Genomic DNA, 1,153,433 nt, shown 5'->3' on the forward strand with positions numbered 1-1,153,433 from the left:
TTAGGTCCCAATGATCCTGCGAGCTTTCTGGTGTGGATCTGATGCTTGTGCTGCTTATTGTTATATGGACACTTACTTGCATTAATCCACGCTGTAGTCTTAATTCATACTCCAGTGAAACCATGGCATTTGCGTCTATACAGGGTTTTGGTATACCCCAACGAGGGTAATGGCAACTTAGTCCAATTTTTAAGACCACCTGTCACTCACTGCTAGGTTTAACATGCTTTTCTGTAGTTTGGTATAGAGGAACACTAGTAGTTTCCACCCATGCATGGCTGGCTAGGGGTGGTAGCAGTTATTCCATCTAAAATGTGCCAACGCTGCTTGTCCCACCCTGCATAGATATAGTGTGCAACCAACTGGACATTCTATAGTATTATCTTAAAACTACAAGGGAATCTTTGACTGCAAAGTCGCCCATGGGAGTGTTGTCTGGGACAGTGACAACTGAATTGAACGGTGTCCAAAGCTACCCTTTCCACCCCACCACATGTCTCGCTTGGATTAATGGTACGTCGGGTAGCTTTTGCACGCAAGGTGCACTAGCCTCAAGTCCTAGCAACAATTTGCCATTGGACAGTATGGTTTTATATTTTGGCATCCTGCACTTAACCTGTCCCTCCACATTAGGTTGGCTAGGTCATCAATGGAACGTTGCGTTTACACGTGAATGAGCCTTGTCCAGACATGACTTGTACTAGGTCTCGATCTGGAATGATCACATGGGCCACACACCTGCAACTTGACACATTGACCAAAATCTGCAGGATATCCCCCCCCTTACTCCCAAAACCTGCCTGGTTAACACCATCTTAAAATCTACACTGCACCTGTTCGTGCACTCGTCATCCTCCACTCATCCTGCCCTGCTAAAACTGCAGATTCCAATTGTCTTAAAAAAAAATCCCAAGGGCCCGCCTGATCTACTGCATGGTGCTAACCCTCCACCCATACCTGGGGTGGGGGTTATGGATCATAACTGGTGCAAAACACTGCAGCAAGATCATTCTTTCCCCAGATAGCCCTGTCCTTCCCATGCTGGCGGGGGGGGGGGGGGTGGCAAAGGCATGTAAACACCCAGAACACTCATGGTAGGACATGGTTGTCTTCCCATCAACCAGTTTAGGGGGTGGGAGTATTCTCTGTCCACAACTATCAAGAATGTTTTCCACCGTTTAGCATCTGCTCGATCATCTAGTATCAAGACCTGGCTATTCCCTTCTGCATACGGACTGACCTACTTGAGCAGAGTTGATCGAACAAGAAGGGTGTCTAGCCTCCAGATTCCAGCTAATCATTCTGCATAACCTGATGTTCACTCCACGGTGCTTAGCTGTCATACTGATTGCGTTAGGCACGATACAACAGCAGTGTATAACGCAACATCTGTTGCATCCTTTTGTAAAATAAAATGTACGACTAACATGCTCCTGGGAATTTTCCTTCTGTTATTGCACACTTGTTTGGATATGGTAAGCAACGTGAGGGAGGTGGGTGTCTGCAACAACGTACATTAATTGCACAGTATTCAAACGTTTAAGGCCCTTCCTACTCCAGCGCATTGTACCCCTGCCATCCCTTTATTGTCCCCACTTGAATGCCTGTATAGCTGCGGTTCCCTTCCTACTCGCGCCATTTTGTGAGGCCAAACGCCTTTGTGTACTCTCTGCTCCTTCACCCCTCACTTCTTGGTCCTTGCCAAGAAGGCCCACTTCCAGTGTCATGCAGAGGGCACCCTCCCTTTCCTTGCTTTTTCCCATAAGCTCAGGGCCTCAAGAGCTCTGGTCCTTTCTACTGTACTACTGCAACTGCTTCCCCATCGCCCCTTCAGCGAAAAGAATAGGGCTGCAAGATTTATCCTTTGCCAAGCCCAGGGACTGTATCTCTCAGCCCTAATATCCCCAGTAGCTCCTGATGGCGGCAAGGATCAAGTTCAAGAACTTCTGCATCCACAAGGCTTTCTGGGGTTGGTGACATGCTATTTCCAACCATACCCCACTCTAACTCCGATCTGCCGAATAGCAGTCGGGGGCAGCAGGTCTTGTACCTCAGCTGGTGCCTCCCCCTGGAACAGCCTCCTTGCCCCACCTCACGCTTGAGCTGTACTACCTTTCTGGGAATGTAAAACTGCTTTTCTCTTTCCCTTGTTCCCTTCCCTGCAAATCGCACCACTAAAGTCACCAAGTAAAAGTGAATTAATCTTAGTTTTCGCTCGATGGTGGTCGTTCCAAGGGACGTAAGGTGATTGTTTGGCTGGGAGAGATGGTTAGTTTGACCGATGGCAGCCTAGCCGAAGGGATCTGATTGGGTATGACTGGGGCCTAATGTGTTTTTGTGAATAAAGGCGATCCCACACGAGTTGTGTTTGCATCTAATGTTGGCGTTTCCTGTGGGAGTGGCAGGGGAGTAGAGGACCAGATGCTGCGTGTAGCCAGGTCTGAGTCTAGGCCATGTGTACAGATCAGTGATGTCTAGCGCCTGAGCTGGGAGGAACCTGGCAATGACTAAGGCGCCCTTCACTATATTTTCTTTGAGTGTATGTAGTACTCTACTTGGGGTTGGAGTTCTTGGTGACGGGCGACGGGGTGGGGATGACATTAGCTGGGTGCAAGTCTTTCATGGTACTGATGTTGAGAGGGCGACGGGTAACACAAGGGAGTCTAGAGCCCAGTCTGAGTTCCTAGCGTGTAACCTGCATGGTTGGTTAGGGGGTGGGGTTGATGGCAGTGTCCGAGCCCCCGAGGGCTGGGGAATTCTGGTGGTGGGTGTGGAAGAAATGAGGACAAGGCTTGATGTTCAGCAGTCTCACTGCAACGCTTGGCTTGGGGGGGGGGGGAGGGGGGTATTGTGCCACTTTGTCTCCTGCTGTTTCAACGCACCTTATGGTAAGGCATGCTCAATGAAGCCGAATTGGATACCCGTAGCTCTGCAATGTCCCCCCAGAGTCAAGACCAGAACTCGGATATACTCCAGACCCGACCATCAATGTGGACCACACAAGTATGCTGCTCTCTCCCATCGCTTAACTCACTTGTGTGGGGGAGGGCCTTTGCTTCGGAGCATGCTGCTGGACCTGCTTTATCACCAGTCTGGGTAAGTTCCCTCGACCTGGGAGTTCAGCTCCTGCGTGCTGCTCCAGGTCTCATTCCATGCACATTGTCCTTCTGCCCCTCTACATCAGGCATGGGTATGCACCTTGCAGTGGGTAATGGCCAGATAGCTCTTCTGCCTTCAACTCGGGTTGACGACTTTGGAAAGTAATTTTTCGCAAAGACAGTTCAGTGAGTTCTCAGATGCAGTTCCAGGGTGAATCTAAGATGTCGGAGACTTCTTATAAAATTAAAAACCGCCTGCAGGTGTTTGGACTAAAGCTAAGCCTCCCTGCCCTAGTTGTCCAATCACTGTTCTTGAAAAGTGTCGACTTTGCTCTTCTCACATCGCACCCACATTGCTTTGCTCTGTGGGTGTACTCTTTTGATGCCTGGACCAAGGGCAGCTGCTTGCTGTGCGGAGGGGGTTACCTTCGGGTATTGCTTATATTTAAAGATTATTCTGCCACCAGCATGTATACCAATAATTTTGAATCGTAAAATAACACTGCATTATACATACTTACTAGCAATGCATACATCATGTTTCATAACCAGACCTAGTCTGCATATTTTTCCATCTTGGTAGGTTTGGTAGAAGAGACTTAAGCCATGGATAGTGTAGGGGAGGACTGGCCGCGAGGCCCTCCTCACCTACAGCTTCCTCCCCAGGTGAGGACCATGACTCGGTGGACGCCCCCTCATGCCACCCGGGCCCAGGTGGAGGAGGATTCGCCCGCCGACGACATTGCCCACACGCACCTCGTCTTTGCATTTACCAAAAATCGAGTCAGGCCTAGATGCCATCTTGTCTAGCAAACACGGCGTGAGTTTAGCACACTGTAACGAGGCCCCCACCTTTGGAGGGCCTTTCATGCATCTCTGTCGCCTCAGCAGCACTGGCAGATCCGCTGCGAGCGCGTTCCCATGAGAAAGTCGGAGATGAGCTAAACCCGAGATGCCAACACGGCAACATTATATTAGTAACAATGTGATATTGCACCCCGTATGACCCGGACCACAAGGCCGGGGTAGCGAGGAAAAAAGCTGAAGCATCACTATCTGAAGAAGGTAGAAAACAATTCAAGTATTGGTACTAATGAACTACCTCTGTTTTAAAATGTGAATAAGCCATAAAAATGTAACGTTATATGATATCCCTCCAGGTCTGGACTAATGCTGCTATAACCACGGAGAAAGATGTTGACCAAACGTATAACCTCTATCTGTAAAAGTGTTTTTTCCATAGTATGTAGAAACTGGAACTCATATATGTTTACTGAACCACCCAAAGTGGCAAGCATCAATCTCTGTAGGCCATAACCTAGATATCCCTCGTATAACGTCTAAATGTACATACAATACGCACACAATGTAATGAATGTAATGTTAGGCAATGAAAAGGTACTGGAATCGACTGTCTTAAAGAAATGTGTAATGAAATTGAAATATATATGTGTGTCTAAATAACGTCAAAATAAGGCAGAACAGTATAAAACTTCTGCATTTACTGATCAGCAACGCACGAGGAAAATACCTTTGTGGATATGCAAGGCCATTCCCTCTCCCACCCTACCAAGCCTGCAAGATAAAAAAAGCTAAGACTTGTGCCGCGCTCCCTCACCTCCCCCAACCAAGCTGGCGTTACTTCAGAGGCCCCGGCGCCGCAACCAAGGCCATAGCCTGCCACCTGTGTTATTTACAGCACGGTAATAAACCCACAGATGAACCCACTGATCTACCAGCACCCTTTCATAAATCCCACGAACCCCCCAAGAATCCTGACCCCGTGTAAGGACGACCCCCATCATTGAGACAAGACACAGAGACCCATCTATATAATAACTTCTAACGCAGCAGACAGACATGTATCATTCGGCCCAGGCCCCAGAGCCCCGTCCTACGACCTAAAGTACCGGTCAATAGGACACAGGTAAATCTCACCCCAACCGATAACCACCAGACCTCTCACGAGGTGCATTCCTCATGTGTTGCGTTTATTTTATAAGATAAGCTACGGAACAATTTATTAGTGAACGTAAATGTCATTTTCTGAATAACTGCAGTGTGCATGGCCTAGGGCAACTAAGACAGGAAAGGTATTCATCATTGTCACAGGCTGCCCCAGCGCACCAACACCGCACGGATGACCTCAAGCCGGCCTGCCAGGCCCAACCCAACCCACGAGGCTGACCAGTGACGTCGTCTTGCCAAGACCAACCATGCTGCAGCAACACCTATAGTTAGTCGACGATACCCAATCCCAATTAACTTGTGCCCCCTATAGTGTTTAGGTGTTGATGACGTTTTCTGTATTAGAAATACGCCTGTCTTTGCTATTGTCAGACAGAGCGCTCTCGTAGGTTGCAGAGTTCTTTGCATGCCTTATCCTTGGATAAACTCCCACTTACGCTCACCCGCACTCTGTCTTGGTCTTATTCCCACTACGGGAGAGTCCCTTATTGTCTCTCATTGCGGGGAGGATCGTGCTGAATTGGGGGCGTTTCCCTTCAGTGGTGACCCCGATAGCGTGATATCTCCAAATTATTTTTCCTAACTCCTTCTTTAACGACCCCCTTGTGGCACGAGAATCTCCGGTTGAGAAGGGATACGCACGGTGAACCGCCTCCGGGAGGCCGCCCGCCAACGGCGACCGGCACAATAAGAAGTGCGCACTCAATGAGAAAGGGTACGGGATCCCGATTGGAAAAAAATCCCCTTTGAGTGCCGCTCGCCGGAGCCAGGGGCTGACCGTTGAGTTACCGGTAACGCCGCCTGGACGGACCCAGTTTCGGAGAGTATCGGTTCAAGACGGGCACGTGAGTACCGAGTGCGAGTGATCGACAAGGGGAGAAGAAGGGGAAGTGGGAATAGAGGAACGGGGAAAGGTAGAGAAGGAGAATTGCGGGGGTCTACTAAAGACGGGTCTTGAAACTTTCTTTATTCTTTCTTTCGCATATGGCCATTAGGAGTAAGAAATAAGTGACGTGGTAGAAGTGACGGAAACCTAGCTCCGAAAGGGGGTGGAAGGCGGCGCCGCATAGTACTATCTAAATTAGTACTGGGAATATATGAAGAAGTGAGAAATAAGTTATTGGTGTCTAGCAAAAGGAGACACCGGGAATATTTTTTAGTGATTGTGCTCTCTCTCTCTCTATTTCTTTTTTTCCATTTCCACGGGGTAGGGGGTGAAAATGAGAAGGGTATGAAGTAGTTAGAACATCTTAAAAAGTGGGGACTCAGTAGTGGCACGTACAGACGTGAACACAGTAACCTTAGTAGGGAAACAGGGACAGCTGGCTAGGGAGGAAAGGGAGGAAAAAGACAAAAGTGTGAGTGGGAAGTATTGTGAAGGGTGCGCGCACCGTACGAGTGTTAGAGACGAACAGGTGGCCGTGAGGTGGTGCCAAAGAGTGTGGACATAACCAGTACTAGATCGATTGCCAGTGAGATCACATAAGTGTGCCTGAGAATGAGAAAGAGATGAGATATGGTGAGTGAGAAGAGATTTGTGCACTGAATTACAGTGGGTGACAATTTTGAGAGGTCCGCTCTTGTCTGTGCCATAAAGGTACACGTACGCATATTTACACCTATTTAAAAGTTACGAAGGCGAACGCGGTAGCGCTGACGATTTAGAGGATGGGGGCTGAAACTCCCTTGTCACACATTTGTAAGAGCTTGCCGGGATATGCTGAACGCATAAATAAATATCATGATCAATGGTTAACAGAATTGAAAGGGGAGGGGTTGCCCCAGATTTGGCCAGAAGGAGGGTCTTTTGACAAAAGCGTTCTCGATATGGTATGTACCTGTATTCGCCTCAAGTATAAGGGGAAAAAATGGCAGACTAGGAAGGAGATATTAGATCTCTGGAGATTGTTTGAGGAAGTACCCCCACCCAAAGCCCCAGCACCAAATATTGATTTACCCTCCACCACAGACAATCCACTAATGATTCCACGAGAGGAAAAGGAACAGGTAAGCATAGAACAACCTGCGGAGGTGGTTATGTTGTACCCAATGCTACCCAAACCAGCCCCTGCAACAGGATATAGCGACCCTATTTATGTGCCTCCCCCGTCGACCAGCACACCACAGAGGCCAACTGCACCCCCACCATACGAAAACACCAGAGAGCGCGCCCAGGGAGGCCCACAGAGAGTGGATATAGAGAAGTTAACGAGTGACTTAGAGTCGAGGCTTACAGTGGCAAGAGATGAACTCTCAAGAATAAAAGACATATGTGAACGCACAGCATGCGCCCCTACACAATCTGGACGCACGTCTAGAGCGTCAAGCGAAACTAGACAAATTGAGGAGGGATGGAAAAAGGGGGAAATACTGTTCAGAATTGAGGAAGAACCGACAAGAATAATAGAAGTGGGGACAGCAGAAGGAAGCATTGGAGATGTATCACGAGAAAGAGGGATCAGAGAGGAGTTGTTATGTGATGTCAGAGGAGGGGTGGATGAGAGCGATAGATTGAGCATGGCAATAGGAGGAGAAGGCGAGGAGCTAGATGGTGCCTGTTCACTGGAAACTATAGAAGATGAATGGATGGGACGACTAAGAAATAGAGTGGGGAAGATGGCGTCATTAGAGTCAGCAGTGACTAAGGAAAAGGAAGCTGCAACGGCAAAAGGGAAATTACAACTCCCATTACTGCACAGAGGAGGTGGGAGGCCAAACTATATACCGTGGGCTCAGATGGACAAGGCTAATTTAATGAAATTACTACCACAGCTGTCGGGAGGGGCAAGCAAGTGGATATATGCATTTGAGAAACATACCGCTGGTATACCGCTGGCAGTAGGTGATGTGAAAAGCCTACTAGTGTCCGCAGTAGGGGATCAGGCAGACAGAGTATGGGCTAAGGCGGGTTTTCCAGCTGTAACTTTAGAGTGTGATCGCCATGATGGGGCTTCTTTTAACACTGTGCGAGCAAGGGTGTGGGACGCACTACGGGAAACCTTCCCGGATACCCCTGATTTGCAGTCAGTAATGCAATGTACCATGAATGACGGGGAGGACGCTATGGATTACATTCTCCGGGTGCAGGAGATGTGGAGAGCGGAAACGGGTACGCCCTGGCACCAATCCACATCTCTATTCTATTTCATCATTAAGAGAGGGCTCCCAAAGGAAGTGCAAAAGGCACTAGATAAAATAGCAGGCGTAGAGGCAAAAGGCTGGCCAGAGATCCAAAGCATAATAGTACACCATTGTAAACGGATCAAAGAAAGAGAGAGGGAAGTAGCACAGAAAAGGTTGGCGGACGAGGCGAAGTTGGTGCAATCAAAATTGGTGAAGGTCGCAGCCGCGGTAGCGGGACTCCCACTCACACGGGAGGGAGAGGAAGGAGAGGAGGGGCAAATAGCAATACAAGGAAGAATAGCAGCGAATTGGGCAGGACAAGGGCAACGACAGTGGACAGAGCAGGAGCAGAACGGAGGTCCAACGTGGCAAGAGTGGGCCCCAAGAGGAGGAAGAGGTGGGTACAGGGGTCGAAGAGGAGGACAAGGGTATGGAGGTATGGGAGGAAATGGGTGGCAGGGTCCCAGAGGTCCACAGGGGAGCTGTTGGAATTGTGGGAGATGGGGGCATTACTCAAGAGAATGTAGGAGTAGACAAAACAACGGGTTCCAAGAGATAGAACAATACGGACACCCCCACCCGGGAAGCCCCTACGGCCTCCCCATGGGACAATACCAGCAACCAGAAAATGTAGCACAAAGGAGTAACGCACAACTGCATGGACATCAGTACCGAACACAAACCAGCCCACAGAATAATGACAATGTGCACTACACGCCTGGTAACACTTTCGCAACAGTAGCTAATGGAGCACCCGCCCCCGCACCTTACAGTGGAGTGTCAGTGGTTTCGGGGAACATTTTCGATCAAGGGGGGGCAATGAGACACCCCGCATAGGACAGCCCACAGAGAGCACTTGCGTGTCCAGTACTGTCTACGACCCACAATGCATCAGAGGAACCATTGATAGGAGCGCAGATAGGAGACAAGCAATTCATTTTCATGGTGGATTCGGGAGCGGAGAAATCATGCATTAGAGAGGGCCGGTTCCCGTTATCTAATAGAACGTTAGAGACGCAGGGGTTCTCTGGGGCTGTAATTGAAGTTCCTTACACAGAGGTATTGGATGTGACAGTGGGGGGTAAAACAGTGAAAGCACCCTTACTGTACTATGAAAACTCTCCCATCAACTTACTGGGGAGAGATCTCTTGAGCAAACTAAACATGACAATATCATTCACAGGGAGCGGTATCGTATGCTCAACGCCAGGCATATGCCCCCTCCGCATATTAGCAGTAATACACGGCCACACAATCATGAAAGAGATCAGAGGGGTACCAAGAAATGAGGAGATGTTTGTCGAAGGCATGAGAACATTGGCTCTCATAGTACCAGAACTAAAAAGGGTGGAGTGGAGGATCCCAGCAGAATTCCTTTTTCGCCCCATAGCAAGCCCCGACACTGCTCTCGGGTCAATGATATCGTTGGATTTGCATGCAATACATGTATCAACAAACAGAATATGTGTGATTGGTATGGACATGGAAGGGTGTGAGTGGCGGACAGTATTGTGTACAAATGCAAATATCCCGCTGAGAGAGCTCTCTGACGAGGAGCTATTTTCTGACACTGAGGGAGATGGTGAAATAGTGATGGAACTGGCAATGCCCTGCGACATTGTAGTTACAGCCAGACAAACTAAGGTTGAACTAATGGCGGTAATAGGAGCACCGCACACATTTTTTGATGAGGACATGAGTTCAGTACCCACTGACTTATGGACTAATGGCCCCCACGATGTAGGGTTGCTGCATGAAGTTCAGCCTGTGGTGATAAAAGTAAAACAGGGAGCAATACTACCCCGGGTGAAACAATATCCACTGTCGCGAGAAGCAGAAGAAGGGATCAGAGAGACAATAGAAGCACTGCTAGCACAGGGTATAATCGTGCCCTCAAACTCCCCATGCAACACATGCATTTACCCAATCAAAAAAGCAAAGGGGGGTTCATGGAGGATGATACAAGATTTACGCCCACTGAACGATGTGGTAATGAAGGAGTTCCCTCTAGTCCCGAACCCGGCGACAATACTGTGCAACATTCCAAAAGTAGCATCACACTTCACAGTAATTGACTTAAAAAATGCATTTTTCTCGATTCCCTTAGCAGAAGAGAGCAGGTACTTGACAGCATTCACATTGGGAGGAAGGAGGTTCGAACATTGCAGATTACCACAAGGATATTGCGAGAGCCCAAGCATATTTAACAGGGTACTACATGAAGATCTGGGGAATTTGTCTGTAGAAAGCACAGTGATTCAGTACGTTGATGATTTATTGGTTTGTGCACAGGCTGAGGAAGAGTGCAGAAAGGACTCAATAACACTCCTGACATTATTGGCCAACAAGGGGTACAAGGTGGACAAAGGGAAGTTACAGTACTGTCTGACAGAGGTCCTATACTTGGGTCAGTTGATATCAAAGGATGGCAAGCGAATTATACCAGACAGGGCACAGGCGATTAGAACAATTGGAGAGCCCAAAACAGTAAAAGAGATGCAGAAATTTCTGGGTATGTGTAACTATTGCCGAGCATGGATCTTGGACTATGCGGCGTACACAAGGCCCTTGTTACAGGCACTAAAAGAAGCACAACAAGAACACAAACACATAGAATGGACAGAGGAGATGAACACAGCATTTAACTCACTAAAAGAGCTGATATCAAGCGCTCCAGTACTAGCAAATCCAGATTATGGGCGCGAATTTTTCTTATTTTCACATTGCAAAGGAACACTGATGACAGCAGTATTGACGCAGAAAACATCTTTAGGGCACAAACCACTCGCTTACTATAGCGGCACCCTAGATGCAGTAATGCAAGGTCACTTCGCGTGCGAGCAATCCCTAGCTGCAGCCGCGTTCGCAATTGAAAAAAGTGCCACGATAGTGATGGGCTGCCCGGTGACACTGTTTGTGGAACACTCACTTTTTGCAATATTAGAGCGAACAAAGAGCACATTGACAACACAACGCGCCACAGCATATGAGATAATACTGTCCAGCGCTAACATCCATATAGTGAGATGTAAAACAGTGAACCCAGCCACATTCATCACAGAGGCATGCACTGTAGAGGACATGCAAAACCATAACTGCGCCACGTACACAGGTGACGAAGGTAAGGATGCAGTGATTTTTGAAAATGCCCTGACCGAGGGTGAGGTGTATTTTGTGGACGGGTCAGCATCAATAGACATGGAGACAGGAGAAAAGCATGTGGGTATGGCAGTGGTACGATTAGAGGAAGATGAATATGAGATACTAGTACAACACCGCCTCCCATCACACTATTCAGCGCAAGCAGCAGAACTAATAGCGCTAATAGAAGCATTGCATGCCGCCAAGGGATGCGCAGTGACCATATACACAGACTCAGCATACATGACAACAACAGTTCACGGTGGGTTGGCCCGGTGGGGGCGGAGAGGGTTCCGACGAGCAGACGGAACACCAGTCCAGCATGCAGAACTATTGAAAGAACTGATTGAGGCCCTGCAAGACCCCACGGCAGTGGCCATCGTAAAATGTCAAGCTCATACCACCAATACAGATCTTGTATCTTTGGGGAACGCGGCAGCAGACGCCGCTGCCAAAGCAGCTTCATATCTACAAAAAGGTGAAATAGGAGAGTACATGTTGCACCACACAGCAAGCCAAGAGGTCCCCACAGGATACAACATGATGTCCACACAGGAGATAATAGAGCTGCAAGAGGGAGCTAGTGCAGAGGAAAAATTGCGGTGGACTAAGAGAGGTTGCAGCAAATCATCGACTGATTTATTGTGGCGACAAGAGAGTTCAGGAAAAGTGGTAATGCCAATTACGCTGTTAGAAATAGCATTTCAACAACTACACTTTCCCGCACACAACACGAAGAAACACATAATGGCAGAGATACAAGAAGATTGGTTTGCACCTTGCCTCCAGGAACACGTCACAAGGTTAGCCCTAGAATGCACGACCTGTCAAATTTACAACTCAGGTATGACCTTGCGTACACTAAGGGGTACGATACCAAAACCAAATGGCCCATTCAGAGAGCTCCACATTGATTATGTAGACATGGGGGAAAGGTGTAATGGGGCTCGGTACATGATTGTGGTTGTATGTCCATTTTCGAGGTGGGTGGAGGCAGGCCCATGTGCCCGCCCTGACGCGAAGGGCGCCGCGAAGTTCCTAGTGCGGGAAGTGTTTCCGCGCTGGGGAATTTGCGACATTATTCGCTCAGATAACGGGACGCATTTTGTTAATGAATTATTTAAAGAAGTGATTACATTATTGGGAATAAAGCACAAATTATGTTCGATTTATCATCCTCAAAGTAATGGCGTAGTGGAAAAGATAAATGGCCTGTTAAAAAGCAGATTATCAAAACTTTGTTTTTCCCTCAAAAAGACTTGGATGTACTGCCTGCCTTTGGCCTTGTTTGAACTGCGAAACCAGCCAAGTAAGGATCACCATTTGTCCCCGCACGAGATCGTCACGGGAAGAAGAATGCATACAGCGCATTCGCCTCTCCGTGAGCGTTCTGATGCACACAGAAGCGCAGCTATATTGGGGGAGGAGTTCACAGAATATCTGCGAAAATTGACACGGGCAGCGCGCGTAATTGCAAAACAACTAGCCCCCCCCTCGACAAGAGAGGAGGGGAACGCAACTGAACCAGACAAATTGCCTGAAAAACCGCTACAACTCATGCCTGGTGACCTTATATATGTCAGAAGCTTTGTGCGGAGGTGGAATGCACCACGTTTCCATGGCCCTTATGAGGTAGTGTTTTGCACACCTACAGCAGTAAAGGTGAAGGGCCTGCGATATTGGGTGCATTTGACAGACGTACGTAAAGCTTACAGCGCTGCGGAAAGTGAGGTGCAAGACGAGGCACAGGCAACAGCGGACGATGAAGTTGTGCGGAACGAATGATTGGAATTTTTGTGCTTTATGAGATGAACGGTGAGCACAATTAGCGCGCGACAAATGTCCTGGACTAAAACATGTACATATGTATGTGTAAAATTTCTTTTTATTACAGTTTTTGAAAATTTTGCGTGGGGTTCTTTTTTTTTTCCCCCACGGTGCTCTCTAAGATGTTTTTATTATTTTTGTTCTTATAATGACATGTTTCTTATTATTTATATATATATATATAAAGGTACGAATAATGATGATTAAAAAGCTACCTTGTCTGTCAACACACCCCCTCCCTCACCCAACCCTATATTTTATCATCGAAACGTTACAACGTGGAAATGCTTACATGTTTGTATTTAATGAACCTTTGTGTCTCAAACAGGATTTATCATGGCATCGAATGGGCAGCCTGCAACTAATAGATATGTTAGATTTAGAGAAATGTTAGTGGCTAAATTAACGTATTCATTTGAATGTGGTTTGTCAATGTGTGCTATCGTGTTCTTCATCTCAATGTTTTGTCTGGTATTACACTGGATTATAGCGTTCATCTCTACCGAGATGAACGAGGGGGGAGGGGGGAGCAACACCACCCTTGCCCCTGGAACGAAAACAAGTCCGACTGTAGGTATCAAAGAAGGTGATTTCTTGATCTGGGATGGATCACACTTTGTGTGGGGATACTATACTACACCACCCACTGCTGTCCTCTCACAATTGAGAACCAAAAATGTAAATAATGACACAATGTCCCAACCTGGAACATACAACAACCACACAATCCCTCCCGCCCCAATTTCAAACAACGATCTCTTGTTTATCAAGGAGGATGGAAAAGTGATTATGATGACAGAACACAAGTCCCTATATGAAGAATTAGAAAAGGGGGGTGGGGGGGAGGAAGAGGGGCCTGGTTCTTCACCTACTATAACGAGAAGGTACAGAAGAAGGGAGAAAAGTAGGCGGAAAAGAGAGACTGGTGGAAAAAGGTATGATGAGTATTATGGACTAGGGCTAGACAAAATGGAAGACCCACGACACCCACACCAAGCAAATAAATGCTATGCAGATATGAGCACAACAGCCAAACAAACAACCAATGAGAGCTGTTATGTCTGCTCACTTATCCCCCATGCATCAGGCACACCTAAAGTATTGTTGCCACGAGAATTGCCCATTGTGGATGCCCAATGTCTCCTTCATCTCACGCTGTGTAGAATAAAGAACACTTTCCAAGCACACGATGTCTCTTTCAGAATGCTACAGAACAACAAAACGTGCTATTCGCAGGCGTCTGGAGTGATCTGTCTTAAAGAACCTTTCTTTGCAATACAAGGGACACTGTTTTCCGAAAACAAATGGAAAGACGAAGAAGTGCTGTGCAAGGCAGAAGCGCTGAAAGGTGTCCAACCGGACAAGTTGCGGTGGATGGAAAGAACGTGCTTGCCAATATGGAAAGAACACATCCCTAAACTAACATGGGTAACAGCGATGGAGAAACCCTTCAAGCTACAAAGTGAAATACAAAACGAACTATGTTTCAAGGGAGAAGGAAAAATGGCAATGGGAACGAACACGAACTGTAACAAAACTCTCACCATCCCAGATATGAAAAAAGGGACAGCAGCATTAATGGACACCTACTGGGTATGCGGAAACCAGGCGTACCTGCACCTTCCCCAATCATGGAGTGGTAGCTGCTCAATGGCCACCTTGCACTCGACACTAATGGTGATTCCAGAAAGCCATATTGACAGAAGTAACATGATTAAAGGAGGCTTGAACCAGAATGCAGCTTCTCCAACTACACAAGCGCACCTTTATGTCCTGTCCTCCGGGGGGAAGGAAGAAGAGCTCTCAAGAAACAAGCGAGTCTCGAACTACATATCACAAGCATCATCTGACTTATTGGCACAGATTCCAGACAAGTATCGCCTGTTCAGCTCCGTGGAAACATTCTTTGCTTCGCTAGTGTCCAGTGTCCAAGCAAGAGCAAATGCAAAATGGCTCCAGATCACACGGTGGGAACTGATCCAGTTGGCCAATGACACTGAAGAAGGGTTCAACATAATAAAGGTGGAACTACGAGCTCTGCGACTAATGACCATGCAGAACAGGTATGTTCTAGACCTGTTAACAGCTATCGATGGAGGTGTTTGCCGAAAAATAGGAAGTGCGTGCTGCACGTTCGTACCTTCTGAAGACGCAGAAAATGGGTCCCTGTCCCACGTTATTGAAGCAGTACATAACCTGGGCGAGAAGATGAAAATGGAAGGTGGAGCTGAAGATAGCTCGTGGTTCGACAATATCTTCTCGTGGGTTCCCTCATGGCTTGGAGTGACAATAAAGTTCCTGATACCAATAGTGGTGATCATCCTTGTGATATTTTGCCTGTGCCAGGTGGGCCTCCGATGTTGTGCTAATGCAGTTCCTAACGGTGCAATGATGATGGTGACAATGGGCAACTCTGGTGGTACAATTAAAACAACACAAGAAGTACATGTGCAGACAGGAGCAGACAACACCCCCAAGTACCAGTTAGTGCCTATGTGCCGTGATAAGTACATAGTAGATAAACTATGGCACACCACTATCAAAGAACCACGAGACGTAGAACTGGAATGGTATGAGGAGGTCTGGGTAGATCTGGAAGAAACTGGCGACTGTATATATTTAACATGTACACCAGATGAGTATGCTAGGAGAGGTGAGAGTTTAAGGGGGGTGTGCAGAGCATGGATGCCTATAAAAGGAACCCCTGCATGGGATGGTGCAGTGTTAGAGGAACAAGAATGTAGGAGATTGGAAGAGCTAAAGAAATTCGTTACTTTAAGTAACGAAAGGGGGGAAATGTAGGGGAGGACTGGCCGCGAGGCCCTCCTCACCTACAGCTTCCTCCCCAGGTGAGGACCATGACTCGGTGGACGCCCCCTCATGCCACCCGGGCCCAGGTGGAGGAGGATTCGCCCGCCGACGACATTGCCCACACGCACCTCGTCTTTGCATTTACCAAAAATCGAGTCAGGCCTAGATGCCATCTTGTCTAGCAAACACGGCGTGAGTTTAGCACACTGTAACGAGGCCCCCACCTTTGGAGGGCCTTTCATGCATCTCTGTCGCCTCAGCAGCACTGGCAGATCCGCTGCGAGCGCGTTCCCATGAGAAAGTCGGAGATGAGCTAAACCCGAGATGCCAACACGGCAACATTATATTAGTAACAATGTGATATTGCACCCCGTATGACCCGGACCACAAGGCCGGGGTAGCGAGGAAAAAAGCTGAAGCATCACTATCTGAAGAAGGTAGAAAACAATTCAAGTATTGGTACTAATGAACTACCTCTGTTTTAAAATGTGAATAAGCCATAAAAATGTAACGTTATATGATATCCCTCCAGGTCTGGACTAATGCTGCTATAACCACGGAGAAAGATGTTGACCAAACGTATAACCTCTATCTGTAAAAGTGTTTTTTCCATAGTATGTAGAAACTGGAACTCATATATGTTTACTGAACCACCCAAAGTGGCAAGCATCAATCTCTGTAGGCCATAACCTAGATATCCCTCGTATAACGTCTAAATGTACATACAATACGCACACAATGTAATGAATGTAATGTTAGGCAATGAAAAGGTACTGGAATCGACTGTCTTAAAGAAATGTGTAATGAAATTGAAATATATATGTGTGTCTAAATAACGTCAAAATAAGGCAGAACAGTATAAAACTTCTGCATTTACTGATCAGCAACGCACGAGGAAAATACCTTTGTGGATATGCAAGGCCATTCCCTCTCCCACCCTACCAAGCCTGCAAGATAAAAAAAGCTAAGACTTGTGCCGCGCTCCCTCACCTCCCCCAACCAAGCTGGCGTTACTTCAGAGGCCCCGGCGCCGCAACCAAGGCCATAGCCTGCCACCTGTGTTATTTACAGCACGGTAATAAACCCACAGATGAACCCACTGATCTACCAGCACCCTTTCATAAATCCCACGAACCCCCCAAGAATCCTGACCCCGTGTAAGGACGACCCCCATCATTGAGACAAGACACAGAGACCCATCTATATAATAACTTCTAACGCAGCAGACAGACATGTATCATTCGGCCCAGGCCCCAGAGCCCCGTCCTACGACCTAAAGTACCGGTCAATAGGACACAGGTAAATCTCACCCCAACCGATAACCACCAGACCTCTCACGAGGTGCATTCCTCATGTGTTGCGTTTATTTTATAAGATAAGCTACGGAACAATTTATTAGTGAACGTAAATGTCATTTTCTGAATAACTGCAGTGTGCATGGCCTAGGGCAACTAAGACAGGAAAGGTATTCATCATTGTCACAGGCTGCCCCAGCGCACCAACACCGCACGGATGACCTCAAGCCGGCCTGCCAGGCCCAACCCAACCCACGAGGCTGACCAGTGACGTCGTCTTGCCAAGACCAACCATGCTGCAGCAACACCTATAGTTAGTCGACGATACCCAATCCCAATTAACTTGTGCCCCCTATAGTGTTTAGGTGTTGATGACGTTTTCTGTATTAGAAATACGCCTGTCTTTGCTATTGTCAGACAGAGCGCTCTCGTAGGTTGCAGAGTTCTTTGCATGCCTTATCCTTGGATAAACTCCCACTTACGCTCACCCGCACTCTGTCTTGGTCTTATTCCCACTACGGGAGAGTCCCTTATTGTCTCTCATTGCGGGGAGGATCGTGCTGAATTGGGGGCGTTTCCCTTCAATAGTAGTGATTAGAAGTTCTTTGCCTTTCAACCATTTTGCTTGCTTGGGAACGTCATTCTCTTCACGCACTCCTGCTCCTGTTAAATCTACAAACTGTCTGACCTCTCCTTTGGGGGGGGGCGGGGTCTCTTTGATGGGCAAGATTAAACCAATTTAACATGAATCCTGAAGTCACAACTGGGAAACATTAAACGGTGTGGTGGGCACCCAATTGTTCTATAGAGGTGTATGCATGGAGTCGATTGTGCTAACCCAGTCGCGATCAAACTCCTTTCTTAACCTAGTCTGGAGTTAAACGCAAGTTCTTTAGTTCCAGGTTCACTTAACATATTTTCACAGCAAGATCTCAATTTGTAACCCGTGGTTGCCTTTAGGGCGGCATACTCCTGGTTCAATTTTTATTACGCTGTAGAGATTCTCCCTGGGCACCCAAAATATAATACCCCTAAACAAGGATAACATTATCCAGCTACTTGCAGAGGATGGAACTGATTTAGGGGAGGGCAAGAGTGCGTCGCCAAATTGAAGCCTGCCCAAGGTTTGAAGTTTTATTTGTAAAGCGCAGCCAGGCCATTGGGCAACCGGGTGCATATTCTTAGAAACAAGTTACAATATGTGCAAATTACAATACAAGTACATACACAAATGAAATATATTGATGTTATTACTGTCAATAATGAAAGACTTGTAGGCTTGGTTTAATTTATTAAGACGTTGAGTTGATCCTAGTAATAGGAGCTCTGTCTTGTCAAGGCATAGTTAGCGTTGAGCCATCCAGGCCTGGATGACCAGATGGACATCATTCAAGGATTTGGTTGGGAATGAGTATCTGGGTGTCATCCGCATAGTTCTAGGAGGCACCCAGATAATCGAGCACATCGAAAATGGGTTTGGTGAACATGTAAAGTGTGGGCGATAAACGGGAGCCTTGATGGATGCCACATTGAATAGGAGAGGTGTCTGCCGATGCAGTGGGTGAGAAGACCCGCATGGACCTGTTGCTTAGGAAGGAGTGGATCCAGGCATTGGCAGTCTGAGACGTGAGCTGCAGATTTGAGATGTTGGCAAAGTATTTGGTGTTAATCCAAATTGGATGCTGCAGAGAGGTCGAGTAGCGCTAACTTCGCATTGTCCTTTAGTGTCTCCATCTGAGTTTTCAGATCAATCAGGGCGGTTTTAGTGCCATGTTTGGGGTGGAAGCCTGATTGTCCTAGCCCGAGGAGATTGTTGGATTCAAGGTAGTCTTGGATCTGCAGGTATGCTGCACGGTCTAGGATCTTGAGCAGGAACGGGACCGTAGTGGTCGGTCTAAAGTTGGTCAGTATGTTGGGGGTCAAGGGATGGTTTTTTAAGTAGTGGGATCACCCAGGCGTCCTTGAGGTTGTCGGGACTATACCTGTTTTGAAGGAGGCGTTTATGAAGGCTGTGATAAAGTGGGCTAGGTCATGAGCGGCTTCTTCGATGATGGGTGCCAGGCAAGGGTCACCTTGGCAGTTAGAAGGCTTGAGGTTGTTTATAATTCCTTCTACTTCAAGAGTAGTGAGAGGGGGGAAGGCAATGGTTTATAGGTTGGGTTGGCTTGGCGGGTACTAGATGTGGGAGCGGTCAGAGGTTGGTGTGACTGTATGGACTTTTGTTTCTCTAATTTTGATTTGGTCAAGAGTTTGGTACATTCCCTCATTCCACATTTCAAGGCTGTAAATTAACGTAGGAACTATCCTTTGTAAAACGAAATTGCCGGACTGACCAGGAATTTACTGAACTTCCTGTTGAACCTTACATTTTGATAGCTCAAACAATTTGACTTTTGAACCAAATTGGCAGTTTTACTTTAGCGGGTTGGGTGTTCACCCAAAAACCCTGATAGTTATGATCCACACGATTTAAGGCTGCCAAGAGGTCAATCACAGCCCCATAGGTACAGACGGCTTCTTTCCTCCACCCATGCAGATTCCTCAAGACACGTCCATTAATGTTTGTAGAATGCCCCTTTCTGAAAGCCGGTCTGGAATTTACTGATGACCCACAAACTGCCTTGCTGTTAATTTCCAGCAAGGAACTAGATCTGTAATTTCTTGCATCACATAAATAGGTGCTACTAGTGCTGTGTGCCAGGATTCAGGAATAATACAGGAGTGCGACACATTAATATTGTAAGAACATTGGCCCAGGTAGCCGGGTCTTGCTTTAGGGCAGTGGTATTCAAACTGTGGGTCGCGACCCCCTAGGGGTCCGCGGGTGCATCCCAGGGGGGCCCTGAGCTCAGCATGAAAAGATTTTTTTTTTTAGATTGGAAGAAATGGGCAGGGGTGGCCCACATGGGCGGGCTGAAGCATGAAACTGTCTCAGGCAACAATGAAAAAGTGGCCCACAGTTGTAAATGGATATTCATTCCTTTAGTCACAGACTGGGCCTCATTACTACTATGGCGGACCAGTAACAACGGTGCTGGTAAGCTACCGGCACCGTTGCTACCGTTCCGCCATAGTAAGAGTTGTGCTCGTGGGTGCTTGACAGCCCCCGCCAGGTCTGACCTCAGCTCGTCGGATGCACCGACCACCGTTATTAACGGTGCCGGTGCATCCGAGCTCCCCCTTCCCATTTGAGCCATATGGGGCTCGAATGGGGATCTACCGGCACCTTCGAAAGGGTAATTATCATGTCCGCCTAACTCGGCCCCTCCACTTAAAAAAGATTCACCAGCCGCCACTGGCCCTCAGACTGTGTTGGGAACGGGATGGGGGAACCGAGGGACTATGGTGGGAGCACAATGGGCGGGAACCATGGGATAGTGATGGGAGCAGAGTGGGGAGAGCCCTGGGTGTGTGATGGGGTGGGGAGAGACCAGCGACTGGGTAGGAGTGGGATGAGGGAGCCCAGCGACTTTGATGGGAGCAGGTGACGGCGCGCAATATATACTGTCCATTTGGAATTTCTGGGGGGTCCCGACCTGCCCAAATTTTGCTCAGGGGGGCCCTGGCCAAAAAAGTTTGAAGACCACTGCTTTAGGGTATTGGGGCCCAGGAACTGTGACTGTTTGCTATGGTGAATTCCCCCCCCCCCCGATGTCCTCTACATCAAAAGTTATATTGTAACTTGACGTACCATGCGGTTGATCCGTAGGTTGGACAAACCGGTCTGAAGAATACAGATCCTCAAAGTACTCTTCAACTGATTTTGGCAACGAGATTTCATTCCAAAGTAGTAGACTTGGTTTCCAGCCCATTAGCCAGGGCCCAGATAGATGCCACACCGTTCTTCATGACAGTATACAACATAACTTTACCATCCCCCTGGAGACATTTGTCCCCTTTAGATTTACAGTATAGTGCTGTTTAACTAGTCTGGCTGCCCTCAAACTACTTTCACCTGACCCCCCACCTCCCCAAATGTGTGTCTGCCCAAGAGTATTTATTTCCTTTTTTTCTTAGCCAGATCATCAAAAGTGTACATGGTGGCTCCCAGATTTCTTCCAGTTAACTTTGGTAGAGGGAACTTCAGCGATAATTACAGCCAAAGAGAGACATTATTAAAGACCTAGTTTCCGTTCAAAGTGAATTGACTCCACACATCTGAAAGGATCAAATTAAGTTTACAAATATTTGAGTGTGCAGTGCACCTTGTTTTCTGCAGAGTTAAATTTTGCATGAGTAAGTGAAAGCAAGGTTTAATGTTTGCACCCAGCTTCAAAACATTACATAGGTGTAGCTTCTGAAGATAAGGTTACCGAGACTCAGTAACTGCTGACAATGCTCAATCACATGCTGCGCACAACATGAAATCAAACGCTGAGTATTTTTGAGACGACACACCTTTTTAAAACATTGATTTATTTACATATCCTTATGGAGATTGACAGTTCTGCTGCATGCAATGACCGTCTAATGTTCCCACATACTGTAAACAGTTTGTTTCTTCTTAAAGTTCAGAAGGAGCTTAGTTCTGATGTTCTCTTTAAACATTTACCTTGAAATGCGCCCACCTGTGCTCTTCTAGAAAAATGACTTCGGGAAGATCAGAGTAACCGGTGAAGGCAAGAGGCCATGGGGGCCATTTTGTCTCCCTCAGGAATCTACCGATTCCAATGACAGGGCCTGGACATCCCCAAATGGAGGATCCTCAGGGCACCAGTCATTTCAGCACAGAGCTGCCACCAGCCCGTACCCTGCTCTGTGGGTCACACACAGGTGCCCAAAAACATACTTTAGGGGCACAGTGTTGTACCCCTACCTATGGGTGCCATAAGGGTATCCCACGGGTCTGTTCACCAAACCAAAGAGCTGCACCGCCAGGAGTCCCACATGAACTCTTGTGCGGAAAACACGACAGAACACACGATAAAAAACAGTAAAGTACATGGAGGCCCTGTCCCTCCGATGCATTTCCAGCATCACAGTGACCAGTTAGGTGGTGTGTCAGAAGCGAGAAAATGATAAGTCTTGTCACTTCAGTTTAGGTTTTTGAATGCTGCTTTATTAATTGCCCTAATCTGTTAGCACATACAGTGCCCGATCGCATACAGAATGCTGACATGTGTTTTGACCATACTGTAATTCCATAAATGGAATAAAGGCACAAATACCATATACTAATGACACGCCAGTCATGAGGTTCGTTTCCCAAACAAGTCTGGTTTATTTTCTGAGTATTTCAGTCAGCCGACCGGGTCTCAACACCTCACGACGTGTGCTCACAAACACTGTGAGAGGAGAGATCGAGCCGTCGATAAAGCAGTAATATATATACATAACACATCATCATTGTACAGCATTATTCGGTCTGCCTATATACATGACATACAAGCTAGGGTTCAGTAATTGACAGTTAGGCACGTGACTTCATTTAGTCTAAACATTCGATATTTTTAGCTGGGGTTGCAGAGGCAGCTTACTGTTTTGGGAAACGCGGGGTACTGGCACGGGGAAAGATCATTTTCTAAGGGAGATATTCCAGTAATGTTATCTATTGGTGCCCTCATGGGCTAAGGGTCAGACAGTTCTGAAGCAGAGAAAAATACCATCTTTCATGGAGCATCGTTAGTCGCATATAATTCTTATTTAACTGCTCTTTAAAATAGCGTTTGCAAGACAGGTTGGCACCTGGGTTGCTGATTAGTCGCTGTATATGTACAGCTTCAAGGTTTTGCAGACTAAGAAAAACAATGTATTTCTGCAGGGCTTCACATTCCTGCCTACATTCGCATTCAAAGTTCAGGCCGTGGCCTCGCACCGTGTGTAGACCTGAAGCAAAGAATATATTTGCAAAGCGTTAAAAATGGCAGGCAATTACAAAATGGACTCCCAATGGTCACATTCAGTTATCATGGTTGCAATGTTTGTCACATGATGCGATTTGCTTATGGACCACATACAAAGCATACCATTCGGTTTGTGCGATTGCATTATAGTTTCAAAATACAGGTCTTTGTCAAGGCTGAGTTTAAACAAAATTGGTGTAGTATACATAGTTGTGGTGTGAGTAGCGACAGTCCGTGTTCGCCAATAAGCATGAGATGGTGCTCATTGCCGGGTGACATGAATGCAATAGTGTATAAAGTAACAATTGTGTGTGAGGTGAAGTAGGGGGTGGTGGTGAGTACAATCATAGAACACATGATTCACAAAGATACATTTCAATTAACATAGTGGTAATGCCCGCAGTAGGGGAATGGAGGTTGGTTGCAACAGGTTACAAAGAGGGTGCACCAACGGGCGAAAAAAGGAGGATAGAAAGAGATAGGGTTAGATTAGGATTAATCAGCAAGGGATGAAAGCCTGTTCAGGTCCATGGGTTCCGTGGACCTGAGTTGGATCTTACCAGGTACGCAAAGTGCTGTCTTTATCTTGATGGATTAGATGCTGGATAGCAAACTGAAAAAATAAAGGAATGGATGGGTCATGTAGTAAGAGGGGGGGAATGCACGCCTTATGTTGCGCAAGTGAGTGGGGGTTGGAAGGTCACTGGTGTGCAATGGGCTACCTTTGGTGTGCAAACCCAGGGCTGTTGCCTCTGCTAATAAAGGGTGCATTTGTCCATTGTCCCAGGGCTACAGATGACACACCGGGCAACCCGCCAACACCATACTCGGAGCCACACAGGTCCTGCCAAAACCATGCACCAACCCGCACACGATCCAGAACAGCCTATATGCCCATGCGCCAACCCGCACACAATCCAGAACAGCCTATATGCCTAACAGCCCATCCAGTGCCCACCACACACGAATGCCATCCTACCAACACCCATCAAATGATACCCCCACCCAGCACCATGCCATGCTCCACTACTGACCAGGGACACACCAGTCCCCGCTGTCCACTGATGCATTCATGCCCTTACAACTCTTGAATTCACAAAGCAGAGCCCCTGTGCACCAGATTTGTTCATGCCCCCGCCAGGTCTCCATATCAAATGCCATGGCCAAGACCCCACGGTGTCACCTTGCCTATGCCAGACCTCCTACCACAACCAGCCCTGACAGTAAACCCCTCCACAAAGCCCTGTCCCAGGCCCTGGCTTAGTAGGGAACCTTCTATGGAATTGCCTTACTAAACTAGGTGCATGCACGTCTGACTCGTCTTCCCAAGATCTTTCTTCTGGGCCATATCCCTCCCAATCTATTAAATACCAAAGATTTCCTCTCGCCACTCTAGAATCTAGAATTACTTTAACTTCAAATTCTTCCTCATTCTCCTCAGTAATGACAGCTGGTGGTGGCTTTCCCAAACAAGATCCCTCCACATAAGGTTTCAACAAACTTACATGAAAAGTATGATGACTTTTAATATTGGATGGTAATCTCAACCTGACTGCTACTGGGTTAATGCCTCTTTCAATTACAAATGGACCAACAAACCGCGGGCTGAATTTTGTCCTCAATTTCAGATGTACATTTTTTGGAGACAACCCAACTTTCTGCCCTACTTGATAACGTGGATCACTTTGACGTTTTCAATTTGCAAAAGCCATAAACTTTAATTTATTCTTTTTAAGGGCTAAAGTGGCTTTCGCCAAACCATCCCTAATACAGGCCAATCTGTGCTCAACATCTGGATTGGAATATTCTGGTGGCACTATCTCTTTCAAAAATCTGGGATGAAAACCGTAATTACTGAAAAAAGGAGAATAACTCTAACCATAATAAATCAACCCAGCTCCCCTTTTCCTGCCATAAAGATCTTACATTTTTCTCCAATTCCTGGTTCACCCGTTCTGTTTCCCCATTAGTTTGCGGATGATGACCAGAGGAAAGCTGTATTTCTACTGCCAACTTCTTACAGAAAGCCTGCCAAAATCTAGAGATAAACTGTGGTCCTCGATCAGACACAATTTGTGTTAGCAAGCCATGTAAACGCACAACCTCCTGCAGGAAACTCTTCGTTAAATTCTTTGCTGAGATCTCCCCCCTCATAGGAATGAAATGTACCGCCTTGGTAAACAAATCTCTTACCACCAATACTGTAGTACAACCATGATCTTTTAGAAGATCCACTATGAAATCCATAGAAACAGTAAACCAAGGACTGGGATGGACTGTCAAAGGATTAAGTAAACCTGATGGATTTCCTCCACTTGACTTAGTCCGAGCACAAACTTTGCAGATTTTCACAGTCTTCAATATTCTACCTTCCTACCAAAATCTTATTTCCACTAATGCCACTGTTTTATGAATTCCATGGTGCCCAACTAAACCAGACTCATGACATTCTTGTAAATTCTCCTTTCGTAGACACTTACCGGGAAAATATATTTTAGAGTTAAAATATGGAACACCATTAATCCTATGCCTTTCTGGTTTCTCTTCTTCCTGAGTATCTCTTTCTCAGACATCTCCTTTTGAATCTTAAGAAATAAATCCTCATCCAATGTGGCACTCAGAATAAATTGATTCTCTGGAATCACTGGTTCCGGTTTAACCTTGCACTCGGCCTCTTCTATTGAATTTTGTCGAGATAAAGCGTCAGCTTTACCATTCAAACACCCTGGTTTGAAGGGGATGACAAAATCATAGTCTAAGAAGAACAAAGATCATCCAAGCTGGAGATAATGTTCTTGCTGATTTCAGGAACAGTAGGTTCATTCTTGGAAGGCCTTCTTAATAGCTAGGAGCTCACGATCAGTAATTGTGTAATTCATCTCCGCTGGGAATGACATTTTGGACAAATAGGCCACGGGATGTAATTGCCCGGTCTCAGGATGTCTTTGAGAGAGCACTGCTCCAATTGCCAAATTGGAAGCATCTGCCTCCACGAAAAATGGTTGAAGAGGATCAGGGTGTAACAATATAGGCCCTGAAATAAAACTTGCCTTTAGTTTCTGAAAAGCTTGTTCTGCCTCTTCTGTCCAATCAAATTTCACCCCTTTCTTTAGAAGTTTTGTAATAGGAGAAAAAGTCTGCGAGAACCTGATAAATCTCCTATAAAAATTTGCAAAGCCAAGAAAACTTTGAATATCCTTCACACAAACTGGTGACGGCCACTCATCAACAGTCTTAACTTTCTTCATGTCCATTTCCAAACCTGTGGGAGAAATTATAAACCCCAGAAACTCCACACTTCTTTTGTATGGAATTGGCTCTTCTCCGACTGTGCAAATAATTTGTTTTTCCCTCAGCTGCTGTGTAAAACCTTTCTAACATGTTCTTCATGCTGATGTAGCTCCTTGGAAAAAATGAGGATATCATCAATGTACACCTACGAATACATCTAAGAAAATCTCGTAACAGTTCACTAATAAAACATGAAATGTTGCTGGGGTGTTACACAACCCATAGGGCATATCTTGATACTCAAATAAGCCAAATTTGATCCGGAATGCTGTCTTCCATTCATTGCCCTGACACACACTCACCAAATGATAGGCTCCACAGAGATTTAATTGAGTAAAGACTGACTCTCCCTGAATTTGATCCAACATTACGGAAATTAAAGGCAATGGATATCTATTCTTGATTGGGAACTTATTTAATGCCCTGTCTGTACATGTTGTAGTGGAAAGCATCTAGACGCTGGCAATAACCTACTGAGCTAACTGCTTTTTTGGCCTAAGGCTTGTTGCGCATATATTCAGCTTATCCAAAGGGTGTAGAAAAATGCTGTTCAGCACATGGTCGGGGTGAGCCTGTCTGTGCGTGTGAGGGGTTAACTGCAAAAACACCTCAGCGCGTAAACATATATTTCTTGCAAGAGGCTCTGAGCAGATATTTGCAACCCGGCACTGCCTTTCACCGATTTCGCTAGGTGCACTGATAAGACTGGAATGCAGAGAAGCGAAGCTTCCCTAAACAAATTGCCTATCAAAAACATGTTTTGTGCACCGAGGGCTCTGTTGAGAAGATTCTCGAAAATCTAATACCTCACATTGATAGACAAGCAGGCCCTAATAAGAAGCCTTCACCTGAGCAAGAGGGGAGGGACTCTTCCTGGGCTGTTTGGACCGTGCACACACACAGCAGCGCCTGGAATACCAGCCAGCACTGAAAGGCAGAGGATCTTGCTGTCACATCCCCTTCTGTGTAGGCTGCCGGGGCTGTGCCAGTCCCAGAGCGGTGCCGGGCACGAGGGCTGCGTGGGTCCTAGGTGTGACCAGATCGCATTAAGAGCAGAGATTTCTAGGAGCGTAAGTTATTTGTATTCTAATTCCTATTTTATAGAAAATTGCTGCTTGGATTTAGTTGATTTATTAGTAAATAAATGCAATCGTAAAATCTTCTTGTGAGTGGGCTTCTTCCAGACTGTGTACATTGTGGTTTGCATAGTTTCGAACTTGTGAGGGGTAGTAAAGGGCCATAGGGTCATCAGGGCTGGTCCCGGGGTGAGCAAATACCCTTTTCACTAAACATGTTCTTAAAGTGCCTTCCTTTTTTTTAATGAAAAATAATGGAGACGCCTCCAGACACTGAGGGTGCCTAATAAAGCCTTTTGCCAAATTCTCTGGAATGTAATCCTTCAAATGTTTGTTCTCCTTTTTTGCATAAATGTGACTACACTGAATGTGGGCCCCTGGTTCCAAATCTCTTACAATTGTAGTCCTGATGAGGAGGTGAGGTAGTGCACTGACTTCTCTTTCACTGAAAACGTAATTAAAATCCTGATAACATCCTGGTATTTCCCCAACTGCTGCCCCGATCGTATGTACGATAGCGTCTAAATCATCTAGCCCATCCACAACCTCTGAACCCTTTCCTGGAAACAATTTTCTGTACAGAATGTTGAATCTAACTCCACTATCCTCCTTCCCCAATGTATCTGAGTGTTATGATACGTCAGTTGGGGCATACCCAGAATCACTTTCAACTGAGAAGTGTCTATTAATTGAAAAACTATTTCCTCCCAATGTCCATCTCCAGTGAAACTGTTTCATGAGTATCAGACCTGAAGTGAGCTCTCCCCTGTTCAGAAATGTCCTTCAAGATATAAAGTACATTCATAGCCTTTACTACATTCCGGTCCATGAAATTCCCAGTAGCACCAGATTCTATTATCACCGGACTACTCCCCTTCAATACCCCCTTAACAAATAAGGGTACGTTTAGAGTGATATGTGGCACAGCTGCTTGGATGGTATTGGCTACTTGCTGATTTCTGGAACTGTTGGTTGATGATGTCTTAGGGCACCAAGAGCAATTACCTACAAAATGTCCTGACCTACCGCAATACATGCATAACTTATTCGACCTTCGCCCCTGCCCATCCTTGGTTAAAGGACTCCTAGGTTTACTGACTCTACCTAAATTTCCAGTTCTCAACTCCCTACTCACTGATTCTCCTCTTCCTCTGTGGCACTCAAGAAAAAACTCTGGTCTCTACACCTCCCGTTCTACGCTTTACGTTGCGCTCCCCTAAATGATAATCAATTTGCATCACCAAATCCATCAAAGCTTCACAGGTGGGTCTGTGTACTATGGTAGCTAGAGCGCCCTTTAACTCCTCTCTCAAACCTCGATAAAACAGTGATGCCTATTTCTCTTCAGGCCAACTGCTTTCCAATGATAGAGATTTTAACTGGTTAATGTAAGTAACTAACGCCTTAGTTCCCTGTTTGAGCTCCAATAATTCCCCATCTACGTCTTGAGACAACTGTTGCCTATCAAACATTTTCTTAAATTCGAACTTGAAAGCTGCCAAATCCTTTAACGTTGAACTTCCTTGACCTACCAACAGCACAGACCAGGCTGCTGCCTCGTCTGTAAAATAAGACAGCATAAAAGCTATCTTAGTTGCATCTGTACCGATAATCTCAGGCCTGCAGATATAAATTCACAGAACCTAGAAATATTTGACGCTTCTTTGCATCCCCTCCAAACCGTTCAGGTGGTGCCAAAGGAACTGGATCCAGCTGTGATTTCATACTCCTCTTGTAACCTTGCTGAGACCCAGCGCCTTCTACCACCACATCTTTTCTAACTAACACTGCAAGCTCCCTACTAGAACTCTCCTCTTCCCTAGCCCTCCGAGAAGTACCCTTACCTCTAAGATTGGTCACTTTAATATTTAACTCTTCAAAACAAGCCTGAAAATCTTGGTTCTCTCTCCTAGCTGCCTTCATTTCCTCTCTTAACTCTGAAAACATGTCCCTTTGAGAACTTGCTAAGGCTTCTGTGGCAGATTTTTTAACATTGGTCTTTCATCCTGTCAAGAAAGGCTTGCTGGAATCCGTAGGAGCTGATGCTGATCCCACAGACCCTCACCAGGAGTTCTCTGCTCAACCCTATATACACAGCTGAGAGCTGAGTCAAGAACCCCAAGGAAGGGAAAGGGGCGAGATACTGCAGACTCTCAATCTTCTGGCCCGTCTCTGGTATCTGTAGCAGAACAAATAAACTTGATTACATAAGCTCAGAGTTGAACATTAGAACTTTAAATAATATCTGTAGCTGATAACAATGTGTTACCTGTTATGCCTCAGCTGTTAGCTTACAGGCGTAGTACTAAGTAGCTGAAAACCTTTTAGGTTGTCTGACACCAAATACTGCGTATGTCATAATTGCAGAAAAAGCAAGAGTTCTATTAATAGTCTCTTTCTGGAGCTACAACTGAATATTGCCTTCTGCTTTAAATATTTCTTTACTGATCCAAAGTATTTACTTCAGGTGCAATTGTAAACTGGAATGAAAGCTTTAATAGTTTTACTTTTTCAAACTGGAAATGCTGTCTTTTCCTTTAATTGCAATGTCTTTTTCTTGAACTGGCATAAATTAACTTGGAACAATGTATTTTCCCTAGTTGCTACAGTTCTTCGGCTATGTGTCTTCTCCTGATGCTGTGCTTGCTCTTTAAATGTACACTGTAATACTACCAGCAAAGGAATCCTCTTTCTATCAATGAATTTACTGAGTTGGAAATGTACGTGCAAGCGTTTCTGCAGAAACAAATTCGCACAATGTGCTTCGCCGCTGCTGACCTATATGGTAGTTTATTCGAATATTTCACCCGAGCCTCATAACACACGCACTGCTGCTTTCTGAAGCCCGAAGCCTCGCTGCGTTACCGAAACTGGCACATACTTTCTCTTTGCATTGGTTTTCACTTTCGTGCTTCAGCAACACCCCACTACTTTTTCTGCACCCCTCTGTTCACTTGTACTGGAGATCACCTTGTCCCTCTAAATCCGACAGTGCATCTCAAGCACAGGATCTACCTCAGGATTGTGGTTGCGAAAACCTGTTTACAGTTCATGGCCCTGCTCTTCAGTCTGTCCCATGCTTCAGCAAGCTGTTAGCTGCAGTGGTCAGAGTTCTCGGGAGGGATCAGGTCAATGTCTTCCCCTAGCTGAATGATTGGCTCATTTGAGTCTGCACTCCAGACCTGATGTTGACCCCCCCCCCCCCCCTGCACCTTGGCCACTATCTGCTATGAAACGTGTGCTTTTCCTTGAACTTGGAGAAGTGTCATATGACTCTATCCCATTCGCTCCAGTTCATTGGGGTTGTTTGGTACACCCTCTTGGGCAGGGCTTTCCTTCCTGTGAACAGGGTGTACAGATGGTTTGTCTCTTCCAATTCCAATGTTTGATCCCAGCCTCGGCTTTTCTGTGCCTTCTGTTACTCTCCTTGAAGTGTTCCAACCGATTGCCGTCATTTTGCTGGTTCCCCCAGGTACACGTCCACCATGCTCTTAATCGCTGCAGACTAGGCCCAGAGAATATGGAACTCCGGAATTCTGGACATGTCGATCTAGCCTCTTTGGCGCCTGCCCATGAGGATCGACCTGCTCTCCAGTCCAGGGGGTTGGGTACCCTCCACCCCCACTGAAGCTCAACAGCCTCATCCTTCTTGCTTGACATCATGAATGCACTCCTTTCCTCCAGGAGGTCTGCCACTAAGTCTTTTAATGCCTGCAGATGACTGAAATAATTGTATTTATTCTGTATTTATATGTGCTTTAAACCAAAGCGCTTAACATAGCAAAAATATAAAAATGGTGCAAAAGCGAACAAATGAAAATTGACATTAGGTGCACAGAATCAGCCTAGCAGGATCAGATGTCGTTTCAGTGTTTGCGAAATGAAGAATAAGAAGTGATAGAACGTAGAGAGAGGGGAAGAAGATTCCAGTGCAGGGGGGGAAGGTGTGCTAGTGTGCAAAAACATGATTGTGCACAGGGAGGGGGTGGCACTACAAGTTGAAACTGAGAGTTGGTGAGAAGAAAGCTAGAGGGAGGGTAGAATGAGACCAGTGAGGAAAGGTAGCCAGGAGTAAGACCATATACTGATTTAAATACACAACAAAGAATGTAGGCACACATTTGAGCTGTGCATGAAAGGGGAGCCAGCCCAGAGTAACAAGAGCACCCAAATAGCAGCATTGAAAACAGATTTTAGAGGAACAAGTCGAGAAATAGGAAGATCAGAGTGCAGTGGCGCAATAGAAAAGACTTGAGAAGATTAGAGAAGATATGAGTAGTTTGGTTGCATCAAAGGCTAGGAAAGAGCGAACTCTTTTGACATTAAATAGATGATAAATAGTTGTCTTGATGCATGGACAGAGGTCTGGAACCCTTGACTTCTCCTATCAAAGCTCTTCTAGAGGTTCTGGTCTCTTTAGCCATGCTAGGCCTGCAGATATGCACTGTGAATGTTCTATTTACATCTTTACGAGGTCCCCTGAATTTGACTTATTTATCTCCATTGGTGTATAATTCCTGGGGGGACAGTGGAGGGGGGAGGGGCGTTTGGTTAGCTGTTTCCCCACACCAGTTTGCTGTTCCAGTGTGGCACTTAAATCTTCTTGAGGCTGATTCTGTTTGTGCTCCTTCACTCTTGTTTGTTTTTTAAAACACTTTTTATTAGCCTTTTCGTAACATCAACAACATCAAAACAAAATCCAACGATACCCTTGCTCCCTCCAACCACCCCTAATGCCATTTATTGGCTATTCCATCAGGGCATCTTCCACCCCCCCCCCCCCCCCCCCCCACCCCTCGGGCTACAGTGAGCGGCCATTGGTGTCCAATAGGTCCTGTGGGGACAGGCCAGAACTGCGACAACTCACACTACATTCCACCCCCCACAGCCAGCCCCCCCCGTCCTTCATGGTGATTTCAAATCATTGGCTTTTGACAAGTCATTCAACAGTTGATTCCAATGTATTGTCACTCCCTCCCATCTCAGTTCCTGTTTTCTGCAGTTTTGCCCCCCGACGAGCATCCATCTGCCACATGGTAATTGTCAGACACTGTGGACGTTTCGACGCTATAGTAGGAACCAAATCATCCGATTTCGCACCCTATGTTTCCTCTCTGCTGGGACGACGCCCCAAATACAGGTTCGCAGGGTGCACACCAGCCTAGTCCCCAGCAATTTGTTTACCCTTTAACCACCTTATCCCAATAGTCGGCTATCATTCCACAGTTCCATACCATGTTCCAGAACCCCGACGGGCCTTTGCTGCACCTAGAGCACTCATCCGAAAGGTCGCTATTAATTGCCCTCAGCCTGACTGGGGTTACATATGTTTTATGGATGATGTTGAATTGGATCAGTTGAAATCTGGCATTACGCACCAACTTCCAGATCTTTGCCCACTCCTTTTCTGATATCTGGTATCCCATATCCGCCTCCCATTTTCCTTTCACCTTCCATTCCCCTTGGGGTTGCTCCTCCGGCAGCACTTTATAGATACGTTAGATCTTTGCCCTGCCCCCGGTCTGGTCCAGCAGTACCCGCATCAGCGGACTCGTTCCCGGTTCCTCTGGAATTCCCTCCAATAGTTCCGCCAACCTCTGTACCACTGCCTGTATGCCAGAAACAGACCACGTGACAGCCAAAACCTGAGCCCTACCCCGCAGTCCTCAAAGGTAAGCTGCTTCCCTCCCTCAAACAAATCCCTCACCGTCACACATCCCCGTTCATGCAGGCTCTGTTCCCCCCGCCGTCTGTCCAATCGCTTGCCTTATTTTCTGATCCATCCCCCAAGGCAGACTACCATCAGGTAACCCTCCAGGTCCCTTCACGCAAATGTATTTCTTCCACGTCTCCCTCACAGCTGCAAGCACTATGGACCTCCCCTTGCTCCCCATTGGATACCATAACAATTCCGCACCTCTCTGTTGCGGTGGAAAGCCGCCTGTCAGCCCTTTCAATATTTCCCCCCCCCCCTCGTTGATTCCATAACAACACTGACTGCAATTGCACCGCCACAAAGTACTTTTCATAGTCCAGTAAACCAAATCCACCCTCCTCTCTGGGTCTTCGTAGCATCTGTAGAGACACCCTCCTCCTCCCCGAGTTCCATATTAGCTCCCCCACTTTACTGTCATGCATTCTAAAGAAGACCTATCACTGCCGAGGTGGTCGCCCGGGCTCTCCTGGGCATTTTCACCCATGTTGGATTCCAGAAGGAGGTTGTCTCTGACTGAGGATCCAACTTCATGTCAAGTTACTTGAGAACCATATGGAAAGAGTGCGGGGTAACCTATAAGTTCTCCGCCTCTTACCATCCTCAGACCAATGGTCTGGTTGAGAGATTTAACAAAACTCTCAAGGGCATCCTAGGCTCTTTGGAAGTGGAATCTTCTCCTGCCATGCCTGCTGTTTGCTTACAGAGAGGTACCTCAAGCGGGTGTTGGTTTCAGCCCCTTTGAGTTACTCTTTGGACATCCAGCTAGGGGGCCCCTTGCCTTAATCCGAGAAGGTTTGGAGGCCACCCCTCCAGGTCCCGCCAAGCAAGTGGGGGGACTATGTGTTAGGCCTCAGACGGAGGATGACACATATGATGGGTCAGGCAACAGCGAATCTCAAGGCCAGCCACGAATTGAATAAGTACTCACATGACCTTAAAGCATCACAAGTGGATTGGATTCCGGGGCAGGAGGTCCTCGTGATGGAGCCTACCAAGCCTCGGGCTTTGGCAGATAAATGGACTGGACCCTTCAGGACAATCTCCAAGATGGGTGAGGTCAATTATCTGGTTGACATGGGAGCCTCTGGGGTGGCCCCTCAGGTATTCCACGTTTACAGGCTCAAGCCTTTCCCCGGCGAGCCGAAGTCTCATGTCTCTTGTTAGTTTCAGAGCAAGAAGAGGATGAGAATGAGCCCCATCCTGATTTGCTGCATAGCAACCCTCAGGATGGCTCTGTGGAGGGAGTCCAGCTCTCTCCTGATCTGACGACGGAGCAGCAGAAGGCCTGCAAGCCTTTGCTCCAGCAGTATGCCTCTCTGTTCTCACTGACACCAGGCCTTACACCGTGGTGTAGGCACGAGATTGACACTGGTGACAGTGTGCCTGTCAAAAGCAGGTGCTACCGTATGTCAGATACAGTTAAGAACCACATCCAGGCTGAGGTCGCCAAGATGTTGGATCTGGATGTTATTGAACCCTCAACCAGTCCCTGGTCCAGTCCCATGGTCCTTGTCCCCAAGGCAAGTTCCCAGGCAGGTACCAAGGATTGGAGGTTCTGTGTGGACTACCGAGAAGTCAATGCCGTCACCAAAACTGACGCGCACCCATTGCCCCGGGCTGATGAGCTCGTGGACACCATAGGTGCTGCCAAATTTGTGAGCACCTTTGACCTTACCTCAGGCTATTGGCAAATAGCTCTGACGGACCATGCCAAGGAAAAGACGGCGTTCTCAACACCAGACGGACTCTACCAGTTTAGGGTCCTGCCTTTTGGGTTGAAGAATGCCCCTGCCACCTTCCAGAGATTGGTCAACCATGCACTCGGTGTGCTGGAAGCCTTCTGTGTGGCTTACTTAGACGACATTGCCGTCTACAGTTCCACCTGGGAAGAGCATTTGACACATCTGGATAAGGTGTTGCAGGCCTTGAAAAGGGCTAACCTCACTATCAAGGCCACCAAGTGCCAGATAGCTCAGGGGAAAGTATCTTGGTCATGAGGTAGGAGGGGGTCGAATCCAACCTCTCCCCAGTAAGGTACAGGATGTACGTGACTGGGAGACTCCCACTTCTCAAACCCAGGTGAGCCTTTTTTGTGCCTCACTGGGTACTCTCGCAATTTCATGGCAGACTATGGAACCATAGCTGCACCCCTGACAGCTCTGACTTCACCCAAACAACCTAGGAAGGTTAAATGGACTGAAGACTGTCAGAGGGCCTTTGATGGCTTGAAAGAAAGTCTGTGTAGGGCACCTGTGTTGTGTGCACCTGACTACAGCTGACCCTTTATCGTCCAGAAAGATGCCTGCGACACCGGAATTGGAGCGGTCTTGTTCCAGTTAAATGACAAAGGGAGGCAACATCCTATCATATTCATCAGTAGACAACTCAAGGGTAGGGAACTTAGGTGGGCTACTGTTGAAAAGGAGTGCTTTAGTATAGTTTGGAGCCTTAGGCGTTTTAGACCCTACCTTACCGGGTCTACCTTCAAGGTCCAAACTGATCAAAAGCCCCTGAAGTGGTTTATGCAGATGAAGGGTGAAAACCCGAAACTGCTCAGGTGGTCCATTAGCCTGCAAGGGCTAGACTTCACCATTGAGCATAGACCAGGGAAGAGTCACGATAATGCAGATGGCCTTTCCAGAAGGTATGTTGACCATCTGGATGAGGGTGTCTATTTCGTGGGAGATTAGGCACCCTAACCTCAGTCTGCGGGGACGACTGTGATGCTGGAAATGCATCGGAGGGACAGGACCTCCGTATCCTTGTCCTTTACTGCTTTTTATTGTGTGTTCTGTGGTGTTTTCCGCGCAGGAGTTCATGTGGGACTCCTGACAGTGCAGCTCTCTCCTTTGGTTTTGGTGAACAGACCCATGGGATACCCTTATGGCACCCATGGGTAGGGGTACAGCCCTGTTCCCCTAGTGTATGTTTTTGGGCACCTGTGTGTGACCCACAGAGCAGAGTACGGGCTAATGGCAGCTCTGTGCTGAATTGACTGGTGCCCTGAGCGTCTTCCATTTTGGGATGCCCAGGCCCTGTCATTGGAATCGGTAGATTCCTGATGGAGACAAAATGGCCCCCATGGCCTCTTGCCTTCCATCGCCTGTTACCTTGATCTTCCCGAAGTCCCGGGAAGCCCTGACTCTGTCCCTTCCCCCTGACTGGCTGTTGGGTGGAAGTTCCATATATGGTAGTGTGGGGAAGTGCTGACCAGACTGGCTGGAGCTTTCTCAACAACCGTATGTTGTGGGTATGCCTGTGGGTGGGACCTGGGTGAATGGAGTGTGTGACGAATACGCATTCTATGTCTATTATCTGGTGGTAGACACAATGACTGAGGCAGCCCTGCCCGAAACCGGTATGAATGCAGTGTGGAGTGTTGAATGGCTGGTTACTTGTCCTAATACACATAACTTGTTGTGGGTGTCTGGAGAGAAGTGAATGGTCTGAATGCACCGTGTGCCTGATTGGCTGTCTGCCTGCTTAATGCCCTTAGTCGTGATTGGATGCTTGAGTATGACCCAGCGGAATGAATGGGAGATCAACAGTATATCTGGGTACTTCTCACTGCTAGGAATCGTGCTCAGAAGATGAAGTCCACTACGACGAGTAACTGAAGCTTGACCTTGAAGCCCTGTTGTACGAGAAGAATTGCTGTTGCTCTCCTTCACAATCTGAAAGCTGCTGTGTCTCCAAGGACTGACCCAGAGAGGACCTGGTAAGGCGCCCTCTTCCCGAGCTACGAGGGACCATCGTGCACCAGCTGATCTTTGCCAAAGCTCCCTGGTAGACAGACCTTCGACAGGCTGGCGACCCTAGATGGGGACTGCTGCGGAATCCCAAGGAGAAGCACCCAGACTGTTGTCCGCCACTGTCGCTGACCGGAGCCGCCGTGCTCCTGTTTTGCCTAAGAACTTTTGAATCCAAGAACACTCTCGTCCGCATCGTCACCGCTGTATCCTGCTCGAGAAGGCCTGACCATCGACACGCCAAGGAGCATCCACCGGTGGGTTTCACGCCACCCCAGGACCACAGAGACGCAGATGACTCAATGCCCTTGCGGGGCCACAGTTCAAACTCTTTGCGGACCAGAACTAGAGGTGTCCCGCACGCCTTTTCCTGGCAGGACGTTTACGCTTCCCCCGTCAACAAGCACCGCTAGGCACGAAGCTGCCACTTCACCGTCGTAGCTCACCCTGTTCTCCGTCAGACGTTCGACGACCCGTGACGCCTGCCTTAAAGGGAGGTCACTCAAGAATGGCCGTGGATTCCCCGCCGAGGAATGCTACAACGCCAGGTACTTTGGGGTTGCAGAACTATTGGGAAGCCTATTGTGAACAATATATGAACTGGTCTTGTATATTTATTCTAAAGGTTGCCCAGGTGGGGGGATCTCCACACAGAGCTGTGTTTAACGGTAGCAACCAGTATTCTGCCAATTGTTCAACCATCTTGCTTTCCTTCCTCTCTCTCTACTGCTGGTTTCCTCTTTATTGGTCTGTGTGACATTTTGACAGTATAGTTGATGCACTTTAATGAGATCTGATAATATTTGTGGTACCACTGTAGAACTTTATATATTTAGCATTGTTGATTTTCTGAGCACAAAGTGAGTTATTGTGATAGTGTACATAACCGTGAATATTAATTATATAAAGACTGTGTTTTAACCGATACAGTGTGCGGACATTCCTTTGTGGGTGCTTGGGGACTACACTGTACTTAAGAACCAGCCTGCATCACCTCCAATAATAGAGAATCTTGGTTGGGGTCCTCTGTGCCTCTCCTCTACCATATAGAGAGCAGAAGTACAGATACCCCCCTCCAGTCTTTACAGAAGGCAAGTGATATTACCAGAATTGTTCCTCCCCACCCCCCAACAAACCCACCTTGGTTTGGGCGGACCAATTGCGGAGCCACTTTTGCCAACCTAGTTGCCAGGATTTTCCCCAAAATCTTTCCGTCCACATTGAACAGGGACATAGGCCAACACGCCTCACAATACAGCGGGTCCTTCCTTTCCTTCAGGATTACTGTAATGAGCGCCTCCCTCCTCGATTCCGGGAGGCACCCCTTCCGGTTCACTTTCTGGAGCTGCGGGGTCAGGAGATCCACAAACGTGGAATAAAACTCTATGGGAAACACATCACTACCGGGAGCCGTGCCTTTCCTCATATTACTTATTGCCCAACGAATATCCCCCTCCTCTATCGTGGCATCCAGTTCCTCCCTCGCATCTGCCCCTATTTTTGGCAAGCGTATTCGTTCCATAAGGTCTTCCACATCAACATCTACATACCCGTTTTCGCTCGTATACAATCTCCTGTAAAAGGCTACACATGTTTTGTTAATCCTCTCTTGTGTGCCCACTCTCTCTCCCGAATCGATCCCGATTTGGGTGATGGCTCGACTTGGGCTTTCCCTGCTGATCGACCAGGCCAATAACTTCCCGGCCTTATCCCCTTCCCCATGAAGTTGGACCTCCCGCTTACTATTATCGAAGTGCGCCTTCAGGTAATCGTCCTAGTCGCCATCACTTCTGCTTGGTGGGGTGGGGGGTGAGCTATAGGCTCTTTCAGTGAAGCCTCCGTACCTGGTGTTCTCTCAGGAGAAAATAACAGTGTGAGATTCCTTTTTTTTATTGTGGTTGGTTTACAAATGAAATCTTACACACAAAAAACATTATCAACAATACACACAATGAATAAAACAAATGGAAAAATACAACCTGAATATTCCACTCAGACACTAATAGCATACCACTAGTGCAATAAAAACAATTTACAGTACTCTCTCTTTAAAATTTATAAAACAATATTAAGACCATAAAATTAATTAAACAATAGATTAAAGTGCATTAGCACATGGTTTCACATTAATCTGGGAATTAGACATATCAAAAAGTGAGATTAAAAATCTATATAGGGCCAACAATAGAGAGATACAATTGGCCTCCATGAGCGGCTTCCAAAGGGATTCACTTGCATCTTCAAATTTGGAGTGAATTAAACGATACAAATGCAATATTCTCAGTTCTCCAGTTGACTCACAGTACAGTGTTCAATGTTTCTGTAGCATCTATGTTCCTATATAACTACAAATTCTTGCAGTTTTCTCTTTTCGCAATCTTGGCCCAATACATTCCAGAGTCAGTAACTGGTTTATCTTAAATTTAAGATATATTAGCAATGCACACTCACAAGGAAACAGAAGAGCATTCCTAGGCAGCATACAAAACGTACGTAAATTGCCTGCAAATCATTACAGTATGCAAGAAGTTAGGCCCATCTCATGTTGTATAACCACATTCTGTATTGAGGGTGACAAGCCTAACGTCTGCTTCCAAATAATACCCTGGATTGTAGTCAGGAAAGGACCGATTTCCACCAGCAAAATGTCAGATCATAGATATTGGACGGTACAACTTTGTTGAGTAAAAACGCAAAAGAGGTATCAATGAAAATGTACACAATTTAAAACAATCCTTATGAACTGGGGAAGCAGAGTCTGCCCCCCCCCTTGCTCTTACCCTTTCTTTCAAGACTTTGATCAAAATATTGTTATAGAGAGAAGAGTACCCCAAATATCTTAAAGAGGGGACCTTCTCCAGGCACGAATCTTGCACATGCCAATGCATGGTTTTTGGATTATGTTTATTCATGCATTCGGTGCAATTCATTATTTATGGCATAGTTGGAAAAAAGGGACGATTCTCTTTGTAGACCGATAGGGGTCATGATCGAAAAACAGTAACGCACCCGTGCAAACAAGCCAATTTAACCTGATTGTTCCAAGCTTCATAGGTTATGACACGACAGAGGACCAGTGCTCCTCAGTGTCTGAAATATATCAATTAAAAAGGATAGGCACAAGGACGCAGTATAGGTATTGACCGATCTTGATGAAAACCCTTCTTTTGACAGCCTGGTCGTAACTGCAGTATCTTGATGTAAAAGAGATAGTATCCTTACAATCGTAGATGGGACCTTACATTTCAATAGTTTTGCCCATAACTTGTTGTGAACAATTTGATCGAAAGCATTGGACCGGTCCATTTATGCAATATAGACGGGTCCAATGGACCCCTTCTTTACCTAATATATACCACATCACCGTACCATTCAAAGATGTACTTAGATACTGTCTAAACCCCACCTGAAAACGTGACAAAAGCCCCCATTTGGAGACCCAAATCTTCATATTCTTCAATACCAGTAAGGCAAATATTTTACTCATCGCGTCTAAAATTACCCCTGTCTGTAATTGGTAAGAATGGATCATTCCCCTTTTTAAAAAATCAGGATAATATACAAAGGTTCGCATGATGGGGGACTTGATGACATTCTAGAATTTCCAAAAATAACCCACATAGAATTTGAGACCCCAAAATAAGTGTTGCATGCGGCAAGGCCATCAGGCCCAGGAGCCCGAGCAGGCTTTGCCTTACAGATTGCTGCCAGTATCTCCTCCAATGAGCATGCAAAGGGAAAATCACCCATCTCATGCAAGTTCAAGAAGGATAACGGCCTCTGTGTTTAACTTGGCAAACACTCGTTTATGAAATTGCGCCCACTTATCTTCATCTATGCATCCTAAATCATTGCAGGCCTCATTATCAGTAACCTGATTAACTCCCAAAATGTAGACGAGTGCAAATTATTTATATAATGCAGATAGTCTGGCTATCTTTTGATTCCAAGAGATCTTTCAGTCTCTTAATAATATTTCCGTAACGTTAGTAAATCTTTTTGTTTATTACATCTATAGCGGTGTCTCTGTCTAAATTCCTACTACCTTGTAAAAGCCCTTCATTCCAAAGGTCTTGTCTGATTTCCTTTTTCCTTCTGAAATAAGCCATGCTGCAAGCTGTAGAAGAGAAGCAGCAGATGGAGTCCATCCGGGACCAGCTTATTGGGATCCATTGCGGAACTCCAAACCTGGCATCTCTGAGAACAGAGGCAAGGTGTATTCTATTCCCTGATCAAGTTTCAGAAATAAAATGTGTTGGTGGCTTCTGCCAGTGAATCTGGTTTCTGGCTGAAATACTACTGGAGTTGAGAGTCTAGTTGCCATCGGGACAGAAACACCTGGTAAGGACTACACTTCTCCCCGAGATGATGAAAGAGATCGATGGAAATACCTGTGGTCTGACCAATAACGAGAGCACCAGTAGACCAATATATGGTAAACTCCAGGCAGGGGCCCGGTGTGAACCTTCATTGGGTGGAAGATACTCTGGCTGGGCCTGACAGAGCCTTGTACTTGCTCCACCCATGTTGGAATTCATAGCAAACTGCTGATACATTGTCCACCCGCTGGCAAATCAGACAGCAAATGAAACTGCAGCAATCTTTAAAGGATGGATAGGTCTTAGAGGCTTCTGAGTAGAGCCTACTCCTGCAGCCAGGAGGGAGGGACTACACCTGGCGCCGCAAAGTAGAAGACCGCCATCCGATCCCAAGAGGATCAAAACCCCAGCTGCCCAGCCACTCAAGGTATCCGTATCACAGAGCCACCAGGTCAACGCCTTGTTAGCCTTTTCTGAAAGAGGCACCTAGTCTGCATGGCATAGGCCTTTCTGAAGGTATCCACTATGTATGCACTGAAGGGGCCCTGGAAATATCACCTGAATAGATGATGATTCTGATCTTTTCCCCCCAAGGGACAATCCTGGGACCCCCGAGGGAACACCTAGAAATAAAGACGCAGGCGCCAGGGTAATCAACGTTTTCATTTAAAGCGTTGTCTGTGTTTTATGTATGTATATGGGTATTAGCCTATTTGACCTAAAACAATTGACCTCATGACCAATTTGATTGAATCTTGCATGGGTGATTAGGCCTTGAGGGCAGTTTGGTTGCATATATTGCAAAATACCAACCCTGTAGAGTGGGGGTTGCAGGGGTGTCCCCTGCTCCCATGTTTGATATTTTGCAATATTGTGGGTGTTGCGGTGGTGTTCCACCGTTTCCTTACATTTGGAGGCGGGGGCAAAAAAAATGCATGTGCGTTTAAATTGTGCCCCGGGCATATAAATTGCGGTCAGTTTGCTGCGATCAAAAAATATTCGGTCAAACACACCCAGATGACAAATTGTAAACTCGAAAAAACATGGAGGAAAAACGACAAGCACTGGGCCAAAATCAAATACCAGCGACAAATATGCCTTTACAAAGCAGCAGTTTTAAAAGCCAAGAAAGTGCATTACGCCCAAAGAATACAATCAGCACCTACCCCACGAAAATAAATCTGTGGAATTATCAACAAAATAAAAAAAAAAAAACACCTGATGCAGCAACACTGCCATAGCCTTGCAAATATTCTGAGACAACATTGCAGAGAATCTCAGAACAAAAATACATAAAATCCAACAGGCCATAGACACATCCACCCAGACCATAAACCCTCTTCAGGAAACAACAGCGCGACCCTCAACCAATTCAATGCAATAACTGAGGAAACCTTCAACAAACTACTAAAAGAAACCAACGAGGCCGGATCTCCCAGCGACTCGTGCCCACCAGATGGATACAAACAGCTACTCGCCTGTAAAACGCCAGCCCGCTACACCCAATTATTAATGAACCAATCACTGTCAGCACGGTAGGATATCTGTGTGGCCAAAACTGCCAGTGCCAAACCAAAAGAGGGCCCGGAATGAAAGGGGATACACTGCGTATTAACATGAACATCTATACAAAAAATCCCCTCACTGCATCTCATTGGTCGAAATAGGATGACAAAATATATATCTTTATTATTTCATAGATTATTTATTTTTTATTAATAAACGTGCCTGTTTTTAGAAACTAATGACCATACATTCCCCACTCCATGTAGCATATTTTGTAAACTCGCCACAAGCAGATCTAAACAAAAGTAATCAATCAATGGAAAGAATTTCAAAAACGCAACGCCACTAAACAAACACATGAACATGTTGAACAAATGTATATTAATACCCAACACCCCATCCTGTGACACTGTGATTGGATGAGATCTAATAGTACATTTATCAAAATGCAAGATCTTAGATTGTTCCGCAGTGTTGGAGAACATATCCTACTGCTTTATATGACCCCAACATGTTTCTGTTCTTATAAATATGAACATTCCTCAGGGGGACCTCTTTCATTACAAAACCATCTCTTGGATGGTAGAGCAGAATAAACCTTGATAAGCTGGGTTGTGGCATGTTTTCAGCTTCATCTGAAAGTGCTCTTAAATCCAAAAGCACCCATGTTGTGCTTTTCAAATGGATCAGTTCTTAGTATCCAGGTGCCTTTAAGTGAAGCCAGGGATCCCTCGGGAAAGTGTAGTCTGTTTCTGTTTCCCCCCTCACAGGGGAGCACCGGAGATCCAAAGTGAAAGCCAAGGCAGGCAGAAACACAACGCGGTTGTGTTTACATGCCGCAGTGTTTTTGCCCACAGCGGTTGTTTTCTGCAATGCTAAATACTGCAGATTTAGGCAGGAGCCTGAGAAACTTAGAAAGAAAAACCGTAGTGTTTTCAAACACAATAACGTTGTATTTATGTTTGCGGTAGCTTCAAAAGCTACCGCAAACATAAATACAACGTTTTTAAAGCTGCAGTTTTATTTCTAGGTTTTCCGGGCTCCTCCGAGTCCCGGCACCAATGAAGAGAAAGCCACTCTGTGGTAGCTTTTGTTTACTACAGCTGGCTGGCTTTTCCTTCATTAGTGCCGCAAAAGCCAGCAAAGGCGGGCATCCATTTCACAAAATGGATGCGCCCATGTGCTTGCTTTTCCAATTTTTGAGCTTGAATTGCTCAAAACTTTACATAGGAACTTAACAAAAAAAAGTGCAAATATATTTGTTTTATTATTGCCCATCTTTTTGGGCAATAAAACATTTTGGGCGAACCATTCCTTTAAGAGTAGGAATATGAAGGATACTGTAGCAGAAAATACCTTATATGATTCAAGGAAATGCAATAATGGAAAAGAATGCAACACAGAAATAACTTGATATGATTTCAATCAAAAGATAATATGATCACTTTTTCCCCTGTGACTACTCACTTCCCTTACTATTATGCAATATGAGAGATGGAAATGAGGGCACATAGGTTTCAACAATGCAATCAGTAATGCAGCTCAATTCCAGTTCCCCCCAGCAAGCTTAGAGAAAACATGTATGATTTTAAAACACAGGTCAAAACGCTTTTGAATGTGATTGCAAGGGATGGAAAAATATGCTAAAATGATTTTAATTCACTAAAGGATATTCCGAATAAGTGATAGTTACTTTGGATTGGTTCAGGTGAACACTAGCAATGATTCATGAATGATGATCAAATTGGAAACAAATTCAGCAGTTTCAAACAAGAAACAGCTATTTTTTTACAAGTGGTGAAATGGAGCTAAATTGCAATACGCGGCAATTTTTCTGCGTGCCTAATTCACGATTACGGAAAAACTATAATGAATTGGAATGTCATTTTGGGTTTGTTGGAAAGCTTAGGATCTTAGCTTTAAAATGACAGTTATTTCACTTCTAGGATGTGCGGTTCAAAAGTTACGGATGTTTTTGTGAAGGTAGACTTTGCAAAAATAAAGTCAAGATTTCAAATGACAGATTGCGCATTACAGATTTGGAATCAACAGGATGGACACAAGATTCTATAATGCAGTTCTGGACAGGTTGAAATGGATGGAAGAGGATTACTTTAAACTAAGAGCTTGGTTATGGACAGTTCTAGACTAGATACTCACTCCTAGCTTTGGAATGGAATGGGCCTCGTCAAAGATCTGGTCAAGGGGTTTGGCTTCACTCTCCGCCACCGGACGGTCTCAGGCCCTCTGGGTTCTGCGTTCAGCACTGCACGGCAGTCTGCGGCTTCTTGAACTGGATCTGACGGGTCTTGGATCTGGGTTCTAGCACATGGTTCTTAGCTAGAAGCAAACAGCACTGCTCGGCTGTTGAATGGTTTGGTTAGGCCCCGTGGAAGTTTAGGGGTTAGAATCGGGTTGCAAAAGATTCTGAAGGCCTGCTGAGAAGGATTCAGCTTGTGGTTTAGGCCTCCCTGCTTCAAGGTTCTAGAGTTTGGGTTCTAGAGTTCTGGTCTCTGGATCGAGATCTGGATTCTGGAGTCTTCCGTCAGAGTGCTTCGCAAGAAATCGGTTAAAGAGTTGAAACGAGTTTTTTATCTGGGTCTCAGCAGTTCCTATTTATGTGTTTCCAAAGGGGGTGGGTAGGCTGATTCTTTATGCCCAACCCCCTAAGGATTTGATAGGTTAGAGGATTCTCTGTCTTTTGACTGGAGAAAGGATCAGCGTGTCATGAGGTGTCATCATGATGCTACCATTTACCCTCTAGGGAAGAAACTCCCCTTTGCTTTTACTTAGAAAATCAATTTTTCATAACAAACATATTTCTAAGGTGCACAATGTGTTCATAATACATATACACATCACAGATTAATTAAGACATGTCTCTGGTCAAGTCCATGTTCCTATGAGCTTTAGTTCCGAAATGACAACTTATTTGCACTTTTGGTGAGTTTCCCAATATTGGTTCTGCACCAAATTTGATACATGCATGCAGCTCCTCTCTGGGCATATTACTGTAATTTCTTAGATTCATAGCAACAACACTGCAGCTGTGATATTAATAATTCTGGGGTTTGGTCTCAGAACATCACACAGCGTCCAGCTTAGTCTTATATTGTGGGTGAATTTTTCACTGTCACAATCTCAAAGTTGCACATTTTTGTCAGCGTGTTACAATATTTTAGAACCATTTTCCTTAAGCATATATTTGGTGCAATTTTAAATCCACATCCCAGTCTGGTCCGCCCGCAGAGCTGGCTTGACTCAGAGGTCACATGTCCTGTCTCTCCCAGAGCAGTTGTTGACCAGTCACACCCAAATTAGCATTTTCTATTCAGTTGAAAGACTCTATTGTCTCTTTCCTCCTGCCAGCAGAGGAATCTCCTCCCTTTTGATTAACATGACCATGCCACAACCTCTCCTGTTGGTGGGAAGGCCCAAGTGTGAAGGGTTCTCATGGACAGAAGGCCTCTTGAAGTTTTAACTGCATCAAGTTACTTTCTGATCAATTGTACATACTTCCTTGTGAAAAAATATAACATTTATAAACTTAAAATAAGCAACATATCTTAAATCAAGTCTTTTTCCACATTAAATCAATGTGTGGCACTCTGTATGGCATTTTGATGGAATTCTCTTCTTTGGCATATTTCACTTCTGAAACACCAGTTCTCCTGTTAGAATTATAAATCGCCAGCACCTGACAGTGGCGAGTAACGGTACTACACCCATTTTGACAGCTGTTTTTCCTTTCCATCAGTATCTTTAAAATAGGATTTTGTTCTGAGAACATATGATTTTTATTTGCTGACATTGTATTGATGTGGATTTTTGCATTAGAGTAATGTGGAACACCCAACAAAGAGGTTGGATCTTTTAGGTGATTTGTGAGCCAGGATTTTAGCACATTTTTGACAATCAAGAAAATGGATTCCCAACAGCTCTGTGTTTCTTTTGGCAATCAGCATTGCTATTTCCAAGTGGTTTCAGGCTACTTGGTGGATAGCTCACTGGTGGTTTTGGCCAGTGATCTCCTGTGCTCACTAAGATGAGCAAAAGTGGATGGCAGCCTATCTTTCAGATTTTTGCTGTGCATTTTTGGATGATTTTGAGTGAGCAGCATGCTTTCCAGTGGCCATTCTGATGTTTCTGCTGCCAGAAATGCCTAGTGATGTTGCAGGGCTTGGATGAGTGGGTTAAGACATCCCACAAGCCCCCCTCTTGCGATGGCCGTTGATCTTTCATCAATGGAACTTCGCAAGACTGGGATGTCCGCATCATCTCTCTGGATTCCACAAACGGCATAGTTCAGCATCTTTTCCTCCATCAGGGGTGGCTCGATCGGTTCTCCTCGCCAGTCCTGATGGGAGTATTGAGCGATACCCCGGGCCCCTCAGTTCTTTGCTCCCGGTCCCCGGGTCATCCTCCTTGGTCAATCTCCATGGTTTCTCTCTCCTAGGTTGACAAAGCAAAAAGGCAACAACATATTCGTAGACATTTCCCCACCACTATAAATGTAGTGGGGCGGGCATATACATTTAGTAAATCAGGAGACATTTGCATTCTTATTATTGTATTTTATAGACTATATATGGAATATTTTAGGGTTGGAATTTTCTTGATCTGGAGTGGCCCCCTGGGGTTCCAGAGGACTCCTTCAGTTGCTGCAGAGTGTGCCTGGGATGGCAACACTTGAGCTGATTAATATGGACCCACTTATCTTCCCCCTCTGCCAAGCTGCCTTTGGGGATGCAGATCTTGTAGGTGACTGGTGAGATCTTGTCTACAATTTCAAAAGGTCCCTTCCAGGTAGGCAGACATTTTCGCTGTTTGGCATGGTTCCTTTGGAAATTGGATAGATAGACCCGGTCTCCTACATTGTATTCTTTCCTGGTAGTCTTCAAGTCATAGTGGGTCTTCATGCTATCGGCTGATCTTTCTAGATTTCGCTGAGCATAGGCAAAAGCATGTTGAAGGGGTTTTCTTAAATTTTTAACATACTCATGAGTTGTGGAGGCATTGATCAATGTCTGCTCTTGGGTCGTGTAAAGCAGATGCTGGGGCAGCACCATCCTGCGTCCAGTCATCAACTCAAACAGTGACATTTTAGTTGCAGATGAAGGGGTAGATCTGATGGTCATTAGGACAAGAGGTAAATGGATATCTCAACTTGGCCCAGAATCTGCCACAAACTTTTTCAAGATGCTCACAATGATTTTGTTGTAACGTTCTACTGCACCACTAGAGGCTGACCGGCAAGCAATGTGTAGCTTCCTTTTAACACCAAGTATCTCCCACATCTTTGTCATTACTTCGCTGGTGAAATGGCTACCTCTGTCTGACTCAATCCTTTGGGGTAGTCCAAAACGAGAAAATATGTGATTGATCATCAGGGCAGCTGCTGTTTCTGCCTTGCAGTTTGGGGCCGGGAGACATTCCACCCATTTAGTAAACAAGCATGTGACTATCAACATGTACTTGTTCCCCCTAGAGGAGCGAATCACGGGCCTGATATAGTCGACTTGCAAATCTGACCATGGCAGTGTCATCCCCCTCTTTTGGAGAGGCGCACGGTGTGTGAGGGATGTTGGCTGAAATTGTGCACACACAAGACACCCCTTCAAGTATTGGTCGAGGTCCTGCCCCATGTGTGGCCAGTATGCAACCTCTCTTAAGATCTCAAGTGTTGTATGAAACCCGCTATGACCGGCAGTGGCCGCATCATGGGCGTGACTTAACATCAGGCTTCGGAATGAGGTAGGAACCACCTACTGATCATGGCCAGCTAGGGATTTCCTTACCAACAGACCGTCTTGGACTTGGAACATTTTTGGACCTTTCATCAACACTCTGAGGTCCTCTTTCCCAATGTAATTGCTATCCGTCAGGGGAAAGTTCTCAAGGTCCTTAATGTGTTGGTAAAACTTACCAATTATTGGATCCCCTTTCTGAGCCGTAATGAAATCAGCATCTGGGGTCTCCTTACTCCATTGTGCAGTTGAAAGATCATTGTGAGCATTTGTCTGGGATCTAGTGATAGCAGTGACCTGGATTTCCCCCAACAGGGACTCGATCTCTATTAGATCCTCTTGGATGGCCCCGGTTTTGGCCAGCTGATCAGCTAAGTCATTTCCAGTTTTGTCTGGTCCCTCTACTTTGGAATGACCCTTGATCTTTTTCCAGTAGATGGTCATCCCATTCGAGGTGACTAGATCATCAATATTTTGAATTAACTTCCCATGTTTCAAGGGTTTGTTGTTAGCACATAGCATGCCTCTGGTTTTCCAGTTAACCAGGTGCTCCACGAACCTGTTCCGTACATAATCCGAATCTGTGATTATGACCAGTTTGTGGAGTTGATGTTGGACAGCAGTGAGGATGGCTTGATGCACAGCCATCAACTCGGCCACCTGACTACTTCCGGGACCAATCATGTACCCAGCGGAGGGTTCTGGGGACTCATTCACCCATGCATTCCCTACGCCAGCCACAAGTTCTTTTTCCCCATGTTGTCCTTGATTTTTAGACTTTCGTCCTCGAGACAGTTTTCTCTGGCACAATCATGCAAGTCAGCCAGACCTTGCGCGAGGGGACTCTTCTTGTTTTGGCCATATCTGACCTCCACAGGAAAACCTTGCATTGACAGAATCCAGGAAGTAATTCGGGAATTACTCACATTTCCGGCCCGGATTCTGTCACTTTGGAGATATTGCAGAGGCTGGTGTGGAGTCTCCACTATGATGTGTTCCCCCTGGATAAACGGGCGGTAATTCTTCAATGCCCACACCGTTGCCAGGAGTGCCTTCTCACAATCATTGAATTTTTCCTCCACAGAGGATAAAGTTTTGCTTGCATAGGAGATTACTTTATTGACCTTGTCATGCTTTTGGTATAATACTGCAGTCAAGCATGTATTAGAGAACCCTGTCTCCAAGAAGAACTCCTTATTTCTGACAGGGTAAGCTAGGCAAGGTGCTTGTGAGAGGCTTCCTTTGAGCTGTCTTACTGTCTTGGATTGTTCTGGACCCCATTCCCACTTGACCCCCTCCAAGAGATGAATCAGGGGTCTGGTGATCTCTACGTAGCCCTCAATGAACTTTCTGCTGTAATTAGTCAGTCTAAGGAGGCTCCTTAGTTCCCGCAGAGTTGTAGGGTCCTTCAGTTTCTGGAGTGCTTCCACTTTCTTTTCCTGGGGACAGAAACCCTGAGGAGTAATCTCATGCCCCAAGAAATTAACACAGGTTTTACACCACTGTGCTTTCTGAAAGGAAAGTTTTGCTCCGGCTGCCCTGAACTGTGTCAGGACATAACGGATCTCCGCTATGTGTTCCTCAAAAGTTGAGCTCTTGATGAGGACATCATCTACATAAGTCAAGTTACCCCTTTCACCCAGGTCGGGCATGGCCTTATGTAGGAAAATGTTGAACTCATTGCCAGGGGTTGAGGTATCCAAAGGGAGTCCGGGTCCACGTGTACTGCTGGCCCCCAAAGGTAAAGGCCAGCTTGTATTGGTCCTCCGTACTGACAGGTACAGTCCAGTATCCATTGGTCAGGTCTATTGCAGTGAATACCTGTGACCCCTGGATCTGGGCCAGCCCTTGGTCAATGTAGGGAAGAGGCCATTGGGAAGTATGGACCCGTTTGTTGAGCTCCCTAAGGTCGGCACAGAGTCTCCACTGGCCGTTTGGCTTCAATATCCCCAGCACCGGATTATTGAAGGTGCTGTGGACTGGACGGATTATCCCACGGGACTCAAGGTTCTTAATTATTTCAGTAAGGGACTCCATTGATGCGAGAGGCAAGCGATATTGCTTCACAAACACCGGAGTCATGCCCGGGTCCATGGGAATTGTTGTTGTGTGGATGTCGGTGCGACCACAGTCATATGAGTCCACTGCAAAGAGATCTTGAAAATCCAAGAAAACATGTTTCAACTTTTGCTTCTGCTCCAGAGTCACACAGGCATCAGCTAGGTTGACTCTCTCTTCAACCATCTGCCTGAAGCCTGGAAAGACTTCTGGTTTCGCTATCTCAGCAGCCTCCTCCAGCTGGGTGGAGAAGTCCCTGGTCTGAGTGCTGATTTGGACTGGTGGCTTCAGGTGGGAAAGGCAGCCCTCATTGACCTGGAAAATCACCTCATCCCTCCTGAAGTCACAAGTCACATCTTCCTTACCATAAGGGCAGGAAGTGTACACCAGGAAGTTCCCCCCATGCCGGGTAAAGATCCTGTCTGGTGTTGTGTTGTCATCACTGTCACTGTCAAAACAGTCCTTGGGGATTGGTCCTAACAGTTCATTACCTAGAGTAATGGAAAAATGTCGGTCATCAACCGCCATTGCAATAATGGTGCCTGCAGCTAGAGTGATACTCTTTAAGTCGCTGTTATCCACCTCTATTGGAATGGTGCCATGTTTTATATTGACTAATGGTGTTGGGTTTACCCCCAACCCTTGCTGTTGGAGAGAAGCATTTAGATGATTATAAGCATCAGGGTTTTTCAATTTCTGTCCTCTTTTAACTTTCACTTCCAGGGAGAATTGTCGGGTCCTTTCTGGGATGGGGACTTCCTCTCCAATCTGAATTTCAACTGCATAAGGTAGCCATTGAGCAGACCTAAATGCTTTCTCTTCGTCATCAAAACCCATGGGATTATCCGCTAATCGGGACCAAGCTTTGAAGTTTATTAGGTCCAAACTAATGGCAAAGCGATTGAGAATGTCACTGCCTAAGTAAAAGGCGGCAGTGACGTCTCGCACGACCCAATAATTATGGACTATGCTCTTGTTGCCAATGGAGATTTTGAGCATACACCTGCTTGGCAGGAGATGTTTGGAATTGGGTGCTTCCAGATCCATTTCCCATTTGTCTATCAGTTTGAATGTGGGAATGACTGGATCTTTTGGGAGTTGGCGGAACATGGCTTCGCTGATGAAGCTCTTACCGTTGTTCACACACACTCGGGCGAGAACAAAGTCCTTCCCTTCATTTAACTGAATTGGGATGAACAACTGCTCTCCAATTTGCTGAACATCAGCCAGGCTCTGAGCTGATTTCACATCTTTCTGGGCTATTGGAGAGGGAATGTCTGATTGTGGATTGGTAAAGAATTTCAGAGTATTTCCTTCCAGTGTGGAATACCACCTTAAACTGGAAGGAAGGTTGATTTTCAGAAATAGAGAGGAACCCCCATCACCAGTCTGTTGTCCTACTGCTATTACTGTCACGTCTGGAATTTGGTTGTTCTGGAAGTGAAATTCTACTTGGTCAGATTTGTGTTCAACCATGTGGCATGTGCCGTTTAAACTAACATGGTTGACACTCTGTTTTAACTTTATTGGTCGGCTAGTCTGGGTCCAGAGGACCTTGTTTACACAGTCTATTAGGGGTGACAACCTTCTCAGGAGGTCATTCCCTAGTAAACAAGGGATGCCCTCTGGAGTCACTACTATGACCGGGTGTTTCACCTTGTGTCGCCCAATTTTAATGTCCAAATCCGCAGTCCCCTCGACGGGAATTTCCTTCCCATCAAAGTTCTGAAGTTGTCCAGGAAGAGAGGTGAGAGGAATTTGGTAATTCTCCCCCCTTCCTGATTTTAGTTCGTCAAAGGCCTTTTTCGACAGAAGGGTAGCATGGGATCCAGTGTCCACCAGTGCCAAAATTGTACCCTGCCACTGTACTTGTACTGGGGCGTAGTATCTTCCCTCCTTCTGCGCAAGGGGGCACAGATATTGCACATTTTTGGACAACTGGTGGGCTAATTTTCTGGTTTTGGACATGGAGAGAGACGAGATTTGGGCAGAATTCTGTGGAGAGTCTTAGGAATCTGAAAGATAAAGTTGGCAACTGGAGATAGAAGTTTTGGGTTCCCCTGGTTCTGGGCCGCCCCCCCCCTTTTTGAACCAGGGGATTTTTATGTTGTTGGTTCTGGGATGGGATGATGGGCGGCGCTAGCTCAGTCCCCACATCTACCCAGTCTGGATTTTAATCCCTTGGGACCCATTTCTCTTTGGGAGGAGTTCCCTCCATCTCTGAAGGAGAAGATCCTTTTCCCAGGATCCTCTGAGGATCCCTCTCCCTCAAATTGGAAGATCTGTATCTCCTCCACAAAGTGGGTCTGTTTGGGTCCTTTGTTTCTCCTAACCCCCCCCTCTGCTCCTTGGATGGCGGACTTTCAGGGGTAGGAGATTTATTTTCCAGTTCCTGGGTTTCCAGGGGCTGTTTACAAGTGGGGAAGAAACTTCCTCCAAGGCTTTACACCCCCCTTCCCCTTGTGCCTCCTCCCTGGGAACCGGTGGGTTATCGGGGTGCTGCCCCGTCATTGTTCTGGAGCACCAGGTCCAGAGTTTGGGGCATTCTGCATCGGCATGCCCATCTGAGGGTTCTGCTGAGCCCTCAGCATGCGACCCAGATCCTGTGCCATATTTTGGACCTGGCGCTCTAAATGTGAAACCCGCTCAGGCTGATATGGGGTTCTGTTTCCTCCCCTGGGCTGATCCCGGGACGGCTAGCTATCCCTTCTCTGGTAGTACCCCGGGTTGGGAAGATTTGGGTACCCCTCCACCCTTGGCCTCCCCTCTTCCGGATTAGGTTGTCCGGGCTCAGGGAAGTGGGGGAAGAAGGATGGATGATTTGGGGGTTGGACATTTTGTGGATACCTGGGGAAAAAGTTCTGCCAAGGATTTGGTGAATTTCTGCCCTCCTGAGGGAAGTTAGGAGGGAAGTTCCCTGGGTTAGGTGCTTGGTTGGATCCCCCCCCCCCCTTGGGCTGGAGGAGTCCACACATAACCCAGGATGGGTCAGTTCCCCTTGTAGCAGGGACTTACATAGTCAGGGGAGTGAGGGACCCCATTTGTGGCACTACCTCCTTAACTCCCTGTCTGTGACTGGCCCGAGGGCCTTCTGGGTTTGGAATTATTCTGTGCAGGCAGGTCTTTAGCCCCCCCATCTCCAAATCTAAAATGGGGGCAACTTTTACCTCTGCCACCTTGGCAGCAGCAGGGGTGCTGGTCGGTTTGGGGCTTTTCTGGGCATTATTTTTATTTTCTATGGGCTTCTGCACCTCATAGATTTGGGTGGCCTGTTCAATGACCCAGTCTAGTGATCTTTTCTCATGAAAATCTCTCACTAGCTGGGTCATGATGTATTTGGGCAAGGCATGGAAAAATGTATTAACAAATTCTTTGCTATCCGTGCGCACCCTTTTGGTAGTCTGCGCAAAGGCACGCTTCAACTCCTGCACAAATTCTTGTGGGGTCTGATCCTCCCCACATTGTAAATTGTACAATGCCTTGCAAGCCTCTTTGGGATTTCTATGAACAGAGAAGTGCTTTAAGATGGCCGCCCTGTAGGTGGACCATCTTGAATGATTTTGATCCTCCAGCCCCGCAAAGAAACTGGAGTATTCTGGGGAGAATGTCCATTTTACATACTGAATGCAGCTACTGCTGTCTTTCAAATGGAAAGTCTCCATCATTTGCTCAAAGAGCTCCAAGTGTTCCCAAACAGAATACTTGGAGTTCTTATGATAAGGAGTGATGACGCTCCTTATTGCTTTGATCTGTTTTAAGGGGTCCTTAAGCAAGGCCCTTTTTGCTTTATTGGCCTTATTGGTTCGGGTAACCCTGGTCCATTCATCCTCTGACTCAGAGGCACTGCTCCCAGAGGTGCCCGCCTGATCTTCCAGGTTTTCCTGGATTCTGCGAGCCTGGGAATGGCTGGCAGAATGTGGGGACCTAGTCTCTTGTGTCCTGGGACGCTCAGAGGAGTCTTCAATTCTTCCTTGCTGCCTGGATTTGATGGGTACCCCCCCACTGACCTAACTGGGCAGAGGTTTTCAGGGTGCCCTTAGTGGGCCTACTCTCCTGGGGTTCCCCACTAAATTGCACTGTACTTGGGTGCCCATACCCGGATGCCCGCCCATCCATTCCTGGGAGATACTGGCCTATGATCCCCAAACTTCTGACTGGATAGTAATCTGCCATCCCTGTGGCCCTGGGCTCATGTGCGCCAGGGGACATGGGGGTGGCAGAGTCCAGGGACTGGGAGAGATGGATGCCTCTGGTACTAGGGCTCCTGAGGTTATGCTCGGAGATGAGGTTCGCTGGGAAAGGGAAAGCCCCTGCTCCCTGTTGCCATGCAAGAGCCTGTGCTTTCAGTTCCTCCATCAAGGCCTTACTAGACTCTATCAGTCTCTCCTGCATGGCTACCTGTTGCTGGAGCCTATCATTGTGCTGGCAGAGAGCCCTGTTCTCTCTCTGTGCTTCCTGGTTGGTCCTGGAGTACTGGGCCAGTCTTTGCTGCAGGAGGGTTACCTCCTGAGTCCCACCCCTACTGGCCTGCTCCTTTCTTGCCAGAGCATCTTCCACCCTCCTGGTGTGCTCTAACAAGTTTTGATGCTCTTTTTGGAGGTCACCCAGTCCCTGGAGGGCCAGGTGATTTTCTTCCAGCTTGCCTTTTAAGTGGCAGACTTCCTGACCTAAGGTGTCCCTTTCCTGAGCAAGAGCCTGCCTCTGTGCCACCAGGTCATCCCTCTGCCTTTGAATGGCCCCAGCTTTCTGGCGCTCTTCATCAAACTCTGCCTGGGTATCAAGGTCTTTCAAAATCAATTTATTGCTCTCCTCTTTTTCTTTATCCAATTGGCTTTGCAGGGTGGCTACCTGCTTTGTGCATGCCCTATTGAAATCTATCTGTTGCTCCAGCTTTTTCTGGCTCTGCAGTAGGGAGTCCAAACCTTCTTCATATTCCTTCTGCAAGGCCAGAATTCTGGTATCCTGGTCTGCCCTTTCCTGTTGCAGGATACCCATGTCCTCTTTTATTTTAATTAGATACTGCTTGCTATCATTTTCTGACTCCTGCTTCCTCTGCAGCCTCTGCTCAGAAGAGTCAAGATCAGATTGGGCCTTCTCTAATGCCAACAGTTGCCTACTTGCCAGATCTTGGCCTTCAGTACATTTGTCCTGTATGGCTTCCATATATAAATATAAATATGCTGCTACCCAGGCAATCTTGCTGTGCTCATCCTTGGCCTTCGGGGCCATATATAGTTCACTCAGGGCCACATGTAAGGGACCCTGATCTCTCCAGATATCTAGCCCAGTTGCAGTGACCTGTTGTGTGATCGCCTGCAACCATGCATTCTGGTCCTGCTCAGTCCACTCACCTCTCACAAATAGCTTATGTAAGAGGTGCTCTCTAGCTATCTTGATATCTACCAATGTCGCCATTCTGGAAATTGATTTCCTTCCTGACTTACAGAAGTTTATTATTTTATTTTGCAAAACAGACCGTTTCCTGAGAGCGTTCCTTTTTGAGGGGTGCTTTTACAGCATAACACAGCATGGTAGCCCGACAGGACTTATGTATCCTATTAGCACACTGTATTAAGCTGCACAAGTGGTAGATCTAATCCAGAATCCCCGGCTACCGAGCCCCCAATCTGTAAGTGACTTCAATCCAGCAATCCAACAAAGTCAATGTTTAGGATGGGATGCCCAATGGAAGCCCTTATTTATATATTTTTATGTCAAGGTTCTTTGAATCTGGATGATGAACCCTTATATAACGCCCCTCTCTTTGGATCCCCATGACCTCACTGAGCCAAGAAGTAGGTTTGTTTTGCAAATTAAAAGATTTATTTGAAGTATTAAACAATATATATATCACACTTTTATGAATAAAATAATATGTGAATAGCACACTTATGAATATGGACAGTAATCAACAAGGGGTAATATTACAAAATTGACAATCTCTTTAATCACTTAGGAGTAGGAATATGAAGAATACTGTAGCAGAAAATACCTTATATGATTCAAGGAAATGCAATAATGGAAAATAATGCAACACAGAAATAACTTGATATAATTTCAATCAAAAGATAATATGATACTTTTTCCCCTGTGACTACTCACTTCCCCCACTATTATGCAATATGAGAGATGGAAATGAGGGCACACAGGTTTCAACAATACAATCAGTAATGCAGTTCAATTCCAGTTCCCCCCAGCAAGCTTAGAGAAAACAGGTATGATTTTAAAACACAGGTCAAAACGCTTTTGAATGTGATTGCAAGGGATGGAAAAATATGCTAAAATGATTTTAATTCACTAAAGGATATTCAGAATAAGTGATAGTTACTTTGGATTGGTTCAGGTCAACACTAGCAATGATTCATGAATGATTATCAAATTGGAAACAAATTCAGCAGTTGCAAACAAGAAACAGCTATTTTTACAAGTGGTCAAATGGAGCTAAATTCCAATTCGCCGCAATATTTCCGCGTGCATAATTCGGGGGTTTGCTGGAAAGCGTAGGGTCTTAGCTTTAAAATGACAGTGACATTTCGCTTCTAGGATGTGTGGTTCAAATGTTACGTAGATTTTGTAGAAATAAAGTCAAGATTTCAAATGACAGATTGTGCGTTACACATTTGGAATCAACAGGATGGACACAAGATTCTATAATGCAGTTCTGGACAGGTTGAAATGGATGGAAGAGGATTACTTTAAACTAAGAGCTTGGTTATGGACAGTTCTAGACTAGATACTCACTCCTAGCTTTGGAATGGAATGGGCCTCATCAAAGATCTGGTCAAGGGGTTTGGCTTCACTTTCGCCACTGGACGGTCTCAGGCCCTCTGGGTTCTGCGTTCAGCACTGCACAGTGGTCTGCGGCCTCTTGAACTGGATCTGACGGGTCTTGGATCTGGGTTCTAGCACATGGTTCTTAGCTAGAAGCAAACAGCACAGCCCGGCTGTTGAATGGTTTGGTTAGGCCCTGTTGAAGTTTAGGGGTTAGAATCAGGTTGCAAAAGATTCTGAAGGCCTGCTGAGAAGGATTCAGCTTGTGGTTTAGGCCTCTCTGCTTCAAGGTTCTAGAGTTTGGGTTCTAGAGTTCTGGTCTCTGGATCTAGATCTGGATTCTGGAGTCTTCCGGCAGAGTGCTTCGCAAGAAATCGGTTGAAGAGTGGAAAAGAGTGTTTTATCTGGGTCTCAGCAGTTCCTATTTATGTGTTTCCAAAGGGGGTGTGTAGGCTGATTCTCTATGCCCAACCCCCTAAGGATTTGATAGGTTAGAGGATTCTCTGTCTTTTGACTGGAGAAAGGATCAGCGTGTCATGAGGTGTCATCATGATGCTACCATTTACCGTGTAGGGAAGAAACTCCCCTTTGCTTTTACTTAGAAAATCAATTTTTCATAACAAACATATTTCCAAGGTGCACAACTTGTTCATAATACATATACACATCACAGATTAATTAAGGCATGTCTCTGTTCAAATCCCATGTTCCTACGAGCTTTAGTTCTGAAATGACAACTTAATTGCGCTTTTGGTGAGTTTCCCAATATTGGTTCTGCACCAAATTTGATACATGCATGCAGCTCCTCTCTGGGCATATTACTGTAAGTTCTTAGGTTCATAGCAACAACACTGCAGCTCTGATATTAATAATTCCGGGGTTTGGTCTCAGAACATCACACAGCGTCCAGCTTAGTCTTAAATTGTGGGTGAATTTTTCATTGTCACAATCTCAAAGTTGTACATTTTTGTCAGCTTGTTACAATATTTTAGAACCATTTTCCTTAAACATATATTTGGTGCAATATTAAATCCACATCCCAGTCTGGTCCGCCCGCAGAGCTGGCTTGACTCAGAGGTCACATGTCCTGTCTCTCCCAGAGCAGTTGTTGACCAGTCACACCCAAATTAGCATTTTCTATTCAGTTGAAAGACTCTATTGTCTCTTTCCTCCTGCCAGAAGAGGAATCTCCTCCCTTTTGATTAACATGTCCATGCCACAACCTCTCCTGTTGGTGGGAAGGCCCAAGTGTGAAGGGTTCTCATGGACAGAAGGCCTCTTGAAGTTTTAACTACATCAAGTTACTTTCTGATCAATTGTACATACTTCCTTGTGAAAAAATGTAACATTTATAAACTTAAAATAAGCAACATATCGTAAATCAAGTCTTTTTCCACATTAAATCAATGTGTGGCACTCTATATGGCATTTTGATGGAATTCTCTTCTTTGGCATATTTCACTTCTGAAACACCAGTTCTCCTGTTAGAATTATAAATCGCCATCACCTGACAGTGGCGAGTAACGGTACTACACCCATTTTGACAGCTGTTTTTCCTTTCCATCAGTATCTTTAAAATAGGATTTTGTTCTGAGAACATATGATTTTTATTTGCTGACATTGTATTGATGTGGATTTTTGCAGTAGAGTAATGTGGAACACCCAACAAAGAGGTTGGATCTTTTAGGTGATTTGTGAGCCAGGATTTTAGCACATTTTTGACAATCAAGAAAACGGATTCCCAACAGCTCTGTGTTTCTTTTGGCAATCAGCATTGCTATTTCCAAGTGGTTTCAGGCTACTTGGGGGATAGCTCACTGGTGGTTTTGGCCAGTGATCTCCTGTGCTCAATAAGATGAGCAAAAGTGGATGGCAGCCTATCTTTCAGATTTTACTGTGCATTTTTGGATGATTTTGAGTGAGCAGCATGCTTTCCAGTGGCCATTCTGATGTTTCTGCTGCCAGAAATGCCTAGTGATGTTGCAGGGCTTGGATGAGTGGGTTAGGACATCCCACAAGCCCCCCTCTTGCGATGGCCGTTGATCTTTCATCAATGGAACTTCGCAAGACTGGGATGTCCGCATCATCTCTCTGGATTCCACGAATGGCACAGTTCAGCATCTTTTCCTCCATCAGGGGTGGCTCGATCGGTTCTCCTCGCCAGTCCTGATGGGAGTATTGAGCGATACCCTGGGACCCTCAGTTCTTTGCTCCCGGTCCCCGGGTCATCCTCCTTGGTCAATCTCCATGGTTTCTCTCTCCTAGGATGACAAAGCAAAAAGGCAACAACATATTCGTAGACATTTCCCCAACACTATAAATGTAGTGGGGCGGGCATATACATTTAGTAAATCAGGAGACATTTGCATTCTTATTATTGTATTTTATAGACTATATATGGAATATTTTAGGGTTGGAATTTTCTTGATCTGGAGTGGCCCCCTGGGGTTCCAGAGGACTCCTTCAGTTGCTGCAGAGTGTGCCTGGGATGGCAACACTTGAGCTGATTAATATGGACCCACTTATCTTCCCCCTCCGCCAAACTGCCTTTGGGGATGCAGATCTTGTAGGTGACTGGTGAGATCTTGTCTACAATTTCAAAAGGTCCCTTCCAGGTAGGCAGACATTTTCGCTGTTTGGCATGGTTCCTTTGGAAATTGGATAGATAGACCCGGTCTCCTACATTGTATTCTTTCCTGGTAGTCTTCAAGTCATAGTGGGTCTTCATGCTATCGGCTGATCTTTCTAGATTTCGCTGAGCATAGGCAAAAGCATGTTGAAGGGGTTTTCTTAAATTTTCAACATACTCATGAGTTGTGGAGGCATTGATCAATGTCTGCTCTTGGTTCGTGTAAAGCAGATGCTGGGGCAGCACCATCCTGCGTCCAGTCATCAACTCAAACAGTGACATTTTAGTTGAAGGGGTAGATCTGATGACCATTAGGACAAGAGGTAATTGGATATCTCAACTTGGCCCAGAATCTGCCACAAACTTTTTCAAGATGCTCACAATGATTTTGTTGTAACGTTCTACTGCACCACTAGAGGTTGGCCGGTAAGCAACGTGTAGCTTCCTTTTAACCCCAAGTATCTCCCACATCTTTGTCATTACTTTGCTGGTGAAATGGCTACCTCTGTCTGACTCAATCCTTTGGGGTAGTCCAAAATGCGAAAAGATGTGATTGATCATCAGGGCAGCTGCTGTTTCTGCCTTGCAGTTTGGGGCTGGGAGACATTCCACCCACTTGGTAAACAAGCATGTCACCATCAACATGTACTTGTTCCCCCTAGAGGAGCGAATCACGGGCCCGATATAGTCGACTTGCAAATCTGACCATGGCAGTGTCATCCCCCTCTTTTGGAGAGGCGCACGGTGTGTGAGGGATGTTGGCTGAAATTGTGCACACACAAGACACCCCTTCAAGTATTGGTCGAGGTCCTGCCCCATGTGTGGCCAGTATGCAACCTCTCTTAAGATCTCAAGTGTTGTATGAAACCCGCTATGACCGGCAGTGGCCGCATCATGGGCGTGACTTAACATCAGGCTTCGGAATGAGGTAGGAACCACCTACTGATCATGGCCAGCTAGGGATTTCCTTACCAACAGACCGTCTTGGACTTGGAACATTTTTGGACCTTTCATCAACACTCTGAGGTCCTCTTTCCCAATGTAATCGCTATCCGTCAGGGGAAAGTTCTCAAGGTCCTTAATGTGTTGGTAAAACTTACCAATTATTGGATCCCCTTTCTGAGCCGTAATCAAATCAGCATCTGGGGTCTCCTTACTCCATTGTGCAGTTGAAAGATCATTGTGAGCATTTGTCTGGGATCTAGTGATAGCAGTGACCTGGATTTCCCCCAACAGGGACTCGATCTCTATTAGATCCCCTTGGATGGCCCCGGTTTTGGCCAGCTGATCAGCTAAGTCATTTCCAGTTTTGTCTGGTCCCACTACTTTGGAATGACCCTTGATCTTTTTCCAGTAGATGGTCATCCCATTCGAGGTGACTAGATCATCAATATTTTGAATTAACTTCCCATGTTTCAAGGGTTTGTTGTCAGCATATAGCATGCCTCTGGTTTTCCAGTTAACCAGGTGCTCCACGAACCCGTTCCGTACATAATCCGAATCTGTGATTATGACCAGTTTGTGGAGTTGATGTTGGACAGCAGTGAGGATGGCTTGATGCACAGCCATCAACTCTGCCACCTGACTACTTCTGGGACCAATCATGTACCCAGCGGAGGGTTCTGGGGACTCATTCACCCATGCATTCCCTACGCCAGCCACAAGTTCTTTTTCCCCATGTTGTCCTTGATTTTTAGACTTTCGTCCTCGAGACAGTTTTCTCTGGCACAATCATGCAAGTCAGCCAGACCTTGCGCAAGGAAACTCTTCTTGTTTTGGCCATATCTGACCTCCACAGGAAAACCTTGCATTGAAAGAATCCAGGAAGTAATTCGGGAATTACTCACATTTCCGGCCCGGATTCTGTCACTTTTGAGATATTGCAGAGGCTGGTGTGGAGTCTCCACTATGATGTGTTCCCCCTGGATAAACGGGCGGTAATTCTTCAATGCCCACACCGCTGCCAGGAGTGCCTTCTCACAATCATTGAATTTTTCCTCCACAGAGGATAAAGTTTTGCTTGCATAGGAGATTACTTTATTGACCTTGTCATGCTTTTGGTATAATACTGCAGTCAAGCATGTATTAGAGAACCCTGTCTCCAAGAAAAACTCCTTATTTCTGACAGGGTAAGCTAGGCAAGGTGCTTGTGAGAGGCTTCCTTTGAGCTGTCTTACTGTCTCGGATTGTTCTGGTCCCCATTCCCACTTGACCCACCCCCCCCCCGCCCCCTTCAAGAGATGAATCAGGGGTCTGGTGATCTCTACGTAGCCCTCAATGAACTTTCTGCTGTAATTAGTCAGTCTAAGGAGGCTCCTTAGTTCCCGCAGAGTTGTGGGGTCCTTCAGTTTCTGGAGTGCTTCCACTTTCTTTTCCTGGGGACAGAAACCCTGAGGAGTAATCTCATGCCCCAAGAAATTAACACAGGTTTTACACCATTATGCTTTCTGAAAGGAAAGTTTTGCTCCGGCTGCCCTGAACTGTGTCAGGACATAACGGATCTCCGCTATGTGTTCCTCAAAAGTTGAGCTCTTGATGAGGACATCATCTACATAAGTCAAGTTACCCCTTTCACCCAGGTCGGGCATGGCCTTATGTAGGAAAATGTTGAACTCATTGCCAGGGGTTAAGGTATCCAAAGGGAGTCCGGGTCCACGTGTACTGCTGGCCCCCAAAGGTAAAGGCCAGCTTGTATTGGTCCTCCGTACTGACAGGTACAGTCCAGTATCCATTGGTCAGGTCTATTGCAGTGAATACCTGTGACCCCTGGATCTGGGCCAGCCCTTGGTCAATGTAGGGAAGAGGCCATTGGGAAGTATGGACCCGTTTGTTGAGCTCCCTAAGGTCGGCACAGAGTCTCCACTGGCCGTTTGGCTTCAATATCCCCAGCACCGGATTATTGAAGGTGCTGTGGACTGGACGGATTATCCCACGGGACTCAAGGTTCTTAATTATTTCAGTAAGGGACTCCATTGATGCGAGAGGCAAGCGATATTGCTTCACAAACACCGGAGTCATGCCCTGGTCCGTGGGAATTGTTGTTGTGTGGATGTCGGTGCGACCACAGTCATATGAGTCCACTGCAAAGAGATCTTGAAAATCCAAGAAAACATGTTTCAACTTTTGCTTCTGCTCCAGAGTCACACAGGCATCAGCTAGGTTGACTCTCTCTTCAACCATCTGCCTGAAGCCTGGAAAGACGTCTGGTTTCGCTATCTCAGCAGCCTTCTCCAGCTGGGTGGAGAAGTCCCTGGTCTGAGTGCTGATTTGGACTGGTGGATTCAGGTGGGAAAGGCAGCCCTCATGGACCTGGAAAATCACCTCATCCCTCCTGAAGTCACAAGTCACATCTTCCTTACCATAAGGGCAGGAAGTGTACACCAGGAAGTTCCCCCCATGCCGGGTAAAGATCCTGTCTGGTGTTGTGTTGTCATCACTGTCACTGTCAAAACAGTCCTTGGGGATTGGTCCTAACAGTTCATTACCTAGATCAATGGAAAAATGTCGGTCATCAACCGCCATTCCAATAATGGTGCCTGCAGCTAGAGTGATACTCTTTAAGTCGCTGTTATCCACCTCTATTGGAATGGTGCCATGTTTTATATTGACTAATGGTGTTGGGTTTACCCCCAACCCTTGCTGTTGGAGAGAAGCATTTAGATGAATATAAGCATCAGGGTTTTTCAATTTCTGTCCTCTTTTAACTTTCACTTCCAGGGAGAATTGTCGGGTCCTTTCTGGGATGGGGACTTCCTCTCCAATCTGAATTTCAACTGCATAAGGTAGCCATTGAGCTGACCTAAATGCTTTCTCTTCGTCATCAAAACCCATGGGATTATCTGCTAATCGGGACCAAGCTTTGAAGTTTATTAGGTCCAAACTAATGGCAAAGCGATTGAGAATGTCACTGCCTAAGTAAAAGGCGGCAGTGACGTCTCGCACGACCCAATAATTATGGACTATGCTCTTATTGCCAATGGAGATTTTGAGCATATACCTGCTTGGCAGGAGATGTTTGGAATTGGGTGCTTCCAGATCCATTTCCCATTTGTCTATCAGTTTGAATGTGGGAATGGCTGGATCTTTTGGGAGTTGGCGGAACATGGCTTCGCTGATGAAGCTCTTACCGTTGTTCACACACACTCGGGCGAGAACAAAGTCCTTCCCTTCATTTAACTGAATTGGGATGAACAACTGCTCTCCAATTTGCTGAACATCAGCCAGGCTCTGAGCTGATTTCACATCTTTCTGGGCTATTGGAGAGGGAATGTCTGATTGTGGATTGGTAAAGAATTTCAGAGTATTTCCTTCCAGTGTGGAATACCACCTTAAACTGGAAGGAAGGTTGATTTTCAGAAATAGAGAGGAACCCCCATCACCAGTCTGTTGTCCTACTGCTATTACTGTCACGTCTGGAATTTGGTTGTTCTGGAAGTGAAATTCTACTTGGTCAGATTTTTGTTCAACCATGTGGCATGTGCCATTTAAACTAACATGGTTGACACTCTTTTAACTTTATTGGTCGGCTAATCTGGGTCCAGAGGACCTTGTTTACACAGTCTATTAGGGGTGACAACCTTCTCAGGAGGTCATTCCCTAGTAAACAAGGGATGCCCTCTGGAGTCACTACTATGACCGGGTGTTTCACCTTGTGTCGCCCAATTTTAATGTCCCAATCCGCAGTCCCCTCGACGGGATTTCCTTCCCATCAAAGTTCTGAAGTTGTCCAGGAAGAGAGGTGAGAGGAATTTGGTAATTCTCCCCCCTTCCTGATTTTAGTTCGTCGAAGGCCTTTTTCGACAGAAGGGTAGCATGGGATCCAGTGTCCACCAGTGCCAAAATTGTACCCTGCCACTGTACTTGTACTGGGGCGTAGTATCTTCCCTCCTTCTGCGCAAGGGGGCACAGATAATGCACATTTTTGGACAACTGGTGGGCTAATTTTCTGGTTTTGGACATGGAGAGAGACGAGATTTGGGCAGAATTCTGTGGAGAGTCTTAGGAATCTGAAAGATAAAGTTGGCAACTGGAGATAGAAGTTTTGGGTTCCCCTGGTTCCGGGCTGCCCCCCCTTTTTGAACCAGGGGATTTTTATGTTGTTGGTTCTGGGATGGGATGATGGGCGGCGCTAGCTCAGTCCCCACATCTACCCAGTCTGCATTTTAATCCCTTGGGACCCATTTCTCTTTGGGAGGAGTTCCCCCCATCTCTGAAGGAGAAGATCCTTTTCCCAGGATCCTCTGAGGATCCCTCTCCCTCAAATTGGAAGATCTGTATCTCCTCCACAAAGTGGGTCTGTTTGGGTCCTTTGTTTCTCCTAACCCCCCCTCTGCTCCTTGGATGGCGGACTTTCAGGGGTAGGAGATTTATTTTCCAGTTCCTGGGTTTCCAGGGGCTGTTTACAAGTGGGGAAGAAGCTTCCTCCAAAGCTTTACACCCCCCTTCCCCTTGTCCCTCCTCCCTGGGAACCGGTGGGTTATCGGGGTGCTGCCCCGTCATTGTTCTGGAGCACCAGGTCCAGAGTTTGGGGCATTCTGCACCGGCATGCCCATCTGAGGGTTCTGCTGAGCCCTCAGCATGCGACCCAGATCCTGTGCCATATTTTGGACCTGGCGCTCTAAATGTGAAACCCGCTCAGGCTGATATGGGGTTCTGTTTCCTCCCCTGGGCTGATCCCGGGACGGGTAGCTATCCCATCACTGGTAGTACCCAGGGTTGGGAAGATTTGGGTACCCCTCCACCCTTGGCCTCCCCTCTTCCGGATTAGGTTGTCCGGGCTCAGGGAAGTGGGGGAAGAAGGATGGATGATTTTGGGGTTGGACATTTTGTGGATACCTGGGGAAAAAGTTCTGCCAAGGATTTGGTGAATTTCTGCCCTCCTGAGGGAAGTTAGGAGGGAAGTTCCCTGGGTTAGGTGCTTGGTTGTACCCCCCCCCCCCCTTGGGCTGGAGGAGTCCACACATAACCCACGATGGGTCAGTTCCCCTTGTAGCAGGGACATACATAGTCAGGGGAGTGAGGGACCCCATTTGTGGGACTACCTCCTTGGCTCCCTGTCTGTGACTGGCCCGAGGGCCTTCTGGGTTTGGAATTATTCTGTGCAGGCAGGTTTTTAGCCCCCCCCATCTCCAAATCTAAAATGGGGGCAACCTTTACCTCTGCCACCTTGGCAGCAGCAGGGGTGCTGGTCGGTTTGGGGCTTTTCTGGGCATTATTTTTATTTTCTATGGGCTTCTGCACCTCATAGATTTGGGTGGCCTGTTCAATGACCCAGTCTAGTGATCTTTTCTCATGAAAATCTCTCACTAGCTGGGTCATGATGTATTTGGGCAAGGCATGGAAAAATGTATTAACAAATTCTTTGCTATCCGTGCGCACCCTTTTGGTAGTCTGCGCAAAGGCACGCTTCAACTCCTGCACAAATTCTTGTGGGGTCTGATCCTCCCCACATTGTAAATTGTACACTACCTTGCAAGCCTCTTTGGGATTTCTATGAACAGAGAAGTGCTTTAAGATGGCTGCCCTGTAGGTGGACCATCTTGAATGATTTTGATCCTCCAGCCCCGCAAAGAAACTGGAGTATTCTGGGGAGAATGTCCATTTTACATACTGAATGCAGCTACTGCTGTCTTTCAAATGGAAAGTCTCCATCATTTGCTCAAAGAGCTCCAAGTGTTCCCAAACAGAATACTTGGAGTTCTTATGATAAGGAGTGATGACGCTCCTTATTGCTTTGATCTGTTTTAAGGGGTCCTTAAGCAAGGCCCTTTTTGCTTTATTGGCCTTATTGGTTCGGGTAACCCTGGTCCATTCATCCTCTGACTCAGAGGCACTGCTCCCAGAGGTGCCCGCCTGATCTTCCAGGTTTTCCTGGATTCTGCAAGCCTGGGAATGGCTGGCAGAATGTGGGGACCTAGTCTCTTGTGTCCTGGGACGCTCAGAGGAGTCTTCAATTCTTCCTTGCTGCCTGGATTTGATGGGTACCCCCCCCCCCCACTGACCTAACTGGGCAGAGGTTTTCAGGATGCCCTTAGTGGGCCTACTCTCCTGGGGTTCCCCACTAAATTGCACTGTAATTGGGTGCCCATACCCGGATGCCTATGAGCCCCATACCTCTGACTGGATAGTAATCTGCCATCCCTGTGGCCCTGGGCTCATGTGCGCCAGGGGACATGGGGGTGGCAGAGTCCAGGGACTGGGAGAGATGGAGACCTCTGGTACTAGGGCTCCTGAGGTTATGCTCGGAGATGAGGTTCGCTGGGAAAGGGAAAGCCCCTGCTCCCTGTTGCCATGCAAGAGCCTGTGCTTTCAGTTCCTCAATAAAGGCCTTACTAGACTCTATCAGTCTCTCCTGCATGGCTACCTGTTGCTGGAGCCTATCATTGTGCTGGCAGAGAGCCCCGTTCTCTCTCTGTGCTTCCTGGTTGGTCCTGGAGTACTGGGCCAGTCTTTGCTGCAGGAGGGTTACCTCCTGAGTCCCACCCCTACTGGCCTGCTCCTTTCTTCCCAGAGCATCTTCCACCCTCCTGGTGTGCTCTAACAAGTTTTGATGCTCTTTTTGGAGGTCACCCAGTCCCTGGAGGGCCAGGTGATTTTCTTCCAGCTTGCCTTTTAAGTGGCAGACTTCCTGGCCTAAGGTGTCCCTTTCCTGAGCAAGAGCCTGCCTCTGTGCCACCAGGTCGTCCCTCTGCCTTTGAAGGGCCCCAGCTTTCTGGCGCTCTTCATCAAACTCTGCCTGGGTATCCAGTTCTTTCAAAATCAATTTATTGCTCTCCTCTTTTTCTTTATCCAATTGGCTTTGCAGGGTGGCTACCTGCTTTGTGCATGCCCTATTGAAATCTATCTGTTGCTCCAGCTTTTTCTGGCTCTGCAGTAGGGAGTCCAAACCTTCTTCATATTCCTTCTGCAAGGCCAGAATTCTGGTATCCTGGTCTGCCTTTTCCTGTTGCAGGATACCCATGTCCTCTTTTATTTTAATTAGATACTGCTTGCTATCATTTTCTGACTCCTGCTTCCTCTGCAGCCTCTGCTCAGAAGAGTCAAGATCAGATTGGGCCTTCTCTAATGCCAACAGTTGCCTACTTGCCAGATCTTGGCCTTCAGTACATTTGTCCTGTATGGCTTCCATATATAAATATAAATATGCTGCTACCCTGGCAATCTTGCTGTGCTCATCCTTGGCCTTCGGGGCCATATATAGTTCACTCAGGGCCACATGTAAGGGACCCTGATCTCTCCAGATATCTAGCTAAGTTGCAGTGACCTGTTGTGTGATCGCCTGCAACCATGCATTCTGGTCCTGCTCAGTCCACTCACCTCTCACAAATAGCTTATGTAAGAGGTGCTGTCTAGCTATCTTGATATCTACCAATGTCGCCATTCTGGAAATTGATTTCCTTCCTGACTTACAGAAGTTTATTATTTTATTTTGCAAAACAGACCGTTTCCTGAGAGCGTTCCTTTTTGAGGGGTGCTTTTACAGCATAACACAGCATGGTAGCCCGACAGGACTTATGTATCCTATTAGCACACTGTATTAAGCTGCACAAGTGGTAGATCTAATCCAGAATCCCCGGCTACAGAGCCCCCAATCTGTAAGTGACTTCAATCCAGCAATCTAACAAAGTCAATGCTTAGGATGGGATGCCCAATGGAAGCCCTTATTTATATATTTTTATGTCAAGGTTCTTTGAATCTGGATGATGAACCCTTATATAACGCCCCTCTCTTTGGATCCCCATGACCTCACTGAGCCAAGAAGTAGGTTTGTTTTGCAAATTAAAAGATTTATTTGAAGTATTAAACAATATATATATCACACTTTTATGAATAAAATAATATTTGAATAGCACACTTATGAATATGGACAGTAATCAACAAGGGGTAATATTACAAAATTGACAATCTCTTTAATCACTTAGGAGTAGGAATATGAAGGATACTGTAGCAGAAAATACCTTATATGATTCAAGGAAATGCAATAATGGAAAAGAATGCAACACAGAAATAACTTGATATAATTTCAATCAAAAGATAATATGATATTTTTTCCCCTGTGACTACTCACTTCCCCCACTATTATGCAATATGAGAGATGGAAATGAGGGCACACAGGTTTCAACAATACAATCAGTAATGCAGTTCAATTCCAGTTCCCCCCAGCAAGCTTAGAGAAAACAGGTATGATTTTAAAACACAGGTCAAAACGCTTTTGAATGTGATTGCAAGGGATGGAAAAATATGCTAAAATGATTTTAATTCACTAAAGGATATTCAGAATAAGTGATAGTTACTTTGGATTGGTTCAGGTCAACACTAGCAATGATTCATGAATGATTATCAAATTGGAAACAAATTCAGCAGTTGCAAACAAGAAACAGCTATTTTTACAAGTGGTCAAATGGAGCTAAATTCCAATTCGCCGCAATATTTCCGCGTGCATAATTCGGGGGTTTGCTGGAAAGCTTAGGGTCTTAGCTTTAAAATGACAGTGACATTTCGCTTTTAGGACGTGTGGTTCAAATGTTACGTAGATTTTGCAGAAATGAAGTCAAGATTTCAAATGACAGATTGTGCGTTACACATTTGGAATCAACAGGATGGACACAAGATTCTATAATGCAGTTCTGGACAGGTTGAAATGGATGGAAGAGGATTACTTTAAACTAAGAGCTTGGTTATGGACAGTTCTAGACTAGATACTCACTCCTAGCTTTGGAATGGAATGGGCCTCATCAAAGATCTGGTCAAGGGGTTTGGCTTCACTTTTGCCACTGGACGGTCTCAGGCCCTCTGGGTTCTGCGGTCAGCACTGCACAGCGGTCTGCGGCCTCTTGAACTGGATCTGACGGGTCTTGGATCTGGGTTCTAGCACATGGTTCTTAGCTAGAAGCAAACAGCACAGCCCGGCTGTTGAATGGTTTGGTTAGGCCCTGTTGAAGTTTAGGGGTTAGAATCAGGTTGCAAAAGATTCTGAAGGCCTGCTGAGAAGGATTCAGCTTGTGGTTTAGGCCTCTCTGCTTCAAGGTTCTAGAGTTTGGGTTCTAGAGTTCTGGTCTCTGGATCTAGATCTGGATTCTGGAGTCTTCCGGCAGAGTGCTTCGCAAGAAATCGGTTGAAGAGTGGAAAAGAGTGTTTTATCTGGGTCTCAGCAGGTCCTATTTATGTGTTTCCAAAGGGGGTGGGTAGGCTGATTCTCTATGCCCAACCCCCTAAGGATTTGATAGGTTAGAGGATTCTCTGTCTTTTGACTGGAGAAAGGATCAGCGTGTCATGAGGTGTCATCATGATGCTACCATTTACCCTCTAGGGAAAAAACTCCCCTTTGCTTTTACTTAGAAAATCAATTTTTCATAACAAACATATTTCCAAGGTGCACAACTTGTTCATAATACATATACACATCACAGATTAATTAAGGCATGTCTCTGTTCAAGTCCCATGTTCCTACGAGCTTTAGTTCTGAAATGACAACTTATTTGCGCTTTTGGTGAGTTTCCCAATATTGGTTCTGCACCAAATTTGATACATGCATGCAGCTCCTCTCTGGGCATATTACTGTAAGTTCTTAGGTTCATAGCAACAACAATGCAGCTCTGATATTAATAATTCCGGGGTTTGGTCTCAGAACATCACACAGCGTCCAGCTTAGTCTTAAATTGTGGGTGAATTTTCCATTGTCACAATCTCAAAGTTGTACATTTTTGTCAGCTTATTGCCATATTTTAGAACCATTTTCCTCAAAAATATATTTGGTGCAATGTTAAATCCACATCCCAGTCTGGTCCGCCCGCAGAGCTGGCTTGACTCAGAGGTCACCTGTCCTGTCTCTCCCAGAGCAGTTGTTGACCAGTCACACCCAAATTAGCATTTTCTGTTCAGTTGAAAGACTATTGTCTCTTTCCTCATGCCAGAAGAGGAATCTCCTCCCTTTAGATTAACATGTCCATGCCACAACCTCTCCTGTTGGTGGGAAGGCCCAAGTGTGAAGGGTTCTCATGGACAGAAGGCCTCTTGAAGTTTTAACTGCATCAAGTTACTTTCTGATCAATTGTACATACTTCCTTGTGAACAAATATAACATTTATAAACTTAAAATAAGCAACATATCTTAAATCAAGTCTTTTTCCACATTAAATCAATGTGTGGCACTCTATATGGCATTTTGATGGAATTCCCTTCTTTGGCATATTTCACTTCTGAAACACCAGTTCTCCTGTTAGAATTATAAATCGCCATCACCTGACAGTGGCGAGTAACGGTACTACACCCATTTTGACAGCTGTTTTTCCTTTCCATCAGTATCTTTAAAATAGGATTTTGTTCTGAGAACATATGATTTTTATTTGCTGACATTGTATTGATGTGGATTTTTGCAGTAGAGTAATGTGGAACACCCAACAAAGAGGTTGGATCTTTTAGGTGATTTGTGAGCCAGGATTTTAGCACATTTTTGACAATCAAGAAAACGGATTCCCAACAGCTCTGTTTCTTTTGGCAATCAGCATTGCTATTTCCAAGTGGTTTCAGGCTACTTGGTGGATAGCTCAATGGTGGTTTTGGCCAGTGACCTCCTGTGCTCACTAAGATAAGCAAAAGTGGATGGCAGCCTATCTTTCAGATTTTTACTGCACATTTATGGATGATTTTGAGCGAGCAGCATGCTTTCCAGTGGCCATTCTGATGTTTCTGCTGCCAGAAATGCCTAGTGATGTTGCAGGGCTTGGATGAGTGGGTTAAGACATCCCACAAACCCTACTGCAGGTTAATATTCCTCTAAAAGGTTTTCCTTTAATGCATTCGCCTGTCATGATGCCTACCTCCAAGGAGCCAGGTCCGACCCAGCAACCCCAGAGGCAGGCATCATTTCCCCCAGGGAAGTGCCAGCGGGCCCAAGCTGGGGCCCTTTGGACACAGTCCTGGCGCCTTAGGTGCCAGGCTCATGTTAGACCCCTGTCCTGGCGCCTTAGGCGCCAGGCTCATAAAGCTAGACATGTGTTCAAGTGTTTTAATGTGCACTTACCTGATGCAGACCGTGCTGCTACATCCAGGCCCTCTTGAGGCCTGAATGGAACTACTTTACCTGTGGGACTACTTTCCACCTGGGTGTGGTCGGGGAAGGATACATACCTGGAACTTCTTCCAAAGCTATTTAAACCCCGCCCGATCAGCAACTCACGCTTCGCGTTGTTCTGCTCCTCGCAGCTGGACGCTCACCGTGTCAGCTCCTGCATCTGGACTTCAGCCACGCCTGTCAGCATCCTGGGTCACCTGCTAAGAGAGAATTGTAGAGAAAGAAGACCTTACCTGCTAAAGCTGCATCACGGAGACTTCACACCGACGATCCTGAAAGGGAAGACATCATTTTAAAAGCATTTCGCTTCGATCGCTGCAGCGCTGCATTTCACTCACCTTTCCTGGGCACCTCCATCTTCAGCAGCGATCATCCGGATCCGCAGCCACTTCCCAGAGCCTGGAGAGAAAAAGACAAGAACACAAGGTGAGAGAAGGAAGGGAATAGGAAAAGCTCAGTTTCCTTCTAAGACTTACCTGTTGGGTCATTCCCATTTCATTTCGGGTCCTGCCGCTTCCTGGCATTCCGGACCCCGGCCTCTATGGGGAAAAAGACAAAGACATTGAATGAGCGAATGCAAAGACATTACCCGAGCGCTCATCCAGAACTTACCTGTCATTTACTGGAACTGTACGTTTCACTTCGGGTCGGCGCCATATCTCCGGCATTCCGAACCCCGGCCCCTAAGGGGAAAAAGACATAAGCGTTAGCACTTGCTGCAATAAGACAATGAACATTATTATTAAGCTTGAACTTTTGAACTTGCTACAGAACTCTTACAGCGCCTTACCTGAATAGTCAAGCTTATTTGAACTCCCATCAAACCTAAATCCAGTGAAGTAACTGGGTTTCAACGCGCCCCTTGCATCAGAAGCAGGATGGAGAACTCATCCTTCCAGACCCTAAGGTGAGACTTCACGGGGAATCGAGGAAGGGTATCGTGGAGGGTTGGAAGGGAGTGGGAGGCTTGAGCATTATTCCGTCAGTAGCTAATACTCCCTTTTCACGCACAGGGGAAAATTCCTGCGAGCCAGTGAGTCCATCTTCAGAGTCCTGCGCTTTACCATAGAAGAAGCATCAGCACTCGAAGCCAGACCTGCGCCTCCGTGGGAATCAGGTGAGCGTGACAGAACGCGAAGCCAACCCACAATTTCCCACCCGGACGCTATGGAGACTTCCGAGACAGATCAGCTGGCCCAGCTTTTGGGGGAATTACGGGCAGAAGTGCACTCAGCCCGCCAGGAGACTAACGCTCTCAAAAGAGAACTGATCCTATCCAAGGAAAGAACAGATGACCTGGCCAAAAGGTTATTGCAAGCCCAGGCAGGGCACACTCCTTTACCTAATTCCGGAGATACTTCCACATCAATGGGTTTGAATAACCCGGTACAAATCAATCTACCTGGACACATGCCTTTGGCCCCGCCTGAACGTTTTGCGGGGGATGCCAAGAAATATGCCGTCTTTATGAACCAATGTCGTTTACACTTTCTATGCAGACCCGGGGCCTTCCCTAAAGACCAGACCAAGGTAGCCTTTATACTATCTTACCTCAGTGGCAGTGCTGCCGATTGGTCTATTCCATTGGTAAATATGGATGATCCCATTCTCCAGAATTTTCAGGGTTTCCAGGCCAGCATGGAAAGATTGTTTGCTCGACACTCTCAAGGACAGGCCCTTGATAACGAACTGCTATCCTTACGACAAGGTAATCAGGATCTTCTGTCCTACGTTGCCACCTTTAATAGACTAGTTGTGGAAACTGGATGGCCAGAAAACAAAAGGATCACATTGTTTCATCGAGGCCTGCGCGGAGAGCTTAAGGATGTTCTAGCTCAGATAGTAGATCCACCCCAGGTCTGCGCAGACTACATAGACTTGGTGGTTCAACTTGATCACAGACTTCAAAATAGAAAAGCAGATCGGTTCAAGTACGAAACCCGAGTACCGAACAACACCCACGCTAACTCCAAGAGTATCGACGTATCCGAACCTATGCAAATCGTCGGTGTTAAAGCACCATTAACACAGAAGGAACGAGAGAGAAGGCGGCAAATGCAACTTTGCCTGTATTGCGGGACTTCCGGTCACTTTCTTCGAAATTGTCCGGTTAAACCACCTAAGAAGGTGGTTGGAGCCACTGATAATGATTTATTGACACCTGATTCGGGAAACGACCTAGCCCGACAAGCGTAGGGGTCCGCTTGCCGAGCTTGAAAACAAACTCTTTGACCTCGCATTTTGTCATGCCAATGGTGCTCTTGGATCCAAAACAGCCTCAGCTGTTGCATGCTATAAAAGCATACATCGACAGTGGAGCTATTGGAAATTACATAGACCGTGAATTGGCTTCCAGGATTAAGCTCCCTCTCCGCCCGAAAGTAACCCAAGATGTCATTACTACAGTAGATGGAACCGAAATAGCCTCAGGGCCTGTAACGCATTCCACTGTTGAAATGACACTGGTGGGTCAGGATGGACATCGGGAAGCAATCGTGTTTGATGTGATCAAGGCCCCACAATTTCAAGTAATTCTTGGAATTCCTTGGTTAGAAACACATAATCCCAGAATTGACTGGCAAGCAAAGAAGATAAGTTTTCCTGATTGTGAACCAACTTGTTACCCAAGAAATCCAGTTATGGGTCTAGCCTCAGCAACTTCCACCCCTGTACAGCTACCGTCAGAATACCAAGAATTCCAAGACGTTTTTCAGAAGGAACAGGGTAACACGTTACCTCCCCATCGGTCTTATGATTGCCAAATCGATCTGGTACCCAATGCTCAACTACCTTGTAGTAGGATTTATGCTCTTACGGAACCTGAGAACCTACATTTGCGTCAGTATTTAGATCAGTACCTAGCCAATGGTTTTATTCGCCCGTCCAAGTCTCCTGTCTCCTCGGCTCTGTCCTTCGTGCCGAAAAAAGAGGGTGACCTTAGAACATGTATAGACTATCGCGCCCTAAATCAAATAACGATTAAGAATCGTTATCCTCTGCCCCTGATCCCTGAGCTTATCGACCAGGTGAAAGACGCTTGTGTGTACACCAAGTTAGATCTCCGAGGAGCTTATCACCTGGTGCGTATAAAAGAAGGCGACGAATGGAAGACTGCATTCCGCACCAAATTTGGGCTCTTCGAATATCAGGTGATGCCCTTCGGATTGTGCAATGCACCTGCCGCCTTTCAGTACTTTATGAATGATGTTCTTTGGGAACTTATCGACGTCTGTGTCATTGTTTATATTGACGACATCCTGGTGTACTCCTCTTCAGAATCCGATCACAGAAAACATGTTAAGGCAGTTCTTGAGAAATTACGCCAGCACAGACTATTTGCAAAGCTCGAAAAATGCGTTTTTCATACCACAGAAGTGGAGTTTCTCGGATTCATCCTGACACCTCAAGGAGTCCGAATGGACTCGCGAAAGGTGGACGCCATCCTCAAATGGCCATCTCCTAGCTCGGTGAAGGGAGTTCAGAGCATGCTCGGCTTCGCCAATTTCTATCGAAGATTCATCCCGGAATTTTCCCAAACAGTCCAACCCATCACAGCTCTCCTAAAGAAAAACAAACGCTTTGAATGGACTCTTGAGGCCGAACAAGCCTTTCAGGACCTGAAAACCAAATTCACCTCTGCACCTATATTGAAGCACCCGCACCCAGATCTCCCTTACATTGTGGAAACCAACGCATCCAGTTCGGCCATGGGAGCTGTCCTGTCGCAAAGAGACCCAGAAACTAACCAACTACGCCTTTTGGTCCAGGAAATTTTCTCCTCCTGAAATCAACTACGCAATTACCGACAAAGAGTTACTGGCTATTAAATCTGCTTTCAAGGCTTGGCGTCACTACCTTCTCGGGGTAAGACATACCATCACCGTAATTACGGACCACAGAAATTTACAGTATTTAAAGACGGCCAAGGCTCAATCTTCACGTCAACTCCGATGGGCTCTATTCTTTGCGGAATTTGATTTTGTAATTACCTATCGCCCTGGCTGCAAGAATGGTAAAGCGGACGCCTTATCCCGAATTGGCATGGAAGAACCCAATTCGAGTTTAGAACCTGTGCCAATCATACCAGAACAAAGAATCTTAGGCCTAACTTCATTGCAAACTATTGAGGACATCCAAACGCAAGTAAAACAACTTCTAGGCTCTTCAGCCTTACTGGAATGGAGTCAAAAGGGTCCTCATTACACCGTTAAGGATGACTTACCCTACTTCCAGGAGCGGTTGTTTCTGCCTAGTAAAAAATTGCAAGACCTTGTTATTGCCCATCATCATGAATCATTAATGGAAGGACACCCTGGTATCGCTAAAACGGAGGAAAAAATCAAATGCCACTTCTGGTGGCCTTCTTGGAGAAAAGACATAAAGTCTTTTGTATTGTCTTGCGGAATTTGCGCCCAAAACAAGGGTCAAAAGAAAAGGCCAGCCGGCCTACTTCAACCCTTGGATATTCCACCGGCACCATGGCACACCTTGTCAATGGACTTTATAACTGACCTGCCTCCTTGTGCTGGTTACAACACTATCCTTGTAATTGTGGATCTATTCTCCAAAATGGCCCACTTTATCCCTTTAAAAGGTTTGCCTTCAGCTTCCACCTTGGCCAAGGAATTTCTGGAGAATATAGTTCGCATACATGGTTTCCCTTCCATATTAGTCTCGGATCGTGGAAGTCAATTTATCTCCCATTTTTGGAAGAAGTGTTGCCAACTACCACAAATAGATGTGCGGCTATCCACCAGCCACCACCCCCAGACCGACGGACAAACCGAGAGAACCAATCAGACTCTCGAGCAATATCTTCGGTGCATGTTACACCAATCCGAGTTAAATTGGAAAGACATCCTTTGGATCTCAGAATATGCCTACAACAATTCAGTGCATTCTGGAACCGGACAAACTCCTTTTTATACTTTGTATGGTCACCATCCTCGGACCTCTGATCTAGATCCACCTCTGACCCTGGAAATGCCCGCAGTAAATCATCTGCATTCCACAATAACCCAAGCCTTCAAAGAAGCTGCAACTCATTTACAGCAAGCCAAGAAAAAGTATAAAGAAAACGATGATTTGCACCGAAGTAAAACTCCTCCTTACCAAGTAGGAGACCAGGTATGGCTAGCAACGAAACATTTACCCCTCAAGGGCCCGCGAACCTTCAATCCCAGATTCATAGGACCTTATCCCATCAAGTCTATAATCAATCCCGTGGCCTTTAAACTGGATTTACCGTCTAACATGCGTATTCATCCAGTTTTTCATGCATCACTTTTGAAGCCAGTACAACCAGGGACCCGACTGTCCAAGCCTCCAGACCCAGTTCAAATTGAAGGGGAATTAGAATTCGAAGTTAAAGACATTTTAGACTCCAAGGTGTTAAAGTTCAAACTCTTCTATCTGGTTGACTGGAAGGGATATGGACCTCAAGAGAGATCGTGGGAGCCTAGTAACCATGTTCACGCACCTCGATTAATACAAAGGTTCCACCGAAGATTTCCGAACAAGCCAAAACCCCCGGAGGGAACAACCTTGGGAGGGGCCTTGAGGGGGGGGGTACTGTCATGATGCCTACCTCCAAGGAGCCAGGTCCGACCCAGCAACCCCAGAGGCAGGCATCATTCCCCCCAGGGAAGTGCCAGCGGGCCCAAGCTGGGGCCCTTTGGACGCAGTCCTGGCGCCTTAGGCGCCAGGCTCATAAAGCTAGACATGTGTTCAAGTGTTTTAATGTGCACTTACCTGATGCAGACCGTGCTGCTACATCCAGGCCCTCTTGAGGCCTGAATGGAACTACTTTACCTGTGGGACTACTTTCCACCTGGGTGTGGTCGGGGAAGGATACATACCTGGAACTTCTTCCAAAGCTATTTAAACCCCGCCCGATCAGCAACTCACGCTTCGCGTTGTTCTGCTCCTCGCAGCTGGACGCTCACCGTGTCAGCTCCTGCATCTGGACTTCAGCCACGCCTGTCAGCATCCTGGGTCACCTGCTAAGAGAAAATTGGAGAGAAAGAAGACCTTACCTGCTAAAGCTGCATCACGGAGACTTCACACCGACGATCCTGAAAGGGAAGACATCATTTTAAAAGCATTTCGCTTAGTTCGCTGCAGCGCTGCATTTCACTCACCTTTCCTGGGCGCCTCCATCTTCAGCAGCGATCATCCGGATCCGCAGCCACTTCCCAGAGCCTAGAGAGAAAAGACAAGAACACAAGGTGAGAGAAGGAAGGGAATAGGAAAGGCTCAGTTTCCTTCTAAGACTTACCTGTTGGGTCATTCCCATTTCATTTCGGGTCCTGCCGCTTCCTGGCATTCCGTACCCCGACCCCTATGGGGAAAAAAGACAAAGACATTGAATGAGCGAATGCAAAGACATTACCCGAACGCTCATCCAGAACTTACCTGTCATTTATTGGAACTGCATGTTTCACTTCGGGTCGGCGCCATATCTCCGGCATTCCGAACCCCGGCCTCTAAGGGGAAAAAGACATAAGCATTAGCGCTTGCTGCAATAAGACAATGAACATTATTATCAAGCTTGAACTTTTGAACTTGCTACAGAACTCTTACAGCGCCTTACCTGAATAGTCAAGCTTATTTGAACTCCCATCAAACCTCAATCCAGTGAAGTAACTGGGTTTCAACGCGCCCCTGCATCAGAAGCAGGATGGAGAACTCATCCTTCCAGACCCTAAGGTGAGACTTCACGGGGAATCGAGGAAGGGTATCGTGGAGGGTTGGAAGGGAGTGGGAGGCTTGAGCATTATTCCGTCAGTAGGTAATACTCCCTTTTCACGCACAGGGGAATATTCCTGCGAGCCATTGAGTCCATCTTCAGAGTCCTGCGCTTCACCATAGAAGAAGCATCAGCACTCGAAGCCAGACCTGCGCCTCCGTGGGAATCAGGTGAGCGTGACAGAGCCAACAAGTCTACACGGTAATAGTGTATTTTAGGATTTCTCATAAAGGTCTTCTCAAACATTAATACAATGTAGTTAAACAAGTGTTCTCAGTTCAGTATTTGGATACATTGTTCTTAACATATGCTCGTTGATTAGTTTCATTGGCACGAGTAATCCTTTACACACAGGTCAGCGAAGGACAAGGTCTCAGTTCACGACCCCAACAAGTGGCCTGCAGGCAAGTTACATATTAGTTGTACGCAGAGGTCAAGGCGGCCATGTTATATTCGCAATGACACTGTCCACCATTTTAGCTCACAGGGTGACTTTGCAGTGAGAACCTAAAATGGCGGATTTACCTAAAATGGTGGCTTACATTGATTCTAAGGTCAGGACCTTGCAACACGGATTTCTTCGCAAGTGGCTTTACAAGCAGCTTGGCGTAGGCCAATATACATATATTCATTGCAATAGGAGGCACGATATAATTTCTCGTTTGACATTACATGGAGTATTGGAAAGGGTTAATCCTTAGCCCTTTTTAGCTGTACCTCCTAGAGCATTGTTTTGCTCTTTTAACATTTATACTTGGCTGGTGGCAGTGGTATCTACCCTAACCTTTCTACCGCAATTATACTATATAAACGTGGTAATGTTTTAGGCTATTATATTAGCCTCGAACATAAACCCGCTTGACCAAATACTCTTTCTTTTGGCTCCGGTCGGGTTTATTCACCATTTCTTTTTTGTTAAAGTCCTTCTTGTGTTTTACTTTATGCGGCAAACCAGGTAAACCTTCTTTGTTCACTGTCTTTTGGTGGGCTTCTGCCAAGAAGCCCTCCTCTAGGTGCCTGGGTGTCTGGGTGGGCTGAATGTGAGGGAGGGGTGTAGTCAGGGTATCCTAGGAAATTCAAGTCACACTTTGCCATGATTGGCTGAAGTGGTTGTCCGGGCTGGACAACCCCCCTGCTGCGTGATTGACAGCCAGGCTGTGTGAATGGGGGATTTTCGCATAAAAGGCAGGACTCTTGAGCTGGAAGTCAGAGTCGCCACTGGAACTACAAGGAACCGAAGTGAAGCGGAGAAGAAGACGACTGCTGCAACTACCCCGTCCCGGTGAAGCCCTGCTGCAGTCCTGAGCTATCTACCCTTCGACGACCAGAGAAGATCCAGTCCGGAGTCTTCTTCCCTTGAGCTTGGTGGGGTCAACCAGCTCATCTTCCACAGCCAGAGGATCCTCTTCTTGGTCGAAATCACTGCACACTGCTGTAGTGGTCCGGATAGCCACCTGAAGAGCCTCTCCTGTTTTTAAAGGAGCGCACCTTTTATTCAACGTCGCTGCTGCTGGCTTCATCCCTGAGTAGTGTAGACCCCTCCAGACGTCCTCCTTCTTGTCTCCACGACCGAAGCACCAGGAACCGTGGGTCTGCAGTAAAACTACCAGGAACAACTGCCCTGGCACCAGCTTCTTCCTTGAATAAGTTACTGTGTTCTGCTTCGAGGAACTAGGGTGAATGCCTTTTCTCCTCATCCAAGGCTTGCCCTTGTCTTCCCTCCTTCTTATAACTTTTGCTTCCTCTGTTGACAATATCCAAGTACTCCTGGCAACTTTGAATCTTGAACTGTCTGACTATGTGATCCTCAACAACAGGAATCCGGTTCCACTTGACACTGGCTCCGGCCTATTGACTTTTTTATTTCTGTCAGCGAGGGTTCTCTGATTCTGTCTGCCTTGACAAAAGTATTAACTATGATTTTTGCCCCCAACTCGCTCTGGTTAACTCAGGTGCTAAGTGTGTTTTTGCCCCAGTAACATTTCTTCCCGCGGATACGCGTATCTTTCATAAAACCGAACTGTCATTACTGTCAAAAAGTGATCGCATATGTATTCCCGGTAACGTCTTTTGTTTCACAACACCGGTCCGTTAAAACATAGGGTACTTACCTTGAGTTATACTGTACCAAGCAAATTGGTTGCTTGTAGTGTATTTTACGTGTGGTTTTGAATTTATCGAAGTGTTGTGTTTTATAACAGATGGTTTAAAATAAATGTACTTATATTTTTTACCTGAAACCTTGAGTCAGTGTTTGCTTGAGTCACAGTAATTGTGGTCCTTTGTGTAATCTCTGCGACTGCTCATATACTCTTGAGATAAGCCTGGCTGCTCCGCTACTGCTACCACTTTAACACAGTAGTACAGGCTTGTACCAAAGGTGAACTTGAATTACCACCTGTAGTCTTAATTGTGTGTAGTGGTCCCTAAGGGCACTGCACAGGATTTTGCCTAACAGTTAAACGCCAAAACAGTTGCAGTGGATTACTTTTGGCAGGCATGGTTAGCTAACCTGTTGGGAAAATATATCAAAACATGCTGGGAGGAAATTTCACAAAAAGCAGAATATCACAATGGTAAAAACGTCAGTGTTTAACCGGGTAATCAACTATCAGTGTGGTAAGACTGTTGGCGTGAGCAGCTCGCCGGTTAAAGTGTCACAAAATCACAAGGTTGCATTTGTAGTGGGTTAAATAGGTAGAGAAGTCAGACTTGGCAACGTAGCACAATGCGTTTGTGCAGTACTGAAAAGAGGTCCCTTACCTAGATGTTGCTGTCACTCTAAGGCAGCGTGCCTTACAGGGCTTGGGCGCCAGGAAAACAGGAAGGCCTCTTTAGCCTCTGCCCTCTGTCGGCTGCCCGGGCAAGGCTTCCCTGGGGGACCGGATTATAACTTGGTTTTTGGTTCCTGTGACCCTGTTACAGCCAATCACAGTAGGGGAGGGCCGGTAGAGTGAGGCAGGGAGCTAGCGAGTGAGGGGAGTGGGGAAGATGTGGCGTGGATAGCGCTATGAGTTTAAAGGCAAGGGGGAGACAAAAAGCTGGTCAAAGAGGGGCACATATTTATAATACAGGAGGTTTCAGCTATATGAAGCCCAAGCCATGCACAATTCCTATTTTAAAAGAGTAACTCATGCAGTAGTTTCTAGGTACACCATATATTAAATACCCCATGGAGTCCCAAAAAATAATTAGGTGCTATTTCAAACATAAGAGAAACTATGATTTGCTATTTATTTATTTGTAACGTGCGCTAAACCCGCAGGCATCAAGGTGGCGTTTGCACAGGATGCGAAAGCCTAAGAATACGGTAGGGTAGTACATTAAAAAGTAGTTGTTTCATTATGCTAAGTAATGCAATTAGATAGTGCAATCAGGTAAACACACAATACAGTAGCATAAGAATACGGCAGGGTGGTACATTAGCTAAGAAATACCCTTAGATAGTACATGGTTTCATTGAAAGCAGAGTGTTGCCAGGGCCAGTTCAGAATAGCAGAGTTTTAAGGTGCTTGCGAAATGCCGAGTACGACGGTTCCGCTCTGAGCGCCGGCGGGAGGGCATTCCAGTTACTAGTGGCTATGACTGGGAAGCTCAACCCCCTAGCTCTTTTAGTCTGAATCTGGGGGTGATAAGTCTGTGAGTGTTCATGGAATGGGTAGGTCTCGTTGAATTAGCTTTAGTGAAGTTAAGCGAGAGGTATCTTGGGGCAATGTTTGCAAGACATTTGTGTGTAATGGCTAATGTTTTGAAAAGAATACGCTCACAGACTGGTAACCAATGCACACTTCTCGCGATAGTGATGTGTTCTTGCGATTTGCTGATGTTTTGCTATGACATTCCGACAAATAAGACGTTTCAGTGGTGAAGTCTCGATCCAATTAGTGCTCGGGCAATGGTAAGGCAGCTGTCTGTGGAGAGAAAGGGTCTGCAAGCATCGATAAGCTTGGTGTAGTATGCTGCAGAGGAGGCAATGGCATTGATCTGTCTAGCTAGCGACAGGGTGGAGTCTAGATAGACCCCTAGCATCTTGACTTCACATGAAACTGGGATGGTTAGGCCATCGATGACAATGGATTTGTAGGACCTGTCCTGTTTACTAGTAGGGTTTGTGCGCCTACCAGTAGGATTTATGTTTTGTCATAGTTTAGGCATAGCATGTTGGAGGCCATCCAAGCCTGGATGGTTTGGTACACTGAGTTCACAGTACCTGAGCCCCTGGCTTAGTCCGTCGGGAAAGCTTTATAAAAGATGGATTGAATTGTGCACTTTTCAAGCCATCTGTTATAAACATAGAAATGTTTAGCAAAGACGTGTTGCAAGTGGTAGAGCGTACCACCATTACACAGCATCTGCCTGTCAGACCGAGGAGGGTATCAGTCTCCATCAGTGCTTTAAGTGGGTCGAGGTTGCTGGGGTCGGGCCCCGGCAGTCTCCCAAAAGTGGGGTTGAGCCGGGGCCCTGCTAGGGCCACACGGTCCCACCCTTAACATTGGCGGGATGCATTAGCCCGTCACGGCTGCAGCCGCGACGGGAGATGCGCCAGCCATTAGGTCAGGCAAGCTGACAGAAATGCCAGCCAGCCACAGTATGGCTCAGTTTGGTTTTTGTTTGCTTGTTTAGATTCCATTTCATCCAGTTTTGTGGTGGTGTTATTTCCGGGTGTTGGATTCGGCACATGATGTTCATCGGTCGCAGTAGTGACAGTTGGTTGTTGAAGTAGATTGTCAGCACGGGTGGTTGGTATTCCTTCTTGGGTAGGTATATTGGGTTGCGGGACTGATTGCTGTTGATGGTGTGCTTTAAGCAACTGTAAGAGTTCTGTTGTTAACTGTGATTTCTCTTGGCGATCCCCTCTCGCTATTTCGGCTAATCTTTGTTGCCAGCGATGTGATTCTTCTGCTTCAACAGTCAGGCGGGATTCAAGTGACGAGACAAAGTTCTCCATGTATATTTGTTTCGAGTGTATCATAGCCAGGAGAGTTGCTTGGTCTTTGATACTGTCTTTCATGCTTTCATGTAGTTTGAGGAAGGGGATCATGGCTTGAGAGAGTATTGCTATGAGCATGTTTTGTAGGTCTATCATCGTTGTCGGAATTCTCGGGTAGTTGCTTTCTTCAGGATAGTCGTCTTTTGGTGTGGTATTGGTGTTTTTGTCTTGTGGAGTGGTCGTTTTTAATTTCTTAGTTGTGGGATCTGGCGTATAATAGGAGTCATCTGAATCGTAATTGAAGCGTGTTGGGAGAGTTTGTTTATCAGTATAGTCAAATTGAGGTTCTGTTTTCACAGGTAATTTTTGAGTATCGTGTATGATACACAGAGTCGATGTTAGTTGGGGTTGATGTATTTCCGGTCGGTTGCCAAAGAATCCTTTCTTTTTTCAATGCTTGTCATTATTGACTCAATTTCAGTAATGTCCATTGATAATTGTGCTGCTTTGGTTTTTATTTTGTTACCAGCAGCGTCTGAAAGTTGTGCAAGTTTGATGGAGTTGTGAGTTTGTAGCCATGCGAGTTTCGCTAGTCTTGCTTTTTCTTTCTTTGTTTATTGAGATGACGTCGATGGTGGTTTTTGAGGATGTAGGTCGTCTCTGGATTCACTTGATTGGTGTATTGGGGTGTCTTTGCCAAGAATTTGGTTAGGTTGGTCTTTTGTTGTCAAATTATTGGTGTTTTCTTGTGTTCTGGGGTTTTGTATGGAGAATAGAGTGTTTCTTTGATCAGTTGTTGTTTGGATTTCTTTTTTTGCTGTCTTGGTGTTGTCGCTAGAGCGGCTAAGGTTGTTGTTAGGAGGTTCGATGTGGTCAGATGTCGTTGTTCTGTGTTTTTGATTGCTGGCTGTAGGTATTAATGCTGTGTCTTGTGTGTTGTTACACTGAGGGCTGATGTTTGCAGGTCGATCTTTTTCAATAGATTGGGCGAGGATATCAATTCCCTGGTTGCTGTGAGCTGACGGAGGAGTGCAAGTGATTGGAGATAAATCTTCATGTTGATTTACTTCACAAGGATTGTGAACTTGTGCTTTGATTTGGGTGGGTATTTGTTCTTCGGCCGATTGTTTCTCAAATTCAGATTGAATGTTTTCATGGGGGGTAGTGTCGGTGTTGTGAGGGTCTTCTGTTGCGAGATAGGCTTCTCGTTTGGCTTCGGAGTTCTTTGGTAAGGCTTTCTGATTTCCTTTGTGGATCGATGCTCTTTGAAAATATTGTTCCATGGTTAGTTGTGACGAGTCTTGATCAGAGGAGCCAGCAGTGACAAGTTTAGTTATTTGTCTGGTTTTTGGTCGTTGGATGCTTTGTTGTTTGATTATTCGGTTTGTCGACATTCTTCGTAAATTAGTGTATTTCCTGTTAGGATCCGAGAGACAAGCCCTTTCGGTCACCTTGCAGAAACTGAGGGTAAGTTGTGCTTGATATTATGTTCAGGATCCAAGGGTCGTGCCCTTTCGGTCTTTTGAACGGAGATAAATCCAAGTCTCTAGTACAGGTACAAGTCTCAAGTCTTTCCTGTTAGGATCCAAGGGACAAGCCCTTTCGGTCTCCTAGCACAAACTGGGGGTAAATTGTGTTTGGTGTTCTGTTCATGATCCAGGGGTTGTGCCCTTTTGGTCTCCTGAACGGTGATACATCCAAGTCTCTAGTATAGTTGAAGCGTTGGTTGATGGGTCTTCCTTGTTAAGATCTGAGATTGAGAGCTGAGATCTGAGGGACAAGTCTTTCCAATCTCCCTTTGCTACTGAGTTTTCTGATGAGGCGGATATGTGGCGTAGGATCCAAGGGACATGCCCTTTCGGTCTCCTGTAGGTAGCCGGCACAGATCTCCTGTATATTGCTGGCACTAGTGTCAGTCCGAGGAGTCAGATATGCTGTTAGAGTTTTTGTTGGGATCCAAGGATCAAGTCCTTTCGGTCTCCCAAGCCGAAGATATTTCGGTGATTTGTGCCTGTTTGCAGAATTAGATATAGTGAGTCAATGGTGGAGGGGCACAAAAAATGTGCTTCTTAATTCCGTTGTGGGTTTGTATCTTTTGGACGTGTTTCTGACTTTGTTTTGTGCTATGTTTAGGGACTATAGGTCCTTCTATACGTTGTTTCCTTCACAGGTTGTATTGATTCCTGTAGGGATGATGGTGAGGAAAGGTCGTTTTTTCCAGGATTAAGAAAAGAGTTCCTGTGATATCGTGATGGGAAGTCTGATGATTTTCTTCGCAGGTTGTATATGATAGTAGGGGAAATGCAGGGATTGAGAGAACAGTTCCTTTGGTGACGTGATGAAAATCTGATGACGGTATGTCAATGAGCAGGATTGCAGTACGGCTCCTGTGTCGTTTTTTAGGTGTTGGTGTGGTGTGGCTACTGATTGCTCGTGCCACGGCTGAGATGTGTGCTTGTGCAGCGTCTTTCAAGCTGTTCAGAGCTCCACGGGGGACTGCGGGCTGCTCATGCAGTTTCCTCGTGGTTCGCAGATGGTTGACAGGGTGAGGGGGAGTGCTGTGTTAGTCGCGATGTCCTGAGTCTCATTGGTGGCCTGGCAGTGGTGGCGTCGGGAACTGCAGGTTCCTCAAGGAAGCAGTCAAGCCGTTCGGCAAGGAAGCGGCTCTCCACTGGTGCGTATGCCTCTAAGCGGGGGCGCTAGCGTGGGGAGTCGCTGGTCCCCTCCAGGGGTGAGAACGTTTCCGTGGAATCCGGAGGTGGGCCACGCCGCTTCGCCCTCGCTGGAGTCCCAGGGCCGTCGATGCTTCAAACTGCAGGCTACTTCAGAGAGCGCGGGAGGCGCTGTCGGAGGCTCGCACCTCGCTGGTGGAAGTGTGCGGTCCGGTCCGCAGGCGTCACCGAAGGGAAACACGGCCTCCCTTGGAGGTGGGGAAACCAGCACGGAGACCCACGCTGGGCTGCTAGGCTCCGTCTGCTGTGGCGCTCCGGTGGACGGCGCCTGATGGTGCTGGAGCAGCGCAGCGCGAGCGAGGGCAGTCGCGGGAGATTCCGCGACGGGGGGTCGCCGGATCGCGGTCTGGACAATATTCAATATTCAAAGGTAGGGATCAGTTCTCTCTTTGTTTCCCGCTGAGCAGGGGTGAATGGACGGGAGGGTAACAGGGGTAATGTGCAGGAATATGTGTGATCAGGAGTTGTTTATTGTGGTCAGGGGAAGTGAGGGAGATGTGAGGCAGTTGTGCCGTGGGGGGCCGGTGCTCCTTAGTATTTTGTATAGGAGAGTGAGTGAAAAGGGTAGAGTACCGGCAGATTCTTTTGGTGGACTTGTGGTGGGTGTGATGGGGGAGCAGGGAGGGGGGAAGGGGTGGGACTGGTCACGACTTCTTGGAGATACAGGGAGGAGAGGGTGCTGTTGGGGGGGTTGTTGGTAAGGCTGGTAGCTGTGGGAATATGGTTGAAGTCTGCAAGTCACGCAGATCAGGGGCTGAATAGAGTGGATAGGCGTGACTCCGGGTGTCGTGGGAGAGCGGGCGGGCGGGCAGCCCGCAGAGCCCGAAGACCCAAAGACTCTGCGACCGACTCTGCAGCCGCTCTGCGGTGTTCTGGGGGTTTTAAGTTATTGGTTGCAGTAGAAAGAGGAATGTAGGCAGTCCAATGAGTGCAGTCAACAGCAGCAGCCAAAAAAAGATAAACCTTCTCTAGTGCAGACTCAAAGACTCTGCGACGGAGTCCGGGAAAGCTTTATAAAAGATGGATTGAATTGTGCACTTTTCAAGCCATCTTTTATAAACATAGAAATGTTTAGCAAAGATGGCTTGGAAAGTATACAACCCATAAGGTACGCACACAAATATATAAATGCTATGTATTTATGTGTGTACCTTACTATGGTTTATGTACTTTTCAAGCCATCTTGAAGTACGCAAACAAATATCTAAATGTAAGCATTTATATATTTATGTGTGTACCTTACTATGGTTTGTTACATATGTTACATATTTCTATGTTTATAAAAGATGGCTTGCATACTACACACACCATAGTAAGGTACGCAAACAAATAAATAACATGTTTGCGTACCTTACTATGGTTTGTGTACGTTTCTAAGGCCACGCCCCCAAATGGGGGACCCCCCTCGATTTCTTACCCCACTTAAAGTCCGGGTCTCCATGTTGTTCAGTGTTCAACTTGCACTGCAGGAATAAATATGTACTGGCCGGGCTGCTGCTACAGAGGTGGGAAACGTTGTCTACCAGCTCTGTGCGATTATTTTCTGTGAAGTTAGGTAATAGAATTTGGTGTTAACTTACCATTCAGAATGATACATGTTGTGCTGTTTGATGGGTTGTGTATTTTTGAATGCTCCAATGGTTCCAACAATGTATGTTTTGTAATTTCTTATGATGTCATTGTTCTGCTAAGTATTATTTTTGAAACTTGAAAAATCCTACATCTTTTTGGTCACAGATTGCTACCCGGTCTACGCCTCTGCTTCACATTCTTCTGGGGCCCTAGTCGTTAAATGGTGCTTGTAATTCCCTGGTGGCTTTAAAGGCTGGGTGCAGACCACGTGTTCCAAAGATGGCCACAGGAGGGCGCTGTTTGCACACGCTCGACCCTTCCTCTGCACCAGAGGCAGAACTCACTCATGTAACCCTCATTTCCTGGACCTCCAGAGGGGGGAGAAGAGATGCTGAGATCCGCCTTCTCCTTCTGAGGCCGAGGGTCACTCTGAGATCACACACTCGGCGGCCTGACACCTTTTAACATGCACTGCCCCGTGTCCTGGGGGCCCTCCTCCCTGCACTAAAACATGGGCTTTTTGAAGAGAAGTGTCAGTAAGGCACCCTCCCAGATTCCGCCCCAAGACGCTGTGCCGGATGCACACAAAATGAGCGCCCACAGCCGCCATTTGCATGAAAAAGATGGACATTCATAAAGGTGAGCAAGCAATGGACTGGGGGAGATTCGCTGGCCTGCCCCCCTGAATACATACACGTGTGCCTGAAGGTACCCCCGAGACTACAGGATGACAGGCTGGCTGCTGGGAGTGCATTTCACCGAGACAGGCCTTCAAAGGTTCCTGCCATACTGTGACACACAGCAACAAGAAATACACTGCATTGATATCTCTGCTTGAGGGGGGAAAGTGCAAAGGGACAGCAGAGGTTCAAAAAATGCAAGATCTTGTTATGCAAAGTGCAACCCCTGCACCCGATCCACAGAGGGGCGGGAGGGTGTCAGTGTTCCATACGCTCCCATAAGGACGTGGGGGGAGTTGGGGGTAGGGTAAGAGATATAGGACGTGCAGGAGGTGTTCATAAGGGAGTGGGGGCGGGGGGGTAAGAGATATATGTAAGGACGAGGGGGAGATATTCATAGAGGAGTCAGGGGTAGGTAATAGATATACCGGAGGACATGGGGGAGGTATTCATAAGGACGTGGGGGTAGGTAATAGATATACCAGAGGACATGGGGGAGGTATTCATAAGGACGTGGGGGTAGGTAATAGATATACCAGAGGACATGGGGGAGGTATTCATAAGGACGTGGGGGTAGGTAATAGATATACAAGAGGACATGGGGGAGGTATTCATAAGGACGTGGGGGTAGGTAATAGATATACCAGAGGACATGGGAGAGGCATTCATAAGGACGTGCCGTGGGGGTAGGGTAAGAGATATACCGGAGGACATGGGGGAGGCATTCATAAGGACGTGGGGGTAGGAAATAGATATACCAGAGGACATGGGGGAGGTATTCATAAGGAAGTGGGGGTAGGTAATAGATATACCAGAGGACATGGGGAGGCATTCATAAGGAAGTGGGGGTAGGTAATAGATATATCAGAGGACATGGGGAGGCATTCATAAGGAAGTGGGGGTAGGTAGTAGATATACATAAGGACGTGGGGGAGGTATTCATAGAGGAGTGGGGGGTAGGGTAAGAGATATACCGGAGGACATGGGGGAGGCATTCATAAGGACGTGGGGGTAGGTAATAGATATACCGGAGGACATGGGGGAGGCATTCATAAGGACGTGGGGGTAGGTAATAGATATACCAGAGGACATGGGGGAGGCATTCATAAGGACGTGGGGGTAGGTAATAGATATACCAGAGGACATGGGGGAGGTATTCATAAGGACGTGGGGGTAGGTAATAGATATACCAGAGGACATGGGGGAGGCATTCATAAGGAAGTGGGGGTAGGTAATAGATATACCAGAGGACATGGGGGAGGCATTCATAAGGAAGTGGGGGTAGGTAATAGATATACCAGAGAACATGGGGGAGGCATTCATAAGGAAGTGGGGGTAGGTAATAGATATACCAGAGGACATGGGGGAGGCATTCATAAGGACGTGCCGTGGGGGTAGGTAATAGATATACCAGAGGACATGGGGGAGGTATTCATAGAGGAGTGGGGGGGTAGGGTAAGAGATATACCGGAGGACATGGGGGAGGCATTCATAGGGGATGGGGGTAGGGTAAGAGATATACATAAGGACGTGGGGGGTATTCATAAGGGACTGAGGGGTAGGTTAATAGATATACATAAGGAAGTGGGGAGGTATTCATAAGGGAGTTAGGATATGATATGATATGGCATTTATAACGTGCCTATACACAAGTGTTTCGAGGCGCAACGAGGCAAGGGAGGGGGAACAGAGGGAAGACGGACAACGATCCTACTAGGCCAGGTGTCATACAGATCGTGCAAGTGCATGGCCAAGGGAAGGAGGAGAAGTGCGGGGGGAGGGGGAGGGGACAGTGCAGTACATGGGATAAGACAATAAATAACAATAAGTAAAAGTAGAGCCAGCAGGTGGCAAGTGCAAGGGTAAGTGCAGACGTCTGGTGTCAAGTGCTGGAAGTGGGACCGTAGGGATACAGAAAAGTCACCAAGTGCTGGGGTTGCCAGGAAGGCAGTGCAGGAGGGCGACTGGTGGGGGAGTGGACCTGGCCCGAGATCAGAGGATGGCCAGATAACCAGTGCAGTTTCAGTGTCGGCCAAGAAATCAGCAAGGGAGAGGAGGAGAAAAAGTGGACGCAAAGAGAAAGGTTTTGAGGTGCTTCCGGAACCGAAGATGATTCTCCTCAAGTTACAGGGAGGCAGGGAGGCTGTTCCAGAGGGAGGCCCCAGCCGAAGAAAGAGATCTACCACCAACGCGTTGCTTAGAGAAGCAACTGACCCTGAGGGAATTGGAGGCAGATGAGTGAAGAGCTTGAGAAGGAAGGTATTTAGAAAGAGAGAGTTGAAGGTATTGAGGCCCCAGGCCCCAGAAGGCCTTGTGGACGATGCAGAGGGTTTTCAACTTATCCCTCGCAGCCACTGAGAGCCAGTGCAGAGATTTCAGTCCTGGAGAGATACAATCCCTGGGCTTGAGGCCAAGGACAAGTCTTGCAGTCCTGTTCTGGATACGTTTCAGAGGGCAGAGAGTAGAGGCAGGCAGATTTAGAAAGAGGCTGTTGCAATAGTCCAGCCTAGAGAGAACCAGAGCTCTGGAGACTGTGAACTTCTGGAGGAAGGAGAGGAAGAATACCTCTGAGAAGGTGCAGCTGGTAGTGTGACTTCTTAGAGACGTCAGAGATGTGACGAGAGAAGGAGACTGTAGAGTCGAAGATGACCCCGAGATGTTTTGCCTTGCAGCCGGGAGCAGGAAGGGGGCCAAGAGAGGTAGGGTAAGAGATATACATAAGGACGTGGGGGAGGCAATCATAGGGGATTAGGAGTAGGGTCAGAGATATACCTGAGGACTTGGGGGAGGTATTCATAGGGATGTTGGGGGATAGGGTAAGAGATATACATAAGGACGTGGCTGAGGTATTTATAGGGAAGTGGGGGTAAGGTAAGACATATACCCGAGGACATGGGGGAGGTATTCATAAGGGAGTGGGGGTAGGGAAGGAATTATACATAAGGACATGTGTTACACCTTTCCAACGATGGCAGTCTAGACAGCATTGGTCGTTATACAGATCCGCACTTCGCGGGAATTTCAAGATGGCGGGGAATCGCTGGCACGGGAGGATTGACAGTCTAGTTGCTGCACGTCTTTCACTCACGCGATCGAATGATCATGTGACTGTTTTAAAAGACCGGAAACCTTCCCTTCAGTGCGTCACTTCTGCTCTGTACGACGCTTCGTAAGTTCGCTATTCTCTTTTCTGAAAGATTCCAATTTATATCCATCGATATTACCTTAATTTCTTTCTACCTTTCTTCTCAGTCAGTATTTCAGCGCCTCCCGTCCTTCCCGCAAGAACCCCTTTCCCGAACCTCCGGGTTCATCATTCTCTTCCCGTTCAGGTTTCGCCTTCCTGTGCAGAATCCCTCTTGGGGCAGCCTTCTTTCATAAGACAGTGAGTTACCTTCTCTCCAGAACCAGGACTCTTCTCTCTTCTCCTCCATTTCTATAACTTACCTTGTGCTTCGTCCGGAATCTCCAGGTCTTTACGGAGCCCACTCTCCCAACACCATCTCCCACCTAAGGAATAGATTAGTGAAAGGCTACATCAGTAAGTGGGGGCTACTTCCAATAGAATTACTATCCCACTCTACCCACTCTCATAACTCACCGTCTCTTCATTCTTCTGTAGAGAACTCCGCTTCAGCTGCTACAAACCTTGCACCAAAGAAGAGATTACTACCCAGAACCACTCGTCAAGACCACCCAGGGTTTTCTTCCCCAGAGGGTTTCCCTGGGGCTCCTGTCTCTCCCTTTCTGGCATTCATATCCCCCGAGATTTGGGGGAGGCAGGGGCCTCCGGGAGATTCTCCCTTGCTGCTCCAGGAGATTGCCATCAGAACAGGTTAGTGACCATAATTGATTGACCGCCTTTAATTGTAACAACATGGGGGTAGGAGTAGGAATTATACATAAGGACGTGGGGGAGGTGTTCCTAGTGGAGTGGGGGGTAGGGTAATATATATACATAAGGACATGGGGAGGTATTCACAGGAGAGTTGGGGGGGTAGGGTAGGATATATACATACGGACGTGGGGGGCTATTCATAGAGGAGTGGGGATAGGGTAAGAGATATACATAAGGACGTGGGTGTGGCATTCATAGGAGAGTGGGAGTTAGGGTAAGCGATATACATAAGGGCGTGGGGGCGGTATTTATAGTAGAGTGGGGGTAGGAGAAGAGGTATACTTAAGGACGTGGGGGAAGTATTCAGAGGGGTTTGGGGATAGGGTGGGAGATATACATAAGGACGTGGGGCAGTGAAAAAGAGGTGTAACCCTCCTCCCATGGGTGCTGACTCCTCCATGTGTCCACTAGACCTAGCATCTTCACAGTCCTACCCATGTGCCCAAGCTTGCCCTCCCCCTGTTTGGTCAGTCACCCCTTGCCTTTCTGGCCCAGGCTTCATTTGCCCAGGAGTTTAAATCCCCTCCTAAGGTATACAGGTCCGCTTCAACGCTTGGTTGGGGGTATATATTGCTGCCAGCAGTACCTTTGCTCCCTCCAAACTGCCCTGTAGTGTTAGCAATCTGCCTCCCAATAGGTTCGTGGCTACGCACTCTTGCAATCTGCACTGTTTGTGTAGGGCTACGCCAACTCCTCCTTTCTTAACATTCACAGATGCCCAGTAAGTCTGTCCTATTCCCCCGCCTCTCTGTGGCCTTTCCTCCCCACTTATCAAACGCTTTTCCTCTAAAAAGGGTATGTCTAGCGAGGCCTTGTGGAATTCCCTTGCCACCAGTGATCTTTTCATAGGGGAGTAGAGACCTTTCACGTTTTGCTTGCCCACAGTTAGGCCCTTCCTAACCTCACCTCTTCCCATGAAGGATGAACCCCCCCTTTCAACCTCTTCCATCTTCTCCTGGCTAAGGGCTCATTTCTGTTCTCCTCCCCTTTCGCACGTAGACCTCTTGTCTTCCCGCCAATGAGTGAAGTCCTTGAGCTAATCCTGTTGACTAATTTACACTTATTTTGTGAAGTAAAAGTTTCAGAGACAACCTCTCTCTCACAGAGGGACACTTTGGAGCGAGTTCTGCTAACTCCCTCCAGTAAATCCTTCGCATTTTTGTGTCAGTCTACTCCTCGTAGTGGTTCTCCTTCCGCCTTCGCCCAGACCGTTCCTGGAGCCGCATTCTGGCTGCTGTTCCTTCGTCGTACTTAGTTTGCCAGGCGACAGTCCATCTATTCTCATGTATTTCATTCTTGCTGGCCCTCGTCTTCTTTGTGGGCCTGGCGCCTGCCTCGCAACGTCCCTGCTCATGGATGGTACTTGTGGGTTCCTAGGTATGGCTTCGACATTCGCCGTGAGATGACTCAAGGCCTGTTCTGCTTCTTCCGCCGATATTATTCCATAGTCCACCCCCTCCACTTCAAATTGCAGCGAGAAGGGGTAGCCCCATCTGTACCTGACTTCCTTTTTGTTCAACCATTTTGTAAGAGGCCTGCACGCTCTACGCCTGGCGAGGGTGAAGTTCGAGAGATCTGGGTATACCATGATTTTGGAGCCTTCAAAGTCTATTTTACGTTGTTGTTTAGCCTTGTTTACTACCTCTGTTCCGTCCTTATAGTTCAGGAACTCGACCTCTATGGAATAAGGGCCACTCCCGTGAGGCTTGTCACCTCTGTGGGCTCTCTCAAGTTGCACTGCTTTTCCCCCTTCTGCTTCGAAGAGCTGGTTCACCAGGGACTGGATGTTCTCCTCTACTGGTCTCTGGGTTTCTCTGGCTGATTCCTTCAGTCCCAATATCCTCAGGTTGTTGCGTCTTTCTCTATTTTCCAAGTCATCCATTTTGAGTATCACTTCTTCCTCTCAGAGTTCCAGCTTTGTCATCCTAGCATACAGTCTCATTTCGACCACATCCGCATTAACCTGGTTGCGCTCTATACCTTCAACTTTGCTTTCCACTGCCATTCTGACGGATAGGTCCGCTAGAGAGGCCTGTATATCCCCTCTGAGTGCTTTAATTTCGGCCAGGATGTGTCTCGAGTCCTCTTTTGTTGAGAACATAGATATGTCCATTTCAGGCTTCATGTTCTCCCCTGGGGAATTCTTTGCCACCTCTCCTTGTCCCCCTGTATGTGGTGCCTTGCCAGGCATCTCTGTCTTGCAGGGGCCTTTGTTGCCCTTCTCGTGATCTTCAGTCTCCTTTCCCTGTCTTGTGGGGTCCTCAACCTCCGCACCTTCCTGCTCTGTTGACCTTTTTCTTGGATCCGCGTCGTTGGCGCAACCCCTCTTCTCTGCGTGTTTTGTTCCACACCGCTCGTCTCCAGTCTTGCTGATTTTCTACTCTTTCCCCCCTGTTTCACCATACCGGCGCTGCCCACCTTTATTGCCACCAGTAGTACCGGCACCTTTCACTCCTAGTTTTTGAAGTTTGGTATCTTCTGTGAGTGTCCTGCGACCCCAACTATGGCTGAGCTTCCGCTGTTACCCCTATGCCCTTTCTGCTTCCCCTGCAGTCGGCGATGGTTCGTTATATGTGGGGTTGCTGCAGTACCTCCCTGGATCACTGCCCCAGGGTCCTCTTTCCTTGCTTATTTGGTCTCAGTGTCTGCCACAATCCTCTCTGCGTGTGTCTGTCGACCTGAAGCCATCAGCCTGCTTTCAGTGCGTCTCTGTTTCGCCACCTTCCTCTGCTTTTATACATCCCCGCTTCTATTATGAGTCACTCAGGCGTGTGGGGTCTCGATTGGGAGTATCCCTTGGCCCCGTTGCGCTTTTCTGCTCTCCCCTGCCTTCCTCGTGAGGAGAGCTTCTTTAATGGTGGGTTCCTTTTGTGCAGCTACTTCAATTGCATTGCACTCTTCCTGCGGGACCTCTCTCCTGCTTCTGGCTGCAGCTGGCCCCAATCACGGGTGCGGCATACGTTTGCTATGCCCTGGGCATCGGGCGGGCGTATCGGGAGCGTGTGGCCCTCGGTTATGTTTTGTTATCCCCAACGGGGATGAGGGATGCCCCCAACTATATTTTGTTCTCCCCAACGGGGATAAGAGGGGTGACAATGGGCTCAGCAGTGACCAGTGCAGTCTCCATATCGCTCTGCTGCCTTCACAGTGCACCTGGGTGTGGCCGTGGACCTCGCTGTGGGAAGCACCCGCTCTTCAAGCGGGAGGCTTCTCCTCCCAATCTGTTCTGGATTTCCCCCGGTGGCCCTATTTCCCAGGGCACTGCGCAGTGTTGCCAACCCGTGCCTCTGGGCTTGTAGGGGGCTCTGAGCCTACCGGCTTCATCCGTTGGAGCCTTTGCACTGGTTCTGGATCTCGACTCCTGCTCTGGTCTCTGCTGCAAGGGGTGGCTCCTCCGCGCTGAGGGCTGCTGTCACCTTGTCCCCTGTGCAGCCGCTCCTCCTGCTCAACCACCGGCTCTTTTGGTGTTCTGCAGGTCCGCCCACCGTGCCTCTTCGTGACCTCTTCATGTTCCGCCCGGGTCAACTTGGTGGGTGCTTCTCCGAAGTCCATCACGGGGGCCTGCTCACGACTTCGGCTTTTGCTGTGTGTACCCCTCTGGACAGTCCCGATCTTCCAGGGGTCACTGGGGGGCGAGGGGGGTTATCTTCACCGTCCGTGGGTCTGCTTCGCACCGGAGTCAGGGCTTGGCCTCGGCAGCGACTGGTGATTTCGGCCCGCCCCTCAGCTGTAAATTGAGGCAGGCCTCTTGGGTGGCAAGGCACCCGTTTCTCCTGCGCCGCCCGCCTTAGCCCCTTCCTACACGGCTCTGGTTACTCTTCAGGATTCCATTTGCCGGGTAGATCTTTACGATATCATCGCGTTTTTGCTGGAGGGAGTGGAAGTTGCGTGGCTATGCTGCCATCTTCTCCCGCGCCCCCTAGTGGTCTCCCCCAAAAAGACAAAATTTTAAACAACAGACCCCTCGCCTTTAAAGATCACTCTGCGAAATAATAATTGCTGGCACTGAGGTCAGGGACATCTCTGAATTGAGGGGCCTGATCCCTGTTTGCGCGTGTTTTAGGACGTGCCTGTCAGGTCAATTAGTCAGCAGGGGGCACAGCATTCAGATTTTGCAGGCTTCCACTTGGGTAGACTATGGGCGTGGCTTCAGACTCCTCTTCCCAGCTGGTCTCATCTAGGCCCCCTATTGCAGCCCCAGAACCCCAAGGCCACAGAGACCTGACCAGACAGGGCCACACTTGTCACCCACGCAGGAACACTGGGTTTCACACAGTGTCAATGGTCGGAAAGCCTCCCTCCCCCAAAGGTAAAGCAGTGCTGGATAGACCCAGTGCTGGAAATGAGAGAAAAAAATTCTGGGTTCGGACAGGGGCAGGGCTGAGAAAAGGGGGCAGGGCAGGGGATCAAGTCCAAGGCTAGGAGCATGTGTAAAAACACAGGACTAAAATAAAAGAACACTCTGCATTATAGCGATGATTTGAAACATTTAGATTGGAACTAGATTGGAGAAAACAAAACGACACTGCGAATAAGCTGAAATTCCTACAACACAACCGCGCATACAAAAAGGAGATACAAAAAGCAAAGAGGAAATACTACGACAACCAAATCTTTGAAGAACCAAACACCCAAAAAGAACTCTTCAAAATCATAAATGAGATTAAAAATCCACTAGGATCCAACAACACACCAACTCTGTCCACAAAACTTAGCAATGACCTTGCAGACCACTTCAAAAACAAAATCACCAGCATCCAACAAACCATACAAGGGCACACTATCCCCACCTACACTCAGGAGGAACACCCGAACAAACTACAAAGCTTTCCAGAAATATCAGTGGAGACCTTCGTCAAACTGGTGAATCAAAGCAATAACTCAGGGTCTCCCTAGGACCCCTGTCCCCGGACATGTACAAATCGATTCTTAAACAAGGAACGCCCATGGAATATCACAAGAACGTCCTCAACATTTCAATCGCAACAGAAAAAGTGCCACAAGCCTTCAAATCGGCATTCATCAGGCCACTACTCAAAAATACAGCGGGAACCGTAGAGGACCTTTCCAACTACAGACCCATCTCCAACATCCCATACACAGCCAAGTTTTCTCGAAACGTACATATACAAAACGACCCAAGAATTCATAGAAGAGCACTGCCTACTAGACCAGGCACAAGTTGGCTTCGGACCAATGAGAGGAACATAATGAGCTCTCCTCTCAATATGGGACGACCTAAAAGCAAACGCAGACTCGGACAACAGAACTGCCTTGATACTTCTAAACCTATCTGCAGCATTTCACACAGTTAATCACAACACCCTCATAAAGAGATCAGAGGGACTCAGAATAACAGACACTGCCCTACTATGGATCAAATCCTTCCTAACAAACAGATTGGAAACCGTATAGATGAAACCCTTCAAATCCAGCCACCTGTGGAGTACCACAAGGATCATCCTTCTCCCCGCTACTATTCAATATCTACCTATATCTACTAATCAGAATCATCAAAAGTCACGACCTCACCTGCTACAACTACGCTGACGATACACAAATCATCTTCAAAATACAAGACAACCTAGAAATAAATTCAACGCTACAAAACTGCCTCTGCGATGTATTCAACTCAATGAACTCCAACTGCCTCAAAATTAACCCAGGCAAAACAGAATTAATGATCGTCATAAAAAATGGAGGAGAAAACCACTTCATCTCTTGGCCAAGGGAACTCGGGACAACCCCAACACCCTCCCCGATTGTAAAAAACCTGGGCGTCCTGATGGACAATAATCTGACGCTAGAGCCACAAGTAAACGCCCTACTCAAGAAATGCTTCTTTCTCCTGCGAGCGGCAAAGAGGATCCTACCGTTCCTATCATTTGCCAACAAAACAACCACCATCATCGCTCTCGTCATGTCTACAGTAGACTGCGGCAACAGCTTATACTTGGGTATGCCTGAGCGACTTAAAAAAAACTACAACGCATACAAAATGCGTCAGCCAGTCTCCTGAAACTACCTCGAAGAGAACACAAAACACCAGTGCAAAAAACACTACATTGGCTACCAATAAAATAACAAATAAAGTTCAAAACAATGTGCATCACGCACAGAGCAGTACCCAATCAAGGCGATGAGTTCCTGAGAGGCAAACTGCATCTACATCAACCAATAAGAACGCTCATATCAAGCAATGACATGGGTCTGGAACCGAAACCCTACAACAAAAGATAACTCAGAGGATCTTCTTTCTCTGACCAAGCGCCAAAAACCTGGAACGACCTACCAACGAACATACGCAACACAAGAAACCACCTACTATTCAGGAAACTACTCAAAACCTGGCTCTTCACGTCATAACTAGAAAGCCCGGCCACAGGGGCACACACACAACTAAAACATTGATGAACTAAGAGACAGACCCTGAACCACACCAAGCAATCTACGGGGAAAAGTTCCTAAGGAAAATATTCCATGACATACCAAATGACTAACCGAGAGACAGCCGTAATAGGACCCAAAAGACCAAATACATAGCAAGATGAAAACTGAAACACCAGGACAGATCATAAATATCACCCTGGCCCTAAACCATAGCCATTCCCAACAGACCTAGTCACGGCAGATAGCAAGGGAATAGGGAACTCCCATCCATTAGCTCCAAACCAGAGGGTGAGAAACAGAATAAGCAATCACATTACACTATGCTCATCTAGACACAGCGGGAAGCACAATGCGCCATCACACACAAACAACAACCAAACAACAGCTCTTAAAGAAGTCACTCCACGGAAAACCGAAGGACTAACTGAAAGATAGTCATGATAGGAGGAAAGTAACGACTGAATACACAGACTGACCAAGACGGAAGCACTAGGATGCCTCATCAACAACGCACTGACCCTGAACCTTTCCAAGCTCCAACAGACTACTGTCACAATAGATAACTAGAGAATAGGTAGTAGCAACTTCAGTTCTACACCCGTAGGAAAGGTTAAAACATATCTATCACTCCATACAAATACTCACTAGCATACAGCTGGATCCGCGCTGCACCATCACACACCATAGTAAGACGGCCTATAAGGAACCAGCAACAACCCCACCCACAGGGAAACAGCTCAAACGGAACCGGAAGTATCAGAATCAGGATACAGACCCCACTAACCCAACCTTCAAATCTCTGCACACTCAAAGCTCACACAACCATTTCTCTCCCAGCAATCTGCATGCACTTTACCACACCGCATCAACAACACATAAACAGCACACGAGGTCTCGCCCGATCCGAGACTCGCACCAAAGCTCAGCATTCGGTGTATACCGAGCTGAAGCCGCCAACAGCACACCACTTCTCCCACTCTCCTACTCCCCTCCACCCGACTAACCCTACCCGCCCTCCTTGTTTACAGATCCGCCAAAGTGCCTCGGGATCAATTCCGTTGGTGGCGGTGCGCTATATAAGTACCTCTAACATAACATTTACAAATCGCATAATAAAGCAACCCGACAGTTTATACATAGTTATAGAGACAGCAAAGATAGTATCATTGTAGCCTGTAATTACCAGCATGCAAAGCTCTCTGAGCCTGTAGAAATCCAATCTGGGGTTTAACCTGCACTGCTGCTTTTCATTATTATTTTCCCCAGCATGCGGTTCTCTGCAGCTATTCCATACCTAACCACCCATCATTCTCACCTCATAAGGCACTCGAGCTGCTCCCAATCGCCCACTCGCTTCTGTATCTGCAGGCGTCTCACATTCATCAAACTTGAATATCCTGAAATGCAAACAATTCAAAGCCTGGCAACGCTTTTCTGAGCTCAGGTGTTCCCCTGCTAGCACCAGGCTAGAGGCGCAATGTGCAGCGTCTCGCCCCGGGGCTCTTCACCCGGGATTAGGGACCCACCCAATCCCAGCTCTGGCTGTACCCCATAACATGAGGGAAAAGCTGCCACCACAGAATCAATGCATGAGTAACATGGGGTAATAAGACCCAGAGGGACATAGGCTTTCTCAGGGGCCACGTGTGGTATTCATGGCGTGGATGGGTCCTTAGGGCACAGAGTCACGGTGGTTGCTCACGACCTTCCATCTCACGGGGAAAGCTAGAATAAAGCTGGAGACATCACCCATAATCAAGAGCAATGCTGGGGATCACATGGTGTGAGCAAGTAAAGCTGTAGACAAGGAAGGCAAGCAAGAGCAATGCTGGGGATCACATGGTGTGAGCAAGTAAAGCTGTAGACAAGGAAGGCAAGCAAGAGCAATGCTGGGGATCACAGGGTGTGAGCAAGTAAAGCTGGAGACAAGGAAGGCAAGCTGGAGACATCACCCATAATCAAGAGCAATGCTGGGGATCACATGGTGTGAGCAAGTAAAGCTGTAGACAAGGAAGGCAAGCAAGAGCAATGCTGGAGATCACATGGTGTGAGCAAGTAAAGCTGTAGACAAGGAAGGCAAGCAAGAGCAATGCTGGGGATCACAGGGTGTGAGCAAGTTAAGCTGTAGACAAGGAAGGCAAGCAAGATCAATGCTGGGGATCACAGGGTGTGAGCAAGTTAAGCTGGAGACAAGGAAGGCAAGCAAGAGCAATGCTCGGGAACACAGAGTGTGAGCAAGTAAAGCTGGAGACAAGGAAGGCAAGCTGGAGACATCACCCATAATCAAACGTAATGCTGGGGAACACAGGGTGTGAGCAAGTGTAGCTGGAGACAAGGAAGGCAAGCTGGAGACATCACCCATAATCAAGAGCAATGCTGGGGATCTCAGGGTGTGAGCAAGTAAAGCTGGAGACAAGGAAGGCAAGCAAGAGCAATGCTGGGGATCACATGGTGTGAGCAAGTAAAGCTGTAGACAAGGAAGGCAAGCAAGAGCAATGCTGGGGATCACAGGGTGTGAGCAAGTTAAGCTGGAGACAAGGAAGGCAAGCAAGAGCAATGCTGGGGAACACAGGGTGTGAGCAAGTAAAGCTGGAGACAAGGAAGGCAAGCTGGAGACATCACCCATAATCAAGAGCAATGCTGGGGATCACATGGTGTGAGCAAGTAAAGCTGGAGACAAGGAAGGCAAGCAAGTGCTAAGCTGGGGATCACAGGGTGTGAGCAAGTAAAGCTGGAGACAAGGAAGGCAAGCAAGTGCTAAGCTGGGGATCACGGGGTGAGAACAAGTACAGCTGGAGACAAGAAAGTCAAGCAAGAGCAACGCTGGGTATCACAGGGTATGAGCAAGTAAAGCTGGAGACAAGGAAGGCAAGCAAGTGCAACGCTGGGGATCACAGGGTGTGAGCAAGTAAAGCTGGAGACAAGGAAGGCAAGCAAGTGCAACGCTGGGGATCACAGGGTGTGAGCAAGTAAAGCTGGAGACAAGGAAGGCAAGCAAGTGCTAAGCTGGGGATCACGGGGTGAGAACAAGTACAGCTGGAGACAAGGAAGGCAAGCAAGTGCAAGGCTGGGGATCACAGGGTGAGAGCAAGTAAAGCTGGAGACAATGAAGGCAAGCAAGTGCAACGCTGGGGATCACAGGGTGTGAGTAAGTAAAGCTGGAGACAAGGAAGGCAAGCAAGTGCAACACTGGGGATCACAGGGTGAGAGCAAGTAAAGCTGGAGACAAGGAAGGCAAGCTGGAGACATCACCCATAATCAAACGTAATGCTGGGGATCACAAGGTGAGAGCAAGTAAAGATGGAGACAAGGAAGGCAAGCAAGAGCAACGCTGGGTATCACAGGGTGTGAGCAAGTAAAGCTGGAGACAAGGAAGACAAGCAAGTGCAACGCTGGGGATCACAGGGTGTGAGCAAGTAAAGCTGGAGACAAGGAAGGCAAGCAAGTGCTAAGCTGGGGATCATGGGGTGAGTACAAGTAAAGCTGGAGACAAGGAAGGCAAGCAAGAGCAATGCTGGGGATCACAGGGTGTGGGCAAGTAAAGCTGGATACAAGGAAGGCAAGCAAGAGCAATACTGGGGATCACAGGGTGAGAACAAGTAAAGCTGGAGACAAGGAAGGCGAGCTAGTGCTAAGCTGGGGATCTCAGGGTGAGAACAAGTAAAGCTGGAGACATGGAAGGCAAGCAAGTGCTAAGCTGGGGATCTCAGGGTGAGAACAAATAAAGCTGGAGACAAGGAAGGCAAGCAAGTGCTAAGCTGGGGATCTCATGGTGAGAACAAGTAAAGCTGGAGACAAGGAAGGCAAGCAAGTGCTAAGCTGGGGATCACAGGGTGTGAGCAAGTAAAGCTGTAGATAAGGAAGGCAAGCAAGAGCAATGCTGGGGATCACAGGGTGAGAACAAGTAAAGATGGAGACAAGGAAGGCAAGCAAGTGCTAAGCTGGGGATCTCAGGGTGAGAACAAGTAAAGCTGGAGACAAGGAAGGCAAGCAAGAGCAATGCTGGGGATCACAGGGTGAGAACAAGTAAAGCTCGAGACAAGGAAGGCGAGCTGGTGCAAAGCTGGGGATCTCAGGGTGAGAACAAGTAAAGCTGGAGACAAGGAAGGCAAGCAAGTGCTAAGCTGGGGATCACAGGGTGTGAGCAAGTAAAGCTGGAGACGAGGAAGGCAAGCAAGAGCAATGCTGCGGATCACAGGGTGAGAACAAGTAAAGATGGAGACAAGCTAAGGCAAGCAAGTGCTAAGCTGGGGATCTCAGGTTGAGAACAAGTAAAGCTGGAGACAAGGAAGGCAAGCAGGAGCAATGCTGGGGATCACAGGATGAGAACAAGTAAAGATGGAGACACGGAAGGCAAGCACTAAGCTGGGGATCTCAGGGTGAGAACAAGTAAAGCTGGAGACAAGGAAGGCAAGCAAGTGCTAAGCTGGGGATCACAGGGTGTGAGCAAGTAAAGCTGGAGACAAGGAAGGCAAGCAAGAGCAATGCTGGGGATCACAGGGTGAGAACAAGTAAAGATGGAGACAAGCTAAGGCAAGCAAGTGCTAAGCTGGGGATCTCAGGTTGAGAACAAGTAAAGCTGGAGACAAGGAAGGCAAGCAGGAGCAATGCTGGGGATCACAGGGTGAGAACAAGTAAAGCTGGAGACAAGGAAGGCAAGCAAGTGCTAAGCTGGGGATCTCAGCGTGAGAGCAAGTAAAGCTGGAGACAAGGAAGGCAAGCAAGTGCTAAGCTGGGGATTGCAGGTGGTAACCAGGGGTAAAGTTAGACAGTATGTAGAGTAAGCAAGATACCAGTAGGATACCACGGAGAGTAAGCCTGGGTAAAGCTTGAGACCACAGAACAAAGCAATGTCCATTAGATGCTAATGAGAATGATAAACGTCAAAGCTGGAGACCATGTAGAGAACTCCAGAGTAAACTGGATACTGTGGAGAACAGAGAAAAGTAAAGCTGGAGACCATAAAGCCAAATAAAGTGTAACCTGGAGTCTCTGAAGCACGGGCGAGGGGTGAAGCTGGAGTCCATGTGAAGAATTGCCTGGACTGCAGGTGCCTGTTCCTTCAGTTGTTCCTGCTGCTGCCGCCACCATCCTTTTCTGGGCCCCTTTAGTGAGGAAGGCCACCTGGGGTGGAACCAGGTAACGGGCACTCCTGCTCCCTGGCTGGTGGGGGCCCCCAGCTCCCCCAGCAGAGGAGGCCTTGCAGAGAGGCCGGAGGTTGCATTCTGCTGCGAGGTGCAGGACCGGGCTCCCCGCGTCACCTCTCCGACTTCCTCTACAAGAAAAGCCACACCGGAAGCCCTGAAGCAAGAGCACAGAGCGTATTTGGTGACTTTATTTGGCGAAGGTCGACGCCTGCTGCCCCTGGCGACTGTCTGCGCCGCATTCCGTGGCTGGCAGGTGGGGAGGGTGGCCGAGGCGGGCGCTGCAGGATGAGACCCTGAGGAGAACCATGGGCTGCCGAATCAAGTAAGTGAAGCGGGCCCCGGGGCCCCCAGCGCGGGCCCCGGGCTGCTGGGAGCCAGACACACTTCCCCCTTCTGAGAGGCGGCGAGAGGGCAAGGCAGGCCCTCACCCCAAGCACCCATGGGGGTACCTTAAGGGAGGGCACGCTGGGGAGGGGGCTCTTCCCCTAGGAGGCGACTAGTGTGCGAGAAAAGCGGCCTAAAACCCCGACTCCAGTCCCTGGCTCAGGGCTGTGCCCCCAACTAGAATGAGTGAAGTGCTGTGCTGTGGCAGTCATGGCCCCTGTGCCTAACCTCGGGACCCCCCAGGGGTGCCACTGAAATGCCAAGCCACCAGCTTCCATGGTGCCCCCTCGCCCCCTTGCATGCCAGCGTAGCACGTCCTAATATGAAAGGCTCTTCTACTGCCTTTACTGTACAGATTCCGACCCACACCCCTCACCCCCTGCGCCCCAATCCGTCCCAGCTGCTTCTGCCAATTCCTGAACCACCCCTGCATCCACAGGCCAGGCCCTGCCCCATTGGCCTTCGGGCCCGCCTGTCATGCGTGGCAACAGGCTCTGCCCACCCCAGTCTCAGAGAAGCGACCGGGGGCTTTGGGGCCATGCCCGAGAGGTGCCCCTATTCACCAGGGCAGGCTGCATACCACAGACTCCCAGCAAGGGCTCCCACCCAGCAGAGCAGCAGGGACATCCTATCATGGAAGGGCCACAGATGGCTCCTGGCTCCCCACGTTCTGTAGGTCCAGGCATTTCTCCCGCCACTCCTTCAAGAGCCTGGTTTTCTCTGACCCACACTCCCTTTTGGACGTCCGAAAGGGTGAGACTCGAGCAGTGCACAGCTCCAAATTCCGCTTCAAGCCGGTATCCTTGGTCCCGGCTGCCCCTTGGGTGCCCAAAGATCCTGCTGGTTAAATGGTAACTCCTGCACATGCCCCCCCTGCCCTCCAGCGAGGTGGGGTCAAGGGGAGGCCGCACTCCCACCGTGCCCCCCTCCCCCTGACGGGGTTCAGGGCCCGTTCCTCACGGTTTGCATTGAATAACAGGCCTCCCACTGCAGCCAACGCGGCCCTGGGATTTGCAAAGAGTCTTGTAATTTCTGCAGGTCAGAAGACATAGCGGTGTCAGCTCCCATTGGCCCCCAACCCTCTTCTGTGGGGGCGGGGGATGGTAACAGACCCTAGACCATACCCTTAATAACCCAATAATAGACAGACAATGGTTCTACATTTTGGAAACAACAGGTCAGGGGGCAGTCCCAGCTCTAAACACATCATGGTTCACGACCATACTTCTCAAAAGTGGCCCAAAAGCAGGGCAGAGTTATAGTTCTGAATGTTCCGGTGTCCCCTTGCCGCCCACGACTTTCGCAAGGCACCGGACATACGCTCCAGAATGTACTGCACGCAATACTTCCTCCTCGGGCCACTGAATCTTGCAGGTGAGGAATCTTAAGTGCCCCAAAGAGACTCAGTGTCCACCGTCCGAGTTTGGCTCGAGTGCGGCCATCGGGAAACCTGCCCACGGTTCAAGCCGCAGCGTTACTCTCCTCCCTGGCTAGGACTCCCCCAACTCCGCCACGCTTCGGGAGTGGCTCCCTCGCTATGCCCAATGCCCCCATGCTCCAAAGCAACTTACCCTGGTTCTAGCTGCAACCGGCCTTTAAGAGGGCCCCCAGGATGGCTCTGAGAAACCCTTTATCCGACGGGTGGACCCCGTCTGTCATATAGTGGGAAGGGAGCAAATTTAGGCAGGTCTGTCTCACAATCAGAGATAATCAGAGATTCCATCAGTAATGTCATAGATGATGTTTGTTTGTTTGTTTATTTATTTGTAATGCTCACCAGACCCGAGGGTATTAAGGCGCAGAAAAAGCAGAGGAGGATTGTTCAGCTTAAGTTACATTGCTGTGCGTTAACGTACAATACAGTAGAATACAATACAGAACATTAATAAACAATGCTGGCAAGTATCATACAAATAGGCAAGGAGATAGCAGACAACAATTCTATACAGTAGTGGTAGGATGTCAAATGTCGTGTTCCTTAATCCATAGGATAAGGTTAGATCTAAAACGTGTATAAGACATGTCTTCTCTTAAAGGGGGTGGGAGTGAATTCCAATTTTGGGCAGCTTTGACCGGGAAACTGCTACCAGCTGTCTTCGTGCGTTTGAATCTAGGCACTCGAAGTAGGTTGGCAGTGGCTGTTCTAGAAGGGCGATTGGTGGATTGTCGCAGGAATCTAGTGGTAAGGTACTGTGGGGCGGCCATGTGTAGGCATTTATGAGTCAGGGAGGCTGATTTAAGGAAGATTTTATCTTTAGTGGAAAGCCAGTTGTTAGATCTTCTGAGGTCAGAAATGTGGGCTTTCTTGGGAATGTTGAGAGCTGCTCTCAGAGCATTATTTTGTAAGATCTGAATCTTGTTGGTAAGATCTTTGTTGCACCCTACATATAGGGCATTACAGTGGTCCAATTTGGATAGTACCAATGCTCTTGCTAAGGTGATGCAGTTATTGGGCGTAAGGAACAGTCTAGCTGCTCTGATTAGCTTACAGGTGTAAGCGGTGGCCGAGGCCATGGAATTTACTTGTTTTTTTAATGTGAGAGTAGAATCTGAGTAGAAACCAAGAGTTTTAACTTCCTTGGCTACTGTGATGTTGTTGTTGTCTATAATGAAGTTGGAGTAGAGTTGGCCCAATTTATTGAGGTTTGCTGTGGTGCCGACGATGAGGAGTTCCGTTTTGTCATCATTCAGGCATAGACCGTTGGAGACCATCCATGCCTGGATGATGAGATACACTCTGTTCACGAAGGCCAAATCCTTGTCGTAGTCTCCCGTCAACGGGATGAGGATCTGTGTATCATCCGTATAATTAGTGTAGGTGATACCCAGACCATCTAGATCATCGAAAAGGGGCTTTGTAAAGATGTTATACAGAGTGGGCAAAACGCATGAGCCCTGAGGTACACCACAGGTAACAGGTATGGGGTCCACAGCTGCTGAGGGTGCAAAGACCCGCATGGTTCTATTAGCCAAGAAGGATTGGATCCATCATATGGCTCCTTGTGAAAAATGGGTGGCAGAGTCCAGGTGGTGGAAGAGAGTCTTGTGGTCCACTAAGTCAAACGCCGCTGAGAGGCCGAGCAGCAGAAGTAGTCCTGTATTACCGTTGTCTCTCAGGGTGTCTATTTGTGCCTTAAGGTCAACCAGTGCAGTTTTTCCGTTCCGTGTTGCGGTCTGAAACCTGACTGACGTACTCCTAGGAGGTGGTTACATTCCAAGTATTGTTGGATTTGGAGGTACGCTACTTTGTCAAGGATTTTGAGCAGGAACGGTACTGTCGTGATGGGCCGATAGTTGGTGGGAATGGATGGGTCAAGTGTTGGGTTTTTTGGGGAAAGGTCTTGTGCGGCATCCTTTATGATTTGTGCTGGGCAGGGGTCGCTGTGGCAGTTGGACGGTTTGAGAGCTAAGATGATTTTTTCAACTTCTAAAATGGATACTTTCTTGAAGTTGAAGAGGGGTTTAGGCAGTTCAGAGGAGGCGAATGATGCAGAGTTTGGAGGCGACGGGGCAGTGATGTTGTTGGATTTAGTGGCGAGTAGGAGGGATTCTTTTTTGTTGTTAATTTTAACCTGAAGGGTCGTTATTTTATTGGCTAGGGCACTCTGAATGCTAGTGCACCATGTTTTGTCTTTAAGGCAGGTGTCAGGGGCTTGGGCAGGTGTTTCCATTTCTTGGAGGATTGTGAACAATTCTTTAGTACTGGAGTTGGCATTGGTAATTCGCAGATTATAACATTCTTGTTTGGCAAGGATTATTTATTTTTTATACAAGGAAGCTAATTTTGTGAGGTTATTTTTGTTGGTGTCTGAAGGGTTTAGTCTCCATATTTTTCACATTTCCGTTTTTCTAATCTAATAGCTTTTAGGTGGGGTGAGAACCAAGAGTTAATATGTTTTTTTGTTTGCACTTTCTAATTTTCAGGGGTGCTATAGTGTCTAGGGCAGAAAGCATTACTTCAACCATAGTACATGGGTCAGTGGAGGCAGGAAGAGAGTTCAAGGTATGGAGGATCAGCGGAATAAGTTTGTTGGCTGTAATGTTCTTTTTATTCCTGGTGGGAATAGCAGGGGCAAGGCTGACGACATGATGGGGGAATGTGGCTTCAAGGGAGAAGGAGATCAAATGATGGTCAGACCAGGGCAAAGGTGTTATGGCAGTGATGGAAGTTTGGCAGTGGTGTTCCGCTATCGAGTCAAGGGTTCTACCTTTAGTATGAGTAGCACCTGTTACCTTTTGTGTAAATCCTGGTTCCTCGATGGAATTGTTAATCTGTGTGGCATTAGGATCTAGGTGGTCTTTATAGCCAAGATTAAGGTCTCCTAGGAGAAGGCTTGGTGAAGCGTTTTTAAGGTTATCCGATAGGATATTGGTACGGTCTTCTTCGAAGGAACCTTGAGGGCCTGGAGGTCTGTAGATAAGGTGGATGGCTATGGTTTGAGTATTTGAAATGGTTAGCTTGGCGGTCAGGATTTCGCAGGAGTCTACATTTAGTGGAGAGGCTAGTCTCACTGCTAAGCCAGTTTTGGCAATTATAGCTAGGCCACCACCTCGAGAGGTGGTGTGGTCTATTCTTAAGAGGGTATAGTCTTCCAGAGTAGCTAACATAATCGATGGGCCGGCTGCTGAATGGAGCCAGGATTCCGTGATAGAAAGGAAGTCAATTTTTTCGGTAGAAATTAGGTCAGCTATTTCTGTGGCACGTGCCACCAAAGACCGGCATTTAATAAGGCTCCTCTTACACCGGGCAGTGTAGTCTCAGTAGGTGCTGGCACGGTATTGTGGAGGGGTCTAGGATGACTGGTGGGGTCTCGACAGAGTCGGCTGTTAAGCTGGAGTGGGTGCTGAGTATTAGCGGATTTATGCGAAGAGGTTTTGGTATTAGGCTGGAAGTTATTTGGGTTTCTAGAATGGTTGTTAGAGAAGAGGTGTAAGGATTTGGCTGGGGGTTCATACATTTTAGGAAGTCTGGCGCAAAGTTTAAGATTTCTTTTGGGCGAGATTGCCAGGTCTGGTGATCAGGTCCTTCAGGTTGTTAGAATCATTGGGAAGTGTCACAGATGCCGACAAAGGCAGGGTATGAGGCATGTTGGCATCTATATGGCGAGAAGGTGTAGGATAGTCCTCAGTAGGACTGTATAAATAGCTGGCAGATACATGCTTGATCTGGGGGGGCGCTAGGTGATGGTCGGTGTACCATATGGAATATTTAAAAGGTGCCCACAGGAGTAGGCTGGGCGGGGGTAGCTTTGATCAGGTCCGCGTAGATCAGTAATGCTGGTACAACTATAGCAAGCGTCACAGACTCAGTGTGGGGCTGGCAAAGCTAGCACAGTAGGCATATGAGTAGCAGGCTAGGCAAGGAATAGGCAAGACTGGCAGTGTACTCACAGCAGTCACAGGTAGTGCATAATGTGGGCGTTGCTAGCAGGAACAGTCACGGTATTCGTGAGCTGGTCACAGAGCTGTGATGCTATGCATGGATAGGTAATACTAGCAAGAACGGTCACGGTATTCATAGGCTAAACAAGAGTGAGCTGGTCACAGAGCTGTGATGCTATGCATAGATAGGTAATACTAGCAAGAACGGTCACGGTATTCATAGGCTAAACAAGAGTGAGCTGGTCACAGAGCTATGATGCTATGCATGGATAGGTAATACTAGCAAAAACGGTCACGGTATTCATAGGCTAAACAAGAGTGAGCTGGTCACAGAGCTATGATGCTATGCATGGATAGGTAATACTAGCAAGAACGGTCACGGTATTCATAGGCTAAACAAGAGTAAGCTGGTCACAGAGCTCTGATGCTATGCATGGATAGGTAATACTAGCAAGAACGGTCACGGTATTCATAGGCTAAACAAGAGTAGGCTGGTCACAGAGCTGTGATGCTATGTAGAGATAGGTAATACTAGCTGGAACGGTCACGGTATTCATAGGCTAAACAAGAGTGAGCTGGTCACAGAGCTGTGATGCTATGCATGGATAGGTAATACTAGCAAGAATGGTCACAGTATTCATAGGCTAAACAAGAGTGAGCTGGTCACAGAGCTGTGATGCTACGCATAGATAGGTAATACTAGCAAGAACGGTCACGGTATTCATAGGCTAAACAAGAGTGAGTTGGTCACAGAGCTATGATGCTATGCAAAGATAGGTAATACTAGCAAGAACGGTCACGGTATCCATAGGCTAAACAAGAGTGAGCTGGTCACAGAGCTCTGATGCTACGCATGGATAGGTAATACTAGCAAGAACGGTCACGGTATCCATAGGCTAAACAAGAGTGAGCTGGTCACAGAGCTGTGATGCTATGCATAGATAGGTAATACTAGCAAGAACGGTCACGGTATTCATAGGCTAAACAAGAGTGAGCTGGTCACAGAGCTGTGATGCTATGCAAAGATAGGTAATACTAGCAAGAAAGGTCACGGTATACATAGGCTAAACAAGAGTGAGCTGGTCACAGAGCTATGATGCTATGCAGAGATAGGTAATACTAGCAGGAACGGTCACGGTATTCATAGGCTAAACAAGAGTGAGCTGGTCACAGAGCTCTGATGCTACGCATGGATAGGTAATACTAGCAAGAACGGTCACGGTATTCATAGGCTAAACAAGAGTAAGCTGGTCACAGAGCTGTGATGCTATGCAGAGATAGGTAATACTAGCAAGAACGGTCACGGTATCCATAGGCTAAACAAGAGTGAGCTGGTCACAGAGCTGTGATGCTATGCATGGATAGGTAATACTAGCAAGAACGGTCATGGTATTCACAGGCTAAACAAGAGTAAGCTGGTCACAGAGCTGTGATGCTATGCATGGATAGGTAATACTAGCAAGAACGGTCACGGTATCCATAGGCTAAACAAGAGTGAGCTGGTCACAGAGCTGTGATGCTATGCAAAGATAGGTAATACTAGCAAGAACGGTCACGGTATCCATAGGCTAAACAAGAGTGAGCTGGTCACAGAGCTATGATGCTATGCAAAGATAGGTAATACTAGCAAGAACGGTCACGGTATTCATAGGCTAAACAAGAGTAAGCTGGTCACAGAGCTATGATGCTATGCAAAGATAGGTAATACTAGCAAGAACGGTCACGGTATTCATAGGCTAAACAAGAGTAAGCTGGTCACAGAGCTATGATGCTATGCAAAGATAGGTAATACTAGCAAGAACGGTCACAGTATTCATAGGCTAAACAAGAGTGAGCCGGTCACAGAGCTATGATGCTATGCAGAGATGGGTAATACTAGCAGGAACGGTCAAGGTATTCATAGGCTAAACAAGAGTGAGCTGGTCACAGAGCTATGATGCTATGCATGGATAGGTAATACTAGCAAGAACGGTCACGGTATCCATAGGCTAAACAAGAGTGAGCTGGTCACAGAGCTGTGATGCTATGCATGGATAGGTAATACTAGCAAGAACGGTCACGGTATTCATAGGCTAAACAAGAGTGAGCTGGTCACAGAGCTGTGATGCTATGCATGGATAGGTAATACTAGCAAGAACGGTCACGGTATTCATAGGCTAAACAAGAGTGAGCTGGTCACAGAGCTGTGATGCTATGCATGGATAGGTAATACTAGCAAGAACGGTCACGGTATCCATAGGCTAAACAAGAGTGAGCTGGTCACAGAGCTATGATGCTATGCATGGATAGGTAATACTAGCAAGAACGGTCACGGTATCCATAGGCTAAACAAGAGTGAGCTGGTCACAGAGCTGTGATGCTACGTATGGATAGGTAATACTAGCAAGAACGGTCACGGTATCCATAGGCTAAACAAGAGTGAGCTGGTCACAGAGCTGTGATGTTATGCATGGATAGGTAATACTAGCAAGAACGGTCACGGTATTCATAGGCTAAACAAGAGTGAGCTGGTCACAGAGCTCTGATGCTATGCATGCATAGGTAATACTAGCAAGAACGGTCACGGTATTCATAGGCTAAACAAGAGTGAGCTGGTCACAGAGCTGTGATGCTACGCAAAGATAGGTAATACTAGCAAGAACGGTCACGGTATCCATAGGCTAAACAAGAGTGAGCTGGTCACAGAGCTGTGATGCTACGCATGGATAGGTAATACTAGCAAGAACGGTCACGGTATTCATAGGCTAAACAAGAGTGAGTTGGTCACAGAGCTGTGATGCTATGCAAAGATAGGTAATACTAGCAAGAACGGTCACGGTATTCATAGGCTAAACAAGAGTGAGCTGGTCACAGAGCTATGATGCTATGCAGAGATAGGTAATACTAGCAAGAACGGTCACAGTATTCATAGGCTAAACAAGAGTGAGCCGGTCACAGAGCTATGATGCTATGTAGAGATAGGTAATACTAGCAGGAACGGTCAAGGTATTCATAGGCTAAACAAGAGTGAGCCGGTCACAGAGCTATGATGCTATGCATGGATAGGTAATACTAGCAAGAACGGTCACAGTATCCATAGGCTAAACAAGAGTGAGCTGGTCACAGAGCTCTGATGCTACGCAAAGATAGGTAATACTAGCAAGAACGGTCACGGTATCCATAGGCTAAACAAGAGTGAGCTGGTCACAGAGCTCTGATGCTATGCAAAGATAGGTAATACTAGCAAGAACGGCCACAGTATTCATAGGCTAAACAAGAGTAAGCTGGTCACAGAGCTGTGATGCTATTCATGGATAGGTAATACTAGCAAGAACGGTCACGGTATTCATAGGCTAAACAAGAGTAAGCTGGTCACAGAGCTGTGATGCTATGCAAAGATAGGTAATACTAGCAAGAACGGTCACGGTATTCATAGGCTAAACAAGAGTGAGCTGGTCACAGAGCTCTGATGCTATGCATGCATAGGTAATACTAGCAAGAACGGTCACGGTATTCATAGGCTAAACAAGAGTGAGCTGGTCACAGAGCTGTGATGCTATGCATGGATATGTAATACTAGCAAGAACGGTCACGGTATTCATAGGCTAAATAAGAGTGAGCTGGTCACAGAGCTGTGATGCTACGCATGGATAGGTAATACTAGCAAGAACGGTCACGGTATCCATAGGCTAAACAAGAGTGAGCTGGTCACAGAGCTGTGATGCTACGCATGGATAGGTAATACTAGCAAGAACGGTCACGGTATTCATAGGCTAAACAAGAGTAAGCTGGTCACAGAGCTGTGATGCTACGCATGGATAGGTAATACTAGCAAGAACGGTCACGGTATCCATAGGCTAAACAAGAGTGAGCTGGTCACAGAGCTGTGATGCTATGCAAAGATAGGTAATACTAGCAAGAACGGTCACGGTATTCATAGGCTAAACAAGAGTGAGCTGGTCACAGAGCTGTGATGCTATGCAAAGATAGGTAATACTAGCAAGAACGGTCACGGTACTCATAGGCTAAACAAGAGTGAGCTGGTCACAGAGCTGTGATGCTATGCATGGATAGGTAATACTAGCAAGAACGGTCACGGTATTCATAGGCTAAACAAGAGTGAGCTGGTCACAGAGCTGTGATGCTATGCATGGATAGGTAATACTAGCAAGAACGGTCACGGTATTCATAGGCTAAACAAGAGTGAGCTGGTCACAGAGCTGTGATGCTATGCATGGATAGGTAATACTAGCAAGAACGGTCACGGTATTCATAGGCTAAACAAGAGTAAGCTGGTCACAGAGCTGTGATGCTATGCATGGATAGGTAATACTAGCAAGAATGGTCACGGTATTCATAGGCTAAACAAGAGTAAGCTGGTCACAGAGCTGTGATGCTATGCATGGATAGGTAATACTAGCAAGAACGGTCACGGTATTGATAGGCTAAACAAGAGTAAGCTGGTCACAGAGCTGTGATGCTATGCAAAGATAGGTAATACTAGCAAGAAAGGTCACGGTATCCATAGGCTAAACAAGAGTGAGCTGGTCACAGAGCTATGATGCTATGCAGAGATAGGTAATACTAGCAGGAACGGTCACGGTATTCATAGGCTAAACAAGAGTGAGCTGGTCACAGAGCTCTGATGCTACGCATGGATAGGTAATACTAGCAAGAACGGTCACGGTATTCATAGGCTAAACAAGAGTAAGCTGGTCACAGAGCTGTGATGCTATGCAGAGATAGGTAATACTAGCAAGAACGGTCACGGTATCCATAGGCTAAACAAGAGTGAGCTGGTCACAGAGCTGTGATGCTATGCATGGATAGGTAATACTAGCAAGAACGGTCATGGTATTCACAGGCTAAACAAGAGTAAGCTGGTCACAGAGCTGTGATGCTATGCATGGATAGGTAATACTAGCAAGAACGGTCACGGTATCCATAGGCTAAACAAGAGTGAGCTGGTCACAGAGCTGTGATGCTATGCAAAGATAGGTAATACTAGCAAGAACGGTCACGGTATCCATATGCTAAACAAGAGTGAGCTGGTCACAGAGCTATGATGCTATGCAAAGATAGGTAATACTAGCAAGAACGGTCACGGTATTCATAGGCTAAACAAGAGTAAGCTGGTCACAGAGCTATGATGCTATGCAAAGATAGGTAATACTAGCAAGAACGGTCACGGTATTCATAGGCTAAACAAGAGTAAGCTGGTCACAGAGCTATGATGCTATGCAAAGATAGGTAATACTAGCAAGAACGGTCACAGTATTCATAGGCTAAACAAGAGTGAGCCGGTCACAGAGCTATGATGCTATGCAGAGATGGGTAATACTAGCAGGAACGGTCAAGGTATTCATAGGCTAAACAAGAGTGAGCTGGTCACAGAGCTATGATGCTATGCATGGATAGGTAATACTAGCAAGAACTGTCACGGTATCCATAGGCTAAACAAGAGTGAGCTGGTCACAGAGCTGTGATGCTATGCATGGATAGGTAATACTAGCAAGAACGGTCACGGTATTCATAGGCTAAACAAGAGTGAGCTGGTCACAGAGCTGTGATGCTATGCATGGATAGGTAATACTAGCAAGAACGGTCACGGTATTCATAGGCTAAACAAGAGTGAGCTGGTCACAGAGCTGTGATGCTATGCATGGATAGGTAATACTAGCAAGAACGGTCACGGTATCCATAGGCTAAACAAGAGTGAGCTGGTCACAGAGCTATGATGCTATGCATGGATAGGTAATACTAGCAAGAACGGTCACGGTATCCATAGGCTAAACAAGAGTGAGCTGGTCACAGAGCTGTGATGCTACGTATGGATAGGTAATACTAGCAAGAACGGTCACGGTATCCATAGGCTAAACAAGAGTGAGCTGGTCACAGAGCTGTGATGTTATGCATGGATAGGTAATACTAGCAAGAACGGTCACGGTATTCATAGGCTAAACAAGAGTGAGCTGGTCACAGAGCTCTGATGCTATGCATGCATAGGTAATACTAGCAAGAACGATCACGGTATTCATAGGCTAAACAAGAGTGAGCTGGTCACAGAGCTGTGATGCTACGCAAAGATAGGTAATACTAGCAAGAACGGTCACGGTATCCATAGGCTAAACAAGAGTGAGCCGGTCACAGAGCTATGATGCTATGCATGGATAGGTAATACTAGCAAGAACGGTCACGGTATTCATAGGCTAAACAAGAGTGAGCTGGTCACAGAGCTGTGATGCTATGCATAGATAGGTAATACTAGCAAGAACGGTCACGGTATTCATAGGCTAAACAAGAGTGAGCTGGTCACAGAGCTATGATGCTATGCATGGATAGGTAATACTAGCAAGAACGGTCACGGTATTCATAGGCTAAACAAGAGTGAGCTGGTCACAGAGCTATGATGCTATGCATGGATAGGTAATACTAGCAAGAACGGTCACGGTATTCATAGGCTAAACAAGAGTAAGCTGGTCACAGAGCTCTGATGCTATGCATGGATAGGTAATACTAGCAAGAACGGTCACGGTATTCATAGGCTAAACAAGAGTAGGCTGGTCACAGAGCTGTGATGCTATGTAGAGATAGGTAATACTAGCTGGAACGGTCACGGTATTCATAGGCTAAACAAGAGTGAGCTGGTCACAGAGCTGTGATGCTATGCATGGATAGGTAATACTAGCAAGAATGGTCACAGTATTCATAGGCTAAACAAGAGTGAGCTGGTCACAGAGCTGTGATGCTATGCATGGATAGGTAATACTAGCAAGAATGGTCACAGTATTCATAGGCTAAACAAGAGTGAGCTGGTCACAGAGCTGTGATGCTACGCATAGATAGGTAATACTAGCAAGAACGGTCACGGTATTCATAGGCTAAACAAGAGTGAGTTGGTCACAGAGCTATGATGCTATGCAAAGATAGGTAATACTAGCAAGAACGGTCACGGTATCCATAGGCTAAACAAGAGTGAGCTGGTCACAGAGCTCTGATGCTACGCATGGATAGGTAATACTAGCAAGAACGGTCACGGTATCCATAGGCTAAACAAGAGTGAGCTGGTCACAGAGCTGTGATGCTATGCATAGATAGGTAATACTAGCAAGAACGGTCACGGTATTCATAGGCTAAACAAGAGTGAGCTGGTCACAGAGCTATGATGCTATGCATGGATAGGTAATACTAGCAAGAACGGTCACGGTATTCATAGGCTAAACAAGAGTGAGCTGGTCACAGAGCTATGATGCTATGCATGGATAGGTAATACTAGCAAGAACGGTCACGGTATTCATAGGCTAAACAAGAGTAAGCTGGTCACAGAGCTCTGATGCTATGCATGGATAGGTAATACTAGCAAGAACGGTCACGGTATTCATAGGCTAAACAAGAGTAGGCTGGTCACAGAGCTGTGATGCTATGTAGAGATAGGTAATACTAGCTGGAACGGTCACGGTATTCATAGGCTAAACAAGAGTGAGTTGGTCACAGAGCTATGATGCTATGCAAAGATAGGTAATACTAGCAAGAACGGTCACAGTATTCATAGGCTAAACAAGAGTGAGCCGGTCACAGAGCTATGATGCTATGTAGAGATAGGTAATACTAGCAAGAACGGTCACGGTATCCATAGGCTAAACAAGAGTGAGCTGGTCACAGAGCTCTGATGCTACGCATGGATAGGTAATACTAGCAAGAACGGTCACGGTATTCATAGGCTAAACAAGAGTAGGCTGGTCACAGAGCTATGATGCTATGTAGAGATAGGTAATACTAGCAAGAATGGTCACGGTATCGATAGGCTAAACAAGAGTGAGCTGGTCACAGAGCTATGATGCTATGCAAAGATAGGTAATACTAGCAAGAACGGTCACGGTATTCATAGGCTAAACAAGAGTAAGCTGGTCACAGAGCTGTGATGCTACGCATGGATAGGTAATACTAGCAAGAACGGTCACGGTATCCATAGGCTAAACAAGAGTGAGCTGGTCACAGAGCTGTGATGCTATGCAAAGATAGGTAATACTAGCAAGAACGGTCACGGTATTCATAGGCTAAACAAGAGTGAGCTGGTCACAGAGCTGTGATGCTATGCAAAGATAGGTAATACTAGCAAGAACGGTCACGGTACTCATAGGCTAAACAAGAGTGAGCTGGTCACAGAGCTGTGATGCTATGCATGGATAGGTAATACTAGCAAGAACGGTCACGGTATTCATAGGCTAAACAAGAGTGAGCTGGTCACAGAGCTGTGATGCTATGCATGGATAGGTAATACTAGCAAGAACGGTCACGGTATTCATAGGCTAAACAAGAGTGAGCTGGTCACAGAGCTGTGATGCTATGCATGGATAGGTAATACTAGCAAGAACGGTCACGGTATTCATAGGCTAAACAAGTGTGAGCTGGTCACAGAGCTATGATGCTATGCAAAGATAGGTAATACTAGCAAGAACGGCCACAGTATTCATAGGCTAAACAAGAGTGAGCTGGTCACAGAGCTATGATGCTATGCAAAGATAGGTAATACTAGCAAGAACGGTCACGGTATTCATAGGCTAAACAAGAGTGAGCTGGTCACAGAGCTATGATGCTATGCAAAGATAGGTAATACTAGCAAGAACGGTCACGGTATCCATAGGCTAAATAAGAGTGAGCTGGTCACAGAGCTATGATGCTATGCAGAGATAGGTAATACTAGCAGGAACGGTCACGGTATTCATAGGCTAAACAAGAGTGAGCTGGTCACAGAGCTATGATGCTATGCATGGATAGGTAATACTAGCAAGAACGGTCACGGTATTCATAGGCTAAATAAGAGTGAGCTGGTCACAGAGCTATGATGCTATGCAGAGATAGGTAATACTAGCTGGAACGGTCACAGTATTCATAGGCTAAACAAGAGTGAGCTGGTCACAGAGCTCTGATGCTATGCATGGATAGGTAATACTAGCAAGAACGGTCACGGTATTCATAGGCTAAACAAGAGTGAGCTGGTCACAGAGCTGTGATGCTATTCATGGATAGGTAATACTAGCAAGAACGGCCACAGTATTCATAGGCTAAACAAGAGTGAGCTGGTCACAGAGCTGTGATGCTATGCATGGATAGGTAATAATAGCAAGAACGGTCACGGTATTCATAGGCTAAACAAGAGTGAGCTGGTCACAGAGCTATGATGCTATGCATGGATAGGTAATACTAGCAAGAACGGTCACGGTATTCATAGGCTAAATAAGAGTGAGCTGGTCACAGAGCTATGATGCTATGCAGAGATAGGTAATACTAGCAAGAACGGTCACAGTATTCATAGGCTAAATAAGAGTGAGCTGGTCACAGAGCTATGATGCTATGCAGAGATAGGTAATACTAGCTGGAACGGTCACAGTATTCATAGGCTAAACAAGAGTGAGCTGGTCACAGAGCTCTGATGCTATGCATGGATAGGTAATACTAGCAAGAACGGTCACGGTATTCATAGGCTAAACAAGAGTGAGCTGGTCACAGAGCTGTGATGCTATTCATGGATAGGTAATACTAGCAAGAACGGCCACGGTATTCATAGGCTAAACAAGAGTGAGCTGGTCACAGAGCTGTGATGCTATGCATGGATAGGTAATAATAGCAAGAACGGTCACGGTATTCATAGGCTAAACAAGAGTGAGCTGGTCACAGAGCTATGATGCTATGCATGGATAGGTAATACTAGCAAGAACGGTCACGGTATTCATAGGCTAAACAAGAGTGAGCTGGTCACAGAGCTGTGATGCTACGTATGGATAGGTAATACTAGCAAGAACGGTCACGGTATCCATAGGCTAAACAAGAGTGAGCTGGTCACAGAGCTGTGATGTTATGCATGGATAGGTAATACTAGCAAGAACGGTCACGGTATTCATAGGCTAAACAAGAGTGAGCTGGTCACAGAGCTCTGATGCTATGCATGCATAGGTAATACTAGCAAGAACGGTCACGGTATTCATAGGCTAAACAAGAGTGAGCTGGTCACAGAGCTGTGATGCTACGCAAAGATAGGTAATACTAGCAAGAACGGTCACGGTATCCATAGGCTAAACAAGAGTGAGCTGGTCACAGAGCTGTGATGCTACGCATGGATAGGTAATACTAGCAAGAACGGTCACGGTATTCATAGGCTAAACAAGAGTGAGTTGGTCACAGAGCTGTGATGCTATGCAAAGATAGGTAATACTAGCAAGAACGGTCACGGTATTCATAGGCTAAACAAGAGTGAGCTGGTCACAGAGCTATGATGCTATGCAGAGATAGGTAATACTAGCAAGAACGGTCACAGTATTCATAGGCTAAACAAGAGTGAGCCGGTCACAGAGCTATGATGCTATGTAGAGATAGGTAATACTAGCAGGAACGGTCAAGGTATTCATAGGCTAAACAAGAGTGAGCCGGTCACAGAGCTATGATGCTATGCATGGATAGGTAATACTAGCAAGAACGGTCACAGTATCCATAGGCTAAACAAGAGTGAGCTGGTCACAGAGCTCTGATGCTACGCAAAGATAGGTAATACTAGCAAGAACGGTCACGGTATCCATAGGCTAAACAAGAGTGAGCTGGTCACAGAGCTCTGATGCTATGCAAAGATAGGTAATACTAGCAAGAACGGCCACAGTATTCATAGGCTAAACAAGAGTAAGCTGGTCACAGAGCTGTGATGCTATTCATGGATAGGTAATACTAGCAAGAACGGTCACGGTATTCATAGGCTAAACAAGAGTAAGCTGGTCACAGAGCTGTGATGCTATGCAAAGATAGGTAATACTAGCAAGAACGGTCACGGTATTCATAGGCTAAACAAGAGTGAGCTGGTCACAGAGCTCTGATGCTATGCATGCATAGGTAATACTAGCAAGAACGGTCACGGTATTCATAGGCTAAACAAGAGTGAGCTGGTCACAGAGCTGTGATGCTATGCATGGATATGTAATACTAGCAAGAACGGTCACGGTATTCATAGGCTAAATAAGAGTGAGCTGGTCACAGAGCTGTGATGCTACGCATGGATAGGTAATACTAGCAAGAACGGTCACGGTATCCATAGGCTAAACAAGAGTGAGCTGGTCACAGAGCTGTGATGCTACGCATGGATAGGTAATACTAGCAAGAACGGTCACGGTATTCATAGGCTAAACAAGAGTAAGCTGGTCACAGAGCTGTGATGCTACGCATGGATAGGTAATACTAGCAAGAACGGTCACGGTATCCATAGGCTAAACAAGAGTGAGCTGGTCACAGAGCTGTGATGCTATGCAAAGATAGGTAATACTAGCAAGAACGGTCACGGTATTCATAGGCTAAACAAGAGTGAGCTGGTCACAGAGCTGTGATGCTATGCAAAGATAGGTAATACTAGCAAGAACGGTCACGGTACTCATAGGCTAAACAAGAGTGAGCTGGTCACAGAGCTGTGATGCTATGCATGGATAGGTAATACTAGCAAGAACGGTCACGGTATTCATAGGCTAAACAAGAGTGAGCTGGTCACAGAGCTGTGATGCTATGCATGGATAGGTAATACTAGCAAGAACGGTCACGGTATTCATAGGCTAAACAAGAGTGAGCTGGTCACAGAGCTGTGATGCTATGCATGGATAGGTAATACTAGCAAGAACGGTCACGGTATTCATAGGCTAAACAAGAGTAAGCTGGTCACAGAGCTGTGATGCTATGCATGGATAGGTAATACTAGCAAGAACGGTCACGGTATTCATAGGCTAAACAAGAGTAAGCTGGTCACAGAGCTGTGATGCTATGCATGGATAGGTAATACTAGCAAGAATGGTCACGGTATTCATAGGCTAAACAAGAGTAAGCTGGTCACAGAGCTGTGATGCTATGCATGGATAGGTAATACTAGCAAGAACGGTCACGGTATTGATAGGCTAAACAAGAGTAAGCTGGTCACAGAGCTGTGATGCTATGCAAAGATAGGTAATACTAGCAAGAAAGGTCACAGTATCCATAGGCTAAACAAGAGTGAGCTGGTCACAGAGCTATGATGCTATGCAGAGATAGGTAATACTAGCAGGAACGGTCACGGTATTCATAGGCTAAACAAGAGTGAGCTGGTCACAGAGCTCTGATGCTACGCATGGATAGGTAATACTAGCAAGAACGGTCACGGTATTCATAGGCTAAACAAGAGTAAGCTGGTCACAGAGCTGTGATGCTATGCAGAGATAGGTAATACTAGCAAGAACGGTCACGGTATCCATAGGCTAAACAAGAGTGAGCTGGTCACAGAGCTGTGATGCTATGCATGGATAGGTAATACTAGCAAGAACGGTCATGGTATTCACAGGCTAAACAAGAGTAAGCTGGTCACAGAGCTGTGATGCTATGCATGGATAGGTAATACTAGCAAGAACGGTCACGGTATCCACAGGCTAAACAAGAGTGAGCTGGTCACAGAGCTGTGATGCTATGCATGGATAGGTAATACTAGCAAGAACGGTCACGGTATCCATAGGCTAAACAAGAGTGAGCTGGTCACAGAGCTGTGATGCTATGCAAAGATAGGTAATACTAGCAAGAACGGTCACGGTATCCATAGGCTAAACAAGAGTGAGCTGGTCACAGAGCTATGATGCTATGCAAAGATAGGTAATACTAGCAAGAACGGTCACGGTATTCATAGGCTAAACAAGAGTAAGCTGGTCACAGAGCTATGATGCTATGCAAAGATAGGTAATACTAGCAAGAACGGTCACGGTATTCATAGGCTAAACAAGAGTAAGCTGGTCACAGAGCTATGATGCTATGCAAAGATAGGTAATACTAGCAAGAACGGTCACAGTATTCATAGGCTAAACAAGAGTGAGCCGGTCACAGAGCTATGATGCTATGCAGAGATGGGTAATACTAGCAGGAACGGTCAAGGTATTCATAGGCTAAACAAGAGTGAGCTGGTCACAGAGCTATGATGCTATGCATGGATAGGTAATACTAGCAAGAACTGTCACGGTATCCATAGGCTAAACAAGAGTGAGCTGGTCACAGAGCTGTGATGCTATGCATGGATAGGTAATACTAGCAAGAACGGTCACGGTATTCATAGGCTAAACAAGAGTGAGCTGGTCACAGAGCTGTGATGCTATGCATGGATAGGTAATACTAGCAAGAACGGTCACGGTATTCATAGGCTAAACAAGAGTGAGCTGGTCACAGAGCTGTGATGCTATGCATGGATAGGTAATACTAGCAAGAACGGTCACGGTATCCATAGGCTAAACAAGAGTGAGCTGGTCACAGAGCTATGATGCTATGCATGGATAGGTAATACTAGCAAGAACGGTCACGGTATCCATAGGCTAAACAAGAGTGAGCTGGTCACAGAGCTGTGATGCTACGTATGGATAGGTAATACTAGCAAGAACGGTCACGGTATCCATAGGCTAAACAAGAGTGAGCTGGTCACAGAGCTGTGATGTTATGCATGGATAGGTAATACTAGCAAGAACGGTCACGGTATTCATAGGCTAAACAAGAGTGAGCTGGTCACAGAGCTCTGATGCTATGCATGCATAGGTAATACTAGCAAGAACGGTCACGGTATTCATAGGCTAAACAAGAGTGAGCTGGTCACAGAGCTGTGATGCTACGCAAAGATAGGTAATACTAGCAAGAACGGTCACGGTATCCATAGGCTAAACAAGAGTGAGCCGGTCACAGAGCTATGATGCTATGCATGGATAGGTAATACTAGCAAGAACGGTCACGGTATTCATAGGCTAAACAAGAGTGAGCTGGTCACAGAGCTGTGATGCTATGCATAGATAGGTAATACTAGCAAGAACGGTCACGGTATTCATAGGCTAAACAAGAGTGAGCTGGTCACAGAGCTATGATGCTATGCATGGATAGGTAATACTAGCAAGAACGGTCACGGTATTCATAGGCTAAACAAGAGTGAGCTGGTCACAGAGCTATGATGCTATGCATGGATAGGTAATACTAGCAAGAACGGTCACGGTATTCATAGGCTAAACAAGAGTAAGCTGGTCACAGAGCTCTGATGCTATGCATGGATAGGTAATACTAGCAAGAACGGTCACGGTATTCATAGGCTAAACAAGAGTAGGCTGGTCACAGAGCTGTGATGCTATGTAGAGATAGGTAATACTAGCTGGAACGGTCACGGTATTCATAGGCTAAACAAGAGTGAGCTGGTCACAGAGCTGTGATGCTATGCATGGATAGGTAATACTAGCAAGAATGGTCACAGTATTCATAGGCTAAACAAGAGTGAGCTGGTCACAGAGCTGTGATGCTACGCATAGATAGGTAATACTAGCAAGAACGGTCACAGTATTCATAGGCTAAACAAGAGTGAGTTGGTCACAGAGCTATGATGCTATGCAAAGATAGGTAATACTAGCAAGAACGGTCACGGTATCCATAGGCTAAACAAGAGTGAGCTGGTCACAGAGCTCTGATGCTACGCATGGATAGGTAATACTAGCAAGAACGGTCACGGTATCCATAGGCTAAACAAGAGTGAGCTGGTCACAGAGCTGTGATGCTATGCATAGATAGGTAATACTAGCAAGAACGGTCACGGTATTCATAGGCTAAACAAGAGTGAGCTGGTCACAGAGCTATGATGCTATGCATGGATAGGTAATACTAGCAAGAACGGTCACGGTATTCATAGGCTAAACAAGAGTGAGCTGGTCACAGAGCTATGATGCTATGCATGGATAGGTAATACTAGCAAGAACGGTCACGGTATTCATAGGCTAAACAAGAGTAAGCTGGTCACAGAGCTCTGATGCTATGCATGGATAGGTAATACTAGCAAGAACGGTCACGGTATTCATAGGCTAAACAAGAGTAGGCTGGTCACAGAGCTGTGATGCTATGTAGAGATAGGTAATACTAGCTGGAACGGTCACGGTATTCATAGGCTAAACAAGAGTGAGTTGGTCACAGAGCTATGATGCTATGCAAAGATAGGTAATACTAGCAAGAACGGTCACAGTATTCATAGGCTAAACAAGAGTGAGCCGGTCACAGAGCTATGATGCTATGTAGAGATAGGTAATACTAGCAAGAACGGTCACGGTATCCATAGGCTAAACAAGAGTGAGCTGGTCACAGAGCTCTGATGCTACGCATGGATAGGTAATACTAGCAAGAACGGTCACGGTATTCATAGGCTAAACAAGAGTAGGCTGGTCACAGAGCTATGATGCTATGTAGAGATAGGTAATACTAGCAAGAATGGTCACGGTATCGATAGGCTAAACAAGAGTGAGCTGGTCACAGAGCTATGATGCTATGCAAAGATAGGTAATACTAGCAAGAACGGTCACGGTATTCATAGGCTAAACAAGAGTAAGCTGGTCACAGAGCTGTGATGCTACGCATGGATAGGTAATACTAGCAAGAACGGTCACGGTATCCATAGGCTAAACAAGAGTGAGCTGGTCACAGAGCTGTGATGCTATGCAAAGATAGGTAATACTAGCAAGAACGGTCACGGTATTCATAGGCTAAACAAGAGTGAGCTGGTCACAGAGCTGTGATGCTATGCAAAGATAGGTAATACTAGCAAGAACGGTCACGGTACTCATAGGCTAAACAAGAGTGAGCTGGTCACAGAGCTGTGATGCTATGCATGGATAGGTAATACTAGCAAGAACGGTCACGGTATTCATAGGCTAAACAAGAGTGAGCTGGTCACAGAGCTGTGATGCTATGCATGGATAGGTAATACTAGCAAGAACGGTCACGGTATTCATAGGCTAAACAAGAGTGAGCTGGTCACAGAGCTGTGATGCTATGCATGGATAGGTAATACTAGCAAGAACGGTCACGGTATTCATAGGCTAAACAAGTGTGAGCTGGTCACAGAGCTATGATGCTATGCAAAGATAGGTAATACTAGCAAGAACGGCCACAGTATTCATAGGCTAAACAAGAGTGAGCTGGTCACAGAGCTATGATGCTATGCAAAGATAGGTAATACTAGCAAGAACGGTCACGGTATTCATAGGCTAAACAAGAGTGAGCTGGTCACAGAGCTATGATGCTATGCAAAGATAGGTAATACTAGCAAGAACGGTCACGGTATCCATAGGCTAAATAAGAGTGAGCTGGTCACAGAGCTATGATGCTATGCAGAGATAGGTAATACTAGCAGGAACGGTCACGGTATTCATAGGCTAAACAAGAGTGAGCTGATCACAGAGCTCTGATGCTATGCATGGATAGGTAATACTAGCAAGAACGGTCACGGTATTCATAGGCTAAACAAGAGTGAGCTGGTCACAGAGCTGTGATGCTATTCATGGATAGGTAATACTAGCAAGAACGGCCACAGTATTCATAGGCTAAACAAGAGTGAGCTGGTCACAGAGCTGTGATGCTATGCATGGATAGGTAATAATAGCAAGAACGGTCACGGTATTCATAGGCTAAACAAGAGTGAGCTGGTCACAGAGCTATGATGCTATGCATGGATAGGTAATACTAGCAAGAACTGTCACGGTATTCATAGGCTAAATAAGAGTGAGCTGGTCACAGAGCTATGATGCTATGCAGAGATAGGTAATACTAGCAAGAACGGTCACAGTATTCATAGGCTAAATAAGAGTGAGCTGGTCACAGAGCTATGATGCTATGCAGAGATAGGTAATACTAGCTGGAACGGTCACAGTATTCATAGGCTAAACAAGAGTGAGCTGGTCACAGAGCTCTGATGCTATGCATGGATAGGTAATACTAGCAAGAACGGTCACGGTATTCATAGGCTAAACAAGAGTGAGCTGGTCACAGAGCTGTGATGCTATTCATGGATAGGTAATACTAGCAAGAACGGCCACGGTATTCATAGGCTAAACAAGAGTGAGCTGGTCACAGAGCTGTGATGCTATGCATGGATAGGTAATAATAGCAAGAACGGTCACGGTATTCATAGGCTAAACAAGAGTGAGCTGGTCACAGAGCTATGATGCTATGCATGGATAGGTAATACTAGCAAGAACGGTCACGGTATTCATAGGCTAAACAAGAGTAAGCTGGTCACAGAGCTGTGATGCTATGCATGGATAGGTAATACTAGCAAGAACGGTCACGGTATTCATAGGCTAAACAAGAGTGAGCTGGTCACAGAGCTATGATGCTATGCAAAGATAGGTAATACTAGCAAGAACGGCCACAGTATTCATAGGCTAAACAAGAGTAAGCTGGTCACAGAGCTGTGATGCTATGCATGGATAGGTAATACTAGCAAGAACGGTCACATTATCCATAGGCTAAACAAGAGTAAGCTGGTCACAGAGCTGTGATGTTATGCATAGATAGGTAATACTAGCAAGAACGGTCACGATATTCATAGGCTAAACAAGAGTGAGCTGGTCACAGAGCTATGATGCTATGTAGAGATAGGTAATACTAGCAAGAACGGTCACAGTATTCATAGGCTAAACAAGAGTAAGCTGGTCACAGAGCTATGATGCTATGTAGAGATAGGTAATACTAGCAAGAACGGTCACAGTATTCATAGGCTAAACAAGAGTAAGCTGGTCACAGAGCTGTGATGCTATTCATGGATAGGTAATACTAGCAAGAACGGCCACAGTATTCATAGGCTAAACAAGAGTAAGCTGGTCACAGAGCTGTGATGCTATGCATGGATAGGTAATACTAGCAAGAACGGCCACAGTATTCATAGGCTAAACAAGAGTAAGCTGGTCACAGAGCTGTGATGCTATTCATGGATAGGTAATACTAGCAAGAACGGCCACGGTATTCATAGGCTAAACAAGAGTAAGCTGGTCACAGAGCTGTGATGCTATGCATGGATAGGTAATACTAGCAAGAACGGTCACGGTATCGATAGGCTAAACAAGAGTGAGCTGGTCACAGAGCTATGATGCTATGCAAAGATAGGTAATACTAGCAAGAACGGTCACGGTATTCATAGGCTAAACAAGAGTAAGCTGGTCACAGAGCTGTGATGCTACGCATGGATAGGTAATACTAGCAAGAACGGTCACGGTATCCATAGGCTAAACAAGAGTGAGCTGGTCACAGAGCTGTGATGCTATGCAAAGATAGGTAATACTAGCAAGAACGGTCACGGTATTCATAGGCTAAACAAGAGTGAGCTGGTCACAGAGCTGTGATGCTATGCAAAGATAGGTAATACTAGCAAGAACGGTCACGGTACTCATAGGCTAAACAAGAGTGAGCTGGTCACAGAGCTGTGATGCTATGCATGGATAGGTAATACTAGCAAGAACGGTCACGGTATTCATAGGCTAAACAAGAGTGAGCTGGTCACAGAGCTGTGATGCTATGCATGGATAGGTAATACTAGCAAGAACGGTCACGGTATTCATAGGCTAAACAAGAGTGAGCTGGTCACAGAGCTGTGATGCTATGCATGGATAGGTAATACTAGCAAGAACGGTCACGGTATTCATAGGCTAAACAAGAGTAAGCTGGTCACAGAGCTGTGATGCTATGCATGGATAGGTAATACTAGCAAGAACGGTCACGGTATTCATAGGCTAAACAAGAGTAAGCTGGTCACAGAGCTGTGATGCTATGCATGGATAGGTAATACTAGCAAGAACGGTCACGGTATTCATAGGCTAAACAAGAGTAAGCTGGTCACAGAGCTGTGATGCTATGCATGGATAGGTAATACTAGCAAGAACGGTCACGGTATTGATAGGCTAAACAAGAGTAAGCTGGTCACAGAGCTGTGATGCTATGCAAAGATAGGTAATACTAGCAAGAAAGGTCACGGTATCCATAGGCTAAACAAGAGTGAGCTGGTCACAGAGCTATGATGCTATGCAGAGATAGGTAATACTAGCAGGAACGGTCACGGTATTCATAGGCTAAACAAGAGTGAGCTGGTCACAGAGCTCTGATGCTACGCATGGATAGGTAATACTAGCAAGAACGGTCACAGTATTCATAGGCTAAACAAGAGTAAGCTGGTCACAGAGCTGTGATGCTATGCAGAGATAGGTAATACTAGCAAGAACGGTCACGGTATCCATAGGCTAAACAAGAGTGAGCTGGTCACAGAGCTGTGATGCTATGCATGGATAGGTAATACTAGCAAGAACGGTCACGGTATTCACAGGCTAAACAAGAGTAAGCTGGTCACAGAGCTGTGATGCTATGCATGGATAGGTAATACTAGCAAGAACGGTCACGGTATCCATAGGCTAAACAAGAGTGAGCTGGTCACAGAGCTATGATGCTATGCAAAGATAGGTAATACTAGCAAGAACGGTCACGGTATTCATAGGCTAAACAAGAGTAAGCTGGTCACAGAGCTATGATGCTATGCAAAGATAGGTAATACTAGCAAGAACGGTCACGGTATTCATAGGCTAAACAAGAGTAAGCTGGTCACAGAGCTATGATGCTATGCAAAGATAGGTAATACTAGCAAGAACGGTCACAGTATTCATAGGCTAAACAAGAGTGAGCCGGTCACAGAGCTATGATGCTATGCAGAGATGGGTAATACTAGCAGGAACGGTCAAGGTATTCATAGGCTAAACAAGAGTGAGCTGGTCACAGAGCTATGATGCTATGCATGGATAGGTAATACTAGCAAGAACGGTCACGGTATCCATAGGCTAAACAAGAGTGAGCTGGTCACAGAGCTGTGATGCTATGCATGGATAGGTAATACTAGCAAGAACGGTCACGGTATTCATAGGCTAAACAAGAGTGAGCTGGTCACAGAGCTGTGATGCTATGCATGGATAGGTAATACTAGCAAGAACGGTCACGGTATTCATAGGCTAAACAAGAGTGAGCTGGTCACAGAGCTGTGATGCTATGCATAGATAGGTAATACTAGCAAGAACGGTCACGGTATCCATAGGCTAAACAAGAGTGAGCTGGTCACAGAGCTATGATGCTATGCATGGATAGGTAATACTAGCAAGAACGGTCACAGTATCCATAGGCTAAACAAGAGTGAGCTGGTCACAGAGCTGTGATGCTACGTATGGATAGGTAATACTAGCAAGAACGGTCACGGTATCCATAGGCTAAACAAGAGTGAGCTGGTCACAGAGCTGTGATGTTATGCATGGATAGGTAATACTAGCAAGAACGGTCACGGTATTCATAGGCTAAACAAGAGTGAGCTGGTCACAGAGCTCTGATGCTATGCATGCATAGGTAATACTAGCAAGAACGGTCACGGTATTCATAGGCTAAACAAGAGTGAGCTGGTCACAGAGCTGTGATGCTACGCAAAGATAGGTAATACTAGCAAGAACGGTCACGGTATCCATAGGCTAAACAAGAGTGAGATGGTCACAGAGCTGTGATGCTACGCATGGATAGGTAATACTAGCAAGAACGGTCACGGTATTCATAGGCTAAACAAGAGTGAGTTGGTCACAGAGCTGTGATGCTATGCAAAGATAGGTAATACTAGCAAGAACGGTCACGGTATTCATAGGCTAAACAAGAGTGAGCTGGTCACAGAGCTATGATGCTATGCAGAGATAGGTAATACTAGCAAGAACGGTCACAGTATTCATAGGCTAAACAAGAGTGAGCCGGTCACAGAGCTATGATGCTATGTAGAGATAGGTAATACTAGCAGGAACGGTCAAGGTATTCATAGGCTAAACAAGAGTGAGCCGGTCACAGAGCTATGATGCTATGCATGGATAGGTAATACTAGCAAGAACGGTCACAGTATCCATAGGCTAAACAAGAGTGAGCTGGTCACAGAGCTCTGATGCTACGCAAAGATAGGTAATACTAGCAAGAACGGTCACGGTATCCATAGGCTAAACAAGAGTGAGCTGGTCACAGAGCTCTGATGCTATGCAAAGATAGGTAATACTAGCAAGAACGGCCACAGTATTCATAGGCTAAACAAGAGTAAGCTGGTCACAGAGCTGTGATGCTATTCATGGATAGGTAATACTAGCAAGAACGGTCACGGTATTCATAGGCTAAACAAGAGTAAGCTGGTCACAGAGCTGTGATGCTATGCAAAGATAGGTAATACTAGCAAGAACGGTCACGGTATTCATAGGCTAAACAAGAGTGAGCTGGTCACAGAGCTGTGATGCTATGCATGGATATGTAATACTAGCAAGAACGGTCACGGTATTCATAGGCTAAATAAGAGTGAGCTGGTCACAGAGCTGTGATGCTACGCATGGATAGGTAATACTAGCAAGAACGGTCACGGTATCCCTAGGCTAAACAAGAGTGAGCTGGTCACAGAGCTGTGATGCTACGCATGGATAGGTAATACTAGCAAGAACGGTCACGGTATCCATAGGCTAAACAAGAGTGAGCTGGTCACAGAGCTGTGATGCTACGCATGGATAGGTAATACTAGCAAGAACGGTCACGGTATTCATAGGCTAAACAAGAGTAAGCTGGTCACAGAGCTGTGATGCTACGCATGGATAGGTAATACTAGCAAGAACGGTCACGGTATTCATAGGCTAAACAAGAGTAAGCTGGTCACAGAGCTGTGATGCTATGCATGGATAGGTAATACTAGCAAGAACGGTCACGGTATTGATAGGCTAAACAAGAGTAAGCTGGTCACAGAGCTGTGATGCTATGCAAAGATAGGTAATACTAGCAAGAAAGGTCACGGTATCCATAGGCTAAACAAGAGTGAGCTGGTCACAGAGCTATGATGCTATGCAGAGATAGGTAATACTAGCAGGAACGGTCACGGTATTCATAGGCTAAACAAGAGTGAGCTGGTCACAGAGCTCTGATGCTACGCATGGATAGGTAATACTAGCAAGAACGGTCACAGTATTCATAGGCTAAACAAGAGTAAGCTGGTCACAGAGCTGTGATGCTATGCAGAGATAGGTAATACTAGCAAGAACGGTCACGGTATCCATAGGCTAAACAAGAGTGAGCTGGTCACAGAGCTGTGATGCTATGCATGGATAGGTAATACTAGCAAGAACGGTCATGGTATTCACAGGCTAAACAAGAGTAAGCTGGTCACAGAGCTGTGATGCTATGCATGGATAGGTAATACTAGCAAGAACGGTCACGGTATCCATAGGCTAAACAAGAGTGAGCTGGTCACAGAGCTGTGATGCTATGCAAAGATAGGTAATACTAGCAAGAACGGTCACGGTATCCATAGGCTAAACAAGAGTGAGCTGGTCACAGAGCTATGATGCTATGCAAAGATAGGTAATACTAGCAAGAACGGTCACGGTATTCATAGGCTAAACAAGAGTAAGCTGGTCACAGAGCTATGATGCTATGCAAAGATAGGTAATACTAGCAAGAACGGTCACGGTATTCATAGGCTAAACAAGAGTAAGCTGGTCACAGAGCTATGATGCTATGCAAAGATAGGTAATACTAGCAAGAACGGTCACAGTATTCATAGGCTAAACAAGAGTGAGCCGGTCACAGAGCTATGATGCTATGCAGAGATGGGTAATACTAGCAGGAACGGTCAAGGTATTCATAGGCTAAACAAGAGTGAGCCGGTCACAGAGCTATGATGCTATGCATGGATAGGTAATACTAGCAAGAACGGTCACGGTATCCATAGGCTAAACAAGAGTGAGCTGGTCACAGAGCTGTGATGCTATGCATGGATAGGTAATACTAGCAAGAACGGTCACGGTATTCATAGGCTAAACAAGAGTGAGCTGGTCACAGAGCTGTGATGCTATGCATGGATAGGTAATACTAGCAAGAACGGTCACGGTATTCATAGGCTAAACAAGAGTGAGCTGGTCACAGAGCTGTGATGCTATGCATGGATAGGTAATACTAGCAAGAACGGTCACGGTATCCATAGGCTAAACAAGAGTGAGCTGGTCACAGAGCTATGATGCTATGCATGGATAGGTAATACTAGCAAGAACGGTCACAGTATCCATAGGCTAAACAAGAGTGAGCTGGTCACAGAGCTGTGATGCTACGTATGGATAGGTAATACTAGCAAGAACGGTCACGGTATCCATAGGCTAAACAAGAGTGAGCTGGTCACAGAGCTGTGATGTTATGCATGGATAGGTAATACTAGCAAGAACGGTCACGGTATTCATAGGCTAAACAAGAGTGAGCTGGTCACAGAGCTCTGATGCTATGCATGCATAGGTAATACTAGCAAGAACGGTCACGGTATTCATAGGCTAAACAAGAGTGAGCTGGTCACAGAGCTGTGATGCTACGCAAAGATAGGTAATACTAGCAAGAACGGTCACAGTATCCATAGGCTAAACAAGAGTGAGCTGGTCACAGAGCTGTGATGCTACGCATGGATAGGTAATACTAGCAAGAACGGTCACGGTATTCATAGGCTAAACAAGAGTGAGTTGGTCACAGAGCTGTGATGCTATGCAAAGATAGGTAATACTAGCAAGAACGGTCACGGTATTCATAGGCTAAACAAGAGTGAGCTGGTCACAGAGCTATGATGCTATGCAGAGATAGGTAATACTAGCAAGAACGGTCACAGTATTCATAGGCTAAACAAGAGTGAGCCGGTCACAGAGCTATGATGCTATGCATGGATAGGTAATACTAGCAAGAACGGTCACAGTATCCATAGGCTAAACAAGAGTGAGCTGGTCACAGAGCTGTGATGCTACGTATGGATAGGTAATACTAGCAAGAACGGTCACGGTATCCATAGGCTAAACAAGAGTGAGCTGGTCACAGAGCTGTGATGTTATGCATGGATAGGTAATACTAGCAAGAACGGTCACGGTATTCATAGGCTAAACAAGAGTGAGCTGGTCACAGAGCTCTGATGCTATGCATGCATAGGTAATACTAGCAAGAACGGTCACGGTATTCATAGGCTAAACAAGAGTGAGCTGGTCACAGAGCTGTGATGCTACGCAAAGATAGGTAATACTAGCAAGAACGGTCACGGTATCCATAGGCTAAACAAGAGTGAGCTGGTCACAGAGCTGTGATGCTACGCATGGATAGGTAATACTAGCAAGAACGGTCACGGTATTCATAGGCTAAACAAGAGTGAGTTGGTCACAGAGCTGTGATGCTATGCAAAGATAGGTAATACTAGCAAGAACGGTCACGGTATTCATAGGCTAAACAAGAGTGAGCTGGTCACAGAGCTATGATGCTATGCAGAGATAGGTAATACTAGCAAGAACGGTCACAGTATTCATAGGCTAAACAAGAGTGAGCCGGTCACAGAGCTATGATGCTATGTAGAGATAGGTAATACTAGCAGGAACGGTCAAGGTATTCATAGGCTAAACAAGAGTGAGCCGGTCACAGAGCTATGATGCTATGCATGGATAGGTAATACTAGCAAGAACGGTCACAGTATCCATAGGCTAAACAAGAGTGAGCTGGTCACAGAGCTCTGATGCTACGCAAAGATAGGTAATACTAGCAAGAACGGTCACGGTATCCATAGGCTAAACAAGAGTGAGCTGGTCACAGAGCTCTGATGCTATGCAAAGATAGGTAATACTAGCAAGAACGGCCACAGTATTCATAGGCTAAACAAGAGTGAGCTGGTCACAGAGCTGTGATGCTATGCATGGATAGGTAATACTAGCAAGAACGGTCACGGTATCCATAGGCTAAACAAGAGTGAGCTGGTCACAGAGCTATGATGCTATGCATGGATAGGTAATACTAGCAAGAACGGTCACAGTATCCATAGGCTAAACAAGAGTGAGCTGGTCACAGAGCTGTGATGCTACGTATGGATAGGTAATACTAGCAAGAACGGTCACGGTATCCATAGGCTAAACAAGAGTGAGCTGGTCACAGAGCTGTGATGTTATGCATGGATAGGTAATACTAGCAAGAACGGTCACGGTATTCATAGGCTAAACAAGAGTGAGCTGGTCACAGAGCTCTGATGCTATGCATGCATAGGTAATACTAGCAAGAACGGTCACGGTATTCATAGGCTAAACAAGAGTGAGCTGGTCACAGAGCTGTGATGCTACGCAAAGATAGGTAATACTAGCAAGAACGGTCACGGTATCCATAGGCTAAACAAGAGTGAGCTGGTCACAGAGCTGTGATGCTACGCATGGATAGGTAATACTAGCAAGAACGGTCACGGTATTCATAGGCTAAACAAGAGTGAGTTGGTCACAGAGCTGTGATGCTATGCAAAGATAGGTAATACTAGCAAGAACGGTCACGGTATTCATAGGCTAAACAAGAGTGAGCTGGTCACAGAGCTATGATGCTATGCAGAGATAGGTAATACTAGCAAGAACGGTCACAGTATTCATAGGCTAAACAAGAGTGAGCCGGTCACAGAGCTATGATGCTATGTAGAGATAGGTAATACTAGCAGGAACGGTCAAGGTATTCATAGGCTAAACAAGAGTGAGCCGGTCACAGAGCTATGATGCTATGCATGGATAGGTAATACTAGCAAGAACGGTCACAGTATCCATAGGCTAAACAAGAGTGAGCTGGTCACAGAGCTCTGATGCTACGCAAAGATAGGTAATACTAGCAAGAACGGTCACGGTATCCATAGGCTAAACAAGAGTGAGCTGGTCACAGAGCTCTGATGCTATGCAAAGATAGGTAATACTAGCAAGAACGGCCACAGTATTCATAGGCTAAACAAGAGTAAGCTGGTCACAGAGCTGTGATGCTATTCATGGATAGGTAATACTAGCAAGAACGGTCACGGTATTCATAGGCTAAACAAGAGTAAGCTGGTCACAGAGCTGTGATGCTATGCAAAGATAGGTAATACTAGCAAGAACGGTCACGGTATTCATAGGCTAAACAAGAGTGAGCTGGTCACAGAGCTCTGATGCTATGCATGCATAGGTAATACTAGCAAGAACGGTCACGGTATTCATAGGCTAAACAAGAGTGAGCTGGTCACAGAGCTGTGATGCTATGCATGGATATGTAATACTAGCAAGAACGGTCACGGTATTCATAGGCTAAACAAGAGTGAGCTGGTCACAGAGCTGTGATGCTACGCATGGATAGGTAATACTAGCAAGAACGGTCACGGTATCCATAGGCTAAACAAGAGTGAGCTGGTCACAGAGCTGTGATGCTACGCATGGATAGGTAATACTAGCAAGAACGGTCACGGTATTCATAGGCTAAACAAGAGTGAGCTGGTCACAGAGCTGTGATGCTACGCATGGATAGGTAATACTAGCAAGAACGGTCACGGTATTCATAGGCTAAACAAGAGTGAGCTGGTCACAGAGCTGTGATGCTACGCATGGATAGGTAATACTAGCAAGAACGGTCACGGTATTCATAGGCTAAACAAGAGTGAGTTGGTCACAGAGCTGTGATGCTATGCAAAGATAGGTAATACTAGCAAGAACGGTCACGGTATTCATAGGCTAAACAAGAGTGAGCTGGTCACAGAGCTATGATGCTATGCAAAGATAGGTAATACTAGCAAGAACGGTCACGGTATTCATAGGCTAAACAAGAGTGAGCCGGTCACAGAGCTATGATGCTATGCATGGATAGGTAATACTAGCAAGAACGGTCACGGTATCCATAGGCTAAACAAGAGTGAGCTGGTCACAGAGCTCTGATGCTATGCAAAGATAGGTAATACTAGCAAGAACGGCCACGGTATTCATAGGCTAAACAAGAGTAAGCTGGTCACAGAGCTGTGATGCTATTCATGGATAGGTAATACTAGCAAGAATGGTCACGGTATTCATAGGCTAAACAAGAGTAAGCTGGTCACAGAGCTGTGATGCTATGCATGGATAGGTAATACTAGCAAGAACGGTCACGGTATCCATAGGCTAAACAAGAGTAAGCTGGTCACAGAGCTGTGATGCTATTCATGGATAGGTAATACTAGCAAGAACGGTCACGGTATCCATCGGCTAAACAAGAGTGAGCTGGTCACAGAGCTCTGATGCTATGCATGGATAGGTAATACAGGCCCATTATAGATACAGTCACTAGATACGCAGGTAGCAAAGAGCGGGCAGTGCTGTCCCAGTAATCAAGGAGTAACAGACTCAAGGTTAGGCATGATAGTAGTAAGGCTGGCAATGTAGCCACAGTGGTCTTAAGTTACTACTATATATATATATATATACACATTAGTATAATATGGGTAGTGCTAGTGGAATTAGGCACTAAGTTCGCAAGCTAAGTATGGTATGTGTAAGTCACAGAGCTATAAGGCTAGGCATAGAGAAGCAGTGCAGGCGCAGTAATGTTACGCACATTTATGAAGCCAGGCATAGATAGGAGATACAAAGCACAGTGATGACACAGTCAGTGGAGGCGCAGGCTAACATAGAGTAGGCAGTACTAACCCAGTAGTCAAGGAGTAGCAGGCTAGGCATAAAGAGTACAGGCAAGCAGTATGGTCACAATGTTTATAGGTTAGGTAAAATTAGACACATTAGACGCTACTTGCAAGGGGCCGCAGAGATCTGTTCAATGTTAGCTGCAGGGTGGGCAAAGGGGACTAGGTTGAGCGCGTGCAGGAGTAGCTAGGAGAAAAAAAAGAATATTCGCACGTGTCTCTGGCCCAAGTGGGGGCTGACCGGGACAGAGCAACATGGGCACTGTGCGAGCCGGCTGCGAGCTACTCGAAACAGGATCTATTTTGTAATGAGCAAGGAATGCGGGCAGCTCATCGACACCAGCACATGAGGGTCCGTTCATTAGCAGGAAGTGGAGTCCTAGGGGGCTATTGGTAAGGCTTTGAGCCAGAGGCAGGTACACAAGGACAGGTTGCACATGTGGTTAAGGCGCATGTAACAATCGTAATCAACGTAATACGTATTGGGAGCAGTAAAGTGTCAGTCATGCCAAGCAGTTTGTGGGCTTCTTACCAGATTATGCTAATAGTGCCAGCAATCAGAGAGCCGCAGCAGGCGAGCGGAGATTTTGGCTCTGGTAATTAGTGACGTCACCTGTGATGTCATCAGGGTTGTCATCTGTGATGTCAACATTCTGGTCATAGGCTTCACAACAGGGGGCGCAAAGTTATGGTGGCTTTAGCTGAATTTCAGGGGTTTGTTGTGTTTAATGTCCCTGCAAAGTTGTTTCCTTGAAAAAAAAAACATATTTATATATATATATATATATATATATATATATATATATATATATATATATATATATATATATATATATATATATATCATGGTGACACTCCACTCAACCTAGGTGAAGCCTAAGGTGCTTTGCCTTTAAGAAAATTCTATTGATAGATAATAACTTTTGTCTTGTTTGCATTTGGAAAGTTTGGTGCAAATTCCTGCAATGGTTTAAAAATGACCAAGTGTTGGGGGAAAAAGGTGTGTTTTTTTTTCATTGTGCGCTGTTTTTCCCACAGACAAAAATGTATTTTTGTTGAACTGGCACACAGCCCAAACCTCTAGATGGATTTGTTTCACTTTCGAAATCTGTTGGGCTCAAAGTTGTGCAGATGTGTCTTTGGGTGTTTTAGTGCAAATCCGTCAAGTCGTTTTTTAAAGATTTGTTGGAGGACAGGATGCCTGCGGCACCGATATCTCCATACATCTCCCAAACAGCATTGCAGCAACTGAGTCTTTTCATAAAGGAAAAGCCACATTGTTTCCATTGATGCAAGTCGTTGTTGATGGAATTTCACTGTAATTTTGCAGGTGCGGGGGGGGGGGGGGGGGATTCACAAAAAAGTGTGGAAAAATGTATGCTTAGCTCCAAATATCGCACCCATGGCATCGCAGGTTACTCATTATCGTAAAGTTGCCACTAGCCATGGACGGATGGCTTGTGGGCCACAGATTTGTGATGGAGGGAATATCACATGGGCGTAGCTTAGAAACACACTGATAACATTGAACGTGACACCTGTCATGATATGAAAAGATAAAGCGATAGTACTACATGTGGCGTGAGATATAGCATTGCAAAACCCTTGAAATTAAGTGAATATGCTTAAGTTAAGCGAGTTCATTTGAAACAAGTTCAATGAAAAAAACTTGAGAGTTAAGTTCAACCAGCATGGCAAAACCCTTGAAGTTCAGTGAAAATAATGACAAGTTTGAGCTGAAACAGTTTTAAGTAATACACGTTTGAAGTTCAGTGGAAAAAACTTGAGAGAGTTAAAGTGAAACAGTTCTACACAGTAAAACCCTTCAAGTCCAGTGAAAAAAATGAAGAGAGTTCTACACATCAAAACTCTTGAAGTTGAGTGAAAAAACATGAGACAGTTAAGTTGAAACAGGGCAGCAAAACCATTGAAGTTCTGTGAAAAGCTTGAGAGAGTTCAAGTGAAACAGTTCTACGTAATAAACCCTTAAAATTCAGTGAAAAAGCCTAAATTAAGAGAGTTCATTTGAAACAGTTCAACACAGAAAAACCCTTGAAGTTCAGTGAAAAAAAATTAAGAGTGAGTTCTACACATCAAAATACTTGGAAGTTCAGTAAAACAACTTGAGACAGTTAAGCTGAAACAGTTTTACGCACCACCTCTTGAAGTTCAGTGAAAAAACTTGAGACAGTTAAGCTGAAACAGTTCTATGTAAAAAAAAAACCTTGAAATTCAGTGACAAAAACATGGGAGAGCTAAGCTGAAACAGTTCAACGCAACAAATCCCTTGAAGTTTAGTGACATTTTTGTATTTGAAGTGGCGTTAAGAAGATGTTTCAATGCACCAAAACCATAGAAATGTGGCAATTGTTAGAAGCTGGGCCACCTTAACCCTGAGCCTCCCGTTGTACAACACATGAGCACATTGATGACATCACTGATTGCATTCCTTATGACATCACTGATTACAAGCAGTTTTCACAGACTTATGTGTCCTGTATGCAAATGGAAATGTAATATACCCGTGGACCCGTTATGGGGTAAAGTGGCTACTGAGCCTGGCCATGGCCGGGAGAGTGTGGCTATTGGTCATGGCCGCAGTCTATGCCAGTGTCTCATGGAGCCTCTGTGTGGGCAAGGTGGCCAATTGGCTCCTTTGGAAGGCCTGGCAGGGGCTGTGGCGTGACCAGTGGCTCACAAGCACGCAATAGATGTGCATTGACCTGGCTCATGGCTGAGGGCCACGCCATAGTGTATGTGGCAGAAGACAGGTGTTCCATTTCCCCCTGACTAGTAAATTACCCGCTCCCACAGAACTGTTACACCAATGCAAGCAAAAGAGCCTTGGCCCCGGCCTCAACCTCTTCCCCCTCCTCATTTAATGTCCCCAGTAGTTCTCCCTGAAAAGATTTCCACTGAAACATACTGCAGTCACCTTGATGCCACCCTCTGTTACGGCAGTAACGATCCCTGCGGTAAAGCTGAGTTTGCCCATTACTGCGGTACAGGCAAAAATGCTAGAAAATGTACAGATCTTCGCCATTCAAACTGCCTCTCTTCATCTGCCCTCCTTCTCCTTACTAGACCCCCCTGACAGCCTGCAAAGAAATGACTACCACTCTGCATGAGAATAGGGAGGAGTAGTGGCTAAACCGCCTACTCAACCTCACACTACTACTAAACCGGCAGTGACCGCAATCACGAAGGTTGCCTCCTTTGCCCTTTCTAGTAGTACAGGCTTAAGAGGGCAAAATGCCACCTGTGATTGTTTCAAAGCAAGCCTACTATAAGGGGCCCAATCCAGGCTCTTGGGTCAAGTGCCCTTTGCCTTCTGACATCATACCCAGAGTGCCTTGTCCTACAGGAAATGGGAGGACAGGAAGTTGTAGACAGTCTTAAAAGAAACCAAGAATTCCCTTCTGGCTGCTCTACCGCCACCCCCTTCCAGTGCCTGCTAACTTCAAAGAGACTCTGGTGGTCATCCACCTGGTGTGAGTGTGGTTGTGTTATGTCATTGCTGCCTTTGAAACACCGGGTCCTAGGATATGCCTTGGGATGGGGGGGGGGGGGATGTCGGTGCCCTGGAGGAAGGAATTACCCTTCCTCTGGGGAATGAAGAAGGCAGCATCCTGGCCTTATTTCATACAGCTGTAGTGAGGACATCCAGGCCAGCTCACAATGCCGACACTGGTATGATGCCAAATTGCTGTGGCTGTATAACTGTGTGCCCATAGAGGTCACCATGCCACAAACCTCATGGCTTATGTTTAAAGGTGTACGTGCTATCAGACTGACTAAGGCATTCAATTTGAATCTTCAGTGATTGGCACTCCTCAGGTAGGTGGGCAATTCCTTCTTGCACAGAACCAGTACATGCCACTCATCAGGGGTGGGGTGTCTTGCCTTCTGCTGGGGGTTGTCTCAGTCATGGGAGGGGGGGGGCTCTCATACAGGCTGATTCTGATTCCATGGGCAATTTGCAGAGAGCGAGTTAATGTAGCGCTTTGTAGCACAATTGACTAGATGTTTAAGCGCCTTACAAAGGCACAATAAATGAATAACAGGGTCTCAAGCACAAGCGATCCATTTCTAATCTACTTAGAAGCACCAAGAATGTGGAAGGAACAAGAGTCAGGACTTGTGACCCAAAAATCACGGTATAAAATGTTTCTCTTACCATATCTTTATGAACCCAGGCACCTGGCCACAAACTCACAATTTTCGGTTAAGTGCGGCAGGAGGAGTTACGCCCCAGATCTCAAGGATGCACGGTCAATACCTTAATGATAACGATGTGTTATTTATATAGCGCCTAAATCCAAAGTGCTTTACAGAGCACATGTTTACAAACAATATCACCCAACCGAAATTGGTACTCATTTATCGACCTCGAAAGGACGAAAGACTGAGTTGGCCTTGCTGGGATTTGAACCTGCGACTTGCAGATCACGCTCCGATCGCAGCAGCGAACGCCCAACCCCCTGAGCTATCTTAGCAGCTGGTGTTAGCCACCGGATCACAATATACGCAACAGTGTTGGGCATTGCGCTAGCTCGCACTAGAGTCTTGCATGTCCAAGGAGCCACGTTGCGGCGGGTGCATGTGTGTTGGAAATCTCCCCCTGAGATGGAAATGGCTGCAGTTACCTCAGCAAGGGGGGCTCGTGGGAGCCCGGTCTTGCGGCCAGACACCTTCTGCATTGTTACGTTTTTGCCAAAGTTTCTGTCGGATTTGTATCTGTTTTCCATCTTCCCCCCTCCCTCTGTGATACAGGAAGGACTCTTCAAGCCCTTCCTTGAGAGAAGAGGACGCCCCCCCCCCCAGAAGAAGCCAGCAGCGCCTTCTAGCGGTTAGCGACCTCTTCAGCGTGTCCAGAGTAAACCCCATCTACAGGGCTGCTGCTCCCTCCCATCAGGGGCCAGGGCTAGGGTTACTTGTGTTGCGGCAAATGTAGATGGTGGAACTTGGAAGGTGGGGAGGGGGGGGGGCTCGAAAAGGGGGGAACATGAAGGGCGGTTAGTCAGTTGGAGTTAGACAATAAAGAAGGAAAGAGCCGGTCCCACTTACGAGGAAGCAAAGGAGTCGGGTTTAGTAACACAGCAGCACAGCCTGTGGAGGGGGCTGATCGGGAAAGATGCCGGGGAATAGTGCAAGTGGTTGAAATCACAGGAGGAACGACAAGATGAGGCAAGGGACTAAACAAGATAAAATGAGGCAAGGGACTAAACGAGATAAGAAGAGGCAAGGGACTAAACGAGATAAAATGAGGCAAGGGACTAAACGAGATAAGATGAGGCAAGGGACTAAACAAGATAAGATGGGGCAAGGGACTAAACAAGATAAGATGGGGCAAGGGACTAAACGAGATAAGATGAGGCAAGGGACTAAACGAGATAAGATGAGGCAAGGGACTAAACAAGATAAGATGGGGCAAGGGACTAAACAAGATAAGATGAGGCAAGGGACTAAACAAGATAAAATGAGGCAAGGGACTAAACAAGATAAAATGGGACTAAACAAGATAAGATGAGGCAAGGGACTAAACAAGATAAAATGGGACTAAACAAGATAAGATGAGGCAAGGGACTAAATAAGATGAGGCAAGGGACTAAACAAGATAAGATGAGGCAAGGGACTAAACAAGATAAGATGAGGCAAGGGACTAAACAGGATAAGATGAGGCAAGGGACTAAACAAGATAAAATGAGGCAAGGGACTAAACAAGATAAAATGAGGCAAGGGACTAAACAAGATAAAATGGGACTAAACAAGATAAGATGAGGCAAGGGACTAAACAAGATAAAATGGGACTAAACAAGATAAGATGAGGCAAGGGACTAAATAAGATGAGGCAAGGGACTAAACAAGATAAGATGAGGCAAGGGACTAAACAAGATAAAATGAGGCAAGGGACTAAACAAGATAAAATGGGACTAAACAAGATAAGATGAGGCAAGGGACTAAACAAGATAAAATGGGACTAAACAAGATAAGATGAGGCAAGGGACTAAATAAGATGAGGCAAGGGACTAAACAAGATAAGATGAGGCAAGGGACTAAACAAGATAAGATGAGGCAAGGGACTAAACAGGATAAGATGAGGCAAGGGACTAAACAAGATAAGATGAGGCAAGGGACTAAACAAGATAAAATGAGGCAAGGGACTAAACAAGATAAAATGGGACTAAACAAGATAAGATGAGGCAAGGGACTAAACAAGATAAAATGGGACTAAACAAGATAAGATGAGGCAAGGGACTAAATAAGATGAGGCAAGGGACTAAACAAGATAAGATGAGGCAAGGGACTAAACAAGATAAGATGAGGCAAGGGACTAAACAGGATAAGATGAGGCAAGGGACTAAACAAGATAAGATGAGGCAAGGGACTAAACAGGATAAGATGAGGCAAGGGACTAAACAAGATAAGATGAGGCAAGGGACTAAACAAGATAAGATGAGGCAAGGGACTAAACAAGATAAGATGAGGCAAGGGACTAAACAAGATAAGATGAGGCAAGGGACTAAACAAGATAAGATGAGGCAAGGGACTAAACAAGATAAAATGAGGCAAGGGACAAAACAAGATAAGATGAGGCAAGGGACTAAACAAGATAAGATGAGGCAAGGGACTAAACAAGATAAAATGGGACTAAACAAGATAAGATGAGGCAAGGGACTAAATAGGATGAGGCAAGGGACTAAACAAGATAAGATGAGGCAAGGGACTAAACAAGATAAGATGAGGCAAGGGACTAAACAAGATAAAATGGGACTAAACAAGATAAGATGAGGCAAGGGACTAAATAAGATGAGGCAAGGGACTAAACAAGATAAAATGAGGCAAGGGACTAAACAAGATAAGATGAGGCAAGGGACTAAACAGGATAAGATGAGGCAAGGGACTAAACAAGATAAGATGAGGCAAGGGACTAAACAGGATAAGATGAGGCAAGGGACTAAACAAGATAAGATGAGGCAAGGGACTAAACAAGATAAGATGAGGCAAGGGACTAAACAAGATAAAATGAGGCAAGGGACAAAACAAGATAAGATGAGGCAAGGGACTAAACAAGATAAGATGAGGCAAGGGACTAAACAAGATAAAATGAGGCAAGGGACTAAACAAGATAAGATGAGGCAAGGGACTGAACAAGATAAGATGAGGCAAGGGACTGAACAAGATAAGATGAGGCAAGGGACTGAACAAGATAAGATGAGGCAAGGGACTAAACAAGATAAGATGAGGCAAGGGACTGAACAAGATAAGATGAGGCAAGGGACTAAACAAGATAAAATGAGGCAAGGGACTAAACAAGATAAGATGAGGCAAGGGACGCCGGGAGAAACCAGGACCAGCGCATAGGAAGTAAGTTGATGACAGATGAATTAAGCGGAGAAAGCAGACTAGGGTAAAGAAAAGAAAACGAAGGTGCACGGTAAGACGCGCTGCACAAGCAAGCTGAAAAAGAACAAAACATCATCCAGCGTGTTTGAAGTCATGGCTTTATACTGCAACATGCGTAAGCATAGAAACTAATGTCAGGCTACAGCGCGAACATTGAGTATCCAGCATTCTATGATATAATGAAAGGCAGGGCTTTAAGTGGGGTAAGAAATCGAGGGGGGGCCCTCATTTGGGGGCGTGGCTTGTGGGAGGGGCGTGGCCTAAAAAGTACGCAAATCGTAGGATATGCACACAAATATATATAAATGTTATATATTTGTGTGTGTACCTTACTATGGTTTGTGTACTATGCAAGCCATCTTTTCTAAATATAGAAATATGTGACATATTTCTACGTTTATAAAAGATGGCTTGCAAAGTACACAAACCATAGTAAGGCATGCACACAAATATATAACGTTTATATATATTTGTGTGCATACCCTACGGTTTGCCTAGTTTTCAGGACATCTTTTTTAAACATTTCAGCTTCATAAAAGATGGCTTTGAAAGTACACAATTCAAGTCATCTTTTATAAAGCTTTGACTACGGACAAAATTGTCCGTCGGCAAAGCTTTATAAAACATGGCTTGAAATGTGTACTTTCAAAGCCATCTTTTATAAACCTCGAAATATGTCGAGGAATCCCCAGGTTCGCCGAGGGTTAAAGACGCCTCGGCGACCTGGGGAAACAAAGGGACAGTAGCTGCCTCTGGTGACCTCTCGCGCCAGGCGTTACCAGATGCAGTTACTATGACTGACGGAAGTGGCAGCCAGTCACAGCGTCGCTGTGGCTGGCTGCCACTTCTGTCAGCTTGCCTGACTTGATTGCAGGCGCATCATCCCGTCGCGGCTGTGGCCGCGACGGGATAATGCATCCCGCCAATGTTGCGGTAGGACGGGGCCCCGGCAGGGCCCCGGCTCAGTCCCACTTTTTGGAGACTGCCGGGGCCCGGCCCCGGCAGGCCCCGGCCCACTTTAAGCACTGATGAAAGGACATACTGCTCACTGGAGCGTGAGAGTCAGAGTTCCAAACAGTAATGACTGCATGATGCAGCCTGCAATGACCCAAGTACGTGCAAAAACATGCAGCCATATCGGTTTGACCGACAATATTATATGTATGTTACTATAGCAACGTAACCTGGTAGAAACGTTGCGGTTATGGCTATAGCAACACTGTTCAGCTCACTATCACTAATGCAGAGTGAGCAAGAAAGGTTCAGACAAATAAAGACGGCACAAACTGAACGTGCAAGCAAAGAAAGAAACAAAATGCATCTGGACAATCAAATCAATCAGACATTACAACAAAGCAGCCAATTCTGAAACAATATTTGAACAAGCAGTGAAACATTGACATCTAAGGAATAGGCAAACATGTCCTTAGACAATGCAAGTGGAGATATAAACCCATCTGAAAACATCAAAACATGTCTGGACTGCCTACATCCACGAGTCCAGTCAGTTAGCTACGCCGTCCAAATCCATTCAGCCTTGAGCCACAAGATGATCCGGGACCGCGTTGGCAAGAATGGGAGGGCACATTTGAGGAGTTGCTAAGGGCAGTGGGAAATCAAGATGTCCCAAACAAATTGGATATTTTTTATAAATCTGGTGGGAAAGGAGATAAAAGTGTCATCAAGACCATACCAACTGAGAAGAAAGCAACATGCCAGTGACTTCTAGTCACTGCCATCAGTGGAGGATTAATAATTCCTCCCAATAGAGAATATGAACACTATACATTTAATCATTGCATGCAACCTCCACTTGAAACAATTGCGCAGTTTATACTACGACTACAAAGAAAAGCAATATATTGTGAATTTGCAAATTTTAGCGACAATGAAGCAATAAGGTTGAGAGTTATTGAAGGGTGCATATCGTCATCATTTCGGAAACATCTTCTAAAGAAGCCTCTCCCTCTAAAGGATGTACTAGAACTAGCAAGAGTATACAAGAGAGTTGATACTCAGGTAGCAAACATTGAGAATCCAAAAAAATTAGATACCATCGCTGCCCTGGGACCAAACATGCAAGGACAAACACGATATTCAGGCATATCGCCTCGCCAGGAGTGGTGGAATAACAGCCATAGAAACCCACCAGAGAGACAATGCTATCGATGTGGATTCGAGTTCCCACATAAAGGCCAGTGCTCAGTCCTTGGCCAGATTTGTATGCGGTGTGGCCAAGAGATTCACTTTCAGGTAATGTGCAGGGAGAGAGTGCCTCTATTGCCTGCATACAGGTCTGACATACAATCTTTGCAGAGTAGAAGATATGACATACAAAAGGCTTCCAGCACAAAATTGTACCAAGAGAAAGACATTATACGGCCTAACGCACTATAGCAACATCATGTCAAGCACAGCCGGGATTCGTCAGGGCAATGGAGCACATGCAAATGGAAACAACTGAGCATGCTAATCAACAACATGATCAGGGCCATCAGTCATACCAAAGTCAAGATCAAGAGAGAAAAACACAGTTTAGGGATCCTTATGAAAATCCGCCAATCGGGGAAGAACATTTGAAAGCAGATCAATATCAAGAGTATGACAGATATAGCAGGGAACATGTTAGACTGATTTATGACACATCCGATGACAGGGTTGCCATAAAAGTAACAGTGCTTATGGGTGAACAACACATAACATTTCTGATTGACACAGGATCCATAGTGAACGTGGTGAGTGATAAAACATATGAAGGCATAGTGAGCAAGCACCCTTTACAACCTTCAAGAGCTCGATTTTTCAATGGGGTGCAGCGCAACCTTTAACATGATCTAATTCACAAAGGACATTGGGCCTCATTACGAGTTTGGGGGTAGCCATGACACTTTTAGTGGCATGGCTACCCCCAAACCGGGTACCGGGTCCGGGTTCCGGAAAGAGGGAAGTACCGGGCCATGCTGACTTTGGCGGGCCCAGTAATTCCCATTCTCGGGACCCGGACCCGGTACATGCCCATTCCCATTTGAGCCCCCATAAGGCTCAATGGGAATGGGGAGGATGCTAACAACGGGCCCGTTAATGATTGGTCGGACCAGACGTCCTCAGCGGGACCCGCTGCAGACCTCGTAATGTGGTGGCCCGGAATGAACCATGCCGGTCCCTTACCGACACCGTTCATTCCGTGGCCGCACACGTTGTAATGAGGCCCATTGTGTTTCTGTCAACATACATGTCATAAGCCACCCGGCAGTGGGAAGGTGCCTACTCAGCTGCAAGACTGCCACCAAACTATAACTTATTGATGTCAAATATGATCAAGAGGAAATAATACAAGGATTCCCTTTGCATAACCACGACTTGCAAACCTTGTCGAAGAAAGACCTGGACATCGAGGGGATGAAGAACAAAAGCTATTCCAAGGTGTCGGTAAGCTGAGAGACAATGTCATACATCTACACATTCATCCTTCCATTCATCCTGTACCACAACATCCCAGACATATAGGATTTCACCTTCAGGCAAGAGTATCCCAGGAATTGCAGCAGTTACTTGATAATGATATCATTGAGAGAGTAGACGGTCCCACACCATGGGTGTCTCCTTTGGTGGTGGTGCCCAAGGGGGATGGGCGTCTTTGTCTTTGTGTGGACATGCGAATTCCTAACACTGCGATACAAAGAGAAAGATATCCTGGGCCTAATACCGAAGATATGATAAATCGGCTTAACCAAGCTACCAGATTTTTAAAACTAGACCTAAATCAAGGTTATCATCAATCAGTAATCGATCCTGTGTCCAGGTCCATCACTACTTTTACCACTCATGAAGGTCTTTTTCGGTACAAGCTCCTTCATTTTGGCATTTCTTCAGCGGTGGAAATATTGCAGGAAACGATAAGGTGGCTCATTGCACCTGCAGGAACGCCTTCAATTATAGCGATGACATTCTAATATTTGGTGTTACTCAAGATCAACATGATGAGGCACTGAGACAAGTTTGTAACATTCTGCAGGACAATGGTCTAACTCTAAAGGAGCCAAAGTGTGACATCAATAGACACAGCCTACGTTTTTTTTGGTCACATATTTTCTGAAAAAGTGATCGAAGAGGACCCAGACAAAGTTAATACCATCCTGAGTCCACAGGCCCCGCAAAATGTCACAGAACTATGGTCTTTCTTGGGAATGACAGGCTACTGTGCCTGCTATTTCCCTAATTATGCAATGTTAACTGATCCACTCAGGCAATTGCTTAGAAAAGATGTTGCATACATCTGGGATGGGAACTGTCAGGCTGCCTTTGAAACGATTAGGAGTGAACTGACCAGTGATAGCGAACTTGCATACCTTAACCCCATGTGGGATTCTGAGGTTACAGTGGATGCCAGATGCGGTTGGCCTGGGTGCCATTTTAGCTCAGACAAACCCAAGAGGGGGGGCCTGGAAAACACATTGTAGCATATGCTACTAGGGCCTTGAACACCATTGAACAGGCGTATTGGCAAGCTGGGCGAGAGAGCCTTGCCGCAGTCTGGGCATGTGAGAAGTTCAACCACTTTGTCATCGGCAGGCCGTTTCTTCTCACCACGGATCATTAAGCTCTTCTATCACTCTTTGGAAATCCTAAAGTCAAAATGCCTCCACGCATAGAGAGGTGGGGTATACGTTGGCATGAATACGATTATACTATTCTCCATAAGCCCGGGAAGGAGGCCAATCCTGCGGACTATTTATCTCGGCACCCTGAGGGGACACCTGAGAATGAGATGCAGAAGGAGGTGGGAGCATATAGCATACCTGTCCCCCGGCCATCACAAAAGAGATGTTTGCAGAAAAAAGCTGAGCTGATCCCACACTCCAAGCAGCCATTCAGCTCACCAAGGCCAAAAGGTGGAGGTGTCTGGACACAGAACGATTTGGAGAGGAAGAGGTGGATAGAAGAGACTTGCAGAGGTTAGCACGAATACACAGTGAGCTGACCGCAACCGATCAAGGGATGTTGCTCAGGGCAAATCAATTGGTGGCTCCAAAAATTTTAAGAAAAGCTCTTGTGATTATAGCACATGAAGGGCATCGGGGAATTGCAAACACGAAGACGATATTAAGGAATCGGGTGTGGTTTCCGTACATGGATACAATCGTGGAAGGTGCTTTGCAACATTGTTTAGCGTGTCAAGTGACTTCATCCAGCACGACCCCGTGCCCACTTCAAATAGTGCCAATGCCTGATGGACCCTGGCAGCAAGTTGCAATTGACTTTTATGGACCATTGGAGGAAGCGGACCACTTGTTGGTAGCAATAGATAAATACTCACAGTTCCCACTAGTAAAACATGTAGTATCCACAGCCGCTCATCATTTGCTGATAGCATTGGATGAGTTGTTCTGTGAGTGGGGTGTTCCCAACATAATCAGGATTGATACGGCCCGTCTTTCTAGGGGCAAGATTTCGGGAGGTTTGTGTTAGGCAAAATCCTGGGCAGTGCCCTTAGGGACCACTACACACAATTAAGACTACAAGTGGTAGTACAATTTCTCCTTTGGTACAAGCCTGTACTACACAGTTATAGTGGAAGTGATGGCTGAGCATCCAGACTTATCTCAAGAGCAAATGAGCAGTAGTGGAGATTACACAAAGGACTACAATTACTGTGACTCAAGCAAACACCGACTCAAGGTTTCTGGTTAAAAAGTAATAGTACATTTATTTTTAAACCATCTGTTCACAAAACACTTCACTTCTATTAAATTAAAACCACACTCCAAATATACTACACACAACCAATTCCCCTTGTGCAGATCAATTCAAGGTAAGTACATTGGGATTTGACAGACCAGTGTTGTGGGACAAAGACGTTAACGTGGGTTAATACGTTTTTTGACAGATAATGACAGTTCGGTCTTACGAAAGAAAGGCGTACCCGCGAGAAGAAATGTTACCGAAGTCAAACACACTTAGCACATGAATTAACACAAGAGAATTGGGGATAAAAATCATAGGCAATACTTTTGTCAAGGCAGGCAGAATCAGAGAACACTTTCTAAAACGTAGATAAAAGTCAATAGGCCTGCGCCAGTGTCAAATGGAACAGGGGTCTTGTTGTCGAGGATCAGAAGGTTAGAAGAGTTTACGATTTGAGATTGCCAGGAGTACTTAGATATTGTCGAAAGGGAAGCAAAAGTTATAAAATGGAAGGAAGACAAGGACAAGCCCTTGGTGAGGAAAAAGGGTTCACCCCAATTCCTTGAAGTTGGACACAGTACCTTATTCGTTTGAAGAAAAGCTGGTGTTACAGCAGTTGTTCCTGGTAGTTCCTGCAGACTCACGGTTTCTGGAGCTTCAGTCGTGGGGACAAGAAGGAGGACGTCTGGAGCGATCTGCAGGGATGAGGCCAGCAGCAGCGAAGCAACAGTGAATAAAAGGTGCGCTCCTTTAAAACAGGAGAGGCTCTTCAGATGGCTATCCGGACCACTACAGCTGTGTGCACGATTTCGACCAAGAAGAGGATCCTCTGGCTATGGAAGGTGAGCTGGTTGATCCCACCAGGCTCAAGGGAAGAAGGCTCCGGACTGGATCTTCTCCGTCGTTGAAGGGTAGATAGTTTAGGACTGCAGCAGGGCTTCACCGGGACTCGGGAGTTGCAGCAGCTGTCTTCTTCTCCGCTTCTCTTTGGTTCTTTGCAGTTGCAGTGGTGACTCTGACTTCTAGCCCAAGAGTCCTGCCTTTTATGCCAAAATCCCCCATTCACACAGCCTGGTTGTCAATCACTCAGTAGGGGGGTTGTCCGGCCCGGACAACCATCTCAGCCAATCGACACAAAATGCGACTTGGGTCTCCAAGGAGACCCTGTGCAGGGGGTGACTAAACCCCTCCCTCACATCCAGCCCACCTAGACACCCAGACGCCAAAGGAGGGCTTCTGGACAGAAGCCCGCCAAAGGTCGGCGAACAAAGAAGGCAAACCTGGTTTGGCGCGAAAAGTTAAACACAAGAAGGACTTTAACAAAAAGAAATGGCAATAAAACCCGACCAGAGCCAAAAGAAAAAGTATTTGGTCAAGCCGGTTTAAGTTCGAGGCTAATATAATAGCCTAAAACAATACCACGTTTATATAGTATAATTGCGGTAGACAAGTTAGGGTAGATACCACTGCCACCAGCCACGTCTAAATGATAAAAAAGCGAAACAATGCTCTAGGAGGTACAGATAAAAAGGACTAATGATTAACCCTTTCCAGTACTCCATGTAGGATGGGGTGTACTGATCTGTGGTTAAATGACTAAGCAAAGTTAATGGCAACATTACTCTTTTTCTGGGGGACTGTAGTCAGCCTCAGAAATGGAGTTGGTGGGAAGTCTAAAAGACAACCCTGTGTCACTGCACGGAAGGTGCTATGTAACACACAAAAGAGTGGGGCTACTGAAGTGGTGTACTCCAGAGTCCACAATCACAAAAACAGGTAGAAGACACATGGCAAAACATGGGTAAGAGTGGGGGAAAAGCTCACACTCTTACCAAGTGAAAAAAAAATAAACTCCAGAAATCCAGCAAAGCTGCTGGGGGACTCACTAGGTGAGGGAAATTAGCCATAAAAGGAGAATTCTCCCTAACAGTTGCTTCATTGCAATTTTCTCCACAATCTTTGCCATGAAAGACTATTTGCGGCCGGGTGGAGATTGCCGCGGTTAGTGTGATCACAGCATGTTTTCTTCATGATTGGTGTAATGGCATCTTCGATAGCGATCGATCGTTGTGGGGGATGTTCCAGTATTAAGCAATGTCCTGAAGAGTTCCTTCAGGCTGGGTCCTGGGGTCAATATGTTCCCTTTGATGGCGGATCAAGGGGGTGCAAGTTCAGCTGCAGCCTTCCTCTTCTTCATCAGGCCACTTCATCAGGCCACCTTCAGAGCGCGACGATTTATTGGTCCAAGACATGAAACATCAACGTTTTGCCAATCATAAGCACATCGATAAGAACCCGTAAGAGTCCTTCGATATAATCTCAATCTACATTAATGGCACCTTGATGGTTTAGGCTGGTCATATCTGCCTACTCAGCCCTCTTCACCCAAATACTCCAAGCGGCGAAGCACCATATCAAGAGTAACAGCAACACTATAGCTTTACAGACCGAAGGAGTGGTCATTATCGCAGGATAATGACCTGCTAGTGGATTGCACCATATGTCAGGAAAGGGTCATTATCCCAAGAGATAATGGCCCTGCCGAAGTCCATAATGCTAATTGCAATACATCTTTTGGGGGGTTTTGCAGTGGATTATTAGTGAGTAAAGGAAACAGACAGACCTAATAAACTAAATGTGTTTTATTTTGTAGTTTTTAAATAAGGTTGTCTTTACAAGTTAAGCATTTAATTTGCAACCTTGCTTATAATGGAGCAGCTATACCACGAGCCTGGATTAAGTGTGAAGTAAAAGTGAACAATTTCTCTATAAGGAAGTGAAAGCAATTCCAAGGTTTTAAGCTTGGACTTCGTTTCTTAAATAGGGTTCTGCAGCAAACACACGCTCCTTCCAGAAAGCAAGTGCCCTGTAGAATGAAATCTTGCCTGGAAATTGCGTTGCTTTTTGACTGTTTACTTTTGAAGACAGAATGTTTAGAATACTAGTAGTTATTGACTGCACTCTGAACATTCTCATTGGCTGAGAGGAGGTCAATAACAATTTGTTTTGTTATTGTTGCTCTGTAAACTACGCATGCAGTCCCTTTCTAGAGCTCTTAGCATGCAGTTAGACGTGTCCTCTCAAAATATCATGCATGGCCATGAGTCATCACACGACGCATGGGATTGAACCGCCAGCAAGCGGTGTCACCCAAATACCCAGGCAACGGCGCAGACACGCCTCATAATCCAGCCAATCCTCACCTCTGCAGACTGGATGCCCCCATTCACCTTTCACAAACCCCACTAAGAGACCCCTATAGAGGCAAAGTAACTGGAAGAATCACAGAAACGAAAGAGGTCCAAGGCAATGCAACTCCAATGGAAAATACCCAAAAGCTGACCCCCACCCCGGGAAGAGCCCCATCCCAGAAATAGGGCGGGGATCCAAAGTGCTGGGGGTTACTTGCTATTGCTTGTAGCTTGACACCGGCAAGCACCAGCACACACTTCCCACTCCCTGGCAAACTGGTGCCACTCGAGCACATGGATGTGTGTTTGGGAACAGGCATACAGGAGAGGTGCAATGGAACTCGTGCAGAAGCTGGATTTGGGCAGACTATGCCCAGTGGAGGATCCCTGATGCCCAGGGGCTTCTTGTAGCTCCTGACCCTCAAACCCCTATTTTGAGGGCCACATAGTTAGTGAGTGCTCGATCGTCAAATAATAAGGCCACCCACACTCCTAGCTCACTAGTAGAACTTGACGAGGATTTGTTGGAAATGACTACAATGTGCCTCTCAGAGAATTGAGAATTTTCCCTCAACAGGGGGATCTGGGGGGGGGGGGGGTCACCATCCAGAGTAGTCCTAGCTGAAGACAGAATGGAAATACGCATGAGAGTAGCAGCAGTCATTGGCCCAGAATACACCAATTCTATTAACTGCTTTGAAAGCCTACTGTGGAAATGCACCAAAGACCACAACTGAAGTATGTATGACCCTTCTAGCTGTATACCAACCCCACACATATATCCCAAGCTACCAGGACCGCCGACCATTCACAGGAAAGATGCATGTTACGAGGGGGGGGGGGGCCTTGAATGTATGGCTAGACAGCAAGACCTTCACCCAAGCAGAAGACGCCCAAAGAAAATGGACACCTTAGGATTCCAAAAAGGCGTCAATATTGATGCTCAGTTATCAGAAGCTAATTTCTCTGGAGATATCTACCTGTAAATAGGCCCTGGTCAGTCCATGGATCGGTCCATTAGAGCATCCCTTGAATGATGGCTACAGCCAGACACCCACAGCAGAAAGGCAATACCAGCAGTAAAACCACTTGACAAAGAGTGTGTCCCGGGAGCATCTTACTAGAGCTTTTAATCCACCTCAAGTCACCTCCTTTATTTTTACTTTGATTTATTTAGCGTTTGCACAAGCATGCAGAGCCCTAGACATCCTTGCACTGTTACTCACTGTGGGTTTGGGTTGCAAATAGTTACAGACAAGTTTGTTGAGGAGCAGATGACAGACGATTCGGTGAACAAGTGAGTTTTACAGGTTTTTTTCAGAACAGGGGGAAGGAAGGCTCCTTGCGTAGTTGGAGCGGGAAGTTGTTCCCGAAGGTGGCCGCGCGGACCGAGAAACTGGATCCGCCCGCTCTTTTGCACTTGAATCTTGGTATACTGAGGCAGCAGTTATGAGCCGATCAGAGGGATCTGGTAGGCACATCTCTTAAACCTCGGAGTAAGGTATGAAGGCGCATTGTTGGACAAGCATCGATGTGTGATGGAGAGAGTTTTGAAGGAAATTATTTCTCGGCCTGTGAACCTGTGGGCGGATCTTCTTGCCTCTGAGATGTGGTCGTGCTTTGTCAAGTATAGAGTGGTGCGGACAGTGTTATTTTATAGAACGTGTAGCTCAGATAAGTTTCTCTCTGACGTTCCGCAGAGTAGTGCATTGCAGTAGTCCAACTTTGACAGGATGAGGACCTGTGCAATTGTGAGGCGATTATAGCTGGACAGGACCAAGTAGGCGGTGGTGACCTTTGTGGCGTAGGCTGACATGTAGGCAATATGGATAACTTTGCATGTCATGGTAAGGCATGTTGTCTAGGTAGACCCCCAGTGTTTTTACCTATGTGGTGACAGGGATTGTGTGGCCATCGATGCAGAAATGGCTGAAGGCTGTGTCAAGTTTGGCAAGCCGGGCAGGAGAGCCAATGAGCAATAGTTCTGTTTTCTCATCGTTCAGGCAGAGGCTGTGCAAAGCCTCCAGATTTGAATGGTTTCATAGATGGAGTTTATTTTGAGGATGTCTTGTACATGGTTTCTGGAAAAGAGGATGAGGATTCGGGTATCACTGGCGTAGTTTGTATAGGTGATACCCAGGGAGTCGAGGTGACCAAATAAGGGCTTAGTATAAATGTTGTAATGGGTAGACTAGACGCACAAACCTTGTGGGACACTGCAGGAGATTGGAGTGGGGGGGATGGGCAGAGATGTCACCGATGAATATTCTGGAGGTTCTGTTGGCCAGGAAGGCTGAGATATAGTTAGCCACTTCCGGTAAGAAGTCGGCAGCAGATGTGAGGTGGTAGCATTGGGTCTGGTGATAGATAAGATCAAAGGCGGCAGAGAGGTTGAGGTATAGTAGAAGGGAAATGATGCCGGCGTCCATGGCAGAGACAGGCTGATTCTTAAGATCAACAAGGGCTGTTTCCTTTCTGTGTGTGGGGCGGAAACTACATTGCTGGGGGGGTGGCTCAGGATGTGGTGATATTAGAGGCAGTCATGACGCTTATTTATAAAGTGCCCAAATCTGCTTCAAGTAGAGGAGATGATCAACTTCAAAGTCCTCTACCTGATCTATCAAGGGCCGCACAACTTGGCACCATCGTATCTGGCAGATAAACTGATGAAGTACCAGCCACTCTGCACAGTGCGCTCTGTGCATGCACTCTTATTGGCGGACCCATCGTCCTGCTGTATGTCAAGGGGAGACAGGCGGTTCTCAGTCTAGGGCCCCAAGCTTTGGAATAACATGCCCAAAAACAAGGACTCCCTCGTGCACCTCTAGAAGTCCTTTTTAGATAAATCTCTTTAAGGGGGGTGGCATTTTGTGGCTCATTCGGCAGTAGATCCAAGTTTTCTATTGGTGTTAATTTAAATTTCACAAGCACCTAGAGGCAGTTAACTCTGCCCAGTTTACCCATTATATATCAAAACAAGTAAAATCGAATATGTGCACCCTCAACAGTTAGATACCGAGGCTTTAGAGTCAATTAATTCCCTAATAGAAGTCCCTGAAATTAATGCAATGATTGAGCTCCCAACCGCAGCGGCTTCTGGGAGTCGTGGTGTGAGTGCCACATTCTATAACAAGTCTGCACCTAAACTAGCCCCTCATTTGCTGAAAGTGTGGGAGGAAACACTACTCACTGGGTACTGAACTCCAACCATGACTGGCGCCCTCTTCACAGTCATACTGAAGCGACACAGAGCTCCAGGGGTGAGCGCCTCATACAGGCCAATATCGCTATTACATTTGGACACTACAATATTTGCAGACATTCCTAGCGGATCGTTTGCAACATGCAAAACCCCATGTCCATCTTGACCGGTCTGGGGGTTCCTTTCAGGAAGATCAACAGCCTCTCGCCTGCATAGGTCATTTGCCGCGATCACCCAGATTGGTCCGGAAATACAGATTGTGGCGCCGGCACTGTTAGACGCAGGGAAAGCATTCTCTGTTGTGGAATGTTTTATTTTCAGTGCTGCAGAAAAGGGGGCTATCGGGGTACTTCCTACATTGTGTTCATCACATATTCACAGCCATCTGAAAACATCTGTGCTATGGGCAGATGTTCTGTACTGTTCAAACTGGGTAGAGGTGTGTTGGGTCGGGGGCAGCCCCCCCTCTAGGAGCTTTAAAGTAAGACGATGTACATTCAAGGCACTGTGATGAGCCAGGGAGGGGGCAGTTTCCCATCCAGCAGGACCCCACCCTAACATAACCAATTATAGTGTAACTACATGGTGTGGCCCAAGGCTCGGGCGGCATCGCTATTTTGCATAGATATTAGTAATCATAGGTAGAAGGGAAGGCATATACAGTAAATGCGGCATCACTTGCACCAGACCCAAATCCACAAGGTCACAGAAATCTCCAGTCATGCCCGAGCTCCCATGAGGACATGTCGCATCCCCACCCGCCACACTGGTTATTCATTGTACTTGAACGTGTTGCAAAGATGTGTTTTTCATCCAAGAGGAATGTGCCCTACAAGGCTGCGATCAGAGACCGGCACCCGGTGGTCATGCTATCTCACACTGGCCAAAGCATGACCGGCTCGTTCCCGGGTGACCACGAGTTTTAGCCCATATAACTGACTAAACCCTAAGATCTCTGAATTCCATGGCACCAGGTGCCCTTTGACCACCAACCTCAAAGTAACAAGTCCTGAAATGTTCAAAGAGGATGGATCGGACATATCGTTGAAGCAACAATAGTGTGATTTGTATTATGGTTTGCATAATACAGGTGCAAGGTGCTGGGAGGAACAAACAAGGGTGGAAACCTTGGAGCCGGATGCCGCAGATGGAGTGAGTGAAATGTGTGTGTGATGGTTAGAGTGCCCCCAAGCCTCCTGTGTGTCCGTCTTAAGGCCTGCCAGGTGCACAATATGAGTGGTAAAACAAGCTGTTGTAGAGGAGCAGCTGCCGGCTCTGCAGGAAACCCTGCCCCCCCTCCCATATGTTGGAGACCTGAGATTGTGCCGTGTTTGACACTTGAAGTTGTGCCAATTCTGCAGCGTGTTTTCGAGAGAAGATACTCATTGAGACAATCCTACCAAATGTATCCCCGAAGTGAAGACAACCTAAGAGAGGAACTCCCTGAAGGAATATGAGAAGGAGCAGAGAAAAGAAGCTAGTGATGTCACAAAAAGTATGCACGACGTCTCCGGATACTGATTAAAGAGGATGTATGAACCCTAAAGAAACAAATGACGTATTAAGGAATCAAGTGAACTTTTAAATGACAAAAAAGGAGATTACACATGCACGAAGTGCTGCAGAAAATCAACCGTTCAATAATTGTACAGATGCTGAAACACAAGTAGACTAAGTCATCATAGAAGCTGGCTATAGGTAGTGAATAGACTGCAGGTGAAGCCGCCACTGTACAGGAGCTGGACATCGGTATCATGAATTTAGTAAGCCAGGACCCATGAAGAAAAAGGGGAGAATTGTGTTGCAGCAACAATAAGCTGAATCGTGGAGCTGCATGGCAAGGTTGTCTGGCCTGGAGTCAAGATTGTAGCAGCCAAGGTCAGCTATCTATTCTGGAAAGGAGCGAACGTGCAAAGAATTAATCATCCCTTGTTAATGTGCAAAGAAAGATCAAGAGTGCCAAGTTTGATTAATTTAAGACATTTGAAAGCTGCAAAATGGACCAAATTGTGGTCTTCTGTCACGTGAGGCAAGGATGAAAATAGAGTTCAAACTTGGAGTCCCAGAACACGATAGCGAGTGCCCGCACTCCTGTGTATTCTCAGAGACAAGGATACTTTACAAGGCCAAGTACAAAGACAATCTTCATGGTAGAAGGCATGGGTGATGAGAGATGCTGGCTTAATTGGGTGGGGAGGTAGTGCCATGCCCCATTGTAACGCTCACCTGATTCCCACAGAGGCGCTGACCCGTTCTGGACTGCTACCAATTCTTCTACAGTAAAGCGCAGGGCCCGGAAGATGGACTGGACTGGCCCTCCCCCGAATCTCGTCTGTCTGGCTCGTAGGATAATTTTTCTGTAGGTGGGAAAGAGGGAGTTAATATCTGCTGGAAAGAGTATCTGCTCCCCCCTATCTCCCCCTTCTAAACCCCCTTGTCGCTAGTTCGGTTTTTGTGGGCTCTCACCTTATTTTCTGTAAGGATGAGCCCTCCTTCCCGCTTCTGGTGCAGGGGCGCGTTGATTCCAGTTACTTCACTGGGGTATTTAGTGGGCGCGATTCCTCTGGCTGTTTGATCCCACTTCGGGATTGCCGTAAGTATGTAGTCTTTAGATTATATTAAATGTCTTTTCCCCTTCGGGGCCGGGGTCTAGAAAAGGCAGAAAGGCCCTTCTGACCCGAATGGAGGATTGAGTTCAACCAAAATCTGGTAAGTCCTTAAGTGAGTATTCCCTCCTGTATCAAGTTCGATGCTCACCTGCTCTCCTTTTGCAGGAGCCGATTCGCTGCTGGCGTCGAAACCGCTGTTGTTCGTGGTAAGGCCTCGTAAAGGTAAGTGGAATAGGTGTGGCACCGGGTGAAGCGGACGCTTCTAATCGTGTCTTTCCCCTTTTTGCAGGTGCCGAGGTGCGGCAAACTTTGTAGCCGTTTCTGCACGTGGCGCGGCCACGATAAGGTAAGAGAAAGCGGCGCTGCGGCGAGCGTTGTGGTGTGCTGCTAACCTTGTGCTTTTCTTTTGCAGGATTGTCGGAAGAAGGTTTCCCGAGTGCAGGATCCCGGTGAGTAAAGCTTTGGATGCTTGTCTTTTCTCTCCTTTTGTCTTTCAGGTGTTCCAGGAGCTGCGGGCGTGTCAGGAGCCAGGATGCAGGAGCCGACTCGATAAGCGTCCTGCTGCTGATGCAGAATAACGCGAAGCACGTGAATTCCTTCGGGCGTGGTTTAAATAGCAGAGGAGTGCTTCAGGTGAGTATCCTTCCTCCGGCCCCACCTAGGTAAGAAAAAGAGTTCCTGAAGAGGAAAAATAGTTCTTCCCAGCCTAAATGGCTGGAGACCTCAGCCAGACTGGATTGCTCTGGGTGAGTAAGCAGCATGGTCTGCCTCAGGTAAGTCCACCCAAGCATTATGACATGTTTTGACCAAATGAGCCTGGCGCCTATGGCGCCAGGACGTGGTCCAAAGGGCCCCAGTAGCGGTCTACTGGATCCGGTGATGTGGGTGATAGGTCTGCTTCCGGGGACGCTGGGCCTGGCCTGGCTCCCTGGGAGCAGCCATCATGACAGCACCCCCTCCCCTCCCCTCCCCTCCCCTCCCCTCCCTCGTGGTCATAGGGTTCCCATGATCTCTCCTGAGGACCATAACCTTTCCAGTCAATTAGGTAGAACAGCTTTGACCTAATGACCTTAGAGTCCAAAATGTTCTTTACTTCGAATTCAGGTTCTCCATCCACTTGAATGGGTCCCGGAGGTTTAGTTAGTCTGGTTCCAGGTTGCATAGGTTTTAAAAGTGATACATGAAACACTGGATGTATTCGCATATGAGTTGGTAATTCTAGTTTAACAGCCACTGGATTAATTATAGCAGTAATAGGATATGGCCCCAGATACTTCGGATTAAAAGTGCGAGGTCCTTAGTGATAAGTGTTTGGTGGACAACCAGACTTGGTCCCCAACCTGGTATTGAGGTGTCTCGCTCCGGTGTTGATCTGCACCTCTCTTGTATCTTTCCTTGGCTTGCTGTAAGTGTGCCGTTGCTTCCTTGAAGGCTTGGGTAATAGTAGTGTGCAGCTGATCCACGGCGGGTGTTCCGAGATCCTGAGGAGGATAGAGGTTGGAGGTTCGAGGGTGGATTCCATATACTGTGTAGAAGGGACTCTGCCCCGTTCCTGAGTGAACTGACTTGTTGTATGCATATTCAGCTATCCAAAGAATGTCTTTCCAGTTGCTTTCTGACTGTTGTAGCATGCATCGTAAATATTGTTCGAGAGTCTGGTTCGTTCTCTCAGTTTGACCATCGGTTTGGGGGTGGTGGCTGGTTGAGAGTCTTACATCAATTTGGGCCAACTGACAGCAACTACGCCAGAAATGGGAAATAAATTGACTCCCTCTGTCGGAAATGAGCACCGACGGGAATCCGTGTAACCGGACAATATTTTCAAGGAATTCTCTGGCTAGTACTGAAGCTGAAGGTAAACCTTTTAACGGAATGAAATGTGCCATTTTGGAAAATAGATCTACAATAACGAGGATGGTGTTGTACCCGGAGCAGGGGGGTAAGTCAGTGATAAAATCCATAGAAAGGGTGTGCCAGGGAGATGGTGGAATGCCTAACGGTTGAAGAAGACCAGCCGGTCTTTTCTTTTGACCCTTGTTTTGTGCGCACATACCACAGGACATCACAAATTCTTTTATATCTTTTCTCCACGAAGGCCACCAGAATTGTCTTTTCACTTTTTCTTCTGTTTTGGCTATGCCAGGATGTCCTTCTATCAATGAGTCGTGATAGCAGGTAATAACTTGCTTTTGGAGTTCAGAGTGTGGAAGAAACAGTCGACCTCGGAAATAAGGTAGGCCATTGGTTAAGGTAAAATCAGTTCCTTTTTGTATCCAGTTCTGCAAATCAGTTGAATTTAAGAGTTGTTTAACTCTGTCTTGGATGTCTTCAAGTGATTGCGAAGAAGTCATGCCTAAGATTCTTTGCTCAGGAATTATTGGTACCGGTTCAGTGTTACTGATAACGTCCCCCATTCCAATTCGAGAAAGGGCATCTGCTTTACCATTCTTACAGCCAGGGTGGTAAGTGATTACAAAGTCGAATTCGGCAAAGAACAGGGCCCAATGGAGCTGTCGAGATGATTGTGCCCTGGCGGTTTTCAGATACTGTAAATTCCTATGATCAGTAATCACCGTGATGGTGTGTCTTGCTCCAAGGAGATAATGGCGCCAGGCCTTAAAGGCGGATTTAATTGCCAACAGTTCCTTGCCAGTGATGGCGTAGTTTATCTCGGGAGCCGAGAATTTCCGAGACCAGAACGCTACGGGATGTAATTGGTTGGTTTCTGGGTCTCTTTGAGAGAGAACAGCTCCCATAGCTAAGCTGGACGCGTCAGTTTCGACGATGTAAGGGAGGTCCGGACGTGGGTGTTTCAATATAGGTGCAGAAGTAAACTTTTCTTTTAGTTCTTGAAAGGCTTGCTCAGCTTCTTTGGACCATTCAAAACGTTTATTCTTTCTTAAGAGTGCCGTGATGGGTTGCACCACTCGTGAAAACTCCGGAATGAATCGGCGATAAAAATTGGCGAAACCTAACATGCTCTGAACACCTTTTACGGAACTGGGTGATGGCCATTTGAGGATAGCGTCCACTTTTCGTGAGTCCATTTGGACTCCTTTAGGTGTCAGGATAAAACCCAGAAATTCGACTTCGGTGGCATGGAAAACACATTTTTCAACTTTTGCAAATAATTTGTGTTGACGTAATTTTTCAAGTACTGCTCTGATATGATTTCGATGATCAGCTTCCGAAGAGGAGTCTATGAGAATGTCATCTATGTACACGACAACACAAACGTCAATGAGCTCCCTGAGGACATCATTCATAAAATATTGGAAGGCAGCCGGTGCATTGCACAGTCCGAAAGGCATCACTTGGTACTCAAACAACCCATATTTGGTGCGGAACGCCGTCTTCCATTCGTCGCCTTCCTTGACCCGCACCAAATGGTAAGCCCCTCGGAGATCTAACTTGGTGTATATGCAGGCGTCCTTCACCTGGTCAAGAAGCTCTGGGATCAGAGGTAGTGGATATCTGTTTTTGACTGTTATCCGATTCAAAGCACGGTAATCTATGCAGGTTCTGAGGTCACCTTCTTTTTTTGGTACGAAGAATAATGCCAAGGATGCAGGGGACTTTGACGGGCGAATAAAACCATAGGCCAGGTACTGGTCCAGATACTGACGTAAATGAAGATTCTCGGGCTCGGTGAGGGCATAAATCCTGCTGCAGGGAGGAGTTGCTCCGGGTATTAAATCTATCTGACAATCATATGACCTGTGGGGCGGTAGGGTATTGGCTTGCTCCTTTTGAAAAACGTCCTGAAATTCTCGGTATTCCGGCGCTAATTGCAAGCAGTCAGCCGTTACTGTAGCTAGGCCAGTGCCCGAAGCTCGTAGGTAGCAGGTTTGTGCACACTCTGGAAAAGTTATCGTCTTTGCTCGCCAATCAATTTGAGGATTGTGTGTTTCCAGCCAAGGAATTCCCAGAATTACTTGAAATTGCGGGGCCTTGATCACGTCAAACACTATTGCCTCCCGATGCCCATCTTGACCTAACAATGTCACTTCGGTAGTTGAGTGGGTTACCGGCCCAGAGGCGATCTCGGTTCCATCCACTGTGTTGATGACATCCTTGATGGTTTTTGGGCAAAGAGGCAGATTCATCCTGGAAGCCAACTCGTGATCCACGTAGTTTCCTATAGCCCCACTGTCGATGTACACCTGAATTGCATGCAGTCGTTCTGGCTGCTTCGGATTTACGAGAACCATTGGCATAATGAAGTGCGAGGTCAAAGAATTGGTTTTAAAGCTCGGCAAGCGGACCTCTACACTTGTCGGGCGAGGTTGTTTCCCGGCTCAGACTCTACAGGATTTTTATCAGAGGCGCCTACTGTCTTCTTGGGAGGTTTCACCGGACAATCTCGAAGAAAATGCCCCGACGACCCACAGTAGAGACACAGTTGCATTTGCCGTCTTCTGTCACGCTCCTTTTGGGTCAAGGGGCCTTTTACCACCCCAATTTGCATAGGTTCAGTGGCATCGAGGCCCTTGGAGTTACTCTGGATTTTCGCGGAAACCCGAGTTTCAAACCTGGATCGATCTGCTTTCCTATTTTGAAGCCTGTGATCCAATTGGACCACCAAGTCAATATATTCCGAACAGTCCTGGGGTGGAATTACAACCTGGGCAAGGACGTCTTTAAGTTCACCACGAAGACCTCGATGGAATAGCGTGATTCTTTTGTCCTCGGGCCATCTTGTTTCTACAACTAGCCTATTGAAGGTTGCAATGTAGGCCAAAAGGTCCAGATTACCTTGTCGTAGGGATAGGAGTTCATTGTCCAGGGCCTGCCCCTGGGAGTGTCTTGCAAACAGTCTTTCCATACTAGTCTGGAAGGCTTGAAAATTCCGAAGGATTGGATCATCTTGGGTAACCAATGGAATTGACCAGTCAGCTGCACTGCCACTGAGTTACGAAAGTACAAAAGCTACCTTGGTCTGGTCATTCGGGAAGGCCTCAGGCCTGCAGAGAAAGTGCAATCGACATTGATTCATAAATACTGCGAATCGTTTGGGATCTCCTGCAAAACGTTCAGGTGGTGCCAATGGCACATTTCCGGGTAGGTTGATTTGAACTGGATTAGTTGCAGGCACAGGGGTGAAATTCCCCCCTGAATTGGGTAAAGGTGTCTGCCCCGCTTGACTCTGTAACAGCTGTCTGGCAAGATCATCAGTTCGTTCCTTGGACACTATCAATTCCCTCCTGATGGCGTTTGTCTCCTGGCGGGCAGCATGAACTTCGGCCCGTAGCTCCCCTAATAGCTGAGCCAGTTGGTCTGTCTCAGAAGTTTCCATAGCGCCTGGGTAGGAGGTTATTGGTAGGCTTCGCATTCTGTAACGCTCACCTGATTCCCACAGAGGCGCTGACCCGTTCTGGACTGCTACCAATTCTTCTACAGTAAAGCGCAGGGCCCGGAAGATGGACTGGACTGGCCCTCCCCCGAATCTCGTCTGTCTGGCTCGTAGGATAATTTTTCTGTAGGTGGGAAAGAGGGAGTTAATATCTGCTGGAAAGAGTATCTGCTCCCCCCTATCTTCCCCTTCTAAACCCCCTTGTCGCTAGTTCGGTTTTTGTGGGCTCTCACCTTATTTTCTGTAAGGATGAGCCCTCCTTCCTGCTTCTGGTGCAGGGGCGCGTTGATTCCAGTTACTTCACTGGGGTATTTAGTGGGCGCGATTCCTCTGGCTGTTCGATCCCACTTCGGGATTGCCATAAGTATGTAGTCTTTAGATTATATTAAATGTCTTTTCCCCTTTGGGGCCGGGGTCTAGAAAAGGCAGAAAGGCCCTTCTGACCCGAATGGAGGATTGAGTTCAACCAAAATCTGGTAAGTCCTTAGGTGAGTATTCCCTCCTGTATCAAGTCCGATGCTCACCTTCTCCCCTTTTGCAGGAGCCGATTCGCTGCCGGCGTCGAAACCGCTGTTGTTCGTGGTAAGGCCTCGTAAAGGTAAGTGGAATAGGTGTGGCACCGGGTGAAGCGGGGCGCTTCTAATCGTGTCTTTCCCCTTTTTGCAGGTGCCGAGGTGCGGCAAGCTTTGTAGCCATTTCTGCATGTGGCGCGGCCACGATAAGGTAAGAGAAAGCGGCGCTGCGGCGAGCGTTGTGGTGCGCTGCTAACCTTGTGCTTTTCTTTTACAGGATTGTCGGAAGAAGGTTTCCCAAATGCAGGATTCCAGTGAGTAAAGCTTTGGATGCTTGTCTTTTCTCTCCTTTTGTCTTTCAGGTGTTCCAGGAGCATCGGGCGTGTCAGGAGCCAGCATGCAGGAGCCGACTCGGTGAGCGTCCTGCTGCTGATGCAGAATAACGCGAAGCACGTGAATTCCTTCGGGCGTGGTTTAAATAGCAGAGGAGTGCTTCAGTGAGTATCCTTCCTCCGGCCCCACCTAGGTAAGAAAAAGAGTTCCTGAAGAGGAAAAATAGTTCCTCCCAGCCTAAATGGCTGGAGACCTCAGCCAGACTGGATTGCTCAGGGTGAGTAAGCAGCATGGTCTGCCTCAGGTAAGTCCACCCAATCATTATGACATGTTTTGACCAAATGAGCCTGGCGCCTATGGCGCCAGGACTGAAGCCTTTTATGAGCCTGGCGCCAAAGGCGCCAGGACGTGGTCCAAAGGGCACCAGTAGCGGTCTGCTGGATCCGGTGATGTGGGTGATAGGTCTGCTTCCGGGGACGCTGGGCCTGGCCTGGCTCCCCGGGAGCAGCCATCATGACACCATCTCCTTGCACCTGGGTCTGGGCTTACGTGCTGCTAAGTGAACCGATGTTCCAGACCTGGCACAAGCGTGCCAACCAATTGAAGTGGTCCATATAACAAAGGACCTCATAGTTTGAAAACCAATGAGAAACTGTGTAGCTAATGTTTTCTGAAGATGCCAAGTTTTAGAGGTAGGCATATGCTGTCCACCTAATAGTGGGCAGCCAATCACAATCCCAGTTCCTATGTAATGTGTACTTAGATGTTCCCCATAAGCCAATACCGACCTGCAGCAAGTTTTCGATTATTGCCACATAGTATGACGTCATCTCTGACATATCTTTGATATATAAACTTTGTTTTGTGAAAAGATCACTGAGAGAAATCGAGCATATGTCCGTGGATGTTCGCTGTAACCTCCCTGTTTTAGATCATTGTTAATAAAACAGTTCTTTGCTATCTTCCTGAGTTGGTTCAGTTATTTGGATTCCGAGTTACTCGGGTGTGAACCCATCCATTACATATGCACGTTCCTAAAGGGCTCTAAGATCACTGTATAATAGGAGTATAATTAATTTGTTTTCTAATCTTCAACGTGAGAAGAAGACGAGTCCCGCAGCACCCACATGATGGAGGACGGACTGCGCTGGGACCAATAAACTACCATCCCTTATGGATAAAGGCGGTATCTGTATAGGGTCCATCCAATCAGCAGTGCAGGTCTTTCACTGTATGTATGACATGTCATGACAATGTTTTCCTTTATAAGATTCTGCTTGTACTATTTTTTGGCTGAACATTCTTGGCAGCCGAGTTCTTTGCTGTTTCTCTCATCTGCGTTTGTGATTAAAACTTGTTATGTTTACAAGTTCGACAAGACAGGGCTGCCCTCTTGTCATGGAACCACTGGCTATTACCATGCAGCAGCTTCATGCACACAAGGGTCTGGAGACCGAGGGGCAGGGGAGGCTGTGACACTCAAGATGTTTAGGACAATGATCACATGATCCCCCAACATGACTTTGCAGTCTAAGGCTGATGGGAGTTGAAGGCCAAAACATCTGGGTAGCCAAAGGTTGCCAAACCCTGTTATAGACTCCTCCAGCGATAGGGGAGATATTGGTGAAGCCATTTGATGAGCGAGCCTTAGCGGCTCTGAATGTCTCCGATCGTTTCACTATTTCCGCACAATGGCACCGGTGGACATTGCAGGGTACTGGGAAAGAGTGTGCATTTAAAAAGGTTTTATGGTGTTATAACAGGGTCCGGTGATCTTGAAGCAGTTTTTGTAGCGAGGGTCTAGTTTAGTCACTTATGATAAAAGAGAGTGGATTGAGGCACAAGTTATACTCCAGAAATGTCTTTAAAAACCAGGGTTTTGAGGTATATGTTTTGGACGGTTTTACCCAGTTGTGTGTAAAATGCACGCCATATCTCTATTTTTGCAAACATTCCCTCGACCCATATATGGCCGAGGTCTGTAACCGGTGTCTATACACGTGTATATGTTTAGAACTATGACTCCAATGTTCCCTCACCGTTGACCTTCCAGGCTAAGACTGATGAGAGTTGCAGTCCAAAACATCTGGAGAGCGAAAGGTTGCTGACACTGCTCCTCACGCCCCTTGCCCCTGACCCAGTTAATCTGCCCTCTCTCCCCCTCTGTCTGCATCTTTTCCACCTCTTAATAAGATACGCCTGATGCCGGTTTGAACCCATCATGTCTTCCCGCCTCTCCTCTTTTTGTGAGATCTCTAAGCCTGAGGTCCTTCACTCTTTTGTGGTCAATCCCCGCTGGCCTCCATCCTCTGTCTCTCCATCTGTCTGTCATTTTCTATGATGGCAGATTTCATTTCTCCATTCTGCCAATTCGGGAAAACCTGCCCTTGGCCAGCGTCCTACTAATTGCTCCCTATTTCTCTTCTACCATATCTTCCCAAGCTTTGCTAGTCTCTGGCCTACAACCCCCTGTGCCACCTCCTGGGGCCTAAGTTCCATCCTCGTCCTCCTTGGCTTGTGTTCCCACTTCTCGCCTGGGTCCCGCTCATGAATATCTCCACGCATTATGCTTCCTTGTGTATATGGGTTTGCAAAGGGCACATTCCCAGAGATGGCCCTTTTGGTGCTGATGCCATGAAAGATGTGGCATATGTGGGTTGTCAGGCAGACAATAGGAGTGGCAGTCCTTGCCAAGGCAATGTAATAGGTGGAGAAATGCATTCAATCTATTCTCGAACGCCCCGAAAATCCGATGTTTCCTGGATGTCACATAGGGAGGGGATGGGGACGTGGAAACTAGAACAGCGCCCACCTCTACATGCACGACCATCCGCTCAGCATCCTGGCAAAGGAGGGTCTTAGAGAGCGAGATGGGCAGCAAAGACGACATGTGTCTGAATTGACAATACTGAGTGCCTTAGAATGTAGTCCTGGGTGTCCTGGGAGATGTCCAGTGGAAGGCAGGCAGGAATGGACAACTGCGCTCGATTCGTTTGATCCCCGTTAGTGCTCGGGCTGCCGCATTTTGCAGTTAGTGAAAACGCAAAAAGAAGTCAAGGCTATTGGCATGATCGGTCCAGTGCTAGATGATGATCGGTCCAGTGCTAGATGATGATCGATCCAGTGCTAGATGATGATAGATCCAGTGCTAGATGATGCATGGTCCAGAAAGTGAAAAGGGCTTCAGCACCTGAAGTTTCCCAAAGCCTGTCTAGACAATTGAAGTTATGTGTGGTGATGGGCAGAGCAAAGGGTGGGAGTGGACAGTTGCCCATCTCTGGGGGACCGAAGGAGGATGGCCTGACATTGGGCTTAGGAGAAATTGCCAACATTTCTGATTTTGTAAAGAGTAGCTTTAAGAGGTTATCTTAACCTAGAGAAAGTGGATTCTAGAAGTTTAAAGTGTCATCAGCTTAAATGTAGAATGCAGGCTGTGATCTCTGATAAGATTAATTAGCAGGGAAATGCAAATATTAGAAAGCAGCAGAGAGCGAGCTCACCGCTGGGGTACGTCACAATTCACCTGAAGCCATTCTGACCTAAATAGCGGAAAGGCGGCAGCAGAGGGGTGGCCAGAGAGAAGCGGCTCGATCCACTTCAGTGCTATTCCCATGATGCCTAAAGTGTCACGCCTTGGTAAGTGGATTGCATGGTTAATGGCATAGAAATCTGCAGCCAAATCCAAGTGGATAAGAGTCGTCTTGATATCCCTCTCCGCTTATCAGTGGGGATTATCTAGCACTCACGAGAGTACAGACTCGGAGCTTCCCACCGGTTAATGCTTGCAAGGAGCTGGTCCAATAAGCTCTGCTTCTCCATGTAGTTCTGGAGCCGCAAGGTCAAAGCTCTTTCCAGAGGTTTGTCCAGATAAGGCAGATTAGAAGTTGGATGATAATTAGCTTTTTTCCAAATCAAAGTAGTCGGGCCTTTTTAGATTGATAGGAATTGCAGCCTGTACTGATGACTTATTGATTAGCATTTGAAGATTATTCTTTGTATCGTGTAGGTGCTCAGCGGTGGTCCTGAGCACTTGCTAGTTTCTACAAGTAGCTGAAATTGCACAAGTTAGAGCGGGGAATCCCTTCTACTCTCTGGAAGGAGTGAAGAGCACGCAGTGGACTAGGTGAGCTAGCTATAGTGTCTACCGCTAGAGGTTAGAGGCACAGCTGGTCTGGATTCCCATGTACAATTTCTTTATCTGCTAGCTGATCACACAGTTCATGTGAGGGCGTATAAACTAAGGCAGAGGCCGGATGGGAGAATAGTTTGTTAACAATTAGGAACAGCTCCTTCTGTACAATTTTGCCAGTATTGATATGGTTGGAATAGCAGCGTCGTCACTCGAATCAAGCTGTTCTTCTCTTTATGAATAACTCAAAGTGTATCTCAACTGAACTAGCGTTTGTCTTTGTGAACAACTTTGTGTGTCTTGTGATGGATATCCCCATCTTGAATAACTCTGCCTATCCTGTAACCCATCCTGATATTCTCTAAATCAATAACTCTGCATTATAAATGCCATATCATATCATATCATATCAGCGACTGATTCTGATTTTTACTTCTTCAATAACTCTGCATGCTTGGTGACTGATCCTGCTCTTCTCTTCTTCAATAGCTCTGGGTATCCAGCGACTGATCCTGCTCTTCTCTTCTTCAATAACTCTGCGTATCGAATGACTGATCCTGCTCTTCTCTTCTTCAATAACTCTATATATCTCACGATTGATCCTGATCTTCTCTTCTTGAATGTGTCTCTCAGATGTACCTGATTTTCTCTAATTGAATAACTCTCTGTGTCTCACAGCTGTTCTTGATTTTCTCTTCTTGAATAACTCTGCCTATCCTGTAACTGATCCTGATGTTCTCTACATCAATACCTCTGCATACCCTGCAACTGATTCTGAGCTTCTCTTCTTCAATAACCCTGTGTGTCTCGCAGCTGATCCTGATCTTATCTTCTTGAATAACTGTGCATATCTCTCGACTGATCCTGATATTCTCTTCTTTAATTACTCTGCATATCTCTTGAATTATCTTGATCTTCAGTTCTTCAACGACTCTGCATGTCCCGAGACTGATCCTGATCTTCTCTTTCTGAATAACTCTGCATATCTCTCGACTGATCCTGGTCTTCTCTTCTTCAATGACTCAGCGCATCTCTCAACTGATCCTGACCTTCTCTTCTTGAATAACTCTGCGCGTCTCGCAGCTAATTCTGATATTCTCTTCTTGAATAACTCTCTGTGTTTCGCAGCTGATCCTGAACTTCTCTTCTTGAATAACGCCCTGTATCCCATGACTGATCCTGATCTTCTCTTCTTGAATAACTCTGCTTATCCTGAGTCTAATCCTGATTTTCTCTTCTTGACTGACTCTGTGTGTCTCGCAGATGATCCTGATCTTCTCTTCTTGAATAACTCAGTGTCTCACAGCTGATCCTGATCTTCTCTTTTTGAATAACGTCTTGTATCCCAAGACTGATCCTGATCTTCTCTTCTTGAATAAAGCCCTGTATCCCGTGACAGATCCTGATCTTCTCTTCTTTAATATCTCTGCTTATGCCAAGACTGTTCCTGATCTTCTCTTCTTGAATAACTCTGTATACCTCGCAGCTGATCCTGATCTTCTCTTCTTGGATACTGCACTGTATCCTGTGACAGATCCTGATCTTCTCTTCTTGAATAACTCTGTATGTCTCTCAACTGATCTGTCATGGAGGGATCATGCAGAGACAATAGCAAATGACACTACCCTGGATCAGATGTCAGCAACTGTGGAGTGGAAAATCCCTCCCTGAGGCTCTGCTTCCCTCCGTCCGTGAAGCTAGGACAGGAGAGGAACAGGGTCCCCAGGGAAACTCTCTGGGGTAGAAAACCCTGATGTCAGGAACCAGGAAGGATCCGGGTATTGGTAGTCTTCTAGGCGTGGAGGATGTGGGCGTTGATAAATCCTGGGACGTTGTGAACCAGAGGGTCTGGTAAAGAGAAAGAAAAGTGTAAGAGGTAATAAGATCTTTGAGAGAAAGCCAAAGGAAGTGGTGTGCACCTTGCAACTGAACGGGTGAAGAGATACAATGGAGTGTTCCTGGAATCTTGCATAGACTGCGCTGTCGAGAAAGAGATAGCTAAGAACCAAACTAGAAGTCCAGAGACATGAAAGGTGTGAAATAACAACGGGTTGCCTACCTGCTTGGACAGCGTGTACCCCGCTGATAATATGATCAATAGTTTTTTTTATTCTAAGTGAGAAGGCACGAGAACTGGCCAGAAGTGCAGAGCAGACAAAGGATTCCTACCATGGCATAGACAGGAGGGGAGGCGGAGTAATGCCTCAGTACGTCTGAAGTCGGATGGGAGGTCCTGCATCGAATAACTGCAGAAATAGCAGAGGTCAAACAAGGATGAAAGCAGAAGGACAGTTACAGGCAAACAAGAAGGAGGCAAACTTACGAAGCATCTGTAGCTGTAGTAGCGAAGCAAGGAAGCTTGGCAGTGTTCTGTTGATATGCTGTTCCCGGCATAAGGCGGGGCAGAGTCTGGCGGACAGGATGAACATTGTGCAGATCTACAGGAGAGCGGAGATCCCCGGGGGCCATCTTTTTATGGACCAAGGATACCGTATAGCATAGTCTCTGATGGCACCACCAAGACCAACACCGGTAGGGAGACATGACATGATCCTGATCTTCTCTTCTTGATAACTCTGTATGTCTCACAGCTGATCCTGATCTTCTCTTCTTGAATAATGCCCTGTATCCCGTGAGATATCCTGATCTTCTCTTCTTGAATAACGCCCTGTATCCCGTGAGATATCCTGATCTTCTCTTCTTGAATAACTCTGTATGTCTCACAGCTGATCCTGATCTTCTCTTCTTGAGTAACGCCCTGTATCCCGTGAGATATCCTGATCTTCTCTTCTTGAATAACGCCCTGTATCCCGTGAGATATCCTGATCTTCTCTTCTTGAATAACGCCCTGTATCCCGTGAGATATCCTGATCTTCTCTTCTTGAATAACTCTGTGTGTCGCTCAACTCTCCTCTTTTTTTTATTCTTCTCCACCTGCCAGCAGAATTTCATGTGATGACCACTCCTTGCCTCCTTCGCTCTTTACTGTCTCTGTATTTTTGGTGCACGTTTCTTTGGACTGTTGTCTCTCCTTGGACATCTTAATTTTTAAAGTCTTGTTGTTCTGTACGGCTCCTAAAAGCTGTATATTGGTATCTTGACGACCACTATTGTATGTTTAATAAGGAAACTGCAGAGAGACGGTTACAGACACAATACCCACCCACTGTACAGTGCTGTGCCAGAGCAGCACTGCCCAGAAGTGCCGATTTCCGCAGCAACCCCAGGGCTTGAAGAACAAGCAAATAGATGGAAAACAGTTTTAAAGATTGGCGTTGTCTCCAATACACATACACTGTGTTGTGTGACTGGTTTTGCAAGAATGGATTGAATGTCTTTGAGCTGCATGAATGCACTAGTGTGTGATTGGCTTGCTGAACCTAGCTCAGACTAAATGAATGGGGGGATATGTATATAACAGAAGACCCCTCACCTTAGCTTTGTGTCAGAAGCTTGGACCCCTCCTGTGTCAGAAGCTTTGAGTATTCCTGGAGGTGTACCTTGAATCCAGCTGGCGGGAGAAGTCTGCAACTGCAACGTTTCATCAAATTCGAAGGCTGCTGTGCTGATTCTAGGACTGATCAATAGAGGACCTGGAATGGCAAGCTCTTCCCGTAGCTACTAGAGGCCATTGTTCCACACAGACCTGTAGCAGCAAGAACAGACAATTAATGCACACATAAGGACGGGCCATTAATATAAAAACAAAGTATAACTTAGCTTTTATTGCAGGTTGCCCAGGTGGGGGGATCTCCACACATACCTGTAGAAGCAAGAACAGACAATTAATGAACACCTAAGGACTGCAGGCTGCCCCGGTGGGGTGATCTCCACACAGATGTCTGCTTCTACTGGTCTTGCCTGTTGACTCTAAAACACATTCCGCCAATATTCTGAAGTAACAGTTTCATTTCTACAGGTGTGAGGGTCAAACCGTGCTTAGTAATTTTAGTGCATTTTTGTGACATATACCAGTTGGTGCATTATTGCGAAATCTAAGAATAACTGTGGTATTACATACTACTATAAATATTGTGATAATTGTTAGAGTAGAGTTTTCTGAGTTCAAAGTGAGCCTTATTTATATGTATATATTCAGTTCTATGTGAAAAGACCTCATTTTAGAGCTCTCAAGAGAAAAAGACTGATTTACAATGACCGATTTTCTATTGATCGTAAAAACAGCATTGTACAGGTATTTTTCACTTGCGACCTTTAAAATGAGGTCTTTTCACATAAAACTGAATATATACATGTAAATACGGCTCACTTTGAATATTCGGGGTGTTTCACCCCCCTCCCCCCAAACCCTCCATTGCTGGCCGTGAGTTTGTTATACAGAGCCTAGAGGTTCTTCGAGTTATTGGAGTTCATAATGTTGTCGGGAGAGCACCTTTCGGCGCCATGATGTCATTTTTCATAATTTCTCTCTAGGGACGTAGTCAGGTGCCTCATGTTTGGCCGCCCCATAGGGTGCGTGTTCCTTTCGTGTTGATTTCATATGTGCTTGACGACTGGCTTCTTCCATTACAGTGGCCAAGCTTTAATGACACCACTTTGATGTTACTCTTCCCAGGAATATTTCCTAAGTAGAGACCTAATCTACAATGCTTGCCTTACTTGCAGATCATCAGCTAAAGGCCAGGAAGTGGGGCACAAGCCTAGATTAGATTAAAAGGAGCTAGAAATTCAGCCCATGTGCTTCCCCTACGGATGGGTGCTGATACAATGACCACTCACCTGCTCTACGTTTAGAGCCCGCTATCGTAGATGCATTGTCTTGATAATTTGACTTTAGGTCACCTCCCAAAAGGATGGGTACCCTCTTATTCAACCATAATCAATTTGTGATCCCCTCCGTAACATAGCACATAATGTATGTGACCCCCCCCCCCCCCCCGCATGGGGAATCGTAGATATTTACAATCAATATTCCAGGTTCCTTGGCCCCCTGTTGACAAGTCAATTTGCTACATAGGACATAGTCTACTACACAAACAAAATGTCTCCAGCTTATGAATGCTCTTTGCCCCATCAGCCTTCCGCCACGGGGTCTGTGCTTAGCTCCTTTCGTCCAAACTAAAACGGGAAACCCGTCTAATGAAACACCAGTTGTAATCCATGTTTCTTGTGATAATAAGAGGTCATGTCTTTCTAGGATTTTAAAATGCTCCGAACTCCTTGTATAGTGACTATGTCCTTTGGTGTTCCAAGACAGGATGGAAAAGTCATGAGTGGAGGGACCGGGAATGTCTCTCGCAGTGGCCCCTAGAACCTCTAGTAACCAATCCCATGAGTGTTGTTCTTTTTCTTGCTCCTTATATTCAATTGCACCTATTATTTCAGCCACCACTTGGCGGCCCTTGCAATGGCAGGTCATTATTACTTATGCGTTGAGGGCTTTAGGGGAAACACTGGCTTCCTTCCCATTATTAGTCTAGACTCTTTCCTCTGAGTATCCCATTCTTATAAAAAATGGACCGAATACTCCATGCTCAGAGTTTGACCCAAAAAGCAATGTTTGTATGTGCTGCTGTCTTGCGACTCGATATAGTCAAGGTCTTTTGTTGATATGACTCTCAGTTGGGGGGGGGTCCATCTCCAAATGCGTTAGCATTACCGGTCTGTTCATAGGTGCTTTTCTTTCCATGCCAAATACTTCATGTATAAGCAGAGTGCAGCTTGGCCATAAAATAGTAGGCAAGATGCTTATTGGGTAAGGTATATGCTGTCCTGGGTTCCTCATAAACAATTTCCAGTGAGGCAAAGCGTGCAGAATCAATCAGCAAAATCAAATTTCTTGGCTCGTTGTCTTCAAGTATAGGGTCCGCCTCTATGGCAATGGATGTCTTCTCTCTAAGTTCAAGTATAGTGTCTACCTCTACAGCAATGTATGTCTTCTCTCTAAGTTCAAGTATAGCGTCCGCCTCTACGGCAATGGATGTCTTCTCTCTAAGTTCAATTATAGCGTCCGCCTCTACGGCAATGTATGTCTTCTCTCTAAGTTCAAGTATAACATCCGCCTCTACTGTAATGGATGTCTTCTCTCTAAGTTCAAGTATAGCGTCCGCCTCTACGGCAATGTATGTCTTCTCTCTAAGTTCAAGTATAGCGTCCGCCTCTATGGCAATGGATGTCTTCTCTCTAAGTTCAAGTATAGCGTCCGCCTCTACGGCAATGTATGTCTTCTCTCTAAGTTCAAGTATAGCGTCCGCCTCTATGGCAATGGATGTCTTCTCTCTAAGTTCAAGTATAGTGTCTACCTCTACGGCAATGGATGTCTTCTCTCTAAGTTCAAGTATAGCGTCCGCCTCTACGGCAATGGATGTCTTCTCTCTAAGTTCAATTATAGCGTCCGCCTCTACGGCAATGTATGTCTTCTCTCTAAGTTCAAGTATAGCATCCGCCTCTACTGTAATGGATGTCTTCTCTCTAAGTTCAATTATAGCGCCTCCATCTACGGCAATGGATGTTTTCTCTCTAAGTTGAAGTGTAGCGTCCACCACTACAGCAAGGGATGTCTTCTTTCTAAGTTCAAGTATAGGACCTGCCTCTACGGCAATGGATGTCTTCTCTCTAAGTTCAAGTATAGCGTCCGCCTCTACGGCAATGGATGTCTTCTCTCTAAGTTCAATTATAGCGCCTGCATCTACGGCAATGGATGTTTTCTCTCTAAGTTGAAGTGTAGCATCCACCACTACAGCAAGGGATGTCTTCTTTCTAAGTTCAAGTATAGCGTCCGCCTCTACGGCAATGGATGTCTTCTCTCTAAGTTCAAGTATAGTGTCCGCATCTATGGCAATGGATGTCTTCTCTCTAAGTTCAAGTATTGCGTCCGCATCTACGACAATGGATGTCTTCTCTCTAAGTTCAAGTATAGCGTCCGCCTCTACAGCAATGGATGTCTTCTCTCTAAGTTCAAGTATAGCGTCCACTACTACGGCAATGGATGTCTTCTCTCTAAGTTCAAGTATAGCGTCCGCCTCTACGGCAATGGATGTCTTCTCTCTAAGCTCAATTATAGCGTCCACCACTACGGCAAGGGATGTCTTCTCTCTAAGCTCAAGTATAGCGTCCGCCTCTACGGCAATGGATGTCTTCTCTCTAAATTCAAGTATAGCGTCCACCACTACGGCAAGGGATGTCTTCTCTCTAAGCTCAAGATTAGCGTCCACCACTACGGCAAGGGATGTCTTCTCTCTAAGCTCAAGTATAGCGTCCACCACTACGTCAAGGGATGTCTTCTCTCTAAGCTCAAGTATAGCGTCCACCACTACGGCAAGGGATGTCTTCTCTCTAAGCTCAAGTATAGCGTCCACCACTACGTCAAGGGATGTCTTCTCTCTAAGCTCAAGTATAGCGTCCACCACTACGGCAAGGGATGTCTTCTCTCTAAGCTCAAGTATAGCGTCCGCCTCTACGGCAATGGATGTCTTCTCTCTAAGCTCAAGTATAGCGTCCACCACTACGGCAAGGGATGTCTTCTCTCTAAGCTCAAGTATAGCATCCTCATCTACGCCAATGGATGTCTTCTCTCTAAGTTCAAGTATAGCGTCCACTACTACGGCAATGGATGTGCTCTCTCTAAGTTAAAGTATAGCAACCACCTCTACGCCGATGGATGTATTCTCTCTAAATTCAAATATAGCGTCCACCACTACGGCAAGGGATGTCTTCTTTCTAAGTTCATTTTTGTTTAATACCAAATTGTCAGGAGTTGCTGTGGTTTGTCTATTATTTATTTTCTTCTTCGTAATTGAAGTTTTGGGCAACAATTCCAGATCGAATTTGGTTTGCCTGCTTTGATTTTTGGCAAATGTGGTTGAGTTAGACATTATGGCCTATTTCTTTTTCGGCTTCCTGTTTTTCTGAATTTTGGGAATTATGTTGGTTTTGCGAGTCCCTCCTTTGAATGCCTGAGTGGAAGCCAGTGGCACAGAGGCATGGGCTGGTACTAAGGAAGATCTTGGCTCACCATCAATATCATGCCATGGACCATGATAGAGCCTTCCCCAGGTCTCTCTCCACCAGAGTGTGGCTTCAAGGATAGCTTTGTCAATCGATGTGGCTTGTTTTTCAGACTCAATCGATGTGGCTTGTTTCTCAGATTCAATCGATGTGGCTTGTTTCTCGGACTAGGCACAGCTGTTGTTTCTTCCAGTAAGTAGTAATGACTCAACGCCTTCTATCAAACTGGTGTTACCCTGGATTTATTTACATAGAGAACAAATGTCTGTTGTGAAAAGTGTCAATGGTTGAAGGAAGTTCTTGAGCGTGTTTATATTGTGCTGAGATGGGGGGGGGGCGGTGTGCAACTTGTGTGCACGAGTCACCATATATTGAAGTGGGGTGAGGCAGACCTATTAATCGAGCCAGGGACCACTGATATATTTAGTGGTGTGGGGACAAGAGGGGGACGGGTTGCAGACCAACAATAAACCTCCCTTTGGAGACTACAGCAGAGATTCAATAATGAATTATTAGCAACTGTAATCCCTTGCAGTGCCGCTCCCTCTACGTGAACAGATTGGTTGTGGTACCGGGTCGGGCGGAGCCATAGCATCTACCATTTGCTAGTATTTTGAATTGAATTGATATTTTATTTCTATCGCGCTCGTACACGTGTTTCAGAGCGTGACAAGGCAAGGGAGGGGAACAGGGGAGAACATAACAGCAATCTTACTAGGCCCAGTGACGTTGAGAATGTGCAAGTGCATGGGCGAGCGGGAGGGGAAAAGTTAATGGAAGGGGGGAGAAGTGGAAAGTGCGGCGCAGAGGAGAAGCAAATAAATCATAATAAATAAATAAAATACATAGATAATAAAGGCAATAAACAGTGGGAGTGCAGCCAGCAAGTGGCAAGTGCTGGGTTTAGCAGACAGGGTAGGTCTGATAAGTGCAGGAAGAAAAGGAAAGGGGTGGGGGACTGTATGGGTACAGATACAGACCCCAGTGCAAGGGGTGGCCCGGAGGCAGTGCAAGAGGGTGGCAGCGTGAGCAGGTACCTGGGCCCGGACGACAGAGGGTGGCCAGGTGTACAGTGCAGAGAGAGAAATGGATCAGCAGGGGGAAAGGGGGCTAAGGCAAAAGCAAGCAGGAAGGTCTTGAGGTGCTTCCGGAACCGGAGATGGTTCTCCTCAAGTTTCAGAGTGGCAGGGAGGCTGTTCCAAAGGGAGGCCCCAGCAGAATTCAGAGATCTACCCCCAGCTAATTTCGTTTAGAAACAACTGACCCTGAGGGAGTTGGAGGTAGAGGAGCGAAGAGCTCGAGAGGGGAGGTATTTGCGGCGGGATAGCTGAAGGTATTTTGGACCCAGGCCCCAGAAAGTCTTGTGGTCAATGCAGAGGGTTTTGAATTTAATCCTTGCATCCAATGGGAGCCAATGAAGGAATTTCAGAGCTGGAGAGATACGATCATAGGGCTTGAGGCCAAGGACAAGTCTCGCAGTCCTGTTCTGGATTAGTTGTAAAGGGCGGAGAGTAGAGCTAGGTAGGTTTAGAAAGAGGCTGTTACAATAGTCCAACCTAGAGAGAACCAGAGCTTGGTAGACGGTGATCTTCTGGGGGAAGCAGAGGAAAGGCAGAGTACCTCTGAGGAGGTGCAGTAGTAAGTTTGACTTTTGAGAGACATCAGAGATGTGGGCGGAGAAGAAAAGTGTGGAGTCAAAGATGGCCCAGAGGTTCTTAGCCTCTCAGGTAGGGGTAGGAGGAGGGCCAATGGAGGCCGGCCAGAGAGAGAGGGGAAAGGATGGTGAAGGTGTACCGATGAGGAGGATCTCAGTCTTGTTGGCATTTAGACAAAGATCATTAGCGGCACACCAATCTTGAATGGCAGTTAGGCAATCAGAGATGAGAGAAGTAGAGGAGGTTGCCGAGGGCAGCCTGAAAATGAGTTGAGGTTCGTCAGCAGAGCACTGGAAATTTGAGCAGAAAATGGCAATGCAGTTGGCGAGAGTTGAAAAGCGAAGGTGAGAGGTTAGACCCCTGGGGAATTCTATTTGGAAGAATCCACAATTTTCCTGCGTGAACCAGCAGTCTCCATGCGATTCTGGGAGACATTAAGAGTAGTCGCAACTATTAGAGTGCTGGTGTTCTTTGTCCCCTTGGTGATTCTAATTTCCTTAGCGTTACTGCTTAGGTTGGATCGTGTTGCCATAATGGTTGAAGAGGAAGGATGGGTATCCACGTACTGGACCATAAGGGTGGTCAAATACCCAAATCTTCCCTTGGATATTGTGTCTTCACGTTAGGATTTGGGCAATTTTATTCATAATAGTTCCTTAAAAAACAAAAAGGTTTTGGAAACACTTCTGTTGTTTTGTCATAAAAGGCTGTCCTCAAGATGAAGCAACATTGACTTTATTAGGTTTTCCCTTGAGGGCAGGTTCTTTCTTTAAAAGATCCCCACTTATCCCTGATTAATGTATTTTCTGGGAGGTGGGTATATTTCGTATATCTGGGACCTACAGTCCTCGCGTCAGCTTCTTTTTTTATTTCTGTTTTGTTTTTTTGTTTTTTTTGTCTTGCTGTTGTTAATATAGAAAGTTTTTCCTATATTTCTGTGTGTTTTATACACAGAAATGATCCTTGATCAGTCCTTATCTTCATTAGGGTTGATCGTACTGTATTCTGACATATAGCGTTCAAGTATGCAGGTACAGTGTTGTGATGAGCCGACCGGTTTCAGTGGTAGGAGACCACTTTCATCAGGGCTGAAAACAGCTTAACCATTTATGTTGCTGTTGGTGTTTTTAGGGCTAGAAATAGCTTCCTTACATGTATGCGGACGAGACCTCCAATTAATAGCTGTCTTCTCTTCTTGGGAGGGTCCTAGATGTATGGATGTAGGCTTCAGTCCTACTGCAGATGCCACTGTGAATTAGACTTCTGCACAGGGTACTTCAGATATTTGGCATATTCTGGTTCCTTCCAGTACAGCAAGTACTTGAGATAGTTAACAAACGATTTGTCTTTGAAATAGGCTCTCTGGGCCAAAAAGTTGAGATAATTTGAGTTTGCCAGGCACTGCACAAATTCCAGTTCCAGCTGAAGCCGGATCCGAGTTTGGTCATCTGATGCTGCCTGGAAAAGGGGACTGAAGCCTACATCCATACATCTAGGACCCTCCCAAGAAGAGAAGACACCAAATAATTGGGGGACTTGCAAGCTAAGTAGAAGAATAGTGTGGCAAGCGCCATTATATATAATCTACCTCAAAATGAAGCACAGTTTTATAAGTGCAATTCCACTTTGTCAACAAAGCAGAATCAACCCAGGTTACTAAAGGCCGCATGAGCAGAGATTCACATTCTAGCAAAACGAGAAGAGACGGCTGAATCGAAACTCGGCAGATGCAACTCGTGCCAGGGAAGCCAAGGTCATACCAATAGAAGGAACGAACAGTAGCTACATATAATTGAAACTTCAGAACAGAATATCCTGTCCTTGAAAGGTTGAGACAAGGAGGCGTAGGCAGGTGGCAAGCTGAATAAGAATGAAGAATCAAATACACAAATTGAGAGAAACGAGACAAATTCACGGTGTGGGAAGCACGTGACCAGCCGAGCGAGGAGAAGCACAGATTCACACCTACGCTTGGCATCCGCCCAGGCAGAGATATCAGAACTTTTCCAGACAGAAGATGCAGTTTCGAGGCCAACCACAGTTTAAATACACATGGTTGCTGAAGCGATGATTGATTGTAACAATAACTGGAGGAAGGCCGGGTAGCTGAGGGGCACCCTGCACCTGGCTGACCATTCTGCATGCTGCTAAGCAAAGTGGAAATGTATGCATGGGGCTGGTGCCAACCCAATCAAAATGGACCAAATAATCTAGGGTCCTATAGTTAGCAGAACCAATGGGACATCGTACCTTTAGTGACGTCTACAGTAGTCATTTTTGAAGGAAGGGCTTAGACGCCCACCTGACAGTGTTTACCCAATCCCTGCACTCTGTTACCATATACAGATACCATATACATATATAGTACCTATATTACCTTTTCCTAACCAATAGAATTGCATGTTACCTTTTTAATGTTATATGTCAATTATGACGAGTTTTCAGTATAAATGCTATGATTTTTATGAATTTCATTGGAGTTGAAGCGAGAAGGACGATTGCATCACTGCTGATTTCCATGACTCCCCATTTTTTGTACTTGCCATTAAACGGACCCCCTTTGCCAAACCGTTGAGTTTTCATTGTTGATTTGGCATTGGAGTAATAAATCTGCACCCCCATCCACCTCAAGGGTGCAGCTATCTCGTCTTAAAGTACTTCGGAGCAAACCTCGGCTCTATAGGCCGGCCAGGGGTCTCCAGAGTACAGTCCTGTTCTGGATTAGTTGCAGAGGGTGGAGAGTAGAGGAAGGCAGATTTAGAAAGAGGCTGTTGCAGTAGTCCATTCTAGAGAGAACCAGAGCTCTAGAGACAGTGAGCTTCTGGGGGAAGGAGAGGAAAGGAAGAATACCTCTGAGGAGGTGCAGCTGGTAGTGGGCCATCTAGCAAGGTCAGTGATGTGAGGAGAGAAGGAGAGAGTGGAGTCATAGATGACACCAAGGTTTTTTGCCTCACAGGAAATAGCAGGGAGAGGGTCCAAGATGGGTGGCCAGAGTGAGAGAGGGAAAACGGGTGCAAGGGTCCCAATGAGAATGATCCCCTTTTTACTGGCATTAAGGCAGAAATCATTGGAGGAACGCCATTCCTAAATTACGGATAGACAGTCAGGTATGAGCAAGAGAGGCGAGGAGGCTGAGCGGAGCCTGAAGGAGAGCTGAGTGTCATCTGCGTAACACTGAATGTTCGAACAGAAGGTAGAGATGTGGTAGGCTAAAGGGGCCAGGTAGACATTGAAAAGCCAGGGTAAGAGGTTAGGAACCTGGGCGATCACCATATATGGAGAGAGAGGTGGTGGAGAGAAAGGACCCAAGTTAGACTCGGAAGGGTTAGTCCAGGAGGAAAGTCAATCAAGCCAGGGTCTGATCCGTGATGCCCAGGTTCTCGCAGAGATGATTGATCAGGAGGGCGTGGTTGACCATGTCGAAAGCAGAGGAAAGAACAAGGAGGATGAGGACAGAAGGAAGGCTAGAGTCGAGATTAGAGAGCAGATCTTCATGGGTGTTCAGGAGAGCAGTTTCCATGCGTCTGGCTACTCTGAAGCCAGACTGAGGGTCATGGAGAGAACCAACAGGAGTCCCAAGGAGAGTCCCAGTCTACCCCAGTCTCTGTGTGAGAGAGGAGCTGCAGCGACGTACGGACTGTTTGGTTGTTTCTTTTCCTTGGCCTGCTGTTGCTTTAACGGAGATTCCTCCCTCTGGGTGACTCCACCTTAAAAGGTGTGCGTGTGCGCGGAGCACCGCGCGGTTTCCCAAGGAGAGGCCCAGTCTACCCCAGTCCACCCTAGCCCCACGGCCCCTAGGCGAACCTAGCAAGTGGAAAAACCAACCAAGTCACATGATGAGTCCGCAAACGCGGCTAAAGCAGAAAATCAGACTGGAGTCTGAACGGTTGGATTCCCCTTCTCAAGCGTCGTTGTTCAACTCTAACTCAAACACAGCGGTATCGAGTGAAGTAGATGAGGTAAGATCTGGTAAGATCTGGTTCCTTAATCGTATCACCTCATTCTCAAACGACACAATCTGAACTTGTGCTTCCCGTAATGTCAGCACTCAATACGATATCTTTACTCACTATGACTAAAATTGTCATTGATGATGAACAACTCCTCACTCGCTGTGGATTAAACCCGATTTCTGGTGTGGGTTTAAGATTAACTCTTTCATTTCCATGTGCGTCGTGCCTGATAACATCATCAGAAGCCGCCTTAAATTGTGCCGCTTATAGCAAATATGCACATGCTCACGAAGGCTCTGATGCCGCAGATGAAATATCACCATCTACACACTGTTTAAAATGTGAACCTGCACAAGTTTGGGCCTTACCCTTATCAATTGCACCACTGATAAGGAACCTAGAAACGACCTTTGAGACAAACGTGATTGAAGTAAACACCTCCGTGTTTCAGTCTCCCTTTGATGTATCTGACTCAGAGCTTTTGCAAATCCAAGTGCCCACCACTAATTTGAAGGAAGCTAATTTCATATTTCTACCTCCAATAAAACAACACAGTCTGCAGGTTGACAACAACTTGCAATCCAGTGTGCCACAAAACAGACAACAAATAAATGAAATATCGTTGCCAAACTTGGCACTCGCATCAGTTCAGCAGCCAGGCACTTGCCGTCAAACAACGACAAAATTACAAGGCTCACCTGTGATAAGTACTAGTGGTATAGATGTTCATAGAGAGAGTCTTACAAAGCCCAACTTATCACGCCACTGCGCAAATACAAATAGGAGCAGTTGTGGGCGAACACCCGAGCGCGAACGCCGCATCAATCTTCCACTCCTACGTTATCTCAGTTTCATCAAATAAAAACTGGAAATAAATCTTCTCAAAGAGTCCTTGATCTAGCAGGACGCGAAGCTCGTTTAACCGAGCGACTAACTGCGGACTATAACTCCACCAAAGAAAAGCTCATACAAAGCTTTGGAGAGTCTCCTGTTAATAAACTCACTAATGCAGCGTCGAGTCATTGCATCACTAACGAATCAGCCTGTCAGCCTAAATGCGGTTTTCCCGTGTCAAATATCAGTCAGCAAAGCCCAGAAAACCATTACATCACCTCTGATGATGATATTGCGTTATACGCATCGGAAACTGTGAGCACAAAAGACACGCAAAAAGAACTTGTGGAAAACGAGCCGCGGCCGCAACGAGATACGAGGCGAGAGGCAGTGAAAGACCAAATACATGAATCAAGGCCATCACATCAATATGCAACTTCTGAACATGAACAAATAAATAAATCAAACCTTTCAGTTGCAGCAGACATTCAAATTCATAACAATGTTTTGGCCGCCACCTCGTTGGCTCTCATACCTTTTGTAAAACTTTACGAAAGCTTAAATGAGTCCATAAAAGATCAGGGCGCCCAAATTAGTCATCTCATTTCAAAAGTGGATACAGTAGAACATCTCAATAGTGTACTGACGCAAAGATTGGAAAAAGAGGCAGAGACGTCTTCACAATGGCAATATCGCCTGGGTGATCTCCTGACAAGCACCCACGCTGACAATTCTACTCTAATGGCAGCGACGTTAGAATGTATGAAATGGGTAAGGCATATTACCCAGGCCAATAGAGAACAACATGTTAAGCAGCTAAGCGGCACAGCTGCCGGAAGTAAAATTCACATTCCTCTGAAAATTGCTGTGCCTGTACCAGAATTGAGCCAACCTTCCTGGCAGGCTGTCCAGTCTAAATTTTCGATCGATGGTGTGGAAAGTGTCGGAATTCTACAAACTGTACCACAGTCAAAAGATGCTAAGAGAGCGTCTACAGCCTCTTCATCCTGTACACACAAATGCACTGGTGGGAGCTGTGTAAAGATCTCAATTCCCCCAACAGAACCAACGCAAACACTTCAGGCACTTGGCAATGTCCAAACGGCTTCAGCTTCTACCCAAGCCAATCAAGTGGCCAGCGAACCAATACTTGTGCCTGAGGCTCTTAGTACGGCATCAGCTATAGCTTCAATTTCTGTAGTTAGGTCAAAAAACTCCTTTGATATATTTAACCCTTTAAGTGCCATGGGTATTTCTCCCCAGTGCCAGAGCCTTTTTTGGTGATTTTGGTATGTGGCCATTCAATGGCTTGTAACTTTTTCGTTACATGAGATATCTCAGCCAAATTTGGCTCCTTTTTTTCCCACATGTAGGCGGTCGTAACGCCATCCAGGAATCCCAGGTTGCTGTAGGGGGGTGAGAGAAAATAAGGAAAATGTGCGAAAATGTTGGGTTTTTTCAAAAAATGCCAATAAAATGATGTACAAAGAAGCCTGTGGTTTTTTCCTTGTAAGAGCTAGGAACAAATGGTTTGCTGTGCTGAGTTCCCCAATGTGTTGGCTTTCAGGAACAGGTTGAGTGGGAATGGAAAGAAAATATTTTGATGGGGTTATCAACCGTTTTGTGAGAGGTAGGCGATTTTTGCCATTTTTGCCAATTGGACATGCATGGACGGAATGGAAGAAAAGGGCAAGAAAGCCAAATTGGAGGACAGAAAGGCATATATTTCTGAAAAGTAGACAAAATTCCAAGTTTAGGAAGGGGTAATTTGCATAGGTCAGGCAACAACTAGGTAGGGGAAACTGCCATCGAATGGGGGAAAAGCGGGAAAATGACTGAAAAAAAAGGTATGTGTTGGACATGGTTGGCTTGGTACGGCAATGCCTTCTTTGAATTTTGAGAAAACCAATGCTCCGCTACATTCCCCCGACTCTTGCAGTTAGGAGAGCATACCATTTTTGTAGTGTTTGTACAAAACAAGCAATACCACAAGCCAAACACTGAGCCATGGTACACAGGAGTTTTACGCTCACGGCCTGACCAGACGCACTTAGCATGTGTAAATTGGGAAAACCAATGTGGTGAGGAACGGCAGCCATACATTTTTTGAAAGAGCACAGGCAGACCTTTTCAAGGGTAGGTGACTTGTGCAGGTTACAAAAGTGTATGGTGGCTAAAGCAGCGACTAAATGTAGGTCACATTTGGGAAAAGAAAGGGTTGTGAGACAAAGGGCTCCAGCAAATGGGTCAAAACGTTATGAAAACCACACAAACACAACACATGGCCTACTGTCCCGCGTTCCCACAGGTGTCCCGATGAAAACGGTACCCCACATGTGTGGGTGCACCTACCTGGCTGGCAAGGGGAAAGCCTAAAACACAAGTAACCCCACGTCTGTTTTCAGAGGGAAATCTCAGACATTCTGCCGACCGGCACAACGTACAGATATGGGCCTCGGGTGTCCAAGCCACCAAGGAAAACAGGGAACCCCATGCATTTCCAAAAAGAGGGCACCCGTGGGAATCCGTAGAGGTATGATATGCCCAAATTGCCCCAGGATTTATTACCCAGACACCCCTGCAAAGTCCGAAATGTGGGGGAAAAAACTCTTTTTCCGCACATTTCGCTCGAGGCACCCATCGAAACACGCCCCCAACAACACATGGCCTACCGTCACGCGTTCCCACAGGTGTCCCGATGAAAACGGTACCTCACATGTGTGGGTGCACCTACCTGGCCGCCAAGGGGAAAGCCTAAAACACAAGTAACCCCAAGTCTGTTTTCACACCGGAAATGTCACACTCTCACATCATACAGATATGGGCCTCGGGTGTCCAAGCCACCGAGGAAAACAGGGAATCTCATGCATTTCCAAAAAGAGGACACCCGTGGGAATCCGCAAAGGTATGATATGCCCAAATTACCCCAGAATTTATTACCCAGACACCCCTGCAAAGTCCAAAATGTGGGAAAAAATATGCAATTTCCGCACATTTCGCTCGGCTCACCCATCGAAACACGCCCCCAACAACACATGGCCTACCGTCACGCGTTCCCACAGGTGTCCCGATGAAAATGGTACCTCACATGTGTGGGTGCACCTACCTGGCCGCCAAGGGGAAAGCCTAAAACACAAGTAACCCCAAGTCTGTTTTCAGAGGGAAATCTCAGACATTCTGCCGACCGGCACAGCGTACAGATATGGGCCTCGGGTGTCCAAGCCACCGAGGAAAACAGGGAACCCCATGCATTTCCGAAAAGAGGACACCCGTGGGAATCCGAGGAGGTATGATATGCCCAAATTGCCCCAGAAGTTATTACCCAGACACCCCTGCAAAGTCCAAAATGTGGGGAAAAAAACGCTTTTTCCGCACATTTCGCTCGACGCACCCATCGAAACACGCCCCCAACAACACATGGCCTACCGTCACGCGTTTCCAGAGGCGTCCCGATGAAAACGGTACCTCACATGTGTGGGTGCACCTACCTGGCCGCCAAGGGGAAAGCCTAAAACACAAGTAACCCCAAGTCTGTTTTCACACCGGAAATGTCACACTCTCACATCATACAGATATGGGCCTCGGGTGTCCAAGCCACCAAGGAAAACAGGGAACCCCATGCATTTCCGAAAAGAGGACACCCGTGGGAATCCGCAGAGGTATGATATGCCCAAATCGCCCCAGAATTTATTACCCAGACACCCCCGCAAAGTCCGAAATGTGGGAAAAAATACGCATTTTCCTCACATTTCGCTCGACTCACCCATCGAAACACGCCCCCAACAACACATGGCCTACTGTCCCGCGTTCCCACAGGTGTCCCGATGAAAACGGTACCTCACATGTGTGGGTGCACCTACCTGGCCGCCAAGGGGAAAGCCTAAAACACAAGTAACCCCAAGTCTGTTTTCACACCGGAAATGGCACACTCTCACATCATACAGATATGGGCCTCGGGTGTCCAAGCCACCGAGGAAAACAGGGAACCCCATGCATTTCCAAAAAGAGGACACCCGTGGGAATCCGTAGAGGTATGATATGCCCAAATTGCCCCAGGATTTATTACCCAGACACCCCTGCAAAGTCCGAAATGTGGGGAAAAAAACGCTTTTTCCGCACATTTCGCTCGAGGCACCCATCGAAACACGCCCCCAACAACACATGGCCTACCGTCACGCGTTCCCACAGGTGTCCGGATGAAAACGGTACCTCACATGTGTGGGTGCACCTACCTGGCCGCCAAGGGGAAAGCCTAAAACACAAGTAACCCCAAGTCTGTTTTCACACCAGAAATGTCACACTCTCACATCATACAGATATGGGCCTCGGGTGTCCAAGCCACCGAGGAAAACAGGGAACCTCATGCATTTCCAAAAAGAGGACACCCGTGGGAATCCGCAAAGGTATGATATGCCCAAATTACCCCAGAATTTATTACCCAGACACCCCCGCAAAGTCCAAAATGTGGGAAAAAATATGCAATTTCCGCACATTTCGCTCGGCTCACCCATCGAAACACGCCCCCAACAACACATGGCCTACCGTCACGCGTTCCCACAGGTGTCCCGATGAAAACGGTACCTCACATGTGTGGGTGCACCTACCTGGCCGCCAAGGGGAAAGCCTAAAACACAAGTAACCCCAAGTCTGTTTTCAGAGGGAAATCTCAGACATTCTGCCGACCGGCACAACGTACAGATATGGGCCTCGGGTGTCCAAGCCACCGAGGAAAACAGGGAACCCCATGCATTTCCGAAAAGAGGACACCCGTGGGAATCCGCAGAGGTATGATATGCCCAAATTGCCCCAGAATGTATTACCCAGACAACCCTGCAAAGTCCGAAATGTGGGGAAAAAAACGCTTTTTCCGCACATTTCGCTCGACGCACCCATCGAAACACGCCCCCAACAACACATGGCCTACCGTCCCGCGTTCCCACAGGTATCCCGATGAAAACGGTACCTCACATGTGTGGGTGCACCTACCTGGCCGCCAAGGGGAAAGCCTAAAACACAAGTAACCCCAAGTCTGTTTTCACACCGGAAATGTCACACTCTCACATCATACAGATATGGGCCTCGGGTGTCCAAGCCACCAAGGAAAACAGGGAACCCCATGCATTTCCGAAAAGAGGACACCCGTGGGAATCCGCAGAGGTATGATATGCCCAAATCGCTCCAGAATTTATTACCCAGACACCCCCGCAAAGTCCGAAATGTGGGAAAAAATACGCATTTTCCTCACATTTCGCTCGACTCACCCATCGAAACACGCCCCCAACAACACATGGCCTACTGTCCCGCGTTCCCACAGGTGTCCCGATGAAAATGGTACCTCACATGTGTGGGTGCACCTACCTGGCCGCCAAGGGGAAAGCCTAAAACACAAGTAACCCCAAGTCTGTTTTCACACCGGAAATGGCACACTCTCACATCATACAGATATGGGCCTCGGGTGTCCAAGCCACCGAGGAAAACAGGGAACCCCATGCATTTCCGAAAAGAGGACACCCGTGGGAATCCGCAGAGTTATGATATGCCCTAATTGCCCCAGATTTTATTACCCAGACACCCCCGCAAAGTCCGAAATGTGGGAAAAAATACGCAATTTCCGCACATTTCGCTCGGCTCACCCATCGAAACACGCCCCCAACAACACATGGCCTACCGCCACGCGTTCCCACAGGTGTCCCGATGAAAATGGTACCTCACATGTGTGGGTGCACCTACCTGGCCGCCAAGCGGAAAGCCTAAAACACAAGTAACCCCAAGTCTGTTTTCAGAGGGAAATCTCAGACATTCTGCCAACCGGCACAATGTACAGATATGGGCCACGGGTGTCCAAGCCACCGAGGAAAACAGGGAACCCCATGCATTTCCAAAAAGAGGACACCCGTGGGAATCCGCAGAGGTATGATATGCCCAAATTGCCCCAGAATTTATTACCCAGACACCCCTGCAAAGTCCGAAATGTGGGAAAAAATATGCAATTTCCGCACATTTCGCTCGGCTCACCCATCGAAACACGCCCCCAACAACACATGGCCTACCGTCACGCGTTCCCACAGGTGTCCCGATGAAAACGGTACCTCACATGTGTGGGTGCACCTACCTGGCCGCCAAGGGGAAAGCCTAAAACACAAGTAACCCCAAGTCTGTTTTCACACCGGAAATGTCACACTCTCACATCATACAGATATGGGCCTCGGGTGTCCAAGCCACCAAGGAAAACAGGGAACCCCATGCATTTCTGAAAAGAGGACACCTGTGGGAATCCGCAGAGGTTTGATATGCCAAAATTGCCCCAGATTTTATTACCCAGACACCCCCGCAAAGTCCGAAATGTGGGAAAAAATACGCATTTTCCTCACATTTCGCTCGACTCACCCATCGAAACACGCCCCAACAACACATGGCCTACCGTCACGCATTCCCACAGGTGTCCCGATAAAATCGGTACCTCACATGTGTGGGTGCACCTACCTGGCCGCCAAGGGGAAAGCCTAAAACACAAGTAACCCCAAGTCTGTTTTCAGAGAGAAATCTCAGACATTCTGCCAACCGGCACAACGTACAGATATGGGCCTCGGGTGTCCAAGCCACCGAGGAAAACAGGGAACCCCATGCATTTCCAAAAAGAGGACACCCGTGGGAATCCGCAGAGGTATGATATGCCCAAATTGCCCCAGAATTTATTACCCAGACACCTCTGCAAAGTCCAAAATGTGGGAAAAAATACGCAATTTCCGCACATTTCGCTCGGCTCACCCATCGAAACACGCCCTCAACAACACATGGACTACCGTCACGCGTTCCCACAGGTGTCCCGATGAAAACGGTACCTCACATGTGTGGGTGCAACTACCTGGCCGCCAAGGGGAAAGCCTAAAACACAAGTAACCCCAAGTCTGTTTTCAGAGGGAAATCTCAGACATTCTGCCGACCGGCACAACGTACAGATATGGGCCTCGGGTGTCCAAGCCACTGAGGAAAACAGGGAACCCCATGCATTTCCGAAAAGAGGATACCCGTGGGAATCCGCAGAGGTATGATATGCCCAAATTTCCCCAGAATTTATTACCCAGACACCCCTGCAAAGTCCGAAATGTGGGGAAAAAAACGCAATTTCCGCACATTTCGCTCGGCTCACCCATCAAAACACGCCCCCAACAACACATGGCCTACCGTCCCGCGTTCCCACAGGTGTCCCGATGAAAACGGTACCTCACATGCGTGGGTGCACCTACCTGGCCGGCAAGGGGCAAGCCGAAAACGCAAGCAACCCCCAGTCTGTTTGCAGAGGGGAATCTCAGCCATTCTGCCGACCGGCACAACATACAGATATGGGCCTCGGGTCTCCAAGCCACCAAGGAAAACAGGGAGCCCCATGCATTTCCGAAAAGAGGACACCCGTGGGAATCCGCAGAGGTGGAATTTGCGTACATCGCCCCAGATTTTTTTACCCAGACACCCCTGCAAAGTCCGAAATGTGGGGAAAAAAACGCTTTTTCCGCACATTTCGCTCGACGCACCCATCGAAACACGCCCCCAACAACACATGGCCTACCGTCCCGCGTTCCCACAGGTGTCCCGATGAAAACGGTACCTCACATGCGTGGGTGCACCTACCTGGACGACAAGGGGCAAGCCGAAAACGCAAGCAACCCCCAGTCTGTTTGCAGAGGGGAATCTCAGCCATTCCGCCGACCGGCACAACATACAGATATGGGCCTCGGGTGTCCAAGCCACCAAGGAAAACAGGGAGCCCCATGCATTTCCGAAAAGAGGACACCCATGGGAATCCACAGAGGTGTGATTTGCGCACATCGCCCCAGATTTTTTTACCCAGACACCCCTGCAAAGTCCGAAATGTGGGGAAAAAAATGCTTTTTCAGCACATTTCGCTCAACGCACCCATCGAAACACGCCCCCAACAACACATGGCCTACCGTCCCGCGTTCCCACAGGTGTCCCGATGAAAACTGTACCTCACATGCGTGGGTGCACCTACCTGGCCGGCAAGGGGCAAGCCGAAAACGCAAGCAACCCCCAGTCTGTTTGCAGAGGGGAATCTCAGCCATTCTGCCGACCGGCACAACATACAGATATGGGCCTCGGGTGTCCAAGCCACCAAGGAAAACAGGGAGCCCCATGCATTTCCGAAAAGAGGACACCCATGGGAATCCGCAGAGGTGTGATTTGCGCACATCTCCCCAGATTTTTTTACCCAGACACCCCTGCAAAGTCCGAAATGTGGGGAAAAAAACGCTTTTTCCGCACATTTCGCTCGACGCACCCATCGAAACACGCCCCCAACAACACATGGTCTACCGTCCCGCGTTCCCACAGGTGTCCCGATGAAAACGGTACCTCACATGCATGGGTGTACCTACCTGGCCGGCAAGGGGCAAGCCGAAAACGCAAGCAACCCCCAGTCTGTTTGCAGAGGGGAATCTCAGCCATTCTGCCGACCGGCACAACATACAGATATGGGCCTCGGGTGTCCAAGCCACCAAGGAAAACAGGGAGCCCCATGCATTTCCAAAAAGAGGACACCCGTGGGAATCCGCAGAGGTGTGATTTGCGCACATCGCCCCAGATTTTTTTACCCAGACACCCCTGCAAAGTCCGGAATGTGGGGAAAAAAACGCTTTTTCCGCACATTTCGCTCGACGCACCCATCGAAACACGCCCCCAACAACACATGGCCTACCGTCCCGCGTTCCCACAGGTATCCCGATGAAAACGGTACCTCACATGCGTGGGTGCACCTACCTGGCCGGCAAGGGGCAAGCCGAAAACGCAAGCAACCCCCAGTCTGTTTGCAGAGGGGAATCTCAGCCATTCTGCCGACCGGCACAACATACAGATATGGGCCTCGGGTGTCCAAGCCACCAAGGAAAACAGGGAGCCCCATGCATTTCCGAAAAGAGGACACCCGTGGGAATCCGCAGAGGTGTGATTTGTGCACATCGCCCCAGATTTATTTACCCAGACACCCCTGCAAAGTCCGAAATAGGCCCAAATCTGTAGGTTGCCCACATGAACAAATTGTGCTGTGGCGAAAGGCTTGGGGTTACCAGCGGGTTACCCTTTTCCTTTTGCGACCCCGGTAGGTGCACCCACACATGCGAGATACCTTTTTCGTCGGGACACCTGTGGGAACACGAGAAGGTATGACATCTGCTTTTGACGACGTGTTTCGTGAGTGGACACAGGGAAATGTCTCTGAAATTGGCCGGAAATGAAGACAATTCTCAGACATTTCCCTCTGGCCACTCACCGAAACACACCGCCAACAACACGTGGCCTACCTTCCCGCATCGCCACACGTGTCCCAATGAGAGGCTGACCTCTTGTGTGCAGGTGTGGTACCTGAGTGACAATGGGTACATCTTTAGTATAGTAACTTCGCTGTAGTGCGCTTAGGAAACAGTAAAGTACCGGCAGTAAGCCATTTCACATGCACCTTTCCTCACACTTCCCATACATACCAGACGCAATGCAGTTAGACACGCAAGGTGGGATTTAGCACAAGGACAAACCTCCTTGTGTTGCACAAGAAGGTTTGTCCTTGTGAGCAGTGATGCCACGACAAGGCACCCACCGGATCACTGGCCATTCGTATCCCTTTCGTGTCTGCAGTCAGTTGGCATCCATTTCAGCAGTTGCACTTCTACCAAATCACTAGCACCAGAGCAAGCGTATCTACACATGAGCATATCTACACACTTATACCACGTGGACATGTGTGTACAATGCAACTGTGTCTCTAGCAATATCTTAACTATCATTTGGCATCAATTTCATAATAACTGTGTCTGCATGCAAACTTTATGTGCCGGCAATCACATGTGGACAGTGATAGCAAGTGCATACTGGCTGACTTCGCTACCCTGCCCTACAGGCGCTATCTTCCACACCAGCTTTGAGTATGCCCATAGCCACTACGGGCAAACATTCTTATGTTCCACCGTACCCACACAAAACAGCCATCCTGCAACATGACAATCATTTCGGCAGTGCTGGAAAAGTCAATTCACAGAAATTGCATCTGCATGTTCTTTGTATCTTTACCTAATTCACACACCAATCATATCCAATTAATTCCTACAGAAGACGTGTCACTTACACCACACATAACATTACTCGCAGTAAAACAATAAACAAGGCAGGATCTTACGAGGTACGCAAGACACCGCTGCCATATAGTTGGTGTCCAAGTACCACTTTCAATGCACTTAGACCTCAAGGGAGGGAGCCAAAGTGGCGTGTATTATTTTGAAAAGACACCCCTTGAGTGGAGGGACCCTGAATGGTGTTCTGGTCTTCCACAACGCACGGCTTGAGTAGAGGGAGCGGGTCTGGCCTTTCTTTGCTTGCCAAACCTTAGGTGGAAGGAGCCAGATTTGGGTTCCTGTCCAAAGTACGCCGGAAGCGGATGGGGTTTTCCAGATGTTTTTTTTTGTAAGGCAATCCCGAACAGGAGCAAGCTGCACTCCCATAGGGGAGTGACCCAGAGTGCTCCACCCTTCTTCTCCATGGCCCGCCTTAACTAGAGGCGGTGGAGTGGCATTCCTTTCCAAGATGTGCCTGCTTTGGAAGAAACAAGCATTGCGTTACTTTGCAAGGCACACCACGCGCAGAGGGAGATAGACTGCCTTTTCCTTATGAGGCAGACCTGAAGTGAAAGGTACCGGGGGTGAGGTCTCTTTCCCAGGCAGGCCTCAAGTGGAGGGGGCAGGACTAGCATTGCTTGCCAAAGCACGCCAAAGGGGAGTAAAGCAGAGTGCTGTCCCCACCTACTCCAAGGCACACCTCAAGTGGAGGGAGCTAGAGTGGCATTTCTTTCCAAGATGTGCCTGCTTTGGAAGAAACAAGCATTGCGTTACTTTGCAAGGCACACCACGCGCAGAGGGAGCTAGACTGCCTTTTCCTTATGAGGCAGACCTGAAGTGAAAGGTACCGGGGGTGATGTCTCTTTCCCAGGCAGGCCTCAAGTGGAGGGGGCAAAACTAGCATTGCTTGCCAAAGCACGCCAAAGGGGAGTAAAGCAGAGTGCTGTCCCCACCTACTCCAAGGCACACCTCAAGTGGAGGGAGCTAGAGTGGCATTTCATTCCAAGATGTGCCTGCTTTGGAAGAAACAAGCATCGCGTTACTTTGCAAGGCACACCACGCGCAGAGGGAGCTAGACTGCCTTTTCCTTATGAGGCAGACCTGAAGTGAAAGGTACCGGGGGTGATGTCTCTTTCCCAGGCAGGCCTCAAGTGGAGGGGGCAGGACTAGCATTGCTTGCCAAAGCACGCCAAAGGGGAGTAAAGCAGAGTGCTGTCCCCACCTACTCCAAGGCACACCTCAAGTGGAGGGAGCTAGAGTGGCATTTCTTTCCAAGATGCGCCTGCTTTGGAAGAAACAAGCATTGCGTTACTTTGCAAGGCACACCACACGCAGAGGGAGCTAGACTGCCTTTTCCTTATGAGGCAGACCTGAAGTGAAAGGTACCGGGGGTGATGTCTCTTTCCCAGGCAGGCCTCAAGTGGAGGGGGCAGGACTAGCATTGCTTGCCAAAGCACGCCAAAGGGGAAAGACCCGCATGGCACAACTCAAGTACAGGGACTCATAATGATTACTATTTCGTAGGCACGCCTCCAATGGAAGGAGCCTGATTAGCGTTCCTTTGCAAGTCACGCTTTGAGCTGAGGGATCTAGACTGATGTACATTTTCTTGACAGGCCTCAAGGGAAAGCTACGGCTGTGGTTGCCTTTCCAAGGCAGGCCTCAAGTGGAGGAAGCAGGACTAGCGATGCTCGTGAATGCACGCTAAATCAAGTGAAGTGAGTTGACATCCTGTTGCATTTTCATTGAAGGTACACCTCCAGGGCAGGGTGCAAGAGTGCCATTCCTTTACAAGACATGCACGATTTCGGTGGCTAAGGGTCCCTTTCAAGGAATGATGGGCATTTTCGGAAATCAGTCGATCTCCCAATAATTTTCCTTTGTATGATACAAAAGGAAACAAGGCTGAAAGCAGAGGGCAGGCTGGGAAGGGCATTGGGGACAGTACATCCGAGTATCCTTCCTCTTTCCTTGTTTTGTACACACCTTACATTTTCGGTACGGTTGTGCCTTCGTGGCAGTGGGAGGAACATAATCACCAAAGTGTCGCTCTTGCAATCTGGCCACATCTTCGACCTCTGGAAAGGAGGGAATTTGTACATGAACATTAGCCAGAGATTGAACAATTTCTAATTCAAAATCCAAAAAGGAGAGCTTGTTTTCTGGAGTAGCTGCACGGTACACCACATAAGCATTGTACGTTGCCATATGCACAATGTGTGTGGCTAACTTTTTGTACCAGAAACGCGACTTGCGTTCAGCGTGGTATGACTCAAGCACTTGGTCATTTTTGTCTACTCCACCCATGTACTTGTTGTAATCCAGAATGCAATTGGGCTTCAACACTTGCTGAGTCTGCCTGCGCAAAGGGACAGCTGAAGTACTTTCATCATGAATAGTACTTAGCATGTACACATCCCTTTTGTCGCAGAATTTCACTGCTAACAATTCATCCTGCCGCAATGCCATACATTGTCCCTTGGCCAACTTCTTACACACAAGTTGTCTGGGGAAGCCTTTGCGATTACTGCGGATTGTATCGCATGCCAGTGTGCCCACATTGAACAATTCCTTGAACAGTGGAATTCCGGTGTAGAAATTGTCTACATACAAATGATGTCCCTTGTGGAGCCATGGTGTGAGAAGATCCCAAACAATCTTCTCACTTGTCCCTAAATGGGCTGGGCAGCCCGGAGGGTTTAGGGTAGAGTCTTTACCGGTGTAGACTCTCATGCTGCTGACATACCCAGTGGTACTTTCACACAACATGTACATTTTAATTCCATATCGTGATCTCTTGCTAGGAATGTATTGCCTGAATAGAAGGCGACCTTTGAACAACACCAACGATTCATCAATGGATATGTTCTGGCTAGGAACATACACCTCTGCAAATCGGTGAGTGAAGTGGTCCAGAAATGGCTTCAGTTTGAACAGCCTATCAAAGTTTGGGTCCGTTTTGGGTAATGCAGCCGAGTTGTCATTGAAGTGCAACATACGGTGCAGTGCTTGTAAGCGATTTCTGCTCATTGTAGCTGAAAAAAACGGGCAATAAAGTGGTGCTACAGTAGACCAGTATATTGCGACAGACGGCTTGTGTCCAATTCCCATGAGCAAAATGAGACCCCAAAACTGTCTCATTTCAACATCGTTTGTGGGTACCCATGCTTGTGCTCTGGAGTGGGGTTTCAGAGTGGGACCCCTAGACCTCATGAACTGTGCAGCGTATAAATTGGTTTGCTGAACCACATCTGCAATGAACCCATCATCAACAAAAAGGTTGAAAAAATCAATAGGCTGAAACCCTTCTGTATTCACTGTGCACCCTGATATACCAGTGAAGGGGGGCACAACAGGCTGAGCCATTGGTGGAGGCACCCAGAGCGACTCTTGAGTCATGTCAGGAACTGCCACATTGCGTGGCCGTCTTGCACGTCCCCTCCCCCTTACAGGTCCCCTGCGTGTGGGAAGTGTGCAAAAAGGTGGTCGCACTCTTCCTTCCTCTTCATCATCAGATGATGACGATGATGAGTGGGAGGAGGGACTTTCGTCAATGGCCATCTCACTTCCCCAATCACTTCCCTCGTGCCCCTCAGAAGCACTATCTGTTTCAGAATGCATGTACACATCTGTGCCTTGCTCTGAGCCAGACTCCATCACTGCAGCTAATCCCTCCGCACCAGACATTGATCGCCGAGAAGCCATGAGTACCTTCGCTATGGAACCCTTCACTGCCCAAAGACCAGATGAAGACTGAAACAATAAGTATGTGTGCTTCTGAAAGTATGGAACGTAGCACAGTAAGTGGTATTCAGTGCCACAAACCTACTCCACACAAGTACACCAAAAGGTCCAGACTTTGCTCACAAACTGGAGCAGCCCTCTGCAATATGACGTACTCCCTGCACTCTACAATAAACAGAGTACTACTTTGCAAACACTCACGTGAAATGCTAAGGACCAGCTGACTCCTTTCCTACAAGTGGGTAGACAGCTACAACACACCTGCACCTAAAAGAAAGAGAACAAAAAATCTATGGACAATGTACTATTCCGCTAAACTGTACAGAAATACAAGCGTGGGGACGAGGATTTCAGCCACACTACCTATTCAGAAACAGCCAACATGCTTTGCACCATGCCCTCCTCCATGGGATGCTCGTGGATGGGAAATCGAGGTGAGAAGCAACCATGCAACGTATTAGTGATTGGGTGAGTTGAAAAGCCATAGGCAATGAAGAAGCAGAAAGGGAAGATAAATAAATAAAGTACACGGCTGGCCCTTCCGGGCAACTGCTGGCACACTTTTGACAAAAACACCTGCTCATTCATATAGGGGTGTCTATTGTAAGGGGAAAGCTCACAAGGACAAAATTATTGCAAGGCCAAGCAAATTGATGTAGGCTGAAGCAAGTAGTGATGGGTACCTAAGAAATAAGCAGCAGAAACATACTGAATGCTTTGACATGCCATGAATGCAAACAATTGCTAGAAAGTGGAAGTCTCACTGCCAACATACTTACTACCATTTTTATTCACTTTTCACATCTTCCAGTGCGTCCATCAGTCACTGGGCAAACCCCCCCTAAAATAGCGTCTGGGCAAAATCCATTATGTTTCCAATGAACAGCTCCATGCCTGTTTTGGAAAGGTGCACCCCATCTCTGTGAAACATCACAGCACCTTTGATATTGCCATGATGAATGGTCCGTATTCTGGTGTTGCCCTCTGTCAGTCTAGTGACCTCGCCATTCAGTTTCCACACCGAGCGGTTGATAGCCCTTCTATTCTCTTGAGTTCTCCAATCCATCCTGGGAATCATCTGGGACCAGGCCACCACAGTGTTTGGAAACCTCTGTGCAATCCATTCAAGGTCTGCCATGAGCTGCTCCCGTACCCCCTTCCGTCCCACAGACGCAAAATCATTTCCTCCCAGGTGAACCACTATAAGGTCAGGGGGGGGGGCTTTCCTTTTGCTTGGGCAGCGATGATGGCTCCTCGGAGCTGGTGAAGGCGCATCCCCCCCACCCCAAACCAATGCACTGCAAGGCCATCCCTTCCAGACCCAGATGTAGGTGGCCCTCGGAAAAGTCGTGCAGCCCTTTGGATATAAGAGTGGCCGAAAATCCACACAACCCTCATCCTCACTAGGAAATGGAAACAGGAAAACCCCCATGATTATGGCTACACATACATTTTACCACATTACACAACAATTGCACCAATACATGACTCTTGTAACAATCCCAGACACACACTTCACCCATTCGGAAACCACCTCTCATTTGAGATAACAGTAGGTCGACACATAATTGCCACATTATTTTCAGGGGAAGGAGGTGAAGAAGATAGTATGTCACCTTGTGCCAATAACACAGTTGTGCTGGCGCAATTGTAATCAGTAAAAGTTGTCTGCTCCTGTGGCCCACCGCCTGCCCAGCACGGTGGTAAGGTGACTTGCACATGCTACATCGTTACACTTTGGCAGGGTGACTAGTCTCACAGAGGATATGAAGTCCACCGGAAGTGTGCTTTGTACGCTCTCTGAATATAGGTACCCTGACAGAATGTGCCACATTTACCACAAATGGGTGCACCTTCAGACACTTTCAATGTGAGTGTTTCGGCCATAGCTCCAGGACCACTGGTGAACTTGGGGGCACTTCACTACCAAGGAAGGGAGGTGGCCAAGGTCACACCCATCACCCACCACTACCCTACATAGCTTCCTGGTCAGCACTACAGCTTTCCTCTCCTGGAAGGGATTGGACCCTGCCAGGGCACCCTGCACCCACTGCTGAATTTGGAGGACAAAATATCCACCTGGGGGACGGACGCCCAAGGCCAATGACACCCCCCTCTCTAGCTACCCAGCGTTACAGTTTTTCCCCCTGCAAAAGGATGGGGACCCTGACAGGGCACACTGGGACCACTGCTGAAATTGGACCACAGAAATGGTGAACTTTGCAGTGAAAGGAATGAGCTCTGTAACAAGTGTGCATAGCATGCTCAGAAAAAATGACCATCTATATAACTACTGGAAAAACTTTTTAAAAATTTGCTGCTACTTATGTCCGCCAAACCTTTCCTTCTGCAAAGCAGCTGCCTTACTCAATGCAAGGCACACCCATCACTGGCCCCGACCCTCCCCACTACCCTTTCCCACCCTTATCACTGACAATGCAGCCACAATTCCTTCCACCGCAGTAACCCTCCACCCCCACATTACCAAGTAATAAATGTTGTACTTACATAAGTCAGCAATAGCTTTTCAGTAGCCGCAACTGCAAAGGAAACATAAAAGAATTACATTCAATGCTTTGCCTACCAATAACACATCCAAACTGTCTGGCAACTATCTGTACATTTTTCACTTCCTTCCACCAGTTCCATGACACTTCTTAGTCATCTACCACTACGGAAGGCTAGACTGCACACGGATTGGAAATGGAAATAAGACAAGTGGGCATATGGCATCCTGCAGAAAAAACATAAAAATAAATAAATCCCGGAAATCTGGCACCAAACCATCACTGTTTGGAAACATCTGTGCTATCCATTCCAGTTCCTCCATTAGCAGCTCATGTATCCCTTCCCCTCCCACAGACGCTAAATCTTTTCCTCCCAGGTGCACCACTGTAGGGTGGGGGGGTTGCATCTCCTTTTGCATGGACATCGCTGATGGCTCCTCTGAGCTAGTGAAAGCACTTCCCCCTAACCCCAAACCAATGCACCAGGAGGGCATCCCTTTGAGAGCCAGATGTGGTTGGCCCTCGGAAAATCGTGCAGCCCTTTGGGTGAAAGAATAGGCAATTATCTACACAACCCTCATCGTCACTATGATATGGAAACAAGTGAACCCCCATGAATATGCCTATACATACAGTTTACCAACTAGCTGAATGATTGCGTGAACACATGGCTCTTGTAACAATCCCAGACACATACTTCACCCATTCGGACATGCACCTCTCATGTGAATTTACAGTAGGTCATTACGTAATTGGCACTTGTGTTTTAGGGGAAGGAGGTGGCAAAGAGGTGAGGAAGACAGTATGTCACCTTGTGCCAATAACACAGTTCTGCTGGGGCAATTGTAATCAGTAAAAGTTGTCTGCTCCTGTGGCCCACCGCCTGCACTGCACGGTGGTAAGGTGACTTCCACATGCTATACCATTACACTTTGGCAGGGTGACTAGTCTGACAGAGGATATGACCTGTGCAGCAAGGGTGCTTTGTAACCTCTCCGAATATAGTTCCTATGACAGAATGTGCGCCATTCATTACACATGCATGCAAATTTGGACACTTTGATTGTGAGAAATTGGGGCGCAGCTCCTAAAGTTCTGGTGAACTTGGGGCCATTCGACTACCAAGGCAGAGAGGCAGCCAAGGTCACACACATCAACCACCACCACCCTACATCTCTGCCTGGCCAGCACTGCAGCTTTCCCCTCTAGGAGGGGATGGGGACCGTGCCGGGGCACCCTGCACCCACTGCTGCTTTTGAGGGACAAAATATCCATCTGGGAGATGGACGCCCAAGGCCAATGACTTCACCCCCCACCCCTCCTGCCCCTCTAGTTACCCTGTGTTACAGCTTTTCCCCATGCAAAAGGATGGGGAGCCTGGCGGGGCTCACTGGGACGACTGCTGGAAAAGGACCACAGAAATGGTGATCGTTGCAGCAAAAGTAGTGTTCTCTGTATCAAGTACGCGTACCATGCTCAGAACAAAATGACCATCTGCATTACTACCGGCAACATTTTTGAAAAGGAGCTGCTACTTATGTCGGCCAATTTTTCCTTCTGCAAAGCAGCCACCTTCCTCAATGCAAGGCACTCCCATCACTGGCCCCCGAACCGCCCTACTACCCTTTCTCACCCATACCACTGACACTGCAGCCACAGTTTCTCCCACCACAGTAACCCTCCACCCGCACATTACCAAGTAATATATGTGGTACTTACATAAGTCAGCATAAGCTTTTCAGTAGCCGCAACTGCAACAGAAACATAAAAGATTTACATTCAGTGCTTTGCCTACCAATAACACATCCAAACTGTCTGGCATATATCTGTACATCTTTCAGCTCCTTCCACCACATACATGAAACTTCTCAGTCATCTACCTCCACAGAAGGCTGGACTGCACAGTGATAGCAAACTGGCATAAGACCAATGGGTGTATGGCAACCCCCAGCACACAAAAAAAACATTGCACAGATGGCTAAGTGGCAAACTTCCCTCCCAGGGAAACAGCACTGTTCAGCTGCACTGGGGGGCGTTTTGTCCGCAACCCGGGCAAGTGTGTTCCTGGCCACCCCAATACCTCCCCAGAGCACCCACTTCCTTCACAACAGAACACTACAGGCCCTGTTCACCCCCATCCCAATAGCAATGTGCCCTCCACCCACTATAAAATGTTGGAATAAGCAAAATTTCATACGTACATAACAAGGGAGAAGCTTGAACTGCTCAAGACCTGTAAAGGGAAGTACAAAACATATATTATCTGTGTCAGCCCACCCACATACCAGACCACCCATATTGGCCCCCCCCGTTGCATTGGCCTGTACGTTTTGGGAACCCCGGTGCCAGACTGGCACACCAATGTGCCCCTGTACGCCAAGGCAGGTATAATAAACGAAGAACCCAATTCAAAATGGCAGGCTGCCCTTTTGTGGGGGCGGAGGGGCCCCCTACACCGCTGTGGAATTTTCTAACGTGAGGGGGGTTGCACCTCTCCACCACCACCCCAATTTGAGGGGCGGCCCATCTCATGTAGCCCTCCCAAGGGGCAGATAAGGGGGGAGGCTGTCCTGCACTCCTCCCTGGGCTCAGGCGTCCATTCTTAGGAGCAGATATCTGGTCCCAGGGAGGGCTGCATGACATGGCACCCACTCCATTGTGGGCAGGGGGGGGTTAACGCCCCATTCCTTTAGAAACTTTCCCAACCCTTTGGGGTGCCCCACTGCCCCCCCTAAAAAACCTTCCAACAATTTCACTTTTTTCCTTTGGTAACCCAACTCCCCTTTGTGCACAGGGGCACATTGGTGTGCCAATCTGGTGCCGGAGTGCCCAATCCTTACTGCCCCATCTATTGGGGGTCCTGCCCCACCTTTTGGGGTGCCCCCCCACCCCACCCCCAATGGCTGGGGGGGCACCTCATGCAGGCCTCCCTGGGCCTCCTCCAAACGGCTGCGTGAGGTACACCCAACCTCCATTTGGGGCGCGGGGGGAGAGGGGCACCCCAAAAGGTGGGGAAGGACCCCCAATAGATGGGGCAGTAGGGTTTGGGTACCCTGGGGGCAGATAGCCACACTAATGGGCCCATCTGCACCAAGCAATGTTGGGTAAACAAAAAGAAATATACAAAATCACAGGCTGCTTTTTAGGGGGGGCTGAGGGCCACCCTAAATTGGCAGCGCATGATGTACCGCAACGGGGGGTGGCCCTCAACCCCCCCCCACCCCAAATGGAGGGCCCCACCTCATGCAAACCTCCCTGGGGGCAGATAAATAATGCCTATGGCTGGGAGATACTCCAAACATTTATGCCAAATCTGTTAGTATTAGGTATACTACTCCAGTTAAGATCAACCAAAAATAATTAAATCCGCAATTATTGATCATTAATTTATACTGGAACCCGGCTATGATCTCATCAGCAAGTTTCATTAAATCTGTGACGGCAATCATTGACACATGTCTAACATCCTGCCTGGATACAACAATTTTAATATGTGGAGACTTTAATTTCTCATGGTTTGAGCCGTCTCTTAAAAACAAGACGCAATCTAGTGTGGTCCTTACCAGAGGAGAAAAATTGATGGAAGCCATGAATTCAAGGAATTGTGAGATGATCAATGGCTCCATCCGAGGGGATATTCCCCCAAGACCCACTTGGCAAAGAGACAAAAGTCTAAAAACACTTGATTACATCTGGATCTCCTCCTCATTTTGGCCGAAAGTAGAAAAAATGGCCATAATCAAAACATCTGTAAGCGACCACAGCCTAATAGAACGAATTTGCACACTGGAACGATGTCCTACATCGTATCTTCAAAGCTATCCATTGGCGGTGAGTGATGGATTGAACCGTCTGCGCATCAAAGATCATCATATCTGGCAGTTGAGTGATGGTCTGAAGGACGAAACAACAACTAGCTCTGAAAAAGTAAACTATGCACCTCTGTTGATCAAATACGGAACTAAAAGGAAAACAACAAATAAGTATCCGCAACAACAAAAAGAATATGTGTATAGTGCCCAGGTAAATCAGCAAAAGAAACAAATGCATAAAAACATCAGACAAATCAAAAGGAAATACAGCACAAATTTCGATAAAAAAGAAGAAATTAAGATTTGCAAAATGCAGTATCGAAACTGGCTAAAATCCTTCAAAATAATAAGAGACCAAGAACGGGCAGAAACAATGCTCGGTCTTATCATTCAGCGTAAATCAAGAGATTTTTGGAAGATTTTAAACAATAATCACACCCAAGATTCAAGGCTGGAAAATGGAATATCCATGTTATCCTGGGAACAACATTTCAGGAAAGTTTTTGAAGATCCTTCAGCACAAGGCACCATAGAGCCCGAGCAGTCAAACGGCCCTTGGAATGTATGTGAAACCAGAGACAACATCATTGTACTTATAAAACATCTAAAGAACTCACGTGCTGCTGGTCCTGACGGGCTAACGAACATTGGCCCTCATTACAACTCAGGCGTTAAGGGTTAACGCCACCGTTAACCCTTAACGCCTGATTCCCACCTTAACGCCTGCTTTTTGCAGGCGTTAAGTTCCATGGTGCTAAGGCACCTTGGTGCTAATTACGGCACCGTAATTTACGGTGCCGTAATTAGCGCCTTCCCCACTCCCATTATGCCCTATGGGGCAAAAATGGGAATGGGGAAGGGAAAATGGGAAATGGGGATTTACCGCCCCACTCACCTTGTAATGGGGCGGTAAATCCGCCATCCACCATGGTGTAAACGTAGTTTACACCATGGTGGTAAAGTTGGTGCACTTAGCACCTCAGTTGTAATGAGGGCCATTATGTTAAAAGAAAAAATTGAACTTTGGGCTGATTTCATTGTGGATTTGTTCCAAGTAATTGCGGTAGCCAAGATGATACCGACATCTTGGAGGGAGGCGGTCATTTTCCCGATTTTCAAGAAGGGCAATAGAGACAATCCTGCTAACTATCGCCCTATTGCCCTCCTGGACATAATTGGCAAAATCTTTGCCACATGTTTACAACAGAAGCTTTCTAAATGGGCACTCTCCAACAACCTACTTGATAAGAGGCAAACAGGTTTCACGAAAAATGTTGGAACCTAAGTCAATCTTCTCATAGTGAACAGACTAAAGCTTGAAACAATGAAAAACAAGGGAAACATCTTTGTTGCATTCATAGATATGAGCCAAGCGTTTGATCGCATCAATCGCACAACTCTCTGGAAAAAATTAACAGCTTGGTCATGCCCTCTGCAGATTCTCCATCCTCTTATGGCCCTGCATACTGGAACCTCAATAAAAGTTCGTATTGACAACAGAGGCACATTGACGAGAGAGATTCCAACCTCTCAAGGAGTCAAACAAAGCTGTCCTCATTGTTTAAGCTATACATTGCTGACTTACCCGAGGCGTTTATGAATGTTCGATGTTTTCCACCAAAACTGAACAAACAACCAATAAGTTATGCAATATATGCTGATGACATTGTCTTATTTGACCAGACTGAAATCGGCCTACAACGGCTTCTACAGGCTTTGGTTCTTTATCTACAAGCCAATGATCTTGAGATCAATGCCGGAAAATCAAAGATGTCATTTGGTACAGCTCAAAAATCTTCTTCAAAGAACTTTAAATGGTTAGTAGCAGGAGAAAAGATCGACACTGTTCAAATCATACGATATTTGGGGATCCAAATAAATAAGTCAATCAGAGAACAAGCCTGGATCATAGACCTGAAGCATCGTATGACAACATTCACCCTACAAGGTAAACGTCTACATAATGAATATGGCAAATTTACTCTGATTCCAATCTTGACCTTTTATCGTCAGAAAGTCATCCCTGCTCTGACATACGGGGCGGAAGCAGGACTGAATATCGATAACCGCATCTGGGCAGTCCTAGAAGGTCAATTCTGGAGAGGAGTATTGGCTCTCCCGACGTATGTTTCCATTGTGGCAATAAGGCATGAACTAGGACCGGCCCCATTAACCGGTTTGATCCTGTGGAAATCCATCACATTGTTGCGAAAAATGAACTTATTAACTGTTCCACCGGCCTATGAAATTCTGAAAGAATCAGTCGCAGTACGATATTCGGGCATTTTAGAACTCTGGGCCACGAAAATCAGAAAGACGTTAGAAGTCACAGACATTTCCTGGGCAATGGTTTGCGACACTCCACAGATTGCTAAAATGAAACTTAGACGTTGGCATTGTATAAAAAACAGCGAACTTCGTGAGGCTATGCCTTCGTCACTCAATCTAGGCATGACCTGCAATAACCTAGATAAGCTACCAAAATATCTAACACGATTTCCATCAAGAGCTTACCGCAACAAATTCCTAAGGCTCCGGTTAAACCTATACCAAACCAAAGAGATGATGTATTTAAGACACTTCAAAGAAATAACAGACAATAGATCCAGGTTCTGTAAAAACGAATCAGAATCTCTTAAGCATCTAGTTTCTGAATGTAGCTGTGTGGCTAACCAGCGATCATTCTTTCTTCAAGACTTAATATCGACCTCTCAACAAACTGAATACTTATGGGATTCTCTAATAGCTGTCAATAATGTGAGATTAACCTGTGCCTTGGTTGACTTTCTTGAAAACATCTTAGAAGAAGAATCTTGATAAAAGAACCTTTAAGTTGGAGAGGGCACCAAATCTAACTCAATGATGAATTGGATAGCTAATTAAGAAGGAAACAAAATTCTTTGAAGAAGATGTGAACAGTTTTGTAATTAAAGTTGTGTAAATAACTAATTGTTACAATAAAAATAAAAAAAAATAAAAAAATAAAAGAACCAACAGATTCAGTGTGGAGAGTAAGCTGGGAGATGGCCAGCTTTTTCAGGAGTTTGCCCAGGAAAGGAGTGATAGGGATTGGACAGTAGTTTGCCAGACAGGAAGGATCGGCAGAAGGCTTCTTACGGAAGGGGTGCACAAGGGGGTGCTTTAGGGGGAGTGGGAAGTTCCAATGGGAAAAGACTGATTGCAGGAATCAGCCAAGGCTGGAGCGAGGGTGTCGATGTGGTCCTTGAAGAGCCAAGGAGTTGCAGGAATGAGTAGCAGGAGAAGGAAGGAAGTTGATAAGATGCTGGAGTCGACTATTGTAAAAGAAAGAGATTAGGCTTAGGGCCCTGGACCAAGATGGTGCCATTCAGATAGACATTAATGATGGTCTTGGAGGAGTAAGAGGCCAGAAGGACCTCCCACTGAGTGCCACCATTAATGAGAGAGTAAGCAAAAAGAGAGAGAACAGAGACCATATAAGGGGTTCATAGGTCTGGAGAGGGAACGACAAAGAGGATGTCATGTCGGTGAGCGTCTGGAGGAAGCACAGGTGTAGGTATCAGCGATAGGGAGGCCTAGATTGGAGCCCAGGATGTCCCTTTTGAACTTCTTCCTTCCAGACTTAGTGCCAAGCATAGGATAGGAGATAGGGTATTAGTTATAGAAGATAGGGAGATGGAAAGAACCATAGAGGGTGCGAGAAGGAAGTGGGAGGAGAAGGGAGCGCAAGTGAGAGGATACTGGCTGGGGGGGTCACACAATAGGGGCACACAAATGGGGGATGGTGCACTCACAGTATCGGCTACCCCCAGACAGGGAGAGTGGGGGGTCCTAGAGAGTGGGATAGAGCCAATTATATATGATATGATATGAAATGATATGGCATTTGTAACGCACCTATACACAAGTGTTTCAAGGACACAGAACGAAGTATCAGCAGTAAACTCAATTTGGTGAGGGGCCTAAAGAGTGGGAAAGAGCCCAAGGACACAGAGGCAGCAGCAACAGTAACCACAATTGGTGGGGGGGACCTGGAGAGTAGGAGGGGGCCTAAGGGGCACAGTTCAACAGTACAAGTAACGCTATGCAGGGACCTAGAGAAAAGATATTGCACACAAAGTACGGCTAACCACTGGTAAGGGAGAGCCTATGATTGCGCAGGGAACAGCGTACATTGTGCCAGATGGTTTGGTGGGAGTACGGGCAAAGGGTGGGAAGTTCAGTAGAGCCAGTAATGGCTGGTCTCCCTTCCTGCACCTTCTTACCTTTGGGACGCAGATGGTCGATGATAGCGTTGCACAATCGCACACTGCGCTGCCACTCCTTTGTCGCCTAACACCTGCGTCGCACAACACTGCGTCCTTGTCGTGGGGGAGTCACACAGTAGGGGCACACAGAGGGGAGAACAGGAACACTCACAGTAACAGGCGTGGGGGGTCCTAGAGAGAGGGAGATAGTAAAGGAAATCGAAATAGTAGCAACAGTATCCACAAATTGGTGTAGGTGCCGAAAGTGTGGGAGAGAGCCTAAGGTCACAGAATACTGTAGCAATTAAAACTACAATCGGTGTGAGGGGGGCTTACCTAGAGAGTGGGAGAGGGCCTAAGCGATACAGTTCAACAGTACAAGTAAGCGCAATGAGGGGACCTGCAAAAAGATAGAAAACACAAAATATGGCAAGGGGAGAGCCTAAGATTGCACAGGGAACCGCGTACATTATGTCAGACAGTGAGGCTGAAGTACAGGCAAAGGCCGAGAAGTTTAGTAGAGCGCAGTAGTGACTGCTCTCCCACCTCGCACCTTCTTACCTTTCCGACGCAGATCACTGACGAATGCGTAGCGCGATTGCAGTCTGCGCCGCTAACCCTTTGTTGCCTAACACCTGCGTCGCACAACACTGCAGCCTTGTCCTGCAAGGGCTTTGTTGCAGAGGGTACGATACTCAGTTCTTAATGATTTGGATGCGTGTACGTAGGCGCAATGTATTTGATGTGTTCATTGGCAGTGTCTCATGCGCACCTGCATCACATAACACAGTGGCCTTGTCCTGCGAGGGATTTGCACAGAGGGTCCGATCCTCGGTTCTTACAGATTTGGATGCGTGTACGTAGGTGCAACGTATTACGTGTCGATGGGCAGCGTCTCCTACGCACCTGCGTCGTACAACACTGCAGTCTTGTCCTGCGAGGGCTTTTTCTTACTAAAGTGAAGTAAGGGTCTTTCTTCCTTATTGCACCTTTATTTCACCTCTATGGAAGAGTACTTTATGGCAGAATGCTCCCAATACAATTGCATGTGAAATCCTTCTCCTTCTGCAGTCCAAGATGATTCAACGGAGGGGGTGATCTTGTCCGCTCAAGTATTTTTTTTAATTTTTATTTTATATACAGGAGGACCATACTCATTTGATCACAAAAGAACAGGCACTGGATAAGATATCATATTTGCCGGGAAGCAGTGAGCCTCCTACAATGGGGTGAGTTTAAGGGACATTCTGACCAGGTTATGAAGGGAAGTACATGTAACAGTCACCAGGGACAATACATGGGTAGATGTACATAGATCAAGGACAACCAACATTGGAAGTTTGTAAGTGCAGGTAGGTGGGTTGGCCAGCTGTGTTAGGGGTGTGACCATGATGGATGTCATGCTAGAGTGGAGGCAGAGTAAGTGAGGGACAGCGGCACGTTAGAGGCAAGGGAACAATTTAGCTAGAAGGCAGATGAGAGGTAGGTTAAGAGGGTAACTTGGAGGCAAGGAGGTAGGCTTTTAGTTTGATTTTGAACAAATCCATGTGGACTGTTTCTAGCATGTCTGGGGAGGAGAATTACAGGCAAGTGGAGCAGAAAGGGGGGGAATCACAGAGAACGCGAGGTGCCACAAGGGTAGTCGAGAAGGCAGAGTGCAGATTACGAGAAGGCTTGTAGAGTTGGATAGAGGAGCATAGATACAGTGGTGCCTTACCGTGGATAGATACAGTGGTTCCTTACCGTGGGAAGATTTGTGAACGAGGAGAAGACATTTAAATCTGGCCCTGTTTTGCATCATCAGCCATCCAGCCTGGTGACGGTACGAGGAAGTAGGTGTGAAGTGAGCAAGTTCAAAGAGAGTCCTGGTACCGAAGTTAATGATCTTGTCGAGAGGACAGAGAGCATAGTTGGGAAGACCAGAGAGTATGGTTGCACAGTAGTCCAGTTTAGAGGAGACAAGAGTGGCTACAAGATACTTGGAGTGTTGCAATCTTGACCTCATTTTCCTACTATTTAGGAGGTTGAGGCGAGCTGCTGTTCCAGTTTTAGAGATGAAAGCAGAGAAGGCGTGAGAAAGGTTATAGATGACACAGAGGTTTCTAGCTAAAGAAGAGTAGGGGAGAGTGTCAGGTTGGAATTGGATAGGCAGAGGAAGAGATGAGAGAGAGCTTTTGGGAAGAAGATCACCTTTGTGTTGGTAGAGTTTAACACCAGAGAGTGCAAAGTCATGCAACATTTGATGGCAGAGAGACAGTTGGAAATGTTCATAGAAAGATCAGAGGAGAGTTCAGGAAAAGAGAAGAAGATTTGGGTGTCATCCAAGAAGAGTTGGTACGAGAACCCGAGGCTAGGGGACTAATGGGCTGTCTGCACATTGGATTACTGCCTGTCTCGCCTTGCAAGGCGTCCAATACTAACTGATGCATCAAAGTCTCTGACCTGGTGCTGTCATCCCCAGAGTGCTTAGTCTGCAGGAAGCAGCAAAGGGGTATCCCTGGAAGAAGGCGGTTCACAGGTGTATGCACTACTATACTCTTCGTCGGCTGAAAGCTCTACACTTTGTACACCCAGCGGGGTGTCTAGGACGCAGTGGTGCCTCATGCTTTCGGGGGGACAGCGGCCCGTAGCAAAAGACCCTCAGCTGAGTGAAGCAACTCAAGGACTTCTATGTAGATGCCAGTCACTGCAGACCCACTAAATAAAGCCCCCCCCCTAAGTGGATACAAAGTGAGCTTACTATTGATCAAGGAACCTCAGCCTTGACCAGGGGTGGACTGGCCTAGAGGGAGCTCTGTAGATGTCCTGGTAGGCCTCTGCACCCGCGGCAGGGGTGGACTGGCCTAGAGGGAGCTCTGTAGATGTCCTGGTAGGCCTCTGCACCCGGGGCAGGGTTGGACTGGCCTACAGGGAACTTAGGAGATTTCCCGGTAGGCCTCTCGACCCTGGGCCTCTTTTGTGTGGTTACCTATTTTATTTTCAAATGTTCTCATATCAAAAGAGTTGGGCTTTCTCAAAATACTTAATATAGGGCTATTCTGGAAATTATTTCCAGGGCCTCATTTGGTTCCCTGTCCACCCCTGGTCATGACTTCACAGAGTAGCGGCAGGCCTTTACCGATGATCCTCTTCTTAGAGTAAGGGATCTTGTGGGCATCACATGTGCTTTGATCTTGTGGCAAATGAAACATGTTACTCAAGGCGTAAAGTTCAAGCTTAGCTTATTTAAACATACATAGTTTGGGACATATGCCATCAGGACCCTGGGAGCTTATCTACAACTGAACAAGGATAGCTTCCTTGGGACTGGCCTAATTGAACAGTGCCAAGATGGGTGCCATCACAAAGTGTCTGGGGTATTATGCTGTGACCAGACGCTGGAGAAAGATAGTGCCCAGCTGCTGTTTTGCCACAGGCCTTCTTGAGGGAGCTATAACACCAAGTTCTCTATTTATAATCTACAGCAGGAGGATTATGCCTGTCCCACATCTTCATGATCCAGAGTTAGAAGGGCCCCAGTTCACTTCAAGGGCTGCAGTCCCCTTCCCACAATCAGGGATCTCCCCCTCCTCTATATGGGATCCAGTGCCCTTCTCACTACCAACCAAACCTAGCATGTTGCTGGTACTAACATCATGTGCCCAGGTACTCACCTTCTGGCAGGTAATTTTAATTTGATCTTTTATCTATTTGCATTTTTAAAGCGGGCATCGAGGCGCTGTTACAGGAATGTTTTTTTTTAAAACTTAGTTGCGTGCTTATAACGCGCTTAATAACCAGGGGTTTCTAAGCACGGACCCGGGGATCGAACCTATGTTGCTTCCAGTCGTTTTGCTTCCAAGGCGAGCACAAACACGTTGCCGCTGAGCTATCCTCCTGGGACAATGCTATCATGTTTCCAGGTACTCACCTTCTGGCAGGTAATGCCATCATATGCCCAGGTACTCACCTTCTGGCAGGTAATGCCATCATGTTTCCAGGTACTCACCTTCTGGCAGGTAATGCCATCATGTTTCCAGGTACTCACCTTCTGGCAGGTAATGCCACCATGTTTCCAGGTACTCACCTTCTGGCAGGTAATGGCATCATGTGTCCAAGTACTCACCTTCTGGCATTCTGGCAGGTAATGCCATCATTTGCCCAGGTACTCGCCTTCTGGCAGGTAATGCCATCATGTTTCCAGGTACTCACCTTCTGGCAGGTAATGGCATCATGTTTCCAGGTACTCACCTTCTGGCAGGTAATGCCATCATATGCCCAGGGACTCACCTTCTGGCAGGTAATGCCATCATATGCCCAGGTACTCACCTTCTGGCAGGTAATGCCATCACATGCCCAGATACTCACCTTCTGGCAGGTAATGCCATCATATGCCCAGGTACTCACCTTCTGGCAGGTAAGGCCATCATATGCCCTGGTACTCACCTTCTGGCAGGTAATGCCATCATATGCCTAGCGACTCACCTTCTGGCAGGTAATGCCATCATATTCCCAGGTACTCACCTTCTGGCAGGTAATGGCATCATGTTTCCAGATACTCACCTTCTGGCAGGTAATGCCATCATATGCCCAGGTACTCACCTTCTGGCAGGTTATGCCATCATATGCCTAGGGACTCACCTTCTGGCAGGTAATGCCATCATATGCCCAGGTACTCACCTTCTGGCAGGTAATGCCATCATATGCCTAGGGACTCACCTTCTGGCAGGTAATGCCATCATATGCCCAGGTACTCACCTTCTGGCAGGTAATGCCATCATATGCCCTGGTACTCACCTTCTGGCAGGTAATGCCATCATATGCCCAGCTACTCACCTTCTGGCAGGTAAAGCCATCAAATGCCCAGGTACTCACCTTCTGGCAGGTAATGGCATCATGTTTCCAGGTACTCTCCTTCTGGCAGGTAATGGCATTATGTGTCCGGGTACTCACCTTCTGGCAGGTAAAGCCATCATATGCCCACGTATTCACCTTCTGGCAGGTAATGCCATCATATGCCCACGTATTCACCTTCTGGCAGGTAATGCCATCATATGCCCAAGTACTCACCTTCTGGCAGGTAATGGCATCATGTGTCCAGGTACTCACCTTCTGGCAGGTAATGGCATTATGTGTCCGGGTACTCACCTTCTGGCAGGTAAAGCCATCATATGCCCACGTATTCACCTTCTGGCAGGTAATGCCATCATATGTCCAAGTACTCACCTTCTGGCAGGTAATGGCATCATGTGTCCAGGTACTCACCTTCTGGCAGGTAATGCCATCATATGCCTAGCGACTCACCTTCTGGCAGGTAATGCCATCATATTCCCAGGTACTCACCTTCTGGCAGGTAATGGCATCATGTTTCCAGATACTCACCTTCTGGCAGGTAATGCCATCATATGCCCAGGTACTCACCTTCTGGCAGGTTATGCCATCATATGCCTAGGGACTCACCTTCTGGCAGGTAATGCCATCATATGCCCAGGTACTCACCTTCTGGCAGGTAATGCCATCATATGCCTAGGGACTCACCTTCTGGCAGGTAATGCCATCATATGCCCAGGTACTCACCTTCTGGCAGGTAATGCCATCATATGCCCTGGTACTCACCTTCTGGCAGGTAATGCCATCATATGCCCAGCTACTCACCTTCTGGCAGGTAAAGCCATCATATGCCCAGGTACTCACCTTCTGGCAGGTAATGGCATCATGTTTCCAGGTACTCTCCTTCTGGCAGGTAATGGCATTATGTGTCCGGGTACTCACCTTCTGGCAGGTAAAGCCATCATATGCCCACGTATTCACCTTCTGGCAGGTAATGCCATCATATGCCCACGTATTCACCTTCTGGCAGGTAATGCCATCATATGCCCAAGTACTCACCTTCTGGCAGGTAATGGCATCATGTGTCCAGGTACTCACCTTCTGGCAGGTAATGGCATTATGTGTCCGGGTACTCACCTTCTGGCAGGTAAAGCCATCATATGCCCACGTATTCACCTTCTGGCAGGTAATGCCATCATATGTCCAAGTACTCACCTTCTGGCAGGTAATGGCATCATGTGTCCAGGTACTCACCTTCTGGCAGGTAATGCCACCATGTTTCCAGGTATTCACCTTCTGGCAGGTAATGCCATCATATGCCCAGGTACTCACCTTCTGGAAGGTAATGGCATCATGTGTCCAGGTACTCACCTTCTGGCAGGTAATGCCACCATGTTTCCAGGTACTCACCTTCTGGCAGGTAATGCCATCATATGCCCAGGTACTCACCATATGGCAGGTAATGCCATCATGTGTCCAGGTACTCACCTTCTGGCAGGTAATGCCATCATATGCCCAGGTACTCACCTTCTAGCAGGTAATGCCATCATCTTTCCAGGTACTCACCTTCTGGCAGGTAATGCCATCATATGCCCAGGTACTCACCTTCTGGCAGGTAATGCCATCATGTTTCCAGGTACTCACCTTCTGGCAGGTAATGCCATCATATGCCCAGGTACTCACCTTCTGGCAGGTAATGCCATCATATGCCCAGGTACTCACCTTCTGGCAGGTAATGCTATCATATGCCCAGGTACTCACCTTCTGGCAGGTAATGCCATCATATGCCCAGGTACTCACCTTCTGGCAGGTAATGCCATCATATGCCCAGGTACTCACCTTCTGGCAGGTAAGGCCATCATATGCCCTGGTACTCACCTTCTGGCAGGTAATGCCATCATATGCCTACCGACTCACCTTCTGGCAGGTAATGCCATCATATTCCCAGGTACTCACCTTCTGGCAGGTAATGGCATCATGTTTCCAGATACTCACCTTCTGGCAGGTAATGCCATCATATGCCCAGGTACTCACCTTCTGGCAGGTTATGCCATCATATGCCTAGGGACTCACCTTCTGGCAGGTAATGCCGTCATATGCCCAGGTACTCACCTTCTGGCAGGTAATGCCATCATATGCCTAGGGACTCACCTTCTGGCAGGTAATGCCATCATATGCCCAGGTACTCACCTTCTGGCAGGTAATGCCATCATATGCCCAGGTACTCACCTTCTGGCAGGTAATGCCATCATATGCCCTGGTACTCACCTTCTGGCAGGTAATGCCATCATATGCCCAGCTACTCACCTTCTGGCAGGTAAAGCCATCATATGCCCAGGTACTCACCTTCTGGCAGGTAATGGCATCATGTTTCCAGGTACTCTCCTTCTGGCAGGTAATGGCATTATGTGTCCGGGTACTCACCTTCTGGCAGGTAAAGCCATCATATGCCCACGTATTCACCTTCTGGCAGGTAATGCCATCATATGCCCACGTATTCACCTTCTGGCAGGTAATGCCATCATATGCCCAAGTACTCACCTTCTGGCAGGTAATGGCATCATGTGTCCAGGTACTCACCTTCTGGCAGGTAATGGCATTATGTGTCCGGGTACTCACCTTCTGGCAGGTAAAGCCATCATATGCCCACGTATTCACCTTCTGGCAGGTAATGCCATCATATGCCCAAGTACTCACCTTCTGGCAGGTAATGGCATCATGTGTCCAGGTACTCACCTTCTGGCAGGTAATGCCACCATGTTTCCAGGTACTCACCTTCTGGCAGGTAATGCCATCATATGCCCAGGTACTCACCTTCTGGAAGGTAATGGCATCATGTGTCCAGGTACTCACCTTCTGGCAGGTAATGCCACCATGTTTCCAGGTACTCACCTTCTGGCAGGTAATGCCATCATATGCCCAGGTACTCACCATATGGCAGGTAATGCCATCATGTGTCCAGGTACTCACCTTCTGGCAGGTAATGCCATCATATGCCCAGGTACTCACCTTCTAGCAGGTAATGCCATCATCTTTCCAGGTACTCACCTTCCTGCAGGTAATGCCATCATATGCCCAGGTACTCACCTTCTGGCAGGTTATGCCATCATGTTTCCAGGTACTCACCTTCTGGCAGGTAATGCCATCATATGCCCAGGTACTCACCTTCTGGCAGGTAATGCCATCATATGCCCAGGTACTCACCTTCTGGCAGGTAATGCTATCATATGCCCAGGTACTCACCTTCTGGCAGGTAATGCCATCATATGCCCAGGTACTCACCTTCTAGCAGGTAATGCCATCATGTTTCCAGGTACTCACCTTCTGGCAGGTAATGCCATCATATGCCCAGGTACTCACCTTCTGGCAGGTAATGCCATCATGTTTCCAGGTACTCACCTTCTGGCAGGTAATGCCACCATATGCCCAGGTACTCACCTTCTGGCAGGTAATGCCATCATATGCCCAGGTACTCACCTTCTAGCAGGTAATGCCATCATGTTTCCAAGTTGTTACATGGGGAGACAGTGTGTGGGGAGTAATAGACCTTTGCCTCGGATTCCTATGGAGAGCTTTCTTTAGACACTGAAGGCAGGTGCACAGTCGCCCTGCACTGTCACGAGACCGGGAAAGGCCATTCTTGCTCATTGAGAACATAGAACATGAAAGAAACTGCATTAAGATAGATAGTGTCCACATATCTGCATGGTGTGGGTATATACTCAGTGCATCAGTATATGGACAGGATTTGGGCATATGCACAGTGTGTGGGCTAGTGTGTGTGTGGACAAAGGGTCTATTTGTTGGGGCTGTTTATACATGTATGGAAGCGAGTGTCTGTGGGAGTGTGTGCTGTTGAGTATGGGGCGATGTGCATGTTTTTGAGTGTATATGGGGGCACTGAGTGTGTGTGCATGGGGACCAGTGTTCCTGGGGGCCATGTTTGTGTGGGTAGTATGTGTTTATGGAAGCCAAGCGTGTATGGGGGCAGTGAGTCTGTGTGCATGGGTACCAGTGTTCCTGGGGGCCGTGTTTGTGTGGGTAGTGTGTGTATGGAAGCAGAGCGTGCATGGGTGTCGTATTTGTGTGGGTAGTGTATGTGTGTGTATGGAAGCCAAGCGTGTATGGGGGCAGTAAGTGTGTGTGTGTGCATGGGGACCAGTGTTCCTGGGGTCCGTGTTTGTGTGGTTAGTGTGTGTGTATGGAAGCCAAACATGTATAGGGGCAGTGAGTGTGTGTGCATGGGGACCAGTGTTCCTGGGGGCCGTGTTTGTGTGGGTAGTGTGTGTGTATGGAAGCCGAGCGTACATGGGGGCCGTGTTTGTGTGGGTAGTGTGTGTGTGTGTGTGTATGGAAGCCAAGCGTGTAAGGGGGCAGTGAGTATCTGTCAATGGGGACCAGTGTTCCTGGGTGGGCGTGTTTGTGTGGGAAGTGGGTGTGTATGGAAGCCGAGCGTGCATGGGGGCCGTGTTTGTGTGGGTAGTGTGTGTGTTTGGAAGCTGAGCGTGTATGGGGGCAGTGAGTGCGCGTGCATGGGGACCTGTGTTCCTGGGGGCCGTGTTTGTGTGGGTAGTGTGTGTGTATGGAAGCTGAGCGTGCATGGGGGTCGTGTTTGTGTGGGTAGTGTGTGTGTATGTAAGCCGAGCGTGCATGGGTAGTGGGTGTGTATGGAAGCCGAGCGTGCATGGGGGCCGTGTTTGTGTGGGTAGTGTGTGTGTATGGAAGCTGAGCGTGTATGGGGGCAGTGAGTGCACGTGCATGGGGACCTGTGTTCCTGGGGGCCGTGTTTGTGTGGGTAGTGTGTGTGTATGTAAGCTGAGCGTGCATGGGGTCGTGTTTGTGTGGGTAGTGTGTGTATGTAAGCCGAGCGTGCCTGGGTAGTGTGTGTGTATGGAAGCCAAGCGTGTATGGGGGCAGTGAGTGTGTGCATGGGGACCAGTGTTCCTGGGGGCCATGTTTGTGTGGGTAGTGTGTGTGTGTGGAACCCAAGCGTGTATGGGGGCCGTGTTTGTGTGGGAAGTTTGTGTGTATGGAAGCCGAGCGTGTATGGGGCCATGTTTGTGTGGGTAGTGTGTGTGTATGGAAGCATGTATGGGGGCAGTGAGTGTGTGTGCATGGGGACCAGTGTTCCTGGGGGCCGTGTTTGTGTGGGTAGTGTGTGTGTATGGAAGCCAAGCGTGTATGGGGGCCATGTTTGTGTGCGAAGTGTGTGTGTATGGAAGCCAAGCGTGCATGGGGGCCATGTTTGTGTGGGTAGTGTGTGTGTATGGAAGCTGAGCATGTATGGGGGGCAGTGAGTGTGTGTGAATGGGGACCAGTGTTCCTGGGGGTCGTGTTTGCGTGGATGGTGTGTGTGTATGGAAGCCGAGCATGCATGGGGGTCGTGTTTGTGTGGGTAGTGTGTGTATGGAAGCCGAGAGTGTATGGGGACCAGTGTTCCTGGGGGCCGTGTTTGTGTGGGTAGTGTGTATGTGTGTATGGAAGCCAAGCGTGTATGCATGGGGACCAGTGTTCCTGGGGGCCGTGTTTGTGTGGGTAGTGTGTGTGTATGTAAGCCGAGCGTGCATGAGGGCTGTGTTTGTGTGGGTAGTGTGTGTGTATGGAAGCCGAGCGTGTATGGGGGCCGTGTTTGTGTGGGTAGTGTGTGTGTATGGAAGCCGAGTGTGCATGAGGGCAGTGTGTGTGCATGGGGACCAGTGTTCCTGGGGTCCGTGTTTGTGTGGGTAGTGTGTGTGTATGGAAGCCAAGCGTGTATGGGGGCCGTGTTTGTGTGGGAAGTTTGTGTGTATGGAAGCCGAGCGTGTATGGGGCCGTGTTTGTGTGGGTAGTGTGTGTGTATGGAAGCGTGTATGGGGGCAATGAGTGTGTGTGCATGGGGAGCAGTGTTCGTGGGGGCCGTGTTTGTGTGGGTAGTGTGTGTGTATGGAAGCCAAGCATGTGTGGGGGCCGTGTTTGTGTGGGAAGTGTGTGTGTATGGAAGCCGAGCGTGCATGGGGGCCGTGTTTGTGTGGGTAGTGTGTGTGTATGGAAGTCGAGCGTGTATGGAGGCAGTGAGTGTGTGTGAATGGGGACCAGTGTTCCTGTGGGCTGTGTTTGTGTGGGAAGTGTGTGTATGGAAGCTGAGCATGCATGGGGGTTGTGTTTGTGTGGGTAGTGTGTGTGTGTGTGTATGGAAGCCGAGCGTATATAGGGGCAGTGAGTGTGTGTGCATGGGGACCAGTGTTCCTGGGGGCCGTGTTTGTGTGGATAGTGTGTGTGCATGGAAGCCAAGCGTGTAAGGGGGCAGTGAGTATCTGTGCATGGGGACCAGTGTTCCTGGGGGCCGTGTTTTGTGGGAAGTGTGTGTGTATGGAAGCCAAGCATGCATGGGGGCCGTGTTTGTGTGGGTAGTGTGTGTTTGTGGAAGCCGAGCATGTATGGGGGCAGTGAGTGTGTGTGCATGGGCACCAGTGTTCCTGGGTGCCGTGTTTGTGTGGGAAGTGTGTGTGTATGGAAGCTGAGTATGCATGGGGTTCGTGTTTGTGTGGGTAGTGTGTGTGTACGGAAGCCGAGTGTGTATGGGGGCAGTGAGTGTGTGTGCATGGGGAACAGTGTTCCTGGGGGGCGTGTTTGTGTGGGTAGTGTGTGTTTATGGAAGCCGAGCATGCATGGGGTTTGTGTTTGTGTGGGTAGTGTGTGTGTATTGAAGCCGAGCGTGTATGGGGGCAGTGAGTGTGTGTGCATGGGGAACAGTGTTCCTGGGGGCCGTGTTTGTGTTGGTAGTGTGTGTGTATGGAAGCCAAGAGTGTATGGGGACCGTGTTTGTGTGGGAAGTGTGTGTGCATGTAAACCGAGCATGCATGGGGGTTGTGTTTGTGTGGGTAGTGTGTGTGTGTGCATGGCAGCCAAGCGTGTATGGGGGCAGTGAGTGTGTGTGCATGGGTACCAGTGTTCCTGGGGGCTGTGTTTGTGTGGGTAATGAGTGTATGGAAACAGAGCGTGCATGGGTGTCATGTTTGTGTGGGTAGTGTATGTGTGTGTATGGAAGCCAAGCGTGTATGGGGGCAGTGAGTGTGTGTGCATGGGGACCAGTGTTCCTGGGGGCCGTGTTTGTGTGGCTAGTGTGTGTGTATGAAAGCCGAGCGTGCATGGGGGGCGTGTTTGTGTGGGAAGTGGGTGTGTATGGAAGCCGAGCGTGCATGGGGGCCGTGTTTGTGTGGGTAGTGTGTGTGTATGGAAACTGAGCGTGTATGGGGGCAGTGAGTGCGCGTGCATGGGGACCAGTGTTTCTGGGGGCTGTGTTTCGTTGGGTAGTGTGTGTGTATGGAAGCCGAGCGTGCATGAGGGCAGTGTGTGTGCATGGGGACCAGTGTTTCTGGGGGCTGTGTTTCATTGGGTAGTGTGTGTGTATGGAAGCCAAGCGTGTATGGGGGACGTGTTTGTGTGGGAAGTTTGTGTGTATGGAAGCCGAGCGTGTATGGGGCCGTGTTTGTGTGGGTAGTGTGTGTGTATGGAAGCATGTATGGGGGCAGTGAGTGTGTGTGCATGGGGACCAGTGTTCCTGGAGGCCGTGTTTGTGTGGGTAGTGTGTGTGTATCGAAGCCAAGCGTGTATGGGGGCCATGTTTGTGTGCGAAGTGTGTGTGTATGGAAGCCAAGCGTGCTTGGGGGCCGTGTTTGTGTGGGTAGTGTGTGTGTATGGAAGCCGAGCATGTATGGGGACCAGTGTTCCTGGGGGCCGTGTTTGTGTGGGTAGTGTGTATGGAAGCCAAGCGTGTATGCATGGGGACCAGTGTTCCTGGGGGCTGTGTTTGTGTGGGTAGTGTGTGTGTATGTAAGCCGAGCGTGCATGGGGGCTGTGTTTGTGTGGGTAGTGTGTGTGTATGGAAGCCAAGCGTGTATGGGGGCCGTGTGTGTGTGGGAAGTGTGTGTGTGTGTATGGAAGCCGAGCGTGTATGGGGGCCGTGTTTGTGTGGGTAGTGTGTGTGTATGGAAGCCAAGCGTGCATGAGGGCAGTGTGTGTGCATGGGGACCAGTGTTCCTGGGGGCCGTGTTTGTGTGGGTAGTGTGTGTGAATGGAAGCCAAGCGTGTATGGGGGCCGTGTTTGTGTGGGAAGTTTGTGTGTATGGATGCCGAGCGTGTATGGGGCCGTGTTTGTGTGGGTACTGTGTGTGTATGGAAGCGTGTATGGGGGCAATGAGTGTGTGTGCATGGGGAGCAGTGATCCTGGGGGCCGTGTTTGTGTGGGTAGTGTGTGTGTATGGAAGCCAAGCGTGTATGGGGGCCGTGTTTGTGTGGGAAGTGTGTGTGTATGGAAGCCGAGCGTGCATGGGGGCCGTGTTTGTGTGGGTAGTGTGTGTGTATGGAAGCCGAGCGTGTATGGAGGCAGTGAGTGTGTGTGAATGGGGACCAGTGTTCCTGTGGGCTGTGTTTGTGTGGGAAGTGTGTGTGTATGGAAGCCGAGCATGCATGGGGGTCGTGTTTGTGTGGGTAGTGTGTGTGTGTATGCAAGCCGAGCGTGTATAGGGGCAGTGAGTGCGTGTGCATGGGGACCAGTGTTCCTGGGGTCTGTGTTTGTGTGGGTAGTGTGTGTGTGTTGGGAAGCCGAGCATGTATGGGGGGCAGTGAGTGTGTGTGCATGGGGACCAGTGTTCCTGGGGGCCGTGTTTGTGTGGGTAGTGTGTGTGCATGGAAGCCAAGCATGTAAGGGGGCAGTGAGTATCTGTGCATGGGGACCAGTGTTCCTGGGGGCCATGTTTGTGTGGGAAGTGTGTGTGTATGGAAGCCAAGCATGCATGGGGGCCGTGTTTGTGTGGGTAGTGTGTGTTTGTGGAAGCCGAGCATGTATGGGGGCAGTGAGTGTGTGTGCATGGGGACCAGTGTTCCTGGGGGGCTTGTTTGTGTGGGTAGTGTCTGTTTATGGAAGCCGAGCATGCATGGGGTTCGTGTTTGTGTGGGTAGTGTGTGTGTATTCAAGCCGAGCGTGTATGGGGGCAGTGAGTGTGTGTGCATGGGGAACAGTGTTTCTGGGGGCCGTGTTTGTGTGGGTAGTGTGTGTGTATGGAAGCCAAGCGTGCATGGGGCCGTGTGTGTGGGAAGTGTGTGTGTATGGAAGCCGAGCATGTATGGGTGCCACTTTTGTGTGTGTAGTTTGTGTGTATGGAAGCCAAGCGTGTATGGGGGCAGTGAGTGTGTGTGTGCATGGGGACCAGTGTTCCTGGGGGCCGTGTTTGTGTGGGAAGTGTGTGTATGTAAGCCGAGCATGCATGGGGGTTGTGCTTGTGTGGGTAGTGTGTGTGTTTATGGCAGCCAAGCGTGTATGGGGGCAGTGAGTGTTTGTGCATGGGTACCAGTGTTCCTGGGGGCCGTGTTTGTGTGGGTAGTGTATGTGTGTGTATGGAAGCAGAGCGTGTATGGGTGTCGTGTTTGTGTGGGTAGTGTATGTGTGTGTATGGAAGCCAAGCGTGTATGGGGGCAGTAAGTGTGTGTGTGTGCATGAGGACCAGTGTTCCTTGGGTCCGTGTTTGTGTGGGTAGTGTGTGTGTATGGAAGCCGAACATGTATAGGGGCAGTGAGTGTGTGTACATGGGGACCAGTGTTCCTGGGGGCCGTGTTTGTGTGGGTAGTGTGTGTATGAAAGCCAAGGGTGCATGGGGGGCGTGTTTGTGTGGGAAGTGGGTGTGTATGGAAGCCGAGCGTGCATGGGGGCCGTGTTTGTGTGGGTAGTGTGTGTGTATGGAAGCTGAGCGTGTATGGGGTCAGTGACTGCGCATGCATGGGGACCTGTGTTCCTGGGGGCCGTGTTTGTGTGGGTAGTGTGTGTATGAAAGCCGAGCGTGCATGGGGGGCGTGTTTGTGTGGGAAGTGGGTGTGTATGGAAGCCGAGCGTGCATGGGGGCCGTGTTTGTGTGGGTAGTGTGTGTGTATGGAAGCCAAGCGTGTATGGGGGCAGTGAGTGTGTGTGCATGGGGACCAGTGTTTCTGGGGGCCGTGTTTGGTTGGGTATTGTGTGTGTATGGAAGCCGAGCGTGTATGAGGGCAGTGTGTGTGCATGGGGACTAGTGTTCCTGGGGGCCGTGTTTGTGTGGGTAGTGTGTGTGTATGGAAGCCAAGCGTGTATGGGGGCCGTGTTTGTGTGGGAAGTTTATGTGTATGGAAGCCGAGCGTGTATGGGGCCGTCTTTGTGTGGGTAGTGTGTGTGTATGGAAGCATGTATGGGGGCAGTGAGTGTGTGTGCATGGGGACCAGTGTTCCTGGGGGCCGTGTTTATGTGGGTAGTGTGTGTGTATGGAAGCCAAGCGTGTATGGGGCCATGTTTGTGTGCGAAGTGTGTGTGTGTGTGAATGGAAGCCAAGCTTGCATGGGGGCCGTGTTTGTGTGGGTAATGTGTGTGTATGGAAGCCAAGCGTGTATGGGGCCATGTTTGTGTGCGAAGTGTGTGTGTGAATGGAAGCCAAGCTTGCATGGGGGCCGTGTTTGTGTGGGTAATGTGTGTGTATGGAAGCTGAGCATGTATGGGGGCAGTGAGTGTGTGTGAATGGGGACCAGTGTTCCTGGGGGCCGTGTTTGCGTGGGTAGTGTGTGTGTATGGAAGCCGAGCATGCATGGGGGTCGTGTTTGTGTGGGTAGTGTGTGTATGGGAGCCGAGAGTGTATGGGGACCAGTGTTCCTGGGGGCCTTGTTTGTGTGGGTAGTGTGTATGTGTGTATGGAAGCCAAGCGTGTATGCATGGGGACCAGTGTTCCTGGGGGCTGTGTTTGTGTGGGTAGTGTGTGTGTATGTAAGCCGAGCGTGCATGGGGGCTGTGTTTGTGTGGGTAGTGTGTGTGTATGGGGGCCGTGTGTGTGTGGGAAGTGTGTGTGTATGGAAGCCGAGCGTGCATGAGGGCAGTGTGTGTGCATGGGGACCAGTGTTCCTGGGGGCCGTGATTGTGTGGGTAGTGTGTGTGTATGTAAGCCAAGCATGTATGGGGGCTGTGTTTGTGTGGGAAGTTTGTGTGTATGGAAGCCGAGCGTGTATGGGGCCGTGTTTGTGTGGGTAGTGTGTGTGTATGGAAGCATGTATGGGGGCAGTGAGTGTGTGTACATGGGGAGCAGTGTTCCTGGGGGCTGTGTTTGTGTGGGTAGTGTGTGTGTATTTGGAGACAAGTGTGTATGGGGGCTGTGTTTGTGTGGGAAGTGTGTGTGTATGGAAGCTGAGCGTTCATGGGGCCGTGTTTGTGTGGGTAGTGTGTGTGTATGGAAGCTGAGCGTGTATGGGGGCAGTGAGTGTGTGTGAATGGGGACCAGTGTTCCTGTGGGCTGTGTTTGTGTGGAAAGTGTGTGTGTATGGAAGCCGAGCATGCATGGGGGTCGTGTTTGTGTGGGTAGTGTGTGTGTGTGTATGGAAGCCGAGCGTGTATAGGGTCAGTGAGTGTGTATGCATGGGGACCAGTGTTCCTGGGGTCTGTGTTTGTGTGGGTAGTGTGTGTGTGTATGGAAGCCGAGCATGTATGGGGGGCAGTGAGTGTGTGTGCATGGGGACCAGTGTTCCTGGGGGCCGTGTTTGTGTGGGTAGTGTGTGTGTGCATGGAAGCCAAGCGTGTAAGGGGGCAGTGAGTATCTGTGCATGGGGACCAGTGTTCCTGGGGGTCGTGTTTGTGTGGGTAGTGTGTGTGTGTGTATGGAAGCCGAGCGTGTATAGGGTCAGTGAGTGTGTATGCATGGGGACCAGTGTTCCTGGGGTCTGTGTTTGTGTGGGTAGTGTGTGTGTGTATGGAAGCCGAGCATGTATGGGGGGCAGTGAGTGTGTGTGCATGGGGACCAGTGTTCCTGGGGGCCGTGTTTGTGTGGGTAGTGTGTGTGTGCATGGAAGCCAAGTGTGTAAGGGGGCAGTGAGTATCTGTGCATGGGGACCAGTGTTCCTGGGGGTCGTGTTTGTGTGGGAAGTGTGTGTGTATGGAAGCCAAGCATGCATGGGGGGCGTGTTTGTGTGGGTAGTGTGTGTTTGTGGAAGCTGAGCATGTATGGGGCAGTGAGTGTGTGTGCATGGGGACCTGTGTTCCTGGGTGCCGTATTTGTGTGGGAAGTGTGTGTGTATGGAAGCCGAGTATGCATGGGGTTCGTGTTTGTGTGGGTAGTGTGTGTGTATGGAAGCCGAGTGTGTATGGGGGCAGTGAGTGTGTGTGCATGGGGAACAGTGTTCCTGGGGGCGTGTTTGTGTGGGTAGTGTGTGTTTATGGAAGCCGAGCATGCATGGGGTTTGTGTTTGTGCAGGTAGTGTGTGTGTGTATTGAAGCCGAGCATGTATGGGGGCAGTGAGTGTGTGTGCATGGGGAACAGTGTTCCTGGGGGCCGTGTTTGTGTGGGTAGTGTGTGTGTATGGAAGCCAAGCGTGTATGGGGGCCGTGTGTGTGTGGGAAGTGTGTGTGTATGGAAGCCGAGCATGCATGGGGGTCGTGTTTGTGTGGGTAGTGTGTGTGTGTGTATGGAAGCCGAGCGTGTATAGGGTCAGTGAGTGTGTATGCATGGGGACCAGTGTTCCTGGGGTCTGTGTTTGTGTTGGTAGTGTGTGTGTGTATGGAAGCCGAGCATGTATGGGGGGCAGTGAGTGTGTGTGCATGGGGACCAGTGTTCCTGGGGGCCATGTTTGTGTGGGTAGTGTGTGTGTGCATGGAAGCCAAGCGTGTAAGGGGGCAGTGAGTATCTGTGCATGGGGACCAGTGTTCCTGGGGCCCGTGTTTGTGTGGGTAGTGTGTGTTTGTGGAAGCTGAGCATGTATGGGGCAGTGAGTGTGTGTGCATGGGGACCTGTGTTCCTGGGTGCCGTGTTTGTGTGGGAAGTGTGTGTGTATGGAAGCCGAGTATGCATGGGGTTCGTGTTTGTGTGGGTAGTGTGTGTGTATGGAAGCCGAGTGTGTATGGGGGCAGTGAGTGTGTGTGCATGGGGAACAGTGTTCCTGGGGGGCGTGTTTGTCTGGGTAGTGTGTGTTTATTGAAGCCGAGCATGCATGGGGTTCGTGTTTATGCAGGTAGTGTGTGTGTGTATTGAAGCCGAGCATGTATGGGGGCAGTGAGTGTGTGTGCATGGGGAACACTGTTCCTGGGGGCCGTGTTTGTGTGGGTAGTGTGTGTGTATGGAAGCCAAGCCTGTATGGGGGCCGTGTGTGTGTGGGAAGTGTTTGTGTGTGTATGGAAGCCAAGCATGTATGGGTGCCACTTTTGTGTGGGTAGTTTGTGTGTATGGAAGCCAAGCGTGTATGGGGGAAGTGAGTGTTTGTGCATGGGGACCCGTGTTCCTGGGGGCCGTGTTTGTGTGGGTAGTGTGTGCGTATGGAAGCTGAGCGTGTATGGGGGCCGTGTTTGTGTGGGAAATTTGTGTGTATGGAAGCTGAGCGTGTATGGGGGCCATGTTTGTGTGGGTAGTGTGTGTGTATGGAAGCCGAGCATGTATGGGGCCGTGTTTGTGTTGGAAGTGTGTGTGCATGGAAGCTGAGCGTGCATGGGGGCTGTGTTTGTGTGGGTAGTGTGTGTGTATGGAAGCCGAGCATGTATGGGGGCAGTGAGTGTGTGTGCATGGGGACCAGTGTTCCTGGGGGCCGTGTTTGTGTGGGAAGTGTGTGTGTATGGAAGCCAAGCGTGCATGGGGGTTGTGTTTGTGTGGGTAGTGTTTGTGTATGGAAGCCGAGCGTGTATGGGGGCAGTGAGTGTGTGTGCATGGGGACCAGTGTTCCTGGAGGCCGTGTTTGTGTGGATAGTGTGTGTTTATGGAAGCCAAGCATGTATGGGGGCCCTGTGTGTGGGAAGTGTGCGTGTATGGAAGCCAAGCCTGTATGGGGGCTGTGTTTGTGTGGGTAGTGTGTTGTATTGAAGCCAAGCGTGTATGGGGGGCAGTGAGTGTGTGTGCATGGGGACCAGTGTTCCTGGGGGCCGTGTTTGTGTGGGTAGTGTGTGTGTGCATGGAAGCCAAGCGTGTAAGGGGGCAGTGAGTATCTGTGCATGGGGACCAGTGTTCCTGGGGGCCGTGTTTGTGTGGGAAGTGTGTGTGTATGGAAGCCAAGCATGCATGGGGGCCGTGTTTGTGTGGGTAGTGTGTGTTTGTGGAAGCTGAGCATGTATGGGGCAGTGAGTGTGTGTGCATGGGGACGTGTCACTAGCTGGTCAAGTGGCACAGCGAGTAGAGCGCTCGCTTTGACATCGTGCAGAGCCTGCTAACGCAGGTTCGAATCCCGGCAGGGCCAAACTCAGCCTTTCATCCTTCCGAGGTCGATAAATGAGCACCACACACCGTGGGTAATAATAATGAGCAGCGCTCAGATACCTGAGGGTTCGTAGCGCTATATAAATGTGAAATTATTATTATTATTATTATTATTATTATTATTATTTGGGGGCCGTGTTTGTGTGGGTAGTGTGTGCTTATGGAAGCGTGCATGGGGGCAGTGAGTGTGTGTGCATGGGGACCAGTGTTCCTGGAGGCCGTGTTTGTGTGGGTAGTGTGTGTATGGAAGCTGAGCTTTATGGAACCTGGGTGTGTGTGCATGAGGATCAGTCTTCCTGGGGGCCGTGTTTGTGTGGGTAGTGTGTGTGTATGTAAGCCGAGCGTGCATGGGGGCTGTTTTTGTGTGGGTAGTGTGTGTGTATGGAAGCCAAGCGTGTATGGGGGCCGTGTGTGTGTGGGAAGTGTGTGTGTGTATGGAAGCCGAGCGTGTATGGGGGCCGTGTTTGTGTGGGTAGTGTGTGTGTATGGAAGCCGAGTGTGCATGAGGGCAGTATGTGTGCATGGGGACCAGTGTTCCTGGGGGCCGTGTTTGTGTGGGTAGTGTGTGTGAATGGAAGCCAAGCGTGTATGGGGGCCGTGTTTGTGTGGGAAGTTTGTGTGTTTGGAAGCCGAGCGTGTATGGGGCCGTGTTTGTGTGGGTAGTTTGTGTGTATGGAAGCGTGTATGGGGGCAATGAGTGTGTGCATGGGGAGCAGTGTTCCTTGGGGCAGTGTTTGTGTGGGTAGTGTGTTTGTATGGAAGCCAAGCGTGTATGGGGGCCGTGTTTGTGTGAGAAGTGTGTGTGTATGGAAGCCGAGCGTGCATGGGGGCCGTGTTTGTGTGGGTAGTGTGTGTGTATGGAAGCCGAGCGTGTATGGAGGCAGTGAGTGTGTGTGAATGGGGACCAGTGTTCTTGTGGGCTGTGTTTGTGTGGGAAGTGTGTGTGTGTATGGAAGCCGAGCGTGTATAGGGGCCGTGTTTGTGTGGGAAATTTGTGTGTATGGAAGCTGAGCGTGTATGGGGGCCATGTTTGTGTGGGTAGTGTGTGTGTATGGAAGCCGAGCATGTATGGGGCCGTGTTTGTGTGGGAAGTGTGTGTGCATGGAAGCCGAGCGTGCATGGGGGCTGTGTTTGTGTGAGTAGTGTTTGTGTATGGAAGCCGAGCATGTATGGGGGCAGTGAGTGTGTGTGCATGGGGACCAGTGTTCCTGGGGTCCGTGTTTGTGTGGGAAGTGTGTGTGTATGGAAGCCAAGCGTGCATGGGGGTTGTGTTTGTGTGGGTAGTGTGTGTGTATGGAAGCCGAGCGTGTATGGGGGCAGTGAGTGTGTGTGCATGGGGACCAGTGTTCCTGGAGGCCGTGTTTGTGTGGATAGTGTGTGTGTATGGAAGCCAAGCGTGTATGGGGGCCGTGTGTGTGGGAAGTGTGTGTGTATGGAAGCCAAGCCTGTATGGGGGCTGTGTTTGTGTGGGTAGTGTGTGTGTATTGAAGCCGAGCGTGTATGGGGGCAGTGAGTGTGTGTGCATGGGGACCAGTGTTCCTGAGGGCCGTGTTTGTGTGGGAAGTGTGTGCTTATGGAAGCGTGTATGGGGGCAGTGAGTGTGTGTGCATGGGGACCAGTGTTCCTGGAGGCCGTGTTTGTGTGGGTAGTGTGTGTATGGAAGCTGAGCGTGTATGGAACCTGGGTGTGTGTGCATGAGGATCAGTCTTCCTGGGGGCCGTGTTTGTGTGGGTAGTGTTTGTGTATGTAAGCCGAGCGTGCATGGGGGCTGTGTTTGTGTGGGTAGTGTGTGTGTATGGAAGCCAAGCGTGTATGGGGGCCGTGTGTGTGTGGGAAATGTGTGTGTGTATGGAAGCCAAGCGTGTATGGGGGCCATGTTTGTGTGGGTAGTGTGTGTGTATGGAAGCCGAGTGTGCATGAGGGCAGTGTGTGTGCATGGGGACCAGTGTTCCTGGGGGCCGTGTTTGTGTGGGTAGTGTGTGTGAATGGAAGCCAAGTGTGTATGGGGGCCGTGTTTGTGTGGTAAGTTTGTGTGTATGGAAGCCGAGCGTGTATGGGGCCGTGTTTGTGTGGGTAGTGTGTGTGTATGGAAGCGTGTATGGGGGCAATGAGTGTGTGTGCATGGGGAGCAGTGTTCCTGGGGGCCGTGTTTGTTTGGGTAGTGTGTGTGTATGGAAGCCAAGCGTGTATGGGGGCCGTGTTTGTCTGAGAAGTGTGTGTGTATGGAAGCCGAGCGTGCATGGGGGCTGTGTTTGTGTGGGTAGTGTGTGTGTATGGAAGCCGAGCATGTATGGAGGCAGTGAGTGTGTGTGAATGGGGACCAGTGTTCCTGTGGGCTGTGTTTGTGTGGGAAGTGTGTGTGTATGGAAGCCGAGCATGCATGGGGGTCGTGTTTGTGTGCGTAGTGTGTGTGTGTGTGTATGGAAGCCGAGCGTGTATAGGGGCAGTGAGTGCGTGTGCATGGGGACCAGTGTTCCTGGGGTCTGTGTTTGTGTGGGTAGTGTGTGTGTGTTGGGAAGCCAAGCATGTATGGGGGGCAGTGAGTGTGTGTGCATGGGGACCAGTGTTCCTGGGGGCCGTGTTTGTGTGGGTAGTGTGTGTGCATGGAAGCCAAGCGTGTAAGGGGGCAGTGAGTATCTGTGCATGGGGACCAGTGTTCCTGGGGGCCGTGTTTGTGTGGGAAGTGTATGTGTATGGAAGCCAAGCGTGTATGGGGGCCGTGTCTGTGGGAAGTGTGTGTGTATGGAAGCCAAGCCTGTATGGGGGCTGTGTTTGTGTGGGTAGTGTGTGTGTATTGAAGCCGAGCGTGTATGGGGGGCAGTGAGTGTGTGTGCATGGGGACCAGTGTTCCTGGGGGCTGTGTTTGTGTGGGTAGTGTGTGCTTATGGAAGCGTGTATGGGGGCACTGAGTGTGTGTGCATGGGGACCAGTGTTCCTGGGGGCCGTATTTGTGTGGGTAGTGTGTGTATGGAAGCTGAGCGTGTATGGAACCTGGGTGTGTGTGCATGAGGATCAGTCTTCCTGGGGGCCGTGTTTGTGTGGCTAGTGTGTGTATGTAAGCCGAGCGTGCATGTGGGCTGTGTTTGTGTGGGTAGTGTGTGTGTATGGAAGCCAAGCGTATATGGGGGCCGTGTGTGTGTGGGAAGTGTGTGTGTGTATGGAAGCCGAGCGTGTATGGGGGCCGTGTTTGTGTGGGTAATGTGTGTGTATGGAAGCCGAGTGTGCATGAGGGCAGTGTGTGTGCATGGGGACCAGAGTTCCTGGGGGCCATGTTTGTGTGGGTAGTGTGTGTGAATGGAAGCCAAGCGTGTATGGGGGCCGTGTTTATGTGGGAAGTTTGTGTGTATGGAAGCCGAGCGTGTATGGGGCCGTGTTTGTGTGGGTAGTGTGTGTGTATGGAAGCGTGTATGGGGGCAATGAGTGTGTGTGCATGGGGAGCAGTGTTCCTGGGGGCCGTGTTTGTGTGGGTAGTGTGTGTGTATGGAAGCCAAGCGTGTATGGGGGCCGTGTTTGTGTGAGAAGTGTGTGTGTATGGAAGCCGAGCGTGCATGGGGGCCATGTTTGTGTGGATAGTGTGTGTGTATGGAAGCCGAGCGTGTATGGAGGCAGTGAGTGTGTGTGAATGGGAACCAGTGTTCCTGTGGGCTGTGTTTGTGTGGGAAGTGTGTGTGTATGGAAGCCAAGCATGCATGGGGGTCGTGTTTATGTGGGTAGTGTGTGTGTGTGTGTATGGACGCCGAGCGTGTATAGGGGCAGTGAGTGCGTGTGCATGGGGACCAGTGTTCCTGGGGTCTGTGTTTGTGTGGGTAGTGTGTGTGTGTTGGGAAGCCGAGCATGTATGGGGGGCAGTGAGTGTGGGACCAGTGTTCCTGGGGGCCGTGTTTGTGTGGGTAGTGTGTGTGCATGGAAGCCAAGCGTGTAAGGGGGCAGTGAGTATCTGTGCATGGGGACCAGTGTTCCTGGGGGCCGTGTTTGTGTGTGTGTATGGAAGCCAAGCAAGCATGGGGGCCGTGTTTGTGTTTGTAGTGTGTGTTTGTGGAAGCCGAGCATGTATGGGGGCAGTGAGTGTGTGTGCATGGGGACCAGTGTTCCTGGGTGCCATGTTTGTGTGGGAAGTGTGTGTGTATGGAAGCCGAGTATGCATGGGGTTCGTGTTTGTGTGGGTAGTGTGTGTGTATGGAAGCCGAGTGCCTATGGGGGCATTGAGTGTGTGTGCATGGGGAACAGTGTTCCTGGGGGGCTTGTTTGTGTGGGTAGTGTGTGTTTATGGAAGCCGAGCATGCATGGGGTTCGTGTTTGTGTGGGTAGTGTATGTGTATTGAAGCCGAGCGTGTATGGGGGCAGTGAGTGTGTGTGCATGGGGAACAGTGTTCCTGGGGGCCGTGTTTGTGTGGGTAGTGTGTGTGTATGGAAGCCAAGCGTGTATGGGGCCGTGTGTGTGTGGGAAGTGTGTGTGTATGGAAGCTGAGCATGTATGGGTGCCACTTTTGTGTGGGTAGTTTGTGTGTATGGAAGCCAAGCGTGTAGGGGGGCAGTGAGTGTGTGTGTGCATGGGGACCAGTGTTGCTGGCGGCCGAGTTTGTGTGGGAAGTGTGTGTGCATGTAAGCCGAGCATGCATGGGGGCCGTGTTTGTGTGGGTAGTGTATGTGTGTGTATGGAAGCAGAGCGTGCATGGGTGTCGTGTTTGTGTGGGTAGTGTATGTGTGTGTATGGAAGCCAAGCGTGTATGGGGGCAGTAAGTGTGTGTGTGTGCATGGGGACCAGTGTTCCTTGGTTCCGTGTTTGTGTGGGTAGTGTGTGTGTATGGAAGCCGAACATGTATAGGGACAGTGAGTGTGTGTGCATGGGGACCAGTGTTCCTGGGGGCCGTGTTTGTGTGGGTAGTTTGTGTGTATGAAAGCCGAGCATGCATGGGGGGCGTGTTTGTGTGGGAAGTGGGTGTGTATGGAAGCCGAGCATGCATGGGGGCCGTGTTTGTGTGGGTAGTGTGTGTGTATGGAAGCTGAACGTGTATGGGGGCAGTGAGTGCGCCTGCATTGGGACCTGTGTTCCTGGGGGCCGTGTTTGTGTGGGTAGTGTGTGTGTATGTAAGCCGAGTGTGCATGGGTAGTGTGTGTGTGTATGGAAGCCAAGCATTTATGGGGGCAGTGTGTGTGTGTGCGCATGGGGACCAGTGTTTCTGGGGGCCGTGTTTGGTTGGGTAGTGTGTGTGTATGGAAGCCGAGCGTGCATGGGGGCCGTGTTTTTGTGGGTAGTGTGTGTGTATGGAAGCCGAGCGTGTATGGAGGCAGTGAGTGTGTGTGAATGGGAACCAGTGTTCCTGTGGGCTGTGTTTGTGTGGGAAGTGTGTGTATATGGAAGCCAAGCATGCATGGGGGTCGTGTTTGTGTGGGTAGTGTGTGTGTGTGTGTGTATGGAAGCCGAGCGTGTATAGGGGCAGTGAGTGCGTGTGCATGGGGACCAGTGTTCCTGGGGTCTGTGTTTGTGTGGGTAGTGTGTGTGTGTTGGGAAGCCGAGCATGTATGGGGGGCAGTGAGTGTGTGTGCATGGGGACCAGTGTTCCTGGGGGCCGTGTTTGTGTGGGTAGTGTGTGTGCATGGAAGCCAAGCGTGTAAGGGCGCAGTGAGTATCTGTGCATGGGGACAAGTGTTCCTGGGGGCCGTGTTTGTGTGGGAAGTGTGTGTGTATGGAAGCCAAGCAAGCATGGGGGCCGTGTTTGTGTTTGTAGTGTGTGTTTGTGGAAGCCGAGCATGTATGGGGGCAGTGAGTGTGTGTGCATGGGGACCAGTGTTCCTGGGTGCCGTGTTTGTGTGGGAAGTGTGTGTGTATGGAAGCCGAGTATGCATGGGGTTCGTGTTTGTGTGGGTAGTGTGTGTGTATGGAAGCTGAGTGTCTATGGGGGCATTGAGTGTGTGTGCATGGGGAACAGTGTTCCTGGGGGGCTTGTTTGTGTGGGTAGTGTGTGTTTATGGAAGCCGAGCATGCATGGGGTTCGTGTTTGTGTGGGTAGTGTGTGTGTATTGAAGCCAAGCGTGTATGGGGGCATTGAGTGTGTGTGCCTGGGGAACAGTGTTCCTGGGGGCCGTGTTTGTGTGGGTAGTGTGTGTGTATGGAAGCCAAGCGTGTATGGGGCCGTGTGTGTGGGAAGTGTGTGTGTATGGAAGCTGAGCATGTATGGGTGCCACTTTTGTGCGGGTAGTTTGTGTGTATGGAAGCCAAGCGTGTAGGGGGGCAGTGAGTGTGTGTGTGCATGGGGACCAGTGTTCCTGGCGGCCGAGTTTGTGTGGGAAGTGTGTGTGCATGTAAGCCGAGCATGCATGGGGGCCATGTGTGTGTATGGAAGCAGAGCGTGCATGGGTGTCGTGTTTGTGTGGGTAGTGTATGTGTGTGTATGGAAGCCAAGCGTGTATGGGGCAGTAAGTGTGTGTGTGTGCATGGGGACCAGTGTTCCTTGGGTCCGTGTTTGTGTGGGTAGTGTGTGTGTATGGAAGCCGAACATGTATAGGGGCAGTGAGTGTGTGTGCATGGGGACCAGTGTTCCTGGGGGCCGTGTTTGTGTGGGTAGTGTGTGTGTATGAAAGCCGAGCGTGCATGGGGGGGCGTGTTTGTGTGGGAAATGGGTGTGTATGGAAGCCGAGCATGCATGGGGGCCGTGTTTGTGTGGGTAGTGTGTGTGTATGGAAGCTGAACGTGTATGGGGGCAGTGAGTGCGCCTGCATTGGGACCTGTGTTCCTGGGGGCCGTGTTTGTGTGGGTAGTGTGTGTGTATGTAAGCCGAGCGTGCATGGGTAGTGTGTGTGTGTATGGAAGCCAAGCATGTATGGGGGCAGTGAGTGTGTGCGCATGGGGACCAGTGTTTCTGGGGGCCGTGTTTGGTTGGGTAGTGTGTGTGTATGGAAGCCAAGCGTGCATGAGGGCAGTGTGTGTGCATGGGGACCAGTGTTCCTGGGGGCCGTGTTTGTGTGGGTAGTGTGTGTGTATGGAAGCCAAGCGTGTATGGGGGCAGTATTTGTGTGGGAAGTTTGTGTGTATGGAAGCCAAGCGTGTATGGGGCCGTCTTTGTGTGGGTAGTGTGTGTGTATGGAAGCATGTATGGGGGCAGTGAGTGTGTGTGCATGGGGACCAGTGTTCCTGGGGGCCGTGTTTGTGTGGGTAGTGTGTGTGTATGGAAGCCAAGCGTGTATGGGGGCCATGTTTGTGTGCGAAGTGTGTGTGTATGGAAGCCAAGCATGCATGGGGGCCGTGTTTGTGTGGGTAATGTGTGTGTATGGAAGCCGAGCATGTATGGGGGCAGTGAGTGTGTGTGAATGGGGACCAGTGTTCCTGGGGGCCGTGTTTGCGTGGGTAGTGTGTGTGTATGGAAGCCGAGCATGCATGGGGGTCGTGTTTGTGTGCGTAGTGTGTGTATGGAAGCCGAGAGTGTATCGTGGGTAGTGTGTGTGTATGGAAGCCGAGCATGCATGGGGGTCGTGTTTGTGTGCGTAGTGTGTGTATGGAAGCCGAGAGTGTATGGGGACCAGTGTTCCTGGGGGCCGTGTTTGTGTGGGTAGTGTGTGTGTATGTAAGCCGAGCGTGCATGGGGGCTGTGTTTGTGTGGGTAGTGTGTGTGTATGGGGGCCGTGTGTGTGGGAAGAGTGTGTGTATGGAAGCCGAGCGTGTATGGGGGCCGTGTTTGTGTGGGTAGTGTGTGTGTATGGAAGCTGAGCGTGCATGAGGGCAGTGTGTGTGCATGGGGACCAGTGTTCCTGGGGGCCGTTTTTGTGTGGGTAGTGTGTGTATGGAAGCCAAGCGTGTATGGGGGCCGTGTTTGTGTGGGACGTTTGTGTGTATGGAAGCTGAGCGTGTATGGGGCCGTGTTTGTGTGGGTAGTGTGTGTGTGTATGGAAGCCAAGTGTGTATGGGGCCGTGTTTGTGTGGGAAGTGTGTGTGTATGGAAGCTGAGCGTGCATGGGGGCCGTGTTTGTGTGAGTAGTGTGTGTGTATGGAAGCCGAGCGTGTATGGGGGCAGTGAGTGTGTGTGAATGGGGACCAGCGTTCCTGTGGGCTGTGTTTGTGTGGGAAGTGTGTGTGTATGGAAGCCGAGCATGCATGGGGGTCGTGTTTGTGTGGGTAGTGTGTGTGTGTGTATGGAAGCCGAGCGTGTATAGGGGCAGTGAGTGTGTGTGCATGGGGACCAGTGTTCCTGGGGTCTGTGTTTGTGTGGGTAGTGTGTGTGTGTATTGAAGCCGAGCATGTATGGGGGGCAGTGAGTGTGTGTGCATGGGGACCAGTGTTCCTGGGGGCCGTGTTTGTGTGGGTAGTGTGTGTGCATGGAAGCCAAGCGTGTAAGGGGGCAGTGAGTATCTGTGCATGGGGACCAGTGTTCCTGGGGGCCGTGTTTGTGTGGGAAGTGTGTGTGTATGGAAGCCAAGCATGCATGGGGGCCGTGTTTGTGTGGGTAGTGTGTTTTTGTGGAAGCTGAGCATGTATGGGGGCAGTGAGTGTGTGTGCATGGGGACCTGTGTTCCTGGGTGCTGTGTTTGTGTGGGAAGTGTGTGTGTATGGAAGCCGAGTATGCATGGGGTTCGTGTTTGTGTGGGTAGTGTGTGTATATGGAAGCTGAGTGTGTATGGGGGCAGTGAGTGTGTGTGCATGGGGAACAGTGTTCCTGAGGGGCGTGTTTGTGTGGGTAGTGTGTGTTTGTGGAAGCCGAGCATGCATGGGGCTCGTGTTTGTGCAGGTAGTGTGTGTGTGTATTGAAGCCGAGCATGTATGGGGGCAGTGAGTGTGTGTGCATGGGGAACAGTGTTCCTGGGGGCCGTGTTTGTGTGGGTAGTGTGTGTGTATGGAAGCCAAGCGTGTATGGGGCCCGTGTGTGTGTGGGAAGTGTGTGTGTATGGAAGCCAAGCATGTATGGGTGCCACTTTTGTGCGGGTAGTGTGTGTGTGTATTGAAGCCGAGCATGTATGGGGGCAGTGAGTGTGTGTGCATGGGGAACAGTGTTCCTGGGGGCCGTGTTTGTGTGGGTAGTGTGTGCGTATGGAAGCTGAGCGTGTATGGGGGCCGTGTTTGTGTGGGAAATTTGTGTGTATGGAAGCTGAGCATGTATGGGGGCCATGTTTGTGTGGGTAGTGTGTGTGTGTGTATGGAAGCCGAGCATGTATGGGGCTGTGTTTGTGTGGGAAGTGTGTGTGCATGGAATCCGAGCGTGCATTTGGGCTGTGTTTGCGTGGGTAGTGTGTGTGTATGGAAGCCGAGCATGTATGGGGGCAGTGAGTGTGTGTGCATGGGGACCAGTGTTCCTGGGGGCCGTGTTTGTGTGGGAAGTGTGTGTGTATGGAAGCTAAGCATGCATGCGGGTTTTGTTTGTGTGGGTAGTGTGTGTGTATGGAAGCCGAACATGTATAGGGACAGTGAGTGTGTGTGCATGGGGACCAGTGTTCCTGGGGGCCGTGTTTGTGTGGGTAGTTTGTGTGTATGAAAGCCGAGCATGCATGGGGGGCGTGTTTGTGTGGGAAGTGGGTGTGTATGGAAGCCGAGCATGCATGGGGGCCGTGTTTGTGTGGGTAGTGTGTGTGTATGGAAGCTGAACGTGTATGGGGGCAGTGAGTGCGCCTGCATTGGGACCTGTGTTCCTGGGGGCCGTGTTTGTGTGGGTAGTGTGTGTGTATGTAAGCCGAGTGTGCATGGGTAGTGTGTGTGTGTATGGAAGCCAAGCATTTATGGGGGCAGTGTGTGTGTGTGCGCATGGGGACCAGTGTTTCTGGGGGCCGTGTTTGGTTGGGTAGTGTGTGTGTATGGAAGCCGAGCGTGCATGGGGGCCGTGTTTTTGTGGGTAGTGTGTGTGTATGGAAGCCGAGCGTGTATGGAGGCAGTGAGTGTGTGTGAATGGGAACCAGTGTTCCTGTGGGCTGTGTTTGTGTGGGAAGTGTGTGTGTATGGAAGCCAAGCATGCATGGGGGTCGTGTTTGTGTGGGTAGTGTGTGTGTGTGTGTGTATGGAAGCCGAGCGTGTATAGGGGCAGTGAGTGCGTGTGCATGGGGACCAGTGTTCCTGGGGTCTGTGTTTGTGTGGGTAGTGTGTGTGTGTTGGGAAGCCGAGCATGTATGGGGGGCAGTGAGTGTGTGTGCATGGGGACCAGTGTTCCTGGGGGCCGTGTTTGTGTGGGTAGTGTGTGTGCATGGAAGCCAAGCGTGTAAGGGCGCAGTGAGTATCTGTGCATGGGGACAAGTGTTCCTGGGGGCCGTGTTTGTGTGGGAAGTGTGTGTGTATGGAAGCCAAGCAAGCATGGGGGCCGTGTTTGTGTTTGTAGTGTGTGTTTGTGGAAGCCGAGCATGTATGGGGGCAGTGAGTGTGTGTGCATGGGGACCAGTGTTCCTGGGTGCCGTGTTTGTGTGGGAAGTGTGTGTGTATGGAAGCCGAGTATGCATGGGGTTCGTGTTTGTGTGGGTAGTGTGTGTGTATGGAAGCTGAGTGTCTATGGGGGCATTGAGTGTGTGTGCATGGGGAACAGTGTTCCTGGGGGGCTTGTTTGTGTGGGTAGTGTGTGTTTATGGAAGCCGAGCATGCATGGGGTTCGTGTTTGTGTGGGTAGTGTGTGTGTATTGAAGCCAAGCGTGTATGGGGGCATTGAGTGTGTGTGCCTGGGGAACAGTGTTCCTGGGGGCCGTGTTTGTGTGGGTAGTGTGTGTGTATGGAAGCCAAGCGTGTATGGGGCCGTGTGTGTGGGAAGTGTGTGTGTATGGAAGCTGAGCATGTATGGGTGCCACTTTTGTGCGGGTAGTTTGTGTGTATGGAAGCCAAGCGTGTAGGGGGGCAGTGAGTGTGTGTGTGCATGGGGACCAGTGTTCCTGGCGGCCGAGTTTGTGTGGGAAGTGTGTGTGCATGTAAGCCGAGCATGCATGGGGGCCATGTGTGTGTATGGAAGCAGAGCGTGCATGGGTGTCGTGTTTGTGTGGGTAGTGTATGTGTGTGTATGGAAGCCAAGCGTGTATGGGGCAGTAAGTGTGTGTGTGTGCATGGGGACCAGTGTTCCTTGGGTCCGTGTTTGTGTGGGTAGTGTGTGTGTATGGAAGCCGAACATGTATAGGGGCAGTGAGTGTGTGTGCATGGGGACCAGTGTTCCTGGGGCCGTGTTTGTGTGGGTAGTGTGTGTGTATGAAAGCCGAGCGTGCATGGGGGGGCGTGTTTGTGTGGGAAATGGGTGTGTATGGAAGCGGAGCATGCATGGGGGCCGTGTTTGTGTGGGTAGTGTGTGTGTATGGAAGCTGAACGTGTATGGGGGCAGTGAGTGCGCCTGCATTGGGACCTGTGTTCCTGGGGGCCGTGTTTGTGTGGGTAGTGTGTGTGTATGTAAGCCGAGCGTGCATGGGTAGTGTGTGTGTGTATGGAAGCCAAGCATGTATGGGGGCAGTGAGTGTGTGCGCATGGGGACCAGTGTTTCTGGGGGCCGTGTTTGGTTGGGTAGTGTGTGTGTATGGAAGCCAAGCGTGCATGAGGGCAGTGTGTGTGCATGGGGACCAGTGTTCCTGGGGGCCGTGTTTGTGTGGGTAGTGTGTGTGTATGGAAGCCAAGCGTGTATGGGGGCAGTATTTTGTGGGAAGTTTGTGTGTATGGAAGCCAAGCGTGTATGGGGCCGTCTTTGTGTGGGTAGTGTGTGTGTATGGAAGCATGTATGGGGGCAGTGAGTGTGTGTGCATGGGGACCAGTGTTCCTGGGGGCCGTGTTTGTGTGGGTAGTGTGTGTGTATGGAAGCCAAGCGTGTATGGGGGCCATGTTTGTGTGCGAAGTGTGTGTGTATGGAAGCCAAGCATGCATGGGGGCCGTGTTTGTGTGGGTAATGTGTGTGTATGGAAGCCGAGCATGTATGGGGGCAGTGAGTGTGTGTGAATGGGGACCAGTGTTCCTGGGGGCCGTGTTTGCGTGGGTAGTGTGTGTGTATGGAAGCCGAGCATGCATGGGGGTCGTGTTTGTGTGCGTAGTGTGTGTATGGAAGCCGAGAGTGTATCGTGGGTAGTGTGTGTGTATGGAAGCCGAGCATGCATGGGGGTCGTGTTTGTGTGCGTAGTGTGTGTATGGAAGCCGAGAGTGTATGGGGACCAGTGTTCCTGGGGGCCGTGTTTGTGTGGGTAGTGTGTGTGTATGTAAGCCGAGCGTGCATGGGGGCTGTGTTTGTGTGGGTAGTGTGTGTGTATGGGGGCCGTCTGTGTGGGAAGAGTGTGTGTATGGAAGCCGAGCGTGTATGGGGGCCGTGTTTGTGTGGGTAGTGTGTGTGTATGGAAGCTGAGCGTGCATGAGGGCAGTGTGTGTGCATGGGGACCAGTGTTCCTGGGGGCCGTGTTTGTGTGGGTAGTGTGTGTATGGAAGCCAAGCGTGTATGGGGGCCGTGTTTGTGTGGGACGTTTGTGTGTATGGAAGCTGAGCGTGTATGGGGCCGTGTTTGTGTGGGTAGTGTGTGTGTGTATGGAAGCCAAGTGTGTATGGGGCCGTGTTTGTGTGGGAAGTGTGTGTGTATGGAAGCTGAGCGTGCATGGGGGCCGTGTTTGTGTGAGTAGTGTGTGTGTATGGAAGCCGAGCGTGTATGGGGGCAGTGAGTGTGTGTGAATGGGGACCAGCGTTCCTGTGGGCTGTGTTTGTGTGGGAAGTGTGTGTGTATGGAAGCCGAGCATGCATGGGGGTCGTGTTTGTGTGGGTAGTGTGTGTGTGTGTATGGAAGCCGAGCGTGTATAGGGGCAGTGAGTGTGTGTGCATGGGGACCAGTGTTCCTGGGGTCTGTGTTTGTGTGGGTAGTGTGTGTGTGTATGGAAGCCGAGCATGTATGGGGGGCAGTGAGTGTGTGTGCATGGGGACCAGTGTTCCTGGGGGCCGTGTTTGTGTGGGTAGTGTGTGTGCATGGAAGCCAAGCGTGTAAGGGGGCAGTGAGTATCTGTGCATGGGGACCAGTGTTCCTGGGGGCCGTGTTTGTGTGGGAAGTGTGTGTGTATGGAAGCCAAGCATGCATGGGGGCCGTGTTTGTGTGGGTAGTGTGTTTTTGTGGAAGCTGAGCATGTATGGGGGCAGTGAGTGTGTGTGCATGGGGACCTGTGTTCCTGGGTGCTGTGTTTGTGTGGGAAGTGTGTGTGTATGGAAGCCGAGTATGCATGGGGTTCGTGTTTGTGTGGGTAGTGTGTGTGTATGGAAGCCGAGTGTGTATGGGGGCAGTGAGTGTGTGTGCATGGGGAACAGTGTTCCTGAGGGGCGTGTTTGTGTGGGTAGTGTGTGTTTATGGAAGCCGAGCATGCATGGGGCTCGTGTTTGTGCAGGTAGTGTGTGTGTGTATTGAAGCCGAGCATGTATGGGGGCAGTGAGTGTGTGTGCATGGGGAACAGTGTTCCTGGGGGCCGTGTTTGTGTGGGTAGTGTGTGTGTATGGAAGCCAAGCGTGTATGGGGCCCGTGTGTGTGTGGGAAGTGTGTGTGTATGGAAGCCAAGCATGTATGGGTGCCACTTTTGTGCGGGTAGTGTGTGTGTGTATTGAAGCCGAGCATGTATGGGGGCAGTGAGTGTGTGTGCATGGGGAACAGTGTTCCTGGGGGCCGTGTTTGTGTGGGTAGTGTGTGCGTATGGAAGCTGAGCGTGTATGGGGGCCGTGTTTGTGTGGGAAATTTGTGTGTATGGAAGCTGAGCATGTATGGGGGCCATGTTTGTGTGGGTAGTGTGTGTGTGTGTATGGAAGCCGAGCATGTATGGGGCTGTGTTTGTGTGGGAAGTGTGTGTGCATGGAATCCGAGCGTGCATTTGGGCTGTGTTTGCGTGGGTAGTGTGTGTGTATGGAAGCCGAGCATGTATGGGGGCAGTGAGTGTGTGTGCATGGGGACCAGTGTTCCTGGGGGCCGTGTTTGTGTGGGAAGTGTGTGTGTATGGAAGCTAAGCGTGCATGCGGGTTTTGTTTGTGTGGGTAGTGTGTGTGTATGGAAGCCAAGTGTGTATGGGGGCAGTGAGTGTGTGTGCATGGGGACCAGTGTTCCTGGAGGCCGTGTTTGTGTGGGTAGTGTGTGTGTGTATGGAAGCCAAGCGTGTATGGGAGCCGTGTGTGTGGGAAGTGTGTGTGTATGGAAGCCAAGCCTGTATGGGGGCTGTGTTTGTGTGGCTAGTGTGTGTGTATCAAAGCCGAGCGTGTATGGGGGGCAGTGAGTGTGTGTGCATGGGGACCAGTGTTCCTGGGGGCCGTGTTTGTGTGGGTAGTGTGTGCTTATGAAAGTGTGTATGGTGGCACTGAGTGTGTGTGCATGGGGACCAGTGTTCCTGGAGGCCGTGTTTGTGTGGGTAGTGTGTGTATGGAAGCTGAGCGTGTATGGAACCTGGGTGTGTGTGCATGAGGATCAGTCTTCCTGGGGGCCGTGTTTGTGTGGGTAGTGTGTGTGTATGGAAGCCAAGCGTGTATGGGGGCCGTTTTGTGTGGAAAGTGTGTGTGTATGGAAGCCAAGCGTGCATGTGGGCCGTGTTTGTGTTGGTAGTGTGTGTGTATGGAAACCGAGCGTGTATGGGGGCAGTAAGTGGGTGTGCATGGGGACCAGTGTTCCTAGGGGCAGTGTTTGTGTGGGTAGTGTGTGTGTATGGAAGCCGAGCACGTATGGGGGCAGTGAGTGTGTGTGTGCATGGGGACCAGTGTTCCTGGGGGCTGTGTTTGTGTGGGTAGTGTGTGTGTATGGAAGTCAAGCATGTAAGGGGGCAGTGAGTATCTGTGCATGGGGACCAGTGTTCTTGGGGGCCGTGTTTGTGTGGGAAGTGTGTGTGTATGGAAGCCGAGCATGCATGGGGGCCATGTTTGTGTGGTTAGTGTGTGTGTGGGGGCAGTGAGTGTGTGTGCATGGGGACCAGTGTTCCTAGGGGCAGTGTTTGTGTGGGTAGTGTGTGTGTATGGAAGCCGAGCACGTATGGGGGCAGTGAGTGTGTGTGTGCATGGGGACCAGTGTTCCTGGGGGCCGTGTTTGTGTGGGTAGTGTGTGTGTATGGAAGCCAAGCGTGCATGTGGGCCGTGTTTGTGTTGGTAGTGTGTGTGTATGGAAACCGAGCGTGTATGGGGGCAGTAAGTGGGTGTGCATGGGGACCAGTGTTCCTAGGGGCAGTGTTTGTGTGGGTAGTGTGTGTGTATGGAAGCCGAGCACGTATGGGGGCAGTGAGTGTGTGTGTGCATGGGGACCAGTGTTCCTGGGGGCCGTGTTTGTGTGGGTAGTGTGTGTGTATGGAAGTCAAGCATGTAAGGGGGCAGTGAGTATCTGTGCATGGGGACCAGTGTTCTTGGGGGCCGTGTTTGTGTGGGAAGTGTGTGTGTATGGAAGCCGAGCATGCATGGGGGCCATGTTTGTGTGGTTAGTGTGTGTGTGGGGGCAGTGAGTGTGTGTGCATGGGGACCAGTGTTCCTGGGGGCCGTGTTTATGTGGGTAGTGTGTGTGTATGGAAGCCGAGCGTGTATGGGGGCCATGTGTGTGTGGGAAGTGTGTGTGCATGGGAACCAGTGTTCCTGGGGGCCGTGTTTGTGTGGGTAGTGTGTGTGTATGGAAGCCTAGCCTGTATGGGGGCCGTGTTTGTGTGGGAAGTTTGTGTGTATGGAAGCCGAGCGTGTATGGGGGCCGTGTTTGTGTGGGTAGTGTGTGTATATGGAAGCGTGTATGGGGGCAGTGAATGTGTGTGCATGGGGACCAGTGTTCTTGGGGGCCGTGTTTGTGTGGGTAGTGTGTGTGCATGGGGACCAGTGTTCCTGGGGGCCGTGTTTGTGTGTGTAGTGTGTTGTGTATGGAAGCCGCGCATGTATGGAGGCCGTGTTTGTGTGGGAAGTGTGTGTGTATGGAAGCTGAGCTTGCATGGGGCCGTGTTTGTGTGGGTAGTGTGTGTGTGTGTAAGCCAAGCGTTTATGGAAGCCAAGCGTGTATGGGGGCAGTTAGTGTGTGTGCATGGGGACCAGTGTTCCTGGGGGCCGTGTTTGTGTGGGAAGTGTGTTTGTATGATAGCCGAGCATGCATGGGGGTTGTGTTTGTGTGGGTAGTGTGTGTGTATGGAAGCCGAGCGTGTATGGGGGCAGTGAGTGTGTGTGCATGGGGAGCAGTGTTCCTGGGGGCTGTGTTTGTGTGGGTAGTGTGTGTGTATGGAAGCCAAGCGTGTATGGGGGCGTGTGTGCGTGGGAAGTGTGTGTGGATGGAAGCCGAGCCTGAATGGGGACTGTGTTTGTGTGGATAGTGTGTGTGTATGGAAGCCGAGTGTGTATGGGGGCAGTGAGTGTGTGTGCATGGAGACCAGTGTTCCTTGGGGCCGTGTTTATGTGGGTAGTGTGTGTGTGTGTATGGAAGCCGAGCGTGTATGGGGTCCATGTTTGTGTGGAAAGTTTGTGTGTGTTAGGGAGAATTCTCATTCCATGACTAATTTCCCTTACCTAGTGAGTCCCCCAGCAGCTTTAGTGGATCTCTGGAGTTTATTTTTCCACTTGGTAAGAGTGTACCCCTTTCTTTCCACTCTTACCTTTGTTTTGCCATTTGTGTTTCTTCTGTTTTTGTGATTATGGACTCTGGAGTACACCACTTCAGTAGCCCCCTTCTTTTGTGTGTTGCACAGCACCTTCAGTTCAGTGACACAGGGTTGTCTTTTAGACTTCCCACCGACTCCTTTTCTGAGGCTGACTACTGTCCCCCAGAAAAGGGTAAAGTTGCCATTAACTTTACTTAGTCATTTAAATCACAGATCCAGTACACCCCATTTTACATGGAGTACTGGAAAGGGTTAATTGTTAGCCCTTGTTATCTGTACCTCCTGGAGCATTGTTTCGCTCTTTTAAAATTTAGACTTGGCTGCTTGCAGTGGTATCTACCCTAACTTTTCTACCGCGATTATACTAGATAAACGTGGTATTGTTTTAGGCTATTATATCAGCCTCGAACTTAAACCCGCTTGACCAAATGCTTTTTCTTTTGGCTCCGGTTGGGTTTATTCGCCATTTCTTTTTGTTAAAGTCCTTCTTGTGTTTTACTTTGCGAGGCAAACCAGGTTTCCTCCTTTGTTCACTACCTTTTGGTGGGCTTCTGCCCAGAAGCCCTTCTCTAGGCGCCTGGGTGTCTAGGTGGGCTGAATGTGAAGGAGGGGTGTAGTCACCCCCTGCACAGGGTATCCTAGGAAACCCAAGTTGCACTTTGCCATGATTGGCGGATGTGGTTGTCCGGGCCTGACATCCCCCCTGCTGCGTGATTGACAGCCAGGCTGTGTGAATGGGGGATTTTCGCATAAAAGGCAGGTCTCTTGGTCTAGAAGACAGAGTCGCCACTGGAACTACAAGGAACCCAAGAGAAACGGAGAAGAAGCCGACTGCTGCATCTATCCCGTCCCGGTGAAGCCCTGCTGCAGTCCTGAGCTATCTACCTTTCGACGACCAGCAAAGATCCAGTCCGGAGTCTTCTTCCCTTGAGCTTGGTGGGGATAACCAGCTCATCTTCTACAGCCAGAGGATCCTCTTCGTGGTTGAAATTGCTGCACACTGCTGTAGTGGTCCGGATAGCCATCTGAAGAGCCTCTCCTGTTTTTAAGGAGCGCACCTTTTATTCACCGTCGCTGCTGCCGGCTTCAGCCCTGTGTCATACAGACCGCTCCAGACGTCCTCCTTCGGATCGAAGTTCCAGGAACCCTGGGTCTGCAGGAAACTACCAGGAACACCTGCCGTGGCACCAGCTTCTTCCTTGAATAAGGTACTGTGTTCTGCTCGAGGAATTTGGGTGAATCCCTTTTTCTTCGTCTCCAAGGCTTGCCCTTGTCTTCCCTCCTTCTTATAACTTTTGCTTCCTCTGTTGACAATATCTAGGTACTCTTGGCTCTGCCGAATCGAGAACTATCTGACTGTGTGATCATTGACAACAGGAACCTGGTTCCACTTGGCACTGGCTCCGTCCTATTGACTTGAATTTCTGTCTAAGAGTGTTCTCTGATTCTGTCTGCCTTGACAAAAGTATTGCCTATGATTTTTGCCCCCTATTCTCTCTGGGTATCTCAGATGCTAAATGTGTTTTTGCCCCGGTAACATTTCTTCCCGCGGATACGCGTATCTTTAGTAAGACCGAACTGTCATTACCGTCAAAAAGTGATTGCAAGTGTATTCCCGGTAATGGGCCTCATTCTGAGGCTGGAGGTAAGGGTTAACGGTCACCGTTAATGGCAACGGTGACCGTTAACACTTACCACCATATTCCAAGTTCCCTTTTGCGGGTTGGCATTTAACGCCTGCTTTTAGCAGGCGTTAAAAATCCAACCCGCAAAGGGACCTTGGAGTAAATTACGGCACCGTAATTTACGGTGCCGTAATTTACTCCTTCCCCATTCCCATTGAGCCCTATGGGAGCAGGAATGGGGATGGGGAACCGGTATGGTGAATGGGGAATTACCGGTCCCTCCAACCTTGGAATGGACCGGTAATTACTCCATTCACCATGCCGGATTTCCATGGAGTAAATAGCTCCATGGTTGCTTACCATGGTGCTAGTTACTCCATGGATAGCGCCAGCCTCGGAATGAGGCCCAGGGTACTTACCTTGAAGTATACCGTACAAAGTGAATTGGTTAGTTGTAGTATATTTTATGTGTGGTTTTCGAATTAATAGAAGTGTTGTGTTTATAACAAATGGTTTAAAAATAAATGTACTTATATTTTTTTCCTGAAACCTTGTGTCAGTGTTTGCTTGAGTCACAGTAATTGTGGTCTCTTTGTGTAATCTCTGCTACTGCTCATATACTCTTGAGATAAGCCTGGCTGCTCCGCTACTGCTAACACTTTAACATAGCAGTACAGGCTTGTACCAAAGGTAAAACTTGTATTGCCACCTGTATTCTTAATTGTGTGTAGTGGTCCCTATGGGCACTACACAGGATTCTGCCTAACAGTGTGAATGGAAGCCGAGCGTCTATGGGGGCCGTGTTCGTGTGGGTAGTGTGTGTGTGTGTGTGTATATATATATATATATATATATACATATATATATAGAAGCTGAGCATGCATGGGGGCCGTGTTTGTGTGGGTAGTGTGTGTGTATGGAAGCCAAGCATGTATGGGGGCAGTGAGTGTGTGTGCATGGGGACCAGTGTTCCTGGGGGCCATGTTTGTGTGGGAAGTGTGTGTGTATGGAAGCTGAGTGTGCATGGGGGCTGTATTTGTGTGGGTAGTGTGTGTGTATGGAAGCCGAGCGTGTATGGGGGCAGTGAGTGTGTGTGTATGGAAGCCGAGCATGCATGGGGGGGTGATTGTGTGGGTAGTGTGTGTAAGCCGAGCGTGCATGGGGGTCGTGTTTGTGTGGGTAGTGTGTGTGTATGGAAGTAGAGTGTGTATGGGGGCAGTGAGTGTGGGTGCATGGGGACCAGTGTTCCTGGGGGGCGTGTTTGTGTGAGTAGTTTGTGTGTGGAAGCCAAGCGTGTATGGGGGCAGTGAGTGTGTGTGCATGGGGACCAATGTTCCTGGGGGCCGTGTTTGTGTGGGTAGTGTGTGTGTGTGGAAGCCGAGTGTGTATGGGGGGCCGTGTTTGTGCGGGAAGTGTGTGTGTATGGAAGCCAAGTGTGTATGGGGGCATGGGGACCTGTGTTCTTGGGGGCCGTGTTTGTGTGGGTAATGTGTGTAAGCCGAGCGTGAATGGGCGTTGTGTTTGTGTGGGTAGTGTGTGTGTATGGAAGCCGAGTGTGTATGGGGGCAGTAAGTGTGTGTGCATGGGGACCAGTGTTCCTGGGGGCCGTGTGTGTGTGTGGAAGCCGAGCGTGCATGGCGGCTGTGTTTGTGTGGGTAGTGTGTGTGTATGGAAGCCAAGCGTGTATGGGGGCAGTGAGTGTGTGTGCATGGTGACCAGTGTTCCTGGGGGCCGTGTTTGTGTGGTAGTGTGTGTGTATGGAAGCCGAGCATGTATGGGGCCGTTTTTGTGTGGGAAGTTTGTGTGTATGGAAGCCGAGCGTGTATGGGGCCGTGTCTGTGTGGGTAGTGTGTGTGTATGTAAGCCGAGCGTGTATGGGGGCAATGGGTGTGTGTGCATGTGTACCTGTGTTCCTGGGGGCCTATTTGTGTGTGGGGGCAGTGTCTGCGTGGGTAGTGTTTGTGTATGGAAGGCTCACGTGTATGAGGGCAGTATGTCTTTGTGGGGACCGGGGCACTGTATGTAGAGGCTCACTTTCAAATAGGGGGTAAAATATTCTCAAATGGTTACGTGCACCCCTCTTCAGACACGAGATGACGATACACACTGACTATGCAGTGCCAGCAGTCGACACTGGAACACTTGCGTGCACAGTCTGCAAACATGTGTGAGTACTCACATATAGCACGCGCACTCACACACACACTGCTATAGCTGCAGCCTGCGCGCTCTGCCTGACCGAAAGAACTGAAAGGATAACCTGGGCATATGTCCATCTTTGTACCATCATACATCACACTTGCTCATGCATCTTTTTTTTGGCATAAAAGGCTGCAGATTTATTTTCACACATAATAAACACAGCAAACAATTGTGAAAATGGCTCTGAAGGTGCGGCGACTGCTCAGTATCCAAAACCTTCTTCCCCCCTTTTTCCAATGTCCATAATAGGAACAACTCCCCCAACCCTTCGTGCCTGAGACCCGCCTGCCCCTGAAAGTGTTCCTGTGCTGAGGGAGCACCGTTTGTTGGGGGGAAGCTGAGTCCTCATTGCTACCACCAGACCCCCTGCTGTTTAGGCTCCCAGGAGGCGCTGGTCCGAAAGAGCGAAGACCCTTCCGGCTTTGCAATGGCTCATTCGGAGTCTGTCTCTTATCACTGGTCACCAAAACACAGCCACGCCGAAGGTCACAGTTCCAAGAGCTTTGTGCACACATTCCAGAAAAAACAGCTCCATCCCTAGTGCCGACAAATACACTCTATCCTTCAAGTAGTATTCCAGGGATTTAAGGTTGATCAAACCGTGCCTGATGTGGGGAAAGCCTCTGCCCCTGTAGAATTTTGCCATTGCGCAATTCAACTTCCTTCTTGAATTTTCCACAGCTGAGTGACTCCCCGGACCCCTCCATTCCTGCCTAGGAATGATTTCCGACCATACAATCTCGGTCTCTCCCAGCTGTGCTGCTAACTCCTGCAAGGAAGACATCATTTCCCTCATCAGGCTCCTCTCCCCAAAATCGTTAATTCGTTGCCACTGAGATGCACAATCAGCACCTCAGGTTTTTGCTGCTTACCCAGCAATTTCTGCATGTGTCCCTGCAGCTGTGCCCACCTCATGCCGGGCACCCCATGCCACCATATCCGGTACTCGCCAGCGGTCAACTGTTCCTGCTCGGCCGACCAGCTCACCCCAGCTCTTGACACAAATGAATGTCCCACAACCCATACAGACCGCCTCCTTCTTTGTGCTGCAGCTACTAGGGAGGAGATGAGGGGGAAGCTGTTAGCACTATATTTTATCCGGCCTGATGTACCTCTTAAAACATCCCGATTTCCATCCCCCTATCTGCTTGATCGCCTCGGCGTTTATGCCCATCCCTGCTGCTGAGGTGGCGGCCTCTATCCTAAAGGAATGAGTCCCAAAAACCCCTTCTGTAATCCCCATTTTTTACCAGTGCCATGTCCATGACCTCCTGAATTGGAAACGCTCAACGCCGCCCCATCACTGTGAACGAGAAACGGGGATCCTTCACCTGTAGGGACTCTCAGTTGTAGATACGCCGCCACGCACCCTACCGGGCACACTGTGCTGCCATGTATGCTGCAGAGTGTAATCACCCTCCCTTTCCCTTTGTGATCTGTCTTGAATTTTCTAAGGAGGATGCTCAGCTGTCCTCCTTCTAAGTGCACGTCGCCCATCCTAAGGAACCCAGAGCCCTGGCCTTCCTTATTCTCCAATACCAACTCGCTCACCATGAACGCCCCAAAAAACGCCAATGTGAAGGCAGCTGCAAACAAGACCTTCTCGTACTCATTCCGGCACACTCCTGCCAAGCACCTGACCATACTGTGCAATTTCCGCACATCTATGGGTCGCCTGTCATCAGGCTTCCTCACGGCTTGTTTGGCCCAACCTTTCAAAGCCATGACAATGTAGTGCTCTTTTGTAGGATCAGTCCTACCCTCCAACTTGTAGTGATGCGCTATCGCCGCCAAGTGATGCGCCATCCAAGATCTGGACCTCCCCGTTTGCCAACACCATCTAACAAAAGCCTGCACTGGCAAATCCCTCTGTGATTCTGACAGCATTTCACTCTGAAAGGCCAAGACCGCTCCCATCACCCTTGGTACCTCTTCGCCGTGCCGGGTCCCTTAGATCCCCCCAAGCATGCCCCACCACTGCGCCTTGAAAGGTGTCATTGTGACGCTTGCTTCCGGACAGCTCCCCCAAAACCTCTCCCACTGTAAACAAGAGAGAGAGTCAGTGGCCACGTTTTTAACCCCTGGGATATTTCGTGCCCTCACCTCCGTGTTCAGCATCAGCGGGCTCCTTGTGAGCTTTCTGAGCAGTTTAAGCACCCTGGGATTACTGGATGTCCCTTGATTGATGATTTGCACCACAGCCAGGTTGTCTGACCAGATCATCACCTTCTTATCTTTCAATTGTCGGGCCCACAGTTTAAACGCCACTACAATAGGAAACAATTCTAGTAGCTTGATATCCCTAGTAATCCCCTCGCTCTGCCATGCTGCTGGCCAGGCCTCACCGCACCACTTGCTCCCCAAGATGGCACCGAAACCATGTGCACCTGAGGAATCAGTGAACAGCTTGAGACCCTTGTTGCTGTCCAACTCCTCTCACCATAGCAACACCCCATTAAAGTTGTCCAAAAAAGCATCCCGCATTTCGAGGTCCTCCTTGACTTCCGCCCCCAGGTGAACATGCTGACCCACGTGCTGTAACCCTATTGTTTTAAGCTCAACACTCCTTGTGAACACCATCCCCGCCGGGATGACCCACCCCCGCAAAATGAAGGTTGCCCGCCAGTGATTGAAGCTCCCTCAGGGTAGCTTTGCCATTACCCCTTAACACCTTGATTGTTTCTTTCAATTTCAGCACTTTCTTCCTAGGCAGTCTGCTCTCCCCTGTGACTGAACCAATCTCAATCCCCCGAAATGTCAGTGTTGTGGCCGGGCCGACCGTCTTCCCACTGGCCAGCAGTACCCACATTTCCTCCATCAAATACTGAAATGATCTCATGAGTGACCCACACTCACCCCTCCCCTTCTTACCAATAAACAAGAAATCATTGAGGTAATGCAGTGCCCCCCACCCCACAGAAGACCTTTGCCGTAATGCAAACTCCAAAAAGCTGCTGAATTTTTCAAAGTATGCACATGAAATCGCACAACCCATTGGCAAACATGTATCATAGAAGAATTCCTCTTGCACCTTGAAACCCAGCAAATAATAGCTCTCCTTGTATATGGCAACAACCGGAATGCGGACTCTATGTCCGCCTTACCCATTAGCGGCCCTCGCCCCGTGGCTTTCACCATCTCCACCGCCTCATCAAACGATGCGTAATGCACCCTGCACTGCTCATCCGCTACGCCATCATTCACGGATTCACCCTCGGGGACGGAAAGGTGCTGTATCAGTCTGTACTGCCCTTCCTCCTTCTTGGGCACAAACCCAAAGGTGGCACCACAACATTCTCAAGAGGAGGGGAACAGAAAGGTCCAGCCACCCTCCCCAATTGCATTTCCTTTCCCACTTTCTGAGTCAATACCTCCGGCATTACCAAAGCTGACTTGGCAACCATCGGCCCGGTGAAAGGAATCCTGAACCCCAACCTAAAACCTTCCCATAGAATTTTAGCATCGCTATTGTTGTGATACACATTTAGAAAAGGAGTCATGGCCTGCAATCGTACTGGTGTGGGTAGATGATTTTTAATCATGCTTCGACTTCTCCTTGGACTTGACACTGCTCTGCTGTTTCCCTTCCCCACCTGTGAAGCTGTGTCACCCTGAGCTTTTGCCCTTCGTGTGCTTGAATCTACAAGCGCTGCCGAAGGTATATTTCCCCTCTGCAAACTCCCAGCATTCAGGCTGCTCCCCCTGGAAGCTGGAACAGTTGTTCCAGGAGGAATTCCCTCGAAAAGACCCCCTGCCTCTGTGTGAGTAGGATCCTCTGTTTTTGCCGTATTGTGGCTTCTCCCCTTGAACCTTTTCTCCCGATGCCCTGGCCGGTACCATCTTGTCTATGTACCCACCCACATCCACCTCATCCCAGGTCATAGCTGGCCACACCTGCATCTTAAGTCTAAACCGTCTATCATAGTTGAGCCAGGCACCCCCCCATGCTTTAGCTACTGCTCATGAATGCATTGCTCGTATGCGATCATTGCCACCCCATCCTGCGGGAATCTCTCTAACATGATGGTAGCATACATCCTGAAAACACTTGGCCAATTGTGAATAGAGGCCTGGCCTCCACCTTAGGTCTCTCTCTCTCTCTCTCTCTTTCTTCTCCCTCTCTCTCTCGGTTAATTCCCTTAACCCTTCACTCTGCGGTTCCATCCCCACCAGATCCAGGATTTCCAAGAACTCCTTCCGCCATACCCTCTCCTTGTATGCCAAGGGTATGTGCCATACCAAGGCATTCACTGCAACTCTTGCTGGGGCAAACCCCGGCATAGACCACCCGTACACCGTAACATTGCTCACCATTCCACCCTGGACCTGACTGGCTGCTGGAGTCGCTATTGGCTGCATACCCTGACCGTCCACACCCCACGGGGGGGTCCCAGGAGCGATCTCAGCTACTGTTGCCCCGTGCCCCCACCAAGACGGTCCTACCGCCTGAGCGCCTGTTGGCGGTGGCCCCACATGCGCCAACTGCCCCGCTCCTACCATGTGATCTTCCCCAGGCGCAAGCACTGCCTGCCCCATCCCGGAGCCCACCTCTCTTGATGCCATGGTCTCCCCTTGTAGGTACACAGCCTTAGCATTCCTGCCCAACTGGTTGAATGCATTAATATTATTACATAACATTTGCCCATTAGTGCCATTTCCCCACGCTTGCATACACTGCATGGCCATACCTGTTACCACCTCCACGGTGGTGGGACCCTCAGCTGCTACCGCCGTGTTGGCTGCAGGAGCGTTGGGAGCGCTGTCACGATTCCTTCGAGCCTCAGCAGGTGCAGGCGCCGTTACGGCTACAACCTCCTGCACCCTCCCCTTTCCCTTAGGGGCCGTTGTTGTATGTCTTCTAGCAGCATCCGCCTGTTGCTTGCTGGCCTTGGCTTTCCCTGTCATGACTCTCTTCCTCTTGGAGACTGGCTCCTCTTCCTCAATGTGCTCCTCTTCCTCGCCTTCTTCCAGGGAATGTATTTCCACCCAAGCCTCTTAATTGGCTGTGGCCGGGAAGAACAGCAGTGATTCAGCCCTTTGATTGTGCCCAGCAACCTCTGCCCCCATTTGGGATGTCACCAGCTCCATCCAGCCTGTGCCATGTTTGTCGGCAGCCATCTGAGCCATGGCGAGGAAGGCTTTCAGGTCCCTATGTGAGCAAGTAAGCCCCTTGGTGCCCTGGCCCTGTCCTTACATCCTCTTAGTTCAAAAAGGTAGTCAAATGTTAGTAGGTGTCCCTTTGGAGCGCTTCTTCCTGTTGAGCCCGCTTTGCGCAGCTCACACTAGCAGCAGGGTCCCTTGTGAGACTCTAGCCATAAACTTTCAAACAGTGATTACAAGTTTGGAGTCCCCATTACAGTTTATGTTGAGCCGTTTCACTCAGGCAGCTCGATGCGCAATATTTATAACAGTTCCAAGTTTACCCCGGCGACCCAGTGCAAGGAATGTTCGCCCTGGTGGCTCGATGCACAAAATGAGCTCCGATGCAGGCACGCGTTCACAATTGTACGTCTCTTTTCGCCCTTTGGCGGACTCGTCATACATGTGTCTGGCAGAAAAACACAGATCGGATGTGTGGTGAGGGTGACCACAACACGCAGCTAGCGATGCCTACTAAGTCGTCATGTGAACACATGTCTCTAGTTGGCCGGAACCCCTGACCCGCTGAGGTGGAGTGCTTTTAGCACTGCTGTTGGCGCCAAACATGAGCTACTGTTCATTTAATGTCAGTGTGGTGTGCGGGGGGGGGGGGGGGGGTTGGTGGTGGGTGTGGGTGTGTTTGCTGCTCTTTCTGTTGTCTAATATTTTCGGCCTAAGGTGTCGTGTGAAAAATGCCAAATGCCTCAGGATGATTCTGGCGCCCAAGACGCCCCTCCCGGAGTCCCCAAGAGAGGGCAGCAGTGGCGAAGCAGCTCAAGTTGCGATCATCCCTTCTGTTGTTACCAAAAGTGTGAAAGCAGCAGAACATCAGCGCTTAGGGGTAGCAGGAGCCTGGCTCTGCTTCATTTGGCCTGAAGGGAAGCAGGGCAGAAGCCAGGCTCTGCCTCATTTGGCCTGAGGGGAAGCAGGAGCCTGGCTCTGCCTCATTTGGCCTGAGGGGAAGCAGGAGCCTGGCTCTGCCTCAGTTGGCCTGAGGGGAAGCAGGAGCCTGGCTCTGCCTCAGTTGGCCTGAGGGATAGCAGGAGCCTGGCTCTGCCTCTGCTGGCCCGAGGGGTAGTAGGAGCCTGGTTCTGCCTCAGCTGGCCTGAGAGGTAGCAGGAGCCTGGCTCTGCCTCAGCTGCCCTGAGGCGAAGCAGGGCAGAAGCCGGGCTCTGCCTCTGTTGGCTCGAGGGGTAGCAGGAGCATGGCTCTGCCTCAGCTGGCCCGAGGGTTAGCAGGAGCGTGGCTCTGCCTCAGCTGGCCCGAGGGTTAGCAGGAGCCTGGCTCTGCCTCAGCTGACCCGAGGGGTAGGAGGATCCTGGCTCTGCCTCAGCTGACCTGAGGGGTACTAGGATGCTGGCTCTGCCTCTGTTGGCCTGAGGGGTAGCAGGAGTCTGGCTCTGCCTCAGTTGGCTTGAGGGGTAGCAGGAGCCTGGTTGTGCCTCCGCTGGACTGAGGGGTAGCAGTAGCCTATCCTTGCCTTAGTTGGCCCTAGGAGTAGTAGGAGCCTGGCTCTGCCTCAGTTGGCTCGGGGGTAGTAGGAGCCTGGCTCTGCCTCAGCTGGCCTGAGGGGTACTAGGAGCCTGGCTCTGCCTCAGCTGGCCTGAGGGGTAGCAGGAGCATGGCTCTGCCTCAGCTGGCCTCAGGGGTAGCAGGATCCTGGTTCTGCCTCAGCTGGCCTGAGGGTTAGCAGAAGCCTGGCTCTGCCTCAGCTGGCCCGAGGGTTAGCAGGAGCCTGGCTCTGCCTCAGCTGACCCGAGGGGTAGGAGGATCCTGGCTCTGCCTCAGCTGACCTGAGGGGTACTAGGATGCTGGCTCTGCCTCTGTTGGCCTGAGGGGTAGCAGGAGTCTGGCTCTGCCTCAGTTGGCTTGAGGGGTAGCAGGAGCCTGGTTGTGCCTCCGCTGGACTGAGGGGTAGCAGTAGCCTATCCTTGCCTTAGTTGGCCCTAGGAGTAGTAGGAGCCTGGCTCTGCCTCAGTTGGCTCGGGGGTAGTAGGAGCCTGGCTCTGCCTCAGCTGGCCTGAGGGGTACTAGGAGCCTGGCTCTGCCTCAGCTGGTCTGAGGGGTAGCAGGATCCTGGTTCTGCCTCAGCTGGCCTGACGGGTAGCAGAAGCCTGGCTCTGCCTCAGCTGGCCTGGGGGTTAGCAGAAGCCTGGCTCTGACACAGCTGTCCTGAGGGGTAGCAGCAGCCTGGCTCAGCCTCAGCTGGCCTGAGGGTTAGCAGCCGCCTAGCTCTGCCTCAGTTGGCCTGAGGGGTAGCAGGAACCTGGCTCTGTCTCAGCTGGCCTGAGGGCTAGCAGCAGCCTGGTTCTGACTCAGCTGGCCTGGTTCTGCCTCAGCTGGCCTGAATGGTAGCAGGAGCCTGGCTGTGTCTCAGCTGGTCTGAGGGGTAGAAAGAGCCTGGCCCTGCCTCAGCTGGCCTGGGGGTAGCAGGAGCCTGGATCTGCCTCAGTTGGGCTGAGGGGTAGCAGGAGCTTGACTCAGTCCCAGCTGGCCTGAGGGGTACTAGGAACCTGGCTCTGCCTCTGTTGGCTTGAGGGGTAGCAGAAGCCTGGCTCTGCCTCAGTTGGCTTGAGGGGTAGCAGGAGTCTGGCTCTGCCTCAGCTGGCATTAGGGGTAGCAGAAGCCTGGCTCTGCCTCAGCTGGCCTGAGTGGTAGCAGAAGCCTGGATCTGCCTCAGCTGGCCTGAGGGGTAGCAGGAGCCTGGCCCTGCCTCAGCTGGCCTGGGGGTAGTAGGAGCCTGGCTCTGCCTCAGTTGGGCTGAGGGGTAGCAGGAGCTTGACCCGGCCCCAGCTGGCCTGAGGGGTACTAGGAACCTGGCTCTGCCTCTGCTGGCCTGAGGGGTAGTAGGAGCCTGGCTCTGACTCAGTTGGACTGAGGGGTAGCAGGAGCTTGTTTCAGACTCAGCTGGCCTGAGCGGTACTAGGAGCCTGGCTCTGCCTCAGTTGGCCTGAGGGGTAGCAGGAGCCTGGCTCTGCCTCAGCTGGCCTTAGGGGTAGCAGAATCCTGGCTCTGCCTCAGTTGGCCTGAGGGGTAGCAGGAGCCTGGCTCTGCCCCAGGTGGCCTTAGGGGTAGCAGAAGCCTGGCTCTGCCTCAGCTGGCCTGAGGGGTAGCAGAAGCCTGGCTCTGACTCAGCTGTCCTGAGGGGTAGCAGCAGCCTGGCTCTGCCTCAGCTGACCCGAGGGGTAGGAGGATCCTGGCTCTGCCTCAGCTGACCTGAGGGGTACTAGGATGCTGGCTCTGCCTCTGTTGGCCTGAGGGGTAGCAGGAGTCTGGCTCTGCCTCAGTTGGCTTGAGGGGTAGCAGGAGCCTGGTTGTGCCTCCGCTGGACTGAGGGGTAGCAGTAGCCTATCCTTGCCTTAGTTGGCCCTAGGAGTAGTAGGAGCCTGGCTCTGCCTCAGTTGGCTCGGGGGTAGTAGGAGCCTGGCTCTGCCTCAGCTGGCCTGAGGGGTACTAGGAGCCTGGCTCTGCCTCAGCTGGCCTGAGGGGTAGCAGGAGCATGGCTCTGCCTCAGCTGGCCTCAGGGGTAGCAGGATCCTGGTTCTGCCTCAGCTGGTCTGAGGGGTAGCAGGAGCCTGGCTCTGCCTCAGCTGGCCTGAGGGTTAGCAGAAGCCTGGCTCTGCCTCAGCTGGCCCGAGGGTTAGCAGGAGCCTGGCTCTGCCTCAGCTGACCCGAGGGGTAGGAGGATCCTGGCTCTGCCTCAGCTGACCTGAGGGGTACTAGGATGCTGGCTCTGCCTCTGTTGGCCTGAGGGGTAGCAGGAGTCTGGCTCTGCCTCAGTTGGCTTGAGGGGTAGCAGGAGCCTGGTTGTGCCTCCGCTGGACTGAGGGGTAGCAGTAGCCTATCCTTGCCTTAGTTGGCCCTAGGAGTAGTAGGAGCCTGGCTCTGCCTCAGTTGGCTCGGGGGTAGTAGGAGCCTGGCTCTGCCTCAGCTGGCCTGAGGGGTACTAGGAGCCTGGCTCTGCCTCAGCTGGTCTGAGGGGTAGCAGGATCCTGGTTCTGCCTCAGCTGGCCTGACGGGTAGCAGAAGCCTGGCTCTGCCTCAGCTGGCCTGGGGGTTAGCAGAAGCCTGGCTCTGACACAGCTGTCCTGAGGGGTAGCAGCAGCCTGGCTCAGCCTCAGCTGGCCTGAGGGTTAGCAGCCGCCTAGCTCTGCCTCAGTTGGCCTGAGGGGTAGCAGGAACCTGGCTCTGTCTCAGCTGGCCTGAGGGCTAGCAGCAGCCTGGTTCTGCCTCAGCTGGCCTGGTTCTGCCTCAGCTGGCCTGAATGGTAGCAGGAGCCTGGCTGTGTCTCAGCTGGTCTGAGGGGTAGAAAGAGCCTGGCCCTGCCTCAGCTGGCCTGGGGGTAGCAGGAGCCTGGATCTGCCTCAGTTGGGCTGAGGGGTAGCAGGAGCTTGACTCAGTCCCAGCTGGCCTGAGGGGTACTAGGAACCTGGCTCTGCCTCTGTTGGCTTGAGGGGTAGCAGAAGCCTGGCTCTGCCTCAGTTGGCTTGAGGGGTAGCAGGAGTCTGGCTCTGCCTCAGCTGGCATTAGGGGTAGCAGCAGCCTGGTTCTGCCTCCGCTGGCCTGGTTCTGCCTCAGCTGGCCTGAGTGGTAGCAGGAGCCTGGCTGTGTCTCAGCTGGACTGAGGGGTAGCAGGAGCCTGGCCCTGCCTCAGCTGGCCTGGGGGTAGCAGGAGCCTGGCTCTGCCTCAGCTGGGCTGAGGGGTAGCAGGAGCTTGACTCGGCCCCAGCTAGCCTGAGGGGTACTAGGAACCTGGCTCTGCCTCAGCTGGCCTGAGGGGTAGCAGAAGCCTGGCTCTGACTCAGCTGTCCTGAGGGGTAGCAGCAGCCTGGCTCTGCCTCAGCTGTCCTGAGGGGTAGCAGCAGCCTGGCTCTGCCTCAGCTGGCCTGAGGGTTAGCAGCCGCCTGGCTCTGCCTCAGTTGGCCTGAGGGGTAGCAGGAACCTGGCTCTGTCTCAGCTGGCCTGAGGGCTAGCAGCAGCCTGGTTCTGCCTCAGCTGGCCTGAGGGGTTGCAGGAGTCTGGCTCTGACTCAGTTGGACTGAGGGGTAGCAGGAGCTTGTCTCAGACTCAGCTGGCCTGAGCGGTACTAGGAGGCAGTGCAATGGTTCTATTGTGGAAACTCAAGACGCAGACATGCCTGCTGCTTCCTGTGTATCTACTCCCGAGCCTGTTCCCCCTAGGAGGCTTTCAGCTATGCTGAGAAATTTGGAAAACTCAGTGCCTCAGGGGTCTCATGCCTTTCTGCAAGAGATTGTGTTATCTTATCTGTTTCGTACCGAGGTACAGCGCAACTGAAACCAAAAGGCAACCTGGCGCTAATGACTGAGACAAACCCTAAGTAGGTGTAAATTAAAAGAGCAGGGTCTTTAAGGCCTTTCTGAATTGCAGATGGACAGCCATGGTGCGAACAGCAATAGGCAGGGCATTCCACAGTTTGGCAGCTCGCACAGAAAAGGAGCGGCCACCAATTCTTGCACGACGCAATCTGGGCACAGACCGCAACAAGCGGGTGTGAACATAAGCCTAAAATGTCCACTGCAAATACTCAGGGCCCACTGCGTGAAACACCCTGTGCACAAGACACAGAGTTTTAAAATGTACACGTTTGACCACTGGTAGCCAATGCAGAGCACATAGAACTGGGGAAGCATGATCCCTGAAGGCAGCACCGTTAGCGAGCCGGGCAGCAGAATTCTGAAGTATCAGGAGACAATGAAACAGGTAGTCAGGTTGCGCCAGATAAAGAGAATTACAATAATCAATCCGGCCAAGAACCAAGGCAGCAACCACCGGAGCACGAAGATGGAGTGGAATGAGCTTCAGTACTTTTCTAAGAATCACCAGCTGAAAATGATCAGCTTGACAAACTGAGCTGATCTGGATCGACATGGATAGAGAAGCCAACAGTTTAACTCGTAGATTCTTAACCACCGGGACAGCAGCAGGAAAGGAACCAAACGAGCAGGGCCAAAGAGATGGATTCAGGGGGACGTGATGGGACAGCACCAACAACCAAGACCTCAGACTTATCCCCATTCGGTTTGAGCCAATTGTCGCTCATCCAGTTTCCCACAGCCTGCAGGCAGTCTCTCAGCTGAGTAGCATGGACGAGATGGAGGACGTCCAACCGAATCAAAATCTGCGTATCGTCAGCATAAGAGTAACATCTGAAGCCATGGGAGCGGATAAGAGCGACAAGAAGCTGAATGTAAATATTGAACAGGGTGGGGGAGAGAGCAGAATCAATGTTTCAATAAAATGTTGGTAGGTTTAATTGCATGAAAATATTGAGACTGAAACCAAGTTGCACTCGACTTTGTTGGATTCTATTTTACCCCAGGGGTGTACGCTAAATTGAAAGAATATCTTCAGTCCAAGCAATCCTCAGGAGGGATAGGGGCGTCTGCGGCGTTGCAGAATGTTCGCTCTCCTGGGGTCACAACTGAGGTCCCTTGGGCGGGGCCGGGGGACTTCCAGGGTCTCTGTCGCAGATGTTTCCATACTGGGGTCCCGGCATCTTGTCCCTGACAATTGTGCTTCACATTGGTTGACTCTAATTCATTGGTGGATTTGAGGGGTAGTTTGTCTATGGCGGGTAGTGTGATCCTGGCCCCGGACTGGATTAAAACCGAGGAGGTTGGGCCCCTAAGGCCGATAACCTGGTAACCTGTAAGAAAGTTAAAAACTGACAGGATGCACAAGTCAGGAACTCTAAAAACAAGAACTCAAAGAAGATACTGAGACAATCCTTGAGGAAGTTTCTCGGATCTTTGGATTTGCGTAATTGCTCCGCGTCGGAAACGAGATGACTAGCAGAAGCTAATGATAAAGCTGCCCGAGTGGGGGGTGACGAGGAAGGCGATATTCATATCCGTGGCCAGGAGGTCCCATTGGCTCCACACTCCCCTAAAATTGTGCCCCTGAGCAAATTGTATGTTTCCTTGTATATCTAGACAGATCCTGTATATGATATATGGGATTCTGCATCTTCCATTGGTAATTCGGTCACAGCCAACTCTGTGGCTACTCCGGAGAATGTTGGTCATTTCATTAAGGAGGTTTTGAACACTGGTCCATGGCACAATGGACCGCCTAATGATCAATGCCCTCTGCAAGAAGGAGGCTTTAATATCTTCATTGGTAGCGGGTCATGAAGCAGAAAGCCCCAGATCACAGGGGTTTGAAAGGCATTCACTGTAATGATGGTATGGTGGTACAACCAACCTTTCCAGGTGACCAGTGCCCGAAAGGTCCTCTAAGGGTTGCAGAAGGTGGTTGTGGATACAGCACCAAAGTGCATAAATTGTGCACAATCAATAAGGTCCTGACGGAGAGTCTTCTTCCAGAAACTACAAATGTGGTACTTAATAGATCTAATGTCCCCACGCTATTGGCCGAGGCGCTTAACTTAAGAGCTATCTCCACTACAGACATAGATCGGGTGGACTTCATTGGCCCATACAGGACAGATAAAGTTGTCATGGACATTGGGTCTAAAATTGTTTTTGATACCCTGCCCAGCCTTTGAGTCAACTCGTCTATGACATCACGCCTTGTGTTGCCGTGAACAGCACTGGGGACAATAGTGGGGGGGGGGGGGGGGGAGTGTCAGATCTCAATGTCTTAAAGGATACCATGATATCGATGGAGGCTGGGCTCATGTTCAATTGATATGTAGCAGCCCAGACCAGTGCTTTTTCCGACTGCCCATGGGTGGCGGGGGATCTAGCTCGAACAGGCGTTGGGCGACCCGGGCCGTCTTCCATTACTCTTTAGAGATAGGAATTGTGTAACTATCATTTCATAGAATACCTGTCGGAACTCCAATTTATTTACTAGCCCAACTGTGGGGGGAATTCTGAAATCATTTAAAGGGGTCCCACTGCCAGAAACCTGGCTGACCCAATGCCCCTCTTTAGACGGTCATGTTACCACCTTGCTGCCGCCACTGAGGGTTTATGTGGCCGGCTGTCCGGAGGTCTATTGACTCTTGTTAAATCTTGCAGGGGGCTGGAGTTATTGAATGTTACCAATGACCTTAGAGGGGCTCTTGCCACCCTAGTCAAAGTGGATACGGCCTCTGGTGTTAAGAAATTGGTGATCACCAGCGTGTTGGCATTCGAGAATCTTCCATCTTGATCACATGTTGGCGGTTCTTACTACTTTGGTGAACGCATGGTTTGATAGTGAGGAAGGGGGGCTTGTGCGTGTTGCAGGTGATTTAAACTCTACATGTGCCGATTTGCCACCAGATTTTTACAGCTCGGACCTTAAATGCCGACATGGTCTGGGCGGGCTTTATTGTCTCTCAGGTCTGGGTCTCAGGATGTTGAATGGAGCCATTTCTGAGGCCATTCCCTGTATGAACATTTGTCCCGACCGGGGGGATCTTGGGGGCTTCTCGCCTAGTCTTGATGATTTATTTGTGACTGGTCTCCTATGTTGTAGATGTACGTTTTTAAAGATCAGGGACACTAGTTGAAATGGCCATCGTATGCTCATGACAGAGTTTCAATTGGATATCAACACGGGGAATGCAGACGGTCCTACCGACTTAACTGTTAATCCTGCGGCAAATAGGATTGCCTGGAATAATAGATCCATTGAAGGTTTTAACACTAAGCTCCCCACTTGTCTGAATGAAACCTCTTTGGAATGGAAATATGAAACATTTAAACATTTAGTGTTGAGAATTACGAAGAGTGTGAAGTACGGGGGAGCAGGCTGAAGACTGGCACCCGCACACTTGCGTGCTTCTGATCCCTTGGTAGTTGAGAAAATGAGGATCATGGGATCTCAGATGAGAACGTTATAGGATTCCTCCTCTCTCATAGTTGGGATCAGGAAGATCAAAAAAGATCTAGAAATTGGCTGAGGTCGGTCGGGCATTAAAAATGCGAAGGGAGGCTGGTCGGATGGTACTGATTCTGCAGAGTAAGAACGTGTCTGCTTTTTGCAGAGTGATAGCGTGGCAGCCTGCCACACAGTTACAGTTACGCTATCGGAGCATATCTGGGTTCGTCACTCAGACGAAGATAATACTGGCTCGTTCCGTAATTTAACAATGACTAAACCGGAGGCCAACTGGAAGCTAGCTTTTGATCAGGAATGCATTCAGGATATTGTACGCAAAATTAGAAATTCTAGGGCCCCGGGGCCAAATAAATTGCCCAATATTTTATTCGAGGGTGTAGTGGCCGCATGGTCTACCATATTGACAATTTTGTTGAAACAGGTTGTTGACCCATAAACATTTCCATCATCCTGGAGAACCGCTTATAAATTCCCTATTTATAAGAGGGGGTCGAGGGCTGATCCTAACTATCGACTCATCTTGAGCCTCGACATGGATAGTCAGATAGTCAGATATAAAGACTCAAGGAATGGCAGACTGGTTTTAGAAGATGTTATGGCACCAATCTAAATGGGTTTATCCTCAAATGCATTGAAGACGTGGCATAGAGCAAAAAATACGATTCATTAGCACCCTGTGATGCACCCGTAGTCAATTAAAATGCTCGGAATGCGGGCTGTATTCACAAAGGAAAACCCGCGTGTCGAGCACTTACATTAGCATCGGGCGCCTCCCTTTCCTGCTCCCCACCCCCCCTTCACATTAGCATCCGTGTAGATCACTACACGGATGCTAATGGTGTGATTTCTATTATTTTGTTAACTAAAGAAAAACATACCTTTATCTGGCTGCACGGCACTGCTCAGTGCCTTCAACCAGTCAGTCCCCTCTTCAATGTTGATGACAGACTTCCTGGCTGAAGGTACTGTGCTGCGTCGGGCGCAAGATGAAGGTACGTTTTTCTTTCATTGTTACAAAATAAAAAGTAAACATTAGCACCTGTGCAGTGATCTACACGGGTGCTAAAGGCGATATGCCCCTTGGGCCCTTAACTTGGGCAGCGGGCCATTACCTACAGAGGGCCCGCCACCTCGGGGCATATCGCCTCAGTATTTGTTGGACTTCACAGGCATTCGAACATCCAAGCGAGGTTGGATCAGGGAGGTTTATTATCGCGGAAACATTCCGCACAGTGAGGGAGGGATCCGCAAAGCGAGGCAGGGATTCGCAAAGCGAGGCAGGGGTTCACACAGCGAGGCAGGGGTCCAAACAGCAAGACAGGGGTCCGCCCAGCGAGGCAGGGGTCCGCCCAGCGAGGCAGGGATCCGCACAGCGAGGCAGGGATCCGCGCAGCGAGGCAGGGATATGCACAGCGAGGCAGGGACCCGCACAGCGAGGCAGGGATCCGCACAGCGAGGCAGGGGTCCGCACAGCGAGGCAGGGGTCCGCACAGCGAGGCAGGGATATGCACAGCGAGGCAGGGATATGCACAGCGAGGCAGGGATATGCACAGCGAGGCAGGGATATGCACAGCGAGGCAGGGACCCGCACAGCGAGGCAGGGACCCGCACAGCGAGGCAGGGATATGCACAGCGAGGCAGGGATATGCACAGTGAGGCAGGGATATGCACAGCGAGGCAGGGATATGCACAGCGAGGCAGGGATATGCACAGCGAGGCAGGGATATGCACAGCGGGGCAGGGATATGCACAGTGAGGCGGGGATCTGCACAGTGAGGCAGGGATGCATGCCAGATCCCTGCCTCTTTAATCTTTATGTCTCCCATGTTGAGGATTTTCTTGCAAAGGCAGCCTCCACATCTCCAGAATTAGACTTTCGCAAGATCATGTGCTTTGCGCTTTGACTGGACCCAGAAGGAATGATAGCGCTTTATTAGTGCATGTGGAGATTTTGCAAAAATGTATTCCTTGAAGATCAATCCAGTGAAAACCTAAATTATGCTGTGCACTATTAAGAAAAACATGACTAAACATCAGTGAACTAGAGAGGGCAGAGAATTCTGTTTATTTAGGGTTTCCTATAACATGTAAACCTCCCCTCCCCATCTGTGCTTGCTGACCCTCCTTCAGCCAACCCACCATCCCCCTTCTCGTCCTTTCCTCTTTTCTCCCCTGATGAGGTCACTAGACAAGTCCGATCTATGAAAGCCTTGTCAAAACAGGTTCATACCTGTTCCTCTTAAACAATCAAGGACCACATTGACACCCTCGCTCCGGCCCTTGCTGATTTTTGAAACCACTCCTTTGCCTCAGGATCCTTCTCCTCCCCTCTGAAGCACTCCTTTGTGCATCCTCTTCTCAAGAAACCCACAGTTGATCCTTCCTGTCCTGCTAACTATCACCCAATTTCCATTCCTCCCTTTCTGGGCAAACTCCTGGAAAAGCTGGCCATCTCTCAGCTTAAACTTAATTCCGATTCTGTTGGTTGTCTCCATGACCACCAGTCTGGCTTCACAGCTGCCAGAAGCACGGAAACTGCTCTCCTGAACAACCGTGAAGATCTGCTCTCCAACCTTGACTCTAACATTCCCTCTGTCCTCATCCTCCTCGATCTCTCTTCTGCCTTCGACATGGTCAACCTTACCATCCTGCTCAACCGTCTCTGTGATAACGTGGGTATCACTCATCAGGGTCTGTCCTGGCTGACCTCTTTCCTCTCAGATCGACCCTCCCAGGGGTCATCTATCTTCCTCTCTACCTGTGGTGTTCCCCAGGGGTCTAACCTCTCGCCCTAGTTTTTCAACCAATACCTGGCAACTCTCGCTCACTGCATTGCCTTTTTCTTCTCAAATTGCCAGTGCTACGCTGATGATACTAAACTAATTTTCAGGCTGCCATCGGCCACCTCCTCTCCCTCTCTCATCTCTGATTGCCTAACTGCCATTCAAGATTGGTGTGCTGCCACTGATCTTTGTTTGAATGCCAGCAAGACGGAGATCCTCCTCATCGGCACACCTTCACCATCCTTTCCCCTCACTCTCTGGCTGGCTTCCCTTGGCCCTCCTCCTACCCCCACCTGCGAGGCTAAGAACCTTGGGGTCATCATTGACTCCACACTTTCCTTCTCCGCACACATCTCTGATGTCTCTAAAAAGTCAAACTTCTTACTGCACCTCCTCAGTGGTACTCTGCCTTTCCTCTCCTTCCCCCAGAAGCTCATGGTTTCCCAAGCTCCGGTCCTCTCTAGGTTGGACTATTGTAACAGCCGCTTTCTAAAACTACCTGCCTCGACTCCCTGCCCTCTGCAACTTATCCAGAACAGGACTGCGAGACTTGTCCTTGGCCTCAAGCCCTGGGATCATATCTCTCCAGCTCTGAAATCCCTCCAATGGCTCCAAGTGGATGCAAGGATTAAATTGAAAACCCTCTGTATTGTCCACAAGGCTTTCTTAGCCTGGTTCCAAAATACCTTCAGCTATCCAACCGCAAATACCTCCCCTCTCGAGCTCTTTGCTCCTCTACCTCTAACTCCCTCAGGGTCAGTTGTTTTTCCCAAAAACGAGCCGGTGGTAGATCTCTGTGTTCGGCTGGGGCCTCCCTCTGGAACAGCCTCCCTGCCACTCTGAAACTTGAAGAAACCCTTCTCCGGTTCCGTGAGCACCTCAAAACCTTCCTCTTTTCTTCTGCCTTCGCTCCCCCTCTCCCCTGCTGATCTGTTCTTTCTTGGCACTGTGCACCTGGCCACCCTCTGCCCTCCGGGCCCAGGTACCTACTCACCCTGCCACCCTCCTGTACTGCCTCCGGGCCACCTCTTGCACTGGGGTCTGTATCTGTACCCATACCGCCCCCGACATGGCTCTGAAATGGCCCTCCTAGACCTTAAAAACCAAATGGATGATCTCAGAGGCGCAGGCAAACCTGCCCTCCTACTGCTCCTTGACCTTTCCGCAGCGTTCGTCTTGGTTGACCACAATACCCTGTGTCACCACCTAGCCACCCAAGCCAACTGCTCCCCTAAAGCCTGCCAGTGGATCACTTCCTTTCTCCAAGAAAGGGCCATGAAAGTATTTTCTGAAGTTGCCGCTGCCACCCCTAGCCTCCTCACCTGTGGTGTCCCTCAGGGATCCTGTATCGCATCCACACTCTACAACCTCTTCATTAGGCCCTTGTTTAGCATCCTGGACTCCCTTGGTATATCATATACCAACTATGCGGACGATATGCAGGTACTCATCCCACTTACGGGCGACTACCTAGCAGACTCCAACACCCTCTCCTCTATCTACTCCACCATCCAATCCTGGATGGCGGAGAATTGGCTTTGCCTCAATAGCGAAAAAACCGGACTCCTCCTTATTGGCTCACCGTTCACCCTCGGTAACCTTGGTGAACAGTACGCCTCCTTCACTATTGACAAAATTCCAATGAAGGTCTCAAACCATGTTAAGACACTCAGCGTCTACCTCGACTCCGACCTGTCGATGGATAGACAAGTCAATGCCATCGCCGCCTCCTCAGCTTACTACTCCAAAGTCCTCAACGCAGCCAAGCCCTTCTTGGCCCATCAAAGTTGCCTCACGATTGCCAGGGCAATCATCGGGTCAAGACTTGACTACTGTAATGCCCTTCTCATGGGGACATCCAACAAAAACCTGGCCAAACTTCAGCTAGCCCAAGACAATGCACTAAGGGCAGCCACCGGCACCGCAAGGTGAAACCATATCTCTGAAATCACAAGGCAAGCCCACTGGCTCCCTGTCAAAGAGAGAATTGTCTTCAAAACTCTTGCCCTCACCCACAAATGCCTCCACGAGCTTGCCCCCCCCCTACCTGACTAACAGAATTACCAGGCACTCCGCCACAAGACCGCTCAGATCCATCTATGCCAACACTATTGTTACGCCTACCTCACGGAAAGTGCGCACTGGTGGCTCCAGCTTCCCCACCTTAGCAGCCACGCACTGGAACGCCCTGCCTCCTCACCTAAGGCTCATTGAGTCCCACCTAGCCTTTCGCAAGGCTATCAAAACCAGACTCTTTGTGTAAATCTAAATCTGTATCCCCAACTGCTTATATGCCTGCCAACACTGTAACTAAGAGCCTCTGGCACCCGTATGTAATCTTAAATCTGTGTATCCTCTGTAACTTCTGGCACCCGTATGTAATCTTAAATCTGTGTATCCTCTGTAACTAAGAGCCTCTGGCACCCGTATGTAATCTTAAATCCGTGTTTCCTCTGTAACTAAGAGCCTCTGTCACCCGTATCTAATCTTAAATCTGTGTATCCTCTGTAACTAAGATCCTCTGGCACCCGTATCTAATCTTAAATCTGTGTATCCTCTGTAACTAAGATCCTCTGGCACCCGTATCTAATCTTAAATCTGTGTATCCTCTGTAACTAAGATCCTCTGGCACCCGTATCTAATCTTAAATCTGTGTATCCTCTGTAACTAAGAGCCTCTGGCACCCGTATGTAATCTTAAATCCGTGTATCCTCTGTAACTAAGAGCCTCTGGCACCCGTATGTAATCTTAAATCCATGTATCCTCTGTAACTAAGAGCCTCTGGCACCCGTATCTAATCTTAAATCCGTGTATCCTCTGTAACTAAGAGCCTCTGGCACCCGTATGTAATCCTAAATATGTGTATCCTCTGTAACTAAGAGCCTCTGGCACCCGTATGTAATCCTAAATATGTGTATCCTCTGTAACTAAGAGCCTCTGGCACCCGTATGTAATCTTAAATCTGTGTATCCTCTGTAACTAAGAGCCTCTGGCACCCGTATGTAATCCTAAATATGTGTATCCTCTGCAACTAAGAGCCTCTGGCACCCGTATGTAATCTTAAATCTGTGTATCCTCTGTAACTAAGAGCCTCTGGCACCCGTATGTAATCTTAAATCCGTGTATCCTCTGTAACTAAGAGCCTCTGGCACCCGTATGTAATCTTAAATCTGTGTATCCTCTGTAACTAAGAGCCTCTGGCACCCGTATCTAATCTTAAATCTGTGTATCCTCTGTAACTAAGAGCCTCTGGCACCCGTATGTAATCTTAAATCTGTGTATCCTCTGTAACTAAGAGCCTCTGGCACCCGTTTCTAATCTTAAATCTGTGTATCCTCTGTAACTAAGAGCCTCTGGCACCCGTATCTAATCTTAAATCTGTGTATCCTCTGTAACTAAGAGCCTCTGGCACCCGTATGTAATCTGTATCCTCTGTAACTAAGAGCCTTCTGGCACCCGTATGTAATCTTAAATATGTGTATCCTCTGTAACTAAGATCCTCTGGCACCCGTATGTAATCTTAAATATGTGTATCCTCTGTAACTAAGATCCTATGGCACCCGTATCTATTCTTAAATCTGTGTATCCTCTGTAACTAAGATCCTCTGGCACCCGTATCTAATCTTAAATCTGTGTATCCTCTGTAACTAAGAGCCTCTGGCACCCGTATCTAATCTTAAATATATGTATCCTCTGTAACTAAGAGCCTCTGGCACCCGTATGTAATCTTAAATATGTGTATCCTCTGTAACTAAGATCCTCTGGCACCCGTATCTATTCTTAAATCTGTGTATCCTCTGTAACTAAGATCCTCTGGCACCCGTATCTAATCTTAAATCTGTGTATCCTCTGGCACCCGTATCTAATCTTAAATATGTGTATCCTCTGTAACTAAGAGCCTCTGGCACCCGTATCTAATCTTAAATCTGTGTATCCTCTGTAACTAAGAGCCTCTGGCACCCGTGTGTAATCTTAAATCTGTGTATCCTCTGTAACTAAGAGCCTCTGGCACCCGTGTGTAATCTTAAATATGTGTATCCTCTGTAACTAAGATCCTCTGGCACCCGTGTGTAATCTTAAATCTGTGTATCCTCTGTAACTAAGAGCCTCTGGCACCCGTATCTAATCTTAAATCTGTGTATCCTCTGGCACCCGTATCTAATCTTAAATCTGTGTATCCTCTGTAACTAAGAGCCTCTGGCACCCGTATCTAATCTTAAATCTGTGTATCCTCTGTAACTAAGAGCCTCTGGCACCCGTGTGTAATCTTAAATCTGTGTATCCTCTGTAACTAAGATCCTCTGGCACCCGTATCTATTCTTAAATCTGTGTATCCTCTGTAACTAAGATCCTCTGGCACCCGTATCTAATCTTAAATCTGTGTATCCTCTGTAACTAAGAGCCTCTGGCACCCGTATCTAATCTTAAATATGTGTATCCTCTGTAACTAAGAGCCTCTGGCACCCGTATCTAATCTTAAATCCGTGTATCCTCTGTAACTAAGAGCCTCTGGCACCCGTATGTAATCTTAAATCCGTGTATCCTCTGTAACTAAGAGCCTCTGGCACCCGTATCTAATCTTAAATCCGTGTATCCTCTGTAACTAAGAGCCTCTGGCACCCGTGTGTAATCTTAAATCTGTGTATCCTCTGTAACTAAGAGCCTCTGGCACCCGTATCTAATCTTAAATCTGTGTATCCTCTGGCACCCGTATCTAATCTTAAATCTGTGTATCCTCTGTAACTAAGAGCCTCTGGCACCCGTGTGTAATCTTAAATCTGTGTATCCTCTGTAACTAAGAGCCTCTGGCACCCGTGTGTAATCTTAAATATGTGTATCCTCTGTAACTAAGATCCTCTGGCACCCGTATCTATTCTTAAATCTGTGTATCCTCTGTAACTAAGATCCTCTGGCACCCGTATCTAATCTTAAATCTGTGTATCCTCTGTAACTAAGAGCCTCTGGCACCCGTATCTAATCTTAAATATGTGTATCCTCTGTAACTAAGAGCCTCTGGCACCCGTATCTAATCTTAAATCCGTGTATCCTCTGTAACTAAGAGCCTCTGGCACCCGTATGTAATCTTAAATCCGTGTATCCTCTGTAACTAAGAGCCTCTGGCACCCGTATGTAATCTTAAATCCGTGTATCCTCTGTAACTAAGAGCCTCTGGCACCCGTATGTAATCTTAAATCTGTGTATCCTCTGTAACTAAGAGCCTCTGGCACCCGTATCTAATCTTAAATATGTGTATCCTCTGTAACTAAGAGCCTCTGGCACCCGTATGTAATCTTAAACATGTGTATTCTCTGTAACTAAGAGCCTCTGGCACCCGTATGTAATCTTAAATCTGTGTATCCTCTGTAACTAAGAGCCTCTGGCACCCGTATGTAATCTTAAATCTGTGTATCCTCTGTAACCAAGAGCCTCTGGCACCCGTATGTAATCTTAAATCTGTGTATCCTCTGTAACCAAGAGCCTCTGGCACCCGTATGTAATCTTAAATCTGTGTATCCTCTGTAACCAAGAGCCTCTGGCACCCGTATGTAATCTTAAATCTGTGTATCCTCTGTAACTAAGAGCCTATGGCACCCGTATGTAATCTTAAATGTGTGTATCCTCTGTAACTAAGAGCCTCTGGCACCCGTATGTAATCTCAAATCTGTGTATCCTCTGTAACTAAGAGCCTCTGGCACCCGTATGTAATCTTAAACATGTCTATTCTCTGTAACTAAGAGCCTCTGGCACCCGTATGTAATCTTAAATCTGTGTATCCTCTGTAACTAAGAGCCTCTGGCACCCGTATTAACCTTAAATCTGTGTATCCTAAGAGCCTCTGGCACCCGTATGTAATCTTAAATCTGTGTATCCTCTGTAACCAAGAGCCTCTGGCACCCGTATCTAATCTTAAATCTGTGTATCCTCTGTAACTAAGAGCCTCTGGCACCCGTATGTAATCCTAAATATGTGTATCCTCTGTAACTAAGAGCCTCTGGCACCCGTATGTAATCTTAAATGTGTGTATCCTCTGTAACTAAGAGCCTCTGGCACCCGTATGTAATCTTAAATCTGTGTATCCACTGTAACAGCACCTCGATGCCTTATGGGCTGCAAGTGCGCTTAACAAATGCAAATAAATAAATAAATAAATACAGCCCCCGCCCCCTTTTTCTTCCTGCACTTATCAGACCTACCCTGTCTGCTGCCTTAAACCCAGCACTTGCCAATTGCTGGCTGCACTACCATTGTTTGTTGCCTTTATTATTTATTTATTGTTATTTATCTGTTTCTCCTCTGCTTCGCACTGTCCACCTCTCCCCCCTTCCATGCACTTTTCCCCTCCCCCTCTCCCATGCACTCGCGCGTTCTCAATGTCACGGGGCCTAGTAAGATCGCTGTTTTGTTCCCCCCTGTTCCCCTCCCTTGCCTTGTCGCGCTCTGAAACACTTGTGTACGAGCGCGCTAGAAATAAAATATCAATATCATAAGACACAATTGAAGGAGTGGATGAGGGTGAGGGCAGTGGGCCCAACAAACCAATGTGTAAAGTCGGTGTGAAGTATGGGAAGTTTCTACTATTATGTATGCTTTTAACATTTTACGAGGTTAAAATAGTTCCAAAGGTTTTATATGGTGCGGATGTTTTACAGTTGTGGATTTCAGGTTTTATTCCAAGAATAGATGGACTGATTTGGCGAAGATCCTCGAGTGCTCCTAATTCTACACCACTAGCAGTAATGAGATATGCCCTGGGCATTAATTAGATATGAGCTGGGTGGTAATTAGAAATGCGCTGGGCAGTAATGAGATATGCGCTTGGCAGTATTTAGATATGAGCTGGTTAGTAATTAGATATGAGCTGGGCAGTATTTAGATATGAGCTGGTTAGTAATTAGATATGAGCTGGGCAGTATTTAGATATGAGCTGGTTAGTAATTAGATATGAGCTGGGCAGTATTTAGATATGAGCTGGTTAGTAATTAGATATGAGCTGGGAAGTAATGAGATATGGGCTGGGCAGTAATTAGATATGCGCTGGTCAGTAATTAGATATGAGCTGGGCAGTAATGAGATATGGGCTGGGCAGTAATTAGAAAAGGGCTGGGTAGTAATTAGATATGCGCTGGTCAGTAATTAGATATGAGCTGGGCAGTAATGAGATATGGGCTGGGCAGTAATTAGAAAAGGGCTGGGTAGTAATGTGATATGGGCTGGGCAGTAATGAGATATGCGCTGGGCAGTAATGAGATATGAGCTGGGCAGTAATGAGATATGGGCTGGGCAGTAATGAGCTATGAGCTGGGCAGTAATGAGATATAACCTGGGTAGTAATTATTAAATATGCACTGGGTAGTAATTAGATATGTGCTGGGTAGTAGTTAGATATGTGCTGGGTAGTAATTAGATATGGGCTGGGGAGTAATTAGATATGAGCTGGGTAGTAATTAGATATAAGCTGGGTAGTAATTAGATATGAGCTGGGCAGTAAAGATTTATGAGCTGGGTAGTAATGAGATATGGGCTGGGTAGTAATTAGATATGGGCTCACGAGTCTTCCAGAACAGAGACTGCAAGGCAGAGAGTTTTGGCAGATAGTTTTAGCTCGTTGGGGGGTGGAAACTCACAGGTCTTCTAGAGCGGAGAGTGCAAGGATGGGAGTATTGGCAGATAGTAATAATAATTTGCATTTTATATAGCGCTACAAACCCTCAGGTATCTGAGCACTGCTTATTATGTGTGCGGTGCTCATTTATCGACCTCAGAAGGATGAAATGCTGAGTTTGACCCTGCCGGGATTCAAAACTTCGTCAACAGGCTCTGCACAGATGTCAAAACGAGCGCTCTACTCGCTGTGCTATCTAACAGGCTAAACCATTGGGGGTGTTAATAGTGTTAATCTATTGGGGGTGCGAGCTCACAAGTCTTCTAGACCGCCGGAGAGTGCACTGAGGCGAGCATTGGCAGAGAGTGTTAGCTTGCTGGGAGTACAAGCTCACGAGTCTTCCAGAGCAGAGAGTGCAATGCGGAGAGTATAGCAGATAGTGTTAGCTTGTTGGGTGTGCAAGCTCACAAGTGTTCTACAGCAGAGAGTTCACTGAGGCGAGCATTGGCAGATAGTGTTAGCTTGCTGGGAGTGCAAGCTCACGAGTCTTCCAGAGCAGAGAGTGCAATGCGGAGAGTATAGCAGATAGTGTTAGCTTGTTGGGGGTGCAAGCTCACAAGTGTTCTACAGCAGAGAGTTCACTGAGGCGAGCATTGGCAGATAGTGTTAGCTTGCTGGGAGTGCAAGCTCACGAGTCTTCCAGAGCAGAGAGTGCAATGCGAAGAGTATAGCAGATAGTGTTAGCTTGTTGGGGGTGCAAGCTCACAAGTGTTCTACAGCAGAAAGTTCACTGAGGCAAGCATTGGCAGATAGTGCTAGCTCGTTGGTGGGTGCAAGCTCACAGGTCTTCTAGGCTGGAGAGTGCAAGGAGAGTATTGGCAGATTTTGTCAGCTCGTTGGTGGGTGCAAGCTCACGGGTCATCTAGGCTGGAGAGTGCAAGGAGAGTAGTGGCAGATAGTGTTAGCTCGTTGGGGAGAGTAAGCTCATGAGGTTTCTAGAGCAGAGTTCACTGAGGCGAGCATTGGCAGATAGTGTTAGCTTGCTGAGAATGCAAGCTCACAACTCTTCCAGAGCAGAGAGTGCAATGCGGAGAGTATAGCAGATAGTGTTAGCTTGTTGGGGGTGCAAGCTAACGAGTCTTCCAGAGCAGAGAGTGCAATGCAGAGAGCATAGCAGATAGTGTTAGCTTGCTGGGGGTGCAAGCTCACAAGTGTTCTAAAGCAGAGAGTTCACCGAGGCGAGCATTGGCAGATAGTGTTAGCTTGCTGGGAGTGCATGCTCACAAGTCTTCCAGAGCAGAGAGTGCAATGCGGAGAGTACAGCAGATAGTGTTAGCTTGTTGGGGCTGCAAGCTCACAAGTGTTCTACAGCAGAGAGTTCACTGAGGCGAGCATTGGCAGATAGTGTTAGCTTGCTGGGAGTGCAAGCTCACGAGTCTTCCAGAGCAGAGAGTGCAATGCGGAGAGTATAGCAGATAGTGTTAGCTTGTTGGGGGTGCAAGCTCACAAGTGTTCTACAGCAGAGAGTTCACTGAGGTGAGCATTGGCAGATAGTGTTAGCTTGCTGGGAGTGCAAGCTCACGAGTCTTCCAGAGCAGAGAGTGCAATGCGGAGAGTATAGCAGATAGTGTTAGCTTGTTGGGGGTTCAAGCTCACATGTGTTCTACAGCAGAGAGGTCACTGAGGCGAGCATTGGCAGATAGTGTTAGCTTGCTGGGAGTGCAAGCTCACGAGTCTTCCAGAGCAGAGAGTGCAATGCGGAGAGTATTGGCAGATTGTGTTAGCTCGTTGGGGGTGCAAGCTCATGAGTATTCTATAGCGGAGGATGCAAGGAGTAGAGCATTGGCAGTTAGTTTTAGCTTGTTGGTGGGTGCAAGCTCACAGGTCTTCTGGGCTGGAGAGTGCAAGGAGAGTATTGGCAGATTTTGTCAGCTCGTTGGTGGGTGCAAGCTCACAGGTCATCTAGGCTGGAGAGTGCAGGGAGAGTAGTGGCAGATAGTGTTAGCTCGTTGGGAAGAGTAAGCTCATGAGGTTTCTAGAGCAGAGGGTGCAAGGAGGAGGTTATTGGCAGATAGTGTTAGCGTGTTGTGGGGTGCAAGCTCACAAGTCTTGTAGAGCAGAGAGTGCACTGAGGTGAGCATTGGCAGATCGGTTTTGCTAGTTGGGGGGGTGCAAACTCATGTAGGGATTTTAAAATATTTATTAGGTATTGAAAGAGAGACTGGTGTTTCATCTTAAGCTGGCGGCATGGAGGCGATATTTTGTGACGTGAGAATAACGGGTATAGAGGGTACAGATGGTGAAGTAGAAGACTTTGCCAAGGGGAGCTAAACAGCAGGGAGGGACACTAAGCAGAAATGTGCTCCAGCACCTTGAAGCGTCCTCTATGCGCTAGATGGAATTACCAATCAAGATCTCAGACCAAATAACCGGACAGACTCAGAAAATATGGAAAAATACTCACACTCACACACACACTTTATTATACAGAGGTTATATACCTCAATATGTGTCATCCTACACGGCATACTACAAAACCTATTGCCGGAAAGGATTGGTTAGGGGAACATATGTACCTATGGTATACAGAGGGGTTAGTACTTCATTGGCTGCCCTTATCTGTGAGGCACGCCTCGGACTATCTCCAAATACATATAATACTGATGGTAGCACAGAAAAAAGCGGGGGATTGGTCTATGCAACATCCTATGACACGTGCCCCACAGACCCTCTGATTGGTTGGAATGCTCACCCAACCTGGGACTTTTGGCTCGAGTCACGTCCGACTAGTCCCCACTTTCCCAATGAATCCATCATCTGGACATCAGTCGGCATGAGCAAAGCTTCGTGGCTGTGGTGGACCTTGCAGCCACCTCCCTGCTCCGGGACATTCCAGGGAGTGTAAGCACTTCACTATCTTCATCCCGAGCTTAATGAACAGCCCTCGTTTTCGACTTCTGAATCACGTGTGAGGAGACTGCAAATGTGTCCATTAAATCTGACACATAGGTGCGTGGGACCTTACCCTTACTGTATGAAAAAGAACATATGTGTAATGTGCATAGCATGGGGTGACGTGTATGTGTAACTGTTAAGCAAGTTGGAACCCCCTCCGACTCCCTCCCGAGTCACGCCCTCTCCCTCCAACCCCGAAACCCAGGCCTTGTACATTATTTTGGGGGGAAATAAAACATGCATCTTTTTGTAACCGTTACTAGAAGTGCCAAAGAACTGCACAAGCTCTTCCAGAGAGTCCCGCAGACCTGCTTGCGGGACGTCGCCTGCCCCCCAAAAGGCAATATTCGCTCGAAGTGTACTTCCGTTTGCCTAACACGGGTGGGGGAGGGGACAGCTTGCATAGGCCCTCTTTTGAAGTTTGACCCTTGTGCAGTGTTATTTCTAATGTGTTCGTCATCTTTGGGGTGACACGGCTGCCTCTGAATATTGACCCTCCCCTCTCTCTTTGCAGGGAACATCCTGACAAGATATTTGATTGGTTTTTTGAAGTGGCCTCCCCGAGCTCGCCAGAAGATGGTAAGTAACGATTTCTGTGAAAGGGAGAACGTTGAAAATAATCACGAAGCACACGCAGCCCTCAGTTACAAAACCACGGGCCTGTGGCTAGAGCTGCGGCCGCTGGGTGCCACCGCACAGGCCTGTGGTTTTGGGAGGAGCTGCACAGGCCGCAGACCTCGGAGGAGCCACCCACAGGCGTCCCTAAAAGCTACAGGCCTGTGAGGAGCCACGTACAGACCACTGCAGGCCTGTAAGCAGCCAATAAGGCCAGTTACATTCTCAGGCCTGTTAGGAGCTGCAGAGATCCCTTATAAACACTGGACTTAGAGGAGCAGCTGACATGCATCAGTTAAAGCCACAGCCATATGAGGACCTGCATAGGCCAGTTATAAAGGAGCCGCACAGACCACTTATGAACACAGGCCTGTGAGGAGCCACCTTAGGCCTCAGTGATAGCCTCAGGCCTGTGAGGAGCCACCTTAGGCCTCAGTGATAGCCTCAGGCCTGTGAGGAGCCACCTTAGGCCTCAGTGATAGCCTCAGGCCTGTGAGGAGCCACCTTAGGCCTCAGTGATAGACTCAGGCCTGTGAGGAGCAGACACGAGCGTTCAGGAATGATGTACACGTTAGAGGGCGCTTTCCGTAGGTCTTCAATGGTGTACGGTGGCCTGAGAGGATCAGTGCAGCACTCTTAGCAATGTGCCGCAGCAGTAATGCCAGGAGCAGGACAGGGAGCGCTTCTGGGACTGGGCGTGGCTGGGGACTGCGCGCGCATCACTCTCTAGGTATGGGGGGGGGGCGACAAGGCACAAGTGAAGGCACAGACCACAGGGAGTGGGTGAGAGGGAGGAAGCAGTGGCCTGTGCAGCAAGATCCTTTAACGCACACACCAGGAATGGCGTTTACCTGCCCGCAGGGGGGCAGTCTGTGGGCGGGTAGTCCATGTGCCTTACCCGGGTACCCGGTTCTGCGGGAGTGGGCGGGGCCTGCAAGGATTGCTTGTGGGAATTCGGGAGGAGCATGCTCGCCCTCAGCACTTCCATTGAGTGGCTGGCAGTCCCTGCCCCATCCATGTGAACACTGGCCTCAAAGTAACAGACTTGCTACCCTCCTATCCCTGTCCAGGTGCTTCTATGCGCTATATATATATGGCCGCTGCAATACATTTTTTGCCACTGGATTTTTCGCTGGATACCGTCCATGGAACATCTTCTTACTCTTGCCACCCCCCCCTCCGACCCCCAATCCCTCAATGCTCACGCATAGTTCCCCTCTCCCCCCTCCCATGCACTTCTCCCCTCCCCCTCTCCCATGCACTTGCTCGTTCTCAGTGTCACTAGGCCTAGTAAGACCGTTGTCTTTGTCCTCCCTTGCTCCCCTCCCTTGCCTTGTCGCGCTCTGAAACACTTGTGTAGGAGCGCGATAGAAATAAAATATCAATCAATCAATGTGTAAAAGATAAAAGGTACATCCTGGACTGGATCCTCCCCACCTCCCGGCGCCCTGGACTGGAGCCTCCCCACCTCCTGGCGCCCTGGACTGGATCCTCGACACCTCCCGGCGCCCTGGACTGGATCCTCCCCACCTCCCGGCGCCCTGGACTGGAGCCTCCCCACCTCCTGGCACCCTGGACTGGATCCTCCCCACCTCCCGGCGCCCTGGACTGGATCCTCCCCACCTCCCGGCGCCCTGGACTGGATCCTCCCCACCTCCTGGTGCCCTGGACTGGATCCTCCCCACCTCCCGGCGCCCTGGACTTGATCCTCCCCACCTCCCGGCGCCCTGGACTGGATCCTCCCCACCTCCCGGCGCCCTGGACTGGATCCTCCCCACCTCCCGGCGCCCTGGACTGGATCCTCGACACCTCCCGGCGCCCTGGACTGGATCCTCCCCACCTCCCGGCGCCCTGGACTGGATCCTCCCCACCTCCCGGCGCACTGGACTGGATCCTCCCCACCTCCCGGCGCCCTGGACTGGATCCTCCCCACCTCCTGGCGCCCTGGACTGGATCCTCGACACCTCCCGGCACCCTGGACTGGATCCTCCCCACCTCCCGGCGCCCTGGACTGGATCCTCCCCACCTCCCGGCGCCCTGGACTGGATCCTCCCCACCTCCCGGCGCCCTGGACTGGATCCTCCCCACCTCCCGGCGCCCTGGACTGGATCCTCCCCACCTCCCGGCGCCCTGGTCTGGATCCTCCCCACCTCCCGGTGCCCTGGACTGGATCCTCCCCACCTCCCGGCGCCCTGGACTGGATCATCGACACCTCCCGGCACCCTGGACTGGATCCTCCCCACCTCCCGGCGCCCTGGACTGGATCCTCCCCACCTCCCGGCGCCCTGGACTGGATCCTCGACACCTCCCGGCGCCCTGGACTGGATCCTCCCCACCTCCCGGCGCCCTGGACTGGATCCTCCCCACCTCCTGGCGCCCTGGACTGGATCCTCCCCACTTCCCGGCGCCCTGGACTGGATCCTCCCCACCTCCCGGCGCCCTGGACTGGATCCTCCCCACCTCCCGGCGCCCTGGACTGGATCCTCCCCACTTCCCGGCGCCCTGGACTGGATCCTCCCCACCTCCCGGCGCCCTGGACTGGATCCTCCCCACCTCCCGGCGCCCTGGACTGGATCCTCGACACCTCCCGGCACCCTGGACTGGATCCTCCCCACCTCCCGGCGCCCTGGACTGGATCCTCCCCACCTCCTGGCGCCCTGGACTGGATCCTCCCCACTTCCTGGCGCCCTGGACTGGATCCTCCCCACCTCCTGGTGCCCTGGACTGGATCCTCCCCACCTCCTGGCGCCCTGGACTGGATCCTCCCCACCTCCTGGCGCCCTGGACTGGATCCTCCCCACCTCCTGGCGCCCCGGACTGGATCCTCCCCACCTCCTGGTGCCCCGGACTGGGTCCCCCCCACCTCCTGGCGCCCTGGACTGGATCCTCGACACCTCCCGGCGCCCCGGACTGGATCCTCGACACCTCCTGGCGCCCTGGACTGGATCCTCCCCACCTCCCGGCGCCCTGGACTGGATCCTCCCCACCTCCCGGCGCCCTGGACTGGAGCCTCCCCACCTCCCGGCGCCCTGGACTGGATCCTCCCCACCTCCCGGTGCCCTGGACTGGATCCTCCCCACCTCCCGGCGCCCTGGACTGGATCCTCCCCACCTCCTGGCGCCCTGGACTGGATCCTCCCCACCTCCCGGCGCCCTGGACTGGAGCCTCCCCACCTCCTGGCGCCCTGGACTGGATCCTCCCCACCTCCCGGCGCCCTGGACATGATCCTCCCCACCTCCTGGCGCCCTGGACTGGAGCCTCCCCACCTCCTGGCGCCCTGGACTGGATCCTCCCCACCTCCTGGCGCCCTGGACTGGATCCTCCCCACCTCCTGGCGCCCTGGACTGGATCCTCCCCACCTCCTGGCGCCCTGGACTGGAGCCTCCCCACCTCCTGGCGCCCTGGACTGGATCCTCCCCACCTCCTGGCGCCCTGGACTGGATCCTCCCCACCTCCTGGCGCCCTGGACTGGATCCTCCCCACCTCCTGGTGCCCTGGACTGGATCCTCCCCACCTCCTGGCGCCCTGGACTGGATCCTCCCCACCTCCTGGTGCCCTGGACTGGATCCTCCCCACCTCCTGGCGCCCTGGACTGGATCCTCCCCACCTCCTGGCGCCCTGGACTGGATCCTCCCCACCTCTTGGCGCCCTGGACTGGATCCTCCCCACCTCCCGGCGCCCTGGACTGGATCCTCCCCACCTCCCGGCGCCCTGGACTGGATCCTCCCCACCTCCTGGTGCCCTGGACTGGATCCTCCCCACCTCCCGGTGCCCTGGACTGGATCCCCCCCCCTCCCGGCGCCCTGGACTGGATCCTCCCCACCTCCCGGCGCTCTGGACTGGGTCCCCCCCACCTCCCGGCGCCCTGGACTGGATCCTCCCCACCTCCTGGCGCCCTTGTCTGGACCCTCCCCACCTCCCGGTGCCCTGGACTGGAGCCTCCCCACCTCCTGGCGCCCTGGACCCTGGACTGGAGCCTCCCCACCTCCTGGCGCCCTGGACTGGATCCTCCCCACCTCCTGGCGCCCTGGACTGGATCCTCCCCACCTCCTGGCGCCCTGGACTGGAGCCTCCCCACCTCCTGGCGCCCTGGACTGGATCTTCCCCACCTCCTGGCGCCCTGGACTGGATCCTCCCCACCTCCTGGCGCCCTGGACTGGAGCCTCCCCACCTCCTGGTGCCCTGGACTGGATCCTCCCCACCTCCTTGATCCTTCCCACCTCCCGGCGCCCTGGACTGGATCCTCCCCACCTCCCGGCGCCCTGGACTGGATCCCCCCACCTCCTGGCTCCCTGGACTGGATCCTCCCCACCTCCTGGCGCCCTGGACTGGATCCTCCCCACCTCCTGGGGCCCTGGACTGGATCCTCCCCACCTCCTGGCGCCCTGGACTGGATCCTCCCCACCTCCTGGCGCCCTGGACTGGAGCCTCCCCACCTCCTGGTGCCCTGGACTGGATCCTCCCCACCTCCTTGATCCTTCCCACCTCCCGGCGCCCTGGACTGGATCCTCCCCACCTCCTGGCTCCCTGGACTGGATCCTCCCCACCTCCTGGCGCCCTGGACTGGATCCTCCCCACCTCCTGGCGCCCTGGATTGGATCCTCCCCACCTCCCGGTGCCCTGGACTGGATCCTCCCCACCTTCCGGCACCCTGGACTGGATCCTCCCCACCTCCCGGCGCCCTGGACTGGATCCTCCCCACCTCCCGGCGCCCTGGACTGGATCCTCCCCACCTCCTGGCGTCCTGGACTGGATCCTCCCCACCTCCTGGTGCCCTGGACTGGATCCTCCCCACCTCCTGGCGCCCTGGACTGGATCCTCCCCACCTCCTGGTGCCCTGGACTGGATCCTCCCCACCTCCTGGCGCCCTGGACTGGATCCTCCCCACCTCCCGGTGCCCTGGACTGGATCCTTCCCACCTCCCGGCGCCCTGGACTGGATCCTCCCCACCTCCCGGCGCCCTGGACTGGATCCTCCCCATCTCCCGGCGCCCTGGACTGGATCCTCCCCACCTCCTGGTGCCCTGGACTGGATCCTCCCCACCTCCCGGCGCCCTGGGCTGGATCCTCCCCACCTCCCGGTGCCCTGGACTGGATCCTCCCCACCTCCCGGTGCCCTGGACTGGATCCTCCCCACCTCCCGGCGCCCTGGACTGGATCCTCCCCACCTCCTGGCGCCCTGAACTGGATCCTCCCCACCTCCTGGCACCCTGGACTGGTTCCTTCCCACCTCCTGGCGCCCTGGACTGGATCCTCCCCATCTCCTGATGCCCTGGACTGCATCCTCCCCACCTCCTGGCGCCCTGGACTGGATCCTCCCTTCCTCCTGGCGCCCTGGACTGGATCCTCCACACCTCCCGGCACCCTGCACTGTATCCTCCCCGCCAACAAACACATTGACATTTCAGCCATCTGCCCGGTGCCCTGGACTGGATCCTCCCCGCCAACACACGTATTGACATTTCAGCCATCTACCTGGCGCCCTGGACTGGATCCTCCCCTCCAACACATGCATTGACATTTCAGCCATCTACCCGGCACCCTGGACTGCGATCCTTCCGCCAACACATGCATTGATATTTCAGCCATCTACCCAGCGGCCTGGACTGGATCCTCCTCACCAACACACGTATTGACATTTCAGCCATCTACCCGGCGCCCTGGACTGGATCCTCCTCGCCAACACACGTATTGACATTTCAGCCATCTACCTGGCGCCCTGGACTGGATCCTCCCCTCCAACACATGCATTGACATTTCAGCCATCTACCCGGCACCCTGGACTGCGATCCTTCCGCCAACACATGCATTGATATTTCAGCCATCTACCCAGCGGCCTGGACTGGATCCTCCTCACCAACACACGTATTGACATTTCAGCCATCTACCCGGCGCCCTGGACTGGATCCTCCTCGCCAACACACGTATTGACATTTCAGCCATCTACCTGGCGCCCTGGACTGGATCCTCCCCGCCAACACCCGTATTGATATTTCAGCCATCTAACAGGTGCCCTGGACTGGCTCCTCTCCGCCAACACCCGTATTGACATTTCAGCCATCTAACAGGTGCCCTGGACTGGATCCTCCCTGCCAACACCCATATTGACATTTCAGCCATCTACCCGGCGCCCTGGACTGGATCCTCCCCGCCAACACCCGTATTGACATTTCAGCCATCTACCTGGCGCCCTGGACTGGATCCTCCCTGCCAACAACCGTATTGACATTTCAGCCATCTAACAGGTGCCCTGGACTGGATCCTCCCCGCCAACACCCGTATTGACATTTCAGCAATCTACCCGGCGCCCTGGACTGGATCCTCCCCGCCAACACCCGTATTGACATTTCAGCCATCTACCCGGCGCCCTGGACTGGATCCTCCCTGCCAACAACCGTATTGACATTTCAGCCATCTACCTGGCGCCCTGGACTGGATCCTCCCTGCCAACAACCGTATTGACATTTCAGCCATCTAACAGGTGCCCTGGACTGGATCCTCCCCGCCAACACCCGTATTGACATTTCAGCTATCTAACAGGTGCCCTGGACTGGATCCTCCCCGCCAACACCCGTATTGACATTTCAGCCATCTACCCGGCGCCCTGGACTGGATCCTCCCCGCCAACACCCGTATTGACATTTCAGCCATCTACCCGGCGCCCTGGACTGGATCCTCCCCGCCAACACCCGTATTGACATTTCAGCCATCTACCTGGCGCCCTGGACTGGATCCTCCCTGCCAACAACCGTATTGACATTTCAGCCATCTAACAGGTGCCCTGGACTGGATCCTCCCCGCCAACACCCGTATTGACATTTCAGCAATCTACCCGGCGCCCTGGACTGGATCCTCCCCGCCAACACCCGTATTGACATTTCAGCCATCTACCCGGCACCCTGGACTGCGATCCTTCCCGCCAACACATGCATTGATATTTCAGCCATCTACCCAGCGGCCTGGACTGGATCCTCCCCGCCAACACCCGTATTGACATTTCAGCCATCTACCCGGCGCCCTGGACTGGATCCTCCCCGCCAACAACCGTATTGACATTTCAGCCATCTAACAGGTGCCCTGGACTGGATCCTCCCTGCCAACAACCGTATTGACATTTCAGCCATCTAACAGGTGCCCTGGACTGGATCCTCCCTGCCAACAACCGTATTGACATTTCAGCCATCTAACAGGTGCCCTGGACTGGATCCTCCTCGCCAACACCCGTATTGACATTTCAGCCATCTAACAGGTGCTCTGGTCGGATCACTCCCTGATATAGTGCAGCATCTCTCTCCCCCACAACGTGACCAAACAAATCCCTCATCCATTGCCAACTCTGATGCGCAACACCCGAAAGCTGATTGAATCAACTCTTGGGCCCATGCTACAGACAATACTTGCTTCGGCAGTCCCTACCTGTAACTACGTCTAACCCTTTGCGGATCTCTACCTGCAGTGCCTCTAAACTACCCTGGATCAGCAAGCCCCCCCTCAAGCCCAAAACACTTAAACCACATAAGCCAACTAACACCTGGTTCACGGTCGAGCTCATTTCCCTCCACAGACAGAAACGAGCACTTGACCGCCTCTGGAGGAAATGTCCCACCCCGGCCACCTGTGATAACCTATCTAACCTCGTGAAAACATACAGACGTACCCTCATCATGTCCAAAGCCAGCTCCTGCAACTCACGTGTCTCTAATGCCAGTTCCAACACCAAAGAATGTTTCGCCATCTCAAAGAGCTACAAAACCCAGTCACTATCGGCCTCCATCTACGCGCAGACAAAGACTGGTGTTCCACCATATAATCAACTCGCTGCCAAACCGCTTCACGCAGCAGAGACCCCAGTAGGCCCGGAGCCACCCTCCATATCCCCCGCCCCACCCTTTTTCCTTCTCACGAGTATCCCAAGTGCAAGTACGCAAAACCGTCCTGGCACTCAAACCATCCAACTGCAAGGGCGACTCCTGCCCCGCTCATATCATGAAGCTCTGTGCTGCTACCCGCGCCTCTGTCATCACTACATTAATGAACGCCTCCTTCGATACTAGCTCAGTCCTCTCCAGTCTGAAGGCCGCCTGGGTAACTCCCATACCCAAGAAACCATTGCTCCAACATCCCCTCCCCACCAACTACCACCCCATCACAACTGTGGGCTTCCTCCTTAAGATTCTGGACCACATTGCCTAAGCACCAAGTACAGCACTCCCTTGAACAGCGTCCGTCCTAAACAGCACCAAATCAGCCTACGGGATCTTAAAATTCAATTAGACGCCATCAGGGATTACGGCAACTTGGCTATGCTCCTTCTACTAGACCTCTCTGCAGCATTTGACCTGGTGGATCGTGATCTGCTCCACAAACATCTTGGCTCGAACTTCCAATTCTCGACTTCAGCTACAGTTTGGGTCAAATCTTTCCTCATTGAATGAACAAATAGGGTCTTGATTGGAGATTCAGCTGCCAACCCTATTGCTGTCCCCGTAGGAGTTCCCCAGGTCTCCTGTCTCTCCCCAACCCTTTACAAATCTTACACTAAAACAATATTCAACCTGATCGACACGCCCAGCATCAGTTACACTAACTTTGCCGACGATACCCAAATCCTTATCCCCATTTCAGGAAATCACACTGACGATGCATCACTGGAGGACCTGTGTCTCAATGATGACAAAACTGAGCTGCTAATCGCTTTTTCATCCTCCCTTATTGATGGTACCTCTATACTGGTCTCAAAACATGTCAAAACCCTAGGTATTCACCTTGATGCAGAACTCTCTATGAATTGCCACACCAATGCCCTCGCCTCTTCTGCAGCCAACTCCACCGATCTCATTTCTCTGAGCAGACAATTCCTCTCGCCTGAAAACTGCCTCACACTTGCCCGAGCCATTATCATCATCATCATGCAACTGGATTACTGCAATGCTCACTGCATGGATACCTCCCCAAAACATCACCAAACTCCAACTTCTACAAATAAAGCTCTCTGTGCAGCCCTGGGCTTCAGGTGATCAGATCAGATCTCAGCCATTGGCGCAATGTCCATTGGCTTCCCATCAAAGCCTGCATTGAATTCAAGATCCTGACCTCCGCACACAGATCCATCTACAAAGAGGCCCCTCTCTACCTCAACAGCTGTATCGTCCAGAAACTCCACGTGGCTCCACTACGTTCCGCCTCCAGCCTCTCTCTCCCCACTCCCAGATTCAACAGCAAAACAGACGGAGGTGCAGGTTTCCCTGTCACAACGTCATCACTCAGGAATTCCCTTTCTCCCAACATCAGAAACGAAGGCTGTTCAACAAATATGACTAATTGGGCACAGTGAGGCTGCCTTGTTCCTTCCTGCCCTCCCTACCCCAATTATTACCCGTACAAACATTGCAATAGCCCTGGGTATGGGCGTTACACACATGCAATAAATAAATGCACTTATGTAAATGCACCTTACCCTAGGGCTGCCTCAGCTCTCTGTGATTATCTAACTTGTATATGTTTCTTAATCCAACAATGCTCGTGCATAAATGCACCTTACCCTACGACCGGCTTAGTTCCCTGTCACTGAATATGAAGTATCGGTCGCTCAGTCTCCGTTATTGCTTATCTTGTGTCAGTCAATCCAACAATGCTCTTGTGTAAATGCACCTAAATGCACCTTGCCCTGGGGCTGCCTCTGTGCTCCGTTATTGCTTATCTTGTGTCAGTCAATCCAACAATGCTCTTGTGTAAATGCACCTAAATGCACCTTCCCTGGGGCTGCCTCTGCGCTCCGTTATTGCTTATCTTGTGTCAGTCAATCCAACAATGCTCTTGTGTAAATGCGCCTAAATGCACCTTGCCTGGGGCTGCCTCTGCGCTCCGTTATTGCTTATCTTGTGTCAGTCAATCCAACAATGCTCTTGTGTAAATGCGCCTAAATGCACCTTGCCCTGGGGCTGCCTCTGCGCTCCGTTATTGCTTATCTTGTGTCAGTCAATCCAACAATGCTCTTGTGTAAATGCACCTAAATGCACCTTGCCCTGGGGCTGCCTCTGTGCTCCGTTATTGCTTATCTTGTGTCAGTCAATCCAACAATGCTCTTGTGTAAATGCACCTAAATGCACCTTGCCCTGGGGCTGCCTCTGTGCTCCGTTATTGCTTATCTTGTGTCAGTCAATCCAACAATGCTCTTGTGTAAATGCACCTAAATGCACCTTCCCTGGGGCTGCCTCTGCGCTCCGTTATTGCTTATCTTGTGTCAGTCAATCCAACAATGCTCTTGTGTAAATGCGCCTAAATGCACCTTGCCTGGGGCTGCCTCTGCGCTCCGTTATTGCTTATCTTGTGTCAGTCAATCCAACAATGCTCTTGTGTAAATGCGCCTAAATGCACCTTGCCCTGGGGCTGCCTCTGCGCTCCGTTATTGCTTATCTTGTGTCAGTCAATCCAACAATGCTCTTGTGTAAATGTACCTAAATGCACCTTGCCCTGGGGCTGCCTCTGTGCTCCGTTATTGCTTATCTTGTGTCAGTCAATCCAACAATGCTCTTGTGTAAATGCACCTAAATGCACCTTGCCTAAATGCGCCTTACCAGAGGGCTGGCTCTGCTCTCTATTGCCTATATATTGCATGTAGCTCAGTCCAGCAATGCCCCTTTAGGTAAATGCACCTTGCCCTGGGGCTGCCTCTGTGCTCTTGTATTGCTTATCTTGTGTCAGTCAATCCAACAATGCTCTTGTGTAAATGCACCTTACCAGAGGGCTGGCTCTGCTCTCTATTGCCTATATATTGCATGTAGCTCAGTCCAGCAATGCTGTTTTAGGTAAATGCACCTTGCCCCAGAGCTACGTCATCTCTCTGCCATTGCCTATGTTATATATGTCACTCAGTCCAGCAATGCTCTTTTAGGTAAATGCACCTTGCCCTGGGGCTGCCTCTGTGCTCCTTTATTGTTTATCTTGTGTCAGTCAATCCAACAATGCTCTTGTGTGAATGCGCCTAAATGCACCTTACCCTACGGCTGCCTCTGCGCTCCTTTATTGTTTATCTTGTGTCAGTCAATCCAACAATGCTCTTGTGTAAATGCACCTAAATGCACGTTGCCCTGGGGCTTCCTCTGCACTCCGTTATTGCTTATCTTCTGTCAGTCAATCCAACAATGCTCTTGTGTAAATGCGCCTAAATGCACCTTACCCTACGGCTGCCTCTGCGCTCCTTTATTGCTTATCTTGTGTCATTCAATCCAACAATGCTCTTGTGTAAGTGCACCTAAATGCACCTTGCCCTGGGGTTGCCTCTGCGCTCCTTTATTGCTTATCTTGTGTCAGTCAATCCAACAATGCTCTTGTGTAAATGCACCTTACCAGAGGGCTGGCTCTGCTCTCTATTGCCTATATATTGCATGTAGCTCAGTCCAGCAATGCTCTTTTAGGTAAATGCACCTTGCCCCAGAGCTACGTCACCTCTCTGCCATTGCCTATGTTATACATGTCACTCAGTGCAGCAATGCTCTTTTAGGTAAATGCACCTTGCCCTGGGGCTGCCTCTGCGCTCCGTTATTGCTTATCTTGTGTCAGTCAATCCAACAATGCTCTTGTGTAAATGCACCTTGCCCCGGGGATGCCTCTGTGCTCTTGTATTGCCTATATATTGCATGTCGCTCAGTCCAGCAATGCTCTTTTAGGTAAATGCACCTTGCCTCAGAGCTACGTCATCTCTCTGCCATTGCCTATGTTATACATGTCACTCAGTGCAGCAATGCTCTTTTAGGTAAATGCACCTTGCCCTGGGGCTGCCTCTGCGCTCCGTTATTGCTTATCTTGTGTCAGTCAATCCAACAATGCTCTTGTGTAAATGCACCTTGCCCCGGGGCTGCCTCTGTGCTCTTGTATTGCCTATATATTGCATGTCGCTCAGTCCAGCAATGCTCTTTTAGGTAAATGCACCTTGCCCCAGAGCTACGTCATCTCTCTGCCATTGCCTATGTTATACATGTCACTCAGTCCAACAATGCTCTTTTAGGTAAATGCACCTTGCCCCGGAGCTACGTCATCTCTCTGCCATTGCCTAACATGTATACGTCACTCAGTCCTACAATGCTCTTATGTACACTCTGCTTTTTCACATCACTTAGTACTACTATTCTTCGTTCTCTCACATACTTCTGCTCTCTTACCGTTGACAAGGCCTTGTCTACCCTCTCTTCATCTCTTTCTTTAGGCCTCGACCAACTCTATCCGCTCTCTGCTTTCCAGCCTACCCACAAACCTGCCCAACCTTGGCTCTCCTCTCTTCTCCGATATATGCGGCGCCTTCTCCGTCGCTTGGAAAGACACTGGCTCAAAACTCGATCTTCCTCTAATCACTCTGCTTACTTCTCCTGCCACACCCTCTCTGGTAATTGCCTAAACTCTGCTGAAGGCACCTCTATCTCAGATCTTCTCCACACCCTATCTGCCCATCCTAGGGACCCCTTTCAAACTTTAACTCAGCTCCTTTCCCCTCCTTCTTCTGATCCCTCTATTAACTCTACTCTATCTGCGTCTGATTTTGCTCTCTTTTTCTCTTCTAAAGTCCATTCTTTACGTCAGGACATTGTAAACTCGTCCTCCCTTAACACTGTACCCCCCCCCTATTCCCTCGACTCTCATTTCTAACTTTGCTCCTGTCTCAGATTCCAATGTGCTACTCCTGTTGGACAAAGTTCATCCCACAGCAGTTCCTACGGAGCCAATGCCATCTGCTCTTATTCCTGAAGTCTACCCTCTTCTTGTACCATTTCTTGTCTCCTTTTTAACACCTGCCTTTCTACTTCTATTTTTCCCACAGCTTTCAAACATGCAACTATTATTCCTATCTGCTAATCCACTTATCATCTCTCATTTTCATCCCATCTCACTCTTACCCTATGTGTCTAAGCTTCTGGAGCGCCTTGTTCTCTCTCAGACTTCCTCTTTTGTCAATGATCTATCTCTTCTTCCAGATTTTCAATCTGGGTTTCGTCCCCATCACTCTCCCGGGACCGCGTTGATCTTCGTGCTTAACTCTCTTCTTTCTGCTCGCTATTCTAAACCCTCCTCCTTCCTCATTCTTCTCGATCTATCTGCAGCTTTTGACACTGTGGATCATTCTTTGCTCGTCAAATCTCTCTCTTCCTTTGGTCTTAGGGGTTCTGTTCTTTCCTGGTTCTCTTATCTATCTAACAGAACTTTCTCCATCTCCTGGGTCGGTAAGACCTCCTCACCTTTCCCCCTCGACCACAGTGCCCCCAAGGGTCAGTCCTGGGTCCTTTTCTAATTTCACTATATACTTCCCTACTCGCTCCTATTATCTCCTCTTTTGGACTTTCACATCACTTTTACACTGATGACACAACATTTTCTATATTTTCCGTCTTTCACTCCTGAAATTCAGCACACTCTTACAAACTGCCTTTCTGCCATTACATCTTGGATGGCTTCCCACTTCCTCACTCTAAATGCAAGGAAGACAGAGGTCTTATTCTTCCCTGCTAACACTCTCTCCCATCACCTCCCACCACTGTATATTTCCTTTCCTCCTTCTACTCTCTCTATTTCTCCTACTGCTCGCAATCTTGTTCTTTACTTGGACTCCAATCTTTCTTTTGCTCATCACATTTCTCTCACGTCCCGCTCCTGTCGCTTCCATCTAGATCTCTCACGTCCCGCTCCTGTCGCTTCCATCTAGATAATATTCGCAAAGTTTGTTCCTCTCTTACTTTCCACGCTACTAAACGTCTTATTTCTTCTCTAATTTTATCTCGACTTTTCTACTGATCTGTCACGCTCTTTGGCCTCCCATGCTCTCGCCATGCCCCTCTGAAATCAATGTGTCACTCCTCTGTTCGTTTTCTTTGACTTCTCTCCTTTCGTGATTCTTTTACTGCATCACTTGTCTCTCTTGACTGGCTACCTTTTCACTCCCAACTTACATTTTGTTTGCTTAGTCTTTAAGTCTCTCTATGGGCCCGCTCCTGACTATCTCGCTGCACTCTTGCCTTTCTACACTCCCTCCCGTCCTCTCAGCTCGTCCTGTCTTTTTAGGCTAAACGTTCCCTGCCCCCGTGCGCAGTCCCATTTCCGATCCTTTCAGCTTCTTGCCCCTTTTCATTGGAACGCTCTCCCCCACTCTCCTCGGTCAATCACTGTTAACTCTTCCTTTCAAGTCTCTCTGAAAACTCATCTCCTTCACTGCCCCTGATTGCTCGCTGCCAGAATTAATGTTTGACATGTACCATTGGTACCTATTTCTGGACTGTTGGATTTTTACTTTGTGCAGCGATTTCGATTAAGTCGCTATATGTAATAAAATAAAAATACAAAGTACAAATACATGCACCTTACCAAAGGGCTGCCTCTGCTCTCTAGTGGCTATATAGTGTGTGTTGCTCCGTCCAGCAATGCTCTTGTGTGAATGCACCTCACTCTAGGGCTGCCTCTGCGCTCTGTTATTCCCATTCTTGTATGCGTCACTCAATCCAGCAATGCTCTTGTGTGAATGCACCTCACTCTAGGGCTGCCTCTGCGCTCTGTTATTCCCATTCTTGTATGCGTCACTCAATCCAGCAATGCACTTGTGTGAATGGACCTCACTCTAGGGCTGCTTCTGCGCTCTGTTATTGCCATTCTTGCATGCGTCACTCAGTCCAACAATGCACTTGTGTGAATGCACCTCACTCTAGGGTTGCCTCTGTGCTCTGTTATTGCCATTTTTGTATGCGTCACTCAATCCAGCAATGCACATGTAAATGCACCTCACTCTAGGGCTGCCTCTGCGCTCTGTTATTGCCATTCTTGTATGAGTCACTCAATCCAACAATGCTCTTGTGTGAATGCACCTCACTCTAGGGCTGCCTCTGTGCTCTGTTATTGCCATTCTTGCATGCGTCACTCAATCCAGCAATGCTCTTGTGTGAATGCATCCAACTCTAGGGCTGCCTCTGCGCTCTGTTATTGCCATTCTTGTATGCGTCACTCAATCCAGCAATGCTCTTGTGTGAATGCACCTCACTCTAGGGCTGCCCCTGTGCTCTGTTATTGCCATTCTTGCATGCGTCACTCAATCCAACAATGCTCTTGTGTGAATGCACCTCACTCCAGGGCTGCCTCTGCGCTCTGTTATTGCCATTCTTGTATGCGTCACTCAATCCAACAATGCACGTGTAATTAGACCTCACTCTAGGGCTGCCTCTGCGCTCTGTTATTGCCATTCTTGCATGCGTCACTCAATCCAGCAATGCTCTTGTGTGAATGCACCTCACTCTAGGGCTGCCTCTGCGCTCTGTTATTGCCATTCTTGCATGCGTCACTCAATCCAGCAATGCTCTTGTGTGAATGCACCTCACTCTAGGGCTGCCTCTGCGCTCTGTTATTGCCATTCTTGCATGCGTCACTCAATCCAGCAATGCTCTTGTGTGACTGCACCTCAATCTAGGGCTGCCTCTGCGCTCTATTATTGCCATTCTTGCATGCGTCACTCAATCCAACAATGCTCTTGTGTGAATGCACCTCACTCTAGGGCTGCCTCTGCACTCTGTTATTGCCATTCTTGCATGCGTCACTCAATCCAGCAATGCTCTTGTGTGAATGCACCCCACTCTAGGGCTGCCTCTGCGCTCTGTTATTGCCATTCTTGTATGCGTCACTCAATCCAGCAATGCTCTTGTGTGAATGCACCTCACTCTAGGGCTGCCTCTGCGCTCTGTTATTGCTTTCTTGTATGCGTCACTCAATCCAGCAATGCTCTTGTGTGAATGCACCCCACTCTAGGGCTGCCTCTGCGCTCTGTTATTGCCATTCTTGCATGCGTCACTCAATCCAGCAATGCTCTTGTGTGAATGCACCTCACTCCAGGGCTGCCCCTGTGCTCTGTTATTGCCATTCTTGCATGCGTCACTCAATCCAGCAATGCTCTTGTGTGAATGCACCTCACTCCAGGGCTGCCTCTGCGCTCTGTTATTGCCATTCTTGCGTGCGTCACTCAATCCAGCAATGCTCTTGTGTGAATGCACCTCACTCTAGGGCTGCTTCTGCGCTCTGTTATTGCCATTCTTGTATGCGTCACTCAATCCAGCAATGCTCTTGTGTGAATGCACCTCACTCTAGGGCTGCCTCTGCGCTCTGTTATTGCCATTCTTGTATGCATCACTCAATCCAAGAATGCACATGTAAATGCACCTCACTCTAGGGCTGCCTCTGCGCTCTGTTATTGCCATTCTTGCATGCGTCACTCAATCCAGCAATGCTCTTGTGTGAATGCACCTCACTCTAGGGCTGCTTCTGCGCTCTGTTATTCCCATTCTTGCATGCGTCACTCAGTCCAACAATGCACTTGTGTGAATGCACCTCACTCTAGGGCTGCCTCTGCGCTCTGTTATTGCCATTCTTGCATGCTTCACTCAATCCAGCAACGCTCTTGTGTGAATGCACCTCACTCTAGGGCTGCTTCTGCGCTCTGTTATTGCCATTCTTGCATGCGTCACTCAGTCCAACAATGCACTTGTGTGAATGCACCTCACTCTAGGGCTGCCTCTGCGCTCTATAATTGCCATTCTTGTATGCGTCACTCAATCCAGCAATGCTCTTGTGTGAATGCACCTCACTCTAGGGCTGCCCCTGTGCTCTGTTATTGCCATTCTTGTATGCGTCACTCAATCCAGCAACGCTCTTGTGTGAATGCACCTCACTCCAGGGCTGCCTCTGCGCTCTGTTATTGCCATTCTTGTATGCGTCACTCAATCCAACAATGCACGTGTAAATGCACCTCACTCAAGGGCTGCCTCTGCGCTCTGTTATTGCCATTCTTGTATGCGTCACTCAATCCAACAATGCTCTTGTGTGAATGCACCTCACTCTAGGGCTGCCTCTGTGCTCTGTTATTGCCATTCTTGCATGCGTCACTCAATCCAGCAATGCTCTTGTGTGAATGCACCTCACTCTAGGGCTGCCTCTGCGCTCTGTTATTGCCATTCTTGCATGCGTCACTCAATCCAGCAATGCTCTTGTGTGAATGCACCCCACTCTAGGGCTGCCTGTGCGCTCTGTTATTGCCATTCTTGCATGCGTCACTCAATCCAGCAATGCTCTTGTGTGAATGCACCTCACTCTAGGGCTGCCTCTGCGCTCTATTATTGCCATTCTTGCATGCGTCACTCAATCCAACAATGCTCTTGTGTGAATGCACCTCACTCTAGGGCTGCCTCTGCGCTCTGTTATTGCCATTCTTGCATGCGTCACTCAATCCAGCAATGCTCTTGTGTGAATGCACCCCACTCTAGGGCTGCCTCTGCGCTCTGTTATTGCCATTCTTGCATGCGTCACTCAATCCAGCAATGCTCTTGTGTGAATGCACCCCACTCTAGGGCTGCCTCTGCGCTCTGTTATTGCCATTCTTGCATGCGTCACTCAATCCAGCAATGCTCTTGTGTGAATGCACCTCACTCCAGGGCTGCCCTTGTGCTCTGTTATTGCCATTCTTGCGTGCGTCACTCAATCCAGCAATGCTCTTGTGTGAATGCACCTCACTCCAGGACTGCCTCTGTGCTCTGTTATTGCCATTCTTGCGTGCGTCAATCAATCCAGCAATGCTCTTGTGTGAATGCACCTCACTCTAGGGCTGCTTCTGCGCTCTGTTATTGCCATTCTTGTATGCGTCACTCAATCCAGCAATGCTCTTGTGTGAATGCACCTCACTCTAGGGCTGCCTCTGCGCTCTGTTATTGCCATTCTTGTATGCGTCACTCAATCCAAGAATGCACATGTAAATGCACCTCACTCTAGGGCTGCCTCTGCGCTCTGTTATTGCCATTCTTGCAGGCGTCACTCAATCCAGCAATGCTCTTGTGTGAATGCACCTCACTCTAGGGCTGCTTCTGCGCTCTGTTATTGCCATTCTTGCATGCGTCACTCAGTCCAACAATGCACTTGTGTGAATGCACCTCACTCTAGGGCTGCCCCTGTGCTCTGTTATTGCCATTCTTGTATGCGTCACTCAATCCAGCAACGCTCTTGTGTGAATGCACCTCACTCCAGGGCTGCCTCTGCGCTCTGTTATTGCCATTCTTGTATGAGTCACTCAATCCAACAATGCACGTGTAAATGCACCTCACTCTAGGGCTGCCTCTGCGCTCTGTTATTGCCATTCTTGTATGTGTCACTCAATCCAGCAATGCTCTTGTGTTAATGCACCTCACTCTAGGGCTGCCTCTGCGCTCTGTTATTGCCATTCTTGCATGCGTCACTCAATCCAGCAATGCTCTTGTGTGAATGCACCTCACTCTAGGGCTGCCTCTGCGCTCTGTTATTGCCATTCTTGCATGCGTCACTCAATCCAGCAATGCTCTTGTGTGAATGCACCCCACTCTAGGGCTGCCTGTGCGCTCTGTTATTGCCATTCTTGCATGCGTCACTCAATCCAGCAATGCTCTTGTGTGAATGCACCTCAATCTAGGGCTGTCTCTGCGCTCTATTATTGCCATTCTTGCATGCGTCACTCAATCCAGCAATGCTCTTGTGTGACTGCACCTCAATCTAGGGCTGCCTCTGCGCTCTATTATTGCCATTCTTGCATGCGTCACTCAATCCAACAATGCTCTTGTGTGAATGCACCTCACTCTAGGGCTGCCTCTGCACTCTGTTATTGCCATTCTTGCATGCGTCACTCAATCCAGCAATGCTCTTGTGTGAATGCACCTCACTCCAGGACTGCCTCTGTGCTCTGTTATTGCCATTCTTGCGTGCGTCAATCAATCCAGCAATGCTCTTGTGTGAATGCACCTCACTCTAGGGCTGCTTCTGCGCTCTGTTATTGCCATTCTTGTATGCGTCACTCAATCCAGCAATGCTCTTGTGTGAATGCACCTCACTCTAGGGCTGCCTCTGCGCTCTGTTATTGCCATTCTTGTATGCGTCACTCAATCCAAGAATGCACATGTAAATGCACCTCACTCTAGGGCTGCCTCTGCGCTCTGTTATTGCCATTCTTGCAGGCGTCACTCAATCCAGCAATGCTCTTGTGTGAATGCACCTCACTCTAGGGCTGCTTCTGCGCTCTGTTATTGCCATTCTTGCATGCGTCACTCAGTCCAACAATGCACTTGTGTGAATGCACCTCACTCTAGGGCTGCCCCTGTGCTCTGTTATTGCCATTCTTGTATGCGTCACTCAATCCAGCAACGCTCTTGTGTGAATGCACCTCACTCCAGGGCTGCCTCTGCGCTCTGTTATTGCCATTCTTGTATGAGTCACTCAATCCAACAATGCACGTGTAAATGCACCTCACTCTAGGGCTGCCTCTGCGCTCTGTTATTGCCATTCTTGTATGTGTCACTCAATCCAGCAATGCTCTTGTGTTAATGCACCTCACTCTAGGGCTGCCTCTGCGCTCTGTTATTGCCATTCTTGCATGCGTCACTCAATCCAGCAATGCTCTTGTGTGAATGCACCTCACTCTAGGGCTGCCTCTGCGCTCTGTTATTGCCATTCTTGCATGCGTCACTCAATCCAGCAATGCTCTTGTGTGAATGCACCCCACTCTAGGGCTGCCTGTGCGCTCTGTTATTGCCATTCTTGCATGCGTCACTCAATCCAGCAATGCTCTTGTGTGAATGCACCTCAATCTAGGGCTGTCTCTGCGCTCTATTATTGCCATTCTTGCATGCGTCACTCAATCCAGCAATGCTCTTGTGTGACTGCACCTCAATCTAGGGCTGCCTCTGCGCTCTATTATTGCCATTCTTGCATGCGTCACTCAATCCAACAATGCTCTTGTGTGAATGCACCTCACTCTAGGGCTGCCTCTGCACTCTGTTATTGCCATTCTTGCATGCGTCACTCAATCCAGCAATGCTCTTGTGTGAATGCACCCCACTCTAGGGCTGCCTCTGCGCTCTGTTATTGCCATTCTTGTATGCGTCACTCAATCCAGCAATGCTCTTGTGTGAATGCACCTCACTCTAGGGCTGCCTCTGCGCTCTGTTATTGCTTTCTTGTATGCGTCACTCAATCCAGCAATGCTCTTGTGTGAATGCACCCCACTCTAGGGCTGCCTCTGCGCTCTGTTATTGCCATTCTTGCATGCGTCACTCAATCCAGCAATGCTCTTGTGTGAATGCACCTCACTCCAGGGCTGCCCCTGTGCTCTGTTATTGCCATTCTTGCATGCGTCACTCAATCCAGCAATGCTCTTGTGTGAATGCACCTCACTCCAGGGCTGCCTCTGCGCTCTGTTATTGCCATTCTTGCGTGCGTCACTCAATCCAGCAATGCTCTTGTGTGAATGCACCTCACTCTAGGGCTGCTTCTGCGCTCTGTTATTGCCATTCTTGTATGCGTCACTCAATCCAGCAATGCTCTTGTGTGAATGCACCTCACTCTAGGGCTGCCTCTGCGCTCTGTTATTGCCATTCTTGTATGCATCACTCAATCCAAGAATGCACATGTAAATGCACCTCACTCTAGGGCTGCCTCTGCGCTCTGTTATTGCCATTCTTGCATGCGTCACTCAATCCAGCAATGCTCTTGTGTGAATGCACCTCACTCTAGGGCTGCTTCTGCGCTCTGTTATTCCCATTCTTGCATGCGTCACTCAGTCCAACAATGCACTTGTGTGAATGCACCTCACTCTAGGGCTGCCTCTGCGCTCTGTTATTGCCATTCTTGCATGCTTCACTCAATCCAGCAACGCTCTTGTGTGAATGCACCTCACTCTAGGGCTGCTTCTGCGCTCTGTTATTGCCATTCTTGCATGCGTCACTCAGTCCAACAATGCACTTGTGTGAATGCACCTCACTCTAGGGCTGCCTCTGCGCTCTATAATTGCCATTCTTGTATGCGTCACTCAATCCAGCAATGCTCTTGTGTGAATGCACCTCACTCTAGGGCTGCCCCTGTGCTCTGTTATTGCCATTCTTGTATGCGTCACTCAATCCAGCAACGCTCTTGTGTGAATGCACCTCACTCCAGGGCTGCCTCTGCGCTCTGTTATTGCCATTCTTGTATGCGTCACTCAATCCAACAATGCACGTGTAAATGCACCTCACTCAAGGGCTGCCTCTGCGCTCTGTTATTGCCATTCTTGTATGCGTCACTCAATCCAACAATGCTCTTGTGTGAATGCACCTCACTCTAGGGCTGCCTCTGTGCTCTGTTATTGCCATTCTTGCATGCGTCACTCAATCCAGCAATGCTCTTGTGTGAATGCACCTCACTCTAGGGCTGCCTCTGCGCTCTGTTATTGCCATTCTTGCATGCGTCACTCAATCCAGCAATGCTCTTGTGTGAATGCACCCCACTCTAGGGCTGCCTGTGCGCTCTGTTATTGCCATTCTTGCATGCGTCACTCAATCCAGCAATGCTCTTGTGTGAATGCACCTCACTCTAGGGCTGCCTCTGCGCTCTATTATTGCCATTCTTGCATGCGTCACTCAATCCAACAATGCTCTTGTGTGAATGCACCTCACTCTAGGGCTGCCTCTGCGCTCTGTTATTGCCATTCTTGCATGCGTCACTCAATCCAGCAATGCTCTTGTGTGAATGCACCCCACTCTAGGGCTGCCTCTGCGCTCTGTTATTGCCATTCTTGCATGCGTCACTCAATCCAGCAATGCTCTTGTGTGAATGCACCCCACTCTAGGGCTGCCTCTGCGCTCTGTTATTGCCATTCTTGCATGCGTCACTCAATCCAGCAATGCTCTTGTGTGAATGCACCTCACTCCAGGGCTGCCCTTGTGCTCTGTTATTGCCATTCTTGCGTGCGTCACTCAATCCAGCAATGCTCTTGTGTGAATGCACCTCACTCCAGGACTGCCTCTGTGCTCTGTTATTGCCATTCTTGCGTGCGTCAATCAATCCAGCAATGCTCTTGTGTGAATGCACCTCACTCTAGGGCTGCTTCTGCGCTCTGTTATTGCCATTCTTGTATGCGTCACTCAATCCAGCAATGCTCTTGTGTGAATGCACCTCACTCTAGGGCTGCCTCTGCGCTCTGTTATTGCCATTCTTGTATGCGTCACTCAATCCAAGAATGCACATGTAAATGCACCTCACTCTAGGGCTGCCTCTGCGCTCTGTTATTGCCATTCTTGCAGGCGTCACTCAATCCAGCAATGCTCTTGTGTGAATGCACCTCACTCTAGGGCTGCTTCTGCGCTCTGTTATTGCCATTCTTGCATGCGTCACTCAGTCCAACAATGCACTTGTGTGAATGCACCTCACTCTAGGGCTGCCCCTGTGCTCTGTTATTGCCATTCTTGTATGCGTCACTCAATCCAGCAACGCTCTTGTGTGAATGCACCTCACTCCAGGGCTGCCTCTGCGCTCTGTTATTGCCATTCTTGTATGAGTCACTCAATCCAACAATGCACGTGTAAATGCACCTCACTCTAGGGCTGCCTCTGCGCTCTGTTATTGCCATTCTTGTATGTGTCACTCAATCCAGCAATGCTCTTGTGTTAATGCACCTCACTCTAGGGCTGCCTCTGCGCTCTGTTATTGCCATTCTTGCATGCGTCACTCAATCCAGCAATGCTCTTGTGTGAATGCACCTCACTCTAGGGCTGCCTCTGCGCTCTGTTATTGCCATTCTTGCATGCGTCACTCAATCCAGCAATGCTCTTGTGTGAATGCACCCCACTCTAGGGCTGCCTGTGCGCTCTGTTATTGCCATTCTTGCATGCGTCACTCAATCCAGCAATGCTCTTGTGTGAATGCACCCCACTCTAGGGCTGCCTCTGCGCTCTGTTATTGCCATTCTTGCATGCGTCACTCAATCCAGCAATGCTCTTGTGTGAATGCACCCCACTCTAGGGCTGCCTCTGCGCTCTGTTATTGCCATTCTTGCGTGCGTCACTCAATCCAGCAATGCTCTTGTGTGAATGCACCTCACTCTAGGGCTGCTTCTGCGCTCTGTTATTGCCATTCTTGTATGCGTCACTCAATCCAGCAATGCTCTTGTGTGAATGCACCTCACTCTAGGGCTGCCTCTGCGCTCTGTTATTGCCATTCTTGTATGCATCACTCAATCCAAGAATGCACATGTAAATGCACCTCACTCTAGGGCTGCCTCTGCGCTCTGTTATTGCCATTCTTGCATGCGTCACTCAATCCAGCAATGCTCTTGTGTGACTGCACCTCACTCTAGGGCTGCTTCCGCGCTCTGTTATTGCCATTCTTGCATGCGTCACTCAGTCCAACAATGCACTTGTGTGAATGCACCTCACTCTAGGGCTGCCTCTGCGCTCTGTTATTGCCATTCTTGCATGCGTCACTCAATCCAGCAACGCTCTTGTGTGAATGCACCTCACTCTAGGGCTGCTTCTGCGCTCTGTTATTGCCATTCTTGCATGCGTCACTCAGTCCAACAATGCACTTGTGTGAATGCACCTCACTCTAGGGCTGCCTCTGCGCTCTAATATTGCCATTCTTGTATGCGTCACTCAATCCAGCAATGCTCTTGTGTGAATGCACCTCACTCTAGGGCTGCCCCTGTGCTCTGTTATTGCCATTCTTGTATGCGTCACTCAATCCAGCAACGCTCTTGTGTGAATGCACCTCACTCCAGGGCTGCCTCTGCGCTCTGTTATTGCCATTCTTGTATGCGTCACTCAATCCAACAATGCACGTGTAAATGCACCTCACTCAAGGGCTGCCTCTGCGCTCTGTTATTGCCATTCTTGTATGCGTCACTCAATCCAACAATGCTCTTGTGTGAATGCACCTCACTCTAGGGCTGCCTCTGCGCTCTGTTATTGCCATTCTTGCATGCGTCACTCAATCCAGCAATGCTCTTGTGTGAATGCACCTCACTCTAGGGCTGCCTCTGCGCTCTGTTATTGCCATTCTTGCATGCGTCACTCAATCCAGCAATGCTCTTGTGTGAATGCACCTCACTCTAGGGCTGCTTCTGCGCTCTGTTATTGCCATTCTTGCATGCATCACTCAATCCAGCAATGCTCTTGTGTGAATGCACCTCACTCTAGGGCTGCCTCTGCGCTCTGTTATTGCCATTCTTGTATGCGTCACTCAATCCAAGAATGCACATGTAAATGCACCTCACTCTAGGGCTGCCTCTGCGCTCTGTTATTGCCATTCTTGCATGCGTCACTCAATCCAACAATGCTCTTGTGTGAATTCACCTCACTCTAGGGGTGCTTCTGCGCTCTGTTATTGCCATTCTTGCATGCGTCACTCAGTCCAACAATGCACTTGTGTGAATGCACCTCACTCTAGGGTTGCCTCTGCGCTCTGTTATTGCCATTCTTGCATGCGTCACTCAATCCAGCAACGCTCTTGTGTGAATGCACCTCACTCTAGGGCTGCGTCTGCGCTCTGTTATTACCATTCCTGTATGCGTCACTCAATCCAACAATGCACGTGTAAATGCACCTCATTCTAGGGCTGCCTCTGCGCTCTGTTATTGCCATTCTTGCATGCGTCACTCAATCCAGCAATGCTCTTGGGTGAATGCACCCCACTCTAGGGCTGCTTCTGCGCTCTGTTATTGCCATTCTTGTATGCGTCACTCAATCCAACAATGCTCTTGTGTGAATGCACCTCACTCTAGGGCTGCCTCTGTGCTCTGTTATTGCCATTCTTGCATGCGTCACTCAATCCAGCAATGCTCTTGTGTGAATGCACCTCACTCCAGGGCTGCCTCTGCGCTCTGTTATTGCCATTCTTGCATGCGTCACTCAGTCGAGCAATGCTCTTGTGTGAATGCACCTCACTCTAGGGCTGCGCCTGCGCTCTGTTATTACCATTCCTGTATGCGTCACTCAATCCAACAATGCACATGTAAATGCACCTCACTCTAGGGCTGCCTCTGCGCTCTGTTATTGCCATTCTTGTATGCGTCACTCAATCCAACAATGCACGTGTAAATGCACCTCACTCAAGGGCTGCCTCTGCGCTCTGTTATTGCCATTCTTGTATGCGTCACTCAATCCAACAATGCTCTTGTGTGAATGCACCTCACTCTAGGGCTGCCTCTGTGCTCTGTTATTGCCATTCTTGCATGCGTCACTCAATCCAGCAATGCTCTTGTGTGAATGCACCTCACTCTAGGGCTGCCTCTGCGCTCTATTATTGCCATTCTTGCATGCGTCACTCAATCCAACAATGCTCTTGTGTGAATGCACCTCACTCTAAGGCTGCCTCTGCGCTCTGTTATTGCAATTCTTGCATGCGTCCATCAATCCAGCAATGCTCTTGTGTGAATGCACCCCACTCTAGGGCTGCCTCTGCGCTCTGTTATTGCCATTCTTGCATGCGTCACTCAATCCAGCAATGCTCTTGTGTGAATGCACCCCACTCTAGGGCTGCCTCTGCGCTCTGTTATTGCCATTCTTGCATGCGTCACTCAATCCAGCAATGCTCTTGTGTGAATGCACCTCACTCCAGGGCTGCCCTTGTGCTCTGTTATTGCCATTCTTGCGTGCGTCACTCAATCCAGCAATGCTCTTGTGTGAATGCACCTCACTCCAGGACTGCCTCTGTGCTCTGTTATTGCCATTCTTGCGTGCGTCAATCAATCCAGCAATGCTCTTGTGTGAATGCACCTCACTCTAGGGCTGCTTCTGCGCTCTGTTATTGCCATTCTTGTATGCGTCACTCAATCCAGCAATGCTCTTGTGTGAATGCACCTCACTCTAGGGCTGCCTCTGCGCTCTGTTATTGCCATTCTTGTATGCGTCACTCAATCCAAGAATGCACATGTAAATGCACCTTACTCTAGGGCTGCCTCTGCGCTCTGTTATTGCCATTCTTGCAGGCGTCACTCAATCCAGCAATGCTCTTGTGTGAATGCACCTCACTCTAGGGCTGCTTCTGCGCTCTGTTATTGCCATTCTTGCATGCGTCACTCAGTCCAACAATGCACTTGTGTGAATGCACCTCACTCTAGGGCTGCCCCTGTGCTCTGTTATTGCCATTCTTGTATGCGTCACTCAATCCAGCAACGCTCTTGTGTGAATGCACCTCACTCCAGGGCTGCCTCTGCGCTCTGTTATTGCCATTCTTGTATGAGTCACTCAATCCAACAATGCACGTGTAAATGCACCTCACTCTAGGGCTGCCTCTGCGCTCTGTTATTGCCATTCTTGTATGTGTCACTCAATCCAGCAATGCTCTTGTGTTAATGCACCTCACTCTAGGGCTGCCTCTGCGCTCTGTTATTGCCATTCTTGCATGCGTCACTCAATCCAGCAATGCTCTTGTGTGAATGCACCTCACTCTAGGGCTGCCTCTGCGCTCTGTTATTGCCATTCTTGCATGCGTCACTCAATCCAGCAATGCTCTTGTGTGAATGCACCCCACTCTAGGGCTGCCTGTGCGCTCTGTTATTGCCATTCTTGCATGCGTCACTCAATCCAGCAATGCTCTTGTGTGAATGCACCTCAATCTAGGGCTGTCTCTGCGCTCTATTATTGCCATTCTTGCATGCGTCACTCAATCCAGCAATGCTCTTGTGTGACTGCACCTCAATCTAGGGCTGCCTCTGCGCTCTATTATTGCCATTCTTGCATGCGTCACTCAATCCAACAATGCTCTTGTGTGAATGCACCTCACTCTAGGGCTGCCTCTGCACTCTGTTATTGCCATTCTTGCATGCGTCACTCAATCCAGCAATGCTCTTGTGTGAATGCACCTCACTCCAGGACTGCCTCTGTGCTCTGTTATTGCCATTCTTGCGTGCGTCAATCAATCCAGCAATGCTCTTGTGTGAATGCACCTCACTCTAGGGCTGCTTCTGCGCTCTGTTATTGCCATTCTTGTATGCGTCACTCAATCCAGCAATGCTCTTGTGTGAATGCACCTCACTCTAGGGCTGCCTCTGCGCTCTGTTATTGCCATTCTTGTATGCGTCACTCAATCCAAGAATGCACATGTAAATGCACCTCACTCTAGGGCTGCCTCTGCGCTCTGTTATTGCCATTCTTGCAGGCGTCACTCAATCCAGCAATGCTCTTGTGTGAATGCACCTCACTCTAGGGCTGCTTCTGCGCTCTGTTATTGCCATTCTTGCATGCGTCACTCAGTCCAACAATGCACTTGTGTGAATGCACCTCACTCTAGGGCTGCCCCTGTGCTCTGTTATTGCCATTCTTGTATGCGTCACTCAATCCAGCAACGCTCTTGTGTGAATGCACCTCACTCCAGGGCTGCCTCTGCGCTCTGTTATTGCCATTCTTGTATGAGTCACTCAATCCAACAATGCACGTGTAAATGCACCTCACTCTAGGGCTGCCTCTGCGCTCTGTTATTGCCATTCTTGTATGTGTCACTCAATCCAACAATGCTCTTGTGTTAATGCACCTCACTCTAGGGCTGCCTCTGCGCTCTGTTATTGCCATTCTTGCATGCGTCACTCAATCCAGCAATGCTCTTGTGTGAATGCACCTCACTCTAGGGCTGCCTCTGCGCTCTGTTATTGCCATTCTTGCATGCGTCACTCAATCCAGCAATGCTCTTGTGTGAATGCACCCCACTCTAGGGCTGCCTGTGCGCTCTGTTATTGCCATTCTTGCATGCGTCACTCAATCCAGCAATGCTCTTGTGTGAATGCACCTCAATCTAGGGCTGTCTCTGCGCTCTATTATTGCCATTCTTGCATGCGTCACTCAATCCAGCAATGCTCTTGTGTGACTGCACCTCAATCTAGGGCTGCCTCTGCGCTCTATTATTGCCATTCTTGCATGCGTCACTCAATCCAACAATGCTCTTGTGTGAATGCACCTCACTCTAGGGCTGCCTCTGCACTCTGTTATTGCCATTCTTGCATGCGTCACTCAATCCAGCAATGCTCTTGTGTGAATGCACCCCACTCTAGGGCTGCCTCTGCGCTCTGTTATTGCCATTCTTGTATGCGTCACTCAATCCAGCAATGCTCTTGTGTGAATGCACCTCACTCTAGGGCTGCCTCTGCGCTCTGTTATTGCTTTCTTGTATGCGTCACTCAATCCAGCAATGCTCTTGTGTGAATGCACCCCACTCTAGGGCTGCCTCTGCGCTCTGTTATTGCCATTCTTGCATGCGTCACTCAATCCAGCAATGCTCTTGTGTGAATGCACCTCACTCCAGGGCTGCCCCTGTGCTCTGTTATTGCCATTCTTGCATGCGTCACTCAATCCAGCAATGCTCTTGTGTGAATGCACCTCACTCCAGGGCTGCCTCTGCGCTCTGTTATTGCCATTCTTGCGTGCGTCACTCAATCCAGCAATGCTCTTGTGTGAATGCACCTCACTCTAGGGCTGCTTCTGCGCTCTGTTATTGCCATTCTTGTATGCGTCACTCAATCCAGCAATGCTCTTGTGTGAATGCACCTCACTCTAGGGCTGCCTCTGCGCTCTGTTATTGCCATTCTTGTATGCATCACTCAATCCAAGAATGCACATGTAAATGCACCTCACTCTAGGGCTGCCTCTGCGCTCTGTTATTGCCATTCTTGCATGCGTCACTCAATCCAGCAATGCTCTTGTGTGAATGCACCTCACTCTAGGGCTGCTTCTGCGCTCTGTTATTCCCATTCTTGCATGCGTCACTCAGTCCAACAATGCACTTGTGTGAATGCACCTCACTCTAGGGCTGCCTCTGCGCTCTGTTATTGCCATTCTTGCATGCTTCACTCAATCCAGCAACGCTCTTGTGTGAATGCACCTCACTCTAGGGCTGCTTCTGCGCTCTGTTATTGCCATTCTTGCATGCGTCACTCAGTCCAACAATGCACTTGTGTGAATGCACCTCACTCTAGGGCTGCCTCTGCGCTCTATAATTGCCATTCTTGTATGCGTCACTCAATCCAGCAATGCTCTTGTGTGAATGCACCTCACTCTAGGGCTGCCCCTGTGCTCTGTTATTGCCATTCTTGTATGCGTCACTCAATCCAGCAACGCTCTTGTGTGAATGCACCTCACTCCAGGGCTGCCTCTGCGCTCTGTTATTGCCATTCTTGTATGCGTCACTCAATCCAACAATGCACGTGTAAATGCACCTCACTCAAGGGCTGCCTCTGCGCTCTGTTATTGCCATTCTTGTATGCGTCACTCAATCCAACAATGCTCTTGTGTGAATGCACCTCACTCTAGGGCTGCCTCTGTGCTCTGTTATTGCCATTCTTGCATGCGTCACTCAATCCAGCAATGCTCTTGTGTGAATGCACCTCACTCTAGGGCTGCCTCTGCGCTCTGTTATTGCCATTCTTGCATGCGTCACTCAATCCAGCAATGCTCTTGTGTGAATGCACCCCACTCTAGGGCTGCCTGTGCGCTCTGTTATTGCCATTCTTGCATGCGTCACTCAATCCAGCAATGCTCTTGTGTGAATGCACCTCACTCTAGGGCTGCCTCTGCGCTCTATTATTGCCATTCTTGCATGCGTCACTCAATCCAACAATGCTCTTGTGTGAATGCACCTCACTCTAGGGCTGCCTCTGCGCTCTGTTATTGCCATTCTTGCATGCGTCACTCAATCCAGCAATGCTCTTGTGTGAATGCACCCCACTCTAGGGCTGCCTCTGCGCTCTGTTATTGCCATTCTTGCATGCGTCACTCAATCCAGCAATGCTCTTGTGTGAATGCACCCCACTCTAGGGCTGCCTCTGCGCTCTGTTATTGCCATTCTTGCATGCGTCACTCAATCCAGCAATGCTCTTGTGTGAATGCACCTCACTCCAGGGCTGCCCTTGTGCTCTGTTATTGCCATTCTTGCGTGCGTCACTCAATCCAGCAATGCTCTTGTGTGAATGCACCTCACTCCAGGACTGCCTCTGTGCTCTGTTATTGCCATTCTTGCGTGCGTCAATCAATCCAGCAATGCTCTTGTGTGAATGCACCTCACTCTAGGGCTGCTTCTGCGCTCTGTTATTGCCATTCTTGTATGCGTCACTCAATCCAGCAATGCTCTTGTGTGAATGCACCTCACTCTAGGGCTGCCTCTGCGCTCTGTTATTGCCATTCTTGTATGCGTCACTCAATCCAAGAATGCACATGTAAATGCACCTCACTCTAGGGCTGCCTCTGCGCTCTGTTATTGCCATTCTTGCAGGCGTCACTCAATCCAGCAATGCTCTTGTGTGAATGCACCTCACTCTAGGGCTGCTTCTGCGCTCTGTTATTGCCATTCTTGCATGCGTCACTCAGTCCAACAATGCACTTGTGTGAATGCACCTCACTCTAGGGCTGCCCCTGTGCTCTGTTATTGCCATTCTTGTATGCGTCACTCAATCCAGCAACGCTCTTGTGTGAATGCACCTCACTCCAGGGCTGCCTCTGCGCTCTGTTATTGCCATTCTTGTATGAGTCACTCAATCCAACAATGCACGTGTAAATGCACCTCACTCTAGGGCTGCCTCTGCGCTCTGTTATTGCCATTCTTGTATGTGTCACTCAATCCAGCAATGCTCTTGTGTTAATGCACCTCACTCTAGGGCTGCCTCTGCGCTCTGTTATTGCCATTCTTGCATGCGTCACTCAATCCAGCAATGCTCTTGTGTGAATGCACCTCACTCTAGGGCTGCCTCTGCGCTCTGTTATTGCCATTCTTGCATGCGTCACTCAATCCAGCAATGCTCTTGTGTGAATGCACCCCACTCTAGGGCTGCCTGTGCGCTCTGTTTTGCCATTCTTGCATGCGTCACTCAATCCAGCAATGCTCTTGTGTGAATGCACCCCACTCTAGGGCTGCCTCTGCGCTCTGTTATTGCCATTCTTGCATGCGTCATTCAATCCAGCAATGCTCTTGTGTGAATGCACCCCACTCTAGGGCTGCCTCTGCGCTCTGTTATTGCCATTCTTGCGTGCGTCACTCAATCCAGCAATGCTCTTGTGTGAATGCACCTCACTCTAGGGCTGCTTCTGCGCTCTGTTATTGCCATTCTTGTATGCGTCACTCAATCCAGCAATGCTCTTGTGTGAATGCACCTCACTCTAGGGCTGCCTCTGCGCTCTGTTATTGCCATTCTTGTATGCATCACTCAATCCAAGAATGCACATGTAAATGCACCTCACTCTAGGGCTGCCTCTGCGCTCTGTTATTGCCATTCTTGCATGCGTCACTCAATCCAGCAATGCTCTTGTGTGAATGCACCTCACTCTAGGGCTGCTTCCGCGCTCTGTTATTGCCATTCTTGCATGCGTCACTCAGTCCAACAATGCACTTGTGTGAATGCACCTCACTCTAGGGCTGCCTCTGCGCTCTGTTATTGCCATTCTTGCATGCGTCACTCAATCCAGCAACGCTCTTGTGTGAATGCACCTCACTCTAGGGCTGCTTCTGCGCTCTGTTATTGCCATTCTTGCATGCGTCACTCAGTCCAACAATGCACTTGTGTGAATGCATCTCACTCTAGGGCTGCCTCTGCGCTCTAATATTGCCATTCTTGTATGCGTCACTCAATCCAGCAATGCTCTTGTGTGAATGCACCTCACTCTAGGGCTGCCCCTGTGCTCTGTTATTGCCATTCTTGTATGCGTCACTCAATCCAGCAACGCTCTTGTGTGAATGCACCTCACTCCAGGGCTGCCTCTGCGCTCTGTTATTGCCATTCTTGTATGCGTCACTCAATCCAACAATGCACGTGTAAATGCACCTCACTCAAGGGCTGCCTCTGCGCTCTGTTATTGCCATTCTTGTATGCGTCACTCAATCCAACAATGCTCTTGTGTGAATGCACCTCACTCTAGGGCTGCCTCTGCGCTCTGTTATTGCCATTCTTGCATGCGTCACTCAATCCAGCAATGCTCTTGTGTGAATGCACCTCACTCTAGGGCTGCCTCTGCGCTCTGTTATTGCCATTCTTGCATGCGTCACTCAATCCAGCAATGCTCTTGTGTGAATGCACCTCACTCTAGGGCTGCTTCTGCGCTCTGTTATTGCCATTCTTGCATGCATCACTCAATCCAGCAATGCTCTTGTGTGAATGCACCTCACTCTAGGGCTGCCTCTGCGCTCTGTTATTGCCATTCTTGTATGCGTCACTCAATCCAAGAATGCACATGTAAATGCACCTCACTCTAGGGCTGCCTCTGCGCTCTGTTATTGCCATTCTTGCATGCGTCACTCAATCCAACAATGCTCTTGTGTGAATTCACCTCACTCTAGGGGTGCTTCTGCGCTCTGTTATTGCCATTCTTGCATGCGTCACTCAGTCCAACAATGCACTTGTGTGAATGCACCTCACTCTAGGGTTGCCTCTGCGCTCTGTTATTGCCATTCTTGCATGCGTCACTCAATCCAGCAACGCTCTTGTGTGAATGCACCTCACTCTAGGGCTGCGTCTGCGCTCTGTTATTACCATTCCTGTATGCGTCACTCAATCCAACAATGCACGTGTAAATGCACCTCATTCTAGGGCTGCCTCTGCGCTCTGTTATTGCCATTCTTGCATGCGTCACTCAATCCAGCAATGCTCTTGGGTGAATGCACCCCACTCTAGGGCTGCTTCTGCGCTCTGTTATTGCCATTCTTGTATGCGTCACTCAATCCAACAATGCTCTTGTGTGAATGCACCTCACTCTAGGGCTGCCTCTGTGCTCTGTTATTGCCATTCTTGCATGCGTCACTCAATCCAGCAATGCTCTTGTGTGAATGCACCTCACTCCAGGGCTGCCTCTGCGCTCTGTTATTGCCATTCTTGCATGCGTCACTCAGTCGAGCAATGCTCTTGTGTGAATGCACCTCACTCTAGGGCTGCGCCTGCGCTCTGTTATTACCATTCCTGTATGCGTCACTCAATCCAACAATGCACATGTAAATGCACCTCACTCTAGGGCTGCCTCTGCGCTCTGTTATTGCCATTCTTGTATGCGTCACTCAATCCAACAATGCACGTGTAAATGCACCTCACTCAAGGGCTGCCTCTGCGCTCTGTTATTGCCATTCTTGTATGCGTCACTCAATCCAACAATGCTCTTGTGTGAATGCACCTCACTCTAGGGCTGCCTCTGTGCTCTGTTATTGCCATTCTTGCATGCGTCACTCAATCCAGCAATGCTCTTGTGTGAATGCACCTCACTCTAGGGCTGCCTCTGCGCTCTGTTATTGCCATTCTTGCATGCGTCACTCAATCCAGCAATGCTCTTGTGTGAATGCACCCCACTCTAGGGCTGCCTGTGCGCTCTGTTATTGCCATTCTTGTATGCGTCACTCAATCCAGCAATGCTCTTGTGTGAATGCACCTCACTCTAGGGCTGCCTCCGTGCTCTGTTATTGCCATTCTTGTATGCGTCACTCAATCCAGCAATGCTCTTGTGTGAATGCACCCCACTCTAGGGCTGCCTCTGCGCTCTGTTATTGCCATTCTTGCGTGCGTCACTCAATCCAGCAATGCTCTTGTGTGAATGCACCTCACTCCAGGGCTGCCCTTGTGCTCTGTTATTGCCATTCTTGCGTGCGTCACTCAATCCAGCAATGCTCTTGTGTGAATGCACCTCACTCCAGGGCTGCCTCTGCGCTCTGTTATTGCCATTCTTGCGTGCGTCACTCAATCCAGCAATGCTCTTGTGTGAATGCACCTCACTCTAGGGCTGCTTCTGCGCTCTGTTATTGCCATTCTTGTATGCGTCACTCAATCCAGCAATGCTCTTGTGTGAATGCACCTCACTCTAGGGCTGCCTCTGCGCTCTGTTATTGCCATTCTTGTATGCGTCACTCAATCATAGAATGCACATGTAAATGCACCTCACTCTAGGGCTGCCTCTGCGCTCTGTTATTGCCATTCTTGCATGCGTCACTCAATCCAGCAATGCTCTTGTGTGAATTCACCTCACTCTAGGGCTGCTTCTGCGCTCTGTTATTGCCATTCTTCCATGCGTCACTCAGTCCAACAATGCACTTGTGTGAATGCACCTCACTCTAGGGCTGCCTCTGCGCTCTGTTATTGCCATTCTTGCATGCGTCACTCAATCCAGCAAGGCTCTTGTGTGAATGCACCTCACTCTAGGGCTGCGTCTGCGCTCTGTTATTACCATTCCTGTATGCGTCACTCAATCCAACAATGCACGTGTAAATGCACCTCACTCTAGGGCTGCCTCTGCGCTCTGTTATTGCCATTCTTGCATGCGTCACTCAGTCCAGCAATGCTCTTGTGTGAATGCACCTCACTCTAGGACTGCCTCTGTACTCTGTTATTGCCATTCTTGTGTGCGTCACTCAATCCAACAATGCACGTGTAAATGCACCTCACTCAAGGGCTGCCTCTGCGCTCTGTTATTGCCATTCTTGTATGCGTCACTCAATCCAACAATGCTCTTGTGTGAATGCACCTCACTCTAGGGCTGCCTCTGTGCTCTGTTATTGCCATTCTTGCATGCGTCACTCAATCCAGCAATGCTCTTGTGTGAATGCACCTCACTCTAGGGCTGCCTCTGCGCTCTGTTATTGCCATTCTTGCATGCGTCACTCAATCCAGCAATGCTCTTGTGTGAATGCACCCCACTCTAGGGCTGCCTCTGCGCTCTGTTATTGCCATTCTTGCATGCGTCACTCAATCCAGCAATGCTCTTGTGTGAATGCACCCCACTCTAGGGCTGCCTGTGCGCTCTATTATTGCCATTCTTGCATGCGTCACTCAATCCAACAATGCTCTTGTGTGAATGCACCTCACTCTAGGGCTGCCTCTGCGCTCTGTTATTGCCATTCTTGCATGCGTCACTCAATCCAACAATGCTCTTGTGTGAATGCACCTCACTCTAGGGCTGCCTCTGCGCTCTGTTATTGCCATTCTTGCATGCGTCACTCAATCCAGCAATGCTCTTGTGTGAAAGCACCCCACTCTAGGGCTGCCTCTGCACTCTGTTATTGCCATTCTTGTATGCGTCACTCAATCCAGCAATGCTCTTGTGTGAATGCACCTCACTCTAGGGCTGCCTCTGCGCTCTGTTATTGCCATTCTTGTATGCGTCACTCAATCCAGCAATGATCTTGTGTGAATGCACCCCACTCTAGGGCTGCCTCTGCGCTCTGTTATTGCCATTCTTGCGTGCGTCACTCAATCCAGCAATGCTCTTGTGTGAATGCACCTCACTCCAGGGCTGCCCTTGTGCTCTGTTATTGCCATTCTTGCGTGCGTCACTCAATCCAGCAATGCTCTTGTGTGAATGCACCTCACTCCAGGGCTGCCTCTGCGCTCTGTTATTGCCATTCTTGCGTGCGTCACTCAATCCAGCAATGCTCTTGTGTGAATGCACCTCACTCTAGGGCTGCTTCTGCGCTCTGTTATTGCCATTCTTGTATGCGTCACTAAATCCAGCAATGCTCTTGTGTGAATGCACCTCACTCTAGGGCTGCCTCTGCGCTCTGTTATTGCCATTCTTGTATGCGTCACTCAATCCAAGAATGCACATGTAAATGCACCTCACTCTAGGGCTGCCTCTGCGCTCTGTTATTGCCATTCTTGCATGCATCACTCAATTCAACAATGCTCTTGTGTGAATTCACCTCACTCTAGGGCTGCTTCTGCGCTCTGTTATTGCCATTCTTGCATGCGTCACTCAGTCCAGCAATGCACTTGTGTGAATGCACCTCACTCTAGGGCTGCCTCTGCGCTCTGTTATTGCCATTCTTGCATGCGTCACTCAATCCAGCAACGCTCTTGTGTGAATGCACCTCACTCTAGGGCTGCGTCTGCGCTCTGTTATTACCATTCCTGTATGCGTCACTCAATCCAACAATGCACGTGTAAATGCACCTCATTCTAGGGCTGCCTCTGCGCTCTGTTATTGCCATTCTTGCATGCGTCACTTAATCCAGCAATGCTCTTGTGTGAATGCACCCCACCCTAGGGCTGCCTCTGCGCTCTGTTATTGCCATTCTTGTATGCGTCACTCAATCCAACAATGCTCTTGTGTGAATGCACCTCACTCTAGGGCTGCCTCTGTGCTCTGTTATTGCCATTCTTGCATGCGTCACTCAATCCAGCAATGCTCTTGTGTGAATGCACCTCACTCCAGGGCTGCCTCTGCGCTATGTTATTGCCATTCTTGCATGCGTCACTCAGTCGAGCAATGCTCTTGTGTGAATGCACCTCACTCTAGGGCTGCGTCTGCGCTCTGTTATTACCATTCCTGTATGCGTCACTCAATCCAACAATGCACATGTAAATGCACCTCACTCTAGGGCTGCCTCTGCGCTCTGTTATTGCCATTCTTGTATGCGTCACTCAATCCAACAATGCACGTGTAAATGCACCTCACTCAAGGGCTGCCTCTGCGCTCTGTTATTGCCATTCTTGTATGCGTCACTCAATCCAACAATGCTCTTGTGTGAATGCACCTCACTCTAGGGCTGCCTCTGTGCTCTGTTATTGCCATTCTTGCATGCGTCACTCAATCCAGCAATGCTCTTGTGTGAATGCACCTCACTCTAGGGCTGCCTCTGCGCTCTGTTATTGCCATTCTTGCATGCGTCACTCAATCCAGCAATGCTCTTGTGTGAATGCACCCCACTCTAGGGCTGCCTGTGCGCTCTGTTATTGCCATTCTTGCATGCGTCACTCAATCCAGCAATGCTCTTGTGTGAATGCACCTCACTCTAGGGCTGCGTCTGCGCTCTGTTATTGCCATTCTTGCATGCGTCACTCAATCCAACAATGCTCTTGTGTGAATGCTCCTCACTCTAGGGCTGCCTGTGCGCTCTGTTATTGCCATTCTTGCATGCGTCACTCAATCCAGCAATGCTCTTGTGTGAATGCACCTCACTCCAGGGCTGCCCTTGTGCTCTGTTATTGCCATTCTTGCGTGCGTCACTCAATCCAGCAATGCTCTTGTGTGAATGCACCTCACTCCAGGGCTGCCTCTGCGCTCTGTTATTGCCATTCTTGTATGCGTCACTCAATCCAACAATGCACGTGTAATTAGACCTCACTCTAGGGCTGCCTCTGCGCTCTGTTATTGCCATTCTTGCATGCGTCACTCAATCCAGCAATGCTCTTGTGTGAATGCACCTCACTCTAGGGCTGCCTCTGCGCTCTGTTATTGCCATTCTTGCATGCGTCACTCAATCCAGCAATGCTCTTGTGTGAATGCACCTCACTCTAGGGCTGCCTCTGCGCTCTGTTATTGCCATTCTTGCATGCGTCACTCAATCCAGCAATGCTCTTGTGTGACTGCACCTCAATCTAGGGCTGCCTCTGCGCTCTATTATTGCCATTCTTGCATGCGTCACTCAATCCAACAATGCTCTTGTGTGAATGCACCTCACTCTAGGGATGCCTCTGCACTCTGTTATTGCCATTCTTGCATGCGTCACTCAATCCAGCAATGCTCTTGTGTGAATGCACCCCACTCTAGGGCTGCCTCTGCGCTCTGTTATTGCCATTCTTGTATGCGTCACTCAATCCAGCAATGCTCTTGTGTGAATGCACCTCACTCTAGGGCTGCCTCTGCGCTCTGTTATTGCTTTCTTGTATGCGTCACTCAATCCAGCAATGCTCTTGTGTGAATGCACCCCACTCTATGGCTGCCTCTGCGCTCTGTTATTGCCATTCTTACATGCGTCACTCAATCCAGCAATGCTCTTGTGTGAATGCACCTCACTCCAGGGCTGCCCCTGTGCTCTGTTATTGCCATTCTTGCATGCGTCACTCAATCCAGCAATGCTCTTGTGTGAATGCACCTCACTCCAGGGCTGCCTCTGCGCTCTGTTATTGCCATTCTTGCGTGCGTCACTCAATCCAGCAATGCTCTTGTGTGAATGCACCTCACTCTAGGGCTGCTTCTGCGCTCTGTTATTGCCATTCTTGTATGCGTCACTCAATCCAGCAATGCTCTTGTGTGAATGCACCTCACTCTAGGGCTGCCTCTGCGCTCTGTTATTGCCATTCTTGTATGCATCACTCAATCCAAGAATGCACATGTAAATGCACCTCACTCTAGGGCTGCCTCTGCGCTCTGTTATTGCCATTCTTGCATGCGTCACTCAATCCAGCAATGCTCTTGTGTGAATGCACCTCACTCTAGGGCTGCTTCTGCGCTCTGTTATTCCCATTCTTGCATGCGTCACTCAGTCCAACAATGCACTTGTGTGAATGCACCTCACTCTAGGGCTGCCTCTGCGCTCTGTTATTGCCATTCTTGCATGCTTCACTCAATCCAGCAACGCTCTTGTGTGAATGCACCTCACTCTAGGGCTGCTTCTGCGCTCTGTTATTGCCATTCTTGCATGCGTCACTCAGTCCAACAATGCACTTGTGTGAATGCACCTCACTCTAGGGCTGCCTCTGCGCTCTATAATTGCCATTCTTGTATGCGTCACTCAATCCAGCAATGCTCTTGTGTGAATGCACCTCACTCTAGGGCTGCCCCTGTGCTCTGTTATTGCCATTCTTGTATGCGTCACTCAATCCAGCAACGCTCTTGTGTGAATGCACCTCACTCCAGGGCTGCCTCTGCGCTCTGTTATTGCCATTCTTGTATGCGTCACTCAATCCAACAATGCACGTGTAAATGCACCTCACTCAAGGGCTGCCTCTGCGCTCTGTTATTGCCATTCTTGTATGCGTCACTCAATCCAACAATGCTCTTGTGTGAATGCACCTCACTCTAGGGCTGCCTCTGTGCTCTGTTATTGCCATTCTTGCATGCGTCACTCAATCCAGCAATGCTCTTGTGTGAATGCACCTCACTCTAGGGCTGCCTCTGCGCTCTGTTATTGCCATTCTTGCATGCGTCACTCAATCCAGCAATGCTCTTGTGTGAATGCACCCCACTCTAGGGCTGCCTGTGCGCTCTGTTATTGCCATTCTTGCATGCGTCACTCAATCCAGCAATGCTCTTGTGTGAATGCACCTCACTCTAGGGCTGCCTCTGCGCTCTATTATTGCCATTCTTGCATGCGTCACTCAATCCAACAATGCTCTTGTGTGAATGCACCTCACTCTAGGGCTGCCTCTGCGCTCTGTTATTGCCATTCTTGCATGCGTCACTCAATCCAGCAATGCTCTTGTGTGAATGCACCCCACTCTAGGGCTGCCTCTGCGCTCTGTTATTGCCATTCTTGCATGCCTCACTCAATCCAGCAATGCTCTTCTGTGAATGCACCCCACTCTAGGGCTGCCTCTGCGCTCTGTTATTGCCATTCTTGCATGCGTCACTCAATCCAGCAATGCTCTTGTGTGAATGCACCTCACTCCAGGGCTGCCCTTGTGCTCTGTTATTGCCATTCTTGCGTGCGTCACTCAATCCAGCAATGCTCTTGTGTGAATGCACCTCACTCCAGGACTGCCTCTGTGCTCTGTTATTGCCATTCTTTCGTGCGTCAATCAATCCAGCAATGCTCTTGTGTGAATGCACCTCACTCTAGGGCTGCTTCTGCGCTCTGTTATTGCCATTCTTGTATGCGTCACTCAATCCAGCAATGCTCTTGTGTGAATGCACCTCACTCTAGGGCTGCCTCTGCGCTCTGTTATTGCCATTCTTGTATGCGTCACTCAATCCAAGAATGCACATGTAAATGCACCTCACTCTAGGGCTGCCTCTGCGCTCTGTTATTGCCATTCTTGCAGGCGTCACTCAATCCAGCAATGCTCTTGTGTGAATGCACCTCACTCTAGGGCTGCTTCTGCGCTCTGTTATTGCCATTCTTGCATGCGTCACTCAGTCCAACAATGCACTTGTGTGAATGCACCTCACTCTAGGGCTGCCCCTGTGCTCTGTTATTGCCATTCTTGTATGCGTCACTCAATCCAGCAACGCTCTTGTGTGAATGCACCTCACTCCAGGGCTGCCTCTGCGCTCTGTTATTGCCATTCTTGTATGAGTCACTCAATCCAACAATGCACGTGTAAATGCACCTCACTCTAGGGCTGCCTCTGCGCTCTGTTATTGCCATTCTTGTATGTGTCACTCAATCCAGCAATGCTCTTGTGTTAATGCACCTCACTCTAGGGCTGCCTCTGCGCTCTGTTATTGCCATTCTTGCATGCGTCACTCAATCCAGCAATGCTCTTGTGTGAATGCACCTCACTCTAGGGCTGCCTCTGCGCTCTGTTATTGCCATTCTTGCATGCGTCACTCAATCCAGCAATGCTCTTGTGTGAATGCACCCCACTCTAGGGCTGCCTGTGCGCTCTGTTATTGCCATTCTTGCATGCGTCACTCAATCCAGCAATGCTCTTGTGTGAATGCACCTCAATCTAGGGCTGTCTCTGCGCTCTATTATTGCCATTCTTGCATGCGTCACTCAATCCAACAATGCTCTTGTGTGAATGCACGTCACTCTAGGGCTGCCTCAGCGCTCTGTTATTGCCATTCTTGCATGCGTCACTCAATCCAGCAATGCTCTTGTGTGAATGCACCCCACTCTAGGGCTGCCTCTGCGCTCTGTTATTGCCATTCTTGCATGCGTCACTCAATCCAGCAATGCTCTTGTGTGAATGCACCTCACTCTAGGGCTGCCTCTGCGCTTTGTTATTGCCATTCTTGTATGCGTCACTCAATCCAGCAATGCTCTTGTGTGAATGCACCCCACTCTAGGGCTGCCTCTGCGCTCTGTTATTGCCATTCTTACATGCGTCACTCAATCCAGCAATGCTCTTGTGTGAATGCACCTCACTCCTGGGCTGCCTCTGCGCTCTGTTATTGCCATTCTTGCGTGCGTCACTCAATCCAGCAATGCTCTTGTGTGAATGCACCTCACTCTAGGGCTGCTTCTGCGCTCTGTTATTGCCATTCTTGCATGCGTCACTCAATCCAGCAATGCTCTTGTGTGAATGCACCTCACTCTAGGGCTGCCTCTGCGCTCTGTTATTGCCATTCTTGTATGCATCACTCAAACCAAGAATGCACATGTAAATGCACCTCACTCTAGGGCTGCCTCTGCGCTCTGTTATTGCCATTCTTGCATGCGTCACTCAATCCAGCAATGCTCTTGTGTGAATGCACCTCACTCTAGGGCTGCTTCCGCGCTCTGTTATTGCCATTCTTGCATGCGTCACTCAGTCCAACAATGCACTTGTGTGAATGCACCTCACTCTAGGGCTGCCTCTGCGCTCTGTTATTGCCATTCTTGCATGCGTCACTCAATCCAGCAACGCTCTTGTGTGAATGCACCTCACTCTAGGGCTGCTTCTGCGCTCTGTTATTGCCATTCTTGCATGCGTCACTCAGTCCAACAATGCACTTGTGTGAATGCACCTCACTCTAGGGCTGCCTCTGCGCTCTATTATTGCCATTCTTGTATGCGTCACTCAATCCAGCAATGCTCTTGTGTGAATGCACCTCACTCTAGGGCTGCCCCTGTGCTCTGTTATTGCCATTCTTGTATGCGTCACTCAATCCAGCAACGCTCTTGTGTGAATGCACCTCACTCCAGGGCTGCCTCTGCGCTCTGTTATTGCCATTCTTGTATGCGTCACTCAATCCAACAATGCACGTGTAAATGCACCTCACTCAAGGGCTGCCTCTGCGCTCTGTTATTGCCATTCTTGTATGCGTCACTCAATCCAACAATGCTCTTGTGTGAATGCACCTCACTCTAGGGCTGCCTCTGTGCTCTGTTATTGCCATTCTTGCATGCGTCACTCAATCCAGCAATGCTCTTGTGTGAATGCACCTCACTCTAGGGCTGCCTCTGCGCTCTGTTATTGCCATTCTTGCATGCGTCACTCAATCCAGCAATGCTCTTGTGTGAATGCACCCCACTCTAGGGCTGCCTCTGCGCTCTGTTATTGCCATTCTTGCATGCATCACTCAATCCAGCAATGCTCTTGTGTGAATGCACTCCACTCTAGGGCTGCCTGTGCGCTCTATTATTGCCATTCTTGCATGCGTCACTCAATCCAACAATGCTCTTGTGTGAATGCACCTCACTCTAGGGCTGCCTCTGCGCTCTGTTATTGCCATTCTTGCTTGCGTCACTCAATCCAACAATGCTCTTGTGTGAATGCACCTCACTCTAGGGCTGCCTCTGCGCTCTGTTATTGCCATTCTTGCATGCGTCACTCAATCCAGCAATGCTCTTGTGTGAATGCACCCCACTCTAGGGCTGCCTCTGCACTCTGTTATTGCCATTCTTGTATGCGTCACTCAATCCAGCAATGCTCTTGTGTGAATGCACCTCACTCTAGGGCTGCCTCTGCGCTCTGTTATTGCCATTCTTGTATGCGTCACTCAATCCAGCAATGCTCTTGTGTGAATGCACCCCACTCTAGGGCTGCCTCTGCGCTCTGTTATTGCCATTCTTGCGTGCGTCACTCAATCCAGCAATGCTCTTGTGTGAATGCACCTCACTCCAGGGCTGCCCTTGTGCTCTGTTATTGCCATTCTTGCGTGCGTCACTCAATCCAGCAATGCTCTTGTGTGAATGCACCTCACTCCAGGGCTGCCTCTGCGCTCTGTTATTGCCATTCTTGCGTGCGTCACTCAATCCAGCAATGCTCTTGTGTGAATGCACCTCACTCTAGGGCTGCTTCTGCGCTCTGTTATTGCCATTCTTGTATGCGTCACTCAATCCAGCAATGCTCTTGTGTGAATGCACCTCACTCTAGGGCTGCCTCTGCGCTCTGTTATTGCCATTCTTGTATGCGTCACTCAATCCAAGAATGCACATGTAAATGCACCTCACTCTAGGGCTGCCTCTGCGCTCTGTTATTGCCATTCTTGCATGCGTCACTCAATCCAACAATGCTCTTGTGTGAATTCACCTCACTCTAGGGCTGCTTCTGCGCTCTGTTATTGCCATTCTTGCATGCGTCACTCAGTCCAACAATGCACTTGTGTGAATGCACCTCACTCTAGGGCTGCCTCTGCGCTCTGTTATTGCCATTCTTGCATGCGTCACTCAATCCAGCAACGCTCTTGTGTGAATGCACCTCACTCTAGGGCTGCGTCTGCGCTCTGTTATTACCATTCCTGTATGCGTCACTCAATCCAACAATGCACGTGTAAATGCACCTCATTCTAGGGCTGCCTCTGCGCTCTGTTATTGCCATTCTTGCATGCGTCACTCAATCCAGCAATGCTCTTGGGTGAATGCACCCCACTCTAGGGCTGCCTCTGCGCTCTGTTATTGCCATTCTTGTATGCGTCACTCAATCCAACAATGCTCTTGTGTGAATGCACCTCACTCTAGGGCTGCCTCTGTGCTCTGTTATTGCCATTCTTGCATGCGTCACTCAATCCAGCAATGCTCTTGTGTGAATGCACCTCACTCCAGGGCTGCCTCTGCGCTCTGTTATTGCCATTCTTGCATGCGTCACTCAGTCGAGCAATGTTCTTGTGTAAATGCACCTCACTCTAGGGCTGCGTCTGCACTCTGTTATTACCATTCCTGTATGCGTCACTCAATCCAACAATGCACATGTAAATGCACCTCACTCTAGGGCTGCCTCTGCGCTCTGTTATTGCCATTCTTGTATGCGTCACTCAATCCAACAATGCACGTGTAAATGCACCTCACTCAAGGGCTGCCTCTGCGCTCTGTTATTGCCATTCTTGTATGCGTCACTCAATCCAACAATGCTCTTGTGTGAATGCACCTCACTCTAGGGCTGCCTCTGTGCTATGTTATTGCCATTCTTGCATGCGTCACTCAATCCAGCAATGCTCTTGTGTGAATGCACCTCACTCTAGGGCTGCCTCTGCGCTCTGTTATTGCCATTCTTGCATGCGTCACTCAATCCAGCAATGCTCTTGTGTGAATGCACCCCACTCTAGGGCTGCCTGTGCGCTCTGTTATTGCCATTCTTGTATGCGTCACTCAATCCAGCAATGCTCTTGTGTGAATGCACCTCACTCTAGGGCTGCCTCCGTGCTCTGTTATTGCCATTCTTGTATGCGTCACTCAATCCAGCAATGCTCTTGTGTGAATGCACCCCACTCTACGGCTGCCTCTGCGCTCTGTTATTGCCATTCTTGCGTGCGTCACTCAATCCAGCAATGCTCTTGTGTGAATGCACCTCACTCCAGGGCTGCCCTTGTGCTCTGTTATTGCCATTCTTGCGTGCGTCACTCAATCCAGCAATGCTCTTGTGTGAATGCACCTCACTCCAGGGCTGCCTCTGCGCTCTGTTATTGCCATTCTTGCGTGCGTCACTCAATCCAGCAATGCTCTTGTGTGAATGCACCTCACTCTAGGGCTGCTTCTGCGCTCTGTTATTGCCATTCTTGTATGCGTCACTCAATCCAGCAATGCTCTTGTGTGAATGCACCTCACTCTAGGGCTGCCTCTGCGCTCTGTTATTGCCATTCTTGTATGCGTCACTCAATCCAAGAATGCACATGTAAATGCACCTCACTCTAGGGCTGCCTCTGCGCTCTGTTATTGCCATTCTTGCATGCGTCACTCAATCCAGCAATGCTCTTGTGTGAATTCACCTCACTCTAGGGCTGCTTCTGCGCTCTGTTATTGCCATTCTTCCATGCGTCACTCAGTCCAACAATGCACTTGTGTGAATGCACCTCACTCTAGGGCTGCCTCTGCGCTCTGTTATTGCCATTCTTGCATGCGTCACTCAATCCAGCAACGCTCTTGTGTGAATGCACCTCACTCTAGGGCTGCGTCTGCGCTCTGTTATTACCATTCCTGTATGCGTCACTCAATCCAACAATGCACGTGCAAATGCACCTCACTCTAGGGCTGCCTCTGCGCTCTGTTATTGCCATTCTTGCATGCGTCACTCAGTCCAGCAATGCTCTTGTGTGAATGCACCTCACTCTAGGACTGCCTCTGTACTCTGTTATTGCCATTCTTGTGTGCGTCACTCAATCCAACAATGCACGTGTAAATGCACCTCACTCAAGGGCTGCCTCTGCGCTCTGTTATTGCCATTCTTGTATGCCTCACTCAATCCAACAATGCTCTTGTGTGAATGCACCTCACTCTAGGGCTGCCTCTGTGCTCTGTTATTGCCATTCTTGCATGCGTCACTCAATCGTGCAATGCTCTTGTGTGAATGCACCTCACTCTAGGGCTGCCTCTGCGCTCTGTTATTGCCATTCTTGCATGCGTCACTCAATCCAGCAATGCTCTTGTGTGAATGCACCCCACTCTAGGGCTGCCTGTGCGCTCTATTATTGCCATTCTTGCATGCGTCACTCAATCCAACAATGCTCTTGTGTGAATGCACCTCACTCTAGGGCTGCCTCTGCGCTCTGTTATTGCCATTCTTGCATGCGTCACTCAATCCAACAATGCTCTTGTGTGAATGCACCTCACTCTAGGGCTGCCTCTGCGCTCTGTTATTGCCATTCTTGCATGCGTCACTCAATCCAGCAATGCTCTTGTGTGAATGCACCCCACTCTAGGGCTGCCTCTGCACTCTGTTATTGCCATTCTTGTATGCGTCACTCAATCCAGCAATGCTCTTGTGTGAATGCACCTCACTCTAGGGCTGCCTCTGCGCTCTGTTATTGCCATTCTTGTGTGCGTCACTCAATCCAGCAATGCTCTTGTGTGAATGCACCCCACTCTAGGGCTGCCTCTGCGCTCTGTTATTGCCATTCTTGCGTGCGTCACTCAATCCAGCAATGCTCTTGTGTGAATGCACCTCACTCCAGGGCTGCCCTTGTGCTCTGTTATTGCCATTCTTGCGTGCGTCACTCAATCCAGCAATGCTCTTGTGTGAATGCACCTCACTCCAGGGCTGCCTCTGCGCTCTGTTATTGCCATTCTTGCGTGCGTCACTCAATCCAGCAATGCTCTTGTGTGAATGCACCTCACTCTAGGGCTGCTTCTGCGCTCTGTTATTGCCATTCTTGTATGCGTCACTAAATCCAGCAATGCTCTTGTGTGAATGCACTTCACTCTAGGGCTGCCTCTGCGCTCTGTTATTGCCATTCTTGTATGCGTCACTCAATCCAAGAATGCACATGTAAATGCACCTCACTCTAGGGTTGCCTCTGCGCTCTGTTATTGCCATTCTTGCATGCGTCACTCAATTCAACAATGCTCTTGTGTGAATTCACCTCACTCTAGGGCTGCTTCTGCGCTCTGTTATTGCCATTCTTGCATGCGTCACTCAGTCCAACAATGCACTTGTGTGAATGCACCTCACTCTAGGGCTGCCTCTGCGCTCTGTTATTGCCATTCTTGCATGCGTCACTCAATCCAGCAACGCTCTTGTGTGAATGCACCTCACTCTAGGGCTGCGTCTGCGCTCTGTTATTACCATTCCTGTATGCGTCACTCAATCGAACAATGCACGTGTAAATGCACCTCATTCTAGGGCTGCCTCTGCGCTCTGTTATTGCCATTCTTGCATGCGTCACTCAATCCAGCAATGCTCTTGTGTGAATGCACCCCACTCTAGGGCTGCCTCTGCGCTCTGTTATTGCCATTCTTGTATGCGTCACTCAATCCAACAATGCTCTTGTGTGAATGCACCTCACTCTAGGGCTGCCTCTGTGCTCTGTTATTGCCATTCTTGCATGCGTCACTCAATCCAGCAATGCTCTTGTGTGAATGCACCTCACTCTAGGGCTGCCTCTGCGCTCTGTTATTGCCATTCTTGCATGCGTCACTCAGTCGAGCAATGCTCTTGTGTGAATGCACCTCACTCTAGGGCTGCGTCTGCGCTCTGTTATTACCATTCCTGTATGCGTCACTCAATCCAACAATGCACATGTAAATGCACCTCACTCTAGGGCTGCCTCTGCGCTCTGTTATTGCCATTCTTGTATGCGTCACTCAATCCAACAATGCACGTGTAAATGCACCTCACTCAAGGGCTGCCTCTGCGCTCTGTTATTGCCATTCTTGTATGCGTCACTCAATCCAACAATGCTCTTGTGTGAATGCACCTCACTCTAGGGCTGCCTCTGTGCTCTGTTATTGCCATTCTTGCATGCGTCACTCAATCCAGCAATGCTCTTGTGTGAATGCACCTCACTCTAGGGCTGCCTCTGCGCTCTGTTATTGCCATTCTTGCATGCGTCACTCAATCCAGCAATGCTCTTGTGTGAATGCACCCCACTCTAGGGCTGCCTGTGCGCTCTGTTATTGCCATTCTTGCATGCGTCACTCAATCCAGCAATGCTCTTGTGTGAATGCTCCTCACTCTAGGGCTGCCTCTGCGCTCTATTATTGCCATTCTTGCATGCGTCACTCAATCCAACAATGCTCTTGTGTGAATGCTCCTCACTCTAGGGCTGCCTGTGCGCTCTGTTATTGCCATTCTTGCATGCGTCACTCAATCCAGCAATGCTCTTGTGTGAATGCACCTCACTCCAGGGCTGCCCTTGTGCTCTGTTATTGCCATTCTTGCGTGCGTCACTCAATCCAGCAATGCTCTTGTGTGAATGCACCTCACTCCAGGGCTGCCTCTGCGCTCTGTTATTGCCATTCTTGCGTGCGTCACTCAATCCAGCAATGCTCTTGTGTGAATGCACCTCACTCTAGGGCTGCTTCTGCGCTCTGTTATTGCCATTCTTGTATGCGTCACTCAATCCAGCAATGCTCTTGTGTGAATGCACCTCACTCTAGGGCTGCCTCTGCGCTCTGTTATTGCCATTCTTGTATGCGTCACTCAATCCAAGAATGCACATGTAAATGCACCTCACTCTAGGGCTGCCTCTGCGCTCTGTTATTGCCATTCTTGCATGCGTCACTCAATCCAGCAATGCTCTTGTGTGAGTTCACCTCACTCTAGGGCTGCTTCTGCGCTCTGTTATCGCCATTCTTCCATGCGTCACTCAGTCCAACAATGCACTTGTGTGAATGCACCTCACTCTAGGGCTGCCTCTGCGCTCTGTTATTGCAATTCTTGCATGCGTCACTCAATCCAGCAACGCTCTTGTGTGAATGCACCTCACTCTAGGGCTGCGTCTGCGCTCTGTTATTACCATTCCTGTATGCGTCACTCAATCCAACAATGCACGTGTAAATGCACCTCACTCTAGGGCTGCCTCTGCGCTCTGTTATTGCCATTCTTGCATGCGTCACTCAGTCCAGCAATGCTCTTGTGTGAATGCACCTCACTCTAGGACTGCCTCTGTACTCTGTTATTGCCATTCTTGTGTGCGTCACTCAATCCAGCAATGCTCTTGTGTGAATGCATCTCACTCTAGGGCTGCCTCTGCGCTCTGTTATTGCCATTCTTGTATCTGTCACTCAATCCAGCAATGCTCTTGTGTGAATGCACCTCACTCCAGGGCTGCCTCTGCGCTCTGTTATTGCCATTCTTGCATGCGTCACTCAGTCGAGCAATGCTCTTGTGTGAATGCACCTCACTCTAGGACTGTCTCTGCGCTCTGTTATTGCCATTCTTGTGTGCGTCACTCAATCCAGCAATGCTCTTGTGTGAATGCACCTCACTCTAGGGCTGCCTCTGCGCTCTGTTATTGCCATTCTTGTATGTGTCACTCAATCCAGCAATGCTCTTGTGTGAATGCATCCAACTCTAGGGCTGCCTCTGCACTCTGTTATTGCCATTCTTGCATGCATCACTCAATCCAGCAATGCTCTTGTGTGAATGCACCTCACTCTAGGGCTGCCTCTGCACTCTGTTATTGCCATTCTTGCATGCATCACTCAATCCAGCAATGCTCTTGTGTGAATGAACCTCACTCTAGGGCTGCCTCTGCACTCTGTTATTGCCATTCTTGCATGCATCACTCAATCCAGCAATGCTCTTGTGTGAATGTACTTCACTCTAGGGCTGCCTCTGCGCTCTGTTATTGCCATTCTTGTATGTGTCACTCAATCCAGCATGCTCTTGTGTAAATGCACCCCACTCTAGGGCTGCCTCTGCACTCTGTTATTGCCATTCTTGCATGTATCACTCAATCCAGCAATGCTCTTGTGTGAATGCACCTCACTCTAGGGCTGTAAATGCACCTCACTCTAGGGCTGCTTCTGCGCTCTGTTATTGCCATTCTTGTATGCGTCACTCAATCCAAGAATGCACATGTAAATGCACCTCACTCTAGGGCTGCTTCTGCGCTCTGTTATTGCCATTCTTGCATGCGTCACTCAATCCAGCAATGCTCTTGTGTGAATGCACCTCACTCTAGGGCTGCCTCTGCGCTCTGTTATTGCCATTCTTGCATGCGTCACTCAATCCAGCAATGCTCTTGTGTGAATGCACCCCACTCTAGGGCTGCCTGTGCGCTCTGTTATTGCCATTCTTGCATGCGTCACTCAATCCAGCAATGCTCTTGTGTGAATGCACCTCACTCTAGGGCTGCCTCTGCGCTCTATTATTGCCATTCTTGCATGCGTCACTCAATCCAACAATGCTCTTGTGTGAATGCTCCTCACTCTAGGGCTGCCTGTGCGCTCTGTTATTGCCATTCTTGCATGCGTCACTCAATCCAGCAATGCTCTTGTGTGAATGCACCTCACTCCAGGGCTGCCCTTGTGCTCTGTTATTGCCATTCTTGCGTGCGTCACTCAATCCAGCAATGCTCTTGTGTGAATGCACCTCACTCCAGGGCTGCCTCTGCGCTCTGTTATTGCCATTCTTGCGTGCGTCACTCAATCCAGCAATGCTCTTGTGTGAATGCACCTCACTCTAGGGCTGCCTCTGCGCTCTGTTATTGCCATTCTTGTATGCGTCACTCAATCCAAGAATGCACATGTAAATGCACCTCACTCTAGGGCTGCCTCTGCGCTCTGTTATTGCCATTCTTGCATGCGTCACTCAATCCAGCAATGCTCTTGTGTGAGTTCACCTCACTCTAGGGCTGCTTCTGCGCTCTGTTATCGCCATTCTTCCATGCGTCACTCAGTCCAACAATGCACTTGTGTGAATGCACCTCACTCTAGGGCTGCCTCTGCGCTCTGTTATTGCCATTCTTGCATGCGTCACTCAATCCAGCAACGCTCTTGTGTGAATGCACCTCACTCTAGGGCTGCGTCTGCGCTCTGTTATTACCATTCCTGTATGCGTCACTCAATCCAACAATGCACGTGTAAATGCACCTCACTCTAGGGCTGCCTCTGCGCTCTGTTATTGCCATTCTTGCATGCGTCACTCAGTCCAGCAATGCTCTTGTGTGAATGCACCTCACTCTAGGACTGCCTCTGTACTCTGTTATTGCCATTCTTGTGTGCGTCACTCAATCCAGCAATGCTCTTGTGTGAATGCATCTCACTCTAGGGCTGCCTCTGCGCTCTGTTATTGCCATTCTTGTATCTATCACTCAATCCAGCAATGCTCTTGTGTGAATGCACCTCACTCCAGGGCTGCCTCTGCGCTCTGTTATTGCCATTCTTGCATGCGTCACTCAGTCGAGCAATGCTCTTGTGTGAATGCACCTCACTCTAGGACTGCCTCTGCGCTCTGTTATTGCCATTCTTGTGTGCGTCACTCAATCCAGCAATGCTCTTGTGTGAATGCACCTCACTCTAGGGCTGCCTCTGCGCTCTGTTATTGCCATTCTTGTATGTGTCACTCAATCCAGCAATGCTCTTGTGTGAATGCATCCAACTCTAGGGCTGCCTCTGCACTCTGTTATTGCCATTCTTGCATGCATCACTCAATCCAGCAATGCTCTTGTGTGAATGCACCTCACTCTAGGGCTGCCTCTGCACTCTGTTATTGCCATTCTTGCATGCATCACTCAATCCAGCAATGCTCTTGTGTGAATGAACCTCACTCTAGGGCTGCCTCTGCACTCTGTTATTGCCATTCTTGCATGCATCACTCAATCCAGCAATGCACTTGTGTGAATGTACTTCACTCTAGGGCTGCCTCTGCGCTCTGTTATTGCCATTCTTGTATGTGTCACTCAATCCAGCAATGCTCTTGTGTAAATGCACCCCACTCTAGGGCTGCCTCTGCACTCTGTTATTGCCATTCTTGCATGCATCACTCAATCCAGCAATGCTCTTGTGTGAATGCACCTCACTCTAGGGCTGTAAATGCACCTCACTCTAGGGCTGCTTCTGCGCTCTGTTATTGCCATTCTTGTATGCGTCACTCAATCCAAGAATGCACATGTAAATGCACCTCACTCTAGGGCTGCTTCTGCGCTCTGTTATTGCCATTCTTGCATGCGTCACTCAATCCAGCAATGCTCTTGTGTGAATGCATCACTCTAGGGCTGCCTCTGCGCTCTGTCATTGCCATTCTTGCATGCATCACTCAATCCAGCAATGCTCTTGTGTGAATGCACCTCACTCTAGGGCTGCCTCTGCACTCTGTTATTGCCATTCTTGCGTGCGTCACTCAATCCAGCAATGCACTTGTGTGAATGCACCTCACTCTAGGGCTGCCTCTGCGCTCTGTTATTGCCCTTCTTGCATGCATCACTCAATCCAGCAACGCTTTTGTGCGAATGCACCTCACTCTAGGGCTGCCTCTGCGCTCTGTTATTGCCATTCTTGTGTGCGTCACTCAATCCAGCAATGCTCTTGTGTGAATGCACCTCACTCTAGGGCTGCCTCTGCGCTCTGTTATTGCCATTCTTGCATGGGTCACTCATTCCAGCAATGCACGTGTAAATGCACCTCACTCTAGGGCTGCCTCTGCGCTCTGTTATTGCCATTCTTGTGTGCGTCACTCAATCCAGCAATGCTCTTGTGTGAATGCACCTCACTCTAGGGCTGCCTCTGCGCTCTGTTATTGCCATTGTTGTGTGCGTCCCTCAATCCAGCAATGCTTTTGTGTGAATGCACCTCACTCCAGGGCTGCCTCTGCGCTCTGTTATTGTCATTCTTGTATGTGTCACTCAATCCAGCAATGCTCTTGTGTGAATGCACCCCACTCTAGGGCTGCCTCTGCGCTCTGTTATTGCCATTCTTGTATGTGTCACTCAATCCAGCAATGCTCTTGTGTGAATGCACCTCACTCTAGGGCTGCCTCTGCGCTCTGTTATTGCCATTCTTGTATGCGTCACTCAATCCAGCAATGCTCTTGTGTGAATGCACCTCACTCTAGGGCTGCCTATGTGCTCTGTTATTGCCATTCTTGTATGCGTCACTCAATCCAAAAGTGCAGTTCTGTGAAAGCACCTCACTCCAGGGCTGCCTCTGCGCTCTGTTATTGCCAATTTTGTATGCGTCACTCAATCCAGCAATGTTCTTGTGTGAATGCACCTCACTCTAGGGCTGCCTCTGCGCTCTGTTATTGCCATTCTTGTATGTGTCACTCAATCCAGCAATGCTCTTGTGTGAATGCACCTCACTCTAGGGCTGCCTCTGCGCTCTGTTATTGCCATTCTTGCATGCGTCACTCAATCCAACAATGCAAGTGTAAATGCACCTCACTCTAGGGCTGCCTCTGCGCTCTGTTATTGCCCTTCTTGCATGGGTCACTCAATCCAGCAATGCTCTTGTGTGAATGCACCTCACTCTAGGGCTGCCTCTGCGCTCTGTTATTGCCATTCTTGCATGGGTCACTCAATCCAGCAATGCTCTTCTGTGAATGCACCTCACTCTAGGGCTGCCTCTGTGCTCTGTATTGCCATTCTTGCATGGGTCACTCAATCCAGCAATGCTCTTGTGTGAATGCACCTCACTCCAGGGCTGCCTCTGCGCTCTGTTATTGCCATTCTTGCGTGCGTCACTCAATCCAGCAATGCTCTTGTGTGAATGCACCTCACTCTAGGGCTGCTTCTGCGCTCTGTTATTGCCATTCTTGTATGCGTCACTCAATCCAGCAATGCTCTTGTGTGAATGCACCTCACTCTAGGGCTGCCTCTGCGCTCTGTTATTGCCATTCTTGTATGTGTCACTCAATCCAAGAATGCACATGTAAATGCACCTCACTCTAGGGCTGCCTCTGCGCTCTGTTATTGCCATTCTTGCATGCGTCACTCAATCCAGCAATGCTCTTGTGTGAGTTCACCTCACTCTAGGGCTGCTACTGCGCTCTGTTATCGCCATTCTTCCATGCGTCACTCAGTCCAACAATGCACTTGTGTGAATGCACCTCACTCTAGGGCTGCCTCTGCGCTCTGTTATTGCCATTCTTGCATGCGTCACTCAATCCAGCAACGCTCTTGTGTGAATGCACCTCACTCTAGGGCTGCGTCTGAGCTCTGTTATTACCATTCCTGTATGCGTCACTCAATCCAACAATGCACGTGTAAATGCACCTCACTCTAGGGCTGCCTCTGCGCTCTGTTATTGCCATTCTTGCATGCGTCACTCAGTCCAGCAATGCTCTTGTGTGAATGCACCTCACTCTAGGACTGCCTCTGTACTCTGTTATTGCCATTCTTGTGTGCGTCACTCAATCCAGCAATGCTCTTGTGTGAATGCATCTCACTCTAGGGCTGCCTCTGCGCTCTGTTATTGCCATTCTTGTATCTGTCACTCAATCCAGCAATGCTCTTGTGTGAATGCACCTCACTCCAGGGCTGCCTCTGCGCTCTGTTATTGCCATTCTTGCATGCGTCACTCAGTCGAGCAATGCTCTTGTGTGAATGCACCTCACTCTAGGACTGCCTCTGCGCTCTGTTATTGCCATTCTTGTGTGCGTCACTCAATCCAGCAATGCTCTTGTGTGAATGCACCTCACTCTAGGGCTGCCTCTGCGCTCTGTTATTGCCATTCTTGTATGTGTCACTCAATCCAGCAATGCTCTTGTGTGAATGCATCCAACTCTAGGGCTGCCTCTGCACTCTGTTATTGCCATTCTTGCATGCATCACTCAATCCAGCAATGCTCTTGTGTGAATGCACCTCACTCTAGGGCTGCCTCTGCACTCTGTTATTGCCATTCTTGCAAGCATCACTCAATCCAGCAATGCTCTTGTGTGAATGAACCTCACTCTAGGGCTGCCTCTGCACTCTGTTATTGCCATTCTTGCATGCATCACTCAATCCAGCAATGCTCTTGTGTGAATGTACTTCACTCTAGGGCTGCCTCTGCGCTCTGTTATTGCCATTCTTGTATGTGTCACTCAATCCAGCAATGCTCTTGTGTGAATGCACCTCACTCTAGGGCTGTAAATGCACCTCACTCTAGGGCTGCTTCTGCGCTCTGTTATTGCCATTCTTGTATGCGTCACTCAATCCAAGAATGCACATGTAAATGCACCTCACTCTAGGGCTGCTTCTGCGCTCTGTTATTGCCATTCTTGCATGCGTCACTCAATCCAGCAATGCTCTTGTGTGAATGCATCACTCTAGGGCTGCCTCTGCGCTCTGTCATTGCCATTCTTGCATGCGTCACTCAATCCAGCAATGCTCTTGTGTGAATGCACCTCACTCTAGGGCTGCCTCTGCACTCTGTTATTGCCATTCTTGCGTGCGTCACTCAATCCAGCAATGCACTTGTGTGAATGCACCTCACTCTAGGGCTGCCTCTGCGCTCTGTTATTGCCCTTCTTGCATGCATCACTCAATCCAGCAACGCTTTTGTGCGAATGCACCTCACTCTAGGGCTGCCTCTGCGCTCTGTTATTGCCATTCTTGTGTGCGTCACTCAATCCAGCAATGCTCTTGTGTGAATGCACCTCACTCTAGGGCTGCCTGTGCGCTCTGTTATTGCCATTCTTGCATGGGTCACTCAATCCAGCAATGCACGTGTAAATGCACCTCACTCTAGGGCTGCCTCTGCGCTCTGTTATTGCCATTCTTGTGTGCGTCACTCAATCCAGCAATGCTCTTGTGTGAATGCACCTCACTCTAGGGCTGCCTCTGCGCTCTGTTATTGCCATTGTTGTGTGCGTCCCTCAATCCAGCAATGCTTTTGTGTGAATGCACCTCACTCCAGGGCTGCCTCTGCGCTCTGTTATTGTCATTCTTGTATGTGTCACTCAATCCAGCAATGCTCTTGTGTGAATGCACCCCACTCTAGGGCTGCCTCTGCGCTCTGTTATTGCCATTCTTGTATGTGTCACTCAATCCAGCAATGCTCTTGTGTGAATGCACCTCACTCTAGGGCTGCCTCTGCGCTCTGTTATTGCCATTCTTGTATGCGTCACTCAATCCAGCAATGCTCTTGTGTGAATGCACCTCACTCTAGGGCTGCCTATGTGCTCTGTTATTGCCATTCTTGTATGCGTCACTCAATCCAAAAGTGCAGTTGTGTGAAAGCACCTCACTCCAGGGCTGCCTCTGCGCTCTGTTATTGCCAATTTTGTATGCGTCACTCAATCCAGCAATGTTCTTGTGTGAATGCACCTCACTCTAGGGCTGCCTCTGCGCTCTGTTATTGCCATTCTTGTATGTGTCACTCAATCCAGCAATGCTCTTGTGTGAATGCACCTCACTCTAGGGCTGCCTCTGCGCTCTGTTATTGCCATTCTTGCATGCGTCACTCAATCCAACAATGCAAGTGTAAATGCATTGTGTGCACAAGAATGGCAATAACAGAGCGCAGAGGCAGCCCTAGAGTGAGGTGCATTCACACAAGAACATTGCTGGATTGAGTGATGCATGCAAGAAGGGCAATAACAGAGCGCAGAGGCAGCCCTAGAGTGAGGTGCATTCACACAAGAGCATCTTGTGTGAATGCACCTCACTCTAGGGCTGCCTCTGCGCTCTGTTATTGCCATTCTTGCATGGGTCACTCAATCCAGCAATGCACGTGTAAATGCACCTCACTCTAGGGCTGCCTCTGCGCTCTGTTATAGCCATTCTTGTGTGCGTCACTCAAGCCAGCAATGCTCTTGTGTGAATGCACCTCACTCTAGGGCTGCCTCTGCGCTCTGTTATTGCCATTGTTGTGTGCGTCCCTCAATCCAGCAATGCTTTTGTGTGAATGCTTTTGAGTGATGCATGCAAGAAGGGCAATAACAGAGCGCAGAGGCAGCCCTAGAGTGAGGTGCATTCACACAAGATGCTCTTGTGTGAATGCACCTCACTCTAGGGCTGCCTCTGCGCTCTGTTATTGCCCTTCTTGCATGCGCCGCTCATTCCAGCAATGCTCTTGTGTGAATGCACCTCCCTCTAGGGCTGCATATGCGCTCTGTTATTGCCATTCTTGCATGCGTCACTCAATCCAACAATGCACATGTAAATGCACCACACTCTAGGGCTGCCTCTGCGCTCTGTTATTGCCATTCTTGTATGCGTCACTAAATCCAGCAATGCTCTTGTGTGAATGCATCTCACTCTAGGGCTGCCTCTGCACTCTGTTATTGCCATTCTTGCATGGGTCACTCAATCCAGCAATGCTCTTGTGTGAATGCACCGCACTCTAGGGCTGCCTCTGCGCTCTTTTATTGCCATTCTTGTATGTGTCACTCAATCCAGCAATGCTCTTGTGTGAATGCACCTCACTCTAGGGCTGCCTCTGCGCTCTATTATTGCCATTCTTGTATGCGTCACTCAATCCAACAATTGTCATGATCTCTGCTTCCAAAAGGTCAGGGTTTTCCCAACTCCCTTGGAAGCAGATCCATAACCCAGGTTCCGAGTGCCAACCAGTCCCAATTGGGACCTTTTGGACCCAGTCCTGGCGCCAGTGGCACCAGGCTCATAAATATGCCCAGTCCCAGCGCTGGAAGCGCCGGGCTCATAATGCTTGGGTGGACTTACCTGCAGCAGACCATGCTGCTTACTTGCCTGCCAGTTGAGTCTCTGATCCTCTTCTGTTTGGAACTACTTTTCCTGTTGGGTGGGGCAGGAGCCACTCCCTAGGTTCAGAACACTGGAACTCTTCTGGAAAGCAGGAACTCTTTTCTTACCTAGGCGTGGCTGTGGAAGGAGACACCTAAGCACTACAGGAGGCTATTTAAACCACACCCGATGGATGAATCTTGCTTTGTGTTATTCTGCATCCTCTGCAGCAGAACGCTCATCGTGTCTTCTGCATCTGATCCTGGGCCTAAGGAAAAAGGCTTACCATCCTGAATCCAGTCTTCAGCAACACCTATAAAGACAAGAAAGAACAGGTTAGCATTACGGTCTTCAGTGACAGCTCTTCACTTACCTGGTCCATCGGCTGTCACCAACGCCTCGCGCTGCATTCCGACAAAGGCTTACCTACTCTTCGTGCGCTCCAGAGGTCTTCACACTGCATTCCGGCATCTGAAAGACAAAAGCTTACCAACTCTTCGCACGCTCCGGAGGCCTTCGGCGCTGCATCCCGCATCTGAAAGACAAAACAAGGTGCGTTTAAAGACATTGGGGAACTTTAATACTCACGTGCCATTACTCCTTTCCACATCTAACCCAGTGGGTATTCCGGCACCCTGCAGCCGCTCCGAACTTGTACCTGCAAAATAAAAAGACAGTTAGAGCGCATCGTGAAGCAGGCAACAAGCGCTTACTTACGTGCTTTCAGGCGCTTCTATTCATCACACGGGCTCCATCTTCAACTCACTTCAGCCCGTCATCCACCATCGCCGGAACCCTGCAAAACAAGAGACATCATTACTAAAGACTTTAAAGACATTAGAATTACTCGAAACTTACCGTTCGTGCAGTAAACGACGGACAGCAGTCCTCTGAAGTCAAGAGGCCTGCTCCCCTTATCCAGTGAAGAAACTGGTTACAGCACCCTGCCCCGAGGCAGATGGAGAGCACGGCGTTCACTTACCTAAGACATCTTACCCTTCAAGTCAGACATACAGTGCCCAGAGGTCCAGCCCAAAGAGCCAGCCGTGTGTTACACATCACCTTTGAAGATACGGTATACGCCCAGTCAAGACCGGCGCCTCTACGGGAATCAGGTGAGCGTTACAGAACACAAAGCCTACCACAAAACTCCCATCCAGGCGCTATGGAAACCTCGGATACCGACCAACTAGCCCAGTTACTTGGGGAACTAAGGGCAGAAGTGCATGCAGCCCGTCAGGAAACGAACGCTCTAAGAAGGGAACTGATTATTTCCAAGGAGCGAACAGATGATCTCGCTAGACAATTGCTACAGTCACAAGCCGGACAGACCCCGTTACCCACATCTGGGGGAAATCTTCCTTCTACATCCTCTATGAATCCAGTGCAGATCAACCTACCTGGGAATGTACCTCTGGCTCCGCCCGAACGATTTTCTGGTGACCCAAAGAGGTTTGCAGTTTTTATCAATTAGTGCTGGTTGCATTTCTTATGCCGGCCAGCAGCCTTTCCAACTGATCAAGCTAAAGTAGCTTTCGTGCTTTCGTACCTTAGTGGCAATGCGGCAGACTGGTCGATCCCTCTAGTAAATCAAGATGATCCGGTCCTCCATGATTTTCAAGCTTTTCAGCTCAGTATGGAAAAACTGTTCGCAAGACATTCACAGGGGCAAGCCTTGGACAATGAGCTTCTTTCGTTGCGACAAGGTAATCAAGACCTTTTGGCTTATATTGCGTCTTTCAACAGACTGATAGTGGAAACTCAATGGCCTGAGGACAAAAGGATTACGCTGTTTTATAGAGGTCTACGTGGAGAGCTCAAAGATGTGTTAGCCCAAGTAGTGAATCCCCCACAAGATTGTTCGGACTATATAGACTTAGTCATTCAAATAGATCACAGACTGCAGAACAGGAAGGCCGATCGTTCCAAGTTTGATGCTCGAGTATTTTCCAAACCGCCAACTCCTTCCAAAGGAGTAGACTCCGGGGAACCCATGCAAATAGGGGGTCTGAAAGGTCCTCTAACACAAAAGGAGCGGGAAAGGAGAAAACAGTTGCAATTATGCCTCTATTGCGGAAACTCAGGGCACTTTCTTCGAGACTGTCCGGTGAAACCTGCCAAGAAGGCAGTAGGAGCTGCAGTTACCAAAGTTACAAACTCTGAGCAGGGAAACGACCTCGCCCGACAAGAATAGAGGTCCTCTTGCCGAGCGTGAAAACCAGTTCCGTGACCTCGCATTTCGTGATACCTATGGTCCTCATTAGCCCTGATAATCCGGATCGATTACATGCAATTGAAGCTTACGTCGACAGCGGTGCCATCGGCAATTATGTGGATCATGAAATGGTTTTGAGGATGAATCTAACTCTTTGTCCCAAGGCTGTAAAGGACGTCATTACTACGGTGGATGGTACGGAGATAGCCTCCGGGCCAGTAACGCATACCACTCAAGAAGTGACGCTAGTAAGTCAAGATGGACACCATGAGAAGATCGTGTTCGATGTGATCAAGGCCCCTCAGTTTCAGATTATTCTAGGAATACCTTGGTTAGAGAAACACAATCCTCTGATCGATTGGCGAGCAAGAACGGTCCAGTTTCCAGAATGTGTCTCTACTTGTCACCCTCCATCTGGTGTTGCACTGGCAGCAATTTCTTCAGAGACTCCCCAGTTACCTCCCGAATACCTAGAATACCAAGATGTTTTCCGGAAGGATCAGGCTAACTCTCTACCTCCTCATAGGTCTTATGACTGCCAGATAGACCTGATACCTGGATCTACTCCTCCTTGTAGTAGAATTTATGCCCTCACCGAGCCTGAGAACCTTCACCTTCGACAATACCTGGATCAATACCTGGCAAATGGGTTTATTCGTCCTTCCAAGTCCCCTGCTTCTTCAGCTTTGTTCTTCGTTCCAAAAAAGGAAGGAGACCTTAGAACTTGTATAGATTATCGCTCCCTGAACCAGATCACCGTTAAGAATAGATATCCGTTACCTTTGATCCCTGAACTCCTGGACCAAGTCAGAAAAGCATGCATATATACAAAGCTGGATCTTAGAGGAGCTTACCACTTGGTACGAGTAAAAGAGGGCGATGAATGGAAGACGGCCTTCCGCACCAAGTATGGGCTATTTGAATATCAGGTCATGCCCTTCGGACTTTGCAATGCCCCGGCCGCCTTTCAATATTTTATGAACGATGTCCTCAGAGAGCTCATAGATGTGTGTGTTGTTGTTTACATTGACGACATCCTCGTTTATTCTTCATCGGAATCTGAACATCGGAAACACATGAAAATGGTCCTCGAAAGATTGCGTCAACACAAACTTTTCGCTAAGTTGGAAAAATGTGTTTTCAACGTGACTGAAGTTGAATTCTTGGGATTCATATTATCACCTGGCGGAGTGTGTATGGATTCAAAGAAGGTCGATGCAGTTCTCAAATGGCCATCACCATCCTCCGTAAAAGGTGTGCGAAGCATGTTAGGCTTCGCTAACTTTTACCGCAGGTTTATCCCCGAATTCTCTCGAATAGTCCAGCCCATCACTGCCTTGTTAAAGAAAAACAAACGTTTTGAATGGTCTACCGAGGCGGAACAAGCTTTCCAGGATTTGAAGACTAAATTTATCTCTGCACCAATCTTAAAACACCCTCGCCCCGAACTCCCCTACATCGTGGAAACTGATGCTTCAAGCCTTGCCATGGGGGCAGTTCTATCACAAAAGGACCCGGTAACCAATCAATTGCATCCCGTGGCATTTTGGTCCCGCAAATTCTCACCTCCTGAAATCAATTACACGATTACTGACAAGGAACTTCTGGCTATCAAGTCTGCCTTTAAAGCTTGGCGGCATTATCTGCTGGGGGCCCGACACACCGTTACTGTGATTACGGATCACCGAAACCTGCAATATTTGAAAACCGCAAAAGCCCAATCCTCTAGACAACTCCGTTGGGCATTATTCTTTGCCGAGTTTGACTTCATAATTACCTATCGACCTGGTACAAAAAACGGTAAAGCTGATGCCCTTTCTCGGATGGGAGTGGAAGAACACTTGATCAACCCTAAACCTGTACCAATCATTCCCGAACAAAGAATTCTGGGTGTAATCGTCACACAATCCATAGAGGAAGTTAAGGATAAAGCCAGGCAACTTGTAACTCCAGCAGACATACAGAATTGGCATCTGCAGGGAAAGGACTTTGCAGTAAAAGACAACTTATTGTATTTCCAAGAACGATTATACCTACCCAGCACAGATTTACAGAAAAAAGTAATCTCTTGTTATCACGATTCATTAATAGAAGGACATCCCGGTATAGCCAAGACCTCAGAAAAGATCAAGCGCTACTTCTGGTGGCCGTCTTGGAAAAAAGATATCAGAGACTTTATAATGTCCTGTGGAGTATGCGCCCAAAACAAGAGTCAAAAGGAAAGACCAGCAGGCCTCTTACGCCCTATTGACATCCCACCTCGCCCTTGGCATACGCTTTCTATGGACTTCATCACCGATCTACCTCCATGCTCCGGATACAATACGATTCTAGTAATCGTGGACTTATTCTCCAAGATGGCGCATTTCATTCCGCTCAAAGGCTTGCCAACAGCAGCAACTCTGGCCCGAGAATTTCTCGAAAACATCGTCCGACTGCACGGTTTTCCTTCGGTTCTAATTTCGGATCGAGGTAGTCAATTTATTTCTCATTTTTGGCGAAGTTGCTGTCGGTCGGCACAAATTGATGTGAGACTATCGACCAGTCACCACCCTTAGACCGACGGACAAACCGAGAGGACCAATCAAACTCTGGAACAGTATTTACGCTGCATGCTGCAACAAACTGATAAAACTTGGAAAGACATCCTTTGGATAGCCGAATATGCCTACAATAACTCTGTCCATTCGGGAACTGGGAAAACCCTGTTTTTTCTTTTGTACGGCAGTCACCCTCGAACCTCGGAGTTGGATCCCCTCCAAGATCTTGAAACACCAGCAGTAGACTACCTGCATTCTACAATCACCCAAGCCTTTAAGGAAGCTGTTTCTCACCTTCAAAGGGCTAAAGAACAATACAAGAAAGGAGCAGATCAACATCGGAAGGAAGCCCCTCAATATCAAGTAGGGGATCAAGTCTGGTTATCCACCAAATATCTACCTCTAAAAGGGCCACGCACATTCAACCCAAGATACCTTGGTCCCTATTCCATCACTACCATAGTAAACCCAGTAGCGGTCAAGTTGGACTTGCCCCCGCACATGAAGATACATCCGGTCTTCCACGTCTCTCTATTAAAACCCGTGCAACCTCAAACCCGACTAACTAAATCTCCAAAACCTATCCTAGTTGATGGAGAACTCGAGTTTGAAGTCAAAAGCATTCTGGACTCCAAGATCTCCAAATCTAAACTATTTTACCTAATTGACTGGCAAGGCTACGGCCCCCAAGAGAGATCCTGGGAACCTGCTGAATATGTCCACGCTCCTCGCCTAATCAAAAGATTTCACCGAACATTTCCTGACAAGCCAAAACCCCCGGAGAAGCCCGGTTTGGGAGGGGCCTTGAGGGGGGGTACTGTCATGATCTCTGCTTCCAAAAGGTCAGGGTTTTCCCAACTCCCTTGGAAACAGATCCATAACCCAGGTTCCGAGTGCCAACCAGTCCCAATTGGGACCTTTTGGACCCAGTCCTGGCGCCAGTGGCACCAGGCTCATAAATATGCCCAGTCCCAGCGCTGGAAGCGCCGGGCTCATAATGCTTGGGTGGACTTACCTGCAACAGACCATGCTGCTTACTTGCCTGCCAGTTGAGCCTCTGATCCTCTTCTGTTTGGAACTACTTTTCCTGTTGGGTGGGGCAGGAGCCACTCCCTAGGTTCAGAACACTGGAACTCTTCTGGAAAGCAGGAACTCTTTTCTTACCTAGGCGTGGCTGTGGAAGGAGACACCTAAGCACTACAGGAGGCTATTTAAACCACACCCGATGGATGAAACTTGCTTTGTGTTATTCTGCATCCTCTGCAGCAGAACGCTCATCGTGTCTTCTGCATCTGATCCTGGGCCTAAGGAAAAAGGCTTACCATCCTGAATCCAGTCTTCAGCAACACCTATAAAGACAAGAAAGAACAGGTTAGCATTACGGTCTTCAGTGACAGCTCTTCACTTACCTGGTCCATCGGCTGTCACCAACGCCTCGCGCTGCATGCCGACATCTGAAAGACAAAGGCTTACCTACTCTTCGTGCGCTCCGGAGGTCTTCACACTGCATTCCGGCATCTGAAAGACAAAAGCTTACCAACTCTTCGCACGCTCCGGAGGCCTTCGGCGCTGCATCCCGCATCTGAAAGACAAAACAAGGTGCGTTTAAAGACATTGGGGAACTTTAATACTCACGTGCCATTACTCCTTTCCACATCTAACCCAGTGGGTATTCCGGCACCCTGCAGCCGCTCCGAACTTGTACCTGCAAAATAAAAAGACAGTTAGAGCGCATCGTGAAGCAGGCAACAAGCGCTTACTTACGTGCTTCCAGGCGCTTCTATTCATCACACGGGCTCCATCTTCAACTCACTTCAGCCCGTCATCCACCATCGCCGGAACCCTGCAAAACAAGAGACATCATTACTAAAGACTTTAAAGACATTAGAATTACTCGAAACTTACCGTTCGTGCAGTAAATGACGGACAGCAGTCCTCTGAAGTCAAGAGGCCTGCTCCCCTTATCCAGTGAAGAAACTGGTTACAGCACCCTGCCCCGAGGCAGATGGAGAGCACGGCGTTCACTTACCTAAGACATCTTACCCTTCAAGTCAGACATACAGTGCCCAGAGGTCCAGCCCAAAGAGCCAGCCGTGTGTTACACATCACCTTTGAAGATACGGTATACGCCCAGTCAAGACCGGCGCCTCTACGGGAATCAGGTGAGCGTTACAACAATCCTCTTGTGTGAATGCACCTCACTCTAGGGCTGCCTCTGCACTCTGTAATTGCCATTCTTGTATGCGTCACTCAATCCAGCAATGCTCTTGTGTGAATGCACCCCACTCTAGGGCTGCCTCTGTGCTCTGTTATTGCCATTCTTGTATGCGTCACTCAATCCAGCAATGCTCTTGTGTGAATGCACCCCACTCTAGGGCTGCCTCTGCGCTCTGTTATTGCCATTCTTGTATGCGTCACTCAATTCAACAATGCACGTGTAAATGCACCTCACTCTAGGGCTGCCTCTGCGCTCTGCTATTGCCATTCTTGTATGTGTCACTCAATCCAGCAATGCTCTTATGTGAATGCACCTCACTCTAGGGCTGCCTCTGCGCTCTGCTATTGCCATTCTTGTATGTGTCACTCAATCCAGCAATGCTCTTGTGTGAATGCACCTCACTCTAGGGCTGCCTCTGCGCTCTGTTATTGCCATTCTTGTATGCGTCACTTAATCCAGCAATGCTCTTGTGTGAATGCACCTCCCTCTAAGGCTGCCTCTTCGCTCTGTTATTGCCATTCTTGTATGCGTCACTCAATCCAAGAATGCACATGTAAATGCACCTCACTCTAGGGCTGCCTCTGCGCTCTGTTATTGCCATTCTTGTATGCGTCACTCAATCCAGCAATGCTCTTGTGTGAATGCACCTCACTCTAGGGCTGCCTCTGCGCTCTGTTATTGCCATTTTTGTATGCTTCACTCAATCCAGCAATGCTCTTGTGTGAATGCACCTCACTCTAGGGCTGCCTCTGCGCTCTGTTATTGCCATTCTTGTATGCGTCACTCAATCCAGCAATGCTCTTGTGTGAATGCACCTCACTCTAGGGCTGCCTCTGCGCTCTGTCATCGCCAATCTTGTATGCGTCACTCAATCCAGCAATGCTCTTGTGTGAATGCACCTCACTCTAGGGCTGCCTCTGCGCTCTGTTATTGCCATTCTTGCATGCACCACTCAATCCAGCAATGCTCTTGTGTGAATGCACCTCCCTCTAGGGCTGCCTCTGCGCTCTGTCATTGCCATCCTTGCATGCGTCACTCAATCCAACAACGCTCTTTTGTGAATGCACCTCACTCTAGGGCTGCCTCTGCGCTCTGTTATTGCCCTTCTTGTATGCGTCACTCAATCCAACAACGCTCTTGTGTGAATGCACCTCACCCCAGGGCTGCCTCTATGCTCTCTTATTGCCCTTCTTGTATGCGTCACTCAATCCAACAACGCTCTTGTGTGAATGCACCTCACTCTAGGGCTGCCTCTGTGCTCTGTTATTGCCATTCTTGTATGCGTCGCTCAATCCAGCAATGCTCTTGTGTGAATGCACCTCACTCTAGGGCTGCCTCTGTGCTCTGTTATTGCCATTCTTGTATGCGTCACTCAATCCAGCAATGCTCTTGTGTGAATGCACCTCACTCTAGGGCTGCCTCTGCGCTCTGTTATTGCCATTCTTGTATGCGTCACTCAATCCAGCAATGCTCTTTTGTGAACGCACCTCACTCTAGGGCTGCCTCTATGCTCTCTTATTGCCCTTCTTGTATGCGTCACTCAATCCAACAACGCTCTTGTGTGAATGCACCTCACTCTAGGGCTGCCTCTGCACTCTATTATTGCCATTCTTCCATGCGTCACTCAATCCAAGAACGCTCTTGTGTGAATGCACCTCACTCTAGGGCTGCCTCTGCGCTCTGTTATTGCCATTCTTGTATGCGTCACTCAATCCAGCAATGCTCTTGTGTGAATGCACCTCACTCTAGGGCTGCCTCTGTGCTCTGTTATTGCCATTCTTGTATGCGTCACTCAATCCAGCAATGCTCTTGTGTGAATGCACCTCACTCTAGGGCTGCCTCTGCGCTCTGTTATTGCCATTCTTGTATGCGTCACTCAATCCAGCAATGCTCTTTTGTGAACGCACCTCACTCTAGGGCTGCCTCTGCGCTCTGTTATTGCCATTCTTGTATGCGTCACTCAATCCAGCAATGCTCTTTTGTGAATGCACCTCACTCTAGGGCTGCCTCTGCGCTCTGTTATTGCCATTTCTGTATGCGTCACTCAATCCAACAATGCACGTGTAAATGCACCTCACTCTAGGGCTGCCTCTGCGCTCTGTTATTGCCATTCTTGTATGCGTCATTCAATCCAGCAATGCTCTTTTGTGAATGCACCTCACTCTAGGGCTGCCTCTGCGCTCTGTTATTGCCATTCCTGTATGCGTCACTCAATCCAACAATGCACGTGTAAATGCACCTCACTCTAGGGCTGCCTCTGCGCTCTGTTATTGCCATTCTTGTGTGCGTCACTCAATCCAGCAATGCTCTTGTGTGAATGCACCTCACTCTAGGGCTGCCTCTGCGCTCTGTTATTGCCATTCTTGTATGCGTCACTCAATCCAGCAATGCTCTTGTGTAAATGCACCTCACTCTAATGCTGCCTCTGCGCTCTGTTATTGCCATTCTTGTATGCGTCACTTAATCCAGCAATGCTCTTGTGTGAATGCACCTCCCTCTAAGGCTGCCTCTTCGCTCTGTTATTGCCATTCTTGTATGCGTCACTCAATCCAAGAATGCACATGTAAATGCACCTCACTCTAGGGCTGCCTCTGCGCTCTGCTATTGCCATTCTTGTATGTGTCACTCAATCCAGCAATGCTCTTGTGTGAATGCACCTCACTCTAGGGCTGCCTCTGCGCTCTGTTATTGCCATTTTTGTATGCTTCACTCAATCCAGCAATGCTCTTGTGTGAATGCACCTCACTCTAGGGCTGCCTCTGCGCTCTGTTATTGCCATTCTTGTATGCGTCACTCAATCCAGCAATGCTCTTGTGTGAATGCACCTCACTCTAGGGCTGCCTCTGCGCTCTGTCATCGCCAATCTTGTATGCGTCACTCAATCCAGCAATGCTCTTGTGTGAATGCACCTCACTCTAGGGCTGCCTCTGTGCTCTGTTATTGCCATTCTTGCATGCACCACTCAATCCAGCAATGCTCTTGTGTGAATGCACCTCCCTCTAGGGCTGCCTCTGCGCTCTGTTATTGCCATTCTTGTATGCGTCACTCAATCCAGCAATGCTCTTTTGTGAACGCACCTCACTCTAGGGCTGCCTCTATGCTCTCTTATTGCCCTTCTTGTATGCGTCACTCAATCCAACAACGCTCTTGTGTGAATGCACCTCACTCTAGGGCTGCCTCTGCACTCTATTATTGCCATTCTTCCATGCGTCACTCAATCCAAGAACGCTCTTGTGTGAATGCACCTCACTCTAGGGCTGCCTCTGCGCTCTGTTATTGCCATTCTTGTATGCGTCACTCAATCCAGCAATGCTCTTGTGTGAATGCACCTCACTCTAGGGCTGCCTCTGTGCTCTGTTATTGCCATTCTTCTATGCGTCACTCAATCCAGCAATGCTCTTGTGTGAATGCACCTCACTCTAGGGCTGCCTCTGCGCTCTGTTATTGCCATTCTTGTATGCGTCACTCAATCCAGCAATGCTCTTTTGTGAACGCACCTCACTCTAGGGCTGCCTCTGCGCTCTGTTATTGCCATTCTTGTATGCGTCACTCAATCCAGCAATGCTCTTTTGTGAATGCACCTCACTCTAGGGCTGCCTCTGCGCTCTGTTATTGCCATTTCTGTATGCGTCACTCAATCCAACAATGCACGTGTAAATGCACCTCACTCTAGGGCTGCCTCTGCGCTCGGTTATTGCCATTCTTGTATGCGTCACTCAATCCAGCAATGCTCTTTTGTGAATGCACCCCACTCTAGGGCTGCCTCTGCGCTCTGTTATTGCCATTCTTGTATGCGTCACTCAATTCAACAATGCACGTGTAAATGCACCTCACTCTAGGGCTGCCTCTGCGCTCTGCTATTGCCATTCTTGTATGTGTCACTCAATCCAGCAATGCTCTTATGTGAATGCACCTCACTCTAGGGCTGCCTCTGCGCTCTGTTATTGCCATTCTTGCATGCGTCACTCAATCCAGCAACGCTCTTGTGTGAATGCACCCCACGCTAGGGCTGCCTCTGCGCTCTGTTATTGCCATTCTTGCGTGCGTCACTCAATCCAGCAAGGCTCTTGTGTGAATGCACCCCACTCTAGGGCTGCCTGTGCGCTCTGTTATTGCCATTCTTGTGTGCGTCACTCAATCCAGCAATGCTCTTCTGTAAATGCACCTCACTTTAGGGCTGCCTCTGCGCTCTGTTATTGCCATTCTTGCGTGCGTCACTCAATCCAGCAATGCTCTTGTGTAAATGCACCTCACTCTAGGGCTGCCTCTGCGCTCTGTTATTGCCATTCCTGTATGCGTTACACAATCCAACAATGCACGTGTATGCACCTCACTCTAGGGCTGCCTCTGCGCTCTGTTATTGCCATTCTTGTATGTGTCACTCAATCCAGCAATGCTCTTGTGTGAATGCACCTCACTCTAATGCTGCCTCTGCGCTCTGTTATTGCCATTCTTGCATGTGTCACTCAATCCAGCAACGCTCTTGTGTGAATGCACCCCACTCTAGGGCTGCCTCTGCGCTCTGTTATTGCCATTCTTGCGTGCGTCACTCAATCCAGCAACGCTCTTGTGGGAATGCACCCCACTCTAGGGCTGCCTCTGCCCTCTGTTATTGCCATTCTTGCGTGCGTCACTCAATCCAGCAATGCTCTCGTGTAAATGCACCTCACTCTAGGGCTGCCTCTGCGATCTGTTATTGCCATTCTTGCATGCGTCACTCAATCCAGCAATGCTCTCGTGTGAATGCACCCCACTCTAGGGCTGCCTCTGCGCTCTGTTATTTCCATTCTTGCGTGCGTCACTCAATCCAGCAATGCTCTTGTGTGAATGCACCCCACTCTAGGCTGCCTCTGCGCTCGGTTATTGCCATTCTTGTATGCGTCACTCAATCCAGCAATGCTCTTTTGTGAATGCACCCCACTCTAGGGCTGCCTCTGCGCTCTGTTATTGCCATTCTTGTATGCGTCACTCAATTCAACAATGCACGTGTAAATGCACCTCACTCTAGGGCTGCCTCTGCGCTCTGCTATTGCCATTCTTGTATGTGTCACTCAATCCAGCAATGCTCTTATGTGAATGCACCTCACTCTAGGGCTGCCTCTGCGCTCTGTTATTGCCATTCTTGCATGCGTCACTCAATCCAGCAACGCTCTTGTGTGAATGCACCCCACGCTAGGGCTGCCTCTGCGCTCTGTTATTGCCATTCTTGCGTGCGTCACTCAATCCAGCAAGGCTCTTGTGTGAATGCACCCCACTCTAGGGCTGCCTGTGCGCTCTGTTATTGCCATTCTTGTGTGCGTCACTCAATCCAGCAATGCTCTTCTGTAAATGCACCTCACTTTAGGGCTGCCTCTGCGCTCTGTTATTGCCATTCTTGCATGCGTCACTCAATCCAGCAATGCTCTTGTGTAAATGCACCTCACTCTAGGGCTGCCTCTGCGCTCTGTTATTGCCATTCCTGTATGCGTTACACAATCCAACAATGCACGTGTATGCACCTCACTCTAGGGCTGCCTCTGCGCTCTGTTATTGCCATTCTTGTATGTGTCACTCAATCCAGCAATGCTCTTGTGTGAATGCACCTCACTCTAATGCTGCCTCTGCGCTCTGTTATTGCCATTCTTGCATGTGTCACTCAATCCAGCAACGCTCTTGTGTGAATGCACCCCACTCTAGGGCTGCCTCTGCGCTCTGTTATTGCCATTCTTGCGTGCGTCACTCAATCCAGCAACGCTCTTGTGGGAATGCACCCCACTCTATGGCTGCCTCTGCCCTCTGTTATTGCCATTCTTGCGTGCGTCACTCAATCCAGCAATGCTCTCGTGTAAATGCACCTCACTCTAGGGCTGCCTCTGCGATCTGTTATTGCCATTCTTGCATGCGTCACTCAATCCAGCAATGCTCTCGTGTGAATGCACCCCACTCTAGGGCTGCCTCTGCGCTCTGTTATTTCCATTCTTGCGTGCGTCACTCAATCCAGCAATGCTCTTGTGTGAATGCACCCCACTCTAGGCTGCCTCTGCGCTCTGTTATTGCCATTCTTGCGTGCGTCACTCAATCCAGCAATGCTCTTGTGTGAATGCACCCCACTCTAGGCTGCCTCTGCGCTCTGTTATTGCCATTCTTGCGTGCGTCACTCAATCCAGCAACGCTCTCTGCCTCTGCGCTCTGTTATTGCCATTCTTGTGTGCGTCACTCCATCCAGCAATGCTCTTGTGTAAATGCACCTCACTCTAGGGCTGCCTCTGCGCTCTGTTATTGCCATTCTTGCATGCGTCAGTCAATCCAGCAATGCTCTTGTGTAAATGCACCTCACTCTAGGGCTGCCTCTGCGCTCTGTTATTGCCATTCTTGTGTGCGTCACTCAATCCAGCAATGCTCTTGTGTAAATGCACCTCACTCTAGGGCTGCCTCTGTGCTCTGTTTTTGCCATTCTTGTGTGCGTCACTCAATCCAGCAATGCTCTTGTGTAAATGCACCTCACTCTAGGGCTGCCTCTGCGCTCTGTTATTGCCATTCTTGCGTGCGTCACTCAATCCAGCAACGCTCTTGTGTGAATGCACCCCACTCTAGGGCTGCCTCTGCGCTCTGTTATTGCCATTCTTGTGTGCGTCACTCAATCCAGCAATGCTCTTGTGTAAATGCACCTCACTCTAGGGCTGCCTCTGCGCTCTGTTATTGCCATTCTTGTATGCGTCACTCAATCCAGCAATGCTCTTTTGTGAATGCACCTCACTCTAGGGCTGCCTCTGCGCTCTGTTATTGCCATTCCTGTATGCGTTACTCAATCCAACAATGCACGTGTATGCACCTCACTCTAGGGCTGCCTCTGCGCTCTGTTATTGCCATTCTTGTATGTGTCACTCAATCCAGCAATGCTCTTGTGTGAATGCACCTCACTCTAATGCTGCCTCTGCGCTCTGTTATTGCCATTCTTGCATGTGTCACTCAATCCAGCAACGCTCTTGTGTGAATGCACCCCACTCTAGGGCTGCCTCTGCGCTCTGTTATTGCCATTCCTGCGTGCGTCACTCAATCCAGCAACGCTCTTGTGGGAATGCACCCCACTCTAGGGCTGCCTCTGCCCTCTGTTATTGCCATTCTTGCGTGCGTCACTCAATCCAGCAATGCTCTCGTGTAAATGCACCTCACTCTAGGGCTGCCTCTGCGCTCTGTTATTGCCATTCTTGCATGCGTCACTCAATCCAGCAACGCTCTCGTGTGAATGCACCCCACTCTAGGGCTGCCCCTGTGCTCTGTTATTGCCATTCTTGCGTGCGTCACTCAATCCAGCAATGCTCTCGTGTAAATGCACCTCACTCTAGGGCTGCCTCTGCGCTCTGTTATTGCCATTCTTGCGTGCGTCACTCAATCCAGCAATGCTCTCGTGTGAATGCACCTCACTCTAATGCTGCCTCTGCGCTCTGTTATTGCCATTCTTGCGTGCGTCACTCAATCCAGCAACGCTCTTGTGGGAATGCACCCCACTCTAGGGCTGCCTCTGCCCTCTGTTATTGCCATTCTTGCGTGCGTCACTCAATCCAGCAACGCTCTTGTGGGAATGCACCCCACTCTAGGGCTGCCTCTGCCCTCTGTTATTGCCATTCTTGCTTGCGTCACTCAATCCAGCAATGCTCTCGTGTAAATGCACCTCACTCTAGGGCTGCCTCTGCGCTCTGTTATTGCCATTCTTGCATGCGTCACTCAATCCAGCAATGCTCTTGTGTGAATGCACCTCACTCTAGGGCTGCCTCTGCGCTCTGTTATTGCCATTCTTGTATGCGTCACTCAATCCAGCAATGCTCTTGTGTGAATGCACCCCACTCTAGGGCTGCCCCTGTGCTCTGTTATTGCCATTCTTGCATGGGTCACTCAATCCAGCAATGCTCTTGTGTGAATGCACCCCACTCTAGGGCTGCCTCTGTGCTCTGTTATTGCCATTCTTGCATGGGTCACTCAATCCAGCAATGCTCTTGTGTGAATGCACCCCACTCTAGGGCTGCCTCTGTGCTCTGTTATTGCCATTCTTGTATGCGTCACTCAATCCAGCAATGCTCTTGTGTGAATGCACCTCACTCTAGGGCTGCCTCTGCGCTCTGTTATTGCCATTCTTGCGTGCGTCACTCAATCCAGCAATGCTCTTGTGTGAATGCACCTCACTCTAGGGCTGCTTCTGCGCTCTGTTATTGCCATTCTTGTATGCGTCACTCAATCCAGCAATGCTCTTGTGTGAATGCACCCCACTCTAGGGCTGCCCCTGTGCTCTGTTATTGCCATTCTTGCATGCGTCACTCAATCCAGCAATGCTCTTGTGTGAATGCACGCCACTCTAGGGCTGCCCCTGTGCTCTGTTATTGCCCACACTTTGTCATTTCTCTTTGAAATGACGCCCTGTTCGCCTCCAGTAAATACATTACACTAAATCAGGAAGTTAATCTCGCTTCCTCCCGCCCCTACCCCCCCCCCCCCCCCCGCCCCCTCTGCCCCCAGTATTCTTGCGACATCTCTTTCTCGCCTCTGCAATGTTTGAACTCTGCTTTAGGCTTCCTGCCAGGCACCTGCTTAGGCTCCTCTCTGCAAAGGAGCCCAGCCACTTTCCGTAGTCCTAAAGGCTTCCCACTATAAACACACATCTAATCCCCTCGCCTCTCAGTGGCTGTAGTGCGGTGGGGTTTATCCGGGAAGGAGCTCACACGTGGGGCATGGAATTAGCGGGTACGTGCCCATTCCTTTCACACACTCTCATGCCCTTAGTCGGAGGCGTTGAGATTTTCCGCCCAAACAATGTCGTCTCTGTTTCCTCATCTGTAGAACTATGATTTCAGCGCCCTTTCCTCGCCGGTGACCCCCACTCTACAGACAGGGCCGTCACGAGCGGGGTGCAGGAAGGGGGCAAACTGCCCCCTTCTCGCGCTTGCGGGGGGGCCTCGCGGGCCCCTCTCCTAAGGAGAGGGCAGCACAGTCTCCCGTGTCCTTTATTCACACGGGGGACTGTGCTGTCTGCACTCTGCCCTGCAATGATTTTTCTGTTTATTGCGAAGCCGTTTGGCTCTGCAACAAACAGCAAAATAATGGGAGGCAGCAGGGCCCAGAAGTGAGCTTTGCTGCCTCCCGTTATTCAGCTGACAACGTGGACATGTTGCCTGACAAGAGAGGACTCCTGTCAGTCAGTGTGTTCACGTTGCTCAGTGTGTTCACGCTGACTGATGGGAGATGAGTTCTCTGATGGGAGAGGAGTTCTCTCCTGTCAGTCAGTGTGTTCACGTATGGCAGAGGAGTTCTCTGATGGGAGAGGAGTTCTCTCCTGTCACTCAGTGTGTTCACGTTGCTCAGCGTGATCACGCTGACTGATGGGGGAGGAGTTCTCTGATGGGAGAGGAGTTCTCTCCTGGAAGTCAGTGTGTTCACGTTGTCAGCGTGATCACGCTGACTGATGGGAGAGGAGTTCCCTCCTGTCAGTCAGTGTGTTCACGTTGCTCAGCGTGATCTCTCTGACTGATGGGGAGGAGTTCTCTGATGGGAGAGGAGTTCTCTCCTGTCAGTCAGTGTGTTCACGTTGCTCAGCGTGATCACGCTGACTGATGGGGGAGGAGTTCTCTGATGGGAGAGGAGTTCTCTCCTGTCAGTCAGTGTCTTCACGTTGTCAGCGTGATCACGCTGACTGATGGCAGAGGAGTTCTCTGATGGGAGAGGAGTTCTCTCCTGTCAGTCAGTGTGTTCACGTATGGCAGAGGAGTTCTCTGATGGGAGAGGAGTTCTCTCCTGTCAGTCAGTGTGTTCACGTTGCTCAGCGTGATCACGCTGACTGATGGGGGAGGAGTTCTCTGATGGGAGAGGAGTTCTCTCCTGTCAGTCAGTTTGTTCACGTTGCTCAGCGTGATCACGCTGACTGATGGGGGAGGAGTTCTCCGATGGGAGAGGAGTTCTCTCCTGTCAGTCAGTGTGTTCACGTTGTCAGCATGATCACGCTGACTGATGGGAGAGAAGTTCTCTCCTGTCAGTCAGTGTGTTCACGTTGCTCAGCGTGATCTCTCTGACTGATGGGGAAGAGTTCTCTGATGGGAGAGGAGTTCTCTCCTGTCAGTCAGTGTGGTCACGTTGCTCAGCGTGATCACGTTGACTGATGGGAGAGGAGTTCTCTGATAGGAGAGGAGTTCTCTCCTGTCAGTCAGTGTGTTCACGTTGCTCAGCGTGATCAAGCTGACTGATGGGAGAGGAGTTCCCTGATGAGAGAGGAGTTCTCTCCTATCAGTCAGTGTGTTCACGTTGTCAGCGTGATCACACTTACTGATGCGAGAGGAGTTCTCTGATGGGAGAGGAGTTCTCTCCTGTCAGTGTGTTCATGTTGGGAGAGGAGTTCTCTCTTGTCAGTCAGTGTGTTGTGGGAGAGGAGTTCTCTCCTGTCAGTCAGTGTGTTCACGTTGTCAGCGTGACCACGCCGACTGGTGGGAGAGGAGTTCTCTCCTGTCAGCCAGTGTGTTCACGTTGCTCAGCGTGACCACGCCGACTGGTAGGTGAGGAGTTCTCTCCTGTCAGCCAGTGTGTTCACGTTGCTCAGCGTGACCACGCTGACTGGTGGGAGAGGAGTTCTCTCCTGTCAGCCAGTGTGTTCACGTTGCTCAGCGTGACCACACTGACTGATGGGAGAGGAATGCTCTCCTGTCAGTGTGGGACAACGCTGACTGATGGGAGAACGCTGACTGATGGGAGAGGAGTTCTCTCCTGTCAGGCAGCATGTCTACGTGTCGGCTGCGTGGATGCTTGTGAAGGGTGCATGTAGGTAAGGTAAGTGTTTTTTTTTAAATTATATGTGTATTTAAATTAAATTAGTATGTGTATGTATGAGTGCATGTTGGTGTTTGTGTCAATGCTGTGTTTGGTTTTATGTATGCATGCATGTATGTATGGAGCTGTGTAACTGGTGGATGAATGCATGGGTGAAAGTGTTTTATGTGTATGTGTGTTCAGCCCCACCCCTAAATTTAGCCGCCCTGGGAGCACTTCATGAAGGGGTGGGTTCATGGCATCAGTGGTGCACCTAGGCTAAAATGTGGGAGGGGGGGAGGCAGAGTGGGGGTTGGGTACTGACAGTTCAAATGTTGGGAGAGGCGCTAACATCAGAGGCTGTGAGGGAGGGGCAAACTTCCTTGTGTGGGGGCATCTAACATATTTTTACATTCAAAGGAGACTATTCTGGTGACGCTTCAATGTTACAAGCAGCTATCTTGCGCCTTCATTTCTGAAACGTCACACTTAAGGACTGCTGTGAGAATGAGATGTCTCATGTCACCACTTCCTTTCTAATCACTCCCCAAGCATGCAAGTGCTAAAACCACATCTCAATTTCAATTACCTAAAAAATGTATGCATATGACTGCAGGTGCTAACAGTAAAATGTTTTATGTTAGTAATTGCAGCGCTTTTGTTAACAGCAAAGCAAAGGCAGCATTTAACGTATGTGTCCTGTTCGGTCTGACCACAGCTCTGTCGGTCAACCCGGCAGGGGCTGGATGACAGTTTTCAAAGCGGATAGTCAGTGGGGGTAATAAACCCATTGCACTTTCGGTCTCCCTCCTGAGTGATGGCATCTGGGCCTTTCACCTTTTACAGTTGAAATGGGCCCCCAAGTAGCTGCCCCCATGTTGGCAATCTTATGACACAGAAAGCTACTGGTAATCTGCAGATTTGAACCTCCTTGCTGCATTATTTTGACTTCCTTATTGATTTAAGCACTCTACAGATGCCTTGGACCATTGTTCCAATCAGTAAGGGGTGCCCAAGCATCAAAATGAAATGGAACACCACCAGCCCTGACACATCTTTAGCCAGCCCTGCTCCCATTTCCCTCTGAATTCCCTGAGCCCAGCTAGGAAGCTGAATAGCTATTTCGCCTTCCCTTTGGCCACTAGTTGTACCTTTCACCCCAATTCAGAGGCTGTTTACTTTCATAGTGCTATGCTAATCTCGGGAGAGGTGGGCCATCTAAAAGCTGAGACCAGAAGCTAAGACTTTGGCTTTATCAAAGAGCGTCTGTTGATATTGCATGGACAGGTTTTTGTGCTCTGCATGTTTGATGCTGATGCTGGTCCTTAATGAGTGCTACGGGCTGGCAACACATCGAAAGACGCCTTCTGCCTCAAAGGGGCCAGGGGCTGACTCCGCCCATAGAGCCAGGTCCAGTCAACAAAGCCCAACATTTCAGGAAGGGGCTAGAGCCCGATCTGCTCAATGGTGTTGCGCCACTGCATGGCATTCTTTTTGTTTGGGTTATTAGGTGTGCCACCAATAAGCCAAAACTATTGTGTTAGCGAACAGACAGTGGTGGAAATAGACTTTATTTCTGGGGCATCCCTCCTACCGCAGTGAAAGAGGCCGGGCCCAGCGACAGGAGGATTAGGAGGGTGCAGGGCAGGCATTTTAGTCACCCCAAGAAATTTGCCTCTTCCACTCAGAGGATTTATCGTCAGCACAGTTCAAAATCTGCACCCCTTTAAACCTACAAAATGCACATCAATATTTCCAGTACAGTGAACATTGACAAGGGATTTCACAGGGCTCCCGCTCAGACCCTCAAGTGGTCTTGTGGGGAAGTGTCTCACTTCGGAACCTAGCGGCCAGGGTTTAAATCCCTGTTGTTGTTTAGTTATTTGCCCATCCATTGACTTCTCATGGCCATGCTAATCCCTATGTCAGCTCTCACCCAGTTCCTGCCCTCCCCACCCAAAACACCTCCTCACTGGAACTCTTTGAGCTAGCTTTAATCAAGGCCTTGCCATCAAACTTTTCCCTCAAAGTGTCAGTGAGGTTTTTCTCAAAGGAGTCTTCTGAGAGTTCATTGTTTGATTTATTTATTTATTGAGCGCCTTACACCAAGGCGCCGTACAATGGAACAACACATACAGAGAAACAATAACAATTAACATTGTGAGCAAGATTACAACTTGAATCATTCTACAAAACAGTGCAAAGAGCAATTAACTGAGAGGGGGAAAAGGAGTGGGAATAGGAGTGTTGAGGGGGGCAGGTGAAGGATAGAATAAGTGTAGAAGGAAGGGAGAAAGAATGTAATGGGAGAGGGGAGCGAGGAATTAAAAGAGGGGAGAAACAGGGGGGATTAGAGAGGGTGGGGGGCTTCAAGGTGGGGAATGGAGAAGGAGGGATTTAAGGGAAGTGCGAAAGGAAGTGAGGGTAGAGGAAGAGCGGATTGGGAGGGGGAGAGAGTTCCAGTGCAGAGGAGCAAGAAGGTGGAAGGAGCAAACCGGGAGGAAGCGCAGGGGAAAGGAGGTACAGTGAGAAGGAAGTGGTCCGCGGAACGAAGGGAGCGAGAGGGGGAGTAGAAGGAGAGAAGGGAGGAGAGAGAAGGAGGAGCAAGACCATGGAGGGATTTGAAAACAGGGCAGAGAAAGTGGAATTTTAGTTGTAGGTGGAAAGGTAGCCAGCCAAGGTGAGAGAGCGAAGAGGAGATGGAGTCACGGGAGGTAAGGAGACAAAGGGTACGCACGGCAGAGTGGTATATGGATTTAAGAGGGGCAAGCTGAGAAGAGGGAAGTCCGAAGATTAGAGAGGCGCAGTAGAAGAGGCGGGAAAAAATGAGCGAGGAGATTAGTAGTTTGGTAGTGTGGAATGTGAGAGAGGGGCGGATTTTGCGAATATTGTAGAGGTGGTATCGGCAGGTGCGGGAGGTGAGTGAAATGTGTTGCGAGAAGGAGAGAGAGGAGTCAAATAGAACACCTAGATTACGAGCATGGGTGGAGATAGGGAGATTGGAGGGAGGAAAGTGGATGAAAGGGGGAGGTGAAGGAGGGGGAAGAGTATTAGAGGGCAAGAAAAGGACTTCGGTTTTATCGGTGTTAAGAGAGTGAAAGCAGTAGGACATCCAGTTGGCTGTGAGACAAGAGGAGAGTTTAAGATGGAGGTCAGGTGTGAAGGAGGAGAAAGAGAGAAAGAGTTGAGTATCATTGGCATAGAAATGATGGGAGATGCCAAAGGAGGAGATAACGGGCGATGAGGGAGGTGTAAAGAGAGAAGAGGAATGGACCAAGTAGAGAGCCTTGAGGAACACCGTAATTTAGAGGGAAGGAAGGAGAGGTCTGGCCTCCCCATGAAACAGCAAAGGAACGGGCAGAAAGGTAAGAGGATAGCCATTTTAGAACAGGGACATTGAACCCAAAGGAGGAGAGAGTGAGGAGCAGGAGTGGGCGATCGACAGCGTCAAAAGCGGCAGAGAGATCAAGGGGAATAAGAATAGAGGATTGCTTAGCGTGACGAGCAGAGAGGAGTGAGTTGAGAATATAGGTGAGAGCAGTTTCAGTGGAATGTTTGGGACGGAAGCCAGATTGGAAAGGAGGAAGGAGAGAGGAAGTAGAGACAAAGGAAGAGAGTTGAGAGTAGGCAAGGCGTTCAAGGAGTTTAGAAAGGAAAGGCAGAAGAGAGATAGGTCTGTAGTTAGCAGTGAGCAGTGGATCAGCAAAGGATTTCTTAAGAATAGGAATAATTGTTGCATGTTTGAAGGCAGAGGGAAAGGTAGATGAGGAGAGGCAGGAGTTGAAGAAAGTGGTAAGGTAAGGGATAATGAGAGGATAGATCTTAGGGATGAGAGCGGAGGGGAGAGGGTCAGAGGAGGCGGACGTGGGGTGGGCTTTGGAAAGAAGAGAGGAGACATCAGAAGGGGAAACAGCTGAGAAGACAGACATGATGGAAGAGGGAGGAGAGGGGGGAGGAGGAGGGAGGGAGTCAGAGAGGGGGTTAATATTTTGCCTGAGTGTGATGATTTTGGAGGAAACGTAGTTGGCAAAATCAGAGGGAGAAAGTGTGGAATTGGATGAGGGATCAGGAGTGGGAGGAGATAGAAGGCGGGAAAGAGTTTGAAAAATCTGACGAGGATGGGAGGCTTGAGACTGAAGAAGGTTAGAGTAGTAAGAGGATTTGGCCGTTGCAAGGCAAGAGTTGTAAAGTGCGTGGTAGGAGAAGTAAGAGGATTGATTTGAAAGCGAGGGAGATTTGAGCCAGAGTCTCTCTAATCATCTGAGAATGCGCCGCATAGAGCGGAGATGGGAAGTAAGCCAGGGTAGAGAAAGTTTCTGAGTAGGGCGGAAGAGAGAAAGGGGATAGAGATGGTCAAGGGTAGCAGTGATAGAGAATGAGGGGGAAGAGAGGGCGTCATCAGGAGAGAGTAGTGCAAAGTCCTGGAGAGATGGAAGAGAAGAAGAGAAAGTGTCAGAGAAGAGGGTAGTGTCAAAATCACGCAGGTCACGACGTGAGTAGATCGGAGGGAAGGGATTAGACTTAGAGGGGGGTGAGAGAGGAGAAAGGGAGAACGAGAGTAAGGGATGGTCAGAGAGATAAACAGGAAGAGAAGAGACAGGGGAGGATGGATAGGAGGAGTTAAAGATGAGATCAAGAGTGGAACCAGAGGAGTGCGTCGAAGGAAGGGGGGAGAGGAGGTAGGAATCAAGGATGGAGAGGAGGGGAGAAGATTGGGGGGGAGAGGGAAGATGAATATTAAAGTCACCAAGTACAGTTAGAGGAGAGGGGGAGGGAGAAATAAGTGAGAGGAGGTGATCTAGGTCATCAAAGAAGGAGGAGAGAGGACCAGGGGGACGATAGATGATCAGGAAGGAAATAGGGTGGGGAGAGGAGAATGACTTGTATAGGAATTCGAAGGAAGGGAAAGAGGGGAGAGTTGGGGAAGAAGAGGAAGAGATGTATTTGGAATGGTACAGAAGACCAACGCCACTACCACGGCCAGAGGGGCGGGGGGTATGGAGGAAAGAGAAAGAGGAGGTTATTAAGGAAGCGGGAACAGAGGTGTTATGAGGAAGAATCCAGGTTTCAGTAAGGCAGAGGAAATGAAGGTTGAGACGGAAGAATAGATCAAGGGTAGCCGCGGTTTTGTTACAGATGGATCTGGCGTTCCAGAGAGCAATGTTCATGAGGGCAGCATGGTTGGCAGTGGGGGGGTTGAGAAGGTAAGGACGGTGAGAAGGGGAAGGGGAGTGGCTAGGGGAGTGGGGGAGAGGATAGTGAAGGGGAATAGGCATAAGGAGGACAGAGGAGAGTAGAAGGGAGAGGAGTAGGGGGAATGGAGGGGGGAGGGGGGAAGGAGAGGTGGAAGGGAGATATGGCAGATCGCATAGGGTCAGTGGGAGCAGGTGTAGGGGATTTAAGTTGGGAAGTCCAAATTGGGGATGGCATCCAAGGTGGACTAAAGACAGTGGTGAGAGACAGCTTGAAGGAGTCAAAAGAGTCCGAGGGTGTAGGTTCTCGAGATTGTGGTTGGAGGAGTCCAGGTGCTTGAGGCCGGAAATGAGGTGGTAGTTCTGAATTGTAGCAAGGAGGTCACGGGCTCAGAGCTGAGGGATGATCGGCGGCAAACAATAGGGTCAGAGGGAGTAGGCACTCAGGTCATGGCTGGAGGAGAAGAGGCGCCTGAGGTAAGAAAAAGATTACTTGATACGGCCGGATGCGCCGTACAAACAGGTTACAAGGTGGTTACAGATCTAGTGCAGAGAGACGATCAGCAGGAGCTCAGAAAGTCAAAGGAGTAGGTACTCCAGGTGATGGCTTGGGGAGACCAGTGGACCGCTGTAGGTAGTAGAATCAGAGTAGAGTAAAGGGAGCTTACCAAAACGCAGGGGCCAAAGATCAGTCAGTAAGGTGGTTACTCAGGAGGTCCTAAAGCTGGTACCAGGTGTGGGTGGAGGCTCACCAAGGCTCTGCGTAGTGGGGAAGGGGGCCGTTGAGGACGCTCACAGTGCAGGCCCGACACAGCCCGGACACGGAAGGAAGGAGGACCCAGGAGATCTGCTGATTGATCTGGGCACTGCCACAGGCTTGTTAGGATTGGAGAAGTGAAAAGGGGGGAGGGGTCAGCAAGAAGCGGATCACATTAAGTCTGCAAAAGGGACGCTCAATGCCGCCCCGGCTCCACCCGGGCACAGTGAGGGCGGGAGATAAATGGAGGCTCCAGGAGGGTCCGACTCTGGGTCTGTAAGTGACAGAAGGCTCTCCAGGACCCCGTAGAGTGGAGAAGGGTTGGGTTCATAACTTCATTGAAGTTGTAAACACGGAACTGGTGTAATAAAAATGTCTTATTCGGGTCTGCCTTTGGCCACTCAATTTAAAAACACCCTGCGTGTCTTTCGCTGAATCCTGTTAAAAACAAGCATTGGCAAAGTCAACAGTTTTGGCTTGTGTATATGTATTAGGCATTTGCCAGGCACTGCTATTAGCTGCTCAGGTACTCAAACCATTTTGCACCGGCACTATAAATGGCCAGCTAATACCAATACAGAAGTGCCTTTCCTATGCCTACATGAATGCCCAAACTGTTAGCATTACCAATGCTCTTTTTGCTTTACCCTTGATGCACAGGACTATGCATCAAGGTTAAAGGAAACATACTACTTGGCTAAATTGGCCCACATTGAATGTAGGCCAATCTAGCCAGTAATAACACTTATGGTACACAGTCAGCCTAGATATACTTTCTGTGGCATGGCATTTTTACTGGCTGGGAGTCCGTACATGGTAACAATGGCATATATTGAGGCAGCTTGCATGGACCTACATGAGAACAGCTAGCATGAATATATTTTTATACTAGGATATCTTGCGTGGAAAGGTGGCATTATGAAAACAAAGTTAAAATATCGAGGCTGAGTACCCCAAAAGGAAATACACCGAACACGGGTTACAAAGGAACATGCAAAGATCTTTTATTTATACTGAACAGTTTCAAAGGACAAAGTAACAGATAGCTATCGGCCCTCTGTACAACACAGCGAACTCCAGCGTGGTTCGTTGTGCTCAGCGAGTGGGCTGCACATTAGAATTCGTCGCTCTTTTATACCATTTGCGAACATGATGTCCAACCCTACTGCGGGTTAATATTCCTCTAATACATTACTGATCTAGGGTTCATGCCGAGTTCACACATCTATATGCATAGGGTTTGCCTTTAATACATTCGCCAACAAGTCTACACAGTAGCAGTGTATTTTAGGACTCCTCATAGAGTCTTCTCAAACATTAATACAATGTAGTTAAACAAGTGTTCTCAGTTGAGTATTTGGATACATTGTTCTTAACATATGCTCGCGGATTAGTTTCATTGGCACGAGTAATCCTTTACACACAGGTCAGCGAAGGACAAGGTCTCAGTTCACGACCCCAACAAGTGGCCTGCAGGCAAGTTACATATTAATTGCATGCAGAGGTCAAGACGGCCATGTTGTATTTCGGAATGGCATCGTCCACCATTTTAACTCACAGGGTGACTTTATAGCGAGAACCTAAAATGGCGGATTGACCTAAAATGACGGTTTACATTAATTTTAAGGTCAGGACCTTGCAACACGGTATTCTTTGCAAGTGGCTTATAAGCAGCTTGGCGTAGGCCAATATACATATTTTCATTGCAATAGGAGGCACGATATAATTTCCCGTTTGACAAACCCTCCTTTTGGCCTATGCCAAGTGCTAAACTACTTCTGATCTTCTTGCAAACAACTCCATGCATCCTTGTCTGTGCACCCTGAATCGCTGTCAGAAATATCTATTGCCATCAGATCATTCACTAAAATGTCTTTTAACACATTGCAAAAAGCAAGCCGTCGATGATTCTTTTCCTTCTCCGAATACACAGCCGAACCGTGCCGTAAGTCTATCTCCTTGGACGCAGATTGTACCTTACTTTTCCCGGTACTGATTGATCCGGAAACAATGTTTCGTCACTTCCCATTGGAAGCAACGTATCAAGAGCAAGTGAAGATGCTGAATTTGAAATGACAGTTTCTGGAAGCAAAACTTTTGGAGAGTGTGGAGACAGAATGATGGGTTTCCCAAGCCTCACGGGCTCAGAAAGATTCTCCGATGCACTCTTGGCGCTATTTACTGCTTTGGGATCGTTGGTTGCAGCATTAGCGAGGGGTTCTGTCTCTTCTGTATCGTGTGGCACTGGGTGAGGAAGTTTCTTGAGGTGAGACGCATGGATCCAATGTTTCCTGCCTGCGACACGCACCGCTGTCTGTGTGACCAGCAGGACCTGGAATGGGCCCCGCCAACGAGGTGCAAGGCAGGAAGAATGCTCAAATGCCTTCATGAGCACCCAGTCCCCAGGCCGTCTGCTGTGGCCCGGGCCCTTGTATCGCACATGTAAAGCCTCTCGCACCTGGTGATAAATCAAATACAGGTTTTTAGTCAACTGGCTGCAATAATCTGAAAGAAGTACATTTTCAACATTTTTCAAGGATCTACATTTAGGAAGATTCCAGATATTGGCAGGTCTCCCCATTACCACCTCAAATGGAGGGAGCCCAGTCTTAGTTTGAGGGGTTGTACGCATGGCTAATAACATGATCGGTAAGGCGTCCGGCCATTTTAATTTAGTGCCGGCACGCGTTTTAGCGAGCTTGTTCTTGATGATACCATTGTGTCTTTCTACTAGTCCGGCGCTCTGAGCGTGTCTGGCCGAACTGAACCGTTTGTCGATCTGTAATGCTACACATATCTGCAGAATTACAGTAGCGACAAAATGTGGACCATTGCCCGACCAGATGACTCTTGGTAGCCCGAACTGAGGAAAATATTCTTTTAACATGGTTTTCGCAGTAGTCATGACTGTAGCATCTTTGACAGGGAAAGCCTCGACCCATTTACTAAAAGCACAGATGACAACTAATGCATACTTCATATTGTTGCACCGTTCCATTTCAATAAAATCGAAGTGAATGACTTCGAAGGGGACTGAAGGTGGCCCAAAACATCCCCTTGGAGTTGATGTCCCCTTTCCCACATTGTGTTGTAGGCAAATCATGCAGTCCTGAACATAATACTGGGCAATTTTCGAAATTTTGTCATTTGCCCAAACTTTCTCTAACATTTTCATAACGTTCTGGGCACATATATATGCGTAGGACCATGGGCCATAACGACCATCATCATCACATAAGCATCAGGGAGTAGCCATTTCCCTTCAACTATGTCCACCCAACACCCATCATCATTGAGTTTCCCCAAGCCTTCAGCCTACCTCTTGGATTCTTCTAATGTGTCATCGGCTTGGATATCCCGTACAGACTCAACACCCTCAACCATTGCATAGGCATTTACAGTCTCCCTTGAAACATACATCTCCATAAAGAGATCGGTAGCAGTTTGTCTAGCTATCTGATCAGCGAAAGCATTCCCTTTTCCTATATCATCTACAATCTTTCGATGTGCTGCACATTTCACGACAGCTATCTGAGTAGGGAATGCAAGCGCTGAGAGCAGTTGTACTATTAGGGAGCCATGTTGGATCTTTGTGCCATGCGAAGTTAAGAACCCTCTCTCCCAAAGTTGTGAACCACCCCAAAGGCATACTGACTATCAGTATATATGTTTACTGTAAGCCCTTCGGAAAGTTCACAAGCTCGGGTCAATGCTATAATCTCTGCGGCCTGCGCAGAGTTATGCGTGATTCTCTTGGTTTCCACAACCGTTCTCAATGTGGTGATTGCATAAGCAGCTGTGGATGTACCATCTGGAAGTTTGAAGCAGGAGCCATCACAAAACAGCTCTCCTTGCGAATTGTTCAAAGGAGTGTCTTTTAGATCAATTCTACCCTTTGTCTCTTGTTCGTGAGTATACAGTCATGTGACTCTTCATTGCCGCAAGCAGTACCTTGCAGGAAAGGTAAGAGTTCAGCCGGATTAAGAATACAACACCTCTTAATTTGGATGTGAGGAGCAAACAAGATCAATTCATATCTCGTCAACCGTGCGGAAGTGAGGTGTTGCGTTTGGGTTCTGTTCAGTAGAACATCTACAGAGTGAGGCACCATCAGGGTTAGATCATGGCCTATGACCATTCCCTCACTCTGTTTTACAGACGCAGCAGCAGCAGCTACAGCTCGCAAACATCTTGGCAAAGTGCATGCTATAGGATCAAGGGCGGAAGAAAAGTAACTGCACAGGCTATTCTTCCCTCCATGTTCCTGCGTTAATACAGCCAAAGCACATCCATCACATTCATGCACAAACAACACAAAAGCCTTTTCATAGTTTGGTGTGCCCAAAACCGGTGCCGAGGATAATGCTTTCTTGAGCAAATCAAATGATTGGTGGTGTTCCGTGTTCCACGGCAATGGCGAAGAAATGCCTTTTTTTGTCAAAGCCACCATCGGTTTAATCACTAGTGGGAAGTTTGGGATCCACAACCTACAGTAAGAAGCCATACCTATCAAGGCTCTAACTTCCTTCTGTGTATTTGGGACAGACATACCAGAAATGTGTTTTATTCTTTCAGGTGTCAATCTTCTTCCCTCCTTTGACAGGAGATAGCCTAAATAGGCGACCTCCTGGCAACAATATTTAAACTTTTTAAGCAAAGCTTTGTGACCATGTTTGGCTAGATGAATAAGCAACAATACAGTGCCCTCCTTACAGGCGCTCTCGGAGTCTGCAGCTAAAAGCAGGTCATCAACATACTGAAGCAGTGTACAAGTAGAGGGCAATTCAAGGGTATCAAGCTGTTCTTTCAAAGCCCTACTGTAAATGCTAGGACTCTGTGTAACCTTGAGGTGCACGGGTAAATGTGAACGAGCATCCCCCTAAGGTGAACGCGAACAAGTATCTACTATCCTTGTGTATAGGAATACTAAAGAAAGCATTCTTCAGATCCACAACATTAAAGTAAGTAGCTGTAGCTGGAATCATGGTTAATATTGTCGTCACATCAGGCACAATTGGAAATTACAGAGCGACGACTTTATTGATGGCACATAAATCAATTATGAAACAATGGAATTGCATTATCGCCTTTTTTGTACACTGGTAAAATCAGACTATTGCACAAACTACCTGAAATTTCCTCAATCACCCCGCGATGCACAAAATCGGAAACAATGCACTTAAAAGCTCGCTTGCCCTCAACTGAAATCTTATACTGTGGAATGCGTGGCAACTCAATTCCATGGTTCAAGGCTATTTTAACAGGCTCAATCTGTAGAACACTGACATCATTGTCATCAATTGCCCATAAGCACTCTGGTACATCAATGAATTCTGGCAGTCTGGTTAGGAATTGAGAGACAGAAAGTTGCTGTGGTGTAATCGTTAAACGCACTCCGTCAGAAGAACAATGAATTAACGCATTTAATTCTTTCAACAGATTCAACCCCAGCAAATTCTCTCCACAATTCGAAGTCAACAGAAAAGCACATTGGTCCGTAAAGGGACCCAAAGAAATGGGTACCGGCAAAGAAACTGGACAAACAACTGGTGTGCCAGAAAACCCTACAGAAACATTGGTTTGCCCTGACAGTGGAATGTCTGGAACCCGAGAAGGATCAATGGAACACTTCAGTGCTCCAGTGTCTATCAAAAAGTGATGTTTCCTATTTCCCACTATCATTGCAACGTAGGGACCTTTCTGATTAACAGGAATAGGTGTAGGTTCCAAACCCTGCTTCAGGCAATCCTAACGAAACAGAATATCATCAAAAGGAAGCTCTTCAGATAGATATGCAGCAGAAGGATGATCAAATATGTTTCTAGTATCCACACTCAGAGTCTGATTATCCTGTGAGAAAGGTTGCTGAGGATCCTGTGCAAACTGACCTCTACCAGGGCCCCCTATGCCCGGGCGACCTCTGGATCGTCTACCCATATTTCCAAATGTGTTATTCGACCTCTGTCGAAGGACGGGGCATTGTGCATGCCAATGACCCTTTTGTCGACAATAGGCACACTGGTTAATGTTCACAGGACCCAAGGGCACATTCCATTGTGGAACATACTGCCCTCTAATCTGCGAACTACCCCCTCTGGGGCCTCTAACAATTTGCTGTAATAATACTTTAGTCTTTAAATCACCTTTTCGCTTCTCAACTCTATCTTTTTCATTGTTGATACGATTCTCATAGTACTGAGCCATGTGCAGTACTTCTGATTGGGACTTCGCCTGCCAAGCACTCTCAGAAGACATAATTTGTGATTGGATGTCAGGTAGTAATCCACGCACAAATTTGTCCACAAATAATCTTTTCCCAGATTCTGTGCCTAAATCTTGTCCGCTGAAATCCGAGAATACCTGTTTCGAACCGATTAAAGAACTCGGTAGCACCCTCAGACTTCCCTTGGACACAGGCCGTAAGCTTGTCCCAGATAATCCTCTTTTCGGGAATTATAGTCTTCAATTTTGCAATGATTCTATCAGGCAAAGTTAGTATCACCTGGGGCGGTCTCTCACCAGCTGGCCTTTCTCCATCGAGTCTAGTCATGTTGGCCCATGTATCTCCTAACTATGGTACGTCGTCTATAGTCCTAACTTGTTTCCACAAATCTATGGGCAGGAGTACAGGAAATAACAAATCAATGTCACCTAAGGTGAATACTGAGGACTGCAAGACAGACTCTATTTCTTTATAGAATCCTGTCAGATGTTTCCTAATGTCAGGAATAGATTGTCTAATAGTATTCACTTCCTGTCTTGAAAATGGGACGTGAACGAACTGTGATACATAATGTGCAGGAATGTCCACAGCAACTATACCCACCGCAGCATCGGCCGCAATCTCAACCTTCGGGACAAATGTCAGAGAAAGCTCTCTCATAGGCAACTGAGAAGTAGGCAACTCCGAACGCTTACTAAGCAACAGAGCTAAGTCGAGCGATAAAGCAGTCGAAGAAGTGTCAAGGGAAAAAGCTCTCTTATAAATACTGAATAACTCTATTGGACAACTAATCTTTCTCTTTACACGATCATCCTGTAGGTACTCTACCATTACCTGTATCACTTTCTTCTGCATTTCTGGCATATACTGACTATATGTGTCATATACCTCAACTGGAGTTATCCACATATCTGAGATCCATCTAAGCGCGTCTTTGGTCACATTCATACTTCCTCAGATATCGATTTTCGACAAGGAAGGAACCGTTTCTGTACATACATACGTTCCCCCTTGTCATCCTCATTCTAAAACCTTTCCAACTCCTTTCTATGCTCAAGTATTCTCTCAACATGCTCATTTACTTTCCCCACAGTGTCCCTTGAAAACGCTAAAGTGTTTAGATCCTTTAACCCTTGCAGGAGATCTGTATTATTCAATTTGCCCCACATTACACATAAATGAACCCCTAAACCTTCAATGAAAACATTTTTCTCAGGAAAATTATCCATATTAGAAAGTGTGGCAAGAATATTAGCTCGTCCTTCTCTATACAGTGCTTAGCCCATGCAATCAATTCATGTTTCTTTTCTGGAGGTACAGTATTGCGAGTAACAACCCTTGACCCCGCATCCTGATCGACTACAAGCGGTACGAGACCACTTGGAAGAGGGGGAGCAGCAAATTCAATGGATGTACTGTTACTAGTGCAATAGGAAGAGGTGAAGGAACAGGTGGAAGAATAACAACTGGAGGAAGAGGTACAACAGGAGGAGCAGGAACAACAGGCAGAGCAGGAATAACAGCAGGAAGAGGAACAACAGCAGGAAGAGGAACATACGGAGGTGGCGCAGTGGCACCAGGCCTTCGCTCATTTGAAAATGTGTCAATGAATTCATCAGAAACATGGAAATCTTTAGAAGGATAGATTTTCTGAATGCCAAGTGAGAAAGCCCTATCCATATTTCTAGCTGACTCAGACTGTTTATCTTGGTCATACAACAATGTCTTTTTGGCGTTCGTCTTATGACGGCGCGCATGTTTTTCCCTACTCTTAAGTTGCTGTAACGCTTCTTTTTTACAATTCTGCAAAACATGGAATGCTGCAGGTCTAGCCTTTTTCTTTAATAGAATCGACTCTAAATACTCAATAGGAGGGATTTCAAAACTACCATTGATTGGCCACTGAAGTTCGGAGGCATGCCTGGTTTGTCTGTGCCAAATATCATTAAACACTATACTTCCAATGCCATGCTTACAGTACATAGTACACGCCGGCGACCCCTCCTGTGGTGCTGGACAGCTAAATTCCAAAGATTGTCTATCGCTGCGGAATAGTGCCCTGAAGCAGGTAGACAATTTCCCAGGCATATCAAAATATTGGTGTTAACTGGTCAATAATTGTTTCTGCAGATACAATACGCCAAAATCAAATTATCAGGATATTTAAGAATCGGTTCACGACTCACCTGATCAATCCTAAGGAGGTCCGATCAGATTACAAAGAATCTTACCTAACTAATCTTACCTCGTGTTTGGTGATCTCGGCAAATCTGCCCGCCTCGATAAGTGGACCCTTGTCAAGATGCCGTCTCGGACAACACGCTCATCGTCCAGGGATCGGGTCGTGCAGCGCTGCCGAGGGGTCGCGTCTCGTTCAGAAGGGGCCCCCTTCACCGTCCGATCCCGGTCCGATAGCGTGTGTCAACCTTCGACAATCCGGCATCAATCTTGAGGGTCCCTATTCGGGAGCCAACTGTGAAAACAAAGTTAAAATATCGAGGCACTGCTATTAACATTAATTCTAAGGTCAGGACCTTGCAACACAGATTTCTTCGCAAGTGACTTATAAGCAGCTTAACGTAGGCCAATATATATATTTTCATTGCAATAGGAGGCACAATATAATTTCCCGTTTGACAGCATGAAATGTATTGAAAAATGTTCCTGTGCACGGTTTGTGATTTGCAACTATTGGGATTTTCCATGTGCTTCCATACAAAACCAATTGCAAATTGTATGGATTTCTACCAAATCTTGCAAAGAAAGTGATGTAAAATGCATAATTTTAACCCAATGTTTCAAACATTTTCTTGGGAGTGAGCAACCCTTGTTCTGTTTGGGCTCCATCACTGTGCTCCGTTGATCCTGCCTAATTGGCACAAACTTTTAAGCCTCTTAAGTTCAGAAATGTACCAGGCTCGACTGTACATCATTTGTCACTGAGTATGATGTGTGTTTTAATGCGCACACAGGGGCAGTGTGCTCCTTAATGATATGATATGGCATTTATAATGTGCCGGTACACAAGTGTTTCTAGGCGTGACAAGGCAAGGATGGGGAAACAAAAGAGTAGGACAAAACACAGATCTTACTAGATCTTGTGTCATTCATATCGTGCAAGAGCAGGGAAGGGGGAGGGGAGAAGTGCCGAGGGTGGGGTAGGATGCAGAAGTGCAGGAACAAAGGAGAAACAAGAGTGCAGCCAACGGGTGGCTAGTGTGGGTACTCATAAGTGCAGCTAACAGGTGGAGAATAAGAGCAAGAGAGGGACTGTAGGGTTACAGGTACAGACCGCAAGTGCAGAGGGAGCCAAGAGGTAGTGCAGGATTGCAAAAGGACAGGCAGGGACCTGGGCCCGAATTCAGAGCTTGACCAGGTGACCAGTGCATGGATCAGGTAGGTGATCAGCAAGGGCAAGGAGGAGAGAAGGCAGAAGCAAAGAGACAGGTCTTGGGTTGCTTCCAGAACCGGAGACGGTTCTGCTCAAGTTTCAGAGAGGCAGGGAGGCTGTTTTCAAAGGGAGGCCCCAGCCGAAGAAAGAGATCTGCCCTCAACTCTATAGAGAGTTGGAGGTGGCGGAGTGGAGAGCTCAAGCCATCCTATATATATTTATGCATACAACACAAAAGTTAGTCCGGCATAAACATTTCTTCAGTAGAGAAATCTAACTTTGCTGTAGTTGATTTGGAGTTGTAGTAATAAGCCATATTTGGGATCCTGCACACAAACTCAAAGGGAGATTTCGGATGTGCCTCCGCTGCTGAGTGCAAAAAATTCTAAGGGGGCCTCATCAAATGTTTTGCCCCGGGCCTCACCACATCTTCTGACAGCCCTGTATACAGAAATCCAACAAGGACCTTCACAGTGACCAGCAGAGGGTCACCCGGCACATTGAAATTGCCTTCATTTAAGGCTGGAGCGGGCCCTGTTCAATGATATATTGTGAAATGTCCTGACAGGCCAGTGCCTTTAAATCAGAAGAGAGTCCTGCCCAATGATACATCATGAAATGTCCTGACAGGCCAGTGCCTTTAAATCAGAAGAGAGTCCTGCCCAATGATACATCATGAAATGTCCTGACAGGCCAGTGCCTTTAAATCAGAAGAGAGTCCTGCCCAATGATACATCATGAAATGTCCTGACAGGCCAGTGCCTTTAAATCAGAAGAGAGTCCTGCCCAATGATACTTCATGAAATGTCCTGACAGGCCAGTGCCTTTAAATCAGAAGAGAGTCCTGCCCAATGATACTTCATGAAATGTCCTGACAGGCCAGTGCCTTTAAATCAGAAGAGAGTCCTGCCCAATGATACATCATGAAATGTCCTGACAGGCCAGTGCCTTTAAATCAGAAGAGAGTCCTGCCCAATGATACATCATGAAATCTGCTGGCAGGCCAGTGCCTTTAAATCAGAAGAGGGTCCTGCCCAATGATACATCATGAAATGTCCTGGCAGGCCAGTGCCTTTAAATCAGAAGGGAGTCCTGCCCAATGATACATCATGAAATGTCCTGACAGGCCAGTGCCTTTAAATCAGAAGAGAGTCCTGCCCAATGATACATCATGAAATGTCCTGACAGGCCAGTGCCTTTAAATCAGAAGAGAGTCCTGCCCAATGATACATCATGAAATCTGCTGGCAGGCCAGTGCATTTAAATCAGAAGAGGGTCCTGCCCAATGATACATCATGAAATGTCCTGACAGGCCAGTGCCTTTAAATCAGAAGAGAGTCCTGCCCAATGATACATCATGAAATGTCCTGTCCTGTCGGTAAACAAGATAAAGAACAGATGATAGTGAATTTGGGTGAAAAAGTAAACAGCGGTCCCTTCCTTAAACAATTGATGTGCAGGGAATGTTTACCCACCTATCAGTATGCATTCCCAGAGAGTAACACGATTAGATGGTATCTAAAATTCAAATTTAACATTTGTAATACACTAGTCATACTAGGTGCAAAAAACGGTATCCACAAGAACCTTCGATACTGTAGACTAGGTGGGATCAACACCCTGGAAACCGCCTACCACATTATATGTGAATGTGAAAGTCTCGAGGAAATGCGTAGAAAATGTTTAATGACATATACTAACAATACTTTGCTGTGCAAGATGTCTGAAATGTGGCTGAGTCTTATGGCTGGAAACAATATGAATTTAATATTTTATTTGATGAAGTTTTTTGTGAAAATCTTAGAGATTTTAACTGAATTATCAAATGGTGTTTTCAAAGTTTTATAGAGATAGTTTTAATTAGAGAAGTCAAAGTGTAAGAAGTATAATATGCCTTGAGATAATGATGTGATTTTATGTACTGTATATGTAAAACTGTAATTGTTATATGCATATTAAATAAATAAATAAATAAATACATAAATTATGAAATGTACTGGCAGGCCAGTTCCTTTAAGGCCGGAGAGGACACTGCCCTTCTAATAAATCATGAAATGTATTGGCAGGCCAGTGCCTTTGAGGTTGGAGAGGGTCCTGGCCTCTAATAAATCATGAAATGTACTCACAGGCCAGTGCCTTTAAGACTGGAGAGGACCCTAGCCTCTTATAAACCATGAAATGTCACGGCAGGCCAGTGCCTTTAATGCTGGAGGGGACACTGGCCTCTAATAAATCACAAAAATGTACTCACAGGCCAGTGTCTTTAAAACTGGAGAGGACCCTGGCCTCTAATAAATCATGAACTGTCCTGACCAGCCAGTGCCTTTAAGGCCGGAGAGGACACTGGTTTCTAATAAATCATGAAATGTCCCCCCAGGCCAGTGTCTTTAAACCTGGAGAGGACCCTGGCCTCTAAAAAATCATGAACTGTCCTGACCAGCCAGTGCCTTTAAGGCCGGAGAGGACACTGGTTTCTAATAAATCATGAAATGTCCCCCCAGGCCAGTGTCTTTAAAACTGGAGAGGGCCCTGGCCTCTAATAAATCATGGTGTGTACTCACAGGCCAGTGGCTTTAAGGCCGGAAAGGACACTGGCCTCTAATAAATCACGAAAATGTACTAACAGGCCAGCGTCTTAAAAGATGAAGATGGCCCTGACCTCTAATAAGTCATGAAATGTACTCACAGGCCAGTGCCTTTGAGGTTGGAGAGGGTCCCGGCCTCTAATAAATCAGGAAATGTACTGGCAGGCCCGTGCCTTTAAGGCCGGAGAGGACACTGGTCTCTAATAATTCATGAAATGTCCCTCAAATGTACTCACAGGCCAATGCCTTTAAGACTGGAGAGGATCCTGGCCTCTAACACATAATTAAATGTACTCATAGGGCAGTGCCTTTAAGGCTGGAGAGGACACTGGCCTCTAATAAATCATGAACTGTCATGACAGGCCAGTGTCTTTAAAAGTGGAGAGGATCCCGGCCTCTAATAAATCATGAATATGTACTCACAGGCCAGTGCCTTTGAGGTTGGAGAGGTTCCTGGCCTCTAATAACTCATGAAATGTGCTCACAGGCCAGTGCCTTTGAGGTTGGAGATCTAATAAATCATGAAATGTCCCAGCAGGCCAGTGTCTTTAAGACTGGAGTGGACTTTGGCCTCTAATAAATCATGAACTGTCCTAACAGGCCAGTGCCTTTGGGGTTGGAGAGGGTCCTGGCCTCTAATAAGTCATGAAATGTACTCACAGGCCAGTGCCTTTAAGACTGGAGAGGACCCTGACCTCTTATAAACCATGACATGTACTTACAGGCCAGTGCCTTTAAGGCTCGAGAGGACACTGGCCTCTAATAAGTCATGAAATGTACTCACAGGCCAGTGCCTTTAAGACTGGAGAGTACCCTGACCTCTTATAAACCATTACATGTACTCACAGGCCAGTGCCTTTAAGGCTCGAGAGGACACTGGCCTCTAATAAATCATGAAATATACTGGCAGGCCAGTGCCTTTAAGGCCAGAGAGGACACTTTCCTTCAAATAAATCATGAAATATATTGGCAGGCCAGTGCCTTTGAAGTTGGAGAGGGCCCTGGCCTCTAATAAATCATGAAATGTACTCACAGGCCAGTGCCTTTGAGGTTGGAGAGGGCCCTGACCTCTAATAAATCATGAAATGTACTCACAGGCCAGTGCCTTTAAGACTGGACAGGACCCTGGCCTCTTATAAACCATGACATGTACTCACAGGCCAGTGCCTTTAAGACAGGAGAGGGCCCTGGCCTCTAATAAATCATGAAATGTACTCACAGGCCAGTGCCTTTAAGACTGGACAGGACCCTGGCCTCTTATAAACCATGACATGTACTCACAGGCCAGTGCCTTTAAGACAGGAGAGGACCCTGGCCTCTAATAAATCGTGAAGTGTACTCACAGGGCAGTGCCTTTAAGGCCGGAGAGGACACTGCCCTCTAATAAATCATGACATGTCACGGCAGGCCAGTGCCTTTAAGGCTGGAGGGGACACAGGCCTCTAATAAATCATGAAAATGTACTCACAGGCCAGTGTCTTAAAAGACGAAGATGGCCCTGACCTCTAATAAGTAATGAAATGTACTCACAGGCCAATGCCTTTCAGGTTGTAGAGGGTCCTGGCCTGTAATAAGCCATGCCATTTACTCACAGGCCGGTCCCTTTGAGGTTGGAGAGGTTCCTGGCCTCTAATAAATCTTGAAATGTACTCACAGGCCAGTGCCTTTGAGGTTGGAGATCTAATAAATCATGAAATGTCCTGGCATGCGAATGTCTTTGAAGCTGGAGAGGAACTTGGCCTCTAATAAATCATGAAATGTCCTGACAGGCCAGTGCCTTTAAGGCCGGAGAGGACACTAGTCTCTAATAAATCATGAAATCTACTGGCAGGCCAGTGCCTTTGAAGATGGAGATGGCCCTGACCTCTAATAAATCATGAAGTGCCCTTGTGGCTGAAGAGGACGCTGGTGTTTAATAAATAATGAAATGTACTGGCAGGAGAATGTCTTTATATCTGGACAGGACACTGGCCTCTAATAAATCATGAAATGTCTTGACAGGCCAGTGTCTTTTAAGTAATAATCACATTGATTTTAGTTCAACGGCAGTATGGCTGGCTTGGGCAGACACATATCGGGGACGGCACAAGAAGTCCCCATTCAAGGACATAGAAATGTATCAATAGAAATGGCTCACTCTCTAAAATATGACTGTCCTCAGCTGGGTCTCACCTATCAGAACCAGATAAAGGAACCAGCACGTCCCGAGACCAGCACACACCACCAGCAAGCAGCCATGAAGCTCACAGGGATGGGACATACCTAAAGGCGGTGGTAAGGGGTGACTGAGAACACTGATGATGTGAAAACAGAAAAAAGAATATCGAGGCTGAGTACCCCAAAAGGAAATACACCAGACATGGGTTACAAAGGAACATACAAAGTACTTTATTCTATACTGAATCCAATTACAAAAACAGAGCAAAATCAGATAGCTATCGGCCCTCAGTACAACACAACGAACTCCAGCGTGGTTCATTGTGTTCAGTGAGAGACGCTGTACATTAGAATGCATTTGCTTTTTATACATTTAGTGGATGCGATGTCCAGCCCCACTTCGGGTTAATATTCCTTTTAATATATCGCCAATCTAGGGTTCGTGCCAAGTCTCAAATAACCGCATGTAACTGGTTTGCCTTTAATACATGTATCAACAAGCGTATGCAATAGCTGTGTATTCTAAAGTTTTCCATGCAGGCCTTCTTAAACATTAATACAATGTAGTTAAACAGATGTCCTTCGTTCAGTATTTGAATACATTGGCCCTCATTACGACCCTGGCGGATTTTTTCCGCCATCGGCGGACTTTTCCGCCATGGCGCAAAGTCCCTTTACGCCATGGCGGATGGCGGACTTACCGCCCCATTCCGAGGTCGGCGGGGCGGTAAGTCCCCATTGACCCATTTACCCTTCCCCATTCCCATTTCGGCCCCATAGGGTATAATGGGAGTGGGGAAGGAGTTAATTACGCCACCGTAAATTACGGTGGCGTAATTAACACCAAGGTCCCAGAGCGCCATGGATTTTTCCGCCCGCAAAAAGCGGGCGGAAAAATGACCATGGCGCTCCGGGAACTCGTAGTTGGCGGTAAGGGGTCGGCGCAGCTAACGCTGGCGCAGACCCCTTAGCGCCAGGGTCGTAATGAGGGCCATTGTCTCAACATATGCTTGTGGATTAGTTTTCATTGCACGAGTAATCCTCCTACACATAGGTCAGTGAAGGACAAGGTCTCAGTTCATGACATCAACAAGTGGCCTGCAGGCAAATTACACATTAGCTATGTACAGAGGTCAAGACGGCCATGTTGTATTCTGCAATGACATCGTCCACCATTTACCTCACAGGGTGACTTTTAAACAACAAATCCTAAAATGCCGGTTTGACCTAAAATGGCGGCTTACATGGATTTAAGGTCAGGACCTTGCAACACAGATTTCCTTCGCAAGCGACTTTCGAGGAGCTTGGCGTAGGCCAATATTAAATATATTTATTACAATAGGAGGCACAATATACTTTCTATTCCGACAAACACTCCTTTTGGCCTATGCCAAGTGCTAAAAACTACTTTGGATCTTCTTGCAAATAACTCCATGCATCATGGTCCATGCACCCCGAATCACTATCAGAAATATCTATTGCCATTAGGTCTTTTGCTAAAATATCCTTCAATACGTATTCTTTGGAAGTCTTATCTGGGGCATATACCTTATGTCCTATCGAACCTATCGCTTGTGCGCAACAGCCCCCTAGTATCGAACACATACCAGGCAGACACTGAATACAACAACAAAGAAACAACAGTATTCCCAAAATAATCAATAAGACAGAAAGCACCTTCCAACCCCAAGATCGCAAGAAGTCCCAGAACCAAGCGCTTAGATCCCAGTTTCCCTCGGGAACATGCACTACGGAACTAAGGACGGGCAGATTCTGCATTGCCTTGAAGATAGTTGGGGAGGAATCTGGTACGAAAACACAACAAGCGGACCCCACTAATTTGCATACTCCACCACGCTCAGCTAGAATGACATCTAATGCCATTCGATTTTGAAGTGCTACTAATCGTATTGCCTTTTGTTCTAACGTCATATTATAGAGTTTGTCCGTGGTCCGTTTGATGGTTCTCTCCAGTACTCCCGCTAGTTTTCTGATATCTTCTGAATTCGCTATCTGCACCCAAAATGGCACAACTGATTTTGCTATATCTCCCAATACTTGTGCCGGGGTGTCACCATTCTCATCCCGCCGTGGACGAGCCTTCGAAACTTCTTTTGTACTAGCTATAAACACCCCAGGTAACAGGATCCCTAAATAACAGGTTCCCTGCCAATCCCTGGGCAACCATGGGAATGCTACATTATTGCAGACAAAGTAGATAGGTTTGCCTGCATACAAAGGTCTGTTCTCTCCAGTCAAATTTGCAACGTTGGCACAACCTAAAAATGTTCCCATTGACTGAGTTCCATTCCTCTGTATGCAAAAAGAACCTGAATCGGGGCTATGGTTAACAGTGTAAGAAGGAGGCATGGCATCCTTATTGCTTATCGGAGCCATTTTAAAAGAAATCAAAGATTGGAAAGGACGAGACAGTTTGTCAGAAGGCCTAATAGAAGCAACATTCGGTTTACTCCTATTTGCAAAAAGCGAGCATCCCAGGGGAGTCAAAACATGTTTCTCAAAACTATTCAAATTGATGCCATCAACGTTCCCTGAGATGCTATCATTCCATCGGCTAAAGAATAGTGCTCTAAGAGAAGCATAGCAGGCAGTTTTCAACGGTAAAGGATGAATATACCAACCTAGCCCCTTATCCCCATGTTGTGGTAAATGTGAGCAGAACCAGCAATTGGATTTATTAAAAATGGCATGTGTAGCATTCATGATAAGTAGCAGAGTGTTATTGTGGTACCTTTGTCTGTGCTGGGAATCCCGAGGGGATAAAGTGTGCAAATGTACAAAGGGAGTAGGAACAATGGGTGCACTTTCAGTAGGCAACAAAAGTTCTAAAGAGTGAGTTTCCTCAAGGTACCATAATCCTAAGGCAGCGACTATTGAAAAACCAAATATCATTACAAGAATACAGCAATACGTTTTCGGGGCCCAGGCATTTCGTCCATTGTCCCGGTTGGTCACCCCCTTATTTACAAGTCCAATACGAGCGGCGGCGGTAGCAGGCATTGTAGTCTTCGGATGAAAACCTTAATGTTGGTTGCTGGCGACACCCCGGTCGCGCGATTTCTTAGTCCTTCCACAACCGTAGCCAACAGAATCCCCTTTTTCTCAAATTTTGGGCAAAAGCAAGCCCTCGATGACTCTTTTCCTTCTTCGAATGAACAGCCAAACCGTGCAGTAAGTCTATCTTTATGGTCGCAAGTTGTATCATACTTTTCCTGGTACTGATTTATCCGGAAACAATATGTCGTCACTTCCTGCTGGAAGCAACGCGTCAGAGGCAAGTGAAGAGGCTGAATTTGAAACAGCCGTTTCCGGGTGCAAAATTTGTGGAGAGTGTTGAGACAAAATGGCAGCTTCCCCAAGCCTCCCGGGCTCAGACATATTCTCCGACACACTCCAAGTGCTGCTTACTGCTTTGGGATCATTGGTTGCAGTATCAGCGAGGGGTTCGGTTTCTTCTGTAGCGTGTGGCACAGGGCGAGGAAGTTTCTTGATGTGTGACGCGTGGATCCAGTTCTTTCGTCCAGCTACCCGCACCGCTGTCCGGGTGACCAACAGGACCTGGAATGGCCCACACCAGCGAGGCGCGAGGCAGGAGGTGCGCTCAAATGATTTGACGAGCACCAAACTCCCAGGTCGTATGCCGTGGCCCGGGCCCTCGTATCGTACAGGTAAAGCTTCTCGTATTTGTAAATCAAATACAGGGTTTTAGTCAATTGGCTACAATAATCTGAAAGTAGTACATTTTCAACATTCTTTAATGTTCGGCATTTTGGAAGATTCTAGATATTGGCAGGTCCTCCCCATCACCACCTCAAATGGTGAGAGCCCAGTCTTAGTTTGAGCGGTTGTACGCATGGCTAGTAACACGATCGATAAGGCGTCCGGCCATTTTAGTTTGGTGCTGGCACACGTCTTAGCGAGCTTGTACTTGATGATACCGCTGTGTCTTTCTACTAGTCCGGCGCTCTGAGGATGTCTGGCCGAATGGAACCGTTTGTCAATTCGTAACGCTGTACATATCTGTAGGATTACAGCGGCGACACAATGTGGACCATTGTCCGACCACATAACTCTCGACAAACCGAACCGGGGGAAGTACTCCTTTAACATGGTTTTCGCAGTGGTCATGGCTGTAGCATCTTTAACAGGGAAAGCTTCAACCCATTTACTAAAGGCACAAATTACCACAAGGACATAATTTAAATTGTTGCATCGTTCCATTTCAATAGAATCAAAGTGAATAACTTCGAAGGGGACAGAAGGTGGGCCAAAACTTCCCCTTGGAGTTGATGTCCCCTTTCCCACATTGTGTTGTAAGCAAATCATGCAGTTCGGGACGTAGTGCTGGGCAATTTTCGAAATCTTGTCATTTGCCCAAACTTTTCCCAAACTTTTTCTAACATTTTCGTAACCTGCTGGGCACAAACATGTGTAGGGCCGTGTGCCATGACAACCATCATCATGACATAGGCGTCAGGTAACAGCCATTTTCCTTCGACCATGTACACCCAACACCCATCATCATCAAGTTTCCCCAAGCCTTCAGCCCACCTCTTAGAGTCTTCCATTGTGGCATCAGCTTGGATATCCCATACAGACCCAACACCCTCATCCATTGCATAAGCATCTACAATCTCCCTTGAAACATACATCTAAGTGAAGAGATCTGTGGCAGTTTGTCTAGCTATCTGATCAGCGAAAGCATTCCCTTTTTCAATATCATCCACAATCTTTCGAAGTGCTGCACATTTCATAACTGCTAACTGAGTAGGGAGCGTAAGCGCTGAGAAGAGTTGCACTATTAGGGAGCCATGTTGTATATTGGTACCATGCGAAGTTAGGAACCCTCTTTCTGACCAAAGTCTCCCAAAGTTGTGAACCACCCCAAAGGCATACTGACTATCAGTATATATATTTACTGCAACCCCTTCGGAAAGTTCACAAGCTTGGGTCAATGCTATAATCTCTGCGGCCTGCGCAGGATTATGCGTAATTCTCTTAGTTTCCACAACCATGCTCAATTTAGTGATTGCATAAGCGGCTGTGGATGTACCATCCAGAAGTTTAAAGCAGGAGCCGTCACAAAACAGCTCTCCTTGCGGATTATCCAAAGGAGTATCTTTCAAATCAATTCTGCCCTTTGTTTCTTGTTCGGTCGTATACAAACAATCATGTGACTCTTCATTGCCACAAGTAGTATCTTGCGGAAAAGGTAGGAGTTCAGCCGGGTTAAGGACACAACACCTCTTAATTTGAATGTGAGGAGCGAACAAGATCAATTCATATCTTGTCAACCGTGCAGAAGTGAGGTGTTGCATTTGAGTTCGGTTCAATAGAACATCTACAGAGTGAGGCACCATCAGGGTTATATCATGGCCTAGGATCATTCCCTCACTCTGTTTTATAGATGCGGCAGCAGCAGCAACAGCGCGCAAACATCTTGGCAAAGCGCATGCTACAGGATCAAGGGCGGAAGAAAAGTAACCGCACGGCCTATTCTTCCCTCCATGTTCCTGCGTTAATACAGCCAAAGCACATCCATCACATTCATGCACAAACAATACAAAGGCCTTTTCATAGTTTGGTGTGCCCAAAACTGGTACAGAGCATAATGCAGTCTTAAGCAAGTCAAACGACTGCTGGTGTACCGCGTTCCATGGCAATGGCGAAGAAATGCCCTTCTTTGTCAAAGCCACCATCGGTTTTATCACTAGTGAGATATTCGGGATCCACAACCTACAGTAAGAAGCCATACCTATCAAGGCCCTAACTTCCTTCTGTGTATTTGGGACAGACATGCCAGAAATGTGTTTTATTCTTTCAGATGTCAATCTTCTTCCGTCCTTTGACAGGAGATAGCCTAAATAGGCGACCTCCTGACAACAATATTGACATTTTTTAAGCGAAGCTTTGTGACCATGCTTAGCTAGATGAATAAGTAATAACACAGTGCCCTCCTTACAGGCACTCTGAGTCAGCAGCTAGAAGCAAATCGTCAACGCACTGAAGCAAAGTACAGGTAGAGGGCAATTCAAGGGTATCAAGTTGTTCTTTCAAAGCCCTACTATAAATACTAGGACTCTCTGTGTACCCTTGAGGTGCACGAGTAAATGTAAACGAGCGTCCCCTAAGGTGAACGCGAACAAATATCTACTATCCTCGTGTATAGGAATACTAAAGTACGCATTCTTTAAGTCCACAACACTAAAGTAAGTAGCTGTAGCTGGAATCAAGGTTAGGATCGTCGTTACATCAGGCACAATTGGAAATTGTGGTGCCACAACTTTATAAATGGCACGTTAATCAATTATAAAACGGAATGGAATTACATTATCGCTTTTCTTGTACACGGGTAAAATCGGACTAGTACACAAACTTCCTGAAATTTCTTCAATCACACACGGTGCACAAAATCGGAAACAATACATTTCAAAGCTTGCTCGCCTTCAACCGAAATCTTATACTGGGGAATGCGTGGCAGCTCAATTCCATGTTTCAAAACTATTTTACCAGGCTCGATCTGTAAAACACCGACATCATTGTCGTCGACAGCCCACAAGCTCTCTGGTACATCAATGAATTCTGGAGGCAAAGGTCTAGTCAAAAATTGCGAGGCAGAAAATTGCTGTGGTGAAATCGTCAAGCGCACTCCATCAGAAGAACAATAAATCACTGCATTTAATTCTTTTAACAAATTCAACCCCAGCAAGTTCTCTCCGCAATCCGAAGTCAACAGAAAGGGACACTGGTCCATAAAGGGACCCAAAGAAATAGGTACCTGCATAGAAACTGGACAAACAACTGGTGTACCGGAAATCCCTACAGAAACATTGGTTTGCCCTGACAGTGGAATGTTTGGAACCCGCAAATGATCAATGGAACACTTCTGTGCTCCAGTGTCTATCAAAAACTGATGTTTCCTATTTACCACCACCATTTCAACGTAGGGATTTTTCTGATTGACGAGAATAGGTGTAGGTTACAAACCCTGCTTCGGGCAATCCTAACGAAACAGAATATCATCAAAAGGAAGCTCTTCAGATAAATATGCAGCGGAAGGATGATCAAATATATTCCTAGTGTCCGCACTCGGAGTCTGATTGTCCTGCGAAAAAGGTTGTTGAGGGTCCTGTGTAAACTGACCTCTTCCAGGGCCCCCTACGCCCGGGCGACCTCTGGATCACCTACCCATATTACCAAATGTATTATTCGACCTTTGTTGAAGGACGGGGTATTGTGCTCGCCAATGACCCTCTCTATGACTATAAGCACACTGGTTAATATTCACAGGACCCAAGGGCACATTCCCCCGCGGGACATACTGACCTCTAACCTGAGAATTACCCCCTCTGAAGCCCCTAACAATTTGCTGCAATATCACTTTAGTTTTTAAATCGCCTTTCCGTTTTTCAATCCTATCTTTTTCATTATTGACACGGTTCTCATAGTACTGAGCCATGTGCAGTATTTCTGATTGTGATTTCACCTGCCAAGCGCTATCAGAAGACATAATCTGTGACTGGATGTCAGGCAGTAATCCACGTACATATTTGTCCACAAATAATCTTTTCCCAGACTCTGTGCCTAAGTCTTGTCCGCTGAAATCCGAGAATACCTGTTCGAACCGATTAAAGAACTCGGTAGCACCTTCAGACTTTCCTTGGACACAGGTCATAAGCTTGTCCCAAATAATTCTCTTTTCGGGAATTATGGTTTTTAATTTAGCAATGATTCTATCGGGCAGAGTTAATATCACCTGTTGCGGTCTTTCGCCAGCTGGCCTTTCCCCATCGAGTCTGGTTATATTCGCCCATGTATCTCCCAACCCAGGAACATCGTCAATAGTTCTAACTTGTTTCCATAAATCTACGGGCAGGAAACAACAAATCAATGTCACCTAAGGTGAACACTGAGGATTGCAAAACGGATTCCATCTCCTTATAGAACCCTGTCGGATTTTTCCTAATATCAGGGATAGTTTGCCTAATAGTATTCACTTCCTGTCTTGAGAACGGGATGTGAACAAACTGTGATACATAATGTGCAGGAATGTTCACAGCGACTATATTATTTACAGCATCGGCCGCAACCTCAACCTTCGGGACAAATGTCGGAGGAACCTCTCTCATAGACAACTGAGAAATAGGCGACTCCGAACGCTTACTAAGCAACAGAGCCAAGTCGAGTGCTAAAGGCGCCGAAGAAGTGTCAAGTGAAAAAGCTCTCTTATAAATGCTCAATAACTCTGTGGGACAACTAATCTTCCATTTTACACATTCATCCTGCAGGTATTCTACCATTACCTGTATCACTTTCCTCCGCATTTCCAATGTATATTGACTATATGTTTCATATACCTCAACTGGAGTTATCGATATGTCTGAAATCCATCTAATCGGGTCTTTCTTACAAATTCGCATTTCCTCCGATATCGGTTTACGACACGGAAGGAACCGTTTCTGTACATACATATTCTCCTCTTCATCATCCTCATTCTGTAACTTTTCTAACTCCTTTCTATACCCAAATAACCTCTCGACATGCTCATTTACCTTCTCCACAGTGTCTATAGAAAGCGCTAGAGTATTTAGATCCCTTAACCCTTGCGGAACATCCACATTATTTAATCTTCCCCACATTATACATAACTGAATCCCTAAACCTTCAATAAAAACATTTTTTGTGTGGCAAAAACACTAGCTTGATCATCCTTCTCCATACAATGCTTAGCCCATGCAATTAACTCACGTTTCTTCTCCGGCGGTACAGCATTGCGAGTGACAACTTTTGTTCCCGTACCTCGATCGATTACAAGTGGCTCAGGACCACTTGGAAGAGAGGGAGCAGGCAAATTCGATGGAGGTACTATAACTGGTGCGATAAAAAGAGGCAGAGGAGCAGGTGGAGGGACAAAAACCGGAGAAATAGGAACAGCAGGTTGAGTAGGAAGAGCAGGAATAACAGCAGGAAGAGGTACAGCAGTGGGAAGAGGAACATACGGAGGTGGTGCAGAGGCACCAGGCCTTCGTTCATTTAATATTTTGTCAATAAACTCATCAGAAATATGAAGATCTTTAGAGGGATAGATTTTCTGAATTCCAAGTGAGAAAGCCCTATCCATATTTTTAGTCGCCTCAGACTGTTTGTTTTGGTCATATAACAATGCTTTTTCAGCGTTCGTTTTATGACGACGTGCATGTTTCTCTCTACCTTTAAGTTGTTGCAACGCTTCTTTTTTCCAATTCTTCAAAACATCAAATGCTGCAGGTCTAGCCTTTTTCTTTAACAAGACTGACTCCAAATATTCAATGCGAGGGATCTCAAAACTACCATTGATTGGCCACTGAAGTTCGGAGGCATGTCTGGTTTGTCTTGGCCAAATATCATTAAATACTATACTTCCAATGCCATACTTACAGTACATAGTACATGCCGGCGACCCCTCCTGTGGTGCGGGACGGCTAAATTCCAAAGATTGTCTATCACTGCGGAATAATGCCCTAAAGCAGGTAGACAATTTCCCAGGCATATCTCAAATTCTTGGTGTTAGCTGGTCAATAATTGTGTCTGCAGATACAATGCGCCAAAATTCAAATTGTCAGGGTTAAATTAAGAATCGGGTCACGACCAACCTGACCAAACCTAAGGAGGACCGATAGGTACTTCTAAGAATCTTACCTAACTAATCTTACCTCGTGTATGGTGATTTCGGCAAATCTGCCCGCCTCGATATGTGGACCCTCGTCAAGATGCCGTCTCAGACCACAAGCTAATTGTCCAGGGATCGGGTCGTGCAGTGCTGCTGAGGTGTCGCGTCTCATCCAGGGGCCCCTTTATGTCACACCGTCCGATCCCGGTCCGATAGCGTGTGTCAACCTTCCACAATCCGGCATCAATCTTGAGGGTCCCTATTCGGGCGCCAACTGTGAAAACAGAAAAAGAATATCGAGCCTGAGTACCCCAAACGGAAATACACCAGACACGGGTTACAAAGGAACATACAAAGTACTTTATTCTATACTGAATCCAATTACAAAAACAGAGCAAAATCAGATAGCTATCGGCCCTCAGTACAACACAACGAACTCCAGCATGGTTCAATGTGTTCAGTGAGAGACGCTGTACATTAGAATGCATTCGCTTTTTATACATTTAGTTGGTGCGATGTCCAGCCCCACTTCAGGTTAATATTCCTTTTAATATATTGCTGATCTAGGGTTCGTGCCAAGTCTCAAATAAACGCATATAACTGGTTTGCCTTTAATACATGTATCAACAAGTGTATGCAATAGCTGTGTATTCTAAAGTTTTCCATGCAGGCCTTCTTAAACATTAATACAATGTAGTTAAACAGATGTTCTTTGTTCATTATTTTAATACATTGTCTCAACATATGCTTGTGGATTAGTTTTCATTGCACGAGTAATCCTCCTACACATAGGTCAGTGAACGACAAGGTCACAGTTCATGACCTCAACAAGTGCCCTGCAGGCAAATTACAAATTAGCTATGCACAGAGGTCAAGACGGCCATGTTGTATTCTGCAATTACATCGTCGACCATTTTAGCTTACAGGGTGACTTTTACACAATGAATCCTAAAATGGCGGTTTGACCTAAAATGGCGGCTTACATGGATTTAAGGTCAGGACCTTGCAACACAGATTTCTTTCGCAGGCGACTTTCGAGCAGCTTGGCGTAGGCCAATATTAAATATATTTATTACAATAGGAGGCACGATATACTTTCTATTCCGACAATGAGACAGCTACAGGGGCAGGAGGTCATCACCAAGCTCTCATGACCTGCAGGCCTCCTACAGGGAACCTCGCCCGTAGGCCAGCGTGATGAAGAGACCCATCCTGGAAGTGTGAACACAGCAATCGTCATGCAGTTGAAGACAGATGAACCCCATCTTTAAAGCACACCTAGTGGAAGAACCCTACAAGGGTGTCAAAGGAAGATTGAGCCAATGATCGGTGCTCAACATTCAAATAACTGGTCCAAAACAGTGGTGGGCATCCTCTGTTTCTCCAGATATTGCCACCTACATCTCCCAAAATCCCAAGCCAGCGTAGTCAATGGTGAAGGATCATGGGATGTGTAGGCCAAACCATCTGGAAGGCCACATGTTGACACCCAGTTGTCTAAATGCAGTGAGACGTAGAGGCCTGTTTTAGAGGTACAGATAGTGCACAGACTGCAACGCGCCCCACACTCCCAACACCTTCTCCCCACCACCGGATCCACACAAAGAACATTAAAAATGAAGATAAAATGCCCTTGATTCTGGAGGAAAAGGCAAAAATTGGGGCAGCTAGGGTGTTAGAGAATGGAGATCTCCCAGAGTTACCCCCAACTTTCCACATGAGAGAATGGGGAGCAGAAAAGACAGCTAAATTCTGTGCAAAACGAACTAAATCTATAAAAGCAATCCCGGGGGAACAACATAAGGATGACCATCCTACCAGAAGGCTCAAAAGTCAGCATTAAAACACAAGATCCTCTTGAGAAATGGCTTCTACATGCAATGGCTGGGACCGCTCTCAACAAACATGTTATAGATCCAGAGATGGGTGCAAATCAAACCTCTCACCTCCCCCGCCCCAGAGGAAAGTCTTCTACAGGAATGACAACTACTGATTGGCAAGGGCAGTACTCCCTGATCCTTGTAGTAGAGACACCCATCAGAGATCTTTGATTAAGATGTCACTTTTGAGACAGCAGAGAGGTTTGCAAGACAATTGCAGCTTCTGCCAGAAAGCTGGGCCATCAGTGGGATGAAAATGGACATTTTGGCACCAGTTGATTTGATTTCAGAATCGATATTGTGCTAAGGAGACGAGGCAGAATAAACTGCACCTGGGCGCTGATCCTAATTTCCAAGGCACTGTATGAGAAAGAAAGCAGAGGAAGGGAGTCTTGAGAATCTTGCAGAAGAACGTTCGGAAGCAATTCTTCTGAGGGTAATAGGAAGAGAATTCCAAAGAGGGAGATCAAGAACAGAGAAAGGCTGGGTTCCTCTATGTGTATAGCAAGTTGTAGGAACAGCCAGTAGACATGGTGCACTGCCCGCAAGGAACATGTCTGATGGTAAGGTTGGCTCTTACCAGATAAGTATGACAGAGCCAGTTCTTGGGTGCATTTAAAGACGAGACAGAGCATCTTAAACACAATTATCTGCCTAACTAGCAGCCAATGAAGAGATGTTTCTAAACAGGAGGTGGGAGAGGACTTTGGTACATGACGAATGCGTAAAACCCTTCGCATTTAGAGGAACCTGTAAATGAGACAGCTGGCTCTGTGGAATACCTGCTAGGGGGCAATTTCATAGTCTAGATAGGAATTTACCAAAGCCCTGCCTTCACATCGGTGATCAGCAGAAGAAATAAAACGACACAGTGGGCCTCATTACGACCCTGGCGGTAAGGGGTCTACGCCAGCGTTAGCTGCGCCGACCCCTTACCGCCAATTACGAGGTCCCCTAGCGCCATGGTGCTTTTAACACCTGCTTTTAGCAGGTGTTAAAATCCATGGCGCTAAGGGACCATGGAGTTAATTACGCCACCGTAATTTACGGTGGCGTAATTAACGCCTTCCCCACTCCCATTATGCCCTATGGGGAAAAAATGGGAATGGGGAAGGGTAAATGGGGATTGGGGACTTACCGCCCCGCCAAGGTCGGAATGGGGCGGTAAGTCCGCCAACCACCATGGCGTAAACATAGTTTACGCCATGGTGGTAAAGTCACGGCCCAGGCGGTAACTTACCGCCTGGGTCGTAATGAGGCCCAGTGTAATAGCCAAAGTCTAAAAGAGATAGATTTGACTATATCCCCAACACAGTGTTTCATCTGTATTAGGACTGCTAAGGGCAGCACAGATATTTTACTTTGTGGGCAAATGATGTTGAGGGATGAAAGACTGATCACCGTAAATCACTTCACAGATGCTTAGGTCCAAACAGGATCATCTCTGCGATTGATTAAGTTAAAGTTTGTTGGAAAACCTCCAAAGTGCGACTTCATCTGCACATTCAATGATGTCCGGGAGAGAATCTGTGGAATTATTGACACACACATGAATTTGTGCATCATCCGTGCAGGTGTGATATTGAGGAAACCGACAAGAGCGTCTCAGTGTAAATATTGGAAGTGAAAGGAGATGGGTAAGATCCCTACTGAATCCAGCAAGAGACTTAGATTGGCTCCGAGTGACAGCCCCCAAATTTGACTCGTTCAAAAATAAACCAGCTCAAGATTTGCTGCGATGCGCAGGCAACTTTGAAGGGCCTAGACACTCATGCAAAGGCTGCTGGGAGGTCTAACATAAGCAATGAGGTAAGCACGCCCTCATCATCATATTTTAGGATGTCGTCCCAAATGCCATCAAAGCTGTTACTGTAATTTTGACAACAAAAAGTTATTGAATTCCTTTGCCAACCTATTTGTTGGTAGCACCCCCATTGCAATGCAGTAAGGATCACAGGAAACCTCTCCAGGCCGATTGGTGGCGCTCTTGATATGATTCTGCAAGGGGTCTTTTTATAGGTATTTCAGATCCTCATAGAGGACTGGAGAGAAAAGGCTTCCCTACGTTTACTCCAAATCTCCTCTTTCTTGTGGTGTTCCTGTTTCAACTTCCACAGGGTGGGAGTGGCCAAGGGTTCGTGTGTTTTTTGGCCGCCTAGCATGCTGTAAAGGGGAAATACGATCGCAAATTGACTGCAATCGATTCATATTATACAGAAAACACTGTTGACCCTACACATCCGAAGCTGGATGCAATGGCGCTGAGGTGAGCTCTGTCCCCTCAATCAAATGTAGACCTTAATTACCACATGATAAGGAGCAAACCGGCGATGACAAGGGGACAGATGAAGAAGTTGGATCTAGCTCAAATACACCCAACTGGGAGGTCGCAAGGTGGGTCATTCCAGGGCCTCAATCGTGGGTCAAATTCCAGGCAGTGGCCAGTCGAGTCGATGGGAGGGTAGCCAAACCAAAGATATCAAGTCCAAGGCATGAAGGATCTCACTCCACTTAGTAGAGTCCACGTCACCAGAACCGTTGCAGCATATATTAATATCATCAATTAAACGAATCCCAGAAGATCCAAGTGGCCAGAACCTTGCAACGTTTGATATAGGTAAGATTAATGGTACAAATCTGAGATACTTCATCCTAAATCAAGGCCTCAAATATTTTTTTAACGTACACATTATAAAAATATGTGCAATCCTCCAATGAGTGGTATGAGTAACCCTTTAACCACTTAATTATGGGGGAGCTATATATGAAGCATAGACGGGCAGCCTTCTGTAAAGCATATTTCTCTTAGGGATAAACGATGTAAGACTTTTTGCTCAATAAACTCAGCCAGGGAACTGCATATCTATTGGGTGGCATGGCATTTAAATGGGTGGCATGGCATTTAACATTTCCAGGTTCCACTTTTTAAAGTCCTGCCTGGTGATACAAATGGCTTACTGAAGGCCTGTTGTGTGTTGCACAATCTAATCTTATTTAACGCTCTGAGAGGGATTGAGCCGTGATTGGTGTTAAGATGGTAGAGAGTCTCTGGAGTAAGCCAACTTGATCGGTAAATTAAAATGAAAAGGTAAAAATGTAAAGGAGTAGCGCTACAGAAATTGAAAACAGTCCAGAACGAAACACTATAGAAAGTATTTTATCACTGCAAAAATAAAAAGTGTCCAGCGTACCATGCCGAAATGCTGACACAAGTCTTTTGGAACCCGGGGCGCCTGAGAGTGGCATATGGCATATGCCCCTTTGTACCTTCCCTAAGAGTAGGCTGTGATCTGCCTGGAATGTGAGAAGGGCAGAGCACTTTCACAGGACTATCTTTCGAGGGCAAACCCCTATCTTTATGGAGCCCCCCTAAACATTTCTAATGCTCCACTAAAGAAAGCAGAGCCTTCCCACCGAAGGAAAGAGCACTGCAACTTGCAAAAGACTTTCTATACGAAATGAACTAAATAGCGCCATGATGGGTTTGGCCAGGATCACACAGTGGGGCCAAGTGGGGAATATGGGATTCGAACTCTGGTCTCTTGGTTCCAAAGGGGACACTGCAGCCACTAGACCTAGGTGATGAAATCCTGAACTCGCTGCCTGATGCCGTGAGAAAGAGACCGTAGACACGGACAGAGCGAGAGCCCCCTTGCAGGACCTTGTGCCTGCCTGGCACACATGATATTGAGAGCAGTTTCTCTATGGACTCCAGAGTCATGTCCTTGGTGTGTAAATCCCCCGCACTGGCTGTTCACTAATGAGCAGTCAAAGGGGATGCAGGGTTCAGGCTTGAGATCCAACCTCCCATTCATTATTCAAAAGCTCACACTCTTGACGTAACGACAGCACGTACAGGAGCACGGCCACGAGATTTCCGGTCCTGGCCCGCCACTTTCTATTCCAACAGCCATCTCACATAGCCACTTGTCCCTGCATCCAAAAAACACAGTGCTGTCTCTACCCCCAAAACACGAGCATCCCCTTTCCCATGTTCCCTGCTCCATTCCCTTCTCTGGCCCAAAACACCTTGCCACATCCCTGGCCTCTCCCCCATGCCAGCGCCACAAACCCCTTTCTCCTATTCTCTACCCCATGCCCCATCCCCAGTGACGCTGTTCCAACCTACCACTGCCCCCAGCAGCACCATCCTCTTTACGCTCCTCACTATGCTCCCACCACACTGCCATGTTCTCGACTAAGCTTGTTTTTGGCCCCAAGAGCCAGGCCAGAGCCCGCCTGGCTCGGCCCTGCCTCAGCCCTACCCGTTGCTTCCTTGGCTCTCCCAGCCCTGGACACCATCCACAGAGATCCAAGTATAATTCCCAACAGAGATCCCAGGAAAGAAAAAAACAGAGATCTGATGATACCACCCACAAGGATCCAAAGATACCTCCCACAGAGATCCAAGGATATCCAAGTATGCCACCTCACCGAGATTCAAAGATACCTCCCACAGAGATCCAAGGATACCTCCCAATAGAGATCCCAAGAAACCACCCCAGACAGCTCCAAAGATACCTCTCCCAGAGATCCAAGGATACCACCTCACAGAGATTCAAAGATACCTCCCACAGAGATCCAAGGATACCTCCCAACAGAGATCCCAGGAAACCACCCCAGGCAGCTCCAAAGATACCTCCCACAGAGATCCAAGGATACCTCATAGAGAGATCCAAGGATATCCAAGGATACAGTCTCACAGAGATTCAAAGAGACCTCCCACAGAGATCCAAGGATATCAAAGAATACCACTCCACAGAGATCCAAGGGATCCTCCCCAAGGAGATCCTAGAACAACTCCACAAAGAAATCCCAGTATACCTCAAATAGAGATCCAAGGATGTTAGTCCACAGATATCCAAGGATGCCACCCCACAGAGATCCAAGGATATCTCCCCAAATAAAATCAAAGATACCTGCCCACAGAGATCCAAGGAAACCTCCCCACAGATCTCCAAGGATAGCTCCCCACAGAGATCCAAATATACTTCCTACAGAGATCCAAGACTACCATCCCACAGATATCCAAGTATACCTCCCAACAGAGATACCAGGAAACCACCCCAGAGAGATCCGATGATACCGCCTCACAAGGATCCAAAGATGCCTCCCACAGAGATCCAAGAATATCCAAGGATAACACGTCACAGAGATTCCAAGGATACCTGCCCACAGAGATCCAAGGAAACCTCCCCACAGATCTCCAAGTATACCTCCCCACAAAGGTCCATGGCTACCATCCCACAGATATCCAAGTGTACCTCCCACCTTTGATCCTAGGATACCTCCCAACAGAGATCCCAGGAAACTATGAGATCCCAGGAAACCACCCCAGACAGCTCCAAAGATACCACCCACAGAGATCCAAGGATATCCAAGGATACCACCTCACAGAGATTTGAGGATACCTCCCACAGATATCCAAGGATACCTCCCAACAGAGATCCCAGGAAAACACCCAAGAGCGATCCGAGGATACTACCCCACAGAGATCCAAGGCTATCCAAGGATACCACCTCACAGAGATTCGAAGATACCTCCCACAGATATCCAAGGATACCTCCCAACAGAGATCCCAGGAAAACACCAGAGAGAGATCCGAGGATACCGCCCAACAAGGATCCAAAGATACCTCCCATAGAGATCTAAGGATATCCAAGGATACCACCTCACCCACATTTAAAGATACTTCCCACTGAGATCCAAGGATACCTCCCAACAGAGATCCCAGGAAACCATCCCAGACAGCTCCAAAGATACCTCCCACAGAGATCCAAGGATATCCAAGGATGCCACCTCACAGAGATTCAAAGATACCTCCCACAGAGGTCCAAGGATACCTCACACAGAGATCCAAGGATATCATCTCACAGAGATTCAAAGATACCTCCCAGGGAGATCCAAAGATATCCAAGGATACCACTCCACAAAGATCCAAGGGAACCTCCCCAAAGAGATCCAAGAACACCTCCACAAAGAAATCCCAGGATACCTCCCATAGAGATCCAAGGATATTAGCCCACAGATATCTAAGGATACCTCCCCACAGAGATCCAAGGATATGTCCCCAAATAAAACCAAGGATACCTGCCCACAGAGATCCAAGGATACCTCCAAATAGAGATCCCAGGATATCCAAGGATACCACCTCACAGAGATTCAAAGATACATCCCACAGAGATCCAAGGATACCTCCCAAGAGAGATCCCAGGAAACCACCCCAGACAGCTACAAAGATAACTCCCACAGAGATCCAAGGATACCTCCCACAGAGATCCATGGATATCCAAGGATACCACCTCACAGATATTCAAAGATACCTCCCACAGAGATCAAGGGATACCTCCCAACAGAGATCCCAGGAAACCACCACAGACAGCTCCAAAGACACCCCCCACAGAGATCCAAGGATATCCAAGGATACCAACTCACAGAGATTCGAAGATACCTCCTACAGATATCCAAGGATACCTCCAAAGAGAGATCCCAGGAAAACACCTCAGAGCGATCCTGGGATACCGCCCGACAGAGATCCAAGGCTATCCAAGGATACCACCTCATAGAGAGCTCAAGATACCTCCTACAGATATCCAAGGATACCTCTCAACAGAGATCACAGGAAAACACCCCAGAGCTATCCGAGGATACCGCCCCACAGAGATCCAAGGCTATCCAACGATACCACCTCACAGAGAATCAAAGATATCTCCCACAGATATCCAAGGATACCTCCCAACAGAGATGCCAGGAAAACACCCCAGAGATATCCCAGGAAACCACCACACAAGGATCCAAAGGTACCTCCCACAGAGATCCAAGGATATCCAAGGATACCACCTCACAGAGATTCAAATATACCTCCCACAGAGATCCAAGGATACCTCACACAGCGATCCAAGGATATCCAAGGATACCATCTCACAGAGATTTGAAGATACCTCCCAGAGAGACCCAAAGATATCAAAGGATACCACTTCACAGAGATCCAAGGGAACCTCCCCAAAGAGATCCAAGAACACCTCCACAAAGAAATCCCAGGATACCTCCCATAGAGACCAAAGGATGTTAGCCCACAGATATCCAAGGATACCATCCCGAAGAGATCCAAGGATATCTCCCCAAATAAAACCAAGGATACCTGCCCACAGAGATCCAAGGAAACCTCCCCACAGAGATCCAAAGATACTCCCAACAGAGATCCCAGGAAACCACCCCAGAGTGATCCAAGGATACCACCCAACAAAGATCCAAAGATACCTACCAGAGAGATCCAAGGATATTCAAGGATACCAGCTCAACGAGATTCAAAGGTACCTCCCACAGAGATCCAAGGATACCTCCCAACAGAGATCCTAGGAAACCACCCCAGACAGCTCCAAGGATACCACCTCACCGAGATTCAAAGATACCTCCCACATAGATCCCAGGATACCTCACACAGAGATCCAAGGATATCCAAGGATACCGTCTCACAGAGATTCAAATATACCTCCCACAGAGATCCAAATATATCAAAGGATACCATTCCACAGAGATCCAAGGGAACCTCCCCAAACAGATCCAAGAACACCTCCATAAAGAAATCCCAGGATACCTCCCGTAGAGATCCAAGGATGTTAGCACACAGATATCCAAGAATACCATCCCAAAGAGATCCAAGGATATCTCCCCAAATAAAACCAAGGATACCTGCCCACAGAGATCCAAGGAAACCTCCAAACAGATCTCCAAGGATACCTCCCCAAAGAGATCCAAAGATACTCCCAACAGAGAACCCAGGAAACCACCCCAGAGTGATCCAAGGATACCACCCAACAAAGATCCAAAGATACCTATCACAGAGATCCAAGGATATCCAAGGATACCAGCTCACCGAGATTCAAAGATACCTCCAACAGAGATCCAAGGATACCTCCCAACAGAGATCCCAGGAAACCACCCCAGACAGCTCCAAAGATACTTCCCACAGAGATCCAAAGATATACAAGGATACCACCTCACAGAGATTCAAAGATACCTCCCACATAGATCCCAGGATACCTCACACAGAGATCCAAGGATATCCAAGGATACCGTCTCACAGAGATTCAAAGATACCTCCCACAGAGATCCAAATATATCAAAGGATACCATTCCACAGAGATCCAAGGGAACCTCCCAAAAGAGATCCAAGAACACCTCCATAAAGAAATCCCAGGATACCTCCCATAGAGATCCAAGGATGTTAGCACACAGATATCCAAGAATACCACCCCACAGAGATCCAAGGATATCTTCCCAAATAAAATCAAGGATACCTGCCCACAGAGATCCAAGGAAACCTCCCCACAGATCTCCAAGGATACCTCCCCACAGAGATCCAAAGATACTTCCTACAGAGATCCAAGGCTACAATCCCCCAGATATCCAAGTATAACTCCCAACAGATATCCCAGGAAACCACCCCAGAGAGAGCCAAGGATACCGCCCCACAAGGATGCAAAGATAACTCCCACATAGATCCAAAAATATCCAAGGATACCACCTCACAGAGATTCAAAGATAACTCCCACAGATATCCAAGGATACCTCCCAACAGAGATCCCAAGAAACCACGTCAAAGAGATCCAAATATACCCCCTGTCAGCGATCCAATGATATCCAAGGATACCAACTCAAACAGATTAAAAGATACCTCACACAGAGATCAAAAGATACCGTCTCACAGTGATTCAAAGATACCTCCCAACAGAGATCCCAGGAACCACTCAGAGAGATCCAAATATACCTCCCACAGAGATCCAAGGATATCCAAGGATACCAACTAACAGAGATTCAAAGATCCCACTCACAGAGATCCAAAGATACCTCCCAACAGAGACCCCAGGAAACCACCCCAGATAGCTCCGAAGATACCTCCCACAGAGATGCAAGGATATCCAAGGATACCACCTCACAGAGATTCAAAGTTACCTCCCACAGAGATCCCAGGATACATTTACATAGAGATCCAAGGATATCCAAGGATACGTCTCACAGAGATTCAAAGATACCTCCTACAGAGATCCAAAGATATCAAAGGAAACCTCCCCAAAGAGATGCAAGAACACCTCCACAAAGAAATCCCAGGATACCTCCCATAGAGATCCAAGGATGATAGCCCACAGATATCCAAGGATACCACCCCACAGAGATCAAAGCATATCTCCCCAAATAAAACCAAGGATACCTGACCACAGAGATCCAAGGAAACCTCCCGCAAAGATCCCCAAGGATACCTTGCTACAGAGATCCAAAGATATTTCCTACAGAGATCCAAGGCTACCAGCCCACAGATATCAAAGGATACCACCCCACAGATATCCAAGAATACCTCCCTAAAGAAATCCAAGGATACCTCCCCACCAAGATCCAAGGACACCTTCCCAAAGAAATCCAAGGAAAGCTCCCCACGGATCTCCAATGATACTGCCTCACAGAGATCCAAAGATATCTCCCACAGAGATCCAAGCTACCAGCCCACAGATATCCAAGGATACCACCTGACATAGATCCAAGGACGCTTCCCTAAAGAAATCCAAGGATACCTCCCCACAGAGATCCAAGGACACCTCCCCAAAGTAATCCCAGGATACCTCCCCACAGAGATGCAAGGATACTTCCCCACAGAGATCCATGGATACCTGCCCACAGAGATCCAAGTATAAACTCTCCACAGAGACCGAAGGATACCAGCGCACAGATATCCAAGGATACCACCTCACAGAGATTCAAGGTTACCTTCCCAAAGAAATCCACGGACACCTCCCCACAGAGATCCAAGAATACCTCACCACAGAAATCTAAGTGTACCTGCCCACAGAAATCCAAGTATACCTCACCACAGAGATCCAAGGACACCTCCCCCAGTGATCCAATGATACCGCACCACAGAGATGCAAGGATACCTCCCACAGAGATCCAAGGGTATCTGCCCACAGAAATCCAAGGATACCTCACCACAGACATCTAAGGGTACCTGCTCAAAGAGATCCAAGGATACCTCCCCACAGAGATCCAAGGACACCTCCCCAAAGAAATCCCAGGATACTCCTCCACAGAGATCCAAGGTTACCTTAACACACAGATCCACGGATACCTCCCCACAGAGATCCAAGGATACCTCCTCACAGAGATCCAAGGATACCTCCCCAAAGAAATCCAAGGATACCTCCCCACAGAGATCCAAAGATACCTCACCACAGAGATCCAAGAATACGTCCCCATGGTGATCCAAGGATACCTCCCCACAGAGATCCAAGGATACCTCCCCACAGAGATCCAAGGATACCTCACAACAGAAATCCAAGGTTGGCATAACCCAAGCTTCTTTAATACTGGCTGGGACCAAATTGGAGTTGAAGGAAGCATTAACAAAGTTAGTGATAATAGGGGGAAGGGTGGGAGCGCATAGTTTGACTAGATGCGCTGGGAAATGATCCCCTTTGCAGTTAGATGCTTTCACTTTAGCTATAGTGTTGAGCACTACTTCTTGGGAAACTGAGAAGTGGAAAGCTGGAGTGTTGCATACTGTAGGACTAGTGGCTGAGTCGGCCATGGTATGTTTTTCCGCTAATATTTTAGCGGCAAGGGCATCTTGAATGGTAGTGCTCCATTCTTGCTTGGTTGAACAGGGTTGATGATCGGATCGGGTTTTCCAACTCTTTGAGGATGTAGAATAATTCGTTTGAATCTGAGGAGGCGTTGCTAATCCTAATATTGAATGCATTTGCTTTATGAGCAATGATGGCTGCTTTGTGAGTTTCGTTTGCAGAGTTAAAGGCATCTGCGGCCTCAGGAGTATGGGATTTATTCTAGAAACGTTGAAGCAAGCGTTTGATTCGCCCGAGTGATACTAGTTCCTCATTAAACCAAAAAGGAGGATTTGTTATCAGATCGTCTGGTTTTAGAGATACAAGGTCCTAAGGTATCTATTGTGTCTGTGAGGCAGTTATGGTAAGTATCTGCTAGGGAGCATGGATTATCATTGGTAATCATTTTGTCTGTGAGGGTATTTTTTAGGATTGGGTTAAGGTTTTCAGCTGAGAGTTTGCGAATATTTCTGGTTACATAAGAGTCCAACGTGATGGACTTGGGTAAGTCAGGTTCGTTGCACCTGATAGAAAAAGTAATGCTATGGTGATCTGTCCAGGGTAATGGAGTGATTGTTTCTATGGAAACTGTGGTATTGAGGAATAATACCCAGTCCAGCGTTCTACCTTTGCCATGGGTAGGCGCATTCACAAGTTGTGTGAATAGCATGTCTTTAAGAGCATTGTGTAAAGCTTCTGCTTTGTGATCTTGGCTGTCATTGAATCCGAGATTCAGGTCACCAAGGATGATACATTTTGTCTTTGGTTTGATGAGTGGAGTTAGTAGTAGTGGTATGTCCACATCAGGCTGAGAATTGTTATTGGGTGCTCTGTATATAGTTACTATATTAATAGTAGTTTTATGATTGGTAGCAAGTTTTGTGAGTAGAATTTCGTATCCATCTAGATTGCCAATGGGGCAGGCTCTTAGTTTAAGGTGGGTTTTAGCAATGATGGCTCCTCCCCCACCTACTGACCTGGTTCTATCCGTCCTAAGGATGGTGTAATTAGGTGGAACAGCAATGGTAAGAATTGGTCCAGAAGCTTTGCAGAGCCACGTCTCTGTCACTATGAGCATGTCAGTGATCCAAGGACACTCCCCAAAGTAATCCCAGGATACCTCACCACTGAGATCCAAGGGTACCTGCCCACAGAGATCCAAGGATACCTCACCACAGAGATCTAATGATACCTCACCACAGAGATCCAAGGGTACCTGTATACAGAGATCCAAGGATACCTCACCACAGAGATCCAAGGGTACCTGTCCACAGAGATCCAAGGATACCTCACCACTGAGATCCAAGGAAACCTCCTCACGGTGATCCAAGGATACCCCACCAGAGCAATCCAAAGATGCTTCCTGCAGAGATCCAAGGGTACCTGTCTACAGAGATCCAAGGATACCTCACCACAGAGATCCAAGGGTACCTGTCCACAGAGATCCAAGGATACCTCACCACAGAGATCCAAGGGTACCTGCCCACAGGGATCCAAGGATACTTCACCACAGAGATCTAATGTTACCTCACCACAGAGATCCAAGGGTACCTGTCTACAGAGATCCAAGGGTACCTGCCCACAGAGATCCAAGGATGCCTCACTACAGAGATCCAAAGACACCTCCCTAAAAAAATCCCAGGACACCTCCCCAAAGAATGCCAAGGATACCTCCCTACAGAGATCCAAGGACACCTCCCCAAGGACATCCCAGGATACTTTGCCACTGAGATCCAAGGACACCTCCTCATGGTGATCCAAGTATACCTCCCAGAGAGATCCAAAGATACTGACGCCCCTACCTGCAAGATCAGCTGCCTTTTTTTCTCAGGAGGAAATGTGTGCCTGAAATGTGTCTAGATCTGCAGATGTTTTTGGCTCCAAGGAAATACCTAGGGCCATTATTATCGGTAGCCAGGGTATTACTCCCAGTAATCACTAAGGGCCATTAATACCGGTAATCAGGGTATCCCAAAAATCACTAAGGGCCATTAATACCGGTAATCATGGTGTTACTCCCAGTAATCACCAAGGGTCATTAATACCGATAATCATGGTGTTACTCCCAGTAATCAACAAGGGTCATTAATACCGGTAATCAGGGTATTACTCCCAGTAATCACTAAGGGCCATTAATACCGGTAATCAGGGTGTTACTCCCAGTAATCACTAAGGGCTATTAATACCGGTAATCAGGGCGTTACTCCCAGTAATCACTAAGGGCCATTAATACCCATAATCAGGGCGTTACTCCCAGTAATCACTAAGGGCCATTAATACCGGTAATCAGGGTGTTACTCTAATCAGGGTGTTACTCCCAGTAACCACCAAGGGCCATTAATCCTGGTAATCAGGGTATTACTCCAAGTAAACAGAAAGGGCCATTAATCCTGGTAATCAGGGTATTACTCCCAGTAATCACTAAGGGCCATTAATCCCGGTAATCAGTGTGTTACTCCCAGTAAGGTGTCACTCCCAGTAATCACTAAAGGGCATTAATCCTGGTAAGTAATCACTAAGGGGCATTAATCCCGGTAATCAGGGTGTTACTCCCAGTAAGGTGTTAAACCCAGTAATCACTAAAGGGCATTAATCCCGGTAATCAGGGTATTACTACCAGTAAAGTGATACTCCCAGTAAGGTGGTAATCACTAAGGGGTATTAATCCCGGTAATCAGGGTATTACTCCCAGTAATCACTAAGGGCCATTAATCCCGGTAATCAGGGTATCCCAAAAATAACTAAGGGCCATTAATACCGGTAATCATGGTGTTACTCCCAGTAATCACCAAGGGCCATTAATCCCGGTAATCAGGGTATTACTCCAAGTAAACAGAAAGGGCCATTAATACCGGTAATCAGGGCATTACTCCCAGTAATCACTAAGGGCCATTAATACTGGTAATCAGGGTGTTACTCCCAGTAACCACCAAGGGCCATTAATCCCGGTAATCAGGGTATTACTCCAAGTAAACAGAAAGGGCCATTAATCCTGGTAATCAGGGTATTACTCCTAGTAATCACTAAGGGCCATTAATCCCGGTAATCAGGGTGGTACTCCCAGTAAGGTGTTACTCCCAGTAATCACTAAAGGGCATTAATGCTGGTAAGTAATCACTAAGGGGCATTAATCCCGGTAATCAGGGTGTTACTCCCAGTAAGGTGTTAAACCCAGTAATCACTAAAGGGCATTAATCCCGGTAATCAGGGTATTACTACCAGTAAAGTGATACTCCCAGTAAGGTGGTAATCACTAAGGGGTATTCATCCCGGTAATCAGAGTGTTACTCCCAGTAAAGTATTACTCCCAGTAATCAGTAAGGGGCATTAATCCCAGTAATCAGGGTATTACTCCCAGTAACCACCAAGGGTCATTAACCCCGGTAATCAGGGTGTTACTCCCAGTAATCACTAAAGGGCATTAATCCCGGTAATCAGGGTATTACTTCCAGTAATCACTAAAGGCCATTAATCCTGGTAATCATAATCAATAAGGGCCATTAATCCCGGTAATCAGGGTGTTACTCCCAGTAAAGTGTTACTCCCAGTAATCACTAAGGGCCATTATTCCCGGTAATCAGGGTATTACACCCAGTAATCACTAAAGGCCATTAATCCCGGTAATCAGGGTGTTACTCCCAGTAAAGTGTTACGCCCAGTAATCCCGGTAAGTAATCACCACGGGCCATTAATCCCGGTAATCAGGGTGTGTCAGGATTAATCAGGTGAGTACAAAGGCAGCGAATATGGCAAGGGAAATGTGCACAAAATTGCACAGTGAATAACCTTGAATCAAACAACGTGCACACAAGAACCACGACTCATATATACTAAAACCCAGGAGTGCAGATAGAGTGAAACAAAAATACCAATATATGAAAAGGGATGTGGGGTAAGCACTTAGAACCTCCTTATGACTGAAAGGAAAGTCGGCAAACTCCTTACCCACTATGCTATTACAGATACTGACAGCGCTAAGCCCACGTAGAGGGCAAGCAAGGGCAGGATCTGTGTGCTGACACTCTGGATGATACTGAATAAGAAACTTAGAAACAGTACTCACGAGAACCGGAAAGACTACTTGAATGTCAGTTAACCCACGAACCCAGTTGATCAAACAGGGACCTAGAAGGCTATAACAGCAATGGGTGGAGGATAACTAAATACATAAGACCTAAGTCAAGGAGCAAGTAGGAATTGTGATAAAGAAATAGTGAGGAAAACAAAGGCATTCACACAGGGACTAGTTACAACAGCACCCTACAGTAGTGACTGATTCTGTGTATGTCACCATTGTGGATTGTGTTTGGAAATCAGAAGCATGTATTGTGAAAACAAGGAAATAATATGAGGTAGGGTAACCAAAAAGGAAACACACCAAACACAGGTTACAAAGGAACATACAAAGCACTTTATTTTATACTGAATCCAGTTACAAAAGAACAGAACAAAATTCAGATAGCTATCGACCCTCAGTACAACACAGCGAACTCCGGCGTGGTTTGGTGTGCTCAGTGAGTGCAAATATTCATTGAAGCAGTCAGGCTTTTATACATTTCTCCAGCCTGTTGTCCAGCCTTTCTGCAGGTTAACCATTCCATAAATAAGTTACTGCTCTAGGGTCCCTTGCCAGGTCAAATCTAGTTCATCTTAGGTTTATACATTAACAAGAAGAAATGGTAATAATGTATGCTCTAGGCCTAACATTACAATGCAGGACTTAGTTTATACAATGTAGTTAAGCAGGTGTTCTCATTCAATTATAGATCAGTTTCGGTGATACAGGTAATCCATTGCAGACAGGTCAGCAGAAGGACAAGGTCTCAGCTCATGACCCTAACAAGTGGCCTGCAGGCAAGTTATACATTAGCTGTACAGAGGTTATGACAATCGAGTTCTGTTCTGAATAACATAGGCTACCATTTTAGCTCACATGGTGACTTTATAGAGCAAGAAAACCTAAAATGGCGGCTTGACCCAAAATGACAGGTTACATGGTTTCTAAGGTCAGGACCTTGCAATGCGAGTTTATTCACATGTAGTTTATAAGCAGCTTGTTAGCAACTTGGCGTAGGCCAATATACATATATTCATAGCAATAGGAGGCACGATATAATTTCTAGTTTGACAAACCCTCCTTTTGGCCTATGCCAAGTGCTAAACTACTTCTGATCTCCCTGAAAATAACTCCATGTCTCATCGTCCATACACCCTGAATAGCTGTCAGAAATATCTATCGCCATTAGATCTTTTACTAAGATCTCTTTCAGTACATACTCCTTAGAGGTTTTATCCGGGGCATACACTTTATGTCCTATTGTACCTATCGCCTGAGCGCAACATCCCCCTAGCATTGAACATATACTTGGTAGACATTGGATACAACAACAAAGAAATAGCAGAATTCCCAAAATAATCAGCAAAACTGAAAGCACTTTCCAATCCCAAGACCGCAAGAAGTCCCAGAACCAAGCGCTAAGATCCCAATTTCCCTCGGGAACATGCACTTCTGAACTAAGAATGTGCAGATTCTGTATTGCCTTAAAAATAGTTGGGGAGGAATCCGGTACGAAAACACAGCAAGCGGACCCCACTAGTTTACATACTCCACCACGTTCAGCCAGAATGACATCTAATGCCATCCGGTTCTGAAGCGCTACCAATCTGATCGCTTTCTGCTCTAAAGTCATATTATAGAGTATATCTGTGGTCCGGTTGATGGTTCTCTCCAGTACTCTCGCTAGCTTCCTGATATCCTCGGAATTCGCTATCTGCCCAAAGAATGGAAGGAATGATTTTGCTACATCTCCTAAAACCTGTGCTGGAGTGTCGCCATTCTCGTCCCGCCGTGGACGAGCCTTCGAAACCTCTACAGTACTTGCTATAAACACCCCAGGTAACAGGATTCCTAGATAACAAGTTCCCTGCCAATCCCTGGGCAACCATGGAAATGCTACATTACTGCAAACAAAATAGATAGGTTCGCCTACATACAAAGGTCTGTCTTCCCCAGTCAAATTTGCAACGTTGGCACAACCTTTAAAATCTCCCATTGACCGGGTGCCATTCCTCTGTATGCAGAAAGAAACTGAACCGGGGCTATGGTTAACAGTATAAGAAGGAGGCACGGCATCCTTATTGCCTATTGGAGCCATTTTAAAGGAAATCAAACATTGGAAAGGACGAGACAGTCTATCAGAAGGCCTAATAGAAGCAATATTGAGCTTACTCCTATTTGCGAAAAGCGAGCATCCCAGGGGAGTCAGGACACGTTTCTCAAAACTATTCAAATTAGTGCCATCAAAGTTCCCCGAGATGCTATCGTTCCATCGGCCAAAGAACAGTGCTCTAAGTGAAGCATAACAAGCAGTTGTCAAAGGTAAAGGGTGAATATACCAACCTAGCCCTTTATCCTCATGTTGCGGTAAATGCGAGCAGATCCAACAATTGGTTCTGTTAAAGATTGCATGGGTAGCATTCATAATTAGAAGTAGAGTGTTATTTTGATAATTCCGTCTATGCAAAAGATCTCTAGGTGACAAGGTATGTAGTTGCACAGAAGGAGTGGGAACAACAGTTATATTTTCAACAGGTAGGAAATAATTCAAAGGGTACATTCTCTCCAAATACCAAAACCCACAACCAACAGTTACTAAAAGTCCCGTGATTATCACCAGTAGACAACAAAACGTTTTCGGGGCCCCCATACATATCTGCTCATTGTCTCTCCTAGTCACATTTTTGTCCAAAAGTTCAGTACGAACTGTAGCGGATGCGGGCATTGTCGTCTTCAATCGAGAAACACCAATTGTTCGTTTACTGGCGACTCCGGTCGCGCGTCTTCTTAATGTCTTTTCCCACAACCCTTAGCCAGCAGAACCCTTTATGCAATTGGGCCAAAAAAAAGGCAAGCCCTCAAATTCTTTCAATTGTACAGCAAGAGCCGTATTGCAAACCTATCTCCTTGGGCGGAAATTATACTTCACAGTTTCAGGTGCAAAAGAATCAGCAGACAAGATGTCGTCACTTCCCACAGGAGGTGGCGAGTGAACGGAAGTTGGATCAGAAGATGGATGATCCACAAACGATGCAGTGGGAGAGCAAGGAGGCAAGATGGCCGTTTTGTCGGGCCTTACAACTTCCGGAACGGCCTCCGATACTCTCTTTCCACCGTCTGCCGTTTCGGGTACGTTGGTTTCAATGTCGGAAAGGGGTTCTGCGTCTTCTGTATCGTATGGCACTGGGTGTGGGATCCGTTTGGTATGGCCGCCGTGGATCCAGTGGCGACGTCCTCCTACCCGCTCCGCAGTCTCAGTGACCAGGAGCACCTGGTAGGGGCCCCTCCAACGTGGTGCGAGGCAAGACGCTCTATTGAAGGATTTAACGAGGATCCAATCCCCTGGTCGTAGACTGTGACCGGGGCCCTCGTACCTCACCGGCAATGCCTCTCGCACCTGGTGATAAATTGAAAACAGGTTTTTGGTCAATTGGTTACAATAGTCGGAGAGAAGTACATTTTCTACATCGCGCAATGCACGGCTTTTAGGCAAACCCCAAATATTAGCAGGTCTCCCTATTACCACCTCAAAGGGAGAGAGCCCAGTCTTAGTTTGAGGGGTTGTCCGCATTGAAAGTAACACGATCGGTAAGGCGTCCGGCCATTTTAGTTTGGTGCCGGCACACGTCTTAGCGAGCTTGTTTTTTATGATACCATTGTGTCTTTCCACTAATCCGGCGCTCTGAGCATGTCTGGCCGAATGGAATCGTTTGTCAATTTGCAATGCCGTACATATCTGTAGAATTACAGCAGCGATAAAATGCGGACCATTATCCGACCAGATAACTCTCGGCAAACCGAACCGTGGGAAGAATTCCTTTAACATGGTCTTTGCAGTGGTCATGGCTGTAGCGTCTTTAACAGGGAAAGCCTCGATCCACTTACTAAAGGCGCAAATGACCACAAGGACATATTTTAGATTGTTACATCGCTCCATTTCAATAAAGTCAAAGTGAATCACTTCAAACGGGACAGAAGGAGGCCCAAAGCTACCTCTTGGAGTTGCTGTCCCCTTTCCCACATTGTGTTGTAGGCAAATCATGCAATTTTGGACATACTGCTGGGCAATTTTTGAAATCTTATCATTTACCCAGACTTTCTCTAACATTCTCGTGATCTGTTGAGCGCACACATGTGTGGGACCGTGTGCCATGGTAACCATCATTACTATATAGGCATTAGGAAGCAACCATTTCCCTTCAACCATGTCCACCCAACACCCATCATCATCGAGTTTCCCCAAGCCCTCAGCCCACCTCTTGGATTCTTCTAATGTGGCATTGGGTTGGATATCCCGTACAGATCCAACACCCTCATCCATTGCATAGGCATCTACAGTCTCCCTTGAAGCATACATCTCTGTGAAGAGATCAGAGGCAGTTTGTCTAGCTATTTGATCAGCGAAAGCATTCCCTTTCCCTACATCATCTATAATCTTGCGATGTGCTGCGCACTTAATGATTGCTAACTGACTAGGGAGCGCAAGCGCTGAAAGCAATTGTACTATCAGGGAGCCATGTTGGATCTTGGTGCCATGCGAAGTTAAAAACCCTCTCTCTGACCAAAGTCTCCCAAAGTTGTGAGCCACCCCAAAGGCATACTGGCTATCAGTATATATGTTTACTGTTAGCCCTTCGGAAAGCTCACAAGCTCGAGTCAATGCTATAATCTCTGCGGCCTGCGCAGAGTTATGCGTAATTCTCTTGGTCTCCACAACCGTACTCAATGTAGTGACTCCATAAGCATCTGTGGATGTACCATCCAGTAGTTTGAAGCAGGAGCCATCACAAAACAGCTCCCCTTGTGGGTTATCCAAAGGAGTGTCCCTCAAATCAACTCTGCCTTTTGTATCTTGTTCAGTAGTATACAGGCGGTCATGTGACTCTTCGTCACCGCAAACAGTATTTTGCGGGAAAGGTAGGAGTTCAGCCGGATTAAGAACGCAGCACCTCCTAATTTGAATGTAGGGAGCAAACAAGATTAATTCATATCTTGTCAGTCGTGCGGAAGTGAGGTGTTGCGTTTGGGTTTTGTTCAATAGAATATCTACAGAGTGAGGCACCATCAGGGTCAAATCATGGCCTAGGACCATTCCCTCACTCTGTTTTACAGACGCAGCAGCAGCAGCGACAGCGCGCAAACATCTTGGCAAAGCGCATGCAACAGGATCAAGGGCGGAAGAGTAGTAACCGCATGGCCTATTCTTCCCTCCATGTTCCTGCGTTAATACAGCCAAAGCACATCCATCACATTCATGCACAAACAACACAAAGGCCTTCTCATAGTTCAGTGTGCCCAAAACTGGCGCCGAACATAATGCAGTCTTGAGCAACTCGAATGAATGTTGATGCTCCGTATTCCATGGCAATGGCGAAGAAATACCCTTCTTCGTCAAGGCCAACATCGGTTTTATCACTAGTGAGAAGTTTGGGATCCATAACCTACAGTAAGAAGCCATACCTATCAAGGCTCTAACTTCCTTTTGTGTATTTGGGACAGACATGCCAGAAATGTGTTTTATTCTTTCAGGTGTCAATCTTCTTCCCTCCTTTGACAGGAGATAGCCTAAATAGGCGACCTCCTGGCAACAATATTGAAACTTTTTGAGCGAAGCTTTGTGACCATACTTAGCTAGATGGATGAGCAACAACACAATGCCCTCTTTACAAGAGCTCTCAGAGTCAGCGGCTAAAAGCAAATCATCAACATATTGAAGCAACGTACAAGTAGGGGGCAATCCAAGGGTATCAAGCTGCTCTTTCAAAGCCCTACTATAAATACTAGGACTCTCGGTATAACCTTGAGGTGCACGAGTAAATGTGAATGAGCGTCCCCCTAAGGTGAACGCAAACAAGTATCTACTATCCTCATGTATAGGAATACTGAAGAAAGCATTCTTTAGGTCCACAACACTGAAGTGAGTAGCCGTAGCTGGAATCATGGTTAATATTGTCGTCACATCAGGCAAAATTGGAAATTGTGGAGCGACGACTTTATTAATGGCACGTAAATCAATTATAAAACGAAATGGAATTGCATTATCACCTTCTTTGTACACGGGTAAAATCGGACTATTGCACAAACTTCCTGCAATCTCCTCAATCACCCCACGATGCACAAAATCGGAAACAATGCTCTTCAAAGCTCGCTCGCCTTCAACTGAGATCTTATACTGTGGAATACGGGGCAGCTTAATTCCATGTTTCAAAACTATTTTAACAGGCTCAATCTGCAAAACACCGACATCATTGTCATCAACTGCCCACAAACACTCTGGTACATTACTGAATTCTGGCGGCAAAGGTCTAGTCAAGAATTGCGAAACAGAACATTGCTGTGGTGAAATCGTCAAACGCACTCCATCAGAAGAACAATGAATTACCGCATTTAATTCCTTCAACAGATTCAACCCCAGCAAATTCTCTCCACAATTCGAAGTCAAGAGAAATGGACAGTGGTCCGTAAAGGGACCCAAAGAAATAGGTACCGGTGAAGAAACCGGACAAACAACTGGTGTGCCAGAAAACCCTTCAGAAACATTGGTTTGCCCTGACAGTGGAATGTTTGGAACCCGAGAATGATCAATGGAGCACTTCTGTGCTCCGGTGTCTATCAAAAATTGATGTTTCCTATTTCTCACTACCATTTCAATGTAGGGACCTTTCTGATTAACGGGAATAGGTGTAGGTTCCAAACCCTGCTTCGGGCAATCCTAACGAAACAAAATATCATCAAAAGGAAGCTCTTCAGATAGATATGCAGCAGAAGGATGATCAAATATGTTTCTAGTATCCACAGTCGAAGTCTGATTATCCTGTGAAAAAGGTTGTTGGGGATCCTGCGAAAACTGGCCTCTACCAGGGCCCCCTACACCCGGGCGACCTCTGGATCGTCTACCCATATTTCCAAATGTGTTATTCGACCTCTGTCGAAGGACGGGGCATTGTGCACACCAATGACCCTCCTGGCGACAATAGGCACACTGGTTAATATTCACAGGACCCAAGGGCAACATACTGACCTCTAATCTGCGAACTACCCCCTCTGGGGCCTCTAACAATTTGCTGTAACAATACTTTAGTCTTCAAATCACCTTTACTCTTCTCGACTATCTTTTTCATTATTGACACGGTTCTCGTAGTACTGAGCCATGTGCAGTACTTCTGATTGGGATTTCGCCTGCCAAGCGCTCTCAGAAGACATAATTTGTGACTGGATGTCAGGCAGCAATCCACGTACAAATTTGTCCACAAATAATCTTTTCCCAGACTCTGTGCCTAAGTCTTGTCCACTGAAATCCGAGAATACCTGTTCGAATCGATTAAAGAACTCGGTAGCACCCTCAGATTTTCCTTGGACACAGGCCGTAAGCTTGTCCCAAATAATTCTCTTTTCGGGGATTATAGTTTTCAGTTTTGCAATGATTCTGTCAGGCAAAGTTAGTATCACCTGAGGTGGTCTCTCACCAGCTGGCCTTTCCCCATCAAGCCTAACTATGTTAGCCCATGTATCTCCCAACCCTGGTACATCGTCTATAGTTCTAACTTGTTTCCACAAATCTACAGGCAGGAGTACAGGGAATAGCAAATCAATGTCGCCTAGGGTAAACACTGAGGACTGCAAAACGGACTCTATCTCTTTATAGAACCCTGTCGGATTTTTCCTAATGTCAGGAATAGTTTGTCTAATAGTATTCACTTCCTGTCGTGAAAACGGGACGTGGACAAACTGCGATACATAATGTGCAGGAATGTCCACAGCAGGTGTACCTGCTGCAGCATTAGCAGGAATCTCAACCTTTTGGACAAATGTCAGAGGAACCTCTCTCATAGGCAACTGAGATGTAGGCAACTCCGAACGCTACTAAGTAACAGAGCTAAGTCGAGCGCTAAAGCAGTTGAAGAAGTGTCAAGTGAAAAAGCTCTCTTATAAATGCTCAATAACTCTGTGGGACAACTAACCTTTCTCTTTAAACATTCATCCTGCAGGTACTCTACCATTACCTGTATCACTTTCCTCTGCATTTCTAGCATATATTGACTGTATGTGTCATATACCTCAACTGGAGTTATCGATATGTCTGAAATCCATCTAATCGCATCTTTTGTACAAATTCGCGCCTCCTCAGATGTCGATTTACGACACGGAAGAAATCGTTTCTGTACATACATACTTTCTTCTTCGTCATCCTCATTCCGTAACCTTTCCAACTCCTTTCTATACTCAAATATCCTCTCAACATGCTCATGTACCTTCTCCACAGTGTCTCTTGAAAACGCTAAAGTATTCAGGTCCCTCAACCCTTGTGGGAGGTCTGCATTATTTAATTTACCCCACATTACACATAAATTAATCCCTAAACCTTCAATGATAACATTTTTCTCAGGAAAATTATCCATATTAGAAAGTGTGGCAAGAACATTAGCTCGATCATCTCTCTCCATACAATGCTTAGCCCATGCAAACAAATCCTGTTTCTTTTCTGTAGGAACAGTATTACGAGTAACAATCCTCGACCCCGCTCCCTGATCAACTACAAGCGGTACAGAACTACTTGGGAGTGAAGGTGCAGGCAAATTCAATTACTGGTGCAATGGGAAGAGGCAGAGGAGCAGGTGGAGAACAACAACCGGAGGAATAGGAACAACAGGTTGAGCAGGAACAGCAGGAATAACAGCAGGAAGAGGTACAGCAGGAGGAAGAGGAACATACAGAGGTGGTGCAGAGGCATCAGGCCTTCGTTCATTTAACAATTTGTCGATAAACTCATCAGAAACATGAAGATCTTTAGAAGGAGTGAGAAAGCCCTGTCCATATTCCTAACCGACTCAGACTGTTTGTCCTGATCATATAACAACGCCTTTTCAGCATTTGTTTTATGACGGCGCAAACTGCTACACAGGAAATTTTAGGTAAAGGAGTGGCTTGTAAATCTTCAGCTAACTGCAATCCCTGACAAACAGCAGAACAATTGTCAGAAACTGTGCCCAGATTAAGCGCTGTGCTAGAAGAAAGACTTTCACTCCCAATAGATCTAACATATTGACAAATATCAGGGTTTACCAAAGTCTCTGCACTCAGGGGCTGAACAGTGTTCACTTCATCAACATCAACGGATAAAGCCTGAGGTGTATTCAGTAAAGAGTGCAAGGTTTTATTCTCCTCTTGTAAAGAAATTAATTCTTGTCTTAACTCCTCAAGATTAGCTCTTAGCATGCCCTGCATTAACTGTACATCACTATCAGTAGGCACAGGGGGAGGCATAGTGGCGTCAGGGCTGGATACTGCACTAGCAATCTGGATGTGCGCCGATTGTACATTGTCATCTACTGCTTGCAGGTTCTGTGATTTATACTTTCTCTTACCAACTTGATCTGTGTTTCCCTTAAGCAAACTATTGACCTCAGACCTCTTGGCATTAGGGACTACAGTATGTACTTGTGCAAAGGAGTATGCTTTAGACTGAGGGTAGAAAACAGAAGTTATGCAAGGAACCCCTCCAATTTTTATGTTTGTACCATGAAACTGTTCAATCTGAGGTGAAGCACAACTGGAATCATGGGGTTCAACAACAGAGGTACTCTTGTATAATAAGTCTAACAGTGTGTTGTTTTCCGCTGCTAAGGCTTGTGCTGACATAGAATCTGGATCAGAATAAAAGACAGAACTAGGATCAGGCAATGTAAGATGTGCCATCCTGTGGGAAAAATACTCTGCACGTAAATGCCCATTCGTGACAAGGAGTTCATTTAAGTCAGGACTAGTGATTTGATTGTCACAGGTAAATATGGATCATAGACATAATTTCGAATACAAAATATTCGAAAGTCAAAAAGTCAAAAAAAAAACGTTGAAAAAAAAAATGTCGATTTTTTTTTAATGATGTTTTTTTTCGAAATGGGGGGGTTCCCCCAACCCCCCTTTTTTTTATTTTTACCTATTTTTTTCACAGAAACTAGAGCCAAAAAAAAAATATCGAAAAAAAAAACAATTTGACATTTTTTTTTTCGACATTTTTGATTCGACTTTTTTTACTTTCGAAATTATGTTTTCGAAATTATGACTGGACACCGTAAATATAGTGGGAAACTTTCTGTACAAACTTGTTAGAGGCCTTGCTGCCTTTCTTTCTTAAACTTGCCATATTCAATGGGAATTTAGGGCTGGTCATTCTGTCAGGATTAATCAGGTGAGTACAAAGGCAGCGAATATGGCAAGGGAAATGTGCACAAAATCGCACAGTGAATAACCTTGAATCAAACAACGTGCACACAAGAACCACGACTCATATATACTAAAACCCAGGAGTGCAGATAGAGTGAAACAAAAATACCAATATATGAAAAGGGATGTGGGGTAAGCACTTAGAACCTCCTTAAGACTGAAAGGAAAGTCGGCAAACTCCTTACCCACTATGCTATTACAGATACTGACAGCGCTAAGCCCACGTAGAGGGCAAGCAAGGACAGGATCTGTGTGCTGACACTCTGGATGATACTGAATAAGGAACTTAGAAACAGTACTCACGAGAACCGGAAAGACCACTTGAATGTCAGTAAACCCACGAACCCAGTTGATCAAACAGGGACCTAGAAGGCTATAACAGCAATGGGTGGAGGATAACTAAATACGTAAGACCTAAGTCAAGGAGCAAGTAGGAATTGTGATAAAGAAATAGTGAGGAAAACAAAAGGCATTCACACAGGGACTAGTTACAACAGCACCCCACACCTAAATAATCAAATGGGAAATAAATGCAGAAGTGCAATGGAAAACATGGAATGGATCCCAATAGAAAGTAAGGATCAGGAGCAGGGAAAATGATATCACAAAAGGAAACCTTTCCCACCCATCCAAGGAGAAAAGGCAGGAAGCTAACTCTAAAAAGGGAAAGACTAATGTATCAAGTTTTTCAGTAGCAAAGGACAGCATCAAAGAAACAGAAAACACGGGCATATTGGGCTGCATCAAAGGGTAAAGCACAGAGAAAGGCTGCCTGCAGACAGAGGAAGACAGAAAGGGAAATCCAGAAAGCAGAAATCAATTAAGCACATGAATCCGAAATCCAGGGCGGAGGAACAAGAAACAGGAACTAGGTACTAGGCACAAAAGCTAGGAACAAGGAACAAGGGACCAGTCACAACAGGAACACTGCAACGATGACCAGCGCTGGACTGAAGCAAACTGAGGCTTTTAAAGCTGCTTAACGAGCACACACGGCAGGTGTGCCGCCTGCTGCACCTGCAGCCACAGGTGTTGCCTATCCTCCACCCAACCTTGTCCTGCAAGGGAGGAGGTGAAGCAGTGAGCCAGGCATTCTGGGAAGCATAGTCATTTGATTAAAGTAGCATGCTGGCTGCCAAAAACCTGGAATGGATCCGGAAGGGAAGTAACTTGGAAAATAAGGTTTTAGCGCTCCCAATTCATCACAGCACTGTAGCATTAGGTTCGGAGGAAATGTCCAGTAGGGAATAAACCCCAAAACATGCCCCCAAGTGGCGGGAACGGGAGCGAAGGGAGCGAGTCGTGACAGGGTGTTACTCCCAGTAAAGTGTTACTCGCCATAAACACTAAGGGGCATTAATCCCGGTAAGTAATCACCAAGGGCCATTAATCCCGGTAATCAGGGTGTTACTCCCAGTAATCACTATGGGCCATTAACCCCGATAATCAGGGTGTTACTCCCAGTAACCACTAAGGGCCATTAATCCCAGTAATCAGAGTGTTACTCCCAGTAACGACCAAGGGCCATTAATCCAGGTAATCAGGATGTTACACACAGTAATCACTAAGGGGCATTAGTTCCAGGAATGACCAAAGGGTGAAATGCAACCTACCTTCTGGGCTCCCTTTTTCCCAGTCCTGCTCATTATCTAAAAAAAGCTCATGCGAGAGTCCATTGTTTGGAATAAACACAATATAGCGCCTTGTTTGCCCTGCACGCCCTCCAGCCCTGCTGCTTCTGGAGACCCTCATGAGTGAGACCTTCCCCACACTGGCTGAGAGCACCAGGGATAGGGCCAGGGCCGTTCTCTCCCAGATGGGGGAGGCGGAGGGGGGTCCGCGCTGACACTCGGGTGGGCGCAGAGACCTCCAGGTGAGGGGAGATCTCACAGTGGGGCACAGTCCTGACAAGGTGTGAGGCGAGAGGGCAGCTGGTGCTGCTGTGAGTCAACCCTGCTCATGTCTTCCTTTTTCCTGCAGATCCAGAGGTTGTGAGACAGTTCCCAGAAGAGTTCAATGACCAGGTAGGAGATGCCCCTCTGCGCTGATGCCAGCTGAGCGGTACAGGGAGCCCCAACGCCTGCCTTCCAGGAGGCTCCTGGGGTGCGCCAGCGTAGGCCCCATAGTCCAGGAGGTGGGCGCTGCACGCTCTCCTTATAACTGGTAGAAACTGTTCCTCCATATACACCCGAAGTCAGTTACCCACACCCCCAGTAGGCGCTGTGAATAATGAACTGTGCCCCCCTTCAGCTCGACAAGCCATGATCTCCCTCCTCATCGGAACTGCCCATCATTGGACTCCCCCACCAACAACTGCTCCTCCATGGGGCTGCTCCTCCATGGGGCTCTACAACTAATGAACTGCTCCGCCATTGGGCTCTATGACTAATGAACTTCTCCTCCATTGGGCTCTATGACTAATGAACTGCTCCGCCATTGGGCTCTATGACTAATGAACTGCTCCTCCTTTGGGCTCTACGACTAATGAACTGCTCTGCCATTGGGCTCTATGACTAATGAACTGCTCCGCCATTGGGCTCTATGACTAATGAACTGCTCCGCCATTGGGCTCTACGACTAATGACTGCTCCTCCATTGGGCTCTATGACTAATGAACTGCTCGGCCATTAGGCTCTATGACTAATGAACTGCTCCTCCATTGAACATATGACTAATGAACTGCTCTTTCATTTGGCTCTACGACTAATTAACTGCTCCTCCATTGGGCTCTATGACTAATGAACTGCTCCTCCATTGGGCTCTATGACTAATGAACTGCTCCTCCATTGGGCTTTCTAACTAATGAACTGCTCCGCCATTGGGCTCTATGACTAATGAACTGCTCCTCCATTGAACATATGACTAATGAACAGCTCTTACATTTGGCTCTATGACTAATTAACTGCTCCTCCATTGGGCTCTATGACTAATGAACTGCTCCGCCATTGGGCTCTATGACTAATGAACTTCTCCTCCATTGGGCTCTATGACTAATGAACTGCTCCGCCATTGGGCTCTATCACTAATGAACTGCTCCGCCATTGGGCTCTATGACTAATGAACTGCTCCTCCATTGAACATATGACTAATGAACTGCTCTTTCATTTGGCTCTACGACTAATTAACTGCTCCTTCATTGGGCTCTACGACTAATGAACTGCTCCTCCATTGGGCTCTATGACTAATGAACTGCTCCTCCATTGGGCTCCATGACTAATGAACTGCTCCTCCATTGGGCTTTATGACTAATGAACTGCTCCGCCATTGGGCTCTATGACTAATGAACTGCTCCTCCATTGAACATAAGACTAATTAACTGCTCTTTCATTTGGCTCTACGACTAATTAACTGCTCCTCCATTGGGCTCTACGACTAATGAACTGCTTGGGCTCTATGACTAATGAACTGCTCCTCCATTGAGCTCTATGACTAATGAACTGCTCCTCCATTGAACATATGACTAATGAACTGCTCTTCCATTGGGATCTACGACTAATTAGCTGCTCCTCCATTGGGCTATACGACTAATGAACTGCTCCTCCATTTGGCTCTATGACTAATGAACTGCTCCTCCATTGGGCTCTGTGACTAATGAACTGCTCCTCCATTGGGCTGTATGACTAATGAACTGCTCCTCCATTGGGCTGTATGACTAATGAACTGCTCCTCCATTGGGCTCTATGACTAATGAACTGCTCCTCCATTGAACATATGACTAATTAACTGCTCCTCCATTGGGCTCTACGACTAATGAACTGTTCCTCCATTGGGCTCTATGACTAATGACTGCTCCTCCATTGGGCTATATGACTAATGAACTGCTCCTCCATTGAACTCTACGACTAATGAACTGCTCCTCCATTGGGCCATATGACTAATGAACTGCTACTCCATTGGGCTCTACGACTAATGAACTGCTCCTCCATTGGGCTCTATGACTAATGAACTGCTCCTCCATTGGGCTCTATGACTAATGACTGCTCCTCCATTGGGTTCTACGACTAATGAACTGCTCCTCCATTGGGCTCTATGACTAATGACCTGCTCCTCCATTGGGCTCTATGACAAATGACTGCTCCTCCATTGGGCTCTATGACTAATGAACTGCTCCTCCATTGGGCTCTACGACTAATGAACTGCTCCTCCATTGGGCTCTATGACTAATGACTGCTCCTCCATTGGGCTCTATGACTAATGAACTGCTCCTCCATTGGGCTCTACGACCAATGAACTGCTCTTCCATTGGAACATATGACTAATGAACTGCTACTCCATTGGGCTCTACGACTAATGAACTGCTCCTCCATTGGGCTCTATGACTAATGAACTGTTCCTCCATTGGGCTCCATGACTAATGACTGCTCCTCCATTGGGCTCTATGACTAATGAACTGCTCCTCCATTTTGCTCTACGACTGATGAACTGCTCCTCCATTGGGCTCTACGACTAATGAACTGCTCCTCCATTGGGCTCTATGACTAATGACTGCCCCTCCATTGGGCTATATGACTAATGAACTGCTCCTCCATTGGGCTCTATGACTAATGAACTGCTCCTCCATTGGGCTCTATGACTAATGAACTGCTCCTCTATTGGGCTCTACGACTAATGAACTGCTCCTCCATTGGGCTCTATGACTAATGAACTACTCCTCCATTGGGCTCTATGACTAATGAACTGCTCCTCCATTGGGCTCTATGACTAATGAACTGCTCCTCCATTGGGCTCTACGACTAATGAACTGCTCCTCCATTGGGCTCTACGACTAATGACTGCTCCTCCATTGGGCTCTATGACTAATGAACTGCTCGGCCATTAGGCTCTATGACTAATGAACTGCTCCTCCATTGAACATATGACTAATGAACTGATCTTTCATTTGGCTCTACGACTAATTAACTGCTCCTCCATTGGGCTCTATGACTAATGAACTGCTCCTCCATTGGGCTCTATGACTAATGAACTGCTCCTCCATTGGGCTTTATAACTAATGAACTGCTCCGCCATTGGGCTCTATGACTAATGAACTGCTCCTCCATTGAACATATGACTAATGAACAGCTCTTACATTTGGCTCTACGACTAATTAACTGCTCCTCCATTGGGCTCTATGACTAATGAACTGCTCCGCCATTGGGCTCTATGACTAATTAACTTCTCCTCCATTGGGCTCTATGACTAATGAACTGCTCCGCCATTGGGCTCTATCACTAATGAACTGCTCCGCCATTGGGCTCTATGACTAATGAACTGCTCCTCCATTGAACATATGACTAATGAACTGCTCTTTCATTTGGCTCTACGACTAATTAACTGCTCCTTCATTGGGCTCTACGACTAATGAACTGCTCCTCCATTGGGCTCTATGACTAATGAACTGCTCCTCCATTGGGCTCCATGACTAATGAACTGCTCCTCCATTGGGCTTTATGACTAATGAACTGCTCCGCCATTGGGCTCTATGACTAATGAACTGCTCCTCCATTGAACATAAGACTAATTAACTGCTCTTTCATTTGGCTCTACGACTAATGAACTGCTTGGGCTCTATGACTAATGAACTGCTCCTCCATTGGGCTCTATGACTAATGAACTGCTCCTCCATTGAACATATGACTAATGAACTGCTCTTCCATTGGGATCTACGACTAATTAGCTGCTCCTCCATTGGGCTATACGACTAATGAACTGCTCCTCCATTGGGCTCTATGACTAATGAACTGCTCCTCCATTGGGCTCTGTGACTAATGAACTGCTCCTCCATTGGGCTGTATGACTAATGAACTGCTCCTCCATTGGGCTGTATGACTAATGAACTGCTCCTCCATTGGGCTCTATGACTAATGAACTGCTCCTCCATTGAACATATGACTAATTAACTGCTCCTCCATTGGGCTCTATGACTAATGACTGCTCCTCCATTGGGCTATATGACTAATGAACTGCTCCTCCATTGGACTCTACGACTAATGAACTGCTCCTCCATTGGGCCATATGACTAATGAACTGCTCCTCCATTGGGCTCTACGACTAATGAACTGCTCCTCCATTGGGCTCTATGACTAATGAACTGCTCCTCCATTGGGCTCTATGACTAATGAACTGCTCCTCCATTGGGCTCTATGACTAATGACTGCTCCTCCATTGGGTTCTACGACTAATGAACTGCTCCTCCATTGGGCTCTATGACTAATGACCTGCTCCTCCATTGGGCTCTATGACAAATGACTGCTCCTCCATTGGGCTCTGTGACTAATGAACTGCTCCTCCATTGGGCTCTACGACTAATGACTGCTCCTCCATTGGGCTCTACGACTGATGAACTGCTCCTCCATTGGGCTCTACGACTAATGAACTGCTCCTCCATTGGGCTCTATGACTAATGACTGCCCCTCCATTGGGCTATATGACTAATGAACTGCTCCTCCATTGGGCTCTATGACTAATGAACTGCTCCTCCATTGGGCTCTATGACTAATGAACTGCTCCTCCATTGGGCTCTACGACTAATGAACTGCTCCTCCATTGGGCTCTACGACTAATGAACTGCTCCTCCATTGGGCTCTACGACTAATGAACTGCTCCTCCATTGGGCTCTATGACTAATGAACTGCTCCTCCATTGTGCTCTATGACTAATGAACTGCTCCTCCATTGGGCTCTATGACTAATGAACTGATCCTCCATTGGGCTCTACGACTAATGAACTGCTCTTCCATTGGGCTCTATGATTAATTAACTGCTCCTCCATTGGGCTCTATGACTAATGAATTGCTCCTCCATTGGATCTTTATGAATAATTAATTGCTCCTCCATTGGGCTCTACGACTAATGAACTGCTCCTCCATTGGGCTCTACGACTAATGACTGCTCCTCCATTGGGCTCTATGACTACTGAATTGCTCCTCCATTGGGCTCTATGACTAATGAACTGCTCCTCCATTGGGCTCTATGACTAATGAACTGCTCCTCCATTTGGCTCTATGACTAATGAACTGCTCCTCCATTGGGCTCTACGACTAATGAACTGCTCCTCCATTGGGCTCTATGACTAATGAAATGCTCTTCCAATTGGGCTCTATGATTAATTAACTGCTCCTCCATTGGACCTTTATGAATAATGAATTGCTCCTCCATTGGACCTTTATGAATAATTAATTGCTCCTCCATTGGGCTCTACGACTAATGAACTGCTCCTCCATTGGGCTCTATGACTAAAGAACTGCTCCTCCATTGGGCTATATGACTAATGACTGCTCCTCCATTGGGCTCTACGACTAATGACTGCTCCTCCATTGGGCTCTATGGCTAATGAACTGCTCCTCCATTGGGCTCTATGACTAATGAACTGCTCCTCCATTGGGCTCTACGACTAATGAACTGCTCCTCCATTGGGCTCTATGACTAATGAACTGCTCCTCCATTGGGCTCCTTGACTAATGAACTGCTCCTCCATTGGGCTGTATGACTAATGACTGCTCCTCCATTGGGCTCTACGACTAATGAACTGCTCCTCCATTGGGCTGTATGACTAATGAACTGCTCCTCCATTGGGCTCTATGACTCATGACTGCCCCTCCATTGGGCTATATGACTAATGAACTGCTCCTCCATTGGGCTCTACGACTAATGAACTGCTCCTCCATTGGGCTCTACGATTAATGAACTGCTCCTCCATTGGGCTCTACGACTAATGAACTGCTCCTCCATTGTGCTCTATGACTCATGACTGCCCCTCCATTGGGCTCTACGACTAATGAACTGCTCCTCCATTGGGCTCTACGACTAATGAACTGCTCCTCCATTGGGCTCTGCGACTAATGAACTGCTCCTCCATTGGGCCATATGACTAATGAACTGCTACTCCATTGGGCTCTACGACTAATGAACTGCTCCTCCATTGGGCTCTATGACTAATGAACTGCTCCTCCAATGGGCTCTACGATTAATGAACTGCTCCTCCATTGGGCTCTATGACTAATGAACTGCTCCTCCATTGGGCTCTACGACTAATGAACTGCTCCTCCATTGGGCTCTATGACTAATGACTGCTCCACCATTGGGCTCTACGACTAATGACTGCTCCTCCATTGGGCTCTATGACTAATGAACTGCTCCTCCATTGGGCTGTATGACTAATGAACTGCTCCTCCATTGGGGTCTACGACTAATGAACTGCTCCTCCATTGGGCTCTATGACTAATGAACTGCTCCTCCATTGGGCTCTACGACTAATGAACTGCTCCTCCATTGGGCTCTATGACTAATGAACTGCTCCTCCATTGGGCTCTATGACTAATGAACTGCTCTTCCATTGGGCTCTATGATTAATTAACTGCTCCTCCATTGGACCTTTATGAATAATGAATTGCTCCTCCATTGGACCTTTATGAATAATTAATTGCTCCTCCATTGGGCTCTACGACTAATGAACTGCTCCTCCATTGGGCTCTACGACTAATGAACTGCTCCTCCATTGGGCTGTATGACTAATGACTGCTCCTCCATTGGGCTCTACGACTAATGAACTGCTCCTCCATTGGGTTCTACGACTAATGAACTGCTCCTCCATTGGGCTCTATGACTAATGACCTGCTCCTCCATTGGGCTCTATGACAAATGACTGCTCCTCCATTGGGCTCTATGACTAATGAACTGCTCCTCCATTGGGCTCTACGACTAATGACTGCTCCTCCATTGGGCTCTACGACTGATGAACTGCTCCTCCATTGGGCTCTACGACTAATGAACTGCTCCTCCATTGGGCTCTATGACTAATGACTGCCCCTCCATTGGGCTATATGACTAATGAACTGCTCCTCCATTGGGCTCTATGACTAATGAACTGCTCCTCCATTGGGCTCTATGACTAATGAACTGCTCCTCCATTGGGCTCTACGACTAATGAACTGCTCCTCCATTGGGCTCTATGACTAATGAACTGCTCCTCCATTGGGCTCTACGACTAATGAACTGCTCCTCCATTGGGCTCTACGACTAATGAACTGCTCCTCCATTGGGCTCTATGACTAATGAACTGCTCCTCCATTGTGCTCTATGACTAATGAACTGCTCCTCCATTGGGCTCTATGACTAATGAACCGATCCTCCATTGGGCTCTACGACTAATGAACTGCTCTTCCATTGGGCTCTATGATTAATTAACTGCTCCTCCATTGGGCTCTATGACTAATGAATTGCTCCTCCATTGGATCTTTATGAATAATTAATTGCTCCTCCATTGGGCTCTACGACTAATGAACTGCTCCTCCATTGGGCTCTACGACTAATGACTGCTCCTCCATTGGGTTCTATGACTACTGAACTGCTCCTCCATTGGGCTCTATGACTAATGAACTGCTCCTCCATTGGGCTCTATGACTAATGAACTGCACCTCCATTTGGCTCTATGACTAATGAACTGCTCCTCCATTGGGCTCTACGACTAATGAACTGCTCCTCCATTGGGCTCTATGACTAATGAAATGCTCTTCCAATTGGGCTCTATGATTAATTAACTGCTCCTCCATTGGACCTTTATGAATAATGAATTGCTCCTCCATTGGACCTTTATGAATAATTAATTGCTCCTCCATTGGGCTCTACGACTAATGAACTGCTCCTCCATTGGGCTCTATGACTAATGAACTGCTCCTCCATTGGGCTCTATGACTAATGACTGCTCCTCCATTGGGCTCTACGACTAATGACTGCTCCTCCATTGGGCTATATGACTAATGAACTGCTCCTCCATTGGGCTCTACGACTAATGAACTGCTCCTCCATTGGGCTCTATGACTAATGAACTGCTCCTCCATTGGGCTCCATGACTAATGAACTGCTCCTCCATTGGGCTGTATGACTAATGACTGCTCCTCCATTGGGCTCTACGACTAATGAACTGCTCCTCCATTGGGCTCTATGACTAATGAACTGCTCCTCCATTGGGCTCTATGACTCATGACTGCCCCTCCATTGGGCTATATGACTAATGAACTGCTCCTCCATTGGGCTCTACGACTAATGAACTGCTCCTCCATTGGGCTCTACGATTAATGAACTGCTCCTCCATTGGGCTCTACGACTAATGAACTGCTCCTCCATTGTGCTCTATGACTCATGACTGCCCCTCCATTGGGCTCTACGACTAATGAACTGCTCCTCCATTGGGCTCTACGACTAATGAACTGCTCCTCCATTGGGCTCTGCGACTAATGAACTGCTCCTCCATTGGGCCATATGACTAATGAACTGCTACTCCATTGGGCTCTATGACTAATGAACTGCTCCTCCAATGGGCTCTACGATTAATGAACTGCTCCTCCATTGGGCTCTATGACTAATGAACTGCTCCTCCATTGGGCTCTACGACTAATGAACTGCTCCTCCATTGGGCTCTATGACTAATGACTGCTCCACCATTGGGCTCTACGACTAATGACTGCTCCTCCATTGGGCTCTATGACTAATGAACTGCTCCTCCATTGGGCTGTATGACTAATGAACTGCTCCTCCATTGGGCTCTACGACTAATGAACTGCTCCTCCATTGGGCTCTATGACTAATGAACTGCTCCTCCATTGGGCTCTACGACTAATGAACTGCTCCTCCATTGGGCTCTATGACTAATGAACTGCTCCTCCATTGGGCTCTATGACTAATGAACTGCTCTTCCATTGGGCTCTATGATTAATTAACTGCTCCTCCATTGGACCTTTATGAATAATGAATTGCTCCTCCATTGGACCTTTATGAATAATTAATTGCTCCTCCATTGTGCTCTACGACTAATGAACTGCTCCTCCATTGGGCTCTACGACTAATGAACTGCTCCTCCATTGGGCTGTATGACTAATGACTGCTCCTCCATTGGGCTCTACGACTAATGAACTGCTCCTCCATTGGGCTCTATGACTAATGAACTGCTCCTCCATTGGGCTCTACGACTAATGAACTGCTCCTCCATTGGGCTCTACGACTAATGAACTGCTCCTCCATTGGGCTCTATGACTAATGAAATGCTCTTCGATTGGGCTCTATGATTAATTAACTGCTCCTCCATTGGACCTTTATGAATAATGAATTGCTCCTCCATTGGGCTCTATGACTAATGAACTGCTCCTCCATTGGGCTCTACGACTAATGAACTGGTCCTCCTTTGGGCTCTACGACTAATGAACTGCTCCTCCATTGGGCTCTATGACTAATGAAATGCTCTTCCATTGGGCTCTATGATTAATTAACTGCTCCTCCATTGGACCTTTATGAATAATGAATTGCTCCTCCATTGGGCTCTATGACTAATGAACTGCTCCTCCATTGGGCTCTACGACTAATGAACTGCTCCTCCATTGGGCTCTATGACTAATGAACTGCTCCTCCATTGGGCTCTATGACTAATGAACTGCTCCTCCATTGGGCTCTATGACTAATGAACTGCTCCTCCATTGGGCTCTACGACTAACAAACTGCTCCTCCAATGGGCTCTATGACTAATGAACTGCTCCTCCATTGGGCTCTATGACTAATGAACTGCTCTTCCATTGGGCTCTATGATTAATTAACTGCTCTTCCATTGGACCTTTATGAATAATGAATTGCTCTTCCATTGGGCTCTATGATTAATTAACTGCTCCTACATTGGACCTTTATGAATAATGAATTGCTCCTCCAGTGGGCTCTATGACTAATGAACTGCTCCTCCATTGGGCTCTACGACTAATGAACTGCTCCTCCATTGGGCTCTATGACTAATGACTGCTCCTCCATTGGGCTCTACGACTAATGAACTGCTCCTCCATTGGGCTCTATGACTAATGAACTGCTCCTCCATTGGGCTCTACGACTAACGAACTGCTCCTCCATTGGGCTCTATGACTAATGAACTGCTCCTCCATTGGGCTCTATGACTAATGAACTGCTCTTCCATTGGGCTCTATGATTAATTAACTGCTCTTCCATTGGACCTTTATGAATAATGAATTGCTCCTCCAGTGGACCTTTATGAATAATTAATTGCTCCTCCATTGGGCTCTACGACTAATGACTGCTCCTCCATTGGGCTCTACGACTAATGACTGCTCCTCCATTGGGCTCTATGACTAATGAACTGCTCCTCCATTGGGCTCTATGACTAATGACTGCTCCTCCATTGGGCTCTACGACTAATGACTGCTCCTCCATTGGGCTCTACGACTTATGAACTGCTCCTCCATTGGCCTCTATGACTAATGAACTGCTCGTCCATTGGGCTCTATGACTAATGAAATGCTCTTCCATTGGGCTCTATGATTAATTAACTGCTCCTCCATTGGACCTTTATGAATAATGAATTGCTCCTCCATTGGACCTTTATGAATAATTAATTGCTCCTCCATTGGGCTCTACGACTAATGAACTACTCCTCCATTGGGCTCTATGACTAATGACTGCTCCTCCATTGGGCTCTAAGACTAATGACTGCTCCTCCATTGGGCTCTACGACTAATGAACTGCTCCTCCATTGGGCTCTGCGACTAATGACTGCTCCTCCATTGGGCTCTACGACTAATGAATGCTCCTCCATTGGGCTCTATGACTAATGAACTGCTCCTCCATTGGGTTCTATGACTAATGAACTGCTCCTCCATTGGGCTCTATGACTAATGAACTGCTCCTCCATTGGGCTCTACATCTAATGAACTGCTCCTCCATTGGGCTCTACGACTAATGAACTGCTCCTCCATTGGGCTCTGTGACTAATGACTGCTCCTCCATTGGGCTCTACGACCAATGAACTGCTCCTCCATTGGGCTCTATGACTTAACTGCTCCTCCATTGGGCTCTACGACTAATGAACTGCTCCTCCATTGGGCTCTATGACTCATGACTGCCCCTCCATTGGGCTATATGACTAATGAACTGCTCCTCCATTGGGCTCTACGACTAATGAACTGCTCCTCCATTGGGCTCTATGACTCATGGCTGCCCCTCCATTGGGCTATATGACTAATGAACTGCTCCTCCATTGGGCTCTACGACTAATGAACTGCTCCTCCATTGGGCTCTACGACTAATGAACTGCTCCTCCATTGGGCCATATGACTAATGAACTGCTACTCCATTGGGCTCTACGACTAATGAACTGCTCCTCAATTGGGCTCTATGACTAATGAACTGCTCCTCCATTGGGCTCTACGACTAATGAACTGCTCCTCCATTGGGCTCTATGACTAATGACTGCTCCTCCATTGGGATCTACGACTAATGAACTGCTCCTCCATTGGGCTCTATGACTAATGAACTGCTCCTCCATTGGACCATATGACTAATGAACTGCTCCTCCATTGTGCTCTATGACTAATGAACTGCTCCTCCATTGGGCTCTACGACTAATGAACTGCTCCTCCATTGGGCTCTACGACTAATGAACTGCTCCTCCATTGGGCTCTATGACTAATGAACTGCTCCTCCATTGGGCTCTATGACTAATGAAATGCTCTGGACCTTTATGAATAATGAATTGCTCCTCCATTGGACCTTTATGAATAATTAATTGCTCCTCCATTGGGCTCTACGACTAATGAACTGCTCCTCCATTGGGCTCTACGACTAATGACTGCTCCTCCATTCGGCTCTACGACTAATGACTGCTCCTCCATTGGGCTCTATGACTAATGAACTGCTCCTCCATTGGGCTTTATGATTAATGACTGCTCCTCCATTGGGCTCTACGACTAATGACTGCTCCTCCATTGGGTTCTGTGACTAATGAACTGCTCCTCCATTGGGCTCTACGACTAATGAACTGCTCCTCCATTGGGCTGTATGACTAATGACTGCTCCTCCATTGGGCTCTACGACTAATGAACTGCTCCTCCATTGGGTTCTACGACTAATGAACTGCTCCTCCATTGGGCTCTATGACTAATGACCTGCTCCTCCATTGGGCTCTATGACAAATGACTGCTCCTCCATTGGGCTCTATGACTAATGAACTGCTCCTCCATTGGGCTCTACGACTAATGACTGCTCCTCCATTGGGCTCTACGACTGATGAACTGCTCCTCCATTGGGCTCTACGACTAATGAACTGCTCCTCCATTGGGCTCTATGACTAATGACTGCCCCTCCATTGGGCTATATGACTAATGAACTGCTCCTCCATTGGGCTCTATGACTAATGAACTGCTCCTCCATTGGGCTCTATGACTAATGAACTGCTCCTCCATTGGGCTCTACGACTAATGAACTGCTCCTCCATTGGGCTCTATGACTAATGAACTACTCCTCCATTGGGCTCTATGACTAATGACCTGCTCCTCCATTGGGCTCTATGACTAATGAACTGCTCCTCCATTGGGCTCTACGACTAATGAACTGCTCCTCCATTGGGCTCTACGACTAATGAACTGCTCCTCCATTGGGCTCTATGACTAATGAACTGCTCCTCCATTGTGCTCTATGACTAATGAACTGCTCCTCCATTGGGCTCTATGACTAATGAACCGATCCTCCATTGGGCTCTACGACTAATGAACTGCTCTTCCATTGGGCTCTATGATTAATTAACTGCTCCTCCATTGGGCTCTATGACTAATGAATTGCTCCTCCATTGGATCTTTATGAATAATTAATTGCTCCTCCATTGGGCTTTACGACTAATGAACTGCTCCTCCATTGGGCTCTACGACTAATGACTGCTCCTCCATTGGGCTCTATGACTACTGAACTGCTCCTCCATTGGGCTCTATGACTAATGAACTGCTCCTCCATTGGGCTCTATGACTAATGAACTGCACCTCCATTTGGCTCTATGACTAATGAACTGCTCCTCCATTGGGCTCTACGACTAATGAACTGCTCCTCCATTGGGCTCTATGACTAATGAAATGCTCTTCCAATTGGGCTCTATGATTAATTAACTGCTCCTCCATTGGACCTTTATGAATAATGAATTGCTCCTCCATTGGACCTTTATGAATAATTAATTGCTCCTCCATTGGGCTCTACGACTAATGAACTGCTCCTCCATTGGGCTCTATGACTAATGAACTGCTCCTCCATTGGGCTCTATGACTAATGACTGCTCCTCCATTGGGCTCTACGACTAATGACTGCTCCTCCATTGGGCTCTATGGCTAATGAACTGCTCCTCCATTGGGCTATATGACTAATGAACTGCTCCTCCATTGGGCTCTACGACTAATGAACTGCTCCTCCATTGGGCTCTATGACTAATGAACTGCTCCTCCATTGGGCTCCATGACTAATGAACTGCTCCTCCATTGGGCTGTATGACTAATGACTGCTCCTCCATTGGGCTCTACGACTAATGAACTGCTCCTCCATTGGGCTCTATGACTAATGAACTGCTCCTCCATTGGGCTCTATGACTCATGACTGCCCCTCCATTGGGCTATATGACTAATGAACTGCTCCTCCATTGGGCTCTACGACTAATGAACTGCTCCTCCATTGGGCTCTACGATTAATGAACTGCTCCTCCATTGGGCTCTACGACTAATGAACTGCTCCTCCATTGTGCTCTATGACTCATGACTGCCCCTCCATTGGGCTCTACGACTAATGAACTGCTCCTCCATTGGGCCCTACGACTAATGAACTGCTCCTCCATTGGGCTCTGCGACTAATGAACTGCTCCTCCATTGGGCCATATGACTAATGAACTGCTACTCCATTGGGCTCTATGACTAATGAACTGCTCCTCCATTGGGCTCTACGACTAATGAACTGCTCCTCCATTGGGCTCTATGACTAATGAACTGCTCCTCCATTGGGCTCTATGACTAATGACTGCTCCTCCATTGGGCTCTACGACTAATGACTGCTCCTCCATTGGGCTCTATGGCTAATGAACTGCTCCTCCATTGGGCTATATGACTAATGAACTGCTCCTCCATTGGGCTCTACGACTAATGAACTGCTCCTCCATTGGGCTCTATGACTAATGAACTGCTCCTCCATTGGGCTCCATGACTAATGAACTGCTCCTCCATTGGGCTGTATGACTAATGACTGCTCCTCCATTGGGCTCTACGACTAATGAACTGCTCCTCCATTGGGCTCTATGACTAATGAACTGCTCCTCCATTGGGCTCTATGACTCATGACTGCCCCTCCATTGGGCTATATGACTAATGAACTGCTCCTCCATTGGGCTCTACGACTAATGAACTGCTCCTCCATTGGGCTCTACGATTAATGAACTGCTCCTCCATTGGGCTCTACGACTAATGAACTGCTCCTCCATTGTGCTCTATGACTCATGACTGCCCCTCCATTGGGCTCTACGACTAATGAACTGCTCCTCCATTGGGCCCTACGACTAATGAACTGCTCCTCCATTGGGCTCTGCGACTAATGAACTGCTCCTCCATTGGGCCATATGACTAATGAACTGCTACTCCATTGGGCTCTATGACTAATGAACTGCTCCTCCAATGGGCTCTACGATTAATGAACTGCTCCTCCATTGGGCTCTATGACTAATGAACTGCTCCTCCATTGGGCTCTACGACTAATGAACTGCTCCTCCATTGGGCTCTATGACTAATGAACTGCTCCTCCATTGGGCTGTATGACTAATGAACTGCTCCTCCATTGGGCTCTACGACTAATGAACTGCTCCTCCATTGGGCTCTATGACTAATGAACTGCTCCTCCATTGGGCCTTTATGAATAATGAATTGCTCCTCCATTGGACCTTTATGAATAATTAATTGCTCCTCCATTGTGCTCTACGACTAATGAACTGCTCCTCCATTGGGCTCTACGACTAATGAACTGCTCCTCCATTGGGCTGTATGACTAATGACTGCTCCTCCATTGGGCTCTACGACTAATGAACTGCTCCTCCATTGGGCTCTATGACTAATGAACTGCTCCTCCATTGGGCTCTACGACTAATGAACTGCTCCTCCATTGGGCTCTACGACTAATGAACTGCTCCTCCATTGGGCTCTATGACTAATGAAATGCTCTTCGATTGGGCTCTATGATTAATTAACTGCTCCTCCATTGGACCTTTATGAATAATGAATTGCTCCTCCATTGGGCTCTATGACTAATGAACTGCTCCTCCATTGGGCTCTACGACTAATGAACTGGTCCTCCTTTGGGCTCTACGACTAATGAACTGCTCCTCCATTGGGCTCTATGACTAATGAAATGCTCTTCCATTGGGCTCTATGATTAATTAACTGCTCCTCCATTGGACCTTTATGAATAATGAATTGCTCCTCCATTGGGCTCTATGACTAATGAACTGCTCCTCCATTGGGCTCTACGACTAATGAACTGCTCCTCCATTGGGCTCTATGACTAATGAACTGCTCCTCCATTGGGCTCTATGACTAATGAACTGCTCCTCCATTGGGCTCTATGACTAATGAACTGCTCCTCCATTGGGCTCTACGACTAACAAACTGCTCCTCCAATGGGCTCTATGACTAATGAACTGCTCCTCCATTGGGCTCTATGACTAATGAACTGCTCTTCCATTGGGCTCTATGATTAATTAACTGCTCTTCCATTGGACCTTTATGAATAATGAATTGCTCTTCCATTGGGCTCTATGATTAATTAACTGCTCCTACATTGGACCTTTATGAATAATGAATTGCTCCTCCAGTGGGCTCTATGACTAATGAACTGCTCCTCCATTGGGCTCTACGACTAATGAACTGCTCCTCCATTGGGCTCTATGACTAATGACTGCTCCTCCATTGGGCTCTACGACTAATGAACTGCTCCTCCATTGGGCTCTATGACTAATGAACTGCTCCTCCATTGGGCTCTACGACTAACGAACTGCTCCTCCATTGGGCTCTATGACTAATGAACTGCTCCTCCATTGGGCTCTATGACTAATGAACTGCTCTTCCATTGGGCTCTATGATTAATTAACTGCTCTTCCATTGGACCTTTATGAATAATGAATTGCTCCTCCAGTGGACCTTTAAGAATAATTAATTGCTCCTCCATTGGGCTCTACGACTAATGACTGCTCCTCCATTGGGCTCTACGACTAATGACTGCTCCTCCATTGGGCTCTATGACTAATGAACTGCTCCTCCATTGGGCTCTATGACTAATGACTGCTCCTCCATTGGGCTCTACGACTAATGACTGCTCCTCCATTGGGCTCTATCTACGACTTATGAACTGCTCCTCCATTGGCCTCTATGACTAATGAACTGCTCGTCCATTGGGCTCTATGACTAATGAAATGCTCTTCCATTGGGCTCTATGATTAATTAACTGCTCCTCCATTGGACCTTTATGAATAATGAATTGCTCCTCCATTGGACCTTTATGAATAATTAATTGCTCCTCCATTGGGCTCTACGACTAATGAACTACTCCTCCATTGGGCTCTATGACTAATGACTGCTCCTCCATTGGGCTCTACGACTAATGACTGCTCCTCCATTGGGCTCTACGACTAATGAACTGCTCCTCCATTGGGCTCTGCGACTAATGACTGCTCCTCCATTGGGCTCTACGACTAATGACTGCTCCTCCATTGGGCTCTATGACTAATGAACTGCTCCTCCATTGGGTTCTATGACTAATGAACTGCTCCTCCATTGGGCTCTATGACTAATGAACTGCTCCTCCATTGGGCTCTACATCTAATGAACTGCTCCTCCATTGGGCTCTACGACTAATGAACTGCTCCTCCATTGGGCTCTGTGACTAATGACTGCTCCTCCATTGGGCTCTACGACCAATGAACTGCTCCTCCATTGGGCTCTATGACTTAACTGCTCCTCCATTGGGCTCTACGACTAATGAACTGCTCCTCCATTGGGCTCTATGACTCATGACTGCCCCTCCATTGGGCTATATGACTAATGAACTGCTCCTCCATTGGGCTCTACGACTAATGAACTGCTCCTCCATTGGGCTCTATGACTCATGGCTGCCCCTCCATTGGGCTATATGACTAATGAACTGCTCCTCCATTGGGCTCTACGACTAATGAACTGCTCCTCCATTGGGCTCTACGACTAATGAACTGCTCCTCCATTGGGCCATATGACTAATGAACTGCTACTCCATTGGGCTCTACGACTAATGAACTGCTCCTCAATTGGGCTCTATGACTAATGAACTGCTCCTCCATTGGGCTCTACGACTAATGAACTGCTCCTCCATTGGGCTCTATGACTAATGACTGCTCCTCCATTGGGATCTACGACTAATGAACTGCTCCTCCATTGGGCTCTATGACTAATGAACTGCTCCTCCATTGGACCATATGACTAATGAACTGCTCCTCCATTGTGCTCTATGACTAATGAACTGCTCCTCCATTGGGCTCTACGACTAATGAACTGCTCCTCCATTGGGCTCTACGACTAATGAACTGCTCCTCCATTGGGCTCTATGACTAATGAACTGCTCCTCCATTGGGCTCTATGACTAATGAAATGCTCTTCCATTGGGCTCTGTGATTAATTAACTGCTCCTCCATTGGACCTTTATGAATAATGAATTGCTCCTCCATTGGACCTTTATGAATAATTAATTGCTCCTCCATTGGGCTCTACGACTAATGAACTGCTCCTCCATTGGGCTCTACGACTAATGACTGCTCCTCCATTGGGCTCTACGACTAATGACTGCTCCTCCATTGGGCTCTATGACTAATGAACTGCTCCTCCATTGGGCTTTATGATTAATGACTGCTCCTCCATTGGGCTCTACGACTAATGACTGCTCCTCCATTGGGTTCTGTGACTAATGAACTGCTCCTCCATTGGGCTCTACAACTAATGAACTGCTCCTCCATTGGGCTCTATGACTAATGAACTGCTCGTCCATTGGGCTCTATGACTAATGAAATGCTCTTCCATTGGGCTCTATGATTAATTAACTGCTCCTCCATTGGACCTTTATGAATAATGAATTGCTCCTCCATTGGACCTTTATGAATAATTAATTGCTCCTCCATTGGGCTCTACGACTAATGACTGCTCCTCCATTGGGCTCTACTACTAATGACTGCTCCTCCATTGGGCTCTATGACTAATGAACTGCTCCTCCATTGGGCTCTACGACTAATGAACTGCTCCTCCATTGGGCTCTACGACTAATGAACTTCTCTTCCATTGGACCATACGACTAATGAACTGCTCTTCCTTTGGGCTCTATGATTAATTAACTGCTCTACCACTGGGCCCCGTGAGTAACAAACTGCTCTTCCATTGGTTCCTGTGACTAATGAACTGCTCTAACATTTGGCCCTATTGTCAATTAATTCCTCTGACACTGCACCTTCCAACCAAGGACGTAGTCGCCCATTGGCCAACGCCATCAAGCCGCTCCGCCCCCTGTGAGCCTCGTGAGGAAAGCCCCCGCCCCCCCACAGCGCCATTGCCCCACCTCTAGGGGTCGCTCATTCCTGCTCTTTCTAATGCTCTGCTCTTCCATCCCTAGGACTCCATCCAGAAGTTTCCGAAGTTCTGTTTCCCGTTTGACATGGACAGGTAAGCGCTCTCTGAAGACCCCACAGTGTCTCTAGAATGTTCCCTTGATAGTCTGCTCTTTCAGAATGCAACGCCTGTGTGACGCGAGGGACAGCCCTGCTGGCGGATGCCTGAACCTGTGAGGATGCCTGAACCTGTAAGATCTGTGTGACCCGAGGGACTGCCCTGCTGGCGGATGCCTGAACCTGTAAGGTCTGTGTGACCCGAGGGACAGCCCTGCTGGCGGATGCCTGAACCTGTAAGATCGGTGTGACCCGAGGGACAGCCCTGCTGGCCGATGGCTGATCCTGTAAGGTCTGTGTGAGCCGAGGGACAGCCCTGCTGGCGGATGCCTGAACCTGTAAGATCTGTGAGACCCGAGGGACAGCCCTGCTGGCGGATACCTGAACCTGTGAAGATGCCTGTACCTGTAAGATCTGTGAGACCCGAGGGACAGCCCTGCTGGCGGATGCCTGAACCTGTGAAGATGCCTGTACCTGTAAGATCTGTGTGACCCGAGGGACTGCCCTGCTGGCGGATGCCTGAACCTGTAAGGTCTGTGTGACCCGAGGGACAGCCCTGCTGGCGGATGCCTGAACCTGTAAGATCGGTGTGACCCGAGGGACAGCCCTGCTGGCCGATGGCTGATCCTGTAAGGTCTGTGTGAGCCGAGGGACAGCCCTGCTGGCGGATGCCTGAACCTGTAAGAACTGTGAGACCCGAGGGACAGCCCTGCTGGCGGATGCCTGAACCTGTAAGATCGGTGTGACCCGAGGGACAGCCCTGCGGGCCGATGGCTGATCCTGTAAGGTCTGTGTGAGCCGAGGGACAGCCCTGCTGGCGGATGCCTGAACCTGTAAGGTCTGTGTGACCCGAGGGACATCCCTGCTGGCGGATGCCTGAACCTGTGAAGATGCCTGTACCTGTAAGATCTGTGAGACCCGAGGGACAGCCCTGCTGGCGGATGCCTGAACCTGTGAAGATGCCTGTACCTGCAAGATCTGTGTGACCCGAGGGGCAGCCCTGCTGGCGGATGCCTGAACCTGTGAGGATGATGCCTGTACCTGTAAGATCTGTGAGACCCGAGGGACAGCCCTGCTGGTGGATGCCTGAACCTGTGAGGATGATGCCTGTACCTGTAAGATCTGTGAGACCCGAGGGACAGCCCTGCTGGCGGATGCCTGAACCTGTGAAGATGCCTGTACCTGTAAGATCTGTGTGACCCGAGGGACAGCCCTGCTGGCGGATGCCTGAACCTGTGAAGATGCCTGTACCTGTAAGATCTGTGTGACCCGAGGGACAGCCCTGCTGGCGGATGCCTGAACCTGTGAAGATGCCTGTACCTGTAAGATCTGTGTGACCCGAGGGACAGCCCTGCTGGCAGATGCCTGAACCTGTAAGGTCTGTGTGACCCGAGGGACAGCCTTGCTGGCAGATGCCTGAACCTGTAAGAATGCCTGAACCTGTAAGAGCTCTGTGACCTGATGGGTAGTCCTGCTGGTGGATGCCTGAACCTGTAAGATCTGTGAGACCTGAGGGACAGCCCTGCTGGTGGATGCCTGAACCTGTGAGGATGATGCCTGTACCTGTAAGATCTGTGAGACCCGAGGGACAGCCCTGCTGGCGGATGCCTGAACCTGTGAAGGTGCCTGTACCTGTAAGATCTGTGTGACCCGACGGACAGCCCTGCTGGCAGATGCCTGTGTGACCCGAGGGACAGCCCTGCTGGCAGATGCCTCAACCTGTAAGGTCTGTGTGACCCGAGGGACAGCCCTGCTGGCAGATGCCTGAACCTGTAAGGTCTGTGTGACCCGAGGGACAGCCCTGCTGGCGGATGCCTAAACCTGTAAGGTATGTGTGACCCGAGGGACAGCCCTGCTGGCAGATGCCTGAACCTGTAAGATCTGTGTGACCCGAGGGACAGCCCTGTTGGCGGATGCCTGAATCTGTAAGGGTGCCTGTACCTGTAAGATCTGTGTGACCCGAGGGACAGCCCTGCTGGCGGATGCCTGAACCTGTAAGGGTGCCTGTACCTGTAAGATCTGTGTGACCCGAGGGACAGCCCTGCTGGCGGATGCCTGAACCTCTAAGGTCTGTGTGACCCGAAGGACAGCCCTGCTGGCGGATGCCTAAACCTGTAAAGTATGTGTGACCCGAGGGACAGCCCTGCTGGCAGATGCCTGAACCTGTAAGATCTGTGTGACCCGAGGGACAGCCCTGTTGGCAGATGCCTGAATCTGTAAGGGTGCCTGTACCTGTAAGATCTGTGTGACCCGAGGGACAGCCCTGCTGGCGGATGCCTGAACCTGTAAGGGTGCCTGTACCTGTAAGATCTGTGTGACCCGAGGGACAGCCCTGCTGGCGGATGCCTAAACCTGTAAGGTATGTGTGACCCGAGGGACAGCCCTGCTGGCAGATGCCTGAACCTGTAAGATCTGTGTGACCCGAGGGACAGCCCTGTTGGCGGATGTCTGAATCTGTAAGGGTGCCTGAACCTGTAAGATCTGTGTGACCCGAGGGACAGCCCTGCTGGTGGATGTCTGAACCTGTAAGGTCTGTGTGACCCGAGGGACAGCCCTGCTGGCGGATGCCTGAACCTGTGAAGATGCCTGTACCTGTAAGATCTGTGAGACCCGAGGGACAGCCCTGCTGGCGGATGCCTGAACCTGTGAAGATGCCTGTACCTGTAAGATCTGTGTGACCCGTGGGACAGCTCTGCTGGCAGATGCCTGAACCTGTAAGGTCTGTGTGACCCGAGGGACAGCCCTGCTGGCAGACGCCTGAACCTGTGAAGATGCCTGTACCTGTAAGATCTGTGTGACCCGCGGGACAGCCCTGCTGGTGGATGCCTGAACCTGTGAGGATGATGCCTGTACCTGTAAGATCTGTGTGACCCGAGGGACAGCCCTGCTGGCGGATGCCTGAACCTGTGAAGATGCCTGTACCTGTAAGATCTGTTTGACACGTGGGACAGCCCTGCTGGCGGATGCCTGAACCTGTGAAGATGCCTGTACCTGTAAGATCTGTGAGACCCGAGGGACAGCCCTGCTGGCGGATGCCTGAACCTGTGAGGTCTGTGTGACCAGAGGGACAGCCCTGCTGGCGGATGCCTGAACCTGTGAGGATGATACCTGTACCTGTAAGATCTGTGTGACCCGAGGGACAGCCCTGCTGGCGGATGCCTGAACCTGTGAAGATGCCTGTACCTGTAAGATCTGTGTGACCCGAGGGACAGCCCTGCTGGCAGATGCCTGAACCTGTAAGGTCTGTGTAACCCGAGGGACAGCCCTGCTGGCAGATGCCTGAACCTGTAAGGTCTGTGTGACCCGAGGGACAGCCCTGCTGGCAGATGCCTGAACCTGTAAGATCTGTGTGACCCGAGGGACAGCCCTGTTGGCAGATGCCTGAATCTGTAAGGGTGCCTGTACCTGTAAGATCTGTGTGACCCGAGGGACAGCCCTGCTGGCGGATGCCTGAACCTGTAAGGGTGCCTGTACCTGTAAGATCTGTGTGACCCGAGGGACAGCCCTGCTGGCGGATGCCTAAACCTGTAAGGTATGTGTGACCCGAGGGACAGCCCTGCTGGCAGATGCCTGAACCTGTAAGATCTGTGTGACCCGAGGGACAGCCCTGTTGGCGGATGTCTGAATCTGTAAGGGTGCCTGAACCTGTAAGATCTGTGTGACCCGAGGGACAGCCCTGCTGGTGGATGTCTGAACCTGTAAGGTCTGTGTGACCCGAGGGACAGCCCTGCTGGCGGATGCCTGAACCTGTGAAGATGCCTGTACCTGTAAGATCTGTGAGACCCGAGGGACAGCCCTGCTGGCGGATGCCTGAACCTGTGAAGATGCCTGTACCTGTAAGATCTGTGTGACCCGTGGGACAGCTCTGCTGGCGGATGCCTGAACCTGTGAAGATGCCTGTACCTGTAAGATCTGTGTGACCCGAGGGACAGCCCTGCTGGCAGATGCCTGAACCTGTAAGGTCTGTGTGACCCGAGGGACAGCCCTGCTGGCAGACGCCTGAACCTGTGAAGATGCCTGTACCTGTAAGATCTGTGTGACCCGCGGGACAGCCCTGCTGGTGGATGCCTGAACCTGTGAGGATGATGCCTGTACCTGTAAGATCTGTGTGACCCGAGGGACAGCCCTGCTGGCGGATGCCTGAACCTGTGAAGATGCCTGTACCTGTAAGATCTGTTTGACACGTGGGACAGCCCTGCTGGCGGATGCCTGAACCTGTGAAGATGCCTGTACCTGTAAGATCTGTGAGACCCGAGGGACAGCCCTGCTGGCGGATGCCTGAACCTGTGAGGTCTGTGTGACCAGAGGGACAGCCCTGCTGGCGGATGCCTGAACCTGTGAGGATGATACCTGTACCTGTAAGATCTGTGTGACCCGAGGGACAGCCCTGCTGGCGGATGCCTGAACCTGTGAAGATGCCTGTACCTGTAAGATCTGTGTGACCCGAGGGACAGCCCTGCTGGCAGATGCCTGAACCTGTAAGGTCTGTGTAACCCGAGGGACAGCCCTGCTGGCAGATGCCTGAACCTGTAAGAATGCCTGACCCTGTAAGATCTCTGTGACCCGATGGGTAGTCCTGCTGGCGGATGCCTGAACCTGTAAAATCGGTGTGACCCGAGGGACAGCCCTGCTGGCAGATGCCTGTGTGACCCGGGGGGCAGCCCTGCTGGCAGATGCCTGAACCTGTAAGGTCTGTGTGACCCGAGGGACAGCCCTGCTGGTGGATGCCTGAACCTGTAAGGTACGTGTGACCCGAGGGACAGCCCTGCTGGCAGATGCCCAAAACTTTAAGGATGCCTGAACCTGTAAGATCTGTGTGACCCGAGGGACAGCCTTGCTGGCGGATGCCTGAACCTGTAAGGTCTGTGTGACCCGAGGGACAGCTCTAAGATCTGTGTGACCCGAGGGACAGCCCTGCCTTCGGATGCCTGAACCTGTAAGGTCTGTGTGACCCGAAGGACAGCCCTGCCGGCGGATGCCTGAACCTGTAAGGTCTGTGTGACCCGAGGGACAGCCCTGCCGGCGGATGCCTGAACCTGTAAGGTCTGTGTGACCCGAGGGACAGCCCTGCCGGCGGATGCCTGAACCTGTAAGGTCTGTGTGACCCGAGGGACAGCCCTGCCGGCTGATGCCTGAACCTTTAAGGTCTGTGTGACCCGAGGGACAGCCCTGCCGGCGGATGCCTGAACCTGTAAGGTCTGTGTGACCCGAGGGACAGCCCTGCCGGCGGATGCCTGAACCTGTAAGGTCTGTGTGACCCGAGGGACAGCCCTGCCGGCAGATGCCTGAACCTGTAAGGTCTGTGTGACCCGAGGGACAGCCCTGCCGGCGGATGCCTGAACCTGTAAGGTCTGTGTGACCCGAGGGACAGCCCTGCCGGCTGATGCCTGAACCTGTAAGGTCTGTGTGACCCGAGGGACAGCCCTGCCGGCGGATGCCTGAACCTGTAAGGTCTGTGTGACCCGAGGGATAGCCCTGCCGGCAGATGCCTGAACCTGTAAGGTCTGTGTGACTGAGAGGCCCTCCTGCTGGCAGATGCCCGAACCTGTAAGATCTGTGTGACCCGAGGGACAGCCCTGCTGGCGGATGCCTGATCCTGTAAGATCTGTGTGACCCGAGGGACAGTCCTGCTGGCGGATGTCTGAACCTGTAAGATCTGTGTGACCCGAGGGACAGCCCTGCTAGCGGATGCCTGATCCTGTAAGATCTGTGTGACCCGAGGGACAGCCATGCTGGCGGTTGCCTGATCCTGTAAGGTCTGTGTGACCCGAGGGACAGCCCTGCTGGTGGATGCCTGAACCTGTAAGATCTGTGTGACCCGAGGGACAGCCCTGCTGGCGGATGCCTGAACCTGTAAGGTCTGTGTGACAGCCCTGCTGGCGGATGCCTGAACCTCTAAGATCTGTGTGACCCGAGGGACAGCCCTGCTGGAGGATGCCTGAACCTCTAAGATCTGTGTGACCCGAGGGGCAGCCCTGCTGGTGGATGCCTGAACCTGTAAGGTCTGTGTGACCCGAGGGACAGCCCTGCTGGCGGATGCCTGAACCTGTAAGGTATGTGTGACCCGAGGGATAGCCCTGCTGGCAGATGCCTGAACCTGTAAGGTCTGTGTGACCCGAGGGACAGCCCTGCTGGCAGATGCCTGAACCTGTAAGGTCTGTGTGACCCGAGGGACAGCCCTGCTGGCAGATGCCTGAACCTGTGAAGATGCCTGTACCTGTAAGATCTGTGTGACCCGCGGGACAGCCCTGCTGGTGGATGCCTGAACCTGTGAGGATGATGCCTGTACCTGTAAGATCTGTGTGACCCGAGGGACAGCCCTGCTGGCGGATGCCTGAACCTGTGAAGATGCCTGTACCTGTAAGATCTGTTTGACACGTGGGACAGCCCTGCTGGCGGATGCCTGAACCTGTGAAGATGCCTGTACCTGTAAGATCTGTGAGACCCGAGGGACAGCCCTGCTGGTGGATGCCTGAACCTGTGAGGTCTGTGTGACCAGAGGGACAGCCCTGCTGGCGGATGCCTGAACCTGTGAGGATGATACCTGTACCTGTAAGATCTGTGTGACCCGAGGGACAGCCCTGCTGGCGGATGCCTGAACCTGTGAAGATGCCTGTACCTGTAAGATCTGTGTGACCCGAGGGACAGCCCTGCTGGCAGATGCCTGAACCTGTAAGGTCTGTGTAACCCGAGGGACAGCCCTGCTGGCAGATGCCTGAACCTGTAAGAATGCCTGACCCTGTAAGATCTCTGTGACCCGATGGGTAGTCCTGCTGGCGGATGCCTGAACCTGTAAAATCGGTGTGACCCGAGGGACAGCCCTGCTGGCAGATGCCTGTGTGACCCGGGGGGCAGCCCTGCTGGCAGATGCCTGAACCTGTAAGGTCTGTGTGACCCGAGGGACAGCCCTGCTGGCAGATGCCTGAACCTGTAAGGTCTGTGTGACCCGAGGGACATCCCTGCTGGTGGATGCCTGAACCTGTAAGGTACGTGTGACCCGAGGGACAGCCCTGCTGGCAGATGCCCAAAACTTTTAAGGATGCCTGAACCTGTAAGGTCTGTGTGACCCGAGGGACAGCCCTGCTGGCGGATGCCTGAACCTCTAAGGTCTGTGTGACCCGAGGGACAGCCCTGCTGGCGGATGCCTGAACCTCTAAGGTCTGTGTGACCCGAGGGACAGCCCTGCCTTCGGATGCCTGAACCTCTAAGATCTGTGTGACCCGAGGGACAGCCCTGCCGGCGGATGCCTGAACCTGTAAGGTCTGTGTGACCCGAAGGACAGCCCTGCCGGCGGATGCCTGAACCTGTAAGGTCTGTGTGACCCGAGGGACAGCCCTGCCGGCGGATGCCTGAACCTGTAAGGTCTGTGTGACCCGAGGGACAGCCCTGCCGGCGGATGCCTGAACCTGTAAGGTCTGTGTGACCCGAGGGACAGCCCTGCCGGCTGATGCCTGAACCTTTAAGGTCTGTGTGACCCGAGGGACAGCCCTGCCGGCGGATGCCTGAACCTGTAAGGTCTGTGTGACCCGAGGGACAGCCCTGCCGGCGGATGCCTGAACCTGTAAGGTCTGTGTGACCCGAGGGACAGCCCTGCCGGCGGATGCCTGAACCTGTAAGGTCTGTGTGACCCGAGGGACAGCCCTGCCGGCGGATGCCTGAACCTGTAAGGTCTGTGTGACCCGAGGGACAGCCCTGCCGGCTGATGCCTGAACCTGTAAGGTCTGTGTGACCCGAGGGACAGCCCTGCCGGCGGATGCCTGAACCTGTAAGGTCTGTGTGACCCGAGGGATAGCCCTGCCGGCAGATGCCTGAACCTGTAAGGTCTGTGTGACTGAGAGGCCCTCCTGCTGGCAGATGCCCGAACCTGTAAGATCTGTGTGACCCGAGGGACAGCCCTGCTGGCGGATGCCTGATCCTGTAAGATCTGTGTGACCCGAGGGACAGTCCTGCTGGCGGATGTCTGAACCTGTAAGATCTGTGTGACCCGAGGGACAGCCCTGCTAGCGGATGCCTGATCCTGTAAGATCTGTGTGACCCGAGGGACAGCCATGCTGGCGGTTGCCTGATCCTGTAAGGTCTGTGTGACCCGAGGGACAGCCCTGCTGGTGGATGCCTGAACCTGTAAGATCTGTGTGACCCGAGGGACAGCCCTGCTGGCGGATGCCTGAACCTGTAAGGTCTGTGTGACAGCCCTGCTGGCGGATGCCTGAACCTCTAAGATCTGTGTGACCCGAGGGACAGCCCTGCTGGAGGATGCCTGAACCTCTAAGATCTGTGTGACCCGAGGGGCAGCCCTGCTGGTGGATGCCTGAACCTGTAAGGTCTGTGTGACCCGAGGGACAGCCCTGCTGGCGGATGCCTGAACCTGTAAGGTATGTGTGACCCGAGGGATAGCCCTGCTGGCAGATGCCTGAACCTGTAAGGTCTGTGTGACCCGAGGGACAGCCCTGCTGGCAGATGCCTGAACCTGTAAGGTCTGTGTGACCCGAGGGACAGCCCTGCTGGCAGATGCCTGAACCTGTGAAGATGCCTGTACCTGTAAGATCTGTGTGACCCGCGGGACAGCCCTGCTGGTGGATGCCTGAACCTGTGAGGATGATGCCTGTACCTGTAAGATCTGTGTGACCCGAGGGACAGCCCTGCTGGCGGATGCCTGAACCTGTGAAGATGCCTGTACCTGTAAGATCTGTTTGACACGTGGGACAGCCCTGCTGGCGGATGCCTGAACCTGTGAAGATGCCTGTACCTGTAAGATCTGTGAGACCCGAGGGACAGCCCTGCTGGTGGATGCCTGAACCTGTGAGGTCTGTGTGACCAGAGGGACAGCCCTGCTGGCGGATGCCTGAACCTGTGAGGATGATACCTGTACCTGTAAGATCTGTGTGACCCGAGGGACAGCCCTGCTGGCGGATGCCTGAACCTGTGAAGATGCCTGTACCTGTAAGATCTGTGTGACCCGAGGGACAGCCCTGCTGGCAGATGCCTGAACCTGTAAGGTCTGTGTAACCCGAGGGACAGCCCTGCTGGCAGATGCCTGAACCTGTAAGAATGCCTGACCCTGTAAGATCTCTGTGACCCGATGGGTAGTCCTGCTGGCGGATGCCTGAACCTGTAAAATCGGTGTGACCCGAGGGACAGCCCTGCTGGCAGATGCCTGTGTGACCCGGGGGGCAGCCCTGCTGGCAGATGCCTGAACCTGTAAGGTCTGTGTGACCCGAGGGACAGCCCTGCTGGCAGATGCCTGAACCTGTAAGGTCTGTGTGACCCGAGGGACATCCCTGCTGGTGGATGCCTGAACCTGTAAGGTACGTGTGACCCGAGGGACAGCCCTGCTGGCAGATGCCCAAAACTTTTAAGGATGCCTGAACCTGTAAGGTCTGTGTGACCCGAGGGACAGCCCTGCTGGCGGATGCCTGAACCTCTAAGGTCTGTGTGACCCGAGGGACAGCCCTGCTGGCGGATGCCTGAACCTCTAAGGTCTGTGTGACCCGAGGGACAGCCCTGCCTTCGGATGCCTGAACCTCTAAGGTCTGTGTGACCCGAGGGACAGCCCTGCCGGCGGATGCCTGAACCTGTAAGGTCTGTGTGACCCGAAGGACAGCCCTGCCGGCGGATGCCTGAACCTGTAAGGTCTGTGTGACCCGAGGGACAGCCCTGCCGGCGGATGCCTGAACCTGTAAGGTCTGTGTGACCCGAGGGACAGCCCTGCCGGCGGATGCCTGAACCTGTAAGGTCTGTGTGACCCGAGGGACAGCCCTGCCGGCTGATGCCTGAACCTTTAAGGTCTGTGTGACCCGAGGGACAGCCCTGCTGGTGGATGCCTGAACCTGTAAGGTCTGTGTGACCCGAGGGACAGCCATGCTGGAGGATGCCTGAACCTGTAAGGTATGTGTGACCTGAGGGATAGCCCTGCTGGCAGATGCCTGAACCTGTAAGGTCTGTGTGACTGAGAGGCCCTCCTGCTGGCAGATGCCCGAACCTGTAAGATCTGTGTGACCCGAGGGACAGCCCTGCTGGCGGATGCCTGATCCTGTAAGATCTGTGTGACCCGAGGGACAGTCCTGCTGGCGGATGTCTGAACCTGTAAGATCTGTGTGACCCGAGGGACAGCCCTGCTAGCGGATGCCTGATCCTGTAAGATCTGTGTGACCCGAGGGACAGCCATGCTGGCGGTTGCCTGATCCTGTAAGGTCTGTGTGACCCGAGGGACAGCCCTGCTGGTGGATGCCTGAACCTGTAAGATCTGTGTGACCCGAGGGACAGCCCTGCTGGCGGATGCCTGAACCTGTAAGGTCTGTGTGACAGCCCTGCTGGCGGATGCCTGAACCTCTAAGATCTGTGTGACCCGAGGGACAGCCCTGCTGGAGGATGCCTGAACCTCTAAGATCTGTGTGACCCGAGGGGCAGCCCTGCTGGTGGATGCCTGAACCTGTAAGGTCTGTGTGACCCGAGGGACAGCCCTGCTGGCGGATGCCTGAACCTGTAAGGTATGTGTGACCCGAGGGATAGCCCTGCTGGCAGATGCCTGAACCTGTAAGGTCTGTGTGACCTGAGGGATAGCCCTGCTGGCAGATGCCTGAACCTGTAAGGTCTGTGTGACTGAGAGGCCCTCCTGCTGGCAGATGCCTGAACCTGTAAGATCTGTGTGACCCGAGGGACAGCCCTGCTGGCGGATGCCTGATCCTGTAAGATCTGTGTGACCCGAGGGATAGTCCTGCTGGCAGATGCCTGATCCTGTAAGGCCTGTGTGACCCGAGAGACAGCCCTGCTGGCGGATGCCTGATCCTGTAAGATCTGTGTGACCCGAGGGATAGTCCTGCTGGCAGATGCCCGAACCTGTAAGATCTGTGTGACCCGAGGACAGCCCTGCTGGCGGATGCCTGAACCTGTAAGATCTGTGTGACCCGAGGGACAGCCCTGCTGGTGGATGCCTGAACCTGTAAGATCTGTGTGACCCGAGGGACAGCCCTGCTGGCGGATGCCTGAACCTGTAAGGTCTGTGTGACAGCCCTGCTGACGGATGCCTGAACCTCTAAGATCTGTGTGACCCGAGGGACAGCCCTGCTGGCGGATGCCTGAACCTCTAAGATCTGTGTGACCCGAGGGGCAGCCCTGCTGGTGGATGCCTGAACCTGTAAGGTCTGTGTGACCCGAGGACAGCCCTGCTGGCGGATGCCTGAACCTGTAAGATCTGTGACCCGAGGGACAGCCATGCTGGCGGATGCCTGAACCTTTAAGATCTGTGTGACCCGAGGGACAGCCCTGCTGGCAGATGCCTGAACCTGTAAGGTCTGTGTGACCCGAGGGACAGCCCTGCTGGCAGATGCCTGATCCTGTAAGGTCTGTGTGACCCGAGGGACAGCCCTGCTGGCGGATGCCTGATCCTGTAAGATCTGTGTGACCCGAGGGATAGTCCTGCTGGCAGATGCCCGAACCTGTAAGATCTGTGTGACCCGAGGACGGCCCTGCTGGCGGATGCCTGAACCTGTAAGATCTGTGTGACCCGAGGGACAGCCCTGCTGGTGGATGCCTGAACCTGTAAGATCTGTGTGACCCGAGGGACAGCTCTGCTGGCGGATGCCTGAACCTGTAAGGTCTGTGTGACAGCCCTGCTGACGGATGCCTGAACCTCTAAGATCTGTGTGACCCGAGGGACAGCCCTGCTGGCGGATGCCTGAACCTCTAAGATCTGTGTGACCCGAGGGGCAGCCCTGCTGGTGGATGCCTGAACCTGTAAGGTCTGTGTGACCCGAGGACAGCCCTGCTGGCGGATGCCTGAACCTGTAAGATCTGTGACCCGAGGGACAGCCATGCTGGTGGATGCCTGAACCTTTAAGATCTGTGTGACCCGAGGGACAGCCCTGCTGGCGGATGCCTGAACCTGTAAGGTCTGTGTGACCCGAGGGACAGCCCTGCTGGCGGATGCCTGAACCTCTAAGGTCTGTGTGACCCGAGGGACAGCCCTGCTGGCGGATGCCTGAACCTGTAAGGTCTGTGTGACCCGAGGGACAGCCCTGCTGGCGGATGCCTGAACCTGTAAGATCTGTGTGACCCGAGGACAGCCCTGCTGGCGGATGCCTGATCCTGTAAGATCTGTGTGACCCGAGGGAGAGCCCTGCTGGCGGATGCCTGAACCTGTAAGATCTGTGTGACCCGAGGGACAGCCCTGCTGGCGGATGCCTGAACCTTTAAGATCTGTGTGAGCCGAGGGACAGCCCTGCTGGCGGATGCCTGAACCTGTATGGTCTGTGTGACCCGAGGGACAGCCCTGCTGGCGGATGCCTGAACCTGTAAGGTATGTGTGACCTGAGGGATAGCCCTGCTGGCAGATGCCTGAACCTGTAAGGTCTGTGTGACTGAGAGGCCCTCCTGCTGGCAGATGCCCGAACCTGTAAGATCTGTGTGACCCGAGGGACAGCCCTGCTGGCGGATGCCTGAACCTGTAAGGTCTGTGTGACAGCCCTGCTGGCGGATGCCTGAACCTCTAAGATCTGTGTGACCCGAGGGACAGCCCTGCTGGCGGATGCCTGAACCTCTAAGATCTGTGTGACCCGAGGGGCAGCCCTGCTGGTGGATGCCTGAACCTGTAAGGTCTGTGTGACCCGAGGGACAGCCCTGCTGGCGGATGCCTGAACCTGTAAGGTATGTGTGACCCGAGGGATAGCCCTGCTGGCAGATGCCTGAACCTGTAAGGTCTGTGTGACCTGAGGGATAGCCCTGCTGGCAGATGCCTGAACCTGTAAGGTCTGTGTGACTGAGAGGCCCTCCTGCTGGCAGATGCCTGAACCTGTAAGATCTGTGTGACCCGAGGGACAGCCCTGCTGGCGGATGCCTGATCCTGTAAGATCTGTGTGACCCGAGGGATAGTCCTGCTGGCAGATGCCTGAACCTGTAAGATCTGTGTGACTGAGTGGCACTCCTGCTGGCGGACGCCTGAACTTGTAAGGATGCCTGATCCTGTAAGATATGTGTGACCCGAGGGACAGTCCTGCTGGCGGGTGCTTGAACCTGTAAGATCAGTGTGACCCGAGGGATAGCCCTACTGGCGGATGCCTGAACCTGTAAGATCTGTGTGACCCAAGGGATAGCCCTGCTGGCGGATGCCTGATCCAGTAAGGTCTGTGTGACCCGAGGGACAGTCCTGCTGGTGGATGCCTGAACCTGTAAGGTCTGTGTGACCCGAGGGACAGCCCTTCTGGTGGATGCCTGATCCTGTAAGATCTGTGTGACCCGAGGGATAGTCCTGCTGGCAGATGCCTGAACCTGTGACGATGCCTGAACCTGTAAGGTATGCATGACCCGAGGGATAGCCCTGCTGGCGGATGCCTGAACCTGTAAGATCTGTGTGACCCGAGGGATAGTCTTGCTGGCAGATGCCTGAACCTGTGAGGATGCCTGAACCTGTACGGTATGTATGACCCGAGGGATAGCCCTGCTGGCAGATGCCTGAACCTGTAAGGCATGTGTGACCCGAGGGATAGCCCTGCTGGTGGATGCATGAACCTGTAAGGATGCCTGACCTGTAAGATCTGTGTGACCCAAGGGATAGCCCTGCTGGCAGATGCTTGAACCTGTAAGGATGCCTGAACCTGTAAGGTCTGTGTGACCCGAGGGACAGCCCTGCTGGCGGATGCCTGAACCTGTAAGGTCTGTGTGACCCGAGGGACAGCCCTGCAGGCAGATGCCCGAACCTGTAAGGTATGTGTGACCTGAGGGATAGCCCTGCTGGCGGATGCCTGAACCTGTAAGGATGCCTGAACCTGTAAGGTCTGTGTGACTGAGAGGCCCTCCTGCTGGCAGATGCCTGAACCTGTAAGGTCCGTATGATCCGAGGGACAGCCCTGCTGGCGGATGCCTGGACCTGTAAGGTCTGTGTGACCTGAGGGACAGCCCTGCTGGCGGATGCCCGACCCTGTAAGGTATGTGTGACCTGAGGGATAGCCTTGCTGTTGGATGCCTGAACCTGTAAAGATGCCTGAACCTGTAAGGTCTGTGTGACTGAGAGGCCCTCCTGCTGGCAGATGCCTGAACCTGTAAGTTCTGTGTGATCCGAGGGACAGCCCTGCTGGCAGATGCCTGAACCTGTAAGGATGCTTGAACCTGTAAGATCTCTGTGACCTGAGGGGCAGCCCTGCTGGCGGATGCCTGAACCTGTACGGTCTGTGTGACTGAGAGGCCCTCCTGCTGGTGGGTGACTGAACCTGCAAGATCTGTGCACCTCAATGAATAGTTCTGCTGTCTCAGCCTGGAAGTTCTGTGTGAGACAAGTAAGAGCACTCCTCTCTGGGGCCTGTGATGTATGTACAGCCTGAGGACAATGCTGCTGTCTAAGCCTGTACAATCATTGCACCATTACAGACAGATCTGCTATGTAAGCCTCCAACATTCCTGTGACTTGATCAATATCTCTGACGGCCAAGCCTGTAAGATGTGGGTAACCTGATAGATATCTCTGACGGCCGAGCCTGTAAGATGTGTGTAACCTGATAGATATTTCTGATGGCCGGGCCTGTAAGATGTGTGACCTGATAGATCTCTCTGATGGCCGAGCCTATAAGATGTGTGTAACCTGATCGATATCTCTGAGGGGCGAGCCTGTAAGATTTGTGTAACCTGATAGATATCGCTGATGGCTGAGCCTGTAAGATGTGTGTAACCTGATAGATATATTTGATGGCCGAGCCTGTAAGATGTGTGTAACCTGATAGATATCTCTGAGGGCCGAGCCTGTAAGATGTGTGTAACCTGATAGATATCTCTGATGGTCGAGCCTGTAAGATGTGTGTAGCCTGATAGATATCTCTGAGGGCCGAGTCTGTAAGATGTGTGTAACTTGATAGATATCTCTTTCGTCTGAGGCCATAAGGCCTATGTAACATTAGGGATGGCTCTGTCCTATAAGCCTGTGGGGCCTGTTTACCAGAGTGATAGCTCTGGTGACTGAGCCTGTAAAGTCTGTGTAACCTGAGCCAATAGGATCTGTGTAACATGGGGTACAGCTCTGTTGTCTGCAGCTATATGGTCAGTGTAATCTCAGAGATAGCTCCGGTGACTAAGCCTGTAATGTCTGCGGCTACATGGTGGGTCTCTGTAACCTGAGGGATAGCACTGTTGCCTGAGGCTGTAAGGTTGGTGGAGCCTGTGAGATAGCGCTGCTTTCTGAAGCTGTGGAATCTGTATAAACTGAGAGAGAACTCTGCTGTCTGTGCTGGAAGAGCCGTGTAACCCGAGGGATAGCTCTGCTGGAAGGTCTGTGTAACCTGAGGGATAACACTGGTCCCTGAGGCTGTAAGGTTGGTGGAGACCGTGAGATAGTGCTGCTTTCTGAGCCTGTGGAATCTGTATAAACTGAGAGAGAACTCTGCTGTCTATGCTGGAAGAGCCATGTAACCCGAGGGATAGCTCTGCTGGAAGGCCTGTGTAACCTGATGGATAGCAGTGTTGCCTGAGGCTGTACGGCTGGTGTAACCCATGAGATAGCGTTGCTTTCTGATCCTGTGAAATCTGTATAAACTGAGAGAGAACTCTGCTGTCTGTGCTGGAAGACCCGTGTAACCCTAGGGATAGCTCTGCTGGAAGGTCTGTGTAACCTGAGGAATAGCACTGTTGCCTGAGGCTGTAAGGTTGGTGTAGCCCTTGAGATAGCGTTGATTTCTGAGCCTGTGGAATTTGTATAAACTGAGAGAGAACTCTGCTGTCTGTGCTTGGAAGAGCTGTGTAACCCGAAGGATAGCTCTGCTGGAAGGTCTGTGTAACCTGAGGGAAGGCACTGTTGCATGAGGCTGTAAGGTTGGTGGAGCCTGTACAGATAGCGCTGCTTTATGATTCTGTGGAATCTGTATAAACTGAGAGAGAACTCTTCTGTCTGTGCTGGAAGAGCTGTGTAACCCGAGGGATAGCTCTGCTGGAAGGTCAGTGTAACCTGAGGGATAGCACTGTTGCCTGAGGCTGTAAGGTTGCTGTACCCTGAGAGATAGTGCTGCTTTCTAGCCTGTGGAATCTGTATAAACTGAGAGAGAACTCTTCTGTCTGTGCTGGAAGAACTGTGTAACCCGAGGGATAGCTCTGCTGGAAGGTCAGTGTAACCCGAGGAATAGCACTGTTGCCTGAGGCTGTAAGGTTGGTGGAGCCCGTGAGATAACGCTGCTTTCTGAGCCTGTGGAATCTGTATAAACTGAGAGAGAATTCTGCTGTCTGCTGGAAGAGCCATGTAACCCGAGGGATAGCTCTGCTGGAAGGTCTGTGTAACCAGAGGGATAGCACTGTTGCCTGAGGCTGTGAGGTGGGTGGAGCCCATGAGATAGCGCTGTTTTCTGAGCCTGTGGAATCTGTATAAACTGAGAGAGAACTCTGCTGTCTGTGCTGGAAGAGCCGTGTAACCCGAGGGATAGCTCTGCTGGAGGGTCTCTGTAACCTGAGGGATAACACTGTTGCCTGAGGCTGTAAAGTTGGTGGAGCCTGTGAGATAGTGCTGCTTTCTGAGCCTGTGGAATCTGTATAAACTGAGAGAGAACTCTGCTGTCTGTGTTGGAAGAGCTGTGTAACCCGAGGGATACCTCTGCTGGAAGGTCTGTGTAACCTTACAGATAGCACTGTGGCCTGAGGCTGTAAGGTTGGTGGAGCCCGTGTGATAGCGCTGCTTTCTGGGCCTATGAGAGAACTCTGCTGTCTGTGCTGGAAGAGCCATGTAACCTGAGGGATAGCTCTGCTGGAAGGTCTGTGTAACCTGAGGAATAGCACTGTTGCCTGAGGCTATAAGGTTGGTGTAGCCTGTGAGATAGCGCTGCCTTCTGAGCCTGTGGAATCTGTATAAACTGAGAGAGAATTCTGCTGTCTGTGCTTGGAAGAGCTGTGTAACCGAAGGATAGCTCTGCTGGAAGGTCTGTGTAACCTGAGGGATGCCACTGTTGCATGAGGCTGTAAGGTTGGTGTAGCCTGAGAACCAGTGCTGCTTTCTGAGCCTGTGGAATCTGTATAAACTGAGAGAGAACTCTGCTGTCTGTGCTGGAAGAGCCGTGTAACCCGAGGGATAGCTCTGCTGGAAGGTCTGTGTAACCTGAGGAATAGCACTGTTGCCTGAGACTGTAAGGTTGGTGGAACCCGTGAGATAGCGCTGCTTTCTGAGCCTGTGGAATCTGTATAAACTGAGAGAGAACTCTGCTGTCTGTGCTGGAAGAGCCGTGTAACCTGAGGGATAGCTCTGCTGGAAGGTCTGTGTAACCTAAGGGATAACACTGTTGCCTGAGGCTGTAAGGTTGGTGGAGCATGTGAGATAGTGCTGCTTTCTGAGCCTGTGGAATCTGTATAACCTGAGGGAGAACTCTGCTGTCTGTGTTGAAAGAGCCGTGTAACCCGAGGGATAGCTCTGCTGGAAGGTCTGTGTAACCTGACGGATAGCACTGTTGTCTGAGGCTGTAAGGTTGGAGGAGCCCGTGTGATAGCGCTGCTTTCTGGGCCTGTGAGAGAACTCTGCTGTCTGTGCTGGAAGAGCCATGTAACCTGAGGGATAGCTCTGCTGGAAGGTCTGTGTAACCTGACGAATAGCACTGTTACCTGAGGCTGTAAGGTTGGTGTAGCCCGTGAGATAGCGCTGCTTTCTGAGCCTGTGGAATCTGTATAAACTGAGAGAGAATTCTGCTGTCTGTCCTTGGAAGAGTTGTGTAACCCGAAGGATAGCTCTGCTGGAAGGTCTGTGTAACCTGAGGGATGGCACTGTTGCATGAGGCTGTAAGGTTGGTGTAGCCTGAGAGACAGCGCTGCTTTCTGAGCCTGTGGAATCTGTATAAACTGAGAGAGAACTCTGCTGTCTGTGCTGGAAGAGCCGTGTAACCCGAGGGATAATAATAGCTTTGCTGGAAGGTCTGTGTAACCTGAGGGATAGCACTGTTGCCTGAGGCTGTAAGGTTGGTTTAGCCCATGAGATAGCGCTGCTTTCTGAGCCTGTGGAGTCTGTATAAGCTGAGAGAGAACTCTGCTGTCTGTGCTTGGAAGAGCTGTGTAACCCGAGGGATAGCTCTGCTGGAAGGTCAGTGTAACCTGATGAATAGCACTGTTGCCTGAGGCTGTAAGGTTGGTGTAGCCTGAGAGATAGTGCTGCTTTCTGAGCCTGTGGAATCTGTATAAACTGAGAGAGAACTCTGCTGTCTGTGCTGGAAGAGCCATGTAACCCGAGGTATAGCTCTGCTGGAAGGTCTCTGTAACCTGACGGATAGCACTGTTGCCTGAGGCTGTAAGGTTGGGGTAGCCCATGAGATGGCACTGCTTTCTGAGCCTTTGAGAGAACTCTGCTGTCTGTGCTGGAAGAGCCATGTAACCTGAGGGATAGCTCTGCTGGAAGGTCTGTGTAACCTGAGGGATGGCACTGTTGCATGAGGCTGTAAGGTTGGTGTAGCCTGAGAGACAGCGCTGCTTTCTGAGCCTGTGGAATCTGTATAAACTGAGAGAGAACTCTGCTGTCTGTGCTGGAAGAGCCGTGTAACCCGAGGGATAGCTTTGCTGGAAGGTCTGTATAACCTGAGGGATAGCACTGTTGCCTGAGGCTGTAAGGTTGGTCTAGCCCATGAGATAGCGCTGCTTTCTGAGCCTGTGGAATCTGTATAAACTGAGAGAGAACTCTGCTGTCTGTGCTTGGAAGAGCTGTGTAACCCGAGGGATAGCTCTGCTGGAAGGTCAGTGTAACCTGATGAATAGCACTGTTGCCTGAGGCTGTAAGGTTGGTGTAGCCTGAGAGATAGTGATGCTTTCTGAGCCTGTGGAATCTGTATAAACTGAGAGAGAACTCTGCTGTCTGTGCTGGAAGAGCCATGTAACCCGAGGTATAGCTCTGCTGGAAGGTCTGTGTAACCTGACGGATAGCACTGTTGCCTGAGGCTGTAAGGTTGGGGTAGCCCATGAGATGGCGCTGCTTTCTGAGCCTGTGAGATAACTCTGCTGTCTGTGCTGGAAGAGCCATGTAACCTGAGGGATAGCTCTGCTAGAAGGTCTGTGTAACCTGAAGGATGGCACTGTTGCATGAGGCTGTAAGGTTGGTGTAGCCCTTGAGATACCGCTGCTTTCTTAGCCTGTGGAATCTGTATAAACTGAGAGAGAACTCTGCTGTCTGTGCTGGAAGAGCCATGTAACCCGAGGGATAGCTCTGCTGGAAGGTCTGTGTAACCTGACGGATAGCACTGTTGCCTGAGGCTGTACGGTTGGGGTAACCCATGAGATGGCACTACTTTCTGAGCCTGTGAGAGAGCTCTGCTGTCTGTGCTGGAAGAGCCATGTAACCAGAGGGATAGCTCTGCTGGAAGGTCTGTGTAACCTTTCGGTTAGCACTGTTGTCTGAGGCTGTAAGGTTGGTGGAGCCCGTGTGATAGCTCTGCTTTCTGAGCCTGTAGAATCAGTATAAACTGAGAGAGAACTCTGCTGTCTGTGCCTCAAAGAACTGTGTAACCCGAGGGATAGCTCTGCTGGAAGGTCTGTGTAACCTGAGGGATAGCACTGTTCCCTGAGGCTGTAAGGATGGTGTAGCCCGCGAGATAGCGCTGCTTTCTGAGCCTGTGGAATCTGTATAAACTGAGAGAGAACTCTGCTGTCTGTGCTTTGAAGAGCTGTGTAACCCGAGGGATAGCTCTGCTGAAAGGTCAGTGTTACCTGAGTGATAGCACTGTTGCCTGAGGCTGTAAAGTTGGTGTGACCCGTGAGATAGCGCTGCTTTCTGAGCCTGTGGAATCTGTATAAACTGAGAGAGAACACTGCTTTCTGTGCTGGAAGAGCCATGTAACCCGAGGGATAGCTTTGCTTGAAGGTCTGTGTAACCTGAGGGATAGCACTGTTGCCTGAGGCTGGAAGGTTGGTGAAGCCCATGAGATAATGCTGCTTTCTGAGCCTGTGGAATCTGTATAAACTGAGAGAAAACTCTGCTGTCTGTGCTGGAAGAGCCGTTTAACCCGAGGGATAGCTCTGCTGGAAGGTCAGTGTAAACTGAGGAATAACACTGTTGCCTGAGGCTGCAAGGTTGGTGAAGCCCGTGAGATAATGCTGCTTTCTGAGCCTGTGGAATCTGTATAAACTGAGAGAAAACTCTGCTGTCTGTGCTGGAAGAGCCGTTTAACCCGAGGGATAGCTCTGCTGGAAGGTCAGTGTAACCTGAGGAATAACACTGTTGCCTGAGGCTGCAAGGTTGGTGAAGCCCGTGAGATAATGCTGCTTTCTGAGCCTGTGGAATCTGTATAAACTGAGAGAGAACTCTGCTGTCTGTGCTGGAAGAGCCGTGTAACCCGAGGGATAGCTCTGCTGGAAGGTCTGTGTAACATGAGGGATAGCACTGTTGCCTGAGAATGTAAGGTAGGTGGAGCCCGTGAGATAAGGCTGCTTTCTGAGCCTGTGGAATCTGTATAAACTGAGAGAGTACTCTGCTGTCTGTGCTGGAAGAGCTGTGTAACCCGAGGGATAGCTCTGCTGGAAGGTCAGTGTAACCTGAGGAATAGCACTGTTGCCTGAGGCTGTAAGGTTGGTGGAACCCGTGAGATAGCGCTGCTTTCTGAGCCTGTGGAATCTGTATAAACTGAGAGAGAACTCTGCTGTCTGTGCTGGAAGAGCCATGTAACCTGAGGGATAGCTCTGCTGGAAGGTCTGTGTAACCTGAGGGATAACACTGTTGCCTGAGGCTGTAAGGTTGGTGGAGCCTGTGAGATAGTGCTGCTTTCTGAGCCTGTGGAATCTGTATAAACTGAGAGAGAACTCTTCCGTCTGTGCTGGAAGAGCTGTGTAACCCGAGGGATAGCTCTGCTGGAAGGTCAGTGTAACCCGAGGAATAGCACTGTTGCCTGAGGCTGTAAGGTTGGTGGAGCCCGTGAGATAACGCTGCTTTCTGAGCCTGTGGAATCTGTATAAACTGAGAGAGAATTCTGCTGTCTGCTGGAAGAGCCATGTAATCCGAGGGATAGCTCTGCTGGAAGGTCTGTGTAACCTGAGGGATAGCAAGGTTGCCTGAGGCTGTGAGGTGGGTGGAGCCCATGAGATAGCGCTGTTTTCTGAGCCTGTGGAATCTGTATAAACTGTGAGAGAACTCTGCTGTCTGTGCTGGAAGAGCCGTGTAACCCGAGGGATAGCTCTGCTGGAAGATCAGTGTAACCTGAGGAATAGCACTGTTGCCTGAGGCTGTAAGGTTGGTGGAGCCCGTGAGATAGCGCTGCTTTCTGAGCCTGTGGAATCTGTATAAACTAAGAGAGAACTCTGCTGTCTGTGCTGGAAGAGCCGTGTAACCCGAGGGATAGCACTGTTGCCTGAGGCTGTAAGGTTGGTGGAGCCTGTGAGATAGTGCTGCTTTCTGAGCCTGTGGAATCTGTATAAACTGAGAGAGAACTCTGCTGTCTGTGCTGGAAGAGCCAGGTAACCCGAGGGATAGCTCTGCTGGAAGGTCTGTGTAACCTGACGGATAGCACTGTTGCCTGAGGCTGTAAGGTTGGGGTAGCCCATGAGATGGGATAGCTCTGCTGGAAGGTCTGTGTAACCTGAGGGATAGCACTGTTGTCTGAGGCTGTAAGGTTGGTGGAGCCCGTGAGATAGCGCTGCTTTCTGAGCCTGTAGAATCGGTTTAAACTGAGAGAGAACTCTGCTGTCTGTGCCTCAAAGAACTGTGTAACCCGAGGGATAGCTCTGCTGGAAGGTCTGTGTAACCTTAGGGATAGCACTGTTCCCTGAGGCTGTAAGGTTGGTGTAGCCTGTGAGATAGCGCTGCTTTCTGAGCCTGTGGAATCTGTATAAACTGAGAGAGAACTCTGCTGTCTGTGCTTGGAAGAGCTGTGTAACCCGAGGGATAGCTCTGCTGAAAGGTCAGTGTTACCTGAGTGATGGCACTGTTGCCTGAGGCTGTAAGGTTGGTGTAACCCGTGAGATAGCGCTGCTTTCTGAGCCTGTGGAATCTGTATAAACTGAGAGAGAACTCTGCTTTCTGTGCTGGAAGAGCTATATAACCCGAGGGATAGCTTTGCTTGAAGGTCTGTGTAACCTGAGGGATAGCACTGTTGCCTGAGGCTGCAAGGTTGGTGAAACCCGTGAGATAATGCTGCTTTCTGAGCCTGTGGAATCTGTATAAACTGAGAGAGAACTCTGCTGTCTGTGCTGGAAGAGCCATGTAACCTGAGGGATAGCTCTGCTGGAAGGTCTGTGTAACATGAGGGATAGCACTGTTGCCTGAGAATGTAAGGTAGGTGGAGCCCGTGAGATAACGCTGCTTTCTGAGCCTGTGGAATCTGTATAAACTGAGAGAGTACTCTGCTGTCTGTGCTGGAAGAGCTATGTAACCCGAGGGATAGCTCTGCTGGAAGGTCAGTGTAACCTGAGGAATAGCACTGTTGCCTGAGGCTGTAAGGTTGGTGGAACCCGTGAGATAGCGCTGCTTTCTGAGCCTGTGGAATCTGTATAAACTGAGAGAGAACTCTGCTGTCTGTGCTGGAAGAGCCATGTAACCTGAGGGATAGCTCTGCTGGAAGGTCTGTGTAACCTGAGGGATAACACTGTTGCCTGAGGCTGTAAGATTGGTGGAGCTTGTGAGATAGTGCTGCTTTCTGAGCCTGTGGAATCTGTATAACCTGAGGGAGAACTCTGCTGTCTGTGTTGAAAGAGCCGTGCAACCCGAGGGATAGCTCTGCTGGAAGGTCTGTGTAACCTGATGGATAGCACTGTTGTCTGAGGCTGTAAGGTTGGTGGAGCCCGTGTGATAGCGCTGCTTTCTGGGCCTGTGAGAGAACTCTGCTGTCTGTGCTGGAAGAGCCATGTAACCTGAGGGATAGCTCTGCTGGAAGGTCTGTGTAATATGACGAATAGCACTGTTGCCTGAGGCTGTAAGGTTGGTGGAGCCCGTGTGATAGCGCTGCTTTCTGGGCCTGTGAGAGAACTCTGCTATCTGTGCTTGGAAGAGCTGTGTAACCCGAGGGATAGCTCTGCTGGAAGGTCTGTGTAACCTGACGAATAGCACTTTTGCCTGAGGCTGTAAGGTTGGTGTAGCCCGTGAGATAGCGCTGCTTTCTGAGCCTGTGGAATCTGTATAAACTGAGAGAGAATTCTGCTGTCTGTGCTTGGAAGAGCTGTGTAACCCGAAGGATAGCTCTGCTGGAAGGTCAGTGTAACCTGAGGGATAGCACTGTTGCCTGAGGCTGTAAGGTTGCTGTACCCTGAGAGATAGCGCTGCTTTCTGAGCCTGTGGAATCTGTATAAACTGAGAGAGAATTCTGCTGTCTGCTGGAAGAGCCATGTAACCCGAGGGATAGCTCTGCTGGAAGGTCTGTGTAACCCCGGGATAGCACTGTTGCCTGAGGCTGTGAGGTGGGTGGAGCCCATGAGATAGCGCTGTTTTCTGAGCCTGTGGAATCTGTATAAACTGAGAGAGAACTCTGCTGTCTGTGCTGGAAGAGCCGTGTAACCCGAGGGATAGCTTTGCTGGAAGGTCTGTGTAACCTGAGGGATAGCACTGTTGCCTGAGGCTGTAAGGTTGGTGTAGCCTGAGAGATAGTGCTGCTTTCTGAGCCTGTGGAATCTGTATAAACTGAGAGAGAACTCTGCTGTCTGTGCTGGAAGAGCCATGTAACCCGAGGGATAGCTCTGCTGGAAGATCAGTGTAACCTGAGGAATAGCACTGTTGCCTGAGGCTGTAAGGTTGGGGTAGCCCATGAGATGGCGCTGCTTTCTGAGCCTGTGAGAGAACTCTGCTGTCTGTGCTGGAAGAGCCATGTAACCTGAGGGATAGCTCTGCTAGAAGGTCTGTGTAACCTGAGGGATGGCACTGTTGCATGAGGCTGTAAGGTTGGTGTAGCCCGTGAGATACCGCTGCTTTCTTAGCCTGTGGAATCTGTATAAACTGAGAGAGAACTCTGCTGTCTGTGCTGGAAGAGCCGTGTAACCCGAGGGATAGCTCTGCTGGAAGATCAGTGTAACCTGCGGAATAGCACTGTTGCCTGAGGCTGTAAGGTTGGTGGAGCCTGTGAGATAGCGCTGCTTTCTGAGCCTGTAGAATCGGTTTAAACTGAGAGAGAACTCTGCTGTCTGTGCCTCAAAGAACTGTGTAACCCGAGGGATAGCTCTGCTGGAAGGTCTGTGTAACCTGAGGGATAGCACTGTTCCCTGAGGCTGTAAGGTTGGTGTAGCCTGTGAGATAGCGCTGCTTTCTGAGCCTGTGGAATCTGTATAAACTGAGAGAGAACTCTGCTGTCTGTGCTTGGAAGAGCTGTGTAACCCGAGGGATAGCTCTGCTGAAAGGTCAGTGTTACCTGAGTGATAGCACTGTTGCCTGAGGCTGTAAGGTTGGTGTAACCCGTGAGATAGCGCTGCTTTCTGAGCCTGTGGAATATGTATAAACTGAGAGAGAACTCTGCTGTCTGTGCTGGAAGAGCCATGTAACCCGAGGGATAGCTCTGCTGGAAGATCAGTGTAACCTGAGGAATAGCACTGTTGCCTGAGGCTGTAAGGTTGGGGTAGCCCATGAGATGGCGCTGCTTTCTGAGCCTGTGAGAGAACTCTGCTGTCTGTGCTGGAAGAGCCATGTAGCCTGAGGGATAGCTCTGCTAGAAGGTCTGTGTAACCTGAGGGATGGCACTGTTGCATGAGGCTGTAAGGTTGGTGTAGCCCGTGAGATACCGCTGCTTTCTTAGCCTGTGGAATCTGTATAAACTGAGAGAGAACTCTGCTGTCTGTGCTGGAAGAGCCGTGTAACCCGAGGGATAGCTCTGCTGGAAGATCAGTGTAACCTGCGGAATAGCACTGTTACCTGAGGCTGTAAGGTTGGTGGAGCCTGTGAGATAGCGCTGCTTTCTGAGCCTGTAGAATCGGTTTAAACTGAGAGAGAACTCTGCTGTCTGTGCCTCAAAGAACTGTGTAACCCGAGGGATAGCTCTGCTGGAAGGTCTGTGTAACCTGAGGGATAGCACTGTTCCCTGAGGCTGTAAGGTTGGTGTAGCCTGTGAGATAGCGCTGCTTTCTGAGCCTGTGGAATCTGTATAAACTGAGAGAGAACTCTGCTGTCTGTGCTTGGAAGAGCTGTGTAACCCGAGGGATAGCTCTGCTGAAAGGTCAGTGTAACCTGCGGAATAGCACTGTTACCTGAGGCTGTAAGGTTGGTGGAGCCTGTGAGATAGCGCTGCTTTCTGAGCCTGTAGAATCGGTTTAAACTGAGAGAGAACTCTGCTGTCTGTGCCTCAAAGAACTGTGTAACCCGAGGGATAGCTCTGCTGGAAGGTCTGTGTAACCTGAGGGATAGCACTGTTCCCTGAGGCTGTAAGGTTGGTGTAGCCTGTGAGATAGCGCTGCTTTCTGAGCCTGTGGAATCTGTATAAACTGAGAGAGAACTCTGCTGTCTGTGCTTGGAAGAGCTGTGTAACCCGAGGGATAGCTCTGCTGAAAGGTCAGTGTTACCTGAGTGATAGCACTGTTGCCTGAGGCTGTAAGGTTGGTGTAACCCGTGAGATAGCGCTGCTTTCTGAGCCTGTGGAATCTGTATAAACTGAGAGAGAACTCTGCTTTCTGTGCTGGAAGAGCTATATAACCCGAGGGATAGCTTTGCTTGAAGGTCTGTGTAACCTGAGGGATAGCACTGTTGCCTGAGGCTGGAAGGCTGGTGAAGCCCGTGAGATAATGCTGCTTTCTGAGCCTGTGGAATCTGTATAAACTGAGAGAGAACTCTGCTGTCTGTGCTTGGAAGAGCTGTGTAACCCGAGGGATAGCTCTGCTGAAAGGTCAGTGTTACCTGAGTGATAGCACTGTTGCCTGAGGCTGTAAGGTTGGTGTAACCCGTGAGATAGCGCTGCTTTCTGAGCCTGTGGAATCTGTATAAACTGAGAGAGAACTCTGCTTTCTGTGCTGGAAGAGCCATGTAACCCGAGGGATAGCTCTGCTGGAAGATCAGTGTAACCTGAGGAATAGCACTGTTGCCTGAGGCTGTAAGGTTGGGGTAGCCCATGAGATGGCGCTGCTTTCTGAGCCTGTGAGAGAACTCTGCTGTCTGTGCTGGAAGAGCCATGTAACCTGAGGGATAGCTCTGCTAGAAGGTCTGTGTAACCTGAGGGATGGCACTGTTGCATGAGGCTGTAAGGTTGGTGTAGCCCGTGAGATACCGCTGCTTTCTTAGCCTGTGGAATCTGTATAAACTGAGAGAGAACTCTGCTGTCTGTGCTGGAAGAGCCGTGTAACCCGAGGGATAGCTCTGCTGGAAGATCAGTGTAACCTGCGGAATAGCACTGTTGCCTGAGGCTGTAAGGTTGGTGGAGCCTGTGAGATAGCGCTGCTTTCTGAGCCTGTAGAATCGGTTTAAACTGAGAGAGAACTCTGCTGTCTGTGCCTCAAAGAACTGTGTAACCCGAGGGATAGCTCTGCTGGAAGGTCTGTGTAACCTGAGGGATAGCACTGTTCCCTGAGGCTGTAAGGTTGGTGTAGCCTGTGAGATAGCGCTGCTTTCTGAGCCTGTGGAATCTGTATAAACTGAGAGAGAACTCTGCTGTCTGTGCTTGGAAGAGCTGTGTAACCCGAGGGATAGCTCTGCTGAAAGGTCAGTGTTACCTGAGTGATAGCACTGTTGCCTGAGGCTGTAAGGTTGGTGTAACCCGTGAGATAGCGCTGCTTTCTGAGCCTGTGGAATATGTATAAACTGAGAGAGAACTCTGCTGTCTGTGCTGGAAGAGCCATGTAACCCGAGGGATAGCTCTGCTGGAAGATCAGTGTAACCTGAGGAATAGCACTGTTGCCTGAGGCTGTAAGGTTGGGGTAGCCCATGAGATGGCGCTGCTTTCTGAGCCTGTGAGAGAACTCTGCTGTCTGTGCTGGAAGAGCCATGTAGCCTGAGGGATAGCTCTGCTAGAAGGTCTGTGTAACCTGAGGGATGGCACTGTTGCATGAGGCTGTAAGGTTGGTGTAGCCCGTGAGATACCGCTGCTTTCTTAGCCTGTGGAATCTGTATAAACTGAGAGAGAACTCTGCTGTCTGTGCTGGAAGAGCCGTGTAACCCGAGGGATAGCTCTGCTGGAAGATCAGTGTAACCTGCGGAATAGCACTGTTACCTGAGGCTGTAAGGTTGGTGGAGCCTGTGAGATAGCGCTGCTTTCTGAGCCTGTAGAATCGGTTTAAACTGAGAGAGAACTCTGCTGTCTGTGCCTCAAAGAACTGTGTAACCCGAGGGATAGCTCTGCTGGAAGGTCTGTGTAACCTGAGGGATAGCACTGTTCCCTGAGGCTGTAAGGTTGGTGTAGCCTGTGAGATAGCGCTGCTTTCTGAGCCTGTGGAATCTGTATAAACTGAGAGAGAACTCTGCTGTCTGTGCTTGGAAGAGCTGTGTAACCCGAGGGATAGCTCTGCTGAAAGGTCAGTGTTACCTGAGTGATAGCACTGTTGCCTGAGGCTGTAAGGTTGGTGTAACCCGTGAGATAGCGCTGCTTTCTGAGCCTGTGGAATCTGTATAAACTGAGAGAGAACTCTGCTTTCTGTGCTGGAAGAGCTATATAACCCGAGGGATAGCTTTGCTTGAAGGTCTGTGTAACCTGAGGGATAGCACTGTTGCCTGAGGCTGGAAGGCTGGTGAAGCCCGTGAGATAATGCTGCTTTCTGAGCCTGTGGAATCTGTATAAACTGAGAGAGAACTCTGCTGTCTGTGCTGGAAGAGCCATGTAACCCGAGGGATAGCTCTGCTGGAAGGTCTGTGTAACCTGATGGATAGCACTGTTGCCTGAGGCTGTAAGGTTGGTGGAGCCCGTGAGATAGCGCTGCTTTCTGAGCCTGTAGAATCGGTATAAACTGAGAGAGAACTCTGCTGTCTGTGCTTGGAAGAGCTGTGTAACCCGAGGGATAGCTCTGCTGAGAGGACAGTGTTACCTGAGTGATACCACTGTTGCCTGAGGCTGTAAGGTGGGTGGAGCCCGTGAGATAGCGCTGCTTTCTGAGCCTGTGCAATCTTTATAAACTGTGAGAGAACTCTGCTGCCAGTGCTGGAAGAGCCGTGTAACCAGAAGGATAGCTCTGCTGCAAGGTCTGTGTAACCTGAGGGATAGCACTGTTGCCTGAGGCTGTAAGGTTGGTGTAGTCCGTGAGATATCGCTGCTTTCTGAGCCTGTGGAATTTGTATAAACTGAGAGAGAACTCTGCTGTCTGTGCCTAGAAGAGCCGTGTAACTTGAGGGATAGCTCAGCTATCTACAGCACTGACCTCTGGTGCTTTTTCTCCCCCTGCCACCCCTCAGGGTGAAGGAGAGCACAGTGGTCCAGAACTTCACCTTTGTACTGACGGACCTGGAGGGGAACCAGCGCTTCGGCTTCTGCCGGTTGTCGGTCGGGTTCAAGGCCTGCATCTGTATCCTTAGGTAAGTCTTTCTGCTACTAGCAGTGATGGCCAGCCCCCTGCTGGGTGGGCACCCAGGCGCTATCTCGCACAGCATCCTCTGCACGATACATGCCAGAGCCTCTCACACCCCCAATGCCTATTTAACATGGTCTCTACAGGATGAATACTAGCCAGTAAATGAACAAAAGGGCTACAGGCCCTGGAAGATCATGAGCGAATAATCACACACAGGCCCAGACATCAGTAGGCAACCTGCGAATCAACAGAAGCCTTAGCCTACAAGTCCCATGATCCCTCACCATCAACTAAAGGAATCCTTCCTTTCAACACCGCCAAGCATCTCTTAGCCACTCTTGTCTTCTCTTAACTGGAGTACTGTGCCAGCATCCTCTTTGGTTTCCCCAACTATGCTTTCTGTCCTCTTGACAAGATCATTAACTTTGCTACTAGGTCTCTCTTTGAACTCCCTCACTTCACACCTACTTCCTCATACCGTCACCAGGCTGAATGGCTGACGATGCAAAACAGGACCAGATTTAAATGTCTTCTCCTGGTTCACAAATCTACCCACGGTAAGGCGCCACTGTATCTATCCACGGTAAGGCACCACTGTATCTACCCAGGATAAGGCACCACTGTATCTACCCACAGTAAGGCGCCAGTGTATCTATCCACGGTAAGGCACCACTGTATCTACCCAGGATAAGGCACCACTGTATCTACCCAGGGTAAGGCACCACTGTATCTATCCACGGTAAGGCACCACTGTATCTATCCACAGTCAGGCACCACTGTATCTATCCATGGCAAGGCACCACTGCATCTATCCATGGTAAGGCACCACTGTATCTATCCACGGTAAGGCACCACTTTATCTACCCAGGGTAAGGCACCACTGTATCTATCCACGGTAAGGCACCACTGTGTCTACCCAGTGTAAGGCACCACTGTATCTATCCATGGTAAGGCACCACTGTATCTATCCACGGTAAGGCACCATCGTATCTACCCAGGGTAAGGCACCACCGTATCTATCCACGGTAAGGCACCACCGTATCTACCCACAGTGAGGCACCACTGTATCTATCCACGGTAAGGCACCACTGTATCTACCCAGGGTAAGGCACCACTGTATCTACCCACGGTGAGGCACCACTGTATCTACCCACAGTGAGGCACCACTGTATCTATCCACGGTGAGGCACCACTGTATCTACCCACGGTGAGGCACCACTGTATCTACCCAGGGTGAGGCACCACTGTATCTACCCACGGTGAGGCACCACTGTATCTACCCACGGTGAGGCACCACTGTATCTACCCACAGTGAGGCACCACTGTATCTACCCACGGTGAGGCACCACTGTATCTACCCACGGTGAGGCACCACTGTATCTACCCAGGGTAAGGCACCACTGTATCTACCCACGGTGAGGCACCACTGTATCTACCCACGGTGAGGCACCACTGTATCTATCCACGGTAAGGCACCACTGTATCTACCCACGGTAAGGCACCACTGTATCTACCCAGGGTAAGGCACCACTGTATCTACCCACGGTGAGGCACCACTGTATCTACCCACGGTGAGGCACCACTGTATCTACCCACAGTAAGGCACCACTGTATCTACCCAGGGTAAGGCACCATTGTATCTACCCAGGGTAAGGCACCACTGTATCTACCCACGGTGAGGCACCACTGTATCTACCCACAGTGAGGCACCACTGTATCTACCCACAGTGAGGCACCACTGTATCTACCCATGGTAAGGCACCACTGTATCTACCCACGGTAAGGCACCACTGTATCTACCCACGGTAAGGCACCACCGTATCTACCCACGGTGAGGCACCACTGTATCTATCGTCCTCTGTCCAACCCTACAAGCCTTCTCGTAATCTCTGCTCTGCCTCCTCAACGCCCCTTTCTCCTCCTCGACCCTCCCTGTTCCTCCTCTCGCCTCCGCTCTTTCTCTCTTCTTGCTCTACCTGCATGGAATTCCCTTTCTCTGGACTTCTGCGAAACAGTCCACATGGATATGCTCCAAGCCAAACTAAAAGCCTACCTCCTCGGCTCTGAGATACCCTCTCAACCTACCTCTCATCTGCCTGAGAGCTCACATTTTTCCCTCGCCTCTAACCTGCCTCTGCCCCTCGCTTCCTCTGCCTCCACTCGCTCATCATGGTCATATCCCAAGCACACCTGGCCGTACCGCCTACCTACACTTAAAAACGTCCAATGTTGGTTGTCCTTAATATGTGTATGTCCACTTATGTATTGTCCCTCGTAACTGTTCCATTTACTCCCCTCCACAACCTGGTCAGAATGTCCCTCAAACTCACCCCACTGTAAAAAGCTCACTGCTTCCCATTAAATCTGATTTCTCATCTATTGTAGGTTCTTTAGTGATCAAAAGAGCTGTGTTCCTCCTATATATATATATATATATATATATATTATACTGGCTACGGCTGGTGGGAGTTGGAGAGCCACAGCTCTGCACCATAAAAACAAACCGAGGAGAGTCATGGATGACCTTTGATCTTTCACTGAAAGGGGCTCATTTAAAGGAGTTTGGGGAAATCCCCTTAAGCGATAAGGCAACTGTCTGGAAATTCCCCCCCCCAGTCCTTCAGGTGCTGGTAAGCTGCAGGGGAGGTGTGCAGGCTTGCATGCGTCTTAGCATGATCTCACATATCTGATCTTCACGTCCCACTTCCCGGGTACACTCGGGTTAGCCTTGTCTTCTGTTGTTCACTTAAGTATCCTCCCTCCACCCTTTTTCACATAAGTCCTCATTACAATTTCAGTGGTGCGGTAAAAAGTTGAGTTAACGGAGTTACTGCAATTTGTAACACACAGCCAAATTCTGAGTATGAAGAATTCACCTCCGGCAAAAAGCTGAATGCAAATTCTCCACTTTACTGCCAAAAATCATCGGATTTCCCGTGGCGGAATTACCGCTCACGGTAATTCCTCCAAAATCCCCATGTAGTCCTTTGGACGCCAGAAATGGGGAATTGCGCCGCCTAGCACCACTCATCATCCCGTGGTAAGCCCAGGGGACTGAGTGGCGGTAACGATAAAAGGCTTTGGCAGTAATTGGGAGGATTTACCCCAAAATTACCACAAAACTCGTAATGGGCTGTGCTCAGGAAGGGTGGATCCAAGGTGCTGCTTTGGGGAAACATTCGAAACAGCTGGGGTAGTCGGGGCTGACCTGAGCTGTCTTCCTCAGGCAGGCCTGACTGGCCTGTAGAGCAGCCAGGCATTGCCGGAAGGACTGGCCGGACATGCTATTGGGGGCCATGTCCTTGGGCCCAGGTCAGTAGCCATGTCCCAGTGCAATGATGAGCACATGATCGCCAGGTGGATGCACAGTGGCACAGAGCTGCTAGGCAGACCCAAAAGACTGAACGATTAATGAATGGCTGTGGGATAATCACATAACAGCCAATGTGATTGGTGCTTCATTAACCCACCCTGCATCCCCGAGGCAGGGGAACCCCACTCTTCCTGCTGTATGGAACAGCAAATAGGGGTTCATTCAGATGCACCTCAGCACAGGGTCTGCTTAACAATGCCAGCTTAAAGGGCAATCGCTGCATCCCTGGGGCCAACCCCACAAGGCCAGCAGAGCTGTGTACATGTGTTGGGGGCTGGCCTTCACCTGCCAGAGCCTGGGGGCTGCAAAACTTTATCTGTGCGACTCTCTGTGGTGTCTTGTGAATGTCTAAAATGGTGGGGTGTTACCGTTTCCCCTGAATCGATTCAAGCAGACAATGTTAGGAGCCCGAACTGTCCCAGTGTAGTACCAGGGGTTCTCCCCAAAGACTACTTCAAGGTCGCCAACATTACAGAGGAGCATTTCAAAACACAGTTAAGTGCTAGCTGGGCCCAAAGAAAGCCATGAGTCTTGAGTCAAAACTATATGCCAACACTGCCATTGTACAACATAGTTTTACAACATTAAAACATAATGCCACTGTAAAAACATAAAACTCATGTGGCCTATCGCAACAATATATGACTGCATTGTCACAGTAAAACACATTTTTATGTAATTCCTAGAGCCCCCAAAACTGCCTCTTTACCCCCTGCACAAAGGTACACACACAATCATACACACATATGCACTCACACAAGAATATTTTATTCACAGGCCGGGGCGCAACCATGTGCCACAAGAACCCATCCTGGACAGCCCTGTCTCACTTAAGGTCCTGAAGGAACTCTTTTCCCGCAGCCAGAAGAGAGTTTTAATGGCAGATGCTTTATAAATGGAGGGCTCTGCAGTGCCATATGAAGCAACGTTGGGGCCCAGAGAAGAGAGCCTTTTGGGGACCCCTTCTGCAGAACCAAAGAAGTTATGGATGCAGAATATCTGGTCGCAACCCCCTTGTCGCGATCACAACCCATGGCTTAAAGGGCTGCCTCACAGCGATCGCAGTGAGTGTGGCGCTCTCTTCAAGGTCCCTTCTTCATCTGTGCCGGATTCAGAAGTAAAAAACAAGCAGCGATTCGAGGGCAACAGTATTTTATGTATTTTACTTTATTGGTTTTTTATAACGTGCCTAATACCCTACCTGAGTACGGTTTCTAAGCACGCATCCAGGATTCTAAACCTCTGTCGCGGTGCGTGGCCTTGCGTCCAAGACATCTACCAGCATCATTGGCATCTACCAGCCTAAAGGAATCTTAGGTCGGCTGAAGGCTATTGGCTGGTACAGCACCGGGTGAAACGCTCCCGAGGTTCTGGAGGGGCTTTCCACACTCAGGGAGCCAAAGCATGAAATGCACTGCCTGCATCCCTGCGTAAGACAGAGGACCTTCTTGCCTTCCGGAAACAACTAAAAACGTATCCTTTCAATTAGTGTTAGTGTAAACTTCTGCGGTAATCTTTTGCTCACTGTATTTTGTTCTCTAGGTGCCTGGATGCCTATGGGCTTTGGCGCGGTACAAGCACAATGACATAACATAACAAGACCAGCGCATTGCCCCTGTGCTATCCTCCGTTCATTAGCAGCCCACGAGGGTACTTGCATTCCTGCATAGGCGCAGTACACATGTTAACGTAGAACCCATGAACAAGGTATACAGGCTGTAGTACAAATGCAAAAGGAGTACCTACCGCAGAATGGAGAGAGGGATCATATTAGCAGCCTAACGGTATGCATAAAGGTTCAAGCATGGAGACAGAAGACAGACTGTAAGCAACGAGAAAGGTACACATGCCATATTAGTACACGGCAAGGGTCAATCAGGTAGTAACAGTCCATCTGATTGGCCGCCGGGTTGTTACCTGCCCCACAAAGACCTATCTGCTCCTGATGCGTGCCACGTCCCGCAAAGTTCCTTTCATTTCTCCAACTGGCTGCAATGGAAAGGGACAAGGTACTACTTGTAGTACCTTCCCGCCTTTCCGTGGCAGCCATTTTCTGTGTTTACTTTTTTTCTATCTTTTTCATGGCTGCCATGGAAAGGGAGAAGGGACTACATGTTTTCCCTTCTCCCAGGTCCATGGGACCATTTTCTTTTTTTTTTTTACTTGACTTGCAAAACGGTTTCCATGCCGTTTCACAACTTGAGAAAAAATACTATTAGTACCCCGGTACAACATGTCAGGGTACTAATAGCAATATTACGCATTCAGGGGGCATTACTGGGCCTGGTAATGCCCCGGGGCTTCGCTGAGGTGCTCACTTCGCTCAGGCCTTTAACTATTGCCCCGGGGCATTACGTTCTCTAGTAATGCCCCCCACCTGTGTAATATTGTTTTCGTATACATAGGGGATGCTGATTAAAAGCTACTAGTAATAGATAGGGGGTGCAGATTCGAAGCCACTGGGAATAGATAGGGGATGCAGATTCGAAGCTACTAGGAATAGATAGGGGATGCAGATTACAACCCACTAGGAATAGATAGGGGATGCAGATTAGAAGCCACTAGGAATAGATAGGGGGTGCAGATTAGAAGTCACTAGAAATAGATAGGGGATGCAGATTAGAAGCCACTAGGAATAGATAGGGGATGCAGATTAGAAGTCACTAGGAATAGATAGGGGATGCAGATTAGAAGCCACTAGGAATAGACGGGGGATGCAGATTAGATACCACTAACTAGGAATATATAGGGGATGCAGATTATAAACTACTAGGAATACATAGGGGATGCAGATTGGAAGGCACTAGGAATAGATAGGATGCTGATTAGAAGCCACTAGGAATAGATAGGGGATGCAGATTAGAAACTACTGAGAATAGATAAGAGATGCGGATTAGGAGCCACTAGAAATAGATAGGGGGTGCACATTAGAAGCTACTAGGAATAGATAGGGGATTCCGATTAGAAGCCACAAGGAATAGCTATGGGATGCAGATTAGAAACCACTAGGACTAGATAGGGGATGCAGATTAGAAGCCACTAGGAATAGATAGGGGATGCAGATTAGAGGCCACTGGGAATAGATAGGGGATGCAGATTAGGAGCCACTAGGAATAGATAGGGGATGCAGATTAGAAGCCACTAGGAATAGATAGGGGATGTGGATTCGAAAATACTAGGAATTGATAGGGGATGCAGATTAGAAGCCACTAGGAATAGATAGGGGATGTGAATTAGAAGCCACTAGGATTAGATAGGGGGTGCACATTACAAGCTACTAGGAATAGATAGGGGATGCAGATTAGAAGCCACTAGGAATAGATAGGGGATGCAGATTAGAAGCCACTGGGAATAGATAGGGGATGCAGATTAGGAGCCACTAGGAATAGATAGGGGATGCAGATTAGGAGCCACTAGGAATAGATAGGGGATGCAGATTAGAAGCCACTGGGAATAGATAGGGGATGCAGATTAGAAGCCACTAGGAATAGATAGGGGATGCAGATTAGGAGCCACTAGGAATAGATAGGGGGTGCAGATTAGAAGTCACTAGAAATAGATAGGGGATGTGGATTCGAAAATACTAGGAATTGATAGGGGATACAGATTAGAAGATGCTAGGAATAGATAGGGGATGCCGATTAGAAGCTACTAGGAATAGATAGTGGATGCAGATTAGCAGCCACTAGGACTAGATATGGGATGCAGATTAGAAGCCACTAGGAATAGATAGGGGATGCAGATTAGAAGCCACTAGGAATAGATAGGGGATGTAGATTAGAAACCACTAGGAATGTGCCAATATCCAGAGGGACTGAGATTGGAAGAGGGCCATGGTTTGAAGTGGCGTTGCCATTAGAGAACAAGTAAATAATTGGCGGTGGCGTGCAATATATCAACGGTCACTACTTTTATATATGAAGCAGCAAGTTAAACTATAAAGGAGGCTATCTTGAAAATGTGATCTCGAGAACGAAATCACTCTTAAGGCTGACAACTTTAAGTGTTTAAGGACTGGCAATTTTGACAGGTAAGGCAATATGAGATTCAACGCATTTCCCAGGAACACACATTGGCTAAATAGTGCAGCTGGGATTTTGAGTTGAATCTGCAAAGTCTCTAATCTATCGCTTTCTTTCCCAGTTCTCATCACAGAGCAAAGTGCAAGTATTTGTGATTTTTTGACTTTTATTAACTAAAATAATCACATTCTGTAGAAATGACTTGGAAAGTACACAAGTCAAGTAACTCAACATGACGGTTTCTCAAAACTGAAGGTTTAAGGAGCGTGTTATGCAAAAAGGGAATGATTCCAGATGTATTGTCTGTATCGTCAAGGAAAGGAACGAAATACCAGACTACTAATTGATGAGTTTAAAGGGTGTCATCTGTGTTTTCCTGGTGTATTTTGAAACTTTAAATAGCATGTCAGTGGTGCGGGTGTGGGGAGGGATTGGAGAGGTGGAAAAGTGGGGTGGAGGGAAAAGGAAGGGGCTGCAGGGGGCAGATGGCGGCCTCCAGCTCCGAGGGTTTTACTGTGTGGTAAAGTCCCCGTTCTGAGCCTCTTGATTGGCTAGGAGGCCGCCACATTTATAGAACCTCACCACTGCACGCGGTGGTTGTAGGCCTAGCATACTTCCCTGATTAATGTTATGCTTTTCATGTTCAATCTATTCTAGCACTGCTAAGGTGAGATGTACCAGTACGCCCCCGGATAATAAACCTCCTCCAGTGCCAATGGCCGCTTGCACGAAATGTGCACGAGAAGCTCAAGTGAACCAATCAGGCCGCGCGCAGCTGTCTCTCGGGCGGGCGCCATCTTGCCCTGTGGGCTGCACGTGTCCACATGATGTGTATCAGTGATTGAGTTACTCAGCCCATGACCCGGAAGCTATCCCAGATCTAAAGACTGACTCCACTTTTATCTACAGAGTATGTTTAAAGCGTGTTTGTGTGGCCAAGCACAGTTCCCAGCAGAAGCTACGTTTACTTTTGCGTCTTTCCAATTAAAGGCAGGGGCCGGGGTGTGCACCTGAGCAATGGCGCTGCTCACAAAGACACAATCCCTGCTATTGATAAGACAGAAGCATTACAGCAGCACTGGGAACCGTGTCGCAGGGGGGCGCCCGGATACTGCACTCCCCCGGCAGGAAGGCCTAGAACCTGATCCGCGAGAGGGTGGGAGCCCTGGATTTGGATTTCAGTGGCTAAGTCTGGTCCCGAACAGTTGTTATTTTCACTTGGGAAATCACGCTGTGAGCAGCAAAGGGGTGTGTATACGAGTTGGCTAGTTATGACACGGTCATGTACGTGTGTGCAATAATACTAGCGTGTCATGTATATGGCACTTTTATCCAAATAACATATTACATACATTACTATTGTCCAATCAAAATTGGGACCGAGCCATCAGGAACATTATATTATTATGCAAGATGAGTGCAGGAAAAAGGGAGAAAGCCGTGTGCCTCGTGCTTCTAGACGCTATGATTTGACCTGGTCTCACGAAAGGCTGAAGCAAGCCATGCGGCTCGTGCTTCTAGACGCTATGATTTGACCTGGTCTCACGAAAGGCTGAAGCAAGCCATGCGGCTCGTGCTTCTAGACGCTAGGATTTGACCTGGTCTCACGAAAGGCTGAAGCAAGCCATGCGGCTCGTGCTTCTAGACGCTATGATTTGACCTGGTCTCACGAAAGGCTGAAGCAAGCCATGCGGCTCGTGCTTCTAGACGCTAGGATTTTACCTGGTCTCACGAAAGGCTGAAGCAAGCCATGCGGCTCGTGCTTCTAGACGCTAGGATTTGACCTAGTCTCACGAAAGGCTGAAGCAAGCCATGCGGGCGCAAAGAAAGGTGACACTCCTTGAATACCATAATCACGTATGAGGAAAAAAAGTCTCTGTCGGGCTCGGACTGGCCAATAGGGCATACGCAGTGCCTGAACCGAGGACACAAAATGCTGGTGTGTGCCAGTTTTTTGGGTGAAAGTGGACCAGGACCACTCTTTTGGGCAATGTGGCCAGTTTGATGAGTTACTTCACTATGCTGCTAATCTTTTTTGACCTGTGTTGCTGAATAAATATTCCTTAAAATGCACAATTTGCATCACATTTTATCAACAACCTCCCCCTTGGGCACTACTCAAACAGTATCAGAAAAGGAGTGAATTGCCATTTGCAACGCTGGGCCATTTTTTCATGGTGTCGGGACTCGGGAGACCATGTTATGCCCCAGCCCGACCCTGATCTCCGTTTCTTTTTTTTAACCAGTAGAAATGCTCCACTTAAAGGTACTTTGTTTGATCCCAAAACATGTTCCCCAGCTTGCCACCCTCCCCCTTCCCTGAGACCATGGGCATTTTTTCCAATAATGGAAGATTAGTAGCGGAATCCGACATTGTACAGAAACAATTGCTGCAGCGAGGATCCTGCGGGCACGCCCTAAATTTTAGCTATCCCTCCGCAAATACCTCCCCTCTCGAGCTCTTCTCTCCTCTACCTCCAACTCACTCAGGGTCAGTCGTTTTTCTAAGAAACGAGCTGGGGGTAGATCTCTGCCTTCGGCTGGGGCCTCCCTCCGGAACAGCCTCCCTGCCACTCTAAAACTTGAGGAGAACCATCTCTGGTTCCGGAAGCACCTCAAGACCTTCCTCTTAGCTTCTGCCTTCGCTCCCCCTCTCCCCTGCTGATCTGTTCTCTCTTGGCACCGTGCACCTGGCCACCCTCTGTCCTCCAGGCCCAGCTAACTGCTCACCCTGCCACCCTCCCGCACTGCCTCCGGGCCACCCCCTGCACTGTGGTCTGTATCTGTACCCATATAGCCCCCCCTTTTTCTTCCTGCACTTGTCAGACTTGCTGCCTTAAACCCAGCACTTGCAAATTGCTGGCTGCATTACCACTGTTTGTTGCCTTTATTATTTATTTATTGTTATTTATCTGTTTCTCCTCTGCTTCGCACTGTCCACCTCTCCCCCCTTCCATGCACTTTTCCCCTCCCCCTCTCCCATGCACTTGCGCGTTCTCAATGTCACTGGGCCTAGTAAGATCGCTGTTTTGTTCTCCCCTGTTCCCTTCCCTTGCCTTGTCGCGCTCTGAAACACTTGTGTACGAGCGCGATAGAAATAAAATATCAATCAATCAATAAACACTCACACCAGAAAGAAACACCACCCGCAAGGGAAACAAGGCCAAGAGATTCTTGCAAGGATTAAAAGTATTAAATATACAAAAAATAGGTGTGCCAGCAAAGAACTCTGCTGCTCAGGAACGTTCTGAGCAAAAAGGGTACAAGCAAGAGCTTGAAAAGGGGCACAGCATTACCTCCACGTCCACTCTTCCTCGTCCCAGTACTTACTTCATGAGGCACCCGCCTCCGACACAGGACCTTCTTCTATTTCTTTAAATCCCTATAACTCCTCCCCCACATCCATGTCACTCAGTTTAAATTTTTCCTGCCTCCGGCAGGTTGGACTTTTTCTTCCCGGTGCGGGGCACCAGGGAGCACCGATTGCTGGCCCCCTGGGGGGGGCTGTGTGGCGGGGCCCTCGGCTCCCTCAGGTGCGGCACTGCTCCTGGGCCCCCTGCGGGGCTTGGGGTCACAGTTGAGCTGGATTGCCCCGCTCGGTTCTTTGCTGGGCTCCGGACCGCAGCGTGAGCATTGTGTCCCGGGTCCTGCACGGCCCGGGGGAAGGTAAGGAGAGGGGAGGACTGGGCTTGGTGTTTTTCCCCTCTCCTCCTGTTTTGGCCATCTTGATTCGACTTGGCAGTGTGGGCTAGCCTTCCCTTTTGTTGTGAGGCCTCTCTGCTTCTTGTTGTGGGGTGACAGTGGCAGAGAGTCTTTGGGAGTGCGGGGGCTCTGTTCTGTCGCGGGCATGTCACATACCACCCGCTCCTCAGACACACACAGCACAGGATGCACCGGATGTTGGCTGCATTATCTGGGGGAAGGTAAGGAGAGGGGAGGACTGTGCTTGATGTTTTCCCCTCTCTTGCTGGTATGGCCATTTTGACTCCTTCAACATGCCGTTTTCCTCATGCTTTGTGTGCACATCTTTATTGGAAATGATGGCAAGCACTTGGCAGTATGGGCTAAGCCTTCCCTTTTGTTGTGAGGCCTCTCTGCTTCTTGTCGTGGGGTGACTGTGACAGAGTATTTGAAAGTGCGGGGGCTCTGTTCTGTCGCAGGCATGCCACATACCACCCGCTCCTCAGAGACACACGGCCCAGGATGCACCGGATGTCAGCTGCATTCTCTGGGGGAAGGTAAGGAGAGGGGAGGACTGTGCTTGATGTTTTCCCCTCTCTTGCTGGTATGGCCATCTTGACTCCTTTGAAAGGCCGTTACCTCGTGCTCTGTGTACACATCTTTATTGGAAATGATGGCAAGCACTTGGCAGTATGGGCTAGCCTTCCTTTTTTGTTGTGAGGACTCTCTCTGCTTCTTGTCGTGGGGTGACTGTGACAGAGTATTTGAAAGTGCGGGGCTCTGTTCTGTCACAGGCATGTCACATACCACCCGCTCCTCAGACACACACAGCCCAGTATGCACCGGATGTTGGCTGCATTCCTTGCGTGCTGCCTGTGAATACGGCGCAGATTTTGGACACATCTGCAAGCGGCCGGAAGGGTACCGGCCTGGTATAGTCTACACTTCGGGTTCGAGTCTCAGCGGTGCTGACTCGGTCCTTCATCCTTCCTAGACCGATGCATTGGAACGATTTAGAGCATGGGGCTACCAGCTACTGGATACAGGGCTCAAGCCACCTCTCAGTCATGTGGTGTGTTAGTGGTGTGTTTGGGTCTGTGCTAGCTATGGACGCAGACTCCTTGTCCTGTCCTCTTCCTCTAAACTGCGCAAGGGAAAGTCAAAGGAGTTGATTTGCTTTTCCCTTGTCCGGCATGGGATTATGGAAAATGATCATGGAAGTAACGGCCATGCAGGGGGTTCCCAGTGTCTCTTCTTTTAGGCCCTAGGTCCTCCGGTGCTGACGTGTTGCTTTCAAGCCTCCTCTCAGACTTGTGGGAAGTGTTAGGGCACATGGTGGCACATGTCTGTGCTTAGAGGGGTTCTCAGAGCCCCTGGTGCCGGTGGAGGGGGATGTCACTTCAGTGGGTTTTCCAGTATAGGCATACCTCAGGTAGGGGGTTGCCTTTGATGTCGGCTATCCGGGATGGATTGCTTTGCCCCGCTTTGTGACAGTACTCTGCCCTTTTGACGCCAGCCTGGTGGCTCCTCTGTCGGCTGAGGGGGCCATAGTCTGCTGGACTTCTGGCCTGTCCAGTATCTTCCTTTTGATAGGTCAAATCTTTTTGTGGGCTGACAATTATATTGTGGCGCAGGCCTGTTTCAACGTCCTGTGATTTCCCTCTGGTGCAAGTGCAGTGACTGGCGGTTTTCCCTGGCTCCTCGTCTCTATCTTCTCGGAGGTGTATGAGACCGGTGGGGTTCGGCTTCCTGGGTAATGGGCTCCTTCTGGAGGGGGTATCAGTTGCCGTTCCTGTCTCCTCCTGTCCAGGTTTGCATGGTTAGGACTTTGGTACCCAGCTCACGGTCCAAGTAGTTGGCCATGGGATCCGTTCTCTCCGAACGGTTGTTGTGGGTTACCGTCTTGCCCGTTCCTCTCCCTGTTCAGGGTCAAGTTTTCTACTTGCGGGTGTTCCTGGTCCCTATGCCTTCTAGGATGTGTCACCTGCTTATGGGTCTCAAGACCCTGCACTGCTTGTCCGGACGTCTGGGGAGAGCGTACTCTGGATGTTGTGCAGGGGGGGCGCTTGCTGGCTGTTCTGGGCTGGGTTCTCAGAAGGCAGTATGTCTCGACTCACCTGTTGCTGAAGTTACGGGGCACGTGGCGTCTTGCATGTTTTCCAGTTCCTTGAGCCTGTCTTCGGTTACGTCTCCTGGTGTCTTATACTCTCTCCCACTGGCTCCCGACATCTCGGCTTTCGTAGTTTTGTTTTCAGTGTCCCCAGCGCTGCGAGTGTCCCTGCTATGGTGGCGGGGGGTTTCAGGTCTACAGGCTGAGGTGTGCATGGTCCTTCCTCCTGTGACCTCTCCTACTACCAACATCAGCAGAAAGGGTATACATTAGGGGTCCTCTCAGCTCAAGGGTTGTGAGATCTGGGGAGAGCCGGTGATCATCCAATTGGCAAGAGTTGTGCCATTGTGCAAGCTCTGGTGTACTTCGAGGAGTTGCTGGACGGTCGGCGGTTTTTGGTCCGATCGGACAATACGACGGCCTTGGCATATGTGAACTGCAAAAGGGGTTCCGGCTGTTCCTTGAATGCTCTGGCAGCGCTGATAGGCACCTGGGAGGAATCTCATCTGTTGTATCTGCTGGCCTCACGTATCAGAAGGGTGGACAATGTTCAAGCGGATCTTCTCAGATGCCGGTTTTCACTCCTCTGCAGAACTGGTCCTGTTGGCCCAGGTCTTTGCGGTGACCTGTGTCAGATTAGGGTCCTTGGTTCTAGACCTGTTTGCATCCCCGGCCTCAGCAGAAGTTCCCCTCTTCTGCTCTCGGTTTCAGGTTGAGGGGATTGGGGGATGGACGCCCTCTCTGTACAGTGGCCTTGGGGTTTTCCTTTATGCCTTTCCGCCTATTCCCCTTCTGCCCCGGGTGGTTTGGCGCATCTGAGTGTCCAGGGTGACTGTGTTGTTGTTAGCTCTGTTCTGGTGCCGCCGGAGTTGGCTCCCCTCTCTGTTGGAGCTTCGTTCCTAGGAACCTTGGCTGGTTCCGAGGTGGCCGTGTCCCCTTCAAGGGGATCTGCGGTTAGAATTCCACCGGATGCAATGGGCGGTGTGGCTATTGCTCAGTCTAGGTTGATATCTCAGGGGGTCTCAGATCCTGTAGTTGAGTCCAAATGGATGCTATTAGACCCTCCACTCTGAAGGTGTTAGGCAGACATTGGGGCCATTTCCGAGACTGGTATGGGCAGTCTGGGATCCCTCCCCTGCGTTCTGGCCTCTGCTATCCTTCGGTTCCTCCAGGAGGGGTTTTGACAGGGGCCTGGCAGTTTTTCCAGGCTTCGCTCTCAGCGGGCCTCCATGAAATTCCTTTTGAGGGACTCTGACGGTCACTTGGATGGGGAGGTGTTGGTGGGGAAGTTGATTCAGGGTTTTTCTTCTTCCCTTCCTTGTGCTGATAAAGGGTTTTCCTTTTGGGATCTCCCTCTTGTATTACGGTTCCTTCACGGGCCTCCTTTTGAGCCCATTTCCGAGATTGATATCAAACATCTTACACTGAAATCTGCTTTTCTTATTGCCCTCACTTCTGCCCGTAGGCTTGGGGAGATTGGGGCTCTCTTATGTCACGCTCCTTTCCTGAGGGTGCTGCCAGACTCGGTGGTGCTGGGGTGTGGTCCGAAGTTTCTCCCTTAAATTGTCTCTCGGGTTTCACACCTCTCAGGGTCTGGTTCTCCCTGTCTTCTTTCATGATCCAAGAATGCCTGAGGAGGTGGCTCGGCTTAACATTGATGTCCGACGGGACGCGTTGGAGTATTTGGCTAGGTTTGCTTTTTCCACTAATCTGATAGTCTTCTGATTGCTTGTGGTCCGGCTGGGGCTGGGCATAACGCATCTGTGGTTTCCATTTTCCGGCGGTTCCGGGTTGTGATCTCTAGGGCCTATGTGGCTTCTGGCCTGCCTGTGCCTGCGCACAATCATGGGCGGTCTACCAGGGGTTTCGCGGCTTCCTGGCCCGATGTAAGGAGGGTTTTTCTCTGCAAGAGATTTGTATGGCTGCCGCCTTGGCTGGTCTAGGCATTTTTCATCAATCGCTATGGGTTGAGTTTCTCCCACTCGGGGGTTGGTTCCTTCGTGGTTGGAGTTTTTGTCTGTGGGGATGTGATTTAAGAGTTATTGTGGGTGTGTTTTGCTGCACTGTTTTTGGCTCTGTCTCATTGGGACCTTTTCCCCGTTGATGCTTTGGTATACCTCATGAAGTAAGTACTGGGACGAGGAAGAGTGGACGTGGAGGTAATGCTCTGATTACTTACCGGTAATCTTCATTACTCCTAGTCCTACTCTTCCTCGTCACAGTACTGACGACCCTCCTCACCCTCCCTGCGGGGAAGGTCCCATGCTCCGGCTTGGTAATATGAAACTGAGTGACATGGATGTGGGGGAGGAGTTATAGGGATTTAAAGAAATAGAAGAAGGTCCTGTGTCGGAGGCGGGTGCCTCATGAAGTAAGTACTGTGACGAGGAAGAGTAGGACTAGGAGTAATGAAGATTACCGGTAAGTAATCAGAGCATCATCAGTATACAGTAAAATCCTGCACAACTGGTCAGTGCGGCCCTATGCATGGTCAGCTTACTCCATAGGGGATGCCAGTGCATTGGCGCCAACCCCGTCCATCCGTCTTCCATCACGTGGGAGCAGCTGGGCTCATCGTCTCCAGGAAACCAAGGTCAAAGAGACGATTAAATGTACTATTCAAACAATGCTACTCTATTACTACACAGGGCACCTGGCACGATCATGGACTGGTACCGGGGGAGGCTCGCTACTCTATCACTACACCGGGCACCTGGCACGATCATGGACTGGTACCAGAGGAGGCTCTCTACTCTATGACTACACCGAGCACCTGGCACGATCATGGACTGGTACCAGGGGAGGCTCGCTACTCTATCACTACACCGGGCACCTAGCACGATCATGGACTGGTACCAGGGGAGGCTCTCTACTATATGACTACACCGGGCACCTGGCACGATCATGGACTGGTACCAGGGGAGTCTCGCTACTCTATCACTACACCGGGCACCTAGCACGATCATGGACTGGTACCAGGGGAGGCTCTCTACTATATGACTACACCGGGCACCTGGCACGATCATGGACTGGTACCAGGGGAGTCTCGCTACTCTATCTATTCTTCCTTTCCTCTCCTTCCCCCAGAAGCTCACTGTCTCTAGAGCCCTGGTTCTCTCTAAGCTGGACTATTGCAACAGCCTCTATCTAAATCTACCTGCCTCTACCCTCGGCCCTCTGCAACTCATCCAGAACAGGACTGCAAGACTTGTCCTTGGCCTCAAACCCAGGGATCGTATCTCTCTAGGACTGAAATCTCTGCACTGGCTCCCAATGGCTACGAGGATTAAGTTCAAAACCCTCTGGATTGTACACAAGGCCTTCTGGGGTCTGGGACCGCAATACCTTCAACTCTCTCTTCCTAAATATCTTCCTTCTCGAGCTCTTCGCTCATCCGCCGCCAACTTCATCAGTGTCAGTCGCTTCTCCAAGCAACGAGTGGTGTAAGATTACTCTCTTCGGCTGGGACCTCTCTCTGGAACAGCCTTCCTGACTCCCTGAAACTCGAGGATAACTATCTCCGGTTCCGGAAGCACCTAACACCCTTCCTCTTTGCCTCTGCTTTCTCTCCCCCCTCCCCTGCTGATTTTCTGACTGAAACTGCTCGGGTTACCTGCCACCCTTTCTGATCTCTGGCCTAGGCCCCATCAATTTACCCACTTGCACTGCCTCCCTGGCAACCCCTGCACCTGGGGACCGTTCTGTATCCCTACAGCCCCCCTTCCCAGCACTTTTGTCTGTGCTTCCTTGCACTTGCCACCAGCTGGCCGTTATTTATTCTTATTTATTTAACTTTTTCCTGTGTACTGCACTTTCCCCTCTCCCTTCCCCCGCGCCCTTTTCCTTTTCCCCCTTCCCATGCACTTGCACGATCTGAATGACACTTGGCCTAGTAGGATCGTTGTCTGTTCTCCCCTTGTTTCCCCCCCCATGCCTCGTGGCACCTTTAAACACTTGTGTATACGCACGTTATAAATGCCATATCATATCATATCACTACACAGGGCACCTGGCATGATCATGGACTGGTACCAGGGGAGGCTCGCTACTCTATCACTACACCGGGCACCTGGCACGATCATGGACTGGTACCAGGGGAGGCTCGCTACTCTATCACTACACCGGGCACCTGGCACGATCATGGACTGGTACCAGGGGAGGCTTGCTACTCTATCACTACACCGGGCACCTGGCACGATCATGGACTGGTACCAGGGGAGGCTCGCTACTCTATCACTACACCGGGCACCTGGCATGATCATGGACTGGTACCAGGGGAGGCTCGCTACTCTATCACTACACCGGGCACCTGGCACGATCATGGACTGGTACCAGGGGAGGCTCGCTACTCTATCACTACACCGGGCACCTGGCACGATCATGGACTGGTACCAGGGGAGGCTCGCTACTCTATCACTACACCAGGTACCTGGCACGATCATGGACTGGTACCAGGGGAGGCTCGCTACTCTATCACTACACCGGGCACCTGGCACGATCATGGACTGGTACCAGGGGAGGCTCGCTACTCTATCACTACACCGGGCACCTGGCATGATCATGGACTGGTACCAGGGGAGGCTCGCTACTCTATCACTACACCGGGCACCTGGCACGATCATGGACTGGTACCAGGGGAGGCTCGCTACTCTATCACTACACCGGGCACCTGGCACGATCATGGACTGGTACCAGAGGAGGCTCTCTACTCTATGACTACACCGAGCACCTGGCACGATCATGGACTGGTACCAGGGGAGGCTCGCTACTCTATGACTACACCAGGCACCTGGCACGATCATGGGCTGGTACCAGAAGAGGGTCTCTACTCTACACCGGGCACCTGGCACGATCATGGACTGGTACCAGGGGAGGCTCTCTACTATATCACTACCCCGGGCACCTGGTGTTAGTCAGAATCCTGGGCAGTGTCCTTAGGGACCACTACACAAGATTAAGACTACAGGTGGTAGTACAATTTCACCTTTGGTACAAGCCTGTACTACACTGTTAAAGTGGTAGCGATGGCTGACCAGCCAGGCTTATCTCAAGAGTATATGAGCAGTAGTAGAGATTACACAAAGGACTACAATTACTGTGACTCAAGTAAACACTGACTCGAGGTTTCTGGTTAAAAAGTAAAAGTACATTTATTTTTAGACCATCTGTTCACAAAACACTTCACTTCTATTAAATTAAAACCACACTTCAAATACACTACACACAACCAATTCCCCTTGTGAAGAACAATTCAAGGTAAGTACCTTTGGTTTTGACAGACCGGTGTTGTGAAACTAAGACGTTACCAGGGGTTGTTACGCAATCACTTTTTGACAGTAATGACAGTTCGGTCTAATGAAAGAAAAGCGTACCCGCAAGAAGAAATGTTACCGTAGTCAAACACACTTACCACATTAATTCACACAAGAAAATTGGGGATAAAAATCATAGGCAATACTTTTGTCAAGGCAGATAGAATGAAGAGACACTTTCTAAAACGTAAATAAAAGTCAATAGGCCTGCGCCAGTGTCAATGGGACAGGGTCCTTTTGTTGAGGATCACAAGGTTAGAACAGTTCACGATTCGAGATTGCCAGGAGTACTTAGATATTGTCAAAAGGGAAGCAAAAGTTATAAGAGGGAAGGAAGACAAGGACAAGACTTTGGTGAGGAGAAAAGGGGTTCGCCCTAGTTCCCCGAAGTCGGACACAGTACCTTATTCAAAGTGAAGAAGAGCTGGTGCTATGGCAGTTGTTCCTGGTAGTTTTCTGCAGATTCACGGTTCCTGAAGCTTCAGTCGTGGGGACAAGAAGGACGACGTCTGGAGCGATCTGCACTATGCAGGGAAGAAGCCAGCAGCAGCAAAGCAACAGTGAATAAAAGGTGCGTTCCTTTAAAACAGGAGAGGCTCTTCAGATGGCTATTCGGACCACTACAGCTGTGTGCAGCGATTTCGACCAAGAAGAGGATACTCTGGCTGTGGAAGACGAGCTGATTGATCCCACCAGGCTCAATGGAAGAAGACTCCAGACTTGATCTTCTCTTGTCGTTGAAGGGTAGATAGGTCAGGACTGCAGCAGGGCTTCACCGGGACTCGGGAATTGCAGCAGCCATCTTCTTCTCCACTTCTCTTCGGTTCTTTGCAGTTCCAGTGGCAACTCTGACTTCCAGCCCAAGAGTCCTGCCTTTTAAGCCAGAATCCCCCATTCACTCAGCATGGCTGTCAATCACTCAGCAGGGGGGTTGTCCAGCCCAGACAACCACCTCAGCCAATCAAGACAAAGTGTGACCTGGGTCTCCAAAGAGACCCTGTGCAAGGGGTGACTACACCCCTCCCTCACATTCAGCCCACCTAGACACCCGGACGCCAAAGGAGGGCTTCTGGACAGAAGCCCGCCAAAAGGTCAGCGAACAAAAGAGGCAAACCTGGTTTTCCGCGCAAAGAAAAACACAAGAAGGACTTTAACAAAAAGAAATGGCGATAAAAACCAACCGGAGCCGAAATAAAAAGTATTTGGTCAAGCGGGTTTAAGTTCGAGGCTAATATAATAGCCTAAAACAGTACCACGTTTATATAGTATAATCGCGGTAGAAAAGTTAGCGTAGATACCACTGCCACCAGCCAAGTCTTAGTGTTAACAGACCAAAATAAAGCTCAGAGAGGCACAGACAAAAAGGGGTAGGAATTAACCCTTTCCAGTACTCCATGTAAGATGGGATGTACTGGGTCTGCAGTTTAAAGTGACTATATAAAGTTAATGGCAACTTTACATGTTTCTGGGGGACAGTAGTCAGCCCCAAAAAAATGGAGTCAGTGGGAATTCTCAAAGACAACCCTGTGTCACTGCACTGAAGGTGCTGTGTAACACACACAAAAAGTGGGGCTCATGTAGTGGTGTAGCTCCAGAGCCCAAGATCACACAAACAGTAGAAATACACATGGTAAAACACATGTAAGAGTGGGAAAAAGGCTCACACTCTTACCAAGTGGAAAAAATAAACCCCAGAAATCCAGCAAAGCTGCTGAGGGACTCACTAGGTGAGGGAAATTAGCCATAAAGGAGAATTCTTCCTAACACTTGGCACAATCATGGACTGGAACCGGGGGAGGCTCAAGGTCACTGTGAGCCGCACACATTTCACTCGTCCGGCGTCCAAGGCTTCCTCCCTCCCCGCACCTCGCATTGCAAATCATGCCACTGTAAAGTACAGATGGGGGGACCATTCTCTTAGATCTTTTATGGTTGTCTGGTTTATGGTCAGTGGCCTGGGGTCAGCTGGTATCTTGGAATTCAGGGGTTGCGTGACTCAAACAGTTGTAAGGGCTATAACTTGTAGTTGGCTGGCTGGGGGTCGCAGGTTTGCTCTGGCCTAGTTGTGATAACACGTACAGCGAGGCGCCTAGCAGCGTCTCATGGTCTTGCAGGATACACGTATTGGCAACAGTTGTTGAACGAATGAGGGTCTCTGTGGAAATTAACAGCACAGGTTCCTCTCTCGTCAGCGCTTGGGCCTATTCAGGTTTCTTCATCAGGGTTGTGGCCTGTGTGTAACGCGCTGCCGTGCAGGCCGAAGGTTTCTGCCATAGCTACAAAATGGCACCTGCTTATATGCGTGCACCAAGTCTAAACATCTACAGTTTGCATGATATTATATCCGTGCGGGCTCTCTTAGTACACCCCCCCTGGCACAGGTCTTCTCATGGGATTGGTCTCACCCTAAAGCGCCTATGGTGGTGGGATAGGCTCATTTCCTTCCCAACAATCCTCTGGAGAAACTATTAAAAGAGCCAGCCCAGTGGTAGCGTCAACAGGCAGGAAGGCCTGTCAATGCAGACACTGGGCAATAATCCACAAAAGACGGCCCAACTCCAGAGAGAAACGCTGAACGCCATGCAATAATATTGCCCCATTCTCCAGACTTGTCAGGGCTGCCGCGTGCAAACACTGACACAACATCCGATACATTGCGGTTAAAGCTGACGTACTACACAAAAAAAGATTCTCCCCTGTGCAGGATGCATGCTCTGCAGGATCGCTCTTAAAGGGGAAGTGATTCACCCGCCCACAACAGGAAAGTAAATTAAACAGAAACATTTTGCAACGTGTTCGACTCCATGAATGGTGTAATCTCTGAAAGGCACCTGCAGGAGGACCAGCGCTTCATTTGTGGGGGTGTTTGCTAGAGCCACAGCAATTCTTTCTAATCCCCAGCACTTATTTTCTCACACTCAGTCTGATTATGATGTGGTGTTTGGTAACATTAGTATTTCAACTCGCATTCAGTAGTTGCCACTCAATAAGCAACAGCAACGTGCACTGGCCACAGTCGCTTCATCCTGCTCCGGTGCATTGTTATCCATGAGCCTGATGACCCGGGGGGAGGGGGAGAATCAGGACAGAGCTAGTTACCCTTTTTCATGGATGGTCACAATCATGGGAGCTTGTAATGGTCATGCCACCACACTGCTCCAGTCATCCTGCATTACATTGGTGCAGCTCTCTACTAACCAGCAACACTACTGCCACCAGCCAGCAGCACCAACCGAAGGACAAAGCTAGGGAAACGGCTACTACCTTTGAGTGCCAACCTATAGACTGGCAGCTTCATTACTTCAGGAACGATCTTTCAACCATAGGAGGACAGCATGTTTGCTGTTTTTTCTGTGGATGGATGGTCAACATGTTCTACTTGCCACCGATAGAATGCGAGCAAAATGCTGATGATGATGATGATGAGTTTAAAGAATGACTTATACATTTGTCTTAAACTAGTATGTTATCTTAGGTTATGTTAATTGGTATCTGTAAATTGCACATCTGCCTGCCATCGGTAGTGCATACACCACCCACAATAGCCGGTGGGACTTGCAGCTCTAACCCTAAATATGCTGACACTGTGGGGAGCAGCCGTCAGCAGTGGTATCATTGGGATAAGAGCTGCCTTCCTCCATGGGCTCTCCCCCTGCTCACTCTTCTGAAGCCAGAAACCTTGTAGTCATCTTCGACTCCTTTCTCTCCTTCCTCCCTCACACTCAGGACATTGCCAAGAAGTCCCACGTTCAGCTCTTCCTTCTCAAAGGAATTCTACCTTTTCTCACCTTCCACCAGAAGCTCAATGTTACCTGCACCCTGGTTCTCTCTAGGGTTGACTATTGCAACAGCCTCCTCCTCTATCTTTGTCCACTCTATGACCCCCTCCAGCTAATCCAGAATAAGGCAGCAAGAATTATCCTTACCCTCAAACCCAGGGACAGCATTTCTCCTGCCCTAAAACGCCTTTACAGGCTCCCAGTTGCTTCACAGATGAAATCCAAATCCCTCTGTATCACCCACAAGGCTGTCTGGGCCCGGGGACCTCACTATCTTCAACTTTATACTCTCCCTCTAGACAACTACGTTCCTCTGGACCCAATGTTTTGTGTGTGAAGCGTTTTGCTAAACAGAGGGCAGGTGGTTGATCGCTGTCCTCAGCTGGCTTCCCTCCTATGGAACAGTCTCCCCCTCCTTCTGTGCCTTGAGCAGGACTTTCTTAAATTCAGGAAACTCCTCAAGACTTTCCTCTTTACCTCCTCCTTTCCTGCTTCCCTCCTCTGCTAATCCCACAGTTGCTGTGATTGGACTCTTGGGCCCTAATGCATCCTCGGGGCCCCTGACCTGGGATGTGTCCCAGGTGTGCTAGAATATATTTGGGCTCCGGGACTCATTTTTTCACTAACTGAGCACTGGGCAGGCCGAGGCTAGCAGAGAAGTATAAGAAATAACCTGAGAGCACAAACCATACATCAAAACTAAGAATTCCAAATCGCAGTTTGCTTGAAAGAGAGAAGTTATCGCAGGTCCGAGATGTGGTTCTCAAACACTGATCTTAGAACCAATAAATATGCTCTAGCACCTTGAAGCGTCTGTTTGTGCTAGATGAAATTACAATAATGATCTCAGAACAAATGATCGGACAGACTCAAGGAATATGGCAAAGTAGTATTTTATTGTCAATTTAATAAAACAGGGCAAACTGGCAGACTTCGGACTGATCCATGCACACTTGCATAGCAGGTTAATTACATGGGGGTCTTATACCCCAATATGCGTCATTTATGATGTCATTCTATGTGGCAAAATACAAAACCTATCAAGGGACAGGATTGGTTAAGGGAACATATCTACGTATAGAACATATAAGGATTAGTGCATCATTGGCTACCCCTTATCTGTAGGGCACGCCTTGAACTACCTCTAAATACGTATAGTCTCGGGAGGATAGCTCATGGGCAATGTGCTCGCCTTGGAAGCAAGACGACGTGGAGCAACACAGGATCGATCCCCGGGTCCGTGCTTAGAAACCTTTGGGTATTAAGCGCATTATAAATAACCATTAATATCATATCATATCATTGATTATAGCGGACAAAACAACAGTGGATTGGACTATGCTATATTGCATGTTAGGTTGTCCCTCAACTCCACTGATTGGTTGGCATACTATCCCAACCTTGGACTTTTGGCTCTTTAGCAGCACGTACGTGAAACAAAACATAGGTGTTTGAATCTCATCAGACTACTCTCTGTTTTCCCAATTAGTCCATCATCTCTCATCGGTAGGCCATCAGCCAAAGTCTTCCATCTGTAGTTGACCTTGTAGTCTGTTCACTGTCCTGGAGCTTTCAATGGAGTGTGAGCACACCACTATCTTAGCTTAAGGCTCTAATAAATAGCCTTTGTGTTCGACTTCTGGGTCACGTGTGAAAAGACCACTAATTTGTCCATTTGAGCCTTCTATTTACTGCTTTTTGATTCAATTATGCAGGGTGTTGTTGCTCCTCTTGTTGATCTCAGGCACGGACAAAAGCAGATCTAAACACACTATTCTGTCATCCTACTCTGCAAAACGTAAGAAGCACAGGCACCGAAACACTTAACGAGCGAAAAGCCGACTAACGAAGGCTCACGACCTCCATGCCTTTGTGAGTGCAGGAAGACCTGGACCTGCCCCCATACGCTGCCATTCTGCCTGAAGGCAAACACACTACCACTTGTGCCCCACAGGCAACTTTAACAATGACTAACAAAGGCTCACAATCCTCATGTGTCTGTGAATGCGGGAATACCCGGACCTGCCCCCTAACGCTGCCATTCAGCAAGAAGGTACATGCACAACCACGTGACACAGTAGTGTCACACAGGCAACGCCAATAACGCCAACCAGATGGTAACAAAGCCTCTCTCCCCCTGAACATGCCCAGCCACAGACACGAGAGGACAGATAAGAGCCAACCAATCCAAGGCCCAGATGAAGGCACTGACACCACCAAGCCGAAACCTCTAAGGTCTGGGACGAATCACACTCCACACCATCTACCCATGTTCTATACTATTAATAGTGACGTCGACCAAGGATTGGTCAAGAAATGCTCTTGAAAAAATGAACAATTGAACTAATCATTTATTTTCAATGTTTTTTGCACAAATGCTTTGTTCACAAATGTTTTTCTTCTATGTCTTGTTACAGTATGTTGATGTACAAAGATTGATTTACCAAATTTACTATGAAACAAAAATAATTTTGAGCATCCTATATAGAGATGCCCAACAGATTTATTAAAGAAATAAAAAAAGAAAGAAAATAAGACCAATTAAAAAAGGCCAAAGAAGGATCATGAATTGTTATGTTCTCCTTCACACAAGAAAAGACTAGGAGTCTTTCTAGGATGGTATATGGAAATTAAATACCCTACAAACAATAGATTCATAACCATGCAATACCAATGCATGCAGAAAACACTAGGGCAGGACACCCTTTGTTATAATAAATGTTCCTCCTCTTGGCCTCTAGACACTTGCTCACTCTCCCTCATATGAACTTTGTACACTTTGAATTGACCACAGATGTTTCCATCTTCGTCCATCTATGAAGAATGTCCCACATTCAGAGCTTATCCATGTACTCCCTTTGTGCTCTGTGCTTATCCTTTATAAATAGCATCCTTAACTCTGGGCCAACCTTGACTCATCGTCGGCTCTGTTTTTCTCTGTCTCCTGATTCTACAGCCTTGGCCTGTCTCTGAGGTAGCTTGGTTAAGTACAATGTGAGCCAGCATCCATTTTCCTACTATAACCATTCTTGCCACATTATATATTCCTCTACAAGGAAACTTCTATAAGTTTTCTTTCTACCTTGCGCTACTGTGTATTTACAGTTATTGGTCAGTAAGTTACTTCATCTTCTTTAGATCCATGATTACTTTAACTTTAGGTACATGTTACTCTTAATGCTTCAGTTACATCGTTACTTCTAAGTATTTTCATATGGTTTCAGCATAGGTTCATATATCTGCTTTATGACATCACTTTGTCCTTGTCAGATTTCCCTTTAAAGTCTGTCCATAATATTCTGTGATGCATTCTGACATCTTGGCAGTCGACATCCCTCCATGTAGATTTCTTCTATGCAACATCCTGCCACACTTTCAGTGCGAGGGTACATTCTGTATTGCTGTCTGAGTGCATAACGTCTCTCATACACTCGATGCTGTATAGGAACCATGCAGGGGATCCCATTTATGGCTTTTCTCCAACTGTTCCAATATGACGGTGGTGAAGGGGCAGGAACTGGCGACATACCGTCTACCTGCTCCTCTACAGTGCATTACGAGTTTCTTATGAACTAGGGCTTGTGTCTTTCTTAAACTTGAGTCTGTCTTTTCTGTCTATAACAGGAGGAGGGTGGTGGGACTTTTTTAATTAAAGAGTAAACCTTTGTAAAATACTGCCTTCCCCGAGAATGGGTGGGAGGATCCCAAGGATGAGGGGTTGGTTAGTTTGTGTAAAGGGGTGGATTTGTCCTTTACGCACCTGATCGGCCCCGTGGCCAGAACTTGATTTCTTTGCTTTTCCTCTTAGAGTTGAGGAGGTTGGTTCATTGAGTTGGAGTACACTAAACTATTGCAATGGTGTTTATTTGGATCTTCCCCCTACAACTCTATGTAAATGAGGATCACCCGCAATGCCCTGCCCCGTACCCTTATGTGGCGACGTCACAGGGCCCGCGTCTCTGCACCTCTGGGTGGTATACATTGTCTGCTTCTCAAAACTCCTAAGGCCCGTTTCTTTTCATGGCCCACGATTTCTGCGAAGGAGGTTTACATCTGCTCTGCACACTAGGGTGATCAGAGGCCCGGGTGGGAGTTCCCCATTTTCGACTTTCACAATGGGACGCCAGACCTTTGTTTTGGTCCAGGCAAAATGTTTGTGGAACACATCTGTGCACCAGAGACTTATTGACAATCACACAATATTTTGTTGCCAATTTAAGACTTTCCTGCTTCCCCATTAAAAGTCTTTTACCATACCATCTAGGCGTGGCTTATCCCTAATGAAGGGTACATTGTAAAAACATGCACTATGATTCAGGGGCGAAAGTAAAGTTAGAAGTATTTTCATAATGAGAAAAGTTATGATTGATGCAATTAATTAAAAAATATATATATATATTTCCATAGATATATGGATACAAGCACGACTTCACATCGCCCAAACGCTTGGGTACATAAATCACTGCCTGCACGCAGCAGGGAACCTACACTACACTTACTACTGTAAGCGGTGGTGGAAGTGTAAACATGTAAAGGGGGTTCCCACAAGGGCCAGGGTGGAGGCGGAGTTCAGAGGGGGCGGAGTTGGCATTTGAACTCTCCTCAAAGGGAATGTTCAAAATAATAATTTTAAAATGGGTCAATTACTTTCACGCTACTTCTTTCCAGACTCCACAGTGTACATCAATTCCACTTTACATCCCTTCTATGGCAGTGGTGCTCCCCAGGTAATGTGGGTAATGCAGGGAGTTTAGTACATCAAGGGATCCGTAGACACCTCAGCAGTAGAAGGCTACCAGGGTACCTCAGAAGGTTGAGAGACCGTTGCTGAAATGTTATATGTTAAAAAGTGGTTGTTAATCGTATGACGTTTCACCCGAAGGTGGGATGGGTGATAGCACATGTCAGGCTGCTAAGTAACCCACTCTCTGTCTCTCTTTCCAGCTACCTGCCCTGGTTTGAGGTATTTTACAAACTCCTGAACAACATCGCGGACCATCTGGCCAAGGAGCAGGTGAGCACCGCCTATCTCTAGGGCGTGAAGATTACATTTAAGCAATAGCTACCTGTTCCACAGGCTGGAACGGGTGGGAAAGGGCTGAGCTTGAGTTAGCAAGCCCCTCTTCCATTTCCATGGTGGCCACAGAGCGGCAGCAGCTGTGAGTGCTGCCGCCAAGGATGGAGGTACATGGGGCTGGGGATGGGACATTTTAAAGGAAAGGGTGGTTGGGGGAAGATAGCGGGGCGGGGGTAGCAGCCGACGGCTTCCATGGAACCTGATTGGTTGTTCTCCCCCCCATGCCCTCCGCCCGGTGCTATTTGAAAATACTGTGGATGCCTTTGTATGGATGGGGATTCCAAAGTGCTCACACGAGATCACAGTTGTGTGACATGAGTGACCTGTGGTTAGTTAAAGAGGCCAAGGAAATTAATGTGACAGGTTCTGAAGCCAGTGAGCCGGCTAGGCTTTTACTCGACCTAAAACAGAGCCGTCCCTGGTAATGTGAGGAGAATAGCAGCACTGTCCCTTTCAGCCACTTGTGAGCCATCCCTGGTAATGTGAGGAGAATAGCAGCACTGTCACTTTCAGGCACTCGTGAGATGTCCCTGGTAATGTGAGGAGAATAGCAGCACTGTCACTTTCAGCCACTTGTGAGCCATCCCTGGTAATGTGAGGAGAATAGCAGCACTGTCACTTTCAGGCACTCGTGAGATGTCCCTGGTAATGTGAGGAGAATAGCAGCACTGTCACTTTCAGGCACTCGTGAGCCGTCCCTGGTAATGTGAGGAGAATAGCAAAACTGTCACTTTCAGGCACTCGTGAGATGTCCCTGGTAATGTGAGGAGAATAGCAGCACTGTCCCTTTCAGGCACTCGTGAGCCGTCTCTGGTAATGTGAGGAGAATAGCAGCACCGGCACTTTCAGGCACTCGTGAGCCGTCCCTGGTAATGTGAGGAGAATAGCAGCACCGGCACTTTCAGGCACTCGTGAGCCGTCCCTGGTAATGTGAGGAGAATAGCAGCACTGTCCCTTTCAGCCACTCGTGAGCCGTCTCTGGTAATGTGAGGAGAATAGCAGCACTGTCACTTTCAGGCACTCGTGAGTCGTCCCTGGTAATGTGAGGAGAATAGCAGCACCGGCACTTTCAGGCATTCGTGAGCCGTCCCTGGTAATGTGAGGAGAATAGCAGCACCGGCACTTTTAGGCATTCGGAGCCGTCCCTGGTAATGTGAGGAGAATAGCAGCACCGTCCCTTTTAGGCACTCGTGAGCCGTCTCTGGTAATGTGAGGAGAATAGCAGCACCGTCCCTTTTAGGCACTCGTGAGCCGTCTCTGGTAATGTGAGGAGAATAGCAGCACTGTCACTTTTAGGCACTCGTGAGCCGTCCCTGGTAATGTGAGGAGAATAGCAAAACTGTCACTTTCAGGCACTCGTGAGCCGTCCCTGGTAATGTGAGGAGAATAGCAAAACTGTCACTTTCAGGCACTCGTGAGATGTCCCTGGTAATGTGAGGAGAATAGCAGCACCGTCACTTTCAGGCACTCGTGAGCCGTCCCTGGTAATGTGAGGAGAATAGCAAAACTGTCACTTTCAGGCACTCGTGAGATGTCCCTGGTAATGTGAGGAGAATAGCAGCACCGTCACATTCAGGCACTCGTGAGCCGTCTCTGGTAATGTGAGGAGAATAGCAGCACCGTCCCTTTCAGGCACTCGTGAGCCGTCTCTGGTAATGTGAGGAGAATAGCAGCACCGTCCCTTTCAGGCACTCGTGAGCCGTCTCTGGTAATGTGAGGAGAATAGCAGCACCGTCACATTCAGGCACTCGTGAGCCGTCCCTGGTAATGTGAGGAGAATAGCAGCACCGGCACTTTCAGGCACTCGTGAGCCGTCCCTGGTAATGTGAGGAGAATAGCAGCACCGGCACTTTCAGGCATTCGTGAGCCGTCCCTGGTAATGTGAGGAGAATAGCAGCACCGGCACTTTTAGGCACTCGTGAGCCGTCTCTGGTAATGTGAGGAGAATAGCAGCACCGGCACTTTCAGGCACTCGTGAGCCGTCCCTGCCGTCCCTGGTAATGTGAGGAGAATAGCAGCACCGGCACTTTTAGGCATTCGTGAGCCGTCCCTGGTAATGTGAGGAGAATAGCAGCACCGTCCCTTTTAGGCACTCGTGAGCCGTCCCTGGTAATGTGAGGAGAATAGCAGCACCGTCCCTTTTAGGCACTCGTGAGCCATCTCTGGTAATGTGAGGAGAATAGCAGCACCGTCACTTTCAGGCACTCGTGAGCCGTCCTTGGTAATGTGAGGAGAATAGCAGCACCGTCCCTTTCAGGCACTCGTGAGCCGTCCCTGGTAATGTGAGGAGAATAGCAGCACCGTCACTTTCAGGCACTCGTGAGCCGTCCCTGGTAATTTGAGGAGAATAGCAGCACCGGCACTTTCAGGCACTCGTGAGCCGTCCCTGGTAATGTGAGGAGAATAGCAGCACCGGCACTTTCAGGCACTCGTGAGCCGTCCCTGGTAATGTGAGGAGAATAACAGCACCGTCCCTTTTAGGCACTCGTGAGCCGTCCCTGGTAATGTGAGGAGAATAGCAGCACCGTCCCTTTTAGGCACTCGTGAGCCGTCCCTGGTAATGTGAGGAGAATAGCAGCACCGTCACTTTCAGGCACTCGTGAGCCGTCCTTGGTAATGTGAGGAGAATAGCAGCACCGTCCCTTTCAGGCACTCGTGAGCCGTCCCTGGTAATGTGAGGAGAATAGCAGCACCGGCACTTTCAGGCACTCGTGAGCCGTCCCTGGTAATGTGAGGAGAATAGCAGCACCGGCACTTTCAGGCACTCGTGAGCCGTCCCTGGTAATGTGAGGAGAATAGCAGCACCGGCACTTTCAGGCACTCGTGAGCCGTCCCTGGTAATGTGAGGAGAATAGCAGCACCGGCACTTTCAGGCACTCGTGAGCCGTCCCTGGTAATGTGAGGAGAATAGCAGCACCGGCACTTTCAGGCACTCGTGAGCCGTCCCTGGTAATGTGAGGAGAATAGCAGCACCGTCCCTTTCAGGCACTCATGAGCCATCTCTGGTAATGTGAGGAGAATAGCAGCACCGTCACTTTCAGGCACTCATGAGCCGACCCTGGTAATGTGAGGAGAATAGCAGCACCGTCACTTTCAGGCACTCATGAGCCGTCTCTGGTAATGTGAGGAGAATAGCAGCACCGGGACTTTCAGGCAGTCATGGGCCACCGTCTCATTCAGACACTCATGAGCCGTCCCTGGTAATTTTTATTTTTTATTAATTGGTTGGTTGATAATCAACCTTTCAATTTAATACATAACACAAGTTAATCACATTGAACATCAAAAATGAATTCAAAATAAAATCAAGCTCAAATCAGTACCGAACAAAACCCTACAACCCCTGTGCTTCAGCATTTCATCATTTTACAACAACAGCAAAAGGTGGCAAACTCACAATTCATAGATGTACATCATCTGAATTATCATTTATAAAAGCGATCTAAAATAGGTTCGAATTACCACATCGTTAAAACCATTAATAGATCACATGTGAAGAGGACGTTAATTACATAACACACATATGTAAGCTGTACTTATTATCTCTCAAGATTTAGTGCTCACATAAATTGGACAGTAGCTATACGGACAGCTTGCAGAGGTGAGGAGAATATTCTAAACCAAAGTACATCTTTAGTTAAGCAGTTATAATTTTCATACAGTTTTTTGAAGAATGTGCAGCGTAATTCTTTTAATGAAGGGCAACCTACTATCAAGTGTTTTAAAGTTTCCTCACACTCTGGTAATTGACAAAACCGACAAATATTTTCTTGTTTTGTTATTTGACCTCTTCGAGCTAAAATTTCTCTGGTGGGCCATAGATTGAGTCTAAATCGGAGATAGTTGTTTCTGAAGTGGGGCGAGGGGAATTTAAGTAAATAAGAGGCAGCAGTTCTCATTCTTTTCGTACCGAAAGGCAAACCACTATAATCTTTATACCGCGAGCAAAACTCTAAAGTGCAAATCCAGTCATGCTGATATAGTTTTCTCTGGGCACGATTGGGATTGATTAAAAGCAATTCAATAGTAATGTCGGCTTCTACTAAAAGATTGATAACAAAATTTCTCCACTTATTGGGAAAAAGATGTGTGGATTTCAGCATGTATATAGCCAATATATAAGATAGATCTAAACAATTTATACACAGCAAAAATTTCCTCATTAACGAACACAATTTCCACGCATAAAACACAAACATTGAAAGGGCTCCTAGCTCATATCGTATCAAAGGTCCTGGAGTTGAATTCGGTAAATTAAACACTGCTCGTCAAAATTTTCCCTCGAGTCGATCCCAAAACACACGGTCTCTTGGTAATTTAGTTTCAGAGCCGTATGTTATTATCGGTAGCACTTTTTGGGCGTAATATAGAAGTATCTGAGAACATGTAAATTTACCAAATTTGTGCAAGATGACTTTAGCTTGGCATATTAGTGTTTGCAGCTTTTGTTTTATATCCTGGACATAAGGAATATCACACTTCAGATTGTTAATAATCACTCCTAAATAATTATATTGTGGGGTAATAGAGATGAGCTCATCTTGGAAAGTCCAGATGGACGATTTTAAGGGGCGACATTTTTTGTCATGACATTGCATGATCTGTGTTTTGCTTAAATTGATAGCCATATAATTGCTTTGAACATACAGTGAAAGGCCTTTTATCAGCCGCTGTAGACCTGACGGCGTTTTAGAGATTAAGATAAGATCATCCGCATATAATAACCATGCAATTTGATGGGACCCGAGTTTTGGAGCATCTGAGTTGATATCAATAAAATTCTTACCCATGTCCAGTATAAACAGGTTAAAAATAGTGGCCGCCAGAATACAGCCCTGTTTCAGACCTCTTGCTGTCGGGATTTTGGTGGTTAAATGCCCAGCTAAAGTGGTTCTTATCTGAATTGCAGTATTTGTATGGAGAAGCGCAATCAGTTTAATTAGTGAACCGGGGCAGCCCATTTTAATCAATTTACTAATTAAAAGATGTCTATCAATTGAATCAAAGGCCTCTTTAAAATCCACGAAAGCTAAAAACAGGGACTGATTAAGGCATTCACACTTAGCTTTGATCGCATTGATTGCTGTGATATTTATTGCTGTGCCTTTACCAGCAACGAATCCAGTTTGGAATACATCGATATTACCAGAGGTTTCTATCCAAGCCCGCAAGTCTCTGAGAATCAACCGGGCAAAGATCTTGCCCGGTGTATCAAGGAGGGCAATCGGTCTATAATTTGAGGGGTCTTGTCTATTACCATTCTTGAACACCGGGACAATAATAGAGAGAGACCATGATTTAGGCAATTGTTGAGTGCGCATGATTGTAGAGTAGAGTTGATATAAAATCTTTGTCCATGGGTTCGGATCTTGCTTCATCATATAATTAGAGATCCCGTCTGGACCAGGGGCACGCGATCTACTAGATTTATTAATATAGAATAAAATGTCTGCTACAGAGAATTGCAAAGTAAAGACTCCTGGGTCACACTGACTAAGTGGTGAAATAATAGGCTCGGCACAGGCATACAAATTTGTGTAATGTTCGACCCATTGAGCCTCTGCTACGTCATTGATTTGTAATGAGATCTGCGTATTAGGGTTGGTCTTATTAATTAGTGCCCATATTTGCGCAGAGTTTTTTGAGCCCATCTTTTGGAGCATACATTCTCCATCAGTTTGATAAAGAAAAGATCGATGGGCCTTCATCCAATTTTTATGTTTTGTTTTCAATGATTTAAGGGCTTGCCATTTAACTTGGATAGGCAAAGCCAAAACTACCTTTTTTTCCCTTCTAAACCAGGACTTTTGACGCTGTACTTCCCTGTCAAAAGAATGCAAGGGAGAGTACTTTGTCTTCGCCTTTTTTGTTGTACCAAATGCATGCAATAAGTCACTATACTCGAGTGACTTATTAGTGCCTGAGATCCTCTCATACACAATTGTCTGTTCAAATACCTAGGCGAATGTCGCCAAATTGTATTCAGTCCAGTGTAATCTGTTCATACCTTTGTTTACTGATAGGGGGTGGTATGTTTTATATATCTCCTTTTTTCCTTGTAAAGCCATACAGTGCCATTTCACATTCAATATGTTATGATCACTGTCCTCAGTGGGGATCACACAGAACAACTTAATATCAGAGAATAATTCACGATTAACATAAATAAAATCAATAATGGCACAGGAATGTCCCTTTTTCCATGTGTTCTGTGGCGGGCTGTCGGCAGAGCATGAACCATTTAACATACCCAAATTTTTTGTCTCAATAAAAGTGTTCCAGGAGACCAGTCTGCTATCCATACGTTTATTGGGGGCAACCAGACAGTGCAAATTTAAATCGCCCGCCAGAATTACATTCGGGTATATAGGGAGTTTAATAATCTCTAACCATAACTCTTCCAGATCTTTAAGAAATGTTTTGGTGGGCATTGCAGCTGGGTTCCAATATATATTTACTATCGCATATCTTTGTTCTCTTATTGTGATAATTATCAATTGAATTTATCGATTTGGCGCAGACTGGTGTTCTAGAACAATTTCTGAGGACTTGTTTAAGGCCATAAGGAGACCGGACATGGGCCGACCTTTCACAGATCGTATTGCAGGGTTAAAAACTATTTCAAAGTTGTCCCACACTGGACGCTCCGTGAGCCAAGTTTCTTGAAATAAAATAATATCATGCTGCGGTAACTTATTGGAACCATTCCTCAATAAGTGCCCGTGGCCTCGAGTGTTCCAACTTATCATAGACAAAGATGGCAGAGGATATTGAAAAGTAAGTTACGACTGCTTCGAACCAAATTGAGATATTGGATGATAATTTTGGTTAATCGACTGAACACATAAACCCTGTCTCTGATTGGAGACATATGTCTGCGTTGATGGATTTTGCACCGCAGAAATGGGAGCTTGGGTTGTCACAGCAGTGAGAAGCTCAAACCCTAATTCATATATTTCTCGGTTAGCAAGCCACAAAGTGTTTAACACAACTCGTGAGGACACCCAAAACCGTGCAACAGAGAGATCATTGTCGAAGATAAATTCCACCAAATCAATATCGGAGGATTGCAGATCGTCTAAAACAGGAATTTCAGCTAGTATTGCAAGTATACTAGAGCGATTTAAATCATACTTCACATAAGGTGTATCTCTGCATTGGATGATCAATGGATATAGCGTTTGTTTGGGTGATATTTTCGTGTTTTTTGGTGGTAAAGACGAAAATCTATTAGAGTGCAACCAGTTTGTACCCAGTAAGTGGTTTTGTTGATGAGGAGGTGTATCAGCCCTTGCAACCGGACCAGCTGGGTAACGGCTCAGATCAGTTATTTGTGAATGCATAGTATGCTGATCAACCTCTAACTTCGTATATAATGTAGCATTTTTGTTCAAGTTGGTCATATATTCTTCCACCGCAGTTTTTATTACTTGTTGTATTGGCATTTCTGATGCACCAAATGTGAGTTGCTTGGTCGTGGGTGTATTATCGGAGTTAGTAGGAATTTTAAGGGGAGCAGACATTTTCTTTACAGAGGAAAGCTCAGGGATCGGGGGCGTAATGAGTGACTGTACCACATGATTCTTTTCTGTATGGACTGTTATATGGGGTATCTCCCGAATATTAGGATCCTTCAGCATCTCTGCTTGGGCATTCAAGGGTCTCTGTTTAGTCATATAGTAGTCGATTTCCTTTCTGATTTCATTCCGTCTGGCTTCAACATTCTTATCTAAGATCCTCTCAGGAGAAGGTGATGAAGCTGCAAGGGTAGCACCCTCTTTTACTTGTATCACCGCAAATTGGGGTACTAAAGAAAGTGAAGCTTGTGTATTCGCCGCCCTATCATGTTCGGCGGCCTCAACCAGCGCGTCTAGTGGGTCATAAGCTATTATGTCACCAGGGCAAGCCGTCGGCTTGCTACTAGCTTTCTTAGCATTAGCCAAGGCGCTATATTTTTTTTGTACTGCTTCCGCAGCCATGGTGGTGTTCTTCTTGGGCAAGGATAGAGCTTTAATGAAGGCTTTAGTTGCTGAGGTTGCCGTTTTTGTTGTATCTTTAGCATTGTTTGTTTTTTTACAAACCAGGTTCTTTTTTGGCTTAAGTATTATTTCGCGTGGCTTAGGTCCATTAAGTGAGAATATGTTAAACACTTGTTTGTCTTCAGGAACTACAGGTTCCGACAAAGACCTGTCCTTCGGTTTTTCAATGCCTTGAGGCAGAGAAAAATCGTTGTGAATTACATTCGAAAAAGCAGGTAAGGTCTTAAACTTTATAACTTGTGATTGTGTAATAGGGTCGATAGGCGGCTTGTCAAAAATTAGTGATTTGTCAAGGTTTGGATTTAGTTTTTTTCGGATATTCGTTTCTATACTATGTTTAAGCGTTGCTTGCCAATGTAATAATTTCCCAATCTGTTTGTCGTGTGCCTGCAGTTTTCGGTCAAGCGTTTCAAACAGCTTAAAAAGAGAAGAAATGGCCAAATTCATGGCATGCAACGTGGTCTCAATCAAAATGGACGGAGAAATGACTGAGGGCAAAATAGGGTCATCAGGTGGTCTAGCCGAGATGTCAGGGACGCGTCTGGGAGTGGGGGCAGCAAATGAAGCGACCAAGCTATGTGCTGTATCTGAATAAATGAAAGAAACTTCTGGTAACTCTAATGAATTCCGACAGTCATCCCCTTCCAAAAAGGAAGAGTTTGAGCTTAATTCAATTACTGCAGGCTGAGGATCCGATAAACCGCAGCAGCTTTCGATCAGGGGGAGTGGAAGAGGAGCATGACAGTCATGTAATGATGAACTACCCGCACCAGCAGGACCCGAAGAGTTCTGACATAGTGTTTTAGGCTCTAGATTTCTGTTGGAATTGGTGTTGGACCCTGGGGATCCAGGTGCTTCACATATTACAGGCATAGGGTGAAGCTCTTTAAAAAGTGGGATTACGCCCTCTTTAATAAGAGTGTTATCAGAAACTCCCATAAAGTTTTTTACATTCGAGCCTTGGGCGCTCGTGGTGAACTTAAAACAAGGGTCAATTGGTTTACCAGTGAAGTCACAGGATAAGAGTTTAGACTCAAAAAAGAAACGTTTTATGTCAGCTGGAGATGTATGTCTATTGTTGTTTGAGGCACTAGCAGGAGGATGCCTCCGGGGCGTACTGCCCATTTGTTTTCGCTTGTGTGTTTTGGCATTATCCTGAACCAAAATAGGCCCATTCAAAATTGCACTTCTTAGGGTACGCATGTCACCTTATAGTAATACTATCACAGAGTGTAAATACAAATAGATAAGAATTATGATTAGACAAATAGATACTAAAACAAGATAGATAAATGCTGCTTAAAAGAGAGGGTCCAAGGGTTGAAAAAAGAAAAAAAAAAATGAGAATTTAAAAATGGAGGGTAGAACTGAATTCTCGCAAATGCGCCAAACAGTACCTTAGTTATTTGCTTGTACTGATTTTACACTTAGGATTCTTAGCCGTCTAGGGAACGCCTGATGGCTTGAGGAGCAGCCTTAGTCCGTCTCTCCTCCCCAAAGACCGGCTAAACAAATCAATGAATTAATACTCTTCAAACTGTTGAACAGACCGTAGTTGATCCGAATTGGGACAATAAGTGGCAGATACCTGTCCGCTGGCGGTAATTAATCAGTACTTATCTTACCGCAACCAGCAGCCGACCACGCCGAACAGCCAAACAGCACCAGCCCTTACTGCCTCCAGGGCTTAACGCCGCAAGGGCGGTTGTGCCGGCAATATGAGGAAGGAGATAGTCACGTGATGGGAATAGGCCCCGCCCCCTCCAGGAAGCGGCCAGGCAGCAAGAGCAGTGCTCGCAGTGCTGCGTTCAGGAGGAAATGGCAGTCAAAGGAGCAGACTTGCAAAGTACCAAGCACTCCTTCCAAGTAGTAGAGTAATGTGAGGAGAATAGCATCACCGTCCCTTTCAGCCACTCGTGAGCCATCCCTGGTAATATGAGGAGAATAGAAGCACTGTCACTTCCAGGCACAAGTGAGCCGTCCCTGGTAATGTGACGAGAATAGCAGCACTGTCATTTTCAGGCACTCGTGAGCTGTCCCTGGTAATTTGAGGAGAATAGCAGCACCGTCACTTTCAGGCACTCATAAGCCGTCCCTGGTAATGTGTGGAGAATAGCAGCACCGTCACGTTCAGGCACTCATGAGCAGTCCCTGGTAATGTGAGGAGAATAGCAGCACCGTCACTTTCAGGCACTCGTGAGCCGTCCCTGGTAATGTGAGTAGAATAGCAGCACTGTCACTTTCAAGCACTCGAGAGCCGTCCCTGGTAATGTGAGGAGAATAGCAGCACCGTCACTTTCAGGTACTAATGAGCGGTCTCTGGTAATGTGAGGAGATTAGCAGCACCGTCACTTTCAGGCACTCGTGAGCCGTCCCTGGTAATGTGAGGAGAATAGAAGCACCGTCACTTTCAGGCACTCGTGAGCCGTCCCTGGTAATGTGAGGAGAATAGCAGCACCGTCACTTTCAGGCACTCGTGAGCCGTCCCTGGTAATGTGAGGAGAATAGCAGCACCGTCACATTCAGACACTCATCAGCCGTCCCATGTAATGTGAGGAGAATAGCAGCACCGTCCCTTTCAGGCACTCATGAGCCGTCCCAGGTAATGTGAGAAGAATAGCAGCACTGTCACTTTCAGGCACTCATGAGCCGTCCCAGGTAATGTGAGAAGAATAGCAGCACTGTCACTTTCAGGCACAAGTGAGCCGTCCCTGGTAATTTGAGGAGAATAGCAGCACCGTCACTTTCAGGCACTCGTCAGCCGTCCCTGGTAATTTGAGGAGAATAGCAGCACCGCCACTTTCAGGTACTCACGAGCCGTCCCTGGTAATGTGAGGAGTATAGCATCACCGTCCCTTTCAGCCACTCGTGAGCCATCCCTGGTAATATGAGGAGAATAGAAACAGTGTCCCTTTCAGGTACTCGTGAGCCGTCCCTGGTAATGTGAGGAGAATAGCAGCACTGTCATTTTCAGGCACTCGTGAGCTGTCCCTGGTAATGTGAGGAGAATATCAGCACTGTCACTTTCAGGCACTCGTGAGCCGTCCCTGGTAATGTAAGGAGAATATCAGCACCGTCACGTTCAGGCACTCATGAGCAGTCCCTGGTAATGTGAGGAGAATAGAAGCACTGTCACTTTCAGGCACTCGTGATCCGTCCCTGGTAATGTGAGGAGAATAGCAGCACCGTCACTTTCAGACACTCGTGAGCCGTCGCTGGTAATGTGAGGAGAATAGCAGCACTGTCACTTTCAGGCACTCGTGAGCCGTCCCTGGTAATGTGAGGAGAATGGCAGCACCGTCACTTTCAGGCACTCGTGAGCCGTCCCTGGTAATGTGACGAGAATAGCAGCACCGTCATTTTCAGGCACTCGTAAGACGTTCCTGGTAATGTGAGGAGAATAGCAGCACTGTCACTTTCAGGCACTCGTGAGCCGTCCCTGGTAATGTGAGGAGAATATCAGCACCGTCACGTTCAGGCACTCGTGAGCAGTCCCTGGTAATGTGAGGAGAATAGCAGCACCGCCACTTTCAGGCACTCGTGAGCCGTCCCTGGTAATGTGAGGAGAATAGCAGCACCGTCACTTTCTGGCACTCGTGAGCCGTCCCTGGTAATGTGAGGAGAATAGAAGCACCGTCACTTTCTGGCACTCGTGAGCCGTCCCTGGTAATGTGAGGAGAATAGCAGCACCGTCACTTTCAGGCACTCGAGAGCCGTCCCTGGTAATGTGAGGAGAATAGCAGCACCGTCACTTTCAGGCACTAATGAGGCGTCTCTGGTAATGTGAGGAGATTAGCAGCACCGTCACTTTCAGGCACTCGTGAGCCGTCCCTGGTAATGTGAGGAGAATAGAAGCACCGTCACTTTCAGGCACTCGTGAGCCGTCCCTGGTAATGTGAGGAGAATAGCAGCACCGTCACTTTCAGGCACTCGTGAGCCGTCCCTGTAATGTGAGGAGAATGGCAGCACCGTCACTTTCAGGCACTCGTGAGCCGTCCCTGGTAATGTGACGAGAATAGCAGCACTGTCATTTTCAGGCACCCGTGAGCCGTCCCTGGTAATTTGAGGAGAATAGCAGCAACGTCACTTTCAGGCACTCGTAAGACGTCCCTGGTAATGTGAGCAGAATAGCAGCACCGTCACGTTCAGGCACTCGTGAGCAGTCCCTGGTAATGTGAGGAGAATAGCAGCACCGTCACTTTCTGGCACTCGTGAGCCGTCCCTGGTAATGTGAGGAGAATAGCAGCACCGTCACTTTCAGGCACTCGAGAGCCGTCCCTGGTAATGTGAGGAGAATAGCAGCACCGTCACTTTCAGGCACTAATGAGCCGTCTCTGGTAATGTGAGGAGATTAGCAGCACCGTCACTTTCAGGCACTCGTGAGCCGTCCCTGGTAATGTGAGGAGAATAGAAGCACCGTCACTTTCAGGCACTCGTGAGCCGTCCCTGGTAATGTGAGGAGAATAGCAGCACCGTCAATTTCAGGCACTCGTGAGCCGTCCCTGGTAATGTGAGGAGAATAGCAGCACCGTCACTTTCAGGCACTCATGAGCCATCCCAGGTAATGTGAGAAGAATAGCAGCACCGTCACTTTCAGGCACTCATGAGCCATCCCTGGTAATGTGAGGAGAATAGCAGCACTGTCACTTTCACGCACTCATGAGCCGTGTCATGTAATGTGAGGAGAATAAGAGCGCCGTCACTTTCAGGCACTCGTGAGCCGTCCCTGGTAATGTGAGGAGAATAGAAGCACCGTCACTTTCAGGCACTCATGAGCCGTCCCTGGTAATGTGGAGAATAGCAGCACTGTCACTTTCAGGCACTCGTGAGCTGTCCCTGGTCATTTGAAGAGAATAGCAGCACCGTCACCTTCAGGCACTCGTGAGCCGTCCCTGGTAATGTGAGGAGAATAGCACCACCGTCACTTTCAGGCACTCGTGAGCCGTCCCTGTTAATGTGAGGAGAATAGCAGCACCATTACTTTCAGGCACTCATGAGCTATCCCTGGTAATGTGAGGAGAATAGCAGCACTGTCACTTTCAGGCCCTCGTGAGCCGACCCTGCTAATATGAGGATAATAGCATCACTGTCCCTTTCAGCCACTCGTGAGCCTTCCCTGGGAATGTGAGGAGAATAGAAGCACTGTCACTTTCAGGCACTCGTGAGCCTTCCCTGGGAATGTGAGGAGAATAGCAGCACTGTCACTTTCAGGCCCTAGTGAGCCGACCCTGCTAATATGAGGAGAATAGTATCACTGTCCCTTTCAGCCAATCATGAGATGTCCCTGGTAATGTGAGGAGAATAGAAGCACTGTCACTTTCAGGCACTCGTGAGATGTCCCTGGTAATTTGAGGAGAATAGCAGCACTGTCACTTTCAGGCACTCGTGAGTCCTCCCTGGTAATGTGAGGAGAATAGCAGCACCGTCACTTTCAGGCATTCGTGAGCTGTCCCTGGTAATGTGAGGAGAATAGAAACAGTGTCCCTTTCAGGTACTCGTGAGCCATCCCTGGTAATATGAGGAGAATAGAAACAGTGTCCCTTTCAGGTACTCGTGAGCCGTCCCTGGTAATGTGAGGAGAATAGCAGCACTGTCATTTTCAGGCACTCGTGAGCTGTCCCTGGTAATTTGAGGAGAATAGCAGCACCGTCACTTTCAGGCACTCGTGAGCAGTCCCTGGTAATGTGAGGAGAATAGAAGCACTGTCACTTTCAGACACTCGTGAGCCGTCCCTGGTAATGTGAGGAGAATAGCAGCGCCGTCACTTTCAGACACTCGTGAGCCGTCCCTGTTAATGTTAGGAGAATAGCAGCACCGTCACTTTCAGGCACTCGTGAGCCGTCGCTGGTAATGTTAGGAGAATAGCAGCACCGTCACTTTCAGACACTAGTGAGCCGTCTCTGGTAATGTGAGGAGATTAGCAGCACCGTCACTTTCAGGCACTCGTGAGCCGTCCCTGGTAATGTGAGGAGAATAGAAGCACTGTCACTTTCAGGCACTCTTGAGCCGTCCCTGGTAATGTGAGGAGAATAGAAGCACCGTCACTTTCAGGCACTCATGAGCCGTCCCTGGTAATGTGGAGAATAGCAGCACTGTCACTTTCAGGCACTCGTGAGCTGTCCCTGGTCATTTGAAGAGAATAGCAGCACCGTCACCTTCAGGCACTCGTGAGCCGTCCCTGGTAATGTGAGGAGAATAGCACCACCGTCACTTTCAGGCACTCGTGAGCCGTCCCTGTTAATGTGAGGAGAATAGCAGCACCATTACTTTCAGGCACTCATGAGCTATCCCTGGTAATGTGAGGAGAATAGCAGCACTGTCACTTTCAGGCCCTCGTGAGCCGACCCTGCTAATATGAGGATAATAGCATCACTGTCCCTTTCAGCCACTCGTGAGCCTTCCCTGGGAATGTGAGGAGAATAGAAGCACTGTCACTTTCAGGCACTCGTGAGCCTTCCCTGGGAATGTGAGGAGAATAGCAGCACTGTCACTTTCAGGCCCTAGTGAGCCGACCCTGCTAATATGAGGAGAATAGTATCACTGTCCCTTTCAGCCAATCATGAGATGTCCCTGGTAATGTGAGGAGAATAGAAGCACTGTCACTTTCAGGCACTCGTGAGATGTCCCTGGTAATTTGAGGAGAATAGCAGCACTGTCACTTTCAGGCACTCGTGAGTCCTCCCTGGTAATGTGAGGAGAATAGCAGCACTGTCACTTTCAGGCACTCGTGAGTCCTCCCTGGTAATGTGAGGAGAATAGCAGCACCGTCACTTTCAGGCATTCGTGAGCTGTCCCTGGTAATGTGAGGAGAATAGAAACAGTGTCCCTTTCAGGTACTCGTGAGCCATCCCTGGTAATATGAGGAGAATAGAAACAGTGTCCCTTTCAGGTACTCGTGAGCCGTCCCTGGTAATGTGAGGAGAATAGCAGCACCGTCACTTTCAGGCACTCGTGAGCAGTCCCTGGTAATGTGAGGAGAATAGAAGCACTGTCACTTTCAGACACTCGTGAGCCGTCCCTGGTAATGTGAGGAGAATAGCAGCGCCGTCACTTTCAGACACTCGTGAGCCGTCCCTGTTAATGTTAGGAGAATAGCAGCACCGTCACTTTCAGGCACTCGTGAGCCGTCGCTGGTAATGTTAGGAGAATAGCAGCACCGTCACTTTCAGACACTAGTGAGCCGTCTCTGGTAATGTGAGGAGATTAGCAGCACCGTCACTTTCAGGCACTCGTGAGCCGTCCCTGGTAATGTGAGGAGAATAGCAGCACCATCACTTTCAGGCACTCGTGAGCCGTCCCTGGTAATGTGAGGAGAATAGCACCACCGTCAATTTCAGGCACTCGTGAGCCGTCCCTGGTAATGTGAGGAGAATAGCACCACCGTCACTTTCAGGCACTCGTGAGCCGTCGCTGGTAATGTGAGGAGAATAGCAGCACCGTCACTTTCAGGCACTCGTGAGCCGTCCCTGGTAATGTGAGGAGAATGGCAGCACCGTCACTTTCAGGCACTCGTGAGCCGTCCCTGGTAATGTGAGGAGAATAGCAGCACCGTCACTTTCAGGCACTCGTGAGCCGTCCCTGGTAATGTGACGAGAATAGCAGCACCGTCATTTTCAGGCACCCGTGAGCCGTCCCTGGTAATTTGAGGAGAATAGCAGCTCTGTCACTTTCAGGCACTCGTGAGCCGTCCCTGGTAATGTGAGGAGAATATCAGCACCGTCACGTTCAGGCACTCGTGAGCAGTCCCTGGTAATGTGAGGAGAATAGCAGCACCGTCACTTTCAGGCACTCGTGAGCCGTCCCTGGTAATGTGAGGAGAATAGCAGCACCGTCCCTTTCTGGCACTCGTGAGCCGTCCCTGGTAATGTGAGGAGAATAGCAGCACCGTCACTTTCAGGCACTCGTGAGCCGTCCCTGGTAATGTGAGGAGAATAGCAGCACCGTCACTTTCAGGCACTCGAGAGCCGTCCCTGGTAATGTGAGGAGAATAGCAGCACCGTCACTTTCAGGCACTCGTGAGCCGTCTCTGGTAATGTGAGGAGATTAGCAGCACCGTCACTTTCAGGCACTCGTGAGCCGTCCCTGGAGAATAGAAGCACCGTCACTTTCAGGCACTCGTGAGCCGTCCCTGGTAATGTGAGGAGAATGGCAGCACCGTCACTTTCAGGCACTCCTGAGCCATCCCTGGTAATGTGAGGAGAATAGCAGCACCGTCACATTCAGACACTCATGAGCCGTCCCATGTAATGTGAGGAGAATAGCAGCACCGTCACTTTCAGGCACTCATGAGCACTGTCACTTTCACGCACTCATGAGCCGTGTCATGTAATGTGAGGAGAATAAGAGCGCCGTCACTTTCAGGCACTCGTGAGCCGTCCCTGGTAATGTGAGGAGAATAGAAGCACCGTCACTTTCAGGCACTCATGAGCCGTCCCTGGTAATGTGGAGAATAGCAGCACTGTCACTTTCAGGCACTCGTGAGCTGTCCCTGGTCATTTGAAGAGAATAGCAGCACCGTCACCTTCAGGCACTCGTGAGCCGTCCCTGGTAATGTGAGGAGAATAGCACCACCGTCACTTTCAGGCACTGGTGAGCCGTCCCTGGTAATTTGAGGAGAATAGCAGCACTGTCACTTTCAGGCACTCATGAGCCATCCCATGTAATAGCAGCACCGCCACTTTCAGGTACTCATGAGCCGTCCCTGGTAATGTGAGGAGAATAGCAGCACTGTCACTTTCAGGCCCTCGTGAGCCGACCCTGCTAATATGAGGATAATAGCATCACTCTCCCTTTCAGCCAATCATGAGATGTCCCTGGTAATGTGAGGAGAATAGAAGCACTGTCACTTTCAGGCACTCGTGAGATGTCCCTGGTAATTTGAGGAGAATAGCAGCACTGTCACTTTCAGGCCCTAGTGAGCCGACCCTGCTAATATGAGGAGAATAGTATCACTGTCCCTTTCAGCCAATCATGAGATGTCCCTGGTAATGTGAGGAGAATAGAAGCACTGTCACTTTCAGGCACTCGTGAGATGTCCCTGGTAATTTGAGGAGAATAGCAGCACTGTCACTTTCAGGCACTCGTGAGTCCTCCCTGGTAATGTGAGGAGAATAGCAGCACCGTCACTTTCAGGCATTCGTGAGCTGTCCCTGGTAATGTGAGGAGAATAGCAGCACCGTCACTTTCAGGCACTCATGAGCCGTCCCTGGTAATGTGAGGAGAATAGAAGCACTGTCACTTTCAGGCACTCATGAGCCGTCCCTGGTAATGTGAGGAGAATTGCAGCACCGTCACTTTCAGGCACTCATGAGTGGTCTCTGGTAATGTGAGGAGAATAGTAGCACCGTCACTTTCAGGCACTCGTGAGCCGTCCCTGGTAATGTGAGGAGAATAGCAGCACTGTCACTTTTAGGCACTCGTGAGCCGTCCCTGGTAATGTGAGGAGAATAGCAGCACCGTCACTTTCAGGCACTTGTGAGCCTGGTAATGTGAGAATAGCAGCACCATCACTTTCAGGCACTCATGAGCCGTCCCATGTAATGTAAGGAGAAGAGCAGCACTGCCCCTTTCAGGCACTCATGAGCTGTCCCTGGTAATGTGAGGAGAATAACAGCACTGTCACTTTCAGGCACTCATGAGCCGTCCCATGTAATGTGAGGAGAATAGCAGCACTGTCACTTTCAGGCACTCATGAGCCGTGTCATGTAATGTGAGGAGAATAGCAGCGCCGTCACTTTCAAGCACTCGTGAGCCGTCCCTGGTAATGTGAGGAGAACAGCAGCACTGTCACATTCAGGCACTCGTGAGCCGTCCCTGGTAATTTGAGGAGAATACCAGCACCGTCACTTTCAGGCACTCGTGAGCCGTCCCTGCTATTGTGAGGAGAATAGCAGCACCGTCACCTTCAGGCATTCGTGAGCCGTCCCTGGTAATTTGAAGGAGAATAGCAGCACTTTCACTTTCAGGCACTTGTGAGTCGTCCCTGGTAATGTGAGGAGAATAGCAGCACCGTCACTTTCAGGCACTCGTGAGCCATCCCTGGTAAGGTGAAGAGAATAGCAGCGCTGTCACTTTCAGGCACTCATGAGTCGTCCCTGGTAATCTGAGGAGAATAGCAGCACTGTCACTTTCAGGCATTCGTGAGCCGTCCCTGGTAATGTGAGGAGAATAGCAGCACCGTCACTTTCAGGCACTCGTGAGCCGTCCCTGGTAATGTGAGGAGAATAGCAGCACTGCAACCTTCAGGTACTCATGAGCCGTCCCTGGTAATGTGAGGAGAATAGCAAAACCGTCACTTTCGGGCACTTGTGAGCCATCCCTGGTAATGTGAGGAGAATAGCAGCACTTTCACTTTCAGGCACTCGTGAGCCTTCCCTGTTAATGTGAGGAGAATAGGAGCACTGTCACTTTCAGGCACTTTTGAGCCGTCCCTGGTAATGTGAGGAGAATAGCAAAACCGTCACTTTCAGGCACTTGTGAGCCATCCCTGGTAATGTGAGGAGAATGGCAGCACTTTCACTTTCAGGCACTCGTGAGCCTTCCCTGTTAATGTGAGGAGAATAGGAGCACTGTCACTTTCAGGCACTTTTGAGCCGTCCCTGGTAATGTGAGGAGAATAGCAGCACCGTCACTTTCAGGCACTCGCGAGCTGACCCTGTTAATGTGCGGAGAATAGCGGCACCGTCACTTTCAGGTCCTCATGAGCCGTCCCTGGTAATGTGAGAATAGCAGCACTGTCCCTTTCAGGCACTCATGAGCCGTCCCAGGTAATCTGAGGAGAATAGCAGCACCGTCACTTTCAGGCACTCATGGGCCACCGTCACTTTCAGGCACTCATGAGAGCCGTCCCTGGTCATTTGAGGAAAATAGCAGCACCGCCACTTTCAGGTACTCATGAGCCGTCCCTGGTAATGTGAGGAGAATAGAAGCATTGTCACTTTCAGGCATTCGTGAGCCATCCCTGGTAAGGTGAAGAGAATAGCAGCGCTGTCACTTTCAGGCACTCATGAGTCGTCCCTGGTAATCTGAGGAGAATAGCAGCACTGTCACTTTCAGGCATTCGTGAGCCGTCCCTGGTAATGTGAGGAGAATAGCAGCACTGTCACTTTCAGGCACTCATGAGCCATCCCATGTAATAGCAGCACCGCCACTTTCAGGTACTCATGAGCCGTCCCTGGTAATGTGAGGAGAATAGCAGTGCCGTCACTTTCAGGCACTCATGAGCCGTCCCTGGTAATCTGAGGAGAATAGCAGCACTGTCACTTTCAGGCATTCGTGAGCCGTCCCTGGTAATGTGAGGAGAATAACAGCACCGTCACTTTCAGGCACTCATGAGCCGTCCCATGTAATGTGAGGAGAATAGCAGCACCATCACTTTCAGGCACTCATGAGCCATCCCTGGTAATGTGAGAAGAATAGCAGCACAGTCACTTTCAGGCCCTCATGAGCCGTCCCTGGTAATGTGAGGAGAATAGCAGCACTGTCCCTTTCAGGCACTCATGAGCCATCCCATGTAATCTGAGGAGAATAGCAGCACCGTCACTTTAAGGCACTCATGGGCCACCGTCACTTTCAGGCACTCATGAGAGCCGTCCCTGGTCATTTGAGGAGAATAGCAGCACCGCAACCTTCAGGTACTCATGAGCCGTCCCTGGTAATGTGAGGAGAAAAGCAGCACCGTCATTTTCAGGCACTCATGAGCCATCCCTGGTAATGTGAGGAGAATAGAAGCACTGTCACTTTCAGGCATTCGTGAGCCATCCCTGGTAATGTGAGGAGAATAGAAGCACCGCCACTTTCAGGCACTCGTGAGCTGACCCTGCTAATGTGAAGAGAATAGCAGCACTGTCACTTTCAGGAACTCATGAGTCGTCCCTGGTAATGTGAGAAGAATAGCAGCACCGTCACTTTCAGGCACTCATGAGCCGTCCCATGTAATGTGAGGAGAATAGCAGCACCATCACTTTCAGGCACTCATGAGCCATCCCTGGTAATGTGAGAAGAATAGCAGCACAGTCACTTTCAGGCCCTCATGAGCCGTCCCTGGTAATGTGAGGAGAATAGCAGCACTGTCCCTTTCAGGCACTCATGAGCCGTCCCATGTAATCTGAGGAGAATTGCAGCACCGTCACTTTCAGGCACTCATGCGCCACCGTCACTTTCAGGCACTCATGAGAGCCGTCCCTGGTCATTTGAGGAGAATAGCAGCACCGCAACTTTCAGGTACTCATGAGCCGTCCCTGATAATGTGAGGAGAAAAGCAGCACCGTCACTTTCAGGCACTCATGAGCCGTCCCTGGTAATGTGAGGAGAATAGAAGCACTGTCACTTTCAGGCATTCGTGAGCCATCCCTGGTAATGTGAGGAGAATAGCAGCACCGTCACTTTCAGGCACTCATGATCCGTCCCTGGTAATGTGAAGAGAATAGGAGCACTGTCAATTTCAGGCACTCATGAGCCGTCCCTGGTAATGTGAGGAGAATAGAAGCACTGTCACATTCAGGCATTTGTGAGCCATCCCTGATAATGTGAGGAGAATAGCAGCGCCGTCACTTTCAGGCACTCATGAGCCACTGTCACTTTCAGGCACTCATGAGCCGTCCCTGGTCATTTGAGGAGAATAGCAGCACCGCCACTTTCAGGTACTCATGAGCCGTCCCTGGTAATGTGAGGAGAATAGCAGCGCCGTCACTTTCAGGCACTCATGAGCCGTCCCTGGTAATCTGAGGAGAATAGCAGCACTGTCACTTTCAGGCATTCGTGAGCCGTCCCTGGTAATGTGAGGAGAATAGCAGCACTGTCACTTTCAGGCACTCGTGAGCCGTCCCTGGTAATGTGAGGAGAATAGCAGCACCATCACTTTCAGGTACTCATGAGCCTTCGCTGGTAATGTGAGGAGAATAGCAGCACTGTTACTTTCAGGCACTCGTGAGCCGTCCCTGGTAATGTGAGGAGAATAGCAGCACCGTCACTTTCAGGCACTCGTGAGCCATCCCTGGTAATGTGAGGAGAATAGCAGCACCGTCACTTTCAGGCACTCGTGAGCCGTCCTTGGTAATGTGAGGAGAATAGCAGCACCGTCACTTTCAGGCACTCATGAGCCGTCCCTGGTAATGTGAGGAGAATAGAAGCACTGTCACATTCAGGCATTCGTGAGCCATCCCTGGTAATGTGAGGAGAATAGCAGCACCGTCACTTTCAGGCACTCATGAGCCGTCCCTGGTAATGTGAGGAGAATAGCAGCACTGTCAATTTCAGGCACTCATGAGAGCCGTCCCTGGTCATTTGAGGAGAATAGCAGCACTACCACTTTCAGGTACTCATGAGCCGTCCCTGGTAATGTGAGGAGAAAAGCAGCACCGTCACTTTCAGGCACTCATGAGCCGTCCCTGGTAATGTGAGGAGAATAGGAGCACTGTCAATTTCAGGCACTCGTGAGCCATCCCTGGTAATGTGAGGAGAATAGCAGCACCGTCACTTTCAGGCACTCATGAGCCGTCCCTGGTAATGTGAGGAGAATAGGAGAACTGTCAATTTCAGGCACTCATGAGCCGTCCCTGGTAATGTGAGGAGAATAGAAGCACTGTCACATTCAGGCATTCTTGAGCCGTCCCTGGTAATGTGAGGAGAATAGAAGCACCGTCACTTTCAGGCACTCATGAGCCACTGTCACTTTCAGGCACTCATGAGCCGTCCCTGGACATTTGAGGAGAATAGCAGCACCGCCACTTTCAGGTACTCATGAGCCGTCCCTGGTAATGTGAGGAGAATAGCAGCGCCGGTTTTTTCAGGCACTCATGAGCCGTCCCTGGTAATGTGAGAAGAATAGCAGCACCGTCACTTTCAGGTACTCATGAGCCGTCCCTGGTAATGTGAGGAGAATAGCAGCACCGTCACTTTCAGGTACTCATGAGCCGTCCCTGGTAATGTGAGAAGAATGGCAGCACCGTCACTTTCAGGTACTCATGAGCCGTCCCTGGTAATGTGAGGAGAATGGCAGCACCGTCACTTTCAGGTACTCATGAGCCGTCCCTGGTAATGTGAGGAGAATAGCAGCACCGTCACTTTCAGGTACTCATGAGCCGTCCCTGGTAATGTGAGAAGAATAGCAGCACTGTCACTTTGAGGCACTCGTGAGGATAATTCCTACCACCTCTGACTCCCTCCAAACTCAGATGTCACTTCCTCTTTCCTTCTCTCACTCTGTCACTGGTGGTTCCTGTGACTGAGTGTCTCACCTTGGAAAGCAACACTAACATCAGGGACGTCATTTAGGGGTCAACAGGGGTCTCAACTGCGACTCCTGAAGTCTTCCTTGCTACCCCTAACAAAAAAAAAAGTATATATATTTTTTAAATGTTAGCTTGTGGGCTGGCTGTGGCCAGTGCCATGTTGCTATTTGTTTCTGAAGTGGCTGGCATTCTTTGTCAGGCTTCTTAAAATAAAAAACAGGGCTTTGCATTAGTGTAACACTTTCAGCACTGAACCCAAATAAGAAAGAACAGGAATAACAAATAATGTGTCTTTCTGGAATTCTACACAATAATTGCTAGACTCATTAAAGCTTTATTTCAGGCACACTTCAGGGGTGAGTCACTGATTTAGTCTGTTCTCAAACACCTCCGCCTTTCATCCTTCTGAGGTCGCTAAATGAGTACCAACACAGGTTGGGTGATATTGGGTGTATATTTTTTCTATATAAAGCGCTTAAGCGTAAGTGCTATATAATACCACATCATTATCATTTGGCCTTGGGCGTCTGCTTGCATTCACAGTAATTTGGTCATATGGGCCTATACACACTGATCTTAACGATACATATGGTGATCCATTCTTGTGTGATATGTATATCACATTCTAGTGCTATCGTAACCATATATTTCGTTGTGTACGTAGGAACAATGCGATGTGATGCCACTTCCTGTTTTGTCACACGGTGAAAGGTCATGTTCCTTCGCTTCCCATGATGTCACTTCGAGGTTGGGTCAAATGAAATCACTTCCTGTGATGTCATCAGATGTCAAGGGTCGTGTGAAGTCACTTCCGCTACCCCTGGCATTTTGGTGAAATGACATCCCTGACTAACATCACCCTTTCCTGGATGTGTCAGAAGCGCAACGTCACTCCTTTATCTCTGTGCCACTCCTACTCCTTGAAGGAGGAAGGCACGTTTGTTGATGTTTGCAACCATTGGCATTATCGCTATATCACTGCTTTCACTCTCTTTGCTACCCCCCCTCCTCATTTCGAGTTTCATATCCTCTATTTGAGGACGGTACTCAATTCTTCTTCTCCTCCCTCTGCTTTGGCGCCATCCCTGCTGCCCGTCCGTTTGCCCCCTGCCGGTGGATGGCACTGGCTTGCGTGATGGTCGTCTTCCTGCCCCCGCATCCCTGAGGCTCTCGATGTGGGGGTTCTCTTGGGCAGCGACATGAAGCCTCAGCATGCCATCACCTCCACCGCTATGCTGCCCCACGTCACCTCCTACACATCCATGAAGCACGACCCCATCTGCCCTTCACCCGTGCACACCCTGGCCCTCTGCAGAGTGAATGACTGCTCCAGTCACCCAATTCCCTGCAGAGCCTTCACAAGGGAAGGCTATCTATGCAGTCACACCCACACTAGTTCCAGTGTTTCCATCTTTTCATGGCCTCCACCCCCTTGCTGGCTGAGTATCTCTAGTGCCACTCACCCTCTGGCACCCTTCACTCCCAGGCTCTCCTGAACCTTACCATCCCACCCCAGGCCTCTTCTACCTTCTGCTTGTGCGCCTTCCCTATCCTGCACCCCCATCACTGGAAATTATTAAACCAAGGAATGAAGGCCATTGCTGTGGTGTGTGATCCTCCTAAGTGTGTTGCCCCTTTAAGGGAATGTGTCCCTCCCCTGTGTATTGCCCTTAAAAGGAGCCTCTGCAGACGCGTACACCAGAAGAGCGACTGAGTCCGTTTCTCATTCATTTAGGCCTGCAGGTGTGCATGGGCCTGCAGGCCCACACCGTGTGAGCACGGGCCTGCAGGCCCACACCGTGTGAGCAGGGGCCTGCAGGCCCACACCGTGTGAGCACGGGCCTGCAGGCCCACACCGTGTGAGCACGGGCCTGCAGGCCCATACCCTGTGAGCACGGGCCTGCAGGCCCACACCGTGCGAGCACAGGCCTGCATGCCATGATGCTGTGGGACCCTCGTGCCAGGATGGTGGCAGAGATCTGCATGGTTAAGTATCGCTCGCCCTGCCCTCAACAAAGACTGGGTGATCCCCGGCAACGCGCCATGCTGCTGGTGTGCCTTAGCACCTTGGGGCCTGCTGGATGTCCCTAGCAGGCCCCCACACAACAATTGCATCAGGGACTTGTTAGAAACCTCCCTTAAAAACCCCCACGAGTGACCACCAGCCACCACCATGTGTGAAGTCCTGTCCCCTTTCACTACCAGCCACCACCATGTGTGAAGTCCTGTCCCCTTTCACCACCAGCCACCATCATTTGTGAAGTCCTGTCCCCTTTCACTACCAGCCACCACCATGTGTGAAGTCCTGTCCCCTTTCACCACCAGCCACCATCATGTGTGAAGTCCTGTCCCCTTTCACTACCAGCCACCATCATGTGTGAAGTCCTGTCCCCTTTCACCACCAGTCACCATCATTTGTGAAGTCCTGTCCCCTTTCACTACCAGCCACCAGCATGTGTGAAGTCCTGTCCCCTTTCACCACCAGTATACAAAATGCTAGAAATCAGGGTGGGAGATCCGTAGACAGCTGTCTAGTTTTGAAGCATTTATTGTTTTGCCTCCAAAACAATTTTGCACAGATAAATATTTACATGACTTTCGATAAATACGAAGTGTACGGACAGACGTTTTTTGACACAAGAAATACAGGTGAGTATCGACCTCTCTTTTGTCGAGGTACAATTTCCAAAGTGATGCACGAGTATACAATACAGGTAAGTGAGAACATAGGATGCTTGCTCAGTGCAATAAGACTCAGCGGGGTGAAGGTTACGCTCACAGCTGAAAGTACAGTGCCCTGTGCAGTGTGCTGGAGACACGGTCGTGACAGGCATGTCTGAAGCCCGTGAGTGGTGAAAGGCTGCTGCTAGCAAGTGAAAATGCCTCTTAGAAAACTAAAAATGCCTGTGAGGCTGGTGGAGAGAGCTGGAGGTGCCCCGACCTTGTATCAAAATCAAAGACTAGGTGAAAAACGAAAGTCCAATTTACTGATGCGAAATGATTGCAGCTGCACTCCTCGCGGCAATGGTTGCTGTAGAGGTATGACAATGCTATTGTTAAAAGCACGCCCCCGGCAAAGAGTCCAGCCAATGGTGTGTCGGATCTGTGCAAGGGTAAGCACGTAGCTCAGGGGTGAGGGACTACTCTTTCAATTGGTAGAAAATTGGACCAATGGCCTATGAGCACATCGTACGTGAACAAACATACGTGTGTGGCTCATGGGTGTGGGAGAAGGAGGGTACTGCCAGCAGGTATAGACAACAATCGTATGCCTATGGACCGGTGGGAAGGAACCAAGGATGGGTGCTTGGCAGAGTGTGGATCTAACAGGTCCATGGTGGCATAGCTACAAATAAGGCTGTACTTGCCAGTAGGTGACCGACAAGGAGCAACTGCAAGATGCATGGTGCGGGTGGATAGGGAAATTATCGGAGCAGACCCAAAGTGGTGCGGCTCATAACTGGTAACGGCTGGTGACAGGATGGCCAGTAGTGTGGCGGCGGATTGCATATGATGAAGCATATCCAAATTGAACACAACACAATGAAACACAAATACTGACTGGGTAGCTCTCATGAGAATGTTACAATTTGTGTTATTGAGTGCATGATGACACAAGCCAGAGCAAAACTAGTTGTACAACGATTAACTGGTACTGACAGAGGTGCATCCCATCTCCGCATAGTGGTGAAGTTAGTGGAGTCGGATGTGATGATGGAGACAACTATGTGTCAATCAATATTACCAAGTGCATGGTGACTGAAAACCAAGCAAGAACCAAAGTAATCCATTAGGGTGCCTGGTTAGGCACTTGTTGTATCCTGACTACACATGGTGGTGTAGTAAGTGGAGTTGGAAGAACACATATGATAAGGACGTGGAAAGACAAAGGCCAAGTAACTAGGGACTACTAAATGCAACTGAATGAATGAGGGTGTCTCATGTCAATAATGTGAGCATAGTCCACCTGGGAGGACCATGGCTACAAGGTAATCAGTCCCAAAAATGTTTCCTCTCCAGGGTGATATTTAAGCCCGTTCTTACTGTGTCCAGTCTGTGGACCCATTTTTGTTCCAGCCTAGTGAGGGCTAGATGAATGTCTCCTCCTCTCTCTTGTTGTTGAAGTTACTGCAGGATAGTCCAAGTGAGTTGTTCGTGGGGATGGCCTTTTTTGCTGAAATGTTCGACTAGAGGTTTATCTTGTATTGAGTTTCTAATTCATGAGCGGTGTTCGCTTATCCTCTGCTTGATGGGTCTGATGGTCTTCCCTATGTAGATGAGGTTGCATGAACATTTTATCACGTAGATGACGTTTTTGCTCTCACAGTTGGTGTGATTTTTCAATGTCCAGATGAATTTTTTGTAAGTAAACGTCTTGCTGGTCTGCAGGTAGCGGCATGCAAGGCATTTGCCACAGCTGTAGTGTCCTTCTACCGGCGGGAGGTTCCATAGGGTTGGCTGCGGTTTCTCTGGTTTCAGAAATGTGTGCACCAGGGTGTCTCTGAGGTTCCTGTTCTTCCTGAATGCAAGCAGGGGTTTCTTGTCTAAGGTCCCTTTGTTTTTTATAAGGTGCCAATGTTTGTTAATCGTGGTCTTTATGAGGTTGCTGACAGGGTTGAACGTACTGACCCAAACGATCCGGTCTATGGGGTCCTTGGATCTCTCAGTCAGGCAGATTGTGCGATCCGTGTTGGCTGCCCTTTTCTGGGCCATCATGATGGATTTTTTGGGGTAAACTCTTTCACCCAAACGTGCCTGGAGTTGTTTGGCGTGATGTTCAAACTTTTCCTTTTCCGTGCAGTTCCTGCATATGCGGAGAGATTGTCCATATGGTAGGTTGTACTTTAGTCCTTGGGAAGGAAACTAGAGAAGTGAGGAAGACTGTTTCTATCTGTAGGTTTCCTAAACAGTTCTGTTTTCAGTGAGTTCCCGGAGCGGTATATGTGAAGGTCCAGAAAATTCACGGCTTGGCAATTCCATTCAATGGTGAATTTTATATGGGAGTTTCTGCGGTTTAACCATACGTGAAACTCAAGCAAAAGATCTTGGCTACCTTCCCAGACTAGGAGAACATCATCAATGTACCGTCGCCATAGTAGGATGTGGTCTTTGTAGGGGTTCTCCTCGTATACATGGTCATCCTCATATTGAGCCATGTATAAGTTTGCTACGTCTGGGGCAAAAGTGGCCCCCATGCTGATGCCTTTGATCTGCTGGTAAATCTGATTTTCAAAGAGAAAGAAATTCTCGGTCATGGCTAGGCAAATGCACTCCAGGATGAAATTGGTGGGAGTCGAGGTGGTGTCGGTTCTTCTGTTAAGACAGATGGTCAACGCTTCCAGTCCTTCCTGTTGGGGGATCGAGGTGTAAAGTGCCTCTACGTCCATAGTGACCAGGATTGAGTTGGAAGAGAGATCTAGATTCTGCAGCACTTTGATGGTGTCCGTGCTGTCTTTGATATAAGATTTAATCTTTCCAATAAATGGTTTCATGAAGTAGTCAGTGTACAGTGACACGGGTTCCAAAAGTGAGTCACAGGCCGAGACAATAGGTTGTCCGTGTGGTTGTGTGGCGTGTTTATGGATTTTTGGGAGGATATAAAAAGCTGGTATCCTTGGGTGGGTTTTGTTGAGGAAGTGGAGTTCATCCTCGCATATCCAACTCTGGTCTTCTGCATGTTTGGTAAGGCTGAGGATCTCTTCTTGTAGTCTCGTGGTTGGATCCCTGTTTAATTTCTTGTATGAGGTAGTATCTGCCAAGAGTCGTAGGCATTCCTTGTTGTAGTCTGTGGTATTCATACAGACAATGCCACCACCTTTATCTGCCGGTTTGATTGTTATTGATCGGTCAAGGTTAAGGTTGCCAAGGGATTTTCTTTCTTCTCTGCTGATAGTAGTGGTGACTATTTTCCGAATGTGTCGAATTCACTAGAAATAGTATGTGGCAGAGGTACAAAATTAGACTTGGGTTTGAGTCCTGTCGTGTTATCTCGACTCCTTTCGGTGTCTTGGGCGCCTGTGTCTTCTGAATTTCGTTTGTTCGGGAGGTATACCTCAAAGAAATATTTCATTCTGAGGGTGCGGAAAAATCTCCTGAGTTCTGCTTCAGTTTTAAAGGGGTCCGCTTTCGTGGCCGGGACGAACGATAATCCTCTTTGTAACAGCGTCTGTTCCGGGTTGGTCAATGTTCTAGATGAGAGGTTGAAAATAGGCTGATGGTTGGTTGGAATACCTTTGCCTCGTCCTCATGTACTGGCCTGACTGTTGCGGTCTCCTCTTCGGTCGGCCCGTTGTCCTCCCCTCTGAAAAAAAGGATGTTGTGGGGGACCGGTGGTCCTACTACTCCCTGGTGGACTTGGGATGCTTCCACTGGATGATCCAGAACTGCCTGAGAAGTTGAAGATGCGGTTGCGTCTGTTGAAATTGTGCTGTTGTTGTTGCTGTAAATCGCTGTAGAAGGTGTCCTTAAGGTATGGGCATGTTTTCTCTTCCACGTAATTCGCCAGGTCTTTTCTGAATATCTGCAGTTTTCTGTCTACAGTTATTTGTTTGAATTTTGCAACTTCCTCTTCTAGTTTCTCAAGTTTCTTTTTGACTTCTATGATGGTTTTATCGTTTATAAATATTTCCTCAAGTGTAGCGATTTCTTCTCCTTGTTTTTTACATTCCTCTTGGGCCTTGTCGATGATAAGGATGATCTAATCATGGCTACACTTGTTACCAACCCCACTAAAGTTGATTTTAAACTTAGGGTTGTCCGTGAATACTCTGGGGATGTTCTTAACTTGTAGCCCTTCCGGTATGATGCCCGCTTTGAGATTTTCGAGCGTGAAGGTGCCGTGCATCTCTGTGCGGATTATTTTTGTTTTTTCTGTTGGATAGTGTCAAGATCCTCTTTGTTCGCACCTTGTGCAATGGCACCACCTTCGGCTCCTAGGGCTGATGTGGTGCCCAGTAACTTTCTGAAGTATTCGTCTTTGTAAGACACAGCATTTGCTTTTTCCATAATATTGGGTGTGGCAGTGTGGGGGTTTATTGCACACTGTTAGATTCTGATTAGCCCTACAACCAAGGGTTGTGCTAAATCAAGAGTAAATAAAGGGCGCCTGGCGGAGTCCTGATATGCCCAGTGGGGGCACCTGTATACAAAATGCTAGAAATCAGGGTGGGAGATCCGTAGACAGCTGTCTGGTGTTGAAGCTTTTTTTATTTTGCCTCCAAAACAATTTTGCACAGATAAATAACATTAATTAGTACCCAGCGAGAGAAAATCAGAATGCAACAAGCATTCTGATTGGCTCTTGCCGGGTCATTACCCGGCTGAGAATCCTTCGATTCTCGGCCGGGATTCCAGCCGCCAAGTCCTCGGCAGGGGCGTGGCAGCCCCTCAGCCAATGAGGAGGCTCGAAGCGGGGCCATCCCCGCTCCGAGTCTCCCCACGACTGAGAAGCTGCCTTCGCCCCCCGCCAGGGACTCGAGTAAGCTTTTTCTTTTTCCTCCCCTCCCTCCCTCCTCCCTACCCCACTTACCTTTTTGCTCCTGCGTCCCTGCTGGGCAACAATAGCAGGCTCCAGCAGTGTGCAGACTCATAGCGGGCCATCCCCGCTCTGCGCTTCCATACGGCTGGAGGCTTCCATCGTCCCCCAGCGGGGACGCAGGTACGTTTTCTTTTTTTTTTCTTTCTTCCCCTCTCTCCCTTCCACCCTCCCAAACCCACTTACCTTCTGCTTCTTTTTTTTTCCAGGAGCGGACGCGCTGGGAACACTTGTGTTCCCAGCGCATCCGCTCCCGATGGCCGCCATGGAAAGGGAAAACGGACTCCGTTTTCTCTTTCCCGGTGGCCATTTTGTTCTTTTTTTTATTTTTATTTTTTCTGTTTCGAAACGCGCCGAAACAGAAAATAAAATGCCATTAGCACCCTGATCCAACGGGCCGGGGTGCTAATGAAAATAAGACCCACAGCGGGCCAATACTGCCACAGGTAATGCCCGGGGGCTTTGTTAATAACTACGGCCCCGGGCATTACCTGGGGCGGTATTGGCCCGCCGCATCGGGTCTTATTGCCACAATATTTACATGACTTTTGATAAGCACGAAAGTGTACGGACAGACGTTATTTGACACAGGAAATACAGGTGAATATCGACCTCTCTTTTGTCGAGGTACAATTTCCAAAGTGATGCACGAGTATACAATACAGGTGAATGAGAACATAGGATTTTTACAGGGTGCGTAATCATTCCGTTTTTCACCTAGTCTTTGATTTTGATGCAAGGTCGGGGCACCTCCAGCTCTCCCCACCAGCCTCACAGGCATTTTTAGTTTTCTAAGAGGCATTTTCACTCGCTAGCAGCAGCCTTTCACCACTCACGGGCTTCAGACATGCCTGTCACGACCATGTGAGAACGCGCACCTCCTTAGTTTAACTGGTCTCCATCTTTTGGAAACTGTATTTTTCAAACCCTCATTTTGGTCGCACTTTTACAAACCATGCCGAGCTCGCATACACGATCAAGGTGCACTGCCGTAGTTTAAACAGGCGTCTTTGTGTGCCATTACGACGGCAGTACTGAACACTACCCTGCCTGTCTCCAGCAACTGCACAGGGCACTGCACATTTAGCTGTGAGCCGTAACCTTCACCCCGCTGAGTCTTATTGCACTGAGCAAGCATTCAAAAACCTTCACTGACTCTAGCACTGTAGTCAGCTACACTTACCAGCCTATACTGCACACGGCTCACATGCCTGAGTTTTGCTGTCTGCAGTTGACCACCCAGGTTGGCCCAGAACGTATGGATATGACCAGTTCACCCCACCTTGTAGACACCCCCACCACTGGTGTCCTGATCATTGGTTACTTACGTACCACACTTGCACAATCCCATGCAGGATGTGCCTTAGACCTTGCATGATATACACGGTCTACATCTAGGGTGAAGATAACGGTTTGTTAACCTTCGTCTTCACAGCTCCTAGATGCTCCAGGCCCTATTCACTGGCCGACATGACCTGATTTTTCTGAGTCATTCCATGCAACTTTATGACATGGCATTGATAGTCAGGCACTCCAGATAGGACTTTTAAGCACAGCGCCCCCGCTGCAACTACAGCAGACGGTAAACTGTTCCATCAAATACACCACCAGTGTATTTTAGGCACTAATCAGCCATTATTCAGTAATATTTGAATTTACAAATGACTCCCTGAGATCCTCACAGCTATCCCTTCCCCCACAGATTACCTATACGGACAGCACCACTATCAGCGATCATCCTGATGAAGATGACACAACCCCTGTGTTTATGTGTTTATAGATAGTGTTGGTACACCATCTTGCTTAGTATCCCCGGACCTACTACAGTGCGACCCCTATTACAGTCTGGGGTCGCACCCTGTAAAAATCCTATGTTCTCACTTACCTGTATTGTATACTCGTGCATCACTTTGGAAATTGTAACTCGACAAAAGAGAGGTCGATACTCACCTGTATTTCCTGTGTCAAATAACGTCTGTCCGTACACTTTCGTGCTTATCGAAAGTCATGTAAATATTTAATTTTATTTATCTGTGCAAAATTGTTTTGGAGGAAAAATAAAAAAAGCTTCACAACCAGAAAGCTGTCTACGGATCTCCCACCCTGATTTCTAGCACTTTGTATACAGGTACCCCCCTGGGCATATCAGGACTCCGCCAGGCGCCCTTTACATACCCTTTCACCACCGGCCACCATCATGTGTGAAGTCCTGTCCCCTTTCACCACCAGCATGTGTGAAGTCCCGTCCCCTTTCACTACCAGCCACCAGCATGTGTGAAGTCCTGTCCCCTTTCACCACCAGCCACCATCATGTGTGAATTCCTGTCCCCTTTCACCACCAGCCACCATCATGAGTCAAGTCCTGTCCCCTTTCACTACCAGCCACCAGCATGTGTGAAGTCCTGTCCCCTTTCACTACCAGCCACCAGCATGTGTGAAGTCCTGTCCCCTTTCACCGCCAGCCACCATCATGTGTGAAGCCCTGTCCCCTTTCACCACCAGCCACCATCATGTGTGAAGTCCTGTCCCCTTTCACCACCAGCCATCATCATGTATGAAATCCTGTCCCCTTTCACCACCAGCCACCATCACGTGTGAAGTTCTGTCCCCTTTCACCACCAGCCACCATCACATATGAGGTTCTGTCCCCGTTCACCACTGACCACCATCATGTGTGAAGTCCTGTCCCCTTTCACCACCAGCCATCATCATGTATGAAATCCTGTCCCCTTTCACCACCAGCCACCATCACGTGTGAAGTTCTGTCCCCTTTCACCACCAGCCACCATCACATATGAGGTTCTGTCCCCGTTCACCACTGACCACCAGCATGTGTGAAGTCCTGTCCCCTTTCACCACCGGCCACCATCATGTGTGAAGTCCTGTCCCCTTTCACCACCAGCATGTGTGAAGTCCTGTCCCCTTTCATTACCGGCCACCAGAATGTGTGAAGCCCTGTCCCCTTTCACTACCGGTCACCAGAATGTGTGAAGTCCTGTCCCCTTTCACCACCAGCCACCACCATGTGTGAAGTCCTGTCCCCTTTCACCACCAGCCACCAGCATGTGTGAAGTCCTGTCCCCTTTCACCACCGGCCACCATCATGTGTGAAGTCCTGTCCCCTTTCACCACCAGCATGTGTGAAGTGCTGTCTCCTTTCACTACCATCCACCAGCATGTGTGAAGTCCTGTCCCCTTTCACCAACAGCGACCATCATGTGTGAATTCCTGTCCCCTTTCACCACCAGCCACCATCATGTGAAGTCCTGTCCACTTTCACTACCAGCCACCAGCATGTGTGAAGTGCTGTCCCCTTTCACCACCACCCACCAGCATGAGTGAAGTCCTGTCCCCTTTCACCACCAGCCACCATCATGTGTGAAGTCCTGTCCCCCTTCACCACCAGCCACCAGCATGTGTGAAGTCCTGTCCCCTTTCACTACCAGCCACCGTCATGTGTGAAGTCCTGTCCCCTTTCACCACCAGCCACCATCATGTGTGAAGTCCTGTCCCCTTTCACCACCAGCCACCATCATATGTGAAGTCCTGTCCCCTTTCACCACCGGTCACCATCATGTGTGAAGTCCTGTCCCCTTTCACTACCAGCCACCATCATGTGTGAAGTTCTGTCCACTTTTACCACCGGCCACCAGAATGTTTGAAGTCCTGTCCCCTTTCACGACCGGCCACTAGAATGTGTGAAGTCCTGTCCCCTTTCACTACCGGCCACCATCATGTGTGAAGTCTTGTCCCCTTTCACTACCGGCCACCAGAATGTGTGAAGTCCTGTCCCCTTTCACCACCGGTCACCAGAATGTGTGAAGTCCTGTCCCCTTTCACTACCAGCCACCATCATGTGTGAAGTCCTGTCCCCTTTCACCACCAGCATGTGTGAAGTCCTGTCCTCTTTCACTACCAGCCACCAGCATGTGTGAAGTCCTGTCCCCTTTCACCACCAGCCACCATCATGTGTGAATTCCTGTCCCCTTTCACCACCAGCCACCATCATGTGTGAAGTCCTGTCCCCTTTCACTACCAGCCACCAGAATGTGTGAAGTCCTGTCCCCTTTCACCACCGGCCACCAGAATGTGTGAAGTCCTGTCCCCTTTCACTACCAGCCACCATCATGTGTGAAGTCCTGTCCACTTTTACCACCGGCCACCAGAATGTTTGAAGTCCTGTCCCCTTTCACGACCGGCCACTAGAATGTGTGAAGTCCTGTCCCCTTTCACTACCGGCCACCATCATGTGTGAAGTCTTGTCCCCTTTCACTACCGGCCACCAGAATGTGTGAAGTCCTGTCCCCCTTTCACAACCGGCTACCAGAATGTGTGAAGTCCTGTCCCCTTTCACCACCGGTCACCAGAATGTGTGAAGTCCTGTCCCCTTTCACTACCAGCCACCATCATGTGTGAAGTCATGTCCCCTTTCACCACCAGCATGAGTGAAGTCCTGTCCCCTTTCACTACCAGCCATCATCATGTGTGAAGTCCTGTCCCCTTTCACCACCAGCCATCATCATGTGTGAAGTCCTGTCCCCTTTCACCACCAGCCACCATCATATGTGAAGTCCTGTCCTCTTTCACCACTGGCCACCATCATATGTGAAGTCCTGTCCCCTTTCACTACCAGCCACCATCATGTGTGAAGTCCTGTCCACTTTCACCACCGGCCACCAGAATGTGTGAAGTCCTGTCCCCTTGCACCACCGGCCACCAGAATGTGTAAAGTCCTGTCCCCTTTCACTACCGGCCACCATCATGTGTGAAGTCCTGTCCCCTTTCACTACCGGCCACCAGAATGTGTGAAGTCCTGTCCCCTTTCACAACCGGCCACCAGAATGTGTGAAGTCCTGTCCCCTTTCACCACCGGTCACCAGAATGTGTGAAGTCCTGTCCCCTTTCACTACCAGCCACCAGCATGTGTGAAGTCCTGTCCCCTTTCACCACCAGCCACCATCATGTGTGAAGTACTGTCCCCTTTCACCACCAGCCACCATCATGTGTGACATCCTGTCACCTTTCACCACTAGCCACCAGAATGTGTGAAGTCCTGTCCCCTTTCACTACCAGCCACCAGCATGTGTGAAGTCCTGTCCCCTTTCACCACCAGCCACCATCATGTGTGAAGTCCTGTCCCCTTTCACCACCAGCCACCATCATGTGTGAAGTCCTGTCCCCTTTCACCACCGGCCACCATCATGTGTGAAGCACTGTCCCCTTTCACCACCAGCCACCATCATGTGTGAAGTCCTGTCCCCTTTCACCACCAGCCACCATCATGTGTGAACTCATGTCCCCTTTCACCACCAGCCATCATCATGTGTGAAGCACTGTCCCCTTTCACCACTAGCCACCATCATGTGTGGAGTCCTGTCCCCTTTCACTACCGGCCACCAGAATGTGTGAAGTCCTGTCCCCTTTCAACACCGGCCACCAGAATGTGTGAAGTCCTGTCCCATTTCACTACCGGCCACCAGAATGTGTGAAGTCCTGTCCCCTTTCACCACCGGCCACCAGAATGTGTGAAGTCCTGTCCCCTTTCACCACCGGCCACCAGAATGTGTGAAGTCCTGTCCCCTTTCACCACCGGTCACCAGAATGTGTGAAGTCCTGTCCCCTTTCACTACCAGCCACCAACATGTGTGAAGTCCTGTCCCCTTTCACCACCAGCCACCATCATGTGTGAAGTCCTGTCCCCTTTCACCACCAGCCACCATCATGTGTGAAGTCCTGTCCCCTTTCACCACCAGCCATCATCATGTGTGAAGCACTGTCCCCTTTCACCACCAGCCACCATCATGTGTGAAGTCCTGTCCCCTTTCACCACCGGCCACCATCATGTGTGAAGCCCTGTCCCCTTTCAACACCGGCCACCATCATGTGCGAAGTCCTGTCCCCTTTCACTACCGGCCACCAGAATGTGTGAAGTCCTGTCCCCTTTCACCACCGGCCACCAGAATGTGTGAAGTCCTGTCCCATTTCACTACCGGCCACCAGAATGTGTGAAGTCCTGTCCCATTTCACTACCGGCCACCAGAATGTGTGAAGTCCTGTCCCCTTTCACCACCGGCCACCAGAATGTGTGAAGTCCTGTCCCCTTTCACCACCGGCCACCATCATGTGTGAAGTCCTGTCCCCTTTCACCACCAGCCACCAGCATGTGTGAAGTCCTGTCCCCTTTCACCACCAGCCACCATCATGTGTGAAGTCATGTCCCCTTTCACCACCAGCCATCATCATGTGTGAAGCACTGTCCCCTTTCACCACTAGCCACCATCATGTGTGGAGTCCTGTCCCCTTTCACTACCGGCGACCAGAATGTGTGAAGTCCTGTCCCCTTTCAACACCGGCCACCAGAATGTGTGAAGTCCTGTCCCATTTCACTACCGGCCACCAGAATGTGTGAAGTCCTGTCCCCTTTCACCACCGGCCACCAGAATGTGTGAAGTCCTGTCCCCTTTCACTACCAGCCACCAGCATGTGTGAAGTCCTGTCCCCTTTCACCACCAGCCACCATCATGTGTGAAGTCCTGTCCCCTTTCACCACCAGCCACCATCATGTGTGAAGTCCTGTCCCCTTTCACCACCAGCCATCATCATGTGTGAAGCACTGTCCCCTTTCACCACCAGCCACCATCATGTGTGAAGTCCTGTCCCCTTTCACCACCGGCCACCATCATGTGCGAAGTCCTGTCCCCTTTCACTACCGGCCACCAGAATGTGTGAAGTCCTGTCCCCTTTCACCACCGGCCACCAGAATGTGTGAAGTCCTGTCCCATTTCACTACCGGCCACCAGAATGTGTGAAGTCCTGTCCCCTTTCACCACCGGCCACCAGAATGTGTGAAGTCCTGTCCCCTTTCACCACCGGCCACCAGAATGTGTGAAGTCCTGTCCCCTTTCACCACCGGTCACCAGAATGTGTGAAGTCCTGTCCCCTTTCACTACCAGCCACCAGCATGTGTGAAGTCCTGTCCCCTTTCACCACCAGCCACCATCGTGTGAGGTACTGTCCCCTTTCAACACCAGCCACCATCATGTGTGAAGTCCTGTCCCCTTCCACTACCAGCCACCAGCATGTGTGAAGTCCTGTCCCCTTTCACCACCAGCCACCATCACATATGAGGTTCTGTCCCTGTTCACCACTGACCACCATCATGTGTGAAGTCCTGTCCCCTTTCACTACCAGCCACCATCATGTGTGAAGTCCTGTCCCCTTTCACCACCAGCCACCATCATATATGAGGTTCTGTCCCTATTCACCACCAACCACCATCATGTGTGAAGTCCTGTCCCTTTTCACTACCAGTCACCATCATGTGTGAAGTCCTGTCCCCTTTCACCACCAGCCATCATCATGTGTGAAGCACTGTCCCCTTTCACCACTAGCCACCATCATGTGTGGAGTCCTGTCCCCTTTCACTACCGGCCACCAGAATGTGTGAAGTCCTGTCCCCTTTCAACACCGGCCACCAGAATGTGTGAAGTCCTGTCCCATTTCACTACCGGCCACCAGAATGTGTGAAGTCCTGTCCCCTTTCACCACCGGCCACCAGAATGTGTGAAGTCCTGTCCCCTTTCACCACCGGCCACCAGAATGTGTGAAGTCCTGTCCCCTTTCACCACCGGTCACCAGAATGTGTGAAGTCCTGTCCCCTTTCACTACCAGCCACCAACATGTGTGAAGTCCTGTCCCCTTTCACCACCAGCCACCATCATGTGTGAAGTCCTGTCCCCTTTCACCACCAGCCACCATCATGTGTGAAGTCCTGTCCCCTTTCACCACCAGCCATCATCATGTGTGAAGCACTGTCCCCTTTCACCACCAGCCACCATCATGTGTGAAGTCCTGTCCCCTTTCACCACCGGCCACCATCATGTGTGAAGCCCTGTCCCCTTTCAACACCGGCCACCATCATGTGCGAAGTCCTGTCCCCTTTCACTACCGGCCACCAGAATGTGTGAAGTCCTGTCCCCTTTCACCACCGGCCACCAGAATGTGTGAAGTCCTGTCCCATTTCACTACCGGCCACCAGAATGTGTGAAGTCCTGTCCCATTTCACTACCGGCCACCAGAATGTGTGAAGTCCTGTCCCCTTTCACCACCGGCCACCAGAATGTGTGAAGTCCTGTCCCCTTTCACCACCGGCCACCATCATGTGTGAAGTCCTGTCCCCTTTCACCACCAGCCACCAGCATGTGTGAAGTCCTGTCCCCTTTCACCACCAGCCACCATCATGTGTGAAGTCATGTCCCCTTTCACCACCAGCCATCATCATGTGTGAAGCACTGTCCCCTTTCACCACTAGCCACCATCATGTGTGGAGTCCTGTCCCCTTTCACTACCGGCGACCAGAATGTGTGAAGTCCTGTCCCCTTTCAACACCGGCCACCAGAATGTGTGAAGTCCTGTCCCATTTCACTACCGGCCACCAGAATGTGTGAAGTCCTGTCCCCTTTCACCACCGGCCACCAGAATGTGTGAAGTCCTGTCCCCTTTCACTACCAGCCACCAGCATGTGTGAAGTCCTGTCCCCTTTCACCACCAGCCACCATCATGTGTGAAGTCCTGTCCCCTTTCACCACCAGCCACCATCATGTGTGAAGTCCTGTCCCCTTTCACCACCAGCCATCATCATGTGTGAAGCACTGTCCCCTTTCACCACCAGCCACCATCATGTGTGAAGTCCTGTCCCCTTTCACCACCGGCCACCATCATGTGTGAAGCCCTGTCCCCTTTCAACACCGGCCACCATCATGTGCGAAGTCCTGTCCCCTTTCACTACCGGCCACCAGAATGTGTGAAGTCCTGTCCCCTTTCACCACCGGCCACCAGAATGTGTGAAGTCCTGTCCCATTTCACTACCGGCCACCAGAATGTGTGAAGTCCTGTCCCCTTTCACCACCGGCCACCAGAATGTGTGAAGTCCTGTCCCCTTTCACCACCGGCCACCAGAATGTGTGAAGTCCTGTCCCCTTTCACCACCGGTCACCAGAATGTGTGAAGTCCTGTCCCCTTTCACTACCAGCCACCAGCATGTGTGAAGTCCTGTCCCCTTTCACCACCAGCCACCATCGTGTGAGGTACTGTCCCCTTTCAACACCAGCCACCATCATGTGTGAAGTCCTGTCCCCTTCCACTACCAGCCACCAGCATGTGTGAAGTCCTGTCCCCTTTCACCACCAGCCACCATCACATATGAGGTTCTGTCCCTGTTCACCACTGACCACCATCATGTGTGAAGTCCTGTCCCCTTTCACTACCAGCCACCATCATGTGTGAAGTCCTGTCCCCTTTCACCACCAGCCACCATCATATATGAGGTTCTGTCCCTATTCACCACCAACCACCATCATGTGTGAAGTCCTGTCCCTTTTCACTACCAGTCACCATCATGTGTGAAGTCCTGTCCCCTTTCACCACCAGCCACCATCATATGTGAAGTCCTGTCCCCTTTCACTACCAGCCACCATCATGTCTGAAAGCATATTTCTAATTACACATGCCGATGGTTCGATGACCAGCATGACTATTAATGTGGAGGGCGGCAAACCCTGGTTCGATGACCAGCATGACTATTAATGTGGAGGGCGGCAAACCCTGCCTCGTCACCCTGGTGATCGTCCATCTATCTGAAGCGTCCTTGTTCGTCTTAATCCTAGCTATGGGTGCTGCATAAAGGAGTGATACCCGTCTGAAAAATGCAAGGCCTAATCAGAACCTTTGCAGCGTCTCCTGCATGAACCTCCAATCCATGAAGTCCAATGCCTGTCCGCTTTGATCTGGGTGATCTGCCCGCAAACGTTTTGTTCGCGGGCACACTGCCCGTAGTGAAACTGCTCAGGCCCCTGTTTTGACCGTTCATTGAAAACGGGGGGCCGAGCAATTTTTGTACCCCACCTCCTTTGTTAAGGAAGCGGGGGACACCCCCGCCACCCTCGAGGCTGCAGATATCCAACATGGAAAGCGGGGGACACCCCCTGAAAACCCCTTACTCATGTTCGGTATTTTCAGACTCTAATTGTTCAAAAAGTTTTGCACTAATGGTAGTGACCGAATTCGGTCAAATCTACAATGCATTCAAATTGTTTCGAACAATTTGGGTAATACCGTCTGTCTTAAGGGACTCCAGCAGCAGGAATAGCCTACGCAGGTTCATCGTGGTGTTCCTGCCCGGCATAAAGCCTGCCTGGTCCGTGGTGGACGAGTGTAGTGACGACACTTAGAAAACGTTTAGCCATGAATTTCTCCCGAATCTTGTCCACATTAATCATAGATAGTGGTCTTTAACACCCACAGTCCAAGAGGTCCTTGCCTAATTTAGGGAACAGTTTATAGCCGCCTCATAAGTCAATTCTGGGAGTGACCCCATGGTCTTTGCCTCGTTGTACATTGCCAATAACTGAGAAACTATGATGTTTGTATGCTCTTTGTAAAACTCCACTGGGAACCCGTCTCTGCCAGGGGTCTTCTCTGCTTTTAAGATGTCGATGGCCCAGTAGATCTCAGACTCCTCTAGCGGAGCGTCCAGTGATGTCCTGTCTGCGGGCAATAGGCAGGGCAGGTTGGCTTGTTCAAAGATCCCTTGGACCAGTGCCAGGTCAGGGGTGGGTTGGCATTGTATTCCCAGAATACTTTGATGATCTCCAACTGCCCATAAATGATTGTGGCGTGCGAGCTTTTAATCTTGCCAGTCCCCTTTCGCCCACTTTCTCTGTTCACCAACCAGGCAAGGGTACGGCCCACCTCCCTGACGGCTGACCAGTCGAGTAACTCTTGCAATCGAACTTCCAAAGCCTGTCGTGCATTTCGAGTAGTTCCTTCTTCTTGTCAGCTGCTGCCATACCTTGACCATTGTGGCGAACCACCTACCTGCTATGTCCACAAGCAATTTGTCCTGTGGCCATGGTTTCCTTTATCAGCTGTGTGCGTATCCCCCTTTTCAGTGACATGCACTTGCCTCTAATTGTTACCTTGAATACTTCCCATATTATCGCCTGCGATGTGTTGTAAGTTCGTTATGTATTTCCTGAGAGCTTGTCTGCGCAGTAGCGACATCACACAGCATGTCCGTGGAGAGCCCCCATCATCTGTTGATCCTGTGGGATCCAGCCATTTCGACCCGAAGAGATGCGGGGTCTGAGAGTAATCTATCTAGGTACGCGGCCAAGAAGAAGTTCACCACTTTTTGGTTCTGTATAATTCGTGAATCCGTGTCTATGAGGAGTGTGCCGCAGAGTAGAAGGATTACCCTCTATCCTGTGGATAAAAGTGGTGCCACCGCTCAGTGAGGGAGTATTCCTCTAACATATTGGTCAGTTCTGTCACCGCAGGGCTTAGAGGCCTAGTTGTTGGCCTAGTCTAGAGCGATCAAGGTCAGTGTCGAGTACGCAGTTGAAACCACCTGGCCACGGCCACATCGTGGTCTGGACACTACCGCAGAGATGGCTCTGGGGATCTGAGAGAGGGGCCCTCATGCACATTTGGGGCGTAGTTGCAGAGTAGACGTGTTGGTGTTTCGTGTAGGAACCCATACACACCTACCCACTTCCCACCTCCATCCGCGAAAGAGTTGTGACTTACCAAGCTGGCGCCGGGTCTTATCCAAATCAGAACGCCACTCGAGACGAGTGGTACGTTTAGCCCCTCCACTTACTAGCCAGCAATAGCTCTGCAAAATGCCACGTTTCTCCAAGCATCAGCCTTCATATCCTGAAGAGGGATTTCCAGGGAGGTAGGAGCACCCTGCTGTGAATTGCGAATTGAAACACTTGTATATAAGCACATGATAAACAATCAATCAATCCCCCCCCCGCCCCCTACTCCCCATCCATCGGGGAGCCAGACAGAGACTCCAGATTACCCCATCGTTCTCTCCCCCGGGTCTTACAGAGGTGGTCGTCCCTAACATCCCCTAACCTACACTGTCCCTCAAACCAGCCCTGTGCACCTCGACCCCGACTCCCCAGGCACTGTCCAAGCACTGGGTGTATATCTCCCCTTCAGGGCGCTGGGGGCCACTCACCACCGGTCTCTGTAAGGCTCCAACCGTGAGTGGAACTATGTCTCTCTTTCATGCACTCTCCCCTTTCTCTTCTTGCTCCTCTCTCTGCCCTCTCTCTGCCCCGCTGGCCCCCACTAACTGCGCCCCTTGTGTTTCTCTACAGCTCAGCGACCTGGCCGAGCTCCTGGGCTCCCTCTACCGCCAGCCGGTGCCGCAGAGCCACAGTGCGGTCACCCTGCAGTTTGTAAGTATGGCCTGCCCTGTCCCTGCCTTTTATGCATGATGCGGTAATCCTATGGGGGGGGGGGGGTGCGTGCGTGCGCGCGCACAGGAGGCCTTGCGTGGTGCAGAGCAGCCCGTGATAGTGTGTTCTTAACAGGAAACACGTGCCCTTGTTTACTGTGCCATCACACCCCGTGTCTCCCCCAGTTATTTCATGTTATTTCTCTGCCCTCCGTATGTTATTATAATACAGCACCTGACATGACCCTCAACTCCATCGCTAATACACCAGAGACCACGCCCTCCTGTCTCGCTCTCTCATTACCTCCACGCCCCTCTTCCTCGTGGCAGTACTTACCTTTGAGGTGTTCATCTCCATCACACGTACCATTCTGCCATCCAGGCCTTGGAGGCTCGGAGCATAAGGCATGAGGGAACCCCTCCCTCCTGGGTTCAAGGTTGCTGGTGGGTGCACTCCTGATGCGTACAGCGCCAATGTTCTGATCTAGGGGCTCCACTGTGAGGAGTGGGGTCCCTGAGACCAGAGGCCAAATATAGGGACGCGCATCAGCCCTACTTCATGCCCCCAGCCGCCTCCCTTCTAAAGCATTGCTTTTCCCAAAAAGCGACTACTGGGACAAGGAAGAGGAGCTAGTGTTCTGATTACTTTCTGGTAACCTTCATTACTCCTAGTTATACTTTTCTTCGTCCCTGGGTTTAAACCCTGCCATCCCTATCACTTGGGATAAAGGAAATAGTGACTATGGATTGTGGGATACTGGAGGCAATATATAACTCCAGGCGGGACTAGTCAAAGTTGCTAAATGGATGCCGCAAAATAAGTACTGTGAAGAGGAAGAGTCAGACTCGGATTAATGAAGATTACTGGTAGGTCATCAGAACATTATCTCAATCACACCCCCAAAATAGTTTAATGTACTGCGGCTACGTCTTGAGAACTCGCTCTGTTGTTTTGTTACCTCATTGCTGTCTGCTTCAAGTTGTCTTTTTAACCCCTGTTGATCTACAAGGACCACAAGTTTACAAAGCTGTCAATCACCACAGGCAACGCCCAGAAGCGCCGTCACAAAGATCCCCCCAAGGACTCCCGAGGGGGCACAGAGTCGGTGAGTGAGGATGTGTGGTACGAACTACTTCTGCTCTCAAAGGGGAAACCTTATACACCCGGTCAGCCCTTTGACAAGCAACGCCCTTACGCCATTGCCCAGAGAGACCAGTTACAGGGGGGAACTGTGTGTGTTGCTGTGCTATTAACTGGGCATAGAATTGCATAATGTTCAAATTACCATATGGATAGATATCCAATCCAGAGAACTGCATAATGCTTTAGTTACCAGTCAGACAGCTGCCAAACCCAGGGAACTGCAAACGGCCTCAGTTACCATTCAGAGAGCTCCCTAATCCAGAATACTGCAAAATGCCTCAATTACTATTCAGAGAGCTGCCTAATCCAGAGAACCGTGTCATGCCTGAGTTACCATTCAGAGAGCTGCCTAATCCAGAGAACCGTGTGATGCCTGAGTTACCATTCAGAGAGCTGCCTAATCCAGAGAACCGTGTAATGCCTGAGTTACCATTCAGAGAGCTGCCTAATCCAGAGAACCGTGTAATGCCTGAGTTACCATTCAGAGAGCTCCCTAATCCAGAATACTGCAAAATGCCCGAGTTACCATTCAGAGAGCTGCCTAATCCAGAGAACCGTGTAATGCCTGAATTACCATTCAGAGAGCTGCCTAATCCAGAGAACCGTGTAATGCCTGAGTTACCATTCAGAGAGCTGCCTAATCCAGAGAACCGTGTAATGCCTGAGTTACCATTCAGAGAGCTGCCTAATCCAGAGAACCGTGTAATGCCTGAGTTACCATTCAGAGAGCTGCCTAATCCAGAGAACCGTGTAATGCCTGAGTTACCATTCAGAGAGCTGCCTAATCCAGAATACTGCAAAATGCCTCAATTACTATTCAGAGAGCTGCCTAATCCAGAGAACCGTGTAATGCCTGAGTTAGCATTCAGAGAGCTGCCTAATCCAGAGAACCGTGTAATGCCTGAGTTACCATTCAGAGAGCTGCCTAATCCAGAGAACCGTGTAATGCCTGAGTTACCATTCAGAGAGCTGCCTAATCCAGAGAACCGTGTAATGCCTGAGTTACCATTCAGAGAGCTGCCTAATCCAGAGAACCGTGTAATGCCTGAGTTACCATTCAGAGAGCTGCCTAATCCAGAGAACCGTGTAATGCCTGAGTTACCATTCAGAGAACTGCCTAATCCAGAGAACCGTGTAATGCCTGAGTTACCATTCAGAGAGCTGCCTAATCCAGAGAACCGTATAATGCCTGAGTTACCATTCAGAGAGCTGCCATAGCTAGGGGGTAGCGGTTAGGCGCTGGCAAGTGGGGAAAGATTGCAATCATATATGCACAGGCATGCTAAGTGCATCCTCCTGAATCAGGCTGCATGGATGTCTCACCTGCCGTCTTTACTCTTGATTCTTTTCTAGAATGTACTTAATTACCTTCCAGTGTTGATTGCTACCCTCTCAAACAGATAGAAATGGGGAATTGTTTAATGTAGTGCCCTGTGAAGGAAGCATTGGCAAAGCCAAGAGGTTTGGCTTACGTATAGATTGTGAAAAGGGCTGATAGGAGAATGTGGTGTCTGTCTTTTATGACTAATAGGCAATGGTAGATTTTGAAATGTGTCCTTCATTGACATTGTCATGTCATTGTTGTAGTGAATGTGTGCCTAAAATGTATGTATGTGCAACAGTTGAAATATGGAATCAAAACACGTTTTATGGGTGTTAAAAAAGTGCATTGTATATAAACACACAACAAGGCGTTCCAGCGGGTGAGCAATGTGCATTATGGTATTAAATAGTGTATTGGAATTTATTTATAATAATAGACAAACAGTAGCACAACTCTTAGTGTGTATATTTTCCTACATTTCCCTGTTTCTGCCTGCTGTGATAATGAGTATTACTGACCCTGAATGTAGGGGTACACAATACGTATACCTTGGGAGGATGAAGGGCTGAGTCGCCCCCAACAGAATCCAAGTCTCCAAAACACACACTCCGACACACATTTCTGCAGCAGGTGATCAAAACAAAGAGCTATCTTAAAGGCAATCAACATGCTGCGTAATGGGATTCTTGTGCCTGGGCCCCCACGGTTTACAGAACTCTTGAAGCCCCCCCACCCCAAGGAATGACCCAAAACTCCACGCCAACAGCAGCATTTCTCCCAGCATGATGTCCAACCTTTCACAAATGAACCCGCCCCTCCCCCAACATCCCCCGGCTAAATAATGACTTCTGGCACAGCCTCTAACAATTGGCCTGGCAAAATAAACCAAATAAAGGATGCTAGAACATGATGAATACATAATAGTGGGTACAGACACAGAACCCAATTTCACTGACATTGCAAGTGTAAAGCTAGAGCCCAAGTACGGTCTGGGGTGCAATAGAGAAGAAATGTGCAGCTGCGATGGCTACTTTCTGGTATTTTGGTGGTGCCTCAGGAACCCTTGACCGGTAGCTGCGGTATTTGGGATTGCAGGTTCGAGAGCACTCTCTGAGTAATGCTACAGATATCTTTCAAATGATGCCCCTTTTCTATCTGAATACTTTTTTGATAATGTATTGTCTCAAAGGATTATAAAGTGGTAAGGCAGTCATATCGACACAATATATAGATAATATCAAGCAAGCTAGCTCAATGGATCAATGCACCAGCTGAATAACTTTTTCGTACTACCTACGGAGCACAAGGCTGATATTTTACAGGACGGTTGTCTGAGACCGCTTGTGTTCAGCCGACTGAGGCAAGTGGTCAGACACGGGTGGTGCAGCGCCATGACAGAGGAATGGGAAAGAAAGGGGGAAAAAAACAAGCAAGAGCATATAAAGATGGGAAGGAAACGAGAGAAAGCAAAAGGAAGAACGAAGACGGTATGAACAGCAGAGAAAAGAGAAAGAGAGAAAAGATGGGGAGAAACAGAAACGTGAGGAAATAGAAACACAGAGATTGAAAGAAATAAGGTTGCAAATAAGGCAAGAGGAAGAAGGGGGATTGAGAAGACGGTAAGAGAAAGAACAAAAGGAAATGAGAATAAGCAGAGGACAAAGTGAAGATGAAATAGATCACATTGTTAATAGATGAGTAATACCAGTTGAAGAACGAGAATTATGGGAGGGAGAGAGAGAGTTGCACAACATACCTAGAGTGCCAACATGGGCTGATGAGCATGAGGCAGACGGTATAGGGAAAAGGATTGGGGAATTATATAGACAGATGAGAACAAAAATGGTTACGAGATCAGAGGGAGTATCCAAGGATCTCGACCAAGAGTAACAAGGGATAGATCGAAGGACGTAATGATGGACAAGCATGGAACACTGTCCCTAAACAGATTAGATCTTGATGATGGGGAAATGGATATCAGCCATATCAGTTGGGGTATAATGATGTGAGATGAAGAAAGGGAAGAAAAAGAGAGAGCGCAAGGAGAGGGTATGTGAGGCTGTTTGATAGATCCAGATACAGGAAAAGGTATCAAAATGGTCGGATTTAGAAGAATCAGAAATGTAAACACCCGAACCTATATAATATCCCGAACTACCACAAGGACAGTCGCATAGTGTAGGAGAAATGTCCCTGCCTTATGAAAGTAGATTGAGGTCATTACCAGGACGATGAATGGGCGAAACTATCCCCACCTGGAAGACAAGAAGCATGTGGGGATACGATTGTAGAACAGACTTCACACAATTCCCGTTGTTAGAGAAAGGGGGAGGAAGACCATAATATGTATGCCGTGGATGCAGATGGATAAAGATAATTTAAAATGCAAAGTTTGACCACAGGAGCGGGTAAATGGATTCATGAGCTAGAGAGAATGACAGCAGGAATGACATTAGCAGTGGGTGATATAAAAGGCATACTAGCAGGTATCCTAGGGAAGAGAGCTGACGACAATTGAAGACGAGTGGGATATGTGAGTGTGACATCACAAAACACTGGGAAAATGGGAGAGAATGAAGATCCTGTTGCTTATATTCAGGTGATTCAAGAGTGCAAATATTAGCAGACATAAGGAGGGCACTTAGGGTCCAGTATCCTGATATGTCAGATATGGTGCGATTATGACAAGGAAAATGGGAGAGAATGAAGATCCTGTTGCTTATATTCAGGAGATTCAAGAACGTTGGCCTCTTGAGATGAGGGAAGCATGGGATAAGATTGTAGCATTATTTTATCATATTTTATGTCAGGGACATCCTGAGCCAGTGTAAAGGCAGATGAAGAAACAAGTTGGGATGGAAGCAAAGCCATGGCCAGTAATACAGTTGACTATCATACATCATTGTCGTTTGTTACGAGAGAAAGATATGAAAAAATGCGAGAATAGGAAGCTTGAAGAAGCCAAGTTAGTATAGAATTTTTCTTCGCAATTCGCCATAGAAGGAACAGTATTGACAAGTGGTGAAAGTGTGGTTACACAAGAGTTACAGCCTACACAGCCAATCAATGCAGGGTACCCAGTAGATCAGGGCGGGTACCATTGTTGACCACGTGGTAAAGGGAATGGACCTAGAGAATGAGGAGTCAGATTTTAAAACCCTCAAGGGGAGGAGGATTTCAAGGAGGACAACCACCACAATGCTGGAATTTTGGAAAAATGGGACATATAGCCAGTGTATGTAGAAGTAGAGGGGGCATGCAGTAGAACTGGCAGGGGTCATGAGTGGAGAGGGGCTATTTCCCACATTATAGTACAGAACCAACAGAATACAATGCCCAAGATCACATGCAGTATCAGACGCGTGCGCCACAAATGCAGCAGAAACAGCAGATTTTGCTGCAATCACAGTCGCCACAAGGGCAACCACAGCAAGCACCTATGAAAACACAACACGTGCAGACACAGCAGGTGCCGATGCCACAATTATTATTATTATTATTACATTTTTGTATGGTGCCACATGCCCATATGCCCCACAGTGTACAATAGAATACGAATACTGGAGTCCCACAAACACCTACATCCAGGATAGGGAGTGTGTCAGTGGTGGGAGGAAATCCTTTTATGGGTACAGGGATGAATTTACATCAACATTAGGAAAGCCCACAGAGCTATCTGATGTGTTCAGTACTATCAGTGATACCAGACACCCAATAGTAACCAAGGATCATGGTAATGATTGGAGGCAAGACATTTCTGTTTCTTGTAGACACAGGAGCCACTCGTTCCTGTGTTCAAGAAGGAAAGTACTCAATGTCTGGCATTGCCATGAATGCACAGGGATTCTCTGGGGCTATGAGTTTAGTTCCTTTTACTGACACATTACCAATTTCAATAGAAGAGCCATTGCATTCTCGACAGACACCAGTTAACATATAAGGATATGACTTAATGAAAAAACCTAACATGACAATATCATTTACTGGCAAAGGGATAATATGTTCTACTCCAGGGATACATTACATGAATGTAACAGAGTTTATATGAGCATTTACAGGCCAAAAGGCCTTACGAGGTGTCCCTTTAGATCCGGAAGTATTTTTGTATCGAGTAAATATTTTGTTGACATGGCTTCCTTGATTGATAGGTAAATTGTTGAGGATAACTGACACATCTTTGTTTAGGTCACAAATACCTATCGATGATGAGGAAGGACAGGTTATTCCCATAGAACTAGAAGCATCAGCAGTAAAAGAGGAAAGGCTGGTTGTTCATGGAAAAGACGATGAAGGAAGAGCATGGTGAACAGTAATAGCTCTTGATGAAGGGTATACACTAACAAACTTGACAGATGAAGAGTTGTTGATAGACAATGTACTAGTATTTTATTTATAAGCCTTACCTATTGGATACAAGTTGAGAATAGAGAAATACCACAGAGAATGGCATTGGTAAAAAAGAAGCCGTCATTTTTCCAAGAACATTTAGAAAAAGCACCAAGCATCTTCTGGATCAACAGCCCATATGATGTGGGTCTATTGAGTGGAGCAGGACCAGTCAAAATTAAGCTGAAGCCAGGATCAATTTTACCACAAGCAAAACACTACCCCGTGTCTAGAGAAGCAGATGAAGGTATATTTGAGACCATTACCACTTTAGAACAGCAGGGAATACTATTACCATCAGACACCACATGTAGCACAGCTGTGTGCCCAGTTAAGAAATCAGCAGGGGGTCATGGAGCTTTATTCAGGATCTACGCCCCCTAAACAATATTGTCAAAGCAGAGATTCCTCTGGTTTGGAATCCAGCTATGATAATATGTAATATTTCAGCTACAGCCAAAGATTTTACAGTAGTAGATTTAAAGAACACTTACTCTTCAATTCCCCTTCATGAGGACTCACAAGATTTGACCTCATTTTCATATAGAAATCAGTGGTGGAAACATATAAGCAAGAGCATATAAAGATGTGAAGGAAACGAGAGAAAGCAAAAGGAAGAACGAAGACGGTATGAACAGCAGAGAAAAGAGAAAGAGAGAAAAGATGGGGAGAAACAGAAACGTGAGGAAATAGAAACACAGAGATTGAAAGAAATAAGGTCGCAAATAAGGCAAGAGGAAGAAGGGGGATTGAGAAGACGGTAAGAGAAAGAACAAAAGGAAATGAGAATAAGGAGAGGACAAAGTGAAGACGAAATAGATCACATTGTTAATAGATGAGTAATACCAGTTGAAGAACGAGAATTATGGGAGGGAGAGAGAGGGTTGCAACCGCCCCGTAGGGAGTTGCACAACATACCTAGAGTGCCAACATGGGCTGATGAGCATGAGGCAGATGGTAAAGGGAAAAGAATTGGGGAATTATATAGACAGATGAGAACAAAAATGGTTACGAGATCAGACGGAGTATCCAAGGATCTCCACCAAGAGTAACAAGGGATAGATCGAAGGACGTAATGATGGACAAGCATGGAACACTGTCCCTTAACAGATTAGATCTTGATGATGAGGAAATGGATATCAGCCATATCAGTTGGGGTATAATGATGTGAGATGAAGAAAGGGAAGAAAAAGAGAGAGCACAAGGAGAGGGTATGTGAGGCTGTTTGATAGATCCAGATACAGGAAAAGGTATCAAAATGGTCAGATTTAGAAGAATCAGAAATGTAAACACCCAAACCTATATAATATCCCGAACTACCACAAGGACAGTCGCATAGTGTAGGAGAAATGTCCCTGCCTTATGAAAGTAGATTGAGGTCATTACCAGGACGATGAATGGGCGAAACTATCCCCACCTGGAAGACAAGAAGCATGTGGGGATACGATTGTAGAACAGACTTCACACAATTCCCGTTGTTAGAGAAAGGGGGAGGAAGACCATAATATGTATGCCGTGGATGCAGATGGATAAAGATAATTTAAAATGCAAAGTTTGACCACAGGAGCGGGTAAATGGATTCATGTGCTAGAGAGAATGACAGCGGGAATGACATTAGCAGTGGGTGATATAAAAGGCATACTAGTAGGTATCCTAGGGAAGAGAGCTGACGACAATTGAAGACGAATGGGACATGTGAGTGTGACATCACAAAAACTGGGAAAATGGGAGAGAATGAAGATCCTGTTGCTTATATTCAGGTGATTCAAGAGTGCAAATATTAGCAGACATGCGGAGGGCACTTAGGGTACAGTATCCTGATATGTCCGATATGGTGCGATTATGACAAGGAAAATGGGAGAGAATGAAGATCCTGTTGCTTATATTCAGGAGATTCAAGAACGTTGGCCTCTCGAGATGAGGGAAGCATGGGATAAGATTGTAGCATTATTTTATCATATTTTATGTCAGGGACATCCTGAGCCAGTGTAAAGGCAGATGAAGAAACAAGTAGGGATGGAAGCAAAGCCATGGCCAGTAATACAGTTGACTATCATACATTATTGCCGATTGTTACGAGAGAAAGATAAGAAAAAATGCGAGAATAGGAAGCTTGAAGAAGCCAAGTTAGTATAGAATTTTTCTTCGCAATTCGCCATAGAAGGAACAGTATTGACAAGTGGTGAAAGTGTGGTTATACAAGAGTTACAGCCTACACAGCCAATCAATGCAGGGTACCCAGTAGATCAGGGCGGGTACCATTGTCGACCACGTGGTAAAGGGAATGGACCTAGAGAATGAGGAGTCAGATTTTAAAACCCTCAAGGGGGAGGAGGATTTCATGGAGGACAACCACCACAATGCTGGAATTTTGGAAAAATGGGACATATAGCCAGTGTATGTAGAAGTAGAGGGGGCATGCAGTAGAACTGAAAGGGGTCATGAGTGGAGATGGGCAATTTCCCACATTATAGTACAGAACCAACAGAATACAATGCCCAAGATCACATGCAGTATCAGACGCGTGCGCCACAAATGCAGCAGAAACAGCAGATTTTGCTGCAATCACAGTCGCCACAAGGGCAACCACAGCAAGCACCTATGAAAACACAACACGTGCAGACACAGCAGGTGCCGATGCCACAATTATTATTATTATTATTATTACATTTTTGTATGGTGCCACATGCCCATATGCCCCACAGCGTACAATGGAATACGAATACTGGAGTCCCACAAACACCTACATCCAGGATAGGGAGTGTGTCAGTGGTGGGAGGAAATCCTTTTATGGGTACAGGGATGAATTTACATCAACATTAGGAAAGCCCACAGAGCTATCTGATGTGTTCAGTACTATCAGTGATACCAGACACCCAAGAGTAACCGAGGATCATGGTAATGATTGGATGCAAGACATTTCTGTTACTTGTAGACACAGGAGCCACTCGTTCCTATGTTCAAGAGGGAAAGTACTCAATTTCTGGCATTGCCATGAATGCACAGGGATTCTCTGGGGCTAAGAGTTTAGTTCCTTTTACTGACAAATTACCAATTTCAATAGAAGAGCCATTGTATTCTCGACAGACACCAGTTAACATATTAGGATATGACTTAATGAAAAAACCTAACATGACAATATCATTTACTGGCAAAGGGATAATATGTTCTACTCCAGGGATATATTACATGAATGTAACAGAGTTTATATGAGCATTTACAGGCCAAAAGGCCTTACGAGGTGTCCCTTTAGATCCAGATGTATTTTTGTATCGAGTAAATATTTTGTTGACATGGCTTCCTTGATTGATAGGTAAATTGTTGAGGATAACTGAAAATCTTTGTTTAGGTCACAAATACCTATCGATGATGAGGAAGGACAGGTTATTCCCATAGAACTAGAAGCATCAGCAGTAAGAGAGGAAAGGGTGGTTGTTCATGGAAAAGACGAAGAAGGAAGAGCATGGTGAACAGTAATAGCTCTTGATGAAGGGTATATACTAACAAACTTGACAGATGAAGAGTTGTTGATAGACGATGTACTAGTATTTTATTTATAAGCCTTACCTATTGGATACAAGTTGAGAATAGAGAAATACCACAGAGAATGGCATTGGTAAAAAAGAAGCCGTCATTTTTCCAAGAACATTTAGAAAAAGCACCAAGCATCTTCTGGACCAACAGTCCATATGGTGTGGGTCTATTGAGTGGAGCAGGACCAGTCAAAATTAAGCTGAAGCCAGGATCAATTTTACCACAAGCAAAACACTACCCCGTGTCTAGAGAAGCAGATGAAGGCATATTTGAGACCATTACCACTTTAATACAGCAGGGAATACTATTACCATCAGACACCACATGTAGCACAGCTGTGTGCCCAGTTAAGAAATCAGCAGGTCATGGAGCTTTATTCAGGATCTACGCCCCCTAAACAATATTGTCAAAGCAGAGTTTCCTCTGGTTTGGAATCCAGCTATGATATTATGTAATATTTCAGCTACAGCCAAAGATTTTACAGTAGTAGATTTAAAGAACACTTACTCTTCAATTCCCCTTCATGAGGACTCACAAGATTTGACCTCATTTTCATATAGAAATCAGTGGTGGAAACATACAAGATTAAGTGAGTCCCCATTAATCTTTAATAGGGTTCTTCAGATGGACCTAGGTAATGTACAAATTGAGAGCACAATAATTCAGTAACTAGATGACTTATTAGCGTGCAGCGAGACAGAAGAAAAATGCAGAGAAGATTCAGTCCAGCTAATGACATTATTTGGAGAAAAAGGATGCAAAGTAGATAAAGAGAAAGTACAGTATTGCCAAGAAGAAGTTCTGTACATAGGACAGCTAATTTCTCAAAAGGGAAAAAAAAGTGACGCTTGAGAGAGCAGACACAATCATTAAAATTCTAAGACATAAAACAGTGAGGAAAATGCGCAATTTATAGGCCTATGTAATTGTTGTAGGGCCTGTTTTTTTTACTAGAGCACATAAAACACACCACTTTCGAAAGGACCTAAAGAAGCACAGATAGGTAAGTTGACATATTATGTACAGATGAAATGACAGAAGGATTTAAAGAGTTGAAAAAGGCGATTTGTACAGCCCCTGTGTTAGGGACTTCAGATTACAACAAAGAGTTTTATTTATTCTTGCATTCAAATGGAGTAGTAATGAAAGCAGTCCTCACACAGAATACAACATAAGGACATGGACATAAACCACTGGTTTATTACAGTGGGATCTTAGACCCAGTAATGCGAGGGCATTACCTTTGCAAACAAGCATTAGCTGCTGCTGCTTTTGCAATTGAAAAAGCAGCAAGTATTACAATGGGGTGCTCAATTACATTATTTGACAAGCATTCCCTATTCGCTATTTTGGAGAAACCTAAAAGCACGTTGACCATGCAAAGAGCGTCAGATTATGGGGTGATTATTTTGAACCCAGCGATCAAAAGTTTTAGATGCAGAGTGGTGAATCCAGCGACATTTATAGCAGAACCAATAGAAAAGGAGGACTATGTACATGATTGCACAACGTATACTGAGTGTTATGACGATATTCCCCAAATTAAGGAAAATGCTCTTGGAGCTGGGGGAATTTTATTAATTGATGACTCTTCAAAAATTGAACACATGACAGAAGAAAGGCATATACGGGATCGTCAGTTGTAAAGTTAAAAAAGAATGGTGAATTTGAAGTAGTGACAAGTGCAAGAAAGATTTCAGATTGTTCAGCACAGACTACAGAATGAGTGGCGCTTATCGCTGCACTTCAGATATATGAAGATTAGGAAGTGACAGTGTACTCTCAGTCCGCCTATGTGACATCAACCATACATGCAGGATTGTCACGCTGGAAAAGGAGTGGCTTCCTCCCCGCAGGCGGCACACCAGTGCAGCATGCGCCGCTTTTGGACAAACTTATCAAGGTACTAAAGCTCTCATTGGCTATCGCTGTGGTGTAATTCGTGTCCCATCCTAAGTAGGCAGACATGATTTCTTGTGATATTGAAGCGACAGATGTCAAAGAAAAAAGAGCAGCATATTTTCCAAATATTTCCACTTTTGAAGTAGAAAGTGTTAAGCAAATTTCAGAACGTTGCATGATGATGAAAGAAAGCTTTAACATGTTATCTATTGTGCAGTTAATTGAGCTGCAAGTTCGAGCTCCAAAAGAAGAACATGATTTATGGAAGAGATGAGTGTGTTCTTTATCCCCCACAGAGGCTATAGGGAGACAAGATAGTACTGGAAAGACAATTATGCCTCTAGCATTATTGAGAGTTATGATGGATCAGCTTCACTGTCATGTTCATATAACCAGAGAAAATCTTGCTGCCACAATCGCAGAAGACTGTTTTTTGCCAAATTTATTTGAGCATGTTGCACAGTTTATTGTGAACTGCATTGTCTGCCAGAAATTCACAGCAACGGCATACCTTGCAAACAGCCAGAGAAGCAATACCCCGCCCCAATGGTCCTTTTCAGCATCTACATATAGATTAGGGGCCCGATTCATGGAATTTATTGCAAAGTTAATTTGCACTGACTTTGCACTGCAAAAATACACTTTGAACACTTCCATGAATCAGGGTTTGTGTCAGCAGTGCATAGTCACTTTTAACTGTGCAAAATATTCAATGGATTGGGCCCTATGTGGCTATGTTGCAAACATGCAATGCTTACACATGCTAGTGGTGGTGTGTCCTTTTTACCGATGGATTGAGGCAGGTCCATACACGCACCATGATGCCACATGTGCTGCCAAGTGAGATGTTTGAAATGGGCCGCATTTTGTAAATGAGATGTTTGAACAGCTTACTGTTTTATTAGGCATAAAGCGACTCCTTAAAGAAAGAATAGCTAAAATAAACATGGCTTTGAAGAAGGGATGGCTACATTGCCTACCCCTTGCTCTATATGCATTAAGAAATCAGACAGGCTCAGATCATCACCTGACTCCTCATCAGTTGGTGACTGGACACCGCATGAGAGTGCCCCTTACTCATCCCACTCGATTAGAAACTGATGCCCGTAGTGATCAATCCTATAGAATTGTTAGAGCCACCTCGTTTTTACCCAGGGGAACAGGTGCTTGTAAAAAGTCTTGCCCGCACTTGAAATAATCCCCGCTTTGAAGGAGCATACCTCGTAGAGGGGGTCAACCCCACTGCTGTAAAAATCCAAGGAAGATGAGCTTGGCTGAATCTGAAGGAAGTAAAACCAAGCAAAGGAGAGACCCTTATTGTTCTGGCACCCATTGACAGTGAAGTAAGAGAAGATGTTCCTTGAATGCAGACTAGATTGGCTTCCGAGAGTCAACAAGAAAATATGGAATAAAGACACTTCGAACTTCTGATTGTTCCCATTTTGTTTAAAGGGAAACAAACAAACGTTACAGAATTTAAAACATTATTTCTGATAGGTTAAAGAGACAATGTTTTGAAAAGAAGAAAAGAAGAAGAGCACACAACACTTTATGTTGCCTATAACATTACATACATTCTTGTATGCTGTTTTTACTTACATACTTCTATCTTATCCAGCTCTAGTGAGAAAAAACATTGACATTATCACCTTTTTGGAAACCTTAAGACAGCCCCTATTATTCTAAGGATCATTATTGCAATACTTTTACAATTTCTGTTATAAGAAAGTGTAATTATTATAAAAAGTAACAGGAATTACATATTGATAAAAGAGAATGGGAGTTTTCCAGTTTGTCAAAGACATATTGCTAGCAAGAAGACCTATTAATACATAAAATGCAGTAAGATATATGAACACTTTTGCAATATTTCTTTTAGCTATGTTTTGTTTTTTTATGATTTTTTTTGCATTTTTAAAGTACTTACACAGCCCGCGGGCCTCGAGGCGCTGTTACAGGAATTGTTTGTTTTTTAGTTGCGTAATTGTTTTTTTTCTTCTTAGTTTCGTATTTATAACGTGCTTAAATACCCAGAGGTTTCTAAGCGCGGACCCAGGGATCAACCCTGTGTTGCTTCATGTCGTCTTGCTTTCAAGGCGAACACGCTGCCGCTGAGCTATCCTCCCGGGACAATGTGTAGTTATTATTTCCTTATTATAGCATTTTGTCAAATGTTGTTTTACAATATAAATGGAGTGTTTAGTAATGAGGCATCTATTTCTATCCCTAACAAAAGCACAAGTGACATTTTCCCTGATATTTCCACGCAAATGATACGATTTAAGAGGGGTGCTGAAGAAGATCACGAGGGTATAAATACATATCCTGATAATAACATGTGGTATCAGCACATGAAGGAGGTGGGGAAAGAACGTGAAATGAGAGGTGATACGTGTGTTCTCTCATCCCTTATGTCATGGAAACAGCCAGAACATTTATAGCATGAGGAATACCTACACATGATGCGAGGTGTCTCAGTCATCTAGCAGCATGCATGACAAGAGGACAATTTGAAGGAAAATGGGCAAACCTACGATGGATGTCAAAGAGAAGGTTCCCATATGAAGATGCAGATATAAAAACGAAGAAGATTATAACATAACCGAGTTTAAAAAGCATAATGCTCTTGTACTCATTCAGGGGCCTGAGTGGAAGAGAGATGTGGATTGTTGAACAAAAGAGACTGGATTGTTCAGATACATGGGAAACACCAGATTAACAGGATGCTGGGAGAGACTTCAGCTATTGCTATATGGACAAGAAGCCACCAGTTCAGGATGGTAAGAAGGAATTATGTGATGCAATGCACACTTATTAATGACAGCACCAGTACAGATAGTACAAATAGTGAATGATAAATGCCTGAAGGAATGGGCCAGCAATTCGAAATTATTAACATGGGTTGAACATGAAGCAGGAGCTGTGTCCATACTGCCGATGAAGAATGCAACACTGTGTTTCAGAAACAAGGGACTGACCAAAGTTGGAAAAAATAAAGGATGCAAGCAAATAATTGATGTGTCAGGAATGAATGGAGGAAATGCCATGCTAATGGACCGCTATTGGGCCTGTGGATCCCAAGCTTATATGAAGTTCTCTGAAAATTGGGGAGCAATATGTTCTATAGTGATAATACATGTTCCTACATTGGTGATTCCCCAAAGTTATCTCCATATCGACAACTTTCCAAAAATGTATGCACATCAAAGGGAGAAGAGGTCGCTCAACCTCATCCAACAGAAGACAGAGAACAATTTTTCAGCAAAATCCATAGAAGCTTATCACATCATTCCAAATGAGCACACATTGTTCAATAGAATGGCAGTGATATTTACAGCTATATCCATGCCCAGAATTCAAGCTGCAGTGAATGCTAAGTGGTTACAAACCACCAGGTGGGAATTGCTGCAAACTATTAACACAACAATCAAAGGATTTAATGTGATTAGAGAAGAATTGAGGGCCATCAGACTCCTGATCCTTCAGAACAGGTATGTATTGGACTTAATTACAGCAATGGAAGGAGGAGTGTGAGCCAAGATTAGGCCTTCTTGCAGTACCTACACACCTGTCCATGTTGGAGAAAATGGAATCCTGACAGAAGCAATAGCTATGCTGTCAACTCTTCACACGAAAATGATGGAAGAAGTAGATAATACCAAAGATGAAGATTGGTTGTCATCTCTATTCTCGTGGGGTCCAACATGGATGGCAAAGGCCTTCAAAGTGGTGGTAGCAATACTAGTGTTAGTGTTGCTGGGATCATAGGACAGAGCAAGAAGACAGCAAAGAGAGCTATTGAGATGTAGATAATTATCGATGTGAATGCTGTGACTGACAAGCACACACAGACTGAAAACACAACCGTGAGCACCTGAGAGAAAGTCCTCTGTCACCCCCAGGAACAAAGGTTTATCACCCCAAGGATCATAAGAACTATTTGGGACATTGGGTGTTCTGTTAACAGACTGGGGAATATTGATATATGACCTGGAATGTGGATGAACACATAAAAATACAGGTGACCTGATAGGGGTGACAAAGATATGGATTCCGAAGAAACCACAGTGTGAAGAAAAGGTGAAGAAAATTGAGGAGGTGGTTGAGGACTTGACCAGTGGGGGAATGTAGAGAGGCATATCTATAAGTCATCTATAGAGCCCACGCTTTCACCTCTGTGATATTGGAAGAACAGCAAGAGAACACTCTTCATGGCACCTAGTATCATCCCAATACCACATCGAAGGCATGAGAGACGGTATGCGCTCAGACAACCATACTGAATGAACCCTCAAACTGAAATGGTAGACATGAGTTTGTAGATACCACTGTACATAGAAGAGCTATAAGTAAACTCGGACCGAATAGAAGTGATGTCACAAAGAGAGAAGGTACATAGACGCGCTGAAATTGATAAATAGATGTCCAAAGAAAGAATGATGTAACTGAAGCAACAAAGTAAACATATATGCGAATATGAAGAAAACCATATGCATGAAGAAGATAAGTGATAAGAGATGTAGTAGATGTATATACGCTGAAACGCAAGGTAGATGAGACAATGTAGAAGCTTGCTAAGGTAGGAAATATAACACAAGTAAAGCAGCCATGTTAAGAAAATGGACGTTGGCATTGCATAATAGCAAGAAAGACATCTTGAGGAGAGAGACCAGGGCTGCAGAGCTGACGGGCACTGGAATACAGCTTTGTGCAAGAACAAAGGGTATTTGCTTGGCTTAGGATCAAGGATGGCATAGTAAGAAGCAACCGTAATGAACGAAAGGAGTCGATGAGGATAATGCATGAACGTAAGACACATTTCTCTCAGATTAGGTAAAGGAATGAATAATTATAAGTGCTAAGTATTGAACAATCAACTGAGCAACAAAGTGCATGCGAGAAACAGCAACCAAGTCTCCAGAGGTCAAGAGAAGCAATAGTATCCACTATAATTTAATTAAATAGCACTTAATAGAATGACAGAATGACAAAATCATGGACTCTTCACGTGTGGTGTAAGACCTTAAAACAAGACCTATTCATAAAGCTCCAGATGACGATAGCAATGTACCTTCACTCCCTTGAAAGTTCAGAAGAAGAGAACAGCCAGAGAGGTCAACTACAAATGGGAAGCCTTGTTTTAGGGCCTAACTGACGGGAGATGGTAGGCTAATTTGCTAAGAAAGGTAGTTGTCTGATGTTCCCTTGTACCTGGGTTTCGTTGTTTACGTGCTGTTAATGAGCCAAATGTCCAAAGTTGGAAGAGAGTGCCGACCAATCATGAGGGTCTATATAATAGTGTAGTATACATTGTTGCAGAAGCCTATCTGCTGCTGGTATTATGCTATTATCTGTATTTTCCATAGTATAAGGGTGTTCTGCCTACCAGATAAGGGGCAGCCAATGATCTTATTAACACTTATATGAACTACAGATATATATGCCCCTTGACCACTCCCTCCACCCAATAGGTTTTATTGTTTACCACATAGGATGGCGTCATAGATGATGTACATTGAGGTATAACGCCTTGTGTGTAATGGAAATGTGATGAAAGTGTGTGAGCTACAATTTGTTCACCAGGTTTCCCTACTTTATTAAACTGAGATTAAAGTAGTATTTTGCCATATTCTTTGAGTCTGTCCGGTTATTTGGGCCTGAGATCATTTATTTGGTAATCTCATTTGGCACTTGCAACACTCCAGGTGCTATTGCATACCTCATTCTGATTTTCAAGCTCATCTTCGTGTTTCTCCAACCACCTCATTCTGATGTTCACTCTCCTCCTATGTATCTTAAGCACCTCACTCTGATGTTCACTCTCCTCCTATGTATCTTAACCACCTCATTCTGATGTTCACTCTCCTCCTATGTATCTTAACCACCTCATTCTGATGTTCACTCTCCTCCTCCTCTGTTTCTTCAACCAACTCATTCTGATGTTCACTCTCCTCTTCTGTTTCTTCAACCACCTCATTCTGATTTTCACTCTCCTCCTATGTTTCTTAACCACCTCATTCTGATGTTCACTCTACTCCTCCTCTGTTTCTTCAACCACCTCTTTCTGATGTTCACCCTCCTCCTCCTCTGTTTCTTCAACCACCTCATTCTGATGTTCCCTCTCCTCCTCCTTTGTTTCTTCAACCACCCATTTCTGATGTTCACTCTCCTCCTCCTCTGTTTCTTCAACCAGCTCCTTTTGATGTTCACTATCCTCCTACTCTGTCCTTCAAGCACCTCATTCTGATGTTCACTCTCCTCCTACTCCTCTGTTTCTCCAACCACCTTATTCTGATGTTCACTCTCCTCCGCCTCCTGTTTCTTCAACACCCTCATTCTGATGTTCACTCTCTTCCTCCTTTGTTTCTCCAACCACCTCATTTTGATGTTCACTCTCCTCCTATGTTTCTTCAACCACCTCATTCTGATATTCACTCTCCTCCTCCTTTGTTTCTCCAACCACCCATTCTGATGTTCACTCTCCTCCTATGTTTCTTCAACCACATCCTTCTGATGTTCCCTCTCCTCCCCCGTTTCCCCAACCACCTCATTCTTCTGCCCACTCCCCTCCTCCTCCTCCTCTGTTTCAACCACCTCATTCTGATGGTCACTCTCCTCCTCCTCTGTTTCTTCAACCACATCATTCTGATGTTCACTCTCCTCCCCCGTTACCTCAACCACCTAATTCTTCTGCTCACTCCCCTCCTCTTCCTCTATTTCACCAACCACCACATTCAGATGTTCATTCTCGTCCTCCTCTGTTTCTTCAACCATCTCATAGCGATGTTCATTCTTCTCCTCCTCTGTTTCTTCAACCACCTACTTCTGTTTTTCACTCTCGTCCTCCTCTGTTTCTTCAACCACCTCATACCTATGTTTACTCTCCTCCTCCTCTGTTTCTTCAACCACCTTATTCTGATGTTCACTCTTCTCCTCTTCTGTGTCTTCAACCACCTCCTAATCAAACTCTTGTTTCAAAACAGCCTCCTCTTCTCTGTGCTCTTTCTCCCTTCCAAACTCCTCTCCATCTCCAGGCTAGTTTCCCTCTCCAGGCACTTCCTTGACAAGCTCTGTGCGATGGCTGTCTCCCAACTCCATCCACTAACTCCTTCTCCCGTCCCCCACACTCCCTCACTGTAGGCCGGGGTTATATCGTACTGTGTCCTCTACCCAGGAGCAGCAGCAAGCTGCATTATTGTGCGTCTTGCTTGCCTGTCCTCCTGGCCATAATGCGTGTGAGTCAGCACGGTGGTGCATCCTGTGTTCTTGTGAGTTCAGAGAATGTGCTTTATGCTGAGTGTCATGTGGGGGCTGAGCTGCAGTGTGTCACATGGTCATTATCTCATGAACATGTTCACGAAGAGGCTGAACACACATGTCAAGAAATAAGGTACATCAATTATACTGAAGCCTCATCCACGCCAAACCTGGACGACACATTTAGGACAGTGTGGAGGATGTTAACCCCGCCATTGCATGTTTAACCCTTTTGCTGCTGCTTGTAAACTCACACAGACCTGAATGTTCAATGCTACTCTTGTTCCTATGTAAAGAATCTGTTGTGCTCCCACCTCTACTGCACAGTGACTCTTTCTACCTCCATCACTTTCAGACCTCCTACTTCATTGCCCCTGACAGCGGAGGTCTTCCCACAATCCCAGAGAGCGTAAGTAGACCTGTCGCCTGGGCTGCACGCCCCCTGCAGAATGCCTGAGTGTTTCTGGAGTGGTGGGACTCACATACTCTGAAAGATAAGTCATTTCATGTCCCCAGATAGATGGGACCCCGTAGTTATGAGTTGGGGGAGACATGCCAGGTTCCTGGCCTAGAGAACCATGGATCCATGGGCACTGCATACTTCACGGGTGGAGTATTTCTCTGTGGCCCTAGATTTGGGAGTCTCACATACATTGAGGTGTGGGGTAGTCAATATAATCCCCTATTGTGGTATGCCCCAGGTGCTTGGCATGCCCCAGGTGCTTGGCATGGCTTCAGTGTTACTCTTTGCCCCAAAATGTTGGTCCCCTGGATGTGGCTTCTCCAACCAGTACATCTTAGTTATTAGCGGGAGTTATTTTCTGTCTTATTCTCCTGCTGTCTTTCTGTTGACAGAGGAATTTAACCGAGTTCGTCCTGGCCGTGGACGTGAATAACATGTTGCAGCTCTACGCCAGCATGCTGCACGAGAGACGCATCCTCATCACCTCCAGCAAGCTCAGCACGGTGAGTGGTCCTCCTCGAAGCACGCGTCGCTACCACGCTTTAAGGAGACCGCCAAAGGAACGTGTGCGTTAACTGCCAACCTTGTAAACAATAGGTCACGCCCTTAATATGTTGATATAACAGGGCAGCAATCAATATTAAACACAGGCAGCAGACTACCCCCTTCTCCTGTTTCGTACAGCTCTAGACCGATGAGGGCTAAAAATATGCTGACAATTGTTCACACAAATTGAAAGATCTCAGATCCTTGGTGTTTTCTTACATATAAAATGTTATCTTTTTAATTCATGACATGGACACCTCCCATATTGAGGGTATTTATTATCTGAAATCATAGATCACAAAACATGATTTCTGATCATGAGATAACCCCATCCCAGATAAGGTTTCCCCCGTGATCCCCCATGATCTTCCATACGACCTTCGTCGGGACAAAATTTCATTATTCCTTCGCTCATCCTCAATCTTCTAACCCAACTGTCACTGAGGTCTGGTTGCACTCTTGCACTACCGATTAACTTCCCACGTTGTTTACATCCTCTTTATCGTCGGCACATCTTATCGAGTGAGTCCTACTTGTGTCTCTTCAACCCTCTTCATGCTCGACACATCTTATCGAGTGAGTCCTACTTGCGTCTGTTTCACAGACGCAAGTAGGACTCACTCGATAAGATGTGCCGAGCATGAAGACGGTGTAAACAACGTGGGAAGTTAATCGGTAGCGCAAGAGTGCAACCAGATGCATCAGTAGAGCGCTTAGAAGAAAGAGGAGGAGAAGGCTGAATGTGAGAGCGGCATAAAGGTGAAATACAATGAACATTCCTTCCCTGTAAGGCTACTGAAAAAGATAAACTCAGTGACATTTGGGTTAGAAGATTGAGGATGAGCGAAGGAATAATGAAATTTTGTCCTGACGAAGGTAGTATGGAAGATCATGGGGGAAACCTTATCTGGGACGGGGTTATCGCATGATCAGAAGGCCGAAACGCAGAGTGTCGACATAACATCATTCATACATCCTTTGACGAAAAGGCGTAGGGATAATAGACATCCCTCAGAGATTAAGAGAGGCAGATGAGAATGACACAGAGGACAGTATAAGGTTTTGTTCGGGATAAGAACTGATATGAGTTTAATGAACATACTGTCATAGACATTGAGGGAACAGGAAGAAACTATTGTGTCTTTTGTGTGCCTGATATCTCTGGTATTAGACGTTTGTGAATCAATTGAACATCTGTGATAATTGTTTTTTGGTCAACAAAAAAGTTTTCAGTTTTGGTGCGAGAGAAAGGAGGGTACCTTACACTAACCCTTGATTGACGAAAACAGATGATGCTTTTCATAATTGTAATGTAATGCTTAACGTTTTGTGATCTATTTTTTTTAGATAAAAATACCCTCAATATAGGAGGTGTCTAGGTAATGAATTAAAAAGATAACATTTTGTATGTAAGAAAAGACTAAGGTTCTGGGATATTTCAATTTGTGAGAACCATTGTCAACACATTTTTATCCATCATCGGTCTAGAGGTGTAAGAAACAGGAGAAGAGGGTAGTCTGTGGTTCCTGTGTTTAATATTGGTTACCTGCCAACCTACAGATCCACACAAGCGCTTATGGCTTCACCTTTCTCAAGCACCCTCCTCTACACGGGAGAACAGTAAGGGGGGCTTCGAGATCACATGGTATTGGTACGTCAAAGGGAACCTATTAAGTAGTGGTCTTTAACATGTTACTATAGCAAGGTTCCAGTTAGTCTTCTAGGTATGGAAGGAGCATACTGCATGTCCCCAGATGTACCCAGAGAGGGCTCCTGACCAGCTGCCTCCATGCCCCAGATGTTCCCAGAGAGGGCTCCTGACTGCCTGTCCACAGGCCCAGATTTCCCCAGAGAGGGTTCCTGTCCCCAGACCTCAGATGTTCCCAGAGAGGGCTCCTGACCACCAGTCCCCAGACCCCAGATGTCCCCAGAGAGGGCTCCTGACCACCTGTCCCCAGATATCCCCAGAGTGGGCCCCTAACCACCTGTCCCCAGGCCCCAGATGTCCCCAGATGTACCCAGAGAGGGCTCCTGACCAGCTGCCTCCATGCCCCAGATGTTCCCAGAGAGGGCTCCTGACTGCCTGTCCACAGGCCCAGATTTCCCCAGAGAGGGTTCCTGTCCCCAGGCCCCAGATGTTCTCAGAGAGGGCTCCTGACCACCAGTCCCCAGACCCCAGATGTCCCCAGAGAGGGCTCCTGACCACCAGACCCCAGATGTCCCCATAGAGGGCTCCTGACCACCTGTCCCCAGATATCCCCAGAGCGGGCTCCTAACCTCCTGTCCCCAGGCCCCAGATGTCCCCAGAGAGTACTCCTGGCCACCAGTCCCCAGACCCTCAGATGTCCCCAGAGAGGGCTCCTGACCGCCTATCCTTAGGTGTCCCCAGGGAGGGCTCCTGAACACCGTTCCCCAGGCCCCAGATGTCCCAAGAGAAGGCTCCTGACCACCAGTCCCCAGGCTCCAGCTGTCCCCAGAGAGGGCTCCTGACCACCTATCCCCAGGCACCAGATGTCCCCAGAGAGGGCTCCTAACCACCAGTCCTCAGGCCCCAGATTTCCCCGAAAAGGGCTCCTGACCACCATTCTCCATGCCCCAGATCTCCCCAGAGAGGGCTCCTGACCACCTGTCCCCAGGACCCAGATGTCCCCAGAGAGGGCTCCTGACCACCTGTCCCCAGGCACCAGATGTCCCCAGAGAGGGCTCCTGACCACCAGTCCTCAGGCCCCAGATTTCCCCACAGAGGGCTCCCGACCACCTGTTCCCAGGTGCCTCAGGGAGGGCTCCCGACCACCGGTCCCCAGGCCCAAGATGTCCCCAGAGAGGGCTCCAGACCACCAGTCCCCATGCCCCAGATGTCCCCAGACAGCTCCTGATCCAGGATCCAACACCTTTGCTATGTTTAACTGAAAGGATTTATGCCCAAACTGTGGCAATGAGGACAGGGATAGAGATATGAAGGGTCTCGTCCTCTGGATTCTGACCTGCAACACAACAGACAACACGAGACAGGGAATCGGTGCAGACAAGGCTTACCCTGGGCACGGGTGTAGAAGGCTCACAGGCTGTGGGTTTCAGGCTTCCACCAATGGTTAGGTCAAGCTCAGGCATAAACCCAGGACAGGGGGAGGGAAACCATTCAGCTCCCGAATGATGGGGAGAACCTCGGGAGACGCTGACAGGAGTGGACCTTGCTGTGACCTAGGACAGGGCTTGCGTTCCTGCAGGCCTGTCCTCATAGTTAGCGTTGGCAGCAGCAGGATGGTAAGGACTCAGCAGAGCTCTGAGCATGCCATCAAGGTTTCTAGCAACGAGGTAGTAAGGGGCCCATGCTAAGCTGCAGTGCAGTCACAGGCAGGTGCGGGCAAGGCATGCATGGCAGGGCTTCAGACTGGTTGGTCCCACCTGTCCAGCCAAAGCAGGCCCCTGCTTCAGGTTTTCCCAGTCGAGTTGAAGGTCGGAGATCTAAACACGATGATTGGCTTGGCAAATGCTGGTCACAGGTACAGGTCTCTGGCAGGTTTCTGGTGGTCCTTCAGCTTTAGGGGCTCGGATCTTGTGGTCAATGATCTCAAATGGATCCAAGTCCTCCCCTTTACCCAGAAATCAGGCTTGGGAGCTGTCCCATCCAACTAGGGACAGCCTACCATCCCGCCCCTGGCATTCTGCCTAGCAACAGGAGATACCCTAGCTGCAGCGTCAGTAGGGACCAGGGGGTCCCAAGCCCCAGTTTCAAGCAGTTCACACCCACAAAGCATTGACCAGGAGTGAAGAGCTGGCTATCCGCAAAGGTGCACGATGGAAGATGGGCAACTACGAAGAGGGCACAAGCAACAGAGAGCCAGGAAGGAAGATGGACAACTATGAAGAGGGCACAAGCAACAGAGAGCCAGGAAGGAAGATGGGCAGCTACGAAGAGGGCACAAGCAACAGAGATCCAGGAAGGAAGATGGGCAGCTACGAAGAGGGCACAAGCAACAGAGAGCCAGGAAGGAAGGTGGGCAACTACGAAGAGGGCACAAGCAACAGAGAGCCAGGAAGGAAGGTGGGCAGCTACGAAGAGGGCACAAGCAACAGAGAGCCAGGAAGGAAGATGGGCAGCTACGAAGAGGGCTCAAGCAACAGAGAGCCAGGAAGGAAGATGGGCAGCTACGAAGAGGGCACAAGCAACAGAGAGCCAGGAAGGAAGATGGGCAACTACGAAGAGGGCACAAGCAACAGAGAGCCAGGAAGGAAGCAGGGCAACTACGAAGAGGGCACAAGCAACAGAGAGCCAAGAAGGAAGATGGGCAACTACGAAGAGGGCACAAGCAACAGAGAGCCAGGAAGGAAGATGGGCAACCACGAAGAGGGCACAAGCAACAGAGAGCCAGGAAGGAAGATGGGCAACCACGAAGAGGGCAAAAGCAACAGAGAACCAGGAAGGGAGATGGGCAACCACGAAGAGGGCACAAGCAACAGAGAGCCAGGAAGGAAGATGGGCAACTACGAAGAGGGCACAAGCAACAGGGAGCCAGGAAGGAAGATGGGCAACTACGAAGAGGGCACAAGCAACAGGGAGCCAGGAGCTGCCATTTTGAGTATATAGGACTCGAACAGGCATTATCGCTGTGGAAAATAAAGGGGCACTGCTGTTCACTGGGAAAAGGATAAACACGGTCCAATTCCACCTGCTTCTCTTATCTGGTTGTTTGGTGGCACACAGGAGCGGTTTTAGTGCAGGGTGACCACCCAGCGCACCACGCCACCCAGGGCGTCATTAGCCCCCTGCCACGCCAGCTCGGTGCAGTCTTTCAAGGGCTCCACTAAACTGGCATAGTGGGCGAAGGTGCGGCAGGCGCCCTTTTGTTATTAAAAACGCCTGCGGCCCTCCCCACTCCGACACAGGAGCGAGGCGGTTTTCATTGCAATAATGCATAAGCGCTCTATTTCATTGATTAACTCCCTGCCAGGCGCCGGAGCGGGGAGTAAGAAAACAAATGTGGCGCTCCTACCCCCTCCGCCCCTCTCCCTGTTCGCCAGAGGCACGCGGGAAGATGGGGCGCCAATTCTTTTTTAACCAGCCCAGGGCGCTGCTGCCACTAAGGCCAGCCGTGGGTGCAGAACCCGGATTTTACTGAAAGAAGATTAAAGGGCCACTCGTGGCCCTTAGCTCTTCCCTTAAGGTGGCTTGCAAAGCACTGAGTTCCCTGCTCTGGCAGCAAAAGGGGTTCAATAATGCACCACATACAAAATGAGAGAAGCAGGTAAGCCTCAGACCCCCCAAATATCAGCAAGGACCCAGATAAAAGGCCGATATGCAGGGGGCCTCCAAGCGGAGGAACGGGACGCCAAAAAGCCACCTGTGAGCCAATACCTCTGCTTGTGCTAAAGTGGCATTTACAGGCCAGCGCCCAGTAGCCGAGGCACGCACGCGTGCCGCCTTTTCCTGCATGTGCCATCCCGTCCCACACTCTCACACTTTCATCGAAGTGGGTGGCACTCACGAAGGAGCCAAAGTAAAAACCAACATTTTTGGCTCAATAGGTGGAATTAAAGAGACAGGTATGGGCCAAGGTCTGCTCCCCCCACCTTGACCAGAGCCTTGCTATATGGCAGGATAAGTACTTATTAAGTAAAAGCTCACAGCCGGCCTCACCACGTAGGTATCTCTCTGCCCGTACCTCCGTATGTTGATGGATGCCTCCATGCCTCCACCGCCACCTTCGGAGAACCGCCATAGAGCAGGATAAGCACCCTACAAACCACCTACAACCTGACATATCCATAAGCCTCAGAGGCCTACAGCCTGCGGGTGGTGGAGGCTGGATAGGGGTGGCAGCTTGCCCCTGCACAGGCTCCACAGTGGGGAGATGCAGGACGTTTGTCCCACCTGCTGCCTCTGTGAGAGCTGTCAGGGGTCCATGTGAGTGCTAAATAAGGTCTTGGATGCCCCCCCCGCCCTCTGAGCCTCCTGGGAAGCACCCACACCTGTATTTGTTTCCGGCAATGCACCTGTAATGGACAACATGCCATAAAATGTATTGCGGGCCTTTCCTCTCAAAAGCCTCAACTCTTGTGTTGCGACTGTTGTTTAATGTGCAAATGTGTACTTTATGCCCAACAACACAAGGCATATCTTTGTCAAGTGGCGAGTACAAGGAGATGGGTTTATCACAAGGACACTTCAGGGGCCCTCATTATGAGTCGTCCGGTCCAGGAAAAATGCAGCTAAAATGCTAAAACGGCCGGTAATACAGGATCCGGCATTTTCCCCACACCGGCACACTCCGAGTTTGCCAATAGGGGCATTGAACTACCGATAGACCTGACCTTCTGGTAGTTCAGACCCTTGCCATTACTACTGGTGCCACTGATAGGGGCAAGCCCTTTCTATGGAGTCCTATGGCTTTACCGGCACCCGTAATATCCCGGTAACACTGGTATCGGTTGCCGGTAACGGCAATGCGAGTTTGCCAGTGACCCTCCGGTAGCACCAGCGAGTTACCGGCAAACTTGCGATGAGGGCCTAAATCTTTAAAATGTTGGGGTGTTCAGGAAAGCCCCCATTGAGAAAGAGGGGTTCACGTTGCGCGTGCCATATTGTTGAGTGAGGGAACGGCAAATTTGGCGTGATGTTCCAATTTTACATGTAGGTAATGAGAATGGGACATGTGTTACTTTTTTTTTTGTAACCTTGTGTTTAAGTTGATACATTTAGATTTGAACGCACAGCAAGATAAATGTCAAATTCACTGATGAAATATAACTACAATATGGGTATGGTGTACCATGAAGCACCTAGAAGCTGGGCTACGAGGAACTTCATGATGCACATGTGAGAAAGGCGATTTGTCACAAAGAAACACCTGTGAAGAGGCCATGGTAGTTTTAAAACATGCATCAACATACATACATAAATGGGTCTCAAGGGACATATGTTTGGGGTACATGGTTGGAATGTACACATCTGTATGTTATGTGCTTTTTCATAGTCTCTCCAGGCCTTGCAGCCAGGATTTTGTGAGGTGAACTCTGTGTGACTGGGAAAACTGTAGGGTTAGGGGCCGAGGGAAGGCAATGAGTAGCCGTGACATTATCAGATGGTCAGTTACAGTCAGGCTGGGTTTTTATGACTTGGCAATATTGGGGAAAGTGGCCATCTTTTTAAGTGTATGCAAGCTCGTTATTTATTGTTATGTGGAATCCGGCCATCTGTTCGCATCTGAGTAGTAAACCTGGGGTGAAGAGACGTTTAATGGCAGAAGTCGACCAATACTTTATGGGTTTTGATTATTTTCTCAGAATGTGTCCAGAGACCATGCATGTTGAATTGGTAGTCATTTAGATTAGAGTGTTTCAAGGATGCCAGCAAGTCATGGTGGGTAAGATAGTAATCGCCAGTTAAGGGAACTGTATGGGTTCCCCTACAATATGGGTAGGGGAAGTTATTCTTCCCCTGCCCATATTGTTTGAAGTGTCCTTGCAAACTGTGTGTATCACGTCTGGGGTTTGAATGTCTCCGGCCAGCTGCAACTTGTAATGAATTATGTTTGTACCAAAATGTGTAACTATGTGATGATGTCATGATTTACCACAGACAAATCCCCCAAAATATTAGCTGATGATGGTAGTAAGATAAATGTGACCAATGAGAATGTGGGATTTATAGAAGATTGGTTTTCTTTTGTATAGGTTTGACCAATCATGTGTGGGGGGAAGATTTGTAATAAAATATGTGAGTGTTTTAACTGCTGCAAACTGTATATAATGTGAAGTGTTTGTATGGTTCTTGGAGACTTGGGTAAGTTTGACTGTAAGGCATCATCTCGCTCCTCCCGTCCGCTTGTCCAATAAACTTGCTTTACGGACAAATGTGCACTTGTTTCTTAAGTGGTGGGCCTGCTTTGGGTTAACGTGATTAGAGCCCCATCCACGCAAACATTAATATATTTGAAGTTTGTCAATGTCAGGTGTGACATAGCTAACCATTCCAGGATTTTACGTTCATAAGATTTAGAAAAGGGATTTTTTTAAAATGTGTTTTTTGAATGTGTGATTGCGTGTGTGTGTGCGCATGCACGCATCAGTGCAAAGGTGCATCTTCAGGGCACTAAGAGCATCATGATGCAGGACTGGGCTCAACGTGAGCATACCTTTAGAAAGGCTGCATGATTTGATTTGAGCACTGGCAGCATGAAAGGGAGGCAGCAGGGAGCATATTTTGGGTTTTACAGTGGAAAGGCTGCAATGTTTTATAGAGACCATCCTCGTTTCTTTCTTTGCACTCATCCAGCAGGACGGGGAGAGGCCTTATGATCTGCTTTGGGCAGAGGCAATGCTGGCACAGATGTTTGAGAGAAGGCCTTGGAAAGTCAGCATCAACACATGCTGCAACATTCTCTTCTGTACTGCTGGTGGGCTGGCATCTATTGGGGTGTTTTGCCAAGAAGAACCAAATAGATGTTCTATTGATTGTTACCCAATTCTTCTGAAATGGGTGCTGCATGGGGCATGACATCAAACTATTATTGTAAATAATGTCTAACGGGAAGAACCACCCAACATCTTACTGGATTCGTTTTAGGGAGGCAATTTACAGCTCTCCTGTAAGTCCACCACCTACCACTGCTCTAGACTGTAGTGGTATTGTCAGAGTGGGGCAGAGAAGCCCAAGCAGATGCCCAGTTAGATCTTAGTGAGTTCTTTGACACCACTTTAGGAGAACCCAAATCCTCCATTGAAACATGCTTTTTCCCTGGCACCCCACACCTCTGCCATGTGGGTGGCTCCAGCATATCAGTTGGCTTGACCGTTTTTTTGCTTTCTCTCCCCTGCAGTTGACGGCCTGCGTCCAGGCTTCCACCGCCATGCTGTACCCCATGTACTGGCAGAACATCTACATCCCCATCCTACCCCCCCACCTGTTGGACTACTGCTGGTAAGGCCCGGACCCCATTGAGCCTTACCCATATGTGTGTGTGTGTGCAGACATAGAGTCTGTGGGTGCATTGTGGGCGGTGTTCTGTGTGAGCGCCATCATGTTGGTTTGTGGAACATCTTGTATGTAGCACTTCTGGGAAATTATTTAAATTGTAGTGAATGGACAAGACCAAAACTTTTGCAATTTGTCATAAATGAATGTACCTTTGTTTTCATGTTTGTGACGGAACTTCACGAAATGACCGAAAAAAAGGTCTGACTTTACAAAAAGACCAAAAAATGCATACCATCAAAGGTTCGAACACCAGACTTTCTAACCTTTGGTGGCATGCATTTTAGGTTAGCAAAAAAAAAAACACTGCTGGGGCTGCAGGGGTGTCCCCCGCAACACCCCGCTCAACATACTATACAGTATAGTGAGTGGGCGTTAGGGGGGGCAACCCGCTGCACACCCGACAAAGGAAAAAAAACAGGGGCTTTGGGGGTGTCCCCCGCAATGCCACGCTCACTATACTGTGTAGTATAGTGAGTGGGGGTTGTGGGAGACATCCGCAGCACACCCGAGAAAAAATAAACATAAAAGTATCCTGTGGCGCCAGTTCCTGATCACGGAAGTGAAAGGGAACTGGCGCTGCAGGGACACAGCGTGACACAATGACAGGTAAGTGGGGTGTGGGTATGTTGGGGTGTGTTGGGGGTGTGGGTGGGGGTGTGGGTTTTTAATGTATGTTTGCGTGGGAAATGTACGAAACCTTGGTGGTTTGTACATTTCTCATGCAAACTTTCCTGTCGCTGAATTTTCCACAATGGAAAAATCACGCAGATCCTTTGTGACCACCCACAATGGTGGATTGGACCAGAAGTCTCCAGCTCGGTCTGCTCTGGCCAGGGGTTGATGAGAACCAAAAGCAGCCCTGGCCCTTTATTATACTGTGCAAACAAACCCGACCCCTCTAAGTAGGGTGTGGTGGGTTCTTCCACAAGGACATTTCTCCTCGGCTGGGGCCTCCCTCTGGGACAGCCTCCCTGCCTCTCTCAAACTTGAGCAGAACCAACTCTGGTTCCGGAAGCAACTCAAGACCTTCCTCTTCACTTCCGCTTTCTCTCTTCCTCACCCCTGCTGATGCACCTGACTGCTCCACGCACTGGTCACCTGGTCACCATCTAAACTCTGGCCAGGCTCCTGCCTGTCCAGTTGCCCTGGCACTGCCTCCGGGCTCCCCAGCACTTAAGGGTCTGTATCTGCAACCCTACAGCCCCTCCTCTCTGCACGTATGAGCCACCCCCTGGCTGCACTTGTGAGTTACCTGCACTTCCCCCTTCCCTCCTCCCAGCACTTGAGTGGTCTGAATGACACAAGGCCTAGGAAGATCGTTATTTGTCCTCTCTTTGATTCCTCCTTGTCTTGTCGCGTCTAGAAACACTTGTGTATGGGCGCATTATAAATGCCATATCATGTCATATAATCATATCATGTCATTTGGAAAACATGGGTTAGAATTGTGAATTTTAAAGCACATTTCTACCTATACATGGATTTAAAGGAGTTAAATATAAGAGTGTGGAATAATCCACTTAATAATGACTTCCTGGGGGGGGGGGGGCATGAGAAGAGATGGAAGGGAAGGGGCAGAAAGCTTGTGAGAGGTGGTTAGAGGAGCAGAACACCGGGCACAAGAGGCCCACTGTGAAATCCCCCGACTTCTCGCAGGTGACCTGCAGGATGCCTGCCTCTTCGGGTGACCTGCTTGCTGCATGGCTCCTTGGGTGACCTGCTTGCTGCATGGCTACTCAGGTGACCTGCATGGTGCATGCCTCCTCGGGTGACCTGCAGGGTGCATGGCTCCTCAGGTGACCTGCATGGTGCATGGCTACTCAGGTGACCTGCTTGCTGCATGGCTACTCAGGTGACCTGCATGGTGCATGCCTCCTCAGGTGACATGCATGATGCATGTCTCCTCAGGTGACCTGTATTGTGCATGCCTCCTCGGGTGACCTGCTTGCTGCATGGCTCCTCGGGTGACCTGCTTGCTGCATGGCTCCTCGGGTGACCTGCTTGCTGCATGGCTCCTCAGGTGACATGCATGATGCAAGTCTCCTCAGGTGACCTGCTTGCTGCATGGCTACTCAGGTGACCTGCATGGTGCATGCCTCCTCGGGTGACCTGCAGGGTGCATGGCTCCTCAGGTGACCTGCATGATGCATGTCTCCTCAGGTGACCTGTATGGTGCATGCCTCCTCGGGTGACCTGCTTGCTGCATGGCTCCTCGGCTGACCTGCTTGCTGCATGGCTCCTCAGGTGATCTGCGTGGTGCATGGCTCCTCGGATGAAATGCATGATGCAATCCTCCTCAGATGACCTGCTTGCTGCATGGCTCCTCAGGTGACCTGCTTGCTGCATGGCTCCTCAGGCGACCTGTATGGTGTGTGGCTCCTCAGGTGACCTGTATTGTGTGTGGCTCCTCGGGTGACATGCCTGATGCATGGCTCCTCGGGTGACATGCATGGTGCATGGATCCTCAGGTGGCATGCATGATGCAAGCCTCCTCAGGTGACCTGCTTGCTGCATGGCTCCTCATGTGACCTGCATGGTGCATGGCTCCTCAGGTGACATGCATGACGCATGCCTCCTCAGGTGACCTGTATGGTGCGTGGCTCCTCGGGTGACATGCATGATGTATGCCTCCTCGGGTTACCTGCTTGCTGCATGGCTCCTCATGTGACCTGCATGGTGCATGGCTCCTCATGTGACATGCATGACGCATGCCTCCTCAGGTGACCTGCAGGTGACCTGTATGGTGCGTGGCTCCTCAAGTGACATGCATGATGCATGGCTACTCAGGCGACCTGTATGGTGTGTGGCTCCTCAAGTGACCTGTATGGTGTGGGGCTCCTCAGGTGACCTATATGGTGCATTGATCCTCGGGTGAAATGCCTGATGCATGGCTCTTAAGGTGACCTGCATGGTGCATGGCTCCTCAGGTGATGTGCATGATGCAAGTCTCCTCAAGTGACCTGCTTGCTGCATGGATTCTTAGGTGACCTGCATGGTGCATGGCTCCTCAGGTGACCTGCGTGGTGCATGGCTCCTCAGGTGACCTGTATGATGCATGGCTCCTCAGGTGACCTGCTTGCTGCATGCTTCCTCGGGTGACCTGTATGGTGCATGCTTCCTCGGGTGACCTGCTTGCTGCATGGCTCCTCAGGTGATCTGCTTGCTGCATGGCCACTCAGGTGACCTGTATGGTGTGTGGCTCCTCAGGTGACCTGTATGGTGTGTGGCCCCTCAGGTGATCTGCTTGCTGCATGCCTCCTCAGGTGACCTGCTTGCTGCATGGCTCCTCAGGTGACCTGTAGGGTGTGTGGCCCCTCAGGTGACCTGCTGGCTGCATGCCTCCTCTGGTGACCTGCTTGTTGCATGGCTCCTCAGGTGACCTGCATGATGCATGCCTCCTCAGGTGACCTGCTTGCTGCGTGGCTCTTCGGGTGACCTGTATGGTGGGTGACTGCTCAGGTGACCTGCATGGTGCATGGCTCCTCAAGTGATGTGCATGATGCAAGCCTCCTCAGGTGACCTGCTTGCCGCATGTCTCCCCAGGTGACCTGTATGGTCCTTGGCTCCTCAGGTGACATGCATGATGCAATCCTCCTCAGGTGTCATGCTTGCTGCATGGCTCCTCAGGCGACCTGTATGGTGTGTGGCTCCTCAAGTGACCTGTATGGCGTGGGGCTCCTCAGGTGACCTGTATGGTGTGGGGCTCCTCAGGTGACATGCCTTATGCATGTCTCCTCAGGTGACCTGCTTGCTGCATGCCTCTTCAGGTGACCTGCTTGCTGCATGCCTCCTCAGGTGACTTGCTTGCTGCATGGCTCCTCGGGTGACCTGCTTGCTGCATGGCTCCGCAGGTGACCTGCATGGTGCATGGCTCCATGCCTCCTCAGGTGACCTGCTTGCTGCATGGCTTTTCAGGTGACCTGCTTGCTGCATGGCTCCTCAGGTGACATGCATCATGCATAGACATATTCTGCTGTCCTCTATGTCATCCTCCCAGTTTCTGGGAATGATGCAGAGTTTTGATTCTGTTTTGAGCACAAGGTTACCTTTTCCCTCCGAATGTGGGGACATATATGTCTGCATGCAGCGCATGCCTCTGGTGTCAAATGATAAAGGCATGTTTCTGTTTGCGCCTGATCTTGCACACGTGCAAAGGGTGAGATGTGACATTTTACATTCAGAGAAGGGTCTCCGAGTGTGGCCAGTATAGATGCATACATTCAGAAGCCCATGCTGCTCTCCGTGTGCAACTGCGCATGTGCGGGGACTGCGCATTCTGAGACATGCAGAAGCCCATGCTGCGCTGAAGCCCATGCTGCTCTCTGTGTGCAGCTGCGCATGTGTGGGGACTTCTGAGACATACAGAAGCCCATGCTGCTCTCCATGTGCAGCTGCACATGTGCGGGGACTTCTGAGACATACAGAGACTTCTGAGACTTACAGAAGCCCATGCTGCTCTGCTGCTCTCCATGTGCAGCTGCGCATGTGCGGGGACTTCTGATACAGAAGCCCATGCTGCTCTCTATGTGCGGCTGCGCATGTGCGGGGACTTCTGAGACATACAGAAGCCCATGCTGCTCTCCGTGTGCAGCTGCGCATGTGCGGGGACTTCTGAGACATACAGAAGCCCATGCTGCTCTCCGTGTGCAGCTGCGCATGTGTGTCCATGTGCAGCTGTGCATGTGCGGGGACTTCTGAGACATACAGAAGCCCATGCTGCTCTCTGTGTGCAGCTGCGCATGTGGGGGGACTTCTGAGACATTCAGAGGCCCATGCTGCTCTCCGTGTGCAGCTGCGCATGTGCGGGGACTTCGGAGACATACAGAGGCCCATGTTGCTCTCCGTGTGCAGCTGCGCATGTGCGGGGACTTCGGAGACATACAGAGGCCCATGCTGCTCTCCGTGTGCAGCTGCACATGTGCGGGGACTTCTGAGACATACAGAAGCCCATGCTGCTCTCCGTGTGCAGCTGCGCATGTGCGGGGACTTCTGAGACATACAGAAGCCCATGCTGCTCTCCGTGTGCAGCTGCGCATGTGCGGGGACTTCTGAGACATACAGAAGCCCATGCTGCTCTCCGTGTGCAGCTGCACATGTGCAGGGACTTCTGAGACATTCAGAAGCCCATGCTGCTCTCCGTGTGCAGCTGCGCATGTGCGGGGACTTCTGAGACATACAGAGACTTCTGAGACTTACAGAAGCCCATGCTGCTCTGCTGCTCTCCATGTGCAGCTGCGCATGTGCGGGGACTTCTGAGACATACAGAAGCCCATGTGCAGCTGCGCATGTGCGGGGACTTCTGATACAGAAGCCCATGCTGCTCTCTATGTGCGGCTGCGCATGTGCGGGGACTTCTGAGACATACAGAAGCCCATGCTGCTCTCCGTGTGCAGCTGCGCATGTGCGGGGACTTCTGAGACATACAGAAGCCCATGCTGCTCTCTGTGTGCAGCTGCGCATGTGTGTCCATGTGCAGCTGTGCATGTGCGGGGACTTCTGAGACATACAGAAGCCCATGCTGCTCGCTGTGTGCAGCTGCGCATGTGCGGGGACTTCTGAGACATACAGAAGCCCATGCTGCTCTCCGTGTGCAGCTGCGCATGTGCGGAGACTTCTGAGACATACAGAAGCCCATGCTGCTCTCCGTGTGCAGCAGCGCATGTGCGGGGACTTATGAGACATACAGAAGCCCATGCTGCTCTCCGTGTGCAGCTGCGCATGTGCGGGGACTTCTAAGACATTCAGAAGCCCATGCTGCTCTCCGTGTGCAGCTGCGCATGTGCGGGGACTTCCGAGACATACAGAAGCTCATGCTGCTCTCCGTGTGCAGCTGCGCATGTGCGGGGACTTCTGAGACATACATAAGCCCATGCTGCTCTCTGTGTGCAGCTGCACATGTGCGGGGACTTCTGAGACATTCATAAGCCCATGCTGCTCTCCGTGTGCAGCTGCACATGTGCGGGGACTTCTGAGACATTCCGAAGCCCATGCTGCTCTCCATGTGCAGCTGCACATGTGCGGGGACTTCTGAGACATTCAGAAGCCCATGCTGCATGTGCAGGGACTTCTGAGACATACAGACGCCCATGCTGCTCTCCGTGTGCAGCTGCGCATGTGCGGGGACTTCTAAGCCCATACTGCTCTCCGTGTACAGCTGCGCATGTGCGGGGACTTCTGAGACATTCAGAGGCCCATGCTGCTCTCCGTGTGCAGCTGCGCATGTGCAGGGACTTCTAAGCCCATACTGCTCTCCGTGTACAGCTGCGCATGTACGGGGACTTCTGAGACATTCAGAGGCCCATGCTGCTCTCTGTGTGCAGCTGCGCATGTACGGGGACTTCTGAGACATACAGAGGCCCATGCTGCTCTCCGTGTGCAGCTGCGCATGTGCGGGGACTTCTGAGACATACAGAAGCCCATGCTGCTCTCCGTGTGCAGCTGCGCATGTGCGGGGACTTCTGAGACATACAGAAGCCCATACTGCTCTCCGTGTGCAGCTGCGCATGTGCGGGGACTTCTGAGACATACAGAAGCCCATGCTGCTCTCCATGCGCAGCTGCGCATGTGCGGGGACTTCTGAGACATTCAGAAGCCCATGCTGCTCTCCGTGTGCAGCGGCGCATGTGCGGGGACTTCTGAGACATACAGAGACTTCTGAGACTTACAGAAGCCCATGCTGCTCTGCTGCTCTCCATGTGCAGCTGCGCATGTGCGGGGACTTCTGAGACATACAGAAGCCCATGTGCAGCTGCGCATGTGCGGGGACTTCTGATACAGAAGCCCATGCTGCTCTCTGCAGTAGGCAGAGGATCGACGCTGGTGAGGCGGTCCGGCAACATACGCCAAAAGAAGCAAAAGGAGATGAGAACTGCAGAGTCATAGAGGGACCCAGCAGCGTTGCACCAGCGCCGGAGAGGAGATCCAGCCGACAGAGAAGTGCGGTGAGCCGCGGATTCAGAGAGGGACCCAGCGCCACCACACAGCAGAGACGTGGCAGCACCGGAGAGGAGATCCAGCATGCCGGCCGGAAAGAAAAGGAACAGGAGACACGAGGTGAGACGCCGGAGTCGAGGAGGGGCTCCAGCGAGACGCTGAACGACACCGCCGACAAAGAAGCCCGACAGCCACAGGAGACCGAAGGAGGCCAGAACGGCAGCATGCTGCGCCCGGAAGAATCAGAGAAGCTGCGTACACGCAGGTACGAAAACAAAGTCAGGGAGGACCCGGCATGTGGGATGAGGGTCATAGAGCAACCACAGCCACCCAAACATAAAACGCCCAACAGCGTGGAGGAAAAGGCACACGCCAGTGCCAGCCATAAGCCATTTGAAAGCGAGGAAGCAAAGGCACACGCCATTGCCAGCCATAAGCCACTTGAAAGCGAGGAAGCAAAGGCACACGCCACTGCCAACCATAAGCCACTTGAAAGCGAGGAACCAAAGACACGCGCTAGTGCCAATCAAAAGACACTTGACCACGAGGACTGAGGCCGTGGCAACACAACAACGCCCAAACACCATCGACCATGACACAGTCTGGGAGCGCAATGGTAGACACCACAGCACCTGCCATGCCCGGAGTGACGCCCACCAGCCCGGTATCATTCCTACGCCACCTGAACCCGTTCTCACTAGAACCCCAGGAGAACCAAGGACAGAGATGGCAGGAGTGGATGGACGAGTTCAAAGAATGTATGAGAGCCGTAGGAAACCAAGATGCACCAAACAAGCTAGACATCTTCACAAATCTGGTGGGGAAAGAGCATCATTAAGACCATCCCGGCAGCAGAAAGGACAACATACCAAAAATTAATCGAAGCCATCAATGGTTGCCTAGTAGTCGTTCCAAATAGGGACTATGAACGCTACATCTTCAATCAGTGCACCCAGATGCCCCAAGAAACAATCGGACAGTTCATATTGCGTTTGCAAAGGAAAATCACGTACTGCAACTTCGCTAACTTCAATAACGATGAAGCTATCCGCCTAAGGGTCATTGAAGGATGTTTGTCATCAATATTCCGCAAACACCTACTTAAGAAGCTGCTACCCTTGAAAGAGATAGCTGAGTTGGCCAGAGTGTACGAAAGGGTGGACATCCAAGCTGCCCACATAGAGAACCCAAAGTTTTGAGTTTCCACACAAGGGCCAATGCCCCACCATAGGCCAAATGTGCATGAGGTGTGGCCAGGAGAATCACTTCCAGAGCATGTGCCGGGAAAAGGCACCCCTACTATCAGCATACCGGCCGCTGAACCAACAAACAACAGTGAGGCGATTCGATGCGCCAAGACCCTTCAACCCACGACCATACCCTGAACGGGAATATACCAAGACTGCCACCATCCCCAGATCCGTGGCCAATGCCGGGTTCATCAGAGCAGTATAGAACCTACAAGTAGAACAGGCGAATGAGACTTATGCCAACCAAGAACAAATATACCACACGCAATTCTACCCGGAAGAAGAACGTCAGATGGAGAGTATCACCAGGGACCCCTATGAGAACCTACCACTCAAAGAACAACCAACAGAACAGGACCAATACGCAGAATATGACCGATACAGCAGAGAGTATGTCCGACTCATCTCTGAAGCCTCAGATGACAGCACTGCACCCCGGGGGATGGTCTACCTAGGAGGAATTTACACCCCATTTCTGGTAGATACCGGCACCACCGTCAATGTCATGTGCCACCTAACATACAAACACCTAGCAGATAAGTTCCCACTACAACCATCACACGCCCACATATTCCATTGGGGCGCTACACAACCACTAACTTCCAAAGGACAGTTTGCAAGTGATCTCATCCGCAGGGGCAAGAGAGCCCAGACGACAATACACGTCATCCACAGCCCAGCAACAGGAAGGTGCCTACTCAGCCACAAAACTGCTGTCGCCCTACAGCTGTCAACATCCACTACGACGAATCAGAAGAAATTCAAGGGACCCCGCCTAACTCCCAACTCATACAGGCCATCGACCAGAAAGCCCTGGACATTGAAATACTAAAAACCACCTATCCGGCCCTATTCGAAGGAGTGGGCATGCTGAAAGACAACGTTATCAAGCTGCACATCGACCCAACGGAACGACCAGTGCCACAACACCCCAGGCGGATAGGTTTTCACTTACAATTGAAAGTCACCCATGAACTGCAAACATTACTAAACAACAACATCATAGAGAGAGTGACAGGGCCCACACCGTTGGTGTCCCCACTTGTAGTCGTCCCCAAAGCTTACGGACGCCTCCGCCTCTGCGTTGACATGGGTATCCCCAACACAGCCATCCAACGGGAGAGGCATCCAGGCCCAAACATCGAAGACATGTTAATAAAGCTCAACCAAGCTACTACATTTTCAAAGCTGCATCTCAACCAAGGATACCACCAGCTTGTCATCGATCCCGAATCAAGACCCATCACCACATTCACTACTCACAAAGGCCTGTTTCGCTACAAACGGCTAAACTTCAGCATCTCATCTGCCACCAAAATTTTCCAGGAAACAATCCACAGATTAATCAGCCCGGTCACCAACGCATTCAACTACAGCGATGATATCCTCATATTCGGAGTCACCCAAGACCAACATGACGCAGCTTTACATCAGGTCTGCCACATCCTCCAGGATGACGGACTCACACTCAACAGCCAGAAATGTGAGATCAATACCCACACCCTATGCTTCTGTGGCCACATTTTCTCGGACCAGGGCATCAAAGCCGATCCGTACAAAATCCGTGCAATAACGGATCTACCCATCCGAAGGACACATCTGAACTCCACTCATTCCTGGGCATGGCAGGGTACTGCACCCACTACCTCCCACAATACGCCTCACTCACGTGCCCGCTCCGACAGCTGCTGAAGAAAGATCAACCCTTCACATGGACAGACCAGTGCCAACAAGCATTCTCCTCCATCAAACGAGAACTGGCTGCCAATCGCCAACTAGCATACTTCAACCTGAACTGGCACACCAAAATCACTCTAGACGCTAGTCCGGTAGGGCTAGGCGCAATACTGGCTCAAACCGATCCACAGCACGACGCCAAAACTCACATTGTAGCATACGGCAGTCGTGCATTAAATGCAACCGAACAAGCATACTTGCAGGCGGAGCGCGAGAGCTTGGCAGCCATGTGAGCGTGCGAGAAATTTCACCATTTCGTCACTGGACACACCTTCACTCTCATAACGGACCACCAGGCCCTGCTGGCCCTCTTCGGCAATCCAAAAATTAATGCCACCCCACATCGAACAATGGGGCATCCGCCTTCAGGAATACGACTACACAATCCTTCACAAACCTGGAGGCGATGCGAACCCGGCAGACTACCTGTCACGACACCCGGACGGGGCGTCCGACACCACAATGCAGAGAGAAGCCGATGGATATGTTGCATACCTGTCACTAAACGCCCTTCCCCCAGCCATCACAGCAGCACAACTGTTTGCGGAAAAGAGCAGAACCGACCCCACCATCAGGGCAGCAGTAATGCTCAGCAACATGAACAAGTGGTCGACAGGCGGCCAACGAACACTTTGAGCCGATGGGGGGGGGCAGTAGACAGAAGAAACCTAGCCAGAATGGAGAAAATACACAACAAAATGGCCACAACAAGCCAAGGTACGTTACTCGGAGGGAATCGTTTAGTAGCACCCGAAAGCCTAAGGAAGCCACTGGTCATGATCGCACACGAAGGCCATCGAGGCATGGCCAACACGAAAAAGATACTGCGGAACCAGGTGTGGTTCCCCCACATGGACACCATTGTGAAAGACATACTAAGACACTGCAACCCGTGCCAAGTAAATGGAGCTGGCTCACCACCCTGCCCTCTGCAGATAGGTCTGCTCCCGGATGGACCATGGCAGCACGTAGCACTCGACTTCTATGGCCCACTGGAAGAGGGAAGCCACCTTAAAGTGGCCATAGATGAGTACTCACGATTCCCACTGGTGAAGCATGTCCACAGCCTTCCATCACGTGGTAGGCATAGTAGACGAGCTGTTCAGTGAGTCGGGTATCCCCAACACAGTGAAAACAGACAATGGGGAGAAATGCCACATTCCTGCGATCCTAAATACCCGCCAGTGGTAACAGACCGACTTCTCCATCCACGGTCCCGCCTTTTGAGTTAAATCTTCGTCTGATTTGCATAGCACTTCATGGCTCCTCCCCCACCCCCTGTTTTTTACACTTGTTCAGGGAAAAGGTTTGAGAATCTGAGCCACTGTGTGCACTACGACGATCACAGAGGATTTGCACTTGTAATTGCTCAGAACAGAATGCACTTAATAATAATAATAATAATAATTAGGCACTTATATAGCGCTACAAACCCTCAGGTATCTGAGCGCTGCTTATTATTACCCATGGTGTGTGGTGCTCATTTATCGATCTCGAAAGGATGAAAGGCTGAGTTTGGCCCTGCCAGGATTCGAACCTGCGTCAGCAGGCTCAGCACAGATGTCAAAGCGAGCGCTCTACTCGCTGTGCTATCGGACCGGGTTGCGGACAAAATCCAGGCAGCAGCTGTACCCCTTCAGCAGCGCCCCACACAACACTCTGGCATGTTGCGTAGATCAGGCAGCCATGTGGGTCCTCTCCGCGCCCCCTCTCCCTCCAAGACGTCTCCGCCGGAAGACACAAAGAAATACCGCAATTTGCTGCGGGCAAAAATGAGATGTGTTTGCAGCAAATCCCCTGGCTTTCACTTGCCCCCACCGAGCCCACCCCCAGAACGTGGAGGCCCCATACTTATTTGATTATTTTTATTTGTTTATTTGTATTGCGCCGAACTGCTCGCAAGCATCGGGGCGCACACGTGAAGACATGGACAGACGATAGAAAACAAAAACTGTAGACGGGACGATTCAGTGCAAAGAGGGATTAAGGCAGCAGTAGACGGAGAATCTTATCTAGGATTACTTAAAGAGCATGGTTTTAAGTTTTTTGCAGAATGAGTATAGATTAGTTTCCAGTCTGAGACATGTTGGTAGTTTGTTCCAGAAAGCTGCCGCACGGGTGGGGAAGGCTCTTCCTAGACCTAGTTATTTTTTGAATTTAGGAGTTATTATCAAACCCTTGGCTTCAGATCTGTTCTGGTTGGGTTGTAGGGTGTAAGTTTGGTCTTAAGGTAGGCAGGTGCTTTTCCATAAAGGCATTTATGGGTTAGAAACAAGGACTTGAATTGTACACGGTCTTCCATTTTCAACCAATGTAGGTCGCGTCTAGCTTCGCTAATATGATCTCTCCTTGATTTTTGTTTGATAACTCTTATCGCCTGATTTTGAATCAGTTGGTACTTGTGTAAGCTTTGCTTGCTGGCACCAGCAAGGAGTGCGTTACCATAGTCCAAATGTGATAAAATGCTGGCTCTGGCAATAGTGGCGCAATTCTTTTCATTGAGAAGGGGTCTGATTGCTTTGAGGAGTCTTATGTAGTAGTTGCAGACATAGATAGCATGAGCATCTGCGTTAAGTGTAGCTTCCAGCATCATGCCAAGTGTTTTAACCTTACCAACTACTTCAATGCAAGATTCCTTGATTTGAAATGCCTTGTAGTCAGATGTCAGTTTAGCGCACGCCTGGGTGGATCCAAATACCATTGCTGTTAAGGCATATCCAATTAGTGTTCATCCACTCTTCGATATTCTTGTAGAGGGTGTTCAATGTAATACTGTCCTTAACATAATCACCGCTCAATTCCATAACTAGCTGGGTGTCGTCAGCGTAGTTAGTAAAAAACACTTGAAGTTGTTCTAGAAATTCACACAGGAGGCGTATGTAGATATTAAAGAGCATAGGGGACAGGCTGGCTCCTTGAGGAACTCCACACGAGATGTTATGTTCGGTTGAGAATTTGTCTCCCCAGTGGACACGTGACATTCTATTCTCAAGGAAGGAGGTGAGCCAGCTTATTGCTTCATTGGAGCAATTTCCGGTTTTGGCTAGTGCTTGTTGTAGTAGCTGGTGGTCTAACAGGTCAAACGCGGCACTAAGGTCTAAAAGCACTAGTAAGCCGGTTTTGCCCTTGTCCATGATTTCCAGCATTTTCGTTTGTAAATCTAGCATTGCTGTCTTTGTGCTATGTACGGCACTAAAGCCGGATTGTTGTGGATGTAGTAACTCGTTTTTATCTACATATTCCTGTAGTTGAGCTGTAGCGATTTTATCCATGACCTTAAGGGTGAAGTTGCAATTCGTAATAGGCCTCATACGCTCCTGCTTAGCGGGTACCATTGCTAAAGTCCCTTGGGCAAATGTGTACAGGAACACAGGTGTTTAAGGCGTCGACTTGTGTGCTCTGTGATCTGAATGTGTGTGCAGTAACCATTGCATGCGCAGAAACACGTGAGTACCTTCGAAGGTGCGCATTAGCAAATATGCATGCAGCAACATGTGTGTGCGTGTGCGTGTTACAAATCTATCCTCACACAACAACACAGAGACGAGATTGAGTCTACACCTGCTCCTTTATTAACAAGAACAAGCACACAAGGTGCAAAAGCCGTTGGCGTATAATGGAGCACAGACTCACGACTCAATGCTTCCCGGAGCCAAGGGGAACAGTCGGGAGGATAGCTCAGGGGCAATGTGCTCGCCTTGGAAGCAAGACGACACGGAGCAATACAGTTTCGATCCCAGGGTCAGCACTTAGAAACCTCTGGGTATTAAGCGCGTTATAAATAACCTATCATATCATAACAAAGACATGAGTTTAAATGAAATTGACTGCACGCTCAGTGCTTTTGCCAGACTGCACAGCGCCACCTAACAACAGCTTGAGGTAGTGCATTTCCAAGCAGCCAATGTTGCTGGTGCTCAGGTGCAGAATACAGCCTATTAGAGGCCTGTAGTAGTGAACTAACTTGGCTTGGGCACAAGCATGTGAGGTTTAAAGAAGCACAGATTCCTAGCCTTATTGCTCACCTGCAGAAAGGTGCCCACAAGAATATCGTGCCTGCGCCTGCAGGTACATTGCTTGCGCAAGACTACACAGCACTGTATGTGGTACACAACAACTGTAGGGATGTGTAAGTGCCAGATTGCATAGTGCCTACGGTATAGTGCTGTGATAGGGACCCACTGTGCACCACAATGCTTTACAATGCCGTGGTACATAATTTCAAATGGTGGCCGGCCCGTGCGCCTCAGAACATGTCTGTCGGTGTACCGCCATGCATCATAGAGAGGCCGACTGCCTTTACAAAAACTATAGAATACATTTGAGTCCTGCACATAAATGGGGAAAAAATCAAGGCACTGCAAAAGCCTGTGAAAAATAAGGAAACACAGATTCACAGCTCTGCATTTCTCTTCGGCAAATGTGACAGTGGCGTGGCATGGCTGCAGTCACACTGCTTGTGCCAGACTGCACAGTGCCGCCTTTTCACAATCTGTGGCAGCCTAACCTAGCACAAACCTTGCTAGATCTCTTGCTAGATCCATGCATTGGTGTCCAGTGATTTCAGGCTGCCTGGCCTTGGACCCTGATTCCACATCTGTGCATTGGTGTCTAGTGATTCTGGTCTGACTAGCATACCATCCTCAATCTAGATCCATGCGTTGGTGTCCAGTGATTCCAGGCTGCCTAGCCCTCCACCCTGATTCCAGATGTGTGCATTGTTGTCTGTTGATTCTTGTCTGATTGGCTTTCCATTCTCATTTGATATCCATGCATTGGTGTCCAGTGATTCCAGGCTGCCCGGCCTTGCACCCTGATTCCAGATCCGTGCATCAGTGTCTGTTCATTCTGGTCTGACTAGCCTTCGATCCAGGAGTCTTCCCTTCCCCCTGAAGCACTCCCTTGTACACCCTCTTCTTAAGAAACCCTCTGCCGACCCCTCCTGCCCAGCTAACTATCGCCCAATCTCCATCACTCCCTTCCTGGGCAAGCTCCTGGAGAAACTGGCCATCTCCTAGCTAAATCTTCACACTGAATCTGTTGGTTGTCTTCATGACCATCAGTCTGGCTTCAGAGCTGCCAGAAGCACGGAAACTGCTCTCCTGAACATCCGTGAAGACCTGCTCTCCAACCTTCAGTCTAACACCCCCTGTGTCCTCATCTTGCTTGATCTCTCTTCTGCCTTTGACACTGTCAACCATGCCATCCTGCTTAATTGTCTCTGTGTTAACCTAGGGATCATCGGTCAGGCCCTGGCGTGGCTGACTTCCTTCCTCTCTGACCGACGCTCCCAGGTCCAACTTGGATCCTTTCTCTCTGCTATCTTCTTCTCTACGTGTGGTGTTCCCCAGGGGTCTAACCTCTCTCCCTGGCTGTTCAACCAATACCTGGCACTCCTTGCCCACCGCATTGCTGCTCTCTGCCCCAACTTTCAGTGCTATGCGGATGACACTCAGCTCATTTTCAGGCTCCCTTCAGCCACCTCCTCTCTGTCTCTCATCACTGACTGTCTGCTATCCAGGAGTGGTGTGCCACCAATGACCTCTGCCTTAATGCCAGTAAGACTGAGATTCTCCTCATCGGCACACCTGCTCCCTCCTTCCCTGTAGCTCTCTGGCCGGCCTCTCTTGGCCCTCTTCCCGCTCCCACCTGCAAGCCTAAAAACCTTGGGGTCATCTTCGACTCCACACTCTCTTTCTCGACTCACATCTCTGACGTCTCTGAGGAGATGAAGTTGGTAGTGTGACTTCTTAGAGGTATTCTTCCTTTCCTCTCCTTCCCCCAGAAGCTCACTGTCTCTAGAGCTCTTCTTCTCTCTAGGCTGACGACTGCAAAAGCCTCTTTCAAAAACTGCCTGCCTCTATTTTCCGCCCTTTGCAACTTATCCAGAACAGGACTGCAAGACTTGTCCTTGGCCTAAAGCCCAGGGATCGTATCTCTCCAGGACTGCAATCTCTGCACTGGCTCCCATTGGCTGCGAGGATTAAGTTCAAAACCCTCTGCATCGTCCACAAGGCCTTCTGGGATCTGGGGCCTCAATACCTTCAACTGTCTCTTCCTAGATATCTTCCCTCTCGAGCTCTTCGCTCATCCGCCTCCAACTCCCTCAGGGTCAGTCGCTTCTCAAAGCAACGAGTTGGTGGCAGATCTATTTTTTCAGCTGGGGTCTCCCTCTGGAACAGCCTGCCTGCCTCCCTGCCTCCCAGAAACTTGAGGAGAACCATCTTCGGTTCCGGAAGCACCTGAAAACCCTCCTCTTTGCTTCTGCTTTCTCTCCCCCTCTCCCATGCTAAAGTCCTGGCTGTTACTGAGACTGCACTGGTTACCTAGCCACCCATCTGATCTAGGGCCCTAGCCCTGCCAGATGCATGCCTGCACTGCCTCCCTGGCAATGCCTGCACCTGGGCACTGTTTTCTGTATCCCTACAGTCCCCCCACCAGCACTTACGTCTGCACTCACCCTGCACTTGCCACCTGCTGGCCGTTTATTTATCTTGTTATTCTATTATCCCATGCACTGCACTTTCCCTCCCCCTCTGCACTTTTCTTCCTCCCCCTTCCTTTGCCCTTGCGTGATCTGAATGACACTTGGCCTAGTAAGATCATTGTATGTCTTCCCTCTGTTCCCCCTCCCTTGCCTCGTCGCGATTTGAAACACTTGTGTATAGGTGCGTTATAAATGCCTTATCATATCATATCATTCTAGATCCATGCATTGGTGTCCAGTGATTGCAGGATGCCGGGCCTTCCACCCTGATTCCAGATCCATGCATTGGTGTCCAGTGATTGCAGGATGCCTGGCCTTCCACCCTGATTCCAGATCTGTGCATTGGTGTCCAGTGATTGCAGGATGCCTGGCCTTCCATCCTCATTCCAGATCCATGCATTGGTGTCCAGTGATTGCAGGATGCCTGGCCTTTCACCCTGATTCCAGATCCATGCATTGGTGTCCAGTGATTGCAGGATGCCTGGCCTTCCACCCTGATTCCAGATCTGTGCATTGGTGTCCAGTGATTGCAGGATGCCTGGCCTTCCATCCTCATTCCAGATCCATGCATTGGTGTCCAGTGATTGCAGGATGCCTGGCCTTCCATCCTCATTCCAGATCCATGCACTGGTGTCCAGTGATTGCAGGATGCCTGGCCTTCCACCCTGATTCCAGATCTGTGCATTGGTGTCCAGTGATTGCAGGATGCCTGGCCTTCCACCCTGATTCCATATCCAGTAGTGTAGTAGAGCCCATGGGCAGTCATGTCACACTCCAGCTGCCATGTAGAGGTCACCACTGTACTAGTGTAGTAGAGCCCATGGGCAGTCATGTCACACTCCAGCTGCCATGTCGAGATCACCACTGTACTAGTGTAGTAGAGCCCATGGGCAGTCATGTCACACTCCAGCTGCCATGTAGTGGTCACCACTGTACTAGTGTAGTAGAGCCCATTGGCAGTCATGTCACACTCCAGCTGCCATGTAGAGGTCACCACTGTACTAGTGTAGTAGAGCCCTGTGGGCAGTCATGTCACACTCCAGCGGCCATGTAGCGGTCACCACTGTACTAGTGTATTAGAGCCCATGGGCAGTCATGTCACACTCCAGCTGCCATGTAGAGGTCACCACTGTACTAGTGTAGTAGAGCCCATCGGTAGTCATGTCACACTCCAGCTGCCATGTAGTGGTCACCACTGTACTAGTGTAGTAGAGCCCATTGGCAGTCACACTCCAGCTGCCATGTAGCGGTCACCACTGTACTAGTGTAGTAGAGCCCTGTGGGCAGTCATGTCACACTCCAGCTGCCATGTAGCGGTCACCACTGTACTAGTGTAGTAGAGCCCATGGGCAGTCATGTCACACTGCAGCTGCCATGTAGCGGTCACCACTGTACTAGTGTAGTAGAGCCCATGGGGAGTCATGTCACACTCCAGCAGCCATGTAGCGGTCACCACTGTACTAGTGTAGTAGAGCCCATGGGCAGTTATGTCACACTCCAGCTGCCATGTAGAGGTCACCACTGCACTAGTGTAGTCGAGCCCATGGGCAGTCATGTCACACTCCAGCTGCCATGTAGAGGTCACCACTGCACTAGTGTAGTAGAGCCCATGGGCAGTCATGTCACACTCCAGCTGCCATGTAGAGGTCACCACTGTACTAGTGTAGTAGAACCCATGGGCAGTCATGTCACACTCCAGCTGCCATGTAGTGGTCACCACTGTACTAGTGTAGTAGACCCCATGGGGAGTCATGTCACACTCCAGCAGCCATGTAGCGGTCACCACTGTACTAGTGTAGTAGAGCCCATGGGCAGTCATGTCACACTCCAGCTGCCATGTAGAGGTCACCACTGTACTAGTGTAGTAGAGCCCATGGGCACTCATGTCACACTCCAGCTGCCATGTAGAGGTCACCACTGTACTAGTGTAGTAGAGCCCATGGGCAGTCATGTCACACTCCAGCTGCCATGTAGAGGTCACCACTGTACTAGTGTAGTAGAGCCCATGGGCAGTCATGTCACACTCCAGCTGCCATGTAGAGGTCACCACTGTACTAGTGTAGTAGAGCCCATGGGCAGTCATTTCACACTCCAGCTGCCATGTAGTGGTCACCACTGTACTAGTGTAGTAGAGCCCATGGGGAGTCATGTCACACTTCAGGTGCCATATAGCGGTCACCACTGTACTAGTGTAGTAGAGCCCATTGGCAGTCACACTCCAGCTGCCATGTAGCAGTCACCACTGTACTAGTGTAGTAGAGCCCTGTGGGCAGTCATGCAAAACTCCAGCTGCCATGTAGCGGTCACCACTTTACTAGTGTAGTAGAGCCCATTGGCAGTCACACTCCAGCTGCCATGTAGCGGTCACCACTGTACTAGTGTAGTAAAGCCCCATGGGCAGTCATGTCAAACTCCAGCTGCCATGTAGTGGTCACCACTGTACTAGTGTAGTAGACCCCATGGGCACTCATGTCACACTCCAGCTGCCATGTAGCTGTCACCACTGTACCAGTGTAGTAGAGCCCCATGGGCAGTCATGTCACACTCCAGCTGCAATGTAGCAGTCACCACTGTACTAGTGTAGTAGAGCCTTGTGGGCAGTCATGTCACACTCCAGCTGCCATGTAGCAGTCACCAATGTACTAGTGTAGTAGATCCCATGGGCAGTCATGTCACACTCCAGCTGCCATGTAGTGGTCACCACTGTACTAGTGTAGTAGAGCCCATGGGGAGTCATGTCACACTCCAGCTGCCATGTTGCGGTCACCGCTGTACTAGTGTAGTAGACCACATGGGCAGTCATGTCACACTCCAGCTGCCATGTAGAGGTCACCACTGTACTAGTGTAGTAAAGCCCCATGGGCAGTCATGTCAAACTCCAGCTGCCATGTAGTGGTCACCACTGTACTAGTGTAGTAGACCCCATGGGCACTCATGTCACACTCCAGCTGCCATGTAGCTGTCACCACTGTACCAGTGTAGTAGGGCCCCATGGGCAGTCATGTCACACTCCAGCTGCAATGTAGCAGTCACCACTGTACTAGTGTAGTAGAGCCTTGTGGGCAGTCATGTCTCACTCCAGCTGCCATGTAGCAGTCACCCCTGTACTAGTGTAGTAGATCCCATGGGCAGTCATGTCACACTCCAGCTGCCATGTAGTGGTCACCACTGTACTAGTGTAGTAGAGCACATGGGGAGTCATGTCACACTCCAGCTGCCATGTTGCGGTCACCGCTGTACTAGTGTAGTAGACCACATGGGCAGTCATGTCACACTCCAGCTGCCATGTAGAGGTCACCACTGTACTAGTGTAGTAGAGCCCTGTGGGCAGTCATGTCACACTCCAGCTGCCATGTAGCGGTCACCACTGTACTAGTGTAGTATACCCCATGGGCAGTCATGTCACAATCCAGCTGCCATGTAGAGGTCACCACTGTACTAGTGTAGTAGACCCCATGGGCAGTCATGTCGCAATCCAGCTGCCATGTAGAGGTCACCACTGTACTAGTGTAGTAGACCCCATGGGCAGTCATGTCACATTCCAGCTGCCATGTAGAGGTCACAACTGTACTAGTGTAGTGGAGCCCCATGGGTAATCATGTCACACTACAGCTGCCATGTAGTGGTCACCACTGTACTAGTGTAGTAGACCCCATGGGCAGTCATGTCATACTCCAGCTGCCATGTAGAGGTCACCACTGTACTAGTGTAGTAGACCCCATGGGCAGTCATGTCAAACTCCAGCTGCCATGTAGAGATTAACACTGCACTAATTTAGCAGCGCCCCGCAGCCATTCATGACACACTCCAGCTGCCATGTAGCGGGCACCACTGTACTAGTGCAGCAGAGCCCATGGACAGTCATGTCACACTCCAGCTGCCATGTAGCGGGCACCACTGTACTAGTGCAGCAGAGCCCATGGACAGTCATGTCACACTCCAGCTGCCATGTAGCGGTCACCACTGTACTAGTGTAGTAGACCCCATGGGCAGTCATGTCATCCTCCAGCTGCCATGTAGAGGTCACCACTGTACTAGTGTAGTAAAGCCCCATGGGCAGTCATGTCACACTCCAGCTGGAATGTAGTGGTCACCACTGTACTAGTGTAGTAGACCTGATGGGCAGCCATGTCAAACTCCAGCTGCCATGTAGTGGTCACCACTGTACTAGTTTAGTAGACCTCATGGGCAGTCATGTCACACTCCAGCTGCCATGTAGCGGTCACCACTGTACTAGTGTAGTAGACCCCATGGGCAGTCATGTCATCCTCCAGCTGCCATGTAGAGGTCACCACTGTACTAGTGTAGTAGACCCCATGGGCAGTCATGTCAAACTCCAGCTGCCATGTAGAGATTAACACTGCACTAATTTAGCAGCGCCCCCAGCCATTCATGACACAGTCCAGCTGCCATGTAGCGGGCACCACTGTACTAGTGCAGCAGATCCCATGGACAGTCATGTCACACTCCAGCTGCCATGTAGCAGTCACCACTGTACTAGTGTAGTAGAGCCCATGGGCAGTCATGTCACACTCCAGCTGCCATGTAGCCGTCACCACTGTACTAGTGTAGTAGAGCCCATGAGGAGTCATGTCACACTCCAGCTGCCATGTAGCGGTCACCACTGTACTAGTGTAGTAGAGCCCATGGGCAGTCATGTCACACTCCAGCTGCCATGTAGCGGTCACCACTGTACTAGTGTAGTAGAGCCCTGTGGCAGTCATGCAACACTCCAGCTGCCATGTAGCGGTCACCACTGTACTAGTGTAGTAAAGCCCCATGGGCAGTCATGTCAAACTCCAGCTGGCATGTAGTAGTCACCACTGTACTAGAGTAGTATACCCCATGGGCAGTCATGTCACACTCCAGCTGCCATGTAGCGTCACCACTGTACTAGTGTAGTAGAGCCCATGGGCAGTCATGTCACACTCCAGCTGCCATGTAGCGGTCACCACTGTACTAGTGTAGTAGAGCCCCATGAGCAGTCATGCCACTCTCCAGCTGCCATGTAGCGGTCACCACTGTTCTAGTGTAGTAGAGCCCTGTGGGCAATCATGCCAAACTCCAGCTGCAATGCAGTGATCACAACCGCACATGTGAAGTGAATAAATATGGATCATCATGTCAAACTCCTCCTACAGGGTAGGGGTCACCACTACCCTAGAGTAGTCGAGACCCGTGGATAATTATCTGAAAGGTTTGCGCAGTACCGAGGTCACCACTTTACTAGCCTAGTGGAGCTATATGAACTAACATGGCAACCCTTTGCCGCAGTGCTGAGGTCACCACTCCACTAGTCTAGTGGAGCTATATGAACTGACATGTCAACCCTTTGCTGCAGCACGGAGGTCACCACTCCACTAGTCTAGTGGAGCTATATGGACTAACATGTCAACCCTTTGCCGCAGTGCTGAGGTCACCACTCCACTAGTCTAGTGGAGCTATATGAACTAACATGTCAACCCTTTGCTGCAGTGCAGAGGTCACCACTCTACTAGTCTAGTGGAGCTATATGAACTAACATGTCAACCCTTTGCTGCAGCGCAGAGGTCACCACTCTACTAGTCTAGTGGAGCTATATGGACTAACTAACATGTCAAACGTTTGCCGCAGCACTGAGGTCACCACTCTACTAATCTATTGGAGCTATATGAACTAACATGTCAACCCTTTGCTGCAGCGCAGAGGTCACCACTCTACTAGTCTAGTGGAGCTATATGAACTAACATGTCAACCCTTTGCTGCAGCGCAGAGGTCACCACTCTACTAATCTAGTGGAGCTATATGAACTAACATGTCAACCCTTTGCCGCATTGCTGAAGTCACCACTCTACTAGTCTATTGGAGCTATATTGACTAACATGTCAAGTCTTTGCCGCAGTGCTCAGGTCACCACTCTACTAGTCTAGTGCAGCTATATGAACTAACATGTCAAACCTTCGCCGCAGCGCCAACATCACCACTCTACTAGTCTAGTGGAGCTATATGGACTAACATGTCAAACCTTTGCTGCAGCGCCGAGGTCACCACTCTACTAGTCTAGTGGAGCTATATGGACTAACATGTCAACCCTTTGCCGCAGCGCCAAGGTCACCACTCTACTAGTCTAGTGGAGCTATATGGACTAACATGTCAACCCTTTGCCGCAGCGCCAAGGTCACCACTCTACTAGTCTAGTGGAGCTATATGGACTAACATGTCAACCCTTTGCCGCAGCGCCAAGGTCACCACTCTACTAGTCTAGTGGAGCTATATGGACTAACATGTCAACCCTTTGCCGCAGCGCCAAGGTCACCACTCTACTAGTCTAGTGGAGCTATATGGACTAACATGTCAACCCTTTGCCGCAGCGCCAAGGTCACCACTCTACTAGTCTAGTGGAGCTATATGGACTAACATGTCAACCCTTTGCCGCAGCGCCAAGGTCACCACTCTACTAGTCTAGTGGAGCTATATGGACTAACATGTCAACCCTTTGCCGCAGCGCCAAGGTCACCACTCTACTAGTCTAGTGGAGCTATATGGACAGCGCTGGGGTCACCACTCTACTAGTCTAGTGGAGCTATATGGACTAACATGTCAACCCTTTGCCGCAGCGCCAAGGTCACCACTCTACTAGTCTAGTGGAGCTATATGGACAGCGCTGGGGTCACCACTCTACTAGTCTAGTGTAGCTATATGGACTAACATGTCAACCCTTCGCCGCAGCGCCAAGGTCACCACTCTACTAGTCTAGTGGATCTATATGGACTAACATGTCAACCCTTTGCCGCAGCGCCAAGGTCACCACTCTACTAGTCTAGTGGAGCTATATGGACTAACTAACATGTTAAACCTTTGCTGCAGTGCCGAGGTCACCACTCTACTAGTCTAGTGGATCTATATGGACTAACATGTCAACCCTTTGCTGCAGCGCAGAGGTCACCACTCTACTAGTCTAGTGGAGCTATATGGACAGCACCGAGGTCACCACTCTACTAGTCTAGTGGAGCTATATGGACTAACATGTCAACCCTTTGCTGCAGCGCCAAGGTCACCACTCTACTAGTCTAGTGGAGCTATATGGACAGCACCGAGGTCACCACTCTACTAGTCTAGTGGAGCTATATGGACTAACATGTCAACCCTTTGCTGCAGCGCAGAGGTCACCACTCTACTAGTCTAGTGGAGCTATATGGACAGCACCGAGGTCACCACTCTACTAGTCTAGTGGAGCTATATGGACTAACATGTCAACCCTTTGCCGCAGTGCTGAGGTCACCACTCCACTAGTCTAGTGGAGCTATATGGACTAACATGTTAACCCTTTGCTGCAGCGCAGAGGTCACCACTCTACTAGTCTAGTGGAGCTATATGGACAGCACCGAGGTCACCACTCTACTAGTCTAGTGGAGCTATATGGACTAACATGTCAACCCTTTGCCGCAGTGCTGAGGTCACCACTCCACTAGTCTAGTGGAGCTATATGGACTAACATGTCAACCCTTTGCCGCAGTGCTGAGGTCACCACTCCACTAGTCTAGTGGAGCTATATGGACTAACATGTCAACCCTTTGCCGCAGCGCCAAGGTCACCACTCTACTAGTCTAGTGGAGCTATATGGACAGCGCTGGGGTCACCACTCTACTAGTCTAGTGGAGCTATATGGACTAACATGTCAACCCTTTGCCGCAGCGCCAAGGTCACCACTCTACTAGTCTAGTGGAGCTATATGGACAGCGCTGGGTTCACCACTCTACTAGTCTAGTGTAGCTATATGGACTAACATGTCAACCCTTCGCCGCAGCGCCAAGGTCACCACTCTACTAGTCTAGTGGATCTATATGGACTAACATGTCAACCCTTTGCCGCAGCGCCAAGGTCACCACTCTACTAGTCTAGTGGAGCTATATGGACTAACTAACATGTTAAACCTTTGCTGCAGTGCCGAGGTCACCACTCTACTAGTCTAGTGGATCTATATGGACTAACATGTCAACCCTTTGCTGCAGCGCAGAGGTCACCACTCTACTAGTCTAGTGGAGCTATATGGACAGCACCGAGGTCACCACTCTACTAGTCTAGTGGAGCTATATGGACTAACATGTCAACCCTTTGCTGCAGCGCCAAGGTCACCACTCTACTAGTCTAGTGGAGCTATATGGACAGCACCGAGGTCACCACTCTACTAGTCTAGTGGAGCTATATGGACTAACATGTCAACCCTTTGCTGCAGCGCAGAGGTCACCACTCTACTAGTCTAGTGGAGCTATATGGACAGCACCGAGGTCACCACTCTACTAGTCTAGTGGAGCTATATGGACTAACATGTCAACCCTTTGCCGCAGTGCTGAGGTCACCACTCCACTAGTCTAGTGGAGCTATATGGACTAACATGTTAACCCTTTGCTGCAGCGCAGAGGTCACCACTCTACTAGTCTAGTGGAGCTATATGGACAGCACCGAGGTCACCACTCTACTAGTCTAGTGGAGCTATATGGACTAACATGTCAACCCTTTGCCGCAGTGCTGAGGTCACCACTCCACTAGTCTAGTGGAGCTATATGGACTAACATGTCAACCCTTTGCCGCAGTGCTGAGGTCACCACTCCACTAGTCTAGTGGAGCTATATGGACTAACATGTCAACCCTTTGCCGCAGTGCTGAGGTCACCACTCCACTAGTCTAGTGGAGCTGTATGGACAACACTGAGGTCATCACTCTACTAGTCCAGTGGAGCTATATGGACTAACATGTCAACCCTTTGCTGCAGCGCAGAGGTCACCACTCTACTAGTCTAGTGGAGCTATATGGACAGCACCGAGGTCACCACTCTACTAGTCTAGTGGAGCTATATGGACTAACATGTCAACCCTTTGCCGCAGTGCTGAGGTCACCACTCCACTAGTCTAGTGGAGCTATATGGACTAACATGTTAACCCTTTGCTGCAGCGCAGAGGTCACCACTCTACTAGTCTAGTGGAGCTATATGGACAGCACCGAGGTCACCACTCTACTAGTCTAGTGGAGCTATATGGACTAACATGTCAACCCTTTGCCGCAGTGCTGAGGTCACCACTCCACTAGTCTAGTGGAGCTATATGGACTAACATGTCAACCCTTTGCCGCAGTGCTGAGGTCACCACTCCACTAGTCTAGTGGAGCTATATGGACTAACATGTCAACCCTTTGCCGCAGTGCTGAGGTCACCACTCCACTAGTCTAGTGGAGCTGTATGGACAACACTGAGGTCATCACTCTACTAGTCCAGTGGAGCTATATGGACTAACATGTCAACCCTTTGCTGCAGCGCAGAGGTCACCACTCTACTAGTCTAGTGGAGCTATATGGACAGCACCGAGGTCACCACTCTACTAGTCCAGTGGAGCTATATGGACTAACATGTCAACCCTTTGCCGCAGTGCTGAGGTCACCACTCCACTAGTCTAGTGGAGCTATATGGACTAACATGTTAACCCTTTGCTGCAGCGCAGAGGTCACCACTCTACTAGTCTAGTGGAGCTATATGGACAGCACCGAGGTCACCACTCTACTAGTCTAGTGGAGCTATATGGACTAACATGTCAACCCTTTGCCGCAGTGCTGAGGTCACCACTCCACTAGTCTAGTGGAGCTATATGGACTAACATGTCAACCCTTTGCCGCAGTGCTGAGGTCACCACTCCACTAGTCTAGTGGAGCTATATGGACTAACATGTCAACCCTTTGCCGCAGTGCTGAGGTCACCACTCCACTAGTCTAGTGGAGCTGTATGGACAACACTGAGGTCATCACTCTACTAGTCCAGTGGAGCTATATGGACTAACATGTCAACCCTTTGCTGCAGCGCAGAGGTCACCACTCTACTAGTCTAGTGGAGCTATATGGACAGCACCGAGGTCACCACTCTACTAGTCTAGTGGAGCTATATGGACTAACATGTCAACCCTTTGCTGCAGCGCAGAGGTCACCACTCTACTAGTCTAGTGGAGCTATATGGACAGCGCCGAGGTCACCACTCTACTAGTCTAGTGGAGCTATATGGACAGCGCCAAGGTCACTACTATACTAGTGTAGTAGAGCTATATAGACTAACTAACATGTTAAACCTTTGCTGCAGCGCCAAGGTCACCACTCTACTAGTCTAGTGGAGCTATATGGACAGCGCCGAGGTCACTACTATACTAGTGTATTAGAGCTGTTGGTAGCTTCCGGTGCATACACTGTTCACTGAGCGTAGGTGTGATTTCTGGTTGATGGCCGCCATGTGGTTTTGGGCGAGGCTATGTGTGGTTTGTTTAGTTGTTGTGGTGTTGTGAAGTATGTGCGGTTTGTGCTGCTGTAGAGTTATGGTTGTGTTTAGTTCAGAGTGCTGCCAAGAGGGCCCCTTCTCACCCAGGCTCAGTCTGGCCTGTCACGTGGAAAGTGACCCTCCTGCCTTTGTGGGTGTTGCTGACCGTGTTGCCTTATTGTTTTCCCAGAGGCCTCTGGGAATCTGCCATGGCTCCTCTTGATCTGCCCTTGCATGGCTGGCCCTTAACCCTCTGCTCTCTTTGTCAACAGCGCTCCAATGCCCTACCTTGTGGGAGTGCACGCCAGCTTGATGGAGGTGAGTTAAGGCCTCATTCCCTCACTGCACTCCTCATGGTCCCTCATTCTGCTGCCATGAGATGTATGGGGTGCAGAGGTGTAGAACCACAAGGGGCACCTGTGTATATGCAGAGCTTCACAGGTATATTGTGTGTGTGTTTGTGGAAGGGGGACAGAGTCCCACCTGTTGCTTGTACAGGTGTGTGTGTGTGTGTGATAGGCTGGCTGTGCACCCCTGGAAATGGCAGGGGCATGCCAAGAGGACTGCCGCTGGTGTGATGCTGCACAGAGCATGATGGGGTGTTTTGTGAGGCGTGTGCCACCCGCTTCTTTACACTGTGTGCAGTTCGCATTTGTCATGCATGTGGGGTTTGCTGTATTGTGGGTTCGTGCACGTAGACTCTGTCACTAATCCCCCTTCGTTCCTTGCAGCGAGTGAGGGCTAAAGCCCTGGAGGACGTTGTGATATTACATGTGGATTCCAACACGCTTGAGACGCCATTCCAGGACCTGGAGAGTCTTCCCGCTGATGTGGTGAGTAGCTGCACGCCCTCCTGGAAATCAGCTAGCCAATGGGAGCTCGCCCACAGCACTGGGCCCCCCAGTGCTGTCCCTGTGCCCCTGCACTCGGAGTGCCACTCTCTCAGCCCTGGAACGCTCTCTCTCTCTCTCTCTCACCTCAAGTGTCTCTTCTTGAGAATGCCCACACCTCCACATGTGAAGCATGTCTGTGACATTGACGCAGCAAGACAGCAATAGAAGGTGGAATCTGCCAATACTGACCCTAACAAAAACATTTCTGTAAATTGCAGGACGTATATACCAATGTGGACATCTTTTGCACAAAATGTGCGGCTGGCTCTTTCTGCATTCAGTCTAGTGCCCAGTTTCATGAAACAGATGTGGGAGTTGCATGGGTTAGCCCCGGTCCTCAGGACAGAAAATCTCCCCGTGCTGGGAGCTAGCACGGGGGAGTCTTGAACAAACTTCCTTGAGCTGGCACCTGATGGAGCCAGCTTCCATTTATTTTGGTTGGGTGAGGTGTGAGGAATTCGACCACCCGCACGGGGAGTGTGCGCCCACCTGGGCTTATTTGAAGTTTTGCAAATAAAATGAATGAGAGATCAACCTCTGAAAATGTGTGGGGCTAATCTGCACACATTTTGCTCTGCACAGCGCACAACAAACACATAGCCATGTGTACTCTGGGGGGACACAGCCTACAGACATAGTCCACCCTGTCACATTTAGCTGGAATGTGACAGCCAAAGATACATCAGAGCATCTCTGAACGGAAAAGGCAACCCCTTTCTCTGGCCATGGCCAGCCTATTTAAAATATCAAAGGCTCCAAGTATCCACCCTCTCAATTGCCTAAGTTCAACTGGTGGCAGCGCATACTGAGGAGAGTTAATTGAAACAGGCCTGCAATAGGCCTGATCACAGAACTGACAAAAGTGGACAGGAAACCCCAACACCTCTTTGATAGTATGCAATGTGTCAACTTGAAGCTAGCTCCCACCCCTCTGTATAAAGGGCAGTGAATGGCATGTCTGGGACAACTGTTTACAGTAGGCAACCCCTGCAGGGAGACCCCCTTTCAGAAGGAAGAAGTATGTGTATTGATGGAACCAGAAAGTCTGTTCTCGCCACAAACCTCAAGGGAGACCTGCGCTTTGATCAGGAGCCACAGGGCTCAATTAACCAGAGAGACACGTTTATCCACAATAGACAGGAAGATGGGTGGGACTTAGTAGTTAATGTTGTCACCCCTTACATTTCCTGTTGCAGAGCACTCTGGATATGACCTCACGCATAACAGAAGATTGTTGGTGGGGAACCAGGATTGGTTCATTAAGGTAGGCTTAGCCTGCACCAATCACTGGGGCCTATTTGGCTTTAAAAGAGGGTTGAGCCACTCTTTTGGCAGATCATCCGACGACTATCGAAAAGGAGTAAGAAGAAGGCCTCATTTAGACCCTGGCTGACGGTACAATCTGCCTTACAGCTTCTGAAGGAAGGCCAGGAGCAGTGACGTCTTTATGGGAGGGCAAACGGGGCTCGTGCCCCGGGCCCCCATCCTGGATTCTTTGGAGGGGGGCCCCTGCCACATGTCCTGCACTTGTAGGGGAGACTCATGAGGTAGCTGAGAGGCATGTGCTGTGGGTTTAAGAACCCTCTCCCATCCTTAAAGGTGTCCCCTGTCTTTATGACTGAGAGCCCAGCGTCCCCAGCTAGCAGGGTGACAAGCTAAGAAGATTTTTGGCAATCTGCGAGCACTCTGGGAGGACACAGCACTCAGAGGCACAACGGCTGCCCCCGCTGTGCCTTAAACGTTTTTTGGTAAAGTTGGCTACCCTTTGCAAGATGCCCAATTCATTTCCAACCCCACTTTTAAGCTGCCCTGCCCCCACCGTCATGTCTCCCAATTATTAAAGGGTAAATATTTCCGAAATTGCAAATAGTTGAAATTCCACCCCGATTGCTCTGCAGCCCAGTACGTGTTGGTGGGGGGGGAGGGGGGTTACAACATGCACTCCAGGATTCACTCCGAGTCCTCAGCGTTCTAAGCCTTCTGTTTTCTGAAGCTGCAAGGAGAGACTGCAGGGTCGTACGGGGTGGAGGAGTGCATAAGCAGGGATTTCCAGGATGGGGAAAACAGCAGAGATGGACAGCGCAGCCAGACAGAAAGGAGTTGCTGGAGTAATAACCAACCTCATTGTGCAGAGTTTGGTCAGGCTCAGACTGGCCTATAGCGCAATAGGCCCATGGCCGAACCAAAAGCACAACATGCTTGGGTGGGCCTGTTTTTTTGGTCAAAGTGGGACACTTTTTCGGCCAATTTGGTCCAGTTTAATTGAGGTAATTAACTCTGCGGCTAGTAGTTTTGAGATGTGTTTCTGAATAAATATTATTTAAAACACACAAATTGCATCACATTTTCAAAACACTTCCCATTGGTTACTATTCAAACAGTGTCACAAAAATAATGAATAGCCATTTGCAACGGAGGGCCACTTTTTCATTGGTGCCCGAGACCATTTTATGACCCAGTCCGACCCTGACTCAGAGACTGACTATTTCTGTAGTGTGTCCGGATGTGCTGTAGTGCAGAGCAGAGAAGGCTTGCACAGCCTACTGCAACTTGGTCTGTTGCTAAAGCGCCTGCAGTCTTGTTTCTGGTAGCGCTGCTGTGGCTATTGGAGTGGCTCATGGCGCTGCTGCGGCTATAGTGGAGTTGGTTCAGATGGGACTGGTGTTGCAGCTGTGGTGGTATTTGAGAAGTTGGTTCATATGTCTTGGGTCAGCGTCCCCAGTTCTCACAAATAAAACTAAACACATAATGCAACTCAACTGGTGGCTTAAAAAAAGGTTTTCATTTAGTAATTGAGTTTATTTGTTTTCATTCTATTGTAAGCCATCACAATTAGCAAAGAAGCATGTGTCACTGCAGCTTGTGTGAAGTCTACTTTTACACTTTCATGACCTCCATCCCAGTGACACACATTTCCCTAAAGTGCTGTCCCGTGCACATAGCAAAGGGTGGCGAGAGATGCATTTGGCAGCTCTAAGCAAGAGCATCTTTAACGGCTCTGAGGTCAATACAAATTGGGGGGTGGAGAAAACGTTTTGACACTGTTGATCTCCCAGAAAGGAAAGCAAAATATAAATCCCGAGAAAACAGCATGTGCAAAGTGACGTGTGCAGTCAACAAAATCAATGGGTGGGTTACAGGCAAAACCTGCATTAATTCTGCTTTTACAGTTTGCTTGGGTACTTTTTTCTGAATTGGGCCTGCTAGGCAGCTGTAATATCTAACATTCTAACGTCTGCCTAATATTTGGCAGGCGCAGTGCCTCAGCTTTTGATGTGGCCCAGCACAATATGCCACTCGGCATACACCCTGCTTCACACGTCCTTCAATGCCAGTCACGAAGCCATTGACCAGGTAGAGAAGGGGAGCAGTCGATATTCACCTGCAGCTGATTAGACATGCTCTTGCGGCAGCACAAAGCACATGAACTCAGCCCAGCTGGCTGCAGCTGGAAGAGCCTGCGGCTTAGTTCACAATGCCATGCCTGCTCCGGGCAAGTCAGGGATTGGAGCCCTGCACCGCCACGCCTTCCCAGTGCAGGAAAGTGCCTGAACGTTGATGAGTGAAGCTGAAAAGAAACGTATGCAAGGGTAACCTCATCACAATTCCACAGCACTGAAAAGGCTTGCAAAAAGAGGAGGCTATTTCATCTGGTCGCTTCCTCACCCAATTCAAAATCCATCGCTTCTCAGAGCGCGGCCAGTGCATAATCACGTGCAACCCAAAACAGGCAGTATTCGAAGGAGAGTGTAGGGATTTGGTATTATCCTGCATCCTAATGGAACCTTTGGTCAGTGTATTGATTGACAATGGAGTGTTAAGGGTTAGAATGTTTATGTGTGACTGGGGTTCTATGTGGTCAGTTGGGAGATGTAAGCCTACCTGGGAGGATGCAGGTGTATGTTGCCCTGAACCCAGATGTACCTGACATTATATGACCATCATAATGTACTGGAACTAAATAAAGAAGTTACTGAACTACACCTGAGGTCATGGTCATCTGTGGGGAACAAGGAGTTCTACATTGGCGACGAGGATGCTGGCTGTGCTGGGGGGACAGCATTGAAGATGGCACATACACCTCCCCCCAACCCAAGAAGAAGACCTCCCAGGTAGGGCGAGCGCTTAAAACCGTAGGAGCAGAAGGGCCCAGCGCATGGAGCTCAGGGGCAGAAAGTAAGGGGCTGCGCCAGAGCCAGGGGCCAGCTGGCCTGTCACTAGAAGGACAGGTCAGGGAAAGAGGAAAGCAAGAGACTGAGGAGGGGCTGAGGGCCCAGAGACTGATTGCTTAAGGGGTCTGGGACCACTAGCTGCAGCATGGAGGGCATGGTACCCATGGCAGTAGCAATTTGAAGAGGCCTGGGGTCTAGTTACGCCTGGAAATTATGAGGAAGCCATTCTGGGCAGCTGAGGGATATAGCCAAGGCAGTAGCAACAGGAGAGGCTTGGAGCCTAAGCTGCGCCTGGAAATTAAGCAATGAGGAGGCATGCTGTGCAACTGAGGACTATAAGCCCAAGGCAGTAGCAACAGGAGAGGCTTGGAGCCTAAGCTGCGCCGGGAAAAGAAACAATGAGGAGTTATGTTGTACAGCTTGAGGCCTGGAGTTGGGGCAGCAGCAATAGAAGAGGTTGGGAACCTAAGCTGCGCCTATATGTTAAATAGAAGATTGGTGGCGAATGTGAAAAGCGCCTGGAGCAGAGGAGGGTCCTGGGGGGCCATTCCAGCGTTTGAGGGGGCTTGGAGCCCATACCTGCACCTAAGAGACTTGTAGCCCGTGGCTGCACCTTAGGGGCTTAGAGCCCATGTGCAGAGATGAAAGAATATTGCCCAAGACAACATGTGTAGTGCCTGGAGGGGCAAGGGCCCATTTGCAGCAGCGCTAAGGAGGTGCCTGTAGGAGCTATCACTTAAATGAGGTGATGAGGATCTTTGAGGGCATGTTGTCAGTAGTTCCTGAGGGGCTTGGAGCCTACTTAAGAACTGAGAGATGCGGTAGGAGGCAAAGGGAGTACAATTTTTATAGCAGGCGGCTGGCAGCAATGAAAAGCAGCATTATGAACATACCAGGAAAGGAACGCTTCGGGAGGTGATATTTACAAAAGGAAGTGTGGCAGATGGATTGGTAAATCCATTTCTGTTGCGGGAGGCTGCATTTCCGCCCGTTGGAATTTTTTTTCAAAAAGCTTAAGTTGTGAATGATCTTAATTGCCGGAATGAATAACAGAGGTACTTTTAAGTTAAGAGATGATGCTTTCACGAACATAAGTAAAGGAAGCAATTTGGTCTTGCCTTCATTGAATTGGTTAAGTAGTTATAATTAGTTATTGATTCAGAATCTGTTGTCATGTGAGGCCTGAATGGCATTTGGACAGCGTGAGTGCATGAGAGCGTGAACCTGTATGTTGTCAGGTGTAGTTTCTTGTGGGATAGGTTGTCCTGTAATAGGGGTACTTCATGGAAGTTGTTGAAGCTTAAGAGCAGAGAACAAAGTTTATAGTTTTTTAGATTGGATTTAGGTCTCAAGGGTGTTTGTAATTAGTCAACCAAGGGATTAAGTGATCCAAATGTGAGGTTTTATTAAGTAGGTTAAAGTTGCATATTAGTAGAAAGAGATTGAGATATGCGTAGTAATAGTGTTTTCTGAAATGCTATTTGGTATTTATGTTGTAGGTACTTTGGTATGAGAGGTATCTTGCAAGTGGTAGTTAGCATGTTTGATAGGTGTGCACAGATGGTGTGTAAAAGTCGTGGCCTCTGTTACCTCTGTCAACAAATACTTGGTAATGTTATGATGCAAAGGCAAAAAATTGTGGTACGGTCATGTTTAACTAACACGCTTTTCCTTCCACAGATGGACATGTAATGAAATATAGGTTGCATTGACAACATTGCTAGAGTTTGGTATGTGGAATCTGAAGTATAGTTATGTGCACTAATGTTTTATTTCCACAGGTGGGACTTTTGTAATGCAGATGTATTAAGACCTTATTTAATGCTAAAGTTTAAAGTGCTAAGTGTCAAACAAAGTTTTTTGTTTGGTTGTTTGGTTTAGAAACCATTCAGAGTTTAATGATGATACAGCAAAGACTATAGTAGAGTCATTGATGTTGGTATGATGCTGGTGTGAATGAAGCGTGGTTTTCCCTAATAGGAGCTGTATTGTATTTAGGAATACTTTCAACATGGGCAATTTAGGGGTAATGGTGTCACAAGAAGTGAAGTAGTTACCCGGGTATCTGGGATACTCAGTCTAGTTGGAGGTGGTGTGTATTTAGGTACATACCGGTTTGCATTGTTGGGTGTGAGGGAGATGTGTGTGTGTTCTTTTGTGGGACGATGAAGTCAAGTTTAGGAAGAGAGGTATGGGTGCCTCTATTTGTAAAAGTTTTAGTAAGGATGTTTGTGCAGTTGGGTGCCTTTTCCTCACTTGGTAGAAAGGGGAAGGGGCATTGATTGTAATTGTGTCCCACGGCTGTGTGGACTATTTTGGAATATGTAATGAGACTAGCAGAATGTTCTCAGTTAGGAGTGATGAGGCAAGTGCTTTGAACGTGGGGTTGTTTGTGTGCGTGTTGTTATTAGCCATTATGGTTAAGTTATCTACTTGTGTTTTTATGTCCCTAAGGAAGGGAGATATGTAGGGATTTGGTATTATCCTGCATCCTAATGGAACCTTTGGTCAGTGTATTGATTGACAATGGAGTGTTAAGGGTTAGAATGTTTATGTGTGACTGGGGTTCTATGTGGTCAGTTGGGAGATGTAAGCCTACCTGGGAGGATGCAGGTGTATGTTGCCCTGAACCCAGATGTACCTGACATTATATGACCATCATAATGTACTGGAACTAAATAAAGAAGTTACTGAACTTCACCTGAGGTCATGGTCATCTGTGGGGAACAAGGAGTTCTACAGAGAGTCCCAACTATTGTTAATTATTAAGGCAGGCGACTCAGAGGCTTATAATGCAGGATTAGAGAGAAGAAGAGGGTTTTTAGTTCAAGATTTGGGTAATAATTGTTGGTTTACCCAAACAAGAAACTGCTGTCGAACGTCTCAATGCACTGACCATTTACCATGGCAGGTGCTTAACTGTTGCTATTCATTCTGGAGCAGTTGGTGACTCCGATGGAATTGTTGATGCTCGCCCTGGAGCCACTGCTCATCATTCTTGATTCTAGGGTGTTTTTCTTTCCAACTCTGCATAGTGCTTCCTTTTTGTTCCTGCGCATTTGCAACTTCCTGAATCTGTGTGATGTTCACCATCGCTGAGCGTGTGCAACACCTGACTCTCAGAAATGTGTGATGTTTATATTTTATTAACTAGATAATCCATTTAAAGCTTAGAAGAGTATCTGTTGAATATGACTCGAGGTATGTAGTCCCTTCATCTTTTAGATAAGGAGGGGCATGGGTTTTCGGGGGGCAACAAGGATTTTGAGGGGGGTCGGTGTAGGACATGGATTTCCGAGGGGGCCCCAAGGCTGTCTGTGCCCCGGGCCCCAGAAACTGTTAAGATGGAAATGGCCAGGAGTTCCAAGAGGGAAGCAAGATCCATCTCCTAAACGTCTCCCAGGGAACAGAGGGAGATACCGGACTCAGAGGCCCTGCCCAGCAGCTCCTGAACTGGTACCCAGACAGCACACAGCATGCCCTGCTAGGTTCTGCCAGCAAGCTTCCTAGGTGGGAAGTGCCACATGTTGCTTGTACACGTGTGTGTGATAGGCTGCACGTGCACCCTTGGAAATGGCAGGGACATGTCAAGAGGATTGCCGCTGGTGTGATGCCGCACAGACCATGATGAGATGTTTTGTGACAGTGCAGGCTATCTGCTCCGCTCTAAGGCGTCTAGTACTGCCTCTGTTCGGCTGTCTCTGGTCATGATTCCTGCACTCTCAGGTAGAGCACGGGCCCCTCTGCCCCCATCTGAGATGGCCCGTAATGTCTCTGCTAGTCTGTCTCTGCCTCTGATTCCTGCACTCTCAGGTACAACGCAGGCCCTCTGCACCCATCTGAGATGGCCTGGAAGGTCTCTTCTCGCCTGTCTCTGGCCCTGAATCCTGCACTCTCATGTACATTGCAGGCCCCTCTGCACCCATTTGAGATGGCCTGGAAGGTCTCTTCTCGCCTGTCTCTCGCCCTGAACCCCGCACTCTCATGTACAATGCAGGCCCCTCTGATAGCATGTCTCTGGCTCTGATTCCAGGCCCTCTGCCCCCACTTGAGATGGCCTCGCATGTCTCTACTCCTGTGTCTTTGACCCTGATTCCTGCACTCTCTGTGACAGCACATGTCTCTTTTCCCCCACTTAGATTTCCTTGCTGAAGCTGCGGCTGAAGAAGCAGTCGGCGGTCACTGGGGACGGGGTGGCGCGAGCCTTCCTCAGGGCGCAGGCGCTGCTGTTTGGGTCCTACAGGGAGGCCTTGGTCTGCACTCCGGTAAGTCTGGAGCCTTGTCCCTCTGTCTCTTGCTGTCTTTCACCCCCTGTCTAGCCTTTTCTCGGTTTTACCCATCTCTCCCCTGCCCCCAAGCCTGGCCCCTATTATCTCCTCCCCCTCTCGTTTCTGGCACCTTATCCCTCTCTCCTCTGCCCTTATTCCTCACCCCTCTAATGTCTGGTCCCCTTTGGGGCGAAATACTACACTTTGAACGTGAGACCAACAGGCATAGCATGCTACACTGGGAGTGTTCCATGTGCAGGCTGACTGGGGCAGTACCACCATCTGTACTCTGTGGCACTACCCTGGCAGCACTGTGGCATGACAGTTTTCATGGGGCAGCATGCCACAGAGCACACACACAGTATCAGAGGCGTTGCTAGGGGGCACGCCTGAGGGGGCTATAGCCCCAGGTCTTTTGGTTGTAGCCTCAGATAGAAGCTCAGGGGCTACAGCCAAAAGGCGAGCGAGCCCCGACAGCCCTGACATTAGCCATTAGCGGAGCTCCAGGATCAGACCTAGCAGCACCCCTGCTCAGTTTCATGCAGAGAAGAAAAGGCATGCATTTTCCTGCAGCAGCAAGGAATTACCATTTCAGCGAATTTGCATACCCATAATGCATTGCCCATCTGGCTCTGAACTAGAGGTGAACATCCAGTGATGGCTACCGGGTGGCGCTGTGCTGTTTGTGACCTCGTTGAAATGCCTAATTCTGCTTTCACACCTCAGTTGGAAGTTTCTTTTTCTCCAGGCCTTTTAGTGCAGAGAAGAAAAGCAAATACTCAGAGATATGCTAGCATTATAAAAACGGATGTGTTTAGAGGGGAACGCTGGAATACTGGCAGTTATTCTGTTGAGGCAACAAAACAAAAGAAGCACAAATGTATCGTGAGTTTCTAACAACCACTAACGAGGCAGTTCAACACACACGAGTTATCATGACCAGGCAATCAGCCTGACAAATTGAAAGAATACTTGCAGTCCATAACCTTAAAACAGGAAGCCCCTAAGAAACCCCACTCTGGTCAGACAGGAAGCCCCTAACAAACCCCACTCTGGTCAGACAGGAAGCCCCTACCAAACCCCACTCTGGTCAGACAGGAATCCCCTACCAAACCCCACTCTGGTCAGACAGGAAGCCCCTACCAAACCCCACTCTGGTCAGACAGGAAGCCCCTAGCAAACCCCACTCTGGTCAGACAGGAAGCCCCTACCAAACCCCACTCTGGTCAGACAGGAAGCCCCTAGCAAACCCCACTCTGGTCAGACAGGAAGCTCCTACCAAACGCCACTCTGGTCAGACAGGAAGCCCCTAGCAAACCCCACTCTGGTCAGACAGGAAGCCCATAGCAAACCCCACTCTGGTCAGACAGGAAGCCCCTAGCAAACACCACTCTGGTCAGACAGGCAGCCCCTAGCAAACCCCACTCTGGTCAGACAGGAAGCCCCTAGCAAACCCCACTCTGGCCAGACAGGAAGCCCCTAGCAAACCCCACTCTGGTCAGACAGGAAGCCCCTACCAAACCCCACTCTGGTCAGACAGGAAGCCCCTAGCAAACCCCACTCTGGTCAGACAGGAAGCCCCTACCAAACGCCACTCTGGTCAGACAGGAAGCCCCTAACAAACCCCACTCTGGTCAGACAGGAAGCCCACAGCAAACCCCACTCTGGTCAGACAGGAAGCCCCTAGCAAACGCCACTCTGGTCAGACAGGAAGCCCACAACAAACGCCACTCTGGTCAGACAGGAAGCCCCTAACAAACCCCACTCTGGTCAGACAGGATGCCCCTAGCAAACGCCACTCTGGTCAGACAGGAAGCCCCTAACAAACCCCACTCTGGTCAGACAGGAAGCCCACAGCAAACCCCACTCTGGTCAGACAGGAAGCCCCTACCAAACCCCACTCTGGTCAGACAGGAAGCCCCTAACAAACCCCACTCTGGCCTGACAGGAAGCCCCTAGCAAAGACCACTCTGGTCAGACAGGAGGAAGACCCTAACAAACCCCACTCTGGCCTGACAGGAAGCCCCTAGCAAACGCCACTCTGGTCAGACAGGAAGCCCCTAGCAAACGTCACTCTGGTCAGACAGGAAGCCCCTAACAAACCCCACTCTGCATACATGGCAACATTCTGAGGCACCTTTGCGGGAGATTTCCCGAGAGAATTCGGGAGAAATTAATGATCTCATAGGAATTCATTGGGGTTAGCATGAGTTTAGCCGGGAGAACCTGAAAAATAGAAATATTTTGCTTTATTTTTCATTTAAAAATCGGGAGTCTCCTGCCTAAATTGGGAGGGTTGGCATGTCTGACTCTGGTCCGACAGGAATCCCCTAACAAACCCCACTCTGGTCAGACAGTAAGCCCCTAGCAAACGTCACTCTGGTCAGACAGGAAGCCCCTAGCAAACGTCACTCTGGTCAGACAGGAATCCCCCAACAAACTCCACTCTGGTCAGACAGGAAGCCCCTACCAAACGCCACTCTGGTCAGACAGGAAGCCCCTAGCAAACATCACTGTGGTCAGACAGAAAGAAGCCCCTAACAAATAGATCTCTGGTCTGACAGGAAGCCCCTAGCAAACGTCAATCTGGTCAGACAGAAAGCCCCTAGCAAACATCACTCTGGTCAGACAGGAAGCCCCTAGCAAAGGTCACTCCGTTCAGACAGGAAACCCCTACCAAATCCCACTCTGGTCAGACAGGAAGCCCATAACAAACGTCACTCTGGTCAGACAGAAAGCCCCTAGCAAACATCACTCTGGTCAGACAGGAAGCCCCTAGCAAAGGTCACTCCGTTCAGACAGGAAACCCCTACCAAATCCCACTCTGGTCAGACAGGAAGCCCATAACAAACGTCACTCTGGTCAGACAGGAATCCCCCAACAAACTCCACTCTGGTCAGACAAGAAGCCCCTACCAAACGCCACTCTGGTCAGACAGGAAGCCCCTAGCAAACGTCACTCTGGTCAGACAGAAAGAAGCCCCTAACAAATAGATCTCTGGTCTGACAGGAAGCCCCTAGCAAACATCAATCTGGTCAGACAGAAAGCCCCTAGCAAACATCACTCTGGTCAGACAGGAAGCCCCTAACCATAGCTCTCAACTCACCTGCTTTTGACGGGTGTCACCCGCCTTGCAAAGGGCTGACTCACCCGCCAAGCCTCCTGCATGCCCATTCATTCCAATGGGCGTCTCACCCGCCATAAACAAAATCGGGTGATTTCACCCGCCTTTGCGAGACAAATGGTTGAGAGCTATGCCCTAACAAACGCCACTCTGGTCAGACAGGAAGCCCCTAGCAAACGTCACTCTGGTCAGACAGGAAGCCCCTACCAAACCCCACTCTGGTCAGACAGGAAGCCCCTAACAAACGCCACTCTGGTCAGACGGGAAGCCCATAACAAACGTCACTCTGGTCAGACAGGAAGCCCATAGCAAACGTCACTCTGGTCAGACAGGAATCCCCAAACAAACGCCACTCTGGTCAGACAGGAAGCCCCTAGCAAACGTCACTCTGGTCAGACAGGAAGCCCCTAGCAAACCCCACTCTGGTCAGACAGGAAGCCCATAACAAACGTCACTCTGGTCAGACAGGAAGCCACTAGCAAACGTCACTCTGGTCAGACAGGAATCCCCAAACAAACGCCACTTTGGTCAGACAGGAAGCCCCTAGCAAACGTCACTCTGGTCAGACAGGAAGCCCCTACCAAACCCCACTCTGGTCAGACAGGAAGCCCATAACAAACGTCACTCTGGTCAGACATGAAGCCCCTAGCAAACGTCACTCTGGTCAGACAGGAAGTCCTTAACAAATGTCACTCTGGTCAGACAGGAATCCCCTAACAAACGCCACTCTGGTCAGACAGGAATCCCCAAACAAACGCCACTCTGGTCAGACAGGAAGCCCCTAGCAATCGTCACTCTGGTCAGACAGGAAGCCCCTACCAAACCCCAATCTGGTCAGACAGGAATCCCCTAGCAATCGTCACTCTGGTCAGACAGGACGCCCCTACCAAACCCCACTCTGGTCAGACAGGAAGCCCCTAGCAAACGTCACTCTGGTCAGACAGGAAGCCTCTACCAAACCCCACTCTGGTCAGACAGGAAGCCCATAACAAACGTCACTCTGGTCAGACAGGAAGCCCCTAGCAAACGTCACTCTGGTCAGACAGGAATCCCCCAACAAACACCACTCTGGTCAGACAGGAAGCCTCTAACAAACGTCACTCTGGTCAGACATGAAGCCCCTAGCAAACGTCACTCTGGTCAGACAGGAAGTCCTTAACAAACGTCACTCTGGTCAGACAGGAATCCCCTAACAAACGCCACTCTGGTCAGACAGGAATCCCCAAACAAACGCCACTCTGGTCAGACAGGAAGCCCCTAGCAATCGTCACTCTGGTCAGACAGGAAGCCCCTACCAAACCCCACTCTGGTCAGACAGGAAGCCCATAACAAACGTCACTCTGGTCAGAGAGGAAGCCCCTAGCAAACGTCACTCTGGTCAGACAGGAATCCCCCAACAAACACCACTCTGGTCAGACAGGAAGCCTCTAACAAACGTCACTCTGGTCAGACATGAAGCCCCTAGCAAACGTCACTCTGGTCAGACAGGAAGTCCTTAACAAACGTCACTCTGGTCAGACAGAAAGAAGCCCCTACCAAACGGCTCTCTGGTCAGACAGGAAGCCCCTAACAAACACCACTCTGGTCATGCTTCACTCCGGTCAGTCAGGAATCCCCTAACAAATGCCACTCTGGTCAGACAGGAAGCCCATAACAAATGTCACTCTGGTCAGAGAGGAAGCCCCTAGCAAACGTCACTCTGGTCAGACAGGAATCCCCTACCAAACCCCACTCTGGTCAGACAGGAAGCCCATAACAAACGTCACTCTGGTCAGACAGGAAGACCCTAGCAAACTTCACTCTGTTCAGATAGGAAGCCCCTAACAAACCCCACTCTGGTCAGACAGGAAGCCCATAACAAACGTCACTCTGGTCAGACAGGAAGCCCCTAGCAAACGTCACTCTGGTCAGACAGGAATCCCCTAACAAACGTCACTCTGGTCAGACAGGAAGCCCCTACCAAACCCCACTCTGGTCAGACAGGAAGCTCCTAGCAAACGTCACTCTGGTCAGACAGGAAGTCCTTAACAAACGTCACTCTGGTCAGACAGAAAGAAGCCCCTAACAAACGGCTCTCTGGTCAGACAGGAAGCCCATAACAAACGTCACTCTGGTCAGACAGGAAGCCCCTAGCAAACGTCACTCTGCTCAGACAGGAAGCCCCTACCAAACCGCACTCTGGTCAGACAGGAAGCCCCTAGCAAACGTCACTCTGGTCAGACAGGAAGTCCTTAACAAACGCCACTCTGGTCAGACAGGAAGCCCCTAGCAAACGTCACTCTGGTCAGACAGGAAGCCCCTTACAAACGGCTCTCTGGTCAGACAGGAAGCCCATAACAAACGTCACTCTGGTCAGACAGGAAGCCCCTAGCAAACGTCACTCTGGTCAGACAGGAAGCCCCTAGCAAACCCCACTCTGGTCAGACAGGAAGCCCCTAGCAAACGTCACTCTGGTCAGACAGCAAGTCCTTAACAAACATCACTCTGGTCAGACAGAAAGAAGCCCCTAACAAACGGCTCTCTGGTCAGACAGGAAGCCCCTAACAAACACCACTCTGGTCAGGCTTCACTCTGGTCAGACAGGAATCCCCTAACAAACGTCACTCTGGTCAGACAGGAAGCCCCTAGCAAACGTCACGCTGGTCAGACAGGAAGTCCTTTACAAACGTCACTGTGGGCAGACAGAAAGAAGCCCCTAACAAATATCACTCTTGTCAGACAGGAAGCCCCTAGCAAACGTCACTCTGTTCAGACAGGAAGCCCCTACCAAATCCCACTCTGGTCAGACAGGAAGCCCATAACAAACGTCACTCTGGTCAGACAGGATTTGGTCAGACAGGAATCCCCCAACAAACTCCACTCTGGTCAGACAGGAAGCCCCTACCAAACACCACTCTGGTCAGACAGGAAGCCCCTAGCAAACGTCACTCTGGTCAGACAGGAAGCCCCTAGCAAACGTCACTGTGGTCAGACAGAAAGAAGCCCCTAACAAACGTCACTCTGGTCAGACAGAAAAAAGCCCCTAACAAACGCCTCTCTGGTCAGACAGGAAGCCCCTAGCAAAGGTCACTCCGTTCAGACAGGAAGCCCCTACCGAATCCCACTCTGGTCAGACAGGAAGCCCATAACAAACGTCACTCTGGTCAGACAGGAATCCCCCAACAAACGTCACTCTGGTCAGACAGAAAAAAGCCCCTAACAAACGCCTCTCTGGTCAGACAGGAAGCCCCTAGCAAAGGTCACTCCGTTCAGACAGGAAGCCCCTACCGAATCCCACTCTGGTCAGACAGGAAGCCCATAACAAACGTCACTCTGGTCAGACAGGAATCCCCCAACAAACTCCACTCTGGTCAGACAGGAAGCCCCTACCAAACGCCACTCTGGTCAGACAGGAAGCCCCTAGCAAACCTCACTGTGGTCAGACAGAAAGAAGCCCCTAACAAACGTCACTCTGGTCAGACAGAAAAAAGCCCCTAACAAATGCCACTCTGGTCAGACAGGAAGCCCCTAGCAAACGTCCCTCTGTTCAGTCAGGAAGCCCCTACCAAATCCCACTCTGGTCAGACAGGAAGCCCATAACAAACGTCACTCTGGTCAGACAGGAATCTCCCAACAAACTCCACTCTAGTCAGACAGGAAGCCCCTACCAAACGCCACTCTGGTCAGACAGGAAGCCCCTAGCCAACGTCACTCTGGTCAGACAGGAAGCCCCTAGCAAACATCACTCTGGTCAGACAGAAAGAAGACCCTAACAAATGTCACTCTGGTCAGACAGAAAAAGGCCCCTAACAAATGCCACTCTGGTCAGACAGGAAGCCCCTAGCAAACGTCACTCTGTTCAGACAGGAAGCCCCTACCAAATCCCACTCTGGTCAGACAGGAAGCCCAAAACAAACGTCACTCTGGTCAGACAGGAATCCCCCAACAAACTCCACTCTGGTCAGACAGGAAGCCCCCACCAAACGCCACTCTGGTCAGACAGGAAGCCCCTAGCAAACGTCACTGTGGTCAGACAATAAGAAGCCCCTAACAAACGTCACTCTGGTCAGACAGAAAAAAGCCCCTAACAAACGCCACTCTGGTCAGACAGGAAGTCCCTAGCAAACGTCACTCTGTTCAGACAGGAAGCCCCTACCAAATTCCACTCTGGTCAGACAGGAAGCCCCTAGCAAACGTCACTCTGGTCAGACAGGAATCCCCCAACAAACTCCACTCTGGTCAGACAGGAAGCCCCTACCAAACGCCACTCTGGTCAGACAGGAAGCCCCTAGCAAATGTCACTGCGGTCAGACAGGAAGTCCTTAACAAACGTCACTGTGATCAGACAGAAAGAAGCCCATAACAAACGTCACTCTGGTCAGACAGGAAGCCCATAACAAACGTCACTCTGGTCAGACAGGAAGCCCCATACAAACTTCACTCTGGGGAGTCAGGAAACACCAGACAAATTTCTCTCCCTCCAGCTCCCTTGTTCTTTCTTTCTTTCTCTCTCTCTTTCTCTCTCCCCATTTCTCTTGTTCTTCCTTTATCTCCGTCTCTCTCCCTTTATCTATCTCTGTCTCTCTCCCTCCTTGCTTGTTTTTTCGTTATATCTCTCCCTCTCTCTCCCCCTGTCTCTTGTTCTTTCTTTATCTTGTTCGGTTTCTCTCCATTTCTCTATCCCCCTCTCTCTTTTGTTCTTCCTTTCGCTCTGCTTATCTCCCTCCCCCTCACTCTTGTTCATTCTTCATCTCACACGTTCTTTCTCCCCTTCTCTCCTCCTCCCTCTCTTGTTCTTTCTTTCTCTCTTCCTCCCCCTTGTTCTTTATCTCCCCCTCTTGTTCTTTCTTCATCTGTTTCCCTCCCCCTCTCTTTTGTTCTTTCTTTATCTTGCATGGTCTCTCTCCCTCTCCCTCCTTGCTTGATTTTTTGTTATCTCTCTGTCTTTCTCCCTCTCTCTCCCCCTCTCACTCTATTCTTTCTTAATCTGTTTCCCTCTCCCCCTCTTTTGTTCTTTCTTCCTCTCGCGCGGTCTCCCTCCTCGCTTGTTTTTGTTGTATCTCTCTCTGTCTCTTGCCCACTCCTCCCTCTCTTTTGTTCTTTCTTCCTCTCGCGCGCACTCCCTCCTTGCTTGTTTTTGCTGTATCTCTCTCTGTCTCTTGCCCACTCCTCCCTCTCTTATGTTCTTTATTCCTCTCGCGCCGACTCCTCCTTGCTTGTTTTTGCTGTATCTCTCTCTGTCTCTTGCCACCTCCTCCCTCTCTTATGTTCTTTCTTCCTCTTGCGCGGACTCCTCCTCGCTTGTTTTTGCTGTATCTCTCTCTGTCTCTTGCCCATTCTATCCTCTCTTTTGTTCTTTCTTCCTCTTGCGCGGTCTCCCTCTTCACTTGTTTTTGCTGTATCTCTCTCTGTGTCTTGCCCACTCCTCTCTCTCTTTTGTTCTTTCTTCCTCTCACGTGCCTCCCTCCTTGCTTGTCTTTGCTGTATCTCTCTCTGTCTCTTGCCCTCTCCTCCCTCTCTTTTGTTCTTTCTTCCTCTCGCGTGGACTCCCTCCTCGCTTGTTTTTGCTGCATCTCTCTCTGTCTCTTGCCCACTCCTCCCTCTCGTGCGTTCTTTCTTCCTCTCGCGCGGGCTCCCTCCTTGCTTGGTTTTGCTGTATCTCTCTCTGTCTCTTACCCACTCCGCCCTCTCTCGCGTTCTTTCTTCCTATCGCACAGACTCCTTCCTCGCCTGTTTTTGCTGTATCTCTCTCTGTCTCTTGCCCACTCCTCCCTCTCGCGCGTTCTTTCTTCCTCTCGCGGGGGCTCCCTCCTCGCTTGTTTTTTCTGTATCTCTCTCTGTCTCTTGCCCACTCCTCCCTCTCGCGCGTTCTTTCTTCCTCTCGCGCGTACTCCCTCCTCGCTTGTTTTTTCTGTATCTCTTTCTGTCTCTTGCCCACTCCTCCCTCTCGCGCATTCTTTCTTCCTCTCGCGCGGACTCTCTCCTCGCTTGTTTTTTCTGTATCTCTCTCTGTCTCTTGCCCACTCCTCCCTCTCGCGCGTTCTTTCTTCCTCTCGCGCGGACTCCCTCCTCGCTTGTTTTTTCTGTACCTCTCTCTGTCTCTTGCCCACTCCTCCCTCTCGCGCGTTCTTTCTTCCTCTCGCGCAGACTCCCTCCTCGCTTGTTTTTTCTGTATCTCTCTCTTTCTCTTGCCCACTCCTCCCTCTCGCGCGTTCTTTCTTCCTCTCGCACAGACTCCCTCCTCGCTTGTTTTTGCTGCATCTCTCTCTGTCTCTTGCCCACTCCTCCCTCTCTTATGTTCTTTATTCCTCTCGCGCCGACTCCTCCTTGCTTGTTTTTGCTGTATCTCTCTCTGTCTCTTGCCACCTCCTCCCTCTCTTATGTTCTTTCTTCCTCTTGCGCGGACTCCTCCTCGCTTGTTTTTGCTGTATCTCTCTCTGTCTCTTGCCCATTCTATCCTCTCTTTTGTTCTTTCTTCCTCTTGCGCGGTCTCCCTCTTCACTTGTTTTTGCTGTATCTCTCTCTGTGTCTTGCCCACTCCTCTCTCTCTTTTGTTCTTTCTTCCTCTCACGTGCCTCCCTCCTTGCTTGTCTTTGCTGTATCTCTCTCTGTCTCTTGCCCTCTCCTCCCTCTCTTTTGTTCTTTCTTCCTCTCGCGTGGACTCCCTCCTCGCTTGTTTTTGCTGCATCTCTCTCTGTCTCTTGCCCACTCCTCCCTCTCGTGCGTTCTTTCTTCCTCTCGCGCGGGCTCCCTCCTTGCTTGGTTTTGCTGTATCTCTCTCTGTCTCTTACCCACTCCGCCCTCTCTCGCGTTCTTTCTTCCTATCGCACAGACTCCTTCCTCGCCTGTTTTTGCTGTATCTCTCTCTGTCTCTTGCCCACTCCTCCCTCTCGCGCGTTCTTTCTTCCTCTCGCGGGGGCTCCCTCCTCGCTTGTTTTTTCTGTATCTCTCTCTGTCTCTTGCCCACTCCTCCCTCTCGCGCGTTCTTTCTTCCTCTCGCGCGTACTTCCTCCTCGCTTGTTTTTTCTGTATCTCTTTCTGTCTCTTGCCCACTCCTCCCTCTCGCGCATTCTTTCTTCCTCTCGCGCGGACTCTCTCCTCGCTTGTTTTTTCTGTATCTCTCTCTGTCTCTTGCCCACTCCTCCCTCTCGCGCGTTCTTTCTTCCTCTTGCGCGGACTCCCTCCTTGCTTGTTTTTGCTGTATCTCTCTCTGTCTCTTGCCCACTCCTCCCTCTTGCGCGTTCTTTCTTCCTCTCGCGCGGGCTCCCTCTTCGCTTGTTTTTTCTGTATCTCTCTCTGTCTCTTGCCCACTCCTCCCTCTCGCGCGTTCTTTCTTCCTCTCGCGCGGACTCCCTCCTCGCTTGTTTTTTCTGTACCTCTCTCTGTCTCTTGCCCACTCCTCCCTCTCGCGCGTTCTTTCTTCCTCTCGCGCAGACTCCCTCCTCGCTTATTTTTTCTGTATCTCTCTCTTTCTCTTGCCCACTCCTCCCTCTCGCGCGTTCTTTCTTCCTCTCGCACAGACTCCCTCCTCGCTTGTTTTTGCTGCATCTCTCTCTGTCTCTTGCCCACTCCTCCCTCTCGCGTGTTCTTTCTTCCTCTCGCGCGGACTCCCTCCTCGCTTGTTTTTTCTGTATCTCTCTCTGTCTCTTGCCCACTCCTCCCTCTCGCGCGTTCTTTCTTCCTCTCGCGCGGACTCCCTCCTCGCTTGTTTTTGCTATATCTCTCTCTGTCTCTTGCCCACTCCTCCCTCTCGCACGTTCTTTCTCCGGGTGCTAATTGCCCCTTCCCAGTTTCTGGAGCCCTACATAATGTAACCTCTGCGCTAGCTTTTGTGTTGGTAATGAGAGCGTGGTCACCCTCTCTACAGTGTAAATGGAGGGTGTCTGTGGAATAAGGCACATTTGGTTCCGGGGTGGGGCCTGTCACGTGCTTTCTAATTCCCTCCCTCTCTGCTGCATTCTAGGGTGAGCCCATCACATTCTGTGAGGAATCTTTCCTGAACCACAAGTCCAATCCCGTGAAGCAGTTCCTGCAGAACGCGGTGCACCTGCAGCTCTTCAAGGAGGTATGGAGTGCATTGTCTTTACCCCGCTGCCCCTCCTTGCTGCCACTCCCTGCTCCCCATCCCTGCTGCCCCTCCTTGCTGCCCCTCCCGGCTGCCACTCCCTGCTGCCCCTCCTTGCTGGCACTCCCTGCTCCCCATCCTTGCTGCCACTCCCTGCTGCCCCATCCTTGCTGCCACTCCCTGATCCCCATCCCTGCTCCCCATCCCTGCTGCCCCTCCTTGCTGCCCCGCCTGGCTTCCATTCCCTGCTGCCCCTCCTTGCTGGCACTCCCTGCTCCCCATCCCTGCTGCCCTTCCTTGCTGCCCCTCCCGGCTGCCACTCCATGCTGCCCCTCCTTGCTGGCACTCCCTGCTTTCCCTCACTGCTTCCCATCCCTGCTGCCCCTCCTTGCTGCCCCTCCCGGCTGCCACTCCCTGCTGCCCCTCCTTGCTGGCACTCCCTGCTCCCCATCCCTGCTGCCCCTCCTTGCTGGCACTCCCTGCTTTCCCTCACTGCTTCCCATCCCTGCTGCCCCTCCTTGCTGCCACTCCCTGCTACCCCATCCTTGCTGCCACTCCCTGATCCCCATCCCTGCTCCCCATCCCTGCTGCCCCTCCTTGCTGCGCCTCCTGGCTGCCATTCCCTGCTGCCCCTCCTTGCTGGCACTCCCTGCTCCCCATCCCTGCTGCCCTTCCTTGCTGCCCCTCCCGGCTGCCACTCCATGCTGCCCCTCCTTGCTGGCACTCCCTGCTTTCCCTCACTGCTTCCCATCCCTGCTGCCCCTCCTTGCTGCCACTCCCTGCTGCCCCTCCTTGCTGCCCCCTTGCTGCCACTCCCTGCTTCCCATCCCTGTTGCCACTCCCTGCTGGCCCTCCTTGCTGCCCCCCCTCATGCTGCCACTCCATGCTTCCCATCCATGTTGCCCCTCCCCGCTGCCACTCCCTGCTGCCCCTCCTTGCTGCCCCTTTGCTGCCATTTGCTACTTCCTATCCCTGTTGCCACTCCCTGCTTCCCCTCCTTGCTGCCCCCCTTGCTGCCTCTTGTGAAAGGCTCATGAGCTTGTCAGTGGGCAATAAGTACCCCTCCCAGAAATGGGCGGAGGGAGTTGGTGGGGACCAGTCCATGTCCACGAGTATGCTGTATATTTGATTGCTAGTGCCACTGTTCCTCACACAATGCCCGCCAGCTACTCTTCTAGCTAGACTTCGCCTTTGTCTTTTTCAGGACAGCAACTCCCAGAATGCAACTTGGCACAAACAAGAAAATCCTGAATAGAATTTAGAACAGAAATGGAATGGACTGGGATTTTTCTTGCCTGCCAACCCCAGATGAATGCTGGGGTATCACAAAACACACAGAGTGAGACTGGACTGATGGAGAGCAGGAAAGATACAGAAATCCTCCCAAAACCGAAGTGGAATCAAAAATAACCAGTACATAAAGAAAGACACACATAAAACAAGCTGCTACCCTGCCAATGGAGACTGAAAAGTGGGCAGGGCGAAGAGAGCTTTTAAAGCTTTGAACCTCTGCGACCAAGCCCCCCCATAAAGAATACCCAGGGATTGGTCAAGGGGGGAAATAGCAGCCGGGAAGTGTGCTGGAAGAGTGCAGGAAGAGTGCAGGCCCATCCAGTACAGGAGAGATTGGAAGTGTTAGGGGATGGGTGGGAGCAGAAAGTGTGGACTAAAAGACCAGCATTGAGGGTCTACCAGATGGAGAAGGAGGTGGCGCAGGCGGTTGGCCTATAGGGAGAGAGAGCCTGAAGGCAAGGTATTGGTCTGAGAGCGAGAGGTACCAGTTGTATGAAGTGCAAGGAGTGCAAAGCTAGAGAGAGAGTGAGAGGCTGAGTAGTGGTAATTATAGAGAGGGTGAGCGTGATAGAGAGTATGGCAGGAGGGTGTGGAGAGAGTGAGAGGCAATAGTGGGAGTAGTGGTAAGGGAGCGAAGTAGGAGGGGGCATACGGAGGAGATCATCAGAGAGAACAGAAACATTAGGACACAGGCGTGGGATTGTTTGTAAGATAGAGGCGAGGAGAGGAAAGAGGAGAAGCGAGGGGAGAGAAGAATAGAGTAGGGAGGAGCAGAGAGAGAAGCAGGCTGATGAAAGAAGAGCAACATGAGTAGGGTCACAGAGGGACAGAATAGAGAGTAGCAAGATGGCCATAGGGAGTGAGAGAGAGTAGAACAGAGGGCGCAGTGACATCAGGGAGAGGAAAGGGGGTGACGGATGGAGAGGCGGACCCAGAGCGTCAGATATGGGTAGCTGGCAAAGTGTTAGGTCAGGGCACCCCTCGAAGATCACAGAGGGGGGCATATAGATAAGGATTGCGCCTTTCGGCCCGCACTGGCAGCTGGCACTGGACAGTAGATATTACTGGTCACTAGTTGGCCTCCCTGGGGTTTGGGCGCGCTTGGTTTAAGGTGCAGGGAGCCCACCAGCAGTAGAGAAAGTGATGCCCATTGCGGTAACTGACCCACAGCCAGACCAGAGAAATACCAGTGATCTTTACCCATTGAAAAACAAAAACCTTGAACCACCCTTCAGAGTCTGGGAGTTATTGAAGCTATCCGTGACACTCACCTTGCTGCCCCTGCTTTCTGCCCTCCTTGCTGCCCTTCCTTGCTGCCCCTTCTTGCTGCCCCTCCATGCTGCCTCTCCTTGCTGCCCCTTGCTGCTCCTCCTCACTGCCCCTCCTCGCTGCCATTCCTCGCTGCCCTTCCATGCTGCTCCTCCTCACTGCCCCTCCATGCTGCCTCTCCTTGCTGCCCCTTGCTGCTCCTCCTCACTGCCCCTCCTCGCTGCCATTCCTCGCTGCCCTTCCATGCTGCCCCTCCTTACTGCCCTTCCTTGCTGCCCCTCCTTACTGCCCCTCCTTGCTGCCCTTCCTTGCTGCCCCTCCTTGCTGCCCCTCCTTGCTGCCCCTTGCTGCTCCTCCTCGCTGCCCCTCCTCGCTGCCATTCCTCGCTGCCCTTCCATGCTGCCCCTCCTTACTGCCCCTCCTTGCTGCCCTTCCTTGCTGCCCCTCCTTACTGCCCCTCCTTGCTGCCCTTCCTTGCTGCCCCTCCTTACTGCCCCTCCTTGCTGCCCTTCCTTGCTGCCCCTCCTTGCTGCCCCTCCTTGCTGCCCCTTGCTGCTCCTCCTCGCTGCCCCTCCTCGCTGCCATTCCTCGCTGCCCTTCCATGCTGCCCCTCCTTACTGCCCCTCCTTGCTGCCCTTCCTTGCTGCCCCTCCTTACTGCCCCTCCTTGCTGCCCTTCCTTGCTGCCCCTCCTTGCTGCCCCTCCTTGCTGCCCATTGCTGCTCCTCCTCGCTGCCCCTCCTCGCTGCCATTCCTCACTGCCCTTCCATGCTGCCCCTCCTTGCCGCCCTTCTTGCTGCCTCTCCTTGCCGTCCCGCCTTGCTGACCCTCCTTGATGCCCCTCCTTGTTGCACCTCCGTGCTGCCCCTCCTTGCTGCCCTCCTTGTTGCCCCTCCTTGCTGCTCCTCCGTGCTGCCCCTCCTTGATGCCCCTCCTTGTTGCACCTCCTTGCTGCTCCTCCGTGCTGCCCCTCCGTGTTGCCCTTCCTTGCTGCCCCTCCTTGCTGCCCCTCCTTGCTGCTCCTCCTTGCTGCCGCTCCTTGCTGCCCTCCCTTGCTGCCCCTCCTTGCTGCCCCTCCGTGCTGCCCCTCTTTCCTGCCCTCCCTTGCAGCCATCCCTTGCGGCCCCTCCTTGCTGCCCTCCCTTGCTGCTCCTCCTTGCTGCCCTTCCTTGCTGCTCCAAGTTGCTGCCCCTCCGTGCTGCCCCTCATTGCTGCCCCTCCTTGATGCCCCTCCTTGTTGCACCTCCTTGCTGCTCCTCCGTGCTGCCCCTCCGTGTTGCCCTTCCTTGCTGCCCCTCCTTGCTGCCCCTCCTTGCTGCTCCTCCTTGCTGCCGCTCCTTGCTGCCCCTCCTTGCTGCCCCTCCGTGCTGCCCCTCCCTGCTGCCCCTCTTTCCTGCCCTCCCTTGCAGCCATCCCTTGCGGCCCCTCCTTGCTGCCCTCCCTTGCTGCTCCTCCTTGCTGCCCTTCCTTGCTGCTCCAAGTTGCTGCCCCTCCGTGCTGCCCCTCATTGCTGCCCCTCCTTGTTGCCCCTCCTTGTTGCCCCTTGCCGCCCCTCCTTGCTGCCCCTCCTTGCTGCTCCTTCTTGATGCCCTTCCTTGCTGCCCTCCCTTGCTGCTCCTCCATGCTGCCCCTCCTTTCTGCCCCTCCTTGCTGTCTTCCTGTGTACATCCTTGCTGCCCCTCCGTGCTGCCCCTCTTTCCTGCCCCCCCTTGCAGCCATCCCTTGCTGCCCCTCCTTGCTGGCCTCCCTTGCGCCCCCTCCTTGCTGCCCTCCCTTGCTGCCCCTCCTTGTTGCCCTTCCTTGCTGCACCTCCTTGCTGCTCCTCCTTGCTGCCCCTCCGTGCTGCCCCTCATTGCTGCCCCTCCTTGTTGCCCCTTGCCGCCCCTCCTTGCTGCCCCTCCTTGCTGCTCTTCCTTGCTGCCCCTCTTTCCTGCCCTCCCTTGCAGCCCTCCCTTGCTGCCCTTCCTTGCTGCCCTCCTTTGCTGCCTCCCTTTGTGGCCCCTCCTTGCTGCCCTCCCTTGCTGCCCTCCCTTGATGCCCCTCCTTGATGCCCCTCCTTGCTGCCCCTCCTTGCTATCTTCATGTGTCCACCCTTGAAACCTTGTCTTCTTTCCTGGCCGCTCAGTTTATCGATGGACGCCTCGTGAAACTGAACAGCGGTGCAGGATTCTGTGACGTCTTTGAGCAAGAAATTGACAGCTGTGGGCTGAGTGCAGGTGAGTGGGAGTGTGCTTGCACTTACTTGTCTAACGCTTCATCTCTGCACTCGCTTTCTCGGTATGCTGTCTCTCAGGTCCCCCGTGAAGTATGTCTCTCCTTGCAGACACGTGCTGTGTACTAGATACCAGACCCAAAGCGCCACTGTCTATCAGATGCTGTGCTCTTCCCTATGGATAACACACTTTCACGTCAGCCGCTGACCTTGGGCTCTTCCCTATGGATACACTCCCAGGTCAGCGGCTGACCAGACCCAAAGCGCTGCTTTCTATCAGATGTTGGGCTCTTCCCTATGGATAACATACTCCCAGGTCAGCGGCTGACCAGACCCAAAGCGCTGCTTTCTATCAGATGTTGGGCTCTTCCCTATGGATAACATACTCCCAGGTCAGCGGCTGACCAGACCCAAAGCGCTGCTTTCTATCAGATGTTGGGCTCTTCCCTATGGATAACATACTCCCAGGTCAGCAGCTGACCAGACCCAAAGCGCTGCAATCTATCAGATGCTGGGATCTTCCCTATGGATAACACACTCCCACGTCGACGGCTGACCAGACCCAAAGCGCTGCTGTCTATCAGATGTTGGGCTCTTCCCTATGGATAACACACTCCCACGTCGACGGCTGACCAGACCCAAAGCGCTGCAATCTATTAGATGTTGGGCTCTTCCCTATGGATAACATACTCCCAGGTCAGCAGCTGACCAGACCCAAAGCACTGCAATCTATCAGATGTTGGGCTCTTCCCTATGGATAACATACTCCCAAGTTTCTTTGCCAGATTGGCACACAGGTACCGGGTACTCCGACCTGCACCCATGAACGCCACTGGTTTCGTATCTGCCTTTCCCACTCTCCCACTGATGAACTCTGTCCCCCTTCTTTCTTTAAGAGCCAAGCGCAGCAAGGCCACCAACAGTGGCAGATGGGCGCTATACAGGACCACTTACCTTCCGTAATACCTAAATCACTTGAGAGGCCAGGGTAAGGGAACCTGAAGCGGGATCTCCTCTTTGACTCTGTTGTAATGCGATATTAACAGGACATAACATAGCGTAAGATAACTGCAAGGAAAGGCAAGAGGCGAACATAACATACCAAGAGGTGCCGGTGAGAATCAAGGAAGGAGGAGCAGGCTGGAGAATCTACCATGGAGTGCCCTATAGTTGGTTTGCTCCATGATTATGTCATGCCTTTCGAGATCATAGGTCACGCTGCACGCGTTTACACTTACTGAGTCTCCCAGCACGCATGCGGGCAAAGTGAGTCTAAGTGGTCTCAGTGAGTGAGGCGCCATGAGGCATCTCGAAAACTCACTGGCGCCCCCCAGTAACAAATAGGTAGTGCACTCTAAGGTGGATAGAAGTCACACACCATCAGAGGAGAGGTGGCACTTCCCAGGAAGCAGAAGAAATGTGGGAGGGAGGAGGATCCATGAAAGGGATTGGGAAAAGGTGCTGGGATGGGGAATGGATGGCTGAAGCTGGAACAGAAGCTGGAGGTACAGAGGGAAGGGATGGGGAGGGTCACAACTAAGACAAGCTCAGGATGCAGGGAACCTGGAAGTGAGAAGTCATCAGAACAATAAAACAGACAGACTAAAGCCAACACTTGACCTAACAAAAGAGAGTGATGGCCCGACTACCCCAAAGTCAAGAAAGCTCCTCACCAACTGGGGCAGATAAACAGGAGTCCAAGACCAAGGATGGAAGCAAGGTCTCAAGTGCTGAAACTCTTCTGAGGAGTGGGGTGCAGGTAAATTGGTGTACAGCTAACACAATGAAGAGGGAGAGGGCCATTCCTGGTAGAGTTTGGCTCTCCTTACGAGTTTGCCAGAATCCCGCTGGTAGTTCCTTCAGGATATCTGTAAACTGTTTTTACCGCTACCGGCTGGACACAAGGGAAGGTAACTCCCCTTCACTCACTGACACCTGGGAAACTCAGCATAGACAAGAAACAACAGGCCGGTGTCACATGAGGACTGATGCACATACCCTGATTTCTAAAAATAACAATGGGTCAGCCCCCAATCATACTCCCCACCCACCGATGGGGCCGCTCAAAGCTCATGGAGTCGGCAAAAATCATTTGATCAACTCTTTAGTTATCCAGGAGCAAAGTCCCTTTTCTATTTCCATGGCGGCCCACCGCAGACAGGAACGGACACTGGATGGAGCCTGCTGGTAAGTGGGAGGGAGGGGTAGTGGTGGGAGGGACAGGCAGGAGCAGGGCCTAAGTGCTGAAACATATGGTGGAACATGGGGAAGGGGTTCGGAGGGCTGAAGGACACTGACAGTTCTCGCCCATGTTTCCAGCCCCCTGATTGGCTGAGCATCTTTCCCCAGGTGTGAATAAGACATGCCTGGCTGTCAGGGAGCCATACGAGTGTTTGATTTGATTTATTCACGTATTACGTCATCACCTCAAGTCTAATGGTGTCAAAACACCAGAAAACAAAAGTGCCAAAATGAAGGCCTACAATGAGCAGAGGAGAGAGGTCTGGACCGCCCTGCAGAGAATCAGGAGACTGGTCCGGCTGTGAGTGTCCAGGGGTTGCCAGAAGGAACTGACTCCTATTGTGATGACTTGGCTAGGAAGATGGGGCTAGTTCATGCACACAGTGGAACACAAGACAGAGAATCTCGACGAGCAAACTCCCCAGTGCAGGGAGGGGCAGTCAGGAGCTCAGTCTGAACACCCTGAAGGAGGTCCTGTGGGTATGGAAGGTGCCTTGCGCCCATGTGTTTCTAGGCGTGACCCACGTGCGCGGGTAGGATGGGCGACCCACGTGCAGACCATTAGCATCATGCAACCCGCCCAATGCCATGGGTGCCTGCAAGAATCTGGGCCAGTTAAAGAAGGATTAGGCTACCGACCTCTCTATGTATCTTATAAAACCAAGGACCCCACCTATCGGACGCTAATTATTTAGGAAGCCAGTGCAAAACAATGCTTTCTTCAACAGTGTTAATAGTGAACACAGCCCTGGCTGCACGTGAAACTCTTCCTGGCCTGCACAGCTCCCACAGCAAAGCATCATGCATCGGTGTGGCCGATGGCCCCGTGTCTCGTCCTGTTGATGGCATGTCCTTGTTGAAGGTGCTGAGTCCCTAAGGAGGGTGCACCACAGATTCCGCTACCCACACCCTGTGCCTGGTGCCATCCACCGTGAGCTTGACATGCCCAGGGCAGTGGGTGAAAAGTGGGCTGGCTAGTGCTCTTCCTGCTGCCTGCATTTCTTCTCCAATTGATGTTGCATTCCTGCACATTTTCAAATGACCTACTTCCTGCAATGCTGGCTGAGGGTCTGCATCCAAGACACATAGGGCCTCATTACAAGGTTGGAGGTAGCCTTGCCGGTTAAGTCGCATTCCGGCTCCGGCACCTTCTAAAGGGGAATCAGGGCCCTCACGAGCTGTGCTGAAGCCACATCTCCAGCCAAGGCATGGGCCCTTGCTCGGCTGGCCAGATTGAGCCAATCCAGGTCAACGAGAGGGAGAACCTCACTCTGGGGTGCGTTGCGATTGTTAACCCGCTTGGGGGGTCTCCTCAAAAGGTCATAGCGCAGAGCAGACATTAGACAGCCGCTACCACCACCCCATCGTGATCTCTACTTTGCAATAATCTGTGATGGCATTGCACTGCTCACATAGCCTGTCCAACATGTGCAAAGTAGAGTTCCAACGAGTGCCAACTTGTGGAAAACTTGCAGTTGGCACAGTGCAATCTTGGCATGGTGTCCCGGCTGAAAAGGGGGCTAGTGGTGTTGGCCACAACAATTATTTCTTTCTCTGGCACACAATGTCCAATAGACCATGTGACCACAAGGTGAAGGGCATGTGCAAAGCAGAGAATCAGCACTCATGTGACAACAAGGTGAAGGGCGCGCCAAAGCAAAGAATCAACATCTCATTTGACCACAAGGTGAAGGGCGCGCGCAAAGCAGAGGATGGGCACTCATGTGACCACAAGGTGAAGGGCGTGCGCAAAGCAGAGGATGGGCGCTCATGTGACCACAAGGTGAAGGGCGTGCGCAAAGCAGAGGATGGGCGCTCATGTGACCACAAGGTGAAGGGCGTGCGCAAAGCAGAGGATCAGCACTCATGTGACCACAAGGTGAAGGGCGCGCGCAAAGCAGAGGATCAGCACTCATGTGACCACAAGGTGAAGGGCGCGCGCAAAGCAGAGGATGGGCGCTCATGTGACCACAAGGTGAAGGGCATGTGCAAAGCAGAGGATCAGCACTCATGTGACCACAAGGTGAAGGGCGCGCGCAAAGCAGAGGATCAGCACTCATGTGACTACAAGGTGAAGGGCGCGCGCAAAGCAGAGGATGGGCGCTCATGTGACCACAAGGTGAAGGGTGCGCGCAAAGCAGAGGATCAGCACTCATGTGATCACAAGGTGAAGGGCGCGCGCAAAGCAGAGGATCAGCACTCATGTGACCACAAGGTGAAGGGCACGCGCAAAGCAGAGGATGGGCGCTCATGTGACCACAAGGTGAAGGGCATGTGCAAAGCAGAGGATGGGCGCTCATGTGACCACAAGCTGAAGGGCGCGCACAAAGCAGAGGATGGGTGCTCATGTGACCATAAGGTGAAGGGCGCGTGCAAAGCAGAGGATGGGCGCTCATGTGACCACAAGGTGAAGGGCATGTGCAAAGCAGAGGATGGGCGCTCATGTGACCACAAGGTGAAGGGCGCGTGCAAAGCAGAGGATGGGCGCTCATGTGACCACAAGGTGAAGGGTGCGCGCAAAGCAGAGGATGGGCGCTCATGTGACCACAAGGTGAAGGGCGCGCGCAAAGCAGAGGATGGGCGCTTATGTGACCATAAGGTGAAGGGGGCGCTCAAAGCAGAGGATGGGCGCTCATGTGACCACAAGGTGAAGGGCATGTGCAAAGCAGAGGATGGGCGCTCATGTGACCACAAGGTGAAGGGCGCGCGCGAAGCAGAGGATGGGCGCTCATGTGACCACAAGGTGAAGGGCGCGCGCAAAGCAGAGGATGGGCGCTCATGTGACCACAAGGTGAAGGGCATGCGCAAAGCAGAGGATGGGCGCTCATGTGACCACAAGGTGAAGGGCGCGCGCAAAGCAGAGGATGGGCGCTCATGTGACCACAAGGTGAAGGGCGCGCGCAAAGCAGAGGATGGGCGCTCATGTGACCATAAGGTGAAGGGTGCGCGCAAAGCAGAGGATGGGCGCTCATGTGACCACAAGGTGAAGGGCATGTGCAAAGCAGAGGATGGGCGCTCATGTGACCACAAGGTGAAGGGCGCGCGCAAAGCAGAGGATGGGCACTCTCTTGTGAATTCGGAACGGCAATAAGGGCATTTGATCCACAGTCCACTGCATCCAAGACCATATGCAAGCTCCGGACCTTCTCCACAATGCCCCGGCTCCTATACATTCACCTCTGCCACCTTCTCCCCGATGCCCGAGCTCCTGTGCATCCACCTCCGCCACCTTCTCCCCGATGCCCGGGCTCCTGTGCATCCACCTCTGCCACCTTCTCCCCGATGCCCTGGCTCCTGTGCATCCACCTCTGCCACCTTTTCTCCAATGCCCTGGCTCCTGTGCATCCACCTCTGCCACCTTCTCCCCAATGCCCGAGCTCCTGTGCATCCACCTCTGCCACCTTCTCTCCAATGCCCGGGCTCCTGTGCATCCACCTCCCCCACCTTCTCCCCGATGCCCGGGCTCCTGTGCATCCACCTCCCCCACCTTCTCCCCGATGCCCGGGCTCCTGTGCATCCACCTCCACCACCTTCTCCCCAATGCCCTGGTTCCTGTGCATCCACCTCCACCACCTTCTCCCCGATGCCCGGGCTCCTGTGCATCCACCTCCCGCGCCTTCTCTCCAAAGCCTGGGCTCCTGTGCATCCACCTCCGCCACCTTCGCCCCGATGCCCGGGCTCCTGTGCATCCACCTCTGCCACCTTCTCCCCGATGCCTGTGCTCCTGTGCATCCACCTCCCCCACCTTCTCTACGATGCCCGGGCTCCCGTGCATCCACCTCTGCCACCTTCTCCCCGATGCCCGGGCTCCTGTGCATCCATCTCTGCCACCTTTTCTCCGATGTCCTGGCTCCTGTGCATCCACCTCCGCCATCTTCTCCCCGATGCCCGGGCTCCTGTGCATCCACCTCTGCCACCTTCTCCCCGATGCCCGGGCTCCTGTGCATCCACCTCCCCCACCTTCTCCCCGATGCCCAGACTTCTGTGCATCCACCTCTGCCACCTTCTAACCGATGCCCTGGCTCCTGTGCATCCACCTCCACCACCTTCTCCCCGATGCCCGGGCTCCTGTGCATCCACCTCCCCCACCTTCTCCCCGATGGCCGGGCTCCTGTGCATCCACCTCTGCCACCTTCTAACCGATGATGCCCGGGCTCCTGTGCATCCACCTCCGCCACCTTCTCCCCGATGCCCTGGCTCCTGTGCATCCAACTCCACCACCTTCTCCCCGATGCCCGGGCTCCTCTGCATCCACCTCCCCCACCTTCTCCCCGATGCCCGGGCTCCTGTGCATCCACCTCTGCCACCTTCTCCCCGATGCTCGGACTCCTGTGCATCCACCTCTGCCACCTTCTCCCCGATGCCTGTGCTCCTGTGCATCCACCTCCCCCACCTTCTCCACGATGCCCGGGCTCCTGTGCATCCACCTCTGCCACCTTCTCCCCGATGCCCAGGCTCCTGTGCATCCACCTCCGCCACCTTCTCCCCGATGCCCTGGCTCCTGTGCATCCACCTCCGCCACCTTCTCCCCGATTCCCAGGCTCCTGTGCATCCACCTCCGCCACCTTCTAACCGATGATGGCTGGGCTCCTGTGCATCCACCTCACCCACCTTCTCCCCAATGCCCGGGCTCCTGTGCATCCACCTCCACCACCTTCTCCCCGATGCCCTGGCTCCTGTGCATCCACCTCCACCACCTTCTCCCCGATGCCTGGGCCCTGTGCATCCACCTCCCCCGCCTTCTCTCCAATGCCCGGGCTCCTGTGCATCCACCTTTGCCACCTTCTCATGCCCGGGCTCCTGTGCATCCACCTCCCCCACCTTCACCCCGATGCCCTGGCTCCTGTGCATCCACCTCTGCCACCTTTTCCCCGATGCCCGGGCTCCTGTGCATCCATCTCCGCCACCTTCTCTCCGATGCTCTGGCTCCTGTGCATCCACCTCTGCCACATTCTCCCCGATGCCCGGGCTCCTGTGCATCCACCTCCCCCACCTTCTAACCGATGATGCCCGGGCTCCTGTGCATCCACCTCACCCACCTTCTCCCCAATGCCCGGGCTACTGTGCATCCACCTCTGCCACCTTCTCCCCGATGCCCGGGCTCCTGTGCATCCACCTCTGCCACCTTCTCCCCGATGCCCGGGCTCCTGTGCATCCACCTCCCCCATCTTCTAACCAATGATGCCCGGGCTCCTGTGCATCCACCTAACCCACCTTCTAGCCGATGATGCCCGGGCTCCTGTGCATCCACCTCCCCCACCTTCTAACCGATGATGCCCGGGCTCCTGCGCATCCACCTTCGCCACCTTCTCCCCCATGCCCGGGCTCCTGTGCATCCACATACCCCACCTTCTAACCGATGATGCCCGGGCTCCTGTGCATCCACCTCCACCACCTTCTCCCCGATGCCCTGGCTCCTGTGCATCCAACTCCACCACCTTCTCCCCGATGCCAGGGCTCCTCTGCATCCACCTCCCCCACCTTCTCCCCGATGCCCCGGCTCCTGTGCATCCACCTCTGCCACCTTCTCCCCGATGCTCGGACTCCTGTGCATCCACCTCTGCCACCTTCTCCCCTATGCCTGTGCTCCTGTGCATCCACCTCCCCCACCTTCTCCACGATGCCCGGGCTCCTGTGCATCCACCTCAGCCACCTTCTCCCCGATGCCCAGGCTCCTGTGCATCCACCTCCACCACCTTCTCTCCAATGCCCGGGCTCCTGTGCATCCACCTCACCCACCTTCTCCCCAATGCCCGGGCTCCTGTGCATCCACCTCCACCACCTTCTCCCCGATGCCCTGGCTCCTGTGCATCCACCTCCACCACCTTCTCCCCGATGCCTGGGCCCTGTGCATCCACCTCCCCCGCCTTCTTTCCAATGCCGGGGCTCCTGTGCATCCACCTTTGCCACCTTCTCATGCCCGGGCTCCTGTGCATCCACCTCCCCCACCTTCTCCCCGATGCCCGGGCTCCTGTGCATCCACCTCCCCCACCTTCTAACCGATGATGCCCGGGCTCCTGTGCATCCACCTCACCCACCTTCTCCCCAATGCCCGGGCTCCTGTGCATCCACCTCCGCCACCTTCTCACCGATGCCCGGGCTCCTGTGCATCCACCTCCGCCACCTTCTAACCGATGATGGCTGGTTTCCTGTGCATCCACCTCACCCACCTTCTCCCCAATGCCCGGGCTCCTGTGCATCCACCTCCACCACCTTCTCCCCGATGCCCTGGCTCCTGTGCATCCACCTCCACCACCTTTTCCCCGATGCCTGGGCCCTGTGCATCCACCTCCCCCGCCTTCTCTCCAATGCCCGGGCTCCTGTGCATCCACCTTTGCCACCTTCTCATGCCCGGGCTCCTGTGCATCCACCTCCCCCACCTTCTCCCCGATGCCCTGGCTCCTGTGCATCCACCTTTGCCACCTTCTCCCCGATGCCCGGGCTCCTGTGCATCCACCTCCCCCACCTTCTAACCGATGATGCCCGGGCTCCTGTGCATCCACCTTCGCCACATTCTCCCCAATGCCCGGGCTCCTGTGCATCCACATACCCCACCTTCTAACCGATGATGCCCGGGCTCCTGTGCATCCACCTAACCCACCTTCTAGCCGATGATGCCCGGGCTCCTGTGCATCCACCTCCCCCACCTTCTAACCGATGATGTCCGGGCTCCTGCGCATCCACCTTCGCCACCTTCTCCCCCATGCCCGGGCTCCTGTGCATCCACATACCCCACCTTCTAACCGATGATGCCCTGGCTCCTGTGCATCCACCTCCGCCACCTTCTCCCCGATGCCCTGGCTCCTGTGCATCCAACTCCACCACCTTCTCCCCGATGCCAGCGCTCCTCTGCATCCACTTCCCCCACCTTCTCCCCGATGCCCCGGCTCCTGTGCATCCACCTCTGCCACCTTCTCCCCGATGCTCGGACTCCTGTGCATCCACCTCTGCCACCTTCTCCCCTATGCCTGTGCTCCTGTGCATCCACCTCCCCCACCTTCTCCACGATGCCCGGGCTCCTGTGCATCCACCTCAGCCACCTTCTCCCCGATGCCCAGGCTCCTGTGCATCCACCTCCACCACCTTCTCTCCAATGCCCAGGCTCCTGTGCATCCACCTCACCCACCTTCTCCCCAATGCCCGGGCTCCTGTGCATCCACCTCCACCACCTTCTCCCCGATGCCCTGGCTCCTGTGCATCCACCTCCACCACCTTCTCCCCGATGCCTGGGCCCTATGCATCCACCTCCCCCGCCTTCTCTCCAATGCCGGGGCTCCTGTGCATCCACCTTTGCCACCTTCTCATGCCCGGGCTCCTGTGCATCCACCTCCCCCACCTTCTCCCCGATGCCCGGGCTCCTGTGCATCCACCTCCCCCACCTTCTAACCGATGATGCCCGGGCTCCTGTGCATCCACCTCACCCACCTTCTCCCCAATGCCCGGGCTCCTGTGCATCCACCTCCGCCACCTTCTCCCCGATGCCCGGGCTCCTGTGCATCCACCTCTGCCACATTCTCCCCGATGCCCGGGCTCCTGTGCATCCACCTCCGCCACCTTCTAACCGATGATGGCTGGGCTCCTGTGCATCCACCTCACTCACCTTCTCCCCAATGCCCGGGCTCCTGTGCATCCACCTCCACCACCTTCTCCCCGATGCCCTGGCTCCTGTGCATCCACCTCCACCACCTTTTCCCCGATGCCTGGGCCCTGTGCATCCACCTCCCCCGCCTTCTCTCCAATGCCCGGGCTCCTGTGCATCCACCTTTGCCACCTTCTCATGCCCGGGCTCCTGTGCATCCACCTCCCCCACCTTCTCCCCGATGCCCTTGCTCCTGTGCATCCACCTTTGCCACCTTCTCCCCGATGCCAGGGCTCCTGTGCATCCACCTCCCCCACTTTCTAACCGATGATGCCCGGGCTCCTGTGCATCCACCTCACCCACCTTCTCCCCAATGCCCGGGCTCCTGTGCATCCACCTCTGCCACCTTCTCCCCGATGCCCGGGCTCCTGTGCATCCATCTCTGCCACCTTCTCCCCGATGCCCTGGCTCCTGTGCATCCACCTCCCCCACCTTCTAACCGATGATGCCCGGGCTCCTGTGCATCCACCTTCGCCACATTCTCCTCAATGCCCGGGCTCCTGTGCATCCACATACCCCACCTTCTAACCGATGATGCCCGGGCTCCTGTGCATCCACCTCCGCCACCTTCTCCCCGATGCCCTGGCTCCTGTGCATCCAACTCCACCACCTTCTCCCCGATGCCCGGGCTCCTCTGCATCCACCTCCCCCACCTTCTCCCCGATGCCCGGGCTCCTGTGCATCCACCTCTGCCACCTTCTCCCCGATGCTCGGACTCCTGTGCATCCACCTCTGCCACCTTCTCCCCGATGCCTGTGCTCCTGTGCATCCACCTCCCCCACCTTCTCCACGATGCCCGGGCTCCTGTGCATCCACCTCTGCCACCTTCGCCCCGATGCCCAGGCTCCTGTGCATCCACCTCCACCACCTTCTCTCCAATGCCCGGGCTCCTGTGCATCCACCTCACCCACCTTCTCCCCAATGCCCGGGCTCCTGTGCATCCACCTCCACCACCTTCTCCCCGATGCCCTGGCTCCTGTGCATCCACCTCCACCACCTTCTCCCCGATGCCTGGGCCCTGTGCATCCACCTCCCCGCCTTCTCTCCAATGCCCGGGCTCCTGTGCATCCACCTTTGCCACCTTCTCATGCCCGGGCTCCTGCGCATCCACCTCCCCCACCTTCTCCCCGATGCCCGGGCTCCTGTGCATCCACCTCCCCCACCTTCTAACCGATGATGCCCGGGCTCCTGTGCATCCACCTCACCCACCTTCTCCCCAATGCCCGGGCTCCTGTGCATCCACCTCCGCCACCTTCTCCCCGATGCCCGGGCTCCTGTGCATCCACCTCTGCCACATTCTCCCCGATGCCCGGGCTCCTGTGCATCCACCTCCGCCACCTTCTCCCCGATGCCTGGGCTCCTGTGCATCCACCTCTGCCACATTCTCCCCGATGCCCGGGTTCCTGTGCATCCACCTCCCCCACCTTCTAACCGATGATGCCCGGGCTCCTGTGCATCCACCTTCGCCACCTTCTCCCCCTTGCCCGGGCTCCTGTGCATCCACCACCTTGTCCCCGATGCCCGGGCTCCTGTGCATCCACCTCCCCCACCTTCTCCCCGATGCCCGGGCTCCTGTGCCTCCACCTCTGCCCCCTTCTCCCCCTTGCCCGGGCTCCTGTGCATCCACCACCTTATCCCCGATGCCCGGGCTCCTGTGCATCCACCTCCACCACCTTCTCCCTGATGCCCTGGCTCCTGTGCATCCACCTCCACCACCTTCTCCCCAATGCCCGGGCTCCTGTGCATCCACCTCCACAACCTTCTCCCTGATGCCCGGGCTCCTGTGCATCCACCTCCACCACCTTCTCTCCAATGCCCGGGCTCCTGTGCATCCACCTCACCCACCTTCTCCCCAATGCCCGGGCTCCTGTGCATCCACCTCCCCCGCCTTCTCCCCGATGCCCTGGTTCCTGTGCATCCACCTCCACCACCTTCTCCCCGATGCCCGGGCTCCTGTGCATCCACCTCCCCCGCCTTCTCTCCAATGCCCGGGCTCCTGTGCATCCACCTCCGCCACCTTCGCCCCGATGCCCGGGCTCCTGTGCATCCACCTCTGCCACCTTCTCCCCGATGCCTGTGCTCCTGTGCATCCACCTCCCCCACCTTCTCTACGATGCCCGGGCTCCTGTGCATCCACCTCTGCCACCTTCTCCCCGATGCCCGGGCTCCTGTGCATCCATCTCTGCCACCTTTTCTCCGATGTCCTGGCTCCTGTGCATCCACCTCCGCGACCTTCTCCCCGATGCCCGGGCTCCTGTGCATCCACCTCTGCCACCTTCTCCCCTATGCCCGGGCTCCTGTGCATCAACCTCCCCCACCTTCTCCCCGATGCCCAGACTTCTGTGCATCCACCACTGCCACCTTCTCCTCGATGCCCGGGCTCCTGTGCATCCACCTCTGCCACCTTCTAACCGATGCCCTGGCTCCTGTGCATCCACTTCCACCACCTTCTCCCGATGCCCGGGCTCCTGTGCATCCACCTCCCCCACCTTCTCTCCAATGCCCGGGCTCCTGTGCATCCACCTCTGCCAGCTTCTCATGCCCGGGCTCCTGTGCATCCACCTCCCCCACCTTCTCCCCGATCGCCGGGCTCCTGTGCATCCACCTCTGCCACCTTCTAACCGATGATGCCCGGGCTCCTGTGCATCCACCTCCGCCATCTTCTCCCCGATGCCCTGGCTCCTGTGCATCCAACTCCACCACCGTCTCCCCGATGCCCGGGCTCCTGTGCATCCACCTCCCCCACCTTCTCCCCGATGCCCGGGCTCCTGTGCCTCCACCTCTGCCACCTTCTCCCCCTTGCCTGGGCTCCTGTGCATCCACCACCTTATCCCCGATGCCCGGGCTCCTGTGCATCCACCTCCACCACCTTCTCCCTGATGCCCTGGCTCCTGTGCATCCACCTCCACCACCTTCTCCCCAATGCCCGGGCTCCTGTGCATCCACCTCCACCACCTTCTCCCTGATGCCCAGGCTCCTGTGCATCCACCTCTGCCACCTTCTCCCCGATGCCCGGGCTCCTGTGCATCCACCTCCACCACCTTCTCTCCAATGCCCGGGCTCCTGTGCATCCACCTCCCCCGCCTTCTCTCCGATGCCCTGGTGCCTGTGCATCCACCTCTGCCACATTCTCCCCGATGCCCGGGCTCCTGTGCATCCACCTCCCCCACCTTCTAACCGATGATGCTCGGGCTCCTGTGCATCCACCTTCGCCACCTTCTCCCCCATGCCCGGGCTCCTGTACATCCACATACCCCACCTTCTAACCGATGATGCCCGGGCTCCTGTGCATCCACCTCTGCCACATTCTCCCCGATGCCCGGGCTCCTGTGCATCCACCTCCGCCACCTTCTCCCCGATGCCCGGGCTCCTGTGCCTCCACCACCTTATCCCCGATGCCCGGGCTCCTGTGCATCCACCTCCCCCACCTTCTCCCCGATGCCCGAGCTCCTGTGCATCCACCTCTGCCACCTTCTCCCCGATGCCAGGGCTCCTGGCCTCCACCTCTGCCACCTTCTCCCCGATGCCCGGGCTCCTGTGCCTCCACCACCTTATCCCCGATGCCCGAGCTCCTGTGCATCCACCTCCCCCACCTTCTCCCCGATGCCTGAGCTCCTGTTCATCCACCTCCCCCACCTTCTCCCCGATGCCCGGGCTCCTGTGCATCCACCTCCCCCACCTTCTCCCCGATGCCCGGGCTCCTGTGCCTCCACCTCCACCACCTTCTCCCCGATGCCCGGGCTCCTGTGCATCCACCTCCCCCACCTTCTCCCCGATGCCCGAGCTCCTGTGCGTCCACCTCCCCCACCTTCTCCCCGATGCCCGGGCTCCTGTGCATCCACCTCCCCCACCTTCTCCCCGATGCCCTGGCTCCTGTACATCCACCTCCCCCACCTTCTCCCCGATGCCCGAGCTCCTGTGCATCCACCTCCCCCACCTTCTCCCCGATGCCCGGGCTCCTGTGCATCCACCTCCCCCACCTTCTCCCTGATGCCCTGGCTCCTGTGCATCCACCTCCACCACCTTCTCCCCGATGCCTGGGCTCCTGTGGCCCCTGCTCTGGAGCCCTTGCATGCACGAATTGCACACACCTGCTACTCCTGGAGGAAGGAAAGGCCACTCATGTAGTCAATACTCTGGTGCACGTGTCCATGGTGAAGTGGAGTCTTTACCCTCTGAGTGCTGTAGGGCCCCCTCCACTGTAGCCATAATGCTGTACACCTCCGGCAGTGCTTTGCAAGAGAAAAACCACCAGCCAGGAACTTCCCAGCGATGGCCGACTTTTCCCATTATCCAGGGTTTTCCACAAATGGGCAGAGCCGTAGCTCCGTTGCCGACCTTATAGCGAGGGTAGCCTTTCATGGGTGCACTCACACTGCCTTGGCTTCAGTGGAGGTCCCTGCTATGAGCTGATGGGCGTGCCCTCTTCCCAAGCCCTGAGGCAGCTGAAGTATTTTCAGGGGTAATTGTGTGGACGGGTGGATGTATGCTGTCTATATGAGGTGACAGGGAGGGATACGCCTGCAATCTTTCCACTTCTGGCCATGGCGCAGCCGCACGGAAGCGGTACCCACACTGGTCACTGCCTTCCCTCAGAACTCCGTTTTCTGGCAGTGTGTAGAAGTGGGCAGATTTAGTTGCAAAAGTTGGACTTACGTATTGCGCTTGCACGCAGGCTGGGCTCACGTGGGTGTGAGGTGCTGGTGGAGTTCTGGAGGCCACACAATGGCTGTGATGTGCTCTCTGGTCTGCAGCAGCAGGTAGGGGGCGCACTTCTATTAAGCCTCTGCATCTGTGGTGGCATTCTCCTCTGCCTCCTCTGCCTCCTCAGCCTCGCTGCTTTCCAATAGGAACTCGTACCTGGACTCGGATGGAGCATTCGTTTGCTACTGGGCCTGGCCCATTGGATCATCCTTATTGTCTGAGCCGGCGGATGGTGAGGGAGGGAGTCCTCCTCTGTTGGTCTTCCATCATCTTCAGCATGTGTGCACCTCCCCCCTCTGCCTCTGAGATAGTGGACGGAAGTGAAAGTGTAATCTCCTCCCTCAGTCTCCGTGGGTGTTTATGGTCATGGTGCATTACCCTTGCATTTCCTTGCACAGCCTGTGTACCAGAGGGTAACTTGCGATGGGGAGTGGACATGAGTTCCTCAAATGACCACATGCAATTCTGGCATTTCCACCACACACAGCAAATTCACCTGCAGGTGTGATAAGATCAAAGGCAGCTGATCCCCACCCTCCCCGCCTTTGGCTCACTTGGGTGCTGACATGTTGCTTCCCTAATCTCTGGGGCTCCCTCCCTGCAAAGCCAGGTGAGGGTGACTCTCTCACAAGCTGCACTCTGGGTCTGAGGGCGCTTTGCACTCCTCCTCCCGTAGGACTCCTGATGGCATTTGCCTCGTTCACTCTACTTCAAGAGACAGACACTGACTGGTGTGTTACCCACAACCTCGCCAAATCCCTGCTGCTCCCCCCAGCAAAATCAGGCAATGGTGACTCTCTACTGGCTGCCCTCAGGGATTCCCAGCTCCTCCCATGTGTCGCCCAATTGCCCATGTCTCGTCCACTCGATTCACGAGACGGCACTAACTGGTGTGTTACCCACAACCTCCCCAAATCCCTGCTGCTCCCCCCAGCAAAATCAGGCAATGGTGACTCTCTACTGGCTGCTCTCAGGGATTCCCAGCTCCTCCCATGTGTCGCCCAATTGCCCATGTCTCGTCCACTCGATTCACGAAACGGCACTAACTGGTGTGTTACCCACAACCTCCCCAAATCCCTGCTGCTCCCCCCAGCAAAATCAGGCAATGGTGACTCTCGTACTGGCTGCCCTCAGGGATTCCCAGCTCCTCCCACGTGTCAGCCAATTGCCCATGTCTCGTCCACTCAATTCAAGAGACTGACACCAACTGTTGAGCCGTCTATCAAAATCTCTGCTGCTCTCTCCCAACAACATTAGACCAGCATGACTCTCCCAAAAGCTGCCCTCGGGAATTCCAATCTCGTTCTGCTCCTCCTCCCACATGTCACCCGATGGCACATGTCTCATCACGTCAAGAGACGAACACTGTTTGGTGTGTCACCTGCCTGCCCATATATCTGAGGATGACACGTTCTTTACCCACTCCGGATCATATCAATGCTTTACTCTCTTGTTTTGCCGTGCTCAGCCCATCTTATGCTTCTAGGCGATTTGAATCTCCATCTTTCTTCGGTTCACTCTTCACTCCCGTTCCTTCCTATTCTTCATTCTTATCGCCGTTCTGCTTTTTCTACTCCCCCCTCTCATGTGTTTGGTTCCAGCCTGGACCTTATTTTTATTTCATCACTGTCCACATCCTCTGTTTCTGCTCTCCCTGTTTATGCGATCGCCATCTTATTCCTTTCCGTGTTCCCTTCTTGTTCATTAATTGGCCCCCCTGTTCTGATGCATCCACATACTCTCACCCTGATGTTTGTGCTTTTAATACTTCATCCTGCATTTCCAATCTTCCTTCTCATTCTGCGCCTCTCTTTGCTGATGACGCACCTGCTGTATTTTCTCTCTTTCTCCCTCATCTCTTGATTCTCTTCATCCTGCTTCTTCATTTTCACCTTCTCGGAAGCCTCCACAATCCTGGCTCACTTCTCAACATCACTCAATACGGCGAGTCCCCCGTCACCTTGAGCGACGCAGGCGTAAAACGTTCTCTCTTCTTCTTATCATGCACTATACGATGGTGTTCGTCTTTCGGCTAGACGCTCATGCTTTTCTGATCTTTTACACCCTCAATCTGCTCATCCTAGGCGCCTTCAATCCCTTTCTTGTTTACTTTCTCCTCCTTCACGTGACTATTCACTCAGTTCTACCTTAACTGCTTCTGATCTAAAGTGACTACTCTTCGTACAACCATTGTACTGTCCTCTTCCTCTTGTTCCTCTCTCCCTTCATCTTCTCCTTTTACTCCAGTTATTTCATCTTTTTCTCTGATTACTAATTCTGAGGCTACTTCCCTATTAGCCTGTGCTCATCCCACAGGTTCCGCCTCTAATCCTTTTCCATCATCGATGATAGCTAAAGTCTATCCTTCTCTAGCCTCTTACCTTACCAGTCTTTTCACTATCTCTCTTCACACCTTGACCTTCCCTTCATCACTGAAGCATGCCTCTATTCTTCCCATTTTGAGGCCCTCTTCTTTAAATCCTTCTCTCCTCATCTAAGCAGGTCTCAATTCTTCCCATTTTGAAGACATCTTCTTTAGATCCTTCTCTCCCTTTGAATTTCCGACCAGTGTCTCTTCTTCCCCATCTTTCTAAACTACTTGAACGTCTTGTCTACTCTCAGGTTTCCACTTTTGAAACTGATAACTCTATTATTCCTTGTTTCCAGTCCAGTTTCCGTCCCCTCCACTCAACCAAAACTACTCTGCTTTTTTTACGTGACTAACTACTCTCTGCTCTAAACACTCATCTCTCCCTATTCTCTTGGATCGCTCAGCCACGTTCGACACAGTTCATCATTGTTTAGTTGTATCTTCCCTCTTCTCTTTTGGTTTTTCTAGTTCTGTTTTATCTTGGTTTCGTTCCTATGTATCCAACCGTGCATACTCAATATTTTGGGCTGGGTCTTTTTCTGATACTTTGCCTCTTCTTCACGGTGTTCCTCAAGGCTCTGTTTTAGGCCTTTTTCTTTTATCTCTTAACACTTCTCCTCTTGCTGCTATTATTTCATCTTTTGGGATACCTCACCACTTCTATGCGGATGTCACTCACCTTTTTCTGTTCTTTTCTTCCTTCTCACCTTCTATTCATGACAATCTTACTTCCTGTCTCTCCGTTATTAAAGCATGAATGTCAGACCATTTTCTTGCTTTGAATCCAACCAAAACCGAAGTTCTCTTCTTTCCTGCTAATACTATTCCCCGCTCCTTCTTTTGTCTCTTTTCCTCCTTCTCTACTCCTTATCTCTACCACTGCTCGAAACCATGGTCTCTATCTCGATACTGATCTATCTTTCTCTCATAACATTTAGACCATCTCCCGCTCCTCATCTTTTTAGCATTCGTAAGTCTAGGCCCTTTCTTACATTTAACGCCACTAAACTTGTGATCTCCTCACTTATTTTCTAACGTCTATTCTATTGCTCTACCACACCTTTTGGTCTTCCTGTTTCTCGCTTAGCTCCTCTCAAGCCTGTCTTCAATGCTTCCATTCAGCTTTTAAATACACTCTCTCCTTGTAACTCTATGTCACTGTCTCTATCTTCTCTCGGCTGGCTTTCTTTCCACTCTCGCATCCAATTCAATTTTCTCTCTATTGTTTTTAAATCTCTCTATGACCTTGCGTCTTCTTATCTTTTGTGGCTTGTCTCTTTTTATCGCCCTCCTCGGTCTTATTATCAGTCCCTCACCCCCTTGCCCCCCATGTTCAATCACATTTTCCTTCTTTTACTATGCTTGCTCCACTCTACTGGAATGCTCTTCCCCTCGCCCTTCATCCTACTACCTCTTATTCTCTATTTTGCACCACTCATAAGAACCATCTCCACTCTTGATGTACGTTTGGTAAATTTTGTATAGTCTTCAAACCTCATTTTATTGTACTGTAAGTGTGTTTGGGTCATAAGGTGTGTGATGCCACTTCCACTATTGCCATGGTTTTGATTAACAATATCACTACCATATTTGTGTGAAGTGGATGACTGTGGACCCAATGATGCTGGGGCTTTTCCAGAGGCTGTGGAGCAGTGCGGGCCCTCCCCACCCGTGTACCAGTTCTTCCGCCTGCCCATAGCTATCATGGATGGCATTCACAGTACTTTATTTGGAATGAAGTAATAACACAGCCCATGACACTGTTCGCCTTCATCTTCGGTAGTATCCGTTTATTGGTTTCCATGTCATCTCTTCCTCTTCTCCTCACCCCCCTCTTCTAGAGTCCCTCCATCCTCTTCTGCCTCACCATCCTTTGGGTAGGACCCCATCGCACAGTAGCCGCTTCACTGGATAGTCGTGGGGCCAGGTAGAGGGACGGACTGGGAAAATAGGGCATATGGGGCTAGGGATAATGAGGCGTGGGGGTCAGTAGGACCGGGTGCATGGGCATCAGTGGTGCAATGTCCCCAGTGGTGAGATGGGGCATTGCTATCCTTTGCTCTCTTTTTCCTAAACCATCCTACTTCTTCCTCCTGCACCTCTCACTTTCTCCTCTCCTGCTTTCCTCTGTCATCCGCCCGCACACCACGTTTATCTCCGCCAGATTCTCTGACTCCTCGTTGCTTCTGTGACCTGTTGGTCCTTGATATCACTCCTGTTCTTTACTCTCATTCATTTTAGGACCCTCGAAGTCTTACCAGCTGTGGGTGGAGAACGTCAAGGTAAGACCAGGCACCCCCAGGAGTGTCGCGGATGGGATAACCATTGTGCGACTTGCTAAGACACCTTACCCAATATTACGACTGACTCCATAACACATGATTCAATGACAGACCTTCTCTGACACACACCTGCTTTAATATGATCACCCTCTACCTGCTTCACACACATCAGACCAACTAGCACATCTGACCCAGATGGAGAGATATATCCTGGTGGTGCCTCTGCAGTGAATCCTGTGGCAGCCTATGAGTTACCTTCCCTCTCTTTTTTCTTTCCAGAAAGGAGGCGGGGCCCTGATACACACAGTGAAGAATAAGACGAACCCTGCGATGAAGCACATGTTCAAATACGTAAGAACCTAACCCTGTGTCTTGTCTACCTTGCCTGCATGTCTCCACCCACCGATGTCTCCTCTGAAGGGAACATGGCCTTGCCTTCAAGAGGACAGCATGGTTGGATTACGTGTCCTGGATTACTCGTCCAACCCAACCACATGTCCTGGATTACTCGCCCAACCCAACCTTGTCTCCTCTGATAGGCACATGGCCTTGCATTCAGTAGGACACCATGCTTGGGTTACGTGTCCTGGATTAATCATTCAACCAAACCATGTCTCCTTTGATGGGCACATGGCTTTGTATTCAATATGACACTATGCTTGGGTTACGTGTCATGGATTACTTGTCCAACCCAACCACGTATCCTGGATTACTCATCCAACCCAACCCAACCTTGTCTCCTCTGATGGGCACATGGCCTTGCATTCAGTAGGACACCATGCTTGGGTTACGTGTCCTGGATTAATCGTTTAACCCAACCTTGTCTCCTCTGATGGGCACATGGCCTTGCATTCAGTAGGACACCATGCTTGGGTTACGTGTCCTGGATTAATCGTTCAACCAAACCTTGTCTTCTCTGATGGGCACATGGCCTTGCATTCATTAGGACACCATGCTTGGGTTACGTGTCCTGGATTACTCGTCCAACCCAACCATGTCTCCTTTGATGGGCCTTGCATTCAATATGACACCATGCTTGGGTTACGTATCATGGATTACTCGTCCATCCCAACCACGTATCCTGGATTACTCATCCAACCCAACCTTGTCTCCTCTGATGGCACATGGCCATGCATTCAGTAGGATACCATTCTTGGGTCACATGTTCTGGATTAATCGTCCAACTCAACTTTGTCTCCTCTGATGGGCACATGGCCTTGCATTCAGTAGAACACCATGCTTGTGTTACGTGTTCTGGATTACTCGTCCAATCCAACCTTGTCTCTTCTGATGGGCACATGGCTTTGCATTCAGTAGGACACCATGCTTGGGTTACATGTGCTGTAGTAATCGTCTAACACAATTTTAAGCCGTGTGCAGCTGGAACCATTTCTCTGGTTGTATCGCCTCTCCTAGTGTAATCAGGAAAGGTTTCTAATTCTTGGCCCTTAGGTGTAGTTAAGATGGCAGGAGGCTGATTTCCTCATGAGTGATGTGAGGTGGCATGTGGTTGGATGTCCTCATGAGTGAAGCAGCCATTTTGGATTGAGGGTGGATTCCCCCAGGACATCTGCAGATTTTCTGAGTTGGGGGTCGCATGGCATTGGTCAGGGTGTGCTCCCGCTTGGTTCTGGGATACTCGATTGGAGTTGGAAAGGGGCTAGGCTGGTTACACTGATTAATGGGTCAGAGTTTGTCAGTTGTAGTTTGAGCTGTGCAGTGATTCTCCATTGGTGTTTGGGTGGTGTTTGGTGTTGTGGCTGAGTGTCATTGTGCCTCTGTCATAACAAACAGACTTGTGCGATGCATTTTATTGGGCTGAGTGTCAATACCCTTTAGTATATGACATGTGATTGGTTGTTTGATTGAATGGGTCACCTTTTTTTGTGGTTTTGGGTGGTTATCTTCATAATTAAGAAGATTGCTGGTGTTTGTGCCTTGTTCCGCATTGTGTTGAGTTCCCTACATCACTTCATTTGTGGTGGATACACTGGAGCACACATTCCTGACCTGATTAGGTGAGAATGCTCGTCTGCAGAATGGTCCAGGGTAATACCTGGTTTGGGTGTCTTCAGACATCCAAGCGAAGACATCTTGGGCCTACCTTTCAATGTGTAGATAAGAATGTTGGGAGAAGGTGGTGACATCAGGGGCTGAAGACTTTGAGGAGGTGGCAAGAATTGGGCAGCCAGGAGAACACCAGGAATGAGTGGTGGACCCCAGGAGGATGACCAAACAGCTGTAGGAGGTGGAGAGGCAGTGAGTAGGGACTGGAGATTTACAGCAGGCCAGGACCGGATGGTGTGAGGAGGAACGAGATGAGATCACGAAGGCTACCATCAGCTCAGGGAGGTCAAGGGGAAGGCAGCGCCCGGGGGAGAGGAACTCCGGGCCCCAGCTTGAGCTTTATCTGCAGTTACTGGACGGGATGCAGCAGAGATTCAAGGAAGAGAATTGGCGCCACAGAGCCGTGGGCACGGGACCCAGAAAAGACTGCAAATGGTCACCACCAGCCTGGGACTTGAGAGCTTGGCAGGAGAAACCTTTCCATTTGTTCATTGTGTTTGCTTTTTGTGTGGAAGCCTATTGCTTGGCAATAAGAACCCTAAAGTCCGGTCGTTGGTGTATCCCTTCAGGCCTCTGTTACAATACTACAGTGTAATTTAGCTCCTACACACGGTGTAAGTAACATGCGAAAGATCAACGCATGTTACGTTCCCCCGCAGGAGTTTCACGGTCTGTTGCTTGCAATTGTAATAAGATATACAACACAGCTTAACCTGGACTAGATAAGATAGTGAACTTCTCCCTGTGAGTAGGTCGATAATCAGAGCCAGGTGGGGCCCTTGTTAAGTTAGTGGCGCCCATAGGACTTGATTATGGTGAGGGCAGAATCTGAACGAATCCCCTTTGAGCCTCCACTTGCAGTTATATGCTAGAAGTTCCCATCCACCAGCAGCCCCCGAGGGTGCTTCTGCCTGAAAGGTAAGCCCCCAATGGAAGGCGTCCCTGTCCAAGGCGAGCAATGCGTGGACCGTTTTAGCAGATACGTGGGGTGGCTGTTGCTGCCGATCAGACTTGCAGACCTATAACTTCCCCAGCACCAGACAATCTTCATCCATGCCGCTGTGTACCCAGGGGGCACTGGACAAGGCCTCCTAGGGCAGCAAGAGATGCCCAGCGTGATGGGCCCTAGCCCTGCAGGACACTGATCGTTCCCTTCAGTTCCTTGACAAGAAGAACTAAGCCCGCCATATTGACTCGATTCCGGCCATGGAGTGACCAAGGCAAGCCAACAAGTTGCCAAACGTTTTAGGCTACCCCGAGGATACCAGCACTTTCAATGGGTTCTTGATGGACTGTGCTATTAGCTGCCAGTCCCAGATAAGAGCTATGAACTACAGCCCGCTCGTCAACCTTAACTCTGCCCTCAAGCAATAGCAAAGCAGCGGCAGCCGCAGGTCTCTCTGAGTCATGTATTGGCGCCTGGCGTCTACCAGACATGTGTATTACATGGTCGGGTTATGGGGTATGATAGTGTCACATGGCTCGGCGGAAAAGGGGGCATGAGAGACCGTGGGAGCCTGGCAAGCGTAGGTGATGTCAACCCGGAAGTGCTACACGTTGAATCCCCCAGGGCCTCGTCCTAGACTCCGAGTGCCTGGTAGATAATGCCCCATTGAGAAACCCAAAGGTGCTCCATTGAGAAACCCAAAGGTGCCCCATTGAGAAACCTAAAAAGTGCCCCATTGAGAAACCCAAAAAGTGCCCCATTGAGAAACCCAAAAGGTGCCCCATTGAGAAACCCAAAAGGTGCCCCATTGAGAAACCCAAAAGGTGCCCCATTGAGAAACCCCCCAGATACACCTTTCTTTTCAGGTTCACAGGTGTGTGGGCTGTTGGTTTGCGAGCGGCAAAGTAGACTCACCCAGTGCATACTGGCATCCGGTACCCCACTGCTCACCCCAAATTTGTGAACAGCCAGAGTTCCAAGAAGCAAGGCAACTACCTGGGCCGCCCCACCCTCCCCCCGCGAGGGTATCCTTCCAGAGTCAGGCTGCCACCATGACAGGACCACCCGATTCCAGGATAGTGGCCTGCGACTTTATGTGTTCATCAGCGACCATTAACCCTGACCTAGGTACACGAGGGCCGGGTGAAGGGTCAACTAAGGATGACCAACCATGAAGCCCAAACAGGGGCGCATCCGCAACCACATGTGAGTGTAATTACCCAAGGGCCCCGATATAAAAAGGGCCCAACACAAGCAGTTGTGTGGGAGTTTGGAGGCGAAAAGAAGGAGTGAGAAAGAACAGTGAGAAGATGGGACAGGCCCAATGTGTAGGAGGGGCAGAGGAGGCTGGAGGAGAGAAGTGGAGCGAAGCAGTGGGGATGAGAATAAAGACTCAACAGGGGGCGGGGGAGGGAACGAAGTGGGGGCTGGCCAGATCCAAGTATTCCCTATCTTGGCCAATCAAGAGGGTTAAAGAACAGAGGGAAAGAAACGAAATGGGAGGCGGGCCCTTTGGGTCTTACCCGGTGAAAGGTCAGAGGAAGCTGGGCGGAGACGACTGGAAGCCTGATTCGCCGGTGGGTGAGAGTTGATAGGGCCAAAGCCTGAAGGCTCTGATGAAGCAAAAAATAGCCATCCACCAGCCACACTAAAGAAACACGTGCCGGTACAGCGGTGCCACGGAGAAGCTTCTGGGCCACATTGGTCCTGGTGCAGGGTTATTATGACGATAGGCTGAAAATTCACCAAGTACGATCGAGAAGAATTTGAAGGTCACTCTAGGTTGCATTAAAAACCCAGGAGGCAAGTGAGCGGACCCAGGAACCGTCGGGGACTTTGTGTTGCTATGGATATTGGCATGACGTCACGACTTTATCACAGGCTGACCTAGTCTTCTGAACATCCCCTGCACTTAACATTTCTCTTGCACTCACTGTTGGGGGTTGGTCCTAAACCCCCTTGCGATGCCCGTAAGCCCCCGGCGAGCACAGACTCACACCACACACGTCTGCACTGCTCGGGCTTCCCGGTCACACTGATGCGGCCGGGAACGCCCCGTTTATTTATACTGCACACGGCGGCATGCAACGTCACGCCGCCGCGTGTGCGTCCCTTCACGGGGCAGCGCCACACTCCTCCTTTTTCGGGAGGACAACAACAAATACTTTAATGATACACACTGCAAACCAAATAACACTATTGATGCAAACACTTAATAACAGCTTCCCCACACGGCCCTTTATTAGCATCCACCCGGGTCCCCTTACTTAACAGTCCACGGCCTCAGGCCGATCAGATAAGTGTCCCAGCACGTAATCGCGGCGGTGAGCGTGTTTCCCTCGCCCAGCCCTCTAGGGGTACCTCCCGCTCACCTCCGGCACGGGTAGTCTGTCCACAGGCATTCCCTGGGCAGGGGACTCAGGTGGGCGCGGGGTCTCTCCTCTGTCCTCAGGGGTCTCCATCAGGTCCGGATCAGGGGGAGGGTCAGTTCTTGGATCTCCTAGCTTCTTAAAGAAGCTCACGTTAAGGGTGACAGCTGATCTTCCGCCCGAGGCAGTCACCATGGATCCCTTGACCACCACGACATCCAACGTCTCCGGCTCGTAGGGAAGGGAGAGCTTTCCATGGGGGTGTCTGTTTCAGATGAGGACTTCATCACCTGGCTCTAGACGCTGCGGGCGAAGCCCCCGCCGTATATTTTCCTGCTCAATCCTCAATCGATTGTCCACCTCTACCTGTTGGTCATCTATCACCCCCGGCTCCTTCTCCCCCACCTCGGGCAGCAAACCCCAAGGGCACCGCTTGAAGAGAGCCTCCGCCGGAGCCTCCGCCGGAGCCACTCCTGTAGAGGCATGTGGGGTGGTGCGGTACACCCGCAGGAACTGATAGAGGGCTCTCTGGAGGGACTGGCCCTGGCCTTGGGCAATCCTGAAGGTCTTGTTCAGTGTCTCATTAGCCGTTCGGCTTCGCCATTACGCCCTTGGCCATAGGGGGGTGATCTTCCTATCCTGTACCCTGCCTGCAGCTCTCCATCAGTTCCGAGAACCGCTCACTCTGGAACGGCACCCCGTTGTCAGAGCACAAGGTGTGGGGGAAACCATGGGCCACAAACACCTTCTCCACGGCCACCACCACATGCTCGAAGGCCACCGACTCCACGAATTCCACCTCCGGGTACCTGGAATATTTGTCGACGATAACCAAGAAGTGGGTGCCCATCGTTGTAGACCCGAAGTCCGCATGGACCACCTCCTAGGGTCACGTCCCTCGAGGCATCGCCTCTATGACTGGCTCTTGCTGCAGAGGAGACGCCACCTGACACCGGACACAGGCCGCTACAAAGTCATCCACCTTCCGCTCAAATTCTGGGAGCCATACTTTCAGTCGTAGCCTGGCCTTGGTCTTTGCGGCACCCTGGTGTCCATGGTGAGCAAGAGTGATCACGTCCTTCACCTTGGACTGAGGCACGACAATGCGATCACCTCTGAGCAGCAGGCCGGATGCTGAGAATGATAGTTCCTCCCTGACCTTCCACAGCTGCTCTAGTTGCGTCTTGGCCTCCTGAGTGCACCCCGCCAGGGACTCCAGCACCGACTTCCAAGAGCCCTGCTGCATGGACTGTCTCAGGATTTGGAAGCACTCGTCTCCCGCTGCTGCTGCCTCGAGCTCCCCCAGGGGAATCGCATTCAGCGTGGCCGCCTCCACTACCATGCGGACATGGTCATCAGCCTCTCAGCACATGTGTCCTGCTCTTCTCCCCCATGTGCACCCGGGTGCCGAGATAGATAGTCGGCCGCGTTGTTTGCCCCTGGCCGATACACCAAGGTGACCCGGTACTCCAGGAGAGCGAGCATCCACCGCTCGATCCCTGCCGGCGGCATGGACGACGACCCAGCCAGGATGGGAAGCAGAGGCTTGTGGTCCATCACAACTGTCACCGGGCGCCCCAGGACATATAACCTGAAATGTCTACAGCCCCAGAGCACTGCCAGCACCTTGCGCTCAATTTGCGAATACCTCTGCTCCGTCTCCGCCAGCGCCTTACTGGCGTAGGCCACCGGGCGGACACCCCCATCACGACCAATCTGAGTTAGCACGGCGCCCAGGCCAAACGGGCTGGCGTCCACAATGACTTCCAACTGAAAGGCAGGGTCAAAGAACGCCATTGTGTCTTCAGCCGCCAGTGCACCCTTGATGTCCTCAAACGCTGCTTGGTCAAGTGGGCCCCATTGCCAGATAGAGTCTTTCTTCGTCTGGGCCCTGAGTGGTTCCGATCTTTAGGCAAGATTTTGAATAAACCGTCCACAGTACATGACCATGCCGAGGAAACTGCTCACATCAGACACTGACTCAGGTGGCTGCGCCTTTTTAATGTCCTGGACCTTCTTGGGGTCTGGTGACACCCCTCCCTCTTTAAACACAAAGCCGAAGAACTCGATGGACGGGTTCACAAACTCACATTTTTCCTTGTGAAGGGTGAGGCCCAACGACTGCAGCCTCTCAAAAGTCTTTGCCAGCCTCCGCAGATGGTCCACCTCCGTCCTGGCAAACACCAGGATATCATCACTGATGTTCAAGACGCCCTCCATGTCTGCGAGGGCGCCCCGGATGATATTCTGAAAGACCTCCACTGCCGAGGACACGCCAAAGCTCAGTCTTTTATAGCGGTACAGTCCCCGGTGTGTTGTAAACGTGGTGATGTACCTTGATTCCGGGTGTAGGACCACCTGATGGTAGCCTGCTCAGAGATCCAGCTTGGAGAAGAAACGAGCACCCTGTACTTCGGCAATAATGTCATTAATTGTTGGAGTGAGGTGCCTTTCCCTCTTGATGGCTTTGTTCGGCAGCCTCATATCGACACAGATTCGGACGGCATCTGGATTGTTTGGGTTTCCTTGCCACAACAATCGGGGACACCCAGGGAGTCGGACCCTCCACCTTCTCAATTATGTCGAGGTTCACAAGATTGTCCAGCTCCTTGTCCACATGTTCATGAAGGTGAAAGGGTGCCCTGCGATGTTTTAGGGCGATGGGCTGCACTGAGTCATCTATATGAAACCTCACCGGGTCACCGGCCATCCGTCCGATGCCCTTGAATAGGGCGGCATACTTATCAAGCAGGTCGTTAATGTCCTCCACATACACCGAGTACGCAAAACTGACGATGCGTAGGGCCTCAGCCGCCGCACAGCTCAACAAGGTGTTTGTGCTGACCGGCGTCACATAGAATCGTGCAGTGATCTGTGAGCCGTCGTGCTCCACCTTCGCCACAAAGGCACCGTCCAGTGGGATGGGTCCCAGACCCCCGAAAGCAAAGTGTGACCAGTTTGGGAGGCATGTCCATGGCGTTGTAGTGCCCACGGGCCATCACATTGACTGACGCTCCCGTGTCGACCAGGACCGGGACTGGCGACTTGTTGACCTCCACCACACACCTTGGCTGTCTTCTGTTCTTCCCTTTCAAGGCTCCCACACTGGAGACAAAGAAGATGTTCTCTTCTTCCTCTTCGTCTACCTCCTCCACCTGGGCATCTTCTTCACTCTGGTCCATCTGGGCAATGTTTGGCGGGCGACTCTGGCGAAATCGGGACCCGGCGGGCCTCTAGGCACCATCACGGGCAGGGCTGCTTTGCACACCCGGGAGAAATGATCAGGCAGCCCACACCTTCCACATGTCTTTCCAGCCGCTGGGCATTCTGTCGGGTGGGGAAGGTCATACCCACACTTCTGGCAGGACTCACCCGCTCTTCAAGCTCTGTCGCGGGGTCCCACACAAGGTCTTTGGATGCCTCTGCCACCTCGCCACGTGACACACACCTCCTCTGTCTTGACGGAGCGCGATCCGGCCTCCATCCTAGCTGCCCGAGCCTCAGACACCTCATGGTGCCGCCCTAGCTCCAGGATGCGTGACAACGTGGTGCCGGGTTCTCTTAGGACCTGTCTTCTGAGCTTGCCCGAGGAGCATGCCTGGATGAGCATGTTTGACTAATATGCTTGTGTACATTGTGCTAAGCTTTTTTTTTCTTTACAATGGATGAGCATTGTTTTTATCATATCGTCTGCATCACCCCATGCACAGGCCAGCGACAGGCACTTTAGACGTCCATAGAAGGTGTCCAAAGTCTCATCTTCCTTTTTTGGTTTTGCGGACAGCATCACAAATCATTTGTAGTCCGAGTTGGCAAGGGGCAGAAAATGGGCCTGGAGTGCTGCCTTTGCCGCCGCATAGGATCCATCCCCTGGTGGAAGTGACTCAAATGTTTCCTGGACCGAAGGTCCCGCCGAGTACAACATGGTTGCTAGCATGCTGTCATCATCCGTCACCTGTGCGGCCCTAAAGTACATGTCAAGGCGGCGACCCACCTCCTCCACCTGAGCCCCAAACTGGATGGCGGGCCCGAGATGTCAAATTCAGGGATGGGCTGCAGGGCTGCATGGGCTCGTGCCTGGGCCATGATACGATGTCCTGGCTGAGCAACGGGTTGCACCACTGGCTGCGCCTGAGGCACTGGAGCCTGACCTCCTGCTTGAACCTGAGGAGGCTATTGTAGAGCTGCTGGTTGTCCGCCATCCTGAGGTGGCTGCTGCGGAGCTGCGGGTTGTCCGCCGTCCTGGGGAGGCTGCTGTTGGGCAGCTGCTAGCCCACCGTCCTGAGGAGGCTGCTGGTGTACTGCTGGCAATTCCCCTTCCTCATCACTAGTCCCACTCATGGGCGTGAGCGCACAGGCACCCCCAGCGTGAAGTTTGGGGGCCACAACTCAGCTCCCACCACCACAGTCCAGACACACACACCCAGGCAAATGAAAAGTCCAACCTGGGAGCGAGGGAGACAGCAGCAGAGTGTCCCCCTACACAAACAGCTTCATGCACAGCCACAGCAGCTGGATGTGATGTTGAACAGAATGAAGAAAACGGAATATCCACAGCTGCAGCAGTCCTTCCTGATGATGAAGAGGATGAAGAAGAATAAAATCCCCAACCTGATGATGAAGAGGATGAAGAAGAGTTTACTCCTCAGCTGCTGCAGCACCTTGTAGGCACAGGAGTTCCACAAATTGAGTCAAAGAGAATTAGGGCTATGCAGGCCCAGCCAGTATACCCCTTCTCCTCACTTACACTCGACGTAGGAGGCCCAAAATTCAAGAAAAGTCAAAAACGTGGGCATGGGCATGGGCATGCAGGTGTAACTGCCTGCAAGGAGTGTGTCCAAAAATTAGGCCTGGATGCCACTCACCGCTCAAACCGGAGCTCGGTGAAGTTCCATGGCCAAAATTCAAAATGGCCACAAGCCGCGTGTTCGATGCACGGCCTACGGCATGAAACGAAACGTGATCACAATTCCGCTTCAGGAAAAAAATTGCTAGTTCTATCACCGCCGGGCCCAGGCATCATCCCCACTTCGTCGCCACTGTTGGGGGTTGGTCCTAAACCCCCTTGCGATACCCTGTAAACCACCGGCGTGCACAGACACACACAACACACATGTCTGCACTGCTCGGGCTTCCCGGTCACACTGACACAGCTGGGAACGCCCCGTTTATTTATACTGCATGCGGCGGTGTTAGGCAGAAACCTGTGCAGTTCCCTTGGGGAACACTGCAAAAGATTTAAGACTACAGGTATAGCAGTAAACCCACTTGGTAGCAGTCCGCACCACCCAGATTTACCTGGTAGCTGTGGCTGAGCAGTCAGACTTCCCTCAAGAAGAGTTAGGCAGTATGTAAAGTATACACAATAGGTACTCAAATACAATAGCACAAGCAAACACTGACCAGAGCTTGGTTTCAAAAGTATATAGTTATTTATTTATTAAACACACATAAGTTGAAATCACTCTAGCAAAATATAGTAAAAACACTTCATACACAGTTATAATGAAAGCAGTTCCAACCCTTACTCCTATCTAGACAACTCTAAGTTAACACCACATAATTAAAACAGAGGTGAGCGCTTAACGTTAGATGACACTCTAGTAGGTTCAAGAAAGGGATAAAAAAAAAAACAGAAATGGGTTAAACACACCACTCTAAGGTCCAGAACACTTGCAATAGGCTCAAAGAAGCACAAAGTCACAGGTGAGAAAAAGTCACTAGGCAGGGCCCACTCTTAGAGTAGCCGGAGCGAAAATGTGCCCAAGATCACACTGTTATTAGGGATTCAAAGTCTTGCAAAGAGTTAGAAAGAGTTTAGAGTGGCTTAGAAAGTTTAGCCAGGGTGTCCCAGGCACTCCCAGGGTCGAAAGCCGGGGGCTAAATCTACCCCGTACAGTCGGTGGCAAGGGAAGCCAGGCGGAACACGGTACCTTAAGCGGAAAGGATCCTCCAGCGGTGGCAGTTGTTCCAGGCAGTGGCAGCAAGGCTCGACGTCGGTCAGGGGAGAAGAAGTTCTCGCTGAAGAGCAGAAGAAGAAGGTCGTTGCACTGCCCGGGAAGAAACCAGCCGCGGAGTCCTCCGGTTAAAGGGTTGTACCGACTTTCGCGGTTAGGGGTAAAAGTGTGGTATTCCGGTTGCCGGGGTGCTTGGCACGGGCAAGGCGGCCACGAGATACCTCGAGAAGCGAAAAGAAGGTGAAAACTGGTTGTCCCCACCAGTCAAGGGAAGGAGCCACTCCGTTAAGAGTTCTCCTCGGTCGTCGGGAAAAGTGGTGAGACGGTTCAGCAGGGCTCCACCGGGTGGTGTCGTCGAAGCAGGTCGGCTCAGCTCTTCCCTCGTCGGATTCTTGGTCCTGTGGCGACTTCTGAAGTTCCAGTCCCCAAAGCCCTGCTTTTATGCAGCAAACCCCCATTCACCCAGCCTAGCTGTCACTCAAACATGCTAAGTGGTGAGCCGGCCGGCTCACCACTTGGGCCAATCAGGACGGAGTGCGACTTGAGTTACCAAGGTAACTCAGTCCAGGGTGCCTAAATCCCCCTCCACCCCTCCTAAGTACCCCAGACAGAGTGGCACCACTTTGGAGGGCTTCTGTGGAGAAGCCCGCCAAAAGTGGAACAAAGGGCTCCACTTTGGGTCAGAGTTACAGAGGCGAACGCCAACGCCATTTTAGAATCAAGTTTTGGCAAAAAGTCCCAACCGGAGTTATAATAATAAATATATAAACGGCGGTATGTTTAAGGCTACCGTAAATAAATAATTAAATGTGTTAGCCTAAAACAATGGGAAATCCCATAGGGAAATATTCGCGGTCGAATATAAAAAGTAGTTTCCACTGCCACCAGCCAAAACTCGATCAGGGGGGACGGAGACGTGCCCCCTCGACTAACAGACCCTGGGGCAATCGAATTGCCCCAGCCAGTACGTCCACAATATGATGGTTTGTACTGGTTCTGTTCAGGATTCAAGACTAGCAAAGTCTTTGGTGACTTTACATGCCCTGGGAGACAGTAGTCAGTCCCAGGGTATGGAGTCTATGTTGGGGAGTCCCTAGGACACCCCTGGGTCACGGCACAGAGGGTGTTGTGTAACCCATATCACAAAAATACATGAGGCCCTATGGAGTAAAAGACCCCATAGCCCATTCAACACAAGGTTTAACCAAGAAAACACACTTCAACATGTCCAAGAGTGAGGGTAAAAGAGTCTCACTCTTGGCAGGAGAAAAAAAGAAACCCCAGAAATCCAGCAAAGCTGCTGGGGGACTCACTAGGTAGGGAAATTCAGCCTAAACAGAGAATTCTCCTTAACACTCGCCCCCCCCAGACTAAGGGACAGGAGGATTTAATCCACTCCTGGATGAACCTCATACCTCTAGTCGATGATATACATCCTAGAGAGTCCATCAGCATTTTGATGGTGACACCCTGACCTGTGCTCAATGGTGAAATCAAACCCTTGCAGGCAGATTGACCATCTCAATAGTTTTGGATTTTCCCCTTTCATTTGCATTAACCATCTCAAGGGTTGGTGGTCAGTCTGAATAACAAAAGTAGAACCATACAAGTATGGCCTAAACTTCTTCAGTGCCCACACAATAGCAAAGCATTCTCTTTCGATAGTTGCCCACCTTGTCTCAGGATCCTTCAGTTTCCTACTGATGAAGCAAATGGGGTGCTCCCTACCCTTCTCATCCAGTTGGCTTAGAACTGCACCTATACCTACATTGGAAGCATCAGTTTGTACAATGAAAGGTTGGTGGTAGTCAGGAGCTCTCAATACTGGAGCTTGGCAAAGAGCTCTCTTCAGTTTTTCAAAGGCCTGATTGCACTCCTCATTCCATTTTACCTTTTTAGGGAATTTGGGAGAGGAGATTACATTCAGTGGAGAAGCTATGGTCCCATAGTTCTCAATGAAATTCCTGTAATATCCAGTGAGGCCTAGAAAAGCTCTCACTTGGGTTTGAGTAGTTGGTGTTGTCCAATTTTGCACAGCTTCAATCTTGCTGGGCAAAGGCCTTATTTCTCCACCTCCTACCTCATGCCCAAGGTAGACCACTTTACTTTGACCAATCTGGCACTTACTGGCTTTGATTGTCAAATGGGCCTGTTCCAGAGCCTGCAACACATGTCCTAGGTGGCTCACATGTTCTTCCCAGGAGTGGCTGAAGACTGCAATGTCATCCAAGTATGCCATGCAGAAATCTTCCATCCCAGCCAGAACTTGGTTCACCATCCTTTGGAATGTGGCAGGTGCATTTTTTAATCCAAAAGGCATGACCTTAAACTGGTACAAGCCAACTGGGGTTGAAAATGCAGTTTTCTCCTTGGCATGGTCTGTCAGGGCTATTTGCCAATAGCCTGACGTTAGGTCAAATGTGCTGAGGTACTTGGCTGCACCAAGTTTATCCACCAACTCATCTGTCCTGGGCAAAGGGTGGGCATCAGTCTTGGTGACTGCATTTAGAGCTCTATAGTCCACACAGAATCTCAAGTCTTTGGATCCTGCCTTTGGTACTAACACAACTGGGCTAGACCATGGACTGGTAGAGGGCTCTATTACCCCGAGATCAAGCATCTTCTTGACCTCTCCTTTGATGTGGGTTCTGATATGTTCTGACATTCTGTACCCTCTGCTTTTGACTGGCAGACAGTCACCAGTGAGTATCTCATGCTGGCCCCAAGGGGTCAAGCCTGGTGACAGTGAGAACAGGGAGGCAAACTGATTTAACATAGATTTGCACTCCTCTTGTTGCTCAGGTGTCAGGTCTGAAGAGAGATTGACTCCTTCAACTTTTTCATCTAAAGGCACACCTCTGAGGAGATCAGGGAGAGATTCACTCTCTTCTTCCTCTGCAGCTGAAGCTAGAAGCAAGGCTCCTACATCAGGCCTGGAGATGTATGCTTTTAGTCGGTTGGTGTGGAAGACTCTAGGAGCTTCCCTGGGTCTGCCCAGATCCACCAGATAGTTGACCTCTCCAAGTTTTCCCACAATCTTGAAGGGTCCCATCCATTTGTCTTGCAAGGCCCTCTGCCTTGTTGGAAGCATAACTAGAACTAGCTGGTCTTGAGTAAACTCAACCATGTTAGCCTTCTGGTCATGCCAATGTTTGACCAGAGCTTGACCAGCTTTCAAGTTGTCACTTGCTTCTGCCATCATGTGCGACATTCTCCTCCGGAGACCTATCACATAGTCAGTCACTCTGACTGGCTTGGGGGGAGGAGCACCTTCCAATCCCTCCTTAATCAGGGCCAATGGACCTCTGACTGGATGGCCATAGAGAAGCTCAAAGGGAGAATAGCCTACTCCCTCCTGAGGGACTTCTCTATAAGCAAAGAGAAGGCATGGCAGTAGAAGGTCCCACTTTTTCTTAAGGGGTTCCTCTAAAGCACCTATCATGCTCTTCATGGTTCTGTTAAACCTTTCAACCAACCCGTTTGTCTGAGGGTGGTATGCTGTTGAGAACTTGTAAGTAACTCCACAGGTTTTCCACATGGCTTTCATGTAGTGGGACATAAAGTTTGATCCCCTGTCAGAGATTACTTCCTTAGGAAACCCAACCCTGGTGAAAATACCAAGGAGGGCCTTAGCCACAGCCGGAGCTGTAACAGTCCTCATAGGAATTGCCTCAGGGTACCTAGTAGCATGGTCTACTACAACAAGTATAAACCTGTTGCCTGAGGAGGTTGGAGGATCAAGGGGACCAACAATGTCAATCCCTACCCTCTCAAATGGGACTCCCACAACTGGGAGAGGCACTAAAGGTGCCACATTCTTGGAACCAACCTTACCAGAAGTCTGGCAGGTATGGCAGCTCTTACAATATCTATCTACTTCAGCCCCCATCTTTGGCCAATAAAAGTAGAGTGAGAGCCTTTCCTTGGTCTTCTTGAAACTCAAGTGACCAGCCAAAGGTATCTCATGGGCTAGTTGTAAGAACTGTTGTCTGTTCTCTTGTGGGACTACAAGGCGTTTGTAGTCTCCAGGTTCAGACTCAGTCGGTTCACTGTAGAAGAGGCCATCTTCCCAGTGTAACCTATACTTCCCAGGCTCTTGCCCATCAGCTTGAGAAGCTGCCTGGTGGCGGAGACCTTCCAGAGTTGGACATTCTCTTTGCCCCTTACGAAAAGCTGCCCTGCTAGGCCCACCTTCTGCCAGTAAAGACTGCAGCTCAGGATGGTCCTCAGGGTCCAAATCTCCAATAAGGTTGGGGCCTCCTTCTAGCTCTTCCTCAGAGTCTAGCTCAACCACACAGGGTTGTACCTCCCTCTCAGCCTCAGCTGGAGGTGGAGTTACAGGTGTAACTTTGGACAACCTAGGGGAAGTCCTTGTTGGAAGCACTGGAGTGCTTGCTGCTGGCTTTTTCCTAGGAGTCTTGGGTTGCCCCTTTGCTCCTGATCTGGTTGATACTGCAGTAAGTTGCTCCAGTGGGAGAGGAGTGATTTCTGTCATCATCTCCTGAGATAACCCTCTCAGGGTTTTCTCTCTTGCAGGTTTTGTGAGCTCCTGTAACCTTTTGCTAGGGGGTCTGGGGGTATGTGACACAACTCCAAGAGCTTTGAGGTCATTACCCAACAGAACCCTACCTGGCACTTCACATTGTACACTGACAGGTATTTTTACAGCCATATCATTACATTGGATGAGAACTGGTAACTGGGGACACATCTGCACAGGCCCACCAGCTAACTTGGTGAGGCATTTGGGTGCCTTAGCAACATCCTCTGCCTTGAAAAATGATTCATCCACCACAGTTATGCTGGCTCCAGTGTCCCTAATGGCAGGAGTCTCCTGACCATTCACCTGGACACTGTCCTTATAATACTCTTTAGTATTATCTGGGATAGAGTTATAGACATCTAAATTCTGTTGTTCCCACAACCCCAGAGAGACTAAAGAAACACTAGCTGAGACTCCAGTGGGTTCATCAGCTAGTAATAGAAAGTTTCCACTTGCCATATGTACTTCCTCTTCTGGAGCGAAGGCTAAGGAGGCAAGCTGGACCCCTGAAGGTTTACCCTTACATCTGGGATCTCCTTTCACATGGTCAGTAGCCTTACAAACAAAGCATGAGCCAAAGGCTCGCTGGAATGGAGGCTTGTTCTGACCTCCTTCTGGTCTGGGACCAGGAGGTACACTAGCCTGATTTGGTTTCCCTTGTGGCTTACCCTTATAGTTTTGTTTGGGGCCCTCTTTGGAATTTGTAGTATTAGAATTCTCTTTGGAGTCCTTTTTGGGCTGTTTCTCCCCATCCTTCTTCTGAGTGACCCCAGAATCCTTGTGAGTGGCCCTGTTGGCAACCCACAAGTCAGCAGCCTTAGCTAGTTTCCGGGAATCTAATTCCCTGGAATCAGCCAAGTGTTGTCTGAGCTCAGGAGAGCAGGCATCATAAATAGTCTCCAACATAAACAAATTCTTCATACCTTCATAAGTGTTCACCTTGTAACCCCTAATCCATCCCTCTAAGTTTTTCAAACATTCACTCACCCAGGTAGCCCAAGGGGTACCATCATGCTTTTTGAGGCTCCTAAACCTCTTAAGATACTGGGAAGGGGTCTTCCCAAACCTAGCTATCAAAGCTAGTTTCACACATTCATAGTCCTTCCTATCCTCCTCCCCCATCTCCATTACCACATCAGTTGCAACAGGGGGAAGCCTAGAGAACAACCAGGTGAGTAAGTCATTTCCTGTGATGTTCTGGAGCCCATGATTATATTCAAACAGAGACAACCAATCCAACACATCCAACTTAGGCTCATACATACCAATCAATTCTTTAGGCATCCGGGGTCTTTTAGGACTGGAACTTCTAGAGGAGCCAGAGAGAGAAACATTCTCAACAGATAATTTCTTCATTTCTAAGTCATACTTGAGCTCCATTTCCCTTAGCCTTAGTTCTTTGTCAGTTTGAGCATTAAGTTTCTTATACTCCAATTCTAGTTTCATTTTCTCCAGTTCAAAGTACTGAGGACTAAATGTGGGACCTGGTAAAGGTCCAGTAGGTACAGCAGGTAGAGCAGGCAGAGGCCTAGGGGGGACAGTCACAACAGCCTCACCCTCCTTTTCTGACTCTTCCTCAGAATCATCAACATTTTGCTCCATGTTAACTTCAATACTGTCATCTACAGTTGCTGGAGTGATAGGTTCCTCTGAACCATCACCCAGACTTTGGTTAGCTAACAATCTTTCAATCAGCTCCATTTTCTTGCCCTTAGTCAGGAGATCCTTATGTTTACAGAGCACTCTTAAACAATCAGCAGTTTTGGCTGCAAGGGACTCTTGACTATAGCTTTCTATAACTGACATGTTAGAGGTTTACTTTTACAGTGCTAAGCTTTGTGGTTAGTTGCACTAAGGTATTTAAAGCACAATAAAATGTATACTCAATACAAATCCCACCGCTGTACACCAGTGTTAGGCAGAAACCTGTGCAGTTCCCTTGGGGAACACTGCAAAAGATTTAAGACTACAGGTATAGCAGTAAACCCACTTGGTAGCAGTCCGCACCACCCAGATTTACCTGGTAGCTGTGGCTGAGCAGTCAGACTTCCCTCAAGAAGAGTTAGGCAGTATGTAAAGTATACACAATAGGTACTCAAATACAATAGCACAAGCAAACACTGACCAGAGCTTGGTTTCAAAAGTATATAGTTATTTATTTATTAAACACACATAAGTTGAAATCACTCTAGCAAAATATAGTAAAAACACTTCAAACACAGTTATAATGAAAGCAGTTCCAACCCTTACTCCTATCTAGACAACTCTAAGTTAACACCACATAATTAAAACAGAGGTGAGCGCTTAACGTTAGATGACACTCTAGTAGGTTCAAGAAAGGGATAAAAAAAAACAGAAATGGGTTAAACACACCACTCTAAGGTCCAGAACACTTGCAATAGGCTCAAAGAAGCACAAAGTCACAGGTGAGCAAAAGTCACTAGGCAGGGCCCACTCTTAGAGTAGCCGGAGCGAAAATGTGCCCAAGATCACACTGTTATTAGGGATTCAAAGTCTTGCAAAGAGTTAGAAAGAGTTTAGAGTGGCTTAGAAAGTTTAGCCAGGGTGTCCCAGACACTCCCAGGGTCGAAAGCCGGGGGCTAAATCTACCCCGTACAGTCGGTGGCAAGGGAAGCCATGCGGAACACGGTACCTTAAGCGGAAAGGATCCTCCAGCGGTGGCAGTTGTTCCAGGCAGTGGCAGCAAGGCTCGACGTCGGTCAGGGGAGAAGAAGTTCTCGCTGAAGAGCAGAAGAAGAAGGTCGTTGCACTGCCCGGGAAGAAACCAGCCGCGGAGTCCTCCGGTTAAAGGGTTGTACCGACTTTCGCGGTTAGGGGTAAAAGTGTGGTATTCCGGTTGCCGGGGTGCTTGGCACGGGCAAGGCGGCCACGAGATACCTCGAGAAGCGAAAAGAAGGTGAAAACTGGTTGTCCCCACCAGTCAAGGGAAGGAGCCACTCCGTTAAGAGTTCTCCTCGGTCGTCGGGAAAAGTGGTGAGACGGTTCAGCAGGGCTCCACCGGGTGGTGTCGTCGAAGCAGGTCGGCTCAGCTCTTCCCTCGTCGGATTCTTGGTCCTGTGGCGACTTCTGAAGTTCCAGTCCCCAAAGCCCTGCTTTTATGCAGCAAACCCCCATTCACCCAGCCTAGCTGTCACTCAAACATGCTAAGTGGTGAGCCGGCCGGCTCACCACTTGGGCCAATCAGGACGGAGTGCGACTTGAGTTACCAAGGTAACTCAGTCCAGGGTGCCTAAATCCCCCTCCACCCCTCCTAAGTACCCCAGACAGAGTGGCACCACTTTGGAGGGCTTCTGTGGAGAAGCCCGCCAAAAGTGGAACAAAGGGCTCCACTTTGGGTCAGAGTTACAGAGGCGAACGCCAACGCCATTTTAGAATCAAGTTTTGGCAAAAAGTCCCAACCGGAGTTATAATAATAAATATATAAACCGGCGGTATGTTTAAGGCTACCGTAAATAAATAATTAAATGTGTTAGCCTAAAACAATGGGAAATCCCATAGGGAAATATTCGCGGTCGAATATAAAAAGTAGTTTCCACTGCCACCAGCCAAAACTCGATCAGGGGGGACGGCGACGTGCCCCCTCGACTAACAGACCCTGGGGCAATCGAATTGCCCCAGCCAGTACGTCCACAATATGATGGTTTGTACTGGTTCTGTTCAGGATTCAAGACTAGCAAAGTCTTTGGTGACTTTACATGCCCTGGGAGACAGTAGTCAGTCCCAGGGTATGGAGTCTATGTTGGGGAGTCCCTAGGACACCCCTGGGTCACGGCACAGAGGGTGTTGTGTAACCCATATCACAAAAATACATGAGGCCCTATGGAGTAAAAGACCCCATAGCCCATTCAACACAAGGTTTAACCAAGAAAACACACTTCAACATGTCCAAGAGTGAGGGTAAAAGAGTCTCACTCTTGGCAGGAGAAAAAAAGAAACCCTAGAAATCCAGCAAAGCTGCTGGGGGACTCACTAGGTAGGGAAATTCAGCCTAAACAGAGAATTCTCCTTAACAGGCGGCGTGCAACGTCACGCCGCCACGTCCCTTCAAGGGGCAGCGCCACACTCACTAGGTCCACGGAGAGATATCCTACCTTGGTTTTCACGCTTTGTCCCTACCCTAGTGTGATACATTTTGCCCCGCGAGTCCTTTGGTGATTCCATTTGCCATAACAGAAGGCCACATGGGACAGAGGAACATGTATCTGATGGGATTGCACCAAAAGATGGAATCTAAAATGCTGATTGCACGTTTAGTGTGCATTCGGCATGGTAGATTAGGTCAAAGCCCATAATACTGAACAGGGGAGCAGGCGTTGCGGGGGTGTCCCCCGCTCGCCCAGTTTGGTTTTTGAGGTCTGCGGGGATTGCAGTGGTGTCCCCCTCATACATTAAAGGCAGTGTGGGGACAAATGGGCAAAATCGCAAAGGATCGAATTACAAAATGCAGACAAGTGGGCTCCGCAATTTTGTAATTCGATCTTTTGGGATACGTTATTCTAACGTACATCCGTATTTGACAAGGTTACACAGACTCACCTCACTGTTACACCACATTAAGACCCAAGTCCAAATCCTTTCCTGCCTGCCCACTGGACCTCTAACCAATATTACCAAGCAATATGCTAGAACCAACTCTCGACCTCTGCCAAACCCGACCTACAACTAGAAATGACAAGCCGTGCTGCAACACACTGTCTCTGTAACTCCACAACACCCTTAGACCCGGGGGCAGGGTTGGGATGGCCCCTCAGCCGGCCCTGGGGCGTGGGGGCCGGTTTCTTGCCATGCCTGGGCCGGTTTGAAAGAAACAAAATTGATAAAAATATTTTTGTTTTCCTATTTCTTTTTTCTCAAAAAAGCCTTTCATCCTTCTTAGGTCGATAAATGAGTACCAACACAGGTTGGCAGATATTGTATGCATATGTGTTCTATAAAAAAAGAGCTTAAGCGTAAGTGCTATACAATAACATATTATCATTTGGCCTTGGACGTCTGCTTGGAGTCACAGTAATTTAGTATACTTAGGAACAATGCTATTTGATGCCACTTGCTGTTTTGTCAAGGGGTGAAAGGTCGTGTTTCATCGCTTCCCGGGATGTCACTTTGGGGTGGGGTCAAATGACAACACTTCCTGTTATGTCATCATAGGTCAAGGGTTGTGAGGCGAGGGGTGACACACTTTTTTTTGGGTGACCGGGCCTATTTCTTGTCCCAGTCCGACCCTGCCCAGAGGTTCTGCACAATTCCATGGCCCACTGTCATCAAGGTGTTTCTGAGAAGATTAAGCTGCAGTTCTTTCATGGTCACCTCGCAGGAAGCTCGGGGACTGCAGGTGTAGGTTCATCTCATAGGCTTCTTCCTGATCCTGGAGGTGCCTCAATAGATCCATGTGTGGCATTGCAGATCTCATGGCCAGTCTCCGGCTCCTCCACCAGGGCTAGTCTCCCAACTTCCTTGGGCAGCAGAAGGCACTTGGAGGATCGAGGAAGCTACACAGGGTGAGGGTAGACATGCAGACAGCTCTGCTGGATTCTCGGTGAGCAATTGCCAAGGAGGGAGGCTGGTCTGAAGAGACCGTGCCTGATGTTCAAGTCAGTTCCATGGTCCAGGCTTGGATGGTCAGATTGTCTCTATTGAGAAGGCAGGATCTCCCAGTTTCCTAGAGTAAGTGCAAACACCGGAAATGAGCCAGCCCCAGAGAAGAGGACACTCATGCGTACAGATAAGCCATCTTCCCTGGTCCACGTCACGCATCCAGATCCTCCAATTACACAGCAGTGCATTTCCCTAGGCACACTCTAAACGCCTCCAGATGTGCAGGCAAGAGTATTATTGGGTATTCAGGTACTCCGGGTGCATGAAATGCCACAGAGACGAGCACCCTCATATTCAAACCCTAACTTGGCAGGGTGGGTAGAATGGGATGGGTTTTGTTTTGCTTTGGGATGACCCTTTCATCCAGCATATCCCCTTTAGTAGACAAGGGAACAGAAGACTTACATTATAGGTTAATAGTATAGGGTGGGGGTCAGGGGTGCCGCGTACGGGGGGCTCCGGGGCCCAAGCCCCCTGCCCCCCGGCAAAATCAAGTTCAAGTTGGGGCTGAGCCCACCGGGCCGGAGAGAAGTGATGCAGCATAGATGGCCCTTTCCATCGATACTGCATCACTTCTCTCCGGCCGGGTATAATCGCGAACATGTGCGATTAAGCCCTCCACTCTAGGACTCATTGGTGTATGGTCCTGGAGGGAGGGCTTAGGCGCAGCGGTATTCAAACTATGGGGCGTGCCCCTCTGGTGGGCCGCAGCCTCATGCCCAGGGGGGAGCGCATCCACAGTGTGAAAATAAACGAGGATAAATGACCAAAGGGCCTGGCTGTTGCTTCATTAACAAGCAGCAGCCCGATCCACGGCCCCTGCCACACATGCATAGTGCGACAGGGGCAGGGCCTTTGTGAGGTCTCGGGCTCCATTAGGAGCCTATTAATGAAGACAGAAGAAAAAGCGCACCCCTTTTGCCTTGATGATGGTCATCGCGGCAAAAGAAGGTGTGTGCTTTTTTTTGTCTTCATGAATAGGCTCCTAATGGAGCCTGAGTGAGGCCCCACAAAGGCCTGGCCTCTGTCGCACTATGGGTGGTGGCAGCAGGGTCAGATTGGCCCCTGGCCAGGACGAAATCGTCCCTGGGGAGTGAGGGCCGGTTTCAGGCCATGCTTGGGCCGGTTTGAAAAAAAAGAAAATCGGAAAAATTCATTTTTTTCAAATCTTTTTCAAATTTTTTATTCTTCAAAAACCTTTCATCCTTCTTGGGTCAATATGAGTACCAACACAGGTTGGGTGATATTGTATGCATATTTGTTCTATAAAAAAGAGCTTACGGGTAAGTGCTATGTAATACCATATTATCATGTGGCCTTGGACGTCTGCTTGGAGTCACAGTATTTTGACAATATGGATCTATACACACAGATATTAATGATACGTATGGTGATCCATTCTTGTATGAAATGTATATCACGTTAGTGCAATCATAACCATATTTTTCGTAGTGTAGTTTACTTAAGAACAATGCTATTTGATGCCACTTCCTATTTTGTCAAGGGGTGAAAGGTTGTGTTTCATCACTTCCCGGGATGTCACTTTGGTATGGGGTCAAATTACATCACTTCCGATGATATCATCAGAGGTCAAGTGTCGTGAGGCGAGGGGTGGGCCACTTTTTTGAGGCGACGGGTGGGCCACTATTTTTTGGGTGACCGGGCCTATTTCTTCTCCCAGTCCGACCCTGGGTGGCAGCAGTGGTGTGGAACTGCCCAAGTGTCACAGAAGTGCTAGAACATATTTGGGCACAGGCACCTACTGTTTTACAAATTAAGCACTTGGTATACACATGCAGTTGCAATTAAATGTTCATTAAAAAAGTATGCCCTCAAGAGTATGCTATCGCAGAGAAACGGGGACCCCAAAGCCAGTTCAACTACCCACTCCCAGGTGTGCTACTGAACAGGTAGATGTAAGTCGAGAGCCAACCAACCCCTTTCTCCTATCTGTGCTACTGTACCATACAAATAAGGGGGAATCGCTCTCCTGCAGCCTCTCTCCCAGTCATAGATTCTTGATGATTTACTGGTGCAGTCACAAAAAAAAGATTTTTGGGGGTTCATTTTGTTTACAAAAGTAGCACATTGCTAAAACCCCCTGTCTGCCAGTTCATTGTCCTTGGAGCGTCCCAGGCTCCCTACCCCCTGAAAGCCACCAACCTTGGGTGCTGTTTTATAACAAATGAAAGACGCAGACAGAACAATAACTGAGCGAGTCAACTGAGAGATGAATGCACTCATGCTCCATTCAGAGAGAGGCTTTGAAAATGTAGCTCTGACAAATCAGAGAATCAGGGGGGCAAAGAAGCACTACACATCTCCGCTCCCTCTTCATGGGTTTACGGTTGCCACCTGAAAGGTTGCCAGCAGCTAACCTGCTATCCTGTCCCAACTCCATGCCTCGTGTGCTATTCCCTGGTCAACCAAACCCTGTGAACTCATAGGCCGCATAAGACCCACAGAAGTCTTTTTACCGCCCGTCCTGAACGTTTCTTGCACTAGTGCTATTAACGCGTGCAGCTCCAGGGTATAATATTAACAACCAGTGTTTGTGGGTAAAGGGCCGGCATAAAGTCTCTATTTCAGAGCCAGAGTCAAATGATAAGGTGCTTGTGGCAGTATGGAGTTCCAGGCCTCTGCTTGGACGCCGGGTTCTGCCACCTTTAGCTCTGCAGATGTGTTGGACTACAATTCTCATCAGCCCCAGCCAGCATAGTCAATGGTGATGGATCATAGGAGTCATAGTCCAAAACATCTGGAGAGCCACATGTTTAATACTCCTGGCTTTAAGGAACAGGAAGTAAAATAATCCACGAAAGTAACAGGAGTATGACGTTCCTGGATCTACATGGGTAGAATAAAAGTAGACTAGAAGAACAGCCTCGGGGCATCAAGTTTATATAGGATGGAATGGTGGGGGTCTGAGTCACCTGAAGAGACAGGGGTATCTTACAGGTTTGAAACCTGGTAATCCACTTTACAATAAAAGACAACATGGAGAGAAGTGATGTCTCTGTGTGGCCTGTAAATCTGCCGAGATACCACCAAACTGTACTAACATTACTGCCACTTGGTCTGGCGGTATTACTGCCGGAATTACAAGTGGTGGTAGGCAGTGTTAGTCCCCATTAATTGGAGTCCATAGGACTCCATGGTGGATTTCAGCGGTATTGCTGCTGGTAGTAATTTTGCTAGTGGTAATATCCCAAACTGTTCTATTTTGGGCGGTATGGTGGAGGAAATACCTCCAGCTTCTTGCTGAAGGATTTTCCTCCACCTTTGCCCTCAAACTCATAGTTGGGCGGTGTGATAATGTGGCTCTATACGGTATTACCAGTGTTGCCAGTCAGAACTCATTTACCTCAGCAATGTATTCAGTTCTCTGTTTTTTGTCCTGACGCTTAAAATGAGCGATTTGCATTACAAGCTGTGTGCCGCAGACTGATTCCATTCTAAGCAGGGGAGAAGTTAGGACTGTGGGGACTGAGACGGCAGGACTTTTCAACCTTTTGACACGAGGGGCCTTCACTGAGTCTTGGGGGGGGCATCACCTCCCACGGGATATGGTACAGTATAATTAACTCATTGCTTTCTATCACTGGTTCCTCTACATCAGCTTCTTGCTGACATAGAAGGGTTTATAGCTGTTCAGTGGGCATTCAGTGGTTAAGATCTATGCTGGCCTGCCATCTTGTGATAAACGGCAGCTATTAACCTTAAATTTGTCGCCATTGCAAGTCTCACTTATCCCACAGCAACAGCAGAGCCCACTTGCCAGTGCCTGATAATCCCAAAATTCTCTGTAATTTTATGCAAAGCTGCATTTTATTTTTACAAGGTTATTTTACTCACTGAATGCTGATCAAGTGTTTTAAATCTGGACTTTATTAACTGGGTGCTTGTAATTGCAGCACAAGCACTCTTTACAATCTAAACTAGAGGTGTGTTTACAATGTTGATTGTTCCAAAATACATCTCCTAGTGTGCTGCTTTAGGTCAGGTGGCCCCCTTTAAGCTGTACACAATGATACATTGTCTGGTTGACATACTATGTGATTTGTGTATTTTATAAAGGAAACTAAGACCACTAAAACTCACCACCTCAGAAACTCCCAATCCCACCTTTGGGGGCATTCCTGTGGACATGGGAACACAGAGGAAAGAATGAATAAAAAAGTATTTGCCTTCAAGAGGAAGCTAGACCTTTGCAAAAGAGCAGTTGGAGCTGGGCAAGCCACCTAGCAACATTAAGGTCCAGCTTTGATGAATACTTCCCTGAAGTAAATGCTGGCATTAATGACTGGGTGATGCAGACTTTTCTGGCAGAGGAGGTGGTGCATCATCCATTTGATGCCCAGGAAGAGCTGATTGAGGTTCAGTCGGACACTACTCTGCATTCTGAATTTAGGAACAGTGCAGTGGGTGAATTTTGACTGAAGGTAATCCTGGAGTATCCTACATTGGGATGGTCTGCTATACAGTCGCTCTTACCCTTTGGGTCTTACTACTTGTGCGAAATAGGCTTTTCAGCATTGGCTTTTTTACTGACTCCTTCATTTTTTGAATAAGGGGTGTTTCAAATGAATATTGAAAACCCGGAAAGTGGGAGTTATTAAAACATGTAGACAACCATGGCTACGACATTTAGACGCGAGTGCTTCCATCAGTCTCAAACATCACCTGGGTGCAGGGTGAGCCTGGGTAACTACAATGTTAAAAGCAGTTAACACTCTTCCCCCCAAGTCTGAAACCACACTGGATTGCATTATACTTCAGCCAGGATTGCATTATACTTCAGCCAGGATTGCATTATACTTCAGCAGCACGTCTGATGTGTCCACTGAAAGGTTTAAGATTAATCTACATCCCTAACGCTATCTGGTTACCCAGAGGTAACATCTTAGCAAATGTCACTTGTGGCTGGCCAATCTACAGCAGCACTATTGTAAGTTTGAATTGTTGATGTTTTACTGAACTATGGCACCACACACGTCTTGCTTGGTAGTTTTTAATCGGGAAACGTCTTTACTTCTCGTTTCCCTTGAATTGGGAACTTCTTTTTGGTGGTGGTGGTACTCCACCTTGCAGCTGTACCTTCTGTTTAGCAAGCATTTCATTCTCCCATCCTAGTTGTGTTGCTGAACGATTATAGAGCGGTGGAGTAGGGGCAGTGATGTCTTACTGGAATGCAACTCGAAGGCTTAAATCTCCTTCTTTCTTGACTTTAGTATATGCAGTGCATGCTACCCAATGTTTCCACTGTTCTGCGCTGCGTGTGCCAACACCCGCCCCCCCCCGTGCGCCGTTGCACCAAGTTGGCAACTACATGCAAATTTGCGGTCATATAACTGCCAGTGATGTCACTTCCTATATTTGGGCCCCCCCGGGAAATTCATAAATCGGCTCCTCTGGTGGGGGTAAAATCTACAACATGGGACGATTGATCAAAAATAGAATGCAGGAGGACCGCCATAAACACATCTCATTGAAAAGGGTGTCCAAGCAATAGCCTAAAGAGGACTCTGTGTCAAGATCCGAGTCCACCTCCCCTTTCTCCTCACCTGACTCCTCCGAGGTAAGTACACAAGGATCCGTCTCAACCTTGCCTGGCTTCTCCTTAGTCCTTGTAACCTTGCCTTTCTGTGTTCTGGTCTTCTTTTCGTGAAGGTAAGGTCTGGCCCCTCCGGAGGCCACCTTGACAGAAGAGTGGACCTGTCACCGGGGAACCCCAGGGGGCCAGCCTCACCTCTAGGGAAAAAGCCCGAAGGCAGAAAAAACCCTAGTCCATAGATGGGTTCGGAAGACAGGTCCTTTAGATGGCAGTTCCAAGATGCCAGGTGTGATGACGTAGTCAGTGTAGCTGAAGTCAGGTATCCAAGACGCTAATGCCAAGATATGGAGTGGAAGGGTAGCAGACCCTGGGAGAAGGGTAAGTAAAGGAAGGTAAAGAAAAGAAAAGGTATACAGGGGTTAGAAGTAACAGGAAGGGACTACTGTACCAAATCAGGGAGAAGGCAACAGGAATGCCTCAAGTAGTCTGAAGCAGCGCTGAACCACCGCGGCGGAACGGAAAGGAACAACTCGCCAGAAGGTAGTGCGCCGAGAAGGCAGAAAGGTAGAATAAGCAACAGGGGCTCAAGAAACGCAGAAGCGGCAAAGCGCAGCGCTTCCGCGCCTGTTAAAGAAAGAAATTATCAGCCAGAAGGGCTGAGAGAACAGCCGATAGCATGTCCAGCAGGGAAGCTCCTGTTTACGGACGCGGAACACAGTGCGAGAAGCACCCTCGTGGCCGTAGTTAGGATGGAGACCAGGTAGGAGTAAGGTAGATAGAAAGTTTAGAGCAAAGGAAGCAATAGGGAAGCGGAGAGGCACTGCAGCTGATATAACATCGGTACCCGTGAACACAGAGTAGAACTGTAGCAAGCACGAAGACAATAGGAAGGTAGTGGACAAGGGATAAAGGGAAGGAACAAGGTGAAATAGGGACTAGGGAGGTAATACACAGGATGGCGATAATCCAGAGTCGGAGCGTTGAGAAAAATAAACAACAGATACAACGCGCCGAGAAGTGGGCGGAGCCAGATTATATAAGCTCCAGCACCACGTTGGGCACCATGTTGGGTGAGGACTAGACCGCTCACCGTCGGAACCGCCAGCGATTCCAATGTTTCCAATCTTGGGTCCTGACACTCTGGCTCCCAGGCCAAGGGTCCTTATCAAGAACACTGTGTAGTTCAGGGGACCGCCCTGAAGGAATTGCAAAAAGTAACTCGCAGTTCATAATACGGTCGCCAAGGTCGGAGTCACTGCCCCGGATGTTGTCGGGGAGCATTGGGCCTCTCAGCTGTTGGTTGCTTGGACTCTAGATGACAGTTGATTCGTTCCCCATCTGTCGGGGTGGAGTTTCAGGTTGAGGTCACCCACTTGATACCCCACAGCCAAGGACCGTTCTTTCACTAGGAGGCAACCCATTGGCCAGTTCCAGGATCCTGGTGAGCCTTCCTGGCTCGGTTTCCTCACGCAAATGTGCTGCTCTTCCCTTTTACACTCGGATTGCATAGAGAATTGGGGCAAGGAGGGTCTCACTCAGAACACCAGTTCCCAGTGTCAGTCCTTGCCTATGATTGGTTGCCAGCCAGTGGGCCCTCCTCTCGCCTTGTGTGCACCCAATAGACTTTATATGATTCAAGCTGCGGCTTGACCTGGTGAGGCGGCCATGTTGGGGTCCGAATCTCCCAAACTGTCATGGCTTCCCCTGGGCAATAGCGATGAGGTGTGACCCACGGCCATGGACCGCGCACACTCGGCACCTCCTCCACACATAAATATCTCCTGCTGATGGACCAACTCTCAATTCCTCTTTTCCAATAGTGCCTGTGGTGTCAGGGCATGGTGTTGGAATGGAACCTATGATGCTTCCAATTCTGGGGGCACAGGGTTGAACCATGGCACACACCCGGAATCCTCTATGCACCACCACCGTGGTCATCATCACTGAGAAGATGTTGTTCCCTTGCCCCCATGGTACGTCTCATCCTGTGTGTCTTCACCTCACCAACCTGCCCTATAAGGTGTTTCAACCTGCACCACCTACCCCTCTGCCTTGGCATCACTGAGAGCAGCCCACAACACCACAACACCACACCACCTCATGACAGGACAGATGAAATATATCCCCGCCCTCAGGAAATCCTATAGGCTTCCCCTACATCTCCTAAATTGCCATGGCAACCAAGGAACCTTTATACCTGGCGGCTCAAACAAGCCACCATCCCAGGAGGCAGGAGAACAGAGACACAAGAAGCAGAGGCATTGCCAGACTGGAGACTGAGAAGTGCACACACAAGAAAATGAGCAAAATGACCTTCTGCTGAGCACCAGGTCTACAGCATCAACGCCCTTCCTGGCCCCTCTCTACTACTCTTCAGGAAGACAATGAAGACCCTTCTCTCCAAAGAACTCCCCGTCAGAGAATACAGGACTGCTGACGGGCCCCACTCCCCTGCAGCTGTTGCTTCCCCTCCAGTAAACCTTGGAGGGCAGACACATGGCTAATCATTACCAACCTGTAGGGCTTTCCCTCCATAGAGAGACACCATGCATTATTTCTTCTTCAGCTTGGAGAGCTTACTCCCCTGAGAGAGAAGACACACAGTATAGCTTCTCCAGCCCGTGGAGCTTACTCTCCATGGAGAAAAGGCAATGGTTATATCTCAACCATGCTGGAGAGCATACTCCCCTGCTAGAGAAGACATACAGTATAGCTTTTTCTGCCTGAAGAACTTTCTCTATGTGGAGAGAACCCATGCATTATTTCTTCTCCAGCCTAGAAAGAGTACTTCCTTCCCAGCCTGTAGTGCTTTCTCTCCATAGAGAGAAGGCATGCATTATTACGTCTCCATTCTAGAGAGCTTACTTCCCTTGGAGAGAAGACACACTGTATAGCTTCACCATCCTGTGGAGCTTACTCTCCATGGAGAAAAGGCAATGGTTATATCTCAACCATGCTGGGGAGCATACTCCCCTGGTAGAGAAGACACACAGTATATCTTCTCCAGCCTCTCTCTCAGTGGAGAAAAAACATGAATTATTTCTTCTCCAGCCTAGAGAGCTTACTTCCCTTGCAGATAAAACAAAAAATGGTATAGCTTCTCCAGCCTGTAGATCTTTCTCTCCATAGAGAGACAGCATGCATAATTTCTTCTTCAGCTTGGAGAGCTTACTCCCCTGCTAGAGAAGACACACAGTATAGCTTTTCTGCCTGTAGAATCTTCTCTCTGTGTAGAGAAACCATGCATTATTTCTTCTCCTGCCTAGAGAGCGTACTTGCCTTGCAAATAAAACAAATGTTATATCTTCTCCAGCCTGTAGAGTTTTCTATCCATAGAGAGAAAAAATTATAATTTTTTCTTGATTCTAGAGAGCGTACTTCCCTTGAAGATAAAAACAAACCGTATATCTTCTCCAGCCTGTAGATCTCTCTCCACAGAGAGCAGCCATGTATTATTTCTTCTCCAGTCTAGAAAACTTACTTCGTTTGCAGAGGAAACATGCAGTATACCTTCTCCAGCGCATAGAGCTTTCTTTCCACAGAGAGAAACCATGCACTATTTCTTCTCCAGCCCAGGGAGCAAACATGCAGTATACCTTCTCCAGCGCATAGAGCTTTCTTTCCACAGAGAGAAACCATGCACTATTTCTTCTCCAGACCAGGGAGCGTACGACCCTTGAAGAGAAGACACTCAGTCTATCATTTCCAGCCTGTAGTGCTTACTCTTCATGGAGACAAGGCAGATGTTATATCTTATCCATGCTATAGAGCTTACTCCCCTTGGAGAGAAGGCACACAAAATATCTACTCCAGCCTGTCTCTCAGTGGAGAAAAAACATGAATTATTTCTTCGCAAGCCTAGTGAGCTTACTTCCCTTGGCAAGAAGACATAAGTTGTATCTTATCCAGCCTGCAGAGCTTACTCCTTTTGGAGAGAAGACGCATGGTATATCTTCTCAGCTTGTAGAGCTTTGTCTCCATAGAGAAAAAGCATGCATTATTTATTCTCCAGCCCTGTGAGCAGAAGACACACGTTGTATCTTCTCCGGCCGGTATAGATTTCTCTCCATAGAGGCAAACCATGCATTATTTCTTCTCTAACCTAGAGAGCTTACTTCCCTTGGAGAGACGACACATGGTATATCTTCTCCAGCGTGTAGAGCTTGCTCTCACTGGAGAGAAACCATGCATTATTTTTTCTCCAGCCTAGAGAGCTTACATTCCTTGGAGAGAAGACACACGTTGTATCCAGCCTGTAGAGCTTTCTCTCCATAGAGAGAAACATTGCAATATTTCATCTCCAGTCTAGAGAGTTTACTTCCCTTGGAGAGAAGACACATGTTGTATCTTATCCAGCCTGGAGAGCTTTGTCTCCATAGAGAGAAAGCATGCAGTATTTCTTCTCCAGCCTTGAGAGCTTGCTTCCCTTGGAGAGCAGATGCATGGTATATCTTCTCCAGTCTGTAGAGCTTGCTCTCCATAGAGAGAAACCATGCATTATTTATTCTCTAACCTAGAGAGCTTACTTCCCTTGGAGAGACGACACATGTTATATCTTCTCCAACGTGTCATGTAGAGCTTGTTCTCACTGGAGAGAAACCATGCATTATTTTTTCTCCAGCCTAGAGAGCTTACTTTCCTTGGAGATAAGGCACACGTTGTATCTTATCCAGCCTGTAGAGCTTTCTCTCCATAGAGAGGAACATTGCAATATTTCGTCTCTAGTCTAGAGAATTTACTTCCCTTGGAGAGAAGACACATGTTGTATCTTATCCAGCCTGCAGAGCTTTGTCTCCATGGAGAGAACCCACACAGTATTTCTTCTACAGCCTAGAGATCTTACTTCACTTGGAGAGAAGACACATGGTATATCTTCTCCAGCGTGTAGAGGTTACTCTGCATAGAGAGAAACTATGCATTAGTTTTTCTCCAGCCTAGAGAGCTTACTTCCCTTAGAGAGAAGGCATATGGCACATCTTTGTCTGCCTGCAGAGCATAAAGGAAACACTGGGGCTATCACTAATGATTGACCTCTAGGAATCTCACCTCTACCCCATTGGCCTGCATCCAGACAAGGTCCAGGGACCAGAGTACTGTACAGCTCAGGACCTTGTCCAGCTGTTTGCATTTAGAGTTGTTTCTGATTGTTTCTCTTTATGGTGTCTCTCTGATTCTTTGCACTGAGACTGGACGCTGGATGCTGATTGTTTGGGGTGGAAGCCCTGAAGCTTCATGTAAGTGGCGGACGCTTGATTATATTTATTCAGGATGGGGTTCTTAATTACACTCAGGATGACCTGGTAGGTCGTGTTTGGGGCGAGGGCTCTAATCATCTCTGATTGGATACCTGGTTGGTGATGAATCTGCCGGGTGCACACATTGATGTCTCTGTCGGTTGACCATGTTGATGTCTGGGCTGGGCGCCCATGATGGTGGCTGCATTGGGTGCCCTGTTTGATGGTAAGGCTTGGTGCACATGTTTCATGGTGATGATGGGTGCACACGTTGATGTCTCTGTCGGTTGACCATGTTGATGTCTGGGCTGGGCGCCCATGATGGTGGCTGCATTGGGTGCCCTGTTTGATGGTAAGGCTTGGTGCACATGTTTCATGGTGATGATGGGTGCACACGTTGATGTCTCTGTCGGTTGACCATGTTGATGTCTGGGCTGGGTGCCCATGATGGTGGCTGCATTGGGTGCCCTGTTTGATGGTAAGGCACATGTTTCATGGTGATGATGGGTGCACACGTTGATGTCTCTGTCGGTTGACCATGTTGATGTCTGGGCTGGGCGCCCATGATGGTGGCTGCATTGGGTGCCCTGTTTGATGGTAAGGCTTGGTGCACATGTTTCATGGTGATGATGGGTGCACACGTTGATGTCTCTGTCGGTTGACCATGTTGATGTCTGGGCTGGGTGCCCATGATGGTGGCTGCATTGGGTGCCCTGTTTGATGGTAAGGCACATGTTTCATGGTGATGATGGGTGCACACGTTGATGTCTCTGTCGGTTGACCATGTTGATGTCTGGGCTGGGCGCCCATGATGGTGGCTGCATTGGGTGCCCTGTTTGATGGTAAGGCTTGGTGCACATGTTTCATGGTGATGATGGGTGCACACGTTGATGTCTCTGTCGGTTGACCATGTTGATGTCTGGGCTGGGTGCCCATGATGGTGGCTGCATTGGGTGCCCTGTTTGATGGTAAGGCACATGTTTCATGGTGATGATGGGTGCACACGTTGATGTCTCTGTCGGTTGACCATGTTGATGTCTGGGCTGGGCGCCCATGATGGTGGCTGCATTGGGTGCCCTGTTTGATGGTAAGGCTTGGTGCACATGTTTCATGGTGATGATGGGTGCACACGTTGATGTCTCTGTCGGTTGACCATGTTGATGTCTGGGCTGGGTGCCCATGATGGTGGCTGCATTGGGTGCCCTGTTTGATGGTAAGGCTTGGTGCACATGTTTCATGGTGATGATGGGTGCACACGTTGATGTCTCTGTCGGTTGACCATGTTGATGTCTGGGCTGGGCGCCCATGATGGTGGCTGCATTGGGTGCCCTGTTTGATGGTAAGGCTTGGTGCACATGTTTCATGGTGATGATGGGTGCACACGTTGATGTCTCTGTCGGTTGACCATGTTGATGTCTGGGCTGGGTGCCCATGATGGTGGCTGCATTGGGTGCCCTGTTTGATGGTAAGGCTTGGTGCACATGTTTCATGGTGATGATGGGTGCACACGTTGATGGAAGACCTGCGTTTGATTTTGATTTTGATTTTTTATATTTGTAGCGCGCGCATCAAATGAAATAAAGCGTATATTGGTGCAGATGACACAACTGAAGGTAGACAAGGAAAATCGAGACAGGCTCCCAGATGACATGGGGCCGTCTACCTAAAAAGGAAGGTCTTCAGTGCCCGGTGAAATTGAAGAAGTGAGCTCTTAGTTCTTAACAGTAGCGGTAGAGAATTCCACAACCTGGGACCAAAAACGGAGAATCTTCTGTCACCTGTAGCTATAAAAACTGAGTGAGGGATGGTCAGGAGATGTCTGTCACATGATCGCAGTTGTCTCGTGGTAGATACAGGGGAGCGATGCAGTTGATACATGTGTAGACAATACAAGCTGTCTTAAATTTGATGCGATCGTCGACTGATAGCCAATGCAACTTCCGGCGGAAGGACGATACATGGTCAGTTTTTCTCAACTTAAATATTAGTCTAACAGCCGCATTTTGTGCCCTCTGAAGCCACTGAAGCTGTTTGGCAGGAATACCCAACAGTTGACTGTTGCAGTAGTCTAGGTGGGCACTGGTTAGTGCTCCTTCCACAGATGCATTATCTTTGGTTGGTATATAGGGGAGTGTTAGACGTAGCATTCGGAGGACCAAATGTACTGCTTTAGTCTTAGCTCCCACCTGGGCTTCACTGCCCAGGTCTTCTTGCCACATACAACCTAGATTTTTAATTTTGGATACAAATTTGAGACTCTTGCCCAAAAGTGATGGAATAGGCAGCTTCTTGGCTGCTGACAGCAGATTTTTAGGTCTGAATAGAATAAGTTTGGTTTTGGCAGCATTGAGTTGCAAATAATTCTTAGACATCCAGCTGCCTATTTCTTCCAGGCAAAGCGCCCTAGTTTTCTAACTGCTTCCTGGAAATTGGCAATGTGTATGAACATCTGGGTGTCATCAGCATATTAATGGAAATGCAGCCCATAGCGTCTCAGGACTTCAAGTAATGGCCGAATATACAAGTTGAACAGCAGTGGAGACCGAGAGGATCCCTGCGGAACCCCACAGTTCAGGCAAATAAGGTCCGACAGGAACTCCCACATTCTCACCCGCTGTTGACTCTTGGTCAGAAAAGACCTAAACTAATTCATTGCTGAGTTGGATACTCTTCCTACCTCCTGTAGCCGTTCAAAGAGAATTTGATGGTTTACTGTGTCAAAGGTCGCAGACAACTCTAGCATTATAGGTGCCCTATAGTGAGGGGCGGTGCCAATGTTCATAGCTGTGCTGGGTGCCTATGTTCATAGCTGTGCTGGTTCCCTGTTTAATGGTGAAGCGAGGTGCCCCTGTTTGATGGCTGCACTGGCTGCCCATGTTGATGGCGGCACTGGGTGCCCACATCGATGGCTGTGCTGTGAGCCCAGTGCGATGGTGAGGCTAGGTGCCCATGTTGATGGCTGTGCTGTGAGCCCATTGTGATGGTGAGGCTAAGTGCCCATGTTGATGGCTGTGCTGGGTGCCTTGTGTGATGGTGAGGCTGGGTGCTCATGATGATGGCTGTACTGGCTGCCCATGGGGATGGCTGCACTGGCTGCCGACGTCGATGGCTGTGCTGTGAGCCCAGTGTGATGGTGAGGCTAAGTGCCCATGTTGATGGCTGTGCTGGGTGCCTTGTGTGATGGTGAGGCTGGGTGCTCATGATGATGGCTGTACTGGCTGCCCATGGGGATGGCTGCACTGGCTGCCGACGTCGATGGTTGTGCTGTGAGCCCAGTGTGATGGTGAGGCTAAGTGCCCATGTTGATGGCTGTGCTGGGTGCCTTGTGTGATGGTGAGGCTGGGTGCTCATGATGATGGCTGTACTGGCTGCCCATGGGGATGGCTGCACTGACTGCCGACGTCGATGGCTGTGCTGTGAGCCCAGTGTGATGGTGAGGCTAGGTGCCCATGTTGATGGCTGTGCTGTGAGCCCAGTGTGATGGTGAGGCTAAGTGCCCATGTTGATGGCTGTGCTGGGTGCCTTGTGTGATGGTGAGGCTGGCTGCCCATGTTGATGGCTGTACTGGCTGCCCATGGGGATGGCTGCACTGACTGCCGACGTCGATGGCTGTGCTGTGAGCCCAGTGTGATGGTGAGGCTAGGTGCCCATGTTGATGGTTGTGCTGTGAGCCCAGTGTGATGGTGAGGCTAAGTGCCCATGTTGATGGCTGTGCTGGGTGCCTTGTGTGATGGTGAGGCTGGGTGCTCATGATGATGGCTGTACTGGCTGCCCATGGGGATGGCTGCACTGACTGCCGACGTCGATGGCTGTGCTGTGAGCCCAGTGTGATGGTGAGGCTAGGTGCCCATGTTGATGGCTGTGCTGTGAGCCCAGTGTGATGGTGAGGCTAAGTGCCCATGTTGATGGCTGTGCTGGGTGCCTTGTGTGATGGTGAGGCTGGCTGCCCATGTTGATGGCTGTACTGGCTGCCCATGGGGATGGCTGCACTGACTGCCGACGTCGATGGCTGTGCTGTGAGCCCAGTGTGATGGTGAGGCTAGGTGCCCATGTTGATGGTTGTGCTGTGAGCCCAGTGTGATGGTGAGGCTAAGTGCCCATGTTGATGGCTGTGCTGGGTGCCTTGTGTGATGGTGAGGCTGGCTGCCCATGTTGATGGCTGTACTGGCTGCCCATGGGGATGGCTGCACTGACTGCCGACGTCGATGGCTGTGCTGTGAGCCCAGTGTGATGGTGAGGCTAGGTGCCCATGTTGATGGCTGTGCTGTGAGCCCAGTGTGATGGTGAGGCTAAGTGCCCATGTTGATGGCTGTGCTGGGTGCCTTGTGTGATGGTGAGGCTGGCTGCCCATGTTGATGACTGTACTGGCTGCCCATGGGGATGGCTGCACTGACTGCCGACGTCGATGGCTGTGCTGTGAGCCCAGTGTGATGGTGAGGCTAGGTGCCCATGTTGATGGTTGTGCTGTGAGCCCAGTGTGATGGTGAGTCTAAGTGCCCATGATGATGGCTGCACTGGCTGCCCATGTTGATGGCTGTGCTGTGAGCCCAGTGTGATGGTGAGGCTAAGTGCCCATGTTGATGGCTGTGCTGGGTGCCTTGTGTGATGGTGAGGCTGGGTGCTCATGATGATGGCTGTACTGGCTGCCCATGGGGATGGCTGCACTGACTGCCGACGTCGATGGCTGTGCTGTGAGCCCAGTGTGATGGTGAGGCTAGGTGCCCATGTTGATGGTTGTGCTGTGAGCCCAGTGTGATGGTGAGTCTAAGTGCCCATGTTGATGGCTGTGCTGGGTGCCTTGTGTGATGGTGAGGCTGGCTGCCCATGTTGATGGCTGTACTGGCTGCCCATGGGGATGGCTGTGCTGTGAGCTCAGTTTGATGGTCAGGCTAGGGGCCCATGTTGATGGTTGTGCTGTGAGCCCAGTGTGATGGTGAGGCTAAGTGCTCATGTTGATGGCTGTGCTGGGTGCCTTGTGTGATGGTGAGGCTGGGTGCTCATGATGATGGCTGTACTGGCTGCCCATGGGGATGGCTGCACTGGCTGCCGACGTCGATGGTTGTGCTGTGAGCCCAGTGTGATGGTGAGGCTAAGTGCCCATGTTGATGGCTGTGCTGGGTGCCTTGTGTGATGGTGAGGCTGGGTGCTCATGATGATGGCTGTACTGGCTGCCCATGGGGATGGCTGCACTGACTGCCGACGTCGATGGCTGTGCTGTGAGCCCAGTGTGATGGTGAGGCTAGGTGCCCATGTTGATGGCTGTGCTGTGAGCCCAGTGTGATGGTGAGGCTAAGTGCCCATGTTGATGGCTGTGCTGGGTGCCTTGTGTGATGGTGAGGCTGGCTGCCCATGTTGATGGCTGTACTGGCTGCCCATGGGGATGGCTGCACTGACTGCCGACGTCGATGGCTGTGCTGTGAGCCCAGTGTGATGGTGAGGCTAGGTGCCCATGTTGATGGTTGTGCTGTGAGCCCAGTGTGATGGTGAGGCTAAGTGCCCATGTTGATGGTTGTGCTGTGAGCCCAGTGTGATGGTGAGTCTAAGTGCCCATGATGATGGCTGCACTGGCTGCCCATGTTGATGGCTGTGCTGTGAGCTCAGTTTGATGGTCAGACTGAATGACCAACTTTGTGGTCCGGAATAGGGCTCACGTTCCTCCTCTGCTGAGCGCCCCATGATCAGTCTGGGAGCCCTGCTTGGGGGTCTGGCTGGGCCCCCATTAATGGTACAGCTGTGTAATGTGGCCGATGCTTGCTTGCATGGCAGGGGTACCATCAATGACTGGAATACTCTTCTGCTGCCTCAAATTCCTCTCCTTTTCTTAACTGCAGGCCAAGGGGCAGGCGAAGATGGGCCTGAAGGAGATGCGGATTCGCCTGAAGCATAAGGTGAGTTGTGTGTGATGCATTTTGGGTAAGACTACTTCCTTGCTGTGAGAGTATGTCCAATTTAAGTGTAACCTTGAGAGATATGGGTAGTTATCAAAGTTGCCCACATTGCGGGTAAGGGGACCCCTAACCTCCCTGGTGCCACTGAGATAAACCTGATATTCATCTCCAGGGCGGCCTGGAGGATAGCTCAGGGGCAACGTGTGTGTCTTGGAAGCAAAACAACGCATAGCAACACAGATCTGAATCCTAGGCTCGCGCTTAGAAACTGATCTCCGGTATTAAGCGTATTTTCAGGGCTTGTTTAATCCAAGAAAGCCATGATGTGCGCTCTGCGCGTTCCTGTGAGCCCATCCTGTGCACATTGCGACCATTTATAAAAAAAAATCCCTGCACACTAAGTTGTGTTTTGGTGCCTGTAACAAACGTTACAGCAGTCTAGGTCCAAAATGTAATTACACAAGAAACACACAATCAACAAGCATTGGCAAAGCTAATAGGCCTGGCGTGCGACGAAGAGAACATATGATTTATTTTGTCCCTGGGGAAAAAGGTGCAGCAACGGCGCTAGGAAAGCCAGATCTGCTGCTTTATCAGTGCTTACTCCTACACCAGCGCCCCTGCTCACAAGGGGGACAACACCCTTCACTGAATGCCAGGCAATAAGTGCAGCAAAACGCAGCCTTGAAGGGCAGGTACAGGCTGGTATGCGAATGGGTATTTCTCCGCTGTGAAAGGTACAGTGAGCGAAAACATGGCTGCGGACCCTCCCCATTGGGCACCTACCCAGAGAACAAGTTATTTGGCTGTGCTCGTTCTCGGTAGCGGGGCTCCTAGTCCTCTTTTCACCCTAACTTACCCAAGATTATCCAGCCATCGACCCTCATCTCGCTGATGAGGTCGACGAGGCCGAGGCACGTGTCTGGGGTTGCTGGTGGTACTCCTGTTCAGGGGAGGTTTGCCTGGCATTTTGGTGCTGGACTGGCCATGTGGGCGGGACAAAGACTGATATGCAAATGGGTATTTCCCATCTGTGAAAGGTACAGTGAGCTAAAACGTGGGTGTAGACCCTCCTGTGGAACAGGTTATTTGGCCATCTACGTTCTCAGGCCTTATTGGCAGTACAATTACCCTAATGTGCAGTGTGTGCCCTTCCCCAAACCCTTCACTTAATGTAGGTACTCAGTGCAGCGACACACTCCGCACCTAATGCCAACCATGAACTACATATACCGCACCTTTCATCTAACAACACGCCAGTACAATTCACCTATTGCCAGGTATGCATGCACTGAGCGTACACGTCACCAACCCCCTCACGTCACGCCATGTCTTACTACAATAACATATCATGTACTCAATGCTATGTCTTCTGCAGTGAGCATCCATGCTTAAAACATGTATGTACTCTGGGCACCCTTCATCTAATGCCAGCCTTGCCCTGCAGTCAGCATACCCCCACCTAGTGCCATGCATGCAGCTCTGGGGGCACCTGACATGATCTTAAGATGGCTGCCGTTTGCACTGTTGTGACAACGTAAAACATCACCCCTGTCAGGTGACAACTTACGTCACCCATTGAATTAAAGGGGGGCCCACACAGGCACAGGCGCAAGTCCCAGAGACTCAACCTGGTGTAAAGTTTATTATTACTGAGGGCTCTGGCACAGGCCAGTGGCTCTCATAACAAATGTCAACGAGGATGGGATGCCTCAAGAGCCTGGAAGTGCACCTGCACATTGACAAGGCCATGCAGCCTGTGGCACTGCGCCACCGCAGAATCCCTATTCACCTGCGCCAAAATATCAAAGAGGAGCTCACTAAGCTGGAGTGGGCAGACATCATAGAGCGCATGGTTGGGCCCACATCATGGCATCACCAATAGTTGTGGCCAACAACCCCAAGTGCCCCGAAGAGGTCAGAATATGCATGGACAAGAGGCCATCCACCAAGGCCGATCTACAAGGTGCCAAAGTGTTCTCGACCCTCAACCTCAATGTTAGATACCACCAAGTCCTTCCAATACTGGCCTTCTCGTCGCATGTGGGACTAAAGCGACTTAGCTTCGGGGTGTCCTCCATGGCTGAAATGTTTCAGCACAAAATTTGGGGAGTGCTGACAGGGCTGCCCGGGGTTCTTAACATGAGCGATGATGTACTGATTTTCTCAGCGTCCCACAAGGACTGCATGTCGAGGTTGGCGGCGGTGTTGACAAGAATCACCCAATGCCTGGATGCCTCCTGTCCTCCCTCTGGACTCTTTCGCGACCTCTGCGACTCTCTCTCACTCTCTATTCTCCCCTTTGGCCCGACTCACTGTGCAGGGCACACTCTGGATGTTCTGATCTCCTCAGACCTTCCCCTTTCTGCCCCGCTCACCACTCCTCTCTCCTGGAGTGATCACTTTCTCCTTTCCTCTCATCTCACCCTCTCTACCCCTCAGGCCAAGCCATTTCCATCACTGCCACCCACCTTCTCGGTCATCCGACCCATGAAGCGCGTGTCAGTTGAGGCTTTCTCCGCCACTTTCTTACCCCTCCTCCCCCTTTGGCTGACTTTCACCCTGACAAGCCCTCTCCACGCTCCAAGACAAGTGCAACTCCTGGTACGACTCAGACCTCGTCACCCTCAAACGCGAGTGCAGGTTGGCCGAGAGGAAATGGCCTGCTTCATGTACATCCTCTGACAAACTACCCTGCCGCCTGCTCCAAAGGCAATACCACCTCTCTGTCCTCCCCAAGAAGAGGGCTCTTATCCAAGCCTGCGTCCCTGCGGCATCCATACAACTCGGCTGAACTCTTTAAAATCTGCAAGGAACTGGCCAATCCTGCCGCAGTCTCTACCTCTCCTGTCCCTTCCCAGGCCCTCTGCATGGCACTGGCTTCTCACTTCATCTCTAAAACTCAGGACATCCTGTCTTCTCTCTCCTCCTCTCTCCCCCCTCCCTCTACTCCATGCTCTTCCTCTGGCACTTCTGAGCCACCTCTCCTCCCTCCTTTTCTGCCTTTCCCCTGTTCTCTGCTGACAAGGTTTCTAGACATGTCCGATCTATGAAAGTCTCATCAACACAGGTTCACCCCTGTTCCTCCAAAACCATCAAGGACCACATTGACTCCCTGGCTCCTGCCCTGGCTGACTTCTGCAACCACTCCTTCGCCACTGGTGTCTTCCCATCCCCCCTGAAGCACTCCCTTGTGCACCCTCTTCTTAAGAAACCCTCTGCCAACCCCTCCTGCCCGGCTAACTATCACCCAATCTCCATCACTCCCTTCCTGGGCAAACTCCTAGAAAAACTGGCCATCTCCGAACTTAATCTCCACACTGAATTTATTGGTTGTCTTCATGATCATCGGTCTGGCTTCAGAGCTGCCAGAAGCTTGGAAACTGCTCTCCTGAACATCCGTGAAGACCTGCTCTCCAACCTTGATTCTAACACCCCGTGTCCTCATCTTGCTTGATCTCTCTTCTGCCTTTGACACGGTCAACCATGCCATCCTGCTCAAATGTCTCTGTGATAACCTCGGTATCACCGGTCAGGCCCTGGCGTGGCTGACTTCTTTCTTCTCTGACGACCCTCCCAGGTTAAACATGGGTCCTTCCTCTCTGCTATCTTTTTCTCTACCTGTGGTGTCCCCCAGGTGTTTAACCTCTCTCCCTGGCTGTTCAACCTCTACCTGGCACTTCTTGCCCACCGCATTGCTGCTCTCTGCCCAAACTTTCAGTGCTATGCGGATGACACTCCTCTCCGTCTCTCATCACTGACTGTCTGTCTGCTATCCAGGAGTGGTGTGCTGCCAATGACCTCTGCCTTAATGCCAGTAAGACTGAGATTCTCCTCATCGGTACACCTGCTAACTCCTTTCCTGTCGCTCTCTAGCTGGCCTCTCTTGGCCCTCCTCCTGCTCCTACCTGCGAGGCTAAAAACCTTGGGGTCATCTTCGACTCCACACTCTCCTTCTCTCCTCAAATCTCAGACGTCAAATCTCTAAGAAGTCACACTACCAGCTGCACTTTCTCAGAGGTATTCTTCCTTTCCTCTCCTTCACCCAGAAGCTCACTGTCTCCAGAGCTCTGGTTCTATCTAGGCTGGACTACTGCAAAAGCCTCTTTCTAAATCTGCCTGCCTCCACTCTCTGCCCTCTGCAACTCATCCAGAACAGGATTGCGAGACTTGTCCTTGGCCGCAAGTCCAGGGATCGTATCTCTCCAGGACTGAAATCTCTGCACTGGCTCCCAGTGGCTGCGAGGATCAAGTTCAAAACCCTCTGCTTTGTCCGCAAGGCCTTCTGGGGCCTCAATACATTCAACTCTCTCTTCCTAAATATCTTCCCTCTCGAGCTCTTGGCTCATCCGCCTCCAACTCCCTTAGGGTCAGTCGCTTCTCCAAGCTACGAGTTGGTGATAGTTCTCTTTCTTCGGCTGGAGCCTCCCTCTGGAACAGCCTCCCTGCCTCCCTGAAACTTGAGGAGAACCATCTCCGGTTCCTGAAGCACCTCAAAACCTTTCTCTTTGCTTCAGCCTTTTCTCCTCCTCTCCCCTGCTGACTTCCTGGCTGAAACTGAATCTGCACTGGTTAACTGGCCACCCTCTGTTCTAGGGCCCAGGTCCCTCCCACCAGTCACACACACACCTGCACTGCCTGCCTGGCAACTGCCACACTTGGGGACTGTTTCTGTATCCCTACATTCCCACTACCAGCACTTGACACCTGATGTCTGCACTTACCTTTGCACTTGCCACCTGCTGGCCGTTACTTTTACTCATTGTTATTATTCTATGCCCATGTACTGCACTGTTGCTTCCCCCTTCCTCCCGCACTCCCCCTTCCCCCATCCCCCATCCCATGCACTTGTGCGATCTGAATGACACCTGGCCTAGTAGGATCGCTGTCCGTCTTCCCTCTGTTCCCCCCTCCCTGCCTCGTCGCGCCTTGGAACACTTGTGTATAGGCGCGTTATAAATGCCATATCATAACATGATCTGACGATGAATAGACCGGAATGCTGATTCCTGCAGACTTTTTTGGCTTTGGGTTTAACAAAGGGGTACTGTCGCCTGACCCTCCTGCCCCCCTGCACCCTCTCCTGGGTTTCCCCTCTGAAGTGAGAAGCTTTTTGGTGATGGTAAAGTTCTGGTGAACTTCTCTGGCCGGTTCAACCTCAACCTGGCCACACTGATGGAACCATTGCAAATCCTCACGAAGAAGGACCAGGACTGGCAGTCAAGCAAAGCAGAGCAGGTAGCATTTCACACCACCAAGGCAGCGTTCATAGCTGACACATCCATGGCCTATTTCGACCCAGCAAACACCACATAGCTGGTCATGATGCCATTCCAGTGGGTCTGAGTGCCGTCCTTCTCCAGATTGATGGCCAAGGGGACAGGTGGCCTGTTGCATGCGCCAGCAAAGCATTGACAGCCACTGAACCAAGAGGCCTTGGCGGTCCTATGGGACTTCAGACACCTTCACATTTACATATAGGGTCACCCATTGACTCGACAGAATGAACACAAGGCCCTCATCCCCATCATGGTGGGGTTGGCACCTCGCCTGCACATTTGGCATGAGTGTTGGCTGCTGCAGTTGCAAGTTGTTGTGGCAGCTGTTCAGAGCTGGAGTAGACCACCTGGCTGACTACCTGCTGCAGAATCCCACAGGACATGAAGGGTGCACAAATGTGGATGACAAGGTTATTTAGGAATTCATTGTCTCAGGAGAATAGCTCAGGGGCAACGTGCTCGCCTTGGAAGCAAGACGACACGGACCAACACAGGTTCGATCCCCGGGTACGCGTGTAGCGGAAACCTCAAGGTATTAAGCGCGTTATAAATAACCCATCATATCATATCATTGCCATGATCACCAGGGCGGCTGTCCTGAAATCCAGGTCCCTGGCCAACATCGCAGAAGCAACCCGCAAAGTTGCAGTTCTCCAAGATCTGATAACTCAACTGCAATCCGGCCAGTGGAACCAGTTTCGGTCCGCAACACAACATAGGAATCCGGAGGAACAGTTGTTTCTCCAAGGACTCTGGAAGGGGAAAGTTAAGCTCTCGGTAGTTCACGAAGGATAACGCCTGCGGCGCTCAGCTGGTTATCTCGCTCGAACCGCAAGATCAGGTTCTGGGCCTGGCTCATGTAGGACACTAGGGTGCCAGAAAAATACAAGCACGTCTCTGCAAGGTGGGCTTCCCAGACCTGGAGGCCGATGTGGATGATGCCCTCAGCTGATGCATGTGGCCAAAGAACCCCCCCCCCACTGTCTCTCCGGATCGAACCATGGCACCGTGGGAGCCCTCAGCCTGGACTTCGGCACAGTGCTGCAGTCCAGGCATTTCCTGGTCATCCTAGATGAGTTCTTGCGCTATCACATGATGCGCTTCATCGATCCATGGAAGTAGGGGTGGTCATCCCGATCCTTGAAGAGCTGTTTGCCGCCCATGGAAAACAAGAATCCCTCAGATCGGACAATGGGCCGCCGTTCCAGAGCTAGGACTTTTGCACGGTTCCTGCAGTTTTATGGGATAGCCCACTGGCGCATCATGCCATGCTGGCCGCATGTGAACAAGGAGGTTCCGCATTCTGTAGACAAGGAACAGCAACTGGAACAAGTCTTGATGCCGTTTCTCACGGATTACATGACAGCACTGCACTCCACGATGGGTGTCGCGCCTACTGAGGCATTCCTGGGGTGCAGGGTGCGATCTCTCATTCCTGAGCCTGTGTCGAGGAGCCTTGCACTTCCAGATCCTTTGAAGATGAAGGAAGTTCAGGAAAGGGCCAACGACAGAGAGACGAATCGTCAACGGCTCGAGGAACAACCCATTGCTGTTAGAGATACAGTGTTGGCGGGAACGAGGCACCCAAGGTGCAAGTTGTGACTGCTTCACGACACGGATCGTTGGACGGTTGCCAGCAAGCGCGGGTCCATGTTCGCGTTGGTGGCGGTGTCAGGAGTTACTCACCAGGAACTGTAGTTGGTTCAGATGCCTCCAGGGGAGATCTGAAGATGAGCAAGTGAAACTTGAAACTAATACAACTCCCTAGTCAGGGGTGCGCTCTCGGGCCCCTCAAAATGAAGGCTAACATCAGCAGGGGGAACAGGGCCAGGGTGAGGTGGTTTTAGGGCACCAAGGGTGCTGCTGCCCGATATCAGAGGAGATCCGAAGAGAGACCTCAGGGACTATGTACTGGAGTAATGGGGAGATGTGTCCAGGAGGGGCTGTGGCACAGTGGTTATAACTGTGATGTGTATTTTGTTCATAATAATTGGATGGGATGCTGCGATGTAAGACGTCACCCCTGTCCAGTGATGACCTACGACACCTGTTGAATAAAAGGGGACCCTGCCCAGGCACGGGCACGAGTTCCGGGGAGTCACCCTGGTGTACAATCTTTTATTATTGAGGGTGTGGCACAGGCCGATGACCCTTGTAACAGCTAACACTGAGAGGGCGCTGTTATGACAGCAACAGGGTTACTCATAAAGGATACACTGGCAGGCCGCAGGTATTCTTCAGTTTACTCTAATCAGGTGCAGCCTCAAGGATGATAGTTCATGGGAATAGCATTGTGTCGGGCATGCTGTTATGCTACACCAGGGTTACTCATAAAGGATACACGGGCGGGCCGCAGGTATTCTTCAGGTTACTTTATTCGGGTAGCATAGATCATCGGGTCTCATCAGGTCTCATCGGGTACATTTAGGAGGTCGGGAAGTACCTAGAGGAACCTACTGGCTCCCCACCACCCAGGCGACATCTTCCAACTGCCCTGGGTGGAATTCCACTCACACAACATTCCAATCATTCCCCTAGCATTCCATTCATGGCATCATACCATGCATACACACCTCATGCAGCCAGGATGCAGGAACCAAGAAGGAAAGTCAATCACAACAGGCACCTATTTATAGCGTCTTAAAACTGCAGCCGTTTGCAACAACCTAAAATGGCCGATGAAGGTGCAGTACTAACATGGCGGCTGTTTGATCTTTTGGGAGACGGGCTAATTAAGACATGAATCTGTTACACTTTTGTGGGTGTACCATCTGATCTGTCAGGAAGGGTTACATGTGTTTCTTGGGGGGGAACCCATTGCTACCCCCTGCCCGCAGGCCTTGGTTACATCCATGCATCCAGCCCTGCAGTCCTCTCTGTATTGTGCTAGTTGTGACGATCAGATAATTGCCAGACCTAGAGCACTCACATAGGTAAACCCACATAGTGTGTTTGTGTTCAGGATATTGCAGACGATCGGCAACTTCGGCGAGGGGGGTCACTCAGGAACGAGGTCGGCACAGGCATCAGTCAGCCCAGAAAAGCACACGACAATTTACAGAGCCGGATGCCAATAACACAACACTTTGGGCAGGTGAGTAACACCTGGGGGGCAATGTGCATTCACAGCAGACCTTCACACAGCAAACACCTGAGGACTGACTGCCCTGACACATCCATCTGGGACTGATGGGCCTTGCACACTTACAGAGGTTATCAGGCACACCACACCTGGGACTGATGGGCCGTGTACGCTTACAGGTTATCTGACAGCACACACCTGGGACTGATGCTTGCACACTTACAGAGGTTATCAGATACACCACACCTGGGACTGATGGGCCGTGCACGCTTACAGGTTATCTGACAGCACACACCTGGGACTGATGCTTGCACACATAGTGGTTATCAGATACACCACACCTGGGACTGATGGGCCGTGCACGCTTACAGAGGTTATCAGATACACCACACCTGGGACTGATGGGCCGCGCACGCTTACAGAGGTTATCAGATACACCACACCTGGGACTGATGGGCCGTGCACGCTTACAGAGGTTATCAGGCACACTACACCTGGGACTGTTGGGCATTGCACACTTACAGATGATATCAGACAGCACAGAACCTGGATAGTGACAGCCCGTACACATTCACAGAGGGTAGCAGACATCACACACCTGGGATTGATGGTCCTTGCACAATTACAATGGTTCTAAGACAGCTCACATCTAAGACTGATAGACCTTGCACTCTCATAGAGGTTGCTGGAGCACTTAAGACTGATGGGCTGTTAGGCAGAATCCTGTGCAGTGCCCTTAGGGACCACTACACACAATTAAGACTACAGGTGGTGATACAAGTTTTACCTTTGGTACAAGCCTGTACCGCTATGTCAGAGTGGTAGCAGTGGCGGAGCAGCCAGGCTTATCTCAAGAGTATATGAGCAGTAGCAGAGATTACACAAAGGGACCACAATCACTGTGACTCAAGCAAACACAGACTCAAGGTTTCAGGTAGAAAAATATAAGTACATTTATTTTTAAACCATTTGTTATAAACCCAACACTTCTATTAAACCAATAAAAACCACATGTTAAATATACTACAATTCACTTTGTACAGTAAGTCTCAGGGTAAGTACCCTGTGTTGGAATTAACCGGTGTTAGGCACAAAAACACGTTACTGCGAATACGATTGCGATCACTTTTTGACAGTTCGGTCTACTAAACAAACGCGTATCCTTGACATGAAATGCTACCGGGGCAAAAACACACTTAGCACCTGAGATACCCAGAGCGAGTTGGATGCAAAAATCACAGGCAATATTTTGGTTAGGCAGACAGAATCAAGAAACACTCAGAGACAGGAGTTCAAAAGTCAAAGGGCCGGAGCCAGGGTCGAAAGACACCGGGGGCCAGTTGCCGAAGATCACGGCCAAACAGTTCACCGATTCAACGGAGCCAAAAGTACTTCAATATTGTCAATGTTCGGAAGCAAAAGTTATAAGAAGGAGGGAAGACAAGGGAAAGCCTTGGAAATGAAGAAAAAGGGATTTACCCAGCTTCCTCAACAGAACACAGTACCTTGTTCCAATGGTACAGCTGGTGCCCTGGCAGTTGTTTCGGTTGGTTTCCCGCAGACCCACGATTCTTGAAGCTTCGTCAAGAAGGAGGACGTCTGAAGAGGGTCTGCACCACACAGGGATGAGGCCGGCAGCAACGACACGGAATAAAAGGTGCGCTCCTTAAAAACGGGAGAGGCTCTTCAGATGGCTATCCGGACCACTACAGCAGTGTGCAGCGATTTCGACCACGGAAGAGGATCCTCTGGCTGTAGAAGATGAGCTGGATATCCCCACTAAGCTCAAGAGAAGAAGACTCCGGACTGGATCTTCTCTGAGTCGTAGAAGGGCAGATAGCTCAGGACTGCAGCAGGGCTTCACTGGGATGGGGTAGTTGCAGCAGCCGTCGTTCTTTCCGCTTCTCTTTGGTTCCTTGTTGTTCCAGTGGTGACTCTCTGACTTCTAACCCAAGAGTCCTGCCTTTTATGCGAAAAACCCCCATTCACGCAGCCTGGCTGTCAATCATTCAGCAGGGGGGTTGTCCAGCCCGTACAACTAAACTGGCCAATCATGACAAAGTGCGACTTGGGTTTCCTAGGATATCCTGTGCAGGGGGTGACTACGCCCCTCCCTCACATTCAGCCCACCTAGACACCCAGGCGCCTTGAGGAGGGCTTCGGGCAGAAGCCCGCCAAAAGACAGTGAACAAAGAAGGTGAACCTAGTTTGCCGCGCAAAGTAAAACACAAGAAGGACTTTAACAAAAAGAAATGGCGAATAAACCCAACCGGAGCCAAAAGAAAGACTATTTGGTCAAGCGGGTTTAAGTTCGAGGCTAATATAATAGCCTAAAACAATACCACGTTTATCTAGTATAATCGCGGTAGAAAAGTTAGGGTAGATACCACTGCCACCAGCCAAGTCTAAACAAAGCTCAAAGAGGTACAGATAAAAAGGGATACGAGTTAACCCTTTCCAGTACTCCATGGAAGATGGGGTGTACTGGATCTGTGGTAGATTGACTAAGTAAAGTTAACGGTAACTTTGCGCTTTTCTGGGGGACAGTAGTCGCCTCAGAAATGGAGTCGAGGGAAGTCTCAAAGACAACCCTGTGCCACGGCACTGAAGGTGCTGTGTGACACACACAAAGAAGGGGGCTACTGAAGTGGTGTACTTCAGAGTCCACAATCACAAAAACAGATAGAAACACATAGCAAAACACAGGAAAGAGTGGGGGAAAAGCTCACACTCTTACCAAGTGAAAGAAATTAAACTCCTGAAGTCCAGCAAAGCTGCTGGGGGACTCACTAGGTGAGGGAAATTAGCCATGAAATGAGAATTCTCCCTAACATGGGCCTTGCACACTTACAGAGGATAGCAGACAGCACACACCTGGGACCTATGGGAATTGCACAATTAGAATGTGTTAGACAGCACACACTTGAGACTGATGGACCTTGCACACGTGCAGAGGTTACCAGCCACCCCACACCTGGGACTGATGGACCTTGCACACTTGCAGAGGTTACCAGCCACCCCACACCTGGGACTGATGGACCTTGCACACTTACAGAGGTTATCAGACACCCCACACCTGGGACTGATGGACCTTGCACACTTGCAGAGGTTACCAGCCACCCCACACCTGGGACTGATGGACCTTGCACACTTACAGGAGTTACCAGACACCCCACACCTGGGACTGATGGACCTTGCACACTTGCAGGGGTTATCAGACACCCCACACCTGTGACTGATGGACCTTCCACACTTGCAGAGGTTACCAGCTACCCCACACCTGGGACTGATGGACCTTGCACACTTACAGGGGTTACCAGACACCCCACACCTGGGACTGATGGACCTTGCACACTTGCAGAGGTTACCAGCCACCCCACACCTGTGACTGATGGACCTTGCACACTTACAGGGGTTATCAGACACCCCACACCTGGGACTGATGGACCTTGCACACTTACAGAGGTTATCAGACAGCACACCTGAGACTTATTGTCCCTACATAGTTAGAAGCTGTTAGACAGCACACACCTGAGACTGATAAACCCAGCAAAGCTACAGAGGGTATCAGACAGCACACCTGGGAATGATGGACCTTGCACACTTACAGAGGTTATCGGACAGCACACTTGAGACTAATTGTCCTTGCACCTCACACCCAGAGACAACAGCGACCGTAAGCGCATCAATACAAGAGAATGCACAGCGCCAGGCACTGCACTACAGGCACAGAGACATCAGAGACTGCAAGCACAACACACACAGCACCAGGCACTGCACCACACACCCAGAGACATCATACAGTGCACTGTGCTTGTGTAAAGCTAATGTATAATGTTGTGTTTCTTCTTTCATTTCTCTAGTCCCGACCCAGGAGGCCCAGTAACATTAACCCCTTGTACGAGGAGAACTCATCATGGGTGTCTGAGAGGTAAGAGGAGAAGCCACTGGGCAGATGGTTCACGCACAGTAGACAGTGTGTGAGTGCTATGAGCGTGAGAATGTGTGTGCTGCACCACCTGAACGCTTGCGTGCTGTTTTGGAATGTGCACATACACAAGCCCCTTGGGTGCTCACGCACTATCCAGCTTTCTACATGCACACTCCTCCTGAGTGCTCATTCAGTGCCTGGCAATCAAAATGCACTCACTGCATGGGTTCTGCAACATGCGGCTCTCTAGCTGCTCTTAACTATGGATCCCATGATCCCTCACCAGCGATTATGCTGGCTAGTGCTGATGGGAGTTGTAGTCCAAAACATCTGAAGAGCCAAAGGTTGTTGGCCTATCGGTACATGCACACTGAGCACTCACACACTGTCTGAGACCAGAGTACCATGCTTACACACTGCCTGAGACCCTGCAGATTCACTCTCCAGGGTTCCATGCTCACACACTGCATGAGACCCTGCAGAATCACTCTCCAGAGTCCCATCCTCACACACTGCCTGAGACCCTGCCGATTCACGCTCCAGAGTCCCATGCTCACACACTGCCTGAGATCCTGCAGAGTCACTCTCCAGAGTCCCATGCTCACATACTGTCTAGCACTCTTTAAATACACCATGCATACTCAAGCACTTTTCTGCACTCTGTACACACATACTCAGGCTCAACACTCGCACACTGTCTGGCACTCTGTATATACACTGGCACTCTGTATATACACTGCCCCCCAGGGACCCAAGCGCGCACACTGTCTGGCACTCTGTATATACGCCGCCCCCCAGGGACCCAAGGGCACACACTGTCTGGCACTCTGTATATTCGCCGCCCCCCAGGGACCCAAGCGCACACACTGTCTGGCACTCTGTATATTCGCCGCCCCCCAGGGACCCAAGCGCACACACTGTCTGGCACTCTGTATATACGCCGCCCCCCAGGGACCCAAGCGCACACACTGTCTGGCACTCTGTATATACGCCGCCCCCCAGGGACCCAAGCGCACACACTGTCTGGCACTCTATATATACGCCGCCCCCCAGGGACCCAAGCGCACACACTGTCTGGCACTCTGTATATACACCGCCCCCCAGGGACCCAAGCGCACACACTGTCTGGCACTCTGTATATATACCGCCCCCACACTGTCTGGCATTCTGTATATACACCGCCCCCCAGGGACCCAAGTGCACACACTGTCTGGCACTCTATACATTCACTCGGCAGGTGCACAATCTCACATACTGTCAGGCTCCCTATACATACCCTCCCCAGGGGCCCAGACTCAGACTTTGTCTGTCCATACAATTATTAGGGGCCCAGTGCACACACTGGGCCTCATTCCGACTCTGCCGGTCCATATACTGGCCGGTAATACTATGGGGCTCCATGGAATAGGGAAGGAGCGCTGGAAACAGTAGGTCCGTTTGCCGGTATCTTGGCGGATTTACTGGCAAACTTGGCATGACCCCCACTGTCTGGCACTGTGTTCATACACTTCCCAGGGGCAGACTCACACAGTGTCTGGCTGCCACTCTGTATATACACACACCGCCCTAAACCACACACAGACACCATATTATGATGCAGTAACACACCACTCATTTGGGGGAGCGCTTAACCTACACGAGACGCGATACAGCACATGCTACATAAGCTGCCTTGAGACTAAGTGCACTTGCTGTCCAGCACTCACCAGGGCCTGAGGTCATACAATAATCATTAAACTGTACATAAACTCACCGAAAGCACAGCTTTTATGTAGTAATCTGCATACATACACACTGAGAGGTCACTCCTTGGGTTTCGCACACACACAAAATAGGAGTGCTCCTTCATTATGTGGCATCTTGCACACACACACGCCCACTAAGAGCTCACTCATTGTTCAGCATTCTGCACACGCGAGTGTCTATGTTATATGGAATTCTGTGCACACACTCCTTAAAGCACAAATCCTATTGCCAGTCTGCACAACCCTCCCCAGAGAGCTCACCTATTAAGTGGCATTCCCTATGTATTCTCCCATCAAGAGCTCACTCCTTTTGTAGCATGCTCTACACATACACCCCGCCTGGGAGCTCACTCTTTAAGTGATAATCCCTACATGTACGCCTCCAGAGAGCTCATCAATTATGTGGCATGCTACATCTATACTTCCACAAGAGCTAACTCATATACTCCTCCGGAAAGCTCCCTCATTTTGGGGCATCCTCTACATATGTTCCTCCCATTAAGTCACTCATTGTGTGGCATTCTGTAACACCCAATACCCATGAGACCATTCCATGTGACTGATGTGACGGAATGCCATCTGCGTGCGTGGAAATTCCTTAGCTTTTTAATGTGTATTTATGAAATGATGCAGCTAATTCTATTTCTAAAAGGGAGGTCTGATAATCGGATCCACACTTTGTAAATGATCCATCCCAACATTCTAGTGTACTCATGTCCATTTGCTGGCACTATTTTCTTGCACCCCTGGCACCAGCCCTGCAGTAGCAAAAGGGCAGGTTCTAAGGTCACTTGTGCATTCATGAAAGCAGCTGGAGCACAAAGTTCCAATAGAGAGAGGTGGCTTTTAATCGTCTGCACCTCTAATTCAAACTATAATGATTGTATTTCCTAGTCAGCTTGGTGCCACGTTAAACTGTAAATATAAGCCATGCCGGTTATGGCAGGGTGTTTACTAGGTTCACACAATTATACAGTCACAGCATTTGATGTGAAAGTTCTCAAAGTTCAGTTTCCACTGGTGGGGGAACATCTCCATTCCCCAGCCTACCTCAGGATTCTGGTACAGTTTATCAACTGTTGGGGGAATCTCTCCAATTCCCAACATTTCTCAGGATTATGACACAGTTCAACAATTGGTGGGGGAATGTCTCCCTTCACCAACCAGCATTTCTCAGGCTTCGTTTCTGTCTTTGTGGGTCCCAAATGCAGAGTAGCAAACCTGGTTCCTTTTGCTACCAGGCACTGCGAGGAAAAAGATTGCTTTGGGTGCTCCTCCAAACTATGATGGGTCCCTGGGACTGACTGGCAGACCTGGTTCTCTTCTCTACCAGGTCCTGCAATGAGGAAGAGTGGTTTGTATGCTCCCCCAAACTGTGGTGGGTCCCTGACTTTGGTTTGTAGACATGGTTTCTTTATCTATTAGATCTCAGTCTCAAAACACTGACTTAGTTTACTCGCCTGCCAAGTTCTGTGTTTAGATGTATTACCCTCACAGTTCTCTTCACAGTCTCTTATTCTCATATGCAGACTAGGTTGACTCTCCTGCCAAGTTCTGTGTTTAGATGTATTACCTTCACAGTTCTCTTCACGGTCTCTTATTCTCATGTGCAGACTAGGTTTACTCTCCTGCCAAGTTCTGTGTTTAGATGTATTACCCTCACAAATCTCTTCATAGCCTCTTATTCTCATATGCAGACTAGGTTGACTTTCCTGCCAAGTTCTGTGTTCAGATGTATTACCCTCAGTTCTCTTCACAGCCTCTTAGTCTCATATGCAGACTAGGTTTACTCTCCTGCCAAGTTCTGTGTTCAGATGTATTACCCTCAGTTCTCTTCTGCATTCAAAGGAATTACTCTTGAGTTTTCTTCACATTCTCTTCTGATATTTGACAGCCCTGGGTCACCTTCTCTCCAAGTACTGTCACAAAGAAGATTAGGTATCCTTGTTACATGATAAGTCCTGTTCCTGTAAGGGTCCTAGACCCTATTCTCCTTGTTATAGTGTCTTAGTAATGTTTCTCTTAATGTCCTGTAGGGGTTATCCTCTTTCCCCCACTTTCCATATACTGTTGTCTTTAGGGTTCCTTTTACCCTCTGGGGACCCCCAACCATAGGCACAGCCACCCAAATACCTTCAAGGTCTCAGCTGCAGCCCTTTGGTCAGTCGCAGGCTTCCCCGTGTCTCTCTCTGAATCACCAGCGCTGTGGGGCTCTCTCTGGCATACTGCTGCCGCTCCGCGGCTTCTTACCCTGTTTGGTGGGTATTTCCCAGACAGACCATGTGGTCCCGCAGTGCTGCTCTGCTGGCGCTCTCCCCAGCCAGCGTCTCAGTTCTCGGTCTCTTTCTGTGTCCCCTGGACACCACGCGTCTCACTTTCCGGCGTCTCCCTGCTGTTCTCTGCGGCGAGCCTCTGCTACACTCTCGGTTCCTCCAGGAAGGATCTGCCTCTTGGGTGAGTGAATTGTCAGTTTTCATGTCGCCATCCAGTAAGGTCTGTAGTTGGAGACTAGACCGTTAATGCAAGTTCACCTGAATGATCCCTGCGGATCTGCGCCTCTTCCTCGTCACAGTTTCTTGGTTTGGATCTTCAGGATGGTTGCCTCTATTCTTCCTCGTCTCAGTCCTTTCTACTTCTTGCATCTTATGTATTTTATTTATTTATTTATTTTAAATTTATAAAGCCCCCTGCGGCCCTGAGGCATTGTGGCACTGTTACAGAAGGTTACTTAATACAGTTAGGTCAGGTAATTAATAGGCAGTGAAACAGTAGTACATGTTCAGTGGCAATGTTGAGAGGGTGTTCCGAGGTTGCAGTGGAACAGTATGGAGACAGTACATTTGTTGAAAGTATTAGCTAAATAACTTTGCTTTTAGCAGCTTTCTGAACACTGTGAGAGATTCTTTGCTTCTTAGACTAAGATTCTTTGCTTCTTAGTCTGAGAGGAAGCGCGTTCCAAGCTATTGGGGCTAGTACTTCAAAGCTGGTGCTGCCAGCTTTAGCTCTGTTGAACGCTAGGACAGAGAGCAGGTGAGAGTATTGGTCATGTTTAGGTCTGTGGGCTGGAGCCAGGTGTATTCTATCTACTAGGGAGACTGGGGCGGTCTGAGCGAGGCACTTGCGTGTGATGGTGAGGGCCTTGAATGTTATGCGTTCTTTTATTGGGAGCCCGTGGGCATCCTTTCTTGCCTGGGAGATGTGCTCTCTCTTAGGAATGCTGAGGGCAGCTCTGAGGGCATTGATTTGTGCAATCTGTAGTCTGTTAATGTTATTAGCAGAAGTGCCTATGAGAAGGATGTTACAATAGTCAAGATTTGTGGCTCTAGCGATGTTATGGAGGTTGCTTGGCGATAGTTGGGGTTTTACTGCATTTATGATTTTTGTGGTAAGGGCAGCAGCAGATGAGATGGCACTGACTTGCCTGCCCATTGTTAGTGTGGAGTCGAGATATACCCCGAGGGTTTTCACTGAAGTAGAGGCTGTAATGGTAGTGTTCTCGATACTGAATGATTTGTACTTGTCATCTAGTTTTTTAGGACTTCTTTGGGGCCTACCAGCAACATTTCCATTTTTTCCCTGTTTAAACAGAGCCCATTGGCTGCCATCCAGGCCTGGATGCGTGCATATGTCAGCTGGAGGGTGTTGAGGTCTTGCTTGTGGTTCCCTGATAGGGGGAGAAGAATTTGTGTGTCATCGGCATAGTTTGTAAAAGCTATGCCAAATTCTTCTAAGTCTCTGAAAATTGGGAGAGTGAACAGGTTGTAAAGGGTGGGGGCGGTACAAGATCCTTGTGGTACTCCGCACTCAATAGGAATTGGAGAAGCTGAGGCTTGGTGGGAAAAGACCCTCATAGCTCAGCCCACCAAGAAGGAGGTGATCCAGGTGGTGGCCTCTTGAGAGTAGTGGGCATTGTCAGAGAGATGTTTGCACAAGATCTTGTTGTCCACCAAGTCAAAGGCAGCCGAGAGATCCAGGAGTAGGAGGAGCGATGATTTGCCTTTGTCCATGGCTTCCAGTAGTTGGTTCTTAAGGTCTAATAAGGCTGATTCCGTGCCGTGACGAGGGCGGAAACCAGATTGTCTTCTGCCAGGGATGTTGTGGGTTTCCAGGCACGACTGAATCTGTAGATAGGCAGCCGTGTCCAGAATCCAGAATTTTTAGTAGAAACGGCACGATGGTGATTGGACAGTAGTTGTTAGGGGAGTCCGGGTCAAGGGTAGGTTCCTTTAATGGAGGTATATCGGATCTTATAGAAGTACATCAGATAGGAGGGCAGGGGTGGAGAGAGTGGGGTGAAGGAGAGGTGTAGGTGTTAGTCGATTACAGCGTTCTCCCACAATAGTCGTCACTGGTCCAATAGGGGATTCCCCTCCCATGACATCTACCCGCTGAGCACCACCCCCAGGGGGACTATCGGATAGTGGCCTGACTTCCCTGCCCTCATGGGAAGGGGCTCCCCCTACGGAAGCAGTGACAACATCTTGGGATTCGTCACAACACTAACTGTCCCTCCTCACTTTCTTGAGACAAAGGACACAGGGTGTGATGTCAGAAGACAAAGGACACATTTTCCAGAAGCCTGGATTGGGCCCCTGACAACAGGCGTGCTTTAGACAAGTGCTATGTCACAATTTGACCTCACAGAAGAAGACGGATCCTCTGGGGCTCTGTTGAGAATGGTAAGGAAGCCGAAGAAGGAAGCTGACACAATGGTAGCATATCGGTTTCTATACACTTTTATTTGAGGAAAAAAAGAGGAACCTCACTATCCCTATCTCGAAGAGGGGGTTTTCTCTGCCTCAAACTAATAGTATAGGGTCTGTCATAATGTCAGTCAAAATCAAAGTCCACCGTCCTCTGTCACTACCTACTTCTATCCCCTACACTACAACTAAAGACTAATATAATCCAACAGAAAATTCCTTTCCCAGGAAAATGTTTTATATCAAAAAGCTGCCCGGGGGCAAGACTCCCTTCCCCTGGCTTGTAACAATCTCACAGAAAGTTCAGTCTCCAGGAGAATGACTCCCTTCTCCTGGTATATGGTTGGTGTTCCCAAAATGTCCATTTGCAAACAGATGCCGGGGGAATGACTCCCTTCCCCTGGCTTGTAGTTCCAACACCTGGTACACTCAACTTTCAGGACCAGGAGAATGGCTCCCTTGTCCAGAGACTGGTGTGCACTCCCTAAATATAGTTCACAGAACGGGCCAGGGGGAATGACTCCCTTCCCATGGTGTCTCTTCAGTGTACTTCAAAGGATTCATTTCCCCCACCAGAAGAATGACGGGTGTTTGAGAGTTATTTTTCAACTTGGGGTTTCTCTTGGCACTCTCTCACTTTATTTGCAAAGTCCCAAGTCCCTCTCTGGATCCCAGTGGACTTAGCTCGGCCACTGCGATGAGGAAGATTTCCTCGGATATCTGTTCCAGTGGCTTTAGGATCCCAGGCCCTTCTCTGATCGTCAGGGGGCTTATCTCTGCCACTGCTGTGATGATGGTTTACTACAATGCTTGTTTTACTTATATTGGGGTCCCAGACCCTTCTCTGGTGGCCAGTGGGCTTCTCTCTGCTACTGGGTCAGGAAGATAGCTCAGGGGCAACATGCTCGCATAGGAAGCAAGACGACGCAGAGCAACACAGGTTCGATCCCCAGGTCCACGCTTAGAATCCTCTGGGAAAGAGCGTTACAATTACAAATTACAATTACTGTTGTGGGGATATTTCCAAGACTGCATCTCCACGGCCACTAACAAAACGGCTGAACTTTTCAAAATCTGCAAGGAACTCTCCAACCCCATTGCAGTCTCCACCTACATAAACATAAACCTCTCCTCTGCCTTCCCTGGCACTCTGCACTTCTCTGGCCTCTCATTTCATCTCTAAAACTCAGGACACCCTCTCCTCACTCACCTCTACTCCTCACTCACCTCTACTCCTCTCCCTCCCCTTCCTTCAAGCCTAAATTGGCCGCCCTCTGCCCTCCCCCTCTAGTCCCCTCTTTCTCTCCCATACCCTAATGAGGTTTCTAGACAAGTCCGCTCTATGAAACTCTCATCCAAACAGTTACTCCCCTGCTCCTCCAGAGCTATCAAGGACAACATTGTCTCCCTTGCCCCAGCGTTGGCCGATTTCTCCAATCACTCCTTGCCACTGGGTCCTTCCCCTTTCTCCTCAAGCACTCGCTTGTGCACTCTCTCCTCAAAAAACCTTCTGCTGATCCTTCTGTTCCTGCAATTTACCGCTCCATCTCTACTACTCCCTTTCTGGGCAAATTCTTGGAAAAGCTGGCCATCTCCCAGCTTATCCACCACACTGAATCTGTTGGTTGACTCCACGGCCACTGGTCTGGTTCAGAGCAGCCAGAGGCACAGAAACTGCCCTCCTGAACACCCGTGAAGAATTGCTTACTAATCTTAATTCCAGCTCTTCTTCTGTTCTCATCCTTCTGGCCCTCTCCTCTGCCTTTGACATGGCCAATCACGCCACTCTGATAATGTGGCTCTATGACTCCCTTGGCATTACAGACCCAGCTCTGGACTGGTTGACCTCTTTCCTCTCTGACCGACCTTCCCAGATTCAATTGGGTCCTTTCCGCTCCACCATCTCACTCTCCACTTGTGGTGTCCCTCAGGGCTCTATCCTCTCGCCCAGGCTCTTCAATATCTACCTGGCTCCTCTACCCCCTCTGATTTCCACCCTCTCCCCTAATTTTCACTATTATTTTCACTGTTACGCAGCTCTCAGAGATCCCCCTGATCCCTTTCCCTCCCACACTCTGGCCCCCCTCCTTTGGCCCCCTCCCCTCAGCCTCGTGTGAAGCAAAAAACCTTGGTGTCATCATCTTTGACTCCAACCCTCTCATTCTCTCCTCGCATCATGGACCTGGCCAAGAAGGCCCACTTTCAGATGCACCTCCTCAGAGGCATTCCCCCTTCCCCCAGAAACTCACTGTCTCTAGAGCTCTACTTCTCTCCAGGCTGGGCTACTGCATCAGCCTCTTCCTCAATTTGCCTAACTCTTCCCATTGTCCCTTTCAACTAATCCAGAATAGGGCTGCAAGACTTATCCTTAGCCTCAAGCCCAGGGACAGAATCTCTCCAGCCCTTAAATCCCTCCACTGGTTCCCCGTTGCTGCGAGGATCAAATGCAAGACCCTCTGCATTACCGACAAGGCTTTCTGGGGCCTGGGAACATGCTATATCCATCTAACTCTCCCCTAAATACCTCCCTTCTAGAGCCCTTCGCTCCTCCAGCTCGAACTCTCTGTTTTCCTATGCAGAGAGGGGGTGTAGATCTCGCTCCTCCACAGTTGCCACCCTTATCTTTGATCAGGGACCAGTATTCTCTTGGATTGTTTGTTGTTAGAGTTTTTAGCATTTGCTCTGAGTCATTCTGGTACATTGCTGCTTTATGGTGTCTCACCCAAGATTTGTAAGATCTTGTGGCATCTTTGGCGTAGTCCTTTTGTTCCTGATTGTTGGAGACTTTAGCCAGACAGTTTAATTTACGCATCTGCTTTTTTTTAAGGCTAATTCTTTATCATACTCCTGGACCCCTTTTCCATTGGGTCGGTGACATAGACCCTTTTCTTTCCTATGCGGCAACAACAAGGGCATGTAATTTGGTCTACTTGTTGAGTCTATCTTTGTTTTACTGAGTGCATCAAATTTCTCAGTGATTTTATTGATGTTAGTTGCTGTAAATTGGATTTGCGACGACTTTCGCGCTACCTCCACCTCAAACGGATATGTTTGCTTTGGAGTTGATTCGGACTCGAGAGACATTATCAGAGGATTGTGGTCGCTAAATTTTGTTCTGTATACCTCAAAATAGTCAACAAAGGGGAGGAAAGGATAGGAGACGTAAATATGATCCAGTGTTGCTGACGTTTCGGCACGTTCCCAAGTTGGAATTCGGGGTAAATGGCCTCTGGCTGGTGCAACATTGTACATTTTTATCGCGTCCATGAAATCAATCCAAAGCACACCTCTCAGAGCAGAGGGGCAGAGATTTAGAGCTGCAGCAGTTTGGTCAACTCTTGCATTAAGGTTGCCACAGATTATGATGTAGTCAGTTTTTTCTTCAAGAAGGAATGTATCTATGGTTTCTGCGATGTTATCAAGAAATTCCATGTTACTTGTTCTCTGCGGGTTCCAGTAGACATTGATGATTCCGAGGTTAGATTTCATATTGCTTCTTGATATAGATTCTAAATGGAACCACTCAACTAGTAGAGCTACCATGCCATATGATTCGGCCACTTTCTTTTTGCTAGAAATGCCCGATCCAATTTTAATTGCCGTTAGGAGGCCTGATGATGGTCTTCCAAACAAACCTTTAACTGCTGACGAGATGTGTATGTCATATCCATCTAGTACTGGTGGTTCCATGAGCCACGTCTCCTGGAGGCAGATAATATCGAAGTCACTCAAGTCAAAAGCGTCTGGCTTGGTAAGGTGATCGTGACCCCTGGTGTTCCAAGAACACATGATACTCCTATTCCGTCGTGAACATTCCAATGTTAGAGGTCCCGTAGGCGTCGCTGAATCTTTTCGTTCTTAATCTTGCTGGTTTGGGTTCAGAACCTTTTTTAACCATCTCCAGGGCCCCGACGGTTCACGCTTTTTATTGTGGGCCCACTCAGCAGTTTCATCAGTGGACTCTGAGCGCCTGTAGTTTTCCCCCGTCTGGGGTTTGAGCTCCAGTTACCTTCATGTTGGAATTTTCGATGATTTATATTGATGTTCGACGAGTGTAATCTCGATCTGAATCTCCCTCTGCTAAGTTCAGGTTTCTCTCTGAAAGCGACTCTTCTACTGCCCACCGGCAGATCTGTAGTGTTTAGGTGGCGTTCCAAAATGTCCACCGTCGCATTGCTTCGCAGAGGAACAGCCTTTCCCGCACCTTCAGAAACAGGAACTTCCTCTATCGAGAAGCCTAATTGAATTAAGGTGGCGATCACATCTTCTCCACCGTCCACGGGATTGTTCACGTGAAGGTAAGTTTTGGCCTTCCCGTCTCTATAGTAAGGCTCCACCAATACAAGATCTGATGTTTTTAAAGATTTCAATGCCGGTATGCTGGTTAAGATTTTCAGGACCGTCTTTCTGTTCAAGACGAGGGAATTTTTCCCAGCTACGAGTTGTTGCATTTTATAGACTCTGGTAGATGTTGCTTTAGAATCGCACTGACGCCTGGTCTCCCCCGATATCTTTGTAGTATTTACAGTTTTCGTCTTTTCAGGTATTTTTTCGTGTTGTTTTGGCCACACATCCCAGTTTTTGGCAGATGGGTCCGCTGGTAGTTTTTCGCTCTCTTTACACATTGTAACTTTTGTTTTATTTGTGTATGAAGACAAGGATTTACTCACAATTTGTGGTTCTTCTCCATCATTTACATTTAACTCCAAGTTCGTTTCCTCTTCGTTCAGATGGACCGTCAAGTCACGAAGTGACAAATTCCCCATTGAGCCTTGCTCGTTTTGTTTGGATTTGTCAAGTTCGATTATAGTTTGTTCCATTTCTGAATTGCTGCCTACTAGGCCTTAAGGTGGCGCGTGGATAATTGCAATCTTTTCCTGAGTCGAAGCAATTGCTTTAGGAGTTTTAAACATTGATGGCGTTTTTGGGTGTTCTTTGCTTTTCTTCCCGTTTTGAAGCGTAGAGTTTGGGCTCTGATTTCTAACGGCTTGGTTTACCTTTGCACCTTTTGTTTGTAGATCCTTTGTATTTAAGGACAGAAGATGTTCTGACTGGTGGTTTTGCCTGTTTTCCCCAGGATTTCTTGGTGATTAAAGATTAAGCTTTGAGTCCCATTGTTTCTCTTTCTCCACGTTTTGTTGGTTTTGGGCAGTAATGAAGCCTTCCAAGAATGTTACTTTTGTATTCAGGGCCGAAGCAAGAGTTAAAGAATCCTTCATTGAATCGTTAATTGATTCATACAATTTTACAAAGGGTGCCAGCCCCACTGTTATGGCGGACATGATTGTTACTAAGTCTGGCTTTTTTGTTGCCGTTTCTTTGGGAAGGTGGCCCACCATGTCACTTGGTCTTCTATTCTGACTGGTTTTGAGGTGTCTTTTAGAAAGTCATTATATGAAGACTGTCTTCCAGATGGAGGGTCAGATAGAAATGTCTTTTGTCCATGCGTAACCAGCACAGGTGGAACGATTTTAGAAAGGGACTTATTCCTCAAGTCCGGTTGGGCTGGTATTGGTGACGAAGTCTTTCTTTGGTTATTTACTTTCATTTGAGGGGAAATAGTTGAGGATATTAGTACATTTTCCCCCTGTCCGGCTCTCTCCGAATGATGTGGGGGGACATCTTCATTGAGCAGATTTATTGTCTCTGTTTGTACTCCCGTTCGACATGGATTGATGCTATTTCCTTGCACATCCCTTTCATCTCGGCTGCTGGATAGTGTAGTGGTTGAACAGCCACACTGGGCCTCAATTGCACTATGAGTGGAATCCGCTATTTGTTCTCTTTGTAGCACCACTGGAGGTAATTCCAGCGGGACATCGAGCATTTCTGCATCGGAAAGTTCGGTGTCTGTTTCTGGTGTCCTCTTTGTTTGTTTAAAAAATAATTCTTTGAGTGTGTGTGGTGTCGGAAGATTTTGAAAGGTAGATTTGACTAAATCACATTTTTTTTGTTTCTGAATTGTAGCCCTTTTTAGTTGCTGGGAGCTATGCTCTAAGTGTTCCCCCAGTTCCTTTCCACTCTTGCTTAATGATGCTCTTTTTTTTTAATAGCGCCATTGCAATTTCTGTTTTCTGGGCAATGAGCTCGCCAGTTACGGCATTTTGTCTGTTTCCCTGAGTTGGTCGATTTGGGGTTGCACCCATGAACCCATTCTCAATAACAGGCAAAGGAGCCTGTTGCTGCGAGTATTGGCTTTGCCACGAGGTGGCGGCAGAGAGAAGCTCCGCGGTGGCGTCGCCAGAATCTAACACAGGCTGATGTTTGGAAACGGCAGCTTCTGCCTGTGAAAGGACTTGGTGGTCTTGGATATCTGAAACCTCGTCGAAAGTAGCGGGTGGCCCCATCACCCTCACTGATGGGGCGAAAGGGACGTGGGAGCCACCAGCAACAGCCGCCGCCGGCGCTGCAACCCGCAAGCTGAGATCAGCCGCGTGGGGTCCTACGACTCCGCTTGGCTCACTCTCACTCGCCGCAGCGGAGGCCTGCGGGGCGCCAACGGACGACGGCGGCGGGCTCGCACTGAGCGGCGAGCTCCCAACATCCAACCTTGGGTCTGTTTCAGCATGAAGGGCCACCCCTCGCTGGTCCACTGCAGCCTGGCCTCCAGGTATAATCAGGGGCGAGGGGGGGGGGGAGCTAAACTGTGTAAGTTGGGAACAGAAGGCTCGGATTGGGGAGGTAACGATGCCAGATGCGATGTTTCACAGGAAACATTAATAGAATCCTCCTCCGAGCTGTCACTCGTCGCATTCTCCAAAGTGCCGTAGGAAATGTCATTTGATGTTTTCTGAGCGGTCAAAGGGCTTACGACCTTACCGGACGCTTTTTCAAGGGGTTTTCAAGGGGGCTAAAGTTCGTTTGGATGGGGGACGCTGAGGCTCCTGAAGGTAGCGCTTTTTTCACTGGCATGGTGCCAGAGTTCGCGTTAATTCCACGGTTTTTCCTTGCCGTGTCAATTTTACGCGATTCTTTCTGCTTCTCAGGGCATAGAAATTTGCTCCTCAGTACCCTACCAGATGGACTTTTTACTTGGGGATAAAGGGTGGAAAGTTCAGAGTTATCCATAACAATTTCAGGTCTAGGAAGTAAGGGGTCCGTTTGCAAGTCCATGCCTCCTTACCTCTTAGCTTCCGTAGACTGCTTCCTTACCACCATCCACCAAACAGCCACACAACAGCCGGCGCCCTTTACTCCGTCGGGCTTAACGCCGCAAGGGTGGGCTGTGCTCCTCTAAGTACCGGCAAGGGTCACGTGACTTGACACGTGAGCGTGGGCGCCTCCTCCAGGAAGCGAGCGCGAGTTCTTGTGCACAGGAGAAAGTATTCCGCCGGCAGCAGGCGGCAAGATTGCAGGTAGGATGAAAAGCAGATGTCCCAGATAAGGAGTATGCACCGCTCGGGCGGGCTGTGCTCCTCTAAGTACCGGCAAGGGTCACGTGACTTGACACGTGAGCGTAGGCGCCTCCTCCAGGAAGCGAGCGCGAGTTCTTGTGCACAGGAGAAAGTCTTCCGCCGGCAGCAGGCGGCAAGATTGCAGGTAGGATGAAAAGCAGATGTCCCAGATAAGGAGTATGCACCGCTCGGGCGGGCTGTGCTCCTCTAAGTACCGGCAAGGGTCACGTGACTTGACACGTGAGCACGGGCGCCTCCTCCAGGAAGCGAGCGTGAGTTCTTGTGCACAGGAGAAAGTCTTCCGCCGGCAGCAGGCGGCAAGATTGCAGGTAGGATGAAAAGCAGATGTCCCAGATAAGGAGGCACATTTATTCCGTGGCAAGAGGAGTAATTAATTTGCAGAAAATGAAGGCACTGTTTCAAGAGCAATGTGTAACAGCTCGGCATTTTAGAGGCAGACCTTCCGGTCTGTTCAGTGGCGCCATCCATTCCTGTCCAATCCTGCAGCTCGTCAGAGCCTTGGGAGAAGCCCCCTGCCCCCATTGGCGCAGGAGGCAATGCTCCTGGTCCAATAAGATCATCCGCTTTCAACGATCCAATCAGGTGCTTGCCCTCCCCGGCGCTGGCGTTGCGGAGCTGCCTGCTCTGCGGCGCGTATGCATTAACACCCAGGATGCCATCTCCAACGGAAATGAGGTGGAGAGTATCCGGTTACAGGAGGCGGGGCCAGCCAATGGATGAGCTGCCTGTAGAAGGCTCATTGATAGATGAGATAGACAGGCAGGATAGAGGGCCAACGATAAATAATTTGGCGTTAGGGGCCCAGGGCCCGATAAATAGTCAAGGTACTTTATTGGGATGAGAAGTTAGAGAAATATTGCCAAAGTAAATACATGGGGGGCTTAAGGGTTACATTTTGTTCTGCAGTGAAGATTTTGTGATCATCATTTTGTGATCATTTTGCTTTTAGCCTTTTTTATCTAACGGTCCTTATTGCTTAATACACTTTTATCGATACATGTATTTTGCTATTCTCTGCTACTTCTGCTAATTGTCCAAGGAGGGAGCAGAGATCCCGTGGGGCGTGATCCTGGGAGGTAGGTTCGGAGGTCACCCCAGAAAGGAACGTTGATGGTTTTGGGGGGGCAGGAGGGGGGTTCACCCACCTTGCAATCAATCAGCCGACACACCCACCAAGACCCTATACGTCCATTTACTTCAATGGGCTCTCACCTGCCCCCCTTTCAGGTGCTGCTTGAGGTGTGGACATCTGTTTCTTCTGTGTGGTAGAGGTTGAGGCTGTCTGCTGTGGCCCTGATCAAATGAAACATTTTAAAGATGCTGTCAAGGGGACCCCAAGGTAGTGAGCCATGGGTGAGGGGTCCCTCGATGATGAATTTACACAGTGTCAATCACGGGAGGAGCCTAGAGCTACGTTTAGATGATCGTGTGCTACACAGTGTCTGCCACAAGAAGAGCAAGGAGCCCAGCTCCATGGATCATGTAGAGTCGAGTCCATGGTCAAAGGAGAGCCCTAGAGCCACCTGCGGGGTCATGGGCTACATGGTGTGATTGGTTACGCCGTGGTAACAAGACCATGTATCATGGACCTTTAGAGCTGCGCTCTGGAAGTGATATGGCTGAAGGCCCAATAAAGAGATAGATCCAAACTGAAGGATCAGCCCTCTTTTATTCCTCTCTGCATCTCTCCGTCCCTCCTCTTCCTGTCTCCTTCCTTCTTTTTCCCAGTCTCTGTTTCCCACTTAAGGTTGTCCTGTGTACAGATAGAGCATTCTCCACCCTGCTTATCGTTCTTGCAGGGGTCGGTGTTTCCTCTGCTGCTTTCCGGTGGTCGTCGTGGTATTCGTCTCGGGTCTTGCTTCCATTAGCTGTTCTCCATCTTGCGCTCCGCCCAGAGGTCTGTGTGCCAACTCCAGAACACTTACTGAGGCTAGAACTTCATGTAGGGGCACTTCTGCTAGCGTTCCAAACCCTTGTGCCGGCACAATCTCCGGCATTCACCTTGGCAGTGTTGATCAAACCCTCTGGCAGCCGTTTCCCTGAAGAAGCTATCTTGTTGATGGCTTTCCCTTTGCCTCTTGGTACGTTCTTATTTCTCACTCCCTGGTGTTCCTCCCTATTCGTCACTCCTTCTACATCACACTGGAACAGAGGTTACCCGGTTCCATGAAGTCTTCACCTCATCCTTTGTCTTGTCCGCTTGTGTGAATCCCCCTCCATGCAGCCCTTTCGCCGTATTCACTCTCCCATCTACTTCTTGTATCCTTCAGTGCCTCTTTGTAGCTCTTCTGTTGTGCTATGATCTTTGCAGCATCAATAGGTGAACCGTGGGTTATTTCTTCTGGCGCTGTCTGTGTGTGGGAATTCTCTGGAATTCTGGTGAATCGCATGGAAACATGGGAGCAAGGAAGCATGGGAGCATGGGAGCATGGAAGCATAGGAGCATGGGAGCATGGGAGCATGGGAGCATGGGAGCATGGAAGCATTGGAGCATGGGAGCATGGAAGCATGGAAGCATGGGAGCATAGGAGCATGGAAGCATGGAAGCATGGAAGCATGGGAGCATGGAAGCATTGGAGCATGGGAGCATGGAAGCATGGGAGCATAGGAGCATGGAAGCATGGAAGCATGGAAGCATTGGAGCATGGAAGCAGCAAAGCATGGGACCATGGAAGTATGGGAGCATGGAAGCATGGAAACATGGGAGCATGAAAGCATAGGAGCATGGAAGCATTGGAGCATGGAAGCTTGGAAGCATGGAGGTTTGCTATTCAGCTTTTTACTCATGCAGTTCAGGCATCTATTGCAACAGGTTTAATTCCTTCTGCTTTGAAGCACTTGCTGTTTTCTCTCTTATTGAAGAAGCCACAGCTCGGTGAGGCGCTCGCTGCCTTCCGCCACTTATCATCTCACTCCCTGTCATGCACTTATACTTTCTGAAATGTCGCGGCCTAGTATGGTAGTTCAAGGATTGTATGTTCTTCTCGCCTCTCTTCTTGTCATGCACTTCACTAGTAATGCCATCAGGCCTAGTTTGCTAGTCATTTTTGCTATCATTTGGAAACTTCAAGGCCTAAGAATGACTTTTTCCCCTTGTTCCCTTCCCGCCTTGAAGCGCTTTGAAGCACTTCACTTGTGTATTAGCGCTTTACCAATAAACAAACTATCGGCCCATGGCATTGTAGCCCAGTATGATGAAGCTCATGGAAGCAATGTGTTATCTTGCTTTCTTGAATCCTACGCTCTCCTGCATCTTTGCAATCACGTTTTCACCCTACTAGGGGTACGGAGGCAGTAATGACTTCTATTCTAGAGGATCTCGCTCTTCAGGACTGCAGAGAGGTTGGGGTTTTAATTCTCCTTGACCCCTCTGCGGCGTGTAATACAACTGATCGTAACATCTTGTTGCAGCATTTGGAACAGGCGGGAATCTCTGGCCTCCCCCTAGCCTGGCTAATCGCTTTTCTGTCAGAACGCACTCAAACTGATTCTCCGTTTCCTTTTCAATCTCTTTAGAAAGCTCTGACTTGTGGGGTCCCCCAGGGCTCCTCTCTGTCCCCTCTTCGTTTTAATCTTTACCTCCACCCTTATGCAAACCTCATTCAGCAGCGTGGGATACGGTTTTACACTTATGCTGATGAACCCCCAGATCGTGACTCTCCCCACAAGCTTCAAATCTGCCTGGCAGCAGTGGGCGAGTGGATGGCCAGACACTGGCTGTAACTTAATGGAGAAAAAACAGAGATCATGGTTAAAGTCACTGCCACTGAGCAGACGGCCCGGAACAAGGATGCCTGGACCAAGGATTCCTGGCCCGGCCCCTTGGACCTTGTCCAAAATCCAGTGACTCTGGGTGTGAAAATGTTACCTTCTGGTTCCCGGGAGCTTCAAATCTCGGCGGTTTGCAACTCAGGTTTTTTAAAGTTAAAGATCTTGAATAAAAACGTACCTTTCCTTCCGCTAGAATCTCGAGCTAAAGTTGAGGCAGCTTCTATTTTAGGGTCCATAGATTACTGCAGTGGTATCTATCTGGGCCAACCAGCCTTTCTTATTCAGAGGCTACAGCTCCTTCAAAATGCGCAAGCTAGGCGGACCTTCGGAGCTAACTGCCTGGCTCACTACCAGGGCCGCCTGCGGCAGCTGCATTGGCTTCTGGTGAGCAGTTGCGTCACTAGGCATTCCATCATGCCAGTGCCGAGTATCTTCAAGCTTAACTGACCCACTATGCCCCGTCTAGAGCTCTTAGATCAGTCTCTCAGAATCTTCTCACAGTCCCAAGATTCCGTCTCTCAAGGGCAGGTGGCCGAGCGCTTTCAGATCTGGCTCTATGTGGAATTCTCTTCCTGGGCAATTGCGGGAGATTAGCGATTATTGTGTTAAGTGTTGTTGGCGCTGCGTCTGAAAATTATATCTTGCAATGCTCCAATACCTAATGCCACTCACATGAGGCACAGCACAATTCAAAAAGTGACCTCGAATGTCTGTCTGGTCATTAGTACCAGAGATTGTTTCACGAATCCTTCATAAACTGGGCTTGCTTGAGAAGTCACTCTAGTAAGTGAGAAAGACAACTTGCTGGCTTGGCACACAAGGGGCAACAGATCTTTTAGTAGTGACTTAAGGAAGGCTTATATCTTTGATCACTTTGATTTGATTGTGTTTCAGGAGACGTGGTTGAAGGTTGCTTTTGGGGTGGATGGTTTCTCAGTTTTTCATCAATTGGCATCAGGTGGGGGGCGGGACGTCCATCTGGGGGTCTTGCTATTGCTTGTTTAAACAACGTTGTTTGTTCCTCTGACCTGCTGAGTAACAGTGATTTGGGTATTCTGGCCGTGAAGGTTGAATTGGGGTCGGAAAGTGGTAGGGCCAAATGGATAATAGTTAACACCTATTGGAATCCATGTAGCTCCACATTGTTGGACTTTCATCAATCTTTAGCAGACTTGTTTGTTCTTTGATCTGGCTGGTTTCCTTCTCATGAACTGCTCATCATGGGTGATTTAAATTCATAATGTATACGAGGGTGGGCCCCAGGGCCTCTGATCTATAAATTGCTATCAAACAACGGGGAGTCGTGGTATAATTTTTTGCGGGGATGGGATCTGTTAATGGTCAATGGTAACATTATGGGGGACATTCCCCCGCACCTACTTGGAAGAGGGAGGAAAGCTTCTCGATTATAGATGATCTTTTTCTCTCAAAGGTTTGTTCGATAGGTGGTTTCATTTTTCCATTTCCGATGGGGCCCCCAGTGATCACGACGCCCTGGAAGCTGTTTGTGATTAAAAATCAGAGTCGGCCAATGACTTTTTTGTGAACGACTTGACTCTGAATAACGGGAGGAATAGAGTGGTTAGATTCCAAAGCGGTGGGAGGGACCTTGTCAACTCACTTAGTTTGACCACTAATCGCCTGTCGGATAGGGAGGTAACTAAGTTGTGTGATCCCAATAAATTTGTAAAATGTTTGTGGTACTTCAGTCCTCCTGATGAGAGGGCTGTGTCATTGGCTGATAATCATAATCATCACTTTGACGAGCAGATCTGGAAGAAAATAAGGGAAAGGAGGAAATCATTGAGACTCCTCAGAGCAACTACAAGGGATATGCAGGTGTACACGAGGGGGGCCCGAATCCTGAAAAACTATAGGAATTGTTCCGATCCCTTAAGTCCCATCGAACACAATTAGATGGGGAATCCATGCTGAAGGCCATCTGCCTAAATAATTCATGCACTTTTTGGTCCATGATTAATTCAATGGATAGGTCCCTCAATACAGCTCAGGACGGGGTCATACAGAAACAAGCTTGGGTTGATCTGTTCTCAAAGCTTTATGGAATATCTAAACCGGTAAAGACCCAGAATGCTACCGACATAGCTTGTTCTTAAATATTTCACGAGAGGACATAAGAACACTTATAATAAAATCATCAGTGTCAAGAGAGGCAGAACACAACGGCTTGAGAAATGAGATCCTAAAATCGGATCCTGACTTATGGGTTCATGTTTTGGCAGCCCGGTTTGGCAAAATAATAAATTCGAAACAAATACCCGAGTCATGGAAAAGAGCGATTATTGTCCCTATCTATGAGAGAGGTGATCGTTTGGCTCCATCCAACTATCGCCCGATCTCTCTCTCTTAGATGCTGATGGGAAAATATTTGCGGGCCTAGTTCTGACGGACCTTGCAAATTGGGCAAAAGCAGAGGGCATTATCTCCAAACATTCAATAGGGTTTTGTGGAAGCCTCTTAACCTCTCTTAATGGTTGTGTCTTCAGTATTGTCAGCTGTGGATCCTTCTCCAAGGCCGGTCTCTCCCTTTATGGGGTGTAGATAGATCTGTCGCAAGCATTTCACACGATTAATAGGGACCGCCTGCTGGGTAAGTTAAGAGACTGGTGCTTACCAGAAAACCTGCTAGTCATATATCGAGCTGCAAAGAAACTCGGAACTGCAGGTGAGATTGAACAGGTCCGGGCAATTGTCTAGGTCTATTGGAATATAAAGCGGGTATAGCAGGGGTGATTGGTAGCACCTTTCCATTTTAATCTTTATTTATCTGACCTGGCTAAGTGGGTAAAAGAATCAGGCTTAGCAAGCCCCAAAACTGGTAGAACAAAAATCAACTGGTTGACCTACGCAGATGATGTTGTTCTATTAGACCGTAGTCAGATTGCTCTCCAAATATATGCCAAGCAGAATGATCTGAAGATCAATCCTGAGAAATCAAAAATGGTGGTCTTTAAACACCCATTAAGGGTCACTAACCCCTTTCTTTGGTTTTAGACAATCAAACTATATCAACGGCTAAAGAAGTCACATACCTAGGCTCGTTTGTTAGATTTTTTCCAACAAAAGTGCATGTGACGGCCGGCCTGGAGGCCAAAATATTGCAATGGGGTTCTCAGATGAAAAAGATCCTAAACAAGTTCTGTACATTTTCCCTCCTTCCAATCATCAGGTACTACATTGGCAAAGTAATACCAACCTTGCTCTTCAGTTTTGATACTAATCCTCAGTCGCATTTAATAGACTGGGAGAGATTGGAGGGAAAACAATGGAGGCGAGTTTTGGGTCTCCGGAATTGTGTCCCAATAGCTTGCCTAAGGTATGAGCTGGGTTTACAATTGCTGAAAGCTTGGTTGGAATGGAAGTGGGTGGATCTCAGTGTATAGGTCAATTTTGGTTCCCCCCACGCCATTCTTATATGAAGAAGTCTCTGTTTCTCTCCAGGGTTCCATCAACCAATATCTGAGTAACTTGAAAATTACATGTGTTAAAATCTTAGTAGTGTCTGAATGTTCGGAAGAGATTCTGATCCAAAACCCATTGAAAGTAAAGAAATGTATGAAAAGGATGGACTGGATTAGAACTATTGCCGCAATGAGATCGTCTAGGATTTTTGCTTCTTTAACTCCAACAAACCAAGAGCTTTTTTACCCACATCTTTGAAGAAATTTCCGGACTCGAACATTAGATCAGAGTTCTTGAGATTTTGCTTGAATCTCTTGCCCACCAATGAAATTCAACATATTAGAGGTGGAGAAGATATTGAGAATTATATTTGTCTGAGATGTAAGGTGGCGAAACGAGAATCTCTTAGGTATCTATTTGTTATCTCTCCAGGGACCTCAGAGTTGAGGGTGCAAAGGCTAGCTAGATTTGTGTGTCACAATTGGTGGCTTGATATAGATTGCTTCTGGGAAAGGCTACCCTTAGGCAACAAAGTATTCCTAACCATCGAAGTTGTTAAACAGTTGAAAGAATGGAAATTGGATGGTTTACGTCAATCAGAGGGAGGAAACAATATTAATAATATGAATGTTCTGTATAGGCGGGATAAAGGTTGGGCTATTTTATTCTCATTATGTTTACTGATTTTTTGTGTTTAGATTTCATTTTGTCCTAAATACTGATGATGTTATGTAAGTCTCTGCATTATTTTATTTTATTGATTGGCGTTTTAAAAGATTAGCGATTATCTTACCTTTCAGAAAGCTTTAAAGAAGCCATCTTTTTCAACAGGCTGTCAAGAATTATCACTATTTATTATAAATAGGATCTCTCTGTTGCCCTCCCAGCACCTAGATGCATTTGGGCTGTAGCCAACGCTTTATAAACCCGTTTACATTACATTACTGTCATTTTGGGGAGGCTCTGGGCACTGTTGTGCAGCTGCAGCTCTTGGTTTGATATATCCAGTCGGTCTCTATGAATGGCGGTGATGTTGTTGATGTGGTGTGATGTGGGGTGTTGATCATTATTTGTATGCCTATTTTCACCACACACGTTTGACGTGGATCTCTCCATGTGCCCAGTGACGTTTCAGCGTCGACAGAAGACAATCCCGAATCCGCAGACACCAGTAATGTGCAGAGTATGGAGGATCACTTTCTGGACACGGGGGAAATCGATCTACTGGGAGAGATCTTTGACACGCTGAGCATGCGGGCAACCAGCGAGAGAGGCCTTCTGTATGGCACCCAGAGCCTGGACTTCTTCAACCTCGAGGACTCCAGCTTCATCAAAAAGGTGAGAGCCTCATATTGGAATAAGTCATAATGTCTACACAAGGAGGCACTCCGTGACAAGAGGGCATGATAACAACACAAGGGAGTACTGGATAGGCCTCCCATGCCTTCTTGACTTTAGCAAGGTTAGCCAGGATCGTGGGATTCCTGGGTCCTGGTTAGGCCTCCCATGCCTTCTTGACTTTAGCAAGGTTAGCCAGGATCATCAGATTCCTGGGTCCTGGATAGGCCTCCCATGCCTTCTTGACTTTAGCAAGGTTAGCCAGGATCGTGAGATTCCTGGGTCCTGGTTAGGCCTCCCATGCCTTCTTGACTTTAGCAAGGTTAGCCAGGATCATCAGATTCCTGGGTCCTGGATAGGCCTCCCATTCCTTCTTGACTTTAGCAAGGTTAGCCAGGATTGTCTGAATCCTGGGTCCTGGATAGGCCTCCCATGCCTTCTTGACTTTAGCAAGGTTCGCCAGGATCGGGGGATTCCTGGGTCCTGGATAGGCCTCCCATGCCTTCTTGACTTTAGCAAGGTTAGCCGGGATCGTCTGGTTACTCGGTCCTGGATAGGCCTCCCATGCCTTCTTGACTTTAGCAAGGTTAGCCAGGATCGTGGGATTCCTGGGTCCTGGATAGGCCTCCCATGCCTTCTTGACTTTAGCAAGGTTAGCCGGGATCGTCTGGTTACTCGGTCCTGGATAGGCCTCCCATGCCTTCTTGACTTTAGCAAGGTTAGCCGGGATCGTCTGAATCCTGGGTCCTGGATAGGCCTCCCATGCCTTCTTGACTTTAGCAAGGTTAGCCAGGATCGTCGGGCTCCTGGGTCCTGGATAGGCCTCCCATGCCTTCTTGACTATGGCAAGGTTAGCCGGGATCGTCGGGCTCCTGGGTCCTGGAAAGGCCTCCCATGCCTTCTTGACTTTAGCAAGGTTAGCCGGGATCGTCGGGCTCCTGGGTCCTGGATAGGCCTCCCATGCCTTCTTGACTTTAGCAAGGTTAGCCGGGATCGGGGGATTCCTGGGTCCTGGTTAGACCTCCCATGCCTTCTTGACTTTAGCAAGGTTAGCCAGGATCGGGGGATTCCTGGGTCCTGGATAGGCCTCCCATCCCTTCTTGACTTTAGCAAGGTTAGCCGGGATCGTCGGGCTCCTGGGTCCTGGATTGGCCTCCCATGCCTTCTTGACTTTAGCAAGGTTAGCCAGGATCGGGGGATTCCTGGGTCCTGGATTGGCCTCCCATGCCTTCTTGACTTTAGCAAGGTTAGCCGGGATCGTCTGAATCCTGGGTCCTGGAAAGGCCTCCCATGCCTTCTTGACTATGGCAAGGTTAGCCAGGATCGTCTGAATCCTGAGTCCTGGATAGGCCTCCCATGCCTTCTTGACTTTAGCAAGGTTAGCCGGGATCGTCGGGCTCCTGGGTCCTGGATAGGCCTCCCATGCCTTCTTGACTTTAGAAAGGTTAGCCAGGATCAGGGGATTCCTGGGTCCTGGACAGGCCTCCCATGCCTTCATGACTTTAGCAAGGTTAGCCAGGGTCGTGGGATTCCTGGGTCCTGGTTAGGCCTCCCATGCCTTCTTGACTTTAGCAAGGTTAGCCAGGATCATCAGATTCCTGGGTCCTGGATAGGCCTCCCATGCCTTCTTGACTTTAGCAAGGTTAGCCAGGATTGTGGGATTCCTGGGTCCTGGTTAGGCCTCCCATGCCTTCTTGACTTTAGCAAGGTTAGCCAGGATCATCAGATTCCTGGGTCCTGGATAGGCCTCCCATGCCTTCTTGACTTTAGCAAGGTTAGCCAGGATCGTCTGAATCCTGGGTCCTGGATAGGCCTCCGATGCCTTCTTGACTTTAGCAAGGTTTGCCAGGATCGGGGGATTCCTGGGTCCTGGATAGGCCTCCCATGCCTTCTTGACATTAGCAAGGTTAGCCGGGATCGTCTGGTTACTCGGTCCTGGATAGGCCTCCCATGCCTTCTTGACTTTAGCAAGGTTAGCCAGGATCGTGGGATTCCTGGGTCCTGGATAGGCCTCCCATGCCTTCTTGACTTTAGCAAGGTTAGCCGGGATCGTCTGGTTACTCGGTCCTGGATAGGCCTCCCATGCCTTCTTGACTTTAGCAAGGTTAGCCAGGATCGTGGGATTCCTGGGTCCTGGATAGGCCTCCCATGCCTTCTTGACCTTAGCAAGGTTAGCCGGGATCGTCTGAATCCTGGGTCCTGGATAGGCCCCCCATGCCTTCTTGACTTTAGCAAGGTTAGCCGGGATCGTCGGGCTCCTGGGTCCTGGATAGGCCTCCCATGCCTTCTTGACTATGGCAAGGTTAGCCGGGATCGTCGGGCTCCTGGGTCCTGGATAGGCCTCCCATGCCTTCTTGACTTTAGCAAGGTTAGCCGGGATCGGGGGATTCCTGGGTCCTGGATACACCTCCCATGCCTTCTTGACTTTAGCAAGGTTAGCCAGGATCGGGGGATTCCTGGGTCCTGGATAGGCCTCCCATGCCTTCTTGACTTTAGCAAGGTTAGCCAGGATCGTCGGGCTCCTGGGTCCTGGATAGGCCTCCCATGCCTTCTTGACTATGGCAAGGTTAGCCGGGATCGTCGGGCTCCTGGGTCCTGGATAGGCCTCCCATGCCTTCTTTACTATGGCAAGGTTAGCCAGGATCGTCTGAATACTGAGTCCTGGATAGGCCTCCCATGCCTTCTTGACTTTTGCAAGGTTAGCCGGGATCGTCGGGCTCCTGGGTCCTGGATAGGCCTCCCATAGGTTATCCCACATGTGCACTCCATCTGCATTGCAGGCGTTGGGGTTCCACACCCCAATTCTTAGTGTGCTTCCTAGCTCCGTGCTTACAGGGTACCACAGTGACCTTGGGCATCAGCCCTCCAAGCAGTGGGAGAATCTACTTGCAAACCCGTTCCTTCTGCCTTGGCCCCTTGGGTAAATGGCCCCTTCTCAGAAAAATTATGTTCACACAGCTCTATGCCTGTTTCCTTTACAAATGTCTACAAGCAAAAGTGGACTTTCAGAAATATACTGCCCCAAACGCGTTTCAGACGATCCAACATTCTTCTTCAGGGCAATTATCCACTTTGCTATTCTTCAAAAACAATAATACATTGGTTGCCTTTTTTAGCTATGAATTCATATGAATACATCAAATTACATGGTTATAAAAGAACTACTGACCTGATTCTGAATTTCAAGTTTCTGAAATGAATTGCAAACAACTCAGTATGTTTGTTTTATGCTATTCACAAGTATCAATAGATGCGAGTCGAAACATTATCACCCGATGTCTGCGCGTTTTGCATTGGACATCTGTTTTTGTCTACTGCGCCTTAGCATGAGGAGATCGTGTTGTTCCTATTTTAATCCATATTTTGCAACAATCCTAATTGTGGTCACCTAAAAATTTAGAAAATGCTTCCCCTTGATATACCGCACTGTCAATCCCACCTACTTTTCCTGTCGGTGGTTTAACAATTGTTTCCCCTCAAAGGTCCTCCTCAAAGTGGTTTACCTCCTTTAGGTCGTTTTCCAAAACAACTTTTTTGGGAACGCCACAACCTTCTGTTTGTAAAGTTGCCAGTTCCTCCTCAGTATTACTTCCGCCTTCATCTCCACTTGTCACCACCTCCTCCTCCTACTCCGGACATTACCACCTCTTCACTACTAAGCCCCTCCTCAAAGCCCTTGATTGCTCTCTATCTCTCTACCTCTACTGCGGTCTCTCCTATGTCGACCACCTCCCCATTCTTCCTGGCTCGCCAACTGTCTTCTCCAACAACCCACTCAGATTGACTGGGTGTTATAGAGCGTTGTTCCCTCCCGCTGGGCTTTTTGAAGGACTCCACCTGTGTTCTGAAACTCGTATGGGATGGGATTTTCTGCTTCTCCAAAAGTCACCTGAGCTTACTTTACTCTCTAAGGGCTGGACCAAGGCATTAACTGGCCTGACCGCCATATTGATACCTGCGTCCCACCTTCTTATTACTGCATAGCCTTGACACAGGACACAGAACCCCTGCGTGTCCCTGCTGCTGGAAAATACCTCCACAGTCTGACTAACACCCCTGGATGTAAAAAGAAAATTACCTGCCAGTGATGTAAGTGTTCAGTTTTCTTTCTGAAGGACTGTGGGTTTCGCGAAATGGACCCGGAGGCCCTTTCAATGGGGAGAAGGCCTGCACATCCCTCTAGAGAGAGGGTAACTAGGGGATCCTTGCCATACTGACCATAGTTCCATCAACCACTGGCTTGAATAAGAATCCAGCCCCCAGTTTCCTCCCCATCACGGTCATGTCTGCATTCATAGCATACCACATCAGCTGCTATGCCTCGCTACTCCCTCCAAGCCAACCACCCCAGTAGGTCCTGGAATCGCTGCTACAATCCATCACCCATGGGAGGAAAAAGGGATTTGGACAAAACAAAAACACTACTCGGCCTATTGTGGCGATTGCTTCTGAGCGAAGGCATAAGTGCAACAGGTGCTCACTTTGGTCTCCTTAAAATGAGTACTTTACCTACTCCCTTTCCCACTGAGGGGTCTCCGCTGAAAACTCTTGACATGTTGCGCCTTCTGGCTGCTTCTGAACTTTGCTGAATAAGTTGAAAAGGCAAAAGTGATTTGATCTCAAGAACCCCTGTGATGATTCTAAGGAAAAGAATGAGAACTCCTTTTCTGTTCCTCTGGGGAGAACATTGAAGAACCTAACTAAGGAATCCCCGCCACACTCCTAATCAGGGGCGTTGCTAGGGGGGGCTAAGGGGGCTATAGCCCCGGGTCTTTTCCAGACCTAGCAACTCCCCTGCTCCTAATTCACTTTTGCTTTTGTAATACATTCTCAAAACTCCTAAGTATTAAAGTAGTGGAGACAAATACACATCGATGCCATGTTCTGCACCTCTTAAATGTATTTTCGAAGAGAGAATTCTCTTTTCAGCGCGGTTTGTTCTCGTCGAGAGGAGAGTTTCAGCCTTTCACCTGCTCCGAAGGCAGAAAACCACTGCAAGTTGCCCACGGATCTGAAGCCTGCTCGAGCGAAGCCGAGAGGGGTGTCCACCACCCCAGGGTCGGAGCCAAGGACTGAAAGGAGGTTGTGAAAGAACATGCTAGGCCCTTAAAGAGAAACCCCACACACTGCTCCATAGATGTAGCAGGCGGCGACCCCCCAGCGTAAGCTTCTCGCACCACTGCCGGTACTCACTGCTTCTTAGAAGAATAACTGCCCTCCCCCTCAACTGCAAGCTCACATCAAGCCCCACATGGAGGCTTGCTCCAGCACTTCAGCAATACTAACATCTCGACTGGTCTCAAGATCCCCCCTTTCCCTGGTGGGCCAGGGACATGAACCTATCAGTTGGGCACTGGCATTCCTCCCAGAACTGGGGTGAAGGAGTTGTGGGGTGGGGGTACGCTCCAGACCCTATCCCCCTCCACCCACCCCCTAGTGTGATTTGTGTCGGACTGCTGGTAGCCCTGGCTCTTCTGCAATGCCCGCCTTCCTCTCTTCTGGCCAGAGTTTATCAGAACCGTGACTCCCAAAATGCACATTGGCACAACCACGAAAACCAGGAAGCAGGGGAATGGAATCAACTGGGGTGTTTCCTCCCAAACAGAGATGAGACAACCAACACCCGGCCTACGAACCCCAAATGGACCCCAGGAGAATGGCGGGGCAACAAAAAATGAAATGAGTGAGAAGGAAGCGCAGGGGATCAGGGGAGAAAAAGACATTCTCACTGAACCCACTGTGAAAGGAACTCACCAGTGCATGGAGAAGGCCAAAAGCAAAACCTGCAGCCTGAGCACATGACTGCCACCCTGCAAAAGGGGGCGGGGCTAAAACCCTTCCAGAGAGCAGTCCCACTCCCCGAAGATAGCTTAGCCAGAGATTGACCAAGGTGAGCACCTTACTCGGGACACCAGTGGGAGCGGGGAGGAGTGTTGGCAGGGAGTATGCTGGTCTTTGGGTGAGGTGAGCTAGCGCAGTGGACTACCACGAGGATGGGCGATAGAGCGGAGTGCTGAGGAGTCTGGCAGTGTTTCGTGAGAGTGCAGGTAGGGTATTGTGTGTGAGAGAGTGGTACCAGTTAAGAGCAGAAAACGGTGGTCTGAAAGCGAGGAGGGAGAGAAAACTGAGGGTGGAAGAACGCTTGTGGGGAATTAGAGGGAGACTGAAGGTTAGTGATGGAGAGAGTTTATGGTAGGAGGGTGTGGAGAGAGTGGAAGAGTGAGGCAGGGGAGGGGGGTAGGCAGGGATTGTGGTAATATAAGGACACATAGGTGCAGCTTGGAGATCGAGAGGCGGAGAAGGGAGAAGAAAACGAGAGGAGTGTAGAGAGAGAAAACGAAGAGATTGGGAGAGGAGTGAAGGCAGGTAGAGAAGAGCTTGAGAAAGTAGGAACATCTCAGAGAGTGGAGATATAGAGGCGGAAAGTGTGTGTGTGTGAGGGAAGACCCTGGTGGAGAAACGGTGGTGAAATCAGTCGTCTGGCCAAAGGGAGAGAATCATTTAGAAATTCCCTAAGGGAGTTAGACAGAGAAGGCCACTGCCCTAAGGTTTCCCCATCAAGATTAGGAAGGACTTTGAGAGTAGGGAGTTACCACGGGTTAGACAACATCAGGGACGTTCTGTGGATAGGGGTGCCTGGGTTAGGGTGGAGGGAGCCCAAGGGGAGGTCGTGAGAGAGCATAGGGAGTCCCTTAGTTTAAACTATCCCAGCCTTTCCCCACTAGCCTCACATCCATTATGTTTCTGGATTTCTGATGCCATCTGTGGGACTATGGAAAGACCCCTGGCTGTTCATTTGACCCCTAGTCACAGATTATAGACACTAGGAAGAAACAGCTATAGGTGGGCTGGGCTCCGACCCCCCCCCCCCCTGGGTTGTCCCCAGAGTTAGGCTGTACACTTTGTTACACAGTGATATACATTTTCCACTCCTTAGCTCATGCAGAGATATAAATGCCAATTCCTTCCCCATGCAGTAATAAAACATTCTGTACGCCTTACCCTGCCTGTGTAGCGAGATTAATGTAAACGCCAATTTCTTCCCCATGCAGCGATAGTGATATGTATGCTGCTTCCTTTACCCAGTGCAACAACGCCACTGCACATGTCCATTGCTTCCCGCGTGCAGTGATGGTGATAGGAATGCTCTGCTTCTCACCCCGTGCAGGGATAGGGATATTAGCGCTCCATCCCTTATGCAGTGATAGCAATATTTATGCTCCATTCCATACACAGTGCAGTGATTGTGATTTTAAGGCTCTGTTCCATCCCTTGTGCAGTGATAGATATAGTAATGCTCTATTCCTTACACAGTGCAGTGATTGTGATATTAAGGCTCTGTTCCTTCCCTTGTGCAGTGATAGATATATTAATGCTCCATTCCATACACAGTGATTGTGATATTAAGGCTCTGTTCCTTCCCTTGTGCAGTGATAGATATAGTAATGCTCTATTCCTTACACAGTGCAGTGATTGTGATATTAAGGCTCTGTTCCTTCCCTTGTGCAGTGATAGATATATTAATGCTCCATTCCATACACAGTGATTGTGATATTAAGGCTCTGTTCCTTCCCTTGTGCAGTGATAGCTATAGTAATGCTCCATTCCATACACAGTGCAGTGATTGTGATATTAAGGCTCTGTTCCTTACCTTGTGCAGTGTTAGCTATATTAATGCTCCATTCCATACACAGTGATTGTGATATTAAGGCTCTGTTCCTTACCTTGTGCAGTGTTAGCTATATTAATGCTCCATTCCATACACAGTGATTGTGAAATTAAGGCTCTGTTCCTTACCGTGTGCCCCTATAGCTATATTAATGCTCCATTCCTTACACAGTGCAGTGATTGTGATGCTAAGGCTCTGTTCCTTACCTTGTGCAGTGATAGATATAGTAATGCTCCATTCCATACACAGTGCAGTGATTGTGATATTAAGGCTCTGTTCCTTACCTTGTGCCGCGATAGATATATTAATGCTCCATTCCATACACAGTGATTGTGATATTAAGGCTCTGTTCCTTCCCTTGTGCAGTGATAGATATAGTAATGCTCTATTCCTTACACAGTGCAGTGATTGTGATATTAAGGCTCTGTTCCTTCCCTTGTGCAGTGATAGATATATTAATGCTCCATTCCATACACAGTGATTGTGATATTAAGGCTCTGTTCCTTCCCTTGTGCAGTGATAGCTATAGTAATGCTCCATTCCATACACAGTGCAGTGATTGTGATATTAAGGCTCTGTTCCTTACCTTGTGCAGTGTTAGCTATATTAATGCTCCATTCCATACACAGTGATTGTGATATTAAGGCTCTGTTCCTTACCTTGTGCAGTGTTAGCTATATTAATGCTCCATTCCATACACAGTGATTGTGAAATTAAGGCTCTGTTCCTTACCGTGTGCCCCTATAGCTATATTAATGCTCCATTCCTTACACAGTGCAGTGATTGTGATGCTAAGGCTCTGTTCCTTACCTTGTGCAGTGATAGATATAGTAATGCTCCATTCCATACACAGTGCAGTGATTGTGATATTAAGGCTCTGTTCCTTACCTTGTGCCGCGATAGATATATTAATGCTCCATTCCATACACAGTGATTGTGATATTAAGGCTCTGTTCCTTCCCTTGTGCAGTGATAGATATAGTAATGCTCTATTCCTTACACAGTGCAGTGATTGTGATATTAATGCTCTGTTCCTTCCCTTGTGCAGTGATAGATATATTAATGCTCCATTCCATACACAGTGATTGTGATATTAAGGCTCTGTTCCTTCCCTTGTGCAGTGATAGATATAGTAATGCTCCATTCCATACACAGTGCAGTGATTGTGATATTAAGGCTCTGTTCCTTACTTTGTGCAGTGATAGCTATATTAATGCTCCATTCCATACACAGTGCAGTGATTGCGATATTAAGGCTCTGTTCCTTACTTTGTGCAGTGATAGCAATATTTATGCTCCATTCCATACACAGTGATTGTGATATTAAGGCTCTGTTCCTTACCTTGTGCAGTGTTAGCTATATTAATGCTCCATTCCATACACAGTGATTGTGATATTAAGGCTCTGTTCCTTACCGTGTGCCCCTATAGCTATATTAATGCTCCATTCCTTACACAGTGCAGTGATTGTGATACTAAGGCTCTGTTCCTTACCTTGTGCAGTGATAGATATAGTAATGCTCCATTCCATACACAGTGCAGTGATTGTGATATTAAGGCTCTGTTCCTTACCTTGTGCCGCGATAGATATATTAATGCTCTATTCCTTACACAGTGCAGTGATTGTGATATTAAGGCTCTGTTCCTTCCCTTGTGCAGTGATAGATATATTAATGCTCCATTCCATACACAGTGATTGTGATATTAAGGCTCTGTTCCTTCCCTTGTGCAGTGATAGATATAGTAATGCTCCATTCCATACACAGTGCAGTGATTGTGATATTAAGGCTCTGTTCCTTACTTTGTGCAGTGATAGCTATATTAATGCTCCATTCCATACACAGTGTAGTGATTGCGATATTAAGGCGCTGTTCCTTACTTTGTGCAGTGATAGCAATATGTATGCTCCATTCCATACCCAGTGATTGTGATATTAAGGCTCTGTTCTTTACCTTGTGCAGTGTTAGCTATATTAATGCACCATTCCATACGCAGTGATTGTGATATTAAGGCTCTGTTCCTTACCTTGTGCAGTGTTAGCTATATTAATGCCCCATTCCATACACAGTGATTGTGATATTAAGGCTCTGTTCCTTACCGTGTGCCCCTATAGCTATATTAATGCTCCATTCCTTACACAGTGCAGTGATTGTGATACTAAGGCTCTGTTCCTTACCTTGTGCAGTGATAGATATAGTAATGCTCCATTCCTTACACAGTGCAGTGATTGTGATATTAAGGCTCTGTTCCTTACCTTGTGCAGTGATAGATATAGTAATGCTCCATTCCATACACAGTGATTGTGATATTAAGGCTCTGTTCCTTACCTTGTGCAGTGTTAGCTATATTAATGCTCCATTCCATACACAGTGATTGTGATATTAAGGCTCTGTTCCTTAGGGTGTGCCGCTATAGCTATATTAATGCTCCATTCCTTACACAGTGCAGTGATTGTGATACTAAGGCTCTGTTCTTTACCTTGTGCAGTGATAGATATAGTAATGCTCCATTCCTTACACAGTGCAGTGATTGTGATATTAAGGCTCTGTTCCTTACCATGTGCAGTGATAGATATAGTAATGCTCCATTCCATACACAGTGATTGTGATATTAAGGCTCTGTTCCTTCCCTTGTGCAGTGATAGATATAGTAATGCTCCATTCCATACACAGTGCAGTGATTGTGATATTAAGGCTCTGTTCCTTACTTTGTGCAGTGATAGCTATATTAATGCTCCATTCCATACACAGTGTAGTGATTGCGATATTAAGGCTCTGTTCCTTACTTTGTGCAGTGATAGCAATATTTATGCTCCATTCCATACACAGTGCAGTGGTTGTGATATTAAGGCTCTGTTCCTTACCTTGTGCAGTGATAGATATAGTAATGCTCCATTCCATACACAGTGCAGTGGTTGTGGTATTAAGGCTCTGTTCCTTACCTTGTGCAGTGATAGATATATTAATGCTCCATTCCTTACACAGTGCAGTGATTGTGATATTAAGGCTCTGTTCCTTACCTTGTGCAGTGATAGATATAGTAATGCTCCATTCCTTACACAGTGCAGTGATTGTGATATTAAGGCTCTGTTCCTTATCTTGTGCAGTGATAGATATAGTAATGCTCCATTCCATACACAGTGCAGTGATTGTGATATTAAGGCTCTGTTCCTTACCTTGTGCCGCGATAGCTATATTAATGCTCCATTACATACACAGTGATTGTGATATTAAGGCTCTGTTCCTTACCTTGTGCAGTGATAGATATAGTAATGCTCCATTCCTTACACAGTGCAGTGATTGTGATATTAAGGCTCTGTTCCTTCCCTTGTGCAGTGATAGATATATTAATGCTCCATTCCATACACAGTGATTGTGATATTAAGGCTCTGGTCCTTCCGTTGTGCAGTGATAGATATAGTAATGCTCCATTCCATACACAGTGCAGTGATTGTGATATTAAGGCTCTGTTCCTTACTTTGTGCAGTGATAGCTATATTAATGCTCCATTTCATACACAGTGTAGTGATTGCGATATTAAGGCTCTGTTCCTTACTTTGTGCAGTGATAGCAATATTTATGCTCCATTCCATACACAGTGATTGTGATATTAAGGCTCTGTTCCTTACCTTGTGCAGTGTTAGCTATATTAATGCTCCATTCCATACATAGTGATTGTGATATTAAGGCTATGTTCCTTACCTTGTGCAGTGTTAGCTATATTAATGCTCCATTCCATACACAGTGATTGTGATATTAAGGCTCTGTTCCTTACCGTGTGCCCCTATAACTATATTAATGCTCCATTCCTTACACAATGCAGTGATTGTGATGCTAAGGCTCTGTTCCTTACCTTGTGCAGTGATAGATATAGTAATGCTCCATTCCTTACACAGTGCAGTGATTGTGATATTAAGGCTCTGTTCCTTACCTTGTGCAGTAATAGATATAGTAATGCTCCATTCCATACACAGTGATTGTGATATTAAGGCTCTGTTCCTTACCTTGTGCAGTGTTAGCTATATTAATGCTCCATTCCATACACAGTGATTGTGATATCAAGGCTCTGTTCCTTACCGTGTGCCGCTATAGCTATATTAATGCTCCATTCCTTACACAGTGCAGTGATTGTGATACTAAGGCTCTGTTCCTTACCTTGGTCAGTGATAGATATAGTAATGCTCCATTCCTTACACAGTGCAGTGATTGTGATATTAAGGCTCTGTTCCTTACCATGTGCAGTGATAGATATAGTAATGCTCCATTCCTTACACAGTGCAGTGATTGTGATATTAAGGCTCTGTTCCTTACCATGTGCAGTGATAGATATAGTAATGCTCCATTCCACACACAGTGCAGTGATTGTGATATTAAGGCTCTGTTCCTTCCCTTGTGCATTGATAGATATAGTAATGCTCCATTCCATACACAGTGCAGTGATTGTGATATTAAGGCTCTGTTCCTTACCTTGTGCAGTGATAGATATAGTAATGCTCCATTCCATAAAAAATGCAGTGGTTGTGGTATTAAGGCTCTGTTCCTTACCTTGTGCAGTGATAGATATATTAATGCTCCATTCCTTACACAGTGCAGTGATTGTGATATTAAGGCTCTGTTCCTTACCTTGTGCAGTGATAGATATAGTAATGCTCCATTCCTTACACAGTGCAGTGATTGTGATATTAAGGCTCTGTTCCTTATCTTGTGCAGTGATAGATATAGTAATGCTCCATTCCATACACAGTGCAGTGATTGTGATATTAAGGCTCTGTTCCTTACTTTGTGCAGTGATAGCTATATTAATGCTCCATTCCTTACACAGTGCAGTGATTGTGATTTTAAGGCTCTGTTCCTTACCTTGTGCAGTGATAGATATAGTAATGCTCCATTCCTTACACAGTGCAGTGATTGTGATATTAAGGCTCTGTTCCTTCCCTTGTGCAGTGATAGATATAGTAATGCTCCATTCCATACACAGTGCAATGATTGTGATATTAAGGCTCTGTTCCTTTACTTGTGCAGTGATAGATATAGTAATTCTCCATTCCTTACACAGTGCAGTGATTGTGATATTAAGGCTCGGTTCCTTCCCTTGTGCAGTGATAGATATATTAATGCTCCATTCCATACACAGTGATTGTGATATTAAGGCTCTGTTCCTTACCTTGTGCAGTGATAGATATAGTAATGCTCCGTTCCATACACAGTGCAGTGATTGTGGTATTAAGGCTCTGTTCCTTACACAGTGCAGTGATAGCTATAATAATGCTCCATTCCTTACACAGTGCAGTGATTGTGATAATAAGGCACTGTTCCTTACTTTGTGCAGTGATAGCTATAATAATGCTCCATTCCTTACACAGTGCAGTGATTGTGATATTAAGGCTCTGTTCCTTCCCTTGTGCAGTGATAGATATATTAATGCTCCATTCCATACACAGTGATTGTGATATTAAGGCTCTGTTCCTTACCTTGTGCAGTGATAGATATAGTAATGCTCTATTCCATACACAGTGCAGTGATTGTGATATTAAGGCTCTGTTCCTTACCTTGTGCAGTGATAGATATAGTAATGCTCCATTCCTTACACAGTGCAGTGATTGTGATATTAAGGCTCTGTTCCTTACCTTGTGCAGTGATAGATATAGTAATGCTCTATTCCATACACAGTGCAGTGATTGTGATATTAAGGCTCTGTTCCTTACCTTGTGCAGTGATAGATATAGTAATGCTCCATTCCTTACACAGTGCAGTGATTGTGATATTAAGGCTCTGCTCCTTCCCTTGTGCAGTGATAGATATAGTAATGCTCCCTTCCATACACAGTGCAGTGATTGTGATATTAAGGCTCTGTTCCTTACCTTGTGCAGTGATAGATATAGTAATGCTCCATTCCTTACACAGTGCAGTGATTGTGATATTAAGGCTCTGTTCCTTCCCTTGTGCAGTGATAGATATATTAATGCTCCATTCCATACACAGTGATTGTGATATTAAGGCTCTGTTCCTTACCTTGTGCAGTTATAGATATAGTAATGCTCCATTCCTTACACAGTGCAGTGATTGTGATATTAAGGCTCTGTTCCTTGCCTTGTGCAGTGATAGATATAGTAATGCTCCATTCCATACACAGTGCAGTGATTGTGGTATTAAGGCTCTGTTCCTTCCCTTGTGCAGTGATAGATATAGTAATGCTCCATTCCATACACAGTGCAGTGATTGTGATATTAAGGCTCTGTTCCTTCCCTTGTGCAGTGATAGATATATTAATGCTCCATTCCATACACAGTGATTGTGATATTAAGGCTCTGTTCCTTACCTTGTGCAGTGATAGATATAGTAATGCTCTATTCCATACACAGTGCAGTGATTGTGATATTAAGGCTCTGTTCCTTACCTTGTGCAGTGATAGATATAGTAATGCTCCATTCCTTACACAGTGCAGTGATTGTGATATTAAGGCTCTGCTCCTTCCCTTGTGCAGTGATAGATATAGTAATGCTCCATTCCTTACACAGTGCAGTGATTGTGATATTAAGGCTCTGCTCCTTCCCTTGTGCAGTGATAGATATAGTAATGCTCCATTCCATACACAGTGCAGTGATTGTGGTATTAAGGCTCTGTTCCTTACCTTGTGCAGTGATAGATATAGTAATGCTCCATTCCATACACAGTGCAGTGATTGTGGTATTAAGGCTCTGTTCCTTACTTTGTGCAGTGATAGCTATAATAATGCTCCATTCCTTACACAGTGCAGTGATTGTGATATTAAGGCTCTGTTCCTTACTTTGTGCAGCGATAGCTATATTAATGCTCCATTCCTTACACAGTGCAGTGATTGTGATATTAAGGCTCTGTTCCTTACTTTGTGCAGCGATAGCTATATTAATGCTCCATTCCTTACACAGTGCAGTGATTGTGATATTAAGGCTCTGTTCCTTCCCTTGTGCAGTGATAGATATAGTAATGCTCCATTCCTTACACAGTGCAGTGATTGTGATATTAAGGCTCTGTTCTTTCCCTTGTGCAGTGATAGATATAGTAATGCTCCATTCCATACACAGTGCAGTGATTGTGATATTAAGGCTCTGTTCCTTACTTTGTGCAGTGATAGCTATATTAATCCTCCATTCCTTACACAGTGCAGTCATTGTGATATTAAGGCTCTGTTTCTTACCTTGTGCAGTGATAGATATAGTAATGCTCCATTCCTTACACAGTGCAGTGATTGTGATATTAAGGCTCTGTTCCTTACCTTGTGCAGTGATAGATATAGTTATGCTCCATTCCTTACACAGTGCAGTGATTGTGATATTAAGGCTCTGTTCCTTACCGTGTGCCGCTATAGCTATATTAATGCTCCATTCCTTACACAGTGCAGTGATTGTGATACTAAGGCTCTGTTCCTTACCTTGTGCAGTGATAGATATAGTAATGCTCCATTCCTTACTTAGTGCAGTGATTGTGATATTAAGGCTCTGTTCCTTACCTTGTGCAGTGATAGATATAGTAATGCTCCATTCCATACACAGTGATTGTGATATTAAGGCTCTGTTCCTTACCTTGTGCAGTGTTAGCTATATTAATGCTCCATTCCATACACAGTGATTGTGATATTAAGGCTCTGTTCCTTACAGTGTGCCGCTATAGCTATTTTAATGCTCCATTCCTTACACAGTGCAGTGATGGTGATACTAAGGCTCTGTTCCTTACCTTGTGCAGTGATAGATATAGTAATGCTCCATTCCTTACACAGTGCAGTGATTGTGATATTAAGGCTCTGTTCCTTACCTTGTGCAGTGATAGATATAGTAATGCTCCTTTCCATACACAGTGCAGTGATTGTGATATTAAGGCTCTGTTCCTTACCTTGTGCAGTGATAGATATAGTAATGCTCCATTCCATACACAGTGCAGTGATTGTGATATTAAGGCTCTGTTCCTTACTTTGTGCAGTGATAGCTATATTAATGCTCCATTCCATACACAGTGTAGTGATTGCGATATTAAGGCTATGTTCCTTACTTTGTGCAGTGATAGCAATATTTATGCTCCATTCCATACACAGTGCAGTGATTGTGATATTAAGTCTCTGTTCCTTACTTTGTGCAGTGATAGCTATATTAATGCTTCATTCCATACACAGTGCAGTGATTGTGATATTAAGGCTCTGTTCCTTACCTTGTGCAGTGATAAATATAGTAATGCTCCATTCCATACACAGTGCAGTGATTGTGATATTAAGGCTCTGTTCCTTACCTTGTGCAGTGATAGATATAGTAATGCTCCATTCCATACACAGTGCAGTGATTGTGATATTAAGGCTCTGTTCCTTACCTTGTGCAGTGATAGATATAGTAATGCTCCATTCCATACACAGTGCAGTGATTGTGATATTAAGGCTCTGTTCCTTATTTTGTGCAGCGATAGCAATATTTATGCTCCATTCCATACACAGTGCAGTGATTGTGATATTAAGGCTCTGTTCCTTACCTTGTGCAGTGATAGATATAGTAATGCTCCATTCCATACACAGTGGTATTAAGGCTCTGTTCCTTACCTTGTGCAGTGATAGATATATTAATGCTCCATTCCTTACACAGTGCAGTGATTGTGATATTAAGGCTCTGTTCCTTACTTTGTGCAGCGATAGCAATATTTATGCTCCATTCCTTACACACTGCAGTGATTGTGATTCTAAGGCTATGTTCCCTACTTTGTGCAGTGATAGCTATATTAATGCTCCATTCCTTACACACTGCAGTGATTGTGATATTAAGGCTCTGTTCCTTACTTTGTGCAGTGATAGCTATATTAATGCTCCATTCCTTACACAGTGCAGTGATTGTGATATTAAGGCTCTGTTCCTTACCTTGTGCAGTGATAGATATAGTAATGCTCCATTCCTTACACAGTGCAGTGATTGTGATATTAAGGCTCTGTTCCTTACCTTGTGCAGTGATAGCTATATTAATGCTCCATTCCTTACACAGTGCAGTGATTGCGCTATTAAGGCTCTGTTCCTTACCTTGTGCAGTGATAGATATAGTAATGCTCCATTCCTTACACAGTGCAGTGATTGTGATATTAAGGCTCTGTTCCTTCCCTTGTGCAGTGATAGATATAGTAATGCTCCATTCCATACACAGTGCAGTGATTGTGATATTAAGGCTCTGTTCCTTACCTTGTGCAGTGATAGCAATATTTATGCTCCATTCCATACACAGTGCAGTGATTGTGATATTAAGTCTCTGTTCCTTACTTTGTGCAGTGATAGCTATATTAATGCTTCATTCCATACACAGTGCAGTGATTGTGATATTAAGGCTCTGTTCCTTACCTTGTGCAGTGATAAATATAGTAATGCTCCATTCCATACACAGTGCAGTGATTGTGATATTAAGGCTCTGTTCCTTACCTTGTGCAGTGATAGATATAGTAATGCTCCATTCCATACACAGTGCAGTGATTGTGATATTAAGGCTCTGTTCCTTACCTTGTGCAGTGATAGATATAGTAATGCTCCATTCCATACACAGTGCAGTGATTGTGATATTAAGGCTCTGTTCCTTACTTTGTGCAGCGATAGCAATATTTATGCTCCATTCCATACACAGTGCAGTGATTGTGATATTAAGGCTCTGTTCCTTACCTTGTGCAGTGATAGATATAGTAATGCTCCATTCCATACACAGTGGTATTAAGGCTCTGTTCCTTACCTTGTGCAGTGATAGATATATTAATGCTCCATTCCTTACACAGTGCAGTGATTGTGATATTAAGGCTCTGTTCCTTACTTTGTGCAGCGATAGCAATATTTATGCTCCATTCCTTACACACTGCAGTGATTGTGATTCTAAGGCTATGTTCCCTACTTTGTGCAGTGATAGCTATATTAATGCTCCATTCCTTACACACTGCAGTGATTGTGATATTAAGGCTCTGTTCCTTACTTTGTGCAGTGATAGCTATATTAATGCTCCATTCCTTACACAGTGCAGTGATTGTGATATTAAGGCTCTGTTCCTTACCTTGTGCAGTGATAGATATAGTAATGCTCCATTCCTTACACAGTGCAGTGATTGTGATATTAAGGCTCTGTTCCTTACCTTGTGCAGTGATAGCTATATTAATGCTCCATTCCTTACACAGTGCAGTGATTGCGCTATTAAGGCTCTGTTCCTTACCTTGTGCAGTGATAGATATAGTAATGCTCCATTCCTTACACAGTGCAGTGATTGTGATATTAAGGCTCTGTTCCTTCCCTTGTGCAGTGATAGATATAGTAATGCTCCATTCCATACACAGTGCAGTGATTGTGATATTAAGGCTCTGTTCCTTACCTTGTGCAGTGATAGATATAGCAATTCTCCATTCCTTACACAGTGCAGTGATTGTGATATTAAGGCTCTGTTCCTTACCTTGTGCAGTGATAGATATAGTAATGCTCCATTCCATACACAGTGCAGTGATTGTGGTATTAAGGCTCTGTTCCTTACTTTGTGCAGTGATAGCTATAATAATGCTCCATTCCTTACACAGTGCAGTGATTGAGATATTAAGGCTCTGTTCCTTACTTTGTGCAGTGATAGCTATATTAATGCTCCATTCCTTACACAGTGCAGTGATTGTGATATTAAGGCTCTGTTCCTTCCCTTGTGCAGTGATAGATATAGTAATGCTCCATTCCATACACAGTGTAGTTATTGTGATATTAAGGCTCTGTTCCTTACTTTGTGCAGTGATAGCTATATTAATGTTCCATTCCTTACACAGTGCAGTGATTGTGATATTAAGGCTCTGTTCCTTACCTTGTGCAGTGAAAGATATAGTAATGCTCCATTCCATACACAGTGCAGTGATTGTGATATTAAGGCTCTGTTCCTTACCTTGTGCATTGATAGCTATATTAATGCTCCATTCCTTACACAGTGATTGTGATATTAAGGCTCTGTTCCTTACCTTGTGCAATGATAGCTATATTAATGCTCCATTCCATAGACAGTGCAGTGAGTTTAAGGCTCTGTTCCTTACCTTGTGCAGTGATAGCTATAATAATGCTCCATTCCTTACACAGTGATTGTGATATTAAGGCTCTGTTCCTTACCTTGTGCAGTAATAGCTATATTAATGCTCCATTCCATACACAGTGCAGTGATTGTGATATTAAAGCTCTGTTCCTTACCCTGTATAGTGATAGCTATATTAATGTTCCATTCTATACACAGTGCAGTGAGTTTAAGGCTCTGTTCCTTACCCTGTACAGTGATAGCTATAGTAATGCTCCATTCCATACACAGGGCAGTGATTGTGATATTACGGCTCTGTTCCTTACCTTGTGCAGTGAACGCTATATTAATGCTCCATTCCTTACACAGTCCTGTGATTGTGATATTACGGCTCTGTTCCTTACCTTGTGCAGTGATAGCTGTATTAATGCTCCATTCCATACACAGTGCAGTGATTGTGATATTAAGGCTTTGTTCCTTACCTTGTGCAGTGATAGCTATATTAATGCTCCATTCTATACACAGTGCAGTGATTGTGATATTAAGGCTCTGTTCCTTACCCTGTGCAGTGATAGCTATATTAATGCTCCATTCCATACCCAGTGATTATGATATTAAGGCTCTGGTCCTTACCCTGTGCAGCGATAGCTATGTTAATGCTCCATTCCATACACAGTGCAGTGATTGTGATATTAAGGCTCTGTTCCTTACCTTGTGCAGTGATAGCTATGTTAATGCTCCATTCTATACACAGTGCAGTGATTGTGATATGAAGGCTCTGTTCCTTACCCTGTGCAGTGATAGCTATATTAATGCTCCATTCCATACACAGTGATTATGATATTAAGGCTCTGTTCCTTACCCTGTGCAGTGATAGCTATATTAATGCTCCATTCCGTACACAGTGCAGTGATATTAAGGCTCTGTTCCGTACCTTGTGCAGTGATCGCTATATTAATGCTCCATTCCTTACACAGTGCTGTGATTGTGATATTCAGGCTCTGTTCCATACCTTGTGCAGTGATAGCTATATTAATGCTCCATTCCTTACACAGTGCTGTGATTGTGATATTAAGGCTCTGTTCCATACCTTGTGCAGTGATAGCTATATTAATGCCCCATTCCATACACAGTGCAGTGATGGTGATATTAAGGCTCTATTCCATACCTTGTGCAGTGATAGCTATATTAATGCTCCATTCCATACACAGTGCAGTGATTGTGATATTAAGGCTCTGTTCCATACCTTGTGCAGTGATAGCTATATTAATGCTCCATTCCATTCACAGTGCAGTGATTGTGATATTAAGGCTCTGTTCCTTACTTTGTGCAGTGATAGCTATATTAATGCTCCATTCCTTACACAGTGCAGTGATTGTGATATTAAGGATCTGTTCCTTACCTTGTGCAGTGATAGCTATATTAATTCTCCATTCCTTACACAGTGCAGTGATTGTGATATTAAGGCTCTGTTCCTTACCTTGTGCAGTGATAGATATAGTAATGCTCCATTCCATACACAGTGCAGTGATTGTGATATTAAGGCTCTGTTCCTCACTTTGTGCAGTGATAGCTATATTAATGCTCCATTCCTCACACAGTGCAGTGATTGTGATATTAAGGCTCTGTTCCTTAACTTGTGCAGTGATAGCTATATTAATGCTCCATTCCTTACACAGTGCAGTGATTGTGATATTAAGGCTCTGTTCCTTACCTTGTGCAGTGATAGATATAGTAATGCTCCATTCCATACACAGTGCAGTGATTGTGATATTAAGGCTCCGTTCCTTACCTTGTGCAGTGATAGATATAGTAATGCTCCATTCCATACACAGTGCTGTGATTGTGATATTAAGGCTCTGTTCCATACCTTGTGTAGTGATAGCTATATTAATGCTCCATTCCATACACAGTGCAGTGATGGTGATAATAAGGCTCTGTTCCATACCTTGTGCAGTGATAGCTATATTAATGCTCCATTCCATACACAGTGCAGTGATTGTGATATTAAGGCTCTGTTCCTTACCTTGTGCAGTGATAGCTATATTAATGCTCCATTCCATTCACAGTGCAGTGATTGTGATATTAAGGCTCTGTTCCTTACTTTGTGCAGTGATAGCTATATTAATGCTCCATTCCTTACACAGTGCAGTGATTGTGATATTAAGGCTCTGTTCCTTAACTTGTGCAGTGATAGCTATATTAATGCTCCATTCCTTACACAGTGCAGTGATTGTGATATTAAGGCTCTGTTCCTTAACTTGTGCAGTGATAGATATAGTAATGCTCCATTCCATACACAGTGCAGTGATTGTGATATTAAGGCTCTGTTCCTTACCCTGTGCAGTGATAGCTATGTCAATGCTCCATTCCATACACAGTGCAGTGATTGTAAAAATAGGGCTCTGTTTCTTACTTTGTGCAGTGATAGCTATATTAATGCTCCATTCCATACACAGTGCAGTAATTGTGATATTAAGGCTCTGTTCCTTACCCTGTGCAGTGATAGCTATGTTAATGCTCCATTCCATACATAGTGCAGTGATTGATATTAAGGCTCTGTTCCTTACCCTCTGTACTGATAGCTATATTAATGCTCCATTCTATACACAGTGCAGTGATATTAAGGCTCTGTTCCGTATCTTGTGCAGTGATGGCTATATTAATGCTCCATTCCGTACACAGTGCTGTGATTGTGATATTCAGGCTCTGTTCCATACCTTGTGCAGTGATAGTCATATTAATGCTCCATTCCTTACCCAGTGCTGTGATTGTGATATTAAGGCTCTGTTCCATACCTTGTGCAGTGATAGCTATATTAATGCTCCATTCCATACACAGTGCAGTCATATTAAGGCTCTGTTCCTTAGCTTGTGCAGTGATAGCTATATTAATGCTTCATTCCTTACACAGTGCAGTGATTGTGATATTACGGCTCTGTTCCTTACCGTGTGCCACTATTGCTATATTAATGCCCCATTCCATACGCAATGCAGTGATTGATATTAAGGCTCTGTTCCTTACCCTGTGTACTGATAGCTATATTAATGCTCCATTCTACACACAGTGCAGTGATATTAAGGCTCTGTTCCTTAGCTTGTGCAGTGATAGCTATATTAATGCTGCATTCCTTACACAGTGCAGTGATTGTGATATTACGGCTCTGTTCCTTACCTTGTGCAGTGATAGCTATGTTAATGCTTCATTCCATACACAGTGCAGTGATATTAAGGCTCTGTTCCGTACCTTGTGCAGTGATGGCTATATTAATGCGTCATTCCTTACACAGTGCAGTGATTGTGATATTACGGCTCTGTTCCTTACCCTGTTCAGTGATAGCTATATTAATGCTCCATTCCTTACACAGTGCAGTGATTGTGATATTAAGGCTCTGTTCCTTACCGTGTGCCACTATTGCTATATTAATGCCCCATTCCATACGCAATGCAGTGATTGATATTAAGGCTCTGCTCCTTATCCTGTGTAAAGATAGCTATATTAATACTCCATTCTATACACAGGGCAGTGATATTAAGGCTCTGTTCCGTACCTTGTGCAGCGATAGCTATATTAATTCTCTATTCATTACACAGTGCAGTGATTGTGATGTGAAGAATCTATTCCTTCTCTTGTGCAGTGATAGCTATATTAATGCTCCATTCCTTACACAGTGCAGTGATTGTGATATTAGGCTCTGTTCCTTACTGTGTGCCGCTATAGCTATATTAATTCTCTATTCATTACACAGTGCAGTGATTGTGATGTGAAGAATCTATTCCTTCTCTTGTGCAGTGATAGCTATATTAATGCTCCATTCCTTACACAGTGCAGTGATTGTGATATTAGGCTCTGTTCCTTACTGTGTGCCGCTATAGCTATATTATTTGCTCCATTTCATACACAGTGTAGTGATTGTGATATTAAGGCTCTGTTCATTACCTTATGCAGTGATAACTATATTAATGCTCCATTCCATACACAGTCAGTGCAGTGATTGTGATATGATATTAAGACTCTGTTCCTTACCTTGTGCAGTGATAGCTATGTTAATGCTCCATTCCATACACAGTGCAGTGATTGATATTAAGGCTCTGTTCCTTACCCTGTGTACTGATAGCTATATTAATGCTCCATTCTATACACAGTGCAGTGATATTAAGGCTCTGTTCCGTACCTTGTGCAGTGATGGCTATTTTAATGCTCCATTCCTTACACAGTGCTGTGATTGTGATATTCAGGCTCTGTTCCATACCTTGTGCAGTGATAGCTATATTAATGCTCCATTCCTTGCACAGTGCTGTGATTGTGATACTAAGGCTCTGTTCCATACCTTGTGCAGTGATAGCTATATTAATGCTCCACTCCATACACAGTGTAGTGATTGTGATATTAAGGCTCTATTCCATACCTTGTGCAGTGATAGCTATATTAATGCTCCATTCCATACGCAGTGCAGTGATTGTGATATTAAGGCTCTGTTCCGTAGCTTGTGCAGTGATAGCTATATTAATGTTCCATTCCATACACAGTGTAGTGATTGTGATATTAAGGCTCTGTTCCTTACTTTGTGCAGTGATAGCTATATTAATGCTCCATTCCATACACAGTGCAGTCATATTAAGGCTCTGTTCATTTGCTTGTGCAGTGATAGCTATATTAATGCTCCATTCCTTACACAGTGCAGTGATTCTGATATTACGGCTCTGTTCCTTACCTTGTGCAGTGATAGCTATGTTAATGCTTCGTTCCATACACAGTGCAGTGATTGATATTAAGGCTCTGTTCCTTACCCTTTGTACTGATAGCTATATTAATGCTCCATTCTACACACAGTGCAGTGATATTAAGGCTCTGTTCCGTACCTTGTGCAGTGATGGCTATATTAATCCTTCATTCCTTACACAGTGCAGTGATTGTGATATTACGGCTCTGTTCCTTACCTTGTTCAGTGATAGCTATATTAATGCTCCATTCCTAACACAGTGCAGTGATTGTGATATTAAGGCTCTGTTCCTTACCGTGTGCCACTATAGCTATATTAATGCCCCATTCCATATGCAGTGCAGTGATTGATATTAAGGCTCTTCTCCTTATCCTGTGTAAAGATAGCTATATTAATGCTCCAATTTATACACAGTGCAGTGATATTAAGGCTCTGTTCCTTACCTTGTGCAGCGATAGCTATATTAATGCTCCATTCCTTACACAGTGCAGTGATTGTGATGTTAAGGCTCTGTTCCTTACCATGTGCCGCTATAGCTATATTAATGCTCTATTCATTACACAGTGCAGTGATTGTGATATGAAGAATCTATTCTTTCTCTTGTGCAGTGATAGCTATATTAATGCTCCATTCCTTACACAGTGCAGTCATTGTGATATTAGGCTCTGTTCCTTACTGTGTGCCGCTATAGCTATATTAATGCTCCATTTCATACACAGTGTAGTGATTGTGATATTAAGGCTCTGTTCCTCACCTTATGCAGTGATAACTATATTAATGCTCCATTCCATAAACAGTCAGTGCAGTGATTGTGATATTAAGGCTCTGTTCCTTACCTTGTGCAGTGATAGCTATATTAATGCTCCATTCCTTACACAGTGCAGTGATTGTGATATTAAGGCTCCTGTCCTTACCTTGTGCAGTGATAGCTATATTAATGTTCCATTCCTTACACAGTGTAGTGATTGTGATATTAAGACTGTGTTCCTCACCATGTGCCGCTATAGCTATATTAATGCTCCATTCCATACACAGTGGAGTGAGTGTGATATTAAAGCTCTTTTCCTTACCCTGTGCAGAGATCGCTATATTAATGCTCCATTCCTTACACAGTGCAGTGATTGTGATATAAAGGCTCTGTTCCTTACCTTGTGCAGTGATAGCTATATTATTGTGCCATTCCTTTCACAGTGCTGTGATTGTAAAATTAGGGCTCTGATTCATACCTTATGCCGTTATAGCTATATTAATGCTCCATTCCAAACACAGTGCAGTGATTGTAAAAATAGGGCTCTGTTCCTTACCTTGTACCGCGATAGCTATATTAATGCTCCATTCCATACACAGTGATTGTGATATTAAGGCTCTGTTCCTTACTTTATGCAGTGATAGCTATATTAATGCTCCATTCCATACACAGTGCAGTAATTGTGATATTAAGGATCTGTTCCTTACCCTGTGCAGTGATAGCTATGTTAATGCTCCATTCCATACACAGTGCAGTGATTGATATTAAGGCTCTGTTTCTTACCCTGTGTACTGATAGCTATATTAATGCTCCATTCTATACACAGTGCAGTGAGTTTAAGGCTCTTTTCCTTACCCTGTAGAGTGATAGATATATTAATGCTCCATTCTATACACAGAGCAGTGATATTAAGGCTCTGTTCCATACCTTGTGCAGCGATAGCCATAGTAATGCTCCACTCTATAAACAGTGAAGTGATTGTGATATTACTGCTCTGTTCCTTACCTTGTGCAGTGATGCCTATATTAATGCTCCATTCCTTACACAGTGTAGTGATTGTGATATTAAGGCTCTGTTCCTTACCTTATGCAGTGATAACCGTAGTAATGCTCCATTCCATACACAGTGCTGTGATTGTGATATTAAGGCTCTGTTCCTTACCTTGTGCAGTGATACCTATATTAATGCTCCATTCCTTACACAGTGCAGTGATTGTGATATTAAGGCTCTGTTCCTTACTCTGTGCAGTGATAGCTATGTTAATGCTCCATTCCATGCACAGTGCAGTGATTGATATTAAGGCTCTGTTCCTTACCCTGTGTATGATAGCTATATTAATGGTCCATTCTATACACAGTGCAGTGATATTAAGGCTCTGTTCCGTACCTTGTGCAGTGATAGCTATATTAATGCTCCATTCCTTACACAGTGCAGTGATTGTGATATTAAGGCTCTGTTCCTTTCCGTGTGCCACTATAGCTATATTAATGCCCCATTCCATACGCAGTGCAGTGATTGATATTAAGGCTCTGCTCCTTATCCTGTGTAAAGATAGCTATATTAATGCTCCATTCTATACACAGTGCAGTGAGTTTAAGGCTCTGTTCCTTACCATACGCAGTGATAACTATAGTAATGCTCCATTCCATAAACAGTGCAGTGATTGTGATATTATGGCTCGGTTCCTTACCTTGTGCAGTGATGGCTATATTAATGCTCCATTCCTTACACAGTGCTGTGATTGTGATATTATGGCTCTGTTCCTTACCTTGTGCAGTGATACCTATATTAATGCTCCATTCCTTACAAAGTGCAGTGATTGTGATGTTAAGACGCTGTTCCTTATCCTGTGCAGTGATAGCTATGTTAATGCTCCATTCCATACACAGTGCAGTGATAATAAGGCTGTGGTCCGTACTTTGTGCAGTGATGGCTATATTAATGTTCCATTACTTACACAGTGCAGTGATTGTGATATTAAGGCTATGTTCCTTACCTTATGCAGTGATAACTATATTAATGCTCTGTTCCATACACAGTCAGTGCAGTGATTGTGATATTAAGGCTCCGTTCCTTACCTTGTGCAGAGATAGCTATATTAATGCTCCATTCCATACACAGTGCAGTGATTGTGATATTGAGGCTCTGTTCCATACCTTGAGCAGTGATAGCTATATTAATGCTCCATTCCATACACAGTGCAGTGATTGTGATATTAAGGCTCTGTTCCATAGCTTGTGCAGTGATAGCTATATTAATGCTTCATTCCATACACAGTGCAGTGATTGATATTATGGCTCTGTTCCTTACCCTGTGTACTGATAGCTATATTAATGGTCCATTCTATACACAGTGCAGTGATATTAAGGCTCTGTTCCGTACCTTGTGCAGTGATGACTGTATTAATGTTCCATTCCTTACACAGTGCTGTGATTGTGATATTAAGGCTCTGTTCCATACTTTGTGCAGTGATAGCTATATTAATGCTCCATTCCTTACACAGTGCAGTGATTGTGATATTAAGGCTCTGTTCCTTACCGTGTGCCAGTATAGCTATATTAATGCCCCATTCCATACGCAGTGCAGTGATTGATATTAAGGCTCTGCTCCTTATCCTGTGTAAAGATAGCTATATTAATGCTCCATTCTATACACAGTGCAGTGAGTTTAAGGCTCTGTTCCTTACCATACGCAGTGATAACTATAGTAATGCTCCATTCCATACACAGTGCAGTGATTGTGATATTATGGCTCGGTTCCTTACCTTGTGCAGTGATGGCTATATTAATGCTCCATTCCTTACACAGTGCTGTGATTGTGATATTATGGCTCTGTTCCTCACCTTGTGCAGTGATACCTATATTAATGCTCCATTCCTTACAAAGTGCAGTGATTGTGATATTAAGGCTCTGTTCCTTACCCTGTGCAGTGATAGCTATGTTAATGCTCCATTCCATACACAGTGCAGTGATATTAAGGCTGTGGTCCGTACTTTGTGCAGTGATGGCTATATTAATGCTCCATTCCTTACTCAGTGCTGTGATTGTGATATTAAGGCTCTGCTCCGTACCTTGTGCAGTGATAGCTATATTAATGTTCCATTCCTTACACGGTGCAGTGATTGTGATATTAAGGCTCTGTTCCTTACCTTATGCAGTGATAACTATATTAATGCTCTGTTCCATACACAGTCAGTACAGTGATTGTGATATTAAGGCTCTGTTCCTTACCTTGTGCAGTGATAGCTATATTAATGTTCCATTCCTTACACAGTGTAGTGATTGTGACATTAAGGCTCTGTTCCTTACCTTATGCAGTTATAACTATATTAATGCTCCATTCCATACACATTCAGTGCAGTGATTGTGATATTAAGGCTCTGTTCCTTACCTTGTGCAGAGATAGATATATTAATGATCCATTCCATACACAGTGCTGTGATTGTGATATTGAGGCTCTGTTCCATACCTTGAGCAGTGATAGCTATATTAATGCTCCATTCCATACACAGTGCAGTGATTGTGATATTAAGGCTCTGTTCCATAGCTTGTGCAGTGATAGCTATATTAATGCTCCATTCCATACACAATGCAGTGATTGTGATATTAAGGCTCTGTTCCTTACTTTGTGCAGTGATAGCTATATTAATGCTCCATTCCATACACAGTGCAGTCATATTAAGGCTCTGTTCCTTAGCTTGTACAGTGATAGCTATGTTAATGCTTCATTCCATACACAGTGCATTGATTGTGATATTACGGCTCTGTTCCTTACCTTGTGCAGTGATAGCTATGTTAATGCTTCATTCCATACACAGTGCAGTGATATTAAGGTTCTGTTCCATACCTTGTGCAGTGATGGCTATATTAATGCTTCATTCCTTACACAGTGCAGTGATTGTGATATTACGGCTCTGTTCCTTACCTTGTTCAGTGATAGCTATATTAATGCTCCATTCCTTACACAGTGCAGTGATTGTGATATTAAGGCTCTGTTCCTTATCTTGTGCAGCGATAGCTATATTAATGCTCCATTCCTTACACAGTGCAGTGATTGTGATGTTAAGGCTCTGTTCCTTACCATGTGCCGCTATAGCTATTTTAATGCTCTATTCATTACACAGTGCAGTGATTGTGATATGAAGAATCTATTCCTTCTCTTGTGCAGTGATAGCTATATTAATGCTCCATTCCTTACACAGTGCAGTGATTGTGATATTAGGCTCTGTTCCTTACTGTGTGCCACTATAGCTATATTAATGCTCCATTTCATACACAGTGTAGTGATTGATATTAAGGCTCTGTTCCTTACCCTGTGTACTGATAGCTATATTAATGCTCCATTCTATACACAGTGCAGTGAGTTTAAGGCTCTTTTCCTTACCCTGTAGAGTGATAGATATATTAATGCTCCATTCTATACACAGAGCAGTGATATTAAGGCTCTGTTCCATACCTTGTGCAGCGATAGCCATAGTAATGCTCCACTCTATAAACAGTGAAGTGATTGTGATATTACGGCTCTGTTCCTTACCTTGTGCAGTGATGCCTATATTAATGCTCCATTCCTTACACAGTGTAGTGATCGTGATATTAAGGCTCTGTTCCTTACCTTGTTCAGTGATACCTATATTAATGCTCCATTCCTTACACAGTGCAGTGATTGTGATATTAAGGCTCTGTTCCTTAATCTGTGCAGTGATAGCTATGTTAATGCTCCATTCCATGCACAGTGCAGTGATTGATATTAAGGCTCTGTTCCTTACCCTGTGTACTAATAGCTATATTAATGGTCCATTCTATACACAGTGCAGTGATATTAAGGCTCTGTTCCGTACCATGTGCAGTGATGACTGTATTAATGTTCCATTCCTTACACAGTGCGGTGATTGTGATATTAAGGCTCTGTTCCATACCTTGTGCAGTGATACCTATATTAATGCTCCATTCCTTACACAGTGCAGTGATTGTGATATTAAGGCTCCGTTCCTTACTCTGTGCAGTGATAGCTATGTTAATGCTCCATTCCATGCACAGTGCAGTGATTGATATTAAGGCTCTGTTCCTTACCCTGTGTACTGATAGCTATATAAATGGTCCATTCTATACACAGTGCAGTGATATTAAGGCTCTGTTCCGTACCATGTGCAGTGATGACTGTATTAATGTTCCATTCCTTACACAGTGCGGTGATTGTGATATTAAGGCTCTGTTCCATACCTTCTGCAGTGATAGCTATATTAATGCTCCATTCCTTACACAGTGCAGTGATTGTGATATTAAGGCTCTGTTCCTTTCCGTGTGCCACTATAGCTATATTAATGCCCCATTCCATACGCAGTGCAGTGATTGATATTAAGGCTCTGCTCCTTATCCTGTGTAAAGATAGCTATATTAATGCTCCATTCTATACACAGTGCAGTGAGTTTAAGTCTCTGTTCCTTACCCTGTTCAGTGATACATACATTTATGCTCCATTCTATACACAGGGCAGTGGTATTAAGGCTCTGTTCCTTACCTTATGCAGTGATAACTATATTAATGCTCTATTCCATACACAGTCAGTGCAGTGTTTGTGATATTAAGGCTCTTTTCCTTACCTTGTGCAGTGATAGCTACATTAATGCTCTATTCCTTACACAGTGCAGTGATTGTGCTATTAAGACTCTGTTCCTTACCTTGTGCAGTGATAGCTATATCAATGTTCCATTCCTTACACAGTGTAGTGATTGTGATATTAAGGCTTTGTTCCTTACCTTATGCAGTGATAACTATATTAATGCTCCATTCCATACACAGTCAGTGCAGTGATTGTGATATTAAAGCTCTGTTCCTTACCCTGTGCACAGATCGCTATATTAATGCTCCATTCCTTACACAGTGCAGTGATTGTGATATTAAGGCTCTGTTCCTTACCTTGTGCAGAGATAGATATATTAATGCTCCATTCCTTACACAGTGCAGTGATTGTGATATTAAGGCTCTGTTACTTACCATGTGCCACTATAGCTATATTATTGCTACATTCCATACACAGTGCAGTGATTGTGATATGAAGGATCTGCTCCTTCTCTTGTGCAGTGATAGCTATATTAATGCTCCATTCCATACACAGTGCAGTGATTGTGATATTAAGGCTCTGTTCCTTACCTTGTGCAGTGATAGCTATATTAATGCTCCATTCCATTCACAGTGCAGTTATTGTGATGTTACGGCTCTGTTCCTTACCTTGTGCAGCGATAACTATATTAATGCTCCATTCTATACACAGTGTAGTGATTGTGATATGAATAATCTGTTGCTTCTCTTGTGCAGTGATGGCTATATTAATGCTCCATTCCATACACAGTGCTGTGAGTGTGATATTAAGGCCTCGTTCCTTACCTTGTGCCACAATAGCTATACTAATACTCCATTCCATACACAGTGCAGTGATTGTGATATTAAGGCTCTGTTCCTTACCTTGTGCATTGATAGCAATGTTAATGCTCCATTCCATAATGAGTATATTAATGCTCCATTCCATACACAGTGTAGTGATTGTGATATTAAGAATCTGTTCCTTCTCTTGTGCAGTGATAGCTTTATTAATGAGCCATTCCATACACAGTGCAGTAATTGTGATATTACGGCTCGGTTCCTTACCATGTTCAGTGATATATATGTTAATGCTCCATTCTATACACAGCGCAGTGATTGTGATATTAAGACTCTGTTCCTTACCATGTGCAGTGATAGCTATATTAATCCTCCAATTCTTACACAGTGCACTGATTGTGATATTAAGGCTCTGTTTCTTACCTTGTGCAGCAATAACTATATTAATGCTCTCTTCCATACACAGTGCAGCGATATTAAGGCTCTGTTCATTACTGTGTGCAGTGTTAGCTATATTAATGCTCCATTCCATTCACAGTGCAGTGATTGTGATTTTAAGGCTCTGTTCCTTACCTTGTGCAGTGATTGCTATATTGATGCTCCATTCCGTACACAGTGCAGTGAGTGTGATATTAAGGCTTTGTTCCTTACCTTGTGCCACGATAGCTATATTAATACTCCATTCCATACACAGTGCAGTGATTGTGATATTAAGGCTCTGTTCCTTACCTTGTTCATTGATAGCAATGTTAATGCTCCATTCCATACAGAGTATTTTAATGCTCCATTTTATACACAGTGCAGTGATATTAATCTCTGTTCCTTTCCTTGTGCAGTGATAGCTATATTAATGCTCCATTCCATACACAGTGCAGTGATTGTGGTATTAAGGCTCTGTTCCTTACCTTGTGCAGTGATAGATATATTAATGCTCCAATACATAAACAGTGCAATTATATTAAGAATCTGTTGCTTTTCTTGTGCAGTGATAGCTATATGCATGCTCCATTCCATACACAGTGCAGTGATTGTGATATTAAGGCTCTGTTCCTTACCTTGTGCAGTGATAGCTATATTAATGCTCCATTCCTTACACAGTGCAGTAATTGTGATATTAAGGCTCTGTTCCTTACCTTGTGCAGTGATAGCTATATTAATGCTCCATTCCTTACACAGTGCAGTAATTGTGATATTAAGGCTCTGTCCCTTACCTTGTGCAGTGATAGCTATAGTAATGCTCCATTCTATACACAGTGCAGAGATTGTGATATTAAGACTCGGTTCCTTACCTGTGCCGCTATAGCTATATTAATGCTCCATTCTATACACAGTGTAATGATTGTGATATTATGGCTCTGTTCCTTACCTTGTGCAGTGATAGTTATATGTATTCTCCAATCCTTACACAGTGCAGTGATTGTGATATGAAGAATCTGTTGCTTCTCTTGTGCAGTGATATCTACATGCATGCTCCATTCCATACACAGTGCAGTGATTGTGATATTAAGGCTCTGTTCCTTACCTTGTGCAGTGATGGCTATATTAATGCTCCATTCCATACACAGTGCTGTGAGTGTGATATTAAGGCTTCGTTCCTTACCTTGTGCCGCGATAGCTATATTAATACTCCATTCCATACACAGTGCAGTGATTGTGATATTAAGGCTCTGTTCCTTACCTTGTGCATTGATAACAATGTTAATGCTCCATTCCATACAGAGTATATTAATGCTCCATTCCATACACAGTGTAGTGATTGTGATATTAAGAATCTGTTCCTTCTCTTGTTTAGTGATTGCTTTATTAATGAGCCATTCCATACACAGTGCAGTAATTGTGACATTACGGCTCGGTTCCTTACCTTGTTCAGTGATATATATGTTAATGCTCCATTCTATACACAGTGCAGTGATTGTGATATTAAGACTCTTTTCCTTACCTTGTGCAGTGATAGCTATATTAATCCTCCAATCCTTACACAGTGCACTGATTGTGATATTAAGGCTCTGTTTCTTACCTTGTGCAGTGCTAACTATATTAATGCTCCATTCCTTACACAGTGCAGTAATTGTGATTTTAAGGCTCTGTTCCTTACCGTGTGCAGTGATAGCTATAGTAATGCTCCATTCTATAAACAGTGCAGTGATTGTGATATTAAGACTCTGTTCCTTACCGTGTGCCGCTATAGCTATATTAATGCTCCATTCTATACATAGTGCAGTGATTGTGATATTAAGGCTCTGTTCCTTACCGTGTGCAGTGATAGTTATATGTATTCTCCAATCCTTACACAGTGCAGTGATTGTGATATTAAGGCTCTGTTACTTACCTTGTGCATTGATGGCAATGTTAATGCTCCATTCCATACAGAGTATTTTAATGCTCCATTCTATACACAGTGCATTGATATTAAGTCTTATTTCCTTTCCTTGTGCAGTGATAGCTATATTAATGCTCCATTCCATACACAGTGCAGTGATTGTGATATTAAGAATCTGTTCCTTCTCTTGTGCAGTGATAGCTTTATTAATGCTTCATTCCATACACAGTGCAGTGATTGTGATATGAAGAATATGTTCCTTCTCTTGTGCAGTGATAGCTATATTAATGCTCCATTCCATACACAGTGCAGTGATTGTGATATTAAGAATCTGATCCTTCTCTTGTGCAGTGATAGCTTTATTAATGCTCTATTCCATACAGAGTGCAGTGATTGTGATATTAACTCTCTCTTCCTTACCTTGTGCAGCGATAGCTATATTAATGCTCCATTCCATACACAGTGCTGTGAGTGTGATATTAAGGCTTCGTTCCTTACCTTGTGCCGCCATAGCTATATTAATACTCCATTCCATACACAGTGCAGTGATTGTGATATTAAGGCTCTGTTCCTTACCTTGTGCATTGATAACAATGTTAATGCTCCATTCCATACAGAGTATATTAATGCTCCATTCCATACACAGTGTAGTGATTGTGATATTAAGAATCTGTTCCTTCTCTTGTTTAGTGATTGCTTTATTAATGAGCCATTCCATACACAGTGCAGTAATTGTGACATTACGGCTCGGTTCCTTACCATGTTCAGTGATATATATGTTAATGCTCCATTCTATACACAGTGCAGTGATTGTGATATTAAGACTCTGTTCCTTACCTTGTGCAGTGATAGCTATATTAATCCTCCAATCCTTACACAGTGCACTGATTGTGATATTAAGGCTCTGTTTCTTACCTTGTGCAGTGCTAACTATATTAATGCTCCATTCCTTACACAGTGCAGTAATTGTGATTTTAAGGCTCTGTTCCTTACCGTGTGCAGTGATAGCTATAGTAATGCTCCATTCTATAAACAGTGCAGTGATTGTGATATTAAGACTCTGTTCCTTACCGTGTGCCGCTATAGCTATATTAATGCTCCATTCTATACATAGTGCAGTGATTGTGATATTAAGGCTCTGTTCCTTACCGTGTGCAGTGATAGTTATATGTATTCTCCAATCCTTACACAGTGCAGTGATTGTGATATTAAGGCTCTGTTACTTACCTTGTGCATTGATGGCAATGTTAATGCTCCATTCCATACAGAGTATTTTAATGCTCCATTCTATACACAGTGCATTGATATTAAGTCTTATTTCCTTTCCTTGTGCAGTGATAGCTATATTAATGCTCCATTCCATACACAGTGCAGTGATTGTGATATTAAGAATCTGTTCCTTCTCTTGTGCAGTGATAGCTTTATTAATGCTTCATTCCATACACAGTGCAGTGATTGTGATATGAAGAATATGTTCCTTCTCTTGTGCAGTGATAGCTATATTAATGCTCCATTCCATACACAGTGCAGTGATTGTGATATTAAGAATCTGATCCTTCTCTTGTGCAGTGATAGCTTTATTAATGCTCTATTCCATACAGAGTGCAGTGATTGTGATATTAACTCTCTCTTCCTTACCTTGTGCAGCGATAGCTATATTAATGCTCCATTCCATACACAGTGCAGTGATTGTGATATTAAGACTGTGTTCCTTACCTTGTGCAATGATAGCTATATTAATGCTCCATTTCATACACAGTGTAGTGATTGTGCAATTAAGGCACTGTGTCTTACTTTGTGCAGTGATAGCTATATTAATGCTCCATTCCATACACAGTACATTGATTGTGATATGAAGAATCTGTTCCTTCTCTTGTGCAGTGATAGCTATATTAATGCTCCAATCCTTAAACAGTGCACTGATTGTGATATTAAGGCTCTGTTCCTTACCTTGTGCAATGATAGATATATTAATGCTCCATTCCATACACAGTGCAGTGATTGTGATTTTAAGGCTCTGTTCCTTACCTTGTGCAGTGATGGCTATATTAATGCTCCATTCCATAAACAGTGCAGTGATATTAAGGCTCTGTTCATTACCGTGCGCAGTGTTAGCTATTAATGCTCCATTCCATACACAGTGCAGTGATTGTGATTTTAAGGCTCTGTTCCTTACCTTGTGCAGTGATGGCTATATTAATGCTCCATTCCATACACAGTGCAGTGATTGTGATATTAAGGCTCTGTTCCTTACCTTGTGCATTGATAGCAGTGTTAATGCTCCATTCTATACACAGTGCAGTGATATTAAGTCTCTGTTCCTTTCCTTGTGCAGTGTTAGCTATATTAATGCTCCATTCCATACACAGTGATTGTGATATTAAGGCTCTGTTCCTTACCTTGTGCAGTGTTAGCTATATTAATGCTCCATTCCATACACAGTGATTGTGAAATTAAGGCTCTGTTCCTTACCGTGTGCCCCTATAGCTATATTAATGCTCCATTCCTTACACAGTGCAGTGATTGTGATGCTAAGTCTCTGTTCCTTACCTTGTGCAGTGATAGATATAGTAATGCTCCATTCCATACACAGTGCAGTGATTGTGATATTAAGGCTCTGTTCCTTACCTTGTGCCGCGATAGATATATTAATGCTCCATTCCATACACAGTGATTGTGATATTAAGGCTCTGTTCCTTCCCTTGTGCAGTGATAGATATAGTAATGCTCTATTCCTTACACAGTGCAGTGATTGTGATATTAAGGCTCTGTTCCTTCCCTTGTGCAGTGATAGATATATTAATGCTCCATTCCATACACAGTGATTGTGATATTAAGGCTCTGTTCCTTCCCTTGTGCAGTGATAGATATAGTAATGCTCCATTCCATACACAGTGCAGTGATTGTGATATTAAGGCTCTGTTCCTTACTTTGTGCAGTGATAGCTATATTAATGCTCCATTCCATACACAGTGTAGTGATTGCGATATTAAGGCTCTGTTCCTTACTTTGTGCAGTGATAGCAATATTTATGCTCCATTCCATACACAGTGATTGTGATATTAAGGCTCTGTTCCTTACCTTGTGCAGTGTTAGCTATATTAATGCTCCATTCCATACACAGTGATTGTGATATTAAGGCTCTGTTCCTTACCTTGTGCAGTGTTAGCTATATTAATGCTCCATTCCATACACAGTGATTGTGATATTAAGGCTCTGTTCCTTACCGTGTGCCCCTATAGCTATATTAATGCTCCATTCCTTACACAGTGCAGTGATTGTGATACTAAGGCTCTGTTCCTTACCTTGTGCAGTGATAGATATAGTAATGCTCCATTCCATACACAGTGCAGTGATTGTGATATTAAGGCTCTGTTCCTTACCTTGTGCCGCGATAGATATATTAATGCTCTATTCCTTACACAGTGCAGTGATTGTGATATTAAGGCTCTGTTCCTTCCCTTGTGCAGTGATAGATATATTAATGCTCCATTCCATACACAGTGATTGTGATATTAAGGCTCTGTTCCTTCCCTTGTGCAGTGATAGATATAGTAATGCTCCATTCCATACACAGTGCAGTGATTGTGATATTAAGGCTCTGTTCCTTACTTTGTGCAGTGATAGCTATATTAATGCTCCATTCCATACACAGTGTAGTGATTGTGATATTAAGACTGTGTTCTTTACCTTGTGCCGCTATAGCTATATTAATGCTCCATTTCATACACAGTGCAGTGATTGTGATATTAAGGCTCTGTTCCTTCCCTTGTGCAGTGAAAGATATAGTAATGCTCCATTCCATACACAGTGCAGTGATTGTGATATTAAGAATCTGATCCTTCTCTTGTGCAGTGATAGCTTTATTAATGCTCCATTCCATACACAGTGCAGTGATTGTGATTTTAAGGCTCTGTTCCTTACCTTGTGCAGTGATGGCTATATTAATGCTCCATTCCATACACAGTGCAGTGAGTTTGATATTAAGGCTTTGTTCCTTACCTTGTGCCACGATAGCTATATTAATACTCCATTCCATACACAGTGCAGTGATTGTGATATTAAGCCTCTGTTCCTTACCTTGTGCATTGATAGCAATGTTAATGATCCATTCTATACACAGTGCAGTGATATTAAGTCTCTGTTCCTTTCCTTGTGCAGTGAAAGCTATATTAATGCTCCATTCCATACACAGTGCAGTGATTGTGATATTAAGAATCTGATCCTTCTCTTGTGCAGTGATAGCTTTATTAATGCCCCATTCCATGCACAGTCCAGTGATTGTGTAATTAAGGCACTGTTTCTTACTTTGAGCCGCTATAGCTATATTAATGCTCCATTTCATACACAGTGTAGTGATTGTGATATTAAGGCTCTGTTCCTTACCCTATGCAGTGATAACTATATTAATGCTCTATTCCATACATAGTGCAGTGATTGTGATATTAAGGCTCTGTTCCTTACCCTATGCAGTGATAACTATATTAATGCTCCATTCCATACACAGTGCAGTGATTGTGATATTAACTCTCTGTTCCTTACCTTGTGCAATGATAGCTATATTAATGCTCCATTTCATACACAGTGTAGTGATTGTGTAATTAAGGCACTGTTTCTTACTTTGTGCCGCTATAGCTATATTAATGCTCCATTCCATACACAGTACAGTGATTGTAATATGAAGATTCTGTTCCTTCTCTTGTGCAGTGATAGCTATATTAATGCTCCAATCCTTAAACAGTGCACTGATTGTGATATTAAGGCTACGTTCCTTACCTTGTGCAATGATAGCTATATTATTTTTTTGTTTTTTTGTTTTATTGTTTAAGTATAGTTAAACCTTAAACATTACATCCTTATTCATTTAGTAAAACATTGTTCCTTTGTTAAAACATCCTTAGTTCCAATTCTCTTCAGACAGTAATTACCAAATCATTGTCATAGTCTCTCCGTTATCTTATGATCCACTGCTCCATTAATTCAAGGTTTGGGCAATCAAGGTAACTCGATCATTAATTACCTAGGACTACTCTTAACTTTCTCTTACAGATAAGATCCTTGCTCCTCCTGATTCAAGTTCAACATTTCAACAAATTTTAATGCATCAAGAGTTTTGCCAATTTTTTCAACAGTGAGGATTCTTTCCCAAGAGTTTTCTTCCGTCTCCTCGGTGATATTCATTATGTAGCTTCCCATATAGATCTCTCTTTTGCATTTTAAAGCTGGGCAAATTAACATAACATGTGTTATCATTTCCAGTTGGTCCTTCCGTTTACAGAACCGACAATATGCAGCTGTTCTTTCAATTTGCCTTCTTTTCCATTTCACTTCTCTGCTATTCCAGATGTTGAGTCTGCAGCGCAGCAGCAGGTCCCAGTAATGCTCAGTTGGAAATTTCAACAGATATGGAGGTAAGATGTTCAAGCCTTTTTTTCCCCAGATGATGTTATATCATAGATTTCTTCTCAATCTTTCTTCCCGGGTTTCCTCCCAATCTTTTTCCCGAATCACTCTTTCTGCTTTATCCGGGTTATTCTTTAGGGTATCCTCCGCGAGATTTACTTGCTCCAACTGAGCCTTACATCTGCTTTTCCAATCATTAAGCATTTTGTCTTCATTCAGGATGTTCGTCTGGGCTAGAATTCCAAATGGTTTTGATGGTGTTTCCAGAATGCACTTTCTATACAATGATAGAGTTTTCCAAAGTACGACAGAGTTTACTGATTGGAGTCTGAGCTCAGTTCTGATGAGCTCCACTGGTAATGAGGTTGGTAGGCGCAAGATTTTACGCCAAAAATACGCTTCACAGAGATTCCAAACCTCCCATCTAAGGGCTAAGAGTGCTTCAGTGCCATAAGTGATGACCGCCACTACTTTTTGCTTGTAGAAGGTTACAATTGGAGTTAAGGAAAACTTCCCATATCTGCGATGTAAGCAAATCCCTTGGTTTGTCGGAGCCACTAGTTTTTCCCGGATCAGAGAATAGTGCGCCTGCTCGTTGCAGCTTTTGTTTATCATCATCCCCAGGTAGAGTGTCATTTCTACTTCCTCCAAATTCTGGTTTTCTAATGACCACCTTATAGTTTTTCCGGACTGTTTCCTGCCCCAACTAGATTTCATAGTTAAGATCATGGATTTTTTGATATTCATCTACATGCTATTTTCCTTTAGGTAGTTGTTAAAAGTCTCAATCCTTCTTTGTAGGCCTATTGGTGTTTGATCGATGAATACCGCATCATCAGCGTACAGCATCCAAGGTATTTCTTTTCCATTTATTTTCGGCGGGAATGCACAGATCTTCTCCTGAGCTGTGTTCATATCGGCCATATATAGGACAAAGAGGAATGGGGCTACCTCGAGAGTCCCCCATTACTTGTGATTTGGACTTTAATTGAGGTATCAGTGTATAATGTTTTGATAGCTTCAAGTAGATCCTTGGGGCACCCCCAATTTCTCATCTTTGACCACAAGAGCTCTCTATAGATTCCATCAAAGGCTTGTTCGAGGTCAATAAATGCTAGGTAAAGCTTTTTTTTCCCGGCTAGTGTCTTTGCCTTCAACAAGTTGATCAAAAATAGATTCAAGGCAGTGCCAACTCCACTTACAAAGGCTGTCTGTCTTTCGTCTAGGATTTTCACCTCGGAGGCCCATTTTTTTAGATCTCTCAATAGCAGTGATGCAAATAGCTTGGCAATTGAGTCTAGGAGCGCTATGGGCCTATAGTTACTAGGGTTTTCATGGTCTCCCTTCTTATATATCGGTACTATAAAAGCCTCCGTCCATGTAGCTGGTATTTGTTTGGTTTTCATGATTTGTTGAAATAGTATATATATTAGATCCGTCCAGGTCTCACAGTTTTCTTTTAGTAATTTGTTGGAAATGCCGTCTGGGCCAGCTGCTCTTGAGGTACTAAGTTTTTTTATTAGGATTCGGATATCATCCTTATCAAAGTTCAAGGCCCAGGGAGTTGTGTCTGAGATCTCTTTTATGGTTTTTCCCCCACTTTCACCTTCATAAAGAGCAGTGTAGTGTTCGAACCATTTGTCTTCTGAGACTTGATTGATACCTACGGCAGATTGATTGTGCTCTCTGTTGTTAAGTAAGTCCCAAGTGCTTCTAGCGTTGTTTGTTGATATGGCTGCTATCATTTTTTCGGCATCTCTCTGCAGTCTTAAATATCGAGTTTGTCTCAGCCAGTTTTTATATGTCAGTTGACATTTTCTCTGGAGTTTGTATCTTTCTGGGCCGTTTTTCTTTTTTATGAGTCTCAATTCTGACCTATATTGTTTCCTTCTCAACACAAGTTGTTCATCATACGCATGTTTTTTTTTAATGTTCTTTTTTTTAGTTGGATCATACTTAATCTCATGGGCTTCCAACAGCCATTTGTAATCAACCAGCTCCTCATTGTTGTGTATTGCTTTTTTATATCCTAGTACTAGATTCGGGATTGCCTGATTTTTAATTCTCAAACGGTTTCTTCCCCCTGTAGCCTCAGTTCCATTGTTCTTTCGGTCCCTCTATTAGTTCTTATTTCCCAGACGAGTTCAGTTGCTAACAGGCAGTGATCACTACTCGTTTGTTTTGCTATTGTAAAGGAAAGTATCTGCTCCAACGTGTTTCCTCCCACGAAGCAATAATCTAAGCAAGCACCTCATTTCCCACTGTGCCAAGTATTGGCCCCCTGGAGATCTCCCTTAGTCTGGCCATTTAACATCTTCATCTCACGGATTCTCATTTCTTGCATCCATACTTTTTCCTTTCCTAGCAGATGTTCAGTTGCTTTGATCTTACCATCTTTATCCAGCAGTTTGATATTTAGATCGCCATTTAATAATATCAGCTGGACATTCCCCTCCATCACGGACTGATCAATTACCTCCATGATTGACGATATAAAGTTCATCTGACCCTGCATATTCTCACTCGAGTAGGCATTAATCAGGACCATTTGTTTCGGGCTTTTTGGGCATTCCACTTCAGATGTTACTTTCAGGATTTGCACGTATGGGTTTGGTGTCAGATGTTCCATTACCTTTAGTGGACATTCCAGTTTCTTAAGTATCATGAGGCCTCCAAACGGTCTTCCCTTGGGCCCCTTCCTAGCCGGGTTTGTGTAGACCTCATAGCCCTCGCATATAGGGGGTTTATGTAGCCATGATTCTTGTATTGAAATAAAATCATATTGGGTCAGGAAGCCGCTTTTACTTGAGAGCAGATGTTTGAATCCTCTTGTAATCCATGATGCACAAAGGATCCGGTTCTGCTCACTCTCCGTACTCTATTGTTTGTTCTTGGAATTCAAAGCATTTGCCATCCAGGCCCATTCCTTTCCCTGACTATCTGCTTTAGTGGGTTTGTTCTTATCCCTCCTTACGTTTTCAGAGTTATCCACTGTGAACCTCAGGGTTTTCAATATCTCCTTACTTTGTTTAGTTGTTAAAGACTCTTCCTCCTGAGACTCTTTCTCTTCTTTGCTTTTTCCATTGTTTTTCTTCAAATTTTCCCCCGGAATTATTGATCTAGTTTTTACTGAGATCTCCTTCTTTGTCTCCTTTCTTTGTTCTGTTTGGGCTTTTTCTTTTAATTGTCTAGATTCCTCGCCCAGGTCCTCCAGCAAGAACCCTCTTTTTCTTAAAGTGTCTGACACTTCCAAGAGTTTCCGCTTTGTATTTTTAGATGACAAGTGCAAGATAACTTGGTCTAGCCTCTGTTCCCTTGGGAATTCCACTATTTTTATATCTTCTGTTGATATCGTCCTTGGTGACAGGACTTGCTTGCAGAGCTCCACCACATAGCTTCTATTTAAGATCACCCTTCTTGGTCCATTTGCAGCTGTTTATAATTTTAGATAACATCCTTTGAATAAAATGGATTTCTTCGGGGGTGATCTTAGCAGTAGCTCTTTCCTTTTCTTGACGTTCCTTTTTTTCCCCTTATCAATTAATTGTTTAAGACAAGGGTTGTCCTGGTTTTTTTTTTCTATCCTCCCTTTGTTCACCGTATCTTTTCTTTTTTGTTCCAATGTCTTAAATCTGATAGATTCCTGGTCTGAATCCAATTCAATTTCATTTGTGCCTGGTCTTCTTTCTTTTTCCCTGATGTTTTCTTGGGCATTTTTCTTGTGGGACTTTGGCTTCTGATCTTCCTTAGATTTTTGGGTTAGGTCTACTGTTTCCCAATTGTCTAAAGTTTGCCAGTCCGAGATACTTAAGCTATCCCAGTCTTCCTTCTCACTATCGGATTCCATCAACTCAATAAGATCACTCAAATTTGCTAGCTGTTCTGGATCCTCCCTGCTTTCTTCCCTTAACACCTTTTCTTGATCTTTTAGTCCCTCGCTCTCTATATGTCCACTCATATTCATCTCTCTTCTAGATTTCTTAGCACACTGTGTGTTATCTCTTCTTGGTGGAGTTCTTAGATTTCTCAAAAAGGCTCTTGAACCATTTACTTTACGTTTGAGGGATTCATTTTTGTTTTTTTTCCCTTTTTCATTCAATGCACTTGTAATCTCCTTACCATTTCGATGGGTCGGATCCTTCGGCGTCGCCCCTGCAAATATTGCAAAAGAAGATCGTTCTAAATTTGCAGAGGTCAGCTTGTTAGTTTCCTTTATCCCGGACAGGATCAAGATCACCTCCTCTTGATGTTGCTCCTTTTGATTCGGGAGGTCAGTTGCATCCTTTTTCAATTTCATTGGTCCCTTGCCTTCTTTAAGTTTTGTATCAGTACAATCCTCCTTATTCCTCTGGCTGTTGTGTTTGTGGGTGCTTCTCATCAATTTACAGTCTTCTAGGACCGCTTCCATTAATACAGATTTGTCAGTCGCATCTCGCTTAGCTAGATCACTAAGGCGAGCTTGCCAGATTTGAGTTAGTTCGGCTTCTTTGTTTGTTCTTTCATTTAAGCTCTGCAGGGCCGAGGTCATATTAACATGATTCTCTTTTATTTGAGTATAGCTGATGGTTACCTCTTGAACAGAATCTTTAATTGCCTCATAGAGCTTAAGAAAAGGGGCCATTGTTATAGTTAGCGAGGACATAACCACTTTTTCAATATGGTCCAAGGCTTTTTCTCTTTCGGTTTTACAGGCCACAGTTATTATCCTTAGAATTTGTTTATTCCATATGTCTCCTGTGGGCCTGTTTTCATCTTCCAAGGTTAAGAGGCTGGCTAGATTGCTTCCGGTTTGGTCCTTCCTCACTTCTGCATTTTCCATACCTTCATCCACCCTAACCACTGGCAAAGTTTCATTTCTCCCGTCCCAAAGTGGCAAATGAGTTCCTTTCAGGGCTGTCCTATTTTCCCGATGGCCAAAAAGAGGTGTAGCGGTATTCTCAATCTGTTCTTTATCCAAGGCAGCCATTTTTTCATTGATCAAGCAGAAACTCCTTCTTTTTGCTCTTCCTATTTTATCCGTCAATACAGTGATGTCTTGCATGATCTTATCTGCAAGGCATAAATTCCTCAAGCTTGCCGGTACAGTGTCTACCGCACTGTTGGTATTCAATCTTTCTAATGGCCTCCACCCTCCCATGCGGAACTTAATAGATTCTGCGACATAGTCATCTGTATGAGCTCCTTTATTTACTTCATTTGGGGGATTTGCAGATCGATTCCCCTTCCCCTTTGTGGGGTTTGCTGCTATGGGGCATTTCTTCAATGTGGGACTAATCTTCTCTTCCCTATATGGTTGAAAAATGTCTATAGGGTCTTGCACTATCATTGATGGCCTTTTGTGGTCAATATTTTCATTCTGATTGATCGAGTCCTGTAGAGCGACTTCGATATGTCCCAATTCCAACACGTCCCATTGATCACCTTGATCCCATGATGTTTCTACTGTTTGCTGGCTATTTACAATACTAGTCATGCCAGAACTAATCTCTCCCGCTGGTGGCCTTAGAGACTTTTCTAGACTCATGTCAAATCTTTCTTCAGTTATTGGTTCACTGACGTCCACCCCTATCCCATCTTTAGGAACTGTTCCGATGACCTCATCCTTTGTTTGTAGAGTCTTCTGATTACCTACAATGTCTTCAAATGGATTAGTTGACAATAGGTTTGACTTTGTCTCCTTTTCCTGTGTGGAGATAGAGTCCTTACCTGCTGGCACTTCATCAGGTGGAGCTACTTTCCCCTTGCAAATATCCTCAATTCTTATTTCAACTACTTCATTGGATTCTAGAAAGCTTTGTCCAGCTACTTTCCCCTCGCAAGTAGCCTCAAGTACCGTCTCTGCCTGGCCTGCAAATGTTGATGGGGAAAGCATTTTTATAATTTCTCTTTCCGTGGGGATAGTACATGCCATGGGTAGTTCTGGAGAATTAGGTGCCAACCACAGCTTATCACCTTTTTCTGCCAGCTGTGAAATTGGTTTTTCCATATTTGATTGATTGTCTCCCACTGATAAACTTTTCCTTTTATCAGTACAAAATGGTAATCGGCTTTGTTTTAGCATCGTAGTTCTCAAGGTTTGCTCCGGGCTCCCATTTACTTCTGGGAGTGAAGCAAATCTCTCTCTTACCTGCAGGCGTGTTCTTAATCCTGTTCCTTGCGTACCCTTTGAGACCGGGATTGACTTCATTCTCTCGAAGGGGTCTTTGTTATCTCTCGCCTCAGTAGCTTCCCGCAGCTCGTAGTCAGGTAGTACCTGTACCGCCACCGCAAGTTGCCAAACAGCCTAACAGCTCCTTCAATCCACAACAAACGATGAACTTTGCGCGCCGGGCTTAGCGCCGCAAAGGTGTCCGGGGGCAGGTCTTATTGCACTTCCTGATGTCGTCACAGAGGGCGGGCAGGGGGCAGAGCCAACTAGCTCAACGGCGCTCGAGCCAGCACGGCCCTCTCCTCGCAGACAGGCACCTCAAATCTTCCAACGGCTGTCAGAGGGCAGGTGAGGGGGTTGAGGGGGGTCGCAGCCACAGCCTAACAGCTCCTTCAATCCACAACAAACGATGCCCTTTGCGCTCCATTCCATACACAGTGTAGTGATTGTGATATTAAGACTGTGTTCCTTACCTTGTGCAATGATAGCTATATTAATGCTCCATTTCATACACAGTGTAGTGATTGTGTAATTAAGGCACTGTTTCTTACTTTGTGCCCCTATAGCTATATTAATGCTTCATTCCATACACAGTGTAATGATTGTGATATTAAGACTGTGTTCCTTACCTTGTGCAATGATAGCTATATTAATGCTCCATTTCATACACAGTGTAGTGATTGTGTAATTAAGGCACTGTTTCTTACTTTGTGCCGCTATAGCTATATTAATGCTCCATTCCATACACAGTACAGTGATTGTGATATGAAGAATCTGTTCCTTCTCTTGTGCAGTGATAGCTATATTAATGCTCCAATCCTTAAACAGTGCACTGATTGTGATATTAAGGCTCTGTTCCTTACCTTGTGTAATGATAGCTATATTAATGCTCCATTCCATACACAGTGTAGTGATTGTGATATTAAGACTGTGTTCTTTACCTTGTGCCGCTATAGCTATATTAATGCTCCATTTCATACACAGTGTAGTGATTGTGATATTAAGGCTCTGTTCCTTACCCTATGCAGTGATAACTATATTAATGCTCCATTTCATACACAGTGCAGTGATTGTGATGTTAAGGCTCTGTTCCTTACCCTATGCAGTGATAACTATATAAATGCTCCGTTCCATACACAGTGCAGTGATTGTGATATTAAGGCCCTGTTCCTTACCTTGTGCAGTGATAGCTATATTAATGCTCCATTCCATACACAGTGCAGTGATGGTGATATCAATGCTCTGTTCATTACCCCATACAGTGATGGTCATATTGAGTCTCCCTTCTTTAACCAGTGCAGTGATGGGGACATTCAATCTCCGCTCCGCACCCATTGCTGTGATTTTGATAGTCATGCTCCAATTCCTTCCCAGTGGAGGGATTGTGATATTAATACTCCACTCATCACCCGTTGCATTGATGGTGAGATTAATGCTCCATTGGTTGCACCATACAGCGACAGCGATATTAACACTTCATTGTTTACTCTGTGCATCAATCACAATATTTATGCTCCCACACTATGAAAGAACCTTTTTGCTAACATCTGTCCGACTCCCGCCCCCTGCGATTTAGAAAAGATCTGAAGACCCTCTTATTCAAGAAAAATGAGAACGTAGACTGACAAAGTGATCCTCCGCCACGGCCTCTATATGCCACTTCCTTTTATTACTAGGGTATTTATTGAGCGTGGACCCGGCTTCGGGAAGCTTCTGGGCAGTTTACAATCATAGGGGGAAGAACACAGTGAGAGAAGCAGAGGAAAAAGGAGAGGGGAGCTAACAGGGGAGGGTGGGCAAATGGCAGCATGGGGGAGAGACATTGGGGATCAGATCACAGAGTCTCAGGTAGAGTGGATATTAACAGGGAGGAGGTTCCAGAGTTCTGGAGCGTAGATAGAGAAGGCCTGTCTTCTGGTTCTTTCATTCTTGCACCGTTCAATCAAGTCTGCACATTTCCCTACTTCTGGTGGATCACAGGTCTCCAGAGATACTGAGTTTCTCAGTGAGGTAGTTTGTGGACTTCGGGATGACAGCCTTGTAGATGATCAACAGGGCTTGTAGATGATAAAGGCTTCCAGTGGGACTCAGTGTAGATCGATGAGGTTGGGGGTAATGTGTATTAATATGCAAAGACCTTTAATAAGTCTTGCTTCAGCATGCAAGACATATTTCAGTGGTGCCAGTGTAACCCCCCATCCTCCGGAAGGCCTTCCAAAAGGGCATTGCCATCATCCAGGTGGGAGAGGAGCAAGTCTTGGACAGCGGATCTGGAGTTGTTTTCTGGGATGAAGGGCTTGATTTTCCACAGGAGAGAAAGTTCGTACCAGGCTGTTTGTGTCTTTCTTGCTACGTTCAGTTTGACCGTGGTGTGTCTGTCGATGTTGAATGCAAGGGACTTGGCACAGGGGCCAGCTGGGGTGTGAATCCCTCAAGGTTCATAGCAGAAAGCCAGGTCTGGATGTCAGAGTGTTTGTGTTGTTGGTCAGCAGTAGGAATTCATTCTTGGAGAGGTTGAGCTGCAGGTAAGCACTGGACATCCAGGACTGGATCAATGTGAGGCAGGCCTTCAGCATGTGGATGCCTTTGGAGGATATCTTGAGTAAGATCTGCATGGCATCTGCATATTGGTGAATGTGGATGTTGTGTGGATAGAGGAAGGTTCTGAGCGGTTCCATGTAAAGATTGAAGATCACATGGACAGGATGGAGCCTTGCGGGACTACACAGGTGATGGGTAAAGTTGGTGATCTGGAAGAATCAATTTGTATGAACTGTTGGCGGTGTGCAAGGTAGGATTTAACCAGCTGAGGACAATCTCGCTGATCCCCATGCAGTGATGTAGGTTTTCAGTGAGTGTCTGGAGGTCTACTGTGTCAAATGCTGTTGCGAGGTCAAGGAGAACTAGGTGGCAAGGATGGCCATCGCCAAGGATTTTAAGGGCATTGTCGATCACCTTGATGGTAGCCATTTCAGTGCTGCATTTGAGTCTGAAGCCAGTTTGGTTGGCCTGAAGGTTATTGGCTTTGATGTGTTGGAGGAGTTGTGTGGCTACTGCTTTCTCAAGAATATTACTTAGAAAGTGAAGATGGGTAATGGACCAGTAGTTGCTGAAGGGACCAGTGTTGGTTTCTTAATAAGCAGGAGGATTTGTCCGGTCTTGAGGGTTGAGGGGAAGGTGCCTTCATTTAGGGAGTTATTGAGGTAAGGGAGGAGTTCTTCAGTCAGAAGGGTCTTGAGTAAGGAGGCAGTGAGGATGTCATCCACATATGATGTGGCCTTGAGGGATGCTAAGATGGCATTGAGGTCTTCCATTGTTAGTGTTGTGAAAGTTGTCCAGTTAGTTGTGGTTTTGTGAGATGTGATGTGTAGTGTGTTGTCAGTTGTGGCGTTGGTATCTATGTGTTGGCAGATCTTGTTGATGAAGAAAGAGTTTCTGGCGGTGGATTATTCAATGGAGTGTGCTACGAGTAGTAGGTTGGGCAGAGAGTTGATGCAGTGCTTGATGGCTTTGAAGAGGCCTCTGCTTTCATTGTTGGCCTTGGCTATGGTGTTTCGGGTTAGTGGCCTTGGCAGTGTTGATCAGTTGCCTGAATGCAGGACAGAGCTCCGTGAGCAGGGCAAGGTTGGATGCGCTACAGGATTTTCACTAATTATTTTCTTGGTTTCTAATGGTTTGCTTGTTGTGGTTGAGTTCTTGAGTGTACCAGGGTGGTGAAGGTTTAGGCTTGAGGGTGTGCCGTTTCACTGGGGAATGGTGGTTGATGTTGTTTGTGAGAGTGGTGTTGAATTTTTGGAGCAGCGGGTTGCAGTCCTGGTACATTGCCCATGTGAGGTGGAGACTGGGGATGTCTTCTGAGAGCTTCCACTGGGAAGTTCTTGAAGGGTCTCAAGGCTTGGTTTCCAATGGGTCTGCTTGAGAGATGCAGTGTGACTAATCTTAAACGGGATTGCCAGATGGTCCGAGAAGTCGAGCGGAACAGGAGAGCTGTGATGAAGGGTGGGCAGTGTGGTGACGATGCGGTTGAGGATATTACCTTTCCTGTGAGTTAGTTCTTTCATGTGCTGTTAGAGGTTCAGTGTGTCGGGCAGGCAGTAGAGATCTTCCTTCCCAGAAACTTTATCATACAACACTCCCTAGTTGGGTTTATGCAATATAAATGACATACACACAATGCGCCATTCCTTATCGCGTACAGTGATCGTGATGTTAATGTCCTGCTCCTGGGTGTATGCAGTTATGATGATATTACTGCTTTGTTCCTTACACCATGCAGCGATAGTGAAATAAAAGCTCCATCCCTTACTCCGTGCAGTGATGGTGATATTAACGCTCCTGTACTCTGACTGATAAGGATATTATTTTCTCTGTTCCTTACCCCGTGCTGTGATGGGGATATTAATGCTCCTCTACTCCAATGCTGTGGTAAGGATATTATTTTCTCTGTTCCTTACCCCGTGTATTGATGGGGATATCAATGCTCCTCTACTCCAATTCTGTGGTAAGGATATTATTTTATCTGTTCCTTACCCCATGCAGTGATGGGGATAGTAATGCTCTTCTACTCCAATGCTGTGGTAAGGATATTATTTTCTCTGTTCCTTACCCCGTGCAGTGATGGTGTGATATTAATGCTCCTCTATTCCAATGCTGTGGTAAAGATATTATTTTCTCTGTTCCTTACTCCGTGCAGTGATGGGGATAGTAATGCTCTTCTAGTCTGACATAAGGATATTATGTTCTCTGTTCCTTACCCCGTGCTGTGATGGGGATAGTAATGCTCCTCTACTCCAATGCTGCGGTAAGGATATTATTTTCTCTGTTCCTTACCCCGTGCAGTGATGGTGTGATATTAATGCTCCTCTATTCCAATGCTGTGGTAAGGATATTATTTTCTCTGTTCCTTACCCCGTGCAGTGATGGGGATAGTAATGCTCTTCTAGCCTGACATAAGAATATTATGTTCTCTGTTCCTTACCCCGTGCAGTGATAGGGGTATTAATGCTCCTCTACTCCAATGCTGTGGTAAGGATATTATTTTCTTGGTACCTTACCCCGTGCAGTGATGGGGATAGTAATGCTCCTCTACTCCAATGCTGTGGTAAGGATATTATTTTCTCTGTTTCTTACCCCGTGCAGTGATGGTGTGATATTAGTGCTCCTCTACTCCAATGCTGTGGTAAGGATATTATTTTCTCTGTTCCTTACCCCGTGCAGTGATGGTGAGATATTAAAGCTCCTCTATTCCAATGCTGTGGTAAGGATATTATTTTCTCTGTTCCTTACCCCGTGCAGTGATGGGGATAGTAATGCTCCTCTACTCCAATGCTGTGGTAAGGATATTATTTTCTCTGTTTCTTACCCCATGCAGTGATGGAGATATTAATGCTCCTCTACTCCAATGCTTTGGTAAGGATGTTATTTTCTCTGTTCCTTACCCCGTGCAGTGATGGGGATAGTAATGCTCCTCTACTCCAATGCTGTGGTAAGGATGTTATTTTCTCTGTTCTTTACGCATGCAGTGACGGGGATATTAATGCTCCTCTACTCCAATTTTGTGGTAAGGATATTATTTTCTCGGTTCCTTACCCCACGCAGTGATGGGGATATTAATGCTCCTCTACTCTGACGTGATAATGATATTAATTTCTCTGTTCCTTAACCCGTGCAGTGATGGTGTGATATTAATGCTCCTCTACTCTCACGTGATAAGGATATTATTTTCTCTGTTCCTTACCCCGTGCAGTGATGGTGTGATATTAATGCTCCTCTACTCTCACGTGATAAGGATATTATTTTCTCTGTTCCTTACCCCATGCAGTGATGGGGATAGTAATGCTCCTCTACTCCAATGCTGTGGTAAGGATATTATTTTCTCAGTACCTTGCCCCGTGCAGTGATGGGGATATTAATGCTCCTCTACTCCAATGCTGTGGTAAGGATGTTATTTTCTCTGTTCCTTAAGCCATGCAGTGATGGGGATATTAATACTCCTCTACTCCAATTCTGTGGTAAGGATATTATTTTCTTGGTTCATTACCCCACGCAGTGATGGGGATATTAATGCTCCTCTACTCTGACATGATAATGATATTATTTTCTCTGTTCCTTACCCTATGCAGTGATGGTGTGATATTAATGCTCCTCTACTCTCACGTGATAAGGATATTATTTTCTCTGTTCCTTATCCCCCTGCAGTGATGGTGTGATATTAATGCTCCTCTACTCTCACGTGATAAGGATATTATTTTCTCTGTTCCTTACCCCATGCAGTGATGGGGATAGTAATGCTCTTCTAGTCTGACATAAGGATATTATGTTCTCTGTTCCTTACCCTGTGCTGTGATGGGGATATTAATGCTCCTCTACTCCAATGCTGTGGTAAGGATATTATTTTCTCTGTTCCTTACCCCGTGCAGTGATGGTGTGATATTAATGCTCCTCTACTCTCACGTGATAAAGATATTATGTTCTCTGTTCCTTACCCCATGCTGTAATGGGGATATTAATGCTCCTCTACTCCAGTGTTGTGGTAAGGATATTATTTTCTCTGTTCCTTACCCCATGAAGTGATGGGGATATTAATGCTCCTCTAATCTGACATGATAAGGATATTATTTTCTCTGTTCCTTACCCCGTGCTGTGATGGGGATATTAATGCTCCTCTACTCCAATGCTGTGGTAAGGATATTATTTTCTCTGTTCCTTACCCCGTGCAGTGATGGGGATAGTAATGCTTTTCTAGTCTGACATAAGGATATTATTTTATTTGCTTCTTACCCCGTGCAGTGATGGGGATAGTAATACTCCTCTACTCCAATGCTTTGGTAAGGATATTATTTTCTTGGTACCTTACCCCGTGCAGTGATGGGGATATTAATGCTCCTCTACTCTGACGTGACAAGGATGTTATTTTCTCTGTTCCTTACCCCGTGCAGTGATGGGGATATTAATGCTCCTCGACTCCAATGCTGTGGTAAGGATATTATTTTCTCGGTACCTTACCCCGTGCAGTGATGGGGATATTAATGCTCATCTACTCCAATGCTGTGGTAAGGATATTATTTTCTCTGTTCCTTACCCCGTGCAGTGATGGGGATATTAATGCTCCTCTACTCCAATGCTGTGGTAAGGATATTATTTTCTCGGTACCTTACCCACTGCAGTGATGGGGATATTAATGCTCATCTACTCCAATGCTGTGGTAAGGATATTATTTTCTCGGTACCTTACCCACTGCAGTGATGGGGATAGTAAGCTACTATCACTGCACGGGGTAAAGAATGAATAATGTTTTATTCCTTTTACTGCACCCGGTAAGGAATAATCAAGTCTCTGTGGCCCCATGTATATTAATGGGGATAAAAACATCCCATTCTTGAATGCATGAACCTAGAGTGCCAGGATAGGAACCTGTGTGTTTTGCTAATGCTGACCCTCTTTCTTGTATCTCTGTCTTCACAGCTGAACTCTCCAGGCCCCACCAGCGATGAGAACCTGAGCAGCAGGAGGGTATCGGAGCCCTTTGGGGGCAATCGCTATTACCTGGATGAGGATTTCTCACTGGGGCCTCATATACCTTCCTCCGAAAGCCTCTCCATCTCAGAAGAGGCTGAAGATACGTGTGGCCAGGGCGAACAAGAGGTGCCAGTGGAAGGTCTAGGGGTGCCACAGGTTAACACCATCCCAGACATGAAGTCCCATGGTGTAACGGGCAGTGGAATGTGGGACTGTGGCATCACAGAGGAGGAAGAGGAGCAGACGTTCCAGGTAGAGGTCAGTGTGGGCACACCCTGCTCTGCAAGTTCCCGAAAAGACCCAACGGAGAGTCTGGATGCTGAAGAGCAGTGGGGCACAGAAAGGACTGGCCTCGAATTCAAGGGAGAGGAGGAAAGCACCGTCACAAGCAAGGAAAGTGCCAGCCTGGGTCACGTCAACTGGAAGTCAAGCTCACCACAAAGGTGCCAAGAGGACCCCAGTCACCCCACCTCTCAGCCGCCTTCTGGAGACACCAATGTCCTGTCCACAGTGGAGTTAATGCAAGAAAGGGTCCGGCCAAAAACCTACACCTGGTCCGGGGACAGAGTGCCCATGGCTTCCGGGAACCCAAGGCCAAGGAGCAGGCTGGTTCCATGTGAAGGTTGCCCAGCATGGACGGTGCCAGAGGAGGCAAGCTCCAACAGCACCACCATCTACAAACCTCACAGTGATGCCGGGCCACCAAGACCTTCCTGGAAAGGCAGCCCCGCAGGCCTCCCCAAAGTGTCAGAACTCAAAAAGCGCTTTGAGGCTTAAGACTCGAGTAATGGAATGTAACACGGTTTGGGGAGCCTTTCCTCGCCTGTCAGGCGCTGCAGGACTGAAAACTGTTAATGTGGCCCCATGGGGGCTCATCGCAATACCTCCTGCGATAACCTTTGCTTTCTTTGTGGCTAGCTGCTTCTGCCTTTGGCTGTTCGGATCTTACTCTAGTGTGGGGCAATGAGGAGGCCAGGGGTCTTACTCCAATGTGGGACGATGAGGAGGCCAGGGGTCTTATTACAGTGTGGGATGATGAGGAGGCCAGGGATCTTACTGCAGTGTGGGACGATGATGAGGCCAGGGATCTTACTCCAGTGTGGGACGATGAGGAGGCCAGGGGTCTTACTCCAGTATGGGACGAGGAGGCCAGGGGTCTTACTGCAGTGTGTGATGAGGAGGCCAGGGGTCTTACTGCAGTGTGGGACGATGAGGAGGGCAGGGGTTTTACTGCAGTGTGGGACGATGAGGAGGGCAGGGGTCTTACTCCAGTGTGGGACGATGAGGAGGCCAGGGGTCTTACTGCAGTGTGGGACGAGGAGGCCAGGGATCTTACTCCAGTGTGGGATGATGAGGAGGCCAGGGGTCTTACTGCAGTGTGGGACGATGAGGGCGCCAATGGTCTTACTCCAGTGTGGGACGATGAGGAGGCCAGGGGTCTTACTGCAGTTTTGGATGATGAGGAGGCCAGGGGTCTTACTCCAGTGTGGGACGATGATGAGGCCAGGGGTCGATGAGGAGGCCAGGGGTTTTACTGCAGTGTGGGACGATGAGGAGGCCAGGGGTCTTACTCCAGTGTGGGATGATGAGGAGGCCAGGGGTCTTACTCCAGTGTGGGACGATGAGGAGGCCAGGGGTTTTACTGCAGTGTGGGATGATGAAGATGCCAGGGGTCTTACTCCAGTGTGGGGTGATGAGGAGGAGGCCAGGGGTCTTACTCCAGTGTGGGACGATGAAGATGCCAGGGGTCTTACTCCAGTGTGGGACGATGAGGAGGCCAGGGGTCTTACTCCAGTGTGGGACGATGAGGAGGCCAGGGGTCTTACTGCAGTGTGGGACGATGAGGAGGCCAGGGGTCTTACTCCAGTGTGGGACGATGAGGAGGCCAGGGGTCTTACTCCAGTGTGGGACGATGAGGAGGCCAGGGGTCTTACTCCAGTATGGGACGAGGAGGCCAGGGGTCTTACTGCAGTGTGTGATGTGGAGGCCAGGGGTCTTACTGCAGTGTGGGACGATGAGGAGGGCAGGGGTCTTACTGCAGTGTGGGACGATGAGGAGGGCAGGGGTCTTACTCCAGTGTGGGACGATGAGGAGGCCAGGGGTCTTACTGCAGTGTGGGACGAGGAGGCCAGGGATCTTACTCCAGTGTGGGATGATGAGGAGGCCAGGGGTCTTACTGCAGTGTGGGACGATGAGGGGGCCAATGGTCTTACTCCAGTGTGGGACGACGAGGAGGCCAGGGGTCTTACTGCAGTTTTGGATGATGAGGAGGCCAGGGGTCTTACTCCAGTGTGGGACGATGATGAGGCCAGGGGTCGATGAGGAGGCCAGGGGTTTTACTGCAGTGTGGGACGATGAGGAGGCCAGGGGTCTTACTCCAGTGTGGGATGATGAGGAGGCCAGGGGTCTTACTCCAGTGTGGGACGATGAGGAGGCCAGGGGTTTTACTGCAGTGTGGGATGATGAAGATGCCAGGGGTCTTACTCCAGTGTGGGGTGATGAGGAGGAGGCCAGGGGTCTTACTCCAGTGTGGGACGATGAAGATGCCAGGGGTCTTACTCCAGTGTGGGACGATGAGGAGGCCAGGGGTCTTACTCCAGTGTGGGACGATGAGGAGGCCAGGGGTCTTACTGCAGTGTGGGACGATGAGGAGGCCAGGGGTCTTACTGCAGTTTGGGATGATGAGGAGGCCAAGGGTCTTACTCCAGTGTGGGACGATGATGAGGCCAGGGGTCGATGAGGAGGCCAGGGGTTTTACTGCAGTGTGGGATGATGAAGATGCCAGGGGTCATACTCCAGTGTGGGATGATGAGGAGGCCAGGGGTCTTACTCCAGTGTGGGACTATGAAGATGCCAGGGGTCTTACTCCAGTGTGGGACGATGATGAGGAGGCCAGGGGTCTTACTCCAGTGTGGGACGATGAGGAGGCCAGGGGTCTTACTGCAGTGTGGGACGATGAGGAGGCCAGGGGTCTTACTCCAGTGTGGGCCGATGAGGAGGCCAGGGGTCTTACTCCAGTGTGGGACGATGCGGAGGCCAGGGGTCTTACTCCAGTGTGGGACGATGCGGAGGGCAGGGGTCTTACTCCAGTGTGGGATGATGATGAGCCCAGGGGTCTTACTCCAGTGTGGGATGATGATGAGGCCAGGGGTCTTACTCCAGTGTGGGACGAGGAGGAGGCCAGGGGTCTTACTCCAGTGTGGGGCAATGAGGATGCCAGGGGTCGATGAGAAGGCCAGGGGTCTTACTCCAGTGTGGGATGATGAGGAGGCCAGGGGTCTTACTCCAGTGTGGGACGATGAGGAGGCCAGGGGTCTTACTGCAGTTTGGGATGATGAGGAGGCCAAGGGTCTTACTCCAGTGTGGGACGATGATGAGGCCAGGGGTCTTACTCCAGTGTGGGACGAGGAGGAGGCCAGGGGTCTTACTCCAGTGTGGGACAATGAGGAGGCCAGGGGTCGATGGGAAGGCCAGGGGTCTTACTCCAGTGTGGGATGATGAGGAGGCCAGGGGTCTTACTGCAGTGTGGGACGATGAAGATGCCAGGGGTCTTACTCCAGTGTGGGACGATGAAGATACCAGGGGTCTTACTCCAGTGTGGGATGATGAGGAGGCCAGGGGTCTTACTCCAGTGTGGGACGATGGGGAGGCCCGGGGTCTTACTCCAGTGTGAGATGAGGAGGCCAGGGGTATTACTGCAGTGTGAGACGATGAGGAGGCCAGGGGTCTTACTGCAGTGTGGGACGATGAGGAGGCCAGGGGTCTTACTCCAGTGTGGGCCGATGAGGAGGCCAGGGGTCTTACTCCAGTGTGCGACGATGAGGAGGTCAGGGGTCTTACTCCAGTGTGGGATGATGATGAGCCCAGGGTTCTTACTCCAGTGTGGGATGATGATGAGGCCAGGGGTCTTACTCCAGTGTGGGACGAGGAGGAGGCCAGGGGTCTTACTCCAGTGTGGGACGAGGAGGAGGCCAGGGGTCTTACTCCAGTGTGGGACAATGAGGAGGCCAGGGGTCGATGAGAAGGCCAGGGGTCTTACTCCAGTGTGGGATGATGAGGAGGCCAGGGGCCTTACTGCAGTGTGGGACGATGAAGATGCCAGGGGTCTTACTCCCGTTTGGGACGATGAAGATACCAGGGGTCTTACTCCAGTGTGGGACGATGAGGAGGCCAGGGGTCTTACTCCAGTGTGGGACGATGAGGAGGCCAGGGGTCTTACTCCAGTGTGAGATGAGGAGGCCAGGGGTCTTACTGCAGTGTGAGACGATGAGGAGGCCAGGGGTCTTACTCCAGTGTGAGATGAGGAGGCCAGGGATCTTACTGCAGTGTGCGATGAGGAGGCCAGGGATCTTACTGCAGTGTGAGATGAGGAGGCCAGGGGTCTTACTGCAGTGTGAGATGAGGAGGCCAGGGGTTTTACTCCAGTATGAGATGAGGAGGCCAGGAGTCTTACTGCAGTGTGGGATGATGAGGAGGCCAGGGGTCTTACTCAAGTGTGGGATGATGAGGAGGCCAGGGGTCTTACTGCAGTTTGGGATGATGATGAGCCCAGGGGTCTTACTCCAGTGTGGGATGATGAGGAGGCCAGGGGTCTTACTCCAGTGTGGGACGATGAGGAGGCCAGGGGTCTTACTCCAGTGTGGGACGATGAAGATGCCAGGGGTCTTACTCCAGTGTGGGACGATGAGGAGGCCAGGGGTCTTACTGCAGTGTGGGACGAGGAGGAGGCCAGGGGTCTTACTCCAGTTTGAGATGAGGAGGCCAGGGGTCTTACTCCAGTGTGGGACGATGAGGAGGCCAGTCACGCACAGCCACCCCACTTGCAGGCAAGGGGGCCATATAGTCTGGAGACATGTAGGCACGGGCCTGGATGCCAGCTGTGTCCATACTGCTTTGAGGTGCCCTCTCTAAAGAACCCCTTCCTCCATGTGGCCATATCTATAAAAGCCACAGGGCAGTAAAAAGACGGATAACCCCTGCAGGGAGCCAGACATGGACCCCAACCAGCTGGCAGGGATGAGGGCCCCTACCTGGCTGCCCACTGTGTTCAGCGCTCCTCTGCTCTCGAGCTAAATCCACGCTTTACACAAAACAGTACCTCCTCCAGAGGTACTCACTGAAGACCACCCACTAGGAGGCTGTGTGTAGAATGGACGAGAGGGGCTTTATCTATGCAGATAGGCCCCTCGCCCTCCATATGGCCAGTATGTAGGAATATGGCCCATCCAGGGTGCCCACCCCACAGACAATGAGTACGATCTCTCCAAGGTGCAAAACATAGCAGGCCCAGGACAAGAGGGGCATTGTGTATCCCAATAGCTCTGCCCTCCTCCATAGCACCATTTGTGTGATGGCAGAGAGACCAGTATGTGGGGGTATTGCCCATACATGGGGCCCACGTCAGAGAAACAGTTGCCATCTCCCGAAGGTGAAACATATTGTCGACCCAGGCATCCTACAGGGACACACGCTTCAGACTCAACCTCATGGGTGTAGAATGGACTAGAGGCACAGATACGTTTTTATGGGAGGGCAAAAGGGGCACTTGCCCAGGTCCCCCACCTTGGAAGGGCCCCCACAAAGTTGCCTGATCTGAAGAAGTAAGATTCCATTGTTCACCAGTCCTAGATAGCACACGTCAGGATATTTTATGGGGTGCTGCTGAGGCTCTAACCCCATTGCCTTTCTGTTTTGGCAAGTGCATTCTGCCTTTCTCAATTCATCATGTATTGCTTTCTGCGTTCACTCTGGTATATATAGTTTGTGTGTTCCTTACGGCACAACTCTGTAGCATTATTTCCTTCCTGTGGGAATTATGTTGATCATGTGCAATAGGCAACAGTGAAATGCATATTGATAAATTGAGTGCCACAACAGTTCAGAAGTTAGCTCAGTGTGTGAAGCACCCATTGCAGAGATATGTGTTCATATGCAAAATTAAAATATCACATTCCAGCAAGGCTGGCTGAGCCTTCCTATGTCTGAACTTCATAAAACTGCCTGCATACGTACTTGGTTTTGCAACACAACAGGTGCTATTATCAGCAATGTACCTGCACCAGATAGGAGTTGCTATAAATACTAACATATTTTCCATATGATGAAGGTCTAGACATTGGTTTGTTCAGATGGGTGTTGTAAAACCTAGGCAATCACCTCCAACAATGGCATAAACTGTTAGTCCAAGAGATGAATAAGTCTCCAAATTCAAGACTACGGAACAGTGATCCTGGTCAAATCATCTAATATCTCTTACATTACTCTGCTGTCTTCTGTGAGGTTTGCCTTCTTGCATACAGTGGCATCGTTTAGCCCATTACTTGATCTTTCTTCTTATGTAGGCCATTTGGGTGGAAGGGTTGGTAGACAGAGGAGAGCGGCCCATATGTTGCAGGCCTCAGGCAAGCATATTTTGAGGTCTGATTGTTTGACACAGAAAAAGTTTTACTTTTGGTAAAAGTCGAAGGTTTTATGCATGTTTATAAATGAAAATGTCACAAGCTATTGTTTTGGGAATATTTAAAGCTTTAAAATACAAAAGACAAACCCAGATTAAATGTGTTAAATCACATCGATTGGTATGCTGGTACTTATATACTTCCCTTGATAATGGAGAGAATGAAGCTAGAACCATTCCCATTTTGAATAACACCCCTCTATAATATTCTGTTTAAAAATGGTCATGTTTGGTAACGTGATGTGTGTACTTTTTTATAAAATGGGATTGTTTTAGTTCATGGTAAGAACTGGAAAAGAAAGTGTTGAAATACAGAAATTGCAGAGTTCCCAACAATCCCAGCTTCACCCCTTCATCAATGTGTGATCCTGGGCTTCTCATTTAATCTTGTATTGCCTGACCTCTCAATATTGCCAGTCCCTAAACCTTTCAAAATTGTCAGCCCTTCAGAGTGATTTCCTTCTCATGGTATGATCTTCATAAAAGACGTATTCATGGTTTCACTAGCTATAGGGTTGCTTTCACTTTAATAGTGAGCATATTTATATCGCACACCACAGACATTTGTTCCTTTGATATCTAATGGCAACACTATTTGAAAACCATATCCCACTTCTATACTCAGTCTGTCTGGATAAAGACACCTTCTTGGTAGCTTCTAATCTGCCTCCACTATCCATGCTACGGAATGTGTAGCTTTCTCCTTCCTTCCAATTGGTCTCCTCTATCCATGCATGAGCCCTTTTGCATTCTGTGAGGCAGCTAATGTGAGTTCTATGTCCATCATGGGTTACATGTACCTTTTTCATACGGTCCTGCATTACTATTACAGGCTGCATACCTTCCTGGATGCTATTGATAAACATTATCCTGTATGTGCTAGAACAGTAACCTCTTCGTAGACTGTTAATGTTGGTCTTCAAATGCTACTTGGTTATCATTCTGATTAGAGCAGGAATGAAGAGGGTAAGGGGACTTAAAGGGAGAAAACCTGCTTATTATGCTGCGAGACAGCATATCAACCTATAGGTTGTGAGCGCCACGGGTGGGGGCGCAACCAGTATTCTTGATCTCTTAATTCCTTTGGTTTGGTGGAAGGGGGCCCCAAAGATGTCTGTGCCCAGGGCCCCAAAAGTGTTTCAGATGGCCCTGTAGAGACCACTACACTAAGGGACTGTGTGTAGAAGGGACTACAGGCCAGATCTGTATCCCAATAGCTCCTTCCACACCAACATGGGGCCACTTCAGCATGGCACCACCATGAGTAGAATGGACTCCACCATATGACTATGTGTAGAAGGGACTACAGGCTACTTCACCATGGCGCCATGTGTAGAATGGACCACAGGCCACTTCACCATGGCAGCACCATGAGTAGAATGGACTACATGCCACTTCACCATAGGGCCATGTGTAGAACGGACTACAGGCCACTTCACCATAGGGCCATTTGTAGGAGGAACTACAGGCCACTTCACCATGGCAGCACCATGAGTAGAATGGACTACATGTCACTTCACCATAGGGCCATGTGTAGAACGGACTACAGGCCACTTCACCATAGGGCCATTTGTAGGAGGAACTACAGGCCACTTCACCATAGGTTAATGTGTAGAAGGGACTAAAGGCCACTTCACCATAGGGCCATGTGTAGAAGGGTCTACAGGCCACTTCACCATAGGGCCATGTGTAGAAGGGACTACAGGCCACTTCACCATAGGGCCATGTGTAGAAGGGACTAAAGGCCACTTCACCATAGGGCCATGGGTAGTAGGGTCTACAGGCCACTTCACCATAGGGAAATGTGTAGAAGGGTCTACAGGCCACTTCACCATAGGGCCATGTGTAGAAGGGACTAAAGGCCACTTCACCATGTGTAGTAGGGTCTACATGGCACTTCACCATAGGGCCATGTGTAGAAGGGACTAAAGGCCACTTCACCATAGGGCCATGTGTAGTAGGGTATACAGGCCACTTCACCATAGGGCCATGTGTAGAAGGGACTAAAGGCCACTTCACCATGTGTAGTAGGGTCTACATGGCACTTCACCATAGGGCCATGTGTAGAAGGGACTAAAGGCCACTTCACCATAGGCCATGTGTAGTAGGGTATACAGGCCACTTCACCATAGGGCCATGTGTAGTAGGGTCTGCAGGCCACTTCACCAAAGGGCCATGTGTAGTAGGGTCTACAGGCCACTTCACCATAGGGCCATGTGTAGAAGGGACTACAGGCCACTTCTCCATAGGGCCATGTGTAGAAGGGTCTACAGTCCACTTCACCATAGGGCCATGTTTAGTAGGGTCTAAAGGCCACTTCACCATAGGGCCATGTGTAGTAGGGTCTACAGGCCACGTCACCATAGGGCCATGTGTAGTAGGGTCTACAGGCCACGTCACCATAGGGCCATGTGTAGTAGGGTCTACAGGCCACTTCACCATAGGGCCATGTGTAGTAGGGTCTACAGGCCACTTCACCATAGGGCCATGTGTAGGAGGAACTACAGGCCACTTCACCATAGGGCCTTGTTTAGATGAGACTAAAGGCAACTTCACCATAGGGCCATGTGTAGGAGGGACTACAGGCCACTTCACCATAGGGCCATGTGTAGTAGGGTCTACAGACCACTTCAGCATGGGACCACCATGAGTAGAATGGACTAAAGATCAGTTCCTCATAGGGCCATGCGTAGAAGGGTCTACAGGTCACTTCAGCATGGGACCACCATGAGTAGAATGGACTAAAGATCAGTTCCTCATAGGGCCATGTGTAGAAGGGTCTAGAGGCCACTTCACCATAGGGCCATGTGTAGTAGGGTCTACAGGCCACTTCACCATAGGGCCATGTGTAGAAGGGACTAAAGGCCCCTTCACCATAGGGCCATGTGTAGTAGGGTCTGCAGGCCACTTCACCACGGGGCCATGTGTCGTAGGGACTAGAGGCCACTTCACCATAGGGCCATGTGTAGTAGGGTCTACAGGCCACTTCACCATAGGGCCATGTATCGTAGGGACTAGAGGCCCCTTCACCATAGGGCCATGTGTAGTAGGGTCTACAGGCCACTTCACCATAGGGCCATGTGTAGTAGGGTCTACAGGCCACTTCACCATAGGGCCATGTGTCATAGGGACTAGAGGCCACTTCACCATAGGGCCATGTGTAGGAGGAACTACGGGCCACTTCACCATAGGGCCATGTGTAATAGGATCTACAGGCCACTTCACCATAGGGCTATGTGTAGAAGGGACTAAAGGCCACTTCACCATAGGGCCATGGGTAGTAGGGTCTACGGGCCACTTCACCATAGGGCCATGTGTAGAAGGGTCTACAGGCCACTTCAGCATAGGGCCATGTGTTGTAGGGTCTACAGGCCACTTCACCATAGGGCCGTGTGTAGGAGGGACTACAGGCCACTTCACCATAGGGCCATGTGTAGAAGGGTCTACAGGCCACTTCACCATAGGGCCATGTGTAGAAGGGACTACAGGCCACTTCACCATAGGGCCATGTGTAGTAGGGTCTACAGGCCACTTCACCATAGGGCCATGTGTAGGAGGGACTACAGGCCACTTCACCATAGGGTCATGTGTAGAAGGGTCTACAGGCCACTTCACCATAGGGCCATGTGTAGTAGGGTCTACAGGCCACTTCACCATAGGGCCATGTGTAGAAGGGACTAAAGGCCACTTCACCATAGGGCCATGTGTAGTAGGGTCTACATGGCACTTCACCATAGTAGGGTCTACAGGCCACTTCACCATAGGGCCATGTGTAGAAGGGACTAAAGGCCACTTCACCATAGGGCCATGTGTAGTAGGGTATACAGGCCACTTCACCATAGGGCCATGTGTAGTAGGGTCTGCAGGCCACTTCACCAAAGGGCCATCTGTAGTAGGGTCTACAGGTCACTTCACCATAGGGCCATGTGTAGAAGGGACTACAGGCCACTTCACTATAGGGACATGTGTATTAGGGTCTACAGTCCACTTCACCATAGGGCCATGTTTAGTAGGGTCTAAAGGCCACTTCACCATAGGGCCATGTGTAGTAGGGTCTACAGGCCACATCACCATAGGGCCATGTGTAGAAGGGACTACAGGCCACTTCACCATAGGGACATGTGTAGTAGGGTCTACAGTCCACTTCACCATAGGGCCATGTGTAGTAGGGTCTACAGGCCACTTCACCATAGGGCCATGTGTAGGAGGAACTACAGGCCACTTCACCATAGGGCCATGTGTAGATGAGACTAAAGGCAACTTCACCATAGGGCCATGTGTAGGAGGGACTACAGGCCACTTCACCATAGGGCCATGTGTAGTAGGGTCTAAAGACCACTTCAGCATGGGACCGCCATGAGTAGAATGGACTAAAGATCAGTTCCTCATAGGGCCATGCGTAGAAGGGTCTACAGGCCACTTCAGCATGGGACCACCATGAGTAGAATGGACTAAAGATCAGTTCCTCATAGGGCCATGTGTAGAAGGGTCTAGATGCCACTTCACCATAGGGCCATGTGTAGTAGGGTCTACAGGCCACTTCACCATGGGCCATGTGTAGAAGGGACTAAAGGCCCCTTCAACATAGGGCCATGTGTAGTAGGGTCTACAGGCCACTTCACCTTAGGGCCATGTGTAGTAGGGTCTACAGGCCACTTCACCATGGGGCCATGTGTCGTAGGGACTAGAGGCCACTTCACCAGAGGGCCATGTGTAGTAGGATCTACAGGCCACTTCACCATAGGGCCATGTGTAGTAGGGTCTACAGGCCACTTCACAATAGGGCCATGTGTAGTAGGGTCTCCAGGCCACTTCACCATAGGGCCATGTATCGTAGGGACTAGAGGCCCCTTCCCCATAGGGCCATGTGTAGTAGGGTCTACAGGCCACTTCACCATAGGGCCATGTGTAATAGGGTCTACACGCCACTTCACCATAGGGCCATGTGTAAAAGGGACTACAGGCCACTTCACCATAGGGCTATGTGTAGAAGGGACTAAAGGCCACTTCACCATAGGGCCATGTGTAGTAGGGTCTACGGGCCACTTCACCATAGGGCCATGTGTCGTAGGGACTAGAGGCCACTTCACCATAGGGCCATGTGTAGTAGGGTCTACAGGCCACTTCACCATAGGGCCATGTGTAGGAGGGACTACAGGCCACTTCACCATAGGGCCATGTGTAGAAGGGACTACAGGCCACTTCACCATAGGGCCATGTGTAGTAGGGTCTAAAGACCACTTCAGCATGGGACCACCATGAGTAGAATGGACTAAAGATCAGTTCCTCATAGGGCCATGCGTAGAAGGGTCTACAGGCCACTTCAGCATGGGTCCACCATGAGTAGAATGGACTAAAGATCAGTTCCTCATAGGGCCATGTGTAGAAGGGTCTAGAGGCCACTTCACCATAGGGCCATGTGTAGTAGGGTCTACAGGCCACTTCACCATGGGGCCATGTGTAGAAGGTACTAAAGGCCCCTTCACCATAGGGCCATGTGTAGTAGGGTCTACAGGCCACTTCACCTTAGGGCCATGTGTAGTAGGGTCTACAGGCCACTTCACCATGGGGCCATGTGTCGTAGGGACTAGAGGCCACTTCACCATAGGGCCATGTGTAGTAGGGTCTACAGGCCACTTCACCATAGGGCCATGTGTAGTAGGGTCTACAGGCCACTTCACAATAGGGCCATGTGTAGTAGGGTCTACAGGCCACTTCACCATAGGGCCATGTGTAGTAGGGTCTACAGGCCACTTCACCATAGGGCCATGTGTAGTAGGGTCTACAGGCCACTTCACCATAGGGCCATGTGTAATAGGGTCTACAGGCCACTTCACCATAGGGCCATGTGTAAAAGGGACTACGGGCCACTTCACCATAGGGCCATGTGTAGAAGGGACTAAAGGCCACTTCACCATAGGGCCATGTGTAGTAGGGTCTACGGGCCACTTCACCATAGGGCCATGTGTCGTAGGGACTAGAGGCCACTTCACCATAGGGCCATGTGTAGTAGGGTCTACAGGCCACTTCACCATAGGGCCATGTGTAGGAGGGACTACAGGCCACTTCACCATAGGGCCATGTGTAGAAGGGACTACAGGCCACTTCACCATAGGGCCATGTGTAGAAGGGACTAAAGGCCTCTTCACCATAGGGCCATGTGTAGTAGGGTCTACAGGCCACTTCAACATAGGGCCATGTGTAATAGGGTCTACAGGCCACTTCACCATAGGGCCATGTGTCGTAGGGACTAGAGGCAACTTCCCCATAGGGCCATGTGTAGTAGGGTCTACAGGCCACTTCACCATAGGGCCATGTGTAGGGGGGACTACAGGCCACTTCACCATAGGGCCATGTGTAGGAGGGTCTACAGGCCACTTCAACATAGGGCAATGTGTAATAGGGTCTACAGGCCACTTCAACATAGGGCAATGTGTAGTAGGGTCTACAGGCCACTTCACCATATGGCCATGTGCAGAAGGCACTAAACGCCACTTCACCATAGGGCCATGTGTAGTGGGGTCTAAAGGCCACTTCAGCATGGGACCACCATGAGTAGAATGGACTACAGATCCGTTCCTCATAGGGCCATATGTAGGAGGGACTACAGGCCACTTCACCATAGGGACATGTGTAGGCAGGACTACAGGAAGAAGCCTGTTGTCAACAGGTAACCCACGTGCACTCTTAACAGACCCAGTCCTCCAAAGTGATGTCTGAACCTTATTGACAAAGTCAGTCTGCCTATTTACAAAGCGCAGTTTCATTCTATATTAAACATATAATTACATGATAGTCCAAACCTTGGGTGATAGGTTTGTGTTCAAGGTACACAAATATTCAAGGTACAAAATATTCAGAAACATAAACACATGTTCACTACAATAACTTTCACACTTGGTACAGCTTAATGGTGCAAATCAGCTCAAGTGACTTTCCTTGAATGCCAAGGGATATCCAAGTATCCATCTCCGGGGCTTTACAGTGTCCTTCTCGCTTGGAATATTAACTTAAATGTTCTTCCGTCTTCCTACAATAAGTAGTATCTGCTTATTAACATATATGTACTCAAATATATCACTGATCAGTTCATTGCAGCAGTAGAGCGAGCCTCTTATTGTCCATAGAATTGCATGTTTTCAGAGTCACCTGCAACACAATATGAACTGTTACTACATCGTAAACTGACAACATCTACCTGTTGTAGCAACAATCGCCACATTCCCGCGTCAAGTCGTGATCAGACACTCACCCAGCTTATGGGTATTCAGTCCCACTGGGCCACTGGGCCCTCATACGCTGTCACCACCCCCCCCCCCCACCCCACAAGAGCACTGGTCTCCGACACTCTATGATATTAAGAAAAGGGCAGATTGCAATAGTTCAATCCGGCTCCTGATGTCGTAATACAACATCACTATATTTACGAGAGGTGACCCAATACCCTACATCATGCCTGTATTTTAAGGGTTAACTTGGGCCTTGCAGTGTCGTAGCATCGCAGAGCGCGGAGAATGTTGGTGAAGACTGTCTTGTGGTTGGAGAGAGCGGACGAGGAAGGAGAGATACTAAGTTCATATCCCCAATTACCCTGTAATCTCAGTTCATAACAAAGCTAATTTCAATATCTCACAAGTGGTCGCCCATACTTCAGGCCTATACGTTTGTTAGACTTGGAACGCTCATGCGATAAAAATGTACAATTCAAACAGTCTTCATAGCGGTGTGTGTACACAAGTATCCTCCCCGTTAAGCAAAGTAGTTTGCTGTGTGTGTACACAACTATCCTCTCCAGTAACGAAGTGGTTCTCGCTGTGTGTGTACACAACTATCCTCCCCGGTAAGCGAAGTGGTTCGCTGTGTGTGTACACAACTATCCTTTCCGGTAAGCGAAGTGGTTCGCTGTGTGTGGCCCCAAATATCCTTTCCGGTAAGCGAAGTGGTTCGCTGTGTGTGTACACAACTATGCTCTCTGGGAAGCAAAGTGGTTTGCTGTGTGTGTACACAACTATCCTCCCCGGGAAGCGAAGTGGTTCACTGTGTGTGTACATAACTATCCTCCCCGGGGAAGCGAAGTGGTTCGCTCTGTGTGTACACAATTATCTTCTCCGGGAAGCGAAGTGGTTCTCACTGTGTGTGTACACAACTATCCTCCCCGGGAAGCGAAGTGGTTCGCTGTGTGTGTACACAACTATCTTCTCCGGGAAGCGAAGTGGTTCTCGCTGTGTGTGTACACAACTATCCTCCCCGGGAAGCAAAATAGTTTGCTGTGTGTGTGCACAACTATCCTCTCCGGGAAGCGAAGTGGTTTGCTGTGTGTGTACACAACTATCCTCCCCGGGAAGCGAAGTGGTTCGCTGTGTACACAACTATCCTCCCCGGGAAGCAAAGTGGTTCGCTGTGTGTGTACACAACTATCTTCTCCGGTAAGCGAAGTAGTTCTCACTGTGTGTGTACACAACTATCCTCTCCAGTAATGAAGTGGTTCTCGCTGTGTGTGTACACAACTATCCTCTTTGGGAAGCGAAGTGGTTCGCTGTGTGTGTACACATGAGGACCCAGTGGGACTGAATACCCATAAGCTGGGTGAGTGTCTGATCACGACTTGACGCGGGAATGTGGCGATTGTTGCTACAACAGGTAGATGTTGTCAGTTTACGATGTAGTAACAGTTCATATTGTGTTGCAGGTGACTCTGAAAACATGCAATTCTATGGACAATAAGAGGCTCGCTCTGCTGCTGCAATGAACTGATCAGTGATATATTTGAGTACATATATGTTAATAAGCAGATACTACTTATTGTAGGAAGACGGAAGAACATTTAAGTTAATATTCCAAGGGAGAAGGACACTGTAAAGCCCCGGAGATGGATACTTGGATATCCCTTGGCATTCAAGGAAAGTCACTTGAGCTGATTTGCACCATTAAGCTGTACCAAGTGTGAAAGTTATTGTAGTGAACATGTGTTTATGTTTCTGAATATTTTGTACCTTGAATATTTTGTGTACCTTGAACACAAACCTATCACCCAAGGTTTGGACTATCATGTAATTATATGTTTATATAGAATGAAACTGCGCTTTGTAAATAGGCAGACTGACTTTGTCAAGAAGGTTCAGGCCTCACTTTGGAAGACTGTGGGTTACCCGTTGGCAACAGCAGGCTTGTGTGCGGGGTGCTACATAGTTCCCCCATAGGTTTGGGGGGCAATACCCGTATGCACCTGAAGTTAACCAATATTTGTTTTAATAACCATCACACGTTATTTCCAGTGAGTGACCTGATATTATTAGTTAGTGCACCTCTCTCCATACTTATAAAAGGGACTACATGCCATTTCAGCAAGGGGCCATGTGTAGAATAAACTACAGAACAAAACCCAAGGTGGGAACCTCAACAGTCACTGGCACCTGGAGGTAGAGACATATAATACATCAAAAGTGGTACCAGGAGTGCGAGGGCAACTGAAGAAAGAGGGCAGAAGGATATAAGGATCAAATCATTATTTTCATTTTATTTTGATTTGCGTAAAAAACCATTGAGCATTTTAATCAATTTTATAAAAAAACATTCTTCTAATCATGCATTCATACATTCACTCACTAATTGGATCTCTAAAACATGAGTATTTTAAGATATTAAGAGAATTACAATTATTTTCCATTATAATATTAATGGTTCCAAACAACATATCATTGTTGATGACAGTTCATTCCAGACAAAATATCTGCATTAGTGAGTGAATGTATGAATGCATGATTAGAAGAATGTTTTTTTATAAAATTGATTAAAATGCTCAATGGTTTTTTACGCAAATCAAAATAAAATGAAAATAATGATTTGATCCTTATATCCTTCTGCCCTCTTTCTTCAGTTGCCCTCGCACTCCTGGTACCACTTTTGTTGCATTAGAATAAACTACAGGCCATTTCAGAAAGGGGCCGTGTGTAGAATGGACTACAGGTCAGTTCCACCCCCGGGCCATATGCAGAATGGACTACAGGCCAGTTCAACCCTGCGGCCGTGTGTAGAATGGACTACAGGCCAGTTCCACCAGAGGGCCATGTATAGAATGAACTACAGGCCAGGTGCACCCAGGGCCATGTGCAGACTGGACTACAGGCCAGTTCCAACCGGAGGCCATGTGTTGAATAGACTACAGGCTAGTTCCACCTCAGGGCCATGTGTAGTATAGACTACAGGCCAGTTCCACCCAGGGCTTTGTGTAGCATGGACTACAGGTCAGTTCCACCCAGGGCCATGCTGGCCATATTCAGAATGGACTACAGGCCAGTTCCACCCGGGGCCATGCTGGCCATATGCAGAATGGACTACAGGGCAATTCCACCCTGTGGCCGTGTGTAGAATGGACTACAGGTCAGTTCCACCCTCTGACCATATGCAGAATGGACTACAGGCCAGTTCCACCCTGCGGCCATGTGTAGAATGGACTACAGGTCAGTTACACCCCCGGGCCATATGCAGAATGGACCACAGGCCAGTTCCACCCTGCGGCCGTGTGTAGAATGGGCTACAGGTCAGTTCCACCCTGCGGCCGTGTGTAGAATGGACTACAGGTCAGTTCCACCCTCGGGCCATATGTAGAATGGACTACAGGCCAGTTCCACCCCAGGGCCATATGTAGAATGGACTACAGGTCAGTTCCACCCCGGGGCCATGTGTAGAATGGACTACAGGCCAGTTCCACCCCAGGGCCATATGTAGAATGGACTACAGGTCAGTTCCACCCTGGGGCCATGTGTAGAATGGACTACAGGCCAGTTCCACCCCCAGGCCTTATGTAGAAAGGACAAGAGGCCAGTTCCACCCTGCGGCCGTGTGTAGAATGGACTACAGGCCAGTTCCACCCGAGGGCCATGTATAGAATGAACTACAGGCCAGCTGCACCCAGGGCCATGTGCAGGCTGGACTACAGGCCAGTTCCACCCGGAGGCCATGTGTTGAATAGACTACAGGCTAGTTCCACCTCAGGGCCATGTGTAGAATAGACTACAGGCCAGTTCCACCCAGGGCTTTGTGTAGAATGGACTACAGGTCAGTTCCACCCGGGGCCATGCTGTCCATATGCAGAATGGACTACAGGCCAGTTCCACCCGGGGCCATGCTGGCCATATGCAGAATGGACTACAGGCCAGTTCCACCCAGGGCCATATGCAGAATGGACTACAGGCCAGTTGCACGCTGCGGCCGTGTGTAGAATGGACTACAGGTCAGTTCCACACCCTGGCCATATGCAGAATGGACTACAGGCCAGTTCCATCCTGCGGCCGTGTGTAGAATGGACTACAGCTCAGTTCCACCCCTGGGCCATATGTAGAAAGGACTAGAGGCCAGTTCCACCCTGCAGCTGTGTGTAGAATGGACTACAGGCCAGTTCCACCAGAGGCCATGTATAGAATGAACTACAGGCTAGCTGCACCCAGGGCCATGTGCAGTCTGAACTACAGGCCAGTTCCACACGGAGGCCATGTGTTGAATATACTACAGGTTGGTTCCACCTCAGGGCCAAGTGTAGAATAGACTACAGGCCAGTTCCACCCAGGGCTTTGTGTAGAATGGACTACAGGTCAGTTCCACCCGGGGCCATGCTGGCCGTATGCAGAATGGACTACAGGCCAGTTCCACCCGGGGCCATGCTGGCCATATGCAGAATGGACTACAGGCCAGTTCCACCCGGGGCCTTGCGTAGAATGGCCTACAGGTCAGTTCCACCCCAGGGTCATAAGTAAAATGGACTACAGGCCAGTTCCACCCTGGGGCCGTGTGTAGAATGGACTACTGGCCAGCTGCACCCGGGGCCATGTGCAGACTGGACAACAGGCAAGTTCCACCCAGGGACATGCGTAGAATGGACTACAGGCCAGTTCCACCCCAGAACCATGTGTAGAATGGACTACAGGCCAGTTACACCGGGGCCATGTGTAGAATGGACTACAGGCCTGTTCCACCCTGGGGCCATGGGTAGAATGGACTACAGCTCAGTTCCACCCCTGGGCCATATGTAGAAAGGACTAGAGGCCAGTTCCACCCTGCAGCTGTGTGTAGAATGGACTACAGGCCAGTTCCACCAGAGGCCATGTATAGAATGAACTACAGGCTAGCTGCACCCAGGGCCATGTGCAGTCTGAACTACAGGCCAGTTCCACACGGAGGCCATGTGTTGAATATACTACAGGTTGGTTCCACCTCAGGGCCAAGTGTAGAATAGACTACAGGCCAGTTCCACCCAGGGCTTTGTGTAGAATGGACTACAGGTCAGTTCCACCCGGGGCCATGCTGGCCGTATGCAGAATGGACTACAGGCCAGTTCCACCCGGGGCCATGCTGGCCATATGCAGAATGGACTACAGGCCAGTTCCACCCGGGGCCTTGCGTAGAATGGCCTACAGGTCAGTTCCACCCCAGGGTCATAAGTAAAATGGACTACAGGCCAGTTCCACCCTGGGGCCGTGTGTAGAATGGACTACTGGCCAGCTGCACCCGGGGCCATGTGCAGACTGGACAACAGGCAAGTTCCACCCAGGGACATGCGTAGAATGGACTACAGGCCAGTTCCACCCCAGAACCATGTGTAGAATGGACTACAGGCCAGTTACACCGGGGCCATGTGTAGAATGGACTACAGGCCTGTTCCACCCTGGGGCCATGGGTAGAATGGACTACAGGCCAGCTCCACCCGGGGCCATGTGTAGAATGGACTACGGGCCAGTTCCACACCGGGGACATCTGCAGACTGCTCTACACACCAGTTTCACCCTGGGGCCATGTGTAGAACAGACTACAGGCCAGTTCCACCCCAGGGCCATGTGTAGAATGGACTACAGGCCAGCTGCACCCAGAGCCATCTGCAGAATGGACTACAGGCCAGTTCCACCACAGGGCCAGGGGTAGAATGGACTACAGGCCATTTCAGCATGGGGCCATGTGTACAATGGACTACAGGCCAGCTCCACCCAGGGCCATGTGTAAAATGGACTACAGGCCAGCTGCACCCGGGCCATATGCAGACTGGACTACAGGCCAGTTCCACCCCAGGGTCATGTGTAAAATGGACCACATGCCAGATGCACCCGGGCCATGTGTAGAATTGACTACTGGCCAGCTGCACTCAGGGCCATGTGCAGACTGGACTACAGGCCAGTTCCACCCGGAGCTATGTGTAGAATGGACTACAGGTCAGTTCCACCCGGGGCAAATGCAGACTGGACTACATGCCAGTTGCACCCCAGGGCCGTGTGTAGAATGGACTACAGGCCAGTTCCACCCAGGGCCATGCGTAGAATGGACTACAGGCCAGTTCCTCCCTGGGGCCGTGGGTAGAATGGACTACAGGTCAGTTCCACCCCAGGGCCATATGTAGAATGGACTACTGGCCAGTTCCACCCCAGGGCCATATGTAGAATGGACTACTGGCCAGCTGCAGCCCAGGGCCATGTGCAGATTGGACTACGGGCCAGTTCCACCCGGGGCCATGCATAGAATGGACTATAGACCAGTTCCACCCGGGGCCATGCATAGAATGGACTATAGGCCAGCTGCATTCGGGGCCATGTGTAGAATGGACTACAGGCCAGTTGCACCCCAGGGCCATGTGCAGACTGGACTACAGGCCAGTTCCACCCCAGGGCCATGTGCAGACTGGACTACATGCCAGTTCCACCCCAGGGCCATGTGCAGACTGGACTACAGGCCAGCTGCATTCGGGGCCGTGTGCAGAATGGACTACATGCCAGTTGCACCCCAGGGCCGTGTGTAGAATGGACTACAGGCCAGTTCCACCCCAGGGCCATGTGCAGACTGGACTACAGGCCAGTTGCACCCCAGGGCCATATGTAGAATATAATCAATGCGAATTCGGTATGCCAATAGCCCCTTTGTGACCGAGGGGCGATGGGGGAGGGGGTCTCTACACCAAGGGGACACATGCGGAAAGCGCCCGGGTGAGACATGACGTCCCACGTTTCCATCAGACCCCTCCCCCCCGCCCCACCATGGGGTCATGTGTACAACGGGCCTGAGTCACAGACATGGCCTCTCGGGGTACCAAAAGACCTCACAGAGGGCAGTGGGGTTAGACGAGGGGCTGCTGGGGGTCCTCCCTTCCAGGGCCGTCACGAGGGGGGTGCGGGGGGGAGACTGCCCCGGGCCTCGCACTTGCGGGGGGCCTTGCGGCCCCCTCTCCTAAGTGGAAGGCAGCACAGTCTCCCGTGTCCTTTATTCACACGGGGGACTGTGCTGTCTGCACTCTGCCCTGCAATGATTTTTCTGTTTATTGCGAAGCCGTTTGGCTCTGCAACAAACAGCAAAATAATGGGAGGCAGCAGGGCCCAGAAGTGAGCTCTGCTGCCTCCCATCATTCAGCTGAAAACGTGGACATGTTGCCTGACAAGAGAGGACTCCTCTCCTGTCGGTCAGTGTATTGCCGCTGCTCAGCATGACCACGCTGACTGATGGGAGAGGAGTTCTCTCTTGTCAGTCAGTGTGTTCACGTTGCTCAGCATGACCACACTGACGGAGAGGAGTTCTCGCTCGTCAGTCAGTGTGATCACGTTGCTCAGCATGACCACACTGACTGACAGGAGAGGAGTTCTCGCTCGTCAGTCAGTGTGATCACGTTGCTCAGCATGACCACACTGACTGACAGGAGAGGACTTCTCTCCCTCGCTTGTCAGTCAGTGTGTTCACGTTGCTCAGAGTGACCACGCTGACTGATGGTAGAGGAGTTCTCTTGTCAGTCAGTGTTTTCACGTTGCTCAGCATGACCATGCTGACTGATAGGAGAGGACTCCTCTCCCTCTCCTGTCAGTCAGTATGTTCATGTTGTCAGTGTAATCACGCTGACTGATGGGAGAGGAGTTCTCTCCTGTCAGTCAGTGTGTTCACGTTGCTCAGCGTGACCACGCTGACTGATGGGAGAGGAGTCCTCTCCCTCTCCTGTCAGTCTGTGTGTTCACGTTGCTCAGCATGATAATGCTGACTGACAGGAGAGGAGTTCTCTCTTGTCAGTCAGTGTGTTCATGTTGTCAGCGTGATCACACTGACTGATGGGAGAGGAATTCTCTCTTGGCAGGCAGCATGTCTACGTGTCGGCTGCGTGGATGTTTTCTAAGGGTGCATGGAGGTAAGGTAAGTGTTTTTTATTTTAAATTAAAAGTGTATATGTGTACTTAAATTAGTATGTGTATGTATGAATGTATGCGTGCATGTTGGTGTTTACGTCAATGCTGTGTTTGGTTTTATGTATACATGCATGTATGGAGTTGTGTAACTGGTGGTTGAATGCATGGGTGAAAGTGTTTTTTGTGAGTGTGTGTTTAGCACCAACCCTAAATGTAGCCGCCCTGGGGGCCACTTCATTAAGGGGTGGGTTCATTGCATCAGAGGTGTACCTAGGCTAAAATGTCAGGGGGGAAAGGGGACTACTAACACTTCTAATGTTGGGAGAGGCGCTAACGTCAGAGGCTGTGAGGAAGGGGCAAACTTCCTTGTGTAGGGGCACCTAACATCTTTCCACATTTCGAATGAGACTATTCTAGAGAAGCTTGCATGTTACAAGCAGCTACCTCTTGCCTTCATTTCTGAAACGTCACACTTAAGGACTGCTGTGAGAATGTGAAGTCTCTTGTCACCACTTCCCTTCTAATCACTCCCCTAGCATGCAGGTGCTAACCCCACATCACGATTTCAATTACCTAAAAATGTATTGATATGAATGCAGGTGCTAACAGTGAAATGACTTTGCATGGCCATGCTAATCCCTATGGCAATTCTCATCCAGTTCCTGCCCTCCCCACCCAAAACACCTCCTCACTGGAACTCTTTGAGCTAGCTTTAAACATGTCTTGCCATCAAAGTTTGCCCACAATGTGACTGCAAGTGTTTCCTCAAAGGAGTCATCTGAGAGTTCATGACTTCTTTGGAGTTGTAAACACGTAACTGGTGTACTCACTCAATTTACTCAATTTAAAAACACCCTGCGTGTATTTTGCTGAAGTTCTTTTAAAAATAAGCATTGGCAAAGCCAACAGTTGTGGCTTGTGTATAGGTATTAGGTATTTACAAGGCACTGCTATTAGCTGCTCAGGTACACAAACCATTTTGCACTGGCGCTATCAATGGCCAGCTAATACCAATATAGAAGTGCCTTGCCCATGCCTACACGAATGCCCAAACTGTTAGCATTGCCAGTGCTCTTTTTGCTTTACCCTTGATGCACAGGACTATGCATCAAGGTTAAAGCAAACATACTACTTGGCTTTATTGGCCCACATTGAATGTAGGCCAATCTAGCCAGTAATAACACTTATGGTGCTCAGTCAGCCTGGATATACTTTCTGTGGATGGCATTTTTACTGGCTGGGAGTCCGTACCTGGTAATAATGGCATATATTGATGCAGCCTGCATGGACATAATTAGAACAACCAGCATGAATATATTTTTATACTAGCATATCTCACATGGAAAGGCGCCATTAAATGTATTGGAAAATGTTCCTATGCACAATTTGTGATTTGCAACTATTGGGAATTTCCATGTGCTTCCATACAAAACCAATTGCAAACGGTATGGATTTCTACCCAATTTTGCAAAGAGTGCTGTAAAATGCATACTTTTAACCCAATGTTTCAAACATTTTCTTGGGAGTGAGAACCCCCCTCAAGCAACACTTTTTTGGTTTGGGCTCCCTCACTGTGCTCTGTTGATCCTGCCTATTGGCACAAACATTTAAGCATCTCAAGTTCAGAAATGTACCAGCCTCCACTGTACATCATTTGTCACTGTGTATGATGTGTGTTTTAATGCGCACACAGGGGCAGGGTGCTCCTTAATGATATGGCATTTATAACGTGCCTGTACAGACGTGTTTCTAGGCGGGACAAGGCAAGGAGGGAGAAACAAAAGAGTAGGACAAAACACAGATCTTACTAGGCCTTGTGTCATTCAGATCGCGCAAGAGCAGGGAAGGGGGGAGGGGAGAAGTGCCGAGGGTGGGGTAGGATGCAGAAGTGCAGGAACAAAGGACAAACAAGAGTGCAGCCAACGGGTGTTAAGTGTGGGTACTCATAAGTGCAGTCAACGGGTGGCGAATAAGAGCGGGGACTGTAGGGTTACAGATAAAGACCACAAGTGCAGGGGAGCCAAGAGGCAGTGCAGTATTGCAACAGGACAGGCAGGGACCTGGGCCCGAATTCAGAGCTTGACCAGGTGACCAGTGCATGGATCAGGCTGGTGATCAGCAAGGGAGAGGAAGAGAGAAGGCAGAAGCAAAGAGACAGGTCTTGAGGTGCTTCCGGAACCGGAGATGGTTCTCCTCAAGTTTCAGCGAGGCAGGGAGGCTGTTTCCAGAGGGACGCCCCAGCCGAAGAAAGATCTGCCGTCAACGCTTTGCATGGAAAAGTGACTGACCCTCAGAGAATTGGAGGTGGCGCAGTGGAGAGCTCATGCCATCTTATATATATTTATTCATATGATAAAAAAGTTAGTCTGGCATGATCCTTTCTTCAGTAGAGAAATCTAACTTTGCTGTAGTTGGTTTGGAGTTGTAGTAATAAACCATATTTGGGATCCTGCACACAAACTCAAAGGTAGATTTCTCGAGTCTCCTGTTTGCGGATGTGCCGCCGCTGGCCGAGTACAAAAAATTGTAAGGGGGCCGCACCAGATGTTTTGCCCCGGGCCTCACCACATCTTCTGACAGCCCTGCTCCCTTCCGCCGGAAGCTCGACGAGAGCGATACAGGTTACATTTCTAATGCAGCGTCATTGGTCCCAGTCCAACACTGCGCGAGTCGCAGAAAAGGACGCCAAGTTGCTATCCAGTAAGTCAGTGGGCCTCGAAAAGTGGGCATCAAACCCAGACCCCTGGCTGCCCGCCTGAGATCTTCCACCTGTGTGACGCCCTGCGGCCCACGAGTTAGATGCTGCATCATCACACCTCATCATACTGCCTGACCTCCGCACTGAGCATTGCCCGAGATCTTCAACCTTTGTGACACCCTGCGGCCCACGAGTCAGATGCCGCATCACACCTCATCATACTGCCTGACCTCCGCACTGAGCATTGCCCAAGATCTTCAACCTGTGTGACGCCCTGCGGCCCACGAGTCAGATGCCGCATCACACCTCATCACACTGCCTGACCTCTGCACTGAGTATTGCCCGAGATCTTCAACCTGTGTGACGCCCTGCGGCCCACGAGTCAGATGCCGCATCACACCGCCTGACCTCTGCACTGAGCATTCTCAAGGCGTGCAAGACATTTCTATTAAAATTGTGAAATGTAATCGAAGAACCAGATTCTTGCTACACACTCATCTTCCCCTTGTTTACCTCTTCTGCTTCTTGCTACCCACCAGTCATCCCTTATTTACCTCTTCTGCTTCTCGCTACCCACTCACCTTCCCTTTTTTACCTCTTCTGCTTCTCACTACCCACTCATCTTCCCCTTTAACTCTTCTGCTTCTCACTACCCGCTCTTTTCCCCTTTTTACCTCTTTATTTATTTGAATTTGTAAAGTGCCAAACTGCCCTCGGTCATCGTGGCGATGTTAAGAAGGCTTACTTGGTTACATAAGTGCATTGGAGGCATACATACATACATGTTGCTTCATACAGTTCTTCTTGCTACCCGCTCAACTTCCCTTTTTTAACCTCATAGCTAACCACTCATCTTCCCCTTTTGTACATCTTCTTTTACCTCTTCTGCTTCTCGCTACACGCTCATCTTCCCTTTTTTTCAACTCTACTGCTTCTCGCTACCCACTCATCATCCCCTTTTTTCATCTGTTCGGCTTCTCACTACCTGCTCATCTTCCCCTTTTTTATCTGTTCTGCTTCTCGCTATCCACTCATCTTCCCCTTTTTTCTGTTCTGCTTCTCGCTACCCGCACACCTTCCCCTTTTTTTTACCTCTTCTGCTTCTCACTACCCACTCATCTTCCCTTTTTACCCCTTCTGCTTCTCGCTACCCGCTCATTGTCCTCCTTTTTACCTCTTCTACTTCTCGCTACTCCCCGTTCATCTTCCCCTTTAACTCTTCTGCTTGTCACTATCCGCTCATCTTCCCTTTTATCTGTTCTCCTTTTACCTCTTCTGTTTCTCGCTCGCTACACGCTCATCTTCCCTTTTTTTGAACTCTACTGCTTCTCACTACCCGCTCATCTTCCCCTTTTTTTCTGTTCTGTTTCTCGCTACCCGCTCATCTTCCCCTTTTCTATCTGTTGTGCTTCTCGCTACTCACTCATTCTCCTTTTACCTCTTCTGCTTCTCGCTAACCCCTCACCTGCCCCTTTTTTACCTCTTCTGCTTCTCGCTACCCCTTTTTACCTCTTCTGCTTCTTGCTACCCACTTTTTTTCTTCTGCTTCTCGCTACCCGCTCTTCCCCTTTTTTACCTCATAGCTTCTCTCTACCTGCTCATCTTCCCCTTTATCTGTTCTGCTTCTCGCTACCCACTAATTTTCTCATTTTACCTCTTCTGCGTCTCGCTAGCCGCTCATCTTCCTCTTTTTCACCTCTCCTGCTTCTCACTACCCACTCATCTTCCCCCCTTCTGACTTCTATTCATACATCTTCTCCATTTGATTTCCAGGTCTCATCCTACCTACTCTTCTGATCACTCTCTTATCTTTTTCTTCACCTTCTAATCCTAGTCCTTTTCCCTCTACTCCTTTCCTGAGATGTGATCTGCACACCTTCTCTGTAGTCCTCCCTTTTCTCTACTCTTCCATCCCTTGCTAGGATTTCTACACTCACTCGACCAAGCATCACCCACTGTCCACGACTTCCTTTTTCTACTCTTGACTCTACTCACCCTGTCTTTTTCTGGACTTCCTCGATCCTCTGCTGACTTTGCAGGCTTCTTTATTTCTAAGGTTTCTGGATCACTCCTCCCTTGTTCTGCCTCCCGCCCTCCGCAACCGAGCCGCTCATCTGTACCCTTCCTGCCAATCTTCCCCTGCTGTCCAAGCTTTCATAATCCTTAGCAACTCTAATAGTGCTTTGCTTCCAAACTCATTCCTCAGCCCTCCCCTCTCAATCTATTAATCGATCCCATCATCCCCTACCTGCCCTCTCTTTACTCTGTCCAAGTCTATCTTTCCATCCTCCTTTAAGCATATGTCCACCAACCCGATTCTCTAAAAATAAAATCTGTTGACCCAGCTTTACCCTAAAATTTCCAACCAATCTCCCTTTCCTTTCTAAACCTGGATCTTCACTCCCTTCTCCCCTTCCTTTCTAAACCTGGATCTTCACTCACTTTCTAAATCTCTTGAAAGGGTGATCTACTCCAAAATCCCACTTACCTGGACCTTCACTCCCTTCTCCCCTTCCTTTCTAAACCTCTTGAAAGGGTGATCTACTCCCCAAATCTCATCTTACCTGGATCTTCATTCCCTTCTCCCCTTCCTTTCTAAACTTCTCCCAAGGGGGTTGGATCTACTCCCAAATCTCACCTTACCTGGATCTTCACTCTCTTCTCCCCTTCCTTTCAAAACCTCTTGAAAGGGTGATCTACTCCCCAAATCTCACCTTACCTGGATCTTCATTCCCTTCTCCCCTTCCTTTCTACATTTCTCCCAAGGGGGTTGGATCTACTCCCAAATCTCACCTTACCTGGATCTTCACTCTCTTCTCCCCTTCCTTTCAAAACCTCTTGAAAGGGTGATCTACTCCAAAATCTCACCTTACCTGGATTTTCATTCCCTTCTCCCCTGCCTTTCTAAACCTCTTGAAAGGGTGATCTCTTCCCAAATCTCACCTTATCTGGATCTTCCCTCCCTTCTCCCTTTCCTTTCTAAACCTCTTGAAAGGGTGATCTCTTCCCAAATCTCACCTTATCTGGATCTTCCCTCCCTTCTCCCCTTTCTTTCCAAACTTCTTGAAAGTGTGATCTACTGCCAAATCTCACCTTAGCTGGATCTTCCCTCCCTTCCCCCCCTTTCTTTCCAAACCTCTTGAAAGGGTAATATACTCCCAATTCTCTCTTTACCTGGATCTTCATCCCTCCCCTTCTAAACTTCTTGAAAAGGTGATCTACTCCCAAATCTCACCTTACCTGGATCTTGTCTCCCTTCGTCCCCTTAACCAAATCCACTTCTGACCCTGCACACTCGACAGAAACTGCTCTTCAAGTCATCAACTCCCTTCTTACTGTCAAATGAGAAATTATATTGTGCCTCTGATTGCAACGAATATGTTTATATTGGCTTACGCCAAGCTGCTTGTGAGCCACTTGTGAAGAAATCCGTGTTGCAAGGTCCTGACCTTAAAATCAATGTAAGCCGCCATTTTAGGTCAATCCGCCATTTTAGGTTCTCTCTGTAAAGTCACTCTGAGTTAAAATGGTGGACGATGTCATTCCAAAATACAACATGGCCGTCTTAACCTCTGTGTGTAATTAATATGTAACTTGCCTGCAGGCCACTTGTTGGGGTCATGAACTGAGACCTGGTCCTTCGCTGACCTGTGTGTAAAGGATTACTCGTGCAATGAAACTAATCCGCGAGCATATGTTCAGAACAATGTATTCAAATACTGAACTGAGAACACTTGTTTAACCATATTGTATTAATATTTGAGAAGATCTGTATGAGAAATCCCAGAATACACAGTTGCCGTGTAGGCTTGTTGACGTATGTATTAAAGGCAAACTAGTTGCATGTGGATATGCAAACTCGGCATGAACCCTAGATCAGTAATGTATTAGAGGAATATTAACCCGAAGTAGGGTTGGACATCATGTTCGCAAATGGTATAAAAGAGCAACAAATTCTAATGTACAGCGTCTTTCACTGAACCACGCTGGAGTTTGTTGTGTTGTACTGAGGGCCGATAGCTATCTGTTACTTTTTTTGGAAAACTGTCCAGTATAAAATAAAGCTCTTTGTGTGTTCTTTTGTTACCCATGTTCGGAGCATTTCCTTTTGGGGTGCTCAGCCTCGAGATTTTGATTATGTTTTCACAATTGGCGCCCGAATAGGGACCCTCAAGATTGATGCCGGATTATCGAAGGTTGACCCTCACTATCAGACCGGGATCCGATGGTGTGACAAAAAGGGGCCTCTGCTGAATGAGACGCGACACCTCAGCAGCGCTGCAAGACCCGATCCCTGGATGATTAGCTTGTGGTCCGAGACAGCATCTTGACGAGGGTCCACTTATCAAGGCGGGCAGATTTGCCGAAATAACCAAACACGAGGAAAGATTAGTTAGGTAAGATTCTTTGAAATCCGATCGGACCTCCTTAGGAATCGATCAGGTGAGTCGTGACCCGACTCTTAAATAATCCTGATAATTTGATTTTGGCGTATTGTATCTGCAGACACAATTATTGACCAGGTAACACCAATAATTTGATATGCCTGGGAAATTGTCTACCTGCTTCAGGGTATTGTTCCGCAGCGATAGACAATCTTTGGAATTTAGCCGTCCGGCACCACAGGAGGGGTCGCCGGCGTGTACTATGTACTGTAAGCATGGCACTGGAAGTATAGTGTTTAATGATATTTGGCACAGACAAACCAGACATGCTTCCGAACTTCAGTGGCCAATCAATGGTAGCTTTGAAATCCCTCGTATTGAGTATTTAGAGTCAATTCTATTAAAGAAAAAGGCTAGACCTGCAGCATTCGATGTTTTGCAGAATTGGAAAAAAGAAGCATTGCAGCAACTTAAGAGTAGAGAAAAACATGTGCGCCGTCATAAACCGAACGCTGAAAAAGCATTATTGTATGACCAAGATAAACATTGAGTCGACTAGGAATGTGGATAGGGCTTTCTCACTGGGATTTCAGAAAATCTATCCTTCCAAAGATCTATCGATAACTCCAGTTGAAGTATATGACACATATAGTCAGTATACGCCAGAAATGCAGAGGAAAGTGATACAGGTAATGATAGAGTACCTGCAGGATGATTGTGTAAAGAGAAAAATGTTGTGGCACAGTGTTACTGAGTATTTATAAGAGAGCTTTTTCACTTGACACTTCTTCGACTGCTTTAGCGCTCGATTTAGCTCTGTTGCTTAGTAAGCGTTCGGAGTTGCCTACTTCTCAGTTGCCTATGAGAGAGGTTCCTCCGACATTTGTCCCGAAGGCTGAGATTGCAGCTGATCATGCAGCAAATATAGTTGCTGTGGACATTCCTGCACATTATGTATCAAAGTTTGTTCATGTCCCGTTCTCAAGATAGGAAGTGAATACTATTAGACAATCTGTTCCTGATATTAGGAAAAATCTGACAGGATTCTATAAAGAAGTCATCTTGCAGTCCTCAGTGTTCATCTTAGGCGATATCGATTTGTTATTTCATGTGCTCCTGCCCGTAATTTGTGGAAACAAGTTAGGACTATAGATGACGTACCAGGGCTGGGAAATACATCAGCAAATATAACTAGATACGATGGAGAAAGGCCAGCTGGTGAAAGACCGCCCCAGGTGAAACTGACTTTGCCTGATAGAATCATTGCAAAATTGAAAACCATAATTCCTGAGAAAAGAATTATTTGGGACAAACTTACGGCCTGTGTCCAAGGGAAGTCTGAGGATGCTACCGAGTTCTTTAATTGGTTCGAACAGGTATTCTCGGATTTCAGCGGACAAGATTTAGGCACAGAGTCTGGGAAAAGATTATTTGTGGACAAATTTGTGCATGGATTGCTGCCCGACATCCAGTAACAAATTATGTCTTCTGAGAGCACTTGGCAGGCGAAGTCCCAATCAGAAGTACTGCACATGGCTCAGTACTACGAGAATCGTGTCAACAATGAAAAAGATAGCGGAGAAGCGAAAAGGTGATTTAAAGACTAAAGTACTATTACAGCAAATTGTTAGAGGCCCCAGAGTGGGTAGTTCACAGATTAGAGGTATGTTCCACACGGGAATGTGCCCTTGGGTCCTGTGAACATTAACCAGTGTGCCTATTGTCGGAAAGAGGGTCATTGGCGTGCACAATGCCCCGTCCTTCGACAGAGGTCGAATAACAAATTTGGGAATATGGGTAGACGATCCAGAGGTCCCTGGGTTTAGGGGTCCCTGGTAGAGGTCAGTTTGCACAGGATCCTCAGCAACCTTTTTCACAGGATAATCAGACTTCGAGTATGGATTCTGAGAACATATTTGATCATCCTTCTGCTGCATATCTATCTGAAGAGCTTCCTTTTGATGATATTCTGTTTCGTTAGGATTGCCCGAAGCAGGGTTTGGAACCTACACCTATTCCCGTCAATCAGAAAGGTCCCTACATTGAAATGATAGTAGGAAATAGGAAACATCAGTTTTTGATAGATACTGGAGCACAGAGGTATTCCATTGATCATTCACGGGTTCCAAACATTCCACTGTCAGGGCAAACCAATGTTTCTGTAGGGTTTTCTGGCACACCAGTTGTTTGTCCAGTTTCTTCTCCGGTACCTATTTCTTTGGGTCCCTTAACGGACCACTATCCATTTCTTTTGGCTTCGAATTGTGGAGAGAATTTGCTGGGGGTTGAACCTGCTAAAGGAATTGAATGCAGTAATTTATTGTTCTTCTGATGGAGTGCGCTTGACGATTTCACCACAGCAACTTTCTGTCTCGCAATTCTTGACTAGACCTTTGCCGCCAAAATTCATTGACGTACCAGAGAGCTTATGGGCTGTTGACAACAACGATGTCAGTGTTTTACAGATTGAGCCTGTTAAGATAGTCTTGAAACATGGAATTGAGCTGCCACGCATTCCCCAGTATAAGATTTCAGTTGAGGGCGAGCGAGTTTTGAAATGCATTGTTTCCGATTTTGTGCATCGTGGGGTGATTGAGGAAATTTCAGGAAGTTTGTGCAATAGTCTGATTTTACCCGTGTACAAGAAAGACAATAATGCAATTCCATTCCGTTTCATAATTGATTTACGTGCCATTAATAAAGTCGTCGCTCCACAATATCCAATTGTGCCTGATGTGACGACAATATTGACAATGATTCCAGCTACAGCTACTTACTTTAGTGTTGTGGATCTGAAGAATGCTTTCTTTAGCATTCCTATACACAAGGACAGTAGATACTTGTTCGCGTTCACCTTAGGGGGACGCTCGTTCACATTTACTCGTGCACCTCAAGGTTACACAGAGAGTCCTAGCATTTATAGTAGGGCATTGAAAGAACAGCTTGATACCCTTGAATTGCCCTCTACTTGTACATTGCTTCAGTACGTTGATGATTTGCTTTTAGCTGCTGACTCTGAAAGCGCCTGTAAGGAGGGCACTGTGTTGTTGCTTATTCATCTAGCTAAACACTTAGAAATAAAACCGCAGCTTTCAAAACGTTGTATTTATGTTTGTGGTAGCTTTCGAAGCTACTGCAAACATAAATACAACATTATTGTGTTTGAAAACGCTGCAGTTTTTCCTTCTAAGTTTCTCAGGCTCCTGCGAGCCTGAGAAACTTAGAAAGAAAAACCGCAGCGTTTTCAAACACAACAACGTTGTGTTTCTGCCTAAATCTGCTTTCCCATTTGGGGCTCTCGGGCTCCCCTGCTTCAGTATGTTGATGACTTGCTTTTAGCTGCTGATTCTGAGAGTGCCTGCAAGGAAGGCACTTTGTTGTTGCTTATACATCTAGCTAAAAATGGTCACAAAGCTTCGCTTAACAAGTTTCAATATTGTTGCCAGGAGGTCGCCTATTTAGGCTATCTCCTGTCAAAGGAGGGAAGAAGATTGACACCTGAAAGAATAAAACACATTTCTGGCATGTCTGTCCCAAATACACAGAAGGAAGTTAGAGCCTTGATCGGTATGGCTTCTTACTGTAGGTTGTGGATCCCAAATTTTTCACTAGTGATCAAACCGATGTTGGCTTTGACAAAGAAGGGCATTTCTTCGCCATTGCCGTGGAACGCAGAACACCAGCAATCGTTTGACTTGCTCAAGACTGCATTATGCTCGGCGCCAGTTGTGGACACACCAAACTATGAAAAGGCCTTTGTGTTGTTTGTGCATGAATGTGATGGATGTGCTTTTGCTGTATTAACGCAGGAACATGGAGGGAAGAATAGGCCGTGCGGTTACTTTTCTTCCACCCTTGATCTTGTAGCATGCGCTTTGCCAAGATGTTTACGAGCTGTCGCTGCTGCTGCGTCTGTAAATCAGAGTGAGGGAATGGTCCTAGGCCATGATCTAACCCTGATGGTGCCTCACTCTGTAGATGTTCTACTGAACTGAACCCAAACGCAACACCTCACTTCCGCACGGTTGACGAGATATGAATTGATCTTGTTTGCTCCTCACATCCATATTAAGAGGTGTTGTGTTCTTAATCCGGCTGAACTCCTACCTTTCCTGCAAGGTACTACTTGCGGCGATGAAGAGTCACATGACTGTCTGTATACTACCGAACAAGAGAGAAAGGGTAGAATTTATTTGAAAGACACTCCTTTGAATAATCCGCAAGGAGAGCTGTTTTGTGATGGCTCCTGCCTCAAACTTCCGGATGGTACATCCACAGCTGCTTATGCAATCGCCACATTAAGCACGGTTGTGGAAACCAAGAGAATCACGCATAACTCTGCGCAGGCTGCAGAGATTATAGCATTGACCCGAGCTTGTGAACTTTCAGAAGGGCTTACAGTAAACATATATACTGATAGTCAGTATGCCTTTGGGGTGGTTCACAACTTTGGGAGACTTTGGTCAGAGAGAGGGTTCTTAACTTCACATGGTACCAAGATCCAACATGGCTCCCTAATAGTACAACTATTCTCAGCATATGCGCTCCCTATTCAGTTAGCCGTCATAAAATGTGCAGCCCATCGAAAAATTACAGATGACATAGGAAAAGGGAATGCTTTTGCTGATCAGATAGCTAGACAAACTGCTTCCGATCTCCGTACGGAGATGTATGTTTCAAGGGAGACTGTAAATGCCAATGCAATGGACGAGGGTTTTGGGTCTGTACGGGATATCCAAGCTGATGCCACGTTAGAAGAATCCAAGAGGTGGGCTGAAGGCTGGGGAAACTTGATGACGGGTGTTGGGTGGACATAGTTGAAGGGAAATGGCTACTCCCTAACACTTATGTAATGATGATGGTCATCATGGCCCTACGCATATATGTGCCCAGAAGGTCACGAAAAATGTTAGAGAAAGTGTTGGCAAATGACTAAATTTCGAAATATTGCCCAGCGCCATGTTCAGGACTGCATGATTTGCCTACAGCACAATGTGGGAAAGGGGACAGCAACTCCAAGGGGATGTTTTGGGCCACCCTCTGTCCCCTTTGAAATCATCCACTTTGATTTTATTGAAATGGAACGCTGTAATAATATGAAGTACGCATTAGTGGTCATCTGTGCTTTTAGTAAATGGGTTGAGGCTTTCCCTGTCAAAGATGCTACAGACATGGCTACTCCGAAAACCATGTTAAAAAAATACTTCCCGTGGTTCGGGCTGCCGAGAGTCATCCGGTCGGACAATGGTCCACATTTTGTCACTGCTGTATTTCTGCAGATGTGTGCGGCATTACAGATCGACAAACGGTTCCATTCGCCCAGACACGCTCAAAGCGCCGGACTAGTAGAAAGACACAATGGTATCATCAAGAACAAGCTCGCTAAAACATGTGCCGGCACTAAATTAAAATGGCCGGACCCCTTACCGATCGTGTTATTAGCAATGCGTACAACCCCTCAAACTAAGACTGGGTTCTCTCCATTTGAGGTGGTAATGGGGAGACCTGCCAATATATGGAACCTTCCTAAATGTAGATCTTTGAGAAATGTTGAAAATGTATTACTTTCAGATTATTGCAGTCAGTTGACTAAAAACCTGTATTCGATTTATCACCAGGTGCGAGAGGCTTTACCTGTGCGATACGAGGGCCCGGGCCACAGCATACGGCCTGGAAGCTGGGTGCTCATCAAGACATTTGAGCGCTCTTCCTACCTTGCACCTCTCTGGCAGAGCCCATTCCAGATCCTTTTGGTCACACTAACGGCGGTGCGGGTTTCTGGAAGAAAGAATTGGATCCACGCGTCGCATGTCAAGAAACTTCCTCACCCAGTGCCACATGATACAGAAGAAACAGAACCCCTCGCGAACGCTGCAACCAATGATCCCAAAACAGTTAATAGCACTGAGAGTGTATTGGAGAATCTTTCTGAGCATGTGAGGCTTGGCAAGCCTGCCATTTTGTCTCCACACTCTCCAAAAGTTTTGCTTCCGGAAACTGTAGTTTCAAATTCGGCATCTTCACTTGTTTCTGATACATTGCTTCCAACGGGAAGTGACAACACATTGTTTCCGGATCAATCAATGCCTGGAAAAGCAAGGTACAACCTGCGTCCATGAAAATAGACTTACGGCACGGTTCGGCTGTGCATTCGGAGAAGGAAAGGATCATTGAGGGCTTGTTTTTGCCCAGATTTGAGGAAGGGGATTCTGTTGGCTAGGGTTGTGGAAGGACTAAGAAGTCGCGCGGCCGGGAAGTTGCCAGCTAAAAACACTGGGGTTTGTCGTTTGAAGACTACAATGTCCGCCACCGCTACCGCTCGTATGGGACTAATGATTGTGCGACCAACTGGGATAATGGACAATGCACCTGGGCCCCGAAAACGTATTGCTGTGTTTTTATAACAATATTTGGTTTTATAATAGTAACTGTTTTAAGCTTATGGTACCTCGAGGAAACGCATTCTTTAGAATCCTTGTTACCGACTGAAAATGTACCTACTGTTCCTACTCCCTTCGTACATTTGCATACTCTGTCCCCTAGGGACTCCCAGCATAGGCAAAGGTACCACAATAATACTCCGCTACTTATCATGAATGCCACACAAGCCATTTTTAATAAGTCCAACTGTTGGGTCTGCTCACATTTACTGCAACACGGGGATAAGGGGCTAGGTTGGTATATTCATCCTTTACCTTTGACAACTGCTTGTTATGCTTCTCTTAGAGCACTGTTCTTTGGCCGTTGGAACGATAGCATCTCGGGGAACTTTGATGGCACGAATTTGAATAGCTTTGAGAAACGTGTTCTGACTCCCCTGGGATGCTCGCTTTTCGCAAATAGGAGTAAGCCCAATGTTGCTTCTATTAGGCCTTTCCGACAGACTGTCTCGTCCTTTCCAATCTTTGATTTCGTTAAGATGGCTCCGATAGGCAGTAAGGATGTCATGCCTCTTTCTTATACTGTTAACCATAGCCCCGATTCAGTTTCTTTCTGCATACAGAGGAATGGTACTCAGTCAATGGGAGATTTTTAGAGGTTGTGCCAACGTTGCAAATTTGACTGGGGAAGACAGGCCTTTGTATGTAGGTGAACCTGTCTACTTTGTTTGCGGTATTGTAGCATTTCCATGGTTGCCCAGGGATTGGCAGGGAACCTGTTATTTAGGGAGCCTGTTACCTGGGGTGTTTATAGCTAGTACAATAGAGGTTTCAAAGGCTCGTCCACGGCGGGACGAGAATGGTGACACTCCAGCACAGATCTTGGGAGATATAGCAAAATCAGTTGTGCCATTTTGGGGGCAGATAGAGAATTCCGAAGATATCAGAAGACTAGCGAGAGTACTGGAGAGAACCATCAACCGGACCACGGTCATACTCTATAATATGACATTAGAACAGAAAGCGATAAGACTAATAGTGCTTCAGAACCAGATGGCATTAGATGTCATTCTGGCTGAACGTGGTGGAGTGTGTAAATTAGTGGGGTCCACTTGCTGTGTTTTCCTGCCAGATTCCTCCCCAACTATCTTCAAGGCAATACCGAATCTGCACGTCCTTAGTTCAGAAGTGCATGTTCCTGAGGGAAATTGGGATCTTAGCGCTTGGTTCTGGGACTTCTTGCGATCTTGGTGGTGGACGTGTCACTTATCGCCCATGGAAAGTATGGAGGAGATGGTCGATATGGAAGAAGGATTTATTCCATGCAACGCACAGCGCGTTCTGGTCTTCCTGTATTAGCCGCCTTAAAGACCAGCAGATGAGAAGCACCTGTGCGTTACAACTTCCTTACTTTGTACCCACGAGTAAGTTTGCTTACGCTCCCTCTTGTGTTCCCTCCCCGGTTTCTGCTTACCTTGTTTGTCATTTGCTAGTGGGTTTTGCTTCCCACTCAAACAGCTCCTTGCCTCCTTCTGTTCTGTTCTGGTCTACTTCCCTCTCCGCTTGCGCGGCGTCTGTCGCCGTAACCTGTTTGCCTCTCTCTCAGCCCTTCCTGCTGTACTCTCTCCCACTCTCTCCCACGCTGGGCGGTTCCCCAGCTTTCATTGTTTTCTGTGATCGGTGTCTACCGTCGGAATCGTGTGTTCCTGACACACGGTCCTTTCCTTGTGTTCCATTATCTCTGTGTGTTTACTGCACCCCAGCTGGACCTCTACCCGGACAACAAGCAACCGTCTACTACGACAACCAGTGCATTCTGGTGCTTGTAGGCAATACTACTCTCGCCTTCATTCTTACTGGATTCCTCTAGGGACTGCATCAACTACCATCCACATCAAGATCTACCAGGGTTTTTTCATCCAGTTTTTCCCTGGTTTGGGGTGGGCTCCCTGGAGTCCCGGCTGCCGGGCGCATAGCCTCTTTGGAAAAGTGGACTCTAGGCGAGCCCGTCCTCCTCTCTTCAAATCCAAGAGCAAGATCGAAACCAAGTCCACAAGAACCACCTGGCGAGAAAAGAAGAAGGAAAGTTCTACAGACGAATCTACTGCGTCTCCAACAGATTCATCAGGTGAGGAGTGGGCTAGTTGTATAGACACTGTAATTGATCAACCTGTCAAACCTGAGAGATTGCAACGCCTGAAAAGAATGGCTAGCCTCGAGCAATATCAGGAAATGGCCAATGCCATACAGGCTTGAACTGTGGAAATGCAAAACCTCCGAGCGGATAACGCCACTTTGAGGCAGCAAGTTCAACAGAGAGAAGACACCAAGGGAGACTTACCTCCTATTTCCCTACCCTGCAGAACATTTTATGGCAACCCAAAAAAGGTGAAGGAATTCCTTGATGCTTGTACAATACATTTTACCTTTCGCCCTAAACATATGAGCTGGACAGGGCTAAGGTGGGATTTCTGATTTCCAATATGGTAGGTAACTCCCTGTCCTGGGCAACTCCCTTGGTGACCGCTGCAGATCCAGCCTTAAACAACTATGGCACCTTTGCAACACATTTGAGAACAAGATTCGAAAGACCCGAAATCTTCTATTCAACTTTTGAGAATCTACTGGACATACGTCAAGGAACCTTGGACCTACAAACATATGTCACCAACTTTCAGAAAGTATCAACTGAGGCCGGATGGCCGCAGACGGCTCAACAGGCCATTTTCCGTCGTGGTCTGCACGAAGACTTAAAAGACGAATTCGCTAGAGTGGCCAGGCCTGCGTCTTTCCAGGAACTAATGGCTTTGGTTTTGCAGATAGACTACCGTATGACCGAAAGAAGAGCAGAGAAAAAGAGACCCCGTTCTTTTTCTGACCTACCTAGCCTACCCAATACACCTGAAAAGACACCAACTGAAGAACCTATGCAGATAGGAACAGCAAGAGGACCACTTACTGCATGTGAACGAAAGAGATGCAAAGATCTCGGCCTGTGCATGTTCTGCGGCTCCAATACTCATTTGTTACGGGACTGTCCCGAAGTACCTCTCAGAAGACAGGGAAACGAAAGACCCCAACCTTGAACAGGGAAAGTACAATTAATCCCTGTGCATTGGCTCAACCCGATGTAATTGACATCAACAGTCTAATGGTGATCAAGATTCTTATTGACTGGAACATTGGAAATCCTGTTGAATGTCTAGCCATGTTGGATTGTGTGGCAGCTAGTAACTTTGTGGACGATAAGTGGGCTATGGAGCATCAGATACCAAGACGCTCCAAGATACGACCTATCCCAGTTGAAGGGGTTGATGGTACCCCGTTAACCTCCGGACCCATCAGTCAAGAGACACAGGAATTGTCCAATTGCCATGAATATCTATCCTTTGATCTGATAAGAGCAGCACATTTTCCTATTATCTTGGGCATACCATGGCTTTGAAGACACAACCCAAGCATAGACTGGTGTCGGAACTCAGTTGAATTTCAATCCCATTACTGCTGTCAACATTGTTTGATTCCAGAACCTGCACAGCCGAAAGTACAAACAATGGTACACAGATCCATAAACAGTGTCAACTTGATACCTGTCCAATACCAAGAGTATACTGATGTGTTTTTAGACACTCAGCCACAGAATCTTCCACCTCACCGAAAGGAGGATTGCAAGATCGAACTGGTTCCAGACGCAGAAGTACCGTTTGGAAGAATGTTCCCTTTGTCACTACCTGAAAAGGAGGCCCTCAAGGAATACTTAGCCACAAATCTAAAAACCGACTCATCCGTGAATCCACCTCATCGGCAGGGGCATCCCTTTTCTTTATTTCAAAGAACGGGACAACCGAACTAAGACCATGTATTGATTATCGAGGACTTAACAGTCTAACCATAAAAGACTGGTATCCCATGCCATTGATGAAAGACATTATAGAGGCTGTCCAAGGAGCCCGGGTTTTCACCAAATAAGATCTTAGGGGAGCGTATCATCTTCTGAGAATCCGTGAAGGAGACAAGTGGAAGACGGCTTTTAGAACACCTCTTGGACATTACGAGTACAGAGACATGCCCTTTAGTTTAGTGAACGCACCATCCCAGTTCCAATGGTTTATGGACAAAATATTTGCAGATGTCCTATATTCCTCGGTTGTAGTATATTTGGATGATATACTCATTTTCTCCAACACTCTGGAAGAACACTGCCGACATGTTCAGGAGGTACTACACAGGTTGAGAATGAACAGTCTTTTGGCAAAACCGAGAAGTGTGACTTTGAACCTACAACCGTACCTTACCTAGGGTTTATACTCTTAGCAGACAGCGTGCAAATGGACCCCTCCAAAACACAAGCAATAACTCAATGGCCAGTACCCACATCAGTGAAGGACATACAGAGATTTTTAGGTCTTGCCAACTTTTACCGTAAATTTATACCCAACTTTTCAGAAATCATCTTGCCCATTACTAATCTCTTAAAGAAGGGTGTTAAATTTGTTTGGGACCTAACGACAGAACAAGCTTTCCAAAGACTCAAGACAGCTTTTGTGACTGCTTCCATATTGAGACAACCCGACCAGTCCTTACCTTTCATTGTGGAAACCAATGCTTCGGCGGTGCAATTGGGGCAGCACTCCTGCAAAGGAAGGAGGATGGATTGGAACACCCCATCGCCTACTACTCTCGTATGCTTAGCCCAAGTGAACAAAATTACTCTGTCTTGGAAAGAGAACTCCTGGCTATTAGGCAAGCATGCGAAGAATGGAGACATCTATTACAAGGAACCATTCATCCTTTTCAGGTTCGTACTGACCACCAAAATCTAAAGGTACTCCAGAAGATGGAATTCCGGGATTCCAGACATGCCAGATGGGCCTATTTTTTCTCTCAGTTCAACTTTGTTCTGACATACATACCAGGAAAGGACAATCTTCTTGCTGATGCTCTCTCACGCAGTCAAGGAGACTTGAGGTTATCAGGGTCAGGAGATACATTTAGCAGGGAAGCGGTTTGTTGTTAATACCCTTAACACTTTTCGGCAAAAGGTACAATCCGCCCAGAGCAAGGAAAAGGACCCTCTAAACAAGGGTATGACTCAAAGGGGAGAACTATTATTCAAAGAAGGTTTGTTGTTTCTGCCTACGACCGATTTACAAGAACAAGCAATAGCCTGGTGTCATGACGTACCATTAGCAGGACACAAGGGACAAAATGCCACTTTAGAATTGGTTTCTAGACAATTCTGGTGGCCCACGATGGCAAACGATGTCAGTAACTATGTTGCCTCATGTCCTGTATGTGCACATAATAAGTACGCATATTGCAAACCCTGGCTCTTGTACAGCAGGAAACCCCTCCAGAAGGTCCGTGGCAACACATCTCCACTGATTTCATTGTAGACTTACCCGTTTCTAACGGGTACTCAGCCATCATGGTCACGGTCGATTCATTCAGCAAATTGGCTCATTTCTCACCCTTAAAAAGGTTACCCACAGCAGGCATTAATGCAGAGGTGTTTTTGAGAGACGTGGTCAGATTACACGGACTACCCCAGACCATAGTATCAGATCGCGGCTCACAATTCACATCAAAACTTTTAACTGTTCTATGCAAATCTTTAGGAATAAAAAGAACCCTTTCGTCTGGGTTTCATCCGGAAAGCAATGGATAAACTGAACGCCTCAATGCCACTTTAGAACAGTACATCAGGTGTTTTTGTAATCCGTGGTATCATCTTCTGCCCATGGTAGAATTTACCTACACCACCACCAGACATTCTTCTACAGGCATGAGTCCCTTCTCATGCACCTATGGATTCCATCCCAGACACATACCTCGGTTTGGTCAGAATTCTTCTAATGTACCCTCCGTTGATCTGCTCATGAATACTCTGCAAGACCTTCACAGGAAGACACGAGCCAACCTTGAGATGGCACTTCATAAGAACAAAAGGTGGGCGGATCTCAAGAGACAACCCAACCCTGTATGGGAAATTGGTACCAAAGTATGGTTGTCAACCAAATACCTACCCAGGTGGATACACCGAGGCAAGTTCTCTCCCCATTACATTGGACCCTTCCGGATCACTGCTAAAATTAATCCGGTAGCCTTTTGCTTGGCTCCGCCAGCCAAACTACAAAGAACCCATCCGGTGTTTCATACCTCATTACTGAAAGAATACACAGAGGGTTTACACAAAATAAAAATAAAAAAGACAATCGGATTCCAGCAGAAAGAAAGAACCAAAGAATACAAAGTCTCCAGACTCCTTGATTCCAGGTACAAGAAAGGCACCTTGCAGTATCTGGTACTATGGAAGGGGTACCCAATGTCTGAGAGCTCTTGGGAACCTATTAGACATATCAGCACCTTGTCTCATTCAGAAGTTCCATCGACTGCACCCGGGAAAACCAGGAGGGTGTCTTCTGAGAAGGGGTCATGCTGTCACATATCGCCCATGGAAAGTATGGAGGAGATGGTCGATATGGAAGAAGGACTGATTTATTCCATGCAACGCACAGCGCGTTCTAGTCTTCCTGTATTAGCCGCCTTAAAGACCAGCAGATGAGAAGCACCTGTGCGTTGCAACTTCCTTACTTTGTACCCGCGAGTAAGTTTGCTTACGCTCGCTCTTGTGTACGCTCCCTCTTGTGTTCCCTCCCCGGTTTCTGCTTACCTTTTTGTTGTTTGCTAGTGGGTTTTGCTTCCCACCCGAACGGCTCCATGCCTCCTTCCTTTCTGGTCTACTTACCTCTCCGCTTGCGCGGCGTCTGTTGCCGTAACCTGTTTGCCTCTCTTTCAGCCCTTCCTGCTACTGCTGTACTCTCTCCCGCGCTGAGCGGTTCCCCAGCGTTCATTGTTTTTTGTGAGCGGTGTCTACCGTCGGAACCGTGTGTTCCTGACACGGTCCTTTCTTTGTTTTCCATTATCTCTGTGTGTTTACCACACGCCAGCTGGACCTCTACCCGGACAACAAGCAACCGCCTACTACGACAACCACCAGTGCATTCTGGTACTTGTAGGCAATACTACTCTCACCTTCACTCTTACTGGATTCCTCTACGGACTGCATCAGCTACCATCCATATCAAGATCTACCAGGGTTTTTTCATCCATTTTTTTCCCTGGTTTGGGGTGGGCTCCCTGGAGTCCCCGCTGCCGGGCACATAGCCTCTTTGGAAAAGTGGACTCTAGGCGAGCCCGTCCTCCTCTCTTCAAATCCAAGAGCAAGATCGAAACCAAGTCCACAAGAACCACCTGGCGAGAAAAGAAGAAGGAAAGTTCTACACACGAATCTACTGCGTCTCCAACAGATTCATCAGATGAGGAGTGGGCTAGTGGGGCTAGTTGTATAGACACTGTAATTGATCAACCTGTCAAACCTGAGAGGAAGGTACTTTCGGTCTTACTAATTATTTTGGGAATTCTGTTCCTTTTTTGTTGTATTCAGTGTCTACCTAGTATATGTTCAATGCTAGGGGGATGTTGCGCACAAGCGATAGGTACAATAGGACATAAAGTGTATGCCCCAGATAAAACCGCCAAGGAATATGTGTTAAAAGAAATTTTAGCGAATGACCTGATGTCAATAGATATATTTTGACAGCAATTCCGGGTGCATGGACGATGATGCATTGAGTTATTTGCAAGGAGATCAGAAGTAGTTTAGCACTTGGCATAGGCCAAAAGGAGGGTTTGTCAAATGAGAAATTATATCGTGCCTCCTATTGCAACGAATAGGTGTGTATTGGCCTACGCCAAGCTGCTTTTAAGCCACTGCAAAGAAATCCGTGTTGCAAGGTCCTGACCTTAAAATCAATGTAAGCTGCCATTTTACATTCTCTCTGTAAAGTCACCCTGTGAGTTAAAATGGTGGACGATGTCATTCCGAAATACAACATGGCCGTCTTGACCTCTGTGTGTAATTAATATGTAACCTGCCTGCAGGCCACTTGTTGGGGTCGTGAACTGAGACCTTGTCCTTCGCTGACCTGTGTGTAAAGGATTACTCGTGCAATGAAACTAATCCGCAAGCATATGTTAAGAACAATGTATTCGCGCACCCGAGGAAGTCCCGTAGAAGTCCCGCTTTGCCTTTGCCTGGAGACGCTGTTTTTATTGCTGCTGGACTCCTTCTCTTACTTCACGGCGTGTTTTTGTTTACTTTACTGTACGGACTCATACTACCAGGAGGTGAAGAGTGCAAACTTTATGCAGAACTATATTAGCATTAGCATTCATACTGGGTTATATGTAGCTATAACCTTTGTTTCTGTTTGATCTAGGCTTTGCTGATTTGTGTGGAGGCGGGCCTATATTAACTGGAACGCGCGCGCACCGCGCGCGCGCACCCGAGGAAGTCCCGTAGAAGTCCCGCTTTGCCGCTTCGCCGAGTTCGCGAGCGGAGCGGAACGAGTACCTCTCTAAAGGTGTGTCTTTAAGCGTAAAGGTGCTTTTACAACTAAAAAGGCGCTTACTCACTTTGCATACTAGGCGGCGCATAACAATACAACAAGACTCAGTTCTTATTGGTTTGGGCGACATGAGTCGCAATTTGTATACCTTGCGTACGGGCATGCCGCAGATAGAATGCCAAACTGCTTGTCCCAAAAAACCAACTCAAAACTTGGCGCGTGTCTCCACCCCGATGCATCCTTTGCCTAAAACAAGAACGTTTTCCTCACAACAGTCACCAATCTCCAATTTGCGAGCTAAGGTTGTAAAACCAATTGAAGGTGGGGGTGACATTAGACGCTTTTTCCCCAGACTCTCGTGGGAAACAATGGGGAAATTTCAAGATTGTTAAGGAACGAAATTCGACTATCGAGAACACTAAGAGTGTTGATGCTGATTGCATGAATGCGTCACCCACCGCGAAAGTGTCCCCAGAAGCAGATGTTGTGTCACTTCCAGTGCCCCCATGCTTAGAGCGTGTGGTTGACACTGGTGAGATTGTGCTTGACACAATCTCAGATATAAATTTGGATGATGTAGCCATTATAGACCTATCAGTAGCGGAATCCAATTTAACCATACAGGAAAATTTTGAAAATTTATCTTACTCTCCTCAGATGTTGTCGAGTATTGAACCATCACAACCGAATCAATCATCCTCATTTCTAGCCCCTACCCCTCGTAGAAGTTTAGGCATTGAAAAAGTCCCAATGTCACAAAAACCACAACAATCACCTAAATTCATTGAACTGACTTTAGAAGCTATGAATTTAACTTTGCAGACGTTGATGCAATTATTTAACTCACTCAGCGCCAAAATGGACTCACAAAATGTGCAACTATCTGCAGTGTTGAATTGGCAGGCTAACCAGACTTCCTCCACTTGCTGTCATAAACGGCCACCGCAAGAAAGTTTTCCTGTGATGGTGGACCAGAAGCTCTCTCCAATGTTTGAGTCAGCAGATAGAGTTACACATAATGACATCCCTAAGCTGGTTTCTGATCCTAAAGATAAAATACCTTTGAGGAGCTTAACTCAGGTAGTCGAGAACTCTTTCACTCCGCAGCCTTTACCTTTTTTTCCGACTATAATAACAGAGAACACTTCAATTAACAAACATAGTGGTGAAGATACGGCACAGGTCATACATGAACCAGTAGATGGAAACACTCGATCTGATTCCAAACTGTATACCATCTTCGATAAAAAAGGAAATATATCTCGTTCAAAAGTACAATCCCTAGGCGAGAAAAAAAAAAACCAAAAATATGCCCTTATCTAAAGTAATGGCGACAGCGGCCTCGAAGCGATTTATCCAAAACATCAACTTACCCGCGAAAAACGCACTAATAACCTCTAATGCGGTTACTAAAAAATATGCGTTATTGGACCAACAACGCAATGTGAAAGCTGGCAAAAAACGAAAAGTCGCCACCTCGCAAACGGCCTACGAACCGCTAGATGAGTTGGTTGCGGCAGTGAAAGAACATGAAGGTGAGAGAAATTCGGCGGCTGTCTTTACACCAAAAATTGTCCAGGCCCCTAAAAAATCCCAGAGTGCCTCAGCAGAGCAGAAGATGTTAGAGCCTAACAGCACAAAAGCGCGACCAGGGCTGATAAACAATATAAATTCTAGCCCAGATAAGCAACATTCTGAGCTTATATTGAGAAGACTCGAGATTAGAAAAGCTGTTGATGCATATATGGATAGTTTTATGCCTCTGCCAATCCTTCAGGCTCCGTCATTATGCCCCACCGTGCCTGAATTTGCACCTAGAATGGTAGATAGAAAAGCTCCCGAGAGTCTAGATGAGAGCATAAGGGCGAGCAGCCTGCCAGCACAGCTGCCCCTAAAATCGTGTCTTGCTCCAAAGACAAAAGTGAGGTTTGTGGATGATAAAAACATAATAACTGAAACCGAAACACATGAATTTGCTATACATCAAGCGGATTTAACAAAAGTGCTGCAAACTTTCTATGCCCCCTCGCACACAGTCATACGATCTGTTGCGAAGGAGACTATCAAAAATAAGAAAAAGAACCAAATTAGCAGCCCAATAAGACCAGATAAACAAACCTTTGCTCTTGTGTTGAGCTGCCGTCCTCCCCCCTACCAACAATTTTTGCTGAATCGACAGAGCATCCTAGAATTATTCTCAGACATCACAGCCCTGGAAGAAGTTGAATCCTCTGACATTGAACAAGTAGAATTCTTCAATAAGGACTCATTGAGCATGGTCTGTCTATGGTTGCGATCAAGAATCGTAAGAAATTTAATTTGGGAAGCCAAAGAACAACTAGCGTCTATGGGATTCATATTAATATCGGGGCCTGCAAGTATTAATACAAAATTGGAGGTATCCCCTAAAACTGCTGCCAAAGGGTTTAGCAATCCCAGACACTATGAACCAGACACAAAATCCAAATGCTGTTGCTCTTGTGATTCTAATAGTTAACTACCTAGCAAGATAAAGACAACAAGCGTATTTTCCATGGTATCGTGGAATACGCGCGGTTTTAGGCACTTAATAAATAACAAAGCTAATACTTTGAACAATTTTGACCTTGTTTTGCTGCAAGAAACATGGATGTCTAATGAACCTTCTTGGGACAACCATGAGATACACTTTACAGCAGCATTGAAAAAATCCAAGGGACGACCGATGGCTGGCCTTTTAACGGCCACAAAACTCAACGCGAAAGTCAATATTGTGCATGCTTTGGCGTTAAATCCATATGTGCAACTAACAGTCTTATCGATTCAGTCGATTCTTTATGCGGTAGTTAACATATACTGGAATCATAAGAGCTATGAAGAAGAAAAATTTCTTTCTGAAATCTCAACGGCTCTGGATTACATTGCTCAGGTCCCTGAAATCAGCCACACCATTGTAGCGGGGGATCTGAACTTACATTGTGGACCACAAGACCTTAACGTAGAAAACACTTGTACAACTTTATGGGGGCAACTCATGGCCTCAAGAAGTTTAAATATGCTAAATGGGAGTCAGTTTGACCACAGTTGTATACAATACACGTGGCGACAAGGACAACATACGGCTACAATTGACTATATTTATGTAGACGACAAATTGTGGTCCAAAATCCAAACATTTGTCATTTGCCCGCATCCTGACAGTGATCACTGTATGTTAATTCTTGAATGGTTTGAAGCAAGTAATGTAGAGGCGCCATCCATATATCCTGTGTACGGGCCCATAGTCGTGAACAATAGCTTGAATCGAATAAAATGGACAGAGGCAAAGGTGCACCAATTTGATCAAATGTTACAATTAGCCTATTTGCCTTCAAAAAATCATAACCAAATCAGTAGTGTTGCTTACTGTGAGCTCATGCAATATTTTGCTCCTTGTAGCACAAATAATCATCGAGCTGTGCAAAATCGTCACATATTTAATGAAGCGGCCAGAACAAGGAAAACGTTGTTTCGCACTGAGAAACGTGCAGCTATGAAATTGTCAATAGATAAGCAACCTTTTGCTCTAAAAAAGGCTAAAACGACTTATAGGAATTGGTGTCGCTGGCATAGAATTCAATTGTTACAAATTGATGGGGAACATATGCTCAAAGCTTTGCATGGACATAACACGGCCCGTGTTTGGAAATTATTAAACACAGCACTCGTGCCATCACAAATAGCTCTCCAAGTTCACACCGTGCCTGAAACTGAATGGGTAAAACATTATTCGAAGTTATATGCAAGCCCAATTGAAACAAGGCCCATGGGGCTTGAGGAAAATAATGATCTCTTTCATATAAACATCGAGAAACCAGACATATTATATTTCATAAATAAAATCAGTAAGTCAAGAGCCCCGGGCCCTGATGGGTTGTCCAATTATTTATTCAAGCAACAGCCCGAGGTCTGGGCTGATATTCTATACCAAATCTTTGAACAAATTAATGTGACACAACTCATTCCTGATTCATGGAAAAGATCCATAATAGTGCCCATATTTAAGAGCGGAGATCGGCAAATACCAGACAACTATAGACCGATTGCTCTGTTGGACGCCCCTGGAAAGTTGTACAGTCGAATAATTCTACAAGAACTAAATACCTGGGCCATCCAACAGGGCAAAAGAGATCCATTTCAATCGGGCTTTGTTGCAGGAATGGGAACAGGCTTAAATCTAACCACATTAAACTTGTTAAAGTCAAAATATCACAAGCTTGGGCAGCCACTGTATATGGCTTTTGTTGACTTTCGAAACGCTTTTGACTCAATAGACCGTAGCCTACTGTTTCAGAAATTGCACAAATATGGATGTCCCTCTTCTCTGCTTACTGTGATTAAAAAACTTCACACAAACACGAGCATACAAATTAAATTGTCACTTAACGGGTTACTATCATCTGTGATTAGAACGTTCAGAGGTCTAAAACAGGGTTGCATTTTGGCATCAACTCTATTTAATTTGTTCTTACTAGACCTGGGTATAAGCCTGCAGGACTGCAGGGCAGATGCACCGAAATTAGGCACACAAAAGATTATGTGGCTCTTGTATGCGGATGATTTAGTATTGGTATCTCTTACCCCAAATGGGTTACAAGAGCTGTTGAACCAATTAGCGGATTATACAACTAAGAACAATTTAATAATCAACACAAACAAAACGCAAATTGTGTCTTGTCTTAGGAAAGCCAATCCAAAAACGATGAATTATCAATGGAAGGTATCCACCTTGTCTTTGAAGAAAGTACTGCATTATAAATATTTGGGCCTTCCATTTTCAGGGTCAAGAACAAACTCAATCTGTGAGGACACTATTAAAGCCAAAAGTATGGCCTTGACATCACAGGGCAAAATTATCCTATTTAAGTATGGGCAATTTACCACAAGTCATGTCAAAACTTTCTACATGCAGAAAGTCGTCCCAATTCTGTCCTATGGGGCTGAAACGTTCCCGCCCAGGGAAAGAGGATACTGGGATTACTTTGAAGGAAAGTTTTGGAAAATAGTTCTTTGTTTGCCATCTTGTACCCCAATATGGTTAATAAGATACGAATTGGGCTTGATCTCAATGCATGTACAGGTGGTGTGGAAATTTTGCAATTTTTACCGTAAACTTTTATTGGGATTGCAATCAGATAACATCCTAGGAATTGTTGGCCATCATTTGTGTTCCTCATCGGATATATTTTCTAAGAGTTGGAGATTGTTTGTGCTAAATGCGCTTGTGGATGCAGATATATCTATACAGACGCTGCTATCTAACCCGAGTAAAGCCAAAGCAAGTTTATATCGTCATGATTGGATTATAACCCAACAGGTTTGCTCCGGATATGTCGACTTTGATTCCAATGTTTTTCCCCACAAAAAAATCAGACAGATGAGTGACTATTTGGTTAAATGCCCGTCTATGGTGGTTCGTGCCACCATGTTAAGAATACGACTGAATCTGTGTTTAACCAACCAAATACTAGCTAGACGGGGACTTATTCCCAAAAGCGAAGCCTTTTGTCGGTTTTGTACTAATGTGAATCAAACTGAGACGTTAAACCATATAATTGTTGAATGTTTGGCCTTGTCTGGATTGAGAGAACAATATTTCAAAAAGGTATTGCAATTTTTTTGTCTGCGCTCACATTATGAAATATGGATAGCCTTGATCACGAGCAACAGAACAGTCATACACATTGCCTTAACTCAATTCGTCCAAACAGTGTTACCATATACTGCTAAGGACGATGTCAATTGATGTCGAAGTGTCCCTATCTTGTTTAGTAACTTTAAAGCTGTGTGTTTTACAGTTAACTTTTAAAAAAAAGGACCCCTTAGCTATTGAAGGAACGCTGTGAAATCCCATTATGTAATTGTAACTGAATGTAATGAAATTATTATGCCTTTTTATGTTTTTAGAGGCCACATATTTATTTTTAAATTGATAGACACAAAGTATAATAGGCAATTCTGTAATATAGGTTTGTTCTATATAAGCTATTGCTAAAAATATGGTAAAGGTGTGATATTTTAAATTTGAAAGGTTGAAATTTTTAACCATATCAAATAAAAAAAAAAAAAAAAAAAAAAAAAATGTATTCAAATACTGAACTGAGAACACTTGTTTAACTACATTGTATTAATGTTTGAGAAGACCTGTATGAGAAATCCCAGAATACACAGTTGCAGTGTAGGCTTGTTGACGTATGTATTAAAGGCAAACTAGTTGCATGTGGATATGCGAACTCGGCATGAACCCTAGATCAGTAATGTATTAGAGGAATATTAACCCAAAGTAGGGTTGGACATCATGTTCGCAAATGGTATAAAAGAGCAACGAATTCTAATGTACAGCGTCTCTCACTGAACCACACTGGAGTTCGCTGTGTTGTACTGAGGGCCGATAGCTATCTGTTACTCTTCTTGGAAAACTGTTCAGTATAAAATAAAGTTCTTTGTATGTTCCTTTGTAACCCGTGTTCGGTGTATTTCCTTTTGGGGTACACAGCCTCGATATTTTGATTTTGTTTTCACATAACCTCCTGACAAAATAGATCTGCATATAGTCTTATCCTATTAGACCTGCAAGCCGTCTTTGACCCTTTCGATCACCCCCACCTTGGTCTCTGCTCTCACAGCACTTGGCTTTTCTGACTGAGTTACTCACTGGTTTCCCCCCTCTTACTCTCGAATCACACTTCCTCTCCTGATCCCCTCCACTACTGTGTCCCACATGGCTCCTTCACCCACTCCTTGTCTCTTTCTTCATTCTGTACTTCCCTTTTCCAATTCAGCATATAATCTTGGCGTCATTTTTGATTCTTCTCTTTCCTTCTCACATCTCTGCAACTGCCTGCACTTGTCTGTTTGATAGTGGCCAGAATTGCCTTTCTTTCTCATGTCAAGCAGGTAAGGTTATTATTGCCTCTTCCATCCTCTCACCTGGATTATTCTACTGATCTCTATATTGGCTTACCCGTCGCACATCTTACTCCTCTTCGCTCTGCTTTCAACTTTCTCCTTTCTAACTCTCGTCTTCTCTTTCTCTTCCATTGTATTGACTTTAAATGTTCCACAGCCTCGCCCTCCTTACCTTGCAATCTTCTTCGTTCTCAATATCTTCACCTACTGACTTCTCCCAAACCTCCCTGCTCCTCTTCTCACTTCCGGCAACGCCATGGCATTGGCTCCTCTCCCTCACAGCTTTCACTCACCTTCTTGCCCCTCTACTCTCATCTTAAGCTGGTTAGTATCCGATTAAATATCCATCCAAAATGTATTATTCAACCACTTTTTGTCTACTTACAAATTTGCTTGACACGGGGTGCATTGTTAGGAGGAATCTGAATGAATTTCCACTTTACTACAAGCACATGAAGCTCGGTCCCCAGCGCCTGCTCGCATCAGGTCTGCATAGTTAGTGCGAAAGTGGCAGGCATTTTCTGGGAAAGAGATCGCAAGGGCACGGTGACTTACACTGCAGCCATGGAGAATTGCCACCTGCCATTCTTGGCACTCAGGTCTTGGCGATTTCTTCCCACGCGGCTACATGTTCTGGCCAACACATGTGCTAAATGATCGTACTCCGCAAAGAGCAACGGGCTGAGTGAAACCCACAGAAGCACTAAAGATGGCCAAGCACATGGGTGAAGAATGAAGCCTCCATCCACGTTACATGGAACCCACAACTTCCAAAAGGCCAGAACACAGATCAGGTGCCCGCATCTTCTACAGCGGGAGGAAGGAACTCATGCGCGCCAGTAAGGACCAACTAGAGTCATCTGCAAGTCAGCCAACAGCAGCTCACAAGCCCTGTGGAAATCTAGGGAGAGGGCCCATCTGCGAAAATTAAGAACCGCAAATCGAAGCTTGAGGGGTAGGAAAAAGCACATTTAGAGCTTTTTGTGCAATGGGAGATGACTCTTCATTGAATGGCCTTCAGGATGAGATTTAAGAGGCCAAGCAGCTTGCTCTCCGGGTTACAGAGCACCAGTCCTGGGTGAGGAACTTGGATCATCGCGAGCCAAGATCACTGTAAGAACGGTATCTGCCACAGGATGGGGGCCTCAAGAACTCAGAACATGGGCCCTATGCAACTAGATCGCAACCACACGCCAGCGCTCCCCCTCCCAAACTCTGGCTATTGACTGGCTACCCATGGACACTGTCGCCAGATAATCGTAGACTTTTGGTCCCTTTCACTGCTGCCTGAGACCAGTTTCCATCTCGTGTGTCTCGCGAGCTTCAGCAGCCTGTACCTCTTTCAGATTTCACAGGCTTAACACAGAGAGATGCTGGGGATCCATTTACCTGTTAGAGTAGGCGGTCTTCTCGGACGAAGGAACAGCTTCTAATCCTTCACACAGTGTCCCGCCGTGGCTCACCCTTCAGACCCTCGGTTCTGCTTCAAGGAGAAGACTCGTGCACCGCCATCACAAGGCACATACTAAGAGACCTGACATAGTTCCAGCCAAGCCTCAGTTAGGCGGCCAATCGCCTGAGGCACTGCAAAGGGCCAGCTAGCCCAGAGGCACAACATTAGGGTAGCCCCGGATCTTTTTCAGACCTAGCAACACCCCTGCGCAGTATCGCCAAGCAGTTCTCAGTCAGAGGACAGAGCGACAAGTGTGCTAGAACTCTTGGCCTGGAAGAGGTTGAGATGCCACTACGAGAGGTGCCCCGCCTCGACTCGGAATCACATTCATTGTGCTGGGCCCTGTATTTGCAAGCCCAAAAAACAAAACCACTCATTAATTCAGTCCGCTTTGATAAAATATATTTATTGCATGTGAGAAGATGATAAAATTGGATTTTGGATTCTAGCAAGGGAGAACATCTGTACAGTGCTCATTGTGTCCAAAGAAATGCCAAGCTAGACAGCGTCAGCATTAAGCCTAATCTATGGCTAGCAGCAGAGAGAACCAGCAGAGTATGGCTAGCACAGAGGCCAGTGCATAGAACCAGCAGTGCAGGGTCACACCAGCGAATAGCCAAAGGAAACCAGCAGGGCACTATCAGAGCATATCCAAAAAGTGTGGGTAGCACCAGAGAACCACAGCAGAGCACGGTGGCATCAGATCTTCACCACAGCCATGAATGCCACCAGAGAGCCGCTGCAGAGCACGGTGGCATCAGATCTTCACCACAGCCATGAATGCCACCAGAGAGCCGCAGCAGAGCACGGTGGCATCAGATCTTCACCACAGCCATGAATGCCACCAGAGAGCCGCAGCAGAGCATGGTGGCATCAAGGCTTAGCCATTGCCACATATATCCCCAGAGAGCTGCAGCAGAAGCATATCAGCAATTGCCTCCGTCTATGCAAAGCAGCATGGACTGCCTTCTAAACCGCAACAGGAGAACAAGCAGCACGTTGAAATGAAAAATATCCATAATCATTTGGTTTTTAGGAAGGCTCTTAAAACTCATCTTTTCTAATCTGGATGGCTATGGATATGATGGTGTGTGCTTGGTGTCTCTTTCTCCTCTCCAGCGTCATGACGCCTTTGGGCGACCATGGGCTATATAAGAAACACTAACATAACAATCTGGTCCCAGGCCGGCCCTAGCCAGATCTAATCGAGGTTAGATAAATGGAAGCGCTAAGCAGAGGCTCTCAGCAAGCACACAGGCACTTCCGGACCCAGAGGATGTGCAAAGTGGGGTGGCTGGAGGACAGAGACACCCCCCGTTTGGCAGTGCGCTTTCTGCAGGTCACAAGCAGTGGGATAGATCTCCAATCCCAGATGGCTGATGAAGGACTTTTTATAGGGCTTTGAATTGCTGCATTTCTATAGCAGTGCAACAGAGGGCGTTTGCTTCCTTGTCAGACACTAGCCCTGTAAGGTGGCAAGTTGGTGTGGGTGTTGGGGGGGGGGGTGGCCGGGTGAAGCAGCAGGGGTGGCCATTCCTGATGGCAAGCCATGGGGGTTTCCTTTACTCCAGCCTCTGGCAGCGCATTCCACGCTGGCATCCTCAGCAGGGCAGGGCAGATCAGGTGGTCGTGCATGGTCAGCTTGCACCCTCCCATGGCTGGGCGCATGTGCGCGTCTCGCATAGGAAGGTGAGGCAGAGTGCTTAGACTGGCTGTGCACAGCAAGACAGAGATCAGGCTATACTGGGGGTGCTAGGTGAAAGTGCGCTATTAGCAGGAGAGGTGAGCGAGGCTTGAAGGGGCGGTAAGGCACAAGACTTAAATGTCACACATGTTCACCCAAGACAAGGCACCAGTGCTGCAAACTCAGGGAAGCAGCAGGGGAACGGGGGAGTCTCTGTGGCCTCCTGTGACATTAGACGGCAGAACCCTGCACCTGGCGTGTCCTCTCGTCTTCCCACGTCGCTGCCAGGTTGTCCTTGCCATGCTCTCCTAGCTCCTTGCCAGACGACTGAAAGACACACACAGCCCATCTCAGGGTGGGACAAGACAAGCAAGTCAGGGAATGCAACGCAGGGGAAAAGCACCCGCCCCCCCCCCCCACCTCCACCCAGGAAGCCCTCCACGTGCTTGTGTTCGCCTCCTAAGTGACGACATGACAGACCAGGCGCAGGCCTGCTTAGGTAAAGACATCAGAGCCGTGGTGGGCAACACCTTCTAGCTGGGTAGCTTTTTACCGCTGCAGGAAAAACAATGGGAGCCAATCAGTCCTACCACTCTGTGGGGCATAGTTAGCGATTGGTCATGGATTATCGGAACGCACAGGGGTGAGCCAGGGGCGAGCCAGGGGCTACCTGTACACACAGGCACACGTTTCAGTCAAACGCGTATGCACACCAGGGGTCTAGGCACAAGATACTGCATAGGTAACCATGAGCCACAAGCATGGGGGATGGGCGGGGCCCACAGCACGGGAATATATGCGTGTCCTTGCGGCAAGATTCGGTCCACACTGGCAGCTTCCAACTTACCGCAATGCATAGCACCACTCCCTTCCACTGCCACCCACCCACCCCCAGAGCGCGGTTTGCTCCCATCAGTCACAAAGCATGTACACAAAATAGTTGTGGCCGCCAAGAAACCAAAGCCTTGAGCTGCACAGCGACGATCAGTGAAACATGAGGCAGTCCTGTTTCTCCCTGAACAGGCGTCTCCCATTGCAGCTGCAGGGCGCGCAGCCAGGCCGGGAGGTCCGCTCCTCTGCAGCGCAACAAAGCAGGCGTGCCAGCTTCCAAGATGGCCGCGACACCATGCCCACAGTGCGGCCCAGCTCAGATCAGCCGCTCCTCGGGGGGCAGTTTCAGGGCGTTGCTCGTGTCCACACGGGAACCCACCTGCTCCTCACTGCTTGGGCGATAAGTGCCCTCTGTCTGGCGCTTCTCGCGCACCTTGTAGCAGATGAAGACGATGATTGCGATCAGGAGAAGCCCTCCAAGCACGCACGGGACGGTGATGGCAGCTACACGCTCCGGTTCCTGGAGGAGGAGAAGAAAGGTAGAGACAGTCAGGGGGGGCAGTGGGAGGGGTGCCCAGATATAGGGAAGTGACATCACCGGCAGTTATATGACCACATTTGCACTTAGTCTGCAACTTGGTGAAAGTGGGAACACTGGCTAGCATGTAGTAAAGTCAAGCAAGGAGGAGCTGCAGGCCTCGCAGTCATGCGCCGACTCCCACGGTCCTTACTGAAAGCCACTCATGCCATTGCTCCACTTAAACTACAGACACCCAGACCTCGCGCACGCCGCACCTTTTAGAACACTACGTAAGGAAAAGCGATAGGCAGAGTACCATTGGAAAAGCCTTCCCTCAGTCGCAAAAAAGGATAGCCTTATACTAGCATCCCTCAATTACAAAGCGACAATCTTCCAAGCCAAAAAAGATACCATAATTATCGGATCGGATCTCGCAAGCCGAGCACAAAAGAGCTCTTTAAGATACTTGAAGAATTAGCATCGCCGTCAGCTCCACCGGATACCTGTGTCAAAGATAGTACCTGGAGCTCTGATATTCAAAAAGCATCCCCATGTTACAAACTAAAATGAACGCCATAAGAAATAACTGATCGAGTGACTTACTGCATAGTACTCCCACTGGAACGTCTCACCTCCCTCAACACACGTACAAACCTATTAGCTTTTCACCACTTTCAATCAAAGAGGTAGAAAATATTATCCTCAAACTGAAACCATCTAATTGTCAGGGTGACACATGCCCAGCCCCCATCATTAAGGAGGCTACTAATGAACTAACACCATTCATCAACGCCCTTATAAATGCCTCATTCAACACAGGCATCGTGCCTGACAACCTCAAGGATGCCCGGGTCCTCCCCTTACTCAAAAAAACGCCACTAGACCCGAGCACCCGTACCATTTACAGGCCCATCACCACCATCTCCTTCTTACTCAAAATCCTGGGCAGAGCTGCATACCTGCCGATCCAGGAATATCTAGAATCCAATGACCTACTTGGCCTAAGACAATATGGCTTCTGACCTAGGCATGGAACCGAAACAGCCCTAATCAATTTAAAAACCCAAATCGAAGACCTCAAAAATAACGGCAAGCTGGCCCTCCTATTATTGCTCGATTTATCGACGGTATTTGATCTGGTTAACCATCAAATTCTTCGCCAACATCTAAAATCCGCAGCCCACTTTTCTCACAAAGCTTCCACATGGATTAATTCCATCTTGGAGAACAGATCTGAGGGTCCTCTTCCCATCAGCCTCTGCCGAACCATACCCAGTTCTGTTTGGGGTCCCCACAAGGATCTTGCATATCACTGACACTCTGTGTTCTCGAAGCCCCTCTTCGATATTCTTGACTATTTGGGTGTCACCTACACTAATTATGCAGATGACACCCAAATACTCATCCCCATCACTGGGGACCATATAGCTGACTCCAAAGCACTTAATGTCTATCTGGTCACCCAGGCCTGGATGGCACAATGCGGGCTCTGTCTTAACAAAGATAAGACAGAGTTACTCCTCCTCGGTTCCCAACCTAGACTCAATAGATTAGATCCCGCCTTCAAATCTTTCATCATCAATGGCAACACAATAAAGGTCTCCAACGACAAAAACTCTAGACATATACCTTGATTCTACACTACCCTTAACAAGACAAACTAACACTTACAGCCTACACCTGTAAACCTATCACAGCCTATCGACCATTCCTCACCACTGCCAACTGCACCACACTTGCCAGAACTCTCATGCCGAAACTCAACTATTGCAGCGCGCTCTATATAGGGACCAGTCAACGGAACTTAAACAAGTTACAGGTAACACAAAATAACGCTTTAAGGGCAGCACTAAATATCCTGAGAAATCATCACATCTCTGACACCAGACAAAGATTACACTGGCTATCGGTCACCCGAAGAATCACCCTCAAACTCTTTCAATCACGCAGAAATGCCTTGCCAATTAGGCACCAAAATACCTGGCTAACCGCTTCACACCCAAAACCTCCAATCGCCCACACCAAGCAGCCCAAGCACATTGCCTATCATTACCGGGGTCCAAGCTGCAGAAAGCAGGGGGTGGCAGCTTCCCGGTGCTCGCCACCAAGCTGTGGGACTCGCTACCTAACCCACTTAGATCTGAACCCGCATTCCAAACCATCAAAAGTAAAGCTAAATCCTGGCTTGCAGCACAGGACTGCTAAAGCCAATACCTGATCTATTGCTCATAAGAACTTAGGTTGCTCTCTGTTGCTTTGTTATGCCATCTTGCCAAACACCATTAAATATTTACTTTTTAGATATATATATATATATATATATGATTTATATAGCGTGCCTGGCTCCGAGGCATCTGGGTGCATTTCTTAGGGTTACAGTAGCAAACATATACAGGGGGTGCGTATGTATGTATGTATATATCAGTGACCCTACTCCAGCCCTCTATCATCATCCAGTGTGGAGCAGCCCTCAAAGGTAGAGCAGGATGGGAGCAGACATGCTCGCTAGACAGAAGGTACAGCTGCACGGTGGAGCACCAACACCAAGAAAACATTCCCAATTCAAGGGAAAACAAGAAGTAAAGACGAGCAACGGTGCCTCGTCATGGTCTACATCATACAGCAGCATAACCATCACTCCAAAGGTGGTCTGAATGCCCACCTGAAGCAGCTCTGGCAGGATTTTGCTGAACCAGAAGCACGCTCATTGTTTATGTAATGGTGGTAGTGGAATGCCAATGGCCCCATCCCAATGAGCTGAGAGGGACATTTGCACTCTCCATTAAGACTTATGCCGTGCCCCGCCCACTAATACAAGTAACAGACCTGCTGCATGTCCAGTGAGTTGCCTGTGAAGCCTTGCAAGTAACAGACCTGCTGCATGCCCCGCGAGTGGCCTGTGATGCCTTGCCCCGCCCACTAATGCAAGTAACAGACCTGCTGCATGTCCAGTGAGTGGCCTGTGATGCCTTGCCCCGCCCACTAATGCAAGTAACAGACCTGCTGCATGCCCCGCGAGTGGCCTGTGATGCCTTGCCCCGCCCACTAATGCAAGTAACAGACCTGCTGCATGTCCAGTGAGTGGCCTGTGATGCCTTGCCCCGCCCACTAATGCAAGTAACAGACCTGTTGCATGTCCAGTGAGTGGCCTGTGATGCCTTGCCCCGCCCACTAATGCAAGTAACAGACCTGCTGCATGCCCCGCGAGTGGCCTGTGAAGCCCTGTCCCGCCCACTAATGCAAGTAACAGACCTGCTGCATGCCCCGCGAGTGGCCTGTGATGCCTTGCCCCGCCCACTAATGCAAGTAACAGACCTGCTGCATGCCCCGCGAGTGGCCTGTGAAGCCCTGTCCCGCCCACTAATGCAAGTAACAGACCTGCTGCATGCCCCGCGAGTGGCCTGTGAAGCCCTGTCCCGCCCACTAATTCAAGTAACAGACCTGCTGCATGCCCCGCGAGTGGCCTGTGAAGCCTTGCCCCGCCCACTAATGCAAGTAACAGACCTGCTGCATGCCCCGCGAGTGGCCTGTGAAGCCTTGGCCCGCCCACTAATTCAAGTAACAGACCTGCTGCATGCCCCGCGAGTGGCCTGTGAAGCCTTGCCCCGCCCACTAATGCAAGTAACAGACCTGCTGCATGCCCCGCGAGTGGCCTGTGAAGCCTTGCCCCGCCCACTAATGCAAGTAACAGACCTGCTGCATGCCCCGCGATGCCTTGCCCCGCCCACTAATGCAAGTAACAGACCTGCTGCATGCCCCGCGAGTGGCCTGTGAAGCCTTGCCCCGCCCACTAATGCAAGTAACAGACCTGCTGCATGCCCCGCGAGTGGCCTGTGATGCCTTGCCCCGCCCACTAATGCAAGTAACAGACCTGCTGCATGCCCCGCGAGTGGCCTGTGATGCCTTGCCCCGCCCACTAATCCAAGTAACAGACCTGCTGCATGCCCCGCGAGTGGCCTGTGATGCCTTGCCCCGCCCACTAATCCAAGTAACAGACCTGCTGCATGCCCCGCGAGTGGCCTGTGATGCCTTGCCCCGCCCACTAATGCAAGTAACAGACCTGCTGCATGCCCCGCGAGTGGCCTGTGAAGCCTTGCCCCGCCCACTAATCCAAGTAACAGACCTGCTGCATGCCCCGCGAGTGGCCTGTGATGCCTTGCCCCGCCCACTAATGCAGAAGCCTTGCCCCGCCCACTAATACAAGTAACAGACCTGCTGCATGTCCAAGAAAAACTTTTTTTTGCATTTCTCAGCGGTAGACCTCCATGAAGTACACACAAAAAAGTATCCTTTCCCTTGCTTTCAGATACAAAGATGTAACCACACAGCAGAGCAGCCCGAGACTCAGACTCTGCCATCACCAGGGGGTTGGGGTTGGTGGAGATGGAGATGGAGGGGTGGGTCTGTGTAGGTGAGTTGGGGTGGGAGGTGGTGATTAAAAATATGAAAAGGCCAGGGGACCAGGAAATACAGGGCCGGGAGTGGGGTGCTTCCGGAGCTCACAGAGTTGGTCTTGCACATTGAAAAGGTGCAGGTAACATGACAGTTACAGAATCTACATAGGGAAAAAAAACACTGAATTGTATGGACTCCACTCAGGGCGGACACTCAAGCACTGCCCGTTTCCCAGGTCACAGCTAGGCGACACACACTGTCCATGGCGCTGCAGGTTGTCAAGGTGCTCAGCTTGAAAACATTTCTACTATCAGTGGCAGAGTCTTTCATATGCAAAATGACCCTTTTCCAACTCAAAGCGCTCGCAAGCCACCACCTTCTGTGATAGTGAAAGTGAGCAACACCACAACAACGAGCTCGAAGTTTGTGACAAAGAATTTGCAGATCTATTTTAACTTCTCTTATTACATCACTAAATGTACAGCGGGAGTGAACTAGATTTTGTAGGTTGGCATTATCTTGCATTCTGGGACTTGTAGTTTACCATTCAAGATGTTAAAATAAAGCCACAAGGGTGTTCTTCCGGCTTAACGTGTCTTACATGTAGCTTTACTATGCAATTTGTGTTTTTTTGTAAGTAAGCCCTGTAAGACATTACTGCAGACCTTGAAATCCAACAATTTGACCCCAAGTTTGGGATCCTGGTGACCCCCTTCCCCACCTCCACTCAACAAAAGTAACGCCCACCCCTCCCCACCTCCACTCAACAAAAGTAACGCCCCAGCCGAGCGATGTTCCAGGGCAGGTGGGGGGGATAACGGGGGATGCTCAGCCCCAAATTGATTCTCCCTGCGGGTGTCCGGGCCCCAGAACAGCCGCTTACTCTGCGCCCATGCAGTCAAGGGCCTGACCAATGCATCACACGGAAGACAGTGAACAGGGCGGACACAGGATCTGGCTGTTCTGGGTTACAATATTAAAAGGCGGGGTCACTAACATGGGCAGATCTACAATGTTACGCTCCCTGTGAGGCTTGTTGGGCAGTGCACACGATACAAGAGGTCCTGAACCCTTCCTTACTCTGTGAGCCCGAGATGTAACTATGTACAGCCCCTGCTCCCTAGACAGCATCTCCCAGGGAGGTCGAAGGTTCTCGATCTCGAGAGAGATGAGATCCTCTCCTCCCCTCTCCTCCCCTCTCCTCCCCTCCCCCCCAAGGAGGTAGAAGGTATAGCTCTCACTTCCTACAGAGCATCTCCCCGAGGTAGAAGGCTTGTGAGCCAGAGATAGAAATGTAAAGCTCTCGCTCCCTAGAGAGACCATCTCCCCGGAGAGGTAGCAGGCATAGCTGTCACTTCCCAGAGGGCGTTTCCCATGGAGGTAGAAGGTATCAGGTGGCAGGAGTGGCACAAACTTAAGCAACTTCAAGAGCTACTCCTACTGAGGGAACCCAGACCATGAATTAGAACATTAGATTTGCCCGTGGGGAAGAGGCCTGACTTCCCATGTACAGAAACCGGATGAGGAAGATTCAAGTGCTTCAAGGGCCATGGGACTAACCTGCACAAAGGAGCAGCCGTCTACCACAGCTGCACGACTCGGGAAAGTAATCTACCGCATGCAACGTGCAACTAATGGGCCCTGGTGCTGCACTGCAACATGTGTCCACCAACTCTCACTGAAGCCCCTCAAGAGTCTCAGGCAGCGCTAAATACCAGAAGAGTCGAAGACTGATGGTGGAGGAGCAGGGATCTGACGAGCCAGGCACCATTTCATGGAACTCCCAAGTCTGGACAAGCATCCGAATGCAACTCTATGGCTGAAGCAAAATGGCAACGAAAGCCTTTCTGCGCCAATAAAGGGGCTGGCCTTGAGCTGGTAGCCAAGTTCAAATTTGGTAGCCGAGGCAACCCAGTGACCCTCAGCAGAGGCACATGCAAACCCCAGGGATGGACCAGCTTCATACATGTCCACTGGCGCCGGCCTGTGATCTGAAGACCTTGCTCAATCCCAACCTGCTGGCCAAATAGGGCTGTCATAGAGGCGATCCACGCTGCTACCGCCCAGAGGCACTTCCCAGAGCTCCTCTGCAATCCACGAGCGCCTTCTAGGGACCCGAGGAGCAGGCCACCCTCACTATGGGACGCTCATCAGCATCCTGCAAGTCCACGAGCAAGCATGCAGCTCATCTGCACTCCACGAGCACCTTCTAGTGACTCCAGGAGCAGGCCACCCTCACTATGGGACGCTCATCAGCATCCTGCAAGTCAACGAGCAAGCATGCAGCTCATCTGCACTCCATGAGTGCCTTCTAGGGACCCGAGGAGCAGGCCACCCTCACTATGGGACGCTCATCAGCATCCTGCAAGTCCACGAGCAAGCATGCAGCTCATCTGCACTCCACGAGCACCTTCTAGTGACTCCAGGAGCAGGCCACCCTCACTATGGGACGCTCATCAGCATCCTGCAAGTCAACGAGCAAGCATGCAGCTCATCTGCACTCCATGAGTGCCTTCTAGGGACCCGAGGAGCAGGCCACCCTCACTATGGGACGCTCATCAGCATCCTGCAAGTCAACGAGCAAGCATGCAGCTCATCTGCACTCCATGAGTGCCTTCTAGGGACCCGAGGAGCAGGCCACCCTCACTATGGGACGCTCATCAGCATCCTGCAAGTCAACGAGCAAGCATGCAGCTCATCTGCACCCCACGAGCGCCTTCTAGGGACCCGAGGAGCAGGCCACCCTCACTATGGGACGCTCATCAGCATCCTGCAAATCCACGAGCAAGCATGCAGCTCATCTGCACCCCACGAGCGCCTTCTAGGGACCCGAGGACCCCAGGAGCAGGCCACCCTCACTATGGGACGCTCATCAGCATCCTGCAAGTCAACGAGCAAGCATGCAGCTCATCTGCACTCCACGAGCACCTTCTAGTGACTCCAGGAGCAGGCCACCCTCACTATGGGACGCTCATCAGCATCCTGCAAGTCAACGAGCAAGCATGCAGCTCATCTGCACTCCATGAGTGCCTTCTAGGGACCCGAGGAGCAGGCCACCCTCACTATGGGACGCTCATCAGCATCCTGCAAATCCACGAGCAAGCATGCAGCTCATCTGCACCCCACGAGCGCCTTCTAGGGACCCGAGGACCCCAGGAGCAGGCCACCCTCACTATGGGACGCTCATCAGCATCCTGCAAGTCAACGAGCAAGCATGCAGCTCATCTGCACTCCATGAGTGCCTTCTAGGGACCCGAGGAGCAGGCCACCCTCACTATGGGACGCTCATCAGCATCCTGCAAGTCAAAGAGCAAGCATGCAGCTCATCTGCACTCCGTGAGCGCCTTCTAGGGACCCCAGGAGCAGGCCACCCTCACTATGGGACGTTCATCAGCATCCTGCAAGTCCACGAGCAAGCATGCAGCTCATCTGCACTCCACGAGCACCTTCTAGTGACTCCAGGAGCAGGCCACCCTCACTATGGGACGCTCATCAGCATCCTGCAAGTCAACGAGCAAGCATGCAGCTCATCTGCACTCCATGAGTGCCTTCTAGGGACCCGAGGAGCAGGCCACCCTCACTATGGGACGCTCATCAGCATCCTGCAAATCCACGAGCAAGCATGCAGCTCATCTGCACCCCACGAGCGCCTTCTAGGGACCCGAGGACCCCAGGAGCAGGCCACCCTCACTATGGGACGCTCATCAGCATCCTGCAAGTCAACGAGCAAGCATGCAGCTCATCTGCACTCCATGAGTGCCTTCTAGGGACCCGAGGAGCAGGCCACCCTCACTATGGGACGCTCATCAGCATCCTGCAAGTCAACGAGCAAGCATGCAGCTCATCTGCACCCCACGAGCGCCTTCTAGGGACCCGAGGAGCAGGCCACCCTCACTATGGGACGCTCATCAGCATCCTGCAAATCCACGAGCAAGCATGCAGCTCATCTGCACCCCACGAGCGCCTTCTAGGGACCCGAGGACCCCAGGAGCAGGCCACCCTCACTATGGGACGCTCATCAGCATCCTGCAAGTCAACGAGCAAGCATGCAGCTCATCTGCACTCCATGAGTGCCTTCTAGGGACCCGAGGAGCAGGCCACCCTCACTATGGGACGCTCATCAGCATCCTGCAAGTCAACGAGCAAGTACGCAGCTCATCTGCACTCCGTGAGCGCCTTCTAGGGACCCGAGGAGCAGGCCACCCTCACTATGGGACGCTCATCAGCATCCTGCAAGTCAACGAGCAAGCATGCAGCTCATCTGCACCCCACGAGCGCCTTCTAGGGACCCGAGGACCCCAGGAGCAGGCCACCCTCACTATGGGACGCTCATCAGCATCCTGCAAGTCAACGAGCAAGCATGCAGCTCATCTGCACTCCATGAGCGCCTTCTAGGGACCCGAGGAGCAGGCCACCCTCACTATGGGACGCTCATCAGCATCCTGCAAGTCAACGAGCAAGCATGCAGCTCATCTGCACTCCGTGAGCGCCTTCTAGGGACCCGAGGAGCAGGCCACCCTCACTATGGGACGCTCATCAGCATCCTGCAAGTCAACGAGCAAGCATGCAGCTCATCTGCACTCCATGAGCGCCTTCTAGGGACCCGAGGAGCAGGCCACCCTCACTATGGGACGCTCATCAGCATCCTGCAAGTCAACGAGCAAGCATGCAGCTCATCTGCACTCCATGAGCGCCTTCTAGGGACCCGAGGAGCAGGCCACCCTCACTATGGGACGCTCATCAGCATCCTGCAAGTCAACGAGCAAGCATGCAGCTCATCTGCACTCCGTGAGCGCCTTCTAGGGACCCGAGGAGCAGGCCACCCTCACTATGGGACGCTCATCAGCATCCTGCAAGTCAACGAGCAAGCATGCAGCTCATCTGCACTCCATGAGCGCCTTCTAGGGACCCGAGGAGCAGGCCACCCTCACTATGGGACGCTCATCAGCATCCTGCAAGTCAACGAGCAAGCATGCAGCTCATCTGCACTCCGTGAGCGCCTTCTAGGGACCCGAGGAGCAGGCCACCCTCACTATGGGACGCTCATCAGCATCCTGCAAGTCAACGAGCAAGCATGCAGCTCATCTGCACTCCGTGAGCGCCTTCTAGGGACCCGAGGAGCAGGCCACCCTCACTATGGGACGCTCATCAGCATCCTGCAAGTCAACGAGCAAGCATGCAGCTCATCTGCACTCCGTGAGCGCCTTCTAGGGACCCGAGGAGCAGGCCACCCTCACTATGGGACGCTCATCAGCATCCTGCAAGTCAACGAGCAAGCATGCAGCTCATCTGCACTCCGTGAGCGCCTTCTAGGGACCCGAGGAGCAGGCCACCCTCACTATGGGACGCTCATCAGCATCCTGCAAGTCAACGAGCAAGCATGCAGCTCATCTGCACTCCATGAGCGCCTTCTAGGGACCCGAGGAGCAGGCCACCCTCACTATGGGACGCTCATCAGCATCCTGCAAGTCAACGAGCAAGCATGCAGCTCATCTGCACTCCGTGAGCGCCTTCTAGGGACCCGAGGAGCAGGCCACCCTCACTATGGGACGCTCATCAGCATCCTGCAAGTCAACGAGCAAGCATGCAGCTCATCTGCACTCCGTGAGCGCCTTCTAGGGACCTGAGGACCCCAGGAGCAGGCCACCCTCACTATGGGACGCTCATCAGCATCCTGCAAGTCAACGAGCAAGCATGCAGCTCATCTGCACTCCATGAGCGCCTTCTAGGGACCCGAGGAGCAGGCCACCCTCACTATGGGACGCTCATCAGCATCCTGCAAGTCAACGAGCAAGCATGCAGCTCATCTGCACTCCGTGAGCGCCTTCTAGGGACCTGAGGACCCCAGGAGCAGGCCACCCTCACTATGGGACGCTCATCAGCATCCTGCAAGTCAACGAGCAAGCATGCAGCTCATCTGCACTCCATGAGCGCCTTCTAGGGACCCGAGGAGCAGGCCACCCTCACTATGGGACGCTCATCAGCATCCTGCAAGTCAACGAGCAAGCATGCAGCTCATCTGCACTCCGTGAGCGCCTTCTAGGGACCCGAGGAGCAGGCCACCCTCACTATGGGACGCTCATCAGCATCCTGCAAGTCAACGAGCAAGCATGCAGCTCATCTGCACTCCGTGAGCGCCTTCTAGGGACCTGAGGACCCCAGGAGCAGGCCACCCTCACTATGGGACGCTCATCAGCATCCTGCAAGTCAACGAGCAAGCATGCAGCTCATCTGCACTCCATGAGCGCCTTCTAGGGACCCGAGGAGCAGGCCACCCTCACTATGGGACGCTCATCAGCATCCTGCAAGTCAACGAGCAAGCATGCAGCTCATCTGCACTCCGTGAGCGCCTTCTAGGGACCCGAGGAGCAGGCCACCCTCACTATGGGACGCTCATCAGCATCCTGCAAGTCAACGAGCAAGCATGCAGCTCATCTGCACTCCGTGAGCGCCTTCTAGGGACCTGAGGACCCCAGGAGCAGGCCACCCTCACTATGGGACGCTCATCAGCATCCTGCAAGTCAACGAGCAAGCATGCAGCTCATCTGCACTCCATGAGCGCCTTCTAGGGACCCGAGGAGCAGGCCACCCTCACTATGGGACGCTCATCAGCATCCTGCAAGTCAACGAGCAAGCATGCAGCTCATCTGCACTCCGTGAGCGCCTTCTAGGGACCTGAGGACCCCAGGAGCAGGCCACCCTCACTATGGGACGCTCATCAGCATCCTGCAAGTCAACGAGCAAGCATGCAGCTCATCTGCACTCCATGAGCGCCTTCTAGGGACCCGAGGAGCAGGCCACCCTCACTATGGGACGCTCATCAGCATCCTGCAAGTCAACGAGCAAGCATGCAGCTCATCTGCACTCCATGAGCGCCTTCTAGGGACCCGAGGAGCAGGCCACCCTCACTATGGGACGCTCATCAGCATCCTGCAAGTCAACGAGCAAGCATGCAGCTCATCTGCACTCCGTGAGCGCCTTCTAGGGACCTGAGGACCCCAGGAGCAGGCCACCCTCACTATGGGACGCTCATCAGCATCCTGCAAGTCAACGAGCAAGCATGCAGCTCATCTGCACTCCATGAGCGCCTTCTAGGGACCCGAGGAGCAGGCCACCCTCACTATGGGACGCTCATCAGCATCCTGCAAGTCAACGAGCAAGCATGCAGCTCATCTGCACTCCGTGAGCGCCTTCTAGGGACCTGAGGACCCCAGGAGCAGGCCACCCTCACTATGGGACGCTCATCAGCATCCTGCAAGTCAACGAGCAAGCATGCAGCTCATCTGCACTCCACGAGCACCTTCTAGGGACCCGAGGAGCAGGCCACCCTCACTATGGGACGCTCATCAGCATCCTGCAAGTCAACGAGCAAGCATGCAGCTCATCTGCACTCCATGAGCGCCTTCTAGGGACCCGAGGAGGAGGCCACCCTCACTATGGGACGCTCATCAGCATCCTGCAAGTCAACGAGCAAGCATGCAGCTCATCTGCACTCCACGAGCACCTTCTAGGGACCCGAGGAGCAGGCCACCCTCACTATGGGACGCTCATCAGCATCCTGCAAGTCAACGAGCAAGCATGCAGCTCATCTGCACTCCGTGAGCGCCTTCTAGGGACCCGAGGAGCAGGCCACCCTCACTATGGGACGCTCTTCAGCATCCTGCAAGTCAAAGAGCAAGCATGCAGCTCATCTGCACTCCGTGAGCGCCTTCTAGGGACCCGAGGAGCAGGCCACCCTCACTATGGGACGCTCATCAGCATCCTGCAAGTCAACGAGCAAGCATGCAGCTCATCTGCACTCCGTGAGCGCCTTCTAGGGACCTGAGGACCCCAGGAGCAGGCCACCCTCACTATGGGACGCTCATCAGCATCCTGCAAGTCAACGAGCAAGCATGCAGCTCATCTGCACTCCATGAGCGCCTTCTAGGGACCCGAGGAGCAGGCCACCCTCACTATGGGACGCTCATCAGCATCCTGCAAGTCAACGAGCAAGCATGCAGCTCATCTGCACTCCGTGAGCGCCTTCTAGGGACCTGAGGACCCCAGGAGCAGGCCACCCTCACTATGGGACGCTCATCAGCATCCTGCAAGTCAACGAGCAAGCATGCAGCTCATCTGCACTCCATGAGCGCCTTCTAGGGACCCGAGGAGCAGGCCACCCTCACTATGGGACGCTCATCAGCATCCTGCAAGTCAACGAGCAAGCATGCAGCTCATCTGCACTCCATGAGCGCCTTCTAGGGACCCGAGGAGCAGGCCACCCTCACTATGGGACGCTCATCAGCATCCTGCAAGTCAACGAGCAAGCATGCAGCTCATCTGCACTCCGTGAGCGCCTTCTAGGGACCTGAGGACCCCAGGAGCAGGCCACCCTCACTATGGGACGCTCATCAGCATCCTGCAAGTCAACGAGCAAGCATGCAGCTCATCTGCACTCCATGAGCGCCTTCTAGGGACCCGAGGAGCAGGCCACCCTCACTATGGGACGCTCATCAGCATCCTGCAAGTCAACGAGCAAGCATGCAGCTCATCTGCACTCCGTGAGCGCCTTCTAGGGACCTGAGGACCCCAGGAGCAGGCCACCCTCACTATGGGACTCTCATCAGCATCCTGCAAGTCAACGAGCAAGCATGCAGCTCATCTGCACTCCACGAGCACCTTCTAGGGACCCGAGGAGCAGGCCACCCTCACTATGGGACGCTCATCAGCATCCTGCAAGTCAACGAGCAAGCATGCAGCTCATCTGCACTCCATGAGCGCCTTCTAGGGACCCGAGGAGCAGGCCACCCTCACTATGGGACGCTCATCAGCATCCTGCAAGTCAACGAGCAAGCATGCAGCTCATCTGCACTCCACGAGCACCTTCTAGGGACCCGAGGAGCAGGCCACCCTCACTATGGGACGCTCATCAGCATCCTGCAAGTCAACGAGCAAGCATGCAGCTCATCTGCACTCCGTGAGCGCCTTCTAGGGACCCGAGGAGCAGGCCACCCTCACTATGGGACGCTCATCAGCATCCTGCAAGTCAACGAGCAAGCATGCAGCTCATCTGCACTCCATGAGTGCCTTCTAGGGACCCGAGGAGCAGGCCACCCTCACTATGGGACGCTCATCAGCATCCTGCAAGTCAACGAGCAAGCATGCAGCTCATCTGCACCCCACGAGCGCCTTCTAGGGACCCGAGGAGCAGGCCACCCTCACTATGGGACGCTCATCAGCATCCTGCAAATCCACGAGCAAGCATGCAGCTCATCTGCACCCCACGAGCGCCTTCTAGGGACCCGAGGACCCCAGGAGCAGGCCACCCTCACTATGGGACGCTCATCAGCATCCTGCAAGTCAACGAGCAAGCATGCAGCTCATCTGCACTCCATGAGTGCCTTCTAGGGACCCGAGGAGCAGGCCACCCTCACTATGGGACGCTCATCAGCATCCTGCAAGTCAACGAGCAAGTACGCAGCTCATCTGCACTCCGTGAGCGCCTTCTAGGGACCCGAGGAGCAGGCCACCCTCACTATGGGACGCTCATCAGCATCCTGCAAGTCAACGAGCAAGCATGCAGCTCATCTGCACCCCACGAGCGCCTTCTAGGGACCCGAGGACCCCAGGAGCAGGCCACCCTCACTATGGGACGCTCATCAGCATCCTGCAAGTCAACGAGCAAGCATGCAGCTCATCTGCACTCCATGAGCGCCTTCTAGGGACCCGAGGAGCAGGCCACCCTCACTATGGGACGCTCATCAGCATCCTGCAAGTCAACGAGCAAGCATGCAGCTCATCTGCACTCCGTGAGCGCCTTCTAGGGACCCGAGGAGCAGGCCACCCTCACTATGGGACGCTCATCAGCATCCTGCAAGTCAACGAGCAAGCATGCAGCTCATCTGCACTCCATGAGCGCCTTCTAGGGACCCGAGGAGCAGGCCACCCTCACTATGGGACGCTCATCAGCATCCTGCAAGTCAACGAGCAAGCATGCAGCTCATCTGCACTCCATGAGCGCCTTCTAGGGACCCGAGGAGCAGGCCACCCTCACTATGGGACGCTCATCAGCATCCTGCAAGTCAACGAGCAAGCATGCAGCTCATCTGCACTCCGTGAGCGCCTTCTAGGGACCCGAGGAGCAGGCCACCCTCACTATGGGACGCTCATCAGCATCCTGCAAGTCAACGAGCAAGCATGCAGCTCATCTGCACTCCATGAGCGCCTTCTAGGGACCCGAGGAGCAGGCCACCCTCACTATGGGACGCTCATCAGCATCCTGCAAGTCAACGAGCAAGCATGCAGCTCATCTGCACTCCGTGAGCGCCTTCTAGGGACCCGAGGAGCAGGCCACCCTCACTATGGGACGCTCATCAGCATCCTGCAAGTCAACGAGCAAGCATGCAGCTCATCTGCACTCCGTGAGCGCCTTCTAGGGACCCGAGGAGCAGGCCACCCTCACTATGGGACGCTCATCAGCATCCTGCAAGTCAACGAGCAAGCATGCAGCTCATCTGCACTCCGTGAGCGCCTTCTAGGGACCCGAGGAGCAGGCCACCCTCACTATGGGACGCTCATCAGCATCCTGCAAGTCAACGAGCAAGCATGCAGCTCATCTGCACTCCGTGAGCGCCTTCTAGGGACCCGAGGAGCAGGCCACCCTCACTATGGGACGCTCATCAGCATCCTGCAAGTCAACGAGCAAGCATGCAGCTCATCTGCACTCCATGAGCGCCTTCTAGGGACCCGAGGAGCAGGCCACCCTCACTATGGGACGCTCATCAGCATCCTGCAAGTCAACGAGCAAGCATGCAGCTCATCTGCACTCCGTGAGCGCCTTCTAGGGACCCGAGGAGCAGGCCACCCTCACTATGGGACGCTCATCAGCATCCTGCAAGTCAACGAGCAAGCATGCAGCTCATCTGCACTCCGTGAGCGCCTTCTAGGGACCTGAGGACCCCAGGAGCAGGCCACCCTCACTATGGGACGCTCATCAGCATCCTGCAAGTCAACGAGCAAGCATGCAGCTCATCTGCACTCCATGAGCGCCTTCTAGGGACCCGAGGAGCAGGCCACCCTCACTATGGGACGCTCATCAGCATCCTGCAAGTCAACGAGCAAGCATGCAGCTCATCTGCACTCCGTGAGCGCCTTCTAGGGACCTGAGGACCCCAGGAGCAGGCCACCCTCACTATGGGACGCTCATCAGCATCCTGCAAGTCAACGAGCAAGCATGCAGCTCATCTGCACTCCATGAGCGCCTTCTAGGGACCCGAGGAGCAGGCCACCCTCACTATGGGACGCTCATCAGCATCCTGCAAGTCAACGAGCAAGCATGCAGCTCATCTGCACTCCGTGAGCGCCTTCTAGGGACCCGAGGAGCAGGCCACCCTCACTATGGGACGCTCATCAGCATCCTGCAAGTCAACGAGCAAGCATGCAGCTCATCTGCACTCCGTGAGCGCCTTCTAGGGACCTGAGGACCCCAGGAGCAGGCCACCCTCACTATGGGACGCTCATCAGCATCCTGCAAGTCAACGAGCAAGCATGCAGCTCATCTGCACTCCATGAGCGCCTTCTAGGGACCCGAGGAGCAGGCCACCCTCACTATGGGACGCTCATCAGCATCCTGCAAGTCAACGAGCAAGCATGCAGCTCATCTGCACTCCGTGAGCGCCTTCTAGGGACCCGAGGAGCAGGCCACCCTCACTATGGGACGCTCATCAGCATCCTGCAAGTCAACGAGCAAGCATGCAGCTCATCTGCACTCCGTGAGCGCCTTCTAGGGACCTGAGGACCCCAGGAGCAGGCCACCCTCACTATGGGACGCTCATCAGCATCCTGCAAGTCAACGAGCAAGCATGCAGCTCATCTGCACTCCATGAGCGCCTTCTAGGGACCCGAGGAGCAGGCCACCCTCACTATGGGACGCTCATCAGCATCCTGCAAGTCAACGAGCAAGCATGCAGCTCATCTGCACTCCGTGAGCGCCTTCTAGGGACCTGAGGACCCCAGGAGCAGGCCACCCTCACTATGGGACGCTCATCAGCATCCTGCAAGTCAACGAGCAAGCATGCAGCTCATCTGCACTCCATGAGCGCCTTCTAGGGACCCGAGGAGCAGGCCACCCTCACTATGGGACGCTCATCAGCATCCTGCAAGTCAACGAGCAAGCATGCAGCTCATCTGCACTCCATGAGCGCCTTCTAGGGACCCGAGGAGCAGGCCACCCTCACTATGGGACGCTCATCAGCATCCTGCAAGTCAACGAGCAAGCATGCAGCTCATCTGCACTCCGTGAGCGCCTTCTAGGGACCTGAGGACCCCAGGAGCAGGCCACCCTCACTATGGGACGCTCATCAGCATCCTGCAAGTCAACGAGCAAGCATGCAGCTCATCTGCACTCCATGAGCGCCTTCTAGGGACCCGAGGAGCAGGCCACCCTCACTATGGGACGCTCATCAGCATCCTGCAAGTCAACGAGCAAGCATGCAGCTCATCTGCACTCCGTGAGCGCCTTCTAGGGACCTGAGGACCCCAGGAGCAGGCCACCCTCACTATGGGACGCTCATCAGCATCCTGCAAGTCAACGAGCAAGCATGCAGCTCATCTGCACTCCACGAGCACCTTCTAGGGACCCGAGGAGCAGGCCACCCTCACTATGGGACGCTCATCAGCATCCTGCAAGTCAACGAGCAAGCATGCAGCTCATCTGCACTCCATGAGCGCCTTCTAGGGACCCGAGGAGGAGGCCACCCTCACTATGGGACGCTCATCAGCATCCTGCAAGTCAACGAGCAAGCATGCAGCTCATCTGCACTCCACGAGCACCTTCTAGGGACCCGAGGAGCAGGCCACCCTCACTATGGGACGCTCATCAGCATCCTGCAAGTCAACGAGCAAGCATGCAGCTCATCTGCACTCCGTGAGCGCCTTCTAGGGACCCGAGGAGCAGGCCACCCTCACTATGGGACGCTCTTCAGCATCCTGCAAGTCAAAGAGCAAGCATGCAGCTCATCTGCACTCCGTGAGCGCCTTCTAGGGACCCGAGGAGCAGGCCACCCTCACTATGGGACGCTCATCAGCATCCTGCAAGTCAACGAGCAAGCATGCAGCTCATCTGCACTCCGTGAGCGCCTTCTAGGGACCTGAGGACCCCAGGAGCAGGCCACCCTCACTATGGGACGCTCATCAGCATCCTGCAAGTCAACGAGCAAGCATGCAGCTCATCTGCACTCCATGAGCGCCTTCTAGGGACCCGAGGAGCAGGCCACCCTCACTATGGGACGCTCATCAGCATCCTGCAAGTCAACGAGCAAGCATGCAGCTCATCTGCACTCCGTGAGCGCCTTCTAGGGACCTGAGGACCCCAGGAGCAGGCCACCCTCACTATGGGACGCTCATCAGCATCCTGCAAGTCAACGAGCAAGCATGCAGCTCATCTGCACTCCATGAGCGCCTTCTAGGGACCCGAGGAGCAGGCCACCCTCACTATGGGACGCTCATCAGCATCCTGCAAGTCAACGAGCAAGCATGCAGCTCATCTGCACTCCATGAGCGCCTTCTAGGGACCCGAGGAGCAGGCCACCCTCACTATGGGACGCTCATCAGCATCCTGCAAGTCAACGAGCAAGCATGCAGCTCATCTGCACTCCGTGAGCGCCTTCTAGGGACCTGAGGACCCCAGGAGCAGGCCACCCTCACTATGGGACGCTCATCAGCATCCTGCAAGTCAACGAGCAAGCATGCAGCTCATCTGCACTCCATGAGCGCCTTCTAGGGACCCGAGGAGCAGGCCACCCTCACTATGGGACGCTCATCAGCATCCTGCAAGTCAACGAGCAAGCATGCAGCTCATCTGCACTCCGTGAGCGCCTTCTAGGGACCTGAGGACCCCAGGAGCAGGCCACCCTCACTATGGGACTCTCATCAGCATCCTGCAAGTCAACGAGCAAGCATGCAGCTCATCTGCACTCCACGAGCACCTTCTAGGGACCCGAGGAGCAGGCCACCCTCACTATGGGACGCTCATCAGCATCCTGCAAGTCAACGAGCAAGCATGCAGCTCATCTGCACTCCATGAGCGCCTTCTAGGGACCCGAGGAGCAGGCCACCCTCACTATGGGACGCTCATCAGCATCCTGCAAGTCAACGAGCAAGCATGCAGCTCATCTGCACTCCACGAGCACCTTCTAGGGACCCGAGGAGCAGGCCACCCTCACTATGGGACGCTCATCAGCATCCTGCAAGTCAACGAGCAAGCATGCAGCTCATCTGCACTCCGTGAGCGCCTTCTAGGGACCCGAGGAGCAGGCCACCCTCACTATGGGACGCTCTTCAGCATCCTGCAAGTCAAAGAGCAAGCATGCAGCTCATCTGCACTCCGTGAGCGCCTTCTAGGGACCCGAGGAGCAGGCCACCCTCACTATGGGACGCTCATCAGCATCCTGCAAGTCAACGAGCAAGCATGCAGCTCATCTGCACTCCGTGAGCGCCTTCTAGGGACCCCCAGGAGCAGGCCACCCTCACTATGGGACGCTCTTCAGCATCCTGCAAGTCAAAGAGCAAGCATGCAGCTCATCTGCACTCCGTGAGCACCTTCTAGGTACCCGAGGAGCAGGCCACCCTCACTATGGGACGCTCATCAGCATCCTGCAAGTCAACGAGCAAGCATGCAGCTCATCTGCACTCCATGAGTGCCTTCTAGGGACCCGATTAGCAGGCCACCCTCACTATGGGACGCTCATCAGCATCCTGCAAGTCAACGAGCAAGCATGCAGCTCATCTGCACACCGTGAGCGCCTTCTAGGGACCTGAGGACCCCAGGAGCAGGCCACCCTCACTATGGGACGCTCATCAGCATCCTGCAAGTCAACGAGCAAGCACGCAGCTCATCTGCACTCCATGAGTGCCTTCTAGGGACCCGAGGACCCCAGGAGCAGGCCACCCTCACTATGGGACGCTCATCAGCATCCTGCAAGTCCACGAGCAAGCATGCAGCTCATCTGCACTCCACGACCACCTTCTAGTGACTCCAGGAGCAGGCCACCCTCACTATGGGACGCTCATCAGCATCCTGCAAGTCAAAGAGCAAGCATGCAGCTCATCTGCACTCCATGAGCGCCTTCTAGGGACCCGAGGAGCAGGCCACCCTCACTATGGGACGCTCATCAGCATCCTGCAAGTCAACGAGCAAGCTTGCAGCTCATCTGCACTCCATGAGTGCCTTCTAGGGACCCGAGGAGCAGGCCACCCTCACTATGGGAAGCTCTTCAGCATCCTGCAAGTCAAAGAGCAAGCATGCAGCTCATCTGCACTCCGTGAGCGCCTTCTAGGGACCTGAGGACCCCAGGAGCAGGCCACCCTCACTATGGGACGCTCATCAGCATCCTGCAAGTCAACGAGCAAGCACGCAGCTCATCTGCACTCCATGAGTGCCTTCTAGGGACCCGAGGACCCCAGGAGCAGGCCACCCTCACTATGGGACGCTCATCAGCATCCTGCAAGTCCACGAGCAAGCATGCAGCTCATCTGCACCCCACGAGCGCCTTCTAGGGACCCCAGGAGCAGGCCACCCTCACTATCGGACGTTCATCAGCATCCTGCAAGTCAACGAGCAAGCATGCAGCTCATCTGCACCCCACGAGCGCCTTCTAGGTACCCCAGGAGCAGGCCACACTCACTATGGGACGTTCATCAGCACCCTGCAAGTCCACGAGCAAGCATGCAGCTCATCTGCACCCCACGAGCGCCTTCTAGGGACCTGAGGACCCGAGGAGCAGGCCACCCTCACTATGAGACGCTCATCAGCATCCTGCAAATCAACGAGCAAGCATGCAGCTCATCTGCACTCCATGAGTGCCTTCTAGGGACCCAAGGAGCAGGCAGCTCATCTGCACCCCATGAGCGCCTTCTAATGACCCGAGGAGCAGGCCACCCTCACTATGGGACGTTCATCAGCATCCTGCAAGTCCACGAGCAAGCATGCAGCTCATCTGCACCCCACGAGTGCCTTCTAGGGACCCAAGGAGCAGGCAGCAGCATCCTGCAAGTCAACGAGCAAGCATTCAGCTCATCTGCACTCCATGAGTGACTTCTAGGGACCTGAGGAGCAGGCTACCCTCGGTATGGGACGTTCATCAGCATCTGCAGTCAACGAGCAAGCATGCAGCTCATCTGCACTCCATGAGCACCTTCTAGGGACCCCAGGAGCATGCAGCTCATCTGCACCCCATGAGCGCCTTCTAATGACCCGAGGAGCAGGTCACCCAGGCCACCCTCAGTATGGGACGCTCATCAGCATCCTGCAAGTCAACGAGCAAGCATGCAGCTCATCTGCACTCCATGAGCACCTTCTAGGGACCCGAGGAGCAGGCCACCCTCACTATGGGACGTTCATCAGCATCCTGCAAGTCAAAGAGCAAGCATGCAGCTCATCTGCACTCCGTGAGCGCCTTCTAGGTACCCGAGGAGCAGGCCACCCTCACTATGGGACGCTCATCAGCATCCTGCAAGTCAACGAGCAAGCATGCAGCTCATCTGCACTCCATGAGTGCCTTCTAGGGACCCGATTAGCAGGCCACCCTCACTATGGGACGCTCATCAGCATCCTGCAAGTCCACGAGCAAGCATGCAGCTCCTGTGGGCTCCAGGCATCACCTAATGCCAGTCTCTCACTCCTGCTGTGAATGAAGCCTTTCTCCCCCTCCCCCACTACATTCCTGCACTCCAGGGAGCTGTGCGCTTCCCTATTGGCCAGGCCTTGCAGTCCTTTCTTCAATAGGATTCACCAGGGGAGCTTTGTAATCTCGCCACCACTGGTGTGCCCAGGGGCTAGTCCCACAAGTGTGTTCAGGGTGTGCCCCTTGGCACTAGCCTGCACACAAGACAATAGTAGCGCTTGTGCTTTGCCGAGGAGCAGGATGCTGGGCAGCGCATGAGTCGCAGAGTGCCTGCTGGACACCAAAGCTGCCAGCTCCAGCAAGGAACCTTGACCAAACAATATTTGTCCACACTTCTTCTTTCCTTACCCCGCCATCCTCATGGTCTCCTTCACCTCCTTAATATTCCCTTTCCACGACTGTCGGATCCCTCACTCGGCTCCTCTCTATTGGCTTCCGACTTTCCAGACTACTTCACCACCAAGGCTTCTCCTCTCCGTTCTGCCTGCTCCTCCCTCCCTCCCCTCTCCCTCCCCTCCCCCATCCCCTCTCCCTCCCCTCCCCATCCCCTCCCCCATCCCCTCCCCCATCCCCTCCCCCATCTGCCATGTCTCCCCTTGATAAACTATATATGATCCACACTGGTTCACCTGCCCCCTCCTGCTCCCATCCTTTCCATTCTCATACCTCCCCCGTCCCCCATCTATGCTGAGCTGCTCCCCTAGCTTACATCTCTTTAACCTCTCTCTTGCATCTTCCCTTCAAACATGCCACGATTATCCCATCTTGAAGAAGAAAGCCTCTCCCTTCTCCCGTCACCAGAATTCACTTCTTCCCTTTCAGTCTAGACCTTGGTCTACTCCTAGGTTTCCTCATTCCCTTCTTCCACAACTGCAGTCATGTTTCCGGCCTGCTCATCCGACTGAACCCGCGCTCCTAGAAGCATCAGACTCACTTCAGCGCGTCACAATGAGCTATCCATCCTCTAAGTCATTCTTCTGGATCTTTCTGCAGCCTCTGGCACAGCTGATCAGCCCACTCCGATCACCGCACTCCTCTCTTGGTCCAAGTGGCCCTGTCTAACCTGGAGCCATTGCTAGGTTTCTAGTCGTTCTTTGACTCAATGAGTGGCTGTCTCCCCCCCGCCCCGCCCCCCACCCATAGGTTGTCCCCCAGGGCTCCATCCTTGGTCCCCTCCAAGTCTCACTCTATACGATCCTCCTTTTCTGGCTTATGGCCTCCTTGAATCTTTCATGTCACTTCTACAGCAAGGGTGCGGGGTGCCGCAGGAGCTTCGTTTTGGCCCAGGAGGGCCTCCATGCACTCAAGCATCGGGCTACTGGCCACTCCACTTCACTTTGGGAAGCCCGCAGGTGCTGAGGGGTGTCAGGCACGGGGTGCTGCGCTCCCGCAGGAGTGTTTGGCGAGCGTGCATCTAGGGGGAGCCATTACGCCCCTGAGCCCAGGGACTGGCTCCTGCCCCCGAGGAGCTCTAGTGCAAGAATATTACTACATGGTGAGGAAAGTGTGGATATAGCGGACGCTCGTAGTAAGGTGGCTGTTTGTTTTGGATTCAGTGTGTATCCTCTACAGTGGCTGGAGCACCCCCCAAATATATCCCCACCCCTCATGCAAGCCTGCACTGAGCCCAAGCGCAAGATTCTAACTAAGGCAAACACTGGGAACTTAAACGGTGGCGGGGGGGGTGAGCTTTGGGGGTAATTTGACTGTCCTATGCCCTGCCGAAAATCCAACAGCCAAAACCCAAGTTGATTCATTCATAAAGGAGGGCCTCGCATACCTACCCTGGGTATCCCCCCCCCCTCGCGATTAACAGTTCTGCCCCTGATGACGGACTCTGGTCCGAGCTGCAGTGGCTTCTGCACTGCACACTGCCCTCCCTTTCACGATGGAATTAAGAACCGAGTTCATACATAGCACTAATGGAGTATTGGAGGAACGGATGTATAGGAGAACATGAATGTGTAATTGACTATTACTGTGGGAGCAGTAAATGGCATTAATAGTAAATGGCATTAATAACACGCCTATACACAAGTGTTTCAAGGCGCGGCGAGGCAAGGAGGGGGAAGGGACAACAGACAACGATCTTACTAGGCCAGGTGTCATTCAGATCGCGCAAGTGCATGGGAAGGGGGGAAAGGGGAAAGTGCAGTACATGGGATAGTAGAATAAGATAAATAAAAGCGGCCAGCTGGTGGCAAGTGCAAGGTAAGTGCTGGTTTGGGGACTGTAAGGGAGACAGAAAACAGTCCCCAGGTGCAGGAGTTGCCGGGGAGGCAATGCAGGTGTGCAACTGGCGGGGCCAGGGCCCGAGATCAGGAAGGGTGGCCAGTTAACCAGTGCAGTTTCTGCCAGGTATTCAGCAGGGGAGAGAAAGCAGAAGCAAAGAGGAAGGTTTTGAGGTGCTTCCAGAACTGGAGATGGTTCTCCTCGAGTTTAAGGGAGGCAGGAAGGCTGTTCCAGAGGGAGGCCCCAGCGGAAGAAAGAGATCTACCACCAACTCGTTGCTTAGAAAAGCGACTGACTGAGGGAGGCGGAGGCGGATGAGCGAAGAGCTCGAGAAGGAAGATATTTGGGAAGAGAGAGTTGAAGGTAATTGGGCCCCAGGCCCCAGAAGGCCTTGTGGACAATGCAGAGGGTTTTGAACTTAATCCTCGCAGCCACTGCAGAGATTTCAGTCCTGGAGAGATACGATCCCTGGGCTTGAGGCCAAGCACAAGTCTCTCAGTGCTGTTCTGGATAACTTGCAGAGGGCGGAGAGGAGACATAGGCAGATTTAGATAGAGGCTGTTACAGTAGTCCAGCCTAGAGAGAACCCGGGCTCTGGAGACAGTGAGCTTCTGTGGGAAGGAGAGGAAAGGAAGAATACCTCTAAGGAGGTGCAGCTGGTAGTGTGACTTCTTAGAGACGTCAAAGATGTGAGGTGATAAGCAGAGTGTGGAGTCGAAGATGACCAAGGATTTTAAGCCTTGCAGGTGGGAGCAGGAAGAGGGTCAAGAGAGGCCAGCCAGTGAGCTGCAGGGAAGGAGGGAGAGGGTGTGCCGATGAGTAGAATCTCAGTCTTACTGGCATTAAGGCAGAGGTCATCACTCCTGGATAGCAGACAGTCAGAGATGAGGGAAGGCAGGGAGGAGGCCGAGGGTAGCCTGAAAATGAGCTGGGCATCATCCACATAGCACTGAAAATTGGGGCATAGAGAGGCGATGCAGTGGGCAAGGAGTGCCAGATACTGGTTGAACAGCCAGGGGGAGAGATTAGAACCCTGGGGGACACCACTGGTAGAGAAAAAGGTATATAGAGGAAAGGACCGAAGTTGGACCTGAGAGGGTCAGTCAGAGAGGAAAGAAGTAAGCCACGCCAGAGCCTGACCGGGGATACCCAGGTTATCACGGAGACAGTTCAGCAGGATGGCAGGGTTGACAGTGTCAAATGCAGAAGAGAGATCGAGCAAGATGACGACGCACAGGGCGTTGGAGAGCAGGTCTTCGCGGATGTTCAGGAGAGCAGTTTCCGTGATTCTGGCAGCTCTGAAGCCAGACTGATGGTCATGAAGACAACCAATAGATTTGGTGTGCAGATTTAGCTGGGAGATGGCCAGTTTCTCCAGGAGCTTGCCCAGGAAGGCAGTGATGGAGATTGGGCGATAGTTAGCCAGACAGGAGGGGTCGGCAGAGGGTTTCTTAAGAAGAGGGTGCACAAGGGAGTGCTTCAGGGGGTGATGGGAAGGCTCCAGTGACGAAGGAGTGATTGCAGAAATCAGCCAGGACAGGAGCCAAGGGGTTGATAGTTTGAGGAACAGGGGTGAACCTGTTTTGACGAGACTTTCATAGATCAGACTTGTCCAGAAACCTCATCTGCAGAGAAATGGGGAAAAGGCACAGGGAGGGGGGGCGTGGGGGGTGGGCTGAAGATGGGCCAGAGGAAGAGCACAGAATAGAGGGAGTGAAGGCGATAGGAGGAGTGAGGATATGATGTCCCGAGTTTTTTAAATGTAGTGAGAAGCTAGTGCCATGCAGAGGGCCTGGGAAGGGCCAGGAGAGGTAGAGACTGCAGCAGGATTGGCAAGTTCCTTGAAGGTTTGAAAGAGTTCAGCCGAGTTGTTAGATTCCACAGAGATGCGGGCTTGAATAGGAGCTCTCTTCTCGGTGAGGACGGAGAGCCGGTATTGCCTTTGCAGCAGGCCAGTTTGTCAGAGGGTGAACATGAAGCACGCCATTTCCTCTCGGCCACTCTGCACTTGCATTTTAGGGTACCAGGAGTTACACTTGGCTTTGGGCTTCAGGCAGATTCTCATGACAGGGGCAAGGATATCAGATATAGAAGAGTGGAGCATGGAGAGGGCTGTGTCAGGGTGGGAGTCAGCCAAAGGGGGAGGAAGGGATGAGAAGGAGGCAGCGAAAGCCTCAACTGACATGCGCTTCATGGGTCAGATGACCGAGAAGGTGAGTGGCAGTGATGGAGGTGGCTTGGCCTGAGGGGTACGGAGGGTGAGGAGGGAGGATAGGAGAAAGTGATCACGCCAGCAGAGAGGAGTGGAGAGAGGGACAGAGAGGAGAAGGTCAGAGGAGATCAGAACATCAAGAGTGTGCCCTGCAGAATGAGTCGGGCCAGAGGGGAGAATGGTGAGTGAGAGAGTGTCGCAGAGGTCGCAAAAGAGTCCAAAGGGGGGACAGGAGGCATGCAGGTGGATGTTGAAGTCTCCAAGAAGGAGGAGTTGGGTGGTTGAGTCCAGGAGTGAGGAGGAGAGGTCCGCCCACTCAGAGGAAGGAAGAAATCTGACCAGGTGGCTGATGGATAGTAGCCACAGTAAGGGAATGGCTAGGGGAGAGCCTGCAGACGAGGCATTCAAAAGAGGAGTAGGTCTGCGTAAGAGTGACAGAGGCAGGAATCCACTCAGGGAAGAGAAGGGCTACACCCCCACCGGAGAGGTTGGGCCTGGGCGCGGAGAGGATCTTGTAGCTGTCGGGTAGGAGTGTGTCAAAGCTGGTGACAGAGCTGGCCGTGAACCATGTCTCAGTGAGACCGAGGACATCAAGGTCAAGTTCTTCAAGATGGTGACAGATATCAGAGGAATGTTTAGCAGAGCGAGAGTAGCGATGTGTAGAAGGTTGCCATCCTTGAAGGACTTTCGGGGAGGGGTACAGATCAGAGGTATGCCCTGCAGAGGTGTATAAGGAGCCCGAGGGGGAGGGGGAAGGCAAGGGGAAGGGGGACAGCAGGAGAGGAAAGGAAGTTGATGAGGCGCAGGTACCGTCTATCAAAGAGGTGAAGGTGGGCCTGAGGGCCTTGGACCAAGATGGTCCCATTAGAGTAAACATTAATGATGGCCTTAGAGGAATGGAAGGAGGCCAGGAGGACATCCCAACGGGTGCCACCATTAATGGGAGAAAAGGAGAGAGGAGAGATTACAGAGACCATATGAAGAGTCCATAAGTCAGGTGAAGGCACGAAAAAGGAGGATGTTGGTGAGAGTTTCCTTGGAGGAGGCACTGGTGTAGGTGTCAGCGATAAGAAGGCCTTGGCTGGAGACCAGCATGTCCTTTTTAAACTTCTTCCTACCAGAAGTAGTGAGGAGAGCAGGATAGTCAATAGAGAAGCAGTTAGAGAAGATAGGAGAGACGGAGAGCACCATGGAGTAGGTGGGAGAGGAGGGGTGGAAGGAGAGGGGGGGAAGACACTGGCGAGAGTTGGCAGACAAGATAGCGAGCGGCAATCAGGTTGCGCAATAGCACAGACTCTCGGGGTTAAAGAGTTCACAACTGCTCAACTTTAGAACCGGTGAGAAGCCACCTAAGTTTGGGAATCCTGAAAGGGGAGAAAGAGGCCTAATTTTCACAGTGCAAACATGTTAAATACTGATACAGTGCGTATTACCACAACAAGGGGAGAACCACCTAAGTTTGAGACTCCTGAAGGGCGGTGTGGTATTGCACACCCGTACCCTTCTGCTATCGACGGTTTGGACAGATAAGTTCACTAGTTATTATATATCTTGAGAGGGGTGGCTACCTTCCATCCCACTAGTCCAGTGTCTGGGCTAAGTGGAAGGAGGCGCTCTTGCGAGTCCTCTGCATATTGTCCATGCACAGGGGGATGGACAGCTAGAATCGGGCTCATCTCTAGGTGGCTGTGGTTGACTGCTGAGGAAGCCGGCATTTCCAGACATCAGCCACAGATTTCAGTGCATCAACTTCTCGATCTTAGACTGGAAACAGGACCAAACACCCTGAGCGCCCAGACCACGGCGTCAGCCCCATTTATGCCACATTCAGATCATCATGGAAGTAGCCAGCCAGAAGGCGGGTCTGTGTCCAAGGCATATGCATCTGCGTGGCCTGTGACCCTAACCAGCGGGAACTGGGCCACCAAGGGTAGGTGGTAAGAGAGCCGGCTCACCCAACAGGGCAGGTGAAGGGTGCACAGTAGCCCCGGGATATAGACAGTCTTCAGCACGGATTAGCAAAGTACAACTTTCAAATACATTGCACTTCCAGTCAGATCAGGATTTCTGCGAGGGCCTCCTCAAGCAAGGTGGAAGGCATGAGCCCAGAGACTGCAGACCTATAGCTGCGTCACCTGTGACAGAGTACCCCCCCACCCAGCCCTTTTAATACCTTACCTACCCTATATATTTGAATGAGTTTTTTCGAAGCCATTTCTTAATAGAAAGTTACTTCTATCAAATGCGCGTTGGTAAAAACACAATACCAGAAAAGACATGTATGTAGTCACCTCTGTAATTCCCATCCGTCTTTCATGCGTGTGCTTAATGAGTAGTTGCTCACAAGAGACCGCGTTTTCAAGGTGGGCCTTGCCCACTGGTCTGAATGGAGTGCAAATGGGAAAGATCAATGTTAGGCAGCTCTGACAGGTATGAAGGGCTGGGGTAGCGTCAGTCATGGTAGGGGCAAACCTGTTGCAGACCGGCAGGTCTGCTAGTATGTGCATGTTGTCTGGAGTTAGCTTCCTACTCAGCTCGGCCATCTTTAAACTTTGGATAGGAAGCAGAGGTAGCCACATGTTAATCAGCTGCATTCCCATGCCCAATCAGGCCAAGGCAGGTCAGGGTGGGGAGGCAGACTCAGTCATGCGTTAGACCTATGATTTCTGAAAGCTGGGGTAAAAGCCCCATACCAAAATTCTCTCTCCCCACCTGATGAGGAAAGGCCTTAACGCAGGCCCCTCAAGCATTACCTGAAGTGGTAATGCCCCTCTCGCCCCAGCAAGCGGCTTATTGCTATTAGTACCCTCGTACTGTCCTTTTTTTATTCCAAAACGGATCAGCATTTCGCAACTGAAAAATTAATAATATGCCCGCCCTTCAAAAGGGAAACCAAAATGTAAACAGAGAAGATGGCTACCATGGAACAATGAGAAGGGGTGACTTGGAGTCCCTTCTCCCTTTCCATGGTGGCCACTGAAATGTGAGAAGAAAAAACAAAAAAAGATGGCCACCACAGAACGGGGAGAAGGGATTTCCATGGTGGGTAGGACACAGCTGTGACCATTGCGACAGGGGAGAGGGATCCTCACGAGGGCTTTGCAGGTGCACTTGTATTTCTCAGCTCGCCCCAGAGAAGGGTCATTTATTTCTGTATATGCTAGCAAACACTTACCGTCAGCGTCTTCCCGGCTGAATGCGTAACGTTTGCTGCACCTTTGAGAAAGAAAAACATGGTTACATATTCACATTGGGTATACATCATGGCCTAGTCTATCTGCATACAATGCCCCCTGCCCCCCCCCCCCCCCCAATCAATGAACACCATGCATGCGTTTTGGCTCAGAAAAAGGGCACCTTAACCACTCCCATCACCCCCCCATACAGAAAACCTCAGCTCTCCAAACACCACCTGACTGCACAGAGTTGCAACTCCTCCTCCTTGTAGAATGAACACAGACAGGGTTCTGGGTTATTTGCCCTTTCTGCCCGCTCACCCATCTCCCCCACCGCCAGAGCACTGGCCAGACCATTCCCACCCCTTGAGAAGTCTGCCTTCTAGCGTCGATGCGAGGCCTGCAGCCCACAGAGACGCTTCATTGCCACAGGTGCTATCCTCAAGCAGGAGTCCTCCACGCCACACTTGCAGGACTGAGAGGAGCCAAATCTTAGCTGCTAGACTTCCTTCAGGCCGTGGGTGGCTGCCTAGCTCTCAACCCAGACACCCATCTTACAACATACACAACACCAGATACAAGGCAATCATTAATAACCCAGTCGATTAAGATCCAGGCCCCAGTCAGGCCGTTTATTTCTTCATCTCTTGATAACAATGACTTTATAAGCAAAGTAAGTACACGCATGATCTGAATAGCAAAGAGGATTAGCCGCCCTTATGGAATGGTCACTAATACTGTAACCAGCGTGGTGGCACTGTGACTCACTTGGCAATGGGTTTACGCTGCGAATAAAGCTCGTGTGTGAATGCTTGTGGCTCCGATAGGGCAGGAGGAAAAGGAGAGCTCTGGCTTGGAGGGAGGGGGGTAAGGCACCGATAGGGCAGGAGGAAAAGGACAGCTCTGGCTTGGAGGGAGGGGGTAAGGCACCAGCTTCCAGCTAGTCGGCGATACGGGCGGGCCTCTTCGGATGGCAGGGGGCCACGTGGATCTAGGCGATTGTTCTTGTTCAAGGGGCGTAGGCAACAATTGGCCAAATACACAACAGGACACAGACAAGCACCAGGCCATTATGCCTGGAAAGGTGAAAATACCCGGGTAGTAATCCTATTGACAGCTATGGCACAAGGAACTCTGCTTGGCCTGCATCCATCATGCCTGAGTACTAATCCTCTGAACCTGGTGGGCAGAAGCTATAGCACAAGGAACCCTGCATCCATAATGCCCGGGTAGTAATCCTCTGAACCTGGTGGGCAGAAGCTACGGAAAGTAGCAGAAGGAACCCTGCTTAGCATGCATCCATAATGCCCGGTTACTAATCCTATTACACCTGCTGGGCAGAAGCTATGGATAATAGCACAAGGAACCCTGCTTGGCATGCATCTATAATGCCCGGGTACTAATCCTAGTACACCTGCTGGGCAGAAGCTATGGATAATAGCACAAGGAACCCTGCTTGGCCTGCATCCATAATGCCCGGGTACTAATCGTATTACACCTGCTGGGCAGAAGCTATGGAAAAATAGCACAAGGAACCCTGCTTGGCCTGCATCCATAATGCCCGGGTACTAATCCCATTACACCTGCTGGGCAGAAGCTATGGATAATAGCACAAGGAACCCTGCTTGGCATGCATCTATAATGCCCGGGTACTAATGCTATTACACCTGCTGGGCAGAAGCTATGGAAAAGAACACAAGGAACCCTGCTTGGCATGCATCCATAATGCGCGGGTACTAATGCCATTACACCTGCTGGGCAGAAGCTATGGATAATAGCACAAGGAACCCTGCTTGGCATGCATCTATAATGCCCGGCATGCATCCATAATGCCCGGGTACTAATCCTATTACACCTGCTGGGCAGAAGCTATGGATAATAGCACAAGGAACCCTGCTTGGCCTGCATCCATAATGCCCGGGTACTAATCCTATTACACCTGCTGGGCAGAAGCTATGGATAATAGCACAAGGAACCCTGCTTGGCATGCATCTATAATGCCCGGGTACTAATCCTATTACACCTGCTGGGCAGAAGCTATGGATAATAGCACAAGGAACCCTGCTTGGCATGCATCTATAATGCCCGGGTACTAATGCTATTACACCTGCTGGGCAGAAGCTATGGAAAAGAACACAAGGAACCCTGCTTGGCATGCATCTATAATGCGCGGGTACTAATGCTATTACACCTGCTGGGCAGAAGCTATGGATAATAGCACAAGGAACCCTGCTTGGCATGCATCTATAATGCCCGGGTACTAATCCTATTACACCTGCTGGGCAGGAGCTATGGATAATAGCACAAGGAACCCTGCTTGGCATGCCTCTATAATGCCCAAGTACTAATGCTATTACACCTGCTGGGCAGAAGCTATGGAAAAGAACACAAGGAACCCTGCTTGGCATGCATCCATAATGCGCGGGTACTAATGCCAATACACCTGCTGGGCAGAAGCTATGGATAATAGCACAAGGAACCCTGCTTGGCATGCATCTATAATGCATCCATAATGCCCGGGTACTAATCCTATTACACCTGCTGGGCAGAAGCTATGGATAATAGCACAAGGAACCCTGCTTGGCCTGCATCCATAATGCCCGGGTACTAATCCTATTACACCTGCTGGGCAGAAGCTATGGATAATAGCACAAGGAACCCTGCTTGGCATGCATCCATAATGCCCGGGTACTAATCCTATTACACCTGCTGGGCAGAAGCTATGGAAAATAGCACAAGGAACCCTGCATGGCCTGCATCCATAATGCCCCGGTACTAATCCTATTACACCTGCTGGGCAGAAGCTATGGATAATAGCACAAGGAACCCTGCTTGGCATGAATCTATAATGCCCGGGTACTAATGCTATTACACCAGCTGGGCAGAAGCTATGGAAAAGAACATAAGGAACCCTGCTTGGCATGCATCTATAATGCCCGGCATGCATCCATAATGCCCGGGTACTAATCCTATTACACCTGCTGGGCAGAAGCTATGGAAAAGAACACAAGGAACCCTGCTTGGCATGCATCTATAATGCGCGGGTACTAATGCTATTACACCTGCTGGGCAGAAGCTATGGATAATAGCACAAGGAACCCTGCTTGGCATGCATCTATAATGCCCGGGTACTAATCCTATTACACCTGCTGGGCAGGAGCTATGGATAATAGCACAAGGAACCCTGCTTGGCATGCATCTATAATGCCCGGGTGCTAATGCTATTACACCTGCTGGGCAGAAGCTATGGATAATAGCACAAGGAACCCTGCTTGGCATGCATCTATAATGCCCGGCATGCATCCATAATGCCCGGGTACTAATCCTATTACACTTGCTGGGCAGAAGCTATGGATAATAGCACAAGGAACCCTGCTTGGCATGCATCTATAATGCCCGGGTACTAATCCTATTACACCTGCTGGGCAGAAGCTATGGAAAATAGCACAAGGAACCCTGCTTGGCATGCATCCATAATGCCCGGGTACTAATCCTATTACACCTGCTGGGCAGAAGCTATGGATAACAGCACAAGGAACCCTGCTTGGCATGCATCTATAATGCCCGGCATGCATCCATAATGCCCGGTTACTAATCCTATTACACCTGCTGGGCAGAAGCTATGGAAAAATAGCACAAGGAACCCTGCTTGGCATGCATCCATAATGCCCGGGTACTAATCCTATTACACCTGCTGGGCAGAAGCTATGGATAATAGCACAAGGAACCCTGCTTGGCATGCATCTATAATGCCCGGGTACTAATGCTATTACACCTGCTGGGCAGAAGCTATGGATAATAGTACAAGGAACCCTGCTTGGCATGCATCTATAATGCCCAGCATGCATCCATAATGCCCGGGTACTAATCCTATTACACCTGCTGGGCAGAAGCTATGGATAATAGCACAAGTAACCCTGCTTGGCATGCATCTATAATGCCCGGGTACTAATGCTATTACACCTGCTGGGCAGAAGCTATCGAAAAAAACACAAGGAACCCTGCTTGGCATGCATCTATAATGCGCGGGTACTAATGCTATTACACCTGCTGGGCAGAAGCTATGGAAAAGAACACAAGGAACCCTGCTTGGCATGCATCTATAATGCCCGGGTACTAATGCTATTACACCTGCTGGGCAGAAGCTATGGAAAAGAACACAAGGAACCCTGCTTGGCATGCATCTATAATGCCCGGGTGCTAATGCTATTACACCTGCTGGGCAGAAGCTATGGATAATAGCACAAGGAACCCTGCTTGGCCTGCATCCATAATGCCCGGGTACTAATGCTATTACACCTGCTGGGCAGAAGCTATGGATAATAGCACAAGGAACCCTGCTTGGCATGCATCCATAATGCCCGGGTACTAATGCTATTACACCTGCTGGGCAGAAGCTATGGATAATAGCACAAGGAACCCTGCTTGGCATGCATCTATAATGCCCGGCATGCATCCATAATGCCCGGGTACTAATCCTATTACACCTGCTGGGCAGAAGCTATGGAAAAATAGCACAAGGAACCCTGCTTGGCATGCATCCATAATGCCCGGGTACTAATCCTATTACACCTGCTGGGCAGAAGCTATGGATAATAGCACAAGGAACTCTGCTTGGCATGCATCTATAATGCCCGGGTACTAATGCTATTACACCTGCTGGGCAGAAGCTATGGATAATAGCAAAAGGAACCCTGCTTGGCCTGCATCCATAATGCCCGGGTACTAATAATATTACACCTGCTGGGCAGAAGCTATGGATAATAGCACAAGGAACCCTGCTTGGCATGCATCCATAATGCCCGGGTACTAATCCTATTACACCTGCTGGGCAGAAGCTATGGATAATAGCACAAGGAACCCTGCTTGGCATGCATCTATAATGCCCGGGTACTAATGCTATTACACCTGCTGGGCAGAAGCTATGGAAAAGAACACAAGGAACCCTGCTTGGCATGCATCTATAATGAGCGGGTACTAATGCTATTACACCTGCTGGGTAGAAGCTATGGATAATAGCACAAGGAACCCTGCTTGGCATGCATCTATAATGCCCGGGTACTAATCCTATTACACCTGCTGGGCAGGAGCTATGGATAATAGCACAAGGAACCCTGCTTGGCATGCATCTATAATGCCCAAGTACTAATGCTATTACACCTGCTGGGCAGAAGCTATGGAAAAGAACACAAGGAACCCTGCTTGGCATGCATCTATAATGCCCGGGTACTAATGCTATTACACCTGCTGGGCAGAAGCTATGGAAAAGAACACAAGGAACCCTGCTTGGCATGCATCTATAATGCCCGGGTGCTAATGCTATTACACCTGCTGGGCAGAAGCTATGGATAATAGCACAAGGAACCCTGCTTGGCATGCATCTATGATGCCCGGCATGCATCCATAATGCCCGGGTACTAATCCTATTACACCTGCTGGGCAGAAGCTATGGATAATAGCACAAGGAACCCTGCTTGGCCTGCATCCATAATGCCCGGGTACTAATCCTATTACACCTGCTGGGCAGAAGCTATGGATAATAGCACAAGGAACACTGCTTGGCATGCATCTATAATGCCCGGGTACTAATCCCATTACACCTGCTGGGCAGAAGCTATGGAAAATAGCACAAGGAACCCTGCTTGGCATGCATCCATAATGCCCGGGTACTAATCCTATTACACCTGCTGGGCAGAAGCTATGGATAACAGCACAAGGAACCCTGCTTGGCATGCATCTATAATGCCCGGCATGCATCCATAATGCCCGGTTACTAATCCTATTACACCTGCTGGGCAGAAGCTATGGAAAAATAGCACAAGGAACCCTGCTTGGCATGCATCCATAATGCCCGGGTACTAATCCTATTACACCTGCTGGGCAGAAGCTATGGAAAAATAGCACAAGGAACCCTGCTTGGCATGCATCCATAATGCCCGGGTACTAATCCTATTACACCTGCTGGGCAGAAGCTATGGATAATAGCACAAGGAACCCTGCTTGGCATGCATCTATAATGCCCGGGTACTAATGCTATTACACCTGCTGGGCAGAAGCTATGGATAATAGTACAAGGAACCCTGCTTGGCATGCATCTATAATGCCCAGCATGCATCCATAATGCCCGGGTACTAATCCTATTACACCTGCTGGGCAGAAGCTATGGATAATAGCACAAGTAACCCTGCTTGGCATGCATCTATAATGCCCGGGTACTAATGCTATTACACCTGCTGGGCAGAAGCTATGGATAATAGCACAAGGAACTCTGCTTGGCATGCATCTATAATGGCCGGGTACTAATGCTATTACACCTGCTGGGCAGAAGCTATGGATAATAGCACAAGGAACCCTGCTTGGCCTGCATCCATAATGCCCGGGTACTAATCCTATTACACCTGCTGGGCAGAAGCTATGGATAATAGCACAAGGAACCCTGCTTGGCCTGCATCCATAATGCCCGGGAACTAATCCTATTACACCTGCTGGGCAGAAGCTATGGATAATAGCACAAGGAACCCTGCTTGGCCTGCATCCATAATGCCCGGGTACTAATGCTATTACACCTGCTGGGCAGAAGCTATGGATAATAGCACAAGGAACCCTGCTTGGCATGCATCCATAATGCCCGGGTACTAAAGCTATTACACCTGCTGGGCAGAAGCTATGGATAATAGCACAAGGAACCCTGCTTGGCATGCATCTATAATGCCCGGCATGCATCCATAATGCCCGGGTACTAATCCTATTACACCTGCTGGGCAGAAGCTATGGATAATAGCACAAGGAAACCTGCTTGGCATGCATCTATAATGCCCGGCATGCATCCATAATGCCCGGGTACTAATCCTATTACACCTGCTGGGCAGAAGCTATGGAAAAGAACACAAGGAACCCTGCTTGGCATGCATCCATAATGCCTGGGTACTAATCCCATTACACCTGCTGGGCAGAAGCTATGGAAAAATAGCACAAGGAACCCTGCTTGGCATGCATCCATAATGCCCGGGTACTAATCCTATTACACCTGCTGGGCAGAAGCTATGGAAAAATAGCACAAGGAACCCTGCTTGGCATGAATCCATAATGCCCGGGTACTAATCCTATTACACCTGCTGGGCAGAAGCTATGGATAATAGCACAAGGAACTCTGCTTGGCATGCATCTATAATGCCCGGGTACTAATGCTATTACACCTGCTGGGCAGAAGCTATGGATAATAGCACAAGGAACCCTGCTTGGCATGCATCTATATTGCCCGGCATGCATCCATAATGCCCGGGTACTAATCCTATTAAACCTGCTGGGCAGAAGCTATGGAAAAATAGCACAAGGAACCCTGCTTGGCATGCATCCATAATGCCCAGGTACTAATCCCATTACACCTGCTGGGCAGAAGCTATGGAAAAATAGCACAAGGAACCCTGCTTGGCCTGCATCCATAATGCCCGGGTACTAATCCTATTACACCTGCTGGGCAGAAGCTATGGATAATAGCACAAGGAACCCTGCTTGGCATGCATCTATAATGCCCGGCATGCATCCATAATGCCCGGGTACTAATCCTATTGCAACTGCTGGGCAGAAGCTATTGATAATAGCACAAGGAACCCTGCTTGGCCTGCATCCTTAATGCCCGGGTACTAATCCTATTACACCTGCTGGGCAGAAGCTATGGATAATAGCACAAGGAACCCTGCTTGGCATGCATCTATAATGCCCGGCATGCATCCATAATGCCCGGGTACTAATCCTATTACACCTGCTGGGCAGAAGCTATGGAAAAATAGCACAAGGAACCCTGCTTGGCATGCATCCATAATGCCCAGGTACTAATCCCATTACACCTGCTGGGCAGAAGCTATGGAAAAATAGCACAAGGAACCCTGCTTGGCCTGCATCCATAATGCCCGGGTACTAATCCTATTACACCTGCTGGGCAGAAGCTATGGATAATAGCACAAGGAACCCTGCTTGGCATGCATCTATAATGCCCGGCATGCATCCATAATGCCCGGGTACTAATCCTATTGCAACTGCTGGGCAGAAGCTATTGATAATAGCACAAGGAACCCTGCTTGGCCTGCATCCTTAATGCCCGGGTACTAATCCTATTACACCTGCTGGGCAGAAGCTATGGATAATAGCACAAGGAACCCTGCTTGGCATGCATCTATAATGCCCGGCATGCATCCATAATGCCCGGGTACTAATCCTATTACACCTGCTGGGCAGAAGCTATGGAAAAATAGCACAAGGAACCCTGCTTGGCCTGCATCCATAATGCCCGGGTACTAATCCTATTACACCTGCTGGGCAGAAGCTATGGAAAAGAACACAATGAACCCTGCTTGGCATGCATCTATAATGCCCGGGTACTAATCCCATTACACCTGCTGGGCAGAAGCTATGGAAAAATAGCACAAGGAACCCTGCTTGGCCTGCATCCATAATGCCCGGGTACTAATCCTATTACACCTGCTGGGCAGAAGCTATGCAAAAGAACACAAGGAACCCTGCTTGGCCTGCATCCATAATGCCCGGCATGCATCCATAATGCCCGGGTACTAATCCTATTACACCTGCTGGGCAGAAGCTATGGATAATAGCACAAGGAACCCTTCTTGGCATGCATCTATGATACCCGGGTACTAATGCTATTACACCTGCTGGGCAGAAGCTATGGATAATAGCACAAGGAACCCTGTTTGGCATGCATCCATAATGCCCGGGTACTAAAGCTATTACACCTGCCGGGCAGAAGCTATGGATAATAGCACAGGGAACCCTGCTTGGCCTGCATCCATAATGCCCGGGTACTAATGCTATTACACCTGCTGGGCAGAAGCTATGGATAATAGCACAAGGAACCCTGCTTGGCCTGCATCCATAATGCCCGGGTACTAATCCTATTACACCTGCTGGGCAGAAGCTATGGATAATAGCACAAGGAACTCTGCTTGGCATGCATCTATAATGCCCGGGTACTAATGCTATTACACCTGCTGGGCAGAAGCTATGGATAATAGCACAAGGAACCCTGCTTGGCCTGCATCCATAATGCCCGGGTACTAATAATATTACACCTGCTGGGCAGAAGCTATGGATAATAGCACAAGGAACCCTGCTTGGCATGCATCCATAATGCCCGGGTACTAATCCTATTACACCTGCTGGGCAGAAGCTATGGATAATAGCACAAGGAACCCTGCTTGGCATGCATCTATAATGCCCGGGTACTAATGCTATTACACCTGCTGGGCAGAAGCTATGGAAAAGAACACAAGGAACCCTGCTTGGCATGCATCTATAATGAGCGGGTACTAATGCTATTACACCTGCTGGGCAGAAGCTATGGATAATAGCACAAGGAACCCTGCTTGGCATGCATCTATAATGCCCGGGTACTAATCCTATTACACCTGCTGGGCAGGAGCTATGGATAATAGCACAAGGAACCCTGCTTGGCATGCATCTATAATGCCCAAGTACTAATGCTATTACACCTGCTGGGCAGAAGCTATGGAAAAGAACACAAGGAACCCTGCTTGGCATGCATCTATAATGCCCGGGTACTAATGCTATTACACCTGCTGGGCAGAAGCTATGGAAAAGAACACAAGGAACCCTGCTTGGCATGCATCTATAATGCCCGGGTGCTAATGCTATTACACCTGCTGGGCAGAAGCTATGGATAATAGCACAAGGAACCCTGCTTGGCATGCATCTATGATGCCCGGCATGCATCCATAATGCCCGGGTACTAATACTATTACACCTGCTGGGCAGAAGCTATGGATAATAGCACAAGGAACCCTGCTTGGCCTGCATCCATAATGCCCGGGTACTAATCCTATTACACCTGCTGGGCAGAAGCTATGGATAATAGCACAAGGAACACTGCTTGGCATGCATCTATAATGCCCGGGTACTAATCCCATTACACCTGCTGGGCAGAAGCTATGGAAAATAGCACAAGGAACCCTGCTTGGCATGCATCCATAATGCCCGGGTACTAATCCTATTACACCTGCTGGGCAGAAGCTATGGATAACAGCACAAGGAACCCTGCTTGGCATGCATCTATAATGCCCGGCATGCATCCATAATGCCCGGTTACTAATCCTATTACACCTGCTGGGCAGAAGCTATGGAAAAATAGCACAAGGAACCCTGCTTGGCATGCATCCATAATGCCCGGGTACTAATCCTATTACACCTGCTGGGCAGAAGCTATGGAAAAATAGCACAAGGAACCCTGCTTGGCATGCATCCATAATGCCCGGGTACTAATCCTATTACACCTGCTGGGCAGAAGCTATGGATAATAGCACAAGGAACCCTGCTTGGCATGCATCTATAATGCCCGGGTACTAATGCTATTACACCTGCTGGGCAGAAGCTATGGATAATAGTACAAGGAACCCTGCTTGGCATGCATCTATAATGCCCAGCATGCATCCATAATGCCCGGGTACTAATCCTATTACACCTGCTGGGCAGAAGCTATGGATAATAGCACAAGTAACCCTGCTTGGCATGCATCTATAATGCCCGGGTACTAATGCTATTACACCTGCTGGGCAGAAGCTATGGATAATAGCACAAGGAACTCTGCTTGGCATGCATCTATAATGGCCGGGTACTAATGCTATTACACCTGCTGGGCAGAAGCTATGGATAATAGCACAAGGAACCCTGCTTGGCCTGCATCCATAATGCCCGGGTACTAATCCTATTACACCTGCTGGGCAGAAGCTATGGATAATAGCACAAGGAACCCTGCTTGGCCTGCATCCATAATGCCCGGGAACTAATCCTATTACACCTGCTGGGCAGAAGCTATGGATAATAGCACAAGGAACCCTGCTTGGCCTGCATCCATAATGCCCGGGTACTAATGCTATTACACCTGCTGGGCAGAAGCTATGGATAATAGCACAAGGAACCCTGCTTGGCATGCATCCATAATGCCCGGGTACTAAAGCTATTACACCTGCTGGGCAGAAGCTATGGATAATAGCACAAGGAACCCTGCTTGGCATGCATCTATAATGCCCGGCATGCATCCATAATGCCCGGGTACTAATCCTATTACACCTGCTGGGCAGAAGCTATGGATAATAGCACAAGGAAACCTGCTTGGCATGCATCTATAATGCCCGGCATGCATCCATAATGCCCGGGTACTAATCCTATTACACCTGCTGGGCAGAAGCTATGGAAAAGAACACAAGGAACCCTGCTTGGCATGCATCCATAATGCCTGGGTACTAATCCCATTACACCTGCTGGGCAGAAGCTATGGAAAAATAGCACAAGGAACCCTGCTTGGCATGCATCCATAATGCCCGGGTACTAATCCTATTACACCTGCTGGGCAGAAGCTATGGAAAAATAGCACAAGGAACCCTGCTTGGCATGAATCCATAATGCCCGGGTACTAATCCTATTACACCTGCTGGGCAGAAGCTATGGATAATAGCACAAGGAACTCTGCTTGGCATGCATCTATAATGCCCGGGTACTAATGCTATTACACCTGCTGGGCAGAAGCTATGGATAATAGCACAAGGAACCCTGCTTGGCATGCATCTATATTGCCCGGCATGCATCCATAATGCCCGGGTACTAATCCTATTAAACCTGCTGGGCAGAAGCTATGGAAAAATAGCACAAGGAACCCTGCTTGGCATGCATCCATAATGCCCAGGTACTAATCCCATTACACCTGCTGGGCAGAAGCTATGGAAAAATAGCACAAGGAACCCTGCTTGGCCTGCATCCATAATGCCCGGGTACTAATCCTATTACACCTGCTGGGCAGAAGCTATGGATAATAGCACAAGGAACCCTGCTTGGCATGCATCTATAATGCCCGGCATGCATCCATAATGCCCGGGTACTAATCCTATTGCAACTGCTGGGCAGAAGCTATTGATAATAGCACAAGGAACCCTGCTTGGCCTGCATCCTTAATGCCCGGGTACTAATCCTATTACACCTGCTGGGCAGAAGCTATGGATAATAGCACAAGGAACCCTGCTTGGCATGCATCTATAATGCCCGGCATGCATCCATAATGCCCGGGTACTAATCCTATTACACCTGCTGGGCAGAAGCTATGGAAAAATAGCACAAGGAACCCTGCTTGGCCTGCATCCATAATGCCCGGGTACTAATCCTATTACACCTGCTGGGCAGAAGCTATGGAAAAGAACACAATGAACCCTGCTTGGCATGCATCTATAATGCCCGGGTACTAATCCCATTACACCTGCTGGGCAGAAGCTATGGAAAAATAGCACAAGGAACCCTGCTTGGCCTGCATCCATAATGCCCGGGTACTAATCCTATTACACCTGCTGGGCAGAAGCTATGCAAAAGAACACAAGGAACCCTGCTTGGCCTGCATCCATAATGCCCGGCATGCATCCATAATGCCCGGGTACTAATCCTATTACACCTGCTGGGCAGAAGCTATGGATAATAGCACAAGGAACCCTTCTTGGCATGCATCTATGATACCCGGGTACTAATGCTATTACACCTGCTGGGCAGAAGCTATGGATAATAGCACAAGGAACCCTGTTTGGCATGCATCCATAATGCCCGGGTACTAAAGCTATTACACCTGCCGGGCAGAAGCTATGGATAATAGCACAGGGAACCCTGCTTGGCCTGCATCCATAATGCCCGGGTACTAATGCTATTACACCTGCTGGGCAGAAGCTATGGATAATAGCACAAGGAACCCTGCTTGGCCTGCATCCATAATGCCCGGGTACTAATCCTATTACACCTGCTGGGCAGAAGCTATGGATAATAGCACAAGGAACCCTGCTTGGCCTGCATCCATAATGCCCGGGTACTAATCCTATTACACCTGCTGGGCAGAAGCTATGGATAATAGCACAAGGAACCCTGCTTGGCCTGCATCCATAATGCCTGGGTACTAATCCTATTACACCTGCTGGGCAGAAGCTATGGATAATAGCACAAGGACCCTGCTTGGCATGCATCTATAATGCCCGGCATGCATCCATAATGCACGGGTACTAATCCTATTACACCTGCTGGGCAGAAGCTATGGATAATAGCACAAGTCACCCTGCTTGGCATGCATCTATAATGCCCGGCATGCATCCATAATGCCAGGGTACTAATCCTATTACACCTGCTGGGCAGAAGCTATGAATAATAGCACAAGGAACCCTGCTTGGCATGCATCTATAATGCCCGGCATGCATCCATAGTGCCCGGGTACTAATCCTATTACACCTGCTGGGCAGAAGCTATGGATAATAGCACAAGGAACCCTGCTTGGCCTGCATCCATAATGCCCGGGTACTAATCCTATTACACCTGCTGGGCAGAAGCTATGGATAATAGCACAAGGAACCCTGCTTGGCCTGCATCCATAATGCCCGGTACTAATCCTATTACACCTGCTGGGCAGAAGCTATGGATAATAGCACAAGGAACCCTGCTTGGCCTGCATCCATAATGCCCGGTACTAATCCTATTACAACTGCTGGGCAGAAGCTATGGAAAAATAGCACAAGGAACCCTGCTTGGCATGCATCCATAATGCCCAGCATGCATCCATAATGCCCGGGTACTAATCCTATTACACCTGCTGGGCAGAAGCTATGGAAAATAGCACAAGGAACCCTGCTTGGCATGCATCCATAATGCCCGGGTACTAATCCTATTACACCTGCTGGGCAGAAGCTATGGATAATAGCACAAGGAACCCTGCTTGGCATGCATCTATAATGCCCGGGTACTAATGCTATTACACCTGCTGGGCAGAAGCTATGGATAATAGCACAAGGAACCCTGCTTGGCCTGCATCCATAATGCCCGGGTACTAATCCTATTACACCTGCTGGGCAGAAGCTATGGAAAAATAGCACAAGGAACCCTGCATGGCATGCATCCATAATGCCCGGGTACTAATCCTATTACACATGCTGGGCAGAAGCTATGGAAAAATAGCACAAGGAACCCTGCTTGGCCTGCATCCATAATGCCCGGGTACTAATCCTATAACACCTGCTGGGCAGAAGCTATGGATAATAGCACAAGGAACCCTGCTTGGCATGCATCCATAATGCCCGGGTACTAATCCTATTACACCTGCTGGGCAGAAGCTATGGATAATAGCACAAGGAACCCTGCTTGGCCTGCATCCATAATGCCCGGGTACTAATCCTATTACACCTGCTGGGCAGAAGCTATGGATAATAGCACAAGGAACCCTGCTTGGCATGCATCTATAATGCCCGGCATGCATCCATAATGCCCGGGTACTAATCCTATTACACCTGCTGGGCAGAAGCTATGGATAATAGCACAAGGAACCCTGCTTGGCCTGCATCCATAATGCCCGGGTACTAATCCTATTACACCTGCTGGGCAGAAGCTATGGATAATAGCACAAGGAACCCTGCTTGGCATGCATCCATAATGCCCGGGTACTAATCCTATTACACCTGCTGGGCAGAAGCTATGGATAATAGCACAAGGAACCCTGCTTGGCATGCATCCATAATGCCCGGGTACTAATCCTATTACACCTGCTGGGCAGAAGCTATGGAGAAATAGCACAAGGAACCCTGCTTGGCATGCATTCATAATGCCCGGGTACTAATCCTATTACACCTGCTGGGCAGAAGCTATGGATAATAGCACAAGGAACCCTGCTTGGCATGCATCTATAATGCCCGGCATGCATCCATAATGCCCGGGTACTAATCCTATTACACCTGCTGGGCAGAAGCTATGGATAATAGCACAAGGAACCCTGCTTGGCCTGCATCCATAATGCCCGGGTACTAATCCTATTACACCTGCTGGGCAGAAGATATGGAAAAATAGCACAAGGAACCCTGCTTGGCATGCATCCATAATGCCCGGGTACTAATCCTATTACACCTGCTGGGCAGAAGCTATGGATAATAGCACAAGGAACCCTGCTTGGCCTGCATCCATAATGCCCGGGTACTAATCCTATTACACCTGCTGGGCAAAAGCTATGGATAATAGCACAAGGAACCCTGCTTGGCATGCATCCATAATGCCTGGGTACTAATCCTATTACACCTGCTGGGCAGAAGCTATGGATAATAGCACAAGGAACCCTGCTTGGCATGCATCTATAATGCCCGGCATGCATCCATAATGCCCGGGTACTAATCCTATTACACCTGCTGGGCAGAAGCTATGGAAAAATAGCACAAGGAACCCTACTTGGCCTGCATCCATAATGCCCGGGTACTACCTGCTGGGCAGAAGCTATGGAAAAATAGCACAAGGAACCCTGCTTTGCCTGCATACATAATGCCCGGGTACTAATCCTATTACACCTGCTGGGCAGAAGCTATGGAAAAATAGCACAAGGAACCCTGCTTGGCCTGCATCCATAATGCCCGGGTACTAATCCTATTACACCTGCTGGGCAGAAGCTATGGATAATAGCACAAGGAACCCTGCTTGGCATGCATCTATAATGCCCAGGTACTAATCCTATTACACCTGCTGGGCAGAAGCTATGGAAAAATAGCACAAGGAACCCTGCTTGGCCTGCATCCATAATGCCCGGGTACTAATCCTATTACACCTGCTGGGCAGAAGCTATGGAAAAATAGCACAAGGAACCCTGCTTGGCATGCATCTATAATGCCCGGCATGCATCCATAATGCCCGGGTACTAATCCTATTACACCTGCTGGGCAGAAGCGATGGATAATAGCACAAGGAACCCTGCTTGGCCTGCATCCATAATGCCCGGGTACTAATCCTATTACACCTGCTGGACAGAAGCTATGGATAATAGCACAAGGAACCCTGCTTGGCATGCATCTATAATGCCCGGCATGCATCCATAATGCCCGGGAACTAATCCTATTACACCTGCTGGGCAGAAGCTATGGATAATAGCACAAGGAACCCTGCTTGGCCTGCATCCATAATGCCCGGGTACTAATCCCATTACACCTGCTGGGCAGTAGCTATGGATACTAGCACAAGGAACCCTGCTTGGCCTGCATCCATAATGCCCAGGTACTAATACTATTACACCTGCTGGGCATAAGCTATGGATAATAGCACAAGGAACCCTGCTTGGCATGCATCTATAATGCCTGGGTACTAATGCTATTACACCTGCTGGGCAGAAGCTATGGATAATAGCACAAGGAACCCTGCTTGGCCTGCATCCATAATGCCCGGGTACTAATCCTATTAAACCTGCTGGGCAGAAGCTATGGAAAAATAGCACAAGGAACCCTGCTTGGCATGCATCCATAATGCCCGGGTACTAATCCTATTACACATGCTGGGCAGAAGTTTTGGAAAAAATAGCACAAGGAACCCTGCTTGGCCTGCATCCATAATGCCCGGGTACTAATCCTATTACACCTGCTGGGCAGAAGCTATGGAAAAAATAGCACAACGAACCCTGCTTGGCCTGCATCTATAATGCCCGGGTACTAATCCTATTACACCTGCTGGGCAGAAGCTATGGAAAAATAGCACAAGGAACCCTGCTTGGCCTGCATACATAATGCCCGGGTACTAATCCTATTACACCTGCTGGGCAGAAGCTATGGAAAAATAGCACAAGGAACCCTGCTTGGCCTGCATCCATAATGCCCGGGTACTAATCCTATTACACCTGCTGGGCAGAAGCTATGGATAATAGCACAAGGAACCCTGCTTGGCATGCATCCATAATGCCCGGGTACTAATCCTATTACACCTGCTGGGCAGAAGCTATGGATAATAGCACAAGGAACCCTGCTTGGCATGCATCTATAATGCCCGGCATGCATCCATAATGCCCAGGTACTAATCCTATTACACCTGCTGGGCAGAAGCTATGGATAATAGCACAAGGAACCCTGCTTGGCCTGCATCCATAATGTCCGGGTACTAATCCTATTACACCTGCTGGGCAGAAGCTATGGATAATAGCACAAGGAACCCTGCTTGGCATGCATCTATAATGCCCGGGTACTAATCCTATTACACCTGCTGGGCAGAAGCTATGGAAAAATAGCACCAGGATCCCTGCTTGGCCTGCATCCATAATGCCAGGGTACTAATCCTATTACACCTGCTGGGCAGAAGCTATGGAAAAATAGCACAAGGAACCCTGCTTGGCATGCATCCATAATGCCTAGCATGCATCCATAATGCCCGGGTACTAATCCTATTACACCTGCTGGGCAGAAGTTATGGAAAAATAGCACAAGGAACCCTGCATGGCATGCATCCATAATGCCCGGGTACTAATCCTATTACACATGCTGGGCAGAAGCTTTGGAAAAATAGCACAAGGAACCCTGCTTGGCATGCATCTATAATGCCCGGCATGCATCCATAATGCCCGGGTACTAATCCTATTACAGCTGCTGGGCAGAAGCTATGGAAAATAGCACAAGGAACACTGCTTGGCATGCATCCATAATGCCCGGGTACTAATCCTATTACACCTGCTGGGCAGAAGCTATGGAAAAATAGCACAAGGAACCCTGCTTGGCATGCATCCAAAATGCCCGGGTACTAATCCTATTACACCTGCTGGGCAGAAGCTATGGATAATAGCACAAGGAACCCTGCTTGGCATGCATCTATAATGCCCGGGTACTAATGCTATTACACCTGCTGGGCAGAAGCGATGGATAATAGCACAAGGAACCCTGCTTGGCCTGCATCCATAATGCCCGGGTACTAATCCTATTACACCTGCTGGGCAGAAGTTATGGAAAAATAGCACAAGGAACCCTGCATGGCATGCATCCATAATGCCCGGGTACTAATCCTATTACACATGCTGGGCAGAAGCTTTGGAAAAATAGCACAAGGAACCCTGCTTGGCCTGCATCCATAATGCCCGGGTACTAATCCTATTACACCTGCTGGGCAGAAGCTATGGATAATAGCACAAGGAACCCTGCTTGGCATGCATCTATAATGCCCGGCATGCATCCATAATGCCCGGGTACTAATCCTATTACACCTGCTGGGCAGAAGCTATGGATAATAGCACAATGAACCCTGCTTGGCCTGCATCCATAATGCCCGGGTACTAAACCTATTACACCTGTTGGGCAGAAGCTATAGATAATAGCACAAGGAACCCAGCTTGGCATGCATCCATTATGCCCGGGTACTAATCCTATTACACCTGCTGGGCAGAAGATATGGAAAAATAGCACAAGGAACCCTGCTTGGCATGCATCCATAATGCCCGGGTACTAATCATATTACACCTGCTGGGCAGAAGCTATGGATAATAGCACAAGGAACCCTGCTTGGCCTGCATCCATAATACCAGGGTACTAATACTATTACACCTGCTGGGCAAAAGCTATGGATAATAGCACAAGGAACCCTGCTTGGCATGCATCCATAATGCCCGGGTACTAATCCTATTACACCTGCTGGGCAGAAGCTATGGATAATAGCACAAGGAACCCTGCTTGGCATGCATCTATAATGCCCGGCATGCATCCATAATGCCCGGGTACTAATCCTATTACACCTGCTGGGCAGAAGCTATGGAAAAATAGCACAAGGAACCCTGCTTGGCCTGCATCCATAATGCCCGGGTACTAATCCTATTACACCTGCTGTGCAGAAGCTATGGAAAAAATGCACAAGGAACCCTGCTTGGCCTGCATCCATAATGCCCGGGTACTAATCCTATTACACCTGCTGGGCAGAAGCTATGGATAATAGCACAAGGAACCCTGCTTGGCATGCATCTATAATGCCCGGGTACTAATCCTATTACACCTGCTGGGCAGAAGCTATGGAAAAATAGCACAAGGAACCCTGCTTGGCCTGCATACATAATGCCCGGGTACTAATCCTATTACACCTGCTGGGCAGAAGCTATGGAAAAATAGCACAAGGAACCCTGCTTGGCCTGCATCCATAATGCCCGGGTACTAATCCTATTACACCTGCTGGGCAGAAGCTATGGATAATAGCACAAGGAACCCTGCTTGGCATGCATCCATAATGCCCGGGTACTAATCCTATTACACCTGCTGGGCAGAAGCTATGGATAATAGCACAAGGAACCCTGCTTGGCATGCATCTATAATGCCCGGCATGCATCCATAATGCCCAGGTACTAATCCTATTACACCTGCTGGGCAGAAGCTATGGATAATAGCACAAGGAACCCTGCTTGGCCTGCATCCATAATGTCCGGGTACTAATCCTATTACACCTGCTGGGCAGAAGCTATGGATAATAGCACAAGGAACCCTGCTTGGCATGCATCTATAATGCCCGGGTACTAATCCTATTACACCTGCTGGGCAGAAGCTATGGAAAAATAGCACCAGGATCCCTGCTTGGCCTGCATCCATAATGCCCGGGTACTAATCCTATTACACCTGCTGGGCAGAAGCTATGGAAAAATAGCACAAGGAACCCTGCTTGGCATGCATCCATAATGCCTAGCATGCATCCATAATGCCCGGGTACTAATCCTATTACACCTGCTGGGCAGAAGATATGGAAAAAAATAGCACAAGGAACCCTGCTTGGCATGCATCTATAATGCCCGGCATGCATCCATAATGCCCGGGTACTAATCCTATTACAGCTGCTGGGCAGAAGCTATGGAAAATAGCACAAGGAACACTGCTTGGCATGCATCCATAATGCCCGGGTACTAATCCTATTACACCTGCTGGGCAGAAGCTATGGAAAAATAGCACAAGGAACCCTGCTTGGCATGCATCCAAAATGCCCGGGTACTAATCCTATTACACCTGCTGGGCAGAAGCTATGGATAATAGCACAAGGAACCCTGCTTGGCATGCATCTATAATGCCCGGGTACTAATGCTATTACACCTGCTGGGCAGAAGCGATGGATAATAGCACAAGGAACCCTGCTTGGCCTGCATCCATAATGCCCGGGTACTAATCCTATTACACCTGCTGGGCAGAAGTTATGGAAAAATAGCACAAGGAACCCTGCATGGCATGCATCCATAATGCCCGGGTACTAATCCTATTACACATGCTGGGCAGAAGCTTTGGAAAAATAGCACAAGGAACCCTGCTTGGCCTGCATCCATAATGCCCGGGTACTAATCCTATTACACCTGCTGGGCAGAAGCTATGGATAATAGCACAAGGAACCCTGCTTGGCATGCATCTATAATGCCCGGCATGCATCCATAATGCCCGGGTACTAATCCTATTACACCTGCTGGGCAGAAGCTATGGATAATAGCACAATGAACCCTGCTTGGCCTGCATCCATAATGCCCGGGTACTAAACCTATTACACCTGTTGGGCAGAAGCTATAGATAATAGCACAAGGAACCCAGCTTGGCATGCATCCATTATGCCCGGGTACTAATCCTATTACACCTGCTGGGCAGAAGATATGGAAAAATAGCACAAGGAACCCTGCTTGGCATGCATCCATAATGCCCGGGTACTAATCATATTACACCTGCTGGGCAGAAGCTATGGATAATAGCACAAGGAACCCTGCTTGGCCTGCATCCATAATACCAGGGTACTAATACTATTACACCTGCTGGGCAAAAGCTATGGATAATAGCACAAGGAACCCTGCTTGGCATGCATCCATAATGCCCGGGTACTAATCCTATTACACCTGCTGGGCAGAAGCTATGGATAATAGCACAAGGAACCCTGCTTGGCATGCATCTATAATGCCCGGCATGCATCCATAATGCCCGGGTACTAATCCTATTACACCTGCTGGGCAGAAGCTATGGAAAAATAGCACAAGGAACCCTGCTTGGCCTGCATCCATAATGCCCGGGTACTAATCCTATTACACCTGCTGTGCAGAAGCTATGGAAAAAATGCACAAGGAACCCTGCTTGGCCTGCATCCATAATGCCCGGGTACTAATCCTATTACACCTGCTGGGCAGAAGCTATGGATAATAGCACAAGGAACCCTGCTTGGCATGCATCTATAATGCCCGGGTACTAATCCTATTACACCTGCTGGGCAGAAGCTATGGAAAAATAGCACATGGAACCCTGCTTGGCCTGCATCCATGATGCCCGGGTACTAATCCTATTACACATGCTGGGCAGAAGCTATGGAAAAATAGCACAAGGAACCCTGCTTGGCATGCATCTATAATGCCCGGCATACATCCATAATGCCCGGGTACTAATCCTATTACACCTGCTGGACAGAAGCTATGGATAATAGCACAAGGAACCCTGCTTGGCATGCATCTATAATGCCCGGCATGCATCCATAATGCCCGGGTACTAATCCTATTACACCTGCTGGGCAGAAGCTATGGATAATAGCACAAGGAACCCTGCTTGGCCTGCATCCATAATGCCCGGATACTAATCCTATTACACCTGCTGGACAGAAGCTATGGATAATAGCACAAGGAACCCTGCTTGGCATGCATCTATAATGCCCGGCATGCATCCATAATGCCCGGGTACTAATCCTATTACACCTGCTGGACAGAAGCTATGGATAATAGCACAAGGAACCCTGCTTGGCCTGCATCCATAATGCCCGGGTACTAATCCTATTACACCTGCTGGGCAGAAGCTATGGATAATAGCACAAGGAACCCTGCTTAGCATGTATCCATAATGCCCGGGTACTAATCCTATTACACCTGCTGGGCAGAAGCTATGGATAATAGCACAAGGAACCCTGCTTGGCATGCATCTATAATGCCCGGCATGCATCCATAATGCCCGGGTACTAATCCTATCACACCTGCTGGGTAGAAGCTATGGAAAATAGCACAAGGAACCCTGCTTGGCATGCATCCATAATGCCCGGGTACTAATCCTATTACACCTGCTGGGCAGAAGCTGTGGAAAAATAGCACAAGGAACCCTGCTTGGCATGCATCCATAATGCCCGGGTACTAATCCTATTACACCTGCTGGGCAGAAGCTATGGATAATAGCACAAGGAACCCTGCTTGGCATGCATCTATAATGCCCGGGTACTAATGCTATTACACCTGCTGGGCAGAAGCTATGGATAATAGCACAAGGAACCCTGCTTGGCCTGCATCCATAATGCCCGGGTACTAATCCTATTAATCCTGCTGGGCAGAAGCTATGGAAAAATAGCACAAGGAACCCTGCTTGGCATGCATCCATAATGCCCGGGTACTAATCCTATTACACATGCTGGGCAGAAGCTATGGAAAAAATAGCACAAGGGACCCTGCTTGGCCTGCATCCATAATGCCCGGGTACTAATCCTATTACACCTGCTGGGCAGAAGCTATGGAAAAAATAGCACAAGGAACCCTGCTTGGCCTGCATCTATAATGCCCGGGTACTAATCCTATTACACCTGCTGGGCAGAAGCTATGGAAAAAATAGCACAAGGAACCCTGCTTGGCCTGCATCCATAATGCCCGGGTACTAATACTATTACACCTGCTGGGCAGAAGATATGGATAATAGCACAAGGAACCCTGCTTGGCATGCATCCATAATGCCCGGGTACTAATCCTATTACACCTGCTGGGCAGAAGCTATGGATAATAGCACAAGGAACCCTGCTTGGCATGCATCTATAATGCCCGGCATGCATCCATAATGCCCAGGTACTAATCCTATTACACCTGCTGGGCAGAAGCTATGGATAATAGCACAAGGAACCCTGCTTGGCCTGCATCCATAATGTCCGGGTACTAATCCTATTACACCTGCTGGGCAGAAGCTATGGATAATAGCACAAGGAACCCTGCTTGGCATGCATCCATAATGCCCGGGTACTGATCCTATTACACCTGCTGGGCAGAAGCTATGGAAAAATGGAAGGAACCCTGCTTGGCCTGCATCCATAATGCCCGGGTACTAATCCCATTACACCTGCTGGGCAGAAGCTGTGGAAAAATAGCACAAGGAACCCTGCTTGGCCTGCATCCATAATGCCCGGGTACTAATCCTATTACACCTGTGGGGCAGAAGCTATGGATAATAGCACAAGGAACCCTGCTTGGCATGCATCTATAATGCCCGGGTACTAATCCTATTACACCTGCTGGGCAGAAGCTATGGAAAAATAGCACCAGGATCCCTGCTTGGCCTGCATCCATAATGCCCGGGTACTAATCCTATTACACCTGCTGGGCAGAAGCTATGGAAAAATAGCACAAGGAACCCTGCTTGGCCTGCATCCATAAAGCCCGGGTACTAATCCTATTACACCTGCTGGGCAGAAGCTATGGAAAAATAGCACAAGGAACCCTGCTTGGCCTGCATCTATAATGCCCGGGTACTAATCCTATTACACCTGCTGGGCAGAAGCTATGGAAAAATAGCACAAGGAACCCTGCTTGGCCTGCATCCATAAAGCCCGGGTACTAATCCTATTACACCTGCTGGGCAGAAGCTATTGATAATAGCACAAGGAACCCTGCTTGGCCTGCATCCTTAATGCCCGGGTACTAATCCTATTACACCTGCTGGGCAGAAGCTATGGATAATAGCACAAGGAACCCTGCTTGGCATGCATCTATAATGCCCGGCATGCATCCATAATGCCCGGGTACTAATCCTATTACACCTGCTGGGCAGAAGCTATGGAAAAATAGCACAAGGAACCCTGCTTGGCCTGCATCCATAATGCCCGGGTACTAATCCTATTACACCTGCTGGGCAGAAGCTATGGAAAAGAACACAATGAACCCTGCTTGGCATGCATCTATAATGCCCGGGTACTAATCCCATTACACCTGCTGGGCAGAAGCTATGGAAAAATAGCACAAGGAACCCTGCTTGGCCTGCATCCATAATGCCCGGGTACTAATCCTATTACACCTGCTGGGCAGAAGCTATGCAAAAGAACACAAGGAACCCTGCTTGGCCTGCATCCATAATGCCCGGCATGCATCCATAATGCCCGGGTACTAATCCTATTACACCTGCTGGGCAGAAGCTATGGATAATAGCACAAGGAACCCTTCTTGGCATGCATCTATGATACCCGGGTACTAATGCTATTACACCTGCTGGGCAGAAGCTATGGATAATAGCACAAGGAACCCTGTTTGGCATGCATCCATAATGCCCGGGTACTAAAGCTATTACACCTGCCGGGCAGAAGCTATGGATAATAGCACAGGGAACCCTGCTTGGCCTGCATCCATAATGCCCGGGTACTAATGCTATTACACCTGCTGGGCAGAAGCTATGGATAATAGCACAAGGAACCCTGCTTGGCCTGCATCCATAATGCCCGGGTACTAATCCTATTACACCTGCTGGGCAGAAGCTATGGATAATAGCACAAGGAACCCTGCTTGGCCTGCATCCATAATGCCCGGGTACTAATCCTATTACACCTGCTGGGCAGAAGCTATGGATAATAGCACAAGGAACCCTGCTTGGCCTGCATCCATAATGCCTGGGTACTAATCCTATTACACCTGCTGGGCAGAAGCTATGGATAATAGCACAAGGACCCTGCTTGGCATGCATCTATAATGCCCGGCATGCATCCATAATGCACGGGTACTAATCCTATTACACCTGCTGGGCAGAAGCTATGGATAATAGCACAAGTCACCCTGCTTGGCATGCATCTATAATGCCCGGCATGCATCCATAATGCCAGGGTACTAATCCTATTACACCTGCTGGGCAGAAGCTATGAATAATAGCACAAGGAACCCTGCTTGGCATGCATCTATAATGCCCGGCATGCATCCATAGTGCCCGGGTACTAATCCTATTACACCTGCTGGGCAGAAGCTATGGATAATAGCACAAGGAACCCTGCTTGGCCTGCATCCATAATGCCCGGGTACTAATCCTATTACACCTGCTGGGCAGAAGCTATGGATAATAGCACAAGGAACCCTGCTTGGCCTGCATCCATAATGCCCGGTACTAATCCTATTACACCTGCTGGGCAGAAGCTATGGATAATAGCACAAGGAACCCTGCTTGGCCTGCATCCATAATGCCCGGTACTAATCCTATTACAACTGCTGGGCAGAAGCTATGGAAAAATAGCACAAGGAACCCTGCTTGGCATGCATCCATAATGCCCAGCATGCATCCATAATGCCCGGGTACTAATCCTATTACACCTGCTGGGCAGAAGCTATGGAAAATAGCACAAGGAACCCTGCTTGGCATGCATCCATAATGCCCGGGTACTAATCCTATTACACCTGCTGGGCAGAAGCTATGGATAATAGCACAAGGAACCCTGCTTGGCATGCATCTATAATGCCCGGGTACTAATGCTATTACACCTGCTGGGCAGAAGCTATGGATAATAGCACAAGGAACCCTGCTTGGCCTGCATCCATAATGCCCGGGTACTAATCCTATTACACCTGCTGGGCAGAAGCTATGGAAAAATAGCACAAGGAACCCTGCATGGCATGCATCCATAATGCCCGGGTACTAATCCTATTACACATGCTGGGCAGAAGCTATGGAAAAATAGCACAAGGAACCCTGCTTGGCCTGCATCCATAATGCCCGGGTACTAATCCTATAACACCTGCTGGGCAGAAGCTATGGATAATAGCACAAGGAACCCTGCTTGGCATGCATCCATAATGCCCGGGTACTAATCCTATTACACCTGCTGGGCAGAAGCTATGGATAATAGCACAAGGAACCCTGCTTGGCCTGCATCCATAATGCCCGGGTACTAATCCTATTACACCTGCTGGGCAGAAGCTATGGATAATAGCACAAGGAACCCTGCTTGGCATGCATCTATAATGCCCGGCATGCATCCATAATGCCCGGGTACTAATCCTATTACACCTGCTGGGCAGAAGCTATGGATAATAGCACAAGGAACCCTGCTTGGCCTGCATCCATAATGCCCGGGTACTAATCCTATTACACCTGCTGGGCAGAAGCTATGGATAATAGCACAAGGAACCCTGCTTGGCATGCATCCATAATGCCCGGGTACTAATCCTATTACACCTGCTGGGCAGAAGCTATGGATAATAGCACAAGGAACCCTGCTTGGCATGCATCCATAATGCCCGGGTACTAATCCTATTACACCTGCTGGGCAGAAGCTATGGAGAAATAGCACAAGGAACCCTGCTTGGCATGCATTCATAATGCCCGGGTACTAATCCTATTACACCTGCTGGGCAGAAGCTATGGATAATAGCACAAGGAACCCTGCTTGGCATGCATCTATAATGCCCGGCATGCATCCATAATGCCCGGGTACTAATCCTATTACACCTGCTGGGCAGAAGCTATGGATAATAGCACAAGGAACCCTGCTTGGCCTGCATCCATAATGCCCGGGTACTAATCCTATTACACCTGCTGGGCAGAAGATATGGAAAAATAGCACAAGGAACCCTGCTTGGCATGCATCCATAATGCCCGGGTACTAATCCTATTACACCTGCTGGGCAGAAGCTATGGATAATAGCACAAGGAACCCTGCTTGGCCTGCATCCATAATGCCCGGGTACTAATCCTATTACACCTGCTGGGCAAAAGCTATGGATAATAGCACAAGGAACCCTGCTTGGCATGCATCCATAATGCCTGGGTACTAATCCTATTACACCTGCTGGGCAGAAGCTATGGATAATAGCACAAGGAACCCTGCTTGGCATGCATCTATAATGCCCGGCATGCATCCATAATGCCCGGGTACTAATCCTATTACACCTGCTGGGCAGAAGCTATGGAAAAATAGCACAAGGAACCCTACTTGGCCTGCATCCATAATGCCAGGGTACTACCTGCTGGGCAGAAGCTATGGAAAAATAGCACAAGGAACCCTGCTTTGCCTGCATACATAATGCCCGGGTACTAATCCTATTACACCTGCTGGGCAGAAGCTATGGAAAAATAGCACAAGGAACCCTGCTTGGCCTGCATCCATAATGCCCGGGTACTAATCCTATTACACCTGCTGGGCAGAAGCTATGGATAATAGCACAAGGAACCCTGCTTGGCATGCATCTATAATGCCCAGGTACTAATCCTATTACACCTGCTGGGCAGAAGCTATGGAAAAATAGCACAAGGAACCCTGCTTGGCCTGCATCCATAATGCCCGGGTACTAATCCTATTACACCTGCTGGGCAGAAGCTATGGAAAAATAGCACAAGGAACCCTGCTTGGCATGCATCTATAATGCCCGGCATGCATCCATAATGCCCGGGTACTAATCCTATTACACCTGCTGGGCAGAAGCGATGGATAATAGCACAAGGAACCCTGCTTGGCCTGCATCCATAATGCCCGGGTACTAATCCTATTACACCTGCTGGACAGAAGCTATGGATAATAGCACAAGGAACCCTGCTTGGCATGCATCTATAATGCCCGGCATGCATCCATAATGCCCGGGAACTAATCCTATTACACCTGCTGGGCAGAAGCTATGGATAATAGCACAAGGAACCCTGCTTGGCCTGCATCCATAATGCCCGGGTACTAATCCCATTACACCTGCTGGGCAGTAGCTATGGATACTAGCACAAGGAACCCTGCTTGGCCTGCATCCATAATGCCCAGGTACTAATACTATTACACCTGCTGGGCATAAGCTATGGATAATAGCACAAGGAACCCTGCTTGGCATGCATCTATAATGCCTGGGTACTAATGCTATTACACCTGCTGGGCAGAAGCTATGGATAATAGCACAAGGAACCCTGCTTGGCCTGCATCCATAATGCCCGGGTACTAATCCTATTAAACCTGCTGGGCAGAAGCTATGGAAAAATAGCACAAGGAACCCTGCTTGGCATGCATCCATAATGCCCGGGTACTAATCCTATTACACATGCTGGGCAGAAGTTTTGGAAAAAATAGCACAAGGAACCCTGCTTGGCCTGCATCCATAATGCCCGGGTACTAATCCTATTACACCTGCTGGGCAGAAGCTATGGAAAAAATAGCACAACGAACCCTGCTTGGCCTGCATCTATAATGCCCGGGTACTAATCCTATTACACCTGCTGGGCAGAAGCTATGGAAAAATAGCACAAGGAACCCTGCTTGGCCTGCATACATAATGCCCGGGTACTAATCCTATTACACCTGCTGGGCAGAAGCTATGGAAAAATAGCACAAGGAACCCTGCTTGGCCTGCATCCATAATGCCCGGGTACTAATCCTATTACACCTGCTGGGCAGAAGCTATGGATAATAGCACAAGGAACCCTGCTTGGCATGCATCCATAATGCCCGGGTACTAATCCTATTACACCTGCTGGGCAGAAGCTATGGATAATAGCACAAGGAACCCTGCTTGGCATGCATCTATAATGCCCGGCATGCATCCATAATGCCCAGGTACTAATCCTATTACACCTGCTGGGCAGAAGCTATGGATAATAGCACAAGGAACCCTGCTTGGCCTGCATCCATAATGTCCGGGTACTAATCCTATTACACCTGCTGGGCAGAAGCTATGGATAATAGCACAAGGAACCCTGCTTGGCATGCATCTATAATGCCCGGGTACTAATCCTATTACACCTGCTGGGCAGAAGCTATGGAAAAATAGCACCAGGATCCCTGCTTGGCCTGCATCCATAATGCCCGGGTACTAATCCTATTACACCTGCTGGGCAGAAGCTATGGAAAAATAGCACAAGGAACCCTGCTTGGCATGCATCCATAATGCCTAGCATGCATCCATAATGCCCGGGTACTAATCCTATTACACCTGCTGGGCAGAAGATATGGAAAAAAATAGCACAAGGAACCCTGCTTGGCATGCATCTATAATGCCCGGCATGCATCCATAATGCCCGGGTACTAATCCTATTACAGCTGCTGGGCAGAAGCTATGGAAAATAGCACAAGGAACACTGCTTGGCATGCATCCATAATGCCCGGGTACTAATCCTATTACACCTGCTGGGCAGAAGCTATGGAAAAATAGCACAAGGAACCCTGCTTGGCATGCATCCAAAATGCCCGGGTACTAATCCTATTACACCTGCTGGGCAGAAGCTATGGATAATAGCACAAGGAACCCTGCTTGGCATGCATCTATAATGCCCGGGTACTAATGCTATTACACCTGCTGGGCAGAAGCGATGGATAATAGCACAAGGAACCCTGCTTGGCCTGCATCCATAATGCCCGGGTACTAATCCTATTACACCTGCTGGGCAGAAGTTATGGAAAAATAGCACAAGGAACCCTGCATGGCATGCATCCATAATGCCCGGGTACTAATCCTATTACACATGCTGGGCAGAAGCTTTGGAAAAATAGCACAAGGAACCCTGCTTGGCCTGCATCCATAATGCCCGGGTACTAATCCTATTACACCTGCTGGGCAGAAGCTATGGATAATAGCACAAGGAACCCTGCTTGGCATGCATCTATAATGCCCGGCATGCATCCATAATGCCCGGGTACTAATCCTATTACACCTGCTGGGCAGAAGCTATGGATAATAGCACAATGAACCCTGCTTGGCCTGCATCCATAATGCCCGGGTACTAAACCTATTACACCTGTTGGGCAGAAGCTATAGATAATAGCACAAGGAACCCAGCTTGGCATGCATCCATTATGCCCGGGTACTAATCCTATTACACCTGCTGGGCAGAAGATATGGAAAAATAGCACAAGGAACCCTGCTTGGCATGCATCCATAATGCCCGGGTACTAATCATATTACACCTGCTGGGCAGAAGCTATGGATAATAGCACAAGGAACCCTGCTTGGCCTGCATCCATAATACCAGGGTACTAATACTATTACACCTGCTGGGCAAAAGCTATGGATAATAGCACAAGGAACCCTGCTTGGCATGCATCCATAATGCCCGGGTACTAATCCTATTACACCTGCTGGGCAGAAGCTATGGATAATAGCACAAGGAACCCTGCTTGGCATGCATCTATAATGCCCGGCATGCATCCATAATGCCCGGGTACTAATCCTATTACACCTGCTGGGCAGAAGCTATGGAAAAATAGCACAAGGAACCCTGCTTGGCCTGCATCCATAATGCCCGGGTACTAATCCTATTACACCTGCTGTGCAGAAGCTATGGAAAAAATGCACAAGGAACCCTGCTTGGCCTGCATCCATAATGCCCGGGTACTAATCCTATTACACCTGCTGGGCAGAAGCTATGGATAATAGCACAAGGAACCCTGCTTGGCATGCATCTATAATGCCCGGGTACTAATCCTATTACACCTGCTGGGCAGAAGCTATGGAAAAATAGCACATGGAACCCTGCTTGGCCTGCATCCATGATGCCCGGGTACTAATCCTATTACACATGCTGGGCAGAAGCTATGGAAAAATAGCACAAGGAACCCTGCTTGGCATGCATCTATAATGCCCGGCATACATCCATAATGCCCGGGTACTAATCCTATTACACCTGCTGGACAGAAGCTATGGATAATAGCACAAGGAACCCTGCTTGGCATGCATCTATAATGCCCGGCATGCATCCATAATGCCCGGGTACTAATCCTATTACACCTGCTGGGCAGAAGCTATGGATAATAGCACAAGGAACCCTGCTTGGCCTGCATCCATAATGCCCGGATACTAATCCTATTACACCTGCTGGACAGAAGCTATGGATAATAGCACAAGGAACCCTGCTTGGCATGCATCTATAATGCCCGGCATGCATCCATAATGCCCGGGTACTAATCCTATTACACCTGCTGGACAGAAGCTATGGATAATAGCACAAGGAACCCTGCTTGGCCTGCATCCATAATGCCCGGGTACTAATCCTATTACACCTGCTGGGCAGAAGCTATGGATAATAGCACAAGGAACCCTGCTTAGCATGTATCCATAATGCCCGGGTACTAATCCTATTACACCTGCTGGGCAGAAGCTATGGATAATAGCACAAGGAACCCTGCTTGGCATGCATCTATAATGCCCGGCATGCATCCATAATGCCCGGGTACTAATCCTATCACACCTGCTGGGTAGAAGCTATGGAAAATAGCACAAGGAACCCTGCTTGGCATGCATCCATAATGCCCGGGTACTAATCCTATTACACCTGCTGGGCAGAAGCTGTGGAAAAATAGCACAAGGAACCCTGCTTGGCATGCATCCATAATGCCCGGGTACTAATCCTATTACACCTGCTGGGCAGAAGCTATGGATAATAGCACAAGGAACCCTGCTTGGCATGCATCTATAATGCCCGGGTACTAATGCTATTACACCTGCTGGGCAGAAGCTATGGATAATAGCACAAGGAACCCTGCTTGGCCTGCATCCATAATGCCCGGGTACTAATCCTATTAATCCTGCTGGGCAGAAGCTATGGAAAAATAGCACAAGGAACCCTGCTTGGCATGCATCCATAATGCCCGGGTACTAATCCTATTACACATGCTGGGCAGAAGCTATGGAAAAAATAGCACAAGGGACCCTGCTTGGCCTGCATCCATAATGCCCGGGTACTAATCCTATTACACCTGCTGGGCAGAAGCTATGGAAAAAATAGCACAAGGAACCCTGCTTGGCCTGCATCTATAATGCCCGGGTACTAATCCTATTACACCTGCTGGGCAGAAGCTATGGAAAAAATAGCACAAGGAACCCTGCTTGGCCTGCATCCATAATGCCCGGGTACTAATACTATTACACCTGCTGGGCAGAAGATATGGATAATAGCACAAGGAACCCTGCTTGGCATGCATCCATAATGCCCGGGTACTAATCCTATTACACCTGCTGGGCAGAAGCTATGGATAATAGCACAAGGAACCCTGCTTGGCATGCATCTATAATGCCCGGCATGCATCCATAATGCCCAGGTACTAATCCTATTACACCTGCTGGGCAGAAGCTATGGATAATAGCACAAGGAACCCTGCTTGGCCTGCATCCATAATGTCCGGGTACTAATCCTATTACACCTGCTGGGCAGAAGCTATGGATAATAGCACAAGGAACCCTGCTTGGCATGCATCCATAATGCCCGGGTACTGATCCTATTACACCTGCTGGGCAGAAGCTATGGAAAAATGGAACAAGGAACCCTGCTTGGCCTGCATCCATAATGCCCGGGTACTAATCCCATTACACCTGCTGGGCAGAAGCTGTGGAAAAATAGCACAAGGAACCCTGCTTGGCCTGCATCCATAATGCCCGGGTACTAATCCTATTACACCTGTGGGGCAGAAGCTATGGATAATAGCACAAGGAACCCTGCTTGGCATGCATCTATAATGCCCGGGTACTAATCCTATTACACCTGCTGGGCAGAAGCTATGGAAAAATAGCACCAGGATCCCTGCTTGGCCTGCATCCATAATGCCCGGGTACTAATCCTATTACACCTGCTGGGCAGAAGCTATGGAAAAATAGCACAAGGAACCCTGCTTGGCCTGCATCCATAAAGCCCGGGTACTAATCCTATTACACCTGCTGGGCAGAAGCTATGGAAAAATAGCACAAGGAACCCTGCTTGGCCTGCATCTATAATGCCCGGGTACTAATCCTATTACACCTGCTGGGCAGAAGCTATGGAAAAATAGCACAAGGAACCCTGCTTGGCCTGCATCCATAAAGCCCGGGTACTAATCCTATTACACCTGCTGGGCAGAAGCTATGGAAAAATAGCACAAGGAACCCTGCTTGGCCTGCATCTATAATGCCCGGGTACTAATCCTATTACACCTGCTGGGCAGAAGCTATGGAAAAATAGCACAAGGAACCCTGCTTGGCCTGCATACATAATGCCCGGGTACTAATCCTATTACACCTGCTGGGCAGAAGCTATAGAAAAATAGCACAAGGAACCCTGCTTGGCCTGCATCCATAATGCCCGGGTACTAATCCTATTACACCTGCTGGGCAGAAGCTATGGAAAAATAGCACATGGAACCCTGCTTGGCCTGCATCCATGATGCCCGGGTACTAATCCTATTACACCTGCTGGGCAGAAGCTATGGAAAAATAGCACAAGGAACCCTGCTTGGCATGCATCTATAATGCCCGGCATGCATCCATAATGCCCGGGTACTAATCCTATTACACCTGCTGGGCAGAAGCTATGGATAATAGCACAAGGAACCCTGCTTGGCCTGCATCCATAATGCCCGGGTACTAATCCTATTAAACCTGCTGGACAGAAGCTATGGATAATAGCACAAGGAACCCTGCTTGGCATGCATCTATAATGCCCGGCATGCATCCATAATGCCCGGGTACTAATCCTATTACACCTGCTGGACAGAAGCAATGGATAATAGCACAAGGAACCCTGCTTGGCATGCATCCATAATGCCCGGGTACTAATCCTATTACACCTGCTGGGCAGAAGCTATGGATAATAGCACAAGGAACCCTGCTTAGCATGTATCCATAATGCCCGGGTACTAATCCTATTACACCTGCTGGGCAGAAGCTATGGATAATAGCACAAGGAACCCTGCTTGGCATGCATCTATAATGCCCGGCATGCATCCATAATGCCCGGGTACTAATCCTATCACACCTGCTGGGTAGAAGCTATGGAAAATAGCACAAGGAACCCTGCTTGGCATGCATCCATAATGCCCGGGTACTAATCCTATTACACCTGCTGGGCAGAAGCTGTGGAAAAATAGCACAAGGAACCCTGCTTGGCATGCATCCATAATGCCCGGGTACTAATCCTATTACACCTGCTGGGCAGAAGCTATGGATAATAGCACAAGGAACCCTGCTTGGCATGCATCTATAATGCCCGGGTACTAATGCTATTACACCTGCTGGGCAGAAGCTATGGATAATAGCACAAGGAACCCTGCTTCGCCTGCATCCATAATGCCCGGGTACTAATCCTATTAATCCTGCTGGGCAGAAGCTATGGAAAAATAGCACAAGGAACCCTGCTTGGCATGCATCCATAATGCCCGGGTACTAATCCTATTACACATGCTGGGCAGAAGCTATGGAAAAAATAGCACAAGGAACCCTGCTTGGCCTGCATCCATAATGCCCGGGTACTAATCCTATTACACCTGCTGGGCAGAAGCTATGGAAAAAATAGCACAAGGAACCCTGCTTGGCCTGCATCTATAATGCCCGGGTACTAATCCTATTACACCTGCTGGGCAGAAGCTATGGAAAAAATAGCACAAGGAACCCTGCTTGGCCTGCATCCATAATGCCCGGGTACTAATCCTATTACACCTGCTGGGCAGAAGATATGGATAATAGCACAAGGAACCCTGCTTGGCATGCATCCATAATGTCCGGGTACTAATCCTATTACACCTGCTGGGCAGAAGCTATGGATAATAGCACAAGGAACCCTGCTTGGCATGCATCCATAATGCCCGGGTACTGATCCTATTACACCTGCTGGGCAGAAGCTATGGAAAAATGGAACAAGGAACCCTGCTTGGCCTGCATCCATAATGCCCGGGTACTAATCCTATTACACCTGCTGGGCAGAAGCTGTGGAAAAATAGCACAAGGAACCCTGCTTGGCCTGCATCCATAATGCCCGGGTACTAATCCTATTACACCTGCTGGGCAGAAGCTATGGATAATAGCACAAGGAACCCTGCTTGGCATGCATCTATAATGCCCGGGTACTAATCCTATTACACCTGATGGGCAGAAGCTATGGAAAAATAGCACCAGGATCCCTGCTTGGCCTGCATCCATAATGCCCGGGTACTAATCCTATTACACCTGCTGGGCAGAAGCTATGGAAAAATAGCACAAGGAACCCTGCTTGGCCTGCATCCATAAAGCCCGGGTACTAATCCTATTACACCTGCTGGGCAGAAGCTATGGAAAAATAGCACAAGGAACCCTGCTTGGCCTGCATCTATAATGCCCGGGTACTAATCCTATTACACCTGCTGGGCAGAAGCTATGGAAAAATAGCACAAGGAACCCTGCTTGGCCTGCATCCATAAAGCCCGGGTACTAATCCTATTACACCTGCTGGGCAGAAGCTATGGAAAAATAGCACAAGGAACCCTGCTTGGCCTGCATCTATAATGCCCGGGTACTAATCCTATTACACCTGCTGGGCAGAAGCTATGGAAAAATAGCACAAGGAACCCTGCTTGGCCTGCATACATAATGCCCGGGTACTAATCCTATTACACCTGCTGGGCAGAAGCTATAGAAAAATAGCACAAGGAACCCTGCTTGGCCTGCATCCATAATGCCCGGGTACTAATCCTATTACACCTGCTGGGCAGAAGCTATGGAAAAATAGCACAAGGAACCCTGCTTGGCCTGCATCCATAATGCCCGGGTACTAATACTATTACACCTGCTGGGCAGAAGCTATGGATAATAGCACAAGGAACCCTGCTTGGCCTGCATCTATAATGCCCGGGTACTAATCCTATTACACCTGCTGGGCAGAAGCTATGGAAAAATAGCACAAGGAACCCTGCTTGGCCTGCATCCATAATGCCCGGGTACTAATCCTATTACACCTGCTGGGCAGAAGCTATGGAAAAATGGAACAAGGAACCCTGCTTGGCCTGCATCCATAATGCCGGGTACTATCCTATTACACCTGCTGGGCAGAAGCTATGGAAAAATAGCACAAGGAACCCTGCTTGGCCTGCATCCATAATGCCTGGGTACTAATCCTATTACACCTGCTGGGCAGAAGCTATGGAAAAATAGCACCAGGAACCCTGCTTGGCCTGCATCCATAATGCCCGGGTACTAATCCTATTACACCTGCTGGGCAGAAGCTATGGAAAAATAGCGCAAGGAACCCTGCTTGGCCTGCATCTATAATGCCCGGGTACTAATCCTTTTACACCTGCTGGGCAGAAGCTATGGAAAAATAGCACCAGGAACCCTGCTTGGCCTGCATCCATAATGCCCGGGTACTAATCCTATTACACCTGCTGGGCAGAAGCTATGGAAAAATAGCGCAAGGAACCCTGCTTGGCTTGCATCTATATTGCCCGGGTACTAATCCTTTTACACCTGCTGGGCAGAAGCTATGGAAAAATAGCACAAGGAACCCTGCTTGGCCTGCATCCATAATGCCCGGGTACTAATCCTATTACACCTGCTGGGCAGAAGCTATGGATAATAGCACAAGTAACTTTGCTTGGCATGCATCCATAATGCCCGGGTACTAATCCTATTACACCTGCTGGGCAGAAGCTATGGATAATAGCACAAGGAACCCTGCTTGGCATGCATCTATAATGCCCGGCATGCATCCATAATGCCCAGGTACTAATCCTATTACACCTGCTGGGCAGAAGCTATGGATAATAGCACAAGGAACCCTGCTTGGCATGCATCCATAATGCCCGGGTACTGATCCTATTACACCTGCTGGGCAGAAGCTGTGGAAAAATAGCACAAGGAACCCTGCTTGGCCTGCATCCATAATGCCCGGGTACTAATCCTATTACACCTGCTGGGAAGAAGCTATGGATAATAGCACAAGGAACCCTGCTTGGCATGCATCTATAATGCCCGGGTACTAATCCTATTACACCTGCTGGGCAGAAGCTATGGAAAAATAGCACCAGGATCCCTGCTTGGCCTGCATCCATAATGCCCGGGTACTAATCCTATTACACCTGCTGGGCAGAAGCTATGGAAAAATAGCGCAAGGAACCCTGCTTGGCCTGCATCCATAAAGCCCGGGTACTAATCCTATTACACCTGCTGGGCAGAAGCTATGGAAAAATAGCACAAGGAACCCTGCTTGGCCTGCATCTATAATGCCCGGGTACTAATCCTATTACACCTGCTGGGCAGAAGCTATGGAAAAATAGCACAAGGAACCCTGCTTGGCCTGCATACATAATGCCCGGGTACTAATCCTATTACACCTGCTGGGCAGAAGCTATGGAAAAATAGCACAAGGAACCCTGCTTGGCCTGCATCCATAATGCCCGGGTACTAATCCTATTACACCTGCTGGGCAGAAGCTATGGATAATAGCACAAGGAACCCTGCTTGGCATGCATCTATAATGCCCGGGTACTAATCCTATTACACCTGCTGGGCAGAAGCTATTGAAAAATAGCACAAGGAACCCTGCTTGGCCTGCATCCATAATGCCCGGGTACTAATCCTATTACACCTGCTGGGCAGAAGCTATGGAAAAATAGCACAAGGAACCCTGCTTGGCCTGCATCCATAATGCCCGGGTACTAATCCTATTACACCTGCTGGGCAGAAGCTATGGATAATAGCACAAGGAACCCTGCTTGGCATGCATCTATAATGCCCGGCATGCATCCATAATGCCCGGGTACTAATCCTATTACACCTGCTGGGCAGAAGCTATGGAAAAATAGCACAAGGAACCCTGCTTGGCCTGCATCCATAATGCCCGGGTACTAATCCTATTACACCTGCTGGGCAGAAGCTATGGAAAAATAGCACAAGGAACCCTGCTTGGCCTGCATCCATAATGCCCGGGTACTAATCCTATTACACCTGCTGGGCAGAAGCTATGGAAAAATAGCACAAGGAACCCTGCTTGGCCTGCATCCATAATGCCCGGGTACTAATCCTATTACACCTGCTGGGCAGAAGCTATGGAAAAATAGCACAAGGAACCCTGCTTGGCCTGCATCCATAATGCCGGGGTACTAATCCTATTACACCTGCTGGGCAGAAGCTATGGAAAAATAGCACAAGGAACCCTGCTTGGCCAGCATCCATAATGCCCGGGTACTAATCCTATTACACCTGCTGGGCAGAAGCTATAGATAATAGCACAAGGAACCCTGCTTGGCATGCATCTATAATGCCCGGGTACTAATCCTATTACACCTGCTGGGCAGAAGCTATGGAAAAATAGCACAAGGAACCCTGCTTGGCCTGCATCCATATTGCCCGGGTACTAATCCTATTACACCTGCTGGGCAGAAGCTATGGAAAAATAGCACAAGGAACCCTGCTTGGCCTGCATCCATAATGCCCGGGTACTAATCCTATTACACCTGCTGGGCAGAAGCTATGGAAAAATGGAACAAGGAACCCTGCTTGGCCGGCATCCATAATGCCCGGGTACTATCCTATTACACCTGCTGGGCAGAAGCTATGGAAAAATAGCACAAGGAACCCTGCTTGGCCTGCATCCATAATGCCCGGGTACTAATCCTATTACACCTGCTTGGCAGACGCTATGGATAATAGCACAAGGAACCCTGCTTGGCATGCATCTATAATGCCCAGGTACTAATCCTATTACACCTGCTGGGCAGAAGCTATGGAAAAATAGCACCAGGAACCCTGCTTGGCCTGCATCTATAATGCCCGGGTACTAATCCTTTTACACCTGCTGAGCAGAAGCTATGGAAAAATAGCACAAGGAACCCTGCTTGGCCTGCATCCATAATGCCCGGGTACTAATCCTATTACACCTGCTGGGCAGAAGCTATGGAAAAATAGCACAAGGAACCCTGCTTGGCCTGCATCCATAATGCCCGGGTACTAATCCTATTACACCTGCTGGGCAGAAGCTATGGATAATAGCACAAGGAACCCTGCTTGGCATGCATCTATAATGCCCGGGTACTAATCCTATTACACCTGCTGGGCAGAAGCTATGGAAAAATAGCACAAGGAACCCTGCTTGGCCTGCATCCATAATGCCCGGGTACTAATCCTATTACACCTGCTGGGCAGAAGCTATGGATAATAGCACAAGGAACCCTGCTTGGCATGCATCTATAATGCCCGGGTACTAATCCCATTACACCTGCTGGGCAGAAGCTATGGAAAAATAGCACAAGGAACCCTGCTTGGCCTGCATCCATAATGCCCGGGTACTAATCCTATTACACCTGCTGGGCAGAAGCTATGGATAATAGCACAAGGAACCCTGCTTGGCATGCATCCATAATGCCTGGGTACTAATCCTATTACACCTGCTGGGCAGAAGCTATGGATAATAGCACAAGGAACCCTGCTTGGCCTGCATCCATAATGCCTGGGTACTAATCCTATTACACCTGATGGGCAGAAGCTATGGAAAAATAGCACAAGGAACCCTGCTTGGCATGCATCTATAATGCCTGGCATGCATCCATAATGCCCGGGTACTAATCCTATTACACCTGCTGGGCAGAAGCTATGGATAATAGCACAAGGAACCCTGCTTGGCATGCATCTATAATGCCTGGCATGCATCCATAATGCCCGGGTACTAATCCTATTACACCTGCTGGGCAGAAGCTATGGATAATAGCACAAGGAACCCTGCTTGGCCTGCATCCATAATGCCTGGGTACTAATCCTATTACACCTGATGGGCAGAAGCTATGGAAAAATAGCACAAGGAACCCTGCTTGGCCTGCATCCATAATGCCCGGGTACTAATCCTATTACACCTGCTGGGCAGAAGCTATGGATAATAGCACAAGGAACCCTGCTTGGCCTGCATCCATAATGCCCGGGTACTAAACCTATTACACCTGCTGGGCAGAAGCTATGGATAATAGCACAAGGAACCCTGCTTGGCATGCATCCATAATGCCCGGGTACTAATCCTATTACACCTGCTGGGCAGAAGCTATGGATAATAGCACAAGGGACCCTGCTTGGCATGCATCTATAATGCCCGACATGCATCCATAATGCCCGGGTACTAATCCTATTACACCTGCTGGGGTGAAGCTATGGATAATAGCACAAGGAACCCTGCTTGGCCTGCATCCATAATGACCGGGTACTAATCCTATTACACCTGCTGGGCAGAAGCTATGGATAATAGCACAAGGAACCCTGCTTGGCCTGCATCCATAATGCCCGGGTACTAATCCTAGTACACCTGCTGGGCAGAAGCTATGGATAATAGCACAAGGAACCCTGCTTGGCCTGCATCCATAATGCCCGGGTACTAATCCTATTACACCTGCTGGGCAGAAGCTATGGATAATAGCACAAGGAACCCTGCTTGGCATGCATCCATAATGCCCGGGTACTAATCCTATTTCACCTGCTGGGCAGAAGCATGGATAATAGCACAAGGAACCCTGCTTGGCCTGCATCCATAATGCCCAAGTACTAATCCTATTAAACCTGCTGGGCAGAAGCTATGGATAATAGCACAAGGAACCCTGCTTGGCCTGCATCCATAATGCCCGGGTACTAATCCTATTACACCTGCTGGGCAGAAGCTATGGATAATAGCACAAGGAACCCTGCTTGGCATGCATCTATAATGCCCGGGTACTAATCCTATTACACCTGCTGGGCAGAAGCTATGGATAATAGCACAAGGAACCCTGCTTGGCCTGCATCCATAATGCCTGGGTACTAATCCTATTACACCTGCTGGGCAGAAGCTATGGAAAAATAGCACAAGGAACCCTGCTTGGCCTGCATCCATAATGCCCGGGTACTAATCCTATTACACCTGCTGGGCAGAAGCTATGGATAATAGCACAAGGAACCGTGCTTGGCATGCATCCATAATGACCGGGTACTAATCCTATTACACCTGCTGGGCAGAAGCCATGAATAATAGCACAAGGAACCCTGCTTGGCAAGCATCTATAATGCCCGGGTACTAATCCTATTACACCTGCTGGGCAGAAGCTATGGACAATAGCACAAGGAACCCTGCTTGGCATGCATCTATAATGCCCGGCATGCATCCATAATGCCCGGGTACTAATCCTATTTCACCTGCTGGGCAGAAGCTATGGAAAAATAGCACAAGGAACCCTGCTTGGCATGCACCCATCCATAATGCCCTGGTACTAATCCTATTACACCTGCTGGGGAGAAGCTATGGATAATAGCACAAGGAACCCTGCTTGGCATGCATCCATAATGCCCGGGTACTAATCCTATTACACCTGCTGGGCAGAAGCTATGGAAAAATAGCACAAGGAACCCTGCTTGGCATGCATCCATAATGCCCGGGTACTAATCCTATTACACCTGCTGGGGAGAAGCTATGGATAATAGCACAAGGAACCCTGCTTGGCATGCATCCATAATGCCTGGGTACTAATCCTATTACACCTGCTGGGCAGAAGCTATGGATAATAGCACAAGGGACCCTGCTTGGCATGCATCTATAATGCCCGACATGCATCCATAATGCCCGGGTACTAATCCTATTACACCTGCTGGGCAGAAGCTATGGAAAAATAGCACAAGGAACCCTGCTTGGCATGCATCCATAATGCCCGGGTACTAATCCTATTACACCTGCTGGGGAGAAGCTATGGATAATGGCACAAGGAACCCTGCTTGGCATGCATCCATAATGACCGGGTACTAATCCTATTACACCTGCTGGGCAGAAGCTATGGATAATAGCACAAGGAACCCTGCTTGGCATGCATCCATAATGCCCGGGTACTAATCGTAGTACACCTGCTGGGCAGAAGCTATGGATAATAACACAAGGAACCCTGCTTGGCCTGCATCCATAATGCCCGGGTACTAATCCTATTACACCTGCTGGGCAGAAGCTATGGATAATAGCACAAGGAACCCTGCTTGGCATGCATCCATAATGCCCGGGTACTAATCCTATTACACCTGCTGGGCAGAAGCTATGGATAATAGCACAAGGAACCCTGCTTGGCCTGCATCCATAATGCCCGGGTACTAATCCTATTACACCTGCTGGGCAGAAGCTATGGATAATAGCACAAGGAACCCTGCTTGGCCTGCATCCATAATGCCCAGGTACTAATCCTATTACACCTGCTGGGCAGAAGCTATGGATAATAGCACAAGGAACCCCGCTTGGCATGCATCTATAATGCCCGGGTACTAATCCTATTACACCTGCTGGGCAGAAGCTATGGATAATAGCACAAGGAACCCTGCTTGGCCTGCATCCATAATGCCTGGGTACTAATCCTATTACACCTGCTGGGCAGAAGCTATGGAAAAATAGCACAAGGAACCCTGCTTGGCCTGCATCCATAATGCCCGGGTACTAATCCTATTACACCTGCTGGGCAGAAGCTATGGATAATAGCACAAGGAACCCTGCTTGGCATGCATCCATAATGCCCGGGTACTAATCCTATTACACCTACTGGGCAGAAGCTATGGAAAAATAGCACAAGGAATCCTGCTTGGCCTGCATCCATAATGCCCGGGTACTAATCCTATTACACCTGCTGGGCAGAAGCTATGGATAATAGCACAAGGAACCCTGCTTGGCATGCATCCATAATGACCGGGTACTAATCCTATTATACCTGCTGGGCAGAAGCTATGGATAATAGCACAAGGAACCTTGCTTGGCATGCATCTATAATGCCCGGCATGCATCCATAATGCCCGGGTACTAATCCTATTACACCTGCTGGGCAGAAGCTATGGAAAAATAGCACAAGGAACCCTGCTTGGCATGCACCCATCCATAATGCCCGGGTACTAATCCTATTACACCTGCTGGGGAGAAGCTATGGATAATAGCACAAGGAACCCTGCTTGGCATGCATCCATAATGACCGGGTACTAATCCTATTACACCTGCTGGGCAGATGCTATGGATAATAGCACAAGGAACCCTGCTTGGCCTGCATCCATAATGCCCGGGTACTAATCCTATTACACCTGCTGGGCAGAAGCTATGGATAATAGCACAAGGAACCCTGCTTGGCATGCATCCATAATGCCCGGGTACTAATCCTATTACACCTGCTGGGCAGAAGCTATGGATAATAGCACAAGGGACCCTGCTTGGCATGCATCTATAATGCCCGACATGCATCCATAATGCCCGGGTACTAATCCTATTACACCTGCTGGGCAGAAGCTATGGAAAAATAGCACAAGGAACCCTGCTTGGCATGCATCCATAATGCCCGGGTACTAATCCTATTACACCTGCTGGGGAGAAGCTATGGATAATAGCACAAGGAACCCTGCTTGGCATGCATCCATAATGACCGGGTACTAAACCTATTACACCTGCTGGGCAGAAGCTATGGATAATAGCACAAGGAACCCTGCTTGGCCTGCATCCATAATGCCCGGGTACTAATCCTAGTACACCTGCTGGGCAGAAGCTATGGATAATAACACAAGGAACCCTGCTTGGCCTGCATCCATAATGCCCGGGTACTAATCCCATTACACCTGCTGGGCAGAAGCTATGGATAATAGCACAAGGAACCCTGCTTGGCATGCATCCATAATGACCGGGTACTAATCCTATTACACCTGCTGGGCAGAAGCTATGGATAATAGCACAAGGAACCCTGCTTGGCATGCATCTATAATGCCCGGGTACTAATCCTATTACACCTGCTGGGCAGAAGCTATGGATAATAGCACAAGGAACCCTGCTTGGCATGCATCCATAATGCCCGGGTACTAATCCTATTACACCTGCTGGGCAGAAGCTATGGATAATAGCACAAGGAACCCTGCTTGGCCTGCATCCATAATGCCCGGGTACTAATCCTATTACACCTGCTGGGCAGAAGCTATGGAAAAATAGCACAAGGAACCCTGCTTGGCCTGCATCCATAATGCCCGGGTACTAATCCTATTACACCTGCTGGGCAGAAGCTATGGATAATAGCACAAGGAACCCTGCTTGGCATGCATCCATAATGACCGGGTACTAATCCTATTACACCTGCTGGGCAGAATCCATGGATAATAGCACAAGGAACCCTGCTTGGCAAGCATCTATAATGCCGGGTACTAATCCTATTACACCTACTGGGCAGAAGCTATGGATAATAGCACAAGGAACCCTGCTTGGCCTGCATCCATAATGCCCGGGTACTAATCCTATTACACCTGCTGGGCAGAAGCTATGGAAAAATAGCTCAAGGAATCCTGCTTGGCCTGCATCCATAATGCCCGGGTACTAATCCTATTAGACCTGCTGGGCAGAAGCTATGGATAATGGCACAAGGAACCCTGCTTGGCATGCATCCATAATGACCGGGTACTAATCCTATTACACCTGCAGGGCAGATGCTATGGATAATAGCACAAGGAACCCTGCTTGGCCTGCATCCATAATGCCCGGGTACTAATCCTATTACACCTGCTGGGCAGAAGCTATGGATAATAGCACAAGGAACACTGCTTGGCATGCATCCATAATGCCCGGGTACTAATCCTATTACACCTGCTGGGCAGAAGCTATGGATAATAGCACAAGGGACCCTGCTTGGCATGCATCTATAATGCCGACATGCATCCATAATGCCCGGGTACTAATCCTATTACACCTGCTGGGCAGAAGCTATGGAAAAATAGCACAAGGAACCCTGCTTGGCATGCATCCATAATGCCCGGGTACTAATCCTATTACACCTGCTGGGGAGAAGCTATGGATAATAGCACAAGGAACCCTGCTTGGCATGCATCCATAATGACCGGGTACTAATCCTATTACACCTGCTGGGCAGAAGCTATGGATAATAGCACAAGGAACCCTGCTTGGCATGCATCCATAATGCCCGGGTACTAATCGTAGTACACCTGCTGGGCAGAAGCTATGGATAATAACACAAGGAACCCTGCTTGGCCTGCATCCATAATGCCCGGATACTAATCCTAGTACACCTGCTGGGCAGAAGCTATGGATAATAGCACAAGGAACCCTGCTTGGCCTGCATCCATAATGACCGGGTACTAATCTTATTACACCTGCTGGGCAGAATCCATGGATAATAGCACAAGGAACCCTGCTTGGCAAGCATCTATAATGCCGGGTACTAATCCTATTACACCTACTGGGCAGAAGCTATGGATAATAGCACAAGGAATCCTGCTTGGCCTGCATCCATAATGCCCGGGTACTAATCCTATTACACCTGCTGGGCAGAAGCTATGGATAATAGCACAAGGAACCCTGCTTGGCATGCATCCATAATGACCGGGTACTAATCGTAGTACACCTGCTGGGCAGAAGCTATGGATAATAGCACAAGGAACCCTGCTTGGCATGCATCCATAATGCCCGGGTACTAATCCTATTACACCTGCTGGGCAGAAGCTATGGATAATAGCACAAGGGACCCTGCTTGGCATGCATCTATAATGCCGACATGCATCCATAATGCCCGGGTACTAATCCTATTACACCTGCTGGGCAGAAGCTATGGAAAAATAGCACAAGGAACCCTGCTTGGCATGCATCCATAATGCCCGGGTACTAATCCTATTACACCTGCTGGGGAGAAGCTATGGATAATAGCACAAAGAACCCTGCTTGGCCTGCATCCATAATGCCCGGGTACTAATCCTATTACACCTGCTGGGCAGAAGCTATGGATAATAGCACAAGGAACCCTGCTTGGCATGCATCCATAATGCCCGGGTACTAATCCTATTACACCTGCTGGGCAGAAGCTATGGATAATAGCACAAGGAACCCTGCTTGGCCTGCATCCATAATGCCCGCGTACTAATCCTATTACACCTGCTGGGCAGAAGCTATGGATAATAGCACAAGGAACCCTGCTTGGCCTGCATCCATAATGCCCAGGTACTAATCCTATTACACCTGCTGGGCAGAAGCTATGGATAATAGCACAAGGAACCCTGCTTGGCATGCATCTATAATGCCCGGGTACTAATCCTATTACACCTGCTGGGCAGAAGCTATGGATAATAGCACAAGGAACCCTGCTTGGCCTGCATCCATAATGCCTGGGTACTAATCCCATTACACCTGCTGGGCAGAAGCTATGGAAAAATAGCACAAGCAACCCTGCTTGGCCTGCATCCATAATGCCCGGGTACTAATCCTATTACACCTGCTGGGCAGAAGCTATGGATAATAGCACAAGGAACCCTGCTTGGCATGCATCCATAATGCCCGGGTACTAATCCTATTACACCTGCTGGGCAGAAGCTATGGAAAAATAGCACAAAGAATCCTGCTTGGCCTGCATCCATAATGCCCGGGTACTAATCCTATTACACCTGCTGGGCAGAAGCTATGGATAATAGCACAAGGAACCCTGCTTGGCATGCATCCATAATGACCGGGTACTAATCCTATTACACCTGCTGGGCAGAAGCTATGGATAATAGCACAAGGAACCTTGCTTGGCATGCATCTATAATTCCCGGCATGCATCCATAATGCCCGGGTACTAATCCTATTACACCTGCTGGGCAGAAGCTATGGAAAAATAGCACAAGGAACCCTGCTTGGCATGCACCCATCCATAATGCCCGGGTACTAATCCTATTACACCTGCTGGGGAGAAGCTATGGATAATAGCACAAGGAACCCTGCTTGGCATGCATCCATAATGACCGGGTACTAATCCTATTACACCTGCTGGGCAGATGCTATGGATAATAGCACAAGGGACCCTGCTTGGCATGCATCTATAATGCCGACATGCATCCATAATGCCCGGGTACTAATCCTATTACACCTGCTGGGCAGAAGCTATGGAAAAATAGCACAAGGAACCCTGCTTGGCATGCATCCATAATGCCCGGGTACTAATCCTATTACACCTGCTGGGGAGAAGCTATGGATAATAGCACAAGGAACCCTGCTTGGCCTGCATCCATAATGCCCGGGTACTAATCCTATTACACCTGCTGGGCAGAAGCTATGGATAATAGCACAAGGAACCCTGCTTGGCATGCATCCATAATGCCCGGGTACTAATCCTATTACACCTGCTGGGCAGAAGCTATGGATAATAGCACAAGGAACCCTGCTTGGCCTGCATCCATAATGCCCGCGTACTAATCCTATTACACCTGCTGGGCAGAAGCTATGGATAATAGCACAAGGAACCCTGCTTGGCATGCATCCATAATGACCGGGTACTAATCCTATTACACCTGCTGGGGAGAAGCTATGGATAATAGCACAAGGAACCCTGCTTGGCATGCATCCATAATGACCGGGTACTAATCCTATTACACCTGCTGGGCAGAAGCTATGGATAATAGCACAAGGAACCCTGCTTGGCATGCATCCATAATGCCCGGGTACTAATCGTAGTACACCTGCTGGGCAGAAGCTATGGATAATAACACAAGGAACCCTGCTTGGCCTGCATCCATAATGCCCGGGTACTAATCCTAGTACACCTGCTGGGCAGAAGCTATGGATAATAGCACAAGGAACCCTGCTTGGCCTGCATCCATAATGACCGGGTACTAATCTTATTACACCTGCTGGGCAGAATCCATGGATAATAGCACAAGGAACCCTGCTTGGCAAGCATCTATAATGCCGGGTACTAATCCTATTACACCTACTGGGCAGAAGCTATGGATAATAGCACAAGGAATCCTGCTTGGCCTGCATCCATAATGCCCGGGTACTAATCCTATTACACCTGCTGGGCAGAAGCTATGGATAATAGCACAAGGAACCCTGCTTGGCATGCATCCATAATGACCGGGTACTAATCGTAGTACACCTGCTGGGCAGAAGCTATGGATAATAGCACAAGGAACCCTGCTTGGCATGCATCCATAATGCCCGGGTACTAATCCTATTACACCTGCTGGGCAGAAGCTATGGATAATAGCACAAGGGACCCTGCTTGGCATGCATCTATAATGCCGACATGCATCCATAATGCCCGCGTACTAATCCTATTACACCTGCTGGGCAGAAGCTATGGAAAAATAGCACAAGGAACCCTGCTTGGCATGCATCCATAATGCCCGGGTACTAATCCTATTACACCTCCTGGGGAGAAGCTATGGATAATAGCACAAGGAACCCTGCTTGGCCTGCATCCATAATGCCCGGGTACTAATCCTATTACACCTGCTGGGCAGAAGCTATGGATAATAGCACAAGGAAACCTGCTTGGCATGCATCCATAATGCCCGGGTACTAATCCTATTACACCTGCTGGGCAGAAGCTATGGATAATAGCACAAGGAACCCTGCTTGGCCTGCATACATAATGCCCGCGTACTAATCCTATTACATCTGCTGGGCAGAAGCTATGGATAATAGCACAAGGAACCCTGCTTGGCCTGCATCCATAATGCCCAGGTACTAATCCTATTACACCTGCTGGGCAGAAGCTATGGATAATAGCACAAGGAACCCTGCTTGGCATGCATCTATAATGCCCGGGTACTAATCCTATTACACCTGCTGGGCAGAAGCTATGGATAATAGCACAAGGAACCCTGCTTGGCCTGCATCCATAATGCCTGGGTACTAATCCCATTACACCTGCTGGGCAGAAGCTATGGAAAAATAGCACAAGCAACCCTGCTTGGCCTGCATCCATAATGCCCGGGTACTAATCCTATTACACCTGCTGGGCAGAAGCTATGGATAATAGCACAAGGAACCCTGCTTGGCATGCATCCATAATGCCCGGGTACTAATCCTATTACACCTGCTGGGCAGAAGCTATGGAAAAATAGCACAAAGAATCCTGCTTGGCCTGCATCCATAATGCCCGGGTACTAATCCTATTACACCTGCTGGGCAGAAGCTATGGATAATAGCACAAGGAACCCTGCTTGGCATGCATCCATAATGACCGGGTACTAATCCTATTACACCTGCTGGGCAGAAGCTATGGATAATAGCACAAGGAACCTTGCTTGGCATGCATCTATAATGCCCGGCATGCATCCATAATGCCCGGGTACTAATCCTATTACACCTGCTGGGCAGAAGCTATGGAAAAATAGCACAAGGAACCCTGCTTGGCATGCACCCATCCATAATGCCCGGGTACTAATCCTATTACACCTGCTGGGGAGAAGCTATGGATAATAGCACAAGGAACCCTGCTTGGCATGCATCCATAATGACCGGGTACTAATCCTATTACACCTGCTGGGCAGATGCTATGGATAATAGCACAAGGAACCCTGCTTGGCCTGCATCCATAATGCCCGGGTACAAATCCTATTACACCTGCTGGGCAGAAGCTATGGATAATAGCACAAGGAACCCTGCTTGGCATGCATCCATAATGCCCGGGTACTAATCCTATTACACCTGCTGGGCAGAAGCTATGGATAATAGCACAAGGGACCCTGCTAGGCATGCATCTATAATGCCCGACATGCATCCATAATGCCCGGGTACTAATCCTATTACACCTGCTGGGCAGAAGCTATGGAAAAATAGCACAAGGAACCCTGCTTGGCATGCATCCATAATGCCCGGGTACTAATCCTATTACACCTGCTGGGGAGAAGCTATGGATAATAGCACAAGGAACCCTGCTTGGCATGCATCCATAATGACCGGGTACTAAACCTATTACACCTGCTGGGCAGAAGCTATGGATAATAGCACAAGGAACCCTGCTTGGCCTGCATCCATAATGCCCGGGTACTAATCCTAGTACACCTGCTGGGCAGAAGCTATGGATAATAACACAAGGAACCCTGCTTGGCCTGCATCCATAATGCCCGGGTACTAATCCCATTACACCTGCTGGGCAGAAGCTATGGATAATAGCACAAGGAACCCTGCTTGGCATGCATCCATAATGCCCGGGTACTAATCCTATTACACCTGCTGGGCAGAAGCTATGGATAATATCACAAGGAACCCTGCTTGGCATGCATCTATAATGCCCGGGTACTAATCCTATTACACCTGCTGGGCAGAAGCTATGGATAATAGCACAAGGAACCCTGCTTGGCATGCATCCATAATGCCCGGGTACTAATCCTATTACACCTGCTGGGCAGAAGCTATGGATAATAGCACAAGGAACCCTGCTTGGCCTGCATCCATAATGCCTGGGTACTAATCCTATTACACCTGCTGGGCAGAAGCTATGGAAAAATAGCACAAGGAACCCTGCTTGGCCTGCATCCATAATGCCCGGGTACTAATCCTATTACACCTGCTGGGCAGAAGCTATGGATAATAGCACAAGGAACCCTGCTTGGCATGCATCCATAATGACCGGGTACTAATCCTATTACACCTGCTGGGCAGAAGCTATGGATAATAGCACAAGGAACCTTGCTTGGCATGCATCTATAATTCCCGGCATGCATCCATAATGCCCGGGTACTAATCCTATTACACCTGCTGGGCAGAAGCTATGGAAAAATAGCACAAGGAACCCTGCTTGGCATGCACCCATCCATAATGCCCGGGTACTAATCCTATTACACCTGCTGGGGAGAAGCTATGGATAATAGCACAAGGAACCCTGCTTGGCATGCATCCATAATGACCGGGTACTAATCCTATTACACCTGCTGGGCAGATGCTATGGATAATAGCACAAGGGACCCTGCTTGGCATGCATCTATAATGCCGACATGCATCCATAATGCCCGGGTACTAATCCTATTACACCTGCTGGGCAGAAGCTATGGAAAAATAGCACAAGGAACCCTGCTTGGCATGCATCCATAATGCCCGGGTACTAATCCTATTACACCTGCTGGGGAGAAGCTATGGATAATAGCACAAGGAACCCTGCTTGGCCTGCATCCATAATGCCCGGGTACTAATCCTATTACACCTGCTGGGCAGAAGCTATGGATAATAGCACAAGGAACCCTGCTTGGCATGCATCCATAATGCCCGGGTACTAATCCTATTACACCTGCTGGGCAGAAGCTATGGATAATAGCACAAGGAACCCTGCTTGGCCTGCATCCATAATGCCCGCGTACTAATCCTATTACACCTGCTGGGCAGAAGCTATGGATAATAGCACAAGGAACCCTGCTTGGCATGCATCCATAATGACCGGGTACTAATCCTATTACACCTGCTGGGGAGAAGCTATGGATAATAGCACAAGGAACCCTGCTTGGCATGCATCCATAATGACCGGGTACTAATCCTATTACACCTGCTGGGCAGAAGCTATGGATAATAGCACAAGGAACCCTGCTTGGCATGCATCCATAATGCCCGGGTACTAATCGTAGTACACCTGCTGGGCAGAAGCTATGGATAATAACACAAGGAACCCTGCTTGGCCTGCATCCATAATGCCCGGGTACTAATCCTAGTACACCTGCTGGGCAGAAGCTATGGATAATAGCACAAGGAACCCTGCTTGGCCTGCATCCATAATGACCGGGTACTAATCTTATTACACCTGCTGGGCAGAATCCATGGATAATAGCACAAGGAACCCTGCTTGGCAAGCATCTATAATGCCGGGTACTAATCCTATTACACCTACTGGGCAGAAGCTATGGATAATAGCACAAGGAATCCTGCTTGGCCTGCATCCATAATGCCCGGGTACTAATCCTATTACACCTGCTGGGCAGAAGCTATGGATAATAGCACAAGGAACCCTGCTTGGCATGCATCCATAATGACCGGGTACTAATCGTAGTACACCTGCTGGGCAGAAGCTATGGATAATAGCACAAGGAACCCTGCTTGGCATGCATCCATAATGCCCGGGTACTAATCCTATTACACCTGCTGGGCAGAAGCTATGGATAATAGCACAAGGGACCCTGCTTGGCATGCATCTATAATGCCGACATGCATCCATAATGCCCGCGTACTAATCCTATTACACCTGCTGGGCAGAAGCTATGGAAAAATAGCACAAGGAACCCTGCTTGGCATGCATCCATAATGCCCGGGTACTAATCCTATTACACCTGCTGGGGAGAAGCTATGGATAATAGCACAAGGAACCCTGCTTGGCCTGCATCCATAATGCCCGGGTACTAATCCTATTACACCTGCTGGGCAGAAGCTATGGATAATAGCACAAGGAAACCTGCTTGGCATGCATCCATAATGCCCGGGTACTAATCCTATTACACCTGCTGGGCAGAAGCTATGGATAATAGCACAAGGAACCCTGCTTGGCCTGCATACATAATGCCCGCGTACTAATCCTATTACATCTGCTGGGCAGAAGCTATGGATAATAGCACAAGGAACCCTGCTTGGCCTGCATCCATAATGCCCAGGTACTAATCCTATTACACCTGCTGGGCAGAAGCTATGGATAATAGCACAAGGAACCCTGCTTGGCATGCATCTATAATGCCCGGGTACTAATCCTATTACACCTGCTGGGCAGAAGCTATGGATAATAGCACAAGGAACCCTGCTTGGCCTGCATCCATAATGCCTGGGTACTAATCCCATTACACCTGCTGGGCAGAAGCTATGGAAAAATAGCACAAGCAACCCTGCTTGGCCTGCATCCATAATGCCCGGGTACTAATCCTATTACACCTGCTGGGCAGAAGCTATGGATAATAGCACAAGGAACCCTGCTTGGCATGCATCCATAATGCCCGGGTACTAATCCTATTACACCTGCTGGGCAGAAGCTATGGAAAAATAGCACAAAGAATCCTGCTTGGCCTGCATCCATAATGCCCGGGTACTAATCCTATTACACCTGCTGGGCAGAAGCTATGGATAATAGCACAAGGAACCCTGCTTGGCATGCATCCATAATGACCGGGTACTAATCCTATTACACCTGCTGGGCAGAAGCTATGGATAATAGCACAAGGAACCTTGCTTGGCATGCATCTATAATGCCCGGCATGCATCCATAATGCCCGGGTACTAATCCTATTACACCTGCTGGGCAGAAGCTATGGAAAAATAGCACAAGGAACCCTGCTTGGCATGCACCCATCCATAATGCCCGGGTACTAATCCTATTACACCTGCTGGGGAGAAGCTATGGATAATAGCACAAGGAACCCTGCTTGGCATGCATCCATAATGACCGGGTACTAATCCTATTACACCTGCTGGGCAGATGCTATGGATAATAGCACAAGGAACCCTGCTTGGCCTGCATCCATAATGCCCGGGTACAAATCCTATTACACCTGCTGGGCAGAAGCTATGGATAATAGCACAAGGAACCCTGCTTGGCATGCATCCATAATGCCCGGGTACTAATCCTATTACACCTGCTGGGCAGAAGCTATGGATAATAGCACAAGGGACCCTGCTAGGCATGCATCTATAATGCCCGACATGCATCCATAATGCCCGGGTACTAATCCTATTACACCTGCTGGGCAGAAGCTATGGAAAAATAGCACAAGGAACCCTGCTTGGCATGCATCCATAATGCCCGGGTACTAATCCTATTACACCTGCTGGGGAGAAGCTATGGATAATAGCACAAGGAACCCTGCTTGGCATGCATCCATAATGACCGGGTACTAAACCTATTACACCTGCTGGGCAGAAGCTATGGATAATAGCACAAGGAACCCTGCTTGGCCTGCATCCATAATGCCCGGGTACTAATCCTAGTACACCTGCTGGGCAGAAGCTATGGATAATAACACAAGGAACCCTGCTTGGCCTGCATCCATAATGCCCGGGTACTAATCCCATTACACCTGCTGGGCAGAAGCTATGGATAATAGCACAAGGAACCCTGCTTGGCATGCATCCATAATGCCCGGGTACTAATCCTATTACACCTGCTGGGCAGAAGCTATGGATAATATCACAAGGAACCCTGCTTGGCATGCATCTATAATGCCCGGGTACTAATCCTATTACACCTGCTGGGCAGAAGCTATGGATAATAGCACAAGGAACCCTGCTTGGCATGCATCCATAATGCCCGGGTACTAATCCTATTACACCTGCTGGGCAGAAGCTATGGATAATAGCACAAGGAACCCTGCTTGGCCTGCATCCATAATGCCTGGGTACTAATCCTATTACACCTGCTGGGCAGAAGCTATGGAAAAATAGCACAAGGAACCCTGCTTGGCCTGCATCCATAATGCCCGGGTACTAATCCTATTACACCTGCTGGGCAGAAGCTATGGATAATAGCACAAGGAACCCTGCTTGGCATGCATCCATAATTACCGGGTACTAATCCTATTACACCTGCTGGGCAGAATCCATGGATAATAGCACAAGGAACCCTGCTTGGCAAGCATCTATAATGCCGGGTACTAATCCTATTACACCTACTGGGCAGAAGCTATGGATAATAGCACAAGGAACCCTGCTTGGCCTGCATCCATAATGCCCGGGTACTAATCCTATTACACCTGCTGGGCAGAAGCTATGGATAATAGCACAAGGAACCTTGCTTGGCATGCATCTATAATGCCCGGCATGCATCCATAATGCCCGGGTACTAATCCTATTACACCTGCTGGGCAGAAGCTATGGATAATAGCACAAGGAACCCTGCTTGGCATGCATCCATAATGCCCGGGTACTAATCCTATTACACCTGCTGGGCAGAAGCTATGGATAATAGCACAAGGAACCCTGCTTGGCCTGCATCCATAATGCCCGCGTACTAATCCTATTACACCTGCTGGGCAGAAGCTATGGATAATAGCACAAGGAACCCTGCTTGGCATGCATCCATAATGACCGGGTACTAATCCTATTACACCTGCTGGGGAGAAGCTATGGATAATAGCACAAGGAACCCTGCTTGGCCTGCATCCATAATGCCCGGGTACTAATCCTATTACACCTGCTGGGCAGAAGCTATGGATAATAGCACAAGGAACCCTGCTTGGCATGCATCCATAATGCCCGGGTACTAATCCTATTACACCTGCTGGGCAGAAGCTATGGATAATAGCACAAGGAACCCTGCTTGGCCTGCATCCATAATGCCCGCGTACTAATCCTATTACACCTGCTGGGCAGAAGCTATGGATAATAGCACAAGGAACCCTGCTTGGCATGCATCCATAATGACCGGGTACTAATCCTATTACACCTGCTGGGGAGAAGCTATGGATAATAGCACAAGGAACCCTGCTTGGCATGCATCCATAATGACCGGGTACTAATCCTATTACACCTGCTGGGCAGAAGCTATGGATAATAGCACAAGGAACCCTGCTTGGCATGCATCCATAATGCCCGGGTACTAATCGTAGTACACCTGCTGGGCAGAAGCTATGGATAATAACACAAGGAACCCTGCTTGGCCTGCATCCATAATGCCCGGGTACTAATCCTAGTACACCTGCTGGGCAGAAGCTATGGATAATAGCACAAGGAACCCTGCTTGGCCTGCATCCATAATGACCGGGTACTAATCTTATTACACCTGCTGGGCAGAATCCATGGATAATAGCACAAGGAACCCTGCTTGGCAAGCATCTATAATGCCGGGTACTAATCCTATTACACCTACTGGGCAGAAGCTATGGATAATAGCACAAGGAATCCTGCTTGGCCTGCATCCATAATGCCCGGGTACTAATCCTATTACACCTGCTGGGCAGAAGCTATGGATAATAGCACAAGGAACCCTGCTTGGCATGCATCCATAATGACCGGGTACTAATCGTAGTACACCTGCTGGGCAGAAGCTATGGATAATAGCACAAGGAACCCTGCTTGGCATGCATCCATAATGCCCGGGTACTAATCCTATTACACCTGCTGGGCAGAAGCTATGGATAATAGCACAAGGGACCCTGCTTGGCATGCATCTATAATGCCGACATGCATCCATAATGCCCGGGTACTAATCCTATTACACCTGCTGGGCAGAAGCTATGGAAAAATAGCACAAGGAACCCTGCTTGGCATGCATCCATAATGCCCGGGTACTAATCCTATTACACCTGCTGGGGAGAAGCTATGGATAATAGCACAAGGAACCCTGCTTGGCCTGCATCCATAATGCCCGGGTACTAATCCTATTACACCTGCTGGGCAGAAGCTATGGATAATAGCACAAGGAAACCTGCTTGGCATGCATCCATAATGCCCGGGTACTAATCCTATTACACCTGCTGGGCAGAAGCTATGGATAATAGCACAAGGAACCCTGCTTGGCCTGCATACATAATGCCCGCGTACTAATCCTATTACATCTGCTGGGCAGAAGCTATGGATAATAGCACAAGGAACCCTGCTTGGCCTGCATCCATAATGCCCAGGTACTAATCCTATTACACCTGCTGGGCAGAAGCTATGGATAATAGCACAAGGAACCCTGCTTGGCATGCATCTATAATGCCCGGGTACTAATCCTATTACACCTGCTGGGCAGAAGCTATGGATAATAGCACAAGGAACCCTGCTTGGCCTGCATCCATAAAGCCTGGGTACTAATCCCATTACACCTGCTGGGCAGAAGCTATGGAAAAATAGCACAAGCAACCCTGCTTGGCCTGCATCCATAATGCCCGGGTACTAATCCTATTACACCTGCTGGGCAGAAGCTATGGATAATAGCACAAGGAACCCTGCTTGGCATGCATCCATAATGCCCGGGTACTAATCCTATTACACCTGCTGGGCAGAAGCTATGGAAAAATAGCACAAAGAATCCTGCTTGGCCTGCATCCATAATGCCCGGGTACTAATCCTATTACACCTGCTGGGCAGAAGCTATGGATAATAGCACAAGGAACCCTGCTTGGCATGCATCCATAATGACCGGGTACTAATCCTATTACACCTGCTGGGCAGAAGCTATGGATAATAGCACAAGGAACCTTGCTTGGCATGCATCTATAATGCCCGGCATGCATCCATAATGCCCGGGTACTAATCCTATTACACCTGCTGGGCAGAAGCTATGGAAAAATAGCACAAGGAACCCTGCTTGGCATGCACCCATCCATAATGCCCGGGTACTAATCCTATTACACCTGCTGGGGAGAAGCTATGGATAATAGCACAAGGAACCCTGCTTGGCATGCATCCATAATGACCGGGTACTAATCCTATTACACCTGCTGGGCAGATGCTATGGATAATAGCACAAGGAACCCTGCTTGGCCTGCATCCATAATGCCCGGGTACAAATCCTATTACACCTGCTGGGCAGAAGCTATGGATAATAGCACAAGGAACCCTGCTTGGCATGCATCCATAATGCCCGGGTACTAATCCTATTACACCTGCTGGGCAGAAGCTATGGATAATAGCACAAGGGACCCTGCTAGGCATGCATCTATAATGCCCGACATGCATCCATAATGCCCGGGTACTAATCCTATTACACCTGCTGGGCAGAAGCTATGGAAAAATAGCACAAGGAACCCTGCTTGGCATGCATCCATAATGCCCGGGTACTAATCCTATTACACCTGCTGGGGAGAAGCTATGGATAATAGCACAAGGAACCCTGCTTGGCATGCATCCATAATGACCGGGTACTAAACCTATTACACCTGCTGGGCAGAAGCTATGGATAATAGCACAAGGAACCCTGCTTGGCCTGCATCCATAATGCCCGGGTACTAATCCTAGTACACCTGCTGGGCAGAAGCTATGGATAATAACACAAGGAACCCTGCTTGGCCTGCATCCATAATGCCCGGGTACTAATCCCATTACACCTGCTGGGCAGAAGCTATGGATAATAGCACAAGGAACCCTGCTTGGCATGCATCCATAATGCCCGGGTACTAATCCTATTACACCTGCTGGGCAGAAGCTATGGATAATATCACAAGGAACCCTGCTTGGCATGCATCTATAATGCCCGGGTACTAATCCTATTACACCTGCTGGGCAGAAGCTATGGATAATAGTACAAGGAACCCTGCTTGGCATGCATCCATAATGCCCGGGTACTAATCCTATTACACCTGCTGGGCAGAAGCTATGGATAATAGCACAAGGAACCCTGCTTGGCCTGCATCCATAATGCCTGGGTACTAATCCTATTACACCTGCTGGGCAGAAGCTATGGAAAAATAGCACAAGGAACCCTGCTTGGCCTGCATCCATAATGCCCGGGTACTAATCCTATTACACCTGCTGGGCAGAAGCTATGGATAATAGCACAAGGAACCCTGCTTGGCATGCATCCATAATTACCGGGTACTAATCCTATTACACCTGCTGGGCAGAATCCATGGATAATAGCACAAGGAACCCTGCTTGGCAAGCATCTATAATGCCGGGTACTAATCCTATTACACCTACTGGGCAGAAGCTATGGATAATAGCACAAGGAACCCTGCTTGGCCTGCATCCATAATGCCCGGGTACTAATCCTATTACACCTGCTGGGCAGAAGCTATGGATAATAGCACAAGGAACCTTGCTTGGCATGCATCTATAATGCCCGGCATGCATCCATAATGCCCGGGTACTAATCCTATTACACCTGCTGGGCAGAAGCTATGGAAAAATAGCACAAGGAACCCTGCTTGGCATGCACCCATCCATAATGCCCGGGTACTAATCCTATTACACCTGCTGGGGAGAAGCTATGGATAATAGCACAAGGAACCCTGCTTGGCATGCATCCATAATGACCGGGTACTAATCCTATTACACCTGCTGGGCAGATGCTATGGATAATAGCACAAGGAACCCTGCTTGGCCTGCATCCATAATGCCCGGGTACTAATCCTATTACACCTGCTGGGCAGAAGCTATGGATAATAGCACAAGGAACCCTGCTTGGCATGCATCCATAATGCCCGGGTACTAATCCTATTACACCTGCTGGGCAGAAGCTATGGATAATAGCACAAGGAACCTTGCTTGGCATGCATCTATAATGCCCGGCATGCATCCATAATGCCCGGGTACTAATCCTATTACACCTGCTGGGCAGAAGCTATGGAAAAATAGCACAAGGAACCCTGCTTGGCATGCACCCATCCATAATGCCCGGGTACTAATCCTATTACACCTGCTGGGGAGAAGCTATGGATAATAGCACAAGGAACCCTGCTTGGCATGCATCCATAATGACCGGGTACTAATCCTATTACACCTGCTGGGCAGATGCTATGGATAATAGCACAAGGAACCCTGCTTGGCCTGCATCCATAATGCCCGGGTACTAATCCTATTACACCTGCTGGGCAGAAGCTATGGATAATAGCACAAGGAACCCTGCTTGGCATGCATCCATAATGCCCGGGTACTAATCCTATTACACCTGCTGGGCAGAAGCTATGGATAATAGCACAAGGGACCCTGCTAGGCATGCATCTATAATGCCCGACATGCATCCATAATGCCCGGGTACTAATCCTATTACACCTGCTGGGCAGAAGCTATGGAAAAATAGCACAAGGAACCCTGCTTGGCATGCATCCATAATGCCCGGGTACTAATCCTATTACACCTGCTGGGGAGAAGCTATGGATAATAGCACAAGGAACCCTGCTTGGCATGCATCCATAATGACCGGGTACTAAACCTATTACACCTGCTGGGCAGAAGCTATGGAAAAATAGCACAAGGAACCCTGCTTGGCATGCATCCATAATGCCCGGGTACTAATCCTATTACACCTGCTGGGGAGAAGCTATGGATAATAGCACAAGGAACCCTGCTTGGCATGCATCCATAATGACCGGGTACTAATCCTATTACACCTGCTGGGCAGAAGCTATGGATAATAGCACAAGGAACCCTGCTTGGCATGCATCCATAATGCCCGGGTACTAATCGTAGTACACCTGCTGGGCAGAAGCTATGGATAATAACACAAGGAACCCTGCTTGGCCTGCATCCATAATGCCCGGGTACTAATCCTATTACACCTGCTGGGCAGAAGCTATGGATAATAGCACAAGGAACCCTGCTTGGCCTGCATCCATAATGCCCAGGTACTAATCCTATTACACCTGCTGGGCAGAAGCTATGGATAATAGCACAAGGAACCCTGCTTGGCATGCATCTATAATGCCCGGGTACTAATCCTATTACACCTGCTGGGCAAAAGCTATGGATAATAGCACAAGGAACCCTGCTTGGCCTGCATCCATAATGCCTGGGTACTAATCCCATTACACCTGCTGGGCAGAAGCTATGGAAAAATAGCACAAGGAACCCTGCTTGGCCTGCATCCATAATGCCCGGGTACTAATCCTATTACACCTGCTGGGCAGAAGCTATGGATAATAGCACAAGGAACCCTGCTTGGCATGCATCCATAATGCCCGGGTACTAATCCTATTACACCTGCTGGGCAGAAGCTATGGAAAAATAGCACAAAGAATCCTGCTTGGCCTGCATCCATAATGCCCGGGTACTAATCCTATTACACCTGCTGGGCAGAAGCTATGGAAAAAATGCACAAGGAACCCTGCTTGGCATGCATCCATAATGACCGGGTACTAATCCTATTACACCTGCAGGGCAGATGCTATGGATAATAGCACAAGGAACCCTGCTTGGCCTGCATCCATAATGCCCGGGTACTAATCCTATTACACCTGCTGGGCAGAAGCTATGGATAATAGCACAAGGAACCCTGCTTGGCATGCACCCATCCATAATGCCCGGGTACTAATCCTATGTTATGACCCTAGGTGGGGTCAGCTGGGTAAAGGATACGCTGGAGGCCAGAAGTGCTTATTGTTACTTTAATCAGGTGTCATCAGGAGATTCTTTAGTAGTTACAGGATCAGATTGGAGCCCACTGGCTCCCACCACCCAGGCTACATAATCTCAACTGTCCCTGGGTAGAACACTCACCACACAGCATTCCACCTAATCATACCCAAACACTCCATTCATGACATCACTACTCAGGCACTCATCATTCATACTCCAAGAGGACAGGGAGTCACTCTTAACACCTCCCTTCCTTCAAAGCCTAACTATCCTAACACCTCCCTTCCTTCAATCGACACCAACACCTTTCCTCCTTAAAATGCACAACACTCGCACGGGAGGGCGCAACACACACACCAGCACACCATAGCCAGTACCAGGCTCCTGGGGGAATGTCTCCAACATGACAAACCAAACAAGCACAAGACCCAGCCGCCTCAACTACTCTCACAATCCATCAGAAAACACTGATCACCTTCCATTCCCCACCGCCACCAGGGAACCTCGCAGCTGCCACCTACGAGCGCAAACCGGCCCACCGTGGGCATACACGCCAAAGCAAATCCACAGACCCTCAAAGAACTCTTGACTTTTTTTTTTTACCCCTGCCACGGGCAAAATCATGGGGCTGCCACACCCACGCGCAAACTCCCTAGCTCGGGATAAACCAGGTCATGCTCTGACAAAGCAAACAATAACTAACTATGCACATGCACCACAGGGCGATCTTAGAAGGGCACCAGATCTCATATACCACACACACGATACCGGACAGTCAGCAACTCACTCACAACTCATACACACTAGGGCCACTCCCACCAGAGGAATTCCACAACAAGTACCCCAAACACCAATCCCAGATTGGCGGCCGTTCCAATCTGAGCCATCAGCAGTCAGGTCTCAACCCAACACATCTAACAACAACGAAAACCTCCGACAACTAGATGGAAAAGTCAAATTAGCCCAAAAATTACAGGGAAGTGCCACCGAAAAATGACACTCTCTGCAACTCAATTTAAGAAACAAGAAAACCTACCCAAGCCAACTCACAACTTGGACAAAATGCCACTAGGTGACCTTGGGGTGAAACACACACACACCCTTTAACTCACCATCAGACACGCGACATGAAGGCGTCCCCTCACTCTCGCGCCACGAACAGCATGCAGGCAGCGTCCTGCCAAACAACTATTCCTAAAACCAGTTACCACTGAGAACACCAAGTGTAACTCATATCAATGGGCCATACACACCCATACTTGAAATACACTTCAATGGGCTACACACACCCAAACAACCATTCCTAAAACCAGTTACCTCTGAGAACACCAAGTGTAACTCACATCAATGGGCCATACACACCCATACTCAAAATACACTTCAATGGGCTACACACACCCAAACAACCATTCCTAAAACCAGTTACCTCTGAGAACACCAAATGTAACTCACATCAATGGGCCATACTCACCCCTACTTACAATACACTTCAATGGGCTACGCTCACCCATGCTCATAATACACTTTAATGAACACACACACCTGCTCACTACAAGCTCCAGTGTGCAACGCACACTCATGCTCGAAACACACATCAGAGGGCTATACATACCCATACTTGTAATACACCTCAATGGGCCACACACACACACCCATACTCATAACACACATGAATGGACAACACTCACCCATGCTAATGACATGTACAAGATGCACATCATAACTACAGAAAATTTCTCGGAAGTAGATAAATATCTTAACATTTCCTAAACTTTACTCACTTTGACATTTCCTAAGTCTGCACTTTTAAACATCATCTTTTGGTAAAAGAAACACTAAAAGTCCATGTTGCCTGAAACTGCAACGTAAACAACCTGCAATTCCTCAAATAGTTGTTAAACTGACACAAGCTAACCTACCCATTCACACTTCATGCAAATGTAAATTCCAAGAAGTGCAAAGGCAAACTCTGCCGCATTATAAAGTCCAGTTTGCATGGTTCCATGATGAAACGTAACCTCCTGCAAATCCTCAAACTGTTATTCTGATATGCAGTGAACCACTATTAATAGCTCGCTATATTGCTGCACTCTCCGCACAGAATCACTCTGGTCGAAGCTTTTAAAATCCGCAACATACGAAACCGTCCACACACTCCATTCACACAAAACTATAGTTCAATCTACTGAACTAGCGAAACAATCCCTCTTTGGTATTTCCAACAATAATGTACAACCTCACAAAATCCAACATTGCATTTTCTTGGCTGTGGAACATTCCGTTAAATCAGTATCTCGTCCATAAAATACTTTGCAATGACTGACTCTGCTTGGGACATGAAAAACAGTAACAGTAATAACAAGGCTCAGCTGCATTACGATGAGAACCTTACTTGCTTCGAGTCAAAGTTCAATTTAATGCTACTCTAGTAGAGGCAGGCTCGCAACACTGCCCCATCATTTCTCGCAGCACTCCTTCCTTCCCCTTGAAAGGCAATGGTAGTCAATTCATGTGTCAGTCTCCACTACGACGCAGCTACTTTAGGAACCCGGTACACGGAAAGGAAACTTTCCTGGACACACTGAATGACGTTGCAGGGTCCTTTATTCGAAACCCTGATACAGCTCACTGGGTAGACACGAACTTCTAAGCACCGGGCATTCTCTGACAGTAAAGAATCTTCATGATCCATCATTCCACACAATCGCTGAGTCCCCCTGCTGGGTTGATGACATCATCACTACAGGATGGGAGATGAGGCCGCATGGAGCTCCAGGGCTCCAACTGTCACCCTGCGCGTTACGGGACGTCTGAGACTAAGACATGATATCCCCATGAGTGGGACGTGCCCAGTACCACGGCTCCTCACTCACATAACATCGTGATCTATTAGGCGGCTGGCAAGCTGACAACCCTTCACTGCAGCACACTCTTACTGCCATCCTACAGCAATGGGTGTTTTTCCACGGACGCAGGTTCGTTTAGACAGTCTCAGCATTCTATCGACTTAACGGCTCTCAGGAATGGCACTCACTTCACTCCTTAGAGCTTGCATTTCCTAGCTCCACGTCAGCTCTACACCAGCAGTGACAGATGTGTCTGACGCCTCTCCCTGGTACAACAAGAGCGACTTCTGGTACAAACATTTTAACCCTGTAGTGCCAACAGGAACAGTCTCTTGGGTTACCTTGTGTGGAAACTAAAACACCACCTCTCATGTTACCGGGTGCCATTATCTGTTACCATCTTTTGAAAGCCACTAGAGACGCCCTCTTTTCCCCTGGGTGGTGGGACTCATCATGGGGGGCAGTGGGCCCCCTCCTTTTTCTCAGTCTCTGTGATCCTGTGCTGCACCCCCCGAAGCAGTCCTTTCTCCTCTCTCTCATCCTTTTCTCCCAATGCCTGGCCCCATTCATGCAGGTACCTGTCTTATCCAGCTTCTTCTCAGGGTCCGCCTTGATCAAGACCATGCCTCGTCGCCAATATATGTTATGACCCTAGGTGGGGTCAGCTGGGTAAAGGATACGCTGGAGGCCAGAAGTGCTTATTGTTACTTTAATCAGGTGTCATCAGGAGATTCTTTAGTAGTTACAGGATCAGATTGGAGCCCACTGGCTCCCACCACCCAGGCTACATAATCTCAACTGTCCCTGGGTAGAACACTCACCACACAGCATTCCACCTAATCATACCCAAACACTCCATTCATGACATCACTACTCAGGCACTCATCATTCATACTCCAAGAGGACAGGGAGTCACTCTTAACATTCTATTACACCTGCTGGGCAGAAGCTATGGAAAAATAGCACAAGGAATCCTGCATGGCCTGCATCCATAATGCCCGGGTACTAATCCTATTACACCTGCTGGGCAGAAGCTATGGATAATAGCACAAGGAACCCTGCTTGGCATGCATCCATAATGACCGGGTACTAATCCTATTACACCTGCTGGGCAGAAGCTATGGATAATAGCACAAGGAACCTTGCTTGGCATGCATCTATAATGCCCGGCATGCATCCATAATGCCCGGGTACTAATCCTATTACACCTGCTGGGCAGAAGCTATGGAAAAATAGCACAAGGAACCCTGCTTGGCATGCACCCATCCATAATGCCCGGGTACTAATCCTATTACACCTGCTGGGGAGAAGCTATGGATAATAGCACAAGGAACCCTGCTTGGCATGCATCCATAATGACCGGGTACTAATCCTATTACACCTGCTGGGCAGATGCTATGGATAATAGCACAAGGAACCCTGCTTGGCCTGCATCCATAATGCCCGGGTACTAATCCTATTACACCTGCTGGGCAGAAGCTATGGATAATAGCACAAGGAACCCTGCTTGGCATGCATCCATAATGCCCGGGTACTAATCCTATTACACCTGCTGGGCAGAAGCTATGGATAATAGCACAAGGGACCCTGCTTGGCATGCATCTATAATGCCCGACATGCATCCATAATGCCCGGGTACTAATCCTATTACACCTGCTGGGCAGAAGCTATGGAAAAATAGCACAAGGAACCCTGCTTGGCATGCATCCATAATGCCCGGGTACTAATCCTATTACACCTGCTGGGCAGAAGCTATGGATAATAGCACAAGGAACCTTGCTTGGCATGCATCTATAATGCCCGGCATGCATCCAAAATGACCGGGTACTAATCCTATTACACCTGCTGGGCAGATGCTATGGATAATAGCACAAGGAACCCTGCTTGGCCTGCATCCATAATGCCTGGGTACTAATCCTATTACACCTGCTGGGCAGAAGCTATGGATAATAGCACAAGGAACCCTGCTTGGCATGCATCCATAATGCCCGGGTACTAATCCTATTACACCTGCTGGGCAGAAGCTATGGATAATAGCACAAGGGACCCTGCTTGGCATGCATCTATAATGCCCGACATGCATCCATAATGCCCGGGTACTAATCCTATTACACCTGCTGGGCAGAAGCTATGGAAAAATAGCACAAGGAACCCTGCTTGGCATGCATCCATAATGCCCGGGTACTAATCCTATTACACCTGCTGGGGAGAAGCTATGGATAATAGCACAAGGAACCCTGCTTGGCATGCATCCATAATGACCGGGTACTAAACCTATTACACCTGCTGGGCAGAAGCTATGGATAATAACACAAGGAACCCTGCTTGGCCTGCATCCATAATGCCCGGGTACTAATCCTAGTACACCTGCTGGGCAGAAGCTATGGATAATAGCACAAGGAACCCTGCTTGGCATGCATCCATAATGCCCGGGTACTAATCCTATTACACCTGCTGGGCAGAAGCTATGGATAATAGCACAAGGGACCCTGCTTGGCATGCATCTATAATGCCGACATGCATCCATAATGCCCGGGTACTAATCCTATTACACCTGCTGGGCAGAAGCTATGGAAAAATAGCACAAGGAACCCTGCTTGGCATGCATCCATAATGCCCGGGTACTAATCCTATTACACCTGCTGGGGAGAAGCTATGGATAATAGCACAAGGAACCCTGCTTGGCATGCATCTATAATGACCGGGTACTAATCCTATTACACCTGCTGGGCAGAAGCTATGGATAATAGCACAAGGAACCCTGCTTGGCATGCATCCATAATGCCCGGGTACTAATCCTAGTACACCTGCTGGGCAGAAGCTATGGATAATAACACAAGGAACCCTGCTTGGCCTGCATCCATAATGCCCGGGTACTAATCCTATTACACCTGCTGGGCAGAAGCTATGGATAATAGCACAAGGAACCCTGCTTGGCATGCATCCATAATGCCCGGGTACTAATCCTATTACACCTGCTGGGCAGAAGCTATGGATAATAGCACAAGGAACCCTGCTTGGCCTGCATCCATAATGCCCGGGTACTAATCCTATTACACCTGCTGGGCAGAAGCTATGGATAATAGCACAAGGAACCCTGCTTGGCCTGCATCCATAATGCCCAGGTACTAATCCTATTACACCTGCTGGGCAGAAGCTATGGATAATAGCACAAGGAACCCTGCTTGGCATGCATCTATAATGCCCGGGTACTAATCCTATTACACCTGCTGGGCAGAAGCTATGGATAATAGCACAAGGAACCCTGCTTGGCCTGCATCCATAATGCCTGGGTACTAATCCTATTACACCTGCTGGGCAGAAGCTATGGAAAAATAGCACAAGGAACCCTGCTTGGCCTGCATCCATAATGCCCGGGTACTAATCCTATTACACCTGCTGGGCAGAAGCTATGGATAATAGCACAAGGAACCCTGCTTGGCATGCATCCATAATGCCCGGGTACTAATCCTATTACACCTGCTGGGCAGAAGCTATGGATAATAGCACAAGGAACCCTGCTTGGCATGCATCCATAATGACCGGGTACTAATCCTATTACACCTGCTGGGCAGAAGCTATGGATAATAGCACAAGGAACCTTGCTTGGCATGCATCTATAATGCCCGGCATGCATCCATAATGCCCGGGTACTAATCCTATTACACCTGCTGGGCAGAAGCTATGGAAAAATAGCACAAGGAATCCTGCTTGGCCTGCATCCATAATGCCCGGGTACTAATCCTATTACACCTGCTGGGCAGAAGCTATGGATAATAGCACAAGGAACCCTGCTTGGCATGCATCCATAATGACCGGGTACTAATCCTATTACACCTGCTGGGCAGAAGCTATGGATAATAGCACAAGGAACCTTGCTTGGCATGCATCTATAATGCCCGGCATGCATCCATAATTCCCGGGTACTAATCCTATTACACCTGCTGGGCAGAAGCTATGGAAAAATAGCACAAGGAATCCTGCTTGGCATGCACCCATCCATAATGCCCGGGTACTAATCCTATTACACCTCCTGGGGAGAAGCTATGGATAATAGCACAAGGAACCCTGCTTGGCATGCATCCATAATGACCGGGTACTAATCCTATTACACCTGCTGGGCAGATGCTATGGATAATAGCACAAGGAACCCTGCTTGGCCTGCATCCATAATGCCCGGGTACTAATCCTATTACACCTGCTGGGCAGAAGCTATGGATAATAGCACAAGGAACCCTGCTTGGCATGCATCCATAATGCCCGGGTACTAATCCTATTACACCTGCTGGGCAGAAGCTATGGATAATAGCACAAGGGACCCTGCTTGGCATGCATCTATAATGCCCGACATGCATCCATAATGACCGGGTACTAAACCTATTACACCTGCTGGGCAGAAGCTATGGATAATAGCACAAGGAACCCTGCTTGGCCTGCATCCCTAATGCCCGGGTACTAATCCTAGTACACCTGCTGGGCAGAAGCTATGGATAATAACACAAGGAACCCTGCTTGGCCTGCATCCATAATGCCCGGGTACTAATCCCATTACACCTGCTGGGCAGAAGCTATGGATAATAGCACAAGGAACCCTGCTTGGCATGCATCCATAATGCCCGGGTACTAATCCTATTACACCTGCTGGGCAGAAGCTATGGATAATAGCACAAGGAACTCTGCTTGGCATGCATCTATAATGCCCGGGTACTAATCCTATTACACCTGCTGGGCAGAAGCTATGGATAATAGCACAAGGAACCCTGCTTGGCATGCATCCATAATGCCCGGGTACTAATCCTATTACACCTGCTGGGCAGAAGCTATGGATAATAGCACAAGGAACCCTGCTTGGCCTGCATCCATAATGACCGGGTACTAATCCTATTACACCTGCTGGGCAGAAGCTATGGATAATAGCACAAGGAACCTTGCTTGGCATGCATCTATAATGCCCGGCATGAATCCATAATGCCCGGGTACTAATCCTATTACACCTGCTGGGCAGAAGCTATGGAAAAATAGCACAAGGAATCCTGCTTGGCCTGCATCCATAATGCCCGGGTACTAATCCTATTACACCTGCTGGGCAGAAGCTATGGATAATAGCACAAGGAACCCTGCTTGGCATGCATCCATAATGACCGGGTACTAATCCTATTACACCTGCTGGGCAGAAGCTATGGATAATAGCACAAGGAACCTTGCTTGGCATGCATCTATAATGCCCGGCATGCATCCATAATGCCCGGGTACTAATCCTATTACACCTGCTGGGCAGAAGCTATGGAAAAATAGCACAAGGAATCCTGCTTGGCATGCACCCATCCATAATGCCCGGGTACTAATCCTATTACACCTGCTGGGGAGAAGCTATGGATAATAGCACAAGGAACCCTGCTTGGCATGCATCCATAATGACCGGGTACTAATCCTATTACACCTGCTGGGCAGATGCTATGGATAATAGCACAAGGAACCCTGCTTGGCCTGCATCCATAATGCCCGGGTAATAATCCTATTACACCTGCTGGGCAGAAGCTATGGATAATAGCACAAGGAACCCTGCTTGGCATGCATCCATAATGCCCGGGTACTAATCCTATTACACCTGCTGGGCAGAAGCTATGGATAATAGCACAAGGAACCCTGCTTGGCCTGCATCCATAATGCCCGGGTACTAATCCTAGTACACCTGCTGGGCAGAAGCTATGGATAATAACACAAGGAACCCTGCTTGGCCTGCATCCATAATGCCCGGGTACTAATCCCATTACACCTGCTGGGCAGAAGCTATGGATAATAGCACAAGGAACCCTGCTTGGCATGCATCCATAATGCCCGGGTACTAATCCTATTACACCTGCTGGGCAGAAGCTATGGATAATAGCACAAGGAACCCTGCTTGGCATGCATCTATAATGCCCGGGTACTAATCCTATTACACCTGCTGGGCAGAAGCTATGGATAATAGCACAAGGAACCCTGCTTGGCATGCATCCATAATGCCCGGGTACTAATCCTATTACACCTGCTGGGCAGAAGCTATGGATAATAGCACAAGGAACCCTGCTTGGCCTGCATCCATAATGCCTGGGTACTAATCCTATTACACCTGCTGGGCAGAAGCTATGGAAAAATAGCACAAGGAACCCTGCTTGGCCTGCATCCATAATGCCCGGGTACTAATCCTATTACACCTGCTGGGCAGAAGCTATGGATAATAGCACAAGGAACCCTGCTTGGCATGCATCCATAATGACCGGGTACTAATCCTATTACACCTGCTGGGCAAAATCCATGGATAATAGCACAAGGAACCCTGCTTGGCAAGCATCTATAATGCCGGGTACTAATCCTATTACACCTACTGGGCAGAAGCTATGGATAATAGCACAAGGAACCCTGCTTGGCCTGCATCCATAATGCCCGGGTACTAATCCTATTACACCTGCTGGGCAGAAGCTATGGAAAAATAGCACAAGGAATCCTGCTTGGCCTGCATCCATAATGCCCGGGTACTAATCCTATTACACCTGCTGGGCAGAAGCTATGGATAATAGCACAAGGAACCCTGCTTGGCCTGCATCCATAATGCCCGGGTACTAATCCTATTACACCTGCTGGGCAGAAGCTATGGATAATAGCACAAGGAACCCTGCTTGGCATGCACCCATCCATAATGCCCGGGTACTAATCCTATTACACCTGCTGGGGAGAAGCTATGGATAATAGCACAAGGAACCCTGCTTGGCATGCATCCATAATGACCGGGTACTAATCCTATTACACCTGCTGGGCAGATGCTATGGATAATAGCACAAGGAACCCTGCTTGGCCTGCATCCATAATGCCCGGGTACTAATCCTATTACACCTGCTGGGCAGAAGCTATGGATAATAGCACAAGGAACCCTGCTTGGCATGCATCCATAATGCCCGGGTACTAATCCTATTACACCTGCTGGGCAGAAGCTATGGAAAAATAGCACAAGGAACCCTTCTTGGCATGCACCCATCCATAATGCCCGGGTACTAATCCTATTACACCTGCTGGGGAGAAGCTATGGATAATAGCACAAGGAACCCTGCTTGGCATGCATCCATAATGACCGGGTACTAATCCTATTACACCTGCTGGGCAGAAGCTATGGATAATAGCACAAGGAACCCTGCTTGGCCTGCATCCATAATGCCCGGGTACTAATCCTAGTAAACCTGCTGGGCAGAAGCTATGGATAACACAAGGAACCCTGCTTGGCCTGCATCCATAATGCCCGGGTACTAATCCTATTACACCTGCTGGGCAGAAGCTATGGATAATAGCACAAGGAACCCTGCTTGGCATGCATCCATAATGCCCGGGTACTAATCCTATTACACCTGCTGGGCAAAAGCTATGGATAATAGCACAAGGAACCCTGCTTGGCCTGCATCCATAATGCCCGGGTACTAATCCTATTACACCTGCTGGGCAGAAGCTATGGATAATAGCACAAGGAACCCTGCTTGGCCTGCATCCATAATGCCCAGGTACTAATCCTATTACACCTGCTGGGCAGAAGCTATGGATAATAGCACAAGGAACCCTGCTTGGCATGCATCTATAATGCCCGGGTACTAATCCTATTACACCTGCTGGGCAGAAGCTATGGATAATAGCACAAGGAACCCTGCTTGGCATGCATCCATAATGCCCGGGTACTAATCCTATTACACCTGCTGGGCAGAAGCTATGGATAATAGCACAAGGAACCCTGCTTGGCCTGCATCCATAATGCCTGCTGGGCAGAAGTTATGGAAAAATAGCACAAGGAACCCTGCTTGGCCTGCATCCATAATGCCCGGGTACTAATCCTATTACACCTGCTGGGCAGAAGCTATGGATAATAGCACAAGGAACCCTGCTTGGCATGCATCCATAATGACCGGGTACTAATCCTATTACACCTGCTGGGCAGAATCCATGAATAATAGCACAAGGAACCCTGCTTGGCAAGCATCTATAATGCCCGGGTACTAATCCTATTACACCTGCTGGGCAGAAGCTATGGATAATAGCACAAGGAACCCTGCTTGGCCTGCATCCATAATGCCCAGGTACTAATCCTATTACACCTGCTGGGCAGAAGCGATGGAAAAATAGCACAAGGAATCCTGCTTGGCCTGCATCCATAATGCCCGGGTACTAATCCTATTGCACCTGCTGGGCAGAAGCTATGGATAATAGCACAAGGAACCCTGCTTGGCATGCATCCATAATGCCCGGGTACTAATCCTATTACACCTGCTGGGCAGAAGCTATGGATAATAGCACAAGGAACCCTGCTTGGCCTGCATCCATAATGCCTGCTGGGCAGAAGCTATGGAAAAATAGCACAAGGAACCCTGCTTGGCCTGCATCCATAATGCCCGGGTACTAATCCTATTACACCTGCTGGGCAGAAGCTATGGATAATAGCACAAGGAACCCTGCTTGGCATGCATCTATAATGCCCGGTTACTAATCCTATTACACCTGCTGGGCAGAAGCTATGGATAATAGCACAAGGGACCCTGCTTGGCATGCATCTATAATGCCCGACATGCATCCATAATGCCCGGGTACTAATCCTATTACACCTGCTGGGCAGAAGCTATGGAAAAATAGCACAAGGAACCCTGCTTGGCATGCATCCATAATGACCGGGTACTAATCCTATTACACCTGCTGGGCAGATGCTATGGATAATAGCACAAGGAACCCTGCTTGGCCTGCATCCATAATGCCCGGGTACTAATCCTATTACACCTGCTGGGCAGAAGCTATGGATAATAGCACAAGGAACCCTGCTTGGCATGCATCTATAATGCCCGGTTACTAATCCTATTACACCTGCTGGGCAGAAGCTATGGATAATAGCACAAGGGACCCTGCTTGGCATGCATCTATAATGCCCGACATGCATCCATAATGCCCGGGTACTAATCCTATTACACCTGCTGGGCAGAAGCTATGGAAAAATAGCACAAGGAACCCTGCTTGGCATGCATCCATAATGACCGGGTACTAATCCTATTACACCTGCTGGGCAGAAGCTATGGATAATAGCACAAGGAACCCTGCTTGGCCTGCATCCATAATGCCCGGGTACTAATCCTAGTACACCTGCTGGGCAGAAGCTATGGATAATAGCACAAGGAACCCTGCTTGGCCTGCATCCATAATGCCCGGGTACTAATCCTATTATATCTGCTGGGCAGAAGCTATGGAAAAATAGCACAAGGAACCCTGCTTGGCCTGCATCCATAATGCCCGGGTACTAATCCTATTACACCTGCTGGGCAGAAGCTATGGAAAAATAGCACAAGGAACCCTGCTTGGCCTGCATCCATAATGCCCGGGTACTAATCCTATTACACCTGCTGGGCAGAAGCTATGGATAATAGCACAAGGAACCCCGCTTGGCATGCATCTATAATGCCCGGCATGCATCCATAATGCCCGGGTACTAATCCCATTACACCTGCTGGGCAGAAGCTATGGAAAAATAGCACAAGGAACCCTGCTTGGCATGCATCCATAATGACCGGGTACTAATCCTATTACACCTGCTGGGCAGAAGCTATGGATAATAGCACAAGGAACCCTGCTTGGCATGCATCCATAATGACAGGTACTAATCCTATTACACAAGACTTGAAAAGATAGGACTTGGTCCTTTATCAACAGTTGTCTATTCATCTGAATGCCATGAATTAGTTCAAAAAGTACAAATTTTAATAGAAATTACAAAATTGTCTAAAATACATGATTAGACCCTCTAAAAAGATACATATGTATCGTATTAACAAAGACAAACATCATGCACAATCAATTCTAAAAAATCTTAGAGATACTGATGTTACTGATCTCCAATTAAATCCCTGTTGTGTAGTTCTTCTAGATCAGAGTTACGATTAGGATTCATCGTTATCTTTTCTATTCTTCTATTCTAATTCTATTCTATTATTAGAATTAGAACATCCCTTCACTGGAATATTCAATTCACTCAGACAGTTTAATTAATTAGACTGACAAAAAATTCTCGACATGTTTCAGTCCTCTATGTGGGTCTTGGGACTTTCTTCAGCAGTGGTCAATGTGAGGGGTTAAAACTGGGCTTTGGCCAAGTTCGGAATCCTCTGGCATTCTCTTAGAGATGGTAGTAACTGGTCTTCTTAGTGTACAGGCTTTCTTGATTAGCAGGCGAAAATGTGTCCACATTGATTGGGCGTTATTTTCTTACGAGGAAGGATCTTCCTACGGAATCATTAGGTTTAGTCCAAAGAGCTCTCTTCGTGGTTTTCCTTGCCGCGGATTATTGCGGATGTGCTAATAGTTTTCTAGCTTCTATCTTGCGGCTTCTATAGGTGGTTTCTTTGTAGCGTGCTTCCAACAGGATAAACCACATCTGATGTCCTTCACCTCTGATCAGCACACACAAACTCGGATTCAGTGCAGTTCTGCATTCAAGGCATACAGCTCTACCATCACCCTATTACACCTGCTGGGCAGAAGCTATGGATAATAGCACAAGGAACCCTGCTTGACATGCATCCACGTTGAAGTAAGAAGCCAGAAAGTTACACCGGACTAAATATGGTTTCTTGCCCTCTCTCCATATCCAAAAAAGGGTCACATTACTGCCCCCAGTCGCAGGTGCTAGACAACAATATTCATCTTGATACAAATCCCCCAGGAAGCTACCTTTAGGGCTGGCCTGAAACCTTGCCCCAATAACTTTGAAGACTACCAAACAAATGAAAACCTTTATGCATTTGAGAGTGAACACTACCCGACAAGTGGAACTCGTGGAATTGGAAAAACAAAAATGAAATGCCAACATGTGGCTGTGACCTGGTGAGCACTGAGTCAATGAACACGTTTCTCCATGTGTGCACATAAACTACATCTGGGCAGCTGAGGAACGAGGAAGCTATGAAATGGGTGGCAGAGGCCGCATCTTGTGCCTGGCACCTCCCAGCAGCGAGGTCTATTCAGCAGAGAAACATGCACCTGGAAACGGGCAGCAGGACCCGCTGAAGCCTTTTCGCCGATCCATTCGGATCGGGTTGCCTATGCCTTGACCAGCAGACAGGTAGACCGAGTGTGTGCCTGTCCCAGCAGAGCAGCTGAGCACTACTCGAAAAGCTACTCTACCAGTCTAGGACCCCAATGCCGTGAGCCATTCACCACCACGTCCCCAACAAATTCATCAGGCTTCGGCCTGTAAGAAATACCGGTGTAAAGCCTCCAGTACATATGGACAGTCAGGCAGAGAGGGGCCAGTCAGGCTGCATCATGCCAACTTGTCAGACTCGGTCTTGCATATCTCACAACAGCACAGGCATCTGGAATCTCCGGCCGCCCATCTGGCCAGTGCTGGTCCCACTACAGGCAGATGAGGGCCATGCAAAGTGCGGTTCCCCCAGATCTTCATGCATTCCTAGTAGGGACAAACAGGACAAGACGGTTCAGTGGGTGGCCAGTGCTTTGCGTTAGACTGACCCGGTACTACACACACATGCTCGCCTAGAATGTTAGCCCGCCTTTACGCTCAAGACCTATGCTGGTAACCTTCATTGCACTTAAAGATCCTAAGTCAGCATTGCTAGCCAGATATCGCAGTCAGTAGATGGCTATTAGTAAATATCTTCCAAGTTCTATAAATGCTACCAAGACTTTCAAAGTAGCCGGTCTATAGCGCTTACAGAATCCTAGATCCCATGGTAGCCGGCCTGCCGCGCCTAGAAGATGTGCTAGGACAGCCAGTCTATTGTGCTTAGAAGAGTGTACGAGTGCAGCTGGTTTTTTTGGTCCGCACAGAAGATCTGATGACACAGCGAAATCATAGATAAGCTGCATCTGCGCTCCAGGTGCGTATAAATGCACGTGGAGGGTATCTGCTGCAGGCACAGCTATACAGCCACACACATCACAATGCAGCATCAACAAAATTCAGTCTAGCTGGCCACAAGTCTCTTGCTCTTTCACTTGCACAGGGTGAGCCAAGGCAAGTGCAGGGGATAGACAGCAGCTGGGATGATGAGATGTGGGATGTCAGGGCCCAGAGGATGCCCAGATGCCCTGCACACCAGTCAAGCTACTGTGCGATAAGCAGGGGAGGGAGGGGAGGAAGGGGTTAAGAGGAAGGTGTTGAGGCTTTTCCAGAACTTGGAGTTCCTGCTCAAGACAAAGAGGGGGAGGCTGCTCCAAAGAAGGGAGCACCCCGAAGAAAGTGATCGACCACCTGCTCAGGTGTCAAAAGAACAAAAGGTGGTCTAGAGGGGGAGTATTTGGTCAGAAAGAGTTGCAGATAGAGTGGTCGCCGGACCCAGACAGCCTTGTGGATGATGTAGAGGGATTTGAATTTAATCCGTGCTGCAGTCTGGAGCCAGTGAAGACTTTGAAGGGCAGAAGAGATGTGGTCTCTGGGCTTGAGGCCAAGGATAAGTCTTGCTGCCCTATTCTGGATTAACTGGAGGGATCACAGAGTGGCCGAAGGTAGGTTAAGAAGGAGGATTGCAATAGTCAAGCCTAGAGAGAACCAGAGCCCAGGTAATATTGAGTCTCTGGTGGAAAGAGATGAAAGATAGAATTCCTTTCAGATGGAAAATCTGAAAGTGGGACTTCTTAGCAATGTCCCGAATATGATGGAAGAAGGAGAGAGAAGAGTCAAAGAGGAGGGGGAGAAGAGCCCAAGAAAGGCGGCTCTACACTCTCACCCTGGCACTAACATCTACCTTGCTCTCCTTGCACGTCTCATCTCCTCCAACTTCCAGTGTTACGCAGATGACACAGATATTCTTCTGACTCCTTGCTAACCTTCTTGCACCATCCATCATCCCTGACTGCCTATTTGCCATCCAGTCCTGGTGCACCCATAATGATCTCTGCCTCAATGCCTGTAAAACTGATATCCTTCCCATAGGAACCCCTGCTCCCTCCTTCCCTTCACTCTGGCCTTCTTCCTTGGACTCTCCTCCTGTGCCTTCAACGGAAGCCAGAAACCTTGGAGTCATCTTCGACTCCTCTCTTTCCTTCCTCCCTCACACCCAAGGACATTGCCAAGAAGTCCAACTACCAGCTCTTCTTTCTCAAAGGAATTCTACCTTTTCTCACTTTCCCTCAGAGGCTCAATGTGATTCAAGAACGGGTTCTCTCTAGACTGGACTACAGTAACAGGCTTCTCCTGAATCTTCCTTCTTCCACTCTGCGACCCCTCCAGCTTACCCAGAATACGGCAGCAAGACGCATCCTTGGCCTTAAGCCCAGGGACTGCATCTCTCCTGCACTAAAAGGTCTTCACTGGCTCCCGGTTGCTGCTCGGATTAAATTCAAATCCCTCTGCATCATCCACAAGGCTTTCTGGGGCCGGGGACAACACTATCGTCAACTTTCTCTCACTAAATACTCTCCCTCTAGACCACCACATTCCTCTGGCACCAACTCTTTGTGTGTAAAGCGTTTGGCTAAACAGAGAGCAGGGGGTTGCTCACTCTCCTCTGCAGGCTGCCTCCTTTGGAACAGCCTCCCCCTCCCCCTGCGCCTTGAGCAGGATCTCCTCAAATTCCAGAAGCTCCTTAAGACTTTCCTCTTTTCCTCCTCCTCCCCTGCTCTCCTCTGCTAATCGCACAGTTGCTGAATCGTTGCCCTGGGCCCTTATGCATCCTTGGGTTCCTGACCTCCCACACCAATTCTGCCAGCTCCCATCTACGGCACTTGCATCTGCAGACCCTCCGCTTTGGAGGTTTCGCACTTAAACCTACCGCACCCCAGTCCGTGTAGCACTCAACATTCCTAGCACTTCGTTTGTGACTCACCCACGAGCTTTGACTCCTCACCGCTTACCCCTCTTACTTCTGCACTTGCACGGTCTGATTACTCAAGGCATAGTAGGCTCATCCCTCGCCCACTTCCCCTCACTGCACTTAAATATTGTATTTCCCACCCTACCTACCTCCCTGCGGAAGCTTTGAAAGAATAGCTCCTTATTGTATAAGCCCCTAACAAGCAAACAATAAGTGAGGGGAAGAAGTTGTGTGCCGGGGTCCTGATAGGGAGATCTCCGTTTCGCTGACATTGAAGCAAAGATCATCAGAAGTACACCATGCCTGGATGGCTGAGAGGCAGTCAAGGATGAAGGCTGGTGCAAGGGTATCTGTAGGAAGTTTGAAGAAAAGTTGTGTCATCAGCATAGCACTGGAAGTTGGGGGAGAAGGAGGCGTGCCAGCAGAGTAAGGTAGATGTTAAAGAGCCAAGGCGAAAGAATGGAGCCCTGGGGGACGCCACGGATGGAGGAAGAAGTAGGGGATGAGAAGGTGTCCAGTATGACTCTGGAAGAGCGGTCAGTGATGAAGACGGGACGCGGTGGGCATGTTCGGCTGTTTGTGTGCACTTCTGTTTTGGGGCTCACCGCAGTTCTGGCAGGAATAACGGCCACCAGAAATATCTTCAATATGCCAGCCGTGGCGCTTGCAGAGAAGGTTAGTCTTACATTATTGGCTTCAGACTTGACCAGTGTTCCTGGGAGACCACAACCCTTTGACTACTGATGTCACTATTGATACTATGGAAAGGGTTGTTAAGTCGCTGCCTCCCCCTCATGATTCGAGGGTTTCTGGGAGGGTATTGGCGGCATCACTGGATACCGCTCAGCCCCTAACTGATATCCCCCACCTCTGGGAACAGTGATACAGGAGCCTATTAAACGTTTGTTTACTCCGGTCTCTAAATCACTTTGCATGCTCTTGAATACCAGATCTTTGGTAAAGCATGCCCATGTGGGATGCAAGTACAACGAACAGAATAAAATGGATGTATGCACTTTGACGGAAACTTGGGCTACTAGTGCTGCGTGCCTATCCCTCAATTTAGCTATACCAGAGGGTTAGGTCATGTTACGGCAGGACAGAGGGTAGAGGGGGTGGTGTTGCTTTGATTTTTAAAGCTTTGTTGAGTATTTGGGAATTACGGGGCAAAATCATGGCTGGTATTGAATCTTTGCATATTAAAGTTGGTTTGAATACAGAATCTACTGTGAATCTTACTAATATACAGGCCTCCTCTAACTGGAAATTTAATTTTGGCACTCTCACATTTTTTGCTAGCCTCTCTCAAGCCCAGCTCACGATTTGTTCTTCTAGGCGACTTTAATTATTGGATTTGTCACGCGGATGATGCTTTGGCGGCAGAATTAGAGCAGGCTCTCTCAGATTTGGGGTTTGAACAAAAAATGTTAAGTCCCCCCTCACCACCTGGGTCACACCTTGGCTTGGGTTTCAATATCTAATCTCATCAGCCAGGATTTCCAGGTCTTACTGTGTCCTTGGTGCGAGCTTAGTTTAGTTTATTTATTTCGTATAGCGCAGCCTGGCCAAGGGGCATCTGGGCGCTTGATGTGGTTACAAGGTTACAGGCAGTATATGACCATTTACATGGTTATTATAGGCATTGTATGGCATTTACAGGGTTAATGTATTAGAGTATATCCAGGCAATATATGACCATTTACATGGTTATTATAGGCATTGTATGGCATTTACAGGGTTAATGTATTAGAGTATATCCAGGCAATATATGACCATTTACATGGTTATTGCATTTACAAGGTTTATGTAGTATATAGACAATCAGTTCAGTTATATAGAATCAGGAATATGAAATCATTTATATAGCCAGATAGCTTAGGTATGTGCAGACTAGTTGAGCTGTAATGTTTTGCAGGTAGTAGTGGCTATATAAATATATGTATATATGTACATATGTCAGATGATAGCGAAGGTTGTGGGCTTAGGCTTCTTTGGCAAGTAGCCATGTTTTGGTATTTTGTCTGAATCAGTATAAGGATGGTTCGGTTCTGAGAGCAGTTGGTAGGGAAATCCATCGCGGCGAGCACTGGGAAGCTTGTGCCGCCTGCTCTTTGGAGCTTGAATCTGGGACATTTAAGCATTGGGTTTGAGCTGATCTGGTTAGACGAGATGGGATATTGTACGTGAAGTTGTCTGAGAGGTATCTGGGTGCTTGGTTGGACAAGCATTTGTGGGTGAGAGAGTGTTTTGTACTCAATTCTTTGAGGTACAAATAGCTACTGGGTATATTGTCTTGCGTCTGATATGTGTTCAGATTTAGGTATGTTCAATGCTGCTCTTAGAGCATTGTTTTGGACTACTTATAGCTTGTTGATGTTTTGGCTAGTGCCCAAATAGAGTGCATTGCAGTAGACAACTTTTGAGTACTAGTGCTCTTGCTAGTGTTATACAATTAGCGGTTGATAGGTAGGGTCTGCAGGCGTTAATGAGCTTGCATGTGTAAGCGATGGAGGAAGAAATGGCATGGATTTGTCTAGTCAAGGTATATCCCTAGAGTCTTGACGTGGTTGGAAACAGATGTTGCCGTCAATGGTGAATGTTTGGTCGAGGTTGAGTCTGGATTGGGACCCTAGGAGAAGGAGCTCGATCTTGTCATCGTTGAGGCAAAGTCCGTGTTTGGCCATCCATTCTTGAGTGATGGAGTAAATGTTGAGGACTTTGTTGTCAGTGGAATAGTCGCCTATTAGTGGGATGAGTATTTGAGTGTCATCAGTGTAATTCATGTAGATGACACCCAAATGATCCAGAATGTCGCATAGGGGTTTAGTAAACAGTGTATAGTGTGGGCGAGACACAGGAACCCTGTGGGACGCCACAAGTGACAGGGCTGGTTCGGCGGCAGCGGTAGGTGCAAAGACCCTCATGGATCTATTGTTCAGGAAGGACTGAATCCAGGCATTAGCCTCGTCAGAAAAGTTGGCTGCAGATGCTAGATGTTTGCAGACAATCTCGTGGTTTACCAAGTCTGAAGCGGCCGAGAAGTCAAGGAGGAGTGGAAGGGCCAGTTTACCATTGTCTTTAAGGTTGTCCATTTGCTTCTTGAGATCTATCAAGGCAGTCTTTGTGCCATGTTTGGGGCGGAAGCCAGATTGTCTTAGTCCTAGCAGGTTGTTTTTCTCCAAGTGGTTCTGTATCTGCAGGTAGGCTGCAATATCAAGGATTTTTAAAAGGAAGGGCATTGTTGTGATAGGTCTGTATTAGTGGGGATGTTCGGGTCCAGAGTAGGTGTCTTGAGCAGGGGTAATACCCAGGAATCCTTAAAGTTATTGGGTACTATGCTAGATGTGAATGAAGAGTTTATGAGAGAGGTGATAAATGGGGCAAGATGTTTGGCCGCGTCTTTCATAACTGGGGCCGGGCAGGTGTCGCCTTGGCATTTGGAAGGTTTCAGGGAGGTTATTATATCTTCCACCTCTTTGGTGGTGATGGTTGAAAATTTGAATAAGGTATTGTTGTCCATTTGTTTGGTGCGAGGGGGTGAGGTATGGTTGTCAGCGATGGGGAGACTTACTTTCTTGGACTCGATTTTTGATTGAAGCATAGCAATTGTGCCATGGAAGGCTTCTTTGATGTTGGTACACCAAGATGCATCTTTGGTACACGTATCCAGTATGGGGGATGGGGATTCAAGGTCTTTCAGGATGTTAAATAGCTCGTTCGTGTTGGATTTAGCCTTGCTGATTCTACATGTTTTTTTTTGGTTTGGAGGATTGCAGGCTTGTAGTTAATGGAGGCCAAGGTGTAGGACATCTTGTTGATAATAGATGGGGAGTGTTTTCATACTGATTTGGCTTGTCTCTTATTTTTTAGAAGAGTTTTTAGTTCTGGTGCAAACCAAGAGTTGAGATGCGCGCGTGGTTTGGCTTTGCGCAGTTTAAGCAGTGCTACAGTATTGATGGCTTTGAGAATGGTTGCATTATAAAAGGTCTACTAATTCTGTGGGGTTAGCAATGGTGGGTGTAAAGTCGACGATGGGTTGTGTAGTGGGAGAAGTTTCTCAACTGTGATATTTTTACTATTTCTTGTGAATGTGGGTGGAGCGTTGGGTGGTGGTGTTGATGCTTGTATATCTTTGTTGATGGTGATGGTCAGTCCAGGTGCAGGGTGTGTTTGGATAGAATTGTGGTGTCGCAGTTTAGGTCCACTAACCAGTCAAGAGTTCTGCCTTTGTTGGTTGAGATCTATGGTGGGGGGAGTCCAGCTCTGAGATGGTATTTGCAACCATGTTTGCTTTGTCTTTAGTGTCTATAGCGAGATTAAAGTCGCCTAGAATGAGTATCTGTGAGTTAGGTTTGGTGTTGTTGGAAAGCAGGAGAGCGATATCTTTGTTAAAGGAGGAGATGGGGCCAGGCGGTCTGTATATAAGATGGATGGCGATTGTACTCGTGTTGGTTGTGGATAGTTTGATGGTGAGCAGTGAGCAGTTCTGCAGATGGGAATGTTTGGTTGAGTATGTGTCTCATGTTAAGGGAGCTCTTTGCTATGAAGGCGACGCCTCCGCCTTTAGCTGTTTGTCTGATCATGCCTTTGTGCATTTGAAGAAAAAAAAACAAAAAAAAAGTGGAACCTTGACTTGATTATGCTCTGAACTTTGTTGATTCTTTACCAGCTGCCGCAATGGCTCAGTGTTTGGTAGCTAACCTGGACTCCATGGTTTTCCGCGGATCTTCAAAAACTAAAATCCACCTTTAAGCAGTTTTATTCCTGGAAAGCAAATCCATGCTCCATGTCTCTGGCAGCCTATAAAGCAGTCGCTAAATCGTATATATTGGCGATTGTGGATGCAAAGAAAAATGTTCGTAATTCTAGAATGCAGAAAGTCAATTCGGGGTCAAAGAACTTTTTAAAATATTGAAAGAACAAGACAACACTAGTCAGCCATTGGCGCACTCTCTAAGGATGCAACCTGGTGCCAGGAAATTCAAAATGCGATGCAAAATAAGTTTAAAGGGCATTACGTCCGACCTAGCTTTTAAAAAAAAAGACCTACTACCCTTAGTACCTAGTAACAGTGGGACGGAGTCCTTTGTTAGATGTTTCTCGATCCCAATATTTAATTTCCACCTGATTATAGTTGATGCGTTGAAGATGGTGGTGGGGCAATTGAAGGCACACAGATACAATGCTCTTCTAGGATAGTTAAATCATGTCCCCCTGCACTTCTAGAAGCTATATGCAAATTTGTGAATTCCTCCTTGAATAAGAGTTATGTTCCAGCGGATATAAAACAAGCTTTGGTTTCTCCCATTTTGAAAAAAACCTCGTCTGGCTATGGATGCTCCTCTTAATTATAGGCCTATAACAAACACCCCCTTTCTGTTGATAACTTTGCGATCGTGTTGCCTATAGCCAGATCTCACAATACCTGAACCAGTTTCCCCATTGAATCGCTACCAATCTGGTTTCAGACAAGGGTTCAGAACTGAGTCCTCCTGACTAGAGCTCAAGTCGAGTCTTCTGGGGCGCATGGATAAAGGTCCATCTTCCCTCTTAAGCTCCCTAGATTTGTCAGCTGCATTTGATTTGGTTCACCATGCCATTCTGGTTGCCAGATTGACAGAGGTGGCCAATTTCTCGCCATCTGCGGCTCAATGGATCCGTTTTTTTGGGCAAATAGACAAAGTAGGGTCTTCCTTGATGAGGCAGAGGCTTCACCGGTCTGTTTATTTTGGGGTTCCGCAGGGAGCTTGTACTTCTCCCTACCTAACATCTTCATGGCCCCCTTCTTTGCACTTTTGGAGCAGGAAGGGGTTCTGTGCTCTAATTATGCAGACGACACTCAGTGTGTCGTCCCTATGATAGGCATTCCCTCGCAAGATGAAGACGGAACTTATTAGAGCTTATACTTTTATAGAGCACTGGAAGGTGCATAACAATCTCGACTTGAATAGAGAAAAAAACGTGATTATTGTGGGTACCACAGCGACGTTAGCAACGCTGGATCCTGCCTACAACTGTTTTGCATTGGGTGATGTAAAAATTGTACTGCAAATGAAAGTAAAAATTCTGAGAGTGGTCTTTGATCAGCTGTTGAACGTGAAGGCCCATGTTGGTAGCATCCAGCAGTGTACTAGGTTAAACTGCTGGCGCATCTTAGACCTTTTATATCCCAGGTCAATGCTGAGACCATTGCGAGAGCAATTATCAGGGCAAAGATTGATTACTGTAGTAGTCTCTTGGTTGGGCTTAGCAAAGCGGATATCAATAGACTCCAAGTTGTACAAAATGGAGCGGTTAGAGCAGTTGTGGGACTATTTCGCTGAGACCATGTCTCGGCGGCCAGACACTCTGCACTGGCTTCCTGTGGAAGCAAGAGCTAGGTTTAGACATCACTTAAATGCAGACATATTGAAAAGGTTAATAGCAGGACCCTTAGGTCTAGCAATCGGAATTACTTGTTTCTCCCCAGATGCAGAACTAAGAAGTTAGAGAACGGAGCCTTCTTTACTGCTGCCCCCAAGGCTTAGAACGTGTTGCCGCATGCATTGCAAGGCAAGATCTCCTTAGCTCCCTTTAAGAAAGAACTGAAAACTTGGGTGTTATCTTGAATTTGTGTTATGGAGCTGTGAGGATTTCAGATCTTGACTGCTGACTGGACTTCTTTGGTTTATATGTTTTTCTGGCTTGTTCGCTCCCCAACGCCTATGGGTCCATGGTTGCACAATATAAATAACTAAAAAACGAGGTAAGCCAGTCCAGTGTCCACTCCGAGATAGCAAGGGTGTCATGGAGCCTTTTTATGAGGATGGAGTGGTTGACTGTCAAATGCAGAAGAGAGATCAGGGAGAATAAGGACAGCAGGGGAGTTGGAATCAAGGGATGTGAGCAGTTCTTCACGGGTGTTCAGAAGAGCAGTTTCCGTGCCTCTGGATGCTCAGAATCCAGACAGATGGTCGTGAAGACAGCCAACAAGTTCATTGTGGGAGTTAAGTTGGGTGAGGACCAACTTAACAAGCAGTTCCCCCAAGAAAGGGGTGACGGGGAGATAGTTGACTGGGCAGGAAGGGTCTGCTGATTATTTTGTTTCCTTTTTTTTTTAAAGGAGGGTCACACAAGGGAGTGCTTGAGGGAGTATGTAAAAGAACCAGTAGCAAAGGAGTGGTTACATAGATCAGGGAGAGCAGGGGCGAGAGAGGAAATGTCCTTAATGGTTCCGGATAAGCAAGGGGCAACCCGTTTAGACGAGACCTTCATGGAGTTGACAACTCTGGTGACTCCTTCCGGAGAGACAGAGGCGAAGGAGGAAAAGGAGGAAGGAGGGTGAGTGGTCAGGGGGAGGCAAGGGGGGGGATGGGTTGGAAGAGTGCGTGACAAGGTTGTTCAGTGTGTCATGAAGTGAGTGGTGAGTGCATTGCAAAGGCCCGGGAAGGAGTAGGGGCAGAGGATACTGCAGACGTGTTGGCAAGTTCACTGCAGATCTTGAAGATTTCATCCGTGTTGTTGGACGCGCCAGATACTCGTGCCTGAATGTGGGTCCTTTTTTTGACATGGATAGAGAGTCTGTATGCCTTTGGATTAGGCGGCAGGCCAGTTTGTCAGAGGGTGAACCAGAAGCTTGGCACTTATATTTTTGGTCTGCAAGTTCGGAGTCGTGCCAGGTGTTACGCTTGGAAGCAGGTTTCAGGTGGATCCTCATGACTGGGGCAAGGAACCATGGGTGTTGGTAATGGATAGATAGAGGTAGCTGAGAGCAGATTCAAAAGGTAGAGTCCGAGTTGGGTGGGCAAGGGGGAATGAAGGCGGAAGAAGGCTGCAGCTGACACTCGTTTCATTGGACGGATGTTCCTAAACCAGCTTGGCAGGGCTTTTGGAGGGGTTGTCATAGTGCCATAGGGACGCAGGTGGGAGGAGAGAGGAGAGTGGTCAGACCAATAGAGAGGGGTGATCAGAGGAGATGAGAGAGGGAGGTCAGAGTGGATGATGGCATCCGATGGCAACAATGGTAAAAGGCGCTATATAAATGACAATAATGTACAGATGTTAGAAGGTCTGGGCCGTGACGCCACCAAACAAAAAAGAGCCAGGCAACACCAGTACCCTGTGGAAAACGGTACTTGAACCCTGACATCCCCTGAGGAATCGATCATCAACTAAAACGCAATAAGGCCCTGGGGTTAAATGTTTGACCCATCAAATGTTCTGGTAATACGGTACTTAGAAGGGTAAGGTGAAAAAGAAAAATGGCACTCTTAGCTGCATCGGAGTTTAGGACAGATAGGCATACATCTGGAAGCTTCTATAGAAAACCTTATTTTTCCTCAGGCCACCACCTCAGAAGACTTTCTCTTTATAGAAGATGTAGTCCCTGCACCGGAGGAAACCCCAGAGTGCCTTTTCATCCTAACTGCGAGAAATCTAAAAGGTGCAGTCTTCAGTCTTACAGCAGGTTATTATCACTTCAAAACCTGACTGTCTAATCTACCCAGTTACTGGCAGCTTCCCATCACCACCATTGGACGTCCACAAGCCTCCAAGGTCACATCGTCTAGGCACTGTTACAGGTCTGTGGTCGCCACCAACAAATGTGCCATCAGATTCCTTGAAAAGCAGTAGAGCAAGGACTGCAGCCAAGAAGATCTCTCATCCACCAAATCCCTGCACCGCAACGCACACAATATCGCCAATGGCAAGTTGCCTTACTAAAGAAGCCTCAAGCACTCGCCAAGTCCACACACACATGTCCCTGAAGTGCCGACTTCACTAGAGAAATGATACAGAATCAATCAGCACCTTCGTTAAGAAAGATGGGTTCAGAGCGCTCATCAATGCCTCAAACCAGACAGAGCCGTGCTGCACTCCACCTCATGACCATTCGCAAATGCCCAGAGCACCCAGCCGACTACAGACCCATCACAAGCTTCAGTTCATCAGGAAGCTTGATGAGGAAGTAGTTTGCACCCATCTGCTTGCCAAAAATCACCCAGCTTGCCCCAGTCTGCAATTACCAGTCCAGCTTCCACCGCAATTGCAGCACAGAGCCTGCAGCCACCCAAGTGGTTGCTGATGCACTGTAAATCACAGACACAGGGGACTATGCCTCCTTAGACCTCTGGGGTACCTGCAATCCACTTGATGAAACATGCCTTTCCCTAATTGCAAACAGAATGGGCTTCTCGAGCTGTCCAAAAATGGTTTACATCCATCCTAATCCCCAGACACTAAGCTGTACAAATGGGCTCATTCAGATCCAACCGACACCCAGTCACGCGTGGGGTACCTTAAGGTTCCTCCCTCTCCAAACTTGTGACAATCTACACATGAACTCTGCTAAATGACCCCAACATAGCCAGACCCAACGTCAGAACAGGGAGGATACTCAGCTGTACCTTAAGGTCAGCTTCCCAGGCCATGGCTTGCTGCAAATTCTGAGCTAAAAACCAACATTGATCTCACCCACCCCCAACAAGACAGAATTCATCATCACCGCGTAACTCCCACACCCCCCCCCCCACCTCAGCTCCCTACAGCTCATGCAACAACAGCTGCACAACATGCCTGGAAGGATTCACCAGTCAGTCAACATCGGCAAAATTGCTAGGCTTTGTAGACAGTAGCCTCTTCTGCCCAAAAGGCACAAAAACACATGGCTACAGTTCTCCACAATCTTCATCCACCCTAACCCCCGCTTGACTGTATGGTGGTCCAAGCACTTGTGATCTTTCACTTTGACAAGGAGCAAGGGAAATGCCCACCTTACTGGCTTCCAGCTGCACACCTGCCCACCGCTGCCCCTCAATTCAACCATAGCTCACTAGCACTGTGCAAGCCTTACTGGCCCCCATCCCCAAAGCAGCTTAGAACGACTCATGAATACACTTGACTGCTAATTCCAAAAGGTAGGAGTCAAAGCAAGTCCTTCTCCTGCCACACCCTAACCATTGGGAACTAAATTTCTGCAGGGGCTCGAAATGGCCCCACCATCCTCCAGTGAAGCATAAAACTGGAAGCACGGCTCTTTCAGCAACACCTGCCGGAGATACCGTATAAAATGCCAACCCCAAGGATGGGACCCTTCTGTTGTAAAGGGCTCCACTGCGCTTGAGATTGCATTGTCAGAAAGATCTACTGCAAGCCTCGGTACCATGCACTTTAGTATCTACAGGTATGCCAGAGCAAGTTCCCAGCATCACCAAGGCCTGGCTCGGATCTACCAGTGCCAAAGGCATTAGAACCTGGAGAGAGACTGCCCTGCAACACTACAGGTGACCCACGACCACGTGGAGACCTTCACTGTTTTTTTTGTTTTTTTAAATTTTATTGGTTTGTAATTAAACCTTTAAAATACATAAATGTTACAAAACAGACAAACAACATTCATCCATTTCCCTTTCCCTCATTGATCTACAGAAGTATAGTTTCCCACTGTCCCAGGAGAGATGTAACACATCCTCAGCCGTTATTTATGGCTACATTAGGGGTCAGCAATCGATCTTCAATTATTGCTAAAAGATGTGTTACAGGCAAGACTAGTTTCATTTCCCTTCCATTAAACATTTGTTGCCACCAATCTTCAGCGTCCATTGACGGATGGGAGTCACTCCAAGGGCCCAAGAGACGAGTTCTTTCCGTTCTTAGCCCAACGCAGAAGAGCATCAAATGTTTCAAAGTTTCAGGTGCTTGAAGACAACAGCGACAGGTTGGATCTAAGTTTGCATATGTTGTCCAGGCCCGTAGCCGCTCTTTTGTTTTAAACCCATTTAGCCTGAACCACATGAACAGTCTTCGGGCGTGCGGGTCTGGAAACAATCCAACGTATTTTTGTGGGTTGTTGTATGCCCGAGCTTCAGTAGGAACCTCACACATTATTTTAGAGGATGTTCTTTTTGAACATGTTAGTTCCCAATCCTCTCGCCATATTTTTATTTTTGCTGCATTCGGGTTTCCTTGGAGAGCATCTATCTTAATGTCATATTCAGACATAAGAGCTTCACAGCGTTTCATCCATAATGCCAGGATCCCAGGTCCGGAGGAGGTTGCACCGTGGAGTACGCCAAATTGCGGAATCTGTTCACTAGTTCTCGTTTTCCGATAAAGTGATAACAGATTCCAACAAACTCTCGCATGAATTGAGATCAATGATAGTTCGTATCTTATCGAGGACGTAGCCGTTCCTTTTGGCAACTTAAGGACTTTGATCCAAAAGATGTTCTCAAGAGTAGACCATATCTCCCAAGTACAACCCAACGCATTTTCTGCCCCATATGTAAGTATAGGTATCACCTTTTGCTCATAAAAACGTAAGACTGCTGACCTTCACTGTAAGCCCAGTCTCTGCGGCTTCCAGCAAGGGCACCTAGTGGACACAAGACTTGGTCACTTCCTGTTTCTCACGTGCCCGTCAGCTGGCGGATCATGCCTATGGAATCAATAGAATATATGATCAAGTGCCAACCACTATTGAGCTACCTGATCTGACGAAGGATGATATGATTAAAAAAATATATATCTTTTAATCTCGGGCGATTACTGGGCACAAAAACACCTATTTGCTGTAATAAAATACCTAGGTTTTTCATGTATGCATCTATCCTTACCTAAACATACTAGGCAACAGAAGGGACACGAAACACCCAACTTTTAATAGTAAGGCGCAACTACTGGTACCTCAAGGTCTCTGGAGCCTTGCAAACCCTCTAAAGTTGGGCAAGAACCCAAACATGCTGTAAAACGTTTATAATGTGCCAAACATGGCCACAAACCTTGGCTTCCGCACAGGGTCACCAGGCTTGAAATGCATGCATGCTGCTGCAGAGTAGTGTCGGAGCACCCCAATCCCATAGAGGCTTCACTGCAGAACGGGCATCTTCCCAAGGGACTGTGGGGTCTTTGGTGCTCGCTCTCTGAGAACAGGGCCCGCTGGTAGCTTCTTCCCTGCAGGCTGGGAAAATCCGTCCCTCCCAGCCTGCTGCACAGAAACGCAAAACCCTAAACAGATGAGGCCTACAACCCCTGCTCCTTCCTTCTTTAAGAGCAGAGAGAAAGAGCACCCCATTTATGCCAACAATCTGGTGCCCTCCGGAGGACCACTGTAAGCCGTCACCCAGCCACTCTACAGCGTTGCCCGAAGAAGTAGCTCAGCAAGGAGGCGCCCATGTGCAAGCTCGCCTCTGTGAGCTAGCCAACAAGACCACCACCATGGGCTTGAGAAATGGCACCCAGGCCACCAGAGAGCAGCCACACAACAGCAGCGTTGCAGAGCCAAACCTATAGGACTTCTGCGCCTATCCCGACACATGAATCCAGAAACACTGCCCCTTTCCCAGGACTCCATGGATCTGTACCAGGCAAGAGGAGAGTCCTGGAGAGACCAGCGAGAGGAAGCCATGGGGAGATACCAGAGAGGGCAACGGCCACTGGGCCCACGCATGGCAAGACAGAGAGGGCAAGTGCAATGCAGAGAACAGGATGGGGGGGGCAGCCCGCTGGGAAACTGACGACAGTTCTGGAGCATGAGCTCCGCCTATTGGGAGAGCAGGCGACGCCCGCCCGAGCTATAGCTGCCGAGAGAGGCCACTATAGCCACGCATAGCGAGTTCTTGCTAGGGACACATTCCTGGCGAAGGAACAGAAGTGGATTCAAAACAAATGAAATCAAGCGAGAATACAATGTGCCAAGGTCACGAGTGCGGCGACTTGTTGCCCAGCACCCCCCGCGGGGTAGGCGGCAGCGGCGTCATGCAGAGTTAGGGGAGGGCGATGCAGGGCGTGGCGCCAGGCTGTGCCCGTGTATTAAGGACTCACGGAGCCGCGTCTTCTTGCAAACTGCGACGCACGCCTGGCACGAGACGAAGTGCAGACGGGCGCAGGCAGCTCTTGGGCAGAGGGGGCCAGCAACGGGTTAGTGCTGCCTAAGACGGAAAGAAGGCGCTGAGGTCACTCCTCCTAGTCTGTACACTGTCAGGAACCTGGAGACAAGCTCAAGGGATTGAGAAAGTCTTACTGAACAGCACGGTTAAGTATAGGCTGCTGAGGGGCGAGAGCACAGACTCGGGGGGGGGCAAGCGTAACCAAAAGGATCAAGGGCATGCAGAAGCAATACTAAAGAGGGGCCTGGAGACCGGCTCAGGGAAGAAAGCAAAAGGATCAAGGGCATGCAGAAGCAATACTAAAGAGGGGCCTGGAGACCGGCTCAGGGAAGAAAGCAAAAGGATCAAGGGCATGCAGAAGCAATACTAAAGAGGGGCCTGGAGACCGGCTCAGGGAAGAAAGCAAAAGGATCAAGGGCATGCAGAAGCAATACTAAAGAGGGGCCTGGAGACCGGCTCAGGGAAGAAAGCAAAAGGATCAAGGGCATGCAGAAGCAATACTAAAGAGGGGCCTGGAGACCGGCTCAGGGAAGAAAGCAAAAGGATCAAGGGCATGCAAAAACAACTTAGCAAGCAAGCAATACCAAGGAGTAGCCTGAGACAGACTCAGGATTGACAGCAAGCAGATACTCTCATACTCTTCCCAGCGATGATCAACGCCCATCCCACAAGCTGGGTAATTTACGCCGATTTGGTCCTCATCGTTTCCACCCAAATTAGACTGAAACGGTTGTTAAATACCCTAGACGAATATCTAAAAAAAAACACAAAAAAAGAACGCCGTCGGAAAAACCAAAAGGGTCTGCTTCGATTAGAATGCTGGGAAAAGTAGTAAAACATTCACACGGTTCACAGCAGGTAAAAAACTAGAAGGCACAGACAGTGTCAGAAATCTAGGTGTATTGTTTAACAGGCCCATAAGAGGAACAATGGACAGAGACCTGAAACAGAAACAGAACACCTTAAAGTGTCAAGAAGCTGCTAAACTGCATTCAACCTACGGGAAATGTACGTTAATCCCTGTAACAATGTTGTATCGTCAAAGGGTTATTGCAACTATAACCTTTGGAAGCGAGGCTGGCTTTAATATTGAGAAGAGGTTGTGGGATGCAGTAGAAGGAAGCTTCTGGCATAAGGTTCTTCTCCTTCCAAATAGCCCATCAGTTGCTGCAATAGGCTTTGAATTGGAGCTGCAGCCCTCATTTGTAACCATATTGTGGAAATCATTACCCCGATGAGGAAAATGTCCTTGTGCTCCTCGGCGACATCTTACCAAACTCTAAACATGCCGGCTGATAAACACCATCGCGGTCTGCTAGGAGAGTGGTCGGAAAGAATGTTTGCTCATTTGGATGAAATTGGTACAAACATTGCGACTCTCCACGGAAATCCATGGTTAAAAAAAAAAAAAAAAAAACGCTCCTAGAATACGACTGATTAACACTCGGAATCCAAGAGCCAAGCTTGTAGCCCGTATAGATCTATATGGGTTGCCGGGTGGTGTCAACCGAATCCCAAATTACCTCGTGATCAATTGACCTGCTTCCCACCAAGGAATTGCTACTTAGAAGAAGATATCAATAAGTGCCGGTTTTGTAATATCTCGACCGAATCCTTAAATCACTTGGCAATGGAATGTTTGGCTACAAAGAGCAAACGCAGCCTGTTTTGGGGAAACATTTGCCCCTAGAAATGGAAAAATGAAGGAGTGGGGGTCATCGGTGCTAGCCGGGTCTAACTTTAAGTTCACCTGTGCTGTAATACATTACTTCGATGATCTTTTTTCTAGATAAGTCTCTCTAAAGTTACACATGCAATCCCTTGGTGGTTAAGTTCGGTTAGGTGGGCTATTATGGTGTGGCAGATCAATCTGTTGGTAGTGATTATGGTTCTTGCGAGTTATTTATTTTTTTAATTTCAAATTCTTTTTAATGGCTGTTATCAAGTGAAAGTTTATGATTTTTCTGGTGATTTTTAAGAAGGAAATGAAAGTCGATGGAAGATCAGTTGAGTAAAAATTTAATAAGGAAGCGATGACGTGTGTACAAGAAAGTTTGTAATAAAGTAAAATTTTGCACAATAAAAAATAAATAATAGAGATACAGGTCCGGGGAGGAGTGAGCCACAGAGGATCAAGAGCACTGGCCAAAACCAGCAAAGCCGGGAGACAGGCTCAAGGAACAAAGCTTAAGGCAAAAGGATCAAGGGCGTGCAAAGTCAAAGGGACAGCGCACACGCAATGCTAAGGAGGAGCCTGGAGACAGACTCAGGAAGACTGACAGAAAGCAGATACTCATTTGTTGATGCAGGCTCTGGGGGAGGAGCTATCCAGACATGATCAAGAGCACTGGAGACCGCCTCAGGGGGACACAGCTGGGACTAGAGCACAAGGCAATACTGCCATGGATCTGGAAACAGGCTCTACGCATCTTTCCATCGAGGACTCAATATGCAGCAGCATTCACATCCCAGACGGGCACAGGTTGAAGTTACCAACAGAGATGGTGACCTTATATTACTTTAGGCCAAGGTCTACATGAAAGGGACTCCCAAGTGCTTCAGCCAGATCACGGTATGCCGGTCACATACCTGTACATGGACAAGCGACACGAGAAAGCATAGGATGAAGGCTCTTCAGACACAGATCATGTCCTCCACCCATGAGGAGGTCTCTAAACAAGTAACAGGCTTATCTGCACCCAACGTGAAAACTAGCTGCTCTATGAACGGGTGTTGAGCTGAAATGGATGTTTTGGTGCAAGGTCGAACATTTTGGATTTGGAGCATCTGCTAACATGGGGCTGTTATCCGATCAAGTCTTAGGGACTACACATACGTTGAACAGAAAATGGACCATGGCTGAGCCCCAGGGGACACCATAGCTGAACATCTGAGCAGAGAACAGGGTCCACGCTTCAACTGCTTAGCAGCAGGAATGACAGAAACCACTAAAGGGATTGGTCTCATTCCCCAGCTACTAACTAAGACCCTAAAGCAGGTGGCTATGGTCAACAGTAACAGACATGAAGAGGAGGCAAGCACATACTGTACCATGACAAAGCATAGGCCAGAACGGAAAAGGTCCAGGATCTGGTGCAGATGGTTCTGTAGTTGAGGAAGTTGCGTGTTGCTAACCAGGGACAGTAGTTACCCAGCTCTTTGGACGTCAGTTGACTTTCTTTATAAGGGAAGTGATGAGTATTTCAGGGCTTTACCTACTGTGCCGTATTTGGAGTGATATCAACAAGGGCTTTAAGTTCTCTTCAAGATCTCCCATTCAATGAGAACTCGGAGTGTACATCTGCCCCTGTAGAAGCTCCATCAACGGCAAGCTCCCCCATCTAAATTCTATGAAACAAAAAGATGGCAGCTATTCAAAATTTGGTCACTTGCACAAGATCCTCTGCCACGCCATACCAGAGAATAAGGCAGCGGCATTGCCCTCTACCTACCTTCCTATATCATGTCAGACAAGAATGCCTTCGTTACAAAACTATGATCTGAACAGGTCTTGGTACAACCAACTAAGACCATAAAGGAAACTTGGCTAGAATGGCTCTATCCTTGGCCCAATGGATCCCATGACTTGGTATCTTCCAGAGCCTTCTGAAGAATATGCACCACCCTCCCATCTCCTAAAAGGGAGTGGTGATCCCAATATTTCTTCCAACTTGTATTGTGATTACCATGGTATTTATTGAGCGCAAATCTAGTTTCAAGCAACAAGGCGAGAAATCATTGAGGAGCAGACCAAAGTCTCAGGTAGGACCAGGTGTGTGGTATGGTCAGGCATGTGGGTCTAGGAATTAGGGAGGAGACATTCCTTTAAGAGGAAGGTCTTGAACTGTTTAATGAACTATAGAAATGATGGGGCAAGTCTGATGCCAACAGAGGTGGCTAAGGAGTCTTGGGGCGTAGACGGAGAAAGCCAGTCATCTGGTGCTCTCCTTCCTGCACATGTCCTTACCTCTGGTGGATTGCAGGTCTCCAAAGATGCTGAGTTTTCAAGTGAGGTAGCTTGGGGACTTTACAGTGACAGACTTCTAAATGATGCAACAGCATTTGAAGGTACAGGCTTGCAGCAGGAGCCAGTGCAGGTTGAATTTGCAGAGTCCTTCGATGAGTAGTACTGCTGCATGCAGGACACTGCTCATGGGTGGCAGGGTAGTCGCTGGAAGACCTTCCAAAGGGGCATTGCCACCATCTAGGTGGGAGAGGACCAAGGCCTGAACAGCGAGATCTGAAGTTGTTTTATGGAATGAAGGGCTTGATTTTCCGCAGGAGAAAGTTGGTACCAAGCAGTTTGTGCCTTCCTTGCTATGTGCTATTTGAAGGCGAGATGTTGCATCAGACCTGCCCCACACTCCTACAATTCAGAAAAGATTTCAAGACCTGCCTTTTCAAGGAATCTCTCCTCAACACCAGGCCATCACATCGCCCCTCGCGCCACCTGACGCTAGACACTGCCCGCCCCACTCCGCCACAGCTGTACCCCACTATGTCCCTCTGTTTCCCTACCCCCTGCTGTATATCTGTTCCGTTACCGCTGAAAAACACTCTGATGCATCTGTACTCTTGTATACCTCTGTAAAGCATTCCGTTGCTTCTCGAAGCTAGGTCTACACTCAGTAAATACAAAAATAATAAAAAGGCATCGGTCGATGTCGAATCCAAGGGGCTTGGCACAGGTGGCCAGCTGGGCTGTGAAGCTCTCTAGGTTCATAGCGGAGCATCCGGTATGGCTATCAGTATGTTTAGTGTTGTTGGTTGGTCAGCAGAAGGAATTCAGACAAGGGGAGGGGTGGTGGCCGAGCTCAGGCAAGCACTGGACATCCAGGACTGGATCATTGTGAGGAAGACCTTGACCCCCATGGATATTTTGAGGTAGATCTGCGCATTGGTGGCTGTAGAGTGGAAAGAGGAGGGTTCGGAGCGGCTCCATGTTAATTTTGAAGTTCACAGGGGACAGGTGATGGTAGATTTGGTAATCTGGAGGAATTCATTTGTATGAACTGTTGGCGATTAGAAATGTAGGATTTGAAATAAGATTAGGAGGATCTCCCTGATCCCTATGCAATGATGTAGAATGTCAGCGAGTGTCTAGTTGTCTACTCTGTGTCAAAAGCTTCAGAGAGGTCAAAGAACGAGGAGGCAAGGATTGCCAACAGAGGATTTTAAGGGCATCGTCAGTCACCTTGATGGTGGCCGTTTCTGTGCTGCATTTGGGTCTGAAGACAGATTGGTAGTACTAAAGCAGGCTATTCACTTCGATGTGTTGGAGGAGTTGGTTGGCTGCTGCATTCTCAAGGATCTTACCTAGGATGGGAACATGAGTTATGGGGTTGGTAGTTGCTGAGGTCGTCCGTGTCCAGTGTTGGGTTCTTCAGAAGCAGAATATTTGGTTTAGAGGGGAACATGCTTTGAGTAAAGGAGCGGTTGATTCTTGGGTAAGGGAGGAGTTCTTCAGTCAGAAGGGTCTTGAGTATGTAGGCAGGGAGGATGTCTTCCACATATGATGTGGCCTTGAGCGATGTTAGGGTGGGCAACTACCATCCGATTTCAAAACACATCCTTCATTCAAAAGTATCAACCCAGAGGTCCCAGGCATGGATCTCCTGCACAACCACCAATATGGCTTTGAGCCAGCTAAGGAAACTGGAATCACTGTCCTCTAGATGCGTACTAACTTCTTGGTGTCCAGTCAAAATGTCGAAAACCTTTGGTCGAATGACAAAAATGTCGAAAAAAGAATGTCTAAAAAAAAAAAGTTCAAATGCTTTATTTAAATTTTTTTGTTTGTTCCGCAAGTAAAAAAAAAGTTTAAAACAGAAAAAAAAATTTAAAAGGGGGATTGGGAGGAACCCCCCCCCCCCCATTTCGAACAAAAGAAACTAAAAAAGACATTTGACTTTTTTTTCCCCCCGACATTTTTGACACATTTTGACTTTCAACCAAATGTTATTCGAAATAGTGACTATAAACCTAACTTCTTGAAGTTGCTGAAATGCAATGCTCCCGCCACCCTCCCTCTTCTTGAGCCCTCTGTGGACTTGGATACCGTCAGGCACCTCATCCTCACAAGCTGCCTACAGTCCTCCCTTCATCATTGAAGGCACTGCTCTTAAAGGGAGTCTTTGCATTCATGTACGTTCTCCATCTTATCTGGCCCTTTCCTTGCACCATTCACAATCCTCACCTGGAGTGCCACAAGCCTCCATTCCAATCACAAGTGTTCCACGCATGCCTCAAACCACCTGCTGACCTCATCTCCCCTTTATCGGCCTTCTTTCAACACACAGATGGTCTTGAGCCCCAGTGGCTCATCCATTGTATCTCCTCTGGTCTCATACAGATAAAGCACTGGATAAGTCACAACTGCCTCTATGTGAACGCATCAACAATGGAAATCTGCTTTGGCTACTTCATCCCTCCTGATCTCCCTTCTCCAGCCTAACCTCTCTGCCCCCGCTCCTACTAAAAACCTAGGTATGACCTACAACTGGCTGTCCTTTGCAGCACAATTCCAGGAGATCCCATTTTCCAGATTCACCCACTCGACCACCGACAAAGGATTCAGATCTTAAAAATCAAATACGGCAAGAGGTTACACCTTGCGTTGCCAAAGACTCGTTCATCAGCTTCAGTCCTTCCAAATGGCCAGGCTGAGGAATCGCCTTAAACCCAGATATCACACCAGCCCTGATCTCTTTGTACTGGCTTCGGGACGTGCATCAACTTCAAAGTTCTGTGCATCACCACAAACCTTCCGGGAATACAGCCGAGATCAAGACCTACCGCCCACACGAGGCAGCGCACACCCAACTCAGCCAAAAACAATGTCTCGCTGTTTAGGAGAAAAGCTTGGGAGTACTGAGGAAGGCGAGGGTGCCGCTACTTCCCATTGGGCTGGAATACAAAAAGAAAACTACTTGCGCGTCAGTAGGAGACTTAAGACACCTCTGGCTCCACATGCCATCTACTACTGTTGTGGGACGTCTCACTTCCTTCCACCTGCCTTCTCCCAGTTACTCCATCCCCCTGCTTTAGCGTTTCCGCTCACTCATTGGGTCCATTCTGGTTCTAGCACCCATTTCCTACGCTCTTCTCACTTGCTGATCTGAAAGCTTCCAAGGACTGTGAAAGATCAATGGTCTGTAACCCTTTGAATCCCCAGGAAGCATGCAAATCAGCAAAAAGTAAGAAGAGTCTGGGGGCTGCAGGTGTCGGCTAGCATTCATGCATCATGCTGAGAAAGCATCGCCCGAGCCCTTGGCTGGTCAGAAAAACTGGAGAAAGATCTGAGGATTAAGAGGTGTACCTGAGCCAGACTGTCCCAGGGCAGTCACTTGATGACTGGGTGTGATCAGTAGTGGTGCATATAGCCCGCCCTAGCTCCGTAACAAAGGAAATGACACAAGTACGTGGCACACGCTATAGGTTTGGGCGATAAAGGGGTGCACACACAGGGCGGGTAGTAAGGGTGGGGGCAGACATATGACGTCTATTCCTTCCTGAAGTGCAGCATAGAGGGGGCAAGGCCCCTTTATATGAGACAGTGTTCCAGAGTTTTGGCGAGGATCTTGGACGATTGCATAAACATGGATATCCCGAATATTGCGCCCGGAGGTCTTCAGGTGTGCTGGCACGCTAGAAGTACTCCTGATGGCTATCCTGGAAAGATGTGGTTTTGGTGGCCCTCGATGACCGGATATGGAGTCAAAGGTCGATCGCGGAAGAGGGTTGGGGGGAGGGTCGGGGGGGGGGGGTCTCGGGGTCTGGGAAGGAGTTCCTCTGAAGGTACCAGGTGGTCTTCCCAGCTGTATCATATTTGAAGAGCTTAGCTCATGGGCTGTAAAATACATTGTCCCCATCCTCACTTCCACTATCCAAAAAGCATCCCCAAAATGAGAGCTAAAAGGTGGTCATGTGGGGTACACATCAGGACAGGCTGGCAAAGTGTTTAGGAGAGCCCATACACGTGCATACAGATATCAGGAGGACTCGGGGTACGGTTTATCCTCTCCCAGTAGCAGCAGGCCAACCAGAGTATATAGCAAAACGCAAAGAGAAGTTTCTGCATTGACCCCAACCCCTGCAAATAGAGCAACATACATGTGCTAGTTGGCGAGGGTGTGGGCATGACCATCCGCCAACCATAAAACTAAACCGATGAAAAGGTATCCTTCCTTCCTCAGGTCACAAGGGAGGAAAGCACTGCTGCGCTGTTAACAAATGTTTCTATGCAGTAGCACACCGCCCCTCTCCCCCGAATACCCCCCCCCCCCCCCGCGCACTGCCCTGCTGGGACCAGAGGGCAAGGAATGGGAGAGCCCAAAGAGATTGCTTCAAAAGTAAGCACTTTCCATGCGCACTAAAGAGCAGGCACGGGGGCAAGTGGGGTCAGGTGGGAGAGCCCTCCGCTCCCGGCTGCAGGGCGAGGTCTAAGAGGCCTTCACGCACCCCAGGGAAGGTTGCCATGAGGACACTGGCAGCTCTGCCAGTAAGCAGGGCTCAATGTGCGCTGTGTGCAAGGGCACCTTATACAAGAGCACACCTGGCCTATGCACCGGTCCACATTCCGAGCCCAGTAATTCTGTGGCTTACCTTGACTCAGTGCCGGCCGCAACACAGACAGCCAAGAAACCGCACACAGGGTCGCGTGGGAAGTCCAGCCAGCCATCTTCCCACCAGCAATGAACTTCATAAAGTGCAACAGTAATATAATAGGTGTACAGCTGGAGACTCCAAGGAAACGGGGGTGCGGAGGGGGGGAGCCCCCCCAAGAAGCAATCGTCACCTCTCTCCTTGAGGATGCCACCGTTAGGTCCTGATTGTATGGGCATCAGCAGCAGATGAGACCACCTGGGAAAAGGCCTGTATCCCCCAGACCTCATGCAAACAAAAGCACCTGATTGCAGAGAAAAGAAAAAAAAGATTACCCTAAGAAGGCACAATTACACAGCATATTCACAAAACCTAATACTACAAAATAATGACTGATCACTGCAATGCTAATTAAGGATCGAACCGCACATGGAACGGTAAGAAAGGACAGCAGTGCAGAGGTAGCCCTGTCCCCTAGAAGTGTAGCCCTGCAGATGTAGCCCTGTCCCCCCCCCAATGCATAGAGCCCTGCAGAGGTAGCCCTTCCCCCCAAATGCACGGAGCCCTGCAGAGGTAGCCCTGTCCCCCCCAATGCATGGAGCTCTGCAGAGGTAGCCCTTGCCCCCTATAGATGGACCCTGCAGAGGAACACCCTGCCCCCAATACATGTAGCCCTACAGAGGTAGACCATGCCCCCAATAGATGTAGCCCTACAGAGGTAGACCATGCCTCCAATACATGGAGCCCTGCAGAGGTAGACCATGCCCCCAATAAATGGAGCCATGCAGGGGTAACCCTTGCCCCCAATACATGGACCCTGCAGAGGAAGACCATTCCCCCAATACATGGAGCCCTGCAGAGTAAGACCATGCCCCCAATACATGGAGCCCTGCAGAGGAAGACCATTCCCCCAATACATGGAGCCCTGCAGAGTAAGACCATGCACCCAATACATGTAGCCCTACAGGGGTAGACCATGCCCCCAATACATGGAGCCATGCAGGGGTAGACCATGCCCCCAATACATGGAGCCATGCAGAGGTAGCCCTTGCCCCAATACATCGAGCCATGCAGAGGTAGCCCTTGCCCCCAATACATGGACCCTGCAGAGGAAGACCATTCCCCCAATACACGGAGCCCTGCAGAGTAAGACCATGCCCCCAATACATGGAGCCCTGCAGAGTAAGACCATGCCCCCAATACATGGAGCCCTGCAGAGTAAGACCATGCCCCCAATACATGGAGCCCTGCAGAGTAAGACCATGCCCCCAATACATGGAGCCCTGCAGAGTAAGACCATGCCCCCAATACATGGAGCCCTGCAGAGTAAGACCATGCCCCCAATACATGGAGCCCTGCAGAGTAAGACCATGCCCCCAATACATGGAGCCCTGCAGAGTAAGACCATGCCCCCAATACATGGAGCCCTGCAGATATGATGTGTTATTTTATTTGTATCGCGCTCATACACAAGTGTTTCAGAGCACGACCAGGCAAAGGGAGGGGAACAAGGGAGAAACAAAAAACCCAATTTACAAGTTACAAACCTAAAAAACTAAAACCACGATCTTACTAGGCCCAGTGAGACTGAGAACGCGCAAGTGCATGGTAAAGGGGGAAAGTGCATGGAAGGGGGGAGAAGTGGAAAGTGCGGAACAGAGGAGAGAGCAGAATAAATAAGTAAAATAAAGGCAATGAACAGTGGAAGTGCCGCCAGCAAGTGGCATGTGCTAGATTAGTCAGATAGGGTATATCTGATAAGTGCAGAAGAAAAGTGGGAGGGGGACTGTATGGGTACAGATACAGGCCCCAGTGCAGGGGGTGCCCAGAGGCAGTGCATGAAGGTGGCAAGGTGAGTAGGTACCTGGGCCGAAGGACAAAGGGTGGCCAGGTGCACAGTGCCGAGAGAGAAAACAGATCAGCATGGGAGAAGAGGGGCAAAGACAGAAGCCAAAAGAAAGGTCTTGAGGTGCTTCCGGAACCGGAGATGGTTCTCCTCCAGTTTCAAGGTTGCCGGGAGGCTGTTGCAAAGGGGCCCCAGCCGAAGACACAGATCTACCCCCAGCTCCGTTTCTTTGAAAAAAGACTGACCGCGAGGGAGTTAGAAGTGGGGAAGCGCAGGTCTCGAGAGGGGAGGTATTTACGGAGGGAGAGTTGAAGGTATTTTGGACCCAGGCTCGAGAAAGCCTTGTGGACAATGCAGATGGTTTTAAATGTAATCCTTACATCCACAGGGAGCCAATGAAGGGAATTCAGAGCTGGAGAGATACGATGCAGAGGTAGACCATGACCCCAATACATGGAGCCCTGCAGGGGTAGACCATGCCCCCAATACATGGAGCCCTGCAGGGGTAGACCATGCACCCAATACATGGAGCCATGCAGGGGTACACCATGCCCCAATACATGGAACACTGGAAGAGGCATATCTATCCCTCAAGGGTGCCTGCATAGGGTCACTGGTAGGCTTGGGACAGACAGTCCCTAAACCCATGAACCCCTACGAGGAATCCTGCAGATCCCTCAAACCCTGCCTGAAGTCTCCTCCCAGGTGGCCAGGGGAAGGCAGGCGCTTCCCGATCTCAACACTGGGGGTGGTGTACTGCGGGAGAATCACCTGGGAGGAGACAGGGCCCAGGGTGGTGAGGACATTCTGTGGGACGAGACAGTATTTTTCCCCTGGAGGAAGAATCTTCCCAAGGTACCCAAGAGGTAAGGGCTTATTGTCATTTTAATGTACATATCCCTCACATTAGATCTGAAGTTGTGGATGTTGTAAAATCTGAACAAACTTTACCAAAAGAAAGATCCTTTTTGGTATCCCAAACTAAACACCTTCCTCAAACCCAATAAAGGAGCTTCCTCTGTAAAGGATAAACTTCATAGCCCCGCTCAAGGGAATTAAACTACATTTAAATTTATTACAAACATGCTTGAATCTAACGGTGTAAGAAATTACAAGTCCCAGAAACCTAGAGGGACTAAATAGGTATGCAGTTGTCAAAGGCTTTATTAAGCCTAGTAGTCGGGCAACTGAGGCTAATAGCCCATCCCTGAACATTACTGAACCTGGGAGGCATAAAAGTCCCCCCTGTTAGGGAGAATTCTTTTAAAAGGCTAATTTCACTCACCTATAGGGTCCCCCAGCAGCTTTTGCTGGATTTGAAGGGTTTCCTTTTTCTCCTGCTAAGAGTGAGACTCTTTTTCCCTACTCTTAGACATATTGCTGATGTGTGTTTTAGGCTATTGTTGCGCTTATGGTCTATGGGGTCTCTCTCAACCTCATAGCTATCATCTTTCTACGTGCGTGTTACACAGCACCCTCAGTGCAGTAACAGGGGTGTCATAGTGACCCACAAACAGACTCCATACCCTGGGACTGACTACTGTCTCCCAGGGCATGTAGAGTTGCCATTGACTTTACTAGTCAAATCTATTGAACAGAACCAGTACAAACAATCTTATAGGGAAGTACTGGAGGGGTTAATAATGTTTCCCCTGTGTCCGTTTTGTAGGGACAATGTCTCGTCCCCATTTTATCAGAGTATGGCTGTTGGCAGTGGTTCTACCACTTAGTTTTACCGCAAATAGTTTCCTATGGGATTTTCCCATTGTTCGAGGCTATTTTTTTTTAAAAAATAGTAGCCTCGAACATAGCCCCGGTTTATTTAATTCTTATTTATTCTCCGGTTGGGTATTTTTGCCATATCTGTTAAAACTTCTCGCATCTTCCTCTCTAATCCTAACCTAGGTCGGGGATCCTTTGTCCTTTAGGCGGGCTTCTGGACAGAAGCCCTACTTTAAGCGCCAGGGAGTCTGGGGTAGACAGGATGTGTGGGAGGGGGAGTAGGCACACTGGACAGGGTTGCCTAGGCAACCCAAGTCGCACTCTGCCTTGATAGGTTGGGGGGTTATCCCGCCAGGATAACCACCCCACTGTGTGAGCAACAACTAGGCTGTATGAAGGGGGGGGGGGTTCTGCATAAAACCAGGGCTCTGAGGACTGGAGGACAAGACGTTGCCACTGGAACCAAGAAATCCGAAGAGGAGAGAAGCTGAAGACATATGCAACGACTGAACCACCGGTGAAGCTCTGCTGTAGATCCTCACCACTTTTCTCCAACGACAAGAGAAAACCTTCCATGCAAGAGCCTTCTTCCCTTGAGCTGGTGGGGCCAACCAGTTCGCCAATCGCCTTCCAGGACCTGCCTTGGTCGAATCGCCAGTGCCAAGCACTAGGAGACCGGATAGCCAGGCCCCCATCCACCACGACCGCGATTTAAAGGAGTTTACCTTTTGTTCCATTTTGGCATCACCGCGGCTGGCTTCTTCCCTGGGCAGTGCAGCGACTCGAACCTTCCTCCACGACGAGAGCCTCTCTTCCTCTGCTGGATCTCCCGAACTGCAGGAACTGCCGCCACCGCAGGAGACTCATCCACTTTCAAGGTACATTGTTCCGCCAGGCCTCCCGTTTCATTGGGTACTGCTAAAGGTGGTTTAAATCCTTTGCCTGCCTTCTGGATTAGCCATCCCCATCGTCTAACAGTCTTGTTACCTTCTGAACCCTCCTTTTCAACCGTTAGACTTGACTGCAGCTACTAGAACCGTCTGATCCTGGGCACTTTGCCTTGTACCACTGACTCTGGCACAGGCCTATTGACTCTGGCTAATTCTGTTACAACCATCTTCTCAAGGTTGCTTTTCATCAAAAAATGTGTTGGTGCACCTAAACTCTTATAACCACCCTTCCTTCCCCTTTATATATTGTTGAAGTGCCATTTTGCTCGGTTTTCACCAAAGTATTGTTTATGCTAAAGTACTACCTTGCCTAACTTGTTCACAATCCTATTGGGAAGGGTTGCTGGTGTGTTTAGGAGTCTAACCCTGTATAACTTGACCTTTCCCTCCCTCTGAAGAAATTGTTAGAGTGCCATTTCTGCTTGGTTTACACTGTGCCATTTTGCTCAGTTTTCAATCTTGCTCAAACTGGTCTACAATTTAAATAGGGAGTTGTGTTTACTTTTCTTGACTGTTTTAACTTGCTTTAATGATAGTGATTTGTGTGTGGAACTAAGTGTGTAAAATAAATACATATTCTTTTTGATACAAAGCTTTGGTCAGCGTTTCCTTGTTCCATAGTATTGTAGTCCTATTGTGTAAACCCTGAATACTGCTCATCTCCCTCTTGCGATAAGTCTGACTGCTCGGCCACAGCTACCAACTAAATCTGTGTGGTACAGACGGATACCAAAGGGGATTCATTGCTCTCACCTGTAGTCCTAATCTGTAGTGCTTCCTAAGGGAACTGCATAGGATTCTACCTAACACCCCCTCAGAGAGAAAGGAGGGGAGGAGCTGGAATGCTGGCTGTGGCAGTAGAACTAGAAGAAACCAAGCTGAAGTGGGAGAACAAGAGGGTCGCTGGAACGTGGAAACAGCAGTTCAACTGCATGTTCCGAGAGAGTCCTATCCTTCCAAAATCTCAAGTGCAGAGGCTGCGCAGCGAAAGACCTGCTGCAGAAACCTTTCCCCATGTGAGCCCAATTGCTGTGGTTGCCGAACTGCTGGCGTGTCTAACACAGCGGCAAGAAGCACTTGCCAAGTCAAGGGTCTTGGAAGCAGAGGAAAACTCCCAAGGCCTGTGGCAAGACTGGAGACACCTGTTCAAGAGAAGGGTGTGGGTCCCTAACGAGCAGTAAAAGTTGTGGTTCAAGCGGGGAAAGCAGTGTGACCCGCAGAGCAAATGCTTCAGAAGCCGGTGAGTGAAGCAAAGCATTCTAAAGCATTGGCAGAAACAGTAACCAGTTACTTTGCCACTCGGATAAGACTTTCAGCAAGCAGAAGTGGTGGACCACTGTATTCGAAATCCCTTGAACAATGTAAATGTAACATGCATAGAAAGTAGTCTTAAGGAAGAGTGCCTAGTCCAACTGAATAGGTTGAAACATTTATTTTTATTTAGCATTTTTTTAGGCGCCTACAGAATTGTTTCTCAAAGCACCACAAGGCTAAATGGGAAGGGAAACAGGTGAAAGAAAGGCATTGGCCAAACAGTAATTATACAATGGTGTTCCTACTAGGCCTTGTGGTATTTGGATGTGCAAGTGAGGTGAAGAGAAGTGCAGGAGATAGGGATGGAAGGGGGGGGGCAGGAGTGGACAAGTGTTGGTGGAGGGCCCGGGAAGGAAGGGCCAAGGGGAGCCAAGGAGGTGGCCTCAGGTTAAGTGCTATGATATTTGTATTTGTATTGCGCTCATACACAAGTGTTTCAGAGCGCGACAAGGCAAGGGAAGAGGAACAGAGGAGAAACAAAAACAACAATCTTACTAGGCCCAGTGACATTGAGAATGTACAAGTGCATGGGAAAGGGAAAGGAGGAAAAGTGCATGGAAGAGTGGAAAGTGTAGAGCAGAGGAGAAACAGATAAATAATACTGAGTACAAATAGATACTGGAGCAATAAACAGGGGTAGTGCAGCCAACAAGTGGCAAGTGCTGCGTTTACGGCAGCAGAACTGAGGAAAGTCTGATAGGTGCATAAAAAGAAGAAAATAGGGTGTGGGGGAACTGTAAGGGTACATATACAGTCCCCAGTGCAAGTGGTGGTCAGGAGGCAGTGCAGGAGGGTGGCAGGGTGAGCAGGTACCTGGGTCCAGAGGGTGGCCTGGTGCACAGTGCCAAGAGAGAGCAGATCAGCAGGGCAGAGGGGGAGCAAAAGCAGATGCAAAGAGGAAGGTCTTGAGGAGCTTCTGGAACCGGAGATGGTTCTCCTCAAGTTTTAAAGTGGCAGGGAGGTTGTTCCAGAGGGAGGCCCCAGCCGAAGACAGATCTATCCCCAGCTTGTTTCTTTAAAAAACGACTGACCCGGAGGGAGTTAGAGGAGTGAAGAGCTCGAGAGGGGAGAAAGAGTGCATGCGACTCCCAAGAGTGGGATACAGAGCCACCAAGCAGGCCTGCAGGGGCAGTGCAGTGGGGGGAGTGGGGGTTAAGGGGAGCTGCTGGTATCAACTGGGAAAAAAGGGCCTGCAGTGGGGTGATTAACAGGGAAATGAAAGCGGTAGAGCAAAGCAGAGTTATGAGCAGTTTCTGGAACTTAAGGAGGGCCGGCTCAAGTCTGGGTGGGGCAGGGAGGCAGTTTCAAATGGAGGCAACAGCTGAGGAGCAAGACCTGCTCCGCACGCTCTGCTTCAAGAAGCGTTGGAGTTAGAGTGTTGGACTCTAGAGGAGGAGTATTTAGGGAGGGGAAGTTGGCGATAGCCTGGTCCCATGCCCCAGAAAGCCTTGTGGATGATGCAGAGTCTTGAATTTGTTCCTGGTATCCACCGGGAGCCAGTGGAGAGATTAGGGATGGAGAGATATGTTCCCTGGGCTTGAGGCCAAAGATAAGTCTTGCAGCTCTATTCTGGATTAGCTGGAGGGGGTGTAGGGAGGAACGAGAGAGATTGAGAAAGAGGCTGTTGCAGTAATCCAGCCTAAAGGAGGACCAGAGCTCGAGACATTGAGCATCTGGGGGAAGGTGAGGAAAGGGAGAATGCCTCTGAGGAGGTGGAGCTGGAAGTGGGAATTCTTGGTAAGGTCCATGAAGAATCACAGCAGCTTCCAGTCACTGCCATCCAGGCGGGCGGGATTCGTGGAATCACAGCAGCTTCCCGTCACTGCCATCCAGGCGGGCGGGATTCGTGGAATCACAGCAGCTTCCCGTTACTGCCATCGAGGCGGGCGGGATTCTGGGAATCACAGCAGCTTCCGGTCACTGCCACCCAAGCGGGTGGGATTCGTGGAATCACAGCAGCTTCCCGTCACTGCCATCCAGGCGGGCGGGTTTCGTGGAATCACAGCAGCTTCCCGTCAATGCCATCCAGGTGGGCGGGATTCAGGGAATCACAGCAGCTTCCCCGTCACTGCCATCCAGCCGGGAGTCGTGGAATCAAAGCAGCTTCCCCGTCACTGCCATCCAGCCGGGAGTCGTGGAATCAAAGCAGCTTCCCCGTCACTGCCATCCAGGCGGGCGGGATTCGTGGAATCACAGCAGCTTCCCGTCACTGCCATCCAGGTGGCGGGATTCGTGGAATCACAGCAGCTTCCCGTTACTGCCATCTAGGCGGGCGCGGGATTTTCTGGAATCACAGCAGCTTCCTGTTACTGCCATCCAGGCGGGCGGGATTCGTGGAATCACAGCAGCTTCCCGTCACTGCCATCGAGGCGGACGGGATTCTGGGAATCACAGCAGCTTCCCGTCACTGCCATCCAGGTGGGCGGGATTCGTGGAATCACAGCAGCTTCCCGTCACCGTTACTGCCATCCAGGCGGGCGGGATTCAGGGAATCACAGCAGCTTCCCGTCACTGCCATCCAGGCGGGCAGGATTCGTGGAATCACAGCAGCTTCCCGTTACTGCCATCCAGGCGGACGGGATTCTGGGAATCACAGCAGCTTCCCGTTACTGCCATCCAGGCGGACGGGATTCTGGGAATCACAGCAGCTTCCCCGTCACTGCCATCCAGGCGGGCGGGATTCGTGGAATCACAGCAGCTTCCCGTCACTGCCATCCAGGCGGGCGGGATTCGTGGAATCACAGCAGCTTCCCGTCACTGCCATCCAGGCGGACGGGATTCGTGGAATCACAGCAGCTTCCCGTCACTGCCATCCAGGCGGGCGGGATTCGTGGAATCACAGCAGCTTCCCGTCACTGCCATCCAGGCGGGCGGGTTTTCGTGGAATCACAGCAGCTTCCCGTCAATGCCATCCAGGCGGGCGGGATTCAGGGAATCACAGCAGCTTCCCCGTCACTGCCATCCAGCCGGGAGTCGTGGAATCACAGCAGCTTCCCGTCACTGCCATCCAGGTGGCGGGATTCGTGGAATCACAGCAGCTTCCCATTACTGCCATCCAGGTGGGCGGGATTCGTGGAATCACAGCAGCTTCCCGTCACTGCCATCGAGGCGGACGGGATTCTGGGAATCACAGCAGCTTCCCGTCACTGCCATCCAGGCGGGCGGGATTCGTGGAATCACAGCAGCTTCCCGTCACTGTTACTGCCATCCAGGCGGGTGGGATTTGTGGAATCACAGCAGCTTCCCGTCACTGCCATCCAGGCGGGCGGGATTCAGGGAATCACAGCAGCTTCCCGTCACTGCCATCCAGGCGGGCGGGATTCAGGGAATCACAGCAGCTTCCCCGTCACTGCCATCCAGGCGGGCGGGATTTGTGGAATCACAGCAGCTTCCCGTCACTGCCATCTGATTCAGGGAATCACAGCAGCTTCCCCGTCACTGCCATCCAGGCGGGCGGGATTCGTGGAATCACAGCAGCTTCCCGTCACTGCCATCCAGACGGGCGGGATTCAGGGAATCACAGCAGCTTCCCCGTCACTGCCATCCAGGCGGGCGGGATTCAGGGAATCACAGCAGCTTCCCGTCACTGCCACTGCCATCCAGGCGGGCGGGATTCAGGGAATCACAGCAGCTTCCCGTCACTGCCATCCAGGCGGGCGGGATTCAGGGAATCACAGCAGCTTCCCGTCACTGTTACTGCCATCCAGGCGGGCGGGATTCAGGGAATCACAGCAGCTTCCCGTCACTGCCATCCAGGCGGGCGGGATTCAGGGAATCACAGCAGCTTCCCGTCACTGCCACTGCCATCCAGGCGGGCGGGATTCAGGGAATCACAGCAGCTTCCCCGTCACTGCCATCTAGGCGGGCGGGATTCAGGGAATCACAGCAGCTTCCCCGTCACTGCCATCCAGGCGGGCGGGATTCGTGGAATCACAGCAGCTTCCCCGTCACTGCCATCCAGGCGGGCGGGATTCAGGGAATCACAGCAGCTTCCCGTCACTGCCATCCAGGCGGGCGGGATTCAGGGAATCACAGCAGCTTCCCCGTCACTGCCATCTAGGCGGGCGGGATTCAGGGAATCACAGCAGCTTCCCCGTCACTGCCATCCAGGCGGGCGGGATTCAGGGAATCACAGCAGCTTCCCCGTCACTGCCATCCAGGCGGGCGGGATTCGTGGAATCACAGCAGCTTCCCCGTCACTGCCATCCAGGCGGGCGGGATTCAGGGAATCACAGCAGCTTCCCGTCACTGCCATCCAGGCGGGATTCAGGGAATCACAGCAGCTTCCCGTCACTGCCACTGCCATCCAGGCGGGCGGGATTCAGGGAATCACAGCAGCTTCCCGTCACTGCCATCCAGGCGGGCGGGATTCAGGGAATCACAGCAGCTTCCCGTCACTGTTACTGCCATCCAGGCGGGCGGGATTCAGGGAATCACAGCAGCTTCCCCATCACTGCCATCTAGGCGGGCGGGATTCAGGGAATCAGGGCAGCTTCCCCGTCGCTGCCATCCAGGCGGGCGGGATTCAGGGAATCACAGCAGCTTCCCGTCACTGTTACTGCCATCCAGGCGGGCGGGATTCAGGGAATCACAGCAGCTTCCCGTCACTGCCATCCAGGCGGGCGGGATTCAGGGAATCACAGCAGCTTCCCGTCACTGCCACCCAGGCGGGCGGGATTCAGGGAATCACAGCAGCTTCCCCGTCACTGCCATCTAGGCGGGCGGGATTCAGGGAATCAGGGCAGCTTCCCCGTCGCTGCCATCCAGGCGGGCGGGATTCGTGGAATCACAGCAGCTTCCCCGTCACTGCCATCCAGGCGGGCGGGATTCGTGGAATCACAGCAGCTTCCCGTCACTGCCACTGCCATCCAGGCGGGCGGGATTCAGGGAATCACAGCAGCTTCCCCGTCACTGCCATCCAGGCGGGCGGGATCCAGGGAATCGCAGCTTACATCTGATTTTAATGAGAATCCGTTCGGCTTCATAGTTTCCGTTTTTATTGGAGCAAGGCAGCGGTGTATGTTGCCATTTGCAGTAGGTGGTGAAGGAAACGTGTTTTGAAGGTGCCGAGGTCTCCGTCTTTTGGTGAAGTAGCTCCCGAGTTGGAATCGATCTGGATGTTGAGGGGCCCGGCTCCACGCATGTCCCAATACAGGAGTACAAGTGGAATTATTCAAATAAATGTGGGAAACGATTAGCTGCAGCTACTGCTCGGCCGTCGTTTATAAAATCTAAACAGGAAATGAAAGTAAAACGTCATGGGCTATCAATGCCAGGAATCCGAGAACAGTATTGGGGAGTTCTGCTTCAGTCTTGTATGAAAGTAGAGTAGGAATGAAGTAATTCGGAGAGAAAAGTGTCATTGCCACTTCGGAGGAAGGGCTCAGGCGAGCGCAGTGCTGTCCCATACAGCTAAAGTCAGGCGGCGCCTTCCCAGGCAACTGTCCGGTGCACAGGGCCCTGGGGAGGCAGGACTGTCCCACAGAGGCAATGTACAATGCAACAGCGTCCCACACAGGGCAGCGTGGAAGGGCTGCTGTCCCAAACACAGAACCAAAAAGGAGGAAAGGAAAGTATCTAGCATTGCATATAAAGGGAAAGAACATGGATGACTGGTCACCAGTCCTGCCTTTCCAGTTGCGAGTACTTGAGGGCACATGCAGCACCATTCGGTAGAAGCCTTAATGCACTCACAAGGAAGCGGAAGCTGGAAATATAGGCTTGGCTGCTTTGAGGGAAGTTATGCAGGGGTTGAGGGGGCAATCGCACACTGCATCCGATCGGCACATTAAATGAAACAGTCAAGCGATTTCCAGTGGGGTAACAAATCACAGCAAGTAAAATGCAGACCCCAACAATGCAAGGATCAGAGGAATCCACAATTCCTGTGGGTCAGCATTTCCGGAAGTGTAAACACAAGACTTTCTGGGACTGCTCTACATCCAACTTGCTCTCCGTAAATACCTCCCTGCTCGAGTCCTTTAGTCCTCTAGCTCCAACTCTCTGCAGGTCCGAAGTGCCCCCAAGCAGAGAGTGGGAGGTAGGTCTCTTTCTTCAGCAGGAACCTCCCACTGGAATGGTCTCACTGTCACTCAGACTTGAGCCAGATCTCCTAAAGTTCCAGAAGCCTCTCAAAACTTTCCCCTTCTCCTCCTCCTTCCCTCTCCCTCCTTCCTTGCTAGCTTCCCCCTGCTGCAACTGTCTGCCTGGTACCTCCTAATACAGGGTCCAGCCCCCCCCCCCTCCCTCCGGTCTACCTCAGCACCACCTTACCAGCAGTTCTGGCACCCTCCCTGACTAGAATACCCCCCCTCCTCACACTTGATCCTTAAACCATACCCGCCCTCCCCCCCCCCCCAAGGTACTAGACATCCGGGCTCCCCCTGCACTAACCGGCACACTTGCCCTTCAGGCGCCCCCCTGCACCAACCAAGCTTCCAGGCCCCCCCCTCCCTCCTGTATTCCCCGTCCCCTTAGCTTCGCCTTCCATCCTACCTGCCCCACCCCCTACACTTCCTGTTCCTGCCCGATCAGAACGTCACAAGGCCCAGGAGGACTGTGAATGGCCGTTTATCCACCTCTGATCGCCCCCCCCCCCCAATTGTCTTGTGGCGCATGGAAACGCTTTCTGCTCTATGGGCGCCATAGAAACGCTGAATAAATATATTGAAATAAATAAATGTGCAATGTATTACACACATCGATCAAGCACATGGGGCTGCTCTGGTGGGAAGGGGTCCTTTTTATCAGAGACACTTGAGAAGCCTTACACAGGGTGTGGTTGCACAAAGCTGTGGGGTCCACAGAGAGCAAGACCCCTGGGTGGTTCTTCCTCAATTCCCAGAACACTTCCAATTATTAGTATTATGGTATTTACTGAGCGCGGACCTGGCTTCGAGAAGCAACAGAGCGCTTTTCAGAGGTAACAGATATACATTGGGTGGGGGGATATAGAGGGGGATAGAGATGGGGTACAGCTGTACCGGGTGGTGGGCAGAGTCTAGCAAGTCAGGTGGCACGAGCAGCAATGTGATGGCCTATGTATTGAGGCAGAGAGATTCCTTCAAGAGGTGGGTCTCTAGTTCCTTTCTCAATTGTAGGAGTTTGGGGGAAATTCTGATGCCGACAGAGAGGAGGTTCCATAGTCTTGGGGCATAGGTAGAGAAGGCTTTTCTAGTCCTTTCCTTTTTGCAGTGGTGGATTTCATGCGTACACATGTCCTGGCTTCTGGTGGTGTGCTGTCCACCGGAGATGCCGAGTTTATTCGCATGGTAGCTGGGCAACTGCCTTATAGATGATGCAGACTGAAGGCGATTCGTGCATGCGATGGTAGCCAGTGAATGTCAATGGGGGGCCAGGGTGATGCAGTCTTATCCACGTAGACTCTTGTAGCTGTGTTAAGGACACAGGAGGACTTCGAGGAGTGCATTAACGGTGGATATAAAGCCGTCTGCAGAGAGCAAGGGCTTGATTATCCACAAAAGGGAGAGCAGACACAAAAAGAGCCAAGAAAACTCAGACGTGTGTCTTGAAGGAGAGGCGTTTGTCGTTGTGGGACCGAAGAGACTTGGCGCGCGAGGTGAGCTCAGGTGTGAAGTCCTCAGAGTTCATGGTTGATAGACAGGTCTGTATGTCTGGATGTTCGGTGTTGGTGACGATTAGGAATTCCATCTTGGACGGGTTGAGCTTCAAGTAGGCACTGGGCATCCAAGACTGGATCAGCGAGAGGCAGATTTTGAGCCTGTGGATGTCTAGGCACAGCTTCTCTGGTGTGTATTGCCCTGGATAGTAAGTAAACCGATCAGTTTTAGAGGATGGGTGGGAAAGGTGGCAGCATGGCAAATCACCGACCACCTATCTAAGGGAGTCCACTCGCTCACAGCCACTTTAGGGTGTCGGTGCACCCCTCAACGCAAGAGTGACTGTCACGCACTGGCAGGCAGCTTCCTCTGTCTGGAGGAAAGGGGAATAGCAGATGACTCGCTGGCTTGGAACACGTACTACGCTCCGCAGTTCAGAAGACTGGCTCTGAGCCAGCATATTTAACAGACTATAAGCAGCACCCATAAATATCTTCCCACGACTGATGTGCTGCATAGTTGCTTCTGATCACCAAGAGGCAGAAGGGGAGGAAAGACGGGGGGTGTAGAGAAATGGGAAGGCAAAAGGCGCCCGATCGGTAGGCATCTTTCACAGTATTTGGTAAAGATGGCGTCCAAGTAACCCAAAGTACAAGCCTGGCAGCACAGCAAAGCTTTTCTAAATACAAAGTGATACAGTTGGAACCTTAGTTCCAGGGAGGAGATTACAATACCCAGAAGCGCGGCTGTGAGCATTTTCCTCTCGCCTATTTAAGGCAGTGTGGAAACGGGACGTTCCTCTGCAGCAAGTAGTGGCCCCATGTTCCAGAGACTGGGAGCCACCGACGTTGCATTTGTATTTATTTGAAAAACAGGGATGTCCATTTCGGTCAAAAATAAATTACAATAAAACATTAAACAAATGGCGGAAGCATCCCCCCCCCCCGAAGGGTAGCTGTACACTAGCACAAAGATGAGAACAAGTGGTGAACAAGTTTAGGAGGGAGTGAACAGATGGGACACAGAACAGGGGCCGCCATCACTGGACGTCACGTCGAATCTTCCTCAGCCCAAGATAAACCGAGCAGCTCTATTCTGAAGTCTCCAGTTTTTGGGTGGTACACATACAAACATCAGACGTAAGCTTCACAGCAGAACCAGGACTAATAGGTGTCAGACAAAGCTGGTGTCCATGTCAGATCGTACTGATTGGTCCACAGACCACTAGTGACGTGGGTTCTTTTGCTGGTCCACCTTTCAGAGCAAGGACGACGACACACTGAGAATAGTTAGGTTTGTGGGGTACTGACCCTCTACATACTCAAGCTGAGGTGTGTGGACATGGTTGGACGATCACTGAAAAGTCTCTCTGCTACTCCATTGAGAAGGCCAACATCCTGCCATCTGCTGCCAAGGGATGTCTTCCTTTAATGTGCCCTGGTCAAAACTTCATATGGACGCCCTCCCTTTTCCGGCCTCTTAGTTCAGTGGCAATCCTGCCCAACAAGTCCTGATTATTTAGTGTCTACTTATTTATGCAGGAGACAACACACATTAAGGGCTGCTTTATTTGGCGACTGTATTCTCCGACATATCAAACTAAAAATCAAATCCTTTTGGGTCCAGGTTGTCTTTTGCAAGAGGAAAATAAAAATAAATAAAAACAAAAAAGCGATGCCCCGTTCTTACTGGGAACCCTCTTTCCAGCTATAAAAAGGCTGCTAGAGAGAATCCCGTGAATTATGGTTTCCAGCTATAAAAAGGCTGCTAGAGAGAATCCCGTGAATTATGGTTTCCAGCTATAAAAAGGCTGCTAGAGAGAATCCCGTGAATTATGGTTTCCAGCTATAAAAAGGCTGCTAGAGAGAATCCCGTAAATTATGGTTTCCAGCTATAAAAAGGCTGCTAGAGAGAATCCCGCGAATTATGGTTTCCAGCTATAAAAAGGCTGCTAGAGAGAATCCCGTGAATTACGGTTTCCAGCTATAAAAAGGCTGCTAGAGAGAATCCCGTAAATTATGGTTTCCAGCTATAAAAAGGCTGCTAGAGAGAATCCCGTGAATTATGGTTTCCAGCTATAAAAAGGCTGCTAGAGAGAATCCCGTGAATTATGGTTTCCAGCTATAAAAAGGCTGCTAGAAATAATCCCGTGAATTATGGTTTCCATCTATAAAAAGGCTGCTAGAAATAATCCCGTGAATTATATTTCACAGCTATAAAAAGGCTGCTAGAGAGAATCCCGTGAATTATGGTTTCCAGCTCAAAAAGGCTGCTAGAAATAATCCCGTGAATTATGGTTTCCAGCTATAAAAAGGCTGCTAGAAATAATCCCGTGAATTATGGTTTCAATCTATAAAAAGGCTGCTAGAAATAATCCCGTGAATTATGTTTTCCAGCTATAAAAAGGCTGCTAGAGAGAATCCCGTGAATTATGGTTTCCAGCTATAAAAAGGCTGCTAGAAATAATCCCGTGAATTATGGTTTCCAGCTATAAAAAGGCTGCTAGAAATAATCCCGTGAATTATGGTTTCCATCTATAAAAAGGCTGGTAGAGAGAATCCCGTGAATTATGGTTTCCATCTATAAAAAGGCTGCTAGAGAGAATCCCGTGAATTATGGTTTCCAGCTATGAAAAGGCTGCTAGAGAGAATCCCGTAAATTATGGTTTCCAGCTATAAAAAGGCTGCTAGAGAGAATCCCGTGAATTATGGTTTCCAGCTATAAAAAGGCTGCTAGAGAGAATCCCGTGAATTATGGTTTCCAGCTATAAAAAGGCTGCTAGAAATAATCCCGTGAATTATGGTTTCCATCTATAAAAAGGCTGCTAGAAATAATCCCGTGAATTATATTTCACAGCTATAAAAAGGCTGCTAGAGAGAATCCCGTGAATTATGGTTTCCAGCTCAAAAAGGCTGCTAGAAATAATCCCGTGAATTATGGTTTCCAGCTATAAAAAGGCTGCTAGAAATAATCTCGTGAATTATGGTTTCCAGCTATAAAAAGGCTGCTAGAGAGAATCCCGTGAATTATGGTTTCCAGCTATAAAAAGGCTGCTAGAGAGAATCCCGTGAATTATGGTTTCCAGCTATAAAAAGGCTGCTAGAAATAATCCTGTGAATTATGGTTTCCAGCTATACAAAGGCTGCTAGAGAGAATCCCGTGAATTATGGTTTCCAGCTATAAAAAGGCTGCTAGAGAGAATCCCGTGAATTATGGTTTCCAGCTATAAAAAAGGCTGCTAGAGAGAATCCCGTCAATTATGGTTTCCAGCTCAAAAAGGCTGCTAGAAATAATCCCGTGAATTATGGTTTCAATCTATAAAAAGGATGCTAGAAATAATCCCGTGAATTATGTTTTCCAGCTATAAAAAGGCTGCTAGAGAGAATCCCGTGAATTATGGTTTCCAGCTATAAAAAGGCTGCTAGAAATAATCCCGTGAATTATGGTTTCCAGCTATAAAAAGGCTGCTAGAAATAATCCCGTGAATTATGGTTTCCATCTATAAAAAGGCTGGTAGAGAGAATCCCGTGAATTATGGTTTCCATCTATAAAAAGGCTGCTAGAGAGAATCCCGTGAATTATGGTTTCCAGCTATGAAAAGGCTGCTAGAGAGAATCCCGTGAATTATGGTTTCCAGCTATGAAAAGGCTGCTAGAAATAATCCCGTGAATTATGGTTTCCAGCTATAAAAAGGCTGCTAGAGAGAATCCCGTGAATTATGGTTTCCAGCTATGAAAAGGCTGCTAGAAATAATCCCGTGAATTATGGTTTCCAGCTATAAAAAGGCTGCTAGAAATAATCCTGTGAATTATGGTTTCCAGCTATAAAAAGGCTGCTAGAGAGAATCCCGTGAATTATGGTTTCCAGCTATAAAAAGGCTGCTAGAGAGAATCCCGTGAATTATGGTTTCCAGCTATGAAAAGGCTGCTAGAAATAATCCCGTGAATTATGGTTTCCAGCTATAAAAAGGCTGCTAGAGAGAATCCCGTGAATTATGGTTTCCAGCTATGAAAAGGCTGCTAGAAATAATCCTGTGAATTATGGTTTCCAGCTATAAAAAGGCTGCTAGAGAGAATCCCGTGAATTATGGTTTCCAGCTAAAAAAAGGCTGCTAGAGAGAATCCCGTGAATTATGGTTTCCAGCTATAAAAAGGCTGCTAGAAATAATCCTGTGAATTATGGTTTCCAGCTATAAAAAGGCTGCTAGAAATAATCCTGTGAATTATGGTTTCCATCTATAAAAAGGCTGCTAGAGAGAATCCCGTGAATTATGGTTTCCAGCTAAAAAAAGGCTGCTAGAGAGAATCCCGTGAATTATGGTTTCCAGCTATAAAAAGGCTGCTAGAGAGAATCCCGTGAATTATGGTTTCCAGCTATAAAAAGGCTGCTAGAGAGAATCCCGTGAATTATGGTTTCCAGCTATAAAAAGGCTGCTAGAAATAATCCTGTGAATTATGGTTTCCAGCTATAAAAAGGGTGGAGAGACTTATGCGAATTATCACTTGATGAACTGAGTAAAATATTTGCAACATTGCTTCTTACGGAGGTAAATTGGTTTGGGCTAAAAGAAACAGGATTCTCCTGCCATATATATAAGTTTTTGGGGCAGCAATCTGGAAAAGATCTGGAGCTACGCTCATTTTGGGACTGTCGGGACTGGAGGCTAGCTAGCCTTTTTTGGTTGTAACCCTTGAGTTTCTATCTGGGCCTACAACCAAAAGACCCGGGTCTATAGCCCCCACAGCCACCCCCCAGCAACGCCTCTGGCAGCAATGTTGACAATGTACAGACGTTTTGTGTGACAATGTTGCCAAAATGAGGCAATTATAGATGGAAGCCCCTCCCCTGTCGCAAGGGTTAGAATTTACTAAGTGGGGTGTGACCCTGCGTTGCTAAATCTAATATTATTATTACACTGGCACATGTAAGAGTAGACGGGAAGGGCATCTACACTAATAGTATATGCACATTACACTGACACATGTAAGAGTAGACGGGAATGCACATTACACTGACACATGTAAGAGTAGACAGGAATGCACATTACACTGGCACATGTAAGAGTAGACAGGAATGCACATTACACTGGCACATGCAAGAGTAGACGGGAATGCACATTACACTGACACATGTAAGAGTAGACAGGAATGCACATTACACTGACACATGTAAGAGTAGACAGGAATGCACATTACACTGACACATGTAAGAGTAGACAGGAATGCACATTACACTGACACATGTAAGAGTAGACAGGAATGCACATTACACTGGCACATGTAAGAGTAGATGGGAATGCACATTACACTGGCACATTTAAGAGTAGATGGGAATGCACATTACACTGGCACATTTAAGAGTAGACGGGAATGCACATTACACTGGCACATGTAAGAGTAGACGGGAATGCACATTACACTGGCACATGTAAGAGTAGACGGGAATGCACATTACACTGGCACATGTAAGAGTAGACAGGAATGCACATTACACTGACACATGTAAGAGTAGACAGGAATGCACATTACACTGGCACATGTAAGAGTAGACAGGAAGGGCATCTACACCAATAGTATATGCACATTACACTGACACATGTAAGAGTAGACGGGAAGGGCATCTACACTAATAGTATATGCACATTACACTGGCACATGTAAGAGTAGACGGGAAGGGCATATACATGCACAAACCCAAGCGTGAAGCAAGGTTGTGCCCAGGTGACTTTACTGTTTGTTCTGTACATTTCTGACTTAGGCGAGGCCTTGAGTAGTTTACTTCCCTCACAAACTGGGTACACAACAGCTGAGCTACGTGGCCTTGTTTGACAACAGCACCCTTCTGGATGATACAGCAGTGGGGCTCCAAAGTAGTATAGATACCATAAATGGTTTTACAACAAACCTATTTAGAAAGAAACAATTAAGTCGAAGATACTCTTACTTCTAAAACAAAGACCCCAATATTTAGGTGGAGTTTATGGATAATGCGTTTATTGGGCGTTCAATTGCATTTGAACAAGTAAATGAAAAAATAAGTCCATGGTGATTAGAATGTTCCATCTACAATATGAGGGTGGTGGAGCCTTCTATAAACAGGTGGTCATCCCAACAGTTGTCTATGGTTTGCAACCTAGGATGGTTGGTTGATCAGATTGGAGGGAAGCTGTGGAGAGCAGCCCATGGCTTAACCAATACCACCTCGAATTAGCACACTTGTTTGGAACAAGGGTGAACATCACTTTCTGCTTTGGCCAGAGCAGAGGGGTTTGGCTTTTATATACTGATGGTGGGAATCTGTAAGAAGTAATATCTTTAGAAGCAGATGCGTAATTAAATAGTTTTGCCAAGGTAAACAATACTTTTGGGACCAACTTTAAGGATTCAAATTACCTGGCTGCTGTGAGACACCTGAAGGCGTCTCACCCGCTAGTCCCCGGGGATCCATCATCCTTGTGGCCAGGACACAGCCATTGCTTTTAGATCCAGTTCCTGCGGGGGGACCAGTGGGAGGAGGATCACCTAGGTCAGGGATCTTTGAGTGTAGCGGGGCACTGGATGGCAAAACACGGTATCCCCTTCCCTGCAACACTTACCTCATCCTACCAGGTAGGATACTGAGGACTTCGAAACACCCCCCCCCCACCCTTTTCTAAACACAAACACTTTCTCATGGACAGCTCACTGTGAGAGAAAACGGAACACCTGAGCCGCATACCCAACATGTTCCAATACAATGGCCAGGAAGGGTCATGCAATTACAGATCATACACACACCCGACTTCCATCACACGGATAAAAGGTGGAGCATAACAGCGCAGACACAAGCAAGGCGAAGCAGCAGTTCCAAGATGGCAGTTTAATACACGGCGAAAGATGGCAAGACTGAAGAGGATTGCAAGGAGGGAAGTGCCCTTTACCTTAAGACCGTTACTTTCATGAACCTTTGAGAAAAGGAAACGTAAGACCTGGAATCAAGGCTGAAGAATCTTGCATTGTATGTCAGAAGTATCTGGGGCTCTCCCGTGTTGAAAGGCGGGGAGGATCATATGCCGCCGTGATACTGTCCTTCACTCCAACAAAGTAGGGCCAGTGAAGTCAGCGCAGCCGGTGAGTTAGGAAGACTGATACCAGACCGTGTTGAAGCCAAGGTCGAAAGCAGCAACATTGTATAGTGAAAACTGAAGAGAACGGTGTGCGAAGCGTATGTGGCAAGTGCACAAATAAAACTAAACAGCAGATGAGTGACTGAACCTTGAAGCCAAGATACGATACTGTAGACCGTGGTCCTGCGCCACGTGGATGCTCATTCAAAAGCCTCTGTTGGGTATCCAACTGAAAGGTGGCAAATGTAAAAGGGAAAGGTATTGTGAAATCGATGTAGTCTTGCAACGAGTCAAGCCAAACCCTGTACAAATTCGAAAGTCTTCGATAGTTGATACTAATTGAAATTGGTCCGAGCACGGCCGAGGGAGACCAATTGCGTTAAAGGGACCCAACCCGGCTGAGGGGGATATGGGGTGAACCGTGAGTCACCCGAGAAAGAGTATCCTATGAACATTGTGACAGAGGATCTGAGCCCGGCTGACGGTGATCTGGGGTGAATAGTGAATCATCTGAATGGAGTACTTGTCAAAATCTGAAAGAGGAAAAGAACGTATTGTTTATTTTGTGGCATCAGGCCCTCCGAGTCAAGAGACTTTGGTAGGCAAAGAGACTTTGGCACATAAGCCCCGATGCCAATGATCTGGATCCTCGTGCTAAAGAAGCCAGAGATTGTGCTACGATCGAGTGAACCGCCTTGTCCCATGCTGAAAATGCAGGGAAGGGAGGCCAACGGCCTGAACCTCCAGACATAAATCTGTTAACACTTTTCTTTTTAAACGCGGTTTCCAACACCATTTGTATTTAGAGGCAAGGATTGGCAATAGGTTTCTAAGTATAGGACCTTTTATTTTGGCTAGACACCACTAGGACTGCGTTATTTGATGTTCATAGCTTGCTCCCATCTGACACCATCCCTTCCTTACATTGCAACCTGAAAACCAAATTATGTGGGAAATATGGGAAGAAAAGATTGGGAGGGGGAAATCACGTGGCCGGTGGCAAGCTAGAAACTTCTCATTATCTGCTGCTGCAATTCAATGTGAAAAGCTTTCCTGACTGCAAATCAAGACGACTTGGTCGGCTCTTTTAGGATAAATCCCAGACAACATTAGGAGGCATTGGCCCGGTGGGAACTTCTTTGGGACAAAAGATATTGCAGACTTTGAAAGCAGACCGAGGCACTTTTATATGGTATGCCCAGCAGTCACTAAAAGAAGTTATGCGTTTTAGAGAATGTGTGCATGCTATTAGTACTATGAACCTGGAAGGCTGATGGCACAGGATGCAAGCTATGCAATTTGCATTAGGTTTAGCAACTGATTATTGGCTACCGCTTAAACCGCATTTTATTAGCTAAAGTTATTTGAATCTGATGCGTCTATATGTGCTTTTAGATTTTTCAAATAAGATAATGTATTTTTATGTATAGTGCGTTTGGTTATTACACGAGCAACACCCCAAAAGAAATTTCATAATTTACAATAACACATTATCGAAAATGCAATCACATACCAATATCAAAAGCTAATATATCATACTTCTAACACCTAGACAAAACAGAAAAATCAATCCATCAATCATTTTTCAAATTCTTCCCATATGAAAAAAAAGGCAGCAGCCGTCATTACTAGGGATTGACCAGAGTAAATAGAACTCAATCCTTAAACGGAGAATGACCCTTGACATCTCTCTTGCAGTAAAGCACATAAAATATGCCTCACGGTTTCTACCTCCAAATGGCGCAACCAACATTTTCTATTTGCATATGGAATATGAGTCCAGGTTCCCAAGATTTCATAATTATGTAATAAATGGAGAAAATGGAAAACACTGTTTTACATACGCACATTTCTTTTTTTTTAGTTTTTCAACCAACATTCCTCTGTCCCATAGCAGCGCTTTCCTTTTCATTTGACTTATGCAGGCACCCAAATGAAAAGCAGACTCCATTTTGAAATCAATCAATTCATGGAACCGTTGAACTTGCTCAGTAAATTTCATGATTATACAAGTCCATTTAACATAGCAGCAAAATGTCCGTACAAAGTTGAGGAGTTGGATTGGTGCCTCATTTTCAGGTACAAGGAACTCTAGAACATTCTCGAAATGGGTCATTGCAGAGGCAAGTCCAAATTCACAACAAACCGCTTCATTTGGGGCACAGAGGAAGGGCCAAACAATTTTTCCAGATTTTACCCTTCAAGCTGACCAAGCCATTTTACTTCGTCTGCTCCAAAAGCATCTAATCTGAAGGATACCAGGCATTAAACTGATTTTATACAGTATAATTAGTCCTTCTACAGAGTATCCCCCTCTGGTAGGAATGAAAGGCTTGCTTAATTGTACTTTTTAAAGGATTTTTAGGAGAATAGATCTTGTTATGCCCAATTCTGAAAAACAGTTCTAATTAGAACACTCAAGTAGGTCTACTCGTCCACAACTTCCACACATTCACCTCCATTTTCCACACAATTTTTAGGTATTTTATTACAGTCTCCAATCAGGATTTTCGTTTTGGTTACATTCAGGGACAATCCATTTGCCTTAGAGTATGCTACAAGAGCATCCTCTTGAAGGTCAACGATTGTCTTCTTATCCAAAAGGATGGCATTGTCAGCATAGGTGGGCCAGGGCAACGTAATGGCACCAATACAGAGGGGGGGGGGGGGGGGGGGAATACAAGCAGCAAGATAGTGAGATCAGATGTGTATTAATTATAAAGTAGCTTCACCACCATGCAGCCCCGTTTGACCCCATGATTGGTTTGAATGCTAGCTGACAAGCGTCCCTCCATATCTAAGCCAATAGAAATGGAAGAATCCTGATACAATTGCTTAATCATACTTAAGAGTTACAGCCCTATGCTTCCAGTTTACTACACAAACGTGAACAGAGACGAAGGCGGAGGCATAATCAACAATGCATATGGATAGTTTTGAACCCTTCGTTATGAGGGTAGTTCTGATCAAATGAAGCGAACTCCAAAGATTGTGTAGGGTCCCATAACCTTTCCTGAACCCCATCTACTAACAAGAGAATAAACGTCTGCCAAAAACCCATTCATTTAGTTTTTGAAAGATACAAGTCGAGAATATAGAGAGATTGTCGGAGCTAAGAGACAATAGAAGGCTTTCCTCCATCACCCTCTTGCCTCCATTACCTTTGTTTTTAAACACAGCTACAATATTGGCTCTCTGCCAACCCCACTATCATACCAGTGTAGGCAATCTTCAAAAAAAAGCAGCCTGCAATATACTGGCACAGTAGGCAGCAGAAGATTTAAATGCCACGTTCGGCAAGCCATCTAGGACAGGCACTATAGACAGTTTGAGTTTTAAAATATCTAGTGTATCATCAGAGGTAAATGTATACCAATCCCCATTAATACCAGGAAGGCCTGCCTCATCTCTCCTGGATTCTTACCCTCTGTCTTCCAGGCATTTCGCAGTGTCCCTGCTCGGTTGACCTATGTACCCTCATACGGATGACCTACCTATTACATAGATACCTTCCTTGCCAGAGCTCCCACCACACTGCCCACATTTCTGTACTGCTGTGCTCTAATACCATACCTCTGTCTCAATATTCATTTTTAGGTGTGCTTTCTTCATGCATTGATTGCGACTGTTCGTCTAAAAATCGAATCTAGGTGTGCTCCCATTCCTGCATTTGCCTTGTTTGGCTAGATCAAATCCTACTTACTCCCTTGTTCCCTGTACCCCCCCCCCCCCCCACCTTTAGCTCCCACCGTCTCTTCCCATTCCTATTGCATTTCCTTGTCCGCTTGCACCCTCCTGTCAACTACTCCCTCTCATGTGCCACAGCTGCTCAGCCTGGTTAAGTGTAGCACGTCCCATGCTCCTTTATACTGGCGCTCTCTATATCACCCATCTTCTCCCAACTGTTTCTCCATCTCCTACCCTTTTCCGTACACCAAGTCTGGCAGGAAGAAACTTAAGGACGACACTGGGCTCCAGCCAAGGCCTTCCTATTGCCGACACCTATGTCAGTGCTTCTGCCAAAGAGACTCTCACCGCCATCCTCTGTCGTTCCTTCCCCCGACCTATTGACTATTCATATGGTTGCTCTGCTCTCTCCTTACTCTTCCTCACACATCAATGGTGGCATCTGCTGGGAGCTCCTCCTCTCCGCCTCGACCTCCAGGGTCATCATAAATGTATCAAAATGCTACTGTTTTGGTACAAGGGCCTCAACCCAACCTTTTTGATAGGCTCCACCCTCGCCTTTTCAACTTTCTGCCTTCCTCCTCCCTGGCTCCCTTGCCTGCTAAACACACCACGGCTTCCTTGACTCTACCTGGTCACACTGCCTCTTACTATGACTTGTTTGACGTGTCCACTATCCTGGCTTCCTTGCCCACACACTCCGCACTAACATCCTTGTCAGCGTCTCCCATGCTGGTGCCCTTGCCACCCATGGAACATGCATTTGGGGCTCCCTTGCCCTCAGCCCCTCCACCACCGGCTACATTGCCATCTACAACCACTCCTTCACTGGCTCCCTTGCCAGCTACTATTGTCCCGGCTCCCTTGCCAGCATTTATTTCAGCCCCTCTGCCTCCACTTGCCCCCATCTCCTTGGCACACACGCTGGTTACAGGTGGGACCTCTGTCCCCTGCACCCACACCTAATCCTTAGAAAATGGCAATCTGCTCCACGTTGCCACACTCGCTCTGAAATCAAGCACTCCCCTGCCACCTCCTTGAACACCTGGACCTTGATGTTCTTGCTCTCACTGAGACATGGTTTAAGGACAGCTCTGTCACGAGTTTTGACACTTCTCCCTGAAGGCTACAAGATCCTCTCTGAGACCAGGCGCGCTCTCTCTCTCTCCCGTCTCCTCTCTTACTCTGGCCACCTATCGGCCGCCGGACAAGTCCACCCTCTTCCTCTCGGAATGGGCAGATCTGGCATCCTCTCCTTTCCTCCGCCTCCCAACTCCTCCTGCTGCTGGGGGATCTCAACATCCCTCTTGACTCTTCTGGAGTTTTCCGCACCCTATGTGACTCGCTCTCTCTTTCTACATTCTACCCTGTGGTCCGGCACACACTGCTGGCCACACTGGATGCTCTCATCTCCACGGACATCCCTCTCACTACTTCACGCTCATGGACTGATCACTCACCTGAAGCTTTCTTCTTTAGCATTGGCACACCTGCACTGCCTCTCACCTACCAGGTCTTCCGACCCATGAAAAAAGTGTCAGTGAATGCCTTTGCCTCCACCTACTCCCCTCTTCCTACTCTTGTGTCTGGCTCCCACCCTGACACAACCTTCTCTAACTTTCACCTTCCATCTCCAATACTCGCAACCCGGTCATGAGGGTTCGGTAGGACTCTGATCCGGCTGACCTGCCACCTTCTGCAAAGGCAATATAGACACTGCATCCGGCACAAGAAGAGTCCATATTCAAACCTGCATCTCTGCGGCATCCTGGCCAACCCTACTGGACGTCCTGCCCTCTCTCTCCTCCACACCCACTCATGCACCATCATCTCCTGGGCCCCCTTGGCCGCCCCACCATGCCGACTCTTCTCTCCTCCCTCTCCCCGTCACACCTGAGGAGGTTTCTAGACAAGTCCAATCTATGAAAGCCTCATCCAAACAGGTGGACCCTTGCCCTTCCAAAACCATCAAGGACATCATTGACTCTAGCACCAGCCTTGGCTGGCATCTGCAACCTCTCCGTCACACCACAGGAGTTTACCTCACTTCTCTCAAGCCTTCTCTTGTGCACACCTCTCAAGCGTTCTCTTGTGCACACCTCTCAAAAAACCCTCCGATTCAGGAAAACCTTTGCCCACTCTCCAGCACGGAAACTGCTCTTTCAAAACACCAGCGAAGACCTGCTCTCAAACCTCAACTAACTCTCCCTCTGTCCTCATTCCCCTTGACCGCTCTTCTGCTTTTGATGCAGTAAACCACAACATCCTGATCTCTTGTCTATGTGATACCCTGGCCATCACAGATCAGGCCCTGGCGTGGCTTGCATCTTTTCTTTGACCGTCCTTCCCAGGTTGAACTTGGGTCCTTTCTCGCCACTATCACGCTCTCTACTTGTGGTGTCCCCCAGGGATCTAATCTATCCCCCTATTTTTTCAATGTCTAAATGGGCCCTTTGGTCCACAAGATATCTGCCTTCACCATCAGTGTTATGTGGTCTCGGGAGGATAGCTTAGGGGCAACGTGCCTTGGAAGCAAGACACCACGGAGCAACACAAGTTCGATCCCCGGGTCCCCGCTTAGAAACCTCTTGGTGTCAAGCGCATTATAAATAACCTATCATATCATGTGGATGGCACACGGCTCTTTCAGGCTACCCTCAGCCCCTAGCCCCTTCCTCCTCCTCGCTCATTCCTGACCGTCTGTCTGAAATTCCGTCCTGGTGTGCTGCTAATGATCTCTGCCTTAATGCCAGCAAGACAGATCATCCTAATTGGGACCCCTGCTGCCACTTTCTCACTCACACACTGGCCGGCCTCCCTTGGTCCAGTGCCCCCACCCTCCAGTGAGGCAAAAAATCTGGGGATCATCTTCGACTCCACCCTCTCCTTCTCTTCTGACATCCTTGACATGTCCTAAACGTCTCACTGACAGCTGCACATCCTCAGTGTTATTTTATAATTTCTCAGCTTCCCCCTGAAGTTCATTGTCTCCAGAGCCCCGATTCTCTCTAGACTGGACTAATGCAAAAGTCTCTTGCTCAATATTCCCATTTCTACCCTCAGACCACTTCAACCTATCCAGAACGGAACCATAAGATTTATCCTTGGCCTCAAGCCCAGGGACCGCATCTCAGACGCTGAAATTACTCCACTGGCTCCCCATGGCAGCAAGGATCAAGTTGAATTCCCTCTGCATAGTCCACAAGGCTCTCTGGGGCCGGGGCACTTACTATCTACAGCGCTCTCTTCCCAAATATTCTCCTTCTAGAGCCCTCTGCAAGGCCTCCACCAACTCTCTGCAGGTGAGCCATTTCTCCAAACAGATTTGGGGGTAGATCTTTTTCCTCTGCAGGTGCCTCCTGCCTCCCTCTGAACAGCTTACCTTCCTCTCTGTCTTGAGCCAGACCTCCTTAAGTTCCTGAAACTCAAGACCTTCCTCTTCTCGCCCCCCCCCCCCTGGTCGCCTGGTGCACCTCCAGAGCCACAGAGGTCCCAGGCTCCCTCGCCAGTCTTGCATGTGCCTACAGTCCTCTGCACTCTACTGTATGAGAGGAGCAACCACTCTGCACTTAACCCAGGCCCATGCTGGACTGGGCGCTCTGGTCCCCCTCCCTCACTCGTCCTGCGCACTTGAATGTACGAGGCCTAGCAAATCTGTCCGGTCCTCCCTTCGTCTCCCCTCTCTTGCTTGGTCGTGCTTGAAATACTCATTCATAGGTCCATTGTGATGACCAGCCACCTAGCAATTTGTAATGTTGGCTGTCCAGTATTGTAGTTTATTGCTCTGCATGTTCCTCCTCACCCTCACCCTCACGTCATACACATTACTAGCAGATATGCACCCGGCTTAGTATGCTAGCTATTGATGTTCGATCATTCGGAATCTTCAAGGCCTAAGAAGGACAACTGTATTCCCTTGTTCCCCTCCCACTTTGAAGCACTTCACTTGGGTATTAGCGCTTTACAAATAAACAATTACAAAGTTGACTAGGGAGGGCAGCAGCCAGATACGAAAATGCCTCAAATGGCCTGCTCTTTACAGCCAGGTGTCTCCACGTGTTCCACCCATGCTTTTTCCTACACTACGTTGACTTTAGGATTCCTCCTTCTCATAAGTTTATTAACATAGTGCCAGAATTTACAGATGTCTCTTATGAAGGGACGACAATTTTCCAATGAGCAAAATGCAAACACTGTTAGGGAGAATTCTCATAATTTCCATCACCTCAGCAGTTTAGCTGGATTTCTGGGGTTTATTTTTTCCACCTGGTAAGAGTGAGAGCCCTTTTCCCTTTCTTACATGTGTTTTGCCATGTGTATTTCAACTGTTTGTGTGATCTTGGGCTCTGGAGCTACACCACTCCATGAGCCCCACTTTGTGTGTGTTACACAGCACCTTCAGCGCAGTGACACAGGGAGGTCTCCAAGACTTCCCTCTGACTCCATTTTTCTGGGGCTGACTACTGTCCCCCATAAACAGGTAAAGTTGCCATTTACTTTATGTAGTCATTTAAACTGCAGACCCAATACACCCCATTTTACATGGAGTATTGCAAAGGGTTAATTCCTACCCCTTTTTGTCTGTGCCTCACTGAGCTTTATTTTGCTCTCTTGACTTGGCTGGTGGCAGTGGTATCTACCCTAACTTTTCTACCGCGATTATACTATATAAATGTGGTACTGTTTTAGGCTATTATATTAGCCTCTAACTTAAACGTGCTTGACCAAATACTTCGGCTCCGGTTGGGTTTTATTGCCATTTCTTTTTGTTAAAGTCCTTCTTGTGTTCGCGCAGCAAACCAGGTTTGCCTTCTTTGTTCGGCGACCTTTGGCAGGCTTCTGTCCAGAAGCCCTCCTTTGGCGTCTAGGTGGGCTGAATGTGAGGGAGGGGTTTAGTCACCCCCTGCACAGGGTCTCCTTGGAGACCCAAGTCGCACTTTGTGTCGATTGGCTGAGATGGTTTTCCGGGCCGGACAACCCCGCTACTGAGTGATTGACAGCCAAGCTGTGTGAATGGGGGATTTTGGCATAAAAGGTAGGACTCTTGGGCTGGAAGTCAGAGTCGCCACTGGAAAGGAAAAGAACCGAAGAGAAGCGGAGAAGAAGACTGCTGCGGCAACTGCAGAGTCCCGGTGAAGCCCTGAGCTATCTACTCTTCAACGACAAGAGAAGATCCAGTTTAGAGTCTTCTTCCCCTTGAGCCTGGTGGGATCAACCAGCTCACCTTCCACAGCCAGAGGACCCTCTTCTTGGTCGAAAATCGCTGCACACAGCTGTAGTGATCCGGATAGCTATCTGAAGAACCTCTCCTGTTTTAAAGGAGCGCACCCTTTATTCACTGTTGCTTCGCTGCTGCTGGCCTCATCCCTGGGTAGTGCAGATCGCTCCAGGCGTCGTCCTTGTCCCCCCGACTGAAGCTCCAGGAACCGCGAGTCTGCAGGAACAACTGCCGTAGCACCAGCTTTTCTTCAAACAAATAAGGTACTGTGTCCAGGTTCGAGGAATTGAGGTGTGTTAGGGAGAATTCTCATTCGATGGCTAATTTCCCTTACCTATAGAGTCCCCCAGCAGCTTTGCTGGATTTGAAGGTTTTTTTTTTCTGCTAAGAGTGAGACTCGTTTTCCGACTCTTAGGCATTTTTGCTGTGTGTGTTCTAGGCTATTTTTGTGTTTAATGTGTATGGGGTTTCTCTCACCTCCATAGGAACCATCTTTATTCACATGTGTTACACAGCAACCTCAGTGCACTGACACAGTGGTGTCGTAGTGACCCACAGACAGACTCCCTACCCTGGGACTGACTACTGTCTCCCAGGGCATGTAAAGTCCCCATTGACTTTACTAGTCAATTTTTGTGAACTAAACCAGTACAACCCATCTTACTATGGAAGTACTGGGAAGGGTTAATAGTTTTTCCCTTATGTTCATTTTCGAGAGGGTACCGCACAGTCCCCCTCAAATGTTTCTGGCTGGTGGCAGTGGTTACTACCAAAAATATTCGACCGCAAATATTTTCCTATGAGATTTTCCCATTGTTCGAGGCTACCACATTTTCTGACAGCCTCTAACATACCGCCGGTGTACTTTAATAGTAACTTTACTTCGGTAGGTTTTATTTGCCAGAACTTTAATATAACTTCTTTCTCTAAACTCCTAACCCAGGTCGGGGATCCTTTGGTTGTTTGTCCTTTTGGCATGCTTCTGCCAAGAAGCCCTCCTTCCGGCACCACTGAGTCTGGGGTGGGTCCATTGTGTGGGAGGGGGAGTAGGACCCCTGGACAGGATTGCCTCAGCAACCCATGTCACACTCTATCCTGATAGGCTGAAGGGTCTCCCTCCAAGGTGACCACTCCACTCCACGAGTGACAGCTAGGCTGTATGAATGGGGATCTTTTGCATAAAAGCTGAGGACTGGAAGAACAAGACGTTGCCACTGAAACTAAGAAGCCAAAGAGGAGAGAAGCCAAAGACTGCTGCAACGACTGAACCACCGGTGAAGCCCTGCTGCAACGTCTCGCCACTTTTCTCCACACGACAAGAGAAGATCTTCATCTGCAAGAGCCTTCTTCCCTTGAGCTGGTGGGGCCAACCAGTTTGCCAATCACCTTCCTGGACCTGCCCTGCCCTGGTCCAATCGCCAGTACCCTGTACTTGGAGACTGGATAGCCAGGCACCCATCCACCCGGACCGCGATTTAAAGGAGCGTACCTTTTATTCGTCGGGCAGCACCGCGGCTGGTTTCATCCCTGGGTAGTGCAGTAACTCGAACCTTCCTCCACGACGATAGTCTCTCTTCCTCTGCTGGATCCCCCGAACAGCAGGAACTACCAGGAACAACTGCCACCGCAGGAGCCACTTCTTCATTTAAAGGTACTTTGTTCCGCCAGGCCTCCCTTTATGTGTGTAGCTATAAAGGTGTTTTAAATCCTTTACCTACCTGTTGGGTTGGCCGCCCCCCTCTCTTAACATTGTCTTTCACCTTCTGAATCCACCTTTTCGAAATCGTTAACCAAAGACCTGACTGCAGCTACAAGAACATTTTGCTCCTGGGCCCTTGCCCTGTACTACTGACTCTGGCTACATTTGTTAGAACTGCTTTCTTTAGATTGCTTCTCAATTAGAACTGTGTTGGTGCACCTACTTCTTATAACTACCCTTTCTTCCCTTTTTAAAACCTGTGAAATGCCATTTTGCTCAGTTTTCATTTAAGTATTTCCTATACTGAAGCACCGTCTTGCTTAAACTGGTTCACAAACTTATGGAAGTGTTGCTAGGGTGTGTAAAGATACTTCTGTATAACTTGTGCTTTCCCTCCCTTGGGAGAAATTGCTAGAGTATCCCTTGTGTGTGGTTTTCACTGTGCCGTTTTGCTCAGTTTCACTCTGGTTCACTTGGTCTACAATTTAACTAGGGAGTGTATATTTTTCTTTGACTTATTTTAACTTGCTTGATGGCCATGATGAATGCGCTTTCCTAGAAGTGTAAAAAATAAATATATATCTACTTTTTAATACAAAGCTTTGGTCAGTGTTTCCCTGTTCCATAGTACTGTAGGCCTATTGTGTTGACCCTGAATACCGCTCATCTCCCTCTTGAGATAAGTCTGACTGCTCAGCCACAGCTACCAACTAAATCTTTGTGGTACAGACTAATACCAAATGGGATTTATTGCTCTCACATCTAGTCCTAATCTTCTGTAGTGCTCTCCAAGGGAACTGCACAGGATTCTGCCCAACAGGGTGAACCCTTTCTCCTCACCCAAGGCTTGTCCTCGTCTTCCTTCCCTCTGAGAACTTTTGCTTCCCTTTTGACAATATCCAAGTACTCCTGGCAATCTCAGATCATGAACTGTTCTAACCTTGTGATCCTCAACAACAGGGCTCTGTCCCATTTGACACTGGCGTAGGCCTATTGACTTTTATCTACATTTTACAAAGTGTCTTGATTCTATCTGCCTTGACAAAAGTATTGCCTATGATTTTTATCCCCAATTTTCTTGTGTTAATTCATGTGCTAAGTGTGTTTGACTTCGGGTGCATTTCTTCCCACGGGTACACTTTTCTTTCGTAAGACTGACCTGTCATTACTGTCAAAAAGTGATTGCGTAATAACCCACGGTAACGTCTTTGTTTCACAACACCGGTCTGTCAAATCCAAAAGGTACTTACCTTGAATTGTTCTGCACAAGGGGCATTGGTTGTGTGTAGTATCTTTGACATGTGGTTTTAATTTAGTAGAAGTGAAGTGTTTTGTGAACAGATGGTATAAAAATAAATGTACTTTTTAACCAGGTACCATGAGTCACAGTAATTGTAGTCATTTGTGTAATCTCTACTACTGCTCATTTGCTCTTGAGATAAGTCTGGCTGCTCAGCCACTGCTACCACTTTTTCTGTGTAGTACAGGCTTGTACCAAAGGTGAAATTGTGCTACCACTTGTAGTCTTAATCTTGTGTAGTGCTCGCTACTGCACAGGATTCTGCCTAACAAAGACCATGTATGAAGCTAACCCAGATTTTAGAATTTGCACGAGCCTGCACCATTTCCCGCTGTCTCAAATCGGGATCATAGATCAATTTTTTTAAAATATCTCAAGTCAGCTCTAAAATGTCTCTTCCGAGCAGCAACCGCGGATTCGTATGCAATCCCAAGTTTAATATTACCTCACACAGACCTGCACTTGGAGCTTCCAATACAAAGAAGGTCATTATTTTAACTTAAGATGTACTGGTTGAATCTAGGAGGAACTGTGTGTAACATGCCTTTGCAAATCGTGAGAGATTTAAGCCTTGGCAAGCATAAATGCATTTACTAGTGTATCCACTCTTGGAGATGCGGTGACATTTTCATGGCAGCGCCCTCACCTTTCCCACGTGTGCAATGGCCACCTCACTTCAGTGGTAAGCAGTGGTCGAAGTGAGCGGGAGCAGTGCTCTACTTTTTTTTTAATTACCTTTTACAGCTCCTATACTTTTATTTTAAAAAGAAACTGTTCCGGAATGGTTTCGTTTTAAAATAGAAGTGCAGGAAGAAGTTGAAACTCACTGAAAGTTCCCTTAAACAGCAGGTACAAGTGTTTGGGGTGTGTATTTTGTGTGGGAGGGGGCGTGGGTGCATGCAGACCGGCAGGGAACATAGTTCCACTACTTCTTTTCGTACACTTCGACCACTGGTGGTAAGCCTGCCCATCTAGTCCTGCCAGACCTCCATTTACCATTTTAGCCTAGCAATGCAGTGGACCCCCTTAATTACAGGTGCTGCTGTGGTGAATTTTTCCAGTGTGGATTATATCAAACTAAAAAAATGTATTGAAAAAATCTAAGGAAGTGAATAATCGAGGGTACTGCACCCAGGAGGGAAACGACAGAAAAAGAAAGTCAGAGTTGCTTTTTAAAATTTCTTTACACTTTGGTACAGAAAAAAGGAGGGAATAAAACAGAAGTTTGGCTTAATGATTTGCAATCTTCGGGGATTTCGAGGGTGGGTGCGATTAAAAGGGAACATGCGTTGGTTCATCAAGCCAGGGGATGTGGGCTGATATGGAAATCCAGGTCGTGTGACTTTCAAAAGGATAGAGCTTTAGAGGGAGGAAAACTGAAGAACCCCTAATAAATAAAAAAGGTGACCGCCTTTTCCTCTACCCTGTATCCCCTACGTGCACCTTGCTAGGGCTGCATCCTGTTGACTGTGCTCCTTTCTAGACCTGAGCTATAGAAAACTCAGCCAATCAAACGTGCTATCGATTGCAAGACTGCACCAAAAATGTCCCCAGGAAAATGTAGTCAGCAAAGTCATTTTCAAAAATGAGTCATTCAATACAAGCAATACCAAGTGTGAAATCGTAGCCAGTAAGAAGGTCGCCAAAAAAACTATTTTTAAATACACAAAAGTACAAGGCTGTAACCCTAAATATGACCCTTCTTACAAAACCTTTACAATTACCTCCATTCTTAACCCCCCTCCAAACTAATTACAATCATTATCATACCATGAACTCACAGAACACTAACCCTTCAGCACGCTAAAGCTTATTTGCATATTACTGAATACAAATCTGCAACCTCATTACCAGCTCACCACGAATTGCATAGCCCTTGCCCTAACCGAAACCCTTTCTGTGATACTAAACTCCCCCCAACTGTAACTAACACTTGCCCTACTGCTAACCACTAGGTTTATCCAAACCGCTATCTCACACCAACAGCACTTCCCAGCCTCTGTATCCCTTTAACACTTAATGTAGCCTAACCAAGCCCCAACATATTTACTCTAAGTCTAACCCCTTAAACAGGCAATCACAAGCCCACTAAACCCTCCTATACCCTACCAATTATCCTAGCAGCAATACATTTGTGTCTACTTTTCAGCTGCATTTTTTTTTTCGATAGAACCAATTTTGTATTTCAAATGTATGCACTATTACCGGCACTGGAGACAATGGTCGGTCACAGATCTGCACTTTTCTTTGCCACAGAGCCTCTCATTTCTCCTTTGTTATTAACTATCACCGTGGCAATGCCCTCATGGCACAGGAATATGCCATCTCTTATCCGATTCTATTTCCACTGTCATAGCACCACCAGGATGCACCTATTTCCTGGGTGCAGGCTTTCCCTTCTTCAATGCAGTAGGTATCGGTTCGGCAGCCTTTTTGACTACTTTTTGCTCGGCAACATTTTCACTGCATTATTCTGACTTTTTCACCGAGTAGATTTTTACTGGATGCCAAAAAGTTAGCTGATGAGAAGAACGGTTTGTGTACTGTCTCCAGAACGACGTCTCAGTCCCTCAAAGCAAGCAGGACATGCGATCAACTCCCAGGAGCACTGGGTGCCTGCCGGGCGCAGGATATTCTGCACTTCGCCCACCCGATGTCCCTTTAATTAGGAGAACAGTGATAGTGCACAGGAGAGGCTTATGAAAGCAGGACGTTCCAGGGGGAGGTGGTCTTGGCACCATCCCAGAAGGGGTATTCAAGCTCGGGGGCGTCCACCTGGAGGAGGAAGGTGCCCTGCCCCATGTAATCTGGCCACTGCGGGGCTGCCAGCTCTAGGTATGGCGGTATGGCTACGCATGGGGACACATGCAGCCCTCTGTTCCGAGCAGTCCATTGGAGGGGGAGGAGAGGGTGTAGCTCGGGCATCCAGCTCCTTGGTGCCAAATTCCTAATAGTTAACCAACTAGACCAAGCAGGAGTATCCGAGCATAAAGTCCAAATGCCCTGACTCCCCCACCCCCCGCTAATCCCCACTTAGCCGTCAGAACACTGCCCCCTCCCCAATGGTGAATACATGGTGTTTGCACAAACAGGGCGCCTATTCCAATCCAGCTGTGTCAGCTTGCACCCCACTCCATCTCTCCCCCTCCGTGACCCCCACCCCATCTTTCCCCCGTGACCGCCTATCCCCTCTCCCCGTGACCCCCTATCCCCTCTCCCCCGTCACCCCTATCCCCTCTCTCCTCCTGTGACCTCCCCTCCCCCATGACCCCCTATCCCCTCTTTCCTCCTGTGACCTCCCCTCCCCCGTGTCCCCCCTCTCTCCCCCACGATCCCCCCCTCTCGCCCCATATGTCATGAGCAGGGGCTTCTAGACCAGCTATACACCACATCCAGTCCCATCTAGGGCCGCTCTCTCACTTTATTGACCCCCCCCTGGCCATCTTCTCATCCCTCCCTTCCCCCTGCACCCCTATGCAGGCCTGGCCCATAGACTTACCCTGCCGCCCCGGCTTCTCGCCACGAACCTCCTAGCCACCTCTGACACCTGCCCACTTCCCATACCAGGCCCCTCCTACTCGCCCGCTGCCCCCCTCCCTCCATATGCCCCTCCTAGTCTCCCACCCTTAGTCTGAGCCCGGCCTGGCCATGTTGCGGAGCGCCCCCTCCCCTCCTATCCCTCGCCCTCACCCCCGCCTCACCTGCTTCCTGCTCAGCCCTGCGCCGGAGCTCACCTGAGGCGCACTTCCGCCTGACACACCTGCCGCGCGCTCACAGACAGCGAGGAAGGACTACACGCAGCACCTGCCTGCCGTGCTGCTCCCGCAAACACCAAAGAAGGACCAGAGCAACAGGTGCACCTGCGTAGACATAAAGGAAGGACGCCAGGAGGCGCACCTGCGTGCCCGGTGGGCGGGGCGCGGAGAAAAGAAGCACGCGGGACACGTGCTGGGGCTGCCGACATAGAAGAGGGGATCGCGGGAGGGTGTCCAGCAGGTGCCGGGTGCTGCTCACCTGAGGACTGGGTGGCACATGTGCCACTGACATAGAAGAGGGGCTCGCGGGAGGGTGTCACCTGAGGGCTGGGTGGCACATGTGCCACTGACATAGAAGAGGGGATCGCGGGAGGGTGTCACCTGAGGGCTGGGTGGCACATGTGCCACTGACATAGATGAGGGGATCGCGGGAGGGTGTCCAGCAGGTGCCGGGTGCTGCTCCCCTGAGGGCTGGGTGGCACATGTGCCACTGACATAGAAGAGGGGCTCGCGGGAGGGTGTCACCTGAGGGCTGGGTGGCACATGTGCCACTGACATAGAAGAGGGGATCGCGGGAGGGTGCCGGGTGCTGCTCCCCTGAGGGCTGGAGGGACATGTGCCACTGACATAGAAGAGGGGCTCGCGGGAGGGTGCCGGGTGCTGCTCCCCTGAGGGCTGGAGGGACATGTGCCACTGACATAGAAGAGGGGCTCGCGGGAGGGTGTCCAGCAGGTGCCGGGGGCTGCTCACCTGAGGGCTGGGTGGCACATGTGCCACTGACATAGAAGAGGGGCTCGCGGGAGAGTGTCCATCAGGTGCCGGGTGCTGCTCACCTGAGGGCTGGGTGGCACATGTGCCACTGACATAGAAGAGGGGCTCGCGGGAGGGTGTCACCTGAGGGCTGGGTGGCACATGTGCCACTGACATAGAAGAGGGGCTCACGGGAGAGTGTCCAGCAGGTGTCGGGTGCTGCTCCCCTGAGGGCTGGGTGGCACATGTGCCACTGACATAGAAGAGGGGCTCGCGGGAGGGTGTCACCTGAGGGCTGGAGGGACATGTGCCACTGACATAGAAGAGGGGCTCGTGGGAGGGTGTCACCTGAGGGCTGGGTGGCACATGTGCCACTGACATAGAAGAGGGGCTCACGGGAGAGTGTCCATCAGGTGCCGGGTGCTGCTCACCTGAGGGCTGGGTGGCACATGTGCCACTGACATAGAAGAGGGGCTCACGGGAGAGTGTCCATCAGGTGCCGGGTGCTGCTCACCTGAGGGCTGGGTGGCACATGTGCCACTGACATAGATGAGGGGATCGCGGGAGGGTGTCCAGCAGGTGCCGGGTGCTGCTCCCCTGAGGGCTGGGTGGCACATGTGCCACTGACATAGAAGAGGGGCTCGCGGGAGGGTGTCACCTGAGGGCTGGGTGGCACATGTGCCACTGACATAGAAGAGGGGATCGCGGGAGGGTGCCGGGTGCTGCTCCCCTGAGGGCTGGAGGGACATGTGCCACTGACATAGAAGAGGGGCTCGCGGGAGGGTGCCGGGTGCTGCTCCCCTGAGGGCTGGAGGGACATGTGCCACTGACATAGAAGAGGGGCTCGCGGGAGGGTGTCCAGCAGGTGCCGGGGGCTGCTCACCTGAGGGCTGGGTGGCACATGTGCCACTGACATAGAAGAGGGGCTCGCGGGAGAGTGTCCATCAGGTGCCGGGTGCTGCTCACCTGAGGGCTGGGTGGCACATGTGCCACTGACATAGAAGAGGGGCTCGCGGGAGGGTGTCACCTGAGGGCTGGGTGGCACATGTGCCACTGACATAGAAGAGGGGCTCACGGGAGAGTGTCCAGCAGGTGTCGGGTGCTGCTCCCCTGAGGGCTGGGTGGCACATGTGCCACTGACATAGAAGAGGGGCTCGCGGGAGGGTGTCACCTGAGGGCTGGAGGGACATGTGCCACTGACATAGAAGAGGGGCTCGTGGGAGGGTGTCACCTGAGGGCTGGGTGGCACATGTGCCACTGACATAGAAGAGGGGCTCACGGGAGAGTGTCCATCAGGTGCCGGGTGCTGCTCACCTGAGGGCTGGGTGGCACATGTGCCACTGACATAGAAGAGGGGCTCGCGGGAGGGTGTCACCTGAGGGCTGGGTGGCATATGTGCCACTGACATAAAAGAGGGGATCGCGGGAGGGTGTCCAGCAGGTGCCGGGTGCTGCTCCCCTGAGGGCTGGAGGGACATGTGCCACTGACATAGAAGAGGGGCTCGCGGGAGAGTGTCCAGCAGGTGCCGGGTGCTGCTCACCTGAGGGCTGGGTGGCACATGTGCCACTGACATAGAAGAGGGGCTCGCGGGAGGGTGTCACCTAAGGGCTGGGTGGCACATGTGCCACTGACATAGAAGAGGGGATCGCGGGAGGGTGTCACCTGAGGGCTGGGTGGCACATGTGCCACTGACATAGAAGAGGGGCTCGCGTGAGGGTGTCCAGCAGGTGCCGGGTGCTACTCACCTGAGGGCTGGGTGGCACATGTGCCACTGACATAGAAGAGGGGCTCGCGGAAGGGTGTCACCTGAGGGCTGGGTGGCACATGTGCCACTGACATAGAAGAGGGGATCGCGGGAGGGTGTCCGCAGGTGCCGGGTGCTGCTCACCTGAGGGCTTGGTGGCACATGTGCCACTGACATAGAAGAGGGGCTCGCGGGAGGGTGTCACCTGAGGGCTGGGTGGCACATGTGCCACTGACATAGAAGAGGGGATCGCGGGAGGGTGTCCAGCAGGTGCCGGGTGCAGCTCCCCTGAGGGCTGGAGGGACATGTGCCACTGACATACAAGAGGGGCTCGCGGGAGAGTGTCCAGCAGGTGCCGGGTGCTGCTCACCTGAGGGCTGGGTGGCACATGTGCCACTGACATAGAAGAGGGGCTCGCGGGAGGGTGTCACCTGAGGGCTGGGTGGCACATGTGCCACTGACATAGAAGAGAGGATCGCGGGAGGGTGTCCAGCAGGTGCCGGGTGCTGCTCCCCTGAGGGCTAGAGGGACATGTGCCACTGACATAGAAGAGGGGCTCGCGGGAGGGTGTCACCTGAGGGCTGGGGTGCACATGTGCCACTGACATAGAAGAGGGGCTCGCGGGAGGGTGTCACCTGAGGGCTGGGTGGCACATGTGCCACTGACATAGAAGAGGGGCTTACGGGAGAGTATCCATCAGGTGCCGGGTGCTGCTCACCTGAGGGCTGGGTGGCACATGTGCCACTGACATAGAAGAGGGGCTCGCGGGAGGGTGTCACCTGAGGGCTGGGTGGCACATGTGCCACTGACATAGAAGAGGGGATCGCGGGAGGGTGTCCAGCAGGTGCCGGGGGCTGCTCACCTGAGGTCTGGGTGGCACATGTGCCACTGACATAGAAGAGGGGCTCACGGGAGAGTGTCCATCAGGTGCCGGGTGCTGCTCCCCTGAGGGCTGGAGGGACATGTGCCACTGACATAGAAGAGGGGCTCGCGGGAGAGTGTCCAGCAGGTGCCGGGTGCTGCTCACCTGAGGGCTGGGTGGCACATGTTCCACTGACATAGAAGAGGGGCCCGCGGGAGGGTGTCACCTAAGGGCTGGGTGGCACATGTGCCACTGACATAGAAGAGGGGATCGCGGGAGGGTGTCACCTGAGGGCTGGGTGGCACATGTGCCACTGACATAGAAGAGGGGCTCGCGGGAGGGTGTCCAGCAGGTGCCGGGTGCTGCTCACCTGAGGGCTGGGTGGCACATGTGCCACTGACATAGAAGAGGGGCTCGCGGGAGGGTGTCACCTGAGGGCTGGGTGGCACATGTGCCACTGACATAGAAGAGGGGATCGCGGGAGGGTGTCCGCAGGTGCCGGGTGCTGCTCACCTGAGGGCTGGGTGGCACATGTGCCACTGACATAGAAGAGGGGCTCGCGGGAGGGTGTCACCTGAGGGCTGGGTGGCACATGTGCCACTGACATAGAAGAGGGGATCGCGGGAGGGTGTCCAGCAGGTGACGGGGGCTGCTCACCTGAGGGCTGGGTGGCACATGTGCCACTGACATAGAAGAGGGGCTCGCGGGAGGGTGTCCAGCAGGTGCCGGGTGCTGCTCACCTGAGGGCTGGAGGGACATGTGCCACTGACATAGAAGAGGGGCTCGCGGGAGAGTGTCCAGCAGGTGCCGGGTGCTGCTCACCTGAGGGCTGGGTGGCACATGTGCCACTGACATAGAAGAGGGGCTCGTGGGAGGGTGTCCAGCAGGTGCCAGGGGCTGCTCACCTGAGGGCTGGGTGGCACATGTGCCACTGACATAGAAGAGGGGCTCGGGGAGCGTGTCCAGCAGGTGCCGGGTGCTGCTCACCTGAGGGCTGGAGGGACATGTGCCACTGACATAGAAGAGGGGCTCACGGGAGGGTGTCCAGCAGGTGCCGGGTGCTGCTCACTTGATGGCTGGAGGGACATGTGCCACTGACATAGAAGAGGGGCTCGCGGGAGGGTGTCACCTGAGGGCTGGGTGGCACATGTGCCACTGACATAGAAGAGGGGATCGCGGGAGGGTGTCCAGCAGGTGCCGGGGGCTGCTCACCTGAGGGCTGGGTGGCACATGTGCCACTGACATAGAAGAGGGGCTCGCGGGAGGGTGTCCAGCAGGTGCCGGGTGCTGCTCACCTGAGGGCTGGAGGGACATGTGCCACTGACATAGAAGAGGGGCTCGCGGGAGAGTGTCCAGCAGGTGCCGGGTGCGGCTCACCTGAGGGCTGGGTGGCACATGTGCCACTGACATAGAAGAGGGGCTCGTGGGAGGGTGTCCAGCAGCTGCCGGGGGCTGCTCACCTGAGGGCTGGGTGGCACATGTGCCACTGACATAGAAGAGGGGATCGCGGGAGGGTGTCACCTGAGGGCTGGGTGGCACATGTGCCACTGACATAGAAGAGGGGCTCACGGGAGAGTGTCCATCAGGTGCCGGGTGCTGCTCACCCGAGGGCTGGGGGGCACATGTGCCACTGACATAGAAGAGGCGCTCGTGGGAGGGTGTCACCTGAGGGCTGGGTGGCACATGTGCCACTGACATAGAAGAGGGGATCGCGGGAGGGTGTCCAGCAGGTGCCGGAGGCTGCTCACCTGAGGGCTGGGTGGCACATGTGCCACTGACATAGAAGAGGGGCTCGCGGGAGGGTGTCACCTGAGGGCTGGGTGGCACATGTGCCACTGACATAGAAGAGGGGCTCACGGGAGAGTGTCCATCAGGTGCCGGGTGCTGCTCACCTGAGGGCTGGGTGGCACATGTGCCATTGACATAGAAGAGGGGCTCGCGGGAGGGTGTCACCTGAGGGCTGGGCGGCACATGTGCCACTGACATAGAAGAGGGGATCGCGGGAGGGTGTCCAGCAGGTGCCGGGTGCTGCTCCCCTGAGGGCTGGAGGGACATGTGCCACTGACATAGAAGAGGGGCTCGCGGGAGAGTGTCCAGCAAGTGCCGGGTGCTGCTCACCTGAGGGCTGGGTGGCACATGTGCCACTGACATAGAAGAGGGGCTCGTGGGAGGGTGTCCAGCAGGTGCCAGGTGCTGCTGACCTGATGGCTGGAGAAACATGTGCCACTGACATAGAAGAGGGGCTCGCGGGAGAGTGTCACCTGAGGGCTGGGTGGCACATGTGCCACTGACATAGAAGAGGGGCTCGCGGGAGGGTGTCCAGCAGGTGCCGGGTGCTGCTCACCTGATGGCTAGAGGGACATGTGCCACTGACATAGAAGAGAGGTTCGCGGGAGGGTGTCACCTGAGGGCTGGAGGGACATGTGCCACTGACATAGAAGAGGGGCTCGCGGGAGGGTGTCCAGCAGGTGCTGCTCACCTGAGGGCTGGGTGGCACATGTGCCACTGACATAGAAGAGGGGCTCGTGGGAGAGTATCCAGCAGGTGCCGAGTGCTGCTCACCTGAGGGCTGGAGGGACATATGCCACTGACATAGAAGAGGGGCTCGCGGGAGAGTGTCCAGCAGGTGCCGGGTGCTGCTCACCTGAGGGCTGGGTGGCACATGTGCCACTGACATAGAAGAGGGGCTCGCGGGAGAGTGTCCAGCAGGTGCCGGGTGCTGCTCACCTTTGGGCTGGGTGGCACATGTGCCACTGACATAGAAGAGGGGCTCGCGGGAGGGTGTCACCTGAAGGCTGGGTGGCACATGTGCCACTGACATAGAAGAGGGGCTCGCGGGAGAGTGTCCAGCAGGTGCCGGGTGCTGCTCACCTGAGGGCTGGGTGGCACATGTGCCACTGACATAGAAGAGGGGCTCGCGGGAGGGTGTCCAGCAGGTGCCGGGTGCTGCTCCACTGAGGGCTGGAGGGACATGTGCCACTGACATAGAAGAGGGGCTCACGGGAGAGTGTCCAGCATGTGCCGGGTGCTGCTCACCTGAGGGCTGGGTGGCACATGTGCCACTGACATAGAAGAGGGGCTCGCGCGAGGGTGTCAGGCAGGTGCTGGGTGCTGCTCACCTGATGGCTGGAGGGACATGTGCCACTGACATAGAAGAGGGGCTCGCGGGGGGGTGTCACCTGAGGGCTGGGTGGCACATGTGCCACTGACATAGAAGAGGGGCTCGGGGGAGGGTGTCCAGCAGGTGCCGGGTGCTGCTCACCTGATGGCTGGAGGGACATGTGCAACTGACATAGAAGAGGGGCTCGCGGGAGGGTGTCACCTGAGGGCTGGGTGGCACATGTGCAACTGACATAGAAGAGGGGCTCGCGGGAGGGTGTCCAGCAGGTGCCGGGTGCTGTTCACCTGATGGCTGGAGGGACATGTGACACTGACATAGAAGAGGGGCTCGCGGGAGGGTGTCACCTGAGGGCTGGGTGGCACATGTGCAACTGACATAGAAGAGGGGCTCGCGGGAGAGTGTCCAGCAGGTGCCGGGTGCTGTTCACCTGATGGCTGGAGGGACATGTGACACTGACATAGAAGAGGGGCTCGCGGGAGGGTGTCACCTGAGGGCTGGGTGGCACATGTGCCATTGACATAGAAGAGGGGCTCGCGGGAGGGTGTCACCTGAGGGCTGGGCGGCACATGTGCAACTGACATAGAAGAGGGGCTCGCGGGAGGGTGTCCAGCAGGTGCCGGGTGCTGTTCACCTGATGGCTGGAGGGACATGTGACACTGACATAGAAGAGGGGCTCGCGGGAGGGTGTCACCTGAGGGCTGGGTGGCACATGTGCAACTGACATAGAAGAGGGGCTCGCGGGAGAGTGTCCAGCAGGTGCCGGGTGCTGTTCACCTGATGGCTGGAGGGACATGTGACACTGACATAGAAGAGGGGCTCGCGGGAGGGTGTCACCTGAGGGCTGGGTGGCACATGTGCCACTGACATAGAAGAGGGGATCGCGGGAGGGTGTCCAGCAGGTGCCGGGTGCTGCTCCCCTGAGGGCTGGAGGGACATGTGCCACTGACATAGAAGAGGGGCTCGCGGGAGAGTGTCCAGCAGGTGCCGGGTGCTGCTCACCTGAGGGCTGGGTGGCACATGTGCCACTGACATAGAAGAGGGGCTCGTGGGAGGGTGTCCAGCAGGTGCCGGGTGCTGCTGACCTGATGGCTGGAGAAACATGTGCCACTGACATAGAAGAGGGGCTCGCGGGAGGGTGTCACCTGAGGGCTGGGTGGCACATGTGCCACTGACATAGAAGAGGGGCTCGCGGGAGGGTGTCCAGCAGGTGCCGGGTGCTGCTCACCTGATGGCTAGAGGGACATGTGCCACTGACATAGAAGAGAGGTTCGCGGGAGGGTGTCACCTGAGGGCTGGGTGGCAAATGTGCCACTGACATAGAAGAGGGGCTCGCGGGAGGGTGTCACCTGAAGGCTGGGTGGCACATGTGCCACTGACATAGAAGAGGGGCTCGCGGGAGAGTGTCCAGCAGGTGCCGGGTGCTGCTCACCTGAGGGCTGGGTGTCACATGTGCCACTGACATAGAAGAGGGGCTCGCGGGAGGGTGTCCAGCAGGTGCCGGGTGCTGCTCCACTGAGGGCTGGAGGGACATGTGCCACTGACATAGAAGAGGGGCTCACGGGAGAGTGTCCAGCAGGTGCCGGGTGCTGCTCACCTGAGGGCTGCGTGGCACATGTGCCACTGACATAGAAGAGGGGCTCGCGCGAGGGTGTCAGGCAGGTGCTGGGTGCTGCTCACCTGATGGCTGGAGGGACATGTGCCACTGACATAGAAGACGGGCTCGCGGGGGGGTGTCACCTGAGGGCTGGGTGGCACATGTGCCACTGACATAGAAGAGGGGCTCGCGGGAGGGTGTCCAGCAGGTGCCGGGTGCTGCTCACCTGATGGCTGGAGGGACATGTGCAACTGACATAGAAGAGGGGCTCGCGGGAGGGAGTCCAGCAGGTGCCGGGTGCTGTTCACCTGATGGCTGGAGGGACATGTGACACTGACATAGAAGAGGGGCTCGCAGGAGGGTGTCACCTGAGGGCTGGGTGGCACATGTGCCACTGACATAGAAGAGGGGCTCGCGGGAGGGTGCCGGGGGCTGCTCACCTGAGGGCTGGAGGGACAAATGCCACTGACATAGAAGAGGGGCTCCCGGGAGGGTGTCCAGCAGGTGCCGGGTGCTGCTCACCTGAGGGCTGGGTGGCACATGTGCCACTGACATAGAAGAGGGGCTCGTGGGAGGGTGTCCAGCAGGTGCCGGGTGCTGCTCACCTGAGGGCTGGGTGGCACATGTGCCACTGACATAGAAGAGGGGCTCGTGGGTGAGTATCGAGCAGGTGATGAGTGCTGCTCACCTGAGGGCTGGAGGGGCATATGCCACTGACCTAGAAGAGGGGCTCGCGGGAGTGTCCAGCTGGTGCCGGGTGCTGCTCACCTGAGGGCTGGGTGGCACATGTGCCACGGACATAGAAGAGGGGCTCGCGGGAGAGTTTCCAGCAGGTGCCGGGTGCTGCTCACCTGAGGGCTGGTGGCACATGTGCCACTGACATAGAAGAGGGACTTGCGAGAGAGTTTCCAGCAGGTGCCGGGTGCTGCTCACCTGAGGGCTGGGTGGCACATGTGCCACTGACATAGAAGAGGGCTCGCGGGAGGGTGTCCAGCAGGTGCCGGGTGCTGCTCCCCTGAAGGCTGGAGGGACATGTGCCACTGGCATAGAAGAGGGGCTTGTGGGAGAGTGTCCAGCAGGTGCCAGGTGCTGCTCACCTGAGGGCTGGGTGGCACATGTGCCACTGACATAGAAGAGGGGCTCGCGGGAGGGTGTCAGGCAGGTGCCGGGTGCTGCTCACCTGATGGCTGGAGGGACATGTGCCACTGACATAGAAGAGGGGCTCGCGGGAGGGTGTCACCTGAGGGCTGGGTGGCACATGTGCCACTGACATAGAAGAGGGGCTCGCGGGAGGGTGTCACCTGAGGGCTGGGTGGCACATGGGCCACTGACATAGAAGAGGGGCTCGCGGGAGGGTGTCACCTGAGGGCTGGGTGGCACATGTGCCACTGACATAGAAGAGTGGCTCACAGGAGAGTGTCCATCAGGTGCCGGGTGCTGCTCACCTGAGGGCTGGGTGGCACATGTGCCACTGACATAGAAGAGGGGCTCGTGGAAGGGTGTCACCTGAGGGCTGGGTGGCACATGTGCCACTGACATAGAATAGGGGATCGCGGGAGGGTGTCCAGCAGGTGCCGGGGGCTGCTCACCTGAGGGCTGGGTGGCACATGTGCCACTGACATAGAAGAGGGGCTTGCGGGAGGGTGTCTAGCAGGTGCCGGGTGCTGCTCACCTGAGGGCTGGAGGGACATGTGCCACTGACATAGAAGAGGGGCTCGCGGGAGAGTGTCCAGCAGGTGCCGGGTGCTGCTCACCTGAGGGCTGGGTGGCACATGTGCCACTGACATAGAAGAGGGGCTCGTGGGAGGTTGTCCAGCAGGTGCCGGGGGCTGCTCACCTGAGGGCTGGGTGGCACATGTGCCACTGAAATAGAAGAGGGGCTCGCGGGAGCGTGTCCAGCAGGTGCCGGGTGCTGCTCACCTGAGGGCTGGAGGGACATGTGCCACTGACATAGAAGAGGGGCTCGCGGGCGGGTGTCCAGCAGGTGCCGGGTGCTGCTCACTTGATGGCTGGAGGGACATGTGCCACTGACATAGAAGAGGGGCTCGCGGGAGGGTGTCACCTGAGGGCTGGGTGGCACATGTGCCACTGACATAGAAGAGGGCATCGCGGGAGGGTGTCCAGCAGGTGCCGGGGGCTGCTCACCTGAGGGCTGGGTGGCACATGTGCCACTGACATAGAAGAGGGGCTCGCGGGAGGGTGTCCAGCAGGTGCCGGGTGCTGCTCACCTGAGGGCTGGAGGGACATGTGCCACTGACATAGAAGAGGGGCTCGCGGGAGAGTGTCCAGCAGGTGCCGGGTGCAGCTCACCTGAGGGCTGGGTGGCACATGTGCCACTGACATAGAAGAGGGGCTCGTGGGAGGGTGTCCAGCAGCTGCCGGGGGCTGCTCACCTGAGGGCTGGGTGGCACATGTGCCACTGACATAGAAGAGGGGATCGCGGGAGGGTGTCACCTGAGGGCTGGGTGGCACATGTGCCACTGACATAGAAGAGGGGCTCACAGGAGAGTGTCCATCAGGTGCCGGGTGCTGCTCACCCGAGGGCTGGGGGGCACATGTGCCACTGACATAGAAGAGGGGCTCGCGGGAGGGTGTCACCTGAGGGCTGGGTGGCACATGTGCCACTGACATAGAAGAGGGGATCGCGGGAGGGTGTCCAGCAGGTGCCGGAGGCTGCTCACCTGAGGGCTGGGTGGCACATGTGCCACTGACAAAGAAGAGGGGCTTGCGGGAGGGTGTCACCTGAGGGCTGGGTGGCACATGTGCCACTGACATAGAAGAGGGGCTCACGGGAGAGTGTCCATCAGGTGCCGGGTGCTGCTCACCTGAGGGCTGGGTGGCACATGTGCCATTGACATAGAAGAGGGGCTCGCGGGAGGGTGTCACCTGAGGGCTGGGCGGCACATGTGCCACTGACATAGAAGAGGGGATCGCGGGAGGGTGTCCAGCAGGTGCCGGGTGCTGCTCCCCTGAGGGCTGGAGGGACATGTGCCACTGACATAGAAGAGGGGCTCGCGGGAGAGTGTCCAGCAGGTGCCGGGTGCTGCTCACCTGAGGGCTGGGTGGCACATGTGCCACTGACATAGAAGAGGTGCTCGTGGGAGGGTGTCCAGCAGGTGCCGGGTGCTGCTGACCTGATGGCTGGAGAAACATGTGCCACTGACATAGAAGAGGGGCTCGCAGGAGGGTGTCACCTGAGGGCTGGGTGGCACATGTGCCACTGACATAGAAGAGGGGCTCGCGGGAGGGTGTCCAGCAGGTGCCGGGTGCTGCTCACCTGAGGGCTGGAGGGACATGTGCCACTGACATAGAAGAGGGGCTTGCGGGAGAGTGTCCAGCAGGTGCCGGGTGCTGCTCACCTGAGGGCTGGGTGGCACATGTGCCACTGACATACAAGAGGGGCTCGTGGGAGGGTGTCCAGCAGGTGCCGGGTGCTGCTGACCTGATGGCTGGAGAAACATGTGCCACTGACATAGAAGAGGGGCTCGCGGGAGGGTGTCACCTGAGGGCTGGGTGGCACATGTGCCACTGACATAGAAGAGGGGCTCGCGGGAGGGTGTCCAGCAGGTGCCGGGTGCTGCTCACCTGATGGCTAGAGGGACATGTGCCACTGACATAGAAGAGAGGTTCGTGGGAGGGTGTCACCTGAGGGCTGGGTGGCACATGTGCCACTGACATAGAAGAGGGGCTCGCGGGAGGGTGTCACCTGAGGGCTGGGTGGCACATGGGCCACTGACATAGAAGAGGGGCTCGCGGGAGGGTGTCACCTGAGGGCTGGGTGGCACATGTGCCACTGACATAGAAGAGGGGCTCGCGGGAGGGTGTCACCTGAGGGCTGGGTGGCACATGGGCCACTGACATAGAAGAGGGGCTCGCGGGAGGGTGTCACCTGAGGGCTGGGTGGCACATGTGCCACTGACATAGAAGAGGGGATCGCGGGAGGGTGTCCAGCAGGTGCCGGGTGCTGCTCACCTGAGGGCTGGGTGGCACATGTGCCACTGACATAGAAGAGGGGCTCGCGGGAGAGTGTCCAGCAGGTGCCGGGTGCTGCTCACCTTTGGGCTGGGTGGCACATGTGCCACTGACATAGAAGAGGGGCTCGCGGGAGGGTGTCACCTGAAGGCTGGGTGGCACATGTGCCACTGACATAGAAGAGGGGCTCGCGGGAGAGTGTCCAGCAGGTGCCGGGTGCTGCTCACCTGAGGGCTGGGTGGCACATGTGCCACTGACATAGAAGAGGGGCTCGCGGGAGGGTGTCCAGCAGGTGCCGGGTGCTGCTCCACTGAGGGCTGGAGGGACATGTGCCACTGACATAGAAGAGGGGCTCACGGGAGAGTGTCCAGCATGTGCCGGGTGCTGCTCACCTGAGGGCTGGGTGGCACATGTGCCACTGACATAGAAGAGGGGCTCGCGCGAGGGTGTCAGGCAGGTGCTGGGTGCTGCTCACCTGATGGCTGGAGGGACATGTGCCACTGACATAGAAGAGGGGCTCGCGGGGGGGTGTCACCTGAGGGCTGGGTGGCACATGTGCCACTGACATAGAAGAGGGGCTCGGGGGAGGGTGTCCAGCAGGTGCCGGGTGCTGCTCACCTGATGGCTGGAGGGACATGTGCAACTGACATAGAAGAGGGGCTCGCGGGAGGGTGTCACCTGAGGGCTGGGTGGCACATGTGCAACTGACATAGAAGAGGGGCTCGCGGGAGGGTGTCCAGCAGGTGCCGGGTGCTGTTCACCTGATGGCTGGAGGGACATGTGACACTGACATAGAAGAGGGGCTCGCGGGAGGGTGTCACCTGAGGGCTGGGTGGCACATGTGCAACTGACATAGAAGAGGGGCTCGCGGGAGAGTGTCCAGCAGGTGCCGGGTGCTGTTCACCTGATGGCTGGAGGGACATGTGACACTGACATAGAAGAGGGGCTCGCGGGAGGGTGTCACCTGAGGGCTGGGTGGCACATGTGCCATTGACATAGAAGAGGGGCTCGCGGGAGGGTGTCACCTGAGGGCTGGGCGGCACATGTGCAACTGACATAGAAGAGGGGCTCGCGGGAGGGTGTCCAGCAGGTGCCGGGTGCTGTTCACCTGATGGCTGGAGGGACATGTGACACTGACATAGAAGAGGGGCTCGCGGGAGGGTGTCACCTGAGGGCTGGGTGGCACATGTGCAACTGACATAGAAGAGGGGCTCGCGGGAGAGTGTCCAGCAGGTGCCGGGTGCTGTTCACCTGATGGCTGGAGGGACATGTGACACTGACATAGAAGAGGGGCTCGCGGGAGGGTGTCACCTGAGGGCTGGGTGGCACATGTGCCACTGACATAGAAGAGGGGATCGCGGGAGGGTGTCCAGCAGGTGCCGGGTGCTGCTCCCCTGAGGGCTGGAGGGACATGTGCCACTGACATAGAAGAGGGGCTCGCGGGAGAGTGTCCAGCAGGTGCCGGGTGCTGCTCACCTGAGGGCTGGGTGGCACATGTGCCACTGACATAGAAGAGGGGCTCGTGGGAGGGTGTCCAGCAGGTGCCGGGTGCTGCTGACCTGATGGCTGGAGAAACATGTGCCACTGACATAGAAGAGGGGCTCGCGGGAGGGTGTCACCTGAGGGCTGGGTGGCACATGTGCCACTGACATAGAAGAGGGGCTCGCGGGAGGGTGTCCAGCAGGTGCCGGGTGCTGCTCACCTGATGGCTAGAGGGACATGTGCCACTGACATAGAAGAGAGGTTCGCGGGAGGGTGTCACCTGAGGGCTGGGTGGCAAATGTGCCACTGACATAGAAGAGGGGCTCGCGGGAGGGTGTCACCTGAAGGCTGGGTGGCACATGTGCCACTGACATAGAAGAGGGGCTCGCGGGAGAGTGTCCAGCAGGTGCCGGGTGCTGCTCACCTGAGGGCTGGGTGTCACATGTGCCACTGACATAGAAGAGGGGCTCGCGGGAGGGTGTCCAGCAGGTGCCGGGTGCTGCTCCACTGAGGGCTGGAGGGACATGTGCCACTGACATAGAAGAGGGGCTCACGGGAGAGTGTCCAGCAGGTGCCGGGTGCTGCTCACCTGAGGGCTGCGTGGCACATGTGCCACTGACATAGAAGAGGGGCTCGCGCGAGGGTGTCAGGCAGGTGCTGGGTGCTGCTCACCTGATGGCTGGAGGGACATGTGCCACTGACATAGAAGACGGGCTCGCGGGGGGGTGTCACCTGAGGGCTGGGTGGCACATGTGCCACTGACATAGAAGAGGGGCTCGCGGGAGGGTGTCCAGCAGGTGCCGGGTGCTGCTCACCTGATGGCTGGAGGGACATGTGCAACTGACATAGAAGAGGGGCTCGCGGGAGGGAGTCCAGCAGGTGCCGGGTGCTGTTCACCTGATGGCTGGAGGGACATGTGACACTGACATAGAAGAGGGGCTCGCAGGAGGGTGTCACCTGAGGGCTGGGTGGCACATGTGCCACTGACATAGAAGAGGGGCTCGCGGGAGGGTGCCGGGGGCTGCTCACCTGAGGGCTGGAGGGACAAATGCCACTGACATAGAAGAGGGGCTCCCGGGAGGGTGTCCAGCAGGTGCCGGGTGCTGCTCACCTGAGGGCTGGGTGGCACATGTGCCACTGACATAGAAGAGGGGCTCGTGGGAGGGTGTCCAGCAGGTGCCGGGTGCTGCTCACCTGAGGGCTGGGTGGCACATGTGCCACTGACATAGAAGAGGGGCTCGTGGGTGAGTATCGAGCAGGTGATGAGTGCTGCTCACCTGAGGGCTGGAGGGGCATATGCCACTGACCTAGAAGAGGGGCTCGCGGGAGTGTCCAGCTGGTGCCGGGTGCTGCTCACCTGAGGGCTGGGTGGCACATGTGCCACGGACATAGAAGAGGGGCTCGCGGGAGAGTTTCCAGCAGGTGCCGGGTGCTGCTCACCTGAGGGCTGGTGGCACATGTGCCACTGACATAGAAGAGGGACTTGCGAGAGAGTTTCCAGCAGGTGCCGGGTGCTGCTCACCTGAGGGCTGGGTGGCACATGTGCCACTGACATAGAAGAGGGCTCGCGGGAGGGTGTCCAGCAGGTGCCGGGTGCTGCTCCCCTGAAGGCTGGAGGGACATGTGCCACTGGCATAGAAGAGGGGCTTGTGGGAGAGTGTCCAGCAGGTGCCAGGTGCTGCTCACCTGAGGGCTGGGTGGCACATGTGCCACTGACATAGAAGAGGGGCTCGCGGGAGGGTGTCAGGCAGGTGCCGGGTGCTGCTCACCTGATGGCTGGAGGGACATGTGCCACTGACATAGAAGAGGGGCTCGCGGGAGGGTGTCACCTGAGGGCTGGGTGGCACATGTGCCACTGACATAGAAGAGGGGCTCGCGGGAGGGTGTCACCTGAGGGCTGGGTGGCACATGGGCCACTGACATAGAAGAGGGGCTCGCGGGAGGGTGTCACCTGAGGGCTGGGTGGCACATGTGCCACTGACATAGAAGAGTGGCTCACAGGAGAGTGTCCATCAGGTGCCGGGTGCTGCTCACCTGAGGGCTGGGTGGCACATGTGCCACTGACATAGAAGAGGGGCTCGTGGAAGGGTGTCACCTGAGGGCTGGGTGGCACATGTGCCACTGACATAGAATAGGGGATCGCGGGAGGGTGTCCAGCAGGTGCCGGGGGCTGCTCACCTGAGGGCTGGGTGGCACATGTGCCACTGACATAGAAGAGGGGCTTGCGGGAGGGTGTCTAGCAGGTGCCGGGTGCTGCTCACCTGAGGGCTGGAGGGACATGTGCCACTGACATAGAAGAGGGGCTCGCGGGAGAGTGTCCAGCAGGTGCCGGGTGCTGCTCACCTGAGGGCTGGGTGGCACATGTGCCACTGACATAGAAGAGGGGCTCGTGGGAGGTTGTCCAGCAGGTGCCGGGGGCTGCTCACCTGAGGGCTGGGTGGCACATGTGCCACTGAAATAGAAGAGGGGCTCGCGGGAGCGTGTCCAGCAGGTGCCGGGTGCTGCTCACCTGAGGGCTGGAGGGACATGTGCCACTGACATAGAAGAGGGGCTCGCGGGCGGGTGTCCAGCAGGTGCCGGGTGCTGCTCACTTGATGGCTGGAGGGACATGTGCCACTGACATAGAAGAGGGGCTCGCGGGAGGGTGTCACCTGAGGGCTGGGTGGCACATGTGCCACTGACATAGAAGAGGGCATCGCGGGAGGGTGTCCAGCAGGTGCCGGGGGCTGCTCACCTGAGGGCTGGGTGGCACATGTGCCACTGACATAGAAGAGGGGCTCGCGGGAGGGTGTCCAGCAGGTGCCGGGTGCTGCTCACCTGAGGGCTGGAGGGACATGTGCCACTGACATAGAAGAGGGGCTCGCGGGAGAGTGTCCAGCAGGTGCCGGGTGCAGCTCACCTGAGGGCTGGGTGGCACATGTGCCACTGACATAGAAGAGGGGCTCGTGGGAGGGTGTCCAGCAGCTGCCGGGGGCTGCTCACCTGAGGGCTGGGTGGCACATGTGCCACTGACATAGAAGAGGGGATCGCGGGAGGGTGTCACCTGAGGGCTGGGTGGCACATGTGCCACTGACATAGAAGAGGGGCTCACAGGAGAGTGTCCATCAGGTGCCGGGTGCTGCTCACCCGAGGGCTGGGGGGCACATGTGCCACTGACATAGAAGAGGGGCTCGCGGGAGGGTGTCACCTGAGGGCTGGGTGGCACATGTGCCACTGACATAGAAGAGGGGATCGCGGGAGGGTGTCCAGCAGGTGCCGGAGGCTGCTCACCTGAGGGCTGGGTGGCACATGTGCCACTGACAAAGAAGAGGGGCTTGCGGGAGGGTGTCACCTGAGGGCTGGGTGGCACATGTGCCACTGACATAGAAGAGGGGCTCACGGGAGAGTGTCCATCAGGTGCCGGGTGCTGCTCACCTGAGGGCTGGGTGGCACATGTGCCATTGACATAGAAGAGGGGCTCGCGGGAGGGTGTCACCTGAGGGCTGGGCGGCACATGTGCCACTGACATAGAAGAGGGGATCGCGGGAGGGTGTCCAGCAGGTGCCGGGTGCTGCTCCCCTGAGGGCTGGAGGGACATGTGCCACTGACATAGAAGAGGGGCTCGCGGGAGAGTGTCCAGCAGGTGCCGGGTGCTGCTCACCTGAGGGCTGGGTGGCACATGTGCCACTGACATAGAAGAGGTGCTCGTGGGAGGGTGTCCAGCAGGTGCCGGGTGCTGCTGACCTGATGGCTGGAGAAACATGTGCCACTGACATAGAAGAGGGGCTCGCAGGAGGGTGTCACCTGAGGGCTGGGTGGCACATGTGCCACTGACATAGAAGAGGGGCTCGCGGGAGGGTGTCCAGCAGGTGCCGGGTGCTGCTCACCTGAGGGCTGGAGGGACATGTGCCACTGACATAGAAGAGGGGCTTGCGGGAGAGTGTCCAGCAGGTGCCGGGTGCTGCTCACCTGAGGGCTGGGTGGCACATGTGCCACTGACATACAAGAGGGGCTCGTGGGAGGGTGTCCAGCAGGTGCCGGGTGCTGCTGACCTGATGGCTGGAGAAACATGTGCCACTGACATAGAAGAGGGGCTCGCGGGAGGGTGTCACCTGAGGGCTGGGTGGCACATGTGCCACTGACATAGAAGAGGGGCTCGCGGGAGGGTGTCCAGCAGGTGCCGGGTGCTGCTCACCTGATGGCTAGAGGGACATGTGCCACTGACATAGAAGAGAGGTTCGTGGGAGGGTGTCACCTGAGGGCTGGGTGGCACATGTGCCACTGACATAGAAGAGGGGCTCGCGGGAGGGTGTCCAGCAGGTGCCGGGTGCTGCTCACCTGAGGGCTGGGTGGCACATGTGCCACTGACATAGAAGAGGGGCTCGTGGGAGAGTATCCAGCAGGTGCCGAGTGCTGCTCACCTGAGGGCTGGAGGGACATATGCCACTGACATAGAAGAGGGGCTCGCAGGAGAGTGTCCAGCAGGTGCCGGGTGCTGCTCACCTGAGGGCTGGGGGCACATGTGCCACTGACATAGAAGATGGGCTCACGGGAGGGTGTCCAGCAGGTGCTGGGTGCTGCTCACCTGAGGGCTGGGTGGCACATGTGCCACTGACATAGAAGAGGGGCTCGCAGGAGGGTGTCCGGCAGGTGCCGGGTGCTGCGCACCGGAAGGCTGGACTGAGAGAAGCGTGGCAGTGGCAGAGGCGATGAACGCAAAGCCTAAGCTTGCTGGTTGGGTGACCAGTGGCGTCGCCAGTAATCAAATTTAGGTGGGGCACAGAGGGGGCCAAAGACAAAAGTAGGGGGGGCCACAGACAAAACCGGGGGGGGCACCTATGAAAGGTAATGTGTGACATCACAAGCACTCCTGCAGGGAAGCTTTTGTACACACCAACTACCCACAGCCCTTCCATCAGAACGGAGGCATGAAACCATTCCGTGATTAATGGCCCATCATTAGCAGTTTCCTGCGCTCCATTCTGATGGGAAGGGCTGCAAGCTGCTCTGCACACCATGGAGGTCGCTGTGCAGAAGCCGGGGAGGGACACCTGAGAAGTGGCTCGTGCTCATGTTCATAACAAGATCACTGCTAGCTTTGAGACCAAAGGAGAGTATTTGCCGTGTGATCTGCAGACATTTGCGTTAGTGAGTGTCACAAATAACACCAAAAACGGAGAACAACGTCACTGCTCGCCTTAGGTAGGGGAGTACAAGGGGGGGGCACAGGGTTTCAGAGGAGGGCACGGGCCCCCCCAAGCCCTCCCTAGCGATACCCCTGGGTTGACCAGTTCGTTTTACAAACATAAACCAGGGCACGGAAACCTACATGCGAGTCTGCGACACCCCAAAATGGCTATGCCCTTAGAAGGACACCGACAAATGATTCATTCGATATTTTTCAGAATTCCAGTTTGATCCAGGGTATCTTAAGACTTCTCATTGTTATTTTAAGATCATTCCAAATCGTAACCGTTTTAGAGCGCTCGAGTTTTCCATGGTCCTGCTTAAGAAGCCAATGCAGCTCTGCTTTTGTTTAGAATTCTGTAGTGTTCCTAAATTTCAAATGGCAAGAAAACACAGCACGTCCCTGAAGCTGAAGGGGGAATAAAACAGGACTGGGTGGCCATCACGCACATGGCCACCGGAAACTAGAGAGCTGTTTTATTGCTCAAATAAATTCAATACTTTATTATTATAGTTGAGGGATTTATTTTGCAGGGTACTTGGGGACAAGAATGACAATATATTGTCAGTCTCAGTGACAATATGGGCCACTGGGAGGGAGCAGATACATTATTTTTCTCACTTCCCTGCCTTTCTGCCCCTGCGCCCATCTCTCGCCTCTCAGCATCGCATTGCATCGTTTTCTTCCTTGTAGTCCATCGCTTCTCTACACTCCCTTACTTCCTGAGCCTCATCTAATACTGATTTTCCATACTAACGTTATAGAAAGTAAAAATTCTATTAAAGACACAGAGGCAAAGGATTATGCTTTCTTTCTTTACTTCAAACTTGAGAACATTATAACCATTACAATATCTAAAAAAATATCCTAATAAAAAACTACATTTCCCTAGGAACAGTCTTTTTTTCTAGTCATTTTTTTTATATCATAACTTGAAACATGTGACATCCTTAACCAATCGTCTCCCTGCTAGTCCATAATTGTCCCTCTTTCCTCTTGTCCTTCCTCTTTCTTTGTCTCCAGTGTTAAGTCATGCGGCCCAACCGGTAGATGCTGAAACGCGTGTCTTCCTTTTGCTTGTCTCAGAATCCTGCTGCTTTCGATTCTGTTCCTGTTAAATAAACAGATAAAGATGAGGCTACCTACGATAGGGTGGGCAATCGTTAAAATCCAATTTCTCACAACACATTTTATTCCAAAAGCATTGCGTCATAAATTCATATAACTCATGCAACAATTGACTGGGCAGGATATTCCTTCGCCTCTGTGTCTTTAATAGAATCTTGACTTTCTACAACGTTAGTATGGAAAATCAGTACTCTGTGTCAAGACTGGAGGCTCGGATTATGCTTGTTCAAAGCTTACTCATCACCAATGTAGATTATTCATGTATTGGTCTAAATAAAAATTGTTTCTACGTTGACTCTTTTGACCAGTTCGCTGCTTTTAAAATGTTTTCTAACGTAGCCCCTGCATTATAAGCTTTTGACGCCATAGCTCCTCTAATTGAATGGGACCCATAAGTTTCAATGTCAATGCCCCCCTGTGGCCTACTGCATATGATCCATCTTACTAGAGTTACCACCGCCATAGCCATAAAAGGTTTACTTAGTGCGATAAACAATTGGGTTACCCCTACTGGCCTAAGGGTACCTGGCAGACCCTCATAAGCCTTCAAACAACAAACTGGACATAGCTTGGGTTGGTCCAGAAATGCAGAGTAACGGTTCTGATACCTGTCTTAGTACTCTTGTTAACGTAGAATGTGACCCCCCCAGGGTTAAAAGATTTTTGTTCCACTTCGAGTGCTTTCACGTCAGACACTCTATTACAAGATATGAGGCAAAGCAGTGTAGTGAGCTTTGCTGAATGCCTTCCATGTCAGCTGTTCATTATCTGGCCAGCTATTAAACAAATTCAGGAGCATACTAACATCCCATGTCTGTGAGTAACTGGGCATTGGTGGTTTCAAAAGTCTTACCCCTATGAGAAGTCTGCATAATAGAGGGTGTTCCCCCACTGTGAGATTCTCAATCTTGGGGTGACCGGGTGTAATGGCCGATCTAAAAGTGTTCACTGTCCTGTATGCTTTGCCCTGAGCCGCCAAGGCAGCTAGAACATTCACTATCTGTATTAAATAGGGGTGTACCGAACTTCGGCTTTGAGTAAGTATTCGGCCGAATTCCGGCTGAGAAAAAAAGCTATTCGGTTATTGCCGAATACTTTGTCATTCTCATTTGAATACAATGCAACAAGAACTCAGAAAATCAAATATACACTTCAGTTTGCAAAACCACAATAGAATTAGACCAGACACTTAGCCACAATACCAGACAAATTACTATCACACAGCTGTAAAATATTTTATATTGTAATCTGCTCTTTAGGGCATGTTTTATTACAGATTCTTAGACATAAAATCTGCTCACCTTTTATACTTAGCCAGCAGCAATACAAGAAAATCTTTTCTTTTGGCAAATGTTTATATGCAATGTGTTCTTTCTTCAGTTGGAAAAGACAATGGGCCTCATTACGAGTCAGGCGTTAAGGGGTTAACGGCGCCATAAACGGCGCCGACCCTTAACGCCTGATTCCGAGGTCCCTTTGCGCCATGGTGAGTTTAACGCCTGCTTTTTGCAGGCGTTAAAATCCATGGCGCTAAGGGACCATGGTGCTAATTACGCCACCGTAATTTACGGTGGCGTAATTAGCGCCTTCCCCACTCCCATTATGCCCTCTTGGGCAAAAAAAGGAATGGGGAACCGTAAATGGGAAATGGGGATTTACCGCCCCACTCACCTTGGAATGGGGCGATAAATCCGCCATCCATCTGCCAGGCCCTGCTTTAGGCCATGCACCCATCTGCCGGGGTGGGGGGTGGCATTGGTGGCTCTGCCAGGCCTTGCATTATGCCATGCACCCATCTGCAGGTGTAGGGGGCATTGGTGGCTCCGCCAGGCCCTGCTTTACGCCATGCACCCATCTGCAGGTGTAGGGGGCATTGGTGGCTCCGCCAGGCCCTGCTTTATGCCATGCACCCATCTGCCGGTGTAGGGGGGCATTGGTGGCTCCACCAGGCCCTGCTTTATGCCATGCACCCATCTGCCGGCGTGGGGGGGGTCATTGGTGGCTCCGCCAGGCCCTGCTTTACGCCATGCACCCATCTGCAGGTGTAGAGGGGCATTGGTGGCTCCGCCAGGCCCTTCTTTATGCCATGCACCCATCTGCAGGTGTAGGGGGGCATTGGTGGCTCCGCCAGGCCCTGCTTTACACCATGCACCCATCTGCCGGCGTAGGGGGGCATTGGTGGCTCTGCCAGGCCCTGATTTATGCTATGCACCCATCTGCAGGTGTAGGGGGCATTGGTGGCTCTGCCAGGCCCTGCTTTACGCCATGCACCCATCTGCCGGCGTAGGGGGGTCATTGGTGGCTCCGCCAGGCCCTGCTTTACGCCATGCACCCATCTGCAGGTGTAGGGGGGCATTGGTGGCTCCGCCAGGCCCTTCTTTATGCCATGCACCCATCTGCAGGTGTAGGGGGGCATTGGTGGCTCCGCCAGGCCCTGCTTTACACCATGCACCCATCTGCCGGCGTAGGGGGGCATTGGTGCCTCCGTCAGGCCCTGCTTTATGCTATGCACCCATCTGCAGGTGTAGGGGGGCATTGGTGGCTCCGCCAGGCCCTGCTTTATGCCATGCACCCATCTGCAGGTGTAGGGGGCATTGATGGCTCCGCCAGGCCCTGCTTTATGCCATGCACCCATCTGCAGGTGTAGGGGGCATTGGTGGCTCCGCCAGGCCCTGCTTTACGCCATGCACCCATCTGCGGCGTGGGGGGTCATTGGTGGCTCTGCCAGGCCCTGCTTTATGCCATGCACCCATCTGCAGGTGTAGGGGGGCATTGCTGGCTCCGCCAGGCCCTGCTTTACTCCATGCACCCATCTGCAGGTGTAGGGGGGCATTGGTGGCTCTGCCAGGCCCTGCTTTATGCCATGCACCCATCTGCAGGTGTAGGGGGGCATTGGTGGCTCCGCCAGGCCCTGCTTTATGCCATGCACCCATATGCTGGCGTGTGGGGGGCATTGGTGGGTCCATCAGGCCCTGCGTTACGACATGCACCCATCTGCAGGCGTGGGGGGGGCATTGGTGGCTCCGCCAGGCCCTGCTTTCCGCCATGCACCCATCTGCAGGTGTAGGGGGGCATTGGTGGCTCTGCCAGGCCATGCTTTACTCCATGCACCCATCTGCATGCGTGGGGGGCATTGGTGGGTCCATCAGGCCCTGCTTTACGCCATGCACCCATATGCTGGCGTGTGGGGGGCATTGGTGGGTCCATCAGGCCCTGCGTTACGCCATGCACCCATATGCTGGCGTGTGGGGGGCATTGGTGGGTCCATCAGGCCCTGCGTTACGACATGCACCCATCTGCAGGCGTGGGGGGGGGCATTGGTGGCTCCGCCAGGCCTTGCTTTCCGCCATGCACCCATTTGCAGGTGTAGGGGGGCATTGATGGCTCCGCCAGGCCCTTCTTTATGCCATGCACCCATCTGCAGGTGTATGGGGCATTGGAGGCTCTGCCAGGCCTTGCTTTATGCCATGCACCCATTTGCAGGCGTGGGGGGGGGGTCATTGGTGGCTCCGCCAGGCCCTGCTTTACGCCATGCACCCATCTGCAGGTGTAGGGGGGCATTGGTGGCTCCGCCAGGCCCTTCTTTATGCCATGCACCCATCTGCAGGTGTAGGGGGGCATTGGTGGCCCCGCCAGGCCCTGTTTTACACCATGCACCCATCTGCCGGCGTAGGGGGGCATTGGTGGCTCCGCCAGTCCCTGCTTTATGCCATGCATCCATCTGCAGGTGTATGGGGCATTGGAGGCTCTGCCAGGCCTTGCTTTATGCCATGCACCCATTTGCAGGCGTGGGGGGGGTCATTGGTGGCTCCGCCAGGCCCTGCTTTACGCCATGCACCCATCTGCAGGTGTAGGGGGGCATTGGTGGCTCCGCCAGGCCCTTCTTTATGCCATGCACCCATCTGCAGGTGTAGGGGGGCATTGGTGGCCCCGCCAGGCCCTGTTTTACACCATGCACCCATCTGCCGGCGTAGGGGGGCATTGGTGGCTCCGCCAGTCCCTGCTTTATGCCATGCATCCATCTGCAGGCGTAGGGGGGCATTGGTGGCTCCGCCAGGCCCTGCTTTACGCCATGCACCCATCTGCAGGTGTAGGTGGGCATTGGTGGCTCCGCCAGGCCCAGCTTTACACCATGCACCCATCTGCAGGTGTAGGGGGGCATTGGTGGCTCCGCCAGGCCCAGCTTTACACGATGCACCCATCTGCCGGTGTGGGGGGGGGCATTGGTGGCTCTGTTAGTCCCTGCTTTACGCCATGCACCCATCTGCAGTTGTAGCGAGGGCATTGGTGGCTCTGCCAGGCCCTGCTTTAGGCCATGCACCCATCTGCCGGTGTAGGGGGGCATTGGTGGCTCTGCAAGGCCCTGCTTTATGCCATGCACCCATCTGCCGGTGTAGGGGGGGCATTGGTGGCTCTGCCAGGCCTTGCTTTATGCCATGCATCCATCTGCAGGTGTAGGGGGGCATTGGTGGCTCCGCCAGGCCCTGCTTTACGCCATGCACCCATCTGCAGGTGTAGGTGGGCATTGGTGGCTCCGCCAGGCCCAGCTTTACACCATGCACCCATCTGCAGGTGTAGGGGGGCATTGGTGGCTCCGCCAGGCCCAGCTTTACACGATGCACCCATCTGCCGGTGTGGGGGGGGCATTGGTGGCTCTGTTAGTCCCTGCTTTACGCCATGCACCCATCTGCAGTTGTAGCGAGGGCATTGGTGGCTCTGCCAGGCCCTGCTTTAGGCCATGCACCCATCTGCCGGTGTAGGGGGGGCATTGGTGGCTCTGCAAGGCCCTGCTTTATGCCATGCACCCATCTGCCGGTGTAGGGGGGGCATTGGTGGCTCTGCCATGCCCTGCTTTATGCCATGCACCCATCTGCAGGCGTGGGGGGCATTGGTGGCTCCTATAAGCCCTGCTTTATGCCATGCACCCATCTGCAGGTGTAGGGGGGCATTGGTGGCTCTGCTAGGCCCTGCTTTTATTGCAGATCTAGAGGCAATGGGGTGCAGAGTGATGTACCAGCAAAACCCTAATCATTCCCTAACAGTATTCCCCCTTTGCAAACGTTGCAACCTGACCACAAGCAACCAAGCCCCGCCCACAGACCTGCAGCCCGCAGGTTCAATACCTTGCCACGCTGCCTCAGCGTCTCAACCTTTCTTTGGGTGATAAAATAAGCAAAGTAAGAAACAGGCTGGAGAAATGTCGGTCTGTGATAATATATACCCCCAGTTCTGTTTATTTTCAGCAGCTTGAAAAAGAGGTTGACCATGTGATCCAAACGTCGTCCTTGCCCGCCCCTGACGGTAAATGAGCCTTACAGTTTGTGCTGCTTGAGAAGCCATTACATTCTTGAGGCCTGGACTACCAAGAGAATTGAATTGAGAAGGTAGAAATAGTAGAGTAGTTAGTGTGTCCACTTTCATGGTGGAGGGTGTCAGCGGTCCTTCCACAATAAGGCTGTAGACTAGGGTGCAGCCCCCCAAATCCCTCACATACGTGCTGGTCACCAGTGGCTCCCTGCATAGATCTGCCAGAATTTAAATAACACAGGAAGGAAACAGAAAGGCATTCATTTGGCAATTAAATCAAAGTGAATAAGGTAAAATCAGGAAAGCTGTGCACAGAACAGGGTGCCATCGAGTGCTCACAGTGGACCAATGACGCATGCGCAAAATGGCTGACACCCAATGAAGAGTGTGTTTGGTTCAAAGCCACAAGAGGGGGCTCTGAAGAAAGAAACTCCAACAAATGCAGACCCAGTAGGGAGCCAAAAGAATGATGATGAGAAGCTTACAAGTGGGCGGTATATACAGGTGGCACCGATGGAAAAGGGGTGGCAGAGCAGAAGCCTGTCCAATTTCTCACGTGTGTGAGCAGAGTAGTTACATTTAAAGAATCATTAATAAGGCAGCAAAAGTACAGAGGAAGAGGACAAAAGTCCACCCAGGCAATATCAATAGACCCCTCACCCCCCAATGACAACGCGAAAGCCTTAACTGCTGGGCTCAGATTGTAGATGGCCCACGCCCCCAATGATTAGACCCCCCCCCCAATGATGAAGCCAAAGATGGCCCACGCCCCCAATGATTAGACCCCCCAATGACGAAGCCAAAGACTTAACTGCTGGGCTTAGATTGTAGATGGCCCACGCCCCCAATGATTAGACACCCCAATGACGAAACCAAAGGCTTAACTGCTGGGCTCAGATTGTAGATGGCCCACGCCCCCAATGATTAGACCCCCCAATGACAAAGCCAAAGGTTTAACTGCTGGGCTCAGATTGTAGATGGCCCACTCCCCCAATGATTAGACCCCCCAATGACAAAGCCAAAGGCTTAACTGCTGGGCTCAGATTGTAGATCGCCCACACCCCCAATGATTAGACCCCCCCAATGACGGAGCCAAAGCCTTAACTGCCGGGCTCAGATTGTAGATGGCCCACGCCCCCAATGATTAGACCCACCCAATGACGAAGCCAAAGGCTTAACTGCTGGACTTAGATTGTAGATGGCCCACGCCCCCAATGATTAGACCCCCCAATGACAAAGCCAAAGGCTTAACCGCTGGGCTCAGATTGTAGATGGCCCACGCCCCCAATGATTAGACCCCTCCAATGACGGAGCCAAAGCCTTAACTGCCGGGCTTAGATTGTAGATGGCCCACACCCCCAATGATTAAACCCCCCAATGACGAAACCAAAGGCTTAACTGCCGGGCTCAGATTGTAGATGGCCCACGCCCCCAATGATTAGACCCCCCCAATGACAAAGCCAAAGGCTTAACTGCCGGGGTCAGATTGTAGATGGCCCACGCCCCCAATGATTAGACCCCCCAATGACAAAGCCAAAGGCTTAACTGCCGGGCTCAGATTGTAGATAGCCCACGCCCCCAATGATTAGACCCCCCAATGACAAATGCCAGGCTCAGATTGTAGATGGCCCACGCCCCCAATGATTAGACCCCCCCAATGACGAAGCCAAAGGCTTAACGGCTAGGCTCAGATTGTAGATGGCCCACACCCCCAATGATTAGACCCCCAATGACAAAGCCAAAGGCTTAACTGCTGGGCTCAAATTGTAGATCGCCCACCCCCCCAATGATTAGACCCCCCCAATGACGGAGCCAAAGCCTTAACTGCCGGGCTCAGATTGTAGATGGCCCACGCCCCCAATGATTAGACCCCCCAAAGGCGAAGCCAAAGGCTTAACTGCCGGGCTCAGATTGTAGATGTCCCACGCCCCCAATGATTAGACCCCCCAATGACGAAGCCAAAGGCTTAACTGCTGGGCTCAGATTGTAGATGGCCCACGCCCCCAATGATTAGCATCTCTTTGCAAAATAAATATCCTCTGAATTGGGGTGCCAGATGCATCTTATCAGCCAAAGGAAGCTGCAAACGCTATTAAGCCTCCTGGGCTCAGGGAAAGTGGGGGGTGGGGGTCGACAGCCTAATCGGTTGATGGCCCCACTCATAACAAGTTTCAAAACTGTCATCCAATCTGTTTTGAGGCTGCCTCTGCCCATTGGGAAAAGTAGCTCCCAGGACCAGGGGTGTTGCTAGGTCTGGAAAAGATCCGGGGCTACGGGACTGTCTGGGCTAGCTAGCCTTTTGGCTGTAGCCCCTGAGCTTCTATCCGGGGTGACAACCAAAAGACCAGGCTATAGCACCCTAAGCCACCCCCTCCCCCAGCAACGCCTCCACCCAGGACCTGTAACGGGTCCCACCGACCCACTATCGTGCTGGACCTCAAGGAGATGGAGAATGGCAGGCGTGGCATCTGCCTATAGAAGACACTCAACGACACAGCGGTACCAGAAAACTCAGCAATTACATAAGGATTCACATATTTGGTGGGAGCTGGGAAAATCCATGCCGCTAACTACAAGAAGTGGTGAGAATTCTACTGTGGAATTTTTGAAGGGTAAAAATTCAGTAGAATAAACAGGAAAATCTGAGGTAATGACGGCCTTACCCTTTCGTGGGTCTCCCGTCTTTGCTCCAAAATGGGACAGTGGAATTTGGGACCCAGCATCAGCCCGGAAAGTGTCCATACAGGCACTACTAAATCCCAGCACCTAGCTCTCCTCCTTTCTGAAGAACCACTTGCATGGCATTATACACCACCACATCTCCCTGTTTTCCTCTCCCACTACTTCTCTACGACAATCTCACCGCCATTCTCCCTCACCCCTTCATCTTAAATTTAGCACTCCCTCCACTATCCTGTTGCTATATCATTCTCCACTGTCCTTGTCCCTGGTTCACGTTTCTACCTTCCCAGCACCATCTGGTCTTATATCCACATCCTCTCACCCATTGGTAAGGACACTGGTCATACGCTTCACATTTCTACCTCCCCTGCATCATCTGGTCTTAGATCCACATCCTCTCACACATTGTTAAGGACAGTGGTCCTACGCTTCACGTTTCTACCTCCCCTGCATCATCTGGTCTTATATCCACATCCTCTCACCCATTGGTAAGGACACTTGTCCTATGATTTATGTTTTTACCTCCCCAACACCATCGGGTCTTATATCCACATCCTCACACCCATTGTTAAGGACACTGGACCTATGCTTCACTTTTCTACCTCGCCTGCATGATCTGGTTTTATATCCACATCCTCTCAATCATTGTTAAGGACACTTGTAATACGCTTCACGTTTCTACCCCACTGCATCATCTGGTATTATATCCACATCCTCTCACCCATTGTTAAGGACACTGGTCATACGCTTCACATTTCTACCTCCCCTGCATCATCTGGTCTTATATCCACATCTTCTCACCCATTGTTAGGGACACTGGTCCTACGCTTCACCTTTCTACCTCCCCTGCATCATCTGGGTTTATATCCACATCCTCTCACCCATTGTTATGGACACTGATCCTACGCTTCACGTTTCTACCTCCCTTGCTTCATCTGATCTTACATCCACATCCTCTCACCCATTGTTAAGGACACTTGTAATATGCTTCATGTTTCTACCCGCCCTGCATCATCTGGTATTACATCCACATCCTCTCACCCATTGTTAAGAACACTGATGCTACGCTTCACTTTTCTACCTACCCTGCATCTTCTGGTCTTCTATCCACATCCTCTCAGCCATTGTTAAGGACACTTGTAATATGCTTCATGTTTCTACCCCCCCTACATCATCTAGTATTATATCCACATCCTCTCACCCATTGGCAAGGACACTGGTCCTTCGCTTCAAGCTTCTACCTCCCCGGCACCATCTGGTCTTATATCCACATCCGCTCACCCATTGTTAAGGACACTGGTCATACGCTTCATGTTTCTACCTCCCCTGCATCATCTGGTCTTATATCCACATCCACTCACCCATTGTTAAGGACTCTGGTCCTATGATTCACGTTTCTACCGCCCCTGCATCATCTGGTCTTATATCCACATCCTCTCACCCATTGTTAAGGACACTGGTCCTACGCTTCATGTTTCTACCTCCCCTGCATCATCTGGGCCTATATCCACATCCTCTCACCCATTGTTAAGGAAACTGGTCCTACGCTTCACGTTCCTACCTCCTTTGCATCATCTGGTCTTATATCCCCATCCTCTCACCCATTGTTAAGGACACTGGTCCTACGCTTCACGTTTATGTCTCCCCTGCATCATCTGGTCTTATATCCACATCTACGCTTCACGTTTCTACCTCCCCTGCATCTTCTGTTCTTATATCCACATCCCCTCACCCATTGTTAAGGACACTGGTCCTACGCTTCACGTGTCTACCTGCCCTGCATCATCTGGTCTTATATCCAAATCCTCTCACCCATTGTAAGGACACTGGTGCTACGCTTCACGTTTCTACCTCCCCTGCATCATCCTGTCTTATATCCACACCCTCTTAGCACTTCCTCCACTATACCACTCCTATATCATGCTCTACTGTCCTTGTCCCTGGTTCACATTTCTACCTCCCCTGCCTCATCTGGTCTTATATTCACACCCTCTTAGCACTTCCTCCACTATCCCGCTCCTATATCATGCTCTACTGGCCTTGTCTGTGGTTCACGTTTCTACCTCCCCTGCATCATATGGTTTTATATCCACATCCTCTCCCCCATTGTTAAGGACACTGGTCCTACGCTTCACATTTCAACCTCCCCTGCATCATCTGGTCTTATATTCACATCCACCCATTGTTAAGGACACTGGTCCTACGCTTCACGTTTCTACCTCCCCTGCATCATCTGGTCTTATATTCATATCCACTCATTGTTACGGACACTGGTCCTATGCTTCACGTTTCTACGTCCCCGGCATCATCTAGTCTTATATTCACATCCTCTCACCCATTGGTAAGGTGCTGGTCCTACGCTTCACGTTTCTACCCCCACCCCCCTGCATCATCTGGTCTTTTATCCACACCCTCTTAGCACTTCCTCCACTATCCCGCTCCTATATCATGCTCTACTGTCATTGTCCCTGATTCACGTCTCTACCACCCCTGTATCATCTGGTCTTATATTCACATCCTGTCACACATTGTTAAGGATACTGGTCATACGCTTCAAGTTTCTACCTCCCCAGCATCACCTGGTTTTATACCCACGTCCTCTCATCCATTGTTAAGGACACTGGGCCTCCGCTTCACGTTTCTTCCTCCCCTTCATCATCTGGTCTTATATTCACATTCTCTCCCCCATTTTTAAGGACACTGGTCCTACGCTTCACGTTTCTACCCCCCCTGACCACCCCTCCATCATCTGGTCTTATATCCACATCCTCTCACCCACTGTTAAGGACACTGGTCCTACGCTTCCCATTTCTACCTCCCCTGCATCATCTGGTCTTATATCCACATCCTCTCTACCATTGTTAAGGGCACTAGTCCCACGCTTCCTGTTTCTACCTCCCCTGCATCATCTGGTCTTATATCCACGTCCTCTCACCCATTGTTAAGGACACTGGTCCCACGTTTCACGTTTCTAACTCCCTTGCATCATCTTTATTTACATTTGTATAGCGCACAAGGCAGCCCCTAGGCAAGGCGGCGCTGTTACTTGTAGTTACACTTAGTTACAGGAACAGTACAGTACATTATGCATTTAGGTGAAGCGTACATTCCATTATGAATTCAGGCAGGTGTCGGTTAGGTAGCTGTGGTATGGTGTGGTTATGTGAAGAGTAGTGTTTTGAAAGCTTTTCTGAAAGCTAGGTGGGAGCTTTCACCTCGGAGTGTAGGTGGCAACGTGCTCCATTGTGTAGCTGCTAGATAGGGGAAGCTGGTGCCACCAGCTCAAACTCTCTTAAATTTGGGCACTGTGAGCATGTTCGCATAGGGAGTTCTAGTAGGTCTGGATGTAAAGATGGGGTGGACTTTCTCAGAGAGGTAGGTGGGAGCGGTTTCGTGAATACATTTGTGTGTCAGAGCAAGGGCTTTGAAGATAACTCTCTCTTTGATAGGAAGCCAGTGTGCTTCTTTTCTGGCATCTGTGATGTGCTGTCTTTTAGGGATGCCTAGGGCTGCTCGTAGGGCATTATTTTGAGTGACCTGTAATTTAGCCAAGTTTTTTGTGGAGATACCTAAGAAGAGGACATTGCAGAAGTCCAATCTTGATCCAGTAATGGCTCGTGCGATGGTTTTCTTTAGTTGGGAATGGTCTGGTCTTATATCCACGTCCTCTCACCCATTGTTAAGGACACTGGTCCTACACTTCACGTTTCTACCTCCCTGGCACCATCTGGTCTGATATCCACATCCTCTCACTCATTGGTGAGGACACTGGTCCTATGCTTCACGTTTCTACCCCCACCCCCCTGCTTCATCTGGTCTGATATCCACATCCTCTCACCCATTGTTAAGGACACTGGCCAACGTTTTGTAAGCATTTTTGTGTGGAAAAGTGCATTGTTTTCCATGTAATTTTCATTAAATAAATAAATAAAATAACAACTTGCCAGCGTGCTTGGAAGGTAAGTGTTGGCCCAGCATTCACTTCACAGTGGCTGTTCCAAGGCACTTGACGGGTTCTCGCGCAGGGTGTCTCCATGGCCCCAGAGACATGGCAGACTTCTCCATAAGACATGTTGCGAAGAGCCCCGGCCAGGCAGGCTTCCAAGGCCTGGACAGACTCCAGAGGGATCGGTCCCAGGCCTCCCCTTCCGGGAATTCGCAGTCCCACTCGGCATGTCTTTGCCAGCTCTTGCGCAGGGATGGGAGGTTCCACAAATTCCCCCAGAGGCACTGATTGGGTTGCTATGTGCCCAACAGGAAGGATGTAATTGGAGGGCGTTCAAGCCTTCCTGGGAACCAATTCCAGCTGCCACCCAAGGGGCCGAACTGGGAGGGGCCCTGGACGTGTCTTGCTGCCTCCCTCAAGACCTATGGTTTGGGCTGTGCTACAGAGAACTCCTGCACAGGCCACAAACAGAGAGGCTACAGAAAACAGGCCACAAGCAGAGAGACTACAGAGGACTCCTAGGCTACACGCAGAGAGACTACAGAGAACTCCCGCATAGGCCTCATCCCAGGCCACAAGCAGAGAGACTACAGAGAACTCCCGCATAGGCCTCATCCCAGGCCACAAGCAGAGAGACTATAGAGGACTCCTAGGCTACATGCAGAGAGACTACAGAAAACTCCTGCACAGGCCTCCTCCCAGACCACAAACAGAGAGACTACAGAGAACTCCTGCACAGGTCACAAGTAGAGAGACTACAGAGAACTCCTGCACAGGCCACACGCAGAGAGACTACAGAGAACTCCTGCACAGGCCACAAGCAGAGAGACTAAAGAGAACTCCCGCACATGCCACCTCGCAGGCCACAAGCAGAGAGACTACAGAGAAATCTCGCACAGGCCTCCTCCCAGTCCACAAGCAGAGAGACTACAGTGAACTCCCGCACAGGCCTCCTACCAGGCCACAAGCAGAGAGATTACCGAGAACTCCTGCACAGGCATCCTCCCAGGCCACAAGCAGAGAGACTAAAGAGAACTCCTGCACAGGCCTCCTCCCAGGCCACAAGCAGAGAGACTACAGAGAACTCCCGCACAGGCCTCCTCCCAGTCAACAAACAGAGAGACTACAGAGAAATCCTGCACAGACCTCCTCCCAGGCCACAAGCAGAGAGACTACAGAGAACTCCCGCACAGGCCTCCTCCCAGGCTACAAGCAGAGAGACTACAGAGAACTCCTGCACAGGCCTCCTCCCATGCCACAAGCAGAGAGACTACAGAGAACTCCCGCACAGGCCTCCTCCCAGGCCACAAGCAGAGAGACTACAGACAACTCCCGCACAGGCCTCCTCCCAGGCCACAAGCAGAGAGACTACTGAGAACACCCGCACAGGCCTCCTCCCAGGCCACAAGCAGAGATACTACTGAGAACTCCTGCACAGGCCACAAACAGAGAGACTACAGAGAACTCCTGCACAGGCCTCCTCCCAGGCCACAAGCAGAGAGACTACAGAGAACTCCTGCACAGGCCACAAACAGAGAGACTACAGAGAACTCCCGCACAGGCCTCCTCCCAGGCCACAAGCAGAGAGACTACTGAGAACACCCGCACAGGCCTCCTCCCAGGCCACAAGCAGAGATACTACTGAGAACTCCTGCACAGGCCACAAACAGAGAGACTACAGAGAACTCCTGCACAGGCCTCCTCCCAGGCCACAAGCAGAGAGACTACAGATAACTCCCGCACAGGCATCCTCCCAGTCTACAAGCAGAGAGACTACAGAGAACTCCTGCACAGGCATCCTCCCAGGCCACAAGCAGAGAGACTGCAGAGAACTCCTGCACAGTCCTCCTCCCAGGCCACAAGCTGAGAGACAACTGAGAACACCTGCACAGGCCTCCTCCCTGGCCACAAGTAGATGGACTACAGAGAACTACAGACAACTCCCGCACAGGCCTCCTCCCAGGCCACAAGCAGAGAGACTACAGAGAACTCCTGCACAGGCCACAAGCAGAGAGACTACAGGGAACTCCCGCACAGGCCTCCTCCCAGGCCACAAGCAGAGAGACTACAGACAACTCCCGCACAGGCCTCCTCCCAGGCCACAAGCAGAGAGACTACTGAGAACACCCGCACAGGCCTCCTCCCAGGCCACAAGCAGAGATACTACTGAGAACTCCTGCACAGGCCACAAACAGAGAGACTACAGAGAACTCCTGCACAGGCCTCCTCCCAGGCCACAAGCAGAGAGACTACAGAGAACTCCTGCACAGGCCACAAACAGAGAGACTACAGAGAACTCCCGCACAGGCCTCCTCCCAGGCCACAAGCAGAGAGACTACTGAGAACACCCGCACAGGCCTCCTCCCAGGCCACAAGCAGAGATACTACTGAGAACTCCTGCACAGGCCACAAACAGAGATACTACAGAGAACTCCTGCACAGGCCTCCTCCCAGGCCACAAGCAGAGAGACTACAGATAACTCCCGCACAGGCATTCTCCCAGTCTACAAGCAGAGAGACTACAGAGAACTCCTGCACAGGCCTCCTCCCAGGCCACAAGCAGATAGACTGCAGAGAACTCCTGCACAGCCCTCCCCCCAGGCCACAAGCTGAGAGACAACTGAGAACACCTGCACAGGCCTCCTCCCTGGCCACAAGTAGATGGACTACATAGAACTACAGACAACTCCCGCTTAGGCCTCCTCCCAGGCCACAAGCAGAGAGACTACAGAGAACTCCTGCACAGGCCACAAGCAGCGAGACTACAGGGAACTCCTGTACAGGCCTCCTCACAGGCCACAAGCAGAGAGACTACAGTGAACTCCTGCACAGGCCTTCTCCCAGGCCACAAGCAGAGGGACTACAGAGAACTCCTGCACAGGCCACAAGCAGACCGACTACAGAGAACTCCTGCACAAGCCTCCTCCCAGGCCACGATCAGAGAGACTACAGAGAACTCCTGCACAAGCCTACTCCCAGACCACAAGCAGAGAGACTACAGAGAACTGCCGCACAGGCATCCTCCCAGGCCACAAGCAGAGAGACTACAGAGAACTCCTGCACAGGCCTCCTCCCAGGCCACAAACAGAGAGGCTACAGAGCACAGGCCACAAGCAGAGAGACTACAGAGAACTCCAGCACAGGCATCCTCCCAGGCCACAAGCAGAGAGACTACAGAGAACACCTGCACAGGCCTCCTCCCAGGCCACAAGCAGAGAAACTACAGAGAAATCCTGCAGAAGCCTCCTCCCAGGCCACAAGCAGAGAGACTACAGAGAACTCATACACATGCCTCCTCCCAGGCCACAAGCAGCGAGACTAAAGAGAACTCCAGCACAGAGATCCCCACAGGCCACAAGCAGAGAGACTACAGAGAAATCCCGCACAGGCCTCCTCCCAGGCCACAAGCAGAGAGACTAAAGAGAACTCCAGCACAGAGATCCCCACAAGGCACAAGCAGAGAGACTACAGAGAACTCCTGCACAGGCATCCTCCCAGGCCACAAGCAGAGAGACTACAGAGTACTCATGCACAGACCACCTCCCAGGCCACAAGCAGAGAGAATACAGAGAACTCCTGCACAGGCCACCTCCCAGGCCACAAGCAGAGAGACTACAGAGAACTCCTGCACAGACCTCCTCCCAATCTACAAGCAGAGAGACTACAGAGAACTCCTGCACAGGGCTCCTTGCAGGCCACAAGCAGAGACCACAGAGAACTCCTGCACAGGCCTCCTCCCAGGCCACAAGCAGAGAGACTACAGAGAACTCCTGCACAGGCCTCCTCCCAGGCCAAAAGCAGAGAGACTACAGAGAACACCTGCACAGGACTCCCCCTAGGCCACAAGCAGAGAGACTACAGAGAACTCCTGCACAGGCCACCTCCCAGGCCACAAGCAGAGAGACTACAGAGAACTCCTGCAAAGGCTTCCTTCCAGGCCACAAGCAGAGAGACTACAGAGAACTCCTGCACAGGCCACCTCCCAGGCCACAAGCAGAGAGACTACAGAGAACTCCCACACAGGCCTCCTCCCAGGCCACAAGCAGAGAGACTACAGAGAACTCCAGCACAGAGATCCCCACAGGCCACAAGCAGAGAGACTACAGCGAACTCCTGCACAGGCCTCCTTCCAGGCCACTAGCAGAGATTACAGAGAACTCCTGCACAGGCCTCCTCCCAGGCCACAAGCTGAGAGACTACAGAGAACTCCTGCACAGGCCTCCCCCTAGGCCACACGCAGAGAGACTACAGAGAACTCCTGCACAGGCCTCCCCTTAGGCCACAAGCAGAGAGACTACCGAGAACTCATGAACAGGCCTCCCCCTAGGCCACATGCAGAGAGACTACAGAGAACTCCTGCACAGGCCATCTCCTAGGCCACAAGCAGAGAGACTACAGAGAACTCCTGCACAGACCTCCTCCCAGTCTACAAGCAGAGAGACTACAGAGAACTCCTGCACAGGCCTCCTTCCAGGCCACAAGCAGAGACTACAGAGAACTCCTGCACAGGCTTCCTCCCAGGCCACAAGCAGAGAGACTACAAAGAACTCCTGCACAGGCCTCCCCCTAGGCCACAAGCAGAGAGACTACAGAGAACTCCTGCAAAGGCCTCCTTCCAGGCCACAAGCAGAGAGACGACAGAGAACTCCTGCACAGGCCACCTCCCAGGCCACAAGCAGAGAGACTAGAGAAAACTCCTGCAAAGGCCTCCTTCCAGGCCACAAGCAGAAACTACAGAGAACTCCTGCACAGGCCACCTCCAAGGCCTCAGGCAGAGAGACTACAGAGAACTCCCGCACAGGCCTCCTCCCAGGCCACAAGCAGAGAGACCAGGGAGGAGGCCCCATGGCAGAGATACTGGCCCGGGAGAAGGGTCCTACGGCCCTGCGGGCACCTAGACCCACTCGCCTCTCTGGGGCCATTAAGTGGACACTCTCTTTCCAGTGTCCCATCTTCCAATATCCTGGGCTCCCAATGTTTCATGATAAAGGTCTACCCCCTTGCAGAAACTAATGGTGGTCCGAAAGCGCCACCTATGATCCAAAGCTATGCAGCCACACAAGGTGGCACCAAAAGATCATACATGACTCACAAATAATTGTGATGTTAAAATGCCACCCTTGAGCCAAACCTAGTGGTGGTACAAAAGCATCAACTATGCACAAAAGGTAATATTGGTGCTAATGTGTCCCCCATGGACCGCAACTAATGGGCGTTGCTAAAGCACCACTTATGCCCAACTAGAGCACCACCCGAGCCAAACCTAAGCAGCCACTTGAGGACGTTCTGCCTCCAGCATAATGTCTCCCTGTGCAATCCACACCAATGATGCCTCATTTGGTGGTACAGCCATCTACGAGCCAAGGCAAATGAGCCTCTCCATATCTTGTGCCAGCTCACTCCCTGCCACTCCTTTTCTTGACAAGTGAACTGGACTCGGGAAAAGGTTGTTTTTTCCAAAACCCACCTAGGTGGTCTACTGACAGGCATTAGAGCACCTGCCCTGTTCTAGGGGGTGTGAACCCTTTCATGTAATTGCTTTTGGTTCTCTCAAACCTGGACCAAAGGCAGGTTATGAGAGGTATGGAAACCTTTGTGGGTCCCCTCCAGGGGTCCCGCAGGAGTACCCTCTACATCACTGATTAGTAAGGGTCAGAATGGCAAGCTTGAAGAAGAAGCACAGTTGGGGTCATAGAATGGCAAGCTGGGAAAAGCAGGTCAGTTAGGGTCATAGAATGGCAAGCTGGGAGAAGCACCACAGTTAGGGTCATAGAATGGCAAGCTGGTAGAAGCAGCATAGTTAGGTTCATAGAATGGAAAGCTGGGAGAAGCAGAGCAGTCAGGGTCATACAATGACAAATTGGGAGAAGCAGTGCTGTTCGGGCCATAGAATGGTGGTCTGGGAGAAGCAGTGCAGTTAGGGTCATAGAATGGCAAGCTGGGAGAAGCAGTGCAGTTAGGGTCATAGAATGGCAAGCTGGTAGAAGCAGCGTAGTTAGGTTCATAGAATGGAAAGCTGGGAGAAGCAGAGCAGTCAGGGTCATACAATGACAAATTGGGAGAAGCAGTGCTGTTCGGGTCATAGAATGGTGGTCTTGGAGAAGCAGTATGGTTAGGGTCATAGAATGGCAAGCTGGGAGAAGCAACACAGTTAGGGTCATAGAATGGCAAGCTGGGAGAAGCAGTGCAGTTAGGGTCATAGAATGGCAAGCTGGGAGAAGCAGTGCAGTTAGGGTCATAGAATGGCAAGCTGGTAGAAGCAGCGTAGTTAGGTTCATAGAATGGAAAGCTGGGAGAAGCAGAGCAGTCAGGGTCATACAATGACACATTGGGAGAAGCAGTGCTGTTCGGGTCATAGAATGGTGGTCTGGGAGAAGCAGTATGGTTAGGGTCATAGAATGGCAAGCTGGGAGAAGCAACACAGTTAGGGTCATAGAATGGCAAGCTGGGAGAAGCAGTGCAGTTAGGGTCATAGAATGGCAATCTGGGAGAAGCAACACAGTTAGGGTCATAGAATGGCAAGCTGGGAGAAGCAGTGCAGTTAGGGTCATAGAATGACAAGTTGGAGAAGCAGAGCAGTTAGGGTCATAGAATGGTGGTCTGGGAGAAGCAGTGCAGTTAGGGTCATAGAATGGCAAGCTGGGAGAAGCAGCACCGTTAGGGTCACAGAATGGCAAGCTGGGAGAAGCAGCGCAGTTAGGGTCACAGAATGGCAAGCTGGGAGAAGCAGTATGGTTAGGGTCATAGAATGGCAAGCTGGGAGAAGCAGCGCATTTAGGGTCATAGAATGGCAAGCTGGGAGAAGCAGTGCAGTTAGGGTCATAGAATGGCAAGCTGGGCGAAGCAGTGCAGTTAGGGTCATAGAATGGCAAGCTGGGAGAAGCAGCACAGTTAGGGTCATAGAATGGCAAGTTGGGAGAAGCAGAGCAGTTAGGGTCATAGAATGGTGGTCTGGGAGAAGCAGTGCAGTTAGGGTCATAGAATGGCAAGTTGGGAGAAGCAGTGCAGTCAGGGTCATAGAATGGCAAGCTGGGAGAAGCAGTGCAGTTAGGGTCACAGGATGGCAAGCTGGGAGAAGCAGCGCAGTTAGGGTCACAGAATGGCAAGGTGGGAGAAGCAGTGCAGTTAGGGTCATAGAATGGCAAGCTGAGAGAAGCAGCACAGTTAGGGTCTTAGAATGGAAAGCTGGGAGAAGCAGAGCAGTCAGGGTCATAAAATGGCAGGCTGGGAGAAGCAGCACAGTTAGGGTCATAGAATGACAAGTTGGGAGAAGCACTGCAGTTAGGGTCATAGAATGGTGGTCTGGGAGAAGCAGTGCAGTAAGGGTCATAGAATGGCAAGCTGGGAGAAGCAGCACAGTTAGGGTCACAGAATGGCAAACTGGGAGAAGCAGTGCAGTTAGGGTCATAGAATGGCAAGCTTGGAGAAGCAGCACAGTTAGGGTCATAGAATGGTAAGCTAAGAGAGCAGTGCAGTTAGGGTCATAGAATGGCAAGCTGGGAGAAGCAGCGCACTTAGGGTCTTAGAATGGCAAGCTGGGAGAAGCGGTGCAGTTAGGGTGATAGAATGGCAAGCTGGGAGAAGCAGCACAGTTAGGATCATATGATGGCAAGCTGGGAGAAGCAGCGCAGTTAGGGTCACAGAATGGCAAGCTGGCAGAAACAGTGCAGTTAGGGTCATAGAATGGCAAGCTGGGAGAAGCAGTATTGTTAGGGTCATAGAATGGCAAGCTGGGAGAAGCAGTGCAGTTAGGGTCATAGAATGGCAAGCTGGGAGAAGCAGCACAGTTAGGGTCATAGAAGGGCATGCTGGGAGAAGCAGTGCAGTTAGGGTCATAGAATGGCAAGTTGGGAGAAGCACTGCAGTTAGGGTCATAGAATGGTGGTCTGGGAGATGCAGTGCAGTTAGGTTCATAGAATGGCAAGTTGGGAGAAGCAGAGAAGTTAGGGTCATAGAATGGTGGTCTGGGAGAAGCAGTGCAGTTAGGGTCATAGAATGGCAAGCTGGCAGAAGCAGCACAGTTAGGATCACAGAATGGCAAGCTGGGAGAAGCAGTGCAGTTAGGGTCATAGAATGGCAAACAGGGAGAAGCAGCGCAGTTAGGGTCATAGAATGGCAAGTTGGGAGGAGAAGGCCAGTTAGTGTCATAGAATGGCAAGCTGGGAGAAGCAGTGCAGTTAGGGCCATAGAATGGCAAGCTGGGAGAAGTAGAGCAGTTAGTGTCATAGAATGACAAGCTGGGAGAAGCAGTGCAGTTAGGGTCATAGAATGGCAAGCTGGGAGAAGCAGCGCAGTTACGGTCATAGAATGGCAAGCTGGGAGAAGCAGCGCAGTTAGGATCATAGAATGGCAATTTGGGAGAAGCAGCACAGATAGGGTCATAGAATGGCAAGCTGGGAGAAGCAGTGCAGTTAGGGTCATAGAATGGCAAGCAGGGATAAGCAGAGAAATTTGGGTCATGGTATGGCAAGCTGGGAGACCAAGTGCAGTTAGGGTCATAGAATGGCAGGCTGGGAGAAGCAGCAGAAGTTAGGGTCATAGAATGACAAGTTGGGAGAAGCAGTGCAGTTAGGGTCATAGAATGGTGGTCTGGGAGAAGCAGTTCAGTTAGGGTCATAGAATGGCAAGCTGGGAGAAACAGCACAGTTAGGGTCACAGAATGGCAAGCTGGGAGAAGCAGTGCATTTAGGATCATAGAATGGGAAGCTGGGAGAAGCCGTGCAGTTAGGGTCATAGAATGGCAAGCTGGTAGAAGCAGCGTAGTTAGGTTCATAGAATGGAAAGCTGGGAGAAGCAGAGAGAGCAGTCAGGGTCATACAATGACAAATTGGGAGAAGCAGTGCTGTTCGGGTCATAGAATGGAGGTCTGGGAGAAGCAGTATGGTTAGGGTCATAGAATAGCAAGCTGGGAGAAGCAACACAGTTAGGGTCATAGAATGGCAAGCTGAGAGAAGCAGTGCAGTTAGGGTCATAGAATGGCAGGTTGGAGAAGCAGAGCAGTTAGGGTCATAGAATGGTGGTCTGGGAGAAGCAGTGCAGTTAGGGTCATAGGTTGGCAAGCTGGGAGAAGCAGCACAGTTAGGGTCACAGAATGGCAAGCTGGAGAAGCAGCACAGTTAGGTTCACAGAATGGCAAGCTGGGAGAAGCAGTATGGTTAGGGTCATAGAATGGCAAGCTGGGAGAAGCAGCGCATTTAGGGTCATAGAATGGCAAGCTGGGAGAAGCAGTGCAGTTAGGGTCATAGAATGGCAAGCTGGGCGAAGCAGTGCAGTTAGGGTCTTAGAATGGCAAGCTGCGAGAAGTGGTGCAGTTAGGTTCATAGAATGGCAAGCTGGGAGAAGCAGCACAGTTAGGGTCATAGAATGGCAAGTTGGAGAAGCAGAGCAGTTCGGGTCATAGAGTGGTGGTCTGGGAGAAGCAGTGCAGTTAGGGTCATAGAATGGCAAGCGGGGAGAAGCAGCGCAGTTAATTTCACAGAATGGCAAGCTGAGAGAAGCAGCGCAGTTAGGGTCACAGAATGGCAAGCTGGGAGAAGCAGTATGGTAGGGTCATAGAATGGCAAGCTGGGAGAAGCAGCGCATTTAGGGTCATAGAATGGCAAGCTGGGAGAAGCAGTGCAGTTAGGGTCATAGAATGGCAAGCTGGGCGAAGCAGTGCAGTTAGGGTCATAGAATGGCAAGCTGGGAGAAGCAGCACAGTTAGGGTCATAGAATGCCAAGTTGGGAGAAGCAGAGCAGTTAGGGTCATAGAATGGTGGTCTGGGATAAGCAGTGCAGTTAGGGTCATAGAATGGCAAGCTGGGAGAAGCAGCACAGTTAGGGTCACAGGATGGCAAGCTGGGAGAAGCAGCGCAGTTAGGGTCACAGAATGGCAAGATGGGAGAAGCAGTGCATTTAGGGTCATAGAATGGCAAGCTGAGAGAAGCAGAACAGTTAGGGTCTTAGAATGGAAAGCTGGGAGAAGCAGAGCAGTCAGGGTCATAAAATGGCAGGCTGGGAGAAGCAGCACAGTTAGGGTCATAGAATGACAAGTTGGGAGAAGCACTGCAGTTAGGGTCATAGAATGGTGGTCTGGGAGAAGCAGTGAAATAAGGGTCATAGAATGGCAAGCTGGGAGAAGCAGCACAGTTAGGGTCACAGAATGGCAAGCTGGGAGAAGCAGTGCAGTTAGGGTCATAGAATGGCAAGCTGGGAGAAGCAGTGCAGTTAGGGTCATAGAATGGCAAGCTGGGAGAAGCAGCACAGTTAGGGTCCTAGAATGGCAAGTTGGGAGGAGAAGCACAGTTAGGGTCATAGAATGGCAAGCTGGGAGAGCAGTGCAGTTAGGGTCATGGAATGGCAAGCTGGGAGAAGCAGCGCAGTTAGGGTCTTAGAATGGCAAGCTGGGAGAAGCGGTGCAGTTAGGGTGATAGAATGGCAAGCTGGGAGAAGCAGCACAGTTAGGGTCACATAATGGCAAGTTGGGAGAAGCATAGCACTTAGGATCATAGAATGGTGGTCTGGGAGAAGCAATGCAGTTAGGGTCATAGAATGGCAAGCTGGGAGAAGCAGCGCAGTTAGGGTCACAGAATGGCAAGCTGGCAGAAACAGTGCAGTTAGGGCCATAGAATGGCAAGCTGGGAGAAGCAGTATTGTTAGGGTCATAGAATGGCAAGCTGTAGAAGCAGTGCAGTTAGGGTCATAGAATGGCAAGCTGGGAGAAGCAGCACAGTTAGGGCCATAGAATGGCATGCTGGGAGAAGCAGTGCAGTTAGGGTCATAGAATGGCAAGTTGGGAGAAGCACTGCAGTTAGGGCCATAGAATGGTGGTCTGGGAGAAGCAGTGCAGTTAGGGTCATAGAATGGCAAGTTGGGAGAAGCAGAGAAGTTAGGGTCATAGAATGGTGGTCTGGGAGAAGCAGTGCAGTTAGGGTCATAGAATGGCAAGCTGGCAGAAGCAGCGCAGTTAGGGTCATAGAATGGCAAGTTGGGAGGAGAAGGCCAGTTAGTGTCATAGAATGGCAAGCTGGGAGAAGCAGTGCAGTTAGGGCCATAGAATGGCAAGCTGGGAGAAGTGGAGCAGTTAGGGTCATAGAATGACAAGCTGGGAGAAGCAGTGCAGTTAGGGTCATAGAATGGCAAGCTGGGAGAAGCAGCGCAGTTACGGCCATAGAATGGCAAGCTGGGAGAAGCAGCGCAGTTAGGATCATAGAATGGCAATTTGGGAGAAGTAGCACAGATAGGGTCACAGAATGGCAAGCTGGGAGAAGCAGTGCAGCTAGCGTCATAGAATGGCAAGCAGGGAGAAGCAGTGAAATTTGGGTCATGGTATGGCAAGCTGGGAGACCGAGTGCAGTTAGGGTCATAGAATGGCAGGCTGGGAGAAGCAGCACAGTTAGGGACATAGAATGACAAGTTGGGAGAAGCAGTGCAGTTAGGGTCATAAAATGGTGGTCTGGGAGAAGCAGTGCAGTTAGGGTCATAGAATGGCAAGCTGGGAGAAGCAGCACAGTTAGGGTTACAGAACGGCAAACTGGGAGAAGCAGTGCAGTTAGGGTCATATAATGCCAAGCTGGGAGAAGCCGTGCAGTTAGGGTCATAGAATGGCAAGCTGGGAGAAGCAGCACAGTTAGGGTCACAGAATGGCAAACTGGGAGAAGCAGTGCAGTTAGGGTCATAGAATGGCAAGCTGGGAGAAGCAGTGCAGTTAGGGTCATAGAATGGCAAGCTGTGAGGAGAAGCACAGTTAGGGTCATAGAATGGTAAGCTAAGAGAGCAGTGCAGTTAGGGTCATAGAATGGCAAGCTGGGAGAAGCAGCGCACTTAGGGTCTTAGAATGGCAAGCTGGGAGAAGCGGTGCAGTTAGGGTGATAGAATGGCAAGCTGGGAGAAGCAGCACAGTTAGGGTCATATAATGGCAAGTTGGGAGAAGCATAGCACTTAGGATCATAGAATGGTGGTCTGGGAGAAGCAATGCAGTTAGGGTCATAGAATGGCAAGCTGGGAGAAGCAGCGCAGTTAGGGTCACAGAATGGCAAGCTGGCAGAAACAGTGCAGTTAGGGTCATAGAATGGCAAGCTGGGAGAAGCAGTATTGTTAGGGTCATAGAATGGCAAACAGGGAGAAGCAGTGCAGTTAGGGTCATAGAATGGCAAGCTGGGAGAAGCAGCACAGTTAGGGTCATAGAAGGGCATGCTGGGAGAAGCAGTGCAGTTAGGGTCATAGAATGGCAAGCTGGCAGAAGCAGCACAGTTAGGATCACAGAATGGCAAGCTGGGAGAAGCAGTGCAGTTAGGGTCATAGAATGGCAAACAGGGAGAAGCAGCGCAGTTAGGGTCATAGAATGGCAAGCTGGGAGAAGCAGCGCAGTTAGGATCATAGAATGGCAATTTGGGAGAAGCAGCACAGATAGGGTCATAGAATGGCAAGCTGGGAGAAGCAGTGCAGTTAGGGTCATAGAATGGCAAGCAGGGAGAAGCAGAGAAATTTGGGTCATGGTATGGCAAGCTGGGAGACCAAGTGCAGTTAGGGTCATAGAATGGCAGGCTGGGAGAAGCAGCAGAAGTTAGGGTCATAGAAAGACAAGTTGGGGGAAGCAGTGCAGTTAGGGTCATAGAATGGTGGTCTGGGAGAAGCAGTTCAGTTAGGGTCATAGAATGGCAAGCTGGGAGAAACAGCACAGTTAGGGTCACAGAATGGCAAGCTGGGAGAAGCATTGCATTTAGGATCATAGAATGGGAAGCTGGGAGAAGCCGTGCAGTTAGGGTCATAGAATGGCAAGCTGGTAGAAGCAGCGTAGTTAGGTTCATAGAATGGAAAGCTGGGAGAAGCAGAGCAGTCAGGGTCATACAATGACAAATTGGGAGAAGCAGTGCTGTTCGGGTCATAGAATGGAGGTCTGGGAGAAGCAGTATGGTTAGGGTCATAGAATAGCAAGCTGGGAGAAGCAACACAGTTAGGGTCATAGAATGGCAAGCTGAGAGAAGCAGTGCAGTTAGGGTCATAGAATGGCAGGTTGGAGAAGCAGAGCAGTTAGGGTCATAGAATGGTGGTCTGGGAGAAGCAGTGCAGTTAGGGTCATAGGTTGGCAAGCTGGGAGAAGCAGCACAGTTAGGGTCACAGAATGGCAAGCTGGGAGAAGCAGCGCAGTTAGGTTCACAGAATGGCAAGCTGGGAGAAGCAGTATGGTTAGGGTCATAGAATGGCAAGATGGGAGAAGCAGCGCATTTAGGGTCATAGAATGGCAAGCTGGGAGAAGCAGTGCAGTTAGGGTCATAGAATGGCAAGCTGGGCGAAGCAGTGCAGTTAGGGTCTTAGAATGGCAAGCTGCGAGAAGTGGTGCAGTTAGGTTCATAGAATGGCAAGCTGGGAGAAGCAGCACAGTTAGGGTCATAGAATGGCAAGTTGGAGAAGCAGAGCAGTTCGGGTCATAGAGTGGTGGTCTGGGAGAAGCAGTGCAGTTAGGGTCATAGAATGGCAAGCGGGGAGAAGCAGCGCAGTTAATTTCACAGAATGGCAAGCTGAGAGAAGCAGCGCAGTTAGGGTCACAGAATGGCAAGCTGGGAGAAGCAGTATGGTAGGGTCATAGAATGGCAAGCTGGGAGAAGCAGCGCATTTAGGGTCATAGAATGGCAAGCTGGGAGAAGCAGTGCAGTTAGGGTCATAGAATGGCAAGCTGGGCGAAGCAGTGCAGTTAGGGTCATAGAATGGCAAGCTGGGAGAAGCAGCACAGTTAGGGTCATAGAATGCCAAGTTGGGAGAAGCAGAGCAGTTAGGGTCATAGAATGGTGGTCTGGGATAAGCAGTGCAGGTAGGGTCATAGAATGGCAAGTTGGGAGAAGCAGTGCAGTCAGGGTCATAGAATGGCAAGCTGGGAGAAACAGTGCAGTTAGGGTCACAGGATGGCAAGCTGGGAGAAGCAGCGCAGTTAGGGTCACAGAATGGCAAGATGGGAGAAGCAGTGCATTTAGGGTCATAGAATGGCAAGCTGAGAGAAGCAGCACAGTTAGGGTCTTAGAATGGAAAGCTGGGAGAAGCAGAGCAGTCAGGGTCATAAAATGGCAGGCTGGGAGAAGCAGCACAGTTAGGGTCATAGAATGACAAGTTGGGAGAAGCACTGCAGTTATGGTCATAGAATGGTGGTCTGGGAGAAGCAGTGAAATAAGGGTCATAGAATGGCAAGCTGGGAGAAGCAGCACAGTTAGGGTCACAGAATGGCAAGCTGGGAGAAGCAGTGCAGTTAGGGTCATAGAATGGCAAGCTGGGAGAAGCAGTGCAGTTAGGGTCATAGAATGGCAAGCTGGGAGAAGCAGTGCAGTTAGGGTCATAGAATGGCAAGTTGGGAGGAGAAGCACAGTTAGGGTCATAGAATGGCAAGCTGGGAGAGCAGTGCAGTTAGGGTCATAGAATGGCAAGCTGGGAGAAGCAGCGCAGTTAGGGTCTTAGAATGGCAAGCTGGGAGAAGCGGTGCAGTTAGGGTGATAGAATGGCGAGCTGGGAGAAGCAGCACAGTTAGGGTCACATAATGGCAAGTTGGGAGAAGCATAGCACTTAGGATCATAGAATGGTGGTCTGGGAGAAGCAATGCAGTTAGGGTCATAGAATGGCAAGCTGGGAGAAGCAGCGCAGTTAGGGTCACAGAATGGCAAGCTGGCAGAAACAGTGCAGTTAGGGCCATAGAATGGCAAGCTGGGAGAAGCAGTATTGTTAGGGTCATAGAATGGCAAGCTGTAGAAGCAGTGCAGTTAGGGTCATAGAATGGCAAGCTGGGAGAAGCAGCACAGTTAGGGTCATAGAATGGCATGCTGGGAGAAGCAGTGCAGTTAGGGTCATAGAATGGCAAGTTGGGAGAAGCACTGCAGTTAGGGCCATAGAATGGTGGTCTGGGAGAAGCAGTGCAGTTAGGGTCATAGAATGGCAAGTTGGGAGAAGCAGAGAAGTTAGGGTCATAGAATGGTGGTCTGGGAGAAGCAGTGCAGTTAGGGTCATAGAATGGCAAGCTGGCAGAAGCAGCACAGTTAGGATCACAGAATGGCAAGCTGGGAGATGCAGTGCAGTTAGGGTCATAGAATGGCAAACTGGGAGAAGCAGCGCAGTTAGGGTCATAGAATGGCAAGTTGGGAGGAGAAGGCCAGTTAGTGTCATAGAATGGCAAGCTGGGAGAAGCAGTGCAGTTAGGGCCATAGAATGGCAAGCTGGGAGAAGTGGAGTAGTTAGGGTCATAGAATGACAAGCTGGGAGAAGCAGTGCAGTTAGGGTCATAGAATGGCAAGCTGGGAGAAGCAGCGCAGTTACGGCCATAGAATGGCAAGCTGGGAGAAGCAGCGCAGTTAGGATCATAGAATGGCAATTTGGGAGAAGTAGCACAGATAGGGTCACAGAATGGCAAGCTGGGAGAAGCAGTGCAGCTAGCGTCATAGAATGGCAAGCAGGGAGAAGCAGTGAAGTTTGGGTCATGGTATGGCAAGCTGGGAGACCGAGTGCAGTTAGGGTCATAGAATGGCAGGATGGGAGAAGCAGCACAGTTAGGGACATAGAATGACAAGTTGGGAGAAGCAGTGCAGTTAGGGTCATAAAATGGTGGTCTGGGAGAAGCAGTGCAGTTAGGGTCATAGAATGGCAAGCTGGGAGAAGCAGCACAGTTAGGGTTACAGAACGGCAAGCTGGGAGAAGCAGTGCAGTTAGGGTCATAGAATGCCAAGCTGGGAGAAGCCGTGCAGTTAGGGTCATAGAATCGCAAGCTGGGAGAGGCAGAACAGTTAGGGGCATAGAATGGCAAATTTGGAGGAGAAGTGCAGTTAGGGTCATAGAATGGCAAGCTAGGAGAAGCAGTGTAGTTAGGCTCATAGAATGGCAAGCTGGGAGAAGCAGCGCAGTTAGGGTCATGGAATGGCATGCTGGGAGAAGCAGTGCAGTAAGGGTTATAGAATAGAAAGCTGGGAGAAGCAGAGCAGTCAGGGTCATACAATGACAAATTGGGAGAAGCAGTGCTGTTCGGGTTATAGAATGGTGGTCTGGGAGAAGCAGTATGGTTAGGGTCATAGAATGGCAAGCTGGGAGAAGCAACACAGTTACGGTCATAGAATGGCAAGCTGGGAGAAGCAGTGCAGTTAAGGTCATAGAATGGCAAGCTGGGAGAGGCAATGCAGTTAGGGTCATAGAATGGCAAGTTGGGAGAAGCAGTGCAGTTAGGGTCATAGAATGGCAAGCTAGGAGAAGCAGTGTAGTTAGGGTCACAGAATGGCAAGCTGGGCGAAGCAGTGCAGTTAGGGTCTTAGAATGGAAAGCTGCGAGAAGTGGTGCAGTTAGGGTCTTAGAATGGCAAACTGCGAGAAGTGGTGCAGTTAGGTTCATAGAATGGCAAGCTGGGAGAAGCAGCACAGTTAGGGTCATAGAATGGTGATCTGGGAGAAGCAGTGCAGTAGGGTCATAGAATGGCAAGCTGGGAGAAGCAGCACAGTTGGGGTCACAGAATGGCAAGCTGGGCGAAGCAGTGCAGTTAGGGTCATAGAATGGCAAGCTGGGAGAAGCAGCACAGTTAGGGTCATAGAATGGCAAGTTGGGAGAAGCAGAGCAGTTAGGGCCATAGAATGATGGTCTCGGAGAAGCAGTGCAGTTAGGGTCATAGAATGGCAAGTTGGGAGAAGCAGTGCAGTCAGGGTCATAGAATGGCAAGCTGGGAGAAGCAGTGCAGTAAGGGTCACAGAATGGCAAGCTGGGAGAAGCAGCGCAGTTAGGGTCACAGAATGGCAAGATGGGAGAAGCCGTGCAGTTAGGGTCATAGAATGGCAAGCTGAGAGAAGCAGTACAGTTAGGGTCATAGAATGACAAGTTGGGAGAAGCACTGCAGTTAGGGTCATAGAATGGTGGTCTGGGAGAAGCAGTGCAGTTAGGGTCATAGAATGGCAAGCTGGGAGAAGCAGCACAGTCAGGGTCATTGAATGGCAAGCTGGGAGAAGCAGTGCAGTTAGGGTCACAGAATGGCAAGCTGGGAGAAGCAGCGCCGTTAGGGTCACAGAATGGCAAGATGGGAGAAGCAGCACAGTTAGGGTCATAGAATGCAAAGCTGGGAGAAGCAGAGCAGTTAGGGTCATGGAATGGCAAGCTGGGAGAAGCAGTGTAGTTAGGGTCATAGAATGGCAAGCTGGGAGAAGCAGCACAGTTAGGGTCATAGAATGGCAAGCTGGGAGAAGCAGTGCAGTTAGGGTCATAGAATGGCAAGCTGGGAGAAGCAGCACAGTTAGGGTTACAGAACCGCAAGCTGGGAGAAGCAGTGCAGTTAGGGTCATAGAATGGCAAGCTGGGAGAAGCCGTGCAGTTAGGGTCATAGAATCGCAAGCTGGGAGAGGCAGAACAGTTAGGGGCATAGAATGGCAAATTTGGAGGAGAAGTGCAGTTAGGGTCATAGAATGGCAAGCTAGGAGAAGCAGTGTAGTTAGGCTCATAGAATGGCAAGCTGGGAGAAGCAGCGCAGTTAGGGTCATGGAATGGCATGCTGGGAGAAGCAGTGCAGTTAGGGTTATAGAATAGAAAGCTGGGAGAAGCAGAGCAGTCAGGGTCATACAATGACAAATTGGGAGAAGCAGTGCTGTTCGGGTTATAGAATGGTGGTCTGGGAGAAGCAGTATGGTTAGGGTCATAGAATGGCAAGCTGGGAGAAGCAACACAGTTAGGGTCATAGAATGGCAAGCTGGGAGAAGCAGTGCAGTTAAGGTCATAGAATGGCAAGCTGGGAGAGGCAATGCAGTAAGGGTCATAGAATGGCAAGTTGGGAGAAGCAGTGCAGTTAGGGTCATAGAATGGCAAGCTAGGAGAAGCAGTGTAGTTAGGGTCATAGAATGGCAAGCTGGGCGAACCAGTGCAGTTAGGGTCTTAGAATGGAAAGCTGCGAGAAGTGGTGCAGTTAGGGTCTTAGAATGGCAAACTGCGAGAAGTGGTGCAGTTAGGTTCATAGAATGGCAAGCTGGGAGAAGCAGCACAGTTAGGGTCACAGAATGGCAAGCTGGGAGAAGCATTGCATTTAGGATCATAGAATGGGAAGCTGGGAGAAGCCGTGCAGTTAGGGTCATAGAATGGCAAGCTGGTAGAAGCAGCGTAGTTAGGTTCATAGAATGGAAAGCTGGGAGAAGCAGAGCAGTCAGGGTCATACAATGACAAATTGGGAGAAGCAGTGCTGTTCGGGTCATAGAATGGAGGTCTGGGAGAAGCAGAGCAGTTAGGGTCATAGCATGGTGGTCTCGGAGAAGTAGTGCAGTTAGGGTCATAGAATGGCAAGTTGGGAGAAGCAGTGCAGTCAGGGTCATAGAATGGCAAGCTGGGAGAAGCAGTGCAGTAAGGGTCACAGAATGGCAAGCTGGGAGAAGCAGCGCAGTTAGGGTCACAGAATGGCAAGATGGGAGAAGCAGTGCAGTTAGGGTCATAGAATGGCAAGCTGAGAGAAGCAGTACAGTTAGGGTCATAGAATGACAAGTTGGGAGAAGCACTGCAGTTAGGGTCATAGAATGGTGGTCTGGGAGAAGCAGTGCAGTTAGGGTCATAGAATGGCAAGCTGGGAGAAGCAGCACAGTCAGGGTCATTGAATGGCAAACTGGGAGAAGCAGTGCAGTTAGGGTCACAGAATGGCAAGCTGGGAGAAGCACCGCCATTAGGGTCACAGAATGGCAAGATGGGAGAAGCAGCACAGTTAGGGTCATAGAATGCAAAGCTGGGAGAAGCAGAGCAGTTAGGGTCATGGAATGGCAAGCTGGGAGAAGCAGTGTAGTTAGGGTCATAGAATGGCAAGCTGGGAGAAGCAGCACAGTTAGAGTCATAGAATGGCAAGTTGGGAGGAGAAGCACAGTTAGGGTCATAGAATGGAAAACTGGGAGAGCAGTGCAGTTAGGGTCATAGAATGGCAAGCTGGGAGAAGCAGCACAGTTAGGGTCTTAGAATGGCAAGCTGGGAGAAGCAGTGCAGTTAGGGTCATAGAATGGCAAGCTGGGAGAAGCAGCACAGTTAGGGTCATAGAATAGCAAGTTGGGAGAAGCAGAGCACTTAGGGTCATAGAATGGTGGTCTGGGAGAAGCAATGCAGTTAGGGTCACAGAATGGCAAGCTGGGAGAAGCAGCGCATTTAGGGTCATAGAATGGCAAGCTAGGAGAAGCAGTGTAGTTAGGCTCATAGAATGGCAAGCTGGGAGAAGCAGCGCAGTTAGGGTCATGGAATGGCATGCTGGGAGAAGCAGTGCAGTTAGGGTTATAGAATAGAAAGCTGGGAGAAGCAGAGCAGTCAGGGTCATACAATGACAAATTGGGAGAAGCAGTGCTGTTCGGGTTATAGAATGGTGGTCTGGGAGAAGCAGTATGGTTAGGGTCATAGAATGGCAAGCTGGGAGAAGCAACACAGTTAGGGTCATAGAATGGCAAGCTGGGAGAAGCAGTGCAGTTAAGGTCATAGAATGGCAAGCTGGGAGAGGCAATGCAGTAAGGGTCATAGAATGGCAAGTTGGGAGAAGCAGTGCAGTTAGGGTCATAGAATGGCAAGCTAGGAGAAGCAGTGTAGTTAGGGTCATAGAATGGCAAGCTGGGCGAACCAGTGCAGTTAGGGTCTTAGAATGGAAAGCTGCGAGAAGTGGTGCAGTTAGGGTCTTAGAATGGCAAACTGCGAGAAGTGGTGCAGTTAGGTTCATAGAATGGCAAGCTGGGAGAAGCAGCACAGTTAGGGTCACAGAATGGCAAGCTGGGAGAAGCATTGCATTTAGGATCATAGAATGGGAAGCTGGGAGAAGCCGTGCAGTTAGGGTCATAGAATGGCAAGCTGGTAGAAGCAGCGTAGTTAGGTTCATAGAATGGAAAGCTGGGAGAAGCAGAGCAGTCAGGGTCATACAATGACAAATTGGGAGAAGCAGTGCTGTTCGGGTCATAGAATGGAGGTCTGGGAGAAGCAGAGCAGATAGGGTCATAGCATGGTGGTCTCGGAGAAGTAGTGCAGTTAGGGTCATAGAATGGCAAGTTGGGAGAAGCAGTGCAGTCAGGGTCATAGAATGGCAAGCTGGGAGAAGCAGTGCAGTAAGGGTCACAGAATGGCAAGCTGGGAGAAGCAGCGCAGTTAGGGTCACAGAATGGCAAGATGGGAGAAGCAGTGCAGTTAGGGTCATAGAATGGCAAGCTGAGAGAAGCAGTACAGTTAGGGTCATAGAATGACAAGTTGGGAGAAGCACTGCAGTTAGGGTCATAGAATGGTGGTCTGGGAGAAGCAGTGCAGTTAGGGTCATAGAATGGCAAGCTGGGAGAAGCAGCACAGTCAGGGTCATTGAATGGCAAACTGGGAGAAGCAGTGCAGTTAGGGTCACAGAATGGCAAGCTGGGAGAAGCACCGCCATTAGGGTCACAGAATGGCAAGATGGGAGAAGCAGCACAGTCAGGGTCATAGAATGCAAAGCTGGGAGAAGCAGAGCAGTTAGGGTCATGGAATGGCAAGCTGGGAGAAGCAGTGTAGTTAGGGTCATAGAATGGCAAGCTGGGAGAAGCAGCACAGTTAGAGTCATAGAATGGCAAGTTGGGAGGAGAAGCACAGTTAGGGTCATAGAATGGAAAACTGGGAGAGCAGTGCAGTTAGGGTCATAGAATGGCAAGCTGGGAGAAGCAGCACAGTTAGGGTCTTAGAATGGCAAGCTGGGAGAAGCAGTGCAGTTAGGGTCATAGAATGGCAAGCTGGGAGAAGCAGCACAGTTAGGGTCATAGAATAGCAAGTTGGGAGAAGCAGAGCACTTAGGGTCATAGAATGGTGGTCTGGGAGAAGCAATGCAGTTAGGGTCACAGAATGGCAAGCTGGGAGAAGCAGCGCATTTAGGGTCATAGAATGGCAAGCTGGGAGAAGCAGAGCAGTTAGGGTCATAGAATGGCAAGCTGGGCGAAGTAGTGCAGTTAGGGTCATAGAATGGCAAGCTGGGAGAAGCAGCACAGTTAGGGTCATAGAATGGTGGTCTGGGAGAAGCAGTGCAGTTAGGGTCATAGAATGGCAACTTGGGAGAAGCATTGCAGTCAGGGTCATAGAATGGCAAGCTGGGAGAAGCAGTGCAGTTAGGGTCATAGAATGGCAAGCTGGGAGAAGCAGCGCAGTTAGGGTCACAGAATGGCAAGATGGGAGAAGCAGTGCAGTTAGGGTCATAGAATGACAAGTTGGGAGAAGCACTGCAGTTAGGGCCATAGAATGGTCGTCTGGGAGAAGCAGTGCAGTTAGGGTCATAAAATGGCAAGCTAGGAGAAGCAGCACAGTCAGGGTCATAGAATGGCAAGCTGGGAGAAGCAGTGCAGTTAGGGTCACAGAATGGCAAGCTGGGAGAAGCAGCGCCGTTAGGGTCACAGAATGGCAAGATGGGAGAAGCAGTGCAGTTACGGTCATAGAATGGCAAGCTGAGAGAAGCAGCACAGCTAGGGTCATAGAATGCAAAGCTGGGAGAAGCAGAGCAGTTTGGGTAATAGAATGGCAAGCTGGGAGAAGCAGTGTAGTTAGGGTCATAGAATGGCAAGCTGGGAGAAGCAGCACAGATAGGGCCACAGAATGGCAAGTTGGGAGGAGAAGCACGGTTAGGGTCATAGAATGGCACGCGGTGAGAGCAGTGCAGTTAGGGTCATAGAATGGCAAGTTGGGAGAAGCAGAGCACTTAGGGTCATAGAATGGTAGTCTGGGTGAAGCAATGCAGTTAGGGTCATAGAATGGCAAGCTGGGAGAAGCAGCGCAGTTAGGGTCACAGAATGGCAAGCTGGGAGAAACAGTGCAGTTAGGGTCATAGAATGGCAAGCTGGGAGAAGCAGTATTGTTAGGGACATAGAATGGCAAGCTTGGAGAAGCAGCGCAGTTAGGGTCATAGAATGGCAAGCTGGGAGAAGCAGCACAGTTAGGGTCATAGAATAGCATGCTGGGAGAAGCAGTGCAGTTAGGGTCATAGAATGGCAAGCTAGGAGAAGCAGCACAGTCAGGGTCATAGAATGGCAAGCTGGGAGAAGCAGTGCAGTTAGGGTCACAGAATGGCAAGCTGGGAGAAGCAGCGCCGTTAGGGTCACAGAATGGCAAGATGGGAGAAGCAGTGCAGTTAGGGTCATAGAATGGCAAGCTGAGAGAAGCAGCACAGCTAGGGCCATAGAATGCAAAGCTGGGAGAAGCAGAGCAGTTAGGGTCATAGAATGGCAAGCTGGGAGAAGCAGTGTAGTTAGGGTCATAGAATGGCAAGCTGGGAGAAGCAGCACAGATAGGGCCACAGAATGGCAAGTTGGGAGGAGAAGCACGGTTAGGGTCATAGAATGGCACACTGGGAGAGCAGTGCAGTTAGGGTCATAGAATGGCAAGTTGGGAGAAGCAGAGCACTTAGGGTCATAGAATGGTAGTCTGGGTGAAGCAATGCAGTTAAGGTCATAGAATGGCAAGCTGGGAGAAGCAGCGCAGTTAGGGTCACAGAATGGCAAGCTGGGAGAAACAGTGCAGTTAGGGTCATAGAATGGCAAGCTGGAAGAAGCAGTATTGTTAGGGACATAGAATGGCAAGCTGGGAGAAGCAGTGCAGTTAGGGTCATAGAATGGCAAGCTGGGAGAAGCAGCACAGTTAGGGTCATAGAATAGCATGCTGGGAGAAGCAGTGCAGTTAGGGTCATAGAATGGCAAGTTGGGAGAAGCACTGCAGTTAGGGTCATAGAATGGTGGTCTGGGAGAAGCAGTGCAGTTAGGGTCATAGAATGGCAAGTTGGGAGAAGCAGAGAAGTTAGGGTCATAGAATGGCAAGCTGGGAGAAGCAGCACAGGTAGGGTCATAGAATGGCAAGTTGGGAGAAACAGTGCCGTTAGGGTCATAGAATGGCAAGCTGGGAGAAGCACTGCAGTTGGGGTCATAGAATGGCAAGCTGGGAGAAGCAGCGCAGTTAGGGTCACAGAATGGCAAGCTGGGAGAAGCAGAGCAGTCAGGGTCATAGAATGGCAAGCTGGGCGAAGCAGTGCAGTTAGGGTCATAGAATGGCAAGTTGGGAGAAACAGTGCCGTTAGGGTCATAGAATGGCAAGTTGGGAGAAGCAGAGCACTTAGGGTCATAGAATGGTGGTCTGGGAGAAGCAATGCAGTTAGGGTCACAGAATGGCAAGCTGGGAGAAGCAGCGCATTTAGGGTCATAGAATGGCAAGCTGGGAGAAGCAGAGCAGTTAGGGTCATAGAATGGCAAGCTGGGCGAAGCAGCACAGTTAGGGTCATAGAATGGTGGTCTGGGAGAAGCAGTGCAGTTAGGGTCATAGAATGGCAACTTGGGAGAAGCAGTGCAGTCAGGGTCATAGAATGGCAAGCTGGGAGAAGCAGTGCAGTTAGGGTCATAGAATGGCAAGCTGGGAGAAGCAGCGCAGTTAGGGTCACAGAATGGCAAGATGGGAGAAGCAGTGCAGTTAGGGTCATAGAATGACAAGTTGGGAGAAGCACTGCAGTTAGGGTCATAGAATGGTCGTCTGGGAGAAGCAGTGCAGTTAGGGTCATAGAATGGCAAGCTAGGAGAAGCAGCACTGTCAGGGTCATAGAATGGCAAGCTGGGAGAAGCAGTGCAGTTAGGGTCACAAAATGGCAAGCTGGGAGAAGCAGCGCCGTTAGGGTCACAGAATGGCAAGATGGGAGAAGCAGTGCAGTTAGGGTCTTAGAATGGCAAGCTGAGAGAAGCAGCACAGCTAGGGTCATAGAATGCAAAGCTGGGAGAAGCAGAGCAGTCAGGGTCATAAAATGGCAAGCTGGGAGAAGCAGTGTAGTTAGGGTCATAGAATGGCAAGCTGGGAGAAGCAGCACAGATAGGGCCACAGAATGGCAAGTTGGGAGGAGAAGCACGGTTAGGGTCATAGAATAGCATGCTGGGAGAAGCAGTGCAGTTAGGGTCATAGAATGGCAAGTTGGGAGAAGCACTGCAGTTAGGGTCATAGAATGGTGGTCTGGGAGAAGCAGTGCAGTTAGGGTCATAGAATGGCAAGTTGGGAGAAGCAGAGAAGTTAGGGTCATAGAATGGCAAGCTGGGAGAAGCAGCACAGGTAGGGTCATAGAATGGCAAGTTGGGAGAAACAGTGCCGTTAGGGTCATAGAATGGCAAGCTGGGAGAAGCACTGCAGTTGGGGTCATAGAATGGTGGTCTGGGAGAAGCAATGCAGTTAGGGTCATAGAATGGCAAGCTGGGAGAAGCAGCGCAGTTAGGGTCACAGAATGGCAAGCTGGGAGAAGCAGAGCAGTCAGGGTCATAGAATGGCAAGCTGGGCGAAGCAGTGCAGTTAGGGTCATAGAATGGCAAGTTGGGAGAAACAGTGCCGTTAGGGTCATAGAATGGCAAGTTGGGAGAAGCAGAGCACTTAGGGTCATAGAATGGTGGTCTGGGAGAAGCAATGCAGTTAGGGTCACAGAATGGCAAGCTGGGAGAAGCAGCGCATTTAGGGTCATAGAATGGCAAGCTGGGAGAAGCAGAGCAGTTAGGGTCATAGAATGGCAAGCTGGGCGAAGCAGCACAGTTAGGGTCATAGAATGGTGGTCTGGGAGAAGCAGTGCAGTTAGGGTCATAGAATGGCAACTTGGGAGAAGCAGTGCAGTCAGGGTCATAGAATGGCAAGCTGGGAGAAGCAGTGCAGTTAGGGTCATAGAATGGCAAGCTGGGAGAAGCAGCGCAGTTAGGGTCACAGAATGGCAAGATGGGAGAAGCAGTGCAGTTAGGGTCATAGAATGACAAGTTGGGAGAAGCACTGCAGTTAGGGTCATAGAATGGTCGTCTGGGAGAAGCAGTGCAGTTAGGGTCATAGAATGGCAAGCTAGGAGAAGCAGCACTGTCAGGGTCATAGAATGGCAAGCTGGGAGAAGCAGTGCAGTTAGGGTCACAAAATGGCAAGCTGGGAGAAGCAGCGCCGTTAGGGTCACAGAATGGCAAGATGGGAGAAGCAGTGCAGTTAGGGTCATAGAATGGCAAGCTGAGAGAAGCAGCACAGCTAGGGTCATAGAATGCAAAGCTGGGAGAAGCAGAGCAGTTAGGGTCATAAAATGGCAAGCTGGGAGAAGCAGTGTAGTTAGGGTCATAGAATGGCAAGCTGGGAGAAGCAGCACAGATAGGGCCACAGAATGGCAAGTTGGGAGGAGAAGCACGGTTAGGGTCATAGAATGGCACGCTGGGAGAGCAGTGCAGTTAGGGTCATAGAATGGCAAGTTGGGAGAAGCAGAGCACTTAGGGTCATAGAATGGTAGTCTGGGTGAAGCAATGCAGTTAGGGTCATAGAATGGCAAGCTGGGAGAAGCAGCGCAGTTAGGGTCACAGAATGGCAAGCTGGGAGAAACAGTGCAGTTAGGGTCATAGAATGGCAAGCTGGGAGAAGCAGTATTGTTAGGGACATAGAATGGCAAGCTGGGAGAAGCAGCGCAGTTAGGGTCATAGAATGGCAAGCTGGGAGAAGCAGCACAGTTAGGGTCATAGAATAGCATGCTGGGAGAAGCAGTGCAGTTAGGGTCATAGAATGGCAAGTTGGGAGAAGCACTGCAGTTAGGGTCATAGAATGGTGGTCTGGGAGAAGCAGTGCAGTTAGGGTCATAGAATGGCAAGTTGGGAGAAGCAGAGAAGCTAGGGTCATAGAATGGCAAGCTGGGAGAAGCAGCACAGGTAGTGTCATAGAATGGCAAGTTGGGAGAAACAATGCCGTTAGGGTCATAGAATGGCAAGTTGGGAGAAGCACTGCAGTTGGGGTCATAGAATGGTGGTCTGGGAGAAGCAATGCAGTTAGGGTCATAGAATGGCAAGCTGGGAGAAGCAGCGCAGTTAGGGTCACAGAATGGCAAGCTGGGAGAAACAGTGCAGTTAGGGTCATAGAATGGCAAGCTAGGAGAAGCAGCACAGTCAGGGTCATAGAATGGCAAGCTGGGAGAAGCAGTGCAGTTAGGGTCACAGAATGGCAAGCTGGGAGAAGCAGCGCCGTTAGGGTCACAGAATGGCAAGATGGGAGAAGCAGCACAGTTAGGGTCATAGAATGCAAAGCTGGGAGAAGCAGAGCAGTTAGGGTCATATAATGGCAAGCTGGGAGAAGCAGTGTAGTTAGGGTCATAGAATGGCAAGCTGGGAGAAGCAGCACAGTTAGGGTCATAGAATGGCAAGTTGGGAGTAGAAGCACAGTTAGGGTCATAGAATGGCACACTGGGAGAGCAGTGCAGTTAGGGTCATAGAATGACAAGCTGGGAGAAGCAGCGCAGTTAGGGTCTTAGAATGGCAAGCTGGGAGAAGAGGTGCAGTTAGGGTCATAGAATGGCAAGTTGGGAGAAGCAGAGCACTTAGGGTCATAGAATGGTGGTCTGGGAGAAGCAATGCAGTTAGGGTCATAGAATGGCAAGCTGGGAGAAGCAGTGCAGTTAGGGCCATAGAATGGCAAGCTGGGAGAAGTAGAGCAGTTAGGGTCATAGAATGACAAGCTGGGAGAAGCAGTGCAGTTAGGGTCATAGAACGGCAAGCTGGGAGAAGCAGCGCAGTTACGGTCATAGAATGGCATGCTGGGTGAAGCAGCACAGTTAGGATCATAGAATGGCAATTTGAGAGAAGCAGCACAGATAGGGTCATAGAATGGCAAGCTGGGAGAAGCAGTGCAGTTAGGGTCATAGAATGGCAAGCTGGGAGAAGCAGTGAAATGTGGGTCGTGGGCAAGCTGGGAGACCCAGTGCAGTTAGGGTCATAGAATGGCAAGTGAAATGTGGGTCGTGGGCAAGCTGGGAGACCCAGTGCAGTTAGGGTCATAGAATGGCAAGTTGGGAGAAGCAGCACAGTTAGGGTCATAGAATGGAAAGCTGGGAGAAGCAGAGCAGTCAAGGTCATAGAATGGCAGGCTGGGAGAAGCAGCACAGTTAGGGTCATAGAATGGCAATTTGGGAGAAGCAGTGCAGTTAGGGTCATTTAATGACAAGTTGGGAGAAGCAGTGCAGTTAGGGTCATAAAATGGTGGTCTGGGAGAAGCAGTGCAGTTAGGGTCATAGAATGGCAAGCTGGGAGAAGCAGCACAGTTAGGGTTACAGAGCGGCAAGCTGGGAGAAGCAGTGCAGTTAGGGTCATAGAATGGCAAGCTGGGAGAAGCAGTGCAGTTAGGGTCATAGAATCGCAAGCTGGGAGAAGCAAAACAGTTAGGGGCATAGAATGGCAAGTTTGGAGGAGAAGTGCAGTTAGGGTCATAGAATGGCAAGCTAGGAGAAGCAGTGCAGTTAGGCTCATAGAATGGCAAGCTGGGAGAAGCAGCGCAGTTAGGGTCATAGAATGGCATGCTGCGAGAAGCAGTGCAGTTAGGGTCATAGAATGGCAAGCTAGGAGAAGCAGCACAGTTAGGGTCATGGAATGGCAAGTTTGGAGAAGCAGAGCAGTTAGGATCATAGAATGGCAAGCTGGTAGAAGCAGTGTAGTTAGGTTCATAGAATGGAAAGCTGGGAGAATCAAAGCAGTCAGGCTCATACAATGACAAATTGGGAGAAGCAGTGCTGTTCGGGTCATAGAATGGTGGTCTGGTGGAAGCAGTATGGTTAGGGTCATAGAATGGCAAGCTGGGAGAAGCAGCGCATTTAGGGCCATAGTTTGGCAAGCTTGGAGAAGCAGTGCAGTTAGGGTCATAGAATTGCAAGCTGGGAGAAGCAACACAGTTATGGTCTTAGAATGGCAAGCTGCGAGAAGTGGTGCAGTTAGGTTCATAGAATGGCAAGATGGGAGAAGCAGCACAGTTAGGGTCATAGAATGGCATGCTGGGAGAAGCAGCGCAGTTAGGGTCACAGAATGGCAAGCTGGGAGAAGCAGTATGGTTAGGGTCATAGAATGGCAAGCTGGGCGAAGCAGTGCAGTTAGGGTCATAGAATGGCAAGCTGGGAGAAGCAGTGCAGTTAGGGTCATAGAATGGCAAGCTGGGTGAAGCAGTGCAGTTAGGGTCATAGAATGGCAAGCTGGGAGAAGCAGCACAGTTAGGGTCATAGAATGGCAAGTTGGGAGAAGCAGAGCAGTTAGGGTCATGGAATGGTGGTCTGGGAGAAGCAGTGCAGTTAGGGTCATAGAATGGCAAGCTGTGAGAAGCAGTGCCGTTAGGGTCACAGAATGGCAAGCTGGGAGAAGCAGCAGGGAGAAGCAGTGCAGTTAGGGTTATAGAATGGCAAGCTGGGAGAAGCAGCACAGTTAGGGTCATAGAATGGAAAGCTGAGAGAAGCAGAGCAGTCAGGGTCATAAAATGGCAGCCTGGGAGAAGCAGCACAGTTAGGGTCATAGAATGACAAGTTGGGAGAAGCACTGCAGTTAGGGTCATAGAATGTTGGTCTGTGAGAAGTAGTGCAGTTAGGGTCATAGAATGGCAAGCTGGGAGAAGCAGCACAGTTAGGGTCACAGAATGGCAAGCTGAGAGAAGCAGTGCAGTTAGGGTCATAGAATGGCAAGCTGGGAGAAGCAGTGCAGTTAGGGTCAAAGAATGGCAAGCTGGGAGAAGCAGCACATTTAGGGTCATAGAATGGCAAGCCGTGAGAGCAGTGCAGTTAGGGTCATAGAATGGCAAGCTGGGAGAAGCAGCACAGTTAGGGTCTTAGAATGGCAAGCTGGGAGAAGCGGTGCAGTTAGGGTCATAGAATGGCAAGCTGGGAGAAGCAGCACAGTTAGGGTCATAGAATGGCAGGTTGGGAGAAGCAGAGCACTTAGGGTCATAGAATGGTGGCCTGGGAGAAGCAATGCAGTTAGGGTCATAGAATGGCAAGCTGGGAGAAGCAGCGCAGTTAGGGTCACAGAATGGCATGCTGGGAGAAACAATGCAGTTGGGGTCATAGAATGGCAAGCTGGGAGAAGCAGTATTGTTAGGGTCATAGAATGGCAAGCTGGGAGAAGCAGCGCCTTTAGGTTCATAGAATCGCAATCTGGGAGAAGCACAGCAGTTAGGGTCATAGAATGGCAAGTTGGGAGAAGCAGCGCAGTTAGGGTCATAGAATGGTGGTTTGGGTAGAAGCAGTGCATTTAGGGTCATAGAATGGCAATCTGGGAGAAGCAGCGCAGTTAGGGTAACAGAATGGCAAGCTGGGAGAAGCAGTATGGTTAGGGTCATGGAATGGCAAGCTGGGAGAAGCAACACATTTAGGGTCATAGAATGGCAAGCTGGGAGAAGCAGTGCAGTTAGGGTCATAGAATGGCAAGCTGGGCGAAGCAGTGCAGTTAGGGTCATAGAATGGCAAGCTGGGAGAAGCAGCACAGTTAGGGTCCTAGAATGGCAAGTTGGGAGAAGCAGCGCAGTTAGGGTCATAGAATGGCAAGCTGGGAGAAGCAGTATGGTTATGGTCATGGAATGGCAAGCTGGGAGAAGCAACACATTTAGGGTCATAGAATGGCAAGCTGGGAGAAGCAGTGCAGTTAGGGTCATAGACTGGCAAGCTGGGCGAAGCAGTGCAGTTAGGGTCATAGAATGGCAAGCTGGGAGAAGCAGCACAGTTAGGGTCCTAGAATGGCAAGTTGGGAGAAGCAGAGCAGTTAGGGTCATGGAATGGTTGTCTGGGAGAAGCAGTGCAGTTAGGGTCATAGAATGGCAAGTTGGGAGAAGCAGTGCAGTCAGGGTCATAGAATGGCAAGCTGGGAGAAGCAGTGCAGTTAGGGTCACAGAATGGCAAGCTGGGAGAAGCAGCGCAGTTTGGGTCACAGAATGGCAAGCTGGGAGAAGCAGTGCAGTTAGGGTCATAGAATGGCAAGCTGGGAGAAGCAGTGCAGTTAGGGTCATAGAATGGCAAGCTGGGAGAAGCAGAGCAGTCAGGGTCATAAAATGGCAGGCTGGGAAAAGCAGCACAGTTAGGGTCATAGAATGACAAGCTGGGAGAAGCAGTGCAGTTAGGGTCAAAGAATGGCAAGCTGGGAGAAGCAGCACCGTTAGGGTCATAGAATGGTGGTCTGGGAGAAGCAGTGCAGTTAGGGTCATAGAATGGCAAGCTGGGAGAAGCAGCACAGTTAGGGTCACAGAATGGCAAGCTGGGAGAAGCAGCACCGTTAGGGTCATAGAATGGCAAGCTGGTAGAGCAGTGCAGTTAGGGTCATAGAATGCCAAGCTGGGAGAAGCAGCACAGTTAGGGTCTTAGAATGGCAAGCTGGCAGAGGCGGTGCAGTTAGGGTCATAGAATGGCAAGCTGAGAGAAGCAGCACAGTTAGGGTCATAGAATGGCAGGTTGGGAGAAGCAGAGCACTTAGGGTCATAGAATGGTGGTCTGGGAGAAGCAATGCAGTTAGGGTCATAGAATGGCAAGCTGGGAGAAGCAGCGCAGTTAGGGTCACAGAATGGCAAGCTGGGAGAAATAGTGCAGTTAGGGTCATAGAATGGCAAGCTGGGAGAAGCAGTATTGTTAGGGTCATAGAATGGCAAGCTGGGAGAAGCAGCACATTTAGGTTCATAGAATGGCAAGCTGGGAGAAGCAGTGCAAATAGGGTCATAGAATGGCAAGTTGGGAGAAGCAGAGCAGTTAGGGTCATAGAATGGTGGTCTGGGAGAAGCAGTACAGTTAGGGTCATAGAATGGCAAGCTGGGAGATGCAGTGCAGTTAGGGTCATAGAATGGCAAGCTGGGAGAAGCAGTGCAGTTAGGGTCATAGAGTGGCAAGCTGGGAGAAGCAGAGCAGTCAGGGTCATAAAATGGCAGGCTGGGAGAAGCAGCACAGTTAGGGTCATAGAATGACAAGCTGGGAGAAGCAGTGCAGTTAGGGTCAAAGAATGGCAAGCTGGGAGAAACAGCACTGTTAGGGTCATAGAATGGTGGTCTGGGAGAAGCAGTGCAGTTAGGGTCATAGAATGGCAAGCTGGGAGAAGCAGCACAGTTAGGGTCTTAGAATGGCAAGCTGGCAGAGGCGGTGCAGTTAGGGTCATAGAATGGCAAGCTGAGAGAAGCAGCACAGTTAGGGTCATAGAATGGCAGGTTGGGAGAAGCAGAGCACTTAGGGTCATAGAATGGTGGTCTGGGAGAAGCAATGCAGTTAGGGTCATAGAATGGCAAGCTGGGAGAAGCAGCGCAGTTAGGGTCACAGAATGGCAAGCTGGGAGAAATAGTGCAGTTAGGGTCATAGAATGGCAAGCTGGGAGAAGCAGTATTGTTAGGGTCATAGAATGGCAAGCTGGGAGAAGCAGCACATTTAGGTTCATAGAATGGCAAGCTGGGAGAAGCAGTGCAAATAGGGTCATAGAATGGCAAGTTGGGAGAAGCAGAGCAGTTAGGGTCATAGAATGGTGGTCTGGGAGAAGCAGTGCAGTTAGGGTCATAGAATGGCAAGTTGGGAGAAGCAGAGAAGCTAGGGTCATAGAATGGCAAGCTGGGAGAAGCAGCACAGGTAGTGTCATAGAATGGCAAGTTGGGAGAAACAATGCCGTTAGGGTCATAGAATGGCAAGTTGGAAGAAGCACTGCAGTTGGGGTCATAGAATGGTGGTCTGGGAGAAGCAATGCAGTTAGGGTCATAGAATGGCAAGCTGGGAGAAGCAGCGCAGTTAGGGTCACAGAATGGCAAGCTGGGAGAAACAGTGCAGTTAGGGTCATAGAATGGCAAGCTAGGAGAAGCAGCACAGTCAGGGTCATAGAATGGCAAGCTGGGAGAAGCAGTGCAGTTAGGGTCACAGAATGGCAAGCTGGGAGAAGCAGCGCCGTTAGGGTCACAGAATGGCAAGATGGGAGAAGCAGCACAGTTAGGGTCATAGAATGCAAAGCTGGGAGAAGCAGAGCAGTTAGGGTCATATAATGGCAAGCTGGGAGAAGCAGTGTAGTTAGGGTCATAGAATGGCAAGCTGGGAGAAGCAGCACAGTTAGGGTCATAGAATGGCAAGTTGGGAGTAGAAGCACAGTTAGGGTCATAGAATGGCACACTGGGAGAGCAGTGCAGTTAGGGTCATAGAATGACAAGCTGGGAGAAGCAGCACAGTTAGGGTCTTAGAATGGCAAGCTGGGAGAAGAGGTGCAGTTAGGGTCATAGAATGGCAAGTTGGGAGAAGCAGAGCACTTAGGGTCATAGAATGGTGGTCTGGGAGAAGCAATGCAGTTAGGGTCATAGAATGGCAAGCTGGGAGAAGCAGTGCAGTTAGGGCCATAGAATGGCAAGCTGGGAGAAGTAGAGCAGTTAGGGTCATAGAATGACAAGCTGGGAGAAGCAGTGCAGTTAGGGTCATAGAACGGCAAGCTGGGAGAAGCAGCGCAGTTACGGTCATAGAATGGCATGCTGGGTGAAGCAGCACAGTTAGGATCATAGAATGGCAATTTGAGAGAAGCAGCACAGATAGGGTCATAGAATGGCAAGCTGGGAGAAGCAGTGCAGTTAGGGTCATAGAATGGCAAGCTGGGAGAAGCAGTGAAATGTGGGTCGTGGGCAAGCTGGGAGACCCAGTGCAGTTAGGGTCATAGAATGGCAAGTGAAATGTGGGTCGTGGGCAAGCTGGGAGACCCAGTGCAGTTAGGGTCATAGAATGGCAAGTTGGGAGAAGCAGCACAGTTAGGGTCATAGAATGGAAAGCTGGGAGAAGCAGAGCAGTCAGGGTCATAGAATGGCAGGCTGGGAGAAGCAGCACAGTTAGGGTCACAGAAAGGCAAGCTGGGAGAAGCAGTGCATTTAGGATCATAGAATGGCAAGCTGGGAGAAGCCGTGCAGTTAGGGTCATAGAATGGCAAGCTGGGAGAAGCAGCACAGTTAGGGTCATAGAATGGCAAGCTGGGAGAAGCAGCACAGTTAGGGTCATAGAATGGCAAGTTGGGAGAAGCAGTGCAGTTAGGGTCATTTAATGACAAGTTGGGAGAAGCAGTGCAGTTAGGGTCATAAAATGGTGGTCTGGGAGAAGCAGTGCAGTTAGGGTCATAGAATGGCAAGCTGGGAGAAGCAGCACAGTTAGGGTTACAGAGCGGCAAGCTGGGAGAAGCAGTGCAGTTAGGGTCATAGAATGGCAAGCTGGGAGAAGCAGTGCAGTTAGGGTCATAGAATCGCAAGCTGGGAGAAGCAGAACAGTTAGGGGCATAGAATGGCAAGTTTGGAGGAGAAGTGCAGTTAGGGTCATAGAATGGCAAGCTAGGAGAAGCAGTGCAGTTAGGCTCATAGAATGGCAAGCTGGGAGAAGCAGCGCAGTTAGGGTCATAGAATGGCATGCTGCGAGAAGCAGTGCAGTTAGGGTCATAGAATGGCAAGCTAGGAGAAGCAGCACAGTTAGGGTCATGGAATGGCAAGTTTGGAGAAGCAGTGCAGTTAGGATCATAGAATGGCAAGCTGGGAGAATCAAAGCAGTCAGGCTCATACAATGACAAATTGGGAGAAGCAGTGCTGTTCGGGTCATAGAATGGTGGTCTGGTGGAAGCAGTATGGTTAGGGTCATAGAATGGCAAGCTGGGAGAAGCAGCGCATTTAGGGCCATAGTTTGGCAAGCTTGGAGAAGCAGTGCAGTTAGGTCATAGAATTGCAAGCTGGGAGAAGCAACACAGTTATGGTCATAGAATGGCAAGCTGGTAGAAGCAGCGCAGTTAGGGTCTTAGAATGGCAAGCTGCGAGAAGTGGTGCAGTTAGGTTCATAGAATGGCAAGATGGGAGAAGCAGCACAGTTAGGGTCATAGAATGGCATGCTGGGAGAAGCAGCGCAGTTAGGGTCACAGAATGGCAAGCTGGGAGAAGCAGTATGGTTAGGGTCATAGAATGGCAAGCTGGGCGAAGCAGTGCAGTTAGGGTCATAGAATGGCAAGCTGGGAGAAGCAGTGCAGTTAGGGTCATAGAATGGCAAGCTGGGTGAAGCAGTGCAGTTAGGGTCATAGAATGGCAAGCTGGGAGAAGCAGCACAGTTAGGGTCATAGAATGGCAAGTTGGGAGAAGCAGAGCAGTTAGGGTCATGGAATGGTGGTCTGGGAGAAGCAGTGCAGTTAGGGTCATAGAATGGCAAGCTGTGAGAAGCAGTGCAGTTAGGGTCACAGAATGGCAAGCTGGGAGAAGCAGCAGGGAGAAGCAGTGCAGTTAGGGTTATAGAATGGCAAGCTGGGAGAAGCAGCACAGTTAGGGTCATAGAATGGAAAGCTGAGAGAAGCAGAGCAGTCAGGGTCATAAAATGGCAGCCTGGGAGAAGCAGCACAGTTAGGGTCATAGAATGACAAGTTGGGAGAAGCACTGCAGTTAGGGTCATAGAATGTTGGTCTGTGAGAAGTAGTGCAGTTAGGGTCATAGAATGGCAAGCTGGGAGAAGCAGCACAGTTAGGGTCACAGAATGGCAAGCTGAGAGAAGCAGTGCAGTTAGGGTCATAGAATGGCAAGCTGGGAGAAGCAGTGCAGTTAGGGTCAAAGAATGGCAAGCTGGGAGAAGCAGCACATTTAGGGTCATAGAATGGCAAGCTGTGAGAGCAGTGCAGTTAGGGTCATAGAATGGCAAGCTGGGAGAAGCAGCACAGTTAGGGTCTTAGAATGGCAAGCTGGGAGAAGCGGTGCAGTTAGGGTCATAGAATGGCAAGCTGGGAGAAGCAGCACAGTTAGGGTCATAGAATGGCAGGTTGGGAGAAGCAGAGCACTTAGGGTCATAGAATGGTGGCCTGGGAGAAGCAATGCAGTTAGGGTCATAGAATGGCAAGCTGGGAGAAGCAGCGCAGTTAGGGTCACAGAATGGCATGCTGGGAGAAACAATGCAGTTGGGGTCATAGAATGGCAAGCTGGGAGAAGCAGTATTGTTAGGGTCATAGAATGGCAAGCTGGGAGAAGCAGCGCCTTTAGGTTCATAGAATCGCAATCTGGGAGAAGCAGAGCAGTTAGGGTCATAGAATGGCAAGTTGGGAGAAGCAGAGCAGTTAGGGTCATAGAATGGTGGTTTGGGTAGAAGCAGTGCATTTAGGGTCATAGAATGGCAATCTGGGAGAAGCAGCGCAGTTAGGGTAACAGAATGGCAAGCTGGGAGAAGCAGTATGGTTAGGGTCATGGAATGGCAAGCTGGGAGAAGCAACACATTTAGGGTCATAGAATGGCAAGCTGGGAGAAGCAGTGCAGTTAGGGTCATAGAATGGCAAGCTGGGCGAAGCAGTGCAGTTAGGGTCATAGAATGGCAAGCTGGGAGAAGCAGCACAGTTAGGGTCCTAGAATGGCAAGTTGGGAGAAGCAGCGCAGTTAGGGTCATAGAATGGCAAGCTGGGAGAAGCAGTATGGTTATGGTCATGGAATGGCAAGCTGGGAGAAGCAACACATTTAGGGTCATAGAATGGCAAGCTGGGAGAAGCAGTGCAGTTAGGGTCATAGAATGGCAAGCTGGGCGAAGCAGTGCAGTTAGGGTCATAGAATGGCAAGCTGGGAGAAGCAGCACAGTTAGGGTCCTAGAATGGCAAGTTGGGAGAAGCAGAGCAGTTAGGGTCATGGAATGGTGGTCTGGGAGAAGCAGTGCAGTTAGGGTCATAGAATGGCAAGTTGGGAGAAGCAGTGCAGTCAGGGTCATAGAATGGCAAGCTGGGAGAAGCAGTGCAGTTAGGGTCACAGAATGGCAAGCTGGGAGAAGCAGCGCAGTTTGGGTCACAGAATGGCAAGCTGGGAGAAGCAGTGCAGTTAGGGTCATAGAATGGCAAGCTGGGAGAAGCAGTGCAGTTAGGGTCATAGAATGGCAAGCTGGGAGAAGCAGAGCAGTCAGGGTCATAAAATGGCAGGCTGGGAAAAGCAGCACAGTTAGGGTCATAGAATGACAAGCTGGGAGAAGCAGTGCAGTTAGGGTCAAAGAATGGCAAGCTGGGAGAAGCAGCACCGTTAGGGTCATAGAATGGTGGTCTGGGAGAAGCAGTGCAGTTAGGGTCATAGAATGGCAAGCTGGGAGAAGCAGCACAGTTAGGGTCACAGAATGGCAAGCTGGGAGAAGCAGCACCGTTAGGGTCATAGAATGGCAAGCTGGTAGAGCAGTGCAGTTAGGGTCATAGAATGCCAAGCTGGGAGAAGCAGCACAGTTAGGGTCTTAGAATGGCAAGCTGGCAGAGGCGGTGCAGTTAGGGTCATAGAATGGCAAGCTGAGAGAAGCAGCACAGTTAGGGTCATAGAATGGCAGGTTGGGAGAAGCAGAGCACTTAGGGTCATAGAATGGTGGTCTGGGAGAAGCAATGCAGTTAGGGTCATAGAATGGCAAGCTGGGAGAAGCAGCGCAGTTAGGGTCACAGAATGGCAACCTGGGAGAAATAGTGCAGTTAGGGTCATAGAATGGCAAGCTGGGAGAAGCAGTATTGTTAGGGTCATAGAATGGCAAGCTGGGAGAAGCAGCACATTTAGGTTCATAGAATGGCAAGCTGGGAGAAGCAGTGCAAATAGGGTCATAGAATGGCAAGTTGGGAGAAGCAGAGCAGTTAGGGTCATAGAATGGTGGTCTGGGAGAAGCAGTACAGTTAGGGTCATAGAATGGCAAGCTGGGAGAAGCAGTGCAGTTAGGGTCATAGAATGGCAAGCTGGGAGAAGCAGTGCAGTTAGGGTCATAGAGTGGCAAGCTGGGAGAAGCAGAGCAGTCAGGGTCATAAAATGGCAGGCTGGGAGAAGCAGCACAGTTAGGGTCATAGAATGACAAGCTGGGAGAAGCAGTGCAGTTAGGGTCAAAGAATGGCAAGCTGGGAGAAACAGCACTGTTAGGGTCATAGAATGGTGGTCTGGGAGAAGCAGTGCAGTTAGGGTCATAGAATGGCAAGCTGGGAGAAGCAGCACAGTTAGGGTCTTAGAATGGCAAGCTGGCAGAGGCGGTGCAGTTAGGGTCATAGAATGGCAAGCTGAGAGAAGCAGCACAGTTAGGGTCATAGAATGGCAGGTTGGGAGAAGCAGAGCACTTAGGGTCATAGAATGGTGGTCTGGGAGAAGCAATGCAGTTAGGGTCATAGAATGGCAAGCTGGGAGAAGCAGCGCAGTTAGGGTCACAGAATGGCAAGCTGGGAGAAATAGTGCAGTTAGGGTCATAGAATGGCAAGCTGGGAGAAGCAGTATTGTTAGGGTCATAGAATGGCAAGCTGGGAGAAGCAGCACATTTAGGTTCATAGAATGGCAAGCTGGGAGAAGCAGTGCAAATAGGGTCATAGAATGGCAAGTTGGGAGAAGCAGAGCAGTTAGGGTCATAGAATGGTGGTCTGGGAGAAGCAGTGCAGTTAGGGTCATAGAATGGCAAGCTGGGAGAAGCAGTGCAGTTAGGGTCATAGAATGGCAAGCTGGGAGAAGCAGTGCAGTTAGGGTCATAGAGTGGCAAGCTGGGAGAAGCAGAGCAGTCAGGGTCATAAAATGGCAGGCTGGGAGAAGCAGCACAGTTAGGGTCATAGAATGACAAGCTGGGAGAAGCAGTGCAGTTAGGGTCAAAGAATGGCAAGCTGGGAGAAGCAGCACCGTTAGGGTCATAGAATGGTGGTCTGGGAGAAGCAGTGCAGTTAGGGTCATAGAATGGCAAGCTGGGAGAAGCAGCACAGTTAGGGTCACAGAATGGCAAGCTGGGAGAAGCAGTGCAGTTAGGGTCATAGAATGCCAAGCTGGGAGAAGCAGTGCAGTTAGGGTCAAAGAATGGCAAGCTGGGAGAAGCAGCACCGTTAGGGTCATAGAATGGCAAGCTGGTAGAGCAGTGCAGTTAGGGTCATATAATGCCAAGCTGGGAGAAGCAGCACAGTTAGGGTCTTAGAATGGCAAGCTGGCAGAGGCGGTGCAGTTAGGGTCATAGAATGGCAATCTGAGAGAAGCAGCACAGTTAGGGTCATAGAATGGCAGGTTGGGAGAAGCAGAGCACTTAGGGTCATAGAATGGTGGTCTGGGAGAAGCAATGCAGTTAGGGTCATAGAATGGCAAGCTGGGAGAAATAGTGCAGTTAGGGTCACAGAATGGCAAGCTGGGAGAAATAGTGCAGTTAGGGTCATAGAATGGCAAGCTGGGAGAAGCAGTATTGTTAGGGTCATAGAATGGCAAGCTGGGAGAAGCAGCACATTTAGGTTCATAGAATGGCAAGCTGGGAGAAGCAGTGCAAATAGGGTCATAGAATGGCAAGTTGGGAGAAGCAGAGCAGTTAGGGTCATAGAATGGTGGTCTGGGAGAAGCAGTGCAGTTAGGGTCATAGAATGGCAAGCTGGGAGAAGCAGTGCAGTTAGGGTCATAGAATGGCATGCTGGGAGAAGCAGTGTAGTTAGGGTCATAGAATGGCAAGATGTGAGAAGCACTGCAGTTAGGGTCATAGAAGGGTGGTATGGGAGAAGCAGTGCAGTTAGGGTCAAAGAATGGCAAGTTGGGAGAAGCAGAGCAGTTAGGGTCATAGAATGGTGGTCTGGGAGAAGCAGTGCAGTTAGGGTCATAGAATGGCAAGCTGGCAGAAACAGCACAGTTAGGATCACAGAATGGCAAGCTGGGAGAAGCAGTGCAGTTAGGGTCATAGAATGGCAAGCTGGGAGAAGCAGTGCAGTTAGGGTCATAGAATGGCAAGCTGGGAGAAGCAGTGCAGTTAGGGTCAAAGAATGGCAAGCTGGGAGAAGCAGCACAGTTAGGGTCATAGAATGGCAAGCTGGGAGAAGCAGCACAGTTAGGGTCATAGAATGGCAAGTTGGGAGAAGCAGAGCAGTTAGGGTCATAGAATGGTGGTCTGGGAGAAGCAGTGCAGTTAGGGTCATAGAATGGCAAGCTGGCAGAAACAGCACAGTTAGGATCACAGAATGGCAAGCTGGGAGAAGCAGTGCAGTTAGGGTCATAGAATGGCAAGCTGGGAGAAGCAGTGCAGTTAGGGTCATAGAATGGCAAGCTGGGAGAAGCAGTGCAGTTAGGGTCACAGAATGGCAAGCTGGGAGAAGCAGTGCAGTTAGGGTCATAGAATGGCAAGCTGGGAGAAGCGGTGCAGTTAGGGTCATAGAATGGCAAGCTATGAGAAGCAGCACAGTTAGGGTCATAGAATGGCAAGTTGGGAGAAGCAGAGCAGTTAGGGCCATTGACAGGCTGGGAGAAGCAGCACAGTTAGGGTCATAGAATGACAAGTTGGGAGAAGCACTGCATTTAGGGTCATAGAATGGTGGTCTGGGAGAAGCAGCACAGTTAGGGTCAAAGAATGGCAAGCTGGGAGAAGCAGCACAGTTAGGGTCAAAGAATGGAAAGCTGGGAGAAGCAGAGCATTCAGGGTCATAGAATGGCAAGCTGGGAGAAGCAGCACAGTTAGGGTCACAGAATGGCAAGCTGGGAGAAGCAGTGCAGTTAGGGTCATAGAATGGCAAGCTGGGAGAAGCAGTGCAGTTAGGGTCAAAGAATGGCAAGCTGGGAGAAGCAGCAGAGTTAGGGTCATAGAATGGCAAGCTGGTAGAGCAGTGCAGTTAGGGTCATAGAATGGCAAGCTGGGAGAAGCAGCACAGTTAGGGTCTTAGAATGGCAAGCTGGCAGAAGCGGTGCAGTTAGGGTCATAGAATGGCAAGCTGAGAGAAGCAGCACAGTTAGGGTCATAGAATGGCAGGTTGGGAGAAGCAGAGCACTTAGGGTCATAGAATGGTGGTCTGGGAGAAGCACTGCAGTTAGGGTCATAGAATGGCAAGCTGGGAGAAGCAGCGCAGTTAGGGTCACAGAATGGCAAGCTGGGAGAAACAGTGCAGTTAGGGTCATAGAATGGCAAGCTGGGAGAAGCAGTATTGTTAGGGTCATAGAATGGCAAGCTGGGAGAAGCAGCGCATTTAGGATCATAGAATGGCTAGCTGGGAGAAGCAGTGCAGTTAGTGTCATAGAATGGCAAGTTGGGAGAAGCAGAGCAGTTAGGGTCATAGAATGGTGGTCAGGGAGAAGCAGTGCAGTTAGGGTCATAGAATGGCAAGCTGGGAGAAGCAGCGCAGTTAGGGTCATAGAATGGCATGCTGGGAGAAGCAGTGTAGTTAGGGTCATAGAATGGCAAGATGGGAGAAGCACTGCAGTTAGGGTCATAGAAGGGTGGTATGGGAGAAGCAGTGCAGTTAGGGTCATAGAATGGCAAGTTGTGAGAAGCAGAGCAATTAGGGTCATAGAATGGCAAGCTGGGAGAAGCAGCGCAGTTAGGGTCACAGAATGGCAAGCTGGGAGAAACAGTGCAGTTAGGGTCATAGAATGGCAAGCTGGGAGAAGCAGTATTGTTAGGGTCATAGAATGGCAAGCTAGGAGAAGCAGAGCATTTAGGTTCATAGAATGGCTAGCTGGGAGAAGCAGTGCAGTTAGTGTCATAGAATGGCAAGTTGGGAGAAGCAGAGCAGTTAGGGTCATAGAATGGTGGTCAGGGAGAAGCAGTGCAGTTAGGGTCATAGAATGGCAAGCTGGGAGAAGCAGCGCAGTTAGGGTCATAGAATGGCATGCTGGGAGAAGCAGTGTAGTTAGGGTCATAGAATGGCAAGATGGGAGAAGCATTGCAGTTAGGGTCATAGAAGGGTGGTATGGGAGAAGCAGTGCAGTTAGGGTCATAGAATGCAAGTTGGGAGAAGCAGAGCAGTTAGGGTCATAGAATGGTGGTCTGGGAGAAGCAGTGCAGTTAGGGTCATAGAATGGCAAGCTGGCAGAAACAGCACAGTTGGGATCACAGAATGGCAAGCTGGGAGAAGCAGTGCAGTTAGGGTCATAGAATGGCAAGCTGGGAGAAGCAGCGCAGTTAGGGTCATAGAATGGCAAGTTGGGAGGAGAAGGCCAGTTAGGGTCATAAAATGGCAACCTGGGAGAATCAGTGCAGTTAGGGTCATAGAATGGCAAGCGGGGAGAAGTAGCGCAGTTAGGGTCATAGAATGGCAAGCTGGGAGAAGCAGTGCAGTTAGGGTCATAGAATGGCAAGCTGGGAGAAGCAGCACAGTTAGGGTCAAAGAATGGCAAGCTGGGAGAAGCAACGCAATTAGGGTCATAGAATGGCAATTTGGGAGAAGCAGCACAGATAGGGTCATAGAATGGCAAGCTGGGAGAAGCAGTGCAGTTAGGGTCATAGAATGGCAGGCTGGGAGAAGCAGCACAGTTAGGGGCATAGAATGACAAGTTGGGAAAAGCAGTGTAGTTAGGGTCATAGAATGGTGGTCTCGGAGAAGCAGTGCAGTTAGGGTCATGGAATGGCAAGCTAGGAGAAACAGCACAGTTAGGGTCACAGAATGGCAAGCTGGGAGAAGTAGTGCATTTAGGATCATAGAATGGCAATTTGGGAGAAGCATCACTGATAGGGTCATAGAATGACAAGCTGGGAGAAGCAGTGCAGTTAGGGTCAAAGAATGGCAAGCTGGGAGAAGCAGTGAAATTACGGTCATGGTATGGCAAGCTGGGAGACCCAGTGCAGTTAGAGTCATAGAATGGCAAGTTGGGAGAAGCAGCACATTTAGGGTCATAGAATGGCAAGCTGGGAGAAGCAGTGCAGTTAGGGTCATAGAATGGCAAGCTGGGAGAAGCAGCACAGTTAGGGTCATAGAATGGCAAGCTGGGAGAAGCAGTGCAGTTAGGGTCATAGAAGGGCAAGCTGGGAGAAGCAGCACAGTTAGGGTCATAGAATGGCAAGTTGGGACAAGCAGAGCAGTTGCGGTCATAGAATGGCAAGTTGGGAGAAGCAGCACAGTTAGGGTCATAGAATGGAAAGCTGGGAGAAGCAGAGCAGTCAGGGTCATAGAATGGTAATCTGGGAGAAGCAGCACAGTTAGGGTCATAGAATGGCAAGCTGGAAGAAGCAGCGCAGTTAGGGTTACAGAATGGCAAGCTGAGAGAAGCAGTGCAGTTACGGTCATAGAATGGCAAGCTGGTAGAAGTAGTGCAGTTAGGGTCATAGAATGGCAAGTTGGGAGAAGCAGCACAGTTAGGGTCATAGAATGGAAAGCTGGGAGAAGCAGAGCAGTCAGGGTCATAGAATGGCAGGCTGGGAGAAGCAGCGCAGTTAGGGTCATAGAATGGCAAGCTGGGAGAAGCAGTTCAATTAGGGTCATAGAATGGCAAGCTGGGAGAAGCAGCACAGTTAGGTTAATAGAATGGCAAGTTGGGAGAAGCAGAGCAGTTAGGGTCATAGAATGGTGGTCTGGGAGAAGCAGTGCAGTTAGGGTCATAGAATGGCAAGCTGGCAGAAACAGCACAGTTAGGATCACAGAATGGCAAGCTGGGAGAAGCAGTGCAGTTAGGGTCATAGAATGGCAAGCTGGGAGAAGCAGCGCAGTTAGGGTTATAGAATGGCAAGTTGGGAGGAGAAGGCCAGTTAGGGTCATAAAATGGCAACCTGGGAGAATCAGTGCAGTTAGGGTCATAGAATGGCAAGCGGGGAGAAGTAGAGCAGTTAGGGTCATAGAATGGCAAGCTGGGAGAAGCAGTGCAGTTAGGGTCATAGAATGGCAAGCTGGGAGAAGCAGCACAGTTAGGGTCAAATAATGGCAAGCTGGGAGAAGCAGTGAAATTTGGGTCATGGTATGGCAAGCTGTGAGACCCAGTGCAGTTAGGGTCATGGAATGGCAAGTTGGGAGAAGCAGCACAGTTAGGGTCATAGAATGGAAAGCTGGGAGAAGCAGAGCATTCAGGGTCATAGAATGGCAGGCTGGGAGAAGCAGCACAGTTAGGGGCATATAATGACAAGTTGGGAGAAGCAGTGTAGTTAGGGTCATAGAATGGTGGTCTGGGAGAAGCAGTGCAGTTAGGGTCATGGAATGGCAAGCTGGGAGAAACAGCACAGTTAGGGTCACAGAATGGCAAGCTGGGAGAAGTAGTGCATTTAGGATCATAGAATGGCAATTTGGGAGAACCATCACTGATAGGGTCTTAGAATGACAAGCTGGGAGAAGCAGTGCAGTTAGGGTCATAGAATGGCAAGCTGGGAGAAGCAGTGAAATTAGGGTCATGGTATGGCAAGCTGGGAGACCCAGTGCAGTTAGAGTCATAGAATGGCAATTTGGGAGAAGTAGCACATTTAGGGTCATAGAATGGCAAGCTGGGAGAAGCAGTGCAGTTAGGGTCATAGAATGGCAAGCTGGGAGAAGCAGCACAGTTAGGGTCATAGAATGGCAAGCTGGGAGAAGCAGTGAAGTTAGGGTCATAGAAGGGCAAGCTGGGAGAAGCAGCACAGTTAGGGTCATAGAATGGCAAGATGGGACAAGCAGAGCAGTTGCGGTCAAAGAATGGCAAGTTGGGAGAAGCAGCACAGTTAGGGTCATAGAATGGAAAGCTGGGAGAAGCAGAGCAGTCAGAGTCATAGAATGGCAGGCTGGGAGAAGCAGCACAGTTAGGGTCATAGAATGGCAAGCTGGGACAAGCGGTGCAGTTAGGGTCATAGAATGGTAAGCTGGGAGAAGCAGCACAGTTAGGGTCATAGAATGGCAAGCTGGAAGAAGCAGCGCAGTTAGGGTTACAGAGTGGCAAGCTGAGAGAAGCAGTGCAGTTACGGTCATAGAATGGCAAGCTGGTAGAGGTAGTGCAGTTAGGGTCATAGAATGGCAGGTTGGGAGAAGCAGCACAGTCAGGGTCATAGAATGGCAGGCTGGGAGAAGCAGCGCAGTTAGGGTCATAGAATGGCAAGCTGGGAGAAGCAGTGCAATTAGGTTCATAGAATGGCAAGCTGGGAGAAGCAGCACGGTTAGGTTAATAGAATGGCAAGTTGGGAGAAGCAGAGCAGTTAGGGTCATAGAATGGTGGTCTGGGAGAAGCAGTGCAGTTAGGGTCATAGAATGGCAAGCTGGAAGAAGCAGCGCAGTTAGGGTTACAGAATGGCAAGCTGAGAGAAGCAGTGCAGTTACAGTCATAGAATGGCAAGATGGGAGAAGCTGTATGGATAGGGCCATAGAATTGCATGCTGGGAGAAGCAGCGCATTTAGGGTCATAGAATGGCAAGCTGGGAGAAGTAGTGCATTTAGGATCATAGAATGGCAATTTGGGAGAAGCATCACTGATAGGGTCTTAGAATGACAAGCTGGGAGAAGCAGTGCAGTTAGGGTCATAGAATGGCAAGCTGGGAGAAGCAGTGAAATTAGGGTCATGGTATGGCAAGCTGGGAGACCCAGTGCAGTTAGAGTCATAGAATGGCAAGTTGGGAGAAGCAGCACATTTAGGGTCATAGAATGGCAAGCTGGGAGAAGCAGTGCAGTTAGGGTCATAGAATGGCAAGCTGGGAGAAGCAGCACAGTTAGGGTCATAGAATGGCAAGCTGGGAGAAGCAGTGCAGTTAGGGTCATAGAAGGGCAAGCTGGGAGAAGCAGCACAGTTAGGGTCATAGAATGGCAAGTTGGGACAAGCAGAGCAGTTGCGGTCAAAGAATGGCAAGTTGGGAGAAGCAGCACAGTTAGGGTCAAAGAATGGAAAGCTGGGAGAAGCAGAGCAGTCAGGGTCATAGAATAGCAGGCTGGGAGAAGCAGCACAGTTAGGGTCATAGAATGGCAAGCTGGTACAAGCGTTGCAGTTAGGGTCATAGAATGGTAAGCTGAGAGAAGCAGCACAGTTAGGGTCATAGAATGGCAAGCTGGAAGAAGCAGCGCAGTTAGGGTTACAGAGTGGCAAGCTGAGAGAAGCAGTGCAGTTACGGTCATAGAATGGCAAGCTGGTAGAGGTAGTGCAGTTAGGGTCATAGAATGGCAGGTTGGGAGAAGCAGCACAGTTAGGGTCATAGAATGGAAAGCTGGGAGAAGCAGAGCAGTCAGGGTCATAGAATGGCAGGCTGGGAGAAGCAGCGCAGTTAGGGTCATAGAATGGCAAGCTGGGAGAAGCAGTGCAATTAGGGTCATAGAATGGCAAGCTGGGAGAAGCAGCACAGTTAGGTTAATAGAATGGCAAGTTGGGAGAAGCAGAGCAGTTAGGGTCATAGAATGGTGGTCTGGGAGAAGCAGTGCAGTTAGGGTCATAGAATGGCAAGCTGGAAGAAGCAGCGCAGTTAGGGTTACAGAATGGCAAGCTGAGAGAAGCAGTGCAGTTACGGTCATAGAATGGCAAGATGGGAGAAGCAGTATGGATAGGGCCATAGAATTGCATGCTGGGAGAAGCAGCGCATTTAGGGTCATAGAATGGCAAGCTGGGAGAAGCAGTGCAGTTAGGGTCATATAATGGCAAGTTGGCAGGAGAAGGCCATTTAGGGTCATAGAATGGCAAGCTGGGAGAAGCAGTGCAGTTAGGGTCATAGAATGGCAATCTGGTAGAGGCAGCGCAGTTAGGATCATAGAATGGCAATTTGGGAGAAGAAGCACAGATAGGGTCATAGAATGGCAAGCTGGTAGAGGTAGTGCAGTTAGGGTCATAGAATGGCAAGTTGGGAGAAGCAGCACAGTTAGGGTCATAGAATGGAAAGCTGGGAGAAGCAGAGCAGTCAGGGTCATAGAATGGCAGGCTGGGAGAAGCAGCGCAGTTAGGGTCATAGAATGGCAAGCTGGGAGAAGCAGTGCAATTAGGGTCATAGAATGGCAAGCTGGGAGAAGCAGCACAGTTAGGGTCAAAGAATGGCAAGCTGGGAGAAGCAACGCAATTAGGGTCATAGAATGGCAATTTGGGAGAAGCAGCACAGATAGGGTCATAGAATGGCAAGCTGGGAGAAGCAGTGCAGTTAGGGTCATAGAATAGCAAGCTGGGAGAAGCAGTGAAATGTGGGTCATGGTATGGCAAGCTGGGAGACCCAGTGCAGTTAGGGTCATGGAATGGCAAGTTGGGAGAAGCAGCACAGTCAGGGTCATAGAATGGAAAGCTGGGAGAAGCAGAGCATTCAGGGTCATAGAATGGCAGGCTGGGAGAAGCAGCACAGTTAGGGGCATAGAATGACAAGTTGGGAAAAGCAGTGTAGTTAGGGTCATAGAATGGTGGTCTCGGAGAAGCAGTGCAGTTAGGGTCATGGAATGGCAAGCTAGGAGAAACAGCACAGTTAGGGTCACAGAATGGCAAGCTGGGAGAAGTAGTGCATTTAGGATCATAGAATGGCAATTTGGGAGAAGCATCACTGATAGGGTCATAGAATGACAAGCTGGGAGAAGCAGTGCAGTTAGGGTCAAAGAATGGCAAGCTGGGAGAAGCAGTGAAATTACGGTCATGGTATGGCAAGCTGGGAGACCCAGTGCAGTTAGAGTCATAGAATGGCAAGTTGGGAGAAGCAGCACATTTAGGGTCATAGAATGGCAAGCTGGGAGAAGCAGTGCAGTTAGGGTCATAGAATGGCAAGCTGGGAGAAGCAGCACAGTTAGGGTCATAGAATGGCAAGCTGGGAGAAGCAGTGCAGTTAGGGTCATAGAAGGGCAAGCTGGGAGAAGCAGCACAGTTAGGGTCATAGAATGGCAAGTTGGGACAAGCCGAGCAGTTGCGGTCATAGAATGGCAAGTTGGGAGAAGCAGCACAGTTAGGGTCATAGAATGGAAAGCTGGGAGAAGCAGAGCAGTCAGGGTCATAGAATGGTAAGCTGGGAGAAGCAGCACAGTTAGGGTCATAGAATGGCAAGCTGGAAGAAGCAGCGCAGTTAGGGTTACAGAATGGCAAGCTGAGAGAAGCAGTGCAGTTACGGTCATAGAATGGCAAGCTGGTAGAAGTAGTGCAGTTAGGGTCATAGAATGGCAAGTTGGGAGAAGCAGCACAGTTAGGGTCATAGAATGGAAAGCTGGGAGAAGCAGAGCAGTCAGGGTCATAGAATGGCAGGCTGGGAGAAGCAGCGCAGTTAGGGTCATAGAATGGCAAGCTGGGAGAAGCAGTTCAATTAGGGTCATAGAATGGCAAGCTGGGAGAAGCAGCACAGTTAGGTTAATAGAATGGCAAGTTGGGAGAAGCAGAGCAGTTAGGGTCATAGAATGGTGGTCTGGGAGAAGCAGTGCAGTTAGGGTCATAGAATGGCAAGCTGGCAGAAACAGCACAGTTAGGATCACAGAATGGCAAGCTGGGAGAAGCAGTGCAGTTAGGGTCATAGAATGGCAAGCTGGGAGAAGCAGCGCAGTTAGGGTTATAGAATGGCAAGTTGGGAGGAGAAGGCCAGTTAGGGTCATAAAATGGCAACCTGGGAGAATCAGTGCAGTTAGGGTCATAGAATGGCAAGCGGGGAGAAGTAGCGCAGTTAGGGTCATAGAATGGCAAGCTGGGAGAAGCAGTGCAGTTAGGGTCATAGAATGGCAAGCTGGGAGAAGCAGCACAGTTAGGGTCAAATAATGGCAAGCTGGGAGAAGCAGTGAAATTTGGGTCATGGTATGGCAAGCTGTGAGACCCAGTGCAGTTAGGGTCATGGAATGGCAAGTTGGGAGAAGCAGCACAGTTAGGGTCATAGAATGGAAAGCTGGGAGAAGCAGAGCATTCAGGGTCATAGAATGGCAGGCTGGGAGAAGCAGCACAGTTAGGGGCATATAATGACAAGTTGGGAGAAGCAGTGTAGTTAGGGTCATAGAATGGTGGTCTGGGAGAAGCAGTGCAGTTAGGGTCATGGAATGGCAAGCTGGGAGAAACAGCACAGTTAGGGTCACAGAATGGCAAGCTGGGAGAAGTAGTGCATTTAGGATCATAGAATGGCAATTTGGGAGAAGCATCACTGATAGGGTCTTAGAATGACAAGCTGGGAGAAGCAGTGCAGTTAGGGTCATAGAATGGCAAGCTGGGAGAAGCAGTGAAATTAGGGTCATGGTATGGCAAGCTGGGAGACCCAGTGCAGTTAGAGTCATAGAATGGCAATTTGGGAGAAGTAGCACATTTAGGGTCATAGAATGGCAAGCTGGGAGAAGCAGTGCAGTTAGGGTCATAGAATGGCAAGCTGGGAGAAGCAGCACAGTTAGGGTCATAGAATGGCAAGCTGGGAGAAGCAGTGAAGTTAGGGTCATAGAAGGGCAAGCTGGGAGAAGCAGTGCAATTAGGTTCATAGAATGGCAAGCTGGGAGAAGCAGCACGGTTAGGTTAATAGAATGGCAAGTTGGGAGAAGCAGAGCAGTTAGGGTCATAGAATGGTGGTCTGGGAGAAGCAGTGCAGTTAGGGTCATAGAATGGCAAGCTGGAAGAAGCAGCGCAGTTAGGGTTACAGAATGGCAAGCTGAGAGAAGCAGTGCAGTTACAGTCATAGAATGGCAAGATGGGAGAAGCAGTATGGATAGGGCCATAGAATTGCATGCTGGGAGAAGCAGCGCATTTAGGGTCATAGAATGGCAAGCTGGGAGAAGTAGTGCATTTAGGATCATAGAATGGCAATTTGGGAGAAGCATCACTGATAGGGTCTTAGAATGACAAGCTGGGAGAAGCAGTGCAGTTAGGGTCATAGAATGGCAAGCTGGGAGAAGCAGTGAAATTAGGGTCATGGTATGGCAAGCTGGGAGACCCAGTGCAGTTAGAGTCATAGAATGGCAAGTTGGGAGAAGCAGCACATTTAGGGTCATAGAATGGCAAGCTGGGAGAAGCAGTGCAGTTAGGGTCATAGAATGGCAAGCTGGGAGAAGCAGCACAGTTAGGGTCATAGAATGGCAAGCTGGGAGAAGCAGTGCAGTTAGGGTCATAGAAGGGCAAGCTGGGAGAAGCAGCACAGTTAGGGTCATAGAATGGCAAGTTGGGACAAGCAGAGCAGTTGCGGTCAAAGAATGGCAAGTTGGGAGAAGCAGCACAGTTAGGGTCAAAGAATGGAAAGCTGGGAGAAGCAGAGCAGTCAGGGTCATAGAATAGCAGGCTGGGAGAAGCAGCACAGTTAGGGTCATAGAATGGCAAGCTGGTACAAGCGTTGCAGTTAGGGTCATAGAATGGTAAGCTGAGAGAAGCAGCACAGTTAGGGTCATAGAATGGCAAGCTGGAAGAAGCAGCGCAGTTAGGGTTACAGAGTGGCAAGCTGAGAGAAGCAGTGCAGTTACGGTCATAGAATGGCAAGCTGGTAGAGGTAGTGCAGTTAGGGTCATAGAATGGCAGGTTGGGAGAAGCAGCACAGTTAGGGTCATAGAATGGAAAGCTGGGAGAAGCAGAGCAGTCAGGGTCATAGAATGGCAGGCTGGGAGAAGCAGCGCAGTTAGGGTCATAGAATGGCAAGCTGGGAGAAGCAGTGCAATTAGGGTCATAGAATGGCAAGCTGGGAGAAGCAGCACAGTTAGGTTAATAGAATGGCAAGTTGGGAGAAGCAGAGCAGTTAGGGTCATAGAATGGTGGTCTGGGAGAAGCAGTGCAGTTAGGGTCATAGAATGGCAAGCTGGAAGAAGCAGCGCAGTTAGGGTTACAGAATGGCAAGCTGAGAGAAGCAGTGCAGTTACGGTCATAGAATGGCAAGATGGGAGAAGCAGTATGGATAGGGCCATAGAATTGCATGCTGGGAGAAGCAGCGCATTTAGGGTCATAGAATGGCAAGCTGGGAGAAGCAGTGCAGTTAGGGTCATATAATGGCAAGTTGGCAGGAGAAGGCCATTTAGGGTCATAGAATGGCAAGCTGGGAGAAGCAGTGCAGTTAGGGTCATAGAATGGCAATCTGGTAGAGGCAGCGCAGTTAGGATCATAGAATGGCAATTTGGGAGAAGAAGCACAGATAGGGTCATAGAATGGCAAGCTGGTAGAGGTAGTGCAGTTAGGGTCATAGAATGGCAAGTTGGGAGAAGCAGCACAGTTAGGGTCATAGAATGGAAAGCTGGGAGAAGCAGAGCAGTCAGGGTCATAGAATGGCAGGCTGGGAGAAGCAGCGCAGTTAGGGTCATAGAATGGCAAGCTGGGAGAAGCAGTGCAATTAGGGTCATAGAATGGCAAGCTGGGAGAAGCAGCACAGTTAGGTTCATAGAATGGCAAGTTGGGAGAAGCAGAGCAGTTAGGGTCATAGAATGGTGGTCTGGGAGAAGCAGTGCAGTTAGGGTCATAGAATGGCAAGCTGGGAGAAGCAGCGCAGTTAGGGTCACAGAATGGCAAGCTGAGAGAAGCACTGCAGTTAGGGTCATAGAATGGCGAGCTGGGAGAAGCAGTATTGGTAGGGTCATAGAATGGCAAGCTGGGAGAAGCAGTGCAGTTAGGGTCATAGAATGGCAAGTTGGCAGGAGAAGGCCAGTTAGGGTCATAGTATGGCAAGCTGGGAGAAGCAGTTCAGTTAGGGTCATAGAATGGCAAGCTGGGAGAGGTAGCGCAGTTAGGGTCATAGAATGGCAAGCTGGGAGAAGCAGTGCAGTTAGGATCATAGAATGGAAAGCTGGGAGAAGCAGCGCAGTTAGGGCTATAAAAATGCAAGCTGGGAGAAGCAGTGCAGTTAGGGTCATAGAATGGAAAGCTGGGAGAAGCAGTGCAGTTAGGGCTATAGAAAGGCAAGCTGGGAGAAGCAGCGTAGTTAGGGTCATAGAATGGCAATTTGGGAGAAGCAGCACAGATAGGGTCATAGAATGGCAAGCTGGGAGAAGCAGTGCAGTTAGGGTCATAGAATGGCAAGCTGGGAGAAGCAGTGAAATTAGGGTCATGGTATGGCAAGCTGGGACAAGCAGAGCAGTTAGGGTCATAGAATGGCAAGCTGGGAGAAGCAGTGCAGTTAGGGTCATGGAATGGCAAGTTGGGAGAAGCAGTGCAGTCAGGGTCATAGAATGGCAAGCTGGGAGAAGCAGTGCAGTTAGGGTCACAGAATGGCAAGTTGGCAGAAGCAGCGCAGTTAGGGTCATAGAATGCAAGCTGGGAGAAGCAGTGCAGTTAGTGTCATAGATTGGTAGTCTGGGACAGGCAGTGCAGTTAGGGTCACAGAATGGCAAGTTGGGAGAAGCAGTGCAGTTAGGGTCATAGAATGGCAGGCTGGGAGAAGCAGCACAGTTAGGGTCATAGAATGGCAAGCTGGTACAAGCGATGCAGTTAGGGTCATAGAATGGTAAGCTGGGAGAAGCAGCACAGTTAGGGTCATAGAATGGCAAGCTGGAAGAAGCAGCGCAGTTAGGGTTACAGAGTGGCAAGCTGAGAGAAGCAGTGCAGTTACGGTCATAGAATGGCAAGCTGGTAGAGGTAGAGCAGTTAGGGTCATAGAATGGCAGGTTGGGAGAAGCAGCACAGGTAGCGTCATAGAATGGAAAGCTGGGAGAAGCAGAGCAGTCAGGGTCATAGAATGGCAGGTGGGAGAAGCAGCGCAGTTAGGGTCATAGAATGGCAAGCTGGGAGAAGCAGTGCAAATAGGGTCATAGAATGGCAAGCTGGGAGAAGCAGCACAGTTAGGTTAATAGAATGGCAAGTTGGGAGAAGCAGAGAAGTTAGGGTCATAGAATGGTGGTCTGGGAGAAGCAGTGCAGTTAGGGTCATAGAATGGCAAGCTGGAAGAAGCAGCGCAGTTAGGGTTACAGAATGGCAAGCTGAGAGAAGCAGTGCAGTTACGGTCATAGAATGGCAAGATGGGAGAAGCAGAATTGATAGGGCCATAGAATTGCATGCTGGGAGAAGCAGCGCATTTAGGGTCATAGAATGGCAAGTTGGCAGGAGAAGGCCATTTAGGGTCATAGAATGGCAAGCTGGGAGAAGCAGTGTAGTTAGGGTCATAGAATGGCAAGCTGGTAGAGGCAGCACAGTTAGGATCATAGAATGGCAATCTGGGAGAAGAAGCACAGATAGGGTCATAGAATGGCAAGCTGGTAGAGGTAGTGCAGTTAGGGTCATAGAATGGCAAGTTGGGAGAAGCAACACAGTTAGAGTCATAGAATGGAAAGCTGGGAGAAGCAGAGCAGTCAGGGTCATAGAATGGCAGGCTGGGAGAAGCAGCGCAGTTAGGGTCATAGAATGGCAAGCTGGGAGAAGCAGTGCAATTAGGGTCATAGAATGGCAAGCTGGGAGAAGCAGCACAGTTAGGTTCATAGAATGGCAAGTTGGGAGAAGCAGAGCAGTTAGGGTCATAGAATGGTGGTCTGGGAGAAGCAGTGCAGTTAGGGTCATAGAATGGCAAGCTGGGAGAAGCAGCGCAGTTAGGGTGACAGAATGGCAAGCTGAGAGAAGCAGTGCAGTTAGGGTCATAGAATGGCGAGCTGGGAGAAGCAGTATTGGTAGGGTCATAGAATGGCAAACTGGGAGAAGCAGTGCAGTTAGGGTCATAGAATGGCAAGTTGGCATGAGAAGGCCAGTTAGGGTCATAGTATGGCAAGCTGGGAGAAGCAGTTCAGTTAGGGTCATAGAATGGCAAGCTGGGAGAGGTAGCGCAGTTAGGGTCATAGAATGGCAAGCTGGGAGAAGCAGTGCAGTTAGGGTCATAGAATGGCAAGCTGGGAGAAGCAGCGCAGTTAGGGCTATAAAAAGGCAAGCTGGGAGAAGCAGTGCAGTTAGGGTCATAGAATGGCAAGCTGGGAGAAGCAGCGCAGTTAGGGCTATAGAATTGCAAGCTGGGAGAAGCAGCGTAGTTAGGGTCATAGAATGGCAATTTGGGAGAAGCAGCACAGATAGGGTCATAGAATGGCAAGCTGGGAGAAGCAGTGGAGTTAGGGTCATAGAATGGCAAGCTGGGAGAAGCAGTGAAATTAGGGTCATGGTATGGCAAGCTGGGACAAGCAGAGCAGTTAGGGTCATAGAATGGCAAGCTGGGAGAAGCAATGCAGTTAGGGTCATGGAATGGCAAGTTGGGAGAAGCAGTGCAGTCAGGGTCATAGAATGGCAAGCTGGGAGAAGCAGTGCTGTTAGGGTCACAGAATGGCAAGTTGGCAGAAGCAGCGCAGTTAGGGTCATAGAATGCAAGTTGGGAGAAGCAGTGCAGTTAGTGTCATAGATGGGTAGTCTGGGACAAGCAGTGCAGTTAGGGTCACAGAATGGCAAGTTGGGAGAAGCAGTGCAGTTAGGGTCATAGAATGGCAGGCTGGGAGAAGCAGCACAGTTAGGGTCATAGAATGGCAAGCTGGTACAAGCGGTGCAGTTAGGGTCATAGAATGGTAAGCTGGGAGAAGCAGCACAGTTAGGGTCATAGAATGGCAAGCTGGAAGAAGCAGCGCAGTTAGGGTTACAGAGTGGCAAGCTGAGAGAAGCAGTGCAGTTACGGTCATAGAATGGCAAGCTGGTAGAGGTAGTGCAGTTAGGGTCACAGAATAGCAGGTTGGGAGAAGCAGCACAGTTAGGGTCATAGAATGGAAAGCTGGGAGAAGCAGAGCAGTCAGGGTCATAGAATGGCAGGCTGGGAGAAGCAGCGCAGTTAGGGTCATAGAATGGCAAGCTGGGAGAAGCAGTGCAATTAGGGTCATAGAATGGCAAGCTGGGAGAAGCAGCACAGTTAGGTTAATAGAATGGCAAGTTGGGAGAAGCAGAGCAGTTAGGGTCATAGAATGGTGGTCTGGGAGAAGCAGTGCAGTTAGGGTCATAGAATGGCAAGCTGGAAGAAGCAGCGCAGTTAGGGTTACAGAATGGCACGCTGAGAGAAGCAGTGCAGTTACGGTCATAGAATGGCAAGACGGGAGAAGCAGTATGGATAGGGCCATAGAATTGCATGCTGGGAGAAGCAGCGCATTTAGGGTCATAGAATGGCAAGCTGGAAGAAGCAGCGCAGTTAGGGTTACAGAGTGGCAAGCTGAGAGAAGCAGTGCAGTTACGGTCATAGAATGGCAAGCTGGTAGAGGTAGTGCAGTTAGGGTCATAGAATGGCAGGTTGGGAGAAGCAGCACAGTTAGGGTCATAGAATGGAAAGCTGGGAGAAGCAGAGCAGTCAGGGTCATAGAACGGCAGGTGGGAGAAGCAGCGCAGTTAGGGTCATAGAATGGCAAGCTGGGAGAAGCAGTGCAAATAGGGTCATAGAATGGCAAGCTGGGAGAAGCAGCACAGTTAGGTTAATAGAATGGCAAGTTGGGAGAAGCAGAGCAGTTAGGGTCATAGAATGGTGGTCTGGGAGAAGCAGTGCAGTTAGGGTCATAGAATGGCAAGCTGGAAGAAGCAGCGCAGTTAGGGTTACAGAATGGCAAGCTGAGAGAAGCAGTGCAGTTACGGTCATAGAATGGCAAGATGGGAGAAGCAGTGCAGTTAGGGTCATAGAATGGCAAGTTGGCAGGAGAAGGCCAGTTAGGGTCATAGTATGGCAAGCTGGGAGAAGCAGTTCAGTTAGGGTCATAGAATGGCAAGCTGGGAGAAGCAGTGCAGTTAGGGTCATAGAATGGCAAGCTGGGAGAAGCAGCGCAGTTAGGGCTACAAAAAGGCAAGCTGGGAGAAGCAGGGCAGTTAGGGTCATAGAATGGCAAGCTGGGAGAAGCAGTGCAATTAGGGTCATAGAATGGCAATCTGGGAGAAGAAGCACAGATAGGGTCATAGAATGGCAAGCTGGTAGAGGTAGTGCAGTTAGGGTCATAGAATGGCAAGTTGGGAGAAGCAACACAGTTAGGGTCATAGAATGGAAAGCTGGGAGAAGCAGAGCAGTCAGGGTCATAGAATGGCAGGCTGGGAGAAGCAGCGCAGTTAGGGTCATAGAATGGCAAGCTGGGAGAAGCAGCACAGTTAGGGTCATAGAATGGAAAGCTGGGAGAAGCAGAGCAGTTAGGGTCATAGAATGGTGGTCTGGGAGAAGCAGTGCAGTTAGGGTCATAGAATGGCAAGCTGGGAGAAGCAGCGCAGTTAGGGTGACAGAATGGCAAGCTGAGAGAAGCAGTGCAGTTAGGGTCATAGAATGGCGAGCTGGGAGAAGCAGTATTGGTAGGGTCATAGAATGGCAAACTGGGAGAAGCAGTGCAGTTAGGGTCATAGAATGGCAAGTTGGCAGGAGAAGGCCAGTTAGGGTCATAGTATGGCAAGCTGGGAGAAGCAGTTCAGTTAGGGTCATAGAATGGCAAGCTGGGAGAGGTAGCGCAGTTAGGGTCATAGAATGGCAAGCTGGGAGAAGCAGTGCAGTTAGGGTCATAGAATGGCAAGCTGGGAGAAGCAGCGCAGTTAGGGCTATAAAAAGGCAAGCTGGGAGAAGCAGTGCAGTTAGGGTCATAGAATGGCAAGCTGGGAGAAGCAGCGCAGTTAGGGCTATAGAATTGCAAGCTGGGAGAAGCAGCGTAGTTAGGGTCATAGAATGGCAATTTGGGAGAAGCAGCACAGATAGGGTCATAGAATGGCAAGCTGGGAGAAGCAGTGGAGTTAGGGTCATAGAATGGCAAGCTGGGAGAAGCAGTGAAATTAGGGTCATGGTATGGCAAGCTGGGACAAGCAGAGCAGTTAGGGTTATAGAATGGCAAGCTGGGAGAAGCAGTGCAGTTAGGGTCATGGAATGGCAAGTTGGGAGAAGCAGTGCAGTCAGGGTCATAGAATGGCAAGCTGGGAGAAGCAGTGCAGTTAGGGTCACAGAATGGCAAGTTGGCAGAAGCAGCGCAGTTAGGGTCATAGAATGCAAGCTGGGAGAAGCAGTGCAGTTAGTGTCATAGATTGGTAGTCTGGGACAAGCAGTGCAGTTAGGGTCACAGAATGGCAAGTTGGGAGAAGCAGTGCAGTTAGGGTCATAGAATGGCAGGCTGGGAGAAGCAGCACAGTTAGGGTCATAGAATGGCAAGCTGGTACAAGCGGTGCAGTTAGGGTCATAGAATGGTAAGCTGGGAGAAGCAGCACAGTTAGGGTCATAGAATGGCAAGCTGGAAGAAGCAGCGCAGTTAGGGTTACAGAGTGGCAAGCTGAGAGAAGCAGTGCAGTTACGGTCATAGAATGGCAAGCTGGTAGAGGTAGTGCAGTTAGGGTCATAGAATGGCAGGTTGGGAGAAGCAGCACAGTTAGGGTCATAGAATGGAAAGCTGGGAGAAGCAGAGCAGTCAGGGTCATAGAATGGCAGGCTGGGAGAAGCAGCGCAGTTAGGGTCATAGAATGGCAAGCTGGGAGAAGCAGTGCAATTAGGGTCATAGAATGGCAAGCTGGGAGAAGCAGCACAGTTAGGTTAATAGAATGGCAAGTTGGGAGAAGCAGAGCAGTTAGGGTCATAGAATGGTGGTCTGGGAGAAGCAGTGCAGTTAGGGTCATAGAATGGCAAGCTGGAAGAAGCAGCGCAGTTAGGGTTACAGAATGGCACGCTGAGAGAAGCAGTGCAGTTACGGTCATAGAATGGCAAGATGGGAGAAGCAGTATGGATAGGGCCATAGAATTGCATGCTGGGAGAAGCAGCGCATTTAGGGTCATAGAATGGCAAGCTGGAAGAAGCAGCGCAGTTAGGGTTACAGAGTGGCAAGCTGAGAGAAGCAGTGCAGTTACGGTCATAGAATGGCAAGCTGGTAGAGGTAGTGCAGTTAGGGTCATAGAATGGCAGGTTGGGAGAAGCAGCACAGTTAGGGTCATAGAATGGAAAGCTGGGAGAAGCAGAGCAGTCAGGGTCATAGAACGGCAGGTGGGAGAAGCAGCGCAGTTAGGGTCATAGAATGGCAAGCTGGGAGAAGCAGTGCAAATAGGGTCATAGAATGGCAAGCTGGGAGAAGCAGCACAGTTAGGTTAATAGAATGGCAAGTTGGGAGAAGCAGAGCAGTTAGGGTCATAGAATGGTGGTCTGGGAGAAGCAGTGCAGTTAGGGTCATAGAATGGCAAGCTGGAAGAAGCAGCGCAGTTAGGGTTACAGAATGGCAAGCTGAGAGAAGCAGTGCAGTTACGGTCATAGAATGGCAAGATGGGAGAAGCAGTGCAGTTAGGGTCATAGAATGGCAAGTTGGCAGGAGAAGGCCAGTTAGGGTCATAGTATGGCAAGCTGGGAGAAGCAGTTCAGTTAGGGTCATAGAATGGCAAGCTGGGAGAAGCAGTGCAGTTAGGGTCATAGAATGGCAAGCTGGGAGAAGCAGCTCAGTTAGGGCTACAAAAAGGCAAGCTGGGAGAAGCAGTGCAGTTAGGGTCATAGAATGGCAAGCTGGGAGAAGCAGTGCAATTAGGGTCATAGAATGGCAAGCTGGGAGAAGCAGCACAGTTAGGTTCATAGAATGGCAAGTTGGGAGAAGCAGAGCAGTTAGGGTCATAGAATGGTGGTCTGGGAGAAGCAGTGCAGTTAGGGTCATAGAATGGCAAGCTGGGAGAAGCAGCGCAGTTAGGGTCACAGAATGGCAAGCTGAGAGAAGCAGTGCAGTTAGGGTCATAGAATGGCGAGCTGGGAGAAGCAGTATTGGTAGGGCCATAGAATGGCAAACTGGGAGAAGCAGTGCAGTTAGGGTCATAGAATGGCAAGTTGGCAGGAGAAGGCCAGTTAGGGTCATAGTATGGCAAGCTGGGAGAAGCAGTTCAGTTAGGGTCATAGAATGGCAAGCTGGGAGAGGTAGCGCAGTTAGGGTCATAGAATGGCAAGCTGGGAGAAGCAGTGCAGTTAGGGTCATAGAATGGCAAGCTGGGAGAAGCAGCGCAGTTAGGGCTATAAAAAGGCAAGCTGGGAGAAGCAGTGCAGTTAGGGTCATAGAATGGCAAGCTGGGAGAAGCAGCGCAGTTAGGGCTATAGAATGGCAAGCTGGGAGAAGCAGAGTAGTTAGGGTCATAGAATGGCAATTTGGGAGAAGCAGCACAGATAGGGTCATAGAATGGCAAGCTGGGAGAAGCAGTGGAGTTAGGGTCATAGAATGGCAAGCTGGGAGAAGCAGTGAAATTAGGGTCATGGTATGGCAAGCTGGGACAAGCAGAGAAGTTAGGGTCATAGAATGGCAAGCTGGGAGAAGCAGTGCAGTTAGGGTCATGGAATGGCAAGTTGGAGAAGCAGTGCAGTCAGGGTCATAGAATGGCAAGCTGGGAGAAGCAGTGCAGTTAGGGTCACAGAATGGCAAGTTGGCAGAAGCAGCGCAGTTAGGGTCATAGAATGCAAGCTGGGAGAAGCAGTGCAGTTAGTGTCATAGATTGGTAGTCTGGGACAAGCAGTGCAGTTAGGGTCACAGAATGGCAAGTTGGGAGAAGCAGTGCAGTTAGGGTCATAGAATGGCAGGCTGGGAGAAGCAGCACAGTTAGGGTCATATAATGGCAAGCTGGTACAAGCGGTGCAGTTAGGGTCATAGAATGGTAAGCTGGGAGAAGCAGCACAGTTAGGTTAATAGAATGGCAAGTTGGGAGAAGCAGAGCAGTTAGGGTCATAGAATGGTGGTCTGGGAGAAGCAGTGCAGTTAGGGTCATAGAATGGCAAGCTGGAAGAAGCAGCGCAGTTAGGGTTACAGAATGGCAAGCTGAGAGAAGCAGTGCAGTTACGGTCATAGAATGGCAAGATGGGAGAAGCAGTGAAGTTAGGGTCATAGAATGGCAAGCTGGTAGAGGCAGCACAGTTAGGATCATAGAATGGCAATCTGGGAGAAGAAGCACAGATAGGGTCATAGAATGGCAAGCTGGTAGAGGTAGTGCAGTTAGGGTCATAGAATGGCAAGTTGGGAGAAGCAACACAGTTAGGGTCATAGAATGGAAATCTGGGAGAAGCAGAGCAGTCAGGGTCATAGAATGGCAGGCTGGGAGAAGCAGCGCAGTTAGGGTCATAGAATGGAAAGCTGGGAGAAGCAGTGCAATTAGGGTCATGGAATGGCAAGCTGGGAGAAGCAGCACAGTTAGGTTCATAGAATGGCAAGTTGGGAGAAACAGAGCAGTTAGGGTCATAGAATGGTGGTCTGGGAGAAGCAGTGCAGTTAGGGTCATAGAATGGCAAGCTGGGAGAAGCAGCGCAGTTAGGGTCACAGAATGGCAAGCTGAGAGAAGCAGTGCAGTTAGGGTCATAGAATGGCGAGCTGGGAGAAGCAGTATTGGTAGGGTCATAGAATGGCAAACTGGGAGAAGCAGTGCAGTTAGGGTCATAGAATGGCAAGTTGGCAGGAGAAGGCCAGTTAGGGTCATAGTATGGCAAGCTGGGAGAAGCAGTTCAGTTAGGGTCATAGAATGGCAAGCTGGGAGAAGCAGTGCAGTTAGGGTCATAGAATGGCAAGCTGGGAGAAGCAGCGCAGTTAGGGCTACAAAAAGGCAAGCTGGGAGAAGCAGTGCAGTTAGGGTCATAGAATGGCAAGCTGGGAGAAGCAGCGCAGTTAGGGCTATAGAATGGCAAGCTGGGAGAAGCAGCGTAGTTAGGGTCATAGAATGGCAATTTGGGAGAAGCAGCACAGATAGGGTCATAGAATGGCAAGCTGGGAGAAGCAGTGGAGTTAGGGTCATAGAATGGCAAGCTGGGAGAAGCAGTGAAATTAGGGTCATGGTATGGCAAGCTGGGACAAGCAGAGCAGTTAGGGTCATAGAATGGCAAGCTGGGAGAAGCAGTGCAGTTAGGGTCATGGAATGGCAAGTTGGGAGAAGCAGTGCAGTCAGGGTCATAGAATGGCAAGCTGGGAGAAGCAGTGCAGTTAGGGTCACAGAATGGCAAGTTGGCAGAAGCAGCGCAGTTAGGGTCATAGAATGCAAGCTGGGAGAAGCAGTGCAGTTAGTGTCATAGATTGGTAGTCTGGGACAAGCAGTGCAGTTAGGGTCACAGAATGGCAAGTTGGGAGAAGCAGTGCAGTTAGGGTCATAGAATGGCAGGCTGGGAGAAGCAGCACAGTTAGGGTCATAGAATGGCAAGCTGGTACAAGCGGTGCAGTTAGGGTCATAGAATGGTAAGCTGGGAGAAGCAGCACAGTTAGGGTCATAGAATGGCAAGCTGGAAGAAGCAGCGCAGTTAGGGTTACAGAGTGGCAAGCTGAGAGAAGCAGTGCAGTTACGGTCATAGAATGGCAAGCTGGTAGAGGTAGTGCAGTTAGGGTCATAGAATGGCAGGTTGGGAGAAGCAGCACAGTTAGGGTCATAGAATGGAAAGCTGGGAGAAGCAGAGCAGTCAGGGTCATAGAATGGTGGGCTGGGAGAAGCAGCGCCGTTAGGGTCATAGAATGGCAAGCTGGGAGAAGCAGTGCAATTAGGGTCATAGAATGGCAAGCTGGGAGAAGCAGCACAGTTAGGTTAATAGAATGGCAAGTTGGGAGAAGCAGAGCAGTTAGGGTCATAGAATGGTGGTCTGGGAGAAGCAGTGCAGTTAGGGTCATAGAATGGCAAGCTGGAAGAAGCAGCGCAGTTAGGGTTACAGAATGGCACGCTGAGAGAAGCAGTGCAGTTACGGTCATAGAATGGCAAGATGGGAGAAGCAGTATGGATAGGGCCATAGAATTGCATGCTGGGAGAAGCAGCGCATTTAGGGTCATAGAATGGCAAGCTGGAAGAAGCAGCGCAGTTAGGGTTACAGAGTGGCAAGCTGAGAGAAGCAGTGCAGTTACGGTCATAGAATGGCAAGCTGGTAGAGGTAGTGCAGTTAGGGTCATAGAATGGCAGGTTGGGAGAAGCAGCACAGTTAGGGTCATAGAATGGAAAGCTGGGAGAAGCAGAGCAGTCAGGGTCATAGAATGGCAGGTGGGAGAAGCAGCGCAGTTAGGGTCATAGAATGGCAAGCTGGGAGAAGCAGTGCAAATAGGGTCATAGAATGGCAAGCTGGGAGAAGCAGCACAGTTAGGTTAATAGAATGGCAAGTTGGGAGAAGCAGAGCAGTTAGGGTCATAGAATGGTGGTCTGGGAGAAGCAGTGCAGTTAGGGTCATAGAATGGCAAGCTGGAAGAAGCAGCGCAGTTAGGGTTACAGAATGGCAAGCTGAGAGAAGCAGTGCAGTTACGGTCATAGAATGGCAAGATGGGAGAAGCAGTATGGATAGGGCCATAGAATTGCATGCTGGGAGAAGCAGCGCATTTAGGGTCATAGAATGGCAAGCTGGGAGAAGCAGTGCAGTTAGGGTCATAGAATGGCAAGTTGGCAGGAGAAGGCCATTTAGGGTCATAGAATGGCAAGCTGGGAGAAGCAGTGCAGTTAGGGTCATAGAATGGCAAGCTGGTAGAGGCAGCGCAGTTAGGATCATAGAATGGCAATCTGGGAGAAGAAGCACAGATAGGGTCATAGAATGGCAAGCTGGTAGAGGTAGTGCAGTTAGGGTCATAGAATGGCAAGTTGGGAGAAGCAACACAGTTAGGGTCATAGAATGGAAAGCTGGGAGAAGCAGAGCAGTCAGGGTCATAGAATGGCAGGCTGGGAGAAGCAGCGCAGTTAGGGTCATAGAATGGCAAGCTGGGAGAAGCAGTGCAATTAGGGTCATAGAATGGCAAGCTGGGAGAAGCAGCACAGTTAGGTTCATAGAATGGCAAGTTGGGAGAAGCAGAGCAGTTAGGGTCATAGAATGGTGGTCTGGGAGAAGCAGTGCAGTTAGGGTCATAGAATGGCAAGCTGGGAGAAGCAGCGCAGTTAGGGTCACAGAATGGCAAGCTGAGAGAAGCAGTGCAGTTAGGGTCATAGAATGGCGAGCTGGGAGAAGCAGTATTGGTAGGGTCATAGAATGGCAAACTGGGAGAAGCAGTGCAGTTAGGGTCATAGAATGGCAAGTTGGCAGGAGAAGGCCAGTTAGGGTCATAGTATGGAAAGCTGGGAGAAGCAGTTCAGTTAGGGTCATAGAATGGCAAGCTGGGAGAGGTAGCGCAGTTAGGGTCATAGAATGGCAAGCTGGGAGAAGCAGTGCAGTTAGGGTCATAGAATGGCAAGCTGGGAGAAGCAGCGCAGTTAGGGCTATAAAAAGGCAAGCTGGGAGAAGCAGTGCAGTTAGGGTCATAGAATGGCAAGCTGGGAGAAGCAGCGCAGTTAGGGCTATAGAATGGCAAGCTGGGAGAAGCAGCGTAGTTAGGGTCATAGAATGGCAATTTGGGAGAAGCAGCACAGATAGGGTCATAGAATGGCAAGCTGGGAGAAGCAGTGAAATTAGGGTCATGGTATGGCAAGCTGGGACAAGCAGAGCAGTTAGGGTCATAGAATGGCAAGCTGGGAGAAGCAGTGCAGTTAGGGTATTGGAATGGCAAGTTGGGAGAAGCAGTGCAGTCAGGGTCATAGAATGGCAAGCTGGGAGAAGCAGTGCAGTTAGGGTCACAGAATGGCAAGTTGGCAGAAGCAGCGCAGTTAGGGTCATAGAATGCAAGCTGGGAGAAGCAGTGCAGTTAGTGTCATAGATTGGTAGTCTGGGAAAAGCAGTGCAGTTAGGGTCACAGAATGGCAAGTTGGGAGAAGCAGTGCAGTTAGGGTCATAGAATGGCAGGGTGGGAGAAGCAGCACAGTTAGGGTCATAGAATGGCAAGCTGGAAGAAGCAGCGCAGTTAGGGTTACAGAGTGGCAAGCTGAGAGAAGCAGTGCAGTTACGGTCATACAATGGCAAGCTGGTAGAGGTAGTGCAGTTAGGGTCATAGAATGGCAGGTTGGGAGAAGCAGCACAGTTAGGGTCATAGAATGGAAAGCTGGGAGAAGCAGAGCAGTCAGGGTCATAGAATGGCAGGCTGGGAGAAGCAGCGCAGGTAGGGTCATAGAATGGCAAGCTGGGAGAAGCAGTCCAATTAGGGTCATAGAATGGCAAGCTGGGAGAAGCAGCACAGTTAGGTTAATAGAATGGCAAGTTTGGAGAAGCAGAGCAGTTAGGGTCATAGAATGGTGGTCTGGGAGAAGCAGTGCAGTTAGGGTCATAGAATGGCAAGCTGGAAGAAGCAGCGCAGTTAGGGTTACAGAATGGCAAGCTGAGAGAAGCAGTGCAGTTACGGTCATAGAATGGCAAGATGGGAGAAGCAGTATGGATAGGGCCATAGAATTGCATGCTGGGAGAAGCAGCACATTTAGGGTTATAGAATGGCAAGCTGGGAGAAGCAGTGCAGTTAGGGTCATAGAATGGGAAGTTGGCAGGAGAAGGCCATTTAGGGTCATAGAATGGCAAGCTGGGAGAAGCAGTGCAGTTAGGGTCATAGAATGGCAAGCTGGTAGAGGCAGCGCAGTTAGGATCATAGAATGGCAATTTGGGAGAAGAAGCACAGATAGGGTCATAGAATGGCAAGCTGGTAGAGGTAGTGCAGTTAGGGTCATAGAATGGCAAGTTGGGAGAAGCAGCACAGTTAGGGTCATAGAATGGAAAGCTGGGAGAAGCAGAGCAGTCAGGGTCATAGAATGGCAGGCTGGGAGAAGCAGCGCAGTTAGGGTCATAGAATGGCAAGCTGGGAGAAGCAGTGCAATTAGGGTCATAGAATGGCAAGCTGGGAGAAGCAGCACAGTTAGGTTCATAGAATGGCAAGTTGGGAGAAGCAGAGCCGTTAGGGTCATAGAATGGTGGTCTGGGAGAAGCAGTGCAGTTAGGGTCATAGAATGGCAAGCTGGGAGAAGCAGCGCAGTTAGGGTCACAGAATGGCAAGCTGAGAGAAGCAGTGCAGTTATGGTCATAGAATGGCGAGCTGGGAGAAGCAGTATTGGTAGGGTCATAGAATGGCAAGCTGGGAGAAGCAGTGCAGTTAGGGTCATAGAATGGCAAGTTGGCAGGAGAAGGCCAGTTAGGGTTATAGTATGGCAAGCTGGGAGAAGCAGTTCAGTTAGGGTCATAGAATGGCAAGCTGGGAGAGGTAGCGCAGTTAGGGTCATAGAATGGCAAGCTGGGAGAAGCAGCGCAGTTAGGTCTATAGAAAGGCAAGCTGGGAGAAGCAGTGCAGTTAGGGTCATAGAATGGTAAGCTGGGAGAAGCAGCGCATTTAGGGCTATAGAATGGCAAGCTGGGAGAAGCAGCGTAGTTAGGGTCATAGAATGGCAATTTGGGAGAAGCAGCACAGTTAGGGTCATAGAATGGCAAGCTGGGAGAAGCAGTGCAGTTAGGGTCATAGAATGGCAAGCTGGGAGAAGCAGTGAAATTAGGGTCATGGTATGGCAAGCTGGGACAAGCAGTGCAGTTAGGGTCATAGAATGGCAAGCTGGGAGAAGCAGTGCAGTTAGGGTCATGGAATGGCAAGTTGGGAGAAGCAGTGCAGTCAGGGTCATAGAATGGCAAGCTGGGAGAAGCAGTGCAGTTAGGGTCACAGAATGGCAAGTTGGCAGAAGCAGCGCAGTTAGGGTCATAGAATGCAAGCTGGGAGAAGCAGTGCAGTTAGTGTCATAGAATGGTAGCCTGGGACAAGCAGTGCAGTTAGGGTCACAGAATGGCAAGTTGGGAGAAGCAGAGCAGTTAGGGTCATAGAATGGCAAGCTGGGTGAAACAGTGCAGTTAGGGTCATAGAATGGCAAGCTGGGAGAAGCAGCGCAGTTAGGGCCATAGAATGGCAAGCTGGGAGAAGCAGTGCAGTTAGGGCCATAGAATGGCAATTTGGGAGAAGCAGCACAGATAGGGTCATAAAATAGCAAGCTGAGAGAAGCAGTGCAGTTAGGGTCATAGAATGGCAAGCTGGGAGAAGCCGTGCAGTTAGGGTCATAGAATGACAAGCTGAGAGAACCAGTATGGTTATGCTCATAGAATGGCAAGTTAGGGGAAGCATCACATTTAGGGTCATAGAATGGCAAGCTGGGAGAAGCAGTGCAGTTAGGGTCATATAATGGCAAGCTGGGAGAGGCAGTGCAGTTAGGGTCATAGAATGGCAAGCTGGGAGAAGCAGTGCAGTTAGGGTCATATAATGACAGGTTGGGAGAAGCAGTGCAGTTAGGGTCATAAAATGGTGGTCTGGGAGAAGCAGTGCAGTTAGGGTCATAGAATGGCAAGCTGGGAGAAGCAGCACAGTTAGGGTCACAGAATGGCAAGCTGGGAGAAGCAGTGCAGTTAGGGTCATAGAATGGCAAGCTGGGAGAAGCAGTGCAGTTAGTGTCATAGAATGGTAGCCTGGGACAAGCAGTGCAGTTAGGGTCACAGAATGGCAAGTTGGGAGAAGCAGTGCAGTTAGGGTCATAGAATGGCAAGCTGGGCGAAACAGTGCAGTTAGCTTCATAGAATGGCAAGCTGGGAGAAGCAGCGCAGTTAGGGCCATAGAATGGCAAGCTGGGAGAAGCAGTGCAGTTAGGGCCATAGAATGACAATTTGGGAGAAGCAGCACAGATAGGGTCATAAAAGAGCAAGCTGAGAGAAGCAGTGCAGTTAGGGTCATAGAATGGCAAGCTGGGAGAAGCCGTGCAGTTAGGGTCATAGAATGACAAGCTGAGAGAACCAGTATGGTTATGCTCATAGAATGGCAAGTTAGGAGAAGCATCACATTTAGGGTCATAGAATGGCAAGCTGGGAGAAGCAGTGCAGTTAGGGTCATATAATGGCAAGCTGGGAGAGGCAGTGCAGTTAGGGTCATAGAATGGCAAGCTGGGAGAAGCAGTGCAGTTAGGGTCATATAATGGTAGCCTGGGACAAGCAGTGCAGTTAGGGTCACAGAATGGCAAGTTGGGAGAAGCAGTGCAGTTAGGGTCATAGAATGGCAAGCTGGGCGAAACAGTGCAGTTAGGGTCATAGAATGGCAAGCTGGGAGAAGCAGCGCAGTTAGGGCCATAGAATGGCAAGCTGGGAGAAGCAGTGCAGTTAGGGCCATAGAATGGCAATTTGGGAGAAGCAGCACAGATAGGGTCATAAAATAGCAAGCTGAGAGAAGCAGTGCATTTAGGGTCATAGAATGGCAAGCTGGGAGAAGCCGTGCAGTTAGGGTCATGTTAGGAGAAGCATCACATTTAGGGTCATAGAATGGCAAGCTGGGAGAAGCAGTGCAGTTAGGGTCATATAATGGCAAGCTGGGAGAGGCAGTGCAGTTAGGGTCATAGAATGGCAATCTGGGAGAAGCAGTGCAGTTAGGGTCATATAATGACAGGTTGGGAGAAGCAGTGCAGTTAGGGTCATAAAATGGTGGTCTGGGAGAAGCAGTGCAGTTAGGGTCATAGAATGGCAAGCTGGGAGAAGCAGCACAGTTAGGGTCACAGAATGGCAAGCTGGGAGAAGCAGTGCAGTTAGGGTCATAGAATGGCAAGCTGGGAGAAGCAGTGCAGTTAGGGTCATAGAATGGCAAGCTGGGAGAAGCAGCACAGTTAGGGTCATAGAATGGCAAGTTTGGAGGAGAAGTGCAGTTAGGGTCATAGAATGGCAAGCTAGGAGAAGCAGTGCAGTTAGGGTCATAGAATGGCAAGCTGGGAGAAGCAGTGCAGTTAGAATAACAGAATGGCCTGCTGGGAGAAGCAGTGCAGTTAGGGTCATAGAATGCGAGCTGGGAGAAGCAGAGCAGTTAGGGTCATGGAAATGGCAACCTGGGAGAAGCAGAGCAGTTAGGGCCATAGAATGACAAGCTGGAAGAAGCAGCACAGTTAGGGTCATAGAATGGCAATTTGGAGAAGCAGAGCAGTTAGGGTCATAGAATGCAAGCTGGGAGAAGCAGAGCAGTTAGGGTCATGGAAATGGCAACCTGGGAGAAGCAGTGCAGTTAGGGCCATAGAATGACAAGCTGGAAGAAGCAGTATGGTTAGGGTCATAGAATGGCAAGCTGGTAGAAGCAGCGCAATTAGGGTTATAGAAGGGCAAGCTGGGAGAAGCAGTGCAGTTAGGGTCATAGAATGGCAAGCTGGGAGAAGCAGCGCAGTTAGGGTCATAGAATGGCAAGCTGGGAGAAGCAGTGCAGTTAGGGTCATAGAATGGCAAACTGGAAGAAGCAGCACAGTTAGGGTCATAGAATGGCAAGCTGGTAGAAGCAGCGCAATTAGGGTTATAGAAGGGCAAGCTGGGAGAAGCAGTGCAGTTAGGGTCATAGAATGGAAAGCTGGGAGAAGCAGCGTAGTTAGGGTCATAGAATGAAAAGCTGGGAGAAGCAGAGCAGTCAGGGTCATAGAATGGCAGGTTGGGAGAATCAGCACAGTTAGGGTCATAGAATGACAAGTTGGGAGCAGCACTGCAGTTAGGGTCATAGAATCGTGTTCTGGGAGAAGCAGTGCAGATAGGGTCATAGAATGGCAAGCTGGGCGAAGCAGCACAGTTAGGGTCACAGAATGGCAAGCTGGTAGAAGCAGCGCAATTAGGGTTATAGAAGGGCAAGCTGGGAGAAGCAGTGCAGTTAGGGTCATAGAATGGCAAGTTGGGAAGAGAAGCACAGTTAGGGTCATAGAATGCCAAGCTGGGAGAGCAGTGCAGTTAGGGTCATAGAATGGAAAGCTGGGAGAAGCAGAGCAGTCAGGGTCATAGAATGGCAAGTTGGGAGAAGCACTGCAGTTAAGGTCATAGAATGGTGGTCTGGGAGAAGCAGAACAGCTAGGGTCATAGAATGGCAAGCTGGAAGAAGCAGCGCAGTTAGGGTTACAGAGTGGCAAGCTGAGAGAAGCAGTGCAGTTACGGTCATAGAATGGCAAGCTGGTAGAGGTAGTGCAGTTAGGGTCATAGAATGGCAGGTTGGGAGAAGCAGCACAGTTAGGGTCATAGAATGGAAAGCTGGGAGAAGCAGAGCAGTCAGGGTCATAGAATGGCAGGCTGGGAGAAGCAGCGCAGTTAGGGTCATAGAATGGCAAGCTGGGAGAAGCAGTGCAATTAGGGTCATAGAATGGCAAGCTGGGAGAAGCAGCACAGTTAGGTTAATAGAATGGCAAGTTGGGAGAAGCAGAGCAGTTAGGGTCATAGAATGGTGGTCTGGGAGAAGCAGTGCAGTTAGGGTCATAGAATGGCAAGCTGGAAGAAGCAGCGCAGTTAGGGTTACAGAATGGCACGCTGAGAGAAGCAGTGCAGTTACGGTCATAGAATGGCAAGATGGGAGAAGCAGTATGGATAGGGCCATAGAATTGCATGCTGGGAGAAGCAGCGCATTTAGGGTCATAGAATGGCAAGCTGGAAGAAGCAGCGCAGTTAGGGTTACAGAGTGGCAAGCTGAGAGAAGCAGTGCAGTTACGGTCATAGAATGGCAAGCTGGTAGAGGTAGTGCAGTTAGGGTCATAGAATGGCAGGTTGGGAGAAGCAGCACAGTTAGGGTCATAGAATGGAAAGCTGGGAGAAGCAGAGCAGTCAGGGTCATAGAACGGCAGGTGGGAGAAGCAGCGCAGTTAGGGTCATAGAATGGCAAGCTGGGAGAAGCAGTGCAAATAGGGTCATAGAATGGCAAGCTGGGAGAAGCAGCACAGTTAGGTTAACAGAATGGCAAGTTGGGAGAAGCAGAGCAGTTAGGGTCATAGAATGGTGGTCTGGGAGAAGCAGTGCAGTTAGGGTCATAGAATGGCAAGCTGGAAGAAGCAGCGCAGTTAGGGTTACAGAATGGCAAGCTGAGAGAAGCAGTGCAGTTACGGTCATAGAATGGCAAGATGGGAGAAGCAGTGCAGTTAGGGTCATAGAATGGCAAGTTGGCAGGAGAAGGCCAGTTAGGGTCATAGTATGGCAAGCTGGGAGAAGCAGTTCAGTTAGGGTCATAGAATGGCAAGCTGGGAGAAGCAGTGCAGTTAGGGTCATAGAATGGCAAGCTGGGAGAAGCAGCGCAGTTAGGGCTACAAAAAGGCAAGCTGGGAGAAGCAGTGCAGTTAGGGTCATAGAATGGCAAGCTGGGAGAAGCAGTGCAATTAGGGTCATAGAATGGCAAGCTGGGAGAAGCAGCACAGTTAGGTTCATAGAATGGCAAGTTGGGAGAAGCAGAGCAGTTAGGGTCATAGAATGGTGGTCTGGGAGAAGCAGTGCAGTTAGGGTCATAGAATGGCAAGCTGGGAGAAGCAGCGCAGTTAGGGTCACAGAATGGCAAGCTGAGAGAAGCAGTGCAGTTAGGGTCATAGAATGGCGAGCTGGGAGAAGCAGTATTGGTAGGGCCATAGAATGGCAAACTGGGAGAAGCAGTGCAGTTAGGGTCATAGAATGGCAAGTTGGCAGGAGAAGGCCAGTTAGGGTCATAGTATGGCAAGCTGGGAGAAGCAGTTCAGTTAGGGTCATAGAATGGCAAGCTGGGAGAGGTAGCGCAGTTAGGGTCATAGAATGGCAAGCTGGGAGAAGCAGTGCAGTTAGGGTCATAGAATGGCAAGCTGGGAGAAGCAGCGCAGTTAGGGCTATAAAAAGGCAAGCTGGGAGAAGCAGTGCAGTTAGGGTCATAGAATGGCAAGCTGGGAGAAGCAGCGCAGTTAGGGCTATAGAATGGCAAGCTGGGAGAAGCAGAGTAGTTAGGGTCATAGAATGGCAATTTGGGAGAAGCAGCACAGATAGGGTCATAGAATGGCAAGCTGGGAGAAGCAGTGGAGTTAGGGTCATAGAATGGCAAGCTGGGAGAAGCAGTGAAATTAGGGTCATGGTATGGCAAGCTGGGACAAGCAGAGAAGTTAGGGTCATAGAATGGCAAGCTGGGAGAAGCAGTGCAGTTAGGGTCATGGAATGGCAAGTTGGGAGAAGCAGTGCAGTCAGGGTCATAGAATGGCAAGCTGGGAGAAGCAGTGCAGTTAGGGTCACAGAATGGCAAGTTGGCAGAAGCAGCGCAGTTAGGGTCATAGAATGCAAGCTGGGAGAAGCAGTGCAGTTAGTGTCATAGATTGGTAGTCTGGGACAAGCAGTGCAGTTAGGGTCACAGAATGGCAAGTTGGGAGAAGCAGTGCAGTTAGGGTCATAGAATGGCAGGCTGGGAGAAGCAGCACAGTTAGGGTCATATAATGGCAAGCTGGTACAAGCGGTGCAGTTAGGGTCATAGAATGGTAAGCTGGGAGAAGCAGCACAGTTAGGTTAATAGAATGGCAAGTTGGGAGAAGCAGAGCAGTTAGGGTCATAGAATGGTGGTCTGGGAGAAGCAGTGCAGTTAGGGTCATAGAATGGCAAGCTGGAAGAAGCAGCGCAGTTAGGGTTACAGAATGGCAAGCTGAGAGAAGCAGTGCAGTTACGGTCATAGAATGGCAAGATGGGAGAAGCAGTGAAGTTAGGGTCATAGAATGGCAAGCTGGTAGAGGCAGCACAGTTAGGATCATAGAATGGCAATCTGGGAGAAGAAGCACAGATAGGGTCATAGAATGGCAAGCTGGTAGAGGTAGTGCAGTTAGGGTCATAGAATGGCAAGTTGGGAGAAGCAACACAGTTAGGGTCATAGAATGGAAAGCTGGGAGAAGCAGAGCAGTCAGGGTCATAGAAGGGCAGGCTGGGAGAAGCAGCGCAGTTAGGGTCATAGAATGGAAAGCTGGGAGAAGCAGTGCAATTAGGGTCATAGAATGGCAAGCTGGGAGAAGCAGCACAGTTAGGTTCATAGAATGGCAAGTTGGGAGAAACAGAGCAGTTAGGGTCATAGAATGGTGGTCTGGGAGAAGCAGTGCAGTTAGGGTCATAGAATGGCAAGCTGGGAGAAGCAGCGCAGTTAGGGTCACAGAATGGCAAGCTGAGAGAAGCAGTGCAGTTAGGGTCATAGAATGGCGAGCTGGGAGAAGCAGTATTGGTAGGGTCATAGAATGGCAAACTGGGAGAAGCAGTGCAGTTAGGGTCATAGAATGGCAAGTTGGCAGGAGAAGGCCAGTTAGGGTCATAGTATGGCAAGCTGGGAGAAGCAGTTCAGTTAGGGTCATAGAATGGCAAGCTGGGAGAAGCAGTGCAGTTAGGGTCATAGAATGGCAAGCTGGGAGAAGCAGCGCAGTTAGGGCTACAAAAAGGCAAGCTGGGAGAAGCAGTGCAGTTAGGGTCATAGAATGGCAAGCTGGGAGAAGCAGCGCAGTTAGGGCTATAGAATGGCAAGCTGGGAGAAGCAGCGTAGTTAGGGTCATAGAATGGCAATTTGGGAGAAGCAGCACAGATAGGGTCATAGAATGGCAAGCTGGGAGAAGCAGTGGAGTTAGGGTCATAGAATGGCAAGCTGGGATAAGCAGTGAAATTAGGGTCATGGTATGGCAAGCTGGGACAAGCAGAGCAGTTAGGGTCATAGAATGGCAAGCTGGGAGAAGCAGTGCAGTTAGGGTCATGGAATGGCAAGTTGGGAGAAGCAGTGCAGTCAGGGTCATAGAATGGCAAGCTGGGAGAAGCAGTGCAGTTAGGGTCACAGAATGGCAAGCTGGGAGAAGCCGTGCAGTTAGGGTCATAGAATGACAAGCTGAGAGAACCAGTATGGTTATGCTCATAGAATGGCAAGTTAGGGGAAGCATCACATTTAAGGTCATAGAATGGCAAGCTGGGAGAAGCAGTGCAGTTAGGGTCATATAATGGCAAGCTGGGAGAGGCAGTGCAGTTAGGGTCATAGAATGGCAAGCTGGGAGAAGCAGTGCAGTTAGGGTCATATAATGACAGGTTGGGAGAAGCAGTGCAGTTAGGGTCATAAAATGGTGGTCTGGGAGAAGCAGTGCAGTTAGGGTCATAGAATGGCAAGCTGGGAGAAGCAGCACAGTTAGGGTCACAGAATGGCAAGCTGGGAGAAGCAGTGCAGTTAGGGACATAGAATGGCAAGCTGGGAGAAGCAGTGCAGTTAGTGTCATAGAATGGTAGCCTGGGACAAGCAGTGCAGTTAGGGTCACAGAATGGCAAGTTGGGAGAAACAGTGCAGTTAGGGTCATAGAATGGCAAGCTGGGCGAAACAGTGCAGTTAGCTTCATAGAATGGCAAGCTGGGAGAAGCAGCGCAGTTAGGGCCATAGAATGGCAAGCTGGGAGAAGCAGTGCAGTTAGGGCCATAGAATGGCAATTTGGGAGAAGCAGCACAGATAGGGTCATAAAATAGCAAGCTGAGAGAAGCAGTGCAGTTAGGGTCATAGAATGGCAAGCTGGGAGAAGCCGTGCAGTTAGGGTCATAGAATGACAAGCTGAGAGAACCAGTATGGTTATGCTCATAGAATGGCAAGTTAGGAGAAGCATCACATTTAGGGTCATAGAATGGCAAGCTGGGAGAAGCAGTGCAGTTAGGGTCATATAATGGCAAGCTGGGAGAGGCAGTGCAGTTAGGGTCATAGAATGGCAAGCTGGGAGAAGCAGTGCAGTTAGGGTCATATAATGGTAGCCTGGGACAAGCAGTGCAGTTAGGGTCACAGAATGGCAAGTTGGGAGAAGCAGTGCAGTTAGGGTCATAGAATGGCAAGCTGGGCGAAACAGTGCAGTTAGGGTCATAGAATGGCAAGCTGGGAGAAGCAGCGCAGTTAGGGCCATAGAATGGCAAGCTGGGAGAAGCAGTGCAGTTAGGGCCATAGAATGGCAATTTGGGAGAAGCAGCACAGATAGGGTCATAAAATAGCAAGCTGAGAGAAGCAGTGCAGTTAGGGTCATAGAATGGCAAGCTGGGAGAAGCCGTGCAGTTAGGGTCATAGAATGACAAGCTGAGAAAACCAGTATGGTTATGCTCATAGAATGGCAAGTTAGGAGAAGCATCACATTTAGGGTCATAGAATGGCAAGCTGGGAGAAGCAGTGCAGTTAGGGTCATATAATGGCAAGCTGGGAGAGGCAGTGCAGTTAGGGTCATAGAATGGCAATCTGGGAGAAGCAGTGCAGTTAGGGTCATATAATGACAGGTTGGGAGAAGCAGTGCAGTTAGGGTCATAAAATGGTGGTCTGGGAGAAGCAGTGCAGTTAGGGTCATAGAATGGCAAGCTGGGAGAAGCAGCACAGTTAGGGTCACAGAATGGCAAGCTGGGAGAAGCAGTGCAGTTAGGGTCATAGAATGGCAAGCTGGGAGAAGCAGTGCAGTTAGGGTCATAGAATGGCAAGCTGGGAGAAGCAGCACAGTTAGGGTCATAGAATGGCAAGTTTGGAGGAGAAGTGCAGTTAGGGTCATAGAATGGCAAGCTAGGAGAAGCAGTGCAGTTAGGGTCATAGAATGGCAAGCTGGGAGAAGCAGTGCAGTTAGAATAACAGAATGGCATGCTGGGAGAAGCAGTGCAGTTAGGGTCATAGAATGCGAGCTGGGAGAAGCAGAGCAGTTAGGGTCATGGAAATGGCAACCTGGGAGAAGCAGAGCAGTTAGGGCCATAGAATGACAAGCTGGAAGAAGCAGCACAGTTAGGGTCATAGAATGGCAATTTGGAGAAGCAGAGCAGTTAGGGTCATAGAATGCAAGCTGGGAGAAGCAGAGCAGTTAGGGTCATGGAAATGGCAACCTGGGAGAAGCAGTGCAGTTAGGGCCATAGAATGACAAGCTGGAAGAAGCAGTATGGTTAGGGTCATAGAATGGCAAGCTGGTAGAAGCAGCGCAATTAGGGTTATAGAAGGGCAAGCTGGGAGAAGCAGTGCAGTTAGGGTCATAGAATGGCAAGCTGGGAGAAGCAGCGCAGTTAGGGTCATAGAATGGCAAGCTGGGAGAAGCAGTGCAGTTAGGGTCATAGAATGGCAAACTGGAAGAAGCAGCACAGTTAGGGTCATAGAATGGCAAGCTGGTAGAAGCAGCGCAATTAGGGTTATAGAAGGGCAAGCTGGGAGAAGCAGTGCAGTTAGGGTCATAGAATGGAATGCTGGGAGAAGCAGCGTAGTTAGGGTCATAGAATGAAAAGCTGGGAGAAGCAGAGCAGTCAGGGTCATAGAATGGCAGGTTGGGAGAATCAGCACAGTTAGGGTCATAGAATGACAAGTTGGGAGCAGCACTGCAGTTAGGGTCATAGAATCGTGTTCTGGGAGAAGCAGTGCAGATAGGGTCATAGAATGGCAAGCTGGGCGAAGCAGCACAGTTAGGGTCACAGAATGGCAAGCTGGTAGAAGCAGCGCAATTAGGGTTATAGAAGGGCAAGCTGGGAGAAGCAGTGCAGTTAGGGTCATAGAATGGCAAGTTGGGAGGAGAAGCACAGTTAGGGTCATAGAATGCCAAGCTGGGAGAGCAGTGCAGTTAGGGTCATAGAATGGAAAGCTGGGAGAAGCAGAGCAGTCAGGGTCATAGAATGGCAAGTTGGGAGAAGCACTGCAGTTAAGGTCATAGAATGGTGGTCTGGGAGAAGCAGAACAGCTAGGGTCATAGAATGGCAAGCTGGAAGAAGCAGCGCAGTTAGGGTTACAGAGTGGCAAGCTGAGAGAAGCAGTGCAGTTACGGTCATAGAATGGCAAGCTGGTAGAGGTAGTGCAGTTAGGGTCATAGAATGGCAGGTTGGGAGAAGCAGCACAGTTAGGGTCATAGAATGGAAAGCTGGGAGAAGCAGAGCAGTCAGGGTCATAGAATGGCAGGCTGGGAGAAGCAGCGCAGTTAGGGTCATAGAATGGCAAGCTGGGAGAAGCAGTGCAATTAGGGTCATAGAATGGCAAGCTGGGAGAAGCAGCACAGTTAGGTTAATAGAATGGCAAGTTGGGAGAAGCAGAGCAGTTAGGGTCATAGAATGGTGGTCTGGGAGAAGCAGTGCAGTTAGGGTCATAGAATGGCAAGCTGGAAGAAGCAGCGCAGTTAGGGTTACAGAATGGCACGCTGAGAGAAGCAGTGCAGTTACGGTCATAGAATGGCAAGATGGGAGAAGCACTATGGATAGGGCCATAGAATTGCATGCTGGGAGAAGCAGCGCATTTAGGGTCATAGAATGGCAAGCTGGAAGAAGCAGCGCAGTTAGGGTTACAGAGTGGCAAGCTGAGAGAAGCAGTGCAGTTACGGTCATAGAATGGCAAGCTGGTAGAGGTAGTGCAGTTAGGGTCATAGAATGGCAGGTTGGGAGAAGCAGCACAGTTAGGGTCATAGAATGGAAAGCTGGGAGAAGCAGAGCAGTCAGGGTCATAGAACGGCAGGTGGGAGAAGCAGCGCAGTTAGGGTCATAGAATGGCAAGCTGGGAGAAGCAGTGCAAATAGGGTCATAGAATGGCAAGCTGGGAGAAGCAGCACAGTTAGGTTAATAGAATGGCAAGTTGGGAGAAGCAGAGCAGTTAGGGTCATAGAATGGTGGTCTGGGAGAAGCAGTGCAGTTAGGGTCATAGAATGGCAAGCTGGAAGAAGCAGCGCAGTTAGGGTTACAGAATGGCAAGCTGAGAGAAGCAGTGCAGTTACGGTCATAGAATGGCAAGATGGGAGAAGCAGTGCAGTTAGGGTCATAGAATGGCAAGTTGGCAGGAGAAGGCCAGTTAGGGTCATAGTATGGCAAGCTGGGAGAAGCAGTTCAGTTAGGGTCATAGAATGGCAAGCTGGGAGAAGCAGTGCAGTTAGGGTCATAGAATGGCAAGCTGGGAGAAGCAGCGCAGTTAGGGCTACAAAAAGGCAAGCTGGGAGAAGCAGTGCAGTTAGGGTCATAGAATGGCAAGCTGGGAGAAGCAGTGCAATTAGGGTCATAGAATGGCAAGCTGGGAGAAGCAGCACAGTTAGGTTCATAGAATGGCAAGTTGGGAGAAGCAGAGCAGTTAGGGTCATAGAATGGTGGTCTGGGAGAAGCAGTGCAGTTAGGGTCATAGAATGGCAAGCTGGGAGAAGCAGCGCAGTTAGGGTCACAGAATGGCAAGCTGAGAGAAGCAGTGCAGTTAGGGTCATAGAATGGCGAGCTGGGAGAAGCAGTATTGGTAGGGCCATAGAATGGCAAACTGGGAGAAGCAGTGAAATTAGGGTCATGGTATGGCAAGCTGGGACAAGCAGAGAAGTTAGGGTCATAGAATGGCAAGCTGGGAGAAGCAGTGCAGTTAGGGTCATGGAATGGCAAGTTGGGAGAAGCAGTGCAGTCAGGGTCATAGAATGGCAAGCTGGGAGAAGCAGTGCAGTTAGGGTCACAGAATGGCAAGTTGGCAGAAGCAGCGCAGTTAGGGTCATAGAATGCAAGCTGGGAGAAGCAGTGCAGTTAGTGTCATAGATTGGTAGTCTGGGACAAGCAGTGCAGTTAGGGTCATAGAATGGCAAGCTGGGAGAAGCAGCGCAGTTAGGGCTATAGAATGGCAAGCTGGGAGAAGCAGAGTAGTTAGGGTCATAGAATGGCAATTTGGGAGAAGCAGCACAGATAGGGTCATAGAATGGCAAGCTGGGAGAAGCAGTGGAGTTAGGGTCATAGAATGGCAAGCTGGGAGAAGCAGTGAAATTAGGGTCATGGTATGGCAAGCTGGGACAAGCAGAGAAGTTAGGGTCATAGAATGGCAAGCTGGGAGAAGCAGTGCAGTTAGGGTCATGGAATGGCAAGTTGGGAGAAGCAGTGCAGTCAGGGTCATAGAATGGCAAGCTGGGAGAAGCAGTGCAGTTAGGGTCACAGAATGGCAAGTTGGCAGAAGCAGCGCAGTTAGGGTCATAGAATGCAAGCTGGGAGAAGCAGTGCAGTTAGTGTCATAGATTGGTAGTCTGGGACAAGCAGTGCAGTTAGGGTCACAGAATGGCAAGTTGGGAGAAGCAGTGCAGTTAGGGTCATAGAATGGCAGGCTGGGAGAAGCAGCACAGTTAGGGTCATATAATGGCAAGCTGGTACAAGCGGTGCAGTTAGGGTCATAGAATGGTAAGCTGGGAGAAGCAGCACAGTTAGGTTAATAGAATGGCAAGTTGGGAGAAGCAGAGCAGTTAGGGTCATAGAATGGTGGTCTGGGAGAAGCAGTGCAGTTAGGGTCATAGAATGGCAAGCTGGAAGAAGCAGCGCAGTTAGGGTTACAGAATGGCAAGCTGAGAGAAGCAGTGCAGTTACGGTCATAGAATGGCAAGATGGGAGAAGCAGTGAAGTTAGGGTCATAGAATGGCAAGCTGGTAGAGGCAGCACAGTTAGGATCATAGAATGGCAATCTGGGAGAAGAAGTACAGATAGGGTCATAGAATGGCAAGCTGGTAGAGGTAGTGCAGTTAGGGTCATAGAATGGCAAGTTGGGAGAAGCAACACAGTTAGGGTCATAGAATGGAAAGCTGGGAGAAGCAGAGCAGTCAGGGTCATAGAATGGCAGGCTGGGAGAAGCAGCGCAGTTAGGGTCATAGAATGGAAAGCTGGGAGAAGCAGTGCAATTAGGGTCATAGAATGGCAAGCTGGGAGAAGCAGCACAGTTAGGTTCATAGAATGGCAAGTTGGGAGAAACAGAGCAGTTAGGGTCATAGAATGGTGGTCTGGGAGAAGCAGTGCAGTTAGGGTCATAGAATGGCAAGCTGGGAGAAGCACCGCAGTTAGGGTCACAGAATGGCAAGCTGAGAGAAGCAGTGCAGTTAGGGTCATAGAATGGCGAGCTGGGAGAAGCAGTATTGGTAGGGTCATAGAATGGCAAACTGGGAGAAGCAGTGCAGTTAGGGTCATAGAATGGCAAGTTGGCAGGAGAAGGCCAGTTAGGGTCATAGTATGGCAAGCTGGGAGAAGCAGTTCAGTTAGGGTCATAGAATGGCAAGCTGGGAGAAGCAGTGCAGTTAGGGTCATAGAATGGCAAGCAGGGAGAAGCAGCGCAGTTAGGGCTACAAAAAGGCAAGCTGGGAGAAGCAGTGCAGTTAGGGTAATAGAATGGCAAGCTGGGAGAAGCAGCGCAGTTAGGGCTATAGAATGGCAAGCTGGGAGAAGCAGCGTAGTTAGGGTCATAGAATGGCAATTTGGGAGAAGCAGCACAGATAGGGTCATAGAATGGCAAGCTGGGAGAAGCAGTGGAGTTAGGGTCATAGAATGGCAAGCTGGGAGAAGCAGTGAAATTAGGGTCATGGTATGGCAAGCTGGGACAAGCAGAGCAGTTAGGGTCATAGAATGGCAAGCTGGGAGAAGCAGTGCAGTTAGGGTCATGGAATGGCAAGTTGGGAGAAGCAGTGCAGTCAGGGTCATAGAATGGCAAGCTGGGAGAAGCAGTGCAGTTAGGGTCACAGAATGGCAAGCTGGGAGAAGCCGTGCAGTTAGGGTCATAGAATGACAAGCTGAGAGAACCAGTATGGTTATGCTCATAGAATGGCAAGTTAGGGGAAGCATCACATTTAGGGTCATAGAATGGCAAGCTGGGAGAAGCAGTGCAGTTAGGGTCATATAATGGCAAGCTGGGAGAGGCAGTGCAGTTAGGGTCATAGAATGGCAAGCTGGGAGAAGCAGTGCAGTTAGGGTCATATAATGACAGGTTGGGAGAAGCAGTGCAGTTAGGGTCATAAAATGGTGGTCTGGGAGAAGCAGTGCAGTTAGGGTCATAGAATGGCAAGCTGGGAGAAGCAGCACAGTTAGGGTCACAGAATGGCAAGCTGGGAGAAGCAGTGCAGTTAGGGTCATAGAATGGCAAGCTGGGAGAAGCAGTGCAGTTAGTGTCATAGAATGGTAGCCTGGGACAAGCAGTGCAGTTAGGGTCACAGAATGGCAAGTTGGGAGAAGCAGTGCAGTTAGGGTCATAGAATGGCAAGCTGGGCGAAACAGTGCAGTTAGCTTCATAGAATGGCAAGCTGGGAGAAGCAGCGCAGTTAGGGCCATAGAATGGCAAGCTGGGAGAAGCAGTGCAGTTAGGGCCATAGAATGGCAATTTGGGAGAAGCAGCACAGATAGGGTCATAAAATAGCAAGCTGAGAGAAGCAGTGCAGTTAGGGTCATAGAATGGCAAGCTGGGAGAAGCCGTGCAGTTAGGGTCATAGAATGACAAGCTGAGAGAACCAGTATGGTTATGCTCATAGAATGGCAAGTTAGGAGAAGCATCACATTTAGGGTCATAGAATGGCAAGCTGGGAGAAGCAGTGCAGTTAGGGTCATATAATGGCAAGCTGGGAGAGGCAGTGCAGTTAGGGTCATAGAATGGCAAGCTGGGAGAAGCAGTGCAGTTAGGGTCATATAATGGTAGCCTGGGACAAGCAGTGCAGTTAGGGTCACAGAATGGCAAGTTGGGAGAAGCAGTGCAGTTAGGGTCATAGAATGGCAAGCTGGGCGAAACAGTGCAGTTAGGGTCATAGAATGGCAAGCTGGGAGAAGCAGCGCAGTTAGGGCCATAGAATGGCAAGCTGGGAGAAGCAGTGCAGTTAGGGCCATAGAATGGCAATTTGGGAGAAGCAGCACAGATAGGGTCATAAAATAGCAAGCTGAGAGAAGCAGTGCAGTTAGGGTCATAGAATGCCAAGCTGGGAGAAGCCGTGCAGTTAGGGTCATAGAATGACAAGCTGAGAAAACCAGTATGGTTATGCTCATAGAATGGCAAGTTAGGAGAAGCATCACATTTAGGGTCATAGAATGGCAAGCTGGGAGAAGCAGTGCAGTTAGGGTCATATAATGGCAAGCTGGGAGAGGCAGTGCAGTTAGGGTCATAGAATGGCAATCTGGGAGAAGCAGTGCAGTTAGGGTCATATAATGACAGGTTGGGAGAAGCAGTGCAGTTAGGGTCATAAAATGGTGGTCTGGGAGAAGCAGTGCAGTTAGGGTCATAGAATGGCAAGCTGGGAGAAGCAGCACAGTTAGGGTCACAGAATGGCAAGCTGGGAGAAGCAGTGCAGTTAGGGTCATAGAATGGCAAGCTGGGAGAAGCAGTGCAGTTAGGGTCATAGAATGGCAAGCTGGGAGAAGCAGCACAGTTAGGGTCATAGAATGGCAAGTTTGGAGGAGAAGTGCAGTTAGGGTCATAGAATGGCAAGCTAGGAGAAGCAGTGCAGTTAGGGTCATAGAATGGCAAGCTGGGAGAAGCAGTGCAGTTAGAATAACAGAATGGCATGCTGGGAGAAGCAGTGCAGTTAGGGGCATAGAATGCGAGCTGGGAGAAGCAGAGCAGTTAGGGTCATGGAAATGGCAACCTGGGAGAAGCAGAGCAGTTAGGGCCATAGAATGACAAGCTGGAAGAAGCAGCACAGTTAGGGTCATAGAATGGCAATTTGGAGAAGCAGAGCAGTTAGGGTCATAGAATGCAAGCTGGGAGAAGCAGAGCAGTTAGGGTCATGGAAATGGCAACCTGGGAGAAGCAGTGCAGTTAGGGCCATAGAATGACAAGCTGGAAGAAGCAGTATGGTTAGGGTCATAGAATGGCAAGCTGGTAGAAGCAGCGCAATTAGGGTTATAGAAGGGCAAGCTGGGAGAAGCAGTGCAGTTAGGGTCATAGAATGGCAAGCTGGGAGAAGCAGCGCAGTTAGGGTCATAGAATGGCAAGCTGGGAGAAGCAGTGCAGTTAGGGTCATAGAATGGCAAACTGGAAGAAGCAGCACAGTTAGGGTCATAGAATGGCAAGCTGGTAGAAGCAGCGCAATTAGGGTTATAGAAGGGCAAGCTGGGAGAAGCAGTGCAGTTAGGGTCATAGAATGGAAAGCTGGGAGAAGCAGCGTAGTTAGGGTCATAGAATGAAAAGCTGGGAGAAGCAGAGCAGTCAGGGTCATAGAATGGCAGGTTGGGAGAATCAGCACAGTTAGGGTCATAGAATGACAAGTTGGGAGCAGCACTGCAGTTAGGGTCATAGAATCGTGTTCTGGGCGAAGCAGCACAGTTAGGGTCACAGAATGGCAAGCTGGTAGAAGCAGCGCAATTAGGGTTATAGAAGGGCAAGCTGGGAGAAGCAGTGCAGTTAGGGTCATAGAATGGCAAGTTGGGAGGAGAAGCACAGTTAGGGTCATAGAATGCCAAGCTGGGAGAGCAGTGCAGTTAGGGTCATAGAATGGAAAGCTGGGAGAAGCAGAGCAGTCAGGGTCATAGAATGGCAAGTTGGGAGAAGCACTGCAGTTAAGGTCATAGAATGGTGGTCTGGGAGAAGCAGAACAGCTAGGGTCATAGAATGGCAAGCTGGAAGAAGCAGCGCAGTTAGGGTTACAGAGTGGCAAGCTGAGAGAAGCAGTGCAGTTACGGTCATAGAATGGCAAGCTGGTAGAGGTAGTGCAGTTAGGGTCATAGAATGGCAGGTTGGGAGAAGCAGCACAGTTAGGGTCATAGAATGGAAAGCTGGGAGAAGCAGAGCAGTCAGGGTCATAGAATGGCAGGCTGGGAGAAGCAGCGCAGTTAGGGTCATAGAATGGCAAGCTGGGAGAAGCAGTGCAATTAGGGTCATAGAATGGCAAGCTGGGAGAAGCAGCACAGTTAGGTTAATAGAATGGCAAGTTGGGAGAAGCAGAGCAGTTAGGGTCATAGAATGGTGGTCTGGGAGAAGCAGTGCAGTTAGGGTCATAGAATGGCAAGCTGGAAGAAGCAGCGCAGTTAGGGTTACAGAATGGCACGCTGAGAGAAGCAGTGCAGTTACGGTCATAGAATGGCAAGATGGGAGAAGCAGTATGGATAGGGCCATAGAATTGCATGCTGGGAGAAGCAGCGCATTTAGGGTCATAGAATGGCAAGCTGGAAGAAGCAGCGCAGTTAGGGTTACAGAGTGGCAAGCTGAGAGAAGCAGTGCAGTTACGGTCATAGAATGGCAAGCTGGTAGAGGTAGTGCAGTTAGGGTCATAGAATGGCAGGTTGGGAGAAGCAGCACAGTTAGGGTCATAGAATGGAAAGCTGGGAGAAGCAGAGCAGTCAGGGTCATAGAACGGCAGGTGGGAGAAGCAGCGCAGTTAGGGTCATAGAATGGCAAGCTGGGAGAAGCAGTGCAAATAGGGTCATAGAATGGCAAGCTGGGAGAAGCAGCACAGTTAGGTTAATAGAATGGCAAGTTGGGAGAAGCAGAGCAGTTAGGGTCATAGAATGGTGGTCTGGGAGAAGCAGTGCAGTTAGGGTCATAGAATGGCAAGCTGGAAGAAGCAGCGCAGTTAGGGTTACAGAATGGCAAGCTGAGAGAAGCAGTGCAGTTACGGTCATAGAATGGCAAGATGGGAGAAGCAGTGCAGTTAGGGTCATAGAATGGCAAGTTGGCAGGAGAAGGCCAGTTAGGGTCATAGTATGGCAAGCTGGGAGAAGCAGTTCAGTTAGGGTCATAGAATGGCAAGCTGGGAGAAGCAGTGCAGTTAGGGTCATAGAATGGCAAGCTGGGAGAAGCAGCGCAGTTAGGGCTACAAAAAGGCAAGCTGGGAGAAGCAGTGCAGTTAGGGTCATAGAATGGCAAGCTGGGAGAAGCAGTGCAATTAGGGTCATAGAATGGCAAGCTGGGAGAAGCAGCACAGTTAGGTTCATAGAATGGCAAGTTGGGAGAAGCAGAGCAGTTAGGGGCATAGAATGGTGGTCTGGGAGAAGCAGTGCAGTTAGGGTCATAGAATGGCAAGCTGGGAGAAGCAGCGCAGTTAGGGTCACAGAATGGCAAGCTGAGAGAAGCAGTGCAGTTAGGGTCATAGAATGGCAAGTTGGCAGGAGAAGGCCAGTTAGGGTCATAGTATGGCAAGCTGGGAGAAGCAGTTCAGTTAGGGTCATAGAATGGCAAGCTGGGAGAGGTAGCGCAGTTAGGGTCATAGAATGGCAAGCTGGGAGAAGCAGTGCAGTTAGGGTCATAGAATGGCAAGCTGGGAGAAGCAGCGCAGTTAGGGCTATAAAAAGGCAAGCTGGGAGAAGCAGTGCAGTTAGGGTCATAGAATGGCAAGCTGGGAGAAGCAGCGCAGTTAGGGCTATAGAATGGCAAGCTGGGAGAAGCAGAGTAGTTAGGGTCATAGAATGGCAATTTGGGAGAAGCAGCACAGATAGGGTCATAGAATGGCAAGCTGGGAGAAGCAGTGGAGTTAGGGTCATAGAATGGCAAGCTGGGAGAAGCAGTGAAATTAGGGTCATGGTATGGCAAGCTGGGACAAGCAGAGAAGTTAGGGTCATAGAATGGCAAGCTGGGAGAAGCAGTGCAGTTAGGGTCATGGAATGGCAAGTTGGGAGAAGCAGTGCAGTCAGGGTCATAGAATGGCAAGCTGGGAGAAGCAGTGCAGTTAGGGTCACAGAATGGCAAGTTGGCAGAAGCAGCGCAGTTAGGGTCATAGAATGCAAGCTGGGAGAAGCAGTGCAGTTAGTGTCATAGATTGGTAGTCTGGGACAAGCAGTGCAGTTAGGGTCACAGAATGGCAAGTTGGGAGAAGCAGTGCAGTTAGGGTCATAGAATGGCAGGCTGGGAGAAGCAGCACAGTTAGGGTCATATAATGGCAAGCTGGTACAAGCGGTGCAGTTAGGGTCATAGAATGGTAAGCTGGGAGAAGCAGCACAGTTAGGTTAATAGAATGGCAAGTTGGGAGAAGCAGAGCAGTTAGGGTCATAGAATGGTGGTCTGGGAGAAGCAGTGCAGTTAGGGTCATAGAATGGCAAGCTGGAAGAAGCAGCGCAGTTAGGGTTACAGAATGGCAAGCTGAGAGAAGCAGTGCAGTTACGGTCATAGAATGGCAAGATGGGAGAAGCAGTGAAGTTAGGGTCATAGAATGGCAAGCTGGTAGAGGCAGCACAGTTAGGATCATAGAATGGCAATCTGGGAGAAGAAGCACAGATAGGGTCATAGAATGGCAAGCTGGTAGAGGTAGTGCAGTTAGGGTCATAGAATGGCAAGTTGGGAGAAGCAACACAGTTAGGGTCATAGAATGGAAAGCTGGGAGAAGCAGAGCAGTCAGGGTCATAGAATGGCAGGCTGGGAGAAGCAGCGCAGTTAGGGTCATAGAATGGAAAGCTGGGAGAAGCAGTGCAATTAGGGTCATAGAATGGCAAGCTGGGAGAAGCAGCACAGTTAGGTTCATAGAATGGCAAGTTGGGAGAAACAGAGCAGTTAGGGTCATAGAATGGTGGTCTGGGAGAAGCAGTGCAGTTAGGGTCATAGAATGGCAAGCTGGGAGAAGCAGCGCAGTTAGGGTCACAGAATGGCAAGCTGAGAGAAGCAGTGCAGTCAGGGTCATAGAATGGCAAGTTGGGAGAAGCACTGCAGTTAAGGTCATAGAATGGTGGTCTGGGAGAAGCAGAACAGCTAGGGTCATAGAATGGCAAGCTGGAAGAAGCAGCGCAGTTAGGGTTACAGAGTGGCAAGCTGAGAGAAGCAGTGCAGTTACGGTCATAGAATGGCAAGCTGGTAGAGGTAGTGCAGTTAGGGTCATAGAATGGCAGGTTGGGAGAAGCAGCACAGTTAGGGTCATAGAATGGAAAGCTGGGAGAAGCAGAGCAGTCAGGGTCATAGAATGGCAGGCTGGGAGAAGCAGCGCAGTTAGGGTCATAGAATGGCAAGCTGGGAGAAGCAGTGCAATTAGGGTCATAGAATGGCAAGCTGGGAGAAGCAGCACAGTTAGGTTAATAGAATGGCAAGTTGGGAGAAGCAGAGCAGTTAGGGTCATAGAATGGTGGTCTGGGAGAAGCAGTGCAGTTAGGGTCATAGAATGGCAAGCTGGAAGAAGCAGCGCAGTTAGGGTTACAGAATGGCACGCTGAGAGAAGCAGTGCAGTTACGGTCATAGAATGGCAAGATGGGAGAAGCAGTATGGATAGGGCCATAGAATTGCATGCTGGGAGAAGCAGCGCATTTAGGGTCATAGAATGGCAAGCTGGAAGAAGCAGCGCAGTTAGGGTTACAGAGTGGCAAGCTGAGAGAAGCAGTGCAGTTACGGTCATAGAATGGCAAGCTGGTAGAGGTAGTGCAGTTAGGGTCATAGAATGGCAGGTTGGGAGAAGCAGCACAGTTAGGGTCATAGAATGGAAAGCTGGGAGAAGCAGAGCAGTCAGGGTCATAGAACGGCAGGTGGGAGAAGCAGCACAGTTAGGGTCATAGAATGGCAAGCTGGGAGAAGCAGTGCAAATAGGGTCATAGAATGGCAAGCTGGGAGAAGCAGCACAGTTAGGTTAATAGAATGGCAAGTTGGGAGAAGCAGAGCAGTTAGGGTCATAGAATGGTGGTCTGGGAGAAGCAGTGCAGTTAGGGTCATAGAATGGCAAGCTGGAAGAAGCAGCGCAGTTAGGGTTACAGAATGGCAAGCTGAGAGAAGCAGTGCAGTTACGGTCATAGAATGGCAAGATGGGAGAAGCAGTGCAGTTAGGGTCATAGAATGGCAAGTTGGCAGGAGAAGGCCAGTTAGGGTCATAGTATGGCAAGCTGGGAGAAGCAGTTCAGTTAGGGTCATAGAATGGCAAGCTGGGAGAAGCAGTGCAGTTAGGGTCATAGAATGGCAAGCTGGGAGAAGCAGCGCAGTTAGGGCTACAAAAAGGCAAGCTGGGAGAAGCAGTGCAGTTAGGGTCATAGAATGGCAAGCTGGGAGAAGCAGTGCAATTAGGGTCATAGAATGGCAAGCTGGGAGAAGCAGCACAGTTAGGTTCATAGAATGGCAAGTTGGGAGAAGCAGAGCAGTTAGGGTCATAGAATGGTGGTCTGGGAGAAGCAGTGCAGTTAGGGTCATAGAATGGCAAGCTGGGAGAAGCAGCGCAGTTAGGGTCACAGAATGGCAAGCTGAGAGAAGCAGTGCAGTTAGGGTCATAGAATGGCGAGCTGGGAGAAGCAGTATTGGTAGGGCCATAGAATGGCAAACTGGGAGAAGCAGTGCAGTTAGGGTCATAGAATGGCAAGTTGGCAGGAGAAGGCCAGTTAGGGTCATAGTATAGCAAGCTGGGAGAAGCAGTTCAGTTAGGGTCATAGAATGGCAAGCTGGGAGAGGTAGCGCAGTTAGGGTCATAGAATGGCAAGCTGGGAGAAGCAGTGCAGTTAGGGTCATAGAATAGCAAGCTGGGAGAAGCAGCGCAGTTAGGGCTATAAAAAGGCAAGCTGGGAGAAGCAGTGCAGTTAGGGTCATAGAATGGCAAGCTGGGAGAAGCAGCGCAGTTAGGGCTATAGAATGGCAAGCTGGGAGAAGCAGAGTAGTTAGGGTCATAGAATGGCAATTTGGGAGAAGCAGCACAGATAGGGTCATAGAATGGCAAGCTGGGAGAAGCAGTGGAGTTAGGGTCATAGAATGGCAAGCTGGGAGAAGCAGTGAAATTAGGGTCATGGTATGGCAAGCTGGGACAAGCAGAGAAGTTAGGGTCATAGAATGGCAAGCTGGGAGAAGCAGTGCAGTTAGGGTCATGGAATGGCAAGTTGGGAGAAGCAGTGCAGTCAGGGTCATAGAATGGCAAGCTGGGAGAAGCAGTGCAGTTAGGGTCACAGAATGGCAAGTTGGCAGAAGCAGCGCAGTTAGGGTCATAGAATGCAAGCTGGGAGAAGCAGTGCAGTTAGGGTCATGGAATGGCAAGTTGGGAGAAGCAGTGCAGTTAGGGTCACAGAATGGCAAGTTGGGAGAAGCAGTGCAGTTAGGGTCATAGAATGGCAGGCTGGGAGAAGCAGCACAGTTAGGGTCATATAATGGCAAGCTGGTACAAGCGGTGCAGTTAGGGTCATAGAATGGTAAGCTGGGAGAAGCAGCACAGTTAGGTTAATAGAATGGCAAGTTGGGAGAAGCAGAGCAGTTAGGGTCATAGAATGGTGGTCTGGGAGAAGCAGTGCAGTTAGGGTCATAGAATGGCAAGCTGGAAGAAGCAGCGCAGTTAGGGTTACAGAATGGCAAGCTGAGAGAAGCAGTGCAGTTACGGTCATAGAATGGCAAGATGGGAGAAGCAGTGAAGTTAGGGTCATAGAATAGCAAGCTGGTAGAGGCAGCACAGTTAGGATCATAGAATGGCAATCTGGGAGAAGAAGCACAGATAGGGTCATAGAATGGCAAGCTGGTAGAGGTAGTGCAGTTAGGGTCATAGAATGGCAAGTTGAGAGAAGCAACACAGTTAGGGTCATAGAATGGAAAGCTGGGAGAAGCAGAGCAGTCAGGGTCATAGAATGGCAGGCTGGGAGAAGCAGCGCAGTTAGGGTCATAGAATGGAAAGCTGGGAGAAGCAGTGCAATTAGGGTCATAGAATGGCAAGCTGGGAGAAGCAGCACAGTTAGGTTCATAGAATGGCAAGTTGGGAGAAACAGAGCAGTTAGGGTCATAGAATGGTGGTCTGGGAGAAGCAGTGCAGTTAGGGTCATAGAATGGCAAGCTGGGAGAAGCAGCGCAGTTAGGGTCACAGAATGGCAAGCTGAGAGAAGCAGTGCAGTTAGGGTCATAGAATGGCGAGCTGGGAGAAGCAGTATTGGTAGGGTCATAGAATGGCAAACTGGGAGAAGCAGTGCAGTTAGGGTCATAGAATGGCAAGTTGGCAGGAGAAGGCCAGTTAGGGTCATAGTATGGCAAGCTGGGAGAAGCAGTTCAGTTAGGGTCATAGAATGGCAAGCTGGGAGAAGCAGTGCAGTTAGGGTCATAGAATGGCAAGCTGGGAGAAGCAGCGCAGTTAGGGCTACAAAAAGGCAAGCTGGGAGAAGCAGTGCAGTTAGGGTCATAGAATGGCAAGCTGGGAGAAGCAGCGCAGTTAGGGCTATAGAATGGCAAGCTGGGAGAAGCAGCGTAGTTAGGGTCATAGAATGGCAATTTGGGAGAAGCAGCACAGATAGGGTCATAGAATGGCAAGCTGGGAGAAGCAGTGGAGTTAGGGTCATAGAATGGCAAGCTGGGAGAAGCAGTGAAATTAGGGTCATGGTATGGCAAGCTGGGACAAGCAGAGCAGTTAGGGTCATAGAATGGCAAGCTGGGAGAAGCAGTGCAGTTAGGGTCATGGAATGGCAAGTTGGGAGAAGCAGTGCAGTCAGGGTCATAGAATGGCAAGCTGGGAGAAGCAGTGCAGTTAGGGTCACAGAATGGCAAGTTGGCAGAAGCAGCGCAGTTAGGGTCATAGAATGCAAGCTGGGAGAAGCAGTGCAGTTAGTGTCATAGATTGGTAGTCTGGGACAAGCAGTGCAGTTAGGGTCACAGAATGGCAAGTTGGGAGAAGCAGTGCAGTTAGGGTCATAGAATGGCAGGCTGGGAGAAGCAGCACAGTTAGGGTCATAGAATGGCAAGCTGGTACAAGCGGTGCAGTTAGGGTCATAGAATGGTAAGCTGGGAGAAGCAGCACAGTTAGGGTCATAGAATGGCAAGCTGGAAGAAGCAGCGCAGTTAGGGTTACAGAGTGGCAAGCTGAGAGAAGCAGTGCAGTTACGGTCATAGAATGGCAAGCTGGTAGAAGTAGTGCAGTTAGGGTCATAGAATGGCAGGTTGGGAGAAGCAGCACAGTTAGGGTCATAGAATGGAAAGCTGGGAGAAGCAGAGCAGTCAGGGTCATAGAATGGTGGGCTGGGAGAAGCAGCGCAGTTAGGGTCATAGAATGGCAAGCTGGGAGAAGCAGTGCAATTAGGGTCATAGAATGGCAAGCTGGGAGAAGCAGCACAGTTAGGTTAATACAATGGCAAGTTGGGAGAAGCAGAGCAGTTAGGGTCATAGAATGGTGGTCTGGGAGAAGCAGTGCAGTTAGGGTCATAGAATGGCAAGCTGGAAGAAGCAGCGCAGTTAGGGTTACAGAATGGCACGCTGAGAGAAGCAGTGCAGTTACGGTCATAGAATGGCAAGATGGGAGAAGCAGTATGGATAGGGCCATAGAATTGCATGCTGGGAGAAGCAGCGCATTTAGGGTCATAGAATGGCAAGCTGGAAGAAGCAGCGCAGTTAGGGTTACAGAGTGGCAAGCTGAGAGAAGCAGTGCAGTTACGGTCATAGAATGGCAAGCTGGTAGAGGTAGTGCAGTTAGGGTCATAGAATGGCAGGTTGGGAGAAGCAGCACAGTTAGGGTCATAGAATGGAAAGCTGGGAGAAGCAGAGCAGTCAGGGTCATAGAATGGCAGGTGGGAGAAGCAGCGCAGTTAGGGTCATAGAATGGCAAGCTGGGAGAAGCAGTGCAAATAGGGTCATAGAATGGCAAGCTGGGAGAAGCAGCACAGTTAGGTTAATAGAATGGCAAGTTGGGAGAAGCAGAGCAGTTAGGGTCATAGAATGGTGGTCTGGGAGAAGCAGTGCAGTTAGGGTCATAGAATGGCAAGCTGGAAGAAGCAGCGCAGTTAGGGTTACAGAATGGCAAGCTGAGAGAAGCAGTGCGGTTACGGTCATAGAATGGCAAGATGGGAGAAGCAGTATGGATAGGGCCATAGAATTGCATGCTGGGAGAAGCAGCGCATTTAGGGTCATAGAATGGCAAGCTGGGAGAAGCAGTGCAGTTAGGGTCATAGAATGGCAAGTTGGCAGGAGAAGGCCATTTAGGGTCATAGAATGGCAAGCTGGGAGAAGCAGTGCAGTTAGGGTCATAGAATGGCAAGCTGGTAGAGGCAGCGCAGTTAGGATCATAGAATGGCAATCTGGGAGAAGAAGCACAGATAGGGTCATAGAATGGCAAGCTGGTAGAGGTAGTGCAGTTAGGGTCATAGAATGGCAAGTTGGGAGAAGCAACACAGTTAGGGTCATAGAATGGAAAGCTGGGAGAAGCAGAGCAGTCAGGGTCATAGAATGGCAGGCTGGGAGAAGCAGCGCAGTTAGGGTCATAGAATGGCAAGCTGGGAGAAGCAGTGCAATTAGGGTCATAGAATGGCAAGCTGGGAGAAGCAGCACAGTTAGGTTCATAGAATGGCAAGTTGGGAGAAGCAGAGCAGTTAGGGTCATAGAATGGTGGTCTGGGAGAAGCAGTGCAGTTAGGGTCATAGAATGGCAAGCTGGGAGAAGCAGCGCAGTTAGGGTCACAGAATGGCAAGCTGAGAGAAGCAGTGCAGTTAGGGTCATAGAATGGCGAGCTGGGAGAAGCAGTATTGGTAGGGTCATAGAATGGCAAACTGGGAGAAGCAGTGCAGTTAGGGTCATAGAATGGCAAGTTGGCAGGAGAAGGCCAGTTAGGGTCATAGTATGGCAAGCTGGGAGAAGCAGTTCAGTTAGGGTCATAGAATGGCAAGCTGGGAGAGGTAGCGCAGTTAGGGTCATAGAATGGCAAGCTGGGAGAAGCAGTGCAGTTAGGGTCATAGAATGGCAAGCTGGGAGAAGCAGCGCAGTTAGGGCTATAAAAAGGCAAGCTGGGAGAAGCAGTGCAGTTAGGGTCATAGAATGGCAAGCTGGGAGAAGCAGCGCAGTTAGGGCTATAGAATGGCAAGCTGGGAGAAGCAGCGTAGTTAGGGTCATAGAATGGCAATTTGGGAGAAGCAGCACAGATAGGGTCATAGAATGGCAAGCTGGGAGAAGCAGTGAAATTAGGGTCATGGTATGGCAAGCTGGGACAAGCAGAGCAGTTAGGGTCATAGAATGGCAAGCTGGGAGAAGCAGTGCAGTTAGGGTCATGGAATGGCAAGTTGGGAGAAGCAGTGCAGTCAGGGTCATAGAATGGCAAGCTGGGAGAAGCAGTGCAGTTAGGGTCACAGAATGGCAAGTTGGCAGAAGCAGCGCAGTTAGGGTCATAGAATGCAAGCTGGGAGAAGCAGTGCAGTTAGTGTCATAGATTGGTAGTCTGGGAAAAGCAGTGCAGTTAGGGTCACAGAATGGCAAGTTGGGAGAAGCAGTGCAGTTAGGGTCATAGAATGGCAGGGTGGGAGAAGCAGCACAGTTAGGGTCATAGAATGGCAAGCTGGAAGAAGCAGCGCAGTTAGGGTTACAGAGTGGCAAGCTGAGAGAAGCAGTGCAGTTACGGTCATACAATGGCAAGCTGGTAGAGGTAGTGCAGTTAGGGTCATAGAATGGCAGGTTGGGAGAAGCAGCACAGTTAGGGTCATAGAATGGAAAGCTGGGAGAAGCAGAGCAGTCAGGGTCATAGAATGGCAGGCTGGGAGAAGCAGCGCAGGTAGGGTCATAGAATGGCAAGCTGGGAGAAGCAGTCCAATTAGGGTCATAGAATGGCAAGCTGGGAGAAGCAGCACAGTTAGGTTAATAGAATGGCAAGTTGGGAGAAGCAGAGCAGTTAGGGTCATAGAATGGTGGTCTGGGAGAAGCAGTGCAGTTAGGGTCATAGAATGGCAAGCTGGAAGAAGCAGCGCAGTTAGGGTTACAGAATGGCAAGCTGAGAGAAGCAGTGCAGTTACGGTCATAGAATGGCAAGATGGGAGAAGCAGTATGGATAGGGCCATAGAATTGCATGCTGGGAGAAGCAGCACATTTAGGGTTATAGAATGGCAAGCTGGGAGAAGCAGTGCAGTTAGGGTCATAGAATGGGAAGTTGGCAGGAGAAGGCCATTTAGGGTCATAGAATGGCAAGCTGGGAGAAGCAGTGCAGTTAGGGTCATAGAATGGCAAGCTGGTAGAGGCAGCGCAGTTAGGATCATAGAATGGCAATTTGGGAGAAGAAGCACAGATAGGGTCATAGAATGGCAAGCTGGTAGAGGTAGTGCAGTTAGGGTCATAGAATGGCAAGTTGGGAGAAGCAGCACAGTTAGGGTCATAGAATGGAAAGCTGGGAGAAGCAGAGCAGTCAGGGTCATAGAATGGCAGGCTGGGAGAAGCAGCGCAGTTAGGGTCATAGAATGGCAAGCTGGGAGAAGCAGTGCAATTAGGGTCATAGAATGGCAAGCTGGGAGAAGCAGCACAGTTAGGTTCATAGAATGGCAAGTTGGGAGAAGCAGAGCCGTTAGGGTCATAGAATGGTGGTCTGGAAGAAGCAGTGCAGTTAGGGTCATAGAATGGCAAGCTGGGAGAAGCAGCGCAGTTAGGGTCACAGAATGGCAAGCTGAGAGAAGCAGTGCAGTTATGGTCATAGAATGGCGAGCTGGGAGAAGCAGTATTGGTAGGGTCATAGAATGGCAAGCTGGGAGAAGCAGTGCAGTTAGGGTCATAGAATGGCAAGTTGGCAGGAGAAGGCCAGTTAGGGTTATAGTATGGCAAGCTGGGAGAAGCAGTTCAGTTAGGGTCATAGAATGGCAAGCTGGGAGAGGTAGCGCAGTTAGGGTCATAGAATGGCAAGCTGGGAGAAGCAGCGCAGTTAGGTCTATAGAAAGGCAAGCTGGGAGAAGCAGTGCAGTTAGGGTCATAGAATGGTAAGCTTGGAGAAGCAGCGCATTTAGGGCTATAGAATGGCAAGCTGGGAGAAGCAGCGTAGTTAGGGTCATAGAATGGCAATTTGGGAGAAGCAGCACAGTTAGGGTCATAGAATGGCAAGCTGGGAGAAGCAGTGCAGTTAGGGTCATAGAATGGCAAGCTGGGAGAAGCAGTGAAATTAGGGTCATGGTATGGCAAGCTGGGACAAGCAGAGCAGTTAGGGTCATAGAATGGCAAGCTGGGAGAAGCAGTGCAGTTAGGGTCATGGAATGGCAAGTTGGGAGAAGCAGTGCAGTCAGGGTCATAGAATGGCAAGCTGGGAGAAGCAGTGCAGTTAGGGTCACAGAATGGCAAGTTGGCAGAAGCAGCGCAGTTAGGGTCATAGAATGCAAGCTGGGAGAAGCAGTGCAGTTAGTGTGATAGAATGGTAGCCTGGGACAAGCAGTGCAGTTAGGGTCACAGAATGGCAAGTTGGGAGAAGCAGTGCAGTTAGGGTCATAGAATGGCAAGCTGGGCGAAACAGTGCAGTTAGGGTCATAGAATGGCAAGCTGGGAGAAGCAGCGCAGTTAGGGCCATAGAATGGCAAGCTGGGAGAAGCAGTGCAGTTAGGGCCATAGAATGGCAATTTGGGAGAAGCAGCACAGATAGGGTCATAAAATAGCAAGCTGAGAGAAGCAGTGCAGTTAGGGTCATAGAATGGCAAGCTGGGAGAAGCCGTGCAGTTAGGGTCATAGAATGACAAGCTGAGAGAACCAGTATGGTTATGCTCATAGAATGGCAAGTTAGGAGAAGCATCACATTTAGGGTCATAGAATGGCAAGCTGGGAGAAGCAGTGCAGTTAGGGTCATATAATGGCAAGCTGGGAGAGGCAGTGCAGTTAGGGTCATAGAATGGCAAGCTGGGAGAAGCAGTGCAGTTAGGGTCATATAATGACAGGTTGGGAGAAGCAGTGCAGTTAGGGTCATAAAATGGTGGTCTGGGAGAAGCAGTGCAGTTAGGGTCATAGAATGGCAAGCTGGGAGAAGCAGCACAGTTAGGGTCACAGAATGGCAAGCTGGGAGAAGCAGTGCAGTTAGGGTCATAGAATGGCAAGCTGGGAGAAGCAGTGCAGTTAGTGTCATAGAATGGTAGCCTGGGACAAGCAGTGCAGTTAGGGTCACAGAATGGCAAGTTGGGAGAAGCAGTGCAGTTAGGGTCATAGAATGGCAAGCTGGGCGAAACAGTGCAGTTAGGGTCATAGAATGGCAAGCTGGGAGAAGCAGCGCAGTTAGGGCCATAGAATGGCAAGCTGGGAGAAGCAGTGCAGTTAGTGCCATAGAATGGCAATTTGGGAGAAGCAGCACAGATAGGGTCATAGAATAGCAAGCTGAGAGAAGCAGTGCAGTTAGGGTCATAGAATGGCAAGCTGGGAGAAGCCGTGCAGTTAGGGTCATAGAATGACAAGCTGAGAGAACCAGTATGGTTATGCTCATAGAATGGCAAGTTAGGAGAAGCATCACATTTAGGGTCATAGAATGGCAAGCTGGGAGAAGCAGTGCAGTTAGGGTCATATAATGGCAAGCTGGGAGAGGCAGTGCAGTTAGGGTCATAGAATGGCAAGCTGGGAGAAGCAGTGCAGTTAGGGTCATATAATGGTAGCCTGGGACAAGCAGTGCAGTTAGGGTCACAGAATGGCAAGTTGGGAGAAGCAGTGCAGTTAGGGTCATAGAATGGCAAGCTGGGCGAAACAGTGCAGTTAGGGTCATAGAATGGCAAGCTGGGAGAAGCAGCGCAGTTAGGGCCATAGAATGGCAAGCTGGGAGAAGCAGTGCAGTTAGGGCCATAGAATGGCAATTTGGGAGAAGCAGCACAGATAGGGTCATAAAATAGCAAGCTGAGAGAAGCAGTGCAGTTAGGGTCATAGAATGGCAAGCTGGGAGAAGCCGTGCAGTTAGGGTCATAGAATGACAAGCTGAGAGAACCAGTATGGTTATGCTCATAGAATGGCAAGTTAGGAGAAGCATCACATTTAGGGTCATAGAATGGCAAGCTGGGAGAAGCAGTGCAGTTAGGGTCATATAATGGCAAGCTGGGAGAGGCAGTGCAGTTAGGGTCATAGAATGGCAAGCTGGGAGAAGCAGTGCAGTTAGGGTCATATAATGACAGGTTGGGAGAAGCAGTGCAGTTGGGGTCATAAAATGGTGGTCTGGGAGAAGCAGTGCAGTTAGGGTCATAGAATGGCAAGCTGGGAGAAGCAGCACAGTTAGGGTCACAGAATGGCAAGCTGGGAGAAGCAGTGCAGTTAGGGTCATAGAATGGCAAGCTGGGAGAAGCAGTGCAGTTAGGGTCATAGAATGGCAAGCTGGGAGAAGCAGCACAGTTAGGGTCATAGAATGGCAAGTTTGGAGGAGAAGTGCAGTTAGGGTCATAGAATGGCAAGCTAGGAGAAGCAGTGCAGTTAGGGTCATAGAATGGCAAGCTGGGAGAAGCAGTGCAGTTAGAATAACAGAATGGCATGCTGGGAGAAGCAGTGCAGTTAGGGTCATAGAATGCAAGCTGGGAGAAGCAGAGCAGTTAGGGTCATGGAAATGGCAACCTGGGAGAAGCAGAGCAGTTAGGGCCCTAGAATGACAAGCTGGAAGAAGCAGCACAGTTAGGGTCATAGAATGGCAATTTGGAGAAGCAGAGCAGTTAGGGTCATAGAATGCAAGCTGGGAGAAGCAGAGCAGTTAGGGTCATGGAAATGGCAACCTGGGAGAAGCAGTGCAGTTAGGGCCATAGAATGACAAGCTGGAAGAAGCAGTATGGTTAGGGTCATAGAATGGCAAGCTGGTAGAAGCAGCGCAATTAGGGTTATAGAAGGGCAAGCTGGGAGAAGCAGTGCAGTTAGGGTCATAGAATGGCAAGCTGGGAGAAGCAGCGCAGTTAGGGTCATAGAATGGCAAGCTGGGAGAAGCAGTGCAGTTAGGGTCATAGAATGGCAAACTGGAAGAAGCAGCACAGTTAGGGTCATAGAATGGCAAGCTGGTAGAAGCAGCGCAATTAGGGTTATAGAAGGGCAAGCTGGGAGAAGCAGTGCAGTTAGGGTCATAGAATGGAAAGCTGGGAGAAGCAGCGTAGTTAGGGTCATAGAATGAAAAGCTGGGAGAAGCAGAGCAGTCAGAGTCATAGAATGGCAGGTTGGGAGAATCAGCACAGTTAGGGTCATAGAATGACAAGTTGGGAGCAGCACTGCAGTTAGGGTCATAGAATCGTGTTCTGGGAGAAGCAGTGCAGATAGGGTCATAGAATGGCAAGCTGGGCGAAGCAGCGCAGTTAGGGTCACAGAATGGCAAGCTGGTAGAAGCAGCGCAATTAGGGTTATAGAAGGGCAAGCTGGGAGAAGCAGTGCAGTTAGGGTCATAGAATGGCAAGTTGGGAGGAGAAGCACAGTTAGGGTCATAGAATGCCAAGCTGGGAGAGCAGTGCAGTTAGGGTCATAGAATGGAAAGCTGGGAGAAGCAGAGCAGTCAGGGTCATAGAATGGCAAGTTGGGAGAAGCACTGCAGTTAAGGTCATAGAATGGTGGTCTGGGAGAAGCAGAACAGCTAGGGTCATAGAATGGCAAGTTGGGAGAAGCAGCACAGTTAGGGTCACAGAATCGCAAGCTGGGAGAAGCAGTATGGCTAGGGTCATAGATTGGCAAGCTGGGAGAAGCAGCGCATTTAGGGTCATAGAATGGCAATCTGGGAGAAGCAGTGCAGTTAGGGTCATAGAATGGCAAGCTGTGAGAAACAGCACAGTTAGGGTCATAAAATGGCAGGTTGGGAGAAGCAGAGCAGTTAGGGTCATACAATGGTGGTCTGGGAGAAGCAGTGCAGCTAGGGTCATAGAATGGCAAGTTGGGAGAAGCAGTGCAGTCAGGGTCATAGAATGGCAAGCTGGGAGAAGCAGTGCAGTTAGGGTCACAGAATGGCAAGCTGGGAGAAGCAGCGCAGTTAGGGTCACAGAATGGTAAGATGGGAGACGCAGTGCAGTTAGGGTCATAGAATGGCAAGCTGAGAGAAGCAGCACAGTTAGGGTCATAGAATGCAAAGCTGGGAGAAGCAGAGCAGTCAGGGTCATTAAATGGCAGGCTAGGAGAAGCAGCACAGTTAGGGTCATTGAATGACAAGTTGTGAGAAGCACTGCAGTTAGGGTCATAGAATGGTGGTCTGGGAGAAGCAGTGCAGTTAGGGTCATAGAATGGCAAGCTGGGAGAAGCAGCACAGTCAGGGTCATAGAATGGCAAGCTGGGAGAAGCAGAGCAGTTAGGGTCATAGAATGGCAAGCTGGGAGAAGCAGTGTAGTTAGGGTCATAGAATGGAAAGCTGGGAGAAGCAGAGCAGTCAGGGTCATAAAATGGCAGGCTGGGAGAAGCAGCACAGTTAGGGTCATAGAATGACAAGTTGGGAGAAGCACTGCAGTTAGGGTCATAGAATGGTGGTCTGGGAGAAGCAGTGAAGTTAGGGTCATAGAATGGCAAGCTGGGAGAAGCAGCACAGTCAGGGTCATAGAATGGCAAGCTGGGAGAAGCAGTGCAGTTAGGGTCACAGAATGGCAAGCTGGGAGAAGCAGCGCCATTAGGGTCACAGAATGGCAAGATGGGAGAAGCGGTGCAGTTAGGGTCATAGAATGGCAAGCTGAGAGAAGCAGCACAGTTAGGGTCATAGAATGCAAAGCTGGGAGAAGCAGAGCAGTTAGGGTCATAGAATGGCAAGCTGGGAGAAGCAGTGTAGTTAGGGTCATAGAATGGAAAGCTGGGAGAAGCAGCACAGTTAGGGTAATAGAATGGCAAGTTGGTAGGAGAAGCACTGTTTGGGTCATAGAATGGCAAGCGGGGAGAGCAGTGCAGTTAGGGTCATAGAATGGCAAGCTGGGAGAAGCAGCGCAGTTAGGGTCTTAGAATGGGAAGCTGGGAGAAGCGGTGCAGTTAGGGTCATAGAATGGCAAGCTGGGAGAAGCAGCACAGTTAGGGTCATAGAATGGCAAGTTGGGAGAAGCAGAGCACTTAGGGTCATAGAATGGTGGTCTGGGAGAAGTAATGCAGTTAGGGTCATAGAATGGCAAGCTGGGAGAAGCAGCTCAGTTAGGGTCACAGAATGGCAAGCCGGGAGAAACAGTGCAGTTAGGGTCATAGAATGGCAAGCTGGGAGAAGCAGTATTGTTAGGGTCATAGAATGGCAAGCTGGGAGAAGCAGTGCAGTTAGGGTCATAGAATGGCAAGCTGGGAGAAGCAGCACAGATAGGGTCATAGAATGGCATGCTGGGAGAAGCAGTGCAGTTAGGGTCATAGAATGGCAAGTTGGGAGAAGCAGAGAAGTTAGGGTCATAGAATGGTGGTCTGGCAGAAGCAGTGCAGTTAGGGTCATAGAATGGTGGTCTGGGAGGAGCAGTGCAGTTAGGGTCATAGAATGGCAAGTTGGGAGAAGCAGAGAAGTGAGGGTCATAGAATGGTGGTCTGGGAGAATCAGTGCAGTTAGGGTCATAGAAAGGCCAGCTGGCAGAAGCAGCACAGTTAGGATCACAGAATGGCAAGCTGGGAGAAGCAGTGCAGTTAGGGTCACAGAATGGCAAGCTGGGAGAAGCAGCGCCATTAGGGTCACAGAATGGCAAGATGGGAGAAGCGGTGCAGTTAGGGTCATAGAATGGCAAGCTGAGAGAAGCAGCACAGTTAGGGTCATAGAATGCAAAGCTGGGAGAAGCAGAGCAGTTAGGGTCATAGAATGGCAAGCTGGGAGAAGCAGTGTAGTTAGGGTCATAGAATGGAAAGCTGGGAGAAGCAGTGCAGTTAGGGTCATAGAATGGAAAGCTGGGAGAAGCAGAGCAGTCAGGGTCATAGAATGGCAAGTTGGGAGAAGCACTGCAGTTAAGGTCATAGAATGGTGGTCTGGGAGAAGCAGAACAGCTAGGGTCATAGAATGGCAAGTTGGGAGAAGCAGCACAGTTAGGGTCACAGAATCGCAAGCTGGGAGAAGCAGTATGGTTAGGGTCATAGATTGGCAAGCTGGGAGAAGCAGCGCATTTAGGGTCATAGAATGGCAAGCTGTGAGAAACAGCACAGTTAGGGTCATAAAATGGCAGGTTGGGAGAAGCAGAGCAGTTAGGGTCATACAATGGTGGTCTGGGAGAAGCAGTGCAGTCAGGGTCATAGAATGGCAAGCTGGGAGAAGCAGTGCAGTTAGGGTCACAGAATGGCAAGCTGGGAGAAGCAGCGCAGTTAGGGTCACAGAATGGTAAGATGGGAGACGCAGTGCAGTTAGGGTCATAGAATGGCAAGCTGAGAGAAGCAGCACAGTTAGGGTCATAGAATGCAAAGCTGGGAGAAGCAGAGCAGTCAGGGTCATTAAATGGCAGGCTAGGAGAAGCAGCACAGTTAGGGTCATAGAATGACAAGTTGTGAGAAGCACTGCAGTTAGGGTCATAGAATAGTGGTCTGGGAGAAGCAGTGCAGTTAGGGTCATAGAATGGCAAGCTGGGAGAAGCAGCACAGTCAGGGTCATAGAATGGCAAGCTGGGAGAAGCAGTGCAGTTAGGGTCACAGAATGGCAAGCTGGGAGAAGCAGTGCCATTAGGGTCACAGAATGGCAAGATGGGAGAAGCGGTGCAGTTAGGGTCATAGAATGGCAAGCTGAGAGAAGCAGCACAGTTAGGGTCATAGAATGCAAAGCTGGGAGAAGCAGAGCAGTTAGGGTCATAGAATGGCAAGCTGGGAGAAGCAGCACAGATAGGGTCATAGAATGGCATGCTGGGAGAAGCAGTGCAGTTAGGGTCATAGAATGGCAAGTTGGGAGAAGCAGAGAAGTTAGGGTCATAGAATGGTGGTCTGGCAGAAGCAGTGCAGTTAGTGTCATAGAATGGTGGTCTGGGAGGAGCAGTGCAGTTAGGGTCATAGAATGGCAAGTTGGGAGAAGCAGAGAAGTGAGGGTCATAGAATGGTGGTCTGGGAGAAGCAGTGCAGTTAGGGTCATAGAAAGGCAAGCTGGGAGAAGCAGCACAGTTAGGGTCATAGAATGCAAAGCTGGGAGAAGCAGAGCAGTTAGGGTCATAGAATGGCAAGCTGGGAGAAGCAGTGTAGTTAGGGTCATAGAATGGAAAGCTGGGAGAAGCAGCACAGTTAGGGTCATAGAATGGCAAGTTGGTAGGAGAAGCACCGTTTGGGTCATAGAATGGCAAGCGGGGAGAGCAGTGCAGTTAGGGTCATAGAATGGCAAGCTGGGAGAAGCAGCACAGTTAGGGTCTTAGAATGGGAAGCTGGGAGAAGCGGTGCAGTTAGGGTCATAGAATGGCAAGCTGGGAGAAGCAGCACAGTTAGGGTCATAGAATGGCAAGTTGGGAGAAGCAGAGCACTTAGGGTCATAGAATGGTGGTCTGGGAGAAGCAATGCAGTTAGGGTCATAGAATGGCAAGCTGGGAGAAGCAGCTCAGTTAGGGTACAGAATGGCAAGTTGGGAGAAGCAGAGCACTTAGGGTCATAGAATGGTGGTCTGGGAGAAACAGTGCAGTTAGGGTCATAGAATGGCAAGCTGGGAGAAGCAGTATTGTTAGGGTCATAGAATGGCAAGCTGGGAGAAGCAGTGCAGTTAGGGTCATAGAATGGCAAGCTGGGAGAAGCAGCACAGATAGGGTCATAGAATGGCATGCTGGGAGAAGCAGTGCAGTTAGGGTCATAGAATGGCAAGTTGGGAGAAGCAGAGAAGTTAGGGTCATAGAATGGTGATCTGGCAGAAGCAGCGCAGTTAGGGTCTTAGAATGGGAAGCTGGGAGAAGCGGTGCAGTTAGGGTCATAGAATGGCAAGCTGGGAGAAGCAGCACAGTTAGGGTCATAGAATGCAAAGCTGGGAGAAGCAGAGCAGTTAGGGTCATAGAATGGCAAGCTGGGAGAAGCAGTGTAGTTAGGGTCATAGAATGGAAAGCTGGGAGAAGCAGCACAGTTAGGGTCATAGAATGGCAAGTTGGTAGGAGAAGCACCGTTTGGGTCATAGAATGGCAAGCGGGGAGAAAAGTGCAGTTAGGGTCATAGAATGGCAAGCTGGGAGAAGCAGCGCAGTTAGGGTCTTAGAATGGGAAGCTGGGAGAAGCGGTGCAGTTAGGGTCATAGAATGGCAAGCTGGGAGAAGCAGCACAGTTAGGGTCATAGAATGGCAAGTTGGGAGAAGCAGAGCACTTAGGGTCATAGAATGGTGGTCTGGGAGAAGCAATGCAGTTAGGGTCATAGAATGGCAAGCTGGGAGAAGCAGCTCAGTTAGGGTACAGAATGGCAAGTTGGGAGAAGCAGAGCACTTAGGGTCATAGAATGGTGGTCTGGGAGAAACAGTGCAGTTAGGGTCATAGAATGGCAAGCTGGGAGAAGCAGTATTGTTAGGGTCATAGAATGGCAAGCTGGGAGAAGCAGTGCAGTTAGGGTCATAGAATGGCAAGCTGGGAGAGGCAGCACAGATAGGGTCATAGAATGGCATGCTGGGAGAAGCAGTGCAGTTAGGGTCATAGAATGGCAAGCGGGGAGAGCAGTGCAGTTAGGGTCATAGAATGGCAAGCTGGGAGAAGCAGCGCAGTTAGGGTCTTAGAATGGGAAGCTGGGAGAAGCGGTGCAGTTAGGGTCATAGAATGGCAAGCTGGGAGAAGCAGCACAGTTAGGGTCATAGAATGGCAAGTTGGGAGAAGCAGAGCACTTAGGGTCATAGAATGGTGGTCTGGGAGAAGCAATGCAGTTAGGGTCATAGAATGGCAAGCTGGGAGAAGCAGCTCAGTTAGGGTACAGAATGGCAAGTTGGGAGAAGCAGAGCACTTAGGGTCATAGAATGGTGGTCTGGGAGAAACAGTGCAGTTAGGGTCATAGAATGGCAAGCTGGGAGAAGCAGTATTGTTAGGGTCATAGAATGGCAAGCTGGGAGAAGCAGTGCAGTTAGGGTCATAGAATGGCAAGCTGGGAGAAGCAGCACAGATAGGGTCATAGAATGGCATGCTGGGAGAAGCAATGCAGTTAGGGTCATAGAATGGCAAGCTGGGAGAAGCAGCTCAGTTAGGGTACAGAATGGCAAGTTGGGAGAAGCAGAGCACTTAGGGTCATAGAATGGTGGTCTGGGAGAAACAGTGCAGTTAGGGTCATAGAATGGCAAGCTGGGAGAAGCAGTATTGTTAGGGTCATAGAATGGCAAGCTGGGAGAAGCAGTGCAGTTAGGGTCATAGAATGGCAAGCTGGGAGAAGCAGCACAGATAGGGTCATAGAATGGCATGCTGGGAGAAGCAGTGCAGTTAGGGTCATAGAATGGCAAGTTGGGAGAAGCAGAGAAGTTAGGGTCATAGAATGGTGGTCTGGCAGAAGCAGTGCAGTTAGGGTCATAGAATGGTGGTCTGGGAGGAGCAGTGCAGTTAGGGTCATAGAATGGCAAGTTGGGAGAAGCAGAGAAGTGAGGGTCATAGAATGGTGGTCTGGGAGAAGCAGTGCAGTTAGGGTCATAGAAAGGCCAGCTGGCAGAAGCAGCACAGTTAGGATCACAGAATGGCATGCTGGGAGAATCAGTGCAGTTAGGGTCATAGAATGGCAAGTTGGGAGAAGCAGTGCAGTTAGGGCCATAGAATGGCAAGCTGGGAGAAGTAGAGCAGTTAGGGTCATAGAATGGCATGCTGGGAGAAGCAGTGCAGTTAGGGTCATAGAATGGCAAGTTGGGAGAAGCAGAGAAGTTAGGGTCATAGAATGGTGGTCTGGCAGAAGCAGTGCAGTTAGGGTCATAGAATGGTGGTCTGGGAGGAGCAGTGCAGTTAGGATCATAGAATGGCAAGTTGGGAGAAGCAGAGAAGTGAGGGTCATAGAATGGTGGTCTGGGAGAAGCAGTGCAGTTAGGGTCATAGAAAGGCCAGCTGGCAGAAGCAGCACAGTTAGGATCACAGAATGGCATGCTGGGAGAATCAGTGCAGTTAGGGTCATAGAATGGCAAGTTGGGAGAAGCAGTGCAGTTAGGGCCATAGAATGGCAAGCTGGGAGAAGTAGAGCAGTTAGGGTCATAGAATGACAAGCTGGGAGAAGTAGAGCAGTTAGGGTCATAGAATGACAAGCTGGGAGAAGCAGTGCAGTTAGGGTCATAGAATGGCAAGCTGGGAGAAGCAGCGCAGTTAGGATCATAGAATGGCAATTTGGGAGAAGCAGTGCAGTTAGGGTCATAGAATGGCAAGCTGGGAGAAGCAGTGCAGTTAGGGTCATAGAATCGCAAGCTGGGAGAAGCAGTGAAATGTGGGTCATGGTATGGCAAGCTGGGAGACCCAGTGCAGTTAGGGTCATAGAATGGTAAGTTGGGAGAAGCAGCACAGTTAGGATCATGGAATGGAAAGCTGGGAGAAGCAGCGCAGTCTGGGTCATAGAATGGCAGGCTGGGAGAAGCAGTGCAGTTAGGGTCACAGAATGGCAAGTTGGCAGAAGCAGCGCAGTTAGGGTCATAGAATGGCAAGCTGGGAGAAGCAGTGCAGTTAGTCTCATAGAATGGTAGTCTGGGACAAGCAGCGCAGTGAGGGTCACAGAATGGCAAGTTGGGAGAAGCAGTGCAGTTAGGGTCATAGAATGGCAAGCTGGGCGAAACAGTGCAGTTAGGGTCATAGAACGGCAAGCTGGGAGAAGCAGCGCAGTTAGGGCCATAGAATGGCAAGCTGGGAGAAGCAACGCAGTTATGGTCATAGAATGGCAATTTGGGAGAAACAGCACAGATAGGGTCATAAATGGCAAGCTGGGAGAAGCCGTGCAGTTAGGGTCATAGAATGACAAGCTGAGAGAACCAGTATGGTTATGCTCATAGAATGGAAAGTTAGGAGAAGCAGCACATCTAGGGTCATAGAATGGCAAGCTGGGAGAAGGAGCACAGTTAGGGTCACAGAATGGCAAGCTGGGAGAAGCAGTGCAGTTAGGGTCATAGAATGGCAAGCTGGGAGAAGCAGTGCAGTTAGGGTCATAGAATGGCAAGCTGGGAGAAGCAGCACAGTTAGGGTCATAGAATGGCAAGTTTGGAGGAGAAGTGCAGTTAGGGTCATAGAATGGCAAGCTAGGAGAAGCAGTGCAGTTAGGGTCATAGAATGGCAAGCTGGGAGAAGCAGCACAGTTAGAATAATAGAATGGCATGCTGGGAGAAGCAGTGCAGTTAGGGTCATAGAATGGCAAGCTGGGAGAAGCAGAGCAGTTAGGGTCATAGAATGCAAGCTGGGAGAAGCAGAGCAGTTAGGGTCATGGAAATGGCAACCTGGGAGAAGCAGTGCAGTTAGGGCCATAGAATGACAAGCTGGAAGAAGCAGCACAGTTAGGGTGATAGAATGGCAATTTGGGAGAAGCAGAGCAGTTAGGGTCATAGAATGCAAGCTGGGAGAAGCAGAGCAGTTAGGGTCATGGAAGTGGCAACCTGGGAGAAGCAGTGCAGTTAGGGACATAGAATGACAAGCTGGAAGAAGCAGTATGGTTAGGGTCATAGAATGGCAAGCTGGTAGAAGCAGCGCAATTAGGGTTATAGAAGGGCAAGCTGGGAGAAGCAGTGCAGTTAGAGTCATAGAATGGCAAGCTGGCAGAAGCAGCGCAGTTAGGGTCATAGAATGGCAAGCTGGGAGAAGCAGTGCAGTTAGGGTCATAGAATGGCAAACTGGAAGAAGCAGCACAGTTAGGGTCATAGAATGGCAAGTTGGGAGAAGCAGAACAGTTAGGGTCACAGAATGGCAAACTGGGAGAAGCAGCGCAGTTAGGGCCACAGAATGGCAACTTGGGAGAAGCAGTGCGGTCAGGGTCATAGAATGGCAAGCTGGGAGAAGCAGTACAGTTAAGGTCACAGAATGGCAAGCTGGAAGAAGCAGCGCAGTTAGGGCCACAGAATGGCAAGCTGGGAGAAGCAGTGCAGTTAGGGTCATAGAATGGAAAGCTGGGAGAAGCAGCGTAGTTAGGGTCATAGAATGTAAAGCTGGGAAAAGCAAAGCAGTCAGGGTCATAGAATGGCAGGTTGGGAGAATCAGCACAGTTAGGGTCATAGAATGACAAGTTGGGAGGAGCACTGCAGTTAGGGTCATAGAATGGTGGTTTGGGAGAAGCAGTGCAGTTAGGGTCATAGAATGGCAAGCTGGGAGAAGCAGCACAGTTAGGGTCACAGAATGGCAAGCTGGGAGAAGCAGTGCAGTTAGGATCATAGAATGGCAAGCTGGGAGAAGCAGTGTAGTTAGGGTCATAGAATGGCGAGTTGGGAGGAGAAGCACAGTTAGGGTCATAAAATGGCAAGCTGGGAGAGCAGTGCAGTCAGGGTCATAGAATGGAAAGCTGGGAGAAGCAGAGCAGTCAGGGTCATAGAATGGCAAGTTGGGAGAAGCACTGCAGTTAAGGTCAAAGAATGGTGGTCTGGGAGAAGCAGAACAGCTAGGGTCATAGAATGGCAAGTTGGGAGAAACAGCACAGTTAGGGTCACAGAATGGCAAGCTGGGAGAAGCAGTATGGTTAGGGTCATAGATTGGCAAGCTGGGAGAAGCAGCGCGTTTAGGGTCATAGAATGGCAAGCTGGGAGAAGCAGTGCAGTTAGGGTCATAGAATGGCAGGCTGTGAGAAGCAGCACAGTTAGGGTCATAGAATAGCAAGTTGGGAGAAGCAGAGCAGTTAGGGTCATAGAATGGTGGTCTGGGAAAAGCAGTGCAGTTAGGGTCATAGAATGGCAAGTTGGGAGAAGCAGTGCAGTCAGGGTCATAGAATGGCAAGCTGGGAGAAGCAGTGCAGTTAGCGTCACAGAATGGCAAGCTGGGAGAAGCAGCGCAGTTAGGGTGACAGAATGGCAAGATGGGAGACACAGTGCAGTTAGGGTCATAGAATGGCAGGCTGAGAGAAGCAGCACAGTTAGGGTCATAGAATGCAAAGCTGGGAGAAGCAGAGCAGTCAGGGTCATAAAATGGCAGGCTGGGAGAAGCAGCACAGTTAGGGTCATAGAATGACAAGTTGGGAGAAGCACTGCAGTTAGGGTCATAGAATGGTGGTCTGGGAGAAGCAGTGCAGTTAGGGTCATAGAATGGCAAGCTGGGAGAAGCAGCACAGTCAGGGTCATAGAATGCAAAGCTGGGAGAGGCAGAGCAGTTAGGGTCATAGAATGGCAAGCTGGGAGAAGCACTGCAGTTAGGGTCATAGAATGGTGGTCTGGGAGAAGCAGTGCAGTTAGGGTCATAGAATGGCAAGCTGAGAGAAGCAGCACAGTTAGGGTCATAGAATGCAAAGCTGGGAGAGGCAGAGCAGTTAGGGTCATAGAATGGCAAGCTGGGAGAAGCAGTGTAGTTAGGGTCATAGAATGGAAAGCTGGGAGAAGCAGCACAGTTAGGGTCATAGAATGGCAAGTTGGGAGGAGAAGCACAGTTTGGGTCATAGATTGGCAAGCTGGGAGAAGCAACGCAGTTAGGGTCTTAGAATGGCAAGCTGGGAGAAGCGGTGCAGTTAGGGTCATAGAATGGCAAGTTGGGAGAAGCAGAGCACTTAGGGTCATAGAATGGTGGTCTGGGAGAAGCAATGCAGTTAGGGTCATAGAATGGCAAGCTGGGAGAAGCAGCTCAGTTAGGGTCACAGAATGGCAAGCCGGGAGAAACAGTGCAGTTAGGGTCATAGAACGGCAAGCTGGGAGAAGCAGTATTGTTAGGGTCATAGAATGGCAAGCTGGGAGAAGCAGTGCAGTTAGGGTCATAGAATGGCAAGCTGGAAGAAGCAGCACAGATAGGGTCATAGAATGGCATGCTGGGAGAAGCAGTGCAGTTAGGGTCATAGAATGGCAAGTTGGGAGAAGCAGAGAAGTTAGGCTCATAGAATGGTGGTCTGGCAGAATCAGTGCAGTTAGGGTCATAGAATGGTGGTCTGGGAGGAGCAGTGCAGTTAGGGTCATAGAATGGCAAGTTGGGAGAAGCAGAGAAGTTAGGGTCATAGAATGGTGGTCTGGGAGAAGCAGTGCAGTTAGGGTCATAGAATGGCAAGCTTGTAGAAGCAGCGCAGTTAGGGTCACAGAATGGCAAGCTGAGAGAAGCAGTGCAGTTACGGTCATAGAATGGCAAGATGGGAGAAGCAGTATGGATAGGGCCATAGAATTGCATGCTGGGAGAAGCAGCGCATTTAGGGTCATAGAATGGCAAGCTGGGAGAATCAGTGCAGTTAGGGTCATAGAATGGCAAGTTGGCAGGAGAATGCCAGTTAGGGTCATAAAATGGCAAGCTGGGAGAAGCAGCACAGTTAGGGTCATAGAATGGCAAGCTGGGAGAAGCAGTGCAGTTAGGGTCGCAGAATGGCAAGCTGGGAGAAGCAGCGCCGTTAGGGTCACAGAATGGCAAGATGGGAGAAGCGGTGCAGTTAGGGTCATAGAATGGCAAGCTGAGAGAAGCAGCACAGTTAGGGTCATAGAATGCAAAGCTGGGAGAAGCAGAGCAGTTAGGGTCATAGAATGGCAAGCTGGGAGAAGCAGTGTAGTTAGGGTCATAGAATGGAAAGCTGGGAGAAGCAGCACAGTTAGGGTCATAGAATGGCAAGTTGGGAGGAGAAGCACAGTTTGGGTCATAGATTGGCAAGCTGGGAGAAGCAGCGCAGTTAGGGTCTTAGAATGGTAAACTGGGAGAAGCGGTGCAGTTAGGGTCATAGAATGGCAAGCTGGGAGAAGCAGCACAGTTAGGGTCATAGAATGGCAAGTTGGGAGAAGCATGGCACTTAGGGTCATAGAATGGTGGTCTGGGAGAAGCAATGCAGTTAGGGTCATAGAATGGCAAGCTGGGAGAAGCAGCTCAGTTAGGGTCACAGAATGGCAAGCCGGGAGAAACAGTGCAGTTAGGGCCATAGAACGGCAAGCTGGGAGAAGCAGTATTGTTAGGGTCATAGAATGGCAAGATGGGAGAAGCAGTGCAGTTAGGGTCATAGAATGGCAAGCTGGAAGAAGCAGCACAGATAGGGTCATAGAATGGCATGCTGGGAGAAGCAGTGCAGTTAGGGTCATAGAATGGCAAGTTGTGAGAAGCAGAGAAGTTAGGCTCCTAGAATGGTGGTCTGGCAGAAGCAGTGCAGTTAGGGTCATAGAATGGTGGTCTGGGAGGAGCAGTGCAGTTAGGGTCATAGAATGGCAAGTTGGGAGAAGCAGAGAAGTTAGGGTCATAGAATGGTGGTCTGGGAGAAGCAGTGCAGTTAGGGTCATAGAATGGCAAGCTGGGAGAAGCAGCGCAATTAGGGTCACAGAATGGCAAGCTGAGAGAAGCAGTGCAGTTACGGTCATAGATTGGCAAGATGGGAGAAGCAGTATGGATAGGGCCATAGAATTGCATAAAGGGAGAAGCAGCGCATTTAGGGTCATAGAATGGCAAGCTGGGAGAAGCAGTGCAGTTAGGGTCATAGAATGGCAAGTTGGCAGGACAAGGCCATTTAGGGTCATAGAATGGCAAGCTGGGAGAAGCAGTGCAGTTAGGGTCATAGAATGGCAAGCTGGTAGAGGCAACGCAGTTAGGGTCATAGAATGGCAATTTGGGAGAAGAAGCACAGATAGGGTCATAGAATGGCAAGCTGGTAGAGGTAGTGCAGTTAGGGTCATAGAATGGCAAGTTGTGAGAAGCAGCACAGTTAGGGTCATAGAATGGCAAGCTGGGAGAAGCAGTGCAATTAGGGTCATAATATGGCAAGCTGGGAGAAGCAGCACAGTTAGGTTCATAGAATGGCAAGTTGGGAGAAGCACAGCAGTTAGGGTCATAGAATGGTGGTCTGGGAGAAGCAGTGCAGTTAGGGTCATACAATGGCAAGCTGGGAGAAGCAGCGCAGTTAGGGTCACAGAATGGCAAGCTGAGAGAAGCAGTGCAGTTAGGGTCATAGAATGGCGAGCTGGGAGAAGCAGTATTGGTAGGGTCATAGAATGGCAAGCTGGGAGAAGCAGTGCAGTTAGGGTCATAGAATGGCAAGTTGGCAGGAGAAGGCCAGTTAGGGTCATAGTATGGCAAGCTGGGAGAAGCAGTTCAGTTAGGGTCATAGAATGGCAAGCTGGGAGAGGTAGCGCAGTTAGGGTCATAGAATGGCAAGCTGGGAGAAGCAGTGCAGTTAGGGTCATAGAATGGCAACCTGGGAGAAGCAGCACAGTTAGGGCTATAGAAAGGCAAGTTGGGAGAAGCAGTGCAGTTAGGGTCATAGAATGGCAAGCTGGGAGAAGCAGCGCAGTTAGGGCTATAGAATGGCAAGCTGGGAGAAGCAGCGTAGTTAGGGTCATAGAATGGCAATTTGGGAGAAGCAGCACAGATAGGGTCATAGAATGGCAAGCTGGGAGAGGCAGTGCAGTTAGGGTCATAGAATGGCAAGCTGGGAGAAGCAGTGAAATTAGGGTCATGGTATGGCAAGCTGGGACAAGCAGAGCAGTTAGGGTCATAGAATGGCAAGCTGGGAGAAGCAGTGCAGTTAGGGTCATGGAATGGCAAGTTGGGAGAGGCAGTGCAGTCAGGGTCATAGAATGGCAAGCTGGGAGAAGCAGTGCAGTTAGGGTCACAGAATGGCAAGTTGGCAGGAGAAGGCCATTTAGGGTCATAGAATGGCAAGCTGGGAGAAGCAGTGCAGTTAGGGTCATAGATTGGCAGGCTGGTAGAGGCAGCGCAGTTAGGGTCATAGAATGGCAATTTGGGAGAAGAAGCACAGATAGGGTCATAGAATGGCAAGCTGTAGAGGTAGTGCAGTTAGGGTCATAGAATGTCAAGTTGGGAGAAGCAGCACAGTTAGGGTCATAGAATGGAAAGCTGGGAGAAGCAGAGCAGTCAGGGTCATAGAATGGCAGGCTGGGAGAAGCAGTGCAGTCAGGGTCATAGAATGGCAAGCTGGGAGAAGCAATGCAGTTAGGGTCACAGAATGGCAAGTTGGCAGGAGAAGGCCATTTAGGGTCATAGAATGGCAGGCTGGGAGAAGCAGCGCAATTAGGTTCATAGAATGGCAAGTTGGGAGAAGCAGAGCAGTTAGGGTCATAGAATCGTGGTCCGGGAGAAGCAGTGCAGTTAGGGTCATAGAATGGCAAGCTGGGAGAAGCAGCGCAGTTAGGGTCACAGAATGGCAAGCTGAGAGAAGCAGTGCAGTTAGGGTCATAGAATGGCGAGCTGGGAGAAGCAGTATTGGTAGGGTCATAGAATGGCAAGCTGGGAGAAGAAGTGCAGTTAGGGTCATAGAATGGCACGGTGGCAGGAGAAGGCCAGTTAGGGTCATAGTATGGCAAGCTGGGAGAAGCAGTTCAGTTAGGGTCATAGAATGGCAAGCTGGGAGAGGTAGCGCAGTTAGGGTCATAGAATGGCAAGCTGGGAGAAGCAGTGCAGTTAGGGTCATAGAATGGCAAGCTGGGAGAAGCAGCGCAGTTAGGGCTATAGAAAGGCAAGCTGGGAGAAGCAGTGCAGTTAGGGTCATAGAATGGCAAGCTGGGAGAAGCAGCACAGTTAGGGCTATAGAATGGCAAGCTGGGAGAAGCAGCGTAGTTAGGGTCATAGAATGGCAATTTGGGAGAAGCAGCACAGATAGGGTCATAGAATGGCAAGCTGGGAGAAGCAGTGCAGTTAGGGTCATAGAATGGCAAGCTGGGAGAAGCAGTGAAATTAGGGTCATGGTATGGCAAGCTGGGACAAGCAGAGCAGTTAGGGTCATAGAATGGCAAGCTGGGAGAAGCAGTGCAATTAGGGTCATGGAATGGCAAGTTGGGAGAAGCAGTGCAGTCAGGGTCATAGAATGGCAAGCTGGGAGAAGCAGTGCAGTTAGGGTCACAGAATGGCAAGTTGGCAGAAGCAGCGCAGTTAGGGTCATAGAATGCAAGCTGGGAGAAGCAGTGCAGTTAGTGTCATAGAATGGTAGTCTGGGACAAGCAGTGCAGTTAGGGTCACAGAATGGCAAGTTGGGAGAAGCAGTGCAGTTAGGGTCATAGAATGGCAAGCTGGGCGAAACAGTGCAGTTAGGGTCATAGAATGGCAAGCTGGGAGAAGCAGCGCAATTAGGGCCATAGAATGGCAAGCTGGGAGAAGCAGTGCAGTTAGGGCCATAGAATGGCAATTTGGGAGAAGCAGCACAGATAGGGTCATAGAATAGCAAGCTGAGAGAAGCAGTGCAGTTAGGGTAATAGAATGGCAAGCTGGGAGAAGCCGTGCAGTTAGGGTCATAGAATGACAAGCTGAGAGAACCAGTATGGTTATGCTCATAGAATGGCAAGTTAGGAGAAGCAGCACATTTAGGGTCATAGAATGGCAAGCTGGGAGAAGCAGTGCAGTTAGGGTCATATAATGGCAAGCTGGGAGAGGCATTGCAGTTAGGGTCATAGAATGGCAAGCTGGGAGAAGCCGTGCAGTTAGGGTCATATAATGACAAGTTGGGAGAAGCAGTGCAGTTAGGGTCATAGAATGGCAAGCTGGGGGAAGCAGCACAGTTAGGGTCACAGAATGGCAAGCTGGGAGAAGCAGTGCAGTTAGGGTCATAGAATGGCAAGCTGGGAGAAGCAGTGCAGTTAGGGTCATAAAATGGCAAGCTGGGAGAAGCAGCACAGTTAGGGTCATAGAATGGCAAGTTTGGAGGAGAAGTGCAGTTAGGGTCATAGAATGGCAAGCTAGGAGAAGCAGTGCAGTTAGGGTCATAGAATAGCAAGCTAGGAGAAGCAGTGCAGTTAGAATAATAGAATGGCATGCTGGGAGAAGCAGTGCAGTTAGGGTCATAGAATGGCAAGCTGGGAGAAGCAGAGCAGTTAGGGTCATAGAATGCAAGCTGGGAGAAGCAGAGCAGTTAGGGTCATGGAAATGGCAACCTGGGAGAAGCAGTGCAGTTAGGGCCATAGAATGACAAGCTGGAAGAAGCAGCACAGTTAGGGTCATAGAATGGCAATTTGGGAGAAGCAGAGCAGTTAGGGTCATAGAATGCAAGCTGGGAGAAGCAGAGCAGTTAGGGTCATGGAAATGGCAACCTGGGAGAAGCAGTGCAGTTAGGGCCATAGAATGACAAGCTGGAAGAAGCAGTATGGTTAGGGTCATAGAATGGCAAGCTGGTAGAAGCAGCGCAATTAGGGTTATAGAAGGGCAAGCTGGGAGAAGCAGTGCAGTTAGGGTCATAGAATGGCAAGCTGGGAGAAGCAGCGCAGTTAGGGTCATAGAATGGCAAGCTGGGAGAAGCAGTGCAGTTAGGGTCATAGAATGGCAAACTGGAAGAAGCAGCACAGTTAGGGTCATAGAATGGCAAGTTGGGAGAAGCAGAACAGTTAGGGTCATAGAATGGCAAGCTGGTGGAAGCAGCGCAATTAGGGTTATAGAAGGGCAAGCTGGGAGAAGCAGTGCAGTTAGGGTCATAGAATGGAAAGCTGGGAGAAGCAGCGTAGTTAGGGTCATAGAATGAAAAGCTGGGAGAAGCAGAGCAGTCAGGGTCATAGAATGGCAGGTTGGGAGAATCAGCACAGTTAGGGTCATAGAATGACAAGTTGGGAGCAGCACTGCAGTTAGGGTCATAGAATCGTGTTCTGGGAGAAGCAGTGCAGTTAGGGTCATAGAATGCCAAGCTGGGAGAAGCAGCACAGTTAGGGTCACAGAATGGCAAGCTGGGAGAAGCAGTGCAGTTAGGGTCATAGAATGGCAAGCTGGGAGAAGCAGTGTAGTTAGGGTCATAGAATGGCAAGTTGGGAGGAGAAGCACAGTTAGGGTCATAGACTGGCAAGCTGGGAGAGCAATGCATTTAGGGTCATAGAATGGAAAGCTGGGAGAAGCAGAGCAGTCAGGGTCATAGAATGGCAAGTTGGGAGAAGCACTGCAGTTAAGGTCATAGAATGGTGGTCTGGGAGAAGCAGAACAGCTAGGGTCATAGAATGGCAAGTTGGGAGAAGCAGCACAGTTAGGGTCACAGAATGGCAATCTGGGAGAAGCAGTATGGTTAGGGTCATAGAATGGTGGTCTGGGAGAAGCAGTGCAGTTAGGGTCATAGAATGGCAAGCTGTGAGAAGCAGCACAGTTAGGGTCATAGAATGGCAGGTTGGGAGAAGCAGAGCAGTTAGGGTCACAGAATGGTGGTCCGGGAGAAGCAGTGCAGTTACGGTCATAGAATGGCAAGTTGGGAGAAGCAGTGCAGTCAGGGTCATAGAATGGCAAGCTGGGAGAAGCAGTGCAGTTAGGGTCACAGAATGGCAAGCTGGGAGAAGCAGCGCAGTTAGGGTCATAGAATGGCAGGCTGGGAGAAGCAGCGCAGTTAGGGTCATAGAATGGCAAGCTGGGAGAAGCAGTGCAATTAGGGTCATAATATGGCAAGCTGGGAGAAGCAGCACAGTTAGGTTAATAGAATGGCAAGTTGGGAGAAGCACTGCAGTTAGGGTCATAGAATCGTGTTCTGGGAGAAGCAGTGCAGTTAGGGTCATAGAATGCCAAGCTGGGAGAAGCAGCACAGTTAGGGTCACAGAATGGCAAGCTGGGAGAAGCAGTGCAGTTAGGGTCATAGAATGGCAAGCTGGGAGAAGCAGTGTAGTTAGGGTCATAGAATGGCAAGTTGGGAGGAGAAGCACAGTTAGGGTCATAGACTGGCAAGCTGGGAGAGCAATGCATTTAGGGTCATAGAATGGTGGTCTGGGAGAAGCAGAACAGCTAGGGTCATAGAATGGCAAGTTGGGAGAAGCAGCACAGTTAGGGTCACAGAATGGCAATCTGGGAGAAGCAGTATGGTTAGGGTCATAGAATGGTGGTCTGGGAGAAGCAGTGCAGTTAGGGTCATAGAATGGCAAGCTGTGAGAAGCAGCACAGTTAGGGTCATAGAATGGCAGGTTGGGAGAAGCAGAGCAGTTAGGGTCACAGAATGGTGGTCCGGGAGAAGCAGTGCAGTTACGGTCATAGAATGGCAAGTTGGTAGAAGCAGTGCAGTCAGGGTCATAGAATGGCAAGCTGGGAGAAGCAGTGCAGTTAGGGTCACAGAATGGCAAGCTGGGAGAAGCAGCGCAGTTAGGGTCATAGAATGGCAGGCTGGGAGAAGCAGCCCAGTTAGGGTCATAGAATGGCAAGCTGGGAGAAGCAGTGCAATTAGGGTCATAATATGGCAAGCTGGGAGAAGCAGCACAGTTAGGTTAATAGAATGGCAAGTTGGGAGAAGCAGAGCAGTTAGGGTCATAGAATGGTGGTCTGGGAGAAGCAGTGCAGTTAGGGTCATACAATGGCAAGCTGGGAGAAGCAGCGCAGTTAGGGTCACAGAATGGCAAGCTGAGAGAAGCAGTGCAGTTAGGGTCATAGAATGGCGAGCTGGGAGAAGCAGTATTGGTAGGGTCATAGAATGGCAAGCTGGGAGAAGCAGTGCAGTTAGGGTCATAGAATGGCAAGTTGGCAGGAGAAGGCCAGTTAGGGTCATAGTATGGCAAGCTGGGAGAAGCAGTTCAGTTAGGGTCATAGAATGGCAAGCTGGGAGAGGTAGCGCAGTTAGGGTCATAGAATGGCAAGCTGGGAGAAGCAGTGCAGTTAGGGTCATAGAATGGCAACCTGGGAGAAGCAGCACAGTTAGGGCTATAGAAAGGCAAGTTGGGAGAAGCAGTGCAGTTAGGGTCATAGAATGGCAAGCTGGGAGAAGCAGCGCAGTTAGGGCTATAGAATGGCAAGCTGGGAGAAGCAGCGTAGTTAGGGTCATAGAATGGCAATTTGGGAGAAGCAGCACAGATAGGGTCATAGAATGGCAAGCTGGGAGAGGCAGTGCAGTTAGGGTCATAGAATGGCAAGCTGGGAGAAGCAGTGAAATTAGGGTCATGGTATGGCAAGCTGGGACAAGCAGAGCAGTTAGGGTCATAGAATGGCAAGCTGGGAGAAGCAGTGCAGTTAGGGTCATGGAATGGCAAGTTGGGAGAGGCAGTGCAGTCAGGGTCATAGAATGGCAAGCTGGGAGAAGCAGTGCAGTTAGGGTCACAGAATGGCAAGTTGGCAGGAGAAGGCCATTTAGGGTCATAGAATGGCAAGCTGGGAGAAGCAGTGCAGTTAGGGTCATAGATTGGCAAGCTGGTAGAGGCAGCGCAGTTAGGGTCATAGAATGGCAATTTGGGAGAAGAAGCACAGATAGGGTCATAGAATGGCAAGCTGTAGAGGTAGTGCAGTTAGGGTCATAGAATGGCAAGTTGGGAGAAGCAGCACAGTTAGGGTCAAAGAATTGAAAGCTGGGAGAAGCAGAGCAGTCAGGGTCATAGAATGGCAGGCTGGGAGAAGCAGTGCAGTCAGGGTCATAGAATGGCAAGCTGGGAGAAGCAGTGCAGTTAGGGTCACAGAATGGCAAGTTGGCAGGAGAAGGCCATTTAGGGTCATAGAATGGCAAGCTGGGAGAAGCAGTGCAGTTAGGGTCATAGAATGGCAAGCTGGTAGAGGCAGCGCAGTTAGGGTCATAGAATGGCAATTTGGGAGAAGAAGCACAGATAGGGTCATAGAATGGCAAGCTGTAGAGGTAGTGCAGTTAGGGTCATAGAATGGCAAGTTGGGAGAAGCAGCACAGTTAGGGTCATAGAATGGAAAGCTGGGAGAAGCAGCGCAATTAGGTTCATAGAATGGCAAGTTGGGAGAAGCAGAGCAGTTAGGGTCATAGAATGGTGGTCCGGGAGAAGCAGTGCAGTTAGGGTCATAGAATGGCAAGCTGGGAGAAGCAGCGCAGTTAGGGTCACAGAATGGCAAGCTGAGAGAAGCAGTGCAGTTAGGGTCATAGAATGGCGAGCTGGGAGAAGCAGTATTGGTAGGGTCATAGAATGGCAAGCTGGGAGAAGCAGTGCAGTTAGTGTCATAGAATGGCACGTTGGCAGGAGAAGGCCAGTTATGGTCATAGTATGGCAAGCTGGGAGAAGCAGTTCAGTTAGGGTCATAGAATGGCAAGCTGGGAGAGGTAGCGCAGTTAGGGTCATAGAATGGCAAGCTGGGAGAAGCAGTGCAGTTAGGGTCATAGAATGGCAAGCTGGGAGAAGCAGCACAGTTAGGGCTATAGAATGGCAAGCTGGGAGAAGTAGCGTAGTTAGGGTCATAGAATGGCAATTTGGGAGAAGCAGCACAGATAGGGTCATAGAATGGCAAGCTGGGAGAAGCAGTGCAGTTAGGGTCATAGAATGGCAAGCTGGGAGAAGCAGTGAAATTAGGATCATGGTATGGCAAGCTGGGACAAGCAGAGCAGTTAGGGTAATAGAATGGCAAGCTGGGAGAAGCAGTGCAGTTAGGGTCATGGAATGGCAAGTTGGGAGAAGCAGTGCAGTCAGGGTCATAGAATGGCAAGCTGGGAGAAGCAGTGCAGTTAGGGTCACAGAATGGCAAGTTGGCAGAAGCAGCGCCGTTAGGGTCATAGAATGCAAGCTGGGAGAAGCAGTGCAGTTAGTGTCATAGAATGGTAGTCTGGGACAAGCAGTGCAGTTAGGGTCACAGAATGGCAAGTTGGGAGAAGCAGTGCAGTTAGGGTCATAGAATGGCAAGCTGGGCGAAACAGTGCAGTTAGGGTCATAGAATGGCAAGCTGGGAGAAGCAGCGCAGTTAGGGCCATAGAATGGCAAGCTGGGAGAAGCAGTGCAGTTAGGGCCATAGAATGGCAATTTGGGAGAAGCAGCACAGATAGGGTCATAGAATAGCAAGCTGAGAGAAGCAGTGCAGTTAGGGTCATAGAATGGCAAGCTGGGAGAAGCCGTGCAGTTAGGGTCATAGAATGACAAGCTGAGAGAACCAGTATGGTTATGGTCATAGAATGGCAAGTTAGGAGAAGCAGCACATTTAGGGTCATAGAATGGCAAGCTGGGAGAAGCAGTGCAGTTAGGGTCATATAATGGCAAGCTGGGAGAGGCAGTGCAGTTAGGGTCATAGAATGGCAAGCTGGGAGAAGCCGTGCAGTTAGGGTCATATAATGACAAGTTGGGAGAAGCAGTGCAGTTAAGGTCATATAATGACAAGTTGGGAGAAGCAGTGCAGTTAGGGTCATAGAATGGCAAGCTGGGGGAAGCAGCACAGTTAGGGTCACAGAATGGCAAGCTGGGAGAAGCAGTGCAGTTAGGGTCATAGAATGGCAAGCTGGGAGAAGCAGTGCAGTTAGGGTCATAGAATGGCAAGCTGGGAGAAGCAGCACAGTTAGGGTCATAGAATGGCAAGTTTGGAGGAGAAGTGCAGTTAGGGTCATAGAATGGCAAGCTAGGAGAAGCAGTGCAGTTAGGGTCATAGAATAGCAAGCTGGGAGAAGCAGTGCAGTTAGAATAATAGAATGGCATGCTGGGAGAAGCAGTGCAGTTAGGGTCATAGAATGGCAAGCTGGGAGAAGCAGAGCAGTTAGGGTCATAGAATGCAAGCTGGGAGAAGCAGAGCAGTTAGGGTCATGGAAATGGCAACCTGGGAGAAGCAGTGCAGTTAGGGTCATGGAAATGGCAACCTGGGAGAAGCAGTGCAGTTAGGGACATAGAATGACAAGCTGGAAGAAGCAGTATGGTTAGGGTCATAGAATGGCAAGGTGGTAGAAGCAGCGCAATTAGCGTTATAGAAGGGCAAGCTGGGAGAAGCAGTGCAGTTAGGATCATAGAATGGCAAGCTGGGAGAAGCAGTGCAGTTAGGGTCATAGAATGGCAAACTGGAAGAAGCAGCACAGTTAGGGTCATAGAATGGCAAGTTGGGAGAAGCAGAACAGTTAGGGTCACAGAATGGCAAACTGGGAGAAGCAGCGCAGTTAGGGCCACAGAATGGCAACTTGGGAGAAGCAGTGCGGTCAGGGTCATAGAATGGCAAGCTGGGAGAAGAAGTACAGTTAGGCTCACAGAATGGCAAGCTGGAAGAAGCAGCGCAGTTAGGGCCACAGAATGGCAAGCTGGGAGAAGCAGTGCAGTTAGGGTCATAGAATGGAAAGCTGGGAGAAGCAGCGTAGTTAGGGTCATAGAATGGAAAGCTGGGAGAAGCAAAGCAGTCAGGGTCATACAATGGCAGGTTGGGAGAATCAGCACAGTTAGGGTCATAGAATGACAAGTTGGGAGCAGCACTGCAGTTAGGGTCATAGAATGGTGGTCTGGGAGAAGCAGTGCAGTTAGGGTCATAGAATGGCAAGCTGGGAGAAGCAGCACAATTAGGGTCACAGAATGGCAAGCTGGGAGAAGCAGTGCAGTTAAGGTCATAGAATGGCAAGCTGGGAGAAGCAGTGTAGTTAGGGTCATAGAATGGCAAGTTGGGAGGAGAAGCACAGTTAGGGTCATAAAATGGCAAGCTGGGAGAGCAGTGCAGTCAGGGTCATAGAATGGAAAGCTGGGAGAAGCAGAGCAGTCAGGGTCATAGAATGGCAAGTTGGGAGAAGCACTGCAGTTAAGGTCAAAGAATGGTGGTCTGGGAGAAGCAGAACAGCTAGGGTCATATAATGGCAAGTTGGGAGAAACAGCACAGTTAGGGTCACAGAATGGCAAGCTGTGAGAAGCAGCACAGTTAGGGTCATAGAATAGCAAGTTGGGAGATGCAGAGCAGTTAGGGTCATAGAATGGTGGTCTGGGAAAAGCAGTGCAGTTAGGGTCATAGAATGGCAAGTTGGGAGAAGCAGTGCAGTCAGGGTCATAGAATGGCAAGCTGGGAGAAGCAGTGCAGTTAGGGTCACAGAATGGCAAGCTGGGAGAAGCAGCGCAGTTAGGGTCACAGAATGGCAAGATGGGAGACGCAGTGCAGTTAGGGTCATAGAATGGCAAGCTGAAAGAAGCAGCACAGTTAGGGTCATAGAATGCAAAGCTGGGAGAAGCAGAGCAGTTAGGGTCATAGAATGGCAAGCTGGGAGAAGCAGTGTAGTTGGGGTCATAGAATGGAAAGCTGGGAGAAGCAGAGCAGTCAGGGTCATAAAATGGCAGGCTGGGAGAAGCAGCACAGTTAGGGTCATAGAATGACAAGTTGGGAGAAGCACTGCAGTTAGGGTCATAGAATGGTGGTCTGGGAGAAGCAGTGAAGTTGGGGTCATAGAATGGCAAGCTGGGAGAAGCAGCACAGTCAGGGTCATAGAATGGCAAGCTGGGAGAAGCAGTGCAGTTAGGGTCGCAGAATGGCAAGCTGGGAGAAGCAGCGCCGTTAGGGTCACAGAATGGCAAGATGAGAGAAGCGGTGCAGTTAGGGTCATAGAATGGCAAGCTGAGAAAAGCAGCACAGTTAGGGTCATAGAATGCAAAGCTGGGAGAAGTAGAGCAGTTAGGGTCATAGAATGGCAAGCTGGGAGAAGCAGTGTAGTTAGGGTCATAGAATGGAAAGCTGGGAGAAGCAGCACAGTTAGGGTCATAGAATGGCAAGTTGGGAGGAGAAGCACAGTTTGGGTCATAGATTGGCAAGCTGGGAGAAGCGGTGCAGTTAGGGTCATAGAATGGCAAGCTGGGAGAAGCAGCACAGTTAGGGTCATAGAATGGCAAGTTGGGAGAAGCAGAGCACTTAGGGTCATAGAACGGCAAGCTGGGAGAAGCAGTATTGTTAGGGTCATAGAATGGCAAGCTGGGAGAAGCAGTGCAGTTAGGGTCATAGAATGGCAAGCTGGAAGAAGCAGCACAGATAGGGTCATAGAATGGCATGCTGGGAGAAGCAGTGCAGTTAGGGTCATAGAATGGCAAGTTGGGAGAAGCAGAGAAGTTAGGCTCATAGAATGGTGGTCTGGCAGAAGCAGTGCAGGTAGGGTAATAGAATGGTGGTTTGGGAGGAGCAGTGCAGTTAGGGTCATAGAATGGCAAGTTGGGAGAAGCAGAGAAGTTAGGGTCATAGAATGGTGGTCTGGGAGAAGCAATGCAGTTAGGGTCATAGAATGGCCAGCTGGCAGAAGCAGCACAGTTAGGATCACAGAATGGCAAGCTGGGAGAATCAGTGCAGTTAGGGTTATAGAATCCAAGTTGTGAGGAGAAGGCCAGTTAGTGTCAAAGAATGGCAAGTTGGGAGAAGCAGTGCAGTTAGGGCCATAGAATGGCAAGCTGGGAGAAGTAGAGCAGTTAGGGTCATAGAATGACAAGCTGGGAGAAGTAGAACAGTTAGGGTCATAGAATGACAAGCTGGGAGAAGCAGTGCAGTTAGGGTCATAGAATGGCAACCTGGGAGAAGCAGCGCCGTTAGGATCATAGAATGGCAATTTGGGAGAAGCACCACAGATAGGGTCATAGAATGGCAAGCTGGGAGAAGCAGTGCAGTTAGGGTCATAGAATGGCAAGCTGGGAGAAGCAGTGCAGTTAGTGTCATAGAATGGCAAGCTGGGAGAAGCAGTGAAATGTGGGTCATGGTATGGCAAGCTGGGAGACCCAGTGCAGTTAGGGCATAGAATGGTAAATTGGGAGAAGCAGCACAGTTAGGATCATAGAATGGAAAGGTGGGAGAAGCAGAGCAGTCTGGGTAATAGAATGGCAGGCTGGGAGAAGCAGCACAGTTAGGGTCATAGAATGACAAGTTGGGAGAAGCGGTGCAGTTAGGGTCATAGAATGGTGGTCTGGGAGAAGCAGTGCAGTTAGGGTCATAGAAAGGGAAGCTGGGAGAAACAGCACAGTTAGGGTCACAGAATGGCAAGTTTGGAGAAGCAGTGCAGTTAGGGTCATAAATGGTGGTCTGGGAGAAGCAGTGCAGTTAGGGTCATAGAATGGCAGGCTGGGAGAAGAAGCACAGTTAGGGTTACAGAACGGCAAGCTGGGAGAAGCAGTGCAGTTAGGGTCATAGAATCGCAAGCTGGGAGAAGCAGAACAGTTAGGGGCATAGAATGGCAAGTTTGGAGGAGAAGTGCAGTTAGGGTCATAGAATGGCAAGCTAGGAGAAGCAGTGCAGTTAGGCTCATAGAATGCCAAGCTGGAAGAAGCAGCGCAGTTAGGGTCATAGAATGGCATGCTGGGAGAAGCAGTGCAGTTAGGGTCATAGAATGGCAAGCTGGGAGAAGCAGCACAGTAAGGGTCATAGAATGGCAAGTTGGGAGAAGCAGAGCAGTTAGGATCATAGAATTGCAAGCTGGTAGAAGCAGCGTAGTTAGGTTCATAGAATGGAAAGCGGGGAGAAGCAGAGCTGTCAGTGTCATACAATGACAAATTGGGAGAAGCAGTGCTGTTTGGGTCATAGAATGGTGGTCTGGGAGAAGCAGTATGGTTAGGGTCATAGAATGGCAAGCTGGGAGAAGCAGCGCATTTAGGGCCATAGTTTGGCAAGCTTTGAGAAGAAGTGCAGTTAGGGTCATAGAATTGCAAGCTGGGAGAAGCAACACAGTTAGGGTCATAGAATGGCAAGCTGGGAGAAGCAGTGCAGTTAGGGTCATAGAATGGCAAGCTGGGAGAAGCAGCAGCGCAGTTAGGGTCATAGAATTGCAAGCTGGGAGAAGCAACACAGTTAGGTTCATAGAATGGCAAGCTGGGAGAAGCAGCGCAGTTAGGGTCACAGAATGGCAAGCTGGGAGAAGCAGCGTAGTTAGGGTCATAGAATGGCAAGCTGGGAGAAGCAGTATGGTTAGGGTCATAGAATGGCAAGCTGGGAGAAGCAACACATTTAGGGTCATAGAATGGCAAGCTGGGAGAAGCAGTGCAGTTAGGGTCATAGAATGGCAAGCTGGGCGAAGCAGTGCAGTTAGGGTCATAGAATGGCAAGCTGGGAGAAACAGCACAGTTAGGGTCATAGAATGGCAAGTTGGGAGAAGCAGAGCAGTTAGGGTCATAGAAAGGTGGTCTGGGAGAAGCAGTGCAGTTAGGGTCATAGAATGGCAAGCTTGCAGAAACAGTACAGTTAGGCTCACAGAATGGCAAGCTGGGAGAAGCAGAGCAGTTAGAGTCATAGAATGGTGGTATGGGAGAAGCAGTGCAGTTAGGGTCATAGAATGGCAAGTTGGGAGAAGCAGAGCAGTTAGGGTCATAGAATGGTGGTCTGGGAGAAGCAGTGCAGTTAGGGTCATAGAATGGCAAGCTTGCAGAAACAGCACAGTTAGGATCACAGAATGGCAAGCTGGGAGAAGCAGTGCAGTTAGGGTCATAGAATGGCAAGCTGGGAGAAGCAGCGCAGTTAGGGTCATAGAATGGCAAGTTGGTTGTAGAAGGCCAGTTAGGGTCATAGAATGGCAAGCTGGGAGAATCAGTGCAGTTAGGGTCATAGAATAGCAAGCGGGGAGAAGTAGCCCAGTTAGGGTCATAGAATGGCAAGCTGGGAGAAGCAGTGCAGTTAGGGTCATAGAATGGCAAGCTAGGAGAAGCAGCGCAGTTAGGGTCAAAGAATGTCAAGCTGGGAGAAGCAGCGCAGTTAGGGTCATAGAATGGCAATTTGGGAGAAGCAGCACAGATAGGGTCATAGAATGGCAAGCTGGGAGAAGCAGTGCAGTTAGGGTCATAGAATGGCAAGCTGGGAGAAGCAGTGAAATTTGGGTCATGGTATGGCAAGCTGGGAGACCCAGTGCAGTTAGGGTCATAGAATGGCAAGCTGGAAGAAGCAGCGCAGTTAGGGCCACAGAATGGCAAGCTGGGAGAAGCAGTGCAGTTAGGGCCATAGAATGGAAAGCTGGGAGAAGCAGCGTAGTTAGGGTCATAGAATGGAAAGCTGGGAGAAGCAAAGCAGTCAGGGTCATAGAATGGCAGGTTGGGAGAATCAGCACAGTTAGGGTCATAGAATGACAAGTTGGGAGCAGCACTGCAGTTAGGGTCATAGAATGGTGGTCTGGGAGAAGCAGTGCAGTTAGGGTCATAGAATGGCAAGCTGGGAGAAGCAGCACAATTAGGGTCACAGAATGTCAAGCTGGGAGAAGCAGTGCAGTTAGGGTCATAGAATGGCAAGCTGGGAGAAGCAGTGTAGTTAGGGTCATAGAATGGCAAGTTGGGAGGAGAAGCACAGTTAGGGTCATAAAATGGCAAGCTGGGAGAGCAGTGCAGTCAGGGTTATAGAATGGAAAGCTGGGAGAAGCAGAGCAGTCAGGGTCATAGAATGGCAAGTTGGGAGAAGCACTGCAGTTAAGGTCAAAGAATGGTGGTCTGGGAGAAGCAGAACAGCTAGGGTCATATAATGGCAAGTTGGGAGAAACAGCACAGTTAGGGTCACAGAATGGCAAGCTGGGAGAAGCAGTACAGTTAGGGTCATAGAATAGCAAGTTGGGAGATGCAGAGCAGTTAGGGTCATAGAATGGTGGTCTGGGAAAAGCAGTGCAGTTAGGGTCATAGAATGGCAAGTTGGGAGAAGCAGTGCAGTCAGGGTCATAGAATGGCAAGCTGGGAGAAGCAGTGCAGTTAGGGTCACAGAATGGCAAGCTGGGAGAAGCAGCGCAGTTAGGGTCACAGAATGGCAAGATGGGAGACGCAGTGCAGTTAGGGTCATAGAATGGCAAGCTGAGAGAAGCAGCACAGTTAGGGTCATAGAATGCAAAGCTGGGAGAAGCAGAGCAGTTAGGGTCATAGAATGGCAAGCTGGGAGAAGCAGTGTAGTTAGGGTCATAGAATGGAAGGCTGGGAGAAGCAGAGCAGTCAGGGTCATAAAATGGCAGGCTGGAAGAAGCAGCACAGTTAGGGTCATAGAATGACAAGTTGGGAGAAGCACTGCAGTTAGGGTCAAAGAATGGTGGTCTGGGAGAAGCAGTGAAGTTAGGGTCATAGAATGGCAAGCTGGGAGAAGCAGCACAGTCAGGGTCATAGAATGGCAAGCTGGGAGAAGCAGTGCAGTTAGGGTCGCAGAATGGCAAGCTGGGAGAAGCAGCGCCGTTAGGGTCACAGAATGGCAAGATGGGAGAAGCGGTGCAGTTAGGGTCATAGAATGGCAAGCTGAGAGAAGCAGCACAGTTAGGGTCATAGAATGCAAAGCTGGGAGAAGTAGAGCAGTTAGGGTCATAGAATGGCAAGCTGGGAGAAGCAGTGTAGTTAGGGTCATAGAATGGAAAGCTGGGAGAAGCAGCACAGTTAGGGTCATAGAATGGCAAGTTGGGAGGAGAAGCACAGTTTGGGTCATAGATTGGCAAGCTGGGAGAAGCATCGCAGTTAGGGTCTTAGAATGGCAAGCTGGGAGAAGCGGTGCAGTTAGGGTCATAGAATGGCAAGCTGGGAGAAGCAGCACAGTTAGGGTCATAGAATGGCAAGTTGGGAGAAGCAGAGCACTTAGGGTCATAGAACGGCAAGCTGGGAGAAGCAGTATTGTTAGGGTCATAGAATGGCAAGCTGGGAGAAGCAGTGCAGTTAGGGTCATAGAATGGCAAGCTGGAGGAAGCAGCACAGATAGGGTCATAGAATGGCATGCTGGGAGAAGCAGTGCAGTTAGGGTCATAGAATGGCAAGTTGGGAGAAGCAGAGAAGTTAGGCTCATAGAATGGTGGTCTGGCAGAAGCAGTGCAGGTAGGGTAATAGAATGGTGGTTTGGGAGGAGCAGTGCAGTTAGGGTCATAGAATGGCAAGTTGGGAGAAGCAGAGAAGTTAGGGTCACAGAATGGCAAGCTGGGAGAAGCAGCGCAGTTAGGGTCACAGAATGGCAAGATGGGAGACGCAGTGCAGTTAGGGTCATAGAATGGCAAGCTGAGAGAAGCAGCACAGTTAGGGTCATAGAATGCAAAGCTGGGAGAAGCAGAGCAGTTAGGGTCATAGAATGGCAAGCTGGGAGAAGCAGTGTAGTTAGGGTCATAGAATGGAAGGCTGGGAGAAGCAGAGCAGTCAGGGTCATAAAATGGCAGGCTGGGAGAAGCAGCACAGTTAGGGTCATAGAATGACAAGTTGGGAGAAGCACTGCAGTTAGGGTCATAGAATGGTGGTCTGGGAGAAGCAGTGAAGTTAGGGTCATAGAATGGCAAGCTGGGAGAAGCAGCACAGTCAGGGTCATAGAATGGCAAGCTGGGAGAAGCAGTGCAGTTAGGGTCGCAGAATGGCAAGCTGGGAGAAGCAGCGCCGTTAGGGTCACAGAATGGCAAGATGGGAGAAGCGGTGCAGTTAGGGTCATAGAATGGCAAGCTGAGAGAAGCAGCACAGTTAGGGTCATAGAATGCAAAGCTGGGAGAAGTAGAGCAGTTAGGGTCATAGAATGGCAAGCTGGGAGAAGCAGTGTAGTTAGGGTCATAGAATGGAAAGCTGGGAGAAGCAGCACAGTTAGGGTCATAGAATGGCAAGTTGGGAGGAGAAGCACAGTTTGGGTCATAGATTGGCAAGCTGGGAGAAGCATCGCAGTTAGGGTCTTAGAATGGCAAGCTGGGAGAAGCGGTGCAGTTAGGGTCATAGAATGGCAAGCTGGGAGAAGCAGCACAGTTAGGGTCATAGAATGGCAAGTTGGGAGAAGCAGAGCACTTAGGGTCATAGAACGGCAAGCTGGGAGAAGCAGTATTGTTAGGGTCATAGAATGGCAAGCTGGGAGAAGCAGTGCAGTTAGGGTCATAGAATGGCAAGCTGGAGGAAGCAGCACAGATAGGGTCATAGAATGGCATGCTGGGAGAAGCAGTGCAGTTAGGGTCATAGAATGGCAAGTTGGGAGAAGCAGAGAAGTTAGGCTCATAGAATGGTGGTCTGGCAGAAGCAGTGCAGGTAGGGTAATAGAATGGTGGTTTGGGAGGAGCAGTGCAGTTAGGGTCATAGAATGGCAAGTTGGGAGAAGCAGAGAAGTTAGGGTCATAGAATGGTGGTCTGGGAGAAGCAATGCAGTTAGGGTCATAGAATGGCCAGCTGGCAGAAGCAGCACAGTTAGGATCACAGAATGGCAAGCTGGGAGAATCAGTGCAGTTAGGGTCATAGAATGCAAGTTGGGAGGAGAAGGCCAGTTAGTGTCATAGAATGGCAAGCTGGGAGAAGCAGTGCAGTTAGGGCCATAGAATGGCAAGCTGGGAGAAGTAGAGCAGTTAGGGTCATAGAATGACAAGCTGGGAGAAGTAGAACAGTTAGGGTCATAGAATGACAAGCTGGGAGAAGCAGTGCAGTTAGGGTCATAGAATGGCAACCTGGGAGAAGCAGCGCCGTTAGGATCATAGAATGGCAATTTGGGAGAAGCACCACAGATAGGGTCATAGAATGGCAAGCTGGGAGAAGCAGTGCAGTTAGGGTCATAGAATGGCAAGCTGGGAGAAGCAGTGCAGTTAGGGTCATAGAATGGCAAGCTGGGAGAAGCAGTGAAATGTGGGTCATGGTATGGCAAGCTGGGAGACCCAGTGCAGTTAGGGTCATAGAATGGTAAGTTGGGAGAAGCAGCACAGTTAGGATCATAGAATGGAAAGGTGGGAGAAGCAGAGCAGTCTGGGTCATAGAATGGCAGGCTGGGAGAAGCAGCACAGTTAGGGTCATAGAATGACAAGTTGGGAGAAGCAGTGCAGTTAGGGTCATAGAATGGTGGTCTGGGAGAAGCAGTGCAGTTAGGGTCATAGAATGGGAAGCTGGGAGAAACAGCACAGTTAGGGTCACAGAATGGCAAGTTTGGAGAAGCAGTGCAGTTAGGGTCATAAATGGTGGTCTGGGAGAAGCAGTGCAGTTAGGGTCATAGAATGGCAGGCTGGGAGAAGAAGCACAGTTAGGGTTACAGAACGGCAAGCTGGGAGAAGCAGTGCAGTTAGGGTCATAGAATCGCAAGCTGGGAGAATCAGAACAGTTAGGGGCATAGAATGGCAAGTTTGGAGGAGAAGTGCAGTTAGGGTCATAGAATGGCAAGCTAGGAGAAGCAGTGCAGTTAGGCTCATAGAATGCCAAGCTGGAAGAAGCAGCGCAGTTAGGGTCATAGAATGGCATGCTGGGAGAAGTAGTGCAGTTAGGGTCATAGAATGGCAAGCTGGGAGAAGCAGCACAGTAAGGGTCATAGAATGGCAAGTTGGGAGAAGCAGAGCAGTTAGGATCATAGAATGGCAAGCTGGTAGAAGCAGCGTAGTTAGGTTCATAGAATGGAAAGCGGGGAGAAGCAGAGCTGTCAGGGTCATACAATGACAAATTGGGAGAAGCAGTGCTGTTTGGGTCATAGAATGGTGGTCTGGGAGAAGCAGTATGGTTAGGGTCATAGAATGGCAAGCTGGGAGAAGCAGCGCATTTAGGGCCATAGTTTGGCAAGCTTTGAGAAGAAGTGCAGTTAGGGTCATAGAATGGCAAGCTGGGAGAAGCAGTGCAGTTAGGGTCATAGAATGGCAAGCTGGGAGAAGCAGCAGCGCAGTTAGGGTCTTAGAATGGCAAGCTGCGAGAAGTGGTGCAGTTAGGTTCATAGAATGGCAAGCTGGGAGAAGCAGTGCAGTTAGGGCCATAGAATGGCAAGTTGGGAGAAGCAGTGCAGTTAGGGTCATAGAATGGCAAGCTGGGCGAAACAGTGCAGTTAGGGTCATAGAATGGCAAGCTGGGAGAAGCAGCGCAGTTAGGGCCATAGAATGGCAAGCTGGGAGAAGCAGTGCAGTTAGGGCCATAGAATGGCAATTTGGGAGAAGCAGCACAGATAGGGTCATAGAATAGCAAGCTGAGAGAAGCAGTGCAGTTAGGGTCATAGAATGGCAAGCTGGGAGAAGCCGTGCAGTTAGGGTCATAGAATGACAAGCTGAGAGAACCAGTATGGTTATGGTCATAGAATGGCAAGTTAGGAGAAGCAGCACATTTAGGGTCATAGAATGGCAAGCTGGGAGAAGCAGTGCAGTTAGGGTCATATAATGGCAAGCTGGGAGAGGCAGTGCAGTTAGGGTCATAGAATGGCAAGCTGGGAGAAGCCGTGCAGTTAGGGTCATATAATGACAAGTTGGGAGAAGCAGTGCAGTTAAGGTCATATAATGACAAGTTGGGAGAAGCAGTGCAGTTAGGGTCATAGAATGGCAAGCTGGGGGAAGCAGCACAGTTAGGGTCACAGAATGGCAAGCTGGGAGAAGCAGTGCAGTTAGGGTCATAGAATGGCAAGCTGGGAGAAGCAGTGCAGTTAGGGTCATAGAATGGCAAGCTGGGAGAAGCAGCACAGTTAGGGTCATAGAATGGCATGCTGGGAGAAGCAGTGCAGTTAGGGTCATAGAATAGCAAGCTGGGAGAAGCAGTGCAGTTAGAATAATAGAATGGCATGCTGGGAGAAGCAGTGCAGTTAGGGTCATAGAATGGCAAGCTGGGAGAAGCAGAGCAGTTAGGGTCATAGAATGCAAGCTGGGAGAAGCAGAGCAGTTAGGGTCATGGAAATGGCAACCTGGGAGAAGCAGTGCAGTTAGGGTCATGGAAATGGCAACCTGGGAGAAGCAATGCAGTTAGGGACATAGAATGACAAGTTGGGAGAAGCAGTGCAGTTAGGGTCATAGAATGGCAAGCTGGGAGAAGCAGTGCAGTTAGGGTCATAGAATGGCAAACTGGAAGAAGCAGCACAGTTAGGGTCATAGAATGGCAAGTTGGGAGAAGCAGAACAGTTAGGGTCACAGAATGGCATGCTGGGAGAAGCAGTGCAGTTAGGGTCATAGAATGGCAAGTTGGGAGAAGCAGATAAGTTAGGCTCATAGAATGGTGGTCTGGCAGAAGCAGTGCAGGTAGGGTAATAGAATGGTGGTTTGGGAGGAGCAGTGCAGTTAGGGTCATAGAATGGCAAGTTGGGAGAAGCAGAGAAGTTAGGGTCATAGAATGGTGGTCTGGGAGAAGCAATGCAGTTAGGGTCATAGAATGGCCAGCTGGCAGAAGCAGCACAGTTAGGATCACAGAATGGCAAGCTGGGAGAATCAGTGCAGTTAGGGTCATAGAATGCAAGTTGGGAGGAGAAGGCCAGTTAGTGTCATAGAATGGCAAGCTGGGAGAAGCAGTGCAGTTAGGGCCATAGAATGGCAAGCTGGGAGAAGTAGAGCAGTTAGGGTCATAGAATGACAAGCTGGGAGAAGTAGAACAGTTAGGGTCATAGAATGACAAGCTGGGAGAAGCAGTGCAGTTAGGGTCATAGAATGGCAACCTGGGAGAAGCAGCGCCGTTAGGATCATAGAATGGCAATTTGGGAGAAGCACCACAGATAGGGTCATAGAATGGCAAGCTGGGAGAAGCAGTGCAGTTAGGGTCATAGAATGGCAAGCTGGGAGAAGCAGTGCAGTTAGGGTCATAGAATGGCAAGCTGGGAGAAGCAGTGAAATGTGGGTCATGGTATGGCAAGCTGGGAGACCCAGTGCAGTTAGGGTCATAGAATGGTAAGTTGGGAGAAGCAGCACAGTTAGGATCATAGAATGGAAAGGTGGGAGAAGCAGAGCAGTCTGGGTCATAGAATGGCAGGCTGGGAGAAGCAGCACAGTTAGGGTCATAGAATGACAAGTTGGGAGAAGCAGTGCAGTTAGGGTCATAGAATGGTGGTCTGGGAGAAGCAGTGCAGTTAGGGTCATAGAATGGGAAGCTGGGAGAAACAGCACAGTTAGGGTCACAGAATGGCAAGTTTGGAGAAGCAGTGCAGTTAGGGTCATAAATGGTGGTCTGGGAGAAGCAGTGCAGTTAGGGTCATAGAATGGCAGGCTGGGAGAAGAAGCACAGTTAGGGTTACAGAACGGCAAGCTGGGAGAAGCAGTGCAGTTAGGGTCATAGAATCGCAAGCTGGGAGAATCAGAACAGTTAGGGGCATAGAATGGCAAGTTTGGAGGAGAAGTGCAGTTAGGGTCATAGAATGGCAAGCTAGGAGAAGCAGTGCAGTTAGGCTCATAGAATGCCAAGCTGGAAGAAGCAGCGCAGTTAGGGTCATAGAATGGCATGCTGGGAGAAGTAGTGCAGTTAGGGTCATAGAATGGCAAGCTGGGAGAAGCAGCACAGTAAGGGTCATAGAATGGCAAGTTGGGAGAAGCAGAGCAGTTAGGATCATAGAATGGCAAGCTGGTAGAAGCAGCGTAGTTAGGTTCATAGAATGGAAAGCGGGGAGAAGCAGAGCTGTCAGGGTCATACAATGACAAATTGGGAGAAGCAGTGCTGTTTGGGTCATAGAATGGTGGTCTGGGAGAAGCAGTATGGTTAGGGTCATAGAATGGCAAGCTGGGAGAAGCAGCGCATTTAGGGCCATAGTTTGGCAAGCTTTGAGAAGAAGTGCAGTTAGGGTCATAGAATGGCAAGCTGGGAGAAGCAGTGCAGTTAGGGTCATAGAATGGCAAGCTGGGAGAAGCAGCAGCGCAGTTAGGGTCTTAGAATGGCAAGCTGCGAGAAGTGGTGCAGTTAGGTTCATAGAATGGCAAGCTGGGAGAAGCAGTGCAGTTAGGGCCATAGAATGGCAAGTTGGGAGAAGCAGTGCAGTTAGGGTCATAGAATGGCAAGCTGGGCGAAACAGTGCAGTTAGGGTCATAGAATGGCAAGCTGGGAGAAGCAGCGCAGTTAGGGCCATAGAATGGCAAGCTGGGAGAAGCAGTGCAGTTAGGGCCATAGAATGGCAATTTGGGAGAAGCAGCACAGATAGGGTCATAGAATAGCAAGCTGAGAGAAGCAGTGCAGTTAGGGTCATAGAATGGCAAGCTGGGAGAAGCAGCACAGTTAGGTTCATAGAATGGCAAGTTGGGAGAAGCAGAGCAGTTAGGGTCATAGAATGGTGGTCTGGGAGAAGCAGTGCAGTTAGGGTCATAGAATGGCAAGCTGGGAGAAGCAGCGCAGTTAGGGTCACAGAATGGCAAGCTGAGAGAATCAGTGCAGTTAGGGTCATAGAATGGCAAGTTGGCAGGAGAATGCCAGTTAGGGTCATAAAATGGCAAGCTGGGAGAAGCAGCACAGTTAGGGTCATAGAATGGCAAGCTGGGAGAAGCAGTGCAGTTAGGGTCGCAGAATGGCAAGCTGGGAGAAGCAGCGCCGTTAGGGTCACAGAATGGCAAGATGGGAGAAGCGGTGCAGTTAGGGTCATAGAATGGCAAGCTGAGAGAAGCAGCACAGTTAGGGTCATAGAATGCAAAGCTGGGAGAAGCAGAGCAGTTAGGGTCATAGAATGGCAAGCTGGGAGAAGCAGTGTAGTTAGGGTCATAGAATGGAAAGCTGGGAGAAGCAGCACAGTTAGGGTCATAGAATGGCAAGTTGGGAGGAGAAGCACAGTTTGGGTCATAGATTGGCAAGCTGGGAGAAGCAGCGCAGTTAGGGTCTTAGAATGGTAAACTGGGAGAAGCGGTGCAGTTAGGGTCATAGAATGGCAAGCTGGGAGAAGCAGCACAGTTAGGGTCATAGAATGGCAAGTTGGGAGAAGCATGGCACTTAGGGTCATAGAATGGTGGTCTGGGAGAAGCAATGCAGTTAGGGTCATAGAATGGCAAGCTGGGAGAAGCAGCTCAGTTAGGGTCACAGAATGGCAAGCCGGGAGAAACAGTGCAGTTAGGGCCATAGAACGGCAAGCTGGGAGAAGCAGTATTGTTAGGGTCATAGAATGGCAAGATGGGAGAAGCAGTGCAGTTAGGGTCATAGAATGGCAAGCTGGAAGAAGCAGCACAGATAGGGTCATAGAATGGCATGCTGGGAGAAGCAGTGCAGTTAGGGTCATAGAATGGCAAGTTGTGAGAAGCAGAGAAGTTAGGCTCCTAGAATGGTGGTCTGGCAGAAGCAGTGCAGTTAGGGTCATAGAATGGTGGTCTGGGAGGAGCAGTGCAGTTAGGGTCATAGAATGGCAAGTTGGGAGAAGCAGAGAAGTTAGGGTCATAGAATGGTGGTCTGGGAGAAGCAGTGCAGTTAGGGTCATAGAATGGCAAGCTGGGAGAAGCAGCGCAATTAGGGTCACAGAATGGCAAGCTGAGAGAAGCAGTGCAGTTACGGTCATAGATTGGCAAGATGGGAGAAGCAGTATGGATAGGGCCATAGAATTGCATAAAGGGAGAAGCAGCGCATTTAGGGTCATAGAATGGCAAGCTGGGAGAAGCAGTGCAGTTAGGGTCATAGAATGGCAAGTTGGCAGGACAAGGCCATTTAGGGTCATAGAATGGCAAGCTGGGAGAAGCAGTGCAGTTAGGGTCATAGAATGGCAAGCTGGTAGAGGCAACGCAGTTAGGGTCATAGAATGGCAATTTGGGAGAAGAAGCACAGATAGGGTCATAGAATGGCAAGCTGGTAGAGGTAGTGCAGTTAGGGTCATAGAATGGCAAGTTGTGAGAAGCAGCACAGTTAGGGTCATAGAATGGCAAGCTGGGAGAAGCAGTGCAATTAGGGTCATAATATGGCAAGCTGGGAGAAGCAGCACAGTTAGGTTCATAGAATGGCAAGTTGGGAGAAGCACAGCAGTTAGGGTCATAGAATGGTGGTCTGGGAGAAGCAGTGCAGTTAGGGTCATACAATGGCAAGCTGGGAGAAGCAGCGCAGTTAGGGTCACAGAATGGCAAGCTGAGAGAAGCAGTGCAGTTAGGGTCATAGAATGGCGAGCTGGGAGAAGCAGTATTGGTAGGGTCATAGAATGGCAAGCTGGGAGAAGCAGTGCAGTTAGGGTCATAGAATGGCAAGTTGGCAGGAGAAGGCCAGTTAGGGTCATAGTATGGCAAGCTGGGAGAAGCAGTTCAGTTAGGGTCATAGAATGGCAAGCTGGGAGAGGTAGCGCAGTTAGGGTCATAGAATGGCAAGCTGGGAGAAGCAGTGCAGTTAGGGTCATAGAATGGCAACCTGGGAGAAGCAGCACAGTTAGGGCTATAGAAAGGCAAGTTGGGAGAAGCAGTGCAGTTAGGGTCATAGAATGGCAAGCTGGGAGAAGCAGCGCAGTTAGGGCTATAGAATGGCAAGCTGGGAGAAGCAGCGTAGTTAGGGTCATAGAATGGCAATTTGGGAGAAGCAGCACAGATAGGGTCATAGAATGGCAAGCTGGGAGAGGCAGTGCAGTTAGGGTCATAGAATGGCAAGCTGGGAGAAGCAGTGAAATTAGGGTCATGGTATGGCAAGCTGGGACAAGCAGAGCAGTTAGGGTCATAGAATGGCAAGCTGGGAGAAGCAGTGCAGTTAGGGTCATGGAATGGCAAGTTGGGAGAGGCAGTGCAGTCAGGGTCATAGAATGGCAAGCTGGGAGAAGCAGTGCAGTTAGGGTCACAGAATGGCAAGTTGGCAGGAGAAGGCCATTTAGGGTCATAGAATGGCAAGCTGGGAGAAGCAGTGCAGTTAGGGTCATAGATTGGCAGGCTGGTAGAGGCAGCGCAGTTAGGGTCATAGAATGGCAATTTGGGAGAAGAAGCACAGATAGGGTCATAGAATGGCAAGCTGTAGAGGTAGTGCAGTTAGGGTCATAGAATGTCAAGTTGGGAGAAGCAGCACAGTTAGGGTCATAGAATGGAAAGCTGGGAGAAGCAGAGCAGTCAGGGTCATAGAATGGCAGGCTGGGAGAAGCAGTGCAGTCAGGGTCATAGAATGGCAAGCTGGGAGAAGCAATGCAGTTAGGGTCACAGAATGGCAAGTTGGCAGGAGAAGGCCATTTAGGGTCATAGAATGGCAGGCTGGGAGAAGCAGCGCAATTAGGTTCATAGAATGGCAAGTTGGGAGAAGCAGAGCAGTTAGGGTCATAGAATCGTGGTCCGGGAGAAGCAGTGCAGTTAGGGTCATAGAATGGCAAGCTGGGAGAAGCAGCGCAGTTAGGGTCACAGAATGGCAAGCTGAGAGAAGCAGTGCAGTTAGGGTCATAGAATGGCGAGCTGGGAGAAGCAGTATTGGTAGGGTCATAGAATGGCAAGCTGGGAGAAGAAGTGCAGTTAGGGTCATAGAATGGCACGGTGGCAGGAGAAGGCCAGTTAGGGTCATAGTATGGCAAGCTGGGAGAAGCAGTTCAGTTAGGGTCATAGAATGGCAAGCTGGGAGAGGTAGCGCAGTTAGGGTCATAGAATGGCAAGCTGGGAGAAGCAGTGCAGTTAGGGTCATAGAATGGCAAGCTGGGAGAAGCAGCGCAGTTAGGGCTATAGAAAGGCAAGCTGGGAGAAGCAGTGCAGTTAGGGTCATAGAATGGCAAGCTGGGAGAAGCAGCACAGTTAGGGCTATAGAATGGCAAGCTGGGAGAAGCAGCGTAGTTAGGGTCATAGAATGGCAATTTGGGAGAAGCAGCACAGATAGGGTCATAGAATGGCAAGCTGGGAGAAGCAGTGCAGTTAGGGTCATAGAATGGCAAGCTGGGAGAAGCAGTGAAATTAGGGTCATGGTATGGCAAGCTGGGACAAGCAGAGCAGTTAGGGTCATAGAATGGCAAGCTGGGAGAAGCAGTGCAATTAGGGTCATGGAATGGCAAGTTGGGAGAAGCAGTGCAGTCAGGGTCATAGAATGGCAAGCTGGGAGAAGCAGTGCAGTTAGGGTCACAGAATGGCAAGTTGGCAGAAGCAGCGCAGTTAGGGTCATAGAATGCAAGCTGGGAGAAGCAGTGCAGTTAGTGTCATAGAATGGTAGTCTGGGACAAGCAGTGCAGTTAGGGTCACAGAATGGCAAGTTGGGAGAAGCAGTGCAGTTAGGGTCATAGAATGGCAAGCTGGGCGAAACAGTGCAGTTAGGGTCATAGAATGGCAAGCTGGGAGAAGCAGCGCAATTAGGGCCATAGAATGGCAAGCTGGGAGAAGCAGTGCAGTTAGGGCCATAGAATGGCAATTTGGGAGAAGCAGCACAGATAGGGTCATAGAATAGCAAGCTGAGAGAAGCAGTGCAGTTAGGGTAATAGAATGGCAAGCTGGGAGAAGCCGTGCAGTTAGGGTCATAGAATGACAAGCTGAGAGAACCAGTATGGTTATGCTCATAGAATGGCAAGTTAGGAGAAGCAGCACATTTAGGGTCATAGAATGGCAAGCTGGGAGAAGCAGTGCAGTTAGGGTCATATAATGGCAAGCTGGGAGAGGCATTGCAGTTAGGGTCATAGAATGGCAAGCTGGGAGAAGCCGTGCAGTTAGGGTCATATAATGACAAGTTGGGAGAAGCAGTGCAGTTAGGGTCATAGAATGGCAAGCTGGGGGAAGCAGCACAGTTAGGGTCACAGAATGGCAAGCTGGGAGAAGCAGTGCAGTTAGGGTCATAGAATGGCAAGCTGGGAGAAGCAGTGCAGTTAGGGTCATAAAATGGCAAGCTGGGAGAAGCAGCACAGTTAGGGTCATAGAATGGCAAGTTTGGAGGAGAAGTGCAGTTAGGGTCATAGAATGGCAAGCTAGGAGAAGCAGTGCAGTTAGGGTCATAGAATAGCAAGCTAGGAGAAGCAGTGCAGTTAGAATAATAGAATGGCATGCTGGGAGAAGCAGTGCAGTTAGGGTCATAGAATGGCAAGCTGGGAGAAGCAGAGCAGTTAGGGTCATAGAATGCAAGCTGGGAGAAGCAGAGCAGTTAGGGTCATGGAAATGGCAACCTGGGAGAAGCAGTGCAGTTAGGGCCATAGAATGACAAGCTGGAAGAAGCAGCACAGTTAGGGTCATAGAATGGCAATTTGGGAGAAGCAGAGCAGTTAGGGTCAAAGAAAGCAAGCTGGGAGAAGCAGAGCAGTTAGGGTCATGGAAATGGCAACCTGGGAGAAGCAGTGCAGTTAGGGCCATAGAATGACAAGCTGGAAGAAGCAGTATGGTTAGGGTCATAGAATGGCAAGCTGGTAGAAGCAGCGCAATTAGGGTTATAGAAGGGCAAGCTGGGAGAAGCAGTGCAGTTAGGGTCATAGAATGGCAAGCTGGGAGAAGCAGCGCAGTTAGGGTCATAGAATGGCAAGCTGGGAGAAGCAGTGCAGTTAGGGTCATAGAATGGCAAACTGGAAGAAGCAGCACAGTTAGGGTCATAGAATGGCAAGTTGGGAGAAGCAGAACAGTTAGGGTCATAGAATGGCAAGCTGGTGGAAGCAGCGCAATTAGGGTTATAGAAGGGCAAGCTGGGAGAAGCAGTGCAGTTAGGGTCATAGAATGGAAAGCTGGGAGAAGCAGCGTAGTTAGGGTCATAGAATGAAAAGCTGGGAGAAGCAGAGCAGTCAGGGTCATAGAATGGCAGGTTGGGAGAATCAGCACAGTTAGGGTCATAGAATGACAAGTTGGGAGCAGCACTGCAGTTAAGGGTCATAGAATCGTGTTCTGGGAGAAGCAGTGCAGTTAGGGTCATAGAATGCCAAGCTGGGAGAAGCAGCACAGTTAGGGTCACAGAATGGCAAGCTGGGAGAAGCAGTGCAGTTAGGGTCATAGAATGGCAAGCTGGGAGAAGCAGTGTAGTTAGGGTCATAGAATGGCAAGTTGGGAGGAGAAGCACAGTTAGGGTCATAGACTGGCAAGCTGGGAGAGCAATGCATTTAGGGTCATAGAATGGAAAGCTGGGAGAAGCAGAGCAGTCAGGGTCATAGAATGGCAAGTTGGGAGAAGCACTGCAGTTAAGGTCATAGAATGGTGGTCTGGGAGAAGCAGAACAGCTAGGGTCATAGAATGGCAAGTTGGGAGAAGCAGCACAGTTAGGGTCACAGAATGGCAATCTGGGAGAAGCAGTATGGTTAGGGTCATAGAATGGTGGTCTGGGAGAAGCAGTGCAGTTAGGGTCATAGAATGGCAAGCTGTGAGAAGCAGCACAGTTAGGGTCATAGAATGGCAGGTTGGGAGAAGCAGAGCAGTTAGGGTCACAGAATGGTGGTCCGGGAGAAGCAGTGCAGTTACGGTCATAGAATGGCAAGTTGGGAGAAGCAGTGCAGTCAGGGTCATAGAATGGCAAGCTGGGAGAAGCAGTGCAGTTAGGGTCACAGAATGGCAAGCTGGGAGAAGCAGCGCAGTTAGGGTCATAGAATGGCAGGCTGGGAGAAGCAGCGCAGTTAGGGTCATAGAATGGCAAGCTGGGAGAAGCAGTGCAATTAGGGTCATAATATGGCAAGCTGGGAGAAGCAGCACAGTTAGGTTAATAGAATGGCAAGTTGGGAGCAGCACTGCAGTTAGGGTCATAGAATCGTGTTCTGGGAGAAGCAGTGCAGTTAGGGTCATAGAATGCCAAGCTGGGAGAAGCAGCACAGTTAGGGTCACAGAATGGCAAGCTGGGAGAAGCAGTGCAGTTAGGGTCATAGAATGGCAAGCTGGGAGAAGCAGTGTAGTTAGGGTCATAGAATGGCAAGTTGGGAGGAGAAGCACAGTTAGGGTCATAGACTGGCAAGCTGGGAGAGCAATGCATTTAGGGTCATAGAATGGTGGTCTGGGAGAAGCAGAACAGCTAGGGTCATAGAATGGCAAGTTGGGAGAAGCAGCACAGTTAGGGTCACAGAATGGCAATCTGGGAGAAGCAGTATGGTTAGGGTCATAGAATGGTGGTCTGGGAGAAGCAGTGCAGTTAGGGTCATAGAATGGCAAGCTGTGAGAAGCAGCACAGTTAGGGTCATAGAATGGCAGGTTGGGAGAAGCAGAGCAGTTAGGGTCACAGAATGGTGGTCCGGGAGAAGCAGTGCAGTTACGGTCATAGAATGGCAAGTTGGTAGAAGCAGTGCAGTCAGGGTCATAGAATGGCAAGCTGGGAGAAGCAGTGCAGTTAGGGTCACAGAATGGCAAGCTGGGAGAAGCAGCGCAGTTAGGGTCATAGAATGGCAGGCTGGGAGAAGCAGCCCAGTTAGGGTCATAGAATGGCAAGCTGGGAGAAGCAGTGCAATTAGGGTCATAATATGGCAAGCTGGGAGAAGCAGCACAGTTAGGTTAATAGAATGGCAAGTTGGGAGAAGCAGAGCAGTTAGGGTCATAGAATGGTGGTCTGGGAGAAGCAGTGCAGTTAGGGTCATACAATGGCAAGCTGGGAGAAGCAGCGCAGTTAGGGTCACAGAATGGCAAGCTGAGAGAAGCAGTGCAGTTAGGGTCATAGAATGGCGAGCTGGGAGAAGCAGTATTGGTAGGGTCATAGAATGGCAAGCTGGGAGAAGCAGTGCAGTTAGGGTCATAGAATGGCAAGTTGGCAGGAGAAGGCCAGTTAGGGTCATAGTATGGCAAGCTGGGAGAAGCAGTTCAGTTAGGGTCATAGAATGGCAAGCTGGGAGAGGTAGCGCAGTTAGGGTCATAGAATGGCAAGCTGGGAGAAGCAGTGCAGTTAGGGTCATAGAATGGCAACCTGGGAGAAGCAGCACAGTTAGGGCTATAGAAAGGCAAGTTGGGAGAAGCAGTGCAGTTAGGGTCATAGAATGGCAAGCTGGGAGAAGCAGCGCAGTTAGGGCTATAGAATGGCAAGCTGGGAGAAGCAGCGTAGTTAGGGTCATAGAATGGCAATTTGGGAGAAGCAGCACAGATAGGGTCATAGAATGGCAAGCTGGGAGAGGCAGTGCAGTTAGGGTCATAGAATGGCAAGCTGGGAGAAGCAGTGAAATTAGGGTCATGGTATGGCAAGCTGGGACAAGCAGAGCAGTTAGGGTCATAGAATGGCAAGCTGGGAGAAGCAGTGCAGTTAGGGTCATGGAATGGCAAGTTGGGAGAGGCAGTGCAGTCAGGGTCATAGAATGGCAAGCTGGGAGAAGCAGTGCAGTTAGGGTCACAGAATGGCAAGTTGGCAGGAGAAGGCCATTTAGGGTCATAGAATGGCAAGCTGGGAGAAGCAGTGCAGTTAGGGTCATAGATTGGCAAGCTGGTAGAGGCAGCGCAGTTAGGGTCATAGAATGGCAATTTGGGAGAAGAAGCACAGATAGGGTCATAGAATGGCAAGCTGTAGAGGTAGTGCAGTTAGGGTCATAGAATGGCAAGTTGGGAGAAGCAGCACAGTTAGGGTCAAAGAATTGAAAGCTGGGAGAAGCAGAGCAGTCAGGGTCATAGAATGGCAGGCTGGGAGAAGCAGTGCAGTCAGGGTCATAGAATGGCAAGCTGGGAGAAGCAGTGCAGTTAGGGTCACAGAATGGCAAGTTGGCAGGAGAAGGCCATTTAGGGTCATAGAATGGCAAGCTGGGAGAAGCAGTGCAGTTAGGGTCATAGAATGGCAAGCTGGTAGAGGCAGCGCAGTTAGGGTCATAGAATGGCAATTTGGGAGAAGAAGCACAGATAGGGTCATAGAATGGCAAGCTGTAGAGGTAGTGCAGTTAGGGTCATAGAATGGCAAGTTGGGAGAAGCAGCACAGTTAGGGTCATAGAATGGAAAGCTGGGAGAAGCAGCGCAATTAGGTTCATAGAATGGCAAGTTGGGAGAAGCAGAGCAGTTAGGGTCATAGAATGGTGGTCCGGGAGAAGCAGTGCAGTTAGGGTCATAGAATGGCAAGCTGGGAGAAGCAGCGCAGTTAGGGTCACAGAATGGCAAGCTGAGAGAAGCAGTGCAGTTAGGGTCATAGAATGGCGAGCTGGGAGAAGCAGTATTGGTAGGGTCATAGAATGGCAAGCTGGGAGAAGCAGTGCAGTTAGTGTCATAGAATGGCACGTTGGCAGGAGAAGGCCAGTTATGGTCATAGTATGGCAAGCTGGGAGAAGCAGTTCAGTTAGGGTCATAGAATGGCAAGCTGGGAGAGGTAGCGCAGTTAGGGTCATAGAATGGCAAGCTGGGAGAAGCAGTGCAGTTAGGGTCATAGAATGGCAAGCTGGGAGAAGCAGCACAGTTAGGGCTATAGAATGGCAAGCTGGGAGAAGTAGCGTAGTTAGGGTCATAGAATGGCAATTTGGGAGAAGCAGCACAGATAGGGTCATAGAATGGCAAGCTGGGAGAAGCAGTGCAGTTAGGGTCATAGAATGGCAAGCTGGGAGAAGCAGTGAAATTAGGATCATGGTATGGCAAGCTGGGACAAGCAGAGCAGTTAGGGTAATAGAATGGCAAGCTGGGAGAAGCAGTGCAGTTAGGGTCATGGAATGGCAAGTTGGGAGAAGCAGTGCAGTCAGGGTCATAGAATGGCAAGCTGGGAGAAGCAGTGCAGTTAGGGTCACAGAATGGCAAGTTGGCAGAAGCAGCGCCGTTAGGGTCATAGAATGCAAGCTGGGAGAAGCAGTGCAGTTAGTGTCATAGAATGGTAGTCTGGGACAAGCAGTGCAGTTAGGGTCACAGAATGGCAAGTTGGGAGAAGCAGTGCAGTTAGGGTCATAGAATGGCAAGCTGGGCGAAACAGTGCAGTTAGGGTCATAGAATGGCAAGCTGGGAGAAGCAGCGCAGTTAGGGCCATAGAATGGCAAGCTGGGAGAAGCAGTGCAGTTAGGGCCATAGAATGGCAATTTGGGAGAAGCAGCACAGATAGGGTCATAGAATAGCAAGCTGAGAGAAGCAGTGCAGTTAGGGTCATAGAATGGCAAGCTGGGAGAAGCCGTGCAGTTAGGGTCATAGAATGACAAGCTGAGAGAACCAGTATGGTTATGGTCATAGAATGGCAAGTTAGGAGAAGCAGCACATTTAGGGTCATAGAATGGCAAGCTGGGAGAAGCAGTGCAGTTAGGGTCATATAATGGCAAGCTGGGAGAGGCAGTGCAGTTAGGGTCATAGAATGGCAAGCTGGGAGAAGCCGTGCAGTTAGGGTCATATAATGACAAGTTGGGAGAAGCAGTGCAGTTAAGGTCATATAATGACAAGTTGGGAGAAGCAGTGCAGTTAGGGTCATAGAATGGCAAGCTGGGGGAAGCAGCACAGTTAGGGTCACAGAATGGCAAGCTGGGAGAAGCAGTGCAGTTAGGGTCATAGAATGGCAAGCTGGGAGAAGCAGTGCAGTTAGGGTCATAGAATGGCAAGCTGGGAGAAGCAGCACAGTTAGGGTCATAGAATGGCAAGTTTGGAGGAGAAGTGCAGTTAGGGTCATAGAATGGCAAGCTAGGAGAAGCAGTGCAGTTAGGGTCATAGAATAGCAAGCTGGGAGAAGCAGTGCAGTTAGAATAATAGAATGGCATGCTGGGAGAAGCAGTGCAGTTAGGGTCATAGAATGGCAAGCTGGGAGAAGCAGAGCAGTTAGGGTCATAGAATGCAAGCTGGGAGAAGCAGAGCAGTTAGGGTCATGGAAATGGCAACCTGGGAGAAGCAGTGCAGTTAGGGTCATGGAAATGGCAACCTGGGAGAAGCAGTGCAGTTAGGGACATAGAATGACAAGCTGGAAGAAGCAGTATGGTTAGGGTCATAGAATGGCAAGGTGGTAGAAGCAGCGCAATTAGCGTTATAGAAGGGCAAGCTGGGAGAAGCAGTGCAGTTAGGATCATAGAATGGCAAGCTGGGAGAAGCAGTGCAGTTAGGGTCATAGAATGGCAAACTGGAAGAAGCAGCACAGTTAGGGTCATAGAATGGCAAGTTGGGAGAAGCAGAACAGTTAGGGTCACAGAATGGCAAACTGGGAGAAGCAGCGCAGTTAGGGCCACAGAATGGCAACTTGGGAGAAGCAGTGCGGTCAGGGTCATAGAATGGCAAGCTGGGAGAAGAAGTACAGTTAGGCTCACAGAATGGCAAGCTGGAAGAAGCAGCGCAGTTAGGGCCACAGAATGGCAAGCTGGGAGAAGCAGTGCAGTTAGGGTCATAGAATGGAAAGCTGGGAGAAGCAGCGTAGTTAGGGTCATAGAATGGAAAGCTGGGAGAAGCAAAGCAGTCAGGGTCATACAATGGCAGGTTGGGAGAATCAGCACAGTTAGGGTCATAGAATGACAAGTTGGGAGCAGCACTGCAGTTAGGGTCATAGAATGGTGGTCTGGGAGAAGCAGTGCAGTTAGGGTCATAGAATGGCAAGCTGGGAGAAGCAGCACAATTAGGGTCACAGAATGGCAAGCTGGGAGAAGCAGTGCAGTTAAGGTCATAGAATGGCAAGCTGGGAGAAGCAGTGTAGTTAGGGTCATAGAATGGCAAGTTGGGAGGAGAAGCACAGTTAGGGTCATAAAATGGCAAGCTGGGAGAGCAGTGCAGTCAGGGTCATAGAATGGAAAGCTGGGAGAAGCAGAGCAGTCAGGGTCATAGAATGGCAAGTTGGGAGAAGCACTGCAGTTAAGGTCAAAGAATGGTGGTCTGGGAGAAGCAGAACAGCTAGGGTCATATAATGGCAAGTTGGGAGAAACAGCACAGTTAGGGTCACAGAATGGCAAGCTGTGAGAAGCAGCACAGTTAGGGTCATAGAATAGCAAGTTGGGAGATGCAGAGCAGTTAGGGTCATAGAATGGTGGTCTGGGAAAAGCAGTGCAGTTAGGGTCATAGAATGGCAAGTTGGGAGAAGCAGTGCAGTCAGGGTCATAGAATGGCAAGCTGGGAGAAGCAGTGCAGTTAGGGTCACAGAATGGCAAGCTGGGAGAAGCAGCGCAGTTAGGGTCACAGAATGGCAAGATGGGAGACGCAGTGCAGTTAGGGTCATAGAATGGCAAGCTGAAAGAAGCAGCACAGTTAGGGTCATAGAATGCAAAGCTGGGAGAAGCAGAGCAGTTAGGGTCATAGAATGGCAAGCTGGGAGAAGCAGTGTAGTTGGGGTCATAGAATGGAAAGCTGGGAGAAGCAGAGCAGTCAGGGTCATAAAATGGCAGGCTGGGAGAAGCAGCACAGTTAGGGTCATAGAATGACAAGTTGGGAGAAGCACTGCAGTTAGGGTCATAGAATGGTGGTCTGGGAGAAGCAGTGAAGTTGGGGTCATAGAATGGCAAGCTGGGAGAAGCAGCACAGTCAGGGTCATAGAATGGCAAGCTGGGAGAAGCAGTGCAGTTAGGGTCGCAGAATGGCAAGCTGGGAGAAGCAGCGCCGTTAGGGTCACAGAATGGCAAGATGAGAGAAGCGGTGCAGTTAGGGTCATAGAATGGCAAGCTGAGAAAAGCAGCACAGTTAGGGTCATAGAATGCAAAGCTGGGAGAAGTAGAGCAGTTAGGGTCATAGAATGGCAAGCTGGGAGAAGCAGTGTAGTTAGGGTCATAGAATGGAAAGCTGGGAGAAGCAGCACAGTTAGGGTCATAGAATGGCAAGTTGGGAGGAGAAGCACAGTTTGGGTCATAGATTGGCAAGCTGGGAGAAGCGGTGCAGTTAGGGTCATAGAATGGCAAGCTGGGAGAAGCAGCACAGTTAGGGTCATAGAATGGCAAGTTGGGAGAAGCAGAGCACTTAGGGTCATAGAACGGCAAGCTGGGAGAAGCAGTATTGTTAGGGTCATAGAATGGCAAGCTGGGAGAAGCAGTGCAGTTAGGGTCATAGAATGGCAAGCTGGAAGAAGCAGCACAGATAGGGTCATAGAATGGCATGCTGGGAGAAGCAGTGCAGTTAGGGTCATAGAATGGCAAGTTGGGAGAAGCAGAGAAGTTAGGCTCATAGAATGGTGGTCTGGCAGAAGCAGTGCAGGTAGGGTAATAGAATGGTGGTTTGGGAGGAGCAGTGCAGTTAGGGTCATAGAATGGCAAGTTGGGAGAAGCAGAGAAGTTAGGGTCATAGAATGGTGGTCTGGGAGAAGCAATGCAGTTAGGGTCATAGAATGGCCAGCTGGCAGAAGCAGCACAGTTAGGATCACAGAATGGCAAGCTGGGAGAATCAGTGCAGTTAGGGTTATAGAATCCAAGTTGTGAGGAGAAGGCCAGTTAGTGTCAAAGAATGGCAAGTTGGGAGAAGCAGTGCAGTTAGGGCCATAGAATGGCAAGCTGGGAGAAGTAGAGCAGTTAGGGTCATAGAATGACAAGCTGGGAGAAGTAGAACAGTTAGGGTCATAGAATGACAAGCTGGGAGAAGCAGTGCAGTTAGGGTCATAGAATGGCAACCTGGGAGAAGCAGCGCCGTTAGGATCATAGAATGGCAATTTGGGAGAAGCACCACAGATAGGGTCATAGAATGGCAAGCTGGGAGAAGCAGTGCAGTTAGGGTCATAGAATGGCAAGCTGGGAGAAGCAGTGCAGTTAGTGTCATAGAATGGCAAGCTGGGAGAAGCAGTGAAATGTGGGTCATGGTATGGCAAGCTGGGAGACCCAGTGCAGTTAGGGCATAGAATGGTAAATTGGGAGAAGCAGCACAGTTAGGATCATAGAATGGAAAGGTGGGAGAAGCAGAGCAGTCTGGGTAATAGAATGGCAGGCTGGGAGAAGCAGCACAGTTAGGGTCATAGAATGACAAGTTGGGAGAAGCGGTGCAGTTAGGGTCATAGAATGGTGGTCTGGGAGAAGCAGTGCAGTTAGGGTCATAGAAAGGGAAGCTGGGAGAAACAGCACAGTTAGGGTCACAGAATGGCAAGTTTGGAGAAGCAGTGCAGTTAGGGTCATAAATGGTGGTCTGGGAGAAGCAGTGCAGTTAGGGTCATAGAATGGCAGGCTGGGAGAAGAAGCACAGTTAGGGTTACAGAACGGCAAGCTGGGAGAAGCAGTGCAGTTAGGGTCATAGAATCGCAAGCTGGGAGAAGCAGAACAGTTAGGGGCATAGAATGGCAAGTTTGGAGGAGAAGTGCAGTTAGGGTCATAGAATGGCAAGCTAGGAGAAGCAGTGCAGTTAGGCTCATAGAATGCCAAGCTGGAAGAAGCAGCGCAGTTAGGGTCATAGAATGGCATGCTGGGAGAAGCAGTGCAGTTAGGGTCATAGAATGGCAAGCTGGGAGAAGCAGCACAGTAAGGGTCATAGAATGGCAAGTTGGGAGAAGCAGAGCAGTTAGGATCATAGAATTGCAAGCTGGTAGAAGCAGCGTAGTTAGGTTCATAGAATGGAAAGCGGGGAGAAGCAGAGCTGTCAGTGTCATACAATGACAAATTGGGAGAAGCAGTGCTGTTTGGGTCATAGAATGGTGGTCTGGGAGAAGCAGTATGGTTAGGGTCATAGAATGGCAAGCTGGGAGAAGCAGCGCATTTAGGGCCATAGTTTGGCAAGCTTTGAGAAGAAGTGCAGTTAGGGTCATAGAATTGCAAGCTGGGAGAAGCAACACAGTTAGGGTCATAGAATGGCAAGCTGGGAGAAGCAGTGCAGTTAGGGTCATAGAATGGCAAGCTGGGAGAAGCAGCAGCGCAGTTAGGGTCATAGAATTGCAAGCTGGGAGAAGCAACACAGTTAGGTTCATAGAATGGCAAGCTGGGAGAAGCAGCGCAGTTAGGGTCACAGAATGGCAAGCTGGGAGAAGCAGCGTAGTTAGGGTCATAGAATGGCAAGCTGGGAGAAGCAGTATGGTTAGGGTCATAGAATGGCAAGCTGGGAGAAGCAACACATTTAGGGTCATAGAATGGCAAGCTGGGAGAAGCAGTGCAGTTAGGGTCATAGAATGGCAAGCTGGGCGAAGCAGTGCAGTTAGGGTCATAAAATGGCAAGCTGGGAGAAACAGCACAGTTAGGGTCATAGAATGGCAAGTTGGGAGAAGCAGAGCAGTTAGGGTCATAGAAAGGTGGTCTGGGAGAAGCAGTGCAGTTAGGGTCATAGAATGGCAAGCTTGCAGAAACAGTACAGTTAGGCTCACAGAATGGCAAGCTGGGAGAAGCAGAGCAGTTAGAGTCATAGAATGGTGGTATGGGAGAAGCAGTGCAGTTAGGGTCATAGAATGGCAAGTTGGGAGAAGCAGAGCAGTTAGGGTCATAGAATGGTGGTCTGGGAGAAGCAGTGCAGTTAGGGTCATAGAATGGCAAGCTTGCAGAAACAGCACAGTTAGGATCACAGAATGGCAAGCTGGGAGAAGCAGTGCAGTTAGGGTCATAGAATGGCAAGCTGGGAGAAGCAGCGCAGTTAGGGTCATAGAATGGCAAGTTGGTTGTAGAAGGCCAGTTAGGGTCATAGAATGGCAAGCTGGGAGAATCAGTGCAGTTAGGGTCATAGAATAGCAAGCGGGGAGAAGTAGCCCAGTTAGGGTCATAGAATGGCAAGCTGGGAGAAGCAGTGCAGTTAGGGTCATAGAATGGCAAGCTAGGAGAAGCAGCGCAGTTAGGGTCAAAGAATGTCAAGCTGGGAGAAGCAGCGCAGTTAGGGTCATAGAATGGCAATTTGGGAGAAGCAGCACAGATAGGGTCATAGAATGGCAAGCTGGGAGAAGCAGTGCAGTTAGGGTCATAGAATGGCAAGCTGGGAGAAGCAGTGAAATTTGGGTCATGGTATGGCAAGCTGGGAGACCCAGTGCAGTTAGGGTCATAGAATGGCAAGCTGGAAGAAGCAGCGCAGTTAGGGCCACAGAATGGCAAGCTGGGAGAAGCAGTGCAGTTAGGGCCATAGAATGGAAAGCTGGGAGAAGCAGCGTAGTTAGGGTCATAGAATGGAAAGCTGGGAGAAGCAAAGCAGTCAGGGTCATAGAATGGCAGGTTGGGAGAATCAGCACAGTTAGGGTCATAGAATGACAAGTTGGGAGCAGCACTGCAGTTAGGGTCATAGAATGGTGGTCTGGGAGAAGCAGTGCAGTTAGGGTCATAGAATGGCAAGCTGGGAGAAGCAGCACAATTAGGGTCACAGAATGTCAAGCTGGGAGAAGCAGTGCAGTTAGGGTCATAGAATGGCAAGCTGGGAGAAGCAGTGTAGTTAGGGTCATAGAATGGCAAGTTGGGAGGAGAAGCACAGTTAGGGTCATAAAATGGCAAGCTGGGAGAGCAGTGCAGTCAGGGTTATAGAATGGAAAGCTGGGAGAAGCAGAGCAGTCAGGGTCATAGAATGGCAAGTTGGGAGAAGCACTGCAGTTAAGGTCAAAGAATGGTGGTCTGGGAGAAGCAGAACAGCTAGGGTCATATAATGGCAAGTTGGGAGAAACAGCACAGTTAGGGTCACAGAATGGCAAGCTGGGAGAAGCAGTACAGTTAGGGTCATAGAATAGCAAGTTGGGAGATGCAGAGCAGTTAGGGTCATAGAATGGTGGTCTGGGAAAAGCAGTGCAGTTAGGGTCATAGAATGGCAAGTTGGGAGAAGCAGTGCAGTCAGGGTCATAGAATGGCAAGCTGGGAGAAGCAGTGCAGTTAGGGTCACAGAATGGCAAGCTGGGAGAAGCAGCGCAGTTAGGGTCACAGAATGGCAAGATGGGAGACGCAGTGCAGTTAGGGTCATAGAATGGCAAGCTGAGAGAAGCAGCACAGTTAGGGTCATAGAATGCAAAGCTGGGAGAAGCAGAGCAGTTAGGGTCATAGAATGGCAAGCTGGGAGAAGCAGTGTAGTTAGGGTCATAGAATGGAAGGCTGGGAGAAGCAGAGCAGTCAGGGTCATAAAATGGCAGGCTGGAAGAAGCAGCACAGTTAGGGTCATAGAATGACAAGTTGGGAGAAGCACTGCAGTTAGGGTCAAAGAATGGTGGTCTGGGAGAAGCAGTGAAGTTAGGGTCATAGAATGGCAAGCTGGGAGAAGCAGCACAGTCAGGGTCATAGAATGGCAAGCTGGGAGAAGCAGTGCAGTTAGGGTCGCAGAATGGCAAGCTGGGAGAAGCAGCGCCGTTAGGGTCACAGAATGGCAAGATGGGAGAAGCGGTGCAGTTAGGGTCATAGAATGGCAAGCTGAGAGAAGCAGCACAGTTAGGGTCATAGAATGCAAAGCTGGGAGAAGTAGAGCAGTTAGGGTCATAGAATGGCAAGCTGGGAGAAGCAGTGTAGTTAGGGTCATAGAATGGAAAGCTGGGAGAAGCAGCACAGTTAGGGTCATAGAATGGCAAGTTGGGAGGAGAAGCACAGTTTGGGTCATAGATTGGCAAGCTGGGAGAAGCATCGCAGTTAGGGTCTTAGAATGGCAAGCTGGGAGAAGCGGTGCAGTTAGGGTCATAGAATGGCAAGCTGGGAGAAGCAGCACAGTTAGGGTCATAGAATGGCAAGTTGGGAGAAGCAGAGCACTTAGGGTCATAGAACGGCAAGCTGGGAGAAGCAGTATTGTTAGGGTCATAGAATGGCAAGCTGGGAGAAGCAGTGCAGTTAGGGTCATAGAATGGCAAGCTGGAGGAAGCAGCACAGATAGGGTCATAGAATGGCATGCTGGGAGAAGCAGTGCAGTTAGGGTCATAGAATGGCAAGTTGGGAGAAGCAGAGAAGTTAGGCTCATAGAATGGTGGTCTGGCAGAAGCAGTGCAGGTAGGGTAATAGAATGGTGGTTTGGGAGGAGCAGTGCAGTTAGGGTCATAGAATGGCAAGTTGGGAGAAGCAGAGAAGTTAGGGTCACAGAATGGCAAGCTGGGAGAAGCAGCGCAGTTAGGGTCACAGAATGGCAAGATGGGAGACGCAGTGCAGTTAGGGTCATAGAATGGCAAGCTGAGAGAAGCAGCACAGTTAGGGTCATAGAATGCAAAGCTGGGAGAAGCAGAGCAGTTAGGGTCATAGAATGGCAAGCTGGGAGAAGCAGTGTAGTTAGGGTCATAGAATGGAAGGCTGGGAGAAGCAGAGCAGTCAGGGTCATAAAATGGCAGGCTGGGAGAAGCAGCACAGTTAGGGTCATAGAATGACAAGTTGGGAGAAGCACTGCAGTTAGGGTCATAGAATGGTGGTCTGGGAGAAGCAGTGAAGTTAGGGTCATAGAATGGCAAGCTGGGAGAAGCAGCACAGTCAGGGTCATAGAATGGCAAGCTGGGAGAAGCAGTGCAGTTAGGGTCGCAGAATGGCAAGCTGGGAGAAGCAGCGCCGTTAGGGTCACAGAATGGCAAGATGGGAGAAGCGGTGCAGTTAGGGTCATAGAATGGCAAGCTGAGAGAAGCAGCACAGTTAGGGTCATAGAATGCAAAGCTGGGAGAAGTAGAGCAGTTAGGGTCATAGAATGGCAAGCTGGGAGAAGCAGTGTAGTTAGGGTCATAGAATGGAAAGCTGGGAGAAGCAGCACAGTTAGGGTCATAGAATGGCAAGTTGGGAGGAGAAGCACAGTTTGGGTCATAGATTGGCAAGCTGGGAGAAGCATCGCAGTTAGGGTCTTAGAATGGCAAGCTGGGAGAAGCGGTGCAGTTAGGGTCATAGAATGGCAAGCTGGGAGAAGCAGCACAGTTAGGGTCATAGAATGGCAAGTTGGGAGAAGCAGAGCACTTAGGGTCATAGAACGGCAAGCTGGGAGAAGCAGTATTGTTAGGGTCATAGAATGGCAAGCTGGGAGAAGCAGTGCAGTTAGGGTCATAGAATGGCAAGCTGGAGGAAGCAGCACAGATAGGGTCATAGAATGGCATGCTGGGAGAAGCAGTGCAGTTAGGGTCATAGAATGGCAAGTTGGGAGAAGCAGAGAAGTTAGGCTCATAGAATGGTGGTCTGGCAGAAGCAGTGCAGGTAGGGTAATAGAATGGTGGTTTGGGAGGAGCAGTGCAGTTAGGGTCATAGAATGGCAAGTTGTGAGAAGCAGAGAAGTTAGGGTCATAGAATGGTGGTCTGGGAGAAGCAATGCAGTTAGGGTCATAGAATGGCCAGCTGGCAGAAGCAGCACAGTTAGGATCACAGAATGGCAAGCTGGGAGAATCAGTGCAGTTAGGGTCATAGAATGCAAGTTGGGAGGAGAAGGCCAGTTAGTGTCATAGAATGGCAAGCTGGGAGAAGCAGTGCAGTTAGGGCCATAGAATGGCAAGCTGGGAGAAGTAGAGCAGTTAGGGTCATAGAATGACAAGCTGGGAGAAGTAGAACAGTTAGGGTCATAGAATGACAAGCTGGGAGAAGCAGTGCAGTTAGGGTCATAGAATGGCAACCTGGGAGAAGCAGCGCCGTTAGGATCATAGAATGGCAATTTGGGAGAAGCACCACAGATAGGGTCATAGAATGGCAAGCTGGGAGAAGCAGTGCAGTTAGGGTCATAGAATGGCAAGCTGGGAGAAGCAGTGCAGTTAGGGTCATAGAATGGCAAGCTGGGAGAAGCAGTGAAATGTGGGTCATGGTATGGCAAGCTGGGAGACCCAGTGCAGTTAGGGTCATAGAATGGTAAGTTGGGAGAAGCAGCACAGTTAGGATCATAGAATGGAAAGGTGGGAGAAGCAGAGCAGTCTGGGTCATAGAATGGCAGGCTGGGAGAAGCAGCACAGTTAGGGTCATAGAATGACAAGTTGGGAGAAGCAGTGCAGTTAGGGTCATAGAATGGTGGTCTGGGAGAAGCAGTGCAGTTAGGGTCATAGAATGGGAAGCTGGGAGAAACAGCACAGTTAGGGTCACAGAATGGCAAGTTTGGAGAAGCAGTGCAGTTAGGGTCATAAATGGTGGTCTGGGAGAAGCAGTGCAGTTAGGGTCATAGAATGGCAGGCTGGGAGAAGAAGCACAGTTAGGGTTACAGAACGGCAAGCTGGGAGAAGCAGTGCAGTTAGGGTCATAGAATCGCAAGCTGGGAGAATCAGAACAGTTAGGGGCATAGAATGGCAAGTTTGGAGGAGAAGTGCAGTTAGGGTCATAGAATGGCAAGCTAGGAGAAGCAGTGCAGTTAGGCTCATAGAATGCCAAGCTGGAAGAAGCAGCGCAGTTAGGGTCATAGAATGGCATGCTGGGAGAAGTAGTGCAGTTAGGGTCATAGAATGGCAAGCTGGGAGAAGCAGCACAGTAAGGGTCATAGAATGGCAAGTTGGGAGAAGCAGAGCAGTTAGGATCATAGAATGGCAAGCTGGTAGAAGCAGCGTAGTTAGGTTCATAGAATGGAAAGCGGGGAGAAGCAGAGCTGTCAGGGTCATACAATGACAAATTGGGAGAAGCAGTGCTGTTTGGGTCATAGAATGGTGGTCTGGGAGAAGCAGTATGGTTAGGGTCATAGAATGGCAAGCTGGGAGAAGCAGCGCATTTAGGGCCATAGTTTGGCAAGCTTTGAGAAGAAGTGCAGTTAGGGTCATAGAATGGCAAGCTGGGAGAAGCAGTGCAGTTAGGGTCATAGAATGGCAAGCTGGGAGAAGCAGCAGCGCAGTTAGGGTCTTAGAATGGCAAGCTGCGAGAAGTGGTGCAGTTAGGTTCATAGAATGGCAAGCTGGGAGAAGCAGTGCAGTTAGGGCCATAGAATGGCAAGTTGGGAGAAGCAGTGCAGTTAGGGTCATAGAATGGCAAGCTGGGCGAAACAGTGCAGTTAGGGTCATAGAATGGCAAGCTGGGAGAAGCAGCGCAGTTAGGGCCATAGAATGGCAAGCTGGGAGAAGCAGTGCAGTTAGGGCCATAGAATGGCAATTTGGGAGAAGCAGCACAGATAGGGTCATAGAATAGCAAGCTGAGAGAAGCAGTGCAGTTAGGGTCATAGAATGGCAAGCTGGGAGAAGCCGTGCAGTTAGGGTCATAGAATGACAAGCTGAGAGAACCAGTATGGTTATGGTCATAGAATGGCAAGTTAGGAGAAGCAGCACATTTAGGGTCATAGAATGGCAAGCTGGGAGAAGCAGTGCAGTTAGGGTCATATAATGGCAAGCTGGGAGAGGCAGTGCAGTTAGGGTCATAGAATGGCAAGCTGGGAGAAGCCGTGCAGTTAGGGTCATATAATGACAAGTTGGGAGAAGCAGTGCAGTTAAGGTCATATAATGACAAGTTGGGAGAAGCAGTGCAGTTAGGGTCATAGAATGGCAAGCTGGGGGAAGCAGCACAGTTAGGGTCACAGAATGGCAAGCTGGGAGAAGCAGTGCAGTTAGGGTCATAGAATGGCAAGCTGGGAGAAGCAGTGCAGTTAGGGTCATAGAATGGCAAGCTGGGAGAAGCAGCACAGTTAGGGTCATAGAATGGCATGCTGGGAGAAGCAGTGCAGTTAGGGTCATAGAATAGCAAGCTGGGAGAAGCAGTGCAGTTAGAATAATAGAATGGCATGCTGGGAGAAGCAGTGCAGTTAGGGTCATAGAATGGCAAGCTGGGAGAAGCAGAGCAGTTAGGGTCATAGAATGCAAGCTGGGAGAAGCAGAGCAGTTAGGGTCATGGAAATGGCAACCTGGGAGAAGCAGTGCAGTTAGGGTCATGGAAATGGCAACCTGGGAGAAGCAATGCAGTTAGGGACATAGAATGACAAGTTGGGAGAAGCAGTGCAGTTAGGGTCATAGAAGGGCAAGCTGGGAGAAGCAGTGCAGTTAGGGTCATAGAATGGCAAACTGGAAGAAGCAGCACAGTTAGGGTCATAGAATGGCAAGTTGGGAGAAGCAGAACAGTTAGGGTCACAGAATGGCATGCTGGGAGAAGCAGTGCAGTTAGGGTCATAGAATGGCAAGTTGGGAGAAGCAGATAAGTTAGGCTCATAGAATGGTGGTCTGGCAGAAGCAGTGCAGGTAGGGTAATAGAATGGTGGTTTGGGAGGAGCAGTGCAGTTAGGGTCATAGAATGGCAAGTTGGGAGAAGCAGAGAAGTTAGGGTCATAGAATGGTGGTCTGGGAGAAGCAATGCAGTTAGGGTCATAGAATGGCCAGCTGGCAGAAGCAGCACAGTTAGGATCACAGAATGGCAAGCTGGGAGAATCAGTGCAGTTAGGGTCATAGAATGCAAGTTGGGAGGAGAAGGCCAGTTAGTGTCATAGAATGGCAAGCTGGGAGAAGCAGTGCAGTTAGGGCCATAGAATGGCAAGCTGGGAGAAGTAGAGCAGTTAGGGTCATAGAATGACAAGCTGGGAGAAGTAGAACAGTTAGGGTCATAGAATGACAAGCTGGGAGAAGCAGTGCAGTTAGGGTCATAGAATGGCAACCTGGGAGAAGCAGCGCCGTTAGGATCATAGAATGGCAATTTGGGAGAAGCACCACAGATAGGGTCATAGAATGGCAAGCTGGGAGAAGCAGTGCAGTTAGGGTCATAGAATGGCAAGCTGGGAGAAGCAGTGCAGTTAGGGTCATAGAATGGCAAGCTGGGAGAAGCAGTGAAATGTGGGTCATGGTATGGCAAGCTGGGAGACCCAGTGCAGTTAGGGTCATAGAATGGTAAGTTGGGAGAAGCAGCACAGTTAGGATCATAGAATGGAAAGGTGGGAGAAGCAGAGCAGTCTGGGTCATAGAATGGCAGGCTGGGAGAAGCAGCACAGTTAGGGTCATAGAATGACAAGTTGGGAGAAGCAGTGCAGTTAGGGTCATAGAATGGTGGTCTGGGAGAAGCAGTGCAGTTAGGGTCATAGAATGGGAAGCTGGGAGAAACAGCACAGTTAGGGTCACAGAATGGCAAGTTTGGAGAAGCAGTGCAGTTAGGGTCATAAATGGTGGTCTGGGAGAAGCAGTGCAGTTAGGGTCATAGAATGGCAGGCTGGGAGAAGAAGCACAGTTAGGGTTACAGAACGGCAAGCTGGGAGAAGCAGTGCAGTTAGGGTCATAGAATCGCAAGCTGGGAGAATCAGAACAGTTAGGGGCATAGAATGGCAAGTTTGGAGGAGAAGTGCAGTTAGGGTCATAGAATGGCAAGCTAGGAGAAGCAGTGCAGTTAGGCTCATAGAATGCCAAGCTGGAAGAAGCAGCGCAGTTAGGGTCATAGAATGGCATGCTGGGAGAAGTAGTGCAGTTAGGGTCATAGAATGGCAAGCTGGGAGAAGCAGCACAGTAAGGGTCATAGAATGGCAAGTTGGGAGAAGCAGAGCAGTTAGGATCATAGAATGGCAAGCTGGTAGAAGCAGCGTAGTTAGGTTCATAGAATGGAAAGCGGGGAGAAGCAGAGCTGTCAGGGTCATACAATGACAAATTGGGAGAAGCAGTGCTGTTTGGGTCATAGAATGGTGGTCTGGGAGAAGCAGTATGGTTAGGGTCATAGAATGGCAAGCTGGGAGAAGCAGCGCATTTAGGGCCATAGTTTGGCAAGCTTTGAGAAGAAGTGCAGTTAGGGTCATAGAATGGCAAGCTGGGAGAAGCAGTGCAGTTAGGGTCATAGAATGGCAAGCTGGGAGAAGCAGCAGCGCAGTTAGGGTCTTAGAATGGCAAGCTGCGAGAAGTGGTGCAGTTAGGTTCATAGAATGGCAAGCTGGGAGAAGCAGTGCAGTTAGGGCCATAGAATGGCAAGTTGGGAGAAGCAGTGCAGTTAGGGTCATAGAATCGCAAGCTGGGAGAATCAGAACAGTTAGGGGCATAGAATGGCAAGTTTGGAGGAGAAGTGCAGTTAGGGTCATAGAATGGCAAGCTAGGAGAAGCAGTGCAGTTAGGCTCATAGAATGCCAAGCTGGAAGAAGCAGCGCAGTTAGGGTCATAGAATGGCATGCTGGGAGAAGTAGTGCAGTTAGGGTCATAGAATGGCAAGCTGGGAGAAGCAGCACAGTAAGGGTCATAGAATGGCAAGTTGGGAGAAGCAGAGCAGTTAGGATCATAGAATGGCAAGCTGGTAGAAGCAGCGTAGTTAGGTTCATAGAATGGAAAGCGGGGAGAAGCAGAGCTGTCAGGGTCATACAATGACAAATTGGGAGAAGCAGTGCTGTTTGGGTCATAGAATGGTGGTCTGGGAGAAGCAGTATGGTTAGGGTCATAGAATGGCAAGCTGGGAGAAGCAGCGCATTTAGGGCCATAGTTTGGCAAGCTTTGAGAAGAAGTGCAGTTAGGGTCATAGAATGGCAAGCTGGGAGAAGCAGTGCAGTTAGGGTCATAGAATGGCAAGCTGGGAGAAGCAGCAGCGCAGTTAGGGTCTTAGAATGGCAAGCTGCGAGAAGTGGTGCAGTTAGGTTCATAGAATGGCAAGCTGGGAGAAGCAGTGCAGTTAGGGCCATAGAATGGCAAGTTGGGAGAAGCAGTGCAGTTAGGGTCATAGAATGGCAAGCTGGGCGAAACAGTGCAGTTAGGGTCATAGAATGGCAAGCTGGGAGAAGCAGCGCAGTTAGGGCCATAGAATGGCAAGCTGGGAGAAGCAGTGCAGTTAGGGCCATAGAATGGCAATTTGGGAGAAGCAGCACAGATAGGGTCATAGAATAGCAAGCTGAGAGAAGCAGTGCAGTTAGGGTCATAGAATGGCAAGCTGGGAGAAGCCGTGCAGTTAGGGTCATAGAATGACAAGCTGAGAGAACCAGTATGGTTATGGTCATAGAATGGCAAGTTAGGAGAAGCAGCACATTTAGGGTCATAGAATGGCAAGCTGGGAGAAGCAGTGCAGTTAGGGTCATATAATGGCAAGCTGGGAGAGGCAGTGCAGTTAGGGTCATAGAATGGCAAGCTGGGAGAAGCCGTGCAGTTAGGGTCATATAATGACAAGTTGGGAGAAGCAGTGCAGTTAAGGTCATATAATGACAAGTTGGGAGAAGCAGTGCAGTTAGGGTCATAGAATGGCAAGCTGGGGGAAGCAGCACAGTTAGGGTCACAGAATGGCAAGCTGGGAGAAGCAGTGCAGTTAGGGTCATAGAATGGCAAGCTGGGAGAAGCAGTGCAGTTAGGGTCATAGAATGGCAAGCTGGGAGAAGCAGCACAGTTAGGGTCATAGAATGGCATGCTGGGAGAAGCAGTGCAGTTAGGGTCATAGAATAGCAAGCTGGGAGAAGCAGTGCAGTTAGAATAATAGAATGGCATGCTGGGAGAAGCAGTGCAGTTAGGGTCATAGAATGGCAAGCTGGGAGAAGCAGAGCAGTTAGGGTCATAGAATGCAAGCTGGGAGAAGCAGAGCAGTTAGGGTCATGGAAATGGCAACCTGGGAGAAGCAGTGCAGTTAGGGTCATGGAAATGGCAACCTGGGAGAAGCAATGCAGTTAGGGACATAGAATGACAAGTTGGGAGAAGCAGTGCAGTTAGGGTCATAGAATGGCAAGCTGGGAGAAGCAGTGCAGTTAGGGTCATAGAATGGCAAACTGGAAGAAGCAGCACAGTTAGGGTCATAGAATGGCAAGTTGGGAGAAGCAGAACAGTTAGGGTCACAGAATGGCATGCTGGGAGAAGCAGTGCAGTTAGGGTCATAGAATGGCAAGTTGGGAGAAGCAGATAAGTTAGGCTCATAGAATGGTGGTCTGGCAGAAGCAGTGCAGGTAGGGTAATAGAATGGTGGTTTGGGAGGAGCAGTGCAGTTAGGGTCATAGAATGGCAAGTTGGGAGAAGCAGAGAAGTTAGGGTCATAGAATGGTGGTCTGGGAGAAGCAATGCAGTTAGGGTCATAGAATGGCCAGCTGGCAGAAGCAGCACAGTTAGGATCACAGAATGGCAAGCTGGGAGAATCAGTGCAGTTAGGGTCATAGAATGCAAGTTGGGAGGAGAAGGCCAGTTAGTGTCATAGAATGGCAAGCTGGGAGAAGCAGTGCAGTTAGGGCCATAGAATGGCAAGCTGGGAGAAGTAGAGCAGTTAGGGTCATAGAATGACAAGCTGGGAGAAGTAGAACAGTTAGGGTCATAGAATGACAAGCTGGGAGA

General features: G+C 49.3%; 2 protein-coding genes and 1 long non-coding RNA gene across 6 annotated transcripts; 1 reads left to right on the plus strand and 2 right to left on the minus strand.

Moving 5' to 3' along the window:
- The first annotated feature begins 104,192 nt into the window (after positions 1-104,192).
- DENND1C (DENN domain containing 1C) lies at positions 104,193-756,226 on the plus strand. Of its 2 annotated transcripts, XM_069604348.1 has the most exons (23): positions 104,194-104,460; positions 275,568-275,632; positions 408,518-408,561; positions 426,982-427,031; positions 455,235-455,354; positions 482,572-482,641; positions 524,679-524,759; positions 525,769-525,864; positions 544,661-544,714; positions 545,161-545,271; positions 554,134-554,234; positions 581,241-581,286; positions 581,700-581,801; positions 590,173-590,298; positions 601,368-601,469; positions 606,156-606,246; positions 625,439-625,479; positions 625,759-625,830; positions 663,597-663,653; positions 671,895-672,026; positions 675,878-675,945; positions 698,127-698,340; positions 750,199-756,226. In XM_069604348.1, exons 1-23 carry the CDS (start codon positions 104,444-104,446, stop codon positions 751,027-751,029), a joined length of 2,691 nt encoding a protein of 896 aa, XP_069460449.1. In that variant the 5' UTR covers positions 104,194-104,443; the 3' UTR covers positions 751,030-756,226. The 2 variants fall into 2 exon arrangements, with proteins under 2 accessions (XP_069460450.1, XP_069460449.1); XM_069604349.1 differs by lacking the exon at positions 671,895-672,026 and having other exon boundaries at positions 104,193-104,460.
- Positions 756,227-802,496: 46,270 nt separating this feature from the next.
- On the minus strand, positions 802,497-968,358 carry CRB3 (crumbs cell polarity complex component 3). Of its 3 annotated transcripts, none has more exons than XM_069604350.1 (5): positions 968,243-968,358; positions 932,121-932,424; positions 833,817-833,857; positions 805,001-805,141; positions 802,497-804,117 (listed from the first exon to the last, which is right to left on the minus strand). In XM_069604350.1, the coding sequence occupies exons 2-5, from the start codon at positions 932,218-932,220 to the stop codon at positions 804,022-804,024; spliced, it is 378 nt and encodes a 125-aa protein (XP_069460451.1). In that variant the 5' UTR covers positions 932,221-932,424; positions 968,243-968,358; the 3' UTR covers positions 802,497-804,021. The 3 variants fall into 3 exon arrangements, with proteins under 3 accessions (XP_069460451.1, XP_069460453.1, XP_069460452.1); XM_069604352.1 differs by having other exon boundaries at positions 968,276-968,353; XM_069604351.1 differs by lacking the exon at positions 968,243-968,358 and adding an exon at positions 968,041-968,101.
- Positions 968,359-987,789: 19,431 nt separating this feature from the next.
- LOC138581992 (uncharacterized) lies at positions 987,790-1,000,335 on the minus strand. Its single transcript, XR_011304924.1, has 2 exons — positions 1,000,050-1,000,335; positions 987,790-988,099 (listed from the first exon to the last, which is right to left on the minus strand). It is a non-coding gene; the product is annotated as an uncharacterized lncRNA (long non-coding RNA).
- Positions 1,000,336-1,153,433: the final 153,098 nt, after the last annotated feature.

Source organism: Ambystoma mexicanum, chromosome 3q (assembly GCF_040938575.1).
Source record: "Ambystoma mexicanum isolate Mex_15411 chromosome 3q, UKY_AmexF1_1, whole genome shotgun sequence".
Taxonomy (NCBI): Eukaryota; Metazoa; Chordata; class Amphibia; order Caudata; family Ambystomatidae; genus Ambystoma; species Ambystoma mexicanum.

What these genes read in the sequence shown, in the direction of transcription:
- DENND1C (XM_069604348.1), top strand. An exon ending in GCCTGCATCTGTATCCTTAG is followed by an intron (nt 455,355 to 482,571) that starts GTAAGTCTTTCT and finishes CTCTCTTTCCAG; the next exon opens with CTACCTGCCCTGGTTTGAGG. An exon ending in TGAAGCACATGTTCAAATAC is followed by an intron (nt 625,831 to 663,596) that starts GTAAGAACCTAA and finishes TCTTAACTGCAG; the next exon opens with GCCAAGGGGCAGGCGAAGAT.
- CRB3 (XM_069604350.1), bottom strand. Translation starts at nt 932,220, where the DNA reads ATGAAGTTCATTGCTGGTGGGAAGATGGCTGGCTGGACTTCCCACGCG. An exon ending in GCGGCCGGCACTGAGTCAAG is followed by an intron (nt 833,858 to 932,120) that starts GTAAGCCACAGA and finishes TCTTTCTCAAAG; the next exon opens with GTGCAGCAAACGTTACGCAT. An exon ending in GCCCAAGCAGTGAGGAGCAG is followed by an intron (nt 804,118 to 805,000) that starts GTGGGTTCCCGT and finishes TGTGTCTTTCAG; the next exon opens with TCGTCTGGCAAGGAGCTAGG.